This window comes from Anoplolepis gracilipes, chromosome 12 (genome assembly GCF_047496725.1).
Source record: "Anoplolepis gracilipes chromosome 12, ASM4749672v1, whole genome shotgun sequence".
NCBI lineage: Eukaryota > Metazoa > Arthropoda > Insecta > Hymenoptera > Formicidae > Anoplolepis > Anoplolepis gracilipes.
In genome coordinates, this window is record NC_132981.1 from 6,786,988 (window position 1) to 7,914,525 (window position 1,127,538).

Genomic DNA, 1,127,538 nt, shown 5'->3' on the forward strand with positions numbered 1-1,127,538 from the left:
TCGATGTCATTAGCAAGGCGCCGTGTTCTTTTTACGTGTTGTTCGTGGAAGAGCGGCTCTCCATTCCGGATTGCACAACGGCATGACACGGGTCTCGTTAACGCCCAGCACGGCGCCCTATTTGGTACCGATTTTATAAATAATCGCAGCCACGTGGGCCGTTGGACCGGGGTCGGAACACGCCTAGGAAGATAAATAACAATGGCTCCCCATTGAATTTGATTCCTCTCCTCCCGGAGAGCGGTATAGGTCGCCCGGTCCAGCAGCTTGTCCACTCGTCCGGTCGTGGGTGTGAACGCATCGAAGGTGCATTGGCAACGGATTCTTTCGCCGAGAGAAATCTCCATCTTTCTTCGTCTTTTTTTTTCGTCTGCGCGTGATTTCCGGTGAAAACTGCCTCTCTTTTCCTCGTTAGGTTAATTTGCTTCTGGCCGACGGCCAACTGGACAAGGATCCTTGGACAGGAAGAAATGTCGGAGTTCTTCGAATTAACTTTCGCGTAGAAGAATTCCATTCAACGCTCTTGACCTCTCGCGAATAGAAAAGATTCTCCGCGCCAGCAGCAGGTGCATATTTCTACATAAGTTTTTGACTTATGCTTTTCAAGAAAACAATCTTGAGATGTTTCTAGTAATGGCCTCATCATTTCGAATACTGGGAACATCTAAATTTAATTATTATTCGACAGTTGTTTTTGTGAAGATAATTAGCACATTTGTGTAGTGATGTAGAGTCACTAGCGATTTATTATCCGTATTGCCATCTTTAACTTTATACGTACAATGAAATAATATACATGTAAATCGAAAAACCTTATTGTAATGACATTTTTTTGCAACAAATATGCTGATCTCATACTACCTGGCAGCACTTTCCTCGTGTCGATTAGTGAATTCGTCTATTTCATTTTGTGGAATTGTCACTGATAATGAAACGTATGTGTATGTGTGTGGTGTATGCGCTGCTGACGAAACAAATTTGCTCTTTAACGTAAGACGAATAGTCGCTGCCACGAGTACCGAGAATTCAATTACCATTCCGGATGTAATGGTGGGGCGCACGACATGGCGGCCCGGAATTCGCGATAAGAGACACACAGAAGGAGAGACATATAGAAAGAGTCCTCTTTCTAAGTTGCGCGCACTCTCCTCGGAGACGCGAATACAGGTAGATTGCATATCTGCATTCACCTGCGGAGGGAGTCTGGCCAGACTGGCGCTTGATAAGCGGTCGTCGCGCGATAAGAGCGTGCAATGTGCGAGGGTAACGCACTCGCCTCTAGCGGTGCACTATAGAATGTTCGGCGGTAGTCTGGCGGTAAATATTTCGCATAGGTGCAACATGTGCAACGACGCAACGATGTTGCGCGTCGTACGATAAGCCGAAAGGGGATTTCCACAATTTGCTCAATAACTGGGAGGGGCGTTAATGCGTAGCAGATTTTTCCTCGTTACCTTTCATTGTTCGTTAGATATCGTAACCATGAAATAATTTAAAGATTGCTGGTCGTTGAATTCTAGCGAATAAAGTTCTACGAGATCTATCATGATGAGAAAAAAATTTTTTTTTAAATAATACAATTAGATATTTAATTAAAATTAATCTTAGATTATTTCTTGTTCCAGACTTTAATAGCGATATGTAAACAAAATTCAGTATAAAATATTAACATTATACATATACATCATACATATGTATATCACACACATTTGAATGCATTATATGTATATCATCTTTTATTTCTGTCGCACAGAATTGACGAGATCATGTGATATTTCATTGACAAAGTATACAATTCGTTCCGTACCTCTCTTAAAGCGAAAAATTTTGGGATCCGGTCCAAGACCGGCCTAAGAAGGAGAAGGAACGAGGCCGGCGAAAGGATGAAACCCAAAGTCGTCGCAGTGAAATGCGCTCGTGGTCCAGTGGTATACCTATACCCATGTCGGTTAGTAAGCGTAGGTGTAGATGTGGCGAGATTAAGCCTGGGCTCCGAGAGTCGCGTGGCTTTCCCCCCCTCTCGTACCCCGTCGATTCCCCTACCAATTGTGTCTCCCTTCCTTTTCCTTTATACCGAGGGCCCTCTCTGTTTCTTTCCGTCTCATCGTTCCAGCTCACCGTGCCTCTTCGCGAGATGGTGCCCACCGTCTCGCGCGCATAAAATACAGCCAGGAATTTTAATAAGCCTGCCATTGTGCCGCGCGGTTCTGGTTCCCACACATGATTTCGACCTGGCTTAAGACCACTCGCGTTTCGGGTGTAAACGGGACTTTACGGTACACCGCAATGCCACCCGTGGCTTTACGCGCGCTCAGGAGTTAGTTAGATCGTCGCGGAATTTTATGACGAGCCGGAAATTCCATCCTTTACATGATTTTCCCGATGGGTGGTGTACAATGAGCAAGAAAATTAGCAGTCGGGCTGCTCAGGCCTTACGTTTTCTCGCGAAAGCTGTGACAAAGTTTATTAATAATTAAATTATCTAGTTAATCAAATAAAGATTTTTTTATTTTTACATTTTCATTTAGAGAAGATTATTTATTATTAATTTAAATAGTATAATATAAAATATAAAATATTATAAAATAATATAAATTAATATTAATGCGTTTTAGGTATGCATGCATATTAATTAAAGATAATGAAACAAAATCGTAATTTAGAAATCATAGATTCGTAGCCAATATAATGTCTAAAATATTGTGATAATAAATCGATATCCATGTTTTTATCGTATTATTTATAAATCTTAAACGAAGCGTTTGTATTTATATCGTTTCGCAGTGTTCGATGCGCAGAGTGTCACTCGAGATTGCATCGGCAATCGACCGTGCTTGAATCTCCTTTCCTGTTAATATGGAGCCGCGTTAATGCGAGGCTTGATCTGATGAGAGGCGGTATGCCATTCCGGAAATGCTGGAATGCCAACTGTGGCGCCAGGGCCGTGCATCGACATATGACTGACCGCAAATCAATTTGCACGTTCCCCGCCACTTCTCGCACCACGCTCGAAACACGGATCCCTCTCGCAAGATTGAAACCGATGATTTCGAATCCGGAACAGCCACGCTGCCCTGTCATCTCAATCGCGATGACGGGGATCAATAGAACGCGGCAGCGCATCACGAATTCAGGGCTTTATTCCTGGAATCGCGTAGCGCGGCACGCTTGGAAAAGGAATGGTGTCGATCCTATTGGAACGTTAGTTAGCACCTCGCTCCCATGAAAATTACAAGTTCCGCGGCACATGGTGAAACCGAGAAATACACGTCTTTTTCGCTTGCCGCCCTATTAAGCCGAATACGTCCGTCATTTACGTTTTACATAACTCGAATACGAAATTTTACTTAATAATTTGAGCTAGGAAGGGCTCGTTTACTTTTGTGATTTTAAGGGAAAAGTGCGAAAAAATATAATTTTGAGATTTAACACAGAAAGAATTGCATAAAAAAATCTCTATTCTAAATAATATTTTATAATCTAAATAAATTTACATGCGCGCCTAAAGAATCGTCGGTTCATGTGGCGAGTGAAACGAGAGAAATTCTAGCCTTCAATATTAAATTCGTGATACATTAAACGTAGAAGGCGACTTTATAAATGTGTTGCAATATCCTATATTCGCAACGTCTGCGCACTGTACATTTTTTATATACTTTTATTTTTAATTATTTATATATCGGCTCTTATACCCAATTACCGATGTGTATCATGTTGCACGATTAGTAAACACGGCAGCGGGGAGTGCGCGGTTCGCTAATCGATTTTTTCGCCGATGATTGTGATTTACGAAAAGGAGATTGGGACCGTAGGAGGTAGTCCATGTAAGAGAGGGAAGCACGCATGGGCCCTGGGGCTTCTGGTACCCGAAAAACCGGCGCCCTGGAAAGAGGTTGCGTCCAATCTCTGCGTTAGTCTTTGAATCAGCAAAGACAGTAGCGATCGGTAGGAAGACGAATCGAGGATCCATTCGGTGAAAGATCCTCAGCCGGGAGACTGTAAGAGCGAGAGAAACATTCAGATGATTAACCTTAGGCGCCGTGTAAGATCGTAAAGCTCCTGGGGCCTGTCTGCATGGGCGCGCAGCTCGACGTTAGCGGGGTCTTCGTTTCGTTCAAGCCCCCCCCCCCTTCCTTCCTCCCGTAATTGGCTTGCCGTTTCGGATGAGAGCTACTGCCGGCGTGTATTAGTAACAGTAATTACAAATCACTGAACGAAGTGGAACCGACGAAACGGTCTCTGCGGTTGGACTGTTTCGAGAGGACGATCGCACGCACGAAATATATATATGTGCATGTAAATACTTTGGCCCTTCGTCTTCTCCGATGGTCATCGATTGGCGAAGCATGCAATTTAAAGTAATCTTTTTTTAATTTTCGATTAAGTTGTTACTAGAAGAAATTATTGTACTTTAAATAGAATTATATTCTGGAGATTATTTAGCATGTGTGTCTCTTATCGTTGACAGTATGATAAATATGATATATTTTATAAATGTTTTACATTATGGGGGCAGATTTTAGATAACTGTATATTTGCATAATTATAATATTATAATAAAGTATTTTAACCTTGAAAATATTTTTAATATTGAAACATGTTATGTCTATATTATGAAAATATTTAGCAGTGGTTAAAATATAATTTATTAGATTATTATTTAAAATATCAGTCAAGTATAAAATTACGTGCATAGGTGCTACGTACATGCTACGCGTTTAATAAAGACACTCTTCTCAAGCACACAGTGCGAGCACGCAATGACAGCGGTAATGGCTTTCGCTGTAATAAACCGCAGTGGTAAGATATGCACATTATTCAAGAAGGAAGAGGTATTGCCGCGGTAGGGAAGAAAAATGAATAATCGCATCTGTTCGCTAGTTCCGTGCTGGGAATATCTGAAATTGGTTGTAGTAATGTAGTAGGCGAATCGTTGCAGAAATTATCGAGAAAAATTTGCGTGATTTTAATAAAATAAAGAAAAAAATAAATTGTCATGTTATTCGCGGTAATTAAATTTTATTATACTGATTTGTCAAAATTACAAGAAAAAATTTTGATTCTTTAACGTCAAATAAAATTATTCTTTTCGGAAATTAAAAATTTAGTAGAGCCTAAAATACTAGTACTAAATTAATTAGGCACATAATTTCTTGATCAAAATAAAATTCGATCACATTTGAAATACAATAAGATACAGAATATTTAATGTTAATTTATATTATAAAATAATGTATAAAATGTTAAATATTTTGGAGCTACTACAAATTAACTATAATGTATGGTATTTGATCTTTACAGCGGATAATATCTTATTGTTGTCATAGACACTCAGCGTGTTGTCATTCAAGTCGTCCACACTACCAGAACAGTAAAGTAGTAGTGTGAGACGCTCCATAGGTATCGGGAAATATAATTTAATAAAACCATTATAATTAACGATATTAATTAACTTTAATTAAACTACTTTCTGTTTTTAATATTTACGAAATATATTTCAGTTTAATCATTAAATGTTGATTAAGCGCGTAATGAAATTACAAGCTGCATAGTTAAACGTATTATCGGAGATATTTGGATATTTTAATAAAAATAGTCATATTGTATCCTTAATATATCTCGAAACAAATCTACCTTGAGAGGAACTGTTTACATACACATCTTTTTCACTTTCTTCCCTTTTTAATTTTGTACGCGTTATAAGTGGGACATAAACTCGGTAGATTATAATAATAAGGAGATATTTATAATTGTTTAGGAGCGTGGCTTTCAATTAACACCCGTTGTGGGCAGTTACAACTGGTACCTTCGGCAGCACACAAATTCCTTACCGGTTCGGTGAGGCATAATTTGTCCCGCGTCATAAATTACCCCTGCGACTCTCGGTCGTCTTGTAATACGCGCGTATGTGAGATCCTGCCTTATAAGGGCGGCCCATATTTTTTTATTTCCGCGTCTTAAAACTTTATCACTGCCCAATGACGCCACTGTCCAGTATCGCGATATGCATAAACATTTTTGTCTTCTTAATCTTGATATTTATACATGATTGTCAAAATTTCAAATATATATAAAAATAAATAAATATCCGGTTAAAATTAAATGCAAGTTGATTTTGTGGCAGTTAATATTTATAATATACGTTTTTTTTTTTCAATTAGCATTACAAGAGAAATAATTTAATTATATAAAATGTTAGAAACTTAAAAAAAAATTATCGAGATTAATCGAAATGTTGCAGTTGAAGCTAAATTTAGAATTTATATGCGCTCGAGATCCCACAAAGCTTTGCATTCTCCTGAAAGAAAAACAGCAACGATGTCACATATGTCTTCGCGCGTTCCGCCGAATCTTAGGGTCCAATTATTTCGCTTGTTTTCTCGAAACCCACATGACTCTTGCATTCCCTGTAAAGAGAAACACGGCCTACGGTGTTATGTTCGCTCGACGATCGCAATGATAAAAACTTGCCACAATCGTCGTACATTCATTCCTTTTTGCGACATTATTGCGACAACAGTTGCTGTTACATTTCACTTAGTCGACTTCAAGTAGTATATTATGTAATGTTTACTCGCAACGAGATATGCATACGTATGGTGTATCCATCGTACGATGTATTCATCAACATGGAAAGGTGTAAAATTAAAATAATTGCAATACAACTGAATATATACAATATTTGAAATAGCAATCGTCCAATATATCGATGAAAATTATTCAATGAATATTTCGATGGCAACGCGAACGATTTCTCGATAGTGATGGAACGGAACGATTCGTTTCTTAACGACCGTGACAAATGCGCTCTATTTGCATCAATGAGTTTTACAACAGCAGGAAAATAGAGGGGAGGAATTGATTTAACGCTTCACGTCAAGCCCGCGGGGACGCGTAATTTTTCGTATCCGCAACCGTATTTATGAGACGATAACGCACCGATTGCAGTATTAATAGGCACGAGCGTATGGTACATCGGGGCGAATCAAAGCCACGATCTTGTCTTGACTCTCGATGTATCAATATGTTCCAATTCTACCTGCGACGCCGCCTTCCCACGCATGTACACAATATCTCGCAGCACATGTGTCGTACGTGTGTATTTTATCGCTTCGACGTTATTTTACAGCAGGCGGCATCGCGTTCTCGCGATCCTATGCCAAGAGAAGCGTGCAAAATCGTGAGAAATATATGTGATCTTTTATTACAATTTTAATTTCAATTTTTCGATGCAAATATGCAATTTAATCAAGCAAAATTTTCATTTGAAAACAAAACAGAGTTATGTGTAAAGAGAGATGGATATTAAATGAGACTTTACCGATGATGAGCTACAGCTTGTGTATGTTTTACACACACACACACACACACACACACACACATACTTGTCATACGGGTTTCTCCATTAGACGAATCTTTGAGGGACGACTCGGTGGTAGACTCAGCGTACAGTGTCAAACGCAAACGAAAGTGGCGTCGTGCCACTTCGAAGGTGGTCGTTACCAAATTCGGTATAACGAGATTCATCTTATAGCAGATGGAATGCAGCATCATAAATGTTTCGTGTGACATTATTTCACAGAAACATTATTTTACGCAAGCTATTGTATTTTACATAAAATACATAATTGTGATATCAAGAAAATATACCTTCTATTTTATTTTATTTTATATTAAAATAAAAAAAAAAAACACACGCGTATATATTTTTTGATATAAAAAATAAGTATTATTGTTTGATATATTCGTGATCATAAAATCGTTGAGTTGATCAACATTGTCGTGCACGTCGTATGGGTATATGAGTTATTGCGAAATGGTTATCAACACGTAGTAATCTATCTGTAAATATTCTATTGCGTGAGTCTTATTGATTAGAATCCATAAGTCATACGGCGGCACATCGGTGTATATTGATTTTAGTTAGTAACACCTTTTATCGAAGGAATGTTTTATGTTATAATGCCGGTAACATCGTTGAAGCATTTCTCACTTTAATGCATGCACGCTGGATACACATCATGAATTTACAGGAAGTTAGAGGAAGTATATATGGAATTTTAAAGTCGATGCTTCTCCCGCAATAGGAAGCCACGAGGACGTATTATAAATTCCATTGCGGATTTTATCATGGTTGCAATAGCGGCAATCTCAATTTTAATCGGTGATAGCAACACAATTTCGGATTACGTCGTAAAGCGGCTTACGAGCCATTTGAGACCTGCCGTCAGGAAGATGGTCGATTAATGTGGGAGTTTGCCCTTCGAGATGGAGTCATGCCGGCGCTAATTTACCGTTGTGTTTGAACGTACCATTAGACGCGTGCGTGAAGTACTCGGAATTCACGTCGACCTACACCTCGACGACGCGACGCACGTGAAACATACATGCATATATACATATATATATACGGGCACTTGAACCTCGAACCCTGAACCTCTTTACGTCGTATATATCTACCTACGCAGAATCTATACCGTACTCGTTAAGTCCGTCATTACCTGCTATTCGCGTGCGAGGAGAGGTTTCTCCGTATTGTAAGTTATTATTGGAATTCCACCGTATTCATACATTATTTTCATTCCGGCTCACGTATATATAATAGCCATAGGAACAAAGTGCGTAATATGTATATTCGGACTCGTAAGTCTATGAATTTTTTTATATTGATGGCATATGATGTATAGTTACTTACAAAGAGACGTAATTCAGCAAAATAGATTATACGTGAAAAAAGCAAGAATAATGTACAAAATTATTTCTATAATACTTTATAAAGTAATCAGATCTTTAAATTAGGATATTAAATCTTTTGTAAATACGAAAGGAGCAATTAGCGCGTTTACAATTTATTTAAAAAAAGGTTCTCTTTTTTATTGACAATTTCTTGGCAAAAATGGCAAAATTTCTTATGATCGAGTTGACACGTAGAAATGAATTCTAGATTATATAACGGTTTCTTTATATATTTCACATCAAAAGAGCCGTCGATTATCGATTCTTCAATTATTTTATCTCGTTTCCGTCCGAGCAGAAAAATACTCCCACATCCACGAGATTTACCGTTGGAGAGGCGCGCTTTTAGGAGATTCTGAAATTCAGAGAAGAGCGAGAGTAATCGATTTCTGATTCAAGGTAGTCGAAGAGGTCACGCGTAAGTGGTTCGACATAATTATACCATATCCCTCTGATCTTTAGCCCGGAACGTTCCATCGCAATCGCGCGGAAGAACGGACAATGTGTGCGGTCCCACACACGGTTGCACACCTATGTACGTTCTCTCTCTCTCTCTCTCTCTTTCTCTCTTTCTCTTTCTCGTCGAAACGGATGCTTTGTTTCGGATTAAGGTGCCGACCGTGTCCGTGTTGCGTTACCCCGTTCCCGCATCGGGATACATATAATCACTTTGTAACGTAAAACCAAATTAGCGCGGATTCCAGCCCGGTGCCGCGCCGGTGAGCTTGGATATACTTACGTCGAGTATTTACAACGCGCACCAGTTTCCTTTCTCTCGTTAATATCCCTCGCGATTCCTCGTCGTATTTCCCGCCAGCAATCCCCAAAACGCGAGATCATTGACGCGGATCCCCGCGATTATTCCACCGTACGTATGGTGATTTTATGACTGCGGCGCGGCCGATGCCTCGCACGATAATATTATACCTGAGTTTCATCGTTTTCTAATGTAAGAGCATGCTCCTTTACGGCCAATGCTCGTCGCCGTATTCGCTGCTTCGTCGGTGTCGTGTCGCGTCTCGCTTGACACGCGAGGCCGCTCGAAAGAGACGCGGAAACTTCGACCAAGGCGGTTTTACGACCACTTTACGTTGTTTCGTTTAATGATCTTTCAAAATTTGATCGCCGAATAATGTAGAAATGTTATTAAAGCGTTCTCGATTGTCACCGCATCTATAAGTAATAACATCCTTGACGAGATAATTTACAGAGAAAATGCGTTCATTCACGAGCAATGCGAGCAAATGTTCTATGAAATATTAAAATAATTTTCTGATCAAAATAATTAACTATAAATGATTCAATTTGTATAAATTAATTAATAAAAATAAAAAAAATTAAATATAAAATACTTCATAATTAAATTCTTTATAATTAAGCCTTTAATTATTTTAACTTTGTGTGTATGTGTGTTTGTGTGCATTAAATTTGTAATACGACTTGTAAATGTTTATAAAAGAATATACATTTATCAAATTAAAAAATAAGATGTAAAAATGTTAAGTATGCAATGTGTATGAGACTATCCTGTTGAAAACAAGAGGCATCTAATTTTTTCATACGAAGAATTTCTTACTGTCTTACTTAATCTTTGATTATATCTTTATATAACGCATTATTAATTTGTTTGAAATTTGATTAAATTAATTTGTTTAAAGAAGCCAGACAGATATTTTTGTCTCTCTTTTATATTTGAATATTCTTCCTTGATCTGATACATACATGTATCACTGTGTAATGTTAAAGAATTAATTACATAATTGAAGGCTTAATTATATATTAATGATTGCTACAAATGAACACATTATTATTAAATAATCTTTTATTTTCTTAAACACTTGCATGATTTTTGTATATCATGAGCAGAAAATTATTAAACAATCATGTAATATGGATATTTTTAATCCTTACTCCGTATTGTTAATTTTGATACTCTTAACTCTGAACTGTACAGGTAGATCAGCGCATTTACGATGCATTTATTAATATATAAAAGTGTTTTAAAAAATCTAAAAAAATGTATATACCTTATTCTTTGATCCTTCTAGATAAAGATTAGATTAATACATTTGAAAAATAATTTGTTTAACTATATTGTTTTACGATCATTCGTTTTCGAGAAATTGATGCTATTAGATAAATCACGGATAAAAATAATTCACCAGTACAGAAAAAGGATTAACATTAATTGGTTAAAGAGTTAATTAATAAATTAAGTAGATTTAATACATTGCGACAATTTATTAGCAGATGTAATATAGGTACATACCACACACTGAAAATAGAATTGTCATTTCAATTTTTTTTTCTTCAGAATATGTACATTAATGTATTTATAAAAATACATATATGTATCAATTTTTTCTATTTTACTATTTCTCACAGTTGGTCATTTAAACCTTATATTAATTTATATTTGTTTTGTTAAAAGAAAAAATTGACGAAACAAAATGTCGAACTGTGAAAACAAAATAATGATTTGTAATGAAATTTTTTTTATATTTATTAAGTGCATATATATCAAACTTTATGCATTTATTAATTAAATATATTTTGTTTAAATAGAGAAAAATAATTAATAGAAATTTAATAATTATGATATAATCAATATAAATTTATAATTGGAAATAGTGGCAACTGACATCTAGTACTGTACGAATTAACTGTCTATTCAGGCTGAGGAAACTCGAGGGAGTTCGTCTGAAGAGAATATCTGAAATATCTAGAGGTAACAAGAGCTAACAGCATACAGATGTCTATATTGCCGATGTATAACAGTTTCTACTGATATTGTACCTTTAAAATAGATGGTATCATATGTTAATTTCATTATTTAATTTATTTTATTGTTGTTTTTATATTTTACCACTTATTATATATTATAAACATCTTTAAATTGTCAATTGTCAATTATTTAATTTATAAAATAAATTTTAATAATAATGGATAATTATATAATAACTAATAACGTAATTAATAAGTGATTTACATGAATCATGAAAAAATATTTGAGAATAAAAGAAATAAATATAATAAATATAAATAAATATAAATTTTTATAAGAGTAATTAAATAATTGAGATCAAAATTCATATTTTAACTGAATAAATTAACCAGAGAAATTTATAATAAGCACACACACACACACACACATATATATATATATATATATATATATATATATATATATATATATATATATATATATATATATAATAAAAATATTTTTGTAATAAATATTAAAATATTAAATTAAAGTAATTAAACTAAAGTATTTAATAAATTAATGTTTTAAAAATAAAGTAAAGTAGAATATCTGTTCTTTTCTCTCTTTCTTCCTCTCTCTCTCTCTCTTTTTCTCTCTTTCTCTTTTTCTGATAAAAGAGAAAAAGACAATAATATATAGGAATAATTAAATTGCAATTACATTGAGAGAGAATATTTATTTAATATAACATGACAAATTTTTATAATAGTATAGAGTTATAATCTGTAATTGTATCTATACACAGTAAATTTTTTCTATATATTTTTTACTATTAACGTATTTTAATGTACATTTAGTTATGTCTAATAATGCGTGTGTGCATATATGCGTGTATCCATAATAGAGATTTCTATTTTTCAGAAATAATGATTAAACATTATTGATATAATTTTCGTTATAATGTATGTTCATTATAACGTAATGTAATTAGAGGAAATAGAATCATTATACAATTCGTACACAGCAAGTCATAAGATTGTTTTGATTAAAGTACTTTACGCGTTATATTTCGTAGTCGCGTTCACGCTTTAAAGCGCATTAAATATATCGAATAATATCATTTTAGTTAAAGAATTTTATATATTTCAGAATCTTGATGTACATATTTTACCGCGTCAAGTTTTATTATGTAGTATAGTGCGTATTTTTTTGCGCGGAGAGAGAGAAAGAGACAGCACATTTCCCATCTCCTTAACGTCATGCGTTGCGTAGTAAGAGAGGGGAGAGATATCAGCAGTGTCGTGAGCCGTGAGCCATTCATTCCGAGTCCGGCGGGCGTAGTGTCAATGTGCGCACGTGTTCTTACTCTGGCGCCGGCGCTGGCACGTGCGTCTCGCGTTCGCGTTCGGTCACCTCGAGGTCGAGTGTGCCGTCAACGTTTCTTGCGACAATAATACAATACTACGCGATAAATCTTAACGTGTTAAAATACATTTAAATAATTTCGAACATAGGTAAATAAAATAATAACATGGTATTCGGCCTTGGTGACATATAGCGCGCTATTATTTACATTCATCGCGACTCCGTCTCGTAATCGCGATCGCGGTCGCGTTTTCATTCATATAATATCCTGATTTCGATCACGAAATTGTTGTCGAGAATCGTATTTGCTGCCGACTAAATGGGATTCTCTCAGCGTTGCTTTCCAGTGGAAAATGATTGATTGAAGAAGATGTCGAATCGGTGTCGTTTATCGGCATTTATTTGGCGTTTTTTCAATCGTCATTTCTTACTGGGCAACAACGTTTATACGCCTCAGAATCGCGGCTGAGGTGAATGCCGGTCGCGTAGGACGTATGGTTCAATATAGAGAGATATATGAACGCGGGGTTAATATCGAGCTAACGCTCGATAATCGATTGTTAAGAGCATGATCTGCTTTGACAACAGCTTTTGGTCCTAATCGATTAAAGGTCGGTCGATTGTTGGAATAAATCGTTGATGGGCCCCTTTTCTTGCACCGTCTACTAGCAATACGTATCGCATTCAGGACGTTGACTGGAGGATTTAGGTCATGATTTACGTTCGGTAAAGAGGTCCGATCCATTTGATAAATGTTCAGATTGTTGAACATTCATGAAAATGGGTGTTCGTCTTGATCCGTCTACCAGCCCTATGACGTATCATGTGGACCGTCTGTATGATAGACACATATACTCATCCTAAATCTTGCCTAATGAGTTTGAATCGGCCTGAGATGCGGACCTGTACGAACGAGAATCGGGCGAACCTCATTCGCGATCGATTCTCTCGATCTTTCGTCTTCTTCTGCTTCGGACTTAACTCTTGCTCGGAGTTTGGTCGTGTCTGACTTGTTGGCTCCAAGTATGATTCTCGCTCGTGATAAAATGGGATTTTTGATCGTTCCGAAATTCGGGAGTGCCGTCAAAGTATCGCGCGTAAAAATGCGGGAGTGCCGTTCAAACTGTTGTGCGTTTTTACTTTTGTACGGTTTAAAATATTACGCTATTTTACTTTTGTGCGATTTAAACAAATTAAAAAAAGTATATCGCGCGTATAAAACAATAGTTCCTGACAACACTGAGAGGAGGAGGAGGCCTCGGAGAGGCATCCTGCACCGGCGGAGCAACCCTAGGGTAAATATTATTTGTATATTAATTATTATAAATACTTTATACAAATTAATTCGCTTTATTTATTTGAATCATTAAACAAGAGAAACTCAGAGATAATTACTTTTACATAAATTTTATAAAAGTTTCAATTTAAAAAAATATAAAATGTGATGAGTACAATAATAAATTATTGAATATTAATTAATTTAAACGCTGCTATAATTGGACTTTATATTTGTATGTTACAGACAACGTAACTTCAATATAACAACTCCGCTGTTGCTCATCAGTGTTGGTGAGTGACAAAAAAATTATTTTATTTTAAAGCAATGGATTTATGTAGAGATTTGTAGATGGAGATGTAGATTGTAGATAGATAAATCCGTTGCTTTATTCCTTGGACGGCAGGATAGCCGCCTGCATAGCAAACTCTGGATCAATTTTAAATCACAAAGAAGTTGTTTTTTGTATCTTTATTACATTCCAAGATAAAATTTTATATTATATTTTTTATTCACTTTTTTTAACTTTTGTTAAAACAGATATATTATTCATATATGTATAAAAATTGAAAAAAAAGAAAAAATATTTAAAAATAAAAATATATGATATTTATTCCAATTTTATGGAAGAACATACATGAAATATTTATTTTAATTATATATATGTATAGATATGAGTTTTATAAAACAGTTTTAAAGATACAGATGTTTAATAACCTGCCTACAAAGGGATCAACATGCATGCTAATCTATTTTACATATATATATATATATATATATATACCGAATAAATTATATTCTTACTTTAAAAATATTTTATTTATCTTTATATCTTCCTTTAAAATAAACGTCAAAAAAATCTTATTGTTAGTTTAAGAGAGAAATCCTCAAAAAGCATTTTTTTCAGATATGCTTAACATGTAAGAATACTGAATCGGATATTTACTTATCATTATATTACTTAATATTTAGAATTATCAATTCCAAATTTTCGAAAAAAATCAAGAATCTTTTCGGTCTATACATGATTACATTTGTCTTTTGTGACTTTTGAATGACTTACACCTCTACAAAACGATTGTAATATCCTACGATTGTACGAATATAAGTCGTTTTATTTGCGGACAATAATTAACCGATAGTAAGAAGAAATTAATCTTCTTCCTCTCTGGCTCGTAGAAATCGAGTTAGAATGAATATGGCCAGGAGCAACAAAGGTAGGTCCAACTGGCTTAAAAAGTACGTGAACAACACTGGCCAAAATGCATAAAAGATATACATATATATAATCGCGAATTCTCAAATCTCATGTTATTGCGAATTCCCTGAAATGGTTTTATCACAGGTTTTTACATAGCTAGTAAGTAAAGTGAGATCTGTTAGAGATATTAGGATATTAAAGGAGCAAATAAAATTTAAAGTAAATTTAAATATAGATTTAAATAATTAATTAAAATTAAATTTATATTTATTACCATAAAATTAAATTTATTTTTAGGGAAAAAATACAAAAATGTAATATTTTTTAGGAAAATAAAAAATAATTTATATATAAAAAATAATAATTTAAATAATTTAAATATAAATATAAAAGAAGATAGAGAAAAGAATAATAAAAAAGATTATTAAAGGTAAAAATTAAGTTTTATTTATTATATTTATAATAAAATTTAATTTAATTATGAAAAATGTAACTTTATTGTATAAGATACATTTAAATTGGATTAGATTATATGTATAATATTGTATTTATTGTATATATTGCATATTATATTGTATAAGATTATAATAAATATGGTATATTATATTTTTAAGATTATGTAAGATATTAATATGTAAGATACATTTAAATCTCATAATGTTATATGTATAACATTGTATTTATTGTATTTATTATATGTAAATAATATGCATATTATATGTATATATTATATTGTATATTATATGTATAATATTATATTTATTGTGTATCTATTGTAAAAAAAATCTGTTGTGTAAATTATACGAAATTGAAAGAACATACAATAAGACAAATTAAAATTTATTAAAATTCCCAGTTCTCTTATTTGAGAAAAACGTAATCGATAAATGATCCTTTTGGTCACGATAGATTACCAGCTACATTTGATCTAACAATTTCTAATAAATTTTACATTGAACACATTTGGATATTTCTTTCTCTCTCTCTCTCTCTCTCTCTCTCTCCCTCTCTCTCTCTCTTTATGTCTTTTGTGAGAATAATATTCTTTATGTGCGCGTATATATGCATAACATAATTTTAATAATTTTGTAAAAAATTATTTGAATAATGACATATATGCATATAATATAAATATTAAGTTTATATTATATACCTGTATATATATATATATATATATATATATGTATACATTAAACATATATATATATATATATATATATATATGTTTAATGTATACATTAAAAAATTTTAATAATTTTTAAATAGTATATATATTTGTTGTTATCCATAACATGTATTAAAATGAATTACGCGCAGTTAAAATAATATATAATGAAATAAACTAATAAACCCACAATAATTTCCGTACTTTTCAAAATCATAATTATAGATCTAACATAGACATGAACCAACTGGTTGTTTTACCATGGCGAAAAATAGATTTGGCTATATAGTTTCGTTCTTTCTAAAATCCAGTTGGCGCTAGCTTACTGCAAGGAAAAAGCGTCGTATGAAAAACGGCGGCCTGACTCTTTCAGATTTCTCTCTGACAAGAGATAAAAGCATACAGATGTCTACATTGCCGATGTGAACAATTTCTACTGATGTTGTATCTCTAATTGTAAGATAGATGGTACTATATGTTATTTTCAGTATATTTAATTCTTTTTATTACTATTTTTATTTACCACTTATAATGCATTATAAGATATATTATAAATATCTTCAAATTGTAAAATAACTCTGTATATGAAACAAAAAATGTAAAAAATATATATGTATTATAAGAATTAAATATTTAAAAAAAATATATTTTAAGAAAATGTTAAAAATTGATATTTTACGTTATTAATATTATATAACTTTAATTTGTTAAAAACATATTGACAAATGAGAAAATATGGTAAGATTTCAAATACAAATAAAAAATGTTAAACATCTGAAAATTTTAAATGGCAATTGTGTTTAATGATTTAATTATGTTTTACGACTTAATTGTAATGTTTTATAACAAAGTACGATAATAGGTTTATTTATTTAGCGTTTTATTAAAATGTTTTATAAAAAAAAATTTGCCAGGTGTGGGGTTCGAACCCACGCTCCCAGATGGGAACCAGAACTTAAGTCTGGCGCCTTAGACCGCTCGGCCAACCTAGCTTGATGTGTGAGTTAATCTTCCACATGGTATTATAATGATGTGTAATATATATGTTACGTGTATATATTAAGTGTCATTTGATAAAGTATTTATTATAAAGTATTTAATATAACAATTTTTTTCTAATAATATATAATTATACAGTTAAAACACTGTTATATTTTTCTTATCTTTTAATAAAATTGGCATATAGCGCGTACTATTTTTATAATGAATTTGGATTTTTACAATGCATAAATTGATAAATTAAATTGTTGCACTTTGTTATGCAATTTAATCTAAAATTATTTTAATTCATATTATAATATGTTATAAATTAATATTATATTAGTAATAACTAATGTATTAATTATTAATATTATATTATTAATATTATTATAATATTATTTTTTACTAATTAAATCATTAATACATAATTTCTATTTTAGAGATTTTTAGATAATCAGCCTTTTTTGTATTTTTTCTTTCATGTATTCAGTATTACAATATTTTTAGGTATGGTTTTATTATCTTATTTCATTTTTATTTTAGTTATTAATTATTATTATTATATTATTAAAATATTATTTTAATATAAATATTGAAAAACATTTACTTTATAATATAACAATTTTAATAACAATTTCAAGATTGATAACATTAATCAATAACAAATTTCATTTAATTATATGCTTGAAAAGCTTTTTGTAAGATTATTCATAAGATTATTCAATAGTATATTTTTTATACTCTTCAAATCCTTAGTTCTTGTCTACAATATATTTTATCATTTCTAACACATTTTATTTTATTTTTAATTGCTCATTATCATCTATAATACTGATGCAATATATATAATACCATTTAAGTGGCGTTTTAATTTTTTTAAAAATTTCTGGTATAATATGTCAATTTTTTATTTCTTGGAATGATTTCCATTAATTTATTTGAATATGTGTTGCTGATGGATTTTATGCAAAAGAATCAGAGAGAAATGCAAACTAAAACATTTATTAGACTGCACTTGGAAAAGCGAACAAAATGCACTTCAAACGTATCATTCGTTGACGAGATCGCTATTCTGACAAGGTCAGAGAAATTCGATACTATTGAATAAAGATTATCGGTAATAAGCAGATGGTAATATTCTTTCACGTCACATCGGGAGTACAATAGACTTGCGACGTCGTAGAATCCAGAAAGCAAACAGAATACGAATGGAGCCGACTCGTTGCACGAGTAGATCTTATCGTGATGAACTGTCAGGGGTGGATCACAGGATTGCTCTTATCCCAGTTAGCCTGGGTGTTCATCCCCTTTGACACGCAACCTGAGCTCAGCCTCGATAACATAATGATCATAATAACAATACATGGTGATATTGTGATAAACCATAGACATTTGACAATAAGAAATGTAAAAGATGAAAGTTTCCAGAAAATTATATTTTTTTATGCATAATTTTTTGTAGATAACTTATTTATGAATATTTTAAAATTTAAAATAAAATAATTGAACTTGCGTAATATCATACTGCAGATTTAAGAAAGAAAGAGAGAGAGATAGAAAGCTTTAAAGATATAATAATATATTTTTTTGTAATATAGACTTCTTTCTTTTCATACAACTGCACATTTTGTATTCTTTTCATAGATTCCAATTAGATTATGGTAGATTGCATAAGGTTTTATATGAGACAGCACGTGTCAAAAAACTAAGCTGATAGATCGCGGTGAGTTAAAAGCCTATATATGTATGTATGTAAGCTAGGGACTGAAAGAACAAAAGGATTAAAATAGAAAACTGCAAAATTTGCGAATTTCTTATATTGTTTATTAAATTAGTTTCATATATATGTACAACAAGAATACAAAAAAAAGTGAAAATTGTAGAAAGAAATATTATAAATTTATAGATAAACGCATTTTATATAATGTATAGAGATTAATTTTTTTATTCTATTTTATTTCTCAAACATTTCTCTGAAAATGTGTAAAATATTTGTAAGAATTAAAAAAGAGAAAGATTATTTTAATAAATTTCATTCTTTTTTTCATTTTAAATAATAAACTCTTATTTTACATATACAGTTAATGCCCAAAATATGTATTTTTTTCAATTAATTATATATCAGAAAAATTAGCGCGTTATTGCAACAGCGTGTTGGCCGTGTGCAAGTGAAAATCGATACCTTTCTATGGGAAGCCAAAGAAACCAGTATTTGAAGAAAAACGATTTTGTATTGTACCCACGTTGTAACGTTTGCAATGCGGCACGCGCCACCCTTGCCACTGCCACGTGTTGGCCAATCTAAATCTAATAACACAAACAGCCCCACAATAGCGTACATCATACACGCCATCGTTTGGCAGCAGGAGGTAATGGGACACCATGTGAACTAATCGCTTCAGAGTGGTCCTCCAGATACTGTTTCGCTATTTGTTGATTCTGGCTTGCTTTCTTCTAGAATAAATAGGTTCCTAACTGAGTTTGACGATTAACATATTATGCAAAACATACTTTCTCTTGTCGTGTAGATTCGTATCTTACTGAATAATTTTCCTCTGAGATATGTATTTGATATCGGACAGATATATATTAGAATTATCATTTGTTACACATGAGAAAATTATAATTATGTAAATTTAATAATGTAAATAAATTTTTAACGTTGTCTGCTATTTTTTATTTAAATATAAATCGACAATTTAAAGAAGGATATATATATTTTAATACTTATTCTTTTTACACACACATAATGTTTAAAAAAATATATGTAGTATCTATAATTTTTTTATAATAGAAATTATACAATCATACACAAGTTCTTTCTAGTTTAAAACAATATTATAAATCGAAAGCAGTTATAATTTAACATTTATCACATCATAATTTCAATACGACTACTATTAAAGATAAGGATAATGTGTGGGCAAAGGATGACACATATAGAATAAAAAATCTTTTCTATCACAAGATCTTTAGTTCTCAAAAAGTAAGTTTAATTTATTTCAATATACATCGAGAGAGACGAGTGTCTCCATACGCGCGAGTGTGCGTGTCGTGTCTTTGCGTGCGTACAAGAACAACGCGTCTCGTAAAAGATGACGTGACGTGACGATTGAACTAAGGTTACAATCAATATACATGTATATAATCAACATCACAAGATCACAGAGCGTTGGAGCTCCGGGACGAAGAATGCACTCTTCTTAGAAGAAAAGTACATACCAAGTCGATATGCAAAAAGGAACTCTTCATAATAATAATTTTTAACATTTCCGCAAACGATATGAACTACGCTCGTAAACTGTTGTAAAACTTTTGGGGACTAACTGGGAGGATTTCAATCTGGTATGTATATGCTTCGTATACTTTCGTGAGTTGTATGAGATTCTTTTTTTGTTTCGGACCGGCTCTTATCAAACGATCAAAATCAACTATATACGTTTTTATACAGGTCGTGTTCGATCCAACTTTTTAACGTTTTCGTCAGCCTGATTTCGTTTCCAGACACCGGCCATTCTAGCTTTTACTTTAAAGCGAAAACTATGGAACGGATTACAACAAATTCAATTGCTCGTCTGCGAAATAGATATGAAGACGTAAATTGATGCGATCGGAATTACGTTAAAAAATTGGATGGAGCTGATACAATAATATGGATGCGCTACGTATGCTCTACGTTTATTTACATCTATGTATAATAATTTTCACTCTAGAGAATGACGTTAATGTCATTTCGTTGAATTCCTGGAAATAGTTTTCTTTTTGTACACATGTTGTAACAATATTTACAGATATTTTACAAATTATAAGTTACACGTTACGTTAACTAGGCGATATATATTAATTATTAAACGTAGGGGTAGGAAGTTAAAATTTTGAAGTCGAAAATGTTCTCTAAAACTATGGTATCTGTTATTCATTGATAAGCGATATGTCCGTCGAGCGGTGTCAGTTTTTTTCAATCTTTATATCAGAATTTATAGCTCGATTGATATAAAACATTTGATACCATCTCAGCTTTTTCACTCGAGTCATGCAAATGGCTCTTACATTTATAATTCATTTAATCTATTTGGCTTAAAAAATACAGAATTAAAATATTTTATAATAGATACAATTATTAAAGATATTCGTCAATAATATTAAATATAGTACAGACATATCATTATATAATAATAATAATGATATAACCGATATCGAAAAAAAATATCTTTCGCTATTAATGTTTTCCAAACCATTTTTAAATTAATAGATCATAATTAATGAATCGTTGTAGTAACAATAAAATCAGATAACTGTAATTATATAAAATGAAGAAAAAACTAACGCAAATTTGCATATTTTCTAATATCGATCGAATTAATTTTATATGTAAATATTTAACATTTAACTCTAAATTGCTAGAACATTTATAAGAAAAACAAAAAAAAGATATTTTTCTTTAAAATGATTATTCGAGCCATCGTATGATCGAGCTATTACGTTTATAAAAAGACACCTTCTCGTTGTTCGATATGTATTGTTTCTTAATTAGTGCGATCATTAGTAATCGCTGCAAGATAGTTGTTATAAATTTTTGCACTGATTTGCATAATTACGAACTTGTTGACTTCAACTCCGACGAAAATGACGATGGAAACGTGTATGCGGCTTTTTTTCTCTTTTTATCACAATAGAAGTAAAAAAGAGAATAAAATTCGCGCACAAATGTATAATTCGATTTGCGAAGACAATGTATGGGCGTCGATGCAGAAATTATACAGATATAGTTTATACAGATATCTGAATAATTATCTAGACGCGATCGCACGTACTAATTTATTAGCTCGCGTACAATGTCTCCGCGAAGGTAGCAATTCGTGACATTTTCGTCGGAGCTTACATCTCGTAACACTATTTGCCGTTTGATGAAAGCAACGGACTGGCAGCGGCTGAATATCCCTGGTTGCATGTGGGCAACATAAACGGATTCATGTTGAAAGGTGATCCAACCACTTCTCCTAGTCCTGCAACATACCCACTGTCAGTTATACATTAGTAATGCATTATTGCTTAAATGCAATAGCACAACCAATAGATAAAAAATAAGCGGCGAAAAGCGCATAATAATTTTATATTTATAATAATAAAATTGTTTGAATAAAATTGTAAAAAGAGAATGTTTATGAATTGATGATAAGGTATTCATGCGAGAAATAATTGCTTGTTTTATAAATAAAATTTGAGATAATTGAGAAGTTTGCGCTCGTTCTCTTCTTTTTTTCGAGATTACTTTTTTGTGTATGAATTCGTTTATTTTATATTTTATATTTTTACTTGAAACTTTTAAAATTGTCAAGCTAAGTATATATGTATATATTTTATATTGGTGAAGATTCATGGAATTTCCGATAACATATGAATAAATATGATCGGATAACAGATAAAGAATATCAGAAATATGTAGATGTGCATATGTATATGTATATTTCATTACAATTTTATTCCAACAAAATTATTTTTTCTTGTTATAAAACGTATTTATTTTTAATATAATTTTGAAAAAAAAAAAAAAAAATAAAAATCAATTATAAAACATATTTTTAATTAATTATAAAAAGCTTCATAGTACAATAGAGTGAAAAAGTAATAAGAAAGAAAGCTGATACTTAATCTTAACGAAATAATCGCCAATGTTTTCTGTAATTAAGTCAATACAACATTATCGCGACGTAAGTGAGCTTACATACATTCTCAAATGTCGTCTCTCATAATTCTTTAATCGCAGTGCATAAGGTGATGGTTGTAATGATGGTGGTGTTGGTGGTGATGGTGGACGGTTAGCGGTTACTGGGCGGCTGTGGCGGTGAGGTGGTGCGGTGTGGACCAGTGCGGTGGGACTGAGGTGGTCGGTGGTCGTACTACGGGGGCGAACGCACTCCCGTCCCCGGATGTATAGAATATGCCGTATTGTTCGTGCGCTAAAACGAAATTTCCACATAAGGGAAAATCATAAATGCATGCATTGAAAAGTAACGCTAAAAATAGAAGAAGAGCATGCGTGCTGGATACGTGGACGTGGCGTTAGGTTCTCTTTGAGTTGTGCCGAGAATATCGATGCTGACAAAAAATCTTTTTATATTTAATACGGTAATTTAATCTGTTAATTATATTCCCTCATAATTATATAACATGGTTACACGTTATATAATTGTGAACAAAATTGAAAAAAATATAAATAAAAAATGATCATCATTTACATATCATATGTTATACAAAAATATTAATTTTATAAATGTTGAATTTTTGACAAAAATCTGGATCATTAAACATTTGCAGCAGGTTTTTCATTGTTTCAATCCACAGTTATTTCCATCTTAATCGATCTTATAATACGTGAATTACATTTCAGACGGGAGGGGGGTGGGGGGTGGGGAAGTGACTTTATAAAATTGAATATCTCAGTACAACTCAAATTTTGTAGATATCGCCGCAATTTCGCGTAAGATTGTCTCCATGAAAAGGAAAAAAATAAGAGACTTACGCGAAGTGTAGAGAGTCGGACTGCCGGTGTACGGATTGGCGACAGAGTAACTTCCATTGGTACTGTGACTATGTGGTGTGCTGGCTGAACTACCGCAATAACCACCGCCAGTTACAACGCCACGTGGACTGGCACTACTGCTTTGTCTATAGGCGTCGGTGCTACTACCGACATTGGCTCCGACGCTGCCACCGCCGCCGCCGCCGCCACCGCCGCCACCGCCTCCTCCATCGGCAGCAGCTCCTGTCGTCACGGAACTACCGTCTAGAAATAGAAACCTGCCCGTCAGACGAACTTGTCAGTATTTGATCGCTTAGGTCGTGACAGGTTGCCTAGCAAATTTAATTGCCTCGCCTTGATTGTGATGCAAATCTTTATCAAACACATTCCAAGATATCAATTTTATATTAATTATTTATCTATATGTGCGAAGGAAGGGAGGGTGATACAAGCGTTTGTGAAAAATATTTCGAAAGGGAAGGTACATACCGTCTGTCCATTTCGCCGCGCTACCGTTTTCCTGCACCGTCACCGCGAGCTGTCCTGTATACGAGTTGAAAACCGTTGCTGAACTGGATGTAGGAGGCGCAGGAGCATGTACCGAACCGGGACTTCTGGGTGCCCCCGTGATCCCCATATTTCCGCCCTTGGGCATACTATAAATGGCTTCTGCTAGATCCGCTGCCCGTTTTAATACTATTTCTTTGGGAAGTTTCTCGGGGTCACCCGGATGCCGCGGAACGAGTTTTTGTAACCTTTGGAAACCGTAGTCGATCGTGGGTTCGTTTACCGCTGAAAAAAAATCAGCAAAAATTCGTTAGCTTTTATTGCGTGATCGAATTCATTTGCTAATATTTATAGTAATTATTCGCGTATAGATTTTTTTTTTGAAGAGAAATACACCGGACGCTCTTTATACTCACAAACATAAACGAATCTACCGGGCGCTCCTTTACAAAATTGCTTGCTTTTGTAATGTAACGTGACGTCAACAACGCCGGGTATCTGTCGTGCCGGTGCCTGTACCTTGATTGCATGTGCAGTGATAAACTGTAATAAAAGTACGAATATCTTTTATATTTGCTTATCGCAAAATTAATTATAAATTAGAGATTTCTAATAAAACTGCGAATTACACTGACCTCGCTCCAAACTAACATCGATCCGAAAACTACTTGCAATCCATCGAAGAAGTTTTCACCGATGATTATGACGGTAGATCCACCCGACGTCCAACCTTCATTAGGCGATATCGCTTTTATGCATGGCGTTTGAAGAGGTATTGGCGGATATAAACCTAATTTTTTAACACAAAAATAATATCGATTTAGCATATAATTACATTTATATTTGTATTAAATGCACGGCATGTTAAAATTTGCTGTTGGCATAAATAATCATATTGGGAGCAAAAATGAGATGCTTTAAAGAATTTTAAAGCACCAGTTTCCTATCTATAAATAAGAGGTACAAATAATAAAAAGATTATGTATTAAGAATTAGATGAAATTAAATCATGATTTTCCTTTAGAAAATAGTTTGCGATTGACAAGAGGATATGGAAAATTATCTGAATATTCTGTTTATTCGGTTGAGGCCGAGTGGCAGATATATTTTCCGGCGTGGCAGGCAAGTTTTCGAGGTCGTGGAGCTTGTAAAGGTGAGAAAGAGGCGGAAAATGAAAGAGAAACTATGAAGGAAAGCGGTAGAAAGAGGATGAGACGGTGAGAGAAAGAGAGAGTACGAGGAAGAGACTGAGGGTTGGAGTGCTCGGAGAAGGGTTGTAACAAGAAGGAAGGGGAGGGGGCGATCGGGCCGCCGGTGTCTCTGCTTGGAATTTATAACCCAATGATATCATTTTGTACCCCGGCGAAGCCAAGCCACCCCCCGGCACCGACCCTGGGCGAAGCGGAGCCACGGCAGAGTGGCTGACATCATGGTATATTGCTCCCAGTGATGCTCAAACACTTTCCACTTCGAGTGCTTATGTGCTGTCACGCCGATAAATCTCGGCGGCTTAAAAGATTCCGACATTGTCTGTAGCTGGATGTGTTTAAAGAATATTCTCTAGATATTGGCACAAAATGATATTTTTTTTTAATTAATGTGATTAACGGTTATTTGTTATTTCAATTATTTTCATTCAAGTTAATGATGAAACAATTGTCTCGTTAATAATATACAAGATTGATAAATTACTTCGAGTACAAATTATATTAAAGATAAATAATTTATAATAGTTTTGTTCATCAGAAGAAATAATATTTTATGTACAACTTTCTCTTAAAAAAAAAAAAAAAAAATTAAATCAACAAGTGACGATCGCGCAACGGAAGCGCGAAAGAGTTGCGAGCGTGTGGTCTCTATGCAAATGGGAATTTTCCTCAATGGGACATTGGTATTTATTGCGTTCAATGTACGAGAAAGTCGTTAAAGAGAGTCGGCCGTGTTGGCAACCACCCTGGAAGAGAATTGTCGAGCGGCGTGGCATGGGTCGCCGCGGTGGTAGAGAGGGAGGGAAGAAGCGGAGGGTTGAAAAGAGGGATTCAGTAGAGGAGACCAAGGAACAAGCGTACCAACCCGGAATAAATAAAATCCCCCGCGCCATTGAATGGTAAGGGGTGTTACTCCCGACCCTCCCAGACCCCTCTTTTGCCACCGAACTATCGTCGAAGTCGAAGAGCCGTTGTACTCCGACACGTTCGGCCCGATTCTCTTTGATCACTGCGAGATCGCGCGATAACTTCGTTCACTGTGGTAAAGACTCGAGAAATTTACCAGACAAACCGGATTTTATCCCGATGCAAGCAAGCGTTATTACAATGATGTTCATGTAATGACATTTCTTATTATTAGATTAGAACAATCTTTTTCATATTGTTTTATAACATTTTAGCAATTTGAGTTTTGACTTGTTCTATTTTAATGTATTATAAATAAGAATATATATTAAATATTCTCTCTGTTTTGCGAAGCATGTTTATCTTTATAATCTTCTCTTGCATCATAAATTAAATCTGAAAAAAAAGGCAAATTCTGAAGCATAAAGTAAGAAGTTGCAACAGTACTTTGTCAAATAAAAAACGTGTTGTAAAACGGCGCATCGAAGAAGATAGGTCGTAAACAAGCGTTTCAGATTTCATGGACAATCAAGATTTGATTTGTACAACAACCGGGAGAATTCGTTCACAGTGACAGCAAAATCCACGAGATACCGACGTTCTCTTCCCCTTTCTCTCGCGTCTGTTACCTCATTGGTATGCTCGTTTCGGCGTTTGGGGTGGGACATCTCGCGGAAGAGGGGTGCAGGGCGGGTGGGCGAAGGGGAGGATTTGGAAAGAGTGGATGTGTTGGTACCTTCATTGGCGTCGCAGGGTGGATGGCATGAGATAGCTTAAACTTAGCATTCACAAACCAACGCGCCGCGGCAACCACGGCGAGAAGAAGAGCGCGAGAACGATGGAAGAGGAAACTGTAGAGGGAGAGAGGTGGAGATGAGAGAAGCGGTCCAATTTCGCTCTCTTTCTTTTCGTGTCTTTGCTGCTTCGCGGCAGCCAACCAGGCAAAAAGAAAGAAACTGGCGCGGCGGCGAATGGAGAAGAGAACCCGCGGCGGAAAGAGAAGAAGGGGAGAACACAGGCACTCGGGCGAAATTCGAGCGAGCATAGAGTGGAAGGGAAAATAAAGCCGAGGAACAAGGAGAGCGCGGAACGGAGTACAGAGCGTGGATATCCTTCGTTTTCTCGCATCCCATTGATTTACATCTTGTCTTGGCATAGGAAGAAAAGACGGAGGAAGAAGCCTGTGCGAGAGGAGCGAGCGAGGGGGTGGCCGCGCGATATCAGCCGTTTGTATGCGCGGCCGACGCCAAACTTTGCTGAATTGCCCTATGACTCCATATATCCCATTCTACCGGCGCGCCCTCCTGCACCCTCCTGCACCCTCCTGCACCCTCCTGCACCCTCCTGCACCCTCTTACGATTCCGTTCCGCCGCAGCTCCCGAGTCGTTATACCGATCTCGAAGAAAACTGACCCCACCCCCTTCGCCGGAAGCCGCGCTGCACGAGGGAAACAACACGCCGCGAGCATTCGAATGTGCGATGCCGGTGCCTCGAACGCGAATCGCTCGGAAAGTCGATTTTGATTGGCAAATGGCTGAAAACTCGCGCGCGTGAATCATATTAGCCGTGAAAAGTCGATGCGTTGAATAAATGAGGGCGTTTAATGCACATTGAGCTTTTTAATTATCGCCTATTAATTAAATATTATACTTTCTGCGAGTGGTTTGTTAGCATGGCGAAGGCTGGCTGCATTTATCGCCGGGGAATGCAGGCAGCTAACTGCAAAATTAAATAACGAAAAACTGCACGATGGGCCAATTGTGTTTACAGGCAAATCGAATTATCGTGTAAACGCTCGTGCAGGTACTCGATTAAATATGCAGACGATATCGATGTCCTGTTCCGCATATATTATCTCTTTAACGAAATTAATTAATTGATAGTATTTATCGATTATACTTACTATTATATTCGCCAGGATCACTGGGATCCAAACGTTTCGCCCTGCGTCCATGCTTGCTGTTATTGTGAACGAACATGTTGTCCGAGACTGCTAGTAATGGTCCCTCTACTCCCACTTGTGTAGAAATGACCACCTGTTAGACGAAATAGAAATTTGCTGATGTAAGACTAATGTAAATATATATATCAGAAATATAATATATAATATATTAGCAAAATTATTCCATTTAAATCTAATCAAAAGTTTCTAAGATCGTATATATTTGTGTAAATATATTTAAGAACAGTTTTTAAGGAACATAATTATATAACATTTTTGTAGAAACATAATTATGATATTTTGAAAAAGGATTAGAATTAGAAGAAATTAAAATGTTGTATACTCTCATTAAATTTCTGTAATGTATCGTTTATGTCTAACTTAATAGAGTGTGGAGGAAGTTACGCTGAGCGATAGACGTTACCGTGAATCATATTGCATTTCTCTCATGCGCATCATATACTCAGCCAAGTTCATCATATCTCTTGTGAACGAGCACGGGCAATTCGATTTGCCGCACCGAGTATTACGGCATGGCATACAATTCGTGACTTGCACGTACGACATATGACGTAGAGATATAATCGCGCAGGTATAGGATATAATAGAATATAATCACATTATTAAAATATGTATATAAAATTTTTTATATAGATATAATTAACTAAAATTGCAATATAAAATTTTATTTACGAAATTTTTAACAAGTTGGAGGAAATTATTCGCTTAAACATTTATGCCGGTCTCCGCATGCTTTGCGGTGTTGAAAAGATATTCGCGATGAAGCAGGAAGAACGTTTATAAAATCGGGCAAGCAACTGGAAAACGCCCAAAAGTTTTGTCCTTCGCAACTTTGCAACTTTCTCGCATGCTAGTGATATTACTCGGCGAGTAACATCGGCTCACCAACTTAGAGTGAAGCGACGATAACTCTGCTGCCCCGCGGTAGGAGAAATTTTCGTAAGGGCTGCACTAAAATTTTAATTCGCAACTTTGGGCAATAAGCAATTCTGAAGCAAATCCGAAAGTGCGACGAGTATTCTAATTTTAGTTCGTTGTCGCGCCGACGCACGAAAAGGGTCGAACAATATAAAGATGAGTCGCGGGGAAAGAAGGGACTGTCGGGATCATCATGGTTTTTGGCAATTTACTTTTTAATTTTGTCTTTTGTTTTGATGAAAATTGAGGGCAGGTAGAACTGCGAGATACGCCTGTCGTTAAATGGAATTAGTTATTGTAAAGAATAAAGGAACGAATACGGAAATAAATCGGGGATAATACTACGCAGAGAATTGGCTTGTTTGTGATAGAAATCTTAATTTTTGTCATGGCTGACTTGTCGATAAAATTGTTGTTTAATCATCTTTATTTAAGTGGATTTATTCATTTATTTATTTAATTAAGTATTAGAAAACAATAGTGATATTTCGTAACAATATGCGGAAATTGTGCAAAAAACAATGTTTTTGCGACGATATACGTCACACGGTGTTGCGGCGGAATTTCGACATTCTCGTCTCTGTCTGTCCGCCCCTATAATTTCGCGGATCGTGACTTGAATGATGCAAGTGTCTCGCGTAATGTACATTTCAACATCATGGCACGATCTGGAACGTCTTTGAATCAAGTGGGTGGAAAGCCGGAAACGATTAAAGCTTTAAATCGCGTTTGGTGAGAATCATTGGAAAAAATTATTTTATTTGTATTCAGATTTTTTTTTTATAATTCCGCGTTTATTAATGGACGATTTTATACAAATTTACATTATTTTAACATTACATTGTTTGAAAAAAATGAACAAATCTATTAGTAGGCTTAAATGATTCATTTTAATTACTTTTAGAAAATAAAAAAGATTTTAGATAAGAATTTCATAACAATTTTTAATATATAATATATGAAAATAAAATAAAATTTATTAAACGAAAAAAATTACAAGTTTATATTTAAAGTAAATTGAAAGCAAGCATAAATAACTCTCTTACCTGAAAGCGTCTCATGTCGCGTGGATTGCCAGCGTTCTTGAGGCAGTTTTGGTTACACTTGAGAAAGAACTTGAGGAAGAATCTGCAAGCACAGGGGGGACCAGAGTTAAACGGTTGACAAGATGCTTAACGCTCTTCAACGCCGGGAACTTAATTAGAACGCGAACTTGGACGGAAAGCAAGGCTGAATATTGTATAAGCCAATCGCGAGCCCCGTTCCACTCTCTTCTATTATTCAGCATTTCTCTAGATTAAACCTCCTACTACGTGCTTCTCGACCTTTAGGCCTGCGTGCGGCATTGTATACTGCACGAAATACTCGGCTACTTTATTGTTCCACTACTATGTCAAGAAACATTTTCCTGACTACATTTCTACAATGAGTAGATACGATGTAATGCTTGCAGTGCAATTATAAGTTTGTATCTTTTTTAATTTCTAATTTTATAATTATTTGTTTATAAAAAATCCAGTAATTTGTTGGAAATATTATCACGTGAATATTTTAATATTACGTCAGGTTGAAATATATCATGTAATTACTGATTTTTTTATATGCATAATATATTTTTTATTATTAATTATTTGCAAAGAAAATTATACGATACAGTTAAGTACACATATTGGAAAAATTGGAATATCTTAGATATTTGAAAATACCTTTACTATACGAGCAAAAATCACGTGAGACAGAATTTCGTGACAGGATGTGTGCGTGTGGGGTTCTGCCAAAAAGCCGCTGGCTCAATTTTCATGAATTATGTAAAACGTCGGGGATATTGAATTTCAGGAAATTTTTTGAGACGCAGAGTATCCCCGTTTGCGCCTATAAGAATGGAAGGAGTTGACTGAGAGACAAGGAGAGTCTGAAGATCAGGTAGCTGAACGTCGGACTGAGAAGGATCGAGATGGCGAAGGAAACGCGTAGGAAACAATCAGGAGGGCCGAGACGATGCCGACGACGATGCTGGTAAAAGGGAGGGGTAGTTTTCTGCGTGGCTGGTAGGCTTTTTCTCCCGTGGGACGCCATTGTCATTTCCCTTGAAGAGTGCGTCCATGGGAACCGAGACTTCATGGAAAAATCGCATACCTTGAAGTAACGCGTACTTTTTTGCACTTTCGCTTTTGTCTTTCATGCATGTATGATTAAAATTTTAGAGAAAGATCATGATTGATATTCCTTGATATACTTTTAATTTTCATCTAGTTTGATTTTCATATAACACGCGTGGCTGGAATGTAAGAGACAACAAGATGTCGAATAATTTTATGGAAATGTTGATAAAAATTTATTATTTTTTTTGATCGCATGTAGGTATATAGTTTATGAAAACTTGAACCAAGACAATATTTCTATTACTATATCCGCGATGATTTCGTCGAAAGTCTCTAACTCGCTTATCGGGAAATCCATAAAATTCAAAAGTGAAAGGTAAAAACGAAATGCATCCGCTACGGGGGCGCGAGAGGGAAACGTCGACTGAGCGAAGCGAAGGATGAGAAGCGAGACGGCATGTAGGGAATGGGAATTCGCTGATATGGAAAGAGAAAGGGAAAGAAACGTATCGATCTCGCGTTACACGCATTTTCGCATCCAGCCGTAGACCTCAAGTATCTGCGCGAGAGTTCGGGCTAATGTCACGCGCGTTTCGCAGCGTCGAGCGAATTTAATTTCGTTTACTCTTAGAGAACGTTAAGATGTTATCGCGATGCTGGATGGGTATTCAAAGCATTGTAGCTTGGCTTATCGCGGCCGTGGATCTTGCTCTAAACACGATATCTTCGTCGTGCCTGAGGCGTTGCCCGACAACGCTGCCTCTAGTCGTTTCCAGATAGGAATACCATCGACCGTACTTGCATCTACGCTATTGCGAGAACGGCGCGAAGCCGCCCCTTTAACGACGTCGACGACAACAGAAACGAGTCGGTAACCGCCTTCGAATCGAGAACGTTTCACTTTGTATCTATATTGAAATCGTGTATCACCGTTATTTAAAAAAAAAAAAAAAGAAAAAAAAAACATCCTCCCAGTGGCGGGATATTTATGCGTCGTGTTCATTTCATACAAACTATTATATTTACACTCTGTATAAAAATAAGAGGGTAAACATAATTTTTTTTTTCAATTTTAACATTCTACATAACTGTTAATCTAGTAAACGTCAAATATCGAGAGATAAAATTAAAAGAAGAAAGAATTATAAATATTTTAACAAGAATTTAGCAATAAGAATTAAATATTTGGTAGAAAAGAGAGAGAAAATCTGAGGTAATTGAAATATTCCAGCTAGTATTCCGCGCTTGGCGCTTCCAGTAAAGAAATCGGACGATCCGCTTTCAGAATTTGACGCTAACAAAATGACTCTACTTACACAGGAAGTTCTATGAAGAGGGAGGAAGAACGCGCGCTTGCCAGAATCGGCAATGGAAAGGATAGGTGGGCTATAGATCTTCGCCTTTTTTTTATGGGATTCGTTCATCGGCAACACTAATCATTTACGACACTCCCGTCGCGCCGCTGCCGTAACACTTTATTCCTCTTTCTTTTTCCCTTACACGAGGTCGTTTCCTTCCGCGCGTCCTCGAAGTATTGGCTGTTAGGGGCTAATGGATTGCGTTATCGACTGATTCAAATGCGAACTGGATTTCATTCCGAGTTCGATGGGGCGGCAGTATCGATGGTGTTGTAACGCGAACGCGTGCAAGAAGGGCTAGTTTCTTACAGGGGATCAAATTCGATTCCGATAGTCTATTAGATTTTTCTCTTCCGTTGGCAACCTTCGCGAGCTTGCGTCAACCTCCTCGGAAAAATTTATTCCGAATCGCCATTCAAACATTCAATAGATATATGTATTTTACGTCATTGAAATATTAATTCAAGTTATACATACGTCTTTTCAAATATTATCAGTGAAATATTTTTGCACATAAATCTTTAATAATGTCCACACGTACGTATTGTACATATATACTCTTCACAATATTCATATATGTAAAATACATATATATACGAACACATATGTATTATCCAGTTATTTTTTAAATAAGAACTTTTATTAATTACATTGCAACAGACATATGACAAAAATAAGATTTCACTTTTTAAATTTAGATTAACACACATATAAGCTATCCCATATCACAAATGTTATCAATAATGTATTAATTATTAACGTCAATTATTAACGTTCCACTCATGCTGTCGATAGCTAAAAATATATTTTGCATAACTAGATATATAGCTGATAACTTGAGGTTAATTTAATTACGTTATTTATATAGAGAAAAAAAATTAGTTTTTAAAATTTTAACATATCAACATCGTTATAAATTAAAGTCGTTTTTACAGAAGTACATTTCTTCCGGTTGTTCGCGTTCGTTAACGAATTGACACGGAGGAAAATATACAGAGGCGATTCGATTGCAAAATCATACCTTCGGAGCTCGCATACCTCTTTCCATTCCCTCGGATCAAATAGAATAAAACGAAGCAGTAGGCGGCGAAGTGAAGGTTGGGGGCTGCAACGGCACGACGAGGGGAGGGTGACGGGTTGTAGCAGGAAACGTTCGTATCGTTCGCTGTTCCCAGTTTTACAACGAGCAACTTTGCAACGTCGGAACGGATGAACGAGCGAGTGAGGAAAAAAAAATCAACAATATAAATGAAAAAAAAAGGCTAAACATCGGAGGCTCGCGAAGGGCGAGAGTTGTACGAGCAGCAAGCGGGTAAACAGAGTCGAATGAATTCAATCAAACCTTGCAGTAAATCATCGGTATTCGCACGGCAGTTTTGTTTATATTTTCCATGTACCAATTAGCGATTTTTCTCGCCGTACCGCGACGCCGATGTTCTTTTCTCCGCGGAAACCATTGGCGGCGACCAAAAAAATTTTCACGCTCCACACTCTACGCGACGTGATTTATAGGTACAGTTGCCTCGTCGATTTTACGTATTGATAAAATATATAGATATGAGAGAAAAATACAAACTATTTAAAATAGCGATCTAAATCTTTTCACGTAAATTAAAACGTATTAAGTAATGCAAGTATATATTTATAAGGCATATAGGTTTATTTGTAAGATATATAATTTAATTTCTGTCATTTCAATATACAAAATATATTAAAATTCGCGGACTTAGCGCGAATAATCTGAGAGAAAATGAGGGAATTACGAAGGTTCTCCCTTCTCCTTGTTTACATGCCACCCGGTACGGCATGCGCGGGTGCCAAGTCGCAAGTAAGTACCTTCTGATCTAGTAAATATATTTCCAGCAGGGGCTGAATGGATATAGGGGGCTTACCCAGGGACTCACGCGTAATAGTTCCAAATAGGGTGGCATTACGCGTATCAGAAATCCATTTTCTCCCACATCGGAGAATCTTTAATCATGTTTTCAGTTCTCTCGTTGTACACCCCTCTTCTTTTACCACCATAAAAGAGAGGATATAACGTGGCGAAAACTCAACGAAGAGATCGAGTGCTTTTTTTGTTACATTTTTACCATTTCTCTTATACCTACATAAATGCTACATAAATGATCAGAAATTATTCCCGATAAGTTTCATTGTTCAATCGTCAATCGTAATTCGTACTGAGTTCTTTGTACGTGTAATCAGAAAAAAGGATCACGTATAAAAAAGATTCTGCTTACACTACAGAATCTTGCCGAATAGGCGTGTCTAATAGTGTGCTAATCGCATACTAATGTGAGCCATCCGCTACTCTACTAATATTATGTCCTTGCAAGTAATGCCTGGGAATAGCCTCATTACTATTTTTTTTTTATTTCTAATCTTGATGGCTTCTAGGTTAATTTACAACTGTTACATTTTTACTGAAATTTAAGAAAGTAATTATTAAAAAAATTAATTAATAATAAATAAAATTATTACAATAATATATTGAAAATTAATAATATTAAAATAATAATTTTTCTTTCAACAATTAATTAAAAATTATTCTGAAATAGTAGAATATCACCTCGTAATAGACGAGAATGCTTACATTTGAAAGCAACTTTTGTAAGCGATATCGATAACTTCCACTCGATCGGATATATTTAAGCAAGAGAACACTCGGGAGTAATCACGAGTGCATAATGCAGACGAGCAAGACGTCAATTAGTAAGAATGTGTATAAAGGTCTGTAAGGTATAGGAAACCACCTAGAGCTGTATACCTTGCATACACCTTAACCAGGGTTAGTAAGGGGTTAGCAAGGTATCAGGGGATGCTTAATGTTTAACTAGCCTCCATTACGCCCACTGCCTCCCTAGAATCCCACCCTCTTCCTTTCTGCACTGCCGTCATCTAGCATCTACCGACTCGTTCCTTCGGATTCTCTCCCCAGGAAGTATTATAGAGACGGTTAAGAAGGATCGCGCGTAACTATCGGTTAATACAGGAAATCATTTTCCAGGAATAAAGGCACCCTATGTAACAGGAGATTAACTCATCGCTCGACGTGATTTGAGGAACAGTAATTACGATAATGTTATAAGCTGGATAATGTTATACAAGTACGAATAGTTTTTAAGCCAAAAAGCCTTGCTTTTATTCAAAAAATGATCAAATTAATCGAGTCAAAAAATTACATTTTAATTACACATAATTGAATTTTGAAAATTATGTTCTGTAAAATGGAATGTTTCCCGACAATGAGCACCGATTAAACATGGGTAAATTTAATTTATGCAGTAAGTAGCGGGTCAGGAAAGCTGAGAAAATACAACGATGTATGAAACGTTTAGTGCCGTTAGAAAGAGAGACATCATTGTTTAACATCCTCTTACCAGAATGTCGACGTAAATAGTTGTTCAAGAATCGGCAGTAGAATAAATTCATGCGCAAATGTGCGCAAAGGGCGAGCTGTAATATTCACAGTTTTATGGTTTTATACGATTAAGTAAAATTTGTTTTTTCAGAAAATGTTGCAAATAATTTTTACAATGCGCTTTCATAGAAAGTAGTACGTATTATTCCATGTCTAATTCTAATCGCAAGAATACACAAACAAATGTTTTATGTGCTTGATAATTTTTGGTTACATTTGCTGTAGCCAGGACAATCGATAATCAATGGCTACATCGTTATGTATGTAATGTTGCATTTATCTTCAGCCGCGTTTCGAGGATATCTTGTCTCCGTTAGTCATAGTGTTTACAAAAGGAAATCAGGCGATTGGTTACGTGTGTAAAGACGGATACCTTAACCAAATTCCTGTCGATAGAGAGGATACCGTTTACTTAAGTTCTACGACGGTTGGAACTAAGGCTATTCGGCGGGAGCATTGCCGAGGTACTGCATAATTCATATCTAAGTAATACGTCTTACTAGGTAGCATGGCCCCGAACTAACGTACTCTGTCGTAGCTCCCGCTTTACGTAGCCGCTCACCACCCCCGCTCCCACCCTACGTTAGAGGCGACCCTCGCCATGACAGCGAGATACCCCTAATGGCAGTCTATCACATTAGCCGCAAGACGGCTTGAGAGGCCGGCTACCATAACTAGATTTGCCTTGCACGTACGGCGCATCAACCGACGATTTACCACGTATCGCATAGTTGGTCGTAGCTATTAACTGGCGTAAGCTCCGACTTAGCTTATGTCGACAACGTGACTGTGCTTATACACCGGCCCAAGGAAGGATAAATCACGCGGCGTATCTGAGATAAGCAGAAGGAGAAAGCCGCAGATCTTACACTGATTCGAGTTTTTACTTACAATGTTTAAAATTACTATGCGAGATGAAGAATTATTCTAAATTAACGAGAATTATTATAAATTGTCATGAACACTATCATAAAAAAATAGCTTGTTAAATATTCTGTTATACGCTTTCTCATGTAGAAATTAAAATCGACATCATTTCTCAAGACTCTTAACATATATATATATTTTTTAACGATGTAAGTTGGCAAAAACTATGTTTTTTGTATCTACAAATTAAATCTAAAAATTAAACTTTCCATATAATATTAATGTCAATTTTTGTTAATTTTTATTAATCTAACAACTTTTTAAATATTTGTAATATTTTCAACAGTTTTTTGAAATTAAAATAAAACACTTTTATACAGATTAAAATGATACTATTTTGTGAAACAGTTTTTATAATAATACATATGTTTCACTTACGCGTGTATTTAACGCCTGTTTTACCTTTTTTGAGAAACTTAAAGATTATTAATCTAACAACAATAAAATGAAATTTTATAAAGATCGAATGCATATACGCATAAGTTAATTCAAATATTATTTTTGCCACAAATGTCTCGGGTAGCTTCAAGGTTATTTCTAGAGCGATCATGTTGAATTTCCATCGTGTCTGACGCGGATCCCATACCCGAAATATCATACGTGTGACGGGCGAATTGCGAAAATTGCTGAATTATCTCTCCATGCCTTGGGCATACAGCGCTTGGACAAGGAGCGGGGCATTTCCATAAATGCATTAGGACCTCCAACCGCGTAAACTAACTTAACGCCGACGACGATTCTCACGCGCCGGTATACGAATGTACGCGCGATTTATTAATGCCTGCATTTAGATACGGAGCCCTTTGAAAACGCAATAGGGACGGTTAAAAGTCTCTCAAGTTACCACTGTCGAATATCGACAAAAACGACGTAAGTCGCGCATGCTCTCATACATCATGTGGCTGCTGGAGACAGAGAGGCAACACGCGTATCACAACATCCTGCTGCATGATATGTTAGAGAAACGTGTAAGGCGTACATATTTGTCTTCTCGTTCACAGAGGAAAAATACAGTACGCCTTCTATAATCGCTTTTCTGCTTTAAGAGTGTCAATGTTCTATATGTACGCAGAAATATAATTTTAGTAAATATAATTTTTTTAAATTACTACATTACACTAATCTTTTTTAAAACATATAACAGCAGTGAAATAAGTTAATTAAGCAGCGTTTTAATCAGCGGCGAATAAAATTTCATATGTGGTAATTCGATGGTTGAGCAAAGTTAGTATTTTTTAAACTGATAATAAGAGACCGAAATTAAAAACTGGATAATATTGTGCAGTTTTAATTTCTTGTAATAAAGTTACAAACGATATATGTGTGATCGAATTTTGCGACTTTGTGAGAACAGACAGTTTAGAGTGACGCGTGTCAGTGTATACGGTAATAACATACCGTAAGTTTGTCAACGGAAGCTCACTTAATCCCGGCTAATCTCGTTGCCCGCTAGCGGAGTTTGTTGTCAAACTAGGGGAGCTAAAATGTGATTTTAATATTCGCGGCTCCTTTGAGGAAACTCGCGAATCCTTCCTTAACAGGCTTACTGAGGGAGCGTCCATCCCCTCCCACGAGGTCTGCAACCTGCTTTGAGAAGTGCACTTACTTCAAAAACTCGGCCCAATCTCTCATTCCTCTGTTAACTTTTAAGCGTTTTATTCTTATTTCAATCATTGAAGCCTTTTCTTTTAATATTTATGTTCATATTTTTGCAAATTTTATTATATTAATAAAACTTGCAATTTTTGTGAGTTCTATTTTATTTATCTGTTACATTTATATATGACAATTTTTTTCTCTTTAATAAAAACGGAACATTATATTTATTGTATAAAACTTTGAGCTTTATATAAATTTTACTTTGATTTTTTTTCTATGTGAGAGTTCTCTTGCATAATCCCGCAAAAATTTTTCGGTTAACGTAATTACCTTGGTGGAATTCGCACTTACCGGGAGAAAAAAGTCACCTCAATGAGCGTGATCTCTATCGGGCTTTATTAAAAAATATGTCTTAATTCCGCCCGGGGCTACGTTTTTAATTTCTCCCTATGGACGCTCCTCCATGCCGATGAACGCCGGTATAAAGAATCGCTGAACGAGTGGATTTGGCAAGCGAAGCTAATTACTTTTGCAATGGAGAATCGTCACCCTAATAAATTTGTGAATATAGAAAAGAAGCATATATTAATCTAAAAAAAATTTCTATAAATATTTTTTTAATTACATGTGCAAAAATAATATGTATATATTTTTCGTTTTTACTTAATAATAACTTATTAAAAAGTAATTTTTAAAATTGCTTTTTAATGTTCTTTAATTCAAATTAATAATTTAAATTTACGCACACTTAATATTTATAATTAAATACATTTTTATTATAATTTCTACATTCACACATTTCTATTGTACATCATACAAATTGTCTTGCATATAAGTTGTAGTTGTAAAAATATAAATACATGCAATTTCTTGTAGTATTTTTTGACAAACTATATACCGAGAATTGTTCGTAGTTATCTTACCTGCTTGTGAATGTATATACACTGATTGCTGATGCAAGTTGATGACAAGAAAGACGCGAATTATCGTTTTTTACTTGAGGACTTTAGAAGGTTAGCAGTCGCCATGCTGGCAGGACATGGAAGCACGCAGGACACGACGCCGTGGCAGGCCGTGTAGGGGTTGCCATGGTGATCTCATGGGGAGGGCATTCGCCCTCTCTCACCCTCACTGAGAAGATAATGCTGCCTGCCTGCCTTTCTACCGATGTTGCTACCAACCGCCGCGATATCAGAAGCTCCGGCAATAAAGCAAACGTTCATGCTTGCACGAAAGTTTATGAGACAGACCTGGTTTTCGAGTCGTACGATTACGAGGCGACAAGCCACGATACCTCTCATATATTCCGTTCTCATTACCACATATCTCGAAAATTATTCTACAATGAGATGAAAAGATATTAGTAATTTTTTTAATTTTTACGCCGTAGATTACGCAATATTTAACATTTTTCAAATATATTTTTTATAAATTCTCTCTTTTTGAAATGCAAAGAAACAGCTCTAGGATTAATTTTGCTTGCAGTATTCTTATTTGAAATACGTGAAATAGTTGAGGTCTTATATTTTTTTTTTAAAAAAGATTTTAAATTTAAATAGAATGTAGATGATAATATTACTATATATTTTACTCGAAGATGCATCTTTTTTCTATACTAAATGTATCCGATATACATACATGATATGTGTATTGTATGCGAATAAATGTCTGAAAATTCTCATTTGATGCGTCAAATCTGACATTTAATATATATTAGAATGTCCTATCGAGCAATCGTATATACAGAACAGTTTCGCATAAATGTCACGTGGCAAAACTATGAGTGAATAATTCACGTTGACGTCGCGATCGAGAAGGAAGAATCGAATGAAAAATGATACTTAGTACTTTCTGCAAGAGCGTTTCCTACTTAACTATGAAACTCAATGCGATGTGTCGCGAGATTAAACAACCTTAAACCACGAGGACGATATCAGTATATCCGAGACTTAAAGGCTTTAGTCGCGGACGCGACGCGCGCCTGACTAACGACTCTTTGCTATCACCGTGCTTCCTTTTTAGAGAAGTCAAGACAGACGAGACGCGAACGCTTCGACAAAGTGTCGTCGTATTTTTGGTTTACGGCGTCTGAGGGTTTCCGACACGGAGGGAACGGAGAGCGAAAGAGGAAAGAGAGAGAGAGAGAGAGAGAGAGAGAGAGAGAGAGGGAGAGAGAGAGAGAGAGTGTGTGTGTGTAGACGAGAGAGGACGGGCGGTCGCCTGAGCGCTTCAACGATCATGAGGGTGGAAAGTGGGTGGTTTGGTGGATATACGGGGAGTGATACCGGTCCCAAAGGTGTCGTTACAATTAGACAGCGCTGCCGACTGCTACGACCTCAACCGCTAAATAACTTACTGGTGCTGACAACCCGACCGCCACACCGTTACCGCTCATCGTGCCGCATGTAACCCAACCGTGGATCTACGCGTCAGCCGGTGAAAGTGCTTTGCGTATAATTCCGTCGTCTCGCTCGCCGAGCGTCTTGCAAGAGGATGCATTTCTACTTTTATGCTGTTTTACTTCAACTTGTGAGCTTGCGTAATGTTCAACATCTTGAAGATGGAGAAAAAAATGTCATAGTTAAAAAAACATATTTGTTTAGAAGAAAGTTAGAATTTGATCGAGTAATAAATAAAATAAATGACTGGATATTTAAACCACTATTTTTTAAATTTCATATACCTTCTATTTCTAATATAATAAGATATTTTAAAAGGAGCGATTGTGAAATAAAACTCTTTTATCTGATTATTGAATTGATTGGAAATTATACGGGAAAGCTCTTTCTCGCAAAAGATTTATTTTTTGGGGGAGAAAATTACATGTTTTTCTATATACAAAATATCTCATATTTTTTTTACTTTACCGACTTATTAAAATTTGAGGAACTTTTCTTACGTAAAATTTTAGTTGAACGTTTTATATATTTATTATTTAACTTTATCTGGTTATAACTTAAAATTTTAATAAAACCCATTGAGTAGAAAAATTTGATTACTTGTGTTTTGAAAGTTTAATTTGTAATCTCTTGATCTTTCTGTAACTTGTAATTTGAATACAAGTTTTCACCTAGTATATTTTTATTAAGGAAAAGTTTATTCCAAATTAATTAAAGAGTTTATATACAAGAAGAAATGAGCAACCTAGAGACATCATATATATATATATATATAGGATGTTCGAGACGAAGTATAAAGAGCGAAGCCAATGTCGAGGACGTCGCGTTGTTTTGCGCTTGCGCCGAGTGTTTAGAACTCGAATGCTGGTAGAAAGAGGTGACGAGGAGGTGAAGAGAAAGAGGGTGGACCTTCGAAGGAAGAGGACGGGGGTGTCCCTGGAGTATCGACTTGCCCCACGGGACTCGGCAGTCGATAGTCCCGTGGGATTCGCTGTCTCTTTCCCGAAGTCGCCGTTCTCGATGCTCTTTCCTCGTCTCTTCCTCTATTTTCCATTTCCCTCCCTCTTTCTTCAAGCTTCTCCTTGTCCCGCTTGTGTATATCGTGGGTCACGAAAGCAGAATGGCCGAACAGGTGAAGGCAGTTGCAGAGACGACTTTGGACGATGAGACGAGATGAGATTTTGTTTTAGAAATTATTGAATCGAAATATATAGATGGTGCATATGTAAGAAATTATCAAAGTATAATCTCGAAGTTAAAATTTTAAATCAAGTTATCGGATAACATTATTTAATTCGCATTAATGTGTAGAATACGAATGATAAAGCTTTGGTTACTTATGTATCTCGTTTTGAAACAGTGCACGGAGACCGTTAATGTTTATTCCGTGCCATAGCCAAAATGGAATTACGCACCGTAACGCGAAACTTGGTTGAGTGATAATAAGAAAATGCGCGCGGCGTAGTGATTAAATTGCGAACAAAACGGGCCGAATAAATACAGTCGCGGGGCGGGAAGTGAAACGCCTCGAAGGAAGGGAGAGTTCCTCCAAGTTTATATGAAATTCCACGCCTTGTACAAGCGGCACTGCTGTCTCCCTCCGTCCTCTTCGTGATCGCGAATCTTCTCTTGCCTATCTACCTCTACCTACCTACCTACCTACCACCCTCTTACAAAAGGCTATCCGTCCTTTTTGTCTTCCGTCTATGTCGAGAATTATCCGCGCAACTTACAATCATTTTTTCAGCTCACCGTGAAGCTTTCACTGCTTAAATGCGTCAAATATCTGAGGTGGAAAATGAAAGTGAATCTTGAAGCATTATTCGACATTGTACCTACATCTTGTTTCCGGCATTTTATGCGACGCGACTTTTTAAATAATCGAATGGCCTCACTGGAGGTCGCACGAGGCGTGCTTCCGCGTTTCTCACGCGCAACCGCCTTGTGCTTGACGTTTTACAGCCGTCGAGAAAGTTATAGACCTATAGTCTCCGCGAAAAAAATGTCTATATATCTAAATCACTTATGCAGTTTTCACGGTTTGCATTGAAATGCCGAGTCACGCATTCGTATCTTTTGATAGCTGTTATGTTTAAAAATGATATATTTAAATTTAATTTCTTAATATAATAAATGTATATGTACTTATAATACTTATTTAAAATTATTTTAAACATAATAAAATTTTTATACATTTACTTTCATCTTTTTCTATTTAATTTGTTGCAAACTTGCAATGATATACTAATTTGTATCTTATATATATATATATAATGCATGTACGCGCAAACATCATATATTATTTAACGAAGAATTCACTCTCTGAACGATACACTAGTAATCCCGTTCTCTGGTCTATGGGAGCGTGATGCGTAGACACGTGCGTTCTTGTCGAGCGGGCAAAAATCGAAAGCCATCACCGGGTATAGTATCCGTGCGCGTGTAACGGGTCGTAGAGGTATTGACACGTATGTACGCGTGCGGTCGTCGGAAAGAAAAGGGAAAGAAAGCCACGCGGAGGGTCTTCCTCTCACTCTTCTTCGTTTTCTCGAGGGAGGATCCGAAGGGTGCGCGGAGCGTCTCTCGCGAACCCTCGCGCCGTCCCCTTGTTCCGCGACCCTCTGCGCGACGAGCCGGGCTACCGAAATTCGCCGAGTGTCCTCCCCGTTCGGTAATATGTTACGCGACGGCGAAAGTATCGTCCGCAACCACCCTCGGTCCGGCCTAACCTGGAGCTAGTGCGACGAAACTTCCACCGCTCCCTTGAAGGAAACGGGGCAGGGGGGGGTCTCCGGAGACTACCATTTTGACTCTGGGGATTAGACGTGACCCCGCCCATCCGTGGGCAAAGTTTTGTCCCTTTCGATGGCCAAGAACGAAAAGCCGTCGCTATATTGATGACTTCTTTCCACATACGAGAGAGAGAGAGAGAGAGAGAGAGAGAGAGAGAGAGAGAGAGAGAGAGAACGGGATGGGTAGAAAATCGAGATGCGGGAAGCCGCGAAGGAAAGGATGCCGAAGGAAGCGTGCTAGCACAATTCCTGTTAGTTGCGGGCTGGCTCGCTAATGCTGACTAGACATGTTTCGCAGTACGATTTTAGTACGCTTATTGCCATTTGGAAGGATTTTGAAGATTTTCTGCAATCTGTACTTTAATTAGTGCTTTATCATTGATTGGACTTATAAATATCGGTTATGTTTCTTCATTGATAATTGCTAATACAGGAAAAAGAAATAATTGAAGGATTATAACTTTAGAAGTCTAAATTAAATATGAGTACTGTTTTATCTGTTTTAATATTGAAACAGCAATCTATATAGATATCACGATAAATATAAATCGAGTATTTATAAATATATTTCTGTTATAATATGTATGTATACATTTAACTTTTATTTTTAAAGTTTCCCTTTAATAACGTATTACACTTTAGAATTATTCTAAACTAAAAACTCTTAATTCATAAAGGAATTTACTCTGACAGATTTTTAAACCAAATAATTGTAACTAATATTTACCTGAAAGAGAAAATTTGTAAAAGAGATAAAGAAAAATTAAATTATGAATATAGTATGTAAGAAATACAGTTATATACGTTAACATAAAATTCATCAGAGATTCGCGCAACACAATTGGCTTAGTAGCGGACACATGCTTTCTTTATTCACGAGAGCTTTGTGTGTAAACCTCGCACAAGGAGTGGCATGAGGTTTAGGGGTTGGTCGGACAACGGCATCATAAGTCGGGAGTGGTTTGAGGGTTGGGTGGGTTGTTGGGGTGGCGAGGGTCCCTGGAGGCGGCGGGCTAAATATATCCACCCCCGACAACCCTCGAGGGAGAATGTCAAGACAACATGGCCGACGCCCGTCATCCCGTTGGCTCTATGTATACAATAGTTCGTGTTCGGCTATGCTGGCAGAGTATTCAAGAACATTGGAAGATTGCAACGTCATATTATTAAATATATACAAGTTAAGACATTACAAATATATATCACAAACTCACGCGTTTGATGTAGTATATTTTTTCTCTTTTTCTTTTTTTATTATAAATCAGAAACGGGCATTTATTTTTGATCGATGGCGAGCATTTTATTCGCGAGCAGTGTTAAACGCTTTTTCTTTCCTGCCGGCAGCTCCGCGAGATTATGTTCTCGAGTCACGGATGAAGTGCAATCGCGAGGCGGAGCCCGTAAAAAAACCCCGTCGGCAAAATTTACATTATTGCCCCGGAGACCATTTAGGTAATCTCGGAATTCATCGCTCGCAATCGGATTTCAAAATAAAAAGAGGCACAGAAGCGAAAGGAAACGAGATGGAAGAGAAGCCCGCTCAACAAAGTTACGTTTCACCTTTTCGGGAACGCACCTGCTGCTCGATTGTCGTCGTTGTCGTACAGCGCGCATATCGTGTACCGTCGTTGTTCTTCGTCGTCGCGCGGATGTACGAGCAAGCGCGGGACCAAGAGAGGACAAAGAAATATAGCACAGATTAAAAGTCATAGTATAGAGGAGTCTACTACGTTGTGAAGAGGGCGGCAAGAAAGGTCGAGGAGAGGATCGCACGATGGTGGCCGCGAGAGAAGGACGCTGGGGGGTCGAAATTAGCCACCCTCAGGATTACCCTGAATTAACAAATTGAAAAAAGTCACCTTCCCCTCGGGCTCGGCTCTTAAAGGTGCCCGTCTCGGTGTTGGCGGCGCGCATCGAGCGTCGCTCTCGGGCTCCTTCGGCTTAAAGCACGATCTCTTCGCCGGGATATCGGACCAACAAATTCATGCAAATGCTACTTGGCTCTGCCGCGGTCGCGATACGTACGTCCCGTGTATATCTGTGTTGGTATAGCCGCTGGTACAGCGATAACGCCACGTATACAGAGCGCGGCATTATACACGATACCTACGCGGCGATGCGCTTAAGCACGAGCGACACGAACAAATTCCCCATGACGATTTTGATAGGAGACTTCTCGCGTTATTGAAACGCGTTAAATTTTACGGTTTACGCGGTCGTGCAAAATGCCTGGTACAATATTTAATCCATTCCGCAAACGTTAAATGACGCTTAAAAAAAGATAAAATTATAAAAAAAATCTTAATCAAAAGCTTAATTTTTAATAAAAGAGAAAATGCTATTTTATTGACTCTTATATAATTATGTTTCAAATTTATTTTCTTCTAATTTTCAGGATGAGTTTAAATGATTTAGTAAATAAAAATGCGTTTAGTATTCTTTAAAAATAATAAAATAAGAATCATACTTATGATGAAAATAATTGTCACATTGAACGTTTTATTAGAATTGATATTTGAAAATTTGTTCTATGCACGGTACAGAAAAAAGCATTCATGAATATTATAGTGCAAGCATATCTTACATGGTGCGGTCACATTTTGCTCAATGTATTACAAAGACATATGTACAAGGCTGTGAATAAGTACCTACAATGCAGACATACGTATATATCTTCCTGCAATAATCCGTGTTTCGGAGCCACTTAACGTTTTACCGCCTCTTCTTCTCTATCGTTATCACATTGAATAATGTACATGGAAATATTAATAACAAAATACGCGTTAGTAGATCTTGTTTGTGTTTAATAGATGTTGCATAATCATAAAAAAAATAGCGCATTTTCATCGATCTTCAAGCGAGGTAACGCTAATTGACATTAATTTTTTGTTTTATAAAGAAATACGTGCTTTTCGTCCTCCGATAAAATATTGAAAACATTAGGAAATTATTTTTTTAAGGAAATAAGCTGTCCCTGGATTTTTCCTTTTTATAACTTTGTTTTTGCTCTGTTTATGTACAAGTATAAAGCATGACCAACAAACGATGCGCGGTACAACATTGTGCGCGGGGCCTTTTCGCGATACGTGCCGCGACTGTGGAATCTTTTTCGTGGGGCCGGCATGAAATAACTGCATCGGCGAATTGTCTGCATTAAATATTCAAAAGGAGGTGAGGGACCAACGAGATGGCTACGCGTGCGTATATATTACGTACACCCTAAGCCGTTATCCGTTCCAGAAAGTGGCGAGAGGCCGGGTTTTGTTCCCTCTCGATTTCCTCTCGTTTCGTAGTCACTCGAGCCACCGATACCAGTCGATCGATTCTAGCTGGACAGAGACAAATGCCGGATCTAAAATTCGATGGGCCGGCACACTTCGGAAACTGAATTTCCATGCAAGCGAATTTCGTTGCGTGCATGTGCATTCATAGTATTTTAATCATCGAGCTTGCACGTTTGCTGGAAACTCGACAGAGTGGAAAAATATATATGTATATAAGTGACAATGTAAATAGATATTGCATAATTAAATATATATTAAAAATATTATATATGTGTAATTAAAAGTGTATAATAAAAGCTATGAAATAAAATGCTGAAAAAACAAAATATTAAGAATGCTTGCAATTTTAACAATTTTGCGATAATGAAATGTATTTTTATACACCCTTGTTTTGACTGTGATTAATTAATTATTATATCACGTGACAGACGCGTGGAAAACTTTCTTTGATACAATTTCGATCTGTAAAAGAGTGAAGTGGCCGGGTTCGTGAGGAGTGTTGAAGTATATGTGAAATCGTCCAGCGTATCGTAAGAGAAACGGAGAAGCGAACGATGGAGGTGGAAAACGAGTGAGTGGCCATAAACTCGGGTGTCGTTTGCGTTTTCTATTTAGCCATTTCAGTTCACCCCATCTACTGTTCTTTTTACAGTCTTTTTCCGTTGCTCTCTTGGTGTCGTCCCAACAGACGAGCGACTCGAATTGAATTCCATACGATTCGGATAGTTGGATTTACGTTGATACTGAATGCGCACGCCATTCCCCGTCGTTGAACTCATCTGGCATAAGCCGACGGAAGACGTGTCGATGCATCGATTGATGCCAGTCGATGCGATATAAATGAGTCAGAGAATCGTATGTGTTTCGACGTTTCATTGCTTCCAACAGCAACACGATTTGCAAAGAAATATTTAATGATCGACAAACGTCGTTTCACTCGATCAAACTGTTAGAAATGTTTCATCGACTTATTTTCTCGATCTTGATCGACAAAATTGTGGGAGTTGGATGATAAAAAAAAAAGCCAACAGATCCGACGATTTTCGCCGGTTCCTTTTCAGGCGTGCATGTAAGTGCGATTGTATAGAATCTTCGATTGGTACCTATTTTCGTGGGACGAGCATGTACGCAAGGGTGTCTATCGGGGAAGCGCCGTTTGCCGTACATTTATTGCCTCCACCACCCTCCGCGCTTTCTCGGTGTTACGACGTTATATTTGATATTGGATAGACTCCGTATACGTATCATTGGCGTCGTAAAAGCTGCCATAAATAATATTAAATAAATGTAATACGCCCGGTAAAATGCCGCTTAGCCCGTGGACGACTCGTGGATGTCGTCGTATGATGCGACGTATCTCGCATATGGAAAGTTTAATATTCCCATTTCAAGGAGAAAGTAAGGAGAAAGTTTTATTATATCGTATAAAAAAACCCTAGTGGACTACGTTTTACGTACGAACAACACACGGCTTCTGAGCAGCCTCACCCGCGCAATGTGCGATGTTTCATGCGCGCGGATCTAAAAAATACTCTTGTCCCGCTTCTTCCGCCATACAAGTCTGCTTTCATTTCGAGATGGAAGATAGATAACAAGTACAGAATACGGCTAAATTATTCCTCGCGTACTTACTACAATGAACTTATGGTACATTTGTTTTATGATATTGTAAAATGTAAACTTTTGATTAAAATGGATATAGATTAGGATTAAATAATTAAATCTAATGCTGTTGTAGCAATGTAATTTTAACGTTCGATAAAAATATAAATTGCGAAAAATGTGTGTCAAAAAATTAGTTTTTAAAATATTTGATTTTAATTGAATAAAAAATTTGTTACGTGTTACGGTAATAGAAAAATGAATATATAAAATATTGTGAGAAAATATGAATTAACAATTTTTTTATATTGTAGATAGGGACGATGTGTAAAGTCACGAGCAGCGATCTCGCAAGATAAACGAGACGAAACATGGACATATTTACAGCCATCATAAAACTTGTAAGTTAATTGAATGTTGTAGCAAGTTCGATATGATAGCGTAGAAAAAAAAAACTCAAGCACGAGATCGCAAAATGTATTCTTTATCTCTCTAAAATTATGCTATTTTTTTCTGACATAATATGAGTACATACTATAAATTAAGAATAAATTAAGATTATTTAAGAATAATAATATTTCTTTTTACAAATTAAAATTGAAATTTTGATATACATGTACAGAGTCCGTCGTAAGTAAAAATATTTTAAACAATGTCTACTTCGATTGCTATTTAATTTCAAAGATGACAGCCAGTCACTCACGTTGGCGGACTTTTTGCACAACGTAGACTCGTTGCAATTTTCAAGACACAATCGCGTACATTTCCATTTTCCGTGAGATCCCTCGTTGCCGACGTATATCAACCTGTGTAGTTCGTAGGTCGGCGGGAAGAGTTACGTTTCCTCGCTATGAGATAGCGCACGTTTAAGGGCACGTACTACCATAGCGGTAGTGGAGCCGCGAAAAAAATCATCCTCAAAACGGATCGCATCGGAGAAGTCCGCGCTGCTAAGTTTCCTTGTACATATGCCGTGTACGAATGCCAACGAGAATACCGGTATTAGCTACGGATACGTCGTCGTTCGCTTTGCCGTGGAAGGATCGTACAAGCCTCGAGCTCGTCGTTAATTGCTAGGATAATTTGTAATTCGAAAAGTAACGAGAGAAAGGGAAAAAGAGAAAGAGAAAGATACATATACGAATAGAGCGAACGCGTACGGGCAAATAAAGAGAAGTATAATCAAAAGACAGAGATGTTTTTCTTGTGAAGGGAAACGAGTGTCTTCTCTTTAAAAGGAAATGTCTTTTGAGTACGGGACGAGAACCAGATCATGAGGAACAGGGCGCCTGGCGTTTGCCTGACCCGTTGACCCGCCAGAGGATTGTGTTTTACTGGCAGCCGCATTTGTCAGGAGGCGTCAAAACCTCGTGACAACTGAACGTTCTGTCGGCACTCTCGCTTCGCACTAAACCTGGCAGATCCCTGCGTATATGAGGGCGACATCGTCACCCGCTGGGAAATTAGCCGTTAAGTGTTTTATGTATCCGGCGATGAGGCACGCACGGGACTGGTGTCACGTGGCTGGTTTTGTATAAAGCGCGCAGGATGTACTGTGTGGAGTGCGAGAAAAAAGCTTTTCGAGTTGTCGTGCTTTTTCTCTCTCTCCTCTTTCTCTATTTCTCTCTATTCATTTATAATATATTTCTCCCCTCAAAAAAAAAAAAAAAATCTAATCTAATAAAGTAACGTTATAAAAATATATAAAAATTAAATTAAATTAAATTTAATTAAAATATAAAAGAGTTTATCGCATCGTCGCGTCGTCGCAAATTTTATGAAAAACAAACTGTCATTTAATACTGCATGTAATAATCCAGTTATTACATAATAATATTGCTATATTAAAACTACTTTATGACGCTCTTTCTTTTCTTCGTTCTGCAATGTGCGTCTGGCAGCGACGAGCGACCAGATCACGTCACCAGATGCCATCTGAGTCGCCCACCTCGATAACGGGCGACGGTTAAATGCCTCATAACTAACTCAATCTGAGGCTTCCTAATTAAATATCTATCGTTTAATTAAGAATGATTTACGGACGGCAGTCAGTCATCCAGTCAGCGAGTCGACCAACCAGCCGGCCGGACTGCTAGTCGGACAAGCACTGCTTGTATCATTCCATGTGCCTCGGCAATCAATGCAGGAATTATCCTCATTAGGTCGATCCGCGATTCTCCGGGTTGGCTTCTACTCGCGAGGGCCGGAGAGGAGCTCGAAAGAAAGAGGAAAGGAGGTAAAGAGTAGACAAGAAGACGGTGGAGAAAAGGTACAGAGAAGAGTCGGGGACGAGGAAGAGGACGGGACAAGCTATTAGATCGAGAGTTGGTTGCGTGCAACTCGAAGAAAAACTGGAAATCTGTGGCTCTTGACGGGCCGGAGGATCTCAGAAGGGGAGGACCGAGGGAAGCCAGCTCTGGGGTATCCGTAGGGCCCTCCGCGTTCACCCTTCCTCTTTTACCCTCCTTTCTCTCTTCCTACTATCTGACAAAAAGGAGTCGCTGACTGCGAGTGACAACTTAGCGAGCCGGAGCTCACCTCGCCATCCAGTTGCTCGGCCACACACAGACTGTCCCGGCGTTATGACACGTCCTTTCCAGCGAAAGAATTCCGTCAAGGGTTATTCGAGACAAGGATCTCTTTCGTTGAAACCGCTATACGCATTCCGTTTATTAACGCGCGATACAATTTACTCCGACAGTGTCATCGGAAAAGCGATTTGATATGTACTGTACATATTTGCAGAGAATCAATATATTACGATAAAATTTAAGAGAGCAAAGGAGAGGAAAAAACAGAGAAAGCGAGCCTACAAAATACATTTAAACACTTGCCAGAGTCAAGCTTAAAAACTTGAAGTCATTAATAATTCCGAAATTGTACAAAGAACGAAATAGACAAAACTAATAGACACTTCTCTATTGATAAGGCGCTACTAACACTTGAGCTACGCGTCTCTATCATATGGTCGCACAAAAATATAGGTAAGAACAACTAACATGGCCATATGTCGGGCGCGGAGGAGCTTGCGTTTACTGTACGACATACAGTCGCCCTAGGCGACAAGGGTAGTGGTTGAAATGCGCTTTATACCCTCCGAATTTCTCTCTCTTTCATCTTCTCTTTTGCACTGCAGACAAATGTGTGCGCGAGTAAGCAGTGTGTACATGTGTGCATAGTCTCGTTATGTGCTTATACATATATACACATATATATCTACATATATATATATATATGTATATATGTTGATTCGTCTATCTCTCTCTTTCTCTCTTTTTCTCTGCGCACTTTTGTCCCGCCACCGCCGCAAGAGCAATGGATAATGTTATTTTGATTTACATATATGCGTCCGACCGTCCCCAGTTCTCGATACAAGCGATGCACGATGCCAGCGATATCATGCGACATTTTGGCATCGCTTCACAAATTTTTTCTACTGGCTCATGTTTATTCGATAACGTATTATGATATTTCGGTGAATTCAATAGAGTTTCTTGGCGAGACTCGAGATACAAATGCGTGCTTCGTTTTCACGCAAAATTCCGAAATTCTGATACTGATAAATAAAAAGAGAACACACAACGCAAGACAGTTGTAACGTGACATATTAAATTCTGCTCGTTCCATTCGCAAATTCTAAATTGCCATGATATTTTATTCAATATCCACAAGCTTTTCTTGAAAGAAAAATCGACCAAAATTTTTATCGATTTTTTTATCGGGTTTTTTCGAACGACAACGACTACGGAATTGAGTGATTACTGCGGTGCGTAAATGGACCTAACGCAAAAGTTTACCAGATGGGATTCTGGTTAGTCTGATCCGTCTAAGTCCGTCGAGGGGTTCTCGCGCGGAATGTCGTGTAATTGATAGCGAGCACACTGGGTTCGATGAGCCGTAGGAAAATAATAAGCCGTCGTAGTAGCTCGGTAGTACGTGGTATTATTGGCTCTTTCAGGGGAGGGGGGTGTTACTTGGGCGTCGTTGCGTGGGGAGGGGTGGCACAATGTATGCACCCTTGCATACACCGCTGTGCTCGGATATCTCGGTCTTAGGGTGTGTCGGATGTCTATATTCGCACAAGTACAACATCTCGGTTCGATAAAGTCTCCTCTATTCTCTCTTTCTCTCTGAACAAATAGCCAGCCAGCGTAATATTAATGCCAGCGATTTTATAACTATTGCACGAATATATATATAATTAGTACTGTTAGCGTCAATTAATTTTCAAACAGCTTTGTGATTATATATGAATATTGTAAAAATTATATATCATATATTATACATTATATATACGTATAATATACAATATAAAATATGTAAGATATAATATACAATTCTCATGTGCATTGATTTTATTAAGATCATATTTTTATAAAATTATTACAAAACATGGAGTTTTACGAATTTTTAAAAATTCGCACGTCCTTATGAAGAAAACGCGAGTTATCCTAAATGCATGGAGAGACTCTAGGGAGAAACCTCGTGCAAGTGGAATCAGGAGTAAATTGCTCGACGACGCGTGATTTAATGACATGACTATATTGTGCGTTGCGTATCCGTATGCGTTAACATCGGTTAATCGAGAACGTAGCGCGATTCCGATCTGAAAAGAATGATTTCAATCGTTTGAAAGAGAATTAATGACGTCTCCTAGTCGGGTCGTCGTGAAAGCGGAGTCGAGAATAATTTATTCGTACAGCGTATACACCGTGCTCCGATATTTTCCAACTTAGGACTGCTGGACCAAATATAAGCGATCGAAAGTCCCGATGCAATAGGAAACCGGTTTCGTGTAGCACATTATTTTTTCGCCCCTCACATCACGGATGCGTCTCATCACTATAAATTGACTGATTGGTCGCAGCGTACCTCGTTTGAGATTATCGATTCGTACCCAGCACAATAATAAATTAATTTTATCAATTTTTTTTATAATTATGTTATTTTAAAAAATAGCATCAGTTATATATTTGCAATTATATAAAATTTAAGTATATAAGAAAGATTACGTTAATTGATTAGTGACATTTCCTTGAAACTCCAATACGACAACCTTGAAATGTTACTAAAAATTTGTTACTAATAATATAAAAATATAAGAAATGCATTAACATGTACATATACTGCCGCAATTCTTTTAGGATAATACAACTTATGACAAGGCGATCATAAGATTCTGCGTCGTAATTGAATCTTATCGGGCCCGAACGAGAGAATAGAAACGTTCCATGGATTGTAGGGACGGGGCGCGCTCGATTAGATTTGGGCGGATTAGCCAATCAAAAACTCCAATACGACAACCCCTCCACAACTAGCAGTGACATTTGATGCTGCAGGCACTCTATTAGATTTGCGCCGTCGCTAACGCGATACGGAATCGAATGATCCGTGCTCTTTCGAAACGATTGTCGGTACTAGCGCAATCCAGCGTTCTCCAATAAGTTTTCGATTTAATCGCACAAATTTTAAAAATAATAAAAAGTTTGAAAAAAAATATTATACGTTAAACATTAAACAATTCAATCAACTATATTTGATGATAGTCAATGACCATTTATAATTGTTTCTGATCACTTATAGGGTGTCGTAATATCTTCGTTATTTTTGTTAATTTAATGTTATATAATAATTTCATATGTACAATTTATTGTTAATATAAGAAATCCTTAATATAATACACAATCAGTTGTCATAATTAGAAACTCAAGAAGAGAGGAATTGCATGGCATGACGTAACTCCACTTTCAATTAACTGATTCATATCCATGTGTAATTCATATTCGCAAATTCGCTCCCATGTTACAAAATAAACTGACCACAAACACGTACAAATACTAATAACCGAATCTTTCGCACCATTTTATCAACGTTTAAACATGTTATTATATCCTTCACGGAAATATACGCTACAATTGGCGGCCAGTACAATTGACAAATATAATTTCAGGTTCGATGTTACACATTCATATGTACACATGCGTCGTGCCACTATCAAAAGGAAGGTGCGTGAAAGCGCACTCGTCACGCGAGGTGCACGTTCGTTTACACGGGTGTGGCGAATGAGTGGTCGTGCGCAATTAACTTCTTATCTTTCTCTTGGGGGTGAGTGTAGGGGTGAGTATCAGCCGCCACGGGTCATCGTGGTGTGACTCGAGCGACTCGTTTACGCCTCTGTTTTCTTTTCTTTCTTTCCTTTTTTACAAAATGCGTACTCTCGGTTCGCAGCGTTTAACAGCACGGACTACCGTCGAAACTTTGGCTAGCTTTCCTATTAACATGCTAATTGGCTCGGCAACCCTTTAAACGGTCATTTAAAAAATTAGGGACTGCGTCCGCCACTGCTGCCGTGCAATGAGCTTCGTTGCGGTTGCGGGTTGATTTTAATTGGCCAATGCTTTCGATTGTCTTGCTTGCCCTGATTAATAACATATATAAAAAATGAGCTAATAATTGCAATATTTATTTGCTAGCAGACACATCTTATTAAGAAAATTATGATAGATTGTGTAAATTAAATTTATATTATATGCAGAGAATAAATATTTTGATTAATTGATTCTCTTTTTTAGTGTTGATCTTTTATATTTTATTATATATAGAATAAATTTCTATTTTTTTATAATATTCACGTGACATTTTAATAAATAAATAAATGTAAACTCTATATATACATGTATATTTGATTAATGGTTTATATATATATATAGTATCGAGTTATTTATAATTTTTATTTGAAAGTTAAGTAAAAAAAGTATTGAAATAAATAAGCTATTTTCTTTAAACATGAATTAGTACTAGACGGAGAATGCCAAATAAATCCATGCCATCTGTTATAAATACGCGGTGCGCTTCATTGTCAGTCGCGTTCATCGTTCGTCAGTACCACATGTACAAGGAAACTCGATCTTGCAGTAAGATATCCAACACCAACCCCCGTCGTAGCATCCGCCCCGTAGGCAACAAAAGGGCAAAAAGCGGGTCCCTTTCGATTTCTCCCTGTCTTCTTCCTCGGGAGGAACAATTAACCGAATTTGCATTATATCTCTATCGTATTACCAGATCCGTATTATCGATAAAATTGGCAATTTGGGATAGAGCCCTGCATGAGATCTAGAATCAGAGATGCTTGTTCATTTTACGTCGATATTCCCTTCACCCTTTCTTTCACCTTTTCGAACGTGGTTTCTTTATCACTCTATTCCTGTTTCTACATCTGTTAAAATATTTGATAATTACTTACATTATTTTTACTTTAACGTATAAAATTATTTGCAATTATTTTATATAAAATTTTATTACAATTACTTTTTTATTATAATTTTTTGTTTTTAGAGAAAAAAATAATAATATTAATGAGATTAAATTGTAATCAGCTCAATACGCTTATCTTTTTGCACATTATTATCGTTGACAAATATTGATTAGAATTTTCAAAACAGATATATATAGAAGAAACTTTTAAAAGTTGTGAAAAGTTATTCCACCTTTTTTCATACATACAGGCAGTCTTGTACAAGTGGAGAGTAGGGTCTCGATAACGATAACCGACAGCACTGACGATGCGAGAGGGACTCAGCCGAGGGTGACAGAACGATTGTAGCGTCACCAAGCCGTAGTGGTGTAACTTGACACCCGGGGTATACGCCCCTCTCGCAGACGCCGGACAAGCGTGGCGCTATCGCGGACGAGCCACGATCGTTCGGCACCGCGTGCTCGTGCACGAGTTAGTCATGGCCAGGCTATTATAGATAATAATGTAAGAGAGACACGTATAAACGACCATCGTCGTAACTAGCGTCGCGAAATTATCGTAGCTGGTCTGGCCGCGGCTTATCGGACTAATCGAAGCGATTGCTCGCGATTCTTCCTGCCATTGTTTTGCCGCGTGACGGGACGTCGATCGATATCGTCGTCGGTTAATTAGTCACGATTGGTGTCCATGTAAGTTACAACGTGGCGTAGATAAGGATCGCCGCTTCCCTGCCAGTTGGACGACGAGTTTTCGCGGTTGGAACGAGAAATTAGTCTGAATAATGTAACACCTCTGAACACACGATGACAATACTTAAACAAGTACAGCTCACATGTTCGATAAGAAGTATAAAACATATAAATTAAAATAGTATTTATGTAATAATAAAGATAATAATACAAATGTATAGAAGTAACATACAAACACAAAAATGCATTTATGATGTGCAGACACTACTGCGCAGAAATAACATGATATAACAAACGTTTTAACGAGCAAAGCGGACTTTCACGAGCACAAATAATTTTCGATCCCCCTAATTTCGTTTCTTTTGTTCGAGTCGGTGCCTGTTTGCCCGTTTACGTCTTCCTGCTAAAGATGCCGCGTGCTCGGGGTAGCCCGACACACATTAGCGATAATATATGCGCGTAGCTGCAACAAATGCCGCATAAACGGTAGCGCAATCCACGTGGCAGCGTAGGCGCAGAAGGGCACAGATGGTCGCCCCAGGCACTTACCAGTTACCACCCCGGTACACTGCCCCCTCCGGTCAAAGGGATCTAAGGGGCCTTGGCTGGCCACTAACCGTATTTATTCACGGGGATGGCTGAATTTACTGAGCTACTGGTGGATAAGTCGTTGCCCTAGGCTCCGGGACTTAGTCTTACAATTAGTAGCGTGAACGCTTTTAGTCTGACAAAAATCCTTATCAATTTATAAATGACAGCTTATTGACGTCTTCGAAGAAATACGATATTTAATAAATTATCTTTTGAAAAACCTTATTTGGAGTTATAGAAAATTTATTGAAATTTGTCTCTTTAATTATTGTTATCAAGTGTCTAATAAAAAGAAAGATAAAAGAGAGGAGAAAATCTTTAAAATTCTTGTTATCTATATTTTTGAATTCCGTTGGTTGGCAAAATATAAAAGCGATTGTGAAAGCTCATTATTTATTAATGCTAGGACAGTTAAGAGAAATACTGAAGAAAATATCTATATACTGATGTGGTCTATCGCGTGCTGTTTAGTCTCATACATTGCATATACACTCGTGTATACGAATGTATATGGAAACCCATACGAATGCAAGAAGTTTCATAGACTAAGTCGTATACGCATACACGCATACATGCGCCAGATCACCGGCAAGTGGCCCGAGCAACAGATAAGTTTGATTTATTTTAATTTCTCAACGCGCACGGGGCTGTTGGTGTGGATTCTCTGCGCTCGGATGAATTATTGCGAAGTTATTTTCGAGTTCGTATTGATTTACGAGCGGCTTTTGGGAGCATCGTGTGCACTTTATCGTCGTTAAAGGCGGGGCGGATAGGTACGTGGAAATGCGAAAGAACTCGTCAAAATTTCGGACCTTCTATAATCGAATGTTTTATCGCGAATTCTTAACAAATACCTTTCTTGGAGGAAAAAAATTTGTGTAATCACGTTTATATACGATCATCGATATATCGTTATTAATTTATTTGACGTGCGTTACTTTGTATGCATACCTAATTTCGTACTTTATACGCGCAAAATGTCACAAAGTTGTCGCGGTTAACTTGGAGGCACATATAACGCGGGAAGTTAACTTATCCGAACCAACAAGGCCGGGAACGAGCAGCTCCGGAGGTGGTTGGCGTGTTAGTTGTATCGTTGTTTGTAACATTAATCATGGAATCACCCCTTGCTGGCGGTCCATGGCTTTGGTCGACGAATGAGGTTGCGTTGCTATCGTTTACTACAGGTTTAGCTTTTGGCTGTGCTCGTGCAACTAAACTTGGCGTATACTTTGCTTAGTTCGCATACTTTACGTGTAAAAAATGAATATTTTATAGATCACATACAGTACTCTGATAAACACACATATATGCCTGTTAAAAAAATATATTACGAAATAATTATTTTCATTTATATTATATAATAATAAAATATTTTTTAAATTTTATATCAAGTAGCAATTTTTATGTTTTACTTAAGAGATTAAATACCAATTTCTTTTTCATATAAATTCTGTCTTTTTATAATTATGCCACTTATATATTTATATTGAAATCCATTAATTTGATATAAAGTAAGTAGGCATAATTATAAAAGAACAGAAATACGGTTTTCACTTTTTAAAGAGAGAATCTCGACGGGGTAATTCATATTTATGTACATTGTTGTTTATGAACTGTAGTTGGATTGATTATGTGCACTCGTATAAGACAACAGAGCATCCGACCGCGAATATTATTACGGCTCAACGACTTAGTTATGTCCCTTGCGTACTCAGCAGCGATTCCGTCAGAATATGATCAATCTCTCAAGAGGTTCTCAATCGGTGCACATGATCTCGTTGTTGGCAATTTTTCTTTTCGATCTTACGACTTTAATTTCCTTCGCAGCCGGCTTGTCTCGCGCCATTTGGCAGACAAAGTAAGCGGAGAATTAATCGGGACTTAATTACCAGGTTACGCGGGTACTTGTTGCAGTGAAGCGAAGGCGCCTACTGTAGAAGGCGCATGAGGGTGCCGTAGCGTAATAAGATTCTCTTTAATGGCATTATACGCCTCATTGGGACTTGCCAAGTCCGAAGTTCGCGCGACTTTACGCCGTGTTTGACTTAACAGGAAGTTACAGTCTGCTCGTCCAACTGCATGGTGGAACAAAGTCGCACATCGGTTTCAAGACTCTCGAAGGACCAAGAATTATGGCGAAAATAAGTCGTTAAAGTGACTTTTACAGTTTCTTTTAATTATGTCACTCTCTCTCTCTCTCTCTCTCTCTCTCTCTCTCTCTCTCTCTCTCTCTCTCTCTCTCTCTCTCTCTCTCTCTCTCTCTCTCTCTTTTGTTCATAATAAATATATAGTGTTTCAAAAATTTGTGTGCGTGTTACACATTTATCATTTAAAGTTTAGGTATTATATTTTTTTCATAATTTTCTCAATTTTTATATCTGCATTCTTTTTAAAAAAAAATAATATTATCTTTTTTATGTTTTTACATATTTGTAATTATTTTTTTATTAATGATATATTTTTTTATCTTTCTGGAACAATATGTTATTGAAATTTCTTTTTAAGTTGAAACTTTAAGCCTTTAACTTAAATAAATAAATAAATAACAAGTCTCGAAACCGTCTGATATATACAAAAGAAAAATAAACAAAAATTATTTTTATATAATTATCGAAAAAAGAATGTCGTTTAGATTAATTACTCCATCGAAACGTCTTAAACTAATCAACGATACTTGTAAGAAATGTCCGTTTCTTTATCAGTCGATCATTAATTATGGCGTCACTTGGATTTTCATAACTGCGTATCTACCAAGAAAGAAAATTCAACACTCATCTCGACAACTTCGCAATTTTCTGAGCGATTGACGAGGTGTAAAGAAGATCTATATGACATTGAGCCTTCTCCGTTTAGTGGTGGCAAAAAGTACTTTGAAGAAAATCTAGGTGTCGGATCGAATAATCGGACATTTTATCCACAAGACAACTTAACTCACATATGAATTTTAAACGGACTATTTCTGAAATCAATAAGCTGTCTTTAAAAGCTCCATGGGAAGTCGCATAAATTTGTGCAAAAAACGCACGTCCAACGCACATTTAATAGCTTAATTCATAATTCCTATGACAAAAAGAATCTAATAAAAGATCTTGAGCAGAACAAGGACAAGATGCACAAAAGAGAAGGGAGAAGAAGACTTGAACGAGAGACGAACGAGCATAATGAAGGAAGAAACGCGGATAAGTGGGGAACAAAAGAAGAGAAGCGGAAGATACGAGACAGCGAAAAACGGTGATGGGGAAGGAAGATCGGAGGATCGCAAGTGGATAGAGGAAGAAAGGCGGATGGACGTATACCGTGATCGCGCGCACCTCCAAGAGAAGAAAAAGAGGGAAGAATAAGGAGCCAGCGAAAAAAAGTTAAAACGGAAGGAATGCCGACGCCGCCTGCGCCGATGGCAATGATTCGACAATGCGGTGCGACGTTCGCGGGGACGCTTTATATGGAGCGTTGTCCCCGTGGGTGGTCCCCCGTAGGACGACTCGCCAGGCGTCATCCCGGATTCTCTCGGGTGACCGGCCGCCGCGTTTGAGAACCGCCGTGGCTCTAACCCAGAAGACGACGGAGAGTGAGATCGAGCCGAGACGCACGCTGAATCACTCATCGCCGTCGTCGTCGTTGCCGTGGTCGTGCGGTGTGTGCGAGCTTCTCCAGAGGCCAGCTATTAACTCACCAGCACCGATACATTCCGTCGTTTTACAAGGTTACATTATTTACTACAACGTTGTCCAGGCTGAGTCATTGTTACGTATATGTATTTGTATTATTTGAAGCTTCACTTTCACTGATACGTACGTCGTCCGGCTTTAAATTTCCTGCATGATATATGTGCGCCCTTTTTCTTCCAATCTTGTTAACTTGAAATCGTCGCTGAGATTTCATGTACTAGTCAACCGATAATAAATGATAATTCAATAAAAATGTCTGAATGACATCTCAAAAATAATTAATTTAAATAATTAATTAAAATTTCTTCAACCTTTTGTCGACAGAATCCGATTTATATTTGACATTTTTGATACTTTCTCATCGATGTATTAAGTAAATAACGAGTATTCTTCGCGAGAGACAAGCAATCGAAGTCAACAATTATTATGTAATGTAAGCTTCGATCTTCTAAATTTCCTCGGTCTTTTTTTTCTCAAAGAGTATGAGCCATAGAACGGAGATCTGAGAAAGGAGGAAAGAAAGAAGAAAGGACGAAAAGAAACCCAACGAGCGGTGGCCGAAGCTATTCTCTGAAATCCGGCGATTCTTTCGGGCGTCTTCGGAGATGATATTTGCTCGGATCAATCCATAAGGTCGCCATGGCAACCGGTCAGCCTGGTTTGTCCACCCTCGACGGCCGAAGTCTGGAAAGCCAGTCGGCCCAACGAATGGGCGAATGTACCCGGGGGTGCGGTACTGATGGCTGGTTGTCCGAGCGAACCCGCGAAGGACGGACAGTAGGTCCTCGTATACTTTCCTCTCGCACCGATGGAGCTGCTTGGCTTGTATCGCCAATTCCGAACGAGAAAATAAGATCTGCTTTGCGATCTTTTTACATACAATTTCCAATTCTCACGCAGTATTTGCATATTCGAATCACAAAATTTCGACGCGGACAATATATTCATGAATTTTGCCCACAGAACTGTCCACGCAGCTCCTTTCTTCCTCCATAAGCTTTTTTTTTCTCTGATGGTTCTCTTTGTCTTACTTTCCGTTTACAAAGCAAACAGATTTACATATTTCAGTAGCGATTTAGTTTGTATTAGAAAAAAGAAATTTACTCTTTAAAACATGTAATATATATGTTCAAATTTGTGTGTGTGTGTGTGTGTGTGTGTGTGTGTATTAATACATATCATATATAAGTCAATTTGTTTCAAATACGTGTGAAAGTACTAAGATCGAGGAGCGGCAAATGTCTCATTCATTTCCGTAGTTTCTCGAATTTCGTGTAAAGTGACGGCTTCTGGGTCTTGTCAAAATGAAATTAGGCAATGCAGTCGTCCTAAGAGAAGCGGCAACGCTCACGTAACGCGCGACGACAGATGCGACAGGCTATCCTCCGCACCTACCGCTCGTGAGAATATCCGCAAGTATTCTACATGCAAATTTATAGAGATCCTTCGGACACCGGCGCTTCGAAGGGAGATGTATTCCCGAAGGAGCGGAGACACCAGGACTAAGAGCGCTTCCTTGTACCGTCACTCCGCTCCGTTCGAATCAATCGCATAAATCTCGACGCATCGATCGTCCCTTTCGGTAACACGGTTGGACGCCCACGAAAAATTTTCTCGTCCCAGCTTTCTTGCGCCGACAAAATGATACCGTTCTACTTTTGTCACTCCATATTTGAGTGCAAAGTCCGATGCAGAGGAAAAAAAACCGATGAATTTATTGGTGAAAGTATTTTTGAAATATACTTCGGTAAATATTTCATTTTTTTTTTCAAAATGTTAAAAATGACAAAATTCATAAAATAGAATATTAAATTAAATTTCTAAGGATATTGAAAATACTAATATACAGAAAGCGGATTCTGAAAGTACGAATGCGACGCGTATTTTGTTGTTACGTTAAATTTTCAATTATTATTATTCATCATAGTGTTATAATTTCCGAAAATAAACTGTTAATATTCTCACAAAAACTATTAACTAAATAACAAAACGTTTTTTTTATCGATATCAAAAATAAATTATTTTAGAGATAACATGGATTAATTATCATTTCAAAAATTGATTATTTCATTGATTTTTGAAATTAAATTGCGTTATAAGTTCGACAATATCTTTGTCCACACAAAAGTATATCGTGCATTAAAGATCGATGCGTGATGGATCGATGGTAGACGACAGTAATTTGAAAAAAAAAGTTCTCGATGCTGCCGGGAGATTCTAGCGATTCAAAGTTCCGCGATATACGTTCCACCACGACAATCGCTTACTATTTTCATCGAATCGTGTTAGGTCGACTGGGGAGAATGGCAGACGTTCGCGAGATAGAGCAGTGGATCATCATTAACCAGATGGGCGCAAAACCGCGGACGTCTGATTGACAGGCGCGCAAAGACTTTCCGTTTTTCTTAAACTCGCCGTTTAATTCCCGGTACAACTGGGCCCTTTTGCGTTGCCGAAGAACGATATACAACGCGCAAGTGAAGGAAGAAAATGGGGAAAGAGGGGAAGAGGGCGAGAATGGACGAAGACAGGGTGAGGACAGGATGCTTCAGAAAGGAGAAAGGGTTCTTGGTGGTTCTCGGATCTGATGGATAGCCAAGAGGCGCCAAGCTATGCCAACTATTTGGCTCTTGTGTCATGCTACCTGCTCGTATACGTCGATGCAGCTTTAGCGAACGTGTACAAAAGAGAAGGAACGTGCTAGTGTGCGTGCGACGTCTGCGTGCGACGTCTGCGTGCTACCGATAAACCGAGTCGAATTCCAAGATGTCAATCTACTATTCCAGTGTGTCTGCCATGTAGGATTTTCAGATTCTTTCGTTTCTACACTCAAACCATTTGCGATAAAGAAGAGGGATATATAATTTCCTTTTTACAAAGAGATCTGCCTCCTAGAATATTTATTAACCGGACGACGGGGAAGCGGTCTTGATTTCTGCGGAAAGCTTCTAGGCAAAAGGATCTAACACGAATTGATGCGGTCACAAGACTGAGGAGCTTTGTAATCGTCTACCCGCAATCCCTTACAGCGGTCGCACACAAGTCACCTACTGATCGATGCTGAGGTTATCGTAAACCGCCAGATTCTTCTTCCTACTTGCTGCTTCTAATGCTAATTCAATCTATTTAATTACAGATATTTTATCAATATTTTAGAAAAATAATACATTTATATTTATATAATATATATTTAATTAAAATATTTATATAACATATTTATATTTAGTTAATGCAATAATTAGTTTTTTTATAATAATTATTTTGACAAAAAATTTAATCGTATCATAGATAAAATAAATTTTAATAAATAAATATATTTTTCCAAGATTTATAAATTTTTAAATGTAAAAAAATTCGTGTAATTATTATTAAAATATTAGAAAAGAACGCGATGATAATTTTGTAAATTATAAATGGCGACGTTATTGGTTGTCACGCAGATTGGAAGAACAGGAGGTGTTGTTCCACTTTGCCTTATTGCAAGCAGCGTGCACGGGCGTGCCCGCAGCAATCCGGGTATTGGTACGTGCTCGATGTTTAGAGGCCCTAGAAAGTAATTGAGTGGCCACGCGACTCTTCAAGTGGCCTCCGTGCAGTGGTGTCCCTCCTAGTTTTCTCTTTCTCGCTGGTAACCACCTGTTTTGAGTGGAGAGAACCCGGTTCCCTTTCTCTTTCGTTTCTCTTTCTCTTTCTCTCTTACTCACGCACGTCACCGCCGCCGCTTTAAATTTGCGTCGCGCGTGCGCGCGCGCGATTTGCCGAGGGATTGACATACGGCCGATGGGCGCCACCGTTTTTAAAGCCCTTCAAAAGAACCTATCGCCGTCATTGATCGCCACTACTGCCGGCGCTGTCATTCTACGACCCTGTGTATACGGATGCGCCCCTCGGATCTGTTTGCTCATGTTCTTCATCGAGACAAACGAGTCCTTCCTTGCGCTCGTGCAATTCTCTCGTTGAATCGTAATCCATTAACAAAGGTGTTACGATTACTTAAACATCTATTGAATCCGACAGAAATTTTTATTTTTGAATAACGCGTAAAAATTTTCAACGTTATTTTACATATTTGACATATTGAAATTAATAGTAATTTATGCAATCGGAATTAATGCAGTGTAAAAGCCGAGCACGGTAATATGAAATAGATTGTTTCTTGCAGAAAATCAGAATGCCCTTCCTTTGCGATGCAAAGTGTCGCAAACTCTGGCTAAGAATAATAGATGGTAGAAGAAGGTAAAAGCGGAGATCGATTTCGTGAAGCACAAGAGAGCGCGAACGAAAAGGGTGATGGGAGGGAGAGAATGCGGAGGACCGAATGCCATTTAGAGTCATCCACCGTGTCTCAATCTACAGGCACCCTTCCAGCCATCGGCGAGCCGTGACGGTTGGCATCTGTTCCGCGGGCCGGGACCCCAACGAGACCGGTAGAAGCAGCACCGGTATAAGCATATAACGCCGTTACAAAATGCCAAGGGTCCATCGTCATGACGCCTATACGATACACCGTCGAAAACGAGTTTGCGCGAATCGGGCCACAGGCCGCTTTCCGAACAGTTTCATCTGCTAATTGGCTGGAAATAATCGTCTCACGTGCGTGAAATTACAAGAAAGTGATAAATAATGACACGCTCTAAAAGTTGTTTTAAATCGCGTTGAATTGTTACACATTTGAGTTATTTTGATTTACAATTCAATTTTTTTTAACTCTCTATATATGTACACAAGATTACAATATAATTGTATAAATAATTATATAATATTTATATAATTAATATTTCAAAAATAAAATTGTAGATTTAATTTAATCAAGAGAAATAAACATTAAGTCGAAAAATTTGGAGTAAATGTTAATTTTTATAATACTTAAAATCAAAACTAAAAAGTTGAACATATTCAGAACTGAAAAATTATACGCGAATTAAAATGCGCAGATACGTAGGTTGATTCGTTTGGCATAGGAACCGGAAAGAGAAGACGAAATAAGCTTGGCTTTGTCGACGAGAAAGTAGATGGAAAGCCGCCGGTGAAAGAAAGAGAATGCTTCCACCTTCCTGGAAGCTAGATCGATGGCGATTTTTCACTCACTTAGCTCGGAGCGCATCAATATGCATTAAGCTGATCGGTTCTCCCTATTGGCTTCTTCTCCTTGAGAGTAAGAGAGACGGGATTCCAGCGGAAGAAAGGTGGCTATATCGAAAGAGCGCCGTGGAAACGTGGCTGGAGCGCACCGCGCTTTTCCACCCTCCCATTCTACCCCTTTTCTCGACAATGTAAGGAGAGAATAGCAGACGCTGTGCGGGAAGCTGTTAAGATATTCTTCGAAAATAAGGATACCGTATCGGGGTAATTCTCGGCAGGTGGAATAACCGTAAGGGAATCGAGCCAAAGTCCGGAGTACGGCTAAGATTCCATGGCGTCACGAGACTCCAGGGTACATTTTGGTATCTGACTAGGCTCTCACATCGCCACGGTAAAGCTGCACTTACTACTTTTTGTATAGAAGGTAGGCCAATCAGCGTCCACTTGCCAGACGACTTCTGAAAAGTCTTGAGCTTTTGTTATCGTACGCGACGCGTACAACCGCGCAACTTGTATCCCTTTCAAGCTATATTAAATATTAATATCAAGCTTTCTTTCATATATTTCTTGAATAAAATAGAAATATATTAAGTAATATTTTAATTAAATAACTAATTCTGCTATGAAAATGTATCATCTGGATAAACTATTTGATTACATTAATAAAAAATCTTTAAAACGCATGTAAATTGATGTGCGATAGATATTAATGAAATTAAAAATCAAATAATTTCTCAATTTGTATACAGATTTATTTATATAAATATCAATTTATTAATATATTTTTTTTATAAAAGCAATTTTATTATTTTTATCGATTATTTCAAAAATTTTACAATTACTAGTCAAGTTTTTTGTATTTATTTTTACATGATAAAAGAAATTTCTTAAAAGCTTTTTTGATGTTTAATCAAAAATATAATATTTAAAAAATTTTATATTAATTTATATCATTGGATCATTAAATCTAGTAAAAATCACTGTTTTGAAAGAATAACAATTAAGAAAAAAATAAAACTAGAGTATAAATAATTTTTCTACACAAGAGAAGAAATATATCAAATAATAATTTTAACAATTCTAAAATCAATTCATATATAATACATAATGGAACGAAAGAATTAGTTTAGCATAAGCTTTCCATTAGCTAACTGAATAGATCGAGATGTCGATAATATCTAATATAGATTCCAAACGTATGTTGCCATTGATGCGAATATTTTAGGTGCATTCTATTCATCGCGGCTCGCCAGAAATTCTGTCTTCAGTCCTTCTTTATATATTCGTTCGACAGTTACATAGAGATCCTGTAAGTTTTTATGAATTAACTAATTGGAAATTTATGATTTTAAAATCGCAGCTGAGCCAATTTAGTCCTTTGGAATACTTTTTTTTATATTCATAATTTTTTCTTTAAATATTCGCGATTTTATCCAACAAAAAAGAATCGACAAAGAAGATACAATTAATCAAATCTAAATTTATATATAGCTCTAGCTATTCTTTTATAATAAATATTATTGCACGTTGGAAAAATTTGTAAATTTTTTCTTTGATTTCTTTGTTTCAATTTTTTTTTTAACAAGAACGTCGATTTTATGTTTATGCGCTCACCCAATTTACCCAGTTTGCCAAAAAATAATTAGCAGTGCAAATATCGAGATATTTAATCGGCGATTTCGCGCTCGAACGATCAGCCGCTTTCGTTTTAATACAAGAGCGTGCACGCGCACTCTTGTCCATTTATTTTAGGGCTATGTCGAGAATGGAGGGTGTGATACCCTCCAACTATAGGGACCCATATGCTTCGCATATAAGAGAGAGAAAGAAAAAGAGAAAGAAAGAGAGAGAGAAAGAGAGAGAGAGAGAGAGAGAAAGAGAGAGAGAGAGAGAGAGAGAGAGCTCATGCGTTACCACTCAGTATGTTTTGATTTCCTTAATAGTCACGTCAGAAAATAGTCTTTTCGAAAGCAATGAACCAAAAATACCGTCATCAAGAAAAAAAGAAGATACGTTTTTTTTCATGCAAAATAACACATAAAAGATATTTAATTATTATTATTAGTGCTATAAATTAATTTAATTAATATTAATTTTATTGATATCATATAATATTGAGGTGTAAGCAACAAATAATTAATTTGTTATGCCATGTTGGAGCAATATAATTTTGCAGTGTAAACTGATGTTCAAGGTATAACCGATCGCGTATGGAAAAGTTAAAAAAATAAGGGTGATTCTAAAATTAATTATGATAGTCGGGCGAGATTTCCCACTGGCTCGCTTGGTTCGACCAATGAATGGGCGACTTATTTCAGTATGCATCGTTCATTTAATAAGTTTTCCTTATCAATGTATGTCATCTCTCAGCGAGCAGCCGAGACCTGTCATTATCGGTTTTATCTTGGTCGATCATTCTCGATTATTTTCGTGAAAAGTTGTCCGATACGCACGTGCGTACTTACGTGAAGTAGAATTAATGCAATGTGGTCTGGCATGTGTTGCTTATTGGCCGCGCTTTCACCTGATTAGGTTTTATCAGACCACCAAACTATTTCCGCTTACTACAACGCTTGTTACACAAAACCGGTATTTTGTGCTGTTCTTGGAAAGCGTAAACACCATGTAATAATTATCCCGTTCAGTACATGTAAGAGAAAACGAAAACGAAAATATATATATTTTCGTTTTCGTTTTCTCTTACATGTACTGAACGGGATATATATATATATTTATATATATACATATATGTGTATGTATGTGTATTTTTCATATTGTTAGTTATAACATGAGATATATATGTATATATATGTATATATATAAATATATATAAATATATATTATAATATGTAATAAAAAAAGTATTATATAATCGTTTTGTTATATAACAGTTTCTTGCCATTATATTATGACTGTGTAAAGAACTCGTCAGCGAGTGTCAATTTTTGTTCTAAATAAAAATAAAAAGATGACTGCATTGGCGAAACAGAGAAACGGACAATTACGTTGAATAAAATATCTCGATGCTCGGCGTAGAAAGACTTTTCAGCGCATAGAAAACAGCTTGCCCGGCCTTGATATCGAATCCATATTGATGGAGATTCGCTGGAAGGGTGTGAGACAACGTGCCACGATTCGGCCAGATTTGCATGCATTAACGCCACAAGCGAGACTGATTGACAATCCGTATGTCATTGTGATGTCAGTCAAATCGGCCGAGCGTCCTCCATCAATCGCAATCAATTAAGGTAACGATTGATTGTTACGCGTTTGGCCTCGGAGAAGAGAATATCGTGAGCTGGTATTTATGTGAAGCATAACGGAATATTGCACAAAAACTACAATATCGTAGGAGTGAAAAGGAAGACGAAAAATGTTTAGAATGCATGTTGGGCGTTGTTTATTTTTTGCAAATTATTATTTTACACTATTCTTATTTTTAAGTTTTGTTGCAAGATTTCAGTATGACAGAGATACATATATTTAATATAAAATATACAATATACTATCTGAATATATTAATGTATTATCTCTTTAGGCATGTAATTATAATAGTCGTTTAAATTGTAAATACTTGTTGTTTATACATATATATTTGTACGTCTCGCATGTATATTATCGAATCACATTTACATTTAATTCTTATATAGTTATTCTCTTGTTAGAAAGTTTTGCTGAGCAATTTTACGTTTGTAAGAATATCGATGTTAGTATCTCTATCATTTTTAAATACTTTTTCATGTTCAATTGAACATTTAACGTAATGTTTCCATGCGTGAGCGATTTGAAATCTGCCCAGTTTGCGACCAGAAGCGGATTAACTTTTATCACGGCTACTGACCAGCCTTGAAGCATTTTCTTTTTTTTTTTTTTTTTTTGTGCAAAATTTCGCCGTAGCGTCCCCTCGGAGAGTCATGGGTAGAAGCGAAACAATCGTGTGGGATCCGAAATGGAATCCATCAAATTGACGGAGGGAATAGCGGAGAGATGGTGCGTCACGGTACTGACGGTCATCGCGGCTGGTATAAATGCGTGGAGGAGGATGAGAGGAGGCGACATAGGAAGAGGAAGATCGTCGGTTGCAGCGCACGGAGGGCGCATACGAGGGCTATGATCGATGCCCCGAAATTAAGGGCTTGCCCACTGAGCGAAATAAAGTTAGCCAATCGTGCTAGCGACCGGTCCGTTCGAACGTTATTGGTTGTGGCAGCGTCAGGGTGCGTTATTCCCGTCGTACACCGACCCGATGCCCGATTTTTTTCACGCATTCTCCCACCCTCCATTTCCCTTTCGTGTTTTCGGAGGGAGAGTTTCTGGATACCGGCAATTGGAGAAAGAGAGTGACACCGGAACGCGTGAGCGGAGGAGGCGGGTGGATTTTCGTAATTATGAAACGCCGTTAGCCCCCGGGGATCCGTCAGCGGGGGAGCCCATGGCGCTGTTCGGCTACGACAATGCCATTTTAATTATGCATGTTAATTGGTTTCCGAGTCCGGCGTAATACCAGCTTCTCTAGGACTGTTCTGACAATCCGCCTATCGTCGATCGATGCCATCACGTTTCGATCAATCGATGGACCGATTATATCAAACTGCTGTTCCCTAATAGAAGGGATTTAAAATCTCTGCAATTTTTATGAATCTGCATTTATGCGTGTCGCTTGACAGAATATCCATAGTACGGAAACATTTTATAATTTTTGAATTGAATTGGATATTATACGTAATGGAAATACCAATTAAACTAAAAAAGATGGACAAGCTTTTTATGAAAGTTTTCGCAGAAAATAAATAAAAAATGGTATAATAATAAATATGAACGATTGAAAAAGTTTATTTATTTTCACAAATTTCATTCATTGCATGTAACCTAATCTACTCTGTATCGCGCGCGTGCCAGTATTAGTTTAAATAGTGAAAATTACAATATCGGATATTGCATCGAAAGTGGCGCAAAGGGATGATAAAACGATCGCGTTTAGGAATACGGATGTTTTGTTTTTCTCTTCAGCCAAATATATACCGAATTGATGGGGAACGCGTTGTACTTTCTGCACAGCTGAGTGAGCATGTCACAATCGACCAGGACCGCCTCAATCAAAGTGGCATTGATACCCTTTGCCCACTCTCTCAATCCGGCTTTCGCATTCTCCATTGTGGTTTTGTGCGCAAGACCAAAAATCTATTAGCTTTTTAATATATATTTCTCCCCGTGAACAACGAATAAAGGCATATTACCTATACATTTATAAGAAAAGGTAAAGAGACATTTTATGTGTATGCATTTATATTCATTTATAAAAATATAATATTTAAAATCGATGCTTAAATGAAAAGATGTGATACATGAATGTTTTTTTTTTAATTTGTGTAATATTTTATCTGGTCAAATTTAATAAATTAATTAATTTTGCATTGGGACATATGTGGATATCAGTGTATCAAGTGTAATCAATATATATTATAGATATGATTAATTAACATTGCGTAACAGTGTTATATAAAGATTAAGATTATTTTAATTATTTTGTTATTAAAAATGATAAAATTAATCATTAAGTGATAAAAATAATTAGAATGACGATTTAATTCTATAATTTTGCGGAAGTTGTCCATTTATTTTACTCTCGTTACGATCCATCGTGTCTATGAAACGAACTCGAGGGTGGCGTTCGTCACGACACGCGACCGCAACCATCGTGGTTGCATTCATGTTACAACGCGGTTGTTACGACATTATTCGAATGCGTGCGTGTCGTGTGCCAAACGAGCATTTTCGAGATTAATTCTTCTATCGTTTCACCGATCGGACCAGCCTACGAGATTGCATAATCTTTACAGGACGGTATATAACCACTATTATTTTTTCAACTCTTCTGCAATATACACGGAATCGTTGACATGTTTTAATCCACACATCAAATGACGTGAGAATTATTATTAAAAACTCAATTTTTTTAAAGATTTTGTTTGCAATCTTATTTTGAAAACTGCAAAGATTAGATTGATAAATATTGTTAAAATATCATATGGCATCTTTAGACTTACTTTTCAATTATATTACGTTTGCTTTATTGCTACCAAGTTAGTTTCGAATATTGGAGAATAAAACACGACTGTATCGGGGTTAAAACCCAACAGGTGCAGACGTCGGGAGACTCAAAGGCGTAGAAAAATAGTTACGCGCGAGGCCTATCGGGCTTCTGCCTGTCACCGGCACGTAACACATATCCCTTGGAATACGGATGAAAACTCGAAGCCGTCGACGTATCGAGGCCCGAGAGTTGAGCACCCCTGAGCACAAGATGTCCTCCTGAAGACTATCTCGGTCCGGGTCCCGCGGGAAACCTCTTCCTTCCTGCCGTTCCTATCTCAGGACACTCTATAGCCTATTCAGATACCGGGCTCACCCTGCTTCTCTCGTGTTAGCCGTGCCGGCAGAGACAGAGCGAGTACACGCGAGAGAAAGAGGGGAACAAGCGAGGTGGATGTATAAGGGAAGTCTATGTTACCATGGACGAGCAGCACCATGCACAAGGCAGAGAATGTATAAGTACGCCCGAGTACGTATTCGAGTACTCTTCTACACGGCAGCCTCATCGCATCTCGTAGAAAACGTATTTTGCAAGCCTAAATGTCCTAGAAGCTTGGTCACGACGGTACACGGGACTCTATCTTATACAGGCGGATTTTCTTCGAGAAGGAGTTATCTGTACCCTTATTTCGTAGATCGTTGAAAACGAAGATAGTGTGAACGACACAAGCTTGATACGAGAGGCGTTTCTACGAAATCGATGTCTACTGTCGTTACGTTCGCCGTCGTCGAATCGAGATTCCGTCATGTACGCTTTTTGTATCGTAAAACTCGGTTGTTACGTAATGCACGCGAGATAAATACACGCGTTTAAGCAGATTATGGCAGCCGCGATATCGGCACGTTCGCATCGCGAATGTTAGATAACAGATTCTACTCACCGGTCGATGATGACAGGATCGCTGGGCGTTTCGTTCCTGTTGCCGCAACTTTTCTTATCGCAGCATCGACTGTAAGCAAAATGCGCGTTTTTTTATCTACTTAATTGTTCATATGCGGCAAAATTTATTTTTATAAGAAAGAATAAAAGCTGCTGCGGAGTCAGAGATGTTTCGAGTCTGCGTAAAAAATATCGAGACCCTTGGGATTCGGGAAGTAGGTAGCGGAAACTAGTGGTAGTGCGCTCCCGAAGTCCCATGGGTCACAATGAGTCAGCCACCCCCGGAGAACGACTACATCCCCGTATGCCTCGTTATGTTTATGCCACGAGGGTGGCTGCCTTTACAGAAGAGGGATATTTTTCTAAACGCAAATAACGTAAGTCAAAGTGTGAAACAATTTTGCGCTATAAAAAAATGTCAGCGAAAAATTCTTTAATGATTCAAAAATAATTTAATATATGTAGATATAAGTAAAGACTCTATCTCTCTCTTAAAATAATAATTCTCTTTCAAACATACCTGCACATAACTTCATGCGTCAGAAGAACACGGCACATTTCTGGATTCTTATCTTGTCCCTCGTACATGATTGCCTATAACAGTAAAAGAGTATGATGTATAAGTCATTAATATTTTTTTGTATTCTCAATAAATATAAAATTATAATAATTAATAACTTTTGATATGCACATATATGTATAAGACATATAAATTATTTTTATTTTCATCAAATTTATTCTGCTAACTAAAATATTTATTTACATATAATTGTAGCTATTGCTTATTTATTGAATTTATCGTTACTTCTGTTTGTTTCTACGGTATACACGGAAAGATTTCTTTCAGATTTTATTTTGAAGAGAAAAGTGCTAATTAGCGTGGACGTAGACTACGTGGAAGTAATTCAGTTCGACAGATAATTCAACCATCGACGGGAAATATGTAACGTATTAAGCAAGCTCGTATGCGGACGCGAGATGAGAAGAGGGGCTACTTTCCCCGCAGGACTACTAAGCCATGGGCGGCGCAAGCAAATCCGTTAAGCCTCCTTCACGACCACGCGATTGATTTTTATTTAATGACAACACGTCGTTATCCGGTATTCGGTGCACTTACCGATGGGGACCTTCGCGCGGATTAACTGTGGAATAACAAAGCGCGAATAGATAGGCTCGCGCTTTGATCTCATGTAAATAGTTGTTCGAAATGGGAGATTAGATCATTTTTAATAGTCAGGTTGTGAAAAAATAATCCGTATATAAAATTACATTTATTCGTATGTATTTGCTTCAATTATGAAACAATGTAATACTAACGTTTTGTTGAGTTCCAATTTTTCACACAGTATAAATTCAAAGTACAATACGGTCGTGTTATTGCTCTGATTTGAGAAAATTTCAGCGTTATTTTCTCGTTTCAAAAATTTCTTTATAACGTAAGATCAAAGCGTTTGATGGAGCAAAACTTCAAAGAACGAACGTACAATCGCATCGATTGTATGCACGATTTCTACGCAATTTCGTGGTTTGCATAACAACCTGAATCGCTAGAGTTCGCGGAGAAGAGCGATAAAATGTAAATATTGTGAAATACAGTGTCCCAGGGAATTCGTCGAGTTGACAGCACCACCACCGCGCTTGGCCGGTTAAATGTCGGTGTATGACGGCAATGGTATCAGACACACTTGGTTCCGACGTGTAGGTGCGACTTCCAGAATGGCGTCAAATATTTATGCGGGCGAAATAACCGAATTGCAACGTAAACGAACCGCCGTGGCTGTATATATCGCAATAGGTAAATCAGAGAGGGATCCGGCGTCGAAACGGAGACGTCAGGATGGGAAATAGAGGGGTAGAAATAAACATGGCGGAGAAGCAAAGGCTTGGGGGTATCGCGCACGATGGCAGGGGAAAAGTACACGTTCTTGATAAGAGCAAAGGAAGAAAGTCATATAGAACGTTACGTGCCGCCTGGCTATTACGAATCTTAATAGTAAAAGGACATGCAAACTTATTTGTACCACGAATAATTAACATAAGTATGTACTTTGTACGTATTAACCTCTGCCGCGAGATAAAGCTAGCGTTTAGTTACACGTTAAACAATTAAATTTTAGTGTGAAATATCGTTTGTTGTATGAATCAGAATTTTTCATTATAATTGGAAAGACAACGGACGACGTGATATAACTGTTACTTGAATAGTTTTCATAAAAATATACGATATTTATTCAAAATAATTCCTGAAAAATTGTTATATTTAAAGCTGCAAAAATTTGTTTTTTTCACTAATAGTTATTTACTTGTGTAATTATAAAAATACATGAAAAATATATATAGTATATAAAAATCTTTCTAAATTTATAACACTTCATATATTAGTTGCACATTTCATTGCTTTTTTATTAAAAAAGAGAATTATGTATAAAAAGTAAAGTTAATAATTTTCTGAAACACTATATGTATGTGTTAACACACTAATAACGAGACTAATAATTTCTTATGTGGGATGTGGAATAATGGTCAGTTAAACGTAATGATGGTCAGGTAGGTCATACAACACGTGCGACGTGACATGCAATATTATTTGCTTAGCGACTATTATACCTGAGCTAGAATGGTTTTGTTTATTCTGTATACACCCGCAATATGTGCGAACAATTTGTAAGCAATTACTTTTATCACACCTGTCTCTCTTTCCCTCTCTGAAAATTATCTGTTTGTTTTCTTCACTATAAAAATATTGTTTTTTCGCTAAATCTATACAATCAAAACTATACGTTTATATTTTTTGATTAATTTAAAACAATTATGATTAATAAATTAAGAAATGAAATATTACATAGATACAAAATTTCCATTAGAAGCTATATCTCACAAAGACCCTGACATTGTAAGTCATTACAGTAAGCTATACATTCAGTTTACTTTTTTTACACACTAGTCCAAAAGAAGCGCCACAGTCTTTCTTCGCTCCTCGGTTTATTGGATATGGCGGGGTTATGTCGCAAGATGTCTCAAGGGTGAATGGCTAAAGTAGGCGAAGGGTAGTCGGAGGCAACGACATCAAACGGAGGGTCCTGAGGGTGCGACCAGTCAGTATGATCCCCTCGGGGGCCTTTCTTCCGTTGCTTTTTGGTCCCACTAGGAGAATGTTTTGGGCCCTCGCCGCAGCTTTTAATTCCCACGGGAATTACTTACTGAGGACTTATAGCGGAAGATCCTTCGCAATGTCCGATTATAATCAATTCATATTGCACAATATTTCACTCTAATGCATTAAAGTACAATTCTTTTCAGAATTATAATTATGTCGAATTTTTTTATATTGCGTTACGAAGTGTAATAGATAAGATACTTTTTAGTTTGTTATCTCTAAAAATATTTTCAGATTTGAAAAATGATAACTACATTACTATACTCCACATGCAACCTTATCAATTTTAATAATTTAACAGTATCAAGATAACTCAAGCCAGCGAAAATGTTATTATCGATATTCCATCTTATGTTTACTTTTTCATGATATATTATCGAAATCAGCAGGCAACAGACTGATATTGCTTGGCAGTAGAAAAAGAATCGGCGTGCATGGTAATAAAACGACGTAACATCGTTCTCTTGGAAATGGCGGAAAGCAAGGAGGGAAGGACGCAGATAAATTCGAAGATAGTCATTCAAATCTGCCGTAATGATTTCCATCCCGAATCGATTTCAAAAATCTCCTGGGAATCCCCCTGTATATCGGCCGGGCAGCTTCCGTACATACGCCGAACAACATGTATACAACGTTACCCTCACCCCTAAAAGACTGTCCATCGCCTGAGGGGACCGGCCTCTCTTTCTCTCCTTATCTGTCTAGGATTAACTTATCTCGAACTTATTATTTCCTTAATCTATGGTTAAATACTCATATTTCAGTATTAGTTACAGGCACTTTATGCTCGGAGACTGATGTCAGTTCGATGATAACTTAAGCTGTGGCTTCACAAATGTCATGTTGATTGTAGGAAAAAAAATATTTTTTAAATCTTCGAACGATGAAAGGAGGATTTTTATATAATCCGTCACAACATTTTTTCCGATATCTTGCAAAAATGCTATCGAGTCGACACTCACGGTGAGAAAAATACTGACGACTGGACCATCTCTAACGTCGCGCGGATGTAGTTTAAAAAGGTTAAATACAATTTCCTGTTGTTCATTCATTTAGAATAACGGCGCCGCGCGGTTCTCTGCTTCCTCCATACACACGTCCTGTAAATGCTTTTTTATCCCCGGAACTAATTACCATTTAGCATTTTTAATCCCGCGAAAAAGCGCATTCTGGCTCTCATTCGTCCCCCTCTCGCCGGCCGGAAGTTCGTTCCCGAGCGCTTAAAAGCGTACGTTGTTAGCGCCATTCAGCCACGCTGCACGAAACTCGTTTCTTTCTCGGGAAGCAGCTCGTATTTTTCTGGAAATTTCACCGAGAAACGCACGGTTCTCAACATCCTGTGCCCTTTTTTTTCTTCCCTACTTTCTCCATCTCCATCTCTTTCTCTCTCTTCCTTTTTCGTTTGCGTCTCGTTGCACAGGCACTTCGCTCGCTGAAATTCCAGGAAGCGAACGTTGATATAGATACCTACCTTGGCGAGGAGCGAAGAAATTGAAGAAAAGCTTAAGGGTTGGGAGGGGGTTTCACCGCGAGCTCAGCGGCCGAGTCGGTGTAGCCAATTATTGCGGATTTATAACCGAGCACCTGATTCGGTCTCGAGAAAAGTTGGCGCGTTTCCGAATCGCAATTTGCAAGCCGTAACTCGGCTTCGCGCTTCCGAGAGACTCGTCGAGAAAGTAGAACGAGCTTGCACAGATACTCGTAAACTTTTCAATGTGAAAATAATGACGATAGTTTTAACAAATATTTACTACACACATTTATTTTAACGAAAAATTAAATTATCGGCGTCTTTAATCTTAATATAAATATCAAGCAAAAAACTTTCGCGAATGTCTTGTTATGTGATTAATTTACACAGTTTCTTTTGAGCTTCTGATAATAATAAATGTATTGTAATTATTGCAAGAATAAAATTCATTATATTTTTAAGCCATTATCGGAGTTATTGATTATGATGCAAGAAGCTAAATAATTTTCTAAATCAGCGAGTTTCTAAATGAAGAAGTTTGAATAAAAACTTTAAGCGCTTTTTATCCTCTATGTTTGTTGTTATCATGAATGTTACACGTTTGTCAATTTTCTAGAGAACAATAAACAAAGAGATGCATCGACCTGGATTTACTAAACACTTCGCGCATTTTGTTGCATGTAACAGAGCACACGGATACGGCAAATATACATCGATTCTCCTGTCTATATCTCTTCCTCTCGTCCTGGCAGGGTGGCGGAGACGCGTTCAATCGAAGCTTTGATGTATAAATTGCAGCTTTCTCGTTTTCGATTCTTCCCCTGCCCTCCCAGCTTTCTGCTCCTTTTACCAGCATGATTCCTCCATAGAATCGAGAAGGGTGTCTCGGCATCTATCTATCACTTCCGCTTTTCTTTTCTTTATGGACAATCGTCCTCGAACACTCTCTCGACCTCTTTTTCTTTTTCACGTTTTCAACTTGCTTCTCTCTCTCTCTCTCTCTCTAGCATATAATTTTTCTTTTACACAAGTTATACATAATATAATATTATATATAAATTGTATAAAAGAGAAATTATATGCTAAAGAAAGAGAAGTCAAATTTATACTACATACACACATATGTATATTTTTCCTTTTTCTCTTTATATTTATATTATATATATATTAGGTTATTATTGAATATATAATTCTTGTTTCATTTGTAATTTGTGAATTCTACAAGCAGAATGTTTACTCAAATCTTGTAAAAAGATTCCCTAATTTTTCAGATATTTTTATAATTTTTAAAGTTATAAGAGAATATTTTCAGATTTTTTAATACAATTTAATATAATACTTTCTCTAAAATAATTTTTTTATTAGATGCTTTTCTTTTCATACAAAAGAAAAACACAGAGCCTCTTATGTTTCAAGTATTAGATTCATAAATTCAATAAAAAAATAATAATATTGAATAACTTTCATAAGATAAGCATATTTACCTTATTATTAAAAATGACAAAGAATATTAATCGAAAATTCACGCTGCGTCTCACTTTGTGTGCCAACGATTTTTTAAAGCATTTCTAGGCAAGGCAAGATTTGAAGCGCTTGAAAGTTTTAGTTCTACAAAAAATTCTATTACTAAAAAAATATTAGAATATTAATTAAACAAATTAAATTGCTAAATTAAACGTTAGTCATATTTCGATTATTTTATCAAGTAATGAGATTTTGTGTTATTCTCCAATCATTTCTAATTTCCAGAGATAATTATATACATTATTTGAATATTTTTTAAACAAATTAGCTCGAAACCCCAAACATATAAATACCGAGATGAGACACTGATTATATTTCGATAATTCTATCAACTTTAATCAGATTTTGTATCAGTTTCTACTCACTTTTAATCACTTTTTCTGGAGAGAATTCTATATGTAAAAATTATTAGAATATTTAGAAAATATTTATAAATATTAAATAATTAGATGTTGGGTGAGACGCAAACGTACAAGTACCAAGATACTGATCATATTTCGATAGTCCTATCGACTTTAATGAGATGTCGTCTGTTAATCACTTTTAATTTCCAGAGAGGGTCCGGTGCGTAAAAATGATTAGAAACATATTTATTAATAAAATATTTATTAAATAAAAAATAAATTAGATCGGCCGAGACGCCAAACAAATACCGAGGTGAGACGCTGGTTATATTTCGATTGTTCTATCAACTTTAAATGAGATTTTGTATTATTTCTTTTATGTTGTTCTGAACTCACTTATACTTTCTGAACAGGATTCTAGAGATTCTAGATATGCGTAAAAATTATTAGAATATTTATTAAGTAAATTAGATCGAGATCGCCGGTATAATACGAAATCTCATTTACATTCAACGTTTCGGACGATCTTTGTGTAATTAATATTTTAATAATTTTTACACATAAAATTTTTTGTAAAACTATCAGAATAGAATTTTCAAATGTTTAAAATCTGGTAAGAAATGCTAAAAAAATCGTCAGTAGACCAAGTAAGACATCATAAACTGAGACTCTCAGTTTGTCCCGAGTTATCTTTTTTGTTTAATAGCTAGAATTATTTATTTAATCTATATCAAGAATTTAAGAACTATTAAAAATAAAGCCAAAACTTTCAACAATTAATAAGTTTCCACGAAGTGAGATACTGGTTTTACACACACACACACAATACACACACACGGCTGTTTACAGTATGAGAACAAAATTATCAAAAAGAGAATTTTCGAGAAAATTCTCTGAATTCCAATAAAATTCTATGAGTCTCCTGATTTTTCCAGATACAAAAGAAATTCCTGAGAATTCCAGGTTCATCCTGATCTGTAAAATATTTAATAGATCACATACTAGGCAAAATATCTCTTTAAAAAAATTACATATTGTATATAAATATTGAGAAAAATTGTATAAGTTAATAGACAGTTTAGTATTTTAAAACTAATATCTGCACTCAACATCTTTTTTATTCATTTACTTTTTATTGTGTCATTTGCTTTGAATGTTAATGCATATATCGATCACGCTCTCTTCTAACCATTCAACTCTATGATATCCTGGATTCGATTAATAAAAGGAATGGATCGCGAATTGAGGACCGGTCTCTGCCGATGCAAGGCCACCGCGGCTTAGTAATTTAATCAGCTAAAACTAACATCAGCTCTGTTTCCCCAACCCTCCTCCCATTCCTTCCTCTCTCCGCTTCCTTCTTCTCTTTACTACTACCCTCTTCTTACCTCGGTAACCGACCAACCCCAAGATGATTTAATTTGCTAAAATGGTGCGCATATCTATAGGACCTTGTTAGAAGTTCAGCTCAATACGAAACAATTTTAAGAAATAATTTTAAGAAATTTATATTTTTTATTTACATTTATATTTAATAATTTTAAATACGAAATAATTTTAAGAAATTTATATTTCTTATTTCTATTATTATTTTTTTGTATAATTTATAACTTTTATTTATAGATTAATAATGTTTTTTCATTTAAATAATATAATTTTTAAACATTTTTTAAAAACTATTTTTAGAAAGAATCATTAAAATATAGAAGAAATAAATTGAATATCTCGTTTTTCAAGTTATGATTCATGTATGAATATGTCTCATAAGATTTAAATGTTGAAAATTGCTCGTATATCCGTTCACTTATTTTATTTACTTATATATTTTTAAACTTGCACGTTATACATAGTCTCGTTTCTCTACGTGTCTTGATATCTCGTAGGTGTGAAACATACTTTTCACGAAAGTGTCGTTGCCTAAAAAGTACCCCCGGATGAACATAAAAGAACTTATCGCGACCGTGATCGCGCCCGTGTATTTGCGTTTGCACGAAGGTTGTGATCCTTCTTTGCACCCTTATCGGATGATGGGGATCTACGTCCCTGGGTGCGGGATCACAACACGTGGTTCGCGGGCCGCGCGCAGAGTTCGCCACGTGGCGCAGATAACAGGATGGGACAGCCGCGCGCAGCGATGTGCCTGCTTTCCCGGAGGGGTAAGAATCAACCCCCCGGAAAATTAAGTGCTTGTAGCCGAGATGATAACACCCCCGTTCACGTGCGCGCATCGCTACGACGATTTCGCACGAGTTTTGTTGCGTCAAAATAGCAAAGGAGAATGATGCAAGAGTTGCTTGTGTAAAATGAGAAATGATTGGTATATTCTTTCTTGAATTGCCATCTGACGTGATATACAAGATATGTCCTTCCTTATATTGTTACTAAATACATATATTATATTTAGAAATATTTAGCTAAATATTGAAAATCATATTATATAAAAATAAAAAAATAAAAAAAGATAGCTTGTTTTTCGTAATATAGTAGTAATAATAATAACACAATAATTAGTAACAGAAATAATAATTATTAAAAAATTGTACCAAAATATTTAACAGCAATATTTTTGTAATTAAAAATTAAATTAAAAAAAAAAATAAAAGAATTGTTGAAACATGTATTAAAATTTTTAACGAAATATACTTATACAATAAAAATAGAAAAAAATAAGAAATATATTTCGTTAAAAATTTTAATATATGTTTCAACAATTCTTTTATTTTTTTTTTTTAAATTTAATTTTTAATTACAAAAATATTGCTGTTAAATATTTTGGTACAATTTTTTAATTATAAAAATACTTGTTGATTTAAAATTAAAGATGTTTGTACTTACTTGTTTTGTCGCGGAGTCTATAAGCCTGACGTAAATATCCTGCACCTGCCTGACACCTAAAAAATAGATAAAATAATGTTAATTTAAACATATCAATAATAGATTAAGGTAATATTATAGTTTGTATAATTTTGCTCTCTTTGTGCATTTTGATAAAAAGTGCTATTAAGTGAAGAAGTATTTCGCGCAGGAATTCACGTTTACGAAAGGAATACGACGAATATGGAAACGTGCCCAAATTTTGTCAAGTATATCGCCACTGAAAGCATGTCTTTCAGAAAAAGTTGCATATTAAGGAGTATTTAAACTTCGACGGTGATACAAAGTGGCTCGTTTTTGTCCTTCGATATACGAGTATATGCACAATTTTTCTCTTTCTTTGTATCGATCCTGACTCTACTTTGAAACGCCGAATACCGAATATCGCCACGCATATCTCACAGGAAACGAAACGCACGTATGCGTTAATTATCGTTGTATCCTTATTCTTTCGGGATACAAATTTGAACTTGAAGAATTCAATGATCATTGATATCCACGCATGTAACGTACGCTTTAAGGTAAACGCAATTTCCAATTAGAGAAGATCAAACACGTTTCACGTCTTGATATCATATGTGCAAATAAAAAAAATTTCGGGTCTGTAATTTTTATTTCTTTTCCTTGCAAATTACAGCTGTCGCACAACAGCTACATACACTGTGAAAAAAAAGTTAAGACAATTCCGGTAATATGTATCGACACGTTATTATCGCGCGTTATCGGGATCGTAATTACAGTTTGCCTACAATGTGCGTCTCGGCGTTGCAAGTTTTCGAAACTGTTCCTTCCTTCCTGGGGGAGTCCCGGGTAATCCCGGGGTGTATTTCGGACAGACACCCCCGTGGCTTCCGGCTTCGCGTGCCCGGTAAGCCAAGTAATCCCGACATAAGACTCCCAGACCCGGCGGGCGCCCAGGTCCAGGCTCACCGCCGCATAACGTTATTGCGGATTACGATACTCTGCTCGAAACTAGCTCACAAATTACCTCGAGAAACCGTCGCGGCTTTACCGGAAGTTACGTACGCAGTCGACCGGTTTACCGTATCCGTGGCCATGTCAGGATTTGCAAATACGGGTCGACGCTAAACTGACCGAATAACTGCTGCGAGCTTCCGCCGGAATATCTGGCTTTCTCTGCTACAAGTGTTCTAATCAGTAACAATCTAACATAGATATATAAATTAAATATTTTCTTTTTCAGATAAGGTAACCATAAGGAAATTCAGAAAAATTACAATTTTGATGTCTCACGACGTAATTGAAAATTGATAAAATATTTTACTTTTTGATCATAAAAGATTCTACTCAAAGTAATGATATCATTTTAGTCACAAAAATAAATAAAATGTCATTCAATTTTCTAATATATGTGATATCGATTAAAAAAATCAGACTAATCTTTTTTTCTTTCACAATTATGTGTCTTCAGGGTTAATCACTAAATGTTATTGGTGCATTAATTCTTAAAAAATTTAAAATAATAAAAGATTATATTATAAAAATAAAGATACGAGAATAACATTTTTTTTTATATTATAGATTGATTCATTTTAAATTAATGGCTTTGAAATGTAACCATATGGTAAGCGAATGCCACGCGTCAATCTTATCGCCAGCAGCGTGGCACTTCGCGATTCGCAGTGACGACGATAAAGGTAAGCGATGAAAAACACACTGAATAAGAAAGATGACTCGCCTGTCATGTCCCGCTGAGTGGAGGCAAATAAGTCTGGGTCGGCTGACGTTAGCATAACTAGGCGACCAGGTTCGGATGGACAAGAACAATCTCTCAAAAAAAGCAGACATCGTCCATTCTATCGTTCTGATCAGCGATCCTTGATCAGCGGCGCTTTTATTATACACCGCGTTATATTCTACCGAGTACATAAGTGTATCTCGTCTTTGTCTCTATTCTCCGAATGCGCGTTGTATATTTCTTATCGCTCGTGTGTGCGACGATGGCACGAGAAGCATATAAGAAAAGAGTAGACGATGGAAGTAGACAAGAGGAAGAGAAGGATGAAGAGAAAATGGAGCGCGCAGGAGGAATGAGCGATGACAAAAAGGAGTAGGGCCCGATATGGGCGAGAGCCCGTCGTCACTCGAACCGTAAGGAACGCTCCTTATTTATTATTTAATTATAGATTTATTGCCTGGTCGCGCGCGAAGCGATCGGTGATGCCATGACGTGCACAGGAGCACCTGATGTGGATCTGCCAATGTAACGGTGGACTTGGAGAGACGAGGCATGTCCGCGATCCAATTTGTCTCCAGGGCATAACATTCGTTCGCGCGTGCACGTGGCAAAGTATTTCGTGCATGAAACTTTTATAAACGACACGACAGTCCGATCTACGGCGCATAAATCAGAGCCGCACAGATGTATCGATCGACTGTAAAAAGCATGGCTAGTAGTATACTACTCGCGTATGATAATGTATAAACTTCGTTATATCATTCGATCAAAACGAGTAATTTTTTTGAAATGTTTCTTTTTAAGATTTATCATAAGTACTATAATATATAATAAGTCAATATTTTTATATTCCAATAATTGATTATACAGTGATTAATTTTTTCTCCTCTAGAGATATAATTATTATTCAATAAATTTTTATTTAAAAAAAAATTAATTGGTTAATATTATTTATTATTATTTATTATATTAGATATTTTTTAATTATGCTAAAACGAAAAGCAACGTAATGAATGATCCAGATTTATATTCCTAAAAAACTAATAGCAAAAAACGTATTTTTTATATTAGATTTGAAAGCAGTACATATGGTTTACAATTCATTAAATTTAAATATTCCTCCAATTGTGTGTGTGCTTTTATTTCGATAAACGGACATTTTTCATGTTTGTCGATTAGGAGTCTGATAAGCAAAGCCGTTGACAAGACACAGATACGGAATGACATTGCGTTTGAGAGAAAGCAGAGACAAAATTGCATAATGATAAGGAGAAGCAAGGACGCAACCAGATGAGAGTACGTGTTCTCTTGTAGAGAATACAGGCGAATACACGAGATTGAGAAGCGGTAACCGGAATACGATGAAGAAACGCGCAGGAGAGACGAAAAACTCGGCTGAGAGACGCGCGTTGGTATTTCTTAGTTTGCAACAGTTAGTTGTTTCTTGTTCGCGATGTTGACGACACGTTTTAGTGCCCATAGATGGGAGCGCGGTCCCTCAGTCAAGCCTCGGTCAACGCAAAAATCTTGCATTGATTGATCGGGCCTCAGCAATTGGGGGAGAGGGGTGTAAGGGTGCTCTGTAGTATAAATCCGGGAAAAAGGAAAAACGGAAAAGGCAGCAGAAAGGTAGGCAAAGGGTTTGTGGTGATTTCATAGCGGCCACGAAGTGGGATGACGGCAAGAACAAGGGATAGAGAGATGATCGCGGCTTGTTGACGTTACTCGTGGCGTATATGGGGCGAAAAACTGTAAGGCCAGGGACCTGCGTATAGCGCCTTGCGGCTTTTTAATATGTTCGTAATACGAGGACGTTTTTCGGGGGTCTGCTGGCTGCGGACCACCTTCAAACTACTTCGCTTTTTCTGCTCTCTTTCTGCTCTCTTTCCGTTCTGCCATTCTCGCGCGTATATTCGTGCGCTTCTTCGAGACGGAAGCTGGACCTTTTTTGCCACGCCTGGGCCAGTGACGTAAAATATGTCTCTGTTGCGGCTGGGTTTCAAAAGTCCCTGAACTTTTTAGCGGTCTTAAGAGACCGAGTGTCCATATGGAATGTCGATATGGCTCGTCATCATCGCTGTGAATGGGGTTATTACGTACCCTATCCCTCCCCTATGCCCACGAATACGCATTTGCTGATATTGATTCCAAAGTTTATTCGGTCGTGATACCTTTCCGGTTGAATGTGATTTGTAAATATTCATTCATATTTGTATCTCATTTCATTGATTGTTTTATTGAAAATAAAGATGTTAATATTTAATAAATATATGTGCAGTGCATTAATTAATTACTAAATAATTAACGCATGGAAAAATAAATTACTAAATTGATTTCACTTTGTTAATGGTTGAAATTAATACGAATTTAAGTAATCAATAAACTATTTTAATTATTTAAATCCTAAAGATTAATTTTTCTACTCACCATTAGAGTAGAGTAGATGTAGACTGTATTGGATACCGTTGTTTGTTTTTTGGCCTTCAGACTCCTGTAAAATAGATACAGAATGCATGTAAATAATACGAATAATTAATGAATCGATTGCATTTTGAAATTATATATCCACAAATTCTAACATACAAAGCTTACAATGGTTATCGGTCTCGCGTTCTTCGCGTTCTGCTCTATTTTAATTAAGTGCATCGTGACGCAACGCCTGTGTGTGCCCAGCCTGCTCCACCTCACGCTAATTATTAATTTCTTGATGCGCCGGTAAGAGCCATGCCATTACGTATGGCGTGCGATGCATAATTATCATCCTGCCCCGTTGACGAGTCATGCGTGCATCGTGCCATATGCCGCGACCGCGGTAATGCATTTTCAACTACCAACCCCCGGAACATCATGGTCGCTGGTACACCCACGACTGTACCCCTCTCCCTTCCCTCCCCTCTCCACGCCACAACCACGACTTTTAGTCGTGCATACGACCTTTCGCCTCGAGGATAAACGTTGGCAGCTCGATCGATTCTACGTCAAATTAACGTAATTACGCGCATAGATGTCTAGTGAAACTTGGTCTCGCTGTGTGTTATTTTACTGTCCACGCAGACGCCATGCAATTATCTAGAATCTTCTAATAAATTGCGTTAATTTTTTATAAATTTCGTAGAATTTTACCGGTTTTGCAGCATGTATTTGACAAATATTATGTGTGGCAAAACAGAAATTGTTAATATAAGTTTGTATACAAATATATGATTTCAAAGAAAGCAAATTTTAATTATGTAATTATAAACAGTATGATAAAATTGTATAGCTAATAGATATGTATATGTGTAATAATCTTTTAAATATAAAATAAAATGAAAAAGAGAAATTTCATTTTTTTATGGTGTATTTTAAGTTTTTCAAGAACAATCTCATACTTTTAAACTCTCTTATATTTTGAACCTGACTGTATCAGTTACTCCCTTTCGACGAGTTCCACAGGAGATATCAAGATTATAGCTTATCAGCTTAAGCTCGAGAATAGTCGACGCGAATAAGAACACCGCATAAATCCATCGCAAGATTTCTCGAACGACGAATGAACGAGAAGTGATCATTTTTCTAACGAAATATTCCCCTCTCCGTTCATATCCGCGTCCGCTTCATCGGATAATCGGTCCTACTTCGTCGATCGGCGACGTCTTTCTTCCCTTTTTTTCCGTCGCGCAAACGGCACCGTCCGAGAGCGCACGCATTAAGCTCTTTCCTGTCGTCGGCGTTCGTCGCGACCATTAATCTCTAAATTCGTCCGGCGCACACGACGGACGTTAATCAGATATACACGCGGATAGGTCGAGCTACTCTCTCTCTCTCTCTCTCTCTTCGTCCGTTGACTACTTTTTAATTAAATACGAGCAAAAAGCGAACGAAATGGGAAAATGCTAGGTATTTATCTAAAGCCATTTTTTTATTGGTACGGTAGGTACGAACGTATGTAACTGTTGCGTCGAGCTTAGAGATCTTAATTCATATGTGTATATTGCTGTCCGTGACAAGCGGTCGTTATCTTATCACTTAGGAAAAAATTTTATATGTCGATTGTAACGTATATTTTTAATTTTTGTGATGAGTATAAATAAAATTTGTTTTTGAAATTTTTAAGAGTTAACTCGAGAGATAATAATAATTATTAATATCATCAGCAAAATTTTCAACATAATATAATTTTGTGTTTTAGTATGGTGTTATCCATTTTCATTATTAAAAAAAATCGCGTATTAAGGTGTGCGCAGTATTCTTGATGGAAATATTTTTACGCTATAACTATAGTAAAACACACAATTCCGATTAAGAGCGGCAATGGGCCGAAGGTGTGTGATTCGAGGTACGAACTCGGCACGGGGTTGATGTATGTCCGCGGTGCATGACCCTAATTAATAGGGAGGCCACGCGATGCAACTGTCCCGACAACATAAATTATGCACGTATTATAAGGTCAGGATAGGAGAGGAGAGAGGAATGAGCGAGAGCGTTATAGATTTATGGAAAGATGAAGTGCTAAAAAGATATTAAAAAGAACAATGTCAAGAATGAGAGAAGTTTTCGATTAATATTTGCTTTATGTAAACTTTTGTGAAATCTGTTATTGGAATAATATGAATTATTCGATTTACGTTATATTAAAAATAGTGACTTTAGTGACATGTAATACCATCAAATCATCTGCAAGAAACTATTTGAGCCACAAATATTAAGAGTGTCATTAATAAAGAATACTATTTTCTAATTATTTTATTATAGCATATTAAAGAAACAGTAATTATTTTTTATTTTTTCATATACATTATATATTGATGAAATCCAATTTGATTTGCCTTCCAAAAGAGAATTCGCGCTTTGTTATATTCTTAAATCCACATCCAAGAACGCGATCTATACGCTTTCCTGTCGAATTAGCCGACGATTTATGGCGGATAGATTTATTAGGGGGTGTACCTCGTTACCCCGGGGTACGGAGGAAGAGAAAGAGAAGGGAAATAGACACGAGAGAGACAGAGGACTTCCGACAAAGCATCGTCGTTATACGTACGGGACTTGCCAAAATTTCAGAGGTTACGGCCGGGATTACGTTTCGATAATTTATACGTGCGTGGACCTTGGCTCGTCCTCGTGTCATGCATTTGGATTTCCGTCGGTTGTACGGTATATACGATAGTGCGGCTTTGACACTACGTTATTGCGTTTAACGTTGATCTGATCGAGCGATCTACAATGTAACACCATAAAGCGCGTGATGTATGTCGGTTGTTTAGCACGTACATACATACCGGAGATGTGTATACTTGTGCAAATCTGTACGCCTTGCTCGTTTGTCCGCGCGATCTCTCAACGTAACGATTTCTCTTGCGCAAGAATGGATGTCGCGTCGCAGGTAAGTAACTTCTCCTTAAACAGTTGTACTAATTGACCAATAGAAAGTGGAGCTCTAACGATGACTGAACGCTGACAATCGTGTCCCGTTTGAGGGCATTCTTTCGGGGTTACGATCGTTCCTCGCGATAACTCTACGAGCGGAACTTGGATTCACAGCTGTTTGACAGCGGTTTTTCATTGTGATAACTTATCGCGTTATTCACCGCCGATTCAGGAAGTGTATAATTATTCAGCAGCTGTCATTTAATTTCTGTATATATATATATATATATATATATATATAGAGTCACAATTTATGTGTTTTAATTATTGCGTTCAAAATCCGCGCAATTTATACATAATTTGGTACATAATAGTATAATAATTTAATTAATATATTAAAATTATTATATTAACATATTAATATATAAAAATTAATGTATAATGATGAAAATAGATAATGATCATTTCAAATGCGATCTCTCTATAATGGCACTGTTTCTGAGCTGCCGTTATGACTGACTTGTGGTATCCAGGACAGCGAAATTGAGCGTAAAAAATAGCTTCGTCGCATTTCATAGTTATGATGTGAAAGGTCTTAAAGGTATACGAGCAAAATGCCCTTTCGTACATACATATAACCGTATCGCGTCATAAAATATATAAGCGTATGACAGAAAAAAATTCATTGTACATTGCTATATAAATAATTAGCTGCAGACTGTATCGTCGGCAATTACGGTAATTCCTCGTAAAGGCCGATATTTCTCGCGCGCGAGTACTTGGTTAACATCAAACGCTCCACAAAGCGTAATCTCCGATCGAAGGTACGAGAGAGCGATGAAAGAGAAGGCGCTCCAAGGGCGCTCTTTATTATTCGTAGGTCATTCGTGCTTCGCGTGACCATTCCCGGTGATCCTGCATCGCGGCCGTCCATTTCTCACCCGTGGCCGATGGATTTTCGCCTGTCCGACTAATTGCCGGAAAAGAGACGCCGGAGATATGGATTCTACGGACTATTGATACGCATACACGCGTAGGCGTCGCTGTTTAATATTTGACGCCGGCCCCGATGGAAACGGCAATTATCGAGATAAGCGCGCGCTTGCACGATATTCCCCGGCGTCATAAAGGGCCTCCTCTCCAAGCCTTTTTCCATCCGGCCTCCCGGGAGAGCGGCGGTTAGGGCGAAGCATTGAAATTCCGAACTTATCACTCGCTATCGTCATTTCTACCGGTACTCGTAAACTCGTTCGCCGCCATCGACGCGCGCGAAAGAAAAATGTCTCGACGCGATCGGGTTCTCCAAGCTTTTCGGCTACGTGCGGATCATTTTCTTTTTGTACTATTACCATTTAGGACAGTGCAACTTGCACCGCGATTACCGACGATTATCGACTCTCTGATTAAGCTCGTGGATCGTTTGGAGAAAGTTTTAAAGACCGTGCGAAGAACGTAATAGCAGAAATCATTACCTGATCTTTCTCGACGAAGCCCATGAATGACGTCCTCTCAATCTCGATCGGTTGGCCATGTCGATCGTAAAGGGCGATTACGAAATGGAAAAAATTGCTTTTCCTCAGATTACTCGGTGGTTGTTTCTCGAAATGCGCCCGGCCCACGCCAGTTCTGTTTAATCAGATACAATACATTTCATAATATCATCCATAACAAATATAAATGTTTTTCTTACATTAGAATATAAATATTCGGCATAAAAACATATTATTATATTAAAGTATATGAAAGAATTTTTTCATGGCATTAACATATTGTATAATTTATAATAGATTTTATTCTCATCTTTATCAATCTATATACACATATAATCTAAAAATAATATTAATTTTTATTTCAATAAACGGACGAATAATGTTTAAAATCTAACAATCTTTCAAAGACAAGTGAAACGTTATGCTCTTCATCGTGAAATTGAAGAGGTGTATCAGTCTGCAAGTGCAATAAGAATGTCCGAACCAGCAGAGAGGAAAGACAAACGAGGTCGACTGTGGGGAAGCGCGCAGGTGGCCTCGACGCCTTAAAATCCCATTAAGGTCTCATGTGCTGAGATTAGGCCACCGGACTCCAATGCCATCTTTGAGTAATGGCACGGAAAGTCCCCTTTTCAAGTGCGTTGCGCTTTGCATAGTTCGTTTGTGAATGTCAGACTCGATGTTGATTGATTTCGGAAGTGTTTATCACTATATTTTATCGTTATTCTTTCATATACTGATAATAATAATTAAAATATGCAACAAAATAATTATTATAATAATTATTATTTCCAATTTATTACAAGGCTCTAAGTAGAGTCCTTTCTGTTTTTCAATAATGAAATGTAGACTTTGTCAAATTTTTTACAGATCGCAGAGCAATGAATCGTTGTCAATCCATGGTAAATATGATTGCAAATTTAAAGGATTTTTTGACTTTCACGTAGAACGTATATTGCACTCGGCGGTTAAAAATCACCGCCGAGAAATCGCATTATCGGCGCTGGTCTGTGTGTGATCGTGGCGTCGCGAAACGATAAAACCATCGCACGACTGCACAGAGCCGCGCGCACAGCCATCAGGGCGGACCCTCGGAGCGGAAAACTGAATCGACTGGACCGAAAATGAATAGCGGCAGTTTTGCAGCACATTTGCGAAATAAATGATGGTATCGGCGGTGCGTTTGTCACGCCAGGTGGTGGGACGCCGAGCCGCCGGCAGGTTGGGGGAGGAAACGGGCGGAGGACGGGGTGCAACGCGGGCTTTCGGGACGAGCGGCGGGGACGACGGGGTGGATCACGGCAAGGGTGGACGCGTTGGGGAAGAGGAAGGGGAGTGATGTACTGCCCGTGTCGATAATTATCGGTGGCTGATTAACCGGTCGCCGGTTCGCGCCCCATAACTCTCGACGTCCGATTATTTTGCCCCGTTTGCCATGCACCAATTCCTATATAACGTATAGGCACGTTCTGCCGTACCGTTATATTATCGCCCGCACCGATGCACCACCACTCCTTTTCGAGCGACTATCGTGGATTGCGGAAAACCGCGCGTACGCGTGCAGTTTGTATCGCTAATATGACAATAATGCGTATGCGGTTATCGGTGCGTCATGCAAACTCTTACACGAAAATTAGTTTAGAAAGGAATAAATTTGCAAATTTAATCATATTTCGATATCGATTTAAAGAATGCCACGTTATCTTGATCAAATTATTTAAAAATGTAATAAGTGTATTATACATATGTACATCTTAAGATTTATGAGTCAGAATGTTTTATAAAACTTAATAATTAATATAAAATCAAGGTTATAGTAATCTGTGCAGATGCAATTCTCTATATTTTATTAACCTTTAAGCGAATCAGATAAGTTTTGAAGAATAGGATACGTAAATTTAAAAGGCAGCAAGAAATGCAAATTTCCAGTTTATTAATTTGGTCATAATTTTAAATATGTAACATAGTAAAAAAGTCTATGTACAATTTTTTCCAATATTTGTCCCTTGAACGGGGTTTCCCTTTTTGCGTTATTTCTCATACTGAGTGTCACAGCACGCTCAAACCTTTATGAGTTACGTTCCACGAATGCATGAGGATAACACGCGCTTTATGCGCTTATACCGGCGCGCGTGTTGCTCGTTCTACCGATCGACACCGAGGTGATAATTACAGGCTCCATTCGCGTTTACTGTATTCGTGTGTGCAATTTGCCACCCGTACTTTCGGCTCGCAGATAACATTCCGGTGCTCATTCCGACACCTGCGAATCATTCGATCTCCCGCTGTTATCCCACTGCGATGATTATTCTTTTAACTATAACATCGTGCAATTCGATTCGCAGATTCATTCCGAACAACGGATGGCGATATTCTAAAGCGCGACGTTTGTTCAAATACGCAAACTAAGATATAATTAATTTTTCGACTCTGAACGCAACTTCTCAATCGCGACGAGAAGAGCTACGCCAACTTATTACACGAGTATTGCGCGATTATACGAACACAAGCAGCGAATAAAAGCAGCAGATACGCGTGGTTTACGAACCGTGCACAGATATGAAGTTATGAGAAGAATTGTGTTTTATATCGCGTTAGGAGGCTTACGACGGAGCTTTTTCACTTCCGTGAAATCTGCGGAACCATCCACGTACGCCAAGTAACGACGTAATCGACATTTAAACGATGACAAAGCGTAATCTCCGATGCATTTGGAGTAGAACGGAGGTTTGTCAGATAAACGATCGATATTGCTTATACTTTATACACGAAATACGACCTATGCTATTTGTACGCCGTACATTATGAATGAAATATGCGGATAATACGAACCCACCGATATGGTTACGAATTCACGGATAAAGCAATCGTAGAGAATTACAATAAATCCGCGGGTAATACGCACCGTCGGGCGTTAGTTATTGCGAGTTACCCGAAGCACACTCTGTTTACGCTCGCACCCAACGCGATTCATAATGCGCACGGAGATAATGAGCAATTTGTAATATATCCGAATGTAATTTGCTATGAACACGCGTTACTGCGAGCGTTGTTCAATTTAGCATGTTTCATCGTACCTTCTGCACATAAAAATCCATTACTTATTAATAGACACACCAAACATAGATATATATATATATATATATATATATATATATTTTATAAATATTCTGCAGAATTTTCGCGATAATAAATAATTTTCGTAGATCTATTTTAATTAACCTTAAATAATTATATATTAAAATATGAATTGAATATTATATAAATTATTAAATACTTAAATTTATAATTAAATCTTTAAATTTTAAAATATAAAATTTAATTAATAATTTGTTATAAATATGAACGTTATTTATTTTTTTTCATTATAAGACGCAAACGTGTGTCCTATGATATTACGAGATATATACGTTATGTACTGCAATATGTCTTTTTTCCAGATTTGTCAGATGACTAACCGTTTCGAAGATTGATTACAATTTTTCTTCCACTCTTTTTTTTTTTTTATCTCTGATTCATACATATATGAAACATCGTTTTTCCGTTCTGCGACGTCCCTTCTGTCGAGTGAGATAGTTTATTGCTTCATTAGGTGGATAACTTTTTTAGGAGTTTTTAAAAAGCATCAGAGTTTATATGCCTCTGTTTCGCGAGAGTTTTAAAACAATTTCGCAAACCTTTCCTCTCTCTCTCTAGTTGATCTCGATGTAACGTAGTTGTGTGGTACAACCGTTCTTCGTAGCAGGAAACGAAACTTTCCAGCTTGAGTTTTCGTGAAGGCGAAAGTTGACGCTTAACATTTTGCGACTCTTAAACTTTTATAAAACAATTTATTTAGATTGCCGCAACATTGATTCAATTAAGTTTAATAAAAAGAAAATTTATGCTCTGAAATTTTGATGCCGATTGTTATTTATCTCTCAATAATTTAAGTCATTTGCAGTATTCAATGCACAGTCATGTTGATAATAATTCTTAAATTATGTGTGACTTGTAATTATATAAATTATGTTATAAATAATTCAATTTAAGTTTGTTAAGATGTATTAAATTTATAATTATAATATATAATTATAATTGAATATACATACAAATATAATTAGTTGAAAAGTATAATTACATAATTCGCATTGGAAATTTCTAAGTAATCTTTGTGTATCTTGTGTATTTTTATTTTTCGTCAGTCTTGACATCATAATACTCTTGCGCAATCAGCTTTAATAAAATTATTCGCGCTTTAGTTTCGCGAGTGCGGGACGAAACAGTTGTCTTTCTTTCTCGAAGAGGCTCCGATAGCCTGCAGGAAGAACGATTGGATAAACGAGGGGGAAAGTACGATGAAAGTCCGGGATGAAGCGATGAGCAAAAGGCGCTAAAATTCTCAATTACATTAACTCGATTCCGGTCGGTCCTCGTGTCACGGTACTTGGAGGAAGGGATTAATTAGAGAACCGCTATTGGATTAGCGAATCCGCCGGCTTGCCCGGTTTACCTTGTCGAGTAATCGTAGATATTTGTATCTTCGTCGTTTGCACGTCGTGCAAATCCTTTAAGCGAGGCTGCAATAAAGCACGTTTTATTGTTCGCCAAACGCAGTAACGTGTGCATCGCGATTTGAAACAATATACTAAAAATGAAACAATATGCTGAAAAAATCGTGAAAATAAAGGGGCTATCTGTTTTTATAGCATGAAACAGTAGCTATGCTGTCAATTTTCAGTGTTACCATCTATGTAACGATGTGACAATGGCAAAAGATCTAAAATAAACCATTAATAATAAACACCGTCTTATGGAACAAAAAGAGGAAAATATTACATTTTATTGACTCTTTGAAAAGTAATTTAAGTGAGCTTTATATTATTGTGACGAAAAAAATTATGCCTCTTTAAACTTTTTGTATTTGTTTCTTTGATAAAAATTTATAATTTGCATATTTGTATAATTTGATTTTTGATTGTGTATTTATGATAAATGTATTTATTTAATTATTTTATTGTATCTAAAGTTGTCTCAATTTTAGTGAACATTGAGTTTTAGGGATTGCGTAGGGATAGACCTTGCCGTGCGATCCGACGGCAAATGTCATAACAGCAGCACGAATATATTTGCTCAATTTATATTAGAAATAAATATATTTCTGTATTTTATGTTTTATTATACGCTTTAATTAATTATTATAATAGATAAAAAATTTAAAACAGAACAATTTTGTAATGTTACAATATAAACTTTGTTTTCTCCTGACGCGGAAATAACGAAGTAATATAATATGTAACATGTGCTTTATAACACAACTTTAAATATAGTTTATAAACTGTTTTAAAATATAAATATCACACTTTAAAAATTGATAGGAACAAAATTTTACCGAGGGATGGTAATTTTGCTCCTTGTTAAATTTAATAGAAACGATATTGCGTGTAAAACTTTTTCTTTCTTTAAACTGTTGTTTATTGCAAAAAATAAATTTTTTATATAATGCCGTTATGTTATATATACATTTTCAAGTTATACAATACAATTTATTAAAGAAGAATTAATTCACTCAATCATATCAAGCAAAAATTCTTACAATAATACAGTTATAGATCCAACTATTTTCAATGAAGTCGATGGTTGAATAATAAAATTGAATAAAGAGGATAATTAATACCATGTATTATTTTAGCAATAAACATTAATTTTGTTCGATACCTTCGCCGATAAGTACATCTAATCTCATACATGTCTCGATTACTCTTTGCCAAATGTAAATATTACATTTTATGTACTTACGTTCCGTTGTCGGCGAGCGCAGGCTGCGGCCAAGCACGTGGTACAGGTTCCTCCTTCAATATTTGCCTCATATCTTGAGGCGCGAAAACCAACGGCGCCCGTGGATGATGATGAGGTGGCGGGGGCGGCGGGGCCACACTCGCGCCATACAGCTTACGTCCCCAGTGACCCTCGAGTTCGACGGGACTTCCGCCTCCCGTGGTGGCCCCCGTACCACCCCCGGCGCTGAGTCCGAGCCATGCCGACCCCCCAGCACCCACGATCGTGGAGCTGGGCAGGAGACTGCTCCACTCGTCGGACCGCGTGGTGAGGCCGTAGGGATTCTCTTGGGGCAACAGGCTTCCTCCTTCGCGTTGCCACTCTGTGCAAAAACCTTCGTCGCCTCCTCGTTCACCACCCCTTCGCGCTTCCGCGAGAGACTCCACTGGTTGTCTCTCCGTCAGAGCGGATACGTTCGGTGCCACGTTTCTTTAGATGCGTGCATGAATTGTTATCACTTGAACGCCAGCGGCCGGTAGCCGGTGGCGGTGCATGAATGTCCGCTTACCACTGACGGTGTCGCGCCGTTCCGGGTTGCACCGTCAAACCGGGCGCACCGACCGCGTGTTGATGCACATGCGTCCGAAACGTGCGTGCCACGAGTTCGCGATACGAGCGCGCACTAAAGGGTTGCGTCTCACAACACACTGTTTTCACTGGATGACAGTTCTCATTCGCTCGCGCAGAATCGTGTCCTTTTCTTTCCCTGTCAATTCGCGTTGGTTCTCGCAAACTTTCACGAGTCTCTATCACTGGTTCTAGCACTTTTTACACGATGTACCGCATGTTCGCAGATCTCGTAACGGGCTTCATGTGTTGTCTTGTGAACGCTCTCTTTAATCGTCTTTATGATGGTTCCTTCGAAATTGTTTGATGGTCTTTAATACCCAACGGCGACATACGCTAGGACACAAACGTATGCAGCGGTAGTAATCTGAACACTCGCCGGCGACACCCTGGCACGTATTATCGTCGTCGCCGAAACGTCTCAAGCGTGTCTCGTGACCAGCGGAGAGGTCCTTCGAGGTCCCCAGTCGCACGTTGTTTCCCGTTACGGAGCCGCTTGTCGAATGTGTCAGGGCCGGCACTAGCGGCGTGCCAGCAGGTCCCAGTGGGGTCGGGCTTTGAGGATAGCGGTGGGCGCGGCCAGGAACGACACCGCGCAACAACCATACCGTTGGGGTGGTTTTACCCATTTGGTAACGTGCACCAATCCACTGCGAGTTGCACGACCAATGGATGAAGCTGCCTGTACCCATCTCGACGCCCATTCCAGATACCAAGGATTGTGGCGCCGCTACGGCAACGTCATGAGACTGTCACTCTGGTGCGAGCCGCACTACCCTCAAGGTCGATACTGTGACGCTCCGTTTCTTGAAATAAAAATGTTGGAGTAAAACCTCCCCAAAATATTGAGAAATTGCATTTTTTTTGCTTAAATATATATTTTTTTTAATTTTATATAATTTTCTCGCGACGAAATATATTACGATACATTTTCATTAATTTTTTGTATGATGTAAAATATTTTTCAGCGAGATTATATGCCAAATATATTTTTTCGCATCGTCAATCTTTTTAATTATTTAATTTTTACCAGATTAAATTCAAATTCTCTAAATCTCAATAGAATGTTTTATTTGAAATTCTACTATAATAGAATATTTTTGGGGAATAAGTTTTCATAGTTACGTAACTTATTTTCTTAAGAAAGTGTGATTTTAAAAAAGATAGCTTTTATTTGAAATAATTTAAATACTGTAGCAGAAAATCAAATTGCTTTAAGTAAAAGTAATAAATTGCTAAATCTCGCTGGAACCTTATTTTACGCGATGACATTTAAATATCGCATATTATAAAAATACGTTTTACTTTGCTCTCGTGTTTAATTTGTCAGTTTATGTCAAGATGTAAGCGGAATACAAAGAAATTTGTAATCTCCCTTAAAAATGTATCGAGTCATCAATTGACGTACCATTTCTATTGGCGTTAAACTCACTCTCTCTTCGCCGCATCGTAGATTACCCGTAGTACTTGCTGATAGATTAACTAATATATATCAATTGGCTAATCAAATCATAAGAATAAAATTTTTTTTATTTGTACATTTAATTTATTTAAATTTTCTTTCTTGCCTTGATATTTATATTTATAGTAAAATGTAGAGAACTGAGTATTTATCATTTACTTATATAAAGAATTTCTCAATTTTTTAAAAATATTAAAAGTATATTCTGATATGATAAAAGTGTCTAATCATTATCTATTGGTTATTTATTGGTTTTCTTTAGAAATATTTGTTACAATTTATATTTAAAAATTTTGATTTTATTTTCAAAAGATTAAGTTCAACGCAAAATTATAGTATACATTTTACATAAACGACAAAAACATTAAGCGTTACTATGTAATCGAGTATATAAATCTTAAGTCGAGTGGCAGTTGGGTCGAAAAAGTAATTATAGAATTTGTTTGAATAAATTTATGTGATGGAGGGAATAAAGGCAATCGCAAAGTTAGAAGGGAAAGAAGAAAGAAAAGACTTGCAGTGTTTCGCAATCTTCTTACTAGTGTAAAACCTAAAGAAAATCTATTCTTTTCTCCAGATCTTGTTTGAACAATTTACATCGGAGAGCCACTGCTTCGAGGGTATGGGGCCTATCAAGTGGAGATAATGTGTTCTGTGCCGGGTAATTTGGCTCTCCTCCCTTCTTTCCACTTTAACCGTGAATCTACATCTTTGACTGTTTTGCATTTGCAAACATTTCTGAATATTTTGTTGTATTTATCTGTTGTACTATCCATTGAACTTAATTGTATATAAGTCAAAAGTAATATTAGTCACTTATTGCGCTGTCCGTTATGTTATAAAAATACACATGCATTTATATTGGTTAAAAGAAATATTAGAATTCAAGTAAGATTAAAATATTCATCTATAATTAATAATTATTGTATATTTGCTATTAATGTACTAGTTACAAAATCAAGTTTAATAGTGAGTAATCGCTGAAACTATTTAACGTACACTCACCATATACGTGAAGTGTCAGAGGTTGCCGATTAATGTTTATCACATGGCAAGATAATGAAGCTTAATGAGGGTCTGCAGGCATCATTACGAAACACTCGACATGCGCGCGTGCCAAACCGGTTTCAATCTCCTTTTTTCTGATGCTCGTCTTCTCTTTCACTGCCGTGATTCATGAGATCCCTCTCGGCTGCCCAACAGCCTGTAACATTGCCACCTTATGTCAATGACACAACTCTGGGGTATGAGAAGCTATTTAGAAATGCTTTTTGCTCCGTTATGCCTTGGTTCTTAAAAAAGATCATTTCAGTTTGCAAGAACAAAATGTTTCGCGAAATTATTCTGTTGCAGTTGAATCATCATTTTTTAATAAAAAAAAAACAATAAAGTCTTATAAGAATTTCTTTGCGTCTGAAAAATTTTTAGTGTGCTTTCTTGCAACGAATTGATCTATTTAATTTATTGATGGCATTGATATAAAAAAGACATATATATCAAATAGTAAATACTTTCGATAGATTTTACGCGTAGACGCTTCTCAAATATTCTAGTAATCCAATCGCAAACGGTATCGACGTTCCTAAATGTCTCAATGATGTCAAATGAACATCATCGCATTGGCCAAATCCAATTATCGGTTGCAAGGGTCGTACGATTCTCAATATTGATGTGTGTAGATATAGGTATCCTGCATTAGTTAACTTATCTTTTAAGCCTATTTATTGGCTATGATAATATTTTGATTCTGGTTTTTTTGTTTGTTCCACATGGAACTCGTCCCTGCATATGTCGGCTTAAGGGGACGCGCTTGCGGATGAAACTGTCAACTGGATTTTCGATTCAGTAACTGGCGTATCGATAATTAGGAAAATCTTTACTGATATATTAAAGCATGAATATTTTCAAAAAGAAATATTGCATAACTGATAAAAATTTCGAGAGTAAATAAAAATATATAAAAGATATAGAAATACAAAATGCGAAATATTTTATCTAAGGAAAATATATTCAATGTTTATTTTCTTATTACTTATATATATGTATATGTAGTACGTGATTTTTTCATTAATGCAATTATAAATATTACTTCTGCAAAATTAAAACAATAATAAATGTATATCTTTAAGATGTTCGAAATATTTAAAAAAATGTAAAATATTATTGTTTAATTTTCTTTTACTGTGAATATTGGACGTGCAAAAACGGCGACAACGTAAGTTTCGCGTATGACATGGGGACGATGATTCTGCAAAATCTAAAATAGACGGGCGTGTTGCCGTAGCGAACCGCACTTGTCCCACCCGTAATAGTATCCGTAGGTGCACCCTACCATCGAAATATCGAAGGTACTACCAGTACGCAATGGTACATCATGGGTCGGCAAGAAGGGTCCTGCCGAAGAGACCTCGACATATGTGACGTTCATATGGGGTGGCATCCCTCAGGCTCGCGAATTCGGAACATGTGCGCGGGATAGAAGTGTCCAGAATTCTATGATAGAGTTTGTTTGCACTTGCACTTGCGACTCGTGAAGTGGTCCTCTGATTATTTTCGTCTATATTAAATCGAGACGTCCCCACCTGTCAACCGTTTTAATTTGTAAGCATTCGCAAAGACGAGAGATCGCAAATTCGGTTGACAAATGAAAAGAAATGAGAGCTCTTCTGTTGCTTGTAATACTTCTTTGTGATATTATTTAAACATATTTATTAAGTAAACTCTGCTTAAAGTAATTATTCTTGTGAATACTATTTCATTATATGTATATAGTGTTTAATGTAAAGTTAGTTTCTAATGTAATTATGTCTAAATGCACAGTTATAGTAAAAAGATAAAATAATATAATAATAATAATAAGAAAATAAAATAATTACGCATATTATTATTATAATTCAATTCTCAGACGTTTAATTAACAATTTTGAAATAAATTAAAATCGCAGGAGCATCTCATCTCTCGGGATCGCATATTTTACTTTTAGAAGGCGGCGTTAAAAACCACACAGTTCATCCGCATTGTATTTACCCGTGCTGTTTCGAGTTCAGCATTTGGTATGACAATACCGCTGATCAGCGCATTGATGCGTGATTATAATGATAATGCCGCCTCCTGTTTCTCAGGGGGGTGAGCGCGGGTGCGCGCGCGGAAACCCCTAAGGGGCGCTCGAGTTTTTCGGCTGAAGTTTTTCCTACGCAGATGCGCTACCGGACGGGACTATTTATTAGCACGGCCATCCTGCTCGTGCACTTCCATTCAAAAGGGCCGGACAACAGGTTGTCGCGTCAACGTCATTAGCCGTTGCGTTTTTATTTTTCGCCCATTGGGGTTTACCTCTATGCCGATAAGAGACACGCTGGTCGTTAATCCTTTTCTCGACGAGATAAGCTGTAAGGCGTGATTTCCAGTGGAAAAGGACGGACGCCTTTACCGTCGCATCCATGAAACAAATTTCCAAACCGGTTTTATTTAACGTTTTTATTACACTTTCAGTCCGCGTAGAAAATTGCTCACGTCATGAAATCGCGTCCAACGTAAGATTAATGAAAAATAAGAATTGCCTGTATTGCAGAAATTTTTTATATCTTAGGAAACTTCCTTACACTATGGGCGAAACTTGGAGAATCGCTTCATGATTTATTCCGTGGCTCGTATATGGTCATGGTGACCGTAACCACCACTAAACTCCGTCTACCCGAATCGAGGACGCGTCTGTTTCCATAAACCAAATTATTTTTATATCCAGGGATATCTACGTTGTCCTGAATTAGTGATAAGCAAGGACGGGCTACTCGATACGTCGCTGACCGCTCATATAACCCCTATGATATATCTATCGGATAAAACCTAGCGAATCGCAATAGCGATTTCTCCATCGGTTGTCCATAATACGAGGGATTTGTATTCACTTTTCTATCCCACAACAAATTACGCTTGTCAGCATTAAGTAATGCTGATGCATCTCGGCGAAAATTCATACGGCGTGAATGAGATAAAATCTTCTAAGATAAGTTCTCGTTTTCTTTTTAAATATTATTCAAAAATTTGTTCAAATTATTTCACATAATTGTCATAGATAATTGTTAATTTTGAGAAAGTTTCCATACACACATCATAGAGCTTATGTCTCACTAGAGATTCTAGAGGGCAATCAACATCACCGCTAAGTACTACGAATTACCGTCGACCCTGTATATCGTTGGTTTCATCGGTGATTCGCGGGAGGGTCGACAATGTTCATGCGCGCGGTCGTTAGTCGATCGTTTTGGGGATGGACATGGGAAATTCGGCCAGTTAACCAAAGTGTAACGATGCATCCAAGTCGAGAAATCGTTCCGGCGAGAGGCGATAGCGCGATTCGTGGAGGGTGCGCCGTCGAAGATAGGATACCCTCGAGAGCTGTAGGGGTACACGACTTCGACCTGTGCGTGCTCAAAGGTTACCGTATTCGAAAATGTAACTTCTTTTGCGGAGAATATCTCCTGCAATAATTTTTCGTTGCGTCTGAAGTTCTCTTTTTTCTCAAATGACAAGCAAATTTCTAATAACATTACTCTGTAATATGATTTGAAAAATGTACATTGCTATTGTTATTATACAATTATGCATTAATTATAATATAGAAAAATTTAGATTTTTTTTATAAAAAAGCTTCTGTAAAGATTTTGCGGTTTACAAAAAAAAAAATTAATTTTACAAGAAAAATCTGCAACGTACATATATATAACAATAGTAACTATTAAGAAAAAATCGTCCTTATAAACTTATATTTGTCAAATTTACATTTATAAACTTATTGACATCACGTATCACTGTGAATTGGGAACGATATCGGCTCAATTCTCATTATTAGAGCAGAAATGGCCGTATGTTTCCGTTAATTAATTTTGACACGCTACGTGCGCCTCGATTTCCCGCTAATGACTTAAATAGATTACCAGCTAATATCCGTGGACGGCTACCACTCTGATCTGTTGGATTGGCTCGCGTGCACGCGTGCATCGCATAAACTTTTCAGACTTGTGCGTCAGTCTATAGAGGGAGGAAATTTTGCGGGAAACACGAGACTACGCTGCCAAACGTAGCTAAGCCACGCACGAAGTGGACAAGGAGAACGGGACGAATATGCGGAAAGGAGGATGGGGAGGAAACGTAGAAGCGAAACGGAGGTTGCCAGCGTCGTCGACGGGACGTGTATTCGCTGGATTGCGGCCTCGTTCGAGAATTCTCGTGGGAAGCTGCCATCTTGTTCTCCTACGTAGGTATCCGCTGCCCGCCAGCCCGATGTCCTGCTACCCCTTTGCATAAACTTAGGAACGGACGATGACGTCAGGGGGTAAAGGCATTCGTGTCCTGGCCATTTTATCGATTTGTTATGTGCATCGTAGAAAACGAATTTAATGAAACGCCGGATTATATGCTGCGCTCAAAGATGCTTTTCCGAATTAGTTAATATATACTTCTTATTAAATTTTCAAATTACGATAACAGATATATTCAATTAAAAAAATATATTTAAGTCAACGTATCATGTTAATATTGTATAAGAAATTAATAATGTTAATAATGTAAATGAATTTTTATTTCTTAATAAGAAGATATAATTGTACATACATGGCAAACAAATATAATAGAAAGAAAAAAGAAAGAAAAAGAAGAGAAAATCGAATATAAATAATTATAATGCGATAAACACGTGTTTGTTCCATTTTTCTATAGAGAAGAAATGTAGCAGCCAAATTATATTTATTGTATATACACGATATTTTATGTATTGGGGTAAATGAGGTTCTTTCCGTTCATTGCGCCATACAATGTATACATTTTATCGGCTTTAATTGGATGCTATCGCATATATATTCCCGGTTAATTAATACGAAAAATTGGCAATGTTAATAACGCATGCATTACCTGTTTGGCATGGTCTGTTGCATCGACACACGGACCGATGCACCGCGTAGGGTCACTTGACCCGGGGTTCATATAGAGTGGGTGATATTAGCGTATTTTGTTGTAATTACCGAGCAGTCATTCGCGCTAACTGTGCACTGCGATTCTCATCCGAAGGCTTTATCATACGGACAAATATCCGCCCCACCACTTTGAAACATTTATCGCGTCACCGCAATAAAATTTATGATTATTGTGGCGGTTTTGGCAATTTTTCGTTACACGGGCGAAAACTTTTATTCCCGCGATAACACTCTCTTTTCACGATATTCGTTTCGGCCTCACGACCAGTTAGCCGATACTCGAATCAACGCGATTCGATTAAACTGCGCAGAATCACTTCTTTCATTTGAGAACCCCGCCGAGAGCGGATAAATAACGAATTGAAAATCAATGGTATTACGAGATTATGCGTTTATTGGTAAAGAGCTAGCAGAGTTACCGATGCCCAGAGCAGTAATATCGAGTAATTGCGTAAACGCACCCGTATCCCACTGCGTAACCTCTCCCTCTAACAAAATCCCGCGAATGCGTCCACCCTTTTGCGTACTCGGTTATCCAGGCTGCTAACGATGGTATTTAAAATAATTATTGTGACTCTTTTTTTTCGCCACACTTTCAACGATTGCTTATTATCGAATATTGATTCAAAAGAAATTTTGCACGCAAGTGCAAAATTTTAAATTTAAATAAAATTAAAGATCCTTAATTAAATATAGTTAAAATATTAAATGTGCTTTTTATATATTTATCAAAGCGTCGTAATTATATATACATAAGATATATAAAAATGTATTACTAAAGTTATATAGATTATTTAATATCCTATTAAACAAAACCAATGTTTATAAATGACAATTATTTGTGCTATAAATTATGAACAAGTAGTAACGTAATACCTTATAGTTTGTGCAAGCCTAAATTTAATGAAACCAACATTTCTTATGGTGGAAATACGTGTGTCAGGATCTTGTTCAACAGCGTCCTCGCAATATTAGCCGCGGCAGGATGTGTGTATTTCGCACATTAACGTGTTTGCAGAGGACTGATTCTGAACCCAGGCGCGACACATTGCGTGCAATATCCACTGTTTGTTTCACGCTGGCTTGATTCGGTCCGCCACGCTTCCATGTTTTCTCTGTAAATCCATTATTACACCGGCGGCTTTCGGAAATGTTGCGTAAATATTGCTGTCATTTATTTAAAATTACTTATTTGTCCTGCGTGGCTAGAATCTCGATATAAATTTCTGCTAGTGTTAATTAAATGTATATTATTTCATCAACGTCATATATATTAAACCACATATATTAAACATCGCTTTCATATTATAAGAAAGATCGATATTAATCGAAACGTGATGATAATATCACTTATATTCGTAGTAAGATAATTATAAGGAAATCAGTCAGCAAAGATCCAGATGATAAACTGTTACATATCCATATTGTTGAATCTGTAATTGCATAATCTCGTTTACGACTTAATTATACGCGTAGGGAAAAGGGTGAAATCAGTGGCAAGGGCAGAAGCGTCGGCTGGTCGTCGCTGGTTCGTTCGACGGATAGTGGTAATTCCGTCACGTCGTAAAGGTTGCTTTTTATCGTTCCTGTGCTGTACATCCATCCAAGATCCTTCGGTTCTAGCTAGACGCGGAGGTATTTCGTGTTTTCTCGCGTATCCTCGCGTTCACTTTACCGACTCTGCGTCTTACACGCGCCGCTTGATTGTTCAGGTTTTATTATCACTCGGTGCTCCCTGAGTCCTCGTTCATCCGAACCATGTACATCACCCGCAACGGAAACGACTTGCTATCGTCGAACACGATGCTAGAAGTTAATTGACTGACGGTTTATTTTTTTACAGTATCCATATACTGTATCTTTGACATTGACAATCTGAAAATTGGATTTCAAAAAATGTTAATATAATTGGACTTTATGTGTGAGTATCACTTCCTTTGTTATTTGGAAAAAAGAATAATTTACTTTTAATGTTTTATCTTATACTGCGCACATTCTATTTAATATTAATAATATTTGATTGTTTTTAAAGATTTTTTAATATCTTTGATTTTTTAACATCTTCAAAAAAATAATCCAGCCTATCAAGAAAAGTTTTATTGAAAAAAATGTGTATCCTTGCACATATCTTTTATTTGATTAAAAATTTACAAAGTGCAGGATTATAAGGTACATATTTATGAATGCGAGATCGCACGTTTGCATCGCGGATGCATACGCACCCCATTTTCGCCCTATGGCAAATGGAATTAGCGGACGGTTTAGTTCGGCGGAATCGTGAAATAGAGGTTGCATTTTTACGGTCGTATTAATACAGCCGGAAACGTACTATGATCGGGCTTGTAATGCAGCCCTGGGGGCCCGTGTGATATGATACATTTGCTTCGCATACAGGACAGCGAGCGAGCGAGCGAGCGAGCGTATCGGAAGAGGAGAGAACGAATGGTTGGCAAAGAGGGGTAAAACAAGTGGGATCGAGAGGAACGAAGCGGTGGTGTGCCTCGCGTACAAGCGTGCTTGCATTTCATAACAAGGTACAAACACGCGAGCAACAGCGTCACGGGAGTATTCGCCGATAGTACTTGTCTCTATCTATCGAGGCGGTATTCAACCAATTATGTCTGTTTATTGTCAAACGCCCAGTTTGTTTGCGTATCTGCAGTGTCAGAGCTCTCTACGTTAACAATATTGCTCGTCCATTTCGAGAGATTTAGTTACACTGGATATTGTTCTGATATAGTTACATTTATTTATTTCAAATATGAAAAATATCATCAAAATAATCAGAAGTATAATCAAATTTGAGAAATAAATCTAATTAAAAATTTTTTGCAATTAAAATGACATACTGAAAATATGAATTACAATATGAAAAAAGAATTACTTAAAAAAATCAAATTATATCGATTTAAATTTTCGCTTGCTTGTCACTTTTCCAAAATACCTGTCAAACAATCCTTGATCCAAATCATAGTATAAGCAATATAACACGATGTTGGTGTTTCCAAACAAACATACAATCGGATCAATTGCACAATTTGTTCACTGAACATTTCTTCCGCCAGGTGCTACTTTAGACATTTAATGTCGCGCTCGAGAGGAGTACAATGGCCGTTCGATCGAGTTGGCCAGAACAATAGTACTTGATGTGAAGGTAACGAGATGTCACCGACTATGAATTAGCGCCGCGGTCAAACTCGATCAGAAGGGTTTAACGGTATCGAAAAGGGTTTCGCAAAGGGGTGACAAGGCGGAGAGACGGAATTCTTTTTGCGCGGTCGACTGCAAATGCGTTCTCTGAAACACATGGTATGTAGTTCGTGTCAGACTCAAGATTTATGTGCTGTCAAACTGGCATTATAACTGTTCGATGACGAGTGTGCCAAAGCGGTAAATCATTTTTCTTCAGATTTAAACAGTTAAAAGTAACCTGAGACTAACTTTGACAAGGGTTTTCTACCAGAAATGTGATGATTTGCAAAGTCCGTTCTTTAATTATGCGTATTGACCGTTGCAAAAGTCATTTTGAACACAAAACTACAACTGTCATAACCTTTCAGTTGAAATTAATGTATAATATAATAAATTGTGATCGAGTTAAATTTCTATTAATATTAAAAATTTAAATTTAATTATGAAAATAAAATTAATCAAACATATTTAAAAATCCATAAAAAATTTAATTAATATAAATAAAAACATTAAATATACGATACATCATCTAAATAATTGTTATGTTAAAAGAAAATTAAATCATATTTACTTTAATGTTTTAATTATCGAATAATAAACAAAATACAAATGACAAATTTAATTTTCTATCTCTTCACACTTTTCTAAAACATATATTTTAATATATAATATATAATATACTTTTTGGACATATACTGCATGCTAATATTTTTTGAAAAATATGAATCTCTGCACTTTCCGCTGACGTTTACCCGAATACCAGGAAAATAGATATTCGCAGACGAGCACATGGTCAATGGTTACGGTGAGTGAATACAGCACCCTCTGTTTGGATTATGGACTTGTAGCTGCGATGGTGTCTATAAACAGAGAAGAGCGGGAGAGAGAGAGAGAGAGAGAGAAGAGGAATGGTACGTAGAGACACAAGCTCTGCGACCGCTATGACAGATTGAGAGAGAGAGATAGAGTGAGAGACATTATCCTTTGGTGACCAACGAGGCGTTTCGACGCCTATACCCCACAGAGGACAAAGGCTCTTTCCCTCGTTCTCTTGCTTGTGTGCCGTTGTATCCCTCTTATTCTGTAGCGCATTATACCTCTTTGTTGCTAGGTGGACGTCTTTATTATTTATGTAAACTTCCTCTCGATAACAGAGACAGCGTTGCACCGGCGAGACACCTGTCACAGCAGCAAAAAACTATAAATGTTCTCCATGCCAGTCTCGTAACTTTTTTAAACTAGTTAAATTTCTGGCACATTGCAAATATTTTTCTTTACGTTAATGTTTAATTTTGATCAATAAATTTTAGTGAAATATAAATATATTAATAACAATCAAAAATTTTGTCATTGTAGGGCAATTAATATTTAGATTTATGTATAGAAATAGAAAATATAGGATAAAGAATAGTTGAAACTACTGTATAAATTTTATATATAGTATATAAAATAGATATATAAAATCTGTTATAAATATAAAAAATTAACAGAAAAGATACGGATATTTTTGGCCTTTATGTATAGAATTTTAAATATAAGTATTTTTGCCTTTATGTTATAGAATTTGTAAATATTGTAAATATAACTAATAACGACATATTTTGCGAAATGTAATAAAAAATATGGTTATATACTCTCATATCGCGTATGCATAAAAGTAAAAGGTATTTGTGGTCGAACGACGGTCGTTCAGATACGGGATGACAATGCCTTGAGACCAAAATGCACGTTAGAGACACCTAACTGCCGTCTCTTATTGAAACATCATATCTGCTTACTTGTATGGAAACGGCCACTAACATTTATATATAAAGAGAATGATCCTGGCATAGAAACTATGTTTTATTTCTCATTTTTAATACAATATAAAATTATTTTATCTTTTAATTTACTCTCTCGATAGTCCATCTACGTTGAGCGATTATATTGCTAAACTCTAAAGTCATTCATAATAATATTTGACAATTTCCAGACTTTTTGATTTTACTGATTGCTTTTCTTTTTTTATTTAAAAATCATAAGTAATATTGATATATTAAATAAAATGAAATGTATATTTTATTTTATAAGTAATTCTGTTAGAATTATTATATATCATTTCGAGAGGTAGCAAAAATCTCAGTGACTGTTTTCATCAATATTCAATAATTATGGAGTAAACAAAATTTTAGTGTATATGACTAGCATGCGTCGATCGGTGAACTTGTATAACCACGAAAATCGAGCCACTTACTTCAATTGCAAACAGATGTGGTCATCTCATCTCACGACTAAACTTCCCTCTCCTTCCGCAGCACCCTTCTCTGTCATTTTCGCGGGTATCTCTCAAACTTGTTTAACAGAGAAATACTGCATCCACTTTGAGGGGCAGCAGGACCATCAGCGAGGGTGCTACCGGTATCCGCAGGGAGCATCAGATTTTAGACCGCAGCAGAACGGACAAGTGCATGCTCTCTCCATTATAAACGTGCCTCCCGGCTTTACTTTCGAGTGCAACGAGCCATGAAGACCGCGTCATATGTGCATTTCCTATTACTGCTTTTGATCGGCACATCGATCTCTCTGATGGCACCTTACTTTTTCTCATAACAATATATGTATATAACACCTGTGTCTTTTGTTGTATGCATACTCTACTGTGGCGTCTTTTTCTTTTTTTTTTTTTTTTTTTTTTTTTGATCAATATTCTTATCTCGTATCTGTTAACTATTATTTATGTATTATTTATGTCCAAAAGAATTTATATTATAGTACAGCAATTAATATGCTTATGTCTTTGCAAATTATAAATTATCTATGCATCGGAAATTGTTAATGCACATAATTAGTTTATTGCTCTCGCGGGAGCTTTATTAGTAATACGAAAATGTTTAATGTCTGTTATTAATAACGTTATGTAACGGAATTAAGTCAAGCAAATTAATAATATCATTTTTTTAAAATAAAGATGAAAAACATTTCGGCACTTTTATTTTGCGCTTCCCGCTGAGATTATTCACTCGACGCTGTGAAGAATCGAGACGTAATCACGAGTAGGTTCAAATTAAGCTTAAAGCGCAGTAAACCAGGTAATCCTGGCAAAAAAATTTCGCGTAAAAGTTCTGTTAAGTTTTTGTTTAATGTTCCTTTCGGATTATCTCTTTTATGTGTGTCTTACAAAAAAGAAATCAAACGAAAAAAAGAAAAGCAATGCAAGAGCGATGCAACAAAGAGGATTTTACAAAAGTTAACACTACTTTTTCAAGAAAAGCTAAAGGTGAAATAAATATAAATAACGTTTAGCTTCTAAAAGATTAAAATAAAAATATTATAATTGAATGAGTTTTACTTGAGGATCTATCGTTGAATAGTCTGAAAATTCTATATATATATCTACCCGTATTAGCCCATCTTTAACTTTTCTACGAATAAAGACATTTCATTCCAGAACAAACTGTCATCTTAATAAAGAAAAGGGTTTTTCCTTTTTTTCAAAGAATCAGGAAACATCATTAATATACTTCTACTATTGTGCCTTGTCAACCTTTAAACGCTACCGCGGTCTTCTTGGCCGCCTGACCGTTCATACAGAAACGGCCGCTATTCCATAAATGTATGCGCAGGCATTTTTCGGTGTTTGGTTATTGATTAATCAACCAATATATAATATTTCTTTTTGTCCAATAAAGATAAGCTTAGGCTTCATACTTATCTGCAGTTTGTGATCTGATAATGTAAAAAGCGTTTAGTGACGAACGACTTAAGTGGCAGCAAAAGTGTTAAACAGCTACTTAATATGAATAATATTCGACATCGTGTTCTCTATTATAATTTCTTAGATAAGTCTATTTTCAAATATGAAGCTTAGCCGTCCTAACAAAATAAAAATAAAGTCTTCTCGCCCATTGAATCATCAATTAAACCTTCTTTAGTTTTGTTATTTATTTCACTTTGTTAAATTTAGGTATGATACTGGGTAAAGAAAATTCCTTGTTTGTAGTCTCCTAAATCTGTCAGATTATAAAATTGTATTTTCTGCTCACTTGATTATATTATCGTCCTTGATTATAATATATCTTTTTCTTACCATTTTCTAATATTTTAAATAATTTTTTAAATTTGTACTTTACTCACAGAAAAATTATGTATTAAAAATGCGTTTTTATCAAATAAGTTAAAATTTGTTATATAATAATCGAAAATTATTTTAGTTTTATGTTTATTTTTAATTTTATATTTGCTGTTTATATTATTATATTTTGTGTTCTTTCTCTCAAAGCAATAAAAATAAGTATTACTTCCTAATAGCCATAAATCGAATATAGAAAAATCACAAAATAAATGGTGTAACTTTAACAAATGACAATATTTTTTGTAAAATAGTCTCTCGAGTTCTGATAAATTTTCAGACTTGCTTGGTTTGGATGATTGGGGGGGAAAAGTGTATAAATAAATCTTATCGTGAACTCGACTTTTAGCATACTTTGCCAATTAAAATACCCGGCGACGTTTTACGAGCTGGCATAAGCCACTCTCCCACTTCGTTTGTGTTCCCAATGGTGTCCTTGTTTCGTGCTACGCGAGGTGAATTTACCTCGTTGTTTAAATGCAAATCTGACATTGGTAGAGAAATCTACTTTGAGCGATGCCCAACGGTAATATTCAGACGCTTTTATCGTTTTCGATTTCGGTAAAGAATTATTAAACTGAAATGTAAATAATATAATGTTTATCATTCTAAAATAATTGAGAAATAATAGAATATTATTACTTGTAAATTACTGATAGATAGAATAAAGAAGGTAAACATTGAAGTAAAAAGAGTATAAGACAAAGATATGTTTAGAAGAAAATATATGTTTACTTTAACAAATAAGTTTATTAAATTTTGTTGTTTTAATAAGTTTAGTATCTGAAGATACACAGAAATTCTCAAGAGACGCCGACTATAATTAAAAATGAATTGCTTGACACAGGAAATTACATCATCGTAGATAACTGTATCCGTCGAGAAAGAAATCACACTTTTACCTGCAAGCAAAATACAGCATTTTTCTTTTTATTAATACTCTATGATTATTAATAATAATATAATGTTACAATTGTAACAATTTAAAATGTTTTGAATCATTTTGTTTGTAAATAATTCTTCTTATATCACAATTTTTCCTTACACATCTTATTTTAAATATATAAAATATTTTATCTCATAAACACATAACACATGCACATACTTTTATCGAAAAAACATCGCATAAAAAGTTAAAAAAGATATATTTTATAAATTTGCTCAAATGACGTAGGCACGCGGATCAAATTTAAAATACTGCCGAGAGGCTTTCGGCATATCATCATCGGTATTAAGCAGGATACAGAGAGAAGTGAAGAGAGAAAACCATCTTCAAAAGTCGGATCCAAGCTACGGTGGCGGTGATGCGACCTATCTGTAGGAGGGTAGAGAGACGCTTCCAGAACGTGGTTTAGGGTAGATAGGGGCGAAAGTCACTGCACAGCCCCTATGGGGGCCACTAGCCAGCTTCGTGCCTTCGTCGCGACTTCAGGAACTCCTGTTGCCGAGTCTGCTGAAAGCTGTACATCCGAAGAACTGGCGGGGCAGAAAAGTGGACAACGTTTTGCGAAAAGATAGAACGCTACGACTATCCGTCGTATAAATCTTAATTTTTCATGAAATTTCTCTAAGAATTTGCACAATTAATGTATATAACTCAAGCATATGTATTATCTTCTCGGACAATAATTTGTGTAACAATTTTTATGCTAGAAATGCTAAAAATGCTAGAAATAGAAAAAGAATATACATATATTATAATATAAAAATACTATATTACAAAGAAAATTTTTCGCAGCAATTGTACTCGTGCTTATAATAACTAAGAGAAGTTATACATATTTCTAAGATGTATAAGCTTCCTTCTGCTTTCCTATTTCTCTGTCTCTTTGTTTGCGAATACATCTGTAGTTCTATCTTCCTGTTTGTGCCTCTTGTCCTCTTGGTTGTTGGTATCACGCGAGTGCCATGGGTGTTAAACTTTATTAATATCCTTATCAAAAACAGCGACGTGGATAACTGCGCTAGTTGCAGTTCGCAGGATTCGGAAGTTCTGTTCCTGTGTGTTCGAGGGTAGTTCCTGGGGTTTCTCCCGTGGGCGCCGTGGCCAGCCGTTGGGTTTGCGAGCCCTGAAGGACTCGTCCGTATCTCTGGCAAACTATCGTTCGGGACGTGTACAAGAGGCGGGATAGCGGTCGACGTAGTTATATACTACTTCGTGCGTGTACTCTCGTCGAGATGTGAAACGAATTAAAGTTCCTCAAAGAAATCTGTGAGTGTACCGGATGGCAATTTTAAAATTTCAAAAAGAAAGCTGAAATAACTTTTCGTTTAAGAAATTACCTGTAATATGTATATCTACGGCTTTAATATGACCTAAATAAATTTAAATCATTATGTATATATTTGTCTTACACTGTATAATGTGACAACCAAGAATGCATTATTAATTAAAAAATAAAACATAAAAGATTAACGTGTGTGTAGTTTTATATTGTGTATATATTTATAATTCCGAAATTTTTCAAACGCCATAGATGTAAAAATTGTAATAAAAAACACAATAATATTGTACAATAGACATTCTAAATTTGTGTTGATTAATGTCTGTGATAATGTGACAACGCATTAGCATGCGGCCTTTGTACAAGGGTCTTTAAGATCCTTTATGTTCTCATAAATATGAGATAAAATGAGTTTTCGACATTTTTACAAAATTAATCATATCAGCAAAAATCTTTCTTTTAACACCTTAACATTTAACCTTTAACATTTTTCCAACATATTATTCAATTAAAATATTATACATACATTTTGCTATACCATATACTATATTGATATGAATATGCAAAGATAGCATTAGTATTTTTCAGATATGTAAATAAATAATCATATGAGACAATAATCGAGTACGATTTTTAATGCGCTGTTTTTATTTAATGCTTCTTTAATATTCTGGCTTTGAAAGGTATCTCTCCACGGGAAAAAGGCTAGAGTTCTGCAATTTGCAGATCTGTAATCGTGCAGCTTGAGAAAAAGCATTAAAAGGATAAAACTTTATTATATCACACGTGTAGTATTCTTGTAATATAAAATTGTATATTTGCATATTTCAAAGTAATCTTTGTGAGCTGTGAAGCAAATCAGTGACATTTAAAAAAGAGTTAATTGTTTATATCCAATTACATATATTATCTCGGCTGTACGGTGGTCTCTATGGATGTCTGAAATCTGATTATGTACATAAAAGAGATTCTCAACTGAATCGACAAAAGTATAAAACGGAAGAATCTGGTAAGTCAATATAAGAAAACATTTTATTTGCTTACAAATTTTTATATAGTTAGAAATTATTTGTATATGTGCAATAAGATATTTTATTTTGTATGTAATATCGACTATAATATAAAATAATATTTTTTTTTTATTTTATATAAGAAAATATATTTTTAAAAATATTTATTATTTTATAAAGAAATACATGTATGATGAATCATGGTTGACCACTTGCGAAAATTCAGTTAATTTTAATCATCCATTTGCGACGAAAGGCCAGTGCGTTTTGCATGATGGTAGGGAGTAGGTAACGAGGATCGCGCTGTAACTCACGCCAGTAAAGTTATGATGGTTTATGAATACTAGCGTAACGAATGCTACCGTAACCCCACGCACCCTACTGAATGGCACGCCGTTATGCTATAATACGAAACTATAACGCGTGATTTTCTATGCTGGAAATTGTTTTACGCCTATAAATAGAACCTGCTGTGCAGCGACAGTTGGCGCATGAAGCTATAATGATTATCGATATACCGTTTTTTTTTTGCGCAACCCGCAGCGAATATAGATGAAATTTAAGTAACTTGGAATTATCCAAAGAACATCTTTACACAATTAAAATTTTTTTTTGTTCACAAGCGCTAAATTAAATAAATTTTTGTGTAAAAGAAAAGAAGACCTCATAAAATATAACTCGCTAAAATAGTAGTAATGTGTTTTTCGATATTTTACAAAAAAATATTTTCTAAAGTTATATTTTTTGATTAAAGATACTTTACTACCTTGAAATAATGCTTGATAAGTTTGGTGAATATTATTTAACTACATGTAAATAGACAATTGTTTTGCCATACGTTTTCATTTTTTGTATTTATCAATAAAATGTATTTTTTGCCATTCGATTGACAACTGTCGTTGCAGACAAGCAGATGAGCATCAAATATAATGTATGAGATTCAGCAGGTACGATAATACAATGCGCTCTAATGCTGAATTCGACAGTTAGACATTTAGAGACATGACGTATCGTTGATACAACTACAGGGGGCACGATAGCTAGCAATTTGTAAAAGGGACCCCCATGGAGGGGATGTTACAGAGTCGCATTTAGCTTAGGGCGCAATATGCTATGGCACTTGATTAAAACACCATGGTGCAGCCTTTGCAGCATAAAACACTTCTAAATGGCGATGCAAAGAGATGACTCCACAGAGGTTAATTTATCCTATGAATTGGAAGAAGAAAAATATTAAAACTGTGATGTTGCTCGTGCTAAAATTATTTTCCGTATGTAAATAATACGTGTTATCTCAAATGTAATGTACTTTTTTTTTATAAGAAATAAACTATCAATAATTTACAAGAAATTTATAAATTTTACAAAACAAACAAGGGAAAGACAAATTTCTATAAAATAGAAACAAAGATAAAAAATATATTTTAAGAAAAATACTAGGTTTATTTTATTATACTTTTGTTATTATTAATATTACTATATTCTATAACTCTTTATATACATATATTTATATTTACATTTTCCTCAGATAAGAGAACAAGAATAAAACTTTTTATTTGCCATACGGTCTATCATAGCATATAATATCAGTGCATTGTACAGTATTCTACGCTGAGGGCTCTGGCAAGATGTACCGACAGATGGAGGTGTTAATAATTGATAGTTACTTCCCTCTCTGATGATTGGTATGAGCCGTATTATTAAGGCGAATTATTTTTTGTAAAAGAAAAAAGTATAACATTGAAATATTTGAGTTTTCGGGTTCTTTCATATCTATATTGATTGAGATTTAATCCGGATGCGTAAAATCTTTAAAAGTCATCTTGACAATAAACACGAAGACATTTAAATCTTTCAAATTTGTGCCTTAGAATTTTGTGAGTTTTCACAAAATAGATGTTCGAAAAATACTAAAGATGCTGACTTGGGAAAAAAGTTAGGACGGCCTTGACTGTGGTGCAGAATGTCAAACATTTCCGTTGTATTGTGGTCAGAAGAAAGGCAGAGAATGAGCGAAACCACGAGAGGTAACGAAGGAACAAGAAGGATGAGAGAAGGATTTGAGGGTCCGGTGCGAAGCTGGGCCGAGGGCAGGACGACATAATGGACACATTAGTGCCTGGCCTCCAGTTTAATTAGTTTACATTACCGTGGCATCGTCACTACCGCGAAGGGGTTGGTCGCGGACGGGAAGGAGCGAACAAGAGCGAAAGCGGGGGCGAGAGAGCGCACACCGTAGGGGCAGGCCAGGTTGATTAATCGGGAAAGTTTGATGCGAGTTGACGGAGACGCTAATCACGCCTCGTAACCGAATAATACTGCGCGCTCTAGCTTGCAATATTCATGAACCGCTCGACATACATGTAGCAAACGGAATTCATTATCAACGACACTCGTTAAATATCGTTGCTCCAGAAGTAAACTTTGCAGATTCATATATATCTCGTATCTACCGATTATGCATTTTTGCAAAAAGTCATAGCTTCTAAAAAAGAAAGTCTATTTACTGTTCGCGAAATCTCTATGTTCGCTCTTTATTTCTTTATATATAATATTAATCTGTTATACGTTAATCCATTTATACTTGTACTTATTATTTACACTTGTATACTTATTATACTTTCCGTATAATAAATGTGTGTAAAAATATTAGATTTTTTTTAAAGAAACAGTGCCATGAAAATATATACATATATATAAAGCTCTTGATATTGCAGTTCTTGAAAGCACGTTGACCTAGTTTGCGTCGCTCGCGACGCTGACCACGGATTGCATTTATGCGTCTTGCAACATTGCGCGGAGATTGAAAGGATTATAACGTTCGGGCGAGGCGAAAGGTGCGGATCCGCGTGCACACGCGAGCGAGCGAGACGAGAAAGAGGCGCGGCATAGCTCATTTAATTACAAATTCCATTAAAATGAATGCCAGTTCAGAAACAAACTCCACATATCTGCATTAAGCCGCGGGGCAACATGTCTTAATCAGGTTAATATAAATATGAAATATGCAGTAAAAGAGAGAGAGAGGGAGAGAGAGAGAGAGAGAGAGCTCTCTGGGTTGTGCTCGCGGGTAAAGGGTTGCGTGGACCGACATACGTGTGCCACCACCTTACGACTCCTGGGGGGCGCCTTCATATTAACCCTTGCATATTAAGCGCGCGATAACCGGATTCTCTAATATTAACGTTGTCACTCGGCGCTTGCCGTCGCGTCAACTTACTCGGCGGTCCTTACCAAATGCCATTTGCCCGAAGACGGATCCATCTCGTCGACGAAATAATGCACGAGCCGCGTGCCGTTGCTCGCCTGCGGGTGAAATCTTGACGGGTCTGCGGTCGCACTTGGCACGAGGTTAAAGTGAAGAACACTGAAATAAAACCATGTCAATGCGAAACTGGATTGTATGTCTACGAAAAATTCTCGAGATAACACAGAGATACTAAACGAGAAAATATATATATCCCGTATCGTTAAAGACTGCGACCATAATGTATGGAATAACGCAATTCTTCCTCTTATAGATGTCTCGAATTTAATCATTTCCGAAGAAAGCATCAACGCGCAGTAAAATTATACGCGCGGCGCGAGATATTTGTCGACGTGCACAGAGTAAACTTTAATCAAGCCATGCCTGGGTCGGAGGGCAAAAAAATGCCCGAGAGAAAGAGCACGCGGGAGTGAAAAACCAAAGGAATGCAAACATTTCGTTCGACTCGATATTTTTCAATATAACCGCGCCACCGTCGGTCTCTGACCACCAAGGGAAATCTGGCACGGTCTCCGAGACTGGACGATATTATAAATATTAGATCAATTAAGAATTAACAGAACAAGCATCGTCCTACCTCTGAGTAGAGAAAAGTAACGACTTTATAAGTCACATATGGATTCGTAAGTTTGAATGTGCGAGTGTCAACCATTGCGGTATGTACAAGAGAGAGAGAGAGAGAGAGAGAGAGAGAGAAAGGAAAAGAGAAAAAGGACTACTGTCAGAAAAAGAGGGTGACACGGAAGAACGACAAAACGACAGAGAAAAAGAGAGAAAGAGAGAGAGAGCGGGGAACGAGAGAAGGAACACTCGTGCGTGGTCCCAAAGTCCCAGAGCCGATCCTGCCAAGTTATTTAAATTCAAATTCGAAATATCGTCGGGGGTTGCTAACATATTGTTTGTTTCGTTTGGACCGCGGCGATAGTGAGAGAGGGTGAAGGCTATCTCGCGGCCGAAAACTTCCCCCTCTTTCAGCCTCGTATGTCCGATCGTCACATGCGAATTTTGTACCGATAAAAACAACTTTCCAATCATATATTCATTTCATTATAATTCGTCCGTAGCAAATTTCAGTCTCGTTCCAATATGTGTAATAAACAAAAAAAAAAAAAAAAAAACAAAAACAAAAAGAGAAAGTAAAGGGTAGAAACATTTGACATATCGCATCGATGTACGCACAGAATCGTCTTAAAAGCGAATATATGTTTCTTTTTAATCTGACTCGTAAGTATATTCGCTCCATGTCTTCCACGTTTCATATGTCTTTCGCGCCTGTCCAGACCTTATTTGCATACGTGAATGAGCGCAATACGCTACGTACGTTGTCGGAGTGCCAGCACGGCACCGATGTCATGTTCGCGTACATGGTATTCCCTATCCCTTAACAATTTGCTGCTAACATGCCGAGGAAGCCCGCTCGCGACCATTCTACGACCCCGTCAGATCTACAGTTCTCTTCAAAGTTTCAGATCCTCCATACTCACCGGACAGCGAATGTAGATTATCGTGCAGTATGCAGGATTCCATATTCGTACCTTGTATTCGTCGCGCGCTACGTTTATTACCGCGATCATAGATTACAATAGACTTGAAATACGTAAAACGAAGACGCAAACGGTTCGAGGATCGAGCTAACGATAAGATCACATACTATTGTACGTTAAAAAAAAAGAAAACGAATAAACACGCTATTCTCTGCCTTAATATTGTCAAGTATCAGGTAGGAAAGATGATATAGTCGTACGGGCGAGATAGAAGTCCAGAGGCTTTTTAAGCTTTCGTTGCCACTTGTGCGGGTCAGTCTGCAAAAAGACTTAATTAATGACCAGCCTTTCCCTAAGGGCGTCCATGGGACAGCGCAGAGGAGAGACGAGGTGAGCGAGAAGCAGTGAGATGACGGAGTGCCCTCCGAGGAACGACCCTCGATGCAAACTCCTCGTATGAATATGTCTCTGCTAATTTCAAACTTCGTCCCAGAGGTAGATGCTGCCTGTTTACGGGGAATATTAAAAACTTTAACGTCGTCTGCTTGACCGGGTTCGTCGAAAGAGTTAGATATGCGTGCGCCTATAGCTACGTATATGTTAATACGCACATGAATCGCGAAAAATGAATCATTGTCGACGAACGTTCGACTTACGTCGCAAAATCTTCGTGCGACTTCGCGGATCTCATCTTCTGAGTTTGGAAAGCGTTTGAAGACAAAGTCTTTTTTCGCTGACGGCTCTATCGCAATTTAACGCGGTCATTCCGTACTTTCTTTCCGCATTTATTGCTACTCGGTAATTTTACGAGCCGAGTTTTTTTTTCCACCAAGATGCGATCGTGTAAGGGTGCCGTCGAGACATGTACAATTCAGTTAGAGGTGCCGTAAGGGCGGTTTTACGTCATATCATACCACCCCGATCCTCGTTTCCGTCGCCTTCTCCGACCGATATTTTATTTAGGCGATAATTGAAAATTCCACGGAATACGACCGATGGATTTGTCACCAAGGAAGGTTTTACACCTACCGTGAATTTCCTATAACACCTCCTTCCGTCGTGCCGAGCGTCGCTTCTTCCCTAGCTGCGATGTCGTAACGGTAAGAAAGTGAGAAAGATCGTCCGAAGAGATGGCGATATCACAGCTTTATTGACCGCCCCACGATACTGTTTCGGTAATCATGTATCTGTATCGAAAATCTTTTTCGTAATGTATTATCTTTTATTTACATATTCGCACGTTTTATAAACGTGACGAAAGTACGCAAAGAAAAAAAAACATTCGGTTTAAATATGAATAATTCTAATAATATATATACATGATAAAATTAAAACATAAAAAGATAACATACAATTTGTAATTACTTACTTCTCTCTCAATTATATGAAATATTTTTCTTCCCCATAACTCAAAATGCACATGTATTTTTTAACTTTTATTTGTAAATAGTTGTTATTCATCATCTCTTGCAATAAAATAAAATAAACTTGATATCTTGAGTAAATCGAAAACCGTTTCCAATCGTTTACTTTGGGATCGAATTTGTCTTTCCACGAGTTAGGGGCGTTTCTTTGCTCACAGCACGATACATCTCAGCGGATGGTCCACTACGCATGGTGGGAGTGACAAAAATTTGGCGATACGAAGGCGAAGAGAGACGCACCGCACTTACCGCGGCGAACGTGAGCGGCTACGTGGAAACGTGAAAACGTGTGTGGAAAAGCGCGTGGAGGTTGGAACGAGCGTGTGAGGTCAGGGGTGAGGGCGAGTGTGGATTGAGGGGACCCCATGGAGTCGTGAAATCCATCAGACCAGGCCTCGAGCCCCGTTTGCTGGCGCTACTTACGGCGGTGCGGCGAGAACGGCATCAACGGAACTGAGGAGACCTAGAAGACATCGAGGCGGTGGCGGCGCGAGGGGCTTGAGGGCCAAGAATAAAATATCATCCACGGTATGTCCCCTTTGAGAACGCAACATCTTTCTCCATCCTCTCTCCGTTTTTTGCTCTTTCGCATCTCGAAGCCCTCTCTCTATGGATCTCTCACCTATTCACCTTCTGCTATCGTTCTTAACGCGAGTCTAGCCGCTGAGTGCACGCTTGTCATTCGTATTCGTAAATTCGACGACTCCGACGCGATACATCCTTCGTATTCGCCGTCGAGTTTTCAAAGAATCGTTGATGGAGTGCATCGGCACATCGAAAATGCAGAATCGTCACGAGCAACGATCTGAAATGTGCATGATGCAACGTCTTGTTACATGTACAAGCGTGCTGACTATAAATATCGCAATAAAAGAATGTTGTAAATTAAATTTTTAAATATATATATGTATATAATTATCGGGTTGAACAATCAATGTGAATCGCAACGAAATATTAAAACCTACACTTGTTCGATATTAGGCGATAGATGATAGATTAAATATTCGTTATAGCAAGAAAGTGCATTTGTTCTTTCGCTTTTTCTCGCCATTTCGGACCAATCCAGAATCCATAAAATCGTGTGTTCCAAGCTTCTCCGGCAAAATTCTTTGCCTGGGGGATCGCGCGCAGACAAGGACGCGAAAAAGAAGAGGTGGTCCTTAAATCTGAAAAATTAAATTATATCGCCGTAAAGAACGATGCCCGAGGGTTTAGTGTCTCGTAGATGGGGCGGACTGACGTGTATACGACGCGGAGATCGTTGAATAAAAACAGCATTAGTCCGTGCATAATGTATGGATGATGGCGACGTGTCCTGTGTCAGCGTTACTCGCACGCGTGGGAGAGGGGGTCGGAAAGCTCAGACCAAGTAGCCGACTAGCTAAGGGAGCTATATGAGAATGCTGGGAGTCGTAAAGCTCGCGACTACTCGCACCTCGCCCGTTATAATAATTTAGTTCATGAAATTTGTCCTCGTATCTGTCCAGCACTATCGTGTTGTTGTATTATTTGTAGATACAAAGACGCAATAGTGTTTCAATTATGTTCAACAAAGCGATGCAAAAAATAAAAATATATAACAAAAAAATAAAAATATATAATCTAAAAGATAATCTGTAATGTAATGTTTATGGACAAACATAAGCGTGCATTTTATTGAATTCTCTGTCGCGTAAATTCGGTGGAGAGTTCAACTCCAGCTTCGAAGAAACCCTGGCGCGGTGAAAAAAATCTTTCAAATAAGTAGCAGTAAAAAAAGTCGGACGGCTGCCACATAGAATCACGCGAGAGACATCGCCGAGGAAGAATTTAGATATAAAATCAGCGAGAAGAGAACGGGCGAGCGTGATGGTGAGACGCCGACCGTGGGGTGTACAAAAAAAATGTATTATTACAGCGTAGCACGAAATATGCCGATTTGATTTATCAAACGGGAAATCCTATCATCTCCATACTACAGGACTTTTCACTTCGAGCCTTTGATTAAAATGCGAGCTTAATCATCGCACTCTGCCGCCACCTGGGGACTTCGCTTGTCGCCTGCTACCTCTCCGCGTCTTTCATCTTGTGGTATATAGAACCTCTTTTCTTTTTCTACCACGCGTCTCAACGAAAGCTGGAAAACCAGAAGGATAATGCATGACGTGGTCTTTTGTTGCTCCGCGATGACAGAGAGGCGATATGATGAGGAAAAATAAGCAGAGAAAGAAAGTTTTCCTGGCTTCTCCTGTTTTAAGATATTAAAATGTGTCATCAGCTGATGCCTTCGTTACTGCATTGTGATGGATCCTGTTCGCTGTCTCCTTCTTACAACGTGTTTCTGCGTTCTCACTCCTGCTCCTGTATATACTTCTACTTTAATTACGAAAATGCTACTCGGTTTTGATAGCAGTGAATATTGTCTCGCGTATTCTCACAGACTGTCATTTTAATATCTTTGACACACAAATGTAATTAATATATTTTATTGTATTATATATATATATATTAATTTATTAAATATCAGAATTAAAAGCCTCAGTCAGCTTAGTTGTTCCTTAATCATTTTTCATACATATCCATTTTATAATTTATATAATTTTTTTTCGTTAAATATAAATATTTGTTTGTTACAAAATATAAAATCTATTATTATTATTATCATATCTTGGATTTATTTAATATATCTATTGATATGATACACAAAATTGGTAAAAGTCAGAGCATGCAGGAGGATAGAAACACAAGTCTTATGATTGCTATGTAGAAGAAGGGGTGACGATTGACAATCGTCAGCTTTCCAATTTTCGATAAATCATCTCGAGACGACTGCGCAAGGCATCAATAGATCCGCGACGATATCAGAGGTGTAAGGTGTCGGCAAGAATGTAGGATGAGTAGGGGGTAGGGGGAAGTTGGTGGCGAAGATAGAGGGTGGAAGACGAAGAGAAGGGAAGGGGTGGTTCTCGGGGCTTCGTGAGAGGGTGGGTAGGCGAAGTAGTAAGGGAAGGGGATGGGAAGGGGGTGCAATTTCCGCGGCTCGTGATTGGGGCAGCCTCCTCGGGGAGCAAAAACTCCATCTACAAATGAACAGCCGTGACAAGAGCCATAATTTCTCGGGGCTGAGCCGCAGCTACCGTGGCTTTTGCCAGCCGCAACCTTCCTTTTCGTTTCTGACATGATCTTATATACAGAAATAGCACATATGGTCATGTCGAAGTACTCAAGAATTCAGAGCCTAAAGAATCGCTTGTTATCAAAATATAAGTTATCCTTTTCAGCGTATTTGTGAATTTGCAACGTACGTTTCTTATAAAATATCATTAAATAAAGTATAACAGATACTGTATTATTTTACAGAAAGAGAATATCTTTAATATTAATATTAATGTAAAAGCTGTCAAGAAACGTTAGATTAAATTTTTCTATATAAAAATAATTTTAGAATCTAAAAAAATCTTATAAAAGAGAGAAACGTGGATTTAAATTGTTCGATTATATTTTAGATATATTTATCCCTCAATGGACAACTTTGCGTATCCATGTCGAGGGTTATTTCAATTCGCAACAGTCGGACTCGATCGAGAATTATTGATATCGTGACACGTCAGACTAGATAGAAACGACTTTCTGAAAAGTTTCTTTCGACGATACCTCTCGTGTCGATCTTGGCATCAAGCTTCACTTATATTTCAGAAGTATTCCGAGCTATCCTCTCGCTCGATTTAAAAACTGTACGATATTATATGTACCGACCTCGGCACCACAGTTTCGTCGAGCGACTGGCCTCGGTCGATCTATCAGTGGCAATTCCAGGCTGCAACCGTGAACACGGTTATTCGTGCGAGGGGGAGGGGAAGGACGAGACGCCATTTTCCGGTGAATTTCTCGGCTGGTAATCCTGCCACGTCTGTGGAAGCGAGCCCGACCCTCCGATCCTAACCGGATCACGCCTCGAGGATGATGTATGATTGTGCCCACGAAAAAATTAAACGTACATTTGATAAATAGAGTTGGCAGCAGTGACTGCGCCCGCGGAAGGGCGAGGGGAAGGAAGTGAAAAGGTCGGTTAGCTACAACCGTGCGCCGTCAGCTATATAGCGTTAACTCGACCTACCGCGCCTTTCGGTTTTCCTCCGAAATTCAGCGTCCCGCGGGACGGCCCGCATTCGGTGGTTCCGCGCTGGAGATCGCGTTCGTTCGATCACACTTTCCGTAAATCATTAAAGTCTTTTAGCACGTTCAGCTCCGCTGAGGAGACCGTGTCATTGCGTTTTTCCGATCAAAGCAGCGCAAAAGGGACGTTTATGCAGAAATTTATATATGACCTAGCAAGCTTCATTCAATGAAATATTTATAATAGAAGAAGTATTGTATTGTTATAATATCTGAACATATAATTTTTATATATTGTGCTGAAATTATTATCATATTTAAAATGATCTTTATTTGTAACATTGTGAAAATAAAAATGAAATTTAAGATATTTATTGTGAGAATATATAATATATGACATAATAATTTTTAACACTTCTTTTTTAAATAACTTGGTTATTTTTTACCAAATCACAAAGTGACAATCTATAGCAAAACGATTCGAAGCTGATGCGAACTCTTCTGAGAGGGTAGACCAGTTTCCAAAGTCCAAGTTTGGCCCCGAAGGAACTGACCTCTATTACGCGGGGTTAACCGCTTGGCATTCTCACTTCCTGCAAGACTTTGATTGGTCTCCGAATCCTATTAGTCCTATATACCAAACCTTTATGATATTTTGCTACAATCAAACAATTGGATTATTCAAAAATGTTGATTAATATTTTACAGGGCAAGATAATCGAATTAGCTTTTATTTATTTTGCAATGTTATGTAATATAAAAGAAAAAAAAATCTATTTTATGTAAATTATTCTTCCAAGACGAAATCTTCTTCGAAACAAATGTCACTGTTCTATAAGAGAAACTGTCGTATTCGTATGCGTTATTTGTAGAATATTCGTCGCTATTCGAGATATTTTTCATCGTGTACCGATTTTCACGCTTACCCGATTTCGAGGTAGGAAAGCGTATAGATCAGATCCATGTAGAGTACCATCTTCTTCGTGCATTCCACGTTTCAAAGCGTATGCAGATGGATAGATGGAAACCTGTGACGTCTTACCGTTCCCGCCTTACCGTGGAGAGTCTCCGGAGACGCTGTGCGTCGCGACCCTAAATAATACACGAGCATATTTTTCTATCGCATATACGACGTCGTTGGCACCGCTGAAAATACACGATTGTCAGCGTCCCAATTTATTTTCAAGTTTTAGAAGACAAAAAACGTCTTATAAGTTTGAATTATTATGAGAAACGAAAGTTCAATGGAAAAATGTTGTACAAATCTTTCAAAATTATGCTAGAATTTACGAAAACATGTTATCTAAATATTAAATTCTATAAATATTTAATTTTATGTGATTATAATTATTTAAGATTTAAATTATCTTTCATACAATACCGTTTACATATTGTTTAACAAAAACTATACCGTAATAGTAGTCAAAGAGAATTTGCAAGTAAATTTATATATATATATATAAATCGTATTACATATCCTTTGATTTTGGTAATAATATTTTCAGTTTATAAGATATAAGAAATAAAAAATATGCTTCTACTAGTTTATACTATCATAAATTTTTTATCTCAAGATATAATTATTATATTATACACGACATATCGAGCGCAAAGTTTAGATTCAAAAGTTTCAGATAATTTTAAAAACAAACTTCATTTTACAGAGATACTATGCTGTAAGGTTAAAATAGAAGACATGGAGATTCTCGCGTTTATGAAAGAAAGCGGTGAACAGTGAGTGGCGGTTTTTGCAGACAATATTAAAACTGTATGAAGATAAATATCGTCCTGGCTGAAAACTTGAAGAACTAAGTATTAAGTTATTAATCATGAAGATATGTCGTGGAAATACGATCGCGCACGATAAGTAAAAATCTACCAAAGTTGCTTTATATTAATTTTGTTTGAAATTTTATATAATTTTCAATTGCTCAAATCTTATTAATTAAAGTTGTGAACAAGATATAATTACGTTCTAACAATACGGATATAAGGTATCTCTTCAATAATTATATCGATAATGAGGTCTTGCCGTGTTGTGTTTTTCGTTATGCATTTCTACGTTTTCCAAAGTAAATTGCACAAAGCTTTTTGCCTTGTAAAATTAATCCGGAAACGATTGGGGTTTGCTTAATGCGACGTTAGAAAGTCGATGGCCTTACGGATGGCCGCAGCTACGTATTCTCATCGCGCAGGTGCAGGAGGTTGGAGCAGTGGTCCGCAATTAAGAGCGAGGTCCCTGCAAATTAAGAGTTAAGGTGCATAGGTGGCCCCGTCAGAGTGGGGGTCCAAAGGCTGGCGGATTTCACGGGGGTTGCTAGCTGTGAAGGCGGTACCGGACACGCCCCTGGTGACCGTACGCGCAACCCCTGTGCGCCTTTCCTTGCGATATTCCACCTATATACCTCTGAAAACCCTAGTACACCTCGGCTATCTCTCTATTCCCACTCACTCCCACCCTCTTCACGCTCGGTAAGACGGCCGGGCTATGCACGGGGTCGGCGCAAAGGGCGCGAACCCTCCGTGTACCGCGCGTGCACCGCGCATCTTTCAATATCTTTTTATTATTGTACCGAAAGTACGGCCGCCATTAATCCTTGTACTCCCGATGCTCTCAAATCGAAGCTGCAGTCGGGGTGAAGTAGATACGTTCTATACTTACATATAATGCATGCGTTATCAGCAATTGTATGATTTTCGAGACATTTGGTTTGGTTCTTACAGGTTTATATCTTTTTTTGATTTTTTGCGTTATGTTTATTAAGTCAAATTTCTATTAATTTATATAAGCGTACCGTGCAAATTTGAAAACGAAAATCTTGGTTGCATTTTACCATTTCTTCAGAAATTATTAGTAACAATTGAAAATTCTCTTCAATTTTGACAATTTTTCGAAAATAAAAAACACTTTTTTTATCATTGATCTCTCATTGATGAGACGTTATTATAGATGAGATAACTTGTTAGGACTTGTGTCTTGTCACTTGGCTGGATGAAAGATTAAGTTACATGGAATTGTCAGCGATATGGATCGACCGTAGATTAACTGTCAATCTCTACTATATTTTGGAAATGATGTCTACGTGCACGCGCGCGAGGTTTCCCAATACTTTTGGGACGAATTCGGAAGGGCACGAGCGTAGAACGGTAATTACGAGAGTCGGAAAGTCGTCAGCCTCGGTCATAACTTCGTAGGATTCCCAGGAGGGTCCGAGTGCAATTTGTCGGTAGGCTCGGTAGGCACGACAAGAGAAAAGGACCAGCCACGCGCGATTATTTGGGGCGCTGGATGCAGGATGCAAACAACGACGAGGGACGTCGAATAAATGACGTGCGTCTGTTTGTGCATTCGTCTCATTCCGCCGATCGTATGTCCCCGTCTATTCCGGATTTGTTCGATGTACAAAATCGCGGCAGGGTTGTCGCGTTACGGTAAAAAGCCGTTTGTAATTAAAAGACGTGTCAATTTGTTACACGGAGAATAGATACGAATTGTTTCGATCTATTGTCGAAATTGCACCATTTCTCGTTTTACTATTATCTTATTTCCTTCAAATATTAATACGATATAATATATATGTTATTCACACAAATATAAATAAACACACATGCAATGCTAAGAGAAAGTTTCTATTATTTTATATGTAATTTAATATTATATAGTAAATATGTTATATTACTTACATATTAGTGCAGTTTGTTTATTTTTCAAAATTGTGGAGCACTTTCCGGAAGAATGGGATGCCATTCGACAACTCCTGAAAATATTACATGTTAGTTGCATTCATTTCTCTATTGTGCAAATTGATAAATTGCATAATATTGCATGTGCAAAAATATTTTTCAATGCAAGACAGGTAAGTAATATTGGAAGAGGCGATGATTCTCGGTGCGAAAAATCGCAGTCGTCGCCTTCCGTACCTGTGGCCTGCACATCTCGAGAACTACGGCATCGGCCGCGCGGTTTATCAATGATTCAAGCGCAATCTCATTCCGTATGATAATCCGCGGACCCGGAGAAATATTCATCGTGGCGGTTCGGCGGTCCTCATGAAATTCCGTGGCTCTCGCGGCTTGTCTGCGCGTCTTAGGAAGCCGTTCGGGGCCCCGTGCTACTTTGCGGGATTTTCGTATTCTCCGGCGAGACGATGCTCGTACTGCGCGCGGGACACCGTGATACATGCAAGAACATTTTCCAGCGGCTTTTTCCGTCGGGGCGAAAAGAAATAGCGATGGACCGGCAACGGTCGGACGTTGCCGCAACCGAGGGCGAGAAAGCGGGGATTTCTAAGTAGAACTGGAGAAAAAAAAAAAAAAAGAAAAACTGAAGTTCTTCGCGAAAGTTTGGCGCTAGCGCCGAGATACGGGAGGAAAGCTGCGGGATTACCGCCGATAGGGGATGATACTTTTGTGAGTCGGACACGGGTAAATGATGGATCGTCCTGGCCGTGTCGAGGAATGTAAAACTCGCGTAAATCTCGAGCTCTCGTGCGGCAAACTGACGCGCGACGTAGCTCACGTACTTTGCACTTCGTTCGCTTGCGAGTTTTCGCCGCTATCTATTTCGTGACAGTCATGCTGATGAGAAGTGACTCACGTTTCTTGCTCGAGTTTTAAACGAATCGTCATACATCATATGCGCAGAAGCGATTGCATTTCATGCATCCAAGATAAAATGTATGCTTTATTAGAGTAACAATATAAAAATGTACGCTTAAAGTAAAATTTACATTGTCACGAGATGTAAGAATTTTCGTCGTCAAATAAGTATTGTATCGATTGTTATTGGACGTACAAAGTCTTATTCGAATCCTTTCTGTTTTGAAAAGTATCAAAATGCAAACAAAATATAGTTTACACTATAGATCACAATAATGTGTGCTATCTGAAGAATTTCAACGTGTACCTGGTCAAAATCCTATCAACCCGATCTACTCCCTTCTGGGAACTAGAAAAGTCAAATATTTGGACGGATTGCAGAGTCATCGAAGGCCTCACGCGCGTGGCTTTCTACGTGAAAATCGGCGGTTTTCACGCGATTCACTAGAAGCTACGCAGTTCGAAGGAAAGAAACATTGTGCGAGTTTCGTTGTATCCTCAGGGACATGCTCTCCTCTACCTCGCCAACAGCTGATTAATCGTTCTGCTTTTTCCCCGGAGACCAGGGAGACGCATCGAGCGGCTTCTTTGTCGTTGTGAATGGCGTTTCGTACTGACTATTTTTCGTTTACCGTTATAAGAAACAGACCGTCTTAACAAACACAGCATTTCTTATAACACGCCTTCCTGTTGTGTGTTTCCATCGCGCTAGATGATTTTTGAAAAGGTACAAATTTTGTTTTGTATCCATGTCACTTATCAATTGTATTGCTTAAACCTTCTCTTCAAACTATTTCTTCTCTCTAACTTCTCTAACATTGGAGAACAAATATTTATTTCTGTATTATTGACGTAAATTTATTATCTATCTTGAAATGTTTAATAATGTAAAATTTTAACATTAAAGTGCAGTATTATTTAAATATACAAACAGTTACCGAAATCTAATCTAAGAAGTAAATGAGAATCGCCGGAAGAGTGAAAAGTGCCGGTTACGAAAAGGACATACGGGACAGTTTGTTAAGCGCCGAAGTCACCCCTGCAGTGCGGTACATCCGATGCAGCTTAATTTGTTTATTTGTAGGAAGAGGAGGAGCGTGGTAGGAGATATTCATTGGGTAGGAGAGGGTGAATTGCAGCGCGATACAATGTTTTATTTAAATACGTCGCTGCGATCCAGCTCGCGCCCCATGGGTGTCCTGGACGGTAGCTGCCTACACTTAATATGGGAAGCGACAGACTCATTTTTATTTCTCAGTCCCATGGAAACCGACGTGAAGGACCTCTTTCGTTTTCCGCCCGTCGCGATTTTATGAGTTTCGTATACGTTTGCGTCATAAACCAGTATTCTGCATTTCGTAGCAGATGATATTTTGTTTCTGACATTTATGGTCAAAAAAATCGACGTATTATTATGGTGATCAATTTATTTATCTTTTATATATTAGCATTTTATCTGAACATGTACGATCATATTAAATATTAAATATAAATATTAAAAATATACAAAGTTCTTAGTAATTTTTTATTAAGCGAAAAAGAAAGTTTTCTCGTTAATATTTTTTTTTAAATAGATTTATTTATTGAGAATTAAATTTACTGAGGATTCAAATAAAGAACAATTATTTATTAAAATAAATTAATTTTTTTTTCAAATGGCAGTTAGGAAAGTTTTCAAGTACCTATTTTCATAAATTTTAATTAATACATAATTGTAATGAAATAATGAATCTATATGAATAAAATAAAAATGACAAAGAAAATCTTTTAAAAAATTGACGTCGCGTATTCTTAGTAATCGTCATAATTTTCGTTATATTATACCATGCACGATAAAGATTTTTTAAAAAAGCTTTATAAATTCTAAATCAATATTGAAAAAGCTCGTCGTACAGTACAATTGAGTTAATTCTGCTGCAGAGAACAGTAGACACAATTAAAAATCTCGACTCATTGTCTTCTGTTTGCTCGTGGTGCAGATTCGGCACTAGCCAATTTCCTTGCATTTTTCTCAGCAAGAGTATAAAAGAGTAACCGAGAAGTTCTGTAGTTCTTATTTATCCCCTCGCATACTTAATAATTTTTAGTTTAATTTTGGTTATTAATGTGTGTAATAGAGGTGTGCTTTATGTGTCTGGTAATACATATCTAAGGATGTACATGTATGTATCTTTAGATAAGGTTCTGATCACTTGACTACGAAATTACCGCATTACCGAAAGCCGAAAGCACTCGACCATCGAAGATTCTCTGTGAAGATAATTATGAATTCTCTTTCAAGATTACGTCGAAATCCCTATGGGTTATCAGAGTCAATGAAAGACGGTCTAAAGTTAAGCATGAGTCACGTTGAACGATCGTGCCAAGAACAGAAAGTTTTGTCCCTGGTGTAAGCAAACATCGGTTATAAAAATAGTTGAAATTGTACAATTTTGTATTAAAATTAATCAAGAGTTTTGACCAGCGTATTTTTGGATAAAAATAAACAAAGTAAAATTATTTTTCTATATGTAAACATGAAATTTTAATATCTTTCGAGAAACGAACGAAGACATTAGATCGCCAAGGACGTAGGCAAATACGGTTAACGCTGTTTGTTCTGGTCTCAATGGTAGTTACATGTGTGGAGTCTGTGCACCGCGAGTGAGATCTACCTACCCTATGACCTTCCTCGGCTCAGTGCGTAGCGGTCCCTCAAGTTAAATAGTATAATGGCCAATTTAAAATGTCCCGGAGTATCTAAGATTTGTATTTGCCCATGGTCGAGATGTGTTTGAACGACATCTCGTCTCTGAGAACTGAGAATGGAAGAACATAGTTACGACCGCGAAAAACCCCATGAGCCTCGGACAGGTGTATCTTGGACTGAAACTGTCTACATATTAAATGCAAGAGCATAAGCATAGAAGAATGAAATATTTAATCAGATTAATCAGAATAATCAGATTATATAATATACTTGTAACAAAAAATTCTGCGGATATCAATAAAAAGAAATATTTTGTTATAAGAAAATATTTGTACAATATTAAAAGTATTAAAATATTTAATATCTATTGAAATATTTCTATATTAAAAAATATTCATATTAAATGTAAATCATAAATCATACTTTTATATGTACAACTAGCAGTGAAAAATCGACATATATAAAATACTAAAACGGCCAAAAGAATCGAAAAATATGTTTTCGGTGTTGCCTTTTGCGTCTGCCAATCCAGTATCGCAAAACTAAACGTATCACGCGCTTCTGCCGAACACGATCCCACGGGATGGAGCACCCAACACGCCTATTTTTCACGTGGTAACTGTAGGTCGGTGGAAAGGGAGCGACGCATTATTGCATTGTCCAGTTTGATAGAATCCCAAAATCCTTCAGGTTCTGCGACGCGGCCACGCGAGGTGCCTAGCAATGCGCCTTGCGGCCATTTTCCCCAGGGCACGCGGTAACCCATCAAACTTTTAGCTGGACATCCCCCACTTTGGCTACTCGGCAGTTCTTCTTCTTTTGCTGGAACGTGCCAGCAGCCGGCATCATGGCGGGGTGCGCGGGGGATCTTCTCGTGATGAATATTGCAGGGGGTGCTTATTGTTTCCACTCACAAATCATCCGCCGATGTCTCGCGGGGGGTGCGCCGCAATGTTTTATTCTCCTTCGGCCGACAGGGTCGACACTAGAAGATCCAATCTGCTTGTGTGCGCAAGAAGCAATGTCCTTTCCGACAAGACCAGCTTCTCCCAATGGCAAGACATATCGCTGCCATTACGTACTGGAAATCTTATTTGATTGAACCAAATGGTCGTTGTAAAGGATTCTCTGGAATCGTGAATGTCGCAGCAGTACGTGATAAAATAAATCAATTACACACACGTATAGAAACAGCACACATACATAAAAATTACAATATTTTTGTTTTCCATCTAAGAAAGTTTTTGCTTTTATTTCATTTCAATATTTTAATCTGCTTCCATATATCTAAATAAGTATGTAGAAAACAAAATTTTCTGATATAATGAAATTTGTATATGATTATTTATACAAAAAAAGAATTAAGATTATAAAAGTCAAATCATATATTAAATTCTATTATACTTTCTTCACACAACTATTTCACGATATCCAGTCCTGTGAAAGAAATGCGCGTTCCTAGGAGTATATGTTCCAGTTTTTTACGAGGGAAGCTAAATGGAGGTTGGGAAAAGAACGTGAACTCGTTTCTTTCGGTAGCTCGAACGCCACCCTCGTCCCAATTCCGTAACAATAATTTTGCAAATAGCCGACGGAAGCCGCTGCTAAATAATGAAATATTCTGTCGTCCGGGAAGATTCAATTTGTGGCATCAACGTATTGGATGAATCAAGATCTATAGAAGAAAAAAAATTTAATATAATAAACTTACTATATTTTTAAAGATATCTTTAAAGTCTGCTTTTTAAAATTTGCTTCTATTCATAAATATATTACGTACAATTTTTAATTTTGAACGAATATTTCAACAATTTTATGATTTTTTAAACCAACAAATATTTTACTCTTACATAAATAATATATGTTATATAATAACAAACAAATGTTATTATTATTGTATGGAAAAGTTTAAGCTGCTATTTGCTGTGTCTAAAATTCGCCACGAGTCCATGTCATATTTTAAGCGAAACTGACGGTTGTAGTATAAAATATTCAAATACAATATTCAAATGTCGACCGCAAACCGCAAACTTGATTTTCGACACATATAAATCAACGTCAGTACGTTTTCTTTAGATGCTGATTCTTGGATATGGACAGAAACCGTATTAGGATTGGCAAGAACTGAGATATATATAAAATTCACCATCTATAAGCAGAGTCCATACACATATTAATGTACACTTAATAAATCTAAATATAAGATATAAATTGGTCATTAAGAATTGCAAATTGTTAAAAAAAAACACTATATATGTATTAATAAACAAATAAATCAATAAAAGAGGGAAATGTTTTGTTTACATAATATATTAAAGAGATTTATATTACATTTAAATACATTATTATATATATTGTTACAACAAAATTGTTATATATATTAGATAGAAATAAAATTTAGATTATTAACTTGCTTTTCTTCTTGTTACTTAGATTTTTAATGTAAATATATTGCATGAGATATAAAATAAATTATCGAAGAAGTAAAAGAAAGCAATCAAAATAAAAAAAAAAAAAGATCAGCATTATATTTTAAACAATGCATATCAATTGCATTGTATTTTACAGGCTCTCGATCATTTCCAGGTAGGGCGAAAAGTTGCGGATTTCTGCATGTCGAAAAGGGGACAGCTCACCAGAACGTGTTTACTCCCAGCGAAACTAATTGCGCGTGCACGATTTTATTAAATTTGTCCACAACGTTACCTCGTTTGCATTCGTTAATGAGTTTTCGGTCTGGCGGTCCGGACCAGGGACGTAACGAGGTTTGGACGGATAGAAGGGGGCGGGGTGTACTCGAGCAAGCGGGATGAGGTCGGGCGGAGTGTGTCGGTTCGGTTTTTGCCCCGAATTTGCATACTTTTCGCGGTGGTTTAATTTCTACGGGCCGCAAAATCGGACCCCCTCGTTTTTACCTTTACACCATGAACCGCCGTCGGGCTGACCAGGCGTATACTCCGATACAGTATAAGTACACGGAGGATGTGTGATAGGCCATCGTAGATCACTCTGCGGTCTGGCATCTCAAGGGTCGCATTATCCCCGCCTCAGCCCCTTTTCGTGGGAGCAACCCTTTTTGGTGTCGGTCCTTCTTCTACAAATTACACTCGACCTTCTATTGCATCGACCGCGAAAGAGTTTAATCGACCCCGCGGAAAAAAAGATGGGCAACTAAGCGTTCTTCGTTTGAAGGAGGAAGTTTTTCCCTCTTTCGCATGTTTGAAAAAATACGGTTACGTGCAATTTGTCGATAGCGTTCTCTCAACTTTATTCGATCAAATGCATTAGCTTATCACACGATATTTCGCGTATCAACGCGTCAAAGAAATATGCTATATGTGGTTGTGAAATTTATGACATTTTCGAATGACTCTGTTTGAACGTATCCCCCTTAAAAGACATTAAAAACTTTCCCAAAGCATGTTTCTTATAACGTCGGTTCTACGACGACGATATGGACTCCCACGGGGGTTAAGCCACTTGGAATATTTACGATAAATACTTACACACAAACATACTTTTGCGGCTGGCGTGTAGATAACGAGGGGTGCCGACCGATAAGAATATTATTCAAACTTGTCATATATGTAATCGAGCGTTGTGATGTGACAAGCTAAAAGCATTAAAAAGCAAATTAAAACTTATTGTTGTTTTGTTTCAGTTATAAGTAATGTATAATTGAAAATATATAAAGATATAAAGAAAAACTAAAACTTAAGCATAACTGCATTGGATAATGCATGTTATATTTATTTTTCACATAATTTTGTTACTGATTTTTTCTTGTAAAAAAATAACATGTTAAAATAAAGTATTTCATTTTGATTATAACAAATATGTTATATGTGTCTTGGTGTAAATTCTATTAATTCTGTAATTCAATGCATATATGACATAAGTTATTAATAAACAAGTATCCGCAAAAGAAAAGTATATCTGTAGTTTGACGAGCAGGGCTACGGAGATGTGATGATAGCTTGATGTCTGAGCAATATCACGGGGACATGGTCATCTTAATAGACTCGTCGGACGCTCGGCGCGAAGCCTGGAAACCGAAAAGCACGCACCAATGATTTTAATGAGATTCACAAGTCGGAAAGCCGTCTGAAGTTATGACGCTCGTAGTGCTGGACTTTGTGGCGGAGCAAGTTCGCGTCATTCTACTACCCCTCGTCGTATGCAACAGGGCGGAACAAGAAATCCAATGCGTGATTCGATATTGAGATGAACGAGATGAACTTTTAATATTTTCTGTTCCCCGAGGATCATCCTGAAGATGTTGCCAAGAGAAGGGCCGTTGTATATACGAGACATTACAGGGAAGACTAAAGTCACCTAGAGTTTATGAAAAATTGAACACATTTATATTCGCCGACCGTTTTGTGAGTTTTCAACGCGCGGTTACGTATACGACGCATGATGAGAACGAAGTGGAAGAGGTTGAATTTCAGTTTCGCTTTGCCGAATGGCCCGTTGTGCCGGAGAGGGTGGATGGGAAAGCACGAAGGGGTGAGAATGAGGAGAAACTGGCGGGATTGCGTTCATGTTGGTCGTGAGTTTCGGACTTGGGAATTTCGGCCGGTGGCTCGTTCGCGGGGCACAAAGCGGTCTGACGGACTTAACGTGATTAGCAGAGATACCCCAGCAGTTTCCTATTATCCGCGGTCCAGACGCCGCCGCACAACCGGGCGATCTTCTCCTCCTTTTTCGACCCCCGTCAACCCCTTCGGCTTGATTCCATTCTACAACTAAAGTGCGCTGATTATCAATACCCTTAATTCACTTTATAACCGTTAATCATACAAATAAACACGAAGAGAAAATTGCTTTTATAATACATGTGTGTTATTATATTTTTATATAATAATTAGTATTTTATAAAAATCTGTTTGTCAGAATTATGCTTGTAAAATATTAGAAGAGATAAAAAAGTAGAAAATTATTTCACACACTATCGGATTAATAAATTATTATAATTATTAATTTTCATACTATATTTTATATTTAATTATAGGAATTATATTTATTTTTTAATTTCTATCAAGTTTTCCGCTTTGGTATTTTGATTTCGTAGATCGACGCGTTTACCGACATTAAAATGCCGATATAGAGCGAGAAGGATCAGACGTCTGGAAGCGGCCGATCCTAAAATCAGAAGCGATACGAGAACGTGTATCTCGGGCGTACGAGCTTACGGACAGTACACAGGGTGAGAGTCCCTGCGAGTATGAAACTCAATTTGATTCCTGCTTCCCCTCGACCCCCGTCGTCGGAAGCGGAGGTGGGTGGGACGAGAGAGACCCGGGGGGTGGCGGTGGTCCGCCACCCCAGAAAAGGGGGTGCTCCCAGGGGCGCGCGACTGACCCGACATCCTGCAGGATCCAGCCACTCATATTGCCAATTACCAACTCTACGACCCTCTCGCTCTTCGCTCGCTTTGGACTTCGGATGATTCCAGCCACTTCCAGACTGTTCCAGTTACATCGGCACGGTATACGTTCTCATTGCCGTCACGGCCGGAAAAGGCCGTTGGCTAGACGCACGCCAAGTAAGCGTAATCTCTGGCGAATATTAAAGGATTTATGTGTTTCCTCTTACCGTTGTTGTATACCGAATGCACTTTGCGTGTGATTATTTCAAGAACAAGAGTGGATGTGTTAATGGTGATAGATCGTTCATCTTATTTTACGCAAATGATCCTTTCAAGTATTAGAACTACAGAAGAGCATCCATACATTTCTGTGCATATTTTGATACTTGTTAAATTATTTCGCGTAAATCTTATGCTGTGATTCTGAGTTAAAATAACAATAATAATTTGTATTATTTCAAAAGAAAATATTCGTTCCTTTGTACCATAAATAGAATGAAAAAAATTATATTATAAAAGAAGTAAATTCATGATTCTTTTACATTTTTAATATTCATACATTTTTTAATATTTTAATATTTTTAATAATTTATTTAGCAGTCGCGTGCATTTAAAGTAATCAAATAATAAAGAAAAGGAATAAGTTCGAATTAAATAAGATAGTAAATATTTCTTCTAACATATGAGGATCTGGGGTATACCGGAACTTCATGTTCGCGGCACAATCGAAATGAAACCACGAAAATATGATCGCAAAATCACTTAGGTTTATTGGATCAGATGAGAAGTGGCGGTGCATTTTAAGGTAATCGTATATAAAATCTATATATGTGTCACACGTATATTCGTCCCTATATTCCGAAGTTTATACGTTATAAAAGAGAGGTTGCCCCGTAACACGCGGATAGAGGACAAGCGTGCAAGGGGATGGCGGCATCGAAGATGGAAGGAAGGACATTGAGAGGGGCGGGACGGCGAGTTTAACAAATATTGAAGTCTCGGAGACGTCAGCTCGCCCGCAGGCTCCCTTCGTCGCGGTCCAAGGAAAGAAAGTTCCGAGTTTAACTTGTCTAAATGTTTATACTTTTTCCTCGCCTCGATATTTCTACGAGATCTCTCTCCCCCCCCCTCCCCCGCCGTCCCCCTCTCCCTTTTTCCTAACCTGGTCGAGTTCTCGGCTCCTGACGCCGCTATCTTCCTGAGAAGTGTCCCGAGAATGACATCCTCGTCCATTCGCCTTTCAATATTTTCCGCGTTGCTCACCGACACCTCCATTCGGACTCTGACTCTTGCCTTCTATCCCTCTTTGCACACTCTGGCTTTGTACATTTCTTATATGTCGGTGTAGCTCGGACTAACGCGGTCTCTGCCCTTCCGGCAACTTCGCAATGCGTGCCCATCTTCGATGTACTCGCGCTCTCACGGCTTCTTGAGTTTCGCGTCACGAAAACACCGCGGCTATTATGCATGTATGCTGGGATTCGATGTCGCGGAGGGATGGGGTATCTTCTTTTTCACTTGAATCTCCCCGTGGTAGTGCCTTGGCGCCCTTGAATGGCGGAGCATCTCACATTTCTTTTTAAATTATACAACAGCTTCATATGTGAATTTTTGCAACCACGAGACGCTCCGAAGAAACCGAATGCACCGATTTTATCAACGTTGTAACAATAAAATGTTTAAAAAAAATTTTATCTATGAAAGAATAATTTTCAGACGATTAAATTATCTTTTTACTTTGTAGAACTTGAATAAGAATAGAAATTTGCCAATAACAAAAACGAAGTAAATCACAATTTCCTCTGGTAGATTTTAAGCTTCTCGGTGTAACTGTATATTTCCGATGATATGCGTATCGTTGAAAGCACTCCGGAAGCAGGCGAAAAGGGCAATGTCGATGTCGAGAGAACGGGCATATCGTATAGTATCTCGATGCATCGAGAAACGATTGTGGCCGATTATAAACGCATCGCCGCGATGCTCGCAGATAACGTGGGGAGGGCTGATTCGCGAAAGGGCGGCAGTGGGTGTACGGCAGAGTAAGATGTAATTTTCAATACTCTGGCCCGGGGTCTCTGGAGGCGCAAGGGGAGCCACAATTCCGGGGGTTTACCGTGCGCTGTCGACGTAAACTCTCCTCAGTCGCACCCCCGTCGGCCGAAGTCAGCCACGGAGAGCACCACTTATTCGAACCCCCAGTGACTGTCAATACCGAGTCGTATATACTGTCTCTGCCCGCGTATGAAGCGGATGAATAAATCTCGTTGTACGCTTGATCTGTCAAGATCCGCGCGACTGATTCGTAATATATTAGCAGTATACATGATATTTTTAATTAAGATTATGTCGAAATAATTTAATACTAGTAATAAGTTAAATTATTATTTTCGTAAAATTATCTTTTGGTTAGTGTTAGTGCAAATATATATTGTAAAGGAAAGGAAAGGAGAAAGAAAAATTTAATTATTAATTTAATATAATAAAATAAAATAAGAATATTTAATTGACATTTAATAATTTGTTTAATTAATCTTTGGATTAATACAGTACATATTTTATTCTCTTTCTCCTTCGCTTTTCTCTGGCATACATGCAAGTTTGCACAGTATAAAAGAACAAAATATTATTTTTATGTATATACTATTGAAACTACCAGATGTTTCTGTATTGTTGATAGCTGTCGAATACTTTCTGTAATACATAATTTGCTAACTACTATGAGTACGGTAAAGTACTCATGATGCAGATCTATTCGTATCTTCCTCAATGACTAACCTCGTTTTGAAGTTGCAACCATGACGTTCGTCAGGAGGAAGGTGAGAACCACATATGAGAACCTTGTTCACAGCCCAGGGGAGAGCTGAGAGTCACACTGATCTTGCTCTTTGTCGCGGGACCCATTGGAGTGCATCCTCCACCTTCGCAGCACGCTTCCCCATTGCATTCCCTTTCTCTCTGCCTCGCCACGGTCCTCCGGCATCCTCCGGTGCCTCCCTTTCTGAGTCGCGAGGTACACACCGTGGCTTTTGAAACCTCTCGAGAGGGTACGTTGACTTCGATATTCCGTATCGAGTTACGCTCGTTTCGTGTACCAAACAGTTGGTGAAGGTTGTACAGGTGCAAAACAAAATATAGCATTCAAGGAAGCAAGATACGTGAATATTAACTGCAAATTTCAATTATTTTTTTATCCATATAACACATATGATAAATTTTTTGTTACTATGTCAAAATTATTTGAAACTTGAAAATTTTTCCTATTTTCATATGTGACAGTTTTAAGAATGAATAACAAAATAGCATTTCATGAACACTGTTAAATAATAAAAATTTGTAAAATTGGTGATATTAAAAAAATTTGTAAAAATTATACGTAGATGATGAATAAATAGAACTTGTAATTTAATATTTAAATATAATTGTTTGTTATACTTACAATAGTATAGAAATCGTAAAATGTATGTGACAGAGTTATCGATGGAAGAATCGAGCGCTAATCAGCATAAAACATTTGTGACGATTGCGACATCCGCACTGATAACGATCATGGAGTCGAAGAAATCCCCCAAACGCTGTGAATTAGTGTTCGTTTGATTTACCCATGGGAGGATAAGGTAAGTCAGCAATCGACCGTTCGTCTCAGGTACACGCAAAAACGTCTTCTGACTCTGCCACTGGAAATGCGATCGTCATCTAATTGGAACTCGATACCCAGTAACGAGGGTTACAAACTTTTCCGTTTTCTGTCTGGCTCAGCTCTCTCTCCCTACTGCGCGCCCTCCCTCTTGTTCGTTCACCTCCGTTTTCTCGTGGGCGCGTCCCCGCAAGTAGCAATGGTAGGAGGGGATGAAAAATTGTTATCTTATTTATGGGCACGAGATTAGACCAGCGGTAGAGCGTTTCGCGCCACTAACAGGCGTCGGAATAATGAATGTCTCTTGAATCGAGACATGTGCTTTCGCTTGCTCTCGAGTCGCGGTGTCCATTTAAAAGGGTGTCATTAATTAACTAATTAAGTCAATGCATTTCGACGCTTACGGATTATCCGTGTCACGCCACGATAGCGGTAAAAAGATTAGAATACGCGCGAAATTGTGGAGAGTCGACACGAAATAAAAACGCGGCAATTGACACCTACATATGTGGCGTGTATATTAAAAGCTAACGAAATATTTTTCCTCCTTTTTTTCTCTTCAGTCCGTGGTATTTCAGAAAAATCTCATTTAAAATTCTGTTCATCCATAGACAACTCGTATTTGATATCGCGTGAATTATAACTGTTCTCAATTTCTGATTATTATGCTTGACTCACAAAAATTATTTTTTTCTTCTTACTTCATTAATTTCAGATAATATATGACAGATTATAAATATGCATAGAACATGCACCCGAAGAATATTTTGAAGTAACTTATATGAAAGTCCTCTTGTCACGGACGAATCTTGAATTTCTCACGAAACAGCGTCGGATACGGGGAATTACTCCTGCGCCATTACGAGCTGTGGTTCGTTTGCAGAGCTTCTCAACGATGCAGACAGTGCATTCGGCTGCAACCGGCCACGAGTCCCCAGGAGAGATGCAACACCAGCTTATCTACGCGCCAGTTTGGAAATCTCAGCGTGGAGATGCGATACGTCTGGAGGGAAGGTTGGTAGACGTCACGTGAGGAAAGAGTAAGCGAGAGAGACAGACGAGGCGCGAGAAACAGGAATACACGAGATGAGGAGAAGCAAAAGGACGGGAGTGTAAGAGAGAGAGAGAGACAGAGAGAGGGAAGAGAGAGAGAGCGAGAGAGAGAGAGAGAGAGAGAGAGAGAGAGAGAGAGAGAGAAGGGTAAGGTCGCTTCAACCTCTCGGCATCCCACGAGGCCTCCGGTGTAATTAAGCGAGTGCACCCTCACATGTCTACGTACGTTCGCATCATGTCTATCCATCTAACCGTGGCAGGGTTGTTCTCTTCGTCGACTTGTCGTCCCTTATGCCAAGGGTCGAGAGATAAGGCTGCAAAAACCTTTGAAATCTCAGTACGTTCTCCGTGGATATATCTTGTACATTCATATCGGCGAATTTAAAAATGTACGTGTTGAGAAATACAACGCATCCGCAGGGGATTGATGTCCGCTTCCGTTAGCGTATATTGTTAGATTATATTACGTATTATAGCGCGGTTCTTTGTCTCGAGGTAATTACGTGTGAGGCCACGTGATTTGCGGATGTAAATTTGCTATTGGAATTTTGCATCGTCAATGAAATCGTTATTTAATAAGCCTTCAAAGAAATTATAAGAAATGTTTACAGTACAATGAAAGTTAATCGAATGCTATTCGCATTAAAAATCGAGTTGATCTTCAAGTTTCTTTCGTTTGAAGACGTCTAAAGATTTGTTCTCTTTCGCATTCTACAACTGAAATAAAGATAGTAGTCGAATATTACGGAGAACTATGTACATGTTCGCATGTACGTTATATGGTAATGGAGGGCCAATCATGCGGTAACTAGCCACCCTGGGGAGACGGTCGAAGCTGCCAACCGGCGGTCAGCTCCCGTCAATGTGTCACTTATGTAGGAATAGCGAACCCTCCCGATAGAGCATTATCGCTGAATGTGTTTTCCCCTCGATTGCAAGTACTGTCAGTTTCCTGTCTGGAACATTCTGTCCACGCGTTTCAAAAACCTGAAAGATCATCTCAAGCTGTTATAAATTCAATTTTTTATCTTATCACGTGCGCGCGTTTATAATTTTGCGATTGTAATATAATTTTCTTTATATTTCTTCGAAATATCTTTTAATAATATAAGAGACTTTATAATTAAGATGTATATAAAATATCAATATAAAAGAAAATGTATAATCTATTATATATTATAATAACTTTATAAATTAATCTAAAGATAAAAAATAACTATGATAAAATGTAAGTTAAATTAAAATAGCCTGCAGAAAAACATATGTATTATATTAGCAAAATTTAAAAAAATTGTATTTATATACAAATAAATACATTTTTTACTATCAGGAATTACGTGAGATGATCCTTGCATAAGAAATGATATTATGATTCATGAGAATTTGTTAAGAATAATTGAAAAGCAACTTGCGTTGTCCAGCAGGTTTCGCTCGATCAAGCGGATGAGAAGTTCGTCGAGGCGCAAAACTGCGTTAGAAGTCGCATTAAAAGTTGGCGGATAGAACGAGGAGGAGAGTCGTGGAGAACGATTCGAAGGGTCGTGGAAGCACAAAGCGATGCGAGCGTGGTGGGCAATTCTTGATTCGGAGTCGTGAGCAACTTGACGAAGGTATGTGCAAAACTGCCACTTCCAACACTACCATACCATCAACAACAACACAATAGCAACGTAAAACGTATCGCGTTCTATCACCGACGATACCGACGTGCAATACCCACCTTCGCCATCGGTCGAACCAAGGGTGTATGGAGTCGCGAGCGAGCGAGCGAGCGAGAGAGAGACCAGTGGAAACAGGGCGATAAATAACTACAGGATGAAAAAGGGGGCGCGGTACCCTCCCGGGGCCCCTAAACCTAGACTACACCTCCCCCCTCTCTCATCGTCCCTTGCCGTCCCGCACCGCGCCAGCACCGTATAAACCGCGCGTACGGGCCCGACCCCGACAATTATACCCTCGCACGCGAAATGTTTTATTACCCTGACATAGAATGCTTGCGTACGACGAGAGTGGTTGGTTGGCTATGTATTCGTGCGTGTATCGCCTGCGTCTCTCTCGCTGTGTGAGTACGCGCGTGGCTATTCCCCGATGTAGTATGGAAACCTTTGACAATACGTGGCCTACTTTTCTGATTTTTTTAAATCTCTCTGCTAAATATGTAAAACGACGTACCGTTTTAAAAATTTCAACGCGATAATTATAAAATCTGTTTCATCATAGAACAAATGTTACCTGTATCTTGATATCACGTATAATATGCGCCGTATAAATATTTCAGTGAAGCGCATTCATGCGCTAATAGCGAAATAATGTAGCCTGCGTTGGGACTCTTGGGGAGACATGTCGAGCCTTTGAGAGTGAAACTGGCTAATTACGGAGCAAGCACCCGGTAAAGTCTTCCACCTTGGACTACGGCCTCGGAGGGATATACGAGGTAGGCAGCACTTGAGGGGATCCACTACTCCCAAAACGTGCAGCGGATGACGCTTGGTCTTTCGGCTAATTCTGTAATCCGGGCTCGCACTACCTGCTAACTGCTCACTAAATCGAGGATCCAATCTTCTCCGCTATCTTTACTCTTTACTGCGATAAACGGTCACCGTCGGTATCTAAAGTCATACATTTCGAACATGTTTTTTCTTAGTGATATTAAAATCACTATTACTACATCATAATGCGTAAGGATAAAAATATTTTTCCACCTTCTAAATGAAAATATTTCGAACACACGAAAAGACCTATAAATAAAAATAACAGAATATAATTCGTAACAATTACAATATTTTCAAAAAATTATACTTTTATTTATTTCGTTTTTTATTTGTTTTTTTGTATTCATGTAATATTAAAGTTTTTACTTTAAAACTGAAAATACAAGTTGTTTTTGTATGCATAAATATATGTATAATGTTGTAAAAAAATTTTATACACATTTTCCGTATAAATTGACCGTTAATTACTGAAAAATGAGCAAGCTGACAACGCAGATATTTACCCTGCCTGCATTCATCCCACGAACTAAGTCAGCCCTTAGTCTTCAGTTAATCAGGTTAGATTAAGTTGGTTAGCGCACGGCTGTTATGCCTTCGTAGTTAGCGACTTGTTATCTTGAATCAGACTTCTTGTCAGCAATATTCACGTAAAGCTGCGTTATGAGATGTGATGTCACTTATAACGAAATAAATTATAAAGTTATATTTGTAAATTTTAAGTAAATATTTTGCATAAATTTATCATTACATTTATCGAATAATTATCAAAATCTTATCTTAATTTTATTAATGTAAAAGTGTATTAATAAAAATGATACATTATTTGTCATGCAAGCTTACAAGTTTATAAGTAAAATACTTGAAAAATAATTTAAAATATAACAAAGAATTTTAAAGTTACGATATAGCAAAACTTTGCTGCTGCTCATTTATTGGTTCGAATCGCAGCATCGATTTTTAAATTGCGTAATAAATAAAATTAGCAGCGAGGGTGACTTCTTTGGTGGGTAAAGGGGCCGTAATTGTAACTTCATCAGAGCAACTTCTCTCAACTTAATAAAGCTGTCTCAATTTTCGCCTCATTACCGAAACTCGTGCGAAAATTTCTCGTTCAATTTGTGTATACTATACAATACATACAATTAGTTATTATTTTTTATAAATAACATGAACTTTGCTTGTACATTTATATTTGTTAAAATATTATGCAACATAATATTATTTTCAATTCACTTCCATGTTTCACATTTCAACTCTTTTTCTTTCAAACGTTTCATTATTTCATGAAAAATTATGACTGCACTGCGTTATTACGACCAGTACATCACGCAGCTTGCAAACGCGTGAAAAAATACCATTGGTCGGTGAGATTTATGGACTTTGCCAATGTATGGTATACATTGATCGAAAAAATATTTTGAATCTTTTATATCTTTATCTTTTTTAATAATTTTAGAAAAAAATAAAATATGTTGCTGTTTTATTATATATTGCATAACATTACTTTAGAGATAAAAAAGATTATAATATAAATATATATATAATTATTATTATAAATGTTTATATTAACATCTTTTCACATATTTTAAATTTCGCAAGTATTTTCTAAAGTACTTTTATATTCAATATTAAAAAGTATTTTATTGCATTAAATATGAAAGTGTTTAAATGCATTATAATTATTGTAATGTACGAAATGCTAGCGTTGTTAATGTGTGCCTTGTATTAAACTTAAACACGCTCCCATAAACCACACATCGCATCACGCATAATACAACATGATTGCGTTGTGTACGTTTAGACATACCATTAGCATGGCAATTGACATATGCATCCCATTGATGACACTTAGGTTCAAGGCGGACGTACTCGTGCATCATCGCACAGGTAGAAGAGAGGGTAGAATAGTGGTATCCACTCTCATGTAACTAATCAACCGCCTGTCGAGCCAAATCGTCCCCTACTGGATCCCTCGCAGACCCTCTGCGACAGAGAAATCCGGTCGTGCCAGCACAAGTGATACGGCAAAGAAGTTGCGCGTTTACAAATGCATATGATACAATAGCTTTATTACCTGATTATTATAAGAACCGAGAAGAATTTTTTTGTTCGTTGTATTCACGAGCGACGATGAAAAGAGCGTACGAAAAAATGAAAATAAGAGAATTGTGTCGAACAAAGTAATTATGGAGCACACTTTTGCGAAAGGAGAAAACGCTTGGTCGCACTGCCGAGCATTCCGCGAGGCGAAGGTAGAAGCCGAGGGTCGGAGTTGATAAAGAAATAAAGAATCGTGAAAGTTCGCGTCGAACCCCGCGCTCCCACGGGGCCTTATGACTTAAAGTCTCCTTACTCCGTTAATTCCGAACATTAACAAAAGTCTCGCTAAAACTCGCCGCCAACTTTTCCGATCTCCAGGGAACGAGCCGGACTTGTTAATGAAAAAAATACAATAAAACTCTTTCACGACGAAACTCGTCTCGAATTCTCGAGACTAGCCTGCTTGCGTTCTGCAAAGCGGACTCATTCCTTCTTCTACGTTTCTTCGGACAAAATAATCGGTAACTATAATCGAATAACGTGACCCTTCGGAAGTCATTTCTGTACATTTTGTTAGTAACCTATCCGTAACCTATATTAACACACGAGAAAACTAATTAATCAAAAATTTATCTGAAAAAAAAATATTTAAAAAATCATAAATTGTATTAAGACAAAAAAAGTATAATTTTCTTAAGTTGTACATATTTGCATGTAACAATAAGGAAATACGTGCCAGATTATTTTGTGTGTATATATATATATATGTATATACGTGTTTTTCTTAATAAAATATAAATATGCTTCAATGCCCATTTTTTCAGAATCATGTTCAGACTGTGTTCCGCGAGTAGATTTAAACTGCATATTCTTTCCGAAGGGCGGCAGGCTTAATACCGAAGTGTCGGTGTAAACCGTTTTATGCCGTCGCTTTATACCAACCGACCCCTTCGTTTCGCCACGAACGAGACCTCTTACTTATTCATTTATTCTGGTGAGATGAACTTTACGGAGATTTTAATGGCACTCCGACTTTCTTGATATTCGCACGCGGGCGGACCTTTTAAATTTCGTTGCGGGCGAATGATGTATGCGGCGCGAAGTAGCGGTCCTACTCGAAGATTTGACGCCATTCAGTATATATGTGGTTATTTAACTCGAACAGATTCGGTAACATTTCATGATCTGCGAAACTGATTGAGCTAATGAAAATTGAGTCGTATTTCGCATTTGTCGTGAGAATACGAAGGCAAATGTCTCACCGACTGACGTATGTGTTTAATTATCTCTCAGCTGTTGTAATCATTCCTATAGAATGCTTCGTAGGAGGAGCAGAATCGATAAGAGAAGTCTTTGTAACACATATGAGATTTGTTAATTTGTTTTTAACCAAGTACTATTTAAATCAACTTTAATACGCCTCTCTTGAGAATGCGTTCAATCGTGATGTATTAAATTTTTAAAGATTCTATGAAAAATCGATCGAAATATTTCGATATATAAATATTTAGCAGTATCTCGTTATTATTATTTTATAAAAACTGTCATTCTAGATATCTATAGCTATAAATTATCGCTCTCAACCTCCTGTCATCACTGGGATTCGATAATAAATGGTTCTTAGAGTCATTAATCGTGGATCACCAGCTATTCATTTTTCATAATTTATCAAATTATTTGTTCGGAATTTTGTTAAAACATTCAAAAGTATATGTGTGAGAAAGAGAATTTATCTTTTAATAATATATTATTATCATTATTTTTTGTATTAAAATAATATTATGTATATATATATATATATATATATAAAAATAAATAAAATAAAAAAAACTATATATTATAACGAGATTTCTCTAAAAACTTAACAATATGTTATTTCAGTTTTTAGAAAAAAACATTTTAAATTTTTGCACACGGATTTGCCGAACCTTTTTCTGTATTTTTTGCTCACCCTTCGTAAATTGCTCTTTGCAGGCACTCGCCTATTCTGCCAATCTCGCTTACCGATCGAGATTCGATCTTTCTCCTCCGGGACGCGGAACGTGGCTTCGGAACGCGCAGATAGACCTGGCCCAGGGGTGATGGCACACACCTAGTTTTGATTCACCTCATGGTATCCTACCGGTCACGGGGCTGACGGCGCGTAATTGTTCTCTTGTCTGGTTCTCGCACAGCATCCAACACTCGCCATCCCCGCGATTGCCTTCGCGCCAAGAATGCATAAGCAGTCTCCTTTACAGATCCGCAATGCTGTAAGCCTTCGTCCACTTACAATGCGTTCATTCCTCATGTCCGTCGCTTTCTCAAAGATTTATCGAAAACGCAAACAAGCCGTAGGTTTGCCACAGATAGGTTTTGCCGCTTCTTTGTTAACGAAATTATTTATATTCGAAATTATTCAAATTCAATGTCGTATCAATTGTAATGTCTAGCATTATATTTGATTTTATCTCTATTTCCAGTCGAACGGGCACATTCAGAATCAGTTAAAATTAAATTATCGTCGTTTTCAAAGTTTCCTGTAACTTTACATTAATGATGAATTCGACGACAGGTGAACAAAATCTGTTGCAAGTCTCTTTTTTCGATACTATAAAATTCGCAATCTCCGCATCGTTACTTCCATATTTAATATCGCATCACTCTAGTCTCTCTCTCTCTCTCTCTCTCTCTCTCTCTCTCTCTCTCTCAGAGTTTTATACGCATAAAATATGGACGTAGCGTGATATGGCTCAGGAACCAATCAGTAGCGATCCGGAAAATTGACAAACGATCTCCTTTTTTTCTCCCCCATCGCTCGGTTGGGTCGTTATCGCGTATTCCTGTAAATCGAAGCGTCCAATACCGTTAATGGATTATTAATGATCGGCAGAAATGTCGCAGCTTTCCTGATGAATCTGACGAACTGCCTAGTTACGATTCGTCGGTGCGTATGTATCGGCCAGGATTCGGCATAATTTCCCGCGCTGGCAATCATATCGCGCGAGGATAATTGGCACACGACCCGACAATCGTCGTAATTTCGCGTTCCCGCTGCGCAAATTCTGACGTGTGACACGCGACGGATCGGCGCTCCTGGGAGGCACCTCATTCAATTAGCCACTCAGTTACTCGCATCACATCGCATTTACCCATCAGACTCCCGCCCGGTGAACTCTCTGACGACCCTCTCCGAATCCACGTCTGTACGCCTGTGGGGCGGCCTCACCGCGAATTCGTGATTTAAACTTTTCGAGAACGACGACGCGAGGGGGTGCCTTTCTTGAGTGAGATGCACGTACCGGCAAGGATCTCACGAAGCTGTCACGCGGCGAAACGGCTTTAGTTTGCGCGTCAAGTCGCGCTGGCAGTATTGCTTCTCTGCCACGTTTCGTCTGTGAAACTTTGTTAGTTTTCCTATCGCTCTTTCAGCGACGCTTTATCAAGTCCTTGTTAAATCAGCGAGAGAATCTGATTTCATAACAGTAACGCCTTTCAACTTACAGGGGAGTCAAACAATCATATTTTTGACATAATATTGGCTTGATTATCAATAAATGCATGAATCATAATTTATTGATTATATAACTTATACGTTATTTTATTTTTTTTTTTTAAATAAATATAGATAAATTAAATATTATAAAATACTGTCGTCTAAATCTTCTGTCGAGGCCAACACAGATAATAGCATTTTTCCAGGGTCAAAGTAAATGATCGTCAAGCTATCGGCAAAGGTGGCGGAAGTCGCGCCGTGAAACCGCAGAAGTTTCTACGAATCCGCGACTGGTCGCAAACTCGCCGAAGGGTCGAAACCACCAGCGCCGTGAAATTACTCGACGGGTACCTCCCGCGGGGCCGAACTTGTCCGCGACAATTTCAAACTTATTTTAACATTCATATAAGCTCCGCGCCCTCGCTCGTGTGCGAGAGCCCCTGAACCATCATCTACGCATCCCTTTCACTGCGTAACCCGAGAAGCGACCCATGTACGACGCTCTTCCTCGATGTAAGGACGTGCAAGCATAAGGGCGGCTTGGGATTTACATAAGATTATGCGTAAAGCCTTCGTGTGCTTCGCGGAAAGGGGATCGACGAAATGGTATCGTGACGAAACAACGCTCCGGGGTACGCTCTCATCTCGCACTGATAATTATAATAAAGCGACATTATATGACGTACGAGCGATGAGATAAGCGTCATTGTCGATTCCAGTAAAGTACGAGCGATCAGATGTGATTTAAAATTTTTTTATCAGTTTTCTAATGCGATCTGACTTTAAATTTTGTAAAAAGTTATATACCAATATTATTCTCAGTATGTATAAAAAAAAATACTTTGTTGATTAATTGTTCTTGTTCGCAATCTTATATTATTTATACTGTATATATTAAACGTTTATATATTTATATTTTTTATTTTTCATTTGTGTTAATTGTAATTTTAAATCGTTGGTTTATATATTTACTTAGATATAATACATAGTCTACTTTTCATTAAACATTTACAGATGATATTATAACGTATAAAATAATGCTCTTAATAAATAAAATGACGTAACAATAATATAGTATTACAATGTAAGTAGTTTTAAAATTATATTAATAAAAATAAATTATATACACATCATAAATGATTGCATACATACATATTTTGAATGATTAATTCATGTAAGTAAAATTAAAAATTATATACTTTTTTTTCCTATGTACGATGATGAAATCGCACTTTTTATAGACCGGCACAAAAATCAATTTTTAGATCTGCAAACTACTTTATATTTCAATAAAGCCAAAGGATTTATTATCACGCGTATAGCTGTTCTTTGCCTCGTGGCGTTGTTAAATCTTACCTTCCATCCCATAGTATGTTTTGTATTCATAGTCTGAGCGAAAATTGCTCCTAGAGCACAATAAAGATTATACGAACCATAAAGTGAGTTCAGTTTAACTTGCCGATGTTTATTTAAGCACGTGAGATATATTACAAGAACCTTTTCTTTAATTTTATCTTTATACGTATCCCTCATACCTTTACATTTTCTTTTCATATTATTTTCCTTTTGGCTCCTTTTGGCTCTCGTGAAACACAGTTGAGTCAAACCGACCGTGGTTACTACGAAACCATTGCGTGTATATCGACAGAGTAAGAGATTTTCTCCGTTGAACATCGAGAGCACTGACTGGAATTCCGAATGAATCTGCACTCTTACGAAAATGTCTGGAACTACCTGAATGTACGCTGTGAAGCACGATTAATAAGGAAGGTTGCGTCATTTATATGAAGCTTGATAAGAACAAATAAAAATCATAATTTTGCAAATTAAGAAATCGTAAAAACATTCATGCGAAAATTATTCAATTATTCGGTGCATGTTAATATTTAATTAATAAATTTAATAATTTTTAAATTCTTTTTTTATACAAAAAAATGTTGCAAAAACAAATTACATCTTTCTTACGATATGACACTTCTATTTTTACATCTGCGTTTTTCAATAACCTTCACACATCGCAAATTTTGACAGGAAAAGGTAAAGCAAAGAAAGAAGGTAAAAAATGTGAAGCTACGCCCGTAGCTGTGGTAAGTTATATTGCGATATACTTTTTAAAATAAAAAATTTTTCACATAGATAAAAATATAATTCAAAAATATTTGCAAAGTTTAAGGAAGCAATTTGTGCAACAATTATATCTATAATTTAAATATCGGCTAAATCATTATCACATACATTTTGTTTAAGTTACTTAATTAAATAAAATATATTTCGATACTTGCAGTATTAATTTTCGAGCATATATGGCATTTTATAAAATATTTTGTTATCTATAAATTACATAAAAGTTTTTATAAAATTTTAGTTGTGACAGATTTATGTGGTAAAATATTCATAAAACAAAAATTACACTTCTAAAATAAATTAATCTTAATTATAATTGTGATTTTATAAAGTTATAACATCCGTGAGAAAAATGTTCAGTATTAATTATTATTTAACTTTTGACAAGTAAAAAAGTGATATAATTACTCATATGATATATGATGTAACGTATTATTAATGTCTATAGCAGAAAGTAGTTAAAATTTTTCTATGGAAAAAAAATTTAATGGTTCGTTATTCGCAAGTTGTTAAGTTTTTTGGGTAATAATATATGTTTATAACTCGAAGGTGAAAAAAAGATATTAATATTTTATTTTAATATAGTGCGTAAAGAATGTAGTTTTGTGAATAAAAGTTCTGTTCATTTATATTTAAATAAATTACCAACGCTCATTAATGATCAATGTTTCCTATTTGACATTAATATAACTTGAACCTTTTTTTAAATAATCTTAAATTTGAATACATTTTTGTCAATCAGCGCTAAAGTATAGCTAAGAAACATAAAATGTATTAGTATAAATCTCCTTAAAGATTCCAAATAATATAATAATTAATGATTTATTACACAGTTATATGAATTGTTAAGAATTTTAAATACGGAAAATGTGATCACCATACTTTTAATATATAAGAAGTTTTTATGTATAATAATATGCGTTTTGTTATAGATTCTATGTGGATGCGGTCGATTAGATGGTACAGAAATTTCAGAAGCTATTTCTGCGGCTATACACTTACGGCAGAAAGACATGAAGCCGCTATTTTATGCTCCAAACATTGAAATTTGTGGTGTAGTTGATCATTTTACCAGAAAGATGGATACTGCTGGTCCTCCTAGAAATGCTCTCGTGGAAGCTGCCAGATTAGCAAGAGCATGTATAAAACCTCTGAGCGAGTGCGAAGTTTGTACACATGCTGCTCTTATTATACCCGGAGGATTTGGCGCCGCACGTACTTTGTACGTGTATATGACAATTTGATAGTAAAATAGCGTAGAAAATTAATTAATTAAATATGAGACCAAAAATAATATATATTAAAACAATATTATAAAAGTATAATATAAAAGACATGAATTGATGTTAAAGCGCACAATAATAATTTATACAAATATTCAATAATTATTTTATATTATTTTATATTCATAAAGGAGCAATTTTGTCGAAAAAGGTGCAAACTGCACCGTTTTACCCGAGTTAGAAAAGCTTATCGAAGACTTTTACTGCGAGAAAAAACCGATCGGTACTATGTGCATAGCTAGTGCGCTTGTCGCTAAAGTGCTGAAAGGCGTAAAAGTTACACTTGGCAAAGAATGTAAGTCACTTATTATCCTTTCTCTCGTTGATACTTCTTTTGTTTTAATATCTGTAAATATCTGTTATTTTACAGCACCTAAAGAATCCTGGCCATATGCTGATGCTATCAAAAAGGTCAAAGATATGGGCGCTAGAGTAGAAATGAAAGATGTTAAAGGAGTAACACGATGCAAGAGATACAACGTTTTCAGTACACCAGCCTGGTTATATGAGCCTGCAACTTACTCAGATATTCACGAAGGTATCGGTAAACTCATCACCATGCTAAAGAAATGCATAAATAAGTAATATGTATTTATAAATGTGTCTCTGGAAATGGTATTTTATAACAGGTTCATATTTTGATATTTTGCTATATTTATTATGTATATCATTTTTTACGTATTTATATTTTTGACAGATAAACATTTCTATTATATCAAACGTATTGTACGTGTTTTAATACTTTTGTAATATTTTTCGAATTGTAAATTTTGCTTTTAAAAATATTAAAATTAATATTACCTAAGCTTTGTGGGTGAAAATGTGTCTTTTCCTAAAGTAAGATAGGATTTTATGGGTCAGGAATCTTATTTTCGAAAAATATACTTTATTCAATTTTTTTATCTCTCATGCCTCTTCAAAATGAAATGAGATGAACAAGGCATACGTTTTGGATATGTTGTTAGCGCAGGTCAGTAAGCCTAAAAATATAGTTAAAATAATCAACAACAAGTAAAACAACAATCGAGATCTGCGGTAAAGAATCTCCGTTGATTTAAAATCGCATTTTTGTTCGCTAAATAATGCACCAATCTTCGCCGCAAACTTCGTCCGAAGTAAAAGTCGTCCTGGAATTCTACGGAAATTCCAGCGCAAATACTCAAATATCCTTTATTTTATAATGATTACAAATGGCAAGAAATGCTTAGAGATTTTCTTATTAATTGTAAATAACGATTTCCTTATAAATGTGGTCGATTGGCAGTTTTGTTTAAACCTGCAAATGCGGAGAGAAATAATTAACGTATTTTTATAATTAATAACGAATACAAAATAGACAGTCTTTATTAATTTAATAAATGTATGCGGATTCTCACTTAAAATATCATATATCCAAATTTATTAATTTTAGACATTAACGCAGTTATAAATAGTATGTGTTTAATATTTGAATAAATGTAATATTATCATCTTGTTTTTAGCTAAAACATTAAAGTATTATAGACATAAGCACCGCATCGATATAATTATGATAATAACGCAAGTTTTGCAAATCAATTCTACTAAAAATTTTCGCATGAATGTTTTCATAAGTTTGTTCTTTTCGTACACATTTTTAGCATCTAATATAAAAATAGGTCATTTTGAAGAAAAAAAAAATGAATGCAAAGCTGTAACTAAAAGAACCAGATCTCACACATATTCTAAAATATAATATATTCTACGTAAGTTGTGTGTCGCATAATAACAGGATAACGAGGTCGCACGAGTCTCGTGGAATTCAGGTTTTAGTCCGAACACAAGTGTCGTTGGTGACCGATTCCAGAATTGAAATTTACTCGAGCGTAACGTTTACGTACATGTAATGAATTTAATCAACGTGAAAGGTCTCCGTATAACAGCTTTGCAAGCGTCTTGCCAAAATCGTTCTTCAGAAGGTGCCTACATGGCCGGTAAAAGTTATAGTACCACATAGAATTTTCTAATCGATATTGTAGGTTCGAAAAAAATCTTATGATTAGAATCTTTCAAACTTACATAATTATTTACTTACGTAGAGAATAGATTGCTCAGTATTTTATATTTCTAATGCAATATATCTTCGCGTATTTTTTTTAATAATATTTTAAAATCTAATTAATTACTTCGCATTTTCGAATCGGTTAGAAAATGTTATAGAAAATTTGTACAATGGTATATTAAAGATTATGAGCTGATATTTTCATCGCTTATTTCATTCATACTTACAGACCACCGTCGGAATTCCAACGTTAGGAATTAAATACCTTCTAACCGGCGACGTTAATTTCAAAATATGATTTTCAAGTTCGCCAGTTTTCGGATTAATCGAACAAGTTCGGTACGCGCACATAGTATCGTACATAAAGATGCGAGTCTTCTCTGTCTCTGACGCACGTATTCAAAACATTCTTCTCCAATGATAGAGAGACGACTCTTTTAAGAGATACTTTGGTTCTGATCTCGAGGCCAGATTCCGAGTTTGGGAGAAATCCCGAGGTTGGCGTCCGCATTAACGTACACTTTAGCGATGTTCGTCAACTCTCAGCTGAGAGCAAGTAGTGGTTCAACGGACATGCGGGACCTCCTTGCCTTGTCATCTTCGTACTGTTTAATCTTCATAAGCTTCCACTTGCCCTTACTTTGTTTCTTTTTTGGTGCTTCGGTGGTGGTCATTTCTTCTGTGTTCAACCGTTCTTCTTCCTCCAACATTCTGAGAGTCTCAATTATGTTTCTGGGTTCCGTGATACGTCCAGTGGAGCTATCGTTCTTGTTGGCGTATACTACGGAAAGGTGTGAGAAACTGGATTTTGGCGGCGCCGTAATATCGGCAAAATCTCGGAAATTCGCGAAGAAGTCACCGCCACGATACGGCTGGGGTTTAGGATTCCTATAATACTGAGTGCGACCACGACTATGATAGTACGGATTATAGAGGCTTTCGTCTACCGAGTACTCATCGGTCTCTTTATCTTCCGGATAGTACGTACCACCGCGAATCACGCCAAAGTTACCTGAACCTAGTAAGGAAAGCTGATCTTTGCTTGCAGCGGTTTGATAATTATTACGATCGCGTTGGAAGTAGCCTAAAAATCTGTTAGGACGATATCGTTGTTGCTGTTCCGTTACCGGAAGTCGGTGGTTCCCGAAAAGTTCTGCGAAAGACGGAAAGAAATTTTGACTCTGCGTCTCTAGACTTCTACTTTCCTCATCAGTAAACTGTGCGACAGCGGTATGTTGTGTATTTTTCGCTTCTTGATCTTTAGAAGAGTCAACTTTCTCAGTTTCGAAAGATCTCTCTTCGCTTTTATCGACAGTATCATTGAACGCTTTATCCTGGCTATTATTTAACGTGCTATTTTCTATGCCATCTGATGGCAAAGTTGCGGATTCATCCGGCTCCATATACATGTCAGAATCGTCGTATTCTTCACCTACCTCTGACGCTGACGCCATAGAATCCTGCAACAGAGGAAGAAATTTTTGCACAATTATATTTAAATTGACGTCGCCTTTCGCACAATAAACGCGGAATGCTAGCAGGAGAAAGCTTATCGGTACAAGCAAAGAAATGTTTTACGAGGCACGTTACGGGAACGTGCTCTTTTGAATTCAATAATTTTGCAACGCACGAACTTTCCTCGCGCTGTATGCTTTCCTCGCTTCCATATGCGCACCAATGATTTGTGTAACAAGCGTAACGATTGATGACTTTAACAACAGAAAATTGATTTTAAACTATCAAAATTACCATCACCCTAAGCGATTATAATAAGAACTTGACAGGAGGATATTCAATTTTCTTTGTTACGTAATTCTTTACGGTCTTAACATTATTTTAAACAAGTGAATGATACGCTTTCATTTAATGTTAATTCAGTGTTACATGATAATTGTAGCTTACGCGTTTTAGCGGAACTTAAATAAAAATTCTTGAAACTTGGTGTGATTATTCTTTATAATTTTTCATTTTTCCATTGCATTTTCCTTGCTCGAGTTTTTTCCCTATATAGGATATTAACAAGTAAAATATAGTCATCGGAATATTACTCTCTGTACCGTTCGTCTCAGAATTATTTTTCAGCATCCACAAATTACAATGATTGAAGGTTGTTCAAGCGTGACAGGAAATATTTCGATAAGTGCAACAGTTCCTTTCGCAGAGTGCATCGACCGAAGAGGAACGGTCTTCGAGCCCACCGTGTCCTCGCCTTGACATTTAAGACATCTTCGTGCGAGATCGTTTGTGTTCAAGACTAGTCACCATAGATACATTATACCTGACCCGTATGATACGGTGTATCATCCACGCATAACACAATAACACAAATCGCATTCTATAAGAGCGCGGTACGCTTGTGCCGACTACGTGCACACGCGACGGTAATATGTAATACGAAGCGCGTAGATGGCCGTTGAAATTGGTTGCAACACGCTGGCGAGACACGCCTAGCATTGTTACGAATATGTCAGGTCAACACTCGTCCGATACAGCTGTATCTGCCATCTCAAAGTTAATATAATATCTTGCTCCCGTATCCAAGTTGTTCTTACAAATGCGACATTAAGCTCGCAAATGAATCTAGTTGTATTGCCAACTGTAACGCATTTATTATACATAATGCCAATTCATAATGCAATATGTACACTAGATATTTGGACCTCTTTCTCAGAACTTAAATTGATCAACTTTATTTTTTGTAGAATTTTCAGTTTTAGTATTAAAGCACTAATAATATTTGGGTTTTATTAAAATTAAAAAATAAAAAAAAAAAATAAGATAATCAGTTTGATTTCTCTACTCATATGGTGAATATATTTTTTTGTATATTACATATTACACATGTTGCGTGTAATACTACTAAACTGTTATGGAAGATTTTGTAACAAACGATTATAAATCAATGGTCTGCAAAAAAGAATGGTTTTGACGAAGAAGGAGCTTGGTAGTCGTTTCGCATGTTATACGGGCGTGTAGACAATATATAATAAATTCTATATATACCGGCGAATCAGCTTGATGGATGCGTCTTTGCAACCCGTAATGAGAAATGAATGATAGACTTTACGGGCAAGATTCCATATACGGAGTTTTGATCGCAGTAGAAACAAAATAATGTGTCGCAGTTAATCACTCCGGTGTAATTATTCGCTTGCTTCGACTAATACAATTAGGCGATACTACAAAGCTTACAGGTGAGACAAATTGAAACACTACCTTTGCGACATCACATTATGAAAAATTCATATTCGGATGTTCATTTATCTCAATCGGTAATGCAATAACAATTAAATATGATATTAGCCATAATGGCAATAATGCAATCATTAGTTTTAATTAGAAATTACTTGCTAGTGCGTACTATAATTTATTATAATGCGTATGATAATAGCATAAACCTTTCAAAATTGCATCGCATGCACGATATAAGTGTAGATATAAAATGGATAATCCATGAAATAATATTTAAATACGATTAAATGAGAGAAGACTCATTAAAAATAATAGAGACAGAAAAACAGTGAAATTATGCTGTATAATTATAAGAGTTGAGCATAAAAGATAGAGAAAAACAGGTTATAATTATGTCATTAAAAGACATGATTTAATCAGTTTATATATCCGGGAAAATTGCAAGATAAATGCTGTATTAAAAGTACTGGTATTTCCATCCGATATAGATCTAGATATTTCATCGTGTGTACGTGCACAAACTCGTTAAAAAGAATTTTCTAAAATATACAACTATTATTCCGATAAAATAACACAAATTTGAGCGTTATTATACATATTTCAATAAAATTGATAAAAAGTGTATTCATAATAATTATATTTAGTAATTATTATTAAGTAATAATTATTTAATAATAATTATATCATGTATATCATTATAATATTGTTAAAAGAAAAGATATAAGTCTCAAACTTGGGATAAATATATTAATATACCAGAAATATACTCGATAATAAGAAATTAAAAAAAGAACACATAAAGACGTATTATAATTGTTACGCATAATTATGAAACGCAATTAGTTACGCGATTCGTACTTGATAAATACTTCGTATTTATTAATTCAAGAATTATAGTGTAACTAACATATATATAAAAGAGCAAGCGTTTGATCAGGAAGTTCTTATGGCCACTTATCTGCTCTCACAAACATATTATCTCTTTCGCCACTTTTCCTGACTTTTTCACATGTAATATTCAAACAGGATTTAAACTAGTATGAAAGGCTTAATATTCCGTAACGATCAAAATTGACGAAGATTGAAATTGACAAAGAGAAGAAAGCTAAGAGAAAAAGAAGGACACGCTATTATTACGCGATTACAAGATTCAAATTAGTCTTGCAATGTGTTCTTTTTACCAAGTAAAATATACGATATGTACCTGAAGATTATTATATTATCTCGATGTGTGCATGTGTGCTATCCAATTAGCTATAGCGTATCTATTCCCGTCGGTTGGTATGAATTATATGTGAATTAGGGGCAATCACACAGCACGAGCAGCCGCAGGCTATACGATGGATGATCCGCGGTTCTTAAAGCAGCACGAATCGTCTTAGTACGAAGAAACTTATAAGCTCTATTAGCGAATTGCATGTGTTGTGACACGCGAAAGTACGGCAGAAATCCTGGAGCGAAATCGACATTGGTTGGTCGACTGATCGATCGTGAAATACAAGCTTGTAATTTTATAATGCCCCTTTTCATAAAGTTAAAGAAGCTTAAATAAGATTAGTTAGATAGTGTTGAAAAATCTGTTTATTAGGAAGATTTACTAATTAAAACACTAGAATTATTTAATTATTTTATATCTTGTTTTGTTTTATTGATATTTAAAAGTAATTACGTAATGTATAAATAAATAATAAACGTGTATAAAGAGAAAATTATTTCCAGTAAAAAAATTAATATTTGTTTCTTTTCTTTTTACTTTATAATAGAACTGTTAAAAATACTATATTGGAGCAACAGAAAAATTATTTTTTAGTAGTTGTCAAAAATATTCATTGAATTTATTCAAACATGAAAAATATTTATGGCACATTTATATGTAAGCTATAAAACTGTGCCTATGTATTTTTTGACGCATCATTGTCGATTAGCATATTGTTATAATGTTTACAATTTGTTGTGATATTATGGTCATGATTTGTTGTAATATTATGTTGTCACCGATTGCTCGTTTGCGTTATTATGTAATTTACAGCATGTTGTCAATACAATCTCTGAGTGAAATAATCGCATATCTGATTTATTACGCGTCATCCATGAGCGCTCAGATAGCGTTACGTTATGAATATCAGAACAAGAATATACTATTTGCATTTATTGCGACAAATGCAGTTATACTTTATCGATGGATAGAGTTACTAGTGTGACGGTCAAGAGCAGGACGTAATCAGAAAAGATGCAGACTTATATTTGCATCTTATCTATATTCCTATATTTTATTATATCGATATAAGCAAAGAAAGGCATGTAAAATATATAAATATAAAGAAAAAAAATTTTTACATATAAATTTTGTATATATAAATAAAAGATAAATTAAATTATAATAATTTAGTTTACACGTTAATAAAATAATACCTTTGCAACTACAAAATTAATTTCTGACTACGCTATAAGTTACAAAGACATTTCGTAATAGATCAAATTTATCAGATCTTATCTTCGCACAAGTATAGATCATACAATAGTTGGCGTTAATAATCATACAGATAACTATCTTAATATAAACTAACTTAATATAATAAACGAAAGGAGAAGTATTTCGATGAAAACGAGATGATATCTGCATGAATCTGTGATAATCCGTGTAAAATATGCAGGCGACTACTGAGGCAATCCTTTCGCCTTACATATATATCGCGATTTTCGATTTAAATCAGACTTTAAACATTCGAATTGTAACACAGCAGGATAATACTATAATATGTACGTATATGTATGTATATGATTTCTTTCTTTTTAGTATTCTTTAAAAATTTTTCTTACCTCATGTTCGACCGCGTCCTCGGGAACCGGCGCTCCATCTGAAACAAAGAACAGATCTTTGTGAGAAAGGTTGCATCCTACTGGTACATGTGTACGCACAACACGGTTAAATTGCAGGTACTGATATTTACGACCCATTTATGCACCGTAGGCAAAGAGCGAAGCATTTTTTTGAGACAAACATGCATCCACGAATGACGATGGAACGACTTCGATGGTCGATATCGAAACTTGGCAAAATATCCTGCAGTCTGTTAATGACCACCCTTAATTACACGCGTAGATCATCGAAGCAGTCGCATGTATCACTCGCGTACAATAGTTGTTTATTGTGCGTTGCATCGCGATTTTCAAGGAGCTTTGTGGAACACCTTGAAAACATCACATAAATTACATTATATCAGCAGCTCCAAGAGATCGAATATATATTGTGAAAGTCGATAATTTATGTTTTCATACATTATCGAATTATAAGGGATATCTGAAATTTGTGTAAAACTGATTTTTATTTTTTTTAAGTGAGCGTATTCGGGTATCTTACAACAATACTTGAATCATGATGTAATAATTTAAGTTATTTTTATGCTACACAAACTAATATGTGTCCTCGTAAAATAATATATTTTAATACCACAACGGCAAAGGGATATGTTTCTGTGGAATGCGACTATTTTATCTGCAAAACCGGCTACTCTCTTGTTTGTCCTCGAAATAAATTTGATCGTATTTGGCGCTTTTCACGACCGCTCGTTTAAACGTTAATTTATGTCCACGTGCATTTCGTAAATTACTGATCGCGCACAGTGAGAGTCATTTAAAAATACAAGAACATACGAGAGAAAAGAGAACAATAATCGCATGTTCTTCCGTAGTTATCCAATCGAGCCGTTATTAATTAGTTCGCGGACATCGGACTTCCTTAATTAGTTCGTACCTTACTGACGGACGATCTTGCCGGGTTTCTTTCATCCTCTCTCGACACGAGAGAAAGTCAATTACGTCGATGACAAGTCGTAGACGCTTACCGAGGATTTAGTACGTCTCCAGAGATACTTGTATATAGTCAAGTCTCATTCCCTCGGGCTCCGCTTGTCAACTGCGTGTCTGAGACATACAGTACTAGGCTGACAATGCTTCCGACATTTCCGTCTGTTTTTTTGTTTCGCCATAAATCTCGGGATAGTTAACGTTATAAGAAAATTTACTCGCTTTTAATGAGATATATGATATTTATGTAATACTTGTATTAGAATAATTAAAATAATGATTGCGATAAGAAAATCGCTCATATTTTTTATTAATTCGACGAATGCGCGTACGCTTATTTCCGCGAGATTATTCGCGATATTTCTTTCATGCGTTATTTTTCAATGCTCGAGGCACGATCCGATTTTCGGATCGAAAGAAGTTAGCTCAATGAACTTGTTAAATCGCGATCTGTCGGTGGTATTTCACCACGCCAATTACGGCTCGCCGCAATGTAATGAGGCAGCAACCGGCAATTTGTTAGTGCGATTCCGCGGGATTCTCGTAATTTATCGTGCCGCGTATCGCGATCAAGAATCACGATTCTTGATCATCTTCCGCTTAAATCGTCAGATACGGCATACCTTTGAGACATCTTAACAAAGGGAAAACTAAATATTTTTAATGTAACATTAATATATACACAGCGCATGCTATTCATGTATTAATAGTCGCTAATATAGTCTATACATTCACTCTCAGTTTCATTTGCCACATTTGTTATAGAAGCGTTTCCCATTGAATTCAGAGAGGAAACGTTATACGATGACACGACAATCGGTCTTCCTTAAACATGCACGACGTACTTTACTTTCTAGCGACGAACCGCGAGCGCTTTCTGCATAATAGAACAATCAAGTCCGAGTGACGAAAGACACGCAGGCTACGTGTTTCGTACGGAATGTAAATCTTGAGTAATAATACAGTCTGCCCGACTGTTACTTTCGACAATGCTGCCATACATCAGCAGATTTAAAAAAATAATTATTGATCGGGTGCATACTGGGCATTTTGCTTGTACAAGAATGCATTGTAAGACTGTCTTGTGCATCCTGTAATCGCGTATTAATAATTCTATTTATTATGCTAATCAAAGTTGATATAGCAAATAATTTTTTTATTTATTAAGCACATGTACGTACATACATACATGCGCTATAAAATTAAAAAGTATACTGTTTTATCAAAAGTATGACAAAATATATATGAATAAAAAAAGAAAATTTTTTGAATGAAAAGTGTATTACCATCTAAATAATATTGTCCTTTCAAAGGAGCCTATGCATATTGCTATTTAACTATTTATTAAGCATCAATTTATCTGGCCTCATTTTTCAATGACATTTTATGTATCCTGCAACAATAGAGATGACACCAATGCGGGAATTCCGCTTCCTCGCGTACGGTATCGTCACACTCTCAACATTGTCCCAACGACACTATTTGCAACACAACCGGAGATGACGCTTTACTATCGCCTCGCGTGAAAAGAACATTGCGTGATTATTATAGACTAATGAGAATTGTGTGTGATAAACTTTGTGGCATATGGTGATTATTTTATCGAGACTTCTAATTAATCAGAATTTATGTTTATTCATATTATATTTAAAAGAATATTATTTTGCAAAGAATAGAACGGTTGTCAAAGCATCATTCATGGTATAGAGTAACGTAATATTTAAAATAAGCATTTTGACATCGTCGATGCAATTAAAAACCATGTAGTAAAATGCGAGAGAGTGACTAGGCTGCAATTTATGCGTAGCTAAATAATAGTATTAAAAAGAAGTTTCCTACACAAACAAGTGTTTTTATTTATATAAAATTAAGATAGTTACGTAATTAATATTCAATAACTTTATGTGTTATATATGTACCATATATATATTTTTTCTAATAAATTTTATAATAAATTTCATTTTTGGTAATCATGTGCAATAAATGAATTATTTAATGTATTTATAATTTAATTTAAAATTTACAAAAAAATAACAAAATCCGCGCTATATATCATGAAGTAAAACAGAGAAAAATTTGTAGCACAAACATTTCTCTCTTGCAATATTCATGAAAATACATGCTGAACGAATGGACGATACGCTGATATTGATAGAGGAACGAGATGTGTGTTCCACTATATACTACAGCTTGCAGTTTCTCATTTCGACATAGCCGCACACTACTTAGAAATTGTAATGAATACGCGAACGACATAATCAAATCGCAAATCAGGTTGGATTCCTATGGGCACTCCGCACGCCGACGAGGAAGTGATTACCATTAACTGAAGTGCGCTGCCCCTGTTGTTTCTTTTTTCGCCCTAGGTCACGAAGGGAAAAGACGCTATTACGTTCCGTAGAACGAGAGGAAAATTTTGTACTGACTGAATTGAAATCGGGTGCTTCCTGCTTTCCAACTTTCTGAAAAATTGGTGACGACGGTGCCGCTGGCACTAGCACGTAACCAGATACACCATAAGATATGCAAGAGACGCATTCTCGTGAGTTTATCAACTTTCCGGATCTAACCGATAATCTAAACGTCCGAATAAAGTGTTTAATTAAAAATTCTTCTTTAATATTAAACGAAATATTTTAAATGCCGCTAATATATTTTTCTTTAAATATTTTATCAAATAATTACATAAAATAACATACATTTGTAAATACAATTCGATTATGTAACATATGAAATAAATAGTTTACACACACCATGTTGATAAATATTCAATAAATGCAAAATTCAAGATTATAAAAAGTGGTCGTCTCATCAATAATCGTTAATGAGACAAGCGCTTGGTTTTATATTGTCATAAATGTCTTGATGATTTCAACACAAGGATTATTCCAGATCTCCTTTCTCGTAACGTATCTAACGTATATCAAGAAACAACTTTGCCTAGTTAATCTATCTCACGAGTCTTGCTGCACCACATCTGCATCTTGACTCAACGTCATTTACAATGCCGATAATTCAATGAACAGACTATATAAAGTTATATATTTTCATGATTATTCTATACTAAATACTGCGATCTTATGTATATCGTACTTAAATAGTTCAATAATTTTTAGAGACTTTATAGTTTATATAATATTGTAATTCTATGTAATTTTTTTTCTCTAATTTAATCTTAGAAAAAAATCAAAATATATACTATAAATATAACACATAATACATTACATTTAATATTTGTTTACGATTTATATTAATAGGATTACTTTTTGTCACTTTATTATAATTATTACAGATTAAGAGTACGGCAATGAAACAAGTCTGAAAATGTAATTTCTTATTATCGTTTTATTGTAGAAAACTCAAATGACATAAATTGCATTGGGATGCAATTTATTATTATTACAATTTCATTAATAAGTCGATAGTACTATGGGAATCTCGCAGTATAGAACGTGGGAGTTCAAAGTTGGCCACACCTATATCTTTGTTAAAAGACTGCAGAGAGAAGAAACCAGAAGGAAAAGAGATAGAGAAAAAAAAGATGCGACTCGTCTCTCGAAAATATTTCTTGAGAGTGAAAGCATCCGGCTCGCTATATAATACACCATCCCAGCTCCAGCCTGCGTTGCACGTTACACGTAGTAGCGATAGCCTCGTAGAGAACGTGATGACTTTAAACTTTCGTTTAATTTATCGTAACGTTGGCAAGAATTCAATCACAAACTTTCTCCCGAAAGGAAGTCACGATGAGATTTGGTAAATTATCTATTGCAGTATTTTGTTTATAAATTCTTTTTTGTGTTATTTTTTATCTGACATCGAATGACAAAACAAGTTTTCGCCACGATACTTTTCGATGATATAAAAATACAATAGATAGCACAAGTGAGAGAAAATATTGTTAATAATTATTATATAGTTCAATGATGATGATATACATCATATACATAAATAATTAATTCTTTGTGGCTTCCTATTCTTGTTCGATTTTCTTTGATTAAGATATATTCTCAGATGGGCTTGTGTAAAATTATTTGAACGATAAAAAAGTTTTCTTCCGAAAGATATCGAGATGCAATAGTGCCAGCGGTGAATTGAGTGCAAGACAATTTTGTAGAATGAGCATAATCAACGACCGTTATGCTGCGCTGTAATGTTCGATTGATAACGTTTGGACAATAGATCGGGCTTTATAGATTGACGTTCTGCAACATTTTATAGAGACTGGATCAAATGTCTCTTTGCGATTTATCGATGACTAAGAATTTTGAAATTCGGCATTGTTTTAGAAAAGAAAAGAATCTCTGAAGCTTTTTCGTTTGCACGATCGAACGCAAAGATAGACTTAGGTATGCAAATCACGTGTGTAGAGCTACATGATATGACAGTATGCATAATACGGGTCTCCATTCTCCTCGCGCCTCTCGTAAAGAATTAATCTCCTTTCACAATTGCATTATTGAAAGTAATACTATTATGAATCTGACGCTTTTGTTCTATCAATTTTGCTAACATTTACATATTAACATTTAACACGCGAAAACTTTTTTAATTTTATAAATATAACATTAACTTAAACGATTCTGCATTACGTCAGATTACTACATTAGTTTAAAAAATGCATGATGTATTATCAAGAATAGTATATACTTTATTCGCATCTCGGCATGGGAAACAAATCGTGAAAGTTGCTGAGAAATCTAGGTTTGCAACTTGTGCTTTTATATATGTTGAGATTTATAAATTCCATGAGAATGTTACAAATAGTGAGGAACAAAGCGTAATGAATGGGATTAATTAAGAATTAGTTGCGTTTTGCACAACTCTTTGATGTAAGAACTTAATTTCTAATTAAATTTCTAGTTAAACGTAATTATACAAATATTTTTTGAAGAAAATTCAACAGACTATTCAATTCTCGATAAAATGCTAAAAATCAATTTTTAGTATTTCTACATATTAATTATAAAAAAACGAATATAAATAAATTATACAACGTAATAAAAATATATTAAATAAAATTGCAATTTAATTAATTTAAATATATATAGAATGAAAATTGAATTAATCATCCAAATATATTCTTGTACATTTTACAAAATTATAAATATTAGAAAAGAAAAGAGAGAAATGTATTTCTAAAATAATAGAATGATAATAAGAGTTAAAACAACATTTTCGGCTGTTTGAATATCAACACACTTGCAACTAGTTAGATGAGATTGACCTTGACAGTACAGTCAACCTATTCAGTCAGTGTTTCAGCGACCACTGACTTAGGTCGATGCCACTTTCACGATCAGAACTATATAATTATCTTGCTACGAGGGTTCCTGTGAAACTTGTTTTCAGAACTCGGATATGCAAGAAGTAGGACATCCCACCGCTTGATCGTAGAAATTATACATAAACTAGACTAAATAATTTTACAATAAATGTTAAAGCTCTTAGAACATAATCATAAAAAAAGAGAGAGACTACGCATACATATACGTATTATACGTTATAATAAAATAAAAACAAAAAAATGAAGAACATAAAAATAAATCATTTAAGTTTCATTTTTATCAATATTATGTAATCTTGATTATTTGATTAAATCGAATCATACTATCACGTAATAAACATTTATTTCTAAATAGTACTGCTCCATATTTAGTTGGAAATCTTCGGGGAATATGTAATCAAATATTAAATATTAATTATTAAATGCAATTATTACATAAATGAAACAACTAAAAAAGTTCCCAATGTAAATAGTTAATCTTTAAGATTCTTCCAAGAGAGAAATTTAATAGTCGTTAACTTTCTCTATGTTTAAATTATATATAAGTGGCTTTTTTAGGCGACATTATTAATTGATATTTTATGTTTCTATATATATATATATATCAAATAATATTAATCTCGGCATGTTATTACTTTCAAAGTAGAATTGATCATAGTTTGACATAATCAACTTCATTTTCACTTTTATATTTATGGATTCACTCTGACAACCGATTTTATTTTCAAAATTTTTAGGCATATTATTAACGATAATAGATCGTCAATCTCAATGTAAATTTTCTATTGATTAGTTAAATATTATCAACTACTAAAATTTATACATTTTAAAACTAATATAATTGGAAGGATTGATATTAGCGCAGGAATTCTCAACTTTCTCTATTTCTTCGTCGTGACGTACTTAATTTCCGGGCGTCACGAGGTGTATATTGAGACACGATGACGAGAATTCTCGATGTTTTCCGTAACACAGCTTTTCTTTCAGTACTGATAGATGAGTTAACAACGCAGTTTAGGACATAACTCTTTGGGAATCGTGATTCCCGTCGGGCACGATCGTTGTAAATCGTGGCGATTTTTTCGACGATTGTTGAAGAGGAAAGTGACTACCGATTATCCCTCATTCATGCCAATTCTACGGTATAAGATTTGTATAATACTCAAATCATTCGATCTATTCCCCCTGCAGGTTCTTTTCTCGCGATCAGACACGTTAATGCCTTTACGTAAATTGCAATGTTTCACTTAAGAACACAAAGTTTGCTTTCATAATCTCTAATCGCACTGTAGCTTCATATTATTATTTTTCTTTTTGGGCCTATCTCAAAGAACTTTCTCTATTGAAAAGGGTAGTCTTTCTTTGTCGATTTTATGTAGCTTTATTTTTATACAAAAATTTTTATGCAGGATATATATATAGAGAGAAAGAGAGAGAAAGAGAATAGGACTATACAAGGCTTCATGAAAGGGACGTGCTGCGTTCTAAGACATTCCATCGTGGTTTCGAAATAAACCGATAGTTCCTCACTGTCATTAGACCTTCATGTGATGCGTATCGATGGCAAGTATGAAAGTACATCGTGAAAAAACAAATGTCTAAGAAGGACATAGCATCCTTGTTACCGTTTTCTTCCTGCATGTCTAACTACCGGTGGGATCTAGAGCGCCTCGATCATCAACACAAGGACACATTGATCATTAGATTCTGCGGTAACCAATTAGCTTTCCAAGACAAATGGTGGTGAGCTCCGACGTGTATTTCTATCTCTCCCGCTATGCTTCATTAATCAAAGTCATCCTGACAAAGATGATGATTTTCGATAATATGTTTTTCTCTGTCATATTCAGTTGTCATCCTTAATGTTGTGCAATACTGTTGTGAGAGGAAAATCGATGAGTGCAAGTTTACAGCTGTTAAATCAAATTTACGTTAATGAAAAGTCGGTAATGCGTTAAAATGGCTTTTCATCACGTCGTGATTTATGTATTCGTTGTAATTAGAATATCGTAGGTAATTGGAAACTTCTATGATCGGTAATATTCAGATTAAAATCTTCGAGTCTTCTATCATTTTCCAATATTAATTAAACCATATTAAAATTTGTACTTCATACAAGTATCTCAATAAATAAATAAATAAACCTTAAATATATACATATACATTTAAAAAATAAATTATTAAATTAACTTTTGTTGCAATTATAAAATATTATAAAAACACAATATGTATTAATAATAGGTACATACAAATTCTTTTTCCAGTAAACATAAGATTACAAAATTACAGACAATTTGCAAAAAAGTAAAAGATAGTTGAGTCATATAAGATTATTTCATGTCTACGATGTTTGACAGTGCAAAACGGATGCTACTTGAATAAGTTAGACGTTAAGTAGCGAAATAATTTAATTATTATTCAAGGTGTTCGCTGGCTTTCTTGCATCAATCTATGCCAATACAGTAGATTAGCAAACACAGCGACGGTCTAAAGTGACACTGATTCCTGGATTAGAAGTTCAATGGTCAACGCGCATTAAGGGGCATTGTCCGGAATTAATGCGCTCCAGTTCTGTAGAGTGAGACGCGAACGGAACTTACTAGGCATCCTACATGATCGAAAGTCGACCGACAGATAATTAGTCATTTTCTTTATTGCGCTACACACAGAGGCGTAAATGTCAGCTGACCGATCTTGACTGAAATTACGCTCGAAAGCTTGGTAGGCAGAGCCGGTAAAAGTATCGACAGAAGGCTATTACAATGCTGCGCACAATCAAACGGCGCGATGTAACAAATTACGTTAGCCATACGTGCTCCGGTGGCAACTAAAACAAATTTTATTGAATGCCTTTCGCAATATCTGCATACCTCACATCCAAACGGCGTATCTTGGCGAATAAACGCCTTGGCTGCTACGGCATACTTTGCCGCGACAATCGTTTTATTTTTAGTGCGACGGGGTTCGGTCAAGAAAGTATCGCGCATTGTGCGCTTCGTTAACCCCTGTGTGGGTGTAGCCCGCAAATACATTTTACTCGCTGAAGTTGAATGATCCGCGAACGGAGCGTAGGTGGTAGTGCGTTGTCGCACATGGCTATCGCTTATGATAGGCGGCCAAGTTGCTCGGGAATGTACCCGGCGCGTTTACGGCGCGTGAACGTTTCGCCTATCGATTGTGCGCGCAGGATAATAGGCGTAATATGCGTGCCAAGGCTCACGAGTCACGCATGATCCCGGGGTTCACGTGATCCGCGCGATAGCGATCCCCCACTTTACGTCATACACGTGCAGGGACTGACACGCAAGAGAGTGATGCACGCACGCACGCGTATCGGTCACCACTGAGGAGCATGTACTTTCACACGCGATCTTGCCATCTTCGGTGTCCTTGTCGATTTATCTGCGCGCGGTTAACGGATAATAAGCAGTAAATTTACGCCGTTCGCGTATCCCGATGCACTTTCGCGCGACCCGCGATACATCATTTTAGAGATAAATCCGCCGGCGCGGCGCGTTGTGCCGAAAAATATGTACATATTTTGGGATACGATTTCATTCCAAACGTGATTCACATCCTCGGTGGCAGAGCATTATTTATTTACATTCCATAAAATTCAATTACTTACATTCAATATCTCAAATTCAGTGGTAAAATCCATTGTATCAAATATATAATTTTAGCGAAACGAAAAAAAACTTTAAAAAACAGTAACATGTTTTTTAAGAAAAATTTTTATAGAAAAACAACTAAATATGTAAATTCTTCATATGTAATAAATTTATATATTATTTTCCGCATAATTTATCAAGATACAATTGTTTAACGTATTAATAATTGCTGTTTCAAATATTCATTAGAATAATTATTAGAGGTAGATTATGTAATATATTGCATGTGCATACTTATGGGTATAAACAGGTAGCAGACTGCTATTTTAGCCTTTAGCCTTTAGATGCGTAAACTATGTTCTTTTTTGACAGATTTGGTTCTTGCGCTTATCAGCGCTTATGGAAACACAAGTTAGACATTTATGGCAATTTATTACCAAGTTTTGCTTAACGCTTTACAAAAATAAGAATTTTTTGCATGGAAATTCGTGGTGAACAGTTTGTTACACATCAATCATTCTACTTGGTGAAACTGTTTCAGTAATATTTTCTCAGCAGGTCGCCACGTACTGTTTCGAGTAGCGCATAATGTACGCGGTTCAGATTTTACTGAGTGATATATATGTAAATTTGTAGTAAGCCGGTCGTCATTTTTACAACGCAGTCAGGCAACAATTTTGCGGAGAATAAAGCGTGTTAAGATTTTGTTCTGCTTTCGAATCTAACGTTATGACGTTGCTCTTTACTATATTGTCCATTCGCCCTGTCAGCGTAATTAATTATTTCTCGCAATTTGTCAGCAGAAATGATTAGAAAGCGCGTACAAATCAAAGCAATATTAGAATACAATCAATTATGGAACTACATAAAGAAATCTTTATCGATAGTTGCTAATTTATACTTTATTGCACTGCTATTAAAAGGCCATTATTTTCGTCACAGACGGCAAGAAATAAACAAAAGCGCTTTCACGCAAATTCGAAGCTTTTCGCACATGTATAGAAAGCGGATGCAATCAATTGATTACATGACATAGGGTTATCTTACAATCGGCAACGAGTTGTAAGCGTGCGGGAGGATAAACGGGTTAACTCGGAGATCCGGTGAAAGTGAACGAAAAATGATCTGGTTATCACAAGAAAGAGCTCTCTCGTGCACGCCACACTTTCTTTCGTGTTGACATCTGCATTACTCGAGCTATAAAATGGTGATTGAAAAGATAGACTTTCTTTCTAATTAGCCAGTCGATAAAGAATCGCGATTCTAATCGATTTACATTAGCACGTTTGACAGAAATCCAGAAACCTCCCTATTTAATTTTTTTATTTATTAACACATTTTTCTTTGTTCCGATTTAGTGTTACGTTTTTATAATTCTGTTATGCTCTTCGACGCGTTTTCTATTCCGATTTTTTTTAGCTCGTTCTCACAATTCGGCACATCATTATAATAATTCTTGTGCAATAACTATTTGCGAGTCTACTAAAATAGTTAGATATATTTCATAAAATATGTCAACATGTCGAATTAATTGTTCAAAATTTTAATATCAATAGAAATGTAAAAGTTTTATTTATGATTTTATCTAACTTTTTGAGTTTGTCTTGGTATCAGATTGAATGCTAATATTGTAAACATACAAGCATAAAATAAAATTGCATCTAAAACATAATTATTTAATATTATTTAATAATTATTTAATAATTATTTCATAATTTGATGGTTAAATAATTATAGACCTTTCAAAAAGTTGAACTATTGTTCGCGGCCAAGGTACAGCAAGATATCGTAGTTCCTTCGATACGCGATTCTTGCCTCTTTTACTCCTTCAAAATAAGCTATTCTCGATATGCTATGCGCGTACATCCTTACTATTATGGAATCACTTTCACACAACATTCAGAGAGAGAATCTCCAATCTCCGGTAATGCGTCGTCACGACATCTCTCTCGGCTATGACCAAAGAATATCTCGCAAAAACGCGTCGAGACGTGCCATCGCTTCCTGTTTAATGTAACTTTCTTGGTTCATTCCGCTATAGATTCTTACTGATCGTCTAATGACTTCCTTGAATCACTCTGCTTGAAGTAATCTCATTCGCCTAATGTTGCGTATTCCAGTGCATCAAATTCCACCAATGTAATAATAAATTAAGGATCAACGTAATTGATATCGAAAAAACATAGAAAGTAGAACAAGACAGAATATATATAATACGTAAAAAAATCACAGATAGCTTAAATTTATAGCAGTTCTTGACCAATGTGATTTCAGTTACGATCCATCTCACACTGACACTGACATCGCCGTACCATCGAAAAACACATTTCTCATGTTTTCTTTTTTATGTCATGATGTAAATATCGCGGGCATACGGATGTGGGGTACGGATGAGTAATCTCACAACTCGGCGAGTGAAAGATATTCCGGTCTGACTGGAGCACTGGAGAAAGTGGCCGATCTTCGTACAAAGGTTCACGTTGTTTCTCGAACTCATCCTATCGTTCATGAATCGTTATCGCCAATCAGACACGTGATCGACTGTTGGCTCGCCTACACACGATGATTTACGGTCGGGCGTTTAAGGATCGCGAGCACGATGAATGAACGCGCTCTCACATCCATCGCTCTTTCGCTGGATAACAAATTGCCACTCGTTTGTCTAGGATAGCAAATTCTGGATCGTCGATCGCAAACTGGAATGCATCCTTGCTCTATAAAACGCCACGGGTCTCCATTTTTTTCGGCACCATGATAGGAGGTTAATATATCGTTAATACGAGGCAATTTGTCAAGAAACGCGTTAAATCTCAACGGTTGTTCTTGATTGTCGAGATACGAGGAAGTGGAAGAGATTAGGATCGTTCTACTACATATCTCTAAGTAGTTGATAGCTTAGTTCAGTGTTTTCAAACGTCCACTACAGTTCCATAATCGGAAAATCAGTATTTCTTGTACACCAATCTGTTGTCTAATAATATCATTTTTGCCAGTGATTATCTAATAATACTTTCAATTGCAATGAATAATGCCCATATAAAAAAAGATACATAACAACGTGATGCAAGAGTATGAGTTTGATCGTGTACTTCTGTTCGTACTCTTACAACTTCTCGTATCAGCTTTCTCTCGTAATAATTAAATCTAAGGAGCCTCTCATCCTAATTTGCGAAACAAATTAAAATTTGCCACGCTTGCCAATCGCGCATTTGCTATGATTATGCTTTAAAGAATTAAAAAATTTTAATGTAAATTCGTTTAATTTTTCGATCACTATAATCATACTGATAATAAGACGACAGATAAATATAATCAAGGTCTTCTGAAAAAAAGCTAACAATAAGATATATTAAAATAAAGTATTTACTCGTTTTGATGATAGACAATTTTGATGACAATTTCCTAGTGACTGTATGGCAAGCTTTTTCTCTGTTACTGCAATAAATTATCGAGTCGCTATTACAAATTACGCGACCTTATATAGTCAAGCTGAAAAGTGTTTCATTCGCCATTTTCGTCAGCTGTTACATGAGTATAGGAAAACACGCGAATGTTATGCGGATGCTCGCGATAAAACACCCTAAAATCTCTGACAAAACTAATAAGTATATTAGACAAGATTCAATAAAGTTCCGGCTCAAATTCTTTAACATTATTTTGTTATTTTATAAGTCAAATTTGACATACATATTATAAGTACTTTAACATAAATCATTTAATACATATATATATATATATATATATATATATATATATATATATATATCCATCTCGCATTTTTTAAAAATAATTATAAATATTAATTGTAATATTTAATTAAATAATTAAATTGCATTAAAGAAATATATGTTTATAAACCATTTGTAAAATGTACCCGATATATACTTGAGTTTATTTTTGAAACAAAATGAAAATTATTTTAAGAATAACGAGGTTATTTAATTTAACAATAAATCGTATATAAAGATCTTATCGATTTTTCTAGTTTCTTAATCGTTCGCTATCATTTTTCGATTTTGTCTGAAAGAAAGAATCGATTAGTTGACCAAGAATAACGTTGACAAGCAAACATTACAAATAGCACGTTCCTACCTATGTTGACCGGGCGAAAAATGTCTCTCGGCTATACCATTTTCGTCTATCAATCAAGCGATCGTGCATTTGATCCTGACACAAGTCAGGCAGCAAAGAGATCAGAAAGATACAAGCGCCGTTACCTTACTGAGTCAGATTTCTTAAAAGGCACGAAATTTAAGGAACTTGCTTCACGTGACTTTCATACAAATCACGCCTATAATTCTTTTTGTGATCTATGCGCCTTGATTTTTTTTCATTTTTTATTTTTGGAGTATCATATTAAGACATCTATTATATATACAGAATCTAGTTGAAAGTGCAGATTCGTACTCGCGAATTTACAAGATTACAGAACGATTGCAGCGTGTACCAAATCATATATCCTACGATTCAGCAACACCTACGATTCGCGCTCGCTCGTGTTTAAGCTCGTTAGCTCGGCATTCAGTCGAGTATCGAAATCGACGGTACTGGCAATTATGAGGTGTTGTGTATGTCGAAAGAATCGACCGATACGGAGAGAACCGGAAAAACGAGAGGAACCGTTGGCGAGAAGGCATTTCTAGAACGCGGTTTGTTAGATGCTTTTTGCGAGCCAGGCTCTTTAAGGAAGATATTATTAGGAAATTTCGCGCGGCAACCGCATTCAATTTCCTTTTACGTTCAGGAAGGGCCTTGGTAACAGCACTGACAGCGGTATTATCTGTGCTCTACTCTCGGAAATAAAATAATTCTTTTTATGCCACGTTGAAATACGCGAGGAATGTTTGAGTATACGTAACTCGTGAAGCGTAAATCATTACCGAATATTTATTCAAGTGTCGGATTCACGCAAATACTTATTAATATGCCAATATCATTAAAATTATTCATTCGATAATCTTGTTAGTGATCGTGATCTTACGTAAAACAGTAAATTATTATATCAATGTAATAAATAATTATATTAAACATAAACGAATCTTAAAGAAATATTTATTTACGTCTAACTATTTCTAGATAAAAATAAATGTATATGAATTACAAAACTACAAATTAAATTATCAAGTATTACGAAATAACCTTTAATAAATATGCTTTAACTGCGATCCATCACCGCGTGCACCATTATTTATATAATTACTACTTCAAATCATGGAACAAAGAATTATACGATAGTAAAAAAACTGTTGAGAATGGAATTAAAGCTGACATTGATAAACCAGACAGTACTATAATTTTTCTTCTTTGTATATCCGCGATTGTAAGAAATATATTCTTCTTGCGAAACCATAAAAACCATTAATATAAAAGTTGCAACATGTATATATGAATTTATTTTTAAATAATTAATTTATAATTAGTTATTTTGAAATTTTTTAAAACAAAGATTTAATTTATTGATTGTTATGAATGCACAGCGGTAGATTACAAAGGAATAAATATAAAAAAAATTAAGAAATTTATCTATAAAGAAAACCATATATCTTATAAATCCGTAATGAGTAGAAAAGCAACGATAAATCGGCGAAACTAAGCGAGCACCGGCCCGAATCGAATTATATGAGATCGCATGAAAGAACAGATCGAAATAGCAGATTACATAGATCAGCGGTATTTTACAAACGTAATTAGTTTCTTAATACTAGTTTCTCGTAGACTATATAATTTTTGAATCAAATACAGATATAGTTAAAATCAAAGCAGTGCTAAAATTGCATGTCGACGAGTTCTGATCGCCCTATACACGATCAATTATTGCAAAGCATTCGGAGAAAGTAATACATATCTTTGCATTCTGCTCTCAACCAGTTAGAAATGGAATTATAACCTTCATGGAATTATAACTTTCATAACGGAAGTAAAAATATTCCATACTTTACTTCCGTGTTTTGCAAAATTAATGATAGCCATTGAATTAAATAATAAAACTACATTTTCACAAAGTTAGAAACTTTAACTCGTTATTAAAAAAATTGTAAAATGACTAGTACTTAAACGAAATGCGACAGTATTTTACACCAGCCTAGTTAATTAAGCATAATAAAACCGCACATAATAAAACTGCGGTTCAAGAAAATGCCGTTTGCGCGGAACAATTCGTGAGAGAGATTTCTCACCAGATTTCTTTTACGACCTTCAGTTGTGTGATGTTCATTCTCATTACTTTAACGACTGCCGCGAATATATAATTTTTTACACGTCTCGCTCTATTTGCGCGTCGTTATCGCTTCGCTCTGCGAATTTATGTATCTGCATGCGTGGACCTTCAATTATGCGCCGACAATAACTAACGATCGTTCTCATTGAGCAGTCCGGTGAATCTAAGCTGTTACAATGCGTAATGATCATATTAATCACGCGTATAGGGAGCAATATGCGATAAATATACATGATACAGAGATTTCTCGTGCATTGATTACGAAAGATTTGCACAAGTATTAATGCGTAGAGCAGTAAATCAATTGAATAAAGATGATAATCGCATATGCTTTTTTCATACTGTCCTGTATTTATGATAATATATAAGTAATCAAGAGTACTTTTTCATGTATTTTTATCGCATAAACACATCGAGAGCATGTATCAATTATAATTAATCATACAATGTCCATCTATACAATGCTGACAATAGTCGACATCGTTTATTATCAATCATAAAAAATTAGACAAGAGACTAAAGCAATTCATTGATTTTTTTATGTGTAAAATGTAAGAAAATTAATTGTTAGATAATAACTACCTACTAATATATTCTCGCAAGGTATGTTGTGCCAGTCGACAAAGTGTCTATTTAGCTATTTGACCTCGAGAAAGTGACTACGATCATTGATCACCAATCGATGGCTTCGGATTATACACGCTAGAAGCTTTTGCTTGTTCGGTATCTCTATTTTGTTGTAGATAAACATTCGAAATATTTTTTATTGGTTCGCTACTCTATTGTGTTAGCAAATCGTGGTTGTGCGGTTCATTCGAATGCGAGGATTCACTTTCTAATTTAAACATCGGTCGGCTCCCGTGTATAACTCGAGATTCTCGTTACGGGCTTTGTAGTTTTTACGGCACGCACTTACTGCTTCACACGAGCGTCATAGTCTGATTAGCCTGTCGACCTCTCTTCATGCTCTGAGATAACACGAACAAGCCGACACGCGTGTCATGTATAACATCCCATGCGATTTAAAGAAATGAATGTGTAAACGATCCATAAGTTGCACCAGTAGACATGTAACACATGAAGCGAGAAAGACAGAGCAATGCGCACGTAATTGTATTAAATGAATTGGAATGGAATCTCAAAGTAGTCGCGTGCATCGTTAGTTGGTAATCGTCTTGTGTAACATTACGACGTCAAAAAGTGCGACTGGCGCCGAAGGAGATGTTCTCTTCAATGCGCAATAAATAGTTTGAAATATGTCGATTTCGAGTCATTGCACTGAAGAAAAACAAAGGGAAAGAAGCAGCTGCATATATATTTGCATGTGATACTATGTCAAATATTTAAACAAGTATATTTTATCGTCCATGAGAATATAGACAAATATATTAAAATGAATATATTTAAATGACAGAGTAATCACATGCTTCATCGTAAATTTTTTATCTTTAAAGATCTTATCGATAAACAATAATATATTATTGAATAATAAATTAAAGAATTAACTGAAGAACATTATGAAAGCTCATTAGAATGTCAAAATATATCAAAATAGTCATCAAAATCTTAGCGAGTTAATAATAATTGCCAGTATATTTAATGCAAATATTTTTTAAAAATTATGAAAAATGCGCTAGAGATGGATAGATGTCACCATTACAAGTCGCGTACATTTGCAGTTGTTTTCACATGTCATTTGTCGGGATGGCCGCGATTTGCATATACAAGTGGCAATGCCGCAGCGGAACGTTTCCACGGCCGTTACCGGCGAGACATTGCAACCTCAGTGATCAACTCTCGATCGTATGCAACTCTCGCGGTGCAATAGCCGGCGCTCTTCTGCAGCACGAGAGGAGCCTATGCGAACCGAGCGTGATGACGGTGTTCGTGTCGCAAGAGAGTACCAACTTCGAACGTTCGATCTAACCACGAATAACATCGATAAAACGTAGTCTCTGAATATATATATATATATTTAGATATACATTAATTATAAAATTAAGTGCGGATATAAAGATACTTATATGCGCTTTTAAAACATATATGTATATATGTGTGTGTTAATATGATAAAATAAACGGAATAGTCAGAAAAAAAAAGTTTCCAAAATGCAAAACAATACATTATCACTCGAAATGAGTCAATTATTGTCACATTAATTCACATACGATTTCTCCGAAAGTTCTCTTTCTAATATGCATTCGGAAGTGCCAGATTCTAGTCGAGCCGGTTAATAGTATCGATAAACTGTATATTAAATTAGTTCTTGTTTTACTCTTTCTGGGTACAAATATTCATGTTTGTCAAGGATAACGAGTTGCGATAACTGGTTTAGCAAGATAATATCTCAGAGGCCAGCGTAAGGTGCTAAAAATATTTCCAATGTTTTGTATTGCGAGAAAGTCTTTCCTTGAAGTCGCAACATGATAGAAAATACCATCATGATGACGATTTGCGGACAGAATCTTAGAATGGAAAATTTCATTGCCCGGCATAGATGATTCACGCGTGTATATAAGAATACGATTCCATAAATCTAATCCTAATTGGAATAGTCTAAGATCGACACATGCCAGTTCTTTAATGAAAATCCAAAGGTCACTCTTTATGCAACAATAAGATAGATAATGACTTGCGAAAGGAGCATGCAATCTTGGTATAGAGAGTTCATGATTGTTAAGTTTATTTCTAAACCATTCTTCGAACGGAGGCAGTCAACCCAATGCTGTGGCAAACTACGTTAATTGTGCAGTCGCCTAAAGGCAAATCGCAATTACAAATACTATTTTTTATTTAAGCTTAAATGAATACATAATCTATCTAGCTTATAATTGCACATTTATACATATTAATAACAATCTATACATTATAATTAAAGTAATTTTCTAATAAACTTTTATATATCGTTTAGTCGATCTATAATTATCTCCAATGCAAGTAATATTTTTCATTAAGTTTTCTCTATTCCAGGAATATATTCGAACTATTACTTTCGTAAAAAATAATATACCGTCTTCGCTTCTCTGACGTAGTAATTTAACAGATATCACGAAACACGTCGTGGCCTTCGTCTATTCGTTTGCAATCAACACACAGGGACAGTGTCTTTGTCTTACAAATGAGTCGCACCTGTTGCGTGTCGCAATATCGTTGCGGCAGGTCACGGTTATCAGTGACGATAATAGTAATTCGCCGCATATTCCATAGGCGGTGCCGTAAACGAACATCATATAACCAAGTGCATCTCGATAGACGATACACGAAATGAAATCGTTCTTATAATAGAAAGTTTACACAGCGCCGATGGTAGCATATTAATTACGTAGCTGCGTTAGGATGTGTGCGTTATTTCTTATCGGCGCATCGTTTTCGCCCGTACTCGTTACGGTAAATCACGACTTCCCATTCTCTCTTTCTTTCTTCTTTCATATAATGAATCTGAACAGGCGAGCATTTTTATGTTATAAACCTTTGCGCGCGCTAAGACGTGCCGTTATTCGCTCTATGTGACAGCTGCTTGTTTTAAATAACTGTATATGAAATCAGTCTTGCCAGATGCAAAGCGATGCGATGTTTTATAATCGTTGTTAAATCAAAAAAATATTTAAGTGCTATTATACAATGCGTGCTGACTCATTGGTGAATTATAAAATCGCTTTACATCTGACAAGACTTATTTTATTTATATATGTATAATTAATAAACATTGTGATGAAAAAAATATAGATAATGAATATTGATATATTTTGATAGAATATTGATATTGACATAATAATTACTAATTAATGTAATTAAGATTAAATCATTATTTAAAATTTAAATAATTTTTAAATAAAACTCGTTTTATATAATAAATAACGTATAAATGTTTAAACTAATTTAATTGATTTATTTACTAATTTAATCTAATTTCAAATTTATAAATGTGCTTGAAAAACTTAATTAAATTTTTTTTAAATTTCGAGTCTTACGAGCAAGCGCTACTACCTTTTATGCGCGTTAATACATTCTTCCAATTAGCAATTTCGCGGGAATCAATTACTGGTCAATTCGCACAGGAACACTTTCTCGCACATCAAAGAAACGCTTTCTAATGACGAAAGACCTGTGCGTTAATAACGTTCCATGCCATCGATTTGTCCTGCCGCGATCTCGTCACTAATGCACCTTAAAAGTTTTCTTCGATGACCGCAATCTTCGAAGATTCGGATCGTTTCAAAGCAGTCATGTGACGAGCGTTTTCACAATCTCTGGATGCATAAAATGATAAAATGCTGTGTTATATTGCTTCCTCAATAAATTATCGTTGAAAATAATATCGACTAGTCCGGCCTTTTAATTGTCACTATATGATTGCTACATGAGTTGTAATTGCAAGCATTGCAACAATTCATTACTTGTACAGATCAATCTGCATTACTACACAAATATTTTCTTTTATTACCGAATAAAGTTAGTTAAGTCATTTAATTTTTCTCAGTTGACTTTTAATGACATCACTGAGAAAAAAACTTAGCATAAATATTTTTATATATTATTATTAATTGTTAAGCTCTTTATATTAATAATATATATTTTTTTTATTTCCTTTAGATAATAGATTTGTAATTGAATAAAATAAGTAAATAAATTTTATTTACATTAATAAAATAGATATAGTTTTTAACTACACTTGATTGAATTACATTTAATTTTTTTCACATTTCACAACTTTTGTCTAACATTGTTGACTTTCATTGCAGAGTGCATTTGTTTTGAAATAATCATAGTGCGCCTATGGCGTTTGATAAATCGGTAAAAATATATTTGACAGAGATTGAGGCAGTTGCATGTAACAATTTTGCGGCGAACTTTCGTCAGCTGCACGTTGTGAAATTTTGTATATAGACGCGTTTCATAGTACCGCTATTAGGTATGCATCTCTATGTATATGCAAAATATTATTTTATATAAAATGCACAAAAAGAATTCACACAAACTTATAAAAATATTTAAACGCGCACAAGATCAATTTCAACCTAAAGAAGTTCTTTTAAAAAAATTAATTCTTATCAAATTATTACTTTTTAGATAGAAGGTCTTAGAATGACACTTTTTTGGCATAAAACTCAGGAACAATAATTGCTTCCAAAAAAACTCGAATTTTTCAATTCTTATCTTAGATATAGACATATGTATGTACACGCGCACGTGTGTATGTAATAAAATTTTCGCTGATTTTCTCTCTCTCTCTCTCTCTCTCTCTCTCTTTCTCTCTCTATTTTTTTTCCTCTCTATCATTTCAAAATTGATATAAAAAATAATTTAACACTTACCGGCACGATGTACAATGGCAGAGTTGTAATATATTATTATATTGATCTGTAAAACATAAATACATCAATATTATATAGCAATGTCTGAAATAATTAATATTTCAAGAATAATTATTCCACGTAATTAAATCTTTTATTTAATAATAAAAGCTAATAGGCTCTCAATTCAGAAATAAATTAATTAATAAAAGCGGGCCGAACACAAGATGTAGAAGCGTAAATAAAAACAATGTTTAGAAAAAAGAAAATGAATTTAAATTTATTCAGACGTTTCGGTCTTTCTTCGAATCATCCTCAATGATACAAAAATAATAAATAAACAGTGTGGTCACTTATAATTGCTTGATTACATTCGATATAAAGAGTCACCTAGCAGCCTCCCATTAATGTAGAAGTGTATAGGTGCATAGCTCCCCTTTCGGTTTCTTTGTATTTTTTAATCTCGCCATTATAACGTTACATTTGAGAGTGCATTTGAGTATGCACTTCTACATTTTAAACTGTGTAGTGGGTAGCCGCTAGGTGACTCATTATATCGAATGTAATCAAACAATTGTAAGTGACCACACTGTTTATTTATTATTTTTGTATAATTGAGGATGATCCGAAGAAAGACCGAAACGTCTGAATAAATTTGAATTCATTTTCTTTAAACATTGTTTTTATTTACGCCTCTATATCTTGCGTTCGACTCTTAAAGCCCCTTTTTATTAATTACTTTTTTTTTTTTACTTAAGTTTTTTTATAGAAAATTATAAAATTTTTTTAGAGAAAGTTCTAGAAATATATAAATTTTACATTTTGTGAATATGTAAATTTTATATAACACGTGATAAAGAAAATCTTATTTTTACATAAATAATTATAAATCTTAAATAAAAATATATTCAAATATTTATATATATAGGGAAGCATCAGAAGGCAACGGCGGAGCAACCGTGAAGTAAGCTATTTATAATATATAAATATTTATAATATTTATAATATATAAATTTATTATTTATTACTTGTAAAAATAATTCTTCTCTCATTCATTATCGTAGTAACAATACTTTTTAAATTACTATGTAATAACATAATATATATTTAAAAAAAAATATAATATATATAAATTATTTTAATATTGTGTCTAAAATTTATAATTACTTATGTAAAAATGAAATTTTTATTTATCACATGTTATATAAAATATTGTTTTATATATAATATAATAAAAAGAACTTTCTTCGAAATATTATATAATATTTTTTAAAATATGTTCCAAAAATGTATTAAAAAATTTCAATTGCGTGGAATAATTATGTTTTGGATTATTAATTATTTTAGACATTGTGTGTTTTATATAGTTTTGATATATTTGTTTTACAAATTAACGCAGTATATTATAACTCCGCTGTTGCGCGTCGCACCGTTGAATAATCTGAAACTGTTTTATATATATATATATATATATATATATATATATATATATATATATATATATATATATATATTAATTTCTAGGAAATTTTAACAAAATAAAATAATTCTTATATTCATTCCTAATAATAGAAATTAACAATTAATAGGATGTTCTCGTATCAGAGATATCGGTTTTAGTAATAATTATATACTGATATCTATTATAAATACGCAATTAAATTTAGAATTGAACTCTTCACCTAAAAGAGAAAGTAAGAATATTGTTCTCTCTTCGCTTGGGTATCGCATTTGCTAATTTGAAAGTAAAGTAAAAGGACTCACTTTTTATTTTACTTGCAAATTATTTTACATTACATTACTTTATTTCACTTAATTCACTTACGATCACTTGTACGTACAGAGGAAATAAATTGAGCTCAATATTGCTTCATGTGATCGCTTCATCAAGTATTCATAATTACGTATAAATGAGAACTCTCTATTTTTGCCAAGATTTAATAATATTTATCACGGAAACGCTGTAACGCAAAGAAAGTGTAACGTGGTTACAGTATGAGAATTTAACGATTAGACGTGACTGAAATCGCGAAGACGGATGAGTTGATTCATTAAATGCGTCTCCCGATATCGCGCGCACACCCGACATAATATATAGCTCGAGTTCCCGTGCCGCTAATTATACCGTTGTCAATCAATCGGCAGTGAAGTGCGATCATGATTAAGAGATCAAACGATGCGCAAGCGGTATCGATGTTAGCAAAGATCATTTCGCTACTTTGAAATTATATATTAAAAGCTTAAGATATATGCGATAAATTATTTTTATTGCTTTAGAAAAGGAAAGAAATTTATAATCACCTTGATTGATTCTTACAAAATTGAATACTGACATCAGATTATGAAATAACAAATTGTCAAATAATTATTAAAAAAATTGTAAATTATGTATATATATATATATATATATATATATATATATATATATATGTAAATAGTATTTAGAAAAATATAAAATGCGAAATATATTCAGCAAAATTTTTTATATAATGTTTCATATGTATATGTAATTCATAAAAAATAGGATATAAATGGTAAAGAATTTTTATTTTAGCAGAATGTATAAACTTATATTTTATTATAATTTTAAAAACGTTCATTCAAATAATAATATATTTGACAATTACATAACTAAATATACCTATAATTAAAGTTGTTTAAAAATATAAATCTCTTACAGATTCTAGTTAACGATTCATATCGATTATCGTCTTTCCCTTTTACAGTGTAAAAAATACTGCAATTTACAGGATACTAGTTATTCAATCAACAACTACTCTATGAAATGATTTATTTTCGCTAATGTATAAACACGAAATAATAAAACCTTACATGTTAAGATTATGTACGACATATAGATTACATATACCGCAATGAATAATAATTAATTATCTCTGATTCATCGATTGATTGTTACACGTAAAGTGTTGGTCACATATATTTTTTATCTACTGATGTAATTAATTGTCCTACTAACTCGATATTAATTGTCACGGTAACTTTATTATCGTGTACACTGTTTTATAACTTTCGATCAGATACGAGATCTCTCGATTGATTCAATAAACTAAATTAATAGATTAATATGTTACATGGAACAACACTTGACATCCACATGTCACCTTTGGCGATACTTTATCCTTTTATACAAACGTTTATATGATTGTTTGGAGAAGCGTAAGAACATTACAATTAAATTAAGGGGTTAACAAGAAGGCGATATATATCAGTATTGTGCGTGTCCAACGTGACAGTAAAAAGAAATTGAGTCCAACACTTTCGCGTTGGTTTTACGTTCACTGGACCATATCGATCTCCTGTAACATGTTATCTCTCACCGCTTTCGATAGTGATCGGCGTCTTTTCGCGACTGAAGCGAAAAATTCGCTTCTAATTGCGTCAAAACATTGTTGGACATCGATAATAATTTCGCGTTGGTATGGAGAATGTGGCAACATAACGTCGGTATTATGAAGAAATTACAATTACACGAGTTGTAATTATATATAATTATTGCCGCGATTTAGCAAAACACAATTATATTTTTTACCACGAATCTACAATATAAACAAAAGAATATTTTAAACCTGATATTATCGTGCAAACTTGTAATCTTAGACGTGTGAAATGAAAGATTGATAATCAAAATCGCGCATCTAACTCATTAACTCTAACATTTCCAAAGAATTTTTTTATTTACTTATTAAATTGTAAAACATGAAAAAAAATCTCTGCTTATTACTACAAGAAGAAAGCTTAGGGCAAGAATAAAAGCGTGGATGAAATTTTATAACGACACATACTTGAGTTGTATCAAAAATCTAAAATATTAGGTATTTCAAATCAAATTTGTTTAATCAGCCGTTCGAAACAAAAGTGAAACTCGGCTCTGTTCGAGCGCTTCTCTCTGCACAAGGATAATTGATGTAATTATCGTACAAGCCATGGCACATATCCACCGAGTAGGAAACCTCTCGCAGCCGACTTCGGAGGAAATACAAGTGTACATGTATGCATTCGCACACATGCGTTATCTTTCGTGTTTCAATAATAATTATTCACATGTATGCAACAACCGGTCTTAAACCTGTCGTTACTGATTATATGACTATTAGCCAAAATTTCGCGGGCGTACATACACAGCCATGCGTAACTTATTGTAGGTTGCAAAATTTAAAATTAAATATTTCATTAATATTTTTCATTTAGCATATAAATTTTTTGGAAATGTGTGTATTGTTATATTACTGAATAATTATCTTGCTTAACTTATAACTTCCTACCAAATAACTGGTTAACGAAACTTCCGATTAATACCCGAATCCAACAAAACAGATATTATGTACAATCTTTTTTCTTTGTTTCTCCACACAAATTATTATTGCAAGATACTATACGCGATATTATTATTTAAATAATAAAATATATTTATGATACTTGTTTTTTTTTCTTTTACATTATAAAATATTCTAGATAAAATACTTGTATGATCTATATTTTAAATCTCATTTTAAACATTTAAATCTACTTTAAAAGATTTTGTCTGTATTTCATTCATATATCGAAATGCAATTCGGTAATAAAGTAAACACTTTCGGATTATATGCAACGGTGGAAATGCAACATTGAAATACACCCATTATATACCATAAGATTAAATCGCGGAGACGATATAAAATAGAAAGCGCGAGCCCAATCTTGCCTAACTCCCATAATTTTATAATAGCAGATTCTCGTGGCTTGCTAGAGTCATCTGAATCATAAGCAAAATTATTTTATTACGATGAAAATATCCGTGGATAATAATCGTCTAGTTTTGCGACTTGAAGTACTGTCAAAAGTCGAAAAGGTATAAGATCTCAAGTTGTTACTTCGCTCGTCGAGAAATTGATATTTTTATTATTTTTATCGAGGTGCGCAATTTTGCTCTTTCTCTCTCGTACGTTAATCGATCTCTAGTAGTGTATGAGAAGATCGATTCTTATCTTAAAGTCGTTTCGTTTCCGTGATTGCGATAGGCAAATTGAAATTCTCGCTGTACGATCCGTGTTGCGCGATTCCCATCTGGCTTCAGTCTTTAAGTACCACTCCATCGCGCACTTCCCTTTTTAGAGTTTAATGATTCTTTGCGGTGAAGCCCGTTATCTAATCCCGATGTCATAATGTCGCCATTTTGTTTACAATTTTATATCATAGAGTTTCGTTTACAATTTTATATCATAGAGTCGTTAATATAATATCTAAAAAATAATGGCATCTTATCATTTAAATATCGCAAGAATGACAGTATTCTCAGATGTTTATCAATCTATTATTATATAATTAGATTTATTCTGGCATTAAATCTGCAGCAAAAGATTTATAATATATCAAACGGTATTTGACATATGAGACTAATTGTAAGAATTCTTTTTCTAACAAGGAAAAAAGATACGTCTTTTTCTAATCGCAATGTATAAGCTTTTTTTCTCAAAACGTAGTATAAAGATTATACGCGAGATTGTATCTAAGTTTCTCATTTTTTGCGATAACATAATTATTTGGCATGAGGCATAGAAAGTTACGCGTGGCAAAAATCTAATGATATTTAAAATATTCTTCGATGAACGCGATATCGCGCGTAATACGTGGTAAAGATTGTCTTATGCAACTACTACGAGTTCATTGCCTGAATTGCTTTGCTTGTACAGATTGAAACGTTTATTTCAAATCTTGTAAAAAAAGATAGATATGCCGTTTGGGCGCAAATCATAATTCATTTATTTGCCTGCGGAATTATCATCTTAATATGCATATCTGAATGTACATGGCTACAAATATTAAAATTATATATTATAAATTATATATATTGATAAAAAAATGTAAACAAAAGAATTAATTCTTTTCATTACTTAATAAAGTAAGAAAGTTAATTTTTTTATGAATTGTAATTGTATACTTATGTGTATTTTAAATTTATAATTGTGGAGATTTTAAAATTCCATAATTTTATTATAATTTTATGCAACTCTTTTATTAATTGTTATGCAAACAACTTTTGACTATTTTTTTCTTATTCTTAAATTATATATTAAATTATATATTATTATATAATTATTTTTCAAATTCTTTATAAAAAAAAGAAAAAATATGGTTTCATGTAAAATAAAACCTGTAGATGCCTGGCAGTCTTCAATTACTTAAATTGATTTGCATTTACAATCATACATGTGTAGAATTAATACTCAATTATCCGTTTAAGACAACTAGCAATTCTTTGAGAAATGCACGATACGTATAAGCAACAACTATCCAGAAAACGATTTCGCAGCGCGCGGAAGGAAGACCATTGCATTGTATATTTCGTAATGCGATTTGCCGTGTTTATCGCGAGATCCTCGAGGGTCGAGTATTTTGAGTAAGATTGAATCGAGAAAGTGTTTAATGTGAAACCAGCACGATAGCTGACAGTACATAAGTTACCGCCAAATAGAACGCAGCTGGCACGCTATCGACAGTTTTCTCAGGTTTCCTGAAACGCTGTCTCTCTCTCTCTCTCTCTCTCTCTCTGTCTCTCCCTCTCTTTCTTTCTTGACATGTTGGAGGACGATCGCGAAATCTGTGGTATGTTTTGTACGTTCCGTGACTTCATGTGCACCGTAGCGTACACCCGGAAATCAACGGTATAACTCGGTAGGCGTTGAAATAACTGTCGAAACGCGACAATATAAGGCTTCGAGTGTTAAGAGACTACAAATCATTTTATCACTTTATGACCCCATACATACACACATTTAATATTAGAGAAGTTAAAAATATTAAACGTAAAAAAAATTAGACGAAACAATTTTCGAAAACGGGATAAACATTCAACATTTTTAATATAAAAAGAATGCATGTATAATTTCTGTTAATATTATTCGAGATATCTTATTATATTTTTACGTAACATTTATTAATATTATCAATACTAATAAGCAAGATTTTAATATTCAGTATATATAATTAATACAAAAAATTCCAATTACATATCATTTTTATATCCGCGGCGCATAAAACGTACAGTTTTAAAGTCAGAAGTTTTTCCAATTGATATTTAAATTCTATAACTTGGTCCATGTATGTATATATGTAAGGCAAAATTTACAGCCAAAATTGAAATCTTAAATTAAACGTAATTCGGTGTTTCGATCAAAAACAAACCAACCAACTCCAAAAATATTATATCCAATATTTTGATCAGAAAAAGGCATGAGATAATCGAACGTTTAATTCTTTTTCGCATATAGAGTTTATTCACGAAAGACGTCGTTTACGAAGAAAATATGTATGGATTACGAAAAAATCATTAATTGCTGTTACGCGAACAAATTATGAGAAAATAATATAGAATCAGCGTTTGTTCCACGTGCGAGATCGTCTTCTGATACACCGATGTTAATCTTGTTGAACTTAAATACATTCCAAATATAACCACCGTCATGCTCTTGTTGAGATATAAAGGGCCGCCTCATTAAATCGTGCTCGCGAGTGCAATGTAAGAAGAGTTATGAGATTGTTGTGCAAGAGTATCATTCATTAATTCCGTTTTATGGCACAAAGGACTGGCACGATATCTTCCGCTTGAATAAAACACTCTTTTTAAAAACAATAAATTTAAGCGCTAACTAAGATCATTTATAATATTGACTTTTTCTCGTTCTAACAGTATCACATATGTAAGGCAAAATAATAAGTATATTAAAAATTCTTTGATATTATTATTAGTATTCAATATATCTTTTTTTGCTGCAATTATTACAGTTACTAATGATAAAAACGACTTATGTAAGAAAGTTATCGATTATTTTTGTCTATTTCATATTTTGCGACGTCATAGATGGAATATGGTTTGACTTATAAATAATGTTACGTAAATACGAAATATAATATTGAAATATTAATACGCATTAATATTGATCATAAACGCTTGCCTTTCGGAGAACACAATGAAGCGTATCTACAAATTTTACGAAATCACGTGCTAATCATCAATCATATTCTGTTCTCATGTAATATGTATTTTCGTTAACGCATGATAGCACTATTATTATTTATGCAAATGGAGCTTGATATGTTTGTTTCACTCTCAGACATGTAAGTAGCATTTTCGAAGCAAAATTTTCTAGTTGCCTATGCGCCGCCCATAATTATACGGTAATCGCGATCAACACATTGACAGCGCGTGCTTTATCGGAATTAATGTCTGGTTTAGTTATACGAAAATTATATTCCTTACTGCCACTGATCGAACTCTGTGTCGATCGTCATTGATTGCATCAACATCGTTGATTGCTTAAACCCTTCACTGAACATGTCGGCCACACTGACAGTGCAGGCCACGTGCTCATCCGTGCACGTGTCTCCTGTCCACGAACGCTCTGAATCGTGAAATAATCAGTTCTGCTTCCATAACTGTCTAGTCAAATTGTAATTTAAAGACGCAAGTCATGGATTTGCTATAATTATGTAAAAATTTTTCTTATTTAATGTTTAAATCGAGTTCATTGTAATTATGACGGTAATTAAAAGTGTATTGTTGTTTGCTATGTTACAAAGATTTTTTAACATTTAATAATAATAATTTAAAAAATTGATTTTTACTAGTATAATATTTTATATTTCAAAAAAATATTTTTAAAATATATTATAAAAGATTAATATTGTGAGTCTAAAAAATTATTATAATAATTGGATATATATCTTTTTCCTATAATATGTATTTAGCTTAAATTATTTTCATATATTTGCAAAAATATATATTTACTTTTCTTAGACATACATCTCAGGTAGCACATAGCATTTATAAACAAATTTGTTTCATGCAAAACACAAAATTTATTCATTTGAACTTTTATTTATTTATCATTTATTTATCAATATTAAAGAATAAAATTAAAGCATAAGAATTATAAAATATTCCATTTCGTTTGTCTTACTATCGTGTTATAAATTCATCTATCGTTACAGCATACCAGAAAGACAGAAAATGTACTCAAAATAATTAAATATTTTATAAAATACTAACTTCAAGAAAGATCGAAGACGTGAAATTTTACGAGTATATTGAGTTGTCCAATAGACCGCGATTAATGTCACCTCTATAACTTGTTTTACGATACGCTTCGGCTTAACTTTACGATATAGTTTTTGCTCTTGAAAAGATCAGGGTCGTGCACAAGAGAGAGCGACGTTATAAATGAAATTGGCTAATACGTATAACGAAATTTACTGAATTTTTATAATTGCGTTATTACGAATGTTTATAGAGAGAAAAAGAGTAGAGACCGATTATTGAAATAACCTAATCCACATTATTTGATATACAAAAACTGTCCGTCGAGCGTTGCCAAAGCGGACTTTACGTTATTGAAAAAAATACATCTTATTTCTTTTTCAAGAAAATTGCGCTTTAAATATTGCAACAAGCATTTTAATAAACTTTGCAACGTATATATGTAAAAAATAAAAATGAAAAGATTGCGTATGTGACTTGTAGCGTGAAAGAGGAAATCCGACTGTTAATCGCGAATGCACTGTTTTCGCTTATGGCGTGTTACGGTCTCGATACTTTAGAGTCACGCGCGAATAAACCGCGTTCAAGAGAGCGACAAGTAGTTACGAAAAGCATACGATTGAACGGATAATCGAATTTATCGATTGTAACGAAAGCTTCCGATCCTGAGACGCTCCATTGTTCCTTCGCGTTTTGATTAAGAGACCATGGTAAGGTAAATTAAATTCATTGAAAAGCCGTTGTTGCAATCGCGGTTGTATTTCGTATTGCGGCAATAAGCCTGGCGCGTCACGAAATCACCGAGAGAAGAGACACCGTTCTCGTTCTTCGACAAATTGCAGACGATGCAGCGAGTCTTATCTCAATTCGCGGGAAGCTTATTGTGCAAGGAATTGCACAGTGAAGTTTCTCAGAGTTTTCACTGTTTCAAGTATACACGCAAGTACCAAGAGGTTGACTTAGAAAAAGCAATATTTGCTTCGAGAATACACAGATGATTTCGTCTGTTAAATTCGTTTAATTTTTCGTTCACTTTACATTGTATTATACATATATAACATCTCTAGTAATGATTATATTATATATAGTAGATGGAGGAGAAGGCAAGTCTATAAATTTCCGTGATTTTTATTTCCGTGCAAATCACGAATGCACAGTGAATTGCATTTTAAAGACTCGACTCAAGGATTGCAACGCGAAGGTGTAGGATTAATTTTTGAAACTTTATAGATATCTTGTAATCAAGAAAACAACGCGACAGTTAATAGGTTTAATAGGTGACAGAATTAATGGTTTGCATTCTCGTGTGAAAGAACATCTGCACAAATTGTAATATTATTGTAAACATATACATTTATGAGAAAATTTAAATTATTATAATTTCACTAAGTACACAAAAAATTAGAATAATTTCACTGTATGCAAAATTTTTTTCTTTTTTTTTACAGCAATTGTATCATAAAGAAAGAGAGAGAGAGAAATACATAAAATATACAAGAAATAATAAAATAAAATATACTGATAATATTTTAAAATATAGCAAAGCAAATTTATTATGTTGCTACGTAAGACTGATTTCAGTATTTAAATTCAAGCAGAAGCATTAGAAGCGTGCACGTAAATCGATAAAAGACTTCGTCACGACTCCGTCGGATTTATTTCTCGAGATCGACAGGGATGACGGGAAGAGATTATACAAAGTCGTGTATCGCGCGAGGTAGCGTAGCTGACAGATGAGAAGAAATAGTATCGTGAATCGCGATGACTTTTGCCGGCGGTCATCGTGACGAGTCACGAATCGCGATACATGCGCTCGTGCATTGCGCCTCATTGCATCGGGATTGCATCGAAGGAAGCTTGATTCAAGGACTACCTGATGTTAGAGTTCACGAATAACATGGAAGATTAAATGTTTCTCGCATGTCGTGCATCCTGGATTCGAGAAACGTTAGAAATTAGCACACGCGAATTTCACATGCTGTGTATTGCGAATTTCACTATTATTATATCGTTTGAATTAATTAAAGTCATCTAAGAAATAAGAATAAACGAGTAAATCGAAGCTACTGTTGCAACGTGCGTCTTTAATCATTCGCATTTTTAATTCTCGATCTCCGTAATGAGCAAATCTTGCGACTTGATTACAAATTGATTGACAAATTAGTTAACAATCGGTCAGATGTATAATCAAAATAATTGTTCCTACGTATTAATGTGATCTCTAAAAGAGAATGATAAATTATTATTTTGTTTGTAAGTGTTGTGTAAGTAGCCGAGAATTCTATTTTTAAATATTTTAACTTATCATAAAAAAGATATCAGCATACATTAGAAATTGCATTCAAATTCAAGCGCAATTGATTAAGATATTTCTTTCTATAGAGAAATAATTTAGATCAATTATTAACGAGCATTTTTCAATTATATGTATTATACTTTCTTATCGCACTAAAATATTCGCAATATTTTGCTTGAAAGTAGAAACGCAACGTCTGTCATCATATAAAAACATATCATTACGTAGTTGTTAAATTTACATGCTATTAATAGTTAATATATCTATTATATACAAATATAGCACCTATCTCGTGTTATAACTTAAATACTTAAAATGCTGTTAATCTATGATTGCCAATTAACAAGGCTGATTGACAGCTGAGTGACATCTGAGTATATAAATTCGTATAATGAATACAAGTGAGATAACGGGAGGCTTTAACTGCGCACTGCGAGATGAATACGTTTGCGGATTACATAAATGTCTAATCGCCCAATTTCACGATGCGTCAGTACTTGCACGCCTGTCGCGAGTATTGAGATTGTTCGTTTTGCAACGCGTTATAAATCCTCGAAGATACTTTATTGCACACAGCATGACACACTGGGCGCCGAGACGCGAAAGAACGGTCCGCCTATCACTGTGTAATTACCAGACACTATATGTAGCAATGTTTGCCAGGATTTCCTAACTGCAGCTAGTTCGCTCTGATCTTCTAACGGTTATATCTTTTTTGCGCTCTCTCTCTCTCTCTCTCTCTCTCTCTTTCTCTCTCTCCTTTCCTATCTCCGTCCCGCTTTCTCTAAATATAAATGACCAACAATTTCATTGCGGAAAAAACAAATGGACGAATATAGTGCTTTTGTGAAACGATCCATTGTATTGGCTAAGAATCAAAACGTCTTCTTTAAAATCGCAAAATGGAAATAATATCAATATTCTGGTAGTGCCAAATATATGCGGTATATGCTCGAAAAGAAATGTTGTTTAGGAGAGAGTACTCGTACAAAGAGAATTTTTCGCCGAGCCAATTGCACGATAAGAATACAAAGAGTGGGAATGATTTAAATTCTTCTCGTACACAGTCATAGTTTTTAGCCGGGAGACTGCTCGCAGCCGCCGCGAGATTTATGATCGTGCGGTTTGCCAGGATGCAGTTCGACGGAGAAATGCGGTAACGGCGCAAACGAAAGATAATTTTCGCGTCGTTAAGTCGGAACGCGTAAGAGTCTCTCGAGATGTTCCGCGTTTCGAGATAAAGCGTGTCGTTCTTTCTTGATGCCGCTTTTAACCGTATTTACGATCGATTAAAGAGACCGCCGCGATGCAAATAACTAAACTTGCAAGAGAAAACTCACGATATGCACGTTGAATGCAGGTCGCCGATAAATAATCGGAAAGAAAAAGAAACATACTTAAGCTTCGTGATTTAAACGGTTGTAATTGTGCTTACTAGGAAACTCACGCCTTCAGTCTATCTCCGGGATAGCGTTTCGAATCTCACGGAATAATTCAGTGCTGTTAATCGAACTTTTCCATTTTGAGACTGCACGCGTATTAAATACGAGTAATGTGTGAATCGAATATAGGATTATAGGAAATTGGCACACTCACAACCTCAAATAAAATCCGATTATTTTTTCCACATTAATTGAACCGTTATATTGTGAGTTGTAAATATGCATGGTAATTCAATTTGAACAAAACGATTAGTTTCGCTTTTTATACTATTCATGGTATATATACGTATATATACGTATATATATATATATATATATATATATATATATATATATTTATAATATATAGCAAGTATATAGAAGTACGTGCGAATGTCAGCTAAATTCGATCTGTTCAATTGATCTACGCTTCATTTGCCTGCCGACTCATAGTATACAGTAATTGTTTTAAAGGTTAAAAAGCATTGTCTAGGAAAAAATCTGTTAGTTTTCTTAGACAAATGCAAGGCAAAATGACTAGTTATAGCATCGCAATCTTTTCCAAGGAGGTTATTAGATGTGCAATGGCGCACCAAAAACAAAACCGCTTATTGCGCAGCTTGAGATTTACAGATATACAATTTTAGTAATTGCTAATAAAATATTTACACAATGCATAAAATATTTACACAATATCTTTGATATGCTGTTGTATTGTATGTGAACATGACAAAATATAAGAGTTAAAACGTTGAAAAATAATTTATGTGATCTGGTTCAAAGTCCAGAATGCTAATGGACTATCTGCAAGATATAAATCGCATTTAAAGGTAATAATTTTAATTATCATGTCGTCAGCGACGTTAGCTCCGTAATGTTCAATAAATCAACGAGTGCGTTAATCATCTATCCTTGTAGGCACGATAAAATTAAACAATATCTCGTGTGAACGGCGTAAACAGAAAGAATGATAAAATTCGTACAATGCGGACTCTCTTTGTAGGAATAAGAGCCGATAACGCGAACATAAAATGCAACGTTGTAAATCAGAATGACAGCGCTGCTTGAAAGTATGCTAATAATTCCAGTCACACTTTTATTAAAACTCTTCAAAGCTGTCCAGAGATACAACATGCTTTCAACTAGTGTCTGTTGACAACATGATAATGAATAGAAAATTAAGTAGAAAATTAAATTAATTGTAATAGAAACCTTTCTTCTGATCTTTATAAGCTTCGAGATAATATAATAACGATAAACCTCTGAAGTGTTCTTATCATCATGGCACTTTGCGTAGCTCGGCTGCATGTGTCTCATGGCAAAATAATTCTCGAGCCGCGCAAGATCAAGGGAATCTGGTTTCTTGACTCGGGTGCAATCTTGGAGCGCTTATCTGGACTCGCTTGTATTTGCATGAAATAGACGGCGAGTCTCGTCCGCCTCGTCTCGTGACAAGAAACATGAGGGGAACGGCCGGTAGTCATTGTACCCTGTCGTTGCTCAGAACGCCGTCGCAGATCTTATCCTTCGATCACGAGCGACCCATATAAGCGGATTCTTAGATTCTAATCGACGACGGATGACCGCACGTTCAGCAGCCGCCTATTATGCACCGCCAATAGTCGCGTTTATAAGCGGAGGCGTTGATGCGCGTGAAATCGAATGATTTATTGCGAAACGATGCAGTTTATCTAGACGAGAGAGGTGTTATTTCCAATAGAACGATTAAATCGTATTATTTCTTAATTATACAACAGTGAGACGATTGTACTATAGCTAGGAAGCAAATGCCGGAGACGTTATTTGAATTAACCATTAATTAGATATATAAAAATTTTTCTGCGTAATGTTATTAACTGAACGTTTGTTCCTTACCGCGATTTGATAATCAAGCATTTGGATACCATGTGTGCTTTCTAGTTACGCAAAAAAATATTCTTAAGTTTTTCTCGAATCAAATTGGAAAGTCTTAACGCATTTATAGAGATAAAGATGTTGTTATAAAACGTGACTGGCTGTATTTATTTCAATCAGTTCTGTTTTTTTACGAGTGGTTTGTTCGGTGGTATGCATAGCTTTTCATTTATTTGCCAATATAATTTATTGCGCATTCATCGCCTCTCATTCTCTTTCCTATCCCGTAATAGAGAATGAAACGATACTTTCTCTCTCCTTCATTCGCTCTTATCGTTCCAATCTCTACCCGTAAAAAGTGATCAAACGGTACGGCACACTTCAAAGTTCTTAATTAAGAAATAAGAGACAATTTTCCACCAGGAAAGGCAGGACAAACATTCGCCTTCGTTCTCCGAAAAAGAATGTGACTCTTGCGTCAAAAAAAAAGCGGGTGGCCCCAATTTCTGTAAACGATCTCATTCTTGTGACTTTCAAAATATACAATACTTTATTTTAACATTTAACTTAAAAAATTATTGTGAGATAATTTTATACACGTACCTACATATATTGATATGTGTTCATAAGTGCCAATAATCTTGTTTTAAGTAAACATCTTTATAAATTTTAATCTACAAAATGCATGATAATGAAATATTTCTCTTGCACAGCTCAAGATCATATTTGCAAATATGTAATTATAATAGTTGATAATAAAATATTTATTCAATGCATTTACAACGAGTTTTTTATATGCTGTTGTATCGTGCGCAAATGTGACTAAATATGACAGCGTATTTGTTGCAAAAAAATTGTTGAAATTTGCATATTGGTTAAGAAGCGTTCATGCGAACAGAGTTGTAGCTGAAGGACGATAAGACTTTGTGTAATAAAGCTAAGTGTTTTATAGAATTGCTGAAAATTTCCGAATATACTTGATAAATTTATGCGCATACATTTCATTTCACAAAGTGTTTTTTTCGTTTTACTATCTGTAAAAACTTAAATGTTAAATGTTCTTTCATATTATAAAAATCTTATGTTGTGACAGCGAGTTGTAAAATTGAATAAAAATAATTTTTAACAAAAGTTAACAAGTACAAATGATAAAGAATGAAAAGGTTTCGCAATAATTTTGATGCTAATTTAGAGGGATGTTAGAAAGACAAATAATAGCGCTACGAGAATAATAAGATACGTAGGCACAAATTTTTTGCATACTCGAGAGATTGCTCATTATCACGCCCTCTTTGTTTGCCTAATAAGGCAAGCATGACTGCATCTTTACGTTCAAGGATGATAGGGACATAGAAACTTGACACACACGATCGTTGATCGCTCGATCCGTAGCCTCAACGAGTCGGTTCCATTCAATATCACTTAAATGTGACGGATCGCCGAGAGACACTCTATCATTATATTGACACGAGAGTCATTTAAGTATTTTTTTAAAATAACAAAAAAGTCAACGTGCATTTCTACTCCAAGTGCAAAGGAGTTGCAAGCAATAGCTCGATCGGCGAATTTTATTTAATGCAGAACTTTTTATTTAATGTATATAATTTGATATTAATATTTTATTTAATGTATATAATTGATATTAGTATATCATACGAGGACTATTAAAATCAGATTATAGGTGTCCAGATTATAGAAAGAAAATAATAATTATTTTAATACATGTAATTAAAGAACATGGTGTTAATTGGATTAATGAACACGTCTTATCTGTGGCTGACAGTAATAACGTTGCAAATAAAGTAATACGATTTGGTTTGATTTACGAAAGAGAAAGGAAAGAAATAAAGAAGGAAAGAAGACCAAAAAGAGTTAGAGTGTGATATTTACAATCCTTCTTTTATGTAATAAATTCAGACAAAAATTTTATAGATTAATGGTAAATTTCGTTTAAATGATACATAAGCGGAAAGTTGATGTTTTACTTAGATCTGCAAAGGCGAAGAGGGAGATGTACGTAATCTGTCAATTTCACCCGGAGACAGTGTTTTTGCTTTTTTGTAACGAATCGACAACATTTCCATTGCTTAAAATGGTGAAATGACGGCAAAACTAGTCTGTCAGCATCCTATTACATTCATGCTTGTGTGAATTGCACGTTTCTATTTATTTACTTAAACGCATAGGCAAACTGCGATTGCAGGCTACATATTAAGCACGAGTATAAATGTATCATTACATATGTAAGTAGATGGAAATATATGTGTTTTCTCTCAATTTCTATTTCTTGTAATCTTTTTAAATACTTTATCTATTACAATTTGTAGATGAATAATTATAAAAGTTGAATTATTATAAAAGTATGTACATTTTTATTGTTGTTATATATATATATATATATATATATATATATATATATATACCAATTAAAATAAACAACAGTAAATTTATAGCAACAATAGATAGAAATACGCAAATTATTATTAAAATTTATAGTACTGTATCGTGAGTATTAATGTAACATTTGTTCCCGACTAATCGTCGACGATAAAAATATAGAAATCGAGAGGGCAATTTAGAATTGCATTTCAGTTTATACGCATGCGGTCAAAAGTCGATTATAATAGCGTTCACCAGCATAATTACTTATTAGGCGCAGTGTAAGCCCGACCTAGAAAATCAACATCGGGACCGACAAGCGATATTAGTCGCGATAGAGCCTTAATGGATCGTTGCCACATGTATCCGATTGTATACACATACATGTATATTATTAAATAAAACGTGCAAGAATTCGCTACCAGCGAATAGGTATTTCTCTTTAATATTGAATATTTATTTAGTTCATGGAATGCAAAGAAGGATATCAGTGTTTTAATTTCGAAAAGGTTTATTGCGGCGAATACCGTCCAATTATGTTTGCAGGCAACGCAATTAAGCGACTGGAGGAACAGAGATTGTCCTTCCTTTGCAACTATTTTTTATTTCACTTTTACATGCTGCGATACGCGCGAGAAACTTTACTGCCACTGAGGTTGAAATACGGCGCCGTTAATGAAATAAAATATTATTGTAATGTAATTTTAACCACAAAAAAGTTACGTATGCTTAATTAATTATTACCGTAATAATTACTGCAATGAATTACACTGAAACATTATAGAGAGGAATTACAATAAAATAATATTATTATAATAGTATTAAGTTACTACAATAATTTATTTATTCTTGATTATGCTTAATTAAAACACACTTAAAAACAGGAAAATATTTACTTACAATTAGTTAAATAAACGATTCTCTGTAAGTATTGCATTGCATGCGATATGCAACATTATGTATCGTTAAAAAGTAAAGACTAAAGATAATAAGTGATGATTTTTATACATTTAACGTACATTTTACCGAGAGCCGCAAATCTCAAGTAAACTTTTTGTTAGCTTATCGTAGCGCGACGGCAGAGCGCGGTTGGTGCACGTGACCACGTGCAGCGGTATTGCGCTGCTTGTCACGTGCATCGAACAGTACGCCGACCGCCACGCTCTCGTGCACGTGAATTCTGCATAAAGGAGAACAAGAATGAACGCGTTTATTACGGAAATTTCTAATACAACTTCTACCACACTTTATAGTCTACAAGTATGTATACATATAACGATTTTCGCGAGTAAACTGAAATTAGTTTCATATATTATATATGTTTAGGAAATCATCTGTGCATATTGAGATAATATACGCCTAAATTTTAATACATAAGTTTTAATTTAATAATTCCAAAGTTATATGCATTGAAAGATACCTTATTCTTATTTATTTTTTATGTAAATACTTTCAGCGCCAGTTAATGTAGAAAGAAATAAAACAATTTATTCCTTTAAGTATAAAATAATTATTAGTATAAAATTATATTTCAAATTTGATTAAAAAATACAATGTAAATACATGATAAATAAAGATAAACTGAAACAATAAATCTTATTATATTAATATGCGCATAATGATTTTTGTAGGATATGTATGTTTCGACATACATATTGCAAATTATATATCACAATATATGTAAAAGGAAACATTTTTGCAGTTCCTATACATACTCGAAATTTAAGTGAAATTAGACTTTCCATTAAACTTTCTCGTACCGATTTCACAAACATATAATGAAAAAAAGAAAGAAGGTTTTTAGCAATGCAGTCGATAACGATGGACCAATCACAACTCAATAATTGCTAAGAAAGAATTTGCCGTTCTTACGATAAAACAAAAACAGCAAAGGAACAAGGCGAAGTCGGTCCCCACTTTAAAATGCGCTATCAATTACTGTGCAGTTGAAGCAATGATAGTTTAACAATGTTAATTGCTCGAATTAAGTTGAATCATGTGGTCCTTTGGGGGTCCTTTCTATACCGGCTTAATTAACATATTCGTATTACCGTAAATCTGTTTGACAGCAGGCGCGCACTATAGCGATACTAATAACATTGATTATGGTCAAACTGCCGTAGAAAGTTGACGTTTAAATTGACATACTTGTCATCGCCAATGAAAGAACGGTAGTTAGCAGGTGCCTTAAAAATCCCATGGGTGTATCAAATCATGATCATGAATTGTGGAAAGTTGAACTAAGAAAGAACTGCATTCGCCAATGAATTTACTTGGATATTATTAGCAGAGACGGTAGATGTAAGCAATTTAATAAATCCGTTGATCATAACCATTACTCGTTCTTGCACACTAAAGTGTCACTAAAGTTGTAACTTTTCCTTATATCAAAAACTCGACCACAAATCTAATGTTGCTCAATTAATATTTTAACATTGATTATATTTTATCAATTATTATAGCAATACTGTATACAAATAAATAGAAAATGTAAGAAATATATTTATTTCTTAATTATTTCTTTAAAAAAAATTAAATACTTTTTATTAAAAATATATACTCTTATTAAAATATACTTGACAAGCATGTGAGAAAGAGATATAGAAATATTTTATCTTTGTCCGCATACATATACGTGTAACATTATCTATTTAAAAGATTATACATAGAAATGTATTGTTCTAATAAATGATTTAAAGTCAATTTTATTTTTTAAAATCTAGATCACTTTTTTAACTGTCAGAATAAAATTATTCATTCGAAGAATAGAAGGTCAATTTAATAATAATAATAATCTATATGCGCTTGCTTTTATCGTATCCACGTTTCTTACGTAATTTACTTTTGCGGTACAACATGTGTTTTATATTTATTGGACATATTTAATTACATCTTGCATACTAATTAATGACACATCAATCACTTTTGCATGCAGTAAAATCGAGAAACTTTAATGTAATAAACTCGCGGTTTTGCTAATAGCTCATTTGTGAATACTTAATTAATAGTTCAACATATTATGAAGAAAGATTATTGATAAAAATTAGAATTCTTGGATATGCTCAAACCACAATATCTTGTTGTTTCATATTTGGCGAAAGGAGAAAATACAGAGAATATAATTCAAAGTTACGATCATCGAGATACGATATATAATATTTTAGAATATTTAAATAATCAGATGAACTACTTAATTTTCAGAACATTTTATAAAGAACATTATAAATATAAAACTTGCCTTTTTACCAGCGTGTTCGAGAAATCAAACCAAAATTATAGATATCGCCTTTCTATTCTTCTTGCCGCGAGAATATCATTATTCGATACACTATAATCTCACTTAAATTTCTCACACTTTCTCCATCTCATGCAACTAGTAAATAGGTTTAACGAGATGCGACTGTATCACTTTTTTAACTACTAGTTAGTTACTTATACAAGGCTAATTTAAGATACACAATGTCAATGTCGGATTTCTAAGAATCTTATTCTTCCCAAAAGAATCACTTTCATTTACACTTTCTCGCACGTCATAAGTAGTCAGAAAAAACCAAGACATAAAAGATGCGATCTTCTTTAGATCTCTCTTCAAATAAAGTTTGAAATAATGATATGCTACCTGCAATTCTTTGATGGCTATTTGAATGTACTAGTGAATGAATACAATACCGTCGTAAACTCTAGTTTTGCAGATATGATAAAAATATCACGTAATGGTGAATCGAACAAACGAGTTTTATCGCGGCCTTGCTATGGACCGGTGTAAAACGCTGAGAAGATATCGCGCGATCGTTAATTGACAGAACGGATGGTCGTGTGATTCGAGGTGAGTGGCTGGCGCGTGCACGTGACTCGATCAGACTTTTCTCTCGATGGCATTAATTCGTACGAGGAAAGGCATACAAGCGTGACTCTCTTTCTCTGTCTTTCTTGTACCAATCGACAATAACTGGCACGTGCAAAAGCATATGCAATCACGTGCGGCACGTGATATACTCTTATGCGTCGATATAGGAATTGCTATTATCGTCCATGTCCTATACAACGGCATTGATTCTATAACACATGGTAAGTGAACGCTGTTATAGTTATTAAATGATTGCAAGATGTTCTTATCTTGTCTTTACAATATAATACTAACAAGAATTAATTTCATTGTAAAATCAATTTGCAAAAATATAAAAATCCAAATTTACAGAATATTTCAAATTTTATACAGCTTTGTTTGTCTATGAATTTTTTAATTAAAAGTAGATTTTTGTTTAGCAAAGAGATGATAAAATTTATTATTTCTAAGTTATAAACAAACAAAATTTTAGAAAAGTGTACAAATTATAGGTATGTCCCAAAAATAAACTTCAAGTTTTGTAAAGTCCATAGATGAAAAAATGTAGAATCAAAAATAGCCTATATGAAGAATGAATATTAAATGCATAATTGATTTCATATAAGTGAACGTTCGAAGTTGAATTTATTATATTTGACATTGTTATCATATATTTCTTTTAATATCCAATGTAAGTTCAAAAAAATATTTCTAACAATTTCCAAATTATTGTCTGAGAGATTAATTATGTATTTTTAATATTTAATTATTATCGAATCTATATTTTATAACAAGTTGAAAAATTTATTTTTTAGTTAAATTTTTCTCTAGAAAAATTGTTTCAATTATAAAACGGTACTCTTCGAACCCAGCGTGATTTCCGCTACGCTTGGCGACCCTGCTTTTATGTCAATTTCTAAAAAAATACAGCAAAGTGGTAGTCCTTGCAGGCCATCGTACTCGCACATAACGACGATGACGAACATATACGCGTAGGCGGCAGATCTCGTGAGCGTTGTTCATGACGAGCTAAACTCACGTGTTTATTCCGACAACCGTTTACAGGCCTTTTCGCGGCTCTCATGCGTTTGAATGACACGTGTTGTAATACCTATTTTGCAGATGTTTAGTCGACAAATGTAAGAGACCTAAATGCAAAGCAATATAAGAATGATGTTGAAAAGATCACTTATAGAATTGTGACAAGAAGCGAGAAATCTAAACTACAGCGATTTTGAGTACTATCACGTTCCGGAGAGACACTTGCGAGGTTATCAGGATTAGCATCTGTAGAAGGAAGTGTTCCACTTTCGCAAACGAAGGATAGAGAGAGGGTGGAGACATAATTGTACGGGATAGAGCCAGACGTAACGACTATGATAGAACAAAATAGAAAGAAAAAGAGAACAGCAGTTAGAATAATCAAGATCGCGTCATTTTTGAAAAATTATGGTGTTTAAAATTGTGAAATTTTCTCATTTTAATAGGTTTGATGTATAACTGTAAAAAAGAAAAAATCCCATAATTATCACAGAGTGCTAATTATCGGTACTCTCCCTCTCCCTCTCTCTCTCTCTCTCTCTCTCTCTCTCTCTCTCTCTCTCTCTCTCTTTATGTATCAAAAACATGTGTATTATTTAATATTATATTTTTATCTATTTATATACTTAAATATTTTTTAATTGCGTTAATTTTATTTAAAAAATTATGTAGATATAATCTAGATAATCTAGAATTATCCACATTAATGCAGATTAAATGTAAACTTTAATATCAAATAATTTTTTATTTATATATATAAATTTTATATATCTGAGAAAGAAGAGTAATCGTATATGTAGATAATTTTTCGTCTTGTTCAAGATACATATAGAGATACAACTATATGTATATCAGTGTATACGCGAAAACGCTATAATAATGTCTTCGATCACGCCTCATTGCGAGCTGTATTATTAATGTTATATTATTGTGCAAGATTCAACCATGAACTTTAAATGGATACACACATAAGAATACTGTATTTTTGCCGCTTAATCATTAATAACGTATAGACAAAATAAAGTACTTTTTTCTAATAACTTGCATTTTTGTCGTAATTTTAATAGTAATATTTTTATAGTATTAATAATTTTTAATCGTGTAACGGAAATGCGTGTTTATTAAATTAACTTTTTATTCAATATATTAGAAAACACATCGACTTATTCATAGGATATTACATACTGTGTTGTGCTTCACACGTATTATTATTTTAAATTTATATATATGTGATATTATTGTACTTAAAATAATTTTTAAAGCAAAATAATTTTAGGAATGCAAAATATGAAGCCTATTTAAATAGAAAAGAAATTATGTGCATGCAACATATGCAAATTTGTGCATATCAAAAAAATTACGTGCGTGCAAATTTTGTGCTTATCAAAAACATTAAATACCTGGCATTAATCTCTCTTGTGAAGGATGTCCTAAAATCTCTGTATCGACGATTAACAAGATAGCCAAGATTCCAACGAGATGCATCTTCATGGTCACTCCTAATCTAAGCTATCCTGATCACAAATCGGCGAAATTTCGTAAACACGTAAATAGCTAAGCACACGACAGATAATTCTTTATAAATTGTCTTACTTCAACGTGTAAATTTATGTGAGAGATTCCCAGGTGTTAATCTACGTCCGCCGTACAAAACGTTGGCAGAGCTCCTACCGCTGTCGGACTGTACGCTAGTCTGGAGGGCCGCCTGGCGCTTTCACTGGCTTTATACGTGCGCATGAAAGCACCTCTTCTAAAAGAGGGGATTCTATAGGGTTCTCATGTAGGCACTGGATATATCACAAAGCATTGCGAATAATCATGATATTTCATGACACAGACATATATATATGTGATATTCATCATTTTTAATTTTGGCTAGAGGATATTATTTCCAAGTGTGCTCGCAAAAAAAAAAAAAAAAAAATAATTAAAATATGCAATACAATATATCATAAATATTGTACTAGAAATCATATTGTACATATTAAAAATCATGTTAATTTAGAAAATCATGTTACTAAAATTTTTTTAATAAATTTTGTTGTTTATAAATTTAAGAAAGAATATAAAATGTAATAATGTAAGTACAAAACATAAATTCGATTTAAAAAACAAAAGAAATTATACGTATGCTATTAGTATCAAAAATATCAAATCGTATTAAAATGAAATAGTACTAAAAAATCAAATATTAAAAGTGTTAATCTTCTTTATAAAAAAAATTAATATATTTTGCACCTTGAAGTAAGACATTTTAAAAAATTAAGTATGCTTACAATTTATCATAAATTTCCGTAGTGAGTACTAATAAACAGTAGAACATTTTAATAGCGTGGCAATAACGAGACAGCTCCACTTCACTTCTAATTCAGGGTCAAAAAGGAAACGGATTTTGCGCGCTATTTCGAGATATGTTATTACAATAGGATTTCACTGTAACGTGAAAAAGATTTAGTTTGTTTTTTTATAATAGCAATTTTTTTTGCTTCAGAAATATTGTACAAGAACAATTATTATTACTGTAAATATAATTAAAACAATATAAAATAACACATTAAAATATGTTGCAATGTTTGATGCTTAAAGTGCTATTTAAAACAAATCAATTTTAAACATAGAAAGAGATGTGTGCAAATAATTAGATTATTTAGTAAAGCCTTTATATATTTTAGTTTATATCCGATTGCTATCATTTTAATGATTCCTACTACTTAATTTTCTATATTATTTGTAATTTTCTGTACTATTTGTAACTCTTTCTTTCAATTTATTATAAATTATATATGTATTATTTATTATTTATTAGATTTAGATACAGATCTTGCGTATATACTTTTACAATATCGATGGTTTAATCATTAGAATAAATTAAATAAAAAAAGCTCAATTCGTCCAAAATTTAGTTAATTAATTTTTATTATATAAACTTCATTGTTTTAAATATATTTATCTGAATATCAATAAGTAGAGATAATTTTGCACTGTCTTACATGATTGCTTCCGATTAATGATTGGCAATGCATCAATCAAAAAGTAAATATACGGAAATATAATTACCAGTGCAGAATTACAGACATACGTTCCACACTATCGATTACATGGATGAGCTGCCGATCATATAGTATTAGCCACAATGCTGGTGTCATTATTAAAGCAAGCATTCATTACCATAGATTGTTCTATGATTAATTGTCAATACTTGAGAAATGCATGATAATTGATAGACTAAAATTTTTACTTTTTCTATTTATCATTACGAATTATTATCATTTTCATTTAAACACACGATACATGTAATGATTGTTTATGTAAAAAAAAAAAAAAAAGTTCAATTTATATTTTCAATTCAACGCTATTTTTAATATTTTATACTTTTCTAATATTTCTAATATTTTATACTTTTCTTATATATAAAATTTAAACTGCTTTTTACTGAAATCGTGTACAATGAATTATAAAATTAGTTACATATTATTTGGAAAAAGAGATTTATTTAATGAAAATATTTCAGCGTAAAACGCATTGAAATATGCTTGATAATACTAATCAGCGTCTATAATGATCTGGGTCAATGACCATGACTTTCTCACGCTGAAGAAACAAATCTGATTTAATAGATTTTTCTGAAGAAATGTACTTGTATAATAGTTAGTTTGTGTAACAAACCTGCAATTTGATTCATTGTCTACTGCACCTTGCCGGTCAGTTGCTATTCCAGATGAATCATTACTGCACTCGGGATCATTATCCTTGGTCGTTGAATATAATTCGTTCGCACGTTTCGAAAGCTTCGACAATCCTTCCGAGTTGTACGTTTTATATTGCTTAATGTACCCCCCGAGAGAGCGCCGTCTAACTCATAAGCTTAAAGTACTCAGGTCACTTTCGTGATCGTGCATCAACGTCATAGACGAGATAATATGTGTACTAATGAATGACCTTAACGACTGTGCATTGTTAGATATAATTATACTAAAAAATTGCTGAAAAGTGTAATTCCCGTTATATATCTATTTTATACAAATTATGGTAAAATATATATGACGACACACACTATCATTTATATGGAAAAATATGATAATACACACTTTTGAGACATCAATTAGAATCTAAAGTATTTGAAGAAAGAGAATAATAATATTCAAATGACGTATATTAAAAAAAAAAAAAAAAAAAATATGTAAAGTAATCGATATTTGACGCGAGTTCATGCTAAAACATAAGTAAGGGAGATATCGGCAAACTGTCTATCATTCGAATGAACCGGTTTCTGCACTTCCGCGATTTAGCAAGCCTCATTATTTTGAAGCCAAGCTGATTTTATTTTGAATATCGTTAATCATTCTTGACTGAGAGAAGAGAGATCTCCAGATGATTTTCGTCAAATTACGAGAGGTTACGAGCACGTTATTTATCACTAGAAATTCACACGTCTTAATTTATATTCTTACTCGCAGAGGCATCGAAACTGAAATGCGAGATATATTAAATTTATTACTACATCGAAAAATGACGAAAAAGATTTATAAATTTTTATCAGCATTACACAGTTATTCTCTTATGTTAATGTTATATAAAAATTGCATCGGACAAGAATATTCGTTGCTTCTTTTAAAAATTTTACAAATAATGTTGTAAGATAAAAATCGATAGAGATGTAAATGTTATGTTCAAAATTGCATATATAAAAGTTAATACGAATATGGATTACATCGAAATTACATTTTATATCTACTGTTGACATCTGATATAGTTGCTGTTGCAATTTTAGCCGTACATATTGAACTAAATTAGATTGATCTTAGATTGATGCAAATTCTATGTTACGTTAAACCCAATTATGTTTAATTAATGTAATATCATATTTAAAATATTTATCGGATTTAGTAATCTGTTATTATGAACATAACAGAAGATTGTATCACACATGTGTCGTTTCCGGTCTAACAGGTTTGTGCTTCTTATAGCAATGCGACGGCATTTATATTGCCGTTTTTATTATGATCTCTTAAACGATTTCTATTGCTTTCTGCATTAACATTGGCACCACAAAGGTTTCTTATATAAATGAGAAATAAATAAAGCTATTTCATGATATATGTACATGTCTTAAGCATGTAGTACATTTTCATGTAATATTTTACACAAAGTACAAACGATTGTATAATCACTAGATTATGATGATTAAGAGAGTTGCAATAAACTCTCGTAATCATCATTATTGTAAATGTACAATATTTTGTTACGATATGTCAAATATTATTAATTTAAAGTTAAGATTGTCATAAACTAGCATAGAAGTAAATAATCATTATTTTTAACATATAAATTATAGGTACAAGTTAGTCAGAATATCTATTTCCTTACAATAGATATTATTCAGTCTCAAAAAATGAAAGGAAATATTATTGATAATGTTATTGAGGGAAAAATATATATGAGATATTATGATTTACCAATGTGAAAAATTAAATATACGCTGTAAAAAATATTACACAGTTATATAAACAATAAACATAAAATTACACAATAAATAATAAAAATGTATAACATTTTTATAATTTATTGTATAATTGTACATTTATGTAATTTTATATATTATTTTTACAGTGTAACTCTTTTAATAAGCTTTCAAAATTGAACAGCAAATCGATAATAATCGCAAGAAATGAAAAATTAATAATTATGATTATAGATACTGAGATTTAATTTAAACAGTATTTCGCAGTAGTCACCTTTCCCTCGAACCGATAATGTCTCGGCTAGACTACGAGTTTGTGCTGATACCTGACACATTAATCTCAGGTGGTGCAAACATCCTTAATAATTAGCCACGCTAAGGGAAGTGTCGACATGTCTACACTTGGTATTATTGCTCTGCGCCTCTCCCGTACTAACATTTTTTCTTTTAATTGCATTCGTGTATCGCGATCTTTTCGCAACAGCTCTAATATCAAAGGCACTTGGCCGTGATCTTAATTAATGCAAGAATTGGAGCTAACGAGAGCAAAATCAAAACGGTTTCGAAATTTTTTCTTTTTTTAGTTTTAAACATACATAACAAATGTGGAATTTCATTTTATAAGCATGTTCAAGAAACGCCAATGAAAACATTCGTTTTCTCGAACGAAGTATTCATTTTACCAAACACTCGCCTATCATTAATCAGTGAGCTTATAAAAATTTTCATCGGTTCTTAATGACTTCCATGGTTTGAAGTCTGGCGAAATTTAGGTTGATGCAATATCAGCGCAGCCACGTGGCGTTTTGCTTCTGTAGTACCGCGTTCATTTCGCTTTAACTCCTCAGTTACGATTCATTCAATTCGAGTTATGCAACGGTAAGGAACAAGTCATTAATACAATTAATGTGCGTCTATCATTGACTGTAACAGGTAAATTATGAATTTTTCATAAAATTTTCATAAAATATATAATTACCGTGTTTCTAAAATTATACTATGAGTCAACAAAAATTTCTTTGATATGTAAAATAAAAATTTTGTTAAATATGTAAAATTAAAAATTTCTAAAGACATTAAATGTACTAAATTAATATAAACAATTTTATCATCCTTTATATTTTAATATCCCATTTTGAATTTCGAATTTAATTCTTTTATAGAAAAATATAAAAAGATCTTTATTTCAAAAACTAAATTAAATAATTTCACGTACATAATTAGTGCCTCTTTGCTACTAATTGCATTAAATTGTTTTTAAATATTAAAAATGAAAGACTGTTCAATGTATATCTCATAATTGTAAAAATTATATATATTTGTTATCATAGGAGAACAATTGTTGTTAAATTAGATTATTGAAGTGATTTTGCTATGGTTTTTATTATTGCAACGATCACCAGTCAACTTCCTTTGAAAATTCACCACATATTTCTTAGTCTTTAGAAATAATAAGTATAAAAAAATTACAAAGTGAAATATAAATTCAGAGCAAACACACTTTTTATTTTCAAGTTCTTCTATAATTTGCATAGTTTTTCTGACTATGACAGTCACATCATTTAACTAAAATCTAGTACTTACGTTCCTTATAGTCACAATGCAATGTCTGCTAATGAGTATAATTGAATAACGAATATTATTTTGTCAGAGAAAGTTTGCGGAAATAAAATCTTAGTCTTACGATATTGTTCTGTTCATTATTTCCTTAATCAGTTTTAATAGTAATAAATAAACTTATAGTAAATTATATATATATATATTAAATTATCATACATTTAGATTAGAAATTGTTAATTAAAACTCTTACCTTAAAAAAATCGATTATCAATATCATTATTGATATATATCTTTTATGAAATTTTTATTAATTCTTGAAACGATATATTTTCTAATATAAAATATGCAACAATTTATATATATATATATATATATATATATATATATATATATATTTAAAAAAATTAATTTTTTTTGTAATACTGCTATAAATCAATAATGATGCTAGAACAATCAAGCTATTTTTTATGAGCTATTGGTCATCGATTCGAAAGAACTTCATAACTTAAGCCAAATCCATCGAACGATTCGTTAAATATTCACGAGACCTTATTCTGCGCGACAATATCATATCCTTGTATGTCTAATCCGATATTCTCTCATTTCGATTGTAGACATTTATGAACATATACTTTAAATAAATATTAATTTAAGTATTAAGAACATATAGACGATTGTTGATTATATTTTGCGAAAAAAATACACGTACAGTTTATAACAAGGTAATTTGTTTTAATATTGCTTTAGAAGTAAGTCAATAATAACACAAAGTAGGTCAATTATACTGATTTTATATATAATCGTTTAATAAAATAAGATTATCGTTTAATAAAATAAGATTTATAAATATTTATCATATGATACAATTATTAATTGTATTAGAGAGAATACGAATATATTAGATTACCTTACAATTGTTCCGACGATGTCATCCCAGGCCTGCTCCTCCTCTCTTAATCTTTTGCTGATGATGGATCTTCGAAATCACTCAGAAAACACTCCCGTTTAATTACGATACTCAAATACGACGATCGCGCGACATTTTGTACGACAATATTGCTCCCGACAATAATCGCATTTTTCGCGGGGCGTACACTGTTTTAACTGCGATGTAAAATAACGCGAAAAGAATATTGATATTTATCATGCGAGCAATCGGCAAATATTTAATATTTTCACCCGTTATTCAATTACCGAATTCTCGTTATTTCCGATTGACGCGTTTCCGTCAGTTGAGTTATATGTATATTACGCGCACTTTCAATAACGATTTCAATAACGCGTGACACTGTTAAATCGTTCGTATTATATTACACGATACTTACGACGCTTCTCACTCGACTACGAAAATTCTAGTAACATACGAAAAAGCGCGAGAAGTTCTTCGCGGTGAACTATAACGTCACGAGCCTCGGCCGCGTCTAGTGATCACTGTCGCTCCATTGGATGCTGTGAAAAGATAAAGACAAAGATAAAGATATAGGCGTAAACATAGTGATAAAAACATCGCTATTTCATTATATCGATTATTATGACGTGGTAAAATATCGCAATTGACAATGGACTGAACAAAATTATACACAGGAGATGGCATTAAATGATACGAATCTATTAGACACACAATACAGTAGACCATGCGACACGACGGACGCTTCCGATATGTATCGATCGCGATTCAAATGAACAAGCAAGGCCCGTCTTATTAAATAGAATATATCGATGGATATTCCGCCGTTTATGCGATACGTACCGGTTACGGAATTTCGTTAATTACTGCTGTGCATGCTAATTAATGCGACGCTCCGTTCGTCCATCAATGTCACTCGCAGACTTCGATTACAAAAATGACGAGAAAAGCGACGCCACGCGTCCCGCATCCTGCGAAGTTAACATAATACCCGATTCACAATACATACTACATATTGACCAATAAAAATATTAGATTAAAAACACGGCTAAGGTTCATCTAAACAGAATATGCACAGAAAAATTAACTAGTCATTCTAGTAATAAAAAGGTAACAGTCTGTACATTAGACACTTGATTGGTATTAAATATATAAGAGATTTCAGTGACGCGCGAGCTAAACGACGAATAATTCCTAGTTATATATTATCGACAAATCTATCTTGAGAATATAAGTCTCGACATATAATACACTACGTACGTGATACTCGCCCAAGGTCGACACAGAGGACGAGAACGACGTAGAGCAACCGCGACTCGACTTGTTGGTTGTCAGCTCATTATCAGTGACATTGCCGCACGCACAGGGCGCGATTGCCAAAGCTTACTCTACAGTGGTAGTATAGAGCGAACGATAGGTGGCTCTGCGTCAGCGTTACGGGCTGTATAGTGCGTGGCATGTGCGTGACGCGTGACGTCACGTACCATGGGCGCAGGGCGCAGTAGCACGGCAATAGCTCGCGTATATATATTATATCGAGTTATGTCTCGTATCGCATCTCCTCCGCACTCCACATGTTACTGGGGTCGGTTCTGACGATCACGCACTGTGCGCGTGATAGTCTTCGGAATCGCGCAGCTAACGATGAGTTGAGTCGCGGTTGCCCTGTGTTGTTCTCGACTTCTGTGTCGACCTTGGGTGAGTATCACGTACGCGAGTGTACAATATTATACCTCGCAGTAGTAAGTTGTGATTTATGAATTATATCCTCGAGACAGATTTGCTCGATAATATATAACTGTAGGAATTATTCATCGTTTATATAGCTTATCACTGAAACCTCTTTCTTATATATTTAATATCAATTAAGTATCTAATACAGGCTGCTACCTTTTGCGTACTAGAATGGATAGTTAATTTTTCTGTGCATATATGCTGTTTAGATAAATCCTAGTCCGTGTTTTCAATCTATGATAATATTTTTACTAGTCAACATGTATGTATTGTGAATCGGGTATTATGTCAACTTCGCAGGACACGAGACGCGTGGCGTCGCTTTTCTTGTCATTTTCGTAATCGAAGTCTGCGGGTGAACATTGACGGACGAACGAAGCATTAATTAGCACGGGCAGCAGTAATTAACGAAATTCCGTAACCGGTACGTATCGCATAAACGGCGGAATATCCGTCGATATATTTTATTTAATAAGACGGGCCTTGCTTGTTCATCTGAATCGCGATCGATACATATCGGAAGCGTCCGTCGTGTCGCATGGTCTACTGTATTGTGTGTCTAATAGATTCGTATCATTTGATGCCATCTCCTGTGTATAATTTTGTTCAGTCCATTGTCAATTGCGATATTTTACCACGTCATAATAATCGATATAATGAAATAGCGATGTTTTTATCACTATGTTTATCGCCTATATCTTTATCTCTGTCTTTATTTTTTCACAGCATCCAGTGGAGCGACAGTGGTCACTAGACGCGGCCGAGGCTCGTGACATTATAGTTCACCGCGAAGAACTTCCCGCGCTTTTTCATATGTTACTAGTATTTTCATAGTCGAGTGAGAAGCGTCGCAAGTATCGTGTAATATAATACGAAGGATTTAACAGTGTCAAAGTGCGCGTAATATGCATATAACTCATCGGAAACGTGTCAATCGGAAATAACGAGCAGAGTGGATTAGTTTTTCGTTTTAACGCGATCGTTCTGCATTCTTTTCGCGAGTTTACCGGTTCGTTATCGCGTTGCGAAGTTGTGTAGTACCGTGTAGTTCGAAAAAAGTCGTTATGTATCGCGAAAGTGCGGAGTGATGCGTTATAAAGTGATGCGCGATTTCGTTCCACGTTATTTATCGGACCGAAAAATAAGCCATTTAAAGTCACGGGCGACCGACCGATTGTAATGAGCCGCGTTTTTTCCGAGTGGTTTGTATTCGAATGCGAGCGAGTGTTCAAAGGAAAGTGACGACGACGGTGATTGAGCGAGAAGGACATTGTAGTGAGTAAATCCATTTATTTATTTCTCTTGTAACTAATTATTCACCTGTTCGGGATGATTTCAAGTGATGAATACATGATTTCGGGGTCAAATCATGTATTCATCACTTCTTAACAGGCAGTTAATATTGTTGATTCGAATACATTACGTTTAATAAAAAATATATACCTCCGTTAATATTTTTAGCTCATCGACAAGAAACTTGGTTTTTGCACGTATAAATTAATATAATTTAATTTTGATGTTTTTTATTAATTAGTAATAATAAAGTAACATTTTTTTAGTTTTAATTAATTAGCAATAATAAAATTAAATTTTTTACATATTTTTTTAGCTCAACTTCTGGTAGTGCAGCCACCATATCAGTGCAGTTTCATCATATCATGTAAGTTGCACGTCTTTGTATCAATATTATTACAATAAATCGCATAATTTTTTATTACATGCGTCTGATCTTTATATATGTATATTATATTCAAATATCAGACACATTAAGAAATGAAATAATATAACAACAATAATAGTAATAATTCTAATAATTAAAATATTTATTGTAAAACATATGGAAAGCGATTGTTTCATTTTTGATAAATATTTCGAAATATATAAACATGTAAATTTTTTCTGAGTCTTTTAATTTTCAACAAAAATTTCAGAATAAACAGATAAATTGTTCTTTAGCGGGAAATAATATATCTTTTCAAAATTTAATCTTTTAAATTCTTCTCGGCATCCATGCATACTCTCTTTTTAATCCCCGTGTAACATAAAAACTATTTCTCTAAAGATCAAGTTGTGTAAAATTTTTCTCTTGCAAAGATTCTTAGAAATTCTCAATAAATAATTAATTCTTTTTTAACAAAAAAATTATTTAAAAAATGATTATGTATAATAGTTAAATTAAGTTATTATATTATGTGCTAGTAAGGAAATTAATGTTAAAAGGAAAATATGTCGACACATGTAGTAGTTCGAAGGATAATATTTAACGTTTATATATTTCTCATTTACGGAATGATATTTATAGCTTACTTTTGTGTCACTAATATTATATGTACGCGGATAATTAATACACAACTTAAGGTTTATCGCAATGATATGAGTACAAAGATTACACATCATAAAAAGGTCTTTTTGAAAATGAGATATTTTCCGTAGCTTATTTTTCTCTCACAAATTCGATTTAATTGACACTATAAAGCGAAAATAGACTAAAAATAACTAATCAAAGGTAGAAATAGTCTTGTATTTGTTAGTTAATAAATTAATAAGAATTATAATTAATTACTTTTTTCCATATCAATTACTTATTTTTTTTTTCTTGTTAAAATGCCCATGACAAAATGAACGTTTTTAAATATATCTCCGAAAAAAACAATAATTGATTTTTTTTGGTCTATTTTTGCTTTATGGTGTCGATTACATCTAAAAATTAATAATACTTAATAAAATTATTATTATAAAATTAATAATAAATATATATTCTTACATTGATACATTATTGTTCTTATAATACTTTTAACATTGATTTTAATAAAAAGAAGATATCATGCTCATTATCATAATGCGTAGAATCTCCAAAATAAACATTCTATTTATCTCAATATTATTATTTCATATAAACGCTATATTTATGACGCAACAATGTCTCCGCGAGAATAAAAAATAAAGAACGAAACCTTACTTACAAAAAAAGTTAATTAGAGAGAGAGAGAGAGAGGGAGAGAGAGAGAAAGAATTTTTCATAAAAAATTTTATTTAAAAAATATTGAAATTTTTAACTCGTAGAACTGGTGACATTGTCTTATTAATTTTGATAATTTATTTAATAATATAATAAAAAAATCATTGACGATGAAATTTTAATTTCTCTGCCATAAAATATTGTTTTATAAAAGTAATTTCTAAGATTTTAATATATATTTGAACTTTTTCATTATTAATTAAGCCCATGCAATCTCTCAGCTTAGTTATATTATAGATTGAATATATCTTTGTAATCATTTATAAGAGTTGAAAAAGGAGAAAAACAAAGAGACTGCTTACGTCGAAATGTCTATTATAATGGAAAGACGTAGATTTTTTAAAGTTTTAATCGTAAATTCTTTTCTTTATTTGTGTTCATGATATATATGTCAAAATTTGGCTAAAAAATTATTAGAACTTTGTAAATTAATTCTGATTATTGTTAGAAAACTCTCAACAATAACTTTTTCGTTAGCTCGAGAAGCTAAAATAAAATCTACGATAACCACGCAATTACGAAATTCATACATGTATCCACAAATGGCGAGACAAACTTTACTATCGTAAGCTAAACGCAGATCGATGCTCTATCGCGATAATGGTCTGAGGACATACATTCTCTCTCTTTCTCTCTCTTTTGCTCTTTTGCTCTTTTGGTACCTTGTCGAAAGGCTATAATAAAAATGGAAAACTTTATGGAACTCGGTTGAGACATGTGATTGCAATCTCTAGGGCACAACTTCTATGTACCCCTGTCTGTACGTAGATTGATCTGTGATTGATATATCCACCGGCGTATTTCTACCGTTTTCAAAGACAGACATTCCGAATGCTCGATCTACCATGATCGATCATTATTTCACCTATTAATCCTTCGTAAAGCAATCTCGATTTCGTTTCTCCGAAGGAGAGTAACCGCCAGAGTGAACTAATGAATTTTGATACAGTGACCAGGCGCACTAGAGTAGCCGAATGCAGGCACTGAATAATGTTATCATAATATTTATCTCATCATTATGTGTTATTAATGATCATGAAAATTATTGCTACAACTATTATACGGTTATACACCTCGTGAGAAGCTTTTAACGAGAGGACTATTTTAATCACATGTTTTACATTATACTTCTTTACTTTCAAATTGCACGTGAGAAACTTTAATAATTTTATGTCTTATTCAACAACTGTTTTTTTTCTTCTTTTATACGATTCTGAGGTTTATATTTTGCTTTCGTGTACGCACATATAATTTTAATTAAAATTCTTTGAGTCTTCTTTTTAATTTAATTTAATGTCCTTCGTCGCTCTAGCGCTTCTGTGCGTATAATTTGGACGAATGTCATTGTCATTTTGAAAATTACCATAATAAAGATAATAACAAGTAGATGTGGCTTTAATGCGGAAGTTTCTTCTAAAATATGTACTTTACATTGCGTAACTCTTGCGGTTATTAACAGTTATAATTTAACAAAATGAAAGAATTGTACATTTTTTTCTAAACAAAATAATATCTTTTTAAAATCTGTTATATATTAATGAGAGAGAAACAAAGTTTATGAATTACTGGTTTCATTAAATGAGTTAAATACAATTCTGCATAATTATAAAAAATTATGGATAATATTTTCTTTACATATAATGTATATATTAATATTGTAATTGTCTGAATTAGAACAAAATTAGAGAACATATAAAGTCGGCAGAGAAAGAACGAAAATTTTTCGGTTAATGCAATCAACATATTATATCTTTGTCCTAGATCTTTCAGTATTAAGGCCAGTCTCCTGTCGTTATAAAAATGAGAGTAAAAGTGTAGTTGCACGCATTACACTAGTGAACTGTCGAAATGATAAATCGATTGTTACAAGATTTTATGTATGGGGATGTTAATGTTTCCATTAATGTTATTATTATATCGATATTTGGCAATCGACAAACAATTATTTTTAAAATTGATTGCTGACAAAATTTATCAGCAATTAATTTTAAAAATAATTAATTATAACATAAATAAATTATTATAACAAAGTCGAGTGTTCTTTCTATCTACGAAATTATAAAATTCTTGGCACAATATATATTTTGCAATTTAAACATTTCACTCTGTTACTTACAATTTTGAATTTATATTTTTCTATATTTAGTTCATATAAAAATGTTGCATATTAAATTGATTGTAATAAAATTAACGAGATACTATATACTATATTGTAAGTGGGTCAAAACGTCTTGATATCTATCTAAACAGATTATGTCTCAAATTAAGAAAGTTATCCATTTCAAAATACGCCTTTAATTGCTGATACTGATAATGATACAACGAATATTCGTGTAAGTTGATGAATATTAAACGCGACCAATTGTCGAATGAATGCGCTTACATTGCGTAAAGACGAACCTTTCCAACAAGGGCTACAGTGTTTTATGAGTCAATATTTGTCCGGCATTTGCAATGGCTTTTTCTATTTGTCATAATTAACACTTTTAATTTTTGCATTCTCATTTACATTAGACTAATTTGTCGGTGATCAAACTGCGTTGCTCTTCAAATTAATAACCATTAGCAATGATTATAAATATTATAAATAAATCATGTATTACATTCTAATTTAAATTTCGATATCGGTTACACATGAATCCTTGATACATTCGTACCGAATTTTTACTACGTAACTACTAACCCTGAAAGTTACAACACTCACCGTTATGGGTGCAATAACGGCATAGTGATCTGATTAAAACTAGGTAGATTCTTGATAATCCGTCAATGGATTTCGTACGTACAGCTTGACCGAATCATAGGTTGACCTTGCACGCATTCTCTTTTAGTCTGACTCAGTTCGATATTGCTTGTCTAACAAAACAACACCCAATACATGTAATTGCTTTATGGAATAGTAATCCGGGATAAGAGAGTGACATTATCGTCAAGCAATCACAAGAACAAACATTACTCACTTGACAAGATACTCTATTCTATTGTAATCCTATTTATGATAAAACAGTAAAATTAATCTTGGCTGTTTGCTTAAAGTGTTGTATATTTTGTCTATCACATTAATTTTGTACGATGTGTAGATATTGCACTTATCTTTTCGCATATATTCCAAATTAATTATGATTTAAGTATCAACATATTTCATAAACATATGTTTATTAATATCTATTTATTATACCTATCAGATTATTTTTTTAATTTATGTTTTTTTTCTCCAAAATTAGGTAACATAAGTTAATAGTAGGTAATATAAGTTGTATCATTGACAGTTGTTATTTATATATTGCATATCCTTTTTTAAATAATTAATAACACTTTTTTACATCAACAAAATTAACTAGCAAAGTCATAAATGTCAAATCAATATGCGCAACAGTAGCAAATTCGAATGTCATTACCATTCATGCCTTACTTGGTAGTTTGATATCGATGAATCTTACCAGTTGCGCAATTATGTTTCCGGAGTTTACATAATACACGCGCGTACAAGTGCGTGCTTACCTGCCTACTAAGAGTTATCTGGCATCTAGTGTGACAATGATTTTACCTACGCAATCTAATCTATTGTGTGCGGATGATCTTATGTAATTCCTCGATCCTTTTAAATCGTTACATCGCTTGGAATACATGAACAGGTTAAAGTTCTTGAATGAATTAGAATTTAATTTATATGTTGAGATTGATAAAAAAAAACTTTCTCACTTTCTAAAAAAAAAATGTAATAATTTTACGCATTATATTTGTAGATATATGTGTATATCTTTATGTATATAAAGAGAAATTTTATACTAATATTTTTCAAAAGTGAATATAAATAATCAAATGTAAATAATATTTTAATATATTAACATATCAATAATTTAATATATTATAATAAATTTTCAAATATAAATAATAATTATAGAAATAACATGTAAAACAAATGTTGGAAAAAACAATAAATCAAATGGAGTATTAATCACTATTGTGTTTACAAGAAATAATAATTTTTGTGATAAATTTGTCAGCTAGTTCAATTTATTTTTCTGATTGAAAACTAGAAATCACTATCTACGTTAATATAAAAATAGCTATATAATAATAATGCTAGCTTCTTTTCTCTTGTAATAATAGAATATTAATTAAAAATGTACATATAATGATCGAGAGAAGATTACATTCAATATCTCAATAATTAAAAATAATTGTTCTATTGAATATAGTATAGCTTCGTACACTTACCTATGTTTACAATATTTTTTTCTACACTATCAAAGAGCTTACGCATCATAACAGTCCATCTTCAAGTGAAGGTGAACACATTTATAGTGTAATTACGTAATCGAATTTTTATCCAATTGGAAATTGCGTTGCGTCGTACAGTAAAAGCAGATTGTCATTATAGGAAAGCGCTGTTTCCTGACTGCGCGTATATGATATTGTATGGTGAAAAATACGTGAATATAATGCTTTCACTGAACGCTGATTACTTCCATTGCGGAGAACGATCGATGGGTCATAGATGTCACGTTCTCGACAAGGTAAAGCATAACTTTCTTCTCACAAGAAATGATGACGACTGCTTTTCGATCGTATCTGACTAACAAGTGTCTAAGCGATTCTTCAAAGCGATCATATTTAGTAAGGAATATAGCACAACATTTATTTTTTTTTTTTCAAGGATTCTCTTTTTGTCATATGACAGACGGACGGAAATCTTGTTGAAAGTCTTTTCTTTAAATCTCATTTACATATCAAAAGAATGATTGAAAAGACGAGAGAGAGAAACAGCAAAAGAGTATTAAAATATTTATTGATGAAATTGCTAATTTACCTCAGCACACATTGAAAACAAATATTTAGACTATACATTTAATGCGTTTAATTCTAGATAAGCTATATCTGCTCCTTTGTATTCCATTTATTAAAGTCTTGATGTCGTTTAATGAAGCAATAATAACTATAAAATTCACAGTCAGATTTATTAAATTGATGTATTTCAAATATAATGGTTCTTCAACTCAAAGGTATTATTTATTCAATTCATGCAGGAGCATTGACATTTCCAAAATTTTATTTAGATGATTTATGATCATATTGCTATTATTATATACATAAAAGTTTCGAGCGCGAGATTAGTTTTTAAAAGATTCTAAAGGTATTGTGCTACAAATTAACCAGTAGAAAACTTTACGATGTATGTGAGTTTACGAAGTTATAAATTTTTTTTTATTTCTTATTATTATTATCACTGTATGTCATTAATTATGACTAAACTGAAAACAATTATTTCTATATTTATTATAAAAAGAGTAACAAAACGCCTAAAATGTATTTGTATTTATGAGAAACTCAAAGTTGATAACGTTTTATTTTTTGCGAGTATAATAGATTGAATAGATAAAATGCGAGGACAATAGAAGATACTTCAAATTTTCTGAAATATCATGAAATATTGAATATAAAAATTACTCAAAAAGATGTTAGAAATAGAAGATATAATACGAAATAATTTAACAAATATCAAGATATCTTGACACTAAAATCAATTAATAAATTTTAATCAAAAAAAAAAAATCGTAAATAATAACAAAATATTTTATAAATTATAAGCTCTAATTAAGTTTATAAAATTGATTCGACATAATAAAACTACAAATTATAATAATTATTTATATATGCAAAATTAATTATATACAAGTATATAATGTATTTAATAATACTTGACACAATTAGATTTCTAGAATCGACATAATGCAAAATAAAGAGCTATAGAGAATGTCATGTTTATATTAATGTCCAACTAGATTGTATTTCTACCTGTATCTTTGACATATAAGTACGAGAGGGATTCCTGAGTTAGACTCACGTGACCGTTAACCGACTTGTGACTTACACGAGCGATGGAGACGGTGCACGAGTGTTTATCGACTTGCCATTAAAACAGCCGTGGTGAATCCGGTGCTGAATAGGTCAATGCATATCTCTCACCATTGTATATTTTGCCTAACAGCCACGCGTGAGCTGCTTGAGTCGTGTATTAATGGCATATCAGATGCTCAAATGTTCAAAGGCACCTGTGTATTTAACATTCCCATGCATCTCATATGCATGAATTTTCCAGGATTTTTCCAAAGAGGAAAGAAAATAGCATTATTATTACGTAGTTATTTTTATACATAGGTAGTGATTTTCAATTTTCAATCAGCAAAAAAAATTGAGCTAGCTGACCGATTTATCATAAAAATTCTTAGTTCTTGGAGACAATAGTGAATAATACTCCATGATTTACTTTTTATTTTAACGTTTGTTTTACATATTGTAAATAAAGTGCGATTATTGCACTTGATTAAAAACATGTTTAAGTGCGATATTTACGTACTGATGAATTTTTACAAATGTATAAAACTTATATAAGTTATATATAGCAGCAATTTTTTATGAATACACATACACATATATATTCAACATTTATTATATATTATGTATTATTATTTATTATTACATATAGCATGTGTATTATATACGTTATATATTAATATTTATATACATAAATTATATTCTCTCCTCAACAATAAAAAATGTAGTTAAGTGTATTTTAATAAAAATGTTTCAAAACAAATCTTGACAATGCAATGAAATTCGACAGAAACTTTTAAATATATATGGTAATTTATCAGTAAAAACTGCAGCAGTGAGTCTATTTAAGGAATAGCAATAACATCGTACATGATTTATTTTTTAACACGATTATATAAATTATGACATGATATAAAACGAGAAATCGAACGGATAATATACGCAACATAAAGCGCAAAGAGATATCAGAAAGCAGAATTGCGATCTGCCTAGATATAAGATCTGCAAGACATAATTAGGAATTGCACGGATGTAGTACTCACAGGGTGGTCATAAAGAGCCGTTAAGTTACGTCTAAGCAATAATTTCTGTCTTGGACGAAAGATTAATTCGAACTGGCCAACGTTTACATCTCGTGTTGCTGCCACTTACGCGCTCATTATTCCAACACGTGAATGTGTGCCTTTGCTCGCGTCATCCGGCGATTCTATGAACATAAAAATTAACCGTAAACTTGTAAAAATATTGCGCAACATTTAATGCGACACATAATCGAAGACAACATTTTTATTTCTACATTCAAGATTATTTCAAGATTGACATATAGACTTCATTTTAAATCGTGATACTTTATGGCAAATTTAGATATCAGTTGATTAAGTTTATAAGCCCTGACAAAGAAGTCTCTTGGCAGGTGAATTTAATAAAATAAATTATAAATATGATAAAATAAATGATGTAATTACTGTGAGATAAATTTCCACATACAATTATATTATCTTGGAAACAGACGAATTCTAATATGCATCAGTGAACTGAGTGAAAGTGAAAGTACGATTAATGAGACAAATTCGTCTTACTGTGCCGAGTAAATTTCGTTTATTACCAGCCGAGGAAGATATAATCACGGACAGAGTGATACACGATGCCTCAAATTGCCAGACGATCCGCGTATTTTCTTCACCAAACGTAACCGCTTCCTTCATTAGCCCAGCTTTCACACATGTAGCGGTGCGAAGCGCCTTTTCCCCTGCTTTCCATTTTGTTCTGCACATCCAATTGACAAAATTATCGCTAGTAAATCGGGACAGTTATTGATATACAACGTCATCGATCGCTGTCGTCGAGCGAAAGAAGAAGGCTCGACTCGCTTCCTAGTTTCTCCTCGAAAACGGAACAGGTCGATGCCTCCATGCTCGTGCTTACCCGTGAGTGTCTTATTATCGTAATGACGATATTATAACGCCACCGTTGCAGAGGACAAGAAAAACACGAAACAGATATCAGAGTTAACTCGCATATCCTTGCACTCTCAACAATTGCCGTCCCAAATGCCAGAACGCTCCCTCTTCCATTTGTCTTTCACCTGCGTGCCAAAGACTCGAGTGCCAAAGTATAAATCAGCCACGACGCTCGATTCCGATTATCGACCTGAACGCCAAGACACGCGGGCGATCTTTTGTTTATTACATAGTTGCCCGATAAGTTTGCATAATTGTGCTCACGTGCGAGAACGTATTTCCCTCTCTCGGCGCTGTTTACGCACGAAGCATACTAATCGCCTGATATATACTTATACGTTTATCGAGAGAAAAACTTCTTCGTGAACTCTTAATCGATAGCTTTCAACTTGAATGTTCAATTACGTCATAATCGTGCGAATGCGGTTAACAATTATCTCACGCTTAATCTTAATTATTTTTTAATAGGATAATCTTCGAATGAATAAATAATTCGTAGGATGATACGTGACTAAATAGGATTCTACTGATGCTATTCATCTCACGTTTAATTATTGCGATTCGTATACATTGTAGGATGCGAGAGGTATACGTCTTTAAGCGTAATTAATTTCGCTAGCAAAAAGCATGTGTGTTTTTGAATGTAAAAATATTACGATATTACTTTTAAATTCTTATATCCTTATATACTTTCAAACTTTTTTATTCTCAATGTCGTATTTTTAATTTTTTTGCGAATAATTAATTTTACTTTGAAAGTCTTTATATTTTTTTCATAGTAATTGTATTTCTTATATCGTTATATTAGTATTTAGCATTTATTTATAAAATTATTTATCATAATCTTGCAATTTCAATGAGCAAAATATCTTTCGTAACGCTTTTAATATGTGCGAATGATGAGATAACTAAGGATTCATCGGTAAAAGCATCGGCGTAATGACCGCCAAGAATAATATCTCATGACGACATCGCTAGACAATATTGTCGATGACAGTCGATCAATTAACAAGACAATACAATATATTGACTCGCTTATTTGTAATGAGCGATCACGCGTAATGGCCGTACGTGAATCGCGTGCGGACGATACACTATGTAACTGAATCGCGGCGGTCTCGATGCACTTGCTCGGATTTCTTATTCGGTCGTGCAATAAATCGCACTGACAAGGGCAAAAAGCTGAAAATCAGAGAGATCGATGACAGGGGAGGGAATACGTGAGGACGCATGTCGATAGAAGCGAGAATCCGGTATGGTGTTGTTACAGGTGAGTCTCAGTTGTATCGAATCGGCATTTAGAAGGAAACCTTTTCAGTCGGCACTCCCTCGATCTCTCTCTCGACGCATCTATCATTTGGTGTATCTCATGGTGATTTCTTTTATTTCCATGTACTTTGTAATCTACTAAGAGATCAGAAGAAAATCAAAATTGTCAAGCCTGTGATTTTTCTTATATTCATGGCTAGTTATTGTACGGTCAGCTGGATTGTAATGTAATAATTTTCTAGTAGATATGATGTTAGAAAGAGAAAATTTAATCGTTGAAATAAATGTTTGTAACGGTTTGCTAGCGGTTCTATGTCGATAAACATCAAGTGAGATAAGTCAATTCTTTTGCGATGAATGACTAACAATCGGTGAATTCTGTTGGTCGTATAATTGCTCTATAACTCGAAGTTTGATATACTGTTTGATTTATCTGAATTATAAGTTTCATATGTCTAATTCCTGATCATCCACACATTCATCACAATCGCGAATAAAGGATAATAAAACACAATTAAAATTGAAAAATAGAAGGAGTTAATTATTCTCTGCAATTTTTTAGTAAAGATAAAAACAGAAACAAAAATAATTTTAATTTATTTAAAAAATGTGGTAAATTTTTCAAATTATGATCCATTTTTTAGTATCACAAAACAGCCTCATTTCTATGTTGCAGATTTATTATATAAATTACTGTTTCTTATTAACTTATAAATATATATAAGGCAGATATAAAAATAATAAAAAACCTGGATGAAAAAGAAGATTGCTTATTTTTCAAAGTAGACAGATTACGCCACCGCAATTAATTGATTGTAATTATAATTAGGAGAAACTTTCCGGAGAATTTTTATTGAAATTCTTGACCTACAGGTTACACTGTCGGCTATTTTATCGAGTCGGAACTCGACTCACCGACTACCGGTTTGTGTTTTCTCAGTTTTCTAGATTCCAGAGTTGTCGACAGATTTTTCTTTAAGTTTGTAGACTGCCAGTATTGCGAAATCAGTCAGTGACATAAGTATAAGAATATTCCGGATGTCTGATCAAATACATATTTTATTCCGTGGATGAGACAGTCATCGATTATTATTTGTTGAATATTTATAATGTCAATATATTGCTATAATTATATATATTATTAGACTCATTATAAATAAAATGCAATAATTTTACGGAATTTTTATTATGATAACTTTATAATTAAAAATAATTTTAGTTAAATAGATGAACAATACACTTTTCTATTTATATTTATAAATTAAAAATTTTGCAATTAACTACATTAATTATGTTATCAATATCTATATATATATATATATATATATATATATATATATACATATTTATAAAATATACACTAAATTATTCATATATTCAAATGTACATATACATGTAAATACTTGTAAATACTGTAAAATTGTATTTAACAATTATAGTAATGCTTTTATGATTTCATATTATAAGCGTTAGATTAGACACTAAAAAAAGTTTTTACAATTATGATTGATGAAGTATATTTATGAGATTTATTATAATTGCCAAATTATAATTATAGATTCACGTATTTAAAAGTAATATTGCAAAGTCTTCTTCGTATACATGGTTGTTCCATTAGAATTAATTTCTGTGGAAACATGTATAATTACATGATATTATAGTTGCTGAAAATGCAAGGAGAGTTTCGATCGGTAAAACTGATTGAATTTATGAGTTTGTGTGAAAGATTTATGCGAATATGTTCGACAGAACGATACCTACATACTTACCTATGTGACGACATGCACCATTCGTGATATAGGCGCAATCACGGATCGGCTTTCTCATTCTTAGATGTAGGAAGGGGACTTCTTGAAGATTGCATCTCGAAACGTTTCCGTACAACTGACAGATGTAACCGTACGATGGAATAATTGTACAGACGAAGTTTCATGCTGACATATTAGAGGAATAGACAGATGATGTTTAAACTTTCTTTCTAAATGCGTTTATGATTCAGCAATCTAGAGAAGAATAAAATACTTAGTTGTAGATAGAGTTCTTCATTCAAGAGCTTTCTTAATTACGAAAATTGTGAGAAATATTTAGACTATGATTTAGACATTAATGTTTAGATTAAATGCTAACGTCAGAGACAGTACTGGGAATAGCGTGCATTTTGCTTGCATTTTTATCTAAACTTTTAATACCGCGTAAAGAAGTAAGTATATTTAAATGCGTTCTGGGAAGCTTGTGAAAGTTAATCAAAAAAGATAATTAAATGTACTCTATATAACACGTTCAATTATTTATAATAATTTGATTTTACTCTCAAATAATACAATTTATGCCATTTACTATGTAAATATTTATTTTTTATCAGAGAAAAGTTCAGTACAAATTTATTAAACAAATATTTAATATATTACAATAATATCTAACAGTAGTTTCCGTTTCTTTCATATGTGACGAATATACAGACATAATTCCACAGCCGTGATTCACGTTAAGTGAAGGTAAGAACCTTCCGGCAATTTCGCACGGTGTGAACGTCGAGATTATTGCGCGATTCCGTGACGCCAGGCTGTCTTTATGGGTGGTACTACGAATTATAATGACAAAGATCACACTGCACGTCTTTTTCTTGAGGCAACATCTTGGTAACGACGTCAACGTCAGCGTGACCATTGTTGTTGATTGACGACATGTCATCCTAAATAGCTCGTGTTCGCTTTTCTTAAGATCGGTCGAATAGGGGCCATGGTCATTCGATATTATTGATACTTGTTATGGGAGATTTCTACGACATTAATACACGATCTTTACATAACTTGATATCAACGATTGCGATTTTTTAATTAACGACACGAGATGTATAAGACGATGTGTACAAAGACGTTTCTTAGTTTAGTCTTAGTTTTAGCATTTAAGATTATTATCTTTTCAAAGAGTAAATGTGTTAAGTGATCGATGATGCAAAAAGATGTCTCTGTTTCGATGTGACATCAATATGTCCTCTTTAATTCATAGCTTTCTTTTTTTTTTTTTTATGTTGATAAATCACAACACAGATAATGACTATTGACTACCAAGCGATTTTGCTCTATTCATGAGCATTATGCGCCGTTTAATTATTACGGTCCGGGTAGACGCGAGACGAATGCACAGAATAGTGCTTTTGCAGATGTGCGGCGGTAATCATCTGCAGGAGTGTAATACTCGATGTAGAAACCTGCAAACAAAGAGCTGGCATTTGAATGCCAGCGATTACGACTCGCATCTGGTATGATCGGGCACGGACTTCGTGATCTAGAGAATCGAGGCTTCTCTGTTTTAAATTTCCGCTTCCAATCTTTAATTTAACTACCAGATGTAACATACTAATTGATTTTTAACAGTTCTGTTTATTTTACGGTACATTTTTCATAGTTCTCCAGCGAAGCTGGTCAATTTAAAAAATTTTTTAGAAGTTGCATGAACATGCTAAACACAATACGAAAATTGTTGTAAAGTAACACAAAATCGTATTACAAAATTAATTAACTCCATTAAGTTTTTACTTATTTCATTAAAACCAATTAACATTACATTTTTAAACTTTTTATTTAATGTTGTATTTTTAATTTTTTGGCGAAATAATTTATTCTACTTTGAAAGTCGGAATGTTTTTTTATAATAATTTCATTTACATATTGTTACATGAATATTCACAATATTTCATAGGATTATTTATTATTCATCGTAAATGATTTTGCGATATCGAGCAAAATATCTTCCGTGATGTTTTTAATGTGCAGAATAAAATATGAATGATTAATGGATAGGGAAACAGTTTTAAGTATTTATAAAAAATACAAAATCACAGCAGTGAGAGTGACTACGTAATGTGTTTGTTTCCTTTCATCAAATCTTTTCACATTCATTTCAATTTCCTCGTCATTTTCACCTTTACACCCACATACATGCTCATCTGCTTGTATAACAGTGAATAATTTTGTGATGACTTGACCGGCGACCTAACACACATTCTCTTACCAGAATATATTGCACTATAAATTAAAATATATCTTTCTCTATGAATTTTTGCATATATATGCATATTTCATATTTTATAATAGATTAATAGCATTTACATTTTACTGAAAAATGCTTTTAATCATTGCATTTACTTATATAACTATTTGTTATTAATTTATTTGATTATTATTAGTACATTTATTTATTGAAAAATATTGCAAATAATTATTTATATTAGAAATGATGAACATTTTTTATCATATATTTTTAATAATTATAATAAAGTGTTGACTTTATGTGATAGCGTTTGTCGAATAAGTTTTTCGTTTTCACTGTCGATGCATTACTTGCTACCGATAAAATACCTTCAGTTGGAAGTTAAATGCCTACTGTAGAGATTGTTATACTCATGAGTTTCCTATTATTTTTAATTTCTACGTTGTGCTATTTGTGATTTTCTAAAGATAAAAAAAATATAATATTTAAATTTTTAGTATCTCAAATACAATAAATATTTTTTTATATATAAATAACGAGATTTAATAATACAAATATTAAGTGTATATGATAATTTTTAAATGCACATTTTAACATGTAATTTATTATCAGTTAGGTTTTGCATTAGAATTATTTTAACATTATGTGTCTATTATGTCTCTATTATAATATTATTTGTTTTTTATGTAATTGTGTTTCTTTCATTACAATATTTGTATTTATTTTTTAGCTTTTTGCTTTTTATATTACTTATATATATATTTCAAGATCTTTAAGTTTATTACAATATTTTGAATATTTTTTCAAAAATAATAATACATAATAAATTTTTAAAAATATATATAAACCGTCGTAAATACATATTAGTATTGTTAAATATAACTTTGCAGTACTCGCATAATTTGAAATGAAAAATTCATTGTACACTAACGCTCTCTCAAAAAACAACAACCATAGAGAGAGAGAGTATATATATATCATGTGGCGCAGTTTGTAAAGTCCGAAGTATTTACCATGCGATGTGAGTGATTTTATTGAAAATATAAGTACATTATATCAATTTAATTTATCGATTATATTGTGTGTGTCATAATATTGTTTTCAACACAAATATTTTCAATATTTATATAAAATGAAATTTTATTTTTTAAAAAATGATTGTTATAAGAAAAGTATGATAGAGACATCTCTCTTATATCAATGTAACATTGGAATCTAACATTAAATTTTCGAGCTAGACGGATACTAACATAAAAAATATAATATGTACAATTAAAAAACACAGGTATAAATATATTAAATAATTTATTATTATTCCAAATTTTTGTATAAAAGAGTATATAAATAAATTATTAGATATACAATATAAATATATATTACATTTTGCTAGAGTTATAAATATTTAATACTGCGTGAAATATAAGATTAAGATTTTGTCTACAAATAATGTCTTTCATAAATAATCTATCTATAAGTAATTATTTGTCATCAAGGTACAATAAAATGTGATTGTCGCTGTATTACTGATTATCACAAAATGCAACCGAGAATCTTTAAGGGTGATAATGGTTGCATATCTATATCAGAAGGTACAATTAACGAGAAGGTACTATCAATTCGAATAAATAAATAATTAATAAGTATTTTGCTATATCTATAAGAATAAATATTATGCAGATGTTTAATTGAGACATGATAATAAATAATTTTAATAAATAACTTAGGAAATTTCCATGATAATGACTAAAACGAATTCGTAATTTGCAATTTCGTAATAGTGGCTAACGATTATTATCAATAGCATCAACGTTTATGGTTGCATAGTCATGCAGATAGTGACGTATTTTATGGCTCTAGTCGTGGCAGGTGTTAAATCAATTTACATTAGTCGTATACGCTTTCCGATAGCTGCTTGATGCTTCTCTTCGTATGTCACCTCCGGATGAGAATGATGACTCGTGTTCTAATACTTTTTTTTCTTTATCTCTAATAATTGAATACATGCCTCCAAGCATGTAGATAGTCTCGATATTTAAGAATTACGCCCCAGTCTCTCACAAGTCTTCTTGTTATATCGACGGGATTTCGCTCGATACTGCTCATGATGCTTCGTTCTACGCGTGTCGGTAGTCGTAAGGACGGCAGAGCGTTAATGTGACTTTCAACTTCGCATAGCATCATTATCAAGTATGATTGAGTCGTTCTAAGAGCGTTCTGAACATGAGATTCAGGCTCATCCTCGATCAATTGCTCGAACGCCACGGCAAATTTCTGAAGGTCCATGTGCAATTTCGGGAAATGATTAGCAATCTGCAACAAAATTGTTACAAAATTATCGCTCTGTTTTAGACTTATTTAAATATCGCAATAACCGTTTACTTAAAATCTGACTAATTAACATTTGCACACACGTGTGTGACTCTCTTTCTCTCTTCGAGATTTATGCATATTAAATATATTAATATACATATTAAAAGACTTTGATTTTTTTTTTAAATAAACCATACAATTAGAAATAATATTTTTTTCCTCTCTTTTATTGTTTCTAAAATAATGTAAATGACGAAACTGTTAATTGTTAATATTCTGCTTTCTTTCTACGTTGGAAATTATTCTACATCAATATTTATAAGCAATATTTTGTTTAGTATTATTTTTAGCAGTGTTGAAACTTCACAGAGGAAAGTTGAGGCTATTATGTTATAAATACTTAAATTTGACGGACTTTTTATATGTAACATTTTTATTCATTTATTTATTTATCAAGTAAAGTAAACAATAAGCAATTAACATACGCAAATAATCGCGAAAAATATAATCAAAGAATAATTGCGCGATTGATAAAATTTAATTTATGATTGTGTTATCATTCGGTAATTTATTGTTGCGAAACGTCTAACATCTCCGTGAAATCTAGTCTTCACAGAAAAAACATACAACTAAAATTACAAGAAAATGCAACTCCGCGGATCAATGTTTTTGTAGTCCGGTGATCGCGGGGCGTGGCAGAGAGAGCGAGAGAGAGAGAGAGAGAGAGGAAGGCGGAGAAGGACAGAGAGAACGAGAGAGAGAGGCAGAGAGAGAGAGAGAGAGAGAGAGAGAGAGAGAGAGAGAGAGAGAGAGAGAGAGAGAGAGAGAGAGAGAGAGAGAGAAAGCGGGAGAAGAGACTGAGTGGCCGGCATCTGGGGAGTACCGCGGGTCGCGATATCAGTCTGCGTTATCAGCGTGCTTGCATCGAGGAGGCAGACAAGCGCGATTACGCAGCCGCACGACCCGGCGAACATGAGTGCATATGTACGGTCGCGTTGCGCGCGCACTGCACGAAAGACCGCGCTCGCTCCTGTTCGCCTGCTACTTTATAATAATTACCGTCTCATTAAAATTTGTTATTTAACGTTGCGTTAATCAATTGCAACCGGGTGGTCAGCGGGTCGGCCGGTTGAAAACGCGACGGTGGTCTGCAACATTGCTCTCTCTTTTCCGCGTACTCGCTATTTATCTTTCACTTGCACGCAATACAGCTCTCTACTCGGGTTGCTCTTTCATTTCTGCTACACGGTAACGACGGTTACGAGCGATGAATATTAATGATCGAGAAGAAACTAACGACCTGAGATATAATGTTGCGAAAATTGAGCGATGATGAGGAAATGTATGAGAGGAACATTCAAAAGTATTAACGTAACCGAAAATATTGCGATGGATCTTAAAGATTTTTAATTATAAAATAGGTAATCACAATTCGTGCAACGCGTTGAATGCTAAGTTCTCGATGACTGGATAAATTGCTGTTCGAGATATTTAATGATGGGAAGCTTAAATCGCCGTTCGAAACATGTACAACGTAAAAAAACGACAATTATTCAGTGAGCGCACTTACCGTTTGAGAATTAGCATTGGCCAGTCTTCTCACAAGATTCACGTCTTTTTTGCTGGGCAACCAGTTGGGTATGTATTGGTGATCGTGTACGCCGATTCTAACTCTCTCGTATAAATATTCATAGTCTCGATTCAAATAGTCATTCATTGTCAACTGATGTTGCAATCTAAGACTCTCGAAAGTGAATTCCGTGTCTTCCTCGAAATTCTCCGGTGAACCGACTTCCAGTTCGATATCTTCGCCGCATGGCACATACCATATTGGTATCGTTGACCTGGATATCCTTTTCGGAGCGGCAGAAGTGAGAGCGAAAATAGTCGAGATCAGACAAACTTTTTTGATAAACATGTTTGAATTTATTATTGCGAACTTCTTAATCTTTGAGGATTGCTATCGAATCAATCGACTTGTAAAAATGTGTGATAAGGCACTGAACAATGGTCTCGATTGATGTGAGATTGTGAACTGAGATTGTCAAACTCTTGTGCTTCCTCTTTATATATGGGATTGTGTAAACAATCAAATGTACGCACGCATGTTCGACGTCTCGTGCGGAGAAACGGTGGGGTTACAGAAAAGATTTTGTCCACAACTTTTTACTGTTTAGCCGATAGAACCTCAGAAAATCATAAGCGAATCTGTTTCGTTAAAACGGAGGCATTTTTTTTCAAACATTTTCAAGTCATAATACTGTGATATGACTTGAATTTTCTGCTTCATAAATGAATAACAATGGATATCGAATGATTTTCGTACAATTATTTTTCTCAGTTATAATAATAAAATAATTATTTTTAGTATATTTAATATATTTAATATTTATTTTTTATTATTAAAGTAAATTTGAAACAAATTTAGAATTGCAACTCTTATATCTCATTTTGAACAACAGAGTGTGTATTATTATATAAATATATTTATCTTAATCAATGAATTTACATTTGTAAGATATTTTGTCTATAGCTATCCAAATTTATCTAAGTGACGTGTTCATTTAGACAGTGATCTATTATTTCGCGGATTTCGCCTACATGTATAGATGTTCTGATTTTCCTTGAAATATAAACGGTACCTATCGTCACGCATTTATGGCTGCATGCACATCGGAAGTACGTAAATTTCATGAGAAATCTTTCGGATGCCACGCGTACTATTCAGACGTAAGCATTGTCTGTTTACACAATGAATCAAATGGGAAAGCCAAGTGTCATCAAATAAATCGCTAGAAATCCGTAATCATCTCTCTTTGTTTTTACTTAAAACAATTATTTCTAATTACAACTTAATAATTCGCGTGGCTACATTTTAGAATCGAGAGAAAAAAAATGAGATTGGAAAATATTGATAACAAAAATCATCGACTTTTTTCAGTATTTATCTATTGCATATGTAGTTGTGATCTCTTGACATCAATCTACTTTGAGATATAATTATCAAAATTCAATAGAAAATTTTTATTTTTGCTATATGCATTTTTTTATTTCATATATATGTATATATTCCACATAATTGCAAATTTATTATATAGAAAGCATAAAAATTCATTTTAAAAATTTGACAAATTCTATTTGTAAGTAGCTACACAGCTACACAGTTTTTGGTAAATGGATGGTAATATATTTTACAAAATTGTAAAAAAAAATAAAATTCTTGCATATTTCTTAACGTGTGTGCAACCAATATCTAACTCTGACCGTTTCGATGGCGAACCAGGAATTTTGACGTCAGGAGGTCAATTCTTTTCCGTCGAAAAAAGAAGAAGATGGTGATAAAAACTTTTGAATGAAGTAGACGTAACATCTGAAACGTACGTTGACGCGTAAAGGATATGCCATAAAAGGCTATATTATAATTAGATCATTTGCGTATTCACCGAACTAAGATTAGAGACCTTCTCACGCCGGATTAAGTTGCGACGCGTCATTAAATTGTGACGTATTATTTCGCAAGTGTACATCACGATCAAAGGAAAACAAACAATTGTGGTTCGTTTCAAACATAAAAGCGCATTACACATAGGAATACGCATTTTATCCAAAATTTATTAGAAGAATTTTTATATGCTCGAATATATTCGTCTATTGTTTATATAATAAATATTTAATAAAATTACTATTTAAAGAAAAAGTGATAAAGCTTGGTGTAGAAGATAAAATTAAATATAATGTTATGAGTTACAGAGAGTCGAAAGAGTAAAAGAAAGAAAAAGTATCCGTTTTTAATAGTAAAATTATATGTAAATATATTAAATATAATAGAGAATATAATTTTTGAATAATCACACACACGTATTGTTCAAAATTATTATTAATTAAACATTTATGATTTATTATATTAATTACTGGAGTATATGTTTCAGTAAATAGATTGAGCAGACATCTATTTTGGCGATTTTACATTTTACGTATAATGAGCAATTTATTAATGCAATAGCCTCGCAATTAAATTATAGTAGATACATTTAATTTTTACAAGCGCAAAGTGCAATGAAGAGCGATTACAACCTATTCACTCTTCGTGTACTCCTATTACAATATTTGATGCGTCTGGGAAATCTTCCTATAGATAATGAAACTGTACTATGATGTTGACCTGATCACTTTTACTTACAGAAAAGTAATAATTTAATACAGTATATGTATATTACATATTATATGATTTTAAAGCTTTCGATAAAACAGCTACTTAAACATTCAATAGTGGCAGTAGTCATTATTATAATTATTTTCGTTATCTTTAAAATAAAATACGGTTGAATATATCTTGAAAAAAAAACCTGTTATAAAAATGAAAATAATTGTACGTCACTTATGTGAAAACACCAATAAAAATGTGTTGCAGTATTGCAATATTTATGTCATACATACATAGAGCCTAAATATTAAATGGCAATAAATATTTAATGGCAGTTATAAAAAAATTAGCGTTACTATAAATATTACTTATTTAATCAGCTGCTTAAAATACATATTATTTAAATATCGCTTTAATGCGATGAAAGACAGAAAGAGAATCGTGATTATTGAATTAATTAAATAATAATTCTTACTTATACACATTATTTTTCTTTGCATTATACATTATATAGATAATGATCAAATGCTAAGAGGAACGGGAATCCTTCATATACTCCTGATACTTCCGGTCAAATGTTCGCTTTTGCACATTCATGCAGTACGAGCATTTTACAATATCGTTGAATTAAATTATTACATGAATTATTAAGGTATCTAAGCCAAACTTCAATTCAATACAAAATATGGGGTTTATTCGAGACGATTATATATAAAAGAATGACAATAAATAGTATATGCAATGGTAACGTGGTGTACAATAAATAGAACAAAACGCTATATGTATAAGTATGCATATACAATCGAATAAATATGCTACGTATTTATACTGGATAAAATGAATAATGTATACTTAAAAATTTAAGTGCACGTCTACGAGTAATTTGAGTCACGGCACGTATGTATATGTAATACAAAATTATGTGTAACACTAAGATACTAATTAAGAAATTAAGTATCGTTTCAGTATAAAAAACATTGGATTTACAAATATAAATACATTTTAACCTATCCTAAAGGATATCGTCACACACACTGCTAGTGCTCAGGAAAAGTCAAGTCACCCGAATGATTCTCTCAGAAATCTTTATAATAATCCTTTGTTACCGCTTTGACGAACGTATCTGATTTAAAGAGAGACGGGAAAGAAATCAGATTTGTCGCATTCCGCTGAAACGTTTCTCGCATTCGTACGGTCAGCGGATTAACTATAAAAAATACAATTGTCACGACAAAGCGAGATTCTACGGTAGACACACCGGAATAAAAGAGAGAATCATCTACGTCTAAATATCGGTACATATCGATACATGATTACACCGTTATATTTATGTGTGTGCACATATATTCGCTTATGTATAAACTCTGTAGGAACTCTGTACGTTCGTGTACACTCGGGATATCACAGCTAAACAATATTAAGCTCGCCATCTGCTTAGGTATATGCTAGGTAAAGCTAGAATAAATAGGTTTCACGAACAGCCTAAAAACTCGTCGTTGATCCTTTCACATGCTATCGATACCTGCATGTATATCGCAAATTTTGTCGATTTAATCGAGTCTCGTGTCCGTATAACAAACCGTTTTGATCGTAAGCTTCATAATCTATGTTAGCATATCGATATAAATATCATGCGCAAGACGGCCGATTGGACGTGCGAAACGCGTCTGTAAACTTATTATTTTTCTTGTACTTTTCTTTCTTTCCGATTTCGCATTTCCATAACATATTTTTCGTTGTCTTCGGATAGCTGAGTGTCTGAGAATGAAAATGGGCTTTTGATATGCCTTTTGCATACGCACGATACGATTACGAGTTTCAGGTGCACTTAGCCGCGGCTGTAATTTATCGGATTGATATTTCATGAATCTAATCAATTCAAGAATATGTACTGGATATTTCGAAACATTTTTATCAATGTTATCGGCTATGTCGGTATGTTCTGTATGTTAGATATATAATACTGTTCTGAAGTAGATCTCTTAATACTGTGGTCTCTAGTACGCCGTGTGTTGTCGATAAAATACTTGAATTACCATAATCAAAACCTGTTGATCCAATATACTGGAAAGATATTTATCATATTAAGCAAATGTTCTTCACGGCTGTTGAGATATCTAATCTTAATACAATATCAGGCACGGTTCTCTATTGACAAACTTACGGAACATTAAATGTAATGAGTAAAACTATATCTGAGAATGAATGATCGCGACGATGGAATAAATATCGAAATTACGTTAATATGACATATGTTCGATGCTTTAAAGTGCGATGTTTTTAAATGATCAACAGATCTTGTCGATACTATGCAAAAAGAATATAAAAATATCTCTGCGTATAAGAATAAAGGTTTATCTTGGCTTTCTGTTGCCTAAAATTCCCTTATTTTAAAACGCAAAGATTCCTTAGATTCAAAATGTATACTAGTATAGATACTTTTTTTAAATTATTTTAATTTATTGAGTTGTTCGAAAAGTTCATAGCGATTTTGCAATAGATATTAATATCATGCGTGTCCTTTGTTGATATTTCTGTCTGTCAGCATACATATTTTGAAAATTCATATTTCAACGCGTCTTTTACTGCAAGAATTGTTTAAATTTTATAATTTTTAATAGCTAAATTAAAAACTGATTTTAATTTTGATGCTGCACATCCTGCTTTTCGTCATCGAAAAAGATGAAATCATCAATTGAAAATAACTCACGATATTTGCTACATGAGACATCGCACAAATATTAAAAACATCTATGAAAATTTAAATAGTCTTTAAATGTCATAAAAAAAACGCTACGAATGTTTTCGAACAATTCAATAATTGACCCTCGATTTTTGATCCGAGGAACTACTTCGACCACGCAAGTTGTTTTATTGTTTTACAATTAGTCCTTTGGTCCTTTTTTTCATTTTCAATAATTTTTTCATGAGAATGCAGAATTTTTTAGGATTTTTTGTAAGTCTTTCGATGAATGATCTAGTTTTGCAAGTATTGGATAGCGTCGGGTTTAAAGCATTATTCATTCCTAATGACCATTGTTTCAGAAAATTGTCATACATTTTTAATACTCCCCAGTCTTGAATTAACATTTGAGTTATATCGCTCTCTTTAGACCAGAATTTAGGTGTTATAATCGATGAATTGTTCGGAGTAGGAAGATCGATTTGCAAATTATACATAGCATTCTCGACTTCGCACAGCATCTGTAATACAAACGAAATGTTAATTTTATACGTTTGTACTTTTACTTGTTAAAGATTGATATTGCCTGACATTACACATTTACAAAATTTGTCATAAGCTCAATACATGATCGAAATAATAAAGTTTATATCTGCTTGTTAAACGATTAATTTTGCAAGAAATTCTAACGTGTGATGAAAATGCAAATTTCAATTAATATCGAAGGTGTTGACATAGATCTTGTTAGAACAAATAATATACCATAACTTTACCTGAAGGATTTGATTAAATGTTACGTCAATCATCCAGTCCCGATACACGTGCATATTATCTTTGGCACTTGTGTTGAGACGAAATTTTTGAAGTTCATGGAACGTAATGGCAAACCTTTGAAGATTATCGTATAAATATGGAAGAAGACGTTGAGGTTTCTTCTCCTTTTCCAGACACATAACTTTCTTACAATACCACATGAGCGAGTCCTTGGGCAACCAATTAAACTTGTACTTTGCATCTTTTTGCATACCTTTAATGTTTTGGTATGTTTCCTATAGAAAGAGATAACATTTAATTATATGACTCTTAATTACATCAGACCGGATATCTGTTAATATAATCAATTTCTTCAAATTTATGAACTTCTATATAGAAATACATTTAATCGATTGTTTATAATTGTGTGTTGCAAACGTATAATTTTTTTGCATTTGACTTTACCATAAAGTATACTATAATTTATAACTTTGCATAGATTATATTTCTACACAACTATATCATGACATCATATCATTAATTTAATAAATTTTTAATAGCTAAATTAAAAGCAGATTTTAATTTTGATGCTGCACGCTCTGCTTCTTGTCATCGAAAAAGATGAAATCATCAATCGAAAATAACTCACGATATTTGCTAATTATATATATATTCGCTAATTATATAACTATAATTTATTCCATAAATTCAATAAATTGTTGCATATTTATGAATTATTTAATAGGTATCCGGTATGACAAGTAATCTTTGATTCTAGTATTAATCTTGCAATATAGTCAAATTTAATATTTATACTGCTATAATATAATACCACGCGTTATATGGTATCAGAAACACGACATCACAAATTTGTCTCGGAATGTATATCCTATAGTATAATTAAAGTGATAAAAGTCGATAAACAATATCTATTGCTCTATCATCTAAACTGCAAATAAACTCATACGCCCTCTCTAATAGACCAAACAATAACATCTATCATCTCGTTTCAACGACATGTTTTAATAAGCAAAGTCTTTTATATAAATGCGTGCATTTTTATGAAGTTTATTAGAACGATTACAAATATATTTAATAAAATCAACGACACACACATCTTTATCGAATGCGTTCATTTTGTAACACGCGATGGAAGCAATTTATCAACAAATATAAATGATGTCAGAAACATAGCGCGGGACTCTAGAAAAAGTAATTATGCTGGATGTGCGTGGCACACCGTAACCAATGCAAATTGCCGACGGAAAGTGGGATTATGCACACCAGAGACGTTGCATTGTGAGCACGTGCGAGTCCCCCTCGAGCGACTGCCCACGCGGTTTTACCCCGATGCCGCGCGTTGCAATTAATTGCGGAATCGCGGTCGCGAGTGGAGCGCTCTCTCGTGTCTTTCACCTGCGGATCTCTCACCTGTGTCTCCTTTCTTAAATCTTTGAAGGAGTTGCGCGCGATTCGCATCTTTAGTTGCACTTTCTTCAAGGTTCTGTGCACGCTGTGCCGTTGTTGCTGTCGCTTCGTCGTCACGCTTGTCAGCATAGTACCACAAGGTCGTGACCAGGGTTCCGTAATATTCACTGTATCGTATTCATAGTATTCCGTAGTACAACCTACAGAAGTAGATTGCTCGCAGCCTCCAGAAACCGAGCTCAATCCCGAGTTTAGGATGAAAAGCACAATAACTATTTGTGCCGAATCTGTAATTGAAAATAGAAATTTTCGTTAGAAAAATGATAGAAAACGTAGTAAAGCTAAAATTATTAAAATTATTAGAAATGATAAAAAAGTTTTTCATTTTTTAACATTAATTTTTTAATGTCAAAAAATGAAAAAAACTTTTCCACCAATCTAATATTTTTCTTCCTCTGTTTGTAAGTTGTATACATATTTTCATACAAAAATACAAAAATATTGCAAATACATGCTATTGTATTTATTAAGTTTAAAAACAATTAGTTCTCCGAAAATACATTTATATAACTCAATTTATTGTTAAGTCAGTCGATAAATTGTTAGTAAATTGAGATATTGGCATAATAGTTGCAATAAATATAACTTGATATATATCACGATATGATATTTATCAAAGTTCAAACAGTCAATCGATTGTAAATCGCTAAAGTCAATAAAGTCAACGGATTACGATTGAAGAAAGGTCGCTCGCTGTTTTGTGCGCAAGAATAACAAACGCGTATGAAGAGAGAAAGGAAGGGATGTAGAGATCCTTCCGACTTTCACACTTGGCATACCTATATGAATACGTAGGTATCTATCATCGCACCTACGCGTCAATTTAACAGCGACCAATTGTCGCCCCCGCAATAGGAAATGGATTGCAAATCGGAGAATCAAGATTTATTGTACAATTAAACGTCATAGTTTACAATTTTTTTCGTGATTTGATACTCGCAAAATTTACCCCAGAATAGATTTTTTTTCCGCATGTAATTCGTAACACTTATTGATAGCAAAAAAAAACAATATGTGATAACGATATATTACGTTTCTTATTTTTGTTGACTTCTCATCATATTTGAATTTAACATCTTTTATAATAATTGGCATTATCATGGTGTCGTTTGACGCTTTGCATTAGTAAGATAGTTTCTTTTTTGTTTCCTTCTTTCCGTAAGTGTATATTAAATAAAAAAGTATTCTGAACATAGTGTTGAGATGTATGCATGCATCGGACATGTATGCTTTTTCTTCACGATTAGCACCGACAGAGAGATACAAACTCTTCGTCACTCTCCGAGCAAGTGTTCTCAGAAGCTTTGAGTATGCAAATTGACAAGATTTAATTATTGTTTTTATACATACGGTTTTATACATACATATTTATTTATTCCGAGTTCTTTCCTTTTTTCTTTCATTCATACTTTGTTTAGATTGATCATATATTGCATTATTTTGCTAGATTAATAATCACAAGTTTTTTTGTACTAAAGATAGAGCACTCGAAGACTGATACGTCAACGTATGACAATAAATAATTTAAATTTTTGCTCGAAATCATTTTTTCTTTGCACTCGCTCTTATATTTGCTCGTTTTTTACACTTATATCAAGTGTATATTTACATTGAAGAATCTTTATTTTATTGTCAATTTTTTAATAAGCTTTAAGACAAGAGAAATAGTGAGAAGTTGAAAGAGAAGAAGACTTAATTTGTAATCTGTTACAAGAGAGGATAGAAGTAACTCAAAGAAAAACTATTATTGTATTTTCCCATGTACAACCATGCGTTAAGCTCTGAATAAATTTAGTATTATATAATACTTAGTGTCACGAAAACGCATCGTATTGGATCAATTCTCGATCAATAATGACACTTGTTAAATCTAATATTGATACTAACGCTGTAAAGACCGACAACGACCTGATGGACCACTGCGTAAGCAATTAACACGCGTTGATAGTTCGTGCGTGCTCGCAGAAAATTCGATTTGACGATATAGACACTCTTTCAGGTGCGAGGCATGATGGCAATTTGATATGATAGTTCGTATAATTCGCACGTCGGTCATGCGTGAACTAACGTGCATGGCACAATCATCGCGCAGCGAAAGCGCATACGCGCTACATGTTTGCATCTATCCTTAATATGTAATTGATGTTTCTATGATAGTTTGGAATGGCATCGCAGAGCGATTCTCCATTTCCGTCATTGCCACTTGTAAATAAAAAAGTGATAAAAATGATAAAGATAAGATAAAGTAAGCTTATATAAAATAGATTTGATAAAGTATCTTATTGTTGGTATTTTTTTTTCGAGACAAAACATTTAAAAAATCTCTGTTTATATATGTAATTGCGACTATCTAATTTATTTCTTTTTTTTAATTTCAGTGTTAATTTAATTGAAATTTTAATTTTAATTAAATAAGATAATTTCAATTTTAATTAATTTTAATTACTTTTAATTAGTGTTTGCAAACATTTTACAGTAAATAATGTAACGAGAGTATTTAATTTCGAGAATTTGACTATCTTGTAAGTTTTTATATGCGACGCGATATCAAAGTAATTTGCGCGTAAACAACATAACAACTCCCAATTCAATTAGCCTGTTAGCGCGAAACATTGTAGCAATCTTTTGTTGTGTAGTTATGCATCTTATCGTAAACTCATGCCTTCTCTTCCGAAATCGCCTCAAGCAGTTTCAAGCATCCTGTATTGTCAGCTACGCACATTGCGTAGGTGTACGCTAGAGGTGAACCCAATATTTATACTTCTAACACCACCGCTCCTAACTATATCAATTTACTTAGCAGTTACCGATTTCTTGTGTGCATTATTTCATATCTGAAGGTGGACAGCTACAAAATATCTTTTTGACAAATTACTTGTGTTTAACAGTCTACGATTTAATTTTGCTTTAATATCGATAAAATAGATATATTCTTAAGAGAGTTAAATATTACAAATGAGATAATTAATCAAAATTTAAATCTAAAAATTATGACTAAACAATTGTTATGTTTATGTGTAATTTACGTTTTCAATTTTAATTTATTTTATGTAGAGTAAAAAGTAATATTTTGAAAAATAATAGTTGTCAAATTGTTCGAATAAACTCTTGGCATAAAATAGTCGGCAATAGATTATAATTAACTAAAATTAAATAAAGTAGAGGCTCTAAATATTACTAAGTAATAGAAATACATAAACAATTAAGCATTAAAAAGCCGACGCAAATGTAGGGCGTGAAGTAACATGCCACCTATTATTCTGTCCATACTTTATTAATGATCCAAACGTTTCGGACTCATTTCGAGCTTCCTTCAGTGGTTAAAAAACTATGAAATGATAGAGCGAGTATATGAGATAAAATAGAATAAAAAAAATTTTCTAACTCATAAGAATATTGATATACCTATATATTCAAATGTAATTACGTAATTCATCTCCACCGATCTTCACGCACGTCTAATGTAAGAAGCCTGCTAAATAGTGCATATAACGTAAAGTAGAGATGCATTGATAAAACAGATTGCATGAAGATTATCAATAGATTAAACTGTAAATTAATGAAACTGTGACAACAGACCGAGAAGAGCAGCAGAGACAGAACGATAACTGACACAAACTGATAAAAATGTCATAAAAACATAGTAATACGTATATTTATTCTGATAGTTGAAAACGTATTAACAAAAATAATATCATATCTTCGATAAACTATTAATAATTGCTTTATTTAATTTAACGGTGACTAATAGGTGGAATGTTACTTCACGCCCTACATCTGCGTCGGCTCTTTAATGCCTAATTGTTTATATATTTAGATTAAAATTAATATAGAATTAATGCATGGCGAAAAAAACAAAGTTAAGCTTTGCAAAAAGTGTAATGTATTATTTTCTGGCATAATATCCCTGTAATCGCGATCTACCTATGGACCACTAAATCGCACGCAATAACTACGTTATTCCTCTATAGGATTTCACCACGTGCAATTATTCGATCCGGCGCCTCATCCTGTTCTTACTGCACACTCTCATTACACACGATAATATCGATTCAAAACACGTTTCAGAACAAAACGTCCATCATTCATACGGTGAAATTATCCCAAAATATACTTCTTTTCAACCATTCGCATTCCGGGCAGTGTCGTGACGACAGTGGGGTAGTTGGCTCCGCGGATTTAATGCATGCCTTCCTCGTCCCTCGATAGGCTCTACCAAGGTAGAATCGCGGCTATTCTCCGCGATGGATTCCCCGGATGCCAGTAGTCGGACGATCGGTCGGCCCTCCGGTGATTTGGTGAAAAGGGGGCGGGAAACGAGGAGAGAGAGCGATGCTCTTTTTTTCCGCGGCACAGGATGAAGATTGTTGGTTTTGCAGCACCGGTACCAACAGCGGTGGTGAATGCCCCAGGGCGGCAAAAGGCGGTTGCTGCTTTCTGGGAACGGGTCGGAGTCCCAGCCGTACCGGGAGCGGTGATTGCGTGGTGATTAGCCTCCACCTTCGCCTCTTTGGACCGACGAACGGAGGACGGTAAAGAGAAAAGGAGCGAAAGAGCGGGCAGGCAAGAGAGCATACCGCACGGGCGGAAAGAGACGCGAGTGAAGTGTATATATCGGGAGATATAGCGCAGTATTCATCGTCGTGCGGACGAGTGTGGGAGCGAGGTGCCCGATACGAGCCATTCTTACGAGCCGGCTTCGTGGATTGCGTATCGCGAAGAGCGAGAGCGCCGACGTGCGTTGAAAAGTGTACAGAGATAAGTATAATATGTGATGAGAAAAAGGTAAAGAGAAATAGAAAATCGCAATGTGCATTTCGCCTGTCATTGCATATACGTTATAGACGAGTGTCTCATTTTGCGAAGAAATCAATATAATACTTCAATATATTGCATTCAATCATTTTCATTGATTGCGTGTGAAATATTGAAGTAAATATTGATATTAAAAAAAAAAAAAAAAAAAAAAAAAAAATACCTGAAAAGATCTTATCGATACAACTTCCATTTACGCGAGCTATAAGAAACTAGATTAGAGATGATTAATTGTTATTTAAAAAATAATAATAAAAATTATATTCCGTAAGAAATCATTAACGATGACGCATCTTGAGAGATATCTTAAGAGATACCGTTCGCACAAAGCGTCATACCCGTGACTGTCATACGTCTTTATCATGAAAAACGCGCGCCTTTCGTTACTGCAACGTCATTCATAGAGGTATGTGGGACGCGTAGCCCTGTCTCTTTCTACATTTCTCCTCGAGTGTTACGCGTATACGCGTAAGTAATATTTATATGCCGAAAGAACCACCACTCTAATTGAATCTGTAGCGACAGAACATCGTACCATGGGTGAATGTACGGCGAGTACCATAGAAAAGACAGATTATACGTAGCTCGCAACATTTGATACGATATGCGCATCGGGGATCGTTGGGAGCAGTCTACAGAGGCGTCGGGTTTCTCCCTCGCTCGAGTTCTGAATCGAGCGATGATTAAAAAGTCAACGAGAGAAATAAGAAACGATCCAAGCAGCAGAGAGAAGCGAGACCGAGTTGCCGTATCGTGCTATTGATCGTAGCGCGCGATAAACACGTGCTAATTTCGCAAATTACGTTAATTATGAGACGAAAATAATAAATATGTAAAAGTAATTAACGCGGAGAAATGGCATTTGGCTGGTTTTCACAGACGAATATCGAAACTGAATGAATGAAAATGATTGAATCATATGTGTGACATGACCCTGGCGCATTGTTTGAAAACTTTTAATCTCCGCTTAAGACCGGTTTTTCTCTCCGCACGACAGTTACCGCAGCTTCCCGCGTATATTCAGCTTTCGTTGAATATGAATCAGGCAGGGTGCGTCAGTGGCGACGAACACGTTCGCCAGACGCACAATATCTCCCCGACTTTCTTCCCGAGCCGGCCGCAATCATTTCTGCGGGACGACTTTGATTTACGAGGTACGCGGGAAAACTCGAGGCTACCCGCGCAAGAGTTCGCAGTCTCCGCCAATGGGTCTCGACCTCACGGATGCACCGAGCAGATTAGCGGGGCGCGCGCAGATTTGCATTTTGTCTGGCCGGGACTACCACGCACATCGGGGATAGTCCGAAGGAGGATGAGGAGGGCGACCCCATCCATAAAATGCCGCTGAGGGGTTTTAAGTTGCCAGAGAGTTGCGCGTCAATCTCCATCCTTTACCTCCTCTCGCCAATTCCGTCTTTGCCATGTTCCTTTTGTTTTCTACCTCGGCTCCTAGGCCCCGCCGTTCTTCTCTTTCGCATCTTGTTCAGTCTACCTGCTGAGCGTCGCCGACGCATCGAATTATCAAAGGTGTCTCTATGCTGACGCGTCGTAAAACGTCTGTAATACGCGAGCGAGGCGCCTCGGTGTTACGACGATATGGATCACTGATGTCATACTGACGTCACCCGTCGTTTATATCCAGAGGTGACAACCTACTGTTGGCATCGGTGCAAGAGTCGATCTGAAACGACGTTCCGTAACGTAGGAAAGATGAGAGAAGAGGGGAAACGCATGGCGCGCAGGAATGCACGCGGTCGGTTACTATACGGCATTCAATGTCATCGTCGATTACGTTATCTCGATTCCTCGGCCGGCGATAGGCCGCACACGCGTGTGCACACGTGTATAAGAAAGCATCCGCGAAGGCTGATTGTATACTATACTTTAATCGTGATCGAATGGTAGCGCGATGGGTTGTGGTATCTTTTTTTCTTTCTTTCTCCCTTTCTCTCTTCTTCTTTTTTCTTTCCTTCGAATCCTTTTGATGGCAAGGATTACGTAAGTTTCATGCAGTTTTTTTTTTTCTCGCGTCAAAGAGAAGAGACTACATGCCGTTAAATGACTTCTCTTATGCGTTAGTTCGTTGCAGATAAAAGATATCCGATTTGTGAAGTATGCGAGACGCATTTTATACCATGACGACTTGTTTAATCTCATGAATATTTCCTCTGATAAGATGTAAAAGAATACGACGATCTAATCTGACACTGATATAGACGCGCGCAATAGTATATATGATATTAATTAATACACAATCTATCTCGAGATTAAACTAGTTGATTTAAAATATTTTCTTTCTCACAAATCTATAAAAACATGACGTAGGAAAAAATTTCTTTAAATCTTTTTAATGTTACCGTACGATCATATTAAAATTATGGTATGTGTTTTTTTATTGTTTTGGGAACGGAAGCTTTGCTCCGCTCGGATTAATTATCTTATCATATTTGCGGCGTAGAGCACATTATGTTCCGCCAGATCGATATCTGTATTTATATGTAGAGATAAATCATGTTAATCTTGCCTTAATAACGGTTTGTAACACATGCGTGAACGTATAAGAGAAAGCTTGCGCTAAATTATATTGTTAACTTTAGACGATAGGAGGATCTCGCGCGGAAGAAATCGCGTTGTAAGTACATAATCACGTTATTACTCCGGATCATTGACGTCTGAAAAGAAGATAATTACGATATTATATAGAATTATTCGATAATATCATTCATTATATTCCAGAACTTCCAACTTTACTTTTAATAATACATTTTTTTTTTTTTTTTATATAAATCACTTTTTCTTTTTACAGTAACAATTTTCGAGAAAGCAGTAACCATGATTTACAAAAAGTTTACAATTAAATATTTCTTTAAAATATTTCAACGTAAAATTCTAAAAAGCCAAAAATTTTAAATTTTAAATGTAAAATTAAGTAAACAATAGAAAAGATGTAATCTATTTTAAAGAAAGTGGAAAAAAAGAGATAGAAATCTCTCTCTTTCTCTCTCTCTCTCTCTCTCTCTCATATACTTTTAATTAAAAAATGTTTAATTAAAGCAATTTTTGTTTGGAATTTCGTAAATCAATGAGTAATTATGATATTTTATATGGATTTTATTATACTCTCTTATATAAGCTACTATGTTATATAATATATTCTGATGTTATAACTTTTTACACGTTTTTACGTTTTTATAGAAAAGAAGCTATTTATGTTAATAAAATTATGCAAACTAGAGACATTAATAACAAGATGTATTATCTTAGGAATTGAGATAAGCATTTGCAATGCAAATGCCATAAAATCAGTATTTTCTTGTTTAATTAATAATTAATGGCATAAGTTAGCTATTCTATTATGCATTCCTGTCGACCTAGGTCATGTTCAGATGCAATTTTTCTTTAAACAAATATATCGAGAAATACAATAATACAAAATTTAAATTGCAATGTATGTTTTACCGCTCTTTTTTTAATACTATCGTTTCTCTTCTCTTCTATGCTTTCATTTTAATGAGTTTAATTACTTGCACGTTAGATTCACAGTAAATATTTCTGTGGAAAGTGCCATTGACATATCAGTATTCCAAATCATATTCTGCATTTATGCATGAATTATTTATTTAAATAATATGGCAACATATAAGGAAGCATTTTATTGTTAGCGCAGTCCTCAAACTTCCGTTTATCCATTAGATTCGTTGGAAGGGTGCACACACAATAGGTAAGAAACTGGTCGTTTGGTCTCGTCGCAGCCGAGAGTAATTCGCCATTTGTCGCGTAGTCGATTCCGCGATGCATCTTTTACGAGCGACGGGATAAGGATGCATTCACAATGCATCGTCCGAGTATCTCCGTGTGTTTCCTTCGATTTGTATCGTCGACTTTTTGAAATCGGTGAAAATGATGGCTCTGATAACGGCAAGTACGCGGATACGAAATCAAGATGACAATGTTTCCACCGCAAAACGAGACCATCGTACGCGGGACTATAAAAACACGTGCGTACCGCACGTGTGTCGTGTTAAAGAAAGCGGAGGCTATCGTGTATGTGACTAACGACGGGCGGTCTCGGACCGGGACGGACATAAAATCGAACTCTCTCTCACACCGCGGCCTGTAAAGGCCCTTTACGATGATCTCGCGTACCGTGAATATACAGAGACGTTAGCGGGGCCTTCAGATGGAACTGGGTACGTGTATACCACGCCCTTCCGTCGACCCTTTAGGTCCTTTACGATTTTCTTGCATAGTGAACGCCGATAACAGCCTCGACCTCAGATCGTAAAGGCGGTAGATTCTGTCATCGCGCCTGAGTGACCAAGCATTCGTTTTATTGACAACAAATATTTTCAGATCTTAATATACTACGAGTGACATATTATACATCACTTTGACTATCGTCGATCGACTTCTCGTTAATGTACAGGATCGATAATACGGCAATAATTATACGCGATAAATCCCATCAACATGTCGCGTATTCATACAATTTATTTTTCCATTGTTTACAATATACAATTATTTTTTATATGTAGATATCAATATATGAATATTGTAAATAATGGAAATAGAATACGTAATATCTTTATCAGTAATACATATCTTAATCTCTGCATTTAACTAATCCATGAAACTATTGCATAAAGAAAAAGCGTGCTGCGTTCAAAACATTGTCAGATATAGAGCAGAAAATTTTAATCCTTTAGTCTTCGTGTTTAATGTTTATATACATATACGAGAAAAGCAAAATTCGTCATTCTAGTCAATCAGCGCCAGAGCCATAACGTACGTAAGTAGAAGCGCGATTGAGTGAGCCGCGAGCACGTGATGCTGGTATATAAGCGATGATACACGTGACTCCGACGTTCGGCCGACTAGTGAATTGCGACGCGCATCGTCCGTGTGTTTTGCGTGCGCGTGTACAGGCTCGCGGTCGCGTCTCGTCGGTGTGTCGTGCCGATCATTGAACCGGCTTCCAACACAATCGCAGTGAATCAAAGTTGTCGGTGGTCAGGCACGAATCCGGCCCCGCTCTCCACCCACGATATTTGCGCGGAATACGCGAGACCCGTTCGATACGTAACCGATTTTACGAAGCGTTCGCGAAATGAATTTTTTGCCGATTCGCAGACGATCACTGCCTACGCATTGCCGGCGCGGCTTATTCGTATTGTCTTGTTTTAACAACGCGGCAGTGTAGTCAGTTACGAAACTTGTTGCGTTGATAGGTTTAGTCCAAAAACTGCAGATATTAATACAACCAGTTCGTTTTGACAAATGATCGAAGACAGATTGTAAAAAACGAATTGAGCAATATTGAATTAATTCATTTGTAGACAGACATAACAACTTGTCTGACTTTGAAAGCTATAAAAAAATTTGATCGCCTTGTTCAATATTATTTGAAATTATATAATTTTTATTTATGAAAAAGAAGATGACATTATGAAAACAAATCAAAGGTCTATGAAAGAAAAAAATTTCTACTTCAAACTAGTCGAAGAATATACGCTATATGTAAAGCATCGAACTTTCGCCTATCCTGTATATACAATACTGAATCGGTCCCTTGTCACATTTCATCGCGTGTTTTCTTCACTTTCCACCCACAACAACGTGTTAAGTATCATGACACCGGGACAATAAGTATCCTCTTCCCTTGCTTAGAATAATGAACTAGTCGATCGCAGATCGCAGTATCGGTGAATTCACACTCAATGTTCTCCGAGCAAAGAACGCGATCGTTTTTGCCAACCTCATCTCGGATCGATCGGTCGGTTATCTTCGCCTGTGTCATGGCAGCGCATTCAACCCGTTCGACACTCCGCGTATCGACATGAATGAACGTTCATTGCGCGCACGACCTCAAGGTAGAGAATAAGCAGTCAACCGGACGATGGATGATGTCAGGTGACAAGAGATCACAAACGGAGATTTGTCTTCGGCTCAGTGAGTGTTTCGCAATTGACCAGACTCGTCGAAAAACTAATATGCACAGCGGCTTTTGTATTTACACATCTAATTAGCTTATTTTTTTCCGATTGTGAGAAAATTCTCCTCAAGAATTAAAATTGAATTTTTTTAAGACTGATATGGAGTTTACAGCGAAATAATGATAAATGTTCCGATCTTATTGGCAAGTTGAAATTTTTATATCAAGCGTCCACGCATCGGAATATGATTAATTTTACAAATAAAACATGCAGAAATAATTGATTTGAAAATAAAGCGCGGTAAGCGTTTGATATTACAGCTGCATACACCCACACTTCAGCACTCTACTTCTAAAGCGGTTGGCGCATTAAAGTCTTCCTTTAAAGATGACTGTTTCAAAGAATGAAAGATACGCGTTATAATTTCTACGTGTCGTGCACAGCTACGGAAGTGAACATACATTATTGTAGCGTGCCAACGGCAAGCTTCGGCCTCCGTAATTGCTATCGTAGGTGGTGGAATGGAAGAGTTCGCGGTGGAGCCTCGTAAAGCTCGGCTCACTATGTAGCGTGTAATTTAAACATTGCCTCACTTCTGTGTACCACTCGTATCGCAGACTTCTAGGTCTGCGCAACGAACGAAAGTGTGGCCGACATAATAGTCTGTTAATGACAATAATTGAGAGTTGATCAAATACGAAATATGTGCTCGTGCGTGTGTGGCTGTGGTAGATGGTATCGGGTTTAAAAAATTTCACGAAAAATGTGGAGCGCACGTTATTTGGGATGTTAGGATTCGTTATTAAGCATCGGCCGGCTTCAAGCTGGTTATTAAGCAATCGGTTAGTATATGATTTACTATAATGTCGGAGAAAAATCATTAAATTAAAATCGTTGTTATTTAAACGATCGGTCAAACACGGCAATCAAGTAAAAATTGATCCCCTAATGTAATCTTTTAAAGATGTCGGTAAAATAAAATGTAAAAAGATGTAAAGAAAATGCCGCAGGATATATTAAGAGTCAGAAAAGTCACCTTGAGAAAGCAACGAGAATGATCCGCCGACGCGTTTTAAATGCAGCATAGAAGAGCTGCCAATACTTAATGCGCTCATAAATCCGAGTAATTAGCGACTCTTTACGAATAATGAATTCGCCAACAATTTTAAATTACAATACAGGGGAATATTACTTCTTTCGAAGTATGAATTGAATTAATTGTCGGGAATTTGTTATGATTGTAGTAAGTCTACGAATATCTTGAATGCAGGTAGAAACAGGTTGTGACTAAATAAACGAGCAGTTTAGCTAATATCTGAAAGCAAGTATTATGTTTTTTTTTTAAAATCTGCTACCGACAGAATGATTACATAATAGTTTTACTTATTATCCTTTCCATGTCAATCATAGATATTTATATAAATACCGCATCTCTGATAATGTATTGGATATTGCTGTTTAATATAACTACAAGATAGACGGATAATAAATATTTTACGAAACGCGCGCGTATTTTTTTATCTTATACAACAAAGATGACTCAAGGATATCCATTACTTTTTATTATATCATGTGTGCATAATTAGTTCTACTACACATATACACACAGTTAGTAGACATGTGTATCTTTAATTTACACTGCGTTAGCTCTTTGATTAACATATCTAGCAATAATAACATTATTTATCGATAATTAGACTTATTAAGTATTATTTTCCCGCTCACGTCACAATATAATCGCCGGTCCACTTTAGTGTCTGCCGCGCGAAGCGTCCACATGTGCTTTTTTCTCAAGTGTTCAAATAAGAAAAAACCAATTGCCATGGTTTTCGTAGCATTACAGGAATCAGCGCAAGTAAACGCGCAAGAGATCAGAAACGTCGCAAGTATTATCGCAATGTTCATAAAAGTTTCAATCACACGCGATCGATTTAATCAAATTGTTTATATATTATAAACAACACAAAAATGTTCTAGAATTTATGACGTATCGCGTATCAAAGAATAAGATCGACTCTAATCAGATAGCAATCGAACAAGAAAATCTGTCAGAGAAAAAGAAGGTAAAAAACTGAAGATTTATTTTAAGCCTGATTTATTCATAAATCTATCTTTCTTTGTCTCTTTTTTTCTATTCGCGTTTTTGATTACGCATGTTTCGTGTCGTTTTTTCAACTCAGTTGCAACTAACAATAAGTACGATTAACAAATTACCACAAAAAATAACCCGGAGGCCTCGGCCAGATCGTTCGATATTTCATCGCTGAGGTGTAATATCTCCCATCAGGATTAGATGCAAGCTGCTATTTAATAAATAATACTTGTCTGCGATTTAACTATATTAAAATTAAAAGAATTCTGAGTCAATTTTAATCTAATTTTGAGAGCCAAATATAATTCGAGATTGAAAATTAGAAATAATATACTAAATAGCAAAGTCTAGCTATTTTCTTTTTTTTTTCTTTCTACATAATTAAATATTGTAATTAACAAAAACTTGCAAAATTTTAATCGATACAATCATTACTATTTAATCGTAATGCAGAAATAAAGGAAGACCAAGGTTATAAATCAAAACGTTAAGTCAATATTTAATGTTACAGAGAGAAATATTACTCTATTGTTTGATTTCTCTCTTTAGATCGGAACTTAATAGCAGGCATCAATTAACTGAAAGTCAGTCTGATCTATTCGTAAAAGATAATTCGCAGCAGAAAAATCATTCCATTGTGAGATATATAGTGAATCTTCGACTTTTATATGCATATAGTAATTCTTCGATGTGTCACGCGCGGTCTGAGCGCTGGCATAATATTTTCATTTCACGCTGGAGTGCTCGTCTGTCCCATAATATGTCCAGTGAACCCTGCTGAACCCAAAACCACAACCCAGTATGCTTCCAAGTCGCTCTCGGGATCTTTTCTTTTATTTCCGTTGTAGGACGTAAGTCACTCGGTGACACTAAAGGACGTACAAAAATTTCACGATGTAACTCGTGTCAAAATTTCGGGTTGCATAGGATGCCGTAAAAAATATTGGTTTTAAAAAAAATATTACATATCGAATTCAAAAAATTATAATTATACAAATGCTAGCTAAAAACTGCATGGATTATTTTCGTGTTAGCAGTGATCGAAATGAATAAAACGTATAAGTTTGCCGTCGACGGAATTAATATCGCATAATGACTCTGAGATCATACTAAAATAGAAATCATAAAATTGCCAGAATTTAAAGCCAGCGGCTCGGCTCGGCTCGACTTGACAAAAGAGAGAAAGGTTTGCCTGAGAGTTGTTTGACTCCTCCTTCATTCGTTCTTTCCCACCTCCGTAAGGAATTGCTTTCGTCCCGCGTACGTACTAAAGTAGTCAACTTCCTTTCGACAAGGAGATATCGAAAGAAAGATGCATGACATACTCGCGACGGACGCGGTACAGGCCTGGACTCCGGAAGATGACCAAGAAGATGACGCCGCCGTCGTCCGCTGGTGCGCATCGTCGTCACTTTCAGCAACGATGGGGACCACCTCCGGGGCGCGCACGAGTGTTTAATAAACCGGTTAAGGCCCGTCCCCGGATCTGTTTGCCTTTGGCTTTTGTAACTTTACTAGTGTTGTGACTCGAGTCCGCGGAGCCTACATGAAAAAAAAGGGGTCCGCGATGGTACCCGAGCAAACAGTCCGTGTGTGTCTCGTATCAACACGACGCGCGTCTCTATCGGCGGCTGTGCCTTCCTTAAAGTGATGGGGAACGTGGAGGTGGAGAACAGACAGCTCTTGGTGACGAATTCAAATTTGTCGTCCCGGAGTTAGAATTATCCCCATTGACGGGGAAGTTTCATTGTGTAAAAATGCGTTGTATTTGTTATTATTTATCTTTCAGATCAGTATCTTTAAACTACTATTTAAATATGTGCAAGTTCACACTTGAATTCATTTATTAAAATCTATCTTCAACTGCAAAAAAAAGCTTTAAATTGGAGTTTATGTCAATTTAAATTTATTTATTCGGAGTTAAAAAAGTCGTGACATTATTAACACTATTAATTAATAATTAATAAGAAATCTAACTATATAAATGACTTAGGATATAAAAAGAATAGAGGTTAGTTACATTTATCTCGTGTATACTATTCGATATGAGCTTATTGTTAGTAAATTCTATTTTAAACTCCGGTTATGCCTTACGAGTTATTATTGAAACCTAATAAATGACTGATTTTATGAAGCGAATTAATTGTGAATTAATTCAAACAATTATTTATAATGAATTGGAAATTCCCTCTCTAAATAGGTATGAGAAATAAAATAGATAGCAATGAGTAAGACTAGTTCGGAGGTGGCAGTGACGCGGAACAACGGGCTATCGCGGTTGAGAGAACCGCTTTTAATCCGCAGAAAATAGAAGTAAATAGATATGACTGAATATAAATTATTCATTGCGGTTAATATTATTGTGTTTTAAGATAAGATTAAAAATGCAATTGAAATAATCAGTGATATAAATTATAAATATTAATATTTATAAATTATAAATATTCTTAGAACTTTTTTGTTAGCAGATTACAATTCTGACAAATAAAATAAATAATTAGTTTATTATTCACTGAATGGCTTGTTTTCACATAAATGGAAATCTATGTTAAAGTATGTTTAGTTATATGATGGATATGTTGGTAGTATTGTATTGTGTCATATATAAAATTTTGCATCACATTCTTGCATTAAAGATTTATTTGTTACGAGAGTCAAATAGCTCAAGGAATGTTAATGTATCAATAAATGTGCAAAGTGCTAACGATATAGAGGTCGTAGGTGAATTAAACTATTGATATCTATCTTCTTGAGCTCCGGACTGACTGAAGCCAAATAAACACACTGGCAACCTAATCTTATGTACTGACTCATTTCAATGCTTAGTCACTAATTAGTGAAACAAGAATTTTTTAAACTCGCATGAAATTATAAATACTACACAGCAAAGTTAATATATTATAATATAATATGGTATATTATAATATAATATTGTATAAAGAGATAATTAATAAAAACATAATTTTCTTATTAATTAAAAAATACTCATTATAAACTTACTAATACTTACTAATTATAAATAAATAATATAAAAATAAATAAATATCAATATAAATACAAAATTTCATAAGAAATGAGCATGATTACAATTACGAATAAAACAAAATATACGATGCACGAATGTTGTATCATTTCCGCAAACAATGACACTATAAATCTTTCGGCTATCAGTCTTGCAGTATTATGTGAGAAATGTTTGTATTGTTATCTCAAGAAAGAGCTTTAAACGTATTCGCCGCTTAAGCTTGGGATTAAATTAGTATACGAGCTCGTGCACAATTGCTATGTCGACTAATTTTTATTCTTTTTTCCGGAAGAAGTATTTTTATATTATTTGCTTTTTAATATTGTAATTTAAAATCAAACAAAAGTATTTGTATTGCTAACATTAAATAATATTAAATTAATGTTTTGAAATTATGCAATATTTATATTATGTTTATAGTATTGAAAAATTATTATAAATTTATATTATATAGAAATTATTTTTTGTATATAATTATGCAAATAATGCATCTCTTTGAATAATATTAAAAATATATAAATCAGATTTCTTATTAGTTATTACTTAATTAATAGTGTTAATAATGTCACTACGCTTTTAACTTCGAATAAATAAAACTAAATTGACATTAATTCCAATTTCGACCTTTTGTTTGCAGTTGAAGATTTTAATAAATTAATTCAAGCGAGAACTTACACATATTTAAACTTTAAATTATTAAAGTTACATAGAATTAACAATTATCATACAAGCATAATTGTGTGACAAAACGATCTTGTATTCTTTATGAGAAGAATGAAAGATAAATGTTCATGATTATGACAAAACTGATACTGAATAAAGCGTAAAAACAGTAGCGGCTTATAATAGTTGTACAAAATTAATTCAACATAGATTCTAAAGACAAACCATTGATTATTTAGAAAAACATGCGAAAGCGAAGCAAATGGAAAGCTATTTAAACAACTGTATGTTAAAGTAAATTATAAATGCATTTGCGTGAAATTATTTTCTCCGTTCTCTATAAAACGCGGCTCTATTATCTTTTTCTTTCCCAATCATCTGTCTTCTTTAGACAAGATCACTAACCTCCCTTGAGTGCAATCGATAAAGATGATAAAAACAGCGCATCGTGCGAATTAAGAGAAACGATATCTCAAACGTTACAGATTCCACACGTGTCATTGCATCATTATACATGTTTTAGTAAAACATGTCGTCGTTCTGACGATCATGTTCTTTCGTTTAGTTCTACGAACTTGCCGTGACAAAAATGCGTAGCGATTTTCATTCTTCTGAAAGCGCAATGCGATCTCGCGGAGACGTCAACGCCAGGAGCGAAGTAACATTATAATGTATGTCGACGAGAGAGGAGGAACGACACGCGCCAGCGCAGTGTAATATCCGCGAAATGTTTTCGTTTGTTGTTGGCAAATGTTTGCGCGTGACGAATACTTCGTCTCCGCGAGACGATGCGAAAGCGAAATATAAATGCGCATTAGAGAAAGTGGATAGATTTCAACAATGTACACACACCGCCTTAGTGTGGCGAGGGCGAAGGCTCCAGCCACCAGCAGATCGAAGATCATCTCTTCCTTGTCCTCCTGCAGGAAGGTCCTCGGCTGCTCCGGGTGATAGATTCCGCTCGCATCCACTTGCGCACTCGCGATCCCTCCGCGAATCGGTGATTAAAATTGTCCCGAAAATGATGCTGTTACTGTTCGCTATCATCCACCGTCGCCGAGCGACGAACTGTCACGCTCTGTCAGGATATCGAAATCTTGGAGATATCTTGGAGTAAAAGTCAATGCACCAAAGTTACTGTGCGTCAGATAGATGTCAAAGTGACATAACAGCGCACTAGAAATCTCCACATCGTCAGAGTTTTCGCAAGATAATTTTCATACTCGGTCGGCTTGTTTTCCGTGATGGATGCAATTGACGCAACGCAACTGGTTATCCACCTGCGTAAAGTAAGATCCTGATAGCTGCGGATGATCCCACCCGTTGACATTCGAGGGGATAACGTGCGTCTAATCTAGAATCCCTGCTGCAGCTCCCATTGATTCTTGGCAAACTTTCCAGAAGAACCACCGGCGCGGTAGACCATTCGGCTTGCCGATCTCGTGGTGACTGAGTGGGTCCCCCGGTTGCGACTTCCAGTTACTCACTCGAGCTCACGGACTCACTATTCACCTCGTCCTCTCGCTCTCGCACGCTCACCGGCACTCGGTCCCACCTCTCTCCCTCTTGCCACTGCCTCCAGCCCCCTTCCGTAGTCCCACCGTAGTCCTCGGCCTGTCAGTACGTCCTCCCTGTCCTCCCACCTGCACGCACGCTACCCTTGTTGCGCGATCTCCGCGTGGGGAGACATACTGTACGATGAGCTACTCATTGGACCCCCGGGGCCACGTTGATTTCATTTTACGAACGAAACGTCATTAAATTCACCGATCGCTTTGCGGACCCATATGATAGATACTTTAAGACGATTAATACAAATTTTACAATATAATCGACAACTAAATGCATATTTTTGAGGAATTATGAAAGAGGCGTCAATTTTAATGAAGCATTAAAATAATTAGCAACATATACATGAAGGATTAGAGCGAGGAAAAAAATGGTCCCAAGAGAGACAAAATCTTTTAGTAAAATGCATTAGTTACAATTGATTATATAAATAAAATATAAATTAAAGATTGAAACATCTAAATGTTTAAATGATTGTGCATCTGATTACTTAGAAGTTTGTTGCGGTATAATCACTATGCGTAAAACATTCGTGGTAATACCAAACTCTTTCATTTATTAGATGCTATTGTTTTGTATTTGCCGAAGGCATTGTTAATCGCATAATGTTAATCAAATGAAGATGTAATCATTTAGGGAAATAACAGCATCAATATATACATGGAAACCAGGAAAGTAAGTTTCTGTGTCAGCACGTGGCTCGTAAATCAGTGTTCGCGAAGAAGGTATATTCTTGACACAAAATTGATGACTAAGACTTGTTGCGTATATATGTCTGCTAAAATGCTTAACATACAGTCCGTCTAGTCGGTGTTTATATTTAACTTTACTTCCCTCCCTCTCATTACTTAAACGAGATAATTTGATCACTGTTGAAATTAAAATATTTCTCATATAAATCTCACGCACGCAAATTATAATAAAATCCGCGTCTTTTGTACTTTGATCAAGATATCACGACACACATTTAAAACATCATTTATTACATTTTTGTCAACTATCGTTAAAATTATCCACGCACAGTTTCTAATAGTTATATAAAAGTAAAATCCACATTATTCTGTAAAAGTTTTCAAATAACGTCCGGTCGGAAGATATCACGCAAGACGTGTGATATTTTTATTCTGTTGCTAAGGATGGGAGAGGAGTAAAGAGTCGCGTGTGATACGTCATTGATAAGATACATTCCCGATTAGATCTCGATCTCAATTTCGAATCTCATCAATTCAATTATAACAGCATTGCATAAAAAGTATTATAAATCTGAACCTATAATACATACAATATTTTAAATACGGAGATATATGTGTTTAAGATATCGTATTCGTGTTTTCTCGCTTCGATTTCCGATGATTTCGTCCGACACCTATTGAGTTGAATCACTTTTATTGCCCGCAAATATTTGCAAGGCGATTCCGCGCACCGTAGCCGGCGAGAAACCCACGGCTGGTTCCATTAACGCGTGCAAATTATTCGAATATTATGCGCTACAAATTAGACGGCAGCGCCGGGATGGTCCGTTGCGGGCCACGTCGGTACCGGCGAACGCCTCGGGATTTTAATTTAACGATGTGCACGCGGTCGTTTAACTCGGGGTTCAGAAATGCGCGGGATCCTCGGAGGATCCAGTCGTAAAAGGATCGAATTAACGCGCCAATTATAGTGTCACGTCGTTAATTGACCGGTAATCCGTCTTGCGACGAAAAGATGTCTGCATGCGAAAAAAAGACTTCGAAATGCGCTTCACCTCGTTAAAATCAGATACGATACCTAACGTGCAATAAAATCAACAAGTGTAAATCTGGTGCATTTCTGAATATTATACACTTTTTAATACACATAATCAACGCAAAATAAGGACTACACGTTCAACATAATAAATTAGCATATGTGTAACGTATTATATAATAAACTATGATTTATATTAAAGATTCAAACAAGAAAGGCTAAATATATATACAGTGAAAATGTTTAATCAAATTAAAATTTATACACTTACAATTTTATAATTTGTTAAATATATTCTTGCAGTTAAAATTTAATGTATTTTATTAAATTAAATTTTAATTTTGTCAACTTGTTGACATTTTATCATAGATGTATAAATGCCGACAACGAATTTCATCATGTATTTTTAACGTGTATATCTGATATTTACGCGCCTTATCGAAACGGCATCGAAAACGGTTGCATTGACGTTATAAAATTTTCCGATAAGAATCGATGGCGTCAGGGAAAAATTGCGGTGGGCTTCCCCGAGTTTCTTGGTTTCTGTGTGAATTACACATTTTTAACGTTTCTGTTATGTAACGTATAACCGACAAAGCTGCAGGCTATTACCTAGCAAATGGCGCGCTCTTTTTTTTTCTTTTAATAGGAGAAAATGGAAAATTCTCGCTACGCTCGGCTAACTCTTGAAATCGGCCGATCTGTCGACATGAGGTACGAGCTTAATCCCACTGTATCCCATTCGATAGTAATATCGAGTTTTTGCTAGTGTTCTGTACGCCAGAACGGAAATACCTTCCACTCTTGCGCTACTTGGTCCTTGGCTCAGTTCACTTATAATTTTTTTTATATGCACTGTCCCACCATCTTTAGAATAATACTTGATCTTATTGGTTGACTCTTATTGCTGATCATTAATTTTGATTGGTCGGCATCAGATATTATAATTATGAACGCAAATAATGTGCGCGAGGAAAGATTGTAAATGTTGCGAGAAATTATTTTATAGGTATTGTCCTTATTTTTTATTGAAAGGAACTTTTTTTGTTAAAAGACATTTATAATTTATTCAAGACTTGCAGTTATAAATAATATTGTAGTATAAAATAATTATTATATATAGCACAAGTTGACTGCATTAATTAATTTTTTCTTTCATACATATTTGCATTTGTAATGCATAACTTCATAAAAATGTTGACAAAAGAAAATGGTTATAATTATAAGCAAGATTATATGTCAGTAAATGGGCTTTTTGTTTAATCGTTACTTCCTGCCTTTGTGGATATATCGATTGCGACTTTATTTGTCCAGTCTGCGATAAGATTAAGATAAATTTGATCAGTAATTTGATTCAAATTTATGCGTATGCGTATTTTGCTTATATACTTTGTAGCGCGTTCATGTAAATGTGGCGAATGCCACGTCAGGAGTAACATCGGGAATCATACGACTCGCATTTAGCTGCATCGCGATAAAGACGATAGTCGACAGGTAGCCGTCAAGATGGAACAGGCGCCAGAAGATGATTCATAGAGATAAGTGTGGCACGTGCAAGTTTGTTTATTTGTTGTGTTATTGTGTTACAACTTATTCAATCATTGATGGTGAAGCTTTATCTATTACTATTCCATCTCGATGAACGATTACGTCGTGCAAATTATATTTCATAAAAGATGACAAAAGTGAAATTAAACATCACGATTACATATGTGAAATACACTAATCGCTATAGGCGACGCTCGTAGAAAAATGAACGTTCTCAGAGAAACATTGTTGAATGAGTACACGGTTCTTCTCTTGTGCAAAATCATTCGAATAGTTGTTATCGACCGATTTCTCGACCGCGGCTTGTTGCAGAGAAAAACAAGATGAAACGCCTTTTCTTCTGACGTTGCTTTTCAGATTCAATGCGAAAATAAAAGAACGAGCGAGAGATCGCGGTTCCTGCTGGATAACATTAGTGCCGTACGCTTTCCGAAGCCTCATGGCGTGAGCAATTTGTCGCAGATGTATTTGCGTCAGTTTGATACGAGATGAGTCGTGAAATTTATCCGTTCCATTAAAAACAAACTTTTTTAGAAACGCTATTTCTAAAGTGCCGCTATTAATGGAGAAAAACGTGCAATTTACACTGAATTATTTGCACCAAAATCAGATTGTCGCAAAGATGCAATGTATCGCGATTTAAATTAAAATAAAATATTGTATAAGGAAGCTTTTACAATTAGTAGATCATAATTCTATTTATCTTGATTATCAATATAAATGCAAAAATTGGTATCGCGTGATTATCAATTATAATAGTAAGTAGGTAAATGAGTTATTTATATATGGAATAATTATTTATTCACAAAAGTGATCATGTACAGATATATCATCAGAAAGTATTTTATTAAACTATCCCTTTTATCTAATTTTAATAACAATATTATATTAAAAAACTTAACAAGTGTATTAAAATATCTTTATTAATATTATTTATTATTAATCTTTATTTCGTACTTGTGGATTATTTTTGTAATTTTTTTAACAGCATCAATTTCTCGAAAATAAAAAATCGTAAAACAATATATTTAAGCAAATTATTTTTTCAATTTATTATTCTAGTCTTTATTTAGAAGAATAAAAAAAATCTAAATTTTTCAGATTTTTTAAACTACTTTTACATGTTAATAAAGTTATCGAAAATATGTTGATCCACCTGTACGATTATAAGGTGTTAAAAACAACAGTACGAAGTAAGAGTTGATATAATACATTATTAATAAAGATATATTTTATAATACACAATTTTAGTACAATTTTTTAATATTATTAATATTATATTATTTAATGAATTCAATAATATTTTCATAAATAAATAAGATACAAATTTTTGATTGTGTATAAAATGCTTACTCTGATGAGATAAGTTCCGTTTCTAATGTTCGTTTGAAAGCAAATATAATATAATTATGCGTCATTCTTACCTAGCCACATTTTCCTTGCTCGATGTTAATTCACCTTGTTGACTATTTTTCACTTCTTAATCTCACGTGTCGTAGGACGAGCTACACGCATACACGCGGGTGAGCTTAAAGCAGGTCACTCGAGTGATCGAGAGTTACGATCAGCGCACACTCCGTAAGGACACTCCCGTCGTATCAGATTAATGAATGACTGGAGTGGAACTATGAATGAACTCCGCATAGCACTAGAGTACTATATAAGTGCGCACTTTGTGGGCGTTTTCTGCTCTCGGCCAATAAGAATAAGGCTTTCTGCGGAAACTTAACAAGCATAGATGATTAAGTCTATATATTTTTTTCCTTGAACTTTTCCGAAACTAAGAGAAAAAGAAAGAAAGAGGCTGGGAAGAGAGAATTGAGATGGAGAGGAAAATCCTTGACACTTGTATCAAGGATTCCCCTTTTTGAAAATATTTCCTCCTTATGTGCACTAGGCCTTTGAACCAACTTTAGAAAATGAATTTGTTAACAGAATTACACTTTTCAGCCAATTCATAATTTCATTTCATTCTTGCGCTTTTTTCTGTAATTATTTTTTTCTGCGCTGTTTTTCCATCTATTCTCTTTTGACTTTAGAAATTTTCGTCTTTATACTATAATATTTTCCTCTCACTCCTAATTATGCATATAAGGATGTACGTAAATGCATATGCGCATAGAAAAATAATATATCACCATTCTATTAAAATTAAAATTAAACCATATACATGCATCCCATCAAAATAAGTGTGAAAGAAAAATTAATAATAGAATTATGATGAATTGAAAACATTATTTAAAAAATTAAATTTAACGATACGTATCTTAAATTGCGCAGTTGGATTTTAAATTTAATTTAATTAAAAATTATAATTAATAATTAAATAGGAATATACGATTTGATATAAAAAAATTACAGGCCAAGTCTGTATGTCATGTTTTAAAATTATTTAAATTAATATATTTTCTATCATAAACACATACAAACATAGTTCTATGAAATATTGTTGCAATATTTAATAAATTTAGTTTATATGTATCAATTCATTTTTTTTTGCAGAAACTATGTAGTGAATGTTTAGTCTTGTATGAATCATGTTTATCTTTGCAAGTTTCAGCAGCGTGATATCTTGTTATCAGTTACATCATTACTCATGTGCACTAGGTCAATTTCTTAACAGCGAATGCATGATAAACATTTTATCATAGTATCATGTGTAGTATTTATCTTAGAAAAATTAATATTTCATTATGTAAAGTTATGTAATTATGCATAACTTGGATCATTACAGATGATAGTGTTATGACGCTATTGTTACAATGCTTGCATAATGAATTATCAGAAAAGTGCACATATATATGGAAATAACTATATGAATACAACAAGTTGTATGCACGTTTATATATTATGGATGTTGTAGTAAATTGTCGGCAAATCCTATTCACTGAGATCATCTATTAAATAATTAAATAAAAGAGAATAAATAAATTAAAGTTAAAACGAGAGGCTCTAACACAAAAAATTACACAACAAAATAGGCGATTAAGAGCCGTAACGCAGATATCAGGGCGGGTGGAAATAAAAATACGTAAATAAATTAATATATTCAACGTACAGAAATTTATTCAAACGTTTCGATCCTTCCTTGGGGTCTTCTTCAGTGGAGAAAAGAAAGAACTGTAGTATGAGAGACAGACATGTAGAGCTTCCGGAATAATCAGGTGCGCGAACATATTCGAATCTCCCATCGGTTTCAACCGTTGAGAATCACGAAAATAAAATGTTGTTCATAGTTTGCCATGTTGGTCATAGGCTGAACATAAACAGAATTTTTTGGCAAGAGATAATTAATAATTATTCAATCACTATGTCCAAAAAATATATATATGTGGAAGACTCACCGTCAGCGCACACACGCACTCGAGAAACTGTTACATACTGTCACATTTTGAATAACACGTAAACAAGTCAAAGTCATATAAAAAAATTACAATACTAAAATGAAAATAAAAATCGAGTATGACAAAAAGTAAATAAATCTCTATATTTAAATAGTCGGCATATTCCCTAAAATCAATTTATAAGTTTGATAATATTTTTTGGACATAGTGATTGAATAATTATTAATTATCTCTTGCCAAAAAATTCTGTTTATGTTCAGCCTATGAGAGACCAACATGGCAAACTATGAACAACATTTTATTTTCGTGATTCTCAACGGTTGAAACCGATGGGAGATTCGAATATCTTCGCGCACCTGATTATTCCGGAAGCTCTACATGTCTGTCTCTCATACTACAGTTCTTTCTTTTCTCCACTGAAGAAGACCCCAAGGAAGGATCGAAACGTTTGAATAAATTTCTGTGCGTTGAATATATTAATTTATTTACGTATTTTTATTTCCTCGCGCCCTGATATCTGCGTTAAGGCTCTTAATCGCCTATTTTGTTGTGTAATAAAAGAGAATATTTCTTGTTCATAATATAGTGCAAAAACATTTTGTCTGTAAATATCATTCACCTGTAATAAAATTTGTAATACTTAGAAAAATACAATGAAATTTACAGACATAATCTCCAATATAGTGATTCAGTATTTTGCGAGTAGAAAGCAAAATTATAAAAATAATTCTTAAAATTTAATTAGTTATCTTAAATCTTCAAATTTAATTAGTTTAAACCAATCAAAGTTTTCAAATCTCATTTCTCTTAATAAGCTTGTCATTATGAAATTTACATACGTCACAGAGCTACATAATGAAGTTTATTTTATTTTTTTCAACTTTTATTAAGAAAATCAGAGAGAAAGAAATATCCAGTTATATATAATTTATATATAATACAGAGTGTTTATAAAAGAAAAGGTGATTATAAAAAAGGATGGTTAGAAAAGAAAAAGTTTTAAAAAATTTATATTGAGCTCAGTAAGTAAAATACATTCATTCTGTTTGTTCAAGTATGTCCAATAACTCGAAAAATTTTTATTTTTACGAAGTAGTTTTTTGAGTTTTTTTTTGCGTTAACAAATGATTCCGGCGTAATTTTAAATGAAAATAATAAATAACAAATAACGCATCAATTAGATAATGATGAGTCCGACATAGAGTTGATGTTTTTTTTTTTCAATAAGACGGTGCTCCATCCTATTGCAATAATTATATCCGTGCAGCGTTATGGTTCTTGCACATTGTCGTGATGGGCGTCGAGCGATATCCAATGAGAGCTCTACTTTTTCCAAAAAAGCGTTCATTGGTTTTCACCCATTGCATTCAGTGTACGAGAGCAGATATTCGATTTTTAAACAAGCAGGTAGAGTAAAAGAAAAAAGCCGACTGTGTGATCACCGTGTAGTTCGCACATTACAGCCCTTGATCTTTTATGGGGATATGTTAAGAACATAGTTTACTAATTGTGAGAAGACTCGTGACCTTAATCATCTGTGACAGAAAATAATGGCAGCCAGAAATGTGCATTATTTGAAACAGATACATTTAAAATGGAAATACAAAAATGTTGCATATTTTATATTTTAAATTGAAAATAGATGTTTTTAAAAACGATTTTACATTTTTATTTTTTATTACCCATTTTTACTGCAAGCGAATTTTTTTACAAATTCAAAAATTAATCGCGATATCAATAAGTTTTAAAGATCAATAAATCAAGACATTTATGCAACACTGCGTGGTGCTTGTTTATTATAAAATAAATCTTAGCTTAAATATATATTAATTTAATCATTGTGTGTGCATAACTAACTCATTGCAACCATTCGTGCAATGGATATCATGCCAGAACGCAAATGCGAGTTCACTTAAAAAATAAGAATAAATAATAAGATCTAATTTAATAGATAAAAAATTTAATAGTACGAAATAAAGATAACAAAAAAATAATAATGTAAATATAAATAAATATGAACAATTTAAATTAAAAAAAAAAACAAAAATAAGAATTTAAATATAAATATAGGAATATAATTATAAAAAAGAATTATTTTTATTTTAAAAAACTTTCAAGTATTTTATTTTCCATTTCTTATTTTAAATTAATTCTTAAATGGATCCTATTTTAAATGATCCAAAAATTATTTTGTAATTGAAACGTTTCAACAATTTTATTTTTTATTTAAAATAGGTTCGGGCCAATTTGCACATCCCTAATGATAGCCATAGCGACCATTACACCCGATCATGTTGACGTGAGTGAACAGAAATTGAATATTGTTTACAAGACCACGAAATAACGCCTCAAAATCTAGTAAACATAAAAAAATAGTTAGTTATGACCTTGGTGTCTATTCATTTAAATGATATTTTATATTTTTCGTGTAAAATTGATGAAAGCGAAACCCCTCCTCTTCCCCCGAGTTCTTTTATAAACACTCTGTCACAGACATCATGGTAAGAATACCAAGGAAATACGGATCAACATAATGCACGGTGTGGTCCGACTTTGAAGTCAATTGTTCAAATGCACCCTTTAATCTGTGATTTTCTACTGTATTTAGTTTTATATATGTATAATACGAAACACTAACGACTGCATTGTTAAAATCTATTCTGAACAAATCGTTTCTAAAGGATTTCTTGTCACACATTTGCATTCTTTGTATCTTCTCCAAAGATCTACAGGAAAATGGCGAATGATCCGTTAATTTATTGATAAATGTGAAGGGAAGTCTTTTTCTTTCTCGATCCTTTTTTTCTGCCTATAGTTAAATGTTGTAGCGTCAGTATAGTTCAAACTGTTCACTTGGTATATTCCCTTTGAAATGAGTGAAGAACTGAAAAAATGTAATTAAGAACAAGATTTATTAAATGTTCCAGAGAAGCGAGAAACCGAAAAAATGTAATGAGAATAAGATTAAATGTCCGTATCAAAGCATAGTTACAATTATATTTGTCAGGCATCCATCAAAAAACATCATTTATTAAAATATCTATTTTCTCAAAATTTCCTAAAAAATGCCAATATACGTGTAAAAATATTTGCACATGGAGTAAATGTGTATCCTATAGATACTTATTTATAGCCATAGTAGTTACAGATTATTTATGATAACATTGAGGCGAAAAAGAGTAGAAGTGTTGTGTATGAAATTGATATAGATATATTGCATATTATTTATATACATTTCTAATAAGTGCAATGCGCTTATCGCGGTAGTAAATTACGTCCTGCTGATAAAATTACACTTGATCATCGACACGTTAACTTGAAATGGCGCACGGTTTTAGATCCTGTCGTGATCACGATTGACTAGAATTCAATTGCTCAGGAAGGCGCAAGATCGTGGCACGTAATAGATTCCACGAACGGATACGGATGATAGAGGTATTGAGATAGTTTGCGAAAATGCGTGCGTCCCTCGCGCACATACACATACACACACATACATACCGACTGTTCGGTTAAGACATCGTCCGGCAGCTAGACAGATTGACAGGAGCTGAACCAATTACACGGAATATTATCCCGCCGACGATTTGTACTCCCCTGCAATCACCGTGATTAGTGTTGCGCCGACACTCGTTGTACACGCATCTCGTAACGGCGTCTAATTTGTAAACTCTTGCACGTATTACACGCACATACACATACCCGCACTTACGAATAACTTACATAATCAGATAGGCTCATTAGTTTAGTTGGATGCGAAAGAGTTGTCGCAGCCCGAATGTGGCCGCTGCATAACGTAACTGTACGCTGCAAAAATCATTTGTAAGTGTAAACCTTGAGTATGAAGGCTCTGTCATTTATTTGACTTAATTTCTAGTCTTAATGATTGTTGAACAACGTGAGCTGCATTATGTATACAAATGTGTTTTATAAATTGCAGCAAACACTCGAATCTACAGAATAAAGTTTAAAGAATGTGAGTTTTTTGTGTAAATAAGTGATCTGTTTCATTTTAGTCATAAAATAAGAATTTTATTAATAAATAATTATTTAATATATATATAAGTTTATGTGTATGTGAAGATTTAAAAGTTCAATATGTTTATCTACTACATAAATCAAATAATTAAATGTGAAAATACATGTCAGCATTTACATGAATATGCATGTGACATAACTTGTTTAAATATTGCACTAATTACGTAATATTTATTTTTATATTTTAATAGAACAAAACATTTTGAAATAATAATTAAATGAAGAAATATATCACAAGCATCTCTATAATAAATCAATGTATACTTTCTGTATAATTAAAAGGCATTCCAGTTTTTACGGGTTAAAGAAATCAATTTTTTTTTCTTAAAACTTAAGATTTTAAAAATATGTTTCTAAAATATTTTACTAAAATTCGAATACTTTATGAAACTTCACTAATTTATAAAAAATGATACAGAAATAAAAATACATATATATATATATATATATATATATATATATATATATATATATATATATATATATATTTATGCTGATCATATCCGTCTTCAAAGAAGAAAAGTAGGTTCAAATTATTATACCTTTTTTCTTTTTCAAAAGGTAAAAAATATATTCATCCTCTGTTGGCCATTTGATGAGAAAATTTTCGCTCATCAACCTCACTTATTCTAAAAATGCCTCCTTTTTTACTCTAAAAGAAACTTGTTGCCTTTTATTTTTAGTGTCAAGGATAGGAGAACTCCAAGAATCATAGATAAAATCTGAATAATAATTTCTAAAACTAATATTTTAAAAATCAATAGAATAATAAAAATGTACAAATAGAAATAAGGGTACACTTGTCGATCCTTTCGTAACTTTTCTGCAAAGAAGAAAGGATTTAAGGTGCTTACAAAGCTTGAGACTTTGAAATATTGAATAATCTTTCCCAAAAATAATATTCACTTTGGGGTCCTCTTATCCTTGGTACTAATAATAAGATCTCTTATCCTTGACACTAAGGAATAAAGAGGAGGGAGGAAGATTTGGAATAAAAGAGTATAATTTATTTTTCTGCTTTTTTAAAAAAGAAGAAAAATATAGCCTAACCTACACTTACCTATTACTTACATATCTATATTTATATTACATATTTATTACTTACGTACTACTTATATATTTACAAAATTATATATGCAAAAAATTTTTTTTAAGGTGTTTAAAAATCTTCTTAAAATATTCTCGAAAAAATGGAAACTTTTCTTAAAATATTACATGTATATACATTTGATTTATCATTGCTCAACGCTTACTGACTTCCGCATCACAAAAACTACGAAGTCGTATCACAAAATCATAGTCGTAATAATGCCGGTCGTAATTGCATCGTCTTTTAGTTCGCGACGTTCCACGATAGGCAAGTGAGCAGAGCAAGTATCTACTTGGAAACAGCTAACTACTTATTGTCACCTCTAACGAGGCCGCGGCAAAAACTCAGCTATTCGCAAGTGGAAATGCTGTTGGGTTATGAAAGTATCAATTACCTTCCACGTCCAGTTCCCTAATGAGGGGAACAGAACTACGAAGATTACGAGGGTCTGAGAGAACCGCGCTGCAGTCTCTAGATTCGTTTTGATTTTTTTTTTCGAAATTGCAATTACCGAGAAGCTTAGAATGTTTATTATGATTTTTCAATTTGTATATTTTTACCCGAGATATCTAATTTATATTGGATTTATATTTTATCCATATTTTATGTATATTATTAGATATCTCTGATATTAATTTAGATTTTAAAATAGATATCTCGAAGAGAAATAAATATTATTTTATACTAATAAAATACTATTATTTTCTTTTTTTTTTTTTTTTTTTTTTTTTGTGATACATAAAAATAAACATTTAGATATATGTTATGGAGCAAAATCTGTTATATTTGCCAATTTGCGATATAATTATATATAATTTAATAATATATAACTGTGTTTTTTATTGAATAATTTATAACAGTGAATTTCGGTTCATAATTTTTTTCGTGATTTAGATTTCACAATTTTTGTTTCTCAACTTTAGTTACTTAATGTAATAGGTATAAAATGATTTTTAATATATATGATATAAGAATCATAAAAATATTATCTCAACCGATCTACGTAGGTATAGCGTGAACTCTTGAGAGATTGAAAACCATAGAAGGTAGGATTCAATGCTGTATTCAGTGACGTCATTCACTTTTCTGGTGTCCCATTGTTCCCGGACAAGCATATACCGCTAGAAAAAGAAGAAGGCGAGCAAGAGTCATTGCAGTTCGAACTGCAAACCGGTAGGTCCTTGCGAAGGAAGGCGGTAGGCTGCAACACGATCTTTGCGTTGGTCGCATAAACTAATCAGTCAATAAATATTATTAATATCTATAATGGCAAAAAAGAGAGGGAAAGAAAATCTCTTTGCAAAGTAAAAACACATATTAAAAATAATTTATAATATAAAATATCTTTTTTATCAAATGCTTTATTTTCTATTATTTAGATAAGTACAGTATTTTTAAAGACAAGATAAAAAGACAAACTTTTTAATAGCAAATATCTATCTCAGAAATTTTCGTAACATTTAAAGGTTATTCGAAAGTTTCCGGATTCGATACGCATCTTTGATCCAGAATCAATAAAGACCATGACCATGGTAGCGGTGATGTCATCTTTATGGAGAGCAGGGAGGGGACGGAACTTTCTCTTCCGCGAACTTTCGTACGCGGGCGGTATCTCTTTTTCTCTCTCTCTCTTTCTCTTTCTGTGTGAGCAAAGAGGTGTAGATAGCGATACGAAACCTTTCTATTTATGAATTCAGCCTGTCTTCGATGATGGGTATAGTTCCATAACGTGTAAGAGATAAAAACGTCACGTGAATGAGATTGCGTTTAGACCGAGAATATGAAACGTTTTATGCGCAAAATGTACTTTACGATGACGTTAATTTTGCTGATATTCTTCCGTAATATCGCCATTCTGCGCGTGCGGCAACTGTATCTGCGATCGAACGCGAGATCATTTCGCGAGACCGAATCGCTATGTATTGCTTATTGACACGTCGATTAATGTGTCAAAGAGGTGAGTCAGTGTACTTGCGCGGGACTTTACGATGTCTAGCAGATAAGAGTCGGTGCATTGGCAAATATTGAATGAATCAGCGTTTTCACATTGCTGATGACATTTATGATCTAGTCGCGCGATGACTTCGGCAGCCAAATTGCGGAAGACAATAGTAATTCCATTTCCGGATGAGACATTATTGGATAGATATATCATGGATATTCGCGTATCAGTAATCAAGCAGTTCGATATCTTTTTGAACAGCGAGGTTAAATGAAGTTAATAAAATGTATTATACAGGAAGTATCAATTTACATTCTCGACTGAGTCGGATTAAAATCAATAATCATGGTGCGCGAATATTTGTGTAACACGATACATCAGACTCGGAAATGACTGATAAAAATGGATGATAATATTGACATCTTCTATATATATTACATCCTGTTATATTTAATTTTAATAGATCAAGCTGTCAAATTGTTCGGTGACAACATTGCTAATTCTTCTCAGTAGCAGTCATAATGCGCGAATATCTATAAACATAATACGTTAAAAAATATCTAATCCGAAAATACAAATCATTATATTGATACCTTCTATAATTTTAATTTTAATGTACGGTTTAAATTTGTTTTGCGAACGTTATTGATTTATTGCATTCTTTATAGACCTATAGATGGAAGACTCTCTCTTTCTTTCAGATAACTTTTCAAAAATATTTGCGTATCTATTTAATCGTAAGTAAAGAACCAGATAACTGCAAAATGAGCCATATAGAGATATATGGAACATATATCATGAGTCCATATTTAAGTGCGACTTAAAGTAAAAAATAATTCTCAATGTTCGGTGACTGCATAAATATGTCCGATACATTCTTCATTCGCGACATACGGAGACGGATGGAATCTTATGATGACAGAATGACGTTATATCGATACGAGCACGGTGGTCGCCGCAGTTTCGAACGCCTCAAGTCATTTCATTCTTTTTGATTATATCAAACGTCAACCGCTATCAGCCGTCATCCAACATTCTCAATATCTAATGGATCGTATTAATCGGTACAGCGATTATCTGCATCATCAGTCGAAAGTTGACCAAGGCACCGATTATATGACTGAATTGGGTCGTCTGTGGCTGCAATTAATAATGGGATGACATGTCCATTAACCCACAGCCGATGCAAATCTGTCTGGATGCCCCGCTGACAAACTTCCACCTCCAAATGTATATGCATATATCTTCATAAATATTCTACGGTTTCATATTACGAAGGCACATACAGGGTGAAATATACAGATCTCGAATATACTACCGTAATCTCTCTGTGCTTTGTTAATAAATAATCTTTGAATATATCTAGAATAATCGATACTGTGTTGATAATTTATAAGAAAAATTTAAACGTGAATATAAGTATATGAATTTTTTTAATTATAATCAAATGTAGAAATATTGCAGTTTTATATATAGACTATCAATAACGTAATTACTCCTCATTAACGATATGATCGTTTCCTTATTACAATAGTGAATCTAACAATATTATTTCAATTGAACATAAGAAACTTCATTGCAAGAATAGTACTTTTAATTGACACCGAGAAGGTCTGTTACTCTACGTAACATTAACGTAACGTAACGTAAATATATCCTCCAGTTTATAACGGTAGAACATCGTAATTGGCTTATTATGATCAAAATCGTCGCAGGTTTCGTTTGAAAAATTTAGCTGTGTTAACAGACTTTCTTCTGTCGGTCGGAACGCGAATAATTTTGCCACTTCGCGCTTTCTCGTTGTAATATATACGCGAGACATGCCAAAGTGCTAAAAATAGACGAAAATTAACGCCGCCTCTCTGCAGGCTGCAGGCATCCCTCGTTGTATACTTCGAGCCGCTTGCATGAACGAATGGCTTCTTGCGTCATCGTCGATACGACGTCACGATGACGTTGTAACGACGTTGAATGATCGCGTATAAATATTTGCTCGCGATCGAATCGGATCTTCCGGGAAGAGACTCGCGCACACCCGTTTCATATCATCATAATTGGAAGAGGATCGACCGGAAGTAAAGTATGACACATTCATCCGTCTGTCATTTCCGACTTTTCACGTAAGACGCAAATTATCGATTATCTGATGATCTTAAGATACTGGTAGGAAATCCCAGACTTCGTGCATAGCAAAAGAATTTGTCGGCAGTATTATATTACTGTATTTAATTTCGTTGGAATCATACTTCGTGTTATTTTTAGCTTCAAACAGCAAGTCTTAGCATCGATATATAAGATACTCTATGTTATATAAGGTCCATAATTACGATATTTAATTTTACAGTACATGCTCTTTATTTCCGATCTGAGAGGAAAATATTTTCTGAAAATTATATTCATTTATATCTAAAATTTATACATAGAAAAAATAGTTTGTATTTATGAGACGATTATCTTCAAGTTTTGCATAATTTTTTGCGCCTAAAGCATTGTAGCGTAACGTAAAATTCAGAAACAGTTATATATTTGCGCGATATTTTCTTCTGAATGAATTTCTTGATTACATGATTCTATCACCTATCAGCTTAGTACGTTTAAGCGCGTTGGCGAAAGTCCACAATCAAGGCTGTAATGATTGCGTTTAAATGCATAAGTCACTCGTAAAACTAGCCGACGCTGTATCGTCGCTGTGACTACGTAACGAATCCCATGGTAATGTCTCCGTAAAGCACATGTTTAAAGCCTTTTACGAGAGGCTGATAAAACGATGGATGCAACGCGTGCGAGCTAGCGCGCGCGCACTCACGCTGTGGAACGAATTAATTCCAGTCGTGCCACAGACTGGTTACGATACACTAGCGGTCTTGGCAATACACTTGACAGTAGCCGCGATCCTTCACGATCTTCACAATTGATCGGAGAGCTTCCGTGAGACTCCTCTTCAATACAACAGCTCGATTCTCCGCATGGCAGAATACGAGTCATGGGTGCAGGAGCGGATTTACGCGCAGATAATTTAGGATTTATAACCGGATATGAATCAAATATACATTTATAGCTCAAGTTTTTGCAATAAAATTAAGATACTGATATATAATCCCCCTGGCATATTCTTTCACGCAAATTGATAATTGGTGTAATATAATAATAAAATGATAAAGTATAAAATATTTTATAATAATAAATATTAGATAAAGAAAAAAACAATAAATTATTTGTCACTAACAGTATTAAAACATTTAGTAATATTCGGTAACACACTAAACGACGGAAATAAACTAAATTAAATTATATTTGATTATAAAAAATTAATGTCATAAAAAAAATTTACGAGGTATATATATTTTTTTAAAAATTTATTCTGCAGTAACACTTGTGCGTGATTTTCAAATGCGGAAATTTCGATTGTCTTACATGGTTTTAAATGGCGAGTTATTATTTGAAGCGAAATGACAAATTATTTTTGCAGCAATTGATAATGTATGTCACATATCTGTTTATACGACCAGTGTGACTGGGTCATCGGCATTTTCGGGTAAATGCATTATGATAATTGTAAAATAACGAATTTATAATTTGTGTAAATGATACATGATAGCTGCGGCCCTGCAAATTATACGGCATGGCAAAACAATTTCTGTCTGTCATTTTCTCGCGCTCACCGCTTCGCGCAGTGGACCCCGTTTTTTGCGCTAATCGTCGAAATTATCCTCGTGAGAAAATCGCGAAAAACGCCACGCTCTCGCCCTCCTCTCGCTCTCTCTCGCTCGCTCTCGCTTTCTCTCTCTCTCTCTCTCTCTCTCTCTCTCTCTCTCTCTCTCTCTCTCTCTCTCTCTCTCTCTTTCTCTCTGCGTTCAGGTCTCTTTCTTTCGCCTCGATTCTTTTCATCCTTTCCTCAGTGCCGCCGCTACGAGAACGAATACGCATAATGATACATCATTTCGCGGGGATTTCTGCTCTTGTTACTCATCGTTTATTAGTGCAAATATTACAGACACCGGATACAAAAGCGACGATAATGACTTTGATCAAGAATGTTGATGACACGGAGATAACGTTTGTTTTCTCAAGATGTTGGCCCCTCTCTGAATATTATCTTCGCAATCTGTTCTTTTATCTCTATCTTAAATTGTATACGATCGCTCGCACGATCGGGCATCACGTGTCACTTTGATTGATTGACAATGAAACAATCGAATCCGTTCTAGATTTCGTACGAGAATAAGATGGCACTAAACGTCAAAGTGTAACGTAAATTTTGTTACTTTTATTTTTTGGGCAGAGCCGGGCCTTCGTATCTCTACTCGTTTTTTCGTTTCCTTCGCGGATGTGGGCCGGTTGTAATTACATAGGGCCCGCCGGCCGACGAGAACAACTCCCACTTAAACACACTGTGAGTATTAAATATTAATATGTATTTAAATAAACCTGTGTGCAATGGAACACGGAGGCGCACCTCCAGCGCGCGGACCTAATCTGAGCTTCGTCGCATCTCCGAGTCCGCTTGGAGAGTTCATATAAACGTCCATACATGCGTAAGTGGTATTTGAACTTTTCTCGTTGCACCGTTGTTTGCGGAAACGACACGTTTAGAGCGATATTAGATTTACACGTCCTTTCTCGTCAGGAATTTTATATTTTTATTACACAGAACGGAATTTTACGTGGTAAGCATGTTAAGTAACGGCGATGAAAGACGCGTGCATGCGTTTTTTAAAACTTCAAGGTAGACGGACACATACCAGACATAATAACGAACAAATAAACTGGAGATATGCATGTCGTGAATAAAAAGTAAATGATGCGTATTTGCGTTTGCGACACATTCTTTTCGAATTCGAAAGTACACGTTTTATGTGAAAAATTAACTAGTCATCCTTCGGCAGGACGATTGCACGCGATGTTGGGCACGCAAATTGCGCTCGCCAGTGACGTTCTAGGAAAGACTCTGATGGTCTCACGGAATGATCGTGCAATCGTAAACAATGAACAAAATAATTGCATTATGCAATTAATTCGAGATTCCATCTAAGGATTTCCCCTAGCAAGATTCTCGCTATTTAATGTTAAAGGTAAACAAAATCGTTTAATTTTTAATTCTTTGACGTCAATAACAATTTATTGACTCTATTAAATCCCGTAATATGTATTTTCTTAAAACTTTCCGCAATTATATTAATTTAGCTCTTGTGTGTGTACCATCATTCTTTAATGCAATTATCTTGCTGATGATTTAATGTTTGATATAATGTTTGATATTATTGTTACATAATTTAACGCTTACTTAAATTATAAAATAAATTAAAAAATGATTAACGCGTAATGCAACATATAAATTAATAATTAATTAATATAAAAATAGTTTTGTTGCTTTGTCACAAAAGACTTATCGAATGATAGCTATAATTACCAACGACGCGTTAAGATTTATCTCCAGGCGTATCAAGTCACGATTAAATCCATGTGATGTCAGCACTTAGATCCCTATTCTCATTTAACGCTGTGTAAGGTTGTCTGAATTTGAGTCTGTCAAAAATACAAAAATAGTAATTAATTGTAAACAGGACGTAAACGATTAAAATAGCCGTATTCAGCGCTAAATATATAGAGGAAATGTAGAACTTAGTAGTTGGAGAATGTGATTAATAATGTAAGATTTCTCTTCGCCAATGTTTGTATTGCGAGGAAGAAACGGAAACGTAAAGTTAGCTAGCGAATAATCGGAGAAAGTCGATGGGAAAATTAGCTGCAATAATAGTTGGTATTTTACTTTTTATTCTGTATTTCCGCAAGTAACAAAAATACATATATGTAAAAAAACAGTAATTGATAGCAAATGACACATTGCTAATTCGATTCGTAATTATTGATTTTCTATCTAAATACAATCGGTAATGTGTTTGTTAGTTAATCATATTCTAGATTGAACACTGATGCTGAAACATTACTCTATAGATACAGAGCACAATAATGTGATTGTCAAGATACTCTTTCGTTTATCTAATAAACTCAGAAATATCTAGAGTTAAAAGAGATATAAAATTGTCGAACTAATTATCTAGTTTTGTATACATAACTGTAAGTGTCAATCTTTTTAACTTTTCAATGGAAAGAGAAAATATGTTTTTATTAAACTAATAAAAGTTAAAAGTTTAAATATATGTATATGATATAGATATGTTTAAACACATTACTTTAATTCAAATTTTACATATTCCTTCAATATATACATATTTTTTTTTATTAAATAGTTTTGTTTAGATTATTGTACTTTAATATATATATATATATATATATATATATATATGTGGATTACTCATTATTATTTTTTAATCAATATAAATTTTCATAAGTAAAAGAAACAAGAATATGATTATAATCTCAGTAATATCCAACAAATAATCAATATATTTATAAGCAGCTACCACGATACTCTAGTACCCTTATGTCGAAGATGCCTATCGTAGAAGATGATGTTGATATGCGTGCCTTGCGATATACATCCGCATAAATGAATCCGGCTAAGCTGATGGTCAACAAAAGTGAAAATCTGGAGCCACCTACAATCCCGGTAACCTTCTTGCCCACTGCGACAATCTATAGTGGCGAACGATCATGAAATGTGAACCGCTGCGTGTCTCTCACTGAAAGTATGCGCCTGGTAAAGCAAGGTAGTAGCATTGATACAGAGATATGTAAATTAAGGCCGGCACACCGAAGTATATAACAGAATAAAAGGAAAGGATGTGCGAGAGAAAGAGAGAAATAGAGAGAGAGAAGGTCTCGCTAGATGCCTTCCTGGCGCGAGCAAGGACTATAGGATGAACTCGGATAAGAGTGCACTTTATTGCCAGGACGCGCCCACGCAAGCTTATTAACCTGCTAACCGTGACGCCACATCATTAAAATATTTTTTTTTTTTTTTTTTTGCTAGTCGATTTCATTCCAGAATCTATGATCTCCAGCAGAAACGATAATGCATTAATTCAGTTCTCTGAAGATATTTATTTATTTATTTATTTCTTGTAAAATAATATGACAAATAATGGAAATCGTAACTCTATGAAATAAAATGTTATACTTAAAATGTTAAAATCTTTAATTTTAATTTTTTAGAGAAAGAAGAAGAACGTTAGAGAGAGAGAGAGAGAGAGAGAGAGAGAGAAAGAGAGAGAGAGAGAGAGAGAGAGAGAGAGAGAGAGAGAGAGAGAGAGAGAGAGACTTTACTGACGCTATGTAAAAAAACTTAATATTAGAAAGATTAATATATAATTATTTCAATACAAATATTCTAGAGATAATTGTTTTATATGAATTTTAAAAATATTTATTATAAATAGTTTAATATAAATAGTTTCGCGAATTCAACAATATTATATACACAGCTTATTGAACAAATGTATTTGGTAAAAAAAAAGAAATAAATTCTCTCTTTGTTACGTTTAAAAAAATGCGCGATCAAAAAGTCATTTCATCATTTATCATGTCGTTACGTGAAATTCGAACAACGCGAGTGTCGATCAATTAAACCAGCATCAATACGTCAGGTCCATTGGCGGTGCGTGCAAAAAGAGCACGCGTGCCGAACCGATACACGCTGTCGCCGGCGTGAAATATCGTAGCGGCCGATTTTTACGTAGCGCTCGATGAAGTTTTATTTTTGCTGCCGGCAGGGCGACCTCGAGAAAACGGATGAACGACAACGGCGAATCTCATTCTTATAACGAGGCAGCCTCGACGATCGACAATTGCCGCTGGTGGAATAGGTGTTACGCTCCTTCCTCTCGAGTGTCGTAGCGGGAGTTTACGGGCCGACAGTTATTTGTGAGCGGCCCCTTGGGGCGAGGGACGGTCGGCGCAGGCAGGGAAGGCAGAGGAGAAGACGGAGGAGGGTAGCTGCAGCACGCGTGCACACCCCCTTACGGTATAGCCCCGTCCGCATTCTAGAGATTCTTCAAAGAGTAAATACAGCCGCGTGCGCGCGTCCATACAAGCGCATTGTACTCGTCGCCGCCGGCGACGATTTCTCTTCTCTCTTCCCTCGTTCTTTTCGCGATCCATCCCTCTTCGTCTCGCCTCCTCTCGCTTCCTTCCTGCGATGTCGCGATTCTCCACCGAGTTCGCTGTTCTTCGGGTTTCTTTTCCCCTTCGTCGCCCTCACCGCGATTACACGCGAAGGCAAACACGACGCTGATTTATCTGCCGCTCTCAGCGGGGACGCGCGCGTAATTTACTGCGACTTAATTGCATTTAATTCAAGCGGCGCAACTGTAAATCACAGAGCGTCGCGCATTGCGCGGGTCAGGAACGCCTGCCGTCGATACGATGTAATTACGTCCATCCGCGAGTCCGCGAGGATGGGAGCGACGATAGCGATGCCATGCGGTACTCGTTAACGGATGATGTATTTTTCTTTCCTGTTGATGCGCATCGATTGGTCGCGCGCAGTGTCTTGGATGGTGAATAAGATCTGTAGAAATTACGCAAGTCACATTTGTGTTTTACAAATAATTGTCTCTTATTTTAATTATTTAACACATGACAGATTATAACATCTTCTGGCAACACCTTAATGATAAACTTGATACAAAAATTATTATATTTATACTGCGACTTATTATAAATATAGTACGTAATATTAAACAATTTTTCTTCTGCTAATCTTGCGTTTTCTGTGCATTTGATCTTATATTTTATATGATCAATATTTATACATTATGTAAGTCTTTCCAAAAGATAAGGTTCGAATAGTAAAATGGAAATGCAAGGTGAGAATAAGAAACAAACAGTCATCAATGATATAATTACAGTTAAGATTTAAAAAATTCCATTAACTAAATAAAGTTTTAAGCCTGCAGAATTAAATAAAAATTCGATGTTGATGCTGATTTTGTTTCATAGAAAAAAGAAATAAAAGTATATTACATATTAAATAACTTTAGACAACAAATTTTTGTAAGATTTCAAACAGACATAGTTTTGATTATTTATGGAAAATTACTATATTTATTTATTAGACATTATTAATATACAACTCCTTACAACGCTTTATAAATCTTGCGTTATGCATCAACGCCGCTCGTTTATAAGAGATAAGAGCTTCAGGTATCGCGCGCAATGAAGATTCGCGCGATGAGCAACGACGGAGCTCAGCGCGCTTATTAAATTTGCATATTGCAATTTATAGCATGATGCATCCACCTCCGATCTACGATAGTATTGTCCCATCACTCTGGAAAGAACCGCACACGTCATGACACTCGGCGCGAGCGCGTCAACAAAGCTTATCGTGGAAAAAACGTGTCCTGTTCTGGTTCCTGGGCGAGACTTTCTTCGCGAATTTTGAGCGTCGTTATCGGCAGTTCGTTTCAGCGAATCATGGCGAGCGGGCGACAATAATTTTAAGGCAGTCTCCTCGTAAATCTAGTCAGCGAGAGAACTGGTACTGTACCTCTATTATCCGTCAATTTCTCTTACGGACAAAAAATGTTGGGATTGGCAACCAATAAGCGATCTCACGGGCGTTACCAAGCTCGAGCACGTACATGTGACAGTCTCACGCATGTACATTTATTCGTATATGCACACATATGCATACACACCGAGAATACCAACTGATCTCGATTTGAGCGCAAACGTCGCTTATGCCCGCAAGGGTTTCTAAACTAATTCCATATCGCCGCCGAACGCGGCACGATGTCGCTTTAGATGGCGAGACTGTGACGGCATGCCGGAACCATGGGTGACTTTCAATATGTTTTAACGAGCCTCCACAATTTTTCAAAGAATCTAAAATCAGATTGCACTTTCAAGAAAGATATATATTCACGGACTTGTAACCGCAATGACGCATTTTCGCATTATAATTTTGCGTGTTTAAATCGGCACCACAAATATTACATCATTATATCCTTCTGTACTATATATAACGTATTTAATTGTCTTGGATTTAATTTTTTCAAGAGTTTTAGCACGTACTAGTGAATGTTCTTAGAAAAAAGATAATGAAAATTAGCATATAAAGTGATATCTGTGTAGATATCACAAAGTTCTTTATGATTGTACAACTACATTCTATTTAATATTAATTATATCACATACTATATATAATGTCAATTAATTCAGTCTCAGAAGTATAAAGGAAAAATGCTCATGCTAAATAATTAGCTAAATACTGGAGCAAAAAACTAAACACGCACGTGTTTAATTGTTAATATTTATGATTAATTAAGCTTATCGACAAGAAATATTTCTAATATATTTTTAGTCGTAGAAGTGCGTATGATCTTTATACGGACAAATGTATTTGTTTTAAATGTAGGGAATTATTGATACCGTAACGAGTGTGCAAAGTCGCAAAATATCATTAGCGCGTGCAGTAGCGTAGAACGAAAAGAAGCAGCGGATAATTCGTTGGACGCCAAAGGGGACGTAGGCGGCCTCCGGTACCATTTATTTTGCTCGAATACTCTGTGCACGATAGAACGAGTACTATTCATCTTATCCTTTTCCATCTCGTCGTTTATTCCTTAAGAAGACAGAAACGAGATATAGCCGTCGGCGTGTGGTAATATCGTGGTAAGGTACATATCACAAAGAGCGAAAAGTCAATCGCTAACGGCACGAGCTTTTCTTTGTATACACGCGATGAATCGCTTGAGAAATCTTCAGCATCTACAGTTTACACTTACATATACATACACACACACACACACACACACACATATCTAATTTGTGATAAAAAGTCGATGTATCGTAATGTTATCAGGAATGAAATGCAATAAGATAATAAATTCGTCCGATACGAATGGCTGCAATAATGCTAATCTCATACGATTGTCTCAGTGTATTTACTTTCAATGTGTGAGGTGAAACGCAAATTCATACTGTCCAATATAATTTTAATACATGTAGTTATCTCTCGAAAGATATTATTACGACAAAGAAGTTGTTCTTTACTGTAACAAAGAAAATCTTTCAGTAAATCTAGATAATAGAGACTACTAAATGACTTTATCTTACTTTCGCACCTGTTCGACGATAACCGGATGTCGGGCAGACGACAGTAAAGATACTAAAATAAGAAAGAGATTTGTCGAATTTTATAATTTTATGAATCGAGAGAGGAGAAGAGAGGACTGTGTTTATGGAAAGAATCACAGATTCTTTTTTATTATACGTGCTACATATTGCAATCTCAAATTACCGATTGCCATGCTGAACAGATATAAAATTTTACTAGACAAATACAATTGATAAATGATAAATGTGATTGTTAACCAATAGATGTATTCGTAAATCATAAGTAAATTAAGCAATTGAGCGACACAACTTTCACGGCAACAGATATAATTTTCGCGCGATAACCTCGCTCGAACTTTAGACCTTGGGCCAGATATTACCCTCCAGAATCTCACGATCGATCCCTCCGACAGATGCGACCTTGTTCGTAGGTGCTTCGCGAGGTGTAAGGCGGCTCGAGCTAAAAGGGTCGATGACGAGAGAGTTTGGAAATGTGCGTCCCACGTAGGTGAGTTAGTGCAAAGCCATCTTTCCTCGGCGAGTGCGGTCCTCATTCCCGGCTCGGTATCCAAAGCCGGAGAACTCGGTGCGATTCGATAGGTGTCGTCGGATGACGAGGGGAGGCGAGTCAGAGAGAGGCGGAGGGAGGGAGGGAGGGAGGGAGGGAGGGGGGAAGAGAGGGAGAGACGAAAGAAGAAGCGGCGGAAAGAAGGAGCGAGGGAGAAGAAGGGTCAGACTGGGGGACAGAACGAAAGCTCAGGTGTTCCGTTTCTCGTGCCCGACTCATCCGCGCGACGCACAGTTTGGCGAACTCGTTGTCGGTGAACTGGCGGTCGCACAGTACCCGTCCTCATCTTTGCCCCACTGCTGCATCTCGCGTCCGTCTGCACGCCCACGCCCTAGGAGAAGTCCTTAAGGTCTTTCTCACATTAGTACGTTGAACTGTTCGCCGTGTCATACGTGTCGCTAGGATTGTAATGGTGTGAAAGCGCTATCTCAATCAGATGCGAAACTTTTGCATCTCAATCATAAAGTAAATATCTTTATCTTCCTTGATTTTACACAATTTTGTTTAATCATTATGTTTAGTATTTTGATTTCCATTGAAATAAATCTGTAAATATATATTTGCATATATTGAGATAAATATATAAATATATGTAAGATATAAAATGAGTATATATCAAAGGTAAACGACTTTGTAGTATTTATTATAAATGGTTACAGTGTTAAAATTGCGAACAAGAAATCTTTGAAAACATGGAGAATCAAGGTTTAAATAGTACATTATGATGTCGTCAATCGTATAAGGTTTTATTACAATCGACTACGATCTGGAACATGCAAGTTCTCCGCAAAATAAGGAGCGCAAAACCAGTATAACAAAAACTACCGACTGTAACCGGAATAAATGGAAATAAATAACGAACAAGCCCTCAACCAGTTCTTGCAAAATCAATGCGACAAGTAAAAGAGAGTCCCAGTGGGATTTATTAGATTTCAATCTTCATCACTGGCATGCAGTCTTTCACATTGATATGGGCAACCATATTTCTACTTTGACAAACGATTCTGACGGACGTACTAATTACTCCCCGCCATCAATAAAGTCTTTCATTGTGTTCTATACCGGATATAAGAAGAAATAACTTCCTCGTTGAATAACTTTTCCTTTGTTCGTGTCTGTGGCTCATTAATTTCTTGGCGCGCGCGAGCTTTTCCGCGTATGCGTAACGTAATAAAATATATCTCGTAGTGTCGATCGGACTTTAGCCTCCAACAAATCGTACATACGCCAACGTCGTCAACACAAACGCGTGTACGCGACCGTGGTGTGTGGATTTACCGCGCGTCCTGCGATTCAATGCGGCCACGAGATACCCGAGAGAAAGAATAAGAGAGAAAAAGAGTGAGAGAAAGAGACATGAGCAATTACAATGATGACTGCTCTACATCATCCAACTAGTAATTACACCCTTATGTGATTACGATGTAGTCTTGTACTAATACCGGGGACATGTATCGATAATATACATGTCTTTTGGCGGAGCCGGCTGCTTTCGTACGCGTAACTTATTACCGCGCGTTTGCATGACGACAGATCCGCTAACGCGAACACCGTCAATTTGTATATCGTATGAACAAGATATGAAATATTAGTGAATAGGTGCTTAATGTTAACAAGGTGGCAAGCGAGATTGAACCGCTCCATATACGTTGGAACTTCATAAAGTATATACGTCATTTCAACGCGTCGTGACTGGCGATCTCTGATACAATGAAAGCGAAAGCACCGTTATGTTAATATGTTCTACCCTGAATAATCATTTGCATTATTATTTCTCTCAACAATTAATTTTCTTTACGCTCTTTACCAGGCTATTTTCCTAAATATATTATGTATATATAATTCTAATTTATAATTTATAAGAAACAGTATGTAAAAAATTTTTCTTTTTAAAAAATTTAGAATATTAATTCCTTGTATAATTTTTTTTTTTATTTTATAACGATCTGATTCTTAAATCAAATTTAAACGGATCATATTTGTAAAAACTCAAACATTTATATAAATCATATATAAAAATCGTTATTTATATAATATACGTTACATATATCTTTCAAAATTCTCAATAAGAAGTGTAAAAACACCAATTTCTTTTACAATAATATTTCTTAAGAGCGAGGAATTTGAGCTTGTGTGGCTCAGAAAGTATCGTTTCCTTCAACTAATATTTTACGAATATCTTACGTATCACGTACTGTCAAACACGCTTCGGACCATTGCGATCGTTTCTTTGTGCATACATGCGATCATTACGCGTCGAAATTGTCGGTAGGTGTTTATCCTTGTAAATTGTAATACACACAAAAGTTTCGAGACGGATCTCTCGAGTGTAACCCGAAACCGCGCGCATCGAGAACGCTTAGAAGGCGTCCGTGAGTTGTCCGCATTTACGAGTCGTATGAATATAGATGGTCGGGGCAGTTTGCTGGATGCATGCGACGAGGTATAATCTTTGTCCTGCACGCAAGGGAGGCTTTTAAAAGAACGAAAAGTGCGAGAGAGTCTGATGAGAGTCGAGGCTGACGTCTCTCACTGTAAATTTTTATAATCGATTTTATCACAGTTATCACGATATACGATTCGAGGATACATACATAACTTGTGTTAAACATATGCTTGATTTTTATAATGCAGTAAAAATGTAAAACAAATTTTTTTTACTATAAATAATTCCGTGAAAGAACCAAATTTTTATGTACCTTTTTGATTATTGTTATTTTTGCAAATTTAATTTATCGGATTTTACTTTATATCGATAAGTTCATATATATCCATAATTGATATTCTTATAGTCTTTTTATGATTTTGACTGACGGCGATAACGTTCACCTAAGGTAGATGAGCCATATATCACTGGTGTCCGAAAGAAAATATCTTGCTCAGGTTTATGTCCGATTTTAACCTACGTTTATCATTTGGCGCGTATTTTCTGACGGTCAATTTATACCCCCACGTACGCTCACTTTTGGTTTTACGATCAATCGAGAGTTTATGTCGCTATTACAACGATCATATTACAGACGTGTACACGCGTCTCGATGCTCTACGCAGCCCGGTGAATCACGTGTCCTATTAGCCCACGTGGTCGCCGCCGCCGGAAAATGTTTTGTCGTTTCTTCGATACTGAGACATTCTCGCAATCTCGTAATTGACAGGTCAATTCCAACGCATTGGAGACATTATGAAGATGTCGATCGCCGATGTGTATTCCTCTTACGGAATAAGAGCACAGGTTGCGCCTGCAATTTACATCCGCTATCCGTTATGGTGTTCACTAGAGTGACAAAAGTAACGCGTTTCTCCATGGTGCAAGGCTGAAGGCGGACATAGATGTATCGTCGATGAAGATTGCCAATGTGCTGTGCTGGCACTTCCCGCAAGAGCGCATCGAGAACTCTTGAGAGAAAGTTCGATAAATTAATAAAATTCTAGCTATGGAAATTGCTTATAATAATATGGAACGTAGGATAAATATTAATATAATTTTATATGTGTATCAAATAATTGAAGAATACATTAACTTGTTATCAAAACAATTAAGGTTAATATTGCTAACATAACACACTGTAGATTTCACCATTCATTTGTGAATGGAAAGAACGAAAGAACAAAACGAAAAGAAAAGGGAAACGGCAAGAGAAGCAGCAAAAGAGAAGGAACGAAAGAGAGAGGTTTGATCCCCGCGAAAGTTGCGACGCCACAAAGGTACGTGATATCATGTGAAGAAATTATAATACATATCCTCGTTTAATGCGGATACTTTCTACGGTCGACAACTTGCGTTCGCGGGAGACCGAAGAGACAGAAATCGCAGCTCTTACGTGCTCTTGGACCAATAACAGAAACGTCGTGAAAGTCGGCTTAATTGCCGCTTTTCCCGAATAACGAGCTGCCAGTAACGCGTAACGCGCGTCTCTCAATAAGCATATCTCGGGATAATAATTCGTCGTTATTAACACGGGACCATTCGCTGCTCTCTTTCGGATGAGAGTGGATTCTGGTCCAGATCTTTGGAGCGCCCACACGCCTCGGAGCCTCGCTTGCACCGCATTGTCGTCGCCGAGTTTTATGCCGGGCCATTAACACTTCCATGACAAATGAAAGCTCCTTCTCTTCCTGCTCTCGTGACGCGCACACCATGCACCGGCACGGATGCAGGCGAGCCGCGCAGAGGCTCACCCATAATGTGACGCCCCCGGAACGAGCAATTACGAAGACGCATGCTCGCGCACGCATCTTGCCGCACGGTGAATTATATCGCGGCGGCGCGGATACGTTACGCTCGAAATTTGCTGCGATAATGAGCGGCTTGGAGGGACGCGATAACTGCATCTTACGTGTATCTTATGACCCGATTTTATGATACCCGAGGAGCGACGCCGCTCGTAGGTGGCGGTCTCGCACTATTGTATGCTTAAATGATGCTTAAAATTCCAAGGGGGTCGCCAAATTCATTCATTTCAACGATTCGTACAGATACAATAACGCGCATACATAGCTTTAGGATATTGTGTAAGTTTGTGTCTACACGTATTTCGTAAATTTATTCAATATTTCTGCAGAGAAGATTATTTAATTTTCAAGAATAAATTATTTTAATTGAATTTGATATTTATTGAAAGTTTATAATCTTTTTGAAATATCTAGAAATATTTGATGTATTATATATATGTTATAGTTTTATATAATTCCAACTTGAGTCTATCTTTTACAATTGTTTCGTGATTAGATGTCTTGCGTTGCACCACATATAGATATGTAAAATATATACTCCAGTTAAACCAAGATTATAGTAGTTAGGCACATCATCGTTCGATAATGGCGGGACTTCGGTATATAAGATATCTCATATACCGCACGATGAGTACGGTTAAATTATGACTTCTTGTCAAGATATCGATAGTATTATTACAAGCAGTATAACTTACCTGATGACATTATCCTGGATAAATAGTTTATTGATGGTGTCTATAAATAGCAGACTTGGATTACGAAGAGATTCCTCTCGTTGTAATCTAACTGAAAAAAATGGTCACTGCAATGGTGCAGCGAGTAAGTTTATCGCTATCATGATTGTCAATCAATAAAACGAAGAATAATATTTTTTTCATTCACGGATCATGATTGAATTTATTAATCGATTGTCTAAACTATTGCCCTTTTGTGCACATCACGTTTCATCCTACACACATTTTGCGACCTCAATGAGTCGTCAGTGATACTTTCGCCAAATGATCGATTAAGTCGCAAGAAAAAAAATTGAAAGCGTGTCGAGTTTCAACTTAAAAATATCTAGGCTATTTATTAATTTTTATATCATAAAAGATTTATGTTTTATATATGTACATATACAAAGTGTTTCAAAACGTTCACTCATATAATTTTTCATTATGTATATTAGTGTTAAAAAAATCATAATTATTATCACTATTAAACAGGTTGAAAATTAATAACAATATCGATAATTAAGGAATGATAACTATTTTGTTTTTGACATTAAACGTTTATAAATAAGAAAATCCCTAATATTCCTCTGATATGTATATTTCATCTAATTTTTAAAGATAATGACATCTTGAAATATAGAAAAATGTTATTACATTGCTACTGATCGTCATCGTCTCTAGTTGAATCTTTTGTAAAATTTAATGATATTTTTGATTATCAAGGAAAATATTTTTGCTTATTTCTTTAAAGCCACAATAAAGATATAAAGAATTAGTACACGTTTTTTCTTCTGTATTTTTATTTGTTAACTGTATTTAAAAGCAAGCGAAAACATTGTATCATTTATTTCGAAATTCGTACTCGTAAAATAAAAATACTCATTTGTATGCATCACATCGGAGCAGAAACTCATTCTGCTGTAGTACGTTATAGCGCTTTCTGAAAGCGGAGGAAAATAAATACTTTCATCGAGTTTGTCGATAGTTGTGTAATGACAAGGCACTCTTGGATGCTGCAGTTGTTGCATACCTGCGTAATAAGTAACAAGTGATCCGTGCACATTTTCTGCGCTGGAGAAACGTTAATAACGCAATGTAAGAGGGACCACCACGCCTTCACTCTCTACGACGTAGTTGCTAACTAGCGAACAACTTGGAGAGAATAAGGCAATGAAATTTGCGTAATTTCACGTTTAAATACATGAAACGGATTTTGAAAAAAATATTATACGGTACCATATAAACAAAACTTTATACGATATTTCTGTTTTAAAATAATGATTATTTATGCATATAATTAATACATTAAATTTTATTTCTGCTTCTCAAGAAACTAGAGACAAATCTATATTTCTTATAATATATTTATTCAATTTTAATTATGATTCTAGTAAATATTATTTAATGTTGAAAACAATTGTCATAAAAGAGAATTGTTATATCGCAAAATTTTTAAAATTTTTTGAACATTTTAAATATTAGCTTTAAATGAAATATGCAAATATTAGCTTTAAATGAAATATGCAAATAACAGCAAGAATTTTGAAATGAATATTTTCTCGTAATTTCTAATATTTATTATTAAACTATATATTATTATGTTGGGAAGACCTTTTACAAAGCTCTTATATGATATCCTCCAATAAAAAACAGAATAAACTTATTGCTATTACATAATATTAGTTATAACTTTCCCTTTAGTTTATTAGTTGATAATTGCTTTTAGTTAATATATTATATTCAAGCTTAGAAGAATTCGTGACGCGAGAGTTTAGTTTCTATTAATAATTATTTGTAGGCGATTTAAATTATATGCTATTTATTTATTCCCACGGTAACTTGATCTTTGCGTTAGAAGGTATAATGTTATGGAATGCACTTCTTCAAATGTAACTTGACTTTGTCAGTGTATTGTAATCACACAAGCAAAAATCACAATTTCGATAAAAATTTGCAAATTCCGATTAAGATTGCAGTTGATAATTGCGATCATCACCGCCTATCTGCGCACATTTGTGTACAGAAGGTGTCAATTACCTGAAACGACTTATAACATTTACATCCACGCCTGATAGGATCATAGGATAGTTTTTTTCGTTATCGAAAGGATCACGAGACTGACGATCCGGCCAGACAGGCTGGCAACACATGTCCCTCTGGGCGAGTGACGTCACTCCTTGTAAACACACATTTTGAATTCTGCTTTCCTACGGCGGTCAATCTTGGCAACGACCACGCACCGCATCGGCGATCTTTGAACATCGTATATCCATTAGATCCTTCGATAATGAAAGGCCACAGATTAATTTGGAAATAAGATATGATTTGCATGGTTATCCCGCGTGATAATTTATTTTTTTTTTTTTTTTTTTTGGACGGGGTTAATAGCTGCGACCAGAGCATCAAACGAGGAGTTTCACGAAAAATAAACGTAGTCGAGAAAAAAATCCTGTCAAAATGTTTCATTATCACGAGCTTGTAAAATGGAATTGGTAATACACATGTCTAAAGCAAAATTAATAAATACGATAATGAAATGATGAAAATATGATAAAAAAACCAATAGTTAAAATCTTAAATATTTTTCTTTATAAAACAAAAGTTTATTGTACTTAATTAGAGAGCAAGCCTTTTGTTTATTGCTTATCAATTGCAAGCAACGCGTTCTGCAAATATTTCTATTACTTTATAATCTAATAATTTGTTGACTATTATTCATTGAGAGATATAAATTTATCATCACGAGCAACCAATTAGAATCGGTCTGTACATTTGACAGATTAATGTATGATCCTGTATTATCTCGAAAATTCAATAAAATTTAATGATTTTTTGATTAAGACGTAATTGATTAAGACATAATAATAATTACTTGGTGGAGGACTAATTTAGCGGCATGTCGGAATGCGACATAACAAATTGATAGATGGAAATGAATCGCGCAGACACATCGCGCGTGTTTGCTGACCACTTTTGGTACCTCGTAAAATTAGACCTGATCTAACCGGATAGGATCCCAGTGGCTCCGACATGCCTACGCACAACGGAATCGCGGCCGTTTGTAGCACGGTTATCGTAAGCATTGAGTATCAATGATTCACTTTCGGAATCCTCGGCGCGATGGTCTCTGGTAGATCTGCTGAATGAATCAGCTGGTTGCAAAACTAATTTACGTGTTCCCGAAAACGCGGTCGATAAACCAATCGACAATACGATTAGATCGTATTGTGTGATCCAACTATTTATATGGCGTTATTTCTTAATCGCTTTCACAAAGATATATTTCGCGGATCTCTTTTAAAATAATATATTTTTTATCGCAGGAAGTTGTTTACTTTTCTTTGATCCCGCCGCTTATCGATGCATACATTGATACAATCTGACGCAACAATGTGCAGATTGTGCCAGTTTATTTTGTTTACGTCTGAGACAGGATTAATTTGAGATAGAACTTGAATCACAAGAAGATTTCGATCCTAAAAAAAACTGACAATTTAAATGCTGAGAATGCAAGATTGGAAATATGCAGACTACTCAGATAAGATGTGGCTATTATTATATAATGCATATATATAAGCATCATAAACACAGAAAAATTAAAAAGAAAGATTTTTAAAAACAATACAATTTTTTATATATTATTTTTATATTTCTATAATTCTATGAAAAAAAAACATTGTGTTAATTATATCTCAATTTTTATTATCTTTAAAAATATAAAAATATTATTTTGCAGAAACAATAAAATTTTGTTTCTCCAAGATTCACAGATTTTGCAAATTTTCTAATCTCCGAAAGCAATAATAGCACATCCGCGTGTCATGAATCAGCCGATCGTAATTATTGCGGCAAGATCAGATACGGTTTTCTGCGTCGTTGTTTATCTACGAAAATAAGGATCTGGTGCAATGTATGTTTACGAAGCGAGCTGCGAACACTTATGCAGTCTATATTGCAGCGATCGTCTTCGTTTTCGGCGTTGACAGATTACTGATACGGGAAATATCTTAAAGTGATATCCGGTGACGCATGATGTGCTCAGCACGGCGAGAAATGAAAATCTTCAGCCGGGTATCCCTGCCCGTTATTACTTGGAAAAGGGTCAACTTTTTGCCATGCATGCACTTGCGGTGATAATGATCGTGCAGGTGACATAGTTCGGACGTGCCGTGATTATGTCATCGGTCGCTCCGGGAACGTCGCTGTTACAGTTATCCCGCATCAGACTTCCCGTGGATCAGCATCGAGACACCTGCGACGAACGTTATCGGCTCAGTTTACCCTCTTCTCGTTTCTTCCCACCCTTCGTGCAGCCCTTATCGGTGATGTTTATTTTAATTGCGTCATTCATAGCGATGCACCTTAGGCGTTTGCGAATAATCTCAGGAGAATCACTACATTCTCATCGTTCTCATATTACTAGGAAATCAATCTGATAATAAATATAAAATAGATTATCGCTATTGAAACATCGCAGATTAAGAGATAGTTAAGTATATGTTTCACACAACATTGATGTAATTTTTTGACGAGAATATTATGATAAAAATAAATCTTTGCAATAAAATGATAAAACTGCAGAAATAGATTTATCATTCAATGCTATCTGGTTATTGCAAGATTGACGTAATAATAGGACGAGGTGTTAGTGAAAATAGATTGATTAGTCATGTAATATTTCTCACAATATAAGTTGAATTATATTGGACTCCTGAGAATTTTGTTCGCAACGTTTTATTGGATTACATAGAAACGCATATACGTTATATTTGATAGCTTATTGATTCATGAATTGGTTATAAAGTTATATAATTTTAATTATTTAAGTTGTCTCTTTAAAAAAATAAACTTGACATTAAAAAATTAATTTATCAATAAAAGATATCTTCAAAAAAATTATATATATATATATATATATATATATATATATATATATATATATATATGATTTTGTGTATTATTTTATATCTGTATTTAATTTCTTGTACATTTTATAGAGTACACAATGCAGTTATTACACAATCGTAAGCCGATACCATCGCAATGTATCTCAAAGCATTCCAAAGCATTGATCATTGCAACATCGAATCTGTTCATCGATCTTATCAATATCTCGTATCAATGATTATTATATAGGTATTGTGCGATCATTATACATCAAGAGAGTTGCAATCTTTAGTCTGGTAAGCGTCTATCGACTGTGGAAAGTTTTATTTTTACACGTAGATATTTGTAAATTTATCATATTTAATATTTATCTTCGTAAGACTCACGTTCGCGAGTAAAGTTTGATAACAATAGGAAGGTGCGATTTCTTTTTCTCGATTCATCGCGAATCGTCGATGACGCGACATCGTCAAAACCAGACGCCGAAATCGGCTCGGCATTAATGAGTTTATTCGCTCGTATCGAGACTAGAATAAAAACGGAAAGGAGGAAATTTCTCTCTCTTTCATCTGGGGATGACACGAGGACACACAGTGTGGACGATTCTCCAAAAGCCACCTGACATGGTGAAATAGCATGACGAACTGGTTATGCTCACGAAGCGATACTCGATGTCATTCCTTGTTTACTCTCCAAACATCTTAATATCGCGCATAGATGTTCCGTCGTCTCCATCTTGTCAGTTGTTTCTCTCACACTTGTAGACAGAAATCTTACGATGATAATTAGAATTACCAATGACTCTGATAATCACATTATTTAATGTACATATATATTTGATATGAAGCGCAAATTTGATATAATTTTATCTAAATTGATATATCAAACATAATCTTATTAACTGGGAATACCGGTTATAAGAATCGAGTCAAATTAAGAGAGAGAAATTACGCGAAAAGATTGATGGTTGAGATTTATTACTCCACGGGAGTAATAAAATCTCATTTTTTATCTACTCATATGCAACAACGCCAATGAGCTGCTATGACGTCATTGTCGTGACTGCACTCACCATCTCACATTCCTTATGCTTCTCCTCCCCTTCCGAGTTCTCTCGTGAGTGATTATCAATATAAAAATGCGGGCCGAATTTTGTACGATAAATCTGGGGGGAAAGTGAGGAGCCGCTTGTGTGCCGTCAGGAATACCAATCAGCCTGTCGGACTAGATGTTTGCTCCCGATCTGCATAAAGATCGAGGCACGTCGAAAATTATGCCGAAACGCGCTGGTTACGATGCTCTCGTTGCTGCTTCGCGATTCATCTCGGTTCTTTCGTCTTTTTCTCTTGGCGCTCAAAGCTTCTCCATCTATACTTCTTGCATTGCCGAATTAGAAAAAGGGAAAAAATTTACATTCCTTTCTTCATAATTAAAATATACTTTTTACATTTTTATAATTTGTAGATTAGATAAAATGTATAGCGGCATTATTTAATAAGAAGGTAAATTTTGATGAGGTTTGCATAATTAAAATGCAAAGAAATACTTCTGTATTTATTTGTATCTGAGAACCTTTAGAGAGTTTTATGTAATGACAATGATGCTTATATGTTATATAAATGTTTAGTACTTTTGTATGTACGACTATTCACATTAACGTGCGCATTCATGGGGCGGTACACACAAGGCAAGCAACTGTAACCGCGAGTATTCGAAGGCGGTACCAACTAGTTTGAAATCGTACTTATATCCATCGTGTACAATTATCCATCAGCCATAGCACGCCGCCGAAGGCGAACATCTGGAGCTAGTTGTTCGGGTCTATTTGTCACTGGACGATCATTAAGCACTGTCGCAGACGAGAGGCTGATTGGTGAGCAAGGTGGAAATAATTCTTAGTCCCGGATAGGCGTGCCAAAGGAAAGAGCAAATAAATTGTCAGGAAAACGTATATCTTGTTTTAGAAAATACCTTTGCTCTGCAGAAAGATAAATACATAGATAGATAGATAGAGAGAGATCGTGAGATGCTACTCTTTATTATAAATATTTTTCATTTCATGATCTTTCGTGAACGATAAGAAGTAAACGGTTAGATCGACGAAGATAAATAATCTAAATTATCTAAAAACACTTTGCGAGATATTTTTTATTAAAGTATCAGTTAATTATCTAATCTATTAATAAGTCTCGAGAATGATAGGCCAGAGGCAAAATTCATTAAAATGTATCAGATCGATATTATCGGATTGGAAAGGAGCTTGTTGTAGGTGGAAAATTATCCTCTATACATGATATACGCTATAATATAAAACATAATTTATCTGGTTGACAAGAATTATTAACGTCTCATATTGGTGAGATCTAGGACAGATTTGACGTAATGAAACGGAATGTATTAAATACACTTTTTCAACTTTTTAAACTACACATGCTTTAGCATTAATCAAATAGAGATAATTTAAATAATATCTCGATTACGATATGTGGCTTATATATTAAACTGTTTAAAAAATTGTTTCAATAAATTTGATTAATAATTGTGATAAAAAAGATTACCAAGATTGCTACATGGAACATTTCTCATGGAAATATATGTAAATATATATGTTTTTTTTTAGAGTCTTAAACTAATCGTAAAACTATTTTATAGTATTTGTTCTCCATTTTATACTTTTCTATATTTTACGGGAAGAAGAATTCACTAATTTATCTTTATAATTTAAAAAACTAAGAATTTTTTTTAATGCACATTCGTGCCAATTGAATAATATGCGTATCTCCGTTATAGAATTCGAAAAGTGCAGTGTAAAGATGTCGATTTAGAATCTTCATAAATCACGTGATACATAAAGAAGTGATACTTTTATAACCCACTCGAGCAGACCATCGTCATCAACGTTTGAGCGGATTAACTTCATCATCAGAGAATTCATCTACCTGCGGCTTTTGAAAGTTGAAACGACCATACGTTAATCCTGGCGATCGACGTTACTGTCAAGATATTTTTTTCAGTAACGCGAATGTGTTCAACGTGCAACGAGGCAGACGGAAAGTCGCCAAGCGTAAAATGCAAACGCGAGTAACCATTTGCTACGATATCAGCGCATTGCGCACCATTTTCGGTAGACAAGTATCATTTAAATACCATGTGTGCTGCAATGAAAGTGGATTAGCATTACGTGTACATTGTCATGCTGAAAAACGCGCGACCGTACATTGGACTTTTCGACGCGTAAGAGATCGAGGTCGACTCAATGGCTCACTGATTTTACTCTAATCTCTCTTTACGAAGTTCACTATTTTATTCTTTGCATTATTTAAATAACTTTAGAATCATCTCCTTTATAAAGTACTTTTCCTTGTACGCACTTCCTATAAGGAATTTAATCGTCTTTCGTCGCTGTAACAGCATAAAGATACAGTTGCAAAAAGTAAATGCATAATCCAGAAGAATAAATATTGCAATGTTATAAAACTTTTTTATTTCTTTTATTTAAAATTTTTGTGTAGCATTTTCAACAATTTAATCAATTTATTATACATTTTTCACAAAGTTGTCAAAAATAGGAGAAAATATCATATTATATCTTCCTCTTGTTAAATGTTTTTTAACTTTATTAAATATTATAATCGCGATAATAATTAATTATATCTCTATTCTTGTGGACTGAATAATAATCTTTGCTGCATTCTTTGAATTTGAACAGATACACGATAATCTTATCGCAAATTCATGCAAGTGTGTTAGTAACCAGCAGAAGCTAAAGAAACAATACAGTTCTGGTTCTGGGGTAAAATTCGCTAAGCGGTAAAAAGTTGTTGATTAGAAAGCGGTGTCTTAGAGCCAATTCCGGTCGAGCTCTCGTTCCAAAACGAGGAAGAGTCTTAGTTCCGCGGGAGACCACAAAAGAAGACAGGACCGGACGACTAAAGGACCAAGGACGTGGCGTAGACGGCCACCCATACCGATTGATCCATGGCCCGGGTTATGTTCCCACGTACAGCGCCTCAGGCAGCGGATTCTGGCAAAACTTCCAGAGACCCAAATTAAAGCCATTGGCTGCCTCCTACGAACTGTTCGTGGCCGGTTCATCGTATTTGCTGCATAATTAAAGGAACATCATGCAATTGGAAGCTGCCTTTGTTCGTTCTCTCTCTCTTTTTCTTGTCATTATTCGCGCTTACTCTGAATTACGTGTATTCGTGATTTGTTGGCGTACAGTGAATTTTAGCAATCTGATTTTTACGTAAGTTACTAAAATAATATTAGCTAAAGAAGCGCGAAATAAAAAAAGATAAATTGAAAAAGTAGCGAAATTATTTAGAAATTTAGCTGGAGTTACAACTGTCTGATCTTGCCCGTCTAATCTTTCTTCAAATACAAACTGGATTCGTGACTTTACAAGGTGGACGTAGTCATCGCGTGTTTCAACGATTAAAAAAAAAAAAAAAAAAAAAAAGCGAGCGAGAACATTCTACAAATCATAAAATATGAAATATATCGTTAAAAAGCCGTTGAGTTAGGAATCTATTTTGTTGCGGACCGCTGTAGAAAGTCATAGAAGAATTCGTGTCCCTTTGAGGGGGTTAATATTACTAGAAGCAGCACAAAACGATGCGAGACCACCGCTAGCAAAGAAAGATAATCTACTAATATTTTTATTGGCCGTAAAAATCGCGCTGTAACCGAACATCGACCGCGCTATGAAACGGGATTGAAAATGGAGATCTCGATCGTTATCCGTGACAAAGAAGATCGCTGAGAAGTCGATGATCCCCTTATCGGCGAACGTGAGAGTCAAGGTTACAAGCTGTTGAGTTGTTGACTGATCATCCATTATGCAGTTTATTATTAATTCAAAGATATATCGAATTTATAATTGATTGCAGTTTAATTGGAACAATGAAATTGTTTTCCAAAAATCGTGACATTAAGACAGTAAAATCTTATACGATTTTTTAAGAGATGCGGAGAAATCATTAACGTATTATTATTTAAACAAAGAAAATAAAATTTTAATCATACATACAATCTTTGATATGTAAATCAATATTTCACTTGTATTAAACGAAAATACTTGTGGTTTCTAACATGATTAAGAAATTTCTAATATGATTAAACACTTCAGTGATCAATCTATCTTAACATCGCTCAGATTTACAATTGACGTTTAATCGCCGAGCTAAATATGTATGATGGAAACTTAACCCCCTCGATGACTTGATGTTAGTTGACATATTTGACTACCTATACATATATTGCACGTTGTATATACTCCATCAACGCCAGCCAGTTAAGTAACTGAGCACATTGAATCCATGTATTAGTATGTAAATTATGCACATCCATGATACTGCATTAATCTTTGACGCATTCCTTTGGGAGATTTGTTTTATTTTGTTTTTGTTATATTTACATAATGAAGCAGACTTTTGCTTCCTTATTCGTGCGTTCCACTTTGCTTTGTGCATTTTATAACGTTATAAATTTATGTATTTTCATTTAAATATTATGTATCTTACAATATTAAAATTTTTATTATATATAATCTGTACTACAATTTTATGTATATATATATATAAATTTTATTTACAAAATATTAATTTTGTATAAATTAAATTATTTCTTTATGGATTTAAGAAATCTTTAAATCGATATAAATATTCCTTTAATAAAAAATTAAGAATAAAAACATGTAATTATATTACAAAGTACATGTATAGACCAATTTACAATCTGCAAAACATTGTTTACATTTTATTAGAGAGGCAACCAAATTTATACAATAAACATTAACAGAGAAATCTTACACATACTTTTGGTAAAGTTTACAACATCGCGAAAGGACAGCAAGCGGATGAACGCAATAAGCACTCACTTAGTGATCACTTTTCGTGGAAGAGAGTCGGCAAGGATTATCGACTCGCGACTCTCTGTAGCACGAAGGAAACGATCGCCATAAAAGTTGTAGGCAAAACGGGCCTTTCTGACGATTTATTTAGATGCTTGAATTGGCATCGCAGTCTCGCGTCGCGGGGAAGAGTTATACACATTGTGCGATCTTCCAACTTTGGTCCGCGCTAGAGATCTTATTTTATGAAATTTTAAATCATTCAATTCGGCAACTATTTATTACCCATTCGGATGCGTTAGGTGACGCGTATGGAAGATCTCGCCCAAGTCGGCCTACTCACCCTTCACAAAACCGATGTAAAATATCGTTTTTGGCAGAAAGAAGCAGGACGTTTACATGCATTTAATTCAATTTATTATATTTTCGTGAAATCTAATTTATATATGTCGTTCGGTAACGCACTGCGATACGACAGTCTGACTGGAAGTGGGTTTTGCAATCATAATAAGTTTACAGCGCATATATATTATCTTTCTTTATACACGAATCTATCGATCCATGGATTGTTTATTAAATGTTTATTAAATATTTACATTATTTTTAGCTAGCTATTTTTGAACTGTTATATTAGAACGTTTTTATTTTTTTACTTTAAGTCATATTAAAAAGGCTGCTTCTTTTTCAATTAAAAAACGATAATTAATACCTCATTATCAATATAATACAATCTAAACAATCTGTGAACGTAGAAATCTTTATTATCGGTTAAGTTATATATTACACGGTAGTTTCGATGCTTGTCACGGTGGAGACTCTTCCTTGTACAAGAAGCTTATATATTATACATATATCACAAATTTAAAAAAATAAAATACCATATAAAGTTTTCATTAATGCCTTACTTAGTTCTTAATTAAACATAGTTGATATTAAATATGTAATTAAATATAAAAAAATTTTAGAAATCTAATTTTATATATTGCAATTGGTGCTTTATTGTATCGAATTGTTTCATATCAGCTAATTGCATATAATCATATTAGATTAATATCTTCCACTTTTGAGTTTCATGTTTTGTATTCAGATATTCGTGCATTAAAATCTAACAATGAAAATTTCATATTCACATTTTATCTTTATGTTTGATAGATATAAAAGATAAAACATAAAATTAAGAAATAAATAATTAGTATATGTAATAAATATATAATAAGGATATGGTTTTGAAATTTTGAAGTAAAAATTATGATAAACAGTGATATTTGTGATAAACGATGACATAATTTGATTCAAAAATTTTTAATTTGCAAATGAAATATGTCAATGATGTCTTTATCAACAATTAATACGGATTAGATACATACATATATAACAAATTAACAAACATTAATTTGAAATATTAAACTAGTTTATTTGCATTTAATTGTATTTTATAAGTAAATAAATATAATAAATAAATAATAAATATATAATAATATATAATAAATAAAAATAATACGTAAACGAATATACCATACATACATATATATTATACATATATGTAACATATATACATATATACATACACATACATATATTATACCATATATACATATATATATATATAAAATAATAAAATTTGCCTAATTTGATGTAATCTAATTAAATATATAAAGTTCAAGTGAAATTTAAATGACGTTTGATTGAAATTTAATTAACAAAGCACACATATACGTATGACGCCTGACACATGCAACCAGATACTCAAAACTGTTTATCAGAAAACAAGTTCTGAGGAGGCCTATTATTGTATTCATTAGCAATAAAATAATTCAATAAAAATAATAAAAATAAAAAATTGTATATCAGTAGAGATCAATAATATTTAAATACAATCCATATCACGTTTGATATCAAACTTTACGTATATATGACGATTAATTAAATGTACCTACATTATGAAAAACATATCGAAAATTGGTATTCGTTGAAAAAATTTAAAAAATATAAAATATATCTCTGCATTATTTCCCACTGTCAAAGCAGTTGAAGCACAATAAGCTATTTAAAATTCTACTCGCTTTTTTATGACCATACATAAATACACATGACAGCAACTATCAATTTGAAATTTCTCACCGGTTACTGTAAATCTAGTCGATCGCGTCAAGCGTCTTGGGAAAGTATGCCTTATCTACGATTTTATTTGGTGTCCCGTGTGTGCTCCGAATGCAAAGCTGCCGCCACCACCGCCACCACCACCGCCACCACCGCCACCGCCGCCGTGCTGTTATCAACGCATAAGCATCTCTCGCGAGGCGGTTTGTTTTATACGCAATTACTTGATGAGTCATTTCTGTAATTGGGGCATATTTTTCCGAAATTTATTGACGACGGGGATCCCAGCAACCAGCGGGATTAGCATAAACCGAGGATGACTTACTCTGCCCGTCTGCCAGCAACATTTTAACGAGCGTAAACTCGCTCGGCTTTATTTATCGTGCGTGTTATCAGTCTTTTCTACCTCGCATTTCGCCTTGTGCTCCCACAAGGCTTTGTAACCACAGAAGAACGTGGCGGCGCCTTCGTTTGACATTTGATCGTGCCTTTAACCAACCGGCTTATATCGTAATCTTTCATTTGTGTGTATAGCGATCCTAGAAATTCTAATGTATAATTTACAAATTATATAAAATACTTTTTTAATAAACATATAAAAATTATTATAATTGTACATAAATGCACATATAAATTTCTTCAAGTTTATGAATTTCTAAGATGTTAGTAAAACTGTGATAACATATCCTTGAAGATAGTCTTTTAGAATCATTTAGGCGAACGTTAACAATGAATTAACGGCGGTAGGCTAAATATGGAAATTTATTAGAAAAAAGAATGTAACAAGAAGAGAGAACTTGATTTATTCGAAAAGATTTCAACCGTGGGACATTCGAGTCGTTCATAAGCGACCGGTACTTAAGCACGGCACTTTTTCTTTAGCAAAAGTGCTCATCGAATCCGGGGAGATAAATATTCATGTCGTGGAGTTGTTTTCCGCTCATCTTTTGCGAGGCATGCATTAGCGAATGGTCGATCTAGCTTTAAATCGGTCGATATAAACGGGGTATGAGCGCCTAAAATGCGTACAAGGTCGTTATCTTAACGCGGCACTACTAAAAACGGGAAAAAGCGGCAAGAGAGAAAAGGGAGACCGCAAAGAGATAGGTGGAGAGAGAAAGAATAAAAAAGGAAAGAGAAAAGAGAGAGGCAAATAAGAGAATTGGAGGCTGTCGCGTTGGAAAGAGGAGAGAGGATTTGGGATTGAGTTGTCTCAAGGTGCCGGATGAGTCTTCTGTGAGCTCCTCCGGGTAGGTTAGGTATGTTAACAAGTTAGGCGATACTAAGATAAGAATCCTCCGCGATCCTTTGTGGTCTCCACACGGTAACGCGACACCAGAACATCCCGGACCAAAACCAGACCGTCGCGCCGGCTTCTCTCTCCGGCATCGCTCTCTTCCATCTTCGTCCTCCCACTTTGCCGTCGGTTTTGCCTTCTACCCTCTGTCTCTTTCTCTCTCTCTCTCTCTCTCTCTCTCTCTCTCTCTCTCTCATTCTTTTCCTCCGACAATCCTGAAAGAGCGGAACGATGTAAGAGCTCAATGAACACGATGCTGGTAGCCGTAGGCAAGCGCCATTCCTCTCATTCATTCCAACGAAATCGCGATTCATAAAATCTGACCACCATTTTTTCGCCACGCTGCTTTCACACTACATCAAAGCTTTTATCTCCACTTTAATTGTCGTCATGTAAGCGCGATATTATTATTATGATAATTTGAAGCAACTTTTTCTCAATAATAATAATAACAATTGTTGACTACTTTTTTATGGCACATATTGTAAGTTTTTTTGTAAAACTAATCTTTTACAAAGAAGATTTACCTTTTTATAAAACGTCAAATATTTAGAAGTCAGCATTTTATAAAAAAAAGTTTAGACTTTTCATAAAAATACTGAATTTACAAAAAAAACTTCCTACGCATATATTAGAATTGAAAAAAATTGAAAAAAAACATGAAAAAGTTTTTTGTCTGCTTGTGCTTTCTATTTGCAAAGAAATAATTTCTTGTTGTACGCCTGCAATTTTATAATATATCAATATATTCTCTTCTCTGCATCGACTTAACACTATTCATCGATTTTTACAATTGAAACTTGTGTAATCACTTTAGCATCGAGTGTTTGAACGCGTGAAGTCCCTCTGTGAAAAGCATGTTTATGTGCATAATAGATAGATACTTTTATATACATACAATTGAAAACTTTTCGTGTATTTCAAGGGTTTGTAAATTAAATGTGTGCATGAGAATCAGGTGTGTGCGTATGTGTGACTCCATAAAACTGCTTATTCAAAATTTTTCTTATTGTTCTACTCAAGAGTGGAATGGAGCAAAGAGGCATTAATTGTAATTAATTGAAAATATTAATTGTAATAATATTTATAATATTTTAAATATTTATGATATTTGTAATATTTATAATATTGCAAAATGCAAAATGAGCAAATAAGAGCCAGACGCGAAAAACAAGATGCAGAAATAATTGTATTCAAAGATTTAATATTTATTCAATTTATACATTTTGGTCTCCATTTGAATCTTTCTCAAGTAAAAAATAAAAAAAAAAATAAATCATGCATTCTAATCTCAGAAGACTTCCATATATTTTGACGTCAATTAAGCATAGAAAATTTCCGCTCATATCCAGTTACATAAATCATTATTAAGATAAATCATTCGTTACATAAATCATCGATTACAGCCTTAGGAAAATCAGGTAAAAGTAGTGGCACTTTTGACGCCTATTCTGTAACTTTTAACGCCGTCGTTATGTATCATTGCACAGCTATTACACAGTACAAAAAAACCTATTCAATGATACATGATAACATCGTTAAAAGTTACAGAATAAACGCCTTTTAGACTGAAGGTGATCTATAATGCCGCGTTTCTTTGTCGCTTTTTTTCTGACCTTTGATGATATTTCTTGCCATGCTGAGAAAGCTTCTTAAGCTTCTTAACCACATTCAGTAACGCATTAACAATTTAACATTGAATGTCCAAACTAAAAAGGTCTTTTTTTACAAAAAAGCGGAAGGGCAGAGAATAAAAAACCAATTTGTCGTGGCAAATTGTTTTTACAGCACTTTTTGAAGTTGAAAAATTATTTTGTTAACGTTTTCTCATGGCACTTTTGAAACCTTTGTATCACGGCTAGCGACAAAAATAACGCATTATAGACCATCTCCAGTCTACCATGACCCATATAAATTGTAAATTTACGAGCCTCACAGAGAGAACAAACCTATTGTTAGCATCAGTAAAGTGTGAGTAAATGCGATGTTACTAATAGTGAGAAGTATCTGACTGATTTTTCTATTAGCTTTAAAGAGAACCCCCGCAGTGTTAAAGAACCTAACCTAACCATGAACTCTAAGCCATCCTTTTTTTGAGGATGAGAAGGCGCACGGCCACCTTGGAGCTTTGTGAGAATCGCCGCCTTTTAAAACTGACACAACACATACTTTATCTTTTTTCCTCTCTCTATTTTGAATTTGAATGAAATACTATAAAATGCACAATAGATATTATTCCCTTTTTTTTTATAAAATCGAATAGAAAGATAGAAGTCGAACGGATTATTGATTTAAATATATATACTAAATATAACAGATTTAAATATCAGACATCTTGTTAGATTAAATGTATTTGTTCCTGGCAGTATGATCAGTCGAGAACTCAGTTGAAGGGTAAGAAGCCATAGAAGGCACCCACCCTCGCGGAAAGACGACATAACTTCACGTCCCGCCCTTAACCCACCGGTGAGAGATCGTGTTTAGGTTTAAATCAGATCGAGATTATGATGCTTGATATCATTCACGACCGCGATGGAACGCGGCCTATTCTTCAAGAGTTAACTGGTTTTGACATCCGCCGGAATTATTATGCTTTTATGCATACCGCTTCGTCATCGTCGCTCCTGCTCTCTCAGGCACTTCTTTATTTAGACATTAAACTAGATATTGCAGGTTGCTTGCGATTAGCGTAATCGACTCTTCAGCACGATAAAAATCAATCGAATATTTATTTCTTTCTATAAAAGACCCAAACGTTGCAACCAAATTACAATTAATTTTAATGTCAAAAAAATGTTTAATATATAATTAAACATAATTAATTAGTATTATAATATTATTATTATATTATTATAATTGTATATATATATATATATAATTTTTTATAGATAATTATATGTGTGTAAGAATTATTGCAATTATTTATTTAAAAAAAGTAGATAGAAAAAAATGCAAAACATAGAATAGAGATTCTGCCGCTTATAAAAGAAGCCTAGTTCTGTATATATTTGTGTGTCGTGTGCATCCGTGTCCGATCGTGTTTTACGAGATATCTGTTCCAGTATGTGTCCTTTCTCGCGAGTCCGACAACTCAATAGCCGCATACAACAGAAACAAGGTCCCGATACCGTCGTGTTTGGTCCCGACGATGAGTAGGGACTACTCAGGTAGGCACCAACGAAACGACAAGGATAACCTGCGAGAATGTTCGTCTTTTCTCTGTGGTCGCCGCGTCTCACCCGAGAGTTAGAATCTTTTACCCCCTAAACTCGCTGGCAGTCGACATTCTCACGCTAATTGGCCGGCAGCGCCCTCCCTGTAATTTCATTAAGGGGTCTCGTGCCCATAGTGAGTTTAAGGCCCCGCCAACGCGCCTACCTTGCCCTTATCTCTCTTTTTCCTCTCCACAAATATTTGCCAGCTTTGATGGCTTTACAGAGTTCAACAGAGCCGTGAACCGAAGAATTGGAAGCCGGTATATACTTTACGAGAAGAGTCATACTTCGTATTAATCTTTCCGAGCATTTCCGTCGGTTATTTTCATTTCTCTCGACTTATTGCATGCAAATAAATCAACGAATAACGCGATCATCCGTCAAATATTTTGAACGTGTATTTAAAAAAAAAACGTATTACATATTTTCTATTATGATACTGTTGAGGGTGAAACAGAAAAGCTCTCGTGCCATTAATTAATCATTTTATGTTCCTGTTTTAGACAGAAAGCGTATATCTTAATAAATAAATGAACCTTTTTTCGGGATCTTTGTGCGTATTTATGGCGATGTTTAACTTTTAATTGTTCTACTATAATTATCGTCAACAATCTCATTTTCAGATTATCACTTTTTTTGGCAGATATGATTTTGATGAAGGGACTTTTTGCTTTCTTACAAGTGCTCGGGTTTATGAATAAAATTAAGATCGAAGAATAGGTTTCATCAATTGTATATTAATCACATTATTCATATTATTGAATTTGTTGAGTTTTTCGAGTTAATCGACTTTTTGAAAATATTATTCTATTTTTCTTATGTTTGAAAATGACATATTATTAATGATGTATTTTCTCTCGTTATATCCAATATAATTTATTTGCAATTATTGAAAGCAATGAGATATATACATATATATGAGTAAAAAAGAATTATATATTTAAAAATATGATGAAAAGCTCGTGTATATTGTGACGAATAATTAATTTATAAATTCATATTTCTCTGATTATCATTACATGATTTTATCGTGATTTCTATTTTGCAATAGTAACATATTATCATCAAAAAAGTTTATTTTCTCTGTGATAACAATATCTAATTGTTCTACTCATTGGCTTTTGCGTTAAGAACCAAGGGACTTTTCGTGTCGAATCGTGTGAACAAACGATAAACGTAAATGTTGGTCGCCTCGAAAGGTCTCGCGAATGGGCGATATATGACTTCCTATCGACTTGACTTTGCCAAGAGTCAGCGTCATCTCCAGGCTCACGAACCTGTTTATGATTCCTCAAGAGGGGAACCACCAGCAAGATCTCATGGGCGGTCGTTTCGAATGCCTCTTGGTGAACAATGTGCCAGGGTGTGCATACAATTAACCGGCGCGTTGTTGTCGACTTTGCACGTCTTGTGTAATTGCATCGTGTTTTGCTACGTTGTATGGGCCTCCTCGACGTTCTTTTTCACGGTATATGTGGCCCAAACGTGCCTGAGCATACGATCTGCTTGCTAGCAGAATCGCGAATGACCACCATATTCACATCTCACGACGGCCGGCAAATGCGCATGGATAAGAATTCTACGCTTAATTGTAGAATTGCATTTCCTCTTTCAAATGATAAGGTCATGATCTTTAATAAATAATCTTGTATATCGCGTATAATTCATTAGTTATATTATTACTACTGTGTCAGTGCGTGATATAATATTATAACACGTGTAAAATAAAATTTTGTTTTATGCGCACATTTGACAGATTTTAGTCAAATCAAATAGAAAAGTGTATTATTTCAAAATTTGACCGAACGACATTGCATATTTTTTCGTAACTTTAAAAAAGACGATATGCACATATTTAGAGAGAGTCGCCATTATTTTAATCATCTTAATTATTCTAATTCTATTTACATGAAATATGTAAAAAATTAAATTCTATGCTGTGCTATAGTTAAGCAAATCTTTTATTTATCCTTTATTATACAGTTTGTCGATTCAAACATCCTCCGAGAAACCATCGCATTAGTATGCCTTAAAAACATTTATTAATAATAAATCTATTATGAACCGGAGATAGCAAATTATTTTGATGATACGGAGGAAATCTTTTCGGGTATTAATTTCGTTCCATATAATTTCATAAGTGGTTGGCGCCAGTGGATCAAAGCTTCTCGAATGACCGGTCGGCGTTCTTTTTCAGAAAATCAGCGGGTTAAAAATCAGACACAATCTCATGTATCTCGTAGATCTCGAGAGAAGCAACCGCAACTGGCGAGCCGTGAAATCGCAATTTGCTCGCAGATTATGTTCGCAGATTGCCGAAGTTTGAGAAGCGTGAAACCGAGAGGGTGGAGCGTGACGTCACTTGATGCCGCTACTTAAACAGAACGAGCGTTTCACGCCATTATACTTGTGTTGAAAACGTTGTAAGTCATGATATTTAAGAATAGATTTAATTAAAGAAATATTGTGCGAACAAATATACAGATACGAACAATCATAACAAATCATATAAATTGATAACGTTTTATTAAATAGTGATATAGATAATATATTAATTGTGGATGTAGCTTGTCAGTTTTGCACAGATTTCAACTAAATTTGCAGATGTAAAAAAATTTGCCAGGTACTCTATAATATATATTTAACACATTAAAATAATTAAGGATACAGAGAAGAAATATAGATACACGACAACCAAAAATATAATAATAATTGTCACAAGAGATAGAGTTACAATTTTCAATATTATTTTTTTAAGAAAAGTGACAATGATAGATGTTAGTTCTGAATGTGCAAAACGTTCGAATCTAGATAATAATAAGAAAGAAAGAGCTTTAATTCTTTTTACGAGAGCCGTTTTATACTTTACTGCTCCGACCGCTAATATATTATCGCCGCAACCGTGATGTATTTGACGTGAGTGTCGGGAAAATTAAAGCAATCTTTTTCTGCTGTTACCGCTGGTGGTCCAAGATCGCAAGCCGAAAGCAGACCTCGTTCATGGTAATCGGAGATGTTTGGATATAAATATGTGCGCATTAATAGAGAGCAGCCCCATAACCACTGCTCTACAAGGAGCACGTTTCAGGTCAGTGGAGGAAAAAAAAGTATCAATTTGCACGGATTTAATCTGTTTCACACATCTGATACACACAATGTTAAAATTTGATTTAAATCAGATAAAATTTTGACTAAATATGTTAATTCTATAAGTTTTTTATAGTTATGTATATCTCGTAAATTTTAGATACGTCGACCGCATAACAATAGTTTGATTAATATTTTGCTGATCTACATAATCATTCAATTTTTTTTTAATGTAAGATTAAAGATATTCTTATAACTATTGGTTCATGAAATGCGACTCTATGTAATATTACAATAACTATTTGAATATATTACAGAGTTTTTTATTTAGTGACGAATTGTAATGTTAGTTTAATTACAATGTAATCAAGTGATCGTTTATTTTTTTATGAAAGACCTTTATCATTTTTTATGTGCAGGTAGAGCGAGTTAAACTGAATTAAAAAGTTTTCCTTAATTTCTCATTACTTGTTATGCAAATCACGAAACATCAGAGAACTTTCCTACTCGCTTTAACCCGCTCTACGTGGATATGAAAAGTGATGCAATTATTATATTACTGGACACTCTGTATATTTAGCCACGTTATCTCATAAAAAATAACTAGAGTAGTTTAAAACTAGCTTCTCTAGAAATATAAAGTTTTTATTATCCAGCTGCATATAAGAGATAGAAAGTTTTTGTTATATCTAACTGTTATATCAACATCTACTTGAAAAGAATACAAATAATATTTTCTATTTATATGTTGGCTTGTATCGCGAGAACTTTAGAAATATAAAATAGAGAAAAAAAATAAAATTTTATTATAGAAAGTAAAATCCTATTATAAAATTTTTTCTCTACTTTCTCGAATTAAATCGAAATCTAAATATTCTACTTATTGTTAGTTTGACGCATATTTGAATCTTTACAGAGCCTGGTATTATTTTGTAATTTTTAAAATTATTTTTTTATTTATATGCTATATTTATGTAATAATTAAATAAGAAAAAATATGAAGAAATTATTCATACACAGAAGAGAGAAATTGAAATAAAAAATATCAACAGTCTCGAAATATGTTTAATTTACAATATAATCAAACGCTCCGTGATTTGTATAATCTATGCAAAGATAGTCTAGAGCAGTTTAGAGTCTCAATCGAACTTTACAGACATGCGTGCTTGTCCGAAACAGCTTTCTCCTTTCGGTGGATCTAATGTGACAGGCTCTTTGGAATTCCCGACGGTCGTTTCGCGGATGTTAACAAGGCATCAACATGAGTCTCGTGCCTGACTGCGGTCGACAAGTGAAACGATCGAGAAGAGTGCGGCAACCAGACCGACCACGAATGGATGAAATAACATCGATACCGAAATGCTAGATTCGCGGCATATTCATTCAGTTTTTTTTTCGTATATTTTCTGTGAAGTGTTTTGCCTGTCACTATTTTTAACACGTAACGCGTTTTATAATACATCAATCGAAAATATTCGTGTTCATTTTTTTTTAATCATTTAAAGGTTACTTTTTAAGGCGACCACCGGCAAAGTATACTCGAGTTATGAGAAACATTTTCGCCGCAAGCGCGCCCAAAGAAATCGAATGAATCACTTCTTTTAGAATTTAATTGGATATAATTATATATCCATGTATAACACGTGATAAATTATTCCTGATGAAACACACGTACACACAGCAACTTATATATGCCACACTTGTTTATACATATATAATAAGATACAATTTTCTGCTAATATTATATTATATGAAATATGAAATATGAAATTTTTCACATTTTTTGTGACAAAAAGCCAAAAATATTTTAAATATAGGGGGGTAAAGATTTATGGTTTACTATTAGAATTGTAAAACGGAATGCCAATTATTAATGCGTATCCTGCGTTTATTCGAAATAAATGTGTATTTTTGTTTTGAAAGACTTTAAAAATTACCATTTTATTATCTTTTAGCATTGTAGCTAAATTAAGTTGCTTTTTTATGATACTTCCCAAGGTATAAATGCCTCATGTATTCATCAGGTTCACAACCGATAAATAATAATAAGCTATTTTTTATACATTATATTCCGTATTCGTAAAGAAAAATCTTATCATCTAGATATATATATATATTTCAAGATGATAACATTTTCTAAAAAAAGGATATTTGAAGAAATAACGATGCCCAAAAAAAATTAATGACTGTCTTTTTCTTGATACAGCTTTCCCTTGAAAGTACGTGAATCAACTTAGGCGGAGATAGAACATGAAGAAGCTACAAAAATAGTAAAAGTTAGAAAATGCTTCCAAATTAATTTTAATTAAAAAAAAAGAAAACAAGAATTCTCTCTAACAAAGAATAAAATCAAAATTTAAATTAATTAAAAGAAAATTATCTTTTTTGTTTTATTTTGACTTGTTACGTTTATATGCATTTTTCGTGCTCCTTATATAATTTTTTGCCGTTATCGTAGAAAATCAGTCGCTCGTGTCGAGAGAAACTTCTAATCAGCGAAGAACCGTGGTTGCACGTACGTTGCATGTACGAGAGAACAGCAGTAAGGGTGTCGTCGTTCGAAAAATGAGAATGCATTACCCCAACGCCTTCTCTCAGAGTTCTCGGCGAGATCGACGTTGGTGGTTCGGCGGATAGCACTGGCGTCTGGATCTGGACGCTATTACTAACGTAGAAGCGAGAGAAAGAGAGAGAGAGAGAGAGAGAGAGAGAGCATACCGGAGGGGGACGGAGAACTCCTCTCCTCGTTCCCAGCATAGGCATTCCAAAACAAAGAGCCCGCGATGCTGATTCAACGGTGGACAATATGTAAATCAGTTGCTGGCGGTGGTCACGATGTCGCGACCTCGTCGTTCCGCTTCGGGCTACCTTTTCAAACCTTCGCCATCGCCGCCACCAAAAACCCCGCTACTAGACCGACTACTTCCCATAAAAGATATACATATACATAATAGTCACCGATGTGAGAAATTTTACAGAGATAATCGAGAAAATCAAATGGAATAGAGAGAATGAGGAATTGTTTATTATACTTTGATGAATAATTTTATGTAACATAAATTTTTATTATATTTAAGATTTTAATTATTTAATAAGTTTTTATATGCCAGCATTGAATTTAAAAAAAAAAATTAACTTTATTTAAAATTAAAATTGTTCAATGCAAACTATAGTTTTGCAAATATATTTTCTCTTGGAAATAAATAACATACAACAACAAAACTGTTGTTATAATGTAATGTTACATGAAAAATCACTTTTTCGTGATGCATTTCACATCGGTGACTTTTAAAAATGACCATGTTCAATCAATCTTGATGCATCAACTGTAAATTCAAACCATCTCGTGCATTCATACCAACGATGACGCATACGCCGGTCAGGATGGCTTTGGTTCCCATGCATTTCGCGAGAACGGTTCACGATATAACAGCTCCATGGTCAACTTCTCGGGCGTCCCTATCTATGGCAATTAGCTGTTAAAAGTGTTCGTGTGTTTCACCAGTTATCGTCGACCCACCCACGTGCCCGAATCGCCCTCCGCGCGTTATCTCGCGACAAAATGCATCTCGTTGGACCGGAACAGCTGACCGAAAACGGGCTCTGAGTTGTCGCAGTAGGAACATGTCTGCGTACAAGGACGATGCCAATAACGCGAAAGAAAGAACGGTGTTTCCATAATGTCGTTCCCTCTTTAGTCGGTCTTTCGGATCTTTCTTTTTTTTTTTTTTTTTTTTTCTGACAGATATCATGCTTCTAAGAAGTGATCTCAGGGTTCCCACGAACGGCACCTCTTTTCTTTGAAGCCATCTCACCGCTAACCAGAAGAAATCGCGTCGCACAATCACTAACACGAGATGCAGCTCTTAGACACATGCATTTCACAATCAGTGCGAGAGAATACTCATATGAGGTTTACTTTTGACTTATTATCTTTAATATATTCGTGCGCGAACAAAATGTTACTTTATTTTTTTCAACAATTAGTGTTTTTTTTCTCGCTCTAATTAAATTCTCATGCAGACAAATTTATCTAGCTTTTAATATTTTTTATATTGTTAGTATCATATACAAAAATTTATTATAATTTATTTTTAATGAAAAATTTTGGGATTATTATATATACATTTATTGTATTGATCGCATATATGACGAGAGGCATTGTATGTTATAAACATAATGTCATATAATTTACCTGAAAAGGTATTTTATGAACAGAATTATAGAATTATAGAAACACGCGAAAGACGTATATCTTGAAAACACGAAGTAGTTTAAAGTAAGATTGCTATTAATATTTATTAAGTTCTGATGAAGGACATGCACGGATTTCGTTGACGCACGAATAGAGAACCCCTTATACTAGCCTGTCGGCTAACAAGGCAAAATTAGTCGTGAAATAAATCTAGACTATTTTAGAACGCGTGGTACCCATGACAGGATGGCGAGGAATGGAACCTATTAGCACGGTACCGCCTCTCAATTAGCAGCAGTTAAAGATGACCGTGTGCCATGTTCATTTTCCTCAGATTGTTCAAATTAACGATTACTATGAAATTTCACTCTCTAGAGTGACATTTTCATTTTCATTTGTCGTTGAAAAAAAAAAAATTCAATATAATTACTTTACAAAAAGAATATTTTGTATAAACGTGCCACAAATTATTGTCGATTAAATATTTGTTTTAATAAAAGTTTTAAAACTTTTAATAATATAAAGACAATATAGTTTTTTGTATAATAATTTTATATAAGCCGCTAATTATATAAATACATGTGAATAAAGTTTATGCTCAAGTGACATTTATCGATATAGTGAACTGCTTTGTAAAGGTGTATCTTGGCAAGATAGCTCAACTTTAGAAGCCTTTTGTCTCGACATTATTGAAAGTTATTTTAAGGGTCACTAGGAATGTAGCGGGAGGATGCCTTCGGGTATTCGAGAATAGCGATGAGGACGAAGAAGAATATAGCGAGTCAGATAGCGAGTGATGAAGAAGAATGAAAATAGTGAGTGGCGATTCTCTCTAGCAATCCATACGGGCGTACTGTCCTAATTACAACGGGGCCTTTTATTTTTTTCCTTTTTTTTCTTAACTGAAAGGGACCGAAATATTTGCCCGCGGCAATGGCGGGAGCTAAACGATTTCGGACCGCTCTCAGGACTCATTTAGAGCGAAGTGCAAAAGAATCGTCGTCGATGATTGAACAAACTAGAAGAGACGCCGAAGAATGGTAGAGGGAAAAAGAACAAAAGAGATGTAAAGCGTATCCCGCGAGGAAAAAAAACGTCGCAGTTTTCCAAACCATTCATAGAGCCGACCGATCTTCTTGGCCTCTTCTCACGATTCATTCATACCTCGCCCCATGAGATTCGATCGTCGATCTTTACCTGCGCCACCGACAACTGGTGCTTCCTTAATAGACAGTCTGAAAGTCCGGCTCCATGGACAGTCTGTCTACTGGCAAGTAGGCGCCAAACTTTCAAATTCCATCGGAGGAGATTTACAAATCGCTCTATCAATCAATTACTTGTTAATCATTTAGTTTGATAAATATTCTTGAAATAAATATTATTAAATATGTTTATTAGTAATTATATTTGTAAAAGAATATAGTAATATAAATTTAAATTTTATTATGTTATTTTAATAATTTATATTTACAGAATAGTACTGTAAAATATAAAATGCAAACAAAAACAAGAAACGACACACATGATATTAAATAGTAAAGAATATTTTAAAAACTTTTTCGAAAATAATTTTGCAGTAAAAATTTTTCCTCGATATCATGTAGTATATTACATATCGAAGGGGTTATCTGTTTTACTTGAAGCAATTATCCCATCTTCTTATATAGAATTCGAGAATCGTATCGCTCTTCAGCGGTCAAACGCAACGTAGAAAGATGGGCTAACGATCTTAATGGCTAGGCAAAACATTGACACCTTGGCGGCGCTCAGGAGACCACCTGGACGAGGATACCAAAGAGAAGGCGGGCAGGGATCGTTAAACACAGGGTCAGCACGAGAGAAGTGGAAATCCTTATGAGAAAGTAAGTTGGGCGAACGATGACAACGAGCTAACAGCGTGTGCAAACACGGCGGCTTGAGACAGAGCCGTACCCGGTCCGATGATCATGTACTTACGCGTTTCCTCTCAAACACCGACTACGTCGACAGCTCCAGAGACACGGCATCGGACACTGATCATGGGAAAAGATAGATTCCGCTTGTTCAGGTTGGAATGTTCGAGCAACATGTGCCGATGATCGGAGAATTGTCTCGTTAATATTCAAAAGTAAATAGTGAAATGTGTGCAAAGTACATTTACAATTGTATCTTTGGAGCAAGCAAGATTTTTGCATAAATATATTAAGTGATCGTTTTTCTTTCTAACACATTCATTTAATAAACTAATCTATTGGTGTTTATTTTTAAATGGGTATATAATTTTTAGAGGAAATTGTATTGAGGAGAACGGAAAGAGTGGCATTGAAGAAACAACGATGAAATGTTGAATGGTCTTTGGTTTAATATGATACAATTGAACGGGCATTTTGAGCACAAAAAAGCCCACTTCCATATTATATATTCACAATTATAATTCGCAGTTTATTACTATTATTATAAAATATTATCAGATCTGTTTATGTACAATATATGTATGAAGCGACGGCGCTAGTTAATTTAAATTTTATTTATCGTGTATGGCGTATGAGATATATGGAACGTGTATCTTATTCACTAAAATTTTAACTTACAATCCTGCACGCGAAATTTTTAAACCATTCAATTTTACAATAAATCAGAATATTTTCAATTGTACATAGTTTATGTGTTCCACACATTTTTCTACAATTGTTCAAGTTGTAATTAAAAAAGACAGAGAGAGACCGAGTAAAGGCACGTAAAAGATATATTCATAATATTAATCAATGATCCTCTGCGCTGCTGCGTTATTAAAAAAAAAAAAAAAAAAAAAAACATTTTTATAAAAATATCTATACAATAAATTTTGTGATTTTAAGTTTATAAAAAAAATAATATTTTTCTAAAATATGAATTAACCTATCATGATATAAAATATCAGTACTTTATAGTAGAAATCTACTTAAAAAATATTATTTTACAATAATAGTTTAGTTATTTTAAATTACAAGTAAAATCAGGATACAAATAGTATAATAAATTAAAGTTCAAGTATGCAATATCTTCTCGTTTGTTCTTCTTTTCTCTTTTTTTCGCTCTTTTTTTCTCTCTGTCTCTTTTTTTCACTGAAACGGAAGCAAAGTGGATTCGATAATGAAAAATTCAATAATGAATAATTAGTCGCCTGAGGGATATTCTAGGATGCATATATCACAGACGCGATGGAAATAAAAATACATTTTATACGATGCGTGTGTGCGTACAAATAAACAAACGCATTGTGTCGATGATAACTATGAATTTTGTACGCACATATACATGTGATTTATGATAAGCTTACAAGTTTCTATTAATGTGAAAATTAAGTATGATTAAGGGCATATGACAATACAATGCGTTTTTTCTCTAGGCAATCGCACAGTAACTTTTTCTATTGTGGCCGCTCTTTAGGGAAAGATAGCCACGCAACTACGAGTCGTAAGTACCAGAAAAAAAATTCTCCTGACATTAATTTTGAAGATTACCGGCGTAGGACATATCAAGATATGACTTCTTTGACTTGAAATTATATAAACGAATAGATAATATAAAACATATGTATATGTATCTCCATAGACATATACATACATGTCAATAATTCTACACATCAAATATTGATCTGTATATAAACTCAAATTATAAACTTAGATTGACGAAAAACTTTTCCGATGATACGTCCTATTGCTAATAGTCCTCAACAGAGAAGAGCCTCACGTATTATTAAAATAAAAACAAAAAAAATCAATGTCGGTATAAAAAAAATCGTGTAAAAGGATACTTTTTAAACAGAATAGTATCAAGTAAAACGTAATACTAGAAGGATCCTATTGTGAGCGAAATAATTGCGATCAAAAGTGCAAAATTAACGAGCCTCAGTTCTGATTAGAATATACCCTGCGAAGGTATATCAAAAGAAGGAAGCAGTAGCAGCAGCGCGACACATGACGTAAAATGGCTTTTGTCGCGTTGATGCGTTTTTCTCCTTTTGCGCTGTGATAGTGTGTGATATCGTGATAATAAAACTTCGTACACACGAGCAAAATACGTACGCACAGGATCTTCATTGTGATATATCCTTCTTCCTTTTATACACTAGGCACTTTTAAGCTCAACTAGACACTTTAAATACAATTAATCGGAGTGTGTAAAATCTTTATAAAAATAAAATAAATAATCTGAATAAATATAGATATATAGTAATATATATTATAGTTAGTCAATAAATTATTATATATAAGATTATGAGGCACGAATCGCTCGCGAAGAAATCTTTCTAATGTTGTAAAATTATTGTCGCGTGCACAGTGTAATTAATACACGCAATTTTTCTCTATTCGTTGATCACAAGAGATCGAAAATACTGTATTTAAATATAAACTTACAGCATAAATGAATTTTTTTCTACTAAACTATTTTTTTTCTCAGCTCATTGTGCTTGTTACTTTGAGTTTAAAGAAATAGAAACTCGAAATATTAGATAAGTGTGTCTCCATATCTCCAAAGTAACATGAATTCAATACACAAAACATGATGTAAATACTAAATAAATCGACTTGAGATTATTTTATAATGCTTTTCGTGATAGTTCTTGGTTTTCTCGAGTGCTTTAATCTTGTGTATATAACAGCAGGCGATTTTTGCAATATTATTCGTATAGAGAGGTATTATAAAGAGTCTCAAGTCTTTAAGTATTTAAAAACTAAAATTAAATTAAACCGTGTTTATCGAGCATAATAGATATCACGTTCTTGGAATATTAGATAATCGTGATATGTAGTTGTGTCTCGAGAATGATTTGTCTTAAACGTTGGACGAGTCGAATCGTTAGACTTATCATACCTATACTTTCTTTCTCGAGCATAAAATCAAATACATGAACGCGTTGAGGTACATCTTTGCACAAAACGATATCATGTATGATTATGTGAGTGTGCGTAAATGTGATGGTGAACTATGATGACGAAAGTCAATGACGCGATTTCCATGATTTTTTTTATGCTATTCTATCTAATGCATCACATTGTATCATACCATTAGAGAGAAGATGGCTAGTAAACATATTGAAAGTATGTTTTAATGGTTTGATTCAATGCTTATTATTATTAATTCTAACGATTCGAAAATAATTTTTTGCTGCGAAGAATCATTTCATTAAATCGTTGTTACTCGATATTATTCAATATATCGAATAAATTCTTTCTCTTTCTGTGTCTACCACCATCTTCCTCTCTATCACCTTAGAATAGTAGAGCAGCTAGTTGCACCGATTTCCCAAGATAGATGTAGGATCGTCAACGAATAACCCTTTTCTGACTTCCGCCTCGTCACTTCAGAATTATGTAGATGCGTTTACTTTTTCCGAAAAGCGTTTATGTAGGTGTGCGAACACTTGGTGCACATACTCGAGGCCATTCATATAGTCACGAAAGCATAACCAGTCCCGCAAGTTACGGAACGTCGCGTTATGCCTCATCTCTTTTCCCCGATACATCAAAGGCATGACGCTTCGATTGACATTTGACCGTGGTGTTATTCCGCGTTCCATCATAGCACCTTGTAACTCACAGAGAAGCTGTAAAAAGAGCATCAGAATATTAGAGATATTTGGAATACTTAGACAGTATATGCAGTATAATGAAATGTATGAGTTTTTTTTTTTTTATAAAAAAAGCACCTAGTTAGCAAGAAAATTGCATTTCAAAAATTATTAATTTTTTGAATCTATAATTACCAATTTAACATTAACCACAAATTAGCCAACACAATAAAAGTATTAACAAATATAATATATTTTGTAAATACAAAGGTCAAGATAAATATTGCTGATCAATAAGTTTTAATTTGTTTTTCGTAATGATCTCTTTTAGATTTTATATATCTTAAAGTTGATAATTTATATAAAAAATAAATACAAAAACATAGAAAACTTCTATATAACATAGAAAAATATACGCGTCCCATTTATGGTAGATAAAACGGCAGTTTAGCCTTTTTTGACAGCGATGATTTTTAACGACTCGACCTTTACGTGAAAAAATAATTAAAGCTAATTGTTTTGGTGCTATAGTGAAAGTCGTTAATATTTTTTTATATCGCAGGCTACGGAAGAACGACAAGTATAAAAAAAGTATGTTTTAATTTAATTACTTATAAAGATAATGGATTTGATCACAAAAATAAACTCACATTTCGACATTTGAATTCGCAATCCAGGAATTCACTGTAAAAGTCGAGACCTAAAAGTTCCTGGTCCCAAACGATCTGTTCCAAACACATCGCGTACTTCTGCATGTATTCATACGAATTAAGGAGAGCCGTATCAAGCTGAAAATGTACCAATTATGCTATCAATTAACTGTTTAAGTGTATTTATTTATTTCTGTATGTTGCATCACATGCTTCGTAAAAATATGTATTTCTCAGAAATTTATTATTGTATATTATTATCAGTGTTATTAGCAACATTATTAGCGATCAAAAGGAAACAACATAAAATGATATTAATAATAACACATACGTCCAACTTGTCGCAATATTCTGGATCCAATTTATCTCCTAATCTCTTGGGTATTTCGTTCCAGTCAGGCAGCCAATCGTAATGAATGTCTCCAAACAGTATGTTACTGGAGTTGTACTTTTTCTTGAAAATCTCATTCATCTGCAAAATCAAAGAAGAAAACCGTAGGCGCGATTAGATGCATTGCTTCGTACAAAAATGGAGCCGCAACATTAAAGAAAGATACGCGCAACTATCAAGTTTCATCGTTATGCTTTCACCGTGTAATCCCACGGAAATTTGAGAAAAATTATTCCGCGTAAGCATGGCGCTATTGCTATATCATTCTGCATATCTCTCATATTCGTTACGCGAAGTTGATAAAGTATGTATACGAAATGTGTATGAATGTTCGTAATAGAATGATAGTTACATATAGTTGCTATTTTATCATGGGCCAGTCGCATTTATTATATACAATATATATATAAGAACGAGTCATTTATTTAATTATTTTATTTTCTTCCAATTTTAAATTTTTTTTATATATTTTATTTTAATTTTATTCTCTTGAAAAAAAATTAAAAAAAAAAAAAAAAAAAAAAAACAAATCTACGATTTTGTACAGAACACAAGATTTGGCGATATTTTATCTTGAATAAAATAATGTATCTCGTCGCTTGATAGCGTCACTTTGTAAGAGGATCATGGATTAGCGCATCGCGCTACTCTTATTGTATTTCTAGGTATCCGTCAATTATGTCAGCACTGGTGCGAGTAGGTACTGGATTCGCGTGCTCGCTCTAATTTCTCGCGGTAGCGTAACTCGACGCCACTGAATGTCAGCGCGAGTTTAGTCACCGATTACACGTCGTGCAACACCTCTTACACGATCTGTCTCTCGACATCCCTCGTTCCTGGTACAACGAAAACAGGCGATAGGCAACGTGCGAAAAGTGCGGATGCTGCCGAGTGAATAACACTTCGACAGTTTGCGCCGGTTCCCGATGCGGGAGCGTGCGCGTGCCAGAAGCACGCTGACTTTTCGGGAATACCGGGATGGGTCAGTTAACAAAAGCCAGCTTAGTCCTTTACTCAGAAATTACTTGGAAATCCAGGCGCCGGCCGAGACACGCTAATTATCCCATCAGCGATCGCTTACATCGAACGAGTCATTATGAATCACCCACTGAGCTAGGAAGTGCCGTAGGAAAACTGCCGAAGGGAAACATGCTACCGTTTGCATATATTGAAAGTGGTTTTTTGTACTCCGTTTTTCTATTGTGATGTGATTTCATTTGGAAGATTGTTTTAATGAATTTACTTCAATTAGGAAACTTCAGAAAATTAACAAGTGCAATCATTATTATATAAAACGTTATAAAATAAAACGTTATCGTATAATTCCGCATAATATTATGTAATATATGTAGCATTTCGTAATTATATTTTACGCTCGATACTATTCAGTTCTGTAAGCCTTTGAACTGTGAGATAGGTCGTCGGCCTCTTATTATGATAAACAGTTGTGATATGATTTGAAAGATCGTCTTAAAAGAATCGCAACATTAATATTCCATTTTAATAAACGATATTTAATAGAACAGTGTTTAGACGCACAGAAAGATGATTTAGATCATTGATCTCGTATTTTGAAATAATTGTTTTCGGTGTAGATAACGCATTGCATGTACATTATTATCTCAGAGAGGAATGGAAATAACGATCGTACGATACTACTGCTCTCATGACCTGCGATAATATCTTCGATCGCAAACAACATTCCTTAGAACTAACACTGTCAAAGAGGCACGTGTTGCGTAGCCTGATAAAGCATATGTCCTCAACGTCTGCTCTATCTAAAGCATATAATGCCACGATAGAAAAAAAAGTTTGTGAACTCGCATGATAGGTTGATGAACGAAAATAGCGGGACTCTCGTGAAAAATAAGTATACAAACGGATATCGAAGATATGACAGCGGCGTGCGAGGGTAGCTCATAGGAAGGCGGCATCGCGGTAGTCATTCATTAAATTCATTCCCTCGTTATAGCATGTTCGATTTCGTGTACCTGCGGGCACTCGTGCGCCGATCGATGATCGGCCCTTCTCACGCCCCGGTCGTTACGAAAGCATCCAGAAGGATACAAAGATATCTTTTCGGCCCATCACTTTGTATCAAAAAAATATTAAATACGCACGGTGGTCGGCCACCGATTGCGTCATCAGCCGTTATTGCTAATAATACCAATACGATATCTCGACCGCAAAGTTTTCTAGGCGTGTAGACATATAGGTAATAAGGGATTTGATGGGTAATTAAATGAAATTTTACGATAATTTTGTGCAAGCAGTCCTCTAATAAATACATTAGCGAGATCTACGCGTAGAACTCTCCGCTAAGCCTGCGTCTACCTTTCCTTCTTTCAGGTGCCGAAAAGAACTCGTTTTCATCGTCGAGTTTTATGATGTGTTGGTTACATTCACACGCGATGGCTCTCATTCCGCTCGAGTATCGATACTTTGGCAATTCTCGTTTTGATGCTTAATATCGAAGAATGACGCGTAAAGTTGCAAAAATGATTGCCGTGATCTTTGTTTCACGCCCTGGGTTTAAATTTTCTTTCTTTTCACTTTTTCTGCGAGACATATAAATACGAAAAAATTGCGAGAGCAGGAACGAGCAAAGGGAAAGGTGATAAAAGCAAGACAAAAAGGAAAGAATTGTCGCTAACAACCACTGGCGGCGGACAAATCTGTGGCGCGGGTCTTTTGTGCCTCGTAAAAGTCTTGTCGGCCACACTGGGACACGAATAATCGTAAAACCGAGCTGGAAGCTGGCAGGAAGTAGGCTGGCAAGAATAGGTACGGTCTCCGCGCGCGGCGCTGCCGAGGACCCGTCAAAATCAATTAGCCTTTCAGTCTTTCTTCTAGCGCGGTTTCACCGCTGCACCGCTTATTAGAAGTTATAAAATTTCGGTGTGACGACGATTTCAAGAGCCGATCGAATGGCTCGCAAGTTCGACGCATTCTACTAGCAAGATGTAAAGAGAGAGAGAGAGAGAGAGAGAGAGAGAGAGAGAGAGAGAGAGAGAGAGAGAAAAAGAAACAGCTAAAAATGGAAATAGACTTTTTAATATAAATCAAATTCTCACAATTTCAAAATTTTATCCTACTAATTTTCCAGTAGCATTGCATTAATTGAATAAGTTAGATTTTTTAATATATATTACGTAATTTCTATAACATTTGAGCAAATTTTTTTAGAATTTTATACAACAGATTAAGAATGCACAATCGTGACGATCACGTGTGTGTTTAAAAAATATATTATTGAGCAAAGTAGCGCCACGAGAAGAGATCGAAACACAGCAATATACCATGGTAGAAGAAATGTGTCGTATCGAGACGAGTACATGCACTGACAGGTTGTATATATCCGGTCTGGGTTTTAGTATGCAGGCGATGTGCCGATGTGGCGTGCCCGTCCACGGCGGAGAGGGGCAGCTTCCGATTCTGATTTATTGGAATCCTCCGCTTCCGATATTTTATCCGATTCCTTCACGTACGAAGATGCAGACACCATCCGTCGCGATCACGACGGATTGCAGACGGCCGAATTTGACTTATAAGTTGTTTACAGGTTGTATGCAAGGACGTACGATGAACTGTCACGACGACGGAACAATGAAAGTATCACGATAGAGCGAATAAACGTATAACAAAAGAATGAAATTTACTATATCCACAGCCGAGTAAATCTGATTTATACAATTACAAATGTACTCTAAGATTCTCAATCATCCCGGAAGATTCATGAAAAATTTTTTCTCTAATTGCGAGACCGTGACATTTTTTTGCAAATTTTCTTTGCACTCGCGCTATGAGATATATGTACATATCCATCGCTTCCGTCATTTTCTCGTTAGCCTTGACTAATCTAATTCTTTCTCAGTAGACGGTCTATGCTGAACCGATAACGAGTGTCGGAAGATAAAGTCATACTGGACCACCAGACAGTGTGTCGCCGCGAGACGATATCAAGTGAGGAAGGCATCCCTGAAGCTTTTAGCCTCGCAACAAGGAGATGAACCTGACTCTTGTCTGCTCGACTATGACTTCACTCTTTTTCCACGCCGTTCTTTTTATGTCGCAAGTAGCGAGACATTTACACGTGTGCAATTTATTGTCTTTGCTACCAAGAGTAAGAGCGAGTCGCGAATCCATACGATCGTATTATACGCTGACTTGGAAAACATCGGTATCCGGTATCGCCGTGCGATGATGTAACAGAAACGTTTCCTAGCCGCCTTCGGCTCCAGGACGAAATGGACCCTACATACGGAGAGGCATAAATACGCTTTCTCGATGCACGCGACAAATTTAATTTATTCCGTCATATATATCGCTTAGTTAAGTAAAGTAGTTTGCGCGAATGAAGGAAGATTTTTATGTGATTTTAATCAATGTTATTCAACAATCATGAGTGTTTATTTCTCGGTACCATTATTTGGCAATAGCAGGTCAGAAATTAATAATTCGTTTTTTGTGTTTAGTTTTTCGGACGTTTGAGTTTTCTTGCGTTGCTAAAACATGCGTAGTGAAGAGGCGGTATTGCGACTCAAGAGACTCACTAGAGACTGTATATAAAAATAATCTCGAATAATCTTTCTTGAAAAAACAAATAAAACTTTGCATGCGAAGCGTCGCTTTTGCTTCTGCGGTTTTCAAGTCGGTCTCTTTTTTTGAATCGTTTGTAGAGAGAAACCTTGAGGAACCGCTTGGGTCTGGTGCGTGATTTATTGTCCTTGGCCAGAGGTAATAAGGTACGATTGGTTGGGAAGATTCTTTCGAAACAAAAATTTCTCGTGATCATATGTATCTATCTGTCTCATAAAATCGATTACCTATTACTTTTTAAATCCAAATCGCAACTTTTTTCTTGAAAATAATAACTGTAACACAGTGTTCTATAATTCTCGCAAGTTTTTTATATTTAATATTTTATTTATATTTAAATGTCAATTTTTATATTATAATTTGAAGCACGAATTGACAAATCTCTATTTTATATTCACGCATCTATTAATTCTTACATTTTTTTATAAGAAAAGAAAAAGTAGGATCAAGTTAATGACGCGTTTTTAATATAAAGACGTGATATAATTCAAAAGATCGAGATCTTTTTCGAAGGTCTGTACGACTATGGAACTACGATCGATGTCCGATCGACCGGAAGTACTACCATAACCATCTTCCGTTTAAAGTTCTCTCACTCTACCTAGTCTCCTCTCCTTCCCTCTACTTTCTAGAAGGCACGTTAGTAATTATCCAAGCATTGATAAGCTTAATATTAAAACTTTTGATATATATATATATATGATTTTAATCCTTCGAAATGGATGGCAATGATAACGCACGAATAGCTAAAATTTTTAAAGAGGCTAATGATGGAAAATGGCGCGAAACATGAATTCTATTACTTACATAACGGTCTCGGAATTCGATTGCATGGTGAATTGCGTTTTCCGCTTGGATGCTTATACTGTGTGTGAGTTGTTCGTTACTTGGCATCTCCACCACATCCTGGCTATCCAGTACGTCAGAGTACACGTAAATAGGACCACAAGGATCCATCCACTTTGGAGTTGTGGTCAATCTATTGCGAATATCTTCCTCTATTTTTATATTATCAGAGGAATCGCCTATATTTACTTCGCCAGACGAATTGTCCATTATTGGATTACTGTGTACCGACGACGTTAGTAGAATCGCAATAACACTTAACCACAACCAGCTTAACCCTGAAAACAAAAATGTTCATGTTAGATTTGTTGACCAAATGATCTTTATGCATACTGTGCATTCAAGTTATTAATTACAATACGGCTTTTAAACTATTTCGTTATAAATATTATATTAATGTAAAATTAAAATATCTCTTCAGTTTCTTTTAAATGAGTTAATTTATAATTTAATATCATAATAAAGAATATTTTTATTTGTACATGTATGCAACAGTTAGAGTGAGATCGACGAGGAGTATTCCTTCCTCGTTCTTTGATTTTCGCAATGCAGACGTGGCATTTTAATGCATGTCGTATGGGATATATAATACAATAGGAAGTTCCGTAGCCATCGCCGAAACAGTTACGTTAATGCAGGCGTGGTGAATGAATGTTGCAAGATTGGAGCCATTTCGCGATGAAAACTTAACTTGCGTACGGGCATTATTAACGGAACTGTCTGTGTATTAAAAAATAAAAGGCGGAGATACAACTCAATATTCGACGGTAATCAACGATTTGACGTGAGAGCCGCGAGATGCCTGCGTGAAATTATCATTGTGCTTCCGGCTCATCGGGCCCTCTACTCTCCTCTTCTCTCCTCTCCTCTCCTCTGTTTCCACCCTCGGGGATTCACTCGTCGATAGTATAGCGCCTAAATGGTAGATTCCGATCGGGACCGTCTTATGATCATCCGGCAGTTTCAGGATCACCGCTCATCGAATTACGTGCCCGTGAATTCGTCGTCGCATTATTACGCGAGTTACGACCCTTGATGAGGGGCCTCGGATCACGTGCAGCGATATGACGACAAACCATCAACAGTTGCGTACGCATTTGGACGATGTATAACGATGAGAGCAAGAGAGACTACCACATACGGCATGTTGTCTGCATTTAATCTGTGTTTTCCTTTTGGCTACCGTCTCAAAAATGTCTCAAAAATCAAGCGATGTTCAAGTCGAACAGATATTGTTGCAAAATTTAATTTTTATTTACAGTTAAATCGTTTCTCGTACGACGTGATACATTTTACGTTTGTCAAAATATATTCTCTCGAAATTTTATATATTTTGACTGCCTAAAGTTGCATATTAAAATTTGTCTCTTAAGTTTATCACAATCTCAAAAAAAGTTATGCACGAGCGCCATAAAATGCGTCATAAATTTATATCATAAAAAGGATATTCTTTGTTAATTAATTTTATTATTATTATTCAACAAAATTTGTAAAAATATTTCACAAATAATATCACGTCGCAAAAATTTAAGATTACATATGAATAATATTATTTCTCAAACAAAAGTAAAAAAATATCGTATCAAAGTACGGAAAGTATCGAAGAGTTGTAGATTCCAATATCAGATTGACTTATCGCTCTCGATGAGATGAATAGTCGCGCGAACCAAAAACCGGAGGTGCGTCGTGCCACCCATAGATGTTAACGAATTTAATTTTAATATGCGTGAACGTATGATGCAGCGTGGCCAGCGGACGCGACGTACGAACAGAGGGAGACAGAAATGCAGACGGAGAAAGAGCAAGATGCGGAGAAAACGAAGAGTGGGGTCGGGCGAGGGAGACGCCTCGGACACTTAACGCATATTAATGAGCGGCTCTTAAGTGCGTTCTACGTTGCGATGAGAGAGCAATTTGCCGTAGGGAAGTTTGCGCCCTAAAGTGACAACGCAAAACCGTGTCGCTAACGACGGTGACACGTTGCCATAACTTTCGACGCAAACATGTCACGATGAAACTTCCAATACGTTCGAGAATGCAACGCGATGATGAGCTATTAGTTTACAAAAGTAATCGCAAGAGAGAGGATGTGATAAGCGTTAATTGCGTTTAATTTGTTCTGGAATCCATGCGAAATAGATTACATAACCAGCTATGATATGCGAAATAAAAAATACGCAAGAGATGAAGTCACATGTGTGTGATTTTATATATAACAACATAAATGGAATTTTAAAAAAGTATCGTTATTACGATGTATAAACACGTTGCCTCGATTTATTATTTGTTCTTGCAATTAGTTGTATACAACACACAATGATATTGAGAAATGTATCTATTTTTTGTGCTTTATTTTTGCCATGGAAAGAGAAAAAAAAGTATCTTCGTAGGAACGACAATTTTAACGGAAAGCGTCCAATTAATGATGTCCGCTAATGATGTTAGAAGAACCATGTACTTATTATATAATGTACTTAGTAGTCTATATTTAACCCGAAAAGATCTGTATCTCGAGAAACGGTCATTTACACTGCAAATATTTTTATTATACGGCAGAATTTATAGTGATTCACGTAAATGCTCTTAGTGCCCACAATTGTATCTCCTTACTTGTTGCTTAAAAACATTATTTACTTTCTCTTATTTCTTTAATTACGCTACCTCTTCTTTTTTCTCTTACAATTAGACATTTAATTGCTATGTGATTAATCTTCCATGATCGGTTAAATTTGTCGACGGAGAAAGGGATAGGAGGTAGTAATAGTCGTACTTTCAGACAAGTTCTTATTCTTGAGGAAAAAGAAATTCAAATGGCAGCCAGTTGCTTAGAATTTACTCTCGTATTCACCTAATCGAGGGAAACGTCGCGGATTTAATTATACTTTGCGATAGCATGTCGGTATATATACGGTACGGAAAAAAATTTCTTGATATGTATTAATGCTGCGTGTTCTTTCATTATAAATGACAGTTTGTTTTAAATGAATTTTTATATAGAAATGCATAAAATTGAATATTTTTTAAAAATATCTGTAAAGCAAAATATGTAATACGTAATTTATAAATGTTTCGAAATCCTTTATTACTCTATTTATTGCCATTCATGTGTCATTCTTTCTTACGAGTTTGACGTCATTTTCGAGCAAGCCGATGAACGTATTAGTCATTCGCCTTGTAACGGTCCTCCTTATCGATTCTTCATTTTACAGGTTTGCGGATCATAAATCTACATGCGTTTTATTCACTTATCTGCTTTTTTTTTAATTTCCGATTCAATTCAAAATACCCAATTTACTATATTAACACCTAATTTAAGGAGATTTAGAATTTCCTGAAATAAATTTAAAATACGTGCCGCGCAAGTGTGCGGTTATATTTACTTTGTCCGCCCACCTGTTGAACATAGTGGGTTTCCTCTACAGGTGGTTTAACTTCTGCAAACTATTATAGGTTTATCTTTTAGCCACCTGTCAAGCCATTTTTCTATTATTATGGTAAAAGATATACAGCGTCTCATAACTATTATGAGGTGTAAATGCAGCAAAATTTCTTGCAATAAATCAACAATGATGCAAACTTATGTCAAAAATGTTAGTGAGAACTTGGCGTGTGATCTTCTTATGATGGTGAAAAATTGACAAAGAATAATCTATAATAAATTGATGTGCACATACATACGCGCCGCGTATCGCGACCTACCGCAACGCGCTTCGATCTGTGGACACGAACGGAAGAAAAGGGAGTAGCGGGTCGGGTGTAATGGGGTATAATTGTCACGAGCAATGCGAGGACAGTGCGTCATTACCGCATTTTTCACCGTCTTTCTTGCTGGCCGACAGCAGAGATGCGCTTTGCACCGGTGTTCACCGGCTTTGCGAGCCATACTTTTTTCAACGCGGCCGCGAGTTCTTGGGAATTTCGATGGAACGCCGTCGTTTAGCGTCGTCGTTGAGGTAGGCCCTTGTAATATCGGCGATGCACAGACGGTATCCAGGGGAAAAGTATAAAAGAAGGTAAAATGACACACGAGTCTATCACCTGCTGAATATTTCGTGCCTTTCAGACAATTTATTGATTGAAAAGATAAACAGAAATTATGACGAAAACAAAAAATATATTAATGCAAAGAACGTGCAATTTAAGAAACTATTAATTACTCGATACAAATTGTATTATAATAAAAGGAAACTGTATTAGTATATATCAAGGAGTTCTGTCATATACTACATATATTGAAATGGTATTGTAAAGTATAATAAAAATCTGCGACGTTCCTAGATTAAATGAATATGAAAGATAATAAAATTCTAAGCAGCTGGCTGTCATTTAAATTTCTTTCTTCTTAGGAATGACAACTTGTTTAAAAATTTATTATTACGTCTATTCATCTCATAATTCCTTTCTTCTTTGACAAATTTAACCGATGGAAAATTAATTTATTTTAATATTATCTACTTAAAACTCAAAAATAACTATAAATATAATTTATGCACAATGCATTTTATATAAAATAATTCTGATTAGAAACATTATTTATAATGTTATAAAATAAATTTTATCACTATCAATAAATGCAACAATGGATAAATGTTAAGGAACATATATAAAGAATAGCATGATATTATAGAAAGTTTTAATTTTTATGAGTTAATATAAAAAAAAATAAATTAATAATTGAAGAAAATCAAACTAAATATATTTTGTATATCACAATGAATATATTTAAAGCCCGGTATATTTTCTAAAGGCACTTGTCACGGGATGTTCAATGATTAAGATTTCGAGACACACGTGGGTTTTACCGACAAGTCATAAGCCACTTCGGGTGTAGATTTACGAGTCACTATCGGACTTTTATCAATATCAGACAAATAATACAATTTTTTAATTCTATTTTTGTTTACTAATCGATCTATCGATCGTTTACTAATTCTAGTCAGATTATTACTTATGTAAAAGAATTGCTGAAGTATAGTTGAATTTTATAATACATTTTGTATAATATTAAAGAAATTTCCAAAGAATCAATTTATATATATATATACACACACACACACATATAAAGAGCTCTCTCTTAAATAAGAAAAATTAAATTGTCGAAAAGAGAGCAAGCACGTAAATCGAAACAAAACAAAACACAATTAAGAATGACAAAAATATATAATTCGATAAGCCAAGGTATAAAAAAGATAAAAGACTTATAACGTGTTAAATACGGTAAATGAAACAATACTAAAATTGAATAAGCGAACGTTTCGGGCTCCCGCTTTGAGCCTTCTTCAGCGCAATGTGTAAACTATGTCGAATTAAATATAAAGATGGAATGAACGCATATATAAATGTACAGAATTTTTTTATAAAAATTGGCTTATCAAATTATATATTTTTGTAACTCTTAATTGTGTTTTGTTTTGTTTTGATTTATGTCCTTGCTCTCTACAGCCTTTCGACAATTTAATTTTTCTTATATATATATATATATATTTTTTTTTTGGTGTGTTTTTCTCTCTTTCCATCTCTCTTTCTCTCTCTCTCTCTCTCTCGTCCTCTTGCTTGATGTTACAAAAGATTAATAAGATAGTAAGCAGGGGGTATAAATGGCACTCTTGATACAAATAAAGCAAATCCTGATATGATTTCTAAATCAATTCGTAGAAAGCCTTGCAACCGGAAAGAGGATGCAACTTTTATATTGACAACGACCACGCTGCGCGAAGATAGAACAGTACAGTGTAACAGCCGAAATATTGTTACAATAATTACATAATACTATTATATTGCATTATTATGACCTCGCATTAATGAATGTGTAGCATAAAAATAAAATAAAATAATTTTTATTTGTCAATTATATCATTTCTCGAATTATATCACGTCTTACATTATTGGAGTATTTCAATACACATGATGCTTCTATTTAAAATTATTATTTGGCAATTTTTGAAACATGAATCTCGATTCAATTATTTATCATTAATTCATATATTGTTGAAGAAACTAAATTTTAATTACTTTTATAGCAACATTTTCTTCAAGTATCATTATAAGCGTTCAATGCATGTTCCGTGATTAACACAGTTGATAGTAACTTTGACTTACTTAGTCCAGTCCACGTGGACACCCTGACGGGGGCGGGACGAATCAGCCGTATTCTTCGGTCGTAAAACGCCGACATGAGATGCGAATTGCATGGCACACGTCTTTGAGCACAATTATTTCTCATTGTTCTTGTAATTGTTGCTTCGGTGTAATAATTACTTGCAACGACGTTCTGACATTTAGGCGACAACGTCGATATTGAGTTCAGTGCGTAGCTCTGCGGGGCACGGTCAAGGACCCGATGGGTTGTAGTCCTCTGATCGCGAGCGAGTATGATTTCCATCGCGGTGTCAATCAATTGATCATCACCTTTTCCACAATTATCGTGATCGATATAACACTTTATCACTCTGGGTGCGCGCGTCTCTCGCGTCAGCAATGTATGTATATGAGTAATAAATATACACGTGCGTTATGTCTATATGTTTGTATACGTATGGACGCGTGCGTGTGTATATATGTATGTGTTTGTGCTCCAATGTCCTGTCGTCATCGATTCCGATCACTTCGCCGAGGGGTTGTCACACTTGAAAAACTGTGCGCACAGAATCACAATCCGTTTGGCACTGGTCCCAGACACGCGATGCACTCATTCTTATACGACAGGGGGAAGGGGGGTTGTGGGATCCCGAGAGAGAGAAAGAGGAGGGGGTGGGTGCTTGACAAGGTAGCGGGGATACTCAAGAAGAAGAGAAAGAATCAGAAAAGGGTACACCGTTAAGGGTGGTCCGCGTGCGTTCTTCTCAGTTTTTCTCAGCTTTCCTGCTTTTGATTATCCTCTTCACACCGCTACTTTTTTCGCTCCCGATTCCTTCTGTTTCGTTGTCACGCTCTTGCAGCGCGTTGGTTGATCGGAAAAAGTCTTGTTTTCAAAAATGTCAAAAGGTCGCTAAGATTTCTCGTTGTTATCCGGGAGAGGATAGAGCGCGATCAATCAGACGAACAAATTGACAGGATAACAGGCAAGTAGGTGTGCGAGCGGTAAATGCAAGTTGTTCATTCTTCGTTATATGTAATAGGAGTGAATGTATGTAAAGGAATGGAAGAGGAAGATTTCTGCCTTGATCGTACGTAAGTCGTCTCTAACGTTGCGCTGTCTTTATTTCTTTTCTCTTTCGTTTTCTTCTTCTCTTTCTTTTTTTCTCTTTCTTTTTGTTCACAGACGTAACTTCTCTTTCACTCTTTCTGTCACCTCGTGCACCAATGTACGACTGTCAGTGTATGGTACTGGCCACTCAGTCGACCAGTGCCTATATACGATTGTAAAGCCGCCGAAGCACGTGGCCCGCACCCCGCTTTCGGCCAATCCTCCCACCATTCTCGCCCTTCCTCGATCACCCGCGCTTGGTGTTACTTCTTCCCATCTTCTATTCTTCCTCCTTCTCTTCATCATCAGAGTCTCCGCCACCTCCTTCGCGTCCATTATCTCTTTTCCCTCCTCCTGCCTGCTGTTTCTCCAGCACGACTCTCTACCCTCCCTCCTACCGTCGGGATCTGCGGTGGTTCAGGACTCCGCGACTCATTCATAACTCCCCGCGACCGACTCGCTATCCCCACTCAATCAGCTCCCACCACGCGTACGTAGTAGGCACTAGTCACCCAACCAAGTGATGCTAACGTCGGCTCACAATCGACCTGCCGCCACATTATGGTCTCATCTCCCGAACTGTCGATCTTGAGTATATTATATTGATATTGAATACATACTGGAATTTCCTTGTACTTGCCAATTGATATTCGTTAAAGCGAATTGATATTCATAGACTTGTAACCCTTTAATTTTTTGTTTAAGTATTGCCAATAAGCAATTGCAATTTTATTTTTTATAAATTGTCTAACAGTAAGTTATTTTTTACAAAATTTCTTTTATTTCATATAATTTTATTTTCTTTATTGCCTTTCATTCAAGATGCGTAAAAGTAAAAACTTAAAAGAAAAGGATTTAGGTTACACGAGAACTATAAAAAATTTAAATGAAAGATCTAATCAAAGATTTCAAAATTTTTTATTTTCTTCTTATTTATTATATATTTTTATAATTTTTATAATTTGCATACAGTATAGATAATATATAATAATTTGTTTTGTGGGAGATAAAATTCTCAATACCGCCAATTTAATCAACGCATTTTTCATAACAGAAAATATATTTGATAGCATGTTTATACTGTACTGATATCACTATCACTTTTAATTGAATATACAGTATTCAAACTTTATTTTGAAATCATAATTATACAAAGTATTCGTTAAGTATGCGAGAATCTTTTTATCACAGAAACGTATGTAGTTGGTCGATTCATATTTTTCCTCAAAACCATAATATATTAACACATTGTTATAAACATAAATATGTCGATAAAACTAATTATAGCAAAAGACTCCGCTTATAAAGATGTGCGTCAATAGTTCAGTCGTACGCGCGATTCCGCTAATTGTCACCGTTGAAGACGACACCATTCGTTATCCACGGTATGTCGTCGAGAATCTCGTACGTCTGTAGAATCTTCGTAGTATCGAGTTTCGTGATCATTGTGAAGAGTTCATAGCATTAATGAACGAAACTAACGATGGTGAGTTGCGATTCTTCGCCGTAGCTACGTCAGAGAATGTGTGCATATACGTTTCCGTAGACATAATAACAACGTTGTATGATGATGACGTTAATGGTAATTATTACGTTGTTTTCTCGTTCTTATGTAATGGGTGTTGGTATTAGATTGAAGACAGAGTCTATTATTAAAGTTTGCAACAAGTTTACAAATATTACTTTTTTGTGAATTTATTGACCATATATATATATATATATATATTTCTTTCTTATTTTGCATAAAGTGATATTTTATATTGGAGAAATATTGATAAATTTTATATATTTAATTTTTTCTGTCTAATCCATATTTGTATCGTTAATTCATCATAATTGATATCATGTCACGATCAAGTACATCCGATGCCGATTAAACTTTCCTGCAGAACCGCAGAGAGATTTTTATCTAATCGAGTGGTCCAAGTTCTCCTCTTGCGCTTTGAAATTTCCCATTATGGCGCTTACGTCCCCCACTTAAAACAGCGTCCATATCCTCTTTTACCTCCCACTTGAAGTCAGTGATGACGTTTCCTTTCACTAGTTTCTCGATTGCTTACGCGCGTCATCGGTCGCCGTATCTTGGACGGATTGAAGTTGGAAGCATCCGCACTTGTATGACAAATCCATTTGTACTTCAAAAAGGATTTTCTTAGAATGAGCACTGGACTTAGGATAGAATTCAAACTGACAAATATTTTCGGAGAATCTAGCTTAACGATCCGGATACGGTTAGTTTGAAGTTAGACAAACAGATTTTGAAGGAGGTTCTAATTAATTATAATAGAGTTAATTTTATTTAATTGTCATGCAATGTAAATTTTGTAAATTGCGTAAATTTGTACGTAATTTTTTAAATATATATAAATTAATTATAACAATTATATATATGATCACTTTCATGTGAGATGATCATAAAGAATACGTTCTATTAATGTTCTATTAATTATTATTTAACATTAAAAATGTTTTAAAAAAACTTATTTTTTTGATATAACATAATGTCGAAAAAATGTTTTAATATTGATTTCCTATATTAGATAGTGATATTAGATTATTTAGTCAAATAACTAAATAATATAAACAAATAAAACAGCACATAATTTCTGAGTTACATCAGCAATCATTTGAAAACCAGACAGCAAGTATATCACATATGAGACAGCCGATTGTAGTTTTTATCGATTACACCAGATGATGTAATCAATGAACAGGGAAATAGATCTTTTACAAATCGAAAACACCTAATCTCTTTCCGATTAAGTAGTTTTATTTACTAAAACTTTCACGTTAACTAATTTGTGACAAGTGTTTTTTCTTTGTTTTATTTAAAAGTCATTAAAATGTTGACGTCGTGATTTTCGTCATAGTTATATGAATCATGGTGAGAGTTACAAGAAAATTTCGAGACTGTTAAGAAGTGATCAACAAGTCACATTTAATTCCCGGGGTTAAGTGTGCCGGATACTATGTAAAGTATATCAGGAAGTTCCGCATAACTATCGAATAAAGATTAATACGATGAGATAGTACTTCATAGAATTATGTAGAGCCATTATATAATAATCAATATTAAAAATTATAAATTCAATTATAGACTATTGAAAGAATTTTAGATTGTATAAATTTTTAAATAAATTTTTACTTTATTCATATTATATATGGAATATATGTTTTCCATACATGTTGCGGAAAACCATAAAAAAGACACAGAGATATATGTAAAAAGGTTTTTTTACAAAAGGTACGGGCTGAGGAGGAAAAATATATAAGATTATCTTTCTATAACGAATTACATTTATTATTTTTTTTTACCAAAAAAATGAAAAGAATTTTGTAGAGAGAAACCTTACATCTATATCTCTACAATTTTTAAGTCTTAAGCTTTTTTTATTAGATTATATTGTTGATTTGTGAATTAGTAGAAAGAAAATTTTGTCGCCTGAAAAGTCAAATTTTCGAATAATATTTGCATGTCTAATAATTTTCGTTAGCTTCATGATTTTGAATGTGTATTCAAATAACAAAAAAGCATTTCAATAATCTTTTATGGAAATTATATTAATGTACAACTGCTTATATGCCATCCGTTATTCAACAGAATGTAATTTTGCTACGTGACTAATATTAAGAAATGATCGTGTCGATATGACTTATTTAATATTTGCGGATATAGTCAGTAAAAATCCTAAGACGTTATTGATAAGGCACGCGACATAGAGGCGTGAGACTACCGGAAGAGTTCAATAAATGACCTAGGTTAATAAGATGATATATGCCATTAAATGCCAAACAATGAATGGAACTTATTGATACAAATTTGCTATGCGTGATGAATATTATCCACCATATAAATATTTGTTTTATATAAAAAGTAAAAATAAAATTCTAATATTTTTTTCAAAATCGTTAACTTGCATTTATAATACACACTATATTAAAAATAAAGTTACAAAAATTTAATAGTAATAAAAATAATAATACATTTTATATTAGATATTTTATTGCAAATTTAACTTATTATATCTATATTTTTTAAGAAATTAAGCAAATAACATAATCTATGAATATTATATATTTAAAACTACATATTTAAAATAGCTATATTCATTGATAATTTTTACTACTATTTCCGTTGTGTATTATTTTATAATTATATATACAGTTTATAAGTATTTTATTTACTTGCTTTGTGTATTTAGTTAATAAAGAATCGTGAGACATTAATAATAATAAAGAAACGAATGACACATTGCATTGAGAGACGCATTTTAATTTGAAGAATGTTCTACGTGACCGCCTTCACGGCAGTTTCGTCCGTCGACTCTTGGCGTAAGATCAAACGTTACGAAAGCAATGCGTGATTGTAATACAACGTGATGGAACAGTATGAAAAAATGACAAGGTGATTAAAAACTTATTTTATATTACATAAAAAAAGGCGAATGCGTATAAATATTATAAGAGAGAGAGAGAGAGAGAGAGAGAGAGAGAGAGAGAGAGAGAGAGAAAGATTTAAAAAGTTTATCTTTTATAACATATTTCAATAATTTTTTGGTTTATTAGACTCAAATAGCTTTAGTAATTTAAAGATTTTAAACCTTGCATGCAAACTTATGCAGAATTTTCTGTTATTAATTTTTTGTAAATATTTTAAAGTAACGATGAAAGATAAAAATCAGGTAACTTGGAATTTAATAAACATTTAAGCTGATTTAACGGTAAAAATAATGTATCAAAATTCAAACAATATCGTCTATTGCAAAAAATACTTTTATCTAAAAAAATTCCTTAAACATTCTATCCATTTTCTATATATGGTATTTGATACATTATTGCGTTTTATATTTTGTTCGCGTAGGATTTCCTTCTGTACCTTGCTTTGCCATTTTTATTTATCAGGCGTGATATGACACCGACGCATTCCCCTTCTCCGAACGTACGTGATTTTCTAATGAGAATGCAAGAATAACATCGTACAAGAGCATATATAAAAAAATGGATAGAATGTTTAAGGAATTTTTAGATAAAAATATCTTTGCAATAGACGATGTCGTCTGAATTTTGATACATTATTGTCCTGAGAATCACAACAGTTAAACAATAAAATTTTGTCTCTCAGTAATTATTTTTATCATTAATTTTTTTATCGTTACGTGTATGCACAATATGTTTATACCTTATTTAATTTCTAGAAATGATACGGCAAATATTTTCACTATGCTGTGGCAAAGTATTATACCGAGATTTATTACAAGTAAATAACATATAAATATGATATGAATGAAATGATTAGAATTTCTATTATTCATATGTCTTTCTTCGCAACAATGTTTATTCCAAATTGCATTTCTACAACACTAGTCATGTAAGATGGATTTTATATTTTAAGAAATCGACTTTCTAATTCATTAAAACAATGTTATATAATAATACTACGCTCTTTGTCATAAATATGCATGCGTTTTCCTGACAGTAGAGTTAAGTGGTGACTAGATCGAGTTTACGCAGAAAATATATACGCGACCTCGTGGTCCAGAAAAAAATGCGAGCGAGAGCCAAACGGAATATTTTGCTTAATTAATGAGTCAATGCTATCATCGCTTCGTTGAAAACGCACGTGTTTTCCGCCGAAAAGTGGAATACGCGATACGCATGCAGCTTGCGTGTGACGAATCTATCCTTGTCAACTTCTACAAGATTGACACATAGAACTCGTTACTTATGGAAATTAGTCTAATTTCGTATCGCGGTTGGCCATTATGTTCATAGTCACGCATCAACGCGTAATGCCCATCATCATAACCGATAATCACTTCGATGGAAATACAAGAGGAGAATCGCGAGAATTGCGCGCAACGAACATGTGTGCAGCGCCGTAGAAAACGAGATATTGTTTCTCAAGGCAAGACTCAAAATTGTATAATGCAAGTATCGAACATATCTATCTACACACACTGTCAATCATTAAGTTGCATGTGCATGTTTCAATCTTCCAATATTAAAAAAAAGATTTAACATAATTAAAGCTACTTAATTAATAATGATCATTAATATTATACATCACGTATATATTCATATAATATTAGTTGATACTGCTCTCATATATATATATATTATATATATATATATATATATATATATATATATATATATATATATATAATATATATATGTAATTTTATATTAATAAAGACAGATATTTAATATAATTATATAATAATAATAATGTTGTTTCAATACATTTGCAAAATTTTATGGTCTTATTTTACGAGTTAATTCGTACTGATGTTTTTGGCACCTTTTAACTGTACAGATGGGTCGGCGTATTTTTGATAAGTTTATGAATATGTAAAAGTGTTTTAAAAAATCTGAAAAAATTTATATACCTTTTAATCCTTCTAAATAAAGACTAGAATAATAAATTGAAAAAATAATTTACATATATATATTGTTTTACGATTATTCATTTTCAAGAAATTCATGCTGTTCGAGAAATCATCGAGAAAAATAACCCATCAGTACAAAATAAGGATTAGTTTTTTTTTGAGGCGTCATACCAACTGGAAATCCTTAATGTTAGATCCGCAGAATTAAGAAACAAAGTTAAGAAAATTCTTTTTTGAAAATGTTTTCGAACATTGTTACAGTAATTTATTGAGCCGACGAATTAGGCACTTCTTACTGTATTGAATTACTTTGTAAGATTTCAATTATAAACACAGCATGAAAGATTGACCTCAAAAGCTTTTAAATCTCAGAATATTCTTGTCACCTTTTAACGACTGGAACTAACACAGAATTTATGTACTTAAGATGATGAGAATTGAAGATTAAGACATATGAATTTTGTTTTAGTCATTTGGATTGTCGAAGATGGTCTAGAAAAAGGATCGAAACATTCGATATGTCATTAAAGAAAATAATCTACATAATTTATTTGCGCCTATTTTTTCTTTTCTTGCTTGACTCTCATTAGTCCATTTTCTGTTTATTAGAATTTTTTACCTTTAATATATATATTAGAGCTTTTTTTTCGTCATTAATAATAGATTAGATCAAATCCGGACGTTTGCAATGTGGAGTTCATTGTACTCAATCGAGTGCGATAATCTCATACAAGAATCTCAAGTCGCAACCGGTTAGGATTTTGCGCGCGACATTACGCGAGGAAGCGCATTCGAAGCGCGTACGAACGCGCGCGCGCTAAAAAGCGGCGTTTAACCATCCGAAGTGGAAAAGGCGGGGGTAATTTTTCGAAAGAGGCAATTATCGATTCGTGTGGTCCCCGCAATGGCGTCGGTTGCAAGAAGCGGATAGAGACATCGGGCAACATTCCACCGGTACAAAAGGCATGTCGGGACACCGATAGGGACCGCGATCTTCTGTCTCGCTCTTTATCTTGCTCTTTCTGCTTAATATTTCGGCCGCACGGGGCGACCACCCATGGATGCTCCCCTCTCACGCTGGGCGCAATATTCAATGCTCGGTTATATCCTTGAAGCGAGAACCAAAAAAATATCGGGTCAACCTTTGAAACTCTCTGAGGATCGACCAAAAAGCATACCGCAGCGATCTACGACTTTTGGCAAGTCCGCTGAACAACCAAAAATATGTATGTGTGCGCGATCCTCAGAACGCACCGCGTGGAATCTGATAGGCGCCGAGAGAGAAAGTTATGGCAAAAGATTTAAAATAAGATTTAAAGTGGCGGCATAAAAAATGCACGAATTTAACGTTTAGAATACTTATTAAAAAACGGTATTTTACAAAACAGTACAGTCACATGACATATGTATTTATTTAAACGTGTCAATAATACGTGTTTTTCTCGATATGTTCTCTCTCTCTCTCTCTCTCTCTCTCTCTTTCTTTCCCTCTTTCTGTAATATTACTAATACATACTATTAATTTACAATTTATAATATTTGTAATATATGTATGATGCGAGATTTTATGTACTCGCGGCAATCTTGAAATATGACGTTGAGAAGAAAAAATGAAATGATGAAAAAGTATATCTAAAACTACATCTAAAATATTTGTTTTACTAAATATGTCGAAAGCAAAGTTTGCTTACCGTTTTGGAGAAAGCAAGAAGATTTGAAAATTTTTCGACACGTAATGTCAGCAATCATTTACTTCTATGTTCATGGCAAAGTCTTCTCTCAGAACTTAGAAGATGCAAAGACTAACGAAAGAAGCATTCAAAGCTGATAAAATATAAGAGGCTAAGAAATAAATGACATGTAACTTTGTCATGAATTTTGTGGCAATATATAACAACATCATTGGAAAATCCGAAGTGTGAAGGTTGGCAATATTTGTTGTGCTTTCAACGATGCTGTCAACGATGTTATGATATATGTACATACGAAGAAAAAACAAAAGGGTGACGGGGAATTTATCGGAGGATAGAAACTCTTATCGATGTTTTGTATTATACACTATAATTGCTGGGAAAACCGAATTTTTATTATGATTAACGAATAAATCAATCGCTCATTACCGTGCAATTATTTTCTGTAGTCTTTAAATAAATATCTGACATGACGAAGCAAGTTTGTTTATATTACGTTATCATAATCTAGAATATATTTATATAAAATTAATGATTAAATATATTAAATTATTTGATATGAACTAACATAACAAGACATAATTTTGCAAGATTATTTAATAGATTTTATAAGAGAGTATGTGTTCAATTACTAAAATTAATTATATAGATTTATGTTCAAAATAATTAATTTCATTACTCCACTGAAACATCATCTTTAATATAGCTACTTAAATCTCGACTATTTGTTAGATAAATGAGATATTCTTTGTTGACATCCGGTACAAATTGAATGTCAAAAACGTATGTTTGCGCGTTATTATCAACGAAATTTCCACGAATATAAACAATCAGAGAATTTATCCTTCTGATATCACAAGCATTACATATCATTATATAAGTGTGCTTTTAATAATGTTTTGAAATCATGCACGGTGACGTACATCAGTAGGCGCCCGATATTGATCGCAAACTTATTTTGTTATAAAATCCATAACAATGTATAGAATCATTCATTTTAAGAATGCTAATATTTAATTATTTGAAATTTATAATTAGTTATTCTCAATATATTATATGATCTTTTGATTATCTTCAAGATTTAATATTTAATTGTCTAATATTTTTTAAAAATATTTTAATATTATTTTAGTTAGGCTATCATTTAAAAAATAAAGTTTTTTAATAAAAATCGATATTAGGAAAAATTACTAATAATTTTAAAGACGTTTTTATTTTTGTTAATAAAACAGAAAAATTATACTTTGAAACATGTCAAAATCGTCAGTGTAATAATTAATATTGGGTTTCTGTTTCCTTTATTGTACAGCGGAACTTTGTTCTTATATGTTTAATCGGTTCTTATCTTATTCTGGTTATTAAATCTGGATTGAATGACGAAATTATCTGACTTTTGGATTGAACTTCGACACTCGAAACTGTACTGTCGATTTGACAACAAACTGGTGCCTTACGTGCTATTTTAGTTGATTTCAAGTATACCATGATAGAAGGGGCGCATATCTTAGACTTAAAGTGCATACGCGGCCACGATTGCCAGACATTGAATTAAGAAGAAATATTTGCATATAGTCAAATATAATTGATAAAAAAAAACCTTTGATTTAAACAAAAATATTTTAATAATTCCTTATTCAAATATTTTTGTTTAAATCAAAGGTTTTTTTTATTAATTATATTTGACTATATGCAAATAATCTTGCAAAATTATGTCTTTTACTTACTATCTTCTGATAGTAAGTAATCGACCAAACTGGCAAATATGCTTGTTAGATTTTATTCGGTATTCGATGTACAAACGATGTTTCGACCTTCGGTTTAGGTTTTTATCAAGTTTATAATGAAGATTGAAAATTTACAGTAAATTTGTATAATTGTTAATATTGAAGGATATAATTACAGATTTCTTTAAAAAGGAAAATGATATTTTTCAGTCCTAAAATTAATAAGAACATTGAACATATCTTAAAATTATCACGATATCGGTTAGTAATACAAATTCGACTGTCACATTTACACGTCAGATATTAGACTGAGTAACCATAAAAGCAATGACAAACATAACAAGAAGGAACAAAGTCATGAAACGTACTTTAAAATGTTGTTGTATATCGGGTTTAAATTTTCAGTATCTTTTTTCATATTAATTGCATTGTCTATATTTTCTCATATTAATTACATGCGTCTAATCATTCTGTGATCAGTAAACATAGAACAGAACTTTTGCATGAGTTTAATTTTTTTTTTTGAAAATCATTTTGGCTATCTCTCTCTTCTTCATGTGCTTCTCGTAATGCTCAGTGTTGTCCAATTAAACTCGTGCAAAAATTCTGTTCTTTGTTCAATGTTCTTACTAATTTTAGGACTGAAAAATATCATTTTCCTTTTTAAAGAAATCTGTAATTATATCCTTCAACATTAGAATTATACAAATTTATTTAAATTTTCAATCTTCGTTATAGACTTGATAAGGATCTAAACCGAAGGTTGAAACGTCGTTTTTACATCGAACACCAAATAAAATCTAACAAGCGTATTTGCCAGTTTGGTCGATTACTTACTATCTTCCTTATTAATTTTCATCACTGGCGATTCAAATTATTATCAAAAAAATTTTAATAATTATTTTCTTATTGATATATTATTTGATACTTATATTGCATCATTAGCATCAAACATGATCAATTCTTACATATAATGATATCGCATGATAAATAGAATTATATTACAAGATTATATATATATATATATATATATATATATATATATATATATATATATATATATATAAGCGAATTGCATTAGATCAAATGTACGAATGATTTTGTACAGATTTATTTTAGTAATTTAAAAACTGTAAATCAATTCTTAAACCATATAGTGTGAATCAACCCTTAACCCCATACTTCCTCCAATCTTTGATTCATTCTCGCCTTGTCTGGTTGTAACCGTCTGCTATTATTTTTAGCGCATGATCACAACGCTGCGCGAAGGCGAGAAGGGAAAAGGAAGGGAGCGTTTGTAAGACGGCTCTAATGCCGACCGACCGACTGAGTATATTAGGTCATCCCGCGGGCTTGGCTTGCATAATTATCGGCTCTTCTGTCACCAAACGCCGACCTGCGTATAACACTGTTACGTTGCTCTTACCGCACCCTCAGTCATAGCACTCATCAACATGGTATGCGTAAAAATGAACAATATATACATGTACGTGATATGTACATGTATGTGATTTATGAGATCGTGCAATAATTTGAAAAATTCTCTTCTCTGTTAAGTAATTAGGTATTTTAACGAAATTCTTTGTGTAACTACAATTATTATAATAGATTGTAAATTATACAAATTTTTTTCCTACAAAGTTATAAAAGGTTGAAGTTTAATATTTAAAAGAATAATTATTTTATATGTGCATTGCATGTACGTCTTATAACAGATTGAAATGTATGCTTGAACATTATTAATTGATAAGGTTCATTGTTTAAAAAATATGCAATGACACATGTGGAAACTCCTGCTAACAGTTATTAACTACTCTCTTTATATATATTTTTAAGTCTCGTTAGTAAGTCACGAGAAAAGGTGCTTCGATATTCTATGCGAATAACTAACTACAATGTAAGAAAGTCTTGCCAGGATTTTCCAATTGTGTCACGGCAGTTGTATTTTTGTATCAATAAGTATTAAAATGTCTGGTGCACCAAGTAAAAAATATAATATAAAAAATTAATTAGTTGATAAAGTAGCACTTTGTCAATTAAAAAAAATCGATTATTAATGATAAAATTTGTGTCTACATTGCAAAACTCTTTTTCTACGCATATGTTTTGATATTTATCTATTAATGTATAAGAGAGAGGAATTATTTATATAAGTTAATATTTACTGATAATATGATAAACTATATTAAACTCTTTTATTAATTTGAGAAAATTTTATAGATTAAATTAAATGTAATGTTTTATGTAAACACCAATGATATCACTTTCCATGTCGTAAAGCATGCTATAACTATGTTTACTACATCATAATATCATAAATCTGAACTATTATGTCTGATGAGTAAGTCAAGTTCACTCATTGCTTTTTCCGAAATGTGAATGAAGCATGGAAAAACAGCTGAGTCTTGATAAGGTCTTAAAAATTTCTAGCCATACAAACAGCGAACAGTATCCTTTTGTACGCCACAGAGTTGAGTACGATTTTTGATGTTCTTATATTTTTTTTATAATAAGAATCTTTCCAATTACAGTGTAGTCTATATTTAGTGATATACACATCGAATTTTATTCATCTTTATAAATTATTAGTTTTAGTAGTGTATTTTAATTGGAATTGTGGGATATAGTTTGTAGTGTTTTAAATACAAAATTTTTTTATGTAGTATATTGAATAATCACATAAATAAATAGTAGCGAGTACGCATACATGGTAAGAATTTATATAAGAAAGGGGAAAAAATTCTTGAATTTTGTGATGATAATTTTAATTAGAAAAATGCAGCAAAAATTGCTCTAATGCAACAGTGCATTTAATATATACAGTATCATTTAAACTTGGCTTACTGAGTTTTTATTGGCAAATTTTTATTAAACAATAAATTATTATAAATATAAAATAATTTTATCATAGCATAAAGAAGGTATTAATTCTCTATTAGCATAATTAAATAATTATCAATTTATTATCCGAATTCTTACAAATATTAGTTAGATATTACTTGGATATTCAGATGTCAATAATATAAAATGTACAAAAAGATATTTTAAACAACATAATTTTTTCATAATAAGTGTGAAATATGCACAATGCAAATATCTATACAATTTTATATTATTCTTTTCTCAGTTGATTTATATATATTTATATAGATATACACATTATTATACATATTTATTATCCAACAGACAGTTTATTTAGTCTCAAGTAATATATAAGTGTAAGTAAATGATTGTGATGATATCAATTAATAACTTGTACTCAATTATTCACGGAGTATGCATGGTATTAACCCATTGCCGGGGGTCAATGCAAATGATGCAATGCCTTCGTCTAGACAATATCCTTATTTCTAGATTTTTTTCTGAGAAAATGATCTTAGAAGTCAATTTTGTGTGGCTGTTGTCTGGCCGCTTCCGGACACGTATAACATCCGCCTATTAGCGAAGTTATTCATAAAGATTCTTTGAAGAAACAAATGATCAATCGAAGAACCGAATATTTCGAAATTCATCATTTATTAAAAATGAAAAAGATTATATTTATCTTAATGCTATTATACAGAATATTAAAAAACAGATCACATATTATGAGAACAGATAATATTGTTCAAAAGAAAAAAACGAATCTAGTAAACATGGGTATGATTAATGTTTTCGATGATACAGGCTATTTTCCTATGTGAACTCTTTGTTTTTTATTAGTTATGTCATTTCTACAATGTAGCAAACAAAAAAGTATTTATCAGTTTTTCACTTAATAAACATAACTAGTTTGTTATTAGATATCATGGTTGAAGAAATCAACACGAAATTATATTAAACGGAGAACAGTAAAGTTTAATTAAAGTTTACAGTTTAATTAATAAATACGTAAGAGAAGCTTATTTTTTCAAACGGAAAATAGCAAATGGGAAGCAGATATAATTTTCTATAACGGTTTAGCGAACCGAGAAATCCGATTTAGCTTGGGAAGCATTTTCTATAGTGATGATAAAATAAAAAAATCACATCTTAGGGATTTGTTTTAAGACCTATCTTTACTAGACTTTTTTCCTTGTTTTGATCAATATTATGTGCTTTTAAAATACATTTTTTAACTGTATGTATAAAACTATATATAAAGCATTTCCTTAATTACTTTCAAGTAGTAAGTAAGATATTATAATCTAATGTAAACAAACATTTAAAAAATTGTAACTTTATTCTTAAGACACACAGAAAGTGTTTTTCTCGAATTAATTATATATTATAAATATTACCGAATATATTATATTACATAAAGTATAAATTTATAGTACAACAACCTGTCATGATGAATGTGTATTTTCCTATCTATAGGACGTTGTAAGACGATGAAAGGCCACCGATTATCGTATGTGCTAATGGATATCGCATTTGCATCTACGATACTGTTGTTGTTTCTCGCAATGCCTCGACGAAGAAATCATCGGCATCAAGGCAAACGACTCGCGAGAAAAATGAACAATACGCGACTGCCTAATCGTCGAAGCTTGACTTCTATGTCACGGATGTCATAATGATATACACACGTAGCACGTTTTGCGCGCTTTGTGGATTTTTTTTATATCGAGTGTTTCTGTCTCTCATTGTCTGTCATTCTCATATCTGGCATGCTCCCAATTAATTTCACAGTACGCATCAAACACAATTAAATCAACGTCATTCGCGTTGGGCGAGAAGATATTTTTCTTTGCTAAATAACGCGACTCATTAAAATGCTATTAAATAATAAAGTAGATTGCGACCGATTACATTGCGCGATGCTATCACGTAAATGACCTTTCCGCAATGATTGACGTCAGTGCGATACTGTTTGTGACGGATGTTGCGTGATAGGATCAGGTTGCACCGCGAAGAGATCCTCGTAGAGAATGTGTCGCTATTAATTCGATCCCGATTCGATTTCTCGCGACGGAATTCAGTAAAATACGATTAATCCGTGTGTGATACTTTTGTTTCCCGTGGGTGCAGATTTCGTAGGCGCGAAATTTCATGTTCATGACGACTGCTGCCCACGTTAATCCAACGTCACGAATGCTACGTCATACATTTCTCGGACTTGGAGAAGTATTTCGAGCACGTTGTCCTTATCGCGTAACAGTTTTCATCGCAAGAATGTTAGCAGTTAGTAATTCGGTAACGGATGTAAAAGCAACTTTGTCGATTCATTGTCGAAACAGGATGTATCAATGTGTCGCAGAAATTTAATATCAGAGATAAGGCACAATATTGAGAGGAGAGTTATCGTACACTCGACTGGTATCAGTTACACACAGCGTCTATCGCGAGGTAATACATCTCGGGGAGAATAAGTTTAAATACTTACTCAATTTTGATAAGTACCCGTGAGAACATAAATAAATGAAATTAAAACAAATAATCGTTTTTTAAAATTATGTATATATTATAAATTCTTATTTTTGAAAGAAAGATTAAAACAACGAATTGTATTTCTTTGCGTGCGTATTACATCTCGCGTTCTACACACACAATTGTAAAAGCATAATATAAAAATATTCAATTGACTCACCTTATCCTGTGAGGAAACCTGAGCGGAAAAGCTCGATCTGCACAACAGACAAAGATAAAAATTAATTATCGTAAATTTCATAATAAGTTTTTTGTAATATGCACATACGTCATTTGAGTTTTCTTGAATTGCATAAAATTTTAACGTCTTTCGTCTACCGGGGATAAACAGACGGTGATACGAAGTCCGAGATATTTTAAAGCTTTATGCAATGATTACGTTACACGTTAAGCAGGATATTCTCTTGGAATATCCCCTGTGCATTTATCCTGCGGTTACTTCGTAAGTCCGTAAGTCAGATTTACCGCTGCTATAATAGTTGCTTGGCGGAAGAAAAAAAGTAGTCATCCTTCAAGTATGCGGGTATTGTTTCTTAATAATATGCTTTGAATCATGCAGTTGGTAGACGACTCTTCGAGATACATCGCATTCGATTGTTGTACTGTGCAATGTATTTATTGATGTCGTAGCAAAGGTCAGCTTACTTATATGCGTTTTCATGTCCTCTTTCGAAAAAAATATATGCCTATCTATGTATAATATATATATTAAATGCGTATAATACATCAATCTTTCTGTACCTTCCCTGCTAATATTATTAAACATATTTTTAAAAAATCAAGATATGTGCATATATCATATATATATGTGTTGTAACCTTATACTGAAGAAAATATTAAAACTAAACTTATATATATATATATATATATATATATATATATATATATATATATGAAAATATTAAATAAACTAAATATTATTATAAATAACGAATAGTGGTAGAATAAAAAATAAAAATTGGAACATATTAAAAATTTGTTTATAACATATATTGTTTTACTTTTTATCTTAGACCGGAAGATATTATTGATTACATCGCTTCTTGTCATACTTATTAATCTTTCTCACGCGAGCAAGACCAGGTGGACTGATAAGAATACTGCAACGGACTCTGTCATATGCGATCAACATCGTAGATGTGTTGCACCTGTTACAGCGATTTCTTAGTAATCACCATAACATTCTTCAGAGTAAAAGCCAGTTGTGCTGGGTTTAGGATACCAGTGCCAAGAGCAGCGAGTATATGTATCATTTGTACTTTCCTGACACTGCATACCAAGAAGTCTGTTCTTGTCGGACCATCCGTCTTGATATTCTTACAATGTGTCTCGAATATCTCAATGTGTATCTTAATTGTAAGTTTCATATAATGAAATAACTGCTTCGTGTATTTATTCTGCATATTTATTTCTCTAGCATGCAAGTGCATATAATTTATATAAATATAAAATATAATTCCAAGAGTATATTTTCTGCTTGATATTATATTTATTATATAATTAATAGAGTATAAAATATAATAAATTTGTAATTACATGATAAGATAGTTATAATTTATAATAAGCTTTTCTAGAAATACACAGGACACCCTTTGCATACACACGTTGCAATCGCACGATGGCACGTGGTCGGAGCAGCCGGTGCACGCTCAAGTATACACTTGTCGCTCGCAGAGCGTTGGTATGTACAGATCATTTCCTCTGAATGAATCATCGCCATGCCGGTGCCCTTCAGGGTCGAGTCGGTGGATCTTCACTTAGGGTTAGAAGATCGCACGATATCGTGTTACCCTCTTAGGGTAACACCTGTGCAGCTCTCATCTCAAGTATAATTACATATATGTATTATGTTAGTTTTACTTTTTAAGATGCACTCCAACGGATCGCTTTATTCTACTGCCGGCAGTCGTTTCTACTTCTTCTTTTATCTTTGGATGTTTGTTATTTTTTTGATAAGATTTCTAGCAAGGCTTACAAAGTTTGTGCCGCTGTCAACATGTGCTTTGATCCTACGTTCATTCATAATTTTATTTCAGAGGATAACCATATTGATATTAATTTCATTATTTGAACATTTGTGTTATATTAATGTGTTGTATTAATTTTCCAGCAATATATTTGTTTTTGTTTCAGATTATGAATATGATTTTATTTAATTATATTTATACAGTTTGATGTCTTAAAAATCTGTGAGAATGAAATTTATCGCTTTTGTTATACGACAAATATAGTCACGTTCTATATTACTATTTTATTAATAAAAGAACTTGTATTACAATCTTAGTGGCTAGTATTTAATCTTTAATTACGTTATCGATACTCTGGCCATAGTTTGTTATCGTCAAAGATCATTTTACTCGGCCGTCTGTTAGCTATCCATTTCGATACAAAGTGCAAACAGAACTAAGAAGGTTGCATACCATCGATAGTCGCGTACGATGTGTTTAAGCCGTTCATTCATGCAACTTTTTTATGCATAAGCATCTCTTTATTATCTAAATAAACGTTATTTACATATACATTCTCAGAAAAATTCAAATAGTCTTTTTGATTTATTTAATTATTTGTTAAATATTGATTTTTGTGATAAAATAATTTACTAATTTATAGAATAAAAATAATCATAAGAAATGTAACATATTTCAAGAAAGAGATTAAACTAATATAAAATTTGATAAATTTATTCTTTTAATTTTGATGAATAATGTGCTGAGGAAAAAATAGATTTAAATTTTTCAGAACGTGGAAAGTTTTTTGAAAAAAATTAATTCTGTTTCCAAACTTTATTAAGTAAACATATTTGAAATCAGTATTGTTCATTTAATTAGAGCTATATTATTTCTGGAATCTATATGGGTGCAAAAATTTTTATGAGGCGCCGGCTGCTTTTGTCGATTTTCGAGGGCATGCTTATAAGAGGATGAACGCGCATAGGATCGCCGAGACCGTTTGTTGAATCATCACGACTCGATTCCAGGAATGCTCCATTCATCTCGGAGCAATGTCTTCGTAAAGGACGCATATATCGAAGGTCTTGCAAAATCGACGTATCATCTTACGGAAGAGACATTCCGATCTCATTCTATACGCGGTCGTGGTTTTAAGGACACCTTTTTCCTAATAAAGCGCGACTGATTTTAGGAATATCACGCTCACATTGCCATTTGGCATATCGAAGAAATATCGAAACTACCTGTTACATCACGGTATCGTTAGAGTTTTCCTGTTCCAGTTTATTAATTCCTCTAATGTTGTAATTAATTTTAATAATTAATTTAAATAACATAAATAATACAAACATTTTTATTTGGCGAAAATATAATTTGCAGCAAAAATTGTTATCTTTAATAGTTATTAAAATAAAAATATATTATTTGATATAATTTGATTATAATATATAAACTATTTTTATTTATTTATACAATTCTTTAAAAAATTAAGATTTTAATAGATTACTATTCTTTCAATGTCTGCATTACTGTCTGTTTCTAATTGCACATATTTGTACATGTATATAGATTACATAATGAAGATACGGATTTCCCCTGTTTTATACCTTCAAATACATGAACTCATTCACGCTTATGGTGACGTGGTGTACTATTTTTACGAGTCAGTGACTAGTCATTCATAGATTTTCCATTCAGTGTAGTTTAAATAAACTGAACTCTCTTCGGAGTATCTTCTGCGACAAGTACATGTTTAAAATTAGTGCTAGTAATATTTCTGCTAATTTTCACTACGTCATTGGGTCGTTTTCAGCAGTATTCCAAGATATTACGCGACAAGCTTAAGTAAATGCATGTAAAAGATATGCTAAAAATTTGCTTGGGACTATTTGGTAATTTTGTAAGCCGAAGACGCGGCACGCTTTGAATGCTCTGAATCATTACGAATGAATTCCCTTGACGAAGGCCTTGAAAAGGCCCATGGGGCGAGGACCACCTTTCTTCCGATCGTCTAATCACGATAGCGAGTCTTTTTAGGATCTTACGCAAGATCGAATCCCGTTACATAGCACTTGGCTTCTTGATCTTTGCGCCGCTCTTATGCAAATCCCTTTCTCATTCATGCAACCGTATGCTCCGTCATTCCATGGATATGCGGACATTTCAGGACAGCACTCTTGCAAAATATCGTGTAAATTGTAGATATATATTTTTTTATATTATTTGTATATAATACTAGCATATATATACTTTACACGCGTGCCATTAATGTATTTCACTTATTAAAAAAAGTATTTTATATGTAACTTATTATACAACAATTTAATAGACAATATTTCTTGATTAAACTTTAATTTTGAAATAATTTTTACTAAAACATTTTTTAAATAAATTTTATTTATCTAGAGATATAAAAAAACTTTTAAAAGAATATCCCATAACGATATTTTTCAAACCTTTGCCAAGTTTTTATTTGTAAACGTCTCTAATAGATCTTATTTTATTTTTGTTTGCTTATCAATTATAAAACCGGTTTTATTTACATGGCATTTTCATTTTTTAAAAACGCTGTTTTTAATCTATTTGTTTGGAAGAATTTTTATATTTAATATTTTATCGACGGCGAAAGTAACACATCGCGAATCGATTTTGACCATCAAGCCTGTGAATGAAACACATCAGGAGCCGATTTTGGTGTGTATTTATCAAGTGCATAAAAAAAGTTATCAAAATATGTAATCTCAACAATAAGTCTTTTGATATTGTTACGAATAAACTTGAATATACAATTTTTTTCGTTTTATAAAAAAGCGATATATTATAAACTCGTATCAAATGAATAAAATTATGTATTTATTAATTACTTTAACATTCAAACTATTAAATATTTTTTAATAATGAATCAATTAAGGTACAAAAATAAATAAATAGGTATTTTAATTAAAAAACCATATACTTTTGGTATATTATACACACACATATATATATATGTATAATATATCAAAAGTATATGGTTTTTTAATTAAAATACTTATTTATTTATTTTATATATATATATATATATATATATATATATATATATATATATATATATATACATACATATTTCCAAAATAGACTGAAAATGTTAGAGAAAAGTTACGCAATACACATCATGCACATATGTCACTTGTATATTAACATTAACTTTTAAATATATTTTTTTAATGAAATTTATTATTTTTATTTAGAAATTCCGAGGAGGATATTTTGTTTGCAATCATGGGATCTCACGAAACTATTTGTGTATCATTGTAATGCATCGCAAGGCCTTTTTTTTATAGCTATTATTCATTAAGGGGAAGCACATACATAATATATGCGTAGATGCCAGGCGATCGGTCTTTGCGTAAGACATCCAGACGATACCGAGGCATAATTATCATTCACTTGATTCACCTCTCGGCATCGCGTCGCCGCAAACACGTCGTTTGTTGCGTCTCAATCCGAGTACTGAGGATCGATTTCGCGGAACTTGCCTTCGACTTTTGATCGAGGCCATTAGAGATTTTATAGCGAGTCGCTCGCAATTTCTGGATTAATTATTGTGCCCAAGGTTAAACAGACGTTGCATAAAAGACTATTCGCGTTGCCTTTGCACAAGGGACGAGAAGGCTCTTTTTTCTTTTTAAATCGACGTCGCAGAAAACGTTGGCAAACGCAATTTTCACTTTTCACATTCGACATAGCGGATCGTCGCCTTTCTACTCTCTGGACCGACAGGTACGAACCGTTTCGTACGATGAACGGTCAGTGACGCGTGACGATACCAAGCTCAGAGTAGCAGCGAATTTGCATACCCGTATCGTTATTCTCACGCGATTGTAACATTTGTCGCGAACGTGCACAGGCCCACGTTTCGCTTAAGGCCGCGTTGTAAGGATGTTTTAGGAAAGAGAATTATAATTGATTTCTCTGACAACACAGAACTGACTTACAATCAAAATTGTGTTTTTTGAAAAGATTTTACCGAAAGTTATGTCAATTAATTTTACGAAAATTTTCATTTTTATATTTTATATTTAATATATTTAATATATTTGGAAGAAAAATATTAATTAACATAATTAATATAAACAAGAAATGTTTCTGCACAAGCTGTGTAATAATTTTGCCCGAATAATTTTGCTTATCAACCTTAATGTTGTGGTTGAATTGATTAGGATTAGAATAATAATTAAAAAATTAAAAGAAGTATTGAATTTAGTATAAGTTCTAAAAAGCACGTATTTAGTCCTATATTATCAATTCAATTATAATATTAGATATTAAGATCACTAACAATTATCGTTAATTACTTTAATTTTATGTTATCATTATGATTATATTATCATCATGATTATAAAATCTGTGGTTGTACGATTTACTAGCTGCAATAGTATAGGGAGGGTCGTAGGTAAACCCATGCACGATTAGTTGAGTCATTCTCGCACAACTCCGAGAAATGAACGAGAGAAGTTTCCCAGTAACCAGATCATCCGCCTTTTAAATCGAAAATATTAAATGCAATCAAGTGATTGTGGCTTATCATGGTCGTCATTATGTTATCACCGTACGAAAGATCGAGCAGAAAATATTTAACTTCGCGGGAATAAATAGAAACATCATTTATACGTAACATGTTAAACGTTTGTCCTACTTTAATGATGTTTCAGTTTCTGTTTCGTTGTTACACGCATCTTTCTAGATTCGATCTTGTTCTTCTGCGTAGTTAACTTAACGAATGTCTACATTTACGTTTCGCAAATTCACTCGTTTTTCTTTTCCATTCAATATTAAATGTTACTCATTTGTACGATAATAAATCACCTTTATCAATCAAATTGCACTTCTTTATTATTTTTATGTATTCCAAGTGCTATTGTACTTATGCATCATATATAATTTTGACAATGCTAATTATTCAGAAAATACACTTGGACTAATTAAAATACACAGATTTATTATAACTTACTATTGTGATACAATAAGTGAGTCATAAGATTAGAACAAACTGTTTTTTAATTTTCACATTAAAAATTCAGACAAATACTTACATACAAAAATGAAAAAGAGAAAGAGAGAGAGAGAGAGAGAGAGAGAGTATGTGCATGTGCATATGAGTATAATAATTAAAGAATAACACGTATAATAAACATAATAACTAAAGAAAGGTAACTCAACGATTTCAATTTATTGAGTAAAAGCAATGGCATGCGTGTGATTACCTCAGACTGTATTTCTATCTATGACCTGTGACTCTTTGTTTGCGCAAAATACAAATGCAACAACACTCACACAATGCGTCGATCTACCGTCTAAATGATCGCAAGGCGCTATAAATCCACGGCCTTGCGGCTTGCGCGCACACGCGTGCGACGGCGCAAAAGTTGAATAATACGTTGGCTAAATCGTTACGTTAGTGGCGTCTGTGACGTACCTACAGCACGTTATCTCATAACACTGACCTGTTTTTCGTAACGATCCATCTGAGAAGGTATTAACATTTCCTAGACTAGTCTACGGACTTATCGCTCGATTTTATGTTTCGCCCGATCACGAACATGCTGATGTTCTATCAGCGCATGTGAATGCACTTAGATGAGTACGATTATCTGATAGGGGAGAGGTGTAGCTAATATTATAGCATTATCAGATCGTGCACAATCGTGCTATTCCTACATTTCGATCTTGTCACTATTATAGTTTGCTGGAAAATATTGTGTGAGAATTAAGCTGGGAATTCAAATTAGGCAGGAATTTTTTTAACTTTTTTTTTATTAAAGATGGGTTTTAAATTAATAATTTAATTATTTAAGAGAAAAAAATTATTTTTTGATAATAATATTTCGGGTAAAATTAATTAGAAATAGACTAAGATATATATATATATATATATATATATATATATATATATATATATAATTGAGTATTTATTAATTACTGTACGCAATGTTATGTTGATACTTTTGCTTTCATTTAAGTCAGCATTACTATTGCTGAGTATACTGTAGATAAATTTTAAATTCGAACTAAATTGCTAATGAATAGAAAGGTTTTCTTGTCGTCGCAGATAAGAGATGGAGGTACATACTTTTGCGCGGTATTCGCGTGACAAGCGAAGAGAATACCAAACGGCGCTTAAGCCTGTGAGGTGTATGAATCAGTAAGCAAGTGTAACGACCCAATGACGTCAAGAAGATTGCACAAGAAAAAGCAAGTTGGTAATTCCAATTCGTTTGATCGATTTCTCGATCTCATGCGAGAGCGATCGCGAATGCAGTACGGAATTTTAAATTCAGAATACACCGCCTGGATCCATCACGTCCTTCAGGCATCTTCACAGGCAAATATAAAAACGTTATTAAATATAATAATGCATTAGTTCTCTCTAATCTATTAAGATTTGTAGACGTGCTTATTAATGTGTAAAAATTATATATATAATATGTATTTTTACAATTTTCTCTTATATATATTTATGTAGTTGTCGTTGAAGTACAAACAAGAATTGAATTTATATATGCAAACATCTATCTATGTATATATTTAGGGATATTATAGCTAATAAGTTAAAAATATTATTTGTTTAATACATATTTGACAAAAGCTTTTGAGAAAGATTTCAAAAAGTACATAATTGATTAAATTTATTATAATAAATATATATATATTTAGCGGAAATATATATGTTTCATAAAGATTCCTTTGAAATTAATGAATAAAACATGCTTCTCGAAATAAAAATTGTTTACATTTTTGAAGAAATAAAAATGCCTGTTAAACATAACAAAATGAAATCATTGGATTATTTTAGATCTAAGTTTTATAATTTAAAAAAATGCACGCGCATAAAACCTCGTAGCGAAGGCGGCAATCGTTTTCAGGAATTGCTCCCTGATTTCAATAAATGAACGTCAAATTCTGATATCTCGACCTTTCTTGCTCGCAATATCGAAAGATTTCTATTGGAATTATAAAACATTCATGTATCAGCCATAAATTATCGATTAGCTTCCTACGTTTCCCTAGTAAGACTCAAATGTAAATTTTCAGCTCGGAGAATCTCTTTTTTCCGCAGGAGATATCGTACCGAACGATAAGAAAATTGTTCTGACGTCACAAGATCCGTCTTCTTGGATGTTGATTGCGTCGTTGGTTCATTTGACGAGAAAGCGAACAGAAACAGTCACGAAACAAGTGAAAGTGTAATGTAATGAAATCATTATAAATAAATTTCAATAAGATTCGCTTTTTACGATGAGTTGGAGTACTTTAGATGTCAAATCTAAGAATATGTTCAATTTTTATTGCTACATTGAAATATAATAATTCATTTTTGTAATAAATGAAAATAAATCAAATTAATCAGTATCCACATTTTTAAATTTTATATAATCTTTTACATGTTATGCATATTTTGATTTGAAATTTCAATAGATTTTTATGATTATTATAGTTTATATTTATATTATCTAAAATGTATATATTTATGTTATATATTATGATTACGCATTGTGTGATTATTGATGAGTTTAGTTTACCGCAAATTGATAAAATTTCCTACATTCTTTATGAAAACTGTCCACTGTGTGAGTAAAATAATATTGTGCATAATGAATTAAATTATTAACATTCTTTGCAAAAACGGAAGTCGACATGCGATTAAAGTATCAAGATTCTTATGACGCGTCTTAGAAGATAATAATACAAAGTTGTGTCACTTCCGCAAACGTTCGAAGAAGTTTGGAAGATTTCGCATTGTGATGTGTCACACATCAAAAAATTCCTTTAACTTGCCTGCATAGTGCCTGTACAGTGCCTGTAGCTCTGCGCGATGGAATAGAACAACATTATTCATCCATTTACGTAATTAGAATTATCCACACATATAACGCGGAATCAATAATTCAATGATCTTAATCGATTTTATTAATCAACCGATTAAATAGCCGTATTTAATAGCATAGCATATTTAACAGCATATTAATAATGGAAACTTCTGACCGAGAATCGGAAAACTACAATATTTTTATTTTCATTTTTAAATATCTAGGAAACTGCAGAATACATTCAGATGGTTATCTTCTTAAGCAACCTTTATTAATATCTCGAGCCGTCTACAAATATTAACGTCATTTGTGACATATTGGCTAGGTTATTACTGCATTGCCTAACGTCATATTGATTAATATATACATAATTTTTTTTTAAATTTAGAAGGTGTTCCTTCTTCCTATATCTACGTCATTGATCAGACTGTATGATAAGTAAACATAACAAAGATGTTTTTGTTAACTATACCTGAGTAAAATGCATTGCATTATAAGAAAAAATTACGTAATTATACGATTTTAAAAGATGACAACATTTGCAAATAGAAATAATTAAACTTTATTATCTTAGGTGCTGATTTTTCAAAAAACTGCGAAATTCTTTTGTGGTAATATGAGAAAATTTGAAACGAAAAAGATAGTAATTGATAGTTATGTATTAAAACTTAAATTATTTTTTTAATTAAAGTTATTGTCAAATTTTTAATTTAGATAATAAAAATAATAAGAAAGAAAATATATTTACTTACAATTAGAAAAAACAATATTAATTTTCTACCAAAAAAATGTTACTTATAATTCATAATTTAAAAAGAAAATTATTTTATACAAAATTGTATAAAATTGTTTCATAAGAAAACTTTTTTAATTAATAATTAATTATTAATTTTCATATCTTTCTATTTTTTAATAATCGTTTGTAATTATTTGCCAAACTTAACGAGCAATCACGTGATCATGCGTATCCACGCATAAGTGCAGCGAACGGGCATATAGATAGTTAAGACCGCAGTGGCGAACGCGTGTGCGTCGTGCGCGTACTCAACGCCGCGCACGCTCTGCACGTGTGCGCTTTCTCGCACACGTGCGTCGCACGCGTTTCGTGGCTGTGTACGCGCGGCTCGCGCGCGCGCTTATAGATCGCTAGCTCTTTCCTTCTGTCAGCGAAGACCGGCGACCTTGGCCTCCTGACCATGAGCACCAGTTGATTCGTTATATTAGCGCGAGAGCGGTATTTTATACTTCCTATATATATTCGTATTCGTGAAACTTTCTCCATATATATGACGAAAAATGGTTCAAGATAAAAGGTTATCAAAGAGATTGGATCGAAATTCTTGAAGGTTCATGATTGAATTTCTCGTTTGTTATTAATAAATTAATTCATTAAGAATATATATGCGTGAGAAAAAAAGAATCTGTTAATTTATTTATGTGAAATAATATTTTACGAAAGAAGTGGAAAAAAATTTAAAAAATTATTAATTAATATTTTTTAAGGAACTTTATATTTTTATATTTTTAAGTTGGCTTTTGTTTACGCGCTTTACACGAATAAATACAGTAAATAACTGGCGCAATATGTAAATGATTTTTTTATAAAGTATAATTATATGATAATAAATTAATGATAAAGATAATTAGATGATAATAAACTATTTATAAGTTTGATTAAATCAGTAACCATTATAATTAAATCAGTTAATCACGTATAAAAAGTAGATAATTTAATATGCTAGATTTTCCATCAGAAATCTCCTTAGTATCTGTTCTAATATTAATGAGAATAGAAATTGCTTAATTCATTAAAATGGACGAATATTTAAAGAAATGTTATATAGAAATATTAATTAAGTTATACATATTAATTAGTTACACATAATATTTGCATGTTTGTATTAATGGATAACTTCTCTGATTTTGATATTAATAATAAATACGTCCAGCAACAGGAATGTGATGATTGTGAGAAAAAAGACGATCCGTCATATATGTAGGTGGCGATTAATATGATCGCGGGAACATAATATCAGGCCGCACATTAAATTAGGATGAAGCAGGTACAAACTGAGAGTGGCTGGAACTTGAACGCTACTGCATGAGTCACACTCACGAGTCGTGACTCATGAGAAAATCGCCGGTGGAATCCGTGAAAACGTAAAATTAATCGCTCAACCGTTGTTATATGAAAAATATGTACAAAGTGTATAGAAAATTTTGATTGTAAACTTTTATCTTTTCTCTCTCTCTCTTTCTCTTTCGTAGCGATACATTAGCTGATAATTATGCTAAACGAATAATCTACTTACAATAAATCAACGGTGATATATTTTATTGTCAATTGGAAATTTTTAGGTTACTCAAAACATTTTAAATGCTATCAAAATAAAAAAAATGTGAAGAATTGTTTGCATATGCAAAAACTTATGATGTCATAATCAGTTTTGTTAAATATTGACTGACAATGAGTATACCGTTACATGGATTATTTTTCTGGTGCAAGGTTTTAGGCAAGTGTTATTTATATCTTATAACGGTTTGTAACCACTTTATAAAATTATTATCGAAGATTATAATAATTTGTCTCACATTTTATATTTATGCATAAACGTGATTATACGAACGTAAGTTAAATAACTTTAATTGCTAAGTGTTCAGATATTTAAGTGATTATGCAAATATTACATTTTATCGCATGAATCATATAATCATTTGTTTATTTATTATTAATCATATTATTAATCATTCAGCTAAATTTATGTGTACATTATCAATATGATTTATTAAATGATAAAACGAAATTCTTATCTTACAATATATTGATGTTTAATATGCATATGCAAATTGCATCATGCTAAAGAAAAAGATGTAAATTAAGAATATGTAAAACATTTATATTTTTTAAACTACTGTGTTTTTAAATTGTTATATATAAAATTATAATTATATGTTGCGTTAAATATTTAGATTAATCAATTTAGCAATTGACTAGTTTTTTTTATATTGTATATATAATATATATATGATATATGTATTTTTATAGACTATAGATAATAAAGAAGAAACAAGACTTCAATTAGAATTCAAAACGCGTTCATTAAAGATCATGCATTATCTTTTCAAAATAATAAAATCTTCATTTCAGTCAGTAAAGATACACTTTATAAAAATTAAAATTTAATAGAAAAACAGAGAAAGAAAGAAAGAGAAAGAATAGATTGATAAAAAAACAAGAATTTATCTTTGTAATCCGGATATATTGGATTATCATTAAAACTTTTGTTTTTTAGCACTTAGCGTCGTATCATTTTAATATCCTATTACTTTAATATTTAATTGAATTTATATTTTAGTGATGCAAAATAATGAAACAGGAAGAGAAAAATGTATTTTTTATGACTATTGCAAATACTGACAAAAAGATTCACAACAATTTTGCCTATAAATTTTTTATGAATTTCCATGAAGTAATAAACGTTCGAGTATACTAAATTATTTTCTTATTTCTTTTATCACGAAAGAAAATAAAATAAAAAAACAATAATTTGAATTTTGGACCTACAAAAGCTTTATATATTGTCAATGGAGACATCTGTAGAACAGACGAATAACCCGTTTGTACACCTACGCAGAAATAGTGAGTCAGATTCTATGCTAGAAGACACGCATATTAGCATTAATAAGAGATGCTTGTGTATGTATTTTTATGTGTGTATTTGTGTGGAAGTTACGTTATAGTAAACTCTTTTACCGATTGACAGACTCTCCTCTATCGACTACAGAAAAAATAAGAAGCGGCATTGAAATTGCGCCGTGAGAAATATGTACATGAGAATATATATGTACATACATAATGTATACATCGATAGCTATTAGTGTTAGAATTACTATCAGGTTTGACAACAACACGACAATCCGAAATAATTCATGCATAATGATAAGCAATTTAAAAAATATGCAATATTGATATTATACATTGCACAATAAAATTCTAACACTGCATCATTGAGTTATAAATATGAGTTTACTTAGAAATGATAACAAGCAATTAATGAAGACATGATAATATTCTGTACTTAATTTGAAAGAATATTAAAGCTATATATCGTTTAAATCACAAGAATGAATAAATCTAAAATATGTTTACAGAACATTAAAATATAAAAGACGTGTGTAATATTGTATTTTAATTAGTATGCAATTGCGATCAATAAATTAATTTGATCTTGGGCAGTGATCGATTCGGTCGATTTATTTTGGTAATTGTATATTAATCTACAATTAAGAAATTATTAATAATTATTAATAATTTCTTAATTGTAGATTAATATTATAGAATTATCAAAATAAACAATGTGATTTAAGTACGTAAAGAAACTTTTCTAATTAGAGAAAATTTCGGCAAAATGTTTTTGCGTTAGGTTAGGGAATTTTGTTGATATTGCCAAGACTGACTCTTACCTTCTTCTAAAATAACTTGTACTAAGTGATGATCTAATTGAATTTATGCAAATAAATGCACAAAAATAGAAAGATTACACACTATTCACTGAGAAGAAGAAAGGGGATGCACGCGAATAGAGACGTCTTGCGCTTACGGCGCCAACACGACGGACTAACTGTATGACATTGCTTCGGGTCGAGCACGACTTATCGATTTTTTTCTTAGTGTAGAGACCTGCGGAAAAATTTGTCCCAATTATCGTTACAATACTATCTATCATTGCAATTACTTGTCCAATCGAATAAAAAATAATATCTGTTATTATTGTATTTATTTATAAAACGCATAAAACTAAACATTATACAAGAAAATATATATGTGGACAAAGATTTATTTCTCATATAACTATTAAAGAAAATATTGTAGCAATTTACCAGAAATGCAAGATCGAACGTAGGAGGAGGCATTCCACTTCAGATGATACATGTGTTTCTTACGTACAATATCAAATATCAAACAAACCTTTAAAATATAGAATTATTTTTACAGAAAACTTTCTGTTGATATTGTTATGATACTTTTCACATTGTGTTTGTTATTGCTTTCTGAAAAGTTTTTCTTTTTGCACGTCTTAATTGGTCAATATATATCCTGTCGATGTGTTTTTTTTTCATTCGCCCACGCAGTACAGTATTAATTACAAACAGAGAAAATTTCTAGAATTCTTTTTTGTCATACATTAAAAATAGATGATATAAAAACAGAAGTAGTTTTAGATAATAATGTGCACACTTATATTATATCTTTATGAGTTGCGATTTATATTTGTCATTTCTGACGTAAAACAATGAAAATGAGCAATATTTTTGTGTGATAATTTTAACATATTTTGTCTATCACGTATTGCATTTGCAACTAAAATTATATATTTTCTTTGTAGGACATTATCTAATACTTCTTCCTGAGATAAGGTTTCTCGCAATTAAATGTTTCAATTTTTTGAAGATATGTTTTTAATATACTTTCAATGTGCAATGTATACACAACATAATTTATATGAAAATAATTACTAATAAATTATATAATGAAAATAATTACTAATAAATTTATATGAAAATAATTACTAATAAATTATATAATGCAAAAATTTTGATTTTTAGCACGTTATACATAAAAATATAGATACACATTCCAAGAAATAAATTTTTTAAAGTCAACATTTGCATGTATAAAGTAATATTTACTTATGATGTATTACGTAAATAAATAGAAACATTCTGAATAATTAAGATTTGATTTATGATTATAGACACGCATTGCATAACATAAACTTCTTTTGCTTGTTCTTACAAGATATAAAATAGCGTAAAATTATTTAAAAAAATACTAGTTTCTGTACTATTCGAGATAGTTTACGGACATCTTATATAAAGTAAATTTCACATTTTTTAAAAGATATAATATTAATGTGTATATGTGTGTGTGAAGTAAATTGTTAATAATAAAAATTTATATATATATATATATATATATATATATATATATATATATACATATAAATGACAAAACAATTTTTTTTATATATTATTTAATTGACAAATCTATTTTGTATTAGATTAATGTTGTATTATTTTTCTGCAATTTTGATTATATTTAATTGTAGATATATTCCTTGACATGCCATGAGATTATCAAACGGTATTTAGGTCGTTTACATAAGACATTTATATTGTCACAATTGAATTCATTTAACATCACTTTAAGATTAATGAGCAGCTGCTTTATGCACGTGATATTATTTGTATATCAAAGTCAAACTTAGTCAAAAATAAACTTGTTTTTTATATATAAATTATTAATAAATTTTAAATTTTGAATTTTAAACTACATTTTAAATTTAAATAAAAGTTACCAAAAGTTTCCAGAAAAACAAAAAAATTATTTTTAAGCCTTTTCTTATATCTAAACTTTAACAATATAGAGAGAGAACTTTTATATTTTCTTTATATATAAAATATAATTTAAAAAAAATTACATTTTTAAACAAATTAAGAAAGCCTTTTGTTAGTTCTTTATTCAACTGCATATATCATATTATGTATAAATGTTTGAAAAATTGCTCAAAAAAAATTTAATAATTTTTAAATAGTCTCAAATTCTAAATATGTTAATTAATTATATTACTTATTGATCTAGTCACAAAAACTGCAAAGATCAATATGAATATGAGCATAGATTATTTTTTGATAATTGCAAGTCAGTCAAATAGCTACAGATGTAAACAAATCGTAATAGCCATAAATGTAAACAAATCGTAATGGCCACAAGTGTAAACAAATTGTAATAGCCATAAATGTAAACAAGTTCCGCGTGTCCGATCAAATCGATGTCAACTATATAATTCCTAGAATTATATTCAATTAAAATTCCATAAAATCTTACTTTTGTCTCTGTCTCGTAGACTAATGTTCCTCGGAGCCAATAGATTAGTCAAACTACCGTAGATCGGAATTTCTTGCACGCAGCTGGAATCTTCCACGGCGATGTGCGCGAACAGGAAGCAACCCGACGAACGTGAACGTACTGCGACTTCGCGGCGCGGCTCACGATGTTCCTCACGCAGCTGGTATCTCCTCAAGGACGGAGTAACGGTGTCACCGGCGCGAACGGCACCTTAGTAGAATACGGCGGATCCAAGGTGCCTTTCTTCACCTTGACCGATGGACCGCGCGAGGATCTCTTTCCTGGGGAAGTACACTTGCGACGAAAAACAATAGCGCAAAAATGCTTCTTTTCTTTTTTTCGCGGAAGCGCGAGATAGCGTTTTCACTAAGGAAGCTCGTGAATGGCGAACGGAATGATCGTGGCGTGGAATGGACTGCCGTGGTGAGAGGCCGTGGAGAACAACGCGGTTGAATATATCGGTCTAGCGGTTTGTCGGTATTGATATGAGAATGTGTAGGTGCCTCCTCCGCGCTAGTACATAAATATGCGTCTTTGATGTGTGATCGCGTGGTGGGGCCTTCGCGCGCATTCTATCTCTCTTTCCCTTTCTCTCTCCATATCTCTGTCTTTCTTCTCCTAAACAAACTTTATATATACATGGAAAGTAGCGTGCAGACGTATGCATGAAACCCACGCAATGTACGAGATTGGTACCTTGAAAAGCGAGGAATGGGACACGCCAAATTTCCGACAATGATAATCAAGCAACTTAAATTCGGCTTCTACTTTCATCATGATGTTTTGCTATAGAACAGATGTCTTGCGTATAAACTGTAGAACATTATACTATGAAGTGTCTAAACATTACAAATGCAAAATATGAAGATTTGTTAATAATTAAATTTTTAGAATCTTGTGATTAAATGTGATTAAAAGTTTATAAAATCTGAATATAAAAACCTCAAGACATAAAAGATTACATTTTCGAAGTTCTAGTTTTTCAATGATAAAATATTGCTTATAAGATACTCTAGAAGCCTTTTATTAAATATCTTTTTGCATATATAAACAATATTATATTTATATTTTATTTTATTAAATATTGTTTTTTCTGCATGTATACAACAATGATATATTTCTATACTTTTATATTTTTTATCTTAATGAATGCATGTAACAGCAGCATGTAAACAGTGGAACAGAGTCGCACACTGAAGATGAGAATTATGCGAAGACTTACGTAATAATTGCTAATCAGAAGATATTTACTAACCGCTCTAAAAACATGTATTAACAAAACCTGTTTATGCATGAAGTTCCTTATTATGTAGACACTGTAGAAGGTGTGAATTGTCACGTCATCCATATATCAGATAACTAATCTGTATCAAATAAAATTTTCAATATTTTTTTTAGTATGTTTAAAATAATAAAAATAGCGATTTCTATTGTAAAAATTTAAATATCATTATTGAATTAATTAATTCAATATGATAATACTACATATTTTCAGTCGAATATCGGTAAATATATGTTTAATGTTTTTTTTTTTTTTAAGAAAAAGTAGAAATTGTATTAAATTTAATTTTTTGAATGTTATGCTTTTTGTATTCAAACATCTGTTATTACATTTGAAAACTAAATTTCTCAGTAACTATTTGCGATGTTTTATTAATTATTTTTAATTTATAAATGATTAGGAGAAAAATAACATGCAAATATAAAATCGTTTTTATACAGATAAGAACTTCCGTGATCTCTCTCTCTCTCTCTCTCTCTCTCTCTCTCTCTCTCTCTCTCTCTCTCTCTCTCTCTCTCTCTCTCTCTCTCTCTCTACCTCTTTTTTTTCATTTGCTAATTAAAATCAATAGCATATCAATTTATTGTACAAAAACAAAAAAGGAAGAATTATTAGGATCAGTTTAAATTTAGAAGTCTGGGAATTTACTTCAAGATAGTCAGTGCTTTCATACATGCCTATTGCATAAATCTAAAATTAAACGCTCAGCAGACTTTGGGTCAAACCTACCGATTGTATACTTAGCATCTATTACGAAACGTTTAGAAATTAGTTTAGAAAACGTGTTAAATTTCTATAACAAAGCTTCTTATTCAATTAACAAATCAAAAATATCAGGTATATTCTTTTTATGAATATGTGGTTACATATAAATTTACTTTAATAATATAATAATTTTATATTTAACTGATTATTTTGTATTTAAATGATATTATATAATATTAATAGTTATACGAATAACAAGAGATTTGATTGTTCGAAAAAAAAGATAGTAAAAAAGAGACAGTAAAAATTTGTTTCAAAATATATAACTATCTTGTCTAATCTATTGCGTTTTGCTTAAATATATCTTTTATTTATTTAAATTTATATAATAGTTGAATTTATATATGTACTTATATTTACAAAATATAAAATTAGTCTGCATATTTATACAAGTCAAGTTTATTGCGAAAGAAATATTAGAAAAACTGTAATGATCAGATAAACGAGATCGATATATTTCCGACAAGCATATAATTTTTTTTGCTTGATTGATTTTCCTAGATAATTCTGTTGATAATATAACTTTAATTATAATCCACAAGCGTATTTTTGCATGACGTTTTATATTTGGAACTTAATGGAAATTTACAGAGAATGCAACCACGTAAACGTTTTTGTTGCATAGTATTGTTGACTTATGCAAGACTGGGAATTCATCTAGCGATTACTCAGTCTAAAAAAATCCATTTAATCTTTGATTGTCCATAAACATAGAAATTAACGATTAATTATGCATATTTTTCAAACAATTATCGATAGTCTTGCATCATTAAATCGAACATTTATTCAATATTAAATCGATTAATTTCTGTATTAGTCATTATTGATAATAAAACCTGATGCTGATTAAATATGCTAGATGTTTTTATTTAAAATCATTGCAGACTCCTGTATTTTCAGAATAATGCAAATCAGAAAATGGTATCATTTTAGATTATATATTAAAAATATTGATGTACTGTATCAATTTCTGCGGTGGCCCAATAAATTAAAGTTTCAATATGATTTTGAAACTTTAGTTAGTCTTTTATTGTGTGTAAATCATAATTATTTTAATAAAATCACAGCTCATTGTCCAATGCTTAGGCATTTCGATTACAAAGAAGCGATTAAAAAAGTAAATATATATATATATATATATATGTTTAAAAAAATTTTGTTATTTAGCTCACGTTAATTACTTGCAATGAAAAATATATAAAATATATATTTTTCAATAAACTTGTTAAACAAAATTTAAACTGTGCGAATTATGTCATTCAAAAATTATCTTTATCGGATATCCTGTCTGACGATCATTATCGGAAAACGCACGCGTTGCGTATGAATAATTTATTTAGAACTGTAGAACTAGTGAGCTATCGCCTTATCCATCAGCAGGCAGTCCGGTTGGTTTCGGTTCGTTCAGCTTTGTCGCTTCGTAGAAAAGCTACGAGGTCGTCTCGTAACTCGATCCCGGGAAGCGGGATTTCCTATGAATTTTCATGATTTGCTAGAATAGACGGTAATTTACGCGGAACCAGTCCATGTTTTCCGCGAGTTTAGTCTCGCACAGCGCGCGCGAGAAGTATCCTATGGGAGGTAAACCTTGCCCCAGAAAAAAAATGAGTAACGGTACGTCATTCTATATACACATTTTTTTCTCTCTCTGCATATGCATTGTACAATGCATATGCAATATGTAATAACTGTGTTACATGTCAAAATACACGCACTCAATACTCACATACACAATAAGCTTATTTATAATCATTATGTTGCCGCGTCAGGTGTCATATATCGTGATTTTATAATATATGATAATATAGTCTCATGTATAAAATATATAGTAAAATACAAGAACAAATATGGTAATGTATTTTTTGGTATAATTCTTTTTCTGTGTGCTTACATATATTTGACATTACAATATGAATGGATATTTGCATTTTTCTTAAATGCAATATTGTATAAATTTGTTTTTCCACTCACATATGCACGTACATTTTTAATTTTTCAAAAATTTTAAGAATTAAATATATTAAATAAATTCTGCTATATAAAATATATAAAGTTGCATCTGGCTATGTCAAGTTCTCAATGACGTAGTCATGGTACGATCGATAATATACTTGTCGAAGAATACCGTAGAGAACATATCGGTGTTCGTGGATGGTATAAGCCAATGGTAGAACCAGTATCCAACAACGCCACGCCTCAACAACCTCAGAGAGAGATCAGTACCTGGACCAGAAGATGCTGTCAAAACAGATAAATAATTGTCCTAGCAGCCCATGCCGCAGTTAATACTCCTCGTGTCAATATTAAAACAACCAGCCGCATTTGAATGAAATTGTCAAGGAAGTGAAATATTATAATACTGTATCGGACAAATAATACAAAATATAAATTTATTTTTGATAGAAATGTGTACAATACTCATCAATCTCTAGTAAAGTTTAAAATTAAAAAAATGTTATAGCGTAAGTTAATTATTTAAACTAAAATATTCTGGAAGGACAGACCATACTTCTCCAACGAGTAGAGCGTGCTGCGGAAAATATGTACCGGGTAGCCATTATTATTGCAACATCAGGGCAAAATGGTGGACTACATGCAGAGCAAAGAAAGTAAAAGAATAGGCGAGTGATTAAGAAAATGCGACAAAAAAAAGTTATAAATTGCGAGTGGTAAAAATTTATTAATTGCAAAGAATTAATTGGAATATTGATATTACAATAGTCTCTAGCATTGTAAATTGCAAATAATTATTTCACACAAGATATTAAATCTTATAATAGCATTTTATTAGGTGCGCCATAAGCTTTATTGCGGAATAACAATGCAGATTTTGTAATATTGCAATCAGCATGGTAAGCATTGATTAGTGTCAACAAAGCGTTGCTATTCTCTCAATTGAAATCGTATTTAAGGTCTCATGTTGCTCGATCCATAATCGCTGACTTGAAAATTTCAAAATTTTTTGTGGATGCAAAAACTACATTTCTTATAATCAAAGTAGTAAATATTTTATGTATTGAATATTATGTCATATTATGTATTTATTCTGAAATGAAAATTATTCTTTAGTCTAAATATATATTTCCAGTAAACGAGATAAATGTTATACTAAAGCAATTTTATATATTTCACTTTGCGTACAATTATTAAATTATAAAAATGTAAATTGTATTATTATGTGCAAATATTGAAATTGTCTTTTAAGAGAAAAATAATAAATTTTACAAATTTGAGAAATAGAAATTTAAGAAAAATTAAAAGCAAGTAGGTCATTATTTTCGATTTTACTATTGTTCAAGAAAATATTAATTAATCTTATTATACATAGTCATATACATACTTTCGAGTGCATTATACGAATTTAATAATTATGAAAAAATGATATTAAAGAGTGTATCAAAAAACAGTTTTTGGAGTTACTTTTTGACACGGTGGACCTCTGACTGATTTACTGTAAAATCTATAGAATGATCTAGCGATTAACCTAGAAGGATCACGCGTTTAACCGAGAATCAATCGTCTTTTTGGTTCGATACGGAAACATTCGATGTCTGGACCAGCAATATCTTGAAACACACGCACAACAGAGTCTGAGAAAGAAAGTACCAACTACCGGTAGGGGGTCGATGTCCGGCGAAGGCCGCTAACGACGCCTAATCTTTTCCAAGAAGCTGTCACAACTCGCCGCTCTTCTGGTATCGGTCCGTGTTCACAATTAACAATGAATTTCTTAACATAATTATTTATGGCCGAAATAAAAAAATTTAAGATATAGAAAGATTAAGCCTACAGATATGTCACTCAACAGTAAATTTTTCAATACTTTGTCCGACAGAATAAAATTTTTCTACGTAATACAATTTAAAAATTTTTTGTTATATGAAAAAATGTCATGCATGCTTTTATTGTTCGATCTTAATTTTTTTATTGATATCAGTTGCAATATGTTATCTCATATTAAAAGCAAATATTGATTACAGATAATATTTTACTATAAATGTTCATACATACATACATACAAAGATCAAACCAAGAAGATGTACTTTTTTTACAGTTAAATTTTGTTCATAAACTCATAAACTCATTGTCAGTTGCATCATAAACTCGTATCACTTCACTTGTGTTAATTCTTTTTTTACTCATCGATTCGCCTATTTTTATTTGTTATTGACTTTTTTTTTTCTATAGATGCGTTTTTTTCTACAGATTTTAGCAAAAACTTATTGGACTTGCTGGATCTGCTTTTCTCTACATTACACAGAATATTTTATTAGTTAGGTGGTATCATATATACTACAAGATGTACAGTTTACCGAGCTGAATGGAAAAAAACTTAGACTATTTTGTTTTTTCTGTTAAATAAAAAGAAAATATTTAGCGAGACAAACATGGAAGAAATCTCCTACATTAAACATAATAGATCGTCTATCGTGTCTATCATATTTAAGCGGAGACGTAAACGGTGCGCTATCTACGTCGCCTAATTAATTAGAAGAATTAATTAGCATTTTCAAGTAGCATAATTAATATGCACAAGTGAGCCGTCTTCCTCCGGAAGTTGTGTTAATGCGCGAAGATGTGATTTTCGGCGTCGCCCGATATGCCACACCTTCTTCGACCACCTACGGTGACAGCATCGAATTAGTGAAACATCGAACATTATATATTGTACGAAATGCATATTAAGAATCTTCTTTACGAATCCTCAATCGATATATCCATTTTTTAAGTCTCATTAGTTCTAAAACTGTATCAATTATTATTGTAAGAACATTTACGCAAAGAGTACGTGAGACTTTGTCTAATGTCGTAGACATGGTATTGCATTTACGATTTATGACGGTTCTCAATCACATTCAATTTATTCTACTTAATCAGCATTCTGTGACACTTCACTTTACTTTTTGATTTTTATTAATCAATGTAAGCTGTTTTTGTTAAAGCTATAGATATACAATAAAATGTTGCATAATTTCTAAAATTATCAAAATGTAGAGCACTATTATTTTTGGAAATTATTCACGTATTATAAAAATCTATAAACGTAAATTTTATATTACATAAATATTGAAAGAGAAAAGTTATTTCGAGGGAAATATATAAAAAAATAACATTATTTGATAATAATATATTTATAATGATATAAATGCGTAAGCAACAAAATGTCGATTTTTAATACATCATATTACAATGTGTTTTATAATGTATTTATTATATATTTCATATTATAAATCGTTTTCAAATGTAATAAATAAGAGAGTGTGAAACAATCAATCTTTATATTTTTTTAAATGCGGATACATGCACGCGACATTAAATCACATCATTGGAATGAGCACCCATCTTGTGCGATTCCCGACGATCGTTTCCGACAGGAAGTCTGGCCAAAGAGGAAGCCTCGGACTGCGTCAGCAAACGTCGCTCTCTAGCGTACACCTTTCATGTCAGCTCGTGCCGTTTCAACTACATTCAAAAACCTTTTGCATTTGCTCGCACGAGTTTGCCGACAAAGAACCTCGGCGGAGAACCCGCGTTGCATTTTTGATCATCGAATCCTCTCGTCCGCTTACGTTGTGCCACCATATTGTTTACTGTTATTTAAAGGTCAGTTGCGACTTGATTAACTCTGATAAAACGAACTCCGTTTATTATTAATGTAACTTTTCGTTTTTATCTTTCAAATATTGAATTGTGAAAAAATTTCTTGTTTACTCTAAAAGATTGAATCCCTTTCTTTATGGAATTCGCATAAGATCGCAAATTCCCGTAAAATTGACATCACGAAATAAAGAGTTTTACAAACTATACAATGTACATATGTTTCACGCTGTTAAAGAATTCCGTATAAAAATCGAAATAGCCACGCGATTCGCGATCGTCAAATGCCGCCACACCCTTTCGTGCCGCTTCCGCCCTTCGTTGAGAGATGTTTGCAACAAATTGGAATCTCCCTTGCCCTTCCTTTCAGTAATTGGCAAGCGATGCACTGGGCGTTTTTCTCGGTCCGGCCCCGATCCGTAATTGCGACTGACCGACGGACAAACACGCCGTGTACACGCATAGATGGAAGTCAACCATCCTGATGTTAAAACGATCAGAAGCATTCTAAGCATATTACTTGTTTTCTATCGGCATTAGAGAATTACAAATAACTCAAGAGCTTATTTTCAAAACTAGTCTTGTCTATCTCTGCAATTCATTGCTATTACGCAAAAGCTTATAAAAGTATCCAAAGTATCATTGTTTCATTTAACTTGTAATATGGTAAGAATATTTCAACAAAGCAAAGTATTTTTTTATAAATAATATAATAATGTGATAGTTTTAATTGGTTAATTATAAAGTTTTGAATTTTGCTTACTGATAATTCAACACATTTTCAACAGTGGATCAGAAATTTCATGAGAAAATGCTAAAAGCGGTTTATTCGATGCATCTTGTAATTTTGCGATTCGTAAAAGCTACTTCTTCCTCATCTTTTTCTTTACTTGGTTGTTTTTTATTTCCGGATCGATGACAGATGAGTGATCAATTTATTAAAACGGATATAATTGCTTGGCTACTGATTAATTTTTATCGAGTGATCTTTGTGCATAAATTTCCCTCACATCGACTTTTCTTATTCTAGTCCAATGTAATAAACAGTAAATTGAAAGATTGTTCGAGCTACATATACTGCACAAATCATGCTTCGCTTTACATTTTATAGCAAAATAATATATGTAATATAAAAATACGTATATATGAACAACGAATGGTTAGATAAGCTCTCTTACGTTTCTAATTTGCATTCCTCCAACAATTGAATGCTCGTAGCTGATTCAGATCGATAGACATATGATATCGCGCCGCGGCTAGCAATCGAAATGACAAAAACTCGATAAGGTCCAAGTAAAAAGATCACGCACGTGATCGTGTGTGCTGTGCCGTCGTGTATTATTAGCAGGTAGCTTGTTAGACGGTCGGTTTGTGGATAATGGTAGGTATTACAACACGCGACCGTTATTAACCCCTCTATACATCTCCCTCGATCGCGTAACGTCACCGTAAGCCCGTCTTTATCTCGCCTTCTCGTTCATTCGCTCTCTAGAGGAACACCCCTATACCGGTACAGACAAGATATAAATCATTATTCATAATAAGCTCTCGCGCGACAAAAAACCCGTACCGACAGATCTTAGCTACGCTAAATAATCGCGGTCGTAGTTCTCGCTCCACCGGACGCTTCCCTCTCCCCCTCTGGTTCTCCGGAAAGTTTCGAGACGATCATTCTGCAATTAAAGGATGCCGCTCTCGGGATTCGAATGATTTGTTTTCAACCCATTCTCGAATCCCCATATATATAAGTGATACTACACTCTCATTTTATAGAAATATTCTGAAGCAACAGACTCGAACAACAGATCGAACGCATGCGTTAATAAAAAAAATATTTAACAGTTTTAGATAATCTGATCACTTTACTCATACGTTTTTTATGTAGCGTAATGTCAAGATCTTTATCTCCATTCTCATTATGTTTAGTTTTGATCGATGATTCAAGAAAATAATTATAAGTAAAATTTATAATCAAATTATTTATATTTAATGTCAAATATATGATAACCGAATATGAATCGTTTTACATCCTACAATTCCGATTTGATAGAGTTACTTTCTCAACATCAATACGTTTTCGAGCGTCTTCTTGAGACGTTCGCGTTTTTTGGAAGGCTCTGAGAAAGTTCGCGAAAGGATTTCGTCGGAGCGATTTAGCATGATGAAGAACACGTCTTTATTTTAGCGATCAGGAGGTGCCGGTAACATTCCAGGAGTAGGCGCGACCCCGTCCGCGGTCGCGACACGACGGAACGAGGGAGATCGACGTCCTGGAGGGCGTCGCCATCCTCGTCGTCCCGGTTCTCCATCACATCGTGTGGGTCCGAGCGTTCCGGACATAGCACCGCGTCCCCGCGATCGTCGGGGTTTTGCTGCCTCGCGACCCGAGTTTTTCGCCTCTCCTCTGGCGGTAACTCGAGAGGCCTGGCAAGTCGAGAGTGCATTACACGCAATTAGACGCCAGGGTGGCCTCAAGGTATGTCCGACAAACGGCCTCCTCCTCGTCATCCTTCTACATTGCACCGCATCGTTTTCCTTCTCGATTTCTCTCTTCGTCGCTTCCATGCCGCGCGGTTCACCCCTCCCGCACTCATTTCCCCTCAGTGATCCTTATTGCCAACTGTCCTTCCTCTCTCCGATTTCTTAACGAATCGTTTCTCTATATTGGACTATAAATATTATTGTGAAAAGTGTATTAGCGGTTTAAACCAATAATAATAAATGTGTACCATTTTATCTGTCATTTTATATTCTATGCGATGTTGCTTTATTCGATAACAGGATCACTGATTAAAATGCAAAGTTTATTGATTTCGAGATTTAAAAAATAAGCTGCTAAAAAAGAGCAAGTATTATATGGCTCGCAATATTTAAATAATCTCTTTAGAAAAAAATATGCATTCCAAAATTGATGCAAAAAATTATTTAATAATTTTATACTGTGATCTTCATCAATTTACTGTGTTAATTTTAATCTTTATATTATTAAATTTATGGAGAAAGCATATGTCCAAATAAATATCATAAAATAATTTTTAAACTACACGCAATTTTATATTTTTTACATTAAATTGTAAACTCGGCAGTAATTTTCACATCCGTTATTAAACTAAATGGTAGTATTCGATAGCTTCAGTGCGATAGTCTAACGACAAATATGGGTGTGGTATGCGTGTCGGTCGCTTCTCTTTGTGCTTACAAAAATAAAAGTCTAATTATATTTGTCTGTGTGCGAACACGTGTTTTACGCTTTTACGGATAGTCAATGGAGGTTGTGACTATTGTCGACTATAGCATAACACACATCACGCTGTCGTCGTGTAAGAATGAGATACGAGCTACGTTGAAAGGGAGGAAAAGAAAAAGAAAATGATGAACGACGAGGGACGCGGAGGGAGAGACTCGTATATAAAAAGCGATGGCACCGTTTAGCGCAAGATATACTGATGTGTTTCAAGTGTAATTATCATTGGCGTAATTAATTTAACTAAAGAGCCGGCATTAATTTACTGCGCTGGTTCGGTCCTTCTTCCCTTTACGACGGGAAGCATCTTTTTTTCTCTCTTTGAACTTGAACTACAGTTGTGCGCACTTCAAGTTTCCTTGTTCCGGGACTGGCATTTGTGCACTTCTTTTACCTCTTTCGTCTGTATTCTTTCTCAACTACATATAGTTATGTTAAAAAACCGCAATAGTTTCCCAGATATTTCGGACAATTAGTGTAATATTCTTTTATCGTCATTAAAATGCCTTTATGTAATTGATTTCTATTATTGATTAATTACTATCAGATGCGCGTATTATTTAAATAATTTTCGTGTCAAACAAATAATTTTTTAAGCATTATAATTGTTTAACTATTTTCTCTTTTTCTCTCTCTTTTTGTTTCTTCCATGTTGCAGTTTGTAAGAAGAAATTCTGATGTACGACTCATGATTCTAAAATTTGTTTAATTTCGTCCTATTTATTAATTTGTCGAATAAAGACTATATTATGAATCTTTGCAGCTTAAAATCTGAATGCCTTTTTTTCCTATAATTACTTATGTAGCACATATCGATGCGATTGTTGTCGCAATAATTTTTAAGTTACATGTCCATGAAAACAATCAATAATGTATCTTTTTTCACTTGAATGTCAATTCTTAGACGGGTTGATACGTAGGATACAAAATAATTATATAAATAATATATCGTGAATATAGATTGCATCGTTGACCGATAATTTGCGTTGCAATTTGATTTTCACAATTGGTTTGATAATCGAGGTCGAGTCTACCTTCATTATTAAACGCGTGTATACACTTCACACGCATTGATAAACAGAGACAATTTTTGCAGACTGTAGATGCACGCGATACTTTAACAGAAAAGCAAATTTGCTTGAATGGTGCGAAATTGCGGTTCAGACACGAGACCGTGAAATGTATATCCTCATGGACTTATGTTAGTATATTATAAGTCATTTCGTTGATAACAAGCAGGTTGATGAAAGCTTCCTTTTTTTCATCCATATTTTCTGTTTACTTCTGCACGATAATAACTTAAAAATCAAGGACAATTCGTTTAAGAAGTTAATGTTGTTAGATTTAATCTTATCTCTCTCTTTTAGTATTCAAAAGAAATAACAAAATTCATAAGATGTTGAAAAAGTAATATCTTTGACATAATATTTTTCACCCATCTTTATTAATAAATATCAATCACATAATTTTTAATATCAGATGGATTAAATTCTCATTGTGCTTGATAAAATCACGCTTTGATTAGGAAATCATTGTTGCACATATGCTTTAAAGCTCATTGTTGTATGTATCCATATGTTTTTATGATTGGATTGTGCATACACATCTTACAAAATCTGTTCCAAATTTTTAAAGTTATTGTGCAAAACAAACAATATCTCTTAAAACGTTTTATTTTGTCCTTTAATTATCTGCAATATATATTTAAAAAAAAAAGTTTTAAAGCAAAACTTGGTCTGATTTGTCATTTCATAGAAATAGAAAAGTCTCGAAAAAAAATGTTTTGGACTTTGGATATTTCTTTGGGTTTTCAAAGTTATTTAACATTCTTTTCACAACTCTTTAATGTTGCTGTAGCGATGCTTGTGTCAAGCATGATCAGTAGAAGCTGTAGAAGACGATCGATTATCCTATGCATTTAAAAGACGCGATGGCACTGACTGCTGATCCAATTAGTGCAGTATCAGATGAACGTACTCGAGGTGGCTGAGCAATTATCGCGATTGAAGCGACTGTATAAATTTCTTAGGACAAACCGGTACGACCGCCGGTAGGCCGATTTACCAGGCTAACTGTCCACACTTGAACAGTCCACCAGTGAACTTTCTTGCGTAGTCGCACAGTGGCACAAAGCCGGCACAAAGTCGCTAAAGGATTTTAAATGCCTTCCTTGTAGGCTGACCGATGATTGCACCGACGACAGTTACTATCTGGAAACTGTCGCCCCCCTCGCGTAAAACGGCAGGGGGCACAGAACAACTACAGTTAAGCGTTGTCTAGCAAAAGGTTACCTTTGAAGCGAGACCGAATATCCACCATATTCCGTGTTCTCACGCCTTTGCTACATCGTTTCAGATGAAGGCGCTGATAATATTTGCAAGAGTGTCCGCTGAAGAAATTTATTATGACGGATTTATTATTATGACAAAGCTGGTTGAATTCTTTGAATGACATTTCAAGCTTTATCTTGATCTTTTAATGTAGTGTATATATAATATATGTTTGCATCAGTATTTTTATTAAATTTGTTGTTTTTATTAGTATCGCGTTTATATGCACTAATGTGTATATAAGTATAAAATATTTTTTTTTTATTATATATAAATATTAAAATTTAAAACGATTTATACATACATCACATAATTTAGTGACATTGAATATCTTATATCTGTAGGGTCAAACTTATTTCGAAATAATGCAAATAACACTAAGATTTACCAAGGTGAGAATTTCTTTGGCAGCACGCAATGGCAATGATCACATGTTTAAAAGAGACAATTTTATATTACCATCTCCGATATCATTCATTATTTGAATATTAAAAAAACGTAGAGATATGAAATGTCATTTACATAATTCGATACGAAGTCAACGAAATGAATGACATTAAAAAAAAAAGACGTAAGAGAATAGTGCCCTGACCTCGTGCGAGCGAAAAAAATGTAGATTTGCGTAGGAGGATCTGGCTTCTAGCCAAAGATCGCTCTTCTGTCGACTACTTGGCCAGCCGTTTTAAAGTGATTCGTGAATAGCTTCTGGTTATCCTACAACCACCTACAGTAGCGCGAGAAGTTATTGTAGTTTGACTGATGCGATGTGTGCGCGTTCCGCGAGAAGTGGTATTGATTTGCGTATAGTGTCAGATATACTATTCCATTGATTTTTGTGATTCCATGACTATTAATGCGTGAAATTGTGATTGCTATTAAAAATAAATTTTTAATCGCCGAATTGGGATCTGTGTGAATTAAATATTAGTACAAATAATATATATTAGTGTAATGTGGGTTTAAATCAGTTTTGAATATGTAAATGTATTTTTGCAATTTGGTCGAATGGTGTATAAAAGCAATAATAACGTTTTATTAATATAATCTGCGAATAAAAATTATACGTTTATGTGTAAGTTTGAAAGCAGTATTTAAGGAAAAGTATTATCGAAGAAAAATTAATCACACAATTGAAGACACAATAAAAAGGTATTTTTAATTATATAATTTTTATACGTTTTTGAATAAATAAAAAATAAAATCTAAATAAATTAAACATTAAAAATAAATTTGCGTATTTTTCTAAAATTTAAAATTATTTGACATAAAAGCATTTCATCTAACGCATAGCATTTATTGAAGTTATTTTTATTACATTTGATTGTAGCACGCAAACACACCCTGAGAAAGATAGCATTTAAAAGTTCAATAAATATATATTTAGTTATTGATTTTACGTTTGTATTATATCTCTAATATATAATTATTTCACAATTTAATCTGATCGAAAAAGACGTAAAATTTTTGTCTAATCAAGCGCAGGACATAGACCAGTCATTAAACTCATTGTCAATAATCTGTCCAAAATTAGATATTTAAATATATTAATGTATAAAATCTATTAAGAGAATGTGCTAAGAAATAGCAAGAATATTTTTAACCTATCTATTATATTACTATTATCGTATGACAATAATATTTTATTATTTCTCTGCTATTTTTGTTTGGACATTTCTTAGTCAACACATACATTTTTTCATATATTTCCTTTTGATATTACCCTCATTTTTATGTTATAACTTTGTAGTACCGATAATATTGAATGATTCAACTTTTCTAATAATACGAGCAATCTTCCGTATATATAATTCTTCACATTGAAAAAAAAATATAACACTCGCACCTAAAATTCATTATTTGCAAATTTTCGATAGATAATTTTATGATTAAGTTGATTATGATTATGATTAAGTATACTAAATTAATGAAGTAATATTCAAATTAATTAATATAAAATGTTAGATTAATAAACAGTTTATTAAAAATAATCAACAGACTATATATCTTTAAAAATTATAATACGTATAATAAAAAAATCAGTCTTGATTTCACTAAATTTATATAATATTTTGTTGTACCTATTAACACAACATGTTGCAACATATGGACAATAAAACAAGTATTGTGGTGTCCAAGAGACTAATGTAAGCCTTGTGCTAAAAATATTTTCTTGATTGTAATGCGTAGAGTGCACATAGAGTGCACATAAAGTGATAAAATATAGAAACGACGAGAAAATATATATATTAATTAAACATGCAATTTCTTTTAATTTTTGTAACAAAATCTATAATTGGGTGTGTATAAATAAAAATATTTTTATATAATTTGCAAAATTATTATGTTTATATATATATATATATATATATATTTTACTTTTATTTATAACAAATATTAATACGTTCATATCATACATCAATGCTTATCTATAATAATTTTGTTATCACTAGTTTATTAATATAAAGAATATATACATTTTTTCCGTCTTTTAAGATACGCTTTTGTATACCATGGAAGAAGACGTTAATTCAATAAAAAAAGATAATTATCAAAGCTGTAGAAAAAAAGAAAAACCTGGTATAAGGAAACTTTTTATAAATGGTAAGGAGAAACATTATTTAAAACATAATAATATAATATAATAAGAATATGATAAAAAATAGAAAAAAGACAAAAATATTTCTTTATCAAATATTCAATTATTTTTATCATTTTATCATTGTAGCTTGGCGTAGAATAAAGATATTAACTGGTCGAGGCAGTCAAAGAGAGTCAGATACTGATGAAAGTCATCTGTACCGTATGTATATTTTTATTTGCAATGATTAATTTTTTATCGATATTTTTAAAAAGCATGCTTACACTATATAAAATATTTATCATACACTAATAAAAGAATATAATACAATTCAAGGTAAGGCAATGCTTATCAGCAGTTGGCATGTAAACCTAAATATATGCAAAATAATATTAATCACACATAACTTTTAAGTTATTTATTTAAAATGTAAAATATTTATTAATAAGAATATTAATATCATAAAATGTTTAAATATTTTTTTCTGAGTTTTTAAATGATATAAAACATATCGCTAGATGTCTCTACATATCACTAGATGAATCATTTTAATGCGATATCTAAGTCTTATCAACGAACGGTAATCAGAATAAAAAATCCTCTAATTAACACAAATAATATATATAAACAAAAATTTTTATAAATTACATTATAAAAAACAATGAGTATGTTAATTTTTTGAATCTGCATATACTAATTTATTTATTATAAAATTATTTTTAATTAATATTACGACTGAAGATAAAAAATAGAACAATCGGAAAATTAATATGTTATTTTTCTCGTATATTATATTTTATAGAATAGAACGTATCTTTTCTTTCTTTATATAGGTATCAAGCGAATTTAAATAAAATCAACAAATTAATCGAGAAAAAATTTGAACCCTAATTATATATAAAATATGAATAAAAACAATAAATTAGTATGTTGTATTATTTTTGTGCTTTTATAATCTCATTGTGTTAATAAATTTTTTTCGTATTTTAACATTTTACAAATAAATGATGTTACTAATGTGACATTTTTATTTATGGCTAATACATGGCTAATAGTAGAACTTCTACTCAACTTTTGAGCATATTGATTTATCATTTCTGTAAAAGACATATGAAATATTCAATTATTCCAAAAGTTTGGAATTGGAGACTTGAGAGTTTCCGTGTGTGGTATTTGCAGAGAGAGAGAGGGGAGGGGAGAGAGAGAGAGAGAGAGAAAGAGAGAGAATAAACTGTTAAATTTGTTTATGGAAATCTAATGTAAATAAATGCATAAACTGTTATGTTCAATGTTCCAGACTTGTGTATTTTTTCTATAAATAATAGATTCTATGTATAAACTAATATAAATATAAATAAATAAATAAATATATACATATATGTAATATCACAGAACAAAATACAATAGGATGGCAAATTTTTGATATATGTATTTATACAATTAAATAAAACAATATATAACAATTTTATACATTGTAGCAATTGTGAGAAATGCTGATTTTAATGTTTTACAAATTTATGTAATAATTTTTGTTTAATAATTTTTTAAATGGATCATGATCGCAGATATAAAAACAGGTAATTCTCCTACAAACAAGTAATCTTTTACAAATAATATATAATAAATTCAGTTATATAAAATTGCTCCTATTAAAGTTATCCGCTGTTGCCCAAATGTCACCTAGATTTTCCTTCTGCTTTTATTACTTTCTTTATTGTAATTTATTACTTTTTTATCGTACTCACGCAACAATTACTCGCAGAAACACAATTAATACAATCGCTTATCAAGTCTTTATTTGCTGATTATAATACATAGGAAATGATTTTTTGAAAAAGTAATCCGATAATGCACTGGATTGTTCCTGAACAAATTCGCCTCATTAATGACAATAAGTTAAGCGCGTCTGTCAACAATAATATATTATACGCAGCGGAAGCTAAATACCGTATGACAATTAATTCGTTATTGTTCCATTAAATATTTAACGTTTTATTACATTTATATATTAAAATTAATCAATATTTTAATATTTCCATATGTTTTCAGTACATTTTACAGTAGTTACTTAATAGCATTACGTTCGTTTATTATCCCCTTCTTTTCATTGTAGGAAAATAAAATAATGTTAGAACATTTTTACCAGTAAAGTCTTCTTACAGTTTTTTTTTTAAGTTTTTCTCTTATTTTTTCTTGTCCTAAGACATCTGAATCACCACCGAGCAGAGGCGTTGCCATGATATTATTTATTTCCATCCTAGCGGTCTTCTTATCTAACAGGAACAGCTCCACGTCTTGCCATTAATTCCAACCAGGAGCCACAATTAACTTCGCTTTTGGAGCGAAAATGAAAAAATCATGCCGATCCTTAACTGTTTATAGCTATCCCTTCCATTGTTTTTTTCTTATCATTTTAGCTGATGGGTGATCGTAAATAAGGCGAACCGTCATCTGAGAAATTACGTTGTTAGAATTCTTTATGTGCCTTATATAGACTATAAAAAAATTCCACTTTTTATGACTTCAAGTTAATTTGCATAATTAAATACGGCACTTGAATATGTACGATCAAGTTATGTTATATATCTAATTTACATTTTTTAAAATATTTTATATTTTTAAAAACACATTTTAATAATTAATTTTTCGAAGCCCTAATTTAATGTCATTTCTCAGACTATGTACTAAATTCACCTTTTGTGTTTTTGTGCTTTTAGAATTAAAATTGAATTCATAATTCTTTTAAATATGCGTCTTTGCATCTTTGCTCTCGTTTAAACATTGATATGAGACAAATACTATGTGTATATGTATGTACATATAAGATAATATAATCAACGTGTAAATTGCAGAAGTTCAAGAAATTCGGAAATTAGCTGTAATAATAATGTTAAATTTAACTAAATAGTAGCAATCTCAAGTAGGATATCTCATCTATGTTTCGCTCCCGCATCCTTTTGACGGAGTGCTGTAAACAAGCAACAATCGTGTTACATCCTCAGGGTAGATTATCTAGCTCGAGGGTGCTTTTACAACTATGACGATTGTCGGTTGAGATCTCTGCGAACATGTCGCAATCACATGAGTTTGTAGTCGTTTGTGTACTGAGAGCCTGCTGAATTATAAAGAACACTCGCTGTTTACAAAATTCTCGTGGGTGAAGCAATCCCGTGAAGGCACTTGAAAGAGATATGTTCTTGTTTATTCTTTTTATGTTTAAATTAGATCTGTCCATATGTCTCAAGTGAAAGATATAATCAATACATACTGACGCAAAAGCATTAATATTGACTAGAAAATCAGTCACCTAGATACACGTCAGACAGCGGGTAATCGAAAAGGCGATACATGGGTTATTTCTCACAGGTAGAGGCGTTAGAGTATCAAACAAAATCGTAAAACAAAAGGCGTCCAGGACGCAGTCAGAAGAATTGCGAAATGGATTTGTTAGAGTGACTGATATGTGGAAAATGGACTAGGAAAGTATTAGAATAGAGATTTAGGCATAACGCTGTCAGAATTAGAGCACGACCTTTAACAAGGTGGACAGACGATTTAAAGCGCATTCAAACAAACTGGATGCGGACAAAACAAAACAATATGGAGTGTCAGAATTTATGAGAGATTTATGTCCAAAAAACAATGGATTCAGTGGGCTGATTGATGGCAATGATAATGATTATTTTTTTGTATTTGAAATACGCAAGCAGTAAAGTGATGATTTAGTCTTTTAATGCTTAAAAAAATCATAAAATACATAAAAGTGATGTTACAAAAAGAGAAGCATGGAGATAAATTTTTATGTTAAATAAATTATATACTTCTCTTTAATTATGATAAAATCTGTTGTATATAATTTTAAGAATAACAGATATATAACATTATTACAGTTTAACAAATATTTGAAATTTATTTAAAGTAACCAAAGGTTCTTAACATTTTGAATAATTTTACTTATTTAACATAACATTTATTTTAACTTTGATATTTGATTACTATTCAATAATATCAATCTATTATATATTATACATATATTTAATTTATTCTAATATAATTGTTGCATCAAGCTCCAATTGCTTAATCGCATTTATTTTTATAATAATTTATAAAGATAATTTTAAGACATATATGATTATTATCATTACAATAATAAACTGTTATAGTGTAGAAATAAAATATTATTAAGATGATTAAATTAACGTTATTTTTGAACATCAACAAACAGATAATGATAAACAATACATTTCTCAGTTTTTTATAATCAAACAAATATTACAGATATAAATTCGATACTCGACGCAGGTAACGATTATATCTCCAAAGCCTTTCACATTTTCGCGATTTCAATTTCTCTGCTTCATTGCCGTTAATGATTTTTGCAAAGTGTGCTATGGTTAACAGAAGCCAAATGGAAGTTGCAAAATGAGATAAGCCATTCATTCGCTTTTCACAATGTTTAAAAAATATAAATGTGTGAAAAATATATTAGGGTAAATCCGTGATCTGTCTACTCTCTTTTCTTGATTGAACTTGCCATTAAGAGGGAAAAAACTTTTGCGATTAAAAAAAAATGTGAGAGCCATATTTCTCACTAATGTTCATTAACAATAATTTTACTTATAAATTCTCTTGTATCAGACTGTGACATCCTTTTATCTAATTTTGCCGTTACGAGAAAGTAAAACTTTTCTACTATGTTATTGCTTATCTTTAAAATATACTGTTTTATACCTTTACAAAATTGTAGCTCTTCAAGTATTTTTGTATTAAACAATATAATTATATATAATTTGCATATACAGTGTTAACTCGCAGCAAAAACAGCGACATATTTTAGTGTATATAGACGATCTAAGATCACAAGCATGATCGTATTCTGTATCAAAGGGAGACGCGCATTCCATTTGATATGCTGTGGTCTAAATTGGTCTCGTAATTGCCCTGTCATTGCCACGATCCAAATTTTCGTTGGCAACCGGTAGCTTTCACATTAAAGCCATTGCGGTTATCGTAAATTGGGGCAGACCTGAGAGGGTGTGTGGCGTTCTCAGATTTTGCCACTTGGGAACTTCCGGTATAGTGGTATAGCAATACAGTTTGAGGCAGATTAAAATTGACCCTGGAGGCTTAGAACATTGACCTCTAGTATGCTTTAACTTTTGCTATTCTATGTGAGAATATATATTATAATACATCAAATTTATATCTAAGCTTAGTACGCGACAAATAATTTTGTAATATAAATTTATATTTATTATTATTGTTAGTTTTTTTTCAAATTATATATTACGCGATTTTTTTTTCATAAAAATATCTTGTCCAATTTGAAATAAATAATTTAATAAAACACCAAGTTTTTAAATATATACATATTTTCTTTGTTATAGAAATAGAATGTAGATAATAGAAATAAAATGTAGATAATATTTCTAATCAAGTTATCTATTATTCAATTTGTCAGCTTGTGATTTATTATTGTAGCAGAAATATATTTCCACAATACATGATGATAAATTTTGCGTAGGTACCGTCTGTTCCACGTTTCTCAACTTTCTACACAGTCGTGGCCTTAGTCGGCACTTTATCACTTTCATCTCTCAGGAAAACTTTTGCAATTAATGCCGTGACAGCTAGAGAATGTTAATTTGAATAAGTTATCGTCAAATGTTAGTGATAATAAGAACCGTCTTTTCATTCATGGCATCGATAATGCGATTACTTGCGGGATAAGATGGTTTGTATGCCTGTCTGCCTCTTAGCACACTCGCGTGCCAGAAAATATTTCGGAGCGATCCTCGTAATTATCGGAAATCGATTTTAAAGTCATCAAGATCCTCTTATTTTTCTTTGAACACATATTAGATAACTCAAGATACGTATGTATATATACATATATATATTTACATCGGATTAAAGCGCGATTAAAGAGCGATTTTTCGTAACGCTATTTTATCCAGTACATTAGTACCACGTATGTTTGATCGTGGAAGCTCTCCTTTAATCGAGACGTGGAATTTCGTTCTACATTTTTGGCGAAACTTCGAATGCCAACATACGCGTCGCGTCGGCAGACTCATCGACATGATAAATTCTAAGCACGAACAAGTGGGCTACGTATCATCGATTTGTCAGTGAGAATAAAATTCATGTATATAACGGTACGATATATCGAACATCCCGTATATTCGAAATTGACGGATGAGGCATATAAAATGAAGCGTACAATTTTATGGGAAATTCCGATAGTTATTTGTGCTTACTTCCTTAACCAAATGCAGAATCGCGCGCTGATTTCATCGCCAATGTTCCTATATCCGTTACCGCAAACTGCACCTAACGGAAAAGGAATGATCGTGTAATGAAGTGTTACATTCATTAACGAAGCAGATAACGAGAAATATAGAACAAATATTTCGTGGTTATAAGATTTAAAACTTTAAATACTAAAACTACAATAAAATTGATATTACTCATTAAAAGTTGATAATAAAGTTAATAAATCAAGTTAAGTTAATAAGCATATTTGTTAAATTTTTAGATAAATGAATATATTAATTTAGATTATTGTGTATGTGTGTATGCGATATTGCTCTATTATTGCACGCTACGATTGTATGATATATCTAGTTTTTTAATAAGAGATATGAATAACATATGATTTTTGAACTATATAATTTTAATTAATTATGTATAGTTTATTAATTAATTACTATAGTAATAACTATCTATTAATTGCTATCTACTTTACAAAGAAATATTTTTGCTTTGCTAAGAAAAGATATTTTATTTTGTTATTAATTTTGTACGATAAGATTATTTTAGATTATTTTAGATAAGTTTTGTACAGATAAATAATATGATTGACAAATATTTTTATGTATTATACTATATGCATTGAGTTCTATGTTGAGGCATTTCATAATGTTTTTTTTCTATTACATAGTTATACAAATGTTTACGTTTCCATATATGTATGATAAAAATTAATTCTTACGCATTTTATGTTTTTCCGCAAACCCTTTTTGATATCTATATAAATCTGGCGACACAACATAAAATTCAATTAATGTATTTTATTACATACTGTCAACACTGTCTCTTGTAAAAAATTTTTTCGAAAAAATCTCCTGGTTGGAAGTAACCTGAAAAACGTGAATAGTATGATAAAATCCACTTCACAGTTTTTTATGTTCGCACAAAATGCTATTATCTTTATTCGATTTTATAGAAAACTAATTTCAATATTTGACATTGGTGGCGATATAAGCTGTTAAAAAACATTATATAACTTGACTATAATTATTTTATATTTTATTATTTGCAGACTAATATATCAAAGAATATATTTAAACACATCAGCATAATTACTTGGTTGTCAAAAAATTAAATAAAATTTCCTGAAATAATAAAAATTTAAATAATCTTTATTGTAAAACTCAAAAGTAATCAAAACTAATATGAAAAATATATTAACATACTTTTCGTGCCATTTATATAGTCACTATACAAATAGTATTTAATTACTAACAAAAATAAATTTGACATACTAACACTATAATATGTATCCGTTATGTGAATTACATATATAAAATATAATTCTAAAGAGAGAGTATACGTTAAAAATAAGAAATAATAAGAAAACGTTATGTATATTTATATATTGTACTGAATTTCTGTCACCTATTATATACTACTAGATGAGTAATGTTATTACATTACCGCGATAATTTTCGATCTTCCGTAAGAGATTGGAAACTAAAATTGTGCATACGTATGTTCACGTATATCATAGTGAGTGATTCAATACAACTGAGCGTCACAAGTAAGATAGAATCGGAAATAAACACAATTTCTCTTGGCGAGCTGAAAAAACGAAACTTTTCCCGAAGGAAATGGTGTATATACACGAGATCTAGAAAATATAAACGGAAATTGTAGTAGTTCAGTAAAATTCCGGTGAAAAAATTTGCACATATGTCAGATCAAATTACTCAAAAGATGTCCAGTTTGTGTTTTGATAATTTAGAAAGAAGAATTTATTAGTATTTTTTTAACAATGCAAAGGTAGATAGAAATTTGACTTTCATGTAGAGCAAATAGTTTAGATTTTGATTTGCAATTCTATGGCATTTTTTTTTTAATTTTGACAAAATCGCGTAGATTTATTCTGAACGTATATTTTTAAATAAAATTATTCTCTTTGTGTATATATATATATATATATATATATATATATATATATATATATATATATAACAATATTGTATGTATGTTTAACATTAATTATTTTTAATAAACGTATAATTAAAAAAATTATTTCTTTCTATATATCTGCATAACTATAAGCTATAAGAAATATTTTGATTTATTATTCTACTGCACTATGTGTGATATAATGGAAGCACTTTTTATTTAACGAAGCAGTAAATTCTAACAGTCAAAACCGAAACAAGACAGCTTTGAAACAGCAAGTTTCGTAGACTCGTCTTTTAAAAAATGCAGATCGCAAACTTTTCGTGCCATTACTGTTAAATGACGTAAATCGAAATGATGAAGTTTAATTTTCTCTTCTACAGAGCTTCATTATTAATTACTTTCCTTTTATCTGTGTCTCGGTACTGTGCTTTGTTTCTTGTATTTGTTCTTAATATATAATTACATATACTTAATACAATAATTTCATCCAATTAGTTTCAAAAATTTAAATTAATGATTTTTATGATAAGAAAGAAAACCTATTATAATAAGTGGAAAATGAGAACAAAATGATTGTGCTATGTGCCGAGTCTGAATGAATTTGTTTCACGGTTTCATATTTCAGAATTTTTTTAAGTATAGTTACAATTTAGAACTTGTTAGACATCTCAATGGCACTATTATATCTATACTATTTTTACTTTAAATCAAAACATTACAAAAAGGATTAATATTGATATTTTTTTGCAAACATTAATTTTTATTTATTATGCCAAAATTATAGATGCATAAAAAGATATATAATTCATTATTATAATAAATTTTGTGAAAATTAAACTTAAATTTAAACTATAATAAACGTTATGTGTATAAAGTTGTAATTAACTTTCGCGAATGTAGACTGGCTCTAAGCCACAAAATATAATTTTTATCCTAATTAATGAATATCATTTTCCAATTCCTTTTATTTCTTTTCCTATATATATACATATATACATATACATTTTTTACACACTGTTTTATTACATCGACACTTGAACAGCCAGAGTGGATGCCTGATTCCTCGTTATGTCAGATAATTGAATTTCTCCTTGTTTGGTCTGACCCTAGAGAATTATCGGCACAGATTCCAATAAATTACTCGATCTTCAGACTCACCTACTTTTCTCCGGAGTTTTGTTCTTTTTGTGTGAAACTGTTCGCATACCGATAACGATTGAGCGTCATTTTATTGGTCACGGTAATACGAATAGATTGTCGTGTTAGATTATGACCATTATTCTTTGTCAAATTCCCTTAGGTCATAATTTTCATAAAATTAGATAACAAAAGACTAATCTTCATTTCAGTTTTAATTTTAATGTTACTAATAAATAGCATATAAAATTATTTTATATTTAGCATTCCATATAAATCAGTCTACATTTTTTTAAACATTGTTTCAGTAGTTAATATTGCAAGCATTGGTATTATAGTTCCGCGCTTAAAGTGGATTTATAAAAAAATTGTAAATGAAAAAAATACTGAACATTAGCCAGCTTTCTGATCGTCTATTAATAAATTAAAAATATCATTAAATATCAAATTAAAAATAATTATAACAATTGTTATATGTTTCCATTTCTTTACAGATATCTTATAATTTGTAGATTCCGTATGTGAATGTACATACAAACGCTGCATAAAATGTGGAACAAACTGGTCTTAATGCATAAAAATCTGCATTACAAACAACGAGTCGTTATCCCGTTTTTCGCGCAGTCTGTATTTTTCGCATTTTAGCGTTCGCATTCGGTGCAGCTGCGAGTCCAAAAGTAGATTGTAGTTTTTATTGTTACAAGATAAAAAAAAATATATTGTTCTCCAGCTGTAGATAGACGTACAATTGAATATTGTATGCTAAATTTGACTATTAATTAATGGTAGCAGTTGACATAATATAAACAACTAATAAAATTCTATTTTTTTATAAATTTAATACTCTTTTATATATAAATGATTTTATGTATGAATAATTAATTAAACAATAAATCTATATCCTCACATATTGTTATTATCTATCATCTTAAGATTATTTCATAAAATTTATTTATCGTTTATAATAAATTTTACATACATATTTGTAAACAAATGTATATGGCGTTAATAATTTATTTTTCAGATGACAAATTTTAATTAGTATTACATGCCACAATCGTAGATTTATCATGACACTTTATGGCTATAGTTTAATAAATGATCTTTGTATATGGATGTTATGAAGTTATATTTTTCAAGCAGATATGATTTAATATATTAGAAGATTAATTGTGTACACTTGTTAGATTCTCTATGTAATATTTTATAAATGTTTTAATTATGAGAACGAGACATCTGACAAGTTAATGAAACACAGATTTCTTTATTACACAATGAAAGAATTGTTCCGAAAATCTGGTTTAATTTTTAACAAAAATGATTTATCTGGAAAATTTTTCTAAAAAGCACGTGCATTCTTGCATAACAGTGACAGCTATAGTTTTGTCACTATAATGGATAGTCGATATTTGCTCATCGCATCACGCCAGATGCAATGCGTGCTCAGCTGTGCATTCAACGAACCGCTTAACTGGATCCAAAACTATAGGAGAACGTGACGAGATTGCCGAGTGTGACTGATAATTTGCAGAAGCTTGTGTGAGACCACGGTTTATTCTCATCTTAGACTACTATCCAGAATTCAGACATGACCTTGCAAGCATAAGAGAAATGTAATAGAAGCAGTGACACCATTTTAAAGCATATTTCACCAGCTTGTGCAAGAAATGCTTCTGTCTCCATTTTGAGTACAAAACGGAACAGGTTTTGCATATATTTTCTTTGCATGCATACAAAAACAGATACAATTTATTTATGCATTATAGAAAGGTGACCAATATTATTAATTTTTTTAAATCTTATTTAATGTGCCAATTTTACTAAAAGTTAGTATTCATCTGTCTATCTAAAAATCAATTTTTTGCTAATTGATAAAAGCAATAAACTTCTGCATTAAGTTAATAAAAATTAAAAATAAATTTGCATTTAATTTTGCCATCTAACTTTGATTTTTCACGATAAAATTATAAATTAACGATGATCTATTTTTTTGAATTTTTTAATTGAATTAGATTGTTTTATATGAATTGTGATAATCAGTATTTTTTAATGTTATTTATTTAATTTAATTGCGTGTAAACAGCATTTAATTAAAAGCAAAGTTTATACAGAAGACACTGCTAAAATTACATCATATAAGAGATTTACTTGAAGAGTAATTTGAGGACAACAGATTTGTTCTATCTGTGTACCAAACGTGACTCCTAAACAGTCCTTAGAAGATCCTTAATTTGATTTAAACTACTGAAATCTTATTATCTACTAACTCAAGTTACTAATGATTTGATTATTTTGAAAATGATGTAAGCACAGAGTTGTGTGAAAGTCTTGACAACTTGATACGTCGCTTTAGTGCATATCTTCATTCTCATTAAAGTTTATAACATTTCGGAACTTATACATCTATAGATTATCAGATATATTGATCACGATTAAATATACATATATACGTGCATATATAAATATATATGTATATATATATATATATATATATATATATGTGTGTGTTTTGTATTTATCTTATACTTTTTATTTTATATTATTATTTATTATATTATATTATTTATCACGTATGTTATTATATTATTTATATTAGGTATTTATGTCACGTTAACCATTAATAATTTATATGAGGGCAAAATTCCGTCGACTCATTGCTATCAAAATTTTTATTTATTTGTTTCTGTATTTATCTTATTTATTATGTTCTGTATTTGCTTCATTTATATTGTATATATGTAGATGACTTATTTTTCGAAAGTTAGAGATCACAGACGATGATCTGTTTGATTTGTGACAACCGAACAAGACGGACAGAGATTGATTATTTATCAATCTAGCTGTCGTAACGACAGGTTGTCAACACCGGAACATATGTAATAAATTTTATCAATCAATACTTTATGTCGTCGCATTTAACTTTCCTCTATCCGAAGTTCATAATCCATCAATAAAGAAAACAGAAGTCTTTTATTTCGTTTGCGTCGCTTGAGGAGCTACCCAAGAATTACACGCAAAATTTCAAACAATATATATAAAAGATTTTGTATGTTTATATGTATTAATGTAGTTAATTGTTTAATATTATTAATTATTACTTAATTTTTTCAACATTTACGTGACTATATTTGATTTTTTAATAAAAGTCTTTCATAAGAGTATTATAAATATATCATGCGTAATTATTTATATTTATAATTATTTATATCTGTTCACGGTTATCTATATTTATTGTTAATTATATATTATATTTTATGACGTATTTAACGTAAGATATTTTAACTTATAAGGACAAGTAAACTAAAATATCGTTTCTCAAATATTGATAAGACTCGCGGTAATGTAAAAATAATGGTAGTCTAAATAAATTGTTGTATCGCAGAAAAAATTTCTGTAATCGGTATCGGTCAACTAAAGATACAATTCTATATTTGATGCTAATGTCCCATTGACATGAAAATGTCAAGATATTTTTTTTATTGTATATTCATATTTTTGTTGATATAATTGTATGTTTTATATAATGTCTCTCGTAAAACTATTGAAAGTTTATTATAGGATACTATTTTACTTCAAAAAAACTCTATTTTAATTAACAACCAAAAAGAGAGACTGATAGAGATTGAACTTTCGAGATTGCAATTATGGCTTTTCCGAGATAGAATCCGAAACGCCTTCATAGCACCTCGTAAATAGAAGCTTTGTTTGGGGAGTCTAGCTGACAATTGTCGTAACACAATATAGGCTCTCTACAGAACTGTTCAGTAGATCAAGTAGACCTCGTATGAGACGGATGCGAAGGTCCCATTGTCCCATCGTGTCCTTTGATCGTGATATTTCACAGATCACAAGTTAACGGGCTCGCACGTCGCTAAATGTTACCGTTTCAGTCGAAGTCATTAGCCATGCTTTCAAAGTATAGGGCAGAATTACATTCACGGTCGCGTTTGCAAATTTATAGACTCGGTCGTTTGCTAACAAATTCGTTGCTCACATAAGATAGGGCTGATTATACGTTGATCTTTTCTACCAGACTAGATCCGGGAATATTACACAGTCTTTCGTATGTATTAAGAAACGATTCGTTAATGCTGTATTTAATACGATTAATTGATACATACTTTACATATAAATACTCGACGTATAAATTTAAAAGAAATAAATTTAAATTTTGCAAATCGATAAACATATTTTTAGAATAGAAAACTTTCATTTATTTTTTCATTATTCATAGTAGAAATTATTTCATGGATATTCATAGCTATTGATTCTGTCTTGCTCCTTTTACTTTCTCATAAAAGAAAAAATTTATCTAAAATATTTTCCGTTTCACCCTCTTCCAGCTCTTCTAACAGTTTAACCATTCATATGTCACTGGAGAGTTCTTTCGACAGCAGTACACTCATCTCATCCATAATATATAGAACTCAGAACACAGTAATATAATTATATCAGTAATCTAATACGCGTCCGTTCAGCTTGACAACTGTCACGAATCTCTTTCAAAATGTCCGTTGTTTGACAACCAAATCTCCTGATAGACAATCTCGAAGACAATCTTCTTTTGTCGCAACGAGTGGCCTACAACGTGGCGCGGGAACGCAAAGTAGGGACGTAACAATACGATATTATAATTTCTATATGTATATAATTTTATATACATAAATTTTTTTTCTTTTTCTTTTAAATAATATAAAAAATAGTTATTTTTACACCATATAAAAGTATATTGTATATTAAAATAGAGAAAATTAATAAAAAAGTTAATAGTTTTCGAAATATATTATTGTTGTGCTTTCTGATTGATTTTAATTAATTTTGATACTCATCTTCGTACTGTCACTCATTTACAGTGCGAAAATGAATATCAAAATCGATTAACTTATTAAAAATTTATTAAATTGTTAAATTATATATTATCGATTGATTGATGATGTCGAATAAACTTTATTAAGTTTATCATGGACCAAAAAATCTAGATTCTTTTGTCCATGAGATTTGCATACGATGATAGATGCAAAAATGACAGTATGATAAAACTGATTTGTAATAAATAAATAAATATTTTACAAATTTATTAAAAATATTATTTGTGGAATTAGAATAGTTATTATAATAAAATAGTAATTTATATTTTCTTAAACATGCATTTTTATTATTTTTATTATTTGGAAGTAGCATATATATAGTGCACGCTTCATCGAATTATCAAGAAACTGTCAACAAATTAACATTCGCTTTTCAACGTCATTGATAACCAATCAGACGTAGAAAAAGTGTAACAATATAAATCTCAAAATTCGATTTGAACATAAAAGATTTTCATCACTTTATTATGGATATTGCATGAATAAAAATTTACAAAAATATTTTTTCCAGAATCTCAGAATCAAAAATATATATAATTTTTTTGTAGACATAATTTTGATAAATAATTTGCGTATATAAATATATGTATGTCAACAAAAATTTAAAAAAGTATTCCTAAATTCACAATTTTTCAAAACATTAAAAATAAAATCTTTTAGAAACTTAGTTTATACTTACAACAAAAATGAATTGTTATTTTTTATACAAGATTACTTATGCAGAAAAACTTACTAAAATCTTTTTTATTTCTGTGGATGGAAACTTGAGAGTGTGAAATTCACTTTCTTACATCTCGCTGCTGCACTTTGCTATAAATACTTTTCATACTTTCCTTCAGTACAACTTTTATTATCTGAAATCGACCGATTCTCATCTCCTCTAATTTTGCCGCTTTTCTCGTCTCGCTTACATCGTCATGACACAGTGAGCTTTTTCTCTTATCACGTCATCACGGACGCCCGTGGTAACAAGTTGCTTAGCAACAGCGTTTCACCTCTTCTGGTTAGCCACCGGAACTATTGCTGACGCCGGCGATACTGCTTTCGTTCCCATTTACCCTCGTGGCCCTCCTTTGGTTATTTTGTGTAATTTACATTTTGTAGTGGTGGTTAGTTTCTCCAACGCAAGCTTTTAGTAATGTGCTGCCGGTCGCCGAAACTGTGTTAGCAGACCTTATCACTTTCTAAAATTTGCCATATCAGGGTGTGAAATAATTCTACTGATGATCCACAAACATCGTATCTAGATATCTAACTGGATAGATGATAAGGAACATTTTCGCCTTCTTGTATGATCCTCTTGGGAACTTTTGCGCAGGAATGAAAGAGAAGAGTTATTTTAAGGACCCTTCCTCGTAACGGTTTGGTGGAATGAAAGTTTCATCTTACTCTTTTTTACTCGTGACCTTAACACAGTAATTTAAAAACTGTGACGATTATTTGACGAGTTCTTAGTTTACTACGCGATAAAAATACAACAGAGACTTCATAACTTTTGAATGAATTCTAAACGACCGTCATGTATGCTGTCATTTATATAATATAAAAATATAGATATATAAGATAAGATGTTGAGCTCTAAGTTATAAATATATAAGATATAAGGTATAATATTTTTACCAAACAAAAAAGTTAAATTATCAAAGAACATTCTTTCATTGATGTAATTATTTTTTTAATTCTACTCTAAAAATCATTTCTTAAATCTATTACAATTTTCTTTATCGTATAAGTAAGTTCTTATCGTTCTGATCTAACGATCAAGTATTCGCATTTTCTTCTTCATATTGTTTGCATGTTCAAGAAATTGATTTTGATACGTCAGAAGCAAATAGTCTATTCACAATAAAAGTATAATGAAAATATCGACGAAAAGTTCAAGTCAAATCGATATAGATGTATGTTATTGTGTACTACATACATACGAGATTCTATCGGAATCATGAGAAAAATCTGCAAAAGTTTACTTGACAAATTGTGGTCTACTGTTAAACTATTAAACATAAAGATGAATCGAATTTAAAGTGGGAATTGAATGATACAAAAGATATATAAATATAAATATATATATTTTTTTTATTTTCTTCTGCAAACTATACATTTAACTATAAATTACATATTTAATTTGAAAATGTTATATGTCATATAATAACTTTTTCACATTGTAGATATAGATTGCAATACCCTGTTAAAACTATCTTGTTCTAAGCCTTAAAATTTATATATTAAAAATTAAGTTGAATTAGTTTATATTCACTTATGATTTAATTTAATACACGTAACAAAAACTTTGCCAAATATTGATCATTTATCTTAATCAATGACATCAACAGATTGCGACCAAAATGTATTAAATGAACGATGGACCGATTGATTGATAGACGCCTTTTCGTAAAAATGTGTTAAAGAATACTGTAACACCTAATACTATTTCGTATGCTTTATAACTTATCTTTTAGCTAATGAAATAGTGCAGTTAAATACATTTAACTATCTTTTGATCTGACCTCTTTTCATATATTCGTGCACTATCTGTGCAGAATCTATGCCGTATCAAATACGAGATGCACTGAAAGTATTCATTCATGTGAATTTCTGGTAACTCTAGATTCTATCAGAACGCTTTCTTATTTTCACATTTACATAACGACGACTATCTTAACTATTATATCAATGTGTTACAAAAACTGAAGCTATTTCTTCTTTGTACTTTGAAACTATATATAGAAAAGAATAAAATAGAATTCTTTAAATTGCTTAGAATTATTCTATATTTACTTAAGTATTAATAAAATTTTCCGCTCAATTGGGATTTAGAATTTAGAAAAATATTAAATTAAAATTATGAATTTATGAATTTATGAATATTTATGAATATTTATTTATGTCTTTCCTAAATGCATTATTATGTCATTAAAGTGACATATTTTCAGTTTTAATAATTTATGTTATGTGTCAGTGTTTTACATAACTAAAAAAATATATATTGTGTTAAAATTATTTATGCTATCACAAATAAAATTTAATGTATGATATATTGTTCATTAATATATATAAATAAGAATGATAAATACGAATAAATGCATATTTTAAAAGATTTTAATTTTCATATTAATTTTATATAGTTTTAATTAATAAAAAAGTCGAAGAAAATATAAAATGATAAAACTAAAGTAAATAAATACTAAGTTAGTAAAACCATAATACACGATTTTGCATGTTCTTTTAGCAATAAATGTCTGAAACTAACAAGAGTTACTCTTTATCAATTTTGTGAAGTTTATTTTTGTAAAGTGGTAGAAAATATCATACTATCAATATATGTGTAAAGTCATGCTTTCGAATAAATTTTAGAGGTCAAGCTGTAAAAAATTTAAAATAGTTTCTTATAACGCATATACGCTTATGTTAGTTGCATATTACAAGCTCTCATGCCGACATCGAGTAAGTAAGAATGGTTATGTAGTCTTGAAAGCGTTATGTTTTAAGTACTATCATGATAAGTATTATCCACAAAAGTGTCCATGAAAATTATAACTATTTATTTATAATATTTATTTCTCACACATTTTTTTCCTTATTTTTTCATTTTTTATTAATAAGAAAATTAATAAGAAAAAACATATCATATCTTCTATCACTCCCATAAATATTATAAAAATTGATGAACAGCAACGCATAGTCTCCTCTTGTAAATTATTTTTATATTATTATTTATATTACAAGTATGTAATATAATTGACTCAGTGGTAAGAGCAGTCGCCCGGCAAGCGAAAGACTCGGGTTCGATTCCCGATTCAGTGACTTTGCCCCGATATTTTTTCTCATCTATATCTCTTGAGGGGGTAAAGAAGGGTATAGAATTCTCAAAAAATGAGAATCTAAATATGTGCTCTGTGCACTAATTAAATTTCGCGAAAAGAATTAATTTCTATACGCATTTCTTTACGCATCAACATCCGCGCATGGCTCTCATTGCCAACTATATTATTGTGTTTGTAAATATCGCAGCCTTATGTATTTCAAATTATATAATTGACTTACTTTCATATTTTTATGTCATTATAATATTATACAATTATTTATGACGTTTATACAATTCTAATATTTACACAAATTTTTATCTAACAATAAGATTATGATTTATGAAACACATAATAACATGCTTATAATTAATTCGACTTTCTACAGTTTATCTCCAGTATTTTGTAAAAAATTAATAGCAGAAAAATATAAGTAATTAATTTTTTATCAAATTACATTTTGCAATAAAATGCGTTAAAGTATACAACAAATTATTATTACAAGGGATTTATATTTTATGTTGATTTTTAAAGTGTCATGTTGCCATTATGCGTAAGCGCGTTATATATCGGTATCACTTCGTTAAACAGGAAAGATATACGACTACGATAACGATATCTCATAGGACGTGCAAATTTTAGGAAGCGTGTTATGATACTAGCCTTTTCATTTATCTAATCGGGTTACGTCAGATTGTTGATGTTTCTACTCATACATCATTGTGAAAGGAAGCAATATTTATGACACGCAATATATCGCCATATATTGCATGTATTATAATGGAATATCTACATAATATCTATAGGCATACGTACATTTTTATTTTATTGCCCATAGACTCTACAATAGTTTAAAATAAATGCAACATTTGTTTTTATATACATAAAACATGTTTTATTATATATCTATAAATACACTAAAATTTATTTTTAAAATTTTAAATAAGTCTCATATCTGAAGGAGGGATAGATAAAATCTCTCTAATTATATAGTCATATACATTTTACATATATTTTTTGTCCCATTTTATAAATATAATAAAAAACATATCCAGCAAATGAAACATAATGCCAAGTTACACTGTATGATTTCTATTTTTATGATAATTACATATATTCTTGAACAAGATTGTGAATTATTGAATTTAAATTTTGTAAAAAAATTGTAGAGATTAAAAGTAAATCAGTAATAATATATATTTATGTTTATTTTTTATAATATTAGATTGTCGTAGAATATTGTCTCGCACACTATATCGTTCGGAGCAAATAAAGATAGTGTTTGCAGTCTCATTTATATACCTAATTATAATTAGAAGACTTAGTGCATTGATCTACAATGAATATATAGACACCTTTTTATTTCTATTTATGAGAAGCATTAAAAAATCTCGCTTTAATATAATTTTATATGATTTATAAAAAAAAAAATATTTGAAATTGAATTGTATCTTCATTAATAATAATTTTTAAACAAATAATAATAAAAAAATAGAAATATTTTTTGCAAATTATAATGTATCTCTTCTTGCATATCAAGTCGGTTTATTTTCTCTAAACATATATATTACTCTCTTTTTTTATTATATATATTTTAAAGTTTAAATTCTAGTATGGGGGGTTTTTCCGTGTACGTATAGTTAGATATTGAGATGCATATGTATAACTGATCAGTAAATTGTTACGCAAATATGAACATAATATTAGCATGTACACTAATTTACATAAGATATAAAGCTCGTTAGATGCGCAAGCCAATCATGGAGACACGGATTTCTCTTACGAAAGCTGCCTGATTGCTTCATTCGCCCATCCATTATATCTCGGGTTTTATGCAAATAGCTGCAACCCCACCCTTGCTAGTTCCCTAAACTAGTTATACTTTGTCTTAAATGTTTTGTAACTAAACTGTTAGACTGTCATTGTATGTTACATGTGATTCATTAAATTATCTTTTGCATAATACGATATTTTATTATATTTTATATAAAAATAATTAAAGAAATAAACAATTAAACATAATATTATTTCACACAAACTAAAATAATCTGTTAAAATAAATCTATAAATATATCTATAAAAATGTTTTATATATATATATATATATATATATATAATATTTTATTATTATTATATATTAGATACGTTTTCATATATTCTCTCTCTCTCTCTCTCTCTCTCTCTTTCTCTCTCTCTCTCTCTCTCTCTCTCTCTCTCTCTCTTTATCTCTTTATGTATATATATATATATATATATATATATACTCTCTACAAATATATATACACATATATATATATATCTCAAAAATAGCATATCAGCATATACACATAACATATTCATAAATGTTTCATGATGTTTCATAAATATTTCTTGTAATAATATCTAATAATATTAGATATGTTTAGGAAACGTTTATGAAACCAACATGTGCAACCTGGAATATAACTATATTTCTAACAACTCTACAATGATTCCAATCTGATATATATATAGCTCAGAGCGTACTACAATCTCCTTCGTATCATAATCTCCACCGAATATTGGCCTACGTTTCACAAACTATCATGTCAAGTTCTCCATAAATCTTTATTCTGTATTGTGTATCATAAAATATAGTAAACTCAATTTTGGATAAAAAAATATAAAAAATAATTTATTTAATTTATCATTAGAAATAAGAGTTTGATTTCCATTCATATATATATATATATATATATATATATACATTTTAACATGTCAATCTTAACTTGAATTTAATTCAATTTAATATTTGAGCTTTATAGTGTTATAATATTTAAAAATACTAAATAAATATTGGAACTTATTTCCTGTTTCCTGTTGAAAATGGGGACTCAAAGATACGACAGACGAATCTCGTTGAGAACTATTAGTATAAAAAGTACGACGATAAATCTTTTTGACAGTCGAAATCTTCTGCGAAAAACATTGAAGGCCTCGTTTCACAGGTCATTTATCTCTCGTTAGACTACGTGGAAATCGAATGTTGACATGGAATGCATTTTGCGATTTTCAGTGAAAGTAATATGTTTCATCATATCTCACACAAACCCATCTGTTTTATTTTAGTTCTACGAATTTGAAACGTTTTATTGTTCTTATTTATTCTTTTCATTTTTCTTTTAAACCTCAAAACTCTTTTATCCATTTATCAATAATTCTATTTATTTATTTATTTATAGATAATTGTTTGATTTATTAATGTTAAAGATCAACTATTTAGCGAGTTCTTCTTTTTTTATTTGTCAATCTACTTAGTGTTTATTTACTTTTCTTTAAAATCTTTCTTATATATACTTTCAAGTTTGTGTCTTTCTTATTCTAACTTTTACGTTTCTTTTCTCGATGGCGAGAGGGCTAGAAATAGCTATTTGATTTTAGTGAGAAATCCTAACATTGATGCGATGCGATTAAAGCGCACGTGGTACTGAAGTGACGCTTTTATTACATGTCAGGATCTAAAATACTTGGATATTATTGATGAGATTATTCTTGATGAGATGATTTGAAAAACAAATATCTTTGTGAATAAGAATTTATATATATAGCAAAATATATATATAATAAATAAAGTATAAAATAAATTTAAAAATAAAATTAGCTATAACAATTTTCTTATGATCTAACATAAATTAAAAAATTTTTTTATTTCTTTAAAATTATTTTAAACACCATATAGCATTTTATGAAAAAAATTTAGTTTAATAATTTAATTAATTTTTTGTTCTAAAACATTTACAAAATACTATCAATGTTATATATCCTTTATTTTTTAACTAATCTTTGCAAATTAGTTAATAGTAAGTTTATTAAATTAATTTTAATATTATTATTACGTTTGCACAATAGCCTTTCCGAATTTTACTTTTAAATTTTATCGTAAATTTAACCCACCTAAGCATGCATTAAAACACGAGTACGTCGGCACGTTCGAAGTACCGCATTATCTTCGTAGATGGAGAAGCACTTCTCATTGCGGAAAGTCAGCACTCAGCAGTTTGACAATCCAATATACCAAATATATTCTAGATCAGCGACTTCCTTTGACAATACATGAAGGAATTACAATCCTTAAATAAAATATCTGTTAATATTTACAAGAAATATCTTAAAATAGAAACGTTATTTTTTTTTTATTTTCTACATTTATTTTATATATATATATATATATATATATATATATATATATATATAATAAATTACCTGATACATTAATTTTTTGCATGAAAAATAAAAAGAGAGAGATTTTTCTTACATTTCTATCTTATATTTCCATCTGTCTATAAATATGTGGAGATATCTATTGAGCTATTGATTGCAATTTTTCCAAATCAATATTTGTTTTACTAAAGTACTTTTACCGCCTTTTAGCGTATCTTGAACTCAGACTTCAAATAACTTCCTTCTTGAAAGGTCAAAACTTTGAGACGGCTAAGAGAATGAAAAACAAGTCTGACAGAGAAAGCATTCGGTAAATTACAGAGTTAGAGGCAGGTCGTACGTGCTTCTTCTTCTACAGACCTCGACTTTAATGATATTAATAGCATTTGTGGATGGACACTATTAATGTCTAGAAATATCACAAAAATGAGAGATATTTACGCGTGTATAAATATATGTGATATTATTTTGATATTTCGATGAGAAATAACTACATGAATTAAGATAATAACAGAATTGTGCAATAAGTTTGTCACTCATCGATGCGCGACGGAGTTGATGACATTAAATCTATAACATAAAATATAAAATTTAAATTATATATTAGCTGAAAATAATTAATATTTTAAATTATTATACGTGCTAAATTTTCTATTCAATTTTCTATACAATAGTAAGCAGTTATATAATGGAACAATTAATTTTATAAGTTTTGGAAAGATTATTTTTTAAGTAGAAACTCTTAAAGAATATAATTTATATAAAAGTATTTTTTTACTTTCTTACTTAAATCGTACAAATAAATACACCAAATTAATGCGTGTTTTAGGAAACAATTAATATACAAATAACAATAACTAATACTTACTTTTCCAGTTGATATCTCTAAAATTATATTACAGATATATTATTAATTTATTATATATATTATATATATTATATATATTTATTATATATATTATATATATTATAAAAATAATTATAAACATATTGATATATTAAAAAATTTCATGTACAATTTTTTTTTCATTGTTACTAAAACATATGTTATTAATGTTCGAAATATGTAAATTTTTAAAATTTCTAAAATATAGCCAAGAGCATAACAAAATGAAAGACAATTTACTTAAGATTAAAGTAGAACATAGCGGGCTAATGCGGTTTCCAAGTGCACGCATCAGCCATAAATTCTCGTGAAATTCTCTACAAAATAACTTACTGCAACTGCCATATCTCTATATAGACACTTACCGCACATGCCGATCCAACTTCACTGTCGCATTACAGGCTTTATTCGATCGTACTTGCTCGCTTTGCCCTTTCGCTGTCGGCAAATCTGGCCGTCTAACTTTGGGAGAATCTGCTAAATCTCTATGGACGAGCATTCTCCATCTATCCTATCGCCTCTGCGAGAATAACCGTAAGTGCTATTTCCCATATCGAAGGATTTCAAGTCCCTCAATTATACGGAATATAATAAATTATAAGCAATTGGTTCCATATTTTACGAAAACGTTATATACGACTAAAACTTTGTTCTAAACTTTCATAGATAATCCTTTATGATCTCTATACTCAAAGTTATGTTTATAATATACTATAACATACTATACCTACATATATCATGAAAATGTATTTCTATTGAAGAAGTTCACTTTAAAAAAATGACGATACATTTTTTTCAAGAAACAGTTACGATATGATGTCAATAATACTTTGATTTTCACAATTATGTACATGTGACTTAATGAAATTCATACTTTTATGATAATATTGTGATAAATAACTAGAGCGCTAATTTTTCAAAATTATTTAATATATTAAACATCTTTATTACATCTTTATTACAATTCTTTTTAAATTTTTCTAACGAAATACACGATAAACGCAAAAGTACTAATTACTAATATTAATTTTTCACAAGTTCATAAAATGTTTATTAAAAGATAAAATTATATTTTGTCATGTTTTCTCTTTATAATTTAGAATGTTGCAGAGAAAGTATTGTCTGTTTTGTGACAAGTAACTGAAATTTATTAAATTCTTTGCGTGAGAAATTTCAATTTACATACTAAGTTTCAGCAACTTTAACTTTTATCATCTACGAATCTTATTATGCATAAATCATTCGTTCACTAGAACAGTCTACAATCAATAAGCGTTGCAAGTAACAGTTTTGTCAACATACAGTTGCTAGCTCCCTTGTTTCCTGTTTCTGGCATTTGCATCGAAATTAACGGATTAAATCTCTACATGCGTAACACCTGCAGTATAACGATTCAGTCAGATGAAATCCAAATATAAATCGAAATATAACTCAGGTCGGATAATATCAACGAAAGCTCGCAGTTGTCATATCAAACTTTTATCTGTGTCTAATCGCCACGTAGTTTCGATAAAACCTTCTTGTCTTGCAATAATGATACTTTGATCGTGAGACGAACAAATACGCGCACGTTCGATCACATCAATGCAAAGATACCTTCAGCACACATTATCAAGTATTAAATATTCAAAACTTGAGACTCAGCTTCGTATCGATTTTACATAAAAGCAGACATTAAGAGAAACCCTAAGACGTTAGATTTGGAACAATTGCTGTCACGAGGAACATGTGCGACCGTTTGGCACTCTAAGGTAAAATAAATGGGAATAATAAAAAAGAACGAGTATTTTGATAGCCGATAAAGCAAATACCTTTGTACCTATCTAATACAAAAATTCAAATTCTTTTTGTTAAATAATGCAATTATATTCAACAATTGTGTCATATTCTTATTGATTAAAGTACTTCGAAGTACTAGAATATATGTTTTTAAAATAATTCGCGCACTTTTGCTATTTATAATAATAATAAAAAGTTTTAAAAATAATCGCTTTGCTTAAGAGGAGAGAATGTATACATAATTTATAAAAATAATTCACAATTGAAATTAAATGTAAATAATTATTATTAAAAAAAAATATATAGATGCGAAAACATTTTATTTTTTAATAAAAAATGAATAAATATATTTTCATTTTAAATTTATTTTTATATTTCAAATTTTAATTTGTGAAAAAAAACGAATAAGATTGAATCTTTTTTCCTATATTTTATTAGAATCCTATATTCATCAATATTTAATTTTCATTTAAAAATAAAATTACACACTGCAAAATGCTGCCATAATCCGATTTGTATTAATTAACTATACGACACAGTGAATACGTTGTTTTATATATTTCACTAATTTACAGGATTCGTATATCGATATCAAAGAGTATTTAGAGTGGTAAGAAAAACTTTTTTCATGAATCGTGATTTTAATGTCAAGATAAGAGAACCACGTAGAAATTTAAGTTTAATGGAGATTTCATTTCCCTTCGTTTAACAATTCCATAGCAAGTGATAACGAAAGCGTCGCGAATTGTTTCGGGAAACGATAAGCATTCGATTTCGGGTATCGCTTTATTCAATCGGAAATCGATTGCGGTCTTACTTCTTTATTTTATACCATCCATTGTTTCCAATATCGATAAAACGCGATAATAGATCGTGTTATATTCTATATTATTCGTATAGATTGGCAGGTCTATTAAGCTACTGTCCACTTGCTGTAACAGTAACAGATCGCTGTTTACCGCTTCTGATAACAGATATGCCAAAGTACAATATTTTTTTTTGCAGTAGTAACAATATCTTTTCGTGGAAAGGAGCTAAATTTTATACACTACTTCAGATTACAGTTAAGATAGTCGATAAAACACTTATTTTTACAGTTTCCAATTACTTCGAGCTTTTACCAGAAAGAAATGATCTGCCGATTAATGGATAAATGGTGGTATTTGTAAATATCGGTCTGTGTAATTAAACGTTCTACGAAAGATTCAGTTTTAGCAGTTTGTAACAGCGACAGAATAAATTGCATTATGCACAATAATAATTTTATTTAAATATATATTATATATATATATATTTTTTTTTCAAATATTTATATTTAATAAATATTTTACATTATATTATATATATATATATATATATATATATATATATATATATATATGTATATATAAAATTATATATTTTTAACAAGTAAAATAAGAAACTTTTAAATTTAAATTTAAATAGATATCAGATTATTTTAATCAACTTTTACAAACAGAACTTTTTATAGAACTATTGTAAAACTTAAGCTTTTAAAATCTGTCAAAAAATGCTAAAAAACCATCAAAGGACAAAGTAAGATTCTGTGGTTTTAAGAAACCACTGGTTTTTCCAACGTCGATTAATTTTAACCTCGATTTAAATTATGTCATTTTTTTTTTCAAAATTTATCTGAAAAGGACGAATATATAGTTCAAACCGACGTTAAAGTTAACCGACGTTGGAGAAACCGGCCTTAAAACCGCAGAGTCTCACTTTTGTTCTCCGACGAACCGGCTTTAAATGTTTTAACTCGAGCGACCAGGATAAAGAAATTTTTGTTCTGGCACCTACAACGCTACGTCGAACCAGCGATAGGCTGATTGAGTGAAATAATAAAGGAAGTAAGGAAAGAGAGAGAAGGAATGTTTCGCCGAACGGCGAGCCGGTGGCGAATGCGTCTTTTTTAGAAAAAATGCCTAGGCATAAGAAACGTAGATAGGAAAGCGAATTTTGAACGAGTTAAATAATTTCGAGAATTATATATATTAATTGAATGTATTATATGTGCACATATATTATTTAATTTTATTGTTTTGCCATGTACTGATTAAAATTGCAAAATTGAATCTCACTTTCTTATTTTTATTTATAACGCAAAGATATTTTTGTTCGCTCTTTTTGCCTCTCGACAATGTGTTTTGCCCGTTTCCCTCTTTATACTTATTTATTTATTAATCTTTGCATAACTATGTCAGTTAATTGTATTAGATAATTATTCTTACACTCGCGTGAACATATAATTCGTTACACAACTCAAGATAGAATTCTGTTTTCAATTTTATGTCTTACATATCTCTGTCTTTCTCTTTCTTTCTCTCTACATACACATAAAATGTATTACATCAGAAAATATATATGTACATATATATTTGTAAATATATACGTAAATACATATATATACTTAAAAATATATATGTATATTCTATAAATGCGAAGATATGTATATTTTATATGTATATGTAAAATATATATATCAGGATACATAATATATACATTATAAAATGAAAGAAAGAAAAAGAGAAAGAGACGTAGAACATAAAAACTTATAAAGAAATTCAATGTTTTGTAGCGAATTATATTTGCACGAGTATAATTATTTAATGCAATATTATTAACACAGTTATGTAAAGATAAATAAATAAGTATAAATGCGAAAAAGAATGCTTGTCGAAAAATAGAAAGAGTCATGGACAAAACTATTTTCGAGTCATAAACACACGTGCGCAAGTTGGAGCGCATCCTCTTCTGACGTTACTAAGGTCAGTAGTCTCTGCCATCATTGCCGCCAGTTGTCAGCCAGTTCGCGGTTCGCGCTTAATAATCAGTAATCATGGAATTAAGTTGGGTCGCGACCGTCTCGCGTTGTTTTCGTCGATCTTGGACGAATATTGCGTACGTAATCGCGAAGATGGTCGAGGTTTAGCACCGTAGTCTCCCTAACGAAAAACGTAACGCGTTTAACGAGCCGGGAGTCGCGAATTAACCTACAGACGTTCTGATGTGTTAATTACTCGCGCGATGAATATTTTTTTTGCGTTATTCTACGTCGCAAGAAAATTAAATGCGCGCCGAGGAGCGCGATTATTGTCGTACAAAATGTCGCGCGAGCGTTATATTTGAATAATTAATACGTTCACGATCGTAATTAAATGCGAGTATTTTGTGAGTGCTTTCAAAAATGCATCAAAGGAAAAGATGAGCAGACCTAGGATGGAGCATCAGGCTTTATCAAAATAATCATGTGAGATAATTTATTACGTATTATTCACGGAATTAATTTTCTTTGCCGCGATAATCGCAGAACGCATTTTGTGCAATTCCATTTGGAAAGTGTAAAGATGGTCTCACTTTGTCCTTGGACGATATTTTTAGCATTTCTTGCCAGATTTTAAAAGCTTCAGAGCTATAATAGTTTTATATTGTAAAAAGTTCTATCCATAAAAATTATTAAAATATTTTAAACAAATTAGATCGCTTAATGTGCTGGATGTAAAAATATTGATGAAACACTAGTCGTATTTCCATAAATCTATCAACTTTAAGTGAGATTTCGTGTCAGTCTATAATCATTTTAAATTTTCAGATAGAGTTTATGTGTGAAAATTATTAGAATTTTTATTAAACAAATTAGAGATCGCTCGAGATGACGGACGCATAAATGCCGAGCAATTGAAGTAGACGCTGTATTTTCTAGGTAGTTCTATCAACTTTAAATAAGATTTCGTGTTATACATATATATCCGACGTCTTGACCGATCTAATTTATTTAATAAATATTTTAATAATTTAGAACTTTTGCTAAAAATTAAGTGATTGCAAAATAACACAAAATCTCCTTCAAGTCGATAGAATCATCGAAATAGATCACCGTCTCACTTCGATACTTCGATACTAAACATTTGACATCTCGAGTAATCTAATATGTTTAATAAATATTTTAATAATTTTTATGCACAGAATTCTTTCTGGAAATTAAAAGTGATTGCAGAATAACACGAAATCTCTCACTTAAAGCCGATAGATCTGTCGAAATACTACCAGCGTCTCACCTCGATTGGTACTTATACGTTCGGCTTCGGCGCCTCGAAAGAAGGGGGGGATCTAATTTGTTTAATTAATATTTAATAATTTTTACGTATAAAATTGTTATACTATTCAAGCGTTTAAAAGCTGTAGCAAAGAAATGCTAAAAATATCGGAAGACAAAGTGAGACAGCGTGAATCTGGCGTCTCAATTTGTCCCTCCATTTTTGTACTTTCATGGCCATTTGTTTATATGCATACACATACATTAGATATATATTGTTCTTGTACATATAATCTTGTATATATAAGAACAAAAATACTAAAATTTAATAGAATATATGTACATAGTACATTTTATAATACAACAATTATAAAGTTATGTGTAATATATTTATTACTATAATACAATTATATGTTGCTAAATAAATATAGATTAGATGAATTATGACTAAAAATATAAATAGTAGATGTATTTTTTATTCTCTCGCTTTCTCTAAGAAATAAGATAGCAATTTTTCTATCTCCTGTCAATTTTACATCATCGATCCAAGATATATGTATATATATATATCTACACACAAACACACACACACACACATATATATATATATATATATATATATATATATATACAGGATGTATCATTTATCTTGTACATCACAAATAACTTTTGTTTTTGGATTCATATTGAAAAATGTTTTAAATAAAATTTTTTGACAAGTTACTAACTTTGGAAATACATTATTGTAACTCTTTTTATTTACAAGTTACAAGTAACTTCATCATTTATTTTAAATAGCATTAAATATTTTTAATTATGTTTTATGCTCTTCAAGACGAGTTTAAAAATGTATCATAGTATCATTTCAAGTAATTAACATAAAAAACGTAACACGTTGAGTAAGTTGATGCAAGTCAGTAAAATTGTTCGACGGTGCATATTTATTCACGCATCATAAAACTACACTACACATAAAAATTCAATTTCGTTCGTGTTTCTCAATGTACATAATTTTTTATCATTCTGATTTCTGTTTAAAATGGAACGATTTTAAATTAACATTTTCTGTCATTGAAGAACTTAAATGTAACACATAATCAAAAATAACTAGTGTTACTTAAAAAAAATGTATATTATAAAGTTTCAATAAATGTGTTTCTAAATTTAAGTTAACCCTTTGTTGTCACACAACTTTTATTTAAAACAATTTTTAATATGAGTCCAAAAACAAAAGTTATTTGAGGTGCACAAGATAAATGGGACACCCTCTATAGTATGTATACACAGATACATATATAAAATATAACTATACTCTTTTTAACCGACGATGATCGATGCATTCATTTTAGCCGTTATTGCAAATTTCTAGTTCCACTTATCTAGCCGATAACTCGTAATAACAGATATACATATATCATCAATTTTATAAAAATTATGTATACTAAAAGCTATATATATTACATATAAGTCCATCTAAATCTATTTGTCAATTGTTATTATAAAATTGCATATTCTATAATTGTCAGGTTTTCTGTATTTTTTAATTCAAATTTTGTGATCTAGTAGGAGTTAATTTTTTTTTAGAAAAATTTTATTTTTTAATTATTAATATTTGACTTAACTTTATAGTCAACACATTGATTTCATTAAAAGACGTGTATGAAATAGTTAAGAAGCTCTCTAGAGAGAAAATGAGAAGTTCGCTACGCGAAGATTATAATTCAAAGAACGACGAGAGATAGAAGATACTTAAAACTTTTAACCGACCATGATAGTTGCTCCTTCGACTTTCTTTACTGATAGTTTTATTTTGTTTTTTTTCTTCAAAGTTTAAGATCTATTCGATAGACCTTCACCGATTGTTAAGTTAAGGTGAAATATCCTAGAATTGGTAAATCGGAATGGAACTCTTTTCAAACTTGATCCTCTTTTCTCAGTATGACAACTATTATAAACCCACAGTTGTAACTTACGCTATGGCATACGAAACACCGTAAAGATGAAAGAAACTTCGATCTGACACGAACGAAACCAGTAAGCTTAGCAGCGTCTGAAGGGTATAACTGCTGAAAAGAATCCTACTATCAGAAAAGTTTACGTGTTTTAGAGAATAATGTGGTAAACTACAAAAAAAAGATGGAAGAAAGCGCACGTTTTAAAAGCCGTTACAAACTTTCAATGTTTTTTTTTTATATTTTATATTTTAAAACTTGTATGTTATGGAGGCTATAGGATGCAAATTAGTGGTCGAGTAAAAATTTTTGAGTTTTGAATAAAAACGCAAATTTTGCACAGATGGTTTCGACGGGGTGAGGTACTTAAGAAAGAAATTATAGTTAATATAAGATATTGTAAATTAAAATTATAATTATTCGCAAAAACTGCATTAAAATAACTTTTAAAACATATAATTATGAATAAATTTGATGATTAGCCTACGTACAACTTATTGATTTTTTCGTAATAAAACAATTATCAGTCAAATCAATCTTGTCACCTATAAATGTCAATAATAATTATTTCTATGCTTATTTGGAAAATATCACATATCATAATTAATGAGAAATACATAACAAAGTATATATAAGATTAGAACATATAGCATATAAATATAAATTCCGTGGTTAAAAGTTTGCGTTTTATTTCTTTTTAGCGATATATTATTGAATACATAATGACCTGCGAAAATGTAAAATGAAAGGAAATAAGACGCGATAGATATAAGTATCGATGGCCTTTAACGAGTAAAATGAACACTTCCATCTCGCGTTAAATTTGTTCAAGAATTCTCCTATTTCTGGAATACGATACTCATAAACTACATTTGCAATATTTGCATTTCATTAAAACGACGAATGCAGCTTGCTCGTTTTATCGATATTTCTCAACCACTTTTCTCTGAGTAGAAACACAATTTCTTCATTTTTCATCATATATATGTATATATATATAATTTCGTATAACAAGAAAATGCGAAATGACGGATTTATCGAAAGTAAAAGATCATAGTGAGATAGTTTACCTCTATTCGCTAATAAATGCTGCGAAATTTACCGCAAATATTTATTTGCAAAGAAATAATAAAAAAACTGTATATAAATCACATTAGAAAAAAAGTTTTAATTCTCTTTTTTTCTAAAAAGGAGGAATATTAACAATAAGTATAATTAAACCAATATATGTATAATAATAAACTATTAACTATTTTTATCTCGCAGTGAGAATCTTTAAAAATATAAAAATATAAAATATTTTGAAAAAGAAACTAATTATTTTTTAATTAAAACTGTTGATAAGACAATTATCAGTCAAATCAATCTTGTCACCTACAAATGTCAATATTAATTATTTCTATGTTTATTTGGAAAATATCACATATCATAATTAATGAGAAATACATAACAAAGTATATATAAGATTAGAACATATAGCATATAAATATAAATTCCGTGGTTAAAAGTTTGCGTTTTATTTCTTTTTAGCGATATATTATTGAATACATAATGACCTGCGAAAATTTAAAATGAAAGGAAATAAGACGCGATAAATAAGTATATATTTTTATAAAGAATAGAGCCTTGGTTGTGTAGAAAGTGAATTCGATTAAGTTATATCTTACTGCAAAACTTGAAATCCGCCGTTTCGCATTTTCTTGTTATACAAAACTAAAGATCTGGTTAAAACGAGGAGAGTCAAATAAAACGAGTATAGAAGAAAGTCACTAAGAAGTTGTTAGAATTATTTTGCGGAAATCTAGTAAAATTGTTGAATTCGATAAAAATGTTTGTGTAAATGATACTTGATTTTTAAATATATTTTCTAAAAATATATAATTATATTAATATTAATAAAATGAAATATCTCTTTTCTTTTTCTTATATTAATTCTTGTATTGTCATGATCTCTAGAAAAATTGAAATTAATTCATATTAATATTTATAAGTGAAAAAGTAAAAATTATTTTTCTACAAATTCATTACACGCAATTTAATTTTATTTACACTTAGTTTTGTACCTGACATCAGAATATTTAATTGGAAATTATCTATTTAAATTATATAATAATACATTAATACTAAATATAATATATTAACATCATGATTTTATACATGTAAAATAACTGAAATATTCCTTGATTTGTTTTCGTATTCAATGAACTCAATATTTTGAAAAAAAAAGAAAATCAAGAAAAAGACCGCGAAAGTTGCATAGTAGGAATTTCTGATATTGAAATAGGAGTCAGTTGTAAACAAATGCGACTGGATGCGACAGAACGACGTGTCAGGCAAACCGAATTTTAAGTTCGCGATGAATAAAAGATCAAATGTTTTTTATAAGAGAAGAAGTTTGATGAGTTATTTTTGTTTGTAATATTAAATTATATTGTAGAGCATTTCGCTAGTAGTTGCGTAGAAAACTGTGTTTTGCTTTCAATTATCAGCCAAGCTTGCGTCTTTGCCGCTTTCAAGACAGGTTCTCTGCGCGTATTTCTCTCCGGAGAACCCATGTGCGTTTTCCGGAGCAGCACGAACTAATAACTGGGAAAGATAACACTTCGAGTTTAACATGTTTAGTGTCTATTACACACCACCAGTATTGCGTTCTACGTTCCTTCTTTAAAGAAAACAGAACGTAACACAGTGAGTGGTTATCTTTCACGAAAATTCCCGTAGTATCTGTTAATTATTCGATGTTGGCACATGTTTATCTCCTGCCACACATCACGGACAAATCAAAATGAGACATTGTTTGATTAGTTATTCGAGCTCACTGGATTATAATTTTGTTTATAATTAGTTATAATAGATAATGATTTTTTATGGTGTAATAGGAATTTGTAATTTAACAAAAATGAAAGAAAAAGACAAAGCAAGAAGTCTTTTCATATTTTACACATATATTCTATATCCAAATATAATTAGTTATAAAAATGTTTATAAATTTATTAGAATAATTAATATTATTTTTTTAATTAGGTTTTCATGTTTTACAGTGAAGTTTAGTTATACTTTTTTAAGTTCTACGTAACAGTTCTCTTTTATTCTAAATACCGTAAAAGCATTTCGGATCTTTTCTTGGCAGCTATTTCTCGTGATTTGCCACGTTCTTCTCTTTTGCAATCGTCTTTTTTAGTATAACGAACGTTTTATTCCTCGCACGATTGCTCCAGTAACCCTTTAGCTAACATCCGGAATACCAACTGATTTTTGTTGAATGGGCATGATACATCGATCAGATACATCGATACGAATAGTAGTAGTATTGATGCAATTTTATCTTTTTTGAAGAATTCCGCAGCTAAAGAATTCAAGAGTTATATTTAATCTTTAGAAAATAGATATAGCATTATTTCTTATGTTTTTTAAATAAATTATTATTTACTTATTATTTTATTAAAATAAAATAATTATTAAAAGACGGTATTTACTTTAGTTTACTTTTGAGAAAATACGAGTTTGATTTTATTATGCTTTTCTACGAAACTTTCCTTACTAGTGACTTTCTACCTGTTTCGCAATATAAAGTCTCAACGTATGCTTCAATATAGAAATGATATAATACTTTCGTTTGACCTAGTATGCTGGGCCAGTCCTTTGTGAGAAGAATTGCGCATTCATGGAAAAAGTAGAGTATGCCTTATACGGAGGGTTTGTAGATTGGTATATCGAAGTTTTTATGAATATATTTATGAATTTTTATTTAATCTTGTAAAAAAAACTACGTTATTATACACTTAGATTCTGCACTTAAGAAACGATAGCAACTTATATTTTATTATTTTAAGTTCATTAATTTGTTAAAGTGCATTTTATTTTGTGAAATAATTAGCGAATCGTGTAAATGAAAATGAATGTGATCATTAGGAAATAGTTTTAATTAAACATACTGCGTTACACACTCAAAAAAATACTGTTTTATGTATCTTAACATACATAGTAGATAGGCGATTATAGGCTAGAGTATTTGATCGCGTGGAATTTCCTCTCGTTTCCATTTCATGGAAATTATATGGCTTCGAGCGTCTAGTGATTTCGAAGCGTCTCGTTGACGACGTAAATACGGTAATGCAATTATACGGCGATGTGAAATGAGAATTACGAATGGGTTTCATTTTACACATTTTGAGCAACATTAGAGTTGTGATGCGGTCATTACGGGAATCCCTGGACATTTGTGTGTGAGGATGCATCCAATTACCGAATATAAGATTGGAAGGAGATACTTTTATGCATTTAAAAAAAAAGACTGTTAGAGAAGAAATATCTATAATCCGCTTTCTCATTTAAACTGTTTAAGTTATGTCATTATCTCAGTACAATTGTTGAGCGTTTTATAAATTGCGTGTTATATTCAACATAATTCTGAAAATATTAAAATGCAAAAATATGGATTATGCACACACATACACGATATATATTACTATTTCTCAATGCATTCAGATCATATATTCGGCAAAATGCGAAAAAGAAATGTTTAGAGTACTCAGATGTATTATACCAAAACTCAATTCAGTCAGTTCCTGCATGTGGAGTGCTCCGGGAATATGTGTATGCATCTTGTGATAAAATGCCACTCCCAGACATCGCAAGTGCACTCTGCCACTTTCCGTGAATACTATAGAGAATAGGAGAAAGTATATTTTTTGTGTTAAAATATAAATCTCATATCTCTTTGCATTAACATAATAATAATATAAGCCAATATAACTGTCTTAATCTCCGGCTTTTTATTACACCTATTTCGAAATTTTAGTGCTAATTATTAAAGACATATTTATTTCCATTAAAATTCCGTTAAAAATCTTATTTTTGTGTTTAGATTATCAGTTGAGTTTTCTTTCGCGCGATATTAGGTGTTATTATAATAAAAAGATCATGGTAGAATGCACTTTGCGGTTGACTATGATTCGAGAAGATTATCATTGATCCCAAGTTTATACCAGCTTAGGGGGTGGAAATGGTTTCAAGTGAAGTCTGAGCAAAATCGTTATTGGAAACCGTTCTTCGTTAACTGCTTTAATGTGCTATCTTTCCAGCCAAATTTTCTGACAGCTTAAGAACGTCAAAGATCTATCTAATTACAGATAATAAAATCAAAATATCAACTTCTTCTGTAATAATATGAAATAATTTTATGTTTATTTATTATTGTAAAACATTCGATACATTTATTCGAGAAAATAATAATAATATAAATATTCAAGAAAAATATAATAAAATAAATATAAATTTTGTGTTCGAGATCTCTCTGAGTTAAAATTTAATATACAAAAAAGAGATATTTTTGTACATTTTATACATATTCATATATTACGAGAGAGAGTGTGTATGTGTGAGAGAGAGAAAGAGAGAGAGAGAGAAAATATGCTTTAACATCTGCGAACTTTAGCTTATTGCGATCCTTTTCGTTATCCTTCTCAAACCTTAAAGAAATCCACTCTCTTTTATTCCCAATGGAGCATTTTATTCTCTTCGCCCATCTTCGACACGTCCCACTAACCCTGAATCACAGTACCTTAACTATCAGTAATTTTGAAGAAAGGATAAGCGCGGATATATTTTTCAAGCTTTTTTGATATAAAATCATGTTAATTCTTTTTATTTTCTTAATAAAAATTTATTATAAAAATTTATTAATTTGCGAATATAATTATCAAAGAACTCAAAAATCTAATAAAATATAAACGTAAAAAAATAAATGTAGATTTATAATAATTTTATTCAAATAACCGTTATTATAACTGTGCATATCACAAAGCTCGGTATCTTTATTCAGTATAATATTTATGTAACTGTGCATACAGACCTTTTTTATTGAAAAAATATGAAAAGTAAATGGAACTGAATAAAAATTGTGGTTTATTTGAAAAATAAAACGAGAACAGAATAAAGTGCAGACTATGGGTCGTGCTGAGATAAGTCTGATCAAAACTGACATCGTATTGAGATAATGGTATTTGACTTAAAAACAGAAATTGAAGAATCAGTACTTTATCATAAATGATTATAATTGTTTCTTACAATTCTAGCTTTCTAATATTATAAATTAATTAATATATAAATAAAGTAATAAATAAATTTTAATATTAAAATAAACTTAAATATTGATAGAATAAAAATAGCAATTATTAAAAAGATAGGTATTAACTCAATTCCAGCAAAAACGTAAGAAATAATAAGAAAACAAAAAATATATAAAAGTATATAAAAAAGTAAATGGATAAAATAAAATGAATCAAAAATATATGTGTTTTAGAGAGAGTATTATTATTTTATCACTTATTAAAACTTATTAAATTTTTTAAGTAAGCGCCAAATGTGAAAGAAATAAAATCTTATTAATAGCTAGTGCTAATTATTTTTCAAATTATTTAATCAATTTAATTATTTGAAAATTATTCTATATCCGCGGTTTATTTACATTTATTAGTCAAAGAAATAGCTTTAATTAAATGAGCGACTTCGAAAACTTTAGAGTAAAGTAACGTCGTACTTTCTCTGCAAAAAGTTTGCGTGCTTAAGTATATGTACAATTACCATTTAATTTCAATTTACCATTCAAATTGTCCTTGCATTTTGAATCAAAGCCGCGCAGTTCGATATTTCAAACGCTCTGAACCGGAAAATTTTTGCAACGTGATTCAAATTTGAAATCAATGCTATGACTCTTTCGCGATAAGTAGTAGTAGCGGTATATAGCGCGACCTGCGTCGGCTGTTATGCGATGTACGAGATTCCGCTCTCAACAGGCGCTTCAGGCGTGGCAAGTGGTGATAGGATTAAATTCGAGGGAAAAAAGATGTAAGTATCAGTGAAGATCAGCGCAAATAGATGAAAATGTGGAACAGAAGCGCGAACGAACGCCGAGAGGGAGAATACAATTCAAGGTGTCGAGTGCCAAAGGACCGACTGGCGGTACCACGCTTCGCAGACGTCCCTAGTGCGCAAGGGCGTTGGCGCTGACGACGGACGGTACTGGAAGTGTCGGGGGTGTGGGTTCTGGGAGCTTTGGAGCTTCATGACGGGGTCGGGGGCGCGAGGGAAACGAGTAGAGTAGGGGATGATTTGAGGAAACCGTGGGGTGGGACAACCGGAACGACTGTGCTCCCAGTCGCTCAGTCCGCGCCCCGACACGCAATCACACGCGCACTTCTTGTTTAAGAACGTCGGAGTTATCGTCGTTCTTTGCTACGGATTTTTTTTAAATCGGCTCACAATTCCCGCCGCCGCGCGATCTAAGATCAGTTCGGGAAATTTTATCGCTACCAATTTTCTCGTCGCTCTTCGACGATATCTGACGTTTTAATTTCACTGGTGAGTAAGATGATAGTCGATAGCGTCGTATCTCATCCGGTCGTACGAAAAGTGAGACTTGCGGTGCGTTCTACGCAACAGCTGCTGCATAAAAAGTTTAACGGAAACTTTCCAACTTTTCTAGTATTTTCTTATTGTACCGTTCAGATAGCCATGTTTATCCTCGATGTGACAATCTAAATTTTAAGTCGCATTAGTGAGAAAGTTATCATATACCAAACGCGATAAAGCATGATAATCTACTTCTCTTTCATCTTCGTCAGAATCTCATGTTACCCTTAGAATTACCCTCGTAATTACAATTGCCACACGTCGTCTCCAGGTTTCATCCTGCTAATGGAAGAACCGGCGGGTTTGCTTTATTCTCGGAAAAGAAAAAAAAACTCTTATGCTTCTGTCCGCGTTAATGAAACTCTTACAATTTCGTCCTCAACCAAATTTCAGCGAAAATTGTCATAGTTTAACCATGCTTTTTTTCAATACCTCTACATTAAGACAAACAATAGATGATAAATAATGATCTTTTTTTTTGCGCAAAAAATTAAATTAATTTTTTTTCACACATCCCAGCTTAATTATTACGTTCTTGTAGCAATTATTTTTAAAACAACAACAAAAATTTTATGTATATGTTTGTTTAAATGTTTTTTTTATAAGAATTTGAAATAATTAGATTTATCTAAATTATATTATTAGAAATATATTTTTGCATTTTTATAGATTGTTCGCATGTTTTCAATATTTTCTTTTTGTATTAAATATTGACATATGAGCGTGTGATAATCTTGTCTAAAATCTTTATATAGTAATAAATGAATCTACAAACACTATACTTATATGAAAATGCTGTTATCCTTCGGGTTTCTTTTATACGCGCGTCTGTATCCTATCTCTTCGGTCTCATATATTACTGAATGGTGTTCGGACAAATATTAATTGCAGAGGGCTTAATAATTTGCTAAATATCTTAAAAATGAAGTTAAATCTTACGATAATTATGTTTCTATAAATTAACAGTGAAAACTAAAAAGTAATTATAGTATATGCAGAATGTTTAATTATATTGTGTTTTGCTACAAATATTTGAAATTTTCATATAAATTAAAGTTTGCAATCTTTTTATTAATTTTAATAGAAATGCAAAATTTACTTTTCATTAAATCTTACAACAAGAATTATCTAGCTATTACTGGCAATAATTGATGTAAATAGATATAAATGTACATTTCCTAAGAATTGCAAGAAAGAAAAAAATTTAATTTATATGAAATTATAACATTTTAGTTACATTTTATGATACTTACGTAATGATAGGAAATTGAAATACATTTACATGAAAAAAAACGTGTTTTAATTCTTGTTTTAATTTTAATTAGAACAACAAAAAAGAATTATTAAATCATCAAAATTATTAAACCATTTGATATTGGTTCTTTTGTAAGTACTTTTTATTGATTTTTTTTACATAGATACACGTGCCATGAAAAATAATTTTAGATTAAAATTTCAATATATTTTTTTTTAATAGTGCGAATCAGAATTATACTGAAATATAACATATTTATGAAATATTTATCAACTTTTTTATAAAAAATATTAATGCTATATTTTTAATAACTGCCAGTGTTTTCATTTTGATGCTACTGACTGTTTTAATATGCATATATCTACATTTTCTGAAAAATATATTTATAAATCAAATGTGCATAAAATGCGCAAGGCGTAAACTAAAAAACAGAGAAGACAGAATAAACAAACAGCTAAATATTGACAGAAATTAATTACCAATCACGATTGATCAATCGCATCCTAGATTTAAATACAGCGCTTATTTTCCTGTAGCTTTTTCAAAATTTTGTTAATCAGTTTTTCAATCAAAGAGAAAAATTAATTTTTTAAAACTTGACAAATTATTTCTGGTATTTATAGGATCTTGTACATGTATAGTAATAAAAAAATATTTAGGTTTATTTCAGTATATTTATGATCGTTCCAAATACGAGAAAATTATTAACGAATAAGTTCGCTCATTAGTACGGAACGTTGCTTTGTAGTTTCACATGCTTGTATTCGGTGTATTCGCAGAAAATCCATTTGCTAATTGAAGAGTTCTTGCCATTTACGAAATCAAATATGAATGGTGAGTAAGATTCATTTACAAATTAGCATTTCTCCGCTAAATATATAAAGCTTAACATTGATAAATTATTATTACGCATCGATCAATTTCATTGACATGTACGTTATATAATTGCTGGAGTTTCGATTTATATGCAGAATGCCTTTAAAGCTATCAATCTACTTTTTATTTATATTATACGGAACTTTTACCTAATAGAAAATTAATGTGTTCAAAATAAAAAAAAATGTCTATTTTATAACAAAACTATATGTCTATGTCTATGTAAAAAAATAAAATTTTCTTACTCATATTTTTATAATATTCGTAGCGACATTAAAAATTAATTTTACGCACAGTTATGTACAAAAATTAATGAATGTAAAAGCATCATTTTACATTTTTTATGATCTTTGCTAGAGCTTTTGTTACTACTAAATATTCCTAAAGTATATAAAGAGAGCAGATAAATTAATTTTACATACATAAGTGGTAAGTTTTATTTACATACTTGAAGTGCATATGTTCAATCTTAGTTTGTTTTTATGAGTTGGTAGTAAATGGACGGTTGGCAAGTAACGATCCCAAGAGTAAGCCGAAAACTTCTTCAAGCTGCTTTGGACCGCTCATCTCCCTCCTGTCCAAACTTGATTCATCTAAGTTTGCTTGATGAGATTTGCTATCCGAAAAAGCATGAATTTTGCAAATTGATTCAAAAATTTGAAAGAATCGTTTTGCACGTTCGCAGTCTATTATTTTAAACGAAAGTTTGCAATAGGGTGCGACAGCTGTTTCGTAAACGTGACGTTTCCAAAGCATGACGTCAGTTCGTTGATTATAAAAAAAAAAAAAAAAAACAAAAAAGAGAACGAAGATTTTTTTAGTCCAAGACCACGAGTATCACAAAGCGGTCGGGAAGAGTGAATCGACGGGTTATTATTGAAAAAGTTATAATTCACCCACGCGTCGTTTGACAAAGCTAATTCATACCTCCCGTTCTTTCTCGTCGTCTGATCGAGTATTTTAATTGTTGGCAGTCCCTCTTGTTCTCCACCTCATTGTGCTTTCTTTTGCGCTACTGGACTGGCTTAATTGAGTCTCTCCGTTCGTTCTCTGTCTGCGCAGAGAGATCCACAAAGAGAGTAGTACACGTTACAAGTTCGATGACTTTGGAGATTTTATTATTTGCGTCGAGATTTAATCACATAAAAACAGTTTTCATTGATGTATGTGTGTATTATATATATATATGTGTGTGTGTGTGTGTGTGTGTGTGTGTGTGTATGTGTGTATATAATATGTTATTGTATATTTAGTTGATATTCTTAAAAAGTTTGATTCTTAGAAGTTATGTATCAGTTATTAGTTAGTTTGAAGATTTAAGGTCTGTGAAATTAAAATAATGAAGAAAAAGAGCCAAAATAATCACATTTAAAGAGCTTTGCATACTTAATCTATACCTATATGAGTAATATGAGTCGATAAAAGAGACGAATCAGATCGGGGCCAGGTTCTGAAAACGGTATCACAAATTTAATTTTTAATAGGGAGTCTGGATTTGTTCAATCTCTTCTATCTTTTTCTCTGCTCGTCTCTTACTTTATATACCACTACTTGTGGACGTAGACCGATTTCCTACAAAAAAAGATTATTATCGTATGACCCAGATCGCTTTAGTATGCAGGTGACATTACTTGAGTAAAGAGAAATTCAATTTCTGAAGAATACGCTCGGGTATGATGTTAATCTGCAAGCCATTTCCCGAATAAATAAGACCATCTCTGCGATTTCATGCATACCTCGATTAACACCTTAAAATATTCAAACAATGAAATGTATATTTAAACTGTGAAAAGAGTTATTAAAAATTTTTACAACGTATATTATATAGTGCAAATACATTTGTTGAAAAAGTAATTTTTGTTAAATAATAAACTTTAAAAATTAATCATCTTATAAAGTATTAGCATTTAGAATATATTTTTATATATAATTGAAATTATTGATAATAGTTAATCCGCTTTTAAAGTTTTTCTTAAGTTATCAATTTAAATTACATAATCTCGAATAATAATTTAATATCGAAAGATTGGAAATGAGGAGCTTATCGAAGAAAATGAGCCTGTCCACTTTATATGAGACTTACAGAGTTAATAAACGGTAGATTAGGAATTAACCATAGAAGTGCGAAAAAAAATTTGTGATTGCGTGCTTAACTAAAAATTTTATGTAGCTTATTTTAATTAAGTAAAATAACTTATTATTTTTATTATTTGCTTAATATAACACGTGTCAAAATTTTATTTTTAACAATACCTATAAATATTTTTATCTTAGAATTATGTGCACATTAAAATTAATTTATTAATTCTATTTTAATATAGATTTTATTTGTCTTATTTGTAGAATCGATTTTTGCACATTAAAGTATTTTCTACTTTAGTTATTCTTGCAAACACGTGTACAATGTTGATTAAATTTTACTTTATATTTGGAAAATATAAAGTGATGGTGACTTTAAATTTTACACACGAATTATATTATGTATTTTAATTCTAAATGTATTTAGACACGAATTATATTATGTATTTTAATTCTAAATGTATTTAGTATTAAATATAAAATTATATTAAATGCATTTAAAAATAATATGTTATTTGATTTCTATAATTTTTATATTTTTTTAATATGTATTGAATAAATTTTTATTTAATTTTACTGTGTATTAGACATTAAAAAATTGTATCTAATGTACATATAATACACACAAATATAGTACACAATTTTATTATTCAACAAAAGTAAATGTACTTTCGATATTACTTTCAAATATTATATTTCCAAAATTATATATAAATATTTGCTTTCATGATATGACAATTACAGAGTAGTAACATTTAATATAATATTAATTTGTTTAATGCATCTTTTATAACAAGATTGAATAATTGTATAATTTAACACAATATCTTTTACTTCAATTTCAATAATATTATAGATATAAACTTATTTCGCTTATTTCTAGAGCGAAGGACGCTATTACTGCGATTGTTACTTCCAATATCCCGTCGAGATTGAGCGTGGCTACAACGAGCGTGACTTTGATGAAGTCATTTTGCCGAGATGTATTTATGACCTTGTTTTTCTGAAAAACAAGGAAACATATCTTGGCGAAATGTTTATTGTCGATTACCCATAGATTGAGAATCACATGAAAGTTTCTGCCTTTTTCCTGTTCTTTTCTTAACAACAGGTCATCGTACGGTGATATTACCTTTCATTTCTCTATATCCGTTGCACATGTTTCAACTAAAATTCCATCGATTTTCACCGTGTTGCGTAATGCAATAGCCATCGCGCTTCTTGATCACTCTGCTTTGCTTCTGTTTCAATTAATGCTTATTGAGATTCGATCGTGTTATTACGCCGTATCGTAATTTACATGAAAATTCATCAGCCTAGCTTGTCACGAAATGTCATTGATCGAAATAACGAAACGACAATAGATGATGATATATATTTCCTGAATGTTAAATATATTAATATGGATACCTATTGTATGTTGTTGAGGTCAGAACATCATAATTTCAATCAATGCCTTTCTATCATTGTGATACGGCTATAATGATAAATTTTTATTCGGAAAAAGTGCTATTAAATATATAAATATAATATTTTAAAATTAATTTTAATATAATCTTTATTTAAAATGCAGGAAAAAATAAGTACAATACGTTATATGCAAAGATTATAGAAACCTAATTATTGAGAAGGTTCTTTTAATCGATATTAGTAGACATATTTCTTGAAACGGTCTTATATTTTATTCTACACACACAAGAGTAGAATATAATTATGATAAATATTTTTATTATAAAATAATATAAAAAAGAAACAATATAAGAGTATTTAAGTAAATCTACAATAAAAAATATTTTCTTAAACTAAGTTTTACGATATACATATATTGTAACATGAAGCAACCCAACAACCCAACAACCCAACACGTGGAAACGATAACATTTGCCATTCTGAATAGTGAATTGTCAATTAAAGCATTTTATAGGTCATGACATAAACTCAACAAGACAATAGAGAAAATGTCTACGTCGGGCATCTATACTGTAAGGCAAAAATAACAAAATATAAGAACAATAAAAATGCGGTAAAGTGCATACTACTCGGCTATTTGAGTAAATGATCCATAAAAGCAGTATACTTCTGACAAAGCATTCCATGTGCAACGCGTTATTCGTTCGTCGCTCGTAAAAAAACTCGGTTGAAACTGGTGGAAATTGATCTAAAGTCAGCTATGGTTTGCTCTAGAAATTAGTAGGACTTGATAAGAACGCAGAGCAGATATATTGATCTTGATGATGTTTTGTTTGGTTACAAATGCTGTTCGATCGGCGCAATACCGACATTAAAACGTCCAGTTTTCGAAGGATCTTAAGGATTTAAAGAGATCCTAGACCATTCTGTACAGAATACCACTTCGATAAGAAATAGAAACAATGGGTAGAAACAGAAGGAAAAGCAAAGCGGCGAGTAAATGAAGGGAAAAGAATAAAACAAGAAATGAACGAATCGAGAATAAGATGAGAAAAGTAGAACAAGCATGACAGAAATGTGAACCAGAGATTTTATCTATTGTATCTCAAACGATGTGTTCTTGCATTGATTTCTTTGTATTCTCTCTTTTTTTTCCTTTTTGTCAACGTGTTTTATTTATAATTCTTGCATCGTTGAAACCGGACATCAACGGTTTTTAATTATCTATGCATGTTACACTCGGATATTGTCGCAATTATTAGCGCTACATTATTTTGTCAAATTAAGAAAAATTATGTAGATGTACGCACTTCAACTTCATTGCTTTTTATCATCTTTTACGGTTTCATTGCGCATAAATCCCGATGGATTGCTCACATTATCAATGTATTCATCGAAATTATCGAAACATTATCAACGTTACAATTATTTGAACGTATACATGCATATTCATTGTTTTGTCTGGTATTGGTACACATCATTAATATTTCCGATTAAACGTCGTTTTGGTGGGCTGTCGGGTACACTGCGTTCGCGTCATGTAATTAAACTCGGTAACGAGGCACTTCGATGATTTTATGTAATTAATAACACATCTGACAGCATGCGCGAACACGTCTCATCTCGCGAGGTCGATCATTGCATTTCTGATTAGCTCTATCCAGAGCCGATTTAAAGTTTTCCCTCCCAGCTATTCCGTTTCCGCTGGCAGATCTCGCAAGCAACTAGAGAAAAGAAAAGGGTAATATCTCAAGTCTTTATGAATGCCGTTTGTTATGAGCCTCTTTGAAACTGAAAATCTTCAGGATTTTATGGGATATTTCCGTCGCACATTTTGCTTGCTTCCAGACGCTCAGTCATTTATATCTGCCAGTGACATTTATACTTTGCAAATTGGTACGTAATTTTTTTGTATTATGTTACAGAAAATGGTTGTTCCCTACTTTTTCATTTGGGAGAATACAAGCTATAATTTCCCTCGTGAATGTAAATTATGACGTTTTTGTTTGACAAGAAAATTTAATTTGTGATTTGTTCATTTTGGAAGTGTATAAAAAATGTTCCCATATATTAAACTGATTTATGATGTAGTGAAAATAACAATAACTTTATCAAATTTCTGACAATTTTATAAAACTATTCCATGTATTTTATATAAAACCACATACATGGTAATATATTCTATAAAAGCCCCAATTAACTCCTTTCACAACATATGCGGATAGATTTCGTATGGTCATACTTTAAATAATTTCTATCTCTAAATATATTACAATTGAAATGCAGAACGGAGACGTAAGCTATGATATATTTACTTTTCATGCAGATGAAAAGTACGTACACGTGGCATTATTTATCTCAATATAGTATAAATAACTGAAAGGATGTTTAAATTGTATATAAAGTGTCAAAAAAGATGATAAATGATAAAGAATTCCGGTTAATAGGCCGGCATAGACTGAAAAAAAAAGTTTGAACATACTGTAGGAAACAATTTAACAGGTGGCTCACTCTAACTTAGCTAAACATGCATTCACATAACTTTCCCGCATACACTCAAAAGCATCGTGCTGTTCGTGAAATCGAGCAAATTGATGTGAAATTATATATTACATTACTCTGTAAAATATATCTCTAATTATTAACTATCAAAATTACAATTTGTACAAACGTTTTATTAACATATATATAACAAAATATTTTTTTTATTTTAAGATTTCCAAATATTATTTGTTATAAACTGTTAATAAATAAAAAAATATTTTACGTTTATTTAAACGTCAATGTTTTTTTTATCATTTACTTTGTTTATATTATACAAGAATATAATAATTGCATAATAATAAAACCATTTACATATGTATATATGTATATGTGTAGACGCATATGCACTCATGCACTTTTATGTATATCTAAATGTGATGATTAATGAGAATGTATTACGAAACTTATCAGCAGCAAACATATATGTAAATATAAAAGTATAATTCTACTATCTTCAAAAGCTATTTCCACGGTTTTCCAGATTTCGTTAGAGGTAATTTTATCAGGGACCTACAAAAGTATGATTGATTGCATGCACGTGAATTGCCTAAACAAACACGCGTAAATGTATACGTGGACGCGAATCCATAAATGCGGTATTATGTATGCGTTATGAATGACAGGCGAAAGCGAGTTTCCGTCGCTAAATGTTATATTGGTGTGAAAGATAATGGCATTCCTTAAATACAGCGATAATTTGTGGCCATAATTCTTCAAAATTAATGTCAAATAAAAATCAATCGATTAAATATGAAATTATGTTTAAACTTTAAAAGTGTTTAATAATAATTAATATACAGTATAATAATATTTGTTTCATAATGTTATCAAAAGTACGGCTTTTGATAATAATAACATCGAGATATTATACGAAGATGTGATGATTTGCGGCAAATTCAAAAGCAATGCATTAATGTTTACTCAACGCATCAAATGCGCTCACTGAATATGATAATTTATTTGCGATTTGTAACAATGCTGTGTTTTGAATATTTAGCTTTCTCTTTTCTTAGATATCTTCCAGATACTCGTTCCATTTCAACGTATATTCGTGTTGGAAGAGTTATATTGTTTTATGATATATAATTTGTACTTTATTATATAATTAAGAGGTATTATATCTACATCGCATTTTAATAGTAAGTGAAATAAAAGTATAAATTAAAATTAAAGATAAAAATTTGATTTCAATATTCGAAAATGTAATAAATTTACCGATTGTATACCTACGCGACAGATTTCGAATGAATCTAGTGATAAATAACAGTATGTTATACCGTAAGAAAATAAACGTTAAAATTAATTCATGATGCTGAAATATTATAATGCAATACAGAATAAATTCATGAATATTCTGTTTCTTGATTTTCAAATTAATAATTAATTAAATGATTAATATACTAATTTTTAATATTTAATTTTATTAATGCATTTAATTTAATTATTTTAATTATTTTAATCCTGCAATTTGTATTTTATTAGGCGATCACAATTCGAATTATAAATTACATTTATTTTTAGATCGACGAAATATTGAAAGCATTTTCAACATAATATTGACCCTAAACATTGTTAAAGAAATAATTATTTTAATAAAAATTATAAGGATCGTAACAACCAATTTTATAATTGTTCATAATTTTAAAATAATTTTTATAAAAAGATTTTATAATTTTTATCCTTCTGTTGTTTTGATTTTTGCTTGAAATAATAATCACACGGAATATATATACTTTGAAAAGAGCCTATCATTACGATACAATTATGTATAATTTATCGAAAGTTGATTACTTGTTAATTATAATAATCATAGTGAATAATTTGTATGTTGAGATTGCTTTTTGAAAAGAAATTTGACAATATATGGAGCGTCTCACACCACTATCTTCTCGCTCGAGGGTCGCACCGCTCGAATGACAACTATAAATTAGAATTAGTGGAATGAGTAACGCTATTACTCTAATTTCGCAAAGTTATATAATCCATTAATTTTAGTTTCAAACATCAACACATTTCTGCGCGTAAACAAGTACAATAATAATGGCTGTTAATAAGTCTCATTGTTAACATAATTGTACTTATTCATTGGAATTCTCGAGAAAAGCATAAGTTCCTTTTCAGGAAGAAGTTAGGAACAGTAAATAAGGGCGTTATAAGTTAAATAAGTTAAATAAGTTTTCTGAATTTTGCGTCAGAGGAGTACTTAGTATAAAGATAAGGATCTATCTGCTGATGAGTGAAGAAAAAGGGACGATAAAGAATGAGTGTTGGTAAAAGAGAAGAAGTTCCTATCAGCCATAAAAATATCGTCTAATTTAAGATCAGCAAAAATTTTAAACTATGCAAATGCATGTACGATACATTGACGTTGATACGTTGCATATATCGGAAAGGTATTATTCAAGATAGCAGATTGCACGTATTAAATCGTGACGTCTATTAATTATCAAGATAGCCTATAAATCTTAAACTTTTTTAATGGTCGCGTAAATTTCGAACAATATATTACATGGTGGGCCTGTCAATTTTGAATGGCCCGCGTTGAGAGAATGATAAATAGCGCGTAGGAGCATTTTTTTTTTGCTTGCATATAGAACTTTCCTTTAGTTTCAACATCTGAGTGATCGAAAGTTTAATTAAGTATGAGAAATAATTGAAATTTTCTCTTATAAATCTTTCGTGAATTGCACATGATAAATTGAATTTATTAGCTAGGGCGCTCTATTCTTTACTTATTTCAGACATTTCTTGAGTGAAGAGAGATTGATTCATCTAAGTTTTGCAAATAATCAAGAACTTCTATTTAAAACTTTATTCAATAAGCAGCAGACGTTTTGACTTTTATTTAAATATTATAATATTTTCGAATGAATATATGTATGTGCATATACATATATACACATATATAACGTATCTTGTTCAGTTTTATTTTTTTAATTATGAAAAAAATGTTAATCTAATTATTGTCTAACATTTATATCATATGTGACTCTTTAGTGGAACTAAAACTTAGTACAATCATATGATAATATATCATATTTACAATATATCCTATTTTTGTTGCAACAAGTTTGAACATTGTAAAAGTTCACTAAAACTTATCTTGCCCTACATTTTCTATATACTTGCAGCTATATCTTTTATCATAAATTCAACCAAATATATGATTTTTAAGAAAGAAAATACAGGTACATATGCAAAGGTTACGTGTTCTCATAATATCTCTCTCGAGTGATTGCAGAAAACTTGTTTACCATTATCGTAAAAAAAAACTTTGAATTTTGTATACATTTGTTTTAGGTCATTCGAATTCCGAGTAAAATATACAATACTGAATTTTCTTGAAGAAAAAATGGAAATAAGTTTGTTAACGAGGAGACACTTATATAATAAATTACTTCAACTTAAAACGCGAAGAAAAATATGTATTTTTATTTTGTTACTTAAGCTCGATTTCGAAAAACAATATATTCTGATTGTTTTCCTATTATTTTATAAATGGTTTAATTTAAATTTCGTATTCTAACATTTTTAATTAAGCAGAAAATTGTTTTATCGTAGAATGCTTTAACCCAAGTAATATTTAAATTATTTTTTTACTGATATTTTTTCTCTCGAGCATAGCATACAAAATTATACAAAACAAACATAGGAAATTAATATATCTTTCCTCAAAAGTTTATGTTACGATTATTAAATTTTCAGATATTAATGTATTTTCTTTACCGTTTGTATATTTTTTAAATTTCTTTGATCGATGGTTATACTTTAAATAACCGATTAATTGTGCAGGAATACAGAAAAGCATTCGGTTTCAATAACTGCGCACAAAAGAGTAGACGCGTAAATATTTCTCAATATCCTCCGCAAATAAACACGAATAAAAACATAAAATATGAAAATTCCTACTGGCAACATATATTGATCAAACTACATCAACACTGGATTACATTTCATCTGCACTTTACTATCGTCGTAAAAAAACACTTGTTACGACTTGTTGTTGACTTAAATTTTAGCTTAACTCTAAATTCTAGTTACCCTCGAAGAACGCCGTAACACTCCTTCAATGTCTCTATTGCTCTTCGAGTGAGTTAAATTAAAGTATTAAACTTTATCTTTTATATAACTTCACATTATTTATGATAAAAAACTGGCTCCAGATGGTGTTTTTATTATACCAGAACCATTGGCAGCAAATAGAACACTACGATAACATATGTTTCAAATGAAAAACCAGAAATCGCGATACTCGTGGAACAACTGATGGCCAATGTAATCTTCGTTAATTCACTGCGGTTGTGTATTATCAGATCTAATTTATAGCCACACAAGTATGCGCAGCACGCTGCGTAACACGCAATTAGTATTGACAGTAGGGAGTGCGAATGGTATTGATTTTACAGGTTTATATCCGTTCTTTTGTTCACACGGTCGTAGCTATCGAAATGTGAGCAATAATATGATGTCAATAAGCTAACCCACATCATTTAATAAGAGGGAACTCTTTAATCATAAAAATTAAGTTCTTGTAAAAGATATGTGTTATACTCTCTGACACAGTTTTCCATTTTTTAAAAAATAAAATATTATGTAGTCCGCATTTGTAATACAGAATATGTGATACATTTATAATTATATAAAATACATATAGAAACATGAAATCAGAAAACAATCTTTCCTCAATTAAACTTAATTTCTTTTATATTTAAAATTTATATGTGAGAGAGATGTACATTTTTCATCATATATTATAAAGTTATTAATAATAATTGCATTATATAAGTATTTAGTATGTAATATTTTATATATTTTATGTGATACAGATGCACTTTCTGAAATTTATTTCAACATAAATCTACATATTGAATATTTGCACATATGTGCGTATTTACAAAAAGCTTTCTTTTGAAGTTGATTTCCGTTGCTTGATGTTTATAAATCTATAGATGGCATGCAATGGCAAAGATACATAGACATATTTTTATATAACATATTATAACTATTGATTGAATTTATCGAAAGATGAAAGAAGCTTATAAAAAAAAAAAAAAAACATTAGATAGCTTAATACAAAAAAAAAACATAAATGTTAATATAATCATAATTATATCTAATGAAAATATAAATCACAATAATAATGATAACATAATTATATATATAATATATATAATATAATTATATTAATAACATAATTATATATGTAATATAATTATATACATATTAATATTAATAACATAAAAAATATTATTATTATTAATTGTCAAGTACATAATTTTTATATACTTTGAATAACAATTGTTGCAAAACAAATCTGTATTAGAGGTTTTAATCAAATCTTTTATATTTCTTTAACTCCCACTCGCGCGTATCTTTCTTGATAAGAAAAATCATAATATAAGGATATTGTAATGTCAAATTTCGAATAGTATCATACAAACCACATAATACATCTGAAGGAAAATCTTGCATATGCGTTACAAACCGCGAAGCTAAACTTGGACCACCCACGTAATGTCATGTCGTGAATGTTGGGAATTTATGAGAAACTGGGATGAGCCGCGTTCCCCTCGGAACCTTGGAAGCGTTCTCGATTTATCGGGCTTATGGGGAATCCAAGCATCGCCAAGGTGTCATTCGAACGCTCTACTTTCACTTCAAATATAAAACTGGCAATCAATTTTGTTTAATTGACACTGTGAGTAACGTTATCTTTTTACAATATTTTCATAAGAATAATGATAAAGGTTCTTATTTCGAACGTTTAATTTTTAATTATTACGTAAGCAATGATTAAAATTATTTGATGTTAATCATTTCGACGAAGATGAAATATAAGTTAAATTCAGTTGGAAAAATTAATATAATATCTCTTCTTTGCTATATCGAGTTTAGTTTATACATAATGCAAAAGTAAATTCTTTCTGCAGGAACAGTTTTATTTTAAAAATATTTTTTTTTATTATATATTTGTTTGAGATCGCTTATGTCTATCGGGTATTTATCGGAGATTACTTCAAAGCATTTTAGATTGCTAAACATATGTTATATTTGTGAATATTTTTGCGAACTATTAAAAAATATGCAATTATATGTGTTGATTTTGATATTATTTTATAAAATTTTATTTATAATACGTTTTGTTTTATAAATATATTTCTATAAAGCAATAAAAAGAATTAAATAAATTTAAAGAATAATAAAATTATTACGAAGCATAAAGAAAAAATAAATTTTTTGATACAATTTTTTTCTAATTAGAATTAATTTTACTCTTATCACAGTGCGTAAAACGAACAATGCATCGTTTGCACTGCAATGGTTTAATTTTCTTCCCGTTTCTAGGCAACGTAAAAAAAGAGCTTTTAGTTCATTTCAATCAGTTCTCGTTGTATGTAGATAAAACGAGTTCGATCGTATGGCTGATAGTATGATTGGGTTTGCGTACCATAGAGTGAAGCCGATCAATGATTGATTGGCAGATCTTTCTACAATAGATTTAGTTATGAAATTGCACAAAAGAAAAAAAAGGTTAGTGCAAATACAAATCTAAACGCTAAAATTGTCTGTACATCTTTTTGTAAAGTAATTTAAATAGTGAATCGCAGCAAAGCATTAAGCTAATGCTTTGATATAAAAATATTAAATATGCAACGCATTTTTAATTATACGACATCAGACATTTTTAATTATTTTCCACAAGCAGAATAAATAAAGCTGTATCTATAAATCTGTCTATGAAAAAAAATTAGTTCTGAACTTTCACATAAATATTTAAAATTAAATGATCAAACAAATAAACAATTCCATTTATCAATCGTATCGAATGTATGGTACTGTCTCAAATATCGCGTGATAAAACTTGTCAGAAAATTGTCGCTTACGTTGGTGATACGTCAAAGTTTTTCAATTTTGTTTTCTTGCTCGTGTGTTAAAAATGTCGCTACAGAAATACCCGTCTCGGAAGAAACAAACGACGTTAACGTATAGACGAACGATACATCACTATTATGGATACGATAGAAAAATACGCATCACATTTCTTCACCATTATGATGACAGAGGCGAAACGCCAAAACGAGAATTAAACACAGGACTCGGTAAATTGACAAGTCAGGCGACAATAATGGATCACGGTGAGCGAGAAATTTGTCGTGTGACTTTCTTTCGCTATTTCGCGGTTAATAAACCTCGCCCATACACGTAACTATATGTAACATCCAATCTTCATTAGCGTCACTAACATGCCGATAGTTATCGGTAATGAGTGAGACCTCGCTATGTTATATATCACGCTTCTTGACATCACTGTCCAACAATACGACAGACACACATACACACAATGAAATTCAAATATTTGGTATAAATATAAATCCGTATATTATATGGAATATTTACACGTGTTACGACTTCGATTTTTGCAATGCGTCTGTTTCATCTACAAAAACTGTATACACTGAAAAAAAGCAAAAAAATTCAGACTCTCTTTGTTTCGCTAAAACTTTTATATTTTTGTACTTTTATTTTGCGTGTGATAAAGGATTGCGATTCTACGGTTATATGATCAAAAGTTTAAAGAATATTTTTATGTAAATTCTCATATGTGAGCTGAAATTATGTAACAATTCAGCACTGAGATAATTTTAAAATAGTTCTAGAATTTTTATTTTTATTTTATTATATTAGAATTATACATGAATATGTAATGTATATATATGTTAATGTTAAATTTACATTCCATTATATGAATATTATTTTCTATTTTTCACATCCTTGAACCTTTGTTATAGTCAAGTCGGTCAATCAGAACACACGTTCATGTTCTTCTGTAGATTGAGATTCGTGCATCGCATATGATATATTCGTAGAAAAAGCTAGAATATGTGAGAAAGACAACTATGAATTTCAATGTGGCAGCATCTCTTGAGAAGAAAAGAGATATTCAATTCTTTACTTAAAGAAGATAAACCCCTCTCTTTCTCTCTCTCTCTCTCTCTCTCTCTCTCTCTCTTTCTCTTTCTCTGAAAAACTGCAAAGTGGGCGATATAAAAAATATGCTTTCTACCTACATAGTTTTTTATTACTTAAATATACATATATAAATCTATAGGACTTTGTTTAAGATTACATTTACTAAACTATAATGTGGAAATAATACAATAATTAGAATATATTAATGCGAGTATATATGTATAATAATCGATTGTGACATTGATTCCATATTGGACCTATATCTTTGTAACTTACTTTTACACGACTCGACCTCTTAGCATGCAAAAGAATTCGAGTGTTATACTCACATATACTATATGTAAAATGTAAAATTACACATTATTTTCTTCTGTCACATTTTTTATTCTGTTGATCGTTACTAACAATGCTGTTAGTTTAATATGATCAGATTACAAGTTTGATGTTGCAATAATATTAATTTATGTAAAATTATATGCATTAAATGGAAATGTATTAGCAAATTTTGTTCGTAAATAATTATATAACTGTCTTATATTGTGTGTGTGTGTGTACACACATATATACATATATATGTATACAATATATATATATATATATTATATACATACATACATACAATATATGTAACACTTACACAACTCTCATATAATCTAATCGTATCGAGCTAACAGCACTGTAAATAGCTCAGTCAGTAGAATAAAGTATGACAGAAGAAAATAATATATAATTTTATACTTTTGTATAAAATATTTAAAGGAAAAAATATTTTAGCATTTATTATATAATTATAATTATACATTTTAAACAATACATCATATATATTTGATACGTTCCACTAAAAAAACGGACTAAGATTATTCCATGAAAGTCTCAGTCTATTTGATTTGAACGTATCTAATAAAATGGCGATGTAATGTTTTAGTTTTAAAATTGGAGCATTTTCGTTAATTACAGTTAAAAGTTTAATTTAGAATTCACAAAGACAATTTGTTATAAAATAAATGTTGGAAATGCATTGCAACGGTGTTTTATAATACGATATAATTATTTTTTTATATATTCACAAAAACATTAATATTAGATAATTGTGTTACTATAGTTTTTGATAGTTTGTGAACAACAATTAAATTTTGTATAAAATTTTCTGAAATACTATTGTCTCTAACCGTGTGTTTCTAAATCTTTTGAGCTGACCTGACGTTTTCTTTTGAATAAGCAGGCAACACGCAAGAATTTCATTTAATTAAATTTGCTTTAAATAGATCTGTCTTAATAATTAAATATTGTAAGAAATATAAGAGATATATGAATTTCGAAAGATTATGCGATGAACTAATAATGACAATACTTTTTCTGAATATTTCATAAAATACTATATTTTGTCTTTAAAGAGTTTCATACATATACATATTCAAATACATAATATATATAACATACTTAAAAATTTAATAAATAAATAGGAAAAGAATTTTTTTGTAGTATACACGTTTCAAGAACAATACACGGCGCTTTACACAATGTATCATATTTATTAAGAGTTTTTAAAAAATTATTTTATGATGAATTTCTAAATTTGCTCTGTTCGCTCAAACATAGAAATTACGAAATTTCTACGATAAATTGAACAAGAATACGTGATGGAAATTCATCTGCTGTGAAGTATAGTCTAATAATAGGCATAAGTCCGTCATACCATTTACACGAGATAATGCAGAGTGTATTTCTCTTGCACACATTTCTTCGTGTCTATTTCTGTTTTATACACTAGCAACATTTTCTCATAGCTTGTAAATTATTGCTACTCGTAGATTTGTTGCGATTTGCTACATAATATAACTTATGTTCATCTAGAATAAGTGCATATTTAATCAATCTTCTGCATTCTTTTAAATGGAATTATTAATAAGGAATAATTTTATATATTTTATATTTATATCGATATTTATCTAGAAAAATTTATATATAAATTTATTTAATTTTATTTTTTTATACGTACACTATAATATATTAGGTCATGTAATAATTATAATTTAAAATTATTATGCGTACATTTATTATTTGATGATATGATATATTTGATGCTAGAGATATCAATTAAAGTGTTATTATAAACCACAATTATCAATCATAGAAATAATATTTTGGATAAAAATGTTTTTCACTACTAACATTGCGATTTTTGCTTTTTGTTTCAGGTAAGTACCGAGTATATTGTCAACCTGGTGTCTATCCAAGCCTAAAACAGAGAAGTATCGAGAAATATTTTGGATAAAAATATGTAAAGTACCTACAAAAATACATATTTTTTTAAGAATGCATGCACAGAAATATTAATGTTATTTGTGACAAAAATTTGACATTTTCTTCTCTTTATTACTTTTGACATAACATAGATATCAATGCTAATAATGCGGACAGGTAATGTTGAATCACTTCCATTTCTGAAGTTCTCTAGATAGACTAAAGTTCATTGAAATGATCGATAAGAATTCGTCGGCCTTGTATTATACAGCGAACTGCGAGACATACGTTCCTATAAGTCTATCAGAGGAATGTGTTTTGGCTTGATTCCAAATCTAAAATGCACTTCGTACGTAAAACCAACAGAGGATTCACGATCAAGCCAAGACGACTGTTCTTACCCTTCTGGCCGGCTATCATTACCGGTAATGGTAAGACATATTGTTTCAACGATACTTAAATGTCTTGCGTACTTTGTAATTTGCACCACTATCTAAAATATCTGAATGCATTTCTTGCCATGGAACCTTTTCCAAACAAATTGACTAAACATTTTATATAATATGTATATAATATATATAATAAATATACATTTTATATACATACATATATAATATGTATCTTAATAAACGTATTATTTTAATGCAAAAATTTTTATTATATATACATACATATACAACAAAAATATGCATTAAAAAATAATATTTTTATTATGTAGAAATTGTAGAAGGATAAGGGAAAATTTAATAGTTGATTTTATTTAGAATTATTGCACATTATTCATTTATTATGTATTTTACGAATTTAATATAAAAAAGAATAAATTCTTAAAGAAAAATCAAACACTTCTTACAGATAAGTTATTTCTTATTGTATTTCTCTTGTAATTCTTTAAAATAGTTCTTAAAAAATTATTTTGGAAGCTCAATGTTCATGTTTTCGCAACAAAAGAAAAAAAGATGAAAGAAATCTTTTCCGATAGTGTATCTATCAGCTATCTACCAAATGTCTTTATAAGTCAATGTTGTATTTCTAAACTTAGCTGTATAACCAGGAAATGGCAGGTTTCAAACAGACGAAACGAAATGTTTTTATTCGGAAGCTCTTAGAGTGAGATATATATGAATCTTCATGAGATATATGAATCCTTTTCCGAAGATACGATTTGATTACAGATATTTATTACATAGCTTTCTCTATCCGCAGAACTATTTTAAAAGTATAGTATTTTTTTAATAATTAAACTCGCAATCATTTTTCTACTAAAATGATATTTGCATACGTGATTAGCTACGTTAGGAAGACGAAAGATTTTTATATTTTATTTTGTATATTGTTTTTATTGATAAATAAAATAACACACACATAAATATTTTATAAAATATAAAAATATATATTTTTACATTAAAATGTAAAAACATATTTTTGTGTATACAAAAAATAAAAAGATAAAAATTTTGCATACAGATTCTTTAATATTTGCATTTATTCATAAATTACGATTTTTATAAAACAAAATAAATATCTAATTACAAGAAAAATATATACATATATATACATTATTATTAACATATAAAAATATCGAATAAAAAATAGTAAATTGTAACAGATATTATTTTTCGTTAAATAGAAGTATATAAATGATAGGAATATGGCAAGTCATCCGTTAGGAGTGCATATTGAACCGATATGCAATATCATCAATCAAACCAAGTTTCGGCTTCAACGGACAACAACGAGAATGGCGTCATATGATCCGTAAAATCATTGATGAAGGATAGATGATCTCATATAACGGATTGATAAGATGACTTAACTTTCTAGGCTACTGTCAGTAATTTTAACATATATCCAATTAAGTTTTCCTAGTAAATTTCCGGTATTTAGTGTTTTATAAAGATCGAGAATTATATAACGTGTTTATAACATGTAAGCACGTGAAGTGCTTTTGAATGTATACAAGCGTTTCATCACGTTTATTAAAGAACCTCCATGCATTCGCAAGCGACTGCGAAAATGAATTGAAGTACCAGAACTTGTTCCGTATGTTACAGCGGTACTGTACAGTAATTTTTAAATTACGAGATTCTCTCTTAACTGATTAAACTAACGTCGTGTTATTTGTCACATTAATACAAACTTCTTACATAAGCAATTTATAACTTTATTCTGCTTTGTATATTTCATTTTTATTTAACAGGATTATGTTGCATTAACAAACATTTTACGCTGTAAACATATATAAAATTTAATTAAATCGAAATGACAATGACTCTCAAACAATTTTTTAAATATTTTTATATTATTTTTCATGGGCATAAGAAAAGGAAATCTTATCATTTGAGAACCATATTTATTATAGAAACTGTATATTATCTTTGTCAGTTGCGTAACAACACATAGACTCCGTATAGTGCGTGATATTTTTATTTTCTCTGAAGGACGTATTTTTTTAAGTAAATCGATAAGGGTGCTCGTATACGCAACTTTACATCTACCACTACATTTTTGCTGTCCGATCGTTTCATGTTACAACTTAACAAGGCGGAGATTTTTCTAGAGAATTCGCTCATGTCATTAATTTAAAATTATCTGTTATCTTTATTTATATCTTTCTTAAATGAAACTTGAAAGTGAAATATAAACCATATTTAATTTTGTCTCTAGTAATATTTAAACTGAAAGGGCAAAGGACTAAAATAAAATAGATTGGCATAAAACATTAAAATATTTTATTATGTATAGGTATAGCTGGTGGCTTTAGATAAAACCACAATTACAATCAAAAGTATTTTTTAGTTCCGTTTAGAATTATAACAATTCCATTACAGTTCAATAAAATTTATGCTACAACATATGTTTTTATTTAACTGGAAAGTACTATAAATATCATAAATTTTTTTTTAGATGGTATTATCTTAATATTATTTGAAATTAATCAAGAAATCTTTTACGAATTAATTAATGTATACCATATTCAATGAAAATATAAAATTGAAAAATTATTCTGAACAATACACACAATTTGCATATATTTTTGGCTATTATATGTTATTAGATAATTAGATTAAATTTATATATCTTGTTAGCCTTATTACTAACCAGAGAACCTGAGGTGTTTATTAGTATTAAACGTCACTGTTACATAGATGGTAACAGACGGGCGCTTAGCGCCATATCTCTATCGTAATCAAGGAACATGTTGCACCCAGGAAGCAGACTTCACTGAAGATAAAATTGGCTGTGTCACAGCATGCTGTGCCTAGAGCATGCACGCATGATATGTTCACGCCCGTGTTACCTTGTAATTTGTTCCAGCTATGCTCAAGCAAAGACATGAAAAAGTAAAAGCTCGAGATGGAAGAATGATAATATTAGCGGATATAACATAGAGATAAAAACAGTAAAAATTTTTCCGAAAATGGAAATTTTACTCATACAGTACTTTACCTATTCTTTCGTAATAATACTATCTTTAGTAATGTTTATTATTAAATTTTTTAACCTTTATTTCACAATTTAATTAATATTGTTACTTAAAATATTCTTTTTTATTTGGATTGAATTTTTCAATTCTCAATTTTTGCTTGTTCTTTAAATACTTTAATTTGTTATAAATTTAAGTAAAGTCATTTAAATTCTTGGATTAAGAATTTATTAATTTTTATATGCAATAAAAATACACTATATCTTAATATTATTTATAAAAAAATATTCCTTTAACTTTTATTTCGAGATATATGTGAATGTGATATAACTATACATACATCGAGACAAAAAATGTAATACGAAAAAAGGAAAATAACAGATATTCACGAATGCCTTCGAGTCGTTTGGAATAGAAGCACAGAAAGGATAGCGAACACTAGTGAGTTCAACCAACGAAAAAATTTATTTAAACGAAGCTATTCAACGAGGACACTTCAACCGAAACCCACGGCACTAGCCTTTGAATTTCCTATACTTACGGCAACCCAACCCGACACTCGACCTATTAATTTTTCAAGTCAGCAATTTACCTTCCCTTACTATCTTTTTCTTTTCCACGACTCACTCCATCCATTCGTCCCTATGCGAAGAGGCTTCGTCCACTCAAGGTGGTTCTGGAGCAGCACTTAGTCGACCACATCGTTGAAGAAATGAATAAAATTGCATCGTTTTATCGTTGAAAACGATTGATCCCAATATTTCCACCCATGGCGAATGTGATTTTAATTCTGTAAATTCAATTAACACGAGCTATCTCTCGTCGTATTTGGATTTATAATAGAATAAAAATGTAATACGCGTGCATAGAGAGATAGTGAACATTTACATTTTAAGGAAGAAACACTTCATTTTTATAAAAAGATCTGATGCATTTTACTCTTAATTCTGATATATTGTTAAAAATCATATTTTTTCTTAATAATCGTTTTAAACATAGCTTTGAATAATTTAATTAACTAAACGTAATCAAAATTATGTAAACTTTTTTCAAACAATTTTTAAACTTAAAATAGTATTGTCTATCTCCCTTTCTCATAGCGCATGAATGGCGTAATGTGTAAATTACAGTATAAAATGTGTATTCATACATCGGTTTAATTTTAAAGTGACAAGTATCATTTAATGACATTGTAAGGCATTTTTTTTATCCACTATATCTTATACATTTACCAATCGCTAATACTTGGCAGCAATTGAAGTAACATTAACAATATATACGCTGGCACGTATTCAAAACATTCTTCGTTTGTCGAGTTCTTTTATTAGTCCTCCTAGCGGTTTCTCGCATTCAGATAAATTGTAGACTCGAGTTCGCGAGTAGTCTACGACACAAAAAGGTGCTGTTAACATTAATAGCGGTACTAATACATGTCGCGTGATGTTTAAAGTAATAGTCTGACTTTTTCGACATTAATCTGCATATCCGTCTTGTGCAATTTAGATTTTTTTATTTTAAGAAAATCTAAATTGCACGAGAAAGAAAGAGAGAGAAAGACATGGATATAAATAAAGAATTTATACGTGTTTCTTTCTTTTCACGTTATATACTTGTAATTATATGTATGATAATAAACTAAAAAATTTAATTATTCATGTGCTTGATGTGATTGATCTATATTATTATGATCTGCATATACCATAAAGTTACAAATTTTAAATACAATATAGGGAGGAAATATAAGAATCGAAATTATTTCAAGATAAAACAAAAATAATAGAAAAAATGTATTATACATGTATGTGTGCAATATTGCGGCAATATATACATTTTTTTTTAAATTGTGCAAAATTCTTTCTCCAGAATTTTATACGATCAAAATTATTCTTAAAAATAACATAAGTATATTCTTTTTTAAAATATCAGCTCTCGAGAATAATGGAGCTGCAAGTAACGTTATAAAGCACGGAGTAAAGTGTAATATAACGTGCACCCTCAATCTTTCAACAGTTCTATTATTCTTCAGTTTTCACATATTCATATGACAACACAAGGTGGAAATAACATCTTCCTCAATCTACTTTATGATTAATATCCGGTATATTCGAAATGATAATCTTCCTTCAATAGAGTTTCACAATATTTCAAGATAAAAGGTAATTCTTTCACTAAGAGAGCTATAACGAAAAATAATCCAGTCAATCCGGGACAACGCTTTCGATTGTTCCAATTTCTATAGTCCCGTAAATACACTGCTGCTACTCCAGAAACAGCCTCACCAACTTTATCACAAAACACTCGAGTTTATACCAAAATAATTAATGATCAAAAATAACAATAAAAAGAGATGACAGAGCATTCTGTTGGCCTACATATATACAATAAGCAAGCAGTTCAAATATAAAATTTTCCCATCAAGATATAAAAAAATAAAATATCGCTGTAAATATTTATATATTTATAATTAAATTACAACAAAAAGTTTGTTTTAATTCTTAAATATATTATAAAAATGCAATAAATATATAAAATTTAAATACTATTTTTCTTAACACATACATAACATAAATAAGAATACTGTATATTTAATTTTTTATTTTACATAGAAGATTCTCTCTAACAATGTAGTGAAATTAAAAAAATAATAATTTTATATATACATATAGACAATACACACATACATATGTAATATTTTGTATTTATCAAACTTGAGAAAATAATTCATGTATAATACATATAAACAAATGGGAAAGGAAATAAAGTATCATCAATATTATTTGAATATATATAAACATATATATGTACTTTCTGTTACTTTGAAATCACTCTATCAATAGTTAATAATTTATTTACCACACTACAATTAACTTATACATGTCACACATGTATGTTTGTCAACACAAATTATTTTTGTTAATTATCATAGTCACAATTTTTAAAAAGTCAGTTTATAACTTGCAAAAATCGATATTTCGGAAAATTATAGATTTTAATGCGGAAATACGAAGAAGATGAAATATTATACGTATATTTAATTCTTCTAATCAAGCAGATATAACTACGTGAGAAATATCGACAGATAAATATTTATTTTTTTGTTCAGAGTAGTGGACTCATATGAAAAAGTTGACAGGATAAAAGAAAGTAGGGTCGCGAACTAATCTTTGTCAGGAAGCTTTTTCGTAAGTTTCCCACTTTTCAACGGATAATCTTAAGTCAGAAAGCACGAGATCTCAAACGATCATTCTACCTTCAGCTTTCCAACTATGCGGGAAGAAATATAAGCGATCAGAAACATTAAACCGAGAAAATCCAATATCTCACAAAATCCTTTGACAATTTTCGAATATATTCTGTCGTTTGCAAGATGTATGAATATCGGTTTAGGATCGGTAAGAATGCGAGCCACATACTTGGTCTCTTTTTTGTTTCCTTTCTTTCGTGTTTTTTCGTAAAGATTTTTTTCTGTTTCCTCTGCATGAATGAAGAAACAATCCTGAGGTGAAATTGAACATTTTCAAAGGCTGCCGCGTTTAGGATTCGATGAGAAACGAAGATTGGAGGCGCGAAATAGGATGAACGTAGGATCCATTTGTCGAAACTGAAAAAAGTTGGAAAAAACAGACGAGACTGATGTTCTCTCATCGGAACATCGATGAAAAATAGCGAAAGCACTCACGACGTTATGTGCAGCCGTTGTCGGATAGAAGTGACGAATTGCGATGAATCGATGCTTTCTCGATCATTACTCCGTTGTCAAGGTACACACAATTGAACTTTCTTAATCAGCGTTATTTCAGAGCGTAAAATTCACCATGATATAAATATTTTACACATTATACAATGTTTGTTATATTTTTATTATATGATAAAAACATACATATAATTAACTCTAGAATGTTTTGATTTATGTGAACAGGGTAAAACTATAACTGTTATTATTATTTTGTGTAATAATTTGTATTATAAATTTAAAAGAAATTATACACGTGATAAATTTATGCTGTTTTTGTTTTTAATAATTAAAATATATTATTTTATATTATATAATGTTGAAAATATATGTAAAACATATAATTGTTTCTTTTTCGTTCAGCAAACTCAGTCATACGCAAGTAAAGAGCAAAAATCTCGAATGGATTTTCACGGTAGTAAAGTTTGGGTTTCATTCCGCAAGGTATATTGGGTGAACTTTTATTATAGTATACTATATATCCCAAGAACAAATCATAACGCTATGTGTATTGGTCAGTATATTCGTGATATGTATAGAAAGGTGAATATTACGCTCTCGTTCATTCAAGAGAAGCAATTTGGATTTTATTTCTTTTCACAAAATCTCGATCATTCGACCAACGTAATAAACACATCATCAGATGATATAATGATGGTTTTGTAAATTAGTGCTTCAATCACGATTGTACATAAATGAAAGAAAAAATTTCGACAAACTTATAACAGGGAAATGAAGTTTTATAGAAATTCACACTTTATAAAAATCTCTGCGTCACAGTAAGGAATATTTTATTTAGAACAACTTCAGAAAGCTCTCTGGGATTGCGCCATTCGGAGCTGTTCGTTATTTATAGTACTAGCTTTTACGAAACATTGGCATTGACTCAATTATGATCGACATTTCAGAAAACAAGTGTTTGAAAGAAGTGAAATTCCAGTTCAGGAAAAGTAAACAGAACAAACATTTCTTTTATTTAACTTATTTTTTAAGAGATAAGACAAATCGCAAAAGTTACACCAAACTGTGAAAGAGATGTTAATTACGTAAGAAATTATTTTTAATTATAAACTGTAGCAAATTTTTTGATAACATATTTTTATTGAATTAAAACAGTTTACTGTTGTTAGTTATTATATTAAATATTATTATATTTATTCTATTATATTTTACGTAAACTTTACGTTATATATATATCATTTGTTATTGTTTCTTCTTTATTTAAAAATTATAAAAACTGTCTATAATAAAAATTTAATCTAAATAAAAATCTAAATAGAAATTATGTATCTCAACATGAGTGTCGTATATTTCGGTGAGAATTATCTTACAATATTACCTTCTTGTTAACAAGTGTACATATGTTGCCTGATAAATAATGCAATACAACTTCAAAGCCAACTGTTGCCTTTCTCTCACGTTCTCTTCCTATTTATAATTACTTTACTTTCTGTTCGATGTTGACGTTTGATTATACGATTGAATAATTTCTAGTTTCATGCTGGCAAATGTCGTTGAATAATACTATGAACGTGCTTATATATGTACAATGTCATGATATGTATATGTACGTATATGCAACTTTATGACATGCACATCGTGTACTAAGGAATTGTGTAACAATTGTTTTACAGTTTTTCAATTAAATTACGTATCAATTAGATATATATATATATATATATATATATATATATATATGTATATATAAATATATATATATATATATGATACTAATTATAATTGAAATTATAACTAAATGTAACTATAATTGAAAAATTATAAAGAAATTGTTATACAATTCTTTGGAATATAATGTGCATGTCGTAAAGTTGCATATACATATACATATACATACATATCGTGATAATATATAAAGCACATTTATATATGTACTTTTAAATACAAACTTTCGAATTCCTTTTTAAAATATGTTACAAACGTACATGTAATGAATAAAATGTTTGTGATTCTGGGCCGCAGCGCCATAGATTCCAGTCATTTTCCCAAATTCTGGGTCATTACATCAGAATGTATACATATATGATTGTTCCCATTACATCCCACATTATGGTTTATATGTTTGTTGTATGGTTATTTTAAGAAAACTATGTAAATATTAACTTTATTATGGCATGATGTTATAGATTATCTTTTTATCGCAATATTTATTGCAATTTGATTTCATTTCTATAATTCTATAATATATATATATTTATACATACATATATATATATATATATATATATATATATACTTACATAATATATGCACGCGCACACACACATACATCTACACACGCGTATACACATATATATATATATATATATATATATATATATACACACACAAATATATATATATATATTACATTTACATATAGTATATAAAAATGATTAAAGTATGCAAAGTTTTTCTTTGTGAAAAATATGATACATTGATATGATACTTCAAAAATTAATGGAGCGTTTATGATAGATCATCTGTCAATTTCATTCAAGCAGCTCTTACGGTAGAAACGAAAAACATATTAACATTACGCTGAGTAAATACATTAGATAAATAATTCTTAAATAAATGGACAAAAAGCGAAAAAGAGAGGAATTTACTTATTATTTGTTTCCATTGCGTGTAATAAAATATATGAAAAAAATAACATTTTGTAATATCTTTATAAATAATTCATGCAGTAAAAATATTAGAGATACTTTAAAAAAGTTTTAACACAATCATGTACTTCAAATAAATTTTATATATTATCCAATTTTATATACTTTAATTGACAAAGGAAGGGAATTTTTTGTAGAGAAATATGACTATGTTCTCTAGTATTTACTAATTAGTATATATATATATATATATATATACACACACACAATATTTATATTTATATCCTATAATATATGTTACAAGTATTGTTTTATTTATTTAATTTTATTGTATATATTAATAACTACCTTATATTTTTAGAAAATGACTGTTTGGATTAAATGTTTATGTAAAAAAAAAGTTAGAATTCCTTTCATATCCGACATATTAATTATATTAACATATCTTGCGCGGGTGTTTTCCCGTACAAAACGACTTTAGTCGCTTCCCGCGCAAGATGTGTTAATTGCTGGCCAAATTATGATAGCATAATATTACAATGTATATTACATTATATAATATAAGCTAGTGTAAAAGAAAAATATGTTTTTATATGGTATGATAAAATAATAGTGTGTACGTGTCCTGAATAAAAATCAAGAAAAAGCATAAAGTCAATTCCTGTTCGAAACATGTATCTGCTATTATTTATTTTTACATATAATAAGAAGAATATATCGAGAATATATTTTTCTTCAGTTATAATAATTCGGAAAGAAGGACGCCTTAAATCACATAGATAAAAAGTTAAACCATATAGGCAAAAACTTAACCTATATAAAAATTTAAAATTTCATTATATGAAATAAATTCTATAATTTATGATTTATGTACATGGTAAAAAACATTTTGTATTTTTGTTGAAATTTTCTTGTGTAGAAATTTTTGTGTTAAATTTTTAACATACTCTTATGTTAATATAACATACTGTCGTTATGTTATTTTAATTTTTCTGCATTGAGTTAATATTCACCGTTTCTAAGAGTTAAAACAACACAATTAACAAGTAAATCTTACACTAATTCACATTTTTGTGTAAATTTTTTACATATTATTTGTGTTATTTGTTTACATATTTGCCTTTTGTTAAATTAACATTAAAATTAGAGTGGATAAATTGGGACACGAGAAATGTGTTAAATTTAACATAAAATTTTTTACCGTGTACATATCTTTTCTTAAAATCTTTCTTTTTTTAGATATTGAAATCACTTTTATCTATTAATAGAGTAATTTATCTAATCTTTATTTAGAATACATTTGTGCGTATGCGTGCATACAATTTGTTAAATCTTATCTCTCTTCATACTTATATATAAATTGCAATCGCAAATTGAATTGAGATAAATTCTCACATCAATCTCGTACACGTCGATATCACGCCGTGCATTTTATTAAGCCTTGTAATGCTTGCAATCAAGATAATGCTTTTATTATTTATGGATTGAAAGTCTGTCACACGTAGTAATATTGATTACTAATGTATTGTCAAACGGTCGTGTTAAAATCCTCTTTTTTTACACATTTTTTATGAACAAATAAATCAGCGTATATATGTATAATATTAATTAAGGAAATTAACTTAAGCCAATATATAAGAATGTCACATTTTAAAGAAATCGCTACACATAATGTGAGTATTGTGCGGTAATTTTAATTTTGAAGAATCGATAAGTAACTAGAAATTACGAAAAAAAATCTATTTTTTATTTGTTCTATCTTCTAAGCAGCACATTTTGTTAATATATGACAAAATGCCATAAGCAGTTATCGGGTATTTTTGGTAGCGCATTTGTCTGCTGTAGACAGCTCAATTTACGAAATGTTCGCTTTTCAATTGAAAAGCATTTCAAAATGAAATGCATTTCAGCAATGATTAACACACATTCATTGTACGCATACCTACCTACCTGACTTATTTTTCACTAATCCATCCGACGCATTTTGCGTTCGATTTCGACTAAAATTCTATAGATTCGACAGTTTGCTGCGAATACACACAGTGACTTTGAGTAAAAATCATATTTTCTAACAGAATATGCGTAAAAATCATAACAAAAACTTCAAAATTCTTGTATTAGATAAAATATATTTTGACATTTTAATAGCCATATAAACAAAAGATTTATTCAAATATAAAACAAGATATTTATCTCTTAAATTATTATTATTTAATAAATTAATAATATTTTATTTTTTCTGTACAAATTCTATATATTATTGTGTTATAGAAATATTTTTCAAACTTGGTTAGTAATAAAAATTTTTATTGAGTCTCGATCGTTCGTGATTATCGATAACCACTTGAGCAAACGGCCTACTTCTGACATCAGAGAAGTGCATCTCGTAAATCGATGTTAGAAATGTCCTCCTCGAGAATATATATGTAAGCAATATGGACTGGACATTTTAATGGACTTTTGCATAACGGTGAATGAAGGTGAGCACTAAAATTTCTCGATGTCACAATTCTCCTCTTTTTCACATAAAATACCAAATGGATAAAATTTATACTGTAACTAGAAAGAAGTGTATGTAAAGTTCAAAGAGACTTTTGAACGAAAATTTTGTGTATGTGAATAAAGAGGTTTCTCGCATGATGAGCTGTTAGCTTTTGATATGTATATTAAATACAAAATTTTCCACGATCCTTTTTCGTACATTTAACTCCATCATGTCTGTCTAGTAGTGGCAAATGTGAAGTTAAAACTAAAATTATAAATCTTCTTTTTACTGTAAGATATAACGTGTGTTAGACGCGTATGCACCATTATATGTTTTAACTTTGTAATTAAAGTACTCTCTATTTTTATACTTAAGACAGTATTTACCCGAGCTTATTCAGTTTTAACAAAAGATTATTTTATATTCTACTAAAATATTTAAAATTAATAAAACATTTAATATTTTCTCGAAACAAAGCTGCTCTAGAGAGGTAAATCTACAAAAAAAACCAACATACATTATTTTGCTGTCAAGATTATTTAAAAGGGTAATACTCTATTCAAAAGCACTTTATTTGTCGTTATTTTATAAATATCGTCTTTTGTTAATATTATCTTTTGTCGCATAGATATACATACGTTATTGCAATATTTATATCACACTTATTCTTTAAGTTTAGAAAAAGCCGTGAACAATGAGCAGATTCTGCTATCTGTAAGTAAAGAATTACGTCTTTTACACGCAGTACATCATCGTTAATAAAGCGGAGTTGTGTCCATTGCACTAAACATATATTGTAATTTAAAAAAGTAGTTTAGTTTTTACGCGCTATGGACTGTGTAGATGCGGTAAGAAGAACGGAGTGGTACATTTTTTAAGTTGGAAAGATAACTAATTGCGCCATGACCTGTGTAGGCTCAATGGAAGCGGAATTATTTGCCTCGTGACTGTAAAAAGATTAACGAGTGAATATTTTTTCTGGCAACTGACAATTTTCACGTGTGTGCAATTCTGTGTCCGATGTTATTTTTTTACTCATAAATTTTAGCGTATCTGAAAAGCATATGCAATATTATGCAATATATTGTGCAAAAGAGTAATAGGATCATGATCATATTATACATATCATAGATAGAACTTATGTAGATTTCTAACACATTTATAAATTATTCTTATAATACTTATTTTTTTATTTAAAAAACTTAAGGTTTTATCATTTTAAATTAATCCTACAGTTAAACTGCATTTTGCACTTTACTCTTTATATTTTCTTTTGATATTCTTTTGCTATTCTTTTGCTTCTATTTCTCATGATAACTTTTTATTATATTTTGATTTTGATAATTATTCGCAATAGCACTTCGTTTAAATAAGCACTTTACGCACACTATAAGATAATTTATACGGTCGAACGCTTGTCGAACTTTTCGCATCTATATGAACTAATTTGTAACATTAAACGGCCTTTCATTACGATCGCTTCTGTATTCTGATGGACGAGATGTAATTTTGCTGGCTGTTTGTCTAGCGTTTTCGCCTGAGTTTCTATTAGAATATATTATATGGATGAACGAACGAAGAGCAATCGTCGATGCAATTTCGGATCTCTCTTGTGCAATATCATCCGATAAATATAACATTGAATAGTGTCGATTGGCTTTTGCAGTCATTGAATTTCACTCGCAAACGTTTCCACTTCCAGTCTCATTAATCTACGAATAAACAATCGATTTATACAATATGGATCCACGAGTAAATGTATTAATCAATAAACACATGTACAAGAAATTTTCGGACAGATGATAAAATGTCATTTGTTCTGAAAGATTTTATGCTGATAATTCATGATATTATTTTATTGAATAATATCAGATCAATCAATGAATAGGTTTGATTTGATGCAGATACTTAAAATACACTGAAATAGGTTTTCCATTTAATTCATTAGTTTTATAAAAAAAAAATATTAAAGATCTTTTTAGGAAACATTTGATATGAGATTATCATTAATAAGTCCGACAAAATATATATATATATATATATATATATATACGTCATATATTATTCATGTTTTAACTTCCACTTATTATTTTAACTTGATTTATAATTAAATTCAAAAGGCACGCCCTTGAAACAAAAAGTGGTCAACTTTCATTCTCTATTGAAACGATGGACAATGCTTTCGTTCTTATTACAATACCACAAAAGAATGCATCTCATTTCCGACTAATTATATTTTCTGCACAGTATATTTTCTACTAGGAATTACAAAACTTTAAGACATAAATTGATGAGGATATTGTTCTCAAATATTTAAGTATTACTAATTGTAGGATATTACACTGCAATTATAAATTTTTATTTGCATTTTCTAGTTAACTTATTGTTGTAATTGATTAACTGTTAGCGATTTAATTTGTATTTTCTTCGTATTTTTAAAAATTTAGAAAAAAAAACATTTTTTATATATTCTCTATTAATTTTAGATTACGAAAGAAATGTAAAAAAAAATAAAAAGCAGATTTTGATTTTTATGCTCAGTTTATGCCTCATACATTCATGATCAGTTTATGCTTTATACATGGTCGTTTATGTTAATAATTTGTGAGATTTTCGCTTTATAATCTTATGAATCAGCTTTTGACAAAACAATTTAATCTGACATTGTGTGTAGACACAATCTAACCTCGTAAATTCGAACATCAAATACTTAATAGTATTTCGCCGACCTCAAAAAACAAACACTTGGTCGAAATTACATTGCCGACGATTAGCGGACAATCATGTGTGCTAGGTTCGAAAAATCAATCCAATTCACAGTGAATCTTGCGTGCACTTTGCGGTGACAATAAAACGATATTACTTCGATCGACGTGTCAATTACAGACGTTAATGTATATCGAGTACATAGTATGTGAGAATTGACCGGTATCAATGGCAACGGAATGGTACAATATAGAGTTATCTACCAGTTAGGCAAAATATCAATGCCACTCGACCAAATTGGTTCGATACATGTTGGTTTAGATCCTGCTGTCGCCACAATCCAGCAATACGTTTAGGAAATGCTATATCGATTATTCACGCGCAACAGAATAGAATATCATGTATTTTGCGCCACAAGTCCATATAATATCAAAAACTTATATGCAGAATATTCGAAATAATATATTTGAATAACTTCCAACAAGTAGGAAATAATTGTTATTAATATAAAAATCATCTGACTCACGGCATCGAATAATATCATTGGCAAAAATCAAAATCAATAATTACAGAGATATTTAAAATGTTAAACCTCATGTCATTTCCGTGCAACATGTAATAGCATTATAAAATATTTGAGATAAAAATTTGATCTTTTTTTAACTTTTATTAGATTATTTATTATATAGAATAACTTTAAAATATAATTTTTATTAATTACATTTGTATTATTAATCACATGCATATGGATTTATATCTATTATTATTAATGGAATATATATCAACGAAATATATGTATATGAAAAAAATTACTTATTTTTTCTTTTACGAGATGTTATATTCATGTGTTACAAAAAATTTAGAAACTCACAGGGATTAATATTTAATATTATTAATGGAATATTTATTTAGTTTTTTTTTACAGAATATATTGTATTTATCATGTTATGAGAAATTTAGAGCACAAGAAAAATGTGTTTATATTAATTAATATAGAAATAGATAAATACATATGTATGTGTTAGCAATACAATATACATGAGAGAAATAATTTTTTAAAGATCTATGTGTAAAAATATTAACAGAATATTTTTTTCCAAGTTTTTATAATACTTAAAGTTAAGAAGTAATTGATCTTAGCATCTGTTACCCAATTATAATCGCTAGTGGATTGCAAGTCGTACTAGTGTTCTAGAGAGTAAAGCATAAAAGGTAAGATGTCCATAACGATGAGCAAGGGTGGTGAGAACCCACCACCTGTTGCCATGACTACCGTCGAACGAGCACCGGGATTTGCGTCAGTTTCAAACTGTGAAGCAAACGATGCCCCCCTTTAGATCGATTGTTCTATTATATATCAAAATTCCGTGTCAATATTGAATGTTATTAGTATTTGTACAATTACTATTATTGTTTATACATGAAAATAATGTTATAAATACTATATCTATTTTAGAAAATATTATCTTATATATTAATTATTATTTACTTTTATATTAAATGGGTATATAATATAATATATATAATATAGGGTATATAATAAACAAAATAATGAAAAATTAAGTTATTTATTTATGCTTTTTTTATATAACTAATTTTATCAGAATTTATTAAACAGCTTTATACTTTGTAAGTAAAGAATATAAAAATATCACATAAATTTTGTTTTTAATATTAAATTATCAATATTAAATATCTGTCTAAGTAACGTTTTAAATTACTTTGTCGAGAGAGAGGAAGAGAGAAGTTTATTGCAAATTAAATAATGGACATTATATTTATTTACATTGTTACTTAATTTATAAATGTTTATTTTTAGTTGTTTAATTAAAAAATTATTACTAATTCAATATTTTTGTTCAAGAAATATTAATTCCTATAAAAAATCTATTATTAAAATAAAGATTTAATTTTTTTTAAATCCATATATTTTATTTGTTTAGAATATAATGTACGATAATATGTAAAAATAACAATTTCACTAAAATAGTTCATGTAGGTATAAGTAATTTCCGTCAGATTTATCTTATCAGTCAACGACTACATGACAGCTATATAGAGTTATTGCAGTGATGCAATAAAGATTACAGAGTACTAGCGAAATGAAAGATTTTATTATAAAGATTATCTTCTACTCAACAGTTATCAAGTTTTTTTTTACATTTTATTCACGTTTCACCGATAATTATCTACCAAGATTGTCAAACTTACAATGAAAAAAAGGGAAATACTGATTTCTCTTAATTACATCACTTCTCGCTTTCTATGGACTCTACGAAACCTTTACGACTCGAATTTCATTAACGTATGAATAGATGCAATCCGCGATCTTGTTTTGATATGGGATTGCAATCAGAATACGATTGATGGCAGATTCCGTATACCACATAGTCTAGCTACGTTTTATCCTTTTTTACAATTTGTCGGAAAAAAGAAAGAAAGCAACATATTGTATTTAAATCGTATAAAGAATGGAATGTCGACTATAATGTGTTATGTAAAAACATAAAAATCAAGGAATAAATAAAACACACATTTTGCTGATAAATGTTGTTTTATATGTTCCTCAATTTCTGTATTTTGTGCTGCTTGATTTATGCTGATTTAAATATATTCTTTTACTTTACTTTTAATAAATATTTCAATAAAACTCATTTTCTTAATCTTTTTAACACAAAAATTTATTTTATTCGAGTTTGATTTATATGAAAATTTTAATTTAATGTGCGTTTATACTTTCGCAGTAAATGTAAACTAATTAAGATAAAGCAAAGTTGAGCAAAGAGCTTTTTTACATAAATTGATTAAAAAAAGGAAAGAAAAAGAGAATAGTGCACAATATAGATATATAAGGAACAAGCTATCGATTAAGTAGTTGCAATTTTAAATTCCGTTGCAATAGAATTCACGAAGTAAATGTAGTATAAAAGTTGCTGCTATTTTCAAAAGTTTGAAAAAAATTGTGAAGTATTAAAAGAACGTGGAAATGGAGCTAAGAATGGCAGTCATACTTTACAAATGATAAAATAATCTCACAGTAATTACCCAGCTCATTTTATAGCTCATTTTAATTCAAATTTGGTTTAGATAACGTTCTTACATTTTAATTTTAATTAAGAAAATGCACATTATCCATTTATACATTTCTTATTTTTAATTGATTCCTTCATTATCTTATCTTTTTCATCGTTTATTCTTTAAGGTTTATTCATTGTTTATTCTTTATTTACAACAACAACTGTATTTGATGTATTTATATACAAATATACATAATATTACTCGTATTTTTCTAGCTACTAATATTTTTATGATTGCTTTTATATTAACTTCCTTTTTATTTACTAATTAACTCTAATTATGCTATAATATAAATTACATTATTATCTCCATTTAAATTTAAACATATTTAAACACTGATTAAGTATTACTATATAGTTGTATGATTTACAATGTTTTAATGATGAAATAAAATATTACTGCTTTTTAAGCCTTACTTTTTTCTTCTAAATTTTAATTTTTTAGATTTTTTTATTAGATATAAAATCTAAATGTGTATGTGTCACATTGTATAGTAGTTGTATTGTAAAATATAGAATGTAGTGGTACTATTCTGATTGCATACAGGTATACATACATATTTTACATATTCCACGTTATTTCTAGATTTACATCTCTTGCAACTGTTTGGAGGACTCACAAAAAAAGTTAGCTTGTATTTAGATACTTTTATTTATAGATTTTATTTTTAAAGAACGTTGACAAAAATTAAAATAAAAATTAATCTTAACATATATATATATATATATATATATATATATATATATATATATATATATGTATATATTTATATTTATGTGAAAAATAAATAAAGAAGAATAAAAATATCATCTTCAATGCTACAAAGAAGTTAATGTAAATTAATAAATAATTAAAATTTTTTATATTATTACACATACATTAATAAATTTAATGAAATGTTTTTTTTTTTCATAAAACGTTTGTGATTTACAAACTAACATTCGAAATAGACATACTTTATAAAGCATGCATATATTTATAGATGTAATAGATGTAATACTCTTGCATTATTTTCAGGCATAATGAGAAACATATACAATACATAGTTAACTATGCTCGAGACTGTCTCATTATTATGCATTTATGTATACATGTACGAGTTATATAATTAATATTTCGTGACTCGAGGCTATGTAAACAAGTCATCTAGCATATATTTATTTGATATTATTTCCATAAAAATATATGTATGTTTATCAACAAATGTAACGTTTGACAAGAATTTCGAGATGTCTTTTTATTTCACTGAAATTATATTTATTTTCAGTATTTTAAATATGAAGAAAGGATTATTTTTTGTTGTTTACTGACATAACTATATTTGAAACTTTATATGCGAAACAAAATGTGCGCAATGTTTCTCGAAAAGTTTTTGAATATTATTTGTTTATATATATTTTTTCAAGACAATTCCACGGTTAATTTCTTATAACATCTGTTTTCTTAATTTGTATATCTTCATTTAGGCTTAGAAATGGTTGAAAGAAAGGCATTACATAAAATCGAAACAAGAATTTTTCTAGTCGTCGTAATGACATCTCAACATTTCTCTCTTGCATATCGAGCGTGAAAAAGTATGTCTTTTTTTCCACTGGGATGCATTCACATTTTCTGTGTCGCAGATCCATAAGGCACGTCTTATGCATTGTAGAATATTTACATTTGTTGTCAAGATTTACATGGAAATTTAGGTAAATGTATATTCTATCTTGTAGATAGTTTCTTTGACCCGAATCAGTGGTAACACGCTTTTATGCGCGCCTTTATAGGAAATTCGTGCCCTGCGTTTCATATCCGGATGCACATGACGCGGCTGCAATTGCATATCAATTTGGAGTAGCAATCCTAACTATACTAGAATGCAACGAACCAGGAACAAGGTATCCATAATAATCATGTTCACCAGGCAAAACACGATAAGATTTCCATTGCTTATGTCAAGGACGGAATATATTTACTTATAAAAATTTCTGTATTTCTCTCTGTATTTCTTTCTCTGCAAATATCTTTCATTAGCTTGAATATTAAAAAAAGAAATAATATAAAATGAAAAAAGATAAATACTCGACTATTGAACATTCAATTATTGAGAAGATAAATTTACCTAAATTAGATACTTAAATTTTAAAATTTTAGGAAATAGCAAAATAAAATAAAATGATAAAGTAAAATGTTTCTGAAAAAGTTATAATTTAGTTTTCAATTAAATGTATCAATAATTTAAAGTTATTGTAAAAGATATAACGCATGCATTAAATACTTACACATAAACATTGGATGTCGCGCTGCATTTGTGAGATGTATTTTGTAGAACTTGACTATTTTATTTTTCCAATAGTTTTGATTGTTTCGTTTGTTTTTTATAACCTTGCCATATAGTTGTGCTTATATGAAAAGACTTATAGTATCTCTAAAATATTTCTTTAGTTCAAAACATTTATATTTTCCTTTATACGAGATCTTCTCGAGCGTTATCGGAAAGTTGCAATTGGTCCGAATACAAGTAATGCATCCGCTGTTCTAGTCTTGAAATAAAAGGTGGCATATAACTAGAAAGAACGAAAAAAGTATTATGAGAAGTAAAGCAATGGCAATGATTCTGAAGATCGAATGTTTTGAATACTCCTTTTTTTTGTTGATTAATTAATGTGAATTATAAACAAAATATAAGTAAAATAATCTTAAGTGTGAAAATATAAATATTTATGTATATAGGTAAACGTTTTATATACTGTTTTAAAGATTCGTAGTTTGCCCTCATGAGATATTAAATCGTATTCTTTTATATAAATAAAAAAATACTAAATGTTGATTTAAAGCGAATATAATTTTATGAAAATATATGATCTGTTCAATTATTCATAACATCATCGAAAAATAGTGACACATTTGTCTATACATTTTATAGATTTAACGTCTTAAGACAAGATTGAAAGCCTTCTATTCGTTGAAAGTGAATCATTGTTCATTCCACGATAAGGGTTCAAAGTTTATATCAACCTTGACAAAAAAAATCAAGCAGTGCCACGGAACAAAGTCTGTACTTAATCTAGCTCGTAAAAGAAAAACGGTAATATCTTTTCATGAATAATACGAGCGAATAAAGATATAGAGAATCTTGATATCTATTCAATAAATGCGATTATATATGATTATATTTTTAATGTTGATATATTCAGAAACGATATATTTTATTTAACATAACATTATATAGAAATGCTCTACGTTAGATTCTTTATTTTGCTAGTTTTTTTAAAATATAAATTTGCCTTTATACAAATAATATCAAATCAATTCCATTCTCTTCGTAAAAAGGGTCTTTTCAAGTCATGATTCAAGTTATCCGCGAAACTTAAATCGTCTATCTCTTCGAACGTCGGCTATAAACCTTGTTCGCTCGCCACCCTCGATGCGGGAATTTTCATTTCTTCTTTCACCCACGACAAACCTTTCCGACCCATGATCAAAGCGCGTCCATTTTTCTGTCTGACGGATACTGTAAGGGTCGCTTTCGGCGTAAATCGAATTCAATAGCCTCTCGAATGAAGGAAATGATGTAGGATAAACTATAACTATTATTCATTCATTTATTTATTGTGTGATATAAACAACAATAAATTATTTCTATAGCAAACATGCGCGCCCTCTCCAAAACATTGATTTATTTAAAGTGACCGTCTGATCCATCCGCGTATGATTTCATATCTTTGTGTTATGTTTGATAAATGTATGTGTGTGTGTCGTTTATTTTCAATTTTAATATTGTGTCCGTCGTTGAATATAAAGAAAAAATTTCCAATCAGAATCGTGGCAGCAGCTACTATTTGACAATTTCTTTTGTTATATTCTACAGATACATGTACTGCGTGCATATGACATTATATTAGAAAACAGTTCCACTGATAGTACAAATTGTTTACTAGGTATTTTCAATTTTATAGTTTTGTATCTTGATTCTGATTAATCTTTATCTTGATTTATCTATAAAGTAAACAATGCAAGTCAACTACTTATTGAAAAGAAGATACGACACAGCGTTTTTGCGATTGAAAATCAAATTTGATATATATGTAATAAAGAACTTTATTAATTACTTTTTCAAATATAATAAAAGTAAATTATTTTCAAATTGATTAATAATAAGTAAATTATTTTAAAAAATGATTAATAATAAGATATTATTTGTTATATTCTAAAATTAAAAATTTCAACAATATAGGGTGTTTACAAAAAACTACATAACATTTTATTTAATAATTTACATTTACATTTAAAATATTCTGCAGCGCTATTGTTAATTTTACGAGCGTTGTAGTACGCGTGTATTGTAATTAAATTCAAATACACTGAAAAAGTCAACAGTTTCTTCAAATTAAAAAAAATCTAAATTATTAATATATATATATGTATATATATGTGTGTGTATGTGTATGTGTGTAATATTATTATTCACGTATCTTTATTCACATCTTTAGACTCTGCTTTACTAGATAGTAGGAAATGTTATTTTATTTTATTATTATTTTATTATATTTGTCCTGGGATAAGTAACTATCATTGAACCTTACTTCCCCTTTATCGCCATATTAGAGCATATAATCCGTAAGCAATTAAACTTCTTGCTAATTTGTTCATAATACTCTGCAAGCTGTAATAAGATTCTTCTAAAGTGCTATATGCTACATGAAACCCGGCCATAATCATATATTCACAAATAATGTTTGCTCTATGCAAATACAAGAGGATAAACTCTTCCAGGGAGTGAAGATATTGTGATATACGAAATTGATTTATCTCTCTTGTGTTATATTTTGATTTAATTAATTAAATATATTATATTTATTGCAAAAAATTGTTGTCTGTAAACAAATTTAATTTTCTAAAACTTACATAAGAAATGTATGGAAATTATTTTGTACATATTGATATATATTATCTATTTTTAAATCATTTTTTTTATTCTGCAAATGTTTTACGAAAGTACAATTTAAAAACAAATGCAATATAAAAAGATTTAATTATGTAATTTATTAATGTTTTTTTATAATTATTATATTTGATAAAAAAAGCAAATAGGCGGAAACTTATTTGTACATCTAATATTATATTTTTATTAAATTTAACACAATAATTTTTAATAATCTTTATTTGTAAACATTCTTATGAATTCTTTTCGGTAATAAACTTTTTTATTTTATCTAAATAAATAATATGTAGTTATAAGATTGTAACAAAACTATAAGACTTGAATATTATGTGATATTTTATGTAATATGTCATGAAATAATTAAAATTAATTTTTATTTCTCTTCTAATCTTAAAATAATATAAAATTTGTGAATTACGATAGGTACATATGCTCTTGAAGAAACTAGTTTCAATAGTGAGTTCTTTTTTATTGAAAATAATTCTTTGAAATGGTTTTTCGCCACAGGGAACAATATATATACAAAATTGTATGTATCACAGACCACTCTGATTTTAATGTTTTTATATTTTTTTTATTTTATTATTAATTAGAGACTAAAAAATTACTGTATTGTGTTATATATAGTATAGAAAGTAAAATATTATAAATACTGTAATTAGCAATTTAAAAAATATCATTTTTATTAATTGAAATCTATTTAACATAGGTTCACTGAAATAATTAATAATTTAAGTTGACGTGAAGGTAACGTTATGGAATGTTTACGTGAAAAACGAAATATTGCAATCACGTCTTTCGCGAAAGGAAAACCTCGATTGTCAATGCGTCAACAAAAACTATCTACGAGCCCAAACTTTACAAAGCACACAGTTGGCAACTTTCCAATTGGTTTGACCTATATCCATTTAGAATGACAACGAATCAAAGCTTTACCTTTTGCAAACTGTGATTTTTTATGGTCTTTTATTTCTATATATAATAATAGTTGTTTTTTACATGTCTAGTTTTATATAATATGAATTACATTACGGCTGAAATAAATTTTAAAAAGGCATATTAAATCGATATTCAAATTTTGAATCTATCAACCTTTTTTCGAAAATCTCGAAAAATTTATTTATTGTTACTTTTTTCCGTGATACTTATTGGCTCTTTTCTTGTGAGCAACTGCCATTATTTAATTTTATTTCTCTTAAAGAAATAAAAATTTATCTCTTATAAATAGTCGACACTTTGATACAGTTATAGATAATAGAATGAAAATTAATTTGTTGAGCTTATCAACTTTTTTAAATTTCTTTAACATTATTTAATGAAAGTTGAATTTTCTTTTAATTAAAAGCATTTTGCTCAAAAAAATGCTTTGAAATTAGTTTAAGAAGTTTATAGAAAACAAAAAGTGGATGAAATCTGAAATAAGTTGCACGTATATAATTTAATGTTGCAGATTATTGCAGTTCTAAATTTTCTCTACGTTATAAAACCCTTGTATGGATCCACAGAGAGTGTTGTTTCATTTTCGTCGAAGTACTCTCTACTGTAGTTTTCTAAACATAGCACTTCTCTCGCGCTTATTGCCTTTATTGCAAGAATTGCATTCTGCATGCACGAGAATGCGTCCTGTAGGACTCTTGGACTATCGGCTAAGGTAAAAAGCCATACTTGCCATTGGCACTTAATCTTAATGTACGCACTGTGATACATTTGTACAAGCACACGTAGAGTTCACGATAATAGTGAAATTGTAAGGAAAAATTCACAATATAAAATACGTATTTTATTTTTTAATGTCTTTATGTATCGCATAAATACATTTTTTAGACATTAACAAATATAGCATTTATAAAATATATATATATATATATATATATATATATATATATATATGTATGTATATTGTAGAAAATTTAAGTATAGGTATATATAATATTAATTTAAATTTTCATTAATTATGTTAATGCACATTGCAAACAAGTTGGAACAATATTTTTGAAATCATCTCAATATCTCTCAACATGAAAGAGTAGAATATGCTAAACGCAATAAACATCAATATAATTTTATATATTATAACACTTTATATAATATCAATTTATGAATTTGAAAACTTTAAAACTCTAAATGCAAAATTTCAATCAAAATACTGACACAAGTAATGAAAAAGACTATTTTCTGTAATGACATTCTTAGTTCCATAATTTATACGCATAAATTATGTATATATATGTGCTTTACAACTTCATTTAGCCAGATACTTTCAACGACTATTATAATGCTATAATTGACGATATGAAAACTTTTCAATGCTCCGTGATTGAGTTTGGCAGATCTTGCATTCTAACAAAATTGCAATCGGATTTATAATGAAACTGCGCAAAGCGGTATCGATTTGGCGGAGTGACTACGAAAATTTCAGTGCAGAAGGACGTTGGTGGTCTCCCGAGTACGTCAGACCGCATTGCCCTTTGTAGAAGAATGTAATTCCACGTTATCGAAGTACAAAATGGACGTGATAGACGTGATGGAATGAACGATGGAAAAGATAAGTTTCCAGAAATCTATTATCTTGTTGACTGGCTTCGTTCGAATCTCATTTAACATTTTATACTTTTTGCAATGATAATTATATGAATTCATTAAATCAAGATTGATGATTACTTAATTGGAGAAAATATTGAATTTTAATTATAATGAAGTTATAAAAATTAATATTTTTGGTTAACTTAGCGTTGCTCAATTTTTTGGAAATATATTAAATACAAATATAATTTATATATACAATTGTAACAAAAAAAGAGCTCAGATAATCTTTAAGTAAATTGTTTAAAATTATTTAATGTTACATGTGTATATATAAAAAATAATAAATGTTTTGTAAGTCAATAAAAGAGGTAAATAAGTTTAATAATATCTGTTACACAAGCTCGATAAACAATATCTTACTACATTACGCAATTGATTTGTAACAGACAAACGTTCGTGATTATGACACCGGTATAATTTCCTCATTCAGATTACAAGAGTAATCTCTTAGTATGCGCATATTAGATATGCAATTGTTAAAATAGTAATTTAATGTAATGTAATTAATACATTATACTTTGATAATACTTAATCATTCAAACTTGTAACTTTCTTATTTTGTTCGTCTTAATTTAATTTGTTTCAATTTTTTTAACTTTATAATTAAAAATTTAAAAGCTTATATTTATGTTACAGATGTACGTGAAAAGTGTAGAAGATGATTCAAACAATTTTTTAATACTTTTATGTTTAGAAAATATTGTATGGAATATTAGTAAATTAATCTAAAATTAAACGATAGAATCAAATTTCAATAATAATACTAAACATCAATATGTAAAATCTATTAAATCAGAGAGTTTAATATAGGAGTTTATACATATATCCAGATTGCTTGGTTGCTAATCCTTATTGATTGGCTCATTACACATAATATATCATGAATATCCTGCCTTATTTGCAGTATTAGTAATGAGAGATATTGCTTTGTTAAGACGTTATAGCGCATGTAATTAAGCTATCAACGGATTATTCCTAACTCGACTTAACTAACTGTATTATCGTTTATTTGTTAATATGTATTATAATTGTTTTTTATATACAGCATATACGTTTTACATATGCATTATATAGTGCAATGCATTTTAAAATTCCGAATGTAAAATATGATTTATAATACAATTTCCAAATAAGAATAAATGTAAAAGTAATGTACCGCAGTTTTTACTAAAATTTTGTTAAAAATACTTTAATGTATTAAAAATATACTTTAATGTATTATAAATAAAATAACATCTTTGTAATTATAAATATAAAAGTAAGAAAATGATAATACACATTGTCTTTTTGCATTTTAATTACCATTTTAATATTTATAGCAAAATATTAATAAAGCTTTGATCTCAATGCTATTATAGCAAATTATTAATATAATAGCAATTTATTATATAATAACACTGAAAATTATGGCATAAGTTATTTTAAAAAAGGTATAATTTTTGTTTTGCGACTATGATGAATGTTATAATAACTACTTATCTCTTTATGCGAGCAATAACGTGAGTGTTGTTTCATAAACCGTTATTACGTAAACAGTGACATTATAATTAGATACCTAATTTTCGCAAATGCAATCAGATATAATTTGGTAACATTACGTAAATGCCTACTACTGTACCTGTTGCAATAGTTGTGTAAGCCTGATGATAAAACAAGGATTCCAGTTCGCTAAAGCTTTTGTCATAGGTCAATGCACATAGATTATTAAGAGCTCTTCTAAATACGCGGCTTATCGACTTTCTAAATAAAAAGGTCTGGCGATCACAATTGTTAATTTTCAGTTTTAGATGCTTAAATATTAAGCACAAAAAATATTATCAATAAAATCTATTTTTTATAATATCTATTTTACAAAATAAATACAAAATTTATTTTAAATTTATTTATATTAAATTATATTTTTTGATACACCTCGCGTAACTATAAATTTTGATTTAAACGTTAATCTGTCTTTTATTATATTTGTTTTAAAATATGTATTCGGTATTGTAATATCTCCATAATAACTGCATAATAACTCGGATTAGCCCAATGCTGATAAACTGTGTAACTAAAAGCACATTTCAGCTGATTACCATTATTATCCGTAATGTATTATTCATATCTCGTTATCAATCATAAAATAATTTATACTTATATTATACTTTTTATTGTTAATATAATATTTCGATCTTGCAATCAAATTTTGAAAGTAATTAACATGTAATTAATCGTTTTTATTATTTATGATTATATTTTTTTATTATTAAGTTAAAATATTATTTTTAGAAGTTATTATATAAATTAATTATTATATAGATATTAAATTAATATTTATTATTTTTTTTCTCAAGAGAAGAAATTTCTGTTGTTAGAAAAAACTGTGCTTTATATAATGACAAAGATGTTATAATAACTTCTATAAGGTAAGACTATGGTAATCATACAACGTTGCAGATCTTTAGATTCTATATTTATTGAACCTTTTAGACACTTTGGCAAATGTAGTAATTTCTTGGAACGTTGAACGCAGCCCCACGCTGTTATTCATCATCTAAAGTGGTTACCCGGCCAATTACCTTTACTGTGAATGGAATTGTATATTCTCCCGTTTACATCTTGCTTACTTTGCTTCTTGGTCATGTAGGTAATTGATGTGCTTTGGTGAAGATGCAAAATTCAAATCTGAAGTGTTTACATTCGCATACATATTAATAATCATGATGCTTGTAATCATACATAATTAAAACAATAACAGCCAATAATATAAAAAGAGCATAGCATTGCAAAACTAGTAATCGTTAGGATAATAAACTAAAATAATTAAAATTGTATGCAAAATTTAAAATAGAAATTGATATTTTTTGACAATAACATTCTTATTTGAAGGAAAAAGTATAGGTATCTGAAAAATTTCAAACAATTATTAGACGTACGAGACGAAATGAATTATATTTACTAATTATTATAACTGCAATTATATTTTCCACGTTCTATCGCTGGAAAGCATGCTGTTCTTATACTATCTTTTTCGCGATTATAAAGTAGAGATGTCTGGCAAGTGTCAAAGATGACAGGCAGTTAGCAAGATGAACGTATTTCTTCTTTGGGAGGACATCGATCGAGGTGAGAATCGAAATTGCAATAGCCTAGAGAATAATCGAGGACGAAGACTCGAATGGCTGAACCACGTAATGGCGGTGAGCCGGCCAATATTGAGTTATGCTAGATCGGGATTGACGTCGAATACTAGATCAAGCGACGTTACGCATTTAGGTATTGCGGATAAAGGGCCGCATGCTGATAGTGCTTGATCTCCGTGTCAAATTCTATAAAGATGTCTGGCAGATATATTGGCATTCAATTTATAAATTCCTTTGCGTATGAGAAGTATCGATCTTTGGTGGATACAATGTATTTTTACTATATGTGTATCTGTATATACGTCAGTTTCACTGTGTGAAGACAAAACATTCACTTTTTTATATTTAATTCATTACAGCATACAAAATGAATGTATAATTAGATTTGGTATATTTAGAAATTGATAATTATCAGGAAAAGCATTTTACAACTTAACACAAAACCGCTAAAACATTCAAGTAGAATTAATTTAATTTTTCGTTATCAATATTTGCGTATTATATTTGACAAAATATCTTCTTCCGAATACGCCAATATATACCAATATATGCGATAAGATCTGTTAGTTGTATAGATAAAAACCGATAAAAGTCGTTTAAGATATTTACTTTAGAATCTCAGAAAATTGGATTCTCTGTACTTGCTTAAACTTAACAAGAACGTTATCTGATTTGGTCATACTATACTGTATAATTTGACAATGATCTAATTAGCATGTACATAAGCTTGCACTCTGTTGTGTAATTTACACATAGTGAAGCGTAAATTAGAACCCTAGCAAATTACAACCCGTAAGTTAATTTATAGTGATGCTTATCTCCGCATCTCTAATGCAAATATAGCGTAGCGCAGCATTTAGATATTATTTGAAATGAGTGCTTTAATTACTTTAATGATATAACAAACATTATTATATTATAATTTTCAAAAAAAAAATTTTTTTTAATTATTTTATTTTATTTTCTTTATTTTGGAGTCCGAATTATACTGTGTACACATTCTGTATCATCAATTTGCTTAATCATATTTTATTTTATTACATAGATATATATAGATACACTTCTCTAAGAAAAATATTAATAGAATATACTCTTTACGTTATCATATCTAAAAATAAACAATATAATTTAATTATCATTTTAAATGTCGATAACATATTCAATTATGCAAAAAATATGAATAGACTGTATTATATTAGAAATATGTTTAGAAGTATGAATTTATTAACTAGCAATTTCTCTGTCTTGGTTATACTCTTAATGTATTTTTGTAACTTTATCCGGTCGAAATAATGTGAAGGGTCCATGAAAAGGAATCAATTCGAGAACAAACTAATATCTCGTAGCCGTTTTTCAAGCCGGATATCGATTATTAAAAAAATACTCTAGAATTATAAAGATATATATAATAACATGCTAAATTGACGGAATGATTCTTCTCAATGTAATTTTCGTTGGAACGAATATATGAGAGCAATGTTTTTCAATCTAAAATATGAGAAAAATTTTAAATCTTAATTTTTACAAACTAAAATATATGTATTATCACATATAAAAGTAACATTATTTTGTTTTGAAACTGGTTAAATATAATAGTTTTTTAATTAAAAAATTATGGAGACTGTAAGTAATATATAACTATTAAAAATTATATTATTTTACTCAAATTACGTTCTTACTGCATATTATTTTTTTGGAGTAATTTTAATGAAACTTTACAAATATCGACGTCATTTTTAAGAACCAATGTATTTTTCCAATAAACTGATATACTAGTTTAGGATCTATAGTTTGAACGAGCCAGTGAACATTATGCAAAGTCCTCACATCAAGATTTTCTCAGCCACGAAATTAAAAAAGGGAGATGTGTGTACGTGTATGTGTGTGTATGTATACGTATATGGCACTACTTTTTTCCTTTTCTTTTTCTCATTTACTTGTACCACATAAGGGCAATCCCTTGGTCAAAATATCCCCTATACGTCTACGTGTAAACAGCGTAAACTGAGAGTGCTTAAATTTTCACATAGCGCCGCCCTTTCGTAGTCTCCGTCGGTTGACCTGCGAGAAAATTTATGTACCGAAGGAATACGCCGTAGTGTGTTCTTTTTCATTCTTCTCTTCATACATTCATGATGCTTTCACCCACCCTTCATAAACCAACGCCGTTTTATCAACGCATTTTATCGTACTTTTCTTCCCAAGGTACGCTGAGCACAAAAATGTTTTTAAAATATTTATAATACTTACACATATATTTCTTCAACGTAAAACGGCTTCAATATTACACAATGACATTAACATATAATTTAATTAAAGGAATATTGATCTAAAATAGACCTAAAAGTGTCTTTTTTTCTGTATTTGGTTTTTTAATACTATATTTGAAATTTAAAGAAACTATTATATGTGTGTGTAATAATATATGCCAAAAACTCAATTATAAAGCTTTGGAGAATTGGTGATATTGTCACTTACTTTTGCATTATTAAATAAATAAAAAATAATAACATAATTAAATGATATAAAAATATCCTCTAGAATAAATAGTTATATGTCGCAGAATACTTTCTTCAGATTAAATTTCAATAATATAGATGATGAGAGACAGCATATATTGACAATAGAACAATATAGAAGCTTCACTAAACCTCACCCTGCTTCGCAAAGCATTGTGCATTCCTAATTCCCTGAAGGAAGACTGAAGGAAGCTTAATCTATTAAGCTATATGCTTGGTTGTGAAAGATTTGCAAATGTACGTAATACAACAAACTGTTCAATTGAATTAATCAAGACAATATGTCTTACTTAGTTAATGAAACAATATATTTGTTTTATATATATACATATATATATATTATTTTTTTTGAAATGACTAATAATATAAAACAAGAAATAGAATGCTCAAATATTTTATTTTTATTTTTTGAATATTTATTATTATTTTTATTTTTTATTTATTTGCATTTAAGCACATACATCAATTTTTTTATTGAATCTATATCGCTTTATTTAATATATAAAATCTTGTGCAAATTAAACAATTAATATTAAACGATGCCGAAAAAAATATTTAAAATGTATTTATTATCTTTTAAATCTATCTTCTTGCTTTATCTTGTAAATATTTTACAAGAGACACATTAGCTTTGTAGTTCTTGATAATTATTTCTAAAAAATACATTTGATTGATATTTGCTAAGAATGGTTGATTTATCTGAGAATGTTACATCAGCTATTCACATGATTGCGCTTTGTGTTTCGAAGTGGTCTAATTTATGCGCGGTTAAGTCGTCTAACTTTAGTGAAACGCTACGGTGTACGACGTAACTTATATGCATGTGACGTATCTGCGATGTAAATCGTACCATGGGTCTAAGGTACATGCTCGGTATCTCTGTGTTCTTCGAGACAGGCCTGCTGAAAATTATAGGCCCGTCTTTTCCTGCTCTATCCAGTACCGAGACTTACGGAACCCAACGCAAAATCGCGGAAGATTTGTTGAAGGTGGCGGGTCGTCTTCCTGACTCGGCCTCCGCAAGGGGAGAACAAGTTTCCCGACTCTTGCTCAGGGTCGATTTCGTTCACAGCGCATATATAAGGGAGTTTAAAGCCTGATTTATTGTGACGACCGAGCAAGGCATGCCGAAACGCAAGTAGACAGGCTAACGTGCGATGCGACAAGAGTAGAGAGATGTGATCTATAGGTACTGAGTCTATTTCGGATTATCTAACACGAAGATGCACGTCCGTGTAATACGATGTCACGAGAACATCGAGATAGTGTTGTACTACGTCGACACAGAGAGCTTGTCATCCAGAGGCATGTAAAATAATTCTCTTACATAAATATGTAGCTGTTCCTATATTTTTATTTTTAATTAAAAAAAATTGTTTAAATACATTTATATATATGTATATATGTATATATAAAATTTAATCAAATATATATGTATGTACAAAAATTTTAATACATAGAAATATTGAAATAAATTTTTATTATACGATGAACTAAAAGAGGTACGCAGAAAAAAAATTTGATTTTCTATTCTTATATTGAATTCTTTTTTATTACGCAATATATAGTTCATCTTTTATATTGTATCATATTTCTCTTTAATTTCTCTTTAATGTTGAATAGATATATGATCACATTTATCTCATAAAATCTGTTTATTTTTTTTATATTTGTTAGTTTCTTTATTTTTTCATTAGATATCTTCTCTTGGTTATCTTTTCAATGCTTATAAGATTATATTGAGACTCACATCTAAAAGGACCGAAGAAACCAGAACGAAAATTGGAAAAACAAGAAAAGTAGCCAATTCAGATGGTCGTAAGGTAAAACTGAGGGAAAACGGAGTAATGTAGGAATAGTCGCCTCAGGAGATAAAAGTCGATTTTGGATGGCCCTCTAGTCTGCAACGATGAGTGGAAGAGCTTCTTTTTAAATCAACAAACTTGACGGAATGTTTGTTCACCGGTAGGGTATTGACATTATACAGCATATAGAAATAATATATATAATCAAACGCAAGAAAAGTATATTTTCAATTATATAATATGCTGATTTTATTATTAATATTTATTTACAATTATTGATTAGCGTAGATAACTAGAAAAAAAACATAATTCACGTTTTATTCTGATAATAGTTTAAAAAAATCAATTTTGATACTTCAATGTTTTTGCAATTCTCTAATTGATCTTGTTAAAAAAGATATTTGATTTTACCGTCCTAGAAAATTGACAAATTAAAAAATGTGTTTTTGTAATTTTATAATATTTTATTTTATTTTACTATCTCAATTATTTATATTATTTCGAAAAAATATTTGAACATTAAAAAAATTTATGTGTATGTATAAATTTTTTGGACATACACAATGGCAGGCTTTTATTCTTTCGTATTTCACCCTATTCTTAAAATTCCGCGAGCGTAAGCAATTCGACTAAATCGGAGATAAAATCGATATACGGAGATAAGCGACAGAGGCGAAAAAGAAATATTGTAATCGATAAGCACCATGTATTATTTTTTTTTTTTTTTGTAAGGCGAGCTATCTTTGTAGTTATGTGACACGTAAACAAACTAATGCTTAAGACATTCTAGTGATATTTCTTAAGCGCTGTCTTACATTACTGTACTACAACTGCATCTTGAACTAATTTGTTATAAGCTCCAAAGGTCACGAGACCTGATACAAAAGTGGCAAATAGGCACGTGCTTTTATCCGCAATACATGCCGCAGAGGACCGCAGTAATTGCTCATCAAACCTTCTGTTATATAGGTATTAATAAAATCTGAGACACGTACGAAAAGTTAGAAACATTAAGTTACATAAATTAACTCTATAAACGGATTATTTTTAAAATTGCTGATATAAACGGATTAATATTTTTTTAAAATCTGTTTTACGCACCATTGTTGAAAACTATCATAACTATCATGACTATTTCATTATACTCATGAATCTTATTTTAAAAATAGTAAAAGCTATTTAAAAAATTTATCAATTTTGCATTATAATGCACTTTTCTGCAATATAATTTCTATCAAATTATATATACTTGTTACACAACATGTCGCCATAAGCTTTTCTCCCACGAAAGATATAATCTTTTTTGTATCGAAAAAACGTGGTATGTGTATTTTCATTTCTTGTATTATCTTCATAGTATAATCGCAGAATCACGAAAAGATGTATCTGTCTTTATTTTTTATTAAGTTATATCGTTTCTGCAACGGCTGCGAGACAAAGAAAAGATTTAGATGGGATCGTAAAACTTCCGGATATAAATATCAATCTCTTTTTCACATACCTGAAGATATAAGTTTATCTCTGCTTTCAACGAGCCTGTATCGAGCAATAAATTATATTTTTAGGTAAGGGATGCATGACTTTGATACATTTCTTTTTCTCATAGTTATTTCTTCTTTTGAAGATTTCGAAACTTGCAAAACTGCTTGAACTTTATCTCAAACTCGGCGAGCTTATTCTCATTTTGTACTTTTTTCTTTTATTTGCAGTATCGCGAAGAGTTATTGCAAGCATACCGAGCAGAATTGCCATCGTTTCTACTTAATATTAATGCAAAATTGATTACGGTTTTATCAACTTCGAGTCGATTGCGCTGTTAGACTTCGATAATTCTCTTATTAATGACGTTGCAAACGTTGCTATCCTAGACACAGCAAAATTATATTACTTATTGAATAACTGTATTACTATGTATCTATAATATATTAAATATATATATATATATAAATTATAATATATATTTTTATATAATAATTTATAAAAATTATATATTAAAACAATTATATAAGCAATTATTTTGAAGAATTTTCACAAAATGTGCAATAAATTTATACTGCGTTCTTTTATAAGTTTTGTTCCATAATATTGATATATATATATATAATATAAGATAAAATATATCAATTTATTATTATATTCTTATACTTATATATTTTTCTGCTAACTTTCTTTTTTTATATTGCGAAAATAAAATGGATTCTCTCTCTCTATGATTTTTGTCTTATTTTTATCTTTTCAGCAAATCTTTTGAGAATAATGATATTCATCGTCTTTATCCCCCTAGATCCTTGATCGTCTTGTCATTCAGTCAAAAGCTCATGTGCATACGAAGCACATAGCTTGAAAGTTCTTCGGTTCAAAGCAATTTCAAAGAACTTCGCTCGACAAGTAGCTTTACGAGCGATCTAGTTGCTATTTTATCACCATCACTTACATCGGATGGCATAATTTGTGACTTAAAAGTAGGACTGTAACGACTGTAAAGTGCACAAGTATACGAATATAAATTTTCGAAATTGGTAGTCACGTTAATTGCTAGCACGTTGCAATCAGTCGTTAGATCCTAGTTAAGATAAAGAGGCAATTGTGGTAAGGCGCAACATCGAATTTTATATCTCTCTTAATCTCGAGAAACGAGAAATGAGAAAAAGACAATCTAAATCTGCTGCTACGTGAATTTATAGGTAGCCGTTATGAAATCCGCATTAAATCCAGAAAAATGAACAAATTAACTCTTAATTCCTCTTTGATTTGACCTCAATTCGTTCAACACAGTAAGTGCGAAAGCTAGTTACAGTTTATAGTAGCTATTTTGTTCAATAAAAGTTGTAAGTTATAAAAGGGTATAATAGATGTGTGATTTGTTAATATTAAAATATAATAAAAGAATATATTCCATTACGTGTGTTATTTTTTATGTGTTAATATTTTGTATGATTCTTGATTTTTTATTCGAGAAAATTAATATATCTATTTTTTTCACATTTATAAACATATGTATACATATATAAATTTTTTAATTAAAATGTTTTTAATTAAAAAAAGTTTTTGTAAATTTTCCTGATGCAATAATGTTTCGAAAATCAAGTATAATAATGTAATATATACGTTTTACAATAATGTAATATATAGTAGACTGAATTTTTGCAAGAAAAATATTACATCATGTTTTTATATAAAAAATAAATTTTTTTTAAATAATTGTATTCTTTCAAATAAAACTAAAGATTTCATAATTTAGCTCATAAAATGGAATTTTATAATTAATACCTTTAAAATAATTAAGTATTTTTTAATTAATTTTTGTATTTTTATTTTGCAAAACTTGAAGGATAAGTATTTATACAATTGTATGCTGTCTATAAAATTGGAATAATAATTATTGATTTTATTACAATCATTATACCATACATTGCAGAAATGCAAACTCTATTTTCTCACCGACTCATTTTCAACCTTTCTAACGTAGCACAAACACAACTAATGCATGTGTCTCTTCTTTGCCTGTTTCAGATACTAACACAACCGAATTCACAACTCACACTAACCAACTACGACTTTTGAGAACAAGCATTATGATCTCGTCCAGGGCTTCATGCCAAGGCCCTAAGCCCTGAATGTGAATAAAGTTGCGTCCTACGCAATAAAATATAGGGGCAACCCCGTATATTACTCAATGAATAAATTGTTGAACTACTAAATAAATCGTGGGTTGTCAAAGTTTTATCCATGGATATTCTATCGTAGGAATTGACAACTTTAATGTTATACTTTTGAACGAAATAGGTGACGTGTTTGAAGTGTTGGAACACGTGTCAGGGTGAGCATTTGATAAAAAATTCTTGAAAGAGAGAGACATTTTTCTTGAAGTATATTTATTTAATATAAAATTTTGACCTGATATAAATTAGATTTTATATCTGTATTCAAGATATATACACATTTAGAAATATATATATATATATACATACATATATAAATATATGTGTGTGTGTGTGTGTGTGTGTGTATATGTGTGTATGTATATTTATATCTTGAAAACAGATGTCTGATTAATCCAGATAATATTACTTTGATGGAATCATTATCCATAGATAATGATGAGGCATATCCTGTTCGCGATTGCACAATGTCAGTTTAACAATAAGAATAGCTTTCGCATAAAATAGAAGAGTTTCTTTTTGGAAAGAAGGACGCGTTAAAATCATCGCGGGTGGGTGAATGTGCAGAAAGGTGCTTCCGTTCAAATTGCGAACCTTGTAAATTGTTGACCATTTGACGTGAATTTCGAGAGTGCAAGTGTATCCGGCCGGAAAGTACGCTTTCGGAGGCAGCAGACGGAACACGGAAAAGCGCGGAAAAAGCAAGAAAATTTACTGACTGTATTGCGCGTCCGTATGCATAGTTTGAGAAATCGATAAGATCGACGAAGTAAACGAAATATCTATACAATACATTATTATGTTACAAAAATCGTTTTAATAATTGCGTCGCATATTATATGTATGTTTATTAGAATTTCAATCACGGGTTTACTATTTTCGCGTATCTCATCAGTACAATGTGCGCACATAATTGAGAAATAATATGATATGATATGAACAGTATGATATAATCACAAGAGTATGAAGTGGTACAACATAATAACTAAATTATATTAAATTATATAATACAGTTTATGTCACGTAAAGTTACAACGAAACTAAAGTTTACTCGTGAAGGGGATGAAAATCTATTTGATGCGCGCTAAAAAATAATCGTAAAAGACAAATTGAAAGTGATATCGATAAAATGAAGAACTAAGAAAGATAGGGTGACAATCCTACGAAATACCTTGCAGAGTTTCTCTTGGAAGCCTGCGGCGACTTCAGCGACGTAAACGAGCGGGGCCCTTGTCGAGAGAAAGGGGCTCCGCGAGAAGAGGGCCGCGCAAACGTACCTCTGGGTCCGTCGTGGTGTTGTCCGCCGGGGGTGGCGGTAGCGGTGGGGGAGGAGGAGGTTGTAGACGTCGTGATTTGGAACGGCGGTCAGGTGGCGGTCGGGGTGTTCCCTGTCTTGCCACCATCAGTTCTTCTGTCGCAGGAACCGCGGGGGGTTGCGGCCCCGTGGTGGGGCTCCCCTCCTACAAAAAACGCCAAGGTACTGCGGCATTCTGTCACAATTAAAAGGAAGACCGAGAATACTAAATAGAAGCAAAGAATAATATTCCGCGTTGAAATATACAACATCTTAAATTCCATATCTGTGTATTTTTTTAATATTTATTAATATTTTAATGTAGTTTAATACTAGAAATTAAATTGCATTTTTAGATAGAAATGTAGAAAATAACAGTTTTATTTTTATAACACCTATAACATTATTTGTGACTCTTAATTAATATTTATTTAAATTAAATAGTAATAATTTATTATTTAAATCAGATTAAAAACTTGTAATATTATAATTTTATACAGTAATAATACCAATTAAATAATTTAAAAGAACATTACTACAATAATACATTGTTTGTGTGTACTTTCACACAAATGTTATATATGTATATGAATAATGCATGCTTTTATATCGGGTTTATTTCTTGAACTCTCTCTTCAATTTTCTGTTTAATTATCCGCGTTGGAATATGGTGTATACTTGTGTTTTATATTTAAAGCTAACGGCACCCTTGAGAATGTCTACATATTACATTGTAACGATCTTCTCCCCTTCGTAATTTCATATCCAATAAACTTCTCAGACGCGAAAGTTGTAACTCGATTAAGAATCGTTCCAACTATAAATTCCTGTTTTTCTTTAAATAATTTAATTGTGTAATAACGTAATTAGAATTGCAAAAGAAGACAATAAAATATTTCAAATCACAAGCATTAATTTATTAAAAATTCTCAATATTTTGAGTAAATAGCAAATATTAATATTTATTATCTATAAAAACCTTAAAGTCTTATCTTAAGGTTGTCTATCAGTTGAAATTTCTCGCTTATATAAAAATATCCACGGCCTGCTAAATCTAAGCATCGAGATCTGATCACATTGTAAACTCTCGAAGGCGGTGGCACTGTCTGGGGCCGCGGCAGCCGTGGACGCGGCAGAGATCGCGGGGGCGGCGCGAGCCTTTTTGGTTCCGGCGTCGCCCCCGCGAATTACGCACCAGGACTGCAGGGTGTTGCGCCTGAGTTGCGAGAAGTCGTGAACATCCTCGGCGAGAGGAACCAGGTTGGCACTTTAACAGGCGTGGGCCCGCCACCTGGAGCGCTGGACAGCGACAGCACGTGCGACGATGAGGAGGGAACTTCCAAGAGACCGCCGAGACCGCCGAGACCTCTCTACAGGAGATTAATTAACTACGTGAGGCAAGCCTGGACCGGCGTCAAATTTGCTCTAGGTATATTCCCCAGATTTATCGATGTAAAAATAATTGTTGTTGCAAAAAAGGCAAATTTATTGTTGGATATTTTTATAGATAGTACGTAATTCAGAATGCTATATTCTAGAAAACACGTATGAGTAATTTAATTTAATTGCAGTGTTTCAATCCATCGGATTAAACGCATTTTTAAAAAATGAAATTAAAAGATAAACAATAAAAAACCAGAGAAAATTGTATGATTTATATATCTCGTATTATTTGTACCTCCCTTTTTTGAATAAACTGAAATAATGTACAATAACATGTCATAATATGAAATAAAACACTACTGAGTTTATTAAATGGCCATTAAAGACCGATTTAACTCTTTATATTTATATAAGTAATAACGTAATCCATATATAGAAATTAATAGTAATATAAAATGCTATATTCAGTTACGGTAAAACGTATAAAACTATGTATATGTTATGTCATGAGACCTTTTTTCTTTTCTGATGTATTTGAGAACCGAGAAATAATGCGGAAATAAAATTTTATCAAATTAGGATAAACTAACGTTGATATATCTTACATGTATATCGCATTTTCTATTAGTCAACCAATAAAAGAGCGTACTTGTTCGCGGAACGTGAAGGTCTCCAGGGTTTTCCTACCCAACACTGCATGCTACTCACGTGTCTTACCAGTCATCTATGTTGCATGATACTTGCACCAACATAACAACGCTTGCTTGCTCTCTGCGTGCAAAGCTCATGACATCATATTTTTTTTCGATCTCATTCGGATCCACTGATAAGAGCACTCGACGGATCCGTATTGACTTGTTTATTAACGTCTTATCGCGCGCGGTAAAGGTGAAAATATTTTTTGTAAACTTTATATATGTATAATATTATAATAATATTGTTTATACATTTAAATGTATAATTTTTCTATATGAATAAATAAATTTTCTTCAACAAATTATAATCTACCTTTAATGTATTTATAATGATTGATAAATTATTCTATTGATACTTCTAAAATAAGATGCATATAAATTGCGATGTATAATGCATCAGAACTTTACTCAACACATATAGAAATTTTATGCAATATACATATAGAAATTTTGAAATTTTAATTGCTTATCATGCGCATATTATAGGAACTTGTATATGTGTAATGAATATGCATATTATACCAAATTATTATGTCAAACTCAATACAAAATTCAGATCTTAAAATATATATATAAGAGTGAAAAAAGGAAATAGAAAAGAAACTTTTTTGAGTAGCAGCTTTATAATCTTTGTGCATTAATTAGTACATTAGTTTAAGTGTTGAAATGTTAATAGTTCGAGGGTAAAATATTCTTTAAATAGTGCGAAGCGAAAAAATTATTAATTGAATTGAAATTGCGTTTTTAAATAATTAAATATTTATAATTATATTTCCATATACGAAAGTAGTTTTACAATTATAACTTATGCTGCTGTCTCATGTATTCTATGGTCACCAAAAGTGTTCTTTCATCACGCAATACTCCGGAGACCTACGGAATACCCACGCAGTCTACCTTGGGGATTCGAGGTCGCCAACTTCGTGAAAATTCATGCAGTCCAGGTGCGGTTTCATCCGCAAATTACATTTTCACAAACAAATTTATGAGAGAAATATCTGGAACCAACGTTGTCATCCGTCCGACATATCAGTGCGAAGGACGGTGAAATACCGTTGGTTAGCGCTTGCATTTATATTGCTGTTTGTTTTCAGTTATAACTTTTATAAACGGCAAATTTATCCGAATAATATTACAGCAAGCTCAATATAAATTAAATAAAAGATAATTTTAAATTTTATTTAATTAAATTTTAAATTTAATTTATTTTAATTATAATTTTATTCTTTTATATTAATTTTTCTTATATATAATATACAATATATGTAATATACAATATACATTTACATAGATATATATAATATACATTTTCTTATATATAAGACATTTAATTTACTATTTAAAAGGAAAACTTCGTTTCTTTATATTATGCGCATTTTCAAAATTTATATATATAAACTACTTTTGCATTTAATTATTATTGACCCAAATTTTAATATATATTATATATGTATAACAAAAAAAAATATATAATGTAAGTATAATACATATGTTAAACACGTAGATTTCATTTAATCGTTGCATTAAATGAAATAAAGTAAAATATTTTGCAGTGAACAATTGAACGATAGAATGTACGATGAAAATGCTTTAAATGGCTATGACGACATTCGTTGCTTCTTGATTAGCATTGTGAATTCATTGCATGGAGAAAAAATTTTAGCACATATGCAATGTTAATTATGCAGTGTTAATTAATCAAGAGGAGCTGTTCTTTCTCCCTTTTATTGAAAATTCCACTAAACTCGAATGATGTTTTAAAAAAAATACTTGATGTACGAAAATTATTAAACAGAAAATAGTGATAATATAAATCATAAGAAAAAATATATATAAAAACAAATTTTTTGTACGTATCTATTTTTATGCGTATATAATTATTTTGTCAATATATACATATAAAAACTGTAACAAACTTTCTCACTATCAAATTTATATCATTTATTACAAGTATACATGAATTATAAAAGCGTATATGAAAATTCAATAGAATTTCTGTTTTACGTAATCACATTTTCTTCTCGACGCGACTAGTTTAAAAAGGATAAGATTTTATACGGTACGTTGCATAAATTAATCTGATTATGCAAAATTTCATCTCGTTCTTTCTGAAACGCCCGAATATCGGAATAATCTACGATAATTCATTTTTTCATAAAATTTAACATAAAATAGATCTACTAAACGTCCCGCTAAATTTTTCGCAATGTTTTATCACAAGGAATATATGCTTGTGCTTACAAGGAATATAAATAAAGAAAAATTTTTTCATGTTTTGCCTTACACATATATTTTATGTCGTAATCCAGTTTTAAAACGTCCAGCGATTTTGTTGAATTGAGAAATCATTACGCGATTTATAAAAATGTCTGTTAATATTTGAAAATTATTTATATGCTAAATATTCTCTCTGATTCAATTTACAAGCGTATAATAGATTCTTGTGGAATCACTAATATCGATGAACGCATATTGATGGAAACTTCAGTAGTCCGGACTTTCATTAGGAAACAGAGAGCATGTACATGTTGCTTGTCCGATGCAAGTGATGTATTCTGTGAGGAATGCCTTTGCATCCCTTGCACAGATCCAATATTTCGAAGAGGCACAGCCGATTCTCCGCGATTCTGTCTTCATCTCTCCTAGAGTATCATCTGGAATGAATCGAGCAGGATTGAACGGATATTCCTCGCCGTTGACCCTATTTACGCTTGGTCAAACCAATCCTTCATTTAGGAAGTATATGACTCGAAAAAGAACGGACAGAGTACGGAAACAATCTCGTCATTCATTAAATTTGGAGGTTCTTTGTTCCTGTAATTATCAGTTCACTGTATTAAATAACATGGATATATAAAATTGTATGGAACAATAGTATTGAATATAATGAAGAAGAAAAAACTTTAAGAAATAATTAAATTTTCTTAATACTATTATTAACTTTTTGTCATACGCGTTATGTGATGATCGTGACTGATAATTATGAGGCAAGATAAGCAATAACAGTGTAAATTATGATTGAGTCTATAAATGATGATCGAGTCTGTTTTCTAATTGATAAGACATTTGTTTTCTCTCAAAGACCTAACAATGATTCAATAGAAATTTGCAAAATTCTCTACAATAATGCAAGCATACCGTTTATATTCGAGTATAGCTTGTCTAAAAATCTGAAAATTGAACACCATAGGTGTTCTCTCCCCGAGTATTTGCTATCATATCGTTCATCGCGCGAAAAATTGTTCGACTCTGAGTTTTTCTCAGCGTAGCTCGTTATTATCTTTTACTTCCTGTATCACATTTGTCTGCAGATTGAATCTGCAAGAATTCAGTGCTGTCGGAACAAGGCGATTCGATTTAAATTCCAACACTGGATTGCTCTCTCACCTTCCAACTTCCGCAACCTCTTCTGTGGAAAACATAAGCTTCATATATATATATATATATACGTGACAGCAGTGCAAAAGTGTCTCGAATTTCCGCCCTGAATCCAAATCTTCCATACTGCATGTGAGTAGCGTATGCAAGAATACGTATTCCGATTTCCATCGCGCCCTTCTGTGCGCGACGGTATTTTACGATGTGAAAGAATTTCTTACAAAATCGCTTCAGTGAGACTCTTTATGTCAGAAGAAATAACGAAAAATCGTTCATAGTTAAAAAAGACAACATAAAATACATTTTTATCGTATATATACATATAACTCTAATAATGTTTCTTCTAATAACAATATTATAAAAAAATATTATGTTTATTTCTTTGAATTCTATTTATATGCATGTTTTGACAATACTTATTATTTGTTTTGTAGAAAATAATCAAATTATCATAATGTATTTTATCTACTTGTTTAAATTTTTATATGTTAATATTTTCTTTTTGAAAATTGATACACAAAAAACCGAAATTAATAGTTATTAAAATATCTTAATTACTTAATTTAATGACAATATAAAATCCAACTTTATGAATTTTGTAGAAATTGTTAATCATTAATTTTTCCAATGACGTAGAAATTATAACCGCAAAACTGAACTTACATTTCTTTTAAAATATAAGAGGTTCATGTATTACTCTAGATCTAGATATACATATATACGAATAACACCCTTGTAATACAAATCTTTTCATTGTGATGCTGAAATTTAAATCTTTTCAGGAGAAATGTATACATGTATCCTGCGCACGTACTTACTCGCTGTTCTCGTTTATCAAAGAATTCATACATTTTTCGCTCTCTTACACACATATACAAATAATTAAATTTAATCTAAAATCCTTTTCTTGTAAAATTTTCTTTTTGTAATAAAAAAATTAGAAAAAATATATAAAAATTAAAAAGAAAATTCTGTCTTCTAATATTAATATTTGTAAAATTGTGTTTACACGTAAAACTTTTCACAAACAGCAATATTTCAGGAATACATCTTGCAAATGTCGTATAGCGTTTCGATTGTCAGGTTTCCATAAGTGGTTTGATTCACCTCATCTTTCGACGTTGAGACATCGCGACGTCAAATAAAATCTAATAAATATTGTATGAGCCACGTGATATAGAACGAATGGCTTTCAAGCTATAAGAAAGAACAATTTTTACAAAATCTTGTCGAGAACTATCTTGGTTCCTTGTGTTTCACTGTCTGCAGCGGTTTCATAAACGCTGTGCTTTATTCTACCGAAGGTCGTTCCACGTTCAACTTTCTTGGAAGTTCGACGGATTCTTACTAAAATGAAAAAGAACATCCCGTGGGAAATAAGATGCAAGTAATGCAATGTTATCACTCACGTATATACCTCATAAACAAGACTTCATGAATGCCAGTGAATTCTAAGTTGGTAGGATAATATGTGTTTCATTATTCTCATATCTAATAGACTGACAACAAGTACAAAATATAAAAAAGAAATGTATACATAATGATCATCATTGTGCCAATGAATATAATTCTAGGTACATCGTGAAATTTGCCTTAAATAATGCAGTAATTATCCACATGATGTTTATAAACCGAAATACTTTTATTGAGCGCATAATCATAAAGTAAATATTGTTAACCAATAGGGATACACATATGCATATCTAATGAATTTTTCCACTTGTTTGCATATAACATTTATTTAAAAGTTGTATATCCTTCTTTTGAATTTATGCTTTTTTAAATAATTGAAATATATTTAAAACTTTGAAACTTTGACTACATTTTTAGGAATTTCTTTTAAAACAGAAATATATAAGTCAGTAGAGAGAATATGAGCAATTGAATAATAGAATCTGAAAATAAATAACGAGATTTGAAACTTTTGTATTATATAACGGGAACGTGCAGTTGCAATATTATGCGAGAATTTTAAATCGTACAATTCAATCTCAGATTTTTACGCATGATTGCAATGTATCGTTAAATCCGGGCTTTATGAACTTGTATCGATAGATGTATCACATATTGAAAAGAAGATTAAAACCGAAATAGAGCAACAGGAAAACGATGCCAAGTTTTATCGAATTCCAGTGAAGTAATAATATCTGAAAAAGATAGATTATTTCCACGTCTATTTTAATGTAAGTTTTTTTTTCATGTGTCCAGTGTTCTCATATATATATGAAAACACTGGACATATATATATATATATATATATATATATATATATATATGTATATATAAAACATTGAATAGGTAAAAAAAATTACATTTATAAAATATAAAAATCTGCGATTTATATTTTATGTTCATCAACTTTATTTCTTTCTTATTAATCACAGTTATGTATATCTGCATATATATATATATATATATATATATATATATATATATATATATATATATATGTATGTGTGTGTGTGTGTTTATATGAAATACAGATACTAATAGTATCTATAAAAAACTTTAAAGAAATCTTAATTATTTTCTTCTGCATGTCTCTGAAATAAGCGGCTTTAAAAAATAACTATATATGTGAAAGATTTTAATTTTTTTTCCTTTTTGAATATATTACAATATTAATATATCATTATTCAAGTTGTATTTATATAAAATATTTTGCAAGATAGTATAGATTCTTTAATTCAACAGAAAATTTTTCATTTATTTAATAGATATAACATCATAGTCGCTCTGCTCATGTTCATGCTATACGATCTTGGTAAATCATGGCTCTTTTCATCTTAAGCTTTCAACAAAGTTCTTTAATCTTGTTAGAGGTCTTAGTGTCCGAATTTGTGATGCACAAAAGAAATTTGTCAATTACTTTTTCGCGACTAACGCAAATACGTTCTGTTTTTATGTCGCAGACTCAGAATACGAGGAAGAGCAAACACCGAGATACAGGCCAGACTCTTTGGCAAGCCTTTGTCGAGCGACCAGATTCACAGAGGCCGAGCTGAAGAGAATATATCGCGGCTTCAAGGCTGAATGTCCTACGGGTGTCGTTAGAGAGGATACTTTCAAGTGCATCTATTCACAGTTTTTTCCTCAAGGAGGTGAGATCAGATTTTAGATATTTAAATATTCCTGTGATGTTAAATATTGCGAGAAATAGTAAGCCAATCTTAAAAATTAAGTTAGTTAATTATTAAATATAAAAATATAAAATTATTAAAAGCATAATTTTTCTTATTTTTTCTATTTTTATATAATAAAAAATGTTAGTAAAAGAAATTATCGCGTATTTTTACTATTTAAAACCACGAAAGGAAATAACAATTTATTTATTTTTAGAACTTTTATATAGTATGCAAGTATAATACGTCTCGGGTTAGCCGAGTAATACTATTTTTTCCCAAAAAGAATATGAGTATATTATACCGCGAAATAGTGATGTCATACGAGAAGAATATTTTACAATATAGTTAAATATTTGAATATAGAAAGCTTCTGTAAAAGATACATGATTACTTTAAGTAAAAAAATTAAATTTCCGAAATATAATAAATCGTCTGAAAATTAATTTATTTTATTGTTTTTATTATACGTTTTATTATCTTAATGTAAAATAAAAAGATACGAAGATAAGCTCTTAAATTAAATAAATAAAAAATAATCAATAATGATAGCTAGTAAGAGCAAATCGCTGTTCTTGGAACGCAAAAATTTATTTTGGTTATGAAAATACAAATTGAATGGAAGCGAACGTTTCGGTCTACTTTAAGCGCCTCCTCAGCGTTAATTACGTTGATAAAAAACGGAATATAAAATAAAAAACTGCAAAGAAAAGTTTTTACGTATACAATTATGCTTACTGCATATTTCAACAATGGAATTTTTAACATACTAGCAACAACAACACATTCCAAATTATTTCCTTTTTTTCTAAATACACAAATTTCTCAATAAACACAACGATCTTTTTTTAACGCACGATGCGAAAGAATTCCGGAAAAAGCAAAAAAGCGTTTATTTTACAAAAACAGCGATGACGGATATATATTGTTCGATTTATTTATTCTCGGCGCGCATTTATTCGCATTTATTCGCATTTAAATTTGCTCGTTGCGACGGCAGCATCGGGGATGCGTCGAAGTACATCAACATGAAGAAAGAAAGAGAATAATCCAACAACCAGAATAACTGCGGCCCTTCGCTGAACGTGGTTACAGTAGCCATGGTAACGAACTCCCCAGATCAAAATGGCACTGCGTTTCAAACGCGTTCACTTTTATCCATTCACGTGAGAGATATGGTTATCCGCGACTATGCGCGTGCTCCGTGCATTAATGCGATGAAATTCACGTTCTCGGAAATTACGTTCTTCGCACCACGTTTTAACTAAAATCAATTAACTTCGCACCCGCGCTATGTTTTACGAGGATGTCACATAGTTTATCACTAAATATTTATTACAGATTCCTTCGCAAAATTAGAAAATTCATTTCGTTTTATTTGATTAAAACAATTTATCATTACACGACAATATTAGATTTCTAGTCTTTAATTTCTGTTAATTAAAAAAAATGTAAATAAAATAAATGATGAACACAAATAATTTAGTAAATTTAGTAACATAAACTAAACCTTATAAAATTCGCAGAATTATGAAGAATAAAACGAAAATTCACGCAAGGTGTGTCGCATTGTAGATTTTTTTATAGCCTAGCATAAATATTTGCATTAATAATGCGTCACAATACACAAAGGGAAAGCAAATGACCTTTTGGAATATTCACAAAGTATCGGTAAAGCATTTAAGGCTTCCTGTTGGCGACAAACTTGTTTCATACCTGCACAATACCTCCTTGATAGCGTGATTTGTTTATTGCTCGACATAAAAAACAGATCAATTGCAAATTTATGAACAATCAAGTCCAAAATCCTACAAACAAACATCTGCACTGAATAGACAATGACCTAGGTATACGTCTTCAACCTTTACTATTTTATTATTTAGAATAATTTATGTTCCTCCTTTCTGAGAGACATATATTGTTTCTCTTTTTGTCGACAAGGAGGTAAATATGGCATTATTGAGTCAAAACATTCTCAAGAGAATATACGAAATATTGAAAATATAATATATTAAAGAAGAACACTTAAAGATTTTCTATAATGCTAAATGTTATGGAGAAAAAAATATTTATGCAAATATTTATGCAAGTAGGGATTTGAATATATGTGTATATTATTAAGATTAATTTAAAAAAATAAGAAAAAGAATAAAATAAATATATGTAGAAAATAAAAATAGAAAACACACTAATTATGAATTCTTCGTGTTTTCCTCAATCTTTCCTTTGCAAAAGAGAAGTGGGATATTTAATCTTAAATCGCAGGGAAAAACAGTTCATAGTGATTTATTTACTGCGCATTGGGTTAATTAAATACAAATCGAACGGTTGGGCAAGCAAGGACAATTCGAAACAACACATGCATGACAATTAAATTAAAAGTTTTAATTAGAGAGCTTTATTCGAATTGCGCATGAATGTGTATGTATATGCGAGCATTTTAGACAATTTGTCTGCAAAAATTTTACAAATCACGTTCTCTTTTGTTCAGAATTTTAAAAAATCAAAGTAATTCCGTATTTTATTGCTTATACAAGATTCGCGGACAAATGTTCCAATATCAAATCTACATCTCATTATAAAAATTTTATAATGCATATTTAACATCACGGATTAATATAAAATTATAGATATTTTAACGTATAATATTTACTAAAAATATTACTATAAATATTCTTTTTAAGTTCTTTATATATATGAAGATAGTATATACAATTTCTTTTCATAATACAGAAAAAATTTAAAAGAATAAAATTATGGAAAATATATTTTATTGTAACCAGAATTATAAATGTAAGAGTTATTACACATCTATTTTTGAAAAATTTTATTCTTATTATAAAATCGCTTTTTGAATGATTATAAAACTGCTTTTTTAACTTTAATACTTAATTTAACTAATCGTAAATCTCTTAAATAAATATAACAAAACGCGGAATAATATTTAAGGATAATCTTTGTTTGAATTTGTCAAGTGATATAAAGGTTTGTTGTTTTGTGATGAAATTAAAATAGTGTTAGATAAATAAGCAACGGGTCACAAATCTAAAGGAAGCAAGACAATGTAAACTAAGCAGGAGTTTAAAAATATCTTTCGACCAAATCAAGATAAAATTGTTCTCCAAAATAAATAAAAGCTAAAATTTCCAAAAGCCAGATTAAAATTTAATAAATTTGATAAATTTTGTGTCTCAAAAGCGATAAAAATTTTATAAAAATATTTTTAAAAAACACGAAAATTGTCACAATAAATATTTGATAGAACTTTCCTTAGCATTTGCGTCTTTTACCAGGAATAGACATGTTTATACTTATCTAAAATCCCTTCGGCAAAACCTGAGAGGATAGTCGAAACTTGCACATGCAATTCAGTACGTGAAATTTATACCCCTGATATCAAATACGAGGTCGGCACAATAAAGGGACATTACAGAGATTTACCTCGACAGTCAAAAGTCGAATATGTAAAATATGACATCCCGATAAATTTCCCCAAGATAATAATCCATCATTCCTCCAAGATAACAATTCACAATTCATATTCGTTAATTCATACAGAAGCAAGGCAATTCTCGCATGTTTCCGTCCTCTCCCAAGATGGAAGAGAGAACATCTCTTATCTATTTTAGATTTACGTAATATGTACATCCTGAAATATGAATGCAGACATTTATATATACGAAGAAATGTTCGCGATATTGAAAATCGATTTGATATATAAAATTTGCTATTTTTTTTTTTTTGGAAATTCTATATTTTGAATAAACAAGAATTATAAATCTTGCATAATATTTATTAACGCTTGTGTCCAATCAATTATAAATAATATTGCCTCAGTTGCAACAAAAGATATAATTTTAAAAGTAATAGGTATAATCTTATTACGTGGCATATAGTCTTGAATATTTGGCATCTTGTATTTTGCTTTTATGTGTAAAATATTGTCGCGGTGAGACATCCGCAGAATATTTAAAGCAACTTATATATGTATATCGCTATAAAGATAGTTCTATATTTTGCGCTCAATATGCATAGTATATACATACCTTTATATAATACGTATGCAGGAATTTGTACATATATACGTCTCGGGGTGTGAGATATGTGACCTCTCACCTAGAGATTGTAACTTCGCAATTCTCCGAGGACGATATGATAGAACATGATTGTGTGCGGGAATTATCACTGTGACTTAGCATTGCAACGAGAGAGAAATCTCAATTTCTCAATTATAAAGGAATAATATATGCAAAATTACATTTATATAACTTATTGTCAGATAAATTAAAAAATGAATCAAACATATATGTGAGAAAGATAAGGAGAAAAAGAAATGTGAATAATTCATTGCGTGTCTTTTACGTTTCAAAGAATAGCATACATATCAGTATTTGCTTGTAATACAGTACTTGACCAGTTGGACATTTCCCAAGAAAACTAATTTTCGAATTCCGTATTGTTCCACAATTGAACACGTTTTCCACGAAGACACAGAGTTCGCAAACGCCAGCGAACTTTGACGAGTTAATACACTTTATATCCTAGTCTTTCGCGATAAACTCCCGACGTAGTATGTGTCTGAAGTATGATAGAAACTGCTACAAATTTTCAAGTGACTCACTTTGATAACTTTAGACCAAGTTGCAAACAAAAGCAGGAATTTGATGCTTCCCATTGCTATTTGAAAATATATTTCTTTGTGACATAGCTTTTTTGATTATTGTTCATGTAGTAATGTTGTCAATGCCACTTCGTATTTCTTTATCACGATTGTTAAGTATAACAAGAAAATCTTTTCTTCATGAATAAAAGGTAATTGTAATTTATCATTCTTTTTCTTTTTAAAATTGGGAAATTATTATAACATTTAATATTATTTGTAATAATAAATTTTTTGATAAATTGGTCATTAATCACAATTTAATTTTATTTTCAATAACTTTTATCACTGTAATTAAAGTGTCCTAATATTCAATATGATATTGTGTGTGTGAGAGACAATAGTTACATAAAAACAGCAAATATAGGTTTTTTAAATCCGCAAGTAAGTCATTTCTCGAAAACTGCTGCATATATGTGTACGTAGGGTAGTGACGGCAATATATTGCTGCATTAAAAAGTAGTATATCTTGTCCAATTCTTTCGTAAAACCTTTACATGATAAATCTTACCGGAGAACAGCGAAAGGTGCAACCGGCGCAACACATATATATGTATATATGGCGATAATTTCTGGCCTGTATAAATCTTTGCCTTAGATTTGAAGCATTCGTGTTATCTCGACTGGAAGTTATTAACACACACCGATGAATATCCAGTTTACGAGCTATCCATAACAGATTCCGACGGTCTTTGTAGGCTTTTGTTCAAATTCATTGCGTGTATATCTTCGGAAATTGAAGAGTTTTTATGACAATACATACCCCTGCGTTCCAACGAAATTAATATCAAAACGTATTCTAATTTTAAAGAAGTTGAACAAAGTTGAATGGAAGAGATCAAGTATTGTTCATTAAGTATCTTTCTAGTGCAAGTTTATTTCATGAAATCTTTCCTTTTCTATACATTAAATGCTATTTAAATTGCTCCAATTTTTAATGCAACTTTCCATATTGATAATATAATTTATAATTTGTATTAAAAAGAAACTTTATATAATTAATACTGGTAACAATCAGTAAAATATACTTTTGTGTAGAATATTTTATTTGAATAATCTGGACATAGCTATTGTCTAAATACTTTTTATATAACTTTTTAACTTTTAATATAGTACTAATTTTTCTACACATTAATTAATATATAGTGATGTTTAATGTAATCATTTATTTAATGTAATCGTATCATTTTTATATAATTGTAATTTAACAAGAATAAGGAGAAAAGTAAACATAAAATAATATAATAAAATATATAAATACACATATAAAGAAATAATAAAAATATATATTTGCTTCTTCTGTTTGTGTAGCCAATACAAGCCAGTATGCGCATTACGTTTTTAATACTTTGGACCAGGATCACAGCGGACTTCTTAGTTTTGAGGTAAGTTTATGGATAAAATTCATTGCATATATAACATTTAATAATTTTCTAACTAAATTCTAACTATATTTAACGAGATTATTATATGGCATTGTACTTTACTAATGGTTTTTATACGATCTTGTATGTCTCGTGCTTTTGAAACGCAAAGTGATGTTTAATTCTCTTTCCTGCATAATTTACCTTTTTCTTTATCTTTTGAGATCGTTTAGCATATTATTTTGAAAGTTGTTGGCATGCATAAAATCACTATCAATTTTGCCCTCTATCTTTAACTTTTCAGGTCAATATAATGCAGATTAATATTACATAAGTGTACGAAGCAAGCTAATATATTGCAATATACATTTCGTAAAATGCTACGAAAGTTACAGAATAATATCAGATTTCAATAATATGCGATTTCATAGACTTTAATTCTTTGTAAGATGAGTATATATACCTGTAAGACCGTGATATATACATATATATTTGCGCGGTTAAAAAATGATTAAAGCATATTCTACACAAAACGCGCACGCTTCAATCTATTTTTTTTTCTATATACTTTTTATGTTTAATATCATTGATATATAAAAATAATTTTTTATTATTAATATTTCTAATATTTATATCTATAGATAATAATTTGTAATATCTAAGAAATGTAAAAAAGGAAAGAAAAATATTCAATATTTTTACATTGCAACCGTAATTAACTGCATATTAAAAATGATAAATTACACAGTAACTACTTAATCGTGTTTTTCATTTACGCAAACAACATAATTAAACATACTAAATATGTAATTAAATAAAGTAACTGAAAATTAGCAATATAATTAACATCTAACTCTATTGAATACTATCAAGTATGGAAAGCGTAAAATATTTCAATTAATATTTCATATAATTTTGAAGTTTAAGTAAAATACACATGTGTATACATACATACACTTACATACATATATATATATATATATATATATAACCACATATATAATACAATATGACTCTCATACGTTACAAAATTTATCTGCATTATTCAATATCTCTATTTAATATCTTTTCAATAAAATATAAAATTCAATTATCGCGATTATTATCGTTATTAATATTTGCATACAATTAAAAGTCTACGCGTGTCGTATTCTAAGTAAACATATACACATTGGAGACTAAGCTAATTAAATGTAACATTCAATATCGTTCATTTAATTAAGTTTATTGAGTGACACTTCACTATTATTCGATACAAGTGTCAAAGTCAATTTGCATATAAACACGATACAGATCTATCGAATATATCAAGATTCTGAGGAATAATAAGACAAGAGAAAGAGACAGAATGAGAGAGAAAGAGAGAGAGAAAAAGAAGTCATGGCGAGATAATTATTACGTAATGTAAATGTTTTTAGATTCACTAAAGTAAAATTGTGTTTTGTGTAATTGGCATTGTTCGTGTCTCGCAGAAAATTATTAAATTTAATGCAAACTTTTTCCTTGCATATGATAAGGTTCTCCTGTTAACTTGTGATATATAACTTGCGATAATTTAATTAAGTTATACTTTAATTAAATTATTCTACTAGAGAATCTCTTTATCGGTGAGCGTTTCCCATTAAGCAATATGTGACAAACTTTCAATCTAGTTTTCATTAACACCGGTGGAATATATGTACATACGACGAAAAGTTAAGACGAATATATTTAAGCTAAATTGTTATCACACGTGCTTTAATTTTGAATTAATTTTCACGAATATAGATAATAGGATTATGAAACATAGAATAAACGCTATTTTCTTAAACCTATTATATAAAAGATTTCACGCTATAATATTGCAAATATATTATATATATTATTATTATATATATATATATATATATATATATATATATATATATATTATGTATACATATATATTTATTAGGGAATTTCGAAATATATTTTGTAAAAAAAGTTAGAAAAAAATATTTTTATTAATTTTTTTGTCAGTATTTAGCAAACACAGAATGTTTGCTAATCCCGAAATTTTTCAAGTTAAAGAATGACAGTTTCCTTACTTCCACGTTGTAATGTATGCGCGCCATTCTCTATTATTCTCTAAGTTTTATTTGTAATACTATTGATATATATGAGAGGATTTCTATCGCTCTTCAAGCGCATTACACGTTCGCTCTAAGATCTGCAAAAGAAAGAAAGAAAGAAAGAAAGAACGAACGCGGACAAAGATTACCATTCCTCTTTTCGAGATAATACTTTACTCGAGTGCACTCGCTCTCAACGCATAGCCCAACAGGACTCTTCCATCTTCGAGGTTTCTTCAGCTTCCTTTTATTTTTCTTCTTCCTTTATCGCTCCTTTTGGATAGCAACGAAGAATCCGGTGATTATGAGATTTAATCGCATTATCGTTGAGAAATGCATGTTCAACATTTTTTATCTTCACGTTTTATTATAAGATATGAAAACTCATTTCTTTAAATCCGTCAATCTTGCTGAAATTGTCAATGCATTTTTTCAAATTTTACATATAATTTTAACGATACTATTGTACTTGTTAGCATTCATGTCAGTTTTTTATCTTATTATATGTTTAGATATCATCTGCTTTCAAAATTTTTATAAATAGTACCTAATTAGACGAATTCCCTTTTTTTTAGATTGCAATATAATATTCCTAAGAGAATAAAAACACGTGATATAGTAAACTAACAGCAGTTGTTATAAACTAAAAAAAAGATATATCTGCTTCCTACAAGCTTGAATATTTCATATTGTAGTAAGCACAGTTGCTCACTATGAAATTTCTTGCTTTCGCAGCAAACTGTCACACAACTGGAGATTCTCTAGTTTTTGCCAGGATACATGTTTCAATCGTTTGTGCGATCAATATATGTAACAAGTTGAAATCATAAATTGCAGCAACAACAAAAAATATTTAGTTCCATACAAGTAAAAAGGAAGCGTTGTGCTGTTAGATTTGCATTATAAAAAAATGCGTACATTGTGTGTGTAGAATGTATGTGTATGTACGTGTGGCAAAATCTGCTTCGAGCGGAGCAGATGACAGAACGAGCATCGCCGGAACTTTTAATTAACTGTGATATTGTTTCTCGTAAAGCCTTGTCTCTCTGTCTCTCTCTGTCTCTCTCTCTCTCTCTTTTTTTTTTTTTTTAATACGACTCATTCTGTGGCGGGTTTCCCTTAGCCTTCCTATTTTCTGACAACATTCCCCGCGGATATAGCAGCGTTTTAATCAGGTAGTCTTCATAGAATTTTAAAAACTAATTGCGCGATTTAAGAACGTATTCATATTTTTGCAAAATAAGAAGTATGTTTAGCGTTATTAATATATTATAGTGTAAAATGTGTTATAATAATGTATATAATGTTTTAATAATAATATTTATTAATAGTTAATAAATACACTTTGTTTGCTAATGTCACGTCATATATTATGATAAATAAACATTAGTGGAAACATAATTTAAAACGAAAAGATTGAAAGCTTTTTTTATTAATTAATTATTAACTATTAATTTTTTTTAATTAAAAATTAGTTAATTAAAAAAAGCTTTAAATCTTTTCGTTTCTTATTATATATAAAGTTAAAAATTACATAGTTTTTAAAAATATAATAGCAAGCTCTTTTTCTTCTAGATTAGTTAATTAAAAAAACTATGATCAATCAAAAGCGAAAAATTTAATTAAATCACATGATGGTCGAAATACATACTTGTGATCCCTTTAGTTGAAATCATTTGCATGCTTTCTGATTACACGTGGATCTGTGCCAAGCAGTTGAAAAGCATTTTCGTGTAAAATGTTCGGTCGTCCGTCAAACACAATTTCATTTAAGTTCATTAATAAAAGAATTGAAAAATATGAATGTAATATATATATTTGTAATTTTTTTTAATTTTGATATTTAAAAATAATTACATAAATTTTTGATGAGACAGAATAATACAACTGTTATAGAAAATCTATATTTTATTCAACAATAGGATATCACACGACAAACACGTGAAACATGATATAGTTCTTATTTAGCGATCAATTTAATTATCCGTTAATGAAAAGCTTACGCTAAATGAAAACCGAAAAACAATCTACAAGTGATTTTATAAATCGATCTATTTAAACGTATAAGCAAATGATCTGTTATGTCGAACATATCCGACATAATAAAACATTATGTCAAGTTATGCGTTAAAACAAGCATTTTTATTTCCGAACAAAATTGAAAAAAAATAATTTACTTCTAATTTTTAATAAATTTCCCTTATTGAACAAATGTTTTTACAGTATATTTATTCTTTTAATTAGCCTACTTTCTCAGCGTATTGCCAACGGTAATAAAATTCGAATATTGTCTACAAATAGCAAAACTAAATCTTTATTACTTCCAATTAAGTACCACCCAATTAGAAGTTTATTCTCGTGACATAAAATTTGACGATTTCAAAGCTGTGTAGAAACGTGATTGTAACGATTCATTATCTTGTCTCTAGGAGTATAAAGTCTTGTCTAAATACAAATCATAATTTTTAACTATACAATGATACAAACTGTATGATACACACATACAATTATTTTAATTATATCAAATTTCTATTTAAAATTAATGATATCAAATTTCTGTTGAAAGCATTTATAAATATTTATGTCGATGTAAAAGTTTACCAAATATTCAAATAATTTAAACATTCAATTAATGCTACATATTATGATTTCATAATATTGTCTAACAGAAAAATTTATATGAAAAATTAATAATAAAGAATTTTAATAAATGTATTGCTAACTGTAGGTAAAATGTTTAAAAGAGATTAACAAATTATTAATATTCATATATCTACAAATTTTTCTATTTCAGATATTTCACTAATTTTTTTAAACAGTTAGATACAAACGTACAAGTCGAAAATATTGCAATAAAAATAATTTTGTTATAATTTTTTATTACTCCTTTAGCATTTATACTTATTAAATATGCTGATCTTTAATAGATTTGATAAAAATTCATCAAATTTATTGTGTACGGCATTATAGATTCTGTGAAAACAATCAGTGTAATATATTCTTGAAAATCCTGAAGATGCAAATTCTGAGAAATAAAAAGTTATACACTTTTAAGAATTAAATAAACATGTATTTGAATAACAACCGCCGCAATCTTTGTGTACGTTGACCTCGTTGATTGTGTATAATCCCCGAATAATTGAGAAGAGTTTTGTTCCCATTTCTATTCTCGACATAATCACAATGACCTGAATCGATATTTATTCGGACATTTCATTGTTACTATTAAGACTCAATCAAATATAAATGTACCTGTATATTTGTGATTTTTTCTTTGATTTTCTACATTGATATTGTAATGCATATCTCCATATTCTGAGCATATTATTTTCGAGCATCCGTAAAAGTTGATATGTGATATATTTATGATTTGATACCATATACTTATCATAAAAAATTAAAAAAGAATATAAAATTGATGAAAGTACTATAATATTGTAAGCAAAGCGTATCAAATAATTTTTTCAATATACAAAGTTGTAACATTATTACCTAACTTAATTTATCATTAAATGTTCTTTGATACATATATATACATATATGTATATATATGTACATACGTATCAAAGAAACACATATATGTATATATACATGTTTCTCTGAAAAAAAATGTAAACAATAGAATTATAAGTTTAGGAGAAAAATAGATTAAATATGTACAAGAATTTTTCTTAAGAAATGAAAGAAGTCACACGATAAATGTGTAAACACATAAAGCGACACAAGACGTGAAAATTGTGGATTTTGTAAGTAAGATTAAGTAACGTCAAGTATGATTTATATAAAGGATTTGGGCCCTCTAGGAGAATTTATAAAACATTTGGCAATTTCTTATTCTTGAACTGCGTCATCCTTTTACTACATCGAAAAACGATATTTCATATTTTATAGCTTAATTTTAAGCTGTTTTATAGAAACAAATAAAAATAATAAAGATAAAGATGTTTAAATTTTTAATAGCGACAACATTTTTTAAATTATTATATGTTAACGATAAAAATTTTTGTGACAAATTTTTTATTTATATCTTTGAACAATTTTGTACGTTACTATAACATTATTGTATCTAAAATATTTTTTATCTCAACTTGAATATATTATATGTCAATATTATAAAATATATTATTAATTTTCTTATAATATCTGTGAAATAAATTTTTAAATAAATCATCATTAATAGCATTATTTTAATTTTTTTAGTTATTATTTTGTTAAAACAACTATTTAGAATATTTTTAAGGCTTGATATATTTTTTGTGTTTTGTGTTCTTTTTTTTTTTAATAATATTATGATGCACTAGAACGATATTACATAAAAATCTTCAAAAATTGTATATTTCACTATTTTAATTTCTATATATTTTATATTATATTTTTCTCTATGTATAAATAATATTTCTATCTCTATCATTATATATTTTTTATCTTATTTTTACATTCTATCTCAACTCTAAACTCTATTACCTTTCGTAATTTAGTGTCTACCACTATTTTGTTCTCTCATCTCGCTGACTTTATTTTATTCTTCCTGATCGCTTAATACAATTTGCTGGGTCAACAGCTTTAGTGGATGCGCTTTTAAACTCAGAAATACCATTAACCAAGGACCAAGGACAATACATATTACAACTTGTCCATAATAAAAAGAGTGATTAAGCGTCTAAAATGTGTACTGAGAAATTTGAGATCTACATCGTTTTTCTGAGCGTTTGATTGATTATTGTAGAAAATTGAAGAGAAAGAAATTGAAATGCGGAAAAAAATACACGCATATGCATAAATATCTTTATGCATATATAATTTATCTTTCTTTAAAATTCTTATTTTTACTGAACAGTATATTATACATAATACAATTTATTTTCCGTAATTTACGTTGATTGTATCAATTATTATCTAACATTTCCTTGATTACAACAACTTAAGTATTAAATTTTCCAATTTCGATATCTCCCAATTTGCTTAAATATGTATGTATTATCCCATCGCAATTATGTTGTATTATATTGGAATCAAATCCTATCAAATTAGCAAAGTGGCTTCTCCTATAAATTATCTATTCGGAAGAATTTTGAGATAATATTACGATGAACATGAAGTTTATGATAAGTGGAATAATATCGTTTTGCACAATATAATAAAAATAGTATTGTGAGGCTAATTAAAATTTAAAGGAAAATACTTAAATTTGATGAAATAAAGGGTGCAAATATTTTTAATCTCTTTTAGTGTTATTTATCCGCTTCAGATAATTAAAGAACTCAACGTGTGAATTAATCATCAGACGTCATAAACAAAAGCGTAAATACATCAAACTCGCTATTATTACATGTTAAAAAATATTCTCAAATCTGTATAAACATGACAGTGCGATGCATTTTTTTATAATGAATTTAAATATATCTAGCGTAGTGAAATTACACTGCAGAACTATTTTATTTTATAATCGTCGCATTCAAAGTTCTAGACAAATTTTGATAGTAATCGTTGTTTCAGAATACGTGACATATCTACAATTTTATTACTTGAAGGTTCATTTAAATATCTAATATATGCCTATATTTCGCGCGATATACAAACTTCTCGCAGGGTTTCACGCTTACATATGCGTACATATTAATACGCGGCCGCATTTCTGCGTCACAACTTACCTGACTGATAGCATAATTTATCTCCTACGAGGCAACGCATTACACGCTGTCGTCATTATTTGCTTAATCACCATGCACGATTAAATTTAACGCCCTTCTGTGTCTAAATTGCTTTTGTGCGAGCGACCTATTTCTCTGAAACAGCCCTGTTTTTTATTGCGATGGCTTTTTGTTACATGAACAATGAAGATTTACATAAATACGCTGTCGCGATGTTAATATAGATGTGTTTAATAATCAAACTTATGTTTTTATCCAATTTCTTTTTACATGCGATTTAAAAAATAAAGTAAATATTTCTACTGCAACTATGGTTTTTTAAAAATAATATTAATATTTTAAGATTTTCTTAGAAATATATGTCTGTATTCTATAGAAAAATATCGTTGATTTTTTTGCATATTCATCTGATTTCTAAAACTTCTGCCTAGTTTTGAGAGAAAAAGGTAAAAATAATTTTGTGATTTTCATTAACATTTAGTAGACATTTCATCGGTAATTTCAAATTAAAAGTCAAAAAGTATGCGATATAATGATAGTAATAACTTAATGATAAATCACATCTCCAGAATCTTCAGATCTCACATAACTTAGTAAGTAACAAATATATTAACCCACACGACCACAAATCTCATGCGGTATGTACTCACATCTAAATTCGACGCCGCACATAATTTAAAGCCAACGAACACTGAAGTTTACTACCTGATATATCGCTGTTATAGTTGCTATCAGCATTATTCGCTTGTCAGTTAAAATTACAGTTCCGAACTTTCTTCTTTTTTTATACAAAAAAATATAACTAATAGAAAAACAAAACAAATTCTAAAAAAAAGCGAAGTACATTTGCTGTGTTTAGAAAATAGACACAATATAACGCAACTCGAACATATCTTACAAACTACAAGCATCTTCGACGCAATACGAAAAATGTTTCACTGCAATGTTTATACTCCTATGATCAATGGTGATTTTTATGTTCCAGGATTTCGTTACAGGCTTAAGTATACTCTCCCGTGGCTCAATAGATGAAAAACTTCGTTGGACATTTTCTCTTTACGATATCAACGGGGACGGCTGCATTACGAGAGAGGAAATGACGGATATTGTGACTGCTGTATATGAACTGATGGGAAAATTCTCTGATCCAAACTTGGATCCCGAAGGTGTACGCGAAAAAGTGGATCGTATGTTTCAGGTAAGGAAATAAAATAAAATCTTTAAATCGCGCATGAAAAAAAATTTTTTTTTAAATTTTTGTTTAGTATATATCATGAGTACTTAATGAAATCTATCTAAAATTAATCCAGCTTAAAAATAAGATTTAATGAATTTGTAATTAATCTACAATTAATTACATAAAAGATCCGATTGTGAAAAGTAATTGAAAAAAATTTGTTCGGAGCTTCGAGTAAACGAAACATTTAAATTAATGAGTTTTGTATCTCGTGCGATAACTGTCGATAATTCGTTTACCTCAACCAGAAAGAAAACGAGCATCTGCAGAAAGTGTATCAGCAAGACAGGAACAAGCCTTTCTTTTTAGAAGCTGCCACATTGTTAGCTGCGGATGACAATACTCGCAGTGCACTCATTCTCTTCACCTATCTCGATCGCTACAGGCGAAAAAAGGAGTAACCCGTTTCACAGAGACAATTTGCGCAGATGACACATCTTCTATCTGCCCGATACAAGTTATACGCTTCGTCAATTCTACGACAAATGAAGTTCAAAGAGTTAGCATTTTTAGAACACAATTGTTTTGAAAATCGATTCGTAAAACAGATATGTGTGCCTATTGAAATAATTGTTTCGAATATAGGTAGCATTTATGATAAATATTATCTAGTTAAAAAAATAAATTAGTAAACAAATTATCAAAGAACATATAACTCTCATTTTATCTATAATATTAAAATTTTAAAAATCCAGAAATGTGTGAAAATAAAGCGTCAGAGATACAGAATGATAACACAAGTAAATTACTAAGTCTTGCTTTGTTTATCATGTACATACAATTAACAAATGCATGCTCTTTTGCATACTCAACATTCAATTATATAAGAAGATACGAAAATTTAGGTCGGAAGCTCGTTTCGTAATCTATTACCGGCGGGCATGTTAAACTGCCACGACTTTAGATTCTCATCTTCGATTCTGTGTAGCCACAGTTGAATACGTTGACGTGCTTCCTACGCTTTTGCTGACGTTGAAAGGAAACGCAAATTCGATGGTAAAGACGCGACCAGAAAGGGTAAACGCCTTGTTTAGGGCTGCTGCTTTTGAGGCATACACACCGATACACGTGTGCACATTTGCGGTCGCGAGAGTATAAGAGAGATAGGATTAGTACAACACGTGGAGCTCTAACTCGGGGAACCACAGTATGTGCACACACCTTACATTTACATGTATGTATACGGATAGTTTAAATTCTAATTGCCTGTGGTTTCAATTCCTCAAAGGCCCCTCACGGGCTTTTCTCAAGGAACTACGCTAGCTTCTCAATCTAACTTGCAACTTCCGTGCGCCCTGGCATATATTATATAATAAACATGAATTTAAGTTTTAATTATTCTCATAAAACTATTAACTTTTTTTGTTTGAGGTAGAACAAAGCACCATTAGCAGATTGCATATAAAAAAGACTTAATCTGTTTAATTAATTATTATAAAGAAATCATGAGACTTTCACTTAATAAATTTCAAAGTTATATAAGAAAAGATTTATCATATTTCACTTAATTGTGACATTAGGAAATTGAAAGAGATATTACATCGTCTCATTAAAACTCTGTTGAATCAATGTATCACCTCTCGTTATTGAAATGCAGAAAACGATTCGATAATAGTGTGTAAGACTGGACGTCTCTTGCTGTTCAATTAAATATTTCTGAGCACCTGCCGATATTCTATAGTCAAGTCCTTTGATCTGATGTAATTCGTTCGTCAGTTTGCAATCAACTCTGTGATTCACTGTAAATCGAAACGTCTATGAACCTAACCAGAAACTATACAAATTTCTATGCGCAGATGTTATTTGGCGGTCAAACTTTATTGTCATGATATCAATACCATCTGTGCTACGCGAATAATCCGTAGCAATGAGATGCTACCTTCTGGTGTGGCACGTGTGCAGAGAATATTGATGATTGAACATTTTAAATCATATTCGATAATCGATTATAAATGCGCAAGTATAAATACGAACTCTATTAATACATATGGAAAAGCGAATAATATTTCTCTCTGAAGATATATTAATTTACATTACATATATAAATACATATTTCTCGCAAAATGTTAGCTTGTAACGATAATTCATTTTGTAGACAAGGTACAATCCAGATGTGCGTGTTAGATGTGGAAAGTTTTCTTTTACGAACATTAGGGTTTGGATACGTAGATAAATCGATTTAAAACTCTCGTGGAAAAACTTGAAGAATGCGACGCAAGACAGAACAGCTTTTTCAGATGATTTTTCATCTTCTTGTTTCATGTTAGGAATACTTCAAAGTTCTACCACGTACTTCGTCAAAGAAAAAAGGAAAAAATCTATGCCATAAAGAAGTATAATATAGCAAATAAAACCAGAGTATAAAAATAAGTCGAGATGTAACGATAGGAAAGGTTGCGTTGCACAAAGTCACATAAAGTATAAAAAATTTAAAAAATTTACGTACAAAATGAGAAAAGTTTGATTTCGTCATTATATATGCAAAAAATTTTTACACTAGTTACTTTCAACTTAATAAGCGATTTGTGAGATGAAATTACAGGAGAGATTTACAATACGTGCTTCAAAAATAAATGAGAAAATAAATTAATGGACCAAATGTTTGGCATACTCTTATGTTATTGATTTCAAGTTTTTACTAATGATTGATGAAGTGCTCATATTGCAGATATATCATGCTTATGAATCTGTCGTTTATGATAATTCACTTTATTAAACGTTACCATTAACTTTTTCAATCATTTATTTTCTTAAGTAATAATTTTTTTTTTATATCGGATACTATTGTACTTGAACGTACTCTCAATTTTTATTTGCTTAAAGTTCTTTCTCTTTCTGGTTTGCTTCTCGATTTTATTTATATATATTTATCTATCACTCTAATGAAACACTGTTTCAATCAAGACAACTAACGCGGAAGAATAAATAAAGTAAGAATATAAGTGTGCATTATTGAATTGAATAAATGTTTCTCGCATTTACGTTTAGTAGTATAGCCGTTTTCTTAATTATATGAACTAACAATAAGAATGATATAAAAGCTATTTCTATCGTCATATAATAATTTAAGAATAAAAATGCAAAAATTGATCTAATTAATACAATATAATATTTTTAATTGTCTCAAAAACTGATTTATCTTCAGTATAAATATACACATATACTGTTTTTATATAAGATTATAAAGCTCAAAGAATATTACAAAAGACACACTATGCAATTGTGCAACACTATGATAATTTAAGAGATTTTGTCAGAGATACTTTTTTTATGCAAAGTAGTTTTTAGTACAATTTCAAGTAATTAATAAACTTTTTGCAACAACTAAGACATACATGTCTGTCTTTTTGGTCTTAAAATTTTATGAGGTCTTTTCAGCACTATTAAAGCTAACTTTAAGCCATGAATACAGGAGACGAATGAAAAATGAACTGGTGGACATTTTATAAACTTCTAACTGCAACACACAATGGAGCACTGGAACGCTTACGAAGATTATCAATACGTTCATAGAAAAACAGTGAAAAAACAGTTCCTATGTGGTTTTGTATAGAATTCCATCAATATACTTCTTACATCACTTTTTAAAATTTAGCGAGTATAATTATACGCAATTATTTGAAAAATCTAAATTAATTTGATATACACTCATTTGTTTATTTAAAATATTTTAATTTGTTGTCATTATATATAATTTTAATATTTAATAATTATACATTGATGAACGTTAAGAAAAATTGTCATGATAAGAATCTTTCAAAACTTGTCAATTTGTTCATATACATATATAGATCATATCAATTTTTATCTATTTTATATTTTCACATGTAAATTGTTCTTATTCTTCTTTCTTTGCAAAAGAAAATTACGTTTTGCTTCTTGTAATAAAATAACACTCGCAATTCATTTCTCAATTTTTTCGCAATACCTCTTTATTTTACGGATATTTCTGTTTAATTTATTGCTAATTAATCACGAGGAAAGAGGTAACGAGCATTGGTCGCGGAATATCTGCGTTTATTCGTAGCACTAATTAAAAACGGGCTTCATTCGCTTTCATTCCCTCCAGATCACGATTAAATCCGTCCCATTGTTTCTGAAAACTGCGCATCTAGCTCACTAACATTTTTCATCTGAGGAAAATGGGCTGTCTTGCCAATTGTTAGTGATAATATCGAATCGTTTTCATGTTACGTCATGCGCAAACAAAATATAAACAATAATATGCATATATATATATATATATATATATGTATATATTGGATATATATATATATATATATATTGGATACATATATATATATTGGATACATATATATATATATATTGGATACATATATATATATATGTATCCAAAATGCAAAATGTATGTAAAATATATAAATATATTATAAGAATATATCAAAATATATATCAAATATATCATAAAAATTCATCATTTTTTTAATTACAAAAATATTTAATGATAAACACTGAAAAATTTCTGATATAGAATCGATTAATCAGAAATTATCGAAAGAATTAAACATTATCCTTTAAACAGTATACTTGCAATAGTTTGTATGTAACATCATGATATAATGAGTATTTTCTTTAAAATACAAGATTTAAATCAAACTTATTTTAACATATTTTTATATTAAAATATTAGTCATTTTTATATTAAAACGACAAACGACATAATAATCTATTATAATATCGATTTTCTCTCAAATTCACTCAATATCCTATATATTTGCAATAATTATTTTTTATTATAGCATAATTACAACCTACGATAATACGTTATGGTATATAATAAGTCGTGGTACCAATTAATCTCATCCTACGCGATGTATATGGCAACAAACTCCTCCCCCACATACATTGATCTTTGTGTTTCGCAATGTTAAAGCAGTAATAATTTTGCGTTTCGCACCTGCCGATGACTGATTTACTACTATACAATCTATACAACTCATACATGCACAACACGAGGTGAAATGCTGGCTTCAACTTTCGATCATTCTGTAAATTAACTCGATCTAATAAATTGCCACGAATCGCAGATAATTACGAGTAATATCCGGCAGCGACTGCGTTTCTGTTCGAATATATTGGAATAAGTATGCGAAATATGAAACCTACTAAACGAATTACATATTTAATTGCATAATTATTGTATTATTTATGGTCTGTTATATTAATGACATAAAATATGACATTTTTAAATCTTAAATTTTTAACCTAATGATATTGATGTTAATGGAATGAAAGAAAATAATATTAATATATTAGTTATATATATAGAAATAATAAAAACAACGATGTGTAATAAATAATATATATAATAGAAAAAGAATAAAAGGGAGAGAGAGTTGAAAGAAGCGCGACGCAGTAGAAACGGACTTCTAGTAGTCAGTCCGTTGGTTGATCAGTTCTACTTTAAGTGACGCATATATATGTGTACATCGACATACCATCGCAGAAACGCGGAAGTGTGAGAAAACATTCTACATATACCTTTCCTTTTTCTTCATAATATATCGTCTTAGTGGTCAGTAGTGGTCAGAGTAATGGTCTTCCAATCTAGGTCAACGTGGCGAGGTTTTTTTCCTGAGTTTAAGCTTCATGGTAATTCTAGTCATTCATAGTTCAGTCAATCATGTTGCGAGATATGAGGTTCCATGCATTCCGTAACCGTGACGTTAAACAAAGAGAGATTTACAAAGTGGATTTTCGTATTTTCTCCTGCATAGAAAGTTTACATAATACCATTATAACATTTTACATAATACATATAAACTTTTCGACACAATGCTTCATTATGCATTCATTGAATATTAAGATGGTTTATAGTATCGTAACATAATGCAGATTTATAATATTATTTTTTAAAATAGATTATAATTTTTTATACCAAAAACCTTAATAGATTTATTCATTTATTTAAAAAAATAAAACGTCTGTTTATTATATTGAGTACTAAGAACATAACGTTAAAAAATTATATTAAAAAAAGATGTGGCCGATCAATTACATAAAGTACCGTTTTATTAATGTATAAATGTGTATTAATAATCCAATTAATAAAATTTTTTTAAATTTTTCTAATCGAATAATGTATTATTTATAAGTATTTAGCAATATTTGCTAACAAAACAATATAAATCTTTTAAACGTCATAATAATGAAAAAGCTTTCAAGTAAAATTGATATAACTTTACTTGTTCTAGAAAATGGATGGCAACAGGGACGGCGTAGTGACATTATCCGAGTTCTTAGAGGCTTGTCGAGCAGATCCGGACATCTCGACCAGTATGGCAGCTTTGGACACTGCCTTCTGACACTCACAGCGTCCGCGATACACACCATGGACCTGAAGGGATCACTCGATTAAGAAATAAATCGCTCAATGTTGTACCTTAACTCCCTGGACCAGAGGAAAGAGATTCCTCAAGGTGTGTCCCATCATCTTGAAACGACTGATATGCAATTTCTCAGAATGGATTGTTTAGAGAAACGACATTGCGTCACTTTGCGCATATTAGTTCAACAAAAATGTACTCAGTAAAATCTTTAGATATGCAAGAGGAAAGAGTTATTATTGAGAAAAATAGAGAAAGAAAAGCATTAAAACTTGAATTTTGCGACTTGAATATAACAAAGAGCAACAGATATTATAATTGTCTTGTGATAGGAGTGAAAACTAGACAAATATTTGATCGGCGTGTTGTTTGACAGGTAGAATGTTTGTACGATTAAATATCAGAATACGCAAATATATAAGAAAATAAATGGAACACAGAAGTCGAAGTAATGAGCAAATTGTAGCGATATTAAAATAACTATGATATTTTGCTTGAAACTTGCTTAGAAAATGATGAAATTGTATACAAATAGCGCAATATCTTTTACAAAAAGAATGTATGTAATGAGCCTTCCCTCAGTAGCTCTCAAGTGTTGGCAAAGTGGTGTGTAACAATTTCATAAAGCTTTAGTCAGTATAAGGTGGATTAGCGAATATGAGAAATGCGGTTCTTTGTATTGTATGAACACTACGTTATTATAATATAAAATGTCAGAATTTATTTTGAAGAGTTATGCACGTCGTTACTCGTACTCTACTTTATTTTTCTATTAATTTTTATCATGGAAATTTATTATTATTAATATTAATTTTTATTATAGAAATTTTCAATTGCTATCATTGACATTTATATACATTATTCACGAATATAGAAGTAGAGATACATACATACGTACACATCCATATAAAAATATAAAAAATATAGAATTATATACTATTATATGTATTTTTAATATTTACACACACACACACATACACATCTGAATTAAAGTTTTTGATATTAATATTGTGTTGATATGTACTTTTTAATACATCTTAAACAATAGATGCATTGGTTAAATATTATGTTTTTGAGTTATATTTACATATTGTGGCGACGAAAAAACATAAGCATATATTCAGTCATATTTTTGACAATTGCAATGAATATATAAATACTCGTAATTTTCGTACAATTTTTAATAGCGTGCGAGTTTCGCGTGCATATCGAACTGCAACACAAAAACGAAGTTAAATGTGTGAGAGAAAAAGAGAGAGAGAGAGAGAGAGAGAGAGAGAGAGAGAGAGAGAGAGAGAGAGAGAGAGAGAGAGGGGGGGAGCACCAACTTACGAATGAGAATATACAAAGTTTATTGTGAATCCCGTCATACAGCTGGACATGTCAAGCGGGATTTGTTGTTTCTAGTGCGTAAGCATGTAGATGGTAAGCGATATCAAAATATTTATTTTTGTGACAGGTAAGCGTATTATTGTTGTAAGATTTTAGATCGTAAAGACTGCGTGCTGCTAAAGAGAGAGAAACGAGTTTAACCGAAAATGAAGGGTGAAAGAAATATATAGATTGAAAGCAGGGAGAGGCGTCTCTCTATCGATTTGACATTCGGGTGATCTGTTGCCGAATATATACGCGCAGTGTACGTTTTATTATAATTATCCAACGACTCGTGGAGACTGGACCAAGGCTTCCGCGATGGGCGAAGAAGATTTACTTGAGCGAAATATATTTAATCATTTTCTATCACTGCCTACTTCTGGTTAACTATAAATAAGGAGGAATGAACAAGCGAACGAAATGAGAATCTCCGATGCATCTCGAGATTAAAGAACCTCATCAAAATTGTTGATGTTCTTGGAAGACGATTGGAAAACGAAAAAAATGTAAGTTATTTATTTTAGATAGATATACAAGTATATATCCTTTCGTTACAAGTGCGTTTCTTGTAAAATACTCGAGATAGGAAGTCGTGAATCGATATTTGAATATTCCTCCGATCTAGAGAGTAATGCGGTACGGCGACTAACTTTTTCAACAACAAAGCTGACACAACTCCAACTTACGCGATGCATCAATTACGTCGAGCGTTGAGAGATAATATAGAAGCGAATGCTAATAATAAAGTCAGTGACAAAACGAAGAGATAGATTGCATACACGATGGAATTACAGGCGTAAAGATTTCTTCGATTTTTAGCAGCGCCTACTCATAGAGCATAAGACTTACATGTAAATTGAGATAAACATCGAATGTTGTCTCATATCAACTCGATCACTACCGCATGTCTTTGAAGTTACGTAAGTAAGTGTATAAAAGACAGAAACGGGGTAACTGTGTCGTATAGAATTCGAACTCGATCGGACATTAGATGTAGACATGAGGGAAAGAAGCAAGTACTCTTACCCCACGATGGTTAATCGGAGATAAGCTAGATTTAATATGTTGTGAGCTTTTTTATGCGCCGCAATTAGTTTTAGAATAATCTTATTATTTTTTAACGCAAAACTAGACTGACGGTAAAACTGGAATATTATTAAGTTCACAAGGTGTAAAAAGAGAGTATGTGCAAGATAGTAATTCATAAGGGAAAAGGCGAAGTTGTATTTCTTATTTCAGGTGTGTAAGTTCTTATTATGCCTTAACGCCACCGTGTGTTTAATCCACCCTATCTTAAAGTCATATCTGCGCATGTATCACGCTTGGATACTTTCTCTCTGCTGAAAGAGCACGTAATCTCTTTTCTATAGCCTCACTATTTCTTGTCACTTATATTCTAAGATAGTTTTAATCTCTAGTGTATGCTAGAACGCTGAACTGCATGTTATCTTTTTTCGCAAACATCGAATTATAGAAGAAAAATGTCGTCAAATTTTAGTAACGTAAGTTTGATCATGATTTATCAAAAAAACTATGGAAAAGTTTGATTTTAATTCTTTCTACACAATACAAATTATTTTGCAATCAACGATAAGGAAACGAGCAACTTGATAATTATTATTGTAATATAAGGATATATTTACACACAAACACACACACACACACACACACGCGCGCGTGTGTGTGTGTGTGTGTGCAGTAATTAATAATTCTTAATTATTGTGTTATGCGAACAGAAGAAAAAGTAATATGCAGTGCTAAACAATTTCAAACAGTATGTTAGCTTCTATTTAACTTCACAATTACTATGCTGAACTGTCAACTATAATCACGTGTTTCCTTTAGATATCGATAGTTTTATATTATTGGACAATAACTCTTCTTTATAACGCGATCAGAAACACAGATATATTTTAGTTGTATTGAAATAGAATAACATTTCCTCAGGATTCTAGCTTTTCAGAAAGTATATGCAAAATATACTACCTGAAATTAATCAAATTATCATTATATCTCAAGTAATTGGTAAGTAATTTAAATTAGAAAAGAGATTCATATTTATGTTCTGCGTAGATATTATAATATATAATGGTTATTGGTTCTAAGTACTATTCCTCCTTACACGTAAGTTAATGAATATTTTTTAGACCGTTTATTTGCCATTGTACGGTTATACTATCTTGTGTGCAAGTATAAATTCATTATATATAACAAATTGTGTTCACACATATGCACACATGCACACAAAATAAATTTGAGAAAACTCACAAATATCTCAGCACGTTTCTGATCGCTAAGAAATTGAAATACTTTTTCGCATATTTGTTGCATACCTAACACTCTATATAAAAGAATTCGAAGAAAACGAGATAAATAAATTAGCTTATTCAATATGCGTACACAAAATTGACATTTGTGACATTAATAATAAGTCTTTTTTCATGATTCAAAAACTGCACAACTTAATGTAGCTGTATATGTTATGTATCTAGTTGTTAGATTTTTGGTTGCATCGGTCTTAAAATTTATCATACGATTTACAACAAGTAAATAATTGGAAAAAATGATAGAATAGAGCATATCTTTTCGATCGATTCTATTCCGTGGATACTATTCACGTGTAACTAATGCAGCTACAAGGCTGCACAAAGCTGCGAGTACTACTATCTTTACCCTTTTAATGTAGAGACACTATACTCGAATAGAATTCAAGGATCTATCTATCAAAATCTATCTCTTCTCTGTAGATAGTTAACCGAGAGTATTTTCGGTGATATTTATCATAGACATTATAGCTGCTGGACAGAGAAAATACAATATGACTTGATTTGTGAAAGTGATGCAAAAATGCAAATGGAAGTACCAAAATGAGGAAGTAATGTTTGTTGTTCACGAGAGTTATTCAAGAGAGAAAGAGTGAGTGAGTGTGTGTGTGTCTGTGTGTGTGTGTGTGTGTGTGTGTTATATTTGAAAAAAAGAATTATTAAATAGAAAATAATAAAAATAAATTTTATGGAATCGAGCTATATATACACGTACTAGAGAGAAAACTGACAGATGGTCCAATCATTCAAGAATAATCTGTATTATGCAAAATATGAAAGAAAAGTACGTGCAAAGAGTTATAATTATATATAAAGTGTTGTTAACAAAGCGTTGCAAAGACACATTTGCATAGTCGTATAAAATTATACAAAAATAAATTTTTAATTATTTAATTAAATTTGATAAAAATTAATCTATATCTATATTTTTCATATTTAAAATTATTAAGTTTTTAATTAAATTAATATTTGAATTATAATATGTAATAATGTCTTTTGAATTTTTGTGTTGTATTTAAAATATAAACAGAAAACTTTTTCGAGATTATTATATCAAAGCAATAAAAAAATGTCTAATGTATATTGAATTGATTGGTCATTTATATTAAGTGTTGCAAATAACTAATTCGTATGTGTGTGTACTTTAAAATATGATGATTCTAAATACCTAAACTTGTTTTAGATAGTCCATTATAGTTGTTATTGAAATAGTTGCAGAGTTATATTTATTAATTATCTAACTATTAGAGGTATTCTCCTCTCCATCCAAAGTTAGCTGTTGTACAATTATACAATTATACGGCAAGGTATATGTGTCATGGTAATGCATTGCAAAAGTGTATTAAGTGGTTTCTGAAGCATCGTAAGTTGAACACAACAAAGTTGAACAGAAATTTTATTATATAATGTTAAAAAATATAAAGAATTTTAAAAAACAGATTTAAAGAAGACAACAGGTAAAAAATATTCATATATTTTCAATGTAAATCAAGTATGTGTATATACTTGTGGTAAGACGTATCTCATAGCTTTAACTGCATGCCAATGTCCAGGTGGAAACAACTTCTTTGATAGCGATAACGAAGTCGTGAATCACGATTAATGACGTGTGCAACGTCTCGTAGTAAAAGGAAGCTGTTTAGCCAATAATTTAATGTGTTCTGTTAACAAAGATGGTATGTTTCCGCTCGAGGAAAAGGGCATAAAGGAATAATCGTTTGGATGTTGATTGTTAAATGTTAGGATAGCTGGATACAACGTTATTATGTCCTTTCAACCCGAACTAAATATTGAAAGTCCCTTTAATTGCATACGACTTGCATTTTGTTAATTGATCATTTCTTATCTTTAGCTATACAATCAATACTGTATCATTATTTCATTGAACTGTGTCAACATGTGTCTCCATTTGTTATGTAAAATGCGCATATAATTCATTTTTAATGTGGCCTTTTATCTGCACAGAGATTTCGAAAAAAAACGTGAAACGTTTGCAATCATTGTCATCACATTTTTTCGCAATAAAAATCATTTCTTTTTTTAAATGTGTTGACACTGCTACGTAAAGATGATCATTTGACATTCAAGCAAGTATCTTGTACTATCAAAGAGAACAAGAATTTGAAAAGATTCAATGTGTATTAAGCATAATTTTATATATTATTTTTTAGAAATTATACGATTGTATCATTCTTTTTGTTACTTAAAACCTACCTGTTATCGCAATTATACATATATATTTTAATTATAATTAAATGAATTATTTAATGTACTATATTTTAAAAGTATGTAACTATTTTATAAATAAATAGATAACCAACATATATGTCGTTTATTTTATTATTAATACTATAAATTTAGGATATTTGTTTAATTATAACTTGAAAATTTTAAAGCAATTAGTAAATTATATGCTTATATCTATGATATCAGAAGTAAACAAATATATGTCCTAAAATATTCCTGAAAAATGTCCTTTATATCCTTTTATAAAAAAAAAATATGCCATAATTAAAGCGATGTGTTACGTGTATGTGTGCGCACGTATGCATACCCAATGGTGCACGCTTCTATACGTACGTGCGTGTGTGTGTGTGTGTGTGTGTGTGTAATTAAAAACTCATAAATAAAATATCTAATTACCCATCCATTTTAATTTTACCGCTTTTCGTTTTATAGTGTTATTGCAACAATTTTAGTTTTAGCTTATTAATATAAAAATCCTGGAATTGCAAGCTAATATCAATGATAATATGATGAATATTTGCAGCTATATAGAAAATACATAAAAAATCAATATAAAAGGTAATATAGGTCATTTTATTTAAGTTAACAATGTTGGTATAATACATCTTATAGCTTACTGTGATACTAAATTTCATTTATTCTTAAAATAATTCTGATAAGTTAATTAACAATTCCTAATTCTATTTCAAGATCAAGAAAAGATGCTTTTGTTTTATATAAATCAATTGTACAAATTGTTCTGAGAAACTTTATTATTATACAACAACTATAAGAATAAAAGAGGCCAAGATGTATCAACCATATAGATTGACATTATCATTAAATTCATATTATATATGAAAACATTATCTAAAATTCTTTGAACAATTCACAGGATGTAGGAGTGCTCTAGTTTTTAATTTGAAGATTCTGTTTTCAATTTTATCGCTAGCTGACTAGCCACATAATTCCAATATCGCCATCTTATTGTATCATATTTTTTTGACAAATCCTTACATAGCTAAAACATAAATACACATTTTATTGTAATTATACTATAATTATATTAATGTATACTATAATTATAATAATTATATTATAAAATAAATAGAAATTGAGAGAAGTATAAACAATGAACATTAACCAGAAATAATTTATATATGTATCTCATAGAAGCATTGAGATTGTTAAAACAAAAGTTCAAAAACCCTGAATTAAATAAAAGAATAAGAATAATAAAGAAACAGAGAAAATAAGAAAGACAATGACTACAAAAGAAATGAGAAAGAGAGACTGGTTAACTAAAGAGATTGGATTTAGGTATCAAACATATCAAAAGAAATTTTATATATATACACAGCCACACAAAATTTGACTTACTTCATATGCAGAATTAATATGAAATAATGAAGATGGGGTTTCATCAATTGAACATCTTTCTTGACAAATATCAATTATGCAGGCCAACAAATGATTAGTGCGACATCCTTCTTTATACATTTCTTCACATTTAAGTCTTACTTTTTCATTGTAACCTAAGCCTTTACTGTCATGTAACAGTATTCTAGAAATATTGATATTTTATATGTATATATATATATTCAAATTGGTATTATTTTTCGTCTTTAATTAAACTTCAATTATAATTACCCTCTTAAGTAATTCCAAGCACTCTCATTCCCTTTTGATAGTTCTATTTTTTCCAGCGCAAAATCAACTTCTCTATTTATCACATCTTGTTCAAACTTAGTTGTATTACTTATGACAAAGTAGCGTTGATTCCAAGCAGAATTGTTGCGAACATCATCATTTAGCAATTGTTCCACATATTCCAATTCATTATCATATAAACTATATACATAATTAGATATATATATATATATATATATATATCAGTATTATACAAAAAATATTTATTAGTTTTATATCTAGAAAGATATACTAACTTGAAAGTTTGTATGCACCATTGACGATGTTGCCAAGCATGATAGTTCTTTGCATCCTTACCTAAAACACTTTCTATAAATGCTAATTCTTCACCAGGATCTTGCAACCATTCAACAATGACTTTTCTGTGATGCCAAACTTGGTAATTTTTAGAATTATATTTGATCATTCGATCTGTATATTTTAACTCTTCTTGTAAGTTCTTTTCCAGAGCTTTAAGGATTTCTCTTCTATATTGCCATACAGTATAATTAGCTGGATTGAGCCATATACAGGCTTCTGTTAAAGCTAATGCACGGTCTGACTTTTCACTTAACTTTAGAATGGCACGGAAATAATCATAGGCATCCTTAACTAAAACATTAATAAATAATAAGGTAAAAACATGTAAAAATAAAAAGTTAATTTATTAGCATAAAATTTCTTTATATAGATTAATAAGTTTATATAAATAATAGTACGAAAAATACATGGAGATCGTTTCATATGTGCTATATAAAGTACAATTTAGCCCAATAATGATATAATCCTAGAATTATATATGCTTACACTTTTCGGAATATGCAATTGCTACAACAGGATGTGGACCATCATCCTGAGATAAAGGAGTCACGTCACTCCACTCATCGCGATCTTTGTACAAAATCCACGGCGTTTTCTCGTGATCATCATAATTTAATTCGTCGTCAGAACTATCCGACATACTCTTCTTTAATACGATTTGTATTGTAGAGAAAAAAAATAAGACCGCGCACACAAACACAGGGTTGTGTGAGTCTAACCTATCCTAAACACTCCGCACTCTATGCAACCATATGTCATATGCTAGAGATGTACTAAAGATATGTGCTGAAAAAATCTACTCGTTATTTTTTGCTATAAAACTGATAATACACAATCAGCATTAATAGGTATATATTCTTTATATCTCAAAAGAGATGAAATATTTTTAGATTAAATGCATTATATCTAATTATTCATAGATACATACATGACTGTTAGACAATTCAAAGTTTTACTTTTTATTTAATTTAATGTTTAATGTATCTTATTTAATTTATCATTTACCTCTGAAACTTATATTTAACTTTTTGCTTATTGTCAAATACAATTGTCAAATCTGATATCAAATCTTATTCGTAAATCTGCTTTTTACAATGTGTTCAGAATAAAATAGATATATTATAGAAAGCATGTTAGAAAAAGAAAAAAAATTAAAAAAGATGGACAGAATATTATCAGCTGACAGTAAAATGACAATGCTGATACGGAGATGATAGCTGTACTCTTGCATTTATTCTATTTGATAGGTATTATTTGTCTTTGTTTAATTTTTAGTAAATGACAAAGATGAAATAATTCCACAAGCGTTGTAAACATCAAGTGGAACGTGACAGTATGTAGTCATATGTGAATGAACGTATATACGTCAGAGAGTCCCTGACGAGGCCACGTGTCACGCCGCCGTTTTATGACACTTTTTCCTTGCAGTACGCTAGCGCCAACTGAATCCATTTTAGAATGGGTGGAACTACATGGTCAAATCTATTTTTCGCTGTCACGATAAAACAACTGGTTGATTGGTTCATGTCTGTGCTAAATCTATATAATTGATGATAGATTTGAAAAGTACACGAAAAAATTATGAGTTTACTAATATATTATATTACATGTTATTTTAGCTACGCATAATCTTTTTTCATTTTAATACATATTATAAATAACAAATAGATATGTACTATTATATAAAAATTATTTTATATAATATTAAAAATATATATAAATTTACGTATTTATAATATATATATATATATATACATATGTGTGTGTGTGTATTTATTATTAAAAGATTTTTTAATGTTTTGCAATTTTTTAAATTTACAAAATAAAATTATTATGCGCAAAATGTAAGGAATATTATTCTCGCAAAAAGAAGAGAGAAAAAGAGAAAATAACTTTTACTTTTAAAGAGAAACTCAATTAGTCGGCATCAAATATATGATCCTCAACACAATTTTGTGATCGAAATCAAGATTATATACGAACGAAAACATCGCGATCGCAACAAAGCCGAGGCGAATGTAAAACAATAGCGCGCTATATGTCACTAAGGTCGAACGTTTATTATTTTATTTCGGAATTGTTTTAAATGTATTTTAACACGTTAAGGTTTATCATAATATATTATCGTATTATTATTGAGTATTATTGTCGCGAAAAATGTGTACGGTACGCTCGACCTCGAGGTGAGGCGAGACGTACGTGCCAGCGCCGGCGCCGGAGTAAGAACACGTGCGCACCACTCCCGCCGGACTCGACATGAATGACGCACAGCTGTCGTCACGTACGTCGCGTTCTCCCCTCTCTTACTACACAACGCGAGACCTCAAGGAGAAGGGAGAGTATGCTTTCTCTCTCTCTCTCCTACTCCTCGCGCTAAAAGTAACAAATACGCATTATACTATGTGACACATTAAAATATATACATCAAGTAATTCTAAAATGCATACAAAATTTCTTAACTAAAATAATAATATTATTATATTAGATACATTTAACGCGCTTTAAAGCGTGTATGTAAAACGCGATTATAAAATATAATGCGTAAAGTACTTTACGGCAGTCTTACGTATGACTTGCCGTGTACGAACTGTATGTACGATTGTTTTTTTGTTACATTTATTATAATAAACAAACATGCAACGAAAATTACGACTATGAATTATTTGTAAAAAATAGAAATCTTCTAACAATAAGATATAATTATATGCACATATATTGTATTTTAGAGATTCATTGTATTAAATAATATATTTTTATGTGCACGCGAGTATACATAATAATTTCATTAAATTATTTTTTTACAAAATTATTGAAATTATTATGCATATATACGTTACATGCCCAGAAAGAATATAATTTAATACAATATAAATCTCTAAGATACAAAATATATGTATAATTATATATCTTAGAAAATTTCTATTTTATATATGTATATATATTATTTTATTATATAATAAATATGTAAATTTATATTATATATATTATTATATATATATTTTTTTAGCATGGGCATGAACCAACTGATTGTTTTACTGTAGCATTAAAAAATTGATCTGGTTCTGTAGTTCTAAAATCGATCCAGTTAGCGTTAGCGTACTTCAAGGAAAAAACGGGAATGTGGAGCCCGTCGCAGGCTTCTGTCTGTGTATGTGAATGATACATGTACAAGAATGATTTTCTGTTTTGCTAGTCTATATCAGAACATAATCTAATGCATAAATATTTAAATATTACGAAAAAAATAAGGAAATTACATAACTCTTTCTCTAATTTTCGGTTTCAATCAAAATATATTTGATCTATGTAATTACGTTATTTTATTTTACATATCGAAAATATCCGCTACTAATTATGTTTAAAAAGAACATAATTACACATACGTACGCAGTCCCTCGAAATGCGATAATATAATTAATATATTATATTATCTTGCTAAGTTAAGAAAATACTATTAGAAATATAGATAAGGAAGGCAAATATATATGTATCTATTTATAATAATTGTTACGTTTCAATCTTAATGTTAAGCAGAATTAGTTTTACACATAAAATTTCAAAGATTTATTAAGTAACAACAAAATCATAAAATTGATGTTTTTTAAAGATATTTAAATAAAAAATCAGATAAAAGATGGTTACATCACATACTACGACAATATTCTCTATATAACCTATGTATTGTATATTGTTTAGTTTACAGGATAAACTTGGTTTGCACAAAACACTCATCTCATTCTCTCAATTCTATTCTCATCTCAGATTCATTCACCGTACTATATATTCCACAAAAGCAGGATTGTAACTGTAACAAATTCCATATTGTTTTTGGTACAAATCATTTTACACAATTATATATTAAACTTTTATATATTAAAACATACGTAAGCCATTCTATGTGAGAAATAAAAATTGCTCTTTCTTTTGTAGGCATAATACTTTTTAAATTTCTAATCTTAATTTATTGTTCATTATCGCGCAGAACATCAAAATTAAACTTGTGTTTAATTAATAGCTCTGTTGCAAGAGCTTGCAAGAAACAACAACTTATATAAGTGTGTGCAAAATGGAATCTTTCTTTTTTACAAAATGCGAATTACCTAAGTATAATTAATTTTTCTCTTCCTTCTTCTCGCCTTCAGGTTCTTGTTGTTGTGACTGATTTTGACTTTCTCTTTCTGCTGCCATCTGTAAAATTAGAGTATATTTAAGTAACAGTTCTCTTCCACTTCCTCTCTCTCTCTCTCTCTCTCTCGAGCTGTATAAAACAGTTTAATATAAATTAATTTTTATGTAAGCTAAGTACCTTCTTATATGCCATCTCAAATAATTTCAAGCTCGCTTGTTGGAGTTCATTTGTTTGCTTCTTTATTTCTTCAGGATCAACATCATCTTTTTTAGCCAAAATGTCTCGAAGTTTGGCAACTAATTCTTTAAGTTTATCGCACTATAAGAAAAAAAAGAATAAGTATAAAAATATCCACATATAAAACCAAGAATAATTATTAATATACCTCTTCCTGTGGTAGTTGTGCTTTGAATTCTTCTAATTTCGATTCTGTATCATGTATAATTCCCTCTGCTTGATTAATAGCTTCAACTCTTTCCTTCTTAATCTTATCTGCCTTTGCATATTGTTCAGCATTCTTAACCATATTTTCAATTTCATCTTTGCTAAGACCACCACTAGATTGAATAACAACTGTAATACAAAATCGGTGTTAGAATATAATGTGCCTATATATATAAAAAATGTAATTTATTATTAATAGTAATCAGTCGGTGTATAATCCACATGTTTTACTCAATTTTAAGGTAAACTTCAGAGACGAAAAATAGTCATCACATTGTTACTAATTTTTTTTTTTCATGTAAAATATAAAATGATAAAAAATGTACATACTTTGTTGCTCCTTGCCAGTTCCTTTATCTCTGGCTGACACATGTACTATACCATTCGCATCAATATCAAATGTTACTTCTATTTGTGGTACACCCCTTGGCGCAGGTGGAATACCAACAAGACTAAACTGTCCCAACATTTTGTTATCATTAGCCATTTCTCGCTCGCCTTGATGAACTTTAATTTCGACTTGAGTTTGACCGTCTGCTGCTGTAGAAAATACTTGACTCTTCTTCGTAGGTATAGTTGTGTTACGAGAAATTAATCTTGTAAATACACCACCAAGTGTTTCAATACCTACACAGAAAGTATTAAAAATTTTTTTTTATTTTAATAATACACAATGCAACTTATAAAGTTAAATAACTAAAAACTCAGTAAATAATTGTCTTCATTCATCATCTGAGAGAAGATTAGTCATACATCACAGTTTCATACGCATGCACACAACACAATTGAACAGTTTAAGTAAAATTCACCTAATGATAAAGGAGTAACATCAAGAAGTAGAACATCTGTTACATCTCCTGCAAGTACACCTCCTTGAACTGCAGCACCAACAGCTACAGCTTCATCTGGATTTACAGCTTTTGAAGGTTGTCTACCAAATATTTCTTGAACTGTTTGTTGTACTTTAGGAACTCTGGTCATACCACCAACCAATAAAACTTCCCCAATATCAGATTTCGTTACTTCGGCGTCAGAAAGCGCTTTCTGACATGGTTGAATAGTACGTTTAATCAGATCGTTTACTAGACTTTCAAATTTACTTCTGGATAGTTTAAGATTCAAGTGTTTTGGTCCACTAGAATCCATAGTAAGATAAGGTAGATTTATATCCGTTTGAAGGGAACTTGACAACTCAATTTTAGCCTTTTCTGAAGCTTCTTTCAATCGTTGCATAGCCATTGGATCCTTAGTCACATCTATGCCTTGCTACAGTGATTAATAAAGTTGTTAATTAATATCAATTTATTTCAATATAACAAATAATTATATATTTATATTTAATTGCAAAATACCTCTTTTTTAAATTCAGATACAAGATAATTAACTAATGCATTATCAAAATCTTCTCCTCCAAGGAATGTGTCTCCATTTGTGGATTTTACCTCAAAAACACCTTTCTGAATTTCTAAAATTGAGATGTCAAAAGTACCTCCACCTAAATCATAAACAGCAATGCTGAAAAAAGAACAGTATATCAATTATGTTTTCACTTTTTGCAAAATATAAAAAAGTATAGCTTTCAATGAAATATATGAATGTTTAAAATACATATATTTTTAAGAGGCAAATTATTTTTCTCATATTATATATAAACTAATTATTAAATATATATTATTAATTCAAATATAGTTTTCTTACATTTTATCTTCTTGTTTGTCCATGCCATATGCAAGTGCAGCCGCAGTCGGCTCGTTAATTACTCGAAGTACATTTAACCCAGCTATCTGACCAGCATCCTTTGTTGCTTGTCGTTGTGAATCATTGAAATATGCTGGTACAGTAATAACGGCATTTTTTACTGAAGTATTCAAATAAGCTGCAGCTGTTTCTTTCATTTTCATAAGTACAAATGCTCCTATTTGGCTGGGAGAGTACATTTTTCCATCAGCACCTTGTACCCATGCATCTCCATTGGATGCCTTTATAATTTTATATGTCACACTTTTCCTAAAAAAATATATAAATATAAATATAATATATAAATATAAATAAAAAAATATATTGTAACAAACTATGTAAATATCAATATGACACTTACATATCTTTTTTTACTTCAGGATCATCAAATCTTCGTCCAATTAACCGTTTTGTTGCATAAAATGTATTAGAAGAATTTGTTACGGCTTGACGTTTTGCAGGCATGCCAACTAAGCGTTCGTTATCTAAAAAGAAAAATTATTTATTGTTTAAAGTAAAAAAAGAAAAAAAAATTAAACAAAGAAAATATTTAAGAAATCTATAGATCTATAGTTTTTCTATTGCATAGTCATCACATAAATAATTGTATCTCACAAGTTACAATATAAAAAAAGTAAATAATTTTTTATATTATTATATTAATATTAATGACTTAATACCTTTTGTAAAGGCAACATATGATGGAGTGGTTCTAGATCCTTCGGCATTTTCTATAACTTTAGCTTGTTTGCCTTCCATTACTGCTACGCAGGAAAATGTAGTTCCAAGATCGATACCAATAACTGCGCCTTTTACACCTTCAGATCTATAAAAAATGTTTGTCTTAAACTTGTTCTACCTAAAAAACATATAGTTTGATATTTTTTTTTTCAATTACTTATGTCGATATTGTTGCAAATCGGTAAGCCGATGTGATACAGTAACTGTTGGAGCTGCAACCTATAAAACATTAATATAAATTTTTAATATACAAATATATAAATATAAAATAATACAGATATATATAAATATTACATAATCCAACAAATTATTTTATTCAAAAAAATCATACATGTAGTATTATTAAAAGCTTTGTGAAATGAGTTAGAGAAACTGAATAAAATAAATATTCAAGCAAAGACTTGTTAATATATAGATTACATATCAAACAAATGAGAGATAAAAGGTTAACATACATATATATCTTGCTTTTTTTGAAAAAAGAAAATCTTGCTGTGCAACAAAAAGCAGCTTGTTATAGAAAAAATATATAATAAAATTATTTTTAAAGCAAGTAGTACGTGATCAATTTTATCATATAATAGTAATAAAATACAAAGGACAGGGAAAATTGAAACCTAATTTTGCGAAGCGTGAGGTACCAACGCACGTGCCGGCTTTAAAATCGGCGTCGTGACAGAATTAACGGAGATTTTTCGCGAGGCATAATCGCGAAATGATCTAATATCTATCGTGTAGAACAGAAAGAAGTGCCAATAAATGATGCATCTCTCGTTAGATCACGATTACGAACGATTAGTAACGATCGCAAGCTAGGAAGGTGTGCGCGTTGATATCGCTTTTACATCGATACTTACATTTTTCAAAATTGTGCTAAACTGTTGCTTCCTGGCGATGTCACACGCGACACCGGCGTAATTGCGGTTCAGTAATCTCGCGGCGGCCAACATCTTCGCTTCTTTTCGCTAGAAACTCAACTCAAGAATCGGCAGGAAACGATGGTATACCCAACTTCACGTGTAATGATGCAACTCCCGTGGAGCCCGAACAGAAATACATGTGCCATGCGCGTATCTACTCGACGATTGGAGGACGGACCAATCACGTTAAAGCTCTAGGCGTCGCGCCAATAGCAATCGCGTACAGACATCCGCGTCATCCAGTCTCTCGTGACTCGCGTAACATCCGGAATGTTCTAGCGAAAGAGATTACGCATCAGTGTCATTATTAAAGTAAGACGTAATTTTTCTTCGAAACAACGCGAATATTCTACGATGGCCTTGGGAAGTGCTACATTAAGGTCTTGCGAGGTAAGTCGAAAAAATAAAAAAGTATCCAACAGCCGGGACTCTAACTTAACTTATCAATGTAGGTATACAAGAGTTTCCGGATTTTGAAACGGTACATATACAGGTCTCTAGTGTCGAACGCTGATGTAATCAAACAATAAAATTGCTGCAAATAATATATATATATATATATATATATATATATATGAAAGTGAATACTCATTCGCCGGGATAGAATATAATATTATCTCTCCAATAATATTCTGTAAGTATATTTCTCAGTATAAACACTTTTAATTAATGAATATAAGGAGAAAAAAATCAGGCAAAATTAATCCACATCCTATATTTAAAAAAATAGCAATTCTAATTTTTTTTTCCTTCAATATGAAAGAAAATTGCATAATTATAAAATATAACATTCATTGTATTGTTAAATTATATCATAAGTTATGTTACGTTAAATTGTAATTTTATTTGGTGAGAGAGAGAGAGAGAGAGGGATGATAACACGATATACATACACATTGAAGTTAGAATAAATTAAAGTTTTTTTAAGACTAACTTCTTCAACCGAAATATTAGCATATATTATACAAAAATGCTCGATTTAATCGATATAAACTATTTGCTCTTCTGAATTATTTACATTATTCGTTATATTATTTAATCGAAATTGCAATAACAATGATAGTTCTTCATAAAATTATAACGAGCAATACAACAAAATGTGTATTAACAAATGTGCATATTAAAATTGAAATGGAGATCATTATGAATTATTTCCTTTTTTTGTTGACGTGAGATATTAAATCTATCAATACACATTAATAAACTTAATTAAATTGCTATCAACATATCGCGATGATATATATTATAAACAATTTTTTTATATCTCTAATTACACACACTATACATACATATATTCCTTCTTTAGCAAAACTTTACTTACTGTTAATGAAATCTTTATCTAATTAGATTTGAAATTAAATTAGAAATGTAATTTTTTTCTAATTGATTATCACAAACAATTTACAGAAAGCCAAATTCAAATTTTTAAATTTAATTTAACAATATTTAATAATTATATAATATGTAATAATTATAATTTTCTTGTGATATAACAATTTTTAAATATAAAAATAATAACAAATATCGCTAATTTTAATCAAACAATCTCTAATGTCAGGAACAATATTGTTTAATATGAGCAAGTTGAAATTCAATGTGAATTTAAATCGTATTTATCCTTTCCTTCCAAGGTGCGAAATCCATAGCTTTTTTTATATGGACTGTACAATTTGTCATATCATTCCTGAAACGAAAAAAAAAAATATTTAAATATTATGCTTAGAATGTGTCACTAGAATCAATTGTATTATTATCTTTGTATCGTAATCAGTTTATAAACTTCCTAAAAAATTTACGATATTTAAAAATTGATAATAGTTACAAGAAAGGATCTTTTAGGATGAAAGCTCTCGGTTGCATCCATCGTAGTCTATCACCATTATGACATAAAATTTGTGCCATTGTATTTTTTCTTATTTCTTCCAACTGTTTTATCGTAAATGAACCAGGAGTATTTCTATTTTCATACCAGTATCTATCACCTGCATAAAGGAATTGTGAGATGATAAAATTTTAAATTGACTAAAAATTTTCAGTTTGCAGTATACAAAATGCATAATAAATTAAAATTAAGATACATTTACCTAAACGGATATTCCGAAATGTTCGCCCTAATAAGCAAAGAAATGTCGGTCCGAGAACAGAATCAAGTATCGGTGCTTCTGAAAGTGCTCCAGTTACTAGATCTATATCCTGTACACTTCTATAAATTAAATAGATATAGATTATTGAGATATACGAAAATTTGTAAAATATTCTATATATAAAGATCGCTTCAGAATAATATGTCATAAAAAATTATGTTATACAATTTCATAATTGATTCATTTTTAATCGCAATCGTAAAGATGTGCAAATTCAAAAAATATGGTAATCTGTATTATTATATCTCACCCTATATTTCATCTTACTTGTAGACTATTCGAAGTCTCTCGATAGTATCTTTAGCCATCGTGTCTTTAAGATCGTAAAAATCAATGAGATTCGGCAAATCACAGAAGCTTCGCCATTTCATATAGGACGGCAAACCGTGATCTCTTCCCTGTTGTATAATTTGCGCAGCATAGTCCACCGCTACATCATTGGTTTTCCCATCGTGGAAGTATCGGTCCAAGAGTATTTCGTTCAAGCCCGGAGGCAGAGGCTTCCTAGAATGTCCCGCTGTCGCGGAAATTAAATCTTGCATCCTAGATCGTCATTAAAACCAAGTTCTCATGGGACAATGTGTTATCGTGTGATAATAGATCTTAGTAAATTTAATAATAAATGTGTAAAATTTAAAATTTTTAAATATTATAATTTATGAAAGTTATAACATTCTTTTTCTCTTTCTCTTTCTTTCTTTCATGTAGCAGCTTCAAGAAAAGTATGTCAGTACTAAAAAAATTTTAGAACCTATAAGAATGGAATCGTTCTACGAAATAGTTTTGCAAGGTATAAAATCTGAAGCAGTAAACCAAACTTTCTTTTCTTTTCTTTTTACTTCCAATTGTTCCCAAATGGTGATTGGCAGAGGTCTAAGATATGTACAAAAAAAATTTAATATTAACTTTTTACGTACGAATTTCTTGAATCACGCGCGCTCGTAAAAATTTCGTAAAAGGCGTCATTGTGATTGCAATGTGCCTTTCACTGATGTGTTACACTCTTTTCCGCTATGTAATTAAAAAGTTTGCGCGTGCTATTGTTCGTGCGAAGATGGAAGTATATATTCTGTGAACTTTTTTTAAAATCGTCGTGTCGAAGATTCGCACAGTCTTTGCTTACACAACGCACTTTCGTTAGATGATGTCTGACCTCGATTTTAAGATAAAATATCGTAACTTTTTTGACAATCTAATTATATAATAATATTCTAAGAAAAACAATACGAATTGTTATACAAAAATTTCCCTCTTTTACAGGATATTTTCTTCATTATATTCTCAAAGCTTAACGTTATTGTTTCGAGAAAAAGTGAAAGGTAGGAATGTTCAATAAAAAGTCAAGTCAATTTTATGCTAATTAGAGAAACGTGCTTGCACGCGATGTATGACAATAGTAATCATAGATGATTTATTTGAGGCAACAATATTCCTATCGTTATAGACTGTAATGCAACGATAATCCCCGTTTGATTCAAATATATTTCACTATAATGGAATGCATTTTTGCCTTTACTCAAAAAAATTTTCTTAATTTTTTAAAATATTCTTGAACGTGTGACAGGTAATGCGTTTATTTTTATTTTAGAAAGAAACGCAGCTAACTTGATATTGTGCAACCTTCTTGATACGTAATTTGAATGACATTTATTATTTGACGGTATATGTTACGTAAAAATAGAATATTTAAATTTAAAGAATAAAATGGATATAATTCTAATTTAAAAATAAAATTTTATGAATAATTTATAAATGAAACACGAAGGTTGAAATCTTAAATGTTATCATAATAAGACGATCTTTAAAAAGTGAATCTACCGTGTGACTCTTCTTATTTCAAATTCTCTATATTCATTATCGCTTATAAACGCGCGATAAATTAAACATACAAAAATATTCTATAAAATTTTCTATTAGCATTTTTACAAATATTCAGTTAGAATATGTAACTATTTCCTCAATTTAATTTTTATATTCTGTTTTATATTTCATTACGCAATAAAATTTCAGGTCACACTGATGTTTTGATGTCAAGTAATTTCAACTGACCTGTAGCTCCGACAATCAGTCGATCGATCGCGCCAGCCTCGTAGAATTCCTGCGGCGAATAAAAGGCCGATAGTAAGGATCTTTCGCCGGACTTGAGTGATGATCGTGAGTCAACCAAGTCCAAGGTTTTCGGTGTCAACGCGGCGACAAAGGAGAGCCCGGCCGATGCCGCCGAGTTTGAAAGCGTCGCATCCACGCGGTTGTCATAGTCGCGGAAGAAACCCCGCTGTGTCAAGCGTAAGTTGAATCTTCGCACACGTAACAAAACGAAAGATAACGAACATGATACCGTATATGGATGGGAGTTGCGTCTTGAAAACTGTGGGGGTCGATGTAACGTGATGTAATTTCGTTGCGTCATGTCTCTTGTATGATACATCGTAGAATTCGGCGTCGTTTGTGAAAAGCATTTTTTCTCGACTAAATATAATTAAGTTTTCAGGATACGCAACTCTTATCAGTAAAGCTTAATCGATTAAGAATTGCAATCATGGTAATGGTCATGGTAAATTAATTTGACAAAGGTATTAATCTGAATGAATTAAGAAATAATAATTAATAGTATGTATAGACATATGAAAAATTTTAAACAATAGGGAAGATAATTCATTATAAGAATTTCATATGCTATAACAAAATATACCTTAATACAAACATATGTTAATAATGAAATCATACTTTCACATATTAACATTTGATTATTTTCCATCGTACGTATCAGCTGTTGCAATTGGTTCTTGCAATAATGGTTTTTTTTTTTTTTTTTTTTTTTTTTTTTAGAAAAAGCTATGTTAGATTAAATAGAGTCATCAGAGTGTAAGTGTTCAATTTATAAAATAATAATATATTAGATATTAGAAATGATAGATTTCTTCATAAAATTATTGCATCAAGCTATTACAATTATCGAGAAGTACGATTCTAACATAGCTCTCAGATATACAAGGATAAAGTACATCGAGCTAGTAATTAATATATATTTTTTAGCTTTGCTCTAAACGTTCAAATAAATATTATATTGACTGTTATTTACAATAATTTTTAAAGAATTCTGTTCGCGTTTTTTATAAATAAAAAATATAATTTAGAAAACATTACGTACTTGTCAAGGGCACGCTCTCCGAAAATGACAGGCAGAAATTCGTTATAAGTTATATGCTGCAGCTCGGCAATAACAATCCTTCTTGCTTCCTGATATAGTCTTTCGTCGTCCCAGTGAGGATTCAATTGTTCAAGTTTTGTAGCTATTCGGTTATGCTCCCGTAAGAATAACACGTGCATCAAAGTAAGACCAGGATTCTCGTTTACTCTGGAATCACCGCTAAAGAAACACGGGAATGATTTACTTGCGCTTCGACAACTGTCGTATCTTGGCGAAGCCATTGGCAAATTCTTCCTTTGTGTATTTAACAAACCGCCTTTGCCTGATCGTAGAGCCTTAGCCGTCTCTTCGGAACTACCGTAAAGCGGCGATAGATCCAAATAGGAAGATGCCTGGTTGGTCTGTTGTCGCGAACCCAACTTGCAACCCTGAATTAAATGATATCTACGTATGAAACTTTTCTGTGATTTAATTGTCAAATCTTTATTTGAAATATATCAGAAATTCTAAAATGTATGAGATACTATTAATATTCTATTAACATTAACAGTCAAGATTTTGAAAATAAAATGCTATTTCTTCATAAAAATTAAAGATTATATTTTTTTGAAAATTAATTTCTATTTGAAATAAGATAAATTTCAGAATGTATTTAGCTCTCACTGTTCTATTTTTGCGTTTACTAGCTTTACGGTAAAGAATATTTATATTTGGCTTTTGAATAGCTAATTTATATATTTTCAGTAAAATACTATTAGCTCTTTTAATTTATAATGACAACTTTTGTATATATTTTAAAAGATACTAAAAATAAAGTTTTTGCATAATAACGTGAATAAATCGCAGAGAGATTGATATTTTTAAGAGATTTCTCAAATATAAGAAATTTTATTTAATTACATGTAACGAATTTCCTGGATGCGTTGCCGATCTCGAATATTCCATACAACCGACCGGGTACTCTGCGCGGATCGGGAAGCACTCTGGATGAAAATTCTCATAATCAACATTGCAACACTTGAGTTTAGTGCCGTCCGGCAAATCCATTCTGGGCGTATGTGCTAAATCATGAGCGAGGAATTGACCAAAAAGCGCGGTGAGTGCCATTAAATGAGGATGCTTAACATCCAATCCGCCAGAATGTATTTTCAAGGAGACTTCCCTCGCACTTGGTAGCTTTATGCGAGGCAGGGAAACACCATCCTCGTACTCTGGTGGTAGAAATCTCACGTAAGCCTCCAGCGCTGCACCCCAAGTCGGATGCAACGGGTTGTTGCATCGACCCGTGTGCGTTCTGTAACGGACATCCATCTTCTTACACTCGGATATCATTCGTAAGAAGCTGGGCGAGTCAGGACAGAGGCTGGCTGTCACCGTTGGCAGTAAGAAGGTCGCCTGTTCCGATGACATATTAAACGCCTCTACGAGCATCATTGCCATCGTCTCGATCCGCAAGGCTTTTCTCGAGAGATTTTGAGCACCCTCGGTCATCTCGTGAGATGCGCCAAGAAACCAGGATGGCGAGTCTCGGCTGAGATGCGTCTGCGAGTTCATGATCGTCCGTTCCGCCTGGCTGTACCTCTCCATAGAGAGGTTTGTACGCTTACCTAGATCCTGCAGCATCCTGGGTGGCAAGGTCGTAGCTCCGGCACGTGTCATTAGAGCGAGGAGTCTGTGAATCGGAGAAGAATCTAAAGATAGAAAACACCCACTTATCCGTGCATAGCTTAGTGCCGACGAGTGCCGTCGCGGTGAACGCTTTCGAATCGAGATGCGCTCTTGTGTGAATGCATTTATGTCCCGTATAGTATAGCTGCATTGTTACCCAATAATCGTTATGCAGATTCAATGATTGCAGTATTATCTAATTTAGCAATGATGCGATACAATCATTAAAAACATAATTATAGGGTTGTACACGGTAAAGACGATCGTGCGCTTGTGTATCCGCATTGCAACATTTATGAATGTCAACAACAGCATCTTTGTTACATTATCTGTTGCAAAATATTAAGGCCACGTTATATTGATGTCTAATGACCTAGATTATAAATCAGACTTGATTTATCTTCCCAGTAAAATATTACATACTTCGTTATATTATTAATATTCTTTCGTTTTTTTTTTATATGTTTTAATTATGTTATAGATATATAGATTTCAATAAAATTAATAAGATTAAATGTATACATAATATAGCCAAGTTATGTACAGTAGGAGGAGATTTAGGAGCAAGAGATATTTTGCATAATTCGCGATCATACTACGTGACATTAAAACTGATATTGAATAGAATATAAACACGTCATTTCGTAACTTATCACAGCAATAAATTACAACAGACCTTGTCTATTCGATTCGGCGTTTCGCCTTGCTATATTATTGTTCTTATTGTTAGTTGCGTTTACCATAACTAATTCATTCATCAATTCGGGCATCTATCGGTTCTTGACTGGGACAATGTTATTTTTTACGATGTAGCATAAGGTCGAAATAGATCCAAACGACCTCAGCAGGAGGTCGAATGGAGCGCTGACATTTAAGATCTTTCCTGGTTCTTTTACAAGTTGCTTTACGTAATCTTCTTTATTCCCATGATTAGCGTTCGCGTGAATCGATGGAAACAATCACTTTGGCGCACGCGGATCGATCAACCGATTATCTCTGCAACGTTAATCTCCTTATCGACCCGGAACTTTGATGTTGTTGGAACACGAGTATGCATTTTACGAGCATAAGGAAGATTTGCGGTGATTGAAGAATCGATAGAAGCGACAAGGTAAATTACGTACATTTACATTGCGTTACAATATGGTATGTATATTTATTTTTTTCATAATAATTAGTCATATATACATAAAAACAGAAAAAAAGAGAAATCATTAAATACATTACTTTTCACTTATTATTCAAATTTTGAATTATTGAAATTTAAAGTTTATATGTGAAATCAGATTAAAAAATTTCTTATTCTTTTATGCTAATAAGCTAATAAGTTTGAAGATTAATTTACCAAAATCTTTATTTTGATTTAATAAACATTGAAAATATCGAAAATATTATTTTTAGTATTCGTTAGTGTTAAGTCAAACTATACTAATTGTGACTGAAAAATTACATGGTAAGTTTTGATTAATATCACGTACACTCTCATTTCCTTAGAACGTGAAAATCGTGATTAATGTTCTTAATTTTCAGCCGTACATAATTACTTCAAAATAATATACTATTATCAGATAATTATATAAAATTTCTAGTAATCTAGATATATTGTATTGCATACAGAATAAAAGTAGAACGATGCAATGTAAAGCTCTACCGACATAGTACAGCTATGCAATTGATTACAATAATTATAAAACAATTAGTTTTGTGCCGCCCACACGATGACATTGCGCATCGATTGCAGATTCGAACAGTACTGTACAACATAATCATCGTTAACCTTTGATGAAATAATGAGCTAAGAGAAACGTGTCTGAGACTTCGTGAATACAAATCGTTATACCAAGACATAAGATCAAAGACGCCAAGACATTCACATTTGCAAAGTTTCATAACGTTGCCGTTTCACTGTTTACGATCGTTGGGATAGAACGTATGATCTAATTACTCGATATGTAACATCCCGCGCTTAATCAACCCTTGGTTTTGAAACAGTAATAATCTTGCGAAACTTGTGCTAGGAAAATTCAGTTATGTAAGTATTGTTTTTGAGCGTGGAAAAATTACTTTTCCATACTTTATATGTTATCCCATAAAACGTTTTTTTTAAACAAATAGTAAAAAGAGCTATTATCGATCGGTTGTGAAGCATATATATATATATATATATATATATATATATATATATATATATATATATATATGTTATATATATATATATATATATATATATAAATCAGAACAAGAGAGATATGAATATTTATGACTAAATTAAAAATTTTTTGTATTATTTTGAATCATCTTAATTTTCGATTCTCGCTCTTTTTATTGCTTACATAATTATTTTAACAAAATTATTCAAATTTTAAAGAATATATTTCTTTCTTTATAGTTCTAAGTTATCTGTTCTTAATTATCTATTATTAGTAACTATGAATTATTTTATTTTGATTTATATTATTTTATTTTAGTTATCTATTATCTAATTATTAATAATTAATTGATTATAAACAAAATACATTAAAATGTATTTTGTTTCAATTAATAATTAAATGTAAGTCTTTGCATATTCATATCAGGAAATAAAATAAATTTCATTTAAATTATAAATTTTTAATTATAATTTTGTTACACACATATTATTTGCTGAAGTATATGCAAAAAATTACATTTTTGACCTAACAAATATTATTATTAAATCATTAATTTGCCATTTTACATCAAATCAATACAAATTTAAATAAATAGCATTAGTTGTATTCGCTAAGGATATAGAATATGATAAAGTACTTACAGCGACACAAAAATGAGCAAGCCACCTGTGGCGATGCTTCTAGCAGGAATCAACATTTTTATGGAGATAATGTGTGTGTTATCTTCGCAACATAAGGATCTCGTAGTTAATACGTGATGGCATTCATCTGCCTGGAACGATTTCATAAGAGTCGCACGCGCGAGAGCGATGCGCGCGAGAACGCACAGAGGTAATCTTGAACTGAGAGCGAACGAAAGTAAAACTCGAGTCTACCCTATACCCTATACGGCCTACCCTGGAGTGGGGTCCAGCCAGGATCGCAGCAACGCATGGTATCAATGGTGCACGATGCATCGAAGTATAACATGTACATACGCAGCTAGTAAAAGTACATCATTGCACCGGCTGCAGCTGCCGGATTAATGTTAGCGAGACTAAGGTTCACCTTTCCTATGGTTACGTTATTGGAAATCGCGGTGCTGTTTCAAGGTCTAATATACACTTCGTTCGCACCTTCGCACTTGCAATATGCGGTATGCGTAGATTCATTTGTATAATGCTTTAACAATAAGCATCGCAGCGCTTGTTAATTAATGCGCTTGATAGACTTGACTACAATGTCATTTGCAGATTAAAATTCCGTAAGATATCATTTGTGATTCATTCAAATAATTCTCCACCTATTACTTTCTCTGTTTCTTGTGTCAACAAGATCATCATCAGTAATAAATCGTAAGAGTATGTCACGCGTGGGACGAAACGAAACGCATTATTATCTGCTTCTAGTAAAATTTTTTTCAAGGTTTACCTACATTGAAAATTAAAAATAAATAAAAAATACACACACATATAATAGTATAATTTAACAGTAAAATATAGCATATGAAAGTAGTTACTAAGATCGTTTTATTGCATTGTTATTACGAATGTAGATATTAGATCATACTGAACTATTGCAAATAGAAATAGATTTTCAGAAGCAATAAACTTTTATTTATGTTCAATTCGTTATGATTACATCTTTCATCATAATTTTATATATATAGTTCAGAGCTTAATAATTTTATTAAGTACAGAACTTATATATTTATTTGATCTGCATATTAGATTTAGATTAGATTTCTTATGTATTAATTTACAAGAGTAATTTAATTTACAATATTATATTTTAAGAGCGTACTTCATCTGTGTTATCAAGAACTGCCCCACTATAGGCTAAATCCCAATAATGCTCCACTTGATGCTTTTTGAAGTGTTCTCGAGCCATCTTTTCAATTGGGCACACTTTAAACTTAATTTCTCCGAAATGTCGCTGCTTACTTGTACCTTCCCAAACAAGAACACATCTGTTCGGTACATCATTCCCATCATTATCCTTTACTATATCTTCTTCCCACTTAATACGATGCATCATCAGTTGTTTATACTTAGCTTGTTGTTTTGCTCCACCTTCTACTACAACAACATTACAATCTCGGAACAACATTACGCAACCAGTAAGATAGAGCTGTTTCGCATTAGTCTCCACTTTGAATTTCTTTGAGGCATTGTTAACAAGATCACGTATTCTGTAAAGATATGTTTATCTTATGTTATATAAATCAATTATATATATATATATATATATATATATATATATATATATATGCAAAATGCAATAAAATTATAAGTATATTTACCTATAAACAGCGACATATACGCCAAGGCTAGTATCTTCCTTAAGTTTTCTCGCCTTTTTTTCACGACGTTGATCAGCAGTGAGTCGGCGTGCTGCATTCGCATCCTCATGAGCCTTTAATCTCTTAGCCATCTGCTGTCGAACATGAGCTTCTATTTTCGTAGGATCTTGCACAGCTTCGGTCCCTAAAACTCGCATGAGATTAGAGATTCGCAATTTTGGCTCCGGTGGTGGTTCTAGACCCAATCGAATTTTTTCCTGCTCTTCTTTCCATGTTTCTCGCCTATTTTGCCTTCTTAGTTTCTTACGTTCCTTTTTTGTAAGAAATACAGGCATGTATATTGGTTTCAAAGGATCCGCTGTAAGAAATATCAAAAACAATGTTAATTATATGGTATAAAAAAATATCGAAAAAAATAAAAGTAAAATGAACATACTTGGAGGCCGCATTTGTGCTGGATGTTCCACTAAATTTGTAATTGCTGAATTTTTGATTGTCGTGGGCTCATTCTCATTAGGATATCCACTAGTTAATATTACAGAATCCCACCATTCTACATTAGGCACATCTTCGGAAAGAGCTTCAGTTTTAGGTGCAATTAAAGCTAATTTAGTTGCTGAACTAATTCCTGTTTTTCTAGCTATTTGACTGATTTCATTTTGCAATTTTTCTAATTGTGTCTTCATGCGTATTCTCTCTGCCAATTGCTGAAATTTCCCTGGTTCGTGAAACTTCAATGCACGTTTACCACGCATCGCTGGTTTTACTCCTATTCTGCCATCAAAAAACTGAGTATCTTGTATTTCCTCTGGACCTTTTGATTCTTGTAACTGAGCTTTAAATTCTTCTCTTTTCTTTGCACGTATATTAGCTTTTAATGTAGGTACTACTTGAGTCAGTTGTACTTCTTTGCCTGTTATGTCTACAGTTCTACCAGATTCATCCAAGATTAAAGGAGTTGGTTTGTCTGGCACATTAATATTAGCAAGTAATCCCGAACTTAATTTATTTCTGATCTGTGCTTGCAATGCAGCTATTTTTCGTGCTTTATCTGAATCTGTTTTACTCAATAGGCCTTGATTATACATGCTTCCTACAGTGGGTAATGCATCTCGTCCTTTAAATAATGGCTTTGCAGCAACATCCTCCTGCTTTATTGCCTTTAAAGCTCTCTTCCGTTCTTCTATTTCTTTTTGCGCATTAGCCATCATTTGTCGTATCTAAGAATATATACAAAAAATATGTGTGTGAAATTATAATAACATTTAAAATATTTTAATAAGTAAAATTAATACTTTAATACCTTGTCTGCAGAAAGCTGAGTTTCCACAGTTTTCTCATTTTTTGCTTCGTCATCTTTAAATCTTGATTTCTTTGCATCTTTGTCTTTATCTTTATCTTCAGAATGCGGTCGCTTCTTGTTCTTCTGAGCTGCTTTAGTGTCATCGTAAATTGTAAATATTTTTTCTGTCAACTTGGAAGCTTTTTTGTCTTCTAACAAGGCTGATAACTTATCTAGAAAATTTAAAGAGAGAGCACATATATAAAATTATATATATATATTTTTTGCTATATACATATATATAATATAGTAATACATATAGCAATACATAAATTATTTATTTCAAATACTAATGTTAAAAATTGTAAAGGATGTAGATTGATATTTTATTCTCTATTACTAACCTGCTGTTTTACGCTTGTCATAGCCAGAAGAGATACAATTGATAGCAGTAGTTACAATTGCTGGTTCACTGAAGCCAAGAAATTTATGAACCGCTTTCTCGATCTGGGGCTTTATTTCGTCTATTTCTTTCCTCGTTAGGTTATAAGACATTTCTCTAATATTGTTTCATTTACTAAATGCAAACAATAGTCACAATATACAAATGTATATAAAAAAGATTTATATTTTTACAATATAACCTCTCTTTTTCTCTTTGTTAAGGTTATAAATACTACTTCGCTACGTACGCACCGCTTGAAATTGTCTCGTTCAGTAAAGCCAATAATCGCACGACCATTGACGTTCTGATCTGAACTTTGCGCATGCGCGGCAGAGAATGTACAACTGCATTCACAGTTACGTGCGTGCAACGTATTTTGGCGGTCTGCGGTTAAAGAAGACGCTTTAATAAACTGATTAGAGTAAGTGGACAAATTAATATTAATTATTTTGTATTTTAGGTTTTTTTTTATATACTATGTAAAGTAATCTTCGGAAATGGAGGAGTAAACAGAAACTAAATGGATTTTTCTTTATTTCAATTAGGTTGTTGTACTGATGCCGCGCTCGCTGCATCGACGCGGGAAAAAGAGAATCGATCCAACATTGCCGCTGAGTAGCAACATCATTAATTTTCGTCTTCAGAACCAGCACAAATGGACTTCTGATAGTACAAGATTTAACAATTTGCTTTGCTGAAAGTGCCATCATCGAGGCTTCGATTGGTAAGTAGAATATTACTTTTATCTTGCGCTTAAAATGCGCATAAAACATTGGCAAACTTTAATCAGTGAATTTTTAGTATGGCGCATCATAAAATTGATGCTAATTATATTTGATTATTTTTGTTACACACATAATTTTGATACGATTACAACTGTAAAAAATATAATTGCAATCCATTTTTTTATCACTTATTATTGAGAAATATCTTGAATACATACAAATAATTAAATATTATATAAAATATATAAAATATAAAATAGATATATTTTTATTTTTATTATAAAGCATAAAAGACAATTTTGTTTTCTTTTACTAAATCATATTGATTTTATCAAGAGTTAATTTTTGATGAAAATATATTTTTTGGTAAAATGTACATTAAAGTATATATTTAAAAAAGCTATGACAGATATAAATATATAAAATTAATAAATTACAGTTAATTATCAATTAAAATTAAATTCTCAGATTCTTCATGTATTCTCATATGGACTAATAACATAATTGTGCGAATTACTTTCCAACATTTTCTTGTCTATTTTACTAATGATGGTACTTACGCTCACGTTTCTCTTTGGAACGAGAAAGCTCCTCAAGGGAGATTTAGGTAGCTTTTCATAATGGCACACATTGACCCTTGTCTGGGTTTTCAAGTTTGAGAAGCTACGCGCTATATAATACATTGAACACTATAGTTTTTGCACATGAATAAAAGAGAAATTTAGTACGTTTCATTACTGTATATTTATTATTGTTATAGGAGTTAATATGTGTGTAACAAAAATATAGTAAAATTATATATATGGTACATTAATATTTTAGAGAGAGATATTATAATTTAAAAGATTGCAAATTTTTTATTACAACATAATACCATTTTTCAGATTTATATTTTTTCTTTGAAATATATATATATGTATATAAATATATTTATAATAATAATTCCCTTTCCTACTTGTCGTACAAAGATTTAAGTATGCTGAATTTTTAATTACAAATGAGATATTTTATCATCAGTAAATCATAATCATATTCGCGCATATATATGTATAATTTTTTCTCTATCCGTTTGTAGAAGCGGATAGTATAGAGAATCAAAAATGAAATATATGAAAAACAAAAAAATTAATAATCTACACACGAATTTATTTTTGTAAATAATTTATTCATTAAAAGAATATTTATGATATATATGTACCTACTAAATGAAAGTAGAAGATATTTAATGATATTATTAATTTAAAATCTAGCTGGACATAAACACGGAATTTTTTTTACATAGTTCTAACAATTTATTCATTTGGAAGAATATCATATTTACATATTTATTTATGCTGTATATATACTAATTAAAAATAACATTAAAAGACATTTGATAATATCGAATTGATTGATCAGAGATATAAAATGTTGGACACAAACGCTGAATTTTTTAATATAATTACATCATCTATTATAATAACATGAGGTCTAATCAGAACATTGCGTGAGAGTCGAGAATTACTAGATTCCAACACCCGGTCCGACCGCTTTCAATAGTTTCGGTATGCTACCAAAGCACCAAACAATCAATCACTATGCATCTTACGGCCGTTCGGAGAAGACTTACAATGTAACGTGATGTTGCTAGAACGAAATATACGAAGGTGTAAAGGACGAAAGCGGTTGTGAGGGTGGTGGAATGGCAGTGGACCGACAACCGCAAATGAGAATGGCAGAGGGAACTACGCTGTTCCACGCTTCTCTAGTGACCGATGAGGCCAATTCTGCGAACCACATTTGCTCCGTTCTGAGGCTGTTGCTCTAAACTTTTCTGTTGATTGAAATGAAGGAATTGGAATTCTCCGCATCACATTTTCTTTGTTCGGTTTAGGCATCAATTTTAGACTTAAGTGGCACGTAAGGAGTGCCATAAAATATTATCGTTTATTTCTATCGTTAGCGAGATACACTAGGATAATTGTGATAATTATCGCTGATAAGATAAACGTATAACGATTAATATCACGCAATAGTTACTAAATGAGTACCCTAGAAATAAATATTTTATATTCATCGATAAAACATCATGGAAGTGTTTTTATTTATTTTTTTATGTGCGCAAGACATACATTAATCATAGTGTTGCTCTCTTTTATAAAGTAATTTATATTTGCCTGAATTATAATTGTCTGAAAAATTTCCCTATATGTATATTGAAAATCCATATAAAACTGACTATTTATATATCTACTCGTAATATAGACATACACATGTTTTACAATAATAAAAGTTTGTGTGTGTTAATAATTGTTTTAATTTTTGCCTCTTCTATTTTTAAATGACGGATGTTTTAATTGCGAACATATGTCGATATGGTCAGTTTTATATGAGTTTTTAACATACAGTTTTTAACTCAGGCAATTATAAAAACTTTATAAAAAAATTGTAAGCAACGCTATGATTAATATATGTTCCGCGCGAAACGAGATGAATAAAATGATGTTTTATCGATGAAATATTTATTTCTAAGATACTTATTTATTAATTACTACATGATTGTACAAATCAATATTTTCAATAAATTATGATAAAATTGAATAACATAAGCATTATTAATATATTTACTTCAATGCTATAAAGCTTAAATTTTAAACATAAAAAGTAGGCAGAATAAGTTTATTAAAGTGTTATAATAGTGGATTATAAACATAGAATCAGAAATAATGTGAAATTTATATAATGTAAACTTTTGTGGACATCACAAAAAGAGAAAGATATGTCGTCACAAACCAGTGTGTCTATAGTCATCTAAGTTTAAACTTCCAACTATGGGTACTCATGCAGGTCGCTTGATTTGTATTCTCTAGTAAAAGTTGCGCCATAGCTATCTGTTAGGCAAATTACTACAAAGTAACTGGAACTGACTGTTGATACGGAACAGGTTATCTAGCGTGAACGTAACATACAGTTTCTGAATCCAGTTTGTAAAATCAAACTTTATCCTAGCTACAAAATTCAGTTCAGGGTAAAGTCGATCATTTCAAACTTCTCCTGGTATATGTTTTATATAAAAAAATATATGATTTGATTGATTCTAATTTCCCAATGCTATTTTTGCACAAAAAAAATTTAACGATAAAATGCATAGAATTACATGAATTGTTAAATTAGTAAACAAAGATAAAGTTGACAAACAGAAATAATTAATTCTGTAATTTATCTTGATAACATATTTGCATTGATTAAATTTCTTCTTGCTATAAAAGAATTAATAAATCGTAAAAATTACACTTTTTTTTACTTATATACATATATGAATATATGATTTTATTTTATAAAAATTTCAATATTTATAGAGATGGATAAAGCATAATTATATGTAAAATAAATAGTGCAAATTGTGTAAACGTGGTTACAATTCGATTTTAATTAAAGCCTCATACAGTTATTGTTAGCTTTTAAGTAATTTGCTTTACGTCATAAAATCATAAATAAAAAACGTATATTTCTAAAATCTTGCATCCTCTTAAAACAGACTCTGTAGACAATGCATCTTTCCAGAATAGTCCAATACTCTTTTTTTACGATTTCGCGTTTTGCCTCTCTCGGTTCTTGACTGTAGTCCATTCCTATTTCCGCAAAACCATAAAATTGCGATGCTTGAATTCCCGTACCTCGACTATACAGATAAATGATAGGATTCAGAGCCTTTATTCTAAAGATATCTCGACGGGAAAAATCACATTAATCAACTATACATCTATAAAATAAGCCTAGATCTATCTTATCACTGTAATTGATGTAACTATGATAGTTTTCGCAATTTAAGAGCAATCAATAATCACAAAGTTGCAATGCAAATAAGAATAGTTTCGTTCAACGACTTACTTTTAATAAAATAAAATCTGCTAGCAGATAAAAATTTTATTTAGTATATTTGGTTACTACTTTTTTACGAAATTTTATTGCTAAGTCTTGCTAACAATAATGGTGCATACGATTGTGCGGGCATCATGATCGCATATTGAGCGAATAATATTCAGTCGCTGTGTATCGAGTGAGTCGTGTTTCTTCGTAAATTTAACGATTTTGTCGGTAGACGTGGGCACGTCCCGAAATGATGTACGGTTCGTTCGTATGAGTCGGCAGCTAATGCTCTAATATGCGCAAAGGGTGCCATGCCCGTGTCACGCGGATTACCACTAATTGTAGTTTATGCTTTATACTACGCTATTCTCTTGTATGGCCGTTGGGTATTCGATGTATTAACGGAGATCTCGTATGTGCGTCCACACGGGGAGACGATCATGTATCTACACATCACGCGCGTGAAGATATGTGATAGATCGTATGTGCGTATATGGTTAGTAAACGTGTATCTATATATGATAGAGGTTCCCAAATTTTGTGTTTATTAACTTTGGGTTTGGTAATCACTGTTATTTTTCATTATTTAATCCAATAAATCCTTGTTCTTAATTAAAAGTGTTTTTTCAAAGTTAGAGAGTTAGTGAGACTTTTTTTTAAGTTATATATTTATGCATTTTTTAAATAATTTATGAATACAAATTTTAATATTAGGAATCAGCAAGAATCGCATTCGTTATTTTGTTTGTAGATGTACATTTTTAAGAGTTCAGTCATGTATTGTAATTTTTATAATAGTATTTATTAATGATAAGAATATTATAGATATTTACGTAGATGAAAATTTAAAAATAATTATTATCCTGATCATATTATTAAATAGAATAGCTGCATAAGGCAAATGACTAAATATAATTATTATATTTTAAAATGTTACTATATAAGTTGATAGAACATACAAGATACAAACACATAACGATTGCCTGCATAATTATATGAATGCAACATATACATAATATATCGCGTGTATTATATATCGTTATTAATTTTTTAAACAAATATAAAATTACTCCATGTGATATAAAAATATAAAATGTAAAGAAAGAGAGAGAGAAGGGGAAAATGACTCTTTCATCTTTCTCTCTCTCTCTCTCTCTCTCTCTCTCTCTCTCTCTCTCTCTTTTTCTCTCTCTGCGACGGGAAAAGGAAGTGACGTTTCCCAGCGTGACAAAATTAGTGCAGCCAAGAAAATGATGTGTGCAATGCGACACGTGAGTGGTTGAGCATTACTGTGATGCTGTTGCACACGCGGGGCTCGGACTTCCTCGGCTGTCATGTCAGCCCAGACTAAAATAACCGGGCACCGCACCTCTGCCTCGCAATTAAGCGCGGCTGTATCTACCAGTTATACGCAACATACGATCTCCCATCTACGCAGAGACGTGTACACAGGTGTGCGCGAATGCACGAGGGACTGCCTCGCAAAGGGTGCCATTCACAGTAACATTCGTGACTCTCAGCATGAGCCTTGCTAGAGAGGTCTTCATTTATTTATTTTCAATTTTATTTTGTGTCTTAAAGTATCATTGCTCATATTATTCAGTAATTAAAGAGAAATAGGGAAGGAGGCATTTAAAAGTTGAAGCATATTTAAACAATATAAACAATCGTAATAGAACGTTTTTGGCGTATTTATGTGTGTCGAAAATTCTTGAAAAACACAGAGAAAATTGAAAAAAATATATTGTAAGATGCGCGATATTTAAATTATATCATATTTATATTTATCTTATTACGCGTTCGTAATCGAATAATCCCTTGCTTCTTTCAAAACTTTTTAAATAATGTTTCTGTCTATTTAAACATATTGTGATCTATGAACTATATCTTTTATTTATTGCAAAAATTTTAATTAATTTTAATAAATAAAAATATTTTTTCACGATTAAATATATTTCGCAATCGTGTGTTATAATTCCATTTTTTTCAATTAATATTTCGCATGATGCGCGTATTTCCTTCTGTTCGTTTTCACATTCGCCGCGCTTGTATAATTACCTGCGTTGCAGCGCGCAACCCTTATTTTTTTAACAGGTCGAACAAGCGTATACAGCCGTTATATCTCGCGGCTACTATCGATGCGAGCGATGTTTACGTTTAATTACCGTTGAATACAAACGTTTAATTGTTATGCGTTGTTTGTACTTAAAGTTAAATGCTCTTTGTTTTCATCATGTAAACAGATGAGAAAGATTATTGCTTCGAAATTATTCTAGCCACGCAAAAACTACGAGCAAGAGAAAATTTGAAATTATTATCGAGTTAAATTTTTTATTTTTGCGAATACATATATTTTATAAAAAATATATATATATATATATATATATATATATATATATATATAATGCTAATGGGATAAATATGATAAAGGTGCAAAGAGATTAAGACATATATCTAAACTTACCTTATTCGTATTTTAATTTCTGTATCTTGTCAATTTGGTGTCGTCTAATTTCTCTCCTGATAATTCAAAGTTTAATATTAGTATATATGTATATGCATTCTTGTTATATCCATATATTTGGTTGTTAAAACAATATTTTTATCAAAGTAGTGCAGGATGAACTGGAAAGTAAAACAATAATATACATTTTCTATAATATATTTTACATTATAAACCAACCATACATCATCATAATAATATCTTGTATTCTTAAGCCCTATGCGTGTTTTATCCTATATTTTCGTTTATATACTTCCTTCATATTTATACTTTGTTTACTTTTTTATAGTATTTATATATATTTTTATTTATATTCATCATTATTTATAGTGTACTTTATATGCTATATTATGTATATATATAATATCATACACGTTCTTTTTTTTTTTTCTTACGCACATCCTAGGGCGTCTCACGGTAGTGTTGCGTGTGTATTGTGTGAAAATTGTTTCTGCAAGTGTACACATTCCGTTGTGCCTGTGTACACAAGGCTGTTTCTACTGCCCGCGCGCGTAGTACACGGTCCTCGCTCTCCCGTTCTTTCTACATGCGTATGTGTATGTGTAAGTGTGTGTATGTGTATGCGTACGTGTGAGAGTGTGTGCTCGCGTGTGTATTTGTGTATATGTATAGTTTATGTATTGTTGTGCTTGTGCGTGCGCCGCTGCGCGCGTGTTGCAAATTACATATACATTATACAGCTTTCGCTCGGCGTGTTGCTCTTGAGCTGCGTTTCCCAGCTCCTTAACTTAAATATGCAACGAGGCTGCCATAGGACCCCGCGGGCCATACGTTTAATCGCGGAAGAATCTTACTTAAGTCACGAGCGCTTGATCGCCCTCCTCCCCCTTTCGTCGTTTTCGTGATTATGACGCTTGCCTTCGTTGAACCTACATTTCGGAGACTGATTTTGTAATATGTGCACAGTATCGAACGAAGCACGATGGATGGATGGATGGATGTCATACCGGCCCCTTCCCTCAAGCCTATTTCGTTCGTGTGATATACAATGCATGTGTGTTTTATTGATGTTGTTGTTTTTTTCCCCGATTGTGTGTTCACGCGTTCTCGCCGTTTCTCCCGCGCTTTCTCGTTGTTCTTCTCTTTATCGAAATGCATACACACAAAGAAGTGGATAAAGGCACCTAACTTCTTAGCGTAACGATCGTAAATGATATGCCGCGTGTCGCATCGGGATAGGGAGAAGGGGCATATCTACAGGGCTCCGTAACGCATATTTCGTCAAATTGTACGAAAAGCTACGAGAAAAATGAAGGAACGTCGTAATCTCTGTATGAATCGGACGCGATCATAATTATCGTACTTTGTTTTTTTTTTTTTTTAATTTTTATTTGTTAACACTCTCTTTCTCGCTGAAGCATACTAAATCTCGATTTCCGCTTTCTCTCTCACTCTCATTCTCTCTTCCTCTCATCCCTTTTATTTCTCATAACCGAAATATGCATATTCTTCGTTTTTCTTTCCTTCTTCGCATGCTCGCCCTATTAATCTTCTTTCCCCTTACACACGCTTTCTTTCATGTACATGCATTCTCTCTCTTTCTCACTCTGTTTCTCTCGTTATCGCTTCATACATTAGACGTGTCTATATTTAAGGGCACAGGGGGTCCAGCAGGCTAGCCACAACATCTATTTTCTTTTACAAGTACGCTTTAATGTGTTTTCTTATTTCTTACAGCTAAAGGTATTTAACACAGTATGTCGCGGGGCGCACGCATTTATAGATGCCCCGCATTCGTTCGCTCCCTTCTTCTCCTCGTTAAGCTTATATTCGATATAGCTTCTATCTGTTGGCTAATATTATCTTCTTACACATATATGCATATGTATATATAATATACATATCTTTATTATATATAGATGCGCGTGTCTGTTTGTAGTCTTTCTTGTATAATATATATGATTATATACATACATTACTTTATGTTATGCTCGGTATCTACGCTTACGGCTCCTACTTTTGTTTTCTTTCACTGTGTACTTTTTCTTTTAAACATTCTTGCTAACACTAAGCTGTTTCCACGGTGCTTTGCATCGGTAAGTATCCCAATTTGGCCCGACTGCTGCCCTCGTCCCGCTAAGAATTATATTAGACTCTCGAGGGGCATCTTAAAATAAATAGTTTAGTTAAATGTACTTTGCTCTTAGAAAGAAAATATACGCGTGTTCACAGTTGTTAATCACCATCTAAAATTTAGTCTCTTTCTGATAAAGGATATAGTAGTTTAGAAGAATTTGAAATTATTTCTGTTTTAATAATGTAATTAATAAGATTATTGGGTAAAAAAACTATAGATTTGATATGCCCATATCGATAGTCAACACGCAAAGAATTTCGGATAACTTGTCTTTAATAATTTGTTGTACATAAATATTTAAAAGTGTGAAAGTCAATACTCGCGAATGAAAATTAAAACGATATCTTAAAATTTAAATCTACAACCCATAAATACTATTCCTGATATCACATTTGAAGTAAATTATTAAGATTGTCATATCGCTACATGTGCGATTCGAAATGATCGAAATGATCGAAATGATCGAAAGTACAGTATGCAATCAATTTTGCGACGTCTCGATTCGTCGATTAAGACTTTGTTTTTAAGCATCACGATTCTATTGTCGCGAAAAGGGAAGAAACGAGCACACAGCTATAGTTTAATTAATTTGAAGCACCAATTGATTAATTGTATTCCACGTCCCTTACTGCAGTTCCTATTGGGAGTGGTGGGTTTAGTTGATTAGCTCGATGATATGTTTCATGTGTGCATTCGCGATGCCTACGTGTCGATCGATATCAAAATCGCGTTTTGTAGTACACTTGCGAAAGGCAAAAGCATTGCGAACACGATAGGATAATAATCGATAGATACACCTTGCTCTCTTACTTTCTCCAGAACCAACACCACCTCCTCTGTCCATTGCCTGCACGGGACTTGTGCAAACATGTCGGTAACAATAATTAATACCTATATAGCCCTCAATGAAAAGAACACGTACAAGTTTCTAAATGTATGTTTCTTCAATGATTGTCGACTATCGTTTGGTAAGTCTCCGCGAGATAAGTCTGTCCGGGCGGAGGAACGTGTGCGGTGGCATTAGGACATCAGTCAAGGAAACAAATAAGAGAGCATTAAAGGAGAAGATAAAAGAGTGTATGGATGAAAAGAAAAATGGAGAAATTATATAATTGCTTAGATGTTAAGATAAAGGAGAGGAAAGTTATGTGACGGGAATCGAAAAGCGAAGAAGAAAGAAGAAGAAAGAAAAAGAAAACGCATTTCGAATTTTGTTGTAACTGGAGAATGTAACGAGATTCGATAAAAGTCAGGAGCGGTCGCTTGTCGGAGTTTAAACGACGCGACGGTAAAAATCTCGAAATAATGTGAATTATACTGTCTGAATCATACGTCGTCGGGTTATAGAATCTGAGAACTGCGACTTAAGGACGCGGGCAAAGGATGGAGGCAGCAGCCGCAGCACGCGTGTCTCTGTATGTATGTATTTATGTATGTGTACAAGTATACATGTATATGTTTTTGGTGTATGCGCATATACACGTGTCCTTCCGTTTGTGCTGTATACGGGTTCTGAGTATAATTTGCGGATATTAATTATTGCACTATTTCTCATGAACGCTTTTTCTCGTTAACCTAGTGATCGACAAGCTAGATTAGACTAAACTACGTCTAGGGTTTTTGTTAAGTTTCTCATCGCTACGGTTTTACACGTATGCCGTGTGCATCTTGTGTACTTGGTGTTGTGTGTATTTACATACGCGTATATGTTTTTACACCTCGTGTACGCGCGCGCGTTTCTTTTTTTTTTCTGGATGGGTCCGTGATTTTTAGGTACCATAAGTGAATCTCTTGCTAGTTTTGCGCTGTAGCCTTCGTCTCGAGTTTGCCTCCTTTTTTTACAGTTTGTATCGCCCCGGTTCACACTTCCCCGCCGTCCGTCGTTGCCGTCCGCGATTCCACTGCCCCTATTTTTGTTTGTCTACTAAGTCAGATTACATTAATAATTATCTATCTATCATTTTATGCTACATTTTGGTTTCCCGTTGAACGCGATGAGGACTCGCTCGATCGGCTAGTTCCACTCGGTATATCTTCTAGACAACGCACGGGTCTACATTAAGTCAATATACACGCCTTAATGTTAAGGCGCCTTTCTTTAAATACTTTTTACAGGATCGGGCGTCCACGCTGATTCTTTAAAAGAGTGCAGGATCCGTCACTTATTTTTCTCTGTCGAAGGTGGAATCGAGTCAGAGTGCATAGCGAGCAATTTGATAAGGGGAGTAACTGGGCGGAACGTAAGGAACGTAAAAGTAGAGTGTGTCAGATCCAATTTGTATCCTCTTGTTGATTAAACGCTTCCTGTTACTGTACACAATTTGATTGACAGATGCAAACGGACGCGGTAACAGATTTTTATTGCATAATTCGTATTACAGTCTGCTATTGGGTCCCTCTTGCCACTCGAGATCTTCGTTCCCCCTCTCTCCCCTCGCTCGTTCCACCTTTCACAAAAATAACCTATATTTTTATTTCTTTCGCCTAACTAATAATGTACACGATATTTTCTTTTTACTTATATGTTTTCTCATATCGCTTTTTTTCCTTAAAAGCTAACTTTCTCACGCACAGTGCTTTATTTTACGCACAACGATTGAAAATAACAGCCCTCGCCGCCGCTGCGTACACAAGTATATATATGTATATATACATATATACATATATATATATATATATATATATATATATATATATATATGTATGTATATATATATTTATACATATGCATATATTTATACATATACATATATATATATATATATATATATATATATACACATTTTTGTATTTATATATATATGTATGTATATATATTTATTTATAATTTTGTTGCTTTTTCTTTGCATACCCGTGCCGTGTCCTCGAGGCTAGTCACCCAATTTCTATCAGAAAACGAGATTCAGTTAGCATGACAATTTTCTTTTAAGCTATAATTTTAAGTGATGTAAAAGTTTTGGAAATCGCGATTGTAACCTGCATTTTATTATAATGCAGTATTTCTATATATATTTATATATATATATATAATACTCTCTAAAATTTTCAATTTTTTAAACAATTTGTTACATATTGATGATAAAACACGATTGTTATAAATATAACTGAGATTAGTGTCGAAAGAATGACATTTGATTATAAAGAGATGTAGAGACACAACTATTTTTAAAGTGCAGATTACGAGAGAACTCAATTGAGAAATGATTATAAAACTTGATCATCAACATGCAAAACTGCAAGGAAATAATCGTTGCCGCGCTTACATCACGTGCGATCGTGCATAATTTATATGTTGCACTAAAATAAAGACATAATAAAATTTAGAATAAGCTAAATGCATTCAATAAGAAAATTATGCACGTAATTGAACATATCTATGAATAAACATTTTCTAATAACATAGTGACACAGTAACACAAATTAGAAAAAAATCTGGTAAAATACCTCTCGATATCCTTCGTGCGAATATATAAATTAAAATTTCTAACAGTATAATGTGTATATAATTCTCTAAACATTTTCTCAAAGCTGCAAATCAAATAAAAGCAAGACGACAAAAATGCAGCCAATATTGCGACGTTATTATTTTTGAGACATGTCACATGAATGATATGAATTATTGTATCAGAATCATTCATCGCGATTAAAAACGCTCTCTCTCTCTCTGAGAAATGTGGCGGTTTTTATTGTCGAGCTTTCTTTCCAAAAGGAAAGTCACACTCTTTTAGCTGGTTGACGCAATCGCGACGGATCGTTGGTAGACACTCTCTCTACTTTCATCATAAAACATCTAAACTCTACGCGATGTTGGGCAGGTTTGATTGTATCGTTTCTTATTTTCTTTGCTGCGTTTCGAGCATTCATGTGCCGTACTTTGATCATCGATCTTTTTGATTGAGAAACGTCGAACGCTTTTGATTCACTTAAAATACGATCCGTCTGTTTTTTTGATTAATAACAGAGTCATCCTATCTCGTTTCTGTCATCATCGACGCACTTTTCTCACCCCTTAATCACTGCGCCTCCCGTCTCTTTCTTTCTCCTTTTTTTTATATCTTTTATTATTTTTTTATTTCTTAGCTTTTTCATCTGTTTGCATAGATAAAATTATGGATCCAATAGATGCGATATCACAAAAAGAGTTTTATTCGAAAAAGACATACACATTATTGTATTGTTTAAAACGTGACCAACGCTTTCAAGTTTTTAACACAAATAAAAACAATGATATTAAAGTTTCTTGTTGAATATCGAATTTCAAACGTGTTTTATGCAAGGCAACATTTCGCGACTTTAAACTTATAATTTGTCAAGGTATAGTGTGAAAGAATAATTATAAAAATTTTATTAAATTTTTATATACACAATATATATTTAAAAAAATTAATTAAAAATTATTTTCATTTTGGAGAGTTTGACGATTAAGAACTTGAAATTCTAGTGTGTGTCATTAGTTTTCATATAGATCCAGCTCAAGTCTTAACTCATTGCTCCGATATAACGCGGTCTCAGAAAAAGTAAGGACGACGGTGTTATCGGTGCGATGAGCATGAGTTGCGATACTTAGCGCTAAAACTAAAGGAGTGAAAAGAGGCAGTAGGAACAAAAAGCAAGACGACGAAGATATAAACTATCGAGCACGAAGATAAAAGAGAACGGATAGCAATAAGTTTCAATCGTTTCTTTTTTTTTTAACTATCGAAACTATGCTTGTGCTATCATCTCGCAACTCTTCTGAACGATTCTCTTTCAGCAAGCGGATAATTTTAATGGCAGAGGAGTACGTCGATGATGAGATTACATACGATCAGAGACTTAGAACGGCAGCCGCGCGGACAGGGCACGCGTGGACAAAAAACTTAACTTGTCTAATCTAACTTTCGTGCTGTTTGTGCAATGTGTCTATCTACGAATTATTTAATCTTTTTTTTTTCACGTCCCTCGCTTGTGCTGTGCGATTTATTCGTCACTCATCCTTTCTCTCCCTCTCATTCTTTCTTTTTTTTCACTTTCATACTTTCTTTCCCTCTCCTTCTAATGCTCTTTCATATATACGATTGCACTCATGCAATTGCTTACACGTTAACGACTTATATGAGTCTCGGTTTCGCCTTTTTTGTATCAATTTGGCCAAGTCAAAATTCGAGACATCGGGGAGATTGTGATCGTTTTACTGCTCCTTGAACAATTAAAATATACGCATACACGCACCGTCTCTTCTAACTATTTTGTTTGTTTATTATTTTTTTTTTTTTTTCGTTGTTGAGAATTCGTGTGTTTCTCGTTTACGCAGTCGAGATTGATTTACAAAGAGACGGATCAATGGATGCCTTCTTCCTTCCTAAGCTTAACGTTTTATTGCTTAAACGTCATATAGAGTCTCGATTTGCTTTGGTTCTACATAGTCACATCTTATATAAAAATCTAACATTTATTTAAAAACCACGGCGATCCTGATCGGTGTTTCGCGCGTTCCGTCACTTTCTCAGTTCGGAATGTGCTAAATTTGTCGGCATCTCCCACGTCGTACCACGGTATTGATTGTTTTTATAAAAGTATCCAACTGGCCTAAGTGCGTGTCCGAAAGACAGACTCGAATGATAAAAGCGAATGTTGCGAAACTGCTTGCGAAGATTTCACGCGTGAATTATCGTTTCGGCCACGAATTCGATAAGTAAGTATATTAACCGAGGTACGAAGTCTTCGCAGGGTGGAAAATGGAATAAGACACGATGGATCCGATAGTAGTTCCGTGGTTTTCGAGACGGGATAAGAATTTTACAAAGGGGTTAATTATTTTGTCCCCATAGAAACGCTGTGCTATCGAATATACACAAGATCCAGATCTCCCCGTTGTCACCGAATTTCGAATCGGTTTCGAGTAACTTTTAATATAATATACCTATCTAACTAGCTAATTGTTGAATTTCGTTTATAATAATTTTTTTTCTTTTATGTATATATATATTTTTCATTTATGTATATATATATATATATATATTTATATGTATATATTTATATATTTATATCTTCACGAGTGTTCCTTTCTTTCGATTATAATCGATCTTTGTATTTATCATTTATACACCGCGGTCACTCACTGGCTACCGCATTCGGCTACGAGCATCCCCTTCGACATTACTTCGTTTTCGAATTAATATTTTTCGCTGTTAAGCCCAAACTACAAAAATAACGAATCCGGGTAACGAGTTAGAATCCGGCGGTCTGTTGTCATTCTTCTTTTTTTCTATAGGATCAAGGAATTTATACGCATTGTTAAAATGGTCATAAACCGGGTATCACGATCCCGTTAAACGTGAGTGCGGACTCGTCCTTCATGTACTCGCTGGACGATACAATAGTATGCGTAATTGGCCAGTTTCGCTAAAAAAAAAAGAAAAAAAAGGCGCTGTCAAACCTTCACGAATGGCATATTTAAGTGTACTGCCGGAGTTCGTGTTCTGTATTGAAGCTTCGGTCACTACTGTAACGACAAATGCTATCTATTTCTTCAAGCCGAGCGAGATACTAGATTATCCTACAGACTGGACGAGAGGTATCTCCGCTTAATAATCGGTAGCGGCTCTTTTTCTTATATTGGACGTGAAAACTTATGGGGAAATAGGGATGTCGAATGCATCTTGCGCAAGGTTACCTAGGATTATGATTCTTATTTACTATCTTTTTTTTTTATTTCTCACTTTACTTCTTTGTTTTTACTAAGCGAGTGTTATCTGGTTTTCGTGATTGCCGCCTTTCGACTCGCGCATTGTCAAGCCGGAAGTGGCATGAGTTTTACTGCTTTTGCTGTCGCGGTGGCGTCGATGATGACGGAAATGTTGTTGTTGGTGATGGTGGTGGTAGTAGTAGTGGAGGAGGAAGTGATGGTGGTGATGGTGGTGGTAACTGTTGTTGCTGTAGAAGTTGTTCCTGTTGGTGGAGTATACTTGCTTACCATCACACTAGAAGGCTAGGCGTCAGCCAGTCCTCATCCGCTAGCTGGACCGCAACCAAGAACACACTTTACCATTTGAACACACAAACGCTGGTTAAGTCTTGGTCCGAATTTCAAGAAAGTAATAGAAATATGCTCGACAATATATATATATATATATTTCTTTCTCTCTCTCTCTCTCTCTCTCTCTCTCTCTCTCTCTCTCTCTCTCTCTCCCTCTCTTTCATTCACTCGTCTTCGCGCTCGTCTGTGTGCTCTCTACCGTTTGCTCTCTTTCTCTCTTCCATTCATTCCATCTTTCATTTCTGCATCATTCTTCATTTTTGCTTTCACGTGTTACAGTTTCTCACATTCTTCTACTATATAAATTCTAATCGATCTGAATCTACCTTCACCATGACTCAACCTCCACCGCGTGCGATGTAGTAGTAAGAAAACGTAAAAACTGGATAGTAATCACATGTTAATAGTTATAGTATACCATTCTACTTGTATTATTTAGAGCACATTAACGACGCCGAAGAGAACGCAAGATTAGGCTAACTAGGATTTTTTTAAAATGTAATCACTGTAAATTTTTCTCTGTCGTCATCGGATAAATCAAATTTACGTTATTATGAAATCTACGATAAAATATCACGGATTGCTACGCCGATAAAATAGATGCGACTATCGCTTCCTTATTTCGCTTTCATCTCTTACATGATTTCTTCCATTCCTTTTCGTGTTGTAGGAAATATTATCCTTTTTGCAAAAACATGCTGCAGTATTTTCAGGTTGAATATGAGGTTGAGCCAGGTTGTAGATGCAGTTATCCTGATGCTAATTGATATTCGAAAGAAAGGATAAGCCAGGCCGTGCGATGATAGTGGTAGCGATCACTGTGCCTGCGAATCGAAATATGTAAATAAAAACAGTTTTTTTTGATAACATTTTGAGTATCCCTTCCTGTTTAGTGTGTAAAAGCAATTACATCAATAATATGATATTTGATTTTAAATCCTATTTATAACAACGGATTTATTAAAAAAAGATTTAAACTATAATTAAGTTTATTTCGATTGTTGCGATTTTTGTAAAATATTTGTAAAAAGATGTATAACTTCAAATAGTTATGCAATTTGTTGAGATTGCTAAAAGATGATGACATTTGCATAAAATGATAGTATAAAGTCTAACATCAATACCATTTTACAGAAAATAAGAGAAACAAGAAAATAAAAGCACTCTGGAGGGATACTCGAGTTGAATTAGATAAAGTGCAAGAAGCATAATACATGCATGTTGCATTCTATATTCATGCAAGTCAAGATCTACGCAAAGTAAACGACTAGCTTTTCATATCTATATTATATTTATGTGACATCAATTTAATATTAGTTACTTCCTCTCTTTTCTCTGTCTTTGAATTTAATATTCTTTTCAATTTCGCGTTACATATCCTTTTTTATTTCATTGATTTTCTATTTATTGATATATGTTTTGTATTATCAGATATACATTACAGTCTAATACACGACGAACAAATTTACATGGGAATATTTGCATATTCGTAACTTCGAAGCCTTTGGCTCATGACTACAAATTGCAAGCACCCATGTAAATTTGTTCTCTCTTTAGGTTCTATTATGATCAAACGCAGAACTTTGCAACTTTCTTGTGACAAAAGGATATTAGTAAAATAAACGAGAAGTCAACTGCAATTTATGCTGTTGGCGATATATTTTCAATGTTTTATCTCTTTTTCATTGTTTTATCGCTACTATTACTAAGAATTCGTGTTCAATTGAGGATGATTTCGATGGCTAGCTTTCAAGCAAGTTTCAAAGTGATATTTCGCTTGACATGCAGTGATATAATGCGAACTCGGTTTTTCGGAAAGAGATATTTGTGCGAAAGCGAGCTAACTTTTCTTACCGAAATATCTCTTTCGATGCGATCGATGAACAATCGTACGTGACTTTTACTCCGCTATGTGCGATATGTACAAAAGACTCACTAAAGTGACTATAGCTACGTGAAATATATATATCTTCTTAAGCACATACGGGCGACAGGCCGTTTTACGCACTGCAAACAGCTGCAGATTAATGACTGAAAGCCGAAATCGATACAGCATTTGCAATATGTTACGTTATCTCGAATTGTTCGTAGTCATACTGTTGATAAAAGTTATCTAAAGATTTTTCATGCGCTTTTATTAAATATGTCAGTAGTTTTCAGATTATTCAGAAATGCTGTGCATGTGTGGGAAAATGTTTACAGTATATTTTTCTATAGTTCTTTCAAAGAAAAGTGAGTATACATTTTGTTAATTTAGTAGCCAGAAATGTCTGAATGTTCTAGATTAACAATATTATATGTATATCATAACATATTTTATAATGCTTACTAGCTTTTCATCCCTTAATTAAAGAAAGGTTCTTATCATAATTTTTAAGATCATTTATTTTAATTTTTATTTATTAGATTAAAGCAAGATGAATGGCAGATTAAAGGCGGATGAATGGAATTGGAGAACAAATCGGATTTTAAATCAGATATGTATATATACATATATATATATATATATATATATATATATATATATATATATATATGCTCGTTTACTAATTCAGTACTTCAACTTGGTACTCTTGAAAATTTATATGCTCTTATTCCTAAAAACCATATATTTTCTCTAAAGCAAGATCTTTTAACCTTGATCCAACTTATTGCTTAATTTAATAAATTGAGAAAAATTGTTTATGTAATCATATGATAATATAATCATATGATAATAAGTCGGAATTTTAAAGAACAGACTTGTATTGTTTGATTCAATCATCTAAAATGTACGTAATCATCGCCAAAAAAATTTAAATTTACATTTCAAATGAAAATGCATGTGATATAATAATATTTGTATATACACGTGAAAGCATATGATTTTGTATAACAAAAAATGCTACTATTAATAAGCATAAAGTCATAAATTGTAAAACATATTTCTGAAGGCTTTTCTCTTTATTTAATAATTGAGAGCAAGGAAAATATAAAGAAATAGCAGAGTTAATTTAAAAATTTTAAACTAGAGTTTTTAGTGAGCGTTTAAATTAAGATAGTCATTCTCAATCTTGAGATCTCAAGTTGTCAAGTTCAGAAATTGTTCTTGAAGCAAAAAGAACGCGGGGCATTAAAAGCGGTGCTGAGTTGAAATGCATTTGCTGCGTTTGCCCGAAGCCATCCTTGTGATCTCTTTTCAAATATTCCATATTTTTTGTGGCAATGTCGTTTTTAGCGGTGGCGTGTATATGTGTCTGTGTATAGTGCGCACTTTCTTACGTGTGCAATTCGTGCGGAAAGCAAAATGGTCGAGGTATACTTTTCTGGACAACAACTACGATAAGTATCATATTTCACCTCACTGCCACGAACCAAAATTTTTTGCAACATATCTAAATCTCGAAAATCTCCTATAACTTCTCGTCGAGCGGGAAAACGAGTCTGTCTTGCTTCCATCAACGTCTGGTGTAAGAAAGATAAAATTTGCTCCACTAGTACGAATACAATCTCTTATCACAGCTTAGAAATTTTATATATATATATATATAAATAACATATATAGAGCTAATATTTAGCATTACCTTATTAATCTCATTGAATTATTTACTAGTATAACACCAAACCAACTTCATTCTTTGATAGGTATCTTCATAAAGTAAGCAATCGATGTTTTCTCAATTTCTATTAATATCTCTCGAAATTCGGTTCAAGATTATATATAATAAAAATAATGTTGTATAATTTTTTCTGTTATTTTTCGTCGTTATTTATATACGAATCTATTAGACATGCTTACTACAAACATTCTCCACACAATCGCTATAATCGCGGCTGTCATTAGGCATTTTTATACGGCAAAACAAAAGCATTTTTCGCGACTAAGTTTATTCACACAGTAGAGATGAGTAACGTTATCTCACTTATGTTTAAATAGAATTAAAAAGAAAAAAAAAATACTTACCGTTTTATTAATATTATTATAACTTTAAATTAATATGCATGTGCACAAATAATGCAATGTGAGGTGAATGTTATTTTTACTCAGCTCTGTTCATTTATAATATCACAACCTTCAATGCATAAGCACATATGACCTATATTTAATAATAATTTATATTTCATTTATACACAGCACTATTACTTATTAATGATTAAACAAGCTTTTATTCTATCTATAGCGAACGAACAATTTTGTGGATTGAATTAGTGACAGAAAAATGGAAGATCAATAACATAGCGCGCAATATATCGAATGCAGGTTATTATTAGTCATGGCAGAGAAAATAATCTTTGTTTTACAATATAATTTGAGAAAACGCAAATTTTCATTTTTGCATATATTATAACTACCATCGTAAATAATGCTGGTATAAACTGTTGAAATTAGCATATCGCCGTTGCTCCTGTAACCTCGTAATGAACGTAACTCAAGCCGGAATATTATACCGAATATATGTGTGTAGCTAATTATATCATACGTGTTATACTGTAGCTATGTTTACTGTTTCATCCGTGCAAAATTGTTCCACGTGAAGCGTACCGTGTTCTATCGCTTGGTCTCTCGAATGATATACAGTATCAAGTTTACGAGGTTCCCTAAGATCACCGACAATATATACGTATATATACTATGCGCACTTCTTCTGCCGACACATGCCTTCGATATTCTTTTGATATCGAATCGAGTTTCCACGTGCAACATTTACAAGCCAATACTGGCACCAACAAAATTGCTTTGGAACGTAACAGAGGACAAGATGCAAAAGTATGTAAAAAGCGAAACACTCCTATTCAACATCACACATACAAGTACGATGCACACTTGCACGCGTACACAGATGGGACAGATAAAGTAATGGTTACCTGGAACTGTTGCATCGGGTAGGCCATCATTTGTGCCGGAGGTGGTGGTGGCGGGGGTGCGGCTTGCACCCCTGGGGGTGCCGTGACCGTCGTGGCGTGGTGTGGTGGTAACTGTGGTCCCCCAGGTAATCCCTGACCCCATCCTGCCGCTGTGCCAGCAGCGTGGACAGCACCCATACCCATTCTACAATACATTCGTAAGACACACGTAATTGTCAGATCGATTCAATTTTACAAAGAAACAGATACCTATATGTTACGATATATTCTGTCTGATATCATTTATATTTGCCGTAAATATGTACATATATTATATAATATTGTTTTATTGTTAATATTTTTATTGTGAATAATTGATGATTGAAAATTATCTAAATTATATTTTGTGTTACCGATTATTCTTGATTATAATTTTATTAATATATGTATATTATGTATGTGATAATCATTTAAATTCAATATAAATTAAAACGTACGTCTTACACAAATTTTAATAGTTATGAATATTTATACAAATTAGGTTGCTGAATTTTTCAAAGTTAGCTTGATGTAAAATTGTTTTATAATCCACTGCATTTCGAGCAAGATGTCGCAAAAAGATGAGGGCAGCATATATTTATGATATATTTATATTAGACTTGAATCTTCGATTATTCAAAACTTGGTCGTGCAAAACTTGGTCGGGGAAAGAAGAAGTTATCTCGCGTGAGAAAAGCTTACCCCATATATTGCGCCTGTTGATATCCGGCGAACTGGCCGTAGGTGTACCCTTGCATGCCCTGAAGGAAGCCACCGGCTTGCATTTGTGTCGCTGTCGTAGGATAAGATTGGGGTGGATACCAGTATCCCAGTTGTCCAGCACTGCCGACGCCACTGACGCCTCCGACACCCGCGACGCCCGCCGCCGCCGCGGCGGCAGCTGCCGCCGCCGCGTAGTATGGGTACGTCGCCGACGATAACGCCTGAAAGAGCACAAGGATCAATGAAATAGAAAAGAGCAAGAACATTGTCTGGATTTTATGCTTAACGATGTCGATAGGGTCAGGAATGGTAATTTCGTTCTGTCGAAGATTTGTGCGGTCGTTCGTTTAAAATGGGCGACGCGTGAATCTCAACGCGATCATTTCATTGCCGTCACGTAAATTATCTCTTATTATTTCGTTGCATCTCATGCGAGAATTTATTCGTCCTTTTATGATATATATAGAGAAATAAAATTGAATTATTTTTTGACCGAATTATCGTAAGATCATTCTGTGCGACGTACGTTTTTAATTCAATAATTAAGTAATTCAGTTTATATGTAATCAAGTTCCGTGTAATACAAGAGAAAATTATTCTTTGCTGTGTTTCGATAAAATTTGACAAGTTTTCAAACTTGAGATTAATATCGATAGAATGATGTTGCTGTTAAGCGGGATATTTATACGTGTAAAAAATTTTTTGTTAACACTTTCAATAAGATTTATGGAAATAATGTGCAGCCATTATCCTCTTCGTTAAACCGGCACGATGAACTCGGATATCACGCAAACCAGTTCGATTCCGTTGAATACGAGAACAGGGTATGGCAGGATACGTACTAACGTGATATCTCGGCTCCCCTGGGAGAAGCGCGTTATGGGAATAGAGATCAATTAGAGCGATGTCACGGGCCGAGTAGCAGTGGATGGATGCACGGAAGTACTACCGGGGAGTGCGAGCGGGTTTGGGAAGTACTTCGGGTACCATTCCCAGATCGGGCGTAGCTACCCGTCCTAACGGAGCTAATTGCTAAGAGACCCGGCCCGACACACTTCGAAGAGAGGCACCTGAATAGACCGGAATCTTGCACGATTCCCTGTCTGCTCTTCCTTCCTTTATCCCTTCCTCTCTCTCTCTCTCTCTCTCTCTCTCTCTCTCTCTCTCTCTCTCTCTCTCTCTCTCTCTCTCTCTCTCTCTCTCCCTCTCTTTCTCTTTTTTTTCTTTCTTTCTCACTCCGACTTTATATTCTTTCGCCAGACTTTCGAGCCATATATCGATATATCGATAGAGACACTTTAGCCGCGCGAAACCGGAAGGAAGGAACCGGCCGTAATCGAATCTAGTAACTACTTCTTTCTTTGAACGCTCTAACTTCTTAGAGATGTGAGTGCGCTTTTAGTTTCAGTAAAACATATAACAATGGCAAGCTTTTATATGTATATATATCGAGAATTCTATCGTGTGACATCGCTTTGACATAGATATTAGAAAGATTAAATTTGATATTAATGCCTAGTATATATTATTTTCTTTCAAATAATTCTTTCTACAATGCAGACTCTTGTGACTTATATTCACTGATGCGCGTAAGATCGCTATGTTTCTTCTCATGCATTATATTGGAAAGAAAATCAGCGGCAATGTTTATTCATGATGAAAGGTAGAAAAGTTCTCTGGTTTGATACGAGCAGCGATGTAAATGTTGGAAAACACAGAGCACGGAATTTCACGAAACTGTCCTTCCGATAGAGAGGATAAAAGTAAAAGATAAAGATGGAGTTTACCTGTCCAGTTTGTTGAGCATTATTAGGATCTCCGCTCTCCTTGCCCCAACTGCACTTCACCGTTTGACCGTTGATATCTGTGTTGTGTACCGCTACGATGGCGTGCGTGGCCGACTCCTTGGTAGAAAACCTGAAATCGAAAAAGAAGGGGATTTTAGTCTTTTGTTAGTACTTTTGTGTCTTTTTCAATGTTGACGTTAGTGTTGGTGTTGGTACGCAATGGTGTGTACAAAGAGAAAAATCTCGAAAGCAATGAGGTACTCCTTCCACGAGTTAAACTGGACCTTATTATGGTAGCTTAACGAAATGGCCTCTGCGAATAGTGCAATTTAATTTATGCGAGTTTATTGCGCGCACGAATGAACACAGTAATTGTGAATCTCGACGAATCTAGATTACTGTAGATACAAGCATTCAATGTTAAATTTTACACACCGATTACGCGGGTTTAGTTTCTAATTTTGCTATGATACTATATACTTTTTTTTTAAATGAACACAAATGTTACTATTATTGCAATAAATAATATGGATTATTTATTGCAATGAATGAATTATGTTTCATTATTCTCTTTCTACAATATTAAAAAAAAAAAATAAAAACGTAAAAGTGAGAGAAGAAAGTATTTCAAGTATTTTGAATTTTTATCTGGCTTACGTTATTACATTTTTATTGCTTTTAGGTATTTCGGTTTCTGTTATCTGAATATTTAAATATAAGAGAATGGATTCTACTATATATAATTTTACGTATAGCGCTTTTTAATTATTCAAACGTACGAGATATGTCACCTCGGGGGTAGATGATTGATTTCATCTTGTTAATAGAGGGCAAGGACGCGCGTTTTTAAGAACGTGATTAAAACACGACGAATTCAGCAAAATATACGATAGAGGTAGAGAATTATTAAATTTATCGAGGATTAGATCACTTTTAACGTTCGCGTTCGAGATTGTACAATGGCGGCTCTGTTCAGGAGTTTGCCTCTTTCCATCTATCGAGCTTCCATCCACGATCGTTGAGTAGGACGAACGATGGTCATCGTCAGCAACCCCCCTCCCTTTAAGACCGAACCTCCAGCGATAACCAGCGGCAGATAAGATTCTTTCTTTCACAGGAGAAGAAAAGACCTCCTACCCTTATCCACTTTCTCGTCTTGCTTCCTCGTTGTACCTTGCAGTAAGTCCATACGTCATCCCGAGATATTCGTTTCCGGGGTTCCACGCTACAGAATAACGGAGGGAGGAAGAGCAATTAGACGAAAGATATCTGAACGACGGACATTGTCTAGGGGTGGTGGAACTGTGGCGGACGTACGAAGCGGGTGGAGGCGATTCGTATTGGCTAAGAATGGGCAAGAATGATATCGAGCAACGTGCGAGAAAGGATAAGAAGTAAAGAAGGGGAGGGAGACATACGTATATATAAGACAGAGTTTTTTGTCTCCCTCTTCCGTCCCTGTTTCCCTCTAGGCTTTTTCCTACTCCTCCTTCTTATCGTTCGTTCTAGAGTAACCCTCCTACGCTCTCGGCAGTCTTTTCTAAGGTAGGTCACGAATCCCTAGCCGTCGTTAAGGTAGAGCGCTGAATTCGCTTTCGGAAGATATAAATGTGCTCAGCTGATTTCTTAAATTGTTAGGTTTTCTTTCTACGGTTTTAAGATATCGACACGGTTACGATGGTGAAATTTATAATTACTTTTTTTTTTTTTTTTATTATGATAATTCTTTGCTATGTGCAAATTTATATATATATATATATATATATATATATATATATATATATATATGTGTATGTCAAAATATTATTTTTATTTTGAATTTAACAATTCTTTATGAATGTTTTTGAAACAAACATAACTGATCTTGTCGGATACGTGAAGTTGAACTGAAATATATGATCTGCGTGGATGTAATGGGTAGATTAATGAAATGGCCACGATCCGAGCTTGATGAGTCCGACATGCTGCCATTGACCCGACATGTTCTCGCGTTTCGTGCCATAAATCACAGGCGACGGTGGGTATTGATGCACTATTCATGTGATTTTCTAATATTTCGTAAAATCTCGTTTGATAATTCGCATTACTCTACCACCAACCATCGTACATGATTTTGAAAATTTCTTCAAGTTTTACTACCATGTTACATGCTCAAAATCCAATCGCTTAATGCAATTCTATCCCTTATATACATATAAATATTGATTCTACTTGATCTGCTGTAACTCGATTTTGTGATAAACTTATCTGGTCATTCAGGTAAGCATATCATATCACTCTAGGGTAATGGCTTTGAGAAATATTATATAATAATAAATTTATTTTAAAGATAATGTAACTTTTTTCCTGACAAAATCGATTGTTATAATACTTTTGCTAAAATTATATTTGATCTCATTATCATTTTATTTTATTCAAGACAGATATTTCTAAAAATATATATTTATTTCTGCAAATTAATTAGAGATGATCACGTATTATTTTGCTCAATATTCTAGATAATTTTATTATGTTCAGTACGCGACTGACTTGAGTATTTGAGTAACTCGAGAATAAAGATAAAATTATAAAGTTATTATGACATATCGTTAAGGAATACTTAAATAAAAGTTCGATTAAATGTACAACAATGTATCGCAATAGTAGACTAAGTTTTTATTCTATATCTCGTTTTTTATAAGGCAGTAAAAAGCTTGAGTAATTAACGAACTTTGATTATATAATCAATGAAATGGTTTCAAAGGTTTCATACTAAAGTTTCATTTAATTCTTCACATTCAGAGGATTAGCCTTAAGTATTCTTTGTGAAATCTAGTGATCGATAAATCATTTTGCAATTTAAACGATGATGGAATAAAACGGCTTTCAATTACGTCAATTTATTAAGATGTGGAGTGATAATCCGTGAAACTTATATTCATTGGTTTATCAGAAAAAAATAAATTAATGTAATAAATTACTTGATTATGTAATAGTAAAATTTATGCACACCACACATACACACAAACTTTTTACATGGAAGAAATAAGAAAGTGAATGTTTAAAGTTATTTTAAGTATACATCTTTTAGAAAATAAAATATAAAGCAGTATGAACTGTTAACTAATTTAGTAGTTTAAGGATATTTTTTATTTTATGTTAGAAACATATAAAAAAATGAATGATCATTAATGTTTTAAACCAACTATAATTAAGTATTGTCAGTTATTTTTAATACACGGATCTTTTTTCGTAAAAATGTAAATTTATATGAATCGCACATGATAAATTTGTCAATATATTTATCAATATAATTTGTTAATATTATACTAATTTTATGATAGCAAATTTTATGTAAGCAAAAAGATAATAACTAGAGCAATTACTATTTTTCAGTAACTCCATGGTAAAAACCGCAAGACCCTAGCGAAATAATTAGTGCATCATGGCAATATGCATGATTATATATTAATAGACACAATATCCCATTAGCATAATAATACCTATTAATATTACAGCTTATTTTTTATTCCATAGTTAATGCTATCATAAAATTAAAAATGTATAAATTATTTTTATTATATTTAAAAAAAGTTGAAATGAAAGATTAAGAATCATACATATTCAACATCATACATTTACATAAACATATGTACTATTTTTATAAATATATATATAGTGTGTGTGTGTGTATATATATATATATATATATATATATATATATGTGAACATACATCATATACATGGAAACTGTTTGATTAAGTTTCCGTAAGTCAATTTCAAAGTGCATTCTACGTTCACGAAATAGTAAACGACAATCTGATTCAGAATGTCAGTAATCTATAGTTGCCTTAGGGAATTTCTCCCCTTCAGATTACATTGACAATTTGAAAAGCTACTGTTCACGACATACATCTATATGTACCTGTCCTATGTTTCAATAATGTTGATGGTCTTTGGGGATTTCAAAATTAAAAATTATAATTTTTTTACATATAATGAGAACAATAATTGCAAAATACCTAATAAATGAAATTTTATTTTGAAATTTACCAGATATCACAGTGTTAATGCAATTATTATGATGAAAAAATGTTTCCTAAATAAGATTTATACATCTATTATTAAATTTCAAGAAAAATGTAAAAGAAAAAAATATTTTTTCTTTTACACTTTTCTTGAAATTTAATAATAGATATATAAATCTTATTTAGGAAACATTTTTTTAAAACACGATTTTCTGTTTTTAATGAGTAGTGACAGGCAAGTTTGTGAGAATATATATTAATGTATGTGAATATATCGGTTCAAAACGTTAAAATGTATAGTTACCTGATGAATGCATAGCCTTTATCCTTAAACACTCGAATTTCTTGGATGGATCCGAAAGGCGAGAACGTCTTTTGCATGAGTTCTTCTGTTAAACCGTTGGTCAATCCGCCGCAGTATACCGTGCAGTTGGTCGGACTACTTTGATTGTAAACTTCATCGAACGTAAGCGGCTTTGCGTTCGCTGTGAGACAAAAAAATGGCACATCTTAATGTCTATTCATTTGTAGAACATATGAATAAGTATAAGTAAAACCGAGTCAAGCGTTAATAATTGCAGCTACGACAAATTCCTGAATATAAATTGTCTTTCTTGACTCACAATAAAAACTCATAATAGAAACTGTTGATAAATGATTATTTGTACAGGATTCTTGCATATTGTATCGGAAAAATATAAAATGGTTTAAAAACATTTATTGTGAGAATTCAATTATAGTATGAGCTAACGAGTTTTGTATTGCGAATTTTTAAATTATATTTACTAGGTTGTCCATGTTTTGATTTTGTTCATGCCAGGAGATTAATTACTCTTAGCGAATATAAAATTCGAAATTGTGTGGAAGTTTAATAAGTTTACTTTATATATGTACACATATAACGCTCGCTATATCACAACCTATTTTAATTTAACATCGGCGTACCAATTTTTCTCAGTTTTTGCGCTTAATTCATTAGTATCAGACATTAGTAAAATAATGTTTTATTGCTATAAATTACGACAAGCAAAATGATTCCTTAATTAAGGAAACGAATTCAGAAAATATTGGCTATGCACGTCGTGTTACATTTTGCTACGTTTATTTTATTATCAATCAATACGGCAAAATTGTCCTGTTTGATGTATAAGTCCCGTTCGCTTGTAATCATGATTGGCGCATAAAGAATGAGTAGCATCGAAGCGGCGCGTACAGAGGCATTCATCAAAAAACGATCAGCGAGCAGTGAAATGATTATTCCGTTTGCGACATCCAGCGGTGATCGTATATGATCCCGATAGCAATATAAGAAACAACACGCATGTGGGGCCTTGGGAAAACCATTATTGAAAGTATCTACTTCCCTCGACGCGCGCGATAGATCTCTCACGTATCCTTTACCTCCCCACTCGTCCCTGTCGGCATTACTTTTACTGATACTATGAAAGAGGTCGACCGGGTTTCACGACGTGGTCGAAGCAGGACGCCCGAGCTGCTCGAGATATCGAACGCCAATGCCAAAGAGGTTGAACCCCGTCAGCTAAGTTTACGATCGTACTGTGGAGCTTAGCCTATACGGTGGAGGCAGGCTACGGGTGTAAACGCGACCGGTAAACCACGGCCTGTAATTGCCTCGTTCGGAGATAGAAGGTTCTCTCTAGAACGGCAGAACGTCCCGTTAAGAACTTACCGAGGGACGTTCTCTTCTTTTCTCAAAGCTCGGCATTATCTCTTTATTGTTTGGCGAACGTTATTCTCAGTATCTTCGGAATGTTGGCACAACTTGCCTGTCGTTGCCGTATATATATATATATATATATGAACAAAAAAAAAAAAAAATATATATATATATATATATATCTAATGTTCGGCTTAAAAAAATTTTGTTCTAAAAATGCTTATTTCGCAAAAAAAGAATTGAAATATCTACGCTTCTGGCGCTTACGGAACTTTTAATAGTTTTGCCGTCTTTGATCGTCGATCGTTTCGCGGATTAATAGCTGAGAATTATAAACGATAAGGTATAACGAGTCAATATCTCTGTCATCGTGATATTGTGATCGTTTAATATCATATTTTATCCTAAGTAAAATCTATTTTATTTTACTAAGAGAATATTTTAAATAATATTCTAAAACTTTTTTATATGTATCTCTTTAATTTGACGAATTTATTAATTTTTATTGTTCTAATACTATTTTTTAATTCAAAAAGGAGCTTGAATATCAAATTTATATGAATCATCGTTAATTATTGTACAATAAATATGTATAAATATATTATATCAAAGCACTTAAACACATATTTACGCTGTATACTATTAAATTTATAAAATAATTCTGCTCAAGGATTATATATGTACATCATACTGTGAGTTACAAAACTTTCAAGTTAGCAAGCATTTTATATATCAAATAAATATGCAGATAAATCACGTTATCATACAAAAGAGGAATATATCTATTTGTCTAACTGTTGCAATTTTATAATCCTACTCAGAACATGCAAAGTTTTTTCATTATATAATATGAACAAATAAATTTCTCGTAGCTCGATTAAATATGAAAAATTTAAATCTTCAAAAATATTAATTCATTCTCGCTCTATTTGTCACATTTTATTTGTCAGATTATCGGAAAATAAAATTTTAACTCGGATATATAGTGAATTTGAATTTATATAAGCGATTCTGTTGAAAACTCAGATCAAATATTTTTGAACATATAATCTATTATATTAACTATTTTATAAATAATTTATATCACGATAAAAAAAAGATGCATATAACAAACATTACGACACACTATTTTAAGAGGATGTTGAATCTATAACTCATATCCTTCTTTTAGAACTGTAATAAATTGCTTCCGGTAGAATATTAATTTCATATTGGATTTTAAGCGACACGAAAGGCTGTCACTGCTTTTCTGTCAATACTTGTCTGCGCAGTGGACGCAGTTTTTGAGATTTAAGCGGAAGAAGATATCGAGATTTAAGATGTCAGGGATCGGTTAAAAGAATTGCTCTCGAGATATTGAAGCGGTATCAAGAATATCTAGTTTAAAAATTTAAGAGTTGTTGTTAGATCTATGGTAATAGTTTTTGTATAGAAATTCCACGAAAGAAGAAAAAATGATTTAAAAGAAAGATTGCAAAACTGAAGTTGGACGTAGAATAATATTACATGAAAGAATATACTGATTTTTATCGAAATTTATTATATTGAGCTTTTGATTTTAATATGAGATATACAATAATGATATATGACAAATGATAAATATCATGTATTGTATTATATATATTCAGGATGTGAACAGGATAAAAATTGTCATCTATAATATATAAAGCTATTATATTTGTATTATTTGATACTATTATATATATATATATATATATATATATATATATATATATATAAATAATTAGATATATATACAATTAAGTAATTCTTCAATCAAAATTTAAATCCTAATTTAAGTTAGTGTTATAAGAAAACGTGAATTAAAAAATTTCTCGTCGTTTTTAATGGAAGCATTAACATATTAAAATATTAAATATAGAAAATGTAAATAATGAAAAGGATATGAGCCAAATATACAATATATATATGTATATATTTACTTAATATTTATTGACGAAAAAAAAACAATTGATAAAGTTTGAGGCTTTATCCTAGTTTCGGTAAAATTATAATGTGAGTATCAGAATTTCCATGCAGAAATGCAACAAAAACTTTTGAGAAATTATAATTCTCAAAATTATTTATTAACGCCTTGCTTTCTAATATTGGCTTTACTTTCGCTTTGCAAATTCTTAGTTTCTTAATCGAAATATTCCTTCTGGCAATTGGACTATACCGATTCAAACTGATTTGATTCCACTGAGTGTACGATTGTTCCAATTTAACTCCTCAGGCATGACTTTCCCAGCGTTTCCATTTTAAGTGGTCGATTCATGCGTCGTACACATTTAAAGTCTTAATATGTTCCTGACCCTAACGTGATTGCACGACTTGCACAGTCTTGAGAAGACTATTTACCAACGTATTATAGTCGCAATTTCACATACAACCGATATGTTTAAAGTTCGACATTTTCGAGAGTCTGCGCTTGCAGAAATTACGTGTCAGTTTACGCGCGGCAATAAAAGTAAGTAACTACTTTCAAGTATCGAGCACATACCAGTGCTGTAGCAACGGTATTACAGCGACTAAAAATTCTGTAGAAATTTCCTCTAAACTTTTATCGACGAACTATCCATATATCTCAGTATTCCCGGTTGAACAAGAATTTGTGCCGGCAAGAAAATATCTAAATTCGCTAGTTCTGCCCCCTCTTCGAAAATGGTTTGTGATTTATGATCCTTCGGACGTGCCTGGTCGAAGATCCGCCATTATGGAAACAGCCTGTAGTTCTAGATTCGGCTCATTAGGCAGCTGATTACGCGAACGTGCCTAAATCGAAGTTCTATATGTCGGGTCAACGGCAGTTCCGGCGTATTCCTGCGAAACTTTATTCTTATCTAGCGAGAACCACTTGGCGATCGAATAACTAGATTTATCGCACGAATCTAGTAACTTTTTACTTCACTGAATTTCCGATAACTCGCCGCTCCCGAGAGCCAGGAGATGAAAGATCAACAAGAAATTCGGGGGTAAACTCGAAATTTTCCGACCGCGCCGGAATCCGGACGCGCTAGTTCCGACCTTAAGTAAAAAATAAAAAAAAAAAAAAAAAAAAAAGGAGAGAAAGGGGTACGGAACACTGAAGTGAGGAAGAAAAAAAAGGGAAGAACGGGGCGGCTTTAGACCTCTGCAATATCTCCTCGCTCTCTCCTTCTCCCGAAAGGGAAGTTTCCACTTTTCTCCGTTTTATGGCGGATGGAATCTCTAGTGGTCGACGATAGAACTCGAATGTACGTATCTCGTATCCCCTTAAATAACGCGGGTACTTGAAGTTTCGTTGGCACTGGTCACCCAAGTAGCGCGCCAATATTCGTCCCGACTAAATTCATGGTAGCGAGCACTAAGTGGACACTGGCTGTCCTCGTAGTCGTTCTCCTTTTTCTTATTCTCGAACATCCGTGGATATTTGAATAATCAATGCTCGGACTGATGCTGCATTCGTAACTTTCTGGTCGTTTATGCAAATCAAAGCGAACTGAACGAAATGACAACTTCTTAGTTTTTGTTTCTCAAATACTTTGCTTTTTTATATTTAGATTGTCGTTACATTATCTACAGTTTTAGTAAAGAGCCGTTTAAACCATTGCTAAGTGCCCTGTGTATTCATCGATATTAAATTTTTGGAAAAATTGCAAGAGCGAAAAGTACATAGTTCGTAAAACAAACTTATAAATCTAATTTCAATAAATGAATTTAATTAATTTCTTATGTGCAGATATATATTTATTATTCTGTTGTATTTTCTTTTATGTCTATTCGTGATTTACATTACTGAATTACGTTTGCATGTTTAGTATTGTGTTAGTTGCCTATATATATATAATTTGGAATTAAAAATAATGTTAATTAAAAATTAGAATCTTTTCAAAACAAATAGTAACATTAGCGGAAAATATAATAGGGAAAGTATTGAACGAAATACAGTGCACAGTATATAAAAGTGCACATGTATTAAGAAAGAATGTACGTAGTACAGAAGAGTAATGAAATGCGAAGTATGCGAAGTATGAATGGGATATCATGGATAAAAGTTGATGGAGAAACGCTGTGCACACAATCACCAACTCCATTTCTCTTATAAAAATCCGAGCACTGATTCACTCCGATGATAATAACCAAATTACGTAAAAATATCGACAAGAATGGAAAATTAAATAATGAGAAATATGAAAAATAGAGTGAAAAGAGTGAAGGAAGAGATTCGATTTTCTTTTACCTTGCTCACTGTACAATTCCCCTCTCATTCTCTTCCCGCTGTACTTCACTTTGTCGTATTCATACACCTTTAATATTCTTTTCAATTTGGAATACCTTAGGTCCGATAAGACTTTTCAAACAAGGGGAAGTATATGAGCATGCATATTAAAGCCAATGTATACAAATTGTATTATAAAACGTTACGACATAAAAAAATACTTTAACGAGATTGGAACGACGTCACTACATACGCATATACGTGCATACGTTCCGAGGTGCGCACTCGGTATACATGTATGTACGTACATAAAAGACCATGACACAAGTCTACCAATTTAGTTTAATACCACTAGTCGTACTATAAAACAGCAGTTCACTCGCTCGTGATTTTCAAAAAAAAAAGAAAAAAAAAAAGAAAAATAGATATGAAACAGAAAATATTTTTCACAACGAAACACGAATAGAAATGTAAAATCTAACATTCTATAAAACAAGGTACATCGGTGCAGCTATAATTTTTTTCTTGTACAACATAATTTTATGAAATATTGATTTTTTTTACGAATAGAAATTATAAAATTTATTTAGATGCGTGATATATTTGATGTATTATGATTATACATTATTACTGTTTTATTTTAAGCGCTCATTAATGCGATGACGTGGTTAAGAAATGTAAACGAAAGAGAGAACGGCTGTATGTATACGAAGAAAAATATAGAAGCGATAAAATATTACTCTAAATCAACGCGCAATTAATGCCGAAGTGGCAGTTATTTTACATATATTCCCGGTTGATCTATCGTAATATTTTACAGCTATAATGATATATAGCAGTGCTTTTTCTCCACGCAATAATGTATACAAGTATGAAGAGTGAAAAGATGGAAAGATAAGAGAATGATTAATAATTATAATAGTAATAAATACAACATAGACAGATATATAATAATAATAATAATGTTAAAGGTATTTGAAAGGTTGCGAAGTATAATTATTTAAAAAGAGGTAAGAAGTAAGAAAAAAGTACGAAAAACATATTTTTAATAAAGGGTAAATTAGATAACGTTTGTAGCTAGCTTGCTTTGATTGTGGTACACTTACACACTTGTCTATGTTCACACCACCTCTCTCTTTCTCTTTCTCTCTTTTCTTTGCTATTGGCCTTAACTCCCGACGTATCATCCTCCTGCAAAATATCCGTGTTAAAACGACACACGCAAAAAAAATAACGTATCGACGATTTGTATGGAATGTACTCCTACAATGTTAATTATGCATGTCGCAAAAATTACTTGCGACATTTGTTATAGTTGCAGGTCATTGTTATCAAGATTTTATAAATTGCAGTAAACAGTTTTGTATGGAATAATTTTTAATTTAAACACATATTAATAACGCTTAAATAATCACAATAGGTTTTTGTTCCTATACATGAAGCGTATTAAAACGATTCCTAAAGTATATATATTTGATCTTTCAAATGAAAGTTTTATAACACACGGTGGAATTGTTAGAAAAAAAACTATCGAGAATTTTTCGTTTAATATGATAAATGAGCCTAGCCAAGTTGACGTTAGATTTATACGTCAGAGAACTAGTATTAGTAAAGCGTAAATTCGCGATACAATAAAAGGGACGTGAAGAATGGCGGAGCAAATGCTTTCGATCATGAGGGCTTTGTACAAATGTGCTACATTAAATAAGGTCTACGTTTGAATAGATATTCCCCTTTCTTCTTATCCCACTTGCTTACCATTGTGACGATAGTTTGTACATCCTTATGCCGCTACGGCACTAACGACAATTTAATGGATCTCCTCATAATGACAAAAACTAGGTATTTCCTGACCAGTTTCCCCTATCTCTCAAGATTACACTATAAACTGTACGATGCGTCTTTTTATGGATAGTATAGCCGTATATCGACGCACACGATGAGATTGCATGTAAGTTATAACCGTAAGTTATAACTTTTACTATCTACTTATAGCGTACAGTGTTATAATGGAATCACTTTCAGTTAAGATTTAATTAAGTTAAGCTTAATTAAATTAATTCTCGAGTTTATGTGCACACATTACAAAATATTTTTGTAAATTATCAGAATACTGATATCAAATAATATTTTACATGTATAACAATAACCAATAATGACAATTGGCAAATTTTATAAATTCTATATAAATTTTATATATATATATATATATATATATATATATATATATATATATATATATAATTCAATATTTAAGAGAAAATGCATTTAATTAATTAGTATTTTTATTTCAAATTTACACATTAAATATCATCGGATTATATTAAAAATATAAAATATAAATATTTAAAAGAGATAAATCAAATCTTTCAAATAAATTACCGAGATCATGCAATTAAAGCTAAAATCAAGTTTCTCATGTTACTCGAAGATACGACTACAGAGCATAGATTCGTACAAATCCAAGTTTCACACGAAGACGCAGATGCATAATGCAAATACATTTGTTGTAAGCGCATATACCACGTTAGAGCCCATATCTTCAAGTAGACCCTAACAGTAAACACAGACGCGTGTGTTCTCCGCAGGGACATTATCGGGACTAATAAACCTGCGAGCTAAACCACGGCTGCCATACTTTGCTAAGAAGGCTGAGTAACCGTGGCCGTTAAAGTTCCCGTATAATCTTGAGGTAGGCGGTTTCGTTTGGAGGAAAAGCCTTACCTCAAACCCCATGCTCACACCGAAGTTTGAGCTGCATCCAAATCTATGCGAAAGGGTTACTCGGTTATTATTTATGACTCTTGTTTCGTACTTCCTATATCTCTATCACAATTGTTGTGCATACAGTCGGGTCGCTATCTCTATACTAACCATGTAAATTTTCATTTGCTTTACTGTACGACTTAAGTAATATAATTAATGAAAATTATCCAAGTTTTGTTTTATATTATCAATTCTATTATGTTTTAATTGTAATCAGTAACAATTTTAATTATATTTTAATGTGAAAATTAAACATTAGTGATAGCATTAATATGGCAAAAAAAGCATTAATGATTATAAATATATTCTGTATTCATTAATACTTCGCTTTTGTTTTGTATTCAGGATGTCTACTCCCGGAAAAATCTATGTGAAAATGTTTTTACGCATAAAACTTTTTGTAGAACTATTGTGAAACTCTTAAACGCTTAAAATCTGGCAAGAAATGTTTAAAAAGTCGTCGATAAATAAAGTAAGAAGCAGCGGAAACTTTTAGCGTCCCGATTTGTCCTGAATATTAATTTTTTTTAATTTAATGGTTAGCTCTATTTGTTTAATTTGTGAAAAAATGCTAGAACTATTAAAAATAAAGTCACTTTTAACAATTAGTGCATTTTCACAAAGTAAAACGCTTCACACATACCAATCAGCCAGCCAAACAAATTATGTGTTTAAAATATATAATTTTGTTTATATATTCAATGTCTTAACATAATATTGAATATGAAGTACATTTTTAGTGATAAAGAAATGGAAGTGTTATATAATTAAAAAATGCTTATCTTATGAAAGTTATTTAGGTTTTTTAGTACATTTATAAATCTAGCATTTGCAATTTAAGAGGCTATTTTTTTCTTTATATAAATGAAAAACATTAGATAACGTATGTAATAAAAAAATTTATTTTAGAGAAAGTTGTAAAATCTTAAAAAAAATATGAAAATATTATTTTTACTTGGAATTAAAAAAAAATATCCAGAAAATCAGAGAATTTTTAGAGACTTTTTACAAAATTTAAATAAAGCCAGTATATTTTATTTTTTGTTATCATTTAATTTAAAATAATATTCTATCAAATTGATTTTTATATTGAAACAAATTACAATATAATTTCAAGTATTAAAGATAAAATCAAGAGAGATTGTTTTTTCTTTTTTAGAATGCGTAACTATAATTCTGTTCACAGTTGCTACCGTTATATTTGATAATAATATGCAATTTATTATATATTATTTATTGTGAAAAACAAATCTACGAAAAAATCAAACATCAGATTTGTCTTTAATTATTGTGACGAATTATAGATTTCTAATCGAAATGTTTTTATCGTAATCAATCAGTGCGATATCCGATGGTCGAGGTAGTTTCTAGAATTGAGTCTAGCATAGTGCTTTACTCCGTTTCGATTCGCAAGCCCGTTCTCTCTGAGTCGGGCCAAGCCAAGATTTGTAGTCGCGGCATAAATTCGAGCTTTCGCCCTTCTCTGACTTGCCCTAATAAATTGGCGGCCTCCATAAAGGCATCCAATGCATATACACTTGTGTATTTAGGCATTCTTGGTTTCTATATTAATATTATTTTATTTTAATCAATTTGTTTGAATGGTCATTTTATCGCTAAATATTTTCAAAAGTTCGTAGTGTAAACCGTGGTGTACGATATCGTTCGTCCGTAGAATCGTGCAATTAGAAGTGTGGAATGTATACATAACCCTGATACTTAGATAAACCACCGTAACTACGATATATATATATATATATATGTACTGAAGATGAAAGCGGTTTTGCGCCTTTCAATTATGATAACGCTCGTAATTAATATATGGTAATTAGTTGAGCCAACAATTTTATTAAATTTTCTTTCAAGCATATACGCGCATTAATTGTATTTACATACATGCATATAAACACGAATAAGAGATACAAAATTCTGCATCTTTTCATTAAATGCTTTTTGTAGATTTTTTGTAAATTACTTTCCTGTTGGCTCAATCAGTTGCAAATCATCCTATTAAGTGAACCATCTCGATAATCCGCCACGTGAGTTTTTTGCGAGGATTGAGAACCGGATATATAAACGGTGTAAAGAACACAATCGGAGATAAGCACAAGGTGATGCGCGAAGGTGAGCCGTATTAGATTAAGCCGAATGTGAAAAAGAGATAGAAAAGAGAGAGAGAGAGAGAGAAAGAACGAAAAAAAAGAGACAGGGAGACGAGGATAGAAACAGAACGATCCAGGGTGAGAGAGAAACTGATCCGAGCGTTTAAAGAGCCACGGGGGTGTTCAACAGCGTTCCGCACTCGACGACGAAATGGTCTCCCGCCTCGCCGAAACGGAAAAACCAATCCTCTCTCTGCACCTTCGTTCGCCTTTCGCCTGTGTGCCTATATTACCTTCGATCCGCATCTCTGCAAGCCTTCCGCAGGCTGCATCCCCCGCCGCCGCTGCCACCACCGTTATCACCGATCCTTCGCCAACCAACCCCTTTTGCCGCTCACCTCCTCCATTCGTCCTCGACCTTCTACCCGACGTGTTCGGCACCTCTTCCATTTTCGAACCTGATCTCACCAAATCGTAGAGTAGAGTATGTTCACAGCAGGCGGCAGCCCTCAGGAATTTCATTTCGTGTGCGCGGCTAATTATACGTCCGGCTTTTACATACGATGCTGTCGCTATTTTATTACTGGTCAGCGCGGTGCACGACCTCGTGTTCCTACTCTACTGACCGTTCGTAAAAATCTGTACAATCCCGATCATTCGGGTTTCTATTACGTGCCCTTCGTGTAACAGAGGAGGTTATCAGAAGATGAGAGACAATTATGCACGAGCGAGTGCGCGTACGTGAGAAATTTCTATTGCGATTATCTTATCTAACTTTGAAGACAGATTTGGAAGTTTGTAATGACATAGATGTTGCCGATAATATTTCTTTATCATACGAAACTAGGTCAAAAGAAATATAAAATTGAGAATTTTTAGTTATCGCAATAGATTTTATAATAATATGATGATTTTATCGTTACATCAAGCAAAACGAAAAGAATAGAGAAGGGAGAAACATTGTAGTCGAATATTCGCAGACTCGTGCAAACGAAATACGCGTACCCCGCGCCAAATTTTCGCGCTGAGGTGAGATGTATTCTACTGCGAACGTATGTTCGTGTGCATTGTGCAATTGTCATATCCATCGCGGGCATGCGAAACGGCGTTGGCGAGATGTTCGTAAAAACACGTTACTCAGGGTGAGTGTATTACCGTTGGATCGGTCCCGGTTCCGAAGTGCTGATAGCAGTGATTGCTTGGTTGAGGACTCGGGGGGGTTGAGTTAGTGGTTGCAGCGGTGACTCGCACGGCAACTACTCACGAGTTACTACTACAAACATTGAGTCTCTTTCCCGCTCTTTTTCCCGTGCGCTCGGTCTCTCCGGCAATCTATCTTTCCACGCGGGTTCTCGCACCTACGTCGCTCATCCCTTTCTAAAATCACCGCCTTATCCGCCCCCGCGCTTGTCTGCCATCATTTACTTTCGACCACTTTCACGATTAAATGGCCGCGAAATTGCGGTTGTTTTACGTGAGCTGGATAGTCTAGTCTAGCCGTTGACTTCACTACACCGGATATATGGAAAAGAATACTGAAATGGCTTTGAATTCCGGTGTTCTAGCATCTGATTCATCTAATCAATTATTTCACGTCTTGTTTATGATTTAAAGACAAGAAAAGAATATATGAGATCTATTTTATTGTTAGATTCTCTTTCTCTTCGTATACGATAATATAATCTTATGTAACGTGTAATGTTTCTTTTCTACACAAGATAAATATTGGACAACATTGTTTTTATATTGAGTATTAGGATAATAAATTGTTGATGCCCACATATTTTTAGCTTGATATTAGTGCATATAATTTTTTAATCCCAAGCAGCTGTCTCCCGTTTTGTTTGCCCTTTCGATTTGTGCTTTGTCATAATGCTATATTTCACGTGTGTTTGTCGTAATAATTTTCCCAGGTCGATTCATATGTAAAAACATACACGTTCGCTTCATGCATTTGTGCCTTTTGAAAGTGATGTATGATCTTGATTGGTCGAATCGTTCTGAAGTAGACGTCGTCGAGAGGACAAACGAGCGCCGATTTACATCGGAAATCCGGAGGCGAAATTGCGCGAGGACGAAGTAGGTTTATCGGCACGATTTGTATAATCGTCAAAGTTTTTGGAATTGAAGCAGGGCAGCCATATGCGTACACCGTCTCTTGAGTAAACTCGATCGATCTCGGACTACGGAAATCTAATTTTAGCACGGTACCGTCACTCTACTTTCGTTTGCTGTCTATCGGTATAAATCCTCTGACGCGCATAAAAAGTTTTTTTCTTAACAAAATTTGTATTTTAATTGCATAACATTTTGTTTATACGTTTATAGTAAAACGAGAATTGTCTTAAATTTAGCAAAATATATATATATATTACTTGTATGTATTTTGGTTTATCGCTCAATAAAGAGATAATCTGCCAAGCGGTGTGTGTTTTATATATTTAATTAATTAAATATTTAAAATATTGATTTAAAAACAAAATTAACGATTCAGATAAGTCTCTATGTATTAAGTATGTTGACATAACACAGTATGCTATTTAAATGCTATTAAAATATGTTTAATATTCTAGCAAAACAAATCGACAATTCATGGGAAAACATGCAATTCATCTTTTATTATGTATTGTAATTACGCGCAGCATCATTTATTGCCACGTATTGTATGATTTTCTATTAAGCAAAATGAAAATTTTATGTTGTATATTTTAATTTAAATAATGTAAAAGAGTCTATATTTGTGACAAAAGAATATATATTTTTTCTTTTATATTTTTTAATCTTATTTAAAATATTATTTAAATTATTAAAAAAAATATTATTTTAAACTATATTAAAAAAATTTTTTCTTAAACTTATACAATTCAATTTTCTTTCACGCCGATATCTAAACGTATCAATAAAATTAATCAAGTGCATTTAAACGGAGAATCTCTTGTAGTGGAAATTGCCATTACTATTTTCAAGACAATCATAGATATTAATTTTCAGCTTACTGTTCTCTCCTCTCCCTCCCCCCCTCCCCCCTTTCTCTAAACGGCTTAACCGTGCGGTTCAATTGAAACGAAATCAAATTATATATAACATACATTATATTTGCACTAATATTTATTTCAAATTAAAAATCCATATTTTCTCAAATAGCATTCCCATTACTTAAATGAAATTCGGAACGCATGGATGATCAATACGGCAGATTGTTCCCAATAGCTCTGAATTGCGGACATGCAATAGGAAAAAGAGACCAAGTGTTTTAACGACCAAATGGATCTTGCAACGACCGACTGCTGTTAGTACACACAGCCAAGAGAAGATGCACGACTAGGATACGCGCGCGTTGCCTCTTGCGCGAAATACATTTCGCAAGTGTGGGTATTCCTCAGAACAATACCTACAAGATTCAGTGTAACATCACAGTCTGGCTTGGAACATTACCTCTTTCGAAACGGGTCACTGAGTACGAACTCGGTGCAATTATAATGACAATGAAAAATACAAGTCGTTTTCGTCGACTTTTAATGTTCTGTGATCAATAAGTAACCGCTTCAATTGCAAACTTAATGCCACAGTTGTAAAATTTAGAGAAGACACATAAAGTATATAATAGTTATATAATTACACAACTAATTTCTTTAACCTTCTTTTGTGAAGAAAAAAAATAATCTTATTAAATTTTTACACTATGTATTTTATCTTAAACCTTAACAAATTTAAAACAATTTCAAGTTATTTTATTTTTTTACTTGGAATATTATTAAAGGCTGTCGAGTTTCTAATATAAAAGCATAATATTAAAATATATATGTATTAAATTTAATTATATGAGTAGCATATTTATTATCAACGATAATTAGTATTTCTTTTTGTTTACGTTTTTCTGTTTTTTAAATTTTTTTTGTAAAATGACAAAGCGAAAGAAGGGAAAGAACAAAATACGAAAAAAGATTGAAGCTTTAAACCAACGCTAAGGGTCTCAACCTCGCCTGAAATCAATTGTAGATAACAAAGCCTCCAATTTCCCTCAATTTGTAGCACGAAAGTATATGGTACAAGTGGTTACGCTGTCTATTTTAGATTAATTTTTATAGGATACACCGCATTTTTCTCCAGTGACTACGTCGTATTGCGAACAGCTGCGCTCTTAATTCGCATCACGCACGGATTTCGTATTCTGTCCAAAAGTTTCACATCTCACCGCATTATCGAGTCAGGAAGTCAGAGTGACCCTGGAAGATACTGGGGCAGAAAGAAATTGCCACTCATCTGTTAAAGAGGCTCGCAAGCGTTGTGGGCATCTTTGTCCTCCGATTAGTTAAATCGTGCGAGCAATATCAAAAAATCGATTTAGTATATATAATAATCTTACTAAAGAGAAATAGGCCAAGAGCTGTTATGTTCTTATAATGTATAATTAATTAATTATATTGCATTTTTCTCTCATGATTTTGACTCCATTAGTAATTGAAAAAAATCGATAATATTAGAATAAATTACGATATTGCATATTTGTTTAAATCAAAGAATAAATGCTGGGATACTAATAATGACGATTGATGTTCAACATCACATTATAATAATACATTATGTGATATGCCATATTTGCGTACGTCGCAAGACACAATATACATATATGGAATATATGTATATATATGCAGCACATATACGATAATGGGGATACATCATGAATATGCTCTAGTTAGTTGGACGATCTATAATCATACACTCAAAATGTGTAACAATTTACAAATTGATTATGGAACACCATGTTTATTAATCTAGAATAATGAAAGATTTAGGGCAATAATGATTAAACATTCAGGCCGATCAAATTTCACAAGCGATTATTAATTTATGTTTTTATGCAATCATTAATTTATGTCAATTATCTATAAATTCAATCATGATAAAATTTAAGTATTTTAAATCAAAATTATTAATAACAAAATTTTATCTTTTTCAAATGTAATATATTAAGAAATTTCAATGTGTATATGTTATATATAAAGAAGATTGCAGAGAAATAACTGTGAGAGAGAAACATAGGAATATAAAATTTCATTTTTAATTAACGGTATTTCTTTCTCGTCTATCTAATTCAGCACATTACAATACTAAATCCTTCAAATCAATTATGATCGTAATCAGGCGTGATCAAATTTGGCATCATGTTTAGTTATTATTAGGTATTGCTCCTGCGTTACGAAATATGATGAAATACATAAGATCCGTTTCCATCACGTTATGGTTATGACAAGCTGTCTTTAGACTCTGTAAATTGCGTTATCTGAAGTTTGATGGATAATCCCGGACGACGGATGATACTAATCACGTTACCGGTTTGATATCAAAGCCGATTGCTCTCTCCACATTCGTGCAGGAAGGATGTGTCTGCATTGCGCTTGATCGCAAAGAGTGCGATAATGCTTTGAAATGCCGAGTACACACGTCCTGTGGCTCGTTTCCTAAGGGATATGAACTTCCCGTTTCGCGGCAATTCCAACCAATTTACTATTCATGCTGCTTCGATGTACGCTTAGCCGCGGGCTGTTGTGATACGGGCAGCCAATCAAAAACTCTCGTCGGAACAACCGACCGGCTGGCCGTCGATGCAACAAGCAGAACCTCTACTCTCTACAGCCTAAAGCGAGGATGGATGGACTGAAAATACACAAGGAAAGGATATACAAGAGGAAAGAGTAGAAGTGGGAGAGAGAGGACATACATAACATATCGGACGCTTGTTGGTTGGTAGTTTCGTCTGTTGACGTTTTATCAGGTTTCTCTAGTGTTGCGTATACATATGTTTAAATGTATACAGCGATGTATACTTAACAGGGCGTACTGCCCAAGGGAGGAAAGAGAAGAGTACTTGACTCTCGACCCTTGAGCTATAAAAGTAATTATCGGTAGTTAACGATTTTAACATGCGCGGCCATGCTAGCAATCGTGCTCTTGCTCGTTGACTTTTGCTGGATGCAGTTGTAAATCATATGGGATGGATCGCGCAGATAGGATAGGTTGCGGAGAAAATCACGAAAGCGGGACACCTTTAATTGAAATCAAATTGGTCTTTGATTTCGCGTAGCTTCATCAAACCGTGACAGTTTGACAAAGAGCTAACCAATGGGATATCAGTCGATGGCATACGCTGTCAGGATGCGCGCGCTCGTTTCCCATTCTCCGATAATTGATAAAAAGATTCGCCGCGGGGGACATTGCCTCGTATTTGGCAATTAAAGGGAATCACCTGGTTTTTGTTTTCTCTTAGATGTTACGCCGCATTGCGCGCATAAAATAAAGTTATATTGCTTTAAAGCAATCTTCTCTATAATAGTTTTTCATCATCTTCAATCTTAGGACGCGCAGGGATGCCCGAGAGACAAGATTTTTCCGTGTCTGTAACCAAAAGCCATACGTACTCATCCATCCGACAGCCTGTCCCACTCTAAACCGAGTGAGCTTAAGATCACCGTGTAATTTAATACGGAGCACAGTCGAGCACTTCTACGAGGACTCGACGAGTTGTTGGAGATTTCCGTCTAAACTCTCAGCTCCCCTCGATCGTGAGAAAAGCACCGACAACAGCCACGTAATAGAAGCCCGGCAACGCGTTAAGGTCCGCGGTGCGATAAGAACCACCCTCGGCCCTCGCTTAAGGCCGTATGGCGATATAGATGAAGGGTGAATTTAAAGGGGCTGGCCCGACTTCTCGACTCTCTTGGCCGCTTTAACTGCGGTGGCCACTGACGACCACCTGCAAGTAGACAATCCATAGCATCGACCGACGGCACGCATACGGTGCGCACGTTGCTGCATCGCGATGCCGGAGAATGCATCGCGATCCCCCCATCTAACACGGAGTATACTTGCGCACTTTAGCGTCGGTAAGCGTGTCGTGTCGTACCGTGCCGTGCCGTGCCGTGCCCTGCCCTGCCCTGCCCTGCCCTGCCCTGCCTGCCCTGCCGTGTGTTTCCACACAACACGACTCGACATTTAACTCATGCAAACGGATTGCGCTGCTTATTCGATGCCTGCACGTCGCTCTTGACGGACTAGCCTTCCGATGTGTTAAGATTGCCGTTCAGTACGACACATTGCTCGCAATTTCTGAACGTACGTAAATGTACCGACGATTCCGCGTTATCGCTTTCGCAACGTTCGAAATTACAAGATATAAATATTTAAATGGATATTTACGCGGCGCAAATATGTGATATATCAATGCGCATAATAATTATACGATCTCTATTTCTCGTTTTATAACTTGTATATTATGAAGTATCTCGTTTAAACGAGAATGCATTTCCGTCTTTCTCTTACTTGCTATGTATACAAACGAAAATTTTAAACGCGTTAATAGGGAACGTAAAATTCGATCGTGTTGAAATAAAATCGAGGATACTTGGGTTATTAGAGAATTATGTCTCGTTTCGTATCTTTATTCGCATTTTCCATTATATAATATATATTCAAATACTGATGTAAAATTTAAGTGTTTACAAATGTGCATAAATAACAAAGAGATTATCAGAGAAATTATAATGGCATTATATATATATTTCAAATTAACAGTTATATTGGAAATTGCATTTATATAATATCTATCGGGTTTCTTTTACACAAAGCGTTTGTAGCACTATCTTCTGTTAATTTAGAAATTTATTTATTCGATAACAAATTTTTGTTCCGTGTATACATTTAGTGAATGTAAAAAAATTATTTTGTAATTTAAATTATATTATAATATACATACATATATTATATGCCTGCTCAAAAATTGATCAACTTTTTATTTTATTTCTTTGTTATTATATTTATATAATATTGCAATGCATAACGTGACCTTTAATGTACATTATTGAAATGTATAAGCCGTGCTTTAGTTTATAGAAACTTTATGTGCGGTGCGTGCATTTTGCGTTATTTAATAATGGGGACAGGTAGTAATCATACAAAATGGCTACGCACATTAATATACATTTCATGTTCGGCTCTTATTTACTGAGACCTCAGTAATAAAATGCACTGTGGTATATGTAACCACGATGTAACCACATTTTGTGAAATACGAGTATTTTGCATCGATGCATGAAATTCCAATGTAATTATCTATATTTTTCTAGGACATGCCGTAACGCGCGTGCCTTTATAAAATAAATATTTTTGCAATATATGACAAAAGTGTTACCCTTTGAAATAGAAGAAGTGAATTTGAAACATATCTTTTGACAACAAAAATAAATGACAATTTTCTGTTATTGGAGCGCGAAAATTTTATGTGGAAATAAAGTTATGAAAACATAAAAATTCATTCGATTTGGATACGAATACTACATTTATTGTGATATATCATGTTGCCAAATATATGTATGTATGTCATCGTTTCGTTTGGTGCCTTCGCAAGGTTTGACTACGTACGATCCGACGTCGACGGCGATACAAACTTTCGACATTAACCCGCGCCCAAGTTTGTCCTTTCACACGCCAGCAATCATATTTTTGCCTGACCGCAAAATTATCTAATTGCCACGGCTGTAAAATATTGGCCCAGTTGCCGGCTAACTTTGGGACTCAGTCAAATTAAATGCTGGCACGACCCAACTGTTCCCTAACTTTCTTTTCTTTTTTCTTTTTCCTCTATAATATTATAACCAAGAATTGATATTACCTACACCAGATCCTTGCTACTGTACTTTACTTCTCATTTACAAGGTAAATACCACAGAAATTCAAGCATTCCTCTTCATAACGTATCGTGTCCATGTTCGCGCGCGATGCAAAATGAATTGTGTCGATTTCGTTTGTTTATTCGCGTGATAGCTGCCTTGTCGATGTTTGTCAAAGTATATATAATCCAAGCTTTGATACACACAGTCGCCGTAACGTCATCCCGTCCCTTTCGGGTATGCAGATCAGCTTTGGCACAGTGGTTATGGTGCACCGCATTTTGGATTTGCAGATGAGAGTTGGCACAACCAACTGAGATGTTGTCGGAAAGATACCGAAGTGAAGCGTAGAAAAGTACGGGGCCATATAAACTCTACCGTGTAATTCAACCGAGTAAAATGCCAGCCGATAAACTTGAACTGGGGACTTCTGTTTTCTTTGAATGCGTTTCGTCGTGCGTGCGTCTGCGTTGTAGCTCGAGCTTGATGCCTTCCGACATTTTCCGCGGCGTTGTTTTTCTTTTATCCTTTGCTCAAACTTATTTACCGGTCTAAGCTTTTGATATCATATTTTATCGCAGGTGGGCGAGTTCACGCATTGTTTGCTCCATACTCCGGTATATATTACGGTAAATTGTATACGTCGTTTGATATTCATCATAAAATATGATGCATAAAAAGGGTAGTTTAACTAAATATGGTTTTATCGGTTAATCTTACATTAATGATTTTTTATACGAGCCCTTACGATATATAAAAAAAGTATAGTTTGAAATAAAAAAGAAATAATATGTTTGCAATTTAAAAAGAGATACATACCAAAATTTGAAACATTTAAATAAAAATATTAATGATATATATTTATTATAGCAGTTTAGTAATTAAATATTAAAAATATTAGTTACTTCTTTTAGATAAACTCAAAAAAAAAATTAATGTAACGTGATATTGTATGTTTTAAAAATATTATCCAGACTACTTTATAATTATTGCCAAAAATATTCATGGTGTACTTTTCATATCGTTAGACTATGATTTTACTTTAAAAAATATTAAGGAGTACGACACATATTCTTTATTCAGCTACAAATTTTTTTATCTGAAAAAAATGGTTCATTATAATTTTGGGAAATGTCGTCGAGATATTTTCTCACGTCCCAAGCGTTATGTCGTGCTCATGGATATATGCATCTTCTTCGCAAGGAACCATTTTCCAGAAAATATGAAGCTCTTCTATCTAAGACTCTTAGGTTGCAGGTGCGTACTATAGGCGCAAAGGTCCTTTTGCGAAAAATTCCACGCAAAATACTTTAATAACCCTCGAAAAATTGCATTCTTTAATGAAGTAACTTGTCAAGAATAATATGGTGTGTAATCACATTTATATTGTATTTCTATTAATTTACGTCGAGGGAATATATCGCGAAATTATCGCTACATTGTATTAAAAAACTTCATATTAAATAAAAAATTAGTCAGAGTTTAAGTGTATATGAGTTAATACATATATTTCTAAGAATGTACATTAATTAATAAAAAAATATGTATAGTTGACAGCACATACGAGTACAGACACACTAATCAAGACTAAATAACATTTTCTTTTTAATCTCTTGTATTGTTGTATTTTAAAACAAGACAAAATCTATTATTTATTTAATTTTAAGATTTTTAAATGTTTTTTTTATATACAGAATTGGTTATGCAATTGCAAGAGTTATGCCACTTTGCGTATTGTTAACTTTTGTAAAGCAGTTGCATGAAGTTACTATTCAATGGTACGGCGCACGTAGACGATATTATGCGAAATGGTGACTTTGAAGTGTGTAAATCCATGTCGCGAATATACCTGAGTACACGTACTCAGTTGAACACGATTGGCTATCGATACAATATAAGAATTTGCCTGAAGCGTGCCAAGTCGTTCACCCGTTCGAAGCTCGAGACTTTTGTTAGAGCTCGTATAAGATCGCCAATAAGACTTTATATATTTTCATGCGGATAACGTACTTGACATAGTATTTCTTTATTCGATATATGTACGTAAACCATTTATAAAAGAAAATTAAAATTTTTTATTAAAAGTGATTAAAATAAAAAGAGTTTTAAACACTTTAAGAAGTAGGAAGTTTTAAATAGATAACTGTTTTAATATTTTTTAAAAAACACGTGTGTCAGAAGATTCTTAAATGTTTTACGACCGTAAAACTCAAATTGAAAGAAAATTTAATATAATTAAAGAATAAGCAAGTTTTCCGAGATTACTTGATAATTAAATTTGAAATTCAATTTGGTGAATCGAAACTAATTACTACTTTAAAATTTAAATAATTATTAAAATCTTAGATGGTAATTGTTGTAAACAATAGCACAAGCTGAACTCAAAGAAATAGATCAAATTAGATATTTTTATTATATAACATTTACTTGCGTTCAATTTTCTTACAAATATATGGAAATGTTTGAACTATTTAAAATATGAGCGCGTTTTCTATATGTTTGCAATTTTATTGCTTTAATTAAAAGTAGAATTTAAAGTATTCATGTAATAAGATAATCGATATATATATATATATATATATACTTTTATATTCTACACGAATTTAATTTAAAAAAGCATAGATATTAACTTAATTAAAAATTTGTCTTTATCACGAATTTCCAAATCTTAATATTGTGCCAGAATTTGAAGGTCAAAATGAAAATAAATTTGTAAATTACATTCACGTGTACTGGTTATACAATAGAAAATGAGACGCTACGAATAAAATACAGAATAAACTGAGCACGATGCAAGATTTTATTGCGAAAGCTCAGATATATAGTTTCGGTCACAAAGAGAGTTAAGAAAGGAGAATAAAAGTTATAAATTAAAATTAGTTCTCCACACGTGGTCGTGTTTTTAATCGCGAGAACGCATTTGGAGACTGTCACGAACGTTGGATGTTTACAGAGGGGAAGAAGACGAACAAGGTGAATTTCTTCGAGATCATTATTTTCGCTTATGAGAAATTTAGGATACGTTCGCCAAGGAATATTAACCACGTTAAGGTGGCCAGCAAGAAAGTACTTTCTGCGAATTTGGCCTATGCAAATACGGGTGAACAATCCGGGTAGGTCGAGTTTGCAAGCCCTCGTCTAGTGAAAAAGTTTGGACGCCTCGCGACGAATACTAATTAAAGACTTGCGGAATGAAATTAGTTAGCCGAAGGGTCGGGGGTGACTCTCAAGGATGGACGATGGAGTCCTCGACTCCGCGCGACGAAGAGCCGCTTATGATAATATAATAATACTTACTTGGGGTCTCGGAGTGTGCTACCTCCAAGCTCATTATGCGTTTAGTTCATAACTTCAATTGGATTCTTACTATCCCTACTAAAAGAGCTAAGGCTTTCATCTTGCCGTTGTCTCAAACCATCCTAATTATACAAGTAATTACTATCGCGAAAGGGAACGTTTCAACTCATTCATTGGCCGCAATGATGCTGTATAAGCAAAGAGAGTTCATTTCTTTTTTCAATACAAATATTTTGTCGGAGATATTTGATTAATATTTATTATATTTATTTATTAGTAAAATCAATTTATTATTATATACATAATAAAATATATATATATATAATATTATAATTTGTCGTTGAGTTTAAATATATTTATATTATTATATTTTAAAATATTTTATTATTTTTTTTCTAAATTTGATATATTCATTAATAATTTCAATTCTCTTTTGTTAAAATTGTATTTGGTCATCTGAATTTGATACGTTTGAAAGTACGTGCGATTTACGACTTAGACGTTAGGTAACGCATTTTCGAAAAGAGAGAGAAGAAAATATTTGTTGATCCCCATCGTGCTACGGGAAATTTTCACAGGATCCATACTGTCGCTTGCCGGGCTTTGAAATCAATCTCAGTACTCTGGGAACATGATAGTCCGACGCGAGTAGAAGTTCTTCCTTCTTCCGCCTTCGGTCCATTGAAAAAAGGTTCTTGAGTCCATCTCAAGGTATCGATTAACAAACACTCGAACATCTAGCGTTGCCTTTGTAGAGCCCGCTTTGCAGAGTAACCGCTCGTGGTAAAGCCGTTTCGAGCTTTCCTGAATGGCACAGTGAAAGCTTTCTGTACGAACGACTCACCGAGTGTTGCACAAGAGGCGGACCTTTCGAACTCCACAGAATAACGCGACCGTGCGCATCCATTTGTGCGCGGTAGAATTTCGCCGACCTAATCGAATTCCGGTTGCGTCGGCGAAATTTCCGCATTCGCGACCGACGAACGCGATATTTAATTTAGCAGCGCGGGTTTGGTATTCATGACGGGGCATGCCGTGGACGTAAATATAACGCTTTGACGGAGTACTTGGAAATATGTATCGACCCTTTGATTTTCTTTTCCGAAATTGTGTCGTTACGGTATTCTATCTGCTGGGCTTGTCAAAATTACTTCCACAGCTCTTGCCATCAAAAACTTGTACTTAACATACTTTCTTTTTTCGAGAAGAATGTTTGAAATTCGAATCTCACAAAGTCGTAGTAGTTCTCGCGATTTCTGTATTTTGCTCATTGATAATATCTATTCATGATAATTATGGATCTCGCTCTATACTGCATTTTTCATTCTCTACTACTGTAAAATTTCAGAAAATGAGGTGGTAAAATAAGAAATCTACCGTGAAACCTACTCGTTTTAGATGAAAGATTGCGTAACACGTGTAATACACATTGATTTGCGCTTGCGTTCGTTTGTAACGACAATTGAATACTTTCACCTGCTCTGTACCAAGGAAACCATTTATCACGATAATAATCATGCATTATGCTACACTCTTGTATGCAACAAAACGCTCGGTCATGGAAATACGAAGGTACTTACCTTCGGATTTAGGTGCGGGAGGTTTGCGAGTGGCCCAATTTGTCCGAATACTTCTGCCACCAAGCCATTGGCCGTTCATGTTACCGATGGCGCTCTCTGCTTCCTGAAAATGACAATAACAAGGAAAATCAACATTTTCTACGGCAAATTCTAGAGGTAAAGTTTATATGCTAAAAGCAAAAAAGTGTAGGTAAAAATGTGGGCTTGTTAACTACTAAACATAATAAGAAAGTTGCATAAATTTTAATATTAATTTTATTAATTTTTGTGTTTATCTTTTTTTCTTTTATTCTCCTATTTTTTGTTTAATTTTATTTATTTTATTTATTGTTTTCCAGTTTTATTTCAGCGAAATGTTACTTTTTATGGTAATTTTACTTAACTTTACTTACAACCTACAAGCTACATTGAATTTTACACAATTTTATTCGGTTTTTATATTATTGTATTATTCATTAATTCATTAATTTTTACAGTCAAAGAAGTTGTTTGCACTTTTGTGGCAAAAAAGCATTTAAAAGGAAATATAAGATATTTTTGTACACATATCGTGTTTATTTTATTTCATAATACCGTTTTATTGAATACATGCATATAAATGCATATAAACGCAGTTACAGTTAACTTTTATGAAATTCTTACATTGCAATGCTTTATATATGCTAAAATTGCTATTTGCTTCATATATACAAAAAAATCTGCAGTACAGAATCTAAGAATGAAGTAAATAATTGACAAATTGCATAAAATTTGCATCATGTAGTTAACGTAGATTCTTTAAGTATAATAAGTAATAACTGTGAAAATTATGTAAGAGATAGGAAGTTGGTGTATATTTACGTATTACGGAATGCTTCTAAGGAATTTTATTGAGAAGCGAATGAAAATACGCGATGCGCCATACAGTTTCTCTCTGCGAAAGCTCCTTTATTGTCTCTCGCAACGTCTATAACAACAATTGCGAGGCGTCGTAAGAACCACGACGGCATTCAAGGGAGATGTGGGAGGATAGGGCCGCATTCACACGCAAAACCGTGGATAAAACCAACAGGTATGTCGACGTCAATATTATCCACGACTTATTGTTGATTCAGCCGCGGTATCCCCTTAGCGTGGCCCTCGATCCAGGTCAACTTAATATACGTTTTGAAATTTTATTCGATCGACTGCACTCTTGATTCCCCGGATTTGGATTTTTCTCCCGAGCGCAACCGCTCCGGGCGATCCGGGACATTTTCCATCGCGACGTTACATTCCCTTCTGAGCTAAGGAATGGGATCGCCTTCCTTTAGCGAGAAGAGAACGTCGCCGATAGATATACCTTTACAGATTTTCGGCGTGAACTATATATATAGTCGTGCAATCTCTGTAAACGTTCTAACAAAACAGATCCTATTGCGAGCTGACTATCCGTGCGCATCCATTACGCAATCGTATGAAAAACAAGATGAAATCTTTTTATCGAAATCGCATAACGCGGTAAAAGTGAAGGAACATTGAATCACTGTGCCGGACTGAACTGATATTCTCAACGCGCTCGTATAAAGGAAATATATACGACGTGACACACGTCATCAGTTGCATCGTTTGCGCGACATCGTGACGACGGTATGCGAACGGCACAGAGAGGATGGAGACCTAAAAATTTTCTCAACGCGAGGAACTCCCCGAAAAAGTTTACTGTTCGAAAAGCTCTTCGAGTGTACGTACACAGCGAGAGACGAAGGAAGGATACATATCTCTAGCTTTCTCTACGATCTTTTCCCCTTTGCGCCTTTCCAGCTTCCACTGCAACAATCTCTCTCTATCCTCTGCCATCTCTTCTCTACTCTCCAACCATTTACGCCATTTGGGGAGTCCTCGGATTCGCCTTTGCCTCATCTTCAGCCGTTACTTTCTTCCACGACTACACTTCAGCCAGTGGCTCTCTCTCTCTCTTTCTTCCTTTTTGCACTGTCCTTATTCCCCCCCCCCCCTCCCGCGGCCGTTCGCATTTCCCCCGCCGGATAAAATATTTCCGATTCAAATTTCCATTCTAGATATGTGATGCGGCGTATTCGCGCGGTTAGCCTAGATAGAGCCAGGCGACCGAATGCCCCGTTCTAAGCCGATTCTAAACTTCGGTCGATATCCCCGATGCCTCTCCGACCCGCAACCCTCTGAAAACCGCCGCCGCTTGCTCCCTTCCGTCCGGCGTGACCAGGGCGTTTACGTGATACTAGAAGTACCACCACATACGACCAGCCGCTTGCTGCCTCTACCCCCGTGCTTTCCGCTTTCGAACTGTCCAAGCACCCATCAAATCGAATTTCTTCCGTGGCCGGCGATGCTATAGACAGACGGGAGCGCCGCACACCCAGCTGTTTTACACGCATTATTAAGTCATGCCTCGATACATGCATTACGCGCTGTCGGATTACGTGGCTTTAACGAAACTTTTTTCCTTATCAAACAAGTCCGACGCAGCAAGTCCAATTGTAATCGATTTTAATCCCTTTATTATTACTATTACATTCAATTTTATATTTATCAAATTTCTCATCATTTAAATTCTAGTATATAATACTACAATAAAAAATAAGCATTATTATTTAAATTGCGGTACATATGAATTGAATTAATTAATGTTTTTAAATGAAAGAGTATACACAAAATAAATATTTTATACATCTTGCTTTTGAAACCACACATATGTTATAATTTCATAAAAAAATATTATTAATAGTTTGATAATTTTTATTAAAGTTTTTAAATAATATATATGAGATTTTTTTTCTAGTTTGTATCACACGCACATACACACACACACACACACACACACGCACACACACACACACATACACACACACACACACACACACACACACACACACACACACACACACACATACAATTTAAACCATTGCGAGATATAACTTTTGCCCGACATGGTTAATTGATTTGTAATATTGATTTTTGAAAGAATAAATAACTTGAAACTACAAGCAGTATTTCTTTGCACGTTACACGAGTAGTAACGTTTAAAATTATTTATTTAGTTTATGAGTACAATCTAGGTAGCTGTTCGCAATTTTTAATAAAAGGTATATGACTCTATGACTAAATAAAAATATGACTTGTTGTTTTAAAAATTTTACAATTTGCCATATATCACATTTCTATTACATCAGAAAATAAATACTATTTATTTACATGGTTGTATATTCAATAACGTTGTTATGCATCTATATTTTGATTGCAATTGTAAATAAAATAACATATATGAAGATGCTAATCAATGCATTGTATAATGTCGCTCTAATTGCTTTTGTTTATTTACCTAAGGTACATAAATCTATACGCACAATGATGAGCTTTTGTGTGTTTAAGGTCATAATATCGCACAATTTATCGATCAAATGGTAAAGCAATAAAAGTTGACAGTAACTAGAGCGACTTGAGAATTTGCATAGTGTATAGTAAGTATACTGACCATTACACAAACTAGTATAACAGGGACACAACCCTTTTTCTCTATCTCTCTTACTCCCTTGAACTATATAATAGATCCGTCTACGCGTTTGAGCAGACATCGACATACCACATATCCATTTCTAACACAACATTTTACTTGTACACCTATATTTCTCTTAGAAATTACAAATCTTAATTTACCGCTATCTAAATGGGAAACGAAAGTACGAATAATCAAGATAAATTTGCAAAATAAAAAAAATAAATATTTTTCTTTACCAAAAACAAATCTATTTGTGAATAAACTCTCTATCCATATATATTGAAAAAAACTGTTGCCAATAATAACGCACCCGCCAATATTATCACGCATGGATAAACGCATTGTATACAGAGGCACGAAATATATACAGGAATCTGACGCGGGACATTATAAAGTTCGATATTTATTAAATGCAGCATTTGAAACTCAAGACCGCCCCCGAAGAAAAACGAGAATCCTGAGAATTCGTATTTCCTCGTACATCTTAAAAGAGCCAGAATGTTGGATGCTGGGCGATCAGAGCTCGCGATTTAGGTACGTGTATCCGGCGGTCGAAGGATATAGTGGCGGTGGGACTGGTCGGTGAATGCGAGGGGGGTGGCAGGTGGAGGTGGGGATAGTGGCGCGAGGGGAAGGGGGTGAAATTTTCGCGTGTTCCTCGAGGTTAACGGAGACACTCGGGAAATTTATACTTCGGCAATAGTAATACCGCGGGTGTGAGGCAGGTGCCGGCGGTGGTCCAGATCGATAGGGCATTAAAACAGAGAGGAAACGAGAGAGGGTCTACCTTCGGGGCAGGCGTCTCGACGAATAACCCTGCCATAAACGGAGGAAAGCCTTCTTTTACTCAGCCGTACATCTAACTTCGTTGTGATTTACGTCGCGGATTTTGGCGGGTTATAATAAAACTCCGGCTACTCTCCATTTAGCCCCAAAAAATGATGCTGTAAACCGTGACGGCCAAGACCCTCCCACTTATTTGATCAGCGGAAACCGGGGAAACGGGAGGACGGCATCACACAAGTTTGACGTACTACTTAAGTGACGGGTGTGATTTGACAGTCGCAGTCGTTGAAGAATACTCACGTTCTTTCTGACTTTCGAAATAGTCAGAGTTAAATGTGGTAATTAAAATGCTGCTCGGAAGGGAATTATCTAGCTAGCCGTTATATGCCAGCGTAAGTCTGATTTACATAAAATGTGCATCGGGAACTCTCTTATCTTCTCTTCTCACAAGTACCCGGATAATTTGTCATTTTATTTTTGACTGTAATCTTCTAGATATAAAGTTACGGATGTTGTTCCTTTAATCAACGCACTTTACATGCCGCGACTTTCTTTGAAACGAACTATTTTCAGACTTTCTTGAAAGGAGCCACATTTTGGTAAAACAGAATGTTGTAAGAGAATGTAATGTATGAAGTTTTCTTGCAAGATCCCGAAGTTAATTCAGAATACATTTAATTTTTGGTAATTAAGATATATCGATTGATATATACATGCTTGGATAATGAACTTATCTTATTAAACTTTTTCAATAAAAAAATTAATTTTTCCTATTAAAATGAAATGTTTTTTTATACACACACATATATATATATATATATATATATATATATATGTATTATATATACATATAGAACATGGATAAATAACAAAATTATAAAAATTTGTTCAAGAGCTATATACAATTCTAATGAATCAGAAATTTATATTTCTTAAGTAAAAACAATTTGTGAGTATTAACTAGGAGGACATTATATTTGATAATCTACTTTTAATTAATGATTGTATACATAATTAAATGTGATTTTGTCTTGCAAAATATAAATACCGTAGCTAAGGCTCATGTGAAAAATTCTGTTCATTATCTCAGCTACGATAAGAAAGTTCCGCTACAAAAAGATGTTAACAAGTAGTAGGTGCTTACCGCTTTTTTGACGAACGAAACGAATCCATAGCCTTTGGATTTTAAAGTTTGGGGATCTCTGACGACTCTGCAATCTCTGTAACATAAATATTATATCTCGTAAGATAAAATAAAGTGCATATCTATCTATAAAAACATGATTCAATTAGAATCTTATGATAGATAAATTTAGTAGCTACTCATCATCTTATTTTATTAGACATATTAAGATATATTAAGATATATTAAGAATTCTCTTGCATATTTCAATCTTTATTTGACATTTTAGTGTTATTTTTATGTAATATGATTTAAATAATTCTGAATATAAATACCTATTGATACCACATAAAGATATGTGACATCTCCAATCATTTTTTTCTCTTCTTTTTTGTTAGGAAATAATGAACATTGAAACAGTACGCATGCACAAATGTAACGATATTTAGTATTTTCCGAGCTAGGAATGTTCACCCCTGTCTATGCTGTCATTATCGCAATATTACGAGACTCGCAGCAAAAGACCTCAATTTGTTCCAAGCACAGTTGAATTTCGAAACGCTCATATTCCTGGAAAAGTACCAGCGACATTGTCGGGCGAATTGGGACCTGGTTGCCGGACCGCCCCCGACGAATTCTTCCTCATAATTAAGATTCCAGTAGCGCCCGGCGGACAAAATTAGGAATACTGGAACGCGCGACGTGCTTTTCCTTTCTCTTCTCCCCCTGGAGGGCTGCAGTCGTTTCGGCATGAGCTTGAGGCGAGGAAATATCCTTTCGGCCAATAGAAAGGGACACAGCGTGCGCCGCGAATAAAATTCCGCGCCACGCGATTCCACCACGCTTCCGTTATCCGGCGGCTATCTTGAATCTTCTTTCGATCACGAGTGGAAATTTTTAAAAGACTACAGTCGCGCGTTATCTGTGATACTATCAACTAGTCGCGTGATGATTGATGTAACCCACTATTGATGTAGGCGGAACTTTGATGTATGATACTTTGAAATTAATTGCCCGTAGAAAAAATTTCCGGCGTAAAGATGACAGTACTGATCTCTTTCTCCTTTATTGTCTTCTCATTTGTGATGGATGAAGTCCAAGAAAATAACAAGTAATTAAAAAATCGTTAAACATAGTGATACCAATGAATATAGATATTTATATATGCAAGGATGTATTTTATAATTAACAAAACATATGATAATTTTTAATTACACTATTAAAACAAAAAATGGCAAATCTTAATGATATTGCATTAGATTAAGTAACTTCTACCTTAATAGATTTTAAGTTACGGAAAAATAAATACTATTCGAGCTGAATCAAATATTTTCGATCTTTCTCTTTCTAATCTGCCTACTACTAAACCTTCAGCTTCAGGAAGATAAATCATTTTAATGCATAATGCATGGAACTACACAATTTAATGTGTTATGTTTAAAAAGTCTAGCAAACGACGTTTGCCGTGATACACACGAAAAGCGAAGAATAGGCAGAAAAAAAGTAAAAAAAACCTCATTTGGAAAGAGGTGGTTTCAAAGAAGGATTGTCAAAAGGAAAGGACGTAAAAGGGAATAAAAGAGAAGGCAGGCAGAATTACGCGCGTTTCAGGCTGCAGTCGGTCGGTACTTCCACTCTGTGCATCAATTTGAATGCACACCTGCCGCGGTTTCGCCCGTAATTAAAACGATTAATCGATCAAAGGACGTATCTGAGCGGAAGCGAAAAATGTGTGAAGAAATTCATACTATGTGTACACCTTTCTAATGAGTAAAAATAAAGAATAAATTAATGTGTGATGACTAAAAACATGTGTAGAGTAGTAATTAAAATTACTTTTCAAGTTCGACGATATTTCTTTGCCATAAAACAGATCGTGAAATGAATCAGATGGAAGGTAAATTTCAAACAACGAACCGTCACTCTAGTCGATTAATCTTTATTGGAAATATATATCGTAAACTGGCAAAGCGCATTTCAACGCGCAATTCAATATAAAATTTAAGTATAATTTTAGTAATCTTTTAAGTAGCGTCACATGCTCCAAATATTAAATATGGACGGATAATTTTAATCGACGATACTTTCTCTCGTCATGGTATATACGACTTCAAAGGCCTTTTCGGAACCGCAATATACCGCTTTCGATTGCTTTTGCGTCCGAATGATCGGCGAACGTCGTAGTTTACGAGCGCGGAATGTTGAGTGGTCAATATAAGTTAGATGTGGAACACGCCGCTAGTCCTGCCATTGCCCACTTCGCTATTGCTCACACCACGAATCCACCCTCCTGCCTCCCCCTTCCGCGCCAGTTCTATCAATATAGTTTTCCAGCTGTTGTGTGTTTCTATATGTAACGTGTTTGCCCTCTTCCCCTGTGGCGTTTCTCTTTTATACCCGTTCCTCTGTTCGGATCGCCACGTAGAGCGAAACAATTGGCGCGACGCGACGGTGGCGTGCGTCGTACAACGCTCGCTCGCCTGGATTTACGTTCTTCACCGCAAAAAATCATAAATTAATGTACGGTTATTGACGCGATAAATCTCAGAATTTAATTCAGGCTCCGTCGAGTCCTGTCGCGCGACACGCCGTCCCTCCATCGTCCTTTTTGGCCGGTGATATAGCCGCGACAATGCCAGAGGCTCGCACCCTGGCGGGCAAAGCCTCGATAGGATAAAGAGTAAGTCTGGATTTATTGCCATCGAGCCAGTCGAACGCGATGGACGTGGATGTGGATAGAAAGGTTTTGCGTGGGCGGGCGGGAAGCAGGAGGTGATGATTCAAATTGTGCACGCTAGGCGTGCACTCGATGTGACGAATTTCACGCAAATTGTCTCGTTCGTTCTATCAATTTTAAAGTTGTGATTAATTTCATACCGTTGTGTATGTTTCAGGATCAATCGTCACTATTTTTCTCATATCATAAATAATTAATCGAATGATTATACGATAATTTATATTTTTATAAAAATACATACAGGTAACGGTAAGCATAGTGTGAGAAAAAAAAAACGGTGACATTGCAGCGCGAAATTTCAACAGCTGTAAGAGAATTTGCATCCAAGGATACACCGTAAGTTTAGATTTATTGCCGTCGACTAGGTCGGGCGTGATAGACGCGAGAATGGAAGGGTGGGGTGTGTCGATGTTTCAAATTGCGCGCTAGGGACGTAATCCGCAGAAAGATTGCAGGCTTGTTGTTCGTTCTATCAATTTCGAAATCTTGTCTCTACGTTTATACAAGCGATATGTTTGTTACGATTATACTGACGGAAAAGTGCTTACTTTCTTAAAGTTAGATTTCTCTACAATAATTCAATCAATTATATTAATAGAATTACATTATGTGCACTTTTATTACTTAAAAACGCTGTTATTTATTTTAAATAAACGATCTCTCTCTCTCTCTCTCTCTCTCTCTTTAATATTTAATATTTTATAATAATAATATACATAATATAATGTAATAATAATATGCATTATTATATAACTTTGATGAAATTTTCAACTTAATAGTTACATAAATCATTGATAACTTAATGTGATTTCATTCCACTACGCGGAGCAATTTTATTAATGTGATTTAATTTTTTTTAAACAAGTTAAGATGATTCGAATGTTTAAGAAGTTTCTGAATTCTATTCTCTTTAATCTTAAGACAAGTATAGTGGAGCTTGTAAAATTCCCAGTGGTAATTCCTTTTATCTTGCAAAGTAAGTTCCCGAGATTGATAAAAGCTACTGGTCGGTAGTCCAATTTTGATAATTAACATGCGACTCCATTCGTGCAGTATTTACTTAACAATTATAGGTTTGCGATATCTACTGAACATATTCTGTTCTGTAAAACGTACACTTTTGGTAGAATGCTCGATGCATTTCAACAAGTCTAAACTGGTCTCCTCACCTTTCACATTTTGTTCGTATCTTTTCCCTGAATCTTTATCTATCTTCTATTCGTTTATTTTCTTTCTGGTCTAATGCATTATTTCTATGCTATTTTCTTTTTGTACATATTACTCTTTTATTTTAAAACTATTCAAAATATATATATGTATTTGATAATATTATAATTAAATTTTGCTCTGCAAAAAAATTTTTTGTCGATTTACAATTAGATATTGATAAAACTTTTTATTTGCAAGATTTGTTTTCCTCTCTTTGGTTTATTTTTTCCTTGATGTTTAAGATGTAATACAAATTTGAATTTTGTAAAAAAAGTGTTTAATATTGATATAATTTTATATAAATTTTTTGTATTTCTGATATAAATTTTATATAAAAAGTATTTCCGAGTTTTATAGAGTATTATGCATGCATATATAATTAACATATATAGTCCCCTTCCCTTAATTCTTCATAATTTTGTCATCGTGCATATACAAGTATTAAAAATTTTTCTAATTAAATATTTTAACTTACAATTATATTAATAATGCGATAAATAATTTTACATAGATTTTTATATACATTTTAAACAAAACTTTTAGAAATTATGTACTTATTATTTATTATAGAATAAATATGTTCTGAAAATATAATCTTACCAATCGAGAGAGTATTATTTTTTTACGTCTCTGATGAAAATCTTTCATACAGCTTTCTATATTTCGAACATGCGTGTTAGGAAGACTGACAATGAGCAATCTTTATCTCCATCAGTCGAAGCCTACGTTTACTATCAATGATCATTCAAGCGTTCCACCCTCATTCTTATTTCGTACAAGAGATTTTCGATAAGACAGGAATGGCTGAGAGAAACGAGGATCGTGAATTGACGAAATCGTGTCACGACCTCATCAGTTTCATATCCTTAAGCCGCGAAACTTTCGCGTATTAACCTCCATTCCTTGCCGCTTTTTCATCTTTCATACTGCGCCGGTTCCTTTGACTACGTGCTGTGCAGGCAGTCTTTCCATTAGCCGCCGGAAAAATTCAAACTCATTAATTAGGCGCTAGGAATGGCGCGTCAGCATGAAAATCTTTGTACCATAGGATCTGGGTCCTTATCGCTCGGGCAACGAAGATTGAAGAACACCATTTTCGAGCAAGCGAGGAGAGGAACCGTGAGCGTTCGGGGGAACAGATTCATCAATCTACCTACAAATAATCGCTGTAGAGTACTATCGTTCATCAGCATTTGATCGTTATTCTCGGACACCGTTTATCGATTTCTGTATTAAGCGAATAACAACTTATCTGTTTACAAGGAATAGAAACATCCAAGAGTAAAAACATTTATAAAAGCGGGCGACAAACACATTTTACGATGATAGATTGTTATTATGAGCGGATCACGTCAGACGTGTCGATTTAATTGTTAGTCGAAGAATGCAAGATTATATCGCGTAAATTATTCGTAAGCGCGCAATATATCTTGTTTTCGTGTTGTGAAAAATTTCGAAATAACAATTTTCACACAATATGTACAATTATATGCTTTTTAAATTGTTTTGTGAATGTATTGTAGATGAAGCGTGATCACGTGTTAGGAAGTACAAGTTAAATTTTTTATTTTTATATGGTTTTAGCTGTACGCTATTTCGGAACAAGAGAAAGCCTTTATCAGAAATATTTCGAGTTAAAGCAGCAAGTAGTACAGTGCAGTTTTCTATGCTGGCAAGGGTTGTTATCTTCTCGCCATATAATGAATCCCACGAGAGATGTAAGTTATGAATTTATAACCCTCTCTCTTACGGCCCGCCCTCTCCTAGGTTGAAATATTTTCGATAAGAAGTTACTTCTCTCTCTTTGATTAAATAGTAAAAAAAACTAATTTCAGCAGAACTGACATTAGATTTTTTATTATTTATCAAATTTTGTTAGATTAATTATCAAGCTTAAGTATCATATTCAATTTAACACTTTGTTACAGCTTGTTTTATCGTCGATTCGTCTCCGCATTCGAGAAGCATAGTTTTACGAGAGGCATTCTGCATAACTGGCCAAACTGGTTAAAGTTTACACTATCAACAGGGTTAAAAGTGTTTATAAAGCATTAAAGACCAGCATTTTAGCGTAATGCCAGTCAATCAAGTAGCACGATTGTTTACACAACGTTGTTGACTTTAAGTAATGTAGCGAGTAAACTTTATTCACTCGGGAGAGAAACAAACTAACGCCTTATATCTCAAAGTATACTTTCTCTTAATATATCTTTAGTGGCAGACATGCTGATCTTATCTTCCCGATTGATTGTGGAAAACGCGATCTAAGTATCTATTTGCAGGGTAATGTTGTAAAAACTTGTAATTAGCAAAGATTACTTATTTCTAATAATTCTTTGCTTTTTTTTCGCATTTTTAAAACGCGCTTAAAATAAAAGAGCGCTAAGCAATAAAAGAGCGGATCCCATAAAAATCATTTCGTGCATCGATGAAAACGACAGGACGACGAGGTAGTTTACTTAATTCTTACTAAGTGCACTCAATACCGAGCTAGCTAATTGTCGATGGGATAGGTCGGATCGATGGTATAGGGTGGAGGCGGACAGAGTCTGAGACAAAGTCGGGTTGGCACCGACGCCACCCAATAGCCCTCGAGGGTCCCACAAGACGAAGCTCCCTTCGATTTTGAGACCGCGACGAACGAAACCTTGCTCGTTGTGGAAATGTCCACAATTGAACTCCTTCAGGGCACATCGTTCCTACTTTCGTCGATGTAAACCGATTATTAATGTCCCCGATACGTAACACGCGGCATCAGCACTGGCCATTATCGAGCCTCTTTTCACCCCTGCTCCCGATTTACCTTCCGCCCCTATCATACTCATCCCCCTTACGTGATATTCACCCCTATAACCAAAGGGTTAACCGGCCCTGCCGTAAGCGAGATTATTACCTAGATAACCGGAAAATTAACTGCAAAATGCGCCGTTTTACCCTGCCGGTGTGCGAGGTTATGGTAATTTTAATAACATATTTATTGCTCCCCGACTGTCCTTTCTCTCTCTCTCTCTCTTTCTCTCAGTGCCCACACAAAAGGCAACATCGAGCGTTTGTAGGCGAGGGCAGATAACGCGCCACTGATTACGCCGGCGCTATTTTGCAAAGTTCGTCGGAGCCGAATTCGTTCGGGCGAATCGCCAGGTATCGGTAATTTATGTCTTTTCCTTGCAACGCGCGCGCAATGCATGATATGTATATAATATATGCAATTTTCGATTCGCATTGTTGCACGTGTAATCTGTACGCCAACAATGATACCAAGACCGTCGTCAATTATTGTAATACAATCACACAGTTTCTTTCAAATCAATATATTGCGATTGATAAAATAACTTAACGAGAAATTTTATTGAAAGATCGTGAAACTCTCTATAATTCTTGAAATAAAAGTAAAATATTCAATACGATCAAATCATGCTACGATACTTAAAATGAAAATTGATTAAATAGATATGAAGATTAAAAAGAAACAAAAGAAACAGTATGATAGGTATAAGAAGGAGAATTTATAGAGAAAGGTATTAAGTATGATGGCCGTCCATAGATAGAAGTATAGAGTAAAAACATATGATAATAAAACCCCGTGGCGCGAGTAACGATGATGGCGGCTCATAGCCTTTCTTCACGGGTCGAGTAAAACTTCCGGCTGAATGGTAAATGCCCGAGTATTTTCTCCAATCGATAAGCTGCATGGCATCTACTGATCACGATAATAAGCTTATCCCATCAAGCGGATCGGAGACTGTATAAGAATATACCACTCATAATTATAAAATCGTGAATTTCCAACAGTGAAAATTTATCTAATAATTATTTATAATTTGTAGAATAGCTTATACGAGGGAATTATTGCAATTACAGACTATATTAAAAGCTATTTACGTCCATGTATTTCAGAGTTTACATTCCATTTGATATAATATTTGCGTCAATTAATTGTCTTGCATATAATGTCAAATATCTATAAAAGATAGATCGCGAATTTTATGTTAATTATTTTGTGAAAATAGTGAAAATATATTTTGCAGAGGCAAAAATTTTATCAATATTCTTTGCACTAACGGTATTTAAACATTGTGATCACTATTAATCTACCCTCATTTACACACACATATTGAAAGTAAAATACATTTATTTTTCTAATACTTTCCCATCATCTGTTTTTTATTATATTTTTCTTTTGTATATGAATTATTTACTAAAACTCTCAGACATATCTTTTACTTTGTATGACAATGAATAAAATGTTTGCCATTATCATAAATTATGGAACGCTGTCTCTTTCTCTCTCTCTCTCTCTCTCTCTCTCTCTCTCTCTCTCTCTCTATTTCATAAAATGGAATGAGAGTATAAATTTTTGTTCATAATATATAATCAATTCAATTATTTACTGCAATATGGCTATTGCAAAATTAAGTTCTTATTCAACACATGCTGCTTTTCTCGACGTTCACAGATGATTCAATGTGAATCACTACTGTGAATAGAGACGAACTGCTTAGCGTCAACGATAAACAAAGGTCCAGCAGGTTAAACGCGAGAGAAAATGTAATTTTCATAATTTAGAGTTTCTCGTAAACATAATTAAATTTCGAATTATTTACGATATTATTTACGAAATTATTTGACGTTGCAAGGAGATTAAGTTTGTCGTCTTTACTATAACATTAGCGATGACAAATCTTGATAAATTATTCATGTATGTGCTTTACACATTATGAAATAATAATTTCAAAGTATCTCGAGTCCCGCGTTGCATAATTAAATGATAAAAAGGCAATAGGCAGTACAAGCGAAGTTAAAGATTAAAGCAGCGATTGTTACTTTCCTGTGCAATTAAAGTAAATTACTATGATGAGTTAACAACGAATTGGCTACAGTTTGAGAAAGTTTGCATCTAACCGAATACAAGTGAGGGTCGAAACGCGTAAACTTAGAATCTCTTTCCTTCGAGTTGGCTTCGAGGGGAGCCAAAATAACGAAGGGTTAAGATGGTAGATACAAGGGAACGCAATGTCTTGTCCTCCGATATGGCTTCGTTAAGAGGATTAGACGGCTTTGAAGTTACGTCAACTGAAATTGTGCTAGATCGAGCGCGAAAGCATCCGGCTAAATCTAAATTTTTTTCGACACTGACAAATGGATTGCACTACGGGATTTAACATTAAAAAAGTACGTGTGTTTGTATTCGTATTATGTATTGATTTAAGATTACAAAGTAGGGGATATAAATTATATACTAAAATTTGAAATATTTCGTGTAAAAGAAAATAATAACATTGACACAATAACGTGTGGACGGTTATGATTCTAGAAACGTTATGAAAAGTATACGAAGCTTCTGCGAAAATAATTGTGTAAAAATTATTACACAAGCTGAGCAAGTTGGAACGGTTATCGAAAGGTCATCGTATTATTTTTGCGTTAAAGAAAATTCTCGCACGGATATTAAAAGAAGCAGACTTAAAGTATCGAATATATGATATCACGTAGTGTCCGTGTCTCACAGGCTCTTCTTATTAAACTTGATAGCAGCTATCGTATTTGCTTTAGACATAGGTGCAAGAGTAGAAACTTCGCACCAAACTTAGTCTTTACGTCTTTCTGAAATTGCGAACGAAGAAGACTATCGACATTTCCGTCTTAACCCTTGATTAAAACACGATGGTTAATGCAGAATATTGGACTCGACTTGAATTATACACTTAAATGTAATATTTATTTTTTGTATTCTGTAAAATTATATTAATAATAGACCGAACACGCGCGACAAACGGTATATTTATTATACAATTGCTTTTTATACTATATATAAATATATAAATGTTATATAAGTGAACAATGTTACTACGTTTATAAATGATGAGAACAAGTCATAGTAAAGATGGATAGCTGATATATATCTCGTGCATTTCAATATGTTTCTAACAAGTCGATATGTCTTACATTTATTACATATATCGCATGCGAATGGATATGCAAAATTTCCTTGAAAATCTTGTGCAATCTTGAAGTAGATGTAACAGTGGAACAGAACGATGGTCTACAGATCATTTTCTTATAGTTCTCACAGTGCAACTGTACTCGCGGCTTTGAATGCATTTATCTGAAATTTGATATAGGAATTTATCCATTCCCGTGTGCACACACACACATTGTCTTATAAAGTGAATTTATGTATACATGACAAAAATTCTGTTTTTTAGTGGAATGATAATTGGGTTTTGAATTTTATGAATTATTTTTACAAGCTTGCTTTGCAACAATTCTAACATTGCATATAAAAATTTATTAAAGAATGGATAAATTAATTTTCTTTTCTTTGCTCTGTTGTGATGTTACAAATATATAAAAACATTCCTTAATCTACTTATTAATTCTATAGTTAAAATAAAACTCAGTAAAAAGTAATTTAAAAATTGCCTTAAGCCTTACTTTATTCTAAACCTTTAACCTTCTAAACTTTCTCAATTTAAGCAAAAAATAAGAATAGTAGAAAGTATTTAACAATAAGATTCATTAAGACAAATATTTTTTCGACTTAGTTTTTTTAATGAAAATATAAAACTGATAATCATTAAAAGATCGTTAAAGGATATCAACTTCTTAAAGAGAATAAACTTGATTTTGGATGGTCTAATGAAAGTATAATGAAATAATATTTAAGAAAAAAGCGAATTAAAAACTTCTGATTTAATATTATCATTTTTAAGTTTCTAGAAGAATTTCAAATCAGGGTTATAATTAGAGTTTAGAGAATATTTATTGACTGATATATCGCGGCTGCACGTGCCGCGAATTAATCAGATTACTTTTTTTAAGTCAAGCTAGTTGGAAGGAAGTTTCTAATTTCAAAATATAAAAGTTATTAATATAAATATGACATTGCATACATTAATGTCAGAGTATCTACGTAAATGTTTTTATTTCTTTCAATTTTTTAATTATATTTTATATTTGTTTATAAAAATGAAAGAGAGAGAGAGAGAGAGAGAGAGAGAGAGAGAGATATTTAACTTTAAATTTTTCTCAAAAATAAAATTACAAATTATTTTTGTCGATATTTTATGCGAGTGCTCTAAATTTTGCTGATGCTAATTATCGTTAAAAACTCATTGATTAGTGAAACATTTATGTCGTTTTAATAAAATAATAAGATATAAATGATAATGCTCTTGATAATGTTTCTGATAATATGATCGTTAACTAATAACGCATTAAATATCATTGATAGGTACAAGACATTTTTAGATAAATTCTGTTTGAAAATTGATGATATGTGTATATGTATGTACACATGAAAAAAGGTTTATAATGTTTATAATAACGGGAAAGTATAAATATACTTCAATAATATTGAACCATACACATGTATAAATATCGCGTATGTTTACCTATGCAGCAAATGTAAATTTTTCCCAGCTCACTGCGATTCAATAAAACGTTACACAAGAGAGGACAAAGAGAAGAATAAATTGAATTGTATATTAAAACAATTTGTGCTGTTATTCTTTGTTACTTTGTGTATATTTTTATTACATTCAAGTGTAAAATATACACAACAGTTTTCAAGCTATATTTGATAATATTATTTACGCTTCTATTAATATATACAATGTGCACAATAATATACATGTCTAATCTGAGTGTGCAATCTATTTTAATCTTCATCACAAAATGTGAATTTGAAAAAATATAAAGCAGTTGAAAATCATTGGATCAGGAATGTCATCGAGACAAGAAATCATATCTTCTTAGACTCATTTTGTATTTAGTTCACAAGAGACTAAATATCGAACCGCGATCGTCGATATCCCGAACAAAGTTTAAACAATCTACATTGAATACATTGAACGCTATCATCCAGGAAACGCTTCATTTTTTTCTCCACCGAGCACTTATTTGTGCTTTCTATTCGTGCGGAAGATCATTCAATATTTAGTGGTCGTTGGACGGGATAATAAATGTCTATTCGATTGCAATACGTGCACGTCACGAGCGTAGACCCGATTTCGTTCGGTGGCCCAATCAGTCGAGCCGCGCCTGATTTAATGCGTTATTTTATTAGAAATCTATAAAGCTATCCAGATTACGCGGGGAAAGGTTTATGGCCTGCCGCCAACCCACCGAACTCGCCCTCTACCGCCCCTTTCCACTTCGACCTGAACCGCGTTTTCGACATCCAACATACCAGCACCACCACTACCGTTAGCCGATTTGGGCGTCAGCTACCCTTCTTTCGGTTCCGCCAGTTAACGTGTCTGCTCTTTCAATATGGCGGAAGAAAAAGGACTCCCTGGTCGACTCGGCGAATTAATTTATGCGCGATTCTTTTTTATTTGGGTCGACCCGCAGTCCGACAATTTCCACTCGAAATAGGCGACACCGTTGCTGTGAGAATTTTTACTACTAAAAGAGGTGCGGCTGAATCCTAGACACTTTTCCACACGAGAATAATGACGATGAATGTACGAGATAAAAGAGGTTTGCAAAAATTATGCGAGTTGATGGAAATTAATTCACTATTGACTTTGTAATTTTAACACGATGGATCGATAGGCACGTTTAATTAAGTTACTTTCGCGATTAGACAAATTAAATTTCTGCTTATTAACCAAGTATATCTAGAAGCTTGTTATAAATATGAATTTTTGTAGATTATTTTTATATACATAGCATATTCGCTTTTATACCTATATAACATATATACGTTTATTAATAAATTACAAATTTAATATCTTATTAAAATAAATTATTAAAATAATGTATAAGAATTCTCATAGTTTAATAATCATTTGTAAAAGAAAGGAACAAAATGCAACAGCATAGAAAATTTCAAAAGATTATCAAAAGAGAGAAATTTTTCACTTTCGGCGTTTACGGTCAACGTAGAGTATATTTCAGGAAACGATTGCAGAGGATGCCAGAATTCTCGCCCCGGAAAATTGAATTCTCCGCTTTCGTTCCCATCCATGAATTTCGTCATCATAAAACAATGGACATAATTTTGAATCTCGTATTACTCACAGTTCAAAAACTTTTCTTCCGCATTGTTTTCTGTCTGTAGTTTTCCGCACGAACGCATCAATAAATTTATGCGCGAATAGCCAAAGCTTGATTTACTGTTCATCGATAAAATTCGAGATTGAAATTCGTATAAAGTGTACGTATTGCGGAAAAAAATAATATAATGACATAACATATTATCAGACAAGTCCGTCATAAAAATATGATGCATTATATGTAACATAAAATTGAAAAATTAGAGAATTATTCTTCTTATATCGTATAATTTTTTTGCTTCGGTAATTAACGATTTAACGAACGGTGCAGTTTATTTCCATTAAATCTGCGAGCTGACGTGCTGCATTTAAAAATGCCTTCTATAATTCCGCGATATGGTGTGACTGGTGTGGCGTATTGATTTTTAAGAGGGAAACGAGGAAAGTGCGGTAAAGTCGCGACGGCGACGGGCAGCACGTAAAGCCGCGAGAGCATTTGTTAATATCGCAATATTGATTATTTTTAATGAGAATGCCGAGGCAAAACGCCCGAGCAATTGAATAGTCAACACGAGTTCAACGTTTACATCTGTAATATGTTTTATAAAGAATCGCTTAAGTATAGTAAACTTAAGAATATATTTTTCTATAAAAGAATTATTTTTAAATGTAACTTTATTATAAGATGTAATACTTTTGACGAAAATACGCGTGCGTATAGTATTTTTACTTAACTCAAGTTATTTGAAAATGTAAAATCTTATATTTTATGAAGAGAATACATTTATCTATAAATAGAATTTTCTTTAAATATATAATATGTAAAATGTGTGAAATATTTCACTCCTTTATATTAAATATACATATATAACTTTCGTACCGTATTTATTATGAAATATTTATTTCTATATAAGTTAAAGTGAGTAATATAATATTTCATGAATTAATTAATATCATACATTTTAAAGAAAAATATAATATTCCCGTAATATACATACACATAACATACATAGAATATACATATATTCTTTCTGAAAATTCTTTTTTGTTAATTGTAATATATTACAAGTCTCCAATTTCTTTCCTCTTTTTTTCTTTTTTCTTTACAAATGCTTTCACAACTCGATATATATTTTATAATTAGTACATGTCAGTATAATCAAATTTCATAAATTCTAAAGATAATACTTACTATTATAATCTGTAGACATATGTATAAAAAATTCAACTTGAATTCAGCCGTTTAAGTTGTGCATGTATATATTATGTATATATGATGTACATACATACATATATACATGTATGATATATATATCTTACGTGTGAGCATATAAAGTAGAGATTTTCTTCTGACATTTCTACGCGTTTCATAAAAAAAACTCGTTTTCATAAATTTTTCAGAAAAAGCAGAAACATGTAAAGACATTATAGATCGTCATTTCTAGTAAATGTGATATTAGCAATATAAGATTTTTAGTATAAACCATATTATATGCATGGCATATGGAAAAAAAAAAACATAAAGAGAAGCAACATTGTTATAGGAAATGGACACAATATGTATAAAAGCTTATTAAAAAATATAGGATCGAATGTAAATCCTATTCAAGCAGACTTGAATTCGCGCTGTCTTCTGTCAGCGTTATCCGCTTCCATATAAAATTTATGATGGAAGATATCTCGTGCACATCGTATGATTTTTGTTTACGACAATACCGTGTATCGTCGAATATTCGGACCGAGTTCGTAGCAGTCTATTCATCTCGGCATCGCGATTATTTTTCAGTTTTAATATCCAAGATGGTGAATGCTTCAGAGGTTGTGGTGGCAAAGAATGAGAGACGGAGCTTGGTTGCATTTTAATCCTTCCTATATCAGCGCAGTCTACGAGAAGATATGCATCCATCCTTCGTAGCCGAGGGGCGAATCCCGGATCTCCGTGGGGAAGTGATCAAAGCATATTGAATATGAATTTCATCCGGTTGACTTGCCCGCACGGAGCTCGCCTTCCTCGTTCTGCGTGAAAAAGGATAAGAGAAAGTTGAGCAGGCAGCATCTGCGGGGAAACTGTCCGGCGAATTAAGTGCCGCAACAATTCCCGTAAATTGAGAGAAGTGGATTTGACAGAGGAAGCGATTAAGGGATCGATTCAAAAACTCGCGGGTATCGACATCCAGTTCGAGACGTAGTCGTTGCTCGGCAGATTATTAATTGAAAGAGGGATATACGGGGATTGATTAAATTTAAAATTATGATCATTGGTAATCTCTTGTCCAGGATAATTCTCGCATTTATTACGAATGGATTTTGCAACTTTATTATGCATTAATAAGTGACGCGCAATAACCGACTATAACTTTTTATTTTTATATTTATTTTTTTACTCTTGCTGCCAACTTTTTTTTTAATTAGATATGACATTGATGCGACAACGATTGCTTATGCTTAACGGGTAGTCGGGATCTCTTTTAATTAGCCTTCAAGCGTTATTACTTCAGGGGTATATTTGATTACATACAATCAGACTAATGCATTTTACACGCACTGTATGGTATTCAATCTCCATTTGATTACAAAAGCGGATTGATATTGCGATATAACAATTAGTTCTTGAATTACTAAAACATGTCTACATGATTAGCGTGATAAATCAGCGATCGTAGAGAACCAATGGTCGTAACGAAAGCCGTATATCTATATCGTCTATTGTATATGTACATAGTTTAAAACTATTTTAGAACACTTTCATAACTGAATTTGCATTTTTCCTACACATGGAAAAATCACAATTTTCCGAAACATGAACGATTGAATATTTATTTGCTATACGCGAAAAAGCAAGAATTTACGTATATTTCAAACAAGACAAAAACAAAAAAAAAAAAAAAAAAACATAGAATATACGTATGAATTCCGTTTCGATAGATTTTCAATCGGAACATATTACGGGTTTCCATTAGAGGGACGAAACTCAATTCCGCGATTGAGGCGAGGAAAGGTGGACGTGTTGATATCAGGAGTGTTAAAATAATAAAATGGCAAAAGGAACAGATGTTCTCTCGCGAACGGTATCCGCAAAAGTCGCTCGCGAACTTCGTGTACTCGAGACGGGTTCTCTGACCAAGCTCTCGTCTTCGCGAACTATAACCGCCACCGTGAAAGAAACTCTATAGAAAGAAGGGGCGAGAGGGGGAGAAACGAGTAAAGAGCACGTTAGCCGGGCTGCGCGTGTATGTGTATGTGACTTTTAAACCACTCGCCGTACAAGTTGACTTTTATTTGAACGAAGTATCAACAGGTATCGACCCAAGTCTCTCTTCCCCTACAGTATACATCTATAACAGCGACCGAACCTTCTTCTTCTCGTGTGCCACCCTATACCTTCATCTTCCTCAGGCAGTTCAGGGCTATTCCCTCGTGGTGAAAATCGTGGGACGCCACGTCGCGTCGGAGAGAAAACGCTCTTCCGCACGGCATCGGGACTCTTTAGAAATTAACAGCACGTTGTCGAGTTGATCCTCGCGGATAGCGCGGACGAATAGTCCGGCATCCAACACATTTCTCTCCCCGTTCGCGTTCGGGGATTTTCGTTTCAACCGCCTCCTCGTTTTATCGGCCAAGTCGAGCGTCGTTCGTCTTTTGCGCTACTTCGTTCCGCGCCCTCGTTCTCCCCCGAGAGCACGGAAATTGGTTACTCTTACTCGCCGACGATATTCTTCCTTTTTTTTTTTTCTTCCCCCAGCCAAGCAAGGCGGTATTCGGAGCGATCGCTCCGCGCGCGCAATGGTCTTGTTTTCTTTCGGTGTACTCGTTGAAAAGCTCCTGAGAATGGTATTCTGCGCGAGAATAGCAATCCACGCGCTATTCATGGGGGAGCCAAGGTTGCTTTTAATTTAATATAATCTTTGAGAGATCGATTCGTAGCATGTTTGTTTTGCTTGACTCGCTAAAGGCTCAAAATAGGTAACTTTGATTGAATCACAGGACACCGTGATCGACATTGCTTGATCTTGCGAATTGAAGAGGAGAATGGAAGATTTTATCAGATGATAGGAAAGCGACTCAGTCGTTTAGCCGAGGATCTTACCTTGTAAAGCGCTGTAAATATTATACGAGATTGTGAACTTTACTTTAAGATTTATTCCCTAATGCAATCAACATCGACACATTTTCGACTTAAATCCTCTTTTAAAAGCTGACACGTTTCTTATAAGATGTAAAAAAAAACTAGGTCACTCTAAAATCGATATTTTTTCCCGTGAACGTGATGCATCATGGAATAGTCGATACGAACGTTAAAAAAACTGCGTTCGTCAATATCCATTATTTATCAACCGATAAGTGACTGTGATCGAGTTATTTCTTTCAGTATCTTATCTATCTATTATTAAAATGTATTCGAATGAGATTAGCATGGGAGAGAGAAATAGCATTTTATTCATAAATTCAGGAACTTATAACACACATACACGCATCGATATCTAACTAGATCTATCAAACTTAATTATTATCGTGATAATATAATGGCATTTATAATATGCTGGAATATTGATTGCATCCATACATTTTTTGAAAAAAATTTTTTTTTTTTTTACTATCGATATATATTTTACGGTCGAAATAATATTTTAATCTGCAATTCTTTTCATAAAAAAGAGATTGAAAGGCTAATTTTTATACAAGAAAGAAACGATTTTATATCACGAAAAAAGGGATTTTTACACTTTTGGCAAATGCGCTTTCAGTAACCGAATCATTTTAAAATTTCCAACCTAGTTATAAAGTCATTCTAGACAAAGCTATCCATAGCAATTTCTAAGTGGCATTCCAACGAAATCTAAAGTCGATCCGGAGATTTCGAGGCTCGGCAGAAAGGCGTTTAAATCCATGGTCGATATTCCGATCGGATGAGCGGATGGCTCGAACGTAGGCAGTGATGGGGGTACGATTGGAGGTGAAAACCAGGGGTAATCCCGGGGATTATTCTCTCTGATCCCAGACCAAATATGTGTTCAACGGATGTCCGCTAACCACCACTACCGCCACCACCACTGCCGCCTCCCGGTAACTTTACCTTCCATCCTCTGCCATTCTCATTATCGTTTCACGATCTTACGTGATATAGGGTGCAAATGTCTTTCCGCTCTATGTGCGTGACATCGCACGAAAGCAGACACCGTTAACGTGAAAATTGTTCACTAAAGTAATTATACAACGCAAGACAAGTATCGACAGGGCGGGTTTTGGATGGGAGTCGTGAAACTTTGAGAGCGCTTGTTTAGATACTCTATATGCAAGGTAACGATGTCTTAGTATACTAAGATATGGTGTAAATCTATTGGCCCAAAATAATTTTACGCATTTTCACAATAATACGCGAATAAAATATGAAAAGATATTCTTTTACATACAATCGAAATAATTATACCGGTTATGATTTTTGAATAAACACTAATTGTAAAATATTTCCGTTGATTTAATGATGCTAATTATTCTTTATAATATTGTATACCGAAATAATTTTAATATTACGTGCATATATATATATATATATATATATATATGTATTCTTTAACATTTTAATATCGTTGCTGCTTCGAATCTTATAGATTCTAAAAGATTGATCGCGCTAAGGTTGGAATCTCGTTCGTCGCACAGCGGATATTGTTAATGTCACGTTTTGCGACATCGATCGATCGTATATATACCGAGTCGCACGTAATGGTAGGGAAATGTAAAATTTTGCTCGCTTATACTCATAGGACTTGTGCCGTCGCGCGCTTGAACAAGCGACTGGCCGAGTTGTCGGTGTTGACCAAGGAGAAGTTGCACCATTATTTAGCGTTTGAATGCCCGATAAGAGAAATCGCGGCTGTTTCGGACAGACATTGTTTGGCCACGGACAGCCCACGTACATGCACGCAACGGTACTAGCTTCTCTTGCACAGATTTACGCGGCGATGTGTACTGTTCGCTCCGCTTCTTCTACTCTCTCTCTCTCTCTCTCTCTCTCTCTCTCTCTCTCTCTCTCTCTCTCTCTCTCTCTCTCTTTCCCTTTCTTTCTCTTTCTCTTTCTCTTTTTCTTTCTCTCATTCTCATATTCGCTATTGCTCTCGCTGTGAACTTCCCTTTTATTATACTTGGTTTCCTTCCGGCTGGAGTTTATTTTCTTTTTGTCCTCCTCGCGCGATCTCTTTCTACTTTTATTTCGTTTTCACTATCCAACATATTCTCCCGCTCGTCGCTTCTTTACGCGATCACTTTCTGCTTACACATTTATCATTTTCATAACTTTCGAGCAAAGTAAATTTTAGTATATATAAGTCATACATAACTTATTTGAATTGCAATGAAAAAAAAGTAGCTTTTTATGTGGTTGATATTTATATACATATCGCGTACAATATATGATTATAAACATATACGAAATATATTGTCTGGTATGAGATATTGATTATTATCATAATAATTGATATAAATAATTTTAAACAAAGCATTACAAATATATATCTTAACGTGAGATTGTAAGTCAGAAAGAAAAATTTGCATCTACAAAGTAAATCATTTCGAAACATGTTAATGTGTGACGATTTTATTACGGTATCATATTATCATTAAAATCAAATTAATTCAGATTTCTGGTAATTTTCGCGTTTAATTGAGTTACGACTTTCGCAAATGTAATCATAGAAATTTAATGTGATATATCGAGTTATCGAAGATTATTTTTGATATGTTTGCTTTGCGCAGAAATTTTCAGCTTGAAGCAATACGATAGTCGATTCCGCTTCATAGAATTAGAATACGGTTTAATTAACGACATTATTGACATAATTATTGATGTATTACATTTGAGAATAACAATTGTCATCCCCTCAATAGTATGAACGTATCCGATCGTTAATGATGCGGTAGAAAGCAATAATCCACTCTGTCGAATATCTTAGGCGAGCCACAGTGTATTTGGTCTGTCTATTACTCAGGTCTCCCGGCACGGGACATTAGGACACTATTGGTACATTATCAGTGAGCATTAATACCGGCAGCCGCCTCGCACTATCGCGTTGCACGCTAAGATAATTACAGGGTGAAATATCGTCCGGTAAGGCAACATCGCCAGTTACGACCACGTTGGGACCACGCTTGTTCCTCCTCCTCTCTACCCCGCGCCCTCTCCTCCTGCGCTGTCTTTCTCGCTCTTCAAGCGCCGACTATCCACCTCTCTTTTTCCATTGTCGGCGGGCTTCGTGTCTTCTCCTCGTATTCCCCGCTCGTTTCCTCGATTCTTCTTCCACTCTTGCCGCCTGGCGCCTTCCTCACGAACGTGGATTTTGGTGGAGCTTTCCCGGTCTGACGATTTCAATTTGTCGACCGGAAGGAAGAAGAGCGGAACTCATTCGAACCGCGGAGAGCCGCCGTTGGTGCCAGAGTAGAGCGTGGCTAGTTTTATCCTTCGACCTTATATCCGTCCTCTCTTTATCCCCTTTTCGCTTTCACCCATTCCTCTTGCTGACTACCCGTTCCACAAACTTCTCCCTTCCACTCTTTACTTGGTTTTTTATCCACTTTTTTCGTCTAGTTTGTTTTTTCTCTCTCTCTTTCTCCCTTTTCTTAGAGCGACGGAAAATTGTTGCTCCGGGGGCTGCTACGGATCAACGAAATTGTAAGACACGAACACGCGAAGATGAAAGAAGGAACTGGAAATTTCGTCAGGTTGTTTCGATATCGTCGAAATAGTTGGCAGATGGTAGTAACAAGGGCGAGAAACGCGCGAAGTGTGAGCCTGATCGACGATAGCGCACGCCAGATGGAGAATAAGATGAGACTGCCGCAGTGGGGAAAGAGCGTGAAGAGGTACGAGAGTGAAAAGGGGGAGGGAGAGGGGGAGGGGAAGGAAAGAGCGTCAGTTCTCGGGGGTTGATTTACACTTCAACCTACATCCAATCCAGTCAACCTATATATGAAGCTCGTCAAGTTTCTCTGGCGTGCTCCCTGGAGTCTCGATAACTTGAGGATACCAAACTCTTAGCTGTGATGGTATAGGACTCCGAGTAAAGGCAATAGCTTGTTGCCCGGTCCGACATCAGCGACTGCCCACTACATCTTTGAGTTGCATCTCAAGCTTACATCGGCGATAATATACCCGACAACTTGTTAAAGAGCGAGGTCGCTAACAACAAATTAACGCGAGCGTTATATGTCTAGTCTCAACGGGAAATTATCACCTTCAGAGAGATACAGCTCGCCGTCTATTTAGGAACAATTTGTGATCGTACCTTCAAGTTGAGATGGTATTAATTCTGTCGCTTTAATAGAGTATCATTTAATTAAATTTTGCTTCTTACCGATTCTTGCTAGTATCCTAAAAAGAAATTAATTTATCACATGAATTTCGTGCAAACAAAGATTTTAAATTAATGAAAATGTAATGTCGATCAAATTTATATTACCGCTTTCCATTTAGCATTTTGAATTTATTTTTATTTATTATTATTAGAAGTTTCTCAACTCAAATTTATTAATTAATTAAAATTGTACAGACATATTTTTTAAAACAAAAAAGTCTAGTTCGAAATAAGCATCGAAAATTAATGAAAATGTTTGACAAATGTAGCAACATCATAAAAAATTACTAGATGCAATCAGTAATAATTTAATAAGTAATCAATACCTGAAAAATATAATTTTTTATTTTATAAAAATTGTTAGGCTTTGATTCTCTATAATATTAATAAGAAAATAATTTCAAATAGATTAATTTAATTACGTTCGGTCGCGTTACAACAGTTCTTATAGCATCTTCTAGTACACACTATTATCGCCTCTCTTAAGTGAAGTATTAATAATAATAAAAATGTGAACCCCTTAGAAGCGAATGTGCAAGACTTCTGACTATAACGTGACTTAAACAGCCACTCGGTTTTTCATGTTCAGAAGACACGCCAACGGACGTGCAAAAGCTACTAGAGGAGATTGTGGATGTACGAGCTCGTTTGCAGAACAATTTAAAGAAGATTCTACTTAAACGTAAAAGTGCGAGAAGATACGAGTCGCATAAATAATAGATTTTTAATCTGAGTCCACACAAGGAAAAATGAACTACCCTAGGAAGGGACTCTCGATTCATTTTTCTTTTCATGAGGCCTCCGAAGAGGCTGGATGAGGGGCGAATATGCAGGTTCCTTTTTTGCTCGGGACGCAGGAGAGATTAAGATTTCAGCTATTTTCCACTGAGCTTCTCTGACGTTTACACGCCTGCTAAAATCGCAAAGGTATGGCATCGCCTAAATTCTGTTACAAGCGAAAATCGATGACGTGACATTTGGAAATGCTTCGTTTTCTTTGGTATCTTTTCTAAAATTGTCCTCAAATATAATCATCTAAGTCGCGCATTCTAAATAATTAACTTCTTTCAGAAAATGTCATTTTTAAATATAACCGAGAAAAATATAAGATCATATTTGGCCATATATAATTATATTCGAAATTTGGCACGATACTTATTATGCGCATATACAATCGCGCTACAAATATGGTCTTATATAATTACATAAATCCAGTTTTTGTTAGATAGTCTTTTTTCAAATAAACATAGTACGAAATATTTGTTCTGTACGGTGCTCTTATTTTTCTAATGCATTTGCTTTTTCTTGATAAATTCCAAAGATGTATATATATTTCATATAGAAATATATTTTACATCTATAAACATTTTATTCTTCAAATAGATTTATCTTGTATTTCTCTGCGGGTCTTACTTTGATATCAATAGATTTGCTTGTAAAATAATGTCTTACTTCACCATCTAATCATCACATATTCTGCTTTACGTAATCGAAATTTCAGTTACCACGTCCGCCGACGTGCGTCTGAAATCGAATAGATTTCTGTCGTAAAACCAGTATCGGTTTACACGACTTCCTAGCAATACGTTTTGAGAGGCATAAATGTCGCGTGGAAGATTGGAAGTGCTGCCAAGGGAGAACGTGGGTGTATACTTGAAACACAACAGCAAGGTTGCTCTTAGCAAGGAAGGTATGGTATATTGAAACAAACCAGGATCGAGGGTCGCCATAGAAATGGAACGGATGTAGTTTTAGTCTCAAGAGATTCGCATTCATTCGCCGTCCTCTGTAAATCATCCTCAAATCTCGACCCCTTCAAACTCGTATCCAACATATCGTAATCTTGTATAAGATGCATCAGTTTAGAAAAGAATAGTGACAAATTTGCTAACTCGAGTAGATAGGATGCCGAGTCGGTTAGGCCGATTTGTGTCTTTGACACGATGCTTGGAATAAGAATATTCCCTTGTGAGAAATGATGTCACATCTAGAAATAGAGGAGAGAAGAGTCGGTCAATTGACTTATCAAAAATCAATATCGATTGCTCTACAAGAAACGTTGACAAATGAAGCGATATGCCGGAGTGGGATATAAGTTAAGTGGCACAAAGTGGCATTTCCATGCGCGGTGTTTCAACATGTGCACGTATGTCGTGCAAGTGGAGTAACTTTTGATATATGCAACGCCAGTGTTGAATATAACTTGATATTTGTGTAGCTAGGTATATCTACATGTATGTGTAAATGAACATCTCGAAATTTCAGATTTGAAGAGGATTATTGAAGTATGAATGTTTAAGTTGAATAAAATCGTAAATAAAAATATTATAGATAAGAATTTTATTTCTCAATCTCAAAAATTGGAAAATCATTTTTCTCCAAATTTTTATCCTCTCAAAAAATATTGTATAATAGCTTTAGATTCTCAGTATAAAAGTCTAAGCTCAAAAAACACAGAAATATAATTCTCTTTCACACGTATCTGTATCATATAAATCCGATAAATGAATATCAGTAGTTCCCCATTACTCGGCGTTTAATCCAATGATAAATGTAAGTAGCTTCCATAAACTTTATATGCTTCCAGCATTTTATGAATTTGCATTAAAGCTTTCTGTGACATGATCCCGTTCAGAATGGCTCGATCCGCAGACACGTTGAGCTACGCTTAAACGGTGCCATAGATTTTTCGGCTTCAGACTATTTGAGCTTGTCCGTGTGTTCGCGGTGCGATGCAGAACCGAAGCCAATGTGTTCCCGGCGCGAGAGAAAGTCGTTTCAGTTCGCGTTTCAGGACTGGTATTGGTTCCAGTTATGTAGGTACAGATGGGCCAGCGCGCACGGTCGACGAGGCACAAATATATCTATATAGCTGTGCAAACTCTCCGCTATTGCAGGAAGAGCGAATGGGCTGTGGAAGGCCGGAAGGGAGGGCGAAGAGATGTGTAGGTGTGCGTACCATTTGTGAATGTCACTGTGCGACACAGAGAGAGAGCCGGGGCTGGACATGAGGGACGGAGAAACTGTGAAATACACGGCTCAATACTTCGCTGGTGCACGCTTTGTCGCGGTCAGCCCCAAACTCACCCGCAATTCTAATTGTTACATGAGGCATCGGACGCCTCGAATATATGTCGATACATGGTGGCGCGAAAAAAACTATCAGGCAATAGGGATAACTGAGCGCGTCGCGGTTGGTGTATTTGCAAGTAACGTTGTTACCCGTAAGTGCTGTATCGATGTAAATCTGTCGTTACGCTCAGTTACTCACAGTAGTAGTGAAAATTGGAAATTGAAGTAATTGTTTAACGAGATATAATGGATGTTTTCTTTCATTAAATAATGTTACTTTAATGCATACTTTCAATAATAATGTGACTTGGCATGCGGCACATCATCGTTTTGAAAAGTAAAATTTATCATGTGTGAAAAAATATAGGCTGTATATTTTGAATTCTTACATCTCAACTGATGATATTATACATATATATTGATTTATCGTTCATATTAATCGTTCATCTTTTGAAGAAAAAACTAACTTTTTTTATATTTGTATAATATTATATAATATTTTAGCAACTGTGAAATAATTTTATAAGTGCCCATTTTTATCAGAGATTTTACAAATTAAATAAATACAAAGAATGGAAAAAATTTTATATTTTTAAAATAAACTATGGTACATTATATATTTTTAATGTCATTATTTTCTTTTTGAAATTTTTTTTCACAAATGAATCGACTGTTCTACATATTTTTAAAAATTCCATGTATTTAACAATGTTGTCACTATGTTCAGTTCTTTTGTTTCTAACGTTGTCTTCGAAATATAAATCTCGATATTTGAAACTGCCCTACTTCTTACAGTCCGTACTTATACTTGTACCAATTTATTTCATGTTGGCTCCATTTATTTCAACCTGTTGATAGGTAGGAATTCATGTATGCCAGTATGATCTTTCAGTAGTACTTTTGTAACATATATTCTGACAGTAGTACCTTCTTCTAACATATGCTGACAGCATGATTCATAGTAGTTGTACGAATATTAAAGGAAAAACAATTTTTTCACTGAATTTTTTACATATATGGCGTAGAATTTTAATCACAGATACAAGAAGTGAGAAAAAAGAAAGAATCATTTACGATACATTTAGGATACATCATGAAATGCAAATTTGTAAATTTGAATATATTACATATACATTAATTTATATTACTAATTTAAAAAAATGCTTTTGTCTTTTGCTTTCTTTCCAAAATATATAAATAATAATATATATCTTACAAATATAACAAATTCGAGTTTTCTCTGTCGTGCTGTTCAATTCTATCACATATTTGTACGTTGAATATGGTTAATTGGTTCGTTTGAAAACACTGCATCAATATATAATTGCGAGTATATCCATAAATTACAACTTTGTTAAATAGCAGCTAATGCAATTTCCTTTCTATGCTGCATTAATTTCTATTTATATTGGAAAAATTAAATATTTATTTTGCTTAAAATAAGGAGAAAGTGGAAGAAACTCTGTAAATTGCAAAAAAGAAATAACATAATATGATATAACGTAACGTATTTCGAAAACGTAGCTTATCATATATGTTACAATTATTATATAATAACTTTAATTAAACACATGGTCTTTGATACAATATTAATTAGAAAAATGTAATATATTCTATAAACCTTTTTTTTATTGTTAGTAAGGCAATGTACGTGTATACATTGGTAGAACATATGCACGAGACGAGAGAATAGTTCAACCGAGTCGTGATGGAAAACAATGGAATAAAGCGAAGTGGAATGAAGTGTATGCCTTTTGAATGCCCCGTGGACAAGCCCTCAGGGAGGGAACTTAAAATGTTACGAAAATACGAAACAGGTATAAAGTAAGAGTAGCTCTTGAAATTGAAATATGAATATACTACTGGCCCGTGTGAACGTTCAAAGAGGAGGCAGATAGTAGCAAAGAATATTCTCAGAGAAGGGCAATATTTTAGAGTGAGAGAGAGAGAGAGAGAAAGAGAGAGAGAGGAGGAGGAGGAAGAGAGGGGAGAAGAAAGAGAAAGAGAGAGAGAGATAGCTAGGATCGCATAAATATTGAAGAGTATGAAGATGGAAAATATTCTAGATGGTAAATGAACGATAACAGCTTCCATTTCTTACACATTGTATTACGCATTTCACAGTAACTTATATAAATAACGATATAAGCAGATAGAGAGAGAGAGAGAGAGAGAGAGAGGGGGGGGAGGGGAGAAAGAGAAAGAGAGAATGATCTTTTAGTGTATCATTGTGTCGATAAATAAAGAATAATTTTTGTATTATCACGTGTCAAGATATTTTTCTCATATATATAATTTATATTTTAATAATTAAATATATATATTTACATCACAACATTTTACGTTATATAAATAAATATTAAGCACCTTACAGATTATTTTTTATTAAATGTATCACTTTTTTCTGCGACGCCAAAAAAATGGTAAATATTTCTAAAAGGTTTGTGCTTGAGATAGCATTATGGAACATAATCTGGTAAACACTGCAAATAATGCAATTTATTCTACGATGCCTCTGAAATAGAATGCGGAAAGTATTGAAAAACTAACGCGTTAACCAGTTTTGCTATTTTCACACGCGATTAAACGAGTTATTTTCAGACATGTGTACCGGACCAGTTTACGCAACTGAATTTGGTAAACGTGAGCACAATTAATTTTGTACATACATATACAACAGCAATCTGCCTAGTACCTTGTATTTTTTTCCACTTCACAGTCGGCATAGGTTGGGTAAATTGTAAAAATCGGCCCGGCACAACAATGGTTCTTCAAAACACGTTTATTATTACGTGTATTATTTACTTTGTTTTACAAATTTCGATTCTGATATGGAAAATATGATACGGTATAAAAGACCATTTTAAAATAAATAAAGCATAAATTTTACATCAATATTATTAATTATTATCTAATGCACAAAATATACGTACGAATAATACGGACAATATTTATTCGTAATTGAAGAATTTGTTTGTGTATGAATTGATAGTTGCATTATACAATATACATACATACAACAATGTATATATTTTAGCTGTTATTTAGTTGTTTCAAGACTTTAAAACTTACCGTCGACCTCGATTTATCTTAAACCACGTAGTTTAAATCAAGTCAAGTTCTGCGCGAGTCCAAGTTTTATTTACATAAAATTATATTTTAACGATGGAGCTACAAGTGCTCCGTTCTCAGTAGTTATATTCGAAACCATCGTTATCGCCTCATTATCATCAACTCTTTTCTGGGAAAAGCCGACGCTCAGCTTTTGTCTATTCTATCGCTCGTAAAGCGAATTATCTTAATCTGTAAGTTTTCTCGCTAATAACCTCAGTAGCAAACGTTAAAATAATTTTTTATTTCCATTTGTTTTTTTTGCATTTATGGTACATAATTTGTTGTATGTTATTTATTTATTTATTGTACTATATTTTTATTATACATTAAACATTATCAGAATAGAAACAATCTATTAATTTTATGATATTTAATATGAAGGTTTTACTTGATAAGATATAACACATTAATCTCAGATAATGCGCAAAGTTCTTTTCAAATTTCATGCATTGGGGAGAGAAAGTTTGAGTAAGATTTCCTTCAACTGTACGAAAGATCAGCAAATCCTTAAAGTCAAATTTACTAGATAAATGAAACTGAATTTTTTTACACTTAGTAGTTATCTAATAGCAATTTGAAGATTTAGAAAATTGCAAAATTAAGGAAATTTAGAAATTCAAACGCGTTTTTTAATTTCTTTTAAATATATTTGGATCGCACATAAAAGTGAATTTAAAAATATATAAAAAGGAAATAATATATAGAAACTTTTTGCCACGCGACGTATTAAAATTCTTGCAAAATAGATATATTAATATAATTCGCATTTCAGATCTTAAGCTGTTTTACATACGGAAACAGATAGTTCATGGTCCCTTTAATACACTTAATACACAGCTTTGATTCCTTTGACAAGCGAGCTTTCTGTATCTTCCAAGCCTCGTTCCCGGATCACGATAAAAGGAAACGCTCGGCCGTTAAACGCGAAAAGCAGCGGCGCTTCGACAGAGCCTCGGGACGCGTCTGTACGTCGCCATACACATAATCTACGTACCTGTGTACGTATAATACGACGAACGTTTACGACCCGAAATTCCGACGAAGACCTCGTCGAAATTTCAGTGTGCGAGGCTGCACGTTGAGCATCCACATCCACATCCATATTCATGCGCAGACCGTGGCGGGTGGCGGGTATGCAAATAACAATATAGGTTGAAACGCGGAGGGTGCGGGTAGTGTGTGGACTGGAGCCGACATGTGGATAGGGAGGATCGTGGCGAGGAGCGAGAGAGGGAAGAGGAGACGATGAGAGAGATGGTCCGAGTATAAGAGGGTTCGGGATCGCGTCAGATGACGGGATTTTTCAAAATGTGAAAACTAATATTGCAAAGCCGCGGCTTCCTACGGGGATGGGTCATCTCGACTATGACTCACAGACAACGCCTCACCCTCGTTTCGCCTTGATATCCTTCTCCATCCTCTCGTGCTATTTCAGAACCTGCCTCCTTTCTTTACCTTATCCTATCCACTGCTATGTCGTCGCTGGCCTAGTCCTTCGCTCTCTCATACTTTTTCCTTTTTATATATCTCGTCTCTCTGTGTGTGTATGTGTATGGGGATATGTATATGGGGGATGTCATATATACTGAAAAAGTATATCATGTAGCTCACTGACAGCTACGGCTATCTATATAGCGACTACGATTCACGGTACACCGCCTCTCATCGGCCTTCTTGCGTTGTAGGAAGGGAGCTTTCTTTATTAAAGCTCGCCGGAGTGACCAAAATATGAGTTTATATCTACTAGGGACCGACCGCCTGTCTGTCGTAACCCTTGTCTGCCTTGTGGCCTTCGTCATAGTCATCATAGAAAATGAGGTACAAATATAAATTCCATCTATTTCGTTATTTCTCTGCGTCTTTTGTTTTGATGTTTAATACCACCTAACTTATGGTATATTAAAATGAAAGAATAAAGAATATAGCCACTTTAATGTATTCAATTACTGAATGACTAAATCTAATATAAATATTAACAATTAATTTCCTTTGTCTCTATGTAATAATAAAGATACGTGAATCTCTTTATATATTTAAGTATTGTTTAGACATTGTGGAAATCGATTTATTTGACGCGCATTTAAATAAAGAATTATTTTAACGATAAGAATTATTCTAACTATAGTAACGCTTATATTTTATTACCTACTTCGCTTGCACTTTGTGATAAAAGTAAAAATCAATACTCTCTCTCTCTCTCTCTCTCTCTCTCTAGGTTTATTTTAATTATTTATGTATATGTACTAGAGTCAATTAAAAATAACACAATATAAAGTAACAGAGATATACAATATTTTTGCGTTATCTTTTTTTGAAATGTTATCATGAAAACTTTCACATACTGCAATACTTGCGATAATAAACCATATCTCGATGGAACTCTAGGGATTTAGAAGAACATTATAGTTAAACAACTATGCAGGAGAACACAGTGAACGATGCTCTGGAGAGTATCAGTTTTTAGTTGTTATCGTTGATATTCTAAAAACTGATCAATATAAAATAATTTTATAATACATATATTTTCAATCGCTCGTCTGCAAAAGAGGTATAAATCAGTTAATATTTGATTAATAATATTGCTTCATCATCAACAATATTATTCATATAATTGTATAAATTATTGAAATAAACATAAAATCTATAATAATTAGGTATCTTTTATAATAAAAGACAAAAATATATATAAAAATTATTTGTATAACTAAATAATTCATAATTTATAAAATTTTATTTTTCATCGTGCGATTATCTCTTGTAATATTGTCATTGTATATGTTAATATACAATGACAATATTACATGTGCATATATGTCAAGATTATTATGATATAAAATTATTTTAATAGGAGCAAAAATACAATATTATGTTACAAAATTTTAATTTTTTTTTATATTTAATGATGGATATCGAAAGCTTTTAATTTATATTTCACTATATAGTACGACAGTAGAGGTTTGCAATGAATATTTGTAAATAAAAGATTTGTAAAAAAGTATAATACATTCAGTGTGAAGCAGATGAAATGGTAACGTTGCATTTCGAGATTGTACAGTTTCCAAGTGGGACCGGATGAGATGCTTCACAGATCTTAATGCGAACAGTGCCATGGGTATAAAAAGAATAGCAACAAAAAAGAATATTCAACGTTAGCGAACGTTATTACTTTTTGTATATTTCAAAAGTGGATATTCCAGGTCGTATAATGAAATCTCGATTGCAATATTGGTAATAAAATTTGATTGCTTGATACGTATGTTATATACATGCAAACTAATTGTACCTTGCTACATTTTTCCGATGCTTGGAAAATATTAAAGCCAATGTATGTACATATACTATTTGCAAAATAAAATTTTTCATAAATGTGTTTGTATTATGTTATATAGTACATCATATGTATATTGCACGTATTGAGTTTGCTCTTTACTAAATTTTTAATGAAACATTTTAATAGATTCTATTATTAGTTAAGAGAATAAGAAATTAAAACAATGACGTATTGAAATCTCATTAAGCAAGTAACAAAATATTAATTTCTATCGCGTTAAATAATCTTTGATATTTATTATCACGACTATTTTTTTTCCGAATATTAATATGTATCTATTTTATCATTGCGAGCTTTTAATATTCATATTCGTGACGCGTAATGTAATTAAAGTACATAAAATTATAACGATTACCCTGTCATCGCTGTTTTGAATAAAATGACCAAAAACTCGAGAGACAAAACGCGATATAAAGTTCATGCTCAAAAATAAGTAAGTTCATATAGAAAATAGAACAAAATGATCCAAAACGAGAGTTTTATAACCGTAGATTTCTGTAGCGTCTTGTTTCGATATCAGATTGGAAACTTTTCTTCTTATACGTATGTACATCGGTTATATAAATGTACATTTTCGTGATTAGATGTGTTCAACTTTCGTAATTGATCGAATAATAAATTTACTAGCCACAAGGGAAAAAGAATCATTATATTCATCATGATTTCAAAGAGAAAATAATAAATGATTTAGCTATAATGTATAAGTCGCCAAAACAATATCATTGCATTAGAAAATTTGGGTAAGGTTTTAAGATTTATATAGAAAGTAAACAGGTCAGTATGTCATTTCCAGCTCCATCATATTCGCTACTTTTTCTACACATGTAGACATGTACAATCACAATCGTACGTCTGTCCAACTCTATCTTTTTCTTCTCTTTTGTTTTCTCTGACACTCGACCTCCTTATTTCGGACACGTTTTCAGAAGTCCACGTTGCAACTATTTCGCGTTCAAAGCGCTCTCTCTCTCTCTCTCTCTCTCTCTCTCTCTCTCTCTCTCTCTCTCTTTCTCTGCATCGATAGTTAGTACGAGATATCCAAAGACTTTTCCAAATCCCTGCAGTATTTAAATATTCGTATCAATCCTCCTTTTCTTCAGCATTTCCGATGCTTGAATCTCGCAGTCCCTTAAGCTATCAGTTCGTCGACGAACGACTCGACATGAATCGCGGTTGTATTCAAAGAACTTCGTCTCTTTTTCTCTCTTTCACGCTTCCGCCATCAACCTCCCCTTCATTTTCCTGCTTTTCATGTGTACATCCCCTAGTCGTCAACAGTTGCTTTCTCTCTATTCCTTTACTCACTACCCGATTTGGTGTATAGTCGCGTTGGCTACACCGTGTACAGTTGTGTACACCGCGAAGTGTGCGTTATTGGCAAAGCGGGGAAAGGTACTTTCATAGAGAAAGGCCGCTGTTTCTGGAGCTGCATCGTTTTACGTGTTGCGTCTGATCGTGAATACCCAACCCACACCGCCGGTATACCTTTATCTGTTCCTCCGCATCGTACGCTCGTAGACTTCCCTTCCGAAGTGCCTTTGTTCGAACGAGTTGGCCGAGTATTGCGGTGGCCGTGGCGAAAGCCGGTTGTGGCTGCCGTCTCGTCCATGAAAAAGAATTGCCGATTTAATATCGTGACACACCGGCATGTTAAACGCTCCTATGTATCAAATGTGATATGGCTCGACCAGTTTTGTTCGGTTAAATTTCTTCTTCATTTCATAGTTACCTTTTGCATAATAATAAAGAAGTCTCTTTTATTTTATTAATGATAAAAATTATATCAGTAAGTGAAGTTATTTTGGAATTAATTTTGGTTGAATATTTGATTATTTCAAATATAAGTACTGTGTAAGTACTTTTAAATCAATCATATATTTACGTATTTTAAATTATAATACAACTTTATTTGTATAATTAATTTTTTTTGTACAATATATATATATATATATCTTTGTACAAAAAAATTAATATATATCTATAATATATATATATATATATACATATATATATCTTTTATTTATTTTAAGCCTGATATTATGTTTTGACAAATGAATATCACACTCACATAATCCTATCGCTTTTGCTGAGAGATAAATAATAGTCTCTTTCACGAGACCTTTCACGACCCTCATCGGCTGTCCAATGTTGCTGAAATACTTTATTTTCCTATTTTATTAAGTATATATATATTTTTTCTATCATTTCCCATATATCTTGTGAAATTCTCTAACCAACCATTTCTGAGGTGAAAGAATCAATTCTCGCATCTATTCAAAAAGATGTTTTAGAAATACACACAATAACGAATAAAACTTTAATTTAATAATTATATCATTCAAGAAAGATATTAATTACAAATCTTAATTATGATAAAGTGTACGATATATTTTGTAAGATTACTCTAGCATTATTCGAGAGCTATAATAACAATTGTTAACTTAAAAATAATGAATTAAACCTTTTACATTAGAATGCCAAACTTCTGACACAGAAATAAAGCAAAAGTTTTAATAAATAATAGTATTGAATGATATTACTGATATTATTTTTTTTCTAAATAGAAAAAAAATATTTTTAGCAATGTTGCTTCTTACGTTGCATCGTTAATACAGTTATAAACTCACCATTTAAATTTTAATTTAATGTTAAATTTTATTTTAACGTCCGTTAAAATGTGAAGATACAGCGAGTTAAAGATTTATCGCGAATCGCCAACTCTTAAAGTTGCACAAATTTGGTCGAATTCGTACCAAGAACCGAAAGGAAGAACTGGCCATTGGAGAATCCGGAGTAGGCCGGAGACAGGAAGAGGGGAGCGAGAAAGGATGAGGGAGAACGAATACGTATCGTTGTGCCGTCGAGTGAGCTGAATATTTTATTTGGACGAGTGCTTGGGCTCAGCGTCGGCATATATCCATTCTTCCAAGGGTAGTTTTTTCTCTGCGACGTCTCTCTTGAGACATACAGCAGGTTGACGTAGCAGACATCTCTGGATACTGACCCTGGTCTTTTCTCAGACTGCTGTGTATTCTTCCGAGTCAACGTGCGCATGTATGTACTGACTATTACTGATTAATTACACTTTCTTTTGAAATTATTAATAAATGCTATATAAATAACCAAAAAATTCATCAATTTGAAGAAATGTGAAATAAATTTTGAATATAAAGGAAAATTAATTAATAAAAAATTTCTAATTTCATAGACACTGACAATGAGTAAAACATCATATTGTTTAAAGACAAACTTAAGAGTCATTATATTTAATATATATATATATATATATATTAAAAAAAAAAATAATAAAAGACCTTTGGAGGACCTAAAGAATATAAAAAGCAAGTAAGAAGCGACCAGAGTGCCTGAGGAGTCTACTCACAAAAAAGCATACATTATAAGCGTGCACTTTTATGAGCTAATGAGCAAAGTGCTCCTCTATAGTATTATTTAGCCCTAGCGATTCTTTATGTTTATGACTTTTATTTATTATAATCGAGCTTAAAAACTTATTTTTGATGCAGTAGTTGTAAATTCAAAGTTAAATATATAAAAAGATCCATAAATAAAATGTTGAATATGCTGTAATCACATTAATATGATTTTCCATGATATTTAATTATAAATATTATATACTCGTGTCAAAGCAAATATCGATTTTAATTTAATTTTAAAGTTTTCTTAGAGAGAGAGCTAAACTTTTTACTTTACCTATTTTTTTAAAATATAATCGAGTTAATGATTTTGATTTAATTTTAACTATAATTATAAATCTATGCTTCACTGATATATTCAATAGCAAATATAATTATCTATACAATAATATATACGTAATATATACTAATTAAATAACGTAATTATATAAGTTTAATTGCATTATACAGGTTTTATATACTCTAAATGGAAATATTTAGTTTTTTTATTCATTGTGTTTTCTGGAATATAAACTTTTTTTATTGTTGGTATATAAAGTTGATTATTTCGAAATATAAACGTTAACTTGTTCGATCTTAAGCGTCGCGTGACTTGAGTAACAAGTGAGTCGTAGGGCGGAAGGTAATGAAACTGAGAGCTTCGAGACAAGACTTGTGCGTGACATTGATTTCGGCAGGTTCGATTCCTGGCAAACGAGATATTGAGCTTCAAAGCGAGACTCGTACGTGGGCTGTATTTGGATGTACTTCGAGTCTATCTTCTCTCTATCTGTGCGAGAGGATAGCAAGGGCATGGCAGAAGATCCTTAGCAGGGTTTACAAAGAGAATGCACGATGCAGCCTCTTACTAGATCTCTGTCTCTACTCTTCCTTTTCCCCTGCTCCCGCGCCCGCTTCGAAGATCTCTGTTTTGCTCTTCTCTCGCGCCATCCTCCACGCCCTTCTTCATGCCGCTCGATATTTCAGACTCTAAGCATAATTCTAACCCTGGTGGACTATACGCGCGCCGAGGGAATTCTTCTGTGGCGACGCAGAGTAGCAGCCTTATTGAAATTTCATACCCGTTGACCTACCTACCAAAACCCTCCACCTCGGATGTGCTTGGCTAGTTCACCCGAACATCCGACGTACCGAATGCTTCCTTTCTGAGGGAGCCAACCATTACACGTCTCCGGCATCATCCCTCTTCTGCTTACGCCATCTTCGTTGAGTTCTTCGGAAAACTGTTCGTGGAAAGAATGGTCCGTCTCAACATTTACTCGAAGGGCGTACGCAACGGTCTGACGCCGCGCAATGCTTACGCGAAGCAGCAAAGTATCTCAAAAGTTGCGAAGTCGGGAAAGTGAAGGAAAGTTCACCGTGCCGAAAGAAGTTTGCAAAGTACGGAGGTACAGTACTTACCGTCTACGGAACGTTAAGGACGTTAAAGATCGTGATGGTGTTTTAAATTCATCAGGCGGAACGCGCGAGGAAATTGATTATATATTTACTATTTTTTTTCTGCTCAAAGTTTTCTAGAAAAAAAGAAAATTTATCGCACGCGTTTGCCGCATCAGAACGAAATGTACAACCTCCGCGCGAATTTGACATCCCCTCGACGCGTTACACTAGTCAGTGTGCAATTGACACTTCGAGACGGGAACTAAAACGGGATGATCGCCAAAGGCTACTAGATTTCCGAAACCGTATAAAACGGGCGAGACAATTTCGAATGCCACGTCACGTAGGTACGTTAAAGGTGATCATAACTATGTCACAACTTCGTTGGACCGAATTCTCTTTGACTATTTGCCGAGGGGCGAAGCGTCAGGTCAGACGTAAGAGAAGGACGAAGAAGATGGCTGGGGCGAGGCTAAGTTTACGGGGTCAGTTTGTCGAGAAAGGCGGCCATATAAGGAGTTAGAGGCAGAGAGCACCGAGAAGCGGTCGCTTTCTAGAGCGAGTTGGGAAATAAAGAGGAACAGGGGGCGTCCGCGCGCCGATGCAACTCGGTGGTGGTGCAGCCGAGGCGAGAAGAGGAGGGTAAGGGCGGGGGTAAGATTTAAACTCCGACAACGTCTCAAGTCCGAGTGCACCATGCTCGTTCAGTGGATTCGGTCGCCAGCGACCGGCTACTATTACTACTATAACCGAGCACCGAGATCCGGGATGGAATCCCCGGATGTCGGAGCCCGAGGCAGAGGACTCCAGTCTCCGGATTTTAAGTGCCTACCGCCGAACCAGCGAGGCGCATCATTCGGCGACTTCCCTGAATCATTTCACGGAATATCGCTCTCCACGACCCTTTCTACGACGTAGTCAGCCGCTCGTACTATCGTTGTGCATCAGAAGGGCAACCGTACGAGTAATACGGTAGAAACGAGCATATGTACTTGTTAGAGAGCACGGAATATACGCGCCGGATTTATCGCAGATAAAACGAGATTGACGTGGAGATTTTTCACGTGACGCGATGAGATGAGAACGAGATCGCGTATAGAGGAATGTATCGTACGGGAATAATTTTGTCTTACTTATCGTTGTTTGTGCCTGCGACTGAAATTTTACAGACAGAAATAATTTTGTTTCCTATGTCGAGATAATACAATACACATTTCATTGATAAAATTTGATAAATATAAGAATAAATATTATACGTAAAAAATGTGACAGTAGATATAATACCATAATTAGAAAATTCAGTAGAACAATCCCGTTATATTCAGACATATTTATAATATCATTGTTATTATTAGATTATTATTATTAAATAATATCATTTTATTACAAGTTAAATTTAGTGAGATGTACTGAATTCATTCGGTTGGAAGATTTCAAGCTTATCGTTGAATTATCAATAATTATTCGTGATTTATAAGAGGATTTTTTATATATACGTTAGAGTTTTTGTCTGAGAATTCCGGACCCTAGATTCGTTCCGTAAACCGTAGCAGGAAGTCACAAACCACTCAGAGAAGTAACGAAGGTTCTAAGAGGAAAGACTGAGAGAGGTCGAAGAAGAGAGGCGGATTTCTGCTCCGGAAGGGAGTGATAATCTTGAGAAGTAATAAATCAAGTGACCGCACATTCACAACTCGCCAGTATATGGATCTGCGCGAGCAAGAATTGCGCCGGCGTAACATGCGGGCGGTTGTGTGTAAAACGTTATAATCTCTTTGTTGGGTGGCGGTACGCGCGAATTGTATCTAGTGTCATTAGCAGGAAAATTGTGACAGTGATAAAATTGTGAACCGGATATTGTCGTCTACCCCGTCGTCCGCTAGCGGGAAAGATTTTTGAAGATCGTAACATTTTCAGGAATTTCCGCTGAAGCGTAAGCGCTATGCGGGTTCGGAATTCCTCTGACATACCTACTCGGCGTAATTCCTGGCATTCGCTTATGTCAGAGCCGTGCTACTTTTAGGATTGAATAAAATGTATCGACGAATAAATAGAAGTTTACGCAGGATGAGAAATGTACGATTGCTTCCAGATAGCCAATAAGGAGGTAAGTAAGTACGCAACCAGCGAGAGGCTCGTAAGTAATAATTCTCTTCCACCCTCGAAATTCGATATCCGGTGGGGTAAGCTATTTCGTTGCTTTGATCCCCTTCGTCTTTCTTACGGATTGAGTACTCTATAAGAGCCGGCGTGTGCATCGGAAAATGAAATGGATGAGAGCATCTGGTAATGGACATTAAAAAGAGAAAGGGAGATTGCGTCAGTGACAATTGAATTATATTAGTCACGGTAAAAACGATGTTTGACCCCGGGCAAAAATTGAACTGTTTTATACATGTCATTCCTGGGAACTTTTTCATTTTTGTCGCATAAAATTTTCACACTTCTATGGATATGCTTTTGTACTATTCTCACGAAGTTTTAAAAAGCTTTTCGCTGACAAGCACGAATGTCGACCACGTACGCGTTGATAATCCGTTGAAAAAAATTACGATAGAGTTAGAAGTTACTTTGCGGTAATGCAAGGAAGTCTAAGCGCGGCAGAGGCGGAGGAATAACGCGTAGGAAATGAGAGAGCGCTCGAAAGAGAGAGAGAGAGAGAGAGAGAAAAAAAATAACGTCGGACGTACAGTGAAAGCTGAGTTATTATGTCCAGACATTACAATTGAACAGTCGTATCCCTTACTTTACCTATCTACCTACTCCCGTCGCCGCCGCCGCCGCCGCCGCCGCCTCCTCCGCGGTACGAGAAAGTTGTCTGTACTTTTACGGATAAAGATCTCGAGTAAAAGTTACGGTCGTTTGCAAACTAATCGAGCCGTCGCTTTCCCTACAGGGTGTCGAAACTTTCGGAGGCTGTCAACTTTTCCAACCGCCCTTACCGCTACCTCTCCCATTCTACTGCCTCCCACTTCTTTTTACGCTTACCCTCGACCAACGACGACGATCTGCAAAGTAAAGCAATCATGCTTTTTATCTTTTCGACGCTATCTCACACTCGTTTCTTCTTTATAACCGGGTCGGAGAATAAATAGTACCAGTGCGAATTCTTAAGGAAAGCTGCCGCGAAATATTTCGATCATTATCGGCGTGTTAACTCTTACTTGCCAAGTTTTCGTTGTAATTTATAAGCAAAGTTACTTCCGCGAATAAATAAAACTTCAGTCGCCAGGTACGCTCTGTAAAATAGTTTTTTTTTCATCATTTACAATATTCTTTTTCTATAAGGAAAATTAAAAAAGCTAAGTCACGTTACTCTAAACGTTACATGAAGTGAAAAACAGCTGTTATCGCATGTGCATATGGTGTATAATCGATATCATTTATATCCTCGCAAAGGTTACTTCCTCACGTCAGCTTTTATTAGCTCGTGTATTATGATTGGAGATGCACTTATACGTGATAATGGAAATTGAAGAAAAGAGCATTAATTTTTTTTTATAAACTTTTTAAAAATGTATTACTTTTGACATAAAATATACAATCCTTTTTATACACTTAGTCGTAAGTAATGTTAGTAAAATTTTTCTGAATTTATAAAAAAAACTCGCTGGAAAAATATTTTATTACCGATCTAAAATTTTGATTTTTTTGCGCGCACATATAGGTATAGATATATTACATACGTGCATAAAAGTATGTTATCGTTTTATACGGATTAAATTTAATCTTTCTCAACAATCACACATTAAGTCTATCATGTTGGCACATTTTCACGAGATATAAATAGTATGTAATACTTCAACAGATTGTTGAAAAAAGCCAGAACAAAAGACCGCGTAAACTCTCAACATTTAGACTGGTCATGCATGTTGCTCACCTCGCTCAGCAAAATATTAATTTGGACGCATGTTGTATACATGGTAGATCACGCGTGAAGAGTGCGATAAGCACTAAACGCATGCCCAGCCGAAACATATATATATATATATATATATATGTAGAATCGATAGAAAAAAACTGGCGCAGTCAACGTAATTCGTAAAAAAAATTTAAGAGCTCTATACTTACAAGAAACGAATCAAAATAAATGGAATTTTTGAATAAATGAAACTTTTTTAATGAAGGAGGATAATCGATGATAATGTCCTCATTACCAAAAGTGTCAGAGATGACTATTTGTTGACACAATCAAATCGCAACGATATACATATATATTTAAGAAGGAATTGAATCAGCTACGTCGAAGGTTAATAAATTTAACACTTCAACATTTCAAGGTTCATGAATTTGACATTGCACTTTTAAACTTTTAAAATATGAAATTAATAATTAATTTGTGAGTTAAAGTAAAGATTTGTGCCCTGTAGAATTAAAATTTTTATTTTCATAAATTTTTGTATGCAGTCACTATAAAATTTTCATAATACAATTATTATAAAAAAAAAATTAATTCAATGCAAGATAAAATTTGCGATTTTGGAATTAAATTATATTTTACAAAACTAATTTTTACTTTAATTCACAAATTAATTATTAATTTTATCTTTTAAAAGATGAAAAGTACTTTGTTAAATTCATGAATCTCGAAATATATTAGACTTATTAACTTTTAACATGCTGATCCCTGCAGTTTCTTCTTAAATGATGCTATACGTAATTCGAGAGTGCCGATTCCATAGAGCGTTAACGAATAACGGGCAAAGTATACCGCGAAGCTGATCCGGGTCGATCGGTTGGTCAGTCGAAACTCGTTCGTCGCAAGATTGATAACGAGGGTCGTTAAAATTCTGTTCGCTGCACCGCGAGAAACGGCCGCGGCCGAATTTCAATGTGTTCGCGCGTACGTGTGTTCGTCCTCCTCTACGTCCTCCTACGCGATGCACACGTGTGCAGCTTTACACGTGTATGACATATGCGGGTATACACACGTACACAGATTCGCGCGCACGGTGTATGCGGTGGCACGCACACGTGCGGCTGACGCAGCGGCATCCGTGTGAGAACGTCTGGCGCAGGTTTCAGCATGGAAACGACTCTCCGGGGGACGGCTATATTAAAATTCCTTAAAACTTTTTAATCTTTCCCCGCCGTAGTTAAATATTAATAACGAAATCTCGGATACGGCAATGTGCGCGGCGCTGCTCGGGGACACGCCGAGCCACTACTCGTTATACTTTTGCCAAGATTCCGCCGACGTCGCGCCAGGTTTCCTTCAAGTCCTAGATCTATGGATTAAAACTGAATAGTGGCGGGGTGACGGTGGACGTGCAAAATGGCAGCAGCCCGATTATAACGATGCCTTCGTGTATCATAAGTTAAGCTATGCGCGCCGGACTCTGGAAACATGTTAGTCACGTTTGCATGAGCGAGCGTGCGCGCACGTTTAATAGCAACACGCCTGTGCCCTGGTGTGAATGTGTATATTAAACGGTACGTGTATCGTCGAAGGGCAGTTAAGTTGGGGCGAGACGACCATGCAGCTTACTTAACCACCATTTAAACCTGAAAGCGAGCTTTGGTTCTCCGCCGAGATCAAGCTGTGACACTAACGGCCTAACGCTGTACTGAAATGCCCAAAACACGTGACTATAAGCGGCACTTCTAAGAGCAACATGCATGAATTGCTTCTTTGAGTATACCAACCCTACATATGTTATTGTATTATATTTCTAGAATAATGATACTTTTGACTTTTTTTTATACATGGCACTATTAATCGATATTGCGTTGCAGCATTTTATAAGTCAATTAAAAGTCAACTGTTTATAAAAACATGATATCAATTTTATATTTCTTCTATTTTACGCGCAAACTTTAAGACAGAATATTTTTTCTATATTTTTTCACAGTTCTCATATCTCTTAACTTATTTTGTCGTACTTTCTTAATTCTGTATAGGGGTGATGAAAGTGTAATGTGTCTTGTGTAATAATAATTAAATTAAATTAATTAAATTAAATAATAAAACAAAATTAATCGTGTAACAGGTTTTTATATAAAGCTACAACAGAGAGTAATCCGGGTTGTATTATCCGTAACTACTTTGTCTTTGATCCTGGTGACTATTTCGAATCTCCAAGAGTAATCAAGGTGTAAGTGCAATGCGCTTGTATGCAAATGTAGACATAGGTTGAAGCAAGTTGTAGTACTCATGTGAATAGACCATTCCAGAAATCCCTTTCCTATTGTACTCATTGTAGTGGTGCATTGTAGTAGCTTTCTCTAAGTTTCGATAGATATTCTTCGTTTTTTTTATAAAGAATAATGATTATTTTTTAACGCTTTATTGTCTTATACATATATGAAAATAATAATGTAATAGAAACATTAAACAACTAACCACACGCAGAATTTAAGGTCATCATCAATAGTTACATTTTATATCTTCTTATATCTTATTTATAATATTATCTTCTTCAAAACATATATTTATTTCGCTATCAGTAATTATGACATCAATTAAAGCTTCGATTTATGTTTCGATGCTGCGTCATTTGCAAATTATGACCGATAATTAATTTACATGGTTAAAATTTCAAGTTGCATTGTTAAAATTTCTAGTCAATAGCGGGCGAATCAGTAATTTGTAATTAAATTCCCCTTTGTTAAACATAATTATGCTTTCTATAATATTTAATACAAGAGTGGACGCATGCGTACATTTCATATATTTCAACATTTTTGCAAAAAGATATTTTAATTAAAGTTTCGAAGTATAAAAATTGTTGTTATTATCTTATTTTTTTATAATGCAATTTGTGATGTTTTAATACGTATATTTGACTATTGAAAATATTTTTGAAAGCTTACCAACAAGATATAATTATTTTCAAGAGCTTGCAATCATTTCTTTGCATAAATATCTGAGATACAAAAATCCATTAAAATGTTTTTTATCGAAAACAGTCGAGAAACAAATGTAGCATTTTTAGAAAAGAAATAAGTGATTTTCTCGAGTCACTAAAATATAAAGAAAATGTACCTCATCCTGACATTTTATGGTGACAGATCACACGCATACATAATATATATATATAAAAAGATATATATATATATATATATATATATATATATATATACATACATATATAAAACTAGAATTTATGGTACAATATTCATAAAGGCTTGCCCGAAAAGCAGAAGCGCTAAACCGCGTTTCACGCTTGGCAAGCGATATTCGCCAGCATGGCGTTATTCATATTTGAGGGAAATACGCTGACCGGCATGTATAAGAATAGTGAAATTGCTTAGCACGGAATATCGACATAAATTCGTAATAACTCGCTTTCCTGCGTTAAGATGCGTTTATCACTATAGAGAGTCAAACGACGTTATTTCAAAGGCAAATTTAGATAGACTTGCCTCTTTGTTATTCGCGTAATATATTTTATCCTCTATACAACGATTCCTTGCGGTATACTATACTATGAGCCTCGATCGAATGGATCGCACTAAAGATATAATTAATCACGAATGTTTATCGCATAAGGAACGAGGCATGGCAGGCCTTTCCGGGATAAACCAGCTGAGGCGAAGAAGAGCATACTTGGGATCGGAGAAAGGAGCGTTGGACGGAGCACAGAAGAAGCGTGAGGAGCATTGGTGTGGTAGTGGAGAGGAAGAAGGGGCTGGGGAAAAACAAAATAAAAGAGGAAAACCGCTAGCAATTTTTCACTAGCTTTTTAAAGCGCGGCTTAGGTACTCGTGAAGCGAGTTTGAATCGATTTTTCCAGTGGGAGGGGCAGAGGGGCCCATTTTTCTGCCGTCTTCTTGTACCAAGCGGCGCAAACTGTACCTACCTCTCCAGCTGTTTCGCCGCCGAACACGGTTGTCGCTCGAAGGCCGAGTTTAGATTGGAATCTGAAATTTCGATACCTTGCTCGACGATTCCCTTTTTTTTTTCCCCCTCTACCAATGCAAGCAAATGTTCGCGAAGTTTCGTCGGCGCAAAGGTGGTGCATCTGCATGAGCCAAGAATAAATCAGGCTGCGAAATCCGAATGGAGATTTCTTGCCGCGAGAGAAACGGATACGAAGATCTATGCTTTAGAAGGAGCGATTTTACCTCTACGATTTTTACGGATTGAGATTCTTAATCCACGCGAGATAGAGAGATGATAAAGCGCGGGATGATAAATTGTTGTTAACGTAAATACCTGCTTGGAGAGAAATATTGGTGTGAAATAAATGTCTCGATGAAGTACAAGTAACGCCACATAGTTGCCAGTGCATTTATTTCGTTCACTTTGCGGTTTTATCGCGGCGCGAAATCGCGATACTGTCCCTGACTTTCGTCACGTAAAATCACAGGGCGTAGCATACTGTTTGCAGATACAATCGATGTAGAGCGCGGGCTTACTGACACTTCGCATGCTCGCAAAATGTAAGCTCAATATGTTCCTTTTGTTTTGCTCACGTAATTTCCTTGCGAAATCGAAGTTCTGCCACTTATTATACCTATTCTTAGACCATCACGAATCCTTGGCATATGTACGCGGCATATGTGGCATAATTTGCTTTTAGAAATAAAGGTAATTCTCTTTATTTGAAAATTTCAGAGCATTATCACATTAGAAGTTATGACAACACGTTAACAAGTGCTGTATTTTTTATTTTTATATGTTCACTGTACATAAATAAAATAAAAAAATAATCATTTTAAAAGGTTATATATCAAAAATTATAAAAAATTTATAATAATTTATGATTCCACAGTTTTCCACAATTCATACAATTTAGAATTAGTTTAGAATAATCTAGAGTTGTTTATAATATTTTATGAAAAACAAAAAGAAAGAAGAAAAAGATTAAAAAAATATTTGGATATTTTATTCATTTTATTAGATCATTATGAATCAATATGATGAGCTAAATTTACAAGGAATAAATTTTATTTGTCAAGGGCTGTCTATAAAGATGCGTAAAATCATTTTCATCGCTGTAACAGCATTCTGCTGTATAAATGCAAGCATCTTAGTGTTACTAGCTTATTGATATAATCGATCAAGACTGCGGAGATTGACGCGACTTCACTTGTAGTTCGCAGCGACACCCGACTTCGAAGGGTATCGGTGCTTGCGATATTATCGTCATGCATCTATCGACCGGCGAGTTTAACGGAGCGCAAGGTCGCAGGACTCGTGGTAGCTGCCGCGCGATCGCAGAGATATGCATTATTATTGTTCGCGTCGGTGCATCGTGAAACGTCGGACGATGATGGAAACTCGTAAAACAGCTCAGTTAGGACGAGAGGGCGAGATCGTTAAAAGTGTAATAAACTTACGAAGTCGGTTGATAAAACGAAATATTCCGGATCTCCTTCTATTGCAATTTCTAGGGATTTGATTATGTCTATTTATCGTCAACACTGACGTTTCCCGATACGGTGAAGCTGTGATTTAGTATGGCTTTTTTATAAAATTGCATTTCTAGAAGATTGCAAACGATATTTGAGACTTACAATAGTACATGTGCTCTTATATGAATATTATATAATTCTTTTTATATTTAGAATATATTTATATATATTTGAATAACAAATTGTTTAACTGTTTCTATAGTATTTAAAAAGTACAAAAAATAATTTTTTTCTTTACCTAAATAAAATTTCATGTTGTTTAAGTGGAGCGATTTTCTCTACAAGTGTGAATGCTAAATATTTTTTTAAAATAAGTATTAAAATGTATTCTACCATATTTTATTAAAAGTAATTATATATTCATTAGTTAGTTTCAAATCTAAAAGAAATGAGTAATGTTAAAAATCTTTGTAGATCAGACAGTAGATTATTTTTGCATCTTTGGTGACATTATGTCGTAATATTATCGCTCATATAACTCTAGTAGAACAATAAGTCGTCTTTAATGAGCAAGATTAAGAGAACTTACGAAATCTCCCCGAAGGCTGAAAATGCTTCCCTCAAAGTATGTGTCTCGATCTCCGGGCTGAGATCTCCAACAAATATGTGATAGTGTTCTGAAACAAAAAATGATATAATACGATTAGATACATTCTGAAAAAATAAGGAATGCGATGAATTTTTAGCAGAGAGAATTTGAATGGGGAATAATAACGATCATATTTGCCATCATTATTATTATTAGCAATAAAACGTATATAAACCTGAATGAAAACGAAAAATGTGAAATATTTATTTGAAGATTCCTGTTTTCAGATATATATCTTCGTGATTAAATATTTCGCTGTCAGTTGTCGAACAAAAACTGTAGATAAAAATTCAATAACTTGATAAAAAAGAAATGATTGATGTTTTCCTATGACGTTCATTTAAAAATTATTATATTCATCTGTGTATTAAAAAACGGAACAAAAATATTCGAGAGATCGATTTTTAATATACAACAGATTTATGCAATATTATTTTATAATATTCATGTTCATATAGTTGTGACATACCATATATAGTAGTAACACGCCTGTTCTGAGAATATCTCTTCATTAAATTATTAATGGACACTCTCTTTTGCTAACAGCGTCATGATTCGGTTTAAAATATCTGGCATAAATACAAAGAAAATAAAATATCGCAGAATATTAAGCGCGAGAACGCTACTCTGGCACAATCGAAGGTCTTTCATAATACACAAAATGCGACCTCTAAAACACTTCAAAATAACTCGATGGAGAATAGAAGTTGTTGAAGACATGTAATAATTTAGTTATTTTCTTTACATGAATATATAGACTAGTAGGTGTGAACGATGATGAATAATTATTAATCGCAATTGTTTTTGAACAAATACTATGGAGCATGTTGGAGTATTGCGGAGCACATGTAAAATTGAATAATAATTAATAATAAGTAATTATTAATCACATAGCCATTTTGAACGATATCGATCTCATTGCAGTTCGCGGAACGTGAATTTTTGGAAATGATAATTAGTTATAAATTGTTACAAAGTTGTTAAGAGTTTGATTTGCAAAACTGTGTGTAATATTATGCAACAGTATCATTATTCATTGGAGAAGGCAAATGAGAATTTGTGATGACATCTGATTACAGAATAATATTATGTTAAATAATGTTACGCAAACATTTATCATTTTAGAAGAGCCGCATCGAATTTTCAAACCGACACATCGTATGACATAACGTACGCTAATGTTATTCCACAAGATTGAATTATAAGTGCTCTAATACATTTGTATTAAACGCGATTGCATTTCTCGCTGATCGAAATGCGATTGAAAATGCGATTGCTTTGGGAGTTACGGATATCTCTAATAGGAAATTACAGTATTCTCGAAAGGCAATAAATGATATTTATTTTATTCCTAATTACGCCACTCTATTGTACGTCTTTTTGAGATGTATGTATGTCTCATTTAATATAAGTGCATCAATTTGTTGATATTTTTTACCCCGAATCCACAATTTCTTTTAATTATATACGATGACACTTCTTTTTACTCTCGCAAAAAACCTTCATTTTCACGATCAGAGTCAGAGTCGGATGGGCGCAACGAAACGGTGTGCGAAGTAAGCTTTTGGGGGGATAAATTATCGATTCGCATACGGTCGTGCAGTCGAGTGCAAGTCGCGGCGTTGCGGTACAGCCTCGCACATCGGCTCGATAAAATATGCTTCTCTTTTCTGGTCTCTCGTTTCGCCTCTCTCCTCTATCTACACCCTTTCTTTGGTTCAATACGGTTTCATCCACACTGATTCCCAGGGATAGATCAAGACGAGTAGTCGAAAATCGAGTTACCGCCGGAAGATCTCTACCAGGGGCATCAGTTACTCTGAATGCGTAGTATGCCGCTGGTGGAAAGTATAGAAGGGTAAAATAGAAGTGGACCGTCAGAGACGAAGGGTGGTCTGATTACAATCGGTTTGATGGCCTATCCTTGCCAGTCGAGGAGGAGAAGGGAGGAGGTTCTGGTGGGCACACACAGTGGCCCATTCTCGTGAATTAGTCTGATCCTCATCATCTTCTTCCTTCCAAACAGGTTTAGTCGACACTATCGCATCGCACCAGGATCTTGAAGCTATTAAGATATCAACAGGAAATTGACGAAAGTTGATTCTCTCTCTCATCCCGAAATTCTCGAGATTCCAACAATACAATCAACGATACCTTGACCTAGACTATTTGATATATTTTTTTTTAATTTAAAATTAAGTTTTAGATGAAATCGATAGTGTCTGTCATTAATTTGATACGTATATGTATATTGTGTTTGTTGTTCTTTCCAAATACTGTAGTAATAGAAGTCATGTGTACAAACCATTCTGCTGTATATATTTCTTTTTTAAAGATGTAATTTATATGTGCAATTTTCTAAATTTACATAGTAAAAGTTTTTTAAAATTACAATTCTTTTTTTAAATTCTATTTTTAATTTTAATGAATATTTCGATATATTTGAGCATCTCTTTTATGTTTCTAATTATAAAAAAGATTTTTTTTGTCATTAAGATAAATATTGTTGCGGCAGAGTTCCATGAAATACTTTGCTTGACACAGTTCTTTTCATCTACGCTGTAGGTTTCTTTAGTTGATTAAATTATCCATGCATTTTTCTTGTCTGCTGAATTTTTCAGCGAGCATCGCATTCATACAGCTCAAAATGACTAAAAAGACTGAAACCTTTTCTGTGAATCAAGAAAGACCAAATACCCATAATTTTACCGAAAAGGATCTTGCACGAAAGTGGTTTTAGAACTGGTTTGCTTCCAACGAAATTTCACGAAATCTATCGAATTCGATATCATCCGGCAGTAAATAGTTGGCAAGATCTGATTTCGTAGGGAGAAGGTTTGTTGAAATATGGCTCGGGTGAATGCAGAAAGGGCGTAGCATGAAAAAGATGTCAGCATTAAAGGATTTTTGATGATGACGTCACGCGTCATGACTCGCCTACCGTCTCGTGGTTAAACGTGGCCCACAATTTTCAATAAAGTGGGACTAATGGAGCGCCATTTATATTGCAGCTTTATCCATCTTTTCTCTTTTTCTCTTTTGCACATCTATGTCACTAGCCTGCAAAATAGTGCTTTCTGTTCAATGTAAAATTGAATATTTTCATCAATGTTAATGACAACAATGTAAACAGTGCAACAGTTGCAACAACGTAAACATTATTATTATTATTATTATTATTATTATTATTACTGTCATCATCTCATCATCGTGATCATGGCATATTGCCACGTGGCACACGTTGAAATTTTAATGTGTTATGAAATAAGGCTACTAAAATCGTGATACACGTCCGCGTGTCATGTATGTACGTATTGCATGTTTATGACGTGTGTATGCAGATTGTATACGTTGAGTTAATAATAAGGGAAGGCCGTTTAATTTTGCATGCAGCGCGTCATCTAAGTTTGTTTTTTTTTTTTTTTTTTTTTTTTTATGAAATGAATTTTATGTTTAATACCAAGGCAATTTTTCATATTCTTTAAGTGCATAAGATAATTTTTCGAAAGTTAGTCACTTGAGAATTGAAGTTTCTATGTGGTTTTAGCGATGTACACTGTATGTGAGACACTTTTATTTACAATTTGAATATTTAAAGAAAAATAATACATTAAATGAGTAATATAATATGATTTACAGTAATTTGAATTTAATACAATTACAGACATCTAGAAATAATTCCAATCGATTTTAATGAAATTTAAAATGAATTATTTTTGAATCAAATTGATAATGAGTTTATTTAAATTGCTATATCCTGTGGCTAAATTGTTTTTGTTTGCTATGTAAGGTTTTTCCTCTAAATTCAATCTCAGATACTAAAATTTAGAACTATGTATACCTAACTATCTCATTGTCCTTTTACAATTCGTTATTATGTCGCAACTTTATCTCAAAATAATTTAATTATTGAACATATAATTATAAATCCATGGCACATATAAAACAAGAAAAGATAATTATTTTCTATATAATATAATTGGTTACATGGTATTTGATTTATATTTATTCGAGAGGTTGTTGTTCGTATCACGTCTTTTGCGTGACGATTTCACGCGGGTTGACGACATGAATGGATTCTCTCGACAGTTTCGAAGGTAAAAGATGGAGAGAAAATAGGAAAGAAACGAATTCGAGCGCCGTGGTACGGTAGCGAGAGCCATTGAAGCAGCACAATGCGGGAGTGGACATACAAAAGTCCGGGCCACGCCGTACATCAGGGATCGAGCGTGGATGGCCCGTAGATCAAGGGTTTCCTTAATTTCGCGGGACAACGGTGAAATGTTGATTTATTGTACCTCGAAACGGGCCGAGCGGCTTGCACGCACTCCTGTGCACGAGAGAAAATATGCCCTGCGGCCAGAAATGGCGCCTGTGCCGCCAATGGAAACCTCTATTAATTCTCCGTGCGGCGAAAACCTAGCGGAGTGAACACAATCGAATCTCAGTTTGGATGACCGCTCCCAGAACTAGTGGTATATTCGCGCGCACGTGGATTGCTCATAAGATTTCGACTCGGATTTACACTAGAAAATATGAGTCAGCAGTCAACTGATGCGAAGATTCGTAGATTATTCTGTGTTTGATTTGATTGTTTTTGTTCGGTCCAGGTAAATGGAGAAATTATCTTGTGATTTCTTTTTGTCGCACACGCTGTTTTCAAATTCTATTTCCAAAGCCTGGCAATGTCTGTCAAAACAATAAATTCAATTAAACTCGCGCAGTCGAGCTAAATAATGTTGTCGGTCGCTAATAACTAAGCAACACTAGATGTATAACATGGTTTAATAACATTTTAGAGGATGATGAAATAGTATCGGTATGTAACTCTACTAGTCTATTTACAGGTCGTGTAAGGCCGTGTCGCTATTACAGTACTATAACGTCAGCGCTGATATCATGGAGATGTTGTCAGACGAGAATTCCAATTTTCGATACTATCATATCGCATTACCGATATCCTGTAACTTACTGTAATAAAACGACATATTGATGATAAAGATGCGAATTATTTCTAAATGATAATAAATACAAACAAGAATATATCTTATAAACACGTAAAATATACTTTAACGTAATATATAAAGTCATGAAAAAAATTTATAGAATAAAAGATTATATTTAATTTAATAAATATTTGAATTGAAAAATATGCAAATAATACTATATTAAATTTTATAATGCGCAACATTTGACGCTTAGATTGATATTTATATTTTGCACATCTCAATTAAATAGACAGTAATCAGTATATATATTTAACGTTCATTAGAAATATTTTACATTTTATTATAAATCTTATTATATTAAAATATGAATTTTACATATAATTCTAGTTTATCTATTTTAATTTTATAATACGTGTATCTCATTTTTAAATTATGTTTTTTAATATTTTAATTAGATTGAGAAAAGTAAATTTTATTGTACATGTTAATATCGTAAAAAAATTTACAACATATTGATATAATATTAATATAATTTATAGGTTTTGAATATACGTATATTATGAATTCACACAGAGAATACATTACAAAAAAAATATGTATGTATATAATGTACTAACAAAGTATTAAATCTTTTTAAATAGCAATGCTTTGACATAAATTTTCTTATGCAAATTACATGATTAAATTAAGATCCTGGAACAGAATCAAAGAGAAAAAAAGATTTTAATGAGTTTAGACAGAAAATCATAAAGAATGTCAAATTAAATGAATGATTTAAACTCTAACTAGACAAATGCCTGAAGTTGATCGACCTGCTTTCAATCAGCGATTAATTCGTACATTTGTATTCACTATTAATCAAATCATCCTTCTTTCAGTAAGCCTCCACTAGCACGACTCGTCTTTTTGTTTCTCGTGGTCGGTAATAACTAGCTAGCTGGTTTCTCTATCGGGGATTTTAACCGGGTTGACTCCCGGAGGTACTTTAGATCTGTTGTTTCTGATACAAGGATTTTTCTGCGAGAATGCACAATGTATGGAATGTGCGAACTAGGTATTTTTAAAATACACGCTGCGGTGAATATTTCAATCGTTTAATACCGGCGGGCAGCATGATATGAAGCGAATGTTTTCCATACTAACGGCGGTTGAATATAGAATTGGAAGATAAATGGAATTTTTAATTAAAAATTAACTTACTGTTTGTGAAACTCTTATACTTCCCTCTCCCCTCTCCGCTTAACTCCTACTCCCTTTTGATCGCCAGAAATCAGTCAACTTAATTATATTTATTTTGAATACAAGTTTAACATTTTTATTCAATTTACTTTTTAATTCTATTTATCTAACATAATAGATGAGAGGAAAAAAAAGAAAATTACGTTATTATAATTTTTTCCTCTTACGTATATATATACAAACGTGTGTATATATATATATATATATATATATATATATATATATATATATACATTTTTTATACTAATAAGTTTAAGAAAACATAATTATATGAAATTTATTAAAAAACACAACTTCAAACCAATTGAAATAATGGATAGAGTATGTTAATTACCATTTCGCTAGTCACCTTTGCCAATTGCACGATATGTATTAACCGAGACATACCGGTGCCATTTCAATGCATTCGTAACTGTATCACGAATTGAAAGTGCATTGTTAAACGCACAATGACGGCACTTTGTGACTGATTGTACTCGCTAGTATATTGGCTTGTGTTTTCCCAAAAGTGTTTTCGCGGATTATTATCAAGCTTAATCATTGTAATTGTGATCAACTAAAAAGTATTTTTAAAGTTCAAAAATTAATAAACAAATATATAACTTTATATATTCGTTCTTTATGCTGTATTATAATCATGCTGTTTTTAAAATTAACTATATATTAGCTAGAATTAAAGAATATTTGAATATATTATATAAATATATTTACTAGTATATTCTACTCTTATGGCCGTATCATATTTTTAATAACATGAAGAATGGATACTCAACGGGAAGGCACGTTAGACCGTTCTTGGTGGGTGATTGGTAGGAAAAAAATATGAGCAATTTGTTCGGTGGTGTGTAACGTGTCACAGTAAAGGGAAGACTAGAATCGTTACGCTCGACGAATTTTTCCCAACAGTTTTTATTTCGTCAGTCCCGTGACAGGCGAAAGAGCGTAGATTACGTATATACGAGCCGGCATCGATAGCGCGACCAGGCTCAACTGTAAATCGTCGTGATTTAGGGGATGAACGACATATTGGCCAATGCATAGCTCAAACTGCGCTGCAGCCGGTGTGTACTGGCTATGCAAGGTTCACCGGCGTACCTGCAGCAACGGGATGCATGATGCATTGTCCCTAGACGAGCGTAGATAGCGACCGAATTGCCGTTGCTACGTTGCACGTCGGATTTCGCCCGTCGATATTCCCCAAGCAGACCTTCACCGATCATTTTCATTGCCAGCGCGCCTATCCATTCCCCCCGTACAATCATGATGATGAGTATTGACGAAACAATAGCGCGAAATCGTCTCGCGTAAATGGAATTCGCGAGTTCGCGCCCGTGTTCCTGCCCGGTTCATTCTCGCTTATGCGAGAATGCGAGGATGCGCGGGGTGGAATCGGCTTAATTAAATAGTTCAAGAGAGACACGAGGGTAGAGAGCGGTCAGGCAAAGTGGCGCGTCGGCCAACTGAGGCTCCAATTCGTGCATAACGGGCGCTGGGCACGTAAATCTTTAGTCGAAAGGGGGCATTTCGAGGTATGGGACGATTTCAAGTTATGATCATGCATAAAACTTAGATTGTCGTGGATCGGGGTCAATTCTTCCTTATTTCATCCAAAGAGAAGCCTAGCGTCAATGCCTTGTTTTATGTAAACGTCGCGGTCTATAATCTATAAAATAAAAAAAAAAAAAAAAAAAAAAAAGGAAGCATCAACTCGATATCTGAGTCTTATAAATGATTAGTTTGTCGGCCTATCGCGTTACAATTAGTCTCGCTGCGAAATGTAAACTGTATCCCGTAACCGCATGTTTTATTCATCGCCCTGTGTCTCTCTGCACGTGGTAGAAGTTTACCCGTCAACAGTCGCAAAGCCAATACGCGATTGCTGTAGCTATGAGAGCCTCTCTAATTCCAGGAGCATATCCGGTCTTTATAGAACTATTACCGAAGTGAGATAGAAAATTACTTGGAATGAGCGGTATTAACGAACATCACATGATTGCCGATGAACGTTACCGTGGCCCAGTCTCGTTTACATTGAATTGGCTTAATTAAATGGTCTGCGCGATACAACATCTAAAGTGCGTGTGCGTAAGGATTTCCATATGTATGTACGTGTGTGGTTACACGCACCTACCTACCTACATACATACATACATACATACATACATACATACATACATACATACATACATACATACATACATACATACATACATACATACATACATACATACATACATACATACATACATACATACATACATACATACATACATACATACATACATACATACATACATACATACATACATACATACATACATACATACATACATACATACATACATACATACATACATACATACATACATACATACATACATACATACATACATACATACATACATACATACATACATACATACATACATACATACATACATACATACATACATACATACATACATACATACATACATACATACATACATACATACATACATACATACATACATACATACATACATACATACATACATACATACATACATACATACATACATACATACATACATACATACATACATACATACATACATACATACATACATACATACATACATACATACATACATACATACATACATACATACATACATACATACATACATACATACATACATACATACATACATACATACATACATACATACATACATACATACATACATACATACATACATACATACATACATACATACATACATACATACATACATACATACATACATACATACATACATACATACATACATACATACATACATACATACATACATACATACATACATACATACATACATACATACATACATACATACATACATACATACATACATACATACATACATACATACATACATACATACATACATACATACATACATACATACATACATACATACATACATACATACATACATACATACATACATACATACATACATACATACATACATACATACATACATACATACATACATACATACATACATACATACATACATACATACATACATACATACATACATACATACATACATACATACATACATACATACATACATACATACATACATACATACATACATACATACATACATACATACATACATACATACATACATACATACATACATACATACATACATACATACATACATACATACATACATACATACATACATACATACATACATACATACATACATACATACATACATACATACATACATACATACATACATACATACATACATACATACATACATACATACATACATACATACATACATACATACATACATACATACATACATACATACATACATACATACATACATACATACATACATACATACATACATACATACATACATACATACATACATACATACATACATACATACATACATACATACATACATACATACATACATACATACATACATACATACATACATACATACATACATACATACATACATACATACATACATACATACATACATACATACATACATACATACATACATACATACATACATACATACATACATACATACATACATACATACATACATACACACATACATACACACACACACACACACACACACACACATTTATCGTGTATCCATCAGCGTGCGTGGTGGCGCGATGCCAAATTGATGCTGTTTGCCGTTGCTCTAAGCCTCAATCTGCCCGGTTGTACCGGGACGATCCTAACACGCGCGCGCTAAGCTCGTCGCATTATGGATACGTTCTATCCGCCGGCGTATTCAGTCTGTGAGTACTGGGAACGTGGTGCTCGGAGCAGCAGGAGAGGGTACGAGCTGATTTCCGAGAGGTGGTTGGCAAGTAGGGTGGTTTACAATCGAAGTATTGTTACACAATGGCATCGTCCTCCCGGGTGACAAACCGATAGGATGCTTCGACGTAGAACTTTCGTGAAACGTGATTAAGCGTCACTACATATTTACAGTATCGCATAACGCAAGGAGAGAGAAAGAGAAAGAGAGAGAGAGAGAGAGAGAGAGAGAGAGAGAGAGAGAGAGAGAGAGAGAGAGAGAGAGAGAGAGAGAGAGAGAGAGGGAGGTTAAGTTTTGAGACACGAACCGAGTGAATGGATGAGTTAGTGCTACATTTTCTGATTATGCGCAGCAAAGGCGGTTCCGCAACGCTTATTTATCCACATTTTCCTGTTGGTTTGCAAAACTTTTCTGCGACAATACATAATACGACTGCGGAGAGAAACGGTACGGTCAGTTTTAGATACATCATATCATAATATTATAATAATATCGCATAATTACATGCAACAGAGAGACACACGCGTTATTCTTGTATATACTAGATTGCACTGCGGGACACAATGGTTGTGGAAATAATTGACTAATAATATGAATTCTGCAGTTGTGCATGACTCGCATATGTACACGGACGTAATCACATTGGTTTACGTTGAGACGTAGAGAATGTGTTTGCTATGCAGCTATTAAACTCGTGCATTTTATATGAGCATAAGAATTTATCACTTTCTGGAACGAAAATTTTTCAGAATTTACGCGATACTTATTTATTTCGAGTAGTTAATAATAATTTTTTAATGCTTTAATGGTTTTCTTTAAAAAATTAGACAATAATTTAATACCTTTAACAAAAAGATCTTTTAGATAATTAAAAGCACAACATTCAGTATAATTTTAGTTATGAAATAACTATAAAGTTTTTGCATATAAAATGAAAATACTTAAGAAAGATTTTATATATATATACATATATTGAAATTTTCAAGAATTTTTAAAATGATTGACACTGGTAAAATAATTTGTAGTACATATACTTGTCACATATAATAATTAGAAGTGAATATGCCAAGATAGCGTGGTACTTTACCGCTGATCGTTTATCGTTTGATAAAGTCCAAGCACGCCTGCGGCCAGCGGTACGCTCGCATGAGCAAATACGTGACACGTGAAAAAAGCCCGAGCGTGTTACTGTCACCGTTCCCGAAGGTCGCTTTAAAAATCACCTGCGCAGCTAAAGCGACAAAAAGGAAAATCGTTAAACCGATGGCACGTTGATCTGAAAGGATCGCTCTTGATATTCGGGGTGTCGACTCGCTCTTGGGATCAGCCGAACGTGATGTATTTTTACTTGATGGCTGGGTTCCGCGGACTGCCGAAGCTTTTCGGCGCGGGATGACGCGGGGCGGCAGGGCGGCGAAAAGCGAACAGGGAAACGGGAAAAAGAGATCGGGTTGCGTCGATGAGAGTACAGCAGTGAGAGAAAGAGAAGTGAGAATAGTGGCCGGCAGCTCCGGAGGGATACAAATTCATGTCGATGCAGCACAAAGTGGCGTCCACCACTTCTCAAACCCATTCGCACCCCCTCCTACCTCCCTACGCCCATCTCATACCATCCTCCTGACAGCCCCTTCGACACTGGTTCGGGCGTTCCTATCGATCTAGACAGGCTAAAAACTCGTAGAAACCACCGACGGCAGCTTTTGCGGACGCCGCTTAGCGGGATGTCGTGCGGACGCATCGGCGTTCGGCGTCGGTGAGATATTGGCAAGAGAGGCTTTTTGTCGGGGGTGGATGTCGAATGATGCCTTAAGCAGCGTTCAATTACTAAAAGTAGATCGGAAAGAAAGATGTGGCGACGACTGCGTCTAACGGCGTGTAACGAGTTGGATCGTGATATCGATCCAGTTTCTCGACGATGTATAAAATGTTTGACGATGATATATTTATATGACAATGAGATATTTTTTTTTTTTTTTTTTTTTAATATATCGATATACCTTTCGATAATCTATTTTTTATTTTGAAAAAAAGAAAACAAAAGATCGTCGTTTATCAAAGTTGTTGAATTAATTTCAGTTGAAGTAATATTTACATCCGAACAATAGATAATTCGTCGATTGATTCACGCGTAATTTACCGTTTATTATTCATAAGACTAATCATTATCGTCGGTCCATTTCCTTTGCGAGGATATTCTCGAGTGATGGCGTTTAAGCGTGTATGTATATATAGGTGAATGACGAATACATAATTAGAATATATTTACACATAGCTGTCGATATTATTGCAAATATCAAATTAAGATATAGAATATACAAACAATGATGCATAGTTAAAAAATCAACAAAAATTAAAGCTTCATAAACGTAAAAAATTGAAAATTTTAAGAAAAAGTTATAAAAATATAATATATAAATTTTCTTTTTATTATAGACAATGTAAAAGAAAAATAGTCATTTAATTGTTTATTACCTAAAAAAATATTGAATCATAGGCACATTTAAACATTCGCAAACATAAAATGCCATTGTTATTTGATTTATGTGAAAATCATATTCCATGTATCGTATCTTTCATGGTGAAATGAGCTGATTTAGACTAATGATTATACAATTAGCGCAAAGCAGCTATAATCACGCGGATCATCAAATTCTAATGTTCATCATAGAACTTAATAACAAATAACAACGATATATATAACTACACACTACGAAGTAATACCATTTTCGTATTATTGCCCACCGAAGGAGAGAAGATTAATACTTACCATTAAGCGATTTGATAAATGACACGTTGCTAAACCGTTAATAATATTCCGGAATATGGACTTAAATTTCAAAGTTAACTGAAACGCTGCCAAGCTAAATATCACGTGATAAATGACTCGTGTAAATGCACCATTTACTGTCTACAGAAAGCGATGTAACCTGACGGATACGTAGAAGTAGGCAAAATAGGTACGGCTGCCTAGATGCAATATGGCAGCATTTCAGAAGGACTAATTGCGAACTGATTGTTTTCCAAGAAGATTGATGCGGCCAACCTTACTTACAGTAAATACGAGCTGCAAGCGTTATAATTACTACAAACCGCGCGCGAACGTTAATGACTATTTTGATATTTACTTGTGTGCTACGGTTCATACAATTAATATTTTCGATAAATGAAGAAATATTATCTTATTGCGATTCGTCAAGTTAAATGCAAATTTGATATGAAATTTTAATGTAAAAAAATTTCAATATTTTCAGTATAAAATAAGAATCATCAAAAAATATATATACTTTTTCTTTCTTTCTTCCTTTTTTATTTTTTCAAATATATTTGCGAATGTATAAAGCGATCTGCCATCGTAAACTTATATAAATGTCAATGTAAAAATTCAAATCTTTGAATTATGTGAAGTGTAATTTAATAATTTCATTTAGTTAACGTCATAAATTCAAAAGTTTTTTAATTCAAATTATTAGATACGAATTTCGCAAGTTGGATCGAATGTTTGCATTATCCTTGAAAATTGATGAAGGTTTATATAATCGGAAAAAAGCTTTTATTATCTGCAATGTTCAGTAGAAAACTTTGAAGTGCGGTAATATGATTGATTCAATATTCCAATATCATGGATGTATTATATTTTATAACATGAGGCTGTTGAAAAAAATAATAATAATTAATAGCAAAAATATAATAAAGAAATATTTAAAATTTCACATAAAAATTCAACAATGGACGAGTTATAACAGTACATAATGTGCATAAAAATACGCTAAAATGTTCTATCGCAGCACTCACTTTTGCTTCACTACTGTGGTAACCGAGAGCGCTATAGAGAACAGAAAACTGTAATATGAAAAATTGATTGTCACTTTGTGATTGACGACAAGATGTCGAACATCATCGGGCTGTATGGCATGCACAAAAGATATGAAAAGCGAGAAGGAGCAAGAGAAAACGAAGAAAAAGACGCGGAAGAAGTGGTTTAGGAGGGGGTGGCATTCTGGGAAGGGCAGACCAGTCGCGGCCAAGAGTGCACATTCAGCAGCTTTGCTCGATCGCCTTCGGAATATAAATTTGCAACATTATCGTCTTGGAGAGAGCGTTATCCCCATCGGCGTGAGTTTTCTGACACGGCTGGTGTACCCGAGGCCAGCACCGCCACTTTGACCGAATGGATTTCGAATTTCTTCCACCCCCATCGACTCCGAATTCCGATAACTCGATTACCAATTTATTCATCGCAATGGAAAATCACTGCTAGTTTATTCGCTAGTGTTGAAGGAAGGACAATCTTGCGGTATTTTTTGGAGGAGATTTCTCGTATTTCCATGCGAACACATTTCTCTTAAATCGGATTTTCTCTGAATACAAGTATTATTATCTCTTTCGCCATAAGCTTCTACTTATTTTTTTATCAAGTATCTTTTACATATAAATTAGTAACACGTGTCAAGAATTGCATTATAATTGATTACTTTCTTGAGAAAAAAATGTATATATTACTTAAAGATTTTTATACATATATATATATTTGAAAGTTATAGAAAAAAGTTAAATTTATTAAAAAATATACACTTATATGAATCAAATAAATTTTTAGATGAATAAATTTATATAAAATTAATTAAGATGATAAATTGGGATGTAAATTTGATACAAAAATTTCTATACTGTTTGAATAAAAAAATTGAAAGTAGAACAAAAATTTATATACATGTATATATTATTTATATATAAGTGTCCACAAAATGATACACCATTTTGCACACATTTTTTCAGAGCATTAAACTTCCGTCATCGTAATTTTATTCGCCATCATCGTTAACAACGAAGAACGTCAATCTACTAGATAATAAATTATTTTCTCTCGAATGCTCACGTAATAATGTGCATCGTAATTTTTTCTGAGAAAACAGGAAGTCTGCGTTCGCGGTGATAACAACAGATAGCAGCTTTCGTGCGAATCTTGGACTTTTCTTCGATAACTGAAACGATCCGAAAAGTTTACGTAATGGTAAATGGTGGGTCATCGATAAGAGGAGATTGAAATTGAGAACAGAGAGCAACGTCGTGAAGTTCGAGACGGCTGCGCTGTCATGTCTGGGTATTCGCGGCAAGACTGATTACTTGCATTGATCAGCAACGCGAGGTACGCGAAAATGGTCAAACTTGCCCCCAACATACGACATTGCTCCCCAGGCGGCCTATCCTTTCTACACTCTCACACTCGCTCCACTCTCGTTATAGTACGTTAGCGACATACGCTCTTAAACCGCTTTCTCTTAGCAATTTGTCGCAAAGATGTCTGGTAGAATCCTGATCCGGAAACCACAATTAACTAATGGACGGCCAACTGGGAAACTTATGCGAGCGTTAGTGGCCGTATCGAGACTGCTTCGTAACTTCCTGGATTGAGATGTATCTTATAAACCCCGGCACTGAAGTCTTGAGCCCTAAGTTGTCACGACCTTTCAAAGAACTTGTACGATCTGTGTTGTCAAACTTGTAAACCTACCGCTCCATATTCGAATGATCGTTCATCGAAGTTAACATGTCGTCCTAGTCTGTCATAAGTACCTGCATCTTATCAACTATCATATATGAAATATCATATGTCGTTTTATCTTTTACCGCAAATAATATATTTGTATTATTTTTTTTATTTTAATGTTACAATAAATTTTAATATTTGAATAAACAAATACACGATAGTTTCGATGATTGCGAATAGTATAAAATATATAACTGCTAATACAACGCGTTTTTCTTAATTATTAATAAAAAATTAAATTAAATTAATATTGTTTTAATATTGTGCATTATTAAAGAATCAATAAATATAGTATTGTAACACGTTGAAATTTGATCAAAACAAAAACGATTAAATAATTATTCTAATTAGATTGTTCAGATTCAAATAATCTCAAATTGAATATAGAACAGTCTTTGAAACATGCTCTAATATGTTATCCAAGACAGACGTAATCTTTCAGATGATCTCATTCCGTCCATTAGACAGTATAATTGTCATCGAAATTGAGGTAAGAGCGATCCATTCCTTTCGCGGTTTTTAGATCCGTGAACGACATTGAGCGCAGCTTCTCGCTTCTTGCGCGGCAACATCGGCGACGCGCAGCGGGAGCAGGGAACGGGGCGAGGGAAGAGGGTAAAGGGAAAGCGCGTTAAAAAAAGTTGATGAGTGATTTATAATAGGAAGAATAATGGAAAATGGGTTGGACGACGAGCGCGCGCGTCGGCGAGAGGCGCCTTGACGGCTCGTTTATTAGTGGGGCACGTTCTCTCCCTTTACTTTACTACTACTGGGGTAGCTGGTGGGTCCACGGCCCAACAGAGTTGTAATTAATTACCAAAGTAATTATCTGATGATTTAGGAACCCACCCCACGGTGCGAAACTGAAACGAATTACTATTACCCATATCCGAAAACTAACCACCGGCGGCAGTAAGGCGCGAGTTGAGTGGTAGGAGGGAAAGGATTGCTGATGGAATCTAACGAAGAGGAAAGGTTTTGGCTTCGTTCGAGTAAGCCACTCAAGTTTGGCGAACGAGCAGCAGCGTGCCGTATATTTGTCCGTATATCGTTTATAAATGTATCGAAACATATTGCGCACACTCTTCTATGAGATATGCTTACGTTTTATACATATTTATGAACATTAACTTTTCCGGTATTTTGAAACTTTTGTTTTTTAATAGCGCGTACGCGCTTTCTATATTGATTGATATTATTATCATCATCATGTATTAGCAATACAGTTAATTAGTTTTGCATCTCTTCAAAAATCTTATCGATAAATACTAAATATAATCTATACATAATTTTATTATTTTTCATTTACATTTAATTTATAACTAATGATTATTTATTCTATAAATCAGACCAATTTTATTAGACCTGTCTAATTTTATGTGCACAATTACATTATTAAATGTACAATCGTAACAATTATAATGATTTCTGTCACGACTATATTACATGCATATACGTATACGTATATTATATTATCGTTAACAATACATACATAGTACGCTAATAATGTAATATTATCATTATAAAATATTATTCCATTTTAGAACAATATCGCTTAACTCCAGTAGTATCATCCGTGTTTGTCATTGATTCTCTCTAGTCGTTTTCGATGAATCATTGTCTATCGATCGATTCGCGATACACGTACGCATTAATGATAGTACCGTAACGTGACGTACCGTATGTATATATCTTACATAGGTATAACGAAACAAGATATCGAAGTTCAGCGATGGGATATCTATAATTGGCTACCATGTCGCGGTGTTGTATATCATTGAATGCTTGCCAGGATCCGTGTTTCACTGTTTACGCGCTATTATGAAGTCTTACATCGACATGTAACTACTGCATCCAGAAACATCAGATTTTTCTCGATAATTCATACACATACCGTACTCGCCTAACTAACGATAAATTTGCGTGCTAAAATTTTAAATAATTTAATATTATTTTTTTTAATGACGACAACCTACTTACTAATCCTATTGCAGAATAATTTGATAGATTTTACGCACGTCGTAAGGGTAAATTTAACCAAAATGTATATGCGTTACATTCCATAAATCTGCATGACTTGCGAACTTTGCTCGGGGAAAGTTAGTGCAGCGAAAAGTGATTTAATGCCGTGTATTATGAGCGTACGCGATGAAGACAACATTTCAAGCGAAATCAGTGATTTTCCGAACGACGATGGATCGTTTGCTCGAAGCGTTTAGAGTTTTCATCTGCTTGTTAATGCCATTAAAAGCGTGTGTACGGATAGCGAAAGAGTGAAGGGGATAATAAATCGGCACTCCTACCGCATCTCGGCGAGGAAATTTCTCTCCTTCCCGGGTCGTGATTCGTCGGATCATCAAATAAACTCACTCACTTACTCTCTTTCTCTCTCTCTCTCTCTCTCTCTCTCTCTCTCTCTCTCTCTCTCTCTCTCTCTCTCTCTCTCTCTCTGGAATCTCGTTTCACGCGAGTTTCGTATCGTACTCCATCTGCGAGCGGCGGATTTTCCTCCCCCGTCACGGATTTGCCGTTAATGAGTGAAACGAAGATCTCGCCGCCACCACTCCACCTTTCTCCTCTTCCTCTTTCTGACGAAGTTCGAGGTCATTAGCGGCAAGGACGGCAGAATCAGCGGAGCTTATGTCGTTTTACATTAATCGCAAGCGAGCCGCGGTCCATACCTACCAAGCGAGCGCACCTGCCAGCCTAAGCTACGGGGGTCGGTGACAAACTGCGCAGTACGAAACTTTCAATGTGCCAGGTGGTATGAGGTACAGAGAACGAAGGAGAATAGGTAGATAGGTAGATAAGAGGAGGCAGCTGGAACGGTAATAAGATAGGGAAAGGGATGAGAAAGACAGGAATGTACGCGCGTACAATGAAAACAACGAGTAGCTGAATGAAATTTAAAGTAAACAATGCAAGTTTAAACATTTCGAGCATCAGTGGCGTCTGTGTATATAATCCATCTCGTCTTTCTAGCTTTATCCTACGTATATCTGCAAATGATATTTAAATACTGCAATTATTACGTATGTGAAAAGAAAAAACGCGTAAAAATAATAATATAGTTATTATTTAGGTTCGGATGTTTTTCAATGAATAGTTCTTGTAGACGCATATACCACCACCGCTTTCAACCAAATTATTTGCAAAAATATATATATATATATATATATATATATATATATATCTTCTATTATCTTTCGTTATCTAAAAACAATGTTCAACGTTGCAACATGCAGGGCACAATTAAATGACACAAATGCACACGTGCTAAAACATTGAAGTGTGAAAAGTGATGGGAAACTACTAACACCTTGGGCGGAGAAGGAATCGAACTGTGAAGCGAGTATGAGGGATACGCGGGAAGATGACGAACGTACGAGAATGTTACGGGTGGAGAAGAGAAGCCCCCGCCGTCATAAACTAGGAGTTTGATAACGCAAGGGGATTGCGTACGTAGGTTACGACAGTAAGGAGGTAGGAAGAACCGGGGGGAAAGTCGCGGTGGTGTAGTCTCCTATATAAAACATTCAGAAAGCTGTTTTTAGTTCGGTGCGATTCAATGCATTCTATAGTGAAAGCTTGCCTCCTGCTTGCTTGCTTGTTTGCTCGCTCACGCGCTCGCTCGCCCACATGACTGGTAAACCTCCTCTCACTTGCTTTTCCTACCTGCAAACGCAACGTTACCCACCCGACAACTCGGCTGCAGCCACTGACGGTTCATTCCCCCCCTCCCCCCTATCGCTCCTTTTATCCTTTCGTCGGTCAAACGCGCCATCCGTCTGCATTTCAGATTGATGGATTTACCGAGGGGAAAAAAATGAAATGCATGGCGAACAGAAAAAGTAAAACATTTATAGTACAGAGAGATAAATAGATAGATAGATAGATAGATAGATAAATAGAGAGAGAGAGAGAGAGAGAGAGAGAGAGAGAGTGTGTGTGTGTCGATTTGTTTAAATACGTCTTTAAATAATTTATATAAGCTTCTTGCGCTTTTGCTCATCGACCGTTGACGCGTAATTCATTATTAATCTTTGATATATTTCACTCTCAAATTTATGTTAAAAATATGAGAGTTTTATTCGCAATTGGTCAAACAAAATTAATAACCAATTTAATAAACGATCACATTTTAATCTAATATTTAAGATGATAGAATTGGAGAGTGACAATATCGTTTATATTGATTTCTGTATACTTGATGCAATATAAAAACATATAATTACTAAATTTTAACTTTCAACAAGGTAAATTTTTTTTTATATCAAAGAGAAATTCGTTAAATAATCTATATTTAATTTTCATTTTTTACAAATCGTCATCGATCCTAGTTACACGTATATATTTGACAAATTGCAAGTTTAGGTAAAATTTATTTATTTAAATAAAAAAGCAAAAAATTAAAATAAATTTATAAAAATATGTAAAAGATACAATATAGACGCGCTATTTATTTTTTACGTTATTATTGCTATTGTTAGGCATTATTCAAATATCGTTTTTCATCCTTTAAAGCTTCAATAGTTTATCGATCCACACATGTGCAAATATAGAAAGGCCATTACTATAATATAAGCATTGGATAATATCGTTGTATGTTATTCCAATAATTATAATACATATATGAATATTCATATTATCTTAATTACAACGTTTATTAATCGATACACTATGAGAGAGAACCATTGTTTGAACTCAAATTTTAGTTGTTATATCACACTTGCATGTTACACTGCAAGCTTAAAATCGATATTTAATTAAAGATTCATAACACTTATTTACTCTATCATTAAGCTCGAATTTGTAATCAATTTGTATTAAATGTACCCTCTTTAATTGATAGATTATGTGAAAATAAAACGTATACAGAAACACTATCTAATTCACTTTATCAAGGAATTATCTGAATTTTATTAAGCTAAGATTCTCCAAACTCCTTATAATAATTATGATAACATTGGATAAACTTCTCGTACTCGAAGGTTTAATAATGTTGAAGATTATGAAAACACTTTTTGTTTATAAATGTGACGCAAATATCTTGGTAATTGTCGTTAATCGTTGGCAATGAGAATAATTCGTTCATTACTTCAAACTCAAGCGAGTCTACGATTTGCGGATAGTTATGTAAAAGTAATGATCCGAAACAGAGTAAGTTCATTGCGATAATAATAATATCGCGCGTCCGAACGCAAAATTATTTATCCGGAAAATATGCACCTTCATTTGTACATAAATACATAAAGGGCGATATTATTCATAAAATCAAATGTAAGTAGAGAGATTTTGCCTTCTAATTTTAAACGCTCTCGATAATATCATATAGCGTGGGAGTATCAGTCGATACAAAAATAGCATTTTCTGTTATAGAGACTCACGCATCTAAACCATAAACGTGGACATAACGCGTGTAATATAGTTTAATCTTCACAACATCATAAAGATATAGTCACGTAACATAATTGTTACGTATTAAAATAATATCGTGGCTATTAATAAATATTACATCCGCTATCTGCAATCTCTCTCATATAAGTTTATTATTTGACAAGACGCATTAACTGTATTTTTTGACAATTAATACTTTGAGATTCGTTAATAGTAGATATCATAAACGGATGATGAGAATAAAGAATAAACCAACTGAGTAAATAGATTGTGATTATCTTCCAGACATTATCCGCGAATTTGTATAACGGATAAGATGAAATAAAAACTTGGAGTCAATTTCTCAGTATCATAAAGAGAGAGAGGAGAGATGGTTATTTCTCACAAGTGACAAGGTTCTGTTGAAGTCCCGGATATATATATATATATATATATATATATATATATATATATATACAGCTACTAAAGTTAACGAAGATTTTGTGATCTTTCAGGAGCGAGCGCTTGCCGTTCCTGCCTCGGGCTCGGTTCCAGCTTAGGAAGCTGCCGGATATAACGTAAAACCGCTCGTTTAAAGCCGAACAAAGCGACCCATCGGCGCTTCGCTTTCGCGAGGGTTAATAATGGAATTATGAATTGCGTCGCGGCTAAACTTAATGCGATTTCCCTGTAAGCTGCGCCGTAAGCGTTCTGGCCCGATCAATGCAAGCGTTATAAGACGCGGGTATGCGCTTTTCACGGCTCCCTCGTACAGTATCGCTATTTAACTAGTGTCAAAATGCCTACCGGTTATTTCACCGGATAAATCATAAGTATAAATGTAATATTACACATTTTACGTTATATATCTTATCGCATATTAATTTTGTAGATCATCCCTGGAACGATTATTGAATTACGAGATGATTAAAAGTTGCATCTTTGATAGTGACAAGACAATGTTGTAAAACTGATTTTCTTTAATAGAAAAATACTAGCTTTTACCAATTGATTCCTTTTTTTGCTCATCTTTAAAATATATTTGTTTATCTTTATTATCTATTAACAGTATAACATATACAGTGATAATTCATCGCACGGTCTAATTTTAATTGTAAGAAAGTGTACGGGATAAAGAATGTTAAATTTGGACTATCCAAATTTATATTGTTAAGCAAAATGCGAACAAAGCTTTACTAAAGCAGCTGTGGATGCTTAGTAAACTTCTTGATTTGAATGGACTTCTTGACCTACTTATTAATGAAAGAAGAAACTCCAAAATTTAATAATACCGCCGCCATAAATACACGAGCAAATCTGCGGAAATGGTAATTAACTGCCCCGGATGCGTTGATCGTCACGATTTCATTAACAGAACTGAGGAAAACTCAATAAACCGTAATAATGAAATAAATCGTGATAAATAACAAGCCGAATATGGCCGTTTAATGAACGTATCGCACGTCTTCGCAAAAGGAGCGTTAAAAAAAGCCATCGTTTAGTGATTTTGGAGTCGACCCGATGTTTCAGTAGGATATATGTATGCAAACAAATGTGTGCATGATTCGCATTTAACTGTACACTTGTGGGCAGCAAACTGTATGTAATTTTAATGAAACGATGCGACAATATGAAACGTCCAATAACTGGACATCTGTGGAAAACATTTATGCATCACTAACTTGACATGTAGGGCTCAACATATTCCTGATATTCGAGCTTTTTACACGATGAAATGAAATTTGCATTTATATACGCGACGACATATATAATAGTCAAAGATTAATAATAATTACATTGCTGAAATAATTATCTGTATATAAATTAAAGTTCATATATATTTTGCATTATACTAAAACATATATATACAATTAAGGTATGTAATTAAACAAAATTACAATTAATCTAATTAATCTAATTCGAATTTTTTCTTACTAAAATAGAAGAAATTAATTAAAGATTCTAACAATTATCATTTAAATAAAATAATTAAATAATGCTACGTATTGTATATCATGAATAATAACTGATAGTTCTTTGAGCTCTTACAAAACTTTAAACACATTTCATGGCTTTGTGAAGATTTAATTATGAAAATGAGAATTATAATTAACACACAATTTTGTTCGCTTCTGCACATGATATTTCTTATAATATATAGTATATTTATAATATTATAAATTATTACTAATCTTTAATTAGAACTACGAAGAATTTATAAATATGATAAAAAAGTAATTAATTTAATGTACATGTTATCTATAATTTTTTAATGCAATTATGTTATTCTCAGTTGTTCTGTAATTTTTTCCAACGCAACAAACATTTATTGAGAATGCTTTGTCATTTATCTATTACTATTCGTTCGTTGAAAAAAGCAATTTCAACCATTGAAAGAATTGTAAACGATAATTTATACGACGCTCAATCGTAGATAATAAAGCACAACGTGTAAAAGATAATTGAAACACGAAATTTCTATAGAGATGAGAACGATCGTGATCAAATATCAGACACGCTGCGAGCCACAAATCATACAGTTTACAAGCTTACCTCCGTTTCACCGGAAAATCCTATGGAGGTCGATGGCAGTTCGGTGCAAGAAGAACTTCGCGCATCCGAAAGTACAACAAAGATTTAATTGGGAGATTACCCCCATCTACCGCATCGACCCATATCAACTGCAAACACGATTTTTATCTTTGATCGAGTTCCGTTCTTTTTATCGTCTTCGACGTCTTTTCCATTCTCGCGCCTTAGTGTGCATTGGTTAGTCGCTCGTAGATATTGCGAAAAAATAAAAGCAAAGAAAGCTTCGTAAATAATGCATCTTAACCGCTCAGAATGCGGAAGAATAATGCTGCCATAGAATTTGATTAAAGATGATTGGTCGCCAATATTTCCTGATTTATTACAAACATAATATATTTACAATGTTTGAAAAAACTCCGTGTTGAGATAAATTTGAAAAATAATTTAAATATAGACAATCTGGTCCACACAAGTATGTATATGTCAAATTTATGCCCTACAACACCTATAACAATAATATAACATAATTATACTATAATATATAGAAAAAAAATATTTTTAAACATTTTTGTATACATGTACAACATATACTCAACTCGTTTTCCTATATAGGTACTCACACATTCTAACCGTCTGTTCTTTTTCTTGAATTCATCGATTTTTCTGGCTGTAGTCTCTCTGCTGACGGATAGTAGTGCCAAATCTTCTTCTCTCCGCTCGGCATTTTGCTTCACTACTTCCGTAAAAGTGCAGACAATAGTACTTTTCCATGTGATCCGTTCTAGCATGAATGTTTTCATCCCGACAAGTAATCACACACGGCATCGCTCGAAACCCACGTACTCAGATCTGATGAAGTCACGATTACGGATAAGTCGTAACTAAGAAAACGCCAGCTCTCGGTCAGGGCTCGAGTGTTTGCCGAATATGCAGGAAATCTTCGATCTTCGAGCGACATAACCGCACGAATGGATTTCGATTTTGAAAGCATCGATCATAGTAAGGATAATCGTATATTATGCGGGCGACGATGGAATTTTGATGTCGTTTCTCGATCGCGCCCGATCCATTCCATATTAAATATGTAAATATATACTATTACATATTTTATAGTATATGATAGTATCACGCTATTTCAAGTCGATATAAGCCGCAAGAGCTCTGATCTCATTTGCATTTAATATTTTATATTTTAGTACACAACATGTATATAAATATATATTTTGTCATAAATTTATGTGTTGATTCTTCTCAGCTGTGCTTGTATGAGGTTTTTGTAATATATAATATGTAATATAAACTATGTATTTTTTTATGAAAAAAAGTGTCTATTATCTTTACTAGATTTATTTAATGAGAAGCTATTTGTTTAACAAAATACATATAAGTTATACTTAAATATCTAAAATATCTAATTATTTATTATTATTTTATGCGGCTTGTATACGGTTTGTGATATCAAGAATATATGCATAGTACATGTGCGATGTGATACGTGTTCCATCGTTTGCATTAATGTGCAGATGACGTGTGATCACTGAGCTTTAGACATACATACGATAATCAATAGGCAGTTCGTGAGGAGAACAATCGTGATACTAACAAGCAAAAATACTACGTGCATTCGTTTCTCAGATATGAATAATAATTAATTCATTATTAAAAATCCAATCAAATTTACTAAAATTTTTCGTTTTCTGTTGATACATTTAATGTTGAAATATGATATAGTAATTGCATGGTGATCTTTCTTAATTTAATACATAAAAAAAATCTATATTTTTATTATGATAGACTTCTTTTTCATTATACTTGTGTTATTCAGATTTCCTCGATTTCTACACATTAATACATTAATTTAATGGATTAATATTCCTAAAGTATTAAATAATATCTCATTTAATATTCCCATCAAATATCTCATTTAATTATATACTTAGACTTTTTATTTATAGACTTCTAATTTTTTAGATTTACACACGAAACAATGATATAATTTACATATAATATAATTATGAGAAAGCTCATTAATAATTACACAAGTACAAAAGCTGTTGATTTAAATTCATGAAAGTTTTCTGTTTTTGTCGTAGAACTTTTTAAAGCTCGGCTTATTAGAACGCAGAAAAGTACGCGCGCCAAATTACGTCGGAAACGCGCGCTTCGGAGATCTTAGCAGGTGCACTATGGGATTGCAAAATCTGAGAAATACGCTTCGTTTTGCTGTCGCAAAAATACTGCTAGTACGTGTGCGCCGCCGGCGAAAAGAGCCAGGTTATCTTTAGGCGTTTGAAGTAGTACTTTTGCCGAAGCTCGTACATTTTCGCTTACGGCAAAAATGTGAAACACGTGGTCACCAGTATAGTGATCTTATCTTGCAGGCCGTTTTCATTCAGAATCAGCGTACAACTTTGCGGAAGCTCACTGGTCTTAATGTATCTTTCATACGATCAGTTTCCTAGCATTATGATAAATCGTGATAACTAGGGCATGAATATATTTATTAAGTAAAACGAACGTGTTCACACGTGCTATGTTTCTCGATTCTTTGAGTCAAATCTACGGCAAACACTTTAACATTACACGCCAGATTACTTAAGCGTAAATGCGCAAGTTGCTCGTGAAATTGTAAGACGGATTGCTAAGCGTGTGTGTCACAATTCTTTTTCGACGCTGTTTGCCATCGTTTCATCAATTACGGTGGCGATCTGTCTCCGTCGAGTTGCTTACAAGAAAAATCACGTAACACGATGGCTGTCGGAAATCTAGATCTACCTACGTGGATGGGCCAATAAATGTCTTACAAGACACAACATTTGTTATATAAAAAATAAATGTATAAAAAATATATTTTATAAATGGAAATTTGCAGCCAAGTATTATTATTATTATTATTATTATAAGTATTATTATTGTTGTTATTGAATTTATAATATTACTAAAACCCTACAAGATTATTTAACTATCGTTTTTTATTTATATATCGATAAAGAACGGTGTTAATGATATAATGTCAAATTTATGTATAATGACATCTTAGTCGCTAAATCATGTTTTTAAATTTAGTATAAGAAATAAAAGAAATTATTATATTAATTGCTTACTGTAAATGCAACAAGATATTTAATACAATGTTAAACAACGACAAACATTTATCATGACAAAAGCCTCGAAGATTGCAGATTGCCTACTTCGCGCATCAAGATGATGTGTCTTCTTCATCACCATGGGACCTTGTGACATAACAAAGTGGAATAAGTATCCCACGGGACGCGCGCAAGAGACGGCGACGTCATTCCGGGTTCCTTCAGACGGGAAAATAAATTCGTGTCAAGACAAATAAGCGCACTCGACGCCTTCATCTCTCCTACTTATCCGTTTGTCCTGACACCCCTCCTCTCCGCCTCTTTCTCTTCTCACCCCTTTATCACTATCTCGTTCTCTTTTCCTCCGATATGGCCGCACACCTCCTTCGTTCACTCAGTCTCTTTTTTTTCACAACCACAGTCTTTTCCTTTCTCCTATCTAGTCCTCTTTATCCCAGGAGAGAAACCTCCTGCCACTTCCATTGGCTTCACCGACGGTCCTTCAACTTCTTTCGCGTCACCAGCATTCTCTGCCCCACCCTCATTTCGTCTGCCTTTCTTACCCTCTCGCTCATGCTCGCCCCGTATCAGTTCTTTGTCCTTTCTAATACGAGCTAAGCGATTCGGTTTTTCCATGAGTTTTTTCTTATCTTCTCGACGACATTTTTTTGCATCAACCTGAGCAAACCCCCCGTCCTACTTCGCCGGCCGCCAATATTTGCTCTCATCTTTTGGCTTATTGGGGGCTTCGTAGGCGGCCCGCAGCAGCCAACGAAATCAGGAGCCAGCAGCCCGTCGGGTATTGGCTGTTCCATCGGTAAAGCCAATGCTCCTAGAAGTCGACTAAGTTAGTCTGATTTCGGCAAACTCAACTCTTACCTGTTCTTCTGTCATTCTCTCACATCGTTTGTTCCGTTACGAACTTCGTTGACCATCATTGTTGACTCTTATTTCCCGGTACAGATTTATGCATATCGATTACATTCATTGATTTACAAATTATTATATATTCTTGAAAAATTAATAATACATTGATTTTATTTTACAGCTCACTTTGTGCTAATGTTATTTTATGTAATTTTAAATAAAATTTATTTGAAATATAATATACGCTATTTTATATATGTTATATATTTTCAGTTCAGTCATCTTTTTTTGTGATTTTATTTATACGCGATTATTTTATATTTGGCTTACACATGTGGCCGTCGCGTCGGTACGGTACGGAACCATTGTCCTCGACGATTTGATAAGCTTGCCCTCATTTTACAGATTCATCTTTCCACCGGTTTTTCCACTTTACGTCCCGTGTTTGTCATAGTGCACGGTTTTCGCGCCATTGAAGCGCGTTTGGTCGTTTCTTCAAAATTCGATTCGAACGGTTCGATCGGTCTCCCTCTTCGATAATGCCCACCTATACTCTATCGAGGTACCTACCAATGTATCCTTCCGAAGCGAATGCTCGAGATGTCTGCTGAGTAAGACGGAACGGTGGCTCACGATTTTTCTCGACTGGTACGTATTCGAACCAAACGTGAAATCCAATCTTACACTAGCTCTTTCTTCCTCTCTCTTTCTCTCTTCCCTCCCCCCTCCCCTCCCCTCCCCTTCTCTCTCTCTCCCTTTCTCTCTTTCTCTCTTTCGCCCTTTCTCCCTTTTTCTTTCTCTCTCTCTCTCTCTCTCTCTCTTGCTCCCTTGCATCCCTTTTTAGTGGTAACGATCACGAGCAAAGTCCGTATCACCCGTTACCACAATGGGTGATACATTTCAATAAAAACAGTGTGGATCGGATGGTCGTAAATACACGGAGTTAGATAGGTTTCGCTGGATGTTGTTTTACGAAGAACATTTTATACGAAATAGTATCTGACAGTATATAGAAGAAACTGAAGTAGGACGACCACTTCCTATAGCTCTCAATAAAGCTGTTTTTGTAAGTCACCAAGAGAATATACGTTTAGGTGTAATAAATGCTAAGCAAGAATAATGTTGGTGTGACATATGTTAGTAAATGTTTAAAATTTCGTCCAGATATTACTGATATTCCTACAATAATCAGAAAGAGTTATCGTGAATTTAAGAAGAAAATAGTTTATTTCTTTTATTTTAATAGACGTATCATTATATATCCTCTCTGTTATATAGATATCGCGTCAACATTTGATTATCATTTTTCACAAAATTCCGCATAAGTCAAATGAAATGGCCGTACTATTGTTTCAATATCACGTGCAAATGCTATGTATACAAATAGGAAATTCATAGGAATGCGCGTGCAAGATTTCGCATACACGACAAACGCGTCAATACAGCTAATTGTATATCGGTGTGCACGGTACACAGAACATGTTGATCCGAATGCGGCGGCAACAATGCACTAAGCAGACGTTTAAATTCAGCGACACGTAGCCGTCCTGACAGGATTGCCTTTTTGTACGTCCCTTCGGTGGTGCGATCGCGCCGGCATCAGCGACACGGAAAAATCACGAAGGGAATTCTGGTGACGGGTGGAGGTGGCGGGTTGCATGATTTAACTCGCACCCCGTCCCACTTTCCTCTCTCACCGCCGGGATGTAATGATCTGAGAAATTGTGCTCCGATATGCAATATCGACGCAAGTAAAGAAGCGAACGCTCTAGCCGCGGTATACATGCATGATATGTTCGGCGTATCTATAGGTGTCGTACATTTGGATTTATTCATAGCTATACGCGTCTATTTCTCCTCTCGTAGTGTCTTTCGTTTGAAAAGCAGGTGGTGGCGTGTGTATTTGAGAACGCGAAAACAGTGCTAGATGAAATATGTGTGTATAATTATGGTTTATAGATAAGCTGTAAATTAGTAGTCTATTTTGTCTGACGTCTGATGTTCATATTGAAATTAACATTACTTCAACTATTTATATCAGTATACCATTATTAGTAGGTATAACTTTAGATTATTTTTAAACTAATTGGCTATAATAATTAGATATCAACCTTCAAGTCATTGTTATTTTTTTATTACGCTTGCATTTTCAATGCGTTTTCACAGATTGTAATAGGAGATTAATTAAAATTATTATTTAAAATTAGTGATGTTTTTTTATTATGTTTTAATTCATAATAAAAAACATTGTATATATACACAAAAATTTATATAAAAAAAAATTTTAAATAATGTATTTATTATATAAAATAACACCAAAATTGTTTTGTTTTCAAAAAACTGGCAAATAAAATACTGACAAATAATTCCAACATGAGACTACTGATAATAAGTAAGATATAATGAATAAATAAAACAAGTGGGCTCAATTTCTTTTTCAATTTATTACAATCAATACTGACAAAATTTATATTCATTATTTCACCAAGATAATGGTAAGTGAGTATAAGAAAAAACTAGAAAAAATCTAGTTTTATCGCTCGAATGTTCTTTTTAAGAAAAAGAAGAGAGCGAGGTTGAGAGACACTGTATAGTTAAACCCTCAGCGGGAAGAGGGACGGTAGGGAGGAAACGGTCGCCATTTCCTGGTGACGCGAAGACTCCCAACCCAATCCTGAGCTATCAACCCCCGGCGAGCACAGTCTCACTCTACGGCGAACTATTCTCTGAATATTTTGGTAAGATGAACGTGGTTTCCGTGATATTAGAAGGGAATGAATTTGCGCCCAGTTTAGTAAGAGAATGTATTGTTCCTCGAAACTGTTTTTCGTCTTTCTCTAGAAATATTCTTCAGTCGGTCCTTGAATGTAAACCTCTGCCAGAGAAACATTTACAAATCTAGGACGGACAGTACAAATTTTTGTACAGAGATCAGTTTCTATTTTTTTTAAATCTTGAACAGAATTATATACACAATCTTCCATTTTTCTGTTATATTTAAAACTATATTTTAGTAAAAATAAGAATAAAGAAAATATGTATAAATATACATACAAATATATTTTATTTATTAATTAATTTTTTTAAATAAGCATTTTTAGTTATAACTTCTTTTTTCGATTATTATTATTCAAATTGTTTAATGGATTAGGGCAAAATTAATTAAATATATTTTCTTAAATAAATCGTTAAATCTTTAATATACGCTTTTAAGAATCTGAAAATGGAGTCCCTTTTGTGTGTGAGTAAAAATGACTTGTATACACATAACGGATATTAAATGTTGATCGATGATCGTTGCGATTCTGTGTTTGCATTTCCATTAGTCATGTTAAAATAATAAATAAGGTACAGTATTATTAGCAAATCCGGGCGCATAATATATCCGATGAATTAATTCGATGAAGGAAAAAAATTATTTTCCCAAATATATATTTAAACATATAATTTACAATTTTTGAAATTTTACTAAATTTTACTAAACGCATTATATTGTTGGATATAAAATATTCTCCAAACTTTTGTCGAATGTCATATTCCATTAAATACATATTAATATTATGTTTCATTTTCCAATTTCTGACTTTTAATTTTACTATTATATTTATTCTAGTCTATAATATTTATTTTTGAATTTATTTTATTTTAGAGAAAAAAATATTTATGACATTAGTTCCACTATAAACAAGCGTATTTTGCGCAATTACGCATTTTTTTCTCTGATATTTTCTCTGATACTGGTAAATAACTGTTTCCATTTCATGTTTTATATGCAAATGGCATCTAATAGGCGTTTATGAAGAACACACGATAAATGTTTTTTTTAAAACTTTACTGTTTGTATTTTTGTAACTTTTGCAATGGTTAAATGCACAAAAGATGGTAGAATTATAAACGTAAATATACATTTGGATAATGCACAGAAGAAATCTGATATTTTATGAAACAACGTTGGAGTACGGTCCAACTGACAGGAAAAAATATTATATTCTCTCGTAAATATTCCACGCGTATATTTTGCAAAACATGTAACGAAGAGAAGTGAGTGCAGAGAAGGATATAAACATGCGATAGTCGTGTATAACATTGAGCAGCGATTTTTTTAATCATAATATTTGTAGTACGTTAACGAAAAAGCTTAACTGATATTAAAGTTCGTTGGTTTAATCGAGTTAATGATAAATTTATCATTGCGATGTTAATGATGCGAATTGTTTATATATATATATATATATATATATATATATATATATATATATATATATATATATATATACAATAGTATTTTTCCTCTCTTGCACAAGTTGCAAAAATTACTAAAGTCGTATTTGAAACTAAATATTACCAATTTATTTAATTTTGTCTTTATTTTTAATTACCATTTACTCAATATTAAGTTTATTACTGTACTGTATAACATATTAATAGAGATTAACATTTTTTATAACTTTCTTTTTCCTATCTCATACTCACTTTTCAACGCTAAATTACATATGTTCTTCATAATAATATCCATCACTCTCCATTGCAAATACAAAATCATATCGTAAATTACAATATATTGTTAACGTTGTACATACATATATACGATACGATGTTGTACATATTGAACAAGTATATCTGCCAGAATATTATCCTAAAATCATTTACAATGCATTATAGCGATTAAATCGAACCATTAAAAGATCAGCTTTGTGCGCGGATTTCCGATCGCAACGCGAACATTTCGTCCCTCATTTATTTAATCCCAGTACGTGGAAAATCCGCGAGAGAGCATAATAGCCATTCCACCCGCGTAATAGCGCGTTGGTCGATTCGCATTAAGATGCGAAATTGTTATTCTCTCTTTGTCGTATCGCGCGAATGAAGATACAACAAGCGATACGCAATATTGATACCGCAGGATTTTAAGACCGTTGGCCAGCGAGTCGTTTCTGGACGGTCGTTTCGATGTATGCCCGGAACTTTAAAGCATGCTGAAAATAAATTATGCACGCACTTCGCGTACGAATGCGCGCACGGTTGGTTGGACGGTGCTTTTCACGGGAAAGGGCTTAACCGAGGGGAAGGGTAAGGGAGGGCATCATGAGAGAGCCGCGGTGGGTAACGGCGGTGATGAGGGGTTGGTATATATAGGGTGAAACGGGCAGAGGTGGTGAGAGAAAGAGAGATATATAGAGGGAGAAAGCGAGCGAGAGAAAGAGAGAAAGAGAGCGAGAGGGATGGAGGGAGGGAGAGAGAATGAGAGAAAGCGCGAATCGGCGCGGCAGGGAACGTCGCGGGAGGGGTGGTCGCAGAGGAGAAACTGCGGGAAACTGAAACGTGGCCAAATCGAAATTAACTCGCGCGTAACAAAGCCGCGACTGAAATATTAATTATCTGAAAATTAGTTGGATATGGGTCACCGGACGATGAGTTACGTGAACGGGTAGAAGGGAGGACGAACAGGGGGCGCAAACCTTGTGTGCTCCTCGTAAATACGCGAAATGAGAGTGCCAGCAGCTACCCCGGGGAGCCGCTGCTCTTTACAACCCCATAACGCGGACAGTGTTCATCAGCTTTGAACGAAGCCCGAAAACCACGACGACCGCGCGTCCGAATGTAGCCGATATAAACTTTCTGGCGCGCGTACTGACGAGAAACACTCACTATCGGTAGTTTCCTCCTTGACGCGACGTGTTGTCGGACGGTGCGCGATAACTTTATCAAAGTCGTTTCCAGGTTTCTGTCTCTCCACATAGCTGCATCCACCTCGTCCGTGACGATTCAATCTGTCGGACGGATTACACCGCGCGGAAGAAAAATATAGCCAAGCTATGGCGAAGCTGTGGCTTTGGTTGCGCGTAATGAGGAAGGAATTTTATTTCTGATGGTCGAAATTGCTTTCGTATAAAGGACTTTATCTACAATCTATTAAAAAAATTTATGTCGCTTCTCGTTCTACATTTTATTTGACATAAATAATTGCTTTGCTAAATTTGTAGACGTCTTTCATCAAATTTGTGAAGTATAATAAATTAATTTTTTCACAAATAAAAAAGATATTTTAATTAGTTAAATATAATATACATATATATATTTAATTATTACACAGTCTGCTATACTTAAATAGTCGCAAATAACAAGCGTTTCGATTTAATCAATCTACGAAGAATGACTTGACGTGTACAACATGTGGCACATGATATAAAGGACGATTAAATGTTCGTTATATATATTTGTCGCAATTTAAGTGCAGAAATGTAAATGTGAAATCAACAATGTGGCTTACAATAAAAAGCAACAATCGTGGAAGTTGTGCTCAAGACATGGATACACACACAGATTTGAAGCTCACGTACGTTAAGTATATAACGGGATAATGTATGTTCGGAGGCTAAAACAAGGGATGGCGCACGTTACAGCCATACAATCACGACCACCACTAATGGAAATGACACACACCTGACTTGCGCTAACTAACATTTAGTTCGAACATGGCGTCCAGGTTCTGTTTGTTTGATTGTTTGCCAAAAGCCCGCAAATATTGGTCGATCCATTTACTATGCACGTTGCGCCCATCCCCAAACGCGTTACAGCGCATTCGCGTTGGCTTTCTCCGGCCGGCGGCGGTAGCGGAGTTTTAAAATATTTGAGTTTCATTATTGCATTGTTTCACGGATTAGTAAAGGTTGATTACATTCCGCGCCGTACATAGTCGTTCGGTTGAAAATCACGCTCCCTCTCGTGACCATTTCGCGTCCGTTATAGCATTAAAAAGATTGGCGACGTAATATGAAGTTACTACCGCGCTATGGATACATCCTTTACCTACTTAGATCTTAATGACCTAACGTCGAGTATCACTCGCCGCTGAGCTTACCGCGATATGTTTCCATCTAGAACGGAAGCAAATATTTTTTACCCTGCTACTGCGATCGAACCACGAAGTGATTCACTATTTAATAGCACCGGAAAGGATAATTTATATTACGCCATTTAAGTGCTACAAGTAGTAGTATCTGCACAAAAAATATCTGATTATTTTAAGGAAAAGAAATTTTATGCAATTTTGAGAAGAAAACTTTAAAGAGAGAAAGAGAGAAAAAATAAATAGCTTATTGAAACTTAATATTATTTGTATTAATTTGACTACATTTATTCGAGCATCAAATAATTATTATATAAAATATTTATAATAAATTGGAATTAAATAAAGACAAAGACTGATATTAAAAGATATGACAGGCCACGTCGTAAAAAATCAGACGCGCATCTGTGCGGAGTGCTTTTGAGCTGACGATGTAATAAAAGAATTCCGAAATGCAGTGAGTCAAATTACGCCAACGAGAATTTATGAAACGAGCACGTGAGTGCAGCTGGTGCGTCCGGGATGCGTCGGCTGATAGTCTACATGATGCTCAGTGCTATGTGCATTCTCGCAAGGGTATAGTATCATAAAAATATCAATTTTTATTTTTTTATGTTTATGTGACCAATGGTGATTCAAATCTTCGGTATTGTCGTTATGTTGGTACACAACGATAATAAAGTTAGTTAAGAGTCCCGAAAAATCAATTGATAAACGATATTTTTTTTTATATAGTTGAACTTTTATAGTAAAAAAATTTGCGTATTATACGTATAAAATTTTATTTCTCGTGCATGTTGTACTAGTAAATAAAAGAGAAGATTATAAATAATACTATCTAAATTTCTGTTTTATTTTTGATATACAACAAATATGCATTATATACGTATTATCTTGTAATAATGTTGATTTTTAATCGTACGGTTAGAAATGAATAAAAATGATATTTTCTAAATAAATTTGTCTGTCAAATTTATCTATATAATATGAATTATGTAATATGAGATGATATAAGATTTTACTGTCGCATTAATACACGTACTGATTTTAATGAATAAAAATTGTAATGTCTTTTATTACGGGACACAAGTGCATTTGCGTTAATTATTGTATAATGCTTGCCGTAATAGATTCATAAAATATACGGCGTAAAATAAGGATAAAATGAGGTCAGGGTTGTCCACCACAATCGTTTCCTTACCGTCTCTCAATTAGACATAACATTTCCTGTTCATCATTCGACTTCGTGACGAACTTTGACAACCATCTGAAACTTTTCGCGACTTCGTTCATTCGTCTAGCTTTCCTCTTAAGTCCTCACAGCTATTAGTTCCAGAGTTCTTAAGGTACGCTGGAAACTGTCTTCGCGAGCTCGATAAGGTTCTATCCCACTGAACTCGACGGAAATCTCATCCAAATTTCCTCGGCCGTAAAGTCGAAGAGTCGACGAAATCGTATTACATCGGTGCAATAATATAATATTACTTTTTCGAGCAGTGATTGGTTCATTGCTGCGCTTCACGAACTTCTGGTATATAGAAAAATTTTAGATTACGATATTGTCATAAGCCACATTCGCTTATCGCTAAGAGAGCTACCAAAACGATACACCGATAAAATTGTTAAGATCGTGCTCGTTCTTTCTTCAGTTGCCGGTTTCAGTCACTTCGCCGAATAGAATTCAGTTATTCTTTGCAGGTCTCGCGAAGTAGAATTGGGTAGTTCGAGAATATTGGAGAAGAGCGACTCGCTGGCTAGTGAAGAAGAAATACCGTAGTACGGTACGGTTAGAAATCGAACGGGGAATGGAAGGATCGCGGATGAGGATGGAGGGATATTAAAGGTCGAGAGTTGAGACACTAGGTACAGAATATGTGACTGGGATGCGTCTATCCTCACTCATTTGGTATTCCGTAGGACGCCTACTCCTCCCTATCTATTACCTCCAACTTTCTTCAATCTACGCGTTTTGCTCTCGTTTTACCGATTTATGGATCCGGCGGGTTCACTACGAGGCTAGCTTTGTTTGAATTACCAACCCGCTAAGGTGGTTAGATGGTCGCCTATCAAAGTTTCCAGCCCCCGCACTTACCGAGCTCCGAGCTTCCGAGTAAGGGTATTTTCAAATACCACCCGAAGAAAGGAGTGACGCGAAAGCTGTAGGGCTAATAGTCGACGGGATAGAAGGGAATGGACTACTACCTGCGTGCTCTCTTCCTCTCTTTCTCTCTCTTTCTTCCTTTCTCTCTTGCTCGTTCTTTTTCTACTCACATAATATCTTCTTTGAACTCGTGATGAAAAACTAGAACGGCTAAAAAGCAACCTCGCCACGAAGTTCCTTTGACCAACGTGAAGTAGACGCGACCGCAGACTTACAAAAACGCTAGACTTACGAAAGCCGATCTTTCACTACTCGCTCGCCAAACTTCTGTATATTCTCGTTCGATTTTCCTTTCATACGTCACGCTAACATCGTTCCATCGAATTACTCGTTAAACTCATTCAAGGAAGTTAGCCATAATGTTAATGACAACGGTTGAAATAATTTCATTAAGCGAAACGAGGTGATTGTCACGTAACAAGGCGTGAAAGAAAACGAAGTTGGTGGCAAATTAAAGCGACACGCGTTAATTTTACTTCTCTTTGAACCACGGTTTTTCATCCTTTTGTCGCGGCAAGTGCCAATTAAGTATAAAATGGAACGATTGCAGGTGGACAGCGGTTGAAAATGCAAATTAAGAGAGAAGAATCTTTTTTACATTAAAATAAAATATTCAAATCTCTATTGAATATAAATTTAAGTACTAGAATAACAATTGTGGATTTCTATTTATTTTTATATATTATTCAAAAATATTCTCGATCAAAGTGTATAAAATTCTATGTTAATACATATTAATTTAATTATTGTGTTGTCAAAATCATACTTATAATTATACCGTGAAAGTTTTACATATTATTCGCGCGATTTATGGATAATCGATGATTGTGATCGCGCGAAGGATTATGGTATAATTGATTTGAAAATTCATCTCATCTATATCTCGTTTGTGCAAATATATAGATCCAAATTGTTGAGCAAACAACTTAATAGAGACAGTAGATCGGTGCCGATTAACAAAAATGACTCGATTGCATGCCAAAAACTTTCTAATTTCAAAAGCAAGATAAATCATTACGTTAAAATTATTTTTTTGCTCTTATATTTCATCGCTTTATACTTTTTTTTGCTAAATCTATCACACCCGACAGAAAACTATCAGTTTAAAATATTCATATTACATTATACATGATTGATCACAAAAGTTATTGCGTACAGAATGTGTCAGATTATTTTATAGTAATTTGTACTACACAACCGATTTCTAACATTATGTAGATTTATATAGACTTTATTGAGAAGAATTTTTCTGTTGTGATGAGATATAACATATTATTTAAGATGTTTATAGTATTACAAGTGAATAAAAATATTCAATGTTCAGAAAATTAATTAAAATCGAAAAGTTACAATCTAACGAACTCGGTGTATCAATTAAATTGATGGAGCTTGGTTTTCAGTTTGGCGACCGAGTCTGTCCATGTTATAACCACGCATGTCCACGCATGAATTTACAGTAGACGCTGTCGCAGCTTTGTCATCGAGATTTCGGTCAGTTTGTAGATTATCCCCGATCGCGAATTTTAATAGCGATACCCCCGTGGTCGATAAGCATGCACTGCTAGGTACGCGCAATACACACGCGTAACGCATACTTGTACCGCACGCGTCTATAGACCAGCGGTGCATTATAGATATACATGTCCACGGGGAATCCCGCTCCAACAAATTTCGTTGGAATTGGAATAAAAGTAATTAGAGGCATTCGTGTTGTCCTGTAATTAGCTTGTGTGCGCACTTTCCAGCACGCTACGCCCGGCTACGACTAATGCGATTCTTGTGACAGCGTCGTCCAATTTCATGCCGCAGTATCGCAGTCGGTTATTCCAAGGGACACGAAACGCCGTTTATCTATCTCGTAGAATAAAAAGGGTAAAGTGATGAGTTAGAAGGGGGGGGGGGTGGGAAACGAACGTGGTGCGCGGGTCTTTGCCTCTTCGTTTTTTCCTTCTTCTCGAATTTGATTGTTTGCTGGTGAAAATTGGCTCTGGATTGCAATTCGAACACATACTGACTGATCTTTAGTAAGATTGACAAACTTTATATACGAATTCTTTCATCAGTGTTTGGAGTTTATTCTTTTTCAATGACATAAAAGATATGTTTATATAGAATAATACGTAATACTAAATAAAAAAAGAGCTAATAGCTTAAGCGTAATAAAAAAATAGCTTCTTGCGTATTAATCTCTAAGAGTATAAAATAATAAAACTTTCTCTCCTCTGTTTAACTTGAAGCAAACTGAAGTTTTTAGCAACTTCCGTCGCCCGTGTAACCCGCTAATATTTTATGCAAGTTACGATTCAGAGGTAAAATTATAGGACAGGAAACCTGTAAAAAGGCATCTTGAAAAGGAGTCTACAGTACGCGTGGAAAAGAGTCGTTGGAGAAAGACTACAGAATGCAAATAGATGTATGCAAGATATATGAAGAACGTATTGTCGTTCTCTCTACGTGCTGTTATATAGCAAAGCCTCCCATAAACTTTTTATTACGTTCTCTACGTTACACATCTTTTGAATTAAAATAGATTTTTTTGTTTTAATATTTTCGTCACATTACATTTAAACTCGCGCGTGTTGTCATAACTGACTGTTAACAATGTCAAGCTATGTCATATATTTTAATTAATAAAGAAAACATAATTTGCCATAATGTGTTATCATATTAATAGAATCTGTTATAGATTTTTAATTGTTTTCTTGTATTTGTATCGCAAAATTTAAATCGGTATAAATAAATACAAAGTTATGCAATGAAAAAGTACAAGAATGCAGTTAATCGCAGCTGATATTGTCTATCAGACATAATTAATTAAGGTTCATTCTTATATTAATAATAAGAGAGTTATAATACTCCACTTATTATAAAATTTAAAATCTGACAAATTCAATTCTCGATGTAAATATGAAAAAATAAAAAAAAAATACATTCCTATTCTATTGTAAAATAAATATACACATTAGTTAATATATTTATAATTTTTAAAAATCTTTCTTTTCCTGCATATATTATATCTGTCTCAGCTTTCTCTATCTATTAGGAGAGACTATTCGTGCACGATCAACGCCTGTCTGACTGTGCAAATTACGATACGTTTTGTCCAATACGTTTAACGTTAGTGGAAAAGATCCAAAGCACACGGCCGTGTCAGGCGGCACGGACTAAATTGGAACTGTCCAAACTTCAACATTCCTTTCGTAATTTGTTGCAAATGGTATGCAAGTCTTGACGTTGCTGCGCCGCGGTTTTCTATGTTCCTCGTAATTTTCGCGAAAGCTCTTTAATTTTCGCAAAGACTTAACGTGTTCGCCCGCGGCGGCGCACCGCGATTTTCACCGGGCCACGGTGATTCATGGTCACGCCGCGCCATTGTTTGGCCGCTGTTTATAAATCACTATTAGTTTATAAATAGGACCCGCTGTACGTGTGTGCGTGTATATGTGTGTGTATGTGTGTGCTAATAAAGTTCCCCGCACCCGGCCGGCGCTCATCACGATGTGCATCCGAGCAATTTAAGGTGCTCATAGTCGACCCCGCGCGTAATTACTCTCTCTCTCTCTCTCTCTCTCTCTCTCTCTCTCTCTCTCTCTCTCTTTTTCTCTTCCGTGTCTCGACCTTTAAAGGTTAAAAGAAAGGCGGCTCATGAGAATGTATTCGTCGCCTCGTTGATCTCATAATAAAAAATATATCTTAACTGACACAGAAGTATAACTACAAAAGCTTCGAAAAAATTAGAGAGTTTTGCTCTACAGCTCTTAATCACTATGTTATTGAGAAATATGATGCCATATAATAAATTAGATTATACACTTTTTATTTATCGTAAAACTCTTCATTATTTTTAAATTGTGTGTAGTTACAAAAATCTATGCCTATACAATCAATGAAGTTAACTTAATAAATTGAATTAATATATAAACTAATCAGAAAAGAATTGAAAATGTGAAAGAATAAGATTTTTATATTTTAATATAAAAAGTTATCATTTTCTACGCAATAACGTAACCTTTCAATCTGGAACAGTCGTATATATACATATACACACAAATAGATGAAAGGGTGGCTGCAGTTCTGCTTTCGCATCACTGACTTTATTCAAGTAACGCGTAAAGATCAATACGAGTTTATATACACACGTTGTATACGCGTACACGTACGTATTGTAATTTAGCGCGTTTCCAAGCAACTTCTATAATAAAGCTCGGCTCTCGATTTCGAGAGCTTAGAGCTCGGATCGCAGATTCGAATTTCACTTTGGATGTTGTGGTCACCAGTACAGGCGCACACCATTCCTTAGTTTCAATTTCTACGATGTAAAATTAAAGCGGAACAAAAACACGAACAATGACCAATTGACATTAATTACATAGCTTCGATGAATGTCAAGAGGCCGCTTCTTTTTTTTTTTGTTTTTTAGATACCATTAGCAAAGACGAGTGAATCCGTTCTATCGGATGAGTCGCTCGCGCGACGAATGACAATTGCAGTAGATAACAATGGGATAAGAAAGCGAGAGGCATGGTTTCCCGAGTGCTACGAGTGGAAGGTAAGGCTAGAACTTGCCCAAGAAGAATTGCCGACGGGTCAGTCGTGTAACCCGTGGACCGAGCCATTCGGATTTAGAGTGGGGTTGAAGGTGGATGGTTACGCCGTTGCCTGCACTGTCGGGAATGGCTTCCCGAAGCCAGGTAAGTAGCTTGATATAGCAGAAGACGTCGGGGTTGTCGATGACGGCAAACCGAGACGTCTTTCCTTGGAAAATTAGAGAAACAGCTCCGAGTACGGCTAAGGAAACGGAAACGTGCTAAGGAAGGACGGGCGCGAGCTGAACATCGAGAGAGGATTAAATAGCAAAATATCACTCAGAGCGGTGCACTGAGCGCGTATAGCCTGCAAGCTCCGGCATTTGAGAGAGAACGATGGGTACTACGTGACCGAAATATTTATCTTCGAAGTTGTACGAGAGAAAAAGAGTGCGAGAGAATATTAGTGGAAGAGAGACAACTAAAGAGAAAGCGAAGCAGGAGCGAGAAAAAGGGAGAAGAGGGCGAAGGAAAGTGGAGAAATGGCGAGAAACTACGTTCCTGCTCGACCCTGAAATATATAGAGAAAATAATGTTCCTGGTTTAAAGAGAGGACCTTGACCATTGACGTGTAGTTCCTACTAGAAACGTAAATTTAGTTTTAAAATTGTGATCGAATTATTGGTGCCTCGCCTCGATGCGGAGAACCAGTTCTTTGATGTGTATGTGTATGTGGATACAGTTTGACATGTATGTGTGTGTGTGTGTATAGCTTGACATAAATAAAGATTTTTATCTTCTTGAAAATAGCACACAATTTGGCAAATAGTGTAAGAAAACGAAACTGCAGAAAATTTTGGCTTTCGTGAAAAGTTGCTTTGAAAATGTGTGAAAATATTTTTATAAAGTAGATACTGTTTAATAATTTTTTAAATACATTTATTATATTTTAAATATTTGCTTTATATATTTTAAGAAATTTATTCACAATATTTTTATTTTATCGGATGTATAAAATATATTGAACATAGTTGAAATATGAGTAAAATGTAGGAAAAGTGGCTTTCTTCTCCGCAAAAACGTAATAATAATCGTGACGGTTTGTCAAAGACGCGCGGATCGCGGCACTTGTTAAGATCCAGCAGTAAACTTGCTATCTTCTTGCTATTCTTATCGCGACATTCATAGTTATACTTCCCCACCGTATACATTTTACAACGCTCCATTAACGATATGGTCGTGCTAAAGCGCCAGTCTTTTCACCCTCGTTTTTCTTTTTTTTTTTTTTTGTTATTCCGTTCCTGTTTTTCTCGTTTCCGTTTCGCGGTTCTCAAGAGAAATCTCATTTCCCCGCCTCGCGACGTAACCGACCCGCATTTTCACCTTTAACGAGCATCGCGAAGAATAACGTAACGCGCTAAATTAACAATTAAGACCTAAACGGCTGGTAATTAAGCGAAGACGCTGGGAGACAGCAAGAACAGCAAAGGTAAGGAAACGAATCTGCTGGATGCAGCGAGCTGTAGGAGATCCCGTTAAATTCAAGAGGGGATGAAAGAAGGAATAAGTAGGGATGAATACGTACGCGAGGGAGAATGGCGAAAGAATGAAGGGAAGCCAAAAAATGATGGCGAAGCGAATTTAGAGCGGAATGAAGAAAACGGAAATGCGAAGGAGATATCGACTGTTTTTGAGAGAGAAGTGACAGGAAATTTAACATATCAAAGGTACGATATGTCAAGAATCAATCTATCAGCGTTTCTTAGTGCTTTGATATGCACATTCTAAGAATGTGAACGTTTTATTGAATAATTTAGTAAATTTCTAATATAGGCAACGATAATAATATTATTATTATTCTTATTGTTATTAATATTATTATTACGTATTATTAAAAAAAGTTTTTATCTATTTATTGTATACTGGAAAAAGAAGTATCGTGTGGTAAAGATTCATAAAAATCCGATTTACAAGAGAATATCATATATCAAGGAAAATTGTAAGGTTTAGGTACAATTTGCATATAAGATAAATGTTATTATGAAAAAGCTCGTTTTCATTGTCTATAATTGAGCATCTAAATTTACTTTAAAAATGTAACAAATTGATAAAAATAATAACGACGTTAATAATGGGAAAAATAATAATGGGAAAAAATTGTAAGAGGAGAAAAAAAAATGATCGTATTTTTTTTATACAGATATTAATCTTTACGAAAGCAGTTTCTTTACGAAACGGAAGAACGTAACTTTTTGTATGTACATTACATCTCAATTTTTTAAATAATTACTTTTATTTTTCAATTCTTATGTGTAAAATACTAATGAGAATAAAAAAGTAAGGTGCATAAGTAATCCGAAGTTTTATAATTTCTCAAAACGCGAATTTAAAAAGAAAAGAATTAATATTATATCTGTTAAAAGAAGTATTATAATTTAAATGTTTAAAGATTTAACCATTAAAAATATTTTAAGGTTAAACTATTAAAATTACTGATAATACATGAGATATTTTATTTAAATAAACTAAAGTTTGTTCCATAATTTGCTACATGTCAAACAGAGTTTAGTCTATAACTTTATACCGAGATACAAAGTTTATTTAATTGAATAGTTCCAATAATTGCAGTGTCTATTTTGCTGGAATCAATCACGCACAGTGCGCGCGAACAACAGTTTCTATTTAGCATACCAAAACATTTTGCTGTTTATGCTAGTCGCGAGTTCTCAGAACGATATTGATTTTCCACGTCGATACGTAACTTCTGAAGGGCCGGTACGCGTCTATTTTAAATGTAAAAAATGACCGATGGCAGTTAGGGGCTTAATTTCACATCTCATAAAACTGCTGAACGGTGGCTCTGGCCCGGCAACGATCTGCTATTATATCAAGTGAAACTCTGCCGCTGAAAAACAGTTTCGGTGTCCTCGTTATTGTTGCGGATGAATAACTTTTCATATCTTTATCTTATTTTCATATGCGAAAAGAACATTTTGTAAATAAACTGTATTGTCTCGCTTTCATAAGTTGTTTGCATAAATTGTTTAAATCTGACAGCCTGCTATTACGCAAATGATGTAAAGCAATTAACTATGAGATAATAACGTTTAAACCTGACACTCTATCGCAATATGCATGTATTATAAAGTAATCAACTGTAATAGCTATAACAACCCTAAACGGACACTTACATACGTGCATTTACGATATACCTATCATTTTACGATTGTGCGAAAAAAAAAAACCGATGTAATACGCAGTAAAAATATATTTCGCTATTCTCTGTAGAATTGCTAAAACTGACGTAAACGTCATTCAACATTGTTGAATTACTAGTACTATGATACCTCGATGAATTCGTATGAAAATCGTTACACGACAGTTTCATGATCGTAGTGTTTGCACCGTTACACTCGAGATCGTGCCGATACGTATGCATATTGTCAACGGATTTTAGTATGATGCGAGCCACACGTGCTTTTATTTTTACGACGCTATTATTTTACCACCTCAATGTGCGATGCGCTTTTCCCGGGAACGCCTGTTATATATGGACGAAGTATAAAGGGACAATCTGCATGTTCCCCGTGAATTTCGAATTTTTCTACCCTGGTGCTGGGAAGTAATAACGAAGAAATATTATGTGCGGCTCTTTTTATCTTAACGGGGGAATAATTTTTTTTGGAGAATCTCTTGTATCTTACACAAATACGTTATGCAAAGCAATTTTGAAAAGGTAACCTAGGGGGCTTCCCCGGGGGAGTAATTCGGGCTTGACCTCACAAATATCTGGGAGTATGTATATAAAATGGTCCCGCACGGAAATTGGATTGTTATTTTAAAACATACAGAGTAGTATTGTATGTACATAGCAACTAAATCGCAAGCTCTTGAGTTGTTATTATTTGGCCACAGTAAATTTCCGGAAGTTTTAGATTGTTCTCGTTTAAAATTTGAAATTGATATGCAATGTATTTAAAAAAAAAAACAAAAAAAAAAATATATATATATATATATATATATATATATATACTGCAAAAATTAAGTTTGTAATTTTTATCTATACCGGAAATTAAGATATAAGGTTTTTTAAAACGCAAAAATCTATCGTAATCAGTTTGATAAGTAATATTTATGACTGCAACTTTATACTCAAAGAAATATTACTGATACTATAAATTTATAAATGCAATCAGGTCGTGAGCGGAAAATCCATGACAATGACGATACTTTATTGCATCTATAGCAAGTCAATATCCAGAGGGATTATAACGGTTACACAAATACCTATGAAAGTCTCGAGAATGTCTTAAGTAGCATGGTAGCGGCTCTTATCTAGACGTGATTGGCAGACGACTGGTGGGAGGTTAACAAGGTATTGTTTCTGTAATCAAGCAAGATGCTTTACGAGCGAGACCTGCGCACGACTTACTTTTCTGTTTTTAATTAAGATAAAGGCACGCGGATAGCTCTAGGATACCAACGGATTTCTGCATGACATGTAATATTGATCCTTACTAATCGTTAATTCTCTGTGCATTTAAAATTGACAGATATTTATTGGCTGCATATGTTATCAATTACCGAATATTGCGTGTTGTGATAAATCAACTTAAACAATTTTGGATAATTTTGGTCAATAAGTTAATAAGTTAAATAATTAATTTTATGTATCACTATTTATGACATAATTTCATGTTTACAAAGTTAATGTTAGAACGTGAAAATTACGATATATTATAAAATTGAGATAGAAACGCAAAGAAATAAAAAAACAGAAATTACTAATGTCATTTCTCATTTAATTCATAGCAAAAAAGAAAAAATATACTCAGCTTTTACAGGTAAAATGCACGCGCCTTTTGGCTACCGTGTATGTGTCATGTACATTTTGTTTCAGTCTGCAAGCTCTATAAAGCTATAAGTATGCGGAATCGATCGGTACACTTCATGTTCGTGAGAACGATGCAGAAAAAATTGCACGTTTGAAGGTATGACACTGGCCGATGGCAGAGTCGTAGCACGAATAACGATAGTACGTGCGATATTGCAGAAAAATTGTACGATAATTATACGAGTGCGCCTGTGAATAATTAAGTGTATGGTAGCACTTACGATACACTCGCACTTGCTTTGAAAAGCGTTGGTACACACAGAATATTTCATAAGATTTCACAAAATGGGGTACGACAACATTTGTTTGGTAAAGCTATTACACATATGGATATATATATATATATTAAGAGATAAAATACAATACATAAAGTATTAAAAAATATTATTTTTTTAACATTGAATAAAATATATTTCCGTTTTTATATTTTATTTTATATGTTAAAGCCCCACATATACCTCTGTAAAAAATTTAAATTAAAAAGATATTAATTAAAAATATTATATTTTATTTTACACACAAATTACATACAAATCTTTGTATTATCTTTGACAATAATAATTTTTATCAACAATTTTATGAATAATTTTAAATCTGATGTAAAATTACAATCATACAAAATTAATCTGTATAAAATTAATTATAATAGATAATTATTCACTTCTTTGCCTTTATGTAATTATATTTTATTGCTTTGACGAAAAAGTCGATGAACTCTGATACTAAGATACAAAATTATTTTTACTGCTATAGTAATAATCGATGACTAAGCCAGGGCAGTAGGCCTTTTCAGAGACGTATAACAATCACAAGCAGATTAGAGCCGACAGCCGTGCTACAACGACAAGGTGTGTCGCTGTGAAAAACTCCCATTGAGAAAATAAGTAGGCCGGAGCGAGCGTGTATTGAAAAAGTTTGTAGACATTTCGTTTCCTGTGTTTCTCAACCGGTGCAACCGATGTGCATTCAATATTATAGCGGATCGCTGCAAATTCTTTTAGATGAATGACGTTTCTCAAAAATTTCAAATTACTATTATTCGAGTATGCGATTATCTTGATTTTGTATAATACATCTTATTACGCGTTTAACAAAAATATCATTTTGTGCTCTCATGATTTTTGATGAAAATTTTTTACAATTTAATTTTTTTAGGTTCTAGATGCAAGCACTGTATGTTTTCTATTATAATAAAGGGACATATATAATAGGATATATATTGATATATCTTTTTGTAAAAATCTATGAAAAATATTAATAAATGTAGCATAATAAAATCTATTACATAGAAGTTTAAATACTCATTTATCTTACCTTAATTATCTTATCTCGGAAACAGAAACACGTGTTATTACGTAACAAAATTCTCGCACAATTGACGAGCAGCAACAACAGATCTGTGTAACTATTTTCACCGAAAAATAGAAATAATCAAAATGATATCTTCTATTTATCAATGTGAGAGCACGACATCTGCAAATTAGCGCGATTCGTTTCTCGGATATCACGACTCATCTCCAGCCGCGTTGGAACCGGCCCGACGCGCGCGAAGTAAAAAGATTGATGACATGTCCCCGATCCGTGTATATACCATCGCGAAACGGGTGATGCAAAATCTTTCATGACTCGCTAATGTTTTGTAACAGTTCTTGTTCTGGCACAAACGTTGATAGATCGTTTCATTGACCAGCGACGAGATGAAGCTCGTCCGTCGTTCGCGAGAAGAACGATCGGCGCGCGATCGAGACGTGATAGAGATGAATGAAAAAAGAGTGAGGGGGAAAAAAGCGAGAAAGAGATAGAGAGCGGTAGGGAATGAGAGGAGAAAATCGTGGCAAGTTTGGTGAAGCGATATAACGTAGAGTATATCTGCCTATTATTCACGCGCGAGATAGGTCGAGAAGTGGGGGGTTGATCTAGCTCGATCTATGAGAGCCCGGGGGTGAGGCCAGACTTAGAAAGGTGGGTTAGGGGTTCGTGGCGAATTCTTATAAATCAAAACAGACACGCTATCCCGTCTCATAGGGTGTTTCCACCCTTTCTTACTCCGGCATCTATGCCTTCTTACTTCCTTACCTGGCCGACTCTGTTGGAAGTAAAGGGAAAGGAAGGAAATAAAATATGACAAGGGGCGCGAAAGCAAATGTCGGAAAGAATGTTAGAGAGAAGAGAAGCGCTGCTCGACATCTCAGATGTTGATATATTATTGAGTGTGTCGCGTATTATCGGTCGCTATCCAGTATCGTTGACAAGGGTACATGTCGAGAGAAAAAAATTGAGCCCGAGATATCAATGGATGAAACAATGAACAAGAAATGTTTATATTTTAGTCCCACATATATTGACAAATGTACATATGTAGAAGCGAGAGATGAATTAAAAATATAATTAAAAGTATTTAAACGTTGTTCTTTAAATTTATTATATATTTATTATCAGATGAAGGGAGAGAAGGGAGCATTTATTTATTTTTTTTTTCATCTAAAACAATATCATTGATATTGATTTCTAAAGTAGAATAATTATGCAATTTAGAAACGTTGTTTAACAGGAATATATAACTTTTCATTTATCTGAAAACTCTTGCGCAAGATATTAAAGAATATTCTTCTCCAGACATGTTATGTCTATGTAACGTGAGATTGGCCGGCGTTATAAGAAGTCTGCCTCGAGTTATGTTACTAAGCACATCAGTATTAGCCTATACCGCGATATTATATACATATATATTATAGTAATATTCGCCTTTGAAAACGGTTTACTACGCGCATTGCCGCGGCACACATACGGTTATGTTTCGTCTTCAGAATAATGTACATTGCACTCGCATGCACGCTGTTATGCCGCTATTTCTCTGAATAAGACATCAGCTTTGGACGTATTTGCGTAGTGAATATTTAATGTTATCGATATTGCCTTAAAAGTCGTTTGAGCGGAAACGGACGTGAAACTATTATACGACGCCTTATCTATTACATGAAATTGATTCAAATTTTTCAAAACGTCGCATTTTAGATTTTATCTATCTCGTTAAAAATGCAAGTACGCAATCTCGCGCTGGACTGCGCAGGGAAATGCGATGGCATCGTATTATGAGCAGCGGCATTCTCGCATTACACTAATGCAATTAAGGATATTGTAATCCTGAATGTAACTCAGCCCGCATGACATAATTATATCTCTCTGCTTATGTGACGCAATGTAATAAATGTACATAAATATATTTGCCCGAAATATAGTTTCGCATATCTCGGCTAGAACAATCGTTGTGCTTGTCCGAGTATGCTAAAATTCATGTGCAACATTATAGTTGTTGGCACGAAGCAATTTTTGCCTGGTAAATCGTTTTAATAATGTTAACAAGATTGTTGCTGTTAAAACCACGAATCTTTTTTTTATTTTTACACATTTGTTCTAATCTTCTTTCTTTTCCCTCTTTTTCTTTTTGCACGTACTAATCCTTATCGGTTCGAAACATGCAACCGGAAAGATTCTGCCATTAACTATCCGAACGAGCTCTCATATCTTAGTAACGATGGACAACGATTTGGCTATTTCTGTATTCAGCACCTAATATCTCATAACTGACGTTGGAACGTGTCTTCTTATAGAGAGTACTCGCTTAATTTACATATGATTTATTTCTGTGAAAAGTCCTCTAAAAGATTTATTTATAGAATACTATCTACATGTTCACATACATGTACATGACCTTTACTCGTGAACGGCCTTTCTCGTCATAAGCTTCGTCATAATTATTTAATCGATTATAATCAATTAAAATTTATCTTTCTGTGCTAGCGCGAGATTGCACCAAGACGTGGTTGTAGAAATGTTCCGTGAAACAATTCGCGAGATGCATCACTACGCGTCTTCTCCGCAATTCATCTCTAAAAAGACTGGAGGAAAAATTTAATTGCTGAAACGCGAGAAAATCGAGGGAATCGAACATCTGGCGATCGCCATTCGCGTTACCGAAGCGCCAGTCATAGAAACGTAGAAACATAGAAAAGACGAAGAAAACTTACGGGGGTTCTGGACGTGCACAGGAGACGGAGGGTTGGTTCGCGTGACGACGGCCGGAGGAGGCATCTTGGCGTGCAAGGCGGCGAGGCATGAGTTCGCCACGTCGTAGATGAGATAAGCACCGTAGTATCGGCCCGCACTGCCCATTTTCAATTTATTCTTACCAGGTGCAACCGCCATTTTCGCGTATCACGGCCACAGATACAACCGCATTCACCGGGGGCGCGCCCGATTATCACTTTTCTCATTCCACCGATGATCGACCGCGATTATTTTATCGGATCAGGAAAGGTGCACTGGATCATCGTAGGGCTCGTTCTTAAGAATATTCTCATCACAAATTTTACTGTTACAAATGCCGAAGCGATGCCATACACGCTTCATTTTTTTATCGTCTCGCCGTAACATGAATTTCACATTCTCGTTAGGGATAATGTGGAGTATCTTGCAAAGCTTGGAGAAAAGATGGCCTCCGAATGTTGAATACAAATTATGAGACCGTAGCTTTTTTCATAAATATACATTAAAAAGAAAACAAAAATGTAGATTCAATGAGCTTACTGCGGCGTAGCGTGAGATTAAATATTATATCAACACTATTAACTTTACCATCAACACTATGTTTCTTTATAAAAAAAAAAAAAAAAAAAAAAAAAACAAAAAAAGAAGAATTCTCTTTCTTTTCTTCCAACACAAACACTCGTGAAAATTAATTGGCAATTTTTCTCTCCGCGTGTCGAATCACTATGTCAAAACACTGATTACCTTTCAAGACGATGAATCAATCATTAATCCTGCATGTCGGCCGATAGGTTAAATAACCGACATTGCTCGTGGATCACATGCGCACAGTAGTTCGATTCTCGGCAACCACGGCGAATACCACTTGGAACTAATTATCCGGGCGAGCGCAAATATTCCGTCCTTGCATTCTCGTGACGAAGCGCCGGCACTGATTTCGATACTGCTCCTCCTCCGAGCGAGGCCTCGATACACCACGACGATCGACGGCCGGGATCGGTGGGCTGGGCAGCCGAACGGAAACGGTGCGGTTCCGCGGACCGGAAGCCTGGACCGGAAGCGTCACGAGTCAACGGGCGCCCCTCTGATTGCACACCGCGGTCGCGACTAGATAAAAATGTATTCGCATGCCGTTTATTTATACGGTCGGAGTCTCGTGATTTTGCAGTCCGATGCGAAGCTTCGGATGCGCCGATAAAATTGTATTTCTCGCCTGGCGCCAAGGAATGGTCGCGTTTAATAAACGTTACGTTGCGCGGCATTCGAGACTGAGTTTTTAATTGGCGAGCGTACTGCCGCGCACTGACTTCATATTGGAGCAATAGGAATAACTACCGCTGACGATATATTATCGCGCCGCCGTGCTTCCCGGAAACTTGATACCAGCGCTACATAACAATAGGCGAAAATGGGTCGCTTTAGTCGGTCAATTTCGCAGCGAGTTTATCGTCGAGTTAAACTGATTTACTATTAGATATCTATAAAGATATAGTGTAATAAGAACGAACGAGAGATTTAAGTTAGCTTTGCGATTTGCTTAAATATCAGCAATATTAATGCGGAGATATATCTCCTCTTGATATTATTGTAAACGAAATAATTTACAGATAATTATGTAATCGAGATACCTTTGAAATTTTGCACAAAAACTTGATGGATTTGATGTCGATATATTCTTGCCATGTTGTAAAATTTAAAAATTTAATTGAGATCTTAATTAATATAATTGCAGTTTAATAGAACGAGAGCTAATATTTCAAGAAAAAAATGTAACAATAATAATAATAAACATGATAATTATAGTAATAATGATTATGTGTGTGTATATAATATTGATGAAAGACTTTGCTGGCATGCTTACTTTTTTGTTATCCTATAATTTCATATTAACGTCTTTATAAATTTAATTATCTTTTATCTTGCTGAGAGTTGCGGCGCTAAAATTATGATGCACCATTCATGCAAAATTATGGGACTCATCTGTATTGATTTTCGAAGCTTTACAATGTATTGTTCAAATTTTAAGTATTTTGGCGATAAGCCAAACGATACCATCTATAAATCCTTGTATTTGTTAACACCGCATTTGTTAATGTTACTTATTCGCACTTTCTCTCTCTTTCTCTTATTCGTAAATCGCTTCCAGAATTGTCAAAAGATTATAAATGTTAACGTACGCATAGAAAATGTCAAAAAGAGATTTTAAATTACATGAATATAATGCATTTTTAAATTTATCGTTGCATTAACTGATAATAACAGTATTATTATTTAGTATTAAAAAAAAAAAAAAAGGAAAAAACGATTTATATTTTTAAAAGAGACCCGATTTTTCATTACGGTGCACAATTAAATCCATAAATTGCATTACAATACTGCGACAAAAGTAGTACAATTTTAACGAGTTTCAAGGATTACAAATGCATAGTCACAAAATCGTATTGTAATGAAAAGCTTGAAGAGTCTATTGAATCCAAATGTAATAACACAATTTTGAAACAATAATCGCCGTTATCTGAAATTACAATACATATTTTGCAGCGTACGATATTTTATTTTGCCGGAGCACTTTGACAACAAAGCGTTTTTGTTTCTGCTTTGACGTACGTTATATCCAAGGCACAAAACAGGCAATATTAATCCGATCCGAATAGTAGATGCGCTTTGTGGCGCGTACAACTGTTGCGCCAGGCAGACGTAACATCGGATTGCCGTATAAAAAATGTAATTGCAGTCCCAAAATAATCCGCGAGTTTCCCGGCTGTTTGTTTCACGGCTGTTTTTCTATCTACCGTGGTCGCGCGCGCGGGCTCGCGTGTCCGTTCCGTCTTCAATAATTAATACATTCATATCCGGTTATATGCGGATGCGTTCTATGCGCGCATTCCCTATGCATCCTCCCGTCGCGCTCACTCTATCCAAATGGTCATCATCGCCGGATCCACACGCGCCGTATGCTGATCATTACCAACTGAAACCAGCGCTTTCTGCAAACAATGGGCATCGTCGTACGGTCATGCTTGAGCTATCGCGCCGCGCAATTATTGGAATCGATTATCCATCGGATGGAATTGCGGCGGCTTGTGGTCGGATCGCGCGAAAGTCGAATGTATACGGCTCGTATTGTGGACCTGCACTTTAGATATTCGCAACGAGACCTTCGATTAACGAGATTTTGCCGGTTCGCTCGTGTTACGAGAGAGGCGATCGAAGGCGCACTGCGTGCGTGGGTGTTCGCTGACGGCTATCGAAGACACACTCGTGCTTATCGCTTGTGCATTATGTGCCTAAGGTCGTGTGTAAATACAGCAGGCGAAACAATCATGAAGAATTAATTTCAAATGCGTATACTCTGGTCTCTTTTCTTTTGCATTATTGGGTCTAAGATAATAAAGAAGAAAATGATATGAATATAAAATGTGAGCTTGATCTTACGTCATGTATCATGTATCATTACAATTGCAAGGATATCACGAGTTGGGACTAAAATAGCAATAAAGACTACAGAGCATATCCAAATTTTTATTATTAAGTTTGTCTCACAATATAGGTGTCAACTTTTTTACTCTCCCTTTGTTTGTTATTTTAGAATATGTACTTGCAAATGTAAGATGTGACACTTGCAACAAATACAAAGTTTTCTAATAAAAACTTTTCTATTTTCCAATGTGTAGCTGTGAATAAAAAAAAATCTCTTTTTTCATAAAAAAAACTTTACAGTTCTATAACTATTCATACGAGTAAATAAGAAAAATTGTATGCAATGGATATTTTTTTAGAGAGAACACGTTACTTTTATACTTACAGTGCAAAAAAATTATAATACAGTATTAATTTACATATAATGAATATTTATTTAAAATATTTAAGATTAGCCTGGCAAGTTTTTTATATTTTGCTAATATGTGGGGAGATCTCGAATTTATAATAATAATAATAAAAATATATATTAATATTTTCTAAGCTTTATTTTTTAACGTTTTTCTAGTATCGCACAATTTAACCTTTATTCCGTCCTGATGGATCATTTTTGTCTGTGATTTTTCTAACAACGTTAATTTCTCGAAAACAAATAATCATAAAATAATACATTTAAGTAAATTATATTTGAAATTTATCATTTTAGTCTTTATTTAGAATGTTCAAAGAAGGTATATACATTTTTTCAGATTTTTTAAAACACTTTTACATATTAATAAACTTATCGAAAATACGCCGACCCACCTGTACAGTTAGAAGGTGCCAAAAATAACAATACGGAGTAAGAGTTAAATATAACAATAAAAATATTTGCAAATCTCAGATCAACATTTTATTTTGCACGTCTTACATATACATATGTATAATATATATATTTATCCTTATCTCTTTCTCGTTTTTACATTTTATCATATCTCAACTCTGCACGCACGTCCGCTTTCGTCGGGCTCGTTCTCGTGCGCCTGTTTCAGTATGCACGTCGGCCTAAGTACGGCTCTTCGTAGGCGCGTCACATGCTCATCAGTGGTGTACAGGCGACGGGCATATCGTATCGCACACGGAGAAACGACGCGGCTCGGTTACAACGCGAACGTACCGGCGACAATGGCACCGACGCGACGGGACGCGCGACAGGAAGGTGGCCGTATCAAATGCTTAACAGTCGACACAATGCCACGTACATATACCGATACACACCGGTCACTCCGCAAGCCGCGATTGTTGGCGTAGCGCGGGCGCACATTGTTACTTCCGTCGTGAAACGTTTGACCACGAGCACTAATTTCACCGGGAATCGAATCACCGTGAATCGTGAATCTTCGACTGCCTACGATGTTCTTAGAATAAAAATAATCTTCTTTCATATAGACATTTTTTTTATATTAGTTACTCAATTTATATAACAAAACACGTTGATGAAATTTTTTTTTTTTTTTTTTTTTAAGTAGAAACTAATACTTTTTATAGAAAAAAAAAAAAATTTTAATTGAGAATTGAAAATGTTTCTATGTAGATAATAAGCGCAGAACTTTTAAAGATAATATACATGCGAGAAGTCTTATAAAAATGTTACTTTAGATTGAAAATTTTGAAATACGTAAATCCTTGCTTATATATAGAGAGATATTTTGCTGTCGCAGATACTCTATGAACATAAATGCATAGTGATTAATATATATGATCTGTAATGTCCAAACATTACATATAGTCATCAGCAGATTAAATGAAAGCGTAAATGACGTCAACATTGTTCCGAAATTAGACGCACACAATGCCTGGTATAAATACACGTGCGCACGTGAACCAGGGACATTGTTATTCCCCAGTGCAACGCTCGACCACGTTACAACGCTAATTTCAAAGCGTGCCGTTAGCAAGTTGATGTAATTTATGATCACGAAATATAGACGTGATCAGAACATTCGTGCGTAGCGTTAACAAAAGACACTTAAACGATGTAATCGGATAAATGTAGCTAGAATTACCGTGTTTTATTTTTATTTTTTTTTATATGTAACGAGAATATAAAATAACATATCAACGTTTGTCTCTGTAAAAGGATGACTGAAAAACAACATCGTATATTTTGGAAAACGAAGTTATCATCTTTGCTATATATCACCCACTTTAACAATTTAATCTATGTGACACATTTACACTATCCTTACATTAAGCTGATCATAAAACAATCTTTAATATCCATTATCTAGAATCGATATCAGCATGGTATCTCGAAAGTTTCGAGGGCCACTTCGCGTTACGGTGCATTTAATTGCCAAATGATCGTTAGAAAGACTATGAGACCACGAATTAATGTCATAGATGCATTTATCGGCTTGGAGGGCAGACGGTGAATATAGGCTAATGGTTAAAGTTGATTATATTACCAGTCACAACCAACACCTAAGTGGTTAACAAGACATTGTCTTTGCGTAATACATATTAAGCTAAAAACGAAGTGTGTGGGATGCTTGCTTGTACAATTCGTGGTTAACATTTATAGATATTCATAACAAAACATTTTTATTAATATCGATTTTATTATATTATTTTGTATAAAAAAAATATTAATTGCGTTTATATAGAAACTTTCACACAATTACAACATTTATTTATAGAATCGACTTTAGTGTCGATTATTTAATTGAAGAAAAATTTTATGGATCTCGCAACAAACAACTAGGTGTGAACAAGTTTGCGACAAATTTTAATAAAAACATAATTCTATTTCTGTTTCCTTGCATTCTATTTATTCTGTCCAACATTAAGAAATATTTCTTTATAGCATTTATTTCTTTTTTTTACTATCCCTTTTTATCAAACTTTTTTTTTACCACCAGTTGCTCTCGGAGTTGCGCTCCTTTCATATCGGATTGCATAAACGTCTTTCGAAGTCGTTACAAGGCCGCTCGCATAGCTCTACAGATGTATTGTTCTCGGATTCTTAGATACGAATACACTCGCCCCGTACGTATGTTACAATTCTCACGAGCGTGGTGTCTCGCCTGTATTTCCTCCAGAAACTTCATCCCCAGACTTTCGCACGTATACGTATCCACTACTCACCACTTACGCGAATACACTCAACAGGTTACTGCGCCCACAGAACTTACTGCTACGGTGTATTCAGCCCGATTTCGTTTTGTTTCTGTAATATACTTCGCGTTTTCTAAAGGTGAACAGGACGATTGGAAAAGTAAAAGTAAATGGAAAAAGTTGGCGCCGACAGAATTAGAGAAAAGCAAAGGATTCACTTCCTGTCCGAGTTAAACGGTCGCCCAAATTAAATAAGAGACTTTTATTAAGCGACAATTTATCGTCGATTCAGAGTAAGTTTCATAATCAGAGTGAGTTTCCGTTTATATGATTGTAAAGAATATTACATAGAAATAAATAATGTTAACAACATAAAGATAACAACATAAAATAAATTACAGAAATAATATTACGTTTTTAGTTGTAATTAACTTTGTAACATGTATGATATTCAAAAAGTAATTTTCATCATTTACAGTACATATAGTATATATTTTTTTCTCCAAATTTCTTATCTATTTTCGTCTCAAATAATTTGCATCTTATAGTTAGCTTCACATTGTTTTCGTACTCCATTCGGCACTAACATAGGATCGTACTATGACTTGATTAACATCGCGAGAGCTGATACTACGCATTTAAATCACAAATGCAAAATTCCGATCGATGACGATAACAACGGATAGAGGAAGACGTCGAAAATGGAGTCAGTAGAGATGGTAATTGAGCATTGGTTACAGATTGCGAAGAGCCATGAGAACGGAATGGTCGGGCGAAGGAAAACCGGGTACAGGATCGAAGATAGAACGGGGCAAAGGTAGAAGAAGAGCGAGTTTCGCATTAGGAGTAATAGGCATTATCTCCATCGATCCTGGCTCACTACCCCGCTTCTACCACCTCGCGCATCACCCACCATCTCCCTAGAGCTGGATGGGTGATTGGTTCGTTCGAGCTAACCGGAGAAAAAACGCATGGGAATTCTACCGGCCATGGGCACGGCGAGCAGCATCCTAATCGCGAAATGCGGGTAGCGGGCTTGAGAAGAATCAAGAGAGACGTATATTATTGGTAAAGCTACACGTGCCTTATTCACAAATGTTACAAACGAGAAATTGATTGTAACAATTATGCTTTTTTTTTTTTTTTAGGAAATAGTCTCTTTTTGTTAATTATCAAAGCTTTAAATAAAACAATTTTAAATAAACATGCAATATCTTTAATAATATTTGTTTCAATAATGTTTCTAATAGTAACTCTCAATAGCATTATTTGTCTGTAATAAATATCTAATGTTATAATGCTAAAATTAAAGTTTCATTAGTTTTGCGAATTACAAATGCAACTCACGTCTAACTTCTACGAATTGATCAAAGCATAGGAAATTCCGAATTCCTCAATTTTACAATTCAACTCGAAAATAGTTTGCGGATCCTGCAATTCCATTCTATCAATAGCAATAATTAATCAGTATAAAAATTAGAGCATGTCGTTAGAATAGAATTTTATAGTCAACACGGAGAACACGGATAATATCGTACCGTAGTTTTTACGGTAGTTTTAGCACTTTTCCATCACTGGAATACCGGTTGCGGTGTTGCAGCAGGTGAAAGAAGGATGACGGTGACTAATTGTCGTAAAGGCGATCATGATATGTCCAGCCTCGTAAATCTGATTGGCTACGCTTACTGATCCCGCTCGCAATCTTGCCAGCAAGATCGCTCGACGCCACACGTACGTCGTTTGGCGCCAAATTCGGGTCGGAATTTTAGATTCATCGAAATCGCCTGCAGTCTTTTTCACAAAGATCGAGAGATATAACGTTACTTGACGAGACGCGTCGTTGAAATAAGGACGGAAGACTATCTAGATGCAATCGCAAGTGTCTTCTGGAGTGGAAACTGCAACTCGCACGAGTTACGCGATCAAGGACGAAAAAATAATACGATAGTATTACAACTCAGGACTGTGCATTGTCGCGAGATGCCGCAGCTTAAAGCATGTATCGAATAATGTAACAATATTATTTTTTACTATTAATAATAAATGTATAAAAATAACACACGTATATATGTATGTATTACAAAAAGAAATTATTTTTCCTGCGATTTATTATATTAATGTCCAACTAAAGCAAGAATAAAAAAAGGTAATTAAACACGAGTATCAATCGCGAGTATAAATCTGGTACACAAGATAGAGAGTTGAATGTGTGGAAATGTAATCTCGTCCTACTTTATCTAAGTCCGACCGATTTAAGTGCAAAAAAGTAATTGGGCGCGATCATGAAGGAAACCGCGCCACACGCACGCGATGCTAAACTGAAGTACAAGAACGGCAATGAGAGTAAAAGAGCGGACTAGTAAGAGGGAAAATCTAGAAAATGACGACTGAGTGCATCACACGGTGGAAGTCATATTTACTTGTGTGGCATACAGTTCACTCTGCAGTTCCAGGGAAAGGCAGAAGAGAGTTAGATAGGTAATACGATGCGCCAGCAGCATCCCTTATCCAAAGGCAACCCGTTCTGTCTTTCCTCTCCTTTCCTTCTATTCCTCTGTTCTTTCTTCTCGACGGATCCGGTACTCTCCGATAAGTAAGTCTCTATCAAGATTATCTAGAGAATTCTGCTAGATTATTACAGCGTTTGGGATATGGCAGTCCCAATCTAATAACCGAATTGTTCTCTCAAATTCATTTTCGCGAAAGAGGTTGGTCGCTAACCCGCGTCACCTTTCATCCGGTTTAGCCGAATTTCCATTGCTTCCATCTCGCGTAGTAAAGCCTCTACATGCATTTATATTAAATCCATTTCGAATTAATACGTCGAGATTCATAAATAGTTTGGAAGTTTCTAAACTCTTAGAAACAGTTGTCGAGGGGGCTCTGAAGGTGTAATATATATAACATAGTTGGCTTGAATTCGCTGCTATCATAATTAAATGGCAAACGAACTTACGCGTTTCCGAAGCTTCCATGAAATTTTAGGTGGAATAATATAGAACTCGTAAATAGTTCGGATATCTTCTCTACGTTGTAGATGCTCATTGAGAATCTGTATGTCTCTTTCAAGAATTGTGCGGAGTAAATTACGCTTCCAAACAACAGATACGCGAGTAACTTCGTCTGTGAGAATGAGATCTTATTAGTGAAGTAAGAGCGCACTTCTTCGTCCAACAGCTTCAAGAATCGTCGGTGTAGTCATGAGAGGAAAACGCGACATATATTCTAACTACAAGGTAGCGACGTAAAATTTTTAATAGGAACGCGGAAAGTGTGTACCTACAATCCAGAACATTATACGTATAACGAGTAAGAGGTGTTAGTCTCGCACGAAGAAAATTCTACCATAATGCAATAGTAAAGATAGCATCCTCTCTCTAAAAAGGTAACAAATACGCAAATAAACTTTGCTCGTTAACCTATCGGACTTCGATAGACTTGGACGATCTTCGTTTAATTTGGTTGCGTGCATCAGATAAAAATGCTGTATTTTGCGGATGATCGCGAAAAAGTCTCCATCCCCCGGGAGACGCAGTTTGGCTAATTGCAAGAGATGATATAGATATAATGACGTGTACTTTTCTCGAAAGTTAGAAATTCGCAAACTTTACGGAAATAATCTGTTATAAAGTGTTTTTCCTGTATGTTATAATTGAACAGCGTTATGTATCATTTCAATTCGTAGACACATTATTTTTAGAAAAATTAAAGTAAAATGCAATCTCCAAAATTAACTTTCATTTAATTAATAAATAATATTGTTTATATCATTTACTCACAATCTAGATGCATGGTGATTTTTCACATAATGCAAAAATATAAATTCGCGTATTTTTACAGAAACAAAAATGCTTATTTAGTGTGCGACTAAGTAATATGTTTAATTAACCTACCTAAAATAATCCCCCTGAATGAATCCGTTTACAGGATCTTTCTAAGAACATATTTGCAACAAGCATTGTATTAAAGTCTAAACCACAAGGTACGTCGTGGTTTTAAAGCACCTACTGGATAATTCAAACTATTTCAAAACTTTCAACGCGCTTGCTGCTTTAGTCCTTCACAGTTGAAGAAGAATATGTCAATACTTTTATACTTTTAACCTTGATCTCTTATATGATATCATTAAACATATCATTAAACATTATAATAAGAAAGATTTGTGGGACACGTTATTTTTCCACACACGCATATATATATATATTAGATTTTATAATGATTTTATTGTAAATATATATTAAGCATTATATTTTACTTCGAAATTATCATGTATATATAATTTTATTTTTAACGAGTAACGTTTCCATCGCGCATTGTCGTAATAAAAAGCTGTGTCCTCGGAGAAGCATAACTTTTCTTTTATTCCGTCTGTCTTACAAGTATGCAAAAAAATTAAATTTCCTGTCCCATATATACACGTCCCGGTACACGTTATTGTTTTCACTCGCGACATGTAACATTGGTAACGCGTTAGGTGAATGTGCTATAATATTAAGTGGTATCTTATGTAATACCTACCTACCTATCTTCAAACGTCGAGCACTTCGTGTCACATCGTCCCCTCATTTCGTGCTCTTCCTTCCTGCTGTTACTTCCACCGTATTCTTTATCCTCGTCCGTAGAACGTAATTCAATTCGTCGAGCGGAGCGGAGGCATCAAAATATTAACATATTGATCAGCCTATCGCGTCCCGCTCTCTTAAATCCACGAGCGTAAAACGCACTTAATGCGAGCAACCACTTTGGTTGTTACTACAGCGAATGCAATATCCGTCGCTCCTAGTAAGCGTCCATGTTGTATTCGTTATCTGACAAGTTTTTACAACATGCATAAAGAAGGCGCCGTCGTGCACGCAGGTTCTTCGTTCTTCGTTTATAAACGAGACGGGCATACGAAAGTGGTGACAATACCGTATACTGCATGAATAGATATATTGTGTAACGTACACTTCTGGTAACCCTGTAATGTGCGCAACTCTGTTATATTCTGCATAAATAATGTTGTGTACCGCGTGTGTTGAAAGAATTCTACGGACACCCGGTGGTTTCAGTTTCATAGCGAGCGTAAAAAAGAATTGAAACGTCATTCGAGTTGAGTAAAATAAATTACGTGCCGGTTATAGAGTGTACATAGACCCTCAATATTGCGTGTCACGATGCTTTTACCGAGTTTATATTGCTTTATATATTTAGGGAACGAGAGGGAAAGACCGTTAAGACAAAATAAAATCTAAGGGAAAAGTATACAAGTTTCACAGGTTAATATATATTTAAGATGTTTAATAATATAACAAAAAAATCATTTATTTTTATCGTGATATTTATGTATGTGGATAGAAAAAAAAAACTGCATGTCTCTTTAAACGATTTCGCACCGAAGCAATTATGACAAAGGGGAAATATCTCTAAAATCCCTCTGTGAAATAGCTTCAATGAGGGGATGCGACGCATACGATAATAATGAATTTTCAAATATCGGCACGTGAACGTGCCTAATGATGGCGCGTTTTAGTGCGGGGACAACGAGCTTTGAAGAGGTACATACGTTATCCATGTGCTCGCCCTTTCAAACAACCCTTGAACGACACGCGACCTCCCGATTAAAGCAAATTTTACGCTACAGATAGTTTCCGTGCTTGTGATATTTCTCGGCTGTTCGCAGCCGCAATAGATAGGATCTACAGAGCATTTCGTGTGTAATCAAAGTTTTCGTTAAATCGAAAATCACAGTTTAAATTACACACGCACACATTTCTTAAATTGTATTATTCTGAGAACATTTCTTTAGAATAAATAAAAATATCGCATAGAAATATTAAATAGATAGATATACGTAGTATTAGAAGAGGAAACGGTTCAATAATGCTCAAGTTAAACTAAAATGGAATTAATATTGACTTAATGTCACTTGTTTTTATGACAAAATAATTCAGGTGTATTTAACGATGCTTTCGACGCAAATTAAATGATGAATATGGATAAAACACTTATCAATAATAATAAATTATCAATTAACGTCAATTAAAACAACTCATGTAGATCATCGTCAATTTTTAAATACTCTAAATGATATAGAATATAAATATGTTATTCGTGTAGATGTAAATATGTTCATATTTTTTTTCAATGCTGTTTTTTGTGCGAGAGAAATTTAGAGAGAGAGAGAGAGAGAGAGAGAGAGAGAGAGAGAGAGAGAGAGAGAGAGAGAGAGAGAGAGAGAGAGAGAGAGAGAGAAAGAGAGAAAGATTTCTAAGTTTTTTAATACATTTATGATTTATATTACTTTATACTTATTAAATAATATTTAAAATAAAATTCATCAACAATATATTCTGCTTTATAAATGCAAATTATTTCAAGATTATAATTCTGCAAGACTAAAAATAATTGGAAGGATTATATACTAGTTCAATATGTTTGCTTCATAAATCAAAGCATTCTGCCGTTATTATTACAGTACATCACTTGGTCACTCGGGCAGTCGATTCGATGGCATGTCGAACCAAACGATTTACGGTAGGTCGTGCATCTCGAGGCGCGAGAACTCGACCCGGTCGGCGAACACGACTTCCGCATCCGGCTTATAGCTGCTGCTTTATAGGGTAGGTAGGTGTACGAGGGAATGCTCTAGTCACCCAGCCAACCAACGCCGCGCCAGTTAACCAGTCAACCAGTCAGCCAGCTAGCTAGCCAAGTACCGACATACTGTAAATGCTATACCAGTTTGACGCCTGCTGATCAATGAAGCATCTACTGTTAAAGGAGAAAAACATAAGAAAGAACTTACTAGTCATAGCTTTTACATAATATTCTCTAACCGATATAACTAGCACGCCGACTTGAGCAATGCGTTTCTTCTTAGTAGGAAGGCTAGAGATCAAATGGAGAGCGAGATTCATAAACTGTTTATCGAACAACAAAAGTGAACACAATATATATATATATATATATATACCGTTCTGTCTAAATTTATAAATGTTTTTGCCTTAAAATATGTTTCAAAATAATGTTTCAGAAATTGTACAATGATTCTAAAAGGTATTTTATTAGTGAATTTTTTTTTAAACGTAGAGAAGAAGATTGTATACTATTTTTAAACGAAGCATAATCTTCATGGATATTATATTTTGATTTATTATTGTTAGTCAGAAATTTAATTCTCAAACATTAAATATAATTGCGACAAATAAAAAATAATGACTCTTTTTCAAAAATTAAGAAAAAATTGAATCTGCCGTATTTGATTATTAATTGATATAAAAAAAAATTCTAAAGCACATTCTTTATATAGATAATTATTATATCATGTTTAAATTTTATATAATATTACACAAATAAAGTTAGCGAGGCAATCACGAACAATAGCAAATAAATATCACTTGCGTGATCATTTTCCGTTCAATATAATGCGCATTTAGCGTCGATCGAATTTTGTATACCTTTTTTCTCAGGATCGTCTTTTGCGGGTAAGTCTCCTTGATGCCAAATTTTAGATTTATCCCTCGATGAAAGAGGGTCAGATTTTGCTCCGGTATTCGAGGCAATCGGCCAAGTTGCACGCAAACCCATGCGGTTTTCCACGTGTATAGTACGAGACTTCACGCTGTAACGGACGGTAGAGAAAGGAGAGAATTTCGGCGAAGATTCCGATTCATACTTCGTCTACTTCCGCGATGGTATGCTTCTTCTATGTATCCTAGCGTCGCCAGTATTGCCGCCCTCGTTCCCTTGGGAGCCGTATACGTAGGTATCGTCGAATATTTCGAACTCTTTGTCCGCGACAATATCTTTCCTCTTCTCTCTTTTTCTCTCACCCTCTCACCCTCTCTCGTCCTCGTTCTCTCAATCTCCCTCTCTATACATATATAGTGCGCCATTTGAGGGTGCAAGGGAGTAGTGTACGAGTCCGCTTGATATTACCGCGTTGGGTTTTTATGGGAAAATGGGTTCTAAGCACCGACGGCGGACTCGTTCCCGGCTAAAACAATATCATTTCATCCCACGGTACCTTCCCCCGTACCTCCCGTCCGGATCACTTGTTTGGCCGCGACAGGTACTGCCTCGACTTTTCGCATCGCATCCCATCGGACTACGACCAGCAGCTATTCGGTCCTCTGGGTCACGACCATACTAGAATCCGTACGACTGAGCGTAGAGCAGTGCGGTAGCATGGGCAGTAGTCGCAGCCATACCCCTTCGTCTCCATCAAGTTTAACTTGGCGCAGCGAATTTCCAAGTACCGTTTTACGAGTTTTCGTTGCCACTGGGAATAGACGGATCAGTCGTTACGCCGCTCGGCAAATGTTATTCCCGAAGTGAGTACCCCGTGGTATGCTTTCCCGGCCATCTCCACGGAGAAGGACTGATAATCAATTTTGCAACGCGATTCCAATTCGTTTGCGACGCATTTGGGGCTACGAAAATGTCGTTAGCCAACTGCCTCTCACCCTCATTCTATTACGAACGGAAGTTTTTCCGTTTCTCTTTAAATCGTCCAGATTTTCGCGATATCCTGATAAATTATCTACGTATATTTTTCAATAATTATGAAAAAATAATGAATCTCGAAAGAAATAAGTTTGTGATTTATATGTGTGTCTTATTATTTCGATATATATATATGTATATCGATCTTGTCTTTGTCGTACACTTGGTTGGTATAAAGGAACGTATACCGGAAGAAATAGAAATTTTCTTCTACAATTTGTAAATGTCACGTGCAATACATATGTATAAATTCATACGGTATGTAAAACGCGTATTCTATTTAGCGATAAGTTTCAAATAAGAGTTATCGCTACAAAATCCAATGTTAGGTTTATAGCAAACTGTTACTACAATTTGCATATTTATCATGTCGAGTTTGGAATCGGAAAATACCCATTTCTATGCCCAACTCAGCAGAAAATGAAGTATGACTCTGGTATTTTCGAGAAAGGATACTTGAGGAGGTCGGTTTTTCCTTAATGTACGCGCAAAAAGACAACGCGCGCTTGAAAAGTAGCTGATATTTCAAAGTAGTGCCAAATAGAAACGTCATCCATTTGAATAGAGAGAGATTCTACTATTATAAATTTATTAAAATATCGACATTTACCAAATCGTGACCTAAATTTTAAAAAATAAAGTATTAACAATTTAAATAAAATATGTGTTGTTTATGGACAAAAAAATTTGTTGAATTTAAGAGATTTCAAATTTGATAACTACATACTTTTTTAGTTATATATAACTATTTTACTTTACAAGACTTACATTTTTTTTAAATAATGTAAATAAAATATTTTATTAACGTAAGTTGTTCATTGCACACAAATATACATTTTACGTATCTAAACAAATACAATATAAATATGTAAAACATTTGAAATATATGTAAATAACTAGATTATTGTCAAATTTAAATTCACTTGTGCAACAACTATACATATATAAATGTAATAAAAACATTTGACAATGGTTAATTCAAGCTTGATGAAAGAATATCAATATAAGCTTTCGTCTAGAAAATTATTTTTGTTTTAGTTCAATTTTCATGAATGAGAATAGCTTTATTGCAGCTTTGTTTCAATAATGTTTCGTTGTAATTTTACGTCTCAATTGTTTCCAACGTCTTCATTTCGCTTCAAAATAGAGCACAATAACAGTTCACCCCAGGATTATTAATAAACATCTAAACTCATAATAGAAAAGATATTCTATTATGACTCTTCTCACTATACTGCAAGAGTAGCCGACGCAGATAATACCGCTGGTAAATGAAAGACGGAGGTGTAGACAAGAGAAAGCTTATACTAATGCTTTCGTCGTTTGAGCTTTCTGCAACTCTCGTTATTGATTTAACGCAAATGAAAGAAACTCAAGTTTCTATATGCTGTCATCGTTTTCATGCTTCATTAATAAATTTGGTATTAAAAATAAATTATTCCACGTGCACCTAAAGTACATGTGCAAAGAAGATTCTAATTATCAAAATTATGGAAGTCTCTCTCTCTCTCTCTCTCTCTCTCTCTCTCTCTCTCTCTCTCTCTCTCTCTCTCTCTCCCTCTTTCGCTTTACATATTTAAAAAGATTAATTTAATTTACTTAATTTAGTTTTACATATATGTAAAAACATTTGGAAATGCTATTAATTTATTTAATACAAATTTATGTATGTGTATTTACACATTTTATGCAAAAATAATTTTTACTTAGTAATGAACGTGCATTCGATTTGCATTGCTTCAATATGTAAGGATGTATTATTTTCAGTTTTGAAGTGAAAGTATTATTTGTGATCCGGAAGAAATATTTTTTCTTGAGTTACGAGATTATCGTGGCGATTCTTTACCTGAGGCTATAGTTTGTAGCTATGTGGCTGTGATATTTTTAGATCTCAACATGATAATGTTCAAGGTCGACTTCCCCATGATCAATGCAACTACTAAGCTTTGAATTGTATTAAATGTAACCAATATATGGCAATAGTAACAACAGATAATAGCGCATTATGGCTGAAATAATATTTGCCTAAAATTTTTGTTGTGAAAACAGCATTCACGAAATATGAGACTGTATAATAATTTAAGTTATCAAAAGTTTACTGTGCAAACTAGTACGCCTTTGGCTTCTATTCTTGGGAATGACTAACATGCATGCAAACAATAAAAAACCTTCCATACAAAAATGGATATACATTTTATAGCCAGCATACATTAAACTTTTTAATAATCTTGTTATTTAGATACATAAATGAATAATTAATATTATTAATATACATACAAAAAGTATTTTTTTAATTATTAATGCATAATAGACGTAAACAAACATAAATTTATTTTTGAGTAAAATATCATGTGTGTAGAGAAGAAAAAATTTTTTAAATTATCAAGTTTTGCTAATTTTCTGCGCATTTTCGCGATATATTTCGCGGCGTAATAATACTTTTTAGATCTAATTAATTTATTGATTGGACAATGTTGTGTCGGATATCAACTATATTAATAATTTAAGAAATTTATAATATCATGAGGAGTTTGTGTTATATACGATATTTAAAAATGGAACATATTGTTCGTGTCCAAACGGTATTATGAAATATTTCTACGATTATTTAAATGTATAATCCTTGGTGGTATAATAAAGTGGCCTCAGAGAAAAAGAATATTTTTAATAATTCACGTACGCTTTGATCTACCTATTTCAATCCCCGACTAAGTACTACAAACAACATTACATTATGTTAAAACATTTATGCATTTGCGGTCAGTTATATGTCGACGATAGATAAACAAGACATAGATAAACAACTCAGAATAATACCATAAAGTAAAATACTCGGAATTAGTAATGTTTGTAACAAAAAGAATAATTCAATTTTTTGACATAATTAACGAAATATTTAATTTAATGTTTCTTTATGTTTGTATTATTTACATTACGTTTAACAATAATAATTTTTTCACATATAATGTAAATACTCGTAACATATTTATCATAAAATCTGTTTTCTATAAGACTTATAATAATTAGTCTAGTTTTTGCAATATCATGTTGATAGATGATTTATTTTTTTACAATATGCAACACAAAAGCTGTTTTCTTAAACTTTTTCAAATTTAATCCAATAAACAATTATCCTTATTGAAATATGTATATAATTCATCCATGCATAATTCATCCGTACAATTTAATCTTTAATATAATAAAATTTAGTAAAATTTAGTTAGTAATCTATACTCTTCTCAGCATACAGGTATAATGTATATTATTCATAACGCGTTCATTATCTCTAGAATTAAGGATGCTCTATGCGAGATCGAAATAAACTGAAACAAGATCGTAATCAAAGGCAGGCGTGGAAAACGCGGAAACTTAAGCGCAGCCGAATAAAGTGGCCCCGTAGTGGGTAGTTGGCAAGGGGCCGTGCGGGTGGATGGCGCAGAGAGGGAGAAGGAGGGGGGACGAGGATGAATATAGAAAGGAGGGTTGGTAACCGCCCCTGTAAGGTACATACGTGGCATTGAGCGCCGCGGATGGTGGTGGCGCGGGCTGGCGCGCCAACTAAAATTGAATCTGCGAACGAAACTTCGGTAACCTCGTCAGGAAACCGAAGCTAAAGCCATCCATCGCCCGCGCTTTCGTTGCCGGCCCCGTTTGCCGTCGGCGAAACCATCGTCGACTTCCGTTTTATCTGGAAGAATTGTTCCGTTTTTTGTTACCTACTCGTTTGACACTTTTTTTCCCATTCGTGAACCCCCAGACGCGCTGGCGATATATATTCTCAAACGTTCGTCGAAGATATCTAGCTACGTCTACTCATGTCTCGTTAAATTAGTTTGGGATACTGGGACGTGTGATGAGATTCAATTCATGTTTGACATAGGTCAATTCATTGATTGTCACGGCAACAGAGTCCGATAATCTTATCACTAAATCCGCAGAAAAATTTTGCAAGTGATATAAGTGGTTTAAAATATTTTGAAACTCAATAAAGTATGCTGAATTTCAATAAAATATATGCTGTTTATATATTTTGTTAAGGTTTTAAAGATTAGCTTGGTTATTTTCTAAATACAGAATCTGATCGCTCTTTGCTAAAAATAAACAAAATAATTTTAGATACTACAACTGTTTATTTTTTTGTCTCAGTGCGTTTATTTTACTAAAAAACGCGGATAAATAAACTGATAATGTAACAAATACAGCATTGTATAAAGTTTACGATAGATTCTTGTTACTTCAAAAATATTTTTCCGCAAACATTTGTGACATGATCATCTCTTTCTGAAATAATATTTTACGATGCAAATCGACGATAAGAAAGCCTGAACCTTTGCGCAATTCAATTTATGGACTAGGTCGTTCGCGAATTGCGTTTAAACGAATTTCACGTACTAATGGCCGCCTCCTTGCTATTACAGTATATCGAGCAGACAAACAACTTTACGAGCACTTACCCTTTAGGTGCTAGGGATCTATATGTGGAAGTGTGCATCCACCAGTTTCCAGAGGGTTCAGAAAAATCATTGTCCCAGAAAAGCCTTCCGATACGGAGCGAGCGGAGAAACTGACGTTACCGTGCATACATATCGAATAACGACATTGATGTAATTTATATAAATATTTTCGCCAATTTTTTCGATTATCTTACGTGTGTCTGTATTATTATTATAATATTTAATTTTTTCATGTAATAATTATCACATATATATTATAATTATATTTATGTACGATAAATATGATAGATATATATAATATGCTATTATAATATTATTTTAATCCGAAAATATAAGTATAAAATTTTTTATTAAAAAATTATATAAAAAAGATCTAATTACATTCTTCAGTAATATATTCATAAATATTTTTAAACTATTATTACATGCAAAAATAAGATCCTTTCATAAACTACGGAATGACGTGTTTGTTAAATTCATCGTAAAGATAAAGACATCGTTAAATGTAATTTGCATTTACATAATCAAAGAGCCTTAGCTACTTTGCAGGAGTTTGCGATGAGAAACCATTGACACGGCGACCATTAACATTACGTTGCACCATGTGACTCGCGGCATGCCGAGGTACAATGTAGTACCACCTGACGCAAAACCCATCATTTATAACGTAGTTTTCAGATTGTCTAGATTAATCGTTCTAAAATTATGTCAAAAGTTTCATTTGCAAGCCATATATTAGAATAATACATACTGATATCATTTCACACATGTAGTATTATTACATGTCATATGATATAGATAATTAGAAAAACGTGGCTTTATCGATTCTTATTTTACGTCATTTTAGTAAGTCTACTAAACAAACTAACTCGAAATATTATATATATTGAAATCATTGTAAGAGATTTACAAAATTTGTGTTATAATATTTGCTACAAGGGATATACTTTTATTATTTTGTAAACATCGCCTGCTATACAATATTCCCTTGTCGTCAATTGTTAACTTTAGTAAAAGTAAATCATGTCTGGAGTTCGAAAAGCTATTGCTACGAAACGGATCTTAATTTAGTTAAACTGGAAAATTCAATTGTGCTTCTTTTCAATTCTCTTTGTTATTTAATACAATTTTATCGTCGGTTGTAAATAAGGACGGTCTTGCAGCCCAGTTCAAGTATGAAACGCGCCATTTATAAGTTACCGTCTAACATTAAGTACAATTGGAATTTGCATTTTGTAAAGGAACTATGACAATGGACAAGAGATAGAGAGAGATAGAGAGAGAGAGAGAGAGAGAGAGAGAGAGAGAGAGAGAGAGAGAGAGAGAGAGAGAGAGAGAGAGAGAGAGAGAGAGAGAGAGAGTTGGTAACAGTTAAGGAAGAGGAAGGTATTCGAGAACCGGGTCCTTTGGAATCCGCTTTCGGTTGTTTCGTTCGACAATTAGCGCGATTGATCTTCTTGAAGAACAGGGCGAAATTCGAATTTGCCGCACGGGAGGGAAATGTCGTGATGTCTGCCGGTCTTCGATAAATTCAACGCGTCCACCCCCGTAGCCAACGCTACGCATACTACGCGGGGCGAAGTATACGACGAAGAGGATGAGGACGAGGACGAGGGCGATGCGGCCTCCGGCGTGTTCGCCTCCACGCGGACTCGCGTCCTTGTTACGCTTCCACAACACGTAGGTTCGTGATGTAACGGTAACTACTGCTAGTACGTGCTAAGTGTGCGCGGCTAGGGATTGCCCTATTGGCAGCTGTACGTATTCCGCTCTTAGGATTACGTACACGTATGCAAACATAGCCGCGCGCGGAAACGTGTACCGCTGTGCTTCGCCGATATGTATTATCGCGACTTTCCGCGCCGAAGAGCCGAACGCGAAAGATGTTATCCGGGTGCGCGCAAATCGGGGCCGATCGTTTCCGCTCGTGCGGTCGACCCTTGCCCTCGCAGGTTTTTACTTGAGTGGAGAAAAATTCTGGAGCTTGAGCGTCATTTGAGTAACGTTTACGGCCCTCTGGAGCGGCGCCAAGGCTTTTCCCTCGGATTTCGACGCGCCCGGTTTTAATAGCAATTATGCATTTTTAATCGGCGGATAATCGTGGGATTTGAATGCTCGTGACGCGGTTATTACCGACAGATGTTGTCGCAACGCTATCCCTAGGACAAATTAACGGGCAAGCTAGCCGATGGCTAGGAACGCGCGCCGAGAAGAGAAATTCACTTTTTTAAATGCTGAAATCAATCACAAAGTTGTTGTAAAATAGTTTGGATCGTTAACTGATAAATTGCAACGCGCATTTGAATTTCAATGCGGGAGACAGGCGACCGTGCTGGATCTTGTTCCTCCGCCACCCTCATCCCTTACCCACCGCGAGAGAAGTTAGCACTTCTTTTATGAGCGTCGAAACTGAAGCGCGAAATGGTCGTAGTTTCATGGAAAAGTGTGTCATGGCAATTATGTATCGAAGAGTTGTTAAATTTGTAGATTCTATTCGGTAATAAAGAAAAAAAAAAATACATTAAAATAAATAAAATTGCGATTTATCTGCGTCACGAAAAAAATATTTTTGCGTTTACGTTGTGTAAAATTTTCGTACGATCATACAACAGAAACTTTCTAAATTTGTGAAAAATTACCGTAATATTATGCATTATATACATATAATATACTCTCCTGATAGTTTTGGTAAACATGTTTTCATCGTTTTGATTGCACGTTTATTGCAATGATTATATAACAGAATTTATGATTAGACAAATCGATTTTTCTTTATTTCATGCAATTTCCTTTGGTTTTTCTCACTTTTCATAATCGTTGAATTTTATTATAGATGATAAACTTTTTTTATATAATATAGATGCGATTATAATTTCTCTTGTTAAATTTAAACAATTTAATATCGGTGACAAGTAATTATTATTGAATGTTTCGTAATTGTTAACACTCGTGTAAGGGAAATTCTTATGAATGTTATCCTCAGTCAAACAGCGTGTTAAAACTGCGTGATCAATAGAATGTATCTACCCGACAGCGGGATACATCTGAGTTTATCTTATTGTTAAACCAACACTTTTATGACAATGCAAAAAGTCAAATTTGATAAAGTGTTACCTGATTTGTTGACAGGTGTTGCTGTGTGTGTTAGCGTAGCTGTTGCAGTCAGCTTAGGAGGTTCTATCTTTTGCGGTACGCTGTGAGCAGGTATCGGCCCAGGATTTGTCATCGTAGTCATTGTAGTTGGCATCATCAAGGTCGACATAGTCAGCATTTTTGCGCCGTAAGATTTGTCTCGCCGTGGTGAAAACTAAAGGTTGATGTTTTGTCACGTGACCGAAAAGTATCCTCCTGATACAGAACAACGAAGACACTGGACGCGATCTCGTCGATTTCTATTAATATCTAATAAAATGTAATAGGTTCGGATTGAAGGGAAGACAATCAGCGGCGTGTGCGATTCACGCGGAGTATAAACGAACCGTGAATCTGCCGTGGAATTGCAGTAATTGATCGATCGAAGGGAACGACTGCAATTGTGATTAAGATCGAGCGCTCGTGTTAGTGTTCCGCCAATATGACATTACTCAATTTATCGATATAACTGTGAATTCGCACTGCGAGACCTTCGTAGTCGTATGTCCACGATAAAAGATAATTGTTGTTCATCGCATGTTACACTTCACGATTTATCGCGTCGTCCACGTAGATTGTTGTGTTTCTTCTTTCCCGCGTCATTACTTCACGTTATTGTATTACCGTTGATCTCAAATTTTAATAGCGGTCAACATTTGCCGCTATCTTGAAGCGTCCCATCCAACTTTTTCGCTCGATTTCCGGATGACAGAATCGCAAACAAACAATGACGCTCACGAAACTGTGTTCTCGAAATCTATAAAAACTATAAGAAACTTTACTATCTCAAACACGATGCTCGGTAATTTCTTCTTGAACATCGGAGCGCACAGTTTTCAAAACGATCACTCTCAATCAAGTTTGACAATCTTCCTATTTATTTGCGCACCCCCGTCACTAATGATCCTTTCTTTCGTGTCGTTTCTTCTTGTTTCTTCACGTTTATTCGCGTGCACTACTGATTTACCGCGGAAGGCGTCGAAGCGTGCTTGCACACGCGGTTACTGCGTGCGGAGGCGTCAGTGCGTGCGAAGTGCAGCGGCGCGCGTCGCGATACTAAATACGCGTGCTCCGAAATTGCGAGAGTCAGCGTCACCGACAACGAAAATTTATGTAGGACACGGATATATTAAATATTTGCGCACTCGTTTAAAACGATGCCGACGATTGTGCACGAGGTGTTGTAATCGAGAACGGTTGGCGGCGATGTCGGTGGCTGCAACGACGGCGACGTCGTTCTCTACGCTCTCCACGCTGCGCGCGTTACGTCACGTCCGGCCGAGCGTAGAGTCGGAACTCGTCTGGCGGGGAGAGCGCGAAGGGATGCCTGCCTTTGCCTGCCTGCCAGCCTGCCAGCCCTGGACGCCCGCCGTCGCGACGCCCAGAGGCGCCGGCGTTCCCGAGCGTCCGCGGAATCGCACGAGCTAAGACGCGAGCCAGCAGTCGCTCGCTCGCCGTCATGCCGAAAGGATTGTTTCATGCGGGAGCCAATGCAGCACTTTACGATGATGCGTTTCGAATTATTGGCGATATTTGTTTTTTTGTATTTTTTCTTTTTTCTTTTTTTTTTTTTGCATTCAATTGTGTAATAGCGATCGATTAATCTCCAAGCAATTATATTAAAAATATATTGTTCACGATAAATTTGTTTTAAGCAAATATTTATCAAATTTTTTATCTCTTGTATGAATAGGTTTTTTTCTTTTTTGAATTAATCAAATAAATTACTTTTAATATATTGACGAAACGTATTTGCTGAAATAGTTGACATTTGAAATTTTAAGATACGATACATTATTTTAGACTTCCATTCGTTTATATTGATTTTTATATATAGTTTTACATATTTTTAACTTTATGATAATTTTGCTGAGCAGATAATTTTATAATTATTATGTATTTCTATTCATACAGTTTTTATATTAACAAAAAGAAAGATTTCAAAAAATCGAAGTATTTATTAATGAAATATTTAAATTTATCTCTAGATTTTTCTTTCACAATAATATAATAATATTTTTAAAAAGTTACACTAAATTTACTTACTTTAATTTTCAATAAAAATACTATTTGCTATAAAATTATAAATGTTATAGAGATTATTTTAAAAGAAAATATCTACTTTAATAATATTACTATTGTATACATATTGACATGTATAATAAAAACGATATAAAAGTGATAAAAAATGATGTAAAAGTGATAAAGATATAAATAATTGCTACATTCGTCTCCATATTATGTAGATAATTCATGTTTATGATTCAATATTTTTCATAACTCTAATCATTATATAATTTTATAATTAAGTCACAAATCTCTTTACAAGAAAATGTGTGTATTTTTTACATTTTCTTATAATTCTTTATACTTTCTTTCTCTTTTAAATTTATTTATATATGTGTTTCTATGAAAACCAGAGGAGTAGTATATATTTTATTATTTACAAACATTTATATTTATCTAGACTATTAAAATGACTTTATAATTATGTAATAGAAGAATGTGTGAAGAATTTTTACATTGCATTTTTATAATTTGTGATGATACTATAAATTCTTTTTATAAAAATAATCTCATATTTTCTTTTATTATACCAAAAATCTGGGAGATTGCATGTCTTTCTATATAAAAAACCTAATTATGTATTTTTTATATTATTTCTTGCTTCTTAAAAATTAAAGATGTATATAAAAACGTACATAAATAATACTAAGCACTTCAATCTATTAAAATTTGTCTATGTTTATAAAAAAAAATATTTTATAACGTTTCCAAAGAAAGCTTTTTTTAAACATGTATTTAATGAACATTTCTTTATTAAATATCTAAATTTATATTTAAGATTTTATAATTATCTAACGCAACATAGTCCCTATAATTATTTTATTTATTAAAAAATGCACACATGTACATACATTTTAATTGTTATAACGCATAAATAATAAAACTAATATAGAGAAAGAGTATATAAAAGTATAAAATTTACGTTTATTACATACATTTATCATGCAATTTACTATAACATTACTCTAGATAAAATTGATCTAGAAAAATGTTTTTTTTTTTATATTTTTTTTCGAAAATAAAAAGTAATAAAAAATAAATAGGATTATTTATATTAAAGCTATGGAATTCAGTTTTTATACTTCTTTCGATATTTCAACAAAAGTTTCAAGACAAAATTGATCTCTTTAACTGAACCATGTCAACATTCAATACTTTAGGTTTAAAATAGAACAATGCAGTGTCTGACTCAATGCGGCTTGTATCTACTGATCCATTAAGTGGCGCCCCTCGCTGGTAGCAGATCGAACTAGGGTGATTGCGATGCTAAGCTTCGACCGAATACCGAAAGGATTCCCTTACTGTTTTCGGTAACATTGATGCAGGGCAAGGACAGGAGTTGGGTTTATCTCATTAACCCCTTTTTGATTGAAGTGAGGAAAAGGATGGAGAGTTTATGAGCGCCGAATTTTTTATAAGCATAATAATTTTGTTTTTCTAACGGTAAGATTGCATGATATCACGACTCAGAATCATTCAAGTTTATACAACTTTATGATAAGCATTTCAAATATCTTTTCGCATATTTTTATCAACTACTAGTATATGATACATTATCAAAATGTAGTTTAATAATTAATAAATGCAAATTTAAGGTAATAAGTAAATATTTTTTTATACAGTTTAATATTTATGTAAAAAAAATTTACTACTAATTGAAGAACTTATTTATGCTCGCTGATAATTCGACCATGTTTATTAAACTTCGAAATTACAGTTTATTGGCGTTTACATTTTGTATTTGCAATGTAGTTGTTTGAATCAATTGATATATGAAAGAGATAATTTCATGTTTTCACGCATGGTCTAAAATGACATTTGTGGTATTAATGAAAAGTTTCGAAATGCTTCATATAACAAAGCTTTAAAACAGTGTGCATATTGATATCATTCTGTATTTAATCTCTGATATTGTCGCTAATTACAGAGCTAACTGTTCTGTAATTTGGCGCAAACGCGATGCATTTTATACATGTAATTTCGTAATAAACAGAAACAAGTAAAATTATAAAGCACATTATCGTACAATTAAATGGAAAGTCAATGTTTAGCTTCCACAATTTCAGTATCAAATTACAGTTTCTGTAAGCTATTAATGCACTTATGTAAATCGCTGAATTGACATTTGAAAATCCGTTTCTGAGAACATAATTATTTGTACTTAACATCTTTAAAGATTTAATAGGAGCTAATTTTGTAGTTTTCTTTTACTTATATTGTTAATGTTTGTAGCAAACTTTATATAACAAACCAAAAATGTAGTGCAATTTATTTTATTTATATACATATATATATATATATATATATATATATATATATATATATATATATATACCTGTCATTTACTTGGAAATTTAAATATTTTTTGAGATTAATACATAACACAATTCTTCGCTTCATGATATCAATTAAGATTAATCATTTTTGCAATTTTTTGTAATTTCGGACTCATACGTAAGCTATATGTTTACAATTACGCAAAGTGGAATTTAAATCTTTGAAAAAAAGATATGAATTTGCACTTGCAGCACCAATACGAGAGAATGCCATGAGATATTTGAGAAATATCTTAGTGGCTTGTAGACGAGCTTTGGCTCATGTTCAAACTCATAAATAATTCCGTTTGCGATCACGATCGCAGGACTGGTCGACTACAGTAAGACGACAGTAAGGGACAAAGTGACATGCGGAACGTAAGGTGATGCGATCCCGAGCACAGGGAATCTATGAACCATTGGCATTAGACAGCCAAGAGGGAATTTACAGCTATTGACTTTCATTGCAATACGGATCTTGTTGTCACTACATTAGAATTACTGTAGCCATTCTCGCTCATCTTCTCTATACAAGATGACATTGATATCCTGTATGAACAACTCTTATATATGTACCTAATTTTAAATTTTTTATTCAGTAAACGGATTGTAGGATGGTAATGTCATCTTGCATAGAGAAGATAAGCGAGAACCGACTACTGGTTCTAATGGAGTGACAACAAGATCTATTTTGTAATGAAAGTCAATAGCTGTAGATTTCCTCTTGGTTGTTTAATGTCAATAGTTCATAGATACTCTGTGTTCAGAATCGCATCACCTTGCATTCCGCATGTCCCTTACATTCTGAACAGATTGCATATATTATCTGTGTACGAAGTATTCTTCATTATCTATTATAAATAAAGCAATTTATTTCTCTTACTTATTTCGAAAGAGAAATAGGTTTGAACATTTACACAGAGGAAAAGATTAATGTTCATGCAGAAAATGTTAACTTGTACTAAGTAGATCTTTCTAAATAAAGTAACGTGATATAGAGTAAAATATCTCAATGAACATTATATTATCTCCTTTGTTATCGTATTCATTAAGGAAGATTATCTACTTAAAATATGTTACATGCGCGAGACAAGATTCCTCATTATCTTGGAATAACGAAGAACAATAACAGAACAAAAGTTTACATGATGCATCGCGATGATTCGATCTCATATGCTCTTCGGATTTATAATTTTGTATCTTTTGTTTGACGCAATATCCGCGACGTCACGGTATGGTTGAGCTGAGCTGATTACAGATAACAACGATGTGGCCAGAGAGCAATTTTTTATTTTCCGCATATTAGTTTAAATTCCATCATAAATTGGCTCTTTCACGGAAGAGAGCCCGGAGATGGGACTGGCTCCAAAATGGAACGAAGACTGGCGGGAAAGCGCCGAGTTCCGTGATGGAGCGAGCTGGGAACGAGAGACGAACCGAGCTTACACGCAGATGGAAGATAGAAGGACGGAGGATGAGCCTCGGGCGATTTGCTCGACATTGCTATGTTGCAGTAATTGCAGCTAATTAAGAGCTTGAACTCTCTCGTCTCTCTTCTCTCTGTCCTAGGGGCCCGTGCTGGGTCTTCTCCAGAGGGCACACAGTAACCTCTGCACGCTACGTCTTTCTGTCCGACTAACCGCCGCCGTCTTGTCTACTGTCGGAGAGACAGTATATCGCAGTGTCGCTCGACTACCTCTCGATCAACGAGGGGGATGTTTTGCGAGGACAAATATCTTTTTTTTTTCGACTATTTCAGGATAATGTAATTGCCACTATATCTTACCGGCGAGACGGAACATTATCGAATATATTATTGTAAAAAAATATGCTTTGTAAGTGCAATGATTAACTACTACCTTGAAAAGCACGTTTACCTGAATCTGATGCAATAGTGATAAGTTGTGTTATATTATAGAGAAACGATATAATATTTGCAATCGCAATGAAGAAATTTCTTATATCTCGATTAACTGTTTTATAAGAACTGATTTTATTTGAATTTATGCCGTTTTTCATATATCGAAAATATTCGTTATCATTTTTTAATTCTATTTAGAAACTTTTTCTATTTTTAATTGCATCATGCATGCCATAAAGATATGAAATTAATGTATAATTTTTAATTTGCTTTTACATATTTATATATCTAAAATTTCTTAAATCTAAAGTACGAAATATTTTTTTCAATAACTACGTTACAAATTTTTCGCAAATATTTACAAATATTTGTGTGATTCCACAAGTTGTGCAATCGATATTCTATAAATATTAAAAGTAATAATTATTGCTAATTTTTAGAAATGTTGTATGTCAAACACTAACATAAAAACTCAATTCTACGATAATTTTGTATTTAGTATTTGACGTAAAAATAATGTTTTATTTGCGGTGTCTGGCAATCATTTATGTAAAAAAATGTACGTTTTCTACGGTATACGTAGGTGTGCATGGATCAAAATAAAAATGTAATAAATGTAGATATTTTTATATGCAATGGAGGTCAAAAATATACTGTAGAACAATCTTCTAATACATTTTGATGAAATGGGAAGATTTTAATGAAATGAAAAGATTTTGATGAAATGAAAAGATTATAAAAAATTCAACATATTGTTATAGTCCATGTATATAGTCGTAAGTATTTTTATAAATCCATGTATATTTTTAGTTGAATGAATGTTTGCGTAACTTTAGATTATTAAAAGTATTATTCCATATATTTCATCCCAATCTCTCTCTCTCTCTCTCTCTCTCTCTCTCTCTCTCTCTCTTTCTCTCTCTCTCTCTCTCTCTCTCTTTGCAAGATCTTGACTGAAAATATGAATTTATCTACTTTGGTTTAAATGATACATAAGAATTGCATAATATTTTCTTCTAAAGAATGTCTTTTTATCATTATGTAAACATCTATAGCATGGAGTGTAAATAACATTCCCAGATATCCAATGGTTGTATTACGCGATATGTTCTATGGTTATAATAGTTTAACAAGTCAGCCTCTCTTCGAGTCGAGATATTGTCTCTTGGAGTTTCGCCGTCGTTACCACGCTCGCTTACGTTTGATCGATGACTCCTCCATCGGGCTGATAGACGACATCGGTTACAACTTGCCTTGTACTAGACACAGGAAGTTCATACGTCTATTGCGCGTATACACATATGTCAGTCTCAAGATTAACGGGACAGCTTGTCCACGTGGCAATCCATATCTGAATGCATACGTGAAAATTTATGAACAATAATCCGAATCGTTTTCTTTGCATTTCATGTAAGATGAGTAATTTATCGTGAATCAAAGTCGCGAGTTGAAAAACACGCGTGCTACTTTAATATCGTCTGTTGAATTTGTGTAATCGAATTAATAAAAGTGAGAAGAGATAAATCATGTTGACATATTGGATGCTAAATACTACATTAGTTCTTTCCTTCACTGACTACTTTACAAGAAATACGCAATTAAAAGTGAAAAGTCAAGATTAAATGGATAATTAAAAATTTATGTCATAAAATATATTTGGCGATAAACTTGCGCTTTTGGGAAATCTGATAATATTTCTTTTTACAATTAAAAAAGTATGATCTTTTTCTCTTTGTTTCTCTATGTTTTTCTCTGTCTGTCTGTCTCTCTCTATCTCTCTCTCTCTCTCTCTCTCTCTCTCTCTCTCTATGCCTCTCTTTTCTCTCTCCTCTTTTTATTTTTCTTTTTCTTTTGTTATATTGTATAATATACCAGCTAGAAAAAAGAAATATAAGGTCTATCTACGATGGGTAATAAGTTCACCTGCGTGTTAAATTTTTCGTGCTTTGTACACGTACCAGCATGTTTTCTCCTGACGTAAGTTCGTGTCCATGTGCTAAAGAGAGACCAAGATATTATGCAAGTGTAACTTTGCGTGAGATATAATACATTTACAATAATTTTGCATATTTTCTAACTTACTGATATATGTTACAGTTGTAACATTGTATGTGTGTTTTCTTATCATATCTTACCTGATAATAGCTTATACATAAAATATATTTATTTTTAAAGTACAATAGTCGATCAATATGTACTGACAATGAGAAAAAAGAGGAACGCATGCAATCTACTTGACAAAAAAAAATATTTCATAACAGTTTATAATCAAAATAAATCGAATAAAAACCAAATTAATTATAATTTAATTGTTATATTAATTCCTTTATTTTTATATTTTATATAATTTGTTCTATTAATTCTTTTATTTTATAATGTATTTGTTACAATTGTATAAAAATATTCATTCTAGATAACTGATTCAAATTTATTATTTAACTTTAATATGTATGATTATGAAGCCGCAATATACCGATAGTTATACCATTTCTCGTGACTAGAAGCTTTGTGTCCCTTGCAGGAAAATTTCAGCGAATTATAGGATTTCCGTGCACGCATAAGTAAAGACATGCACTGTATATGCGCCATCACGACCAAGATGATATAGCGATCCATCTAGCAAGTAGTTGGGACAACTTAGTTCTCGTGCGTGCGAGACTTCCCGTGTCTCTGTCGCTCTTACTCCTTCTCCCGCGGGTGTCTATTCTCGCATGTACACAACATAACACACGTATACGCATCACACACAAATATATATGTATATATACTCTCACGTGACGTACGGCCTTGTTCGTGAAGCAGACAGTGGCTAATCTACGTGTACGAAACCATTTAATACACAGTAGACAAAGGTGGACTCCCAACGCGTTTACGCATACGCACGCCCAGCTTTGAAGGTGTGCTCATGTATCTGCAAAGAGTGAGAGAGAGAGAGAGAGAGAGAGAGAGAGAGAGAGAGAGAGAGGGAGGGAGAGAGAGATGGAGAGAAAAGGGTAGCAAGATAGGAAGCAGTCAATAATTCACGCATTACTCTCGGTTATTATGCTACTGTGGTCTGCTGTGGCCGTATGTGTGGTTGGCGATTCGGCTTTACATTTGCTTTACCGACCATAGTATCGGCCGAATCGGTGCATACGCTGATTTACTAATTCGTAACCGCGCACCACGTCCGATAGAACTCTATCAACTTATTCATGGGTGCTCTCGCAAGAGCAACCGGCGCGTTCTTCCCCCACCTTCGACCTCCCTCCCTTTATGTCTCTCGATTTACGCTCTCGCGGAATGCTTATTCGCGAATGGTCCTTACAGGTATATATATATATATATATATATATATATATCGTCTGGAATTGTTGCGCGCACGTATCTGCATGATAATGGAACGCGCGGATACTCCTGGCTGCGATCACATCTTTGGGCGGCGCGGTAATTTCCAGCCGTGCGCAACATCGAGATGAAACATTAGACGTTTCGACCTAGTTGCAGTTAAGATCGCATCGTACGGGTCTCACATCGCTCAGAATGTTCTTGATTCGTTTGTATCTGGTCTTCCGTTAAGCTTTCGCTCGCTCGCATCAACACTATGTAACGGAGAAGATAGATGACGATCCATTCTCTAATGATCGTCTACGTATATGTTACAAACGACTTTAACCTGTAGATTAATCAACGCACTAGAGTATCTTGACACTTGTGTGATTGTGCCAAACGAGAGATAAATGTTACTTACTGACTAACTTTATGTAAATTTCTATTATGTCTTTTCTCTCAAAAATTTATTTATTTAATAAATTATTTATATGCGAATTTTTTAAGTATTTTCGAATTATAATGACTTCAGCTTCTCTACTTTTTTATGTAATTATCTGTTATTTGTTGTATCATATGCTGTTATTGTTTGTTGAAGCTATTTGTATATGCTCTTTCTATGTTAAAGACTGATCCGCGCGTGAAAAATTGAAACATGTCTTACTGCTATTATTTACCTCGCTGTGACAGTGAAAAAGAATAAAGCAGCAATGGAAAAAGAAAGATTACTTTTTACTGCGTCTGAGTAGAAACTCTGGCCTGTTTGTCTTACGCTAATTAACTGAACATGAAATATTTTCCACAGACGCCTTGGGGTCTTTCAGGTCGGAAGTCAGAGAAGAAAGAAAACACTGAACGAAAAAGAGACTAAGTTAGGAGTTGATTCTGTTCAGCATTTTTTTCGGCTGCTTGTCGATTCTTCTCTTCTGAGAAAAATATAAATTACTTCCCGATAAATCAACAAAACACGTAGAAGCTATATTGGTTATACAAACTCGTTTTACATTCAAATTGATTAATTATTTTTTTTTAATATTGACAAAAATTCAAAATTTTCTATAACTTTGTTTTAATAGATTATACTTTTTATATGTATTGTTTGTTATTTAATTCTTACCAATCTAATTTAATTTTTGATTATATATTCCACGTCTCGACGCTCTTAATACCTAGGGTTCCCTTAAAAAATGCCGACAGATGTACGCAATTCTTTTGATTATCATCTTTGGAAGCAGGTGTTTGAAATCAGGATATTTATACAACGTAGCGCGGAAGTGCTTTCGCGCATAACTACTATGACTGCGTCCATATTTTTTATACAGACGCCGCGTATTGTTACAGCTATTTTTATAGATTTTCCTATTTTTATTAAAACATCAAGTTCATATTTAAAATTTATCGCGTAATAACATACATCCGGGACAACTTATTGCTTTTTATTATTAATACATGTTAAAACAACGATATTCTTTTTTGATGATTTTGCAAAGCAAATAGCATCGAAGACTTTGCTATGTTTTAAGATTGTTATATATTAAGAGGAAAAAAAAGACACAGATATCATTATAAACGCCGAATGAGAAAAAGAGTCGCGTTTCATAAGAATACGTATGTAACCGGGAATTCATTTTCTCTTAAAATGTCGACGGATCTTTTTCATTATAAATGTTATTAAACGCCGGAGGTTCTTTGGACCCGGCGGTGTTCAACATTTGAAGCATCAAAGTTCTTTTACTCTCTTTTGCGAGCTTTTCGTCGCAACTCCGCCTTCCTTACTGACCCTGAGTCTTTTCCAAGCGTCATCCTTACCGCCTCCATCTACTGAGGATAGCTTCATGCGAAACGTTTGTCTTGACGAAGACATTGCAATTTCGTGCAAGTCGAAGTTTTCCGGTTCGTGCAGCACGGTTTTGCAATGACAGTTTCGAAGAATACAGACAAGAGAACATGCGGACAGAGGAGGACCGTGATGATATATATATATATATAAAACAATAGTAGAGATCGTGCACGGATATTCGTAAGATTTACTTCGTCTGCCTTTACATTTGATGCTTCTAATTAACCCGGTAACGCGATAATAACAATTATCCGAGTACGAAGTTTCTGCGGAAGTTGCTTCATACCTCGCCGCTTCACGATATGAGTATGTATGTGTATGTATCTATGTTTATGTAAACGAACGTGCATGTGTCTTATACATTTGCACACTCAGTCACGTGTACACCTGTGAACTCTGGCATATACTTGTTCGGTAACGTTTGACGTGACGGCATCGCGCCGCATATGTTTCTCGTAACAACCCTCGCCTATCATCCGTAGGTAGTAAATTTAGGTTTATCCGAGGTATCCACGAGACATTGTTGGTGTGAGAGTTAAACGTCGCCTCGTTCTCCGGTTATGTAACCAACTTTGCTGAGGTCGTAGTTAGAATTACTTTCGTTCTAAACTAACAGGTTGATTAATGAAAACGTTGCATCGATTATGTTACTGAAATGAAAAGCATAATTAACAGTAACGAAATAAAATTTAATTTTATTCTTTTTAGATAAAAAAATAGATGGGTGAATATTATATAATACATATAATACATTTATTATATAAATTATTATTATTTAAAAAAAAGTTTTAGTATATTTTTATTAAATTTAAATTTGCTTCCAACGAACGAGAGAGAGAGAGCCAAAGTTAATATATAATTCATTTTGATGTAACGGTTGTTTTATATAAAATGCGCATGTTTTAGGCATTTTTAATAATTAAATAAAAAATCGATATATGTAATTACTCAAAGATGCGAAAGATTTGTATAGCTTTATATTCTCGAGAGCGCACACGCATATATAATATATTCGACGATTTGACGATGTATTCCAAAAAATGGAACTTCAAATATTACTATTTTTGCCGGAGGCTGGCAATGTCGACTTGCGTCAGCGTACCTGTCTTGTGAAAATCGTACTTTTGTCCGGGTTCTGGTTTTACTCATGGCCGAGAGGTAAGGGCAAGGAAACAAAACAGAGGAACTGGCAATTTACTGCCTTTCCTTCCTAGAGAAGGTCCGGCTAAATAAGAGAGCCGGGGTCTTATTAGCAGATGATGGGGACGACGCTGGGGATGCCCTCCCCCTACACTTTCTCGAGAAACAACGCTGCTTTGAGTTAACGGAACAGAGACGCAGAAAGATGTCGGTGGATGGAGGTAGTTTGTCAACCCAGGGCTTGTTCCCGGTCCAAGCAAACCTAATTAAAGCTGTACATTTTTCTTTCATTACGACTTCTCTATTCGCTAACCTTTCGCCTTTAACATTCACCTTCTTTTTATGGTAAATGGTCCGCGCGATATCTGAGACTCATCATTTATGAATTATTAATATTTACTTTTTCTGTATTCTATTTTCTTTATTTATCGTGTATTTCTTCTCGATAATTATTAAATAATTCCTCTCTACTTAATTAACATATTTTGATATTAATAGAAGTTATCGTTTCTGCGAGTAAAGTTTATTATGTGATAGAATCTGTCTAATATTTTAATTCTTCCCAAAATTTCTGTCAGTTTTAAAAGTTGTTTTCATATTGTAATGTGTTATTTAAAAGTATTTGTTATGCAAAATTGTAAAAAAATAATTTTATATCAAGTAATATCACTTTATATTGTACAGCAATATTTAAAAATTTAATAGCTTTTTTGTCATTACGTGATAACAAAAAACTTATCGCATTAATTCTGCTCTTTCATCGCATTAAACGCGGACACAAAATAAAAACATTAATGACATAGTGGACAAAAAAGCGTTGATCTTATTGGTCCGCTCGATAACATTTCTTTGCAGAGAAGTAGCTTCACGCTTCATGTACGAAGAACGTAAACGTTCCTCTGACACGGGGTTTCAACGGGGAATTCTGCGCCTGCTTCGATACGGTTCGCTCGCCCGTACGTTCCACAACTGAATCTTAGCTTTCGGGTGAATTAGCAACAGCACGACTAACTATACTTGAGCAGTCGTGTAATCTCGCGTATAGGCTGTCCCTTTCATAAACGCGCAGAGCATTGTCGGTTGCACACGAATGCCTGGGTACCCAGTGGTTACGGTAATGAAATTGCTACGCTACCCCTACAGCTGATATTATTCCGCTTCCAACAGGAATACCGGCCATTGCGTTGGTTAGTTTAGGGACCAACGGAGTGATATTTCGCAAAGTTTCCTCAAGCTATTCGCAAGCTCCCATTAAGCACGCGTAGCGTCCGCTCTCTACCTGGCAGGCACGTTCTAGCCTATAGTCAAATGCGCGCGTGATAGTCGTCTAAACTGCTTACTTACGCTTAAGTACTACTTAACGCTGTCAATTGAGTGTCAGGGAAAGATTTTTTTTGACACTTTTACTTTGATAGATGATATGACGCAAGAGAAAAAAATAAAAGGGATGATACAATTTAACTGATATTAGATAAAATGTGATTTTAGAAAATATGATTTTAAAAAAATATGTTTATAAAATAAGCTTTTAACGATCTTGGTCAAAGTAATTTGTAAAAGCAATAAATTGTTTTTTTTATAATTTTTTTGTTGTTTTTTTAATTCATATCACGAGTATAATCTGGTCTTTAATTTAGTTAAAAATATATATTATGTAAAAGAAAAATACAGTTTTATTTAAAATTTTTTTAAACAAATGCGTAATGTTTGTTATAAAAGCGACGGATTTTGTGGCTGCAATACTATGTATTTTTACAATTTACTTTCAATGATTAGACGAGCATTGTAAAAGTTAATTAATGCTATTCCGGACATCACTTCAATAGATTATTTTATATATATATATATATATATATATATATATATTTTTTTTTGAATATATAATTTGATATGGAAAATTTATTTTGTGCCATATAAAGCAAGTTCCTATTTATTTTAAAATTCTGTTAGCGAAGTGAGTAATGTTGAAATATTATGCTTTATAAAACAGCAAACGGCGTAATATAGGATTGAAAGTATAAATTACAGGGAAATTTGTAAATGAATCATTTGAAACTGAAATATGAGAGTAAGCTGGCTACGGCCGCGTAGTGAACATTCCAGTTCTGTGCCTGCGCAGTCAATATTTACCTGGCAAATGCCGTGCAATGAATTCGTGCAGTCTGTGCGAAATGACGTTTTATGTTATGTTTACATTTTCATTATTTATTTTACACGGTATCAGCTGTTCACCACGTAGAACTGTTTAACGTAATTCAATGAAAGGAGACGCTTGACTTGACTGTTTAGACGGATAAGCTTAATAATATGTGAGATCAGATAATTTATTCTACAAAAGCACCTTTCATTAAAATGTCAATTCAACGAAACGTTTCTCATGTTGTTAAAATAAACTATTTATGAATATCCAGAAAAATACTCAGAATTAAAGTATATTTCTCGCTCTACTTCTCTCTCAATAAAAAATTATATTATTTCTAGATAGGTAACAATAATAGCATTAATGTAAAAATTTAACAATTCTTTATATTTTTCAATTATCTTTTATTCCATAATACAAATAGTAGAAAGAAATAATATTTCATTTTTCTTGTTATTTTATTAATATAATATTTGAAATTAATTTTAATAAATAATTTCAGTAAATAACAAAACCCAGCTGTTCCTATGGTTAAATGACTTGATCGCCTGGTTTTAATTATAACAATTATTATCGAACGCAAACGAACGTGTCAGTCGTCAAATTATTATCGGTATTTAAACGTAACCACCATACCTAGAGAGGTTTGTGCAGGATTAGTCCTTCGAATTAAGCTTAACGAAGTCACATATAACTCAGAATGTCTTTTGAGCTTAACGACGATTTTATGCAGGGTGTAAGACGACGTCGAGAGCGGAGGATTACTATCCCAAAGGAAAATCGGTAATGACTGCGAGAAAATGAGAGCCACTGGTTTCTATCGGAGCAGTTCAATTACAGTTACCACGTTAACGATTACGCCAAAAAGCCGATAATGTCGCGATACGGGTTAGGGACTGGTCGTGATTCCTTTATGTTAACAAATGCTACATATCCCCTGGAGCACCTGCATAGATAATTATATATTGCATGCCACAGATAGTAGAGAAATTAGCTGAAAATGGTGATGTCGGTGCTTATTGGAATTGTCACTTTTATTCGAGATATTAGTTTATACGTTAATTGAGATTAGAAAGCTATGTCTTTACGTAAAATAAAAGAGATATTACGATAAAAGAAATTTTATTAAATCTTCGAATACATTATCATGTTTAAGTTTTTAGTGTACTGGTTTATATATATGTCTTAATTTTTATTTATGCTTATTATTTATTCTACAGATATTCGCGCGAAAATATAAAATGGTGTTAATAATTATATATAAAAATGTAGAATAATATAAAGGTACGCTATTATTTTCAATTTTTGATGTATTTCTATTGTGATATTTTATAGAAGAAAAGTAAGTTTCTTCGAGAGAGTTTGTGATATAATCCTGTATACAAGAGATTTTGAAGTATCATAATCTTATGACACTGCCTAAAAATAAAGCTAATGTATTCATAAACATAAAGAAGAAGTTAAGCGCACTCTGAGGGTAAATTTCCTTCTTAATGATGAACTTCCTTTTATACAGCTATACTTTATATACATATAAGTGACGCTCTATTTCAAAGAAACTTTCCTCATTTATATTAATAGAGTTAACGCGCGTGAAGAAATTATAAACCGTGCAAAAAAAAAAATATTGTCGACATAAAAAATAAAGCAATTTAGAATATTTGAATTGTGTTAAGCTTTTAAAATATATTTAAATACAACATATATATTATTTTAAATATTGTCAATTGTTAATTAAAAAAATGATAAACAAAAGGCTTAGCTATAATTATCATGAGCAAGACAAATATGCCTGTCTTACGAACGTTTTATATTTTGGTGACAGAGAAATATTTCAGATTTTGAATTCATTTACGCTGTGAAATTAATTAAATTCGCTTAATTAATTTCTGAGACGCACCGGTGTAAAAAAAAACCATTAATATTTTATGAATACAAAGGACTAGAGGGGAAAATAAACGACTTCGTGCGCGGACAGAATACTCAAGATTACGCGCGCACGTCGAGGAACGAACGAATGAACGAGCGATCTGATCTTTATACGGCGCAAAGAGAACGGTAACGTAAAAACAGCGGCGAGAAAGAACGACACGAGTGCGAGCTGACCGGGCGAAGTAGTACTCGCCGAAATTTGCTATTGTGTGTGTCCCGTGGCTCGTCGCTTCGTGCAGCTATTACCGCGATAATATCTCGGACGGTGCAGCACAAAACGCCCAATTAGGTATGAAGAGCGCGAAAAAAGGACAAGTCGGCAGGCGAGAGAAAGAGAATAAAATAGGAACGAGAGGCGAAGGGTGTCGGAGGAGGTGTGACAGTGAGAGATAGAGAGGGTTATATTCGAATAGGCAAAAGGCGGTCGACGAAGAGCGGTGGGGAGAAAGAGGATCGTATATGGGAAAACGCGCTAGTATAGAGAGAAGAAAGGGTGCAGGGGGAAAGGGGACGCGATGTAGAGGTAGGTAGGTAGGAAGGTATGTAGAAGAGGGCAAGGGTATAGCGCACCCCTTCCCCTGCCCTGGCAACCGTCAGGAGAGAGAGTGGGCTAGTCAGAGGGTTTTGCGCAATGCGCCCGCTGGCGCTGCAGTGGAGTTTATTCCTGATCTCTGCGTACGTTCCTCTCTGTTTGCACGCCATTGTGTGTCACAGGCTGTTGCAGTTCGCAACTTTTTATGCGCGGGTCGTGATCCCTCGCTGCGAACGCGCGCGGGGTGAAATAGGGTAGCCTCACCGACTTGGCTTTGCTTCTTCCTTGACTTCCTCGTTCCCCAGGCGGACGATCACGATTGCCTTACGACGTCGCAAAAAGAGGAGAAGAGGGCGTACTTATATTTATAGCTCGTATACTTTACGCAACTTCAGACTCATGTCGGGTTCTAGAGAAAATTTTTGCATCGACTCCCCGACGTTTTTTCTAATTCGTACGATCGAATGTTGCACGACAGAATGACGGCGCTCTACCTACCACGCGTCGATCTCACTGAAGAATTGTTCTTTCACCGTTTTCGCCGTTTCGCGAGTTTATTGTCTTTTATTCGCATTGTTATTCATATTAGAAAGTGGATTATTAATCATCTGTTTTTCTCATTATCAGCGATGTGCCATCAGCTCGTAATTATCAGCTCGCGAAAACAGTTAATATAAATGTTCACGCGCGCGCAATTAATGACTTAAATAGATTATAATTTTCGTTCGACTTATTATCGTAATGCATTGGCAAATTAATAGTCATACAAATTGAAATTAAATAACTTTGTTTGGTTACTTAATGATATAAACTTATACATAAGATTATGAATATATACAAATATATATTAATATATATAATATATATTTATATTTATATAATGTATATTTATTTATTTGTTCAAATATCATGTACATGCGAATTATATATATATATATATATATATATATATATATATATATATGGATACACATTATGTGTGTGATTAATGTGTAAAACTTATATGTATCAAATTATATTTGTAGCAATTTTAAATTTGTGTAATTATTTGTAAAAATCTGTATTATTATTATTATTTTATATATTAAAATATATTTGTTTACACTGAATAATGTAGATTTTCACTAAAGATGTGATTTATCTCTGTATACTAGTTATACAATGATGCACATTAATATTAAATGTAAAAAAATATTAGAGTTGCAAATTATGGATATTTACGAGCGTAACACGCGAAAATACATTGCTGCGGTATCGCATGATCGAATATGCATTTACTTGGCTTTTAATATGACGTCTTTTCCATTATTAAATGGCACTCTAAAATATCGTCTGGAACATGACTTTTCACCTCGAAAGTAGCTGAAAGTGGCTTACAGTACCTGGTATAAGTTTCTTCCGTCGAAATTCTGAACCACTTGAAAGATGAGAAATTTCATTCAATCGATTGCTATTGATATGCCTCGAATGCCTTGCAGAAATACATGGACATATGTATATTTATTTCGGGTTCAAAGTTCGATAGCCGATCGAAGATGAAGAATTTTATAATGGAAAAAGTGTTTGAATATGTTGTCATTCCAAATGCATTTTCACTTAAATTATGTATATTTTGATTTATTTTTGTATAAAAGATTACTATAAAAAATATTATTTATGTAATTTCCTTATCGTATTTAAATTTATTATACAATATAATAACATTGGGAAATATAAATCTTAATTACTTTATTTAATAAACTTTGCTATAGCTATTTAATTATTATTATATTTAGTTACTATATTTTTGTTAAAACTTGTTTGCAATACATAATATAGTAATCGTTATTAATTAAATTACTTATTATTGCAAAGGTTATTTATTGTTGATTATTATTACATTTTATACGAGCTTTCCGATTGTTAATGCAAGTAAAATAAACAAGAGCACTAAGTAATTAGCACATACGCATACGCCAAAATTTTCCGCACATAAATTATAGCCTTTCACTCTTACAACCACATATTTGACAATCGCCATCTCTTTTGTACCATTTGGCCGACAATGCAAAACTGTTAGTCGTAATGTGTGCTACCGTGAAAAAATGTTTGGACACATTCCAATTAATATACTCAGCCGTCAAGAAAAAATGAGCAGCTAAAAGTGGAGCGTGTTGCGTACAGCACGCGAACGGTGGGCAAGGGGAGTGAAGTATTTTTATTCTCGTTGCAGAGAGAAACATACTGTTTCTGCAAAGCGTTACCGGCAGACTAAAGTCCATCAAATGCAATCTCAGTCGAGCGTTTTAAAAAGATTATACGAACGGGAGAAACGACTCACGGGAAAAGTGAAATGGAAAAGTCGCCTTTCGCATTATCTGTTGACAATTCATTATTGGATTCGATACACCCGCTTTCGAATTCCAATAGCGGAAAGTTTCCTACGCCGCGCAACCGTGTCTATACGTATTGTATCAACAAACAAACACGCAAACACACGGCCGCGTAGCGACCTGCGCTGGTTATACGTATGTGCACTTATACGAGTCCTCGAAATAAACCCGACGCCGAAGGGAAGAGAGTGGGCCCTGCTGGTATGTTTGTTTAGAAAATAAGAACGCGTCGTTCGAAACTTGTATACTCAACTCACCCGACTCCCCTCTTCTCGCTACCGCAGTCCCTATCCATCCCATGTGCACCCCCGTTCGCCTCTCCGTCGTTACTGCGTCCTGCCACTGGCAATCCACATTCGCCTCCGTGTGCTACTCGCGTATTTTTCTTCCCGCATTCAAAACGTTCCCTGCTTGTGGTTTTTTCGTTTCTTTCTATGTATATTTGGTTCCGCAATATTTTAGCAATAGCCCCAACAATGCTCGTGAGGAAAGCGCATAGCAGCTGTGGGGATGTACATACATACATACATACGTGCACATGAGTTGCACACATGAGTGTTTTTTTTTCATAAAGAGCATTTATGTGTTATTTTTTTTTCTTCCTCCAAAATTGCAATTGAGAAAAAAATACAAATTTTAATCAAATAAATGATATCTAACTTCTTACTTTAAAGTAACATTTAGAATAAAATTGCCTAAATTTCATAAAACAATATCATAATTAAAAAAAAAAAATATATATATATATGTAGACTATATTATATTACGATGTTGTTACAACGATAATAATGTTTATAATATAAATGCAATATAACTATTTTTTTTACCTACAGTAAATTATTAAAAACCGTACAATATAGATATTCTCTCTTTCTTTTTCTCTCAATTTTAGAAGTATAATGTCAAAACTTTTGTTTACCATTTGATATTATATAAATGATCATTCAATATTATATTCGTTATTTTTTCACGTTTTATTCAAACCTATTCATTGCCTCTCAATGTAATCGTATCACTTTAGTTTCAGTTTTTATTAGATATCAACAGACGCATTTCGATACTATATCACGTTACATTGTATTCTGATGTATACATATATATTTTTTGATATATTTTAAATTTTTCGCCCTTTATGTTTTTCGGTCATGATTTAATCGATCATATACAATAACTCAGCGATAATGATAGTCCCCCTTTCCAGCCTGCTATGATTGCAGATGCATAATATATATGCAATATTGGGGGATCAAGCATTATCCCTCTCTTATCGATCTATTTCTCTTAGCGCATCTACTTTCCATGATATTGCTCTACAGACTTTTCTTCTAACCAGCACGATATCGCTTTTCCATCTCTCTCGTTCTGTTTTTTCAACGGCACGCTTACTACGCCCTATCGTTATTTTCGCACTACCCCATTTTTTCCATCATCAATTCTTATCGTCTTTATATACACAAATGTACACTGGTATTCCATGTTCTTATCATATCACGCAGCATATCCTTCGCAAGAAATAAGGCATGTAGTATATCGATCCCAGATAGGTCTTTGAAGCAATCGGTCTCCGTTGGCGTCCCCAAATAATTTATCTAAAACCAGTTTATTAATAATTCAGAGTACTTGGTTTCCGTGCGTGCGACAAACATTCCGGAGGAAAAAGAGTGGATAGAACGGACCGTGAGTCACATGAGGAGGGTGAGCGGGAGAACGTTCATTAGGGTACAGGCGGTCAAATACGCCCGAGGGATGAATAATGCTCTGACGATGTACAATCGCATACACAGGATTGGTTGTACCTGCCGTTTCGGTAAACAAACGCAGAAAGATCAGCTTGAAACAATAAAATTCTTCGCATTGTGACGCAGCTGTTTTGTCGGCTATCGGGGATATTATTGTTATCTCGTTAAATTACTAATTACGTCCCTTATGGCTGTTTCAGAATGGTACGCGTTCATACAAGCCTATCGTCGAGCTTGAAATTATTATATTAATCGCACAGTATCATGGTAATTTAATAATTTAATTCTGCTTTTAAAAGCAATAATAAAGTCCAGTGTTTTGTCGCACTTGGCATGGTGCTGCTAATATGCCTAAGGCATTTTTTGGAAGTCAAGCGTTTGTATTCATTAAATTGAAAAATATCCGCGTAAGTAAATGCATTGTGACTTGTAAATGGCACAGCAATGAAACGGAATATCAACAAAAATATCGTTTTCGAATAAAAAGAGAGTTTATTCCCGTTAATAAAATTAAAACTGTTTCAATATTTTAAATGTAAAATGAACGTACAAATTATATAAAAGCACTTTATTATCGCATTTTAAATTAAAAAAAAATATATATTAAAACATTTTTTTTCCTTAATGATCCAATGTGTTCTTTTAATTATTTTATTCAATAATAATTCTAATTGAAGCAGTTGTGCAATATATTTAATATTTGTGCACTTTGTAATATTTTATATTAATATTTCATTATTTTTATTTAATAATAACGCGATACCTAATTTTACATATAACTTGCGAGAAAGAATTGTATAGAATCATAAAATCTAATCGTCATCGAGCCCTGTGTTTCTTTTATTCGTGAATAAAGTATCGAAGAATAGAATTTTTGTGGAACAATTTCTGAATGGTAGTGAGCGGACTTTGCGGATTGAACGTACTGATTTTATTGCGCGCATAGCGTGAAATTTCCGAGGCAGCTTTCGACTATCTCGTGAGGTCGAGATAAAACAAATAGTATGTATGCAAAAGCAAAACAAAACAAAAAGGGAAGCTAGGATGACCGAGTGACGACAGCGCGGTATGCTAAAAATGCACATGCGCATAACTCAGCGGTTTAATCGCGAATGCAACTACGGCACGCGTAATGAAAGCGCCTCGAAAAACAAGCTGGCAGCAGCAGCAACAGCAGCAGCGATGGCTGCAAAGCTAGTAGTAACAGCAGCGATAGCACCGGCACGTAACACACGCGGGCAATATTTAGGAGGGTAGGAAAGGGTAGTAGACAACATTCTTGTGGTGAACTCTCGTAAACACTCGCTCGACCCAAGGGTGGGAGACCAGTCTCATAAATCCAACCTCTCCCAACCGTCTGGACATTAGGCCGAATTAAAAAGTTATTTTTTTAGTGGCTTCCTTTCCTTCATTGCTTGAGCACTGCGTTTAGCGGGCATACGTGCTTGCCCGTTTCTAAGGCATCTCTAGTTCCAGCCATAATGGAACGAGAAATGACTAGCGTGGAAAGTTGTTGGCTACTTTTCCAGAATGCATCTTGCCAGTTACTCGGCAGGCGTTACTTTGTAAATACCTAACAAATATATTTTGTCTATTTATTTTTGTACTGCTTTCAGCCAGTTAGGTACAGAAAGAAAGTAATTTTTTATAACGTGTTTTAATATTATTATCTTCGAATTCTTAATTAAAGTAACTAATTAAAAAAAAAAAAATATATATATATATATATAATTGGAAATTATATATAAAAAACGTATTTTTATAATAACAATTTGTTATATCTCTCTTTTTAAATTGTTTAACTTGCGATTTAATATACCATGTAAACATGATTTATTTTGATTGAAAAATATTTCCGTATTTATTGCTTTGCAATTGATTGATTTATTGCGTTAGAATTGTAGAATTTGTGATTTTATTCGACAAATTTAATAATAGCATAATAGCATAGCAAAAATATTAAAAATGCAGTGAACTAAAAGAACCGATGATTTGTGAAACAAATAATAAGAAAAAGTCCAAACTTTCTTCTCGGACTGCTTAGTTGTTGAGGTTTTAAGTATGTAACAAGTCATCTGTCCATTGCTATGTCTGGCTTTGTCTGAGACTTACTTCGCCGCGCAGAAACAAAGGCTGTTTCTTTTGTATTAAGTTTGCAGTTTCGCGGTAAAGCTGTTAGTTTACGCGGGTACTTTATTAATTAATAGGAGAACTCGGAGTGCAGTGAATGCCGTCGGTACTCTTGGTTTGTTTCGACTTTTGCCTGGTTACTCCTCTGCTAATCGTTGTTAATAATACACAATATATATGTAAAATTTTAATATTTTGCTTGCTTCTCTTCTGCACTCTTAATATAAAACTTGTAACTTTAAACACATATTTATATGCTGTTATTTAATTAAATCCATTTTCTTTTACGAAATCGAGATATGGAGAAGAAATATAAAGAAAATACATAATTAAAAAAAATGTTTTAGTTAAAAGTCTAATGTATTATTTAAAAAATTGATAAAATCTACGCTAATAATTTTATAAAAAAAATTGCAGGTAAAAGATTGGAAAGCTATTTGTTATATCTTTTTGATGTATTAAACTAATAATACTGTACAATATTTCGAACAGGGAATTATGTATTTTCATGCGCTGAGGTTTCTAGAAATGTAGTTTTTATTGATGCCTAAGATGCGCTTTTACGACCAGACGAAATGGACAGTGACGGAGTACTTGCATATTTCATAAGCATCGTTGGCGGGGAGAGGAAAACGCCTCTGAAGAACTGAGTGTTTTGGTGATTAGCATGTCAGAGCGCGCGCCACCCCGATGAGGCTTCATCTAGAATTCTGTTTAATTTCTGCGCGCATTAGCGCGCTGCACTTTTTCCCTCTTTCTCTCTACCTCATCTTTTTTTCGTTCCCGTTTTTGAATTCTTGCAACTGTCCACGGTTCTAAATTTTTCACGATATATGACATAGGAAGAGGTAAACTAAAAGTAGTCACGTTATAGCTGGCCGAAAGTGGATGCATGGCGGATAGTAGAACGTGTTATTGAAGAACAGGCGAAATGCCGGAGCCCCGCTAGGGAAATTAAGGGGCTTTTTAATCCCACAAGACGAATCGCAAGCATCTCAGAGAAAATTTCATTTTCTTGAGGCATAAACAGAAGATAATAAAAGTAAGCAGCTAACGCTTAACATATTACCTGTGATGCAACACTGGAGACCCGTTCTGATCTCTATATAAGCATCTTATCGAGTATTATATCCACTGTACAATGCGCTATAATATCTAAGGGAAGGTGCCACAGATAAAACATCATCATGTAAGATTAAGATTAAGATTAAAATTAAACGACACGAATAATAATTCAATTGCTTTAGATGATAATTAAACAAGTAACAAAAGATTTTTTAAAAAAAAGACACTTGAGTTTTCCAACCATTTAAAAAACGCGTAATTTTAGTTTAAATTTCTTATTTGCGATCTCTATAATTATTATATAATAATAAACTTTTTTTATTGTTCTATATTTTATTTAAAAATTGAAGAAGACACATCTTTTTGTTTTATGCTATCGTCTCAAATATGGCGTTATATGCAAGATACTCGTAAGATATGTAACATGTGAAGAAACCAGGCGAAGGAATAACTTTTGGAATGTAAAGCATCGAAATCGCTTGGAGTATCAGAAATGTCGAGTGGTATTTGGTCTACCTCTTTTGGTTCCCGGAAAACGTCGAAGAGTTTTCCGCAACGGAAAAGAAAATCGACATCAAAAATGTGTGGAACGATATAAAATGACTAAGTGCTTTTTGAACGATTCATGTCGCTTATGGTATTTTTACATAGTAAAAATATTCTTCTTAAAGAACAAATTGACAATTCAATTTACCACCATCAACATTTTGCGCTTTCAATTTCAGAACAAAGTGAGTTATTATTAAAAAATTGCCAATTTGTTTGATTTAAACGCGCAATGATTATGTCAGATATATTTTGAATAAATAAGAGGCATTATTTCACAAAAATATTCATAAGATAAAAATCACATTTACAATTAGTTAAATATTTATACGATTAAACTAAATATTTATTGTATAAAATACTAAAAATCTCTTTGCCATTATAATATATATCATATATGAAAAATGAATTATATATATTATACATGAAAAAATATTATTATAAACTTCTCTTTTTTAAATGATCGTTTTTTTTATTACGTGCATGTCTGCATCTATCCTATAGTATTATCGAATATTTTTTTACATCAAAGTGAAATATGGAGATATAACTATATGAAGAGTGAAGGATCAGAAAGGTATAGAGACAGAGAGAGAAAGAGGAAGAGTTGGACCGAGTGAGGAGTTAGGAGTCTGTTTGGAACGACGCTCGCCCTTGGGCGTGTAATTACGCGCTTCGTTTCTCGAAAGCCTTCAGGGTCAACGTAAATGCGTGCTGGTAGTAGCTACAGAGAATACCTTCATACTCGTCACAGCATTGTTTTCGCAACAAACCGATTCTTCTCTCTTTCCTCTTCTTCCATCTACAATGCATCCTCTTTTGTGCAATCGTTCGTTTTAAAAACTGATAAAACAGGGAACGTTTCACTTTCTTTCACTTTCCTTTAATGTCAATTTTGCCTTATATAGATAGATTAAATAATCAGTAGTCACATAGGGGAATGTATTGTTTGCGCTAATTTACATACATTGTTTAAATTTAAAAACGCTCCAGCGGATTGATTTCATGTTGATTCGAAAACTTATTGAGAAATCTCACGCGTGAAATTGCTTTATCTCCGAGCAGCGCGAAGAAACTCATTAGAGCAGCGAATTTAAAGGCAAAGATGAGAATTGATAATATCCAATATCGACTCTTAATTAGCGAGCTAATAACGTTTGTTTTTTTTTCTTCACTCATGCCTCGAGCGGTTCCGTCTCCGAAGAGGGCGAAATATATAAACCAACTACCATTGAATAAAAGAAAGATAAAAATAAGAAATCGAAGAATACGTCAGATACAGAGCGAATACGATGGCATTAACGTAAAGTATCCTTTGTAAAGTACTTGGTGGTATTCATACCGCCGAGTACGAGTATAAGATCGGCCTGTGCAAAAGTCAGTTTTCTGCCTTTAGGTCCACCATTGATCCCTTTCTTGCTGCCTGATGCTACCTCCTCACCCGCATATGGCTTTCCGTTGCACGTGCACTATGTTTACGGAGCTTTTAAGCGCCCGCAGCATAATTCTCATAACCACGGACAAAGAAGAAGGGTTTGCGTGGACGGGATAGACAAACGAGCAAAAGAGCGGTGAGATCGACCGTACGAGATCAAGCAGCCGTAACCGCGAAGTCGGAGCTAAGACTATGCGCTTCTGGGTATGTTTTGCTTAGAGAGAATATAATGCATATACGCGCGCCGGCTATAACGGTGGACGGGGGTCGAGGGCGACGTAGGAAATACTCTGCAAGGATTCGCCGTGGGGCTTGGCGTGGCAGAATTGCAGCTACGACTTCCAGATGTATATAAAGAGGGGGAGGGAAAAGGGAAACTACTAGTCGGCTCAGGTTACCACAACATGCCGGGGGCCTCTCGAGGTTGGACATCCCCAGTAGTTTAGCGGGTCCCTATACCTTCCCTTTACAGCACCATGGCGTCCCTCCCACGCCCGTCCTGTGTTTGCTCACAAAGCCGGCAGAGAGAAAGGGCGAGGTTAATTAATTAACGAGTTTTTACTTAGGCCACAATCAAGCCAGGCGAGGCCAGCAAGGCCGCGCCCCGCGTGTGTTTGTTGTATTCTCGGCTTGTTGGTAATTGTTAGTCATTTATGTAAACGTAATTTGGGAAGGCTTGGGTGGCGGCTCTAGCTGCGGGCAACATTCCGCGCTAAATCAAACATAGCTGTATTCTAACAGTAAGCCGCGCGCACAAACAGCGCGAGGTGGATGCTTCGTAAGCGTACGGAGCGACACGTACAACTCGAATCTAGTATAAGCGGAAAGTTTATCACCTGCGGATATACATATAGCTACGCACCACTGCATCGCCTTCAGCTGCTACCGAGAGCGCATTTGGGGAATAAAACCTCTTGTTAATAGATCTCGCATCTGCACAGATCCAATTCTCTGCTGATATGTGTGTAGGCAGAGTCTCCACAAAACTTCTTTCTCATAATAAGATTGTATTTCTCTCTTTTAGAAATAGTCCGACATCGAGGCAAATCGTAAGATTGGCATTTCACAATTTTACATGTGTGATCTTTTTATATTTTAACAAGTTTTAGTTAAAAATGTAGATTTATGTACACATATACACATATTATTTTATAACACGTTATATATAATAAATATCAATTATACATATTTAAATATTTTCGGTAACATTCAACACATAATTTTTCATTTTTATTCCGGATGAACAGTAAGTTATAAAGCCTACTATTATTCCCGTGCGTGCGTACATATAAAATATATTTATATATATCTGCAGCTATAAAAAAATATATTCTGTCTATTTATTTCTAAGAGCTATTTAATAATCGATAATTATTATTATGATCAAAAGAAATTTATCACTTAGCCTTTTCACAACTTTTAAATTATTCTACTAAAAGCAATGAGAGCGAAAAAATGTCTAAAAATCATACTCGATAAATCGATTACCCTCAGCGACACAATATGCGCATGCCGCTTTGGATATGGATGGTGATCGTGGGAAAGCTGACGCTGGAGCAACATCAAGTGCCCCGCGGTGAATAGACTCTTTCTCTCTTCCTCTCGTGTTCACCATGACTGGCAAATCAACGCCGCCTCTCTCGTCCCTATGTGCTCACTTTATTTACGCGTGAAGCAACAAATACATGTATACACCAAATGCGATGCCATAGCCACCATAAAGGCTTACGCGTACCCATAAATCCCAATTACAGCTACGAATGCTGCAGACCAACGGCCGTGACACGCCGCAAAGTGCGGCCCGTCCATAAATTGTGCCGAGCCGGACGTACCGAATTTTCCATGCAATTTGAATAAGAGATACGCATTTGGGAAAGTATGCGCGCGCATGCGAGCTTTCGTCCGTGCGCGGCTCTCATCTCGCCGGTGCACGTGAAATTTTCAGAGAATGTTACGCTCGATCTATCCGACGCACCGGTTTATCGCGCGGTAGTCGGACCTGTTTTATATTCATCTCCTCTAGCAAAACTGAAAAGAATTCGGGGATGCGCATGGTGTTTATCGGATTCATATTCAGCCGCTAGAAATTGTAATTTTATATGACGCTGCCGAGTTACGTTGATAGTTTAAGATAGAAAAGTTTGAAAAAAGAATTATATTAATGTATTTTTTCTCTTCTATTTGTGTGACTGTCGTATGAAAATCGAAAATTTTTATACAACGAGATTTCTCTGATTTTCGCAGAAAACTTCTCTTTGTAATTTGATCAAAAATATTTTTCCAACTGTTAAAAATCTAAATCAAATCGAAAAAGAAAAGGATTATATTTGCGAAATTTATAATATGATTTATTTAAAACCATTAGGTCGAGGCAAATGGAACCGCATTGGAGAGCATGTGGCAAAGCCAGTTACATAGATATGAAACTTTTACTCGTTTTATTACATTAAATTTTCACTTTTGTTGTTGCGTTGTTCTCCATTTCGCCTGGCCACTCTTTATTTTAGTTCGCTCGGAATTTTTTCTCGCGCTCGGTGTTTCTCCGGCTACCTTTCTGCAGCCGGATATTCTTTTTCTGCTTTTTTGCTTTCCCTTATAGTCTCTCGCTGTTCTCGTGTTAAACAAATAACTCGAAAATCGAGCGCGCGCGTTCCGTGCTGTTCTTTCTCATCGAGTAACGATGTGGAAGTTCGCACATTACGCGGCTACGTTTCGTTTTACGTACATGAGTCGAAATAAAGTGAGCAGAAGACAAACACATAAAGAACATAATTGCGCGCGTGAAAATGGTCCTAATCGTCAATTAACACCTCAATATATAAGGGAGATCGTGCGCGAGTTATATTCCTGTTGGAACGAATATCGATCTTGTATAAATGTACAAAGAACGCTATTCTTTTTAATTATATATAAAAAATGTATAATTGCTGTTTTTGTGCGAAATATGTATCTCTGTATATTGCATACGTTAAAAGCCGCAAGTTTATTATAAATTAAGGTTTTTTTAGAAAAAAACTTCTATAGATTTTTTTAATGAAAAATTGTATTCTGTAAAGTTTTGATATTTATGTTAATAAAATTAATAGAATAATCTTTTTGTATAAAATGACTGATTTTACAAAGATTCGACGACTTTTATACATGTATGCAACGTAAAATATAAATATGGGTCAAAAACGTGTGTAAACACATACACAGAGCATAAGTTAGTCCGATTAATTAATTATTAAAAGTAATGTTTTAGATTCAAGACTGATGGAAATAAGATGATTATCTTTCGTATTTCAAAATAGTAAGCTGAGACGGAATGCCGCATAAAGCAGCTAATACACGACATGCCTTGTGAGAGCTGATCCTTATCCTAAGGTAAATTACAAGCGGGAAAAAAATATAATGTATTTAGAAAAATTTTTCATCTCTTTTGCCATTCTTGTGTGTTATTTCTTTTTGTATTTCAAGCTTTTCTTCTTCGTGCAATGCGGTTTCAAATCGATGGCAAGTGAAACATACGGGAAAGACTTCAGAAGTAATAGCAGCCTTGCGGGGATTCACCGAGGAAAAATGATAATCCTGTCCCACATGCAAAAGTATCCCTGCATCCTGGCGAGCAGGCCAACGCATAAATAACAAAGTGGATTTCTAGATTTTTCATGCGACCAACCTCCCTGGATTTATCGATCTTCTTACACAGTATACCGTGAGCATTTCGAATTCTGCAAGTCTCGATTGTCTTAATCATATTTTTTTCTTTTTTCATTTCTAAGAAAAAAATATAATGAAATTTAAAGTAGAAAGGTAATATTGATTATTGTGTGTGATATTTTAAGATATATATTTTATCTCTTAAAATATGTTCCTTTATATATTTTTTAGAATTTAAATATTATAAAAGCAGTTAATCACATGATATGTAATATTTAAAAAAAAATGCAGATAGTTAGATGTGATAAATTATACAGATTCTTGATCGTAATGAAAAAAGCCCATGATTAGAGGGCTTGAAAAGGTGAAAAGATCTTGATTATGATCGTGTTGATTCTTTTCGTTACTGTATATTATTGACGTGAATAACGCGGCGCTACAAGTTTATAAAATAGGAACGACAAGTCTGTAACGACTATGCGACGAGATCTATAAAGCTATTCGTGCACGTGAGCAACTGTTGGGTAACGGATCGCGTTTATTACGAGCCATAGCGCAACAAAGCACCCCCGACACGATCCATCTAACCGTTCGTAAGGTTAAGGGGCATTACATTAATGTGCGCTTGTCGGTAGACAAGAGAACAGTGGGTTCTAAGTTTGTGCAACCCAGTAAGGTCCTGGAAAAGCTGGCAACACGTATAACACAATAGGGGACCACTACAAGCAAGTCTTGCATTTTTATAAGAAATATAACTTAGATTTCATAGTTTTTAGTAATAATTTCTTAACTAAATCATTCAGTATTAAAAAAAAACGCTAATTCGTGCAAGTATTTTTTATTAATATATTTTTGCAGATTTTTGATAGACTTTATTTCAAGATACTCTTTCTATTTTCAAACATGTTCTCATTCTTATTTTTCATTCTTATTTCGATTCTCTTAGTTCAGTCACGATTTTGCTATGTTATGAAATCACGCTGACTTCAACTTCTCTATATACTGAGAATTTTTCCTTTCTTCTCCTAGAACTCGAAAACTTCTTCATCAATTATGAAACGTAAAATCTCCGGAAAGCCTACACACATTTGAAAATCCATATTCAACCGGTGAGAAAAAAGTGCGGGAATTCCTGTCGTGTAAAATTGTACTACACTTTTTTTTTCCGCTACCCCTCAGTCTGCTGGCTCGGTCCCACCCAAAACCACCCTCCGGGCGCAACGGCGGAAATGCGTTGTGAAATATTTAACCTGGTCTATCCCGTCGCCACCCCCAGCAGCAAACCCCTTCCTCCGTCGGAACCCCTCCCATTTGACTCTCGCTCTTCCGTCCTCTCCCTCCCTTTTCCTCTCCCTTTCCATCCTCGTTGGCTCGATAGCTAGCTACGAACATCCGGTGTTTTGCATTATTAAATACACGACACCAGCCTCTCAATACTCTGATTTTATGGGAAATTCGTGAATGAAATAACTCGTCCGTTTCTCGCTGTGTCATAGCTTCTTTCCAGACGTTACGTATGAGCGAGCCGTGTCGAGCTACTTCGTGAATCCTGCAGAAGGTTTATTTCTCTTCCCCATTACACAGCTCTCTATCAGATGATTGGAAGATTTTATTGGTTTAGATGACAAGATTGAAAAAAAATGTTGACACAGCAATTTCTAACTTTTGCTAAAATATTATGTTAATTTGAACTGTAAGTTTGATATATAATAAAAAAAAAATTCAAAAATATAAATACATCTTAGTACAATGTTCTGCAAATCCTTACAAGAATATTAAGATATTATATAAAAAGCAATAATTTTTAATTAATTATACGTATGAAAAACAATAAATATACCGCGAGCCGACTTCGACTGCACAGTCAATGCAACACGCCGCGAACAGACTTGATCGTCGTGCGTGCGCAACATTAAAACAACCAAAATACACGATACAATTTTTTAACATATTATTGTAAACTCGAGATTAATGTGATATAATTTTCTTTAATTTTCAAAAGCATTAAAAAATTGCAAACGAGTAAAACCATCCACACTATTAATTTTTTCAATGTTAGAGTTATCAAATTATATACGATCAAAAATAGATTTATATCGATACGAAATAATGCATAGTGTATATCATTCGTTAAGAAATACTTTCAACAACACTTTTTCATTATAGCAAGCAATTAGCAGACAAGTTTATACACCTTTATTCCTTATTAATAAAATTGAACATGCGTGTTTGTAAAATAAATATGTCATGACCATAGCTGCTGCCATAAAGTTTTGCTTTTACGTTTGAATTCTTTCTTATTTATGATACGTGTACGGAAATATGTAATAAATTTACAAATCCTCTCGTATACAGTGGTATAAATATTCTATTTTTGTTTTGATTAAGTATATTTCTGTCGATGTTGCGTGAATTATTTACGAAGTATAATAATATAAGCTATAAATCATAATATTTAAGTTTTATTTTACTTATTCTGTATGAAAAAAAATAATTACTCTTTGTGAATTTATTTTATATAATGAATTTTTCCATTAAACACATAATATTACAAAAATTAAATGTGTTTTATACATAGATTAGTTAACACTATGCTTGTTGATAATTGCAGATCTCTTGACGTATATCTTGAAACTGTTTAATTATACTGGGGGTATTTTAACCATTTTAATGTAGACAGATCTAATGTCTCAAGAGGTTTACTACTGCATTTGAAATGAAGCGGTGATAAAGTTGTACGTTAATGTAATATAACGCTAAAACATTTAAATGTGTAACTCAGCAATTTAAATTAAGATTATAAATAATTTACTAATGACTATATTGTGTTTAATAATGTACAAATTTTATACACACATTTATTAATAATTATTATTAACGTGCACGTAAATATGATGATATGAGAGAAAGAAAGGGAATAAAATTATATATATTTTAGAAATTATAATAAAAGATAATATGCTATTATTACTTAGCAGATATATTTGTGATGTTTAATAATTGATATTTTAGACGGATCAAAGCTTTGTTCCAGTTTTGAATGTCATATTTTTTTTTAGTTTTTATAAATGGAGATAAATATAAAAATATACGTTATTTTCACATTTGCGATTCACGTGCTGACGTTCTTCAGAGGTTGATAAATTGTCCACAATCCTAGAAAATCGAGCTTCTCGATCTTCTTCGATTCGAAAGGTAACAGATTGACGAGGTCGGCCTAAAGCCATTAATGATTCAAGAAATTGAAGGTAGATTGAGAAGGGTTCTGCAGTCAATAACACTATACTTCCAAACCACATTATTCTTCTCGTTTTTGCCTCGACCATACTATCTCGCCCATGCTCTATTCCTAAGTTCGGTTTTACCTGGTAAGATTGACTTTAATTTTGTAGCAGTGTTAATACTGTACGATCGGTTGTTGGATACTGATTCGTTTTCCCATTGCTCTCTGGTGCACTTCAGAAATTGATCGAACTACACACACACACACACACACACACATATATATATATATATATATATACATGTATATCTATTCTAATAGGTATATATATATCGTATTTTAATTTATTTATTCTTTAATTTATATGTGTACTAAATATTGTATACAAAATAAAAACTTGTAAAATATATGATCAATTTGAAATATAAGGCATAAAGAATATTAACAATTTTAAGAAACAATCTAATGTACTTATATTTTTTTATATTTTAAATCACTATACAAATATAATTGTTCTATTAAAAATCTAATACTGATATGTATTTTGATAAAAAATTGGAATTTAATAATAAATAAATAAACGGTGACAGTAATTTTAACAGAATATGAATATATGTATATAGAATATTTGAATATTTTTTTATCGTTTACGAAATACTATGTACAATTTTTTATGAAAAACTGCACGTGTAATAAAAATCTGGAATGTCAATCAAATTTACGAAAATAATAATAGCGATAAGATGAGATAGAATAACATGAAATCAATTCAGAGAAGTATATATGCGGGTTTAGTTGGTATGTTACATTATAGAGGTATAAATGCACGATATGATAAAATCGGCCTTAGCTATGTGTCATAATTACGCACCGTTAGTCGGATACAAAGAGCGGGAGTGAACTAATAGAGGACGAAAGATGGAGATAGGAAGCCAGAGCGTGTGAGTAACGGGAGAATGAAAGGGGTGGTGGTGTGCAGCAGCTTAGACGAGAAAAGTTTTTGCCGTTTTATTGCTACGGCAAGCGTAGATTCAGGATATACGCGCGCGTTCTTATTATCTACCTATCTGGCGTGCGACCCCGGCTAAACAGTCATAAACAGTCACCTATCCAAGATAACATACACGATGGCGCGCTTTGCTTCTGACCGTTCGAGCGTGGATAATGATATTAATTATTAAAAGCAGAGCAGAACGGCAACAGGGCAACTCCGTCAAAGCGACGGTGGTGATGACGGTGCCTGCGGCTTGTTTCTCGTGCTATTATATTATTTTTCGTCGCGACCTTTTCCGCGCTTCGTGCAGCCGGTTATTAAGGTGAGGTGCAAAGTGACAGCAAGGGGCAAAGGTAAGGGAGGTTAAGCACAGTAGTTTTTCGTGGAAGTAATTTGATCTGTGTGTACGAGCACAAAGAAGATCCCTAATAGCACTGGATTACGGTGTCATATTGCGTGTCTCCTGAAACCGCGGATAAATGGAACGTTCAGTAATACGACCAATCATGTTGTAAATATCAATGGATTTATTTTCAGATTATCACAAATTCGTTGATACATATGTATATGCAATATAATAAAATATATTTAAAAAGAAACGCAATATTAAGATGTCTCTTACATTTTCAATGTTCTTATCTTTACAACAAAACTGATAATTGAGGTGTTTCGTTTTCTTTTCTTTAAACAAAATGATCAAATTTAATTAAATTAGAAAATGTTATGTAGATAGAAATTTCTGATTATCTTGTGTCGCGCGACGAAAAATTCAATCGTTGATATAAACACTAAAGTATATCTTAACCGTTTGAGAAAGAATTTCTATTCTTTTCCTCATACATTACGTGTGCAACACCTACATTAGTCCGGATAATACGACAAATGGGGAATGCGGTGCAGTTTCACGTGACATGGGATGTAGACGCTATAGGAGCAGGGGAAGGACAGGAAAAGGGGGAGAGGAGGTCAGGGAGCCTGCCACCACACGAAATTCGGCATTCCTACCGAGACGCCTAATTGCTATGGGCCACGCACACGAGGAATTAATAATTAAAATAAAATATTGCCGCGAACGGGTCGCGCGCGTCTCCCCTCTTTTATCCGACAACGAGGGTGTCGGGTGAGACGAGGCGGGGTGCGACGTGACACCGACGGTGGCGGCGGCGGCGGCGGCGGCGGCAGTAGTCGTGCTCTGGTTTTCAGCCCCACAGGCGGTAATATACATAATTAAACATACGTGACTTATCTGTTGAAAAATGTTGCGTTTAACACCCACCTCTGCCCCTCGAGCCGTGCGCCCTCGTCCTCCCTCCTCTTTGCGCGGTCGCCTCCTCTCATCCGGCGACCTCGTTGCCATCGCCCCAAACCCCAAACCAGGACGCGTGACACACTGCGCGTGGTTCTCTGTAGATACCGGTGTATCGTGCGTCTGCGGTTTCCCAAATTATAGTCCTTTTCCCTTTTATTTTTGTTTTTTACTACCCGTATCTCTCCCAGAAAACTTTGGTCACCTCTCCATTTTCTTGTCCTTCTCTTTTCCCTCCCGGCTCTAGCGATGGGTGTGTATATGTATATATATATATGTATATATTTTATGTATGTATTTCCCCTTGATGTCTCCTAGAACGCTTGCTCGGCTGTGTTATTAACTAACGTACAATTCACCCACGCAATGAAAACGCTCACGAAATTCCGGAACGTCTGTCCGTTTTTTCAATTTTCCCGGAAGCTTTTGGAATTATATTTTTTTCCGCCCAGCGTACCTCTTTACTCGTTTTATTCCTCCCTTCCCCGTAATGCGTCGTATACGTTTGGTGTTTCCGCCTTTATTTTGTTCTCGTTCGTACTCTGCCGGTAGCAGGACCGGTTAACGTTCAATTTGCCGATGCGGAGAAAAGTTCAAGATCCCGAAGTAGCTCGTTTCCTTCTCAAATTTCTGAGAAAGTTCTCTCAAATCATAGTACTTACTTCGCTCGTCTTACCGTCTACCTTAAGTCCCTGACTCATGTTTCTCCTTTTCTTTCTTTCTTAAATCGTCCTATGATATATTTCAGATATTTTCTTTAAAATTCTATTTAATTTTTTTTTCTTCTATAATAATATTTCATAATATTTTTAATATTATATAAAATATTATATAAAATAGTAAATCGAGAATCTGAAGTTTTCTCTTGCAAATTCCTGGAAACTTGTTAAATTATTAATTTTTAATTCCTTTTTCAGTTCTCTTCTAATTCTGTTGACATACATTAATACACTGCCATGTGCTGTTTTTTTAAAAATTCCTTTTTATTTACACACCAATATTAAATATAAAAAGTCGGCAAGTACTTCTTTTAATGTGACACATGGGAGTTATTTTGATTGCATGTGATTAATTCATGTAGAACGTATTATAGGAAAGATTCCTTGGATTTACAAAATAGTTTCGTTTTTTACAATATATACAGAAATATGCTTTAAATAATTACATCTTTAAAATTTCTGCAAACAGATGTTTTCCTTGACTCATTAGCATTTACAGCATTTATTACAAATTATACTGTTAGTCAAGGAACTAAAATTGAGATTGTATAGGAGTTTTCTACAATTTTTACGATTTCTTCTACTCTCCTTTGAAATCTGATTAACTCATTTAATCCTATTATCAAGCGGACGCTCGATAGGTACACTGTGCCATGTCCTTTATGGCATAATTAGCCTTCCTGAAGCGCGAAATAAGGTAAGACAACGCGCAAAAGCTTTTCTGAACAGCTTTTCGTTTTACATCGACAAAAGAAAGGAAGGATTATGGGTTGTACTAATAATTGTTTTGCTCGTATTTCGTGAATAATTTGCGATTACGTGTTTAATTAAGAAATTATTTATTATAAATAACATAAATATTGTCTGGCTACAGCGATATGCATTAAATTTCATTGCAGTATAAATATATTTACATATATTTATTCATAGTGTAATAAAGATCTTACTTTTTATTTTCTTAGATACATCGTATGTTTTTTAAAGCAGCTTTCTCTCTGATTCCGTCAAGTAGTGCAATGCAATAATTACATACATTACATAAAAGTGTAAATACATGCGAATTGTGTGGTTTAATGAGAATGCTTCATAACACGTGCGCATACGACTTAGAGACGGCCTATAGTTTCTCTCCTTCCGTGCATATAAATATCTGTTTTGAATATCTCGACTTACGTGAGGTCTAGATATGTATTTAATCGATGAATGCATGAATACAAAAATCAGGTACCTGAATCTCGCCAACTTAACACCGTCCCTAAGGCGTAGAACAATTTTAGAACTTTGGGAACTAACAAATTTTGAAGGTGAACAAGAGGGAGACAAACGCAATAGTATTATAATGTTACATCAATGAAATGTGTAATTAGATGTCGTTTGTGTTTATTATCTGTGTACGATGGGAAAATGCGATCGAACGATTTATCGCGTTCCAGCGACGCAACTTAACGATCAATAATAATGTTATAAATAACATTTGCTATTAATACGTCCATTAATGCATATCTGTGTCATCGTGCCATCGGATGTACCGATGTACTATTGTAAACCGGGCATATTAAGACTTGAATTATTCGCACAATTTACATCACAATTTACACTACGTTTCAAGCCTGTCCCACTTTTTCTCGCGCAGGAATCGAAGTAATTACTATATGAAATTATATAGGCAGAGGATATCGCATACATAACTTTTCTTCTGCGTACTCGCGCAATCATATTCTATTATAAATGGGAGCATCTACTAAAAGCTGATTATCCGCGCGATTCATTACACGATGTTTATTATATTCAGCAGCCAAGCAGTAATATAAAACTCATGAGCGATGATCATTCGACGCTGTTTTTTTTTTCCCTCTTTTTTTCCTAGCTCTCCCGAGAAGAGCTTTTTTTCCTGGACATTTTAACAATGCAATGGGGGACCTAGGCTATCTCGGCCAGTATTTCAACGCGATACGAGTCTGTGACAAATAGCTACCGATGTAATGAATATGAAACGCAATCTCCCTCTCCCCTCCACCCCTAACTCGCGCGCCGCAACCCTTTTACCCCACTCTTTATCCGTAATATGACGCATGACGTTGTACGCTGTAAAACGTTAAAGCAAAGTATTCTACTTACTCGTTGTTCTTTATGCCAACTATTCGTTTCTACCGTTTTCCAACAGTAGGTCATAACAAGAGGAAAATTGGATGCGAGTGCATATTCTCACTTTTCCGTTCGTACGTTGAATAGATTTTTTCCCTTTGCGTAAAAGTCCATTTGTATCCCGTTTAATTAACCTTACACGATCATTTTAAAGCAACATTTTTTTTAATTGTCCTGTGAGCAACGTTTATTTTTTTCTAGAGAATTTTTTAGTATTATATATGTATAAAACTTGATGCATATATATGTATATATATGTATGTATGTATATATACATATGTACATATTTCTACTAATCAAGTAATGTACGGTTTATAGAAAAAGAAAGTAAAATAATGGTTTAGAGATTCTTATCGTTATGAGATGTTCTGCAACAATAGTAACCGATAATAAAATAGGTATATTATCAGACATACTCTACTAACTTGCTTAATCTATATGCGTTAATAAGTTAGAAATATACATGTTTGGAAAAAAAATAATAGCGACATGCGCACATACAGTGACTCGTATCTTATATTTTAAGCAAACAATATCTTATATTCTCTCATATTCCCGCCGATGTTTACTATCGACGATAAAAGATGCTCTTAGAAACATAAGCTACAGACTTTTCGAATATTAATACTCGTGTATTATTTATTTTTCCTACTTAACGATAATCATGGCAAGCTCGTGCAATTGCGAAAGAGCAAGGCGTTAATAATAACAGCAATGATATGCGGAAGAGAAGAGCCGTATGCAACATCTTTATGCGATGTGTGCGGAAAGATTATCCCATGACAAATGAACAAACACACAGCCCTCGTGTTGCTTCCCCTTTCCTATTATACGGTTAATGCCAAGATATACCGTTCTTCCTCGGCTACATCTTGGTATCTCTCAGCTTCTCACTCTTACATGTCGCATAAATACGTACATAACATTGCATGCTAATTGCTCAGCTGGCTCAAGTAAACCCCCATGAAATTACAAGAATGGTATTAACATCACCAGTGCCGTGTCACTGCACCCGATAATGGCTAAGTCGAAAGTTCCTGTGTAATTAAATCTCTACGGCATGTCGCTTAAACTTATCGTTTCTTCGCTAGCTCTTCTGCATTAACATTCAGTACACGGACGTTTCGTAGTCACTAAAATTTAAATAAAAACTTTAGACCTGTGACACGATCCACTACACACGAACACTATTATTTAACTCGTTACATATATATTTAATTATTCTAAACGAACATATATTCAGAAAATATAAAATAATCAAGCATGTGGATTATTTCAAAATTTTGGAATATCTACTTTTGAAAGAGAAAATATAATTTGAAAAATAGTTATTGTATTTAATATCGTTCGAGTTTGATACATAAACTTTTTATTGATACAGTTAAGGGGATTTTTCAAAAGTAAGATAACTGGTTAAGATAAAACTGTTCTTGGAAATTTCAATCTTGTTTTTATGTGCCGAAACATACTGATCGTATCTATGATTCTGACAAATGTTGCGAATATAGTAATGAATAATATCGTGGCGAAATAGAAAAGAGCTCGTGCAAAATTATTCATATTCGCATTCGCAATATGCAAATACGTACACAAAACATTTATTCGCATATGTTATATTGGATGGCGTTTTATTGCAGCCGCCGGATTTGCTATATTTCTTTGCTCTTCTTTTCGCAACACCTACGCCCAGGATCCATGCGTGTCAGAGGCATGAAATTAAATTCATGTCAAAGATAATTGTCACATCGCAACGACGCGATGTCACTCAAGTTTCTTGCTATCACGTGAACTGAAGTTTTCGCATACCTATGGACGTATTACACATTCACATATACGTGATCGGAATTAAAAGAGCACAGGTATATATTAGTATAAACGAGAAGTAGAACCGTGTGTAAAAGATATGTACAACTTGGAATTGAGTAAATCTGTACTGATAAAAAAAATAAATTTTTCTTCAGAATGGAAAGTTTAAACCAATTGGAAATACTGTGTTTAAAGAAAATAAACAAATGATTTTACAAGAATTGTTAGGAAAACTTTGAAACTTTATACGATTTTATGATTCCAACTTTTTATTCGATATATTGTTTTTGATTTTTACAACATGGGAAACAGAATTTTTTACATGCATTGAATATCACATAACAACTTCAAAAGAACATAATACTTTATTATTTAATACGGTATTTGATTGTAAAAATATTTTGATAATTTTTCAATAATCCGTTCAATTAAAATAGGAATAAATAAATTTTTGATAATATTTTTTTATTTGTAACAGAATTTTATATATCTCGGCACATATCTGTCATAAACAAAAGATTTTATTGATTTATTATAAAAGATAAGTAAAAGATTGATATGATTTGGATGGGATTCTACTCATAAAGAGAGAAGAGAGATGAAGAACATATATTGCAAAACAAAATAAGTTTTCTCTACGTATATGCAGATAGTATTAACTTTCTCAGAAATGAAGACTGTCATAATAGAGTCACATGAGTTCAAATTGGATAACTTTAATTACGTATCGCGTTATCTATGAGAGTAAGTTAATCAAAACTTCTAATAATTATGTAAGATTATGCATTACATGTGTGCAGATTAATTTTTTACATTAGTCTAACAATAAAATCAAACATAGATATTTGAAATTCTTGCTTACACTTATTTACAGTAATTTAATAATTACTCTAAATAATATATTTTATACAATAAAAAAGTATGCGTTTCAGCTTGTAAAAAATTTACTCAACTTTTGAAATATATGATAAAGATTATTTTTAAATAATTTATTTAAATATAATTTAATATTTTAATCTTCCCGTGATCTTAAAGCATTAAGATATTGTGCTGCTGGGAAATGGCGTTTCAAATTTGCATCTTACTATACACTATGTCGACAGAACAAGACAGCAATAAGTTAACCGTATATTAGTACCTGGAGATCCATAACCCGCCATTAATACGATAGTACTGAATATCAACGACCAGACCAAATTCGTAAGCGTGTAGCCGTATTTATGAACGCAATGCCCGTTGACTTTAATCGAAATTTACGTAAAATTCTCGAGAGCGAGGCAAGGCGCTTAAGCGCTCTACCGTCTCTACTTTGTCGCCGACATCGATTTTCAAAGCGTACTTGAACCTCTTTAACCCTCTCTTACGCGCAGTCGATCGATCGCGTGAGCGGTCGCGCCGAGAGAAATGCGTAGATTTAATGAGTATTGGCACTCGAAAGAGACTCGATACTAGTGTCGATCTTCCGTGATCGTATTTTGCTCAGACGACAATGCAGAAACGAGAAGCTAGTATTCACACAGGTAATTCTAGAAGTAACGCAACGATACGTTGAGGCGCAGAGGGATACGTAAGAATGAAACGGGTTAGTGACGGACATATCGGAGGAAAAGAGAATGAGAAACATACACTAGAGAGGCCAAAGGGATTGGCGAGCAGAGAATGGTCTCCCCTGAGTATTTTACGAGTGTCATAAAGTGTACACATTGTGTTACAAGCAGTCGAGGAAAATGGTGTGTACGAGCGGTCATGTGTACGCACCCGGTCTCATTGTGTGCTCACCTACAGTTTCGCGCCACAATACTGTCGGTTATACGAACGTTTATACACCGTGCCTACAGTCACGTTGGAAGGAACCTCGGCGCAAACGTCATCGGGCACAGTGGCAGATTACGGCGATACCCGACATGCATCAAATCCAGAAGCTCGAGATATCGAGCATGCCGCCAGAGAAGGTTGATTCTCATGCGACGTGCTTTGATCTACGACGATGGCCTAAAGGATTACGTATGCATCGCATTATTCCACATGAGTTGATAGAGGAGGGATCTCAGAGAACTTTTTAGTATATCATGAATCGAACACATAAACCTTTACATAAATTCGTGGAGGAAAATATATTTTCGAAATGTAAGCGATAGATATTGCAGTGAACTATTTTTCTAGCAGATTATTATAGCAATTTATTGCATTTAATGAAAATTCAATAGTCTTGTTTCGCGATTAGTCTCCACAAATGTACGTTTTTTACTAGGTATACTATATTTTGATAAAAATACTTTTAATAATATAAATCACATACATATATTACATTATATATATATATATATATATATATATATATATATATATATATTCATATATAATATAAATTTCTATATAACTATATAAATACATACGGTTTAATATGAGAAAGAAAAATATAGACTTGTAATTTTAATAATGCATAAATGATCAAATTAATGAAAAAAATAAAATAAAAATGCGTAAATAATATGTCTGTAATTTTAAACAAAACGATTTTATGATTAATATTTTTCGGTGTTATTGGAAATATAACACAATTGTAACATGAATATATATCATATATTTTGCATTGCAATCATATCGCCCGTTTTTAATGATGGATTTAAATATCTACAAAAAATGCAATAAAGAAAAACACACTTATTCTAATTATTTTTTATAATAAATATGAAGAATTGCGTATATTAAAAAATACATGTTTATGTGTATATATTAAAATATACTGAGGTGTACACATATTACTATTAAAATATATCGAGAAAGAAAGAAAGAAAGAAAAGAGAAAAAAAAGAAATATATATTAGAGCATTAATTGTGGAACATCAAACATTAAATAACGTGTATAATCGATAAAAGAACAAATTAAAAATCGAGAACAAACAGTAGTTTTACTTTTTGAGTTATATGTTCTTTTTTTGCATTGAACTTTTATGTGATTCAAACTAAAAAAAAAAAAAGTCAAATTGTCTTGTATACGTAACAACGTAGAAAGTGCAACACGGCAAAGCATCTGGATAAGGTTGCAAAAGTCGTTGTATGTTTAATTAAGAAAAAATCCCATAATCCACTAATGGGCGTAACGATGTCACCGAAAAGGGACATAGGCACCGCAAAGAATAGGAAGAAGTGCTTTTTCTCCCTGGATTTTGCGCGGCTACCAGCAAGCCTTTGCCCTTAATTCCGTAATACGAATATATGCACCTACTGGCAAGAGGAAAGGAAAGAGAAAGAGAAAGAGAGAACAAAAGAGAGAGAGAGAGAGAGAGAGAGAGAGAGAGAGAGAGAGAGAGAGAGAGAGAGAGAGAGAGAGAGAGAGAGAGAGAGAGAAAGAAAGAAAGATAGAGAAAGAGGCTGGGCATAATGCACGCTCGTCTGAGTACAGTCTGTAATTATGAAATAACCCCGGACCCTCTTTACGCTTCTATTATCATAGCTTTTTACGCCAGCGCCAGAGAAACCACGGCAAATTTTTCCGCGCCCAGGGCCCGCGCTCGAAAAGTCGTTCTCCATTTTCCTTCCGGTTGCTCCCTTCCATCCCAATTGACTATAAAGCAGGGAAAAAGAGAGCGAGTATATTCATAGTTGTCAAGCCAACATCATCATTCATGTTGTTTCTAACTAGATGTCATTTTTCGCATGTGACGCAAAAGCTCCCTCGCGAGTTGTGTATTATTTTTTGTTGTACTGCGAATATCTAGTGTACGTAATTAGAGAATATTATATATTATAATTCTTGCTTAACCTTATGCTCTCACGAAACAATAAATTACATATAAATGGATTAATGTGCATTTATTATTATCATCCTTTATCTGTATTAAATTTCATTTAAAATATATTTGAATGATGAAAAATTTAAACATTCTCTTTTTACATCAGCTAAAAGATTCTCACATTCTTGTGAAGATATTTCTGACTTGGAATATTAAAATATTTTCATGATAATTAAGTACTTTTATCATATATATAAGTATGTATGTGTAATTCAGTACGTCTTTCACAAAGATAGGTATAATTTTTCCTCGTGGATTTTGAGATTTCCAGTGGCCCGATTACATAAGCACATCGTGCCGCTCCGATCCTTGAATTATTTATACCAACTTTATTGAGGACCGTTGCGCCGCAGAGACTTGAACATTGTGCATTCACAATAAGACGAGGGCAATGTATTCTCTAATGGTACGTATGTATAAAGATGATATTCAAAAGATCAAGTGACATATAAAAATTTTCGATAATTGTGTCAATAATAACGTTAGAAAAGATTTGTGTATTCACGATTCACAATTAATTTACACAATACTCGTATTAATTTGTACACAAGATTTGTATATACACGATATACAACATTTTTTCTGTATGTTTAATCTTATCATTAGAAGGATAATTATTAATTTGTTAAAATATATCTATGTGTATTATTACTTTTATTTACTTAATTTGCATCTTGCATTAATTTTATAAGACTCAATTTAATGTGCGAAGCGCAACTTGATTTTACAAATTTTTTGAAGACGGATTTTTTAGCTTTCCATTACATAAGTTTGAAGCTTGTGATCTGTTAATGCTCTTAATTCTTCGATACTCGCGATGCAAACGCTACAAGCAAGAATTACCGTCGGTTAGACGATACAACCGTTGTCTACGCTACATGTCCACGTGGTTTACAATACCTACGCAGCGTATTCGCGTGGCCGCTTCACAGCGTTAGCAGTTACATCGTGTTTCGCTAACACCCTATTCATTACCCTGCTCACTCCATCGACCTCGGCGTACACGAGTCGGGTCCGCGTTTCAGTCTGCTCGCATTAAAGCTCTAAATACTGTGCGACGAGAGCAAACAGCTCTCTGCCACATCAGAATGCTACTATCTACTTCCTACTGTTTCTCCATACATGATCTCAATATATATATATATATATATATCTCTTTCCGTATCACACTGCAGTCTACGCTTGAAATTTCTCCATATACATATGTTCCTGCCGTGACAGTCATGTATTAAAATCCGTAACTACTGCACCGTAATTCACAAAGTTTCCGCAGTCTACCTTTTGTAATTTTCAATCAGTCAACGACGTTAATTGAGAAATGTTCTAACTTATAATAATTGAGAAATACTTATTTTGTTGTTATTTTATTAACTATGCCTTATTTTAATATTTTTTTAATTACATTTGTGATATATATAAATATGTATATAATGATATTTCTTTCGCTTTTTTTTATATATATATTTTGTATGCTTTATTTTCACATATGCTCTTCTATACATTCCGTATCTATTGTAGAGATAAACATAACTCAGTTGCTTGACACTATGTCACAAGCTGGAACATTCTTGCAAATGTAAATTGTAGCTAGCGGGCTTATATTTATAAAGTTATCTCACATTAACCTTCTCTTGTGGTTTTCTGTCGAATATTATTAAAAGCTATTATGATATGCATACTCGAAATACAACCGTGCACTAATACACATCCGTCAGTGTTCGCGATTTTGTCATTGTAACACAGATATGCTTTTAAAGGGTTTCGTCTACATTACATGTTGGCAATTTTGATCATGTTTGTCGCAGTTTTCGTTTGGTTTATTTGAGCTGTTGATTGACTGTAACAGAAATACCGTATTGAAGCATCATGCTTCGGCAATGTATTACACCTATGCAAGACACACGCAAAACAAGGCGAAATTGAAACAACATTGCTTCCATGAAACATTCTCAATTAATCCATCAAGGTATAATAATATTGACGTACATTAATGATCTATAAACGTATCTAAATGTAGTAACCTCAAAAGATTAAATTTCCAAATAGATATGATTTATTGATTACAGAAATTGAGTTTGCATTATACTTATTGTTAGTTTAATATTATAGAGACAAACATTTAATTAAATATATCTTACAGTTTATTATATCATTATTTTTGTAAAAATTTTATCGTAGCAATATATTATTAATATAAAATTAAAATATTTAATTAAAATAACATTTAGTATGTCCAGTCACATTATTATATTTAATAAACTTAAAATATATTTTATACATGTGCTAAAACTTCGATGTAATCTATAATGAGAAATTAATGGCGCTTTAAAGTCACAGCTCGATGAATTAAATTATTCTCTTAACAATAAAAATAATTGTGAAATTTTTCTATTTATTATTCACTCTCTTTATTCTTGTTGAGTACCATTTGTTTTTTTGTTCAACAATAGATTAATTTTTCGATTCACATTCATATTTTTAATTACTTTTTACATACATATATGATTTCTTTTATATATACATATTATCTTGCGTTTGCAATAAAAAATAATTATCACTCACCAGTACGATGCGCAACAGCGGAGTTGTAGTACTACATTGATCTGTAAAATACAAATATTGAAATTATATAAAGTAGTGTCCATAATAATTAATATCTTAAAAAATAATTATTTGAAACTGAATTTTTTTTATTCACTAAATAGATACTTAATAAAAAAAAATTCTCTATAATTTTCGAAAAAAATTTTTTTATATATACACTTTTTAAATTATGACAAATAAGAATTATACAATACATTAATGCAAATAGAGATAAAAGAGAGAAATTAGTTTTATGAATAATGAATAATAAATATAAGTTAGTAAATTACTTACTCCACGATTGCTCCGCCGTCACCTGATGTCTCCCCGGACCTCCTTCTCCCCCACTCGTGTTTATCCCTTGATGCTGTTCATGTTGTTGTCAAACACAACACTCGTGAAAACGCAGTTAATTATAATCGCACACGTACTTATCAATAAGATACGACGATCGCGCGGCATTTTGTACAACACTCTCGACATTAATTGCGCACAATGCACATTTTCATTACATTTGCGAGAGAGACCAACGCGACAACTACGTACGAAGTTACGGTCCATTCGGCGGCCAAAATTTATGCGTTATTCGCCGACGGTATACATATGTCTGTTGCTAATATATGCTCGTATTTTAGGACAATTTTATGATCTCTCATTATAACACAAGTGTACAAACATACAAGTTAGAATTAAATTAATAAACACTTGCGGATTGCAATATCCGAAAATAGGTTACGTTTGCCGACTGTTCATGATAGATTGTAATGGAATAAATTTCGCGAAATACACGTTTCGACTAATTATACACAACGATGTACAAACACCGATTTTTTATTAAAATAAAGGATTAGTAACAACTAATTATCTATTAATTAAACATTGTTTAATCAAAATTGATTCATTTTGTGGTATGTTTCGACAACGTCTGAAGGTTGATAATGATCGGCATCCAAATATCGTTAAGAAAACAATTACTGCCCACAAAATCATCATAAAACGATAATTTATTATTCCCATTTTCTATCGTTTCATTCGTACTCGAAATGTATAACTCGCGTGAAATATCTGCTTTGATAAATCCTTGTTATTGTATATCTGTCATTTCGATATGTGAATGATTAATCGCGGAAATTAATTAATAGCGCGGATTGATAATTACTAATTTTAATGGACGTAGAGGAAATGATCACGTTCAACGTTGTCCGACACAACTTGTCGCGATCGCGTCTCGAGGTATAATGATATGACGACGCACAGCGTGGCGCGTCGTGGCCTTGTCATGGATGATAATAACAAGGTCATAAAAACAGCGCTATACGTCGTGAGCACCGAATACCGTGTGACGTAATAATTCGTTGCCACTACGAAATATTTAACACATTGCAAAATAAATTTATGCGGAAGACTCTGTTTCTTCAATTTTAAATTAGTTATTAATAAATTATTGATTATTAACATTTCATTACTATAATCACTTGATTCTACATTTAATAAAATATTACCGCACACTCTCAATCCGAAAATGATAAATACGTTTAAATCTGCGAAAAATTTAGACGCGAGACGAAATGTAATTAAAATATAATTAAATCCAAACATTTTAACAAAATAATTATCGCGCATAATCATCGTAATATAAAACATTAATATATAATTCTATGATTTTAACATGCAATTAATTCATAAAAAATAATTGAAAGTATGATCGCGGCGATAGCTAATTATCGAAGCAGCTATTTTATTTCGTAATACATTTATTTGAGGTAAAAATCGTAGCGGTAGAAAGTGGGAATTATAAATTATTTTATTACGATATTTACGGACGATAATTATTTCTTTAAAATATGCTTGGATTGAAATACATTTTGCTTTGTGCTTTTGTTAATTTAGATATAATTTGTTCACTACTTTTGAACATGTACAAGAGAATAAAATATTAAAGTAACGAAGAGCTATCAATCATTTAAAAATAATTAATTAAGAAACTAAAGGCGCACGCGCAAATAAAATATTCGATAATTTATTTCGTAGTGTAATACAAATATTTTGTAGCGTCAAACAAAAAATTTAACCGTGTTAATTACGTGTTCGGCTTTCGATATGTATAATTGTTTATGTGCTTTTTGTCATTCGTATAGAGAGAATTGTGACGCGTCGCTCTCTCGTGATACTTATCCCTCGAGACGTGATCGCGATAAATATCGGAAAACGCTAAACGTGATCATTTCCTACGATCATTAAAATTAGCGATTATCGTATCGCGCGGCCTTATTAATACCCGCCATTAACCATACATCGAAATGACAGGTATTTGTCAAAGCAGATATTCTGGGCGATTTATTTCGAGTATGAATTGAAATGATGGGAAACAGAAAGTACAAATTATCGTTTTATCATATTTTCCATCAGACGGCAATTGTTTTTTTAACAATGCTTGGGTGCCGATTACCATTAATAAGTTTTGATCATTAATGAAATATCGTGAATATGAGATAAATAAACTTCCATTCAAACAGCGTCGCGACGTGTTTAAAAAGTTAATTGTCGCGACGCGTTTAAAAGGTCATTATTAACTTCATGATAAAATTTTTTAATAAAAATCGGTGTTTTTACATTGTTGTTGTAGTTTGTCAAAATGCGTATTTCGCAAGATTCATTACATTAAAATTTATCATGCGAACAAACATACATACATATATATGTCGGTAAACCTAAGCATATGTATTTTCGAATATTGCACTCCATAGGCGTTTATTTTCAATTTTAATTCGTATATTTGTACACTTATATGTGTTATAACGCACGAGATAATAAAATTGCCCTGAAATATATTAACTGTATTTGTTTATGTATTAGCAATAAATATGTAGAGTCGTTGAATAGCGCGTAAATTTCATGCGCCGAGAAAATCTTCGTACGTAATTCTCGCGTTGTTCTGCCGTCGCAAATGTTAATGCGCATTATACACAATTAGTATCGGAAGTGCCGTGCAAAGTGCCGCACGATCGTCGTATCCTACTGACAAATGCGTTCGTGATTATAATTAACTATGTTTTATTGAGAGTTGTGTGAACAGCAGCATAAGTAGTAACAAGAGATAAACATGACTGGAGGAGGAGGAGGCCCGGTGAGACGTCAGGCGACGGCGGAGCAACTGTGGAGTAAGCAATTTTTTAACCTATTTATTATTTGTAAAATTAATTTCTCTCATTTATTTCTACAACAGTCATCATCCATTTGCATCATTGAATAGTAAAATTCTTATTTAACATGTTTTATAAAGTTTATATCTAAAAGAATTTCCTTTCAAAAATTATCTAATTTTTTTATTCAATATTTATTTAATTAATATACAGATATATAAAAAATTCAATTTTGGATAACAATTATTTTTTAAGATATTAATTATTATGGACACACATAGAAAACTTTATATAATATAAATGTTTGTATTTTTCAGACCAACACAGTATACTATTATATATTATACAGTATATTATAGATCTTTACTATTGGGCATTATACTGATGAGTGATAATTATTTTTTTAATTTTAAATATGTATATATATATATATATATATATATATCGTCAAGCAAGAAAATTTATTTTCAATAATTTTAAAATTTCAGTGTATTTATTAAAACGACACATTAAATAGACTTCTTAAAAGAAATAGAAAATATATGTAGAGCAGTTTAAAATATTTTAAATTCTTTTGCGTGTACAAATATATGATTACAAAATCCTGGCGATTTTTATTACTGCATTTTTTTGCCACAAAATCCAAGTACTGTAATACTATTTAAGATTCTTTGCTATAGCAATAATAATTTGTTAAATTATGACTTGAAAAAGTTCAATTTAGCTTAATATTTTTGTTCGTGTGCATGTGAGCTTTGCTTTTTATAAAATATATGGTTAAACTAATAATTGTTTTTGCATCTTGTATTAAAAACGTAAATATTGTAGCATTTTTTATGATTTCTAATAATAAAAAAAAGTTCGCTAATAATCAAGATTTGAAAAAGTTCCATTTCTGTTTGATGGCGTTTTTAGTTGCGTTGTTGACGCTTATTTCAATTTCATGCAATTTTTATCATAATTTTATCATTTTAAGTGTATGTATAAACATTTCTACAGATCTGCTTAGTATTAGCAAATTTAAAATTAGGAAATTAAAATTTTAATTCTAACAATACGTTAAACTTTCGTAAGAATATTTTATATACAACTATTTCATATAATAGATAAAATAAAATGTAATCTTTTATTAGTGCATATTTTGACTTTATATTTAGTTTATCATATTTTTCTACAATAGCACATATGTTATATTCTTCCTAGTTTTAAGTTTGCTAAAACTGCAGAATACCAATGAAATCGATTGTTTGTCAGTGTTTCACTATGTTTATTACGAACACGACGCAGTTGCATATATTGGTCTGATAAAAGAACCAATATATTCCTTGGCAATCTTGATTCTTGAAGCAGTGAAAGATATTTTTAAAATTCATGCAATCGTCGCATATTTGAAGTATTTACCTACCTGTTGAGTTCACCATTAAAGAAAAATACATTAAATGTATATTTCTTGTTGCTTCGGCATCTTTACTCGATCAGTTCGGCCTCTTATTTACATTTTATATTTATATTTATATCAAGATTTCGCAAATTAAATATACTTGCAGATGACAAATAATAGACATTTATACGAAATTGCGTAAAGAAATTGCGAGAAAGATAAAAATATTCTGCCATTTGCATGGGTAAACAGACACGCGCAATATCTGACACCATTTATTTTCACAATTATCGCTGCATTGTGTACTTTTTAGACAGACAGCATAAGATAAGCTTGCGCGACTAAAGCTACTATCGTATTTCGAAAATTCTAATCTTACTTTTGTCAGAGAGCTTGTCACTTGCGAGACGACGTTGAAGCGTTGGGCTTGACGATACCGAGTAGATAGGGGCGAGAAATTCAAAAGGACGAGATTAGTCGCGTACGTGGCTGCCGTTGCCACTTAGAGCCACGTCGCACCATTTGCTTTGCAAATAAACTCCCTCTCCCCCTCTCCCCCTCCCCCTCCCTCGTTTTCTGTGCCACTGTTTAGTTGCACACATTCAGCCACCCAGCACACGTTCCATCATAAATATGTATCATCCGGATGTACGTACGGATGTAGGAAAATGCACACATATTCGCACATGAATCGCACACCGATGTCAACGCCTAACGTAATCGCTCGTCGGTTTGCTCTCGTACACGCATTTCTATAACGTTTTACCACCCGCAAGCATGCCCGCGCGGTTACGTTTACGTGTATGCATACGGAAACACACACGTAAATACGCATACTATAATAAAGAAAATACACGTCCGGTAGTATGCAGCCACGGAGTGGACCTGTGAATTAAAATGTGCGTGTATGTGTGTGTGTGTGTGTGTGTGTGTGTGTGTGTATGTGTATTCGCCAAAAATTATTTTTAATACCCCCAATTAGAGAGGGAAAGAAGAAAATGATTTTCGCGCAAGATAAATGCGTTTAATAAACGGAACGTTCTGTCGACCTACGAACTTCCCGGAAGCAATGCGCACTTAGGCAGCATATGGAAGTGACGTGTGTCTAGATACGAGCCGCCCTTGTCGACCTCCGCTGCGCGTACGAATACGGATAATTATCGTCGGTGAGATGCACTTTACCATCGCATCGTCGCAATCGAGACCGACTAGAATCCTATACCGTTAAGTGAACACATATAGTGTGCAAAAATTAAAAATGCATAACAATAGTTAATATATAAAATAAATGAGCAGTAGAGTTTTGATTAATATAAATGTAATTTATTCAAAGTCATCCTCGTTATTTAATATCTTTCAGTTTTCTCAGTGGTTGTAGATTGTGTTTCTCTATCTCTGATAATGATTGATAAAGTCACACGAGTAGGAAATTGTTTTCAATTATTTTGTTATTGACATATATTGTATATATATATATATATATATATATATATATATATATATATATATATGTATATTTATTTATTAATATCTGAAACCAATTGTTAAAGAAATATAAAATCATCTAGAATGCAATATAATCTTTAAATATTTTTTGTGCCTTAAAAAAATAATAAAAATATTAAATAATTTTCTGAACTTTTAACTTTCAATATTTATACTGCTTATGTTCCGATAAAGAAATCTATATTTAGCTTAAGTAATATTTTTAAGAATAATTTTATAAATTAATTTAGTTCCGCGCAGATGTGTATTTTTCACGTGAACGTAAATCTTCGTGGTTATAAAACGCGCGTTTTGGCTATCCTTCCCTCCTTTTTTATTCATTGAATAAAACCAAGCCTATCATATGCATTGAAACAAGGGAAAAAAGTAGCGAATGCCATCGCGCGGGACATTTTGGACGGGTACGCTGTCGCACGCGGACTTGCGCGCTACTTTGTATGAAAAGCAGGAACAATTGGCTTTGCATGCGGGAGAACACATCCATCCATTCGATGCGTCCGTGCGGGCGCGGGAGAGGAGTCAGGCAGAGCGTGGCCGAACTGCCGTCGATGCTACTACTGCGTCACGGTGCTGCGGAAGCGCATTTGCATACCCACTGGTTTATACTTTTTCGATATCGAACCGCGGCCCTTCTCTCTCCCTCCCCCCCTTTTCCCTCCAACGCAGTCGCTCGCTCTGGGCGCGAAATTACGCTATACTTCGGGACACTCCCCCCAGTATCGTCGTTACGTCGTTGCTAATTTAAGGGCCTTGGCGATCTAACGGCTCCCCGTGGCTTCGCGTACCCGACTCTTTCGGTTGGCTGCCGTCGTCGTTATCCCGGCCGGATATTGCGATACGATGGCCTCTAACTGCTGCCAGCGATGCCATGGCGTTTCGGTTACCCGACGCAGCGCTTTTTGTGTGAGAGAGAGAGAGAGAGAGAGAAAGAGGAGTTTTTCCTCGACTACCCCACGTACGTAATATCCGACATCCTGCTGTACGTGTAAGGCTATTCGCTCGGAGACTGAAGAAGAACAGGCGCTGTATCGTGTCGCGAGAGTAGCGGCCGGATATCGCACACTAGGGAGTGCATCTAGTTAAGCTGTACTTTTCTCGAGGATCTCGACCTAACCGTTCCAAAATTCTTTATTATCTTTAGAACGTTTATAGGTAGTGGTTGATCGAGAAGAAATGCAAGAGAAAAGAGATATGAATGTATGTGAAAATAAAAAGAAGCATTGCAAAGAAAATGAATATGTATATTATTGTGTGATCATTAGATCTCAGCTTCTACTTTTTCATATTTTTAAATAATTCTAAAATTTTGATAAATCAGTTCCTTAGCAGATTTTGTAAAAATATTCAAATCATACAACATATCTATCCATAAAAGTTAATATAGTTGATTATAAAGGTTTATTTAATTATACTTTGCAAGTAAGCTTTGCGTGTGTGTACTTATTAACTGGCCGTCGCATATATATACACTGAGCTAGCATGGAGTTATCGATTAGTACGCGAGTTTTTAATGACTGAGGTACTTAATTGCGATACGTGAGATTTACCTAATCGGTGGAGCAAAGGAGTAATCAAAACTGTGTTTTAAAGTGCCTCTTAAGCAGAGAAATTTACGAGGTATAAATTATCAGAGTACGTAGTTGCCATAATATGCAATAACGATAATTTATTGCAGCTAATGGCAAATAAGTTCACAAGCATCTATAATTTATTTCCTCACAATCAGTCTAAAATTTAATAAAGATAAGTGATATGTTTCTCGCGTTTTTCTCATTCATGTATCATTTTTATTGTTTATTTGCTTTTAACTGATAAGTTGTAATAAGATTTATAAGTATAGTATATAGCTACTTAAATTTTGTAATTCTTTTTAATATAAAATATAATATTTTTTTCACGTAAATATATTGTATAAAATTCAATATATTTTTTAATATATAATATTTTAAATAATATTTTATTAAAAATGTTCTTATTATATAAAAATTAATCAATTCTAAATTTAAGGTGTGTAAAATATGAGTCATATATAAAAAATTTTTTATATTTTGCGAAATCAAATAAACGGTTTGTTTTAATAATATTAAAAATTTTATAATACATCGGCATATAGTCAAGATTTATTGTTATTACTTAATTGTAATTATTAAAGCAAAATTATAAAAATTATTATTGTTTATCAAACACGGTACACAAAATATATTCGTCGAATTTTCGAAAGATACATTTATTTTGTTTTTTCTTCCCGCCGATTTTGAAAACGAGTCACGTTCGATGCCGATGAAATTTACATTTTTACCGAGTTGAGTTTGATGCAAATTTCTGGCAAATTTTTTCCGATCACTTCCCCCTAAAGCGGTCATATTTCGCTAATCCACAGATTCACTTCGGGAAATAGTCGCGGAAACATGAACTAGCTTGTGGCGTGGCCGACGGTGGTTTATTTAAAACATCCATGCGGTTTTTGTTAACCATGCATACGGCATATGAATTTACACATATATCATCAGTTTGGCCGCTTCCGAATAAGCGACTGGCATTTCGATTGACGCCTGCAGCAAATTTCGAGAAATCAGAATATCTCAATTTAAAATCATGCGCGTTGTACTTTCAAAGATGATAATATGATTAATTTCGAAATATAACTAACCAAATCACTTAGCCATTATATCAGTAAATAACTTTGTGTGAAACGTGTAATCAAAATGTATAAAATCTGATTGTAAATACTTCTCTCATTCAACATAAGCAGCGAAGAAATCAAACTCTAATTAATGTAAGATTTAGATTACATCAATAAAACTAATTTTGCATCGTAATAAAAAGAAAATTTTTTATAGAATCACGTAATAAATATAAAAATATTGAGCAATTAAAATATTTCATGTTTTCAAAGTAAACTTTATAAACTCATGTATATTTATATGCGAGTATTTTTGTTCAAGATTTTTTTTATCCGCAATGTAATTTAATTTTAAAGTAATTTAATTTATAGGTTTTGTGCAAGAGAGAGAAAGAGAAAGAGTACAATATCAGCTTCATACATTACATACTTTCGGTATAATATTGCATCTTTGCAAAGTATGATACTACCTGTATCTCGTCTTGTTGTATATCATCATTAGTTTTACACGGAACTTCGTTTCCCTTCTACAAAAATTCGCTCTGGTTAAAATGATATACAACTTTTTTCTTAGGTAGGCGGTCGCGAGCGAAGTTGCAATAATTAAGCTCTTTGTAATACATTAAGTACGTATGTATGCTGCACAATTCATATTCATAGCAAGAAAAAGATTATCGTTTCCTTGACTTTACATATCAGAACTTACATATCAAAATACGCGCGAGAAATGTTTCTTGCAATCGCGACATATCTGAAAATCTCCGCTCATTTCCGTAATACGAAGTCTTTTTTAGTCGAGAATAATAATTTGTTTGTCACGTAGGAGCTATTAAACATTTCTATCATAATGAGTGGATAATATATGTTAACGCGATACGCTAATGAGATATTTTTTTTAGTACATAAAGTACAGAAGGATCTGGTATCATATAATTTTATGTCGCTCATTATGGTTAAATGTCGCTGCATAATATAACAGTTTAGCGTAAATAACCGAACTAAATATGTATGTAACATCTATATGCAGTTGAGATGTTGACCAACTCCTTGGTATAAATCAAATGTTATAATCTGTGATCGGCTGCGAAAAGACATGAGGCTTTAAGAGAATGCTCAAGAAAACATATGCACGACGAGCTCTCCTCGCGACGTAATCTTTACAACCACCTATAAACTCTGTTTTTCATATCGTTCGCAAGCTCTTTACCCTAACTCCTCCTCTTCTTTATTTTTCCCCCGGCATGTATTACGACGACAAAATAATTTTCCCTCGGATAAGACTTCCATCTCATAAATAAATCTGGCATTTTAAAATTATTTGCTAGACTATCTGGTAAGATAGATAAACACCGATGTGATATATTTCTTCCGCCGTATTTTGTGCTATGATCGCAACGCGAGCACTTTCTCGTAAATTTACTTCTCTGTATAAAACTTTAAAACTTACTTATTTCTGCTGTTTTTTCTAATGCTTATTTTTAATACTATTTAACATTCTCATTTATTGCTCGTTTAGCAAATATAATTAATGTACGTTAATTAATAAATCGTAAATGTAATTAATTGCGATATGAAAAAAAATAGATATCGATTATTTACTTCATAATCTCATAATTTAATCTCATCTTTAGTAAATGATTTTGTTTAAAGTGTTATGCAACAAGAGGCAATGCGGATCAATATAAAAAAAAAATTATTTTATTGATTGTAAACGAAGAAATTTTTATGAGCAGTCTTAGCAATAATAAATTTTAATAAATCTAAGAAAAAAAATATATATATTATAAATATTCTGTTGTGTTATAATATATGCATGTACGTTTAAGAAAACGGACCATTGTACGCGTATGCGTTTTGAATACTGTCTTTGCCGTTTGTCGACAAGTTCCCTTGGCGGATTCCAATTTGTTGTATATTTAGCGAGTACTATAGAGCAATAGAGAATGCTAAATCATGAATTGTGTAAGACATATCTACCTTTACGGCAAACATACATAGAAAGGGTCCCGATGAAAACATCGGCTGTGTGTTATAACACAAATGGTAGTATGTATGTACATTCGACCGAAGAGAAGGCCACCTTATTCATGGTACTTGAATTATCGTACACGAGGGACTGCAGTGATTCTCACTATCGAATATTGCACCGTTGTCCGTTGATTGTGCCGGCCACGGAACAATAGCAAACAATAACCCTTATTACTCTCCTAAGGGAACTCTTAACATACTAAAGTTTGGTCACTAGACGAGATCTGAAATCGCGCGTCCATTTTCACCGTCCGAACTTTTGTGTTTCTCACAGAAAATAATGCCCGCTTCTCTGTACCGAGTAAACAGGACGATCCCCGTATCGCTATACGCGAAACGTACGTAACGACTACAAATACGCAATCTCTTTTTTACAGTATCCATTGACGTTTTGAAAACTACGCGAAATTCAAACAAATCCGTTATTCCCAGTGCGGCGCGTGCTTTTAACGATGGCGAGTTATTGACATTTCATATTGTTCTCTATATCTGACTATTGTTTCAGCACGTTTACGCATAATCCTTTTTTATAATTGGCGCAAAAAAATTTCGTATTCTTTAAAAGTCGCGCTAGCTTTTATTCAAAGCCCTTAATTCGGCGTGAAAAGCGACAAAATTGAATAATATTGCGGTTATATAGATCAGGACACTATCGTAAAACAAACATTTCTAATAATTATGATTTGACGAGCAGCAACCCAATCACTCATACATGTATCACATTTAGGTGGAAACAAATATTTTGCAAAGTACGGACAGTATATCGTCGAAATCAAGAAAGATGATGCTCCACAAATTACCACATCTTTACCGTAGAGGACATGCGTCACGACCAGAGATTTATTGTCCGACTGTCATCGCGTACGAGTAAGCGATTTGGCCGAAATTCGGATTACACGTTGTGACAAACGTTCCGGTCGCGCAACGCGTCATCCTTTACGTCTGATAATATTTGTTGAAATACGCACTACGCGCAGAAATGTTATATGTTTTCCTTGACACAAAAAACGCGACGGGATAGCTTCGTCACGTTTGCCATGCGTTGAAAAAGTGACTCCAAAATTGGCCGGACATTTTTCTTGAAACCAATCTGCAAAAAACACGCTCTCGTAGAAAGCGAGTGGTAGTTTGAAGTTTCGGTTGGTATATATATATATATATATATATATATATATATATATATATATACGGTGGCACCGTTTTCAAAGTGTGTATCGCACATAAAAGTTATCCCACGTGTGCACGTGCTCATACATGTCAGACGTGTACACGTGGAGGTTGATACGTACAGGCGGCAGTATGAGACGAGGGTTGGGGTAGGACGCGTGGTTGCATTAACTTGATTAAAGCGCGTATCCTTCCATCAGCGGAACGCCGATGGGCGCACGTGAAAATAATCCTTAAAGCCCGGACGAGAGCGCGGGAAAGAGTAACGAATTTTCCTCGCTCGAACTTCCTTTGTAACGGTCACAGGCTAGAAATTGCATACGGATCGGATTGTTTTCGGGACACGGTCGCCCGGAAGCGGAATATAATAATTTCTCGCGTTTGTTTTTGCGTCTCGGTAATTACATTCAAACGTGCGGAACGTAGTAAGCTTTCCCGAGTACATCTGTGATTACACACTGAGCCGCGCGTATGTTGGCCATGGATGTCTGGCGCTTTGTCGTGAAAGCGCCCAGTGCTTCGTTTCACCGTGCGGTAAACATCGGCTAGCATTATGCAATGATATATACATATACATATATACATATATTATACATGTATTTTTTTATCACGATGAAAATTTCATATTTCTTATACTTCATTAATTAACTCTTTTATCCTGGCCGGAAATCTAATAGGATGCTTTTATTTAACGCTTTATGATGGAAAGTTACGAATATAAATAGTCTCGTGAAGAGGAGGAGATTTAATAAAATGAGTTTGCAGCAATTTTTTTTTGCATGTGTCCTTTAATGCTTTACGTTCTTCCATCGGCAAAACACACTGTATCGCAGACACACATTCTATTCGAATTGAATGTAAAATGATTGTACGAGGGCAGCTGAATATTAAAATAAAACTTTTTTCGAATTATTATAACTTTATACAGAATGTACGCGTATTTTTTTGCATCTGTTTCAAAGATATTGCGTTGCTATCAGATTTTGATTATCGAATCAGTTTTGTATCTTTCGGATACCGGAAGCAAATCCTCGTACTTATTAGCCCTCGTATGAGACCGGCGCAAGATTCGATTTCGATATGATACCACATCGTGGTTTACCGATTCTCCCATCGCATCGGCCATGAGCTGCCCACAAATGCCAACGGCAGGGCTCTTGCCGCACAATGCACCACGAAACGTCGTTACACCACAAGGTTTGGATCGGGCGGAGGTAGTGGCACGCGGAGGCGCGTGTACATATTTGTGTGTATATGTTGCACGTGTCTATGTATGTACATACGAGTGTGCCTGAACGTGGGCTTTGATGCAACAGCGTGAACAAAGAGAATTCACAATGCACTTGTCTCCCTCGGTACATCCTATTTTCTCGGTCTGTTGATCCGCATCGTGTCGCCAGTTAATTCGGATTCCTCGCGAATGTACGTACATTAAAATATTTGCGCGACACGTACGTAACTAAGCAATCTCAGTAGTAGTTTATTATAATTGATATCGACCGTGTTACGCGCAAATAAATCGCGCGATGGAAATTTTTCTCCCGAAATTCTATTTCAACGTATTTCCGTGATCTATCGACGAATTCCAGTAACGACGGATCGCCAACTGAATCGGATTCACAATTGAATCGCGAAATCGATGCTATCTTTACGGCCGGTAAAACATAAATCGCGGCAACGCAAGGGAGAGATGTTTCGATAATGCCATCGGGGGAAATGCTAGATATCAAGGCAGAAGCGAATGGAGAATGCGAGAAATAGGGCTTACAAACACCTTGTTAATAACGATAATAGCGACAGTAATGCGCGTAAACAGCAAAGACGCGTGTGGCTTATGGTCTAAACGGTAAACGTTTCTCTCGCCGCGGATAAACGGAATATAGAAGTGTGGAACTTGGGGGTGTAACCCCTTTGTGTCGAAAAGCCTCGTAAATACTGGCACGATTATCCCTTAGCGCGATTCATAATGTAGGAAAAACGATGCGCGATTACGCAGTCAGCCAGCCAAACTCAATCCAGCGCTTTTCACCACGACATTACAATCCTCTTTCTTTGTTTATCCCTTCTCTGTGCTTTCTAGCCACTTTTTTTTCTTTGCCTTTTTCTCAAGTACCCTTCCTTTTAACAATCAAAGCAGAAGAATAGAAGGGGAACTTTCCTCTTTTCCGAACTTTCTTCTTTCTTTTACATGGCGACGGGTCAATATCTATTTGTAGCTATGATGATGTGAGTGGAGATTACATGTCGCTATTAAAGGGGTTCGACGCGTGAAATTGATCTATAATATTGAGGTCACTATCACATGAGAGATTATAAGCAAATCTGCATAGAGATCGAGATAATTGAAATGGCAATTATACAAACTACAATTATGCAAATGTCTTAGTCGCTTAAGTTTCGAGAATTGCTAATTTGAATGAATTTGGAATGTTCCCTTTTGAGAATATATATCTATATACATTTATATGTAACATTTATATAGAGATTATATAAAATGTGATTTTATATGTGCATTTTATGTGTAAGAAAATAAAGTTCATAATTTTTCTTTAAAAATGTGAAGATTTTCTGCTTCTTGTATAGCAAATAAAACTGTTATTTGTTTTATGTACAAAAAGAATAAATAAAGAAATATATGTATATATATATATATATATATATATATATATATATAACATTTTATTTACAAGCACGACTGCATTCTACGGTAAATATATTTCACAAAATGAAAGTCCAAAATATTTTACTGCAATTCGCCGCTTACATTATCGTTTATTATGCTTTCATAACCGGCCATTTTCGACCGCTATATTTTCATTTTGCGAAATATACCTCGCGTTGGATGACTGCTTATTATGACACTCGCCATAAACGAGCCAGTCTTAAAGTCACAGACCAGCTTTTATTAACTTAAAGCTAATACAATCTACAATATCGCAGAATTATTTCACAAACATTATATCCGTATATAGTTTGAATCCTTCGCGAAGGTTACTATTTCTAATTCTTGATAGTGAAATATTATTTGGAATTTTGCAGCATCGAGATTAAAGACGTGTTCGGTATAAAACAGTTATTGAAATAATTTGACAAGATTTGCGCTATGTATAAGAATCTTTTCTGATTAATATAAATAATATGAATTTTAAAATCTGCAATTATAAGAAAAGAGAGTTACGGTCAACTATACAAATAACATGTTAGAAATAAAATATATACTTTTCTTAAAATATAACGAAAAGATAATATAAACAATATTTTCTATTTTAACTTCTTTAAATTGAAAAGGACGTCTAATTGTAAGAGAATTTTTTAAATATTTTTGTATCTTTAAATAACAAATTATGCAAAAAATTTTCAAACAAGTTATTTTATGCGTATTTATTTTAATTATAACATAGTTGTAAATTTTGAAATATTATTATATAATATTATATTATGATGGAATTTTTCAATTTGGAGAAAAAAACAAATTTGAAAAAGCAAGAATTTGAGCATAAAGAACAAAACGAGCAGACATTTGACAGACGTTAGGATTCCTTTCCCATCTTACGGCGTCCTTCTGAACAAACATATTCCTATGTACAAGCGCGACATAAGAGTCACAACCGCAAGATGTGCGCAGGTGCATCGGAGTTTACTAGCAATCTCTCGCGGAAAAGTAAAACAACCCGTCCCACTTGCACGACACCCTCGTATCCATTCGTTGAATGCTGTATATGTATGATCGTGAAAAAGATGGCGAAAGTAGACGCGCCGAGTAGAAAGAGGCAGAAAGGAAAACGAAAGCGAAGGAAAAAGGTCCGGCCACCCCATAGCTATACCGACATATTTACAGAGGGTAGAAAAGATACGTTTTAGTTTTGCATTTGTCGCCGTGGAGAAAATAGTGCTTCGAAAGAGGAGAGTACTCGGGTAGGACAGGTAGAGGTACGCATGGGTGGATGGCTGACATCGAAGGAAAAAAGGGAAGCGGAAAAGGTGATTGTAGGTAGAGATACACGCGCGGTGGCAAACCGTCGACCGGCGATAGGAAAGAGGACCATACAAGGGAAAAAGATACGAGACTACCATCTAACCGCGTCAGCGGGTGTGAGTCGGGCTTGAGAGTAAGAGGATGCAGGTAGCAACAAGGGGAGGAGGGCAAAACGACAGGGACGAAGGATAGGGGGGAGGGGGGGAGAGACGGCGGGATCGGGTCCCATGTGCCTGTCACGGTTTTACAAGTCCATAAAAAGAGGAATTTCAGACTGAGTTAAATATTGCTGCCGCTCTCACTGAATTTCAAGCACGCACACGCGTACAGCCGCCGCTGGTACATATATAATAGGGAGCGCATAGAAACGCGACCGCGCACCTTTTCACACGTGTAACGAGTGCGGGGAATGGCAGGGGGAATCTTCCTGAGATATTTATTTGCCCGTCATGCGTGCCTGTTAAATTATTTCAAACCGCCCGTTTCGCGGCATGAACGTCGATGCCGAGGGATTTAGGTACGTATAACGGTGGAATTTTATTTATCATTCATATTATTTGCACACTATTGTAATTGGGAATAAATTGTATTTCAAATTTGCAAATTTGTCTTGTGTCTGTCACTTCGGGAATATAAGGATGTTTTTGTATAAAAAAAAAAAAAATCTGAAAACCTTAATTCATTCGGCTTGCATTGTAATCCGCATTCATATCAACCTTCCTATACGCGCAAGCGTATAGAGATTGTTGGAAGAAAGTAGTTATGACGGGTTTCGTGGTTTATGGCTGATTCCCCGAGGTACACAGACACAGGAAGCAAAAGAGATTATTACAAGGGACGTACGCTAATCCCGAACTACCGCTGTACCGGACAGCCTTACGCGTACAAGTTATTCTAGAAATACATGGAACTGTTATACCAAGTCCCATTTCACTGAATATCCTATGCTTTATCTACATATACACAAAGGCTGAAATAATAAATTAAGCAAAATTATAACTGCACTTCAAAATCTACGATGAAATTTTTAAGGTCTCTGACAACTTTGACTGCTTGCAAAAATTTTATGTAACATAAATCTATGTTGCATATTTTTGTACATTATTTATGCTGTTATTGTAATAATTGTTACTTGTTTTATGTAAAAGTATCCAGGGTCTAATCTAGAAATAGAATTGCAGATATCTATTATCACGATGGATAAACAATTCTTAGGACTGTTTGACGATTGAATAATATTCGTAGTGCGTTTCAGTAAGTAATATTCCAACGATATAAGAAAACTGCAACATGTTTTATTGACGTTGAAAACTATTCAGTGCCACGAGATGCGAGAAAATCTATTTCTAACACGTTGTATCGAATACAGAAGCTATAATGGCTTGTCGGATCGTGACGATCCGCGAAACTGGCATTGCTATATACATAAGTAAATATGAATTTAGATACTACGGAAAACAATATATATTTTTATTTTACCTATACATATAGTTACTTATAAATCTCATGAAACTTTCTCTTTCTTTTCTCTTTTAATATACTGTCAAAAAATTGAAATGAAAATAATAATACAATGTAATATATAATAAAATATAATAGTAGTATCATTATATAATATAAATGGTAAAAAGCATAGCATTAAAAAGAATTGTATTTGTTATCAATTTCTTAAATTTTACAAAATTATATTGTTTATTAAAATGTCTACATAAAAATTTTTGTTATCAATGTTAATAGTTAATAAGAGTCTCGAATCAGTTTACATTAAACGTTCGATTCAATTAAACATGTGAGTAATTGTAGTCGCGTGGAATCAGGATAGAACAATGTATTAACGATGTATTTAATAAATGCTTTTTTAGTAAAATATTAATTTAATGTCACTGGTATTGAATTATTTTATTCCAGTTTGTGTAAATTAGTTTAATCTTTATTCCACAATAATGGGCTTTGTGAAATAATCATTAAAAGAGAAAATATGATAAAGGTTTTATAAAAGCATGTGTATGAAACATTTTATACGTAAAATAAATATCTCCTTGCAAGATTGATATGTAAATCAATATTTTATTGAGAAATTAAAATTGAAACAATAGTAAAATAAGAAAAATATTGCATTTGAAATATTTTTAAGAATATAACGTAGCTACTAAACAGCATAATACTAATATTTGTACTTTACGAAATTTCAATAAACATACTGTAGAAATGAATTACAGTTGCAAGTTATTGTAGTATTGTAGTAACAAATAATTGATTTATAAAACTATCAATTATAAACTCATTATAGTAATAATAAATTAATCGTCATAAATAAATGCATGTATTTTATAAAGACACGTGTATTTTAATAGATAGAATTGAGAGAACAAATGTATTATATCAATATAACAATGTAATGAAATAATAAATGAACTATAATACTCCATTTGATTATAATCGAGTAATAATAAATTTCTATTAGAAATATCGTAAATTAATATAGATATTACTGCTTTATTATAATGTTACTAGGTTTCATTAACGTTATAAATAATATTAGATTAACATAGAAATGTGTTTGTGAATCGATTCTGTATTTGAACATTTGATGAGAGATTGATATATTATTATTTAATGAAAATTTTCTAACTTTTTTTTTGCATAATCTGTACTGAATAATTTAAAAAATTCCATTTGTTCTACAGCAAAAAATAGCTTTAAAAATTCTCTTGTATAATAATTCCTTATTCTGTCTAATTAGTGCGTAAATTTCACAAGTCAAGCAAGTATAGGATCAAAGGTAAAACGCATATGATGTTAAATATTTTTTTCGTATAAAGACGAAAATCTGAAAATTGGGTGTACTTACTGCTCGTGTCCTGCTTTGGTTGGTTACCCGGGGACGTCGCCCAGTTAACTTTCATCTCCTGAAACATTCAGAAAGAAGAAAATGAGTTTAACGTACTACATAATAATGCAGAAGAGAAACAACATTTTTTAAACTTAAAAGCACACATATAACGCATTAAATTATTGTTGATTATACATTACATATAAAAATCCGGTCTATATTTATAAATTTATGGTTTTCCCTACAATTCAGTATAATTTTTTAGTAATTGATAATCTTTATGTATATCAAAATTTTATATAAGATTTGTTTATTTAATATATACATAAAACGCTGCTAAAAGAGTATATATTTATAACGAAAAAAAAATAGAAAAGAATAATTATTTTTTTAAATAAATGAGTTTTAAGTAATCAAAATAGTTCAATTTAAAATCAAATTAAAATAAGTTTAATTTTTTTATTTTAAAATAATTACTGAATGACGACTAAATTTTTTATGTCAATAAATATGTGTCATATTAAATGATGTTCATTGAAGCCATTATCAAATTATTTTAATCAAATTATTATCGTCATTCTTAAATCATTTTTATATTTTTATATTTCTAACATAAGCAATGCTATTTGATTTATAGAGCTACAGAAATTTCTTAGACAATTTCTTAGACAAACTTAGAAGAATCGATTACACATTACTTCTAAATCGGATCTGCAGATTCCGGTAGCGAGGAAGTGGTTTCACTTTGGAGAAGACGTCGGGCAACGGAAATGGGACGTGTCGGGTATCGTCGAGTCCTAACAGATGCCGTAAACTGGATTCTTTATGCATCGTCGTATACCGGCTCGTGGCGTCGCAGATATTCGATAGATAGTAAAAGTCATTTCGTTGGAACCGATCGCGTCCCGGGAAAAAAAATGAAGATACGTAAACGTTGCAAGATCCATGAACGAGTCGCGGAATAAGTTTTGCCGTATTGAATTTTGCACGAGATATTTGGAAAATGCCAACGGCTAATTCAGACAAGCAACTATTATTACGCATGTAGCATTCATCGTTGATTTGATATTTCCTTTTGTCAAAATGTTTAATACAGAGAATACACTATGAATGATAGGAATCCATTGATTTTATTAACAAAACAGCATTGTTCTTGCAGACAGTGCTATGTGCAATATGTCTCTTGTGAAATGTTATTGGCAATTAATAAGACCTCTCAGGAAAAATTCCATAAAAAAAAAACATATGTTGAATTTGTAAAGATATTTTATTTATTCTAAAAAATTTTAATCTTATTTTAAATTTTCTTATTTTAATTCTTATATATAAATTAATTTTATTTGTTTTATTTGAATTTTAATTCCTTTATTTTAATTCTTTTATTGCAATTAAGTTTTATTGCAATTTTTATTTTACAAGAAGAATTTAAATAATTCTTATTTTTTATTACGGAAAAAATGTTGCTTCTTATCACTAAAATATTTTTTCTATTAGCAATATTTGGCACGTGCATTTCTCAATTTTTTATCTAAATTATTAAATCTCTAAATTCATTTCGAAATGAGCGTTTCCATTTTTCTACGTAATCATATTGTCAATGAATAGTGATAGATTTCACGAGCATGATATAAGCAGGAAATAGTAAAATGTTACTGTCAAAGTACGCGGATAATAAAAGTCACGTGCACGATACGCAGGAAATGTAGGCAGAATTAATGGAAGAATAGTGTCACCAACGTGGACGATATACATTGGCCGTATCAGTACGTGTTAATTCGGTACACGCAACTCGCGTGGGGTTGATATTGAATCGTTACTTTTCATTTTCTTGGTCGTTGGCAGAGTCGACTCTCGGCGTCGTTCGTGCAGCCTTGGACAGCTATTTAACTCTTCTGGATTATGAGAGTTTATGAAATTGGTGCATAGGCTGACAATAAGATAGAAAAGCGTTTCAAAACGCAGTAATTTTAAACTCTCTGACGAGAACTACACAAATTCGAACTATAAGTATTTTATATTTTTATGTTTTAATTCGAACACGTTTTTTTATAAATTATATTCAGTAATACTCAGAATAATTGATAAGTATAATTAATTCAAATATCATAAATTATATTTAGTTAAATAAAATTTATGAATTTGTATATTTTTTACTTTTAAATTAAAATAATAAAATATAGCTTGTAAAATATTATAATGCACAAAATATTATCTTTTAATAAGAAAATGCAACATATTGATTAATAAATCAATGAATTTGTTGCTTTTCTATTCGTAATTTTTGAAAACAATTTTAACAATACCTGAAGTTGATATGTTGCACTCAAATGTAACTAGTTTGCTCCTACTGGCATATGTATAATAAAAAAGTTTTATTACAAAATATAGGAGGAAAAAAAATTCATCATTCACTATGAATATACATATTATTATTATATAGAATATAAATTATTACAATATGATTTGGTGTGTCTGGTTTAACTATTTGTGGGATTTACGTCTCCAAACAGACATATTTTTGTAATTTCGCAGACCCGCATGCACGCTGATGTTAAACGCACACCTCTAAAATCGATATAATGATAATTGAACCGAATTATAGAGAAATGTACGAACAGAGGCAAAATACTCCGTCTCGCTTGATAAAGCATTTACGCCCACGTGCGATGCTTTGTACGATTACCAGCCAGCCGCGCATCGTAAACTATTTTACAAAATATATTTGGAAGCGCGGCATTGGGACGCCACAACTAAACGGTAAACTAACCGTAGCAAATAGTCTGTCAGATAGTATATCGGATATCAGTATGGGTATAGAAGTTAAATAAACGGCATTATTACGTGTCTATTATTTAGTAACGTGAACATGAATTATTTCTAACCGCCTGATAATTTTGCAAGTTATAAATGTGTCAGGAAATAATGGCAAGCAATCTCTAACGAGAACCCAGTAAAAAATGTTCCTGCTGCTGTCTTGTTATTTCAATACATAATGCTCAACCGCATCTCTCTTTGGGATTTCCAACTGGACTAGATGTTCCAGAAAAGGGGAATGACGGGAACAAGTAATGTTAAGCAGGGAAAACCGCGGCGCGGAAAAGTGTGGAGGATAAGGAATACGAGGCGGGGGAATAAGCAAGTAAGCGAGTGACTATATAAGTAAGGAAGCGCGCACGAGTAAGTCGGGTAAGTTAAGTTAGGACAGGACGTGAACGCGTGTGTGCGAGTGCCCAAGACGGTCGGTATGCGAACACGGGGCCCGCAGTGTGTCTGCAGCAATTTGCAACTTTTAATAGTTAGCCTGGGCTGCGCGAGGTCGTCTACCGGTCCAGAGCCCGTTGTTTTATGGTTTATACAGGAGGAAAGCAAGTTTACATGTCGTAGTTTTGAACAGTTAATGCACACGCGCCTTATGCTACGATCCACCACCTTCCGCCATATTTATATATTAAAGGATGAAGTTTCCCTCCGATACACCACCTTCGTATTATCTCACGCGTATATCTAAACTTGCGTTTTAAATAACCTGCTCGCGAAATGAGATCGACCCGGCATTTCAGTTGCTGTGCAGAATGAGCGACTGTCGATACTACGTATGCCTGTCAAGTAAATCGCTATATGCGATTTATGAGGGTTTCTTCGTCTGATCAATCATGAAATTTCTTCAATGTAATGACTATTTAATTACTATTTTATTTATTTAAATAGCAATTTTATTCTCTTGACTTTTATAAATATAGTTATTCATAGGTGTCGTGTGAACAATAAGAATAAATTGTCTGAATGAATAGAGTAGTGTGCCTTTGTCAAGAATATAAATGCTAATCAAATCTAAAAAATATTACGAAATTTTTGAATTGATGATGTTTTGAAAGATACTTTGAGTAAATTAATATATACATATAATACTGTTTTAGAAAAATAAATGAGATAGATTGACGGATTTTTTATCTACATAGTACAGTATTAAAAGGTATGAAGAAGAAAAGTTTGAAAAAAGCAATATATGTAATTATTATTCTAATAATAAATTATAGTAAAATAAAATAAATTAAAAATAGCAAGTTTAAATTATTAACAATAATATTAAGATAAAACGAGTAAACAAAAAATTACAGTACAATTATTTTATCATTTTACTGTATATAATTTTCACATAATAGTAGTTTCAAATAATTCTGATACGATTTTATAATAAAATATGTTGATATTTACGAATGGAATCAATACAAAAAAAATATCAAACTTTTATCACTTTCATCATTGAAGCGTGAACAAAATAAAGAAATTGTTTGGTGGCAAGTGCAAAGATTTATTTTGTCTTTTGCAGCCTATGCAAACACACACACAGTGCATTCATTCATACGTATTAAAAAAAAAACAGCAATTTCTTGCTGCAAAACTATTGAACTGTCGCGTACAATATCGCGTAGAGTATTGCTTATTTCGACATTGGAAAGAAACGGAATGGATCAACGTGGCACTTTAATGCAGGGCTTAGATCGCAGTAAGGGAGCGATTACATATTACAGATGTGAATGTTGAGTTATTGCGAGCGAGCATCGGCAGGAAATCGGGCAGAAATTGCAAGCTGCTGCACTTTTGACCTTAGCCGTGCAGTCGTCTGCCGTTCAGATATTTATTGTCCTATTATCGTGATTGATGCACAGTTGGCTGCCCACCGGCCAGCGGTATCTTATATAAGTACATTTAATGGGGTAAGGCCGTTTCGGACCTTCGCATGACGAAGGGCGCTGGTCTTATATTGTCGTTTAACGTTATGGCCGACGCGGCGACCGGTACGGTGGGGTGGATTTGTAACGTTTTCTTACTTATGCCTTCTTATTTTCCAGCCACATGGCGCCATTAGTCGACGCGGCACCACTAACGTTTCTCGCCTGCTGCGGTAATAAGTCACGGAAATGCTATCGTAAGAAATTTACAGAACATTCGCTTACTTTCCGCGCGTTACACGTACGAGACGCATACTCGCGAACGGGGTCTTTAGTAAACCGTGAACCAGCCGTGACAATCCTCCGTGTCGGCTCAATCGTTAATTGCGCTGTAAATATCGGTACTTCGGAACGTTCGAGGTATATAAATCATCCTCGTTCTTAGTTTCGATTTAATTGATTCTTTTTTACCATCGCGCGAACACGCGCGACAACTATTTTATGCGAAAAAAAATGCAGACACTTAAGTGTTCTCGCGAAATCTCGTTTAATATTACAAATCACTACTTTCGAAGAAGATAACTTTTTTACGATCTATTCCTCTCTGTGAAGAGTATCTTCAATTTTCTTTTACAACATCTTTCGCTCTTGAAAAATTATATATCAACGTAATACAAGGAAATTACAAAACTGTAGTTTACTGTACATCGTAATTAACAATAAGATATTTTATTTATTGTTGTTACATTTAAATATTTATAGTAATATAATTTAAAACCTATTATTTGATTATTTATACACAAGGCAAATTTTATAAAACAAATTTTATGTTATACAATTTTTTGCAATTAAATTTTAAAATAAATATTAAAATAATTTCTATATATTTATTCCTAAGTACGGATTAAATTAAAATAGAAAGAAAGAAATATATATATATAATTTACAAAGTTGAGTATTTTTTTTAATGATATACATTTCATTAATAATATTTTACTTAAATACCTATAAAATGTTTTTTCTAATATATAAATACACGTGCTATAGTATTTAATTAAAATTAGCTGTTACGAAAGATGAGGAAAAACGATATCGAGAGTAATGGCGGGTCGATAATTCGCGTATTATGTTAATTACTAATTAACTGTAATAGGGACGAAAACAAATAAATCGTACATTTGCACATTACGACAGTTAGGACAATCGATTTTCCGTCGAGACATTGTAAGCAGAAAATTGATTTATAATGACGTCACTTTCGGTACGACCACAGTAACCGCTATGGTTTCGATAGTGCTTGAATTTCAATTTGTCTATTATTAATTGATTATGCTGATTGTATATGAAATCGATACTGTATGCTTCAGTGACAATTTATGAGTTATCCTAATCAATGCAAATGCTCATAAATATGCAGATAGATCAAGTAATCTTAACAATCATTTTCCCATTGCATCACGATTACATTTGATTCATAAAGGAATAATGCAAGCTCTATTATTAGCTTTTTTATTTTCGAATTACATAAGTAGTAATAATAATTATTTTGAAAAAGAGAGAGAAAAATTTTGGGTTTTGTATATACATAATGGAACATAGTTTTCTTTTTTAAAACTATTATTATTATTTATAACAAAATTATTATTACATTATCTAAAGTAATAAATATCCAAATTAATATAATTATAAATAAATATATATATAAATATATACTATATTATCAATTATTATAACTCATTAATTATAATTTCTCATTTTGTTGTGTTGTTTCCTATTGCTTGTTTCTGACAAAATAATAAAAAAAACTTATAAAAAGCAGGTACTACAGAAAGCTGATTCTGTAGAAAATGAATAAAGATGAAAAAACGAAGAATACGCGATCTTAAGACAAAACTGTTGCAATACTATTCCGTAGAGAGTTTTCAAGAAGATTTTTCCATTTCGTTTTTATTGTTTTGTTTACTTGCAAGTTTTTAGTTTTTATAATTGGATAGTCAGATTCCTTTATTCCACTACATAATTTTAGTTTCTGCTATTTTTTATTAACAATTTAAAACTTGCATCTAATTTTATAATTAATTGTTTAATTGTTTAATTATTGAATAAAATATTTTTTGTTACATTTGTTTCATTGATGATAGAAATATAAAATAATTATTCTTATTTTGTTAGATATTTTTATTTTATTTATCTACTTTATATTAATTGTTTATAATAAGAGAAACTGCATAAAAAATTTTTATTTTCTATCATAATTATTATTAATATTTGCTTAATTTTTTTAATTAAATGATATCTAATTATAACAAAATATCACTTACTTTTTACGATACATATTACGATTTATTATATTTTCTTTATTGTATCAAATATATGACTGTATATATCTATTATATATTATACAATTTTGATAATCTTATAATAGGTAATTGTTTTCTAATAAGATTGTATATGTGTGTGTTTGCAATAGAAACTTTCTAATTTTTTTCTAATTTTTTTCTCGAAAAAAATGTATGTTTGTATATGTGTGTATAATAGAAAATCTTAAAGATACTCTGCAGTATTATTTCTGGCGAAGAAAAATATTTTTACTGTGTACATACATTTCTCTACCGAGATTTAGTTGCCATGAGTAACGTGCGATTTTGTTGCTTTATGCGTTTTAATTTTTAAACAGCACTTTTATCAAAGTTCATACCTTTGATATCTTAGCTGGGTTCATCACATAGCTACATAACTACATTAATATAGATTGTATAATGAATAATGCAAAACTTTTACAAGTAATTATGTGTTGAAAAGCTTTATACTTAATAAAAATCGAGGGAAACTAATGTATATAACTATACTTACTACGTTCGAAATAATACGTCATACACTTGAATTTTGAAGTTTTAATTAGAGTTGAAATTTTTTTACTGATTCTGTTACACATTCACGAAATTGCCTCTAGCTAGAATCGTATCCATCTTTTTATTCACATTGCCTATAAGTCAACGGCAGTACGCTCTATGTTACTGCGCCGGACAGCTCCGTGATTACAGCTGCATCCCCAGGTACACGTGTACGCTACGAGATCCAGAAACGTTTTAGTACGTCAAGTTTTCCCCTGGTTTTCTATTTATTCATTGACCAAACCGTTTACCCCACACGGACAGTGTCGCTCGTGCGCGCACGGGAAGTTTCCTTCCGGCTTTCTTGCTCGAAAAGTTAAGGGAACAGCACCAAATCCCTCGTGCACCACGAGCCGTACAAGCGTTTGTTTCGAATGCGGGTGTTTGCCGCATACGTGTACGCCGCGGCGGAGTTTAGTCGGTGGTCGGATAGGCAATATACACGAGATAGAGAAAGAAAAAGGGAGAGAAGAGAGAGAGAGAGAGAGAGAGAGAGAGAGAGAGAGAGAGAGGAGGAGAGGGAGATATATACAGAGATAGAGTGAGGAACGTTGAGGAAGAAAGGAGGGCTTCCCTCGGTTAGTCTTTGCGTGTGTTTATGCGAAAGCGTAGTCGTGTGATGGTGATATTGGTCCCGTTGTTGCACGAGCGGACGCATACTTCTCTGTGCAGATGGAGGAATATTTCGCCACACCGCACTAACCTATGATATATGATTATTCCGCATGCTCTCTATTCGTATCTTATTATATATTACCGCTACTGCGTATACAACTTTAGCCCGCTTAGCCTGGCTATCTTGAAGACCGAAGCAGCTTCGGTTTGTCCACCGCTTCGGGTCCGTCTGCCTTTTGTCGGAGTGCATTTGAAGGCGAGAATTACGATTATAAATGTAATGTTAAATGAATAATATAAAGGCCTAGAGAGAATAAAATTTAAAAGAAAAATATAAGACTCTGATCCCTGAACTTTTATCGATATAAAGAACTTTTAAAATAATTTTATATAAATATGTAAAACTATTAATTTATTTTCGATTTATATTATTATATAATTTTGATCTAAATTGTCTCTTTTTGATCGTGCATAAATTCTCTTAAAGCTTTCACGTCATTTTGATAATTATTCAGTTATCGATTCTGTTTTATGCGCAAGCGATGATTTAAGCGCCTTCTTGATGTGTTTGTGGATTACAAACCCGCCTGTCGTATATTTAATCGAATGCCAAACGCGGTGATTGTCGTTTTTGTATTCTGTTTCGCGAGTAATTGCTGCATGATTTCAAATAATCTTTTAAATGCCTGGAAGCGATCCTGATGAAACGGTAAACCAAACTCTCAAAATTTAACTGTGCTATACTATAATTACATTGATCTGAATGTGTAGCGTTAATAAAATTTAATAAGTCTGATAAAGCAATATTAGTATTGATGCAGACATTGTTATAAAAACGATGTTTATGAACGTATAAATTAAACAAAATGTGCAATATTTTTAATGCTAATAATATAAATTGTTTTGGTCGAGATCTTTAATGGTGTCTACTCAAATTTTGTAAAAAAATTCTCTGAAAACTCCTTGATTTTCCAGATATTTTTATCCAAAATTCCAAGTAAAGAGAATATTTTCAAGATTCTTTATTACTTTTTCTAAAACAAATCTTTTTATTACTTATGTTTTCTAATGTTTTTATTCATACGAAGGAAAAAAAAATTTCAAATACTAGATTTATAAATATATTTAAAAAATTGAATAACTTTTATAAGATAAGCATTTTTCATTTGCCTAAAATTTGTAATTCTTTTTTATTAAAAATTAAAAGAATATGTACTTCAGATTCAATACTATGTTAAGACATTGAATACAAAAACAAAAAAAGAAAAAAAATATATATATATTTATATTATATAATATGTACAATTTATTTATATTTTATTTATATTTTAACTTACATATAAATTTATATTTTTTTATTATATTTATATTTTTACGCTAGCTTAACATATACATATCTAAATGGAATTGCATGAAATATACTATACGATAATTGCGACAAAAAAATTAATTCCGCGAATGATACGTAATAAATTACCTGATGTTACGTAATAAATTATCTACGTGTTTCGTTCTCGATGTCCTCTCAGATTTGTTAATCTTCTAATCCTTCGTTGCTGCAGCTTCCAAAAGTACCTAACACCGCGTCATTTTCACGACGCTCTCGATTTCGATATATTACGTTTATCGATACACGAAATCTATGTCGGATCGATACCTTCCCGCTTATGTGTCGCCGCACGAATGTTAATAAAATCACCGCGTTAGATACATACAAAAAATTCAGTGTGTACTTTTTCGCGGATTAATATGGAAATATGTGTATAAAATAAATGTCCGTCTTTCAATTCGACACTCCGACACTCCTTCGCGCGCGAGTTCACTCCTTTCCCTCTCCCTCCTCTTCTCAATCTGAATCACCGACGAATTCGCGATTGTTAGACAGGTCCCTTGATGCTTGTCGATATCCGTCGATACTCAGGTACTTCTTGAAATGTTACAGAACTCGCGACGTTCGTCAGTCAAGCAAATATAGCCGCCAAAATACGCGCAAAAGTAACAGTGTAGAAACATAGCAAAGCGACGTAGTTGCAGGATCAAACAATCTCGAAGAACGCGAAACGACACCGGTTGTAAATACGTGCGGAACAAATATGTCTCAAGACTGTGCCCGTCCTTGAACCTCGAGTCACTCCCGATGTATGCGATATTCGTCCAAGATTTGACGAAAATGACGACGCAGAGTAACCGCGACTCGACTCACAATCAGCTCTGCTCCGTGACAGACACCGTGCAGCTGTGCCGCGCTCAAAGCAGGGGTGACCTCTATAGCGCGAATGTGGAAAGAATGATTATGTCTGATATTACTGCATGTGATAAGCGGGACTATTTTATGTATAGCATGTATCGACCAATTTTGAAAATCGTCCACAATGTTTTTTCCCCATAAAAATGTTTCGCGCTGCACGTGTTACTTCTCTGTATTCTTTGTTTCGCGACGAAATAATATAACGACAAAATAATAAAAATTAGAATATATAATATTTATAATCGTAAAATGTACTAACATATACATACATATATATACAAGAAATCAGGTGTGGTATTTTTATTCAATAATATTATAAACGAGTTCTATGTTTTACGAAGGAATATTGCAATTATTTAAATATTTTAATAAACAAATGTATAACAAATGCATAATTATTAACAAATAATAAAACAAATATATTTAATTTATTACTTTTATAGTATGTACAAAAAGAGTCATTAATGCATTTACACATGAGTTTATATAGGTACATATACATTTTCCATATATGTATATACAAAATGTATAAATATACTGATATGCAAAATAAATATAAATTCATTTGTAAAGTACTAATAATGCCTTCTGTACATATACACAATTAATTTATTAAAACGAGCGTCTCATCTCGGTACTTACACTTCAACATCTCGAACGATTTAATTTGTTTAATTAATATTGTAATAATTTTTACATATAGGATTTTTATTCAACTATTAAAGTAGAATTTTCAAGCGCTTAATCTCTGGTAAGAAATGCTAAAAAAAATTGTTAGCGGACAAAGTAAAACGCAACAAGAATTTGACAATTCAATTTATCTTAAGCCATTTTTTTTGTTTAATAGCTAGAACTATTTGTTTAATCTGTCAACTCTAGAACTATTAAAAATAAAGCTAAATAAAGAACTCTTAACAATTAATGAGTTTTAACGAAGTCTGACGTTTCACACACGGCTGACTGTTTACAATAAAGAAATTATCAAAAAGAGAATTTTCGAAAAATTTCCTGAATCCCAATAAAATTTCATGAAACTTCCCCAATTTTTTCAGACAAAAGAAATTCCTGAAATTTCAGGTTTTCCATGTTTTTTTCAGAGAATAGATATCCTGTTTAATAAAATGAGTGAAAGTTTTATTTTGAAAACAAAAGATTTATTACAACAATATATTAAAATATTATTTTTCATTTATTTAGATAATTTTAAACATTTTTTTAAATTATAGTAAGAAAATAAACAAAAAGTAAAATAATAAAATTTATTTAAGTAAATTTTACATGTTATCTATATTTCTGTATGTACTTTTATTTATTTGATCGTTGAATAACATTACAGGAGAATAATAACGAAATTTTGTTTAACAGAACCTTCATTTCACGGAGAAATTTACAATTGCTCTTTAGGGAAACATCGGTTTGTGTACAGTAGGTCACCAGTAAATATGCATTCCATGCATATCCGAGATCGACCATGGCTTAAATAATAAAAGATCAATCCCCGTATATTACTTTCTGTGCTAGCGTGTCCCTCGATACATGAGTTATGCGTCAACCTAAACTATTTCAAAACTTGTTTAATCCTTAATCATATAGAAACAAGAATGACTTATTCTCTAAGAAATAACTATATATATGTAATCTGATATTTATGATAGAAAAAATTCATCAGTTGTTTTAAAGTTCAACTAAATATATATTAGTTTAGAAGACATGAAGTTAAGATACGTATTAATACTATTTTTTTATGCGATTACTTTTTATGTAATTTACTTTTTGTGTGATTTACTCTATAAAATTTACAAAATTTTGCAACAATGTCTTTTATAATTTACCTAAAAATTAGTTCACACAAGAGTGCATAAAAAGAAAGTATAATATTTTATTATATATATACTTTTGAATTTTTGTAATCAAATAGACATGTTTGTAAAGTGGATCGTACAACGAACAAGGTAGGGAGACTTTAGAAAATGGCCTTAAACGCAGATCCTCTTTCATCGAGTGAATTTTGCACGTTACACTCTCGGTGACCCGTGTAAAACGCAGTTTGGCCATAGTTGCTCCAGTAGCTCGACGACGAACGATGCGCTAGGCATTCCTGACAGAAAGCATGTACGCGTTCGCTAAGGTTAAGCGAGAAGGCTGGCGTAAGCTTTTGGCTCTGGAAGCCTCTCGTCGTGAACACCCGTCCTGTGGAATGTGTTCCTCTTCAAGTGGCTCTTCGTCTCGCGAAACATTCTAAACGCGTGGCCCGAGAATCGCTCCACGTGCATACGCAGTCGGAGAAGCGAGTGTTTATTCCGTCCGAGAAATATGTTTTCTGAATCCACTTGTGCATCGTACGATGCACAAGATATCTTTAATTATTTAAGCATCAATTTCATTTATATTATATAATATACAATATATAATTATATATTATATAATTTATTTTTTATAATATTACGTAAAACATTTCGCGTGTTTCAGCTGAAATGTCTGTTCTCAGAAATTAATTCTACTTCACTAATTCGTTCAAGACTCAGGTTCAGATTAGTTATAATAATTAATTTGAAATTTAAGAAAACAGAATATGCGTTATTATATTTTTCAACGACAATAAATTAATTTACTTTATGTTACTTAACGCTCGTTTCCTTACAGTTTATAACATACTTTTATTTATCACGATATTTGTTCGATCAAACTCATCATCTGTCGTATAAACAACCGACAAATTTAATTATTCTCAAATATTGTAATTTGTAAATATTTATCTTTAATTTTAATTTATATATTTATTCATTTATATTAAAATGCGCGATAGGTATATCTCTCAATTATATAATAAATTACAAATTATATAAGTATTATATTACAAAATAATATAATATAATCCAAAGGGTACACACAGTTCCTGAAAGGTTTATCCTGAAAGAGGAAGTTAAGTACCCAAAACACACACTGCATTGTCGGTTTTAGTGCGTCGTGCAAAGTGTCGTACGTTTAAGTGCGGGAGTGTCGTTCAAAGTGTCGCGTGTCCAAGTGCGGGAGTGTCGTTCAAAGTATCGCGCGTATGAGTCAATGAATCTTGACGACCCTGACGAGCCTGATAATTTGACACAAGGAGCAGACCTAAGAGGGATGCCGACAGAACAACTCTGAAGTGAATAAATATATTATTTGTATATTAATTTTTATATTTATTGTGTTACGTGCGATTTAAATTATTTTGTTAATTATTTAACTTGGATTGTTTTCAGATGATTTAAGTAAGAGATAATTAGAAAACAACAGTTTAATATATAATAAAAAAAACATAATTTTATAAAAGTTTTTACTTTATGTAGAATTATTTAATTAGAAAATTATTAGTAGAGCTTTTTATAAAATTGTTTCATTAAATATTTGCTTATTATTATACTATAAATCAAATATAAAATATAAAATTCAAAGTTTACAGTAATAATTTTTCAAAATATTAATTATTTTGGGTGCTGCTATAATTTAGATTTTCTATTTATATGTTACAGATATGTTAATGTAGGTTCTATGCCTCCGTTGTTACATATCGATCGATGACAAACTTTTATTTTATCATGCTAATAGATCTGTAAAAATTGTATCTCAAATGATGTCTTGTATCGCGTTGGCGATAATATATAAATATATAAATATAAATATATTATAAATATAAATATTATAAACAGAAATATACACACAGAAATGACACACATATACACAGACACACATAACATAGATCCCTTACCTCTTTGTACGACAGCAACAGTCATAGAGAGGTGATTTTAACTCAAAGCAAAATTTTTGAATGTAATTTAGAATTAAATTTTATATTAAATTTTAAATTCACTATGTTTATAATTTTTTAATTCTTTGTATAGCTATAATAATTAAACAAAATATCTTTAAAATAAAAATAAATATTATTTATATACTTTAATTGTGTGCAAGATATATACATAAAATATTGATTTTGATTACTTTGTTAAACAGTTTTATCATACGAGTTCGCCAATAAAGAATTGAAATGGATATGCTAAACTATTATGACCTAGATACATATAATCTTTCGAAACAATATACGTATCTAATACCCTTTACAATGTGATTTTTCGTGCTGAATAACATGCGTGATTTGCTGCGTACTACTCTGACTTTATGGTACGTGAAGATTAGCTGGGCATATTGCAGATTTTTGCTTCGCACAAAACGAGATGTGAAATTAATTTAGCTGATGTAATCAATGTTAGTTTGTGCATTGCTTCTTTAAAAGTTGTTAAAAAATGGACGATGTGTGTGCAAGAAAAGCATACAAGCACTTTTCTATTAATTTTAAAAATTCATTACATTTTCAAAAAAATGCACGCAATATTTTTAAAAATAATTATCCGTAGAATTTAGGCTAATTATTGATTGTGTTAAAACATGCAGAGAGAATTATTCGTTCGTTCTATCGCATAAAACCGTCAACCCTCGAGCAACATTTCTCTCCTCCACGTAGCCTGCACAGCAGATAGCAGGGTTCCTCGCAAGCATATACGAAATATCGCACCATGTGAAACGGTTATAATAAACGACCGCAATACATAATTTTACAATCGTAAACAAACGATATACTATCTGCATGCAACGATAATCAGGTGGCAATAGGAGTTTTCTCTCTATTCCTGATCTCTGATTAGAAGTCGAGAAGAAATACGATCAAAACGTTAACTTTTGAATTCTTGATTGCAGAAAATTTTTTATATAAATTATTTTTTATAAAAAACATTTTCTAAAAAATAAAATACCAGGTAACATATATATAAATAAAATCTCTTACATTTTATTTTAAAAAATTTCTATTTTGTTAGATACAAGTTTGAGAATTTTCTACGTATTTGGTATGTGTTTTTTATCCTTTTTATTTTAATATATTTTACACTATAGAATTTTTCCACATATCTATAAGATGCTATTTCTTCTATCATACTTTGAACGTGTAAAATATATATGAATAGAAAACTGTTTGCGAATCAAGATTGCTGTGGGATTTCTTCGCTTGTATGTTTAAAGCCCGATAGAATGCATATATCGTCATTTATTGCTTGGCTAAAGTCAAGGAACAAAAATAAGTTTACCTAAGAACTGTGTCTCGGGGAATTGAATTCGAAAATTCTGTTTAACTTTAGTTGATCGACTTCAATTTATTTAAACAAATGTTTTATTATATAATAACAAATTGTAATAAACTAAGAAGCTTTCAAACTACAATAGCAAAATATAGTCAGAAAGAAAATTTCTCTGTTTGTGCGAGAATTATCAAAGTAGTGCAGCGAGAAAAGTCTATAGTCTGTTCTGTCATTGCTATCAATTAAACACATTATTAAGTTTTCATTCTTTTCCCTATGACTTTTAAAGCTTTTAAAAATAAACTTTTCTATTAAAACCATATAACAAATTATGGCGCAAAGATAGCGTTTTTTTTATAATATAATAGAATTACAGAAATCATATATATCATATGTAGAAGTTATACTTCTTGGACAGGTCTGAAAGTATATATAACTTTATCATGATTGTTCATAATGACATTACAATATCGAAGGTATTATATCAAAGATAAACTGTGCAGAAATTGTCTGTTTTAAATTTTATTATTATCGCATTGTCATTTAGATTATTTAGATTTATTATTATTTGTATTATCATTTAAATTCTCAAAGAAAAACTTATAAATCGAATCTTTTAAAATCGATTCTGTTTATTATTTGACAAACAACAGTGTGTGTTATATAATTTTATTTTATATTTAAGCTCCAAAGTGACAATTATCTGATTATGCAAACACTTCCTTTGAACTTTCTTATTTTTAAGAAAAATAAGAGAATATAATAAATACATCAATTTAAATTTCTATGTAACATACAAATTTTAGGAAATTTTATGATAGAAATAAATTTATGTTTTTTATGTTTTTATTCATTTGTAAAAAAAAAATAAAAAATGTAAAATATTTTGCAATATTATATTTACGACATTGCTCATTTTATTATTTATACATAAAATTAAGAGAGAATTAAGAGATTGTTCACATTTATATTGTTAGTCAAAATTATTCATAACTATTTATATATTAATGTCATTCAAAATTAATACATATTAATTAATTGTATTAATTAGTGCAAAATATCATTAATAATCAATAAAATGCCGTTGATACATTTATCCGGAATGATAGATCTCTTTAAGTTTGTTAAGGATCTCTTGAACATACCTTTCTTTAACGAGAGAACAAGGAAGCAAGACGAGCTAAGGCGAGAACTTTAAAACATTCGCATGTACTTTTAACAGCCTTTTTCCAGAAAGATGCTGACAGTGGATAACTTCTTTGTTTCTTTCTTCAACTCTTTCTCTCTTTTTCTCTTTCTTTCTCTTTTTCGTTTTGCCCTTTAACAGCCGCACGAAGAAAAGGGCGACAGCAGTGAACGAGTCTTTGAGTGGCAGCGTCGAGGGGAAAAGGTGGCGAATGCAGCAGTTACGGGAGTCAAACGCCGAATACTTCCGTCGATATTTAAATTCCGCGTCAGGACGACGACGACGACGACGAAACCGGCACAGACGGGTCACGGACGTCGTTTCTCTGACTTTGATCCCCTTGGTAATTACATTCTTTCGGTTCGAAGGCTGTACAGAGAGAGCCTCGAGACGTCTTCGCCTTGGTGCCTTTCCCAAAAATCTCTTCTCCATTTCTCTTCTCTTGTGGCATACGTGTATGTAAACCACGCGCACCAGCCGACACCTTTGTGCACGGCGACAAATATTCACATGCCATGGATCCTGCCATGTAATCCTTTCCTTACATAGGAATATTGGTCTCGCACGTTTTACAACAAATTCTTGTACTCTTCCCAAATATTATAATTGAGACGTCCTATTTCTATTTCTTTTCGCCATGATGTGATGTATTAATATCCTTGCAAGTATATTCAATAATTAAAACCAAATATTTACAATTTAAATTATAGAGAAAAAAAAGAGAGAAACGTACAGATAACAAGTAACAGAGAGAAAGAGAGAGGAAGCTAAAGTCGATTGTACCAATTTATAGTAATTTAAATTTTTTATTTTTCTGTATAATGTGAGTTTAAAATTTGCTTTGCTTTATTTTGTCGAGCTTTTTATTTGGTCTTCTTTAAAAATACAACAATTAAAGATTTCAGTTATCGCGAGTGTTCAACAATCGTCTCTTGTTATAATTGACTCTCACTTTGTTTCATGTAGAGATATAAAATTGTATATCGTTGATCAAGTTAACTAATGTTAGACAGCCAATATAGATAGCTGCTGTAGTGCTGTGAAAAGTTATTATTACTTCCTCGATCTTATGATATCTGTAAAGCTCGTAATCGCTCACAAATTGCAAGAGCCAATGCAACGCAACCATTTGGTTGTAATTTAGATTACTACCAAAATTGACACGTAGATGTATACAATCGTCTCGTAAGCGCCACTTAATAACGCAAAGTCGTTAAAAGACCATCGCGTGACTGATTTCTCATCAGTTGTGAGTGGACTGGACTTAACAACGCAATCGTACATACATTACTTATCTTAAAAATTGATAATATTTGTTGATAATATAATGCTCGCAAAATAAGTAGCACGAATCGAATTGCGGAAACAGTGACGATAATTTTTAAACATAAGAATAATTCATGCCTTTTAATCTATACGTCGTTCGCAGTAAAGTGAAACGGTTATTTTGATGTGTATGTTACAGTGCGGGATCCAATGCTCTGGCTCCCCTTGGGACTATCGATTTACGAGTTTTCCACCTGGGCAAACGAAAAGTTTAAAAAGGCTAAGAAAGTTCCTAACCATTATCTTTTCTCTGTCAGACGCGCAATATGATATCGTTAAGAATTGACATAAACTTCGTAAGTTAGATTATCGTTGTGTATGTAACGCGAAATATCTTACTATAATTGTCTATTTTAAGATATTTTAATTAATAATGAAGAGAGCAAGATGTTTTGTCTCATTATATATTACGACTATCGCTAATAAAATAGAAATAAGTATAATCGATGGTAACATCAAAGAGCGGTACATTTTTATTTTAATTTCGCGCGTTCTACTCTCTTTATGTCGATTGTAAATTGCATTTTAAATTGCTTTACTTACCCACCCGTATGTTATTTCTAAATGGTAATAAATGGTCTCATTTACATCAGACAATTTAATTATGAGAGACTGCAACACATTTTAACACCGCTTTATCAAAAGCTCCTGAAATCGAATTTCATATGTTGGAGTATATTCACCTTTAGTATTCTTTGAAATGCTCATTTTTAGAAATATATTAAGTTTCCCATACTATGTACAATTAGTCTCTGTAGTCCTTAATGTAAGACTCATACATTTGCATGCAACGTTAAAATTTGAATAATGTTATCAGCATTAAATGTCAGTAAAAGGTAGAACTCTATGTTAGAAATCTTTTGCGAGAAAAACTGTTATGGTACCTAAATGGTGTTAAAGCTTTAAAGAATTCGTCGGTCTTTGTCACGCGTGCATTCTGTATATTCTTGAATTATACTGAAAGTTCAATGAAAAATGGTAAGGCGTAAAAGATTGAGACGGGAAGTAGAACCAATGAAGGCATGGAAATAGGAGAAAACGAAGAAATAAAGAAGAAAATAACATACGAGCTGATGGGAAAAAAGAGAGAGAGAGAAAGAGAGTGAGCAAGGAGAAGGAAGAACGAAAGGGTGAAAGAGAAAACGAAAGAGAGAAAGAGAGCATTGTACTCTCCACAGCTTCTCGCGGATTGCAAGAGAGCGAGATTGACGTGAATATCCGCTCTCTGCTCAATAAAACACGTGAAACAAAAAGCCATCGTAAAACATCGGTTTAAACTTTCATGCGAGTCTGCCCAGGTGCTTCCGTCGCTTTCCCCTAGTCCTGGCCTGCTATCCTTTCAACAGCATCTACCCATACTTCTCCTGATTCCATAGACTTTACCATGGAAATTTTTCCTGCGAAAAAATTGCCGAGCCTAATTTAAGAGCTCTGCCACTTTGTCCATATAACATTGTTGCGATCGCAGGTATTACAACTAATGTGTTCTCCAAAAAAAAAAAAAAAAAAAATATATATATATATAATATTGTTATAAAAAATCATATTATTTGAAAATCATATTTTGTATGATAACGTATAGTATGATTGTCATAAGCAAATATGTATTCGGCCGAATATTTTTTTAAAACTTTTGTAGCCAATTTTCAATATATAATTATTATATAGGTACTTCTAGTTGATGGTGTTATTATTTCTATTTATTATTAATAAATATTAATAAATCATAAGATTCTTTTATTGGATAAGCATAAAATAAATTGTGTATGCATTGATTCAATTTGTTCTAATAATCAGTACCTTTATACGAGTTATATGAATATATTAAATAATGTGATGAAAAAAATATTCAGAACATTTATTCCATAACGTTTTTATCTCACTATATTCCTGATATTTTCAGGACATAAACTGGGAAAATAGCAAATTAAATTTTATAAATAGTTGAGATTTTTATTACATTAAATTATACCGAAGGATCGTTTATTAAATTATGATATATTATTCGAAAGTAGATCAATATACGTTTTCGCAAAGACATCAACATGTTTACGATAGTCCAAAAAAAATGTCTAGTTATTCTAGTTCGCCGCAATCTTTTGTAGCTGAAACAAAAGAAATTCTATCTCTAATCTCACGGGATGTTTCTTAACTAGCTGAGGCAAATGAAGGAGATAACGTCTAAGCGAGAAGCTTTCTTTAGAATATGAACCTCTCTTCTGGTAAGAAAGAGCAGGAACCTTTTGTCTGCAAAATTAAATGATAAAAACATGTCGTACTTTTGCATCACTTGGGCAGGTCTGTCTTTGTCTTTCTTATTTACCTTATTCGTACTACCTCGTGGCTCAGCTCTTGATCCCTTCGTCTTATTTTAATAAGAGATTACGTGAAAGCACAAAGTCTTGCGCGTTCTTGCTTTCATTCCCTCGAAACTAGTCAACCGTGCGCCCATCTTAATACCTTTCTATCTCTTTCGTGCAGTGAAGCGGGAAATGCATAATTAGTTTTATAAGACGCATGAACATTTGTGAGTGCGCAACGCGAAGAACCGGATGAAGATCACAAGTAAAAAAGCCCGAGAGAAGATTGATCCTCTGTCTGTGACATTATACATATCACGTAAAATAGATATTTAACGAACACATCATGAATAAATAAAAAGTTATACGCAGACTAGATATACATATTTATACATGTAATTAACTTTATCATATTATTAATATATATTATTAATATATTTTACGTGATTTTACTCGATCCGTTTATTTATTTCAATCAAGTAAACGTGAATCGTTGTTATATTCCATTTATAAAACCTATTGGTAAAAATATATTCACTTTGCACAAATATAAAAACAAAATTTTATAGGATGAGCGATGCATATACACAACACACAACGATTGTACATTCGAGCTTTTTTGTCTCAACGGTATTTGTAGATCAATATTAAAATAAATCCTATTTTATATCTCTTCAATCATTACGATATTACAAATCGCATTAAATACAAAAACGCGGATTATGCTCAATATAATCAATATATCAATATAAAGCAGTTTCGGCCATTTGTTCTTAACTAGAGAAAAACTAGCGATATCAATTATTTTCGTGTGTTATCATATATCAATATATTATATTTCTATACGAATTCTCATATCTTACTTACGTGTATCTAACAATAAGGCACATTCAATAATACCAAAATTCGCATCCTTTGAACTGTACCGCGAACGAACCGGAAACGGATTCAAAAATACTGTATAATAAAAAGATCGTGATTCAATCAGAAAATGTTCGATTGAAATGGCGAAAAGAAAAAGCTATTGACAACACTACTCTAGTGACCAAACGACTTCTACTACGGAAACGTGTTTGCCTCAATTGTTCGTATATGTTGTTTATCTCGAATGCAGATATCTTGTATTCGAAATTTCTTCTGCTTTGAATTTTCTTTGATTTTTTTTTGTGGTGATGTACAATCGATGGAGTGCTCTCTTTTCGTTTATACATATCATACATGTGTATACAAGATAAATTTACTTTCTGTGTGTGTATCATGGAGATATTAGAGAGTATGAGATCAAAGACGATATTCGTGTTGACTATTTATTTACTGTACAAATATTAAATTATACATGCGTAATAGAAAGTATACAGCATGTTGTTTTTAGATTTACATGTGTGCACATTATACAAGCGCAATATAAAATAAAAGAGATTTATTATATGTTTGTATATATACTTTTTTTTCTAATTTCTATTAATGATATACAAAAATGGCATTATTTTTCATTTTTATGTAAACTATATAGATTGTGAAAATTAAAATGTAATTACTTCTTTAGAAAATTAATTTGCAACCGTACGACACATGACTGTATTAATGGTAAACAAAAATATTTGAATCGTAACATAAGATAAAAGATACAAAAATTTAATACACTAGGCGAATTCAATAGCGGTTCAAAAAATATTTTCATTGCAATGTAGAAGTTATCATTAACAAAATTGCTTATAAAAAGGAGGAACATAAATAACTGCCATGAAATTGGATGCTTCGTATTGCAATCACAACCACGGAAAATTCAGTCATAAAAAGCGGAAGATCACCGGAAGAACAGACATTTCCTGAAAACATCTCGTCTGTGAAGTTAGATTCAACTCAATGAAACATTTGTTTTTAACGCATTGACCGTATCTTTGTTTTCCAACGACCCAGAATAATTTGTATGATCGCCCAAGCATAATAAATCAGCTTAAATCATTTTCTCAGGAAATTTAAGTTGTAAGTAACATACGGAACAGTTACCACGCAAACAATAACAAATTGTAATGCTTCCGTTTAGAGTAAATATTACGTCATATTTTAATTGTACATATAAATTACGTACATATAATTACAAGACAAATTATATTAAAGGCAAATGAATTTTTTACTTTGATTTATATAATTTGATCTAGACACTGCTTTACCAAAAAATATATTGAAGACTAGTATTGCATATATATATAAATATATAAATATATATATACATATATATGTATAAGATAAATGTACAGTCGGACCTCTTATCCTACGACCCTCTTATGCTACGAAACCTCTTATCCTACGACAAAAAATCCTCTCATGCTACGATCGCGAAAGGAGAATTATACCCCCACTCTCAAATTTTTGTCGTAGGATCAGAGGTTTAAGGGAAAGATTCCGGATCGAAAATGTCGTAGGATAAGAGGTCCGACTATATATGTATACGCGCTAGAATGAACGCCTATTCCAATAATTTTATGCTATTTTATGGGAAACTTCAGTGTATAAATTTTACATGTTCACTCATGGAGCGCGAAGATAGAATTATGAACATCATTCTGCATTATTACACTTAATGTAGCTAGCTACATTTTTATATAATAATTTGATGCAAAATAATAGCATAAATTTATTTTACTGATTTTTAGCGATATTTTAATTTATTCTAATGTATATCAATGCTTATGTAAATTAAGATTATATTATTTTTATACCGTAGTGATGTGTACAATTAAATATCTATTAAAATGTTTTCAAAAATTTGTAACATATATTTTGTCCTTATATAAATACTCTGATGTAATAAACAACATCATTATGCATTTCTATATTTAACCGTTGTAATAATATATTAAAATTTATTAAAATACATGATGTTAAAATTACATATTATGTTAAAATACATGAAGACATGTACTACAATTATATTGCAGGTGTCTGCTTACATTGCTATATTACTGAATTAAATAGGTGATACAGTATTATATAGACAATAAAATACTGCAATACGACTGCATGTGAATTCAGTCTTATATTATAATTGTTATAATTTGATACATAATTGTTTGGATAAATTTTCGTTAAATATTACTACAATATTATTTCTTTACTTTAAATAGATTAAAATACCAATAATAAATATTACAAATAAAAAAATAAATTCGAATATTTAAAGATAAATTCCAAGACTATTAAGAATAGAATTGATAAAATTAATATAACAAACAAATATATATATCATATGTTTTTTATTAAATATATGTAACTGCTACAAATTAAATTATTGCATATATATTATGAAACAGTTACAAAAATAAAATGTGAAAATGAATATGGTACACAAGATATCAAATTAATTAAAAGACAAAGACTGTAAAGTTGCATAAATAAACAGTCAGTACATGGAATTACGAATGGAGTCAGTAGTGCAAAGAAAAATAAGAAATGTCAGAGAGCGAATATGGAAGAAGGAAAACATGCGAAGATTTTACTACGCACAATAGTCGCATGCTGCGAATTTTCAAATGCGGGTCGTAAACGCAGCTTGCAGCGTGACCGCACGAAAGCGCGTTTTTCTGAGCGTTTACCGATTGGACCACCTTGGAGGCTGCGCGGCTGGGTCAGTTTGATATTGGTCGGCGCGCCAGAAGACAAGCAAAGCTCTGTGCTTTGCTATTGGCGAGGGGCGGAGCCTGCCGAAGCTTTCACGAAAGCTTCTATGCTCTCTCACTCTTATTCACCCTCGTCTCACCCTATCGCATCATGTAGCTTTCACCATCTCTCGCTCTCACCCTCATTCCCGTTTTCTGTCTCATATACACACGTCATACTAACATTTCTTCTCTTTCTCTCTCTCTCGGCTTGCTGGCATGCACAAACCTTTTCCCTTCCGTTTTTTTCTCTCTCCCTATGGCACCCTTCTGTGATCGTGCAGTCAAGGATTCCTACAGAAAGAGAGAGAGAGAGAGAGAGAGAGAGAGAGAGAGAAGAGCCACTGTATTTAGGTCACAATAACCATAAGTTCTTTTTTTCTCTCGAAGATTTTACGAGCTCGCACAGGCTTGTGTACAAGTTGTTAACTACCCTTGTTATATACCGGATGTAACAATACATCGAATCTGTCGACCAATCGTTCGTTTTCAGGCAAGGCGCAATGAACAAACCTGACCGATACGCCGTGCTCGTCACGGAATGGTCAATTGTTTTTCATGTTTTTTTTCCGCTTCGTGTATTTACAAGCTTTGTCGGATATCCGGCTTTCTAACGATTGTCGCAATAATGGATCGGGCATTCTGATAGCGTTGACAAGGGTATCATTTACGAGATGAAATTAAGATCTACGACGATCTATATAATCGGCTTCGACGAGAATTTATTCAAACGATTGCATATCAAAATACTGATCAAATACATTGAAAATTTACAGGCAGTCATACTGCAATATTTTACTGTCAGTAGTATTGACTAACAATGAACGAATGTTATCTATACTACAATCATAGTGTATCTTTCTATTTATTTCAGTAGTATAACCGAACTGTGAGCAGACGTGCTACTGAAATAAATAGAAATCAAATAATTGTAATATATACATATGATTTCAATACATTTAGTATACTTTGATGTTTAATACAAATCCGTTACAAATAGTAAAAAAAGTTTTATATAAAAAAATATTTTTTAATTATACAACTTGTGTTAAAAAAAAAAATAGATTTGTATAATTCTTTAAAAGGTACAATGATGCTTTTCAAGATAGCAAACCTCTGATCCGAGGTGCAAATTTTCTACTACGTCAAAACACAATTAAGTACGTAAAATTAAGGTAATTGGCGCCCAGGGTAATTTTAGCGAAAGCGCCGCGATCGTTAATTGAATCCAAATTGCAGCGCAAACTTTAAAATTCTGTTTGCCGAAGAGCTTTTTGCAAATGAGCATGAATATCGTATGGTCGTCATGCTCCTGGGCATATCTCTTTGGTTCGTGATAATTTTGTGCGATGATAACACCTCCGAAATACAGAATTTTTACAAGCTCCATGACGACTTGTTATACTATGTAAAATTGTGTATACTAAAAGAGATTTGCTCTTGTTAATAAGTATTTACAAATTCAAATTATAAAATGTAGACTGCTTAGTAAGATTAAACTTTGTATAATAATAATAAACAATAATACAAAACTATTTTTTAGCATTACAAATAAATTGATCAACATTTATATAATCACAGAAAAACAAGTAAAATAAAACATAAAATATATTAAAAAGAAATTAAAGGAAATTAATTTTAAAATTTTTTACGAAAAATATAATGTTTAGCGGGTAGAAATAAATGTATATAAAAAAATCAATTTAAACTTGAAGACTTATTTGTTTTCTAACGGTATTTTCCAATAAGAAAAACAATCATCTGCATATCAGGAAAATACGTAGAATAGTTAAAATCAAATATTTACGTTTTAATTAAGTTAAAGGTAAGTTACTCAAAAGATTTCATAGAACTCATTGTTAATTCTAAAGAGCGGAGGTTAAATTCGGTATACTGTTTACCCTTGCCAGTTGACGCTCACACACGCGGCCAATTATATTATTATATCTTATTTTGGGCTTATGGGTGAAACTTTGATGTGATTCGTCTATGCACCGGCTGCGATTATACTTTATGCATAGTTGGTATCGATGCTGATATAAAACTTGGAGTTAGAGTAGGAAAGGTAAGTTGGTAGAAAGAAGGTGAATATTGTGTGACGGTTCGAAGCGAGAAGGTGCGAATATAGTCAGCGTGATAAAAGAAGAGAAAGGATGCGGATAAGTTCGAAGCTTGCTTCGGACAAGGCTTGTTCGCTCGAGGTTTTTAATAAATATATTAGTAGCTCTTGGGAGTTACTCTTGAGAGGCAAGCCTTCTCATTTTCTCCCGAGAGTGAGATTGCAACCTCCGACGCCGCAAAGTATGCTTAAGATAATCAAGCTTGTCAATAATGTAAAAGTGTGGACCCGCGTCGGTGTATAATCTCGGCGACGCTTTCGACACTTTATCTCGCCTGTCCCCGTTTTACGCAGACACTCCTTCTCCGTATCCTCACCGGACGGTTCCTCCTTTGTTCGTTAACTCGAGTCACTTAATTTTGATTCACCGACGATTCGTGCTGGTGTCGCTTCGTTGGCCGCATGTTTTATTCACAGGCGCGGCGAACTTTTGTCGTATCACCTAAATTTTGTTCGCTGGCAAGAAGAACGAGGGGAGAAAACAGTCCGGCGTATAACGACAGCCAGCTCATTAATCCACGATGAGAGAGGGTAATGGTTGACGACGCTCCGTTCGAACGGAGTTAATAAGGCGACTCGTTGAGTCGATCGATTTAACTGAATTCCGAATGCGTGGCGCGATTGTTGAGGAGGAATCGTGGTTCACGAAAGAGCGACATTTCCTTTGATTCATTAAGTATGTACTAAAGAAATGTGAAAGTCTGTTCTGACTGTTGGATACGAGCTTCAGGTAGTTTGAAAGTCTAGGCGAGATATCAGGAGTTCATTAACATCGAGAGATAGTTAGATTACTTGCATTAATTTGAACAAGTAGAGATGATGTAAATCGGTTATGAGGAGCAGCTACATATCGAGATAATTAAGTTTACGCAGCGAACACTTGACTAAATTAAAGGAAAACGATTTAATATGTTTGCATACCGGTTCCAAGATGGGCATCGTATTCTTCTGTTTGCGCTATTTTCCTAAATAAATATCAACATTGCGAGATCACGAGATTAAGATTCATGAATATATGAATTTACAATGGTAGAAAATTTAAATAACGTAATAAAAATATTTTTCAAATAATTTTCAAATTATAAGCAATAACGCATATGCATAAACACAATTAAAAAGAGACATAGGAATAAAAAAAAAATAGAACGTATGATTAGTTAAGTTTATAATTACAAATTATAAAAGTATAATATTATATAATTTGCAACAATATTTATATTTATGTATACTTTGTTTTCTATTTTAATTAAAAATTGTTTAAATTTGAACATGACAACAAAGTAATTCATAGCGTAAGGAAAGCTTTTATGCTTTTAAGCTTTTTAGTTCTTCTGAAATTTCAGTTTTATGTACATACTCTTTATCCTGTAATGCTTGATGTTGGTTATACAATTAAACAATAATTGTAAATATTATACAAAACAGAGCACACACATGTAATTATTTTGGCTTAAATAACACGCAACGTCACACTTGATTACACAACATAACATATTTGCACAATATAATCCATTTAAATATATATATATATATATATATATATATATATATATATATAGTTATATCAATCGTAATCGGGGTAAAAGGAGTTATTAAATTATGCATTTATCTATATTATGCGGTATATGTACAATTATACGCTTATGATAGATTCTCATTGTTTGTCAAAATTTATCTGTCAAAAATTTTTTCAAATTTATCTTTGAAAGTTGATAAAATTAATTCGCATGCCTTAAAAATAAATGTTAATATATTAAATCAGTTTTAACACAATTGCAAAGGTTTTTGCACACGGCATTACGAAATGATTGAAAGTTTGTACGTTAAGAAAATAATTTAACGAGAGTTCGAAAATATATAAAAGGATAAAATGTACAAGTACATAGTAAAACGTATAATGCGACGTTTCTCGCAGAATCCGAACATTGCGTCAAACTTTTAACGCGAGTTGGCACTCGTCTTACAAGAGCAATTTTAGTTGAGTCAAGTTACATTAACAAAACCCATGGACGTCTACGATTTCGTATATCCTTAAGTAGGGAGATGTAACATGCTTGTGCCAGAAACTCGCCTAACAATCTACCTATTTCAGCGTTGATACTCGACAGCTTGCTTAACTTTGTGAGACGCTATTTTGCCGAATTCACTTCTCGGATAATCTCAAGTTTTATGATAACGAACACAATATCATTTCGCAGGCGAGAGGTACATTGAGACTTTTCTTGATACATATAATGTAAGCATGAGGTACGTAGACGTTAAGTACGAGAGTGTTTTAATATGTTCTCTAATTCTACCTTGTCCGGTTTATACACTTTATATAAATATATATATATATATATATATATATATATATATATATATATATATACATAAACACATTATCTTAAATCATCTTTTTAATAGTTTTATATAACGTTTATATAATTCTTTTTTAAATTTTTTTAAACATATGTTTTTATATATTTTTTAAAAATTCTTTTAGATTACAATTATAGACATATAGCACTTACAGACATACATCATTATTAAGCGAGTAAAAGATCCTTTATGTAACGCCAGCGGCGTGAAAAAAATCGCAACTATTATAAAAAAGTTTACATATGTGCGTTATATATACAATATTTTTAAAATAATTTTCTAGATTTTAGATACAAAGTGATTATAAATAAATTTACTTTTCCTAGAATATTAAACTTAAATGATATGAGAGACATAAAAAGTTTGATAGAATTTAATATTATCCAATAAATTTATATATGATGTATTTCTGTGGTCTGGAAATTTATAAATATTGAATTAATCTCGTAATAATAAAAATAAATAAAAAGATTTCCATAAGAAATGTTCTATTGTTATCATTACATTTTTAGTTACTCTCTTTTTCGATATCACGAATATGTGACGTCCATATCAATAAAAAGTTCCAATACTCGCTACAATTCAGTTAAAGCGTAGGTCAGTTGAAACATTTAATTAAGCTTTTATACATTTTTAAAGCATGCAGCATATACATATTAAATCCATGTGGAATTTTATGTTCGTCAAACTCATTTAACTTTTGAACTCGCTACACGAGTTGTAAATGGATAGCTTGTCTAGCGCTCATTTAACGGTACACGATTGCATATCTCGTTGAATAAATCAACCTTTAGAAATATCGATATTAACAGAGAATGATACCAAATAATATTAATTTAAATAATATTAATTGCTTAATTTAAATAACATTAATTCTTTTATAGGAAATTAATTTCTTATTAAATGTTTATAACATAAAGACATTCTTTTATACAATTAAATTATTTTTTTTGTATTTTTTTCTCTACTAACATACTTATAGCAGATAATACTTATGAAATTGGATTTAACAAGAGTTTTCAAAATGTATACAGTCGTGTGTTACAATTGATAGAAATTAAAATGAGAAAATGTTAACATTTCTAAGTGCTAGTTATATTTTTATATTAATCTATTTTAACTGTTATTTCAATCTTCGATCTTTTTTATTAAAACCACTAATATTTCAATTTACTAGATTCATATCGTTTTGTATGTGTATCTAAAATGTTGGGACGTTCAACCAACGGCAAATTTCATTTCCCAAATATCCCGTAATACGGCAGGACATGACGCTGTGGACGCATCGCAGCTGCGAAGATTAACAGAAAATCAAGATCGGCAGATGTGCCAAACATATACAGGATGGAAGCATAGACAGGCGAAACAAGCAAGACAAGTCCAGGACAGGAAGATCGGTAATCCGTCTCAGAGCCGACAAGCTTCGCGTTGCACACTACGAAAGCCGAAGTGGCAGAGCTTTCATCCTAGTCCAGAGAGAAGACTAATGCCGTTCGCTATATCCGTTTGGCCTCGGATTTCGATCTGTATGGTCGAAAATGTCCGTCTAAAAAAAGAACGCCATAAAAACATCGGTGACTTATAACTTTCTTACAGTAACGGGGTTGTTCGACGTCGTGACGTAAGTGTATATTATTACATGCATCAAGCATATACATATATGTAGAACACGCCGCGAAAAATCTCACAAGCTATACTACGAGAAGCATAATTTTCTCGTTTTAAGGCTATTTTATTATTATCAGTAATGTTTTAATCGTTGTTGTACGCGATATCGCGCACGCCCTCAGCTATTACGAACCAGCCTCGCGCGCATACATACGCACGTCATCTCGCGCGTATCACGTTATATATGCTATTAACTATAATATATATATTCTTTGATGTGCACAGGGATAATCAACGTTGCGCTGACACGGTTTTTTTTTTGGGCGCGTCGCGGTTATTTTGTAAAGCGTTTAATATATCGATCGTTGATAATCGATCATAAAAACGCGTTTGCTTTTTTTTCTCTCATTTCTGTGTATAAATAGAAATGAAAATCAGAATTCTTTAAAAAATAAATAAATATTCGATATACGGAATTATTTAAAAAATTTAAATAATTTTAAAATATTTGTTTTAATAAAGGCTATTATTATTCAATAATGAAAAAGAACCAAATACATTTTTACCGAATAAATAATAAAATGCGTAACAGGAAGAAAAAAAGAAAGAGAAAGAAGAGGCGAGATTAATTATGCACGGATTCTTAATGAGAATATTCTTTGTTTCAGAAATAAAAATTCAATTTTACTTTTACAAAAGCTTTTAATGGGAATAAATAAAAAGGATATTCCGTAATAATTAATATTCGCAAATAGTAATCATTAATAGTTTATAAATATACAGATGTAAATATACAGATTATACAAGTTTTGCAGCAGTTTCATTGTTTACAGATATTTCCTTTAATGTAATTGTTTTGTTTTCTTTAACATAATTGTATGTTATCAAATATTATATATACTATAGTATTTTAAAGTATGTGCCCAGTGAGTCTGCAAATATATATGTAGTTAAAAATCCATTCTATAAGCATTTATATTCTGGACATCATGAATTTTATTTACTGTCAAATTATTTATATATGTAGGAATATAGATATACATATTTTCTCTCGCGTAATCCTTGCATTCACTGCAACAAATATGCATTAGTATGAAAATGCGCCAAGCTTTCGGATCTACATTATATTATACGCTACCACTCATGAAATAAATACACATTATTTGTTATATGGTACACGCCATCTGTGCATTATACAATATTAAATATACTTATCTTGTAATATAATATAATATGGAGAAATATATATTGTAAATTGTCAAATATTAATTTTTAGAACAAAATGCATATTATATTGCCAACTATGAGTTGGTTGTAATTTTATTTTATATACGTTTTATAAATACAATTTGTTCATTTCTTTTTCTTTCTCTCTCTCTTTCTCTCTCTCTCTCTCTCTCTCTCTCTCTCTCTCTCTCTCTCTCTCTCTCTCTCGCTCGTTCTTTCTCTATTTCAGATTTTACAATATTAGATATTATGCAGAAAGAATGATATTTGTATGACAACTATATTATTTCATTTTATTAATTTCAAAAGAAAAATCATAATATTTTTGAAAGCAGTGATAACCAGATTCTAAAGAGTATTATTTTCTTTGAACAAGTGTTAGTCTGTATGGTACCTCATGCAATATACTTTCGTTATGCCGCTTGTCTATTCGCGTGTGTGTGCTTTAGTCTTGTGAATTATTTATGAAAATGGTAATATTTTTATGTTTTTATTTTGTGATATTATCTAAAGAATTTTATACTCTTGGAGAATTATTTGGAAGTCGGTCAGCAAAGACAGATGCTGTATATCAAAATCATTGCACTATAAAATACGCATAATTTTTTTTCATGTGAAATTATTATACATAAAACACGGAACTATCGATATCTGTCTGCATAACTATTTATTCACTTATTATAAGAGTCATGAAAAGAGATTCAAAAGTTCTTTAGGTTAAATATTAAAAGTTTAGATATTAAAATTTTTGGTGAACAATTCATATAGTTAAGGTTCTAGATATATATTTCCAGTAGAATCCGATTCAATTTGGCAAGTTACATGATAGATTCACTTTAAGATTAAGATACACTTCTTTTATTAATTAACATTATAACTCTAAAATTTCATGATAATGAACGGTAATCGTATGTCTGGTGGAAAGCACCCGCAGTAGCTAATAGAAAATAATGTTGATTGAATTTCACAAAACAGATAATCCGAGTATTTCAAAATGGATTTTATTAATGGTAATCAAAACATACATGGACGCCAATTATCAGTTAACGAGCAGGGAAATATTACTTGGATCAGTTATAACAAATTGAAATATGTTTTCCATGAGAGCAATTTATTGAGTAGTGTCTGCATTATTCGTAAGCGAGACGTATCAACTGACATCGGATGATGATTTAATTTATCCTTTTCAATTGACTTAGCAATATGATATTTAAAAACCTAAATTGCATCATGTAATTTTATTAGTTTTTTAAGATCTAAGAGTTAAGTGCTTTATATTTTTTTTGTAATTGATTAATTAGTTTTACTTATATTAAATATAACAACAAATATCTTTATTATACATTTATATAAAATATCTATACATGTGCAGAGTTATTAGAATTGTACACGATTCAAGGTTACTTTGCATATTCTAGTATTTGAAGATTAACAGTTGTTACGTTCAAATTTATTTCTATTTTATATCTACTTATATGTTCTTATTTATTGTCCAGTTTGGTGTAGGGCTTAACTCAATTAGCATATTGTAACTTTATTATAGCAAATACATATAGCACGTACGTATTCTATGAGTTTGTACATGTACATGTCACATCATACACACATATTAGCGTAAGAATATAAAGCGAAAGAGCGTGTATGGTCTTGCATTAATTTAATTAATTTCATGAGCCATACACGCGGAGTACAATTACTGAAATGAAATTATAATAAGTGGCCTATCTTCCAGCGTTATTCTCTTAGTTCCCTCAACATTTCCTCATTTTTTTACGTAAAAGACCGGAAAGGACACGAAACCACTAAGAGCAATGTAAATGTAAAAAGAGAAAACTAAAGGATGCTAAAGCATGCGGATATATTAAGTATATTTTCTCAATAAAACGAAAATGCTTTGTGTTTCATATTAAAGAAGTCATCAGTTATGAGATTTATCTTTTAACTCATCTATCATAATTCTTATTGAGTTTATGTCTTTTATATAGTGTTTAATTATAATATGATTAATGTAGAACATTAATATCACATTTATTTCTTCAAACTAAAACAAATATATATGATATATGAGACAAGTTCAGTTAAACTATTTGCGAATATTACTTATTTATTATTTGTCACATTTAATTCTTATGAAATATGAGTTATTTTTAGAGATTTGCATTCTAGGTGGATATTCTTATGCGTTTCAAATTGCTAACGCGAAAGAGAAGAGAAAGAAGACGAGATACAAGATCTGGGTAGACAAGTGGAAGAACGAAGGGGGGGTAGGTGAGGGCAAATGAGTGAGTGAGTTTTATGTTTTATGCGGGGCGTAACGTTCTGGGATTAGCATAGTACATGATTGTAAAACCCTCCTGGAGACCTGGAGAAACCACAGACGCGTCATCTCCGCTACTACTTGATACGCAGTTTCGTTTTACAGTTCAACTTTTTAATGTTTTTTTGTTTTCTTTTTTGCCTAAAATATTTTTATAATTTTTTACATCTTTAATCACCTCTATTAACAGTTTTTGCAATTAAAAATAAACAATTCTATAAAATCTAAAAAATTTAAAATTTTATAAATTAATATAACTATCTATTCACAGATTACTATAAGATATTATATTTTGCGGATATGTTTTATAATAAAGGATTTCTGTCTTATAATTTAACTATGTTAATAAAATAATATGTTTTAAAGATTATTTAATTTAATATAAACCACATACATACAAAGCATTTCAATATTATATTAAAATTCAGTATATTGTTTAATTTTATATTAATATCATATTTATGTTAATATCATATTTATATTAATATCATAAAGTATGTATTTGATTCACCTTTTTTCTTTTAATATTTAATATAAAAGAAAACAATTCGAATAAGATTTATCTTATGTCATTTAGCAATAAATAAATAGCAATAAATATAAGCGATTTAAAATTAAGTAAACAATAAGGAAAAAAATGTTCTTTGATCCTAATTTTTATATTATTTTGAAGACCTTGACTAATGTTGTTGCTCACTTAATTACATAATATTTCAATCTAACGTTTTTTATTGTAAAAAATGTACACTTACTAGAAGAAATGTACTAATTATGTATGAAAAATATTTTTCTTAAAATTAAATAAAGAAAAAAATTTTATTGATTTCTATTCCTCTTTCTGCTGCTTTTTCCCTTTGTAGATATCTATTTCTGGTATGTTTGAAAATAACGTATTTGAAAGTTACATAGAAAGTAAAAACAAGAGTAAAGTTTTGTTGGCATAGCGTCATACCTGGCTTCAATAGTCTTCATAATTTTTTAAAGTAAAATTTAGTTTATAAATACATACTTAATATTTTATGTTTAATACTAAAGTATATATATTAAATATATACATATACATAATTTTTTAAATTGAATTTTAAATTGAAATTATGTTTCTAATATATAAAATCTTATTATTTGTAAATAAATCATAGATCATAAAAAATAAACAAATAGGTAATATAATTATTCGCAAGATTGTAAAAATGTTGTTCTTGCAGGTGCAGCTAAGTACGAATAACGTTGTTGCTATTTACAGTTTATAACATTCGAAAGCAAATACGGCATAGCTGTAACTCGGTAAAAGTTTCTTGACAAATGTTACAAATTCGCGCCACACCGCAACAACTTCGTTTACGCCAAGTGCAACTTTCCTCGTATAGAAACAGCGAGCCATTTCGCACTATTTAAGTTTTCACAAAGGAACGGATTGTACATTTGATCGGTAACAATCAAGGCATCTGTACATCGATGTGAGAGTTCGAGTGAGAAATTTCCTCTAATTCGGCCCGATGGGAAATGGACATCCGGCGGTAGGTACAGAGTTGGAACTCGTGCATCGCATCGTATCCTATCGCGGGAAGCATCGCGTGGAGCGCGCTCCCGCGTCCGCTTTATTGTTCCATGGAAAAAGAAAACGAGGGAAAGGATGGCGCGGAGCCGCGGAGGCAATCCGCGACCGGAAATTTAAAAAGTTGCGCAAATACCACGGGCCGTGGGTGGGTTAGATGAGAGATGCGGGGCTATATGGTGGAAAGGCGGTTACTTGGTAGGTTGGTGGGTCGTGGGGGATGAAAGTATACTCGGAAAAAGGCTACGCAAGACGAAATTACGTAATTTCGAGCAATTCGTAGTCGAATGATTCGTATATGATCAAAGTGCTCTGGCATGCTAAAGTGGTGATATGCCCCAGTCGATACCGCATCTGCGTCGGCGGGATTACCGCAGATTTGTACGGTACATTAGGTTTTAATCATCGATCGGCGAAAGCAATTGCATGGCAGTCCGTCTATGTTTTTCCTTCCGTATCTTCGCGTCCTTTTTCTTCTTCTTTTTTTTTTTTTTTTTTTTTGCTCTTTCTTTCTTTATAATTTCCATTCATGCAGAGGGAGGTGACAAATTATTTCACGAAGAAATACTCTGGCTATGAATCACCGTCCATTCGCGTCGCATCATACTCCTTTTTTCTTGCATTTTGCACTATCGAATAACAATTCATTTCTCCATCACCGTAACTCGTAGAGCTAAAACAATAAGAGTACGACCGCGATATCGTGAAGATTTATTGGCAATAATTTTACTCGCGCGTACATTCAAGAGCGACTCCTATATAGGAATGACGGCATTTTTAGTGCTAAAATTACATTACCACGTTCTATGGAAAGTTGGCCCGTCCATTGAATCCGCGTTTAGAGCTTCAAATTTGCTTTCAAATTCGAGACCAAAATTATTCACGTGACATTATTATTTTATCTTCATTCATGCAATTAAAATTCAGAACGGAATAATATTTCTGTGCAAAGTATACGTACGCATATATACACACACACACACATACATGATTTAAAAATAAATTTTTTCATCTCTATTAAATTACTTCTAACCATTTGTCCTAAATTACGCACGTTAATATTTTGTAAATGCATATGCATATTATGATTCTTATTAGACGTTTTGCATTTAGTTCATAGACAAATTGTAAAGCGTTAGGAAACTAACGAGAGAAATTAACGTAACATACAGAAATGCATGCCTTGCGGCGAAGCTGGTATATGACATGCATATATACTTTCGGTAAGTAGTATACAACATAATTTAATGTTTAGTTGTCTACGGAGTTAAACATTTATTTCAAAATATTCTTCAGATAAAGAACAAATAGATTATTCGCAGCATCTGATTTTTTATTGTTAATATATCTCTTGAAAATTATTTCAATTTATTTTTTGTAGTAAAAAGATATTTTTTTCTAGTAAGTAAAAGAAATTCAAGAGAAAACTCAGAACAAAATTAAATTTACAAGATATTTCTTTCTTGAACTTGACTACTATATTTTTAAGAAAAATATAATTTATCTTAAAATAATTTTACTTTTTTTATTGTTCCTCTCTTTTTTAAATACAATTATTTTCATGCATTACAATGCATAAACGAAATATTACATTTAATATTTAATTTTATGGTTAGTATTTATTTAATTATAGAATTAGAAAGTTATAAATGGCAAGAGCATTTAGTTAAGAAATTAATTTACACTTCAACGATTAGATGGTTCGTAAATTACCATATTTGCATGTACTATTTTCATGAAACACGACTGTTATAATATGATTGAATTTATACATATATATATATATATATATATATATATATATATATATATATATATATATTACGTTTGCATAATACATTAGTATGCAATTCAGTTACATATAAAAATCAATTAACTTGATTTGATAAACTTAATTTACATTTTTTGAGAGAATTTAAATATTGAATTTTAATCAGAAAAAAATATTCTCAACACTCATACTGATATTAGTATATGTAATTTTGTACATTTTTTACAGCTTTTTTTCGTGCGATACGCGATAACTCAAGTGATTAACCAGCGAATGGCCAATAATGATTTTATGCATACGTAATTTTGACCTTTATTACTAATTCCATTTCTCTAACCTATTTTCAATGGCGCAAGATGAAAGCTGAATCACAGCGCAGTATAAGGTGTAAGTTGAATTGTGTCCGTAAAAAGACAGACTCGCTGCGTCATGGAGTTCTAACAAATTTCTCGTAATGCATCAACGTCTGTACTTTATATCCAAGCCTGTGCCGTCCACATCTGTGAATCGCCTCTGACGGCCAGCAAATTAAAAACCGTCCAAGTTTTCAGACCGAACGTGTCTCAACGAAACGATGCAAAGTAAAGGCCGGAATAAAGCAGTACGTAAGGAAGTAACGCTTTAATAAGGGTGGATCACGCCAAGCGTTGTACTGGCAGACTTCTGTCATGCTTGAGTGAAATTCCGATTTATTATATAAATGTGTTATATGCGTACAAATAATTATATTTTCTTATTATCCTATGCTTTTCTCATATTATAATAAATTAAAAGTTTTAGTATTACCAAAAAGATGAATGGTGAACAAGAAGAATTGAAGACGGTTTATTGTGCTATGCCGAAATATTAAATAATATTTTTATTATTGATAGATTTCTAAAATAAAACTTTTAGTCATGCTTAAAATGTTTGCTATTAATAATTTGCATACGAAAATGAATAGATAATTATAAATAGAATAAGATTTTAATTTAATTTATTTAGTATATATATTTAATTATATATATATATATATATATATATATATATATATATATATATATATATATTTCTTTTATATGAACATGATACATTTTATCTTATTAACATATAAGACAAATTTCAGTATAATTCTGCATGGCAAACAGATCTTTACTATACATATGTATATGTATGTACATATATATATATATATATATATATATATAATTATATATATAATTTTTCACAAAAGATAAATTTAATTGTAATTATTCCCATATTCAAGCCATGATATAATCGATTATCGCAATGATAAAATAAGACAGCAATAATCAATTTTAATTTGATCGTTAGCTTTCAACAGCAGGCGAAATAATACTTCAGGCTATACAGAGAGAGAGAGAGAGAGAGAGAGAGAGAGAGAGAGAGAGAGAGAGAGAGAGAGAGAGAGAGAGAAAGAGAGAGAGAGTGAGAGAGAGAAGAACGCCCGTTGCATTTTGTCAGGTCTTTGTTCTCTCTGACTTACATTAGGTGGAGTCATATTTCTCTTTAAACGGACAGTGCTGTCAAGCCCGAGACGGTCATCGTTTATAATCAAGCGTATAATGAGTCAGAGACAAATCTGTTGGTTTTTAAGTCTCGCTCGATCATGGGTATTGCTGAACACTCGTGAAACCACCTTTGCAAATTCTCCGTTTTTTTTTTCCTTTTTTTTTTACTTTTATTTTCATGAATATTCAGCAGCTGTTTTCTACCGCGTCATGTATATTTTTCTGTGTGTCTACAATGTATTAAATCTTTAAATCCGGACTCTCGCCTCTGAATATAAACTGAAACTAAAAATGGATCATATGTGGATTTTGTCAGACAAGAAAAAGAAAAATAAAAGTTGTACGTTAAAAGAATAAAACACGAAGTATTTTGTTTTCACTTGTAAACACATTGAACAATAATACGCTCTAGGCATAGCATATTTTTTATTTTATTTTACTTAATTCTTAAATTTTTATTATCCTAAATTAGATTTTAATTTAGAATCAAATCAAGAACTGTGGTTCGAATACAACTAACAACAAGCAAAAATAAAATTTTTTATACGCAAACTTTAGCAGTAAACAGATTTTGATTGAAAATTTTTCATTAATTATTATAATTTAACTTATTTAAATTTACAGGTAGTTACAAAGTTCATTTCATGAAAGTCAATTTAATATTAAAATATTATAAACATATTATATATGATATTTGACTATAAAAGATCAATATTAATAAATTTACATAATTTTATTCCATTTATTTTTATTTTATTTATTATTATATTATATTTCTAATTTAATGTAATGTTTAATTATTATTTAATCAGATTTAATTTCTATGTAATTTCGACGCTTATAGTCTTATACAATAGTTATATAAATGTTAATCTGTCATATTTTCATGATTTCATATTAATTACATATTGTATTTGATTCGAGTTATTATTATAGATTCTCATTACTCTATTTAAACCTATATCCTACCTTCAAGCAATATATAAACATATGATATAATTATTTTACGCTTGTAACTACATTTACATTTTATTATTCATCATTTCTAAACTTTTAATGCAAAGTGTAGATATTGTACCAATCATAGTTAAGACACAAACTTTTTTTATAATTAACCATGATTAATCAATTTTAATCAGTATTATATATTTTTAATAATTTAATTAAATGTTTAAAATGTATTAAATGTAGTAAATGTGTAAAAAAATGTATTTACTTTTTAAATTTAATTAATTAGTAGATTGTTCAAGTCAATATTCGCACAATTGCAAAGACTATATATACATCTAGTTCATGTACACACATCTATTTATGCATATACATATAAGGTACACATACAACGTTAGGTATATGTGTGCATATATATGTTTCAGATATATATACAATACATCTCTGCCTACTATGTGTTTTAGTTATATATGACGCGTACACAATACACATATTGATCGGTTACGCTATTAACAACTAGTATCTAGCAGTGCTATATGTCATAATTCTCTAATTGCTTGACATAGGCACATTAACGCTTACGCAATGGATTACATACGTATGTATATTGACACAAACTTGTCTACAATAGACCGAGTGACATTTACGTTATCAATTAATTTTAAAACGTATTTCTAGACGTGTCTCTACGTGTCTGTATTGTGGATGTTGAACGTTGCAAGAAACATAATGGATATTTATCTAGAGAATAAAGTAATTGATACAAATCTACGTTTGCAGCTATGACAGACTGCGCGTTATACAACTTGTACAATTTGCAAAAATAACTCTGGTCAATAAATCAGGCTTTAATGCATAAACCGAAGTAATTTCCTGAAAGGCTGACTGTAATAAGACAATACGAACTCAGGGAACGATTAAACATCCGGAGGGCAAACACATAGCGAAGAGTTTTCGAGATGTTTCATTTTAATTTGAGTTCCTCACCGAGTTGTTCTTCAGTGCCTTCCATACTCCTGATGGAGGAGGCTCCTCTTCTCGTTAAGGAGATACATGAGCACCGACCTTGTAAGTTAGTCTCGACTCTTGATTTCAGACTTCCTTCATACGCGTCTTCTTGTATATTTTCTCTTTGCTGTGTCGACATAATCTGTCATGTAGCTTCCCATACTTGTTCTATAGGCCTTACAATGTATTTTACATAATACTCATTAGACACGCAAGACGGTACAAATTGTAATTTTTTTAATATCGTAAAAAATTAAAATTATCAAAATTAATAAAGTTATTTTTTTTCCTCGTACTACATATTTTTCAATAATACATAATATAATTTTAAAAAATTCACATTCATTGTCTTTAGTATTTTTAGAAATCGTGTATGAATTAAAATAATTTATGAATTAAAGATTGTTATATGTTAAAAGTTTAGGGATAATCTGACAAAGCTAAAAGAAAATTGTGCGTAGAAATAATATTAGAGATCACATAAATTTTACAAATCATTAAACATTTAATTAAAATTGGATTATTTTCTTGTGATATTTTAACACGCAGTCAAATTATTTTCTGTAACAAAATACCTACCTGTATATGCAATATGTTATTTCTCATTCGATGAGATACCTCTGTCACTTGAAAGCTTCTGTACTTTGACAACGCACGCGGCGTATATCGCATAACAAGAGTGGTGTGTACAACGATTGTAGCCTCAGGCTTCGTATACGTTCAGCTTTGCTTTCCATCAGGCACAGAAATAATAACGAAAATAACAAGAGAGTTTCGTGAAAGAGGAGAAGCGCCTCGAGATAAAGTAATAAGATACGTCGCGTATGCTCTGACCCTTTATGCTTCCTATTAAACATGCTTTCATTCGTTTTGTTTTCAGCGCCTTCGTGTATAACTTTAAAAACAAGTTTCTCGTACTCTTCATATAATTTCTATGCGCTCGCGGAACAGATTCGTATATTGAGATGCATTAGCGTTAATTAGCCATGCTGAGAAAATGGTAAGTACTTTTTTTATCACGTGAATAAAAAATGTTTCAAATATAAATATAAATATAAATATAATAAGGCTGCTCTCTCTGTGTTTTCATTGGAAAATAATATAAGCATACATAAAATTATAGAAAAGGAGAAGCATTTGCTGAGAAACATATTGAGTGAAACATAGTATAGGTGGAAATGTGAAAGCAAGTAAAAAGTATGAGCAAATGGCTCAAGTAGGAGAGAACACTCCCTTGGGTGCTATATTTATATTTCATCGCTTTTCCATTCAGCTTCCACGATATTGGACGATCTACTCCACTCTGCTCTACTCTGTTGTCTACTTCGTTCGTCGAAGGAGGAAATATATGCGTTTTTATTACGAAAGAGAGATTATTTCATCTAATATAAAAAAAAAATCAAACAATCTAGATTTAGATATAAAATTATTATCGATATAGCGCAAGTGTATTTATATAGTAATTTGCTGTGTGCGAATAGATATTATCGTGAGAGCAGTTATTCATCTCTCTTTTCTTTCTTTCTTTTCCTAATGAGAAAATGTAAAAAATTAAATTCATTTATATATATATCTTTATTAGTAGCAAGCACGTTTTTTCTATTATTGTACAATAATAATGCTTAAATTTTTTTATGAAACAAAAATACATCTATGCCGAATGGATCACTTACACAAATACTTTTACTAGTAGAAAGAATAAAAATTTACATTACAAAAGCATGGGTAAAAAGAATGTTAAATAATATATCGCAGATCTCTTTCTCTCTCTTCGTCTTTTATCTTCATCTTTTTTCTAATATTTTAAAATATGCATTAAAGCTGCTCGTTGCAAATTTATATATGTTTTAAAAACAATTTTGTATTTTCTTTACATAAATTGAATTCTCTTATTATTTTGTGTATAAAAATATTGAGGCTAGATAATAAAAAATTTAATATTTTAGGAGATATTTCATAGTTTGTATAAATATTATGTCAAATTATAAAGTATAAAATATTTCGTAACTATTCAATTTTTGGCTATCCCTATTCATATATATAATTTTTTAACGACGAATGTTGCGAGGAATCGATTTGTATAATAAAATTAAGGTAATTCCATTTTAAAAAAAACTTTCAAAAACTTTGAAAAATGACCTTAGTTAAAATTCAAGATTATCAACTTTTTTTCTTTCTCAAAAGTCTATAAATTTTGTCTAAAATATTTTTTCGTACGACGCGACGTAAAGTTTCGGAGAAAACTAATCTTGCAAAACTTTATGTGAAGCACCCTGTATACGAAAAAGGTCACACACTTGGATAAAATCAGACAAGAAGAAATTACATTATTACTCTTCATTATGAATTCTCAGTAGGTGACGAATCCCCGATTACAACCGGAAGATGGTTAGTTGGAATTGGAAGTGCAAAGGAGCGAGGAAAGTTGGGTAATGTTAGAACTGCCGAGGCCATGGGCTGATATGAATTTAACTCACGTGCCTGCCTAAGCCCGGAAATCAATCGTTTCTCTCGTACGAATTTCAGCATCTGTCGGACGAATCCTACCTGACGAAAATCAAAAGCTGCTGCCGAGTTGTTAGCTGCTCCGAAATCGGCACGAGTCTCTTCTTTTCTTTTTGAAGTGCACACCGCACGCGTGCATATGTATTAAATTACACTGGACAGTTTTCAATTTCTGATTGTTTGCGTTGCCAGCGGAAAACGACAACAAAGAAAACATGCCGCACATTTTCGAATGACAGTTACGGGCGTAGGATCACAATTAATCTGAAGAAGTGCGTGGTTGCTTTTCTATCGTTTAAATGGTATCGCGCTACAATGGTATCACGTAATATATACATCAAAAGAGTTCAAATTTCATTTGTAATGTTGAACATACAACAACAAATATTTTATATATCGATAAACTACTTATAACATTGCACTCTCTTTTATATTTATTTTATTTCACATAAAACATCTTAACATATTTAATAAATTGTAATCGCGTAAACAGTAACAGACAAAGTATTCACTTTTATTTAATTTTTATTTATTTAGAAATATTCTGTATATGTAAACAAGTATGTAATTATTAATTACATATAATTTAACGCAATATCAAGCTAAAACAAAAATAATTTGTTGTTTATTATTTCGAAATAATTATAGTTTATGGTTGATTAAAGTTTCCAGATAATATTTATTAGAATGAACACATACATGTATAAAGTAAACGTATAATAACTCTTGGAGTTATACGTTATATTTACATAATATTATGTTATATTATAATCTTGAATATTTTATGAAAACTATATTAGCAAAACGATGTAATAATATAACAAACATATGCATAGTTTACATTTATTAAACATCGTATTATGTGTCTGCTATTATTGCTCTCTAGCAATATAACCCGTCAAATCTCGATTTTCAATCACAACGAATTCACGTATGCGCGCAAATGCATTCTTAACCATATCCCCGCTATCCTTTGACATATCGTGTCGATTGATCGCGTCGGAAATGATCGAAACGATGTTCCGAAAGCAGGCGGCGCGATTACGACGATCATTTTTCACGCGAGCATATCGCATCTACCCTTCGTAAATGCCATCGTGACGCGAGTTTCATATTGTGTTGCAGCTGGTAAGTTGGTAGATAGGTAGATAGACAGAGACTGTCTACGAGAGATACGTACGTGTGTGCGTGTCCGTGTGATGAATAAGTACGTCGATCCCAGGTTGTGCGCGCGCTCCTATGTCACGCGAATGCATGTATCCACGTACACAGAGGCCGCATATATTCGGTTCACGGGCATTAAAGTTAAGCCTGTATTTTATTGGACGCGCGTATAAATCAAAAGCTTCAGCTAGTCAAATATTGGAGGCTCTGTATACGCCAATGCGCGGCTGTGTGATGTACAAAACACCGGATACTTGCCTATCTATCGGCATATTCCTCATTCGTTCGCTTGTATCATACGTGTACGCTGTGTGTATCTCAACTGTTTATCGCGACGGAACAAAATCCTGTTTTTGCTTGCTTTACGGATAATAATTAGTCGAACGGTATTTGTGAGGGAAATTATGTATTTTTATCTCGATAACCTGCCTCTCTTTCTCTCTCTCTCTCTCTCTCTTTTTCTTTCTACGCTACTCCGCGTGCCTGTTTGTACACTCTACATGTGCCGCTGTCAATCGGTATCAATGTGCACTATTAAAGATTTTATTTATTCTACGATAATAATAAGTGATATTTTTGAAATCGAATTAATTACAGTATCACAGTCGTATTATGTTGTGTTAAAAAATGTTTAAAAAAATTTGCTTGGATTAAATAAACTTCTGAAAATATAGAAGACAAATGTATGTCTAATGCATGTCTCTGCAATTTTCGTTTAGTTCTAAACTGTGGTTACCGTTTAAAAATACCTTTGCTTTTTTTATTGTTGAAAAGATTTATAGTTTTACTTTATATTATTTTATATTTTGTCTTTACAATAGTATATTTACCTAATTTAACATTAAGTACGTTATATATACGTATAATACTTTTAATTACTTGCATTCTTCATATGGCATTTTCATAGTTTAATATATTTTATCACTGTTTACAGTAATGCGTTCTTTGCACGCGCATTTGTTAGCACATCATGTTATTTATCAAAATTTTCAAGTACTGCGAGGGCAAGAGCGCACACGGTTTTACGCTGTAAGCTTGAATTGTTTCAAGAGCTATATCGCTGGATGCTTTACATAAAAGTACTCGGGTTAATTTAGACCGGCTGTATACGAGTACGCGTGGCTTAATTTCGTAATTCTGTATAATGCCAGCGACCACACCAGAGGCGCTAAAAACACTAGAACTAAAAAGGAAAGGAGACTATATCCTCATTGCGACGAAGGGTAGGGCTTAGAAAACAACTGAGAAGGGTCAGACTATGCTGACAGTAGAACGTTTTTCTTGTTTCGCTAAGTACGCCGGACCTGCGATATTACAGGAATAATTATTAAGGAAAGTAAGCAAGAATCGGGCGTGTAAGCCAGGAAGAAAATACGAGGAAGGAAGTTTTGCGTTTCTTTTTAATGTCTCATACATTTTTTTTTCCGCAACGGACAATTTGCATATTTTGCTTGTAACAACCTAGATAAATGACCATTTACCATTCTTTCAAAATTCATGCTTTTGTTATTTTCGCCTTTCAATTTACCAAGCTATTTTCGAATTTTTATTTATCGAACTTGTTCTTATTAAAAAAATTTATGTTGTGATTTATTTATTTTATAATATAAAACAATTTATATATATTCAACTTTTTAATTCGTGCACTATTAAATAACATTAGTATATAATGTTTTCTTACATTCTCTATTATATTAATAATTCTATTTAAACTTATATATTGTAATAATTATTTTTAAATTTATATAAATTTATATATTATATATATATATATATATTACTACAATTTCTGTAATATTTATGGCAATTTAATTATTATTCTCAAAATAATAATATATAAATGTTAAATTATTAATAACATAAGAAATTAATTTTACTCCGCGTGATAAATAAAAATTATTTTTGCTGGAACATTAATATTACGTACAAATTTATCTTTAAATCAGAATCAGTTATTAGTTTATCTAGTTATACATATGTATGTACACAGTTAGTATACATTTTTTTTCTGTCTTTGTTCCTGCTTTTATTCCTACTCTTATTCAGTTCGCACTTTGATTTTCTTTCTGCACTCGAAACCTTGTTCTGAAATCACTTGATGTGCATGAGGGTACGTCAGATCTCGGCCAAACCAGATAGAAAGTCAATTTGCTGTGATTCGAAGTAAGTCACGCGCGCGAGACTCATCTGGCGACTTCCGGTTAAAACTTCCGGCCGGCGGGCAACCAGTTTGGCCAGTTTATTACCAGGCATGTTGCAGTAAATATGTACACGGTGGTTCACGTAATATTAGCGTGCAGTGTATCTCTTTTGTGCTGTTTATTACGGCATGGCAGCTTACATTAATATTGCAAGGTTCTCATGCATTTCATATAGCTGGAATAATGAACAACAAAATTTCTTGCTAATTAACAAACATATCCTGCTGTTTAAAAAGTTTACTTTCATGATTAAAACGGTTGAAATATACAATCAACGTTGTTATTATTTCAGTCATGTTCATAAAAAACTTATTGATTGTATTGTAGCCTTAATTAAATAAATAAATTTATACTAAAATTATGTGTATATATATAACATTAATTCGTAAACTGCAGTAAATTTTATGTAATACTGCATATATGTATGTTTAAAGCATAACATATTATAATATCTGAAATCTCTTATTGTTGACTCATTCGATACATATGTGTTAAAAACAAATATCGGAACTAAATATTGCAGTATTACGTAATTATTCTATATTTGACGTTTATAATAAATAAATAAAAAATTGCTATTATATTCTAGATGAGAATGTCAGATAATACGTATACCCTATTACTGTATGAATTATATCGAGTATTAAATTTTATGTAGTACAACCGTGGATTCACGATTTTAATTGCTAATAACGTGATGTTGCAACAAGAAAATATGTTTATCTACCATAGTAATTAATCTTTAGTTATGCTTGAAATAACTAATAGTTATATTAGAATTTAATAAAAAGATTTAAGTGACAAAACAACACTACAGAAATTAGATGTATTATGTTAACATATTTAGTTTCATTTTGAGATCATATGAATGCATTTTATCTTTAGATGGCATCTTAAATAATTCATTAGTAAGTCGTTAAATAGTTTGCGATTGTTGTATTTTAGTATTTTAATTGATTTCTTTCGGCCAATTTTTTTCGGTAATCTAACAATCTATGTTGGCATTAAAGAAGAATTCGAATGCAGAAAAAATCGATGCGCTTTTGCTACTGAAGGTTATGCTTTTGGTCTTAAGCCAAACGCAACTTCTTAATAATATATTTTTCTTGAGCCAGTATCAAATCGATGTGGAAGAAGAGAGTCATACTTTAAAACATATAATACAAAAATTATATATATCAAAAATTTATGTTTTTGTACATTATAGTAAAAAAGTTTTCGCATTGTTTATTTTATAAATATTTAAATGGGCATAATACGATTTTTATTTTACATAGAAATACATTTTTACTTAAGTTGTAAATATAAAAAAATAATTTTGCCATTTTTTAATTTAATTTAAAGAATATGAATAAATAATCTAACTCGTTTAATATCTGTCCATTTGTTCTTATATAATATTAATTGTAAAATATTATATGTTATTTTATTCGTATAACTTGGGCAAAAAAATCTATATTTAAAATCCTGCATAAATTTTATTAATGCTATCTTGTAGTTGAGATAAAGGCTAAGAAAAAAGTTTCAGGCTACGCCTGAAAAATAATAGCATTATCCTCTTTGTAATCGGACATTTTCTCGACAGCTGTGAAAGCGGCCGAAAGATGCGACGTGTCCTATTTCGAAATACGCGACCGGAATTCGGCGCGATGACGCGTCGGGGTTGGAGGGTAACTGCTGTTTGTCGGCGACAATGACGACAACGACGACGATGATGACACTTCTAGTCTACGTACGTGCGCGCTCACACACATATAAGGCACATGCACATGCTGTTCCGTGATTTTCATTTCGCGCGTTACACCACGTACGTGCAAGGACCGACTCGCGGTTTCTGCGGTACCACGCGCCCCTCTTATATCATCGTTTAAAATAATATTGCGTCCAGAGGGGCATTCGGCGCTCTCATATCCGCCGCGACAAATCACCCTCGCACGGCACCTAGCGCCTACCACCGCCAGTAGAAACGGGTGCGACACAGCGGAGAACAGGACGAAGTAATGGAAAGACACGGGTGAGCAGAGGGTTGAGAGCGGCGGGGGGAGGGGGAAGGGGGGGAGAAAGCGAAGGAGAGAAACACAGCCTGCGCGAGAACCTTCGCCCGACCCGTTATTTACACTCACGCGCTTATTGCTTGATTTGATTAATAATTCGTGGCGCGCGCGACAGAAGAAAAAAAGATGAATCTGCGAAAGAGAAACGAACGAATATCTCGGTTTTAAAAAGAGAGAGAGAGAGAGAGAGAGAGAGAGAGAGAGAGAAAGCGGATAAATTGCGGCGATGGCCAATGCCGAGCAGGCGGCGCGTCGCTGTAAGTTCGATAATTTCTGCACTACTGCGGATGTCGGTTGTCAGTAGATACGGTCAGCAATAAGCGAGACCGTGAGCGCGTACGTTAGTAAAGCCGGTCTTCGTAGCTTGATTTATAGTCGGATCCAAAGCGATTGTAACTGAAACTGTAAGAGTATAACTATATTCTGACCTAACTGAAGATATGAATAAGTTAAGGTAGGTTAGTACGCGTACACAATGTGTACGTTTAATGCCAGATATGTTACTCTGGGGAACCTTGGAATCTTCTCGCTTAAGTTTTGCCATACATTTGCAAATATAGCAAAGGCATAATAAACGTAAACGTCATGTATTTGTAAAGAATGAAATCATGTATTTCAAATAGTAAATTTCCAAGAAAAATTGTCAAAAATTATAATAAAATTTTTTTAAGAAATTGCAGCTAGGTATATGTACATATATACATATATATGTGAAAAATTGCATATGTAAAGCGCAATTTTTTTCTCTTTGTATCGAAATTTTAATTTTTAGTCTACCTAAACTCCTGCTTGTTTGCGTAACATTAAATGAAACCGCAACGAACGACAACTGCTGAACATCATTGTCAGCGTGAAACAAGACTTTAACGGCAGTTGCAGTCAACGTAACTGATAAGTACTGCACGTAGGTCGATCGTTAAAACAACTATAACCAACACGCAACAATATAATGTTAATGAAGCAATTTCGGTATCAACACATTTCCCGTAATGATCGCGTTATGCCAGACCACTCGTTGCGGATAGAACATAAGTAGAAACAAATGACCTGGTACCGTCGTCCGTAAACGCGAAACTTTTGTCCCCCTACCGGTTCGTAGTAGTTGCCAACTACTTACCTCCGTGGCTTCCTGACCGCTGACTTCTTTTTACTGCGTTTAATCTAAATCTAACTAAGGTCTTACAACGGAAAGGGAATCGCTTTGACCCTCTTGCGCCGCTACGTTCTACCGCTTTGGAATAACGAGGTTCCGACTAAATGACGAAGCTATATCAAATGAGCCTCTGCCGCCGTAACCCTTAGGGAATTCTGAAAGTTTATCTTCGTGAATTAAACGGGGGTTAACGTGGGGGCGATAAGTATTACAGTGAGATTCCAATTTTTGACTCGACTGAATTTTATTTCAGAAGAATCGTCGAATAGAAGAATGCAAATATATTTCAAATAACTTTCAAAGGTTGTAGATCGTTTAATATTTATGTATTTACATTATATTTCATATTAGGTTTATACAAATTTTATAAAAGTAAAAACATTTTATAAATGCAGCGAGCATTAAACATGAATTATTAAAGCATACAAGATTATAAATACTATTACTAATAAAATAAAGAATAGAAAAAAAAACATTTTAAAATATAAATAATAAAATATAGATAGAATTTTTAATTGTTACAATTGCGTACAATATAAAAAATAAGAAAGGAATAAACATTTCCAAACAATTATTTTCTCGTGAATCAATAAATACTTGTTATACTATTGTCTATGATTAATGAACGATTAATAAATCTACTTTTGTAAGTAAATCCATAATACGGAAGTGGTATTGCAGTAATTCGAAATGATAAATATCAAATATAATCGGATCATTATGCCAACCACGTTACGCATAATGTTGACAAAGAACTATCTTTGACGGATATCGATGCGTGAAATGCTCACCGGAAGAGGTCATGAAAAGTCGATCGTTTTCATACAATGCCTCAAATGCAATACTCAAAGCGTGTTGACTAATTATTCGTACAAATTATCGACAGGATTAAAGCGATTACTCGTTGCGCCTGATTAGTGCGTAAAATTGAAATTACATCGCTCTTCCGCATGATCGTTCTCTCTCTTTCTCTCTCATTTTACATTCGTATCTGCCTCATCTATTTTTTTTGCTTTCCTCCATCGCTCGTTACCTAGCGTCTGCTCTTCCCTTTTCCACCATCCTCTTTATCACATCCTTCATCATACCATTTCTATCGCACACATAGACGCGCGCGTACGCATGTTGCTTTCAACCAATTCCCGTCCCACTGCGCACGTATATTTATATGCCGTCGATGCTAAATGAGTGTATTGTAATATCGTCGATGTCAAGTAGTATAGGTATCATATATTAGTCGCGCGCACGGTTCTGGACATGTTAATTAATTAAATATCTCCGATAATCATTACGAGCCGCCTGCAGACCGAGTTGCGGACTCGCGCTTTTGTTTGTCACCACTAAATTGTCCCTATGCGTTGTTAACGTGGCATTAACATTAATGGATATATTGTTAAAACTAGCATGCATTTCGATTAACTTGACAAGCACGTTTGTAATCATTAACGATTACGTTCCTCGCGCGTATTCATGTTCCCATTTTTCGCGTTATTCTCTCTGTGTAAGAAAATAAATTTTTTGCGAATGATTAAAAATTACTCGATTAATATAAGGACCAAAGAAAAGAGAAGTCAGAAAAAAGTATATTTATAAAACAATACACATAATTGAGAAGCTTTAGTATCTTAAAAAAGTTGGGAATAAAATATGGTAAACGAAACGTTAATGCTGTGACTATTAACATAAACTGTCTTAAGTAAATTCATTGGCAATTTAACTGGGATCAGCTATGGTGGCGGATTTTATTTACGCGCAATTACATCCTAACTAATAGTTGTCCACTCGAGCCGGTCTTCCATAAGTTTCTCTTGAAAGTACTAGAGAGTACGTTTTTGTGATGCTTGTACCAAGAAAAAAAAACATTAGTTTCCTCTCGTAACTCTCTTTAACATCACATGAGGTTAATGAAAAAATAATAAACGCAAATGAGAATGATGCAGGATGATAGAAAGGCAGAGATAAATGCTAACATGTGTTTTCCTCGAGGAAAATTTGATGATATAAAAATTTTACTTAAAGCAGAGAAAAGATAATACTCGGATTTTGTAAAGGCATTGTGTGAGACTGGCATAAGAATTTTCGTTTTATTGCATGATAGAAGAAAATGAAAGGCGTTGACTGATAGAGAGATCAGGCCAAATTGATGTGCTGCGCTCAGATATGGGGACAGACATCTGAAAAACGAGCATATGTCTGGTTCCGTATTACTTCAATTTTTCTTGCTCATAAACGTCCGAGCATTATACGCGTATGAATTGCGTGTTCTCGTTTTTACTCATAAACACGCCGATAAATATAAAAAATATCGTTCAGCAAATTTAGTTATAAATATATAGTAATAGATAAATATATAATAGAGTAACGTTCGTATTTAAGTATATATATATATATATATATATATATACACATGTATGTGTGTGTGTGTGTGTGTGTGTGTTTGTGTTTAAAAATATATATTTGTAATTAAAAAGATACTCAATAATTTCTTAAAAATTTGATCTTAATCCAAATGGTTAAGTCGTGAATAAAGATCGCCATAATTCTTGGAAAACTATTGAAAGAAAAGGATTATCGCCAGCTGTTACAATATAATACATATTTTTACCGGAGTTTCTTCACTTTATCGTGATCAAATATCGACATCTCGGGGGAGGGGGGGGGGGGACATAACAACTGTCACGTGCATAAGTCACCCGGTACCTCGGCAATGCTAATAGATGCAACCTCCTTGCAGTCACGTCATTCGAAAATTAATTACAGTTGGTCGCAGGGTCGTAAAGAACAAGGCCTGAATAATTAACGTGACCGTTGTATCGCGCCCGGAGCTAATTATAGGCCCCTCCTTTTCTATTCGCCTGATTAGCATATTCGTTAATTATCGGACTTACTTACGTACCAGCAGGTAAGATACTTATGCAAGCCGTATGCCGGTCCGTGAGCTTGCGTGCACTAATATTCTGGGAAAACGTGCGTGTCGCGGATCGTGCGCTCGTTTGCGTATACGCATACGCAAGAGGTTAAAACTCTTTTCCTCCCCAGAGGGTCAAATACGCCACGTAAGACGCAAAACTTTTAAAACGTGATGTCAAGTTGTGAATCTACTGTACAAAAGAAACTCCGAGCGAATCGATACGGCTCACCGATAAAGATGTCATTAAGTTTTTAATGGCTTTTACGCTATAGCGAACGTTTTTTAGAGTGTATCTATCGAACACGGGTTTTTTTTTGTAAGTAATCATGCATGACTTTAAACTTGCGTAAACGATTTTATAGAAAATTGTCAAAGAAAAGTGTATGCTGACATATTTTTCTCTTCTTTCTTGTGTCCTTTATTTAACATAAATTTTTCACCTTGTAATTTATGTGTCGATTTCTACTTTTTAAGATTTTTATTTTACTATCACGCTCTTACGAGCTTCTTATTGTGTATTATAATAGTAATATTTTTATAATATTTGATGATTCTGAGTTTGTATAACATTAGAAAGTAAAATAGAAAAAAACCTTATTAGTAAAAATCAATTATACCAGTAATACTTGTATTTTTTCGAATAAATCACAATATTAGAATAAGAGATGGTGATAATATTAATACATATATGTGAATTTTTTTGACATTTTTTATTAAATCTCTTGTTTTTCTGATATATTACTTATATGAGAATAGCGTAATTCGTATATGTTGTCGCATCATTTTCAATGCTAGTGCATACCGTTATATCTATCTGTCATTTCTTGTGTCAGCATGATGTCAGCGGTTCCGTTGACGACGATTGATTCGAGTACGACAATGAGGGTAACCGTTGGCTCGTATGAAGACGTAAGCTCGGCAATGGTATAAGGCCAGGTTTACGCGTACTCGAACGTTTATCGCGCCATGTCGAGCGCAGCACGCAAACCCGACGTTACACCCTCTGTTGTATTCGCATGGCGGAAATACTACCGACCTGTAATCCTCCTTGATCGTGTTTACGAGCGTGAACTTTCGAAAGTTCTAATCGCAGCCTCGGTTTCGGTGTTCTATAGATTGTACGCGCTGGAGCGTATTAGAAAATCATGTTACGAATGTGGCCGCCGCGGTTAAGTACTGTAACATATGTATTTCATGCTAATTAAATTAATTGTGTAATATCAGACTCATCTCAAATCGAATCGTGTAAATCGAACGATCATTCATTCGTTGCGATATCGTTATTTGATATTTGTATTTTATTTTCAGCCGCGTTTTTCCCAGTTAGCACCGCGAATAATCTTGACATGCATATTTATGCGAGCGTTAAATTATTCACGATTATGGCTGACGGCTTTTGAGCGCGCATTATGTGTTGCTAACGAAATTATAAGTTTTATAATGAACAAAAGCAAACGCGATTAATTACCGGAAAGAAGCGTAAATGTGCATTTTCCTCTCTTTCTCTCGCTGTATAAACAAACAGCGTGACCCAAATAAGGATTAAGAGCGTTGTTATATGCTTTCACGGGTTTCACAATGCAAAGTACTTTTTACATATTTAATAATACACGAGATCTCCGGGACATAAGCGAAAACGCGTCGCGGTGTCAAGTTTGGAGACAGCAGTTACTACAGTTGTTCTTTGATAAATGAACGATAATGACGGCGAGTTGGGATAATGTGGTTTCGTTTAATACCGCCACTATTTCTTTCTTTAAGTATCGTTTCTTTGAGATTAACGGCTGCTAACTGACTCACATGTATAGCCAAGCTATCGCACGAAAGCAAAATATACAGCTCTGCCACGAACGAGAGCATTTTTCCATTCCGTTTAATTTTAACGACTCACTTTCTCCGACTCTACAATAATCGTAATAATAACATGCAATGGCTTGCCATTTAATAACACTATACACTATATACACACGCAAAAACATAAGATTTATATGCAAATCATATATACGTTTAATAAGTTATTTATTTAATTAATCAAACATCAATTTTATTTATTTACCCGTTTGATAACTATTATAACTATTATAAGAATATATGCTTATATTGTTAAAAATTATATTTTTTACAAAATTATATTTACAAACAAATTAACTTAGTGCAGAAGCAAATCAAAAAATGAAAAGAACTGTAATTTGAAACAAGAGACTCATGATCATAGACAACCGATGGATATATAGAGAATCGTATAACATTGAGCCTTTTGCCAATAATTTCACTGAGCTTTCACCAATAAATGAGCAATAATGGTAGTGGGTTGAGGTAATGGTTCCCGTTTAACGCCCTCCGTGCGTTTGTCCGGTATCGCTGCTTTGGTTATAATGGGAACTAGCTAGTAAGTGTATCGGTGTCATGGATGTATCACACGAAAGCGATGGTACTATACGGACCGTACAAGTGAGATAAATCATACAAATTAAAAGTTTCTAATTATATAATTGTTTCTCTGTATACCGCGTAGCGTTAAATAATAAATACATTTAACAAGCAACGCACAATCTAATTTTCAGAGCTATCAAAAATTGTTAATGTGCATAATTGCATAAATAATATCGTAGAAATAAATAATAATAATATAATTACGTATAAATTTTGTATAATTATTTTTTTCCTCCGAGACTCATAGAAAATAATGAATATGGGCTTAGCAAACCCGAAGTACCCAAGCAACCCTATGCCTATGGGAGTTTTCTAATCAGCGTATCTAAATCTTTTAGGTATATAAATAAGAAAATATAAAAGAACACATTTTGGACACAATATCCATAAGTTAAAATAATAACATTTAAGTCGTTTAATAAGTCGCTTCAGAACTTATTTTTGTTATTGATGTTATACGAGTTTTATCGAAATCTTCTTCCATGAATTTACTGTATTTAATGTTCACTAAATATATAATAAATGAAACACAAATATATATAATAGTTTATTATATGAATCTGTCAAAGAAGATCAGAATGGCATAAAATCTTATATCTTTCATAGCAAATATCTCACATACTATATAATGAAACAAATTTAATACACTAATATTATATATTTGAATGAGAAATATTAATCAGATAATTTTTTTTTATATTGCTTTTATATGTACATATTTTATTCTAATTGTAAGGTTACATAGCACTTAGTCTATTAACATGAGTTTCCTGAACAAATATGAAAATGTCCTTTGCAGTGAAGTTTCACCACAAATGCAATCTTCTCCATTTGTGCCTCTACCTCTATTCTTGCATCTACGTGCTTCGGTTTAACGCCACGCTATAAAGTTTTTGTCACTGTCTGCAAAATGGCAGTGAGAAACGAGCGAACCTGTCGTGCCCGCGGCTAAAATGGTAGATTAAACGTTCCGCTGTCAGCTATTTGAGATCGATTCGTTGCACTTTTGCTTCGCCTTTTACTGAGATTAGATTTATCAAGAAATAATAACTAATTATAGATGGCAAGCGTTATAATACGACATATAACATCATTATTTTGTTCTACATGTTTCTATTTCACATTTTATTGTGTAATACCAACGCGTTACAAATAATTTTCCTCTTTTGTCAGAATTTTTAAACAACATATCATAAACAGATTGATGCTCTTTAAAAGTGACAATGTCACATATGTGAAATACGCGTGTGGATTTTTATTTTTCATATGCCATTATATGCTAAATTGGTGTATTTCTCTAATTTTTGCCACGCTGCTTGTATGACACGATAAACTGCGGAATTTATGTGGCACCGGTCAGAACACTTCGTTCTCGTGTGTTTTTATACGCCAAAACATCCCCGTATTAAAATATCAAGGAAAAAGTGCATCCGCCGCGAGCTTAACATTATTATGGAGACTAAGCCTCCGTTCAAACGCTTCCGTTCTAATAGAGCATCTATGTACACTGTTTTAGTACCGCGCTATAAACTTTTTGCTGCTGTCTGCAAAACGGCAATGAGAAACGAGCGGAGCTGTCGCACTACGCTAGAATGGTAGATTAAACGCCTAGCCAACGTGATCGATTAGGTTCTCTTTTGCTTCTTGCGCATCAACTCACTGTTCCATGAGTCAATTAAAATCTCAAGGATAATAGAAAAAAAGCCGTGCATGCGCGGCATACACGAAAGTTAATCGCGACCACTATGTCCAGTATAAGCAGGTAAAGGTTAAAGAATTAAATTAGTACTTTGGTTATCATTGATAAAAGCTGGGTTTTCGCCGAGAAAATAAATCGCCGGATTATTTCATAACTGTAAATGATTTCTTATAAATATATAAAAATATTACTAATTTTATAATCGTGATAGAGTATATGTCATACATATATCGTTTTAATAAATAATATAAATCTTAGGTAATTTTCCATGGGAGACGCATTTTTTCGAATCGATGACAGTTAACAACTTTAGCAAAGCAACGATGAGTTACTGCGCCGATAATAATTATCGTGAACGTGTCGAGAAGTATCGGCAAAACTATAATTGGGCAAAAAGAAAACGTGCAAGCGAGACAAGTGGCACAGAAAATTGAAACATATATACGTTTTCACTAGAAAAGTATGTATATAAGTACCTATAAGGTGTTCTTTAATAATAGACAATAGAGAGTAAAGTTTTTACATTTTTCAGAGAACAAATTATAATATATCCTTAACTTTTCTTAATAGCAATGACAAATCAAAGAAAAATAATTTTTTCTAAAATTTTTTGAAGGTATTTATTTTGACGATATGTAGCAATATTGCCCCTCTAAATTTTATTTATTGTAACAATAATACATAAATTAAACATTAAAAAAATGTTATATATTATAGAGCGTGTTTTTTTTTACTTCCAAAAAATTTTAATATTTTCTTTATTTATACATCAATAAGTACCGTTTGATCTTAGAACTGGGTCTAAAATATCCGTTACTTCAGGAAATAATCAGTATAAAGAATTTTTTTTTTAATTTGCAGTGAAAGAAGAGAGGAATAAAATATCGCCTTCGAAATTAAATGGACACCCTGTATATTGTATGGTATGTATCGAAGGCATCCTTTTGAGAGTGCAGTTACGCTTTGTCGACCAGTCAAGCCTTTCCTGTACCTCCCCGATCGCACGATCATGTAACCTTTCAACTGCATTCTGTCGCGCTGACGTTTCTGTCCTCTTCCTATTTTCCGACTCTCCCATTTAAAGTCCTGTTCGTACCGTGATATCCTGAATCCGCGTACGTGATTAGGTTACGCCGCAAAATCAATAGCTCGACTGGCGTTATAACCATCGTCAGGTTAAAAACAATTCATACGTAAAATCTACCGAGAAATTCAACGCCGGGTATCACATTTCGAGCCTCATCGGTGCGTCCTTCTACTCTTTAGCTCGGGTCCCATTTTCACAGCGGATCTGTTTTTACCTTTTACGAAAATGCGATACGAAAAATATTCGTCAGATATCTCCAATTTGAGCATTGTTATCCGATTTTAATTATGATCAGAAAACAGTACCGCATCATTGTGGAAAAAGGGATGTAGAAAAACTCTTGTAAACAAGAAAATTGATATTTCCATTATTGAAATTTCAAACAATTTTCAACAAGTTCTTTTTTAAAAAATGTATTTATAGACATACTTCTATAACGAATATTTAAAAATATTTAATTTTAATATAAAAATAAGTTGCACAGTTTACTTTATTTAACTACATTTCGTAATTTAAATTATAATATACGCATCGATATTATCAGATAAATTAACAGATATAAAAGTAATATATTTTATTTCCAAAATAATTAGATAGAAAAAAATAATTTCTTTATAATTATTAAAATTAATTTAAATGAATAATATTTTTACCAGAAGTAACATTTAAGGCGTAATAAATGCAAGAGAATTTCACTGTGTTATATTTAATGTTTATTTTACAATGAAATGGTACCTTTGATAAAGATGTGCTGTATCAATTTTCAAAGTACAATTATCTTTCATACATTATTCACGTTTATTAAGTAGATAAGTGTAGTACGTCATTCTATGTTCTTCAAAACATAGTATCAGAGAGAAAGAGAGAATGAGTGAGTGAGAGAGAAAGAGAGACAGATAGAAGTCGCTCGACAATGAACTCGCGGTAGGATTCCCAGATCTGAATTTGGAATTCTCAGCGTTCCGAAGTATTCCGCTTTCGTTCTACCGTGAAATAAGTCTGGGACCTCAGAGTCCTCTCCAAAGCTGACTATTTGCACTTAGCAACTAGTGGTATGGCACCTGGGTGCTCTCAAGTAAAATACTACTTTCCGTCGACTGCCTTTTCCACGCTAGTGTAATGCATACATTTGAAGATTGACTCTTTTTTTCTACATAGAGAAAGAAGAGCATGAAAATGTTTAATAGTTTGACATGCTACATTAAAATAATCAATGTGTTTGCTGCACATTTATTTTTATAAAACCACTAAATATGCACATCAATTTGTATTTTTTCAATTTCTGACATTACGATTGTATTAAAATAAATATAAAATATTTTATCTCGTTGGATTTTAAACAATATCTAAAAATAACATAAAACGAAGCGAATGTACATAAATTAATATATACAATGTAAAAATTACTCTTACATGTAATTGATGATAAATGATACACATTGAAATACTCTCTCTCTCTCTCTCTCTCTCTCTCTCTCTCTCTCTCTCTCTCTCTCTCTCTCTCTATTCTTCTCCTGACATATTACTCTAATCATATGCGTGCAGCGCGCGCATTCCACGTTCTTAGTTTCACGTGTCAAAACTACATCGTGTTGCGGTAAAAAAAAAAACACGCGTCTCCGCCGAAACTCCGTATCCGTTTCACCGACCCGGATTCATTCAATTTTCACGAACGTCTACGACACACATGCTTTCCCTTTGTAGCATTTCGTCGCCAGTTACGTTGGCGTTTTTGCATATGACTAAAACAAAGAGACCGCGCGATGAATTTTGAGCGATGACGCGCCAGGAAGAAGACGCAAATTCGCGGCGGGATGCGGACAGAATCGCAAATAGCGCGGACGTTTCTGTTTACAAGATAAGCGTCGCTGGCTGTAAATCATAGAGTGGGTAGCACGATGGGTAGCACGGGCGCGTGCAGAGGGTGAGCGAGTGTGTGGGTGGGTGGGTGGGTGGTTGGGATGGGGCGCAAGAAGAGGAATGTTCGCAAGGTGGGCGAGAGGGCAGAGGGTAGCGCGAGCAAGTCTGCTGGGAAATAAGGAGGCAAAGTTAAGCTACCCCTTCTGCATCTCATCGTACCCTGCCCTCGGCAGATAGCTACGTAACCCTACCGTATCCCGGCACTATCGCGCCAGCATTACACCCCGTACCCCGTGCCGGTGTTACATTCGTTAACGTGACAAAGTGACCCTCTCGAGCGACATATGTAAGCATCATCGTTTACCCGTTTCCCTTGTAGAAACAAACTTGTTATAGTTTTATCGACCGTTTTTCGAAGACAAGATCTCATGTTCTATTAATCAAACGGCAATCACAGATAAGAATGATGTGAAGTGTGACTAAAAAACCTTCGGAAATATATAATTATTAGTTTATATTTGTCCTTAATTTTATTAATTGTTAATTTATTGACTTGTGGAAAGTAAAGACTCTGCTTGTTTTTGTATTATGTACAAATGCTAATAATTTAAACGATAATCTAAACAACATATTTTAAAATGCTTAAGAATAATTTTAGTATTGTTTTAGTTTTATTTGCATTTTTCTATTTAAATAAAAAAGATAGAAATAGAAGATATGATATGCGTATCAAAGTTACGCGTAACTTTAGGTAACTCGAAATAGAATTTTACTCAATTCTTTTATTTTGCAATAATTTTCACGTAAGTTTTAGCCTCATTTCGTGGTGCTCACTCGCTGGGCGTACTTACATTCTAGATTTATCTAACTCACATCTGTCACCCAGAGAAAATAGTTCTTTCTCTCGTCCAACCCATTAAAGTAGTGTACGTGCTCTCTTTTTCCTGGCGGCAATTTCCGAAAATTTTGTCATTTACGCGGTTCAAATAGCTAATATGAAAGTACAAAATAAAAAAAAAAAGAATAATTTACACGTATATGTGACCACACAACTGACAACGAACAAATATAAATAATATTTTATATTCTGCTTGTTTTTAATTTGGTATAATCAAAGTTTTCCAAAATTAAATTTTTTTGCAATAAATTGTTTTTTTAATCTCAGGAAAAAGCAAATATTATTTAGTAGTTCTAACTAACTAATAAATATTTTGTTAATGATGCAAAATTTTTTGAAATATGATACTGAAGAACGTTGACATATCCAACAGACAAATGTGATTTTACATATGTAAATATTTATTAGTATATCACAAGATCTAATTTTTCTTCTTAAAAATCTTATTAACATTTTTTATACAATTATTATCATTAACAATGATACTTGATTTAAGATCATCTTGACAAAAGATACAAACCATGTATTAAAAATATATACTACAAATTAAAAAATATATATACAACGGATGAAAGAATATTCTTCCACCAATTCTTTATTTGCGTTACTTCATTTATAATGATCATAACCATATAAGTATCACTATCAAATTCGGTACGCAGGCACTCACGAAATCGCATCTCTCAAGTATGTATAGCGCATCGAGACGTTCGGCAATTTTCGACGCCTTGGCAAGTGAATATTTGCATGTTAATACGATTACGAAACTCCTGCCGAGCAAGGAGGATGCGACGGAAGGAGCACCATTGATGGAAGATGGAAGATACATTTGTGTGCACGATGTAACGAAGGAAGACGCAAGACAAAACAGAGAGAGAGAGAGAGAGAGAGAGAGAGAGAGAGAGAGAGAGAGAGAGAGAGAGAGAGAGAGAGAGAGAGAGAGAGAGAGAGAGAGAGAGAGAGAGAGAGAGAGAGAGAGAGAGAGAGAGAGAGAGAGAGAGAGAGAGAGAGTAAGTGTCATCACGGACAGGGAGATGAAATGGCAGGAAGAGAGAAGGGGGAAGACCGGAAAGGGGGAGAGAGAGCACAAGGAAAGTGAGGAGGAGGGAAACGCTGCCGAGGAGTTCGAGGGAAATGAATCACATCATTATGAATAATAATATGCCCTACCCGTGGTGTTCTCTCTGTCTGGTTATTAATAGTAATGACTTAGCGGGAGATTTTGCGAGAATAGTGGGGGTTGTGTGTCGCGTGAAGCACGCACTACTACCCTGCGTGACTCCCCGCAAACCAGCTCGAACACCCCCATCGCTTTTCTAAGTATACATGCATATACGGTCAACGGTACACGTATCCATGTCGGCACGTCCCACGTCTCCTCCGTTACTCTATCTATCTCCGCTATCACGTACATATGTTGTATGTAATGCCGGTGAAAAAAAGAAAATAATAAAAAAAAAAAACACGCAAAATATTTCGCAGTTCTGTATCGCAGCAGCTATCAGCAGGATTCTGTCCATTGATTCTGATTGCTACAAAAGTTTAATACACTGTTGTAACTTACAACTGCGCAATGTAAATACACATAACTTTGTGATTCATTTTTTGGCAACAAAGCGTATGCATTTGCAACCTTTTACGAAAAATAACGCGTGTCTCGATTAAAATGTTTAGCTTTTGTTCTGATTTGTTTTATGTGTTCACAGTTTGAGTTAGATTTTTACAATGTTGTCGTGTATGCTTTCAAAACTGAATATAGTAAACATAAAATAAATTGGTAAATATAATATTATATTTTGAATAAGACAATTAAATTTAAACAAATTTTTACATAATTATTTTTATTAATTATATTTAAGCTTTATTTGACAATACAATGCTTATTTAAAACTATTAATTTAACAAATTATTAATAGTATACTATATTAATTATTAATAAAACAAATTAAAAATGTAATAACAACTCGATGCAAGAGTTGCTTTCAATCTATTAATTGCATCAAATTCTAGGTCATTTGGTTAATATTTATTTACATAAATTTCAAGTAGATGCGTAAATTAATATAACGATACAAAGCAGTTCGAGCGAGATAAGTTTTAAATAAATTAACAAAAAAATGTAATTTAAATCGTGCGATTAAAAATGATTTCAGAGATTTTATTTTAAATTCAATTTTATTCCTTCAAATCCATTTCTCATCTACCACTTATGTAACTATAGTATGTTAATTTTTAATAATAATTTTCTTCTCGAGGATATAATAGTGTTGTTATAAATGCGTACAATTTATTATTTGTATTACACACATTTATAGAAATTACTTTTGATATATCCAAATTGTAACAATTGGTATAGAAAATATCTGTCAAAGATCTATTCGTATATCTGTCTGCAAAAAATACAAAAGTTCTCATTCTCACATTACCGTGACGAATGGCACTAGATCTTTCAGGTATGCATTAAATCCAACTCTAAAAGTAATGATAGCGTGTACCGCGAAAAAATGTTAAAAGTAACTGCAAGCGGCAGACAATCGGCAGAACATCACACTGACAAAGTGGCTCGGAGGGGAATGGGAATTCGTCGCGAACACAGAAGGGACGCGAGGGAATGAAAGTGAGAATCGGGCACGCTCGCCGCATTACTTTGTACAAATAACGCACGCCGCTGTAATTTGCGAAATTCCCGTTATTTTACATTTTAAACTAGAAAATAAAACGGCCAGGCTGGCGGCTGCTTATCCGCTCGGCGGGATCTCGATGCTATCGCCCCCAGTCACGCTTACTCTGTTGCAAGCAAGCCGAGCACGAGTGCTCTGAAAATTACTGTAGTCCCGTACGTGTGGCGTGAGTATTATTTTTTCCAACCCCCTTGCGCGCGCCCTATCCCACGCTTTTCTTCCTCCCTTTTTCCACGTTCGATCTCACATGTTTCTCAGGAAGTGAAGATTGTACGTAGATATGAAACTATTGCGCGGTATGCGCGCGCAAACTTTTTAAGCTATCATCGGAATACCCACCTTACCAACGAAGGGGTGAATCTCGCCACGGAATTTTCCCCGAAAAAGCAAATACTGGCGTCATCCTACGGAGAGAACTTGAACTACGAATATAGCATCAGGGTTGAAGGGGTGATAGGGGTTTCACGATACTACTGCTGGAGAGGGATGTTGGAAAGAGTAGGAGTACATTGTACAAGTCCATGTTACACTCATCGAGGAAAAGAAGGAGAAATTTATTTTTAATACAAATTTATTTTTGAAAATACAAGGTCATCTATTATAAGCCTCTAAGATTTTTTTAATAATGTTAAAAATTATTTCATAGATCTTTAAAACTCATCACTATATATACTGAAAAACAATATGACAACTGTTATAAACGTATGAACAAAACATCATTTGACAAAGTTATAAAAATATTGAAGGAAAATTAGAAAGAAATAAGAAAACTTTTTATGACAAATATTATAAGAAAAAGAAGATATTTTTTTTTTTTTACTGAGAAAACTCATATATTTTATTAGAAACATTATAAATGCGAACAATGTCCTGAATAACGATTTGAGAAAGAGAAGAATCATTCATTAGCTAAAAGCCGTAAAGTCATATATAAAAATGTCAAAGATTATGCATGATACAGCGTTTTTTTGAATGTAAAAAAATTTGCCTCGTGAAGAATGGACTACCGGCTGCGTATCCCACCACGGAGGGGTACGGGCACAGTGGGGATGAATCGATACAGCCACGATACAACAGCCGAAGCTTCGAAACTCGAAATAGGAATGCGCACGCACCCCCTTCCATTGCAACTCTATTGAGCCTCGGAACAGTGTAACGCGAGGGAATCATTCGTGGCGGACAGGTGACTCTTCCAGCTCTATCCACATACGCGCATATCGGATGTATATACTTTTAAGCTCGACGAGGTGTCATTTACTATTAAGCAATGTAAGTTCTCCATCTCGATTTCCTCTCGCAAGATCCCTCCGATCATTCCATTCGAATAAATAAATTAGTTTATTTTTCGCTCATTACATTCACGTAGAATACATACGATTTGTATATTTATTTTTTTGTATAATTTGGAGAAAAGATTAATGATTTATAAATTAGGAAATTTTAATATAATAAGTTTGAAGCTTCATACTTTTAATATAAATAGTTATGTTTTGTGCCTCGATATTACTTATCTATCATCTTTAAAAGCGTAGTTTATAAAAATCCTTCTTTTGTTAGTTTATATGATTATTTTGTACTTAGTTTCAAATGTGGTAAAATTTCAAATTAGAAATGCATAACAATAAATTATTATATTATTTATAATTATAAACATTTTTGTAAAAATGACACAAAATGTAATTTTTTTTTCAAAACATATATAGCTAATTATTTTAGTTTTTTTCTCAGAGTTTTTCGAAGAAATATTATTATCGTAATTTTGAAATTGATTGATAAGCTGTCAAAGTGTAATTTATCACGGGAAATGTACGGCCTAACATAGATATTTTAAAACTTAACAACAAGAATAATCAATGTTTATACGAAATAATATATTGCGAAATGGCTGGCGACTGGTTTATCTTCGCAATATTTCGTCATTTGTTCGATCACCATCCATCAAATCGTGACATTGACAGATTCTAAGTTTGATAGAAAGGACGGAGAACTACCGTAAATTTTAGTGTGTACATCAGGAATTTTTATCAAAGATAAAAATTGGTATTCTCTAAACTACATTCTTTATTTCTCTTTGCAAAGTACCTGATCTCTCTCTCTCTCTCTTCTCTCTCTTCTCTCTCTTCTCCTTCTCTCCCCCCCCCCTCTCTCTCTTTCTTTCTTTCAGCTTTTATTACGTAGAAATCATAAGTAATATAAATAATATAAATATAAATTAATGACACAAATATACATATGAATATATATTAAAATTAATAACTCTGCGCTTAAATCTCAGGAAATTTACTTAATAAAACAACTACAGAATATAATTTTAACAAGTTTGCATAAATAATTTAGAAATTTTACTAATAAAAAGTTAAAAATATTTTGCAAATATTTATTTTAAATAAATCATGTGAAAATAATAAAAATTTTTAAAAATAACTTTTAAACTTTTATTTAATGGGAAAAAGTGAATTTTATTATATTTGTATACACACAAATATATACATATACATTTTGTACAACTAAAGAAATAAGCTTTTTAAGAAAAGTAAAAGAAATTAAGAGCAAATTACAAATTTGTGGCAAATTAATTAGATAACATAATAAATTAATATATAATTTAATATAATATATAAGATTAATTAAAAATAAAGTTAATATAAGATAAATACAATATATATATATATAAATTATATACGTGCTATTATAGTTTCGCGTATCATATTACGCAATTTTGTTTGGTTTTTCGTACCAAAGGCATTTCATTTGTTTATCTTTATGCCAACAACATAATAAGTTTTCGAATCTATCATCGTTACTTGACTGTGACTAACGGCTGATATATATGTACCGGACATGTCGGTCAACATAGTCTGGGTTAGTGCGATGAATATACTCCTTCACGCTGATGAATCGATAATCCATAGCGGCTTTTTATATCAAAACTTGACACAAATATGTTATGATTATTTCACGATTAATATTAAAGTTGCTCCATATATATTGAAAACATTAATTTTTAAATTGAAAAGCTTGTAATCTTATTGTATATTAAATTATACAATATTGTTGCGTGCGCTAAATTTTATGCTTAAAAGAAAATAAAATATTATATTGTAATTAACAATATGTACCGTATATCTTCTTTTATATTCTTTATTAAAAAAAACGATATCTTATTAGATTATATTTATAAAGCGGTATGTAATTTTTAAAATGCCATTAAACAAAAAGTAGCGCATGTTATAGACAAAGTTACGTTTCGAAAACTTAAACGGCATTTTGTTTTGTCCCCGATTGCTATGATTAGGGCAATCGATAAACCAGCGAGAACTACGAGCATTTCCGTGTGAAGTAATAACCGAACTTGCGCGTACGTAATCGACGTCTAAAGCTGTAGCTCAAGTTAACGATGCAAGTTCGAGACGTTGTCAATGGCTATCGAGATTTAAGGACTCAAGCTCTTCACGCGAGCGTGTGACGAGCAAGGGATTACTTGGTATTAGACAGGACGAGTGTATCGCGTCGCGGATCAATCGATCGTTTGGTCGGTAGGTCGATTGAACTTGGACGAGACGTAGATTCGGTGAGAGTGCGCGTGGGAGGATGGGGGTTGACGCCGTACCTATGGGGACAACGATGCACGTCGTATAACGCACCGGGTATGTAGAAGGGGTGAGAGACAGATTAATGTGACCCCGTCACCGTTCGAACAAAGCTTCGCACAATGGCCGCGCACCGGGGACATTGGACTGGTGGACTGAGCGGAACGGGGGTTGATGATGGTGTGTGTGGGGGTGGAAGCAGAGAAGGAAGGGGCTTGACTGCACTGGATATATTACCCGCCACTCGTGGCTATCACCAATGAGATTCAATGCGCGATCACGTACTTGCATTGCCGATACCCGGAAAAATGTTGTCCCTAGAATTCTTTCTTTCTTTCTGTGCTTCCGTCGTGTATGCGGATGTCCCCCTATCATGCTATCTGTATAGATTTTCAATTTTTGTCCCGCTTACATATCATCCGTTCACATATCACTCATCAAGTCTCGTGTCACGATATGCTTAACTCTGCGCTTGCTGCGAAAGTGATTATTATGATCGGATAAAGCGTCATCCACAAACAATGTATACGACTTATTAGAGAAATATCAATAAAAATGTTGCATAATATGTAATTATAATGCACTAATAAATTATAGTAATATATATAATATATAATATATAATATATAATTGAACATATAATAGTAAAATGGAATATTATCTTTTGTATTTGCAATCATAATAAAAATTGACAAACTTGAGAAAAGTACCAACACACAATTATGTGTAATTGTGGAAAAATTTAACTGAAAAAACTGATGATTAAATTTATATTAATATTTTGTGAATAGATTTTTACTTCAATATGAAATTGCACTGTTATTTTTTATCATTTGTTACAAAATCAATATTTTACATAAATTAAAACAAATTGAAGATATAAAAGATGTGTTGTTAATTATTGATAGTTACTAACTAATAGTTAATTATTGATCGATTTAATTAATTATAGTTAATTAAATGAATAAATTTATATTTTAATAACTTTATCTATTTTTCAGAAGTTGTGTTAATATCAATGTAATAATTATACTTTTCTATTTTTCGCGTTTTTTAATTTGGAAGCAAATCTTTGGATATAGCACATGGGGTGGAACAGGGTGACCACACCTCCCGTGGGTGGATTCCAATGCGCGCGCACAATAATCTTAGTTCTTATTGAAGAGTTTTTCTATAGTTATTTGCATTTAACGAGAGAAAAAAGTACACAAGAAACTTGAAATATTTATTGAGGAAGAAAAGAATCCACAAATTTGTATTTTATTATAATAATAGTTGTTAGTTTTCTTACCTTTATAAAATAAATTAATTTTCTACAAAATATATATGTACTACAAAACGTGTAAAAAATATAATAACTACTGAAATCCGATTATATAATATTTTAACCTGAATTCGTGCAAAATGAGATGCAATGAGTAACGAGTTCAACGAACTCGCTATATGAGATAGTCCGCATATACGTGTAGATTATTAAATTTTATTCGTTGAAAAGAATCAGCTGGGTGACTAACAGTATGCAATTATATATCTGTAACATTTTTTTCCAGCATCCTCGTTAATTTTATATGTTATATATATATATATATATATATATATATATATATATATATCAAAATGATGTAGTAATGCAACCAAAAAGCATTATATTTCAAAATTATTTCCTATATATGTTTATTTATTCAAAATTATGTTTTACATATTTAGTAATTGTTGTACGTATAAATCTTTAAATTTATGGCTAATTTAATTTTAAAAAATTGATAACGCGGACATATAAAAAAAAGAATAAATATATATATATATATATATACTTGAGGAGAAAAATTGAAAAATTTGTTAGATAGACTTTACATCGACACTACTAAATCTAATCATGTTGATCAAGTTGCGATCTATAATATAAATGTGCTTTCACCCATCTAACCTATGGAGGAATGTGCGATTCATTAACTGCCTGGGAATGCATTCCCTGGTACTCTATGGCATAGCATCAAGACAGGTAGGTAGGTCAATGACGTGCTCCAGGAAACAAGGAAGAGGAACTCGATAGTAATTTGCCGTTACAATGACACAAAATGGGGCCTATACTGGCTACGGTGTAAAATCAATGCCGCTCGCCGGTAATCGTTTTTATGAGTATATGAGATACGGCTTGCATGTGCCCGGTATTTTGGTGGGAGCTCCATTAAATCACTGTAAAATCTGTTCCACCGTGAGTGCCACGGCTGCCACGCCACTGGAGAATAAAGAGGGGCTTATTATAAGCGACGGTAATTCTCGAATAAATAACCGCGGGCTTGTGCGAAGATCGAGAAGAGGGCTGCTAGCGCGACGGCAAAGACGGAGGTGGAGAAGGAGAGAGGCAGTAGTGGAAGAAAAGCAACGGAGAAAAGGGAGGTAGGGCGATATGCCGTGGCGGTGAAGGAGGAAAAGGAGGTGGGAACGTAGGTGGCTGATTTATTTCGGCGCCGCAAAGATCTGGATCCGCGTACGTGCTCCGTGCCTCAAATTACCAACTTATAAACTCTGGCTCTCTCTCTCTCTCTCTCTCTCTCTCTCTCTCTCTGTCTCTCTTCCTTCACTTTCCGCACCCTCTTCTATCTTCCTCTTTCTTTCTTTCCTTTCTTTACTGCTTCTCTTTCTTTCATCCTTTCCGTCGATCTCTCTTCTACTATGTTATAACCCCATCCCGCATTTACTCCTGCTTTCTCTTTCTTTCTCTCTCTCTTTCAGTTTGTAGAACCCTCCATACATCACCCTATTCATCGACCAAGAAAGTAGGAAAGTAATGCGCGCCTTCGTCGCCTCGCCGATGAATCGGGCAGGGCAAAGCATGCTTTGGGATAATCTGAGATATTTATAGATTTTAATGCAGCCTACCTTTTCGATCGTCTAAACCAACGGCAGTCATTCTGTATACATCCCTTGTTAGATGTACATCTTACCTGGAAATGAATAATGCTCAATTAGAATAATTAATATGATCAAAATTATTAACAATTTGTGAAATATCTTAACATGTAAAATCATTATTTAGACAGAGTTTAATTAAGTATTATAAAGTTAAGTACTAAGCCCATTTATATTTCGATACAAAAAGTTTTCGGAAATATCAATATTTAGCTTGCACAGTTAGAATTTTCTCATGTATCTCTATAATATAATGAATATTACATCGAGATAATTATATCGAGAATAGAAAGTAAAAAGGCACGAGCAAAGAGAGAAAAGGACACAACGAAAAAACTTATCAGATACGCAGATCTAAAATCAAAGAATATCATTGAAAATAAAAATCTCAAATAAACTCAATTTTTTTTCAGTAATATTAGTGTATCTAATTTATTTCGTGATAATAGGATGGCAGCGATATGATAGTGAAAAAAGAGATAAAAAGGTAAAAGACACAGAGACCCTTATTAAAATTCATTATTTTTTCCTATCTATGAAAGTTTCATTTTTATGCAAATCTGAGGAATAATCCGACTAAAAAAATCAAAGTCAGCCGACTTTGGAAGAATCGCACATGTGCGATTATTTGCTGCACGAGATAAATACGTTACATATAAAAGGCAGATTAAATAAGTAATTATTATACATTGTTCTGCATCTATATGTAGCGCTACCAAATTTATGTGCTTTATGTAACAATTTCTCAAACAGAATAAATCTGCATTCAAATGAGAAATATCTATAAATATGAAAAATTTTAAAAATATGTATAGAACAATATTATCTTAATTTTAAAATTTTGTTATATTTTTATATATTTAAATTATTTTTTACATAGACACGTGTTTGTTTTAATAAGTATAAAATTTGTGCAATCTAAAAAAAAATTGTGTTTCATATATTATTTGCATTGATATATTTATAATATTTATAAAATTTGCATATATGTATAGTAAAATGAAATAACATAATTAAAATTTATAACTACGTTATAAATTACATGTATTTATAATATCTATATTATCTAACCGCTTATCAGATTTTGATAGATGCGTGGTAAAATGTTCGGTAACAACCAGATGGATTCGGCATGACAGAAATCTGGCGCGACATGCAATGAGTGATCGCGTGTTCCCAGCGGTAACCTCAGGAGGAGCGAAATTTTCCGACCGACAGCCACGTCAAAGCGATTTGTCGTCGGGCTTCCGCAGAGAAATGCGAGTTGCTTCCCTAGCTGTACGTACGCGAAACGACCATTTCCTACGTCTTCAGAAATCGCCCGTGCCTTATGTATGTACAACGCGCTATCCATGGGCGCGCAGACTCGCACGATTCCGAGGGCATTGTGTCTCGACCCCCAACCCGTACCATCTATCAGTTGTTATTTATTTAGATCGAACGGATGAATGGTGCTCCCTCGATACCACGAGCGAGACAGCGGACCGCGTTTTACGCTGCAGCCTCCTCAAGGAAATATACATGCCGTAGGTGAGAGCTTATCGCGTTCATGCAACATTAGGCTTCCTCGTTATTTACCGTTTTCGGGCTTTCCATTTTGCCCCATCCCATTCGCGGCCGAGCCTCTTTTATTCGCGGCAAACACATTTCGCTAAGGCAACTGCCATGAACAGAGACAAATCTGGAATAAAGCAACGCAGCTGCTTATTTATATTTTCCACCAAAAAAGTGATTCTTTATCGTTACACGTTTGTCTAATAAATTTATCTGTAATATTTATTGTTAATTATTTTCTTCTTGCTCTCTCTAGTTAAAGTTTGTTCATCAAAATTATGACAAAAACCACTCCCCCTTTTATGCATTTCAATGTGTCTCTTTAAAATGTGGCGAGTTTCGTGCTTCTTAAACAAAAAAGTATCTCGTTGCAAAACATTTCTAATGATTGCATATTAAATATGTGCTAAGTGCTATGTATAAGTTGTTAATATTTGCTTAAATATTAATAAGTAATTTTTAAATAAAAACAAAATGTCGCCTTTACTTGAATCAATGTAATGTAATTATTGCGAAAACTGTTTATTTCATTATTATTTAAGCATTTAAAAGTATTAAAAAAATAAAATATTCAAGGAATTTTCTGTATATACATAAACTCGACTAGATTTTCATAGCTCGGCCGTTAAATATTTGCGCACTATTTCGGCGTTAATGGTCCGAGATAGCAGCATGATCGAAACTTACATTGCCGAAGCGTAATTTAGTTTGCATATTTCGCGCTGAAATCGATTCTTGGTGTGGCTCGGGCAATCGCTCTTGCGAACTTTATGCTTCGACGATTATGTTAATGCGGATAACGAAGATAACACGGCGGCTCCGTGCTGCACAGAGCGTGCGCTGGATATATTTTTCGAGCACTTTTTCGTCTTTCTCCTTTATGCACTACCCTTCACGACGTCTCGTCTAGAACCGACTTCGGTACGCATAAAAATATGCAGGCTTTCCAGGCGGCACGAGTTCACTGCATAATCATACAGTCAATGAGCGCGAAAGAGCTAACCATGCGAAAAAGGAGAGCGCGGAAAAAAAATTTATGGCAGTATGTATTAGGGTGATAGCATGCTGCCTCTTCATATAGTATTCACCCTCCTACGTTATGTATTTTGAGAAATGTAAGCAAGGATAAATCACATTTATACTGATAACGCATGTCATATTGATTCTAAGGCTTCTGGAAATTTTAATAGTCTTCTGACTTTTTTAAGCCTTTTCATATTCTAAATTTGAATATCTGTAAATTATCGTCCTTTGCTCTTTATGTTAAATATTTCATGAAAGCGTTAATCTTGAAGTCATAGATTGTAGATATGCATACCTGTGAATTATAAATTAGCCTACTAAAAAATATATATATTTCTCGTGTTTTACAATGTTTAAATGTACGATAGTAAGAAGAACTGCTTTTTCTTTCAAAAAGATATAAAACGGTTGACGTCAAAGTTAAAGATATCTGAGTCGGTGAGTTCGACGATCGATTATCCGTTTCCTTCTGTCAAAACACTACATTCAACACAGTTAACTTCTTTCTTAAAAGACGTGGGCTATCCCAAGGGAGAGAACTTAGAATGAGACAAATGGGGATAAAGAGAGCGACGAAAGAGAGCTGTCAATTGATTTTACCTTATCTCATACTCTTCATACATGTATGTGTCTGGTCTATAATTGTAAAATTAATGTTTATATTCTTTTAAATAATATATTTAAAGTAATGTAATATACGAACAAACTTCTGCTAATCGTAGTTTGAAGAGTTAATTATTTTTGAAGTAAATTATTTTTTTAATTATTCTTATCTAAATAAATAGATACTTAAATAACGAATAAGTAAGATTAATAGAATTATTTACGAATTAATGTGTGTGTATGTGTGTATGTGTGTGTGTGTTTATGTGTTTATACAGTATAATTTACAGTTATATTATCAATCATAATATATAGACGGTTCATATTAATTGCATATAACATCATTAGCAATTGACGGTTCATTTGTATTCACCAGTTAAAGCGACACTATAGGTCCAACATGATTCATTACACACCGTCGCATTCTCTCTCACAGCGGCTAATTAATAAAAGTTAATAAGTTATTTAAACACAGATATCCAATTTCTCTATGGCAGACTGTTTTCAATCTTCACTCCTTGCTCTTAATATTTGATTCAGCCGTCATGTCAGGGAGCAATATCTCAGCGGCAGAAGCTGAATATATAAACAGCGGAATATACTCGTATAATATGCGTATCGGGATATTCTTACCTTCGATTTCACGGACAACTAAAGTGGTGTACGAATAAGAGTAGATCGCTATAGCGGAGCCTACTCTTATCGCGAGAAAGCCGGCGGCGGAAGAAGAAACATCCCTCGTAAATATAGAAGGTATAAAAGCCACCCTTTTTGATGGAGTGGGCTCTTAAGGATCGAGCTGGTATCGGACGGTGCGTTCGCCGCAGGATGACCAGAAGGATCGACTGGGTTGGAGAAAGGAGAGGGAGACAAGAGAGCGAAGGGTGAGATCACTGTGAACGTAGAATACTGACCGTGCTTAACGATCACTACGCAAACTTCGTATTTTGTTTAAAAGCTACCCATCAAACGACCACGAGCCTTCTAGCTACATTGTTATTATATGAATTCTTGGAAATCAACACATTTTATTGTTTAAAAAATTTTAATATTGTGAAAAATTATTTTTAACATTAGCTCTAGAATTAGTATCATAATGATTATTATTATTAAATTGTACATTAAATGACAAATTAAGCCTTTCAAACATGAGGGAAGAGATTACGTTTTTAAATGCTCATCAATTTTCGATTATTCTGTAGGTATTGCATTTTTAATGTTCCGTCAACTTTGAAACAAAACGTTCGTATTTGATACGACTTTTCTAAAATACATGAATACGTGCGCACATCGTATACTCTGAACGATTTGATTTAGGAAAAGAAGCGAATTCTTTCCCATTTCCACTTTACATATATTCGCGACTATTTGTCTCGAGAACCGATTTCTACGGATACTATACGATGATAGAAAGCATCATCGAAATTCAGAAGGAAACGCCACAAGATATTCCCATTTCCGGCGCGTCGTCTCGGTCATATGGTATTGCGTGTCTTCATGTTTGCTTAAGGACATCAACGAGATAGTGAGGACGATGCTACTTGGGGTGAATAACTTATGTTTATTCGCACGCATTTTCATATTTGGCGTCGTTTAAACATGCAATTTTATATAATGTACAAACCGATATCATAAGATACATATTTATTTTTGTAGAGCTGATACTTTTTCAAACATGTTTGCCTTGAACAATCGAGTTATATTTATTTTTTATTCTTGTTATTGTATTCTTTACGTTTCATATAGTATTGCATATAATATATACATGATATCAGGTTTTGATTTAATGTTTCTTTATATAGGTATGAGCGTTTAATTATTTAATCTTAATTTAAATTTAAAGTAACAGCCTTTTTTAATGTAACTAAAATTGGTGTATAAGGTATTTTTAATAAAAATTTAAAATAATTCTCAAATATAACTCATTTAAAATACAGCATGATTAATAATTCTATCATTGCCGCTACGCTATTAGACCATGAATGTCAATAGATAGACCAACTACACGAATTATTCAATAAAATTGACGTTCCGTGTGCAAACCGTTTTTGCTATTGATGTGAATAAGTCGAATGATATAAAATAGTATAACGGTATCCAAGCAATATATAGAGAAGCATTCACGAGCGTAAGAGGATGTAGCACTTGAGGGAAAAGCTATTACCTAACCCGGACGGTACATTTCTACTTACCATTTGCACTTCTACTCGCCCGATCTCTGAAGTCATAAAAGAAATATTTTGTTAATACTTCCTTGCGCATCATAAACGCGATAGGTAGGTGTATATGCGGGGAAGGATGGAGTAGACATACCGTTGAGACATTATATTTTTGGGAAGTAACCAGCCGTGTGCAGAGGCTCGCATCGGCCATAAAACTGCTTTATTTCTACTAGGGTAGTTTTAAAATTCCGTTCCTGGAATGGCGGGTGTGAGATAAAGAACGCCGACAGAAGATCGAAGGAATAGCAGAAAAGAGCTGTATAGCGCATGAGAAAGAAAAGAACAGGCGCCGACGATAGAGGGAGAAAGGAAAAAAAAAAAGAAAGAGGGGCAAAAGAGCGCACGCGGGAATAAAAAATATATATGTACATTACGTTTTCTCCCGCGCTCACATAGTTGTGGATTCGCAGGAGCGGCTCTCATACATATGGGACCAATTTAGTAAAATTATTCAGAAACCGGGAGATTTCAGCCGTGCCCACCTATCACCCCTCAAAGCGCCGTAAACGCGTATCATTGTCAAAGGATTTGAGAGATTTCGAGAAGCAGGGAAAGAAATGCGTGCCGAATGGTCCGTTAAAATGGGGTATTAGGTTTCGTACAAAATGTTCTCAACGTTTACGTGAACTGCAAACAATCGTCGCTTCTCCTCTTGTAATCTTGTATACCAGATTGGTTTATTTTCCGCCATCATTTTTGTTTTATCTCGTATATTCAAATTTTGATTACCATAAAATATATGTATATGACAGATTTTTTGCAATATAATTTATATATCGTTTAAGTAAAGAATAAAATAACAAAACGTATTTATATTGAAAAACAAATGATTAATTAATGATAGGCAAATTTAAAATTTCTCTTTAAATAATGTAATAAATATTTTGTATAAAATATGTATATTATTAAGGATAGCAAGCGTTAAGAGCATCAACTTAAATGTAATTTAAAGATGTGACAATATTTGAGTCAATCTGTAGAACAATTTTGGTTTTCGTTCTTTAATTACGCAAGAACAGGTATATAAACTAAATAAACAAAGTGCAAAGTGAAAGGGCAAGGATCTGAAATTTCAAAAAGTAAAGAATTAAGAAGCGTCTAGGCATGTAAGAAAAGTGAGAAGAATAACGATTGTAAGTGCGGAAAAGAAAAGCAGACGGGAAGGAATCAGAACGAAGAGAAGAAAGAAGCCCCCACAGGTCACTCGTCCGACTTTGCGAAATAAAAACTCGCTTTACACAGCGAGCTTTTATTGCGGGTACGGTGTTCTTTTTATATCTCTTTGGACACGCGGTACAGTGCCTTTCAATCGGTTCAACGAATACATAGTTCCCCAATAGTCTCGTTGGGAATACCACACTTGCCTTTTTTTTAACAACTATCTTCCGCTTCCTACTATTTTCTTCCTTCTTTCTTATTTCTAGCCCATCCTTAGTGCCTCTTGGTGCTTTCATTTAACAAATAAAACAACCTTAAGCAGTCTTTTATAACGAGATTATGTATTGCCTTGTAAGATTCGTTTTTATTCTCTGTCTACTCGTTTGTAATGAATATTTCTGAATAAATCAAATAACGTTTCATGTTGTATAATTAACATAGGATTAACAAGAAAAGAAATTATAAATATTCTTATAGGATATGTAAACACTGTATAAAACTATTATTAAAATAAATTCTTTCTTGTTAGAAATATTTTTAAAATTATCATATAAAAATTTTTTATTTGCATAAGATAGATTATTACGAGTATATTATTACGAGTTTTTAATACAATATAATAACTATTTTCTTTTTTATAAAAAAAAGGTACAATAATCAATATTTATTTTCTATTAAAATTTAGTTATTATATTTATCATTTTTTCTCGTAGCCTGTTGTACATATATATAATGCAAGTCCTACAAAATATTAATAAACGGCACTTTTAATTTTATAAAAAAAAAACAAACTTGACATACTGTTATGTATTATTTAGTTATTATACTATTTATTATATATTATAATATTGATGTATTATTAGACTTGTTAATGTATTAGTTTCTCACGTTTTTAACATGCCATGTACGTATGTACAAAAGGTATCAGAAGTATACATACTTTTGCAAATATTATACTTTTACTGAGATTTTTTAATCTAAAGATTCTACATAAAGTGCTAGCATTTTAGCAACTTTATAGAGTAGTTGGCTTTAGAGAACATGGATATTAATTTTTCATGGTTAATTTGCCGATTAATTTGCCAGGAGGAAAAGTGGTTCTTACATCGAGAGCTGAAGGAGCCCTGTCAAGAGCACTGATTGAAATATAGGGTAGGGAAGTCTCGGGCCGCGCGCGAACTCGAGGATGGAATATTGGAGATCGGAAGGAATGTAGAGAAGGAGGGGTGAATGAGTGCGTGGGTATTTGTGTGTGGGTGATTATGTGATTTAAAGTATCTATAAATAGTTTACTTTAGCTTACAAATTATACATATACGCACTGGAATATTTTATTATTAATCTTCTATTCTTATACGTTAATATTTTTTCTATTATTTACCGTCACAGTTCAATTCCATTAAATGCAAGTGACGTTTGATTGATAAAAATAACTGACTTTCTTAAACATCTGGTTTGAAACAACAAATATGCATTCAATAACACATTTCGAAATTTTCTGACGCATGCGTATATAATCTTGATTTTCTAGTTTAATTAAAATTGCAATATGTATTAATTTTGCAACTGAACATTTGTCTGCTTTATTTATGTAATTTTTAATTCATTAAATTATTAAAATTATAAAATTGCGGATAATACTTTGTAAATTGTTATTTATCTAATTATTAATTTATAATTTTTTACCCTGATCTCTTATTCTAGAAAAAAATTTGACACTATTTCTTTATCGTTAAATGGATAGTGTTTGCGGCGGAACTCGCAATTAATTTGTGCGTAGGCACCATACATGCTATATGTACTCTAGACGCGAAATGCAGGTAAAACCCGTTGTTTTGGAAATTGCGTTAATTTGGCGAGCGCAGACGGGCTGATTTCGTGAGTGACGTGGCAATCACTGCGCAATCACCGAGAACGAACGAATCGCAGAAATAGGATTGCCGCTTCTCTACACACATATATATGAATGCGACAAACGCGGGTATATCCATTTTAACAATTGTATACGCGAGATAATGATGCACAATGATAAATGCGGTGCTTGCAAAACATTCTATATCACATTCAACATATTTTTCAAACTTTTAAATAGCTCTACATATATAGTGAATCATATTATTATTATTATTATTGCATGTACTGCATTGTGTTACGTCATAGAAAAATAATATAAATTTTTTTTTAAATAAATATATAAATTTTCCTTTTTCTTCTTTGCATTTTAAAAAGCGTATAAAAGAAAACTTCAAGATAAAAAATATATAATAATATAAAGAATACATTGTATTATATATATATATATATATATATATATATATATATATATATATATATATATATAACATGCACATGCATAGATAACATGTCTAAACATAATTAATCAATTAACTCATCAAAATATTTTTTATACGATGAATCTCTGGCGACCGTGTAGCTGAGCGCAAAAGTCTTGCTAATTACAAAGCCGAGTGGCAGAACAACAGGCTGTGGTAACCAGGAGTGGCAGGAGGTTAGCAGAAAATTCAAAATCTCATCCTGATAATTAATCATCTATTAATTGGCAAGAAAAGGTATGCGTCATCCTATGAAATTACTTGATCTTGAAGAGGCGAATCTCTCGTGTATATAAGTTAAACGGCCCTACTCATTATTTATAATTAATTAATATCCGTTCAAATTTGCGTATTAATTTGCACGTTCTCAATGTTAGCACGCTGAAAATAATGCACATTGTTGCATTCTTTAGGATAATAAATGCGAAGACTATGTGAAATAAATCTTATTGTTAGTTTTATGATAGAATCCATGGAATTCGTGTTATAGAAGAAACAAAGATTTACACTGTGAGATAATTAATTTAATACATCTGTGTAGAACGTAAATTATGATAGATTATATTTATGCAAAGAGTATTTTTAGAAACACAAACATATTTTCGATAATAGAAAAAGTGTACAAATGTATAAAAAAAATGTGCTTTTCCCTATTTTTAAATATAATCTTTAATAGTGTTAAGTTTTGTATGATTATTTAATTTCTAATTATGCAAATATTATATATACTACCTTATAATTACTTAAGTTTTTATGTATCATAAATTTTGCACATATTAATCAATTGTACACTTGTTTGGTATTTCATTGCTGAAAAAATAATACACTTGATATTTGATCAATATTGAAAAATTGGGTTAATGTAAATTTTTTCATGTATTTTTTTATATTTCGATTATCCCTCACACTAATATATATAATATAATAATATAATAATATTATTTTCTAATAAAATATATGTTATTTTTATATAAGAAACATTTTTTAACGCATATTTTATTTTTCATTTAATATTAATAATAAATTAGCACAAAATAATATATTATTATTCTTTTTATGTGGTTTAATATAAACTTTTTAATTTTTGAATTTAAAAAATTTTTTATAAAATTAATATAATTCCATATAGGAAAAAAATGTTATGCCACAGTAACTAAGTAGACATATGCTATGTAGATATACGTCTTTAATATATATATATATATATTTTATTGTTGGATATAAAGATAATTTTTACTTTTTCCAACAAACTCACGTGCACAATACTTTGGATATGATCAAAGTGTGTTTAAAGAAACACGTGTGGTTTACTTTTCAATTTGTACCATTTACTGACAATTCCATGGTAGAATATAGTTTTTGCGAAATCAATCACACGTTATTTGTGCTACCACGTGTACCTATTCCGTTAAAGGAGCAGACAGAAAGAGCAGCAACCGAGAAATTATAGGGGAAAGAACGAAAGAAAAACACAAAGAGAGCTAAAGATCCAGAAAAACTTACTCGTATCAGCACAGAACATTTGTGAAATGACTAAAAAAGAGATAGAAAATTTATTTAAAAAAACTTCTGGATTTTTATGATATCTCATTCGTTAATGAATTAGATCTATTATCTGCTCAATAGTAAAACGTTGTGTTTACATGAAAAAAGTAAAAACAAATTGTTGTTAGCAAAAAGTTAATAAAAATTGCTATATAAAAATTTAATATTATACACAAAAACATATATCAAACTTGTTGATAATAATTGTTTTGATATGCTCAAAAAGCGAGAAAGAAGTAATCTCTACACTTGTATCTAATTTGATAGTGTTTTAAGAGAAGATATTTATAAGTTTGCTCACCACTGTGTGAATTGAAATCTTTACTCATTACTTCAATCATTAGTTCAAAAAAATTGCTTTATTCTATTCTTTCAATGTTTTCATGGACCTAGCGTTGTACCTTAACTGCACGGACGTGTTTCATGTTGAAAGAATCAAAGGGTAGGTAGTCTGAAGGCGGGGTTGAGTCTAACCTTCTCCACACAGCAATTTACTCCGAAATCATTTACCCTCCTACCGTCCGTGATAGAGAGAAAAAGCCGAGCGGAGGAAGACGAAAAGAAAGGGGTACGCCGGAGGGCTAAGGAGGGAAGAGAGGGGGGGGGGGAGCATTCGAAAAATTGCGCCAGTAAATTTTCGTGGCAACTACCATCATTTACCTAAACTCCGAGGAGCTATTGTGAAGCGGAGATAGAAACGGCTTTGCAGAATCGCAAGGACAATTGTTTTCCCGCGATAGTAGTAGGTAAGCAGAGCTACTGAAGCTGTGTAAAGTCAGTTCGAAGATGTACAGTAATTGTTTGCAATTATTGGCTTGCCTGGAGCTAACTTAGAGATCATCTCGATTTGTGCAGTGTTACGATGCTATACCATATATAACTGTATATATCTTCCTGCTCACATCATTTCATTTACATTCCAATACTTATCATTTATTTTTCTTAATGCTGTTATATTTTTTGTAATACTAGTATATAACACGTTATAAGCTTCAAGTATTACAGTTGTTTTATTATATTATTATTAATTGTAGTCATTAATTGTATATATAATTATATGTTTGTATATATAATTATATGTTATTAATTGTATATATAATTATATATTTATATAGGTATATATTAAACGTTTACAGATTTATTATAACAATTTTATTATAAGTAACATTTTTTTAATAATGTTTATTTGTTTGTTTGATTGCTTGTTAATCATCATACAGGCTTAATTGACATTTTAACTTTTTAAAAATTTCTAATATCTCTCTACTTACATGTAAAATAATCTGATAAAATATGGCAAACATTTTTTTATTATTTGTATTAATTAAACAATTAAGTACTTAATAAACATTTTTTAAAAAATTGGTAGATTATTATTTCTTGACAGAATTTATAATAATTTATATTAATAAAAAAGTCAATAGATTAGACATTTAAAGCAAAAGACGATTTATATGCCGATAAAAATAGAAAAGTAAAGAAAGAAAATGTGAAATTGGGAAGCACATCAAAAGGAGAAACGTTGTTGCAGAGTATATCTATATTGCGCATATAGTGCTCAAATGGTATGTGTAGAGTAACGAGACTCTGCATATTCATAGTGTACAACATGGTCACGCAAATTTAATTCGCAAGACCTTGTTCATTCACTCTCTCAAATACGATCTCTCTTCATCGCGTTCTATATATTGTCTGCTTTTATCTTTTCTTTTGTAGTTGCTATTGTAATTGAGAATATTATATCAACAACACCTACAAATTGATTAATATTATAACTATTATAATAAAAAAATAAGAATTACAATATTCGATGTATTTTAGCAAACATAAGAAAATATTAATTTTAGAATCTAATATAGAGTTAGTCGTATAAAATAAACGAATATAGCAGAGGTTAGTAGAATATCAACACTTTGAACCCACACTCATGCGGTGTAATCCAAAATCAATCAATTTATTTTCAGCTATACTATTTTGAGGCTAAATCAATAGCGTAACATTCGAGAATAATATATTTTGCAATATTTTCAAAACTATTTTTCCTGTAATGTTAGCAAATGTAACTTTAACATTTAATTTAAATTATTGATTGCAATTTGCACAGAGTATAATATAATTTATTAATCTTTTTATTATTCAATATTGTAAAAAAAATATAATTTTTTAATTTTAAAAAATTTATACATATTATTGCATAAATATTATTATATGTATATGAAAAATATCATAAATATTTTTAATGCTTAAAAGACTCTTTATATTTTATTATACATATAATATTTAGAACAGCAATAATAAAATTTTATTATTTACATACTGAGAATAAATAGAAAACATAATTATAATTAGTTTGTCGATCGTACGATTGTAGTCATATAGTACTTAATGTAGTTGTGTATTTCTTGAGTTTAGCAGCTTGCCTCGGCGCCGCTGTATAAGAATAATAATCTATAAGATAGAGGCGGACATTGGGGATTTGTCGACGACTATCTAAAATCAATCCAGTTATAGTAGTCCACCTCTCCAGGATAAGTCAGAAGGGAAACTTAACCCTTAGTAGCGCCAGTCTGTCGGCTGTGTCAATAGCTGATAGCATTAGTGGCACCTATTCCAAGGCAATGTCATATATTAGAGTTCCAGAGGTTCGATTTGGGCAAGTAATAAAAGCAGACCAATCTGAAGATTACACTCGTACTTGATTACGAATATCATATAATGTTTATAAAAAGTGGCGATACTAAGGAAATAATAGAGAGAAAGATATTGAGTTTTAAAAGATGTTTTAAAGGAAATATTTACTTGTGTGATAATATTATTTTATTGTGCACGATTAATTATAATTAATAATCCGCTTTATCATTTAGTTTGTAATTTACTATGCACTTGTTTTTTTCTTTTTTAATTTTTTAAATTTATTATGCATTTTTTTGCAAACTTTTTTGAATTCGAGCTTGATAAAATAAGGTATGAAAATCAAAATAAATATAAATATGTAATTATAATTGTTGTCTCGGAGAAGTAGAAATCGAAATTATGAACAGTACGTGTAATCGATTTTCTATCTGCATGCATTCAGTACGAAAAAAATTACCGGAAGACTGCCGTAATAAATGCGGAATTCAAATATTGAAATAAAGGCCGTTGAATTAATACTCAATATTATGCTGAATGCTTTTTAAGCTACTTTTCCATATTACGTTTGAAACGGAAAAGCAAGAAGCAGCTATTAAAGGTATCCAGCCGCTTTTTGCAAACGGAAATTGAACATTTCTCGATACGCGAATATTCGAAGAGCGCGATCCAATCGCGGGAAACCGAGGTTTCCGGTCTTCGCTGCTGGCCGGGGGCGACGATATTTTTCCATCGTGAGCTGCCGACCCCTCCAAGCGAACCATGGCGTGGAAAATATCCAATTTGGTACACCGATTCCACGGCTTAACCGTTCGGACTTGGCCGAAGGCTGTTTTCTCGCATGCGTCATAACCGGTCACTATAAACATGTTCGAGATGAAGATAGATATATGCATATTATTTTGTTAGATATGCACGCAGTTTATATACTTCGCAACTAGATTTCCGTGCATAATTGAAATTATCCAACGATACACAATCGTTGTATTAGTATGTATAAATTATGTGATATGCAAATTATTATTAAAGTTCAAAAGAGTTATTGCATTTTATAAGAGTAAATATGTTTTTTATATTATGTATTATTAATATCCTGCAATATTTTTTTAATCAAAAATTTAATTTATATCTTGTAACAAGTTGAATAAAATAAAAAATACAAAATATTTGATGTAAAAATAATCGCTTATGATAGAAACTTGAGAATTAATAATTTTAAATATAGGCACAATTTAGTACCTTCAATATTTAGCAGTGTTGAAAAAATTGTGCGTACTACTATTGAATATAAAAACGTTCAGTGCGTACGACGCATTCATGCAGAGCAAACATTTGCAAATAGAAACGGTTCTCCGTCGTGAAATTATGTTTTTTGTAAAACGATAAATAACGGGAATGTTTTTTAAACAATTGTTATCTGCATATCTCACAGGCCACTGGTGTTTTTGTAGCGAAAGAGTTTGTTGCTTTTTTCTCATATGTTTGTTGTGCGGTGAATCCACTACGCTGCGGTGAATCTATTACGTATGAGTGATCAGAATATAACAACAAATATAGTTCACAGAGATATATGGTTTCAAATTTATTTTACGTTTACTTATTTTATATTGTTTAATAGTATGTATTTGAATTTAATTTAATTGATATATAATACAATTAAACTAAATACTATTTGTTATTATAATACACAACTTTTCCGAAATACACAATGTAAATGTTTTCTTTTTTTCAGCGAATCATGTATACATAAATGTATATATATATATATATATATATATATATATATATATGTATATATATATATATAATATATAAGAAAAAAATTAAATTAAATTGCTATTAAACAAGTATAAGTTTTTAAAATGTTAATTCTATATGTCTTTATTATCTTTCTCCATTTTCCTTAAAGTAAACGTAAAATATAAAATAATTTCTATGTTTAAAAAGAAATTGCAAAAAATTTAATTTATTTGGCAGGAAGAGTGGTGAGTAATGAGACGGAAATAAAGAAATAACAGTGTATTGTTAAATGACAGAGGGAAAATAAAAAGGAAAAACAAAGTAAGAGGAAATTAAACGGATTGTTATAAGAAGTTACAGAAAAAAGTACATTTTTATGATAGTATTAGTATACGAAAGATTTCCTATAACATATTATTACTATTATTTATCTGATTCTTAAATTTTTATGCCCTTTTAATTTAATAATTTGTATCCTTAATTAATTTTATCGTATACTTTCCGCAACGACAAAGAATCGTCCGTTACTTCGCTTTAAGCACTTAATCAACGATAATTCAGTAAAAAAAAAAGAAAAGCTTCTCAGGTTTTTAAATATCGATAAACATGTTTTAAGACAGCTATGCGCGAAGTATTTGATATCTCGAGTGTTTGTTTTTTTTAGTAATGTATGGAAACCGCAATGGATTCCGGTATCGCATTGTGAGCATACTTAATGATATCGTGAAAGCTGCTCTTTACTGGCTCCAGTTCGCTAGCCGCCCACGATAATAGAATTCAGCTCTATAATCTTGTGCTTTACGAGTGCCGACGGAGGGAGGAAAAGATGGCAGGCAGAACGAGGGATCTGGTGAAAAAGAGAATAAGACGAGGGGTGGGAGAGAGGACGAAAGACGCGTGAAAAAACAAAGGGCGAACGATGGGCAAGGGACTGCGGGAGGACGATGGCAGAGAAGCTTGTTTTCTGGGGAGATAAAAATGTTAATTTAAAAATAAGGCGCTAGTTGGGATTAATAGGGTAATAAAAAGACTCGTTCCCCGAGAGCATTTTTCTTCCTCTTCTCTTCTACTCCGTTTCCGTCTACCGCCTGTCTCCGGCTGCGAAATAGGATAATTTAGTATTATTGCAAATTAGGGAGCCAGAATGCCACGTTGTTTGCGAATAATAAAGGTCGTCTCGCGGGACGTCGGAAATCGGATGAAGAAGATCAGGTTACTTTCAAAGAAGCTGCCTTAGACATCCGGCAGGCGGTGATCAATGCTATAATATCACAAGAGGGCACTACACATGTCGACGAAACTTTCAGAAAGTTGAATGTATAACGTTGTGTATACCATCTTCTCCATGTTAATAAACACTATTATTTTTTCTTTTCCTCTTTCAATTAAGTAGTTTTTATTATTAATTATACAATATAATATTACATATTTTTTAAAGATTACATATAGGCATAAATTTATTATTAAAAAAAAAAAAAGATTTAATAATCATAAGCAGTTAGGAATAATAATATAATAGTAAATGCATGTAAATCTTTATTTTATCATTTAGAGACAAATGTTTATATATATTATAGTATATGTATAATGATTGATGCATAAGTTTCGTTAAAAATATTCTTACAATATTATATGTATAATTATAATATATGTAATAATATCTGTTTTATCAATTGAAACAGAAAGATACTGTAGTCTGAGAGTAGTGTAGTTTTTTCTATCTATGTAGCAATTTCTAATAACGATGTGTAAATTAATCATTTAGACGCTGATCCGAGAAATTAAATTAACAGAAATTAAATTCACAACTCAATACTTGAAATATCGATGCGACAACAATGGTCTTATTTTGCCTATTGCGAGAATGTGTTATTGAGATCTCAGGTGGATTTTTATTTCGTATTGTAGCCGGGCGAGAAAAGTTGTAACAACCCTAGTCCTCGAGGGAGCGCAGGACACGAGTCTACAGAAAGTGACTTCTCGGATCCTGATGCCCGCCGCGGTACGGAAAGTATAGCGCGAAAGGTACGAGGAGAGCACCACAGGTAGGTAGCATTGTGCAAAAACGGCAAGTGAAGAAGCACAGGGGAAGAAAAAAAGAGAAGACGACGGAGTAGAAGAACAGTTTCCGGATAGGAGCAGCGAGGAACTTGGAATGCAGTTTTCGCTTGTACATCGAGCGGGGTATCTTACTATCCCTAGGTTGCCGAAGCAGGTAGCCTCGGCTCGGTCGGCGGGGTTAACTTTTAGTGCCCCTTGTCTCTCTTGCAATAGAGAAAAGTAGCGAGGTATCTACATCGACGCGCGGCTTGCTCTCGCGCTCTCTCTCTCTCTCTCTCTCTCTCTCTCTCTCTCTCTCTCTCTCTCTCTCTCTCTCTCTCTTTTTCTCTCTGACTCTTCTCTGTTGCCCGGATGCTGCGACAACGTATAGGCGCCACGATAAAAATACGTAGTATAGTATTTTTCCCGCTCGCAGCGGGAGGGATAACATTTTCGTGCTACGAGAAAAGCGAGCCACGAACTGTTTGCTATTCAGGCCGCGATCGGTGCTATCTGTTTATTCCGAAACAAGCGCATCTCACAGTCTGCCTTCCCCTTTCCCTACGCTCGCTCTTTCCCGTCCAGATGCGGCGTATCTTCTCCTCGTGCGCTTTTCGTACCTGCCTTTATCTATCTATTCGCCTCTGTGTCTCTTTATTTCCGTCTACCTGTCTCTTTCGCGGCTATCGTTTCTTTCCTTTTTTTTCCGCGACACCCCGCGCCCGCACGCCTGCCTACGTTTCTCTTTTATAAAATTGATCGCATCGACGAAACCGAAGAAACACGTAGTATGGGGCGTAACACGAGAATATAGAGTGGCAAGCACGGAAACGTCGACGGCCCGTGACAGCAGATGGGCGATGCCGAGCATCGGTCTGACCGGACACCGATACGCACCACTTTGACACTCGATCGGAGAGTCTCTCGAGACTGTTTGAATCATGTGATTCGTACGGTGAATATATATCTTTTTTCCGTAACACCAAGTATACATACGTATAGCGTGCGAAATATCCAAATTATTTTTATCATTAATGTTTATGCTACAATTGGATTTTATCATTATCTCGATTTGCCACTTTATAAATATAATATTATGTAACATCTGTACTACGTATAGTTTTTACTCTGTTGTATAATATTACAAAATAATGACACAAAATATAAAATTTATATAAAATATTTGTAAAAAAATATATCTGTTATTTACTGTATCTCGTGAATCGAAAAAATGCAATATTATATTTCTAAGCTACGTAATGATGAAAATATGACGTAATATAATAATAATATAATAATATAATCATAAATAATATACATTTTAGAGTTTTAAACACATTTATAAAAAATAAAACGATGAAAAATCTACAGAATTTATGAAAAACGTTACCTTTGTATTTCCGTATTACAATGTTCTGTATATCAATGATGTATACGCGTCTTTGTAGACCTTTCTTCTGTACGCCCAAGAGAAAACATGAAAAATATAAAAATACTGAACGTGTACGAATGGTCAGTTGGTAGTTTTTATGAACCAGGCATCGAAACCTAACTATCGAAAGACGAAAGGAGCTAAACTTGTCCGTTGAACTTGTAAGAAGCCACTGGAAGGCCACGCACGTGACCGGAGAACTAAGCACGCGCGGTGAAACTATTGTCCGCGTCCTACAAAGCTGCACAGAAGCGATGAGAGTACGAAACGAGGGATAGAAAGAGAGGAAAGTAGATGAGACAGTGAAGGAGAGGGATAGAGAGAAACTCTCTCGCTGCCTGGCGGACAGAGAGCTCACGTTCTGATTAAATTCTCAGGGAATTTAGGTGATTCCAAGTAGATTCGATTGAAGGCATTTCATAGACGAACAGTCACGGATAAGGGGCAATAAAGGTGCGTTTGTCAGGGGAAAATATCCGAGCTTAACACTCTGTAGCCAACATCGCTTCGTATCCGTTTAACAGAAATTTCCAGCATACCGCGAATACTTGCAGGCTTGTCTTCGGAGCTGTGATTACAAGAGTTTTTGAATTGGAATTTTATATTCTTATTTTAATCAAATAATATATTATAACTCTACAGTAAAGAATTGTCAGTGCAACTAAAATTATAATACCACAGCAAAGTTGTAGGTATTTATATCAATTTTGTCACAAGAATTTATTATATATAAATTATTTTCTGTTTTTTTTTTAATTTTTAACAATATAGCAATTATTTTGATACATTTTTAGTAAATTCTCTGTGATTTTTATAGCTTTAGGCGGAGATTTTTAGACTGCTATATACATAGAACTGTCAATACGTTAACAAATGGTCACGGTATATATATATACACATGTGTATTTTATGCAAGTCAGTGATCACGTTCATACCGATCAATCTATGGAAAAAGAATCGTTTTCTTGATCACTCCCGATGGACTATCGCGATGACAGGTCATAGAATAAAAACGATCGGGCAAACGGCCGTGCAGGAATGAACAAATAGCTGACATTCAAACCGGCAGAACGTAGAAAACTAAATCAATGGACCGACCGAACTTGAATACACCTGCGATCGGAACTGGCGCTACGCTTTCATGCAAGGAAAAGCCGTGTGTACGAAACAATCGATGCCGCTTGCCGTGAATCATGCGAATGGTAACGATGACGCGTATGTAAAAGGGTCACGTCAATCCATTGACGGTTTGAAAGGGACGTAAAATATGGGTTTCAAAGAAACCGCCGGGCGTATCGGGCCGTTTATTTTAATAAACTTCGCCATCTTCCTTTTTTTCCGCGATACAAAAGTCCTGATATAACAGAAGTTCTGGCCGAACCGGGCTTATCATAAACTTCATGTTTGTCGGGAACTCGTCGGAAAGATAAACAGAAGTAAAAACCGGATACTAATATTCGTGCTCGCGCCATAATTGGATATTGCCTGGTTGAACTAGAATTTTAATTTCGCTAACTCTCTCGCGCCGGATCGATACTGCCGTTCTCCCTTTCGGTCCAGCGAACTGCCGCTGGAATCCCCGAGCAAATTATTGTTCGTACTGCAAACTTCGGAACGTTTAATCCAAATTCACGCGGGAAAAGTTTCGAGAAAAATGAGGCGACCAGAAGGATATACTCCCGCTGGTCGTACCCACTATTTTCACTCTCGTTCTTTGTTCCCCTCTCATTTGCAAAGTATCGTTCTCTTTTCTATTCAGCCACAATAAGATTCTCTTCTCTGTTCTCTCGTTGTTTCCGCTTTTTGCTCTTTCATGCCATTCACGACCGACGAAGTGAGCACCGCGCGAAAACTGAAATATGCTGACTTTTACAGACTGATGCAAGGGTAGACGACAAGAGGAGGACGAGAAAACGAAGGACGTGGATGGACTAAACCACAAAGGCTGTGGTCGGCTCGATTTTACCGGCAGACGTGTCCTCGGCAATTATCGAACTTTTAAAACTCAAAAAGGTCTCATTGCTCGTTATCCAACGCGAGACACGTCCATTGTAAAATCGTCGGTATTTAGTGCTGTTACGCATACATGTAAAACACAATTCTAAAAAATACACGTTAAAATTCATGTCTACAATCAATTGTAAGTCATAATGAGTTTAAATAAAAAAATTTGCTTTAAATTAAAGAAAAATTTTTGGAATTATTTTTTGCCCTTTTAAATAATAAATTATATTATGTGGATCAAAAGCATTACATGAATTCCCCCCCCCCCCCTCCCTCTCTCTCTCTCTCTCTTTCCTTTCCAAAAAAAGAAATCTTTTCATGTAGCATGTTGAAATTATATTGAAAAATTATATTTACGTACAATTTCAATTTTTCTTGTATGTTATCTCATAAACGATATGTGAATTAGATGATATCTCGTCGCCTCCAGAATGCAGAGTAAATAGGATTCTCATCATAGACTTGCCGTTCCAGCGTGTCTTACGTACCGTTACTAATTCGCCTGCCTCGGCGAACCTAAGCGCGAAATTCCACGCTTGAGTAGGTAGACAGAAATATATACATGCACGACGGAATGCACGTCCCTAGTTTGCAAACTAATCGGCAATTCTCTCTTCCAAGTGTTATATACATGGGCGTTGGTTGAAGCGGTATGGACGGTTGGCCCCGGGCGAGATGCATGCATATTTGGCAGCCGGGGCAGACTTGTACTTCGATATACCTTGTACCAGTAACGGCTCGGTAACGGCCCTGATATGCAAATATATTCATTACGTACCTCGGCCATATCCCCTTTAACCTCCGCCTCCTCTGCAATGGCCAAAAACCTCGGCGGCAAAGGCGTGATCGTGTCGGTGGAAAGCAAAAAGACCCGTCCCACGTGTATTTCTACGACTGTCTTATATTCTAACGACACCGCGCCAAACGAGCAAACGAAATTGACTTTTTGCATAATTTCAATGTGAAGATATAGACAAACGATATAGACAAACATTTTTATTTATTTAATGTCTTTGTGCATAATTAATGCGAAATTAGTTTGCTTTTTTTCTGTAATATTAAAATATAATAAAAAATAAATTTTTTAAATATATTAATAATTAAATAAAAAAAAGTAAAGTTTATTAGCATCATCAAAAACTATTGATTGATGTGGATAAAATCACGATTTTTTATTAAATTCGCACGTATGAAAGAATATAAACGATCAAGTTACAAATTGGCTATGCTTTAGGGTCTATTCGTGATACACGCATCAGCCGAACACGTGTTCACGAGTAATCTGGAAACGTTGTGCGAGCGGCTGGCAAACTTTAGTGCGAAAGCCGCATACATACCAACACGGACATGTGTTTGTGTAGTAGAATCCCTCGAAGTTTCTCATTTCTATTGATGAGTTATCTCGTTTAATTTATTCATCTAATAATTATGTAATGACTTTCTTCAATATGCGTTTTTTAATCATTTATCTTATTCATTTTGAAATAATACACAAATTCGGTAAGAAAATTTTGATGAACAAATCTTGCATATGAAATAAAGCATTAAAATAATTGCTACATTAGACAAAATACTTATATTGTATTACGATGCTTTACATTGCATGTAAATGCATGATAAGTATTTTTTTTTTGTTGGTAAAAATAATTATTTATAAAGATAGTTATTTGTATAAATATTATGATAAAATAATAATTTGTATCATGCTATTATTTGATTGTTGAAATTTGATGCTCTTTTTTCTGCATCATGTAATACTATACATCGTTATTTGCACACCCTATCGTCTTGTTATCATTCGTATGGTGATCGAACGGAAGGATAATAGCACGAGACGCTATGTCATTGTACATCGTCATATTATCTCTTTCAAAATAAATAAAATTGTAATAAATACAAGGAAAATGTATATAAACGCGATCATTTTATATGAATAATTAGAAATTATTAGTGCGATTAATTAATTATCTCGATTGACGATTCATAAGCATATCAAAATGACAATTATTTATCTTAAAGCAAACATTTCTCGTGATATATTCGTTTAAAGTAAAAAACAAAATGACATTATAAAGTGAAATTATTAAAGTGAAATTATAAATTATTGTTTTATTTAATATTTATATGAGAAATAATTTTCCCTAACGATGATTGGATTTAAATATATCTCACATCGTTCATTGATTTTTATGCCAATTTAAATGTGCTATTTTAATTTGCTAATGTAATTTGCATTCATATTGTGAACACGCAGTAATACATGAATTGACAGTCTCAAGTGATTGAAGAGTAACAAAAAGCCGTAATGTCATTTATTAATAATTAATGTAAAGTTCAAGAAACAGAATATTACGTATAAATTTGTTTTATTGTTCAATTAAACAACTAAATATAATTAAATAATAAATTTAATAAATTAAACAATTACATTGTTAAGTATTTTGTTGTACATATTTTGAATCGATTATTGCATGGATTTTGTGCGAGCCATACTCGTTTCTTGTGGCATATACCGCTTTGTTTACATACCACGGTCTTTTGTTGTCATCGTTCGTTCTCATCATTCATTCATACGTCGAGACTCGAGCGAGCAGGCAGCAGCACGAGCCGCTCCATTGGCGTATTATGCTTTGAAAGGCAATCTCTTTTTATAACTATGATAATTAATAATTATCAGTTTACACAATTGATTAACTCTTGCGATAAACAATATATAAGAATATCACGATGACGATACTTGATTTAAAAAATAGAAAGGCATAGTATGCATATTGACTGTTTATTAATAATGCGTATATTTCGGAATTTATGCGTTAGAAAGGTATTATGAAATATTAAATATCGGTCATTTATTTTAATGGTCGCGTATTAATAAATTATTAACTCATATAATTAATAAATTATTCAACTCATATAATAATATCAGGATGAAAACGATGTCATCTTTGTATTTTTCAGTCAAACGATAATGACACATTCAAGTAGAATACGGATTAACTTCAAAACACGTGGCACTTAATTACAAAAACACAAACATCATTAGTTCTATTGTATAAATTTAACTCTATATTAATTTATTTATACTCATTTGTCAACCGTATGCTATATAAATTTTGTATTTTATTATAATTTATTCGTTTAATAAAGTATATATTTATATTATTATTATATATATAATTTATGTTTTATTATATATTTATTTACTTGTTTATTATAATTTATAACTTGAATTTTTTCGAATATTGCGGATGTGTTTAACTTTTCTTTTAGCTAGTATATTTATTCATCTATATTACGTGAAATAATGATTGTCGCAAGATTCGAGCATATTATTCGTTAACAACAAAGGTAGCATTGTCACAGCAGCGGTGCATGAATTTGACTGTAGATTTCAAGCGTCGAGTGGATCGTAGTTTTTGTATTGTTCTGCCGTCGCAATATAATAAAGTGCGCGTCGCGCGCGTGCGATTAACGTCGGAAGTGTCGCGCAAAGTGGCGGACGAGTGTTGTATTCTGCTGATTAATACGCGCGCGATTATAATTAACGATGTTTTTGTGTAAACTCGCATGAGTGCTATGAAGAAGCAAAGGTGAACAAGAAAGGACATAGACGTTCAAAACAGCGTCGAGCGACAGCGGAGTAATCATATAATGAGCATTTTACAACTTATTCCATTTTTTATTTAATAGTTTATTTATTTATTGTTTAAATAATTCTTGTTTATTTCCGTGGTAGTCATTTATTTTATATTATTGTGTTATAAATATAGTAAATATATGAAATATATTATATATATTTTATTTAAAAAAATATATTTAGAAAAAAATTATTCAATAAAATACATATAATTAATTCTTATTATAAATATATAAAATACTCTAACATTGTTTAAGATTTATAATTAATTAGATTATTAAGTAAAAATTTTGAATATTTTTATTTATTTTATCAAAGATTTGGATAACCAAAACGCATCTAGATCACGATTTAGCTTTGCTATGCGTAAATACGTTGCACGTAAAGTTGGCGCGTAATACCATCTTGATATATTTACGAAATATATATTTTCGTTCTCTTCTCTTACAACAATTCAATATATTTCTGGTATACGCTAAGCACAACATATGGCATTGATTTTCAGATTCGGATAAGACAATGTTATGTACACACACGACCATAGATATTTCTACATGTGTATGTACGTTGACTAGAATGAATAAGAATAGAAATATATTCGCGGACAGTTTCCAATAGCGCAGCACAATAGTATCGCGAACGGAAAAGTGACATATATGTTTAAATTTTGTACGAAGATTGGGGCGAGAAGATGAAAACGTGGCTTGAGAGAATCAAAGAGAATCGAGAAATCTATTTTCTTTAGCGATGTTCTGCACCGCGTAGCTCGAAATCTTCTTCCTTGTTTCCTTGTTTTTGTTATTTCTTTATCGAGCTATCCGTCCCGTTTTGCAATGTTGTGTGCGAATACACGTCACGCTGAAAGAAAGCGGATCTTGTACGAGAAAATACCTGTAAGCCGATGCCTAAGATAGTTTGTGCCAAAACTTGGAAGAAAACAACCCGTGCAAATGTTTCACTTTGGAACTTTTATCACATATGCTTGAATATTTCAAACTATATTGGGTTGATACAGAGAAGAGAAATATTTCTTATTTTTTTTTCTCGAATTGTGTTTAATATAGGAAAAAGACAGAAATAACATATTATAAATTTTAATTGAGCATAATGGTTCCACTACTTTTGATTATATTAATTTTATTAAATTGCACACAAATTGAAATATATTTCTTTATATTAATAAGCCTGTATCCTACATAATTTGCAATATTTAAAGTGTTTATGACCAGCAATGATAACTATACATCCATTTCATATAAACTAACAAGCAACACATTCTGTACAAATCTTTTAATTATATAATCGGAAAGCGAATACCTTATCATACTGTTGAAATACTCCGACTTTACACTAAGGATAGGAAAGTTCTGGACGAAACTTTTTCACTTCGCGAGATAGTTTCTGCCGAGTTAATAACAATATTTCCGAGAAAGTTTTCTATTTACAGAAACTGAGAAATTTAGGAAGCTCGAGATACATATACATATAAATGTTGGATATAGGATACGAGAAGAATCAGTAAAGTACAAAATTATTTAATAACATAGTTTTTAAAATAAAGAGAGTCTTAAAAGAATGATTGCAAATTCATTTATATATTAATAGCTTCTTTTTATTTGTCTTTCTTTGAATTTAAAAAAATATAGTGTTTTCTTTTTATAAGTATTAATGGAAACATTAGTTTTTCTGAATTTATTTGCAATCAAGCACGCACAATCGATAGTTTGAATTACGTTAGCAATTCGAATCTTATTTATCGTTGCAAAATCTCGTCGACTATACCCCCATAGTCTTATCTACATCCCAGCTGCGCTTCGTCCCGATCTCAACTGCCGAGAGAGAAGTCGCTGTGTGCAGAAGGGAATCTTGCCCAAGCTGCTGCCGGCCCCGAGGGAGTTTCGACTAATTTCCCGTAGGTCCAAGTCGAAATAGACCGTTAACACCCCCGTGGAAGCGTACAACACAAATGTAAGGCGAGGGAAGGTAAGCGCTAAGGGCGAAAAAGGAGGAAAATAGAAGAGTTGAAGCGAAACAGTGAATAAGACAACTGTAGAAGCGAAAAGATGCAAAGGGAGATAAGCAGGAATAGGAGAAGGATGTAAAATAAAAAGGAGAACAGGGGAGAGAAATCCCAGCAACGAGATGCAGCAAAGAGAAATTCTCAAGACGAAGATAGATAAAAGTGAGGAAAGGCCGGGGGTGTCTCCGGCCAAACTGAAATTTGCCCCTTTGACTCTCGGACTGCGAGCTCCTTTCATCACCGTATAGCGTTCCCTTCAACCGTCTGTAACGACCGGAAATTTAGAAACTTGATACTACGAAGCGGATTGGCTACTTGCGAGGTCACTTTGGAGTTTCTCTACCAGACCACTTTGTCCGCGAATGAAATCGTTCCACTATGCAATCTTGTTTTCTCTTAACTAGGCCTTCCTCACTACTTACTTTCTCTCTCTCTCCTTTTTTTACTACTCACTTTTTCTCTCCTTATTAATTAATTTCTTCATTGTCGTCATTTTTATGTAATTTTTGATGATTATTTGCGCGATGTGTATATTACAATATATATATATATATATATATATATATATATATAAATATATACTGAATTATTACCATTTTGATAACATGGTAAAAAAAAACAGATAACGATAAAATTAAGAAGAAAAAGACGCAAAAAAGAAAAGTACCGTACATCTAGAAGAGGTAGTGCTTTATAGCAGCGCGATGGAAATACAATGACACTCATTCTACCGACTTTCTATGCTTTCCAGTCTGCTACCTCCGGCTCTCGCACCCTCTCCTGCCCACCTGTGTAACTGGAAACTTTGCATAAATATACTATAACTATTGTTTCGCCAAAGCCATTGAGAGAGAGAGCGCGTCTGGTTATTTATGGTTGTGGGTTAATGAATTTCTCCTTTCAGACTCGATTTATTGGCTAATCAGCCTTACCCGATGCCAACTTTACTTTGCGGACAAGTTGTACCGGAACCTCCAACAAGAGAAAGTATGGGAGTTAGAGATTGTACAATCACTTTATGACAGAAACGCTATTGAATTTCAACTTGTCCTGTTATTGTTAGTTCTTCTTTAATACGTATCTTAAAAAAGATAAAGAAATGAACAAGAAATTGGAATTTATTTTAAGTCAAAGTTATTTAATTCTTTTCTTAGGTATACTTGAATTTTTATTAAGCTTAATTATATAACATATGTAAATATATTATGATTAATGTATTAAAAAAAATTTGCATAAAACATAAACTGTTTCGTTTTTTCGAAACATGATCATTTTCTTTTTTAAAAAATTAGCAATTATTAGGGTACAATTAATTATTTACACGATTAAAAATTCATAAACATATCCTGGAGATAGCTATAAATTAAAAAAATATATCTTGTAATTTAGTACGTACTTGGAATCGCGCGTACACGACGTCGTTTGATACAAAGAAGAAATCGCAACAATAGAGTTAGAAATTATAAATTACCGTTTTGCTGTGATAAATTTACAAGTGATAATTATTCCCTAACGATTAGTACGTACATTCTTTACATTCCAATAATATTGTAACAGTTTTTATTTTTAAAAGATTATGGCTTTTATAAAAAATTATTAGAAAGAATTATTAGTAGAATCTTTTTAAAATTTATAAAATTATTTTATTAAGTATTTTCTTATTATTATACGTATCAATAAATATAAAACTTAATACGTAAAATAATAATTTTTTAAAATATTAATTATTTTTCGTACTGCTACAATTTAGATCTTTTATTTATATGTATGTTGTAGATCAGTGTAAGTTAATGCCGTCAATTTCGCTGTTGCGCATCAATTAGTGAATGACAAATATTTATTTTATTAACTAACAGAGATTTGTGAAAATTGCATCTTAAACTATATAATCGTGAATGTATATATTATGTTAGCACAACAATAATATAAAAATACTATAGAAAATAATATAGAAAAACATGACATATCAGAAATCCATTGTTTAATTCTCGAATGACAATGACAGTCATGTGCACAAGGTAAAGTTGGATCCATAATAAAATTATTTCGTGCATATATTCAAGAGATAAAGTTTTACATTAAATTTAAAATTATTTTCTTTAAAGATTCTATCTCGCAATATTATTTTTTTTATGCCAACAATATCTTGATATTTCTTTTTTACGCCCGTTGCTATATATATTTTTTTCATTGTGTGCAAAACGAATAATAGTTGATACTTTGTCGCAAATTTCCCGATGTCGTGATTTGCAGGTAACACAGTTAACTCATTTTCCTTGTTCATTCCCTTTCGCTCGTAACAGATTGGCGTTGGAGAAATCCACGCTGGTGTAAGTATTGTCCTCTGCCGATTTGTCCGGTTGTTTCCTACTGGTCTTGTCACGGGCACACCAGGGATTCCGACAACTTGCACGGTCTACTTTCACCAATGCTCTTACTACTTCGACTTTAGGGGTGAAAAACGAAATCGGGTTTGACGGGAAATAATTTCTGTTTGTGTCCGATAACTGTGGTCTATCTTTTTATTAAAACATAGGTGTCACTATGTATAACGGATCAGCGTTCAATATTGCAAAAAAATATTTCTAAAAAATAGTTCTAAAAAATAGTAATTACTTTGAACGTTAAAGATTCTTTTTGTACATTAATATTATAATAATCTATTATCTTTTTTATTTTTTTATACATTGGAATAATTCTTAATTATCACGTATTTTTTTTATTTATTGACACGATGTATAATATTATATTTATTTAAAAAGAAACACTTTGTGTTATTAATTAAATGGTAAGTAATTATTAATTAAATAAATGTTACTGACTCAATTCCAACTGAATATACATATAATTAATCATTCGGGCGACAAAACACAAACTCGAATTATTTGCTTTATCGATAGCGGTTTTCGAATGTTAAATAAAATTATAAAGAAGAGGGGATTATAATACCGAGATTGCTAATTAATAAAGATCGTTTTAACTCGCGAAAGAGTATTACGAGAGGCAGGCCTGTCAGTAAGTTGCTTTCTCTATTTTCGGCGTGTTAATTGTCAGCACTCACTGCTGGCACACGTGCGGCAAAATGCTTGGCTATTCATGCAAACAGTTTTCGAAAGTTTAATCGGTGCATCCGTCGGGTGGGCCGTACGGTCGTATGTTTGGAGTTCATGCGAACAGTCTGGAGAAATAGAGAGGAAGAGAGAAAGAGATAAAGAGGAGCAGAACGCCCGAAACAAAGAAGGTATAGTAAAACGGATAGAGACGAACAAATGGAACGAAGTGGAAATGACGACGAACCAGAGCGAGATGCGAAGGAGGAAAGGGTGAATCAGTGAACGAAAAAGGGAAGGGAAAGACGAGGAGAGCGAGAGAAAAGTTGTTATCTATCTCACAGGTGGTGATAAGGCCGCGATTTGTTTCCACGTGAGCTTGCTAGGCATAGATTAAAACTGTTTAAGCCCCGGCCATCCCGAGAGGCGTTCTGTTTCTACTCGAGTTTAATCTAACTCCACTGTTCTCTCATGGTATCTATCCTCCGCCTTTCCAAGTTCGCTCACCTTCACGGGATATGGCAAATGATACGCATTTGTAAATGCACTTACGCAATCGGGATTATGACAGTATTATGACGAAGCCGACTAAAAATTGTGAACACTTGTGAATTTTATAATAATGTAATTAGGTTTTAACGACACATCAATACAAAGATTAACATGATCAAATTTCGTTAATTCTGATTGATTAGCATGTTGAAATTTCGTTAACCCTGAGATTGATGCGCTAAAAAATAGAATTAATAACAAGAATTGTTTAAAGTTAGAAATTTATCAAAGTTTATACAGTTTGTTTTAGTAGCTCCGCGGTAGTTTTATCGAGTATTTAGTATCTTCGTGATTGCATGCAACAAACAGTTGAATTACACATTTAAAATACACATACACAATACATACGATACATAGTATGATATATGAAATTAAGCCGATTAATAATAAGCTTTAAAGTATTTCGAATAAAACTACAAATAATCTTCTAATATCTAAAATATTATATACATTTTATCTTTTTCTAACTATGAAGCTATTAAATCTTGCTTATTTAATACATTAAAAATAAATAATATAAATTTTAATTTAAAATTTGTTTAAAATATAAATACAAGAATTTATATATTAAACATGCATATAATTCTATTGTAAGTATTTAAAATATTAATATATAAATAAAAATATATTATGTTACACTTAGGCAATAATAATTATTTGTCGAGTTACGTAATGTCGATCGACGTGTTGCTTAAGAAATAATGGCATTAAAAGCGTCAAACATGATGACGGAATAAAGGATGCCTTTCACCCCACGATAATTTTAGCCCTTAACCCGCCCCCGCACCCATTTCCTCAATTAGGAGGGCTAGAATCGATGCGATGATGCGCAAGGGATGTTTCCAATTATCGTTAACTGTCCGCATAGACGAGACATATAGCGTCATATATCGACAGGCGTCTAGAGTATATAATACATGTAACTCAATCACTTCTATAATTTGTAACTATTTCAAATCGAATAATTTTGAATTTTTATTGTAATTTATAACAAATACAATGAAAAAAATAATAAAAAACAGCAATTTTATAATTAAAAAATGAGAATAATATGTGCATAATCTGTAGAATAAATGTATTATATTTATAATTTTTTTACTTTTTTTTAAAAATTTTATGTTTAATATATTACGTTAATCTTCTATTTGCAATGTTGGAACGTCGCAACCGCGTTTAATTATTGAAATTTAATTTAAATATTTAAAAAAAAATATCAATCGGAAGATATTTTCTCACTGTCTCTCTCTTTTCTCTCTCTCTCTCTCTCTCTCTCTCTCTCGCTTTCTCTCTCTTTCTCCTTTCTCTCTCGTACCTTGTCAATAACGAGGGACCAATGAAGTGCGTTTTACGTACACTTCAACGGCAATAAATCAATTCTAGGCGATTCACTTCTCTCTCATTTATCCCTCCTCCAGCTTTTGCGATCAGACATGCGATGTAACAATTACTGTTCGCGCTCAGCGTCATTCATAATATCTATCACTCTCAAACTTAAAGGGGAACAAATCCAAATGCTATAATCGTTCTTCCGTTCAGTGAATGTGTCACAAAAGAATGTACTCTTGTTTCTTTATTATCGGTTTGTATGCTTTACAGATGTAATTTTTATAAGAGACAGCTTAGATTTAATTGTGTAACCAGAGATAATTTTAGTAAAATATAATCTTAATTATTATATATACCAAAAAATGCAGAATTAAATTAATTACAATATAAAGTAAAATTAATTTCTATTTTCTTTAAAAAATTTTAAAATTAAAAAGTTTATAAAAACTGTTACAATTAAGTTTTTATTAAGAAAAATGGTGGTAAAAAGAAAGTGTCATATTTGCATGCATAATTAAGCATTTTCGTATTTTTGTAAACGTAACACGTAATATGAAATTTATATTTGTAAAAATGCAATACATCTTGCATATGTAATGCATATGACTTACTTGTTAGTATCAAAAGATTTTACATTGCGATCATTAAATACCAATGATAATGACTTAATCGCAAAAGGATTGAGCTGGCGTGGTTTACGTATGGGCGGAAATGAGATGCTTAAATACCACGAGGGTCGAGATTTCTGCTTTGCTAATTACACGGCATTTCGCGGTTCTTATGCGCCTTAGTAGGTAGATAGGTGGATGGCAATAAATTCTAAGCAGCACAGGCAACGACCATAGCGGGAGAACCTGCTCCCGAGTTAGAAAGGAGAATAATGTTAGTAGGTATACAGGTGATATAATGGGTAAACACATTTGTACTGATGTACCCATATATGCGAATGTGGACAAAGAGCTAAATGCAACGTCGTAGGTCTCGAGGGAAGTTTGGCTATTAATTATGAAAGATCCGGATAAACAGAGTAAAGACTACAAATCCCAGAATCTTTTACCGGATAATTACAAGCATTTTATTATATATGTAATATATGATTTGTATACTTCAAAAATTAAAAAAAAAAGTTTTTAGGACGTTTTAATTAAAAAACACGCCATATATACTAAACTTATTGTTAGTATATATGTGAAATTGTATTGCATTTTTAATTGAAATTCATACAAAATTTGAGTACGAAAATTGTAAAAGTAGAAAATATTATATATATAAATTCACATGTATTTAAAATATAAATACATCTGCAGTACGTGTTCTGTAACAACAATAACATGATTTAATACAGCATAAAAAATTAAATAAACAATTTAATTCCTTTTTCAGTTTTAATTTCCACTTTTAATGTTTGTTCAGCCTCTTAAATATTTTGGTGCAAAAACAAGAGTGCTAAAATGAGTGACTAAGAAATATTTAATGTAGTACGGTCAACTACGCTACAGGTGCACGATAAGAACAAAATCCGCTGAGCGAGCATTGACTGTCTATCTCTGATCATGTTGCAAAATTAATGCGGCATTTACCATAATGGCTTGAAATGACCTGGAAAGGAAACAATATATGTTGTCGTCTGCGAAAGTTTCGATTGACTACATACATATAATCCATGACAACCAGTCATAATAACACAAATTCTCGATGTATAACGACAGTATTTAGAGTAATATGATTTATGAAATTATTTTGTAAATTGTTTTATAATATAAAAAGCGCACTGCAAAAATTAAAATAATATTCTAAAGTGCGTGTACATACATACATACGCAGCACGAAATATCGATTTATAGCTAAGCTGCATTATCTAAAACATAACGTAAATGTTATCTATGTTAAGCAATTTCTCTTCTATTGACGTTGTAATAAATGTCAATGTTTGTTGCTGTTAACATCAGTAACCTGCGAAAAAAAAGCACGAAGCACTATGTGCGGACAAGTATTTGTTCCGGATTTTCATGAATTTTTGCGATTACGCGACGTCACGTAAAACACATCCCATTTCGCGAAAATTGCGTTAGTTGGATTAATCTGGTCGCAGAGCGGATGCCTCTCTTTTATGACGCGGCGTCGCTCTAGGAAACGCCCGGAAAATCCCACGTGCAGCGCTCATCGCATGCTGTATACAGTCGGGGACCCTTAATAAATCTCCACGCAGCTCCGAGCGTGTTTTCGTCCTGGTGGATTCCGGCAAATAATCTGCCCAAGTTTTAATTATTCCTATTTTCGCATCCGCCAACTGGTCGCGTCGCGTCGCATCGTAGCGAAGGCACAGGCGCACATTCCAAGATTTAATTATGCAAATCGCGAGGCCACTAGACAAAACCAATATTTGCTCGAGTTCTTAGATGGGGACGAATCTCGCAAACGGTCGGAAACAGTCGACAGGGGGAGCGGGTTAACAGAAATGACACAGTGGCAAGTTAGGTAGAATTTCACGACTCACATGCGCACGTACACACACACAGACACACACACACACACACACATACGTGTACACACACACACACACAATTAAAAAGACTCGTTTGTTTAAGTAAATAGAAGCGTATAATATTTTTCTCTCTTTATTTCTTTAAATTTTTTTGCTCTGATAAATATGTTTTTTTCGTGCAGAATAATGGGTAGCGCGCTAATTAAGACTGTCCGTCAGTGTTTTGACTTTATTAATGTTGACAATGCAGATTATAATTTAAACCACTATTGAGATAATTGTTTTACAAATGCTTGTAGATTGTAGGCGTATCTGTTACTATTTTTTCTTATTATTTTCAAATTTTAAATATATTATATTAGAATTAAATGAGAAACAAAAAGAAAAGTTAGAAAGTTTGGTCGCATTTGCACGCGCATTTTTAAATTTTTATCTGCGATACTATTTCAATATGAGTTTTTTGCGATATAGGTATTAAAAAAATTTTATAGTCTATGTATAATCCGGGGCAATGTAATAATGTATATTTATCAAAAAGTTAAATTATAATAATTAACTTTTATAAATTTAAATTACAATAAAAAAATAACATGCATAAAAGTATTCACAATTTTTACCATTTTTATTTGTAATTATCGCGATTTGTTATAAATTTATTTTTAAATTATATATCGGATATACTCTATATGTATATATATATATATATATATATATATATATATATATATATATATATATATATATATATAAAGTAACTTTAGTTAAAAACTTAATTTTTTTGTTATTAAATTAGCTATTCAAGATTATGTTAAAAAGTGTTAAAAAGTTTTTTAATTAAATAAATTATAAATTATTTTAAATATTATGCGCAATATTGTAATTTCTATTACACGATTCACGATTAAATGCAAATAGAAAGGTGCTTCTATATTTATCTGTTGCAGATCTTGTTCCGGCACTTGAGAACTTTTGTAAAGTAATTTAACTTTTATAAAGGAATAATTTTATTCATTTGTTCAAAAGTTTATATACGTGTTTCAAGTAAAATGGATTCATAGCTCCAATATTGATAGATATTGTTACAAAGTAGTACTTTTATTAAAATGTTTATAAATTGCATTTTTATATCTTAAAAAGAAAAAATATTTTGTCAGAATAGAATGCGCAATATATTTTATAAAAATAAATTCTATTTAAAAAAATGATTGAATTATAATTATATATAAAAGTAGCAAAACTCGAAAAGTTTGAGTCGCAATATGTACTTATTAATTGGTCGATCATAGATCAGGAGCTTTACAATGAATAAAAAGTCGATCAATAATAATGCAATAATGCAATAAGCAAATTTAAGAAGCCGATGTAACACGGTAGTGCTGAAAACTATAGCACAATGCGGTGCGAAATTTGTCGCACCACATCTCGGGAGGATCGTTGGCTGGCGTGTCTTTGTAACAATGGCCGTAATGACGATCCTCGCGACTATTATTCATTATTTCCCCCTAGTTTCTCCATGAAATCTCTAATAACGGCAACTGCGTCAACCGTAGGAGTTTAAAAGCCCGGGCCGTGATAAAAAAGGAAAGGCGGTGGTAGTCAAGCAGGTAATGTATCCAGTTAAAAGTTTTCCGGAGAGGGTAGAAAACTTTTCGGGGTGCCGCGCGGGGTAAGGAGCCAAGGTGCCAGTAAAGGCTAGAGATTGTGCATTTGTTATTCATGGAGACCAACGCTTCAGTTGGCTTTAACATTCCGTTGTACGGGAAGTGGTCGCGCCTCTCGTCGCGTCCAAGTGATCTGTAAGGAAACGCGTAGAAGGGTCGGCTGACTTAGTGATAACCCAGGGCTTTTAAACAAAATTTCGACTGTGCTGCAAAGCGATCGATACACCAATCTCCATGTAAAGTTGGGTGGAAAACTTTTACGGGGTGCGCTTATCTCTTTTGAGCTCGTAAGAACCATCTAAACCGTTTCGAGTGCAACCAAGGGCTTTGAAAATAATCTATTATCCCTTTGTTCCCCTTGACAGTATTCCGTTTAGTAATTGTATCGAAGCAATGTTTGTACATTTGCATAAACATTTTGCTGAAAATGTAAACCATAGAACAAATGGCACGATACATGCTTACCTATCCATAATATTAGCATTAATATCGTGTGTACCGTAATGTATTTAAGTAATGTGATACCAATCGACAAGGGAGATACCACATTTAATAACAATAATAACAATGATATAGTAAACAAATGTCGCCCAATGACGGAGTCTGTTGAATACTGATCATTTAGCGGGCAATAATCGTTTTGTTTAATGCACCGTGTATAATAATGTTATTCGCGTGCTCCAAGCATTATTGGTACATTATAGCGGCTGATATTCCATCTATGTATATCCGACTATGAGCTAATATCCGAAATCATGCATAACGATTATTACTGTGAAAACTGATGGTGAAGATTGCATGCATGGTCTATCTTTAAAAATGCTATTATATACCGCTTTTGAAATTAACATATACATTTGCAAGATTTTTTAATGTAGAGATTATTAATTAATCTTGCAATCTTTTTAGTTTTGCAAAAGTATATGATAAATATTATAAGGCAAATAATTTTATTATTAATGATAATACGTAACAGTAACAATTATTATACATTAATAATAATGATGGAATAAGAGATTTAGTAACAAGTTATATGTTGTTTTATTAATAACGTTTATGCAATAATAATTTAGTGCAATTAATACTAATGAATCATAAATATGGAATGATATAAATTTGGCTGATAACAATTTTAAATAACGTGGCGTCACTCAATTATTATAAACCCATACCATTCAATTTTTCGTAAGAGCACACATGCGATATTCAATGGACAGTAGCTGTCGATATTTCCCCTCGTACATCTTTCCCGGTGTGCGTTCCAAAAACCAGCGTGTATGAGGGGTTGGTCGGTACACGGGTGAATTGTCGGTGTGAAACGTACGAGTAACGATGAGGTGAAATCAGTGTAGCCACAATTAACACCGCGGCTTGATTTTTGTCGCGTCGGTTTTGCTGTTGACACGATTGTACTCTGTATTAAAGTGCGATACGCGTCGGCCACGCTATTCTGACACATCGCACGTCGCGCCTATAGTTAAGTGTCGTCTAAGTACCTTTATTTTAATTTTTCGTATCGCCACTGGACAATTCCGCCGCAAAAAAAAGATGTAATACGAATCACGATTGGCTTGATGTTGTTGTCGATAAAATTTCGCGAGGCATATTTTTAAATATATATTCAAAATTTTATTAAATCATATTTGGACGTCTTAACGTATAAATTTTGTGATTTCTATCTCTGCTAGTATAAAATACATACAATTTTTTTATGAAAATTATATAGCTTTGATTATGTGTGTAAAGTTGACATCTCACTTCCTGGAAATTTATTAATTATTGAGAATTCTATGTATATTGTGAATAGTTTTAAAATTTTTGATAAATAAATAATTTTGGCTATTAAATCAAAAAAATTACTCGAAACAAACTAAGACACCGAGTTTACGCTGCGTTTCACTTTATTCGTCGACGATTCTTTAGAATTTCTTGCCAGATTTTAAGTGCTGGAGAGTTTCACAATAGTTTCCATAAAAAGTTCTATGCGTAAAAATTATTAGAACAATTAAACAAATATTAATTAAATTACCAAATTGAACACTGGCCATATTTCGATAATTCTATTAATTTTAAATGAGAATTTGTGTTATTCTGCAATCACTTTTAATTAGAGATAGTTCTATACACAAAAATTATTAGAATATTTTTTATTCTATATTTTATTCAAATTAGATTGTCCGAGACGCCGAATCTATAACATAAAATCTTATTTAAAAGAATATTACAATTATTTAAATATTTCGATGCAGAAATACGTAATTGTTAACAAATAATAGAATAAATACATAATTTATCATCTTTGTAATATGTATATATACACAATTAATTTATTATAGACGAGCGGATATACGAGTATCTTGGTATTTATATGGCCGGCATCTCAGGTCATCTAATTTGTTTAATTACCATTTGAATCATTTTTACGTATAAAACTTTTTGTAAAACTTTTATAAAACTCTTAAGCATTTAAAATTTGATAAATGTTAAAAAATTATTAGACAAAGTGAGACGCAGTGTGAACTTGACAAAGCTATTTTTTAAGTTAATGGCTAGAACTACTTGTTTAATCTATCAAGAATTTTAGAATTGTTATAAATAAAATCAGAACTCTCAATAATTAATAAGTTTTCACAAAGTGAGATGCTAGTTTCACATTCACACTGTTACATATATAACATCTAAATAAAAAATAGAAATAAAGAAAAAAAACTCCTGGTTAACTTTTCTCGATTATATTAGAAACTGGTTATGAATTGTAGATATAATTGAGTAAATAGATATTTCATTATACGAGGCGACCTTTTAGAAAGCATTCTAAATTCTTCTGCAACGGCTTTCTTATGCCACTCGTGCCATCATGAAGAAGAAAAAAAAGCGGCGCTCAGGTGCGTTCTGCACCGACGATCTTACTCGAAAGCATCGAGGGTGACGATATGAAATTTCCCCTTTCTTCTCGTTTTTATCGCTTCGTAAGTCCTCGTCCCTTTTCCGCCCTCTTTTTGTGTCGTGTCTTACCGAAATAGGTTCGCAAATAATATATTTGAATTTCTCTATCTCTTCTCACAATTTTACAAGAAATTACCCAAGTAACGCGCTGCTTTGTTAATTAGGTGACATGAAAAAATACAATTTATCTCACAATAATATATACTATGATGTTGTTTATTTAAAAAATTACGTGCGATATAGAGTTTAAATTCTATTTAATGGTACCAAAGTTACAAGAATATTCAAACATACAAAACTCATTCAAATATGGATTAAGCGTATTAAAATTTATGTAAAATATTAGTTTAAAAAAATAAGCAAATTTTTTTTTCATTTTAAATTTATATCTGTAAATTTTATATTCTAAATTTCTCTTTTTAAACGTAGAAGTTTGTATAATAATAAAATGTAGTACATACACACATATCAGTACTTATAAGAAATAAGAGAGAGAGAGAGAGAAAAGAAGAAAGAGAGAGAGAGAGAGAGAGAGAGAAAGAGAGAGAAAGAGAGAGAGAGAGAGAGATTTATAAAACATATACATTGAGATGTTAGAAAATATATAAATGCTGCAATATTTTACATATAAATATGGAAACATTATAATATGTAGCAATTTCAAGAAAAGTTGCCGTAAAACACACTCAAGAATATTAGAGCGAAGATATACCGACGTTATCAAATACGGTTCGCAGGAAATATAAATTCAGCTCTTCGCCAATCCTAAATTTCTATGCAACGGCGCATAAACTACCAACACAACCATGCATTTATGGATCACCATCGCACGATATAATCTGTATTCACGGTTATACCGCAAAGTCGATAGAACTGGAAGTTGGGCGACGGGGCAGGAGGATTGTGGCTGTTGCGGGAAGCAACGTAAATCGTCTGTCCAGACTGCAAAAGTAAGACAGTATGAACACAGAAACCTATTAAACATAGACAACGTTTGTCACAGATTCTATTACACCGTAAAATATATAAAAATTTTTTAAATATTTTTATCCTTTTCATTGTCTATTTCGCGCGTCTTTCATATAGCCAACAACTATGGAAGCTTAATCTTAAAAACATACGAGCTTAATTCTACATGTCTGTTTAAAAATATGCAGAAAAATTTAATAAAAATATTGAAAAGGAACATTTATAGAGATTAAAAGTATACAAAAATTTATCTTATGCGGTTTTAAGAAATAATTGAACAATTTTGAACTTCCTAGATTTTTATCAACTAGATATATCTATCATCTATATCAAATTATAATTTGAGAATATTTTAGATATAATTTAGCTATCTTGAAAGTTTAATTATAAATTAAAAAATGATTGTCTTTGATAAATATTTTTTATCTTTCAATGGCTAAACAATGACGAAAGTATTGCTCTAAAGATCAAAGCAAACAAAAAACAGAGTGATAATGTTTACATTAATTTGTTACACCAGAAAATCCATTTAAAAAACCTGAGAGCTTACGAAGTTACACAATCTGGCGTGTCTCGGAGTGGGCGTAACTCACTGCTGTGTAAGGCGCTCAGGTTACATCTGTTATTCCGTCGCGCCAGCCAGGCGGGGGGATGATACCGAAGAGGACAGGCGGCGGCATAAAGGGGTGAATCTGCTGGATTAAGCCGGTACAGCCACCGACGCGTATACGTCTTGCCCAAGCTTAACGGATGATTAATCTATTCGCGCCCTCCGCAAACAAGTACCTGCTATCTACCTGCTCGTCCACCTACCTACCTAACTACCCACCGAGAACGTAGAACGATGGCAAAAACGACCGCTTCCAATTACCACGAAACCCGTTCGAAATCTCGCGCTAATTCGAATCTGTGCCTATCTGCGTTCTCGCTGCCTCAGGGGGAAAAGTGGCCGTGGACATCGACGAAATTTTCGCAAGCTGAATAGCGAATGTCACGTGAATCGACAGAAAGTCAGTAGTTGCGTTTTTTAGATATACTATAGATCCATCGTTTAAAATATATGAGATAGAAAGAGCACATATCAAACTTGCGCATTATTGTGATCATGGGAACTATTTTTATCACAGAGTTAATATATCGGAATGAAGCGACGTGAGGCTTAATACTAGATTGAATCGAAACAGAGAACCGCGCAATCGTATTGCTTGCGAACAGGAAGGCGATCAGATAGATCGCATGAATACTGCGGATGTCGTGTGGTGTCCGGACCTCGTATATATCCGTCGACGAGTCGGACAGACAGCGGACGTTCCAGCGGGACACCATCAACCCTGATTGACAACTCCATGCATGGAACTGCGCAGCCGAGATTATCGAGTCTCCAGACCGGAAGCTCGTTCTGCTGACCACCTCGAAGCTGAACCGAATTTCACCTCCCGCACTATGTACGATTTCCGCATGCAAAAGGGATATCGAGCGATGCCCATTCGTATCGACCAGACCGTGGATAAGGATATTTCGTGACATATGAGCTCAACTGTCACGTATGACGGACTTGTTCCACATGTCAGAGAAATATCTCAAATATTCGACAGATCTGAAAATTAAATGCTATAAAATGTGTCTTTCAGATAATTAATTGCTCATTTTTTTATAGTATTACTAAGACGATATAATTACGGTTGATGCCACATTGTATTTATTAAAATTATATTAAATAATTTATTTGGAAAGATATACTTTTTATTAAAAAACTAATTTAAAATTTAGCAATAGAATAATGTAGGAATGGTTGCAGATATTAAAAGTAATATATATATATAGGAATTATTAAAGTTATTTTACGCGCACACATATATATTTGATTTAAAATTTTTAATCTGTTAATATTGTATTTTATATTATTACTAAAAACAAAAAAAACTTAAAATTATATTTTAAAAGTCTATTCAAAATAAAGAGAAAATTGTTAAAATATAGTGAATTGCGAGAATTTTTTTGAAATATATATATCAATTGCGAAAAATTTACTAAAGTAGCATGATCGAATCGCTCGTTATGTTTGACTATGCGCCGACCATTACTACTGCCTCGTGTCGATCCACCAGTAACCTGTATTTTACTACACCACGTGGCAATGTCCGTAGTATACTAAGAGATATCGAGCGTGGACCGCGGTTACGTCGTTCTGACAATGGGCAAGGATATTTCACTGAATTTGCTCTGAGAGAGCTGAGAATATGCGAGATCAAAAGAGAAAGAGAGAAAAAGAGAACAGAGAAAGTGAGAGAGAGCGTAAGGTAAAGCGAAAGAGAAAGTGCAAAGGAGCGAGTGGTAAGAGGGCACCCTCCAAGTACCTGAGGATAGTTAATAAGGGGGTAGCAGTGCGAAAAGGGGGCACCAATGTCTTGGCTTGGGTGCTTCGGGGTCCTCCCGTCACCCAATCACGTCCTGGCGAAGCTCGCCATATTTCGCGGGGCGGAGTTCTCTTCTCACTCTCCTCGTGCGACCGACTCAGCCGCTATGTTCTACTATTATTTTAAACCCTTCGCCACCCCTTCCCCCCCCCGGTCTCCGCCGCCGACCCCTTTCTCTATCCGAACCCCTCTCGTTCGCCAGTTTCATTCCCCAGTTCTCCTTACCACCTCCGCTCGGCACCCCGTACGATCCAGCCTCCTTCTCTCACCACCTTCCCAGAATGGACCTCCAACTACCCCCTTATCACCCCACCATCGTGTCTCGTGCCTCCGGGCGGAGATGAAAATTTCCAGACTTCTCGCGATCGAAACCGAATTGTTATTTCACGAGGTAGTCGACCCTCCGCCATCCGCCGACCTAACTCTCTCTTTCTCCTTTGCCCTTGGGCAGATGTATCTACGTCAAAAGTCCTCGTAGCTTCTACTCTTCTTCTTCCATTAAAAAGAATAGCATTTCTTTTTTACGCAAGTGATTGACGAAAAGCCCAACATTTACCGCGACTTGTAAGAATAAAAATAGGCATTGTAAAACTTTAAGATATTCAAACGCTAATCTCGCTCTGCAAATAGTTACCAGTTTTAAAACGTTTAATCGCATGAATAAAAAGAGAATTCTAGAATAATTGTGTGATATTGAAAGATGACGACACGTGTAGCTGTATATATATTTCATGTTGCATTTACAAAAGATGAATTTATTTGATCCTTTAAGTTCAATTATTACGTCAGAGACTACAATGTGACTTCGTATTTTAGAAGAACTATCATTGTATACTTGATGTAGCGTATTTACATGTAAAATAAGTAAATTAATAGAGATTTACTGCTGCAATATTTTTAAATAATAATAAAATTTATAAAATTATTTGTATGATATTTAAATGAAAAGTTATTTTAAGATGATTGAAAAATAATAACTATTAATTTTATTATTAAAAAATATGTATATTGCGATATGTCACACGTCTAACTGGCAATTAATATAGGTTTTCCTATAATAGTTATGCAAAAAGACATCAATAATAATGTATAATATCGAACTATAAATTATAAAATCTATGACAAATAGAAATGCGTAAATAACTCTACATAGAATTAAAATATAATAAAAATTTTTAGCAAATATATTTTTTTTATTTTTTATATTAGATCAGATAGATAGACTAAAGTATTTTAAAATATAAAATATATTGTTATTTTATTATGTTACTTTCCACTTATTAATATTTAATTTCAGCAAACATAATCTGTTGTAACGAAAACAGCGAGAGTATATACATATATATTTTGATGATGCATGTCTAACAGTCTGCCAACAATGGCATCCTACCGGCGTTCTCTATAGGAGTGCATGTACCGAAAATTGTAAACATGAGTTTCAAACTTTGCATGTATCTTTATATATCACATGTAGCAGATATAGAATATTCTTGAATTTCCAATATAAAATGAATATGAAAACGTTTATTATAACATGATGCATTAATTTAATGATAGATTATATAAATTTTTTATACACAATTAAATTATATCATATATATGTTATACATTTCTATTCTAAGATATATAATCCTGATCACACGTAATGAGAGAATAAGATACACATATTTTTATATTAAATCTGCATAAATTTGATTATAATTTTAAATAAAAAATTATTAATAATTATTAATTACTTCAAAAAGTTAAAATAAGATATTTAGTTTCGTTACACACTAATCTTATGAAACAATCGTACCCGAGTTGAAATTCGTAAGATATTCTCCATAATAAAGCGTACGATTGTATAATTTTAATAAGAACAAAGAGAAAGACCCTATAATTTGAATTTATACAAGTACCGCATATATATAAATTTGCACACGTTTTATCATATTTATATTTTTTATTGCATGACATTTTCTATGTTGGCCACATCCGAAATAATAAAGAAAATTATTCATATTCATATTCATATCGCGACACATGCTAAAAATATCTAGGAATACACGTTGAAAAATAGCCACTTTATATGTTGATTAAAATTCAAGCGTTTCCCTGTTGAAAATTCAAAGTTTTCACTAGAAAGCTAAATAAGTCCTGAATGTACGTAATTCATATTCTTCTTTCTGTCTCCACGCCGTCTGCCGAGATTTAACTTTTAACCAAAAATCCCGCGTATCCTCTGTACGTAAAAATTGCGTCGACTAATCTGGACAAACTTTTTATTTATCTCGTGATGTACAACTATTCAAATTTCCGGTAAATATCTGCTTAATAAAAATTTCATATTTGATTCATATGGCTGACCAAACTGGCTGTATTTATGCGATTTACATCGATCATTCTCTAACAATCAATTTGTTATCTATGAAATTGCAGAAGAGGTATGCACAAACTACAATCGAGCATAGTAGTTATAGCATTATAGTATATATATATATATATATATATATATATATATATATATATATATACACACACACACACACAAACACACAGTTTCAGTTTCCCGTTTATCATGAAACAGTTAATATTTGAACGGCTGGACGGATTTATCCGGCCGTTAACAAAATACCACAAGATCCAAAGCTTTCTTCGTATGGATTTCGTTTACGATAATTCGTCATGAAATTAAAAAGCTTAGAGTCTCGTAAAGATAAAGATATTGTTCGCTCTACGAAAAGGTAAACTCACGCTATTATAACATAGAATGATATAAAACGACACCGTACGACGACCAGATCGGAAAGTTAACATCTACATCACGTATTTTCCGTTCGATATCTCTCTTCTTTTTTATTTCTCTCTCTCACTCTTCTACCATCTTCGCAATTTAATGCCTTGTGATTGAACCTTTTATGATTATTGCTTGCAGGAATATGCAGACATGTTAATGAATTTATACACAATAATATACATATAAGTATAAAAATACTGAATATTGAAGAATTCTTTATTAAATAGTTGAACATTTTTTAGGCAGAAGGAGATTAAAACTTTGTATCAAACATATACTGATATAAATTAAAGATTATTGATTAAACTGATCTAAGTATTAATTAATAATTTAGTTGATACAAATGATTTGTATGAAGACGTAATACATTGAAAAACTTAAACATGTAATAAATATGTCTATTTGCAATCATTGATTATAATAAATAAAGCAAATTAATTTCGTTTTGATAATTGTACAAAATAATTATGTAACATTTTACATAATTGTTACATGATTTTTTAAATAGTATACTAACATTATTTAATATTAATGGTGTAAAATGTAATTATATTATCCATATATAAAGAGAGAAATAAAATTGATTTTTAAATTTATTCGCAATCAGAGTTTCTATAAAATGAGAAAGGTACACATAGTCACTTCTCTTTTCGTAGAGTATTTTCAACCATCGATCACGTGTCCGGTGCAAGACATACACACACACACACACACACACACACACACACACATAACACAAAGTAAATTTAAAATGAATTGAATTTCTGCAATAGTTTCTGTTGCTGTTGCTGGCACAATTCATTAAGAGCAATTTAGACAACATCAATGGTTTGTTATTCTCAAGTTTAAAAAATTGCGTTTTACAATGATAAATAAATTTCCTCATATCAAATCATTTATATTCATTATTTTTTTATATATCTATCATATTTAATTTATTTACGAATTTATAATTTTATAGACATATGTCATTATATGTTATATAAATAACATTAATTTTTTATCTTGTGCACAAGCATTTTCCTTTGAAACATGAATATAAAATACAATATAAAGCTCAATTGATTTAAACGGTAACGTTTGAAAATACTTGATAACTGAATAATCAATGGGAGGATGGACTGAGATTTAGACCAACAGGTAGAATTACTGGCACGGGAGCTTGGTTGAGGATAATTCATCGCTAATCGAACATGGGAGCGGGCAGGTGCGCAAGGGTTGGTTTTCACCCTTGCTGTCCTTAGTCGCTGTTGTACGTGGTCATGCTCTATAATCGGTTGCTCGTCTTCATTTAACAGAATTATACTGTGTAAATGGAATTTAGCACATTTGTTATATCTCATATAAAAGTGCTATGTAAAAATTTTAAGATTTTAACTAAAAAATATATACATTTATATGCCAAACATATGCATAACATTTTTTGTGTTGTGAACATATATATTACAAATTATTATAATTACTGCATTCACATCATTTTATTAGAAAATTTAAAGTGCATATTAAAATTTTTCTATAATTATTTGTCAATAAAAGAGAAAAATAGAAAAAGAAAGAAAGAGAAAATTTATATATTTAAGTTATAAAATATCATTTTGTAAAGTATAAAATAATTTTCATAAGTAAAAAGACATATAATTCACATCTCTTATAAATGCAAAGATCAAATATTTCGATAATAAGAGTTTGAAAATAGATTACATATTTGAGTTACTCTCTCTAATGTAGGATTGATTCAATTAGTTGGAGTTAAAAAATAAACTTAATTTAAGTTCAACATTATCCAATCAACTCGTGGGATTTCAAAGTTAAACTAGGTTTAACTTTCTACAGTTTGCGGATACATACCCATGAACGTAACATTGTCTATATCAATGACAAAAAGTAAACGAATAAATGTCAAGAAGAGAAAGAGAGAGAGAAGCAGAAAAAATAGAATTGAATGTTTTTGTTATATATAATGTATAAATATTATATATTATAACATATGTATATGTGTGGACGCGAATATTATAATATACAATATATGGCGCTAATATCGGTACGATAATGATTTTATTCGAGAATAACATTTACAGTTGGGTCTATGCGAGCAATATCCGAGGGATTATTGAAATTAATGATCCACGTTAACTGCGTTATAAACTAAAATCATGTAAAATGTATGAACTCGAGCCGTGATTTACGTCCCTAATGCTTCGCAACGGAGTGAAGAAAGGTAATGTTATTCATGTAATAAAAGCCGCGTCATGAATATTCAAGTACTTAATATCAAAGTTTTGGTTAATGCAGAAAAAAGAAAAGAAAGTTATTTTTTTAAGACTCATAATAATTATATTCTTAACCTAATATTAAACACGAAGTTAGAATTAAACAAATACATAAATGGCATGTAATTGCGCATAGCAATCCATGAATTTGAATAATAATAAATGATAATAAGTAATAAGATTATCGCTCACATGAGTAACGCAGGATCATCTTTGTAACGGAAAATAGTAACGTCTTGTATAAATCAGCTGTCTTACCTGAAACAAAAAATGAATTTTTATTTTTTTTTTTTTTTTACCTTCAACACAATTCACCGAAAACTTACTATTTAACTTTGTATAGATAGATTTTTAAAGCGTTTAAAATAAATTATATAATTTTTTACAGTGATTTTAAATTATTGTATATAATAACCATTGTTAGTTATAAAAAAGAATTTAATTTCTTTTTATAAAATATTATTGTATCAATATCACTAACAATATATAGAGTGCTAATTAAATAATAAGTTATTTGTGAAAGCACCGTTATAGTTTTTAAGAAAGAAGAGAGAATATTATATAGATAGACAAATTTTATTACCTATACTAATTTATTTTAATTTAGCATTAAATATGTAAAACTATTTACTATAAACCTTTATTTCTCGCTTATAATCGTTGTTAGTTTACGGAAGTCAAATATGCAATCGTATGCAATTTTGTGATCTTCGCAAATCTTAGAGTGAAATTAAGGCTAAATTGTAATGTTCCCCAAAAGATCGTAAAGGCAGTTGTTGAATGTCCCTTTCTTACCACATGATATATCGTCCGTTGACTTGAGTGACTGAGAAGAGTTCGAAGTTAGACAAGGAAGGACAACAAAAGAAGCAGAATGAAAAGAGAAAAAGTCAACGCGTGATGTACAATATTGTTAAAAGCATAGAAATAGAACAACGTGGAACGTCGTTCTGCACATTCGAGGTTAGGCTGACAATGACAAATGATATCGTGCACTGTCCTCAAATTTTCTTATTATCCCACATGTGTGTTTTTGCACGATTGTTCTTTACAATTTACGCTTCTCTTCAACCGCCTGGTCCAGCCTTAGAACATAGATAACATATATTTATATATGTTTTAAGGGTCCAATAATTTTATAAATTTATAAATTTATTTGGAATTTTAAATATATATATATATGTATATCTTCATCTACTAGTATGTTGTCGATATTTATATCAAACGCATAAGTATATTATAATATAACACAATATTTTATATATTATACATATATAACATACATGTATATATTACAAATAAATGACATTACTAATGACATAATAAGTTGGGGACATATAATCAATACATTAACATTTAGTGTCTGTGAGACACTTAAATTGAAAATAAAATATGAATTTCTTGATTTGCATTTTAATGTAAACTACACAATAAGATTTGTGTCTCTTATCCTAAGAAGAAATTGGAAACCACGTTATATTGCCTTGGAATAATCGAATATTTTATCGAGCTTCTGTAAATTGGAAGGGTCGTAATTATTGTTTGAGAAGGAATAATTTCCAACAGCTTTGTAAACAGAGAGAATGGAAACTCGAAAGTTTACAGAAGGTAATTTTAGCCTATATATATATATATATATATATATATATATATATATGAAAATGATTACGAATTAATAATTATAAATATGTCCTATTTCTTTCAAAAATATTTGCATTATTTTTTTCAACGTTTATACCATTTCAAAATGATTAATAAATATTTTGAAAAAAATATTATTTTACGACAAATATTTTGTGTAATTATTATTACAAAAACAACTGATTAAACTTATATTAGTAAGAGAATTATTTCGAATTACTTATATTTAATTATTTATATAAAGAGAAGGAAGTTTTTAAATATTTTTTCTATAATTATATTCCAAACGGTATATAACTTTACGTTTTATCCGGAATGCATAAATTATTCAGAAGTTAATGTTAAGCGGTTCTTTTGTCGCTCTCAAGTTCATCACGAGTGCCTCTCGTATAAACTCTGAGAAGCACAATCTCGAGAGAAAGCTTACGACCTTGTCCGTTGCTTGTGCGTTGGGCATATACGTACGCAGATGTATACATGAATACTCATGCTTGTAAAGAGAGCGAAAGGGGACGAAGAGTATATACGACTATGGCTTTCTGCGAGACGCAGTATAGGCAGGTACACTTTGGGGAGGGATGGGCGCGGAGTCCTGTGGAGAGCCAGGGATAATAGGGATGAGTGGGCCAAGGGATATGAATCAAGCTGAGCAAACATTGAACTTGGAGATACGGTGTCGCCGCACGAAAGCTACATACCGTGGGCAAAGAGGGGAACGTACCTCGAAGTACACCTTCGCGATTACAATTCTCGATTTTCTCCTATCCTCCCCTCGACCCCAGTTCTCTCTTTCCTTTGCGGTGAGAGGGGAAGAAAATGTCCCTTGTCGACCGTAACTCTCCGTTCTCGATGCCGAAATATGCATATACCAAATATTGATAGTGCGAGAGACCGAGTGTTTGCAGGGACGTCAGCTGTCGCATAAAATTTTTCGAGTCGGAATGGTCGATGAGAGAAAGTGTCGACCATAAGAAAATTATTGGATTGACGTAGTGCTAGACTGTCTCTAAAAGTCGGAAAAGTGACAGTTCGAAAGTATGACGAATATAGACCAATATGTTCTAATTTAGAATTAAATTTTATAATGCTAGTTTGGAAAGAGACAGAAAAAAGTAAAAAGAGAGAAGAAAGAATTTATTCAGAAATCGGTTAAATGTGATATTATTCGATATACAAACTTACTTACATACACACAACACACACAAAAGAATGTATAATAAAAACATAATTTAAATTCTTTCCTTAAATAGATTTTAACTTGTACATGTTATACGTGTGCTTTCTTATGACCAGTCATGGGATGAGAGTTCAAATTTAATTATCTGTGTACACACATTGATATAGATTTCTGCTCTGAGAACTAGGTAGAAATTTATAATTTAATTGTCTAATAGTCAAAGGGTCAAAGCTCGCTCTGTGACGAGTCGCTATAAACAAAGAGTTAGACCCTTTCTCCCCCGGCCCCTCGACGTGGGTTGTGTGACGCTTCGAGATAAGGTCGCGCATACGACATAGCGAAACGCAACGTCTCATCCCCAGGGATATCAGGGAAGTGGCCTCTCTGTCTCTCCTATTCTCGATGTTTTAGTTAACCCCAGCTATACCAGACCGGAATATCTTAAACGGGCAGGGACTTTTTAAGCAAAAACTTTATACGCCATATACGCCGGCAGCAGCAGCAGCAGCAGCAATCGGAATGACCGAATCGTGCAATCTGCCAAAATCTCCGGCAATAAATCGTTAATATTCTAATTGGCAAAAAAGAGAGAGTGCGTCGGGGCCTGTGGGGAAAAACGGTAAAATACGACTACTCTTCAGATTGATTCGGAATTCGCGCAAATTGCTCGTGAAAGCAGCGGTTACAGCGGCTCGTTTGTATCGCAGTTAAATCGATTTGTTTAAATGGAAACGTTAATTTTCGACATGGCATTAAGCGCGATATCGTATCTCTTTCCTTACTTTGTGTCAAAAGCGTAAATCTAGGTTTGCAGTGCGTGCACTATGAATTTCAGCGGTAGCAATTGTCAGTCTCTCTTTTGTAAGCGAGTGACACATTTGCGTATTCCCGCGTATGAAAAATGACGTTGAATAATTCCACTGCTGAAAGCTCGTTCCGCCGAATAATTAATTCTATTGAACATTGTCCTCTCGCGAAACATTTTCGACAAAACTGATTGAATTTTTAACATCTTCATGCATTAACGAGAGCCGCATATATTTCGCATTCCGGCAGGAATTGTCGTTATTTATTGTTACGTTTGTTATTATTTATGGAAGTTTCAAATGGATATTTCTCGAATGATCGATGCCGCCGAAAGGTTTTTGCGTATAGATATCCACCTAAATTTATAACTTTTCTATGAAACCTCCATAAAACGATAACTATATTTCAAATGCTAGCATATATTTCACATTGTAGAAAGCTACCAGTATTATTTATAATTCTTTATTGTGCACGCAACATTTGAAACTTGACTGATACCTGTCTACAAATCAAATTTGACTTACATACATAAAGCAGTTTTATTTTTATTTTTAATCTAATGAAATTAATTTAAATGTCAAGAGAATAAAAATGAAGAGATTAATGTAACGATATAATAGATATGCGTACTTGGAGATTTTATACAAAACTTCACAACGCATTTCCCGATACATTGTCATATACATCAGCGTGAGACAAAGCTAAAGTTTGTCAGGAAGAAAGAAGATACGTCTCACAGAGTAGGAGAAAGAGAAAGAGAGAAAGAGAGAGAGAGAGAGAGAGAGAAACAAAGGAATTGTAAGGAGAACAAGAGAAGGAAGAGAGAATCTTTGTACGAGTTGGCACACAATGGCAACGCGAAAGTCAACTCCCTGCCGGGCCGGAAGTCGACGGTCGGCCATCTTGGCAACCGGATGTGCATCCTAAATGTCTCGCAAGGTTTGTACGTATGAATTGTATATGACATTCTCCTTGCCTTCCTATTCCCGTCCTCATTTCGTTACCCTTCTCTCCCACGCCGGTGCCCTCTATCATTTTACCTTCCCTCGTTTTCCGCGGCTCCTACGCCGCATTATCATCACCGAGTTTTAACTCGGCGGGAATGCCGGGCGAACGGCTCGTTAGCAGAACGAGGACGGCGAACAGGACGAAGGCGACGACCAAAACGACGACGACGACGACGACGACGACGACGACGACGAAGATCAGGAAAACTTCATTCAAAACGGCGTTGTAGAGTGCACACATCGGCTATATACGCACAGTAGATGTTTACGCATTTACGACTTACGATGATATTTCGCAGAGCACATGCGAACCAACGATATAAAGGCAAATGCGAAGAATATAAGAATTAAAGCTTTCTATTAGAACGAAAAGTATATATGCAAAAGTGTAAAAAAAAAACCGCTCTGCGTATTTCTCCTGTCCGACTTGTTTTATCGAAAGACCACACTATCTTCGTGGTGGCGAACGACCCGACCATTCTTGTCCTCATCGTTTACGTTAGATTTTGTTTTTTTATCTCACGATCACATATCTCCAATGTCGTATTTTACCTTTCTTCAAAATGATTAAATTAAACGTGCATTATACATATATTATAAAACATATAATTAAATGACAGTCTTGAAGTATAATTTCGTGATTTCAAGATGTAAAACAGTGCGAGAAATTAACATTTTTCTTAATAAATTCTCAATAAATTTTCGAGGAAACATAGAAGAGAAGAGTAGAAAGAAATAAAGAGGAAGGAAATTTATTCAAAAGATTTTTTTATATAAAAATGCAAAGAGAATATCTTACGGTTTTCCTTTTTTCGTCGCTTTTTATATTAGTGATATTATATATATAATCAACTTTGCTCGTTTTATTTCCTTTGTATTTTCTTGCTCACTAAATTTATATATTCTTTAAGAGAGTGACAATGAGAAAAAAACTTTTTTACGCGGTATAATTTTTTCAAAATTTATTACCGTACTCAGTATCGTGCATGCACAGTTTTATTGCCGTTACTTTATGTCACGTCATTTGTAAAGCGATATTGAATAGATTTGATCGACGAAATTGATGTGATGTTAAAGGAATGTGTTATATATTATATGAATGTGTATATATTATATATATTATTTACATAAAAAACTTTATACTATTAATGTTAATATTATATCAAATATTACGTATATCGATTAATATTATTATGATAATGTATATTATCTGTGTTATCCCTCTCTTTCTATTGTGGTCTTTCGACAAATCATATTATTACCAAAAATAATTTATAGATTAATAATTAATGACTGTTTAATAGTGTAAAATAAAATGATGAAATAATTTTAGTGACCTCAGAACAAATGTAAAGAGTTATCTCAAAGCTTAAACACCTAAGATTTATACGTAACGGAAAGGTTATTAACTATTCCGTTGAAAAATACTTTACTATTCCATGCGGTGAAATCGCGTAATTACGGAAACCAATCCATCAGGTTGGGCGGTGGTAACTTCTATTTACACGTTCGAAATCGATTTGCGCCACGTCAAATGGCGACGCAATTCGCGATACTAGAGGAATAAAAATTTCTTTCCCGCTCGTGATACTTCGTCGTTATCGGTTTCAATTTTCGCCGGAGCAATAATAATCCACCAAGGTGTGCGGTAACTCGCTCGAACGTAACAGAGCGAAACAGTTTAGAGAGAGCGTGATAACTCGCGCGTACGGCCGTTTAAAGTTGACCGAGATAAGGAACGATAACAAATAGTGGGAGAGTTACGAGGCAACGGAGAAACGAGGTCGAAAGATCGGTAATACCCGGGGGAGAGCTTTTTCTCACGAAGCGGTCTTGGTCGTGAGGGTGTACACGCGGGTGAGAAAAGGAGAAATAGCGGAAAGGCAACCGCGCGCCGAGTTCCTGAGAAATATTCTACAAGAGGTTACCGAGATCGTGCATTTGCAGTATCCTGGGATTGCACGTCGGTAAATCCGCGAAATTCTTTGATTTAGTTTACCATTCTTGGTGTGTGCCGCCTGTGCGTACACATATACATATAAACACATGCACCGCCGCGGGAGAACGACCGCATGCACATACATATATGCCGCGTAAATGCAAAGATAAGCCCCGCGGAAAGAGATCACTCTGGATCAAGAAGCACTCACGACACGCCTTATTTCATTGTGTGTGCCTTTCCTATATTTCTGGTAATCTCCGCTTTGCCGTGGGCTCCTTTCAACCGTCGTCTTTGCGTCTTTGGAACTTTTTTCCACCGCAAAACGTAATTAAGAAAGTTTATAACGATATTAGATCAAAGTGAATAACGTAAAATAGCACGTTAATATTTCATCTTTAAATACATAAGTCAAAATACTAATTACTGAATTTATCTTTTGTGACTATTGATTGAAGAAAAAAAATTTAATATTTTTGCGAGAGAAGCGCGAATTTATTTGCAAAAAATCAGGAAAGACATTAACTCTACTATTTGTATGCACTTTGTACGTGCTCTGAGAGAGGCTATATAATCTCATAACAAGCAGCATGTTACTATTGTATTGTCGGCTTAAGATTCTATTAAATAGCAGAGCACGTACAACGGTTATCGTCGATGTGTTGGCCCGAAATGTACCTGTTTTTAAGGGATCTTTTTACTTACCAACAGCGATAGCTATTAACCCCGCTATTTCGTTTGTTGGTTTGTAACACAGCAAGGCTTCCAACGGACAAATTTAATGAAACGGAGTGCTGCCCATAGGGAGACCCCTCGCTGTTCATATTAAATTCCGTTTGATATCGCGCACAACGTCAATTTCGTCATACGCTTTCAATTCGTATTTTATGCAAATCCTGTCGCAATAAGAGACATATGAGCTTTCATTGAACATGCATGCTTTTGTGTGACTCGCGAGTTTTCGCATGATTTTTGTTTCAAATTAAGGTGAAACGACACATCAGAATTGTATATATGATGACTTATATGTAATAGAAAAAGCATATTTTTAAGAAAAATATTTTAAAAAACTTCTCTTCTCTTTTTCTTATCTTAAATTAGCATGTAAAATTAGCTGTCTGACAAAGATGCTCTTATAACATATGGGATAGCAATGTTCATTATATGAATAGGAATGGTGACACGTGTTCATTCCGCGTATTACTTTCATTTCAATGCACATAGAATGTATTTGCCATTAAAATTCAGACCGACACAGCTGTCTTTCATTCTTGTACAGAAAGAAAATTACCTCATATGAACAATGCAGATAGACTGCTTACAAACTAGTGCTGATGAGAACTATTTGCATTTTTTTTCGATTAACTTAAACGAAAAAGTAACATCTAGAGATCTTTTAAACACACAAGAGACAGCTTTTATTTACAACAGAAATAAATTTAATTAAAAATATAAACAATTACTTAGACAAAATATGTCTTTGATGAGTTTTTTATATGATGACATGTGATACTGCACAGAAATCACTTCCACTTAAATTACATTTCCACTTGCATATTTCTAATTTTTCTTATATGACATAGAAAATTACATTTTTAATCGAGGTTTACGTAAACAAGAAATCGTGGCGCGACTATTGTATTTTTTCGATTTTCTTTCTTTTTCTATCTCTTTCCTGCAGCTATTCTCATCTCGCTCTAACCTGGCGCACCAAGCAGAAGGAAATTGTAAAATGCGGTGAGCGACTTTTCGCTCATTCATATTCCTTCGGTGTAGCGCAGCAATGCGATTGGCTAACTACCTTGCCATACGTACTAGTGGATACCCTACCATTTGTCTTCGTCTATCATTGTTGCTGCTCTCAGACTCTCGCTTTTATCTTTCTTTCTTTTTTTTATTTTTTTTCACACAGGTACGCAAGTATGTATACGCAAGATCGTACTTCTTCCCGCGCATCTCTTCTTTCGTCTCTTCGTAATATAAATTCATCCCTCTAACTTTTCCTTTGCTCCCCTTCCTCCCTCCTCCCTATCCCTCTTCATTTTCAGTCAACGACTGTTCTGGATAACGCATCGATTCCCTTCTAACTCACTCCGGTAAAATACCCTCCGAAACCATCCCACCTTTCCCCTTTTACTTCATTTCTCCGTTCTTTCGCCCTCCTGTCGTCATCTCTGCCAGTTTACTCTTTCTGATTAGGCTTGAGGGATGAAAAAAGCCTCATCTACGCTTCGGAGCGCCGTATAAAGACGTTAATGCACCATCCGCCGATAGATGGATTGGAACTCGTGGAATTCGAGAACGTGATTGCGAGATGGTACGTGCCCGAGGCAAGAGAGCTTACGTCGAATACACAAACGCAGTTTATACGCGACTCATAGTCTGATTAATTGCGCGTCGAATCGAATCATTTGAACGGCACGATAGTATAATATATTATGTCATCGCATATGTATCGGCAGGATTTGTCAGTCATAATGGCTTCTTTAGATTGCTTCATTATGCAAACATTAATATATTGTTGGAGTATTATTTTGCATTAGCATGGACACGTGCTAGTTTGTCAATACTTAAAAGAGAATTATTATAGAAAAAACATGGTATAATAATATCGGAAAAATTAGTGTACGATAAAACAATTATTTTTCCCATCAGACACACTTTAGGCAAAGTACATTGAATTTAGTAATTACACATACGTGAAATGATAAAAGAAATTATATAGGATATTAAAATTAAACGAGAACTTTGTCAAAATTTATGAAAAACTTTTTGCTGATACAAAATTTAGAAAATAATAATAAGAATTAATATATTGTATATAAATAGTATTTTTATTCATTTCTACCAACGAGAAAAAAGAGAAAAAATTAAGTTTTATATATTTATTAATTTGTTAAACACCTTATTTAGATATTGGACAAAGTATAAAAAGACATGGAATTTGGCTTTAAATAATTATCCTAAAATCTGAGCAAAAGAAACAGTAGATTAGTATTTGATTGTTTTATATAATTAATACTTAATATTAAATTGATTTCCCCCCTTTTGAAATTTGTAATTACAACTAAATTTGTAATTACGAGGATGTACAATAGGAACAATATCTATTATAATAACAGAACATCGAAGCGCGCGCGCATCGCAGAAAATTGCTCACCACTCGTGGGCGAGACTATCCATCGCCTGCCAGCCTGTAATTACTCAAGCGCGGTTAAACGGGGTCCCTATTGTGCCGCGCGAAAAGAAGTAACATTACATCGGGCTGCGAGCATATATATAATCGCTTTAAACCGGGCGCGAACGTTACCCAGTGATATACGTGGCAAAAACTTGGCCACTTTATTCATATGCCTCCAGCTCCGTGTTCATAACCTTCCACGGCGAGAGTATATAAAAAAGCGGGTATGCAGCCACCCCCGGCAACTCGCCGTCCTTCTCCCCTTTGCTGCGGCAAGTCCGCCTCGGTGAACGCGCCTATATTTCTTCCCCGCGCCCCGGCTTAAATATGCTTAGATTCAGGGTAGCTTGATATTATGTTGCTTGCCCGGACGGAGGGTATTCGGGGGAGAGAGAGCGAGGCTTTCCGAGATATTTCAACAACGGCTGCGTTTCGCATAGCCCGAAAACTTTACGCGCGGCCGTGATTCTGACGCATACTTCATCGGCATTCGACGCCGACGAATCGAAGGGTGGAAACGGCGGGTTCTGGAGGTGGGTGGTAGATGCAAGGGAGATTGAGAGGGAGTTGGCGAAACGCGCGGAGCTCTTTGCGTTTTGCAAACGCTCAAGGCGCTCGACTGTCGAGCCTCTGAAACTTATTAAACTCCGTAATTAAGGGGTTTTTGATCATGCTGGTTTAGATTTAATTACGTGGTGCTACGTCGGAAGTAGGACATTAATTTGTTCACTCTTTGCAAATTTCTTTCGTTAAATTTACATGTTTTTTTCTTACATGTTTTTCACTGTTGCAATTGCAAGAATAATGTTGATAAATATGTATATTATATATTTAAAAAAAATAAAAAATATTTTTATTATCTTTTATATCATTATTCATACGTATGTTCTTGATTTTGTGCGCGATTGATATGTTTTATATTTTAGATGTTTCAATCGACATTCATGCAGTAACACTTTTAAATACAATGTTAAACATGATAAAATAAAAATTTGTGCAATCAAATAAAAAGAAAAAAAATGCTACTTGTTTGTCACATAAAACGAAATATATTATTTTACTTTTTATTTACTTGTTACAACATCGAATATTTTAATAGAGTTGATATTAAAATGAGATTATAATTTTAATCCTTCATAGATAGAGATAGAGAGAGGGAGAGAGAGAGAGAGAGAAAGAGAGAGAGAGAGAGAAAGAGATAGAAAGAGAGGGAGAGAATCGTACAATGCGCGTTGAGTGGAATATTAAAATCTAGGGAAAATCAAAACGGACGAGATATGATAAAAAGAGCGAAGCGGCTCGTGATATTCGAACGGGAGATGAAAGTCAAAAACCAAGAATCCGGAGATAAATCACGTCGAGGGTTGAAAGGCGGTAGTGTTGGAGTCAATGGCCCTTGCCCGTAGTTGTCCGGGTTTTTGGTTTTTGCTATGGCATCCTCTTCCACCCGACTTCCCGGCCTCCGTAGTGTCCTGGGTAATGGACTAGAAGGATAATAATGCTCTGTTTTACAGCAACGGAGTGCTACCTCGGCGCTGCTGGGTGTATATGAAAACATCCAGCAAAATATCCACCGGATACCCGCCTCCGTAAGTTTGAGAGATGGTTGGTGTACATAGTCTGCTTCTCTTTCTCTCGGTTTTTCTCTCTTTTCAACATTCCTTGGCTCTTTACTCTTTTCATGTCCTGCTGTGATTCCTGTCTTTCTGTCTTTTGTCCATTAATTCTTTCGCGCTTTGAAATATTTATGTGAAACTGAATTGTCTTATTTAGAGACAAGTAAAATTAATCGATAAAAATATTCTTGAAGTTTCAAAAGAATATAAGTAGATAACACAATTGTAAGTATTTATTTAATCTCTGTCGGAGCACAAAGCTTAAAATAAACTTAGATAAAAAAGTAAATAAGTTATTAAATTTTATTATAATTTAATATATATATATATATATGGAAAATATATTTTAAATTAATCATGAAATTTATATATAAAAAAGGAAGAATATCTTTTACATTAAAATTGAGCAACCTTTCATCTGTCAATGCATCATGCTGAAAAGTTTCATATATCGACGAGTACCGTTACGAAATGGTCGCCGCGGTTACGTTTCGTCGATGCAGCTTTTATTTTCGTCGTTTACTTTATAGAGAAAGTTCTGCGGCAAGCGGGCCGAATTCGAGGCGGCGAGAGGTAGTGATAGATACGGCTGGAATATAGCACGAAAAAGGCGCTGTGGAAGGAGACAGCAAAGCAATAGTAACGTTTACGGGAATTGCACTTTCCAAAGAAATCCTACAATCTCCCCACGAATCTCCCTCGCTTTTCTTCGAGAAATAGTGAATGATAACATATGTATACATTATACATGCTCACGGAATATATATAAAATATTGATATGCATTATTATCAATTAATAATAAAACAATACCTATAAAAAAGAAACGAAAAAATATTTTGTCTAATTTAAACAAAACAGTAGTGAAACTTTTAAATTACTATTTTTACAATTATACATGTGTGTAGACGTCTTTATATACGCTTTTAAAAGTATTTTATATTGTTATATTTTATGCTTCGTGTTCATTATTTTATCCAATTGTCATATTCAATATTTTTGTTACATATGTTTTAAAAACTTTTATATTTTACTATAAAAATTACACTTATATATTGTATATACTTGTATTTTTTCCTTTTAATAAAATATTTTTTTTAGAAATAAGTTTTTTTTTACACGTAAACGCAGTTGCACTACCTAAAATATTTCTCTATAAAAATATTAGTTTACATGTAATATTTGCTAAACCTTGTCAACCATAAATATAAACAAAAATCCGTATGCCCCATAGTCTGTTGTTACTGGCGAGAAATATCCGTATAAGTATCTTTACAATTCATTCGCATATATACCGTGTGTTTTTGTTGTATCTCGAGAACCCGGAATAACGTAGGAACCATAAAATGACTAGATAGGGCAAACTTCACGGTACAAGTAACTCATTTTATAACATGCAAAAATATTCACACAAATATATAAAACTGGGTGATTTGGTTTAACATAGTTTGTACAGAATAGATGACAGTCTGCATTCAATAGTTTTTTAAAAACAAATGATAAAATAAATATCGTCAACAGTTTTCAGTTAAACAGACTTATATAGCTGTATAATTGTAATAGAGGAATTAAATATATATAGCTATAAACAAGAGAGTAGAAAAGTTACTGCTGAAAATATTAATCGCGCGATATTTAAATTAATTACAGACACACACGTTATATATCAAAATTATAAAAAATTGAGATAATAAATAATAGAGATAAAAATAATGGTTTTCACGCATTAATTAATAATCTTTTGTACTTTTTTTTTCTTAATATGTATTCTTTTAAAAATCTTACTATTGGCTTACTCGTTCAGAATTCCTGGATAGTATTGTACACATGATATGCAAAAGCATGTATAAGTTTTGACATTGACGTAGGGTGCAGCTGTGTTTGCATTTACGCCAATCGTGTCTAAGATGGTTTTACTCGAGTGCAGGTATTTGGAAAAATGAAGTAGCGCTTCTTTCCGCCAAACTTCTCGCTCGCTCGCTTTGTCGTTTGGAAAACAGAACGCGAGGTTAAATCATGAGAGAGCAACCAATGAGCCGGAAGGGAGGAAAGGAAAGAGTAAGAGAGAAATGCCATCATCCCACTCCACCGTCACAACCACTCGACCCTACTTATTTCAATAGCTTTCCCCTGCTTCGTTTGAATAATCTACGTCTACTATATACACATACATGCGCTTCTTTTCCAAATGTCTGTGCTTGTCTATATTCGTTGACAGAACTTAAACGCAAATATAAATGCAAAACTTTTAAGTATAATAGATATGTTATTCTCTTTAATTTTATCGCGCTAGATATTTAATGTAATTTAACAGAGCATATTTTTACGTCAATTGCACATCATGTGTCAGAAGAATAGCAGATCGTCCATTTCGTTTGGATTATTTCTGAGAATAGCGCGCGATTTATATGAAAGCACTAGAGGCCGATATTCACAACCCTCCTTTCATCCACGAATACATACTCTCTCACCGCCCTTGAGGGCGACCATAACTGGACTGCAAAATTTCCGATGCCTGGCACTGAAGTATTTATGAAGGTGCACCCACTCTCGCACCCTTTCCCGTACTTCGCGCAGCCCTAGCCCTCTGGTCTTTGTACTGCATATTCTCTTATTGCTCGTTCTCGTTATATCTTTGCTCTTTATTTCGCTTATATACCTAGTCGATCTTATTACTCTTGCGAAAAAGCCGCGGGAGTTAATTTGAAGTCTTCTCTACGCGGGAGGAAAAGTGCAAAAAACGGACGAGGTACGGGGAACTACCAACGCTTCGTGCACTTTTTTCACGATCTCTTTCCACTCAGGTTACCGGTGTTGGCACTTGCGTCTAATCTTTATCCGATATCTCGATTCGCGGCTGTTGGTCGCTTAAGCGCACAACGGCGATGCTCGGTGTGTGAGTGTACATACAAAGATGGAGTGAATGCTTGTACCGAACGACCGAGTGAGAGGAGACGGTGAAAAAGTGCGGCGGTAATGCACGCCAGCATGCCAGCACCCGCAGAGGTAGGTAAAGTGGCACCTGAGCAGGTGAGCATTTTTAATGATACCGCGCAAGCCGGTAATAATAACCCGACACGACGTATCCGAGAAGTTTCTGTCGGATCTGAGCTGTGATAATCACATCTGCGATGGCTGTGAGGAGGTATAATAATTTGTCGTGGAAAGTGCCACAATTCATTTGCATCGTATGCCTGTGAATGCTTTTGGACAATGATATATTTATGCTCTTGAGCAATTGCAGTCGTGCAACGATGTAAGTATATCTACGTGGGAATGTGTATAAATACGATATTTTGAAAAAGTGTCACGCAAGCGTGCACGTGCATGTAAAATGCCAAACATCTAACAATTAAATTATCATGTAATTTAATTATCACTTTATAACTAACGATGAAGCAAAATTAAAGCCGATCGTTAAAACTGCATTATTTCTAATATTTAATTAAATCTTATTAATTAAATAATGAATATTTTAAATAATATTGATCTATACATATTATTCGTCTTTAATGAAAAATGCTTTTTTAATAGATTACAATTTGTCACAGCCAACACCGTCTGCAATTAAAAACTCGGCTAAAACGTGTTACTACCCGTTACTCTTTGGGAATTTTGAGCAACATGTTCTCCGGAATGCTTCGGGAAAGCCGGTGACAGCGGTTACACGCGGGAAAAAGAAAACATTGGTGGACCTTTCAATTTGCGGATACCTCGAACCCGAAGCAATTCGACGCTATGGGCGATGAATGAAATCTACAGAGAGGACTGATTTCAGATCGGCGCGACACACCGCGTATGCGTATATGTGTGTATATGTATGTATGTATGTATGTATGTATGTACGTATGGACAGTATGGGCGTGGGTGTGGGTCCAGCGCAAAACAAACAAGGCTTACCGCATTGATCGCGGTAATCCCGAGCATGTACGTCTCTCCGTCTGTATACCTCTCTCTCTCTCTCCTGACTCTCACCGATGTCCCGGCACCCTCTCCCGTTAACCCCCCTCCTCCGCCTGCTACGCTAAACCCTCTTCTATGTCGTACGTCTCTCGTGTGCTCTATCTGTGCGGTTACAGAAGTACGATCGTACAGTCCGTACGCGTTAACCTTGCGCGCGGATGGATTGTCACAACAGCCGGAGACAGTAGACTAAACACTCCAACGATCGTGACCACCGACATACACGTCGTGTTTCCATTGCACGAGTAATATCCGTGACAATATTACCCTTCGCCTACTTGACGTTAACAGTATATATCGATAATGCCGTCGATGATGAGAAAAATGTAAAAAAAATTTGCAAAAACTCAGTTTCAGTAAGAGTAGAGACATTCACAATATATAAAAATCGCAAATTTTATATCCATAATATAATAATCTATAATATCTATATTTCAGTTATTATTTGTTTTACAATTTGCATTCATTGATATAGAAATTAATTTTATATTATATTTAGAACATAGTATTTTAGATATATAGTACTAGTTATGAATTTAGCATGATTTTCTGGGTTAAATTTAGAGCGTTCTGGCTTGGAGAGTGCAATTGTATTATATAACTCCAAATAATTACACAGTAATGCAAAATAGTTAATGAGGAACAGATTGGATCCAGACAGAAAGGGCGCGAGAGGTGTTATAGTCCGAAAAGCGGAACGAGTAATTAAGGAATTGGTTAATTTTAGGGTCATGTTTTATGGTACATTTCTTGCTTTTCCTCTCTGAGCGTATAATACAAAGAGAGGGTTAAAAACCGTAGGGTTCGCCAATGATTTATAAATGGGGAAGAACAGAAACATGTGCTACGTATTAAACGTTCTCTATCTAAAGTTAATAATATTCAACAATCACACAATATAAAATAAAATTATACTAAAGGTTAAAAACCGTAGGGTTCGCCAATGATTTATAAATGGGGAAGAACAGAAACATGTGCTACGTATTAAATGTTCTCTATCTAAAGTTAATAATATTCAACAATCACACAATATAAAATAAAATTATACTAACATAATTTGCTTCAATTGCTTTATAACATTATTGTGTTTTAATATTTTTAAAATTAAAAATATACAAGTTATATATATATATATATATATATATATATATATAATTTTCTTGAATGTCTTTTAAGAGTAGAATACATTTCGAGACTTTTGTTTTTATATATTATTATATTATAACATAAAATGTGAACAATACAAAATAATAGTAAAGAGAAATATATATAACGTTTAATACATTTTATTCTTATCTACCGATAAATAGTTATCTTTATCGATAAAAAAAAGTTTTAAAAAAGTTTATACTTCAAACTTTTTAGCTTTTACGTGTACAATATAGTTAGTAATTTTATCGAAAGTTAAAATTCTTAATTTTGATGATAAAACTATGTTTTAGTCTTGAACAGAATCAGAAGCTATTATATTTATTCTTTCCAGAATAAAGAATTTATATTTATAAAAAATTATATTACATCAGGAAATTTTAAAGACTTACATATACTAACTTTATTTGTATCGTTTCAAAATATAACGATTAGTTTTTCTTCAGATTTTTTTTTAACGCTTGATGACGCAAAATGTTTCTTCCTATTCGTGTTTCTTTTCCTATATTTCTCTTTATTTCATCCGTTCTTTGTCTACAACGGTATTTAACGTTGCACGAAGATCGGAGGCGTGGTAGGATTATTCGCAGATACCGGATCGCCCAGGATACCCGGAGAAGCTCCGAATATCCGGTTGCCTCAACGCGATATCCGTGACTCGATTTCCAAGAGCTCCTCGTTGAAGTGTCTATGTATATATATGTACTTACATATTTCCCTATTCCTTTCCGTCCTGCAACCGGGACGGCTTTGCCATAGTCCTTTTAGATTTATCGTAAACTCGATTTATTTGGCGGTTGTATATCACTCGCTCGTCAAATATCATGTGCATTCAACGTCGAAGGTGCTGACATGTCTGCGCTTCGACGTCGAAATCTATTCGCTGAAACTGCGTTTGAGGTATTGAAAAAGCGCAATAAATGGGCGATATGAATGCAAACGAGCAAGTAACGAATTATCTCATTGTATATATTTTGCAAAGTAAAATAAATTCAAAACTTTCTACAAGTTTTTTGATTATAAGTTTTCTAATAAGCTTCAAACTAGAAGCTTTGTCGTGTCGCGTAAAATGAGCTTTGTGAAGATGCCACAGAGTAATAAATCGTTTCTTAGAAACCATAATTACGTAACGCATACTGCATACTCTTAACAATATACATATATTGTGTACGTGAAGCTGACATCTCACTTTGTGGAAACTCACTAATTGTTAATAGTTTGTTCCGGCTTTATTTTTAATAATTCTAGAACTCTTGACAGATTAAACAAATAGTTCTTTAAACCAAAAAAAGGCCAAGTTACGTTGTGCCTCACCTTGTCCTACTAGAATTTAAATGCTTGAGAATTCTACGATAGTTCTACAAAAAAATCTAAAAATGATTAGAATATTAATTAAACAAATTAAATGGCCAAATTAAACGCTGGTTATATGTTGATAATCTATTGATTGTAAGATTTCTGTTATTCTGCAATCACTTTTAATTTCCAGAGAGAGAGAGAGAGAGAGAGAGAGAGAGAGAGAGAGAGAGAGAGAGAGAGAGAGAAAGAGAGAGTTCTATACATAAAAATTATTAGAATATTTATTAAATAAATTAGATCGCGCGATCCAAATGTATACAAGTATCGAGATGAGACTGATCATATTTCGATTGTTCTATCTACTTTAAATGAGATTTCGCGTTATTAGATTTTGTATAATTCTGTAATCTCTTATATTTTCTGAACAAAGAGTTCTAGATATTCGTAAAAATTATTAGAATATTTATTAAACAAATTAAATCGAGTCGTCAGTATAACACGATATCTCATTTAAAGCCGATAGAACGAAATATCGAAATAGGCTTAGCGTCTCACTTCAATACTTGTATACATCTAGGCGATTTAATTTGTTTAATTAATATTTTAATAATTTTTACGTATAGAACTTTTTGTAAAACTCTTAAGCGCTTAAAATCTTGCAAGAATACTAAAAACATCGTCGAAGGACAAAATAAAACACAGCATGAATCTGTTTGAATTTATTCCGATATTTTCCCCGATCATTCTTTTAAAATAGCCGGCATTATCTCTTTAATATATATATATATATATATATATATATATATATATATATATATATATATCTCAAGAATTCTAGAATTATTAAGAATAAAACTAAAACTCTCAACAATTAATGAGTTTCCTCGAAGTGAGACGCCAGCTTCACACACATTCAAATGGAATTGCACAAAATATGCGGTACGATAATCGTAATAAAAATATTAATTCTGTGAATTATATGTAATAAATTACCTCATATGTCATAAATTATCTGATTGCTCTTGCAAAGCTCGATGTCATCCCAGACCTGTTTATCTTGTCTAAATCCTTTGTTGATGCAAAAGTATTTACAAAACACACATTTTACACGACACTCCCGATTTTGATACATATTACTTTATTTATATGTTTATTGACACAAAATTTACGTCGGACCAATACCCTCTCGCTTAGGTGTTACCGCATGAATGATAACAAAATCACCGCGTACAGCGCGTATATACATACATACAAAAAATTTGATGTATACATATAGTGAAATGAACGTCTTTCAATTTAACCCTCCCGACACTCGTTCGCGCGCAATATGAATATTTTACACTTTCTTCCCCTCTGCCCTCCCACAATCCGAATTACCGTTTTCGACAAATTTGCGATTGTTAAACACGTCTCTTGATACTCACGCGGATCCGTTGACACTCAGGTATTTCTTGAAATGTTACAGAAATCGCGACGTTCGTCGGTCAAGCAAATATAGCCGTCGAAATACGCGCAAAAGTAATGGCGTAGAAATATCGCGAAACGACGCAGTTGCGATGAATATGTGCGGAAGAAATATGTCTCGAGACTATGGCCCGTTCCTAAACCTCCATTTATTCCCGATATACGCGAGATTCGTCCAAGATTGACAAAAATGACGACGAGCAATTCAACTCGACTCAATTCTGCGCCGCGGACACCGGGGCGATTCTGCTGCGCTTGGCAGCAGAGCCGACCTCGGTAAGGCGGATATGAAGGGGATGATTATGTCTAATATTATTGCAGGTGATAAACGAGACTACTTTGTCTATTTTGTACGTCAATTCCGAGAATGGTTCACGATGTATTTTTTCTATAAAGACGCTTCGCGTTGCACGTGTTACTTCTCTGTATTCTTTGTTTCACGAAATAATATAACGGTAAAGTACTTTTTCTACACGAGAGGAGGAAATGTAAAAGGAGAAAATATAATAATAAAAATTAGAATGTATATATAATATTTGTAATCGTGCAATTAAATTAATATAAATATATAAAGAATCAAACGCGAAATTTTTATTTAATAATGTATGAATATATACGAGTATTGTTTGATGAAGGAATATTGCAATTATTTAAATATTTTGATGTATAAACAAATATATAATCGTTAACAATAGAACAAATACATAATTTATCATCAATAATAACAAACAATAAAATCAATACATAATTTATCATTAATTATAGTACGTACATATCATCAATTATAGTATGTACATCATTATGCATAATTAATTTATTAAAGAGCAAAGATACGAGCGTTTCACTTCGGTACTTATTCGGCATCTCAGGTCATCTAATTTATTTAATTATAATATTCTAATAATTTTTATGAATAAAACTTTTTGTAAAACTATTGTAAAACTCTTAAGCATATAAAATTTGGTAAGAAATGTTAAAAAATCATTGGACAAAGCGAGACACAGTATAAACTTGGTGTCTCAGTTTGCCTCAGCTATTTTTTTCTAATAATTAGAACTATTCGTTAAATCTGTAAAGAATTATTAAAAATAAAGCCAAAATTCTCAACAATTAATGAGTCTACAAAATGAGACGCCTGTTTTACACACACATATATATATTGTATAAGACAAAACAGAATTAGACAGATTTTTCTGAACATGCATGATACATCCCCGGAGAGATTTTTGCCGAGAAGAGTGTGCATGACAAGATCCCCAGAGAAATTTTTAAGAGAGGGAGGAGGTGCATGACAGACTCCCGAAGGGATTTCTACCGGGAAGTGTCTATTAGTTTTCATTTCCGTACTTTTCTAAGTGACTGTCAGTATAATTTCACTCATTTATTTGTTTCAAATCTTCTGGAAAGCTTCTTTGCATGTAACCCTCATATAAATATTTGTTATCGTTTTGTATCTCTATCTTTTCTTAATCTTTTTTAATCGATTACGTAAATGTCTAACATTATTCCAAACGATATATATTCTTTAATATTCAAATTAATTGTCTAAAGTATTCTCTTAATTTAACGATGCTCAACGTTATGATAAACAAATTTTGTGATCTACGTTAACATAAAAAAATTCCAATTTGCTCGACATAGTTTAGTTTGCAGATTTGGTGTAGTCGGATAAAATGTAAGTAAAAAGATTAACGATATAGCCGTAGAGCGTCGAGGGACGAAAGGCGATTGCAAAGTTCCTCGTAGTATTCGTGTGGTCGTATCGTCTGACGAGGTCAAAGGTACGTCGCGAGCAAAAGAGAGAGAAATGAGAAAGGGAGACGGAAAACGCCGGGGTAGTTCAGGTTGGCTGCAGCGAGGGTTGATAGCCAGGGCTCCACGTTTCATTAGCCCCGGCGGCTAACAGTTAACCGACAATTTAAACAATTTTTAACTTCGGAACTTTGCCACGTTCACCCTCGTCTCCTTTCTCCTCCGCAGCCTGCGGCATGGACGACAGCGAGTTGGACAAGGCTCGTCAGCGACCCGGGCACAGTTTGACTCGGGCCGTAAGTAGAAAGAGGTATGCGATGCGACCATCAACGGTGAGGGAAGGGGGCGAAGGGAGGAAGGGACAGGAAAGAAGGACACGGATCAACTTCGCAATATGTGATTATAAGGATAGTTAAAGTTTTAAATCGGTGCGGAACACGGTAAAACTCGTGAAACAGCCGAGCTAAGTCATCGGTGGTAGTTTACCCCAGGTATATACTGTACACATACACGCACACACACGCACACACACACACACACACACGCACACATATATATATATATATATTTACACACACAACCACAAACATGTACCTTCATACAACATGAAAACGCGACGACGACGTCGCATCGCACAACCGTTGAGTCACGCGCGCACACGTGCACGCTTTTTAATTTTACCGTATATAACTTCGCCGTTCGTTTACTCGCGCTGTATGCGCAGCCGTGTGTCTGGCTCTCGACGAAAATTCAATTGGTCGCGTAAAATGTACGCGAGCTGCACCAACGCTCGTTTCTCGGGCTGCTTTTTGCACGCGAGCTGAACGAAAAAATTCTCTCGAAGACATTGGACATCAATCGATAGATACGCGCCCGGATCATTTTCCTTTCAACGGAGAGAGAACGCGGGAGAATTGTTTTTCGCCGTTGAAGCCATGTAACATCTCATCGGTCGAGTTTCAATTAGCGATGGGGTATACGATTTAATAACTTGTTGTGAACACGCTGGTTTCGGAAATGACCATTTGTACTGGCGCGATTGAAAATATATACGGCGTGCGACTACCTGTGTATGAATATTAATTAACATAATTTATGTTTGTGTCTACGCCGGTAATGCACTTTTGTTGTTTTAGTTAATAATAGTTAATAATACATGATAAAGCGTCCAAATTAATTAAAATGTATTGCAATGATCTCTATTAAGCGCTCAACTCATACATTCATAATGAAGAATCGTAGGAATTAATTACAATTTTTTGTCTTGTGATATACGTAAATTATAAAGACGCGAAAGTAAGCACACAAAGAAATTTCTCTCCCTCTCTCTCTCTCTCTCTCTCTCTCTCTTTCAATGCATATATTTTGTACAGATGTTAAAAATAAAAGATAAATCGCGCGTAACGAGATATAAAAATAGAGAATGGAGGTCTGATTATACGCAGATCATAATTACTGTATAATTATTCAAATAAGTATTTTGAGACGAAACATATGAATAAAAAATACCAACGATAATAAACATCGGTACCAATCAAGGTAAACCTGTCAATTCTTGCCCCTACATCGTCATAACAGCGCCCGTGCTTTCCTCCCTCGGCGCAATTGCTTCCCGGCTGTTACATTATTTCCCCCGGTTATATTTCGAGCGTATTTTGTACCACGCAATTCCGCGATTTCATTCGATAGAATTCGAAAATAACGCATGTCGGAGCCGCGCGGTACGGTTCGCGGCGTGCCATATTGAAATTTTTGTCAGAGGGAATACCAGGATACGTGCGTTTCTCCCTTTGCAGAGAACGATAGAGAGACAAAGAGAGAGATAGCTCGATGGAGAGGGATGGTATTTCGATGGCCTGTTGCCGGCACGCCGCACGCCAGTAATATGCAAATAGCACGACTGAAGCGCACCTACACGATGACAGAGATGCTGGAGCCGGGTTGCACGCGTGATAGAGGGAAGAGGGGGAGGGGGGAGAGAGAGGGAGGCTCAAATGTACGTAACTATACACGTCGGCTTTGATCAAGTGTAACAGCCCTCCGCGCTGGAGTGAACTCGATGAACGTTACGCGTGTAACCATGGAGTGTGGAAGAATTCGCGTTGTAATTTTCCCGAAAATTTCGGTGCACCCTTGTGTTCCGCCGCGCCGGAGGTATTCGGCCGTTAGCTGAGCGGAGTGTTCTCGTCGCTCGCGGTCGCGTTGGTTCAATATACCTACCTACATTAATAGGCATTCTGATCGAGCTAATTCAATTTAAAACAATTTTGTAGCTGCAGCGACTCCAACTTTTACGCGGCAAAAGGTTTTTGCCTGTGTAATTGGAATATCAATGCGTGATATTGCGAGGTATTATTGTGTCTGTGTCAGCTGTGTCTACAAAATTACGCGTTTTTCTTTTAATAGTAAAATTCACGGATTTAGCATCGCAAGTCTTTAGAACGTTACAAGAATTAATGTAGATTTGAAAAAAATTTTTTTTAAATTATATGAAAAAAATTTTATTTAAAAAATATTGTATAAATTACTAATTGCATATAAAAAATATACACATATAATACGAGTTATTTCAAATGTAATGTTAAGTTTTATATTATTATAATATATGTATTGTGTCAATATATTTGTAATATGTCGCCATTATAAATACATATGTGTTCAAAACTTTTTAGGGCAATTTTGAATTTGAACAATAATCTTTTCTTTTGTCCCGATTAATACTTTAAAATACAATATTTAAAATGTAATATTAAAAACATGAAACTTTTAATCTTTTTTTGAAATTTTACAATTTTATTACAATTCTTTGTTAAAACGACGTTAAAAAATACGAGTGGTAACATTTATCAGTATATCGAATTAAAATTTGCAAAATAGAATTATTATGTAAATGTATACGATTATTTTTTATTTATTATTTGAAAAATGTCTATGACTCTTAATAATATTATATACTTTTTACATTTGTTTGAATATGTCCATATTATATTTTATTTTAGCAAAATAAAATTATGCTCTTACGTAGGATTTATGAGAAATTATTTAACTGGTGGACCGATAAAAGCAGGAGGATGTATAACAATTGGTGGATCAACTTGCAAGAGAATAGAATAGCAACAGAACTGTAATTAAAATAGTTTACGAACGTCCTCCAAAGGTAACCACGAAAGATCCACACAAATGATCCTTTGATCAATGAATTCAGATAGTATGTGCGTTTGTACATGTATGCCGATTACCACTGACAAATACGTAGACACTTCCTTTGTTTCATATAATTGGGAATCGATGTATCACACAAATACAATGCTTGAGTTTAGTCATGATTATATATATATATATAATGCTATCTAAATAATTTTAAAAAATATATAATTTTTAATCTAAATTATAACCGACAAATCAGTAAAATTAGAAATTCGAAAAGTATTATTAAATGTATTATTAGATGTTAAAAATTAAAATAATAGTAAAATATCACTATAAAAAACTAAAAGTCATCATCTTTTATTAATTGCGTAATATAAAAAACACACTAAATATATTACAATCTTACAAAATATATTAAAGATAAAAATTAATTTTAAGCAATTAGTTTAATAGTAATCTATATTTTTCTCGAAATTATATAACTGTAAAAAATTTATGTAATTTTATGATAGATACGTCAAAAGTAATTCTACAATTCATCATTTTATTTATATACATATAAATTTAACTGACAAGAATATCGCAGAGAAAGAATCTATATAAGCCAAAAATTTGAGGGAATAATTGATAGCGAGAAAATATTTGGCAAGATTGAATGCGGCAAGAGTATATAGATCTGTGTACATGTTGTCTAGTATCTCGTGTTACGAAGGGAACGGAATCAAGTGAAGACGAGACAGAGAATGCAGACCAGAAGGGAACATAGATAGAAGGAGAAAGATAGAGAGAAAGAGGACGAGGGCGGCAGACGATCCGAGCTCTGTTAGCAGCATATTGTAATGCGTCGAGAAGTTGGCGAATAAATCGAAGAAGCGTTGAGAGTAAAATTAGATAACAACTCTCGTTCTGGCTGCTACCGGTAGAGAGCGGCTCTTCCCGAACTTTTAAGGACCATCCTCTTATTCCCCATACCTCAACCATCGCACAGCTCATCTCCTCTTTCCCTTCCTTCGGCTTGCTTTTCCTGTCTTGACTCCCGGTCGTACTTCTTCCTGGCGCGGCAGTTCTCGACATCCGATCTCTCTTTCTCTCTCTCTCTCTCTCTCTCTCTCTCTCTCTCTCTCTCTCTCTCTCTCTCTCTCTCTCTCTCTCTCTCTCTCTCTCTCTTTTTCTTTCTCACTGTTTCTTTTTCTCACTCTCTCATTCGTTGGCGCGATGAGGGTCTTTACCTTCAGCTACTCATTTATTTGGAGCTTACATTATTAGGCGTTACTCCATTTCAACATTTGTCCATTTCAAAATAATAGATTGCCTTGGGGAAAGAAGAAAATACTCCTTGATTTGTTTTTTTCTAATGAGAATAACTTTGAATATTTCCCATGATAATAACCATTATATTTGCAGTGTAATGCATTGAAATTAATTGTAATAATTATGTATCCTTATTGATTTCGTTTCTTATTTTACGATGAGTATAACGCGATGTTTGTAAACTTTTTGTTGCTTGTTATTTGGATTGAAAATATATATGCGGAGAGAAAATAAAAATATATTATATATCTTATGATATTTTCTAGAAGATATAAAACTCAATATATTTGTATTAAATTTTGTATCGAAACACGGACAATATGCAGATGGGATTATAAGTTGAGTGAAAAGCTTTAATATACGATTTAATATGTAATAATCTTTCTGTCTGAATGTATTATTGAAACTAGTTAAACCGATGAGATCACTGGTGAATTATTGTATAAATTCAAGTGTAATGCAACACTATAATAGATTTTAATCTCTCTTATTAATGGAATTATTATTTGTAAAGTGTAGCACTAAATGTGTTTAAATAATATATATTTATATAAATATGTATTTAAGAGAATTTATATATATATATATATATTATATTTATATATATATATATATATATATATATATATATATATAAATTCTCTTAAATACATATTTATATAAATATATATTATTTAAGCACATTTAGTGCTACACTTTATATACTGAAATATGCTCTAATAGTTATGTTGTCTCTTTTACTTTATTCATATCTTATTAAAACAAATTTAAAAAGTGAGTATAATTAAAGAATACATAATTTTTTCCATTAATTTTTAGACTTGTTCCATATAAATATACATAATTTTATAAAGAAAAATAAAAGTTTTAAACTTTTAGAATATTGTATTAAAACAATAATCTCAGATTAATCTACTGTATACTATAGTATCGGAATTATTTATCAATTATATTTTCACAATTTTGACTTTTTAACAAAGAAAAATCAGCACTTTTTTTATATTAATTTCTATGTCAATATTAAATTTAAATAAAAAAGCAGTGAAACAAGATATTTAATTTGCATCAACGTACGATACTCTCTTCCAACAAAAGGCTTGGAACTCTCTGAATTCAAGTACAATATCTCAAGAAGCCGTAAAGCTCGTCTCATCAGTGCACCGTTGGATGATGCTTCTCGCAGCGAACGAGCGCGACGACTAAGGGCGGAACGAAAGGAGAGATGAAACGCGATAAAGCAAGGCAAGTCTCGCACCATGAAGCGGGTGTCCCGATCAAACGAGCTATTAGACCCGTGTTACGGCAACCTTCGCAGCAGCGACCAACCCTTGTCCGCCGGACTCAGTGTCGCCTCTGGGCCCCTAGGGAGAAGCAACGGTCTGCCTATTACATTCCACCACCCACTGCCTGCAGCGTAACAATCATAAATCTTCACGCAACGCCCAACCCTTTACTTCGACTCCGTATCCAGAGCTGTCACCTTGTCGGGGTAAATACCTTACTCCTTAATCTTGTCGCTGCGGTAAACTGGCTGTCACTTGCTTTTGCCAGGCGATACGCTCTGCTGAATGTGCGACGCGCTTCGCGAGCCGAATCCATAAGGATGCGTGTGAAACTGGAACGCGACTGATATCTGATGTGACACTTGTGAAAATTCGATCGGGGCTGATTATCCGAGAAACATATAGGTATATTGCTTTAGGGACAAGATGTAAAATCAGAATAATGTAAATTATATGTTTTATTATGCAAAAAATTTAAAATCTTTTAAATGTACAATTGTATCTTTTTTTGCTAGATTTTGTATAGATTAATATGTATATACAATATTAAATATAAAATAAGTATTGTGTCTACTTGTATATAATTGCATATAATACATGACGACTGTTCTTTCTCTAAGATCGGTTTCTTTTTTTGTAAATCTTATTTCAAACCAATTCATGCAATGCATTCTTTCTGCATTAAATTATACATGCAGAAAATTGTTGGGATATCTGAAAATTATTATTGCAACATTTACTTTCTTTTGCGACATTTTTTTTGTTATTTTTTAAGTAAATTTAGGGTCAATCTTTGCTTCTGTGTATCTATAACAACAAAGTAAAAATTTTATTAACTAAATATGAAAAAACGGCGTTTTCCATTGACATTTCTGAAAAGTAGCAGATATTCCGTGATTCTATGAACAGCAGTAACACGTATGTCAATTTCAGGTGCAAAAGTATTTTTGTGATAACGAATTCCCAAACGGGTTGACGTGAGGCTAATTATGTTTCGGGTGACGAGATCAAATAGAAGGTCGGAGGGACAGTTCTAAACGCAGGAATGAACACGTGAAAGAGAGAGATAGATAAATAGAGAGAGAGAGAGAGAGAGAGAGGAGAGAGAGGAGAGAGAGGAGAGAGAGAGAGAGGAGAGAGAGAGAGAGAGGAGAGAGGGAGAGAGAGTACATAACGGCATAGAATACGCGGAGGTGGTTGGGGTGCCTTGCAACCGGGGAATGGCAAGCGCGGCGGTTTGCGGAAAGCCGCAGGCAGGCTGAACCCGACGGATCTGGAATAATCATTTGCAGCCTGAATACATTACCCGTGCAATTTATTTTGGTTTGTTTCGGTTTTGTTTCCATGATTTAGTGAAGCTGGAAGTATGGGTCACAGCGTACACTGTGAACAGAAAGAGAGCGCACCGGTAGGAAAGGGGAAAGAAAGTACATATGTGTGGAGGAATCGGTGAGAATGCGCGGTGACTCTCTTTCTCTCTCTCTCTCTCTCTCTTTCCATCATATCGTATATACCTTCCTCTTTTTCTTGCTCTCTCTCTCTCTCTCTCTCTCTCTCTCTCTCTCTCTCTCTCTCTCTCTGTCTCTCCCACGCTTGCACACACACACACACGCATGCTCTCGCGCAATCACATCGGCTCTTTTCCTCGTTGGTTTTCGATCCACATCTCTCTCGATCTGCCGACCATGGCGACCTGCTGTGCCGCGACCAAGCGTCTATTGATTCCTGACGAGAGAGTAATGTTCCTCCATTAATGATCATGTTCTGAATAAATCATTCGATAAAATGGACCGTTGTTCGAACGCACCCACTCCGGGCCTACGTCAAGCCGGCCGAAGGACAAGCGCCAACAAATTGCCATCGCCCCTCGGCGGCATGCATGTCTCGCGTTGTACCTCCCTGTATGAAAGCAAAGGGATGAGAAGCTATGCTTCTCTCAATTTTCCTCTTCCGCATTGTAATGTTCGTGAGTCTTGGTTTTGCGATCTTGGAATCTCGGCGAATTGTTCTCTATTAAATATTAATTAAAATGGATGTTGGACATACTTGTTATAATTAAAATATTAATAAATATCGAAAAAGTTTGAATTAAAATATTTATGCTTATATTAAAATATTAATAGATATCAAAAACGATTAGATTAAATATTTTAAAAATGTAGATATTAAAACCTAATTTTTTTTATTTAAAAATGAAATTTTTATTACTTTCTTTTACATTATTATTTTTTAATAAAATAAATAAATATATATATATATATATATATATATATATATATATATATAGCAATGAGAATTTTATTTATTTGCATTACATACACCAAAGTGGAAATTTAAAGCGAAAAAGAAGCTATAGTTATCAAGAAAAAGGAAAAAAAAAGAGAGAAAGTTAATATATAATTGTAAAAGGAAAAAAACGGTGAAGGAAAACGCACGCGTACTTAACTGCGACAAGTAAACCTCAGAAGTTTTCGATGCATTTCGCAATTGGAATTGGCGTCTCTTGAGATGTCGGGAAATGAGCCTGCATTGAGACAAATGGCATGGGAACGATGAATCATCGTACGTCAAAAGCAGGAAGTGAGAGCATCATTTTGCAGCGGCATGACGGAACTTCGTGAAACATAGCCTGTGGTATATAAAGAATCGTTTTTCTCCTCCCTTTTCCTATCTTTTCATTGAGCCGAGTCCGCAATACCGTATCTTTGCACAGCGAATAGCAGCTCGATGATTGGAAAAGGTAGATTACAAACCGGTGGCGCAGTCAACAAACTCGCGCAGAAAAAAGTACAGAATGTAATAGCGTAATATGCCTTTGCAAAAATGTCTATAAAAGACAATTTGCTTTTTAAAGTAAGACTTTAAAAATGCTTCTTTTTATTTAGCATTTAGATTTAACAAGCACCTTTAAAATACTTATTAATTTTAATTATATCGGAAGTCATATTTTTTTTATTCTCTAATATCTTTATTTTCTCTTTATTATTTTTTTATTCTTTCCTATTCTCTAATATCTTTATTTTCTTTTTTTTATTTTAATATTAATTTCTTAAAAAATGTTATATCTTATCAACATGAAATATTTTTTTAATTAAGAAATTCGTACCTGTAACTAAAAAAATGTGTATACTGTTCACTGCACATAATTGTAATTAACGATAATGTATTTAGATAAACTTGAAAAGATCTTCACGCGCGTCTGTAAATAATGTTGTTTATTTTTTCGTAAAGTAACATCTTCAAATGTTTATTATTTATCTTGAAACACTTCCAAACAAATTGCTTTTTCCAATTCAAGTCAGTTGTCGAAGATAACAGTGCTCGATTACAATTTATTTCAAACATATGTACCACATGCAGAAGAAACTTTTATTATAGTACTGTTTCGAAAGGATTACTTGAAAACCGAGCAAAAATGTGTCTTGCGTCAATGTTCTTATACGTATCTCAATTAGAAAAAAAGAGCAACGAATTCTTGACTTGACAACTCGAGAAAAAACGCAAGAAAAAGAAAAAAGAAGAAACAAGTACAACACGAATGAGACGACACTAGAAGAAAAACCTTAGATGGCGATTCGTGTATATGCTACTCGTGTACCGGTGGACTACTTTCAGCCGGCTCGTTAACGCGCTGCAACATCCAGACATGAGAGAGAAAGAGCGGAAAATGCTGGAAAGAGGTCGAAGCATTTTCCAATTAGCGTTAAACAAATATCCACACGCCTTTCACTCGGGTAACGCCAGGCAATATCCACGTTTGCAGCTATGTACCTTCATGGACGCCGAACACGACCAAGGAAAGGGGTAGCTGTACGGAGATGTGCGGGATGGGGTGAAGGTGGAAACAACTCGTTCGCCGGTGGAATAAGAAGAGCGGAAGAAAAGGACGCCAAGGATGAGGAACGCGAGGGCGCCGCCGGGTTGCAGCTCGAATTGACGAACGCGAAAGAACTGAGCGGAATTTCGCATTTAATCAGGCGAGCAACGAGACTACGAGACTCGTTGGCTCGCGAGTCAGCGAGAGAAGAAGCATGGAGGAATAAAGCGTAGAAAGCGCTAAATGGTATCTGAAGTGGTTCCTTTCTGACGAGCGCGAGAGGCGAACAGCCATTTGGTCGGCGAGTAGTCGGGAAGATGGTGAGATCGAGAGCGGGAATGGAAGCGGTGGGTGCTTTTAATCTTTCGCTCGTGCGAGGATGCGCCCATTACTGCAAATTAAACTCCCTCGGGAGCCCCCGGCGCGGCGTGTGACTACCGGCAGAGAGCTACAGTAATCTGTCCACGAGCAACGTGTATATATACGTGCGGCATCGCGTCTGGTGAAAAACGGATGGAGAACCAGATGCCCGTCGTCCTGGATATAGGATTTATAGCCGTTGCCCGTACGACATGCTGCGATCGTGAATGAAAGAGATTAACTTCTCGCGAGAATGACGGTGTTCGGTACCTATAGCAATTACGCGCCACGTTATTCCGAGGTGACCGACAGATTTGCGATATAAATTCGCAAAAACGTCAAACGTCTATTTATTTGTAAATGAAGAGAGAATTTGTATATAGAAAAAAAATAAGATATAATATTAACTTGGAAATCATTGTTTCTTGATAAATTTAAGAAATAATTGTTTTTCAATTTTTTCTTTTTATCATATACAATACATTGTAATCAATATGACATAACTGTAAGATTGCTCGTAAATATTACGAGAATATATATTATCAAAATTTATACATCTTTGAATATATAAATATTGTAACAGAGATAGTAATGTACAACTATATGGTTCTCAGGAAGTTGAGGTGTCGACGCATCACGATGTACGAGCTTCTTCATGCGCGTTCAATCGCACTTTTCTGCTCCCCTTTTTCCATTCCTCATAGGCACGCCGAACGAACCGGTAGTTCTAATTGAATATCAGGCGAAATGTAATTACGGTTGGAATTCATGCTTCGTCGGAGCAAATAATTTGCCATGGCACGGAATACAGTGGAATGGTAACGAGGGGATAGGACGCGAAGGGTGTGTTGAGAGCGCGCGCGCAGGAGCGCGGAGGCGGCAGAGCTCGATGCGTTATCAAAACTTTGATAATCCAATCGATTACCAATGCAATAATTGGTGGCCGAGCCGACGGAAGAGGGTGGGATTTTCGCTCGTGCCGGGATTCGGCGGAGAGGGTGATGCGCGGGGGGATTAAGTGGAATGGGTGGATACTCGTATGTCGGGGTGATATCGGGGGGTTGATATGGGAAATGGGTGGGAAGGGGGTGGCGTAGAGTGGGAGAAGAGGGTGGCAGGGAGAGTAGGTACCATTGTAAATTAACGATAAACGAACTGGCGCTCATCAAAGAGCCCCTGCGCTCGTAATATCTGTCCGGTTAATCCATTTACCGACAACGGTAATTCTCTGCTGTCGCCGCCGCTGCAGCCCTCTGGCCATCTAGTCTTCCACGAAACAGGATGTTCATCCCCGCAAAATGGAAGAGGCAGGGCCACGTGATCGTAAACGAGTTTCGATGCAATTCGCGACGTTAATCCTGGTATCGTTTCTGTGATCCTTACACACGAGCCGAAAAGACAAGACCGTAGTGCAAACAGTATTACTAACTTGATATAAACCAGACGGCGCCGATATATGCAAATACGTATGTATATGAGCGGAAACGTTAAGTTTCTCGTCACCATTAATAATTCAACGATGTGTCAGAATTTTCATCGTCAAGCGAAAACTTCATTAATTAAAACTATTTAATTAAACGAAAATAATCTAAGTTTCTATATATAATATATTTTTCATTACCGATCATCATGCTTGATCTTTGATAATTTCTTTGGAAAATCTTACAAAGCATAAACTTAATGTAAAATTAAGATTCTATAAAAATACAATATATTTTAATCTTGAGAAAAGATTTTCTTTATTGATAATTGCATAATTTTATATAGATATTTTACAGATCGAATTGTCAAGACGGAAGAAGAACAGAGGCACCAGTGAACAGTTAATTTTATTATATTTCTGCTTCCACAGTTTCCAAACTCTCAATAATCGGATTTTCCGGCAAAATTTATTCCAGGATTAGAAGGTAAGAACTTTGATAAAATTAATGATCTCGGAGGGGAGGGGAGGCAGAAATTTATATTTTATAAATAATTTTTTTTTCTTTTCGCGTGTATGACTTGATTGATGATTTATTTCACATATATATTTTATATCTTTTTATGAAATATTTATATACTTTCATAAAATTTTGAGATAAAATTGAGTTTTATGTTTTTTTAAATATATCAGATGTATAGACATTTAATACAGTTTTTTAAGAAATTATTCGATCATTTTGCGGCATCACATAAAGTCTGAACAAGTTGAAATTTGATTACTAGCAACGCATTCTACCGAACGAATTCTAAAGGGCGAAATTCAGGGGATTCAAGAAGATAGTTCAAGGGCGTTTATACTCTGCAAGCAATTGAACATCAAAGGTCTTTAGTCGTTTGACGCTTCGCATGTTTACATTCAATAGAGGCGGTGCAAATGTTCCAGATACTATTAGCAGCCGGGCGTTTGGTAAATGTACGAAGGATTGATCCACATTTAACTAGCAATTTCCAGTTTGTACAACATAAAAGTATACGGTAATTTATTGCATCATTTTTTTATATTATTTCTTAATTGAATCTGCAAATAATAGAGTTACGTGCTATAAACTTATTTAAAATATTTGTTTCACAGAATAATTTTGCACGTATAAATGCAGCACTATTTTCCTATTACTGGGTTCGCACTTTAAAGATGTGTTTCTAAGGTCAAGTTTGATATTACCGCGTTTTATTTGAAATAAATCCAACATATTAGAAAGTTATCATTCTCTTTCGCGACATAGAACTGGAACCGCAAATTTCCCGAAAAGCACTTTGCGGAATATGAGATTCGCTCGAAACGCTAATGAAATCCGAAGGGCAACGAGCAATTTCTGAAGGTGGCTTACTGGCCACGGCTTAATCTAACTCGGAGCCAGACTTTGCGCCGCGGGAGTTTCGTGCCGTTGGTTCTCGAGGAAGCCATCTCCGAAACTTGTCCCCTAAACGGGGAAGCATACGTCACCAACAATGAAACTTAGTTCGATGAGAAAGCCTAGGGTGTCGATTCGACTTAAAAGCGTAGAATATGAAAACTTATGTTATTCGAAAATACTTTTAATAAAAATATGTTTTCTAAAATTATTACATTCTTATTTATAAGAAATCAGTTATAATAACCGTTGCATTTTTGTATACGTCTATTTGTTTAATAAATATTTAAAGCTGTATGTTCTAATATAAGTTTTTAAATATGCTACATTTAATTACTTTAAAATATATTTAATTCTTTAAATGATTTTTAAATAGTAAATAATAGATGAATAATTTTCCAAATAGTTTCATTAATGTCTTTTACAAGACAGGTATATGAAGCTAAACTTGATGTTCACGTGACATATAATCTACCTTGATCCTCATGAATAATGAAATACTTTAAAGCAGTAGAGCTAGCTGCCATAAGACGAGTAATTGACATTTATATTTATAGACATTTATATTTATATATTATACATATACTAGTATATAATATAACGTGCGCTGCGAGCGCACCATTCATGTATTTTATTGTTTTATTAGTCTAGTTTATATATATATATATATATATATATATATATATATATATATATATATATTAAAACATTTATTATAACAATTTTTTATAAAAGTAACATTTTTAAATAATTTTTATTATTTCTAATAGATTTTATGTAATTTTTGAATGCTTATTAATATAAATTATAATACCATTTAAGTGATTTTATTTACACACAAAAGTTGTATTTCTATTTTTTCAAAAACAGTCTTAACATATTTGTTTAAGTAATCTTTATGTTTAATATTTAATCAATAAGATGGAATTAGATTTAATCAATAAGAATAAATATGCTGCGAAACAATTTCAGTCGCGCAATCGTCAACGAAATCAATAAACAGAATACTTAAATATTCTAAATATAAAACATTGATTTCTTGGACAGTAATCGATAATGTACCTATGTATGATATGCGATATATTTCAAATATATTTTCTAACAAACTTCAGCGTTAAAAAGTACGAATATTATAAAGAAAAATCTTTGTTCTGCAGGATTTATCATTTTGCGTGTACACTCTCTGTTCCCTGCTTGCGCAGTAGTCGCGTTTGCGATGTGCTCGGCCACAATTTTTCCCAGCAATTTGTCTGACAAACCATAACACAGATCTAAAGGGGCAAGAAAAAAATAGCAGGCTATGGTTTTCTCAAAAAATATAAATTGTCCTACGGTTGAAAAAGCAAGAAAAAGTTATACTAATAAAACTTTGATAAATAAATGTGAAAGAACATATATTAAAATAATAAGATGATAAGAAAACAGTATCTTTATTTTGCAATACAAAAGTAATTTATTAAAATATAATAAAAAGAAAAATTAAAATTATTTTTAAATAAAAAAAGTTGGATATATACTAAATCTTTTGTAGAAAAATATATTTATTTTTTATATATTACTGTAAATTATTAACAAATCTGTTATATAATTTATTTTATGTGGCATTTTTTAAAAGCAAGAAAAATTCAAAAAATTTTGTAATAAATATATATTAAAGTTATCTTTTTTTATAAATAATGTTTTACTTAATCACTAAAATAAAGTATTTTTTGATACAATATTTATGTACATATCAACAAATGTTTTCTTTATCTTCTCAATATACTCATTTATGATGCTACATTTATGATATCGCTCGTTTATTACGTTTTAGCATTGTACCTACGATCGCCATTTTCCCCTCCAAAAGTAAAATTTTATCCATATATATTGAGCTTTTGGCTATCAAAGGCTTTTATCGTTCATGGCCTCTCGATTGAAATCAGGCAACCATTTTTATTTTATATATCTGAAAAAACGTAAACGTGATTCGAATAGTGCGGCTAAAGAGTCGGCGCTTTCATACATTTATATAAGAAAGAAAATATGTCATTAATGCATATTGCTTACATATGTTATCTATTAATAATTTCGAAATTGTAATTTGAGCTATTGTGGGAAATATAAAATGCAATTATTTTCATAAACAATATGTATATAACTCAGTATTATATTAAAATCATATTGTAAAAGTATAATATTTATAAGTTATTTTATGTATAGTATTTATAAGTGTTTATTTTTCTTCTCAAATATTAGGTTGCAACATTTACGAAACCATATCTTTGAAATACGTGCAATTCGCTATCATATAGAAAAGGATGGTCGCCTTTCTGGATATGGCCTTAGGGCCGTTTGTTCGATATTTATTGGAGTTACACATAGAACGTAGGGGGGCACATCCGGTATAATAATATCTATTTTCCGGGCAGCGACGCAGGATGAGTAGAAGTACGACGAGAAATCCAGCGGAATGGAACGGCGAGGACGACTACACGATGACGTCGATGTCGACGCGGTGGCCCGTCGTAAATGTGGCCGCGTATGGTAGAAATGAAGATAAATAAAATGAAACGAAGGAAAATAGAATGGTCGAAGAACAGGGGAAAACGTAGATGCAATGTGATGGTGGTACCGAAGGTGTTACGTGAATGCAATGCCGATTGACTAAACCGGATGTCTCCTCTTTTATGTTATATGTTGATATCGACTGATACCTACATTGTTGATTCAATTGATAATGTTTCTATTTATGCCTTAAAATATAACATAATACATATATAATGTAAATATAAATATTATTAAATATAATTATAAATATTAAATTTATTACAAATTATTTTGAATAAATACGCGCTGTTTTTATTTATATATAAATCAATAGATTGATATAATTGAGATATTATGTTGATACACGTAAACGCTTTTTTTAGTCGAAAATACGAAATAAAAGTACATATGAAAGTAAACAACTGTATTTCATAGAACCAGCAAAACTTGTTAAAAAAATAAGTAACTTTTCTGTAACAAGTAATATAGGCGAATTCGTCCTTTGTTCGTGCTACATCAATATAAAATCGTTTAACGGACGGTCACCAAGCATCGAACCGTGGATTCCCCGAGGCAGGATTCGACGAATATCAAGTTCTTGACGTACATTTCATAATCACATCATCGCTATGTAAGATCGTCGAGAGAGCAAGAAGAGCGAAGCTCTCAAAATGCGCGCGTGACAGAGATAACTTAGAATATAAAGAAGATACGAAGAGAGAGACGGAGAAAGCAGTCATCTATAGTATGCGAGTTGCGCTGCACCGAGCTGTCTCATGTTACGGTAAAACGTGACGGTGGAAGAGAGCATAAACGAAGATGACGGCGGGCGAAAGAGGGAGGTCAATAGCTCCCACGTGCCAGAACGTGCCGCTGGAATTTAAATGTATTTTATTTAACAGGTGAAGCTCTCCGAACGCGCGCGCTCCAGCCGTTTGGAGCTTTGAGCCTTTTTCCCTCGAGGAGTCTGCTCATCGACGCACTCTTTTCTCCCCCATCGACTGTCTCACTCCCCTCGTCTTATTGAGAATACTCGTTAATTACATGCGCCTCCCTCTGACGTACCGTTCTTCATGATTCGACTTTGCTCCGCCGGTCTCTCTGTTCTCTCGGTTTAAACGTTGAACTCGCCGTCTTTTCCGAATACGAATTAAAAGCGTGCAGGAAGCGAAGCCGTGTTTTCAGGTGAGACCAGCCGGAAAAGAGAGACGGCGGAATATTCCCGTTCGACGAGCGTCAGTCGATTCTGTCAGAATACTTTGGTACGTACATTCTTACATTGCTACGTTTCGCGGCGGATGGTCTATTCAATAAATCGTTAATAAACGAAATTACGCGTTGGCGTTTTTTTTTTCTTTTTTTGTGTCATCGTTATTAATGTTCGCTATTCTACTGTGAAGAAGGAGAAATTTATTAAATTTTTAACTCTGTCTGAATTACTAAATCTGTTTTGAAAGAGAGACTCGAATATTTTTTATGAAAAGAATATGCCGATGAATTGCAACTATTATGGCTGCAGCCAGATGAATGTGACAAGTGATTCACGATATGACATGATATATATTTATATTCATGTCGTATCTTCAAAATTGCGTATATATATATATTTTGCAGGCGGTTTTTTTTAGAATCAATGTGCTTTTTAAATATATTTTTCCTTCTATGGAAACACGCAAGCTCTTTCTAACGTTACTTTGCTACCTGACATTAGCATACGCGCCTTCAAATGTACATAAACCCATCGCAAAAAGCGAATGTCAAGAGGTGAGATAATGGATTTGACAAGATACTCCCCGAACAACCATTATTCGGTACGTCTACGGTAGCAACAACACGATATCAGCCTTCTGAAACACTGAGTGCGAGAGAAAGGCTACCATCCATTTATTCATAGCGCTTCATAAATAAATGTATGAAAGCGCCAACGCGCGGGCGGCAGCTACTGGGCCAGCGCTCTTCTTTTTCCATCGCCGGCCGCTGCGCCGTTCTGTGTAGGTATAAGCTACCTTTTTCAAGTTGTATACATTTATTGTGCGATAAGGAAGAAATCCAACAGGCGTACGCTTAACGTACTACAGGTGAGTTACAAGACGGTCTATTTACGCGAGATTGCGCCGAACGGCCAACAGGGATTAAAAGCGCGATAGAGACTATGTGCATACGAGTTATGCATTTTACGTGCATGTCACGCGGCTGAAACTTTGAGATATAATTCATATCCGAACACGTAGCTGATATGAACCTTCACAGAGATAGATGCCATAGCATGCTCCAACTGCCATGTGCGGATAACGCTTTGTTGATGTAGATGGCGGATTATTGTTGGAGATGCTGAAACTTTCGTATTATCTATGAAAAGTTTACAAAGAGAGAGAGAGAGAGAGAGAGAGAGAGAGAGAGAGAGAGAGAGAGAGAAGAGAAGTTCTCAACTAATTAAATTAATTAATTAAAATTAATAAATGCATTTTCGTTTAATCTGATATTTCAAGAAGAAATAATAAATGAACGAATTTAAATAAAAAAATGATTACATGATTACCAGAAATAATATCATTATGTTTATTCAGAACATCTTTTCAAACTCATTACTCATCGTGAGTAACGAATTAGAGTTTTCACCATTGTGATTTCCAACTTTGTATGCGTGATGGCCGACGACGGAAGACAATTTCTCATTGATTGCATAAATAATTTAATTAGGAGACAAAAGGAAGGTGATCGATAAAGGAATACGAAAACGGAATCTTTTATTTCACGATTCAAGAGTTCTTCAAGGACAGATTAGTCTGGAATATCTTTCACTCTCGTGGAAGGACGAGACGGTTGGAAGGGGAATGATGTGCGAAAGAATGACAAGTATAGTAAGAGATTGGCGCCAAGACAGAAAACTTGCCATTGTATACTACCTAGTTTACAATACAGGATTAAGTTGGCGACCGCGCTTCCCTAAACCTACGTTTCTGCAAGCGAAACTTAAAGCTCTTGATAAGCTCTCGCGTTCTCCATTCTTCACCTTCTCTACTGAGAATGCCAAACCTTTCGCTTCCTGGGGAATTAATGCTTTGTCTCGTTTTTTATGTACAAACTCTCTCAAAATCTACTGAAAAAATATTTTAGTAGTGAAAGCTCCTTATATCTATTCACCAAGTAAAATCTCTTTTACGATCAGCATTATCAGCTACTTGCATACTTTAAGAATAAATAAAAATTCGTTTTATACCGCAACTTTTGGAAAGTTTTATGACTCGTATAATATACAAAAAATTATAATATAAAATCATTACTAGCTTTTGCTAATCGCATATCACAATTCATCTTAATGTAAATGATATTTTACAGTAACTAAACGAAATTAATAGTCAATATTATATTGTTCTCTTTATACAAAACAAATAATGTATCTTTACATAGACAATGTATCTTGGCAAAAGAAATATACATTCTGTCCAAACTAAAAAGATTCGAAAGAATGAATCGTCATATGAAATTATTGCGAGACTCCAGAGAGAAAAATAAGCTAGAGCTAACTCAGACATAATACTTTGTGGTGGTGGCGTTACCGAAGGGTGGTTTGGCATACATGTCCAAAAGAAATAGTAGATATACAGTGTGTATGTGGGGATAGATATAATGTTATGGTACGTTGACCACCACGGCCCATGTACCTCCTAGCGCGCCAGTACTGCCATGCTACGTTGGATTTACTCCTCTTCCTCTTACTCGCCTTTCGTCCACCCTCGTTTTTACTTCTACCAGCATACGACTCTACGTATACCATCCCTTTTTGTATTCTTTATTTCCTCCGTTACCGTGCAAATTGTACTCTAACAAAAATATATGCTTTAATCAGCTTATTTCCGCTTCGATAGAAAATATGGCACCCTGGCAGCGCTCTCTGTAACTAGAACGCTTTTTGCGACGGTAATTATGATTGCCGACACGCGTTGAATAAAGTTTCGTTTTTCAAATCGTTCTTTCCTCTATTTTAGAACAGGTATTATTGTCACTCGATTAGAATTAACGATGCATTTACTGATAAACAAAAATACTACTTGTACTTTAAATGCAAAACTTTAAAGGTTGAATAATATCTATTCACGCATATGTATATTGCATAAATTACTTTTAATAAGATATATAATTTACTTGAATTTTTATCTTTATATATATGCCGAAATAAATACACTTTTTAATATTTGATATTGAAACTCATAAAATTAAGTAAAATAAATAATTTATTTAACATAAATAAATAATTTATTTGAACAATGTAATTTTTAGTCGTATTATTTAAAACAAATTTAATTCTGGTAAAAATTTTTGAAATTTTAAAAGCTGTATAAACTTATCATTTCTGTCTATCAGGATCAGTCCTGGTGTTTCTGCTTGTTCGATCTCGCTTGACACCATTGGTTGGAGTATTCGCTAGAGGCTTACGTAGTATCGGTTCGCTCACCCTCGGCGTATACGTCGCTTTAATTTGCATTCCTACGACCTTCGTAAAATAAAGGTTATCCCGGGCGCGAAGCACGTTTCGAAACTGAATCCGCTTCCCAACCCTTCAATCCCACCCCCTTTCCAACTCTTACTCACACTACACCAACGACATATCCTGCTTTCATGCTGCGAAAGGCGAACTGTTATTGCAAATAGGCGAAATCGTCCTGGCGATCCCTGCTATGGAGATATCATGCGGTTTGCAATATCGAGGTGAAACGACACGGAGGATAATTTTCCCATAGGAATCCAGCAGGAACACTATCACGACATTTGAATCCGGAAAGCCGTCGAGCCGTTCTCAGGACGACCGTTTATGGTTGATGTCACGTGCGAGAATGCTGAAACCCGATCTCTGTCTCTCACGCGATGTTGTCCGCGTGTAAATATTGGATTTTCAAAAAGACATTTATATATATATATATATATAAGTATAATTTTACGTGTGGAAATAAAGGCGGAGAACATTATACGCTTACAAAATTATTCCCTGTTATTTCAAAAATACATCATATTTAATGTCTTAAATCTTAAAGTAATTAATTTAAAGTTTTATCACTATATTAATCTTAATTATGTTTTGTGTGTGTGTGTGTTGTATTAATTTTAATTATATATTTTGAATTTTGTTAATACTTTTTCAAAATATATATACCTTGCAGTGTGAATTTTGTGAAATAAACTTTCCTCGTGGGAAGTCAAATTTGATATACCGGAAAGCTCGTTCCCGCGGAAAGTTCGCTGATAACGACCGCTCGTTCAGCAGACAGCGCTGAAACATCTCCCAACAATCACTCCGGCAAATTCCTAATTCCCATACATCACATTCGCGGGTATTGAAAATTTAATCAGATCCAAAAACGCATCGCGCGAAACGATTGGTCAGCCTAGCGCGTATTTTTGACGCGTTGCACCAGAGCTAGAGTCCTGTATGGGTGTGTGTCACGGTTTGACCGATTTACCGGCTGGTGTTAGACGCGTGTACACGTACATGCATGCGCATTTGTCGGTGCCGCCGACACGACGACAATGACGACGATACTGTACTGGTGGCGGTGGTGGTGGTGGTGGTGGAAGGCAACATGCCAAACTGTCAGACAGCTAGCAGCATACAACTCGGCTACACGTGTTCACGGGGCCCCTCTGTAACCATTGGTATGCCAATACGATGCAGCAGCTCGTCCTGCACCCCTCGCCACCCTTTCGAGCCGAAACGCCTTACGGTTAAGCTATCTGATAACCCTTTAACGTCACTGTGACCTAGTATGCTGCGTCTGCACGCACGCGGACTTCCGGCCACCTACCGCCCGGTCTTAATTGCTTTGAGTCTTGTACCTTTGTCCTTTCCCCTCGGTAGGTAGTCGGTACTGCGAGGTACCGGTGTGTTGCCGCGGATGTTCCCGCTTATCAACGCGTGTCGTGTTTATTAGTAAAGCACACAAGACGCTAAATAACTATATAAATTTTGTTACGCTAATTTCACAAATGCGAATGTAATCCTACTAATGAAATAATTAATTTATTTTGCGTGTTACCTATTTTGTATTCTTGGTGATGTGTGCATTATTCAAGTTTAATCGTAAACAACTAAATTTTAAATGTGTGTCTTTATATTTTTATTTTATAATTTTTTAAAAAGATATATATTTTTTATATCAAGATATTTACTTATTAAGGAAAAAGCAGTATTTACATATTTTGCAATGTAAAGCTTTCTAATAATTACATTTTATAAATTTTAAAAAATTATAACATTTTAATTTTTGTAGAGAATAATTTAAAAAGTTGACTCGATGTTTGTTTAAAATGTATAGATGGGTTAGTTATTTCCGTTGAATATAAATAAGTATATCTAAAGCAAAGAAAGATGAATAAATCGGTGAATGATTGCTCAACTCTAAGTTTCAGAGAAATCAGGTTAAAACTGTAAGAAACTGAAAGAGTTCTGAGAGAAAGTCAACAAGAAGCATTGATAGAGTCACCAGTCATCACACAAATGATCGACCATCGCTTTTATAAAAGGCAAGCAAAAATTTTAAAACTGCATACTCTTTTTAAAACTCTTTCCGTAACCTACATGCGAATAAAAAGAAATATGCGTTTTACAGATTCCGCATAACCATAAAGCTTATTAGCATGAAATGTAGAACACAAGTTTGAGATATATGCTAAAAGCAAGTAATTGTGAAAAGGAAACATTCCTACATTCTACTGAATCTAGACAGTACAATATCTTTGATGTTGGAGAGAAAAAGAATAAATCCGGAAAGTATACTTAAGAATAATAGAGAGAGAGAAAAATATACTTTAGAATAAAAGAAAATAAATCTTTTCGTGTAGTTATATCAGATCCTTGCATAAAAATAAATTTGTTTCTTTTTGTAAACTTTAATTTATTTAAAAAAAAATGCTAAAACTAAAATATGTTTATTTAATTTTATGTAATGTGTTTAATGTAATTATCTTATGTGTTTAATATCTCTTTTTCTAAATTAAATATCTTTTAATAAACATCGTCATATATCATATATTTTCTACAGCATACTTTTCAAAATATAACAAAAAAAGTTTTTAATTAAGAAAATATTTTTAAAGCTAATTATTATTTGAATCTTTTTGTTTTAGTGTGTATATTTGAATAAAATATTAAAAAAATACCATATACATGGAATATATGTTAACAATTGTATTTTTTTTGTAGAATGCCATAGTGAATTGCTCGCTTTAACAGATACCCAAGGAATCAGCTGAAACCACATAGAAACATAAAGGGATTGGAAGCTTTGATAGAGTCAGCAATGGCCAAAGCATACCCGGCACGACGAGAGGACAGCGTTCGGAAGGTGGTGGAATTGCAAGAGCAGGTTAGTATCGCAGGGGCGAGTATAGTTATTGCTATGCATATGGTGTCCTGAACAATAAAACGGAATAGCCACGGTGCACTATAGGAGGGTGTAAGGGAGAAATGGGATTTTAGAGTCGGTTTTAATCGGGCTCCGGTCGAACATGGCGGGGGCGAATTGTACTGCGAAAGCAACTCCCGTACATTTCTCCCTTACTCCTCACGATCTGCCCTCGGTTCCCTCACAATTCCCCTCTTTCTTCCACTGACTCGCGAATTTCTCAGTCCCACTCTTCACATTTCGATCCTGTTCGCTCGCCCACCCTTTTACACGTCGACGCGGAGAATCTACCGATAGGCGAACGCACACATGCGTTCACCCGTGTACAATGTGTACGTTTGTGCACCTGACGATGTCGCGCTTGTTCTGCTTGCGTCGTCCAATGGGGAAGGTTAAGGTAAAGCGATAGAAAGAGCGCGGGGCGAAAGAGAGAGAGAGGCGAAGTTAAAGGGAACCGAGCGGATACAGGGTTAGGCGCCGGATTGTATCTATTCGAGCACGAAACGGTTTACATTTACTAAAAGTTTCCAATTGCATGGAGCGCGCCGGATATCCACTCTACTTTCCTCTCCTTCAGAGACGTCATTTTACTGCTGGCGATAGTTGGAGAGGTGCAAGCCAGGACGGTGGCCTCTACCTCTATCTCTTCCGCACCCGTGCTCGTTCCTCGCTCGCTCAACGATTTCAAAGTCGTAGTAGAGAATCGTTTCGCAAATCCTTGGAGGAGGCGTATCGAGGTTGCTTCGTACACCGGCACTTCGATCTCACTTCGTATCGTTCTTGCTCGACTTTGTCTCTTTCTGTCTCTCGTTATCTATAATGGGTTTTCGTTGTTCTTCAGCAAACTACGAAAATCTTATCGGCTGCTTAAACTCGTAGCCACGTCATATAATTACACACATACAAAGCATTCTGTGAAATTGCATCGATCAGTGTGAATCTTTGTTGTAAGGGTTTAAAAGTGCTAATATCACCAGCGCTTTCGTAAACATGATAATTATCAGTTTCAAATACTCGTCGAATAATATGGTAAATTTTCTCACAGAGATCAATATATAATATGTAATTAATTTGTACTTTTTTATACATGTGCAAAATATTTGAAGATATTTGAAACGCATACACTTGCGTATAACAAAGAAAACGCGTTAAGGCCGAAAATGAAAAGAAAACTGCATGTTAAAATTGGAGGGTCACATCGTGCCGGAAAAAAATAAGCATCGATAAAAGCCAGAAGAATATCATAGCCGAGGATCGAGGGTTACCAAAATGAAAGTGTATAGCGAGGAGAGGCGACAAGGGGATGAATTTTTTGGTGAAACATGTGAGAAAGACAAAAAAAGAGAGAGAGAAAGAGAGAGAGAGAGAGAGAGAGAGAGAGAGAGAGAGAGAGAGAGAGAGAGAGAGAGAGAGAGAGAGAGAGAGAGAGTGAAAGAGAAGAGAAAATGTGAGAAAGTGAGAGGAAAGGAAAAGAGAAAGAGCGACGAACTGGTTACAAAGTTGCGAATTAAAAACACAAAGAAGGACGAGTCGATGAGAAGAGGGGGTGAGTACCGGCCAGGGAAGGGTAGATTTGAGACAAAGGGTGCCGCGGGAACAATGGCTTGTAATCTCGAGCCCTTAGAATAGCCCTGTCCTGCGCTGCTCCGTTCAGAATGCCTTTCGCCCTCCAACCTCGAATCGAAACCACGGCTCACGATTTTCGGTTCCCTAGCCTGCCCCTTCGCCCCCTTCCCCTCCCTCCTCCCTCTCAACGAGCAGCTTGTCAGATCTGGTCGAGTACAATGAGAGGGTTAAACGAATCAATTTTTGCGCGACTCTACTCGGAAATTCCATTTCCGTGAGCGACATCCGACTCACAGGAGATGCAGGAAGATAAAGGACGCGGAGCGCCCCGACGATGAGATCGTGGGCGGCGACGAGTGGGCTGGAGTCGTAAAAAGGTAAAGAGATTTCGTGGCCACGATCGTATTTCCACGAAGGGACGTTGTGAAGAAGTGTTTCGAAAGGTGGCAAGGAAAATAAGAAGCTTACACGGTATTAGCACCGCGCTTTCTACCTGCCGGCGAGAAAAAGGACGTCTCGAAAGATTGAGTTTGAAAATCCTCGTATTAACAAGATACAATTTTTATTGGTATGCCTTATTTGCAATAGTAATTTATTAATTACAAATGTAGACTGTATAAATAAAATATTATGCGTATATGTGTATATATAAATTTTTTTTAACATCTTAAATATCTGTAATTGAATAATAAAATATTATTATATAATATATATATATATATATATATATATATATATATATTAATGTAATGTTGTTAAGAAAATATAAACTTGCATATCATAGTATTTAAAATTATTTATGATAATTGTAATAAATGACTGTTACCATTTAGAATTATTAAATGCAAATTAGGTTTGAGAAAATATTAATGCATTTATGAAATATATACGAAGCAAGTTCAATAGCTACAGAAACGGTAATCAAAGAAGAAGAATATTGTCAAACTTTCGCTGTACCGCGTTATCGTGTTACTTAGCTTCTCAGCTCTCCGTTGCTGCCTTACTACTCATTGCCTCACACCATCGCTCTCTTTTCCCGTTTTACATCTTCTTTGCAGTCCATCCACAAAGAAGAACTTCCGTGGATTACCATCTCGTCGCGGTTCTTGTTAATATTTATTAGATGCCTAGCGTTGGGAGGCTGCGCGGATCGAGAGGATTGCATCGTGTAAGGGGCTACGTGAAACTTTCGTGCTTCAACTCTGCGTCTTTTCAATGAGAAAGTGATTACGGACAAAAATAAAAAAAACGTGACACAGCAGTAGAATCTCTTGGATTTCGATTTGCGAACACAGCACTATTAGAATATTTAATGACTTTACGTTATACACAATTGCGATAGTCATTAGACAACCGACCTTCTATTTTTAATTTATGCGTTGAAAAAATCTCCAGCACGATTCAATAAATGTCACGATTTACTAAAAGTACTCCAAGTAATAGCATCTATTATTCAAATGTAATTGAAAAGATGTGAGACGTACATAATGAAACGTCTAAAGCAGATTACGTACTTTAAGTTAAATAAGTATCTTATAATTTAATTAATTGCGATGCTACTAATTTTTCTTTTAACTTTTTAATCCAATTAATTTTTCTCAAAACGCGGGACTAAAATATCAAAACTTACAGTCGCATAGCTTTCATCATTAATGCAAATAACGTCATGAAACGCGTATCTGCAGTAGCCATACACGTATACTTCAACGGTGGCGATGGATTGCAATGTACTGGTTCTCAGATAGCACGGCAGGGGAGCCGCCACCACGATGGTCGATGGTCCCCCCCGGTTTGCATTTCACAGCAGATATACGGTTATCTTGTACACGTCCGTGACAAAGCCCGTACGTTCTGGTTAAGCGCTATCTAACCCCGCACCCTCGAACGTCCCCCCAATCTGTGTCCGTATTAATTACGGTACTCATTAAGATATCCGGTAATTCGTGGCGAGGCTGCACCGCCGGCGTTTGCCGCACGTTGCGGCCGCAGCGGAGCACGAGCATCGCAAACCAGCGAGCCGCGGCGTTGGCACGGTGTTCTATCTACCGCGCAAGCACACGTAGAAACGGTCCCGGTATTAATTTAGCAAGAGCGTAATTTTCGTTAATTAATTGATAGATTGTCAACCGAGATAGGCAGGCGGAACCGCACGCGGTGTATGCTGGCGTAGTCCGCGAAGCGACTACGATGGTGGGGTTCTAGCGGAGAATGGAATGGAAAAGCTGATGGGGAATGGGGTTGGTTCTCTCAGTCTACGTGGCGAATTACTGTATGCGATCATCTACGGATTAATTAAATTCGATGTAAACGCGCGCGCGACGCCGTGTCACGTTGGGTTGCCATAGCGGGAAAATTGCAGTAAACGGTGATTCGTACGCGTGGATCGATCGCGGCCAACTTCCTGTGATTACCAATGTTTATTATATATCTATATTGACAAAATGTTAATGCGTTTATGATGAGAATATACTCTTTTGTCAACAAGAGATATATAAATTCGTAAATTGGGATGATTCAAAAAGTAAAATAATGATTTATAAACATCAAGCTGTTTTGCTACTTTTTTGTTTCACCTGTTGCAATAATATTTAAATCCTTCAAATTCCAAACATGTAAAAATAGAAATATCCAAAAAAAATATTATCGACAAGTTTTATCGCTGTCAGTTGAAAATTTTATGAGCCCTTTAAACGCAACACTTTTCTGAATAGCATATTGTTCCAACACGCGCGCGCAATATAATACATTAAAACAATCTAGCACTAGATAGAATTACGTAAACACCTGATTTATTAATTTATATCACGTACGTGAATCGAGATAATGTATAATTATTAAGAACCAGTGGTCAATAACTCTTTATCATTCACGTCCTGTTACAAGCTAAAATAAAATTAATCTCATAGAATAATTTAAAAGGATAGAAATAGCGCGCCTGATGAAATTGCTCGACGCTTTATTTAAAGTTTCGTAACCACACTGTACGCCAATTTTCTACCATGCTGCCAGTATGCCTGATCGATGATGCAGGAACGACATTAATAAGCACCCACGGCACACTGTGTACATGACGTATAATAATCTCGATGAATACTGTCGGGTCACATGCGAGAGTCACAAAAGCGGTCTAAATTTAGTATGCGATGACATGTTGCGAGTTTTACGAGGCCAGATTGTCGGTACACCAAAGTCTTACAATACATTAACCGGCTTTCGATTATGCATTGTGCTATTTGCATTTGTATCGGCAAGATTCCCTATCGGAATTTAATCACGTAAAATTATTTGCACACGCGTGCTCGTATACGCGGTATTTGTATGTACGCGTATGTACGCGCGTGCGGTTTTCAGGATGACGGCTATACGAGCATACAAATCACAGGCACGCTCCGATCGTTAGCCGAAAAGTAATTGATTACTTTTGGCCGGTGCATTTTGGTAACGTAAAATCGGCTTTCTCATTCGTGGTATGAAAAATGGCCGAGTTAACGAAGTTGAATGATCAGCTCGCGGCGCTGGAAGAGAAAACAAACTGGCTTTGTGACATTGCTGTAAACCAGAAGTCACGACACTATATTATAACATCAGTACCTCCTTTTGTTAAATCTGCGACACTTGAAAGTCTTTGTACATTCCGCTCGCATATTTGCCACTTTGTCAACATTTATTTTTTTTTCTCAACGGATTATTTAATTAATTATCCTTGATAAAAGCCGCACGTTTACGCTATTTACACTCATACAAATGTATTTCGTACTTTTACACTTTACGTACTATCTAAATGTGAGGAAATTGAAACTAACTAATATTATTCTTGTTTGCATTTATAATATATTATTCTTCACTTTTCCTATATGTCGTAATTTTTTTCTTTTTATAAACTAAGTTAGTAGGCTATACATGTTTATTCTTTATCTATAGCGTGATTTATTTTGTTTCTTCATTTTATTTTTATTTTTCTCTCATTTCTAATTTAATCCCTTTCCTCTTTTTCATTTCTCTCTTCTTTTCCGCTTTCGTCTACTTTGCAGGTACTCCAGCATTTTCATTACTTCCGCCTTTCTCCACTGCGGATTTCTCTTCCATAACCACACATGAACCCTTCTCGCATCCCTTGCACCTCTCGGGACTACGGATGGCGGGCGCTTAAATTCATAAGAGCCGTGAAATGCGGTGCGAATTTGCGATGTGCTAAAGTTAATTCTTGTCGGTTTTAAAGAGGATTACATAAGTTGACCGCACTTGGACCGTCTTTAGGATAACACGGAATGCTTTCTCCTATTCTTATATATTATAAAAAAAAAAATTTCATCGGCATTTGAATTTAACAAAATATAATATAGATAACATTACGTTTACGATGAAATCTTTTCATTTTAAATTATTTTAACTTTATTTTTTTACATTATACTGTTATTTTTTATTAAATTTTTATAAAAATATTATATATTGTACATTGTCGGCGGGCGTGCTTTTGAAAAAAAAAATAAAATTTAATTTTATATATACAAAATTGATATTACTTTCAATTAATAGAACCTTTTGCTTCATATATATCTCTATACGATATACAAACTCGTTACTTGATTTATGATTCAGTTACATCAAATATTATTATCTCGCTGGAGCGATTAAATTTTGCAACAATTCTTGCTACATACCTCCCTTCGTGACCATAAACCACGCAGAATTTGAAATTCTGGTTGATTATTAGTAGATGCGACACCTCCACTCGTCCTGGCTTTCCTGGATTTACTCCTCTTCCTCAACCCCTTCTCGTCACCCCTAGCCGCATCGTGCGCTGATGTATGATTTAATGCTGGTTTCGAGAGTAGACCAAGCAGAGCGCAAAGCGAGTAGACTGGCAGTGGTGTAGAGAGAAGGTGGGCCTTAGGGTGGTTGGGGGATGGTATAAGGGTTTGCACGGTGTAGTGTTGCAGTGAGCTCATTAATTTACTAGCAAGCGCCAAAGGGTGGCTTAACAAGGCGCTACGTCCCATTTTATTAGGTAAAATTGAAGACACGCTCCAGGAGACCTTTCTGTTGCGCGGTAGGATAACGTATCTTCATAAACTAAAGAATGTTTCGCGGGGATTACAATAATTGATGATTTAAATTAATTACCGTGTATGTCTCGATATTTATCATATTACAAAATGATTTAGTATTTTTTTAGAAGAACATAAATTTTGTATTATTGTAATAAATAATTGATTAATTTTAAAATTGTATCTATTTGTAATAAATTTAAATTTAATACAAGATATATTTGTGCAAACTATATTGGAGCTTCAACTTGAAAGCGTGCAGTTAAATATAATTCTATTATGTCTACGGATGTGTGCCATCACTTGATTCTTGACATGGTTAATTAACTCGGCTGATATTCCGTGGAAGGAAGTACTCGTAACACGCTTTAGTGCCGGAAGATAAATACGTATAGGGTTAATGTATGTCCTTGGTTTCCTTCCGCGAGGAAGATCTCTCGGTTGCTGAGCGAAATAACAAGATTCCTGTATTTATCCTCGGCTTAAGAGGACTCGAGCCTTCGTCACATTCTCGTGTCTATGGCAATTTCTCAAGAGACTTTCCTATCTTATCTATTCTCCATTCGTTCTCTTCTATCGCATAGTCTATTTGTCACGTTGCTACAACCAGGCATTTTCTATTCGTTAAGAATCTATTATAACTTTTAAAGTATTGTACTTATATAAGATTCCTGTATACATTTGTAATAATTGATAGATATATAAATAAATAATGTTACTTAATCGATAAGTTTAGTTACAAAAAGTCTGTTACTCTTCTTACATGCTTTCTTTGATGTATATCCATTTGTTAGAACGTATTAACCTAAATGATTACTAGGGTATGTGCCGAAAAATATAAAACGTTGCATCAAAGCACGCTTTGTGTGTTTTCGGGCAATTAAACATTTCCATTTTCAATTTCTCGTTGGCGTCGAGTACCCGGGTTCGATCGGTGGTTAGCCTGTGGCTGACGATCGTTGATTCGTTTATCGCTTATCTCTCTTTCTCTCGCTCTCTCACTCCTCTTTTCTGCCTCTTTGTTGCTTCAATTTTTTTTCGTGGTTTTCCATTTCGTGCAACCTCCCTTCATCCTCGTTCCATCGACAACCCTACCATTCGAATCACCCTCGAGAATCGAACGGATACCAAGCAATTATTTAACGCTGCGTACTGTGGCTTTGGTTTGTCTCGTTGAAATACGGCAGAATCCCGCCTATCGAAACGCCTCTTGTACGAGGTGACAGTTTCATCGATTATCCTATTATCATCGGACACTGAAAGCCAACTGTATACTGATACTGTATACTGATGAAATAAGTTTGGACTTGGCTAATGATTTTATCTAATTATTGTGTAGGGCTCCCATGTGTTAATGTATTCGAAGAATTGTAATTTTGAATTATTTAAATATATCTTGTTGCTCGTTATTTAACATTATGTTTTATATTAAAATAATTAAAAATTTTTTTTTATGTCTAAAAATTATGGAAAATTATATATTTAGAATTAATCCTCTTTTATTCTTTATTTATATATTTTATATTTTGTATATTTAATCATAAGAATAGTCAATTGAAAATTAGGTAAAAATATCTTTATTATTTAATCAATATGCAGATAATATATTGTTTATGTATTGTTTGAATTAAGAAAAAATGCGAATCACACATAACTGTTATATTGGTAATTCTTTAAAAAATTAATACTAAATAAAAAAATACGAAATACATCTATCTTCAAACTATATACATATACGTAGAGTGAGAGAGAAAGATAGTTTTCGAACGGCTAGTTTCTAGTACAACGCGCATGATATTGCGTTAGGACCAACTTGGGAGCAAGCAGGTGCTCTAGCTTTTCCCACGGGAGATATCACATCCTCGCAAACCAGAAAATATGTCTCGTAGACAAACGTTAGCCGCGACGCAGAAAACTCGTAAACGGATGAATTGTACGACGGAAATACGATTGTTCCGGAAGACTGAGCGCATTAACCGTATGAATCTGTGTATTATTTCTTTCTTTACTTAAATCCGCATATAACGGTTATAATTTAAAATAAGAGAAATTACAAAAAAATATTTTATGTTACTCAGTTAAATATATCAACTTAATGTGCAAAGATTTTAAAAATTAAATGTTTATTACGTGAACTAATTTCCCTAAATAAATATGTAAGACATTTTTTAATAAATTAATGAAACTAAATTTTATAAATCAATAAAATAACAAGCAAAAAAACTCTTTAGAAATTGTTTAGAAATAAATATGGTGACTGTTGTAATTTATTGCTCGTTAGCTTCGTAATTATATTGATAATTATATTTCTTAATATTTCGCAAATAAAGCAATTTATATTCTTCATACATATATATATCTCTGACAATATTTATTTTCATAACATATTGAAATTAATAATAGATTTGTCATAAATTGATGTATATTATATGTTATATATACGTACATAATACACAATGACCGACGCAATTGGGGCATGTATATCATCGTTATTATACCCTAACTACTCGTACTCGGTTACGTTGGTTAGTAACGAGAGCTATGTAACCTTTAGAAACAACGAGTAGCTGCGGCTATTCTAGTTCAAAATTTAGAAAAACAATGTAAAAAAATTAAAACATATAATACCTATACAATATTATATTACTGTAAAATATTTCTGCAAAATATAAAGCTTTCATATAGTTTTAAATATCCATAATACATGTAACATATATATGTAGAAGAGATTTAATTTAATGAAAGTTGGTACTTTAATTTGCCTTTTTTAGTGCACTTCATAAAAATATTTACATACTTTTATGCATTTGTCAAGATGAAAAATTTCTATTCGTAATGAAAGGAGTCAGATATTTTATAATTTTGGCAAGATACATATGACTTCATGCATGCACGTTACATATATAATGCCACTTCCTTGATATCAGATTGATAGTTAAATTACAGTGATTTATCTGGAATCCAACTGACAATCTTGATACACAAGAGCACGCACATAAACATATAACAAAATATCACTGTCTGGAATCATTTTAACAGACACATAACCAACATACAAACCTTTTATCATGCACCGAGTTATATGTAAATATGCAAATACAATGCGAGCGAATATTTTATACGCGGCGAGCACTTGGCAGAAAGAGCGGTCACGCCAAAAGAAAACTCGAGTGAGGCAAAGGCGACGGAGAGAAGGGTGGTAACCGGCAGGTCGAGAGAAAAAGAGAAAAAAAAAGGGAGAAAAGAACGAGCAAAGCTCGGACGGCTCTGCCTGTCGAGCCGGCATCGCATTGCACGCAGGATTAAAAACCTCAGCAAGAAATATAGCCACTGCAAAAGCTCTCATTTGCAATCTACTCCCACCGCCCTCAGCTTTCTACCGTCGCTACTTTCCCGCGACAAGGCGGTGGAACGGGATACCGAAGGGATGCAAAGGATAACACGGTGAAAACCCGCGGCTCTCCGCAGTAGCCGACGCGAGATGATACGTTACTAGGATACACCTGTGATCACAAGAAACGGCTTAAGACTCACCAAACAACTGTGTTTCTCGATTTTTGCGGAAAAACGGTTCACATCTTTTTTACTTATTGAAGAATACATGCTTCTCTTGCGCGAAAAAAAAACGTTACATTACGTATATATGAATTTATAATATTAACTTTAAACATAACAGAGTTTTATATCTTGTCTAAAGCCTGTATATGTACGTTTGATATAGCTAGTATTATAAATTTTTCTCTTCTTCAGTTTTCTTTAATATTGCTTTGCTGCGTATATCGTAAAAAAGCAAATAATAGAAGACGTTTAGATCTCTGAAAAGATTTCGGGCCCATGACTATGGAAAATGCTAAAGCATCGCATCCACGATCCATCCGCGAATTCAGCGAATGGCTTTACACGCACGGATACCTCTCCTTCATGATCTTTATTTTTATTCCATCCCTACTCTTTTTATTTTCTTTTGTTCGTTTACGTCTCACCTGAGATCCAGCTGCCCGTGAAAGGGATTCGAGGGCAGACATCGACTCTGGACGAGGGTCTGCATGTTGTTGTAGAGAGATCGACCGGTGGAATAGCGCGGAAAGGGCGCGGAGAAGGTGGGGGTTAACGACCCCGATAGTCGCGGCAGAACGTGCGTGAGCCCTCGCACGACTGATTACGAGTGAGCGACCCTTTGACGATCACGATCGGCCAACTCGACGCACGAGAGAAGGTGAGAGCGACAGAGAGAGAGAGAGAGAGAGAACGGAGGCGGCGGCAACGCAAGAGAGCAAGTATATGTGATCGATCGGACCATGAGCGGCGAAGAGAGCATCGCCTTAGGGGCACCACCGGAATGAAGGGGTTAGTTATACCGATGCGATACGCGGCTACTATCATGTATCAGCGTCGATAAATCACCGGATGTAGCTACTCCGATGTGGACACGTTAGGAAAAGCGTCACATTAATGTTTTTTCCTATGCGACCATATGGAACGATTTTACGCCAAGATTTATTCGCGAAAGATGAGACCCGAATACGGATGCTCTATTGACGTGAAATATCGCGGAAGAAAATTATATGCATAATTTAAGACAGCTCCACGGCTTCTTGGATTTATTTATTGGATTATATGCATATCATTTTAGCCGTTATGTATTGTGATATTATATAACAAAACGTAAACAATAATATCGATCCTTTCCTTTTGGACTTTTAAAGAGATATGTATTTATAAAATTAATCGTAGCAAAATACTACTGTCTCTAAACTTTAAACATTAAGTTCAAAGATATTAATCATTTTGTTGAATAAAGTTTGTAATGGGATTTGCAATAAAATATATATGTGGCTAAGGTGCTTTCTAAAGTATTTAACGTTGCTGCAGTATTCAAGTATAGTATGCTGTTAATCATAGTCGAATGATTTATGCTGTATATACATAAATAAATAAATCCTCTCTTTCAACAGCGTAAATAAATCATGGAATATACTATGCTGCAACATTTGGAGTTATTCGCGCACGCGCACGTATGTATATATTGTTGTTTTTGCTACGTTTCTAATTACGAGCATTGTACTCACATTAGTAAATAATAAACCTCTCTCTGCATTTTTTTCATGAATATTTTATTTATATTATAAATATCCGATTTTTTCATAATAATATATGCATATTTTTCTCCGGCTAGATATTTAAAATTACGAGATATAATATTATTATAACATAATATAATAATCAGAGCTGACGATATTAAATAAATCGTAATGTTTCAAAGGATTTTTATATAATTTGTAAATACTATAAATACTGCAAATATGTAAATGCAAATGTTATGTTAAATTAATTAATTTTTACATAAGAATTTGACAAGTTTTATTACTTTTTTACAAAATGTATTAAGAATTTTGAAAAATTTTGAAAAATATTTTTACAAGAAAGAAAACGTACATTTTTGAAAGATATTTTATATAGTTAACAATATAGACATGCTTAAACAATCGTCGCTGTTGTAGTTCGATTCATTGGTATTTCGAGCTTCCTTCCTTGATTTGATAATGGGTAAGTGGTGCAGGGGAATCGGATGGTGGTCAGTAACTAGGCGTAACAAGAGCACCGAATCGCCAGCGTCAGGCGGTATATAGTAGCCTGTGGACCCTTGAATTCGTATTTATGTTTGTACCCGCCGTTTGGCAGTGGCGGCGGCGGTGGCAGCGGTAGCGAGAGTCTCGCGGAATTGAAATGCAAATAGTGGGATCCCGGATGCAAATTCCGGTTGCACGGGGTAACGCCAGCCAGCCATCCTGAACGAATGAGCGGACGAACGAGAACGAGTGAGCGAGCGAACGAATGAACGAACGAACGAACGAACGAACGAACGAACGAACGAACGAACGAACGAACGAACGAACGAACGAACGAACGAACGAACGAACGAACGAACGAACGAACGAACGAACGAACGGACGAAACACGGCCCGGCGCGGTGCAGGCACGGATCAGTTCAGAACGGAACCAAAAGGAACGGAACCCGAGTGGACCGCGGATAGAATGGGGGCTGAGCGAGGCAGAGGGTGAGCGATGAGTACGGCTGAAGAAGAAAGACAAAAAATTGATTGCAATTCGGCGCCACTCTCGGCTTGCCCGAGATAAAAGTAATGCGTTTCGTGCATAACGAGTCGCTCCACCGCTCTGCCGCCACCGCCCAACGCCCACTTCCACCCTTCAGCCCTCGTATGTTGCCCACGTTCTTTCCCCTTCCGACCTCTTTCAGTCGGCGCCGTTTTGTTTTCTGCTGCTTTCTCCGTCTTGTATTTTTTTTTTTTTTTTTTTCTTTCGTTAAACTATCATGCGAAGCGGATATACGTCATACGACGTCGATCAACCTAACAAATGATCGCAAACGCCTCTTATAATATAATTGAAAGAAAATTTTCTATTATATCTTAATGGAAGTTATATCTTAATGAGAGATCTTAATGAATTTATCATGAGTATTATACAAAGAAAGAACTATCGCGCGCGTACATAAGGTAAATTTGTGTCAAATTTTGACAACTATGTAATACAGAGATTATGATATCAATAATGTTGGCATACTATTTGATTTCATACACACATATATATTAATTAGAATAAATTATTATAGATAGAAACTGTTGCATATACGTCAAAAGTATAAGACCTATTAAAAGATCTACTAATCGACTAATGACTTTAGTCAAAACGTTTAGTAATCTCCTACTTTCAATCCTCTTTGGCTTGAACAGAATTGGATCAATACTTTATAATTATATTAAGTGGAGTTGTCGGAGGCGACACCATCGTTGCATCGCTTATTTCGAAGGTAGAAGTATCATTGCATCGAAATGGACGACAATCGGACGGCTAACGGGAAATAATTGGACACTCGTAGTTATATCAGGCAGCCAAGCATATCCGTTATTCTCTGAATGGCTAAGGATCGGTTGTCAGTATTAGCTAGAGATATCGTTCAGATATCTACCTACTTGGATACACAGAACACATCAATTTTCTGTCACGTTTACCATGTTGATCGAATTACCGATCACGCACGACGTACTCCGTACCATGGTATTGCTCGATGGACATTGGAATTTAAGCGTACTGTTTAGCATAATTGACAGTATCATGTGTCAGTTTTGCTTAAACTCATCTTGAAACTCTATCCGATAGATTTATATACAATAGTGTGAAAAATCTTAATTTGTTTTCTAATAAAATCTCATAAAGAATTAATTAAAAGTTTATTCAACCTTATTAAAAATATTATTAGATAAATAAAAAATATCTAATAAAAAACTCTGTGGAAATATGTATATCAATTTAAATAATTTATATAAAATTTAAAATTATTTTTTTGTAAGGTTTAATAACCTATATATGTGTATACACTATAACTTTAACTACCATATTATATATTATTATATAATATATATTAGCGTTACTATATGCATATACAATATATAACTATATAACTTTAATTTTAAATAATATTTTTTCTTATCTTATATTTTGTAATTTTTACGGATTATCATCAAAAACAGAAGTGTATTTCGTTTTAATTTTTATACTGAGAGGCAAATACAAATAATATACTTATTAAATAAAATTATAATTATTGTCAATTTTGTTTTTTTCGGCATTTCATCCATTTATTACTCTTTTTTTCTCGAAAGATCGTTGATTTAAATTTCGAAAATCGAGGTCAGTCAGACATTTCCTATCAGACGCCGCGCCCTATGCATATAAAGCTTCTTCTGATCAGTTTCACGCGATGATTACGTCTTTTATGAAAGTCACGTACAAACGTTAGAAATTGTTGAAGCGAATAAACCATTACTTTTATTCCAGACAAAATTGATGCAGTCAGATCAGACTGTATAGATATATTTACATGCACCAATGTAACCTTAGTTCTGTAAACTATTTTTCAAAAGATGGTATGTTTAACCAAGTGATATTGGATTATATTCAAATTTGACGATTCAGCTTTTTTTTTTTAATCAGACGTGCAACTTGATTGCGACGTATCGTTTTATATATACGAGTTATTTTAAAGTAAAAAAATGTCAGAAAGAACGAGAAGAGCAACAACACGAGAATTAGCATAGAGACGTGCGATGGAAGTGTCATCGATTACATTTAAATTAACATTTAAAAGCGGAAAATTTGCAAGTGCCGAGAAGTTCGGGACGCGAAGCTAACTGCGGGTTGTGCATAATATAAGTCGCGTACATACACGTGTGTCCTCGTTACCGAATGCAAACGATCCATGTGCACAAGCGAGGAAGAGGACGCGGATTGGTGAACGAAAGAAAGAGAAACATCGTCGAAAAGCTCGGGGGAAGTTGGTGACCGGATTGAGTGGAATGAGTGGGGGGACTCTCAGCGCGGCTGAACCCTCGCTGCTAAATGTAAATGTCCGGCATTTGTTACTTTGTCTGTATGACCGTAGCTGTTTGTTTGTATCTGCGGTACGCGAGAGTGCCGCGGTCCCAGAGATGCAAAGAGGAAATATAGAGGAAGCGGAGAAAGGGCAAGCACCGCCGCGAACGCGCGGCGTAGTGCTATTCGGCGTGGCTTTTGCCCCTGCTTTTGGTGCGCATCGCTTCTTTTTTTTTTCCCTTTTTATTTTGCTCCACCGCGTCCGCGCTCTCTACGTAAGCCGCGCCGCTTGGGCACACGCTCATTTGTAAAATTTTATGATGGCCCCCGCTGTGCGTTGTATCCATTATGTTGTATGCATTACGGGCCGTGTGCGGCCGTTCTTTTTTACGAATTTCGTTTTAATTACTGGCTCATCCGGCCGACGTACCCTTCGGCGTGCACACACGATCGCGCGCGAGTGAGAGAAAGGGAGGGAGAGAAAGAGAGGAAGCTCTAAACGACTTTGCACATCGATCTGAGAATATTACCGCGTATTGAAATCGCGAAAAAATTGCGCGATGCATCTCGCGGACAAACCGAACGCGATTCTGACTTTCTCCGCGCTCGTCGTTAAACTCGTGCGAGATAGGGCGCGATAAACGGCGAATGGATGGAAGGTCGAAACAGGGACATTAAAAATACAAAGGCTTGTAAAATTTATTCTACCGATCAAAGGTGCGCCGGATTTAACGAGTTTCGAGTTCGATATAATTAAAAACAAGGCAAAAGCAATTTAATCTGGTTCCAGTATCGTATGTTTAAAATTTCTACTTAATTCTGATAATAATTGAAATAATTTACGGTGAAGATATATGATTAACAATTTAAAATAAAATGTTGCACATAATTTATAATAAACCCAACCGTTTCTTCTAACATAAATTTATATTTTTTCTTGCGCTTTATAGGTATGTATGTATGTATGTGTGAAAATTGAGAAAAAGAGAGAAAGACTTTCTTTTATATTTCAACATAGAATTTTACATACAAAACAACAAACTAATACAAATATTATATTTTCATACGTTTTCAGCAAATTCTATATATTATTTTAAATCAGTTAGATAAATAATAGTAACGTCTAAATATTTTTCTTTCTTTTAATAGAGTAAATAAAATTTTTGTTGAAATTGTTTTTACAATCTTTAAAGAAAAATATCTGTATTAATCTATCGAAGATATTAAACTTAGTTTGCCACAACAAATCAATAAATTGTAAACAGCTCGCATAACAATCAATTTCTAAATGACAGTGCTTATTGAGTACGCATCAATCTAAAGTTTTTAAATAAAACAGAGCAACAAGTTTCGATATTTGTTCGCATTCTGCAACGGCCGAGTTTATTCGACAATAGACGGCAGCTTGAGCTAATAATATTCCTCCCTCTGAGTAAATAGAGCAGAGTTTGAAATCAGAAATGCGAAAGGTTGCCTCGTGCGCGCTCCGACTTTTTCTTAACATTGTATTACCTTTCCTCTACTTCGTGTGCTTCGCCAGTCTCTTTAGCCCGGTAAGAAGAGAGCATTGTACAGAAAACTTCCGCGCGCGCACCGGGCCGCGTCGCCGTCGCCGACTGCCATACTTGTGTGAGACCGCCACTCTTTTGATATTTCAACGTAGTAGACGAGTGGCGTGTCGTAATGAAATCATCTCCAGTACTTTGATCTTCTCCCCGTGCGGCGCACCCCCTAGCCATCACCGGTAACCTCCGCGTCGCTTTCCCTTGAAAACACGAGGCCACCCCCGCACGCCACCCTCGCCAAGTCCCACTCAGCCGGCACCGGCTCTACTAGCACCCTCCATCCGTATCCCCTCCTCGCGTTACCTCCTCACGGACAGGTAGGCAGGCAGGCATACGGTCCAACCTACGTACCCCCATAATGAGTTTTCTTCTGCACCTTCTTCTTTGCCGCAACACATTTTTTATCATGCGGAAAGCAATTTTGTAATTATGACCAGCGATTATTATCTTCTGTTGGATGAGTTGTCTTTGTTACTCTTTTCATTACGTTTGAGTGGCTAACTTGTAATTATCTTCTTGCACACAACGGTGCTAATAAAACTCGGCAAAAAAATGACGCAGCATAGGGTAGCAAGAATTCACATATGGCGAGATATTGTGCGGCAATCGTGCGATATTTTCTTGGCGCGAAAAACAGCGATAGATTGTGACGATGATGAATGTTGGAGCTGTGGAGTCAGAGGCAATGCGAAGGACATGAGAAGATGAAGTAGCGCGAATGAGTCGCCTTTTTCTTTGCTGTGCTATGAGTGGGAAGCACCTTCGATAACGCTCAGTACTTGTCTCTCAGTTTAACACCTTGTGGACACGCGATATTACATTGAATCATGACAAGGTAGGACAACATAACTATATAATTCGATTACACAGCTAAAGAAAAAAAAATCGAAGCTACGTAGCTCGTAAAATAATACGCACAGCCCATAATCCTTCTTTTCTGTACGGCAACATATATAAAATGAAAATACTACTAATCCTAAGGAATAATTTAATAGCACCAAATAAAACTATTATAACTAGATAATTATTTTTACACACGTACAAATAACATATATAATTTTTTTTAATTCTATATATAGTTGAAATAAAAACAAAATTAATTTAGAACATAAATTACAACATAAATTATTGTTTCACAATTTATATGCTATTGATAACATTAAAAAATGATTTAACTAAAAATCCAGTTATTTTTATTTGTATTTTTGCATTATTTTTTGATAATAACATCTATTAACGTACTTAATGAGTCTGCTTTTCTAAAGTTTCTTATTAATTCTCCAGCTTACTAGCATAATGAAGAGTACTTATCAGGAATCAATAATTTAATTAATAAAGTGATACTTATACAACTTAAACTGGAAGATTTAAATATAAAAGTTTGATAATCGTTTTATTTTGTGCAAAGTAGTAATTAATATTTCTAAATATCGACATTACTATTTAAAAAATAATTATTTAACAACTTATGTCATTTATCAATGATGTATAATCCTGCCATTTATGTATTCGCGAGCAAAAATTTAATAATTACATAGTTTGAATTATTATGCAAGATTAAGAAAAGAATAGATTAAAATGTATAAAAAAAAAGATTTTAGACATGCGAGAAAAAAGTGATAATACATGAAAAGAAATAACACACACACAAAATACTATTTATTACAGTGGACAATGACGATGATCAATACGCGGATAAGCGCGTTGACGGAGGCGCCAAGAAGCAGAGAGAGGAAAAGGGACGAGAAGGCTTGTTCTTTGTACGAGAGAACCATGACCGTGGCGGCTATATAAGGTGTATCGAGCAACAAGGACTAACGGCCTTTAATTAATAAAGTTACGCGAACAACTCTCAAAGTCTTCCTGCCTCCTGTGCCCACCCACCTGGATAGCAGCTATTTCCTTCGCTTTAGAAATTCTGGTATTTTCCCTCACTTTTCCCTTCCCCCCTCATTGCTTCTTCATACTTCGGTCTTCCGTAAAGGCCTACCTGCGAAGTTGTAACCCTTTATTGTACGAGAAAGCGTCTTCCGCTTATTTTGCAAAGATATTTTTTACAAAGTTCCCTTCGATACCGATTAATTATGTTCACATTTAAATACCGTTTATTATCAAATTATTAAATGCTGAAAGAAAAAGAAAGAGAGAGGAATAAACATAGTACATAATTTATGTGTAGATGTAACAGTTATCTCAGTTTAATATGTTCTTTGCTTTATTTAATTTACTTCTTTGCATTCAAAAAATAGTAGAAATTATACTGATGAGGAAAACATTATCTTTGAAAAAATACGATGTAATTATTTATATTGTATTATTTAAATATATCCTGTAATAAATTTATATATGTTGTAGATCAATTGTATAATTTGTCCAGTAGACTATGACAATACAAGATGCACCGTTAAAGAGCATGCTAAGTATTAAATATATATATTATACATATAAAATACGATTCATAGTTTTTCTAATAACATATAAGAAGAGAAACGAAAGGAAAACAATAACATCTGTTGCCAACAAAATATTTAACAAATTAATATTTAATCAGCTCTTTATTAGCGCATTGTCTTGTATTGTCATAGTTTATTAGATAAATTATACATAAGTCTACAACATATATAAATTTGTTACGAGATATATTTAAATAATACGATATCAACAATTATATCGTATTTTTTACAAAAATAATGTTACATGTATAATACATGTTATATATATTAAAGAAAAAAGTTCTGATCTTTAATTAAACGTGGATTAATTTTGAAGCAAGCTAAATTTTCGTTCAAAGCAGTAAAATTGTAGAATTGATAAACACAAAATTTTCATCGTATGTTAAATTTAAAGTAAAACACGATAAACAATGCAACAAATTCTGCATAAAATAAGGCATTAAAATTTTTTAAATAAAAAAATCATATATATGTAAAAGGAATTAACATTTCACATCTTTTTCAAGCACATTCAGAAATTCTAGCTTATAGAAATTTATATGTGTAGTTCACAAGAAACGATGTACACATTCTGTGTACACATTTTATAGTCACGTGTAGACACTTTGAATTTGTAATACATACACAGATGTCGTAACTTGCATATATAGTGCATATATAGGTATACTACAGAATATGTCACTGCTACGTAAATTACATAGTATGTACTTACATACACGTATATAATGCGTAAACGTTGCCCGTAATAATATGCGTATGGGAGGCTTCGCTACGTATATTAAGTCAGCGACATTTTCACGTGTACTATGCGACGCGTATTTATATGTATGCTACATAATGAAAATAGATGTGTAGTATATTCAACGCAGTGAACATAGAGTGACGTAAGAGTCACTTCACACATCGTTTATCGATCAAACGTTTCATATAGCATGTGTTAAATATACATAGACATTTTCACTGATTTGAAATCTACTAATCTTCCTATGTCGCTGAAACAAATTTCGAAAAGAGTTCTTTAAAAAGATTTTTTAAGCATAAAAATGTTTTAATATATTCTTTATTTAGACAAATAAATTTAACATTAGTAAATTTGTAATTTGTTTTAAGAAAGTATATGCAATCTATATTTTTAAGATTAACATTAATATAAAAATAAATTATAATATATTTAGAGAGATAGAGTCAATAATATAAATTAATATTATTTTAAAAGAGATCTGTATTTTTTAATATTCTTGATATCCGGCGTATTATAATTGATAATTTGCACGAAATCGCGATATATATTTTCTTCTTATCGTGGTGGCACCAAAAGCAGGAAGAGTTGGGGATCTTTTCAAACTGTGCTACATGGAGACGTACTCCCGGAAAAGGAAGCACCACCCATGGATTGCCAGACTTCAAGAATTAAACCGTGTTCCTGCTGCCAACCCCGTGATGTCTTGTTCGTACTATAGCGCATCAGCCGCCATGCTTCTCGAGAGAATCTTCCGGCAAGTTATGGCTTGCTAAAGAAAATTGACTTGAATCTACGCCAGGATAATAAAAGCGTATAGCTGCGAAGAAGGGCGGGCGAGAAAAATGAAGAAACAATCCTGACACCATGGGCGATACCGGTAAGAAAGAAGTCGTTCGGATACGTAAAACGGCCAGAGAGGAAATCCTTCTCGTTATATACATATAGATTATAGATCGTGGCTGTCGGCCCCAATGTTAATAAATATCTATTAGTGCGCTTGGAAAACTTGTATTGCGATACTAATATTACGAGCGATATTAAACGCGACACGGATATTGCGTTATTTTCATCGGAACATTTGGCCCATTTCGTATACGGTACATTTAGAAAATTTACGCTAATGTCTATATGTCGCACAATTTTCAAATATTAAACGATTAAAATCACGAATCTGACATGATTTCTCATATTTAACATTTTAATTTTATATTAATGTTAATAGACACTTCTGATAAAATGTGATCTTCCATATTAATATAAATCACGTTTACGTTATATACCTTGCTTTACGGTTGAACGAAAGGTATAATCTAAAATTTTTTACTTTCTTTTTGTAATAAATTAAAATTACATTTTTTAAATAAAAAAATTATATAAAAAAAATTGTCTGCATCTGCAGCATATTTATGTAGTGGTTTTATTAAAATTACTTATAATAAATATAATTTTATAATTTTTACTGAAAAAAAGAGAGAAACTTGACTTTTTAATATTTAAATAGAGTTTATATTATTTTGTATATTTATTTTAATATATAAAAAGTATAAAATATTTTTATATTTAACTCACAGAGATTCTAATAATACGCGATGATAAATGCGCGACGATATTAATATTAAGATTTGTAATACTTTTTAATTACTATTAATTATTTTTTATTTATCTTACATTATCATTATGTTATATAAATTATGCAATCAGCTTTATCAATGGTAATATCGGCTAATAACAAGATAGAATAATAACAAGGTATATTGGAATTATCATCAATGACTTGAATGTATTTCATTGCATTAGAGAAAACTAAGTGGAAGCTTTAAAATCATTTTGTTCACGGGCCTACTTATGTAAAGATAATTACATTATGTGTATGATAACCAGCCATTATTTCATTATCTATGCGATAGCGCCCTGTTGATTATAATAGCTCTTCTGCTAACACATTGGCGTGTCTAATACAATTAACGCATATATGAGCGAAATTCAACAAAAACAGTATTATTATGATATTTGCTGCGTCTCTATCACCGATAAAATGTATTTCAAGCAATACGACGTTTTTGATACTTTTGTAAAATTTCTTTAACACACAGTCGCATGAAGCAATCGAGCAATCTTTTACCTTGTTCGGTGTCGTTGCTTGCTGCTGCGGCGAACAGCTGGTGCTGTGTACAGTTGGCTGATTGGTTGTCGCCGGCACGATGCCCTGATGATTCAGGTGACTCAGCTGATTCAGCTGCGTTAGCTGCTGCGGCTGCTGCACCGGATTCTGGGTGTTGGCCTGCAGTTGTTGATGATGTGACTGATGCGCAGGATGAGTCGTCTGATGATGCGTCGCAGGAAAGGTGGGTACCGTGAACGGGACGAACAGCATCGGGCTGCCGAGGATGTGCGCACCACCTCCACCCAATGCCCCCGTCTCCTCCCTACACCTTTTTCGTGCGTTTTTTGTTTTGGGTAACTTTCTTTACTCCATCAACTGTGTTTTTTTTTATATTTTTTTTTCTTAATTTCGGCGTGCTACTACGCGCGTATATCGTTACTTTTATTATATTACTTTTGTCAAATACACTGCCGACGACGACGAACAGAGTAGAAGCGTAGCAGTAGCACTAGTAGTAGTGGTAGTAGTAGTGGTAGTAGTAGAGGTAGAAGTAGTGGTAGTGGTACTAGTAGTGGTAGTAGTAGTAGTAGTAGTAGTAGTAGTAGTAGTAGTAGTAAGGAGTAATATACGTGTCGAAGTGAAGCTACAATATATGTTTAATGATTTATTATTACCTGCACTCCTGCCCCAGCCCCTGGTGCTGGGGTTGGGCGTAGGGGGCGGCTCGGACGGAGGTGGTGGACGCCACCCTCGCTACCCTCAGCGATAGACCGCCCCGCTGACTGGTAAGTTGGACCGAAGCTGGCTGGTGATTGCTATGCACGCAGCAACAGGCACGGCAGCCGATCGGCTGTTGTTGATTTGGAATAGCCTGGAGATGATGACTTAGGGGGCCCCTGGGCCCCGTGGAGGAGGGAGAACACGGGTACACCCCAACCAGGCAACCCACCACCGCAGCCCCGGGGCCCGGTGCGCTCGGTGCCAAGGCGCCTGTGGACGAGGCCACCCCAAGCTCGCTGGCTCTTCGGCAACCACTGCACCACTGCACCCACCCTCCTTGTTGAGGGGTTTGTTGATACGTCCTGTTGACGTTGATCGTTGAGCCGGGCTGAACGACCTCAACCTGGGCCTCTTTAAGCTCACGATTGCCTGCGGGCGGGATTTTGCTACTTTGCTGTATCCTCGGGGTGATCAACTCTAAACTTGCGCGTGGCGGACGTTGATTTTCGATTTTTTCGAAATTTTATTGGTTCAGGCGATGGCAATCAACGAAGAAAGCCTGAATTGCTTCACTTCGATTTTATTTCTTGATTACGTATCACAACACTGACGCTTGCACGTGAAGAACTGCTGATTTTAAGTAAATCAGTGAAAAATTACAGTTTTTGCTACAGTCTATATTGTGAGAAAAAGGTTTTATATTTGAGTTTTAATAAATATGTTTGCAGCTACTGTGTAATGCTTCCAGTTTTCGAGCTTTGTTAATGTTATTTTATTAACACCGATTTTATGTTGTTCACCACAAAGCGATGCGATTGTGTGAAAAACTATTTTTCACGTTTGTCACGATTTTCTAAGAGATGTTTTTGAGAAATATGCTGAGTTCTACCGAAGCCCGTTCTCGTGGAATGTGTTTACCGCATACTCTTGGCGCAGTCGACGCTCACTTCGACAGCCACGTGGTCGACTCGGATAAGATTCTATGTCAATCTCTTTGAATGCCGGTATAAATGCGAATAGCAGATATATTTGTTTTTTGTATAAAATACGTCACCGCGATTAGAAAAGTCTGCAATATTTTTTGTTCTCAAAATACTTTTCTTTTTTTTTTCTTTTTGTATTTACTGAAGCAAATACCTATGACAAATTATCGCATAAGTAGTTATTAAATATTAAATATTAAATTAGAAATGAGCTTTAAAATTGAATTAATTCACGAACATAATTGTTATGTTAATTGTAATGTACAACAATTGAACACGTTTCATCGCATTGTAAAAACCGAGAAACCGATGATATTACCTTCTCTATTAGTCGGCAGAGCATGCATTTAACTTTCAACGATAACGAATGTCCAATGTCACTTGTTTCGGCAATACAAGTCATAAAATGTTTTGCTTTATAATTAAAAATACTGCAGCATATGTCTCTACTGTAAGTATATCGGATAATTTGCAACTGTATATTTCGTTAATTTATTAAAATCTTCCAGATGATGAATAGACTATGGTGAACAACACTCTCGTAGCTGCACGCGTCGCATGAAGGCTTTCGCTTACGAACACGTTGCAGAGAAAGATACGAAGTTCGCGGTCACACGCACACCTGGAAGAACGGTAATCACTTGATCGTTCAAACAGCACCTTCTTGTTTTCTCTTTCTAATGCTTTCCTAGATATCTTTTAGATGTGACTGCCATGAATCATAGAAATCTGATTGAACTTTATTGCCGCGCAAACAACATACGAAATTAATGCGGCGGATACTTCCGATTTTTGTACGAGGATTAACACCCGTATTTGCGGCGACTTTCTCTCTTTCCTCCACGAGTAAATCAAACAAAGCGGCCGGTCCTCGCGATCGTACAAATGAGATTAAAGACACGACGGGTGGAAAAAGAGGGAACCTAACCCGTAATGTTGGAAGGTCGCTCGCCGACTGACTAGCACTTCCGCTCAGGCTGTTGTGCGATTCAGAGTGGGGGATGCTTCGTTGAGTTGTTGTGTGTAGGGGTTGGTGGCGGTGGGTCGACTCGTCGGTTGGTTGGTTGGGGTGGTTGTGTGCTTCGCTCTTGCTGTGCGCGGGAAACCAGGGGCTTTCAAGCCTGCAGGATCCGTGCGGCCCGGCGAAATACCGACCAGTTTCACGTGGCTCGTACTAGCTTGAGTTCAACTACTTTCACCTTGCGTCTCGTTGTCAACGTCGTGACCCGAAGTTTTCATGAAATCTAGATGCCGTGAATTTTAAGTAAGCTCCGCGCGTCGCAAACGCATAAATTCCAGAAATGTTAAACCAATACTTATTTATATGTTAACACCGGAGCGATGAAGAAGCGTCTGCTTATAAAGATCGTTTTTCACTTATAAAACGAAATGTCGAAATTGGACGAACGACTTAGTCGTTTGTGCGTTTAGAAATTTAATTGTCTTGCGGCGAAATGTACGAGCGAATAATCAAGACAAAAGGGTAAAACATGATTCGGTGAGTAAATCGATTAAATGATGAGAAGAAGTCGAGATGTACGAGAGATTGTGTAGGGTATCAGGTGCGCGCTTATACTGTCAATCGAATTATCTAGGGTTTGTCGCAGCTGCTTCAAAATATCCTTTTACCTTGATAGGTACAAACCAGATATCAATCAATTTTATTATTGAATTTTCGAGGGTGCAAAACAAATGGTTCCCGACACTATTCACCGACACTATTCACCAGCAAGAAAAATTATCTACATAAAATTTAATTAATTTTTTTAACGCAAATATATTTTACGATAATTAAACACGTTAAAAGTTTGAAAATGATAGTTAATCATAAACTTGAAGTCGACACTGTGTAATTATTAATATCACTAGAAAATCTCAGGAATTCTCCTATCTCTCGCTAGGCCATAAAAGATGCTCAGCCGACGGACACGAGCACTATTCTGTGGACGGATTTTAACTTGATGGCGTGTATTTTTAGAACATTTTCACGTTACCTTGCACTAAAAAAAATCACTTAAAGATACACTCAAAGCACCTGTCACAATCGTTGAACCTCCCGTCGTGCACTGTCAAAAATGTCACTTTCGCGAACGCCTTTTTCGTTTGAGGGCAAGGTTTCTTGAGCGAGATGTCGGAGGAACGATGGGGGCGCGTACCGGTTCGTATGCGTGGTTGTTGTTTGTACGCGTGCGTCCTAGTACAGGTTGTGTTTATGCAGCCGGCAATCGTATATAAGTGTTGGTGCGTGACGGTGAGGGAAAAAGTGTCTCGGCGCGAGTTACAACCGGCGGATAAAAAATGATAATGGCGGATGAACAGGCGGATATATGCGCGGGGGTACTGGTGCGACGCGGTGTCTCGTAGCCTGGTGTGTAATGGGCTATGGATTTGGTGGAGCGCTGTTCCTGCACGTAGGGTAGGTAACGTGGAGACAAGAACCCTGTATCGCAATGTATCGCGGCGGCGGTGGCGACGACGGCGGCGGCAGCGGCGGCGGCGGTGGTAACTGGAGGGGTGATCTGTCAGGCTGGAGGGGCGAGTGGGTGGTAGAGGGTGGGAGTCTGGCTCGTTCCTTCGTTCGTTCGAGGTGGTGGAAGAGAGGGTAGGTCAGACGATCTCGAGACCGAGGGCGCGCAAAGCGCCGTTTCTCGTGCGGGAACAGTTACCGTTGCTTCCGTTGCTGATGTTGTCACGTATATCTATCGTCTTTTGACATTTAGTCCGGTTTTCTATTCCTTAAAACGACATAAATTCTCTACATTTTTTATTATGCTCAATTCTAGAGTTGTATCGGAAAATAGATAATTATTTATATTATATTATATTCTTATTCATACATATATAAATCAGAAGTTTATCACAGATTAATCGTAAATAATTTTATGCGACAAGTTCTGTATACAAAATGTTACTCAAATCTTTTGTCTTAAGTTTATATCCTAATAAATTGAACAAAAATGTGACATTTCTAATAAAATTTGAAAACTATTAAGTAAAGTAATATTTTAAAAGTATTATTTATGTTTGTTATATATATTATACGTATATGTTATTATACTTTATAAAGACAAGATACAGACGCAAATAATTTATTACAAAGAAAAAATAAAATTTGAACAAATTTGAAATTTATTTACTTTTTTCTATTCGTATTTCAATATTATATCAGTTCTATACCTCTTAATATAAGAATATAATTAGAATAGAGTATAATTCTATAATATAAGAAAACGGTACTTGAAAAGAAAATTTTAAAAAATTATAAATAAAGTTTTTTTATTTTGTTAGAAAAGCCTAGAGAAATAATATGAATATTTTTCTCTTTATTGCTATGTTAGTTCACTAAAAGAAGAATATAATCAAAAGCATGTGGTTAAAGTGCCGATGAATCGATCAGTACTGGTCATTTGGCTCCCTTTGTCGCACGTGTTAATTAAAAATTGCTGGCGGTTATCGTCGTGGAAGGAATCACGTATATACCTGTAATTAATTTATCGATAAATTCTCATCAACCATCGAGCAATCTCACAGCATTTACTGCTTTCAGAAATTTTGTCTTTTTGAAATTATTAATAATTACTGAACAAGTTATTAATTATATTTTGTGCATAGAACATTTACGAACCGTTCGCATTTCTAGTCGAAATAATTGTTCTATAACTACCATATAACACAAATAGAATAATTATAGTATATTCAGCATATATATTCAGCTGCTTATAGCACTAGATTTGATTAGCTTTCGTGTTCTGCGACGTAATTATCAAAGTGATATATAACGATATATGAATTGACATGAAACGTTTGCTATTATTTATAGAAGATAAACTTAATTAATTTTTATGTGCATATATGTATAAATTGAAATAGATTTATTTTTTATACGAAATATTTAATTTAATTACATTTTCTGTATATCAATGTACAATATTTAAAAAAAAATTTTTTAAAATCATATACAATGATATATTTTTTCTATCAAATTACTATTATTAATCTAGTTTCCACTGCTATTGAACAGCAACAGAAAAATATAGCAACAAAGATCGATTAAAGACAAAGTCAACAATTGCAAGAACTTTAAATACGATTTGCAACTCATTTATAATTCCCAGTCCTCGCGGTCGGCAGTTTTCCATCGGGTCACCATCAACGAGCAGGCTCGCGGGCATGACAGATATGGTGTACACATTGCGCCCAGGAAATTTCGTATTTTCGCGGCTAATGACTGAGGAACGAGACGGTAATGTATTCTATGCGGAACATCTACTATGCGCTCCCCATTAGCATTTGTAATGCGCATCTACCCCTAACTCTCGGGACGCAAGCGTTGACGCTCGGCGCAAACCCATCAACGTACCATTTATAGCGCCGTTTCGTGCCCGCGTACGCGGAGAAAAGAGTTTACTACTCGTTGCTGGTGAATATGTTAATAGGATGCACCCGCGCAGCGCGCTCTTAGCAGCGTCCCGCGTTATGACGCAACCGTTGGTGGAAGATTACGGTCGTGCCTTAACGTCGAGATATTTTTCCCCGTGGCTCCCAAAGGTCGCGATAATATGCGGAAGTAGACGCACCATTAAGAGACCTTTCACATGTCACACGTATGCCGCATGTCGTTAAATCCGCTTGCTATCGACGCTTTGTAATACTTTTTTTTTTTTTTTTCTGTGCCGCGGCGACCAAAGCGATTCGCACTTATCGCTTTTGCATGAAGCGCCCTTATCGACTTTGCCGAGTTGTAGATAATCGAGATCGACGTATCTATCGCGTGCGTGCGTCGCATCGGCCGTACAACCAACATACGTATGTGTTTACACTTCTGCGCATTGCCGAAATATTTTCTCTACTATAATCGATACGCACTAGCAACGATACAATGGAGAGTGCTGAATCATTCGTATCAAAGCGTGAAATACCTACCAAAATTCTTTTTTGTTTATTCAATATATATATATATATATAAGGGCTTATCATATTTTAATAGTTGTTTAAAAAAATATTAACTCTCTCTCTCTCTCTTATTTTTGTTTTACATTCTTATTTGTGTTAACAAAGCTAATTTACAATCATATGATTCTATTTGAACAAATAATCGTAAAATAATTGTGGCAATTTATTTGACTATCGTACGATATCTGACGGTCCTCCAAGAGTGTACTTGGAGCGAATACCATCCACAACACACATTCCGCAATAGTGTTGCCGTAGAGTCCACCAAGAAATATACAATAAACAACGTGGCTTCTGGCGGCGATAACGCCGTAATTAACACTTCAGCCAGTGTGCCGTGCAATCTCGCCGGATATGTTTCGCGCGGAGAGGTACCGGAGCTGCTATAATATCCATGAAAAACGCTTGTTCAGAACCGGAACGACCGTCGAGACCTGGAAACGTCCCGAAGCGCGGAGCTAGTGACAGCAAAGGCGGCGAGCGCAATAACGGATAAGCGGAGCAATCGGACAGTTTGTGAGCGGCCTCTGCTCCTGATGGGCTGGACGATGGAGAGACACGGCTGTAGAGAGTCGGTATATTTATAATGACCCTATATGTATGCAAATGGCCGCATATCGTACGCTTCTATTCCGCTCGCATCGCTCGCATTTACACGTGTGTGTGTGAGAGAGAGAGAGAGAGAGAGAGCTCCGATCCACGCGTCATCTTCTCCTCTCTGTATGTGAACCTCTCTTTCTCTCTTTCTCTATTGCATTTTCCGAATCCGTGAACGTATTCACGTACGCGCTTGTGCACGTATACCGAAATCGCGTGTGCAATTACGAACACGTAGAGGCGAATCGTGGGATGAAAATGCATCGATTGTGCGTAAACGTGAGTCAACGCAATTCCCCGAGAGACCGCGGCACAATTTTGCAGTTATCCAAGTCTTTTTGGCCATTATACACAAACTCACGGCATATTCCTGATAGATGCGACAGATCGCTTCCCAAACGAGAACGTTCTAACTTGACAGCAAATCTAGTATAACTTTCTGTAGGTGTCTGCCATAAAGAAGGATAGAACTCGTACGACTTTATTTATGAACTTTCCGACGGAACACGTATTTTATCTTGTCTGTCAAAAGAGTTTACTAGAAGTCTATCAATCAAGGTGATATAAATATATATATTTAAAAATCTGAATTATAATATATAACAGCAAATATTTATAAAAATGCTTATTATAATAATAATATAATGGTTTTAACAACTACATTATATGAAAAAAATTTAATTTTATATAACTTGATGTCAAATTTATACGATATATATTCAATTTATAGATAAGATTTACGCATAAAATCTTAATTAATATTTGATTTTATCAATTGCTGACGCATAGTGAAAAAGTAATGTATTGCGATTTTATCTTTATTTCCGATATTTTTGATATTGATAAATTCGAGCTATATATTTTACAATTTCATTAAAATAACTATTAATTTTATGCACTGTCAATACGATTATACTTTTGGCTTTCTTTTTAATTTGGCATGTCAGAAATTCAAAAAGTATCAACCAAATATAATTAATAAATATAATATTCTTTAAAAGAATATGCATTTTTATAAGAATTTTAAAATAATAATATAATTGAAAATTTAACATTTTTAAGATAATTCAGATTATTGAAAGATTTAAAACGCAATCAAAATATTACTATATATATGTATTTCTACACAACAATGAGAGAAGTAAAACACATTCATCTCTTTCTGACCTAAAACTCGGCTCGCGTAAATGTCGATAGGGCGCATCGCAATGCACATAAATTATAACGATAAACATGTTATTTATAGACCAACATAAATTGGCTATGCTAATTTCTGCTGATCAGCAGGAAACTGCATTGGGGAGACTCGCTATAGTCTCATTCATTGAAAACAAATTGCAGCTTATGTTGATGTCGCAAATCTCGTTGTTTGGATAATGTGCAGTGAGAAATAAAAATCTACTCACTATCATTTAACAATAATCTCCTATATGTTATAATTCTCATAGTTTCTAGTTAGTTATAATCCAATAATAAATGTAAAGTTATTATAGAAGAGAGTTTATTTTATATATTAGTATATGTGTGCTATATGCGTTAATTATTATAACATAATTATTATACAAATTGTTTTATAAATTATATATTCTACAATTACATTATTAAACAATTTACACAAACAATATTATTTAACAAATTAAATATTATTATTATTATATATGTTTAATTATATATATATATATATATATATATATATATATATATATATATATGTATGTGTGCGTGTGTACACGTGTATACATATAAGTATAATATTATCAATATATTAAATTCCATAATAAATGTATTAAAAAATACATGATAAAAATGTAACAAATTTAAGATATTGTTGAAATGCATTTAAAGCTATAACATTTCATCCTTCATAATCGCATGACATTAGTAGAGCATGCAACAATATACCAGGATAAAATAGGTTCAGCAAGAAGCAGCAGCAACAGTCGCCAGTTTCCCGCGGTACTAGTTTCCGTCTCCGCGGTCTTGTTTTGCGGCATGAAACCGTGAACTACCTTAAATAATTGCGAGCTTAAATGTGTTTTGCTAGGGGCCGACCGAAGAAAGCGAGGCAATCAAAGGAGAAGACTGTCGAAAGAAGGATAAGGAAACTACTACAACAGAAAGTTTGTAAAGTGTTTGAGCGTATTCGTTGATCTCCCAAGCTCCAACGATCTCTTTCAAGCAAACGCTTGAATCGATCATTGATTGTAAGTAGACTGTACAAAATAGTGATAGGATAACTCTTGATTCATTTGGCGAATGTTATAAGTATATAATTCGAATACTTCAAATATTTGTGCTTCTATGAGATTTAATATTATGCAATTTGCTAGAATCAATTAACTTTTTCAAGATTTTAATAATATAGTCATGAATATTACTGACTGAATAAGGCAGTCATAAGAAATATTCTCTCTCTATCTCTTTTTCTCTCTGTGAAATTTATTAGAAAATTAATTTACCCTAAATGCAAAACTCCGATAATATATATGTTTACGAATAAGCAAATAAGTCTATGAAACCACTAATCGCGCGATCAGAATTCACGGCGGAAAATACAAAATTGGGCGCGTAATATAGACGTCTTATTTCTGGATACGTAGAAGAGCATGACGAACGGTCGGCCCCTCGGTAAAGTCCTTTGCATAGCCGGAGGGAGAACGCCGAAATTCCAGGGAAGATTAAGACGTGCGGATTTGGGGGTAGGGCAAGCGGAAAAACAGGAGCTAAGGGCAGGGAGCGGAACCTTAGCTCGCGGCTACAGAAAACCGTAGTCGGCTCGTCTCAGAGAGACGCGAGAGAAATCTCTCCCACCCCTCCTGCTGCACGATCTCTCCGTCTTCGTATCCGTTCGTCTCTTTCTATCCTCTACATTCTTTCCCTCTGTCTCCTTTCCGCGTAAAAGCAAGAAAGCTTAATTTCAATTTCGAGTCCCGAGGGTGTCGTTCCGAAACGAATATAATTATACGGAATAATTCTGACACGAGGACGAGATGAGAGAGGGAAAGAGGTTGGTAGGCGGTTTGGCATCGGATACAGAGTAGCGGGAGGGTTTCGGTTGTGAGTCGCGTTGAGAAGGAAGTCTCGTTCAAAAAGGGTAGTAGCGGTGCAGAAGAAAGTGAATGGGTGTGTGTATGTGTATATGTATGTGAACGCGGATACGTACAGTCTAACTATCGCGTAGACCGCAGTTGTAGACATGCTCTTTATGTTACGCACGGCAAACCCGCCGAAAGATAGCGAGTTGCTTAATGGCTCGAAATTCCTACCGGCGAGGAATGCTCTGAATGAAAATTAAGTCAAATGTTCTTATTGGACTAGCCTCAACCTCATTTCGCGATGCGCAATTATCGAAGTGCGACTTTGGAGCTTAACGAATGATTTTTAAACAGTCTTCTATGTTTTGGCAATGTTAAAAAGATATCTTCTCTCTCGTTTTCTCGTTCAGATTTTTTTAAAACTCAATATTAAGTTTACAAATATTTTCTTTAAATTCTAAAAGCATATAACATTTTTTTCCCTTTATTTATTAAATAACTCAACATTTAACTTTTCCGGATCTCTAACTGTATGATAAAAAATAAACTTTTTCATAAATAAAATATGAATATGAAATTATTGTATGTTATATTTATAAAGAAAAATAATATACAATATAGATACAATTAAAATTTTGCCCATTAAAAATATTTATATATAAACTAGATTGTTGAATATACATAATATGTATATAAGATAATAGAGAGTGTCGATTATACATGTAGAAATTGATATAGAACATAGCTTATTAATTTATATTACAGAACTTATGTCGTTATTTTAAACTTGCTGAGAAAGCATCATTATACATTTGTATCCTCTAAAATAAATATGTTATATTTTAATTCTGCATGATGAGAATTTATCTTTTAATTCTTTTTTATTGTTTTATCAATTGCTTTTCGTCGCGGCTGACTTCACATTTTCCAACCTTGCGTTCGTTGTCTTCACGCCCTTATTTCATCCCTCTATTCTCTCACCCTTCTTGAACTCGATGAGACGAAGGCACCTCGTTTCATTATCCGGATATTAGCCATCGGGGACCCGAAATTGCTACAACTTAAACAATTTGTTTTAATGCAATCGTCGATTAAGCGTTTACTGATTGCGTTCTCATTGATTTGCCTGCATTTTCATTTATAAAATCTATTTTTGTAAAAAAAATTTTTAATTTTGTTAATAATTAATATATCATTTATCATCAATTAGTAGATGTAAAATAAACATATAAAAGTTATATATTATTAAACTTTATAAACATTTTTTCATTAGATGTAGAGAGCAGATTATGTACAGAATTTATGAGAGCAAATTTATTATTACCATTAATTGTTCACTAATGTTAAAATTGTTACATATCGTTAGGAATCATTGATAATTTGAAATTATAGCTATTTTTATATACGTGAATATTTCTAATTCATAATGGGCAACTTACTTTTGTGTGATTTAATGATAAATTTTTTGCTTTATAAAATATTTTATCGTAAAATACTCTCCAGAATAATATTTTCGAAAATGTAAATAATACATTCAGCGTATAACTGTTTGTATTTACATTAAAAAATACAGATGACAGAAAATATCCATTAGCGTAAATAAAACGATTCAATTTTTACCTCTCATACGCCTTTACGCTTTCTGATTATTAAAATATTAAGTTACACAATCAATTTATACGAAATATAATAAAATTTATATTTACTATATTGATTTTTTTCCCCCACTTTTATCTCTTCTTCCAATCAATTATGAGAGAGAGAGAGAGAGAGAGAGAGAGAGAGAGAGAGAGAGAGAAATATAATAATAAAATTAAATAGCTCGAACATTAAACAAAAAGTATAAGTTAAATGTGAAATTGTTAACTAATGTACATATGTATTTGTTTAGTATCATTTATGAAAATGTTTTAATATATATGTAATTAATTGTATATAAATTAAATAAACAAACAAAAAAATTTTACGTCAGTTTTATATTAAAGCTGCAATTACAAAATATAAATAAAAAAATAAAAATTTAATTCTAACTGATGTTCGATTATGTTCGATTGATCTCAGTCACATATAAAAGTTATATGATATTAAATGTGGCATGTCAAACGCAGATACTAACATTTGCTCGTTCAAAATGGAGATTGCAAGTGTATTGGCACATGAGGAAGAGCCCAATAGCTCTTGATGGTATTAATATAAAATACGTGTACATATACGTAACTATTTTAAATTATTAAACTGCACAAGTAAATCAAGAGTGAATCAAGATCTGCTAGAAGCGTACACAAGTAGACGGTAATTAACTCATCTGGAAATTATGAAAGTCAAGATGAAGGAAGTTTGTTAAAACTAAAATAAAGTAAACTTTGAAGCGTTACTTGTAAAAGGTAACGTAAATTTGCCGCTGCTTCAAAGGTAACTACTTACTATTTATTCTTTTTATAGATTAAATACTCTTTTTATAGAATTATTTTTATATTGAAATGTTTATTAATAATAAAAAAAATTAATTATAAAAACATATCTTATATAATAGATTATTTAATATTATATAGAGATATATATATAACAAATTTTATTTAATTATTAAAAAAATATATATTTAATAATATTTTGTATCTTGTCTCCTATTTTATTTAATTATTAGAAGTAAAACAAATGATGCTGAAAATCTCATAAAATTCTATAGTGCCATCTTTAGTAAATACAATCGCTTTGAAGATGACATTCGCGAAATTTATCGGGTTCAATAAATGTGAAGATCAAGATGATTTATAAATTCTGCAAATGCGACAAGACTGTTTTTTCGAGAGTAGTAGAAACTGATCGAGAAAGTTGAAAAATACCGCGTAGAGAATCCTAAACGATTCGTTTGCCATCCGTCCTGTTTTCCCTCTTTTTTCGTTCGTTCTGGAATTCGCGCTAAGCGACGCGTGCCACACTGCAATCTAGTACCTTCGTCTCACAATCAGTAGTCCGCAGTGGAATCTCTTTTCCGTAGATATCCTCGAAAGCTCCAAAAAGCACGATAATTCCGTTCGACTCGAAACCGTTTTCGTAATTTTCTGTGGAATCTCTTTTCCAAACGTATCCCATTCGGCAGCTCCAAAAAATAAAATGATTTCAAATTTCACATCAAAATCTTTTTTCGCACTTTATTCTAAAGTTCTAAAGTTCCTAAAATTATTCTAGCGAAAATCTAGGAAACGAATCTAATAATCTTTCTTTAATTTCTAAAATTATTATCGCGAAACTAGGAAGCAAATCTAATAATCTTTTTTCAAAGTCTTTTTTTGTCGTTGCAAATCCTGTTATTAATACATTATTTTTTCAAAAATTATAAGAATATTTTAATAAAAATGACATTTCCGATTCTATTGAGAAAGAATGATAATATAGATAATTATAGATATTTGAGTTAATTATTGTTTTAATTATGTGCTAAATAGCATAATCAACTAGAAACAATTAGGTTAATCTTAATATTAAATTATTATTATTTATATAATAATAATATTATTATTATTATTATATCTAATTATAATATCTAATACAAATATATTAATGTATATATAATATATAATTTTTTTAATAATAAATAACTTTTCTATTACAACAAAATTCAACTTTTATTTCCATAAAGCAAACAAAACAATTTAGTGACAGATAATCGATAATAATGAACAGATTTATGGCATATCGATCTTACGTCGTTCCTAATTAATTTGCGTATCCGGCTTTTAATACTTTACGAATCACAAATGGGAAAATCCATGCTCGGAATTTGTGAAGCTTTTTAAAGTTCGAATCGGTCTCGTCGCGAAAGAGGGAAGTCAAGAACGAGGTGGTTGTGCAGACACAAAAGAGAGCAGAGATGAGAGAGATGGCAATGGGAGCTAGGGGTAAGAGAAGCGAGGAATGTCGACGGCGGTAGAGGACGAGACGGAAAAAGATTGTGAGCGAGCAGGAGAGGAAAGAGAGATGTCGTCGCGCGGTGATTTAAGGTCCGGTGCCGCGCGCTTAGTTCTCTAAACATTTTAGCCGACCTTATTTCGCCTGCATTATTTCAACGTTAAGACAAGGCGAGACTTCACGTCGCACAAGGACCAAGGGTCTACGAGAGGAGCAGGTCGAGAGGAGCTTACGAAGAAAGCTACCGGTTAAGTGGACTGATACATAAATATACAATTAATCAAGTCGACTCCTCGGTTGCAGATATATCGCATTCGTTTTCTGTATCCAGCCTCATTGTCGTCCATCAGCATCTTTGCATCATTTTCCTTGCTACCTTTTTCTTTTTACGCCCTTACACCTTTCTTTTCTCTGACTCGCTTTCACATTTGCTCGTTTGCGCTCTATGATATATAAATGAAAATAAATAAAGTTATTCAATTGAACGACGTTACACCATGTTACATTATGACCGAGTCCTGCGGCGGACGAAGTACTCGTCGTGGGACAAATGACTCGTAAAACGAAGCGCAACGGCCGTGTTTTCCCGACGTTTGCCGCACGCAAGCACAATCGTTGATATCATGTTACGAATTCGTCCTATCAGCATTTTTGTTGGACCTTTCAAGTTTTCATTATATTCTATAAAATCCAATTCCAATATCGATGAGCTTTAATATGTGTTTAATAATAAAAGGATGTCCATCGTCATATTTTTACAATATTATAATGGCAAATTCCGTTTTATACATTAGCAAAAATTGTTAATAAAAATATACGTGTAATAAGAAGAGACTAATGAAAAAATTTATTTAAATATTGTCAACAGAGAGAGCTATCTCTCTTTTCATTAAATTTTCAAAAGATGTTTATACACACGTATGTAAAAGAGAACCTCTTTTTCGAGTTATATATTTTTTTACACGTAGAAAAAGCCAGTCCGCAGCACATATCGTATATGGTTGCTTATTTTCAGCGTGTTTTTAGAGTGTGATAAATTTCTCTCAAAGCAAAAACCTCTCTTTTGAGATCAAAGCAAAAAATAAATTTTAGTTATTATCGTATATATTCTTCACAGAAGATATACTCAGAATAAGTTTTCGCCAGTCACAGTTTAAAACTTTTCAAATGCTTTATTATCTAACTATTCAAAAGTTATTAGAGTGCACAAATTTTAATTTATCTATCTTTAATGTGCTACTAACATATGTACGTACACATATACATTTATATATATCGCATATAAAATTTTATAAATTTAGCAAAATAATTAACTAATTAAAAAGGATAAATCTTAACACAATATTGCATAATTTAATATAATTTTGTATAATGTTACTCGGTTCTTTTTAATAAGTTTTAAGATTATAAAGATCTACAATTAAAAAAAAAAGATGTCGCAAATGTACGTAATATTATTTTATAATATTGCTTCGAGATGTAATGTTTATTTGAATAAATTTTTTTTCTTAATGTATTAAAAAAATTATACGCTTATGTCAATATACAAATCTTGTAGTTGTGGCAAAAATCTATTTTGTTGCATAAATTTTTCATACAAATGATATAATAAAACTTAGGTTTGCAATATGTGTATGAATAGAATAATTATATGGATAACTCAGATTCTCTTGTTACTAATCGATATTAATATATTGCTAGTCATCGAAGGATTTATTGTTTGTTATTTACACAATATGTGTTTCGATTAATGGATATTTGCCGTCGCAGTGATATTTGCAAAGTAAACATGGTTTATCGTTTTAACAGTACTAGCCATACATTGTGGCTTCTGTATCAAAGATACTAGTAGACGTAAATAATTTTACGTCTGCGAAAGAATACGTATTTATGTCAATATATTAAGAAATAAAAAAATGCAACATTTACATATTTAATATGATTAATAAAAACTTTCTAAACATGAATAAACATGTAAATAAAATTAGTTACAAAATAAGTAAAATTTAAATACATACATATGTTTCTTTCTCTTTATAAAATCTAAATATTTTAATTTTAATATAATAAATATAAAAAGTAGTTTTATAGAAATTACATCTGATTCTCTATTACGTATAATTCGATAGATTATATAAGAGAGAGAAATGAGAGAGAGAATTATTTTCTTAATAAGATAAATTTCGATATGTAATCATCTACGTATTTATATTGCACATAAATGATATGCAAATATCATAATGTAAAAATGTAATGTGCATAATGTTCGTATTACTGAGGAAAGGGAAACACGGAACTGATATATTGCAATGATCATTTACGCGAAGTTATGTACCAAGAAGCAACCGGAGAATTTGGCAAATGCCACTGCTTTCTTGTACTTCCGTTAAGAAACTCTGGCACATTCTATAACATGACATAGATATAGTTTCTGAAACGTCTTTTGCACACGGGTATCCACATTGAATTTACCGAAATCCAAGAAATTTATCATCCGTAAATCTTTAGATATAGATATTTGTAAGTTGAACGAATACAATAATACAATAAAGTACAATATATTACTCGTAACTATATATATATATATATATATATATATATATATATATAAATATTTGATATGCAATGTGTGCGTAAAAATAAATCATGTTTTTCACACCTTATTTATTTTTAAGAAATTATGGATGTAAATCTGCGAAAAAAAGAAATGTGAAATGTAGCTGTCAGCACAAATCCAATAAACGTTTAACTTCTCCTTTATTTGTAAAACATTTCCGATGAGTGCCAACGTAATTTACATGTTATTAAAGGACGGTTTTACTTGTTGGGTGCAAAATTCGAGAAATGCATGTTTACGTGACACTGAATAACGCGTTTTCGCATTACACAGACAGACGGATATGCATACACGTAGAACGGCTCGAAGAAAAATGCTGTTAAAGAAGTTTTATGTAACTCTGTGAGAAATTCTATTTGAAAGATTAATGTTCCACAAATCTTGATGGATACAACACTTTCTTGGATAAGACCATCTCTTAGGAATTATGGAAAAGTGAAATCGTGCAAAAGTGTGTATGTGTGGACATGTATGTATAAACGAAAAAATTATTTTAAGTGAGAAATTTGATAGTGTTTTATATACCGCCAAGTCATGTAAAAAAATATATACATAACAATTTTATTCTACCATTAAAATTACTAATATTTAATCAAAATTATTATATATAATTTGTCATTATTGATTAACTATTATTATAATATTAATATTATAAAATAATTTATTTTTGGTTAATAATTTATTTTTTTTATTAGATAAATGCAAAAATTTTTTTTTAAATATAAAATCCGCTATCATTTGAAATCACTACATATATTTGGAATATAGAATAGGTCCGAAACGAATTATGCTTTTCATAGGTCGCTGCTAGCTATCGCCGATAAAATTAGGTTATCAAAACGGCTTCATATAATATCGTATACGCGCGCTTTACCGAGATCTATAGATATCTACTTGCGTTCAATGATCGGATAGATAGATATTCAGTTTCCTGATGAAAGTCCAATAACTATAAAATTTATTGTGAAATGGCGACTATTTTTAAATATTAAAATCGTAGCTTCCCGAGATAAGTGATATACGATGCGGACATGCATCAAATATTCATTATCGTTCCGCTTCTACGTAGATGTATCAACAACAAGATAACCGAAAGTAAATGTACAAACTGACTATACGACGCCCGGTGCGATCAAGATTACCGTAGAATCCTCGACGTAGCACGAAGAACAATAATTCACCTCGAAAGTGGCTGCCTAAAAAAATAATCTCCACAGCTTGTCCTTACTCGGGCTCGTAAATCAGCGCTCACGATTGTGTTCTGCATAGTGGGTCACGGAAGTCTACGAGCGCTACGAATCGAGGAAAAAGAAATAAAGCTGTCCGATTCTCTTCTAATAACTTCGTAGGGCTGTATTTTCCCATGCATTCGCGGCCGGGATTTCGCGCTAGTGCATCTGCGAATCTCTCGAATGTGTTGCTCGTAAAACGAGGTACCCGCCGAGCGAAGCTCGCGGCGAGCGTTGCAAATGAATCGTTAAAGCCGAATGTCAGGAAAGCGCGTGAGAGAAAGCGCGAGGAAATCGATGCTCGAGTAAATGATTTCCCGTACGCCCGTAAACGTCCGCGCCTTTCGTATATAGCCGAAGATAAGCAACATAAATCTTTGAGATGCGCGTGTGTGCAACGTATGCACGTAAACGCGGCGCGCGAGAGGGTGGTTTACGCGCGTGTGAGCGCCCTTCGGACGCGCCCGTTCGCCCGCTCGTCGAGTACTCGAATGATGGCCGTACGTACAGCTTTTGCACCTTTAATATTGCACGCGTCAGTGTTGAAGTATTTACGGCCACGGGCGTATAAAAGCACCGGGGTTCGGTTCTTGAACTCCCTTTTGCAGCAGCTCTTCCGTCGAGAGATTCAGCCGTCCCGCTGATGCTCTCGCTGCACCCCCACACTCGGCACACGATACTCTTATTACTGAGTATCGCGGTGGCATTGCCGTAGATCACGTCGAAAAATTTCCTACCTAGAGCGAAATCCAATATGTGCAGACATTCGATTGAAAGATTTTTCAAATGTATGTATATTATATCTACAAAGAATATGCATCTCTAAATTTTATTTTAACAGTTAAGTGTATATAAAAAATATCGGAATAAATTTTAATATAAATTTCGAGGAAATTTCGAGAAACACTATAACAAAGCATATTAAATACTGAAATTTTGTATTATTAAATACATAAAAGGGATAATTTATTCATATTGCAGAGATTATTCATTTATGATTAAGTAATACAAAATTGCAATTTCTTCTCCTGTCGGTTTATTATTCGTATATATAACGCGACAATGTCATCGAATGCGAAAATATATGTTTAAACGCAATTTTGAATGGCTACGAGATAGAACGTTACGAGCGAGAACTGACATAAATATTAATTGTACAAGATTACATGTAAATACGCGCGACAGCGAGTGGTGAAGTGAAAGGAGGGTACTGCGGCAGCACGTGCATCCCAAATGGACCATTATTCCATCAGCGACACAAACTGTTAGCTAACTCGGTCAAGCGAAGTGACCGTGGACTCTCCTTTTGAAGACAAGTTGTGGATGGCGAGACGATGCTAAGAGGGGTCGAACCAACAACCGACGGTGGAGCGTTTTAATTTTTACGGCCGGTTGCCAGAAATAATCTTTTGCTCGGTTCGGCAGAACTGATTGTTTGATCTCGACAAACTTCGCCTGTTCACTGTCGATTTGGCCATTGTTTCTCCCACGAGAAAGTTACTCGGACTCCGGAAATTAGGCTGTTGTTCAACGGACCGTCCTTCGTGATCGGCATACGAAATCTACTGCGTCGATTTAACTTTGTTTAGAATACAATTAAATACATCATTGGTCCGTATATTTAGAAAGATAATATCCAAGAATTTAATAAGTCATTCTTTTGAAAAGATTTTTCTAAAATAATTATTTATAATAATATTATTTTAATATTTTAATATTGTTACTTTTCATTCAAAATAAACATTTGCAATTAAAAGGTCATTAATATTTTAGTAAAAAAATGTCAAAGAGCGAAAGAGTATTTTCATTCGTGATTCTCCGCTTTGATATGCATGCACATAGATATTAACACGTGCAAATGATACAAACTTAGATGCAACATTTTCCTCTTTCTCGCACTGACAAGTCCACTTAACTGAACTCATACTGTCACAAATTGCCAAATTGACGATAATTGCTACTTAAACTTCGCATTTGCAAGCGAGGATATTCAAAATTTACATCTATTATATTTCGCGGCAGCGTTGCGTTTTCGCGAATATATGTAACATAATGTAACCGCGGCCGTTGAAACCGTAAGCTACGCGAATGCAAGGAAAACGAAAACCTCCCCGCTTTGAATATCGTAGGGAATCGCGGGAAAACGAAGAGGAAGATAGTTCTGGAAGTGGGCGAGACGGTAAGATGTAGGTGATGGCGAGGTACGGTGGAGGGATACGGCCGTTAATATGGAAGACAGGATGAAGGAGACGCGGCAGGATGTGCTCGAGGCGCATTTCACACAAAGTTCCTCGGAGTAGGTACAAGTTTTAGCCCGAACAACCCGCTCCTCACTGCTACGCTCCTTAATAGATACCTACTTCGCGGGACACACCTACCGTCAGCCAGCCACCTCGTCTTTCCCGTACTTGCTTTCCATCCCTAATGCCCTGTACCAGGTCCTTTAGGATTAAGCTACCCTTGGGAGCTCCGAGTGCAAAAGCCATCGAGGTCACCGAAGAACGGACGGTAAAGTATATGACTCGCCGTTCAAGTCTTTCGGATAATAGCGTTCTTGGACTAGCCAATGTATCGAAGGATCACAGTAACCAGATGCTCTTCCTCACAGTTTGTATTGTACGCTGTTCTCCACGCAACATCGATTTACAAGTTTACTTTGTGCCATAAAACATGCACAAAAGAGAAATTTTATGTATATACTACTTATTCCAATCTTTTTATAATCTTTCTAAATTCTCAATAAAATCTTTACCTTACGGAAAAATTATCGAGTCAATAATAAATAATAAATTAACAAAATTAGCGATCTTTTAAATATTATGATTTTATTAATATAAATTATGATAGACAGTTTTACTTTTGTAGCTTGTATTTTTTTCGGATTTTTAATATTTAAAAAACATGTTCCAGAATAATAAGAAATTTTATAAAAAAATATTATTTTTGGATTTCATCTAATATCTAATATTTTAGGATGTTCGGATAATGCAATACCGTTTTTCTTGAAAACGTGTAAAATTTTCTTATGATTAACTTTCCTCGACAATGCGTTTCCGTTTTCAAAGTAATTTTCTATGGTGAGTTTTAATGATTGTGCATTGTCCGTAAAAGCAGGGAAAGAAGATAAAATCACGCTGCGTCTAAGACCAAAGGGTTTTTTAATAAGCGGCTGACACCCTTCCAGCGCGATCCGCTTACCAACCCTTTCTTCCTCGGATAGAGACAAATATTCAGCGAAGGGAAAAAATAACGTGGCGGCAGTAGGGTCGCGCCGGCGAGTCTCATCCATTCTTTGGACTGTGATAAATGCATCTGGTTAATAAAAAAAAAAAAAAAAAAAAAAAACGGAACCCTTGCGTAAAACAGGAAACCCAAAAGAAACCTGAGATCAATTTGTAGCTCTTGTTTGACTAACATTATTATATATTTAATTGATTTAGTACAGACTATATACGTCTCTTTATATTTAATTTTTAATTATTTTAAGACATTTTTATCTCTTAATAATCTTACAGCATAAAATGTTTTTTATTATTTATAAACTTTATATTAAAAATATGGTTTTCTCTCTCTCTCTCTCTCTCTCTCTTCCTCTCTCTGACGTCATACTTGTCAATGGTTTGCACCGCTTGAAGATATAATTAATTAACATGACCTGTTTGCAATATAAATAATTTTTTTGTAGAAAATTATTTAGATAATAAAGAATTAAAATGCATTTATAAGAAAAATTTAGAATATTTATTCCATAGCGAGATTTTATAAGAAAAAAAAAAGAATTAGAATGCTAAAAGCACTAACCCCACCAAGTTTGCAGGATAAAGATTATGCAGGAAATTATTCAGAATAATTAAAATGCAGATGCGTCGCACAAATCTTCCAGATTTTTCGGTGCGTTAAGGAGGGTAGTTTAGCCCTCTTTCTTTATTCCTTTTTTCGTAAAAGAAGCAGTGGAGTTGAAGTCAATTCTATCCAAAGAATATATATATATATATATATATATATATATATATATGGACGTATATATGCATGTATGTGTGCGTATGTCACGTGTGTATATATATATATATATATATGAAGGAGCAAACGAATGAATGAATGAATGAATGAAGGGATGAAATATACTCTGAATAAGAAATGAGAGAAATATTTAAATGTTCTACTACGATATATTTCCGCTTTCTCTGATTCATCTATTGGTATTAAATATAGGAAATAAAATGTTCTTTTACATCTTAATTAATTGTTTATAACTGCACAATGCATAATGCATATTTAATATTAAAATAAATAAAACCAAGAATAATGTTTTTACATATTTAGCAATATACTCATAAATGTTTTTTAATTTTGCACAATAATCGTTCTACATTTTCTTGATAAACTTTGCAGAATAAACATTCTTTAAAAAATCATAATTTATATAGTATATACATATTATCACACATATTGATAAGCATTGATATCATTATTGATAAGTATTGAAATATACATCATGAGACACAGACATCGTATAATTAATATTTGCGAAACAGCTAAAAATATTCAATATAAATTTTTAGAAGATAATTTCGGCGCTGTTTTATAAGGACTCAATTTCTTAGAGAGAAAATGGTCGCTCGATTCAATCTCAACTTTATAATTATCTCAATCGCTCTGGATTTAACCGGCTTTAAAACGAACGCAAATGTCTACAAGCGATACCACGGATGCGAAAAAAATAGCTTTAGCCGAAAATATAATCGTACCAAGTTCCGATCCAACGAATTGATAGTTAATTACCGGGAAACGGGGATGGCTTGGATAACGGATGGGACAAGCCGTCGCTGTAATTCACGAGGAACGGATTTTCGTGTTCCTTTATACGGGACGTAACGCGAGACGAGCGACATCGAGGGCCGCACCCTTCCTGAATCCTTAACCCGCCGGAACTGAATATTTAACCTATCCCGACGAACATAGAAAGAGAAAGCGAATAAAGACGAACAGAGAGAAGAGAGAAAGAGAGATATCCCATCAAAGCGGATAGATCCGTGTTCACTTTAACAGGTCCGTCGATTCCTATCCTACAGAAACCCCATCATCGCCTCTTTTCTCGCTCCTTGATAAATATTCGGTCAGTTTTATTAGAACAAGAACATCGCAAGGAAAGAAACATACGAAACAAGATCGAAGAGTTACGCGAGTGTTCGTTTTGTAAGAAACTACATTTAGCAATCAATCAATACTAAATAATTTATGCGTGAAAAGAGGCTATACTGACATGAGTGTATTAGTAATATTTTATTTGCAAAAAATAAAAACAAATTTTGACCACTATTAATAAAAAATATTAATTAAGAAAATAAAGGCGTAAAGAGCATATATATATATATATATATATATATATATATATATATATATATAATGTTGTTAATAACGTAATATTTGAGTAATATTAATGTAATATTAATATAAGTAATATTGATGTGTGATATGATTGAGTAATATTGATGTAATATTAATTAAGAAATATTTTGAGGAATTAAAACTGTTAAAAATTATGTAAGAGTATTTCGTTATCATCACATACTTTTTAGCAATCAATATTTTATAGTAATAAGTATTGAAATAAAGACAAAATATATTAAAGATATACGTATATAAGTGGCGCCCGTTTAGCTATGTCAATGAAAGTAATGTTTAAGATCTAAAGGAAGTTCTGCGGAATGCACGAAGCAAAATGTCAGTTCGCTTCATCTTGATCCCTCTTTCATTTCTCCGCTCTTCTTCCGTCGGCTGACATCTCGCCGTTTCTCATCATCCATCAGCAGAGCCCACTCAAGTTGCAACAACTGTAATTAATTTTCTTTTAATTCTCAAGATTAATGGATCGACGCAGTCCACTTCGTTGGCATCGAGCGGAACCCGCGCTTTATGGTGTTTACGGATCTATTTAGAAATTTCCTGACCGTTAGGCACTCGGCCAAATAAGCATGGTCATCAATAAACCAAATGGCGTAACGTGTACTAAAACTTTGAAAAATCAATAGACAATAAGAGGGAACATTACAGGTCAATAAAGTGCGATCAGTTGGCAAAATATCTTTCTAATTTCTTGCGCTTAACAAAACAACTTTTTTTTTTACAAAAACAATAAATATAAAATGTTTTAATTAATATTAGAATAATTTTATTAATTGCGCACAAATTGTATTGAATTTTGTAATATTCCAAGAACAAAGTAAAAAATGCACACGGATCAGAGCATTAAATAGATATTACAATACATCTGAGAGGTATTACAAAGATAACGGTATTGTAGTGATGTTAAATAATAATGTAATATTATCTCAGCTGTCACATGTAATTTATTCTAAAAATCTTCATAAAAACTTATTATAAGAATTATCTTTGTGTTCAATTCAAAAAAGAATTTTATTTTTAAAAAAACATATAAAGTTAATTAGTTAAAAATTCATTCTTGTTGTTAATTTTATTGTTATTAGTTGATTGATTATCTGGATATACTCTATATATTATTTCATAATAAATAGCTCTTTTATTCGTAAATAATTCTTTTATTCGTTTGATATTACTGTTTTTAAACAAAAAGAATCGTAATATATGTTTTGATAAAATCAAAAGAAAGATTTTTTGTTTTTTAACTTAAATCAGAAGAGAATTATTTTTTTTTAATTAAAAAGTTGATAAAACATAGAATGTGATAAGACTAAATTATTCGATTGTAATTATATACGATTAAATTATATCTAATGTGATAATAAAATAAACGTTTAATTAATTTTATATTATTATAAATCAATTTTATTATAATTTATATTATGAATTATTTTATATTGTATATTATATTACTATAAGAGTAAAACTTTTAGTCAATTAAAATTGATTGACAACTTGGATTTAGCACGGCGTTGATTTATGTAAAATAATTCTTTATTTATATGTATTAAATAAAGTCTTAGATGTTAAATTAAATATACAAGTATTAATTCTTAAAGGCGTTAACATGGAGATTAATCGATATGTTAGAATACATTTATACAGCTAACAATTTTGATACATTAGAATATTCCTACAATTACTGCTGCGACAACGAATACTATTACGATGACATAATTAAGGCATTGCATTAATTTAACGTTATCAGTAGCGCACGAATTCCATGAACCTGAGAGATATAACATGTACTCATTGCTAGAACACAATTTGTAATTACACCTCCAATCTTAGACGTAACTGTAGGGTAAGCATAGAATTTGCCGAGTCTCTTGTAATTGCAGCAACAGAACTTTCTGGCATACATTGGTGTTGCACAAAGCAATCGCTGAATCGGCTTTTATTCGTTTTATTAATATTTCATATGTATGTGTATAGAAAGCTTATCGTTATGTAAATAGCGTAAATATTACACAAGTGTCGATTTTACTTATGATCATTTTATATTCTCTTTCGTTCTGCTATTATCAATAGTGTAGCTTCTGCGTGTGTTGATTTTGCGTGATGTACAGACGTTGTAAAAATTAACTATCTGTTAAAAAATTAAAATCTTCGTATATTCTACCATGAAAAAGAAATACAGAAAATTATAAAACTAAAAACAATAACTGAAAAATATATACATATTATAAAATAGCTAAGTCAGATTACTATCAAATAAAGCCCTGTATGATAAATAATTTGTTCCTTATCTTTTTTTTGCATAATTAACGTAACGACGTAAAAATTATTTACATAATTAAGAAAATAAAATGTTTTCGATATCTTATAAAATATCGCGCGATATATATCCAATAGGCTAATTCATTCATAATGAAAGCAGAGAATCTTTAATGCTGCGAGGCGTTTCGGCATCACAAGAAGAGCCCTATTGTCACAGTCTTATTTTATTTCTTTTTACGTGCAAACGATCGAGAAGAACGAACTTTTATGCAAAGGCTTGCACACGGATGATAATTCGAGATGGATGGCCGCGAGCTCGCGGCAGGAGAGGAAAAAAGAGAAACGAACAAGAAATATACTCTCTTCCTAGCGCTAGGAGAGGTAAAGGGATGAATCCTTTATATTCTTCTAGCGAGGCACCGAAGTCTGTCCAAATGAAGTGTTGAAGAGCTCTGCCAACATGAATGCGAGCGGATAAAAGTAACACGCGCTTTGAATTGTACGACTACAAAGAGCCACCACCGGGCTAATTTGTCTGAATGAGCGAGCGGTGGACTATGGGGGTACTACGGGGGTTGGACTAAAAACGGGGGTCGGACCTAATTCTGGATAAACACCCTTTCATTATTTCCGGACTACGTCAGAATCTACCGTTTCAACGATCCGCCGCGCCTTTAGCCTTTGTTCTCCGCGCGTTGTCTTGCGAGACTGCGAGGGCTGGACCTGTCTTACATCTACCGTTAGAAACCCATCAGGAAGTGATCTTCCCACGCTATGCAATCATGTCGTTAACCGTTCTCTCCTTTCATTGCCGTTAATTGATCAGAGGGTATGCTAACCTTATGAATATAAATACATTTGAAACTTAACGCTCTGACACATTACTCTAATTTCTTGTTGGAATACATGTCAAATTATTATAATCGTTTATAAAAATATTTAAAATATCCAATTCTAGACTTAATTGCAAACACATAGTTACATTTCTGAAAATACTAATTATTCTTTTAAGCGGCAGGATTACAAGGGTTTATTTTTTTATACAAATTAAAATACTGCGTCTAATATTAAATATAATTTATATAGAAAGACGCAAATGTTTTTATGAAATTGATTTGTTAAAATAATTTTTTTAAATATTTTATTGTTTTTTTTTTAGAATTATTTTCTGAAAAAATAGCATTAATTAATTATTATTATATTTCGAAAAATCTGACATTAATAACACACAAGATAATTTTCAACTGTATTATATAAACGTAGAAACATTTTTGGACTAAGGACAACGATAATTCCTATTCATCGGACTAAAGGACAAATTATATGGCGATCTCTATAACGCAAAGTTTCAGATATTCCGAGTTGCAGAATTACGTGCAAATAGACACAGAGCTCGTGTATACTCGCACATTCACAATATATAAATCGACTGATTTAATTAACATGGATTGCAGCAGGCCGGTCGTACGCGTTTAATGATGAGAGTGGTTGCCGGTTCACCCACGTGTTTCCTGTTGCTCTATATCTCTAATAAACAAACTTCTACCTCAATAATACTACACAGCAACACAAATACTAACAACTAACAATTTCTCACAGAAATCTTATTGTTGTTAAATTTTATTTTTATTGTTTAGATTGAAAAATCGTATACAAAACAAAATAAGAAATATATAATATTGGAAATATTTTTGTATTATATTAACATATGCAAAGATAAATCAATTATTTACATAATTATAATAATACGAATATCAAAATTGTTTCGTTAAATTCAAAATAGCAAATTTTATTATATTACAATAAATTAAAAGCATTAAATTACCTAAAATTATATTAATATTTAGATGTAAAAAATATATATTAACAGATTAAATATATTTTCTAAGAAAACTAAATATTAATAGAAAAAGCACAACAACTAATTTGATTTACATCTTGTCACCGATTCAACGAGAAAATAATTCATTAAATTATAACTATTTATCGCTATAAATTGCAAAAGTAAGGTGGCGAGAAAACAAATGGTAGTAGAGTGACAATGAATGGTACGGAGGCTCGGAGAAGAAATTCAGGCAAGACGGCGAAAAATTAAAGTAGCGTCCTGAGAAGAAACGGAAGGATGAAGGCGGAAGAAAATGGTCGGGCGACCGTAAAGGCACGTCGAAACAAGCGGGCGTAAAAAACGGGATGCAATTGGCGTGGGCTTAGAGTAAGTCCTCCCGCAGGCCAAACTCTTTCTCTTTCTCTCTCTTTTCTCCTCCTTTTGTCTCCCTCTCTTCCTCTCTCTCTCTCTCTCTTTCTCTCTCTCTCTCTCTCTTTCCGTTTCTCGTGATACGGCATGGAGGGTGGCAGCACCCCTCTTTCCGAGCCACCCTCCGTAATCGATCAATTGAAAACCGTTCGAACGACAATCGATTTCAAATCAATTGGAGCCACAGTGTAAAACTAACAGGATACGTATTTCTCCGGTCGCCACCCCGGCCCACAGTCGACTTCCACTTCTCCAATTCCTCCATTTCTACGTCTGCCCTCCCGCCGCCTGCATCCCTTTACCCTCAACCCCTTCACGTCCCAACCGCGAAACGAGACTATCCTCCTCCTCCTCGTTCTTTCTGCCCTCCTCTGTTGCTCCTATACTCTCTGTCCGCAAACCTTCTCGCGTGACTCTCCGTCTCTCTCTTTATCTTTCTTTTCATGCCGCCAGTCGTTCCGACGCAGCAGTCGCCGGCTCTTTGTTTTTCATCAGGCGAACACAATTTTGGGTTACAGTTCATTCGATTCTCTTTTATTTAATTTCCATTAGAGGTCCAACGCGCATCGGCCATCTACCCATCCACCTTTCTCGTTGATGGACCGATTCTGAAGTTCCACCTTCGCCGTTTTCTAGCAAATCACTCTTACCTCCTGTCCATTTCTTTCGGCTCGACGCTTCATCCGCGTCTGGCTAAACGACTCTGTTACTACTGCGTTCGCGTTCGTTTCATATTGTCATGCGAAATATTGTCATTATTTCGACACTTGTACAATAATTTATGCTAATTTCATTTGAATAAAGTGTTTGACATCAAAAGAATAAGTTTATAAAAGTAGAACTTATTTTTTATTTGATCATTTTTGTTACATACTAATGTAGAGAAAATTTTATTTCGAGTTCAAGATTGAACAATACAAAATTATTAATGTATTTAATTAATAAAAAAATTTATTTTTATTATTGTATTATTAAATTATTAAATTATTAAAAAGTTATATCTGTATCTAATTTGCAAAATATAAGCATATTTAACATAATGTTTAATATTTAACAAAAGTAGAATAATTGCCATATAAAATATCACAATTTACAAATGATATACAAGTGAAGTAAAAATATAAAACAATTGTGAAAAAGTTTATGTGTTTAACAAATAAAATATACAATAAAATTTAAAAATTAAAAGAAATAAACAGTATCAAAAAAATTAAACGCAATGAAAGACAAGACATTTAGAGTTTAATTAAAGTTATATAACTTATGTGTGTAAGTAATGTTTTAAACATTTTTATTTTTAATTTCGCCAACTTTGCTTTTTCTCTCGTTTTGCAGGAATTAGAATATAGAACTATGCTCGTCAAACTGCGAAATACCTGATAATTTAAATCAAATGATTATATAATTCTCAATTTTACCGCGAGCTAAATAATTACTTGATATTATCAAGAAATTTAGACACTTTTAAGAATATATTTTACGTCATTATTCATTATCATTATTCAAATCGTCATTGTTTAAAAAAGTATTGATACAATAATTAAGAAAAATTCTGTACAATGTGCAAATGCTAACAAACTATAAATTATAATTTTTGCGAAAAAAAAAAGTAAAAGATGATGTTAAAAATATAATTCTTTCATAGTCGGCTCTCTTTTGAGAAAAGACAGATGGTAGGTGAGAAAAGAGATAGCGTACATGACAGGACGGAAAAGGGGTACGGAGTTGGTAAAAGAGCGGTAGGAAGGGGGAGTTAATGAAAAGCGTCTGACGAATAGACCAACTAATTGTATCCGAGAGGAATTAATAAAAACGCCTGACGGGCCGGCTGGTGTGTCGGCGAGGGGTGATTCTCCATCATTTATTTCATTTTCCTCAAAGTGCCGTCGCTTTTTTTCCATCCTAGAGCACTCATATCCGCCTATCCTCCCATTTCATAACATATTACTATCTTCGTGCAATATAATCTTTCACATCTGGAACTGGATATTTCATTCCGTTCTTTCAATATATCTACGTAATGTATAATATTTAAGTAAATCAATAATCATATATAATTAATCTGTTAATTATTTAACAAGTAATCATGTTAATATCAACATTAGCAGAATTATCGATTAGTTAATTTTAATTAATAATAATTGTTAGATATTTTAAAAAATTAAATTAAAAACTGACAATAAATTATTACTATCCTTATGCAACCTGATTATTTTTATGAAATATATGAGAATAAATATATAGTCTATAATATATTTTGATAAATTAACTTTTTATTTTGCGTCACTGACTTCTATCGATCGCAGGAACGTTGAATCGTAGCACGGTCGTTGGTCAATCCAATAGATGAACGGTCGTTTATTGGCGCGGGAAATCTTTGCAATTCGTCTGTCATTGAGCGCGGTTCCCGGTTTCGCAGAACGGCAAGGCTTTTTGCGCACTTGAACTCGGTCACACTAAATTTCTGGCCGGGTAGACTCCAAGTTGCGGCGAGCGGGAGACCAAAAATAATGGCCGCCACAGCTAAAACCAAAAATAATCGGGCGCCGCCTGCTGTTCCCTCACTAAATCACCGTTCTCGGTACTACGGTGACCAGTTTCCGTCTCTATGCTTGCACCGCGCGCTTGTCCTTTTCCCCGTTCGTCCCTCGCGTCACTTGCTTTCGCCCCTACCGTCGCGCCGTCTCATTATTTACCTTAATTGGCGGCAATTAACAAATAATTAATTGCGAAACGCACGGACATAGCGTACTCAGAAATAATTGTTTGAAAATCTGCCTGAAAATTCTGTCCAGCTTCCGGGTTAAAATTTCGAGTTGGTCTCGAATGAATAATGTATTCACGAAGATACTAAAATATTATTACCCCACAAATATATACATATATACGAGAATAACGGGAATTTTTTAATATCCGTATATGCATGCCGAGCATGTTGCAATGCAGCAAAGAATACGCGTGTGATTCAAAATATAAAGATAAAAAAAAGAGAGCAGCGTAAAAATATAGATTGTAAATCCGTTTTACAAACAGAGCTATTTTTCAGTTAGAGTATAAATATATTTTAGGATTATAAAAGTAATGGAATTCAACACAGCGTGTTTCGCATATACGTATATACAAACATAAATCACAATCTACAAATATAGTATTTAACTGTTGTTTCTCGATGATCCTCATGTGGAAGAGATAAATTGCCTAGATCTACGATTGTTAGATATTCGATTAAAGAAGAATTGTGATAAAAAGTTATGTTAACTTTTTTCAAAAAAATTTATCAGGAAAATCGTCGATGCATCTACTTTTACGAGCTTGACGTAAAACTACCTGCTGTATTTCAAAAACAAATACATTTGCAAAACAAGATAAACTACAGCTTTGCACCTGTTTTCCAACTAATCGGAAAGAAGTTTTTCCGATTGAATAAATTTTGTATTATTAGCGAATATGTTTATCTTATATACATATAAAACATATCGTTCCATAAAAAGAATGTTTACATTTTCAATGCATGTTCAATGTGAGTACACAATTGAGTATCTTTTATGCTATCAGCTTTTCATTTTCAAACGATGATAGTTTTTAGAGGCGAATGTTTTCTACTACGAAATTGCGGATAATTATAAAACGTGATACCCATCGCGTCGCATGTGTATATCCGTCCGGTATAATAACATCCTAAAAAAAGTCGCATTTATCAGATATGTAGATTACACCGTGCAACAGCATTACGTATTGACGGTGTAACTGATGCGCGCCGCGACGTTAAATAAAAACGTACGATAATAACAACATGCCGCGTGACGACGTGGAACGAGCCAGAAACGTCCGCAACGCTTTGGCAAATGCATCTGTCAGCGAGCGAAAGCGGCGCGGGAATGGCTTTCCTCCTCCACCGCTGGCTTCGACACCCCCCCCCTGCCCTTCCCCGTCAACCCTCGAAAACCGTCCAGTCTGCGCCTCACCCATCCATTCGATTCCCTTCTCCCGTCTCTCTCCCGTGCCCCTTCGCTCAACGCCTCTCCCTCTAGTACGTTTCATCTCACTTTCGCGCCATTCCCTCCGGCAATTACTATAAATCAGAATCGCAGTCAATATTTAATCCTCGTGGAATGGTGTTCGGCTCGAACGGGGAGACTGGCGGACGAGCGGAGAGCGGCTGCACGTTCAGTGGTGACCGCCGAGGTGCAGCGGGGGCTGATGCAACAATGCCAGTAATGCGATAAAATATACTACGTGTCGAGCCGGGGGAAAAAGGGGCCAAGGGGAAATGGGTGAAATGTCCACTGTTCGTGCTGCTGACCATCGTTCGTTCGACTCTCTCAACCATTCCCTCGATAGAGTAGTTTCAGATAGCCATTCGTCGAAAAACGAGGAAACGCTAAACATTGAAGGGACGCAGCTGTAATCACGACTAGAAATCGTAAAAATCAATCTAGGTTTCTCGTTTTAAGACCCTTTGTTATTGCTAAAAAAAAAAATAAAAGCATGTAAGAACATTTTCTTTTCAAATGAAAAGTAAAACTTTTTTGATAAGATTAAAAAAGTTGAAAGAAAAATATATGTTAATACTGCAATATTTTCATTTATAATTTCATTAATTTATTCATTTAATTAAAAAAATATTTCTTGATTTATTTTTTTTTTAATCTTAAATAACATTAAACAAAGTTACTAGAAAATACATTCGACACAATAGCGTTGATAATGTCGAATAAGTATCTCTTACCGCTTTTACCGGTAATTGTCCGCAATCATCTAAACTCATCGAATCGAAAAGGCTCTCCTCGCGATCTCTCTTTAAAACAAGTAGCAGCTAATATTTACAATGCGAAGTGTAGTCGCGTGCCTCCTACCCATAAGCGACGCAATCGCAGCAACTTCTGTTTTATTAGGGAAGCAGATCGACCAACGTACCAATCCGAATGTCATTATTGAAGTAATAGCGGTTCGTGACCTTATTATTGTCATTATTATTGCGATCACGAAGAATTCGTCTTGTTCCTAAATCGAGAATTATCGTTATCTTAAAAATATCTTAATATCCTCTTTTAGATATGTTTATAGATATATTTATTATATTAATTTTTTATAATAATTAATATTAAATAACATATTCGAATTGTTGATATTATATTTTTAAATATAGTATAAAAGCATTTATAATAAAATATTTCAAATTTGGGTATATTAAGTATTTTTACAAATATTTTTATTATTTAAAATAAGGAAAACACTTTTATAGTATACTATTCCATCCAGAATGATATATTTATATATAAATATATTTGATATTGGCTGACATCAAAAAGATATATGTATTTAACCAGATTAATATTTTAACCACATTACTTCTCAACAAAGTATTAATAATTTAATTCCAACGATGTTTCTATAAAATTAGCCTAGTAATTTGTAAAAAAAATAGAAGAATTTATTACCCTACACGTGTATGGCACTTTGTCGAAAATAGCAACAGCGAAACGCTGGCAATGGAGATGAAGTAGCATAAAGGCAGGGCCTCATTGTGGGCAGAAGAATGGAATCTCAAGGGTTGAGTCCTGAGGGAAATCAAAAGGCAGTGGGCCTTCGGGATAAACCAGCCAGATCTCAGTGGAGATTCGCCAAAGTAGCTTGTCAATAACTTAAATCTCAATCGTAACTTGGTACTCCCTACTGATTTCCGTTTCTGCGACTCATATCTGTGTCTCGTCGATATTCATAGTTATGTACGACGTATCTTCCCACGTTTGGCAGAAGTACGTGCTTTTGGAAATCCATTCATTCCTTGTGCTTTTCTATTTCTTTACTATCTATATGTCGTATACGCTTTAAGTGATAAAAAATTATGTCGCAAAAGATTTTTATGTATGTATACTTTAAAACATATTGACGTTTTAACATGAAATTGAAGTTATATGTATTCGTTAACATTAAATGATAAAGACTATTTTATAATGTTATGTTAATAACTTTATCTTTATTGATTTTGTATTATAACTACTTATATCTTACGTACCTTTATTTAAATTTAAGTATTCTTTATATAAATGGTTTATTTTTTATGTACATATATTTTTTTATAAATAAATTTTGTTTATTTTTATTGCTTCCTTTACAACAGAAATTTTTTATTAGATTTTTGTCAGTCTTGTGTTGACTATAAAATGGCTAAAAGATTTTCGAGGGTAACTGAGGAGACAAAACATCGCAAATACGACACGCGGTACAATACCCGTCCATCCGCAGTGGTTGGCTTCTACCATTCATAACTTCGATACATTCTCTGTCAAAACGTTAGCACAGATTGTCAACCGCTACATCACCAGCCATCGAGTACAAAGAGCGTAATGCCAGTAAACACGCTTCTACACACGTTTCTTTTTGAACGCATTGTTCCGAAAGAGTGGAAGCGCTACCCTAGATCGTTTCTTTCGTCAGAGGTATAATGCACCTTTGACTTGATGTCGAATAGAACCATTAGTATCAAAATAAAATATTACTTATCTTTAATCGCGCAGCTAAATTATTTCAGTATAATAAGAAATTGGAATATTGATATTTTACGACACTTATTTAGAATCTTGTACCCAATTTATCTAAAATTTTATAATTTCTATAAAAAATACAGTATTAGTTTCTATAAAAAATACAGTATAAAATATTTGGTAAAAACGTTAAGTTGAGAAAGATACCAAAAAATGTTTATGACAACGCTTATTGAAGATGCTTATGAATCAATTTGCTAGAATATTCTGCGCATTTCATGGATTTGTAGTTAAACTAGAGCATCAGTATCCGATGCTATATCCTCGATTGCTCTTGTTAAGAGATTGGTGAAATTGTCAACCAACCCTGTATTCAGGATTCTCCTTCAGTTAATACACTATATCACTCGCAAACAAGACAACGATGATATCCATAAACAAGGTGGAGAGCGAAGCCAAGCTAAAGTTACGAGAGACCATATATATATACTTATTGTCCCCCTTCTTACTATCTATGTCCGTTACTGTGATCACATCACAGAATGGAATTGGGAAACCATCTATTCGTCATTTGATACCAATGTTTGCTATGTCACTACAGGAGTTATAGCTGAGAACACATTTGTTGGCACACAGTTAGGTGTAGATACATTATAGAGCGTAATTCATATTTCTAAGGTAAGGTACCTTGTCTCTACAAGAAACAATTAAATATTTATGTTTATATTAAATAAATATTATTTATATATATATATATATATATATATATATATATATATATATTGTATATTAAAACAAGCAAATTTTATTTTATTTAATACTATTATTGATAATAATTTTATCGAGTAAATTATATATTTAGATTATAAGAACGTATAATTACATTGTGTGGACACATTGTTTGCGATGTGATTTTATGCATTAATACATCAGGAGAAAGTCATGATTACATCATACATTGATTTTACCCGATAATTATTAAATCAATAATCAAACACAATCAGGGGCCATTAACAAACAATACATTATTACTCAGAGCTATGAGTGAAAGTTAGAAACATCAACGTGACAGCTAATAAGTCTTTGCAAACAGTCGAGAGAGAATTTACATCTTCCTTAGTACTTGGAGGCTATTTACAGCCGGTACATTACGGTGTAAAGTTCCCGGGCAATCGACGTTTCGATACATTACCAGCAAGAAAGACAAATGTTTCGCCCACGCGTGGGTAATTGATACTATCGGTATCGATTACCATTACCGCCGGAGCTAATTACCTCCGGCATCGTAATCGAATACAATGAGGTAAACAACGGGCTATTCGCGTTGCAACGGCGCAACCGTAATGTCGTTTACACAAAGGACTCTACATCAGTCCGCGGGCACGGTGACACATCAGCTAAATACCTCGCGATGCGCGAATCGACGGAGAATTAAATACTATAGATTGAGAAACGAGGGACATATCGTATTAACAACAACGAATAGGGATTTACTCGCCATGCACGATCGCGCCTGGTAAAGCGTTTCTGGCATAGTCACGTGCAAGTATAATTCGAGCTAACGAGCGATGCGGAGACTGTTATATTGTGTAGAGAAGGCTTGCGGAAGACGGGAGGAAACAGTAACGGCACCAATGGTGAACAGGGGAAGAGGGGAAGAGGGTACATTCGGCAGTGGTATGGGACACGGGTAGGTAGGTAAGTAAAGTAAAGTCGGCGGCTGTATCGCGCTTAAACTTGCGGGTTAATTCCCCTCGTTATACATAGCGAAATGCCGGCGCGCTTTCCTTAGCGATCGCGCCGCTCGGCTGCACGCTTAGGACCGCAATGCGGAAATAGGTACTCCGCTGTGCATAAGAAATTCTTCTTTTGGCCCGAACTTCTGCCCCGACTTACTTCCGAATTCCTTTCAGCCAGGTTGCTGGCGCGAGGCCTGTAAGAATTTTATTCTTCGCGACGTTAGAAATCTCGCGAGGTCCTAATGGAAGATAAGAAGTCTAGGCAGCACGAAAGGAGATTGTTCCTGCGATTATCACTGTTGCAAACTCGATAATTTACTTAATTTAAGCAAATTTCTTCAGTAAATCTAATTAAATATACTTTATGATTAATTGTACAATGTTAATATCGTTCGTAATATCTATAAAAATTTTTAAATGCAGACAGAATAAGAAAAGCATATCTCCTTTTTGTCACGTCTATATATTTGAATGTAAATGAGAAACTGTAAAGAGCAACCATTTTTCAAAAAAGTTTGGCTACCGCGATCTCGCTCTACTTACTCTCGTGCGACATACGCAGAAACGTCGATGCGAAAAGCAAGGGGAGAACGAAAGAGGGGAGAATGGATGACTGAAAGGAGTTAGTCTGCCACATTAGTTGACATACCGAAGTTCCAGGCATCCAATCTATTACGACCAGTTCGGCATTAGTAATGTGTCGCCGGTAATAGCGAACTCGACGGTTCTTTGGAGAAGTACGTAGGAAGACGGAGGAAAATAGGGATAGAAAGCGAATCGGAAAGGGAGAGAGAGAGAGAGAGAGAGAGAGAGAGAGAGAGAGAGAGTAAGAGAGAAAGATGGATATGTGTGTATATATATATATATATATATATATATATATATATATATATATATCTGTGTATGTGTGAAGATAGAGAGGAAGCTTACCTGCAAGGAAATGCTAGAGAGTGACTGTAGCATGGAAGGTAGCACTAAGGTTTCTCGAAGAGTATTCGGTGGCTAGGGGGATAGGCGGTCGGAAAGGATCGGGGGGTAGGCGTGCACGACATCAAAACTTGCTTGAGCGAATCTAAACTAACCGAGTAACTCTCTGCGTTACGGGCTGCGATATACGTCCTAGCAGGATGGCGAATTGGAGGGTGTTGATAGCGATGTGGTGGTGTATATGAAATCGAGGCCGCGAGAAGCCGCGAGCGTGAGAAGGAAGCGAGGTCAGGAAGGACCCGTAAAGACGAGCGAACGGGATAAGCACAGAGGAATGGTAAGGAAGAGAGGAGAAACGGAGTAAGAGAAGCAGGAGAAGAAGAAGAAGCGGCGAAGGGAGGGAGAGAGGGGAGTGAATGGTAATAGGGGAGCAATAGAGGAGAGAATGAAGTAACTTGGCGTATATATCGTGTAGCATGTATAATTCTGACCACATCCCACCAAACTATGACATATTCGAGCATTAGCTATTCCAGCCGGATCCCAATACCTTCTCTCAACCTCTAGCGGACGACCCCTTGAGCACAACCCCGCTTCATCCCCGACCATAGACTTGTCTCCGCGCGCGCTACTGTCATTGATTCACTCGCAACCGCCGTCGACGTTCCTCGCGAACACTAGGTGGTAACCGTCAAGCGACGAACTTTAACTGCACATGGAGTGCAGTTCGAATAAGACGCAGGAAGACGGGAAGACGTGAGAGGAAAGACGAAAGCGGTGAAAGAGAGAGGAGGTTGATCAAACGCTATTTTATACTATTTTGTGTCAATGGAATTTACGATTGTGTTTAGAACTTACAACTTTTGTGGTTTATATTACATATATAGATTATTAAATCGATTTTATCTTATTAAATTGATACATTTTTCCGTCATGTCTTAAATACTTTACAAAAGAATAGAAGCAAAAGAATAAAATTATTATTTCGAGAATGAATGACAAAACAGGAAAAGCAATAAAATGTAATAATGACAGTTGAAAAAATTGTCAATTAATACAGAATAGTGATAGTACTTACCTTTTCTAGAAAAAGTCGCTGATTGAGAGCCGTCAACGCCGCGGAAGCTGCTACGTGATTCGCGAACTCCACAAATGCATAGGGATCATTTCCAGGCTGAAATAATAATTCAAGTTTTGATTTAGATGACATTTGAATAACATAATTTATACAAATATAGAATAAAGTATAAAAAAGAGCATAAATTTAATATTATAATTATTCTGCTTTTCTTCTAAGTGAAATTACTCTTTTACAAAGCTTTTTTTCTCGTTTAGATCAATAACTATCTGAATTAAAAAAACTGAAGACTCTGTCAATATACTTGTGCAGTGTGAGTAAAGAGTTACGGTAAAAAAGAACTTTTCTTAAAAGCATAACGTACTAAAGACGTAAACTAAACAGCACGCAATATCTGAGAGATATACAGAGAAAACATCGCTAGACCTCCCAGAGAATGATGGACAGAGCTAAAATCCTACTGTGATTTAAAGCCACTCATCGAGCTTCACGAACGGAAGAATAAATCCAGGGTCCTGTTTTCTCTTTTATTTTCTTGGCTTGAATTCCTATTGTCGTACCCGTGACATTAATGCGACAGCTTTATACGGTTACGCTATAAAAAGCTGAAGAATTATGATGACAAGTATTGAAGAAATTACAAACAAAAAGGCGAAACGCATCTAATCTAAATGTTTGCGTTTCTTATCATCACGATTGTATGTGATGTAGCATTCTATTAAAAATTACTAATAATATTCGATATATATATATATATATGACATGGATAATAAAAAGATTAACATGAAAAGCTAACAAAGCGACAATGAAGATTTCTTCTTTCAATCTTAACGTCATACACATTGTTTATTCTGAGTAAACGTTATAAATAAGATATAGCCATGTGAAATATATATGTCATAAATTTTAACTTGTATTAGCGTTCTTGTATTTATTTACAAAGCATAGAAAGAATGATATATATATAAATGCTATATATAATAATATAAGTAATGTAAATAAAGAATAACTATAAATAGTTTATTTTTATGTAAAAATATTTTTTTATTACATCGCTTAATTCACAATCAAATTAAATTAGTACGGCTCTAATATGTGAAAATATAAATTTGAATTTCGCAGACCATATCATTTAAATTTTTTTAATAACTGAAGTTTATTCTTACATATGAGCATACGCTCGAAAAAAAGAGAAACAGCACGATGTATTATTAATACTTTATATTATTCTTTCTTCTATGTAATATTATTACTTCTCTGTATAAATAAATCTTATACATATAAAAAATATATATATATGTACTTGAGTATTAATTCAATATTTTAAATTATTTACAGACATTATTGAATTTTAATTAAAACTTTTTCTAAACATTACTTACATTATCAAAATTTAAAACTTAATATCTTTTTTTAAGCACACATTAATGAAACTTTGCATATTTTTACATTGGTAAAATTTTTTTGTTTTATAAATATTTAACTCTCTGCATTTCTCTCTAGATATTATACATATCTTAATATATATTACAAATATGCAAAGTTTTTTTAATGTGTGCTCAATACAAGATATTAAGTTTTAAGTTTTGATAATGTAAGCCATGTCTAGAAAAAATTTTAATTAAAATTCAATAATGTCTGGAAATAAATTTAACATATTGAATTAACACTTAAGTACATATATTTAAGTTTCAAATTTTCATAATAAATTTCTATACCTACAAATAGAAATCAGTTTTTGTGTCACTTTGGTTAGCAACAAATTTTGCAATTTAAACGAAGGCGATATTATGCTGGATACAAAAGTATATATTTTCACTGAACATTTTTACGTTTTGCATTTAAAGAAGCGAAATGTAATTCTTTTGCAATCTACAAACAGAGGAGAGATGCGGCTAAAATTCTACCTTTTTTAACTCTTTCTTTCTTGCTGTCCAACAAAATCAGCATCGTGCCAGAAACCGACGCTGGCTTAACATCAAAAAATAGGTGATAATGGGAAAACGCAGCTGCACGTAAGTTAATTACAAGCAGGTACTTGCGGAGCTACTAATTACTTATTGTAACTTTTGCGTTAATTGCTTTCAGTAATTGCTCTCGGTGGTAATTGGTTGTCTTCCCACCTCATTTACCTAGGCAACTCTGGTGGTCGCAAGGCGGACAGTAAAATTCCATCATCGAAATCGCCGCGTTGAAATCGTATTTGCTTATACGGAGCGGCTGAATTCCCTGTATAACTTTCCGTAATGTCTTGAGACCGTTTGATGCCAAGAAAACTTATGATCTCACGATAAATAGCGTTCAGAGCTGGACGTCGAGCGCGAGACGTCCAATTTCGCGAGTTAGATAGAAAATTACAGCTAACTTGTTTAACGAGAATGAATTTTCAATTTTTTTATTACAACAATGATGTTTTTGTTTATACTTTGTGAAAAAAACAAAAATCACGTGAAAAGCAAAAATAGAAATAAATCTGTTTTCACAAACATGATGATGTGATGATTCTATTCTGCACATTCTATTCGTGTGAAGCTTTTGAACTACATATGTATATGCTTTTTTTTAAATATTTATCAATGCTATAAATTACAATAAAGGCTTAGTAATGTTAAGTTTTAATTGAACTTGAAACAACTCTGTTTTACTCATAACTTTTAAAAATACTGCATAAAACAAGCTTTCATCTCCATGTCCGTTTTTATATGAAAAGTAGCTAAGAGCTGTTATTATTTACGAGCGCTGTGCATATTATCCGGAAAATGCGATATTTGGCGCCATTCGTTTGCGGCGTCCATTAATCTGGACAATGAAAATTGGCTTGCATTTCAAAAGGTCTCTACCTCTATATCCCCGTTATTCCTACCTATCTCGGCTTCATTGTCTGTCGGTTGAAATGCTGTTTCAAACTATAGCGTAATATATTTTTTTATTATAACTTGTGGATTACTTGATTTTCGCTTTGTAGCCAATGCGAATGCACGATAAAATGCTTCCTGCTGCGGGCAACATATTGCAATTTATAACAGCATATGTTACGAAAATAATTAATTAAAATGCTACACACACACACACACACATATATATATATATATATATATATATATATATATATATATATATATATATATATATCTAACATTTTACAATAATATTTAGAGCTAAATAATGTCTATGACAAGTATACATGTTTGTTGAAACATCTCTCTCTCTCTCTCTCTCTATATATATATATATACAAATATCGTATATAATATTAAAATAACATATATGTCAAAATTTTATGTAATATCACATCTGTAAAATGCAGAACATATAGCAATTTTAAATTTGTGATATTGCTTTGTCATTAATGCTATACACAGATGCAAAATTTTACGTTTTCTGAGTTAACTATTGTTATCTTGATAATTTTTTCATGTATTTACTAAAATGTTGTATGTATATAGGCATACATGCGTGCACATGCATATAATCGAATATTAATACATATATCACTATGTATCTAAAATCGATATGTTATGCCTATACATATGCAAATACAATCACACCTTTCCTTCTTACAATTAGTAATATTTCATTAATGATTATCTATCTTTTCTCTTATATATTATTATTATTATATAATTCTACTCTGTAGTATAAAATAGAAAAACTATTTTATTATTTTTAATTAAATAGGAGATATATATATATATATATATATATATATATAGCATAGGATAAAATATACAACAACAGGATAGAATATACAGCACACATACAAAAGTAATAATTTCCTTCTTTTTTCTTTGCAGTTAATTTATGTTGGAGATAAAGTCCATACGTTTCGCGTTCAAATATCAAAAAATTGCATAAAACTCTGTAAATAGAGACCGGTGTAAATCAGCCTATTCGAATGGGAGCGAGCTATTATTCGTTTCCCTGTTGCAAGCAATCGACCGTTCTGGCAGCAATAGATACGACCGGACTCCTAACGGCTAGCAATATCGACAGGTATTGACAGAGAGGTGTAAGGTGCGATCCGGCAATCCGTGTTTCGGTGATGGTGCACATTAGCTTCACTATTTGTATTTGGATAGAGAGAGAAACGTGGGTCATTGTAATTAGGCACGACATATCGCGCCCTTGGGACTCGAGCTTTGCCTCTCTATACCTATATACTGCACACGTTCATTTCCTAAATTATTCAGTCTGTTTTAAACTAAATTTCATTCTATACTCTTACAACCCAATATATAACCGTTAAAGTTTTTTTCCCTATAAATAATGCAAAAAAGTCTCATTGCACGTTGTTTGTCGAACACTGACGATCTGTATACGTGCATTCGTAGCGTGAAATTAAATTTTAAATTCTTCTCTCCATCTTCTTTCTCAAAATGACTGCATTATAATGGTTTAGTTATATATATATATATATAACATTATATACATTTTAAATATTTCTGGATGTCTGTTAGTTTCAATATTCAAAGCAACATTGTTAAAATTTTGCATATCAAAAAATATTATACAATTTTCCTTAATAAATAAATTTTATAATATGAGAGAAAGCCTGTCTGTTATATGCCTACAATATACGTACAATAGAGATCAACTATACGGTTGATCAACTATATCTCGGATCAGGTATGCACATTCATATATGAGATTCGTGCTAGTGTCGACGACGATGGTGTGGCGACGCGTGGAAGCATGGTGTGGCTAGTATGGCGCTGTCTGAACGGTGGCAGAGAGTGCTCGGGGACTGTCGAGCTAAATCACTCCCTAATGGATCGAGCCGCTAATCTCTGATAGACTGCACGCTACCAGGGTTCCTCTCCTCATTCCGCTGTATTCTCCCTCTTATACTCCCCTATACTCCCGTGTTACATTATCCCGCTTTGTATAGCGAACTATATGCGTCGATATAGCAAAATCAAACTCGCGCGCGAGTAAAGAACCCAAAATTTTTGGCAACGTATATGATAAAGAAATATTATAATCGATCTTTGTTCGATGAGATGTTTTATTTAATTTTGATAATTTTTTCATCACAATCAATTCTTCAAATTTACTTTTTCATCAAAATATTCTATCAATTAGTCTTATGAATATTTTATTGCAATTTACTTGAGACATGATTATATCTCTTTCTGTTTGTTATTAGTAATAATTAATTGCTACAATTTCTTGGTATTAAATTATTATATAGTAATTATATATTTCTCGTAATTTATGTGAAATTTATGTGTATTTTCTATAATTTAGATTATTATAAATATAGTCTTAAAGAACATATGAGGAGAAAATGAATAAAATAAAAAGAACGCTGGCGGCTATCGCGTTAAAAAGTAAATGTCGGAGTATTCGTAGTTTTGTGGAGCATAAGCCGTGAGCTTAAAAAGCTAGCTCAGAGTACACGAAAATTTCGGAATAAAATATCTCTACGCCAACTGCGTCATGCGACGTAACATTCCATAGAGACTCCTAGACAGAAAAGAAACTTTTGCGCGTTTGGGTTGCTACTGCACAATTTTTTTTTCTCTTCTCCCTTCCGTAGATATAATTACACGCACATCTCGAAAGTATGATGCCGCGAGTACTTTTATAGATACCTAACCACGTAACGCACTCGAAGGAGTTGGCGTGTCGATGGACAGTAAATCCTCCCTCTATGCGCAAGACTTGCATAAAATTTTGCAAACAATCAATTAGTCCGGAGGAAGCTTCGATAATCCATCCGGTCAATTTGGACGACGTTTGAATTTGAAACTTCCTCTCACGAAAGCGATCAGGAAGCTACTATACAAAGGATAATAGGGTAATCCCTATTCTTATCATATTTCCGAATGTACGAATTACATATGCTCGTTGAATATTAATAACTATAAAATTGTTATGTGTCTGTTTTATATGACATTTTATCAGTTAAATGTAGTATAAAATTGTTTGATGAAAAAATATAATTATTAAAATATAATTGGTAAATTAAATTACAAGTGCGCCTTAAGTTAATCTTAGAACAATTATGTTAAAAACATTAGGTTCTCTTTAATCTTATAATAAAATTAAAAAAAAAATATATGTGAAGATTAAATACAGAACTTGTCAACAGTTTATTTCTTATTATATAAATTTTAAATCTCATGCAAAGCTATTTTAACGTCTCTAAATTTTTATAATATTTCTCATATAATTCATAATATAAATTATATTATTTCAAGAATAAATTTTCTCGCCACATTCTGACATTTAATGAAATTTTGCATCTATCTGAGATAAATATTTACAAAATTATTTACATTCTATTTATTAACTGATAAAAATCATGAGTTTACTGTAATATCGCGATGCACATCGATCGAATGCAAGATAAAATTTAATTCGATTATAGGATTTGCCTCAGTTTCGTGCAGACGCGCATGTTTCATTGGAAGTGAGAAGAGTGAAATCGCGCCAGTAAGATGATCCAGCAAGGGTGGACGGACCGAGATCTGGCCAGGCGATCTTTACTACTGGAAATCCATTATTTTTCCCATTAGATCGTCCGTCCCGATCTTCCAGGGCAGGCATTTTCGTTTAGCAGTTTTTCTTTCGATTCACGTCGTTTATGACTAACCCAACCTCCGGGGGACCAGCGCTATCCACTATTCCGTGCCGTATACTATGTATTACCTATCTCACACCTTCAAAAGCATCGGCCTGCGCTTGCTTCAAGCTAGAGAATCTCGTCGATCTCGTTCCTACTTCCATCTTCGCTTCTACCTTCGTTTTTATAGCCGGCGTTTGCAGTAGAACGTAAGCAAAACAGTCCACCTATCCTCCCTCACGGCTTTTTTTCTTGTGTCGAGAGTTTAAAGCAGATCGCTTTGTTTGGCGTAAAGCGTCACTCACAAAGACCCTTGCGTCTTCATGTTAAATGGGCATCTAAAGATACGAAATGTGGAACAAAGTGATAAAGATGACATTTTTAACGATTGAATGTATTCAAGATATAGAAGATACATAATCAGCTAATTAGAAAATGTCTAGAAATAATTAAAATTTTGTTAAGAATATAAAATATTGCCATCCTTTTTTTTACAAACAATTTCAATAATTAAAAACAAACATAATTAAAATTTTAATTATAAATAAATTATGGATGCAAAATAGTATAATAATATAATTATTATTGATCAAAATGAGTGAGAAAATAACGCCTTGTCGAATAGCTGATTAAATAGATTTATCATTAGAAAAATTCTTCGATCATGTTTTTTTTATTTCTGTAGGAGATAATCGCGTTATCAAAAATCATAATAATTGCTGATAATCGTCATCGCAATGACTCATTATCTTAAAATACGGAATATATAGAAGAGACATAAACATTTCAGATAACTATTATTATAGTACACGGAAATGCCTTATACGTTTCGAATTGCGCTACGTGATATCACTTTGTAATTTAGACAAAAGGAATATCGCGCTCGTAAAGATTCGCTTCTCGATATGACTGCACATCACATTTTCCTTAATGTCTTTGGCAAATGAATTGGCAGTTGTAAAATATTAATATATCTTTAATTACTTAGATGTCATGAAATACACACATCGTTGTGGATAATAATATCTGCATATTAAAATTAATCACGCATTTCAGATAGTACAAGTTTTATATATTTTGTAAATTATTTTATACTTAATCGAATAAAATTTTAGAGTTTTCTTTTAAAGAATTTTTGTTCTTTATCTTAAAACGTATATTTTCTCTTATGATTTTATTATTAAACTAATATAATATCTTCTAAACTAATACATTAACGATAAAACGAAGCAGAAGAGAAGCTATTAAGAGTTCCGTAGCGCAAACGATAAAAGCGTGAATTATATATTCTGCAATTTTTTTGCGCTCGTGTATATATAATTTAAAATTAACTAACATATATATATATATATATATATATAATTTTTTATTATATAAATAGTGCATAGAAGAAATTAATAAACTTTAAAAGATGGAACAAAATATTATACGATTAAAAACTTCTCAAGATAAAAATTTTGTATTAATATATGATCTTTTATATCTATATAAAACTTTTCTTCCGCATATGAATAAAAGAAATATATTTTTAAAAAAATTATTTTGTAATATAATAAATTTACACAAAAAATACATCATGCAGATAACATAATAACACATCGTGCAATAAGAGTATTACAATTTTTGTATTATTTTTTATACATGTTTTTAACTGCATCAGTAGTGCAAGTCTCGCATAGAGTACTCTGGTCGACGACGACACGATACGACATACACACGCACACGCACAGGGATATAAAATATTATGAAAATACGTAATATCTGATGATGGTTAAGCCGCAGATACGAGGCCGGTGCTGCCGTCCACCCACCACCTACCGGGAAACAGGCTTTTATGGGGTTTTTATAACGTCGTGTTACTGCGTATATACATAGATGGTACGAGCTCATGCATAATATTTGGCCCACTATAGTCCCAGACTGAAGAGCAAAAAGGCGTAATGAAAAATGGTGGTGCTGTGGTTTGAAATGTTCACATTATGAACTATATCTAAAATGGGTCTCTCGCTAGAGCGCCTGTCATTCACCTCGTTTTAGGTATGCCGTTTAGGCGTGTAAATATGTATACCGGCGAAACGAGATAAAACGTACGTGACATTTACTTGGAAAACGCATACATATCCCTTTTGAGGCTAGATTTGTTTTTAAATTCGTCCGAATAATTCTGATAGCAAGCCCTCATTAGCATATAAGAATAGTGAATTTATAAAATTATCATATATATTATCTTTCTTGGTACTTTCCTTTTAAAAATAGAATACTATAAAACAATATATCATATAAAAAAAATAGAATTATGATTGATATAAAACTCATTGTCAGTAAAATTCATAATATTCGGAAATAAATTGCGCGCGTACATAATATAGTAAGGTAATGAATATTAAAATGTAAAATTGTGCATGCAGTATTAATTATTATATCAGATTCAACTATAATAATAAATCTCTGGCGTCGTGTAAAAGCATACTGTTTTAGAAGAGATAATTACTGTCATAACCTGTATCTTTATCTGATGGTATTGATCGCATCGTGCATTCTATGTGGTTCAGCAAGATGTGCTACGTTGCTCCACAACGTGCGCCAATTAAATTTCAAAGTAATGGCTTGCAACAAGCTATCCATACGGTTTTCGATACACGTTGGATACAGCGCAAGACAATACACGCGATACGATACGTTATATGCCAATTAGAGAGCGAGGTAATTGCCTGCAAGCGGCTGTATGGTTTTTATGCACAGAATTAGGCACGTGCGATTGGTTTTCATATCGTAATGATACAGAGATATGAAATATATTTTACCGAAGATTACCGCAAGATGGATGATCGTTTAAACAACATATCACGATACTTAGAAGAAAGGAACACATATGTATAATATAATTGCTGTGGCTATGAAACAAAAAAAAATATATAAACAATTAGATTTAAAACTTTCGTAATTACAATGTTTTACATTCGTAAAATTATAAAATTTACATATAAATTTTTATAACTATATAATTTATATATAATTTATATAGAAAATTAGTATATAAATTTTAATAACATTTTCTAGATATTTTCTCTTTATATATATATATTTTTTAATAATTTGTAATTTGTAAGTAATGCTTATATACATGTATATATAAATAATGCAAAAATATATTTAATTATAAAAAATGTATTATTTTTCTATTATTTTTATTAAGATAATTATTCAAAATATTCAGCTTTACAATATAAAATGCTGGAATATAAAGTTTAACTGTACACATATGTATACACAAGTTCGTATATTTCCATCAAAATAAGAATACCATGAGGAACCGAATCGCGTCGGTGCTTCAGGATCGTCAGTACCGATAAAAGTATCGGCGTTTTTTTCCCCCTACTCTTCCATCACCCATCCCTTTACTATCGTCGATCCACGCAACATCTTCCCATCGTTCGGCAAGGTTCTGTAACAACCCGGCAAGCACACCCATCCTCCGGCGAGTCTCGAAATCTAAATGATTCGGTTATTTCTGGAAGCTTGCTCGAGGCGCTTCTCTTCCATCGACCTCATTGCAAAGTGATTTTCCTCGTACCTGTAATCCTGAATTCGATCGATCGTGCTCCTCGTGTCGAGATAAGCAGTGCCGAACGCAGAGAGAGAGAGAGAGAGAGAGAGAGAGAGAGAGAGAGAATAGTTACAAAGAGAGCAACAAAATGTTTCGGTTGCGTTCGTAAAACAACAAGAGTACAGATTAACGCTGGGAATCCATCAACCCTTGCAAGTTCTAATAGCTTGGTTCTTTTGGTTTTACGCAAATGTATTAACAGTTAAAAGTGCAAGAGAGGAATTATATAGTAATGTTATAACATATAAAAAACGATATATATGTATATAGAAATATATAAAGAACACTACATATACAGAGATTGTAGAAAGGATCGAGTACAAGATTATTGTAGCAAATAAATTTAAAATTTTGAAAAATTTTACATAATAAAAATATTTATTAATACAAACAGTTATATTGAGCTTTAAACAATTATCTACACGCGTGCAATTGATGAACAGATAATGTATGTGTATCTAAAATACACTTTTTATAATAATGAATCTTGATTTTCTATAATCCTTCGTCAGAAATGGACTAATACTAAACCTTATGTTCCTGACAAACATATATAAATCACGTAAGCAACTCTATCCCATATAAATTATATTTCCAAGCGCGCAGCTGTCACAGGCAGGACCAGACCGATTATAAGAGAAATTCGAAGTGTGAGAGGAATAAATATGAAGAAGGACACACTAAGGATATTTATATAATTAATGTGTTTAGCTCTACTCACTTCCTATATGTAATTTACGCAAATATTAAAATAGCCTTAAATAAAAATGATATTCTACAAGGAATATTATAATAATATTTATATATGCCATTGTTGTCCATCTATTGTTTACTGACAGATAGAAAGATTGAGAGATTTTGAATTGATATATATATATATATATGTATGTGAGTGTGTTGTATGTGCCTATATCTATACATGCATTTTTTAGGCAGAGTCCAGCTAAATGTCTAGAATTGCCTCGCCTCTTCCGTGTTAGTGTCCGGTGCGATTCATTACCTCTCTATTCATCGACAGTACCGACGCAACGTTCTACCGGGTTCTCGAAAACCAACCTGTGTCTCCTATTCCCCGCTGCCTTTCGCCTCTCTTTGTCCTTTAACATCAGCCCTATATCACGTCGTTCAACATCACTTCTACCGTCCGTATCAACCATTCAACTGCAGAGAGCTATTGACCGACAGCAATATCCTTGAAATTTTGCGTTGTTAACGACTACTTAATATTGAAAATTAACGATTGCAAAGGCAGAGCCCCTTCTTTCTCCTCAAAAGATGAAAATACATCCAATGATGATTGCATAAAATATATTAAGTGACGATTGAGTATTCTTCTTGAGCTACCTGATATATATTTTTTTTAAATTCACCGTCTTTTAATTATTCCCTCGGGGCTGTCGAAACTTATTACCGGCAATATCAAATCGCATCATCTTGCGTTTACATCGAGCGCTTACGGAGGAATAAAAGTAGTAAAATCTTCCATCTGGCGAAAGAACGATGCCTTTAGCGAGAAATTCAAATAATAAGCAGTTGTAAGCAAAAGGATGCTTTACACCTTCCTTACTCTCTCCCAATGTGAATCCGTCGTTTTCGTCGAGATAGTACAATGAACAAATATTAAAAACTATAAATTCATTCATTTCTCTTCGCGAACAAATCTCTTTCTTTCTCTCCCTCTCTCCTCTTTTTCTATTCACCTCTCCACTGCTTTTAATGAAATTCACACCAGCGCGCAGCGGCTTGGCTACCAGTCCCGTAGCTTCTAACAACAATCCGCCCTTACTTACTTCCAAAAGCCTTTTCACGCAAATGAAAGTTTTTCGTCTCGAAATTACCTCGAATTATTCAGCATTTAACCGCGCTCTCTCATTTATGCATTTATTCAGTGTTCTGATATGATTTACTCCGCAATGTATTTTGATACGCGTCCCTTATTCTCGAGCTTGTATATTCATGCTATTATTATACAAATACACGGGTGTACGATAAACGTTGCCCTATTACCTCTATGCTTTTAATTATTGGCGAAATAAATTTCACATTTGTATAATTCACACAAAATTACCTATTTAACAAAGATAATAATTTATGACGATGTTTAATCCGATTTTGTTGTATTAATCCATTATTGTTATTATCCAAATATTTTATATGGTGTTAATATATGTTTACACTCTTTTAATATATGTTCGGAAATTCTTTATACGCGGTAAAATTTCTTAAAATGTTCAACGCATTGAGAAAATAATATTCGCGGTTGCTCCCTGCCGCTTTAGTCGATCGAATACGTCCGTGCCACGTGACGAGATTTATGCGCCTATTATTTATCGTCTTCCTTTCGATGAAAATAGAAAATATGCTTGAAGAGAGGAAAAAAAAACGAGAAGCCGATGGCAGACGCGCGCATCCGCATGCAATACACCTACTTGCGATAGGTATACTTAAAATCTCATTTATATTGCTTTCGCTATCTAATAGTACATAAATTCACCTATTGGAAACGGATCTTATGTGTTATATAAATGCATCTAGTTTATCGAAATCAGTAATTGTATAGCATGAATTTATAACTATTGAAAATTTAAAGAACAACGAAATCGTATAAGTGAAGAAAATAAAATTTTTTTTTAATTTAAATAATATTTATATCTTGTTTATGTCATTACCATGTATAAATCTATATAAAATAAAGTTTAATTATATAAAACAAAGTATAATTATATAATACAAAGTTTTGTCTTTTATGAAGAAGCCATTTCCTTAAAAAATCCGACAGAGGAGGAAATTTACAATGGAAGATGTAATACGAAGCATCGAAATAAATAAAGGAAACCGATTTAACGTGCGTGTGGAGTAAGAAGCCAGTCTGAGATAGTTTAAAACAAGGTTGGCTGTTCTGGGTTCAGGTGCTGTTGCAACTAATATCGTAAATCCAGATCGAATTGGAGGGAGAACAGAGCTCCGTCGCCTTTTCCTTTATAGCCCTTGCACAGCTAGTTCACCTTTTGCATCTGCGCAATATCTCCATAAAGTAAAGAAATAGGATTATGAACGCGAATTTCACGCGGATGGCAAAAGTAGAAACAGCTTTTGAATGCTAAAGTGCTAACTTAATTCTTGAATATTGAAGAGAAACATCAAATATTCAATATTATCTCATTTTAAATATTGACATAAAGATATTTCTGTAATAATTGAGCGTGTCATCGTCGTATCTAACGATTGTGCGATTATAATGAAGAAAAAGTTAATTGAATAATGTAAAATTAAATAATTACTGTAATATTATAAACATTAAAATGCACAGCAAAACAGAAATACAAAAAGTAATTCCAGGAAGAGATAGCACATGTTCGTTTCATATGTATACGTTTTCTAAACGTATTCAGCGTTTTTCAAATGTCAAGCATCAATAAGAAACGTCTCGGCAAAAATGTTTTTGAAACCATAATTTACGAAATGTATTTTTAATGATTCTATATAAACAGAATAAATTAATTTTTTTAATTCAATTATTAAATCTTTTAACTCAACATTATATATATATATATATATATATATATATATATATATATATATATATATAATTAATTATTAATGTATTTATATTAATTATATATTACAATATATTATGTTAAAATCGAACATTTTTTATTATATATTTACATTATACATATAATATTAAATTATAACGGATTTAAATTATTGCCCAACACATTAAAATTAGACATTTATCTGTTTGATTTTCCAAAAATCAGTCATCCAATCAATCATTAAAAATTTGAACTTTGTGAATAGGAATTAGAAATTAAACTAATAAAAAAATTATTGTTACAATCTTATTATCCGCGTTTTGCAAATGCAGGTTTTATATATACATAGTTCTCATAAAAAAATTTAAATGCGAGATAGATAACGCATAGTGCGTTGCACTATGTATAAAATATATTTTTTGCCAAAAGTTTTTTTGCTTATCATTATATGCACTATCTATTGCGTATTTAAATTTTAATCATAAAAATTGTATAAATCTGCAAAGCGCAGATGATTATAAGATTATAATACATACAATAATTTCTATCAGATCAATTTCTAATTCCCAGAAAGGTAGATTCAGATATTAAATTGATTTCTGCTTAAAATCAGATAAATAAATGTTCGATTTTAACATAATTAAATGTAATATGTAATCTTCGCATATAATTAATATATGTATATATAATTTTGAATTAAAAAAATTAATTTATCCTGTTTATACAAATATTAAAAATACGTTTCTTAAATTATGGTTTTAAGAATATATTTGTCATGGCATTCTTACTAATGCTTGACAGTTAAAAAGAAAACATTAGATACATTTAGAAATGTATATGAAACGAACATATACATGTATATGCTACCCTCTTTTTTGAATAACAAAAAAGTACATATAATTTAAATAAACTTAAAATAATTTTAAAAAATAATTTTATTTTTGTTTATAGAGAATTTCACGTTATATACTTTTAGTTAATTAATTTTATATATATCATTTACACTAATTTTAATTGAGAATAATTTAATCTCTCTCTGTCTCTCTCTCTCTTACTTATATTATAAATAAAATTTGATATACAGATATGTTACAGATATGATTGCCTTGAAAGAACATACCAATTTCTAATATCATTTCTGCCGATCAATTAATGTATGAGTTTCAATAATACTCTGATTGTTATCAGCATCGTACATAAATCAGAATATCACATGACGTACTGACGATAAGCGATCGAATTTTAATCGGAGTCCCAGCAGAATAGCTGACGTGTGATCCTCTCCAAAGTTCCGAGTAAATTCCGATATGGCAGAAATCAATCTCACAGATGTCATCAATGCTTTTTGTTTAATAATATTAATTAGTATTTATAACACCAAATTATAAAACAGATAGGAGAAAAATACACGCTACAATAATTTTTCCGTTTTTATCTATAATCTATATAAATTATTGCGTGTGTATGTGTGTGTGGTTTACTCTAAATTAAATATATAATTTAATGACATGTAATATTACCAAACATGTATAATGTAACATACGTGAAATAATTTTAAATAAGTCTGTCATATATTCCCAACGGTTCTTAACGTTTGATAGTAACATTTTGCATGCGATAATATTATGAGTAATATAATATAATGTGTAAAACCTGTCTTGATATATATTGAGATAACAGATTAAGATCTAGATATTTATCATCGAATTTAACTGCTGATAATGAGCAAAATTATTTGATACTATTTCAATATGTTATTATAATAGTGATTCATGAGAAGCGATACATTAAAACCAGCTTATGTTTTAAATAATTACTAAATTAGCACATAATTTATACATAAATGCTGTACTCTTACAAATTTTTAAATTAAAGGTAATGATTTTTCTAAAAAAATGTATTGAGCTGACCAATGCTGTTGCGAGTTTACGCCGTGATCTTCGGACCGAGAAAATTGTTTTCGGTCAAACGAAACATTTATAAGCCATAAAAAGCCTGCCGTTGCATTCGGGTCGAACGATCTATTAAATTTTTATGAGCTTTTTGTCGGAAACCTCACAGCGCGCGTTCGAGCAGCACACTGAGAACTACCGTTAGCTCTAAATTTCCAGCCGTGCTTACATATAAGGGATGTCATATAAAAATTTGATACACGTTGAAGTTATATAAAGTTAATCCCTATCTGATTGAAATAAAAGAGTCATTTACAATTTCTCAATATCATTTTCTACAGCGATCAGATATTCCGATAGCGCGACAGTGACCAGGTAGAAAGTATCAAACTATCGAATTAAAAAGATATACAATTTCAACGATATTATTCAGCCTCATTACATAAAAGTAGATTCATGCCTAGTCTATATATAATTATAAATTTATAGCGTCACAATTACAATCCGATAAAACTTATCAATTGAAGATCTAAAAAATGATTTTATTATTTTATCTTTATCATAACAATTGACAATAGTAGTAAATATAAATTATACTTTTTAAAAGAATTAAATTATATTTTCATAATATACACATATTGTACTAAAACTTTGAAGAGATTAATTTTTATGCAGCATGTTTTGATATATTTGTTAAAGATATATAATAAAGAACATAAATGCACAAATTTTATCTTTGTTGTATATATCTAACAGTGACGTAAAATCGTAAGAAAGACGACATTTTCGCGTAATTAAATGATGTTTAATTATTGTAATCCGCTATATATTCCTCGTAAAACAACACAATTTGCAAAGCATAACCTTATCTATCACATAATTACATCCGCATATAACTCTTGTAGTCAGTGAGAAATTGATATTCATGGAAGAATGATTTTTATACATCAGTTATTCAAATCAAATTGAACAGTTCATTTGTGACGTAAGCAAATGTAAAAATATGCCACTGTGCTCTATAAAACTGGATCTATTCCGAGAATGCTACTTGTGTGTTAGAGAAATGTGAAAGTAAAGACAAGAGGTAAAGAACGAGAGAGCGTGGAGCGAAGAGGAAGGGGAAGAGAGAGTGAATGCGTCCAACTCTGCTTGTAATGAACTTGTGAATATTTAGTGGGGTAATTGCCTTTCGTGGCGAGTCTCGCCTGCGTCTACCACTATAAGGGGTGTCCGCCAAATCCGAAAGCAAAACCAATATCAGTCGACCACCTGTGCTCTTAGCTCGCACTTCGTCATATATACGTTACGTGTGCACATCAGCTTCACATATATCGATAATTTGATTTCCTCGGGGACATCGCAGGCCGATTGCCAACCGTTCGGTCGACTCTACTCTACTTTTCTATTCTGTAATATATGGCAAACAAAAAAATAACTTTATTTCTTATAAGGCTTGAACGATGTTGAAGAAAAGTATACTACCGAATTCTCATAATCTCGAATGTACATATATATATATATATATATAGATGCTTGCTTTAAAAGCTCTAAATATAAGAATACTCGAGAGATATTCGTATTTTTTTTATATCTCAATACATCGCAAACTTCTCACTTCACAATTGAATCGAAAAAATACTTGTTAAAATATTATCAAGATAAATAAAATAAAAAAATAAGTTTTCCTAAGTCCGTAAAATTGTCTATCTTTTAGAAAGTAGTATTTTACTTTGCCAAAAAAAAAAAAAAATTATTTCGAAAGAATCATTTTCTGATGGAAATAAAAATATATAAAAATTTTATTCACAAAACTCATACAATACGAAACTATCTTTTATCTAATAGTTATGATTTTGGGTAAATCCATAATATTGTGAAGAAGTCAGAAAAAAGAGTTTCAATATTTTTTTGTGTACAATTACATGCTACATATATGCATTATTTACATATGCATAATCTAAGAAAGCAGTATTGTTGAAATAATACATTAAAATATAGATTTTGTGCATCGTAAACAAAGTAATGTTGGAAATTTCTACATTTTTCCAAGTGACATTTTATCTAGTCATAATCGATGTTATTGTTATATGAATTGGACTCTCATATTGCTTTCATAATACATTATTTTATTACAAGAATTTAAATTTGTAATATTGTTTCTCAATTATTTTATGTTTTGTACATTTTTTATGTGCACAGACTATAAATAAACGTATATGCACAATTCAACTGAAGCAAGTTAATTATGCAAATATTCTGACAGCTGATCATTTCGTATCATGTGTCAAATTGCATCCGATATATACAAGAAATCTAAAATTTATTATTATTTAATAAAAAAATGTTACGTTATGATATTATTAATTATAAGATAATAAAAATGAGATTGTGAAGTGATTATGTTAAAGTTTAATTTTTTTACTGCTTGGATATATATGTAATCATTTTTATTTATTTTTATATTTAATAACGTAATCAGAGAAAGAAAGAGAGAGAGAGAGAGAGAGAGAGAGAGAGAGAGAGAGAGAGAGAGAGTGAGAAGCACAATTGAAAGAAAAACACAATTTGACGTCAGAGATTAAAAAAGCGATAATAGTATTCAATAAAGAATACTAGTAATTCATATAACAAAAAAATGCATACAAGTTTAAGGAAACACGCAACAAAATTGTAATCTGCTAACGGGCAAAGCCTAAGCTTACTGCACGTCTCGTGCAAGGGAAACCTTCATGTTCTTTGCACGCCATCTGAACGTTTTATAATCACTATACTTCTCTTCTTCTTTCGTTATCCTTCCTCACTTTTATATTCTCTATCTTCCTTAGTTAGAAAAATGTCTGGCTATTAATTTACCCTCACCTCCTGCCGCGCATAACATCTTGACAGAACGTACCACCTGGTAAAACAAGCTGCATAAATTAAACGTTGGATTATATATTCCGAATTTCCTTTATTTTCCGAACAACGAAGAAGAATAGCGCAAATGAGTAAAGATTAGAGCCAGTTTGTGTTAAAATATAAACTCATAATTATATACATTCACATTTTCTGCGAAGAATAAATGTAGTCTTTTTATAAAGGATCGTTATTATGGTGCTTTTTCACTGCATAATTACCAAAACACAATAAATAAAATATGAATAGAACAATGAAGAATGGAAAAGAATCGAAAAAGAAATTTTAATTATAACACATGATATTATTTTATCTCTGAATGTCGAATTAGAACTACATTTATACATTTAAACGAATAAGAAATAGAGTATCCAGACGCGTCTATATTCATCGAGGCGATTAAAGAATAGCTTGTCTCGGCAATTATAGGTTCTCTCTCGCTTCGGTGAAACTGACGAAACGTACCAGGATCGATTCATCGGTACATACCTATCTCGCGGAACATCTTATAACAACGAAGGCAACCAATCGATTTCCAATTTGATACAGAATAGAATCCATTAATAGCGCCCTCGTCGACGGCGCTTCCCACCGACCGGATACATTTCGGCGAGTGTCACAAAGTGAGAAACGTCAAAAGTAAAGCGAGAACCCGGCGCGGGAATAACGGAAGAAAAAGGTATTGCCGGCGAGGGAGCACGGCATGACTGCAAGAAGGAGAAACGAGGGATGAAAAGGAACATACGAGATGCGCGTAAGCGAGCCGGCTGGCAGCCGGTAGCTGACTCGTACCGATAAGAAGTCTCGATCCGTTCACTCCCGCGGTTCTCTCTGTCCGCCGCGCCGCTCCTTTCCGTTCGTTCCTTTCCTTTCGCGCGCCTCTTTCTCTCGTACTCTTTTTTTGCAAGGAGAATACGACATTAACTGACGGACGGAGAGCGACGTCAACGCGACGCCGCGATCTAACGCGGGAGTCGACGACGGCGTAGAAGATGAAGGCGACAAACTCCATTGGAGCATTGAGCTCGAAACGAAATAGGGAATTTAAGTGTCACCGTTCGGTGATGAGGTCTTTCCTCGCGAATACTGTCCTTCTTTGTGCTTCCTTTCTCCTTATTCCTATCTCACTCTCGTTCTTCTCCCGGTTTGTCATTTTTCTGTTCCACATACGATGATAAAAAAAATACTCTAAGTAGTATCCAGGATTCTATAAGATATTGGTGTTTAATCGATGTACAAATAGAAATATTTTATAAAAAAAATATATGATAATATGCAAAAAATGTATAGATGATATATTTATTGCTTTATGAAATTTTCATGAAACATAAAAATGTAAAAATACTTTGTGCTTTAAGAATATGTGTCTAAAAAAGAATGTATTAGGTAAATTAGGCCAATTTATATAATACTAGTATATATAAATGCATATGTAGTTTGTGCATAGATATATATGCAAAGAAATATTTAAAAGTTTTTAACGTGATTGAAAAGAACTTACAATAGTTTAAATGATCGTTGGTGTGCGAAAATTTTTTTCTACATACAGTAATTCCGGAAAAGCAAACAATTAAGGAGTAAATTCCACACAGCCTACCCATTCTCATCCATATGCATGCAATTACTATTCCAAGTTTATTCGCCACCGATCGTTACATCTCTCGTAAAACGCACACTTGCACACCAGTGACAGTTTAACAATACCACTGCCCGTTAAACTGTTACTGTTAAATTGTGCCAAAGTGTTCGCACAACAGGAAGATCTGTGGCTATCACTTGATATGAGATATATATTTCCATGCCAAATACTAGCCTTCGCTTTCGAAATGCACCAAAATAGTTTCTCTGTTATGCCCGTAAAGGCAAATTAACACATGCAAACTTACATATGTATATTCAACGCACTTCTCAAAATATAAATTCTGCAAATAAATTAATCTTCATATTCGAGCTTATAAAATTATTGATTTCGGATGATATTTTTGTTGCGATAATTCGTCAATATATTTAAACGTTAAAAAACAATTAGTATTCTTTTTGAATAAAATATTTGAATAAATATTCTATTAGCAGAACGATGATCAAACACTTTATAATTAATATATAACATATATATATTTCTATATGATGATAACAACTGATTATATAAATTAATTTCAAAATCTGCTATTAGATGTATTATTCTATGTGTATTAGCTTTAAATATTATATATATATATATATATATCTTTTTTTCTTAATCAAGCAGATACATATCTCTTTTTTTTTATCAAACAGATATCGATATCGCGTGATATCATTTACTGATAAAAACTAATTAAATTAAAATAGAAACACAAAGTAAGGCTTTAAATAAAGGGTATAAGTTTATTCATTTAAAAATATGTATGTATATATAAATCACATGCGTAATTGTACGTAATTGCGTCATTTATATAGGTTGATTAGCCGTGCAATTAGCGTGCCAGGGAAAATCGCAAACTTTTTCTACGGGATTGAAGTGCAGATTATCAGGACACTCCATCACGATCGCTCGCCCATAATCACAGACGAAGTAATGTCTACAGTTAGTAGGGTGAGGGATGAGAATAGCCTCCTCTCCGTCTTTTGGTCCTCTATTTGGGCATTCAACTTCTTGGGCCTGAGCATAAAACACAGACACCAAGCACACCACAAGTGCAATGAAAGGAATAACTAAAATATATTAAACAGAGACAAGATATAATAATTATTTCGAAACAAAGTAATAATTAAAGTTAATAATTAGACGTATAATGTTATCATTAATGTTTTATGAAATACAAATTATATAGAGTTTCGTCGAATGCTTGATGTCAAAGATGTACATTGAACTATAGATATTTACATTGAAGCATTAGATACTTGCACTATGGCAAATTTGTAAGAATTATAATTATTTGATAAAAGTATAAATATATTTTAATGAAGTAAGCATATATTTTCATTTTTATTTAATAAGAATCTCTTATTATAATCACACATTTGGATTAAGATTTTGTCAATGAAATTTTTTAGTAGAAATATGCATGCGCAACAATCTCAATTTGATATAATAAATTTGATAGAAAATATATCAAATAGATTAACTATATTAAATTGATTTCAATAATTGTATAAAATTATGCTGTTATCATATACTCGTTATTATCATACTTTTACAATAATAAGCGATGTTGATTTTGATTATTATATAATATTAATTTATACATTAAACTTATATATATATTAACTTTATTAGGTTTACCTTTCATTTTGTTATTTTTTCGAAAAAAATCACTTTCTTCAAATTTCACTTTGTGCAAATCACACGAAATTGCGCGCTCGATTGTCTACGGTCTCCTTATATACCCGAGCAATCCTTTTTATCAGTCTACTTAAATTGTTATGTACCCAGTTTTCTTCCGATATTCACACTCTTATCAGTTACGCGTAGTGATATCACGATAAACCTATAATTCGTAGAATGTTTCACGTAATAATCGTAGACGAAGACGGCTTTGTCGACGCGCACTGGAGTGTTACAGATTATACTTAGCCCAGATGTTAAGAAGACAAGTATCATGGTAAAGCGAGTAAATGCAAAAAGGAAAGATTTATGAAAAGTGAAACGAAATGAACGAAATGTAAGATGAGCGCGAGTGAGCTAGAGAGAGTGAGAGGAAGTGAGAGAGGAGAAGGATGCTGGCTGACACTCGGACAATGCCGGCGTGGTGCTGTCGCGTTCGGTTCCTGGTTATGGCGGGTGCACAATGCCTATTGTCGAGCAACCTACCATACAAACGTGTGTGCTGACGCTTTCACACAACGGCTAGCTCTACCTCCAACCTCCTATCTCGTTCGCCTCGGTCTCTCTTCATCGCTGTACTTTCGTTTCTGTCGAAGACGAGTATAGAATCTTTCTTTTTCTAGTAACGCCGCCGTTTCTCATAAGCTCGCGGCTTTCGGCAAGACCAATAAGATATCCCATGTGAAGAACAATATTGATTTTTTTTTTCAAATGACACTGTAGAAATAACGTAAAATGAGTTCAAGGGATACGACGGGAAGGTATGAAGATAGGAAAATTGTATTCGATTGCCATCGCTTCGGCGATACCATCTTTGGAGTATCGTCACATAGTTGTGTTAAAGTTGATTAATATTTTAGTCATACTGTTGTTATTATTATAATACAAATGCTGCAGATTATGATATATATGTTTTAGAAAGATATTTTTTATTCTATTAGTCAAAAAATGCATTGTAATTAGTAATAAATGTGTTTGTATTCAATATCCATTATAGATAATAATAAAGTTTTCTTTATAAAACATCTTATAATTTTAAATATTTTTTATTAAAACTAATTTTTTTACAATTTTTTTTAGAACATTTAGAGTTAAACCAGTAAAAGAAATTTAATTTTTAATTATTTAATTTTAATTTTCACAAAATGTCATCAAAACTAATAATATTATTTTAGTAATTGTAAAATAAAAAAGCGTTTATCTCTCTAAAGTATTATATATAATAGAGACAAGATAAAGAATTAAATTTAAGTGGAAAGTTTCAATATCATAATAAATTTATAAAAAACATGAAATATAATTTTTTTATTAGAAAAATTATTTTAACACAAAATATTTGCGAAAAATTTGTAGATAAAGAGTTGAGAGCTAAAATTAAATGCGTATTCACAGCTTCGGAATGATAGCGTTATCTCAAGACCTAATGTCAATTTGACGTACATTAGAGAATAATCACATTATCAATATTTTTATTACAACGTACTATATGCTTTATCGTATTTGCTTAATCATATTTTAGAGAACGATTCCTATCTGACCGATTTCTATTCATTAATTTTATAAAATTGATTTTGAAAAGATTATTGTAGTACAGTTTTGCCAATTATTATCAATGTTAATTGCTTCGTATGATGCAAACTAACATATATTGTTATCGTAACACAAACATTTTATTTTAAAATTGAACTTGACATAAAAAGACAACTGGCAACTTTTCAATTTTTCAATTCTTATTACAAAATATTTATTAAAGAAAACTAATAAAAGTAAGTATTACGAGAGAGAAAAAGAAAGGAATAGACTCACCTGAAAAATATTTCCAAACATAAATTTTCAACATTTTTCCATTATTTCAAAGTTTAATCACATTTTATTATTTTTAAAAATAAAGTGAAAAAAATCTTACTCCCTACGATTAAAACAGAAGAAAAAAAAGATAAATCCATTCTGACATTTCATCAAAAGATCCATAATTTAAATTCAATCACTTACAAATCACAATCTCATTCATGTCTTATTCTCGATTGTTCACAACTGCGCGGAAATTGGGTTCACTTTAGGAAATGAGACATTTCAACCAACACAAAGAAACGATTGTTTGAAAAAGGTTAAACGTTTACAAACGGAAAAACGTCATTTTCTTGGAACGTGCTGAAATTTTGAGCAGTTTCTAGTATTATAGTACAGATAATTCGACACATACAATGATAAGAATTGCTTGTTTATTTTTTAATTTCTATTGTTATTAAAGCAATGATTATCGTAAAGAATCTAATAAAATCAAATTTATTTTATACTTATATAATAATATAGATATAAAATAAATATTTAACAAATTATTATAAATACTTATTGCATATATGTGCGTGCATATGTTTGCTAATTATAAGATTTAAAAATATTATGGCACATAAAAATGTTAATATTTCTATTTTCAGTCGTTTGGTCATGTAAAGAATAAGAGAGAAAGAGAACCCGATTTCCCATACTTGCCATATTGGCATATACACCGCCTGCGTTTTACGGCCATATTCAGCGATTTTGCATATCGAGGCCAGGCGTGTGTATGTGCGTACATTATAGGGCAGAGAAAAAAGAAAGAAGAGAAAGGAGGATGGAGAACCCATCGTCGTCCTTTCTTCTCTAGCGCCATCAGAACTGCTGCAAGCCCATTCACCTTTTCCACACCGATTCACATATATACGGCAATCGCAGACCTTCTTGAGAGCTCAATTTATCGCGGAACGGCCTCCGCTGGTACAAAGCGTGCCGGTGTGTGCGGGACGTATACTCCCTCCTTTCGAACAAATTGTCATAATTGAATAACCAAAGAGATAAGCGAGCTATGCTTTGACCGTAAGCGCACTCGCGTAACTTTGGCAACGGCTTCGATACGGGTCGATCCATTTAACTCTCAAGTGCCTCGAGTCCACTTGGTATTTTGGTTCTAAACTTTTTCTCTTGTTTCGTGCCTACACGCATTAGTTTTTATGAATCAGTTAAATCGACCCGCACGTTAAATTCTGCGCTTCATTCGTCTTTATGTCTGTGCGAGAAAAATTTATGGAAATTCGAGAGATTCTAGAAAGTTATTAATAATGATACAACGCGAAACTATTATCTAAATGTATTATGAATCGTATAGACATTAACTAGAGAAAATAAAGGCTATTTTAAAATTTATCTCTAGCAGGATTTAATGATAAACAATTCAGATTTTTCCAACTTTTTGACAGTACTAGTATAGGGGTAAAACAATTGTAAAAATTTTATTCTGGCGATTTATTCTGGTGATCAGAAGGAAAAGACGGTACAAAAGAAACACTTGATGATGCTGATGGAAAAGGTTGATACGAAATAAACGAGATCGAACGGAAACGGAGAATGCGGATATCGGGGATAGCTTTAACGGTCTTTTGTTTAGCTGACTTCACCGTTCACCGGCATGCCGGTAATTGCCACAATGCGGGGTGAAAAGCCAGAAAAAGCACAGCACAGTTGGAAATCAGAGGAAACGGCTAATCGAATGACAAGTTGATCGCTAATTTCACTCTTGAGACTTGTATATCTTATTTGTTGTATATATACTCATTGTCAAAGAAAAATTGTGTACGTCTTATGAAAAGAAACTTAATATGCTTGTGTAATTTCTTTGTTTTATTTCAAATTAAGAAACATACGAATAAATAGAAAAGATTTTCTCAGAAGCTTTCTATTTCTCTTCTTTTTTCTTTCTCTCTTGCTTTATTTTCATTCTATTTGAGCAAATACATTGCACCGTGATGCATCAATTGTTTCTTTTATCAGCAATCAGTAGTAATTAAGATTGATCAACGAAAGCTCCGAATTGGAGATATCGACATTCGCATTAGACAACCAGTTAGAAACTTGTTGCTGTGATTTATAATCATGGGACAGGCAAATTGGAGAGCAGTCGGGAATATGTCATAGATTTGTACCTATGAGAAGTGGTTGCGGACACAATTGCTTCTGGCGCGAGGAATGTAACATGTGGTCACGCGATACCGTTTCCATTGCGCTTATTACGGATTTATTACATACGTATTCTGTTCTTCCTATTTTGTTGTACAAAAACAACAAAGTTATTAAATATGTATTATATATCCGAAGAAATTCCATTTATTACATTTTATGCAACAACAATTTTTATTTTTTCAAAATGTTACATTTTTTTAAGCAAAAAAGCATTCGCAATTTTGCAATAATGTGAGAAAAATTTCTATAAGATATATGTTTATAAAACTGCAATCGAATCCCCAATTTTTACTATAATTATTACTGTTACAAATGCAATATATAAACAATTAAGTTTGGTTCTTAATATTTTTCTAATTATAAAATAATCGAGTGTAACAATAAAATTTGTACTAGATCTCCCGTACTACTACCAACTATTTTTATTTTAACTCAAAGATCAAAGAGGACGGAAAAGAATATGGATATCTGATTCAGTAATACGGAGTCTCTCTGTGGTCATTTGATATTTATGAAGAAAAATAAGTTGTGAAGACCGCATCCGGTGAGTTGCGGACCCTACTTTGTATTACAGTGTAGTATAATAAAACATTTGTAATTTAAATTGGAGAAAGAGATAACTCACACATGTATAGTTTTTCCGTTGATATATACAGAATAAGTAAAAAGTAATGATAATATAAATATGAAATCTTTGCGATGTATTTATTATAACTTTCAATTGTGATAAAGATGTAATTTTACATAAAATGCTACACAAAATATACAGTAATGAAATGTAGATTTGTATTAAAGTTTTTATCATTTTTAGTTTATATAGTTTATTTTTGAATACCCTACAAATTTTTTATAACGTCGACATAGACTGAATATTAATACAAATAAAATATCTCTTGTCTATAGATTGTCATTTCAAGCAAACTAAATATTAAAAAAAAATTAATGTAACAATGTACACTTTTAAGTCTCTAGCTATGATTGAGTTTTTAAATAATTAAAAATGTCACTAGCACAGAGCTCTTCGCTTTTACGATCTCAAGCGGAGGAGGTTCCTCTTGAAATTTGCATAACTGCTTCAACGATAGGAGCTTGCTTGAAATATGACGTTTTATTATTTTCGAGGCACTTCACCTCCGGTTAAACGTAGGGAACGACTAAAAGGTAAGTGCAAGAGGATCGAAACCCATAAGAAGATAATTTTATTTAGAAATGCTAGATAGATAGAGACTGTATGCAACTTTCCCATTTTTAATCTAAGAGTCAGTTATAATTTTATAAAATTTTATTAAAACATTCTTTTATGAGACTTGATTTTATTTGGCATTAAATCTCGCATTAATTTCTGATATTATAAATTTGTAACATAAATTATAAATTTATTTGGTTTTATATCTTTTAAGTTATATATATATATATATATATATATATATATATATATATATATATATATATGCATATATATATATATATATATATATATATATATATATATATGTATATATTTATGTATATATTTAAATTAGATATTTATGATAGATTAGATTCATTATTACGTCTAAAAATTTATACAATTTTATAAAAAAATATTTTACACACACACACACACACACACACACACACACACAAGTTGTTAGTTGAAAATATTTTTCAAAATATATAATTTTGCAATATTTTTATTCTCTGAAACATAAAACAATGATATGTATCTGTAATGATAAGTTTTATTTGATTTTGTTAAGAATATTATGCACAAATGTACAATAGAAATTGAGAACAATAGCTGCCAATATACGAGATATTGGCTGACCAAGGTAGAAGATACTACTGCCTACTAGTGCTGTCGGTGCAGCAGATATAAAACAAGGGTCTTGATAAAGTGACGACGTGACGTTTATCGCACGTGTTCCACATGTCGGCACAATTTCGAAAAAATGGTGCTTTAGTAACGTATGGTCTCACTATACATATAAAAAAAAATTGTAAACGTCATACTCTGAAAAGATGTCTTAAAAAAGTCGTACTACTGTATCTAAAATTGTGCGACAGTTAATAACACGAATAAAATGTTATATTTCATCAGCAATGTATAATTTAGGTAATTTATTTATAGTTATTCAGATCATGCTAATGTAATAGAGCAATTAATAATAACGATCGGCAAATACATTAGGACATACGGTAAAAACGCACACATTGAAGATTACGGTCGCGTCCACAGCATTCATTCGTTACGTATACCGTTACACAAGTAAGTGTAATTACACGAATAATTATTTATTTATGTTACCTCCTGCGAAGGGAATTACCTCGTAAGAACGATACATGCTCGCATATTCTCGTCGAGATATATGCTAAATATCTGCATGAGTATTTCTTATGTCGCAATGAATTTTTTATGGTTTAAGTTGAATATTAAAAACATTTCATTATGCAATAACTCGTTGGTATTTATATCCTATTTTCAAGATCAGATTATAAACTTACTGCATTTTTTTACTAATCTTCCCTATATACTCAAAAATTTTAAAAAGAAATGAACTATTTAGTGCGGTCGATTATTGCGAGTCTCATTCTTTACGTCCTTTACTTACTTATTCCTTTTTTTATCGAAAATAATCTCTCTCGATCCTAAGATTACTCCTCTGTCTTTTTTCATTTATTCTTACGATTGTGTTCATTCTTAATTACTCATTCTGCAAAACACATTCACAGAAAACATAGTTTAGTACATGTGATTCAGTTGTTTCCTCATTACTGCAGCTTATTTAAATATTAAACATCACTTAATTATTTGTTGTCTGCATGCTGTTTTTAATGGAGATGTTATCTATACGCTTTTATAATACTATTGCAAGCAGAATTATCTATCATCTTTAATATTAATTTTGTTATTTATTTTAATTCTTATTCTATAGATATTATGTAACTAAATTTTTTATATTACGAAATAACTATTATAAGTTATGATTGATATAACATGATTGATATTTAATGCAGCGATAATAATACTTTGACATCTTGTCAATATTTATCTCATAAAATATGTCTCTCATGTAATATTAAATGATTTCTGAGGTCACTTAATTAACGCATATTAATAAACTAAAAAATAAATAAAATCTTCCTTTTAATTATATTTAACTTGATATTAATTTAATTCAATATTAAATGATTTTTAATAAGTTAAATTGCTAATTCTCTCTCTAAAATAATATAAATTTTGCGCAATATGCAATTAATTAAAAATTTAATATCTTAATAATTTGATATATTTGTGCAAAATGTTGCACATTATACAAAACTTTAAATTTAATAATGTGTTTTTAAACATACTAAAATTCATTCAATAATTAAGATCTATTGTATAACAAAAAAAAATAATAATTTTACAATTTACTAAATTAATAATTATCTCTTTATGATAAAACATTAATATATTACATGCGACTTTAGCATATATTTTAGTAAAATAAAAACTAAATATTAAATAAATATTTATCTTCTTTATTCATCGAGATAGAAATAGACATAGTTTTATCAATGAGATTAAAAACTATGCTATGATTTTTTAGAGAATGAATATTTTAAAGACTATATGAAAACTGTTGTACAATAACACGAATCTATGCGACAAAATCAATCTAACTCAATATGTATTGAAAAAAATTATTTTATAAATACATTTAAAAATTTATTGAAAAGTTTGTATAAACACTATACTGTGTAATTATATAATAAAAAATAAATTTTAACATATTTTAATTTGATATTTAAACATGCATTATTAAATTTTACTTCTAAATACGTCATATATAAACAAATAAACCTTAGAAAAATGTCAACAATGTAAGAAATTTTAAAATAAAATTAGATAAGTCTACTTTATATAAAATGTTATATTAAATAAGAAAGCCAAGTATATAATTGCACACAGTTTTAAAAAATTAACCACCGATTTTAGAACAGTTTAATTATCAAAATTTATATTAATGTTTTATATTTAGATAAAAACAATATTAACGTAAAACGGACATCAAAAATCATTTAATTTTCATTCTCATTTAGAAGTTTAGGTATCTATCCTCATTATAATGTCGTGTCAATGGTACACTTATAAACCGGATCTGAGCACCTGATGAAGACTCATCGAGTTACTTCATTTGCATCCTGCATGACCTATTTCCATAACATTATCGTAATATTGGCATAAGCACTTTCAGTTTGGCATGACGCGGAAACGACATCGTTGTTGCTGCGATCAACTCTGTATGTCTCTTGTATACTTGCATAATTACAGGCAAATATATGACATTCAAATAATAATTATATTATCAATAAAGTTTTAGTGATTTGTCAAACTCAAGATGTTCTAATTTTTCATAAAGGCTGCTTATTAGCAAACTATTTTATATTTTGACGATAGAAAATATAACATTATCTAAATAATAATCTAAATACACAACATATAATAAAATAATCTGTAAAATATATAAATATATAAATATAATCTGTAAAATATATAAATATATATAATTATTATTATATATATATAAATATATATAATTATTATTACATTAAAAATGGTTTATAATAAGTTTTAGGAAGCTGTTATGAGAAAAAGGTTAATAAACATTACATCATTCGAGATAATTGAACAGATATTATTTCAAGAGAATATATTTTTTTACAATTCTTGTATTTTTAAGCAATTTTATTATTAAATAATTTATATCTCAATAACTTCATTTAGTACAATCATAGTAATTTTATTGAATAATACATTTTTTCTCAGACTTAATATTATAATAATTCCGAAAATGTGCATTTACAAAAGACAACAATTGAAAATATTAAATCAGATCTATAAAATACTCGATAAGAAAGGCTTTTACATAAATTTGAACATTAAAATTTTACCTATCGTTATTATCCATGCCGTGATCTCGCAGAAACTAAGTAGCAGCATATTTTCCGGACCGACCGCGAGGAGAAACAATGAAATGAGCAAATAACTAGATTCTCACGCGCAACGGAACAATAATGGCACCGGGGGAAATTTTTCACGGACCCGTGGGCAAAATAATTTGGCAACAGATGCGTCGCGTCGCGTTTTCCGAGCCACCCGACCAAGAATAACGGAGCAGGAGTGGAGCGGAAAGGGTGGAAAGGCGACATAAGCGACGGGGTGCTTCGTGCAGCAGGAGAGCCACATCGAGGTGACATATTTTCGGGGTCTGCAATTGCAGCATTCTTGTTATCGTAAAAAAACGTAAGATAATATTAAAAAGTTGAAAAAACATATATTTATCGAAAACTTAATTTGGTTTTAATTGCACACGAATGTACCAATTATAGATCAAATGTTACAAATCACATTCACTTTCAAAGCAAGTTTCAGTAACGCTCTGATTACTTTAAAAATAATAACATATCAATGACATAAATATATAGTATGTCAGTATTAATTATTATATTATTATAATATTATTGATTGCAAAATATTGACTTGAATTTTTTTTTTTAGAATTATGATATGCACATACTTAATGCATTTAGAAGATTTATACTTGCTATCGATATCATGTTTGACTTTCATAATGTGTGATAAACGAAACCTGTTTATAAATAAAATTATTTTTTTATGGTTTAGTATACTAGATGAAATGCTATAATATCCGATTTACATATTTACATATAGCAATAGCTAGTTATAATTTAATATTTTATATTCTTATATTACAAACAAGCAATAAAAAATTTTCAATATTGCTTTTGATGTACACATTGTGATTGTTTCTAAATTATATTTTTATAAAGGTTTGATACGTAGTCAAAGTTAGTATCTATGCAATCAATATTTTGTTTGTCATACTGTAAATAAAAATTTAAATGGTACGAGATGAATAAAAGAAAATAGAAAAATTTTTTGAAAAGTTTAGAAATTTGTTAGATATTTCTATATAAAACTATATCACATTAAAAAAATATCCATTAGAAAATTTAATTTTAATCTTCAACAATATTTCTAACACAAATAATGAAATAGTCTTCTAGTTAGTAACGTACGTCTTCGCAAAACATGGCGACCCTCGCAAGTTCGAAGGTTGACACGCCGCAAGGATAAGAAAGGCCTCAGACGAAGAAGTAGGAAAAGAGCCAAGAAGGGAGATGGGGTTCAACTTAGAAATAACAAGGCCGAATGACAAGAAAACAGAGAAGAAGTTCAGGTTTGTGGAGTGGGAGAGACCGGTTCTGTTGGAAGAGGGAAATACGATGTAGAAGAGGAAGAAGGACAGGGGAACAGGATCGCTCTGACGAGAATGCGGGCGGGAGGGGGTTGGCAGGAGAGGCAGGGTGTAAAGATAAGAGCGTTACGTGAGCGACTCATTAAGGGATGCAAATTAACCGGTGCCAACGACGTTGCCTAGCTCCCTCGAAACTTCGGGCCTGAGCGCCCTAAACCAACCACCGGCGTTACTTGCGGTAGTCGCAGTTTGCCGGAAGTGCAACGTACTTTCCGAAGACCCTATTCGAGTGTCTTTCGCGTGTATAATACTTATCATCTGCGCGCTCTTGGTGGCATCTTCGCGAGCAGAAACGGAACGGTGCGGTGACGGTGCACCGAGCACCGTATCTGCAAAGAAACACAGATTTATCTGAGAGCGACAGAGAAAGAAACAGGAAAAAGACCGCGACCGAATGGTTGTTGTCTCACGTTTTATCGTGCACCATGCTGCGCGCGGCTGCGCATTCGTCTCGCGACGGGCGATTCTTGACGATACTCTGTTTCACAACGCGGCCGTAATAGAACATATTATTCATCAGTCTGTGCAGTGAAAGCTATTTCGGCACTTTTTGTATTGTGTCCACGATACAAAAGAAATTTTTATTAAATAAAAGAAACAGAACATATTGTGCGCAACATATACTATAATAATACATTGAGACTGATAATTGTGTACAAAAAAAGATATATATGTATAACATATATATTATTATAAAGGAAGAAAATAAAAATTTTTTGTAATAAAAATTCAATCAAGTAAAAATACAAATTTGACTATAAGAGAAAGATAAAGTTCTTTTAAAGCATTCAAGTTGCTGATTCAATTTTTGGATTGTTTAGAAACAGAGAACAGAGAAAGGCAAAATTCAAGCGATTCGTCGCTTGTAACTTGATGAATTCGCAATCAACGCGTGTAAACAGCTCTCTTGCGCAGAATTCTGTAAAAAGTTAAAAGCAAGGAAGCATGAAATCTTAGTAGGAAAGAACGGAACTTCTATTTTGGCTCGCGCGCTTCCACTAGCTTTTCCTTCTCTCTTATATAGTAGCTTTTCTGCTAAACTAAATAATTTTGAAACATCGAATTTATATTATACTTAATATTTACACGCATATTTTAAATATGTGTGTGTGTGTATGTTACATATTTTATATTATCTAATTTTCAAAGATTCTAATGTTTTATCGCTATTTCGTCCTCTGAAATCTCTCTGTGTTGCTTTTTATGGTTCAAGACAGCTCTGAGAGTTCGAAAGGCTCCCTTATAAATGACTGTCCAGCTACCCTATGATTTATAACAGCTTTTAGCTTGCACGGTCGCAAAAAATTACGCTCGAGTAGAAATATATCCGCGGACGGAGGCAAACTTTTCACGAGAGACACGATCTACCACTGTAAAAGAGAATACTAAATTGAAAGATTTCAACGTTAGAGGCAGACACTCAAGCTGCGAATGTCGAGCAACGAAAATCCATTTACCGTCATCAACTACATAAATTTTATACCTTGCGCGTCGAATGAGATAAATTCTAATTGTTGCATAAATGAAATAATTACGTGTGCACTAAAGCGTGCATTTGCAAAATTATATTGCATATTGCATTATTTGAAGTGTTTACGCATAGATAACAGCTATTGGTTACTATTTATTGTAATTATGTTTCAATCATTGTCATCATTATCATGGTTTATTAATGATCGATTGATTCGTTATAATGTATACATAAACTCATTTGCTTTAAAGAAAATTTATTATAGTCATTATAGTTCTTATGTTAAAAATAATATATTTTTCAATCAATCTATAGACTTACTTGGATTTGCAAATAGGAGTAAATCGTCTCTTGTAGGGAGCCTAATCAAGAAGGAATGCATTTGATATTAGTACGCAGTACGAGCTAATGGGAAACTGGCGTTCCACGACTGCTGCCGAGCGTTCTTAGGGAGTATTAGTGACCACTCTCGAGATCACCCAAGGGCCTACCCTACGAATTTCCGGTCTGAACTACTACGGTTCATTCTACCAGTTCCCACCTCTCGTCGTTAATTTATCCCCGGTAGATTGACTAAAGATACGAGGGATTCGTCAACTAATGCGCGCGTTCAACTGTGTAAAGGGAAGGTAATTTACGTATATTTAGTTGCGCTCCATTGTGTCTGCCGTCCACCGGCACGATAAACGTGACATCTCCTAAATGTAGACATGCAAAGCAACACGTATACTCGGAAAGTTTGAGATGTCAAAGTTCAAATTAACTTAAATTATCATAAGCCTTAAATCTCACGAGATTAACGAGAATATCTGAGCAGCATAAATCTATTCTTTACTTTAAAACTATAAATATCCAGTTTTCTTTAATATAAAAATTATTTAAAAAGAATAATAAAGAAATCTTTGATAAAGAATAGAAAACGTTTTTTTTTAAAAAAAAAAAAAACAATAAGACGATTAATGAATAATTAATCGTTTACTTTTAAAATATTTTAAAACTTTCGTACCACGAAAAAAACTTTTAGAAAAAGGTTCTAAATAGACCGTTAAGTGGTACAGATGTCTCCAAGTTTTCAGAGACAAGCGCTATTGGATCGTCAACGCGGCGTCAGGCCGCGTTATAAGGGGATCGTTCGTCTGGTAAAGAACGCTGATGGAAAATGACATTATCTTTTGGTATAAGTCGGCCGAGTCACCGGAGAGGACGATTCGTAATTGCTTAAGTTAAGGAATGCGCACCGCGCTCGGACGTACTGGCGAAAGCGTGGCAAGAGGAGAAAGAAGGGATTTGAGTGGAAGATGCGCGGGGGGGAGGGGCGGCGGGGGGGGGGAAGAGAGAGGAAGAACAGGCGGATGGAGGAGAGTAAGTTCAAGACCGTGGGGTGGCTATGAATTTAAATTTCTCTAATTAGGACGCGCGGGAGACGCAGTGACGCTGTTGGTAGCTTTCCCTTCGGATCCCTCACTCTCCTTTCTATCTCTGTTTCTTCTCCTTCCGTTCGTCTACCATCCGCTTATATTCTCTCCTCCTCGTCAAGTTCCCTTATTCTCTCTCGCGGCGATCCTTATCTCTGTCGTTTCTCTGTCGGTCCCTCGTTCGTGCTTCTCTCTCGCTCTTAGTGTCTTGCCATAATACCGTACTAGCCGCAAAACCCCCGCGCTGAAGTAACTCAAGTAAGAGGTGGCTCGCATTCGCCGTAGTTGACACCACCTGACTCAGATTTGTTGCTTCTCACGTTCTAACCGAAATTTATTTGAAGCCCGCTAGCGCCGGTTAATTAACGTTTCCCCGGGGGTAGAGTTAGTCGGTCCATGCTGAAGCGGCGTGCAAGCGGAAATCGCGAGTGCATACAAAAGCGAAGCAATCGAACACGCCCGGGATGTGTCGTGTGAGTAATTGAATGGCTAGTGGTATAACTCAGCGTGCGAGCGGCCGATGCTTGAATCGAGATTGCTCGTATAGTTTCGACGCGCTTCTCTTTTATCTTTCATGCTATTTTATTTCGTTTTCAAAAAGCTATATTGTCCATGGAACTTGCTTATTTGTTTATGTCAGTGCGAGAATATTTCACATTTTAACGTTATATAATTTTGTATATATTTATTCAAAATATATAAACTATAACGATTAATGTTTAAAGAAGTAAATTAAGCCCTACCTGATTAGTGTTTGAAAATAAATAATTGACGATAAGCCATAGGTATGAAATACTTACAAAAAATTTTAAAAATATTTGAAATACTTTCGATAGTCCAATATTCATTTCCTGTTATCCGTCTGGGTGAGTAATTTGAACAGCAGTAAAAAATTTTCAAGGAGTTTTAGCAACCATTAGCGAAAAAGGGACTAAGCCAGCGATTTAAAAAAAGTTTCCATGGTGCATACATTAACCCGCGCGAGTGTGCGCTTTTGCGTCGGTGTACGAATCTTAATTCTTTCTTTGTTATCTCCTTCCACTAATTCACAATGATGGCGAATAAGGGGACATAGAGAACAAAAAGAAAAGTTAAAGGGAATAAAGTTAAAGCCGCAGCTACAGCTAACATTTTTCGTCACCTTTGTCTTAAAAGATTAAAGGCTTAAAATGTGTTCACAATCAAACATTTTATCATCTTACCAGGTATTTTTTATTACACTAATTATTCTTAAAAAATTTATTGATAATTGTATCAACAATATATATATTTGTATCAGCAATATAATGAGAATCTAATAAATTATAAGAACATAATATAGCATGATCTAAATAATACAATATAAATTAATTCACACAATTATCCCATTAGATAAGTAATCGTTAGATAAATAAACATACAAATTGTACAATGATGAAATTTGTTAAAATGCGACTGAAACGGACCACCAATTTCCACACAAACACAATTCAATTAAAAGCTAATTATAATCAAATTTGTAAAAATATGATAATTAAAAATATTGATTATCGAAAAGCGAACGATGCGATTGAGCGAGGTGGTCCCGTACATCTGTTCATTAGGTAATGAACTTATTAAATCAGGGAAGCGTGGTATGGCGGGGAATTTTATGTATATCTGCGATCTCTCTTTACTCGTTATTCGTTTAATTATCTGGAAACATTGCAAAGGTTAATTCTAATTGGAAATAATAACAAATTGAGTACTGTTTTTACCGAAAATGCGATTATACTCATTGACCGAAAAATCTGACATTTGTATAACGCTTAAAATAATAAAACAAATAATATTCAATTGTATAAACATAATTATTATTTAAACAAGAGAATAGAAATTTATCAAAATGATCGATTATTGCATAAACATATGTAAACAGGTTAATATTCTTCTGCAAGTAACAATGTGTTGTATTATTAATTTGTAATTGTAATATTTTCATTATATGTATGTATATATTTGTGATTTCAATTTTCAGTGAAATGAAATCAATCCCCTTTGATTACCTTATTAAAACAACCGAATCAATTAAATACTTTTATGTGTCAAATATATGTAATAATCTCTCAAATTAGAATTTTAATATAATGGATAATTAAAATTAAATCAACATTAAAATTTTATTTACTAAATATATACAGACTTTTTATATAATTGTGTTTTATTTAGATTAAAAATTTATTGCACAATTGTATGGTGCAACTCTTTAATGAATAAATATAAAAATATTGCCACGAATAAAGAAACTAATGTGTAACTTATATTATTTAAATGAATTAATGTCTTTAATTCTAATTGTACGGAATTTTAATTTTGTAATCAATCATAAAAACTTAAATAACAAAATAACTTAATTGAGTGATTGAAAATAATATAAAATATAATTAATCAATTTTATTCATTTAATTAATATAGCACACAAAAAGGAGTAATATGAATTATTCCACAAGATGTTTGTTAATTTTTTAGGGAGGTAATGCAACAGCATGGTTGAATAATTTTTTTACAAATATTTTTTTCAAAATTTAATCTCTAATTTCACACCATGTAGCGATGAGAAGGACCTCGAATCGTTAACCCGCATAACCGAATTAACGTGGGGAAACGTTCGCGGTGCAGGTTTACCTTGCTACAGTTTAATCCCGCGTTCAGAATGAACCGGTGATGGTGTTGGTGCACGCGGCGAGGGCGAGGAGTGACGTAAAATTTAAGAACCACCCGCATTAAAATCACTGCCTCTGCTAGTATTTCAGCGGCTCCTTCCTTGTCGCTTCTTCGTGCGTTCCTTCTCTCGCCTGTACGCGTTATGTTCTCTCCGGTTTGGCCGAAGGATGAAAGCATCGGGCGGGGAACAGAGAGAAAGAGAGAGAGAGAGAGAGAGAGAGGGAGAGAGAGACAGAGAAAGAGGTGAGGAGGCCGAGAACGGCAGTATATAAAGGGTTCGCAAAGTGACTCGAATTGCCGCACAGTCGACTTTACGAGACGGGGTATTGCTAATATCAGAGCATAAGGGCCACCCCCCCGCTCTTTCCCCTTCGATCCGGCAGTCACCTTCCTCTCGAGCTCTTTACCGCCAGCAGCACGACGGTTCTGTCGAAACTCCTTAGCCATTCGACCCTCCGCGACATTTTTAGTGGCCATCAAAAACCGACGCCGACTTAATTATTAGGGCAGGAACGCAAGAACTAACGCCGTACCTCCTAGCCACGATCTCACAATCGCTATTTCCACCATATCGTTCGTTCATTTGTTCACTAGCTACGTTCTCGATAGTTCTCCGCGGCTCAACTGCGGCTTAAAGTATCTTTTCCTCTTTGAAGAACCTTGAGAAATTGATACGAACTAAAGAAACGAAAAGTGGAATACACCGAGAGTGCTTTCAGTCATTGATGTACTCTGTGTTCTTTTGAAAAATGTTCAATTGATATATTTAAGTGCAATAAGCCAGCCAAATCTATTTTCTCAAGTTTAGTTAGAGCGCAGCGAAAAAGAAATTATATATTTAAGAGAACAAACATTTTTATTGAATATTTTGAGATTTATTTTCTTTTAAATTAAGCTCTCAAAATATTCAATAAAAATTATATATATATATATTTTGTATTTCGATAGTTATATCTATTTTAAATAAAATTTTGTGTCATTCTATAATCAATTTTAATTTCTAGCGAAAGTTCTATGCATATTAATTATTAGAATATTTATGAAACAAAATCTTATTTATTAAACAAATATCGTTTCATACGCCGAATTTATAACACGAAATTTTATTTAAAGTCGACAGTATCAAAATACGCTCAGCGGTACACGTTTCACAAACGATTTAATTTGTTTAACTAATATTCTAATGTGTTTAATTAATATTCTAATAATTTTTACGCATAGAACTTTTTCTAAAACTGTTGTAAAGCTTTCAAGCGCTTAAAATCTGACAAATGCTAAAAAAAATTATCAAAGAATAAAATGAATAGTAACGCAGCGTGAATTTGACGTCTCAAATTCAGTCCCGAGTCATTTGTTTAATTTAAGAACCAGAATTATTTTAATCTAATTAGAATTATTAAAAATAAAGCCAGAATCAATAATTAATAAGTTTCCATGAAACGCCAGCTTTATATACACATAGATCGAATTGCATTAAATATGTACGTTATGTGATCACACAAACAAAAATTAATTTTGCTAATAAAACAAAATAAATTACCTCAATTATTGCTCTGACGAAGTCCGATGCCATCCCAAGCCTGTTCAGTCTCTCCTAATCCTTTGTCGATGCATCTTTCAAGAATCGCCCGCGATATTTTTTTCGTAATACACTTCGCGCTCGACTCGACTCGACTCACAAGGAAAGGGTTGGAAGTGTCCCCTTCTGATTTTAATGAGCTTTGAATATGTTGTAGTCTAGGTCAAAACAGGAGACTATTTTTTTTAGGCGTATTTTTTTATATGTGCTCTTACGGCCGTTAAGGGGGTGAAACACTCTCTTGAAAAAAATTAGTTTTTATATTCTGAATACCGTCAAAACAATAAAAAATATAAAAAAAAATTTCGAATAAAAGTTTTATGGTACTTTTTTAATGTACTTTAAAACTGCATAATCAGATTTTTTGAAAATATCATATTGCTTGCGCGTATTTCGGCGGCTATATTTGCTTAACCAAGAAGGTCGCGAATTCTGTAATATTTCGAGAAGTACCTGAGTATCGACGAATATCCGCAAGTTTCAAGAGACGTGTCTAACAATAATAAAGACTAAAAGGCTCACAAATTGAAATTATGGAAAAACATCTGAAAAAGAGACTGGTATCAGAGATGCTGTTTATCAGGTGTCAAAAGAATGGTTTAAATCGAAAAGAAGATACGGAGTTTTTTAATCAGGCATACATATCCATTGTAGAACAGATGCCTCAACTTTAGAATTTAGACCTTGACTCATTTGTTATTCACCTTGGTTCCCCCTCTCTCTTTGAAGGTTGAGTTTATTATTGACGACTGATGAACAGCTCTCGGATCATTGTATGTTTACTTGTACGTCTGACACGGCGTGAGACGGTCGCGTTTTGTCTCGCGTTGCTCAATTTGTGATGAGTCTCCCCCTGATTTTTTCTTCTTTTTTCTTTTTCTTTGTTCTCGCCATTATGGCATCGACCTCGACAGTGCATTTGAGCATGCACCATTACTTTTAATTATATAGTGTGAAACCATTGGGAGACTCAGTGTCATAATTTGATGCAATTGCGAAAACATGGGTGCCTTTGTAATACTCTAAAAAATTCTTTTTATTACTGAAGATGATTAAAAAATGGATCGAAACGTCTGGAAATATAGTTTGCTTGTTTTACTACAAAACGTTGTTTTTGCGCTCCTTCATCTGGCGCTTGGCTCTACATGCCTTTCATGTTTTCCCATAATAACAATCGCGAATTCGTCAGAAATGGTGATTCGAATTCCGGGAGAGGAGGGGAGTGAATATCGCATGCGAACGAAGAGTCAGGAATGCCGATGTTTGATGAATGTTTATTGAAAGACGGATGTTTGCTTCATTATACATATCTATTAATCCGCGACAAGGTATACACCGAATTTTTTGTCTGTATATAACGCGCTGTACGCGGTGATTTTGTTATCATTCGTGCGGCGATACGTAAGCGGAAAGATACCGGTCCGATATAAATTTCGTGTATCAATAAACGTCATTGTATTGATATCGGAAGTGTTGTAAAAAACATCGCGGAATTAGTCGGTTGTTACACGCAATAGAGTCATTCAACAACATTCAAGCGAGAAAGTATCAGTCCGACGTATCTGTATAATGTAATATCCGAAAATATTATATTTATATATTTATATTTGCCGATTGTGCTCGCGCGATGAATACTAATATATTTGCCGCGTTATTCTATGTCGCAATTAAAAGAAAGTGTGCGCCGAGGAGCGCGATTATTATCGAGAATGTCGAACAAAATGTCGCGCGATTGTGATATTCGATTAATTAATATATTCACGATCTTAATTAAGTGCAAGTGTTTTATGAGTACTTTCCAAGATGCATCGACAAAGGATTAGTAGAGGATGAGCAGACTTGGGATGGCATTGGGCTTTGTCGGAGCAATAAGGTAATTTATTTTGTTTTATTAGCGAAATTAATTTTTTTTTTGTGATTGCACAGCATATTTCGTGTGATCTATGTGTGGTATGAAGCTGGCGTGTCATTTTTTGGAATCTTATTAATTATTGATTCTAGCTTTATTTTTAATAATTCTAAATAGATTAAACAAATAGTTCTAGTCCTTAACTTAAACAAATAGCTCGGGACTGACTTTGAGACGTCAAATTCACGCTGCGTTACTATTCATTTTACTCTCCGATGATTTTTTTTAGCATTTCTTGTCAGATTTTAAGCGCTTGAGAGCTTTACAACAGTTTTAGAAAAAGTTTTATGCGTAAAAATTATTAGAATATTAATTAATAAATTAGATCGTTTGAGACGCCGGACGTGTAAGTCTCGAAGTAAAACGCTGGTCGTATTTCGATGGTACTATCGACTAAATCGACTTTAAATGAGATTTTATGTTATAAATTGGCGTCTCAGACGAGTTAATTTGTTTAATAAATTTTCTAACAATTAATACACATAGAACTCTTGCTAGAAATTAAAATTTATATAGAATAACACTAAATCTCATTTAAAGTCGATAGAACTATCGAAATACTAATCTTGCTTCGGTACTTATACGTTCGGCGTCAAATTTGTTTAATTAATATTGTAATAATTTTTACGCATAGAACTTTTTTTAAAACTGTTTTAATACTCTCAAAGCGCTTATAACTTGGCAAGAAATTATAAAAAAAATTGTCGACGGACAAAGTGAGTTGCAACGTGGACTTGGCATCCGAGTTTGTTTTAGGAGCTATTTTTTTGGTTTAATAATCAGAATTATTAATTTATCAAGAATTCTAGAACTATTAAAGATAAAGCCAGATTTTTCAACAAGTAAAGAGTTTCCATGATGTGAAATGCCAGTTTCATACTCACATACACATATACGCACACACGCACATTACTGATACAAAATATTTGATGCAAAATGCATTAATTATATATAAAACAATACTTTTCTTTGTACAATAAAATCGCATTGTTTAATTAATAGACGCTAATTTTTATATTTAATGAGAGCGTCAGTGTGTAATTTACTGCTAACGAGTGTGAATGATTAAGCGACAATTCGGTTCACGCTATTAGAAAACAACGCAAACGAACAAGCAATTTAGGCGGAATGATTCCCTTTTAATTGCACACGACGAAATCAGCCATTAGTATGATGGTTTCCTCTTTCCCTTTCGCCAAGTCCATACAAAGCTTTTCTGCCACTCGAAACCATCGCAAACCCGGTTGGTGTTTCGCATCATCGTCCCGCCCTTGGCGCGAATTATAAAGGGGATCAACATCATGTCAAGTGTAAAACGATCACATACACACCGACGCCCTCCGGGGACTGTCTAGCCTGCGAATAGTCAACAAAAGAAATTCACATATATGTCTGTCAAAACTGTCGATCGAAACTGTTTTTTGCATTAAATTATATTAAATTACAAGTCAGAAATATATGCTTTAATCAAACTTAATTAAATTTTTCTCAGCAGAAATTTGACTGATCTTTTTGCGACTATTTTAACGTTTCTAATATTTTTATCAACTAAGTTTTAAATCAATATTTATTTAATGTAAACAGCATATTTTAAACAGCTTATTTTCTCACTCTTTTATGTCTGTTAAAATAAATGTTAGCGACTGCTATGTTTCAATTGTACAAAAATGCGGCAATTAGTTACCTTCTAACGAATAGAAATGTCAAAAGGACAAAGCGTTGCAAATAATGAATAACCCTTAGCGCACGTTATATGCTACCGTGGCATAAAGCTTGCGAAGGGACGTGTGTGACGTGTATATACATACGTGCTTTCAACACCAACAGCGGGAACAAACGACTCAGCATAGCCAAATGAAAGATCGTTTTCCAGCTGCTAAAGCTAACACGGCTGTAGTCGCGAAATTACGAGGAGTCTCACTTTTTAGCAGTAAGTTACGACAATAAAAATTTTATCAGCCATTTCAAATACGCATTCTTACCGGACAAGCTACGATTTTCTCTCTCTCTCTCTCTCTCTCTCTCTCTCTCTCTCTCTCTCTCTCTCTCTCTCTCTCTCTCTCTCTCTCTCTCTCTCTCTCTCTCTCTCGTAGAGAGAATGTTAAAGGATTCCCCCGTAAGAAATCGTCGAGTGTCAAAGGTAAGAGGCCGGAAAACGCTGCTGTAACACTTGTGCACGCCCGCGAGCGTGCATATTGCGGGGAAAATAGCTTAGTTTCGCCATGGGACCGAAATTAGATTTCGTTCGGGAAGACGTTCCAAATGTTCGCTCTCTAACCTTTCTTTCCTTTATCTGTCCTACGTCACTTCCCCTCGAGATACCTACCCATCCTGCATTCATTCTTTTGCTTCTCCTTCTTCACTCCGGACCGCCGCGCCGCGTTCCTCCTCCGGCGGTGGGTTTCCTCTCGCTCTTCTTTCTTTCCGCGCAGAGATTCCGGTTTCCCCGGAGACGCTCGCCGACGTCGCGACGCTTCTCCACGTTCCGCGGTACTATGCATATTTCACCTATTTTTATGGAATTCTTCGTAGATTTCTTTCCGGTCCCTACCCTCGGCGACTCCTTTTTGCTCTTTCTTTATTTCGATTACGAACATATCTTTTTTTTTTACTCGTTTAGCTCCCCTTTTCTCACTTCTTTCCTTACTATCCGTTCTTCTGTTATTGCTTGTTTTACATTTATTTCCTTATTAATAATCGTTCCATTTCTGTATTAGCGTGTATTTTATTCACATTATAGTTTTGTTTGAGACTTTATGGGGTTAGATTTCAGATACAGATTTCTTTGTATTTATTTTTCTAAAGGCAAATTTTTAAGCGAAACACAAAAAACATATGGAGATATTAATTTGACGAAAATCTTTCTGATTTTACGCCACAAAAGAATTTTTCAATTTTTGAACTTTTTATTTATATAAATAATTTTATTTTATTTTAAATTATATATTTTTTTATTAGTAAAAAATCTTACATTTAAATATTAATTTATATAAAAATTATTTACTATTTTGTAACAATAGCTTGTTATATGTTGCAATAATCATATGTTAAATTTGTAATGTTTTATGAGATACTGATTGATGCGTTTAGTAAAAGATTTGCGTATTTACGTATAGCCTGAGTAGGCGTAGATAGTTACCTTTTAATACTGCGTGGAACACGTAATCACATGTAATTTTTCTTCGCTCTCACGCATGAAGGTTAATGCTTCAATAAATTAATCATATGTGCAAAACTGCATATCACTAATCTAGCTAACCTAATTAGGAATTGTGGATATCTTATAGCGCCGAGCAGCGTCACTTGTCATATCTATAAATATCTGTTATATCTTTTGCAATCACATATTTACAATTGCAAAAGCTATATCAATCTATGTGGAGATATACTTAAAACTTTAGACACCGTAAATATATTTATATATTAAAATATAATGTACGTAGAAGTTTTTATTATTACATGTAGCATAATAATTAAGAAAAATATCACGTAAATTTTTTTTATTGTTTTACTTGCTTTTTTCCATTATAAAAAAGTGCTACATAATAATTTTTAATCTACAATTAATAATAATTAGCTTAGAAAATTGTAAAGACAAAAGTTAATATCTTGTTAATCAACTCTGGACTTCCACATCCCATAAAGACTTTCACTAGAAACATGTTAATATTAATAATAGCAATTTTAATCAAGATTTAATATGAGACTATCATTAATAATGAGATGTTCTCTTTTTTTATTCATCTCTTTTTTCAAAGCGGAATCTCAATATCTTTATTTCAAGAATCTTAATGGTTTTCTCTTTTTATTGTATGGCTTCCAGAAAGGTCAAATTACTTATAAGAGATCATCGAAATCCTTTCGACACGCCATCGCCTGTTACCTTTCTCCTCTCACTATAAATTTGCTATGTTTTTTTTATGAGATGGACCATAAAATAACATATACAATGTACATCAAATCGAGTTTTATCTAATATTTTTACATCTAGCGATTACTAAATTTTCCTCAGTAAATATTAACATTTACAGTTTTTAGGATCAACAAATAAAAAATATATATATATTTTTTTTTAAATAGATTGAGGCAGAGAAAGTATAATAACAATTTGAAAAAATAATATATAATATTCAAAATATTTTAAAATTGCTATATTTTTTTTAACTACAGATTGTTTGGCCAATTTAAAATAACTTTTTTATTAAAAGTTGTTTAAACCCCTTGTTTAACAATCTTATTATTATTAAATTAATATGATAATCTTTAAAAATAAGTTCAGAAAATTTAATAAAAAAAGAAACGAGTTTTAATCAAATTTAAAAGAAATCGACTTTACATTTGTCATCTGAACAATGACAAGCTAATATTAGTTACACTATTTCTCGTGATAATTATACTCGCGTGATAATAAAAATGCGTGCCAGAAACCTACTTTATTACGACGGTGAGTACGGAAAGAACATAATCTATGAGAACGACTCTAATTTAGTGGCTATAATGACACGTTACGTATTGTTTTAAATCATGACCACATGTATACCAAATTGCGAGAAATAAACGAGCAACTATGTTTTCTTACTTGATATAAAATGAAGATTATTAGCAACAATAAAAATATTAATTTGATTAAATCAAGTTAATGTCAAAAGAAAGCTATATATAATTTAAATATTGCCATTATGCAATCGTTTCCTATAATCTCGTTTGGTTTTTCGCTGATCTCACTTTCAACAACTAGCTATTTGCTATTCACAAGAAAGACAATTTTGCCTTCGGCGATGGAGCGACGTCGGGCATACCAGCAACGATACATCGGAGACTCTGCTTGTCGGCTTGCCTTATATTCTGTATATACCGCCCATATGGCAGCAACGTGCCTCCTGAGATCAGTATGACTGTCGGTGTGTACGGATACGACGTCAGTATGGAAATAAAGCACTTCCGAGCTCCGCGAAAAATGCATACGTTCCCGCTGGCTAACCCTTGAAGCCTTCCTTCGAGATCCCATCCAATCCCTCCTCGTCACCGAGGCTGGTCTCGAAGGACCGGCAACTCCACGCGGTACGACGTACGATTAAAATTGCACCAGAAGGAAGTCGTTACGCGCCTTCGGGGAACCGCCTGAGCGCTAATAAAATTCGCTTCGTCTTTGTAGACATCAACTATTTTCCCCATAGCAAACGCTGTAATGTCTCATGTAGGTTCGATGAATTTTAACGAGTTCCGGAAATTATTATCACTAAATATATTCGTCCCTCAATACCTAAGGTATAATTTTTTTTAACATGAAACGAGATAGCCTTGTTATATATTCAAGAAATTATATTTTTTTCAATCTTATAGTAGATTTGATCAAAGCTATTTCTTTTAAATACGGCAATATGATAAATTTTTATAATATATTTTTCTTAAATTTTATTCTTTTTCTCTTCTCTTGTTAAATACAATTATTTTATTTAGATAACTATAAAAAGTATATATGTAATATTCAATAATTTTGTAAACTTCTCGTTGACATGAAAAAGTAAACTATTCAAAAGTAAATCTTTTTATTATAAATGTTTTAGAGTTAAAAATGTTTTATTATAAATGTTTAAAAATTATCAAAAGCTGAAAAAAGTTCATATACATATATGAAAAGAAAATATAGTAGGATTGGCAATATTTACTTTGTCGCATATTCAAAACTATATATATTTATTGATATTTTGCATTAAAAATCAACTAAAAAAATCATATGTAGGGTATCACTGTGAATCAGCGTTTATTCAACGCAACTCGCTGATTTAACGCGAGCAAGCTTGTCTTTACAACAGAAAACGTGTGAATATTCTCATAGCGTCAGATTACACCGGAAGTTTCATGATCATATTGTCTAGTAGTGCGAAGTAGTAAGTAGTGGAGAGGAAGAGCAAAGGAAAAACACTTGAAACAATGCAAAGAGACAGTAGGGAAAGAAGTCGATGAATACTGACGACGTGTGGATCCACGTGTAAAATCTACGAATAACGATTTTAGCACTGGGCTTCTAACCGAAGGCGAGGCAATACCGTTTCATTTACATAACCGTAATTCTACTTAGTGGAGGATACCTAATTCCCTCATACGTTTCCGTTTCTCCGTCGTGCCAGTATTCGCGGTATTTAGGCGACCGCCGATTTAGCCGAGTACTTTCTCACAACAAACACTTTCGGATGTGCAAACTTGTAATCCACATTACGGCGGGCCAATCTCTGCAAATGGACTTGAAAACAACATGTTTCTGTATGTAACATCTTACTCTAATACTTACTAATGTTAATATTTATGACTTGGCATAATACATCGAGCTGCAAATAAAGAATAGATCATATAATACTGAAAAAAGATACGTATAGAGAAAAAATAACACATATTGACATAGATATTGCAATTGCAGACTTTTTATTGTTATATTCAATATATCCAATTATCATATAATAAATTAATATAGGAGATAGGTAACAAGGAGAGAGCAGAAATAAAAATTGAGCACTATTTACAAAGTATTCATATATTTACATGCGGAGCATATATTAAAAGTACAAGCTAATAAAATCGTTATATCCGGCGAGTGATAGCATCGATTGCTCGTCGGATATAATCTAAGTGCCCGCATCCACACACACGTAGAACATCGCACATATATATATATATATATATATATATATATATAAAATAATAAATTAAAATCCTAAAAAAGTAGGTGGATATGTGTTAGGAGTAAGTGGATGCGTTTTATGGCTTGGCAGTACCGTTACTGCGTATTTAGTAACAATGAGCGTCTCTCCCTTAAACGTATACGCTCTACTTATTTTACGTATCTGCAATACACCAAGTTATGTATAACCGTTTGCCAGGCAAAATCATAAAAATGCAAGAGCTTCAAGATTATTCGGAATTTTAACGGCACGCTTTCACGATACGTACTCATTTTCAACTTACGCGCAGAACTGCGAATCGTGAGTCGCATAAAGATCGTTAATACGCACGGCGGAAGGAAATAACGTTCGTTGCTTACAGTTTCTCATGCTTGATAATATCGACATTTCGCGGTTGCTCCGCATTTCCGCTCTGTGTACAAGCTCTAAGTATACGCGTACGGCCACGCATTTTCTTCTATTTTTTTTTTTTTTTTTTTTTTCGCACACGCGTAATAGTAGACTAAACGTATCCGGTTATCGTGACAAAGGCATGCAAAACCGAGCGTAATCGTGCTTGAACGCCCGCAGAGACGGGCGATGCGTTTCACTCGGAAAGAAATTTCTCATAGAAGCTGGATACTGTTCCACCGGGTCGTTAAACGAGGTTTTGAACTTTCACCTTGGCGAAGGCTGAAACCGCGAAAGATACCATAACTGTTGATCACGTTCTATCATGACTGGAAAATGATTTTACATGAACATGTCATATTGTTAACTAGATACATGTATTCCGCATAAGAGCGATGCTGTAACCTATTGACCTACATGAGTAATAAACGCGCGAAATTACGATATTAATGTCTCATAATCTACCGTGCTTAATATCGTGTACCGTTTTCACATATCGTGACAAGAGTAGCGAATGCTAACTTGTCGTTGGATTAGACTGAAAATCGTGGCATCGATTATCCCGACAAAAATCGCGTTCGATATTGAATAATTTCCTTATCCTCGTTTTCGAAAGGATCATCAAGCCGACGAAATTTTCATGAACAAAGATAAGATAAGCTGCTGACGCGAGGACAAGAAAAAATGGAAGCGTTCTGGGTTCTTGGTCGGATCTCAGTTTGACCTGATAACAGGATTATTATTTATGGATGAAAAATCTTCTCACGCGATAAAAACTGCTGATGATACCCGCGTCTCTTTCTACAATCACTTTCAATCCTGATAGAGGTGAAAAGTTATTCTTGAGCAAGGAGATTCATCTAATAACCTGTTATCGATATACTAGCCAACAAGTAATTATTACTTTCGCTTGCTTGCGAGAAAATAAGAGAAAAAAGATTACATAAACTTTCATTGCGCGGTTTATGCCTTCTAATTCTAGTTTTCAGCTGATTAAACGTTCTTTTTTCTTTTTTGACATTTTTGAAATTGCATTATCTGAAATTTTTGCTTGAACAATTTTTAAAAATAAAGCAACAAAATAAATTGCTAGAAAGTTTCAACGTCAAATTGCAAAGCAATTTTATCGCAATCTATTTGAAGATAAAAATTTTAGTTTGTTGATGCGTGGAAATATAATCGTTTCGTTCGTATCCGCGGATGTACATTCAACCGAAAATATCAATCGAAAAATGTGTAACGCTTCGAATATCGGGATACAAGAAATTTATTATGCTATCATGAACATCGCAGATTTAAAAACTCTCACTAAAATATTTTATTGGTTAACCGCAAGCAAAGAAAATAAAATGGCATCACGTTAACAGCAATATCTTTTTTCTTGTCGGAAATCAAAAAGTTTTTTCGCGAGATGAATCAGAGCGATCGAGGCTGTTATTAAAAGTTCTATTGGAAATTCTATTTTTACAAAGGCACTTACGATTTAGAAATTAGGAAAGATTTTGTTTGTTATTTTGTTCATTTGCGTCGCTTTTCAACGCAGACCTGATTTCTTTTTTCGTTTCCCCATATTTAGTATCAAAGAATAAAGCAATTGATGACTGATTTTTTAAATATTTAATGTCGTCGCTTTTCTCGCTAGCTTTCTCAACTTGATCTTGTAATCCGTTGTTTCGTTTTTGATTATCTACAGTAATAAAATGTCCATTAATGACACCAGTTTCTTGTGACAAATCAGGACTGAGGATTTTTTCCAATTGCTGCATTTGCGGCGAGCCTTGTAGTAGTATAGCACCAGTCTCCGGCTGTTCTATAGCGGCCAATATATCTTGAAGTAAACCATCAGACAATACTTGATCGTGCCTGATGCTGCCATCCGAATTCTCAGTGCCCAGGCTTCCGTCTGCTGGTTGTATCTGCAATCTGTAAGTGCCCTTAGAACCTTGAACCTCAAAATCGTCAGCATTGTTGGCGGTTAGCCGCTGCGCCAGAGACAATGCTTCGCTACCCTCGCTCGATTTCAAAAATTGACTAGCATCTACTTCGTTTAATCCGAGACTTTTTTGCTGGCCAAAGGCTTGCGCGGTCAAGCTTGCTGTCAGCGCTGCAGGCGATATTCCCGAGCCATGCTCAAACGCTGCTGTGGAATAACTATTGTGGAGCTGACTAGACGGATGCGCAGAGAGTTCGTTTGAAACATCGGTGGACGCGTGAACAGCTTTGGCGTCACTCGCATCGTTGGACGAATCAAAAGTTAATCCTATGGGATTGCCGTAACTGTCCTTGAGATTCGTCTTCTGTTGTTCGTTATGTTGTAAATCCAGTGTATTTACCGGCGGACCTCCCAGAAAATTATCGGGCGGCTTAATAAGCGGCAATGAATCGCTCGTAAAAATGGAATTTTGATGACTATTCCCAGATAAATCGCTTCCCGCGGAGCTCGCAAAACTCGTAGCTAGAGAATTGGTAAAAACTGGATTAGGGTTTTCTATGTTTCCACCAAAAGTCCCCGCATTTTCAAAACCGAGTTGCAGCTTGCCGTTAGAATGCGCACCTCTATGCGCGGGTAATCCAGCATCCAGCGATAGCCTCTCGCCCGAGGGCCCTTCTCCGCCCAAAGATAAGCCTCCACTCAAGTGCAGCTCTCCGCTCGAATGCGATTCTCCGCTTGAAGCTAAACTACCGCTTAAAGGTAGCTCTCCGCTTACAGGCAAGAGCGGCTGCAAGGAATTACAGTCGTGACCGCCACCGATTGATAACGGCGCATTCACCACAGGCGTGCCATATGTCGTTGTCAGCGCGTTATTAATTCCACTGTAAAGATTACTGCCAAATCCGGAAGACGTTGAAACGAAGGAGGTTGGTGGGCCAAAATTAGGCGCTCCATAAGTTAAATGAGGCGCTGGTGTGTTGAAATCAGTGAATGACAACGGCGTTCCGTATTGAACATGCGGTGCGGCAATCGGAGAATTTAAATTATGTCCGTTAAACAAGCCTGTCGACGCGAAAGCACCCGAGAATAAATTGCTCGATCCCTGTGTATGGCGAAAAGATACCGGCGCGTAAACGCTCGGCAACTGCTGTTTTGTAGACGGTGGTAGATATCGATTAATATTCGTTAAAAGCCCTGTTGGTATCGGCTCTCTGAATTTGATCGGTTTCCTGTTTTGCGGTGGTATTAACGAACCGAGAGGAAACGGCGGTGGTCTAAACGGACCAGGAGGAAGTCTGTGATGCAGATTTTGTTTAGCAAAAGAATTTCCGAATATTCCGAATGACGAAAACAGTGGTCCACCTCGTCCCCCTTGCGCTGCTGAGTAAGGTCCATTGAACGAGTAAGAAGATGGAGGTGGTACGCCGTAAGAATCTAAAGGCGGAGGAGAAAGCAAGGATGTGTCTGATATAAAGTTAGGTGGTTTTCCAAAAGTCGTGGTTGTTAAGGGCAGACCGTAATCTTTCGACGGCGTCTGCTGCGGTAGCTGCTGCAAGGAGAGATCGTTCTCTATATTCTGAAGTCCGTGAGATTCTCCGCCATTGCTTAAAGCAGCAGTGTGAGATCCGTCATTGTTTGACGTCAACTCTGAATGAAGCGAAGCGGAATTGGCGTTAATCGAATTCGAGATATGATTAAACGACGAAACGTCGGAAGTACCGCCTGATAATGATAAGCCTGAGAGATCCGTATTCAAAGCGCCTGTTGTGGGCAATAGTTCAAATCCGACTGTTTTTATAATAGATACCGGCTCGATGTTTGGCGTTACGTGCTGTAAATTTAATTGTTGCCGACCGGACTGATGATCAGATTGACTGATCGTAGCGATGACGCCTGGGCCTTGATTATTGTGCAGGGGTTCGTGTTGCGGCAACGGCGGCGGCGGTAATCCATTACTCTCCGAGGATGCCGAGGATTCCCTCACAGATGTCTTCAAATCGTGATCCTCCGGATTATTTAACGGCACGCCGTAAGAATCACTAGGTATATTAGAATTCGCCGATGCGCTCAGGGAAGCGTGAGATAATTGCGATCCCGAAGAGGATGAACTTTCGACGTAATTTTGCCTTGCGTCGAGGGGAGCGGCATATGTATCTGTCGGTGGACCACTTTGATTAGGGGAGGTGGCCACTCCGGCAATAGGCTGCCATCCATCGTACTTTATGTCAGGTGGTGTGGGTGGCGCTGGAACTCCTGGCGGAGGTGCTGGTGGTGGAGGTCCGTATAAATCACCAGCCGGTGGACCGTATTGCGGTTGCGGCGCGGATACGGGTGGCGGTGGTGGACCGTACTCGTCATTGGGCAGAGGATTAAACTGAATAGCTAATTTCGGAGGCGGCGGACCGTAAGTCTCGAGCGATATAGGAATAGGTGGTCCGTGGCCCGGTTTGGACGGCCCGTGCTGACTCGCTGGTAGCGGCGATATATATTGCTGGCTCGGTGTACCAATGAACTTCAATGGCAGACCGTATTGAGGTTTCGGTGATATAAACGACGAGAACGGAGCCGATGGCGGCGTAAAATGTTGCTTTGGTGGTCCGTAATGAAGCTTTGGCGGGCCGTAAGTAGGCTTCGAAAGGAGAGAAGGTATTGCCAAACCAAAACTTTGTTTCGGTGGCCCGTATTGCGGCTTGATACTTCGTGGTGGCCCGTACGAAACGGCCGACGGTCCAAATACAGGTGGCGGTAATTCCGGCGGTGGTGGTGGATAAATGGGCGTTGGTCCAAGGTTGCCGACTAACTCCGGAGGTCCGTATACCGGCACTGGACCATTAAAACTCGATCCTAACGGTGGCCCATATTCGTCAGACGGAGAATCGAAAGTATTACTTATTCTATCGTCGGCTTTGGCCTTGGTGGGTTTCTCTTCTTCCTTGGTTAATGGTATTTGCGAGGTCGGCTTGTTGACTACCGCTTGTACATGCTGTCCAATCAACAGGACGCAGAACAGCGCGAATAACATCTAAAAAAACAGAATGGTTTGACTAGAATCGGAGAAAGTAATTTTGCGACTTTTGTGCGATTAATATTTCGTTTCTCTATTCCCACACTAATCGTCACGTTTATCATTATCATAATAAAAAGAAACTTGTAGCATAATATCAAATTATGTAAAGATAATAATACATTGCGCGTCCAAGATCTTGGAAAATTTAACTGCAACAGACACATCACAATTTCGTAATAAAGATTCCTGATATGATTTTACATATAAATTTGATTCACATATATTTATATGATTTTAATTCATATTTAAATACAAAATATGTAATTTAGTCAGGTAAAGTCATTATAAATTTAATACTGCAAACATATTACATTTTAGAAGAATCTGTTATAATTAGATGCATATTTGTTCTCGATATTAAGATGAAAATTGTTTCTGCTTTTACTTTTACATCTGTTCCCTATTTTCTTAAATAACTGTGGTAAAACATGTCAGAATAAAATCGTGGTAAAACATGCGAAGCCATAATAACACATACACGTAACATATTGTAAGAATATATCTATTCTATATAAATATTATTACCAAAAATAATAAGGAAGTAATTATGCCTTGCACATATCCATTCAAGCACCTGAAACCCCTAATTATGTGTTAATTAGTTAGTTTGGCGCTAAGAATAGTTTCACAGTACATACGGAGATCACTCATGCTACTGTTATTGTGTAGCAACTATATTAGAGGCCGTGAGAATTTCTGTATTATTCGCTTAAAGTTAAAGAAAGAATCATTATACAGCATATGTGAAAATTATGTAAAACAACATTAACGTATTCTGAGCATTAGAGAAACGTACACGAATGAATAATTACGTTATAATTGTAAGTGAAATAGCATATGTTGCATAAAAACGACTTACAAAAAACAGACCAGTAGTATTCTTTTTGAGATACTAACTTCTTTGTTCATTTAAATATATGAGTACTAATTAATAATTTTTAATCCAAAGAAATTCTATATATAAATACATACATCTGTAATCTTGAAAAGTACATACGTAATGAAGTTCTAAGAAATTATTATAACAAGAATTATTTACCTCATTGATCATAATTGTTAGAACGATCTAACATAAGTATTCTTTCCATGACATATAAAACTAAAGACAGCTATGGAACACTCAAAATTTGTGCGACATTCATTTCAACATAAGTATCTCTTGCAAAAGAAGTCATTATTTATGCTAGAAAGATATCTACTTTTTATTAATATATTACTTCTACAATACTGACAATAAGTAACTACGAAAAAGTATTAATTTCTAAATTTATAGTAATGTACAATGTCATAGATACATATACACATATGCAATAGAATTTTAAAATTATTTTTGCAAAAATTTAGTCAACAAATTAATAGACAATAATACAATTATAAGTTACGCAACTATCTAAAGTAACATTTTCTATAATGTAAAATATTGTTACAAATTATATGTGAAACGCTATTACAACAATTAACTGCGATAGATTTTTATGTTTTTTCTAAACAAAATATCAGACCGATGAAAAGAAACGATGAAAACGCTCATCGTCTGTCATTGCCGGCAAGAAACGACTTCTTCTCTTAAGTGGCACGATGGCCGAGATGCAAGGCTAACATAGTCACCGTACTTTCTCCAAAGACAACGGGAAATGCTTGCAATCTGGCAATATATAGCAATAATTGTAATTTTAAATAATTATTTTTTGAAAAATGCTTTTTATTTTGATAATTAAAAATTTACATCCAAAAGACTTTGTTCTTCTTTAGAAGTTAACTGAAAATTACTAAAGAATTCGTAATTAAAATAATAGAAAGACTATATTATGCATAAATAAATATATATGTATTTTTACGATTGAGAAACACATATTTAGAGCTTTACTATTATGATTAATTAAGAGTCATTTCCTCGTCATAAAATTTTTGAATAATCAGTATATATATATATTATACGTAACCTGTTTTCGATTAAATTTGTATACCGCTAATATTATATCTCTATGATATAATTCTGCGCATACATAGTTATAAAGATGTATGCATAAGAACAAATAAAATTAATTTTTAATTATTATTATTATAACAATTAATTTTTTTAAAGTTTTTAAGTCTTCATAGTTTATATATCCGTAAATAATATTAAGCTTTTAATAAAAGATCGTTGATGAATGTATATAATATTTTAAAATATAATTTAATTGCGTAATAATTGTTACCAACAATAAGTTAATATGCAATTATGTGTGTGGGTGATAATATAAATAAAATTTTTTTACTTTAGTTAATCAGTTAACAATCATCAAAAAATAAAATATAACAATATTGATCAACACAGCAAGTACAATTTACAAGTACAATTTATAATATACACATCATCAAACAAAGTCAACAAAAAAAAGTTTTAATAAAACAAGATATATCTATTTGAAATATATTTTTACATGAATTTTTTACATAAATTAAATTATTAAATGTGAAAGTCTTCAATTATCAGTTATATAGAATGTTAAATTCACAATGTGACTTTAAAGTTATCAAAATATTTTACTTATCTTTATATCTTGCATTTTCGTACATTATATTGTTGCTGTTGAACTTAGTAGAGTGATTGATAATATGCGATATACAGCGGAAAGAGTAATGATGAGAAATTAGATCATATCTAAATTTCAATTGTAATTTAAAATTTCTGTCTTTCATGGTCACGAGCATTAATTATATGAATATAATTAAGTAAAAAGTACTATTTCTTCAATCTAGAAGAAATTCATATTTATGTTATTTTCTTTCCTTGTCGTAGATAACTGTTTTTCTCTGCAACGTTTTTATATACAAACTTTTTATTGTTCGTATGGAAATACATGTTTCTTACGAGAACTTTCGTTTTCATGCATATTTCATTGCCACGTGTGCGGGCATATACGCAATGACCTATATTTCTTCAATAATTATTCAATAATTTTTAAAACAATTATTATTTTCAATTTTATTTCGATTTATTACATTTTTTTACATCTTTTTTGTGATATATCATACATGTATATGTATGTGTGCAAAAATTATTATTTCATGTAAAGGTTAGTCAAAGGGCTAAATTGACCAACGAATTAGAAAAATTGATTTGATTGGTACTTCAGATTAGTCGTTATCAGACACTGATAAGAAACCAGCAATTACTTAATCTCTGGTTGGGAATCGTCGCAGTGCAATTATCGATAATGCATACGTTTAAGACCTCTATCGTGCGGTCCTTTCATAATACATGCGCCCCTCCCCTTATTAATACGGAAATTTATTCACATTGAGGGTGTAACGTTATTTCAGTCATGGAGAGATTTCTGCGCACTAAAGTGCTTTATTCATTTTTTCATTTCTAAATAAAATTGAGGAATGACGCGATATGTACACATATTTAAAAAGCCGATCAATCAAAGCACGGAAGTCCGTCTCGTCGGTTACAAAGACATGTACATGACTCAATCAACGAAATGTTACATAATTATAAAGTGAGATTTAATAAAGTTCTCAGATTTTTTTACGTAATTTTAAGAAATACTAATTAAATCTTTATTTTTTATTTAAATTTTCTTTTAGGTAATTTTAATAACTGTATATTAGAGCAATAACAAACCGAAATATGTAGTTTATTATCATTGAACAGAGAATATTGATAAATAAATGAGGCAATAATGACTTGATAATTAATTAATATATGAAACAATATTTATGAATAATTTTACATATGAGAAAATGGATATATAAATATAATATTTACTTTAATTATTATATAGTAAAATATAAATTATTACGCGAGAATGCAAGTACTATTCCAAAGCGTTAAAAGCATCATGCATAATAAGAAAGAATGTAATTATGTTAATAAAAATTGCAATAAATGCAGTAATTATTTTCTCGAGTAAATGTATTATTTATCGATATTTTTTAAAATGCACATGTTACAAGCATTTTTAGATATATGTACTTATATTTAAAATAATATATATTAAAATTGTGAAAATAATTAGTTTCTAAAATATATTTATTTAAGCTATTTTAAACAAAAACAGTTTAAACAAGATGTAAAGACAAATTAATAAAACTTGCATTTATTGCACGTATTTTCAAAACTTGGCTTATAGTTCTTTCGCTAAACAGATTACACATTTTAACAACATACTGTAAAGTCATAATTGCAATTGAAACACTGCAAGCTCTAAAGCAGGAAGATTTACTTTTTGATGTAACCATATTTGTGTCATATTTTTATTAATTTCTAAGAAGATAAACGTTCTGAGCGAACCAAGCACGACAATCCAGACTCGCTGCGACCTACCTTGAATTTAACCATGACACACGCGCATAAACCGCAGTCTCCGCACTACACACAAATTATCCGACACTACGAGATCTCCTTGCTCTTGACGCGCTCCGTCTACTTTTCGCCACCACACTTTAAAGGAAGTCGCGTCTACTCCAACCTTGTCGTATGCGATTTAACGGTGGCTTTTCCTATCACACGTCGCGCACATCATACTGGCACTCGTCGGCTCGTAGCCTCTTTGACAGACGAGCGCCACGACTCGCCGGTACTAACACAAAAAATGTTCAGTCTCGTATGAAGACTCTGCTTATATAGACTCCGAGAGGGCTACGAGTCGGAGGAGTCGACTGAGGTTGTCGGGTGAATCGCGGAAAGGAGACCCGGGAAAAGGAGAGAGTGAGTGCTCGCCTAAGGGTACTGAGAGAAGAGAGAGGAAAAGAGAGAGGTCACAGAGAGAAAGAGAGAGCGAGAGAGAGAGAGAGAGAGAGAGAAAAAGAGAGATGACGACGACACGAGGAAGATAAAAATACGAAAAGAGGGAGCCCTCCTCACACGTCGTTTAAAAATTCTCTTTGTAGAGAAAGTAGGCTAGCCCTGCCTCTGTCTCGAAGAAGTCGAAGATGCAGCGTGTATATCTCTCGGTCCTCAATGACTATAACGCGCGTTCGTCGCGTGAAACCGGTTGTAAATCCTTTTGCGGCACACAAAAGATACCTCGGAAGAATTGGTCAACCGAGTATCCCACCCTCTGTTCACGTTCGACAACAAGAATATCGACATGAGTTATCGGCTGTGTATCTGTTGCTATCTTGGGGACTCCAAAAAAAATACTATAGTTTGCATAAAAATGCAAGTGAAACTTGCGGTAAACTTTCCATGTATTTTACAATCGCGAAGTAAATTCTATAGATCCTTGTGTTGATCAAAAACTGAATAAATTTACGCAATTATATGATATTTATTGTCTCTTTATTTTTATCCTTGTTTATGATATTTGCCAGCGTCTACTTTAAAGATTGGCCAAGAATTAGTGATGCATCATTGAGTCTTGAAGGATGTACCTACATCAAGAGTATTGCATTGCAAGTATAAACAAGAAATCTTACGCAATGCTACGTAATAATTTGCACCATGGTGAATTGTACATTGATGTAATCTCTAATCATACTCATTAACTATCGCAATGTGATTGGAATGTGTAAGAATACACGTAGCGATATCAAAGCGCGATATGAGAGAATAACTTATTCTTTTCTGTTTTTTTCTAATAAAACCTGTCTTTCATCTACATCATAATTATTGCTTATATCTTCATAGAGTTAGTAAATGAAGGAAGAATTGTTAATGATTATATGTTCCAAAATGAAAAGAGTTTATCGGCAGCATAGTAAAATTAATTTAGAGATTATTGATGCGGCAGTAATTTTCTTTTTTTTGCCATTTGCATTAAATATAAATCATCAATTAATTGTATAGGTAGTCAATAATCTCGTTTCCTTTTTTGTACTTATTATTAACAAGTGTGTAAAATATTATATTTATAATTAGAAAAATAATTATAAGACTAATATTGTATTTTTTTCTTTGTAGAAAATAGAAAATAGAAAAATATAAATTCAAATACAAATTTAGAAATATTATATATCCCCATTTTTTCGACATTATAACAACTTTAATCATACATATATTTTAATCTTAATGTTAAATAATTATTTCAAAAACTATTCAATGCAATTAATTTGCAAATAGTTATAATTATAAATTATTTTATTATTATTATTTTAGTAAACAATCTCATTGAAACCTTGTCACAAAAAACACATATATAATTATTTTCTTGGAGCATTAAAAATATACTAGTCTATAATTAAATATATATCTTATTTAATGCTTACGGAAAGGTAGACATGCTTTGTAATTGACCTTCGATCGTTTGTACGAATCTCGGCCACTGTCAAGAACGGGTGAAATTTAACCGGTATCATACATGTGCTCTTACACACACACACACACACAATCTGTTTCTGCTGCACACATCTGTACGTAATTGTGCGGTCATGTAATGGAAAATCCAGAATAATCAATCTACAGGAATAGGAAATGTCTAATTAATATCCAAATACATAGGTATATATATGTATATTCCACATTTCTAATATTCAAATATCTTATATTCTAAATAACTTTTGTCAAACACGAAAGTTACAATTAGAAAACATTAAATTTAATTAATACTTGAAAATTATTTACTTAAATATTATACTAGTAGAGTTTTTTCTAATATATTTGGTAAATATCAAATCTATTAAAAACATTAATGGTAGAATTTCAATAATTTATTATTTCCTTTATTTGTATGTTATAATATAAATTTGAGATGACATTTATTTTTTTCAATATAAAAAAATAAATGTCATCTACATAGTTTTTATAATAATTGTTTTAAAATTTTTTAATATAAACTAACTTCTTAAAAGCGAAAATATTCTTCATCCATCATGCTTTACTATTATATATTATTTCATAATTTATATCATAATTATGTGAATTACATACACTATTTATTATTTTTTATTTATTGTTGAATTATGTATATTATTTAATTCATATAATTATGCAAATATAATTAAGATATCTTCGAATCTTTTAATTCGGAGTCATTTAATCGTTCAAAGTTTCATTTTCTATAAAATAAAGACAGAAGAGAGAAAAAAGAGACGGAGATAGAGCAACAATTTCCGTACGTGCATACCGGATGCAGCAACGCATACACACGCTTGGCCCATTGAGATCCATTACATTGTCATCAATAATTCAGCGGAAAAGTGCCGCCCCTCATGGTCCGGCTTTGCTTGTCTGTCGGCAGTACCATCTACCACTGACGCTGGTACTGCCGCAAAAATCTCGAAATAACGAGAGACCCCGCAAACAAAATTGTTTCATCCGAAAGTCTGTGCGGAACGGTAAAGGTAACTAGTTGCGCGCTAGAATTAATTGTCCAACGACACCGTCCATCGGAATTTTTTCAGTCCCTCTTTATTCCTCGAGCTTGGCAAATCGAATTTCCATCACATCATTAAAACGACCGCCAATATGTATTGTCATCATCGGAATTTATTTATACATAAAACTTTTATACTCTCTTTTTTTTACATTTAAAAATGTACATTAATTATATTAAATATAAATGTGCATTAATATATAATAATATATTATTACTAATGTAAATACTATTTTATTATAACATATTGTATTTTAAATTTATGTGGGAAAAAACTGGATCTTAACTTTATTTTGAATTTTATCTCTTACTTGTGCGCTCGATTAACGTTTACATCATAAATAATATGTGTACACAGAAACAGTAAATTTTCTCTGTACGCGTAAATTAAATATGATTAAACTATCAAACTTACATTATGTTATTAAGTTATTAAAGTCATACATCAGCTATTTCTTTAACGTAAGTTTGCGTGTATTTTGCATTAAATAAATAAATAATATATATATATATATATATATATATATATATATATATATATATATATACACGAAATTACGTAAAATAGACTCTTATGTGTAAAGAAACTTTTAATAAAATATATATACACAAATTTAAAATTTTATATATTAAATTTAGACTTTTACTTATACTCTTGAGTAAAAAATAAATCTTTATAATATTATTAATAAGACATATACATTTAGTGCTTTAAAAAAAAGTAAATGTTTTAAAAACAATACATTTATAACACATAATTACAAGACTGCAGCAAGAATTGCAAACCCGCGTACTTGTTTCAAATCATGTGTGATGTATTAATATAAAGACTGACGTTATATATATTTATATGCAACGAGTCTTGCAGCGAATAATTAATTATAAAAGGGAAGCTATGAGTTACAGCAAGATGCATGGTCAAGGTGAATGCTCGATGGGCATTAAAGTTTTAGGGTCACGTTGAGTGGAATGCGCGCAGGTGCGGCAACATCCAGTATCGCCAGGTAGAACTTTCTTCTTTCTTTCGCTCGAGGTCAGCCTGGTGACATACGTTGAGAGAAATCAACAAATAAAACGTTCTTCCAGCAGCGCACATTTCTAATCTATGAATATTTTTAGAATAACATTCTTCATCACCCTTGGGTAATTTATGCAATATATTAGAGGTAAAAGTATACTTTCTTCGTTACATACGCGCCAATAGATATCGTCAACGAGGCATGCAAAAAAGAAAATTTCGAAATTCTTCTATAATGATTTGACATAATTCATATTAATTAAACTTATTATTAAAATTGCGCCTCTTTCATAAAAGAAAAGAGCTAGATAATTTTAATTATTTTTATAATGTAAGTTTGATAGTTTAATCAGATTTAATTTACGCGTACAAAGAAAAATTTACTCTTTCTGTGTTACCACGTATTATTTATGATATAAACGTCAATCGAGCGCACAAGTAAGAGATCAAATTAAAAATAAAGTTAAGATTCAGTTTTTTCTAACACAAATTTAAAATTTATAATAAAATAGTACTTATTATATTACAGGAACAATATTATTATTAAATTATATTTAATATAATTAATGTAAATGTAAAGAAAAAGAGTATGAAAATTTCATTTATAAATAAATCCCGATGATGATGATACATTGGCGGCCGTTTTAATGATAGAGAGATATATTTTTTATTCATACTCACATAAAAAATTATTATAGAATATATTTAATTATAGAAAAAATTATAATTATTAGTAAATTACTAACTACATATTTAGTAATTATAAATATCTTTATCGTGCATTGTTTTTTTTTCTGTTACTATTTATTCTTGCAATTTTTAGTTTTTAATCTATTTGCAGTCTTATTTTTTTATTTGCTTCAAAATAGTTATATAAAAATTGATGAAATATAAATTAATATAATACATTATTTTGTATTAGTTACATATAAAATAAAAGGTCGTACAATACATTTGCACGCGTGCGATGCGCTCGAATTCACAATAAGACATACAGATACATATATATATATATATATACATATAAACTCCTCTATTGCAGTATTTAGTATTTCACAGTATTCCAATGTGCACTTCATATATTAAGGGTTAATAGCCATGGGCAAATGGCAATAGTATTGGAAAATCTACTAAGTGTCGATCTGTACGATTTATCAGACCTAGTTGGCTTGTCACACCTGATCTCCTGCTAAATCGTCCACATATTCGGCAATCGGCATATACCACAGCTGGCTCAATTCACGAACAACCAGAAGTGACTCAGTAAATTAACATTTGCTAGTTCATAAGTATCGAATAATATAATATATATAGTGAATTACATTGTAATAACAGAATTATATATTCTTTAATAATAAATATAATTTATCACACAAATTTTCTTACAATAGAATTTATATAAAAATAAATTTCAGATAATTTCTAAAAAATTAAAATTAAACTCTATTAAAATAAAGTAATATGTAAAAAATAATGTACGTATATTTTTATGATTTTTTGCTGTGTAATAACAAAAGTGATTATTTTGTAAATCTTAAAAATTGATATATTTCTCAAGAAAGAAAAAGTGTTTCGCACTAATTCGAATAAGAATAATCCCTGCGCGGTTCTTTGAAATAGATTTATTCAAATTTATGCAAGACATGAATGCACAACGAGCTTTCCTTTCAATCTAGTGATGACTTTTTTTCCAATCGACGGGCTGACTTGACAAACCTCACTTACATAATTAAGGATGCTTTTCAATGCAAAATACTCGACCCTCCATTCTTATAATATGTAGATGTTGTTTCATCAATAACACCTATTACTTTGTGACAAACGTTTTCGCTAATACATAATAATCGTGACGAATCGACGCCAATCTTCTGCACGCATCTCCTCTGACGAAACCTGGTACTTATTCAAGCTACAAGGCATGTCCCAATATACATATTACACTGACTAATTGCGCCAGTTACGTTTTCATCATCGTTGTGAATGACCTATCTTTACATTGTTACGAATGTAATAAAAATTACAACTAGGTAGATAATGCATAGATGTGTGTGTGTGTGTGTGTGTGTGTGTGCGTATTGTGTGTAAAAATTTTGACATTAAAAAAACATTTCGAGATTTAACAATTATTTTTTGAAATTTATTGTAGAATTTATTATTTCTTTAATTGATAGTACAATCTTTCTTAAATTATATTACTTTTTAAAATTCTATATTAAACAAAACTGTATATTTAAATTATAAGTAAATAATATACTAAATAATATATATTAAATATATATATATATATATATATATATATATATTAAATAAAAATTTTTTAATTGAATACTAATAACTAAATTAATTGAATACTATATAAACCTAAATTAATTAAAAAACATATACTACCGCAAATTGCATTGAGAAAAAATTGGTAATCGTATAATTTTGTAATTAATTTGTGTAAATACATGCATAAAAATTCGTGCAAAGCAAATATATAACTAGAAAATAAAATAGTTAGAAACACATAATATAAATGAAAACGTACGCGTATTATGAACGGATAGCGAATATGAAGTAAAGAGCAATCGTGCTCTTATGACAAAAAAAAAAAAAAAAGAAAATACGACCCAAATATCTCTCTCCCATAAATCCATCATCGTAAAAAGAAATGGCCGAATTTTCGTAATACGGCCACTTCCGTATTACGAGCGTTGAAACGAAACTCTCGGGAACATCACAATACAACGTTGAGAATTTGGTGCGTCGAGTGCCTGTGTGCCGTTTCTCTCGTATTTCGCTCGGACTGATCTCCGCAATTTCGTAAGCCTGACAAATACAAGCCGCTCACGCTCGTTCGAACGATTCATTCGCGATGTATTCCATCCACATCCACATGTGAAAGCAAAATTTACAGTAGAAATTCTTCTTTTCTCACAATCATTGCAATTACGATCCGAAAAAAATGCAGCCATTTCGAAATATCGGTGAATAAAATCCGATTGTAAAATACAGAGTTTAAAAGGAAGAAAAAAAAAACCCGTTCGACCGAAACGTAATAAAAAGTTGAAAATTTTCTACTGTAAAAAGTTTGGCCGGCTTCTCACGGCGTATCGTAATTGCATTTTTCCTGACAAAGTCATCCCACCGAATCGATGACTGGGAGTTCACCTCCGCATCGCGTTTCCGTCTCTTTTTCTGTCCTCTCGTCGTCGCCAACGGTATATCAGGTAATGACGCGGGCGCGAAATTGGTTTGATGTCGGCCATTATCGGAGAAAGTTTACAGCGTTCGTGTTTTACCGGAGTTTATCATCTCAGTTTCTCCCCTTCCTACGTGGGGCTATCACCGTCTACTCGCCTCGACTCAGGTAGTCGCGAATTAGGATACTCCTGCGCGCCGAAATGTTCCTCGACCATCAAAATTTATCTACACTCGCGTAGTTCCACCCTAAAAAAATCCTAATACTTCATGTCTCAGCTTATCTATTCTTAAATTTAATAGTTGTAATGTATGTGATAATGTTTTCTTTCTACAAGTAAATGTCCAAAACTTTTTTGTTTTTTATGAAGAGAAATATATTTCTACTAAATTAAAATAAACTCATCAATGGTTTTACCTTTGTATAACCGATCTTTAAAATAGGATTTTAATTTTAACTTCCGCTGAACTGACTCTTTTTGTTTATTCTTAGTAACAATTTGAAATAGAAAAATCATATATAATTATAGTTATAATTAAAATTATTTAAATCTATGTTAAAGTAGTCATTAAAGCTTCATATGACAAAATAGGACACTGCAGAAGATTTGAACTATGCTGAATACGTCAATGCGTGCGAAGGACCTATTTGTTTATTTTACGCATCATAATAACGGTCGACGAATGCACGACGAATAATTCGTCTCTCGTGCTGTTAACCAATAATAGAACTCATACTGCTTGTTGAAAACGGCTCTGTAATCAGGTTTCGCTATAACTTTGCTTCCACCTATCAGAACCTCATTCTTTTGATTACAGGTATCACGAAAATCGTCGTTGCCAGCAATGTTGCCAATCAGGATTGCGCTCATTATCCTCCTCGAAGCTCCGACAATCAAGTGTCGCATGAAATCGATAAGTTTTATGCTTTGTGCAAATAAAAATGTTATGTAGTTTTTCGATATAATATTTCTCAGTTTATAGTTCTTAGATTTTACAGATTTCAGATTAATTTAAATTAAAATTTTTTACGCAAAGTATTAACATTAATAATTTATATTATATAAGTGAGGAAAAAATAAATGGTAAATATCACACATTCTTATTTATAAACGCAAAACTTACCGGAATTATTACGATTATATTAACGATCTAATACCGATGCTTTTTACAGCTACGTAATATATGCGTCATGTAATAAATGATTGTAGCAATAAAATTGTAACACTGGAAACTGTTACTCCTGCCGTTTACATCCGAAGGCTGTAGTTGAAAACTTTCTCTACGAGTACACATGCAGGTGTTTCTGGCAGTGACCGGCATTAAGATAATATTTTATGATAATATAAATTGCCTTGAAAATCGTATGCGTTATTTAGTATCACATTGGATGCATGACGCGATTGCGTGTCACATCACGGAATTCTTATCCGACGGTTGTGGGTCAGATCCTTAATCGGATGTGCATACAGAACGAGCAGAATCGAAATCTGCAATTTAAACGGAGAGTACGTCAGAGTTTTCACTCGGATGAATCACCAAGTGAAATCACGTATCTCTGCGTTTCGGTGGTACTATACGTACTTAGGGACACCAAAAATTCGTAATATATGAAAATCCCGTTTTTATCTTTAGACTTTGAATCATCTTATAAAAATTTATATACCATCATCAGAAAAGAACTATTCTCGTTAAAATTAATTTTAATTCACTGAATAAATCCAATAAACTAGTTTATTTATCGCATTCTCATTTATGCTATTGTCACTCTAATAGTACTTTATTTAAATTATATTAATATATACATAAGAATGCGATAGAAAAAGAAGAAGTTTTTAAATTTTAATTTTTAAATAATGAGATTTGTACTAGTAATTTTAAAAGTTAATTATTTTGAAATAACCAATGTTTGTAGGGAGGTAGACAGATTAATTGGAAGCTAAATATAGTTTAAATTCGTTCATCATGCCTATCATATATATACCTCAGAACACATTCTTCTAAAAATTCCTTTATATCCAAGGAATCTCTAAAAAATTCCGAACGTCCCTCGATTACGTACATGTTGAGGCATATCCGCTATGCTCTTCCTATATAGCTACGAAGCGACCATTCATAGCGGGTCATTAACATACATTCCTGCGGATAGGCTTCATCTTCAGGGCCGTCGGATCGTGGTGCACTTTCTCTCGAGACTGAATTTCGAGCGTGGGATACGCCGAACACTTTGAACCGAGTCTTCGCACAGTAACGCACATAATCGCGTAAAATGAGTAGACCTTAATAATCTTCTTAGATCGCGTTAACCGTGAAGTTTGCATCTCACATTGCGAGGCTGTTCAAAGATATGGAAATGGGATTTTGCAAAGTCACGATAGAAAAGGACGGAGAGTGGAAAGTAGATTAATGAATAATTCTGTCCTATTCACATGATCTGTTATGAAAACGGTTGCCACGTACTGAATTATGTGAAAATAATATTGCGTACTGTTTTACTTATTTTTGCACACATTTGTTAAACGTTTTATGAATTTACGCAACATATAAAAAAACAGCAAATTAATTTAAATTAGTTTTATTAAAATTTAATATAATTTAAATCTATTATATATACATTTTTAATTTACATTTAATATATTACATTAGATTTAGATATAAATATAAATATAATTTAACATACATATATATATATATATATATATATATATATATACATATATGTTAAAATAAAAAAAAATGTTAAGCAGAGATAAAGACACACACAATATAATATATGTACATGTATGTATATTATATTATACATATATATGTATATGATACATCTGTCTCTCTATTATAATAATTACTTTTTTTAATTCATAATAATTAGTTAAACGTTGAGCTTTACATTACAAGCAATAGAAGCCGTACGTTTTATACGTTTTAAAGAGTAAAAGACTACGTGACACAACATTAAGCCGAAGAGGCTGTCTGTCAGTCTCGTGAAAGCGTCCTTGTCGCTTGAACTTCCGCAACGTCTGTTATGCATCACATCTGGCCATTATTAGCTAAGTGAAACGGTGACGTATCGCTCGCTCATCAATGAATACTACATCGTGATTCCAAGTAACATCTTGATCTTTAAGAGTAAAAATACTTATCAAATATAATTATATGTATCAATAAATTTTATTTTTATTCACATATATTTCTTTCTCTTTTTCTTTGTATCTTTTTTCTTTACTAGTTACGTAATCGTAATTTCAAATATAAATACAAGTATATATTTATAACTTATGCAATAATTGCTCTAACATTTTTAAATAATAAATCACTTATAAGTGCAAGATAAATTAAATCCTTTTTACGTTTTCTACTCATTTTTATTGCTATTTTTTCATTCTTAAAACAAACTTCCTCTCTTCATGTTGTGTGGCATAGCTAGTTCAATATTGGACATTCTCATTGGATTTCTCTTTGTGGTAAAATAACCTTGCCATTATACGTGCAACATTCTGCGTTAACGTGAATAGCGTCAATGATCCTGCAAATCCACGAGAATACTTCCTAATCGACCGTAACTATCGGCAAGATAAATTGTTGCATAAGTCTTTCGTAGAAGCGAGCCCCGTAACGAGAAATCTAAAAGGCCTGTGTAAAGAAGGGTGCGACTTCCGTCAAGAAGTGGGCAGAAACGATGGAGCGCGATACGTCGCCGACTTGTCAACTTGTCGCGCGGGCGATCCGCTCGTCGAGTGGAAAAAGAAGCGCGAGGCAGACCGCGAGGGAGTGCGGTTGCACTTTCTAAAGCGAGCGAGCGTGATAGATCTCCGATCGGTAAATCGCCGGCGCGGGTGATTACGAAGCGTGGAAGCGGCGTCGCGGCGAGCTCGCGGCGCGCTGCGTGCAAGAGGCGATTCGTTCCGGTCGGTAGACGAAGGAGCCGGTAGTAGTAGTAACAGTTCCCTTCTCCGGAAAATCCGGTCGCCCAACAATTGTGACCTCTCGTCGCGGAAAGGAAATCCCGAGCAGGAAAGCAAGAACATGTACGAACGAAAAAGACAGAGCGAGAAGAGAGACAGGAGGAGAATGGTTGAGAGGCGGAGAATCCGAGGAGACTACTTGTTTCGATACCTTCATCTTCTCCGAGGTACACTTGAGACCAACTGCGTTAATTCGGAGTATAAATTAGTCTGCCGCGCGTAGCACTGGAAATTACAATATATCGTTCCTACATCAAGGAATGTTAAGTATTACGTTACTCATAGATTAAAAATAGTAAAATAATAAGAAATTGTGATCTTTTATTTGCAATCTGCCGCTAAATATTACAACGTTGTGATATTAAAGAAATAAAAGTAAAATAACGACTCGACAAATTAATAGTTGCAAATAGTATTTGCATAAGCAAAATTTGAATGATATTTCGAGTTTTTCATAGCAAATGTTAATTCTTTCTATATATTCTGAATTGATCTCTTATGACGCGATAAAATTAGATATCAAGAGATTAATTCATTTATTTATATTATATATTATTATGCATTCTCTTACAAAAATGCGTTTTAAAATAAAGTAAAAGATTATAGCATTATATATACATAATAATGTAATAAATATTTTATATTCTTATAATTGCAAAAATTACATTTTTCTCTATTTCACATTATCTTTTATAAGAGAATGCAAAATATGCATAATAATACATATAATATGAATAAATGAATTAACCTCTTGATATTTAATTTTATCGTCGCGTCATGAGAGATCGATTCAAAATATAGAGGAAGAATTAACATTGCTATGAAGAACTTTAGATGTCATTTAAATTTTACTTAAGTTATTTAAATTATGCAATTAATTATTGCGAAAATAAAATAGTATGATATTATGCAAATAAATGTAAATTGGTTACCACACGATTATAATTACATAATATAATTCTGCAAGATTTAATTGCAGATAAAATTAAATTTTTATATTAAAGCATTAATATTTAACACATTTACAAAATAGTTTTAATTAATATATAAATAATAGTACATTAGGCAAAGTTTATCTTATTAATCGTGATAAAAAAAAGCATATATAGGCGTAACATTATTGAAGAATTTACTTATCTGGTAATACGAGTACTCGTCACGAAAAGGAAACGCCAACGAATGAGAAGATAGGAAGAAGAAGATGGAAGAATGAGTAGTCACCTCGATAAGAGAGACCTGCAGGTTCGTCCTTCTAGTCGCAAACTTGTTTGAATGCATTGCTTCCGAATGCAAATTGCAATTTGTCGCTGACGAGAAGAGAAACGGAAGTAACCTGGTGACGTAAAAGCGAAGAAGAACGTTTCTTCGGGCGGTTTATGGCGTTCATTAGAGTTCAAGATCGTAGAACTTAATTTTATATAGCTAGTTGTTTGGTTGGCAATGTTAATTGCAATTAGTTTATTATCTATTTATAACTGATGTTTTACATTAACCAAAACAAGATAAATTATATTTTGCTTCTTCAAATAGCCTAATTTTTGTTCAATTGTTCTCTGTCAATTTTACTTTATTCAAAAGTAAATCTAAATTTAAATGTAGTTACTGTATCATAATTATTAAACCACAAAATTTATTATTTTGATATCGTAAACGTATTTTAGATATTTATAAACGATCGTTAGCTGGAAAAAACTATTACAGAAATTTAAACGGAAAGATAAAGCGAGAAAAGAGGTGAGTAACCATTTGGATAGGAAAAACCTTCACTCTTAGCCGCAGGGAGTTCCTTCCTACTTCCCGTTTCTCGATGTTCTTGAATGCATTGATTCCGACTACATCTTCGATTCATTCTCAGAAGATTGGATAAGATTTTTAGTAAAATACACAAGAAAGCATCGATCAGAAGGAATATTGTGTCGCTGCCAATAATCTTTTGAAATGAATTTACGAGAGCGAAATATCGAAATGTCCGTATATCGCACACTTCCAATATCTAATCAAAAAACACTATTGAATACTTGTCAGATAAACGTTGAAAGAATTCTTTCTATATTTCTTAACAATGAAGTGCTAAACGAAGCTATTGAAAAGAATGACTTTTACTTTCATTCAAGTAAAAAAAATTATTATTAATTATATATGTATAGTAATATATTATCTATTATGGCTGCTTATATAATTTCTTTTTAAAATATTTTTTAATTGCATGTGCAATCACAATTTATATTAGAATAATAACTTTTTTAGAATAAGAAATGCAATGTAATATTTTTCTTTTTTGAAATCGACACATACATAAATAACATATCAGAGTGTTTACTCCATAGAAAAATTCCCTGGAAAACTGATAATATTCAGGGATTTCTTTTGTATTTGGAAAAATCAGGGAAGTCTCATGGAATTTTATCGGGATTGAAAAAATTTATTTTAGAAAAAGTTGTATTAAAATGTTTTGAAAATATTCTTTTTACTTGGAATTTTGAACAAAAATACTTGGAAAATCAGAGAATTTTCAGGGAATTTTTTTACAAGATTTGAATAGACACCTTGTATATGTATAAGTAATATATTATATTTATATTCTAAATAATTATATAATTATAACAATTATATAATTAAATAATTCTAAATAATTACATAATAAAAGACAATAATTAACATATATTAAAGTACATACAAATATTTTCATCCTTACATCTTTATGTTTTATAAGATCTGGTTTTGAATTTTTTTTTTAATCTAAATATTTATATTTTAATATATTATCAAGAAATATATTTTCATTATTGTTAATAATATTTTTCTTCATTTAAACGAGATATATCAGTACGTGTAAAATTATAGGAATGCCACAGACGAAATGCACCATCGATATATCCAATATGTCAAAAGAATAAATGTAATACAAATATAGAATACATCTATCGTAATTTCAATAACAATGTCGATTCTGCGTGAAAGCCAATGAACATAACTTATTAGTACCTGACGCATGTATGCACTCCTATACATTAGAATCGCGTAGTATATTAGAATAACTGACTCATCTTCATAGAATTTGGTATCAGAGAAATTCTGTCGATCGATGACAGGAACGCGACGCGCGCTAGTCAAACTTTCGTTTCAACTAGTTCTCTACCTCTCGTTGAATCGGCAGTATCTTCCTGAATTATACGGCTGTGCATTGCTATGCATTCTGTACAACCGTTGATGCAACGTCAGTACGAAAATGGATGAGAAGACGCATAGGGCGTATACTTTGCACATAACGATTGAATTGTTTCGTTGACGCGAAATAATAAGACTAGCATTTTGACTTTCTATAAAATAGCATAATAGATGTTATTATATTATAAAACGGTGCATAAAACTGATTTTTTTAATATATGCATAATATTATTTAGTAATGCATAAATAAAACTTTTTTTCTATTATTAAAAATAATAAATTTGGTTTTTATATTTCTTCAAAATTAATCGATACAATATTTTATGTTACTGGCCTCGTGTATGGACCACTTTCTTTACCTTAGTGAAGACCCATTCACTTGTGAAACGATAATTCTGACATATTCCTCGAGGCCTTTACTGGCCGACTTACATACATATACAAACAAAATGTCGATTTTATTAAATTTATAATAGAAACTGCATAATTTGCTTCTTTAATGTATATAAAATTATTTATTTCTGATATTGTTAACGTAAACTTTTATTATATATCTCAATTTAAACACAAATTCCTTGCCTCTTTCTCTCTCTCTCTCTCTCTCTCTCTCTGTTTGCAAATTATTAAAATGTATAATAATATATTATTCCAAATATGTATTAAATTATAAATAAATATTAATATCATTCATAATACATTCACCTAAACAGATTTTTGATAAAAATTATATATTATAGTTATTATATAAAATATATATTTTGCAAGGTATATGTAAAATTTATATATTTACATATAAATAAATATTTAAAGTAATAAAAAAGATATAATCTTGCCACTTAAGTTTCTTTTGTCACGCTCCGCGAGGAATACCATTCAATAGTAAAATTGATATGCTATGCAAATCGATTTGCATGTGATCTACGAATGTCACAGTCACGTAATGAGAATGACAATGCAGAAGGCCAAGGTGTCGATCTGTCTCACGTGGTCGAAAGCCTAACTGATCGTAACCGCGTAACCAGACAGTCCAGATTCCTATGCCCTTCCGATATCCGAGCATACGGAGCGTGAAATCGAGTTTGCGTCGTTGCGACGATGAGATCAACGCATGACAAAGCACTTGGTTCAATGACCCGCGAGTTTACGTAACAAGCTTTTATTTATACTTATTTACTATCAATGTTTGTGTCATATAATAAATAAAAAAAATTCTGATCGATTGCTTTTCTTTTTCCTACATATACCCGCACCTATGCAAAAATATCTATTTATACACATATAATACACAAATATAATGTGTTTTATTGTAACCATATAATTAAATAAATAATTTTATTATAATTTATTGAGTTGAGCAAAAAATACATATAAATAAATGTCTATTAATGAAATAATAGATATAGATATAAACGGTAGGCCTTACCAATAAAAATGAAAGTTTTCACAAACAATTATTTGCACGATACGCAATCTATTGGACATGCTTTATCACGCGCAGATAAGGATATACGAGTGGTGTGTGCTGATGATATTCGTTTAGAAAGTTATGATTGTCATAAATGGAGATACTTTAAGAGAAAAGCTGACTTTGCGTGGGACGATGGAGTGTTGTGGAGGAGAAAATCAGTCGTAGATCATCCAAACAATATTATAATGTAATGATAGGTATTCAGCATAGTAGCAACAGTTCGTGTATCTAACACAATGCATATAATCTTTTGTTTCCTTTCATAGATTTTCAAGAAATACCTAAGGTCCATGCGTGAATAATTTTTACATTCTTCAAGATACCCACGTTGTTACCTAAATTTTATATTTACACTATATATTCTGATACATTTGTCGGCATTTCTCATAATTTTAATCATGCGATGTTTTACTTTTCATATCATTTTACAAACTATTTTATCTTCAATCAACACATAGCTCACACTATGTGTACAGAAAACAACTCGCCGCAAGTACATTTTGCCCATCAGCAAAAATAATAAACCGCGAATAAACTTGACCATCCTCGAATTTTTTAATATAACATTTTATACTTCTTATAATTCTTTTTATTGTGGACCTTATACAATGAAAAAATGTATTTATAATACATACATTATTCGTGTAGTTTTCCTTCATCAGATTTACAATCTCAATTGTGCAAACGTTATTTTAAGAACGACAAGTTATTAGTAAAAACATTATCGCGACGTTCCCAGAACAGTTCTATATCTTAGACTTTCAACAGAAGCAACTTTGCTAATCAATGGTATACTATGAGAATAAAAATTAAATACCACAATCGGCAATGTTTCTCTAACGCTCTGCACGATATCTCTTTCTTTATTAGCTTATGCGTAAACCAAACTCATAAAAGAGTAAAAAGTCAGCTATTATCCTTTGACCACAAATCGTTTACTTTGTGCTGGGAATTCCGCCTCGAGAAGCAGAAGACATCTCATGAAATCTAATGCTCGACGACTGGAGAAAGTGTCTTACTCCACCCTAACCGATATCTCATGCTTACAGAAATCTTATATTTACACACTCAACTTTGACAAATACGGAATCTCACAAATCCGTATATTTTTACGTAACAGAAACATAACATTTGTACGAAATCCGATCATATGGAGAAAAAAATTAAAATAAGATACGCAAATATTTACGTATTGACGTTACATATAGAAAATTGCTGATCGACATTAAAATATAGTACATGCTCGGAAACTAAAATGAGAATTAGATCGTGCTACACTTTTCCCATCGTTTCGTGAATCAAGAGATAGGATATCTGCTACTCCAGTCACGCGCAATCAGCACGCTACGCGTCAAAAGTACGCTCGTAGAAAATTTGAAGTGATTACCGACGAAATAAACTAAGGGCTTGAAATAAAAGAAACAAGAAAATTATGCCAATTACTTTCTTTAAAAGAGACGTTCTAATCAAATTATAAAGTATAGTAAATACAAGTAGCACATATAATGTTGTCTTAATAAAAAATTATATATAATTTAAATTTAATATCAAAAAAAGTATTACAAAAATAATATATTTGTTAAATATATATATAAATATATATATAAATATATATATGTATATATATATATATATATATATATATATATAATGAAATTTATTTAAAATATTTCATATACTTATTATTATGTATATAGATTAAGAATGTTATATATTGTGAGTTTATAAATTGTAAAATGTAAACGAGGATATAACTAAGTAATGTGAGAAAAAGCTTATATTAGTAGCTTATGCTAAATAAAGCATCTAATGATGCATTTAACAATAGAACAGTTAAATGCTATTAACTTGTAGAGGGATCTAGCGATAATTAGAATTTCTCTATTCTAATGATAAATTGTAGTACATGCTTTATTATACGGATTATTCATTACTTATAATCTATTCTCTTTTAAAAACAAACTTATCTACGTATCTCCAACTATAGGAGATGTAATTAGTATATGTAGTTAATACAATTGTTCCCCAATTAATTGTATATGCACTTCTCAGAACATATTATCATCACTTTTACCTAATTATATGCTCAATGCACATTCGGTTCTCATAAATGTTTCTGGAATAAAATTTTATAAGATAAGTTTTATGAGATAATGAGATAACAAAATAATTTTTCTAGATAGATGTAACGTAAATTATCTGTTAAACAAATAAAAAATTATACTATTAGCTTAATGATATAGTATATGTTTACATAACAAAACTACGTTCTAAGCATGCGTCATCAAATGTTCAGAATGATTCATCTAATATCAACAGTAATGTAATCTAGATGAAAGTGAATACTGCAATTTGATCAATAAGCTACATAAATATGTCATATAGCAAGACTAATTTGAATTGAACGTCATTCAATTATAAACTTATTTTTAAATCATGATTTATTAAATAACAAATTATTATCTTGTAAAATTAATTGTAATATATTAATATATATAATTTATATTTAGTTAACATGTAAAATATAATTCATAAGTAAAAACATATTTTACATACAAACTGAATATAAATTAAAGAGAGATTTGTATTATGTCGCGATATAATATATTTACAATACTTATAATAACTAAAAGAAAAGAATATATGTAAAGTAATTTTTTGTGCAATTTCTTTCTTATACTCGATCGACTTTTCTTGTCCCCTTTTATATATTGAGGTCATACATGACTTTGTTTTGAGCGCAATGATATGCAAATTTCTCGGTTTTGTCTGTATGAGTGAATGAGCCGTCGATTTCCTGGGGAAAATAAGCAATGAGTTAACTTTTCTATTATCGCACAGAAGATTAATCGATACGCTGCACTGCGGTTGTTAACGATCACGATGACAACAGCTGCATTAACGATTAGTTATGTAATAAATTGTCTAAGAAAAATTATGATAGAATGATATTTCTTCACAAACTTGCAACATAAATATTTTTTCAATATTTTTAAAATTTTTCTCAAGTTTTTAATTAATGTTATCTTTTTTTTTATAAAACATTATATGTTTTATATATATCTTAATAAGACATGCATAAATGTTAATCCGAAAATAGTATTAAATTCTTGATAAGCGACATATTACTTTTAAACGAATATTTGAACAAAGATTATAAAACTATGTCGAGTTGCAGCGTACGTTTTATGTTATTTAATCAAATGAAACGGGTCACACGACACTAAACTTGGCTCTCGTTACTATATAAGAACAATTTTCACACCTTGCATTTACATTAGGCATAAAAAGGCAATTCGTGCTGTGCCATTTACTTTCGCCCTTTTGAGTATACAACTTTATTACAAGAAACACGTGTGTGCAAATCTTAAAATTCTTACCGTCACATGAAATAAGACTTTAAAAGTGTTTCTGTAAGAACGCACAGCACAATAAACTTAGAACTTTGAGCTTATTGATATTTTCAAATTGCCGCGGTGTTGTACAATATGAAGAAATAGAAAAATATGCATGTAAAAAAATATGCATGTGAAAACTTTAGATACATTTATAAAACCGATAAAAAAATGTATCTTGTGTGATATCTAATTCTACTGAAATATCAAAAACTTATGACCGAATTTCTGCTTGCTTAATACTGAAGACGTTAAAAGTGAAAGGCGAATTTATTATTCATAGATATTCATATGAAAACGCGTTCACTTCCGATACTTAAAAAAGAAAGATTTATACCTTTGATTAACTATTATTGAAATCAATATTACCGCATTTTGTCAGATTATTAACAGTAAACTACAATTAAGCATTTTTTAATGAAAGTTTCTCTAAGTATCATTTGTTATTGTGAAAGTCAAGAAATTTCTACTTAGTTCGATGTCTTGTAATTTAAGAGATAACTTTAATATTAATCAGTGATCATTATGAGTTGCATTTTTACATGTTTTAGTCTCACCATAATTATCAATATTACCAGAAACTTAAACATGAAGAGATCCGTACAGAGAGATAAAGAAATGCGTTTCTTTTTTAATGGAGAAATTGTCTCCGTTATGTATCTGCATAATTAACCTTAATTAGGACTTGCGCAATGATAATTTTTTCATTCTTTACTGAAGAATATCAAAGTTCAAGGCTTTGACTGACAGACCGAATGAAATGTCATCAAATATATAATTTGTGTCTCATTATTATAATATATTATTATTAATAGAAAAAAATTAAATTATAAATGCATATTTTACAAAAATTTATTTAAAAATAATAGCATAAGGAAAAATGATAATTATATCTCCCATTATAATTTGAGTATTAAACTAACAACTATAAATTTTCTAATATTTATATTCTTATATTGTTTAAATTTAGTATAATGTCAATTTTAGATAAAATTTATGCTTCACTGTATATTATCTCATATATTTTCTCGTAAATTTTTTCATATTTTCGCGCAGCTTTTTCATGATATTCGTTAGGTATGATCATCGTGTTACGCTGACCCTTGAAGATATATACGTAACATGCGATGCCCCGTTTGGAATGATGAAAGAGCATGACCGACAAGTCGATGTCCAGCGGAACTCCGAAGCGGCAACGAGGATGAGTTCTCCTCATTCGGGTCACACATATTTCCCGGACCGTTTTCTCGTCGTAAAATGAAACTATTACTTTATCAGTTTCCTTCTCGCATCGCTGTGTCCGGTCCGGTCGACAAAGTTCCACATTTCCTCATTTGTCTTTTCGTTTTCTTACTCCTCTGTCCGTTCCGCGCGCCGACGACCCTTCTCGCGTGTCTTAACCGAAGTTCACGAGGTTGCTATGAGGATGCTGTAGCAGGGAACAAGGCTGTATATACAGGAGGGATGTACAGCCGTTGGCTGCTGGGATACCAAAGATTCCTTCAGAGATTGCGGACGGAATTTCGCTGCAGTGACGGACGAACTCCTCTCCGCGTCTTGTCTTATCTTACCTCTGCCGGGGTATTATAGCTTCGTCCCCTTATACCCCTCCTAAAGCAGAGGTATCCTATCCAGACAGATAAAATTTCAGGAAAAGCGAAAAGGGCCTCCTCTCCAACTCCCTTTTCCTCTGGAAACAGGAACCTTCACGGCAGCGAAACTACACTGCCGTATCCCATATCCCGCGACGTCGGAAGGAGACTTTAAATCGAAAGATCCCCGTTTAGATGGATCCTCTGATGTTCACTCGAGGTGCTGGATCTCCCGTCATTCGAAATCGATTCGGCATGTCGGCAAACACTTTCCGCCATCGAATCACTCTCCACGCGGCTGACTGGTAAAATCACTTTTTATGTACGCAGGAATCGCGTCACAGGCTAAAATAGTAATCGATAAAGCAGTGGTTTCTTATCTTTAAATGTACATTTGTTTACTTATGAATTGTGCAAAAAAATAGTATACATATTTATAATTTAAAGTTGACAATTTAAAAAATAAATATGTTATGAAATATCAATTTTTGGACTTTAAAGCTAGATAAATTTAAAGAATTTTACATAAATTAAATTTAAAGAATGCTATTGGCTATTTTTTGTTTATCTGTAAATAATTCATCGCTAAAATTTTATCTGGTAAGATTATATTCTTTATCTATTATAGAATTAGAACCATTCAAACGTTTATTTCCAAAGAATAAGCTAATAATTTAATTAATTACAACTGTGTGAAACAGTATATTCTTTATGTAGAAAGTTTGTTAAATGACTTCGCAAACTTGAAAATTTATGCGTGCCTAGGATGTCAAAAGTAAGTAGAACGAGCAGTGAATGTCATAAAGCAAGGGATTACATTTTACTGAAGTAAAATTCGCAAACTTGCATAGAACTACTACGAATATGAGAGAGATACGTACTCAAAACATAAAAATATATCAAAACAATAAATATATATTACAATAAATATGTACACTATTTTATTAATACTATCGTTCTTGTGTAATTCACTTTAAAAACCTTCTTATAAAAATATTAAATTTATTGTTACAAATTAAGTATAATTGTTACATTATTTTTATTAATATTAACTAATTAATTACTGTAATAATTATTGCTATAATTATTAACATAAAGAAACAATCGATTGATCAAAAGAGTAATTGGAGATTATATCGAGACTCTCTTTGAACGAACGAGGAAGTTGCATTAGTTTCTGGATCACGGCCGGAGTGTCAAGGTCAAACACCCTTCATCGATGAAACCTGTTTGGTACATGAAAAGAAAGTCGATGGCCCAAACCTGACTCTTGATCGTCGGTGCTTGAACTTTCGTCGTGGCCTCCTTTCCGATCTCCCGCTTCTATCTCGCCACGTTTTACATTTATCCTTCTCTGGAGATCGCTCGACAATTTATTGTCATACCCATTCGCTCTCACCATTCGCTTAAAATTCAAGCGATAGATAATTGGATACATTAATCTGATTAACGTGCTTCATTATAAATCAGAAACAGATCAAAGATAAATGGGAATAATATTTATAGAGAGTGTGAGAAAGAAAGTAATACGGAATGAAACAAACAGGATATAATAAAAAATTATCACTGTCAAGGATTTTATAAAAAGATGTTAAATTGACATTTTTAAGAAATATATATTATACAAATAAATATTATCAGAAAAAAATTTATAAAATTCATACTAGAAATTAGCTTATTATAGGATTCTGTCGTATATTATAGTACGAAAGCATTATGTAAAATGTTCCAATTACTAATTAAATAATTACTACACTTAATATAAATTTTTATATAAGTGTTAACAAAAAGAAGACGTGTCAAATTAAAATATAAGAAATTTGATCTTTTTGTAGAATTTTAAAGTCAAAATATTTCTCAAGATGAAAATTACTAAAAATTGGGGACATATAATTAATTAATTCTAATCGCGTCAGCATGCACAGCTTGCGAACGGCAACGACAAACCAAGTTATTGCGCCGTGATACGTGCTGGTGGAATCTGGCAATAAAATTTGCATTAATCGTTCTCGACTGGCGAAGAGCATAAAAAACGAAAACGCAGAAAAGTAGGATATGCAGTATAATGTATAGTAGAGAATTAGAGAAAGGAGAAAAGGGATGTCGTAAAAATCTTATTAATTTTCTGTAGTGATAATATTTTTTATATATCCGGTAATCTATTAAACAAATAGTAATGAAAGCAAAACATTTTATAAACACTTTCGATATTAACAATAACTAATTACCAATAACTTGAGGAATGTCGACTTTCTATGAGAATCTTCTTGGTATAAAATCAAATATTCTAATATTATCAATTCGTGAGAACATAAAATGAGACATAAAAGTTAACCAAAAAAATAAAAAAGAAGAGCACCCGGGAGCTGAAACCGGAGCAAACGTGAAACAAAAGTAGAACAATGCATTTAGATGAAGAACAACGAGATTGATCGTTAAAATGCCGCGAAGACGACGACTATCATTTATGAATTATTTGTCGTCGTGAGATTTACGGCGTGAATCGTCGCTCACTGTATACATAAATCTAGGTGTGGTGGCTGGTACAGGAAAGTCGAAACGGGAAGGGGGGCACATAAGAAGGAACCGAAAGCTATATGAGGCGTAGAGAAACGCGCGGTGAAGAGAAAACAGGAGGAAACTGAAGAAAGCGGAAAAGATGTAAGCAATTGGCAACTACGAAAACCGTCACCCACTGACTGCTCGTTACTCTGGCGCGTCTCCAAATTTACTCTTTCTCTCTCGACGAGCTTTTTCTATTTTACTCTTTAGTTTTCCATTCGCCTGATTTATTGTTATATTGTACGTCGGTTCAATTGTTCAACAGCCGTCATCATTCGTGACAGTGGCAAAAATTCGATTCTTTAAATAGAACAGGGCCTTTTAAGTTTGTCAAACTCGTAATAAATTCTGCTTAGTCATATCAATTTACTGTTGTTATTCTAGAAGCAATTTTTTATTAATTAAAGATATCGACAAATATTGTAAGCATGGTGTAACAAATGTGTTGTGTATTAATTTATATTATTTTATATAAAATTATTTTGTATATTTAAAAATTATCTTATATTAATATCTTTCTATATTTCTGAATATAAGAAGAATGATTAAAACTGACACATTTTGATTTATAAATTCCTTATAGTTGAAATTATCATTCTGACTAAATATAAGAAATACTTTATTTTTCAATTTTTTAATTTAAATTTTAATTAATATCACGAGTGTTACTCAAAACATATTTTATTTTATAGTTTCTTGTATACATACTTTTATACTAAGAAATTTTTAGATGTTTATCATTCGTGATCCACGCATTAATTCTAGTCAAGCGTAGAATTTCTTAATTTATATAAATAATCACCACTCATGAGCAACTAATGGCATTCGAAACTGATAAGAATACATTTTGTAAATATTATTTTTTGTTAAAGTTTTTTACATTTGTAAAATATATACGGAAAATCAAAATAAAAGTAAAATTTTTTATTAATTATAACAAGACAAACCATAATAATTCAATAAAATAATTCGATAAAATAAACGTAGAATGTATAATAAACAGTTTTTATTATATAGATTGCAGCTATAATTGCAAATTAAAATATTTGCTAAATATAAATATGACAACGTATAAATTATAAATGAAAAATGATAAATAATCACTTTTATTGAAGAAGAATCGGCACTAAATTAAACATAGAAGGCTTTATAGCTAAAAAGAATTTATGTTGAACATTTATTATACTTGTTTTATGTACATTTTGTGGATATTTGGCAATTATCAGATGTGAATTAGTACGATGCATCTGAGATAGAGCTTGTACATAGATTACGCGCAACACATCCATTATTAAGTCGCATGTTTGTCCGACTGGTGCTACGCAAACGACCGGGACAGTTCCAGGAGCGTGCATCATCCGCGGAAATAGTTGAAATTCTCCGGGTAGAGCCGCCGGAAGCGTGAAAGTATATATCGCGCACGTACAAAACGTGAACGAGTGTGAGAGTCTCCGGCTGCCGTATATCTTTGTAATAAACTCAGGCGACCCCCCTTTCCCCAACTCATTCGGCCGCGCGCTACCCTTATGACCCGTCGACGTTAATTACCAGAATAATTGCCCAGGATGGAAATCCAAGCCTTACACAGACGTGTTTTGTGGTACTATTCGGACAGATCAGGCGGCACGTATGATCTTTTTAACACGCTGATCTACTTGGATTCAGTGAATAATAACATTTTTCTTTTTTCATAGGTAAAACATTTATCGTAATTTTAAAGTCAAATTTTTAATTAAATACTAGAAAAATATATTAATTGGACAACTCTTAGATAAACAAGATCAAATATTTCTATTTAAAACATTAATAAAAAAATTAATTCTGCAAAAAATATAAGAGATAATTTAATTTACTTAGATTGAGAGGGAGAATGCTTAATCATTTACATATTTACAGTACAATAACGTTTATTATTGTAATAACTTATAATTATTGACTTTATAATATAATTATTAATGGATTAATTACTACAGATTGTATACATTTTTCTGTGTAAATCAATCTACACATAAAAATATAATTTTCCGTAATTATAAAAGTAACGATAGATTAAGAAAAAAATCTCTCTTAAAAGTTTATTGTTTTGTAATCATGTTTTTCATTCGCAATCAAATCGGCTCTTACACTGTCATTTGTGGAGAATTCAGACGACGATCGTCTTTCACGAAGCGAAACCGACAAGGAAGAGACTTGCCTCCTTGGAAATTCGCCAAAATCGTGGCACCAGCTCTCAATTTACTAGCTAGTTTGACTTTCTACGTACCCAAAGTATACATACCTTCTTTTGACCGAGAAAAATGCATATACAGCTATCGACTATTTTATCTTACAGATTCACAAGTGCGAATAGTGATAAAAATTCCAAAAATTTGAATCTTGCTTGATTATAATAGTGAATAATAATAAACTACTCTGTAAACTCTAATTGGTTAATTTTTTCTGAAATTTATTTTTAGAACTTGAAAAAATACCAATCTTTTTTAAATTGTCAATGTAATTAGGCTAAAATATTAACTAAACTAAAATTTCTGTTGCTTTCTATGCTTTAAAATGTTACAATATTATTTTATAAATTTACAAAGTGTAAAAAAAGATGATACTGTTTGATTGCAACAGTTATCTATTAAATTAGCAATAAATTGTAGTAAAATGTAAAAATCTATAAGATCGCGGTTCTTGCCAGTCGTTATTTTCCAAATAATGATACGCGGTGCTCCTGCACAGTTCTTTGGTTGGCAGATATTCGGAGAAATATCGGATACATACTCTTAAATCAGAACCAACAATAAAACGCAGACTGTTTCCTCCTATTCTGCATTCTGCGGTCACAAGACAGGCTATGCGTGCATCTTTGCGAGTGAGCACATGTGCGCACGTATGCACTTTGCGAGCGGGATAAGTATATCGCAGCCCAACTTCTCTCTCTTCATCATGAACGTACGTTTGCAACATGAAAGTGTAACGGGTTCGGTACCCAGGACACAGAAGTTACTTACAGAATTGAAGACATACCCTACCTCCTACTACATCCTGTCTGCTACGGTTGCCCATAAGGTAACATCCTGTACTGTAAACGATTCTTTTCGTGCAAAAAGTGAAAGACGGCCAGGAAGAGGGATGTATGCGGACGAAGAAAGAACGTTAGAGGAAAATGGAAGAAAGGAAGGAGAGAAAAAAAGAAGGAAAATGAGAGCAAGAGGAGAAAAAAGGAGAAAGATAAAGAGAGGGGGAGAGAGAGAGATAGAGGGAGAATAAGCGAAAAGAACGAGGGACGAGGGAAAAGGAATGTGCTCTCGCATAAAATTCTCGTTACCCCGCGTACTATGTATCGAGCAGCTCTTGAAGCGACACACTGATCCTCACTCCTTCTCATCTCCTTCTTAAACCTACCCCTCTCACCTCAAACCCCGACATACCGCCGCTCGTCCTCGAAATTGCATTTCGCTCGACTGTCGCGGCTCGTTTGCTCGAATGCACCGGAGCTACCCGGGAATAGGCTGCCTTTAACTTCGAGGTGTCGGAAGCGGCAGCAGCGAGGGTGACGGTGGTGCACAGTTCTATTAATTCGAATTACGGAGAACGGACTTTACATCACACGCCATGAATATGTGCAACGTCTGTTCAACTACGATTTCGTCTAGTTAATAGTATATCGAAACACATGAGTGCGCGAACATACTCTCGTACTCGCGGAATATATTAAAGCATTCGTCAAAATGAAAATATCAATATATATATATATATATATGTATATAATTTTTGGATAATTCCAATATATTTTGCAAACTTTTAAATAACGTCTAAATAAATAGCCTTAGAAATTTTTTTATATTTATTCGAAATATTATATAATAAATATAGTGGGAATATTTTGAAAGACTACCTTGAAACAATATTGACAGCTTTGATTTATTGCTAAAATAATTCGGCTAACTTTTGTTGTTTTTACAATGCGCCGTGACTCTAAATATGTTTGCAAACACTCACAGATGAGTTTCCCGCGGGACATGTATCATATAGAACAATATATTTTCCTGCGGCAAGAGGCAGACCATTTCATTGCCACATGGTATATAACTCTCTATATAAATCAAAGAGAAATTGATCGCGTTTGTACGTATGAATTATGAGTTATCACCTTTCATATTTTCTTGGTTCTTGATCGGCGCGATTTTATAAAAATAGAATATATACGTTGCATTATTACTTTTTACAAGATATCTGAACATAGATGATTTTAATATGGATGATCTAAATATAGATCTAATTTTAACACGCACACACAATTGTGCGAATCAGAAGAATTTCTAGTCAATCCTTATAGTGATTGAGATAAAACAGTCTTTAGATTGCGTTACGTGCATATCTGATTATGTAAAATAAAGTTTTTCAAAATAAAAATTGCCGCAGAATTTACAACTGTCGCAAAACTTTGATAAATGATAAATGAGATTCCTAAAAGTTGCTACCATTAATGTGAATAAAATTTCCATATTACTATCATATTTATACGTATATATAAGAGGATTCACACACACGTTGCGCAACGATCAACTGTGCCGAAAGCAACCGCACTTTGCGTTTTTGTTAGCGTCGTGAAGAAAATAGTTTGAAAGTATTCTCAGGCTCCACTTCCTGTGACGTTTTCCATGTTCTCTGGACCCAACTGCACATTATGCGGAATGATGAACGATCTTTTCTACATTTTACATGAACGCAAAGCGCACACAATGTCAATTTTAGCCGCATGTATCAAATTTGGCGACGTATTGTCGTCGCTTCAAGCAAACTGATATGAGACATATATTTATAATCTTAAATATATGAAATTATTGTATTTCTTAATATTTTATGACATAATATATGCTATATAATAATTTAGCAATTATAAACTATTTAGTAATTTTAAATTTTCCATAAGGTTATAATATTGCTATAACAAGATATATATGTTTAAAATTTTGATTAAGAATATTTAAAAAATTAAATTACGTTCACTAAAAATTATTTTAACATAATTTTATTTGATTTTTGAGCACAATGAATATAATGTCAGAGAGAGAGAGAGAGAGAGAGAGAGAGAGAGAGAGAGAGAGGTCAGTATTGTTTTAGCAGCAGTTATTGTGTCAGCATTTGTATGGCTGATATCGGATGATATTATAATCTATTGTTACATTATTGTTAGATATATATAAACTAATTTAACATTACTATTACACATTCAAATGACTCTTTTACTTCTACTGTATTTAAATTAATAAGATAGAGAAAAATATGGCATCAGAAATAACAAGACAGAATGGCATTAGTTATATCACCTGGTACATTGTACAATGAAAGGACTCACCTGAGCGTTCCGTCTACTTAAATTCAATTAAAGAAACTGCTCGAACAAAGCACGTTCCAAATATCTTGCTAAAACATTTGAAGAATATCCGCGTTTCTCTCACAATTGAAAGACGTAATTAAAAAAATTAAGTGTTTAAAGAGAAATATTGCTGATGAAGACAATAATGAAAAACCTAGATATCAACCAAACAAAATTAAAATCACTCAAAATCGTGTTGTTCTTATATTTAATTTGAAAAATTGATTAATTTTTCTATTAATTTTATGTAAACAAATCGATTACTTAATTGTCTTTTTTACTGTAAAGCAATTTTTCAAAAATAGTTCAACGCATTACAGAATGACAATAATGGATTTTAAGCATTATTTTACTGAATATTACAAAGTGCAAATAGTCAGATTCATGCCGAATGTAAGCGTCTAGCATTCTCTCTTTTCCACGACAAAACATAATAACAAAGCATAAAAACCTTTCGTCTCTGGACCGTCATTTTCACGGAAAATGCGCGTTCCATAATTCCGTTCTACAGTAGCAAACACCACCTGCAGGAGGTTTATAGCTAATAAACGCAAATACCGCGTTGCTTATGCGGAATACGCAAAATATTGATATACATTAACTATCCAAATGATACCAGGAATAACGGCGTCGTCGTGATAGATATAACGATTCGATATCGCAAGACTGAATAATAATTTTAATAACTCGAACGAAAAATAAAACTCGTCTCTCTCACACAAAGCTATACGTTTTTTGTTGAAAGGTTTTCTACTACTATTAATCAAATATTATATAATATTATATTTTATATATATATATATATATATATATATATATATATATATATCCTTTAAATAATTTTTACGTACATTTTATTTTTCTCATTTTATTTTTTTACTTAAGAGCATATAATTTTTATTGAAAAGCATAATTTCGTAATTGTTTTACTACACAAAATACTATTGTATATATATTATTAGTTAGTTATTAAAAATAAATTAATTAATTACAACATATATTTTTTGTATGTACCTTTATTATAATTATAAAGTTTCTGTCTCAACTTTATTTTCTATTCTTTATTTTCGTCATTATATTTTATCCTACTAACATTAGACTTTTTTAATATAATTATTAAAATTTATTAGAAACACAAAGTAACATATTAAAAAAAATATTGTCTTCTAATAATAATATACTAAACATTTTTAATGTGATTACTAAAAGACATTACCTAAATTAAATAAAATTATAAACAGTTGCGAATTATGCTTGAATAGATAAGTTTGTATATTTTATAGACTTGAATGATATTTTATAATTCTTAGATTATAACTTATTTTCGAATTTTTTATTTACATTTTATTACATTACTTTTGCGTTTAGTTGCTAATAAATATGATGAGTTTCATTAATTAATTCCTATCAGCAAATATTTCAGACAAATCCTGTATATTAAAATCATATTTTCGTGTAGCTGCTATTGAAGATATCGGGAAAACGCTGCGTTTTTACTTGACAGATCATGACAGGTGCGCGCGACACCTTTCCTCATTGGACCAAACTGAAGAGAAAAATAAGAAAAATACGAAAAACATTCATGTTAAAAGCCACTTTATTATCCAGGATAACCACATTGAAACTGAACCTGCTAAAATGAAAGTGAATAATCCGTTTAGCATTATCGACGTAGCAATTAGCATTATATTATATACAGGTATATGAGAAAAAGTGAAAGCTTACATTCTTCCTACTTTTCGTCGCGTAAATCAGGAAGCAAAATTGTTTCGTATATGTCAATAGAAAGCTTCGCAGACTTCAACTTTTAAATTTTTTACGATTTGCGGATTCATTTAGCAGTTATCTTTAAAAACAACTATATATTAAATTTTATCTATATATTATATAATATAATTACAAAAATGCTACAATATAAGTTCATCTGTGTAATGATTTCTTCAAAAATTATCGAAATAAACTTTAAGATTATAATTAATAAATTGAGCGAGAAATTCTTTGAAATATTAATCCATACTATAATCTATAACACAATAAATTATTTTGAATAATTGAAGAGAATTGCAGGTATAATAACATTTTCTAAAAAATCACAATCAAATAACAAACCCAAAATGCTTATTACGAAAAATATAACAGTTAAGTAATTGCATTGGTTTTGATTTTAATAGAATTTGTTTCACGTCCAAAATTTGTTTGCTTCTCTCTTTCTCTCCCTATTGTAGTCTCATTTATAAAATACAAACATTAATTTCCTTGATTCTCTTACAATCTCATATTTTATGTCGCAGTGATAATTCATTCCAGTAAACATATATATATCAGTAAACATATATATATCAGTAAAGCTATAAAATAGAATCAATATAATACAATGCTATCATTTGACATTACTATTAACGATCATTATTAACAATTGCGGGAATTAGGATTATTTTATGAATTATTTAATGTTTCGGTAATATTCATCAGACAGTAATATGAGAAAAATAACAACTATTTCAATTTTTTTCAATATTTAATTGGCGAATATTCTTTCGGGGTTAGTAATATCAACAATTTGGTTTTACTGGCAATATTTATTTATTGAATTGAGGAAGGAATACCTCGTGAAATTTATCTGTACTGTGATTGAATTTTTTTATTCGGCATCAATATTGGTGTGCACATGTATGCATATATAAATTTGTTACTTTTCAATAATGTAAATGTCATGCTATAAGCACAAATATTGGAGAATTTATAAATATTATAACAATATAAAAAAGCAAAAATTTATTTAAACAGAATTTTTAATTATTTGAGTATGTAAGAGCGAATGTTATAATTTTCTAAAAAATGTTTATTATATAGACATTACATTATATATATGTGCTTTTATATATGCAGAATATATAAATATACAAAATAAAAACGTATAGGATATACGTCATAAAAACTGATAAAAAATAAATTAAAATGTTTAATTATGCGATATGCTAGAGATATAAAATAAAATTATGTTACCGTTTTAATATCATATGCGAGGTTTAACAGTGTTTAAAATAAAAATTTTCTGAAAGAGAATAATAAATGTATATCATAGAAGCATGCAATGAAAAAATTTGTAAACTTTTCCATAGAAATTCAAATCATTAATTTATGTTGCTAAACATAATGTTTTTATAACTAAAATATTAATTATTAATAATTTTCTCGAAATTTTAAAAGTTATTAGAAAAACAATAAACCCATATAAAAAACAAAAATTTAGTTTTTTAATTGCTGTTATCCATGGTCTTCTTCAACGTCTTTAATCGCAAATATGCAGGGAAAAAAATTGACGTACTTTGCTAATATTACTTCGCGAGGCACATAATATCTTCCGTGATAGACAGAGTATATCGCTTATATACTTGCTGCTTAATGAAGGGAGGAAGAAAAAAAGAGTGCTAGGAAACAAGGGAAGAACAGTGACGATGAGGAAAAAAACTTTGTGTGACGTATACACGAAGGTGGATGATGAACAAGTGTACGTCGCACGAAACCGCACCGTGCAACGAGCGTATATCTCGTGGTGCATGCAACCAACCAGTATAGAAGAAAAATAATATATAACAAGCCGAGAAAGGCGGAGAGAAATAAGTGAGAGGCTAAATCTTACGAGAATCAAGGAGAAAAGTGTACGAACTCCTCACCGTTTGATGGTCTCGCACGTTTGCACGTTTTGCAATTACGTTCGTGGGCGTTTGCGTCTCTGTCTGGCTGTTGTTTTTGCGTGCAATCACGTAAGTGCGTACGTGGGTGTACGTTTCTACAAAATGTTGTCGTCTCTTTGAGTAAAGAAATCCACTAATCCCTGTTTGCGTGTGTATAGTTTTGTTGATAAATTGCAAGTCCTATTCTTATTCAAGAACTATTAATTCTTAACTTGCAACGCCATAACGTCTTCACCTAATAATTAATATCCTTTGACGAACAATGCCGAGCTACAACTATTAATATTTTATTAGTATTATAAGTCGTGAAATATCATCTTAATTTAACACCATACATAAATAATGTTTAGAGACAATAGAAATGAAAGAAATATGTCAATAAAATTTATCTCTTATTTAATCTTTACATAATCAATAATTTTTTTACTAAATAGTTTTAAAAACTTTTCACTCTTAATTCCTATATTTTTCTAAAGAATGTAAAATTCACACAGAAATATTATTACGCTTTCAATTAAGTAATAATTTAAAAAATTCACGTGTCAGTATATCAGATTGATATTATCTTAGACGATAAAAAGATCATATTACGTTCTGAGAGCTAAATGACTATTAATGCAGCTATGTTAAGTAAGATGTATGTTCACCTACTGCTCGTGATTATCGATATAACGACAGAAGTGCCTGCCTTAATGCGGGCTTCCGTGCTAACGATACGATCTTTGAGGGTGGAGTTCGCAGATCACGAAAGAGAAACTGGCTTGTCTCGGTCCGCGTTCCAACCGTGATAACGTATCATGTAAATGGCCACAATCGTTCGCGAAAGGTGTAACTTTGATGAGTCAAACTCGATTGTACCGATGTAGATAGGAAAAATAATGCATTCGTCATTATTGTAAAAAGTTTAAAGTATATTATCATAATACGTTGCATTGCTCGGCTAACTCTTTATAGTTATCAATTCTTTTGCTGTCACGTTTTCATATTTTGTATTTAATTGCACAACAATTTTAGATAAAATTTTACGACATATAAAGACTGTTATATTAGCAGAGAAGATGCAATAACGTCTTACCTCTCTGATGATCTTGCAACTACTAACGGTGCCAATGTGCGAGAACAGAGCACATAATAAATTCTCCGACACTGCACGATCCAAGTTGCCGACATACCTAAATTAATAGTAATAATTAAAACAATAAAAGATCTATTATTTTATGTACATTTTTTGTATAAAAAATTATATTAAATATACATACAATAAGAATTTACAACCATAATATTTATACTTTTTCTCAAACATAATTAAAAAAAATTCTAATGCCATGTTCTTTCAAAATACTCTTCATGATTAGTGTAATATATATATATATATATATATATATATATATATATATATATAAACTAGACATGATTTAATAATTTTAATTATGCACATGTCTAATATTATTTTTCTTGATTTTAAACTGTATAATTTGTGTTTAAAAATTCTATCTATTTAAAAACAATTGAGATTATTAACATAAGATACGTATGAAGAAAAAATAACTATTAATTTGAAATTCGAATTTGTGATCGCTAAATCTTGATAGAGAGTATAGTCACGAAACGACGAGTCGTTCCAGAAAATATAGCGGTGGATGGATACGTGCCAGAAATCCATATGTCTGACGGCCGAATTAGAGCGGAAATAGGCAAAAATCCAAATTTCCGAAATGTATACCATATACGACGTACGTACCGCACGATAAATTCTAAACTCGTAATCAGAGCTCGATTTCCGTAATGGAAGAACAATGAAGAGTTGTTTCAGGAAACAATACGATAATACGGGCGGCTGTTACGTGAACGGAGCAAGAATAGAGCAGTAGTAAATGTCATCGGAGTCGCGCATAAAGTTGCCATTAACTCGTTATACGTATCGTGGAATAAAATGCACCGCAATACGGACATACATAAACTAAGCTCGGATGACCATAATACTTTTTCATTTAATCACTGGAAGAGAAACTTGATGCGCGGAAGTAAGAATATTAAGAGAATCATTAAATTGGCTGTATAACATTCTAACAATAAGAGAGATGAGAGGAACATTCAAACGATAGTCCAGAATTGATCTTAAACTATAAGTTTTTGCATTAAATATCTATAAACATAAAATGAAATTTAAAAATATAAAAAATAGCAAAATGATAACTAGATCAAATATTTTTAAAAAATCACAAATATTTTGATCACAAATTCATTTAAGTTTGATTAGTGTTTATGTGTAAATATCATAGAAAACAATCTTTACTATACATTTATATTATACATTTAAATAAACTTTGTATAATATATATATATAGTTATGTTGTTTCAAGTAATTTTCACAGAGATTATAAAATTAAAATAATTTATATGATTTTTAAAAAGTAAGATATTTGTAAATATAAATTTATTAATAATGTAAAATCATAAAAGATACCTTACAACCGATATATAAATGTATAAATGTTTTATGTGCATTGTTGTTTTTTTCTATAAGGGTACATTACTTGAAATATATTATTATAAAATTATTAAGACAATTACGAAACCATACTTACAATGTTTTCGGCGTTGTGTCGTTCGACATATTGATGCCAGAACTATTTCACACCGCGTTGCGAGCCGCTAAGCACAGCAGCTTTCCGTATACTCACACGTTTAGAATTGTATAATTTTACTTAAATGCATAACTAGAGCACTGAATATCTAAAGTCTCCTAATAATGGAATTGCAAACTCTTAGCGCGTGCGTAAATTGTCAAATAGTCTGCTAAAGTAAAGAATAGGCGGCAAATTTTAATTCTTACATATATTTTTTTCTAAGTTAAAAAAAAATATTTTAATAAACTTATATACGTATACTTTTCTTTCTCGACTCCAAAACTTTATTGCAACATTTTGATTAAAGATTGCCAGTTTTAATTAAATACCTATACGTGAATCACGCTTATCGTTTATATCGCTTATATAAAAATTCAATTTTTTATATTAAAATTTATTATCGCAAAACAAGAAAAAACAATTTTTGAAGCGCCTATAATTGATTATTGTTTGTGTATAGTTTCTAAAGTGTGCTGACTTAATAAATGTAACCATGTGGTTTAATAAAATCATGTTAACGATATCTAATTTATCAATTTCTTCAGAAAAACGAAGTAAAATATATCTTTCTTGTGAAATTTACCCTGCCATGGCCAGATACTATAAATAATTCGTGAGTTGCTATCGTAAATGTCGTGAAGTTTTTCCGAAATGTAAATCACTCTTACTAAAGGGCTTGTTATAAAATCGTATTCTTACCTCACTTTATATAACTGCCATTGAGCGTAAACGTCTGTCTTGCAATGTATGTATGAGTATCTTTCTGCATGTTGAAAAGGGAAACATAGCTACGTGTCATGCACACAATGTAGTAAAGCATAACGAATGGTCAGACAGCCAGATTTGAATGGCATTGTGTATGAAAGTAATACGTAGAATAGCATATTTTTTAACGCAGAAAAGAGAGAGGAATCGCCATTCTTAAAATATAGTAAATTTCACAGAAAATACTATTTATATAAAATCGTATATGTGTATATTCTTATGTTAATATTTTCCTAGATATTATACTTTACAAAAATATTTCATGCAAAGAAGAAATCACATTTCTATAAAGTTTTTAATTATTAAATTTTCAAATATATAATAGATGTATTTATTCGACATTTTCTATGGTGTAATTTATAAATGCAAGACAATTTGTTCATCTTTATAAATTCTCATATTTATTCTTTTATATAAAGATATTTAATAAAGATATTTATCTTTCAATTTATATACATTTCAGAATAATTACATTAATATTAATATAGTAAGGCAGTACATAGACTTTACTCTCTCGATGTCTATATAATTTCATGATTCTTGTTATAATTTGACGAAATTATAAAAAGATTGATGTACAACGTGACTTTTCGTGTGCATGATTATTCGCGTGACAATATAGGCTCGGCCGTACGTATTAAACGCCGTCACGTAAAAGCCGGCACTTAATTTCCCCGCAATTATAACATATGCGGGTCACCGTGAAACGTGCCGACCGAAAAATCCTACGTCGAAAGATTTGAAGGAAACATATTTCAAAGTCAGCCCGGTTAGATGGTGAGGATATAAAATAGTAGTCGATCAGCGACGTCAACTTTACGGATCGTGCCCACAGCGACCACAGTTGCATGTCGAAAACGGTGCCTTTCGGAACCGCCGAGAAGCCACGAAGTACCGCGAAAAACTTAGTTTTGCGAGGACGATAAATCATCTTGAAATTCGCCGGGGCTGACAGGCATGTAGTTTTACGAGAGCCTGCACGCAAAATGCAAAGCAGTCTCGAACCTGGTGGGCTTGCACCGCAATTAATTAGCGTTTCGTGATAGCCGTGCATGTGCCGAAGCATTTTCCTTTTTTCTCCTAGAACCGCTAAAGCTGCTCGCGCGATAAGGTGACGCTATTCGTTGATCCGATTGGACATGTAACACCATTTTAAAGAACATATCGGTACTGCTCGACTACACGATATCGAGATTGTTACCAAAGTTTTTCATAATTCTGTCACGTGCCTCTATAACTATACCTGAAATGGATTTGGAATTAACAATGTTAATATTAATCAAGTAGCGACTTGCAATATAACATATGTGTAAATTTGTAATCAAGATAAATGAAGGAATAAAATTCCGAAAATGTAAAAGATTACAGCAATTTATTAAAATTTGCGCGTACATAAGAATTAAAATTAGTGTTTTTTTTTCTTTTATAATCCGCGTTTAGACAAATTATAAAAATTTATATAATCTACATTTTTTTTCAACAATAACATATATATTTACATGTTATTTCAGATTTGCATATTTTCGTTCCAATATTTGTATCTTCTCTCTATGCAACATTTTATACATACCTTCAGTTATACAACCACAATTGTATATATCATCTTAATGTCAATATGAATATATATTAAATATATATATATATATATATATATATATATATATATATATATATGTAGATGTATGTATGTATGAATATATAGAATAGATTAATAAATATAGTCAAATAAACGCAATTAAAAATTAAAAATTACCAATTATATAAATGTACCAATATAGGTATATTATTCTTAACATTTCTTTCTTAAATTTTCTTTGTCATTCACCTAATAATTATTGACTTGTAGCTAAAGTAAAAAAGTCAGAGAGAGGAGAATTGATCACATAGGCCGATTTTGTAATTTTAAGTGCAGTTAATATTTCATATACATAGATCTTAATTAGTGCTTTGTGATAAAATTTACAAATAATACAAGATCATTTTAAAATACAAAGTTTGATTTTTCTTCCTTCATCTTTTCTTTTTTATCGATGTTAGACAATCTAATTTTTTCACTATAAATACTAAAGTAAATTTAATTTCTCTCTCAGTGTGATGTATTATCACGTTGAGAGAGAGATTACTTCTGTTATATATTTAAGTTTAAAAAGTAAGGTGGAAAAGATGTGTTGTCGATCATGATTTTGGTACAAAACCAGTCATAGGTGGTGGACCAACAGGTTTCCCAGATATGGGCACTGTAGGATCTACTCCCATAATAGATGTTCCTTTCATGTTGCTTTCATTGCTCGACAACGCAGCTGCTAAATTCAAAGATGGCGAAGGAGACACTCTCTCAAATGACAATGTTTGTTGAGGAAGTTGCGTGTCTGTCTGAATACCTCTAGATCCATATATTTCCTTCAATATCAAGAGCATAGTATCTTCGGATTCCCTACAATTAATCAAATAATGAAAGAATTAGTGAGCAGTAAATATAACGTAATATATTTCTCGCAACAAGTGTACTGAGATTTACCAGTAACAGATATGGCTTGTAAGAGCAAAAATATATTCGTTAATATATTCAAAAGGCGCTTCTTGAAGAACGTAATCTATTCTTCGACCACAGTTAAGTTTTCCTATTTTTATATTGGCACCATCATCGTCATTGTTATGTTGATTTGGTACATTAGGCTGTTTCTGTAACTGTTCCTCGACAACTTTATCAATCTCACGTTCCAAAGCTTGATTGTCTGGCTTGTGAAATAAGGCTAACTGATAGAAAGAATTCCACGTGTGTTTTACAGAATCAATTAACTTTTGTTTCAAATCTGCTCCGACACGTGCCATCGTTTCCTTCAATTCTACAAATCATAAATACATACATTTTTTATCGTCAAAATTTATTATCATAAATTATCATATACATTATTATATACATTATCAAAATTTATTATATGCATTATTATATACATTATCATAAATCATCATATATATTATAAGAATAAAAAACTTTTAGACTCACCTAAATGCATTCTTTTTCTGCCTTTGTGATGTGGTATCAGCATAGGTCGAAATTTGTGAGCTTCAGGATTAATCAAAGATTCTACTCTGTATGCTACCGGATCGAAAGGATGAAAAATATTGAAGAAAGCCGGACAAGTAGGTAGAGTAAAGTCTTCTCCGAGAGTATCAATCCCGCGAACTGTTACAAACATGCCAATCGGACTGCCGAGAGCAAAGAAGGCACGCGGGTAAAAATTGAGTTGCGGATAATGTATGTAAGGTTGGCCAGTTCCTGCCGTGCCCATTACAACATAGCTAATCCTTCTACTAAGACGTCTTTTTAAAACGGCCGCTGGCATTGGTTTGATGGGCCCAATACTGTCATTTTCCTGCAATAGGCGCAATAAATAATTTATTATATATTTCAAGTTAAGATTAAAATGTATTTGAATTATCATAAAAGCTAGTAATGGTTTTTACTTACATCTTCCTTATCACTACCGGTATTGTCTTCGTTCTTGTTTACTTCTTCTTCTTCTTCCTTCTTGGACTTTTGATGACATAATAGATCGAATAAGATTAAACTACCCAATGAATGGCCACCTAAGTATATATCTCCATCAAAGGTAGGATTTCTTTCTTTGAATAGAAAGTGCAATCTATTTATCTCACTTCCGACAGTGCGCATAATAGTTTGACAATATGCAGGACTAGTATAAAAAAGTATATCGAGCAATGTATCGTTAGTAAAATGCCGTAACTTTGGAATACTCTCCAATGTGATAGATTGTAACTTTTTGTCGATTCCCGTATCCTCCGAATGAAGCGTTGTGTGCCAGGAGATTGGCAAAACTTCTATTCTGTGTACGATTCCTTGTTCACCCGCGGTACGGTAATGTGATTGTACCAATTGAAGTGATATACTTCGAAATTCATCGACTGTCATAAAAAAAATTATAAACATTAATATCGAAATTAGATATTCATGAATTTGATCATTATTATAACTAGCTTATTTACTAGAGCATTTAACGTAACATTTTGTACAACTTACCAACTTCTTCTACAGTGCGGAATTTCAGGTCGCAAACACTACCTATACCATGCACGAGAAATAGGAGATGATCTACTTTTTCGGGCTCACCCTCATCTATATTGAATTCGTCGACTCCTCGTTTAACAACTCTTGGTCGACTTGTAGTACCCTGTAAATATGTACTGTCCTCTGAACCCTGTAGAAATTAGGATCCACCATTTCAAACAGAACCATGCGTGTAATATAAAACGCGTACTCTATGCAGATTGTAAAATAATTTATTAAAGAAAATATTTTAAAACACAATAGCGTAAATCGGAAATAATATGTGATATAAAATAAAATATAATTTTTAAAACACTGAAATAAAATAAAAAGGAAATAATATTATTAAGACAATATTCAAATTAATTAATTGTAAATTATAAAGCAAAGCATTTTTAATAATATTGGACATAAATTGCATAACAAAAAGAATAATTTTTAACAGCACGTTTATTCCATTTTAATAAAATATAATAACATGAAATATTTAATTAGTGGCATTAGAACAAATTGTACAATATATCAACAACAATAGAATCTAAAAAACTAAGAACAAATATTTTTAAAATTCACGCAATTACACATTATTTATTGAGCAGAACTTTTATCAAAAATTTGTCAGCCAAATATTTCAAAATATAAGCTGCTTCAAAGAAGCTTTAATTAATTATAAAATTTTATTTTATTGTTGAATTTATTATACATAGCTTATTTACTTACTGCACTATTTCCCCAAGATCCTGTCAAATCTGGCGAAGTCGGTTGTAAATAATGGACCTGGACTGTTGCGCTATGGAAAACAACATATTCTCCGTTATTCAAATCAATTCTTCGATTCCAATTGTTTGTAAGACATGCTTGCTTATATTCCTCCTCGAGTTTAACAGCAGTACTTTCGTTGTAAGGAACATATCTAGCTTCAGTCGCTCCTTTGAAAAACCAAGAACATCTTCTAACTTCGGTAGAAGCACCGGTCCAATATATGGGCGTTCTTTGACGACGCAAAATATCGACATCGTAACGACCACCCTCAGTAGCAACTGTGGTTTCAGGAGTAATATCGGTAGAATTATGTATTTCCTCTAACTTTAAACTATCTTGCATAGAGAACGGAAGCCATAATATTTTGTTCTCCACTTCTTTGCGGTAGAACCAATGGTGGTATACCGGTCTGTACTGCATATGTTTATCGGAAGATCCAGCAGCCTGGAAAATATTTATTTTTCATGAGTACAGTAATTTTCGTGCATTTTTTAAAATAACAAGCTAAAGTAAAATAAATATAAAATAAAAAAATAAAATATAGCTAAAACATTATAATATAATAACATTCTGCTATAATATAAATACTACAAAAATCTTGCCTAAAAAATTTATTAATAAAGAGATAAACAGCTATAAATTAATTATATAGACATAAAGAAAATTTATCAACGTAATTGGTTTGCATTTAATTACAATATTTTAGGAGATATTTTTAATCTTATAAATGAATTAAAAATATAATAAGCGTGAGATATTTTTACCCAATTTTGAAAACTTGGTGGAACGGTATCCGGTGTAGTACGATTAATTGGCGCATTAACCGACATTTGAATAGGGCTAAGTGTAGCTGATCCTGTTGGTTCAGGTATTGCCGCTACCATCGAGACCGCAGGCGAAGAATATGCGGTACTATCTTCATGGGCAGCGTAAGATTGTTGTAACCCACTGGTATTCGTGTACAAGGATGGATTTTGATGCGATTGCTGTTGAGAAGATTGTTGATTGTACGTATGTGAAATAGTCAATTGTTTAGGCAATTCATTCGCAAATTGAGCAGGATTATAAAATGTTGGCGTTGACGATTGACTGGGCGCGTTATATACTGGCTGATTAGGTACAGCGTTTAACACCTGCGATTGAGAAGATTGATCGGCACTCCAAAACGGAGTGTGAACCGTGGAATCGATTGCTGTAGAACTAAAAGCTGAATTTCCTTGAGCCTGTTGCGGATTTTTTGTCACATCAACTGTTAAGATACTTGGTTGACCAAGAGACGAATTTAAATTATTGTCCTGAGAAAAATTCGAAAATCCGTCTGTTTTTGTCGTTTCAAAGAACACACTTGCCGATTGTTCCGCTGGTTTTGGCAAGCTGTAGAAAGTGCTTTGCGGAAGTTGAACAGGCGGTACGTAATTCAAGCTTGATCTTTGATCTGCGGGTTTGTCTGCATAAAAAGCGGAGCTTGGCATAAACGTCGATTGCAATTGGAAATATTGTTGAGGCAAATGCGTGTTCGACTCAGCCGTTTGGTTATCTGTTGCAATGGGATTTTTATCGGCCGTATGTACTTCCGGGCAAATCACCGATTCCGCCGCTGGCTCTTGCCCAAGAGATACGTCACTCCAAGTGTCACTTCCAGGCTGAACGATTTTCTCTTGAACGTCATTTAACTTTGTCTTGTATGATTCATCGATAAACTCATTCGTAGTCAGCGGCGTCTCGTTTTGCGATTCGAAAGATTTCGTTAATTCAGTAGCGACGCTAAACGTAATCTCATCAATTTTTGAAAAAGTTTCGGAAGTTGTTACGCAAGGAGGATCTTCTTTTTGCTCTGCAAGTAAATGTTCCAACTTTTCTGTCACCTTGGCTGCTGATATCGGTGTAAATGTCGCTTTTATCTCCTCTGATATCAATGATGGTTTATGCGTAGATTGTGTAGTTCTTTCGAGAATACTGTCTTTCGAAAATTCCGACGATGATTTTAGTTGATTTGGATTTTTGAACGCAGCTACTTCTCTGTCTAAATTAGATGTCGGTAGAATGTCTCGATTTACGTAAGGTGTGAAGCCAGGGAATGAAACGTTCGCCGGAGTATTCTGTGGTGTTGCAGGCTCCAATATTTGCGAAGGTATCGGTTTTGATAACGATGAAACAAATTGCGGAGATGTAGACACGGAAGAATTTTCGGATAATTGAGTCTGAATTGTGGAGGTTACAGATGAGTTATACGTTGCTTCTGTTGCGACTAAATTGGGTTGAAATGATGTACAAAGAGAATTATTTCCCGATGGTTGCTCAATCTTTGGAAGTTGTTCAGGTAAAGAACTAGTCTGTTGTACGTTAAAATTTTTACCCTGTACCGATCCTTCCGACTTAAACGGATTTAAAATGGTTGGCGGTGCAGACACATTTTGAGGAGGAAAGAATGTTTGCACCGTTGAGCTCGACTTGGCGTTGTTGGTCGCTAAATCAGGTGGAGGCGCATACTTCAGGCGTCGTTGGTTACCAAGACGATAAGAAACGGGCGCTTTAAAAAGAGAAATAATAATTAATTCTAAAAAAATATTTTTGAAGTATAACGTCTTTATTATATTGCAACTTAAATATTTATTTCTTGTCAGATAAATAGGATATAAATAGTATACCATTTGAGTATATTATTTGATCTTATTCCTTTTTTTAAATTAAAAAAAAGTTTACATTTAACAAATATCCACATTTATCTTATATTGTCTTAGTCTATTATGCAAATTTGCATCGTTGTTTGTACCATGCTGTCTGGTCAACTCCGATTTTTTTTCTATATATGGACCGTATATTGGCCTTGAGTTTATTAATAAACATGAAAAAATTACCAGACAATATGATGCAAGCAGCAATACGAATCTGTGTAATAGACTAAAGCAATGTAAAAATATAAAGTATATTAAAGTATATTTTTTTTTAATTTGAAAAGTGAATAAAATCGAATATGTTCAAACAGCATTTCATATTCTATTGTTACCTGATAAGAAATAAATATTTAAGTTATATTTAATTTTTTATTTTAATTTTAAAATCGTCAAGTTCTTTTAACTCACCCTATATAATAGAATGAATCAAATAAAAAATAAATTATGCATGTAAACAGCATGCACACAAAATTAAAATAAAAAAAATTGACCGGTTTCTATTAATTAAGATTCCTTGGAATTGTTTTACATCAGATTTTTCACGTAACGCTGAGTTGTACTTATTCATACATTACGTCAATTAAAGATGTAATGAAAACTCATTATAAGAAAAATTATGTTGAGTCATTAATAATATAATTGTCAGTCAAGACATGATTTTGCGTAGGAGTTTCTTTTAAATACTCACCATAGCCAGACTGAGGTAAACTGGGTGGAGCTGCGGGCTGCGGAGGATTTGATACAGTATCAGTGGGACCGAAAGTAACGAATCCCGATAAGTTTGTATTTCGAGGATTCTGAGAATCAGTCGCTAAGAATCCTGATATTTCCGACTGAGAACCATGATGTCCTTGTGAAGATATGTAAGGATTAGGTTCGTGTATCACTCCGCTTGAGCTGTTATCGATTGTTTGATTTATTTGCGATCCCAAAGCGTCGGGTTTAATTGATGACAGCGATAAGTTGGGTAGAGAAGAAAGGATCGTCGTGAAATATCCTGATTTTGCTGGCTGAGTCACTGTATCCTTGTTTTCCTTGGACTGAAAGGTTACATCTGAGCCAAAATTCTCCTTCACCTTTGCTGGAGACTGGGATTGAATACTAGCTGGCTCTTGTCCTATGAAGTTGTCGAGTTCGGCATCTAGAAAAAAAATAATTCAATTTATACACAATTATCGATTTATAATATATTATTTTTTAATATATTTGATACTCCGTGATATATCCGTATGCGAGAGAAATATACAAAAGAATATAATTTTGTCTTTATCATTTTGTAAACATATTTTAATAAATTCGTGTAAACTTAAAAAAATACTTAAAATAAAAAATATAAAAGTACGTAAAATAAAAAATTATTTAAAAAAATTAATTTTGCTCAATAAAATTTTTGTGAATATTTTTCCTTTTAAATTTTTAGAAAAATGTTAAGATTTTCAGAAATTGTGAAAACCACATTTAATCATTATCAGTCAGTCGGATGTAATAACGTGTCCACAAAATACCTTCCTCTAGACAACTGAATTTTCCATGTTATTCATGAAATGTCAATATTAGACAGGATGCAATGAACGTAAGAACCAATGACGAAGATAATGCTAACTGATAATATTCTTACTCTTTGACGTAATTGATAGACGAACATTCTGAGAAATACTTTAAATTATTGTTTGATGTTTTTACATTGATATAACTTATTCTTATTACGAGTGCAAGTCTTCAGATTTATGTATAATTCACAAGAATTAACTATGACATTCACGAAATTAAGGAAAACTCATTAATTAGTAATTTAGTTTTCAAATATTTCTTATTTACGTTATTGAATACTAATTCTCAGGAATTCTTATTAAATTATTATAAAAACAGATAATCTATACATTAATAAAAATACTTTATTAAATATAAAAATTTCTTTCTGTTTTACAAGATCAGAAAAATGCATACAGTACTATTAGGTTTAATACAAAAAAATAAAACTTATAATTTGATATACATATATTAAGTAATTAATGAAAAACATCTAAGATCGAGAAGGAGTGGAAAAAATAAAAACATCGACAAGGTGCTCTTAGAAATCAAATTCGAATTCAAAGAATCAGTTAGATCTTGACGCATGCTGAGCACCGACATAGCTCAGAGATTTATTAATTTTTAAAATAAAGACCTTTTTTTAATTTGCATTTAATTCACACTTTTCGTTCACTATATGTAATAAATGCTGTTAAATGCTACAATATTTATAAGTTTATCTAACTATTGTGTATCAAGCTTTACTCATAACGAGATACCTTCAATTGTGCAATAACATACGTGAACGCCCAGATTTACTTTTGTGCTCGTGTTATCATCAATGTAACTGAAGACAGGTTACCCCTTTGGTAAACTTACACGAACGAAACTTTATAAGTACGCCGCACATTTTTACGTCTAGTCTTTCTGTCGAGTCGTTTCACTGTACTTACGTCATGGAATCACGCGTGTACTGGCTTTTTGTGATATGTTATGTGGCTTGCATTTTATGCAGAAATGCACTCGGTGAATCAACAAAAGTTTTTGCGCCAATTAATGACACTTCTGAATCGAATGCAAGAATATTCAAGACAGAGAATATACGAACCGTGCAATCAATCGAGACGGAAACGAGGTTGGATGGGATTACTCTAAAGAATGACAGGTCTAAATTTGACATTTCGTTAGTATCTCCGAAGAATCTATCAGAGATAATAAAAACTTCGAGCGATTTCTTAAAAACAAAATGTTCTAGGTTTGTTATATTAATTTATGCAACATATTTATGTTAATAAAATTAATAGCAAGAATATTTATAGACGATACTTTCGTTATTTGTCTTATGTTTCAATTGCTTATAGATATGTAAATCTCAATATACATAACAATATATATATATTATCTCAATACATAAATATAAAACTACAATAAAAATATTATTTTAAAGAAATTAATATTTTTAAATAAAAAAAAAACAAAATATTTCTGTTGAAAGGTATTGCGTACAACAGGTGGAAAAAAAAACTGGCAAAAACAATTCTGTCGAAGATATTAATCTTCTTTTGTCATTCGCCGGAAATAAAACCGAAGAGAATAAAAAACTCAACATAGAGATATTACGTAAATAATTGGTTTTCAGATTATCAATATTATTGACATTGCTTATCATATTTGATTGAATATTGACGTATATAAGTTCTGCAAATTACGTTATTGTTCTTATTGTTAGTTTAGCTTTTAACATTAGATATCTTAAAAATAATCGATGACGCATAAATAAATATTATTTTAAATTATTAAAATAATATTTATTTATGCGTCATCGGTTATTTTACAATATAATGTATAATGATATCAATGATCTTATTATATGTTAAATAAATGCATATATATGCCGCAACAAATTGATTTGAAATACAAATTATATATAAGTGAGTTTCATATTTTTTATTATTTTTACGTTTTAGATGATTTTTTAACGGATAATAGCTCAAATATAAAGATAATAAGACATATCTTTATCGATAATAAAAATTCAACAAACTTAGACAATTGTCAAGTAAGTTATTTTTAAAGAAACGTCAATTTTGATCAATATTATCACGTATATATTCATTTTATTGTAGAAAAAAAATTTAATGCACAAGGTTAATCTAAGTGAACATACCGAAACCAATTTTCACATAGATGCTAATATAACTGAAATTGTAATTAACATTTTGGGAACTCTTTCGCGTGCAGTTCTGACTATATCTACAAGTAAGTACACGCACACATACTATGTTTTTTTATTTTTAATACAAAGAAAAAACAATCTTGCATTTTTATTCTGAATGTATGTATTCTATTCTAAATATTTATTTTTAATTCCACATGTACATTTATTCATTCATGAAAAACACTATATTAATATTTCTAATATATTGAAAAAATGTATCTAATTATTAATCTTAAATAAGATTATTTAATTAATCTTGCAATTAAAATAACAGCACATATACGTGATTAACTTATGTAATATGAAAATATTACATAAATATCTATTATTTTATTCATGCAGTGCTTGGATTTTTTAATACACTTTATATCACAATTCTCTTTTATTCATAGAAATATCTTTTGTGCAAAAAACCATTTAAACCGTGTGATAAATTCTAGATTATGTTTTTTTACTTATTAACGCCAATTTTTTTACTGATTTTATCGATTATTTTTGATTTGATGTATATAGAATAGTGTCGTTACATCTAACCTTTATACACCAAGGACAATATTGATCGGAGGGTGGTTGTCTACTTAGTATTCGTTGTATTACACTGAATAGCCACACAAGAATTCATATTTGCACTTATTATAAATATTTTTATTTTTAATTAACAAAGTCAATATACCTTTTCTGTGACGGAATTCTTATAATCGGTAAATCAATTCAGCTTAAAATATAATACAAAGATAAAACTCAATGATTCTCTTATCAACAGACTGTGATTTTGTATCGTCAATTTTAATTTACTATTCGAAACATCGAAATATTTACTCTAAGAACAATTTTCACTTCCAATGTGCACCTTAACAGACAGAACGACACGGAAACCAGGAATAATAATGTCATTGGCATGTACGCACAACGCGAAAAGGGTAGTTATTGGCGCGCGCAACCTAGAGGGTGGTGCGTGAAGCTAACAGGGTGGGAAATTTAAAATACAATTTTCACGTTGTCACTTTCTTTAGAATAAGATAATATCACGAAACTAATATTAAGTGGTAATTAAAATTACAAATTTTATTTTTATGAAAACTTCTTGGTATAAAATAATTAACTGTTTAACGACAAAAATATGTCAATTATATTGTTTTTCTTCCACTAACCTCGTTTTGATAGTTATAAATAGTTCAAGAAACTAAAATAGAATATAAATTAATAATAATTTGAAGATTTTTTACTGATTATTGTATTGATAAACATAAACATGATAATTTTATTAAAAGTTCTGCAAGATGCAATATTATTTTAGTATAAAAAGAATCAATTTTTGAAATTATTAATAACAAAAAATCCAACAAATTTGTAGTACAGTTATACTTTAAAAGGAATTTAAAAATTAATAAATTACGTAACAATTTATAGCATTAACTAATTAATAATAGAAATAAAAATAGAACGACATACGTCTTTCAATTTTGCTGCTGTTTGCTTAAAAATCAGAAATATTCATGTATGTATCATGATGATTAATAATAGTTTTTTTTCGGAATCACAAGGAAAAAACACTCACGCTTTTATCTTTGCACGAGTAAATCGCGACTTAAACGTCAACAAAACGCGCAAGTTGTTTTTGCGTGGTCCACACGTACTCTCGCGCGACTGCCAACTTCCTCGTGATACGGCAGCCGTCTTACAACTGCCAATCCATCGGTTTCTGGCTCGCAGATACATACAAGATTGTGCAATTCGCTCGTTGCTCTTTGACCACGGCACTCCCTCTCTTTTATACTTGTTTAATTTGCATCTTGAAGCGGCTCGTCCAGACAAACACAAGATTTTAATACAAAAAATTGTTTTTCTGACGTGATATTTAAAATAGAATTCGATAGAATTACAAAGAAACAGATGCATTCCATTGCAAAAATGTGCAGCCATCTAAACCTATGGATATTTCTTGCAGATGAAATTTACACAACTACTTTCGACTTTCGACCGTGTCGTTGAATTTCTCGAAACCTTGCCAAAGTTATTATTATTCGCGTAATTGTATTTTTAGCCAATCTACAAAATACCCCTATCCATAGCACTGTTTAGTAAAATTAGTTAGAGTTTTGACAAGACTATAATTATTTTAATACTTATTTCTTTCGTATAATCTCTTAAAATTCTCTTGATATTTATGACTTTATATTACATTTTTTTTAATTTTATTTATTACCATATATATTCCTTCAAATGCTGCAACTAACTTCAATAGAAATCTATTGCTTTCACTTTCATTGGCATAGAAAGGTAAATAAAGCCTTTGCAGGCGAAAGTTTTGTTTATGCATTTGAAGGATGAAATAGGAAAAATTCCGGAAAGAATAGTGCGTGCATTATTTGATGAACTTTTAACAAAAATTGATTTAAACATATATTATTTGATAAAATACAAAATACTAAAAAAGACATAATATTACTATAGTATCTAATATTACTTATTAATATTATATTTAAAAAATATATTATTACAAATTTTTTTTTTATTATTTCTTCTACAGAAGAGAACTTTAATAAGATATTAAATGAAGACATACAAAGCAAAGCAAATATAAGTAAAACTAAAGAATTCAATAATTTAATAAAAGTAAGTTGAATACAGCACATTATCTTTGCATATGATTATACATTACCATACACAATCAACAGTATATATTTTTAAATAATCATCGAAATTATGTCTATATTCTACAGAATGTTCCCGAGATTAAGAATAATGAAACTACTATATATGCAATAGTAAGAAATTCTGAATTAAATAGGAGACCAAAGTTTGTACGTGTGTTTAAGAGATCAGCAGAAATTATTGATAAAAAAAAAAAAAGAAATAATGACGATGAAATAATGTCAAACAATTTTTCTGATGTATTATTTCCTTCAGTCGAGTCTACTGTAGCGAAAAATATAATCAATTATTCTAGTTTCTCTTCAAGTAATAATACTCTGACGAGTTATGGTGGTATTAAATTTCCACAGAGTACATCAAAAAACAGCCAGGTATTTATCAATAAAAAAATATATTTTTAGTAAAGCATATAAACTTTAATCTCTCTCAAATTCTTTTTCTTCATTAATTTACTACACAAGTCATAGGAAAAAAAGAGAAAGAACGAATTAATATAAATATATATAAATATTATAATATAAAGTAAATAAGATTTTTATACTGTATAGGAGCAACAGCAGAAAATTGAATCACGATCATTTGAAATTACATCGTTAAATGAAGATACGAAGGATATGAAACTATCCACTAAAGATAACAGAATGATGCAAATACAAGATAATGATCAAAATTTTTCTATGCAAGATTTTGCTCAAAATATTGGAGATTCTTTTGAAAAAAGAAAGATACTGCTAGAAGTAAACCCAAAAAGTAACTTAATTGCTACTCCAGGAACAACACACAGAATTTTGTTTGATGTGACAAATAACTGCGTCCTTCCTGTGAGATATGTAATTCGAGCAAGAAGTTCGCCACTTAGAATTCTTAGTCTAAACCCAATTCCGTACGTAAATCAATTAATAAAAATAAAAAGTAATTAGTTTTTACAAAGATTTAAACGAGGATATATTGGCCAGTACGAACCGATAGAAGAAAAAATATATAACTGCTCGTTTCAAATTCATATATATTTTAAACAACTACGTATTTTTTATGCTCATTAATTTTTCATATTATTCTGTCTATAAAAGTATTACATCAAGAAAAATAAAATGAATATTTTACGAGATATATTATAAGTTTTGCAAAATTATGTCAAGTTAAAATACAAAATATCTTGAATTCTCTATTCAATTTTTGGTCATTTTAACTGTTTACGCAAAATATTACGAGAAATCACTTTATATAAAAAAAATTAGAGTAATTGAAAAAATCAAGTTAACCTTCAAATGACCGAAGTGACTCCACAAAAAAATTATTACTAGCATATTATGGCTTTCTTAATATCGTACAATTTTTGCAATTACAATATTTTAAAATTTCTAAAAATAGTAAAGATATTCAGGTAGAATTACTATTCCTGTAAAAGTATTTATATTGTTGTGCTTTATTATTTGTATTTTTTAAAATCTTCATTAATTTTTATGCAACAGCTTGTGGTTAGGTTCAGGACAGACAAATTCTGTACCCGTGGATATCTTTGTACCATTGGGCACTCAAGATACTGTCAATACGCTTACGTTGTTGATCGATGGTACTGAAATACCAGAGAAGACAGTATATGTTTACGTACAAAATGCAATTTCCAAGGTAAAAATAAGTATATAAGATGATATAAGATGATGTAACTGATTATAATTATAATATTTTTTAATATTATAAAATTCTTTAAATTTACAAAAAAAATATTAATTACAAAAATAATGTAAAATGAATTATGCACATCGCGAGTTAGATATATATTCTAATTTTATATTTACATAAGATTGTATATTTTATAAAATGAATTATGCACATCGCAAGTTAGATATAATATATTTTAACTTTATATTTATATAAGATTGTATATTTTATACCAATTATTACTATATAAATTTTATTATGTATTTCTATTTGTATTTAGAACGTTGATTATATAAAACCGACACTCGAATATTCGTTTAACAGCAATTGCGCTGGTAAGCTGGACAGAGATCGTTGCGAAAAAACATTTTGGAGTGCTGACATCATAGTTCAAGATTTCGAATCAGGTATTCGACGAATGCTTAAAAACCTGGATGGATAAACAGTATATATAACTACAAACTGAAAATTTTTATTTATCTTTTTTAAGGTTTGAAACGCGTTTTATCGACTCCAAATGGGCTATATTTACGAACTAAATTTGTAAGCGGCACAAAAGACCGTATAACATTTTACTATTTATCGAACTGTTGCTCCACAACAGCTACAATTACAGCAATAGATATAGCAGACAACGAGTATTCTCGTACTGTTGATGTAACAGGTATTTTTTTTCTTATTACCGATAAATTACTCATATATATTTGATATATTTATTTAACAGAAATTTATGATAAATATAAGCTGCAGTAAATATAAAATTGGCATGACTGTAATAGTATCAAAATGTCAAATGTCATAGTAACATTTCAATTTTTTTATAGCATGGGATAATCTATCGCAAGGAGAGATAGCAGCTATCGTACTTGGTGTATTACTACTCCTCTTTCTTATAATACTTCTCATTATTGCAATAGTTTATTGTGTTCGTAGAAAGAGTAGTCATGACTTGCCTTATACACAAAGATATGGTTCTAGACAGCCAACTAGATCCGAAGGAACAAGCTTCTAACAATATGTTAAATATTGAGAAAATTAGCTATATTATTATTACAAACAACTATATCATAAAAATTGTACATCAAATTTCTAAAATATACATTATTCGATGTATATATAAAGTTTAATAAATTTTTATTATAAAATATAATTGTATTAGTTTAAGATATAGATTCTTCCAAATTCGTTTATGCTAGTTTGTCTAGATTAATTGTATATTTTTTTAAAGCGTAAATTAAAAAATAAATCATGCTATAATAATATCAAAATTTTAGTTGCATAATTAAAAAAACGTAAACAATAAAATATTTTTATATGTTAATTTTTGTATTATTACTGAAGTTCGTATGCATATATGCTTTATACGTAACTATGTAAATCTGAGCATGACTAAATATGGGCATGACCAAACGGATATACCAAACCATACATCTAGATATAAGTACCTTGTGCTTGACTCAGAGACTTTCATCGCATACTGTCACATAGTTTCTGTAATATCGACTGTGCAAATGATGAAGGAAAAGCACAGATGTTTGCCAACGAATGCATTTTGACAAATGCAGAGGCACGATACGAAGAAGATCAGGCGCAGTAAAACAGAGCGAACAGAGTAAAAAGAGTTGCTTTCTTGAAGAAAGGTTTCCTATGATTACTTCTTTGCAAATCTTATCATCGGAATCAATCATTACTATCCAATTTTCTGTATTATCAGGTCAAATAATATGCAAAATATGTTGAGCCTCGCCCAGAACTTCTCGTTGAATAAACTCACCATCTTGGAGCACAGCTGACGCAGGTGTAACTGGTACGAGTAATGTATTCTCCGCGTAACTGTCGAAGGGAAAACCGGGCCCAGCACCGGACAATAACGGGTTTTTCACTTTACGAGATGCGTTGTTCATGTTCACTATGATGTCGGAACCCACACAGTCCACAGTGCCACTGACATTTAAGCGTAAAATAAACACGTGGGACTTCAAATTCTCTTATGAATGCAAACCCACGCTACCTTATCGTCCACGTAAGCATGTGCTTATCAGCTTATTTAATAGTGAACACGTTGTGTTACGTTGTACCTCTTCGTGCTCTTATGGAGCGTGACTGTCTTAGACAATCGTCGATTACATTTAGGAAGTTTTGTATGTCCCCGTTTTTACATTGGTATTATATCTAGGGTATATCAAAGATGGCGCTAAAATTCGTCGTATTTGCATCTATATCAGTTAGTACATACATACCCAATACAAAAATAAAAGAAGGTACATGTCATATGCTTGGAGCCAAAGATACAAGTTTTATTAACCATAAATGAAATAATCAGAAAAAAATAACAAAGAATATAGAATTACATGATATTTTATTACTTTATAAAAGTTATTGTCTATATTGTGTCACAAACAAATTCTAAGCAAGAATAAATTAATCTTAATAAATAATTAATAAAATTGAACAAATGTTAAATAATAATGTTAAATAATAATAATTATTACTTTTATATGCTTTAATAGAAATAGGATTTATATTTATAATTATCCTGTACTTAACAAAGAATAAAGCTCCTTTTATTGTTAATTATTGCAGTCCATCTTATTTATGAAAATTATATATACATTACATATTTTTTTATATTATATTATTATTAATATATATAATTTATTAATGTTATTTCTTATATATTATTTTTTCATCTAAAATTTTATTATGTTATTTGTCTTTTAAAAAGTTACTTTAAATAATTCACTTATCGCTTAGCATATATTTTATATTTATTTTTGTTAATATTAATCTAAATTATAATATAACACATTTTAGAAATAAAAATAATAAAATTTTATAAAAAATAATATTTAATTACATAATATTCTATCAAACATAGATTAGTAAAATTATTTAATGCCGTCTATCTCCACCTATTATTTCAATTTAGACAATCAAACATATAGTAAATTAAAAACATTCAAACTTAACTCTCAATGATAATAACGATCTCTATTTCGCCAGCAGCCAGTTTTGTCAGTGAAACCTTGGGAGATGTCTATTAGGTTTGCTTGTAAATGTATAACCATTCCGCTTTTAGCTTATATTAAAAATTTATACAAATTTTCTTCATTAAAATGTTTAAAAATGCTTACATTTAGTTAAATCTCTTTAGAATTGAAAATTTATCTATAAAAATTTAAATAAATTATAATACGGTTTTAAAAACTCTATTATGTAATATAATCAATACTCCTTGAAAAAAATCTCTTTTATTAAGAGTAATATTGTTTTCTTTAAGTGCATAATAGTTTGCAATATAATATGCATTTTTATTATGACATAAGATGATATATTTTTTTATGTAAATAATTATGTAAAAAAATATGCAATGTAGTATACATATTATAATATGTTTATAATAGGTAAAGTGTTCTCTTCTTTTGTCTGGTACACATGTCGACATGATACAGTTATGATCCCGTTTGTTGCTCTCATTAATCAAGAATTACTTTAATCAACGTGCTTTGACTTCCGCAGGCTCATATAGGGAAAGATTAAACATCAGAATCCGATTTTCGATTTAATCCTTTTCGGGGAAAGAGCTTACACAAAGATGAAAGCATTAAAACTTCAAAGGACCAGATAATTAGTAACATGTGATACAAGTATTAAAGAATTGCGTGTCTCTTATATGATAAGTAAATCTTTAACCCTTTATTCATCTATCGTCTTCTCAATGATACGTATTTATCAATAAATTAATTCTAAATTTTGTCTTAAGTAAAAAAATGTAGAAAACCAAAATTATGAAAACTTGTTATATCAAATTAAGTAATTCAATAAATAAAATAAAACAATCATCTTTTTTCTTATTTTCTAACATTTTTCTGATAAATATTTTTATTTAAAAAAAGTTGTTTAGAAAATAATATTTTAAAATTTTACAACAGTTCATATATGTTAGTTTATGTATATTTTCCTCTAATTGAATTTAGAATATATTAAAACTTTTTATGAATTTGTTATTTATTTAAGATAAATGTGTCAAATAACTTTTCTTTCATCTGAGAAATTGAAAACTATAAAATATAAAATATTATAAATTGTTGACTAAAATTTAATCATGTTTTTATGCTATTGTACATTATACTAAGAGAGATTATTACTATATATTTTATGTTTACATATAAAATATATTTACATATTAGTATCAATTAAAATAAAGCTGACACTTTAACAATTCTTCTCTGTAAATTTTTGTAAAGCAAACATTATATTCGCCAATCAAACAATTACAAGACATATCAAGTTGACAAAAAATAATATTCTTTGACCCCACGATGTCGCGTTGTAGATGACATCGCTAAATATTGCCTGGTCGTGCATCCCCGTCCGCTAATCTGTCTAATCTGTCCTAAAATGAAATAGTTGCGATTCTTTCGGTCTCACCCTTCGAATGCACGGAACGATACAATGGGAGAAAACACTTGACCTGACTAGGAAGGGTGGCCCTTGAAGTGGTTTACAACGGGGGGGATTATATTTGGGGCAAAGTGACTATTGAGGTACGATCACATCGTCTTTCTAACTAGTCGCTTAGCGTATCGAGTCTTTGACAATCAATTCTTTCAAGCGCTTTATTTTTAATTTTTCTCTAAAATAGTTTTCTTTAATAAATATCTGTTATATATACCCGCAATTATATAATAATAAACAAGTTGCAAATTAATATTTACCTCAATTGCCTTAAAACAAAATCTATAGATCTTTCATCATTATTCGAAGCACAAAGTACTTATAAAAGGGTCATATCAATAAAAATTTTTTATATAAATTTTATTTAAAAAATGTCCATTTTTTTACATCATGATTCAAATTACTAAATATTAAAAAAATTATACTATATCTTTAATACAATATAATTACAAATTACATTCTTTTTAATTCCAAAAAGAGTATTTGTTCTTTAAGTTGCTAAATTTCATACAATTCTTCGGAAAACATATAAGTCTGAATATATTCAATATATATATATATATATATATATATATATATATATATATATATATATATATATATTACACATAGATAAATATGTGCAACGACATCTTACGAATATGTCAAATTGCCTGCACGAACAATACTATTTGCAACATTCCTCTCTCTCTCTCTCTCTCTCTCTCTCTCTCTCTCTCTCTCTCTTCGCTTTTTTGACTCACCTACGCATCTCCACATATTTCCCCCTATTTCCCCGCGTTCTTCTAGGTATCCAGGCAGAACGAGGGTGACGTAGAAAACGACGGGAGCAGGGTGCTGACTTTTATTACCCTGTCTGATGTTATGAATGCGACCTGTATGCAGCCCCTCAAGCGTACGTTTCCCTTCCATCGTTCGTCCTGCATAACGGTTATGCTTTTTACGGCATGTATATTCGTGGTCATGATTAGTGACAGCTACGAACACGCGTGTACGGTACAACCCTCATTTAGTCAAATATCAAGCATCCCTAAATCTCGATTATTTTGCCGCGAATATAAATTACAAACATTTATAGATAACACTACGCTTCTACTATTCTTATATCTACGACATTATTAATAAAACAATTATTTTATTTTATTTTAAATAATTTTATTTGATATGTTTTAGCCAAATTTATATTTCTTTTGAATAGTTTAATAATATATAGAAAATGATATGTAACATTCTCTTATACACCAAATTATCTCTTTAATGTCAAGCACTCTTGTGTCTGCTTTTAAAAAGAATAAAAGATTGAAGATATAGTGGTGCCATTTTCATTTTTGGTGCAACAATATATTTTTAGTAGCATTTAGAACGCAATGCGCAAAAAGTATGGACCATTCAGCCACTTGAAGCCAATTAGCCATAAATTGGATATTTGTAAAATATTATATTATTTTTTTATATGATTTTTTGAAGAATTTCGATGGTACGTTTTAATTTCCATAAAAGCTGCACAAAATTCATTGCAAGTACCACTTTAGCTACGTATATAAAAGCATTTATCTTTATCGTACTTTGATATTTAAATCAATGAATTATATACAGATAAATACAAACAATTTTAATACGTTTATATGTAAAATTATTTAACAACTTTATTATCATACATTTGCGATAATTATAGCACATTATTCTATGATTCAGAATGCGTTATATAAAAAATTAATAAATGAGTTTTTTTTAATTTACCAAGAATTCATAATTTAATTATCTACAATGCATGACGTATTATTATTTAACACTATTTATTAAGATACATTCCCTAACGAGTTAATTGTAGTCAAATATTTAAAACTTGATTGAGAAGTTGTTCTTATTTTTACTGCTAATTAATATTTAAAAATAAATAGTTACATTAAAACAAATTATCATTATTGACGTTTGTTGTAGACATACATATAAGAAAATGATGCTCGAAAAATATGATAATGATTACAAATATGCAAATACAATCGGCTAATCGTGATAGCGGGACGCGTACTAATTATTAAAAAGGACTAACTATTAAAAATATTTGTACGCTTCTTGCCCTTTAATAACACAGGCATTACTCGTGCTACCGACCGATGAGAGACATTTGCATCTGGGAAGAATATTGCAATTACGACTAGTCATTTCGTCGTGTAATAAATTATACTCGACCGCTCATCGTGTCCGCAACATTAATTGGATGTTGAAACGCGCTATAAACGTTTGAGATTTCTGTAACCTCTGAATCGTTTTGTAAAGATTTTTTGTATCTTTATTGTATTACATGAAACATGATAAGATCATTGAAATTAATTAACAATTCAATCTACAATACTTTTTCTCTCTTGATTCCTATTCATTTTCACATATAGATATATGTAAAAAATAAAGAGAATTTTTGCATTTATTTTTAATTTATTTTTTAAAAAGTAAAAACATTATAAAATATATTTATTATTAATAAATTTAATTGTTTATTATTAGGATATATAATTAATTTTCAAAGTATAAAGAAATACTTCAAAATATTCTGTTGTTAATATAAGTTCATAGATTTGCACTTGTAAATTTGAATTCACATGCAGATTCCGGAGATAGCGCGTTTGATATCAATCTAACGATGAGATAAAGTGAAGATTGCGTGTTTCGAGCGTAGGAATGCTCTTTGATCTTGCCAGGAAACTTGTATCATGCACGATTATTGTCCTCGCATCACTACAAGCTTTTTTACAAGCTTTTTTACAAGCGCATCATTACAGGCGTATTATACTACTGTTATTTGATTGAGATTATTTTATACGGTAGCTGTTGTAAATAAAAATTATTGTTTAAATAAAACCTTAAATTATAATAACTGTTTTATTATTTTATGATTTCTACGTTTGTGAAAAAAAAATCAATTTGAAAACAAAATCTGAAATATGTCTGAAAAATACAGAGTATTAAATTTTGACTAATATATTATAATTGACCTGATAAAATATATATTTAAATATTAATATAATTGTTAATTTTTTTGGTACAAATATTCAAGAAAAGAGTAAATTGCGAAAATATGAAAACATATAGAACTGGTAATGCGCGTGCAAATGGCGGAACGATGCTGAATACACATCACACTGACGATTTTAATATCCGCGAATGATAAACAAAGTGGTATCTAACGAAGTGGGATAGAGGCGCACCGTAATAAAATTTGCGTTGCGCTCCGTCGTGACCGAGTCGGGGGAAACATTACGAGCGGTTTTCTCTGATTTCAATTACCCCGAGCAACTGGTGTACATGGATGTCCGTTTGAGTAAAAACGCGAAAGGCCGAGGGAAACGTCAAGAGTCGCTTTGCAATACCAATTTGTCATTCGGCCCCCGAGAATATTGAAATCTGCTTCGCCATATTTCTGAATGTCTTGAAATATACTCCAGCGAAATTGCATTTTTTGGAATCTTTATAGGAATAACGTCATTCTAAAATCCTATATGTATTTTTCATATAGGATTTTATTTTTTAATGTTTACTTTAGCGCACTTACTTGCTATTGAAATATATAATACTTACGAAACTTACAATATTTATATATTTAGCAAAATATATAATTTATTCTTTCTTTCCCTTTGTATTTTATCCACTCTGTTACTGTGTAGAGAGAAAGAGAGAAAGGGATTGTAATTTAATTATAAACATTACTTTAATCGTACGTATAAATTTAGTTGCACAATAATGTGTTTGTAACTATATTTCATAAAAGTAATTGATTATTAGCTTACAATATATCTGAACTGCCCACAAGAATTTGCATACCAGTTAAAGGCAAGCAATGTAATTCGGTCGTTTTACCAAAGTGCTCATGCGTTTATATGAATCTCGTTCGTCAAAGAAGAGGGTTCACGATTAAAACTGCGGTTAATCCCATCCACCCACCTCTGTTCTCTCGTAACGGCCGCTCTTTACCGTTGCTTGGTTTTATTCCACTAAAAACCACTCGCGAATGAAGGACGCAGAATATAACGCAGAGAAGGAAGAAACGATTCAGTGAGAGGAGGAAAAAGATAAAAAGAGCAACAAATATAAGGAGAGAGATAGCAACGGGCAAAGCAAAGGGAGGAACATGGAAGAGAAGAGACGCAAAGAAAGAAGAGAGATTAGGTGAGGGCCATATAAAAGAGATTTTTTTATCATTATCTACACTTTTTTATATAAAAAGTAAAAATAATAATAACTTGCTAAAGCAAGAAAAAAATAAATAAAACGATTATATTATATTAGTGAACTATATAGGAAAATTTACAAGAAAGCGAAGATACAACTTTGATGATTATTCTGGTAAATTTAAATACATATTTATCTCATATACAATATCATTTTATTTTTCTACTTAATATAATTTGTGTATAATGATCTACAGACATATTAAATGCAATATTTTTATTTTATGTTTAATCTTACATAATAATGTTAAATGCAATTTTAGAAATACAAAACAAATATATTTTATTGTCAGAGTTAGATCATTCAAATATGCTGAAATAATTTTATATGAAAAGAACAAGTATATATATACTAATGAAACACACTATCATGTACGAAGTAATGTGTGGGAAACTGTATATATATAAACGTAGTGATTTAGACAGAAAGATAAATATATGGAAAGTGCGATAAAGCAGATAGCAAGGCGGATAGATAGACAGACAGAGAGAGGATGGTTAACGAGATAGAGCGATAGAGAGAGAACAAGCGAGTTTACTGGGGGTAGGGTGAGACCCCACAAAGGCAGTGGGGCTCTTTTGATTCGCGAGCTAATTGGAATGCCGCGGATGCCAACGACGATGAAGCAGGGGTTGGGATACCCTCCGTCGAAAGGTGGGGGTTGCAGGGCTCTTGGAAGTCCCGCTGTAACCGAGGGATAGGCGGAGCTTACATCTCGCATAGGGTTGTAGCGCGAGATATCGAAGCTCATCTCGCCTTCATTCTTCCTTTTCATCTCGTGACGATTTCGATCTCATCGTATTAGCTTTATTTAAGCATAAATTTCTTTATATAATGATCTAATCGGTTTTTTAGAAATTTTACAACTCATAAATTTATCTGAAAAAAACGAGACTGAAAGATATGAAAAATATGGAAAAAAATTAAAAAATATAATTATACAATTTTATATTTTTTATTTTTCTATATTTCAACTTTATCTACTTTTTAAAATTATATGTATAGATATATATAATTAAATAAATATTTATATAATTTTGAGAATATCTTTTTTAAACAATACCTATATAAGAAATTTTAAATTTAAAAATTGTTTTATCAGCTTAATAAATATACAAAAAAATAATAGAATAAAACAATCTTACTCTATCTTTTTTAATTATAATAGAAAACACTATAAGATATATTTATCGTTATTGTTTATATTTAATTAATTTATTTTATTTAATTTAAATAATAATTTACGCAAAATTATTTAATTTATTTATATTTCTAACACACATGAAAATTTATGATTTACCGATAATGACTTTTAAAATATACATGATGATGTTAATTATGAAGAGGATTTCGTAATGGTAATAACCATATTAATTGATTTAGGATAAATGAAATTTATGATGAAATGGTATATTACGAATTGATTGATATCTTTCCCCGTATCTCCGTAATGGTAAAGTCTACATGATTGTGCGTCAAGAGCTTTTTGTGATGCTTTGACATGGGTCGTATGCTAATTTATCACGGCGACAATGAGGCTTTCGCGTAACGAGCGAATATTAGTTACTAACCATCACCCATGTCATATTTTTATATAAAAGAATAATTTGCGCGTTCCAATTTACATGTGTATTAATAGTTTTTCATTTTTGTAACAATGTAATATTATTTTTTTTAAAGGATTATATTTGATATTCAAGAATAATTAAAAATTAAGAAATCTATCTGTCATAATAATTATGTAAATTATTAAACTTTTATTTATAATATATACTTTTCATAAATTTAAAAAAAAAAAAACCTTTCACATTTTTTATAGCATAAAACATACTACAAACAAACGTCAGATATGTTTATACAGGCATAATATGTATATTGTACAAAATACTATTATAATTTAATTTATGAAAATCTGAATCTCTTATCACTGCATCTCTTTGCAATAAATAACATCCACTTATTGTGTTGATGTAATAAAGATATTAAATTTAATTGAACAAAGCGTAATCTCTTTCAACGTTATATTAGTGCGACAATAGTTTCTCTAAACGTTATTAATATATTTAAATAAAAGCTTCAGTCAGAGATTTTCTTTTGTGTCCGGCTAGTAGCCACACAAAAAGCTTATATAAAGCTTCCTCTTCCGACTTTGACCATTTTGAATAAAAGAACTCGTATGAGATATAATAGTGATCTTTTTGCTCATATTATCAGAGAAACTTGACATATCTCATCTATATTTCATAATAACAAAAAGTTTAAATAAACTCACGTTTGCCTGTTTTTCTTGGTAGTATTAAATTACTGTCAGATGATATTTTTTGTGCTGTAAATTATTTTATTTTTTGAAAAAATTAAAAAAGTTATTATTATAATTATTATAAAATAATTATCGCGAATCAATATGCATATTAATTTAAGGGTATGGATATTAACTTGGGGTTACACAATTAAACAAATTTAAGTTTAATGTACAATTTGAGAGTTTATTCTCCATTTGACATGTACGCGTACGTCTATCGTATAGTTAATTATATTATAGTATCACATATTTACAGTTAATTTTTTTGTGCGCCAGTGCCAAAAGACGTAATTTTACAATGACATTTGTCTCTTTGTAATTAAAATGAGAAAAAAGGATGTTACATCTTTGACGTTAGCTTTTATTAGCTTTATTAAATTTGTATATTATGTATGTACATTGCGAAACTAATTTTTCATGCCTTCATAGCATAAACTTTTATCATACTACATAGTATACATCTACACGATTCGAAAGACAGTTACAAAAATATATATTGGACAACCGGTAGAAGGGGGAAATGACTGAGAATAGAAGCATTATTGTTAGCGTTTGTGATTGTTGGAAGATGCAATCTGTGATTTGCATCTTTTGTTGAGTCTATTATATCAACTTTCGATTACTTTATCAGACTCCTCATTGTTTAAAGTATCTAATGTTATAATTCAGTGAAATACAATCTCAAAGCAGCAATAATCACATTTAGAAAACTTGATTGTAAATATCTCTTGCTTCTCGTAAAGCATAATATAATGTTTAATATCTTTCTTAATAATTATCAGAATTCTCAGTGTGGCATATTGTAACATGCACAGCGAGTTATTTCTAAAAATTATTTCAAAAGTTTCATTTTAATAATCATTATTCTTGTAAACATAAAAAACAAATTTTGATTTTCTGAAGATATATCTTCTTGAAAGACAATTTCTCTAGAAATTTTCGAAGAAATTTTACGTATTTTATCTGTAAAACATCAGATTTCTTATAAAAGTGATAAAATTAGAGAGGAACGATTCAAGCATTATAATGAACGGACATTCTGGTTGCACCCTGCGCTGTCTGCGCAGAGCGTCTGGTCCTATCGCGTAAAATATTTGGTGTGTCTTTGGTATATCTAGTTGACATTCGTGCGAATTTATGTGATAACTCGTCCATCGGATGTTTTCCTTCCAACGTTTCGTACATTGGTATATTAGAATCCCTGGACCGTCGCGTTTTCATCGAATACAAAGTCGGTGATGGAATTTCACAAGGTCCCATATTTTCTACAACGTGGTATTTTGGCTTACAATACCCGCACCAGGATTGATCGAGGATCTCGGCATCATCGCCTGAAATGAATGATAATGTTATTAATAAAAATGTTACAGCTCTCTCTCTCTCCTTTTCTCAGATAATATTTATGTCGAAATCTGTATAATAAAATTGAATAATTGTAAATCAAACTAAAAACTAAATTAATTTAAAAAATTTCTTTTATTATATTATAAATAATAACAAATTGAATTATTTTATTTTACATACAGTGTTGTCATTAATCACAATCGTATTGAATAATTTAACTATTTTCAATGTTAAAACGGCCTTGCACATCTCGCTTACCAAAATGCTCTCTAGTCGAGAAATTAGGGTCATCTTGAAATCTACAATTCCTTTTGGAGGTTGACGGTTTCCTAATCGAGACATTACCACAACGGCTACATTTTCTTTTATCAACAATATCTGTTTCCGTAAAAGGCTTTATTTCTGGTCTCGTCTGTGCTCGGCGGCTTGACTGCATTGGCGAGATCATTGTATCATATCGATTGGTTGAATTCCTCTGCGGAATCCAATTTTGATTATAATCCGCTGATGATCTTCGGGGAGGATTTTTCAATGTTTGAGCTGTATATAGATCTTCTTCCGATAACGCTTCATGAATATCACGATCGGGTATGTTGCGGTAATACCTAATCACATGAGCACTTGGCAGAAAATTGTCGTATCGATGATAGAATGTATATGATTAAAAAGGACACCGAGCCAAAAGCGTAATGCAGATAATTCATCATGAAGCTGTTTAATTACTACATATCCCGTTTATAATGTGCGTTTATGTTCTCTAATTTCTGATTTATACTACTTTGTCACGTATGATTCATTTAGTTCTCCATTAGCTTTGGATAGACCGTCCAAGCTATTGTACGATTAAACTAACATAAATTGATAACTAATCAGAATGAACTAAATATAATTTTTTACAGATAAAATAAAAAGAGAAATATAGTAAAACAAATTTTTTTAATATAAATTTTTAATTTTTCAACAGAGATAAATTACAATAAATTTTGTGTACTCTAATGAAGACATTAAACATTGTTTACTAGGTTAAAGATTTTTTTAATAATATATATATATATTACAGATTTATACTACAAACCTTGTTGATAAAGGAGCTTGATACAGTTTTGGCGAATATTGAGAATAACGAATTCTATGCGGACTTTGTTGTTGATTGATTTGCATTCGTTGCTGCGTTCGCAGCGAAGCATCTTTCTTAGCTGCATTTCGTTGCATCGCGTGTGGTTCGACAGGTACATCAGATTCTTCATCTATCTCATCATCTGCTTCTTGTTCATCATACTCCTTATCGAGAGACTCGCCGACCTTCTCTTGATCGTTTTCTGCTGTAGTAATATATTTTGTTTTGATAAACTAAATGCAATTGTGAAAAAATGTTTGTGTTTTTTACTACACTTTTCAATCGTAGTTATTTTATAAATAAGTGTTCTATCCTTCTGTGTATATATTATTGGAAAAATTTATATTTATCATCTTCTAATTATGTTTAAACTATATTTTTTTTAATCTATTTGATTATTATTCTCTTAATATTTTTGTTAAATACGTAATGGAAATTTGTATAAAAAAAAAATCTTAATTGCATTTATACCTCATACCTTCTTCTTCAACATCATCCTCTACATTATCTTCTGTAAAATTTCCTAATTCTTCGTCCATGTATTCTACATTACTTTCATCTTCTTGCCGATTCTTATACCGATCTTTGTCTACCACAGCAACGTTGTTAATATAATCTTTATTTCTACTAGATTTTGTAGTATTTTGTTGATATTGTTGCTGTGCTTCAGTAGAGGGATATTTCAAAGGCATCGAACGTGGATAAGTATTATGTTTAAGAGTCTTGTAGGAATTTGCGGAGGAATAATAGCTCACCGTTGGTTCTGATATGAGGTTTTGATGACGTCTAAAAATGGAATTGCTTTTAAATTATTTTTATAAGATAATATGCATTGAACAAAGTGTGAGTATATTTTTTAACATTAAATATTTAACAAAGTTATGACTGTTAAAATTAATTAATAATAAGATTTTTTTGTATAATTTAGATATTGAATTTTTTGAATATAATAATAGAAATATAAAAATATTACCAAGATTTCTGATAAAGATCTAATATAAAATTGAATATGCATATACATATAAGATTATATATACTGCTTATTTCTTTTTAAATTAAAAAAATTTTGTTATTTATTAAAAATTACCTAGTGTTTTTATCAGTTGTTTCTTGATTGTTTCTTTGAGAATATTTCCAATATGCATCAGGTAGGACTCTAGTATCAGTAATTTGTTTAGTAGACCATGTAGATGTATGTGGTGAAGTGTACTTTGTCTTATTTCTTCCAATTTGTTCCATTTTCGTTAGATAATTAGTACAGATATTTGAACGTTGTCAAAAAATTGAAAATGCGTTGGAAATCTTTTTTCTCATGCTTCTCAGTCCATCTTCATTAGATTTTCCTTATAGATCATTACATTTCTATTTACACTGTTCTCTCTCCCTCCCTCCCTTTCTCTTTCTCTCTTTGGCACAAATTTTCAAATTTTTATTAATGTTTAATGTGTTCTTTGAAATATTTTAAATTTAATTATATTAATTTAATAAAAACACAAAATGGTCAAAAGATCAATTTAACTTGAAAATTTTAAGCTAAAAGATATTAAAAAAAGATTTAAAAAACAGGAATCTTATTTTACACTATTAAGATCGTTAAATTTTGCACAGTTGTTTCACGTTTCGCAATCCATTCAATTTCTTCGAAGAAGTCTGCTCAAAGTTTCACAGTATGATATCAAGGACTGGCACAGGTAGAATGAAGAAGGAATGATACGATGTAAACACTTAGCAGAAAGTTATCAAAGACGATATTTCTTCAAGAAATTGACAAGTACACGTTTAAAGTCTCGTTCACGATTATCTCTCTGTAGAATGTCTCTCGGTTTCCTAGTACGACGAAATAAAAGGGATGGAACGGTTGGCGTAGTTAAGGAGAAAGAAACAAAACGATCACGGTAAAGAAACACGTCGAGGATAAATTCCTGTTTCACCATTTATCGGCGTCGTTGCTATCCTCGTGCTCCAAAGAGGTGTTCAAAGTGCGTTGAAATTCGTGCACCCTCTGGCTCTGTTGCTCGTGATGCAACTTTCGCCACTTGATACGGCGATTCTGGAACCAAACTTTGACTTGGGCCTCAGTCAATCGAAGTGCATGAGCCAGGTACAATCTTTCAGGGCCCACCATGTATTGCTGACGTGCAAACTCGCCTTCCAGGCGCTCCAATTGCTCTGCCGTGAAGATCGTTCGCACTCTCTTAACTTTTCCGCCTCCACCAGAACCGGAACTCGAACTACTGTTTTTTGTTGTGCCTTCTTGGCCTGAAAAGATGGTAAATGTATATAAAAAAAAAAGATAATGTAAACTTAGAAATACCTAATTATAAAGTTGATTCAACAAAAAAATAGATATGATAAAATTACTAAAAAAACTTTTAAAAATACAACAAATATAATATACATGTTAGAAATAATGTTATTATTTTGTGATAAAAAGGGTTAAATTTTATATGTGTGCTTTGAAGTTTATTCCAAAATATATAATAAAAAAATCGCAAAAAAGATAATTCTATAACGGAAAATATATATACATATAGTGTAGTTTCAAATTAAGAGATTTGAAATACTATTGCTTTGACAGAAAATTTAGATATTTGACATCTGTCTCCTAATGAGAACTAAAATTTATCTGAAGTCAGTTGCAGATTTTCGATTCATTTTTGATCATAGCTTACAATATATGTATGTATGTACATACATATTGTACATACAAAGAAGCATTATGATTGTTTTTTATTTTATCAAACAATATGTTTCATAGAGAATGTTTTATTAGAAATAAAATTTTTTAACATTTCTATACTATTTCCGAGAGAATTATTTTTGAGGTAAAATAATTTTACTTTAAAATAATTTGTTTAAAATTTAAATTATATAAATAATAGTTTAAGTTGTTAATAGTTGTATTTTAGAATAATAACAATCCTCTTTATCTTTGATAAATAAATAGTTTTCATGATTATTTACTTAATAATAACATGCAGAAATAATTCTTACATCACTTATTGTGAGATAAGTAAATTTAAATTTCTTTAAAATTTGTCTTGCATAAAACCATTTTTGTTTACTTATCATTTATATGTAAAACATTTATTGTTATTATAGAGAGAAACAAGATTACAATAAATAAATATAATTTGGTATAATAACTTATTATACGCTATAAAATAAATCAAGAAAATTTTTAAAAATGTGTTGTTTTATTTTTTAAGATAAGAATATTGTATAATTAATTAGTTAAATTAAAATAACTATTAACAACTATTTTATATATTTTTTTATATATAGATGTCTCTAATTACATTAAAGGAAAGATGAAAAAGTATAATATGCAGAACTAATAAAAAGTTTGATAATATAATTAACGTGGAATGTTTTAAATACATACCTTGATGTTTTCTGTATTGTTGTTGTTGATTTCGTTTCTCTCGTTGATTATTCCTCAGACCCAAAATAGCATCGATAGTGAAGGACTTTGCTTGTTGCTGTTGCTGTTGTTGAGAATGCTGCATATGCGTGATTGATTGCGGATGCGGCACTTGCGTCGACAGGCTTTGCGCGGATAATTCCGTACCCAGGAGATGCGAGCGTCTCATGCGCTCCAGTGCTATGGTTTCGAGATCGGGGTTCCTTGGTTGTACTTGCAGATTCCTGAATTCCTTGTGTTCCAGCATGCCTGGATTCTCTAGCAAACCAGCGCCGCCGCGCAGCCTCTCGAGGGCCAGACTGCTAATGTGACTGTCTCTCATTCTGTCCAAGGAAAAGTTAAACTCCTTCATGCGATCGAGACTGTAATTCTTGAGCAACCCAAAGTCTTTCATCTCCTTCTCCACTACGAAATTGAGATCCTTGCTATATCTGTCTAAAGAGGATAATGACGCATGAGGACTCCTTTGTTTGGTTTCGCGCAAATTAAACAGCACGTTCTTGGAGCTGGAATTTTTGGACCTGCAAAGCGTCGTAGCATCTGACGATTCCTCGTTCTCGTTCAATCTGTCTAATGGATAATTAATTTCACTCAAATTATTGGCGGAATAACCGTAATCTTTGTTTTTATTCAGTGTCATAGTTAGATTTCTCGTTGAATTTTCGCATGAAAATTCGTCGAATCGAAGAGATGTTCTGCCTTCGAGGCTGAGATGAAAATCCTTTGGTTCCGTTGACGCATCTTCCTTAGGTTTATCAATGGACAAATTCAATTCTTTGATGCGCTCATAACTTTGAAACGCTCTTAATTGTGATTCCGAATGACTACTGTCGCTTATACAATCCGATAAGTCTTCCGCCGTTAATCTGCCCGACGGATCGTTCGTCTCCATTATGATTCTTGAAACTATTATGTTTCTTTAATATATACTTGTTGGACACTAATACTACAGATTAATATTGTTCAAAGATTCAGCCTTTGATTGATATTAACTACTTATTAAATTATTTCACTATTTTATTATTTAATAATAATGTATTAATTTAATTTTATACAGTTTAATTATGAAATAATTTGCAATTGTAGTAGTAATTTGCGATTTAGGACATTATATCTGCATAAATATTTATCACAAGTTTTTTTCTCTCTCTTCTCAGCAATCAGCTGAATAATCCAATCAGTTTTTCTTTTTCACCATAATCAACAGTTTCATTCGTCACTATCAGGTTTACCATCAAACGAGATCACTTTTGTGTCTCGAGTCAAACAAATCACATCATTTCTTTCGTCACATTAATTTTCCGCAAACAATACAGTATCGGAAAATCCAAAGATTATTAAACCACTATCACAATCACGTTCATTGTCGCGTAACTATTATTCCGTCGTAAAAAATAAATTCGTTCACTATCACAATTTTTGTAGATTCACTGAATAATAATTAACTGTATATCACTTGAGTTACCGGACGAATCGATGAATAAATACAAATGAGACGAAAGTTAAAGCGAGGAAGATGCAAAAGCGCGAGAAGAAAACGTAGCAGTATCGAAAGCCCGAATTGCGAAGGCGCCTGCGACAAGATATGGTTGGACCGCGTTGGCGCTCCGCAGCATCCAAGGATAATGATGTCAAGCACGAGGATCACCGCTATCGGATAGGGTTGGCCAACGGGACCAAGGATATCCAGCTAATGATCCCGTACGTGACGAGGAGGGTATTCACCCGCCGCCTCATGAGCCCCCTCGCCCGCCTGCCACCCTTAACAATCAGTCGACCGTTATGTTTCACCTCCGCAACCCCCAAATGGACCGCAGGATACCCCCTCGTACGGTCAATATTTTTTCATTCGATAAGAGAAGGCCGGGGTGCGCGTCGTTCTCGATTCCTGGTTGGCCGGATTCTGCCATCACCCCGTCTCGGAGACACGCCTACCGCGAACATCGTGGGGGATATTTGCGGGGAGTCTGTTACTTTTTTCTACCCTCTATCTCTCGAGCCATCCAGCCAGCATCCACCGCCGCCGGCTCGCAACCCGTTCTTCCTCGTCGTCGTCCTGCAAAAGCATCCCCCCCGTCCTTCCTCGCAAGTACCCATTAATAAGCTTTCGCCTAGACCGTCGTAGCTCACTTCGAGATGCTCGTACCGACACCACCAAGCTTCCTGGAAAGCATACCTGCGAAGGCGAGCGCGTGCGTGGGCGTAGTTAACGCCTTGCCTCGACCGCTCGTGTCATACGGCAACAGTGTCATCCGTGTCTAAGACCTTCCGGTAATTAGGTCCTAATGATGATGAGGTAGTTTAATTTTGTTCGGATGATCTTTCTTACCTCGTCTTGGATTGAGATAGTCTTCAGCATCGAAGAGTTCACTCGCTATGGATTATTGGGAGGAATTTCACGCAATTTATCTTGCGAAATTTCGCGCTGACTTGGGGAATTCTTGAGCTAATTACATGGAGATGGTGCTATTATAATAAACGTAAATTAATTATACAAAATTATTATAAAATAAAAAAATATATAATATTTATCTTCAAAATTGTTAACATAAAACTGTATATAAACAAATAAGGTGCACAGGGTTTTTACAATTTTTTTCGTACGTTTTAAAGAAATATGTAACTAATAGAAATTTTGAAAATACATGTTTGTTTTTCTTTTAACACTACATGTTTTCTGGATTCTAAGATATTATCCGAAAGAAAAAATATAAGCATTAAAAGAAATATATTGCGGCAAATTTAATTAATATATATGTGTATATTTATCTACAGCTTTTGTGTAATTAAATTAAAAGATTGAGATACGTGACTGCAAAACGACGATCATCGTTATTAATATATTCTAAAGATGTTCCGGGTAAATAGGTTCTCCTTAATTGTCTCATGCCAATCTGAAACTTCATTCACAATCCCCTCATTAGACGTTGACGGGTATGCGGGAATTTCAGTGCCTTGGAAAACCTCTAAGGAGGTTACACTCAAGAGTAAGTGCTTAATTATATTAAGATTTTACGTCATGTTGACTTCCGGCACACACACAGTTTTATCTTCTGGTTGATAGTATGCAACGTCTTAATAATGCATGTTATAATATTCTATTTCAAAGAGAATTAATTGAATTAAATGTAAAAAAGAAATTTTATATTAATTTATGTTGTAATGTAAAATTAATAAAGCACTCTGATGTGTACCTATGATATATAAAAAATATTATATTAAATACTTTACATTTTAAAATGATATATTTGTTCATGAAATAATATAAAATATTTAAACATTTAAATTTTAATAATATAAAAATTATATATACTCTTATATATATATATATATAAATGTACATATAAAGTATAATTTTATGCAATTCTGTATGTTATTAATAAATTCATGTATTCTGTCTCTCACAAAGTAGGCGTACACGTGAATAACATCCCTGATAAAAGTTTTACGCTCAAAGAGCCGTTATAAAGTTAAGATTGAGCTATAAATTCCAAATTTACTTAAGCTATTCTTTAACTATTTCACGGACCAGTTCGTAATTGCATCGTATATTATATTGTATTTCTTATTACACAAACTTTACTATAAACTTTTATCAATGATTCTAGTACCAATAACTTTTGTCTTTCTTTTCCATTCTTTTTTGCAGATTCAAAAATACCTATAAATATAATGTTAAAATAAAATAATTTGAATCTTTTGTAAATTGATTTAATATGCATATAATTGATTTATAATCACGTGCACATATATTTTATTTTAATTAAATTGAAAATTATTAAAACAATATTTTTAATTATTTCAATAAATAGTTATGTCGCATGTAAATTATACTGTATAAAAACACATTATTATATTATATACATTAAATTTGCTATGCAATTATATATAATTTTTTTCGACATATTTATAATATCATTTAAACATAGTAGTCTCTTCTAGAAAATAAGAATTATATATCTAAAATTTTCAGGAAAGAACAACATTAGGTTAATTTCTCCACTGTCTTATTTTCACATTGCTCCCTAGTCTGGTAATTATCAGCTTTTAGATAAGAAGATTCTCTCGAGGGAAAGCAAAAGCAGGGTCGAATAAAATTGGCGACAAATGTATAAATTAAATGGTAGTCCGCATCATGGTGGGGGTTCGAAAGAATTTCTATTGAAGCTCGATACCCACCCTCTTGATCCCCGACCAAATGACTTGCGACTCACCCTTATTACGGCTTGAAATTTATCACGGAAATTTCGTGGAGTATTTTACCCGGATAATTGCTCCGCTTTATAAGAGCCACCCTTACGAGCCAATATATAAGACAAAGACGATCCGGCGAGACTTCTATTCGCTTCAGCAAGTTTGATTCGATATGCAGGCAACTTAATGCTTGAATAACAAATCTAATCTCAAAACAAGAGTTTTTTGATCCATATTTTACGACGTAGTCTGTCATGGAACTAAAATTTTTAAAGAATTGTATATATTTAAAATTTTAAATATATATATATATATATTTTTTTTTTTTAGTATGTCAAAGTTTCTAGTCTAGCTCGATTAAAAATATAGCGATGCGTTAAGATCATTAAAGAGAAAGAAAGAGAGAGAGAGAGAAAGATGCCAGTAATCTTATTAATATATCATTATAGTTTGTGAAAAAACAATAAATTTATTTATTTATGTCCTATGCATATATAACATAATCAATTTTGTAAAATTGATTATTATAGATAATTTTGCTATATAAAAAATATCAGAAAATTTAATTAAGAATTAATATCATATAAATAATGTGCAAATACAGTATACTTGTTTTCCTACATTAGCAATGTTAAAAGACGAATTGTATATTTAAATATTATCGTACAGATCACATAATTAAAATTAATTCTCTTATCCATGAAATTTTCACAGTATATCAATTATTGATTGATTCGATAAGTCTATCAATTCTCCATTCACGATATCTACCGGTCGGTGATAAAAAGATCATTATCCAAATATCAATTTTTACAATAAATATATACTAGTATGTATAGCATAACTTATAAATGATATCATTTACAGCATCCT

General features: G+C 33.0%; 17 protein-coding genes, 3 long non-coding RNA genes, 1 other non-coding gene and 1 pseudogene across 45 annotated transcripts; 5 read left to right on the plus strand and 17 right to left on the minus strand.

The window, feature by feature from the left end:
- Positions 1-17,358: 17,358 nt before the first annotated feature.
- Positions 17,359-17,442, minus strand: Trnal-uaa (transfer RNA leucine (anticodon UAA)). Its single transcript has one exon. It is a non-coding gene; the product is annotated as a tRNA-Leu (tRNA).
- A 2,960-nt stretch (positions 17,443-20,402) lies between these two features.
- Kn (EBF transcription factor knot) lies at positions 20,403-98,203 on the minus strand. Of its 5 annotated transcripts, none has more exons than XR_012047786.1 (14): positions 96,892-98,186; positions 91,096-91,249; positions 86,702-86,765; positions 82,537-82,592; positions 73,726-73,799; positions 73,207-73,275; positions 30,504-30,585; positions 28,480-28,612; positions 25,097-25,251; positions 24,878-25,004; positions 24,444-24,746; positions 23,955-24,218; positions 23,161-23,391; positions 22,331-22,437 (listed from the first exon to the last, which is right to left on the minus strand). XR_012047786.1 is itself a non-coding variant. In XM_072903284.1 (13 exons), the coding sequence occupies exons 1-13, from the start codon at positions 96,960-96,962 to the stop codon at positions 22,325-22,327; spliced, it is 1,665 nt and encodes a 554-aa protein (XP_072759385.1). In that variant the 5' UTR covers positions 96,963-98,203; the 3' UTR covers positions 20,403-22,324. The 5 variants fall into 5 exon arrangements, 3 of the variants coding, with proteins under 3 accessions (XP_072759385.1, XP_072759386.1, XP_072759384.1); XR_012047787.1 differs by having other exon boundaries at positions 22,361-22,451; XM_072903284.1 differs by lacking the exon at positions 23,161-23,391 and having other exon boundaries at positions 20,403-22,437; positions 96,892-98,203.
- Positions 98,204-126,271: 28,068 nt separating this feature from the next.
- On the minus strand, positions 126,272-143,171 carry LOC140672175 (uncharacterized). Its single transcript, XR_012047846.1, has 3 exons — positions 141,172-143,171; positions 129,422-129,495; positions 126,272-126,829 (listed from the first exon to the last, which is right to left on the minus strand). It is a non-coding gene; the product is annotated as an uncharacterized lncRNA (long non-coding RNA).
- A 9,853-nt stretch (positions 143,172-153,024) lies between these two features.
- On the plus strand, positions 153,025-155,082 carry LOC140672172 (putative glutamine amidotransferase-like class 1 domain-containing protein 3B, mitochondrial). The gene is made up of 4 exons (XM_072904075.1): positions 153,025-153,177; positions 154,147-154,436; positions 154,629-154,792; positions 154,868-155,082. Exons 1-4 carry the CDS (start codon positions 153,025-153,027, stop codon positions 155,080-155,082), a joined length of 822 nt encoding a protein of 273 aa, XP_072760176.1.
- A 427-nt stretch (positions 155,083-155,509) lies between these two features.
- Positions 155,510-215,096, minus strand: LOC140672169 (uncharacterized). Of its 5 annotated transcripts, none has more exons than XM_072904073.1 (5): positions 214,965-215,090; positions 214,548-214,675; positions 213,710-214,246; positions 162,530-162,567; positions 155,510-157,977 (listed from the first exon to the last, which is right to left on the minus strand). In XM_072904073.1, the coding sequence occupies exon 5, from the start codon at positions 157,969-157,971 to the stop codon at positions 157,060-157,062; it is 912 nt and encodes a 303-aa protein (XP_072760174.1). In that variant the 5' UTR covers positions 157,972-157,977; positions 162,530-162,567; positions 213,710-214,246; positions 214,548-214,675; positions 214,965-215,090; the 3' UTR covers positions 155,510-157,059. The 5 variants fall into 5 exon arrangements, with proteins under 5 accessions (XP_072760174.1, XP_072760171.1, XP_072760173.1 ...); XM_072904070.1 differs by having other exon boundaries at positions 213,705-214,246; XM_072904072.1 differs by lacking the exon at positions 214,548-214,675 and having other exon boundaries at positions 213,705-214,246; positions 214,965-215,096.
- Positions 215,097-233,372: 18,276 nt separating this feature from the next.
- On the minus strand, positions 233,373-235,977 carry LOC140671795 (uncharacterized). Its single transcript, XM_072903400.1, has 2 exons — positions 235,399-235,977; positions 233,373-233,828 (listed from the first exon to the last, which is right to left on the minus strand). Exons 1-2 carry the CDS (start codon positions 235,744-235,746, stop codon positions 233,505-233,507), a joined length of 672 nt encoding a protein of 223 aa, XP_072759501.1. The 5' UTR covers positions 235,747-235,977; the 3' UTR covers positions 233,373-233,504.
- Positions 235,978-238,644: 2,667 nt separating this feature from the next.
- LOC140671751 (uncharacterized) lies at positions 238,645-267,671 on the minus strand. 3 transcript variants are annotated; one of them, XM_072903333.1, is made up of 5 exons: positions 267,614-267,671; positions 267,328-267,525; positions 242,840-243,123; positions 241,429-241,704; positions 238,645-241,176 (listed from the first exon to the last, which is right to left on the minus strand). In XM_072903333.1, the coding sequence occupies exons 3-5, from the start codon at positions 242,963-242,965 to the stop codon at positions 240,844-240,846; spliced, it is 735 nt and encodes a 244-aa protein (XP_072759434.1). In that variant the 5' UTR covers positions 242,966-243,123; positions 267,328-267,525; positions 267,614-267,671; the 3' UTR covers positions 238,645-240,843. The 3 variants fall into 3 exon arrangements, with proteins under 3 accessions (XP_072759434.1, XP_072759433.1, XP_072759432.1); XM_072903332.1 differs by lacking the exons at positions 267,328-267,525; positions 267,614-267,671 and adding an exon at positions 260,275-260,947 and having other exon boundaries at positions 238,645-240,036; positions 241,031-241,176; XM_072903331.1 differs by lacking the exons at positions 267,328-267,525; positions 267,614-267,671 and adding an exon at positions 260,275-260,944.
- A 50,504-nt stretch (positions 267,672-318,175) lies between these two features.
- LOC140672168 (uncharacterized) lies at positions 318,176-335,825 on the minus strand. Its single transcript, XM_072904068.1, has 5 exons — positions 333,973-335,825; positions 327,835-328,151; positions 322,369-322,509; positions 322,038-322,175; positions 318,176-321,423 (listed from the first exon to the last, which is right to left on the minus strand). The coding sequence occupies exons 1-5, from the start codon at positions 334,253-334,255 to the stop codon at positions 321,187-321,189; spliced, it is 1,116 nt and encodes a 371-aa protein (XP_072760169.1). The 5' UTR covers positions 334,256-335,825; the 3' UTR covers positions 318,176-321,186.
- A 135,618-nt stretch (positions 335,826-471,443) lies between these two features.
- Positions 471,444-513,305, plus strand: LOC140671625 (uncharacterized). Its single transcript, XM_072903073.1, has 8 exons — positions 471,444-471,626; positions 472,290-472,441; positions 477,238-477,536; positions 478,447-478,782; positions 485,722-485,910; positions 491,903-491,976; positions 500,682-500,894; positions 507,149-513,305. Exons 1-8 carry the CDS (start codon positions 471,444-471,446, stop codon positions 507,257-507,259), a joined length of 1,557 nt encoding a protein of 518 aa, XP_072759174.1. The 3' UTR covers positions 507,260-513,305.
- Positions 513,306-513,796: 491 nt separating this feature from the next.
- Fnta (farnesyl transferase alpha) lies at positions 513,797-516,560 on the minus strand. Of its 2 annotated transcripts, XM_072903513.1 has the most exons (6): positions 516,220-516,560; positions 515,701-516,000; positions 515,151-515,505; positions 514,855-515,055; positions 514,585-514,768; positions 513,797-514,225 (listed from the first exon to the last, which is right to left on the minus strand). In XM_072903513.1, exons 2-6 carry the CDS (start codon positions 515,852-515,854, stop codon positions 514,121-514,123), a joined length of 999 nt encoding a protein of 332 aa, XP_072759614.1. In that variant the 5' UTR covers positions 515,855-516,000; positions 516,220-516,560; the 3' UTR covers positions 513,797-514,120. The 2 variants fall into 2 exon arrangements, with proteins under 2 accessions (XP_072759614.1, XP_072759615.1); XM_072903514.1 differs by lacking the exon at positions 516,220-516,560 and having other exon boundaries at positions 515,701-516,065.
- A 2,196-nt stretch (positions 516,561-518,756) lies between these two features.
- Hsc70-5 (Heat shock protein 70 cognate 5) lies at positions 518,757-523,314 on the minus strand. 2 transcript variants are annotated; one of them, XM_072904059.1, is made up of 12 exons: positions 523,123-523,314; positions 522,423-522,484; positions 522,205-522,350; positions 521,886-522,009; positions 521,486-521,794; positions 521,140-521,302; positions 520,597-521,053; positions 520,118-520,414; positions 519,729-519,916; positions 519,521-519,661; positions 519,315-519,402; positions 518,757-519,019 (listed from the first exon to the last, which is right to left on the minus strand). In XM_072904059.1, exons 1-11 carry the CDS (start codon positions 523,213-523,215, stop codon positions 519,325-519,327), a joined length of 2,058 nt encoding a protein of 685 aa, XP_072760160.1. In that variant the 5' UTR covers positions 523,216-523,314; the 3' UTR covers positions 518,757-519,019; positions 519,315-519,324. The 2 variants fall into 2 exon arrangements, with proteins under 2 accessions (XP_072760160.1, XP_072760159.1); XM_072904058.1 differs by having other exon boundaries at positions 518,757-519,402.
- A 106-nt stretch (positions 523,315-523,420) lies between these two features.
- LOC140672174 (uncharacterized) lies at positions 523,421-527,462 on the plus strand. The gene is made up of 3 exons (XR_012047845.1): positions 523,421-523,575; positions 523,638-523,819; positions 527,340-527,462. It is a non-coding gene; the product is annotated as an uncharacterized lncRNA (long non-coding RNA).
- On the minus strand, positions 524,695-533,824 carry LOC140672163 (salivary peroxidase/catechol oxidase). 2 transcript variants are annotated; one of them, XM_072904056.1, is made up of 8 exons: positions 532,940-533,821; positions 529,381-530,152; positions 528,481-528,908; positions 527,379-527,626; positions 525,597-525,846; positions 525,270-525,388; positions 525,008-525,167; positions 524,695-524,869 (listed from the first exon to the last, which is right to left on the minus strand). In XM_072904056.1, the coding sequence occupies exons 1-8, from the start codon at positions 533,083-533,085 to the stop codon at positions 524,788-524,790; spliced, it is 2,205 nt and encodes a 734-aa protein (XP_072760157.1). In that variant the 5' UTR covers positions 533,086-533,821; the 3' UTR covers positions 524,695-524,787. The 2 variants fall into 2 exon arrangements, with proteins under 2 accessions (XP_072760157.1, XP_072760158.1); XM_072904057.1 differs by lacking the exons at positions 524,695-524,869; positions 525,008-525,167 and having other exon boundaries at positions 525,268-525,388; positions 525,580-525,846; positions 532,940-533,824.
- On the plus strand, positions 529,986-696,663 carry LOC140672173 (uncharacterized). 3 transcript variants are annotated; one of them, XR_012047842.1, is made up of 6 exons: positions 529,986-530,073; positions 531,083-531,259; positions 531,890-532,180; positions 536,528-536,727; positions 536,852-537,030; positions 696,348-696,663. It is a non-coding gene; the product is annotated as an uncharacterized lncRNA (long non-coding RNA). The 3 variants fall into 3 exon arrangements; XR_012047843.1 differs by lacking the exon at positions 696,348-696,663 and adding an exon at positions 538,662-540,186; XR_012047844.1 differs by lacking the exon at positions 531,890-532,180.
- On the minus strand, positions 534,001-536,431 carry Prp3 (pre-mRNA processing factor 3). Its single transcript, XM_072904060.1, has 5 exons — positions 536,266-536,431; positions 535,883-536,094; positions 535,016-535,799; positions 534,580-534,937; positions 534,001-534,468 (listed from the first exon to the last, which is right to left on the minus strand). Exons 1-5 carry the CDS (start codon positions 536,414-536,416, stop codon positions 534,069-534,071), a joined length of 1,905 nt encoding a protein of 634 aa, XP_072760161.1. The 5' UTR covers positions 536,417-536,431; the 3' UTR covers positions 534,001-534,068.
- Positions 548,315-959,745, minus strand: LOC140672167 (nucleolysin TIAR). Of its 8 annotated transcripts, none has more exons than XR_012047840.1 (12): positions 959,182-959,745; positions 958,526-958,835; positions 776,994-777,051; positions 639,088-639,175; positions 593,596-593,671; positions 588,170-588,272; positions 564,184-564,364; positions 559,873-560,002; positions 558,065-558,306; positions 557,345-557,528; positions 553,139-553,323; positions 548,315-552,480 (listed from the first exon to the last, which is right to left on the minus strand). XR_012047840.1 is itself a non-coding variant. In XM_072904062.1 (11 exons), the coding sequence occupies exons 2-11, from the start codon at positions 958,775-958,777 to the stop codon at positions 552,439-552,441; spliced, it is 1,356 nt and encodes a 451-aa protein (XP_072760163.1). In that variant the 5' UTR covers positions 958,778-958,835; positions 959,182-959,745; the 3' UTR covers positions 548,315-552,438. The 8 variants fall into 8 exon arrangements, 6 of the variants coding, with proteins under 6 accessions (XP_072760163.1, XP_072760164.1, XP_072760168.1 ...); XR_012047841.1 differs by having other exon boundaries at positions 548,315-552,502; XM_072904062.1 differs by lacking the exon at positions 553,139-553,323.
- A 24,691-nt stretch (positions 959,746-984,436) lies between these two features.
- Positions 984,437-1,089,435, minus strand: LOC140672171 (nucleolysin TIAR-like; annotated as a pseudogene).
- On the minus strand, positions 1,044,255-1,054,685 carry LOC140672162 (uncharacterized). The gene is made up of 2 exons (XM_072904055.1): positions 1,054,249-1,054,685; positions 1,044,255-1,049,885 (listed from the first exon to the last, which is right to left on the minus strand). Exons 1-2 carry the CDS (start codon positions 1,054,261-1,054,263, stop codon positions 1,046,421-1,046,423), a joined length of 3,480 nt encoding a protein of 1,159 aa, XP_072760156.1. The 5' UTR covers positions 1,054,264-1,054,685; the 3' UTR covers positions 1,044,255-1,046,420.
- Positions 1,089,436-1,091,853: 2,418 nt separating the features above from the next.
- On the minus strand, positions 1,091,854-1,107,708 carry LOC140671649 (uncharacterized). Of its 2 annotated transcripts, none has more exons than XM_072903139.1 (9): positions 1,107,374-1,107,708; positions 1,098,241-1,098,693; positions 1,095,642-1,097,407; positions 1,094,836-1,095,321; positions 1,094,089-1,094,239; positions 1,093,519-1,093,973; positions 1,093,054-1,093,423; positions 1,092,565-1,092,892; positions 1,091,854-1,092,480 (listed from the first exon to the last, which is right to left on the minus strand). In XM_072903139.1, exons 1-9 carry the CDS (start codon positions 1,107,501-1,107,503, stop codon positions 1,092,222-1,092,224), a joined length of 4,398 nt encoding a protein of 1,465 aa, XP_072759240.1. In that variant the 5' UTR covers positions 1,107,504-1,107,708; the 3' UTR covers positions 1,091,854-1,092,221. The 2 variants fall into 2 exon arrangements, with proteins under 2 accessions (XP_072759240.1, XP_072759239.1); XM_072903138.1 differs by having other exon boundaries at positions 1,094,089-1,094,266.
- Positions 1,099,993-1,106,611, plus strand: LOC140671651 (uncharacterized). 2 transcript variants are annotated; one of them, XM_072903140.1, is made up of 11 exons: positions 1,099,993-1,100,319; positions 1,100,560-1,100,684; positions 1,101,032-1,101,123; positions 1,101,191-1,101,323; positions 1,103,813-1,103,898; positions 1,104,006-1,104,308; positions 1,104,486-1,104,820; positions 1,105,410-1,105,566; positions 1,105,880-1,106,006; positions 1,106,090-1,106,263; positions 1,106,424-1,106,611. In XM_072903140.1, exons 1-11 carry the CDS (start codon positions 1,100,021-1,100,023, stop codon positions 1,106,609-1,106,611), a joined length of 2,019 nt encoding a protein of 672 aa, XP_072759241.1. In that variant the 5' UTR covers positions 1,099,993-1,100,020. The 2 variants fall into 2 exon arrangements, with proteins under 2 accessions (XP_072759241.1, XP_072759242.1); XM_072903141.1 differs by having other exon boundaries at positions 1,101,212-1,101,323.
- Positions 1,107,709-1,116,786: 9,078 nt separating the features above from the next.
- On the minus strand, positions 1,116,787-1,120,383 carry LOC140671847 (uncharacterized). The gene is made up of 5 exons (XM_072903511.1): positions 1,120,135-1,120,383; positions 1,119,526-1,119,833; positions 1,119,006-1,119,252; positions 1,118,189-1,118,535; positions 1,116,787-1,117,917 (listed from the first exon to the last, which is right to left on the minus strand). Exons 1-5 carry the CDS (start codon positions 1,120,284-1,120,286, stop codon positions 1,117,601-1,117,603), a joined length of 1,371 nt encoding a protein of 456 aa, XP_072759612.1. The 5' UTR covers positions 1,120,287-1,120,383; the 3' UTR covers positions 1,116,787-1,117,600.
- A 273-nt stretch (positions 1,120,384-1,120,656) lies between these two features.
- Positions 1,120,657-1,123,402, minus strand: LOC140671869 (uncharacterized). Its single transcript, XM_072903558.1, has 2 exons — positions 1,122,433-1,123,402; positions 1,120,657-1,121,306 (listed from the first exon to the last, which is right to left on the minus strand). The coding sequence occupies exons 1-2, from the start codon at positions 1,123,361-1,123,363 to the stop codon at positions 1,120,975-1,120,977; spliced, it is 1,263 nt and encodes a 420-aa protein (XP_072759659.1). The 5' UTR covers positions 1,123,364-1,123,402; the 3' UTR covers positions 1,120,657-1,120,974.
- Positions 1,123,403-1,127,538: the final 4,136 nt, after the last annotated feature.

Excerpts from the sequence above, each read along its gene's own strand:
- Kn (XM_072903283.1), bottom strand. The coding sequence starts at position 96,962 with ATGAGGCAAATATTGAAGGAGGAACCTGTACCACGTGCTTGGCCGCAG. Across the intron at positions 91,250-96,891 it reads GCGCTCGCCGACAACGGAAC|AACTGGCGTGGGCCGGGCGC; the intron begins GTAAGTACATAA and ends CTGATTAAACAG. Across the intron at positions 30,586-73,206 it reads GATCCTGTCATCATCGACCG|ATTCTTCCTCAAGTTCTTTC; the intron begins GTGAGTAGAATC and ends CTGTGCTTGCAG.
- LOC140672172 (XM_072904075.1), top strand. The coding sequence starts at position 153,025 with ATGTTGCAAAAACAAATTACATCTTTCTTACGATATGACACTTCTATT. Across the intron at positions 153,178-154,146 it reads AAGCTACGCCCGTAGCTGTG|ATTCTATGTGGATGCGGTCG; the intron begins GTAAGTTATATT and ends GTTTTGTTATAG. Across the intron at positions 154,437-154,628 it reads TTTGGCGCCGCACGTACTTT|GAGCAATTTTGTCGAAAAAG; the intron begins GTACGTGTATAT and ends ATATTCATAAAG.
- LOC140672169 (XM_072904069.1), bottom strand. The coding sequence starts at position 207,267 with ATGAAGATGCATCTCGTTGGAATCTTGGCTATCTTGTTAATCGTCGAT. Across the intron at positions 162,568-207,176 it reads ACAAGAGAGATTAATGCCAG|ATGGAGCGCCGGTTCCCGAG; the intron begins GTATTTAATGTT and ends TCTTTGTTTCAG. Across the intron at positions 157,978-162,529 it reads AGGACGCGGTCGAACATGAG|GATTCTATGGCGTCAGCGTC; the intron begins GTAAGAAAAATT and ends CCTCTGTTGCAG.
- LOC140671795 (XM_072903400.1), bottom strand. The coding sequence starts at position 235,746 with ATGTTTATCAAAAAAGTTTGTCTGATCTCGACTATTTTCGCTCTCACT. Across the intron at positions 233,829-235,398 it reads CCAATGCTAATTCTCAAACG|ATTGCTAATCATTTCCCGAA; the intron begins GTAAGTGCGCTC and ends ATTTTGTTGCAG.
- LOC140671751 (XM_072903331.1), bottom strand. The coding sequence starts at position 260,329 with ATGATCTTCGATCTGCTGGTGGCTGGAGCCTTCGCCCTCGCCACACTA. Across the intron at positions 243,124-260,274 it reads CCTCGCCACACTAAGGCGGT|ATTCGGCACAAATAGTTATT; the intron begins GTGTGTACATTG and ends TTTCAATTACAG. Across the intron at positions 241,177-241,428 it reads CATTTAATCAAATCCTTCAG|ATGCTGTGCGAAGTCGAGAA; the intron begins GTAAAGTTATGG and ends TTTGTATTACAG.
- LOC140672168 (XM_072904068.1), bottom strand. The coding sequence starts at position 334,255 with ATGGAAATCATACTCGCTCGCGATCAGAGGACTACAACCCATCGGGTC. Across the intron at positions 328,152-333,972 it reads GTCCACGTGGACTGGACTAA|GGTTAAGCTGGTTGTGGTTA; the intron begins GTAAGTCAAAGT and ends TTTTGTTTTCAG. Across the intron at positions 322,176-322,368 it reads AATATTGCGACAAGTTGGAC|CTTGATACGGCTCTCCTTAA; the intron begins GTATGTGTTATT and ends GTACATTTTCAG.
- LOC140671625 (XM_072903073.1), top strand. The coding sequence starts at position 471,444 with ATGGGTCTAAGGTACATGCTCGGTATCTCTGTGTTCTTCGAGACAGGC. Across the intron at positions 472,442-477,237 it reads CTGAGGGAAAACGGAGTAAT|AGTTTCTCTTGGAAGCCTGC; the intron begins GTAGGAATAGTC and ends AATACCTTGCAG. Across the intron at positions 478,783-485,721 it reads CGGCGTCAAATTTGCTCTAG|ACTCAGAATACGAGGAAGAG; the intron begins GTATATTCCCCA and ends TTTATGTCGCAG.
- Fnta (XM_072903513.1), bottom strand. The coding sequence starts at position 515,854 with ATGTCGGATAGTTCTGACGACGAATTAAATTATGATGATCACGAGAAA. Across the intron at positions 515,506-515,700 it reads AATTGCATATTCCGAAAAGT|TTAAGGATGCCTATGATTAT; the intron begins GTAAGCATATAT and ends TTAATGTTTTAG. Across the intron at positions 514,769-514,854 it reads GCTTGGAATTACTTAAGAGG|AATACTGTTACATGACAGTA; the intron begins GTAATTATAATT and ends CAATATTTCTAG.
- Hsc70-5 (XM_072904059.1), bottom strand. The coding sequence starts at position 523,215 with ATGTTGGCCGCCGCGAGATTACTGAACCGCAATTACGCCGGTGTCGCG. Across the intron at positions 522,351-522,422 it reads TTGCAACAATATCGACATAA|ATCTGAAGGTGTAAAAGGCG; the intron begins GTAATTGAAAAA and ends CATTTTTTATAG. Across the intron at positions 519,917-520,117 it reads AACTGGCAAGGAGCAACAAA|TTGTTATTCAATCTAGTGGT; the intron begins GTATGTACATTT and ends TTTGTATTACAG.
- LOC140672163 (XM_072904056.1), bottom strand. The coding sequence starts at position 533,085 with ATGAAATCGTTCCAGGCAGATGAATGCCATCACGTATTAACTACGAGA. Across the intron at positions 527,627-528,480 it reads GGAGAGCGTGCCCTTGACAA|ATTCAACTTACGCTTGACAC; the intron begins GTACGTAATGTT and ends ACGTGTGCGAAG. Across the intron at positions 525,168-525,269 it reads ATTTCGGAATATCCGTTTAG|GTGATAGATACTGGTATGAA; the intron begins GTAAATGTATCT and ends TCCTTTATGCAG.
- Prp3 (XM_072904060.1), bottom strand. The coding sequence starts at position 536,416 with ATGTCTTATAACCTAACGAGGAAAGAAATAGACGAAATAAAGCCCCAG. Across the intron at positions 535,800-535,882 it reads CTCAGCTTTCTGCAGACAAG|ATACGACAAATGATGGCTAA; the intron begins GTATTAAAGTAT and ends ATATATTCTTAG. Across the intron at positions 534,469-534,579 it reads GTATATGTCGCTGTTTATAG|AATACGTGATCTTGTTAACA; the intron begins GTAAATATACTT and ends ATATCTTTACAG.
- LOC140672167 (XM_072904062.1), bottom strand. The coding sequence starts at position 958,777 with ATGCTGTTCGTCCCGTTCACGGTACCCACCTTTCCTGCGACGCATCAT. Across the intron at positions 639,176-776,993 it reads ACCAAAGCAGGACACGAGCA|AACACTATCACATATTTGTT; the intron begins GTAAGTACACCC and ends TTTTTGTTTCAG. Across the intron at positions 593,672-639,087 it reads TCAGCCTTCGGGGAGATTTC|AGATTGCAGAGTCGTCAGAG; the intron begins GTAAGTTCTCTT and ends TTTATGTTACAG.
- LOC140671651 (XM_072903140.1), top strand. The coding sequence starts at position 1,100,021 with ATGGAATCACGCGTGTACTGGCTTTTTGTGATATGTTATGTGGCTTGC. Across the intron at positions 1,100,320-1,100,559 it reads TTAAAAACAAAATGTTCTAG|GTATTGCGTACAACAGGTGG; the intron begins GTTTGTTATATT and ends TTCTGTTGAAAG. Across the intron at positions 1,104,309-1,104,485 it reads GTACATCAAAAAACAGCCAG|GAGCAACAGCAGAAAATTGA; the intron begins GTATTTATCAAT and ends TATACTGTATAG.
- LOC140671649 (XM_072903138.1), bottom strand. The coding sequence starts at position 1,107,503 with ATGAACAACGCATCTCGTAAAGTGAAAAACCCGTTATTGTCCGGTGCT. Across the intron at positions 1,097,408-1,098,240 it reads TTTACCTCAGTCTGGCTATG|CGCCCGTTTCTTATCGTCTT; the intron begins GTGAGTATTTAA and ends CTCTTTTTAAAG. Across the intron at positions 1,092,481-1,092,564 it reads ACAAGCCATATCTGTTACTG|GGAATCCGAAGATACTATGC; the intron begins GTAAATCTCAGT and ends GATTAATTGTAG.
- LOC140671847 (XM_072903511.1), bottom strand. The coding sequence starts at position 1,120,286 with ATGGAACAAATTGGAAGAAATAAGACAAAGTACACTTCACCACATACA. Across the intron at positions 1,118,536-1,119,005 it reads CAAGCTCCTTTATCAACAAG|GTATTACCGCAACATACCCG; the intron begins GTTTGTAGTATA and ends TCATGTGATTAG. Across the intron at positions 1,117,918-1,118,188 it reads CTCGACTAGAGAGCATTTTG|GCGATGATGCCGAGATCCTC; the intron begins GTAAGCGAGATG and ends CATTCATTTCAG.
- LOC140671869 (XM_072903558.1), bottom strand. The coding sequence starts at position 1,123,363 with ATGGAGACGAACGATCCGTCGGGCAGATTAACGGCGGAAGACTTATCG. Across the intron at positions 1,121,307-1,122,432 it reads ACAATACAGAAAACATCAAG|GCCAAGAAGGCACAACAAAA; the intron begins GTATGTATTTAA and ends CCATCTTTTCAG.